This window comes from Balaenoptera acutorostrata, chromosome 2 (genome assembly GCF_949987535.1).
Source record: "Balaenoptera acutorostrata chromosome 2, mBalAcu1.1, whole genome shotgun sequence".
NCBI lineage: Eukaryota > Metazoa > Chordata > Mammalia > Artiodactyla > Balaenopteridae > Balaenoptera > Balaenoptera acutorostrata.
Genome location: NC_080065.1, coordinates 62,067,119 through 63,220,551, shown reverse-complemented (window position 1 = coordinate 63,220,551; position 1,153,433 = coordinate 62,067,119). Strand labels below are relative to the sequence as shown.

The 1,153,433-nt window shown below is 38.6% G+C and overlaps 12 protein-coding genes, 4 non-coding genes and 2 pseudogenes across 43 annotated transcripts; 9 read left to right on the top strand and 9 right to left on the bottom strand.

The window, feature by feature from the left end:
* Nucleotides 1–209,439: 209,439 nt before the first annotated feature.
* On the bottom strand, nt 209,440–209,512 carry TRNAE-CUC (transfer RNA glutamic acid (anticodon CUC)). The gene has a single exon. It is a non-coding gene; the product is annotated as a tRNA-Glu (tRNA).
* A 52,048-nt stretch (nt 209,513–261,560) lies between these two features.
* Nucleotides 261,561–297,060, top strand: POC5 (POC5 centriolar protein). Of its 7 annotated transcripts, none has more exons than XM_007175896.2 (12): nt 261,561–261,683; nt 265,098–265,193; nt 271,976–272,117; nt 273,921–274,004; nt 277,135–277,340; nt 279,220–279,396; nt 280,998–281,102; nt 282,746–282,925; nt 284,383–284,536; nt 289,053–289,336; nt 294,224–294,400; nt 296,696–297,060. In XM_007175896.2, the coding sequence occupies exons 2-12, from the start codon at nt 265,110–265,112 to the stop codon at nt 296,837–296,839; spliced, it is 1,737 nt and encodes a 578-aa protein (XP_007175958.2). In that variant the 5' UTR covers nt 261,561–261,683; nt 265,098–265,109; the 3' UTR covers nt 296,840–297,060. The 7 variants fall into 7 exon arrangements, with proteins under 7 accessions (XP_007175958.2, XP_057397385.1, XP_057397382.1 ...); XM_057541402.1 differs by having other exon boundaries at nt 273,918–274,004; nt 289,137–289,336; XM_057541399.1 differs by having other exon boundaries at nt 273,918–274,004.
* A 2,662-nt stretch (nt 297,061–299,722) lies between these two features.
* On the bottom strand, nt 299,723–356,559 carry ANKDD1B (ankyrin repeat and death domain containing 1B). The gene is given in 17 exon segments (XM_057540352.1): nt 299,723–300,270; nt 301,235–301,361; nt 303,787–304,008; nt 307,980–308,075; nt 312,608–312,706; nt 315,252–315,263; nt 315,653–315,740; nt 318,247–318,344; nt 328,718–328,794; nt 328,797–328,815; nt 329,560–329,658; nt 336,555–336,659; nt 336,755–336,857; nt 345,716–345,813; nt 348,665–348,768; nt 356,101–356,356; nt 356,440–356,559. Coding segments are annotated over 17 exon segments (1,785 nt in total). The 3' UTR covers nt 299,723–300,208.
* Nucleotides 356,560–362,233: 5,674 nt separating this feature from the next.
* On the bottom strand, nt 362,234–440,415 carry POLK (DNA polymerase kappa). Its single transcript, XM_007175904.3, has 15 exons — nt 440,077–440,415; nt 409,902–410,066; nt 403,513–403,632; nt 394,648–394,800; nt 385,443–385,574; nt 382,163–382,316; nt 378,369–378,608; nt 377,079–377,203; nt 375,593–375,759; nt 373,176–373,208; nt 369,872–369,968; nt 367,364–367,535; nt 364,707–365,663; nt 364,094–364,136; nt 362,234–363,859 (listed from the first exon to the last, which is right to left on the bottom strand). The coding sequence occupies exons 2-15, from the start codon at nt 410,055–410,057 to the stop codon at nt 363,775–363,777; spliced, it is 2,634 nt and encodes an 877-aa protein (XP_007175966.1). The 5' UTR covers nt 410,058–410,066; nt 440,077–440,415; the 3' UTR covers nt 362,234–363,774.
* Nucleotides 440,164–568,642, top strand: CERT1 (ceramide transporter 1). 2 transcript variants are annotated; one of them, XM_007175902.3, is made up of 19 exons: nt 440,164–440,249; nt 440,500–440,908; nt 445,762–445,896; nt 478,417–478,533; nt 496,151–496,258; nt 497,055–497,193; nt 502,290–502,373; nt 513,856–514,013; nt 518,148–518,240; nt 539,367–539,453; nt 541,545–541,637; nt 542,147–542,224; nt 548,083–548,178; nt 555,656–555,788; nt 556,635–556,705; nt 559,894–560,022; nt 560,570–560,699; nt 561,938–562,074; nt 565,571–568,642. In XM_007175902.3, the coding sequence occupies exons 1-18, from the start codon at nt 440,164–440,166 to the stop codon at nt 562,063–562,065; spliced, it is 2,274 nt and encodes a 757-aa protein (XP_007175964.2). In that variant the 3' UTR covers nt 562,066–562,074; nt 565,571–568,642. The 2 variants fall into 2 exon arrangements, with proteins under 2 accessions (XP_007175964.2, XP_007175963.1); XM_007175901.3 differs by lacking the exons at nt 440,164–440,249; nt 542,147–542,224 and having other exon boundaries at nt 440,675–440,908.
* Nucleotides 568,643–581,765: 13,123 nt separating this feature from the next.
* On the bottom strand, nt 581,766–661,584 carry HMGCR (3-hydroxy-3-methylglutaryl-CoA reductase). 3 transcript variants are annotated; one of them, XM_007175907.2, is made up of 20 exons: nt 661,261–661,584; nt 597,744–597,931; nt 597,205–597,316; nt 596,838–596,925; nt 595,096–595,180; nt 594,088–594,193; nt 590,768–590,874; nt 590,547–590,663; nt 589,967–590,115; nt 589,601–589,848; nt 589,313–589,491; nt 588,097–588,291; nt 587,595–587,753; nt 587,294–587,451; nt 586,457–586,562; nt 584,690–584,860; nt 584,246–584,386; nt 584,001–584,159; nt 583,398–583,552; nt 581,766–583,253 (listed from the first exon to the last, which is right to left on the bottom strand). In XM_007175907.2, exons 2-20 carry the CDS (start codon nt 597,906–597,908, stop codon nt 583,199–583,201), a joined length of 2,655 nt encoding a protein of 884 aa, XP_007175969.1. In that variant the 5' UTR covers nt 597,909–597,931; nt 661,261–661,584; the 3' UTR covers nt 581,766–583,198. The 3 variants fall into 3 exon arrangements, with proteins under 3 accessions (XP_007175969.1, XP_007175968.1, XP_007175967.1); XM_007175906.2 differs by lacking the exon at nt 661,261–661,584 and adding an exon at nt 602,938–603,034; XM_007175905.2 differs by lacking the exon at nt 661,261–661,584 and adding an exon at nt 602,925–603,024.
* Nucleotides 629,182–629,288, top strand: LOC114236949 (U6 spliceosomal RNA). Its single transcript, XR_003622792.2, has one exon. It is a non-coding gene; the product is annotated as a U6 spliceosomal RNA (small nuclear RNA).
* A 213-nt stretch (nt 661,585–661,797) lies between the features above and the next one.
* On the top strand, nt 661,798–799,056 carry ANKRD31 (ankyrin repeat domain 31). Its single transcript, XM_057541532.1, has 25 exons — nt 661,798–662,073; nt 670,431–670,504; nt 674,299–674,405; nt 681,879–681,919; nt 692,509–692,585; nt 694,107–694,150; nt 696,881–697,501; nt 699,738–700,009; nt 702,334–702,443; nt 712,505–712,660; nt 720,123–720,265; nt 725,129–725,273; nt 728,109–728,161; nt 729,130–730,648; nt 731,169–731,339; nt 733,169–733,306; nt 741,402–741,544; nt 747,632–747,794; nt 749,969–750,084; nt 753,895–753,982; nt 765,018–765,114; nt 767,481–768,480; nt 775,201–775,341; nt 782,802–782,904; nt 798,770–799,056. Exons 1-25 carry the CDS (start codon nt 661,919–661,921, stop codon nt 798,913–798,915), a joined length of 5,823 nt encoding a protein of 1,940 aa, XP_057397515.1. The 5' UTR covers nt 661,798–661,918; the 3' UTR covers nt 798,916–799,056.
* Nucleotides 799,057–817,125: 18,069 nt separating this feature from the next.
* Nucleotides 817,126–844,964, top strand: GCNT4 (glucosaminyl (N-acetyl) transferase 4). 3 transcript variants are annotated; one of them, XM_057541852.1, is made up of 3 exons: nt 817,126–817,507; nt 840,589–841,975; nt 843,018–844,964. In XM_057541852.1, the coding sequence occupies exon 2, from the start codon at nt 840,590–840,592 to the stop codon at nt 841,952–841,954; it is 1,365 nt and encodes a 454-aa protein (XP_057397835.1). In that variant the 5' UTR covers nt 817,126–817,507; nt 840,589; the 3' UTR covers nt 841,955–841,975; nt 843,018–844,964. The 3 variants fall into 3 exon arrangements, with proteins under 3 accessions (XP_057397835.1, XP_057397833.1, XP_057397834.1); XM_057541850.1 differs by adding an exon at nt 839,020–839,169 and having other exon boundaries at nt 840,589–844,964; XM_057541851.1 differs by lacking the exon at nt 817,126–817,507 and adding an exon at nt 817,721–818,047 and having other exon boundaries at nt 840,589–844,964.
* A 14,420-nt stretch (nt 844,965–859,384) lies between these two features.
* LOC103012009 (60S ribosomal protein L17-like) lies at nt 859,385–859,939 on the top strand. The gene has a single exon (XM_057541073.1). The coding sequence runs from the start codon at nt 859,385–859,387 to the stop codon at nt 859,937–859,939; it is 555 nt and encodes a 184-aa protein (XP_057397056.1).
* A 20,963-nt stretch (nt 859,940–880,902) lies between these two features.
* On the top strand, nt 880,903–881,009 carry LOC114236944 (U6 spliceosomal RNA). Its single transcript, XR_003622787.1, has one exon. It is a non-coding gene; the product is annotated as a U6 spliceosomal RNA (small nuclear RNA).
* A 47,479-nt stretch (nt 881,010–928,488) lies between these two features.
* On the bottom strand, nt 928,489–928,909 carry LOC103014825 (HIG1 domain family member 1A, mitochondrial-like; annotated as a pseudogene).
* A 4,581-nt stretch (nt 928,910–933,490) lies between these two features.
* On the bottom strand, nt 933,491–933,596 carry LOC114236936 (U6 spliceosomal RNA). The gene has a single exon (XR_003622780.1). It is a non-coding gene; the product is annotated as a U6 spliceosomal RNA (small nuclear RNA).
* A 25,113-nt stretch (nt 933,597–958,709) lies between these two features.
* LOC103015100 (cysteine protease ATG4C-like) lies at nt 958,710–960,393 on the bottom strand (annotated as a pseudogene).
* Nucleotides 960,394–989,369: 28,976 nt separating this feature from the next.
* Nucleotides 989,370–1,056,317, top strand: FAM169A (family with sequence similarity 169 member A). 8 transcript variants are annotated; one of them, XM_057541435.1, is made up of 13 exons: nt 989,370–989,547; nt 1,009,786–1,009,920; nt 1,010,984–1,011,083; nt 1,011,397–1,011,482; nt 1,013,591–1,013,762; nt 1,031,574–1,031,753; nt 1,036,626–1,036,754; nt 1,037,269–1,037,381; nt 1,039,655–1,039,694; nt 1,040,210–1,040,360; nt 1,047,200–1,047,344; nt 1,050,621–1,050,824; nt 1,052,215–1,056,317. In XM_057541435.1, exons 2-13 carry the CDS (start codon nt 1,009,789–1,009,791, stop codon nt 1,052,761–1,052,763), a joined length of 2,001 nt encoding a protein of 666 aa, XP_057397418.1. In that variant the 5' UTR covers nt 989,370–989,547; nt 1,009,786–1,009,788; the 3' UTR covers nt 1,052,764–1,056,317. The 8 variants fall into 8 exon arrangements, with proteins under 8 accessions (XP_057397418.1, XP_057397417.1, XP_057397423.1 ...); XM_057541434.1 differs by lacking the exon at nt 989,370–989,547 and adding an exon at nt 989,741–990,032; XM_057541436.1 differs by lacking the exon at nt 989,370–989,547 and adding an exon at nt 990,053–990,579 and having other exon boundaries at nt 1,037,272–1,037,381.
* A 963-nt stretch (nt 1,056,318–1,057,280) lies between these two features.
* On the bottom strand, nt 1,057,281–1,065,426 carry NSA2 (NSA2 ribosome biogenesis factor). Its single transcript, XM_007175915.2, has 6 exons — nt 1,065,278–1,065,426; nt 1,063,182–1,063,369; nt 1,062,941–1,063,091; nt 1,060,959–1,061,138; nt 1,058,952–1,059,144; nt 1,057,281–1,057,524 (listed from the first exon to the last, which is right to left on the bottom strand). The coding sequence occupies exons 1-6, from the start codon at nt 1,065,278–1,065,280 to the stop codon at nt 1,057,457–1,057,459; spliced, it is 783 nt and encodes a 260-aa protein (XP_007175977.2). The 5' UTR covers nt 1,065,281–1,065,426; the 3' UTR covers nt 1,057,281–1,057,456.
* Nucleotides 1,065,427–1,065,512: 86 nt separating this feature from the next.
* Nucleotides 1,065,513–1,113,119, top strand: GFM2 (GTP dependent ribosome recycling factor mitochondrial 2). 7 transcript variants are annotated; one of them, XM_007175919.2, is made up of 22 exons: nt 1,065,514–1,065,698; nt 1,070,719–1,070,802; nt 1,071,999–1,072,083; nt 1,073,619–1,073,648; nt 1,074,135–1,074,192; nt 1,074,694–1,074,791; nt 1,078,787–1,078,912; nt 1,080,047–1,080,135; nt 1,084,700–1,084,788; nt 1,086,324–1,086,384; nt 1,086,644–1,086,823; nt 1,090,365–1,090,445; nt 1,091,771–1,091,919; nt 1,093,367–1,093,507; nt 1,093,591–1,093,690; nt 1,094,420–1,094,609; nt 1,096,532–1,096,608; nt 1,098,840–1,098,978; nt 1,105,870–1,106,049; nt 1,107,457–1,107,572; nt 1,112,013–1,112,195; nt 1,112,638–1,113,119. In XM_007175919.2, the coding sequence occupies exons 2-22, from the start codon at nt 1,070,743–1,070,745 to the stop codon at nt 1,112,764–1,112,766; spliced, it is 2,361 nt and encodes a 786-aa protein (XP_007175981.2). In that variant the 5' UTR covers nt 1,065,514–1,065,698; nt 1,070,719–1,070,742; the 3' UTR covers nt 1,112,767–1,113,119. The 7 variants fall into 7 exon arrangements, with proteins under 7 accessions (XP_007175984.2, XP_007175981.2, XP_007175983.2 ...); XM_007175920.2 differs by having other exon boundaries at nt 1,065,538–1,065,556; XM_007175922.2 differs by lacking the exon at nt 1,093,367–1,093,507 and having other exon boundaries at nt 1,065,513–1,065,698.
* Nucleotides 1,109,474–1,148,087, bottom strand: HEXB (hexosaminidase subunit beta). Of its 4 annotated transcripts, none has more exons than XM_057541442.1 (14): nt 1,147,695–1,148,087; nt 1,144,102–1,144,247; nt 1,139,768–1,139,833; nt 1,134,211–1,134,257; nt 1,133,810–1,133,920; nt 1,121,870–1,121,971; nt 1,119,730–1,119,859; nt 1,118,155–1,118,335; nt 1,117,204–1,117,290; nt 1,115,858–1,115,930; nt 1,114,869–1,115,043; nt 1,113,891–1,113,981; nt 1,113,634–1,113,738; nt 1,109,475–1,109,750 (listed from the first exon to the last, which is right to left on the bottom strand). In XM_057541442.1, the coding sequence occupies exons 1-14, from the start codon at nt 1,147,943–1,147,945 to the stop codon at nt 1,109,663–1,109,665; spliced, it is 1,653 nt and encodes a 550-aa protein (XP_057397425.1). In that variant the 5' UTR covers nt 1,147,946–1,148,087; the 3' UTR covers nt 1,109,475–1,109,662. The 4 variants fall into 4 exon arrangements, with proteins under 4 accessions (XP_057397426.1, XP_057397425.1, XP_007175978.2 ...); XM_007175916.2 differs by having other exon boundaries at nt 1,109,475–1,109,738; nt 1,147,695–1,148,086; XM_007175917.2 differs by lacking the exon at nt 1,109,475–1,109,750 and adding an exon at nt 1,113,088–1,113,259 and having other exon boundaries at nt 1,147,695–1,148,085.
* Between the last annotated feature and the right edge of the window lie 5,346 nt (nt 1,148,088–1,153,433).

The window sequence follows — 1,153,433 nt, the reverse complement described above, 5'->3', positions numbered from 1 at the left end:
CTCTGCTTAGAACATGGGCAGGTGGGCAGCAGAGATCTGATAAGAGTTCAGGTTGGTGAAGTCTCCCAGAAACTCAGGGTACTATGCCTGGTCTTCTCTGCCAGGATGAGAGAAGCCTAGTATCCTGGGTGTGGGCTGAGGCTCTGGGGCCCTGGGCTGGTCTTGGATGTGAGGCAGGACTAGATTCCAGGCTGCAAAGCATGGAGGGTGATCTGAGAGCTCCCAGGAATGCAGCCAAAGTGAAAAGCCAGCAGACAGTACAACTGAGACAGTGCTCCAAAGGGGCTGCACAGAGCTTGAATCCAGGTATGAGGCCTGTGACAGCATGGGGTCTGCAAACCACAGAAAATGAAGCTGAGCAACTTAGGCAAAAAAAAAAAAAAAAAAAAAAAAAGTACCAGATTGGAAGAAAAATGAGTCAGTCAGAATCCCAGGAAGAACTGAAGAGCCAGGTGGGGGAAAGACAGGAGCCACAAGATTGCTGAACTCTGAGAAGCCTCTTTTAGGGCTCTGTCTTTGAAATGTTCCAGCTGCCTCTGCCTTTAGTTCTTTGTGACTAGCCCGGGATTCTCAGAAGAGTCCGAATGGGCGCACGAGGCACATGCCCACTGGGATTCACAGAGCCATTTGGGAAAAGGAAAGTGGGATGCGGTTCCCAGAGGGACAGAGAGGAGGGGGTTCTGTGTAAGACCAAACAAGAGATCTCCACATCAGGGCAGCTGAGTGGCACTCAGGGGTGTGGGAGCTTGATTGGAAAGTAGAGAGTGCAAGGTGGAGAGACCCAAGGCAAGGGCTGTTCTGCAGCCCCAGCCAGGCACGAGGATGAGGGGAGCTGCCCACACACGTGGAGCAGACATCAAGTCAGACACATGGCCTGTAAGAAGACGGCAGCCCCTTCCCTCCTTGGTTGAGTCTCAAAGCATATGGTGACGATATAGAAAATCTGTACCCCAGATTCTTGGCAGAAAGTGACTATAACTGCTCATTTCTTATCAAGAGCTCAATTGTAACAAAGAAGCTTTTTTTTAGGAAGGGCCTGAAGACCAGCAATGCATCCATTTGATACTTTAAATGTTATACTTGTATTATGTCAGACTATCTGGGAAAGCTACATACCTGTGATGGTTTTCCTTTTTTTTTTTTTTTTTTTTGTACTTTACTTTTCATTGTAGTTTGCCAATTTTATTAAGTGTACTTTGATGTTATGCCATCAGCCTACATATTAGGATATTATAAGAAACAGTCTCATTAGTGTGGCGGGGATTGGGAGGGAGTGATGGTGAGGGCTTTGGTCACTAGGTCAGTCAGCACAGCCTTTAATTAATCACAAGGGAAACTTTCTTTCAATTTTTAGTATTAGTAAAAGTTATTATCCTTCTATACAAATGGTTTATTTTGTCCTAGTTATACTTTAGCCTCTTATACAGGTTTTGGAAAAACTCCCCAGTTCTTGGAGTGTTTCAGGATTTAAATAAATAAGAATACAGACAAAATTATTTTTTCAACCTTTTTAGGTCAGATAATTGCTATTATGTTAACTATTTTGAAGGAAAAAAAATTGGAAGCTATCCAATTAATTATGAAACTAGGAAACAGTGATATAAAAAACTTCACAGCAATAATACAAAAAGAGCAAAAACTACAGACCAATCTCAGTCATGAATATAGACACAAAATTCCTAAATAAATTGCCAGCAAACTGAGTTTGGCACAATGAAAAAAAAGAGGGGAAGCAAACCATGACATCGTAGGTTTTACCAAGATCAAAGTATAGTCCAGTATTGAGAAATGTGTTAATGATAATCATATGGTCACATAAGAAAATCCTATGATTGTATCTCAATATATGTTGAAATGTTAATCTTTAAAGTTTCACACTCACTCTTGACTCATTAGTAACCTAAGTGTAGAGAAATACGTCCTCAAAAATATATTTATATCAAACTGACAGCCATATTATTATTGGGGAAATACTGGGGGCCTTCCTGTTAAAATCATGAATGAAATAAAGAAACCCATTATCATCATTATTTATCGTGGTTTTACAAGCACTGTTCATGGAATAAAAATATGGACTGAAGATTTGAGACGTAACCATGTGAAAAAAGAAGAAACTATCATTATATACAGATGTTAAGACTATACATGTATAAACATCAAGAAAAAATTTCAGCAAAATGGATGAATATAGATAAAAATCCAAAAGTCCACAGTCACTCTATATTTTGGCAATAACTATTATAAAGTATAATGGAAAAAGATCCTATTCACAAAAGCAACAGAAAACGTAAAACACTCGAGAGTAAACTTAGCAAGAAAATCGTGGGAACTACATGAATAGAATCACAAAGTTTTACTAAAATACTTAAAAGAAAAATTGAATATATGGAGACACGTATTCTTGAATGGAAAATCTGAATATTGTAAAGATGTCTGTTCTTCCAAAATCAATATATAGATTTAATAAAATACAAACTCCTTAAGGAATTTGGAAAATGTTATCAAAACAATTGTAAGTGTACCCAGACAAATAAAATAGGTAAGAATTGCTTAGACATTTTTGGTAAAAGAACAATATTGAGCACCCATTCCCCACACATAATAACTGAGTACAATAACTCAGGTTGGCACTGGCATAGAATAATTTGTAAAGCCGATGAAGTGTAACAAATGGCCAAAACAGACCCTATCATATAAGTGTTTTAAATAAGTCACAAATAATACTACTACCAATTCAATGAGTGCTTCCAAAGCCTGCTGTGGAGATTTGATTAAATAACAAGTGAATTTTTTTTTAAGTTAAAAACAACACAAATAGAATGAGAAAGAAAATTGGTAAATACTTGCAACAAATATGAAAAAGATCAATAGCCTTGATAGCCTTAACGCACAAAACACTCATACAAATTATTAAGGAAAAAAATGAGGGCGGGGGATGAGTGAAATAGGTGAGGGAGATTAAGAGGTACAAATCCAGTTATAAAATAAATGTCATGGGGATGTAGTGTACAGCAGAAGGAACATAATAATATTGTAATAACTTTGTATGGTGACAGATGGCAACTAGACTTATCATGGTGATCATTTTGTAATGTATAAAAATATTGAATCCCTATGTTGTACACCTGAAACTAATATCATATCGTAAGCCAATTATACTTCATTTTTTAAAAATAAATAAAGCCTTAAATGGGAAAAAGAAATAAACTGGAAATCGCCAGGGAGGAACTACCAATGGTTAATGAACAAATACTCAATTTCACTAGTATTACTGAATAAAATACAGTTTAAAGCAATAATATATTTTCCATCATAAAAAAATTTTATATGAAAATTATTTATGAATTACCTTAGATCACACCTATGTTAAGAATTTAAAGCAGTTTAAAAATATAATGATATAAAAATTATTTTTAAGGTAAGAAAATCAAATCAAAGCCAAAATAAGGTCAAACAATAAGCCTTCTGTGATACTGGAAAATGAGCCACAGCCTGACCTCTGAAATCCCTGGTGGCCAAATACAGAAGGCAACACAGGGAATTGTAGGGCTCCATTTGATTACAGACACCAGTTATTCACTAGGGACACAGTTTTCCTTGGCAGTCAAATCTGAGAGCAGTTTCTCCCCTATGTTTTTCTAAAGGGTCAGTAAGTGACAGACTGCGTCTTCAACAGCACCTGTACAAAGAGAGTTGTGTATGGTTTTTTTCTCACAGCACAACTTGATGTGAACCTCAATTTGGTTATTTTTTAGAAGGGAGAGGAGCATATGAAAATGAGACACAGAACACTGGTTATAGAAACGTCCTTTCTGATGGAGGCTTCAATTGGTGCTGCTATTTGAGGGTTTAAGGAAACAATTTTCAGTACATGCCAAGAGCTGTAAAATCATCCCTGTTATTTGATGCAGTAATCCCCTTTCAGACTTTAACCTAAGGCAGAACCCTAAAAACAGAAAACCTTACCCGCAAAGTTGTTCAATGCAATATTATTTACAATGACACAAAACTGTAAACAACCTAAATATCTTACAATAGAAGACTGGCTTAGCATGCTATGGTATACCTGTGTACACCATACAAATGTTTCCAAACTAACATGTAACCATTCAAGTGATATTAAGTGAACAGTTTCTAACAACATAGGGAAATCTTTAAATTATATTGAGTATAAAATTGTATATGCAGTATGATCTCAACTACATATACTATACGTCTAACAGAATTACATGAAGGAAATGGTCATTATTTTATATTTTTCCATACTTGTCATAAAAATAAGAAATATTTATTTTTAAGAAAAAATAAATTTTAAAGTTCATAGAAGACAGACGGCTTATTAAATAGATATAATGACCGTGCTTAGTGTACCCCCCCCCTCTATGCTTTTTAATCTCCATGCCTCTGAGCTGGGTCAAGTGTTTTATCATGTCTTTGATTTTTAAGATTTCTGGTTTGCTGTCTTCTGACAGATATTCAGTCCACCGGCCTGGATGCAGAACACCTAAACGTTTTACTTTAAAACAGTATATCCCAGTTCATATTGTTAGTCACAGGTTACTGTCGCATAATATATTCTAAGAATTTTATTAAGCCAGAGATAGTATTATATTTCAAAAACCATAAATATATCCATTTGCTGAGGCTACATACACTGAAGATTCAGATCAGTATTTTGTTCCTCCTTAAAATCTTGTTTTTATATTATAAACAATAATTCTGATGGACCAAAACATTCAGAGTATTTTTTTTCTAGTGAAGTTTAAAGTTTGAAATTAAGTAAGACCTATAAGCAACATCAAAACCAACCTTTCGGGGCTTCCCTGGTGGCGCAGTGGTTAAGAATCTGCCTGCCAATGCAGAGGACATGGGTTCGAGCCCTGGTCTGGGAAGATCCCACATGCCACGGAGCGACTGGGCCCGTGAGCCACAACTACTGAGCCTGCGCATCTGGAGCCTGTGCTCCGCAACAAGAGAGGCCGCGATAGTGAGAGGCCTGCGCACCGCGATGAAGAGTGGCCCCCGCTTGCCACAACTAGAGAAAGCCCTCGCACAGAAACGAAGACCCAACACAGCAATAAATAAATAAATAAATAAAAATTAAAAAATAAAGGAATTCCATTAAAAAAAGAAAAGATAACAATGGTATGAAGAATATTTGGGGCTATCTGATGCAGTAACTTTAAAAAAAAAAGAAACCAACCTTTCGCATGTCAAAGACAGCAATAAATTACAAGGTTTGTTTTCCTTTTAAAGTTTCCTTTAGATATCATACTTATGACAAAAAGAAGAGGTGAAGATAGTTTTCTGTGTTGTTCCTTCGATTATTCATAAGTACATTATTCTTAGAATTTTGTTGTGTTTGATCTTAAAATCACTTTAACAAAATTCTGACAGTGAATAGAGCATTTTGATGTTCTCAGAACACTGATATTTAAAGGAGGAAAGGTTTGGGAAAGGTTGATCTCAACCTTCTAACCATCTCCATCTAGTTCCTGCCAAGAAACAAACTGGGTTTCTACTCTGAGGGGTTAGCAGAAGGAAGGAAACTATGAGGCCCTCCTTGAGATCTGAATTGTAAACTCCCTGTAGGCAGGAACAATTTCTTTCTGATTTGCTCTGAGTAGGACCTAGTGAAATACCCCCCAAGAGAGGAGTGTTTAATAAACGCTTTGGGGGATGATAATGGAGAAAGTGACATGCCACTTGCAAAACTAAAACAGAGATCCAAGCCAGGGGACTCACCCCAAGTAGAAACAGTTACTTACATAATAGGTGTAATGCACATATTGTTGATTTTTTGTGTTGTTTCGTTTTTGCTAAGGTCACACTTCGAGGATGGCTCCTGCACCCTGGGAGGAGCCCTGTTGAAGGCAGTATCCCACCTCCTCCCACATCCAGGGCCTGAGCTCCATGGTTTCTCTGAAGAAGGCCCTTACCTTGAGATTTATGGTCTTTTTCTTCCAGTCCTTTCTCAGATTTCTATTCCATGTTCTCCTCCCCTGTCCTGGAGTCTAGTGTTAGCTTTAATCTCCCCTCCACATTGTGCAGTAGTTAGGGTTTATCATGCAACATGCAAAATATTGATACTAGCGTAGAGTGGGAGTGTACGTAGTCATATTTATGCTGCAACACTCTTCACACTATTCTGTCATTTCCCTTCCTTATCATCTCACTCCTTTGTCACTATTCACTTTATTCTTTTTCTATTGTTTATGTATGTTTTGATTAAGAACACTCAGAAGCATCCAGGGTTACATCTGCCTTTCTGAATCACTCTCAGGATATCACATATAACTGTTTAAAAATTGTTTATGTCTCTTCAAATGTGCTCTAGAAACACTCAGAGTAAAAAAAAAAAAAATGAATACGTCCTTTTAGAATTAAATGTAAATCTCTGGCACAGGCAAGGTTACAAAATTGCAGTGCTGAATAAAATTATTTGTTATTAAAAAAAATTGTCCATCCCTATATCTCTCAGAGTTCTTAGTTGTAAACAAAAGAGTATGAGACAATTCAATCAGAAAAGGAATCTATTAAAGGAGATTAGGTAGCTCACAGTATGTCTGAGAGAACCACCAAAGGATCAGGTGTACAGTCTACACAGTGAGAGTTAATGCCCCAACCGCACTAAAGGATGCCCCAGTGACAATTTCATGGCCACCAACATGGGGCACTGATACCATAATGCCACCACTGATGGATGGTCAGAACCTTCACCACCGCCTTTGCCTGGAAATGGCTATCCTAGTGTCTGCTCTCTCACGTTCTTTTCTTCTGAATCGAAGCCTTTCACAAGGATATCCTGGGATTGGCAGAACCTGGGACACATACCTGTGCCTTTGCTGCAAGGGAAGCTGGGAAAGAATTTCTAGCTTCTCCCTGGGGGGCGGGAGCGGCGGGGGGTGGGAGGAACACAAAATGTAAAGAATCTCACAAATACACAGACAACAGAGCAAGACAATTCAATAGGGGTAAACTATTCATCAGCTCCAGGAAGGAGAGGAGTCCTGTGGAGGGACAGTCACTTTCTGATTAGATATAGACAATCGCATTTGATGATGCATGGACTACTTTTAGCATCCAGTGTAAAGCAGGTGATTCTAATGAGCTGGGAGAGGTGTTCAGAGAATTAAGGAAACTACATGGTGTGAAGGAAGCACTCACCTTGTTGGGAGAAGTGGGATGACGACTCTCACCTTTCTCCCAGTGTGTAAATTTGAATGCCTGCTTCGTGGTCAGAAAAGCCCACGCAATTCAAAGGAGATACTGCTTTGTTCTCTGTACCTCTGTAAAAGCTTATTTGGGCTTAATTAAAAGCAACTCCAATGACTTGGCTGACTGCCAGGGTAAGAAATGTAATATTACTTTTGATACTTTCATCTTCAAATTGACAAGCATGTGACATGGTTCTCAATAAAGAGCCTTTCATACTTCTCAGGAATTTTTGCCAAGTCACTGTAAAGCATTAATAGAAATTGAACACAGGAAAATTACCTAGTTTTTTTTTTTTTCAGGTACATAAAACCCTTGATGCCCAAACTCACATAACCACTGATCCGACCCCTCCCTCCTTCCCCCTCTTTCGTACTCTAAAAATTGCATCAAATAAAAAACTAAAACTTGCCCGGCTTTTGTTAGACAAAGATGACAGCAGGTTTTATAAATATTTTAGGGGCCATTAAGTTACTTGCCTCAGGGATAAAGAAAACTCAGGAACATTTGAACTATTTTAGTTCAACATTCTTTCCTGGTTTCATATACTAAGAAGGTATAAAAAATGAACCAAAATATATACAACGCCTTGTAAAGAAAATATTGGGGTTTTTTTTGCATTTGACATGGATATCATTCTGTAGATTACCTGACCCTTTTTTGCAATTCTCTTGATGTATATTTATATCACAATGTCCATTTTAGAAAGTGTCAAGTGAATGAATACAGTAGCATAAAGTTTAGGGGCAGGTTTCCATGCCTCTGTGTACCCTATATAATCATTCATGTGGCAGGGCCTCAATACATATTAGCTGATGAATACAATGGTGATTGATTCTCTATCCCAAAGATAAGAGTACAAAGGGAGAAGGTAAGGTCTATTATTATACATATTAAGATATAACTCTTACCCAGAATACAATTTGGGGTGGAGGGAGGGTAGTGTTTCATCTCTTTCTTTCTGACATGGCTATTCTTGGAACCAAGCTAAGTTCCTTGCTGGAGTAAAGATGACAAATTTAGGCTTTGAGAAATTATTAGAAAATAATATGGGAAATAATTTTAGTTATTTATTCTGGTAACAAAAATAATAGAAAACACTTACATAACCCAACATTCCATTCTTTATCATAAGTCAGAATATTTGTGATCACTTACAGAATTTTGAAAATGATTTAATACATTTATACTAAGGCATTCCAAACATGAATAAGATCATGGTAGAGTATTATAAAAGAATATTATAATAGAGTTTTCTAAAATCTACATGTACTTATCTTAGTGTTCTGAAGTGATCTTGAAGCACTCTTTTTTATATTTTAAACTGTGATTAGATTTGCTTTGTAATACTAATATCAAATTTCAACTTCTAGTCACACTCATAAGGCAAATCATCTTCCAATTTATTCTGTTCAAATTTAATTTCGTAATAAAAAAATAGAATGTTCAGTGCTTGTTGGAATATTCTCCTTCAGCTCTCAGGAAGTTCACAGTCTGTGTCTGTATTCTAATAAGCACTTAAAAGTATGTCTTCACCAATATTTATTTCTCTTCCCTCTAAGCTGGCGCTCCATAGAGATGAGAATTTAATTAGCCATGACAGTTGGAACAAATAAACCTGATTTGGTTCTGGGCTGGCTTCAGGTGTGTGATAGGATTGGACAGGAGATGATTAGGTTGGAGTTGCCCTGGCAGTAGATCAACCAAGTGTTGCAATGAGCTCAGGACTGATGGAGGGGATTTGGTGTACCCCAGGATAGATCAAAGATCTGAAATGGGCTCCTCTTGGAACAGGGCATAATTCTTACCTCAGACTCAGAATACGTCTGGGTTATTCATGGTCATGTCAATGGAGGTAATTCAGGGGAAGTGACAGTTTCAGAGCTCTCCTTAGTACCTTTCTTCTCACCATAGCCAATTTCCTGTCTGCATTTGCACTCCTGGCATTAATCCAGACATAATGCCTGGCTCACAGTAGATTTATCCAATAAATAAATGCAAGCAAGATGAGAAATCAAATATGTCATAACAATACTTCTGTGTGGAACAAATTTTAACCAAACCTAAAATAAATATTCTCCCTAAAATAAAGATATAATCACTAAATAGTCCTTATAAAGTACTTCTCTAAAGGATACAGCAAAAAGAAAAAAAATGAATAATTCAAATCACTCATAAACATTAACCTTGTTTCAAGTAAAAATATTTTTTTGTTTGCCATAATTTTCCATAATGACCATAAACCTTGATCAAAACTATTAGACCAATTAGTGAGACTTTAACTTAACCCAGAATAATGATAAAAGTAATTTCAGCCAGTCACATTGCTCTATACTTTTACTTTCATTATAGTCCCTGACACTCACAAAAACCCTAAGTGATAGGCACTGATATGCATTACAGGTGAGGAAACTGAGTCTCAGAGATTAAATAACTTGTCCCAGGTCACATGTCTAGTTAGCAGCAGAAGCAAAATTAAAACCTATTACATTTAACATATGAGTGAAGGACTGCAGCTCTGGTTATACTATGAAGCTAATTTTATGTAAAAATTCCTTCGACCTTTTTTCTTCTCATTAATTATGGTTAATAGTTTCCATCTCTATAGTATCTTAACTGGTAATATTGCATTTGATCCTCACCACATCCTATGAGGTTTGCAGGGAAGATAGTAGGACCTTCTTTTCACGGACGTGGGAAATTCAAGCTCAGAAGTTTTGACTTGCCCGAGTCACAAAGCTGGTATGGACTCAGAATCCAGTGATCTTTTCATAACACAAACCACCTCATTGAAGCACACCTCAACATTAACAGAGAATGGGTATTAAAGAGGCACAACTGAATTACCTAAAAACAAAACAAACAAACAAAAACTGAGCGTATTTGACAAAACGATAGTTCCAGACCAGAACTAGTTATGGAAATCTATTTTTTTAGACTGTAAAAGACAAAGCCATTGTAAAATTATTTCCTGCAAAATGATTTTGGACAATGAAAATGTCACACTTGGTCTTTGACTGGTTCGACACAGATGCAAACAGATCAACCTCACAGCATCACTCATTGATCAATTAACCTTCTCCCGGTCCATGACTGAAGACTGAATATGTGACCTCCGAACCACAGAATCAAAATATCTGCTATTTGATCTGATGGCTGGTACATTCCAGACTAAAATATATTTCTCTCATTTCAGTTCCAGAGACTAGCATTATATCACAGAGCTTGTGTCAATCGGGGAGTTTTGTTGAACAATGTGACATATTCATGACCTCAAGTGTGGAACTGAAAAGACAAATGACACCTGAAACAAAAAAGGTCATCTTTCTTCAGGCACAGATGCTTGTTATAAATTTTAGAATCCACGATAGTTATCTGAAATTCTTGAGTGTTCTACTTTTTTTGGCCCATATTGAAAGATTAGGAATTAAAATATCTTGTACAGTCTACAGCCTAGGCCAGCCTTATAAGTCAATGCAGTGTGATATGGAATATGTAGGAAGTCCTAAAATCTCTCCCCCATTGGTTAAGAACAATGCCTGAAATTCCACCCAAATGTTTTATTTTTCTGGGACAAATATTTTAAAATTAGTATATTATTAATACATATGATTATAATAGTTCAGTATAGTATTAATATATTCTATTATAATAGTATAGTATTATATTATGTATAATATATGATCTAATTTATAATAACATAAACTCTCCAAGAAAGGTGGAGAATTTTTACACTAGCATTTTTACACTAGCCAGAATTTATTTTTACACTAGCCAGAATTTATTTCTTGTATTTTATTTCGAAGTAGTAGCTGCTTTAGAATTAGAGTCTGTTGGAAGAAAGAAGATTTCAAAGGGAGAAATTGTAGGGACTGAGTTTTAATAAGAACCTCTGGTTGGGACACTACTTTGAGAGTCCAAGAAGTCAGCAGCATGATGAGCTGGACTAGTGCCCTGGCGGTGAGATGGGCTGACAAGGATGAAACACAATAGACATGCGTTCTTCCTGGTCCCAGGTCCCAGATTCCTGGTAGCCGTTGCACTGGGGCTTCAGAATCTTTAGGAGATTTTGATGACACACAGAGCCCATCATTCCACTGAAGTCAGCCTAGAACCTTTTACAACTCAGTCACCAGCCTTTTGTGTTTTTAAACTGCAGTACCATCTTCATTTACCGCCTAGTGATAGGCTGCCTTTGGTGAGGGCAACTCATATAACAAATGAGACAGGAGAATCTTACCTCTTGCTCACAATACCTGAATATGAATATGCTTAAAGCTTTCTCAAGCACAGTGATCTCAAAATCAAAAGGTACTTAATCAGTTATATAACTGCTATCAGAGTTAATGTTTTAGAAAATGAATTTTAAAAATTTCTCAGACTTGACTGGAAGAAAATAAAATGTCCAAGAAAATCAAGCACTAAAAGGTTTGGGGTTTCCTTTTAGTTTTTAATACGGCCTCGAATGGCTTGAAGACTTGATCTTACAGGCCAAGATGCTATCACAGGGGGAAACCTTGGCTGGGAGGAAACAAGAAAAAAAAAAGTTCCCACATTTTCTTTTCCTTACACGTTTACATTTTCAATGACCAAAAATTTTTTCAATATAAGAGGTAAACATCCTTATTACAGATCATTTGGATAATGTATACAAACATAGATAAACTGAAAGGAGGAAAACCTTATACCTAGTCCTACCACCCAGAAACAACTGTTTAGTTTCTATTTTGATATATTTCATTTGTCTTTTTGTGTGATGACCAGATATTTATAGATTTTTTAAACTTTGTTTTTAACGTGGTATTTACATAATTACAATCATGCTGTATTTTATAACCTGCTTCCCTCACTTAACATTATTGCAGAACTCCTTTCCATTATATTACAAATTATGTAAACATTATTTTTCATCACTGTGTTGAACAAAATACATAATCAGTCTTCTAATTTGGGGTGATTTTAAATGTTTCACTGTCTAAATAATGTTGTGATGGATATCTTTGTTGACTAAGCTTTACTAGATGTTTGAACACTTAAAATGAATTTCCACAGTGGGGTTATTGGATCTAAAGGCATAATCATCTATATGACACATACTGCCAAATTAAATCCTAAAGGATTGTACCAGTTTAGTCTCTGATTGACACCTTTACACCCTCCGTCTTCAACAGCTCTGGATATTATCATTTAAACACTTGCTGCTTTGATAAAGAGAAGTATTATTTTGTTGTTTTTATTGGCATTTTTAAATTAGTAGTGCAGTTAAACACTTTTTGGTATGTTAACTAAGCACTTAAATGGTATTTTCTATGAATTCCTTACTCCAATAGTAAAAGTCTACATGTTTTCTTAATGATTTGTGAGAATATTTTGTAAAGATAACTTTTTTGTTACATTTATTGTAAATTTCTATTGTTTAATTTATCTTTGTGTTGATTGTGCTTTTAATTTAAAAAACTACAAACATTTTAAATTTGCATGTGGTCATATGTGTTTATACTTTGAGATCCAGCTTGCATATTATTTTTTTTTAATCCAGACAAGGAGCAAGGAAGTTTAGATGCTTTCCTCCCTGTGACTTTCCCTTAAAGAAGTAACTTATCTAAATTTGATGATCGGGAAGAAAATTACATATTTCCAAATTTAAGGTTCATCTTGGTTTTACTCTGTTACTTGGTACAATTCTGAATTGTTATGGGTCACTTTCTTTTGATGCTTTAATTCCAGTGTATACAGATAAAAAACCATCAGTGAGAACAGGGGCTTATAAACATATTTTTAAGACAGAGTTTTAAATGCTCTGGAGGATTTTGATCAGGAATTGGTGAAGGAATACTAAGTGGTAAATCCTTTACAGGAAAAAAAAAAAAAAAAAGGAATAAAGGAATGGGTGATTGGCTAATGAACAAATGAGTGAAGGAACACTGCCTTATCTATGCAGATTTTAACATTCTCCAGACCTGGGTGAACTCCATTTTTGCCTCGGACTCATCTCCTCTGGTCAGGATCCCCAAAGCTCTGACAATGAGGATCCCCTAGAGACAATCCCCAGGACTTTTTTGCGCATTCTTTCTCCTGCTTGCCGGTGACATCTTTCTGCTGGTTTTGTATACTCCTCCTCTCTAACCTCCCTACCTCCCAAGGTCTATGAGTTCTATCATGGAAGAAAAGGAACATCACGGTCCTTGCCCTGTGTTGAGACCATATAAATAATACCACTTAACAGCATCTCTTCAACCCTAAACATTTTAATGAATACTAATTGAATAAGCTGGGCAGCGTTTAACCAATATCTACAATGTGAGTGATGGCACTTATAACAAGAGCAAACACTGATTGAGTGCTTACTATATATCAAGAATTATTTCAAGTGCCTTACATATATTAATCCCTATGATGATTCAATGAGGTAGGTACCATTACTGGCCACAGTTTACTGATAAGGAAATCAAAGCACAGAGAGGCTGGATAAATGGCCCCAAATCAGACAGTTAATAATTGATGGAACCAGGTAGGATTCATCCTGAGCTGTCTGGCTCCTGAACTTCTCCTCTTTAGGGTTATGATGTACTATTTGCCTGAGAATTCTGCTCTACCTTGAGTAGAAAAAATAATATCACTAAATCCATGTGACATAGCTACTGAAGCCTTTGTTACAAAATCAACATGAGAATTAAGCAAAATAAATGTATAGGGAAAGCTGCTACTTACTGAAACACCAGCTTCCTCTGCTGCTCCTGGGAAAGTATTTAATGCAGAAAAAAACCCCAAAACAGAAAACAAAAACAAAACTCCACCAAAACCAATAACCAGAAAACAAAAAATAAAACAATTTGTTTTCTCCTGTTCTTATTGACTTTCAACCCAAAGGAATATTATTTGTGTAATTACTACATATTAAATAGAATCCTAGCACCTTAGAACTGGGATCATCTAGTCTTACCTGCCTCCAACCCACTGTAAAAATTCCTTTGTCAGTAGCCCTGCCAACCATCATTCAGCCCTTGATGGAACACCCACATTGACAGAAGCTCATTAATAGGAAGATGGCCTCTTTGGTGGGTAGTTTTCTTACCTAAAGATAAAATGTGACTATTTGTAAAGTTCATTTATGCATTCATCAGATGTTTGCTGAACCCCTCTGTATGTCAGCCTTCACCATGAAACAGGCTCCGGGAAGTCTCTGGGGACTAAAATATACACGTTGTTTTCAAGGAACTTACTCTATAGTATAATATTTTTTAAAAAAATTTTTTGGAGTATAGTTGATTTACAATGTTGTGTTAGTTTCAGGGGTACAGCAAAGTGAATCAGTTATACATATACTACATATATCTACACTTTTTTTTTTTTTTAAGATTCTTTTCCCATATAGGCCATTACAGAGTATTGAGGAGAGTTCCCTGTGCTATACAGCAGGTTCCTCTTAGTTATCTATTTTATATATAGTAGTGTGTATACGTCATTCCCAATCTCCCAGTTTATCCCCCCTCTTATTCCCTGGTAACCATAAGTTTGTTTTCTACATCTGTGACTCTACTTCTGTTTTATAAATAAGTTCACTTGTACCCCCTTTTTTAGATTCCACATATAAGTGATATCAAATAAAGCAACCGACAAGGGATTAATCTCCAAAATATACAAACAGCTCATGAAGCTCAATATCAAAAAAAACAAATAACCCAATCAAAAAATGGGTGGAAGACCTACATAGACATTTCTCCAAAGAAGACATACAGATCGCCAAAAAGCACATGAAAAGATGTTCAACATCACTGATTATTAGAGAAATGCAAATCAAAACTACAATGAGGTATCACCTCACACCGGTCAGAATGGCCATCATCAAAAAATCTACAAGCAATAAATGCTGGAGAGGGTGTGGAGAAAAGGGAACCCTCCTACACTGTTGGTGGGAATGTAAATTGGTACAGCCACTATGGAGAACTGTATTGAGGTTCCTCAAAAAACTAAAAATAGAACTACCATATGACCCAGCAATCCTACTCCTGGGCATATACCTGGAGGAAACCATAATTCAAAAAGATACATGCACTCCAGTGTTCATTGCAGCACTATTTACAATAACCAGGACATCTAAGGAACCTAAATGTCCATCAACAGAAGAATGGATAAAGCAGATGTGGTACATATATACAATGGAATATTACTCAGCCATAAAAAAGAACAAAATAATGCCATTTGCAGCAACATGGATGAACCTAGAGATTGTCATACTGAGTGAAGTAAGTCAGACACAAAAGACAAATATCATATGATATCTAGTACAATATTTTTTAAGTTAGACTTTTGCTTGTAATGATAGTGTATCCATTAATATCATAATGATTGTTCTTATCAATCACATACAAGTTTCATAAATTGTTTTTAAAGCAATCAGCTGAGTGCTTTCACCCCATGTTGGAATAACCCAAATGCAATCAATAACAGAATGAATAGATACAAGGTGGTCTAATCACTCTATGGATGCTCTAGGGAATACTGCACAACCTGAGAATGCACAAGGTACAACCACGGGCAACTGCATGGATTCATCGCACAGATGTAATGTTGAGCAAAAGAAGCCCAACAAGAAAGAGTGCATACTACATGATTCCATTTATACGTATACAATGTTCAAATCAGGTAAAACACATCACAATTATTAGAAATCAGACTGTGGTTACCCTTGGGATTACCACTGTCCCTTTGGGGATAGTGACCAGGAGAGACATGAGAGGGCTTCGAGGGTGTGGGAAAGTTCTGTTTCTTAATCTGGATGCTGGTTACTCATGTGTGCTCACTTTATGAAAATGTATCAATCTGTACATTCTAGATTTTTATAGTTCTCTGTATGTACATTACACTTAAATCAAAAGTACACAAAAAGAAAGCCATAATTAGAAACATTAGATAAAAGTCCATCAGGCTTAAGAAGAACATAGGTCAGAAAATGGAAAAAAACCAATCTACATTTTTCAGTGGAATGCATATAAGCTCTCAGTTCAGAAGACGGATTGGGAGAGAGCCAAGGCATTACCATAAATATAGTCTTGGAAAAAATATAGCCCCAATTTCCGTAATAGGAAAAGTCACCAGCCGAGCTCTGCCACATAAAATGAATGAACAAGGGTGGTCACATTCAGATCTTCCCTAAGATCTGAGGAGTTATGCTGCCCAGAGGCCATCTGAGAGCACAATGGGGAGGGGAGGCTTGGGTCCAGGCCACCTCCTCTTCAGGGGAGGTCTTTCTGGCTCAGAGCCACAGGCTTTTTTACTTTAAAAACGCTGACTAGGCAGCTCCATTCCTTATTATGAAAGCACTGCTTTATGTTCTTTGCATTTTATTTGAATGCTCTGTGCTACAGAGGGCACACAGACTTTTAGAAACTAAGTTATTCAGTAGAAAAACCTTTTATGGCTTTATATTCTAAATAGCAAACCTTCCTACAATCATGTGGACTTGAGCTGAATGGTCAATGTTTTGAAATATAGAATCATGCACTCAGAGTTCCTTCAATGATCATCCTCTCCTCTCCTCTTTTCTGCTGATTTTTTTTTGAGCATCAACTATGTGTTAGGCTTTATTATCCTCACAGTTACTCTATCATGTAATGATCATTATCATTTTATAGGAAAGTGAGGCACAGAGAGATTAAGTAAATTGCCCAAAGTCACAAAGCAAGAATAGAATAGAAGTCAGGATTCAAACTTCTGCCTTACAAATTCAATTCAATTCAATTCGGTTTAACAAATACTTATGAGCTGGCTTCTCTGTGGAAAATACAGAGATAAGTAGGCACTGTTTCTGCTACCAAGGGGCCTGGATGCACTCACTTAGCCTCAGAGATGCCAGACCATCGTAAATGTCCACGTGGATACAAAGGAGGGACTGGGCAAAGCAAGCTGCCAGGGCCTCCACCCAGGGGAGATGAATAGAACGGAATCTTGAAGGATGAATAGAAACTTGCCTTGTGGGAGAAGCAGAGGAGGAGTTTTTAGCCAGCACTTCCCCAAGCACACATGGTGAAAGACTGGCTTTCTTTCTTTTTTTTTTTTTTAACAACTTTGTTGGAGTATAATTGCTTTACAATGGTGTGTTAGTTTCTGCTGTATAACAAAGTGAATCAGCTATACATATACATATATCCCCATATCTCCTCCCTCTTGTGTCTCCCTCACACCCTCCCTATCCTACCCCTCTAGGTGGACACAAAGCACCGAGCTGATATCCCTGTGCTATGTGGTTGCTTCCGACTAGCTATCTATTTTACATTTGGTAGTGTATATATGTCCATGCCACTCTCTCATTTCATCTCAGCTTACCCTTCCCCCTCCCCGTGTCATCAAGTCCATTCTCTACATCTGCATCTTTATTCCTGTCCTGCCCCTAGGTTCTTCAGAACCTTTTTTTTTTTTAGATTCCATATATATGTGTTAGCATATGCTATTTGTTTTTCTCTTTCTGACTTACTTCACTCTGTATGACAGACTCTAGGTCCATCCACCTCACTACAAATAACTCAATTTCGTTTCCTTTTATGGCTGAGTAATATTCCATTGTATATATGTGCCACACCTCCTTTATCCATTCATCTGTTGATGAACACTTAGGTTGCTTCCATGTCCTGGCTATTGTAAATAGAGCTGCAATGAACATTGTGGTACATGAATCTTTTTGAATTATGGTTTTCTCAGGGTATATGCCCAGTAGTGGGATTGCTAGGTCATATGGTAGTTCTATTTTTAGTTTCTTAAGGAACCTCCATACTGTTCTCCATAGTGGCTGTATCAATTTACATTCCCACCAACAGTGCAAGAGGGTTCCCTTTTCTCCACACCCTCTCCAGCATTTATTGTTTGTAGATTTTTTGATGATGGCCATTCTGACTGGTGTGAGGTGATACCTCATTGTAGTTTTGATTTGCATTTCTCTAATGATTAGTGATGTTGAGCATCCTTTCATGTGTTTGTTGGCAATCTGTATACCTTCTTTGGAGAAATGTCTATTTAGGTTTTCTGCCCATTTTTCGATTGGGTTGTCTGTTTTTTTGAAATTGAGCTTCATGAGCTGCTTGTATATTTTGGAGATTAATCCTTTGTCAGTTGCTTCATTTGCAAATATTTTCTCCCATTCTGAGGGTTGTCTTTTCATCTTGTTTATGGTTTCCACTGCTGTGCAAAAGCTTTTAGGTTTCATTAGGTCCCATTCATTTATTTTTGTTTTTATTTCCTTTTCTCTAGGAGGTGGGTCAAAAAAGATCTTGCTGTGATTTATGTCATAGAGTGTTCTGCCTATGTTTTACTCTCAGAGCTTTATAGTGTTTAGCCTTACATTTAGGTCTTTAATCCATTTTGAGTTTACTTTTGTGTATGGTGTTAGGGAGTGTTCTAATTTCATTCTTTTACATGTAGCTGTCCAGTTTTCCCAGCACCACATATTGAAGAGGCTGTCTTTTCTCCACTGTATATTCTTGACTCCTTTATTAAAGATACGGTGACCATATGTATGTGGGTTTATCTCTGGGCTTTCTATCCTGTTCCAATGATCTATATTTCTGCTTTTGTGCCAGTACCATACTGTCTTCATTACTGTAGCTTTATAGTATAGTCTGAAGTCAGGGAGCCTGACTCCTCCAGTTCCGTCTTTTGTTCTCAAGGTTGCTTTGGGTATTCGGGGTGTTTTGTGTTTCCATACAAATTGTGAAATTTTTTGTTCTAGTTCTGTGAAAAATGCCATTGGTACTTTGATAGGGATTGCATTGAATCTGTAGATTGCTTTGGGTAGTATAGTCATTTTCACAATGTTGATTCTTCCAATCCAAGAACATGTTATATCTCTCCATCTGTTGGTATCATCTTTAATTTCTTTCATCAGTGTCTTATAGTTTTCTGCATACAGGTCTTTTGTCTCCTTAGGTAGGTTTATTCCTAGGTATTTTATTCTTTTTGTTGCAATGGTAAATGGGAGTGTTTCCTTAATTTCTCTTTCAGATTTTTCATCATTGGTGTATAGGAATGCAATAGATTTCTGTGCATTAATTTTGTATCCTGTTACTTTACCAAATTCATTGATTAGCTCTAGTAGTTTTCTGGTAGCGTCTTCAGGATTCTCTATGTATAGTATCATGTCATCTGCAAACAGTGACAGTTTTACTTCTTTTCCGATTTGGATTCTTTTATTTCTTTTTCTTCTCTAATTGCTGTGCCTAAAACTTCCAAAACTATTTTGAATAATAGTGGTGAGAGTGGGCAACCTTGTCTTGTTCCTGATCTTAGAGGAAATGGTTTCAGTTTTTCACCATTGAGAACAATGTTGGCTGTGGGTTTGTCATATATGGCCATTATTATCTTAGGTAAGATCCCTCTATGCCTACTTTGTGGTGGGTTTTTATCATAAATGGGTGTTCAATTTCGTCAAAACCTTCTTCTGCATCTATTGAGATGATCATATGGTTTTTCTCCTTCAATTTGTTAATATGGTGTATCACATTGATTGATTTGCATATATTGAAGAATCCTTGCATTCCTAGGATAAATCCCACTTGATCATGGTGTATGATCCTTTTAATGTGCTACTGGATTCTGTTTGCTAGTATTTTGTTGAGGATTTTTGCATCTATGTTCATCAGTGACATTGGCTTGTAGTTTTCTTTTTTTGTGACATATTTTTCTGGTTTTAGTATCAGGGTGATGGTGGCCTCGTAGAATGAGTTTGGGAGTGTTCCTCCCTCTGCTGTATTTTGGAAGAGTTTGAGAAGGATAGGTGTTACCTCTTCACCAAATGTTTGATAGGATTCACCTGTGAATCCATCTGGTCCTGGGCTTTTGTTTGTTGGAAGATTTTTAATCACAGTTTCAATTTCAGTGCTTGTGATTGGTCTGTTTATATTTTCTATTTCTTCCTGGTTCAGTTTTGGAAGGTTGTGCTTTTCTAAGAATTTGTCCATTTCTTCCAGGTTGTCCATTTTATTGGCATATATTTGCTTGTAGTAGTCTCCCATGATCCTTCGTATTTCTGCAGTGTCAGTTGTTACTTCTCTTTTTTCATTTCTAATTCTGTTGATTTGAGTCTTTTCCCTTTTTTTCTTGATGAGTCTGGCTAATGGTTTTTCAATTTCGTTTATCTTCTCAAAGAAACAGCTTTTAGTTTTATTGATCTTTGCCATCATTTCCTTCATTTCTTTTTCAATTATTTCTGATCTGATCTTTGTGATTTCTTTCCTTCTGCTAACTTTGGGTTTTATTTGTTCTCTCTCTAATTGCTTTAGGTGTAAGTTTATGTTGTTTATTTGAGATTTTCTTGTTTCTTGAGGTAAGACTGTATTGCTATAAACTTCCCTCTTAGAACTGCTTTTGCTGCATGCCATAGGTTTTGGGTCATCGTGTTTTCATTGTCATTTGTTTCTAGGTATTTTCTGATTTCCGCTTTGATTTCTTCAGTGATCTCTTGGTATTTTAGTCATGTATTGTTTAGCCTCCATGTGTTTGTATTTTTTACAGATTTTTTTCCTGTAATTGATATCAAGTCTCATAGTGTTGTGGTCAGAAAAGATACTTGATATGATTTCAGTTTTCTTAAATTTACCATGGCTTGATTTGTGACCCAAGATATGGTCTATCCTGGAGAATGTTCCATGAGCACTTGAGAAGAAATTGTATTCTGTTGTTTTTGGATGGAATGTCCTATAAATATCAATTAAGTCCATCTTGCTTAATGTGTCATTTAAAGCTTGTGTTTCCTTATTTATTTCCATTTTGGATGATCTGTCCATTGGTGAAAGTGGGCTGTTAAAGTCCCCTACTATGACTGTGTTACTGTTGATTTCCCCTTTTATGCCTGTTAGCATTTGCCTTATGTATTAAGGTGCTCCTATGTTGGGTGCATAAATATTTACGATTGTTATATCTTCTTCTTGGATTGATCCCTTGATCATTATGTAGTGTCCTTCTTTGTCTCTTGTAATAGTCTTTATTTTAAAGTCTATTTTGTCTGATATGAGAATTGCTACTCCAGCTTTCTTTTGATTTCCATTTGCATGGATTATCTTTTTCCATCCCCTCACTTTCAGTCCTTATGTGTCCCTAGGTCTGAAGTGGGTCTCCTGTAGCCAGCATATATACGGGTCCTATTTTTGTATCCATTCAGCCAGTCTACGTCTTTTGGTTGGAGCATTTAATCCATTTACATTTAAGGTAATTATAGATATGTATGTTCCTATTACCATTTTCTTAATTGTTTTGGGTTTGTTATTGTCAGTCTTTCCCTTCTCTTGTGTTTCCTGCCTAGAGAAGTTCCTTTAGCATTTGTTGTAAAGCTGATTTGCTGGTGCTGAATTCTCTTAGCTTTTGCTTGTCTGTAAAGGCTTTAATTTCTCTGTTGAATCTCAGTGAGATCCTTGCTGGGTAGAGTAATCTCAGTTGTAGTTTTTTCCCTTTCATCACTTTAAATATGTCCTGCCACTCCCTTCTGGCTTGCAGGGTTTCTGCTGAAAGATTAGCAGTTAACCTTATGGGGATTCCCTTGTATGTTATTTGTTGCTTTTCCCTTGCTGCTTTTAATACTTTTTCTTTGTATTTAATTTTTGATAGTTAGATTAATATGTGTCTTGGAGTGTTTCTCCTTGGATTTATCCTTTATGGGACTCTCTGTGCTTCCTGGACTTGATTGACTATTTCCTTTCTCATATTAGGGAAGCTTTCAACTATAATCTCTCCAAATATTTTCTCAGTCCCTTTCTTTTTCTTTTCTTGTGGGACTCCTATAATTCGAATGTTGGTGTGTTTAATGTTGTCCCAGATGTCTCTGAGACTGTCCTCAATTCTTTTCATTCTTTTTTCTTTATTCTGCTCTGCAGTAGTTATTTCCACTATTTTATCTTCCAGGTCACTTATCCATTCCTCTGCCTCAGTTATTCTGCTATTGATTCCTTCTAGAGAATTTTTAATTTCATTTATTGTGTTGTTCATCATTGTTTGTTTGCTCTTTAGTTCTTCTAGGTCCTTGTTAAATGTTTCTTTTATTTTCTCCATTTGATTTCCAAGATCTTGGATCATCTTTGCTTTCATTACTCTGAATTCTTTTTCAAGGACTGCCTATTTCCTCTTCATTTGTTTGGTCTGTTGGGTTTTTACTTTGCTTCTTCATCTGCTGCGTATTTCTCTGTCTTCTCATTTTGCTTAACTTACTGTGTTTGGGGTCTCCTTTTCACAGGCTGCAAGTTTGTAGTTCCCATTGTTTTTGGTGTCTGCCCCCAGTGGGTAAGGTTGGTTCAGTGGGTTGTGTAGGCTTCCTGGTGGGGGGGACAGGTGCCTGTTTCCTGGTGGATGAAGCTGGATCTTGTCTTTCTGGTGGGCAGGACCCCATCCAGTGGTGTGTTTTGGGGGTGTCTGTGAACTTATTATGATTTTAGGCAGCCTCTCTGCTAATGGGTGGGGTTGTGTTCCTATCTTCCTAGTGTTTTGGCATGGGGTGGCCAGCACTGCAGCTTGCTGGTCATTTAGTGGAGCTGGGTCTTAGTGTTGAGATGGAGATCTCTGGGAGAGCTCTCGCCTATTGATATTATGTGGGGCCGGGAGGTCTCTGGTGGACCAGTGTCCTGAACTTGGCTCTCCCACCTCAGAGCCTCAGGCCTGACACCCAGCCAGAGCACCAAGACCCTGTCAGCCACATGGCTCAGAACAAAAGTGAGAAAAAAAAGAAAGAAGAAATAAAATAAAATAAAGTTATTAAAATAAAAAAATAAAAAATATTATTAAAATAAAATAAAAAACATAATAAAAAAGAGAGAAACCAAGCCAATAAACAAATCCACCAATGATAACAAGTGCTAAAAACTATAGGAAGGTAAACATAAAATCAGAAACTAGTCAGTCGCATACAGCAAACCCCAAGTCTACAGTTGCTCCCAAAGTCCACCGCCTCAATTTTGGGATGATTCGTTGTCTATTCAGGTATCCCACAAATGCAGGGTACATCACGTTGAGTGTGGAGATTTAACCCGCTGCTCCTGAGGCTGCTGGGAGAGATTTCCCTTTCTCTTCTTTGTTCGTACAGCTCCTGGGGTTCAGCTTTGGATTTGGACCCGCCTCTGCATGTAGGTCGCCTGAGGGCATCTGTTATTTGCTCAGACAGGACGGGGTTAAAGCAGCGGCTGATTAGGGGGATCTGGCTCACTCAGGCCAGGGGGTGGGAGGGGTACGGAATGCGGGGCGCGCCTGAGGTGGCAGAAGCCGGTGTGACATTGCAACAGCCTGAGGCGTTCTGTGCATTCTCCCGGGGAGGTTGCCCCTGGATCACGGGACCCTGGCAGTGGCGGGCTGCACAGGCTCCTGGGAGGGGAGGTGTGGATAGTGACCTGTGCTCGCACACAGGCTTCTTGGTGGCTGCAGCAGCAGCCTTAGTGTCTCATGCCCGTTTCTGGTGTCTGCGCTGATAGCCGTGGCTCACACCCTCTCCACCAGTGAAGGGGCTTCCTAGTGTGTGGAAACATTTCCTCCTTCACAGCTCCCTCTCTGAGGTGCAGGTCCCGTCTCTATTCTTTTGTCTCTGTTTTTTCTTTTCTCTTTTGCCCTACCCAGGTACGTGGGGAGTTTCTTGCCTTTTGGGAAGTCTGAGGTCTTCTGCCAGCATTCAGTAGGTGTTCTGTAGGAGTTGTTCCACATGTAGATGTATTTTTGATGTATTTGTGGGGAGGAAGGTGATCTCCACGTCTTACTCCTCTGTCATCTTGAAGTTCCTCTCTCTCCTGGCTTTCTTTTTTAAATTTCTAATCCACCATACATTGGTACTTTGTTGGCGTGGCTTTCCCTTCAGAAACGCCTCCCTTGGCCTCAGCGGCCAGCCTGCACCTGGGCTTCCGGAGCCTCTCTGCTTATTTATTAAGACCCAAATCAAATGCCACCTCCTCCCTGAAGCCTTCCACAAAGCCCCTTTAGAATTCCACAAAGCCCCTTTAGAATTCACTGTTTTCTCATTTCCTTCTAGTGAACTTTGTTTGTATCTTTATTTTAGCTTTTCTAAAGTGAGATAACATGGCTACAGTGGCGTGTGGCCTTCAAATTATAAAGATCAAAGTTGCTTAATTTCTCTGAGCCCAAATTTTCTTATTTTTCCAGTTACAGGATTGGGTTATTTTGATGATTAGGAGCACCTATAACACACCTGGAATAGAGAAGCAATCAAAAGAAGACATATGATTCTCCCTCACCCCGCTCTGTTTTTTTCAGGTAATGTGCATCACCTTCTAATATAACTCTCATATATTAGGTTTATTATTTAGTATCTGTCACTCCCCACTAGAGCATAAGCTCTACACACTTATTTGTTTTGTTCACAGATGACTTCCAAATGCCTAGAACAGTGCCTGCAACATTGTAGGTGCTCCAAAAATATTTGGGATATGAAAGAATGAATTCCTTCTCACCCCTCCTGCTGTCCCACCAAGAAAGCCTGCTAGATTTATTAACATCACTAGCTTGAAGCTTTTTGAGGGCAGGACGCCTCCTCAATGCAGCTTCCTTTAGCTCCCACAGAGCATGGCCTAGTGCCTTGCAAATAGGAGGCTATTGAGAAGTCAACAGCAAGTTACCTTGCTATTAACACTCATACGTAAGAGCAACATAAAATAGATTTAAACAATGAAGTTGAGAGCAACAAAACCTTGGCATTAGCAGCGTAAAAGAGCATTAATACATTAGTCCAAAAGTAGCACCCTGGGGCACAGTGGATGAACGTATGTGTTGTTTGGCTTAAGACTGCAGTTAAGCCTCTCAATACATATCAGTATAGAAATGTGAGAGAAAAGAAAAGAAATCAGAGCCAAAAGAGAGAACTGCCTGGTGTTATTAAATGAAACTTGTTTTTCTACTTTTTAAAAAAAAATTTATACTATAGAAGAAGGAATAGTCTGCATGTATATATAAAGAAATGAAACAAAATGTTTGGACAAAGCACTGGAAACAATAAAAATAAATAATTAAAGTGACTATACTCTGTGTTTTTTGGCTTACACTAAATGAAGATTTGCGGTGTAATAAATCTAATGCAGTTTCACTTAGAAAATGAAACATGCATTGGCTCATGTACAGGAGTGGTGTGGGGTTTGGGGATTGTTACTAAGCAATAAGTATATTTTTAAAAATATTTATTTATGTATGTATTTATTTTGGCTGCACCGGGTCTTAGTTGCAGCATGTGGGATCTTTAGCTGCGGCATGAAAACTCTTAGCTGTGGCATGTGGACTCTAGTTGTGGCATGCATGCGGAATCTAGTTCCCCGACCAGGGATCGAACTCGGGCCCCCTGCATTGATAGCATGGAGTCTTATCCACTGGACCACCAGGGAAGTCCCAGCAATAAGTACATTTTGAGCTCTCATAAATTCTAGGAGAAGTAGAAGGTATAGTGGCTAATCACCTGGGCTTTGAAATCCTGTAGCCTGAACTTGAACTTGGGTTTCACTACTTGCTACCTGTGAGTGCCTTATGTCAACTTACCTAAGCTCCATGACAGCTGAATTTCTCTAGAGCAAGTGATGGGAGAGAAAGACGAAAGCTGCAGTCTTTTATGTCTTATTCTCAGAAGGTCATGCAGACCAATCCTAGTTCAAAAAGACTACACAAGAGTATGAATACCAGGAGCTGGGGATGACTGGGGACCATCATGAAAACTGCTTACCTCCAAGATGAGTAACAGCTGGGGTTCGGCAGGCATCTCTGTCTCTCCAAATGTGATTTCCACGTAGCTAGCTTGGGCTTCCTTATCACATGGCCATCTCAAGGTGATCTGGTTTCTAACAAGGTAATCTGCCTTACCCAGAGTGAGCATTCTATGGCTAAATATGGACACTTCCAGTCTTCCTAAGGCGTGGGCTCAGAAATACTGGAAACTATATCTGACTTCATCTTATTGTTCAAAGCAGTCACAGAGTCTTCCCAGTTTCAAGGGTAGGAAAACCCTTTTGCAAGAAAGGATGTTGGATCAGAGAGGTCAATCACAGCTATTGTTGGAAACACAATCCTCCACGTGTGGTAAAGGAGAGTGGCACTGGTTCTTTGGAAGAGGTTAATACTAAGCTAGGTTTTGACACAAATTGAAACCTGGAATTGGAGAGAGGAGGTCCAATGCCAAAAGCTGTTCAGAGGCTTAACGTACTGTAGCTGTAATGACAGGAGCAGAGCCATGAGGTCGGAAAGTGTGAGTCACTTGTGAGGATGTATGGAAATTTACTTGGCAGAAACAGGAAAGTCACATCAGGGACAGACAAGAGATAGGGATGAAGACAACTTCCAAAGGCCCTGAATGATAAACTGAGAAGCCAGACTTAGAAGGAAACTGTATAGATTTTGGAGGAAATTGTGCCCTAGAAATACTTCTGTAGTAAGAACTTTGAAATTTATGAAACATTTACCATGTGCCACGCACTTGGCTAAGTATTTACAAACATTGGTTCACCTCATTCTTATACTAAGCCTACAGGGTGAGTACATCTTCTTCATTTTTCAGATGAGGAAATTGAAGCTTAGGGAGTTTGAGTAACTTGCCAAAGCTTACAAAGCTAGTTAAGTGGCAGATCTGGGTTTCTAACCCAGGTCTGTTTGAAACCCCACCCTCTCAACTGACTTATTTGTTGTCATAAAGTCCCAAGAGAAAGAAATCTTTCAGGTGTTATTAAGAAGAGGCATCTGAATGAGGTAGACCCAAGGGACTGCCTTGTAGTCAAGATGGTCATTACATCCAGAGTAACCAACCACATGAGCAGCACCACGGACAGAACCAGGTGCAGCTGTGAGTGGGTGGGCTGCACTCCATACAAGGCGTGGCTCATCACTCCAGGGTCACAAGGTGGGACGCTGGAGCCTGTGGAAACATGGGCTGAGGGAGCTGGTAGAGGAGCTGCCCTGGGTGCAAAGGCAGAGCAGGGGAAGTCTTCTACAATAGATTTGAGAGGAATTCCCATAGAGGAGGACCCTAGACCCTCCTCTATCTGTGAGTGTTGTTTCCTTCGACTAATGGTGCAGCTTTAGGAAGACCTTGTATAGAACAATGAGGTAGGACAAGATCCCCCACCAGAGAGCCAGGTCAACTGCCTAGATGTCTTGAGCTTGCTTTCAGGGTTTCCACAATCCTCTTATCTGGGTCTTTCTTTTCTTCTCTAGGGTGAATTCTACCAGTGCTCTGTGCACCCTTTGGACTGAGGGGTGACCCAGGAAGCTACAGTTCGTTTAGCTGGCTAAGGAGGCATAAAAGGAGCTTGAACATGCAGACTAGGATGTCCACACACATGTGAATGAACCCTTCACAAGGAAGGATAAAGCTGGAGGTAGGAAGAGAAGGGGGTCTGACTGGGGACTTGGGCAAAACTCACAGAACTTGAGGTTCTAAAATTGAACCTGATTTTCCAGAACCTGGTCTGATATTCTGAAGGTATATTTATGAAGGTAGGAAGATGGAGTATATTTTATCCATCTTTGGTTAGTTTATCTATAACTTTGAATTTTGGGATATACAGAATATAGGACTCTATTTGTCTTCTCACCCAAGCCCCAGAGGAATGGGCCTGTGAATCCTGGCACAAGGTTAAAGGAGCTGTTTAGTAGACATGCCCTCTCCCCTCTGCTCCTCCCAGCCAGCTCCAATCACTGGTCACTCTGCCCAACAGCACGCCATACTCCAGTTCCCCAGGCTTGACGGTGGCAGTTCTTGCCCATGCTCCTTAAGATGAGTAGAAAGTTGCCTACTTTGGAAAGCTATGCTGTCACAACTTACCTGCTTCCTGAAGCAGATGATTTTTAACTGTGCTGTATCCCTAGTTTCTCAGTTTGAAAACAGGACCAAAAGAGTAGCGTTCAGAATCCCTGCAACCTTCAAGGTAGCTGGCATTACAAGGTTACAGAGGTGTGAATGAGGGCTCAGCTGTTCTCACCACACCACTCCTACACCATCAGCTTTCTAGAGGCTGAGGGAAATTTGGCTTCCACACTTAGTGTGTGCACATGTTCATATTTAGCCCACTTGCTTCAAAAGGCACGTCCAGGATTTAAAATGTTACCTCCCGATCACATCATTCTTTCTCCCCAGGGCTTCTTTCTTTGTGCCAACTCCCTTATACCAGCCTACAAATGCAATTCAAAAAAGTCTTTACAGGACTTAATATTGTACCTCTATTCAAGTGAATATTTTAATTTGGTACCACTTCTGTGTCTTCTACTTGATGATATCAAAGGTATTTTCTGTTGTATTATTCAGTTTCCTTTGAAGAAAAACCCATGCAATAAGTTCCTCTTACAATTCAGTGCCAGGAAACAATTTTACTGGAAGAGCTGCAATGATTCATTGAAAGAGGTAACAACTGAACTTTTAAAACGCTCTTTTTCCTTTTTGGCATTGGCTGCTAAGAATCTCAGAGTTAAATTTAATACTCATAGTTATTATCTGATTCTAGTTTCCTGACTCAGTTATCTCCTGTGTTCCTTAGTCGATATAATACTAGTCTCACTTATTTCACCTTTATTTTTTAACTATTCTGTTGTATGTGTTTTACTGTTAAAAGTTAAAGTTAAAAGAGTTAATCCTTTTTTTTAGAAGCAGGTAGATGTATACATCTTGCTATAAATAAATAAACATAAGTATATGCATACTTATTTTAATACACTACCCTTTGTATAAAAAATGCTATTACTATTACTAACTCTTAAGAGAACATGTAGCTTGAATTTTGGTAGCAATGAGTTGAACAGTGACACCTGTTTTCTGTTTCCTTTAAGTTATAAAAGTCTGCAGAAGAATGGGCATACATCCACATGACCTAGCAGAGGTACTGGCTATAGTTCTAACCACTGACATGATCCCCCATAAATAGTTACCCCTTAGTTTCTTATCAATACAAGGAAGGTGTTGGACCAGTTAAGATCCCTTCTGGTTTCAATGTTTTCTATTCCATGCCCTGAAACTTGACCAACTAGAGGTAATAAACTGCATGCAAATGAGATGACCTCTGGTTTTCCAGTTTGGTCATCTGCCATGCTCCTGGAGGGTCAGCCTTCCCAGGGAGGAGACATGAGCTGTGTCTCCAGAATTGGGACAGCAAGAGTTCAGGACCTGAGTCATGTCACAGGCATCAACCTGTCATCATTGTTGAGGGCTAATCAGGAAGCAAAGGATAGGACAGGAGCCCGTGCTGACCAAGCTTGGGTAGTAGACTTGGGGCCAGAGCTGTCCCATTTCTTTCTCCAGGGTGTGGCCATATCTTCTGCTGACCTGAATGCCTAGCCCTGTGTAAAGCAGTTGCTTAAAAAAATAGCCAATATCACTATAGAAACACTAAAATGAGAGCTCTTGAGAAATGAAGCTTTGTATAGTATCTTGTGCTGCCTGGAAAAGAGGAAACCTAATTGAAGTTTCTCATGTACTTATCTGAGCATTTACAAAGCAAAGCTGCATATTGACTCGATCGTGTGATTCTTCTGAGCTGTTACAGAGTTCTTCATTAATACAGAGGGAAGGTGACAGATGTAGTCTGAGCTGCCTTGCAGAAAGCTTTAATCTTCTCAGAGATATTTCACAAGTTATTCAAGAATTATGCAAAACATAAAAGGCTTTAATTCCCATCTTACTTTTGTGCCATCAGTTCAGGGTATATTGAGATTATTTTCCCTTTGTATCCTGAGAGAGTTTCAACTGCTCTGTAGGATTCATATTTTCAGTGAATGATGTGAGTGACCAGTAATGTGATAACGTTTCCACATTGTTATCACTTACTACGTACCTGGAGCTTTATGTGCCTTATTTATCATTTATATGACAACTCTGCAATATAGATATTATTACCATCACACAACCCTCATTGTGCAGATTTTTAAACTGAGGCCTATAAAAGGTAAGTGGCAAGCTCAAAGCCACATGACAGGTAAGTGCTAGATCTGGGATTCTGGCCAAGATCTGCCTGGTTCCAAAACCCATGCTATTTCCACTTTGGAGCACTTTCTCCCAACCCTCAATCCTGCTACTTCCAGCCTAAGAAAGAAACTTTCATTCATTCATTCATTCATTCAAATATCTGGTTTGCACAATTAGTATACCAGGTCTTGTATACAGTGCAAGAAGAGGAATAAATAATAAGATATAGTCCCTACCCCTAGAGAAGTCACATTATTTTCTTCCATGTAATAGTTAGTCAATAATAATAAAATAGCTGTTCTTTGAATATTTAAATTTCATTATATTACTTAATAATATGTATTTATATTCCATCTCATCCCAAAGGAAAGATTTTAGGAGGTTCCTTTCAAAAACAGAAGCAAATATATTTACAGACTTCCGTTTCACTAGATTTGCTTTGGGTGTTATGAACTGACGAATAAACTACCTTTTATCTTACTCAGACTGGGCTATGAGGATACAGTCCATATAATATAATATCTCAGGAAATTCAGGGAAGCAAGTCAGCTTTTGGGAGGCTGAAAACCAAATAGTTGGGAAAGGCTCTGGGTAAGTTGCTAAAATTTTGAAGTCCTCTTATACCTACCAAAAAGAACACTACAGTAGCTGAATTAAGCAGTAGATGTAATTAATAATATAATTTCAAATGTCAACTCATTAATTCAAGCTGATTGTTGTAGAATGTCACTTTGACCATTAACAAATGGGCCTCCTGTTGCAGTGTGACCTAGGTAATAATAGAGATCTTGAATATATTAACACCTCAGGCTGTCTTTTATGAGGCAGGCAATTTTGGAGTACAATTGCTATTTGATCAGTAGATGCTTGGAGAGGATTCAGCATCTTGAAAGACAAGTGCAATTTCATACCTACTGAAAATGCAATTCACTTGATGATACTGTCCAACTGCAGTCAGGTAACTGGGCCTGGGAGTAGCCCTTGGCAGGCACGGGAGAGATCAAGGTGACAGTGGCAGTCGGGGAGAAGGCAGGGCCTGCCTGCTGTTTCAGAGCCAGCCAGCATTATTGGGGTGTCAGCCCAGACAAAGGGGTTGGTGACATGGGAAGTGGGTGCCATTATTAGCAGAGTTGGAGATGGAGTTTCTCTGAGTCCAGATTGTGTGGAAAGCACTGGCATCAAGTGTACACCTAGCTGTGATGAGAAGGCAAAGTACCCAGTGACTGCAACAGAGCCCCAGGAGGCAGGGACCAAAAGATGGTCAATTTAATGGGGAAGTTATTGGAAGAGTTTGATGCAATTCGTTCATCAGATGGTGTCTCAGACAGGAGCACCATTTGGCCAGAAACAGCCAGGTCAAAAGACCACACCTGCAATTTTTAAAATTCAACAAATCATTTCCAAAATATTAGAATGATTTGATGAATAATTTGCACAATTTATTTGGCTTGGTGAGCAGTTGTATGCTACATCATTTAATTGATTTAGAGAATAGAAAAAAATTTTTAAATATTGGATTCATATATTAATTTATGTTACCATGCTTATTGTTAAGTATTTTGAATATCACTCATGGAAAGGCCTCATACTGGAGCCAGCAAAAGGACCAGTGGCTGTCTTCACTCCAGAAGGAGGCATACTTCTAAGCGAGATTGCCCTAAGAGAGTCAATCAGAAGAGGGCTGCCGACCACACACAGGGTGCCTCCCAGAACTGTGCAAAGTGATGGCTCTGAGCCAGATATATATTGAGAATGCATCCTTAATTTGATTAGGTAAAAGCTGGTCTTCTTCTATAGATATGTACCTATTTAGTAAGAAGTTATTTCAAGATGAGTCATTTCTATATTCAATAGATCATACATATAAACACAATAAATGACCAAACAACTAAAAAATGCATCCTTTCTTAATGCATATGACATCATTATTAGAGCAAATGGATCCCTTTCATTGTTAAGGTGATAATTCATAGATGGCAACTACCTCTTTGAATCCTTGAGCCATTAATTCTAGAATGCTCTGTGACCAGTGAGTCTGTGAAGTGCTCCAAGGCTCGTTTCTTCTCCAAAAGTTCTTGGGTGTGTGAGCAAACAATTCCTACTCCTTAGATAAATAAGGTGGAATTTTTTTAAAAGGAATTTTACAGGAATAAAGGAAACCAAGCCTCTGAGCAAAGCAATCTGTCTTGCTGGAAAATTATTAAACCAAACCAAAACATATAGACATTCTTTCCTAAATAGGGTCCCTTGACAGTAGCCTATGTTAAGAAATAAAGTATTTTTTGGTTATACAGAATTTACTGAGATTTTTAAAAGAAATAGGTAATCATTAAAATCTTTACCTTTGAAGTGATTTTCCTGTCCCTACAACCCTATGAAATAATCACCATAGAAACCGGGTTTGAGGTTGCCTGGATGGAAATCTGACTCTGGAACTGAACGGCTCTGTTCAATCAAGTTCTGAAAAGAAGTGACTGATGCAGACTGAACCCACTTCAAGAACCTGCTCTGATTACAGACCCTGGTTGATGGTTCTCCCCAGACCTCTTGTTAAAAGGTGCCAGATTGAATTCTAAGCTGACATTCTAATTTTTATCCCAAAGCAAACATCACGTGGTGAAAGGCATTATAATGGACAGTTGCAGGTTAAGCTGAATATTTTTAAAGTAAATTCTTCTTGGACCTGTGAAGGAGCCAAATATTTGTTTACCTGCCCTTGAAACTACATATGCTTATTGAGTAGGGTAGATAGAAATGGCTAGAGACTTTGTAATCGGTGTAAGGGAAATAGTGGGGGTTTTTCCTCTAATAAATGCTGTTTAACATTGTAGTCAGACTTAGAGCTTTCTCAGATTCTGGTTGAGAAATCACCGTGATGCTTGTTAAAATAAAAATTCCTGTGCCCCACCTCACATATATTGAATGATTGTCTGGGAGTGGAGTTGGAGAATCTGCATTTTAATGAGATCAGAGTAGTTATTAAGAACAGTGAGATTTGAGAATATCTGTTCTTTAAGACAGGGACTGATGAAATTCATTCATTCATGCTATTCATTTATTCACTTGTTCGCTCCATTGCCATTTATTGAGTGCATTCTCCTGAGTACTGGGAATATAGAAATAAATAGAATACAGTTTATGTTCTCCAGTAGGTTAAGGTCTAGAATTAATTTGCACCTGTGCTTTTTAAGCTGAAAGCAATATTGCCCCCCCAGGGAACATTTGGCAATTCGTGGAAACATTTTTCCTTGTCATGACTGGTGGGTAGGGGCATCTAGTGGGTAGAGGCCAGGAAGCTGCTATAAACCCTACGGTGCACAGTTCTCTCCCTGGCAGAAACAAAAATGGTCCACCCCAAAATGTCAGTAGTGCTGAGGTTGAGAAACCATGATTTTCACTGTACTGATTCATTCAACAAGGCCGAGCACCAGAATTACCTAGAAGCTTTGCAAATACTTACATCCTCCAAATAACTGTCTGACAAATGTGCATCTATACTTAAAAGTTGAGCTGGAACATGAATCTGTGGGCTGTGATCATTAGATGTTAGAGTTAAACAAATCTTGCTTTACAATGTGAACAACATCTGCGCCATAAAAAGTCCCCAGTGACATGCTATGGTTACTCTACCTACACGATTTTATAAATAAAGACATATTGCCAAACTAGTTTTGGATTATCTCTACATTCTCAATTAACCAACAGTCAGATGTTATTGTTTAATAAACAACTTACCATCCTTAAAAAAATACTGTGAACTTCCACTTCCAATCAAGATGCATTTACAACAGGGATTGGATTTACCTTCCCATCTGAAACAATGACCACAACAAAACACCCAGACCAAGTATATGGGAAAAACAGTTTTGAAGATACTGAACATTAGGCAACAAAGGACAGAGATCCTGGGGGAAAATAAAAACAAATGTGATGAGCCCTATGATTGCTTCTAACTTGTAGCCTGGAGAGTTTCTAAGCTGTGATAAAGGGAGGGAAAATGCAGGTGATACCCAGCAGACTTCCTGAATTGAGGAGACATTGCTTAGAGTTCAAGAAGACCAAAGCAGCTACATTTTGCAGGATAGAGTACCAGAGAGGAGAATGCCCCACAGAGAGAGAACTATAGAAATCTGCCCAGGAATCCCCTCAAGGATTTAGCTGAGTACTGATCACCACATGTATATGAGAAAACAAGGGGAGGGGGCTTCCCTGGTGGCGCAGTGGTTGAGAATCTGCCTGCTAATGCAGGGGACACGGGTTCGAGCCCTGGTCTGGGAAGATCCCACATGCTGCGGAGCAACTAGGCCCGTGAGCCACAACTACTGAGCCTGCGCGTCTGGAGCCCGTGCTCCGCAACAAGAGAGGCCGCGATAGTGAGAGGCCCGTGCACCGCGATGAAGAGTGACCCCCACTTGCCACAACTAGAGAAAGCCCATGCACAGCAACGAAGACCCAACACAGCCAAAAATAAATAAATAAATAAATTTAAGAAAACAAGGGGAGGGTTTCTGGGGGGGGGGGGAAAGAACCACCTGGAGGCTGGTGGGTGGGGGGAAAGAACCACCTGAGAGGATTAGAGGTAACAGTACCTGAAGCTCACGCAGGACATGAAACAATGCCTCTTTCCACCGGCCAGAATGGAAAGCCTCATGAGTAGTGGGACACTGGGTAGAGCATATAGAGGAGCTTGCCTCCGTAACAAAGAATAATTAACCCTAGCTGAGCACTGGACCAATCCCACCTAACACATCTTAAAACAAGATGCAAAAGGATCAAACTGTTCCTAAGTAACTTAACTGCATCCCTGAACAAAGTTCAAGAATACTTGCTGACACAGATATGGTAATTAGTAGACAAGATTTGATTCTGCTGAGGCCTACAGAGTTCTGCCTATCTAGAACTAGGTTTTATTTGTTTTTTAGAGGTACAGAACTGATGTTTTGATGTCTCACAGGACGCTTTTTCCCTCGAAACGCCCTAGAAAAAGGCATACTTCTTGATCTTTTATCTGCATTGATAGGAATGTGAATTACTCCTTATCATTGAGGGGACACTATCCAGAGGCCCAGCTTTCTGCAAATGGCCTTGGGTCCAGTTTCATACCTTGAGCAGGCTCAAGTCAACTCTTTGGTACCCATGTATTTGTTAAAACCCTAACCTCAACCACAGACCCAGCTGTCAGGGCAATTGTCCACATGCAACTCCAGGTCCCCAAGGCAACTGTTCACTGCTATAGCTTTGAGGTTTTTCTTCACTTTTCCACCAGAGATTTCTATCTCTTTTGCATTCAGCTGTCTTTAAAATATTTTCTTTGTTATATCTGAGCCAGTATTTCTATGTATTTCCAGTGGAAGGGCACAGTGGCAGAGCTTGTTTTGTCTCATTACTCTTTGTGTACTTGCCTAAGTCCCTCAACTAGACTGTAAGACCCCCAGAAGGCCGGGATCATGTCTTAGACTTTTCAGCATGCAATCTCCTACCTAATAGATCCTCAATAATTATTTTATGGTGAATAGTACTGTTCATTGGCTGGAGGTTGAAAAAAAGTAAATGGAAAAAAATCTTATTTTGTACACTTCACTGCACCTAGCACAGTACCACCTACAGCTTCCTTTTAATAGCACTTGAAGAAATAGTTTTGAAGTTTTAGATCAATAGTTCTCAGCTTTTTCATGCCCAACTCACCTGAGGTACACTATCATTTCCAATTGTATCTGGCCTACCTAATTGTCACTTTGGGTGGAAGTGGATGGGATGCCTTACAAAAGGATGTATCAGAATCCCGGGCGAGATGTGTAGTTTTAAAATTTCTTCTCCACCCACCTCCAACCATCCTGGTTGAAAACTACTGCCTTAGTCATGCAGACAAACTTCTGAGGAGCACTTTTCATCTGAGCTAAAGTTTCCCAATGTTCGTTATTCATTTTGCATCAACACATGTTTGGAATGGTCAGGCATGAACAAGCATTAATGCTTCGACTGGCTTCCCCAAAGCCATACAGAAGCCTAATGGAGTGATACAGCACATATAGGCCATTTGACTTCCATTTTTCTCAACGTGTTATTAAACATGCAAACTCTTGGTCACCATACTGCATTTCTCTGGGTATCCAGTGGCAAGTATGTATTAAACAGTGTTGCAAATCATGCATGTAGAAATTAATAGGCCCAGTATCTCACTACGGAGAATAAAGACTTGGATTTTTTTTTCAAAAACACAGAAGTTTACCGGATGTGATATTTCAGGGAATGTTTTCCTAATACAACCATTCTCTTACAGGGAAGGGATTTCCAATGTGATATGATGCTTAAGGTGTTAGGCAGAGCTTCTAAAAGCCCTGCTTCCTTCTGCCATGGATAAACAGCCCCGCAGTTTGTGAAGAGGCATTATGCCATCTGAACACATTAGTCTCCTGGCTGTCTTGATCAGACTATGTACGCACTTCCTTGCTGAATGTTTCCTGGCGTTATTCCCAGCCAGGAATGCCCCACAGCCATCTGCTCTATCTCTGGTACCCTGTCTATGTGCCAGGGGGATAGAAATATTTCCCCAAGAACTACTTAGGTGTTTGGACTACATTAAAAAAAAAAAGCAATGTAGAAAAATTATGTGCTCAAGGCACGTGGGCGGTTCCTGTGTTATGATATTTTAGTATACTTTGCTTTCCTGCATTTTCAAATTGATTCTACTAATGGTAAACATGCACAGATGGAGTGTGGAGGGATGAAGGAAGAACAGCTGCCTGAAGGCGGTGATGGGTGAGGGGAAAGCCCTGGGTGAGGGGCTGTGTCCTGTCTCTGCTCTACCTTTAACTGAAGGTGCAAACTTGAGCAAGTCACTTCTACCTTTTAGTTTCCTTATATTAAAAAGGAAAGGCTTTCCCACAAGCTTGAACTTATAAAACTGGGAAAAAAATTATAGCACTAAAAAACAAATCAAAAGATAAAGGATTGACTGCAAACAAAAACCCCCCACCAACCAAACCATTTGCAATAGTTACAGAAAAGGGTTAATATCCCTAACAAAGAGCACCTACAAATCGGTGAAAATAAAAAACACAGATAACCCATAAAAATAGTCAAAGGGCATGAGAAGTTTCATGGAACATGAAAAGTAAATGCCCAATAAATAAGTGACAACATGCTCACAAATGGTCAGAAAAATTAAAAATCAAAGCAACATTGGGACACCATGTTTTTATGCACCTGACTAGCAAATAGGAAAGAAAAATAAAGAGGATAGTTACTGTCTGGTGCTGGGGAGAGTGGAGGGACACTTTCCCACACTGTGGTGGGAATGTGGATTCATACGAGCTCTTAGGAGAGTAATTCCACAACGCTTATCTACTTCCCTAGCAATCTCGTTTGTGCCAATCTACCCTACAGAAACAGAAGCAATGTTGTATAAAGATACATGTATGAACATTTTTATTGCAGAGTGGGAGGGGAAAAAAAAGAAAATAACCTGAATCTCCATCAACAGAAAAATGGTTGAATAAATTACTCTATGTCAATGGTTCTCAACTGGGAGTGATTTTGCTCCCCAGGGGACATTGGGCAGTATCTGGAGATATTTTTGATTGTCACAACTGGGGGCTAAGCGCTACTGACATCTAATGGGTAGAGGCCACGGATATCACTAAACATCTTACAATGCACAGGACAGCCACCCAGAAATAAAGAATTATCTGGCCCAAAATATCAATAATGCCAAGACTGAGAAATTTTTATACATGTGTGTATATATATAAGCTGAAGGTGAGCCCCTGAGAAAATATTAAGTTAAAAAGTTACAGAGTAATTTATAATATTCTATTTTCAAAAAATACTAGGAAACCACTCCAAACACACACACACACATGTGAATGAGCATGGTATAAAATATGGAAGTATTTTTACCGAACTGGTAACACTGCTTACCTCAGGAAGGACCGAAAGGAGTGGTACAGGAAGAAATACCACCCTCCCCTCACACACACAAACACACATGGGCGCCTATTCTGCTGTTTTGGGATGGTTGAATCGGAGTCATATGGGATTGCTTTTAAAGTTTTGTATTTCCTGGCCATAGTCCAGATTTCTTGGATCAAACACCCTGGATCCGAACATTTCAAAAGCTTTTGAATTTCACCCTCCAAAACTGTCCTTCAGAAAAAAGGGACCTGACTTCTACTTAAGTTCTTACAAAGTATCTCCTGCCATGGGGGCTCTCTCAATTACTTTATTTTGGCAGCAAAGTAATATTTGGGGGGGAAATCTAGTAGCCTGAAAGCCAGGAACAGCGTTTATAGAGGTCATTGGACAGAATCTCGTTATGTCCTCACACAGCAGAGAGAGCGAGCTCTGGTCCTTTCATACCCTTGTAAGAGCACCCAACCATCATAGGGGCTCCACTCCCATGACCTCATCCAGACCCAATTAATACTCAAAGGTCCCACCTCCAATACAATCAAATTAGGGATCAGGGCTTCAGCATATGAACTTGGGAGGGACACAAGCATTCAGTCAATAACAACAGCCCTGCAATGACCAATTACTTCATGACTTTGCCTTCTGAGAGAAGATGAAGTTTCTCATCAGAGGATTATATTTTAGCTGGTGTAAAAGAGAGAGAGAGGAATTGTTATGTGATAGTTCTAGCAGGTGATACGGTGAAAACACTCTGCAATGCTAACTCAATTTGTTGTAATATGTGAGATGGCATGGGTGAAACAAAATATAGAGCAGTGTGGGTCAGAGGCTGGGCCTTGTGATGCTGAAATATGTACTGTTCTGTTCTAGTACCTGTCACTCACGAAAGGTCAGATACTTGGGAAGGTACTCTGATATTTTAAGGCCAAGAGGGCATCTGTTGATGCACCAGGAACGCTGAGAACAGCAAATCATCTTTCAGTGCACTAAATGACACTGGTGAGTTAAGGCAGCTGTTAGGTATTAGGTACCAGGGAGAGAGTGGGAGACAGAGGAGAGCTGTCTCAGTGAGCTGCAGTCTCTCAGCCTAGCCTGGCCACAGTTACGAAATGGTATGGAGTAAATCATTTTAATCTTGGCTCTGGGTTCTGTTCAATGGGATTGTTAATGCCTGCCTTGAAGAATGAGAACTAGAAATAATCCAAGAAAGGTTTAAGGAGACACAATGTGGTTTTAATAATTTCAGTGATTTTTTTTTTTTATAAATTTAATCACCTTCACCTTCTTTTTATTTTATTTTATTAATTAATTATTTATTTAATTTTTGGCTGTGTTGGGTCTTCGTTTCTGTGCGAGGGCTTTCTCTAGTTGCGGCAAGCGGGGGCCACTCTTCATCGCGGTGCGCGGGCCTCTCACTGTCACGGCCTCTCTTGTTGCGGAGCACAGGCTCCAGACGCGCAGGCTCAGTAGTTGTGGCACACGGGCCCAGTTGCTCCGTGGCATGTGGGATCTTCCCAGACGAGGGCTCGAACCCGTGTCCCCTGCATTGGCAGGCAGATTCTCAACCACTGTGCCACCAGGGAAGCCCTCAGTGATTTTAATGATGTTTATTTTTGAGAGCAAGGACAAACAACTTTCATTCACTTACAAGATCTTAATACAATGAAAGGCCAGTTAAAAGCTTTCATTGTGATTCAGTACCCATGCACTTTTGAATATTAAATTATGAAACTAAAAACTTCCAAGGGATTAATGGGATGAAATGAAACTCCTCTAAGTTTCAAATGACTCATCAGCAAAAATGTCCTTTCAATTATGAAATGATTTTCCAGGAACACAACAAAACTTTTATTACTAGGACAAATAAATAACTAAAGTATCTTTAGGCCTGTCCTGCATCATTTGTAATTTCATATTTTTCAAATTAAGTTCAGTTTCCCAAATATTAATTAGGCTCTTACCATGTGTAAGGCATCTTGCTAGGTGCTAGGGATAGTGAGATAAATGTGAAATAGGACAAAGATGGGGCATGAGAGTTGCCATGAAGGCAGCTAACAGGATTGATCAAAATCAATCTGTAGCGTGGTAATTGAATAGAAACATGATGCTACTAATAACAAAATGCAATTTGTTTCTAGAATGAACATTCATTTGTTATGATCAAATATTTTCTTCTTTCTGTGCTTGGAAATGTTGCTTTAAACTCATAAAAGTCACATATTCATGTTTCATAAAATAGAACAAATCAAGTCATTGAGTATTCATGGTAAATATATGAATTTAAAAATTTAACAATTTAACATAAGTTGCATTGTTGTTTATTGGGGTAAATAAAGCTTGCAAACAAAGAAACCTAATTAATATTCATATTAATCTTATTAAAAAATACTGCTGTCTTATGCCTTTTTTGGCCAGATACCTAATCAATGGCCTCAGACCATCAGGTGAAAAACCAAGCCAATCACTGGAGCAGACTAATGATTTCTTCATGTATCCACCACACTCATTGTATTAATTAGATTAATGTTAACTGTTGAACAAATAAATCCTCAAATTTTAGTGGCCTGACACAATAAAATTTTATTTCTTGCTCACTTTCCAGTCCAATGTTAGTGTTACTGGTTGGTGGTTGCCTTCAATATGGTCATTTAGAGACACAGGTTCCTTTTATCCTGTGGCTTGGCCTCTTCTAGCATCTCAGAATCTCCTTCATTCAGCAGGCAATGCGAAAAGAGGGTGGAAAAGGCACACCTGCTTTCTTAACCCATTTTGGCCCAGAAGAGACACCTAGTACTTCTACTCACATTCCAGTGGAAAGCTGTCACTTGGTCACACCTAAATGCAAGGCATGTTGGGAAATACAGTCTAGCCCAAAGCCTAGGAGGAGGAAGAGAGAAAATGGGCTTGGTTCACAGCTACACTCCATCCTTCGGGTCCTCCCACAAAGAGAACACATTCAGTCCTTCCATGAGGGAGACAAAGTGCCATTCACAGTCACTGATCCCAGTGCTAAGTCCAGGGTCTCCAAGTGACAAACTGCCCTCACCATCCGATCTGTATTGCCATCTAATGATCTTTTTGAACCAGAAAGACAGATTTTCTGCCACTCCATGCTTCCATCCCCAACATACAGTGATTGAGCAGGAACAGAATAACTGTAATAAAATCCCCATCCAGAAAAGTGAAGAATGGAAAACATGTAATGGTCTCTCGTCCACAGCAATGGTGAAATCCTACAGACATTTGTGAGGTATCTTGTGACTTGGGTAGGGGGATTCCCTTGATTTGACCCAGATTCTACATCCTAGAAGGAACTCCCTGCCCACTATTCTTCATGGCCCTAGGATCTTCCCTTCAGGAAGTTCTTCCTTATCTATCATCCTCCATGGCCACATATGAAATAGGCACCAAGGGCTGTGCCCTCCTAGAAAGCCATACAGCTCACCTGGAACTAGTGCAAGCTTAGAGACCCAAAGGTTGTTTTAAAACTGTAATAGTCAAAGGATTTTTACTCTGAGTTCATAGTTTTTTGGCAATACAATTCCCACAAAACCTTAGTAGGCTCTTGATTGTTTTATGCCACCAAGTTGTAGGTTGTTACATTGCCTTGTAAAACTGGAACACTATCAGAGACTTGGTTTGATGAAATGGCTCATACATCCTTATATTCTACCATCTATCACTAAAAACTTAGTGTAATTCCACTATTTACTTGTATGCAAAGAATTTGCAAGGACATCCAATTCATTATCTATGGCAACATTTCTTCAAATCCCTTTCTCTTTCCCTCCTACTGTATTGTGTTTTAAATTTTCTTCCTTACTCTCCCCTCTTGACCAATATTCTCTTCATTTCCCCCATTTGTATGGCCTTCTTCTTTCCTTCTATTCTCCCTCTTTAATTTTTCTCTCACAGGTTATTGGGTTTTCTTACTCAATTAGCCCAACCTATATAATAAGGCCCAGATACATTACAGTGGTAGGAATATGAGGCAGGTAACACCAAAACTTGACACTGAAGGTTCAGTAAAGAGGTGAATAATACTCTTGCAGGAGTAATTTTTTCCTCATGGCCCTTGTATGTCTATGATTTCTTTCCATACTGACTTTTTTCCCTGAAGGAACATACTCAGATTTACTCAACACAGTGCTTCAGCTACAGCCCCATCATTCTTTATTTTATTATCATTATCTTGCAAGTAGGGCATATTCTTCTTTTTTTCCATTTCTCACACGCCATTTACTTCTCAACCCATTGTAATATAGCTTCCGCCCTCACATGTCTATCAAAATTCCTCTAAGATCAACAAATGGTCAGCAAATTGCTGCATTCAATGGCCTCTCTGAAATAGAGGATACCTTGATGCTGCCTCCTGGAAACTTTTCTTCTTGACTTCCAGAACCTCATTTCTGCTTCTCTGTCTTCCTCTTGTTCCACAGTTGAAACAGTGATCCAGCTATTGATGAGATTCCCTAATGCTAGTTGCTTTTCTCTCTTTTTATTAGTCCCCTTTTCCTCAAGGAAATTGGGACAAATCTCCCAGGAGTAGGTGAGAGTATAATTAAGTGGCATCTCCTGATGTCTAAAGGATCCCTGCTACAGATTGGAAATCCATAAGAGCCTCCAGAATCCTCAGCCTTTTCCTATTTCACATTGAGTTTTCTATTTACACAGCACTGAACAAAGAATGGCAGTAGTTTTGTCTCTCCAGTTTATTTGTGAAGTTTAATCCAGTCTTTGGGGCACCAATTATCAGTTTTTTAACCTCTTAGGGTTGATGTATAAATGGGATTTCTTCTTTGAATTAACACTCAGAGTTCTTACAAAAAGAGACATATCAACATCCTTCTTTAACACCCTTCCCTGAACTTCCTCCTCCTGACCTTTGGCACACTTAATTAAATCATTAAAATAGCAGATTTTACTGTGTATCCTATTATCATTGACACATTATTTGAAAGTCAACTATTGGCCTGAAAAATGGAAGATTCATTCTCTATGATTTACATATTGTGGAATTTGGATTTAAAAATTTAAGTATCTTAACAATATCTTACACACATCACTGTTTTAATTCATACCATTCCACAAAAACTTTTCAAAAACATACTAATTTTTCTATTACGTTTTCCTTTAAAAATGCCTTTACATTCATATTATTATTAAGAAGTCTACAGAGATCAGACCTTTTGAAATTAGAAGGGAACCATTGGCTCTGTGATCAGGATTATATGAGAAATTTTTCATACTCTTTAGTAAAGAGATATAGCAATTACTGTCTCAAGTTACAATTTGATACATGAAGGAACTAGAGAGCTGAAGACAAATTTTTAATGTAATTGAGAGTTAAGTTGCAGGGAACAGTATCCACTGTTACCAGTTTAAGCCAGAGGGAATTATTAGAATCTATTCAAAGGCTTCAGAATCATTGGGACAGCTGAAGAGTGAGCCTCTTGGATGAGTTTTCAGGGACAATCCTAAATTCACATGATAGAATTGGGCCACTCAGAGATCTGCTAACTCCTCTACAATCAGAAAGCCACCAGCTCCAGAACAATGCTGCCACTGCCACAAACAGCTGGCGATCTAAAAGCACGTGGCTGCCACCCCATGACCATACACATGAGCAAAATGGATGCCTCTTGCCCCACCTCCCAAAACCCACAAAATTCGTGACTGGATACTGGGATTACAAGCTCTACAAACTGTGCTTTTCAGCAGAAGCAGCAAAATCAGTGTGGCTTCCCCATCATTGCAACTTCCCAAATCTTGCATGAGTGCATCTGATTGGCACCTAAATCACATCCAGAAGCTTAGCTGCAAGGAAATCTGAGGGAGGTAGAAGTTAGCCTTCCCCTTATCCTTTTATCCATCCCAGCAGGATAATATGGAAATAAATTCCTAAAGTGAGGAGCTGCTGTTGGATGTTAAATGGTTTTTGTACTGGCTAAATATGAAGTTCTGAAAGAAACAATAGTCTACACTATGAAGATTCATGAGGAAATGCCAGTTAAAGTCCTATTTCTAAAAACTCAGTGATAGAAGCTATCAGCACTTTACAAACATTAACTCATTAGTATTTGTAAAGTATCAGGACCAGTGGAATGGCAAGTTCTGGTTAGGTCTCAGATGACATACTCAGTAGAAAAACAAAAAATACTGAAGGTAAAGTCAGAGGCTCATAGAGCCTTCAGTGGAGCCAAGGAAAGAAAGGCAATGAGTGCTGCACAGGGCTAATGTCAAGTTCATTTTCTCTTGATGAAATTATAGGGGGTATATTTATAATCAAATGAACTGTAACTCTCCACCTCTCAATAATGAGTGAGAAATTACTATGAAAATGTTGGTGAATTATGATAATAAACACAGCTGTTTTGATGCAGCTAACGCAGGTGTGCATTTTACTCATGCTAATGACACTCATCACCTTCACTAACTGAACCAGGCAAGGAGATTCTCTCTACGAATGGAGTGGGGAAGAAAGCAAGCCATGCCCTAAAGGTTTTCTACAATGGCCATTGTAACTGTGCACTGTTTCATGTAGTTATTCAATACCAAGTGGACTGGATTCAGGCTGCCATTTATTGAGTACCTTCTGCAGTCCACATTGAATAAGGTGCTTTACGTTGTTTTACACATTACATCATCACAAGAACCCTGGATGGCTGGCATTATTTACCATTTACACTATTTTACAGATGAACAACCTCAGGTTCAGAAGGGATACATCATTTATACAAGGTCAGGGAAATAGTAAGATACTGAGAGGTTTCAAATTCAAATGTGCCTGAATCCGTAGTGGAAGCAGGTTGGTTTTCCTTGCCCAGCGTTCTTCCCCATTCTTGTGGTTTGGCCAGGTTGAGTCTGCCAACCTTGAATTGGTGTGGGACCCAGGCATGGTTGATCAGGTCATTGTGTCCTCCAGGGCACAGTGGCCAGAAGTGTCATGTGACATAACCAAAGCCTATCAGAGAGAATTGCATGGCTTTTTCTGGAGAAAACAAAAGAGAGTGGCTTTTCTCTCTTTCCTGCTACACTGGGATTTTGAAGGCATACACCTATAATGGCTGGCAACCTCTTGCTACCAAAAGGAGAGAGCTGCTAAGAATGGGGCCAACACAGTGGAAAGCAGAGAAGAGAGATGGAGAGAGACTGGTCTTAATGATAATCTTTTAAGTGTCTAAATCCAGACAGCCCTGAACCCAGAGAACCCACGGACTTCTCAGGTATATAAGGAAATTAATTCCTTTACTTCCTAAAATCTATTTAATACAGACCCCAAAGCTCATGTTCTTTCCATTGGGTCACACTGTTTTAAATATCAGAAAAGAAACAACCTCCTAAAGGAAATAAAGATAAGATTTAATATAGTAATAATTATATACATAATTTTAGGGTATATTCTCTAGTTTGTCTGTAAAAGTGATTATTAAAATCCTTGAAAAGATTTTGAGTAAAAAAGATTTGAATAATTTTGCCACAAGGTAAATTACTTTAACATGTCATAAAATCTTATTGGGGAATTTCTCAAGACAGTCTATTACACACTAATAATAGTTTACCTCTTAAAAATTGTATTCTACATGCCTCCTTCATCACAAGCCAAAAATAAATGATATAAATGAAAAGGCTTTATAAAACTAAGAAAAGAATTAGTCCATAAATATAAAACATATTTCTTTAAGATTATTTCTAAGAATCAGACTTACTGGCAATTGTAATGTTTCTCCACAGAATGTGCCTCAAAACATAGACTATACTGAGGATAGGCAAGGTGCAGTGGGCACCAAGGTGCAATAGGGAAGAGAAGGTCCAGGATACTATCTCCTTCTTACTCATTCTAATTATTAACAAAATACATGTATCAGGCAGGCTAAGCCAGATTAGGCCAGGCAGTTAAATAAGAAGTCCCAAATTTCTAGGGCTTTATTTTTGTTCAGCTTCACATTTTGTTCCTGCTATATGTGCAGTATGGGTCAGGACTCTGCTCCATAGGGTCACTCAGGGATGGAGGGTCCCCCAACTTGTAGCTGAACCACCTAGAAAATTTAGCTTCCTTATCTGCTGTGGCAGAGCAAGAGAGGATGAAGAACTCATACCCATTGTTAAGTACTCTGCTAAAAGAAATATACATCACTTCTGCTTCCAACCTTAGGCAAAATTAGTCACACTGCCCACACTTTAACTAAAAGAGAGGCTGAAAAATGATCGTGAAACACATGGAATGCTTGGAGAGCAATAACTGTCTTCTAGGGTGTCCAAGAGCAAAGAAGAATGGAGTGGAAGTCACCATGTTTTGACCAGGCTCTAACTACATTAAGTTTATAGGTAAATCTTTCATTTACTCATTACTTTGTTTAGGCTTTTTAAAAAGTGAACCTCTACACCAATCAGATGGTCTGCAGTAAATGTAAACACTGAGATAATCAGTGACTCTGGAGTCTATGTAATCACCTGGTAGCTTGCATTGGGGTGAATAACCTTTAGTTAGGTAATCAAGTAGCTAGAACCATCTAAGCTGATAAAGGGCAATTGTGTGTGTGTGTCTGGGGTGGGGGAGTGTTCAATGGGTGTCCATCCTCAGTCTTAGGAGAATGTGGGTGTGCCTACTTGGTCTGCCTCATCTTTATGGATGGGAAGAAAGATGGAATATTCAGAGCTGAAGAGTGATTCAAGAAACTCTATGGTGTATTTTTAGAGGGCCCTGGATGGCAGAAATTTTTGTCTTTGTTAAGTAGTCTGAACTCTTCAAACTGGTCTGAACTTTGCCAATAGTTCATAAAGAAGGTGGTACCACCACTTAGGGAGTGTTTTGAAAATTTCTGGTGGTATGTTTTGTGGAGTTTTGGTTTTGTTTTTTGTCTGTTAAAATAATTAGGAGGTCCTACTGGCATTTTGTAGGCAGGAGCTCTGCATCTCTAGACATTCAGAAGTCCTACCTAGCATTCATGTTTATCATCATCTGAGCCTAGATGACTAAAATATGCTTTACATATAAACAGAAAAAAATACAGGGGGTGTGGACTTTCATTTTTATTAAATTTTCCAAGAATGTAATTATTGTATAAATGGAGGGGAGGTTGCACTTTGTTTTGCTGAGCCTTATCAAAAATTGTTTTCTATTTCAGAAATTAATGTTACCCCTGGCAACACTGCTAATGATATTTGCATTCATAATGATTCTCCACATAGCTGCAAGCACCTGACATTACTGTATTTTCTTATGCGGTCATGCTTGCTTATTTAGATATTTGAATACATGTTATTATAAAATACTTTCCTTTTCTCTCGCCTTTTTATCATACTCAGAATATTGAGAGTTTTTCAAAATTATAGGGTAGTCAATAGTAATATCTATGAATTTGATTTTAGAATAATAAAGGAACGTGTGAAATGTTTGCTGTGAAGGGGTTGGATCTGGAAAGGTTGAGAAGCAACGTGTTAGGCATTATAGCATGATGTTTAAAAGCATGGCTTTCAGAGTTAAATAGATCTGAGCTTAAGCCAAGTTCTATATAACCTCAGGCAAATAGTTTAACTTCTCTAAACCTTAGTTCTCTCATCTCTAGAATGGGGGCACTATCTGTTACATTAGTTATTTTGAGAGCCAAATGAGATTGTTAGATGGTTATCTTGGTGCCTAGCCCTTAGCAAGTAATATATAGATTATGGCTGTTATTTCTCTTATTATTACTAACACAGTTTAAAACTCAAGGTAAAACATGTAGAAGCTGCCAGAGCCTCAGAATCTTAGAGATCTTACCAGGTAATGTCAAAATGGCTACTTCCTTTTTTCTCTATTTTCTTTGGAGTGGGAGGGGATCTATTTCCTCAAATTCTAGCTATGCTGTGTCAAGGCAGCTGTGGGAAGTACAAGTTTTGGGGTATATAGATAGAACCCCTGGATTTCTTTGTCAGTATCTTTCTGCTCTTTTTCCTCTTAAGAAACAGTTATTTTATCTAAGCACAAGCTATCAACTAACAATGTACCATCCACCCACACAGGCTGCCATCTTGGGTGTGAAAGGATGGTTCCGTTGTTACCTGCCTTCAAGAGCTGATGCTTTGAAAACAGGCAGCTCTGCTCTTTAGGCTGGAAATGTGTTTCTACTTTGCTTTAAAGTCAAGCATAATAAAAGGTTTTAATGATAGCATCAGTAAAATATGCTTCATGAGGTTAGCAATGACTAAATTGGGCAATTCTCTTTAAAACCCCCCTCTTCTTCCTAAGTTTAGTTTCATAATGTGGCTACTAATTGAGCAAAAAGAGACATTTCCAACTCCTATCCTGGACTCTTGGAGACTTCAGACTTACTACCCAGACTCTTTTCTCCCTCTGGTCACCTAAAAAACTATATGATGCCAAAGAAAATATACTGAAAATGAAGTTTCGCAGTTTTAACCCAGTTTTGGTGTTCAGAGTCCAAATAGTTTTAATGTCATCAAAATAACTAAAACCGATCTCTTATTTTGATTTAATTTCCTATTTTTTTCTCAAAAGTTGACTGACCATTAAAGGGTTAAAAAAATCAAAAGTGGGAGGAGGTGGAGAATTTCTTAAAAGAGAATTTTGGAGGTCATTTTTCTTTCTACCTGAAAGCTGTTCTTCTATAAACTCCCCTAAGACTGAAGACTGAAATTTTATAAGATCCATCCTGTTGGACACTCACATTAACCAGTTCTAAGGAAATTGCTGCACATTACAAGCAATATCGTAATTCAGCCATCTTTTCCCTGAATTATTACAATGAGTGATCATCCACTCTGAGAAGCCAACATGAAGGTGTGATTGAGCCCACAGCTGGGCTCCCAGTGATTATGAACTTCTCTGCACCCTGAAAAGAGCTTGCAGAGAGAGGGCCTGAGGCTGGCTCACTTTACATACCACAACTGAATCCCTTCTGAGGAAACAACGATTCATTCAGCAAGTATGTATTGAACTCCTATTATGTAACAGGCGCTGTTCTAGGTACTGAAGATACAGCAGTGAAAACCAAACCAAACTAAAATCCCTGCTTTGGTAGAGTTTATAGTCTAATGGGAGAAGACAGACATAAGCCAAATATATAAATTTGATATTGTATTAGAAGGTGATCAATCCTAATAGAAAAAGCAGGGAAGGGTGTTGGGAGTGCCAGGGAGAGGGATGCAGTTTTAGTAGGATGGACAGGGCGGGCATCACTGGGTGGGTGACATCCGAGGAAAGACACTTGGAGGAGCTGAGGTAGTACACCATGGAGCTCTCTGGGGGGAAGAACATTCCAAGCAGAGGGCAGCTTCCATGGAAAGGCCTGTTTGGAGAACAACACAGAGTCCAGTGTGGCTAAAGGGGTGAGCAAGGGGGTTGTAACAGTGAGGTCAGGTAGGTCATGGAAGCCAGATCCTCTGCGGTGTGGGGACCACCCGAAGGATGTTGGCTTCCACTCTGAGATGGGGAGTCATTGCAAAGTTTTGATAAGAGGAGTGACATGATCTGAATTAATTTTTAAAAGGATCACAATGGCCTATGTAGGGGAGGAAAAAAAATTTTCCTGTATCCTCTTTTGGTTCAGTGGCTGGGGTCCTGCAAATTATACTGGCAAAAGACATTAACAGGAGAAAGGCACGCAAATTTTATTTGATGTTAATTTTTACATGACACTGAGGCGGGAGGTGGTTCCTAGAAGAGAGGACTCAAAGAAGCAGATAGTCCAAAGAGGAATAAATTGTAGAGACATGACAAGACAAAGAAAAAGTGTTTTTAGGCTTCCAGGAGCTGCAAACTGTGGGAAGGTAATACAGGTATCCCTCTCCCCACTTTTCAAAAGTTCACTGTACAACACTTTGATTTTATGAAAGACCTACATTAGTACCTGTTTTCACTGACCAAAAGATGTCCGAAGAGGATTTTCACCTTTGCAGAAAAAAAGGTGAAAGTGTAAATAGTGTTCAGTGTTTGTTTTATAGAAGCTGTTACGGAGGCAGCGGGCACCCCAGGCAGTAAGAGTGGTACCACCAAGCTCCTTTCCCCGGACCTACACTCAGTATCAAGTTGCCATAGATTTGAGCGTGTCTGTGAGCATCTGTGCTTCATCTCGATTTATTTTGTATGTCCATTAGCAAGATGTGTCCTAAGATTCTTCTTTGCTTTACACCGTTTCTTCATAGGAACGCTCTACTTTGCAACAGTGGGGGAAACCTTACTGAGTACCTACTGTGCACCAGAGACCAAACTGAGAACTTTCCTCCTATTTTATTTAATCCTTCTCACAGGTACACTGTGAGTTACATTTTTACAAATGAAACTGAGTCTTAGAAAATTTTAGTAATTTGTTCAAGCCCATTTTGTCTGCTTTCAAATTCTATGCACACTTCACTACACCCTGCCCTCAAGCAACTTACAGACTATGAGATTTGTATATCTACATACAAATAATGAAGACGTAAAAGAGAGTGTGAGAGGAACCATGAGAAGTTCAAGTAATACGTGATGGGAAATCAGAACACAGACTCTGGAGCCAAACAGCTTAAATTCAAGTCCTTTCTCTGCCACCCACAGACTGTGTAGCCTGGGAAAAATTATTTAACCTTGCTCTGCCTTGATTTTCTCATTTGTGAAATGGGGATCATAATAGCATTTACCTTGTGGTGTTATTGTGAGAATTTAAGTGAGCATATATACACACACCTGGTAAATGGCATGTTGATGATGATTGATGATGATGATGATGATGAAGAAGTTCAGGAGATGCTTCAAGGAAGAGATGGTATTGTAAGAAAGGGAGGGATTTAGATGGGTAACAATTCAGGGGAAGCTCCAAACATAGCAACAAGAATGATGGAAGGCATGGAAACTGGACAATATTGGAGGAGCAACAGTGAGAGTCTTGCTGGAATATGGACCAGTGACTCTCCGTGGGGCGGTGTGCGTAAAGGGTTGGAGCTCTTTGTCAAACTACAGCAGCAGGCCTGAGGTGCTGGTCTGGCCCCTCCCCAGGAAAGTGACCCTGACTCCCAATACCACTGAAGAAGCAGTTAGGAGATGGAAGCTGGGAAGGCAGATTGAGGTCAGATCATAACCCCAAAGCCAGGATAAAGGATTGAGCCTTATTTTCTGCACACATTTTCTGCCACTGAAGAGTTGTGACAGTGAATGCTATCATCAGAGATGTTCCCACATGTGAAAAAGCAGAACAATTTCAAAACAACATGATCAACTGCCCCCACTGTATAAGAAGCCATATTATGTAACAAAAAACATTTTGTCCCTCACATAGCATCTTCCACTGATAGCAGGGAAAAGGAGAGGGTGGACAAAAATAGATCATGGAAACTTCACATATGTGAAGGCAAGATATAAAGATCAAAGCTGAGGACACAGTCACAACACACATGTCCATGAGGCTGGCCACTGCGAAGAGTTTTCAGAAGCTGACACTCACTTTTCCTATTATAAAAAGGCAAAATATTCCATTTTCCCTGAACAAAAACAGTACTGTCCTTTGGGGAAGTCAAATACTCAATCATTAAGACTCACCATGAAGGTATAGATGTGGAGGCAACGGCCACATCCATGAGGAGCTTGCTTCCCAGTTGATGAAACAGTTGAGGTTGATGTTTGGAATAAGTGAAGGACACTTTTTCATATTAGCATCATCAACATGACAAATGAGTATTGCACAAAGCTTTAAATGCCAAGGAGACTACAGATAAAGCAGTCAAGATCAATAGGATTAATCTTGGAAGGCATCCAGGAAGAGATGAAGTCTTGGCTCATTTAAATGGAAAAGTCCAGATATGGAAATGTTTTGAAGTCCAGCTGGATCCAGGGACTCAAACAATGTCATCCAGACTCTGATTTTTCCTCCATTCTCTGCTTTGCTCATCCCTGCATGATTTCATTCATCAGCTAATGCTTTGACTACTGATCTGGGAAAGGGCTCAAATTTTTTCTGCTTCAGCCACATGTCCATTTCTGGACGAATCAGTTAGCCCGTGGGATGGGATGCTTGATCAGCCAAGGCTGGGTAATGAGCCCTCCTAAAAGTACGTGGAATTATTACAGGGAGGTTCTCCAAAGGAAAGCATATTGGTCAGAGAAAATCAACATATGCCTAACATAGGAATTATTCTACAAATCCAAAAACAACATGAAGGGTATGTAGAACAGAAACAGATAACTATTCGTGAAATCTTAGAATGCAAGAAACAAGGATAGGGCATATTTGAGCAATTTGTTTTAAGACAAAGAAATACAGGTATTACCAACAATGATTTAAGGCTTTGGTTTTCAAACATTTATAGTTTTAGCAACATAACTTTTTTCCTCCTAAAATGTATCTTCTTATGTGGAGCCCTAAAGTGTAAAACAGAAAAACGTGGAACAACTCCGAAAGAGAGGTTGGAAATGGCACCCACTTGGTCTTCTCTTCTGAGCTTGTATCAGCCACAAGTCACTTCAGAGAAACCCTGGGGCTATGTAAAAACCTACAGGTTTATGGGAAACTTAAGGACGTTGTTACTATAGAGGCCAGTAGAAACTGAAAACATAAATGGCTTCCAGAAGGGTTTAGCAATCGGAATGGGCAAACCTGTAGGTCTACAGTGGATTATAAGGGAAGTGAAGGAACTTGCTGGTAGGTCGCTAACCTTTCGGGATTTGGGTCATCCTCCTCAGCCCTCTGACAAGGTGTGCTCCGTGTCACTGTGAGAACAGAACGCCTGCTTTGTGCTCCTGTGGTTTCTCTTACCTTCGGAAGAGGAGTTGGAAGTTATATAGTCAACTTCCACTTCCAAAGTTACTGGTTGGGTGACCTGAGCAAGTCGCTTCATTTTCTGAGCTTGTTCCCTAATGTGTAAAATGGGATTCTAAGGTGTTATCCCCAATGGTCCCTGTGCTGCTCCCTTACCTTTCATCCTGGCAACCTTGTTCACCACAGTTCACGTTTCAGTCCTGTTCATCTGGTCTACAGCAACTGCTCCATGAATGTTAGCTGTTGCTACTGCTACATCCTAAATGCCTCTCGTTCTCTTCTTTACACCCTCACCTTTCAGCTTCCAGGGAACTAGCTTTCAGGACACCACACCAGAGAGCTGATCACACAACGAACACTCGACAGGCCAATAACTACATTTTCTTGGTTGCCAATGTTATCGACAAATCTAGGGACACCGTTAACTACCAGATAGGAGCCTTTTTTGATTAGCACAAACCTCAGGATATGGGCCTCAGTATGACTAAGAGCAACACAAATACTAACACAAATACGGATTCTGATGCTGAAAGCTACGTACACCATGTGCCAAGGACTAATCTGCATGCTTTATGCATCTCGTCTTACTTAATCCTCACAATAACCCTATGAGGCAGCCCTGTTGTTACGCCCACTTTACAAATGAGGAGACTGACACTTACAGAGCTTGTCTTCCTGAGATTTGCCCGCTGTGTGTTGATATAGCCCAGCCAGTTGGTAGCCAAGGTCAGAAACAGGTTTCACTGGCAGCTACTGTGCACTTTGAAGGAAGGAAGAACTTTTTGGTAGTGAGGGTGGTTTAGCAATGATCTGGCTACCATCCCAAGGGTCCTTAAACATCATTATCCTTGGAGGTTTTGCTGACTGCCTGGCTGGTGGAACCACTAGATTCCATGATTCTTTGATTTGGTCCTAGGAAGAGCTGAGAAGGAAAAAGAAATAGGGAGTTTGGGCCATTAACACTTCCTTTCCCATCTTTATTTCTCTTCATCCAACCTGAAAGTGCCTGCAGCTCTCTATAAAGTCCATTGAAGCCACCTCTGCTTAATTCCAAATCCACCCTCTGCTTCAAATCCTCTTGTCTCATGGGGTTTCTCTCCTGAACATGTGCATTTAATTCTCCCTCATGGCCAGGCCTCTTCTGACTGGCGACTCACTTGAACAGTCTGCCCAACTTTTGCTTTGGTTTCTCCCCAAGGTATCCCAGAGTTCTCTCAGTTCTGCCCCCACGGCCCCAGGAAATGGGATGTCTTGACGGAGATGCCCAGACCTCAAACCCCAACTGGCCCCTGCTTTTCCCCAAGAGGAGTCAGACAGGCTGGGTTTGCTTGATTCTACTTTCTGAGGCTTACAAGGCTGCAAGTTTCTCTACTTGATAGTCACCTTTCGTTGTTTTTCTACCCCTTTCCCAGTCCCCAAGCCCTAAGGTGTTTTGGATGACACTGTGTAAAGAAAAGGCATTACTGTCCCCAGGACCTTCAAGCACAAACAAACCGAAGCAGAGGGCTTTGAGGTCCCTGAGATATTAAACGGCAGCAGGGATACAAGCTAGCAGTCACGGCTGCCTATCTATGAACTTCTGTTTCTGAAAATTCAATTATTATAATAGCAGTACACGAATGATCCCACTCATCTCAATCCACCCACATCATCTCAGTGTCAGCTCTTGAGATATATATGCTACATATTTAAAAATAATAATATATGAAATTTTTACGGAAATGTAGCCCACACTCTCACCTCCTCTTTATGTTCCCTCTGGTTACTTAACCAATTTTAAAAACACAGAAGTTAGGGGTAGGTAATGCAAAAGAAACAGGTCTTTTATTTTTATCATTTTTATCTATGCATCTTGAAAAGTTTCACAATTATTCTCCTCCCAACTTGGATAACAACGTTTCCTGCAATTTGCCCTTAGCTTTTCTGATGCTTAGTTATTGATGCCTGGCCACAGAGTCAGATTATAATTCACAAAGAGGCCTCACCCCTCCTCTGTTATTTGTGCCTCTAGATATGTTTCCAGTGATTTAAAAAAAATATACGCAGTATTACAGCTTTATTGAGATATAATTCACATACCATACAATTCATCCATTTAAAGGGTACAATTGGCTGGTTTTTAGTATATTCACAGAGTTGTATGGCCATCACCACAATCAGCTGTAGAACATTTTCATTAATGCCCCCCCCCAAAAAAAACATATCCACTAGCTGTCACTCCATCCTCTCCTTCCTCCAGTAAAGTGGTTCTTTACTTGTCACAAATGAGCAGCAGAGACAACAGAAATGGTATTACATTATTGATGATCTCTTCATTCAGATTTCAATCCCAAGTGTCCCTAACTGGGCTGGGGAGTGGTACTTGCTTCCAGGAGGCTCAAGAGGCATTGCATTATGAGGAACTCCAGTGCAAACGACTAAGGGTGATAGTTTAGTAGCCACAACCAAGAGTTTGTCCATATGGACCCAATTACTTGTAAATAGAGTATTAAAAAGTTTCCTTTTTTTCCAGGAACAATTCCTGAACTGGAAGAGACGTTTTTAAAATTACCTGCCAAAATTCGGTATGCAAAACTATTTTCCCATGGCCCTCTAGCCCACCCTGGGCATCCCCTCCTCTCTTAGTGCTCTCAAAACTCTGGTCCCTCTCATGGCCCCAGCTGACAAGGGTCCCCACCAGACTCACACATAGTTCCACACTTCCCATATATGCTTTCTGCCTGTCCATTCCTCAACCCCCATCAGAGCTGGATTTCCCCTTATTTCCCCTAGGCACTAGTTTTTCTCATTGCAGTGGGTGGTATTATGTTAATATGTCCTCATCCTAGTTAATATAAAATCTTAACCCCGTGTGAAGAAATCACTCTGAAAGCTGTTGTTCTATTTAAACACGACAATCAATGTTCTGAATAATCATGTGGGGGAACAAGAGTGGGTAGAGAAGGGGAGAAAAGGAAGCTGTGATTCTTTTAGGAATTAAATGCATTTGAGTCAGAGGCCAAGGTACAGATCAGGTAGAATAGCAGTGGGTGGAACAGCTCCCTCATCAGGGAGTGTTTCCTCCCTGGATATGCTGTCATATTGTCCCCTGAATGTCTTATTTTTAAAATTCTAATGTAGCCTGCTAAAAATAATTTTCAGCACTAATTAATGTTCATACTAAATTCCTGTTAGGGATGAGTTTGGTGGAGGTTAAGTGTGGAGTAAATGCTAGAGCAAGGCTTCTCAATTTGAGTGTGTAAAAGAATCACAGGGGAGCTTCCCTGATGGCGCAGTGGTTGAGAATCTGCCTGCCAATGCAGGGGACACAGGTTCGAGCCCTGGTCTGGGAGGATCCCACATGCCGCGGAGCGGCTGGGCCCGTGAGCCACAACTACTGAGCCTGCGCGTCTGGAGCCTGTGCTCCGCAACAAGAGAGGCCGCGATGGTGAGAGGCCCGCGCAACGCGATGAAGAGCGGCCCCCGCTCGCCGCAACTGGAGAAAGCCCTCGCACAGAAACGAAGACCCAATACAGCCAAAAATAAATAAATAAATAAATAAATAATAAAAATAAAGGAATTCCTTTAAAAAAAACAAATCACAGGGAGCTTGCTATGATTCGGATTCTCGGGTCCCACCTCCAGAGTTCCAGCAGGTCTGGGGCAGGGCCAGTATTATTCAGGCTCACAAGTGGTTCATAGGCCACAATTTAAGAAACACCACACCAAAGAAGCCCCAGACAGGCATCAGTTGCATGATGCAAACTAGAAATTTGCAGGTGTTATGAGCTTCCCTCTTGTCTTTCTCCTCTGTGCTTGCCATGGAGAGAGTAAAAGGCTATGTAGGGATGGGTGCCTGGGAAATGTTACCAGAACGTTTGCAGTAGGCAGCTAAAGGTCTCAAAGGCTTAAGGAAAGATGCCTGAAATTTTCTTCCGAAAAAATTTAAACCCTCAGAAAGGTTGATACAATTGTATATCCCACACTAGACTCACCAGCTGTTAGGATCTTGTCACATCCGTGCCGCCTCTCACTGTGTAGACTTGCTGCCCTTTGGCCAAATCACCTGAAAACAGATTCCAGACTTCACGGCAGTTCACCTCTAACTTCTCCAATCTGCATCTCTCATGAGCAAGGGCGTTCTCCTACACAACCACGTCACCATTGCCACACCTACAAAAACCAATATTTATTCAATAACATCACTGTTGTACTAAAATTTCCCTCACCTTGTGCCAAGTAGCCAGTGTAGCCGTGCACGCATCCAGGCTCCAGCCAAGATTCACGCATCGTATTTGGTTATTATGTCTCATTATTGCCCCCAATTTGAAACCAAATCTCCACTTCCCTTGGTTCTTCATGATACTGAATCCTCTCTAGAGTCCAGGTCAGCTGTCCTACAGAATATCGCACATTCTGGACTCTTCTCTCTCCTGGAATTCAGTGGAGGTCAGACGTTTATGGCAAGGCTGGCACGCAGCTGAGGCTGAGTACCTTCCATTTCGTGACTTGAGGGGGCGTATGATGAAAAGTCATCACATGAAAGATGACGCCATAGGTGTAGTGTTCTCAGTGTTTCTCCACTCACGGGGCGGGCGGGGGCATCTTTTTATGGGGGGAGATTTTACCCTCATTCCTCCACTGTTCGTGTCTGCCTGACTCTCCACTGTGGCATAGCTCACAAGGTGGCCCTGCTGTTTTCAATTCTCTACTACATATAAATGGAAGAGAGTGGTACTATTTCCTGTCTCCTAGTTATGTTGTAGGCTTGAACTATAAATTTTACTTATTTTCCTTATTTATATACATGCTTTTTGGAAGAGTGTGAAAAATTAGAAGTCCTGTCATTTTTCTATGAGAAGTTGGAACTCCTTCATGAGCTTTTAAGGTCAAATTTTCTTAAAGCCTCTAAGAGCTTGAGCCAGACAGAAGCTATAATATAACCAACTGACTTTGCTTCTAAGAAAAGATTTATAGTGAGTCAAAGCTTTTTTCTTTTTTCTTTTTTTCTTTACCTACATCTGAGATGAAAATAAAGGGTAAAGAGGCAGTGATTGACAGTTCTTAAAACGAGTACAAAGGTAGTTATTTTATTTGTGTTTTTATTTCTTCATATTTTGTTTTAAATTATTTGATATCATTTCTACCTATTATATGAATGATGTTTTACCTTTAATATAGTTTATTTCTATAGAAAAATCTTAATCATATGCTAATCTGTGCTGCCAATCAATCTACGAAGCAATATAAAACACTCTTGAAAACCTCTGACGTCCCAGACCGTGCCTCAGTTTAGTGGAAGGTAGTAGCCATGGTGCAGCAAGCCAAATAAATAAAGTGATGGCAAGTCACCTTAAATCCTTTCTGGAACAAAGTTGGGTTTTTAATTCAATTTTTAAAACTAATTTATTGATACCAGATGCTCCTTCAATTAAAAGCATTTCTCATGAAGAACTGTAGAGAGCCACAAAGCAGTTGAACATTTTAGAGACCCCCTTCAATCCTCTCACCTTACAGGTGAAGAAGCAAAGGCTAGAAAAGATAAGGAACTAGTTCAAGGTCACACTGCTTATCCAAGGCAGATCCAGAAAGACTCTTAACAGGCCCAGATAAAGGCAGGAAGTACATGAACTTACCAAGGACACATATCCAACGAGACAAGTCTTTGAGTTTCTCAAATTACACCTCAGAGCTGTAGGCAGAACATCTATAAATACGGCTGGCTCTGCCTTTTGTGTACCTTTCTCCCCGGAGAACATTACCAATTCTGTCTAAGATTACATCTCACATCTCACTGTCTGTCTGGCTTTCTTCTCAGGACTCTCTCCTCCTAAAATAATCACATTATAGACATGATTTACGTTTTTTAATTTGCTCATGTGTACCACTGCAGACTCCTTTACTGGGCCAAAAATAGCAGTGGTCCCACGTGAGGCACTAAAATCCAATGACCCTGTTAAGCACAGCCAGTCCTTGCTGGCCTTATAAATCACTTTCACAGCATCGTAGAGCATCATTGGGATTTTAAGGAAAAATCTTCACTTAGAGCCATTGACAGAAACTGTATTTCTTTTTTTTCTCGTTTTTTCCTTGGCTTGAAAAAGTCTTTGTGCTTTCCTTCTCCTTCTAAACCAGGACATCGATTCAATTCTGGCTGTAAGCCCAGGAAAGATGTGCCTGAACCCATTAGGCTGAAAGGGTTTCACTGTGTCACTGCACTGGAAGATTAAGTGGCCAGGATGACGTCACACAAAGAACTGGAGTGAGAACTCTCATCCTCCCTGAGGCAGAAACTAAGACAGTAGACATTCTTGACCTAGACAATCTCATCTCCTGAAGGAAAGGGAGCAAGGAGGCACACTCAGGCAACCAGGGCCAGAAATTCCTTCTACTCTTATAAGCAAAAGCTTCAGAGATACACATTATATTGAAATAAACTGATTATGGGGAAGAACCTTCCTTATTTCCTTATTTTCTTGCAGCTTTATTGAGATGTAATTGATAAGAGAGTATAAGTTTAAGGTGTACAGCATAATGACTTGACTTACAAATATTGTGAAATGATTACCAAAATAAGTTTAGTTAACATCATCTCATACGGATACAAAAGGAAAAAATGTTTTCCTTGTGATGAGAACTCTTAGGATTCACTCTCATAGCAACTTTCAAATACACCATCCAGTAATGTTAAGGTTTAGTCATCATGTTCTACATTATATCCCTAGTACTTATTTATCTTATAATTGGAAGTTTGTACCTTTTGACCACCTTCATCCAATTACCCTAACCCCTAACCCTCACCTCTGGTCAGCACATTCTGTTTTCTCTACTTAGGAGTTAGTTCAGGATGGTTTTGTTTTTGTTGTTGTTGTTTTTGTTTTATTTCACATATAAGTGAGATCATACAGTATTTGTCTTTCTGTGTCTGACATTTCATTTAGCATAATGCTCTCAAGGTCCACCCATATTGTCACAAATGGCAAGATTTCCTTCTTTTTTATGGCTGAATAGTATTCCATTGTGTATACACATATATACACATACATATACATGCACACACCACATTTTCTTTACCCATTCATCTACTGATGAACACTTAGGTTGTTTCTATGTCTTGGCTATTGTAAATAATGCTGCAGTGAACATGGGGGTGCAGCTATCTATTTGACATAGTGATTTTGTTTTGGGAAGGACCTCTTTGAGTGTCAGTGTACCCACATAACTCAGTTGTAGCACATTTATCTTCCAGGCCAGTGGTGGTCTCATGGACACTTTCTTACTGAGGTGAATTTTTTTCTTTTCCTGCTATCTGCTCTGAGCTAAGGGATTTCCACTTAGTTTATCATTCTTGCTCACCCTGCCTTCTTTTTTTCCTTAGTACAAGCTGTGCTCACTTTGTGTGATAGTGCATCATCGCAGAAAGTGACTGTACAAGCTGAAACCACGCAGAATGATCTCATTGATGGAAAAAAAATTACATTTGCTCTGTAAGCTTTACAAATTGTTGTCTGAGATATGATAGAACATATATTTTGGTCTCTGTCCCCGGTTCCTGGCACAGAACTCCTGAAACCCTTTTAACTTCCTAAGTGATAAGAACACCAGGAGCATCTTTTGTTCTATTGCGGTGACTCTGGGTGGGCTCCTGGATGGGGGCTGGTCACCAGAAAGACCAAGTCATGATTAGAAGCCCTGTCTCCATCCTCCAGAAAGGAGAGGGAAACTAGAAGAGAGTTAATAATTGATCACGTCTGCCTGAGGAAGCCACTGTAATATCCGAGCAGTACGGTTTGGAGAGCTTCTAGGTTAATGAACACATCCATACTGGGAGGGTGATACACCCCAACCCCACGGGGACAGAAGCTCCTGTGCTCGGGACTCCTCCAGGCCTCACCCTTTGTATCTCTTCTTCTGGCTGTTCAGCTATATCCTTTATCATATCCTTTAATAAACTGGTAAACATAAATGTTTCCCTCAGTTCTGTGAGCTGTTTTAGCAAATTAATTGAACCCAAGGAGGAGGTCACTGGAATCTATAGCCAGTTGGTCAGGAGCACAGGTGATAACATGGGCTTGTGATGGCCCTCTGAAGTGTGTGTGTGTGTGTGTGTGTGTGTGTGTGTGTGTGTGTGTGTGTGTGTGTGTGTGTGGAGCTGGGGAGGTGGGGGGAAGCAGTCTTGTAGGACTGAACCCGTTACCTGTGGGATACGACACTATCTCCAAGTAGATAGTGTCAGAAAGTTGAATTGTAGGACACCCAGCTGCTGTCCCAGAGAATTGCTTGGCATGGGGCCAAAACCTCCACACATTTGGTGACCAGAAGGGTAATGTTTGTATGACTAGTTAAAGAGACACAGGGAGGAAACTCACAGTAGGGAAAACCCAGTTTTCTCTTCTGTGTAGAGACCCAACACAGAAGGGAAAAGCTGGAGTTTTTAAATTTACCATTGTCCAAGCATTAAAAACTCTTGCTGTTGGTAATAAATGTATAAAGAAATAGAATTTAGTACACTGTAATCTGGAACATTAGAAACACTGAGGATGAAACTGCTTTATTTCATTTCTCTATGTATCTCAAAAACACTCTTTCTCGAGAGTTATTTGAACAGTAATCACCTTCTTGTATAATATATGATAGGAGCAAGCATCTTTCCATTGCCTTGGCAAATCATCATACTCCTTTTAAAGTGTGGATCAGCTTCCAACGTTTTATCCTTTGCATTTTCAATGCAGTTAGATGTCTCCAAGCATTCCTTTAATGTGAAGTTTTTTGCCCTTGTCACTTCCTGAGACACGTTCATCCTTTTTGTCACTACCACTTTTTAAATTCATGTCAATTTTTATTTGTTCCTCCGGCTACAGATCTAGAGCCTCTTGAAGAGGAGCAATGTCAACAATCCCACAGTCACTACTGCTTCTATGAACTACTTACATTCAATTTGAATTTCACTTTCAGCATTATCATTTCTTGTTTTTTGCTGCAGATTCATCTTTATTACCTAATACCCTCTTTTGATTATCCATTTTTGTAAAACATCACACAGGTTTATCACTGGGAAATCAGTTTAACACAACTACACTTTGCTACCTGTGGTTAAAATGAATAACAGATATGCAGTGACCAAGCACTGACAAACACTAAAAGAAGAGACAGGATTGGTCACTGACCAATTTATTGATCTGTTATGCACATAGTTATTTGAGCTAGCAGTAAAATTTGCGCTTTATGCAGTTATCATACTTAGTATACTACAGTAACTAAAATTTGAACTGTATTCTTGGGGACTGATGCTATTAACTAAACCATGGTAGTATGAAAACAACGTAAAGTGAGGACTACCTATGTAACTTAAATGTATATATATGTCATATTTTATATGGTTTTTATGGTCCTGGTATAAAAGGGCTTGTCTTGCTTGGGCAAAATGGAAAAACTATGTTAAGAGTCTTCTTGTTCTTCCTCAACTAAGCAAGTTATTTACACCCCTATCTCACTGAAAACTAGCCCATACTAATTAGACATATAGACCATGATCTGGATAGGGGATCTTTAGTATTCTAAAGATGTCATTTGCTTCTTCACAAATTCATCTAGTAATAAAATGCAAACGCAATTGAAATCCCAGGGGAATTTTAGGGGGAAGAGAGGCTTGCTTAAACAATTTTAAAGTTCATCTGGAAAGATAAGTGCATGAGAAGAGGCAAGAAAAAATTGCAATAAAGGATAATGGGAAATGTCCTATCATATATTAAAGTCTAAAGCTATAGTAATTAAAATGATAAGGAATTAACACCAGAATAAGCAAATTATCTGATAAAGCTGGCATTTCAAATCAAAAGAAAAGAAGTGGACTATGCAATAATTGCCCCATTTAAAGTGATGGAAACCAGTTCCATTTCCCTGGTGACCAGTAAATAGAAATGGAAGCAATGAGAAACCATGTTCAACTACCAATTCCCAAGGTTGCTGATGCTATCTTAGCAGTACAAAGTTGTCACATTTCTGAATAATATTATGTGTAAAAGCCTTTAAAAGGTGCATAGTCCTTTGACCCAGCATTTATGAGGAGCTGGGCTCCTGGATAAAACCCTAAGTGTGGTTTTTCAGGCCTGACCACAGGCAATTACAAAAGCTTTACCTGGCAGGCCTCACCAGGAGGCTGCCCTCCTCACACCAGACCTGGGGCACAGCCACACATCACAGTCTGAAGGGGGATGCACTCAAGGACCCAGATCCTGCTCGCTGCTCACACCCTTCACATATTTTCATTCCAAGCCCAATTCCTTCATTCCTGGGTTTCTAAGGGCTGGGGTGAGGTCTTCAGGCCCTGCAGAGGCCTCCTTATGGGGGGAGAAGGGGAAACCTGGAGGACACCTTCCCCATTCTGGCTCGGTACCCAGTACTCTTCCACTCCTGCCCCTTCCCTCTCCTGCTCCCCACAATCCCAGAGTCTGTAAAACTGCCGGTGTCTTTTGTTCAGGGCTCCCTGAACAGCAAGACAATCCCCAAGTCTGCACTGATCCACCTGACCTTCCACCAGGGCGCAGCTCCACGGGGAAAATTAAAGGTGGAGAGTTGGCGCTTTCTCCAGCTCTACTATTGCAGAGAGTAAAGCCTTGATTGTAGCTTTAATTTTGGCTTATTGTTGCTTTAATTGACTCTAACACTTGACAGCTCAGCTGTCTCTCCAAATCAGCTGAGCTCCTGGGAACTTATATTCCAAGGAAATACTAAAAAATGTGCAGAATGCTACATGAAGATGTTCAACACAGCATTGTTTAGAATAGGGGGACGCTTTAAGAAAATCTAACTGCTCATCAATAGGGAATGGTAAAACAAATTAAAATACATGTATATATTGAAATACCAGACAATCACGAAAAGTCGCATCTTGATTTACACTTTTTGGCATGGAAATATGAAATATGTCCCCAAAATAGTGTTAGGACAATACAGCATGTATGGTAAAGTTCCATCTTGGTATAAATATGTGTGCATGCACTTGCATATGTGCACATTTACATGCATGTGAGCTCACAGATAAGTCTGGAAGGATGAAAATACCACATTTTGTGCATGCTGACTCTGTGTAGAGAATTTTTCTATTTTATGTATTTTATCTAATATAATCCTCAAAAGGTAGGTGCTTGTTATACTCATTTTACAGATCAGAAATCTGATGCATGAACTATTACCAACTTGCCTGAGGTCACAGCTAATAAGTGATGGAGCTGAAATTCTAACACAAGCACACTAGCCCTATAATCAGCCCATTCTGAGTGTGCTAATAAAGCAGCCTCACCAAGACAGAATTGGTCGTAGTCACTGGTGGTGGGTTGCAGTAGTGATTACTTTGGTTTTATGCTTTTCAATATTGTTTGAATTTTTCAAAAATATATTACTTGTATCACTTAATTATTTTTATTTTGAGAAAGAAAATGAATACAGCTGCAAGCAACAGAATGTCAACATTATAGTAAACTAATAGGAGTTTCATTTCCTCACCTAAGAAATCTGGAGGTAGATGATCCAGGGTTGGTGTTCCTGCTCAAAGATGTCATCAAGCATCTAGACTCTAACTTTCTGCTCTATCCTCTTTAATGTTTTGGCTTTTGGCCTCATGGTTGCAAGATAGTGCACCTCCAGGTGTCATGTCTGAGTTACAGGTAGAAGGAAGGGGGAGGTTGATGGAATAATCAAGAAACTATCTTTAGATGTATCCTCAGCAGACTTGTGTTTATATCTCACAAGCCAAAGCTATGGTACAATGGTTACCCGCAGCTGGAAGCCATCAAGAACTGGGAAGACTCAGATTTTACCTTACTTGCAAGCTGACAAATTGGCCTGCCACAATTTCATGGATGCTGGCAGAAGGTACGGGGCTTCCGGACCAGAGACGAAGGACTTTATCACTTACAGCACAGCAGGCAGCGTGAGCTTCATGTTTGCAGTGATTCCCCTTGCCTCCACCTTAAGTCCCACAAGGGCAACACAGAGGCAGGCCCAGGTTGACACTGAGAACACAGTGGGTTTGTGTCACAAATAAGAAGTGCTGAGTTTAGTAAGCCCCCATCTTTTAAGAGGGTTGCTGGCCAATATGTCCAACCTATACCCCAGATGAAAACTACTTTATTATCCTACCCTCTGCCTCAGAGCAAGACACTATCTCTGCCTGCCAAGGCTCTTCACCACACAAACATCCTTGGAATGATAGTCCAGAACAAACCCTGACACAAGACGTGAAGAAATGCAAGAGGCCCATGGAGAACTGTCTCCCAACAAAGGCCATATCCAGCTAGAGAGAAATAGTTTATGGATGAAAGTTGTATCAACCAACCCAAAGTATCTGCCTTTAGAGGATTGTCTTATAACTATCATCAAGCCTAGAACAACTAACTAGCAGACACTTTCTCTACTGATATGTTAGTTTCCCATTAATGCTGCAACAAATTACCACAAACTTAGTGACTTAAAAAACAACGTAAATTGGGCTTCCCTGGTGGCGCAGTGGTTGAGAATCTGCCTGCTAATGCAGGGGACACAGGTTCGAGCCCTGGTCTGGGAAGATCCCACATGCCGCAGAGCAACTAGGCCCGTGAGCCACAACTACTGAGCCTGCATGTCTGGAGCCTGTGCTTCGCAACAAGAGAGGCCACGATAGTGAGAGGCCCGCGCACCGCAATGAAGAGTGGCCCCCGCTTGCCGCAACTAGAGGAAGCCCTCGCACAGAAACAAAGACCCAACACAGCCAAATAAATAAATAAATAATAAGTAAAGGTGCTAATAATTAAAAAAAAAAAAGAAATCACCTTCTCCCAAAAGAATTCCTTATAAAAAACAACAACAACAACAACATAAATTACTCCCTTACAGTTCTGGAGGTCAGAAGTCCAAACTGGGTTTCACAGGGCAGATGTTAAGGTCTGACTCCTTCTGAAGGTAATGAAGGGACAATCTTGAATTTTTCAGCTTCTAAAGGCCACCTGTATTCCTTGGCTTGTGACTGCTTCCTCTATCTTCAAAGCACACCTCTCCAACCTCCACTACCATCTTCATACTACCTTCTACTCTGGCTCTGACTTCTCCTGGGTCCCTCTTATAAGGACTGTCGTGATTTCATTGACCTCACCTGGGTAATCCACGTGACTCTCCCATCTCAAGATCCTTAGCTTACTGCCAAGTCCCTTTGCCATGCAAGGTAACATTCACAGGTTCCAGGAATTAGGAGCTTAACATCTTCGGAAGGTTGTTATTAAGCATATCACAACTGACTTCAGTAAATAAAATATTGAGCTATTTCTATAAATGTCATCTATTGTAAAACTTCATTAATTCAGAATCAATTCAAAAAGAGTGATAACTATAGAAACAAACAGGACAGACTTACTTAAGTTTTCATTTACTTAATAAGTCCTTTTTTCTGAGATTCTTCAGATTCATACTTTAAATAATATCACAAAGATAAGTTTTCCAAACCTAACAATAAACTGTTTAAACGGCCTTATTAAGCACCTGTTTCACATATTGCTCTTTACAAATCATTCTCTATCTTCTAATGTGGGCTCCCTAAGGGTCCCTGCTAAGCAAATCTTAGTATTTTTTTTTAAACATCTTTATTGGCGTATAATTGTTTTACAATGTTGTGTTAGTTTCTGCTGTTTAACAAATCTTAGTATTATTGAACCAAAGGACTGTTGAATTTCAGTGCTGAAAATCTCTCTAGTCTAATCTGCACCCAGAGCAAGAACACCTTTCCCCATCTCTGACACATGTTTAAGCAGATTACATTTGCATATTGTTAGTAATAGTGAGGACCCTATTTTAAGATGCAGGCCCTTATTAGAGTATTGGATGAGATGATGTCCTGAAGAGGGCACTGGCTTTGGAGTTAGGTTGACCTGGGTTCAAAAGTCTGTTCTGCCACTTAAAGATGGTATCACGGTTGAGTGTGACAGTCACTTCTGTGTGTCAACTTGGCTAGATGACAGTCCCTCCTTAGTCAGTTAGACATTAATGTAGGTGTTGCTAAGGTATTTTGTAGATGTGATTAAAGTCTACAATGAGTTTACTTTAAGAAAGGAAGATTATCCTAGATAATTTGGGTGGGCCTGATTCAAACATTTGAAAAACCTAGAGTGGCACTAAGGCTCCCCTGAAGAAGAAATTCCACCTGTGGATTGCAACTTCAGTTCAAGCCCGAGAGTACTAGCCTGCCCTTCCTGATAACTTTAATAGCCTGCCCTATTGATTTCAGATTTGCCTAGTGAGTCATCACAATCACATAAACCAATTCTTTCCTAGATCTCTCTTTCTTCTTTTTTTAAAAATAAATTTATTTATTTTATTTATTTATTTTTGGCTGCACTGGGTCTTCACTGCTGCTTGCGGGCTTTCTCTAGTTGCAGCAAGCAGGGGTTACTCTTCGTTGTGGTGCACGGGCTTCTCATTGCGGTGGCTTCTCTTGTTGCGGAGCATGGGCTCTAGGCACGCGGGTTTCCGTAGTTGTGGCACGTGGGCTCAGTAGTTGTGGCTCGCAGGCTCCAGAGCGCAGGCTCAGCAGCTGTGGCACACGGGCCCAGCTGCTCCGCCGCATGTGGGATCTTCCCGGACCAGGGCTCGAACCCACGTCCCCTGCATTGGCAGGCGGGTCTCTTTCTCTCTTTCTCTCTCTCTCTCTCTCTTTCTTTCTCTCTCTGTACCTCAATCTCTATCTCTATCTCTATATTGTACTGCTTTCTCTCTACTTCTGGTGGAACCCTGACTGATATACTGAGTAAATTACTACCTCTCTGATTTTTAATTTCTTCATCTGTAAAATGGGCATAGTAATAAACTCATAGGCTTGCTGCAAGATTTATACTTGATAATTTGATAAGTGAGGTAAAGCACCTAGCATCATGACTGGCATATAGTAGGCCCTTTAAGAAATGACGTTCCCATCGATCCCCTCTCCTTTAACCAATTAGATGATTTTCCCTCAGCTGGAACTTAAATCTGCTTTTCTGTAACCTATATCCACTAATCCTAATTCTGCCTCTGCAACTAAAAGCAGTATGTCTATTCCATGGTTCATGTGGTTTCCCTTAAAATATTTGAACCCAGCCATTTTGCATTTATTTAGCTCTAGGTGGGTGGACAATTTAGGAGGGGCTCAGCCAGACATGCTTCTCATCTTGGCTTGTTTCTCTCACATGGTTGTTGGCTGATTTAAAACAACCTCAGCTGCGGTAGCTGTGCTGGCTGAGATGGCTGGGACAACTAGGCATTTTAGCTCTCCTCTGCTGGCTCCTATATATCCCTCCTTCAGACTAATGCAGGGATGTTCCTATGGCTTGGGTAGAGAACAAGAGTGAACAAGCCAATCATGCAAGAAGGAAAGCAGGAAGCACAAGTGCTTTTCAACCCTCTGCTTGGATCATATTTTCTAACATTCTGTTGACCAAAGCGAGTCACGAGGCCAAGCTCAGAGGCAGGCAGGGAACTATACAGTTATAAGGCACAGGGCATGGATACAGGGAAGCCATTAGAGGCTATTAATCAACTAATCTACCACAGTCTGCTCTCCAGACACTATTGTTCGCAGTCTTTCCTACATGCAAAACATACTTGTCACCTGTAAAGACCTCTCAAAATCTTATCCAAGCATGGCATCTGGCTCAAAGCCCATGATTCTGTGCTCTGCATCAGATTAGATGTGTCTCTTCTTTATCTTGAGACTTATGAGCAACTGGATTATTGATAATATAAATAAATATGACCAAGCTCTCTGGCAAGAGCAACTACTTCATGACCCCTGCCTGGATGACAAAAATTATAAGATGGCATCAACTGTAAGACACAGCCCAATTTCAGATACAATAAAATGTGGAAAAACTTTGTCTTAGAATTGATGGAATATAGTAAGTTTGAGAGCAATCAGCCTTGTGGAACTTCAATCAGCATGTGGAAGCCATGGGACTATTTGACATTGCCTAGGTAGGGAGTGTATGTAGAAAAGAGGTTATAGAACTGAGCCCCGAGACACTCCAATAATTAAAAAATAGGAAGGTCAGGAGTATCCAGCAAAGAAGAGCTACAATGTACAGGTAATGAGGTAGGAGAAGAACCAAGAGAAATAGTGTCACATAGTGAAGTGAAGAAATAATGTCAAGAGGAGGGAGTCAGATGCTGTTGACAGAGTAAGAATAAAACTGAGAACTGACTCTTGGCTCACAGCAATGTGGGGGTCATTAGTGATGACCTCGGCAAGAGCTGTTTCGGTGAAGCAGAAGAGGCAAAACCTGGATAGGCATGAGTTCAAGAAAGAATGGGAAGTCAAGAAGTGTGAAAGGTGAGGACTTCCTTGGTGGTGCGGTGATTGAGAATCCACCTGCCAATGCAGGGGACACCAGTTCGAGCCCTGGTCCAGGAAGATCCCACACGCCACAGAGCAACTAAGCCCGTGCACCACAACTACTGAGCCTGCGCTCTAGAGCCCGCGAGTCACAACTACTGAGCCCACGTGCCACAACTACTGAAGCCCCAGCACCTAGAGCCTGTGCTCCACAACAAGAAAAGCCACTGCAATGAGAAGCCTGCACAGTGCAACAAAGAGGAGCCCCCGCTTGCTGCAGCTAGAGAAAGCCCACGCACAGCAACAAAGACCCAATGCAGCCATAACTAAATAAATAAATAAATTTATATATATATTAAAAAAAAAAAGAAGCGTGAAAGGTAAGGAGAACTTTTAAAAGCAGTTTTGCATGAAAAAGGGGGAAAGGGAGCTAAGCAATAGGGCAGTAGCTGGAGGGTGATGCCAGGCTAAGGTATAGCTTTTTAAGATGGAAGATACTGAAGAATGTTTGGATGCTAGTGGGAATGATCCAGTGTAGAGGGCAAATCTAGTAATGTTTGAGAGAGGGGGTAAGTGCAAGAGTGATGTCCTTAACTAGGTGAGAAGGATAAGAGCCAGGGCACAAGTGAAGGGGTTGGCCATGGGTAAAAGCCAGGACCCCACACCACCCATCATAACAGGGATGGAGGTGCTGTGTGTGTTGGTAGATGTGCTGGCGGGAGTGTTCACTTCCAATGGCTCTGTTTTCTGAGTGAGGCTCCCCTTCAGTCTGCTGAGCGCAATGTGGAGGCTGTTCTATGACAGGAACAGAATACATCCGCCAGAGCCTCCAATAATTTTTGGTAGATTTTCTTGGGTTTGATAAACAATCTATATTTTTTATTTATGCAAAATATCTTTAGACTATAAATAATATTCTTCTATATTTCAATGCCCATTCCTATTATTGCTGTTCCATTTTTATTGCTTTGTCCAGAACTGCTATGCTAAGGTTAACCAATGATGACTTCTGGCAAGCATCCTAGATTTTAGGATGAAATTAATGGAAATGCTTCTAGTGCTTTCCCACTGAGTGTGAGATAGCTGCTGTTTTAGAAGAGAGGTACCATTTCAAATTAATTGGAGACGTGGGATTTTTGTCAAATACTTTCTGGGTATCAATTGATCATATAATTTTTTCCTAAGTTCCTGATATACTATATTAACAGATCTTTTTCCTTCGATAACTTTCTGGACTTTATCTCAAATATTAAGAAATGCCCATGGAACATAATCTGGGAGTGAATTTTAAGTTAAAAAGAAAAGCATGGTATTGTCCAATTGGTCATGATGTTTTTGTTGTGTGAGCTCTTGGGAAGACCCTAGGAAGAGAGAATGTAACCACTGAGATTGAAATCTGTCTGAAAGCCTGTTATTGTTATGCAGGCTGCATCCTCTCTGCACAGTTCATTCCAATTTAATTACAGAGAAAATTATGAATTAACAGCAGCTGATGAAGAGTTTAAATCCATTTTTTCTCTTGCCGGCTCTCGGGCAAGAAACAAGTACAGTTGTCCCTCTGTATCCACAGAGGACTGGTTCCAGGACTTCCCACGGATACCAAGATTCACGGATGTTCAAGTCCCTTATATAAAATGGCATAGTATTTGCATATAACCTACACACACCCTCCCATTTACTCTAAATCATCTCTAGGTTACTTATAATACCTAATAAACCCTATGTAAATAGCTGCCAGCAAGTGGCAATTGAAGCTTTGCTGTTTGGGACTTCCTGGATTTTTTTTTTTTTCAGAACATTTTCTATTCGCTGTTGGTTGAATCCACAGATGCAGAACCCACAGGTATGAAGGGTGACTGTATAGGTCTTTTACTGTACTCAGTAAATGGTGTTCATATTTCTTATTTTGTGATTATCCCCACTCCTTCAAGAGAGAGAAAATCTGAAAACATCTATTTAAAGGAAAAAAATGGTATTAGAGAGAGGAAGCAAAGAGCAACTTGGCATTGATCCGCTTTTAAACAAGTCAATATTAAACAAATATATCAATTCTATTTTTCTCTTTGCATACAATTCTCAGCTAAACTATACCTGCCTTTCAAATGTGCTCTTCAAATGAGCCATTGCACTATTATTCCTGCACTGTTTCAGTAAGTACATTTGTATCCTAGCTCTTCTGCAGTATTGATTTAAAGTGAATGACTTGGGATTACAGTTACTGACATAAAACCCTTCTCTTTTGGAACAGGAAAGCAAGATATAAGCTTCTCCCCTCCCCTCTTTGTCTATTACACAGGACAGTTTAATACAGGACTGTAAGGGATAGAGAGATTGATGCCGCCTGAGCCTCACTGCTCTTGAGTTTATTGTGTCACTGTGTAGAGACAGCTGTGCTCTGAGGCTTTCCCTAGAGCCTCACCAATCTAAAATCTCTCTCTCTTTTACAGTGTTTGTGATGCATGCATCCCAAGGCTCTGCATATAAAGCATGATTAAAACAGGCTTTCCTCCTGGAAGCCAGAATGTCCTTTCTATTGCCAGTTCTTAGGACTAGAGGGAGAGGTTTCAGGACGCTAATCCCTCTACGAAGAGTCTGTCCTGCGATAATGGAGCCTGAGAACGCTTAGGAGATTCACATTCAGTGCACAACATCATCATCCTCAATACGAGACGCAGGAAATGTCTCAGGCATCCTATAAGTTTTAAATAAATTCCTACATGAATTGGAAATAAAATGTGCCTATAGACATGCAGCCAGGATTTTTACATATTAGATGAGGTCATTTATATCCAAGTTCAGCTGATGAATTCACGAGTCCGCCTTTTCTTTCAATTTTAGGCAGACGTCAAATTGACTTGAAGAGACACAGTTGCTGCCATCATTTAATAAACATTCCAAACCACCAAAACGCACACAAACAGTGTTTTATCAGGTGTACTCCTGTGATATTTCCTGAATTTATGTTCCAGCAAGCTCCCTGTATCTGTATTCGAAAATCACCAACCAGCAGAACTGTAGGAGTGCTGTGATTTTCTTGATTTGGCTTTTTAGCAGCACCACCTTAGGGTGAGGTGCTGCGTGCTTTGTGCTGTACTGAGGTGCAGCTGTTGGAAGTAATGGAATGTCAGTGGGCATCCTATCAGTTCACACGAGTCAGCAGGTGGTTAAAAGCAGGAGCTCTAGGGAGATACTATATGGCCTGGATTCCTGCCTCTGTTGCTTTCTGTTGTGTGATTTGGGCAAGTTTCTTAGAAACCTCTTTTTTTTTTCCATCTATAAAATGGCAGTAATGATAGTACTTGCTTCGTAGGGTTTTGAGAAGCATGTTGTATAGTTTTAAAGTTATGTTGTAGATGAGATAGGTAGGTAGATAGATAAACAGTCAGGTAGATAGACAGATGTAGGGTTAGGAGGAGTGTTTCTATAGTGTCTGGCACAAAGTAAACACTGAATGAGAGTCATGATGATGATGATGTCATTGATGACGATGGTGATATTGGACTGATTTAGTCCTGAAGAGTAGCCTATTAAGGGAAATGTCAGTAAAGCAAGTTAGATTCTTTCAAGCTACTTTCATTTTTTCTTCAGAGATGTATCCTCGGCTGAAGCCATTATCTGACATTGTCATCAAATGGAATAACCGTGCTTCTCATTTGACCCCGAATGACAGTGACTCCCAATCCATGCTTAGAGGTCTAGCTCTCCACTCTCCTGGGGACATTTTTACGTGATTTTCAGGAACAATGAGAGCATGTTGGAATAGTGGGAGTGGTATCACACCTCCTCAACAAGAGCTGTGCTTCCTTTTATAAGCTAAATTCATCTATGTATATAATAATCTATTACTTTTTATATTATATAAAATCTGAGTATTGCAAGTTGGCTTCCCACTAAGCAAAATATACCTACACTGTATAGGGTGCAAAAGTGAATCTGGATGACACAATTCAATATTTACCTAGACACAAAAGCGAAGTATTGATTGGGATCTGTAGTTGGGAAACTTAACATATTAATATCACGACCCAGTTAACATAATAAAATCTCATTATTTATATTGCCTGGATTTGAAATTTTAAGAAATCCAGAGTACTAAACCATGTGTGCTAGGCCCAAATAGCATATAGAAGACTGATTTTTTAACTTTTTTGACACATAGAAAAAGAATTTTTTGCCATATATATTTTCTCCACTCATCTGGAAGATCTGCAACAAGCCATGAGAATTTATGGAAGGCATTCGCTCATATCTAGGTTGAGATTTGCCACTGAGAGGAGGTGGTGGGCGTGGGCATGGGTCTCATGCAATTTTTTGGAATTCTTCATTCTTATCCATGTCTCCAGCGAGAAAGAAGTCATAAACTTGGACACTCTGAACTAGACTATAATTTGTCTTGTTCAAAACACCTTTTTTTTAAAACACAGGCCATTCAAGTTAAACATGCTCATAAGTTTGTAGGATGGAATGTTTATAGTACTTTGTTACAATGCTACCCTTGACCAAAACCATGTGAAATAGGCCTGGGGCAACCCAGTAACAGATGCCAGTCTAGACCAGATGTCATAAAAGTTTACTTTTCTGAACCCTCCCCTAAGGGTCTTTCTCCTTGCTGGCTCCTTCTATCCCAAGGATCTCTTCTGAGCCACAAATGCAACATGTTTATCCTTTTTCTTCAGTGTCTATGCAATCACCCAATCTTTCTTTTAAGGTTCTTATTCTTCACTGGGAACAAATAGCCTCATATTAACTTAAACGTTTTTTGGGGAGAGGTTTTATGTAGGTTCAGATTGGTCAGATTTACTTGAAAATGGAGACGTGTGTAGGTGACAATCTGATTAGTGCCCTATTCATTCCATGTGAAGTCTTTTGAAAGATTTTCTAAGGGTGTTGCCAAATAATTTTGGTAGAATCTACCAATAGGTATTGAATTGTCCGTACCTGAAGTAGACTAGGATAGTAGTTTGAGAACACACTCCTACAAAGCTCATTTAAATCTACATAGATGTATTAATGATAGCTTATCTAAGGTATTTAAAATAAGTCAATGTCTTCAAGGACTTGTACCTGGTAAAACTTAAAATGAATCACTTATTTGGTCTAGTCTGAGTATCTTGTGCTTGAAAATAATAAAACTATGTCTTTTAGAAAATTAAAAATTGTGGTTTACTCTGAAAGAAAATCATTTCTTAAATCAGACTCTATGTTTCAATTTAAAATATTAGCAAATAAAATTATTGACTGAACTTGGGGTTTTGCCATGAAATTTAGGGTGTGGAAAATTAAAATATATATGTAGAAATTTTATTTAAAATTTTTAAAATTTTAATTAATTAATTAATTAATTAATTAATTAATATTGGCCCCACTAAGCGGCTTGAGGGATCTTAGTTTCCCAACCAGGGATCGAACTGGGCCCTCGGCTGTGAAGGGGTGGAGTCCTAACCACTGGACTGCCAGGGAAGTCTCTATGTAGAAATTTTAAAACTTTATCATTAACTCATGATCATTATTGTTTCAATGAATGCAAAACTTCTTAAAATTAATAATAATAATAATAGTTATAATACAATGCAATACACTGCAAAGAGTGAATTTGTAAATTGATCTTCTTTTTTGGATATTAATATTAAATTTTCAGCCATAACTTATTTTTTGTCCATGGTTCTCAATCCCTTTAATAATATTATAGTCCCATCTTCCTCCCAAAAATTCTCTCTTAAAGAAATAGTGCAAATAAGAGAGAATTAATCTTTCTAGAGATTTTGTTTGGCATCTTTCATAAATGTTCTTGATTTCATATGAACTAAAGTCAGTCTATTGACCATCCCCAAATATTTTGAGAGCTCTTACTGTATACTAGATACCACGTATCATTCATTCAAATTAAACATGTTCATTCTCTCAACAAGCACTTGAGTGCAGACTCAGTGCCTCCATTTTGAAAGACAGAGAGCAACTTCCTGTTTTGCAGAGCTGTTCCGTATAGTCTTTTACAATACTCATCTAAGGCTAAATGTAAACCAAATCAACTGGACAACGTATTTATCATGTATCTCATTCAAAATGTGTATGTACCAATCTCCCTTCTTCCCTCTTTCAATCCATAGGCTGACCCTCCTGGAAAACACATTTCTGTATCACCTTCTCAGAAAGCCTTTTCTGGTGGGTTGCTTACACTCTCTAAATGCAGTTCTCACCCATCCCTTCCCTTCATATGCACTTGGCATGTGTATTAATCTGAATAATTAATGCTATATGATGTAAAAACCACAAACAAATAACCTCAGTGGCCTACTCCAACAAACACCTATTTCTTGCTCATGTCAAGAAGAAGCCTGTGTCTTCTCTATCCCCTGGCTACACCATCTGGAACATGTGGCTCCCAAGGTTGTCTTGGCAGGAGAAGAGAAGAGCATAGAGTGGACTCCCTACTCTTATCTACTTGGGACTGGAAGCCACACATTACTTTTGTTCACATTCCCTTTGCAAGAATTAGTCACATGGCCCCGGTTTAACCACAGCAGACTCTTCCTGTGTATCCAGGCGCAGAAAAGGGGTGGGGGACATTGTCTCTGGTGGAGACATATTTACATGTTTCCGCTTAGAAAATAAAAAATATGATCTGACCTTGACACTGACATATGCTTTTCTCTACCTAGTAGTGGTACATTCACTCACTCATTCATTCAAAAAATATAGATTGTATGCCCACCATACTGCAGAGTGGAGGGATTGGAGCTGTATCCACATCAGGTTGCAAACTCCTTCAAGATAGAGATCATAGCTGTTTTATTATGTGCCTCATTTGCCTATTCTCAGCTTTCAAAATAGTGTGTGCTCTATAAAATCTCATCAATGTGATAATCTAATACGATTTTTACAGACAAGGGAGTTTATTTTTCTATGACCTTTTTTAAACCTTTGGGTTTATTTCCTGAAGAGTCAACTCAGCACTTACTGTAAGTCCCAAGGGAAGTAACTCGCTAACTAGTTTTACACCAAGCCCTGGAAATGTCAACATTCAACCCTAGTATATAAATTTCTAGACAATAAAGAGATGCAAGAGTCCGGCTGTTTATTTAAAGAAGGCTGAAGAATCACTCACAACATGGACTTGAAGTTAAACATCACTTTTTATATATTTTCTATGTTGTTTTCATGTTTTGGTTATAAACAGCAAACGAATTCCCCTTGGTTTCACTATTTTCAGTTTCATTACCCCTCAAAACAGCCTGTTGCCCCCTTCGTCCTCCCTGTCATTTCAAGTCTTGTGTGTATCCTAGGCACTCCCATGGGGAGTAGGAGAGTGAAGGGAAATAAGACGTATAGTAATAAGGCAACATTTCAGGGAGCATTAATGGTGTTACCCCATTACTTCTCTTTCCCTTTAAGTCAGTGCTGCCAGGGGTAGATCAAGCACTTTAACTGCAGAGTTTGCTGGGGTAGGAAATCCAGACCTTCATGGAGCTTAATTATTTGAAGAAAAGTAAGACACAGAAAGCATAAAAGAAACATGAAAGAGAAAAAAGTGAGAAATATATTTAATTATGAATGGGAAATTAGCATAGGGAACAAGAAGCACAGACCAAAAGAATAGTAGCCTTTATCTTCCATGAAGGGGTGTGGTACATGTTTTTGATTAGGGAAAGAGATCATTAGAATGCGTATAGGATGGTTCACGATACTCACGTTATGTCTTTAAAATAGGGCTTTTTTTGTCTTCCAAAACTTTTTCAAAGATAAAGAGGGTAATATAGTTTATATAATCAAAGAGACAAATCCTAAATATTGAAAGAATTTGTCTCTAGGCATACAAATGTGAAACAACAACTCTCATGAGGCCCCTTTTCCATGGTAATCAGATTAAAAATTGAAAAGATTATCTGGCCTCATTATTGATTACTCCCCTCCCCCATCCTCCCACATTTTCTAAACCTCCAGTAGAGGTCATTTCTAGTTAGTATACATCATTCATTCATTCAACAAATATTTATCATAAGCCCACAAGGCAGCATGGTGAAGAGGTTAGAACACCCATGCTGAAGCCAGACAAGCTGTCTTTGTATCCCGGTTCTGATGCTTATTAGCTGTGTGACCCTGGGCAAGTGTACTTAACTCTCTGGGTCTCACCTTCCTCAGCTGTAAAACATAACAGTTCCTGCCTTTGTACCAGCAGTTCTCTCTTCACAGATGTTCCTCCTCCAGAGAATCCCAGGGTTAACTCAATCACCTCCTTCAAGACCTTGATCAACTCTCATTTCAATGATGCCTACTCTGCCGCCTGATATAAACTTTTAACCACCCTGTCTCCAATCCCTTCCTCCTGACCCTTCTTACCCTGACTTTAAAAAATTTCCTCCCTGGCACTTATAACATGCTAGGTACTTCATTTACTTATTATACCTGTTTCTTATCGTCCATCTCCCCCTGCTAGACTGTATGTTCCACCAGGGTAGAAATCTTTCTTTACTATGTATCTCAAGCATCTAGAATAATTCCCCACACATAGCTAGAGCTCCATTAGTAATTTTTGAATGAAAGAATATTCTATCGTTTAAGGAGAAGAGCATCAAAGAATGGGTTTATTTGCAGAAACATGACCTTTTGGTCATTTGAGTACTAAGAGGTTCATCAAAAAGAATAAATTTTTATAAATTAATCATAGTATATATGCCTTATTCATTTGATCCTCCATAATCATTTTAATTGTGGAATATATACATATATTTCCTAAAGAGTTTCAGATACTTGCAGAAAGTCAGGTAACCAAAGCCCAGGATCTAAACCTGGGTCTTTGGACTGTTGTGCTTTTTCCCACCATATAATGTAGTATGGGAGCAAAACAGAATGGCCATCTTCACTTTTTGACTGCTGAAAGTGTGATTCCTCACACAAAACCTTAGTTTACTTGTTTCTCTCTCACCTCAGGTGACTGTATTAGATTTAATGAGCTATTCAAAACAAAGGCTAAGCATAAGTCTCAGTCATAACTAACCTAGAGGGCACTTAGAACTGGATTGTATAAAACTCCCAGCAGTTAGTTTGGTTACTTATACACCAGAAAAGTTTCCTTCTTTGCTATACTTTCCTTCACAACTTGTATTGAAGGTGGGTAATCAATAAAGTAGAAAATACTTGGCTTCTGGAAGCCATATAGAGTGCAATTGTAACAGGGTCTTTGCTTTCTTAGCTGTACATTGTGTTCAGAATCTCAACACAGTGACAATTTTAGTTTTGTTTTTTTTTTTAATTTTTTAAATGCTCCGTGAAGCTGATGATCTGGAAAGATTTAATATGGGAATGTTAATCTTTTGCCTTTGTGTGTGAGCATTTTTGACAGTCAAGTACAGCTATGCTAGGTCATTGATTTTTCTTATTTCTCTGGAAAATTGAAGATAATCTTCCAGCATTTGAAGAAGCTCTAGTATTTGCTCTTCCTGTATCTCTAGCAACGACAGACTAGTTGATAGAATTCAAAGACTCAGTCTAGAATAAATGTGTAAAATTATACCAGGAGGACCAACTCACATCCATTAGGATAGCTACTATCAAACAAAACAAAACAAAACAAAACAGAAAATTACGTGTTGGTAAGGATGTGGAGAAATTAGAACCCTTGTGCACTGTTGTTCAGAATGTAAAATGGTACAGCTGCCATGGAAAACAGTATAGTGGTTCCTCGAAAAATTAAAAACAGAATTACTCTATGATCCAGCAATTCTACTTCTGGGTATGTACTCGAAAGAATTGAAAGCAAGATCTCTATTGGATATTTCTACACCATGTTCAAAGCAGCAATATTCACAATAGCTAAAACATTGAAGCAACTCAAGTGCCTATCAGTGGATGAAAGGATAAACAAAATGTGGTATATACCTACAATGGAATATTATTCAGCCTTAAAAGGGAAGGAAATTCTGACATATACTACAACATGGATAAAACTTGAGGACATTATGCTAAGTAAAATAAGCCAATCCCAAAAGGACAAACACTATATGATTCCATTTATATAAGGTACTTAGAGTAAACATCATAAAGACAGAAAGTTGAATGGTGCTTGCCAGGGGCTGAGGAGTGGAGAAATGGGGAGTTATTGTTTAATGGGTATAGAATTTCAGTTTTTGAAAGATGAAAACAGTTCCAGATATGGATGGTGGTAATGCTTGCATAACAATATGAATGTACTTAACGCCACTGAACTGTACACTTAAAAATGGTTAAGACAGAAATTTTATGTTATATGTATTTACCACAATAAAAACAAGTTTTTTTAATTCCTCGCAGGAGGAGAGGAATCAACCTGCTCTACTTTCTTACTCCATAATCCTCTGACCAAGCACTATAATTAATGTGTTCAGTTTGTGAGAGTCTAGTGTCTCTGAGACCGAGCTGATTGGTTTGATCTTCAGGTGGGCAGTGAGCACCTATTATCGTCACTGATGGTGCCCTTCTTCTTAACTCTTGCTCTCACGGTGAGTGTGCCCCAATCAAAAGCAGCAACAAGTGAATGTGTCTGCAGATTCATGATCTGTACATAAAGACAGCCCTGTGCACATATCCCTCTAATACTGTCATCTTAAATATTAAAACGGAGAGTTTTTATAGATCGTACTGGGCTGCACCAGTGAATATATTATCGTAATTATGAGTTTCATTGGGAAGCTAAAGATTTTTAAATCGTCTTCCTATCATCTTTTTTCTTTTAACTAGTTTATAAACATTGCTTTTATTGTTGCAAAAGAAACAGAAACTTCATGATGACTACTGAATACACATATTTATTAGCCTCCTTCCCCACCCCAAAACTCCATTAAAATGAGAGCAAAAGAATAAAAAAAATAAATGCATAGCAGGAAAGGGACTAAGACGGGAGCCATGAATGGATTAGAGATTTCAACAAATTTCTGAAAGATAGAAAGTGGAGGAAGTGTGTTGATTGGTAGAACGTGGTGGAGAAAGCCTTACCCAAGAATATTCTGGAAGGGGCTTTGATAGAAGAGGATGCCCAGAGAGGCTTCAGCCATGGATTCAGCAGGTATGAAGGTTAAGAATGAGAAGGGGGCTGAAAACAGGATGGGGACTTTACTGAGAGCCTGACAACAAAAGAACTATGCCAATGGCTTCACTCTCCTGTCTCGCTAATTAGCACAATACTTACAACAGTTGCATATAGTACTCAAGAAGCATCTCATAGTATTAAACAACTTATATTACTTCAAGTTTGCACTTATATAGAACTAAATGTAATATGTATGGAAATGTATACTAATTCTTTACATTGTTAACTAGATGGCTCTTGAAAACTAAAAATGCAAATGGTTTATTTAAAATAATTTAATATTATGTAACTAAAATTTCAAAACAGATTAAATTTCAGGTTTTAAAAATAATTTTACTTAAAATTTTGATATTTATTAATTATATTTTGTAATTTTAAATAAAATAACATTTTTGAAACATATACAGTAACTTGTTTCTATTTACCTTAATTTACATTTTTAAAAAACATTCTAATTATGCTTTCATTTTATACATTTACCTTCAGTTTTTATTCTTTTACACCATTTCTTTCACGAGAATACATATAATCTAAAAATCTTGATTACAACAAAGAAATCAGTGAATTTGCTAAAATGAAGGCAAGAAAAATCAATTTAATGGACTATATATAATTTATGAATTATGTATGTCTTTATTACTCATCCAAATAGCACCAGCCCACTGACATGCAAAAATAATTAAACCACCTAGACATGTGCTAAAAATAATTAAACCAAGTCATCTTTGATATCTGCTTTCAGTCATATAGAAACCATGGCTTTACGTGTATTTTTCAATTTTACAGTTATGAAGGTATATTTACAAGGTAAGAGGAGAGAGCACATTTTATTTAGAGGTGTGCTAGCTTAATATGTAACTTTTAAATACTTATATGTAGATGTATGGTATATGGGCTTCCATTTGTATTCTTGCCCCAGCCCACAAATATTAAGGGAGGGCCTTCAAAGAGGCACAAGACAGAGTCCCTAGGAGTCAAAGCAATCCACTAGCACAGCCCAGTGGGTGCGGCTGTGACTGAGGTGAGTGCAAAGTGGTGTCAGAGCGCAAGGGAGGGAAGGGCCCTGTCCTTTCATCCTTGTATCTAATATGAACACTCCGGAAATGTTTGGGAATGGATAAATGAATGCATGCAGGCATGCATGAGGTACTTATAAACATGAATACAATAAACAACAAAGCTATAAATATTAGAAACAGGTTGTAAAAAGTCATAAAAGAGCAGAGCAATAGACAGTGTCTGGCACTTGACTTAACATGGTTATTATAGAATATACTCATGAGTTCTGTGTTTGTTGATATTTGACTGACCTTCAAGGTCATATAAAAATAGCATCAGGAAGAATTAGAAATGGTGGGGGGGGGGGTCATACCAGCAGGAAGATTTTATAATCGCATGAAGCCACTCTTAAGCTTGAATATCATTTTTCACTATAAAGTCTTTTCAGCAAATTCACTCTGCAATACAATCGTGATGTACAAGCATTACTGCTAACTTTGTCTGAGGAAGCAGTAATGATGCTTCAAGTCTTTAAAAGAGTATTGATTTTTAGTGCAATTTCTCATTTCTTTGTTAATAGAACTGGTCTTATGTTTCTTTTTTCCTCTACCAGAGAGAACAACGTTTGCAAAATCAGGTATTTCTATCTTTGGACTGACAGAAGATAGATAAAGAAGGAGGATGCGAACAACGGACGCCACAAAGTAACAATGAAGTAATGTTGTCTGAAGTGTATATTATGCCATCTCTGTGGATTTACATAATTGATATTTCTCCCAATGATCATAGAAGCTAGACTAAATCTTTGAGCAGCAGTATGATTTTAAGGGTGTTGTGTGTGTGTATGTTTCATTGATAAGCTTCAACCCTAGGTCCATTTTAGAATCACTTGGGGAGCATTTTAAAAGTACCATTATCATGCTCCCCACCCCCAAAGATGAAGAGAGTCAAAAATTACTGCATTAAGTAGACAGGAATTATTAGTTCTAACTACTTAACACCCCATGAGGTGTTAAACAGGGTAAGTGTGGAGGCAATCGATTCCCTCCAGATTGTATTTGGGATTTCCTTAGAAGGAACACAGAACAAAGGACAGAAGTTCCAAAAAGGGCTGTTCTATGCAGGTGGCAGGCAAAGAGAGCAGGTCTCCTCTAAGGACAGCCTCTACCCAGCCACAGAGCAGAAAATTAGAAAAGAGGTCCTTTACTAGCCTGTCTCCAAGGCATAATTTGTTCATATCTGGACTTCTTAAGTCAGAAACACTGTCTTCTTCTTTTTTTTAAATTGAAGTCGAGTTGATTTACAATGCTGTGGCAATCTCTGCTGTACAGCAAAGTGACTCAGTTATACACATAGAGACATTCTTTTTTTATATTCTTTCCCATGATGGTTTATCACAGGATATTGAATATAGTTCCCTGTGCTGTACATTAGGACCTTGTTGTTTATTCATTCTAAATGTAATAGTTTGCATCTACCAACCCCAAACTCCCAATCTATCCCTCTCCCTACCCACCCCCCAGTGGCAACCACAAGTCTGTTCTCTATGTCTATGAGTCTGTTTCTGGTTTGTAGATAGGTTCATTTGTGCCATATTTTAGATTCCACATATAAGTGGTATCACATGGTATTTGTCTTTCTCTTTCTGACTTACTTCACTTAGTGTGATAATCTGGAGTTGCATCCATGTTGCTGCAAGTGGCGTTATTTCATTCTTTTTTATGGCTGAGTAGTATTCCATTGTATATATGTACCACATCTTCTTTATCCATTCATCTGTTGGTGGACATTTAAGTTGTTTCCATGTTTTGGCTATTGTGAACAGTGCTGCTGTGAACATAGGGGTGCATGTATCTTTTTGAATTATAGTTTTGTCCAGCTATATGCCCAGGAGTGGGATTGCTGGATCATATGGTAATTCTATTTTTAGTTTTCTGAGGAACCTCCATACTGTTTTTCATAGTGGCTGCACCAATTTACATTCCCAGCAACAGTGTAGGAGGGTTTCCTTTTCTCCACACCCTCTCCAGCATTTGTTATTAGAAACCCTGTCTTCTTTATCCTTGTGTCACTAGCAGTCACCATGGTGCAAAGAGCAGGTGTTTAATAAATAACTGGTAAAATAATATATGCATGAATAAATAAAAACTGATGTTAATGAAAGACTCTGTCACAATTTTGGTGTGAGGGATGAAAAGGTAGGGGAACAAAAGGGTAGACAGAAATTCGTCCTCGTTTGCCAAAGGGAACCACCAAGTCACCTATAAAAGGAAGTGTTTCGAAACTCTTATCCCAATGTGCACTTCAAGAGTATCAAAGAGTTAAGGGTGAAGAGGTCAGGGAGAGGATTTCCTTGGAGAGAAGTGTGGGTATGCTGTGAACACCCCACCGTACAATGGGAGAGTGTAAGGGCCCCCCCTTCACTTCAAGCATAATGAGAGATGCTTCAAGGAGAACCATAGGGAACCTGATACACATCCCCTGAGCCTAGGAGGCCAGTGGAAATCTATACTAGAGAAACCTCCAAGGCCAGAGGCAGTGACTGGAATCTCCTCACCTGAAAGGTGAGGATGAGTGGCCAAGTTGAAAGGGGTCTGCCCTCCAGAGTTTGTCAGGGCAACAGATGCAAGAATGTGTTCTGGGAACCAGATGTGGTCCAGCTGGAAGCTGCCTTAAGAGTATGTACCCAAGAGGAGTTCCTGCCAGAGGCAAGTTTGCCTCAATAGAAGGAAACAGGAAGAATACCAGCAGATACAGATGTCTGGGGGTGAGAGGTAGGGGTTTTCTAGTTTGGAGAGAAATCAATTCCCTCACATTTATAGAACTTCAGATGAAAACTTACCAGCTATGAGGTGTCTCCAAAGAATCCACAAATGCACTGCAAGAGAAAGAGACAGTTTTGAAGATCTACCTGGCCCATTGAGAGTCAGCTTCGACACCCACCAAACCCAGGGGTGCCATTTCAGGTCATGACAGTTCCACTAAAGACATCCTTCCCTGCCCCCGCCTTCCCTGAAAAACTCTAGTGCGGAAACTGGGGGCAGGTAATCTCAACTGCCTTTCTAACTGCAGGCCCAAACTATGGGAGAAAAGGAGCTTTAACTTCACGCTGAGTTTTGTTTTTTTTTTTTTAAAGCCTGCATGCAAATGTTTATAGCAGCTTTACTCTTTTTTTTTTTTTAGAAATTCACTTATTTATTGATTGATTGATTGATTGATTGATTTATGACTGTGTTGAGTCTTCGTTTCTGTGCGAGGGCCCTCCCCAGTTGCGGCAAGCGGGGACCACTCCTCATCGCGGTGCGCGGGCCTCTCACCATCGCGGCCTCTCTCGTTGCGGAGCACAGGCTCCAGACGCGCAGGCTCAGTAATTGTGGCTCACGGGCCCAGCTGCTCCGCGGCATGTGGGATCCTCCCAGACCAGGGCTCGAACCCGCGTCCCCTGCATTGGCAGGCAGACTCCCAACCACTGCGCCACCAGGGAAGCCCCACACTGAGTTTTGAGTTTTAATTATTACACGAGTGGATTTTTTAATTCCTGAAATGAAACTGGTTTTTGTATATGTATGTGTACGTGTGTGACCAAGGCTAATTGGAAGACTCTTAGTATCTATGTACAAGTAGAAAAAACTCTAGTTCTACCAGAAATGGTGTCCAAGGGAGAGAAGGAACCCGCTCACCGAGTGGTTTTGATCAGGCAAATAAAATTGCTTTATGATTACGCTCCATCAAATTACTCTTGTTCTGTGCAATGGTTACACTGGTTATAGTCTGAATTCAGAAAGTCACTGGTGCTTTTTAAAAAAAAGGGGGTTTTCCGAATTTTAAGTATACTCTCTAGATATTTTCAGTGCTTCTCACTATTTGCAAGGGTATCCATGAGTCATTCACAAGTTATGCAGACTATACATTGACAGTTTTCAATTAATGCTGGAGAGTGAACAGGGAGGCAAGGCCATGTTCAAGAATGCTGATTCTGGACTCAGAGTCTAGGGTGTGAGATAATGCTTCCCCCCGGCTCCTTGACCGATCTCTTGTTTTACCATAAGTGACTGATTAGATGGCACCTTAGTTTTGTAGGGCAGTAGGGAAGTGAGGCAGGGAAGGGAAGGCAGCCAAAGAGGGGTGTGTTACCACTGTAGGTAGCTGGGAAATGGTGTAAAACACCCACCTCAGAATTATCCCCTTGAGGGGTGAGGGAGCTGGGGTTCTCTGCACCAATTATTGTCAGTCTTGAGTGAGGGCTGCTCCTGGGAATGTGAATTCCTCTGCATTTAAGGCCTGGTGTGCACAAGGGCAAACTGGTTTTTGGTGTTTCAGAAAAAGTCATTAGGCACAGAGGTGCAGACTGGGATTGGCAGCCAGCTGTAGCCCATGGGGATGGTGAGTCTGAGGCACTGCCAAGCGTCTGGAATAGCACATCTCTTTCATCACTCAGTTCCCTTGTACCCTATGTTAAGTTCCCTCTGTCCTATCACTAATTCTTCAAAGTGGTAGCTGGTCATAATTTCTTAAAAGAAAGACTTTTAACGACAGGAGGGGTAGTAAGAAAAGATACAATCCACACTGCTGTAGCTAGTCCTAAGGCTGCAAGTGATATCTGTCATCTCCTTCCTTCCCACCCTTCTAGACTCAACTCATTCTTGACTAGCACTTCTGCTGGTCTAGGTTGCTTGCTCATGGGGATTACACACACTTTCATCCATGAGAGGTCTGAGCCCTTGTGCCCCCTCCAGGCTATGGTTGTTGCAATCACCCATTTGCGGACATAGAAGCACCAAGAGGTGTCCCGGTGAATCTCCTGTAACTCTAGATTTAGTGAAACACTTTCTGTGTCTTTTAGGAAATGTGTCCATCTCCTGAGAGTCAGGATTTCTGATCTCACAGAGCCTAAAGTTGCAGGTATGGGAATCACAAATTTCCCAAGTGGGCCACTGAGAGTAATGGTGAGAGGGTCCACTTCTACTTTAACCTCGTTTCCCAAACCCGTGCGTTCTACCTACTGAAAACACAGTACCATGTAATCGCTACTATGCAGAAAACTTTTGGATAATATAAGGTAGGACCAGAGGATACTGTGACTATAAGTCCATTGTTGGACCTCTTTCACCGTTACATGGGTCCCTGGTTCATAACATTGTTAATAGGCTTCCATGAGAAATCAGACACTCCATGTGATTGGACTGGCTGAGGAACTATGGGACAAGGAAGGCAAACTCACATCCAGAATGTGTACTGACTCTAGGAAGAACGAATTGTTGTCCCCTCCAGGGTGGCAGGGGTCTGATGTAATAAACCTGCCACCATATTTTCCTCACAGTGTGGTACCATATCAAGGACTCAGCATCAGTCTCTGCTGTTTACAGGTCAGCCATTCAGCAGTGGCAATTGCCAGAGCATCTTTGGTGATCCCATGCTGCTGCGCTCACGGATAGCCTCCATCCCTGCCACCATGGCTTCTAAACTCATTGGTCTGAGTGTGCAAACAATGGAGTGACTGGATGGCATAGCTGGCTGACTTCCACTGGACAAGCCTTCCTCTCTATCCCATTGATCAGTCTCTTTTGTGGTAGATGGCCTCTGGTTGGTATTGATATGAGATCCAATGGGAAAGAAAAAGAGAAATGTGAGAGAAGAGTGTCTTGGAAATCAGAGGAAATGAAGAGATTCAAGATCAACAATGTCAGATGAATTATCTTGGTCAGGGTTATTTCAATTTTCTGTCCTTCAGTTTCACTAAAAGCAAGTTGGTTTATCAATCTTTATTCCATTTTCACTGGCTGTACTTACTGAACCCCTTAGGTTATAATAAAGACTTGTGAGTTCTTTGGGTTACATGAGTATGATTTCTTATTATTTTTACTACTGCTCACCAATCACTTGAAAAGATTTCCTTGCTTGTGGGTGAAGCAGGGGAGATAACAATTAGTTTTTTCCATGACCTTATTTCCTTTACTATAAAATGAGTTCCTTGGTGAAAAGAAGTTTTATGTGGGTTACCATAATGGTGTATAAGGCTTTCTATAAGTCTACAAATAGTGCTGTTGACAGAAATATGGTGATCGGGGAAGGCAAATCCATATCCATAACCAGAATGAGTGTCTTTTTTCAGTGATAACAAATCACTGCCCTCTCCTTGATGGAGATATATATAATTTTTTTTCTCTGTGTGAAGCATCTCTAGAAGATCAGGTAAATCCCCAGATTGAGACAGTGTATTTAATTGGAATCTCCTTTGTTACTTCCTTGTTTAGCCAAAACAACCCCATGAAGCACAGGTTAGGGTTCCTTGGCATGGGATACAGTTCAGAAAGGCTCTCCAACCTTGAAAAATTTGGAAGCCTTGGATCTGAGAGAGCCTTGCTGAAATGGAATAATTTTTTCATTCCGGTTAAGAAGCACTGACAGTCCCCATTTCCCAGCAGGCAGAAGCAGAGTGATCAATTCTGAATAGAATCTCTACTGAGAGCATTTTAATCAACTAGAATGAGTACAGACAGCTGGCTCATCACCAAAAACTCACAGATGTGTTTGCACCCAATTGGAAAACAGTAAACATCAGGCATCAGGCCAGGTCGATTTGGTGTATCAATTTCTGAGTCTAAAATAGATCTTACAGGAAAACATTTTTTCTACCCTCATATACAGGAATACTTACCCTTTTCTTCCTACCATCTAGAATATCTGAACAGAACTAGCTCAAACCCAGCTTATAATAATCAAGATAGTTTTAATATCCTATTGCATTTTTGTATACAAATCTATAGACGAAGAATAAAAAGGGATAGAGAGAGAGGCTGGGTGCTGAGAGTTGGCATAGGGGAATTAAATTTCACCTCTTTACCATTTTCCCTAATTTTTAAGATAATTAGAATTATTCATTTGACTTTGAACATGTGGCTGTAACACAGAGACTTCAACAGCAAAGCTTATGTATCTAAATGAAGGCAGACACCATGGAAGAAACATAATTATTCCAGGGATATTGCCATTGTTCAAAAATATTTTTGAATTCCTTCTTTGGAATGTCTCTCAAGGCCATCAGGAAATTCAGTCTTATAGACCCAACTCACATTTAAGAGTAAAATGTTTCTCATTTTATTCATCCATTTATATCTGGCTTGACTCTGAGTGATGTTTGGCAGTTTTAAAAAATAAAATCCACCCTCAAAAGACATTTTGCCATCTCTAAGGATTCTCGAAGCAATATGTGTATGAAGGATAGTCCAACTGTAAATTCCAAATATATCTTGACCAATTATAGTATCATCAGACTAAGTATTTAGCCATTGAAAGGGACTATTTCAAAAGAGGGAGTATTCTTTTGAATGTAAAAAATTCTCATGTTTGTTAAGTTAGTCATATTTCTGAAGTAATATTTAGTAATTTAATATTTAGTAATATTTATAAATGTTAGTAATGTTAGTAAAATTAGTAATATCTATCACTTTATAATTTATCAAAATGGGAAATAACTTTCTAATTCTTCCCCTCCATGTGGGGTCTTTTTGAAAACCATAACATATGTGAGTGTTGGTAATTTATTAAACTCATTGGTGATGGCCTATTTCTCAGATGTGTTCTCTTCATACCATCTCCTCATTCAATTCAGTTCAATTATGCTTATTTTTGAAGTATGTACCATGAAACACTAGAGGGATAAGCGTAAGTTCTGTAATGGAATAAATTTAAGAAATGCAGCCTGTTATATTCCCTCTTAGATATTCATAATGCATGTAAACACATCAAAGGTGCCCCAGAGCTCAGTTATAGCTGATATTTTATGGGGTGGAATAATACCTCCCACTCTTGATAAAAACTTGGAAAACATAAAGAACATAATTTGGAGCCCCTTTTAAAAAAAGCAAGATCAAGGAGGAGACAAATGTTACTTAGCTCAATCATGCCCGGGGTGATTACTTTCTAAGAAAAAGGTTAAAAGAAAAGTTAATAAGAGGTTATACCTTTCTCATTTGAGATAGGATGTTTATATTTACTGTAGTCAGGTACAATTTGCCCTTGGGTAACTCAGGAGAAAATGAGCTGTAGCTGCCACTGGTAGGACTAGGACACTCATTATCTGCTTTGTACTCTACAGACCAAATCACATGTCCTCACCTTCCCCTCCCACCCTTGTATCCAGCAAAGCCCGGGGAGAAGAAATCTTGTAGCGTTCAGAGTCTGAGGCACCAGACTTTTTAAGATATGAGGAGAGTCTTAGGACTATGATGGCCTCCCTAGTGTGGAAAGGGGTGGGATTTTCCAAGGGCAGGGATGGAGAAAGCAGACTGTAGGTTGTGGGTTCTGAATTGAGACTGCAGAAAGAGAAAGCCAAAGTGAGATAAAGAGGAATCTGGAGTGAACGTTCAGTCCAAAGACAAAATTGGGGCCTTCTCTCTTCCTCAGCACCATTCCCAGAGGGACTAAGTTGGATCAGGACACAACTCCTGATTCTCATGCTCTGTATTGATTAAGGTGTCCCAATGCGCATTTATCTTTATTCCCACTGGCACCTCCAAATTCTTCCTATTTGGGGAGAGTTCTCAATTGTATGAAACTTTGTGGGAGTCCAAAAGAAGCCAACAGCATCCCAAGACCACCTCTCCCCACCCCTGGAAGTTAAGGCGTGGTCACCAACCAGACTCAGCCAATCAGATTCTCATACTTGGATCTTTCAGTCTTGAGCAAGATATGCAAAGATAAAAGATTAGTAATAAAAAATATTAAAATTAATTTTTATTTGAAATAACAGTAAATTTCACTCATTTTACAATTCAGTTCTTTCTGTTCTCATGAATGGATATAGAGTCATGTATCTATAACCACAATTAAGACACAGAACAGTTCTACTAACCCCAAAGCTGCATGCTGTCCCTTTTTAGTCAAACCCTTTCCCTGGCAATTACTGATCTGATCTCTGTTGCTACAGTTTTGCTTTTCCAAAATGTTATATAAAATATGTAACCTTTTGAGTCTATCCTGTTTCACTTAGGATAGTAAATTTGAAATTCATCGATTTTGTCAAGTGTATCAATGGTTCACCTGTTTTCATTACTATGTAATATTTCATTGTTATTCCTGGTAATGAAAAGGAACAATAATAGCTTAAAATTTTTCAAAAGACGAGAACAAAATTGAAAGACTCATACAACCTGATTTCAACTAGAAGCTAGAGAGTTCAGAAATTAATTAACACACATAAATATAGTCAACTAATTTTTGACAAAGATGCAAAGCAATTCAATGGAAAAAGTATGGTCTTTCTTTTTTATATATAAATTTATTTATTTATTTATATTTCTTTTTGGCTGTGTTGGGTCTTCGTTGCTGCGCGCAGGCTCTCTCTAGTTGCGGTGAGCAGGGGCTACTCTTCATTGTGGTGCGTGGGCTTCTCGTTGCGGTGGCTTCCCTTGTTGTGGAGCACCGGCTCTAGGCGCATGGACTTCAGTAGTTGTGGCTCATGGGCTCTAGAGCACAGGCTCAGTAGTTGTGGTGCACGGGCTTAGTTTCTCCGCGGCATGTGGGATCTTCCCAGACCAGGGCTCCAACCCGTGTCCCCTGCACTGGGAGGCGTATTTTTAACCACTGCGCCACCAGGTAAGTCCAAGGATTGTCTTTCTAACAAAAGTGCTGGAATAATAGGCTATCCATAAGTAAAAACCCGAAAACCCTTACCTCTACCTCACACCTTATTCTTTTATTATAATATCTGTAGATCTATAGTGATACCTCCTTTTTCATTCCTGATTTGGTAATATGTGTTCTCTCTCTCTCTCTCTCAATCGATGTGGAAGTTTGTTAATTTTTAAAAATCTTTACAAAGAATTAGCTTTTAGTTTCATTGATATTACTGTCTGCATTTTTAATTTCTCCTGTTAATTTCCATTTTTCTGCTTGTTTTGGATTTCACTTTTTTTTCTAGTTTCTTAATGTGGAAGCTTGAATTATTATAAGGTCTTTCATTTTTCTAACACAAAGGTTTAATTCTTTAAATTTCATCCTAAGTACTGCCATACCTGCCTCCCATGTATTGTGATATGTTCTGTTTTCCTTTTCACTTTACTCAAAATATAATCTAATTTTCTCTGTGACATCTTTTTTGACCTATTCATTATTTAGAAGTCTGTTAATTCCCAAATATCTGATGATTTTCCAGATATCCTTCAGTTATTGATTTCTTATATAATTTCATTACGGCTAGAGAACATATTTTGTATGATTTCAATTCTTTAATTTTTTTAAGGTTTGTTCTATGGTCCAAGATATTAACTATGTTAGTAAATATTGTATATTATTAAATATGTATATTTTGTGGTTGTTGCCTGAAATATTCTATAAATATCAATTATGTCAAGTTGATTGATAGCCTTGTTCAGGTATTCAGATATAATATTTTCTAGTTATAAAATTTATGTTTCTTTTTTATAATTTCTACTTCTCTACTGAGAACTTCTATCTTCCCATTCATTTTAAGAGTTCCCACCATCACTTCATGGAGCATTGTTATTATAGCTGCTTTAGTTCTTCTGATAATTCCAACATTTGAGTCATCTTAATGTTGATTCTGTTGATCATTGTTTCCTGGGGTTTGCTGGGATGTTTTTAGTTTGTTCGCATATTAATTGTATTTTTTATTCTTTGTATATTAGGTAATTTTTGTTCCTAGAGTGAGCATTTTGAATATTACGTTGTGAGACACTGGGTCCTATTAAAAATCTTCTGGGGCAATTAAAAAATGGGCAGAAAATCTGAATAGACACTTTTCCAAAGAAGACATACAGCTGGCCAACAGGCACATGAAAAGATCCTCAACATCACTAATCATCAGGGAAAAGAAAATCAAAACCACAATAAGATATCACCCTTATACCTGTCAGAATGGCAATTATCAAAAAGACAACAAATAACAAATGTTGGTGAAGATATGGAGAAAAGGGAACCCTCCTACACTGTTGGTGGGAATGTAAATTGGAACAGCCACTATGGAAAACAGTACGGCGGTTCTTCAAAAAACTGCAAATGGAACTACCATACGACCCAGAAATTCCACTCCTGGGTATTTATGCAAAGAAAATAAAAACACTAATTAGAAAAGATATATGAACCCCTATGTTCATTGCAGAATTATCTACAATAGCCAATATATGGAAGCAGCCTAAGTGCCCATCAATAGACAAATGGATGGAGAAGATGTGGTACACACACACACACACACACAGAGGAATATTACTCAGCCATAAAAAGAATGAAATCTTGCCATTTGTGATAGCACGGATGGACTTAGAGGGTATTATGCTAAGTGAAATAAGTCAGTCACAGAAAGACAAATACTGTATAATTTAACTTATACTTAGAATCTAAAAATCAAATTAATGATCAAAAACAACAAAACAGAAACAGACTCATAGATACAGAGAACAAACAGGTGGTTGCCAGAGGGGAGAAGAGTAAGGGGATGAGAGAAATAGGTGAAGGAGATTAAGAGGTACAAACTTCCAGCTGCAAAATAGACGAGTCATGGGTATGAAACATACAGTTTGGGTAATATAGTCAATAATTATGTAATATCTTTGTATGGTGACAGATGGTAACCAGCCTTACTGTGGTAAACATTTGGAAATGTATAGAAATATTGACTCATGATATCATGCACCAGAAACTAACATAGTATTGTAGGTCAATTATACTTCAAAAAACAAACAAACAAATCCATGGAGAAAGAGATCAGATCTGTGGTTACCAGAGGTGGGGTGCGGGGGGGAAGGGGGAATTGGATGAAGGTGATCAAAAGGTACAAACTCCCAGTTAGATAAATAAGTACCAGGGATATAATGTACAACACGATAAATATAATTATCACTGCTGTACATTATATATGAAAGGTGTTACAAGAGTAAATCCTAAGAGTTCTAATCACAAGGAAAATTTTTTCTATTTCTTCCATATCGTATCTATATGAGATGACGGATGTTCACTAAACTTATTGTGAAAATCACTTCATATGTATGTAAGTCAAACCATTATGTCTTACAGCTTAAACTTATATAGTACTGTATGTCAATTATATCTCAGTGAAACTGCAAGAAAAAATCCTCTGGAGAATGTAATTTTTTTAGCAGACAATCAACCTGGTTTGTTTTGAACCATAAAGTCTGTCTTGCCTTCTGTGGGTTCCAATATCGGTCCATTTTTAAAGCCTTCAGTAGGCTGTTTGGATCTGGCTGGTAAAGACCCAGATGTTAGATCTGGTCAATATTTCACAGGGCAGTTTATTTCTGGAAGTCTTTGCTCTGTTTCTTTGGGTCTGGTCTACATGTGTCCAACTTGGAGGTGAGCCTGGACCTAATATTAGTTTGTGCATGTACTTAAGGGATCCTCATCTCCAGTCTTTTCTCTCTGGTGTTTCAACCACACTTTGGTTCATAGTGACTTGTTTTTCCCAGTTCCTCTGGCCAGAAAGATGGAGTGCTAGCCTCCTGTGCTTTTTTACAGTTCCACATAACTGGTGCTGCCTTCAGAATAAAGGAAATAGGGAAACAAGAAAGAAAAATAAGGGGATTTCCTCACACTCTTTGGACCACAGGGGCCCCTTTTTCCAATTCCTTTTTCCCAGAACTCAGTCTTCTCTTGGGGTAAAGGTGACTTCATCACAGTGGTGGCAGTGCAATGCCATGACTAAGGCAGGCCCTGAGTCAGGAATAGAAGAGAAAAAATGTAAAAAATGGGAAAAAAGAAATCTCCTCTATACTTTCTGGAAAGCAGGGGTCCCTTTTCCTGATCCTCTGGATAGAAAGAGATGATTTCTCCCAGGTTTCCTGTCAACACTTGCCGCCCAGTGGCTCATGTCAGCCTGCCCCCAGTTCAAAGCCAGGAGTCAAAAGAGAGAGAAAGAAAAAAACCAAAAAGACCCCAAAACCATGAAACTCTTTCTTGCTACAGTTTGTTAATCAAGTTTTGACTTCAGTCCCTGTTTCTTGTATTGTTTACTTTTCAGAGTCCTCAAGTAATTACCTTTTCTATGCTGTCCAGAGTTTTAGTTGTGACCAGTGGGATAGGCCGTTGTCTACATACCCCATCTTGGCCAGCATGGGAATTTCAGTAACAAACATCTCTTTATCCAAGCAACAGGGAGCAATTTAGTTGGCCTGCTGACACACATATATCAATGAAGACATTAGTAACAACTAGATTATTGAATACTAACTTCCCAGGATATTTGCTCATAGGCCAAAAGACAACACGAATTAAGCTATACCACACTCAAAAAGCCACAAAAGTGGATGGGCAAAAAACATTAAAGTAGGTAAACAGTTTCCAAGTTCTTAGCCAACTATATGAATTAGTTCTCTTGTTTTTTTTCTTTTTGTTTTCTTTTTTCTTTTTTGTAACAATTCATGTCCTGCAGCTTTTTTTTAAATGAATAAAAACAGTGATACACTTCTGCCAAAAAAGTTAATTCTCCCATCTTCACAGACCCCTTTGGCAGCAATAAAAAGTTCTCTTGCTAAAGCAAGTAGAGAAGGGTGAGGGGGATAAAGAGGGGGATAGAGGAGTCATTTAACACATATCAAAATGAATACTGGCACCTCCAAATGAGTCTTTAACAAAAAAAAAGGAGGCCATGGATGTGGTCTTGGGGAAAAGACTATTTAGAGAACACCCATTTCCATATTTTAGGACAATAAAACTGAAGTCAAGAGAGGTGAAATGTTTTATTCAAGGTCAACCATCTATCTCCTTGTTGCCCACATTTCAGATTTTAGCATAGCAGTTACAGATGGAGTGATTCACTTGGAGAAACACTGCTTTGTGATTTGGAAGTTTGTAGATTATAAATCTTTTGCAGTGTTGAGCAGACCGGATGGAAAAATCAAAAATGGAAAATAGTAGGGGTAGAGGAACAAGAAAATGAATGAGCTGAAAGAGGACAGAATATTACATCCTGATAAAAAAGGAGGGGGGAGGGGGAGGAGGAAGGAATGCAGAAAAGCCAGAAAGGATCTGTCCTCCTGGAAGCATTATTTTAAGTTCCATAGCCACTCTACTGGGAACAAAATATTTTTGCCATTCGGGAGAAAAGTCACATTAAAATAATATCCATCAACAGTTGTACCCACTTAAAAGCCAGTTGCCAATTGAAAAGTATTTAATTTATATGTATCTCTCAAGCAGTATCACAAACTCTAGACTTCTTCATCTACTCCTCCAAGAATTGTCAGCTAAATCCTGTTCCTGAAGGGTTTATTCTTTATTAGCTTTCACATTAGAATGTGATCTTGCTCATGTAGATAATTCTGGAGCTGTACTAATGGGCACTTCCAGACTCAGCCCTGTGCAGAGGTAACCAGGTCTCTATTCCAAGTCAGATTTCTTAATTTGAATAACACAGTGCCAGCCTTAATAAGAGAATCTTCCTTTAATCCAGAAACCTGAAAATAGAGAATGAATAAAAGCAATTCAATAACCTAACTCATGTTAAGAAGTTACTGACCAGAATACTTTAACGTCTCCTCTCCCAGAAGAGTTGAGTTTTAAGAGGGAAATCTAGATATTACGCTTTAGTCCCTAGAAATAAATTATGAATGGTGGGAACTTATGTACCAGTTAGGATACAGGTTTAAATCCAGCTATAGAAAAGGGCAAAGAAACAATAGCTTAAACAAGTTAGACATTTTTTTTTCTGTTACATAACTGACCGAGGTAGGCAACCTAGGCTAATATTGCTGCTCCATGGTGCTGGAGACCCCAGTTCTTTCTGTCTCATGGCTTGGCCATTCTCAGCACACAGCTTCTATCTCATGATCTAATGTGGCTGCTCCTGCTCTGGCCATCACATCTAAATTCTACTTTGTGGGTAGAGGAAAGGAGATCACATGCCTCTCCTTTTAAGTGAACAACCAAAAATGCATGTAGGTTCATCAGTTGTAACAAATGTATCACTCTGGTGGGGGATGCCGATGATGGGGGAGGCTATGCACGTGCAGGGCAAGGGGTATGTACATGGGAAACCTCTGCATCTTCCCCTCAGTTTTGCTGTGAACCTAAAACTGCTCTAAAAAATAAAAGTCTATGAGAGAAGGAAGGAAGAGAGAGAGGAAGGGAGGGAGGGAGGGAAGGAGGGAAGGAGGGAGGGAGAAAGAGAAAGATTACAACCAGCAACAGAAAAAGTAAAAACAGTTGTAGGTCTTACGGAACTAATAAAACAAACACAAAATTACATTTAAAAAATACTCTTGTGACCTAAGGGTTATACATTTCAATTATAAAGTAACAAAAGATTAAGAATCTCTTGCAATTTAAATCCATTTAGTCATTAAACCTTCCATTCTTGTTTTCTCATCATGAAATAGTTCTGTAACTACTACAAGGATTATTTGCCCTTTCCTATAACTCTCTTTTAATGATTTGGTACAAGGTGACTCTAATAGGCAGGAGGTCAGTCACACTTTGAAGTAAGAAACACACCCATTAAGAAGTAAATCAAGTGTGACTGAGGCTTTTGTCTTTGAGATATTAGAGTCTCTGCAAATTGTGCATGGCCCGCAAATTTTGTTGTGAACCAAGGGGACCATTAACTGGTAGGAAACAATTTTAGTCCCATCAAAGCAAAGGTATCAGATACTAAGAAAAACAAAACCTGAAGGCACAGGTGAATGAAAGTGTCAAATATTACTTCAGTGGTGCTTGTTAAATAAAAATTTATAGAATGCCTATTATGTGCTAAGCATAGTACTGGTACTAGGAATCAGACAGGTGAAAAAGCAAGGTTTCTCTGTTTAGGGAGCTTACAGTCTTGAGGTGGAGACATTCTTGAACATATAATTACAACACGGAATGATAATTGTAGGACTAAAGTTCAGTTCCCAGTGAAGAGACCTTAGGGGGAAGTAAGGCAGGGGCAAGGGAAGGTTTGCTGGAAGAGACAGGGCTGAATTCAGACTTGAACTAAAAGACAAAGGAAGGCAGGTGAAGGAGAGGAAAGACCTTCCAGGTAGGAGAGCCAATTGAGTGAAGGCACAGAGACCTGAAAAGACATGGCACAGGCTGTGTGTGATTGCCAGGGCAGGACAGAGGTCAGGCTTGGGAGGGATAGATTTGGGAGTCAACTGCATTTTAAATAGTGTGATACTTCTGGGTTCTTGTTTCATCTGACCTACTAAAATAATTGTACAACTATATGGGAACATGGGGGATAGGAAGGGTGACTATGTTGTGAGGTTGAGAAAATATGAAATCTTCATTTTTCCCCCATTGGAAGTTAACAGATAATGTTCAGAATGGACGGAATTGTGTCCCCCCCAGATTCATATGTTGAAGCTCTACCTCTAATATGACAGTATTTGGAGATGGGAACTTGGGGAGGTAACTTGGGTTGGGTGAGGTCATGAGAATGGGGTCCTCATGATGGGATTACTGGTATAAAAATAGGGGGAAACAGAGCCCTCTCTCTACCATGTGAGAATACAGCAAGAAGGCAGCTGTCTATACGCCAGGAAGAGGACCCTCATCGGGAACTGAACTGGCAGGCACCTTGATCTTGAACTTCACAGCTTCCAGAACTGTGAGGAATAAATGTCTTTGTTTAAGTCACCCAGTCGAGTTATGTCACCATACAAAGATATTGCAGATCTAGTGGCGGCCTGCTGGTGGGTAGGGCCAGCTCCTGACATGGCTGGCTGCAGGGTCTGGTATGTCCCCAAACTGGTATCGGCCTGCTGCTGGGTGGTACAGATCCTAGGAAGGCTAGATGCAGTGCCCAAGGTGTTCCAGAGCTGGTGTAGGCTTGCTGGTGGGTGGGGTCAAGGCCCAGGGGGTTCTGGGGCTGGTACTGGTCTGTTGGTGGGTGGGTGGTGTCCTGACATGACAGGCTGTAGGGCTGTGGTGGTCTTCGGGCTGATGTCACCTGACGGTAGGCAGATCCAGGTCCCAGGGTCTCTGGTTGCAGGATCTCGGGGTCCCAGAGTTGGTGTGTCAGCCCAGGACCCATGGGGTCCAGGGCTGATGCCTGCCTACTGGTGGGTGGGGTTGGGTCCTGGGTCCTCTGGTGGACAGGGCCAGGTCCTGGCGCTAATAAGCTAGAGGAAGGATTCCAAAATGGTGCTTGCCAGTACCAATGTCCTTGTGGTAGAACAAGCTCCCCCAAATGGCTACCACCAGTGTCTCTGTTCCCAGGGTAAGCTCCACTTGCCTCCTGCCTCTCTGGAAGGCTCTCCAAAATCAGCAGGTGGGTCTGACCCAGGCTCCTTTCAAATTACTGCTTCTGTCCTGGGCCTTGGAGCAGCTGAGATTTTGTGTGCACCCTTTAAAAGTGGAGGCTCTATTTCTTACAGCCCTCTGGCTCTCCCAAAACTAAGCTCCACTGGCCTTCAAAGCCAATGTTCTGAGGCCTCATCTTCCTGGTGCAGGACCCTCAGGCTGGAGAACCCCATGTGGGTCTCAGAGCCCTCGCTCCTTGGAGAAAACCTCTGCAATTGTAATTATCCTCCTGTTTTGGGGTCACCTACCCAGAGTATGGATCTTGACTCTACTGCATCTCCACCCCTCCTACCCATCTTGTTGTGGTTCCTCCTTTATATCTTTAGTTGCAGAAGATCTTTTCTGCTAGTCGTCCAGTCTTTCTCATTAATAGCTGCTCTGTAAATAGTAGTAATTTTGGTGTGCCCATGGGAGGAGGTGAGCTCAGGGTCTTCCTACTCCCCCATCTTGGCCACTCTTCTCCTCTACAAACATTCTTATGCATGTCATTTGATGAATACATGTATGCATTTCTGTCAAGCATATACAAGCAGTTCCCAGCTTGCACAGTACCAATATGCACAAATTTCAGTTGCCACAGTTTAGTTAAATAACACCAGTCCCCCAATAAGACAACCTGAATTTCAGTTAACGCTGTACGTTAACTGTGAGCAATTGCAGAAATTACAGACTTCACTACTAACCCTTCAGTTCATAAATCACTATGTAAAAAATAAGATGGACATCATGAGCAGAGATCAATCATGGACTTTGAAAGAAGTCTACACATCTGTTATTCAGTTCACTCATAGCAAAGCCTATCGCTGTGTTGCTTACTTGTTTCCCAGTGATAAACCCACATGGCATTTTATAAAAATGGATAATTGAAAAAGGAAATTGGCCAATGAAGAAGAAAGTGCAAAAAATAAGCAAAAAGTGGCAACGCTAGAGGTGAAATTTGAATCAAACATAAATGGAGAAGAAGAAGTTCTTCTTATAGAAGAAGTAGTTGATCATGGGAATATTGACACTGCCATCATCTGAGACACTAGATATGCAACCAGAAGAGCCTGGCAAAGGTGAACTCATCAACATATATGAAGAAAAATGATTATGATGAAAAGGATGAAGATGTCCCAGAGGAAGTGACACCAGCAAAGATCTTTACTTTAAATGAACTCTCAGAGATACTTCACAACATTGAAAGAACAAAAATGAAATGTTGGGAGCTAATCCAAACTTAGGAAGGAGTGTGACAATCGCTAAGGCATAGAAAAGATGCTCATTCCATATCGTATATAATATGACAAGAAGAAGGCAATTATTCTTCAAACGACCTTTGATAACTTTTTTTACAAAGAAACAAAATGCTTTAATTCTCAATGTTTCTAATGTAATAATTTACAGTGTACTAAATACATATTAGTTTTACTCTCTTTTTTATTTCCCTATACAAATGTGACAGGAAGAGACAACGTTTTGACAAAGTTTTTGAAAGATCACAGAAGAATTATCATTTCCCCATTGATTATTAAGATCGTTTTCCATGGTCTCAGGTTACATGGTCATGTTTCTCTCCCACATTACTGTGCAAGGCAAGGACTGCCTGTACTGAGGAGTATAATTGCTAGGGTAACAAACATTTGACACACTGCTCAACTACCAATTAATTCCTGTCATAAACCCCTGTCCTAGTGTGATAGCCTTAAAGACTATGTTCCAATTAGGATCAATAGATGTGTAAGTCAACTTATGCCCTTGGAAATTAGTAAAGGTAAAGCAAAATGAAGAGTGAATAATCATTAGACACTAGCTCAGAATCTCAATATCAGCAAGCTCTTCTTTCTGCTTATAACATATGAAGTCTGTCTTTAGCCACATGAGCTCAGGCTTTGCCACTGTAATGCACCTTTTCACTTTGCCTGGTCCCACCCCTTATGTCACTGTCCACAAACTTCTGACAAGATAGGCCTTTCTATGTAAAACTTGGCTGTACTTCAGTAGCAGGGCCTGAACCAAAAACAGTCACTATATGTGGATAAATTTTTAAATACTAATAGTTGGAAATTAATTTCAAAAATCAAAAATCAAATATTAAACAGATAGAATCAAAATCTTTATTCAAAGTGTTTCCCAGAATTGCCTCTGCCCAAAATGGTGATGGGCCTGTAAAATCATAGACCTGAGGATGATTCAAAACCAACAAACAGAAAACCAAAAAGCAGAGGAGGTCAGTCTGCAGAGAGGAATTGTACAGATGTGTGAAGAGAAGCAGATGTAAGAGACCCTGGGGCTCTGGAAAGAGAAGCTTTGGAACTTCCCTGATCCCTAGAGGCTGGATTGTATGAGTTTCCTAAGATTCTTCTACATTTTTTCCTACAATTTAACCTACAATTAAGGGGTGAATTCTACACATGTTTTTTAAATGAGTTTCTGTTCCTTAGGGTATTATTGCGATACCCTCAGGTCACGTTGCAATAATATCCCAGTAATGTAGCATAATTCAAATGCCACATGCACCATGCATAGAGCTCAGTTTTTAATAGAAATCTATCATTTTATTCTAACCAAAACATTTGTAGATTCACACTAATAATTTTTCATTTCTGTTATAAAGTTACAAAGGTATTTCATGTACGGATAGTCAGTGTAAAAAAACTAAATGATCCAGAGATGTATAGAGAGAGACTGTGAATGTGAAAATTCCTATACTTTCCCACCAAAGACTGGCCCTCCCCATGCACTCTCCAGAGATAAACACTAACAACAATCTTTCAGATACTTTGTATGCCTCAATGTTTATAAATGTCATCTATTCCTTAATATAAGCAAGATAATACTTTATTCATTCTTTCATAACTTGCTTTTGCAATCATTAATATATCTTAGATATATTTGTCAGTCAATTAAGATCTTCCTGATGGTTTTTAACAGCTCTATGGCAACTACAGTATTAATAACTATACACTTAATTATAACCATAATTATTACCCTTTCCTTATTGATGGTTGTTTCTAGTCTTACAGTATTTAAAATTATGCTGCAATGATTTATACATCAATTACTGTGCACATGGTTGAGTATTTCCGGAGGGTAGAGTCCAAGAAACAGAATTGCTGAGTCAACTTTCAGAGATGTTTCCCTCCTATTCCAGCATATAAGAGAACATATTTCTCTCACATTCTAATCAGTACCAGACACTAAATATTATCAATTTTTGATGAAAATAACGGGTAAAGTTTTTACCAATCTGGTAGTGAAAAAGTTCACTTTTTGTTGTTTTAAACTCATAATCCAAAGAGCAAACACAAAATGAAGTTTTAAAATTTTATCTAATTCACTTTTGAGTATCTAATTTAGAATACATGGTTTCATGTTGGAAAGTCAAATATGAAATTTCAACCATGTCTGAGAAAAATTAGTATATAAACTATTACATTATAGGTAAGATATATTTAAAAAATAACAAACCCCTGGGCATTTCTTACAAGAAAACCTGCCATGTAGTTAAATACATTGGTAACATTTCTATATGCCAGTATTTTATAAGCAACTGATATTTTCCCACAAAGTAACCAAAGTTAGTACACAAGATAAAGAGCATGAGATGACTGAAGATGAAAAAAAATTGTTTTCCTCTATCTGCTCCTGCCCATCGTACTGGCACCAATGTGTGTTCACTGCTTCTTCCCTGATCCTCTCCATCCTTGAGGAGGAGAGGACATAAGTGCAAATAGCCTCATAATGACCACGGACCCTCCTCCCCATAAGTAGACTAGGACTCAAAAGCAAAATTAGTAAGACAATGACACAATGAGACATTTTTCTAAGGCCTAAGTCATTCTAATTTCCTTTTTCAAAATTTCTTTATGTTTTAAAACAAGGAAAGAAAGAAACCAAAGCAGAATTGGAAACAAACTCTGTTTACTAGGAAATAAAGCAATGTCCTTTGTCTCAGTGGAGTGAGTTATAAGATCACAGTCTAATGAAGTGGAGGATTAAGAGTATAGGTTGGCCCTACAATAAGACCATGTGAGTTTGAATCCCAATGTCCCCTCTTACCTTGAGCAAATCATTTTCACCATCTAAGCTTCATAAAAAGGCGATAATAACAGTAATTACTCAATAGAATGGTTGGAATTGAATGAGAATTGAAAGCAATCATCCTTGTAAAGTTCTCAGCCTCTGTCTGGTGTAGCACCTAAATGCTAAATTAATAGTATTTACGTTTCAGTGGAGCTGAATAGTGATCCTGTGCCTTATAAGAAGGCTGTATGTGGCCTAAGGTGAGAGAGTCTCCCCAAAGGCTATGAAGGTATAGGGGAATGAGGTGGCTCTACTGAGGTGGCTCTACTGAAGGGGTATGAGCAAACCTAGGTAGGCAAGATGAGAATGTAAAGCATAAAGGGATCATAGACAGGAAACTGGAGCAGACTTCTATAGAAGAAAGGAGGTGAATGAGGCAGGAAAGTAAGAGGAGGCAAGCATGGCAGCAGTTGGCCTGGAACCTGGATGGTTCCGCACTAGATGCACAACATATTTAACCATATCAAAACATTCAGCTGAGCAACTAGCTGTGGTGGTTTTGGTCCTGCCCCATGGTAGCCCTACCCAGTCTAGCTCCCTGAATAGTGATCTCAAGGATAAGTGGCCATGGGCTAGAGACTGTCAGGCCTTCCCTTAAACATTCTCCAGGCCATTCATTCATTCAGCCATTATTTGTTGAACATCTACTAAGGGCCAAGCACTGGCATAAATGTCGAGAATACAGTGGGTATAAACTGGTGAACAGACAAGTAAATATATAATCACAAATTGTGAACAGTTTTATGGAGGAAAAGAACAGAATATGATGAGGAAGAATAAGAAGAAATACCTAATTTATATTGTTAGGTTAATGATGATGGTGGGGGTAGGCCTAGGGGAGGCTTCTTTGAGGAAGTGACATTTAGGTTGAGAACAGATAAGTAAAAATTAGAGTTGGAAGAAGAGCTTTGATGAAGAGGAAATATCAGGTGCAGAGATCCTAAGGTAGGAACAAACAACCCAAGAACTGAAAGTAGACTGGAGGGTGGTGTGCCAGGGCACCAGTGGCAGAAGATGAAGTTGGAGAAGTAGGCAAGGACCAGATAATACAAGGCATTATAGGCCACTGTCACAGGTTGGGTTCTGAGATGGAGTTTAGTTTGTGAGATATTTATTAAAGAGTTCCCTCTAGATCAACACATGTGGGAAAGGGGAAGAAAGTAAGAAAGATGGGCAGAGCAAGAAGTGAGCTGAGGTTCAGGCCCAAATGACAGCTGCAGCCAATCCCATGTGGAGCTATAATGGTCTTTCAGGCCAAGATGGCCAAGCATTTATGCCACTGCATTAACCTGTTATTGGATGTGGGCCACCCTGGGAAGGGCAGGACCTTAGGCAAGGCAGCTCCCTGCCACTGAAGGGACTGATAGCTGAAGGTATCCACCAACAGCATTCTCAGTAGCCAGAGCAACAGATCCTTTTTTAAAGGGGGATCTGGGCAGGATACCACAGTGTTTCCCATAGCCATTGTCTTGGAAGTTGGGATTTTATTTCTATGCAATAGGAAGCCACCAAAGGACAGAAGAGAAGAGGATGACACAGCTCAATACACATGACCAATATGGCTGCTGCATAGAGAATGGATCAGAGGGGGTAAGCTTGGCAGCAGAGAGACCAGCCAGGAGGCGGTAGTCCAGGCAAGAGATGATGAAGGCTAGGATTAGGGTGGGAGAAGTGGAGACGGAGAGAAGTGAAGAGATTTGAGTTGTATGGAAGAACGGAATTGATGAAGGCTTACATAAGTGAGGAGGGGCAGTACCAAGAATGCCCAGATGGAGCCTGATTTCTCAGAGGCCTGGAGCTCTGGAGCTAGGGATTGGGGACACAGCTTTGAACTTGCTTTCGTTCAACAACCAATCAGGTTGAATGTAGCCTCAGCCTCCATATGACATTAACATAATGGGCCAGCAATGATCTGGTCCTCAAACAAGGGAGCAGAGCAGCATCTGTGGAAAAGGCAGCATTGGTTTTGGAACAAAGATTTGCCCATGCACTACAGTTTACAAAAGAGAGAATAACATTACATGCAGTTGTCAGGGCACTTTCAGTCATCACCACTTTGAACCGTAGCATTTTAGAGCTGGAAGGGACCGTTAAAAAACATATGATTCAACTATTCTATTTTACAGATGGGAAGATTGAGACTCAGAGCAGTTAACTGACTTATGACCACATAGGAGATTTGTGACAGAACATAAACTAGGATCCAGCTTTCTTACCCTGTACATTTTCCACTATACCACTGCCCTTCAAATGATTAGAGATGGAAGAAATGCTGCAGAGGGGAGTTAGCCAGTTATTCCTAAAACGAGGATTCTCTCTCTCAGGACATGACAAAAAGGGTTTGCTTACTGTGACTCCTCACCAAAAGAAATTGATTGTCAAATCAATATAAACAGTCCATAAATTATTTAATATACTATTCTCAAATGTGTCTTCCTCTTGAATGTAGATTCTATTCATATGTAAAATTTTTCCTGAAAACACCCTCAAGCTTCAAATGTGTCATTAGAAGAGTGGTCACACCCATGAATTTCCAACTTTCATACCAAATTTGCAGTGTCTTTCTTTTTCGTAAAGGTCAGTGAACAGAAACTGCATTCTGAAATGCAATCTCCTGGATTACAAACCTTCCAGAGAATTCTGTGTGGTGTTCAAGCCATCACACACACTGCAGAACCAATTGCTGACCCATGAAGGAAATAACATGTCATAGAGACCTTTTGTACAATTCCTTTTGTTAATAGAACCAGTGAGCCTCAACTGAATTCAATCTTAAATTCCCAGTGCACCACAGCTGGATGTCTACAGAGAAATATGTGCCCTTCTAGGATATTGTAAAACTTAAAATTGGAAACTTCTGTCCTTTTCCAGAATAATGTGAGGAAGCATGAAACATTTCTGTTTGCATTTACAGATGGTCCCCTTCCCAAATGTCTCCACATTGCAACTGAGACTATTTTAATGGGTGTTGCCAGACTTAGCAGGGAGAGGGGAGAGAGACAGAGTGGAGGGGAGGAGAGGATAAAGGAGTGGAAGGAGAGGAGAGGAGACGAGAGGAGAGGAGGGGGGAAATGGAGGAGAATAGAAGGGAGTAGAGGGAGGGGAGTAGAGGAGAGGGGAAGGATGGGGTGGGGGGAGAAAGAAGGGAAGAGAGAATGCTTATGAACCAGCTCTCATCAAGCTTTTTCTTTCATTGCTTTCTCCTAGAGGCTAAGAATTTGGGGAAATTCCCATAAAAATCTATTTTTGTTGGTATGACAGATAGAATTTTGACAGTAAAAGTTCTGATAAATACGAAACACACACAACTAGTCTGTACTCAGGACTTCCAGAGCTTTAGGATCCAGCCAATATTTTACAAAATATAAACAAACAAAAAATAAATAAAATAAATATTTCTTTTGTTCAAAAAAAGTAGTTTGTTTCTCTTAAAATATAAAAGATAGACCATGCTCAATAAGTAACCAAAGACTGAGAGCAAAGTCTGAGACTAAATAAAATAATTTATATAAAGTGATTAGCACAGTACCTGCACTTAGAAGAAGCTCAGCGAACACTAACTTATTATCAAATTATTTGTGTAATGGTGCAACCCAATAAAACTTACAACAAAATTAATTGGACACAAATTACCTACATACATAAATGTTGGTGTATGTGGTAATTAGCCATAAATGATAAGTTCTCATAAATTTTTATAATTAATATTACCTTTACAGAACCAGATCTAGTTTTTCTCCTTTCTGTTTTAGAGTTTTGCATCTTTATAATGTAACATGACTTATATTTTCCCTAACTTCAAATTAATCCTCTTTCCACATTCATGATAATCCTATTCCTGGAAGCCACAGAGGCCAGATAGTATTCTCCCAAGCAGGTGTCCCTGCTTCCCCACCTGACCTTAGGTGCACATTCCCTGGTTCTCCTATGGAGGGGGCCTGGCCTGGGTACCTGAAGACAGAGGGCTCAAGGCTGCTGACTCTAGAGTGTGAGCAGTGCAGAGAAGGCCAGTAGCATCCCCCCAGAGAAAGGACCAGTATAAAGGGACAGGCTGGGGGTAGGAAGGCTCAGACAGGGCAAGGGATGTCAGTGAACCTTTTAATTTCTCTGCAGAAATCTTACAGACCAGGAGATAGTGGGATGATATATTCAGAGTTTTGAAAGAAAAAACTCCAACCAAGAATACTTTAATCAGCAAGGCTCTCCTTTGGAAATGAAGGCGAGATAAAGACTTCTCCCAGACAAAAGCTGACGGAGTTCACCATCACTAGACCTGCCTTACAACAGATGCTGAAAGGAGTTCTTCAAAGTGAAATGAAAGAACGGTAACAAGTAATATGAAAACACATGAAAATATAAAAAACACTGGTAAAGGCAAGTATATAGTCAAATTCAGAATATTCTAATACTGTAATATGGTGGTATGTTTACCACTTAACTCTAGTATAAAGGTTAAAGGACATATATTAAAAATAACTATAGCTACAATAATTTGTGAATGGATGCAATATAAAAAGATGTAAATTGTGACAAAAACATAAAATGGAGTGGAGTAAATGGGTAGAATTTTTATATAAGATTGATGTTAAGTTGTTATCAGATTAAAATAGACTGTTATAACTACAGGATGTTTTATGTAAGCCTCATGGTAACCACAAAGAAAACACCTACAGTAGATAGACAAAAGATAAAGATAAGGTAGTCAAAGCATACCATTACAGAAAATCATTAATTCACAAAGGAAGACTGTGAGAAAGGAAGAAAGGAACAAAGGAATTACAAAACAGCCAGAAAACAATTAATAAGATGTCATTAATAAATCTTTTGCTATCAATACTTACTTTAAATGTAAATAAATTAAATTCACCAATTAAAAGGTATAGAGTGACTCAATGGATAAGAAAAACAAGACCCAACTATATGCTGCCTACAAGAGACTTATTTCAGCATTAAGGAAACACACAGGCTTAAAGTTAAGGGATGGAAAAAAGATATGCCATGCAAATGGAAACCAAAAGAGAACAGAGGTAGCTATACTTATTTCAGACAAAATAGACTTTATATCAAAAACCGTAACAAGAGACAAAGAATCTCATTATATAATGATAAAGGGGTCAATTCTTTAAGAGGATATAATAATTGTAAATATTTATGCACCCAATGTTGGAGCACCTAAATATATTAGATCTGAAGGGAGAAACAGACAGCAATTCAGTAACAGTAGGGGACTTCAATACCCCACTGTCAACAATGGATAAATCATCCAGACAGAAAATCAGTAACAAAATATTGGACTTGAAGTACATATTAGAACAGATAGACTTAACAAATACATACAGAATATTCAATCTGAAAGCAACAGAATACACATTCTTCTCAAGCATTCATGGATCACTCTCCAGGATAGCTCACATGCTAGGCCACAAAACAATTCTCAACAAATTTAAGAAGATTGAAATCATATTTAGCATATTTTCTGATAACAATGTTATAAAACTATAAATCAAAACAGGAGGAAAACTGGAAAATTCACAAATATATGGAGATTAAACAAATGCTCCTGAACAACCAAATGGATCAAAGGAAAAATAAAAATATACTGAGACAAATGAAAATGGAAACACAGCATACCAAAACTTAGGGAATGTAGCAAAAGCTGTTCTAAGAGGAAAGTTCATAGTGATAAGAGCCTACACTAAGAAAAAAAAAGATCTCAATCTAACTTTACACCTCAAGAAATTAGAAAAAGAAGAACAAACTAAGCCCAAAGTTAGTAGAAGGGAGGAAATTACAAAAATCAGCATGAAAATAAATAAAATAGAGACTAGAAACACAATAGAAAAGATCAATACAAGTGAAAGCTGGTTTTTTGAAAAGATAAAATTGATAAAATTTTAGCTAGACTAACCAGGAAAAAAAAGAGAAGACTCACATAAATAAAATTAGAAATGAAAGAGGAGACATTACAACTGATACTACAGAAATACAAGTGTTCATGAAAGACTACTATGAACAATTATATATAAACAAATTGGATAACCTAGAAGAAATGGGTAAATTTCTAGAAACATTCAACCTAGCAAGACTGAATCATAAAGAAAAAGAAAATCTGAACAGACCAATAATAAGTAAGTATACTGAATCAATCATCAAAAACCTCTCAATAAAGAAAAGCCCAGGACCCAGTGGCTTCCCTGGTGAATTCTACCAAACATTTAAAGAAAAATTAATACTAATCTTTCTCTAACTCTTTCAAAAAATTGAAGAGGCCAGCATTATGCTGATACCAAAGCTACACAAGAAGACTACAAAAAAAAAAAGAAAATTGATGAAGAACATAGATGTAAAAATCCTCAACAAAATATTAGCAAACTGAATTCAAAAGCACATTAAAAGGATCATATACCATGATCAAGAGGGAATTATTCCTGGGATGCTAGATGGCTCAACATATGCAAATCAATCAATGTGATACACCACATTAACAGAATAAAGGATAAAAATCATATGATCATCTCAACAGATACAGAAAAATCATTTGACAAAATTCAACATCCTTTCATGATAAAAATTCTCAAAAAATTGTGTATAAATGGTATGTACTTCAACAACAAAGGAAACCATCAACAAAATGAAAAGACAATGAGAGTGGCAAGAGTAGGCCTCCTTGATAGTGGATGCCCAATATTCAACATAATACTGGAAGTCCTAGCCAGATAAATTAGGCAAGAAAAAGAAATAAAAGGCATCCAAATCAGGAAGGAAGAAATAAAACTGTCTCTGTCTATAGACGACATTATATATAGAAAACTCTAAAGACTCCACCAAAAAACTTTCAGAACAAATAAATGAATTCAATAAAGTTGGAGGATATAAAATTGATATACAAAAATCAGTTGTATTTTTATACACTAAAAAATCAACTATTGGAAAGAGAAATTAGGAAAACAATCACATTTACAGTTATGTCAAAAAGAATAAAATGCTTAGGAATAATTTTAGCCAAGGCGGTGAAGACCTGTACACTGAAAACTATAAGACAGTGATGAAAGAAATTAAGGAAGATAAAATAAATGGAAAGGTATCCCATGTTCATGGATTGGAAGAATTAATATTGTTGAAATGTCCATACTATCCAAAGCGATCTACAGATACAATGCAATCTCTATTAAAAATTCCAATGGCATTTTTCACAGAAATAGAAAAAACAATCCTAAAATTCATATGGAACCACAAAAGACCCCCTAATAGCCACAACAATCTTGAGGAAGAAAAACAAACCTGGAGGCTTTACACGCCTCAATTTCAAACTATATTACAAAGCTACAGTAATCAAAACTAGTATGGTACTGGCATATAAACAGACACACAGACCAATGGAACAGAACTGAGAGTCCAGAAATAAACCCACACATATATGGTCAACTAATCATTGACAAGGACACCAAGAACACACAATGGGAAAAGGATAGTTTCCTCAGTAAATGGTGTTGGACAAACTGGATAGCCACATGCAAAAGAATGAAACTAGGCCTCTATCTTACACCACTTACAAAAAAATTAACTCAAAATGGATTTGGGACTTAAATGTAAGATCTGAAACTGTAAAAATCCTAAAAGAAAACACAGGGAAAAATGCTCCTTGACACTGGTCTTGGCAATGATTTTTTGGATATAACACCAAAAGCACAAGCAACCAAAAAAAAAAAAAATTGGGACCACATTAAACTAAAAACCTTTTGCACAGCAAAAGAAACAATCAAAAAAACTTAAAGACAACATACAGAATGGGAGAAAACATTTGCAAACCATATATCCAATAAGGAGTTAACATCCAAAATATATAAAGAATTTATATAACTCAATAGCAAAACAAACAAACCAACAACCAAGTACCCCAATTAAAAAGTGGGCAAAGAAGCTCAATAGACATTTTCCCAAAGAAGACATGCAAATGGCTAATTGGTGCTCAACATCACTAATCATGAGGGAAATGTATATCAAAACCACCATGAGATATCTCACCCCTGTTAGAATGGCTATTATCAAAGAGACAAGAAATAACAAGTGTTGGTGAGGATGTAGAGAAAAGGGAACCCTTGTTCACTGTTGGTGGTACACTGGTAAAGCCACTATGGAAAACAGTATGAAGGTTCCTCAAAAAATTAAAAATAGAACTACCATGTGATCCAGCAATTCCACTTTTGGATCTGGGTAGATAGCCAAAGGAAACAAACTCATTACGTGGAAGAGATACCTGCACTCCTGTGTTCATTGCAGCATTATTACAATAGTCAAAAGGGGCTCTATGGGCTTTCTCATACCATCTGCCTAGATGCCTCATGCATCCGTTTCTACTCTATTGCTCCCACATCATGTTGGATGCTAGGGCTTCTCTAGATGCTTGATACATGTCCTGGCTTGGTTTAGAAAGCAAAGCACAGATCCAACCTGTTGTCAGAAACCCAAATCTATATGTGGTTTAGAACATGCACATGCCTCTGGTCTTCCACCCTGGGCTCAGCTCCACTTGGGAGTCAAAGCACAAGATCCTTTCTCAGAAAGACTCAATGGTATCAAACTGTTTTGTCCTCCAACTCCTCCCCCAATCTGTAGGATACATAGCTCCTCTCCAACAGGAAAAACAAGCTCTACATTACAAATAGTAATTATAATAATAATATTCTAAGTAAATAATATTAATCTGCCAATTTAAAATCCTTCAAATTGCACAGCAAATAAATTGAAATATGATAACAATAGATTTAACTAAATTTATAATAGCAGAGTGAATGAATTATACTATGAAGAAGTAGCAATTTGGAAAAGCTGCAATGGCAGTGTTTTGAAGAAATTAAATATTTCTAATGTCAATCCTGAAAAGCCACTCAAAGAATTACAATGTTTATGAGTAATACCATTTCTTCACATAGCTTAATCATCTGAAGAAAGGAAGATCATTTTGGTTAATTGATAAATGGGTATAAAAAATGCTTCAAAATGAAGGATAACAGCCTGTTTGTTTATTAAACTGGGGTTATAAATAGAAAAGTTTGTTTTATTATTAGCTATATTTTTACAACTTGGTTATTAATATGCTTTTAAAATACTTAACATTTAGTGATTTTTAAATAAATTTCTCAGGCCATTTCATTAAAAATTTTTTTTAATTTTATCAAAAAAATAGCCCTTAAAAATTTGAAGAACAATGTCTTCCATTAATTCTATCAATACTGTCTTTTTAATCTGTGTTCCAGGTATGCTAATAGAGAATCCTACGTAGTACGAAAGCAGGTGCAATGGGCTAGAACTGTTCAAATAGCCCTCAGTCACATTAAGATGGGAACATTCAATGTAGAAAAAAATCTCTTTTTTTATTTTTACTGAATTCTTACATAAATGGGACCTAAGCTATATGGAAATGGCATGCTTGCCAGTAGCATCCGGTTCTGGTTGTCATATTTTCAAAGGAAGTGGAGAAAATAGTGATGATTCAACGAAAAAGAACCTAAATAATGTAGCAAACAGACGTTGGGCTGTGTGATACATGTTGAAGGAACTGTTCACTAAAGAGAGAAAAAAGTTTAGACGTGACAATTTGTGAAGATTTTCCATGAGAAAAAGTTCAGTTGTTTCTCTCTAGAGATATAATTACCAGATGTGAGAAAATGGAATTAATATGGGAGGAATTTAATGTGTAATATAAATCAATTAATTGACCAATATGATATAAAAAATAAATTGACTACAAGAAAAAAACAAACAAGCTCTGACATCCACATGCATTCCTTCTAACTGTGTTAATGGCAAGCCTTTTTTGCACTCTTTCAGGATCTTAGTTCTTGATATTCAAAAATCAGGATTTTGAAATCAAAACTTTTCCTTCAAACTGACTTGAGTCCATTTTGAACCTCAAACCTGAGAATTGATTTCTCTTTTTTTTCTCTCTCCTATGACATGCCTTCCCAGAAGAAATTGATGCTTCTGGTCTACTGTAAACAGGTGTGGGGATGGGGGTAGCTATAGGGATTAAAAGGAACCACTAAGAGGAATTTTTTTTTAATGGTTAACATATTAAGATGTTGTACCCTATTCCTCAACTGTGAGGATTGCTTACCAAAGGATTTTGGCCCTTTGTAGCCATGTGCACACTCAGCCTGGCAGGAACGCTGCTTATATACACTGCTCTGGCCCACATCAGCCTTTTTCCCCCTATTTGTTGGCAATATCTGGCTATATACAATGTATGTTCATCAGGAACATTTGGTCTCCAATATTATTCAAGTGACTTGGATTCAGAGCCACCAGATACATAGAATATGCAGGTGAAAAGTAGAGCCAGCCTCTTCAGTATATTCCAGTACTATACTCCTTTTTAGTGTCAGGAAAACTCTGACACTAAAAAGGAAAAACAAAAATGGAAAAGATGTATGTGTTTAAGAATTATTAGCATTCTTTGCAGCCAATATGATTGCAAAAATTATCAGTAGCAAAGCTCATTAGTTCTTTTAATGTCAACTGAAATGCCAAGAATTCCTTCTGTCTTTCCAAGAATGTTTTGTTATACTTGGTAATTTTTTTATTGAAGTGAACTAAAATAACTCTGAAAGAAACTTCCATTATACAGCTGCAAGCCTTGGAGCAGAAGTAAATTTGGATAAGCTCAGTGAGGATAATTTATATCTGTGTCAAGCTACCCTGGCCTGTAATTCTTTTCCTAAATTACATACAACTTTGATTAAAGTGAGTATTGCTTTTTTCTATCAATTACAGTTAAATGGGACCTATATGGAAGTCATTTCAACCTGAAACACAAAGAAGCCCCGATGTCAGTGTTTCAGTAATTTCAGCATTCAATAATTTGTACAAGAGTCTTACTGTCTCTGGCTTAGATATGAGTCAAAGAAAGAAAAGAATAAAAGAAACCCAAGTGGTTCATAGAAACCTAAGGTTAGGAGGTCATCCAGTTCATCTGAAGGGTCACATTTCACCACCACAGGGGATGATAAATCATCCTATTTGAAAAAACTATAACCTTCTCAGATGGCTTATTCTTGTAGTCTATGTTCTTTGTGTTTTAAAAAATATCTTCCCTGTTCATAAAATTAATATATATTTTTAAATGTACATAATATTGCAAATAATGAGGACTCTCCCTCTCCACCCCCATGATACTGACAACCAGTGCTAGTCACTGAAATACAAGCAGAGTTTGAGCCCTTGAGTCCATGGGTGACTCAGGTGTATCTAAGGATTATCTGTTGAACGTCAGGGGCTGCCCTCCGGCACCTTCTTTGTTGAAGTTTGGGAAGCCTTCGGGAGGGAACTCTCCTGGAGGAGTGCCCATGATGAGACTGATCTCCTGAGCAAGCCCTTTGCTGCTGGAGGGAAGGAGTGGTTCTGTGCGCTGTGTACACGGTGTACTGGACTTGCTATCTCAGCCCTGTGAGGGGATGGGGGAATGCTGTGAATAGGAACTGTAAAAGTAATTTCTCTACATTCTGACTTACTAGGGACCAGACAACACCACCTTGATACCCATTTACAGATTATGACAAAGGAGATGGAAGCATTCTTTCCTGGGGCCCAAAGACAGCTTGAGTGCATCTATGATGAGGCTGGTGGAACAGAGGTCTGGCCTCAGTGCCCATGGGGAGCAACCTCACTGTTGTGAGCACATGTAAAAATCTCTTACCGGTAAAATGGTACCTGATACCATTTTACACATTACAGGTTTAAAGAATAACCTCCTGCATATTATCTTACTGAACGCTCATCAGCAATCTGTGGCAAAGGCTTGATAGATACATGAGCCTCTGAAACAAAATGCCGGGGGAGCCCCAAACATCTGACACCCTCTGTTCTTTGTGGTTGTGTCTTTTGCTGTTAACAGATAAAAGTGGGTCTAGTCTTTAAACCATGATGTTATTACCACATCCTTGTTCTCATCTCCTAGACACTGTTCTTCTCCTTTATAGCTCTACCAGAGTCTACTCGCAGGATATCTGCTATGCCCTCAGCCCCATTCTAAAGAAATGCTATCCAGAGGCTTTTTTTCTTAAGAAAGTGGCTATAGCTAATTCATTAAACATGTATGGCTATGTCTTGTGTCACGTATCTCCACCATCTGAATATATGTTTTGGACCAGGAGAGGGACCTGACAATAAATCCCTGAACTGACAATCAGCCCATAAGAGGCCTGGTACTTCAGTTTTGTCCAACAGGGATGACAGAAGTTAATCAAACTTATCAAACTCTTGCACTTACGGAGTTTGGAGTTTAAAATACAGAGTTTGGAATGGAGTAAGAAAGTTGAAGGAGAAAGACACAGAGAATGCAGTACACAAGTGCCACTGTCAAATACTGGCTCCCCAAAATATCACCAGAACAACCTGTTGATAAGACAAAGCCAAGTGTATTGTTCACCTACTGAGAGAGAATACTACCTCAACAGAGTCTTGGTAGCATCTCAAAGAGTAAATGGCAAAATCAGGATATTGAATGAAATTTTGAAGTCTAGTTCTTTTCATGAGTGGGAGGGGCTTAATTAGGATAAGGTCAGGGTTACGACATAATAATTTAGGATTGGTGCACATGGCTAGGTAAGGATTTTGAGGGGAAGGGTTCAAAGAGTCTTGGGAATAAGCTGGGTTTTTTTTTTTAATTAATTAATTTATTTATTTATTTTTGGCTGTGTTGGGTCTTCGTTTCTGTGCTAGGGCTTTCTCTAGTTGCGGCGAGTGGGGGCCACTCTTCATCGCGGTGCGCGGGCCTCCCACCATCGCGGCCTCTCTTGTTGCGGAGCACAGGCTCCAGACGCGCAGGCTCAGTAGTTGTGGCTCACGGGCTCAGTTGCTCCGCGGCATGTGGGATCCTCCCAGACCAGGGCTCGAACCCGCGTCCCCCGCATTGGCAGGCGGATTCCCAACCACCGCACCACCAGGGAAGCCCTAAACTGGTTTTTGATGTATTCTATTGAAGAGTTAATGGATCTTCCAGGAAATTACTGGAACAAACTATGAAGTTATTTGCAACTTTTATCTTCCTGGGGAGAGTCTCCTGGACTAGTAAGATTATTCTGATGAAGACAATCAACTGTGTGGATGGTTTTGATTCCCATCACAAAGCAGAAGAAGCAAAGAAGTAAACAGAAGCAGAAAGTAGAGAAACACTGTACAGAGCAGAAACAGAGAGCATCTGAATCACAGATGGTGGAGCACTGGAAGACCAACTCTTATTGCAGAAAGTATGTATTTCCCCTCATCAACCTGCTTTGCCCTCAGACAATCTGAGTCATCATGTAATCCAACCAGTAACTGGTACTGTTATTTCATGTTGAGCAAAAACAATGAACCAACCCAAAACAGGGTATTCTATGATAAGCCTTGGGCCCACAAGTTTACATTCTCGCTTACAGTTCCATTCAACAAAGCTTTGGAGTTGGTGGGATCCCATCTGGATATGAGAGACAGAAAATTGCCACATCAAGAAATCATAGATTCTGCTGACATATTTGATATATTCCCTGGCATCAAAGAGTCCATGTAAGCTCATTATGCAGTGAATATCAGATCTCACCATTTACTTCCTACGCCCACTACTTTGTGAACTGGAACGTGTTTGTAGCAAAGTACATTTGGTTTCCAGTTACAAACTTGTGTTAGTTCTGTTGGATTTGGGAATTGTGTTTGTCCTTTTCCTGCAGTATTCACTCCCTAGGGTAATCCTCTTCTCTCTTGTTCTCTGACCTCTGGTTTCTCTTGGAGCATCTATCACTCCTGTCATTCACCATGAGCACCTCAAATTCCATCATTCAAGAGACAGTCTTTTTAGTTTTGATTAATTGCAACAGTCTGAGTGGCAGATGAGGAGTCAAGAAGAGCCACTCGGAATGAGCAGCCTACAGTGCCCCACACACAAAATGGTACCAAGGGCTGTTGTGTACCAGACATCTCTGTGATGATCGAGTTCTTCCTCTTATTTCTCCAGCTCAGCTTTTTTTTTTCTTAGAGCATCCATTTTCCACCAAGATGTAATATTTACTTAATCAAAAAGTCACAGAAAATTGTTTGTCATTGAAATGACAATAAATATGCCACTATCATTCTGTTCACTTGCCTATAAAATACTTAATACACAGGAAAAAGAGTGTAAAGCCCCAGCCTTTATTTCTTCTAGAGACATGGAGAAGAAATTTTCTTGGGCTTACTGAATTTATCAAAGTGTTGGAGGGTTGTTTGGGACAAATGATAGGTTACTGTTCCTTGAGTAGCATGATATGGTACAATCCCAGCTCTGCAAATAACTGGCTCTGTGACCTGCATAAGCCACTTAAAATGTCACTTGTTCATTCATTAAACAAATATTTTTTTCCAGTTTAACTATGTGCCAGGCTGTCTGCTTAGACCTGGATACAGTGGCAAGTAAGATACAATCTCTACCTTCTTTGGCCTTACCGTGTAATAACGTCTTTAGCCAAAAAATAAGGCAATATCTACTTCTCAGGTTGTGAGGTTTAAGTGAGATTATTATATGTAGAAAGTGCCTTATTTGGTGCCAGCTATGTGGTAAATACTCCTTTAATGTTATTTCTCTTCTTGTTCCTCTTTTAATAGCATTCTAGGTATATTTCATTCTAGATATGGCTCTATACCTAACTTCAGCATTTGAGAGGTTATACACAGACAGACAAAAATGCTATGCACACCTGTCAGATACTCATGCTACCTTCTTGTGGCTGAATTCTCTATCTTTGTTTATTATCAATTTTGTGTGGTAGGGAGGAGTGAGGTATTGTCCTGGACTTCTTAAAAAAGAGTCTGCTATTTTTTTTTAAATCTATTTTAATCTTTATCTTAAGCAGATGTTGAGACAAGGATTAAAGCGCAAATAGTTTCACTGAGAGGTTAAAGAAAAACCTGTTTCTCTAGTTACAACACTTCTGATACCAAACGTATGGGGTTTTCAAACCAAGCAATTCTCCAATTTTATGCAGACATCAACTGAGTGTTGTATAATGTAATTCACATAATACTAACTACTTGGAGTTAGTGCAGACACCACAGATTAAGAGCTCAGTCCCACAAGACTGCCCCCCACTTCAGATGCCAATTGCAAGTCTGGGCCTCCCATACTTCTGACTGGCTGGTTATAAATTGAAGGTTCCCATGACCCCCTCCTCTGATTCAGAAATTTGCTAGAATGGGTCATATAACTCAGAAAGCACTTTACTTACTATTACTAGTTTATTACAAAAGATATAACTTAGAAAGAGCCAGATGGAAGAGATGTATAGGGCAAGGTACAGGGAAGGGGCACAGAGCTTCCATGCCCTCTCCAGGCACACCATCTTCCCAATGCCTCCATGTGTTCATCAACCTGAAAGCTCTCCAAACCCTGTAGTTTAGGGGGTTTTATGGAGGCTCCATCACTCAGGCATGACCAATAATTATTAACTAAATCTTCTGCCCCTCTCCCCTCCCTAGAGGATGGGGGATAGGGCTGAACATTCCAAGCTTCTAATGAAGGCTTAGTCTTTCTGGTGACCAGCACCCATTCTAAAGCTATCCAGGAGCCCACCAAGACTCACGTCATCAGAACAAAAGATGACATCACAACAGTACGAAGATTTCTTCTGTGTTGTGTATTTCAGTGGTATGTAACCTACAAGTCCTGTTCAAATACTCTAGCTTTTTGAGAAGAATCCAGAATCTCTCGCTTTTTTTTTTTTTTTTTTTTGGAAATGTTCGTGTTAGCAATGGTATTTCTAAGAGCTCTGTTCCTGAAACACAAGGCAAGGATGGTTCACCAGTCCTGGTGTCCTCCAACTACTTTTCAACACATCCAACCTGCAATCCTGGACCCTAGGAAGTCCCCAGACAGTTTAGTGGGATCATTCCTATCAGAAGATGGGGTGTGGAACCTGTCTTGCCATCTACATACAATGTACATGTAGTGAACTCAGGCACTCACAAGCTTTCAGAACTACAGCCTCCTTGTACCCCAAAACTACTCCCATGTCTGCCTAACCCCTAATCTTTCCACGTCTTTCTAATTATCTCCCCACTTTCCAGCACCTAGACTTAAGCCTTTTATGAGCTCATTTGCCTGGGACCCTGAGATTTATCTTGCTCTAATTTATACCATCCAGCATAGGTTGGATCTTTTCCTCCAAATGCAATGAATTATCCAGAAGCATGATACTGTTACCTACCTGATTTCAAGTATGGTCAATTTCTGGAGACTCTTGATTTATATCCTACTCACTGGATTAGATACTGGGGACTTCAACACAGACCAAACCTGCTTTCACTCTGTACCTTAAGACACTATCATTTGGGGAACCCTACCAGACTAAATTACTAGATTGGGTCCAAGCATCTGATGTCTTTCTCTCCCACTGGTCCATTCCTGTGGTCTAGCCTGCTTCACAGAAAACCTGGTTTGCATTTACCAGGAATGAATCAGGGCCTGGTTCAGATTGACCTAAAATGGATCAGGGCCATTCTTAGATTCTTGCCTTCATGGCTTCCACTATATCCCAAATCAGATGTATTCTCCTGCCATATGAGAAAAAGAGAATTTGGTCAATTCAGAGTTACTCCAGCCCACCTGGCTTGATCTTCCTCTTGGGCAATGTAATCTCAAAATATAGTCTAAAACCTATTAAGCTAAGGTACATTATTTTGGCTTTATTCTGAAAGAATTCTGCAAATATTTTCTGTGGAAAACTTTAAAACGTTCCCGTTTCAGTTTGTTTCTTCTCTTCTACTTGGTTGACTGTTACTTAAGGGTGAGAAGAAAAATAATGGGGCCTTGCAGAGTTTTCATCCAGGGCCCTCCATTGAATAAAGTCTAAAGAAGTGATGTGAGGTTAAAAACAAAAACAAAGTCCCAGTTGATCATATCCCGCACGCTTGCTCCAAGTATATCATTTTTTTTAACATTTTTCATAGCCAAGGGATATGCTCTTTTTTCTATTCAAAAAGGAGATGAGGACTTCCCTGGTGGCACAGTGGTTAAGAATCTGCCTGCCAACGCAGGGGACACAGGTTTGAGCCCTGGTCTGGGAAGATCCCCCATGCCACAGAGCAACTAAGCCCGTGCGCCACAACTACTGAGCCTGCGCTCTACAGCCCGCGAGCCACAACTACTGAAGCCCTCGCACCTAGAACCTGTGTTCTGCAACAAGAGAAGCCACTGCAATAAGAAGCCTGCACACCGCAACGAAGAGTAGCCACTGCTCGCAGCAACTAGAGAAAGCCCATGTGCAGCAACGAAGACCCAAAGAAGCTAAAATTAAATAAATAAATTTATTTTTTTAAAAAAAGGAAATGAAACTACTTTAAACATGAGATAAGTTGGAATCAATCAAATATTTGTTGAGCCTTCTATGTACATTGGTTCACTCATTCCACTAATATTTATGGAGTGCCTGCTCTGTGATAGTCATCATCAGGGATGCAGCAACAAACAGTAGGGTATAATCCTACAGCTCTGGAGTTTCCTGGGCAGGACACACTTAGATCAAATAGGGGCAATTCTTTTGTCTGCGGAAGGATCATCTAGGCTCTGTGGTATTCTGTGTGGTGGGGGGGGGGGGTATAATTCTTTGTGATTTTATGTCTTTTGTGAGGGGGATGGGGAAATAGGTATAATTGTTTTTTTAATCAAGTAAGTATTTGGAAAGTACTGACTTTATTTTTTTATTTCATATTTAGATATTTTATTCATCTAGATATAAATCCTTATTCATTTTTATTAACACTCAATCAAATGCTTAGAATATTCTGGAGAATCCTAGTGGCTCTTTTTTCTTTTTTACATCTTTAATTGCTTTACAATGTTGTGTTAGTTTCTGCTGTATAACAAAGTGAATCAGCTATATGTATACATATATCCCCATATCTCCTCCCTCTTGCGTCTCCCTCCCACCCTCCTTATCCCACCCCTCTAGGGAGTCACAAAGCACCAAGCTGATCTCCCTGTGCTATGCAGCTGCTTCTCACTAGCTATCTACTTTACATTTGGTAGTGTATATATGTCAGTTCTTCTCTCTCACTTCGTCCCAGCTTACCCTTCCCCCGACCCTGTGTCCTCAAGTCCATTCTCTACATCTGTGTCTTTATTCCTGTCCTGCCCCTAGGTTCATCAGAACCATTTTTTTTTTTTAGATTCCATATATATGTGTTAGCATACGGCATTTGTTTTTCTCTTTCTGACTTATTTCACTCTATATGACAGACACTAAGTCCATCCACCTCAGTACAAATAACTCAGTTTTATTTCTTTTTATGGCTGAGTAATATTCCATTGTATATATGTGCCACATCTTCTTTATACATTCATCTGTCAATGAACATTTAGGTTGCTTCCATATCCTGGCTATTGTAAATAGTGCTGCAGTGAACATTGTGGTACATGTCTCTTTTTGAATTATGGTTTTCTCAGGGTATATGCCCAGTAGTGGGATTGCTGGGTCGTATGGTAGTTCTATTTTTAGTTTTTTAAGGAACCTCCATACTGTTCTCCATAGTGGCTGTATCCATTTATATTCCCAACAATGCAAGAGGGTTCCGTGGAAATAGGTATAATTTTACTACCTGCTATTTTGGGAAGTTGATAAGGATAAATGAAAGAGGTAAGAGATAAATTAATTAGTTTACATATTTAGGAGAGTGACATCACCAGGATGGTGGCATTGGTCATTCCCAACTTAGCTTTCCCTCATAAGAACAACTCACAACTATTCATGGACAAGAAGCCATTGAGAAAATCCTAGAACAAACTTAACAGTAGCTTGGGCTTAGAGGGAAAAACAGGCTAAAACTAAAGGTCAACACATGTATTTATTGTTATGTATGCTCTCCTGGTATCCCAACAGTGTCTTAATGGAAAGAGATTGGAAACAGAAACAATTTTACCACTCAACAGTAATGGTAAAAAAACAAAATGCCTTCAAGAATAATCCCTCTTCCTCTGCCTTTAGCCCACTCGCTGTCTCCCTCTTGCTGGTGTCTCTCTCCCACAAACATACCATTTTCTAGGCCTCACACTCCCACGGTGCATCAACAGAAATAAGACCATGCACTCAGCAAATGCAATTAGCTAGTCACTGATACGGTGCAGATCCATTCACCTCCCCCGTTTAGACTAAGTGACATTATAACAGCATCTGTGGTACCGGAGAAAGGGCAAGCAGGAGCACCGACGCCTCTGCTGCCTCCGCATAAGAAGGGCAGTACTTAATGTCTTACCAAGGTAGCAGGAAGAGCATTCAGGACCTTGACACATGAGGACAGGCTGTCATTAGCAGACCAATTGGGCCACATCTTGCCATGGTTAGCACTGCACTGTGGAAATCAGCGTGGGCCCTTAGGAAAGAGGAATAGAGGCTTGGTCAGCAAGCCTGATTCTGGAGCTGATGCTGCTGCCTCTGGCTTCTGAGTCTCAGCATCTCTGCAAGTGAGAACAGTAACATCTACCTTCCTACAATCAAAAAGCATGATGCCTATAGGAACCACTAACACTGAGTGACAGTGAATGTCAAAGGGGGTTGTTTTAAGTACAAAATGCGGCAACTTCATAGGCATTTATTATATGAGATGATACTGAAAATTTCTGTACTGCTGGAGAGGTTATCTAGCACTTGAAGAAGGACTGTCAGAGACTGGTGGAACAAAAACCACCAGCAATGATAAAGCCACAGAGTTGGAGGAGCAGGCAAAACAGGGACTGATGGAATTGTGGAAAGGCTGAGTGGTTGGCATAACCAAATCCAGAGGTCCATGGAAGGAGAGGAAGGGAAATTGCTGGGATTGAAATGCACTAACAAGCCCCAAGTCACTGGTTGGGTGAGTAGCTCACAGGTACCCAAACCAAGGGGCAGATTGGGACTCATCCTTTCCCTTGCTCATCTGGCACACGCAACTAATTCATACAAATTATTGCTGGAAGCAACCCAAATATCTGCCAACTGATAAATGGATAAATAAAACGTGGAACATCCATACAATGGAATATTATTCTACTATAAAAAGGAATAAAGTGGGCTTCCCTCATGGCACAGTGGTTAAGAATCCAATGCAGGGGACACGGGTTCAAGCCCTGGTCCGGGAAGATCCCATTTGCCGCGGAGCAACAAAGCCCGTGCACTACAACTACTGAGCCTGCGCTCTAGAGCTTGCAAGCCACAACTACTGAGTCCACGTGCCACAACTACTGAAGCCCACATGCCTGGAGCCCGTGCTCCGCAACAAGAGAAGCCACCACAATGAGAAGCCCACTCTCTGCAACTAGAGAAAGCCTGCTCACAGCAACGAAGACCCAACACAGCCAAAAATAAAATAAATAAATTTATTTTTTAAAAAAAGGAATAAAGTACTGATACCTGCTACAACATGAATAAACTTTGAAAACATGCTAAGTGAAAGACTCCAAACCAGAAGGCCACATATTGTATGATTCCATCTGTATGAAAAGTCCAGAACAGGCAAATCCATAGATAACGGAAAGTAGATTAGAGGTTGCCTAGGGCTGGAGAAAGAGGAGAATGGGGAGTAAGTGCTAATGGGTAGTCTTCCCGAGGTGATGAAAATTCTCTCAAATCAACTGTGGTCATGGCTACACATAATCTGTGAATACACTAAAAGCTATTGAATTGGATACTTTACATGGGTGAATTGCATGGTATATTCCAAAAAGCTCCATAAAGCTGTTATAAAAGAAAAGTCATACTCCCTTTCTGACTCATGCCCAACTAACATTGGCATTCTCTGCCCAAGGCAAAGAGCATCACACAGTTAAATCCGCCTTTCCCAGGAATGCACCTACCAGGAGATGAGAAGGAGCAAGGACAAGGCTGTCTGTGCAGGGACAGGGCTCAGAGACCTCATCAGAAGCTCATGGTGGTGGTTCTGGGGTTTGGCTTCCTCAAGGCATGTTTAATATTCTGTCTTCCTTTAAGCCTCTATTACATTAGAACAATTTAGCTATTTTGCTTCATCTCTTTTCTTACCAGGCTACACAGAATCAGACTAAAGAAACAAAAATTAACCATCTACCTGCCTTTCCAACTACATGATGGTCTAAAGAGGATCTATCTCAGTTAGGGCCAACCTTGGTCCTCACCAACAACCCCTCGCTGACATTTCTGCACAAACCCATAGTTATGTCACCTTTGCTCTCACATATGCCAGATGACAAGTGTCCCATCTACCCAAGATAAGCCATTCCTATTACACTCTCTCCCAGGGCTCTTTTCCTTCTTAGCACTTGTCTCAGTTTTATATGTGTGTTTGCTTATATCCGTCTCCTCCATTAGCCTGTAAGTGTCACCATAGTGTAACAACCTGGCAGTGAAGCTCACCACCTTGGCCCCTGCATACTGTACCTGGCACAGAGCCTGGCACAGGCCAGAATTTCTGTGAGCATTTGCTGAAGGAATAATCGAGCCCTGGTGTGCTGCTTTGGAGATGGGCCATGATCAAGACACCTTGTTTCTTTTAAGTAATATTTCACAGTCAAAAGAGTCAGAGCTCCTCCACTTGTCTCCTTAATGAGCATGTATTTTCCCCCAAGCATTCCTCCCTTTGGGCACTACTCCTCTTTTATGTGGCATAGATGGGGTTAACCATGTGACCCTACAGGTTGTTATTATGGCCACTTCTATTGGTTCAAGCTTAGGCACATGACCAAAACTGGGCCAATCAGAATCCCCCTGAAACTTCTCCACCAGCACTTTCAGGAAAGATGCTCTAAGGCAGATTTTTCAACATCAGCCCTATTCACTTTTTGGTCAAGATGATTGTCTGCCCTATGCGTTCTAGGATGTATATCAGCATTCCTGATAGATTCCAGTAACAAGCCCCAGTCTGGACAACAAAAAAACTTTTTCAGATATTGCCAAAAATCCCTTGGGGAGTGCAAAAGTAACCCCAGTTAAGACCCACTGCTGTAAGATGTGCCTGTGGAAAAAATAAACTGGTTTTGCTTGTATCTGTGTCCCTGGGGCTCCCTGGAAGGAAGCTTCCATGCAGAAGCCATCTGCAGGAGGAGAGGCCGACAGAAAAACAGTAAGAAAGCTGAGAGATGGGGAGAAACCTAATGACATCTAAATCTCATTTGGGTGTGATTTTTAGGTTATCTGCAACTAAAGCAGACTCCTGACACATAGGACCACACATAACTATCCTTTCTGAAGCCAAGTATGACCCCAGTATCTCTTGCAGAGACACATTTGCCTATTCCAACCACAGGTGAGCTGGTTAAAAAAGGCTCATGATCAGCCAAAAACAAACACAAAAACTGTCTGCTATCCATTGGGGCATCTTTTACAACTTTTGTATTCTTCGTATCTTTTTTAGTATAGTGTGGGACACAAAGTAGCTATCACCCAAAAGTGGTTGAAGGATAGTGTGTGTGTTAGTTTCCTAGGGCTGCCTTCACAAATTACCACAAACTGGGTGGCTTAAAACAGTGGAAATTTCTTCTCTCACAGTTCTAGAGGCCAGAAGTCTGAAAACAAGATGTCAGCAGGATTGCTTCCTTCTGGAAGCTCTAAGGGAGAATCTGTTCCAAGCCTCTTTCCTAGCTCCTGGTGGATGCCAGCAACCCTTGGCATTCCTGGACTTATAGCTGCATCACTCCAATCTCTGCATCTCATGGCCTTCTTCTCTGTGCGTCTGTGTATATGATGCTGTCTCTTCTTATAAGAACATCAGTCATTGGATTTCGGGCCCACTCTAACCTAGTTGACCTCATCTTAACTAATTACATCTGCAAAGACCCTAATTCCAAATCAAGCCACATTCTGAGGTGCCAGGTAGATGTGAATTTGTGGGGGACACTATTCAAGCCACTACAGAAGGTGTAGCAATACTTTATGTTAGAAAGCCCTACAGCTTCCACAGCATTTTCAAGAAAATAAATAGAGCAGGCAGGCATGAAAGTCACCTATTTTCAAGGATGCTCTGAAGTGCAGAACTCTGACTTCCACAGAGTGAGTTAGAAAACCACTTTACAGCATCAGCTGGGAAACTGGAGACAAGCTGGATTGCCTGTCTGCAGACCACTATGCCTCTCTTTCTTACTCTGTCTTAAATTTCATCTGCAGCCTCAGTATGTGGATCTAAATGCTGGTTATATTGTTTTAAGAATCATCTGAGTTTCCATGTGCAGTTCTATCCAAAGCAATATAACACCACAGCCAACCAAAGGAGTTACTATTTCTTTTTCCAGTTTATTTTGCAACATGGGTATGCATTTCTAAATGCTTGCGTTAATCAAACTGCCTACTAGATAATTTGTCCCAGAGGATAAGGACAAGGACTCCAGCAGAGCGCTAGCAGCCAAAAGCTTGCCATTTGAGAGTTATTATGTATCAAAGGCCTTTGTTCTCCTATGATCACTACCAGTGGCTCCTGGGTGGAAGCATAGGAGAAAACAGAAGGCAACTTTGCTTTGTTTCATGGCCAAATCCTAAATTGGAAAGGTTAATGGTTGTAATATATTGCAGGACTAAAACCTAAATTGGAGCTAAAAGCATCACTCCAAGGACACATTTTGAAGTAGGGTCATGCTTACCTCCAGTTATCATTGATAATCATTTGAAGTGTTGGGATTATCTACACTCATCCTTGCTTTCCAGTAAGAAATACGACTTGATTTTCATTTGCAAAAGTGAACTCTATGTCCTCTCCATTTACTATCAGGGTCTAGTCAGCTCAAGAATTTAACAGAGGGGAAGGAGTCAAGATGGCGGTGTGGGAGGACGTGGAGTTCGCATCTCCCCACAACTAGGGCACCAGCTGGACACTGGTAGGGAACCTCAACACTCAAGGAGACAGGAGGAACCCCCAAGCGACCAGGTAGGATGTGGGGGGACTGAGGGGGGAGGAGAAGTGGAGGCTGGACAGCACTGGAGTCCCTGAGGGGTGGCTGGGAAGCGGGAGGGACCCTCAGGGGCTTGGAGGATCAGGCGGAGTGCGCCTAACATTTCCACTGCCCAATCAGGCTCTGGGAAGCCTGCTGGGCTCCCGGGCTGGGTCCTCTGTTTTCCGGGGCCCCTTCCAGCCTTGTGGGTCCTAGGGACATGGGAGGGAGGGAGAAGGGGGGAAGAAGAGAGGCGGATGATGGGGGAGGGACCCTCCAGGACCAGAGGATCAGGGAGGCGTGGTGGGCATTTCCCCTGCCCACTCAGCCCTGGGAAGACTGCTGGGCCCCCAGGCCAGGTCCCCCACCCTCTGAGGCCCCATCCAGCTGCAGGGGTCCTAGGGGCATAGGAGGGAGGTGGAGGGGGAAGAAGAAGAGAGGCCAATGGGGAGGGGCCCTCCAGGACCAGAGGATCAGGGGGGAACATGCCTACTCACCCACTCAGGCCCAGTGAGCCTGCTGGGTCCTGGATCTGGTCCTCCACCCTCCAAAGCCTGGGTGGAGGCTGTGTTGGGTCCCTGGGTCCCTCCTGCTGTGTTGAGCCTAAGCTCCACCCCACCCTCAGGGCCTTTTCCAGCTCTGTGGGTCCTAAGCATAGGCCCCACCCACCACCTAAACCCTGTCCCTGCCTAAGCCCCACCCTCCCCACAGCCAAAGCCTTTTCCTGCTTTTTTTTTTTTTTTCTCCTCTTTTTTACTATTGTGGTTCTGTTTTACCTTCTGGTTGTTGTTTCATCTATATTTTAATTTTTTTATTCTTTCTAACATACCTGTTAGTTTTCGAATCTTATTTTATTTTTTACTCTTTGTTATTGTTCTGCTTCTTTTTTTTCATTTTTTCTTTTTTTGCCACCCTGCATGACTGGCTGGATCTTGGTTCATGAGCTGGGGCTCAGGCCTGAGCCCCTGCGGTGGGAGCTCCAAGTCCGAACCATTGGACTAACAGAGAACCTCAGACACCAGGGAATATTCATCAGAGTGAGGTCTCCCGCAGGTCCTCATCTCAGCACCAAGACCGAGCTCTACCGAACAGCCTACCAACTCCAGTGGTGGAAGCGTCAGGCCAAACAACCAGTAATACAGGAACACAAACCCACCCATCAAAAAATTTTAAAAATGAGATGACAAAAAATTGTGACACAGATGAAGGAGCAAGGTAAAAACCTACAAGACCAAATAAATGAAGAAGAAATAGGCAACCTACCTGAATTCAGTAAGGATAGTAAAGATGTAAAGAATTCAGAGTAATGATAATAATGATGATCCAGAATCTCGGAAATAGAATGGAGGAACAGATTGGGAAAATACAAGAAATGTTTAACAAAGATCTAGAAGAACTAAAGAACAAACAGAGATGAACAACACAATAATTGAAATGAAAAATACACTAGAAGGAATCAATAACAGAATGAGGCAGGAGAACGAATAAGTGAGCTAGAAACCAGAATGGTGGAAATACCTGCCGAGGAGCAGAACAAAGGATGAAAAGAATTGAATACAATCTCAGAGACCTCTGGGATAACACTAAACGCACCAACATTTGATTCATAAGGATCCCAGAGAAGAAGAGAAAAAGAAAGGATCTGAGAAAATATTTGAAGAGATTAGAGTCGAAAACTTCCCTCAGATGGGAAAGGAAATAGTTACCCAAGTCCAGGAAGCACAAAGAGTCCCATACAGGATAAACCCTAGGAAAAACACACCAAGACACATATTAATCAAACTAACAAAAATTAAATTCAAAGAAAAAATATTAAAAGCAGCAGGGGAAAAACAAAAAATAACATACAAAGGAATCCCCATAGGTTACCAGATGATTTTTCAGCAGAAGCTCTGCAGGCCAGAAGGAAGTGGCAGGATATACTTAAAGTAATGAAAGAGAAAAACCTACAACCAAGATTACTCTACCCAGCAAGGATCTCATTCAGATTCGATGGAGAAGTCAAAAGCTTTACAGAGAAGCAAAAGCTAAGAGAATTCAGAACCACCAAACCAGCTTTAAAACAAATGCTAAAGAAACTTCTCTAGGTGGGAAACACAAGAGAAGAAAAAGACCCACAAAAACAAACCCAAAACAATTAAGAAAATGGTAATAGGAACATACATATCGATAATAACCTCAAATGTAAATGGATTAAATCCTCCAACCAAAAGGCACAGACTGGCTGAATGGATACAAAAACAAGACCCATATATATGCTGTCTACAAGACCCCCGCTTCAGACCTAGGGACACATACAGACTGAAAGCGAATGGATGGGAAAAGATATTCCATGCAAATGGAAATCGAAAGAGAGCTGGAGTAGCAATACTCATACCAGATAAAATAGACTTTAAAATAAAGACTGTTACAAGAGACAAAGAAGGACACTACATAATGATCAAGGGATCAGTCCAAGAAGAAGATAGAACAATTATAAATATTTATGCACCCAACATAGGGGCACCTCAATACATAAGGCAAATGCTAACAACCATAAAAGGGGAAATCGACAGTAACACAATAAGAGTAGGGGACTTTAACACTCCACTTACACCAATGGACAGATCATCCAAACAAAAAATAAATAAGGAAACAGAAGCTTTAAATGAAACAATAGGCCGGATAGATTTAATTGATATTTATAGGACATTCCACCTGAATGTGGCAGAATACATTTTCTTCGCAAGTGCACACAGAACATTCTCCAGGATAGATCACATCTTGGGTCACAAATCAAGCCTCAGAAAATTTAAGAAATTTGAAATCATATCAAGCATCTTTTCTGACCACAATGCTATGAGAGTGGAAATTAATTACAGGAAAAAAAACTGTAAAAAAACACAAATAAATGGAGTCTAAACAGTGTGCCACGAAATAACCAAGAGATCACTGAAGAAATAAAAAAATACATAGAAACAAATGACAATGAAAACACAATGACCCAAAACCTATGGGATGCAGCAAAAGCAGTTCTGAGAGGGAAGTCTATAGCAATTCAATCTCACCTCAAGAAACAAGAAAAATCTCAAATAAACAATCTAACCCTACACTTAACACAACTAGAGAAAGAAGAACAAAGAAAACCCAAAGTCAATAGAAGGAAAGAAATCATAAAGATCAGAACAGAAATAAATGAAATAGAATCAAAGAAAACAACAGCAAAGATCAATAAAAGTAAAAGTTGGGTCTTTGAGAAGATAAATAAAATTGATAAACCCTTAGCCAGACTCATCAAGAAAAAAAGGGAGAGGACACAAAACAATAAAATTAGAAATGAAAAAGGGGAAATCACAACTGACACAGCAGAAATACAAAGGATTATAAGAGACTACTACAAACAACTATAAGCCAATACAATGGGCAACCACGAAGAAATGGACAAATTCTCGGAATGGTACAGTTTTCCAAGACTGAACCAGGAAGAATTAGAAAATATAAACAGACCTATCACAAGTAATGAAATTGAAACTGTAATTAAAAATCTTCCAACAAACAAAAGTCCAGGACCACATGGCTTCACAGGCAAATTCTATCAAACATTTAGAGAAGAGCTAACACCTATCCTTCTCAAAGTCTTCCCAAAAATTGCAGAGGGAGGAACACTCCCAAATTTGTTCTACGAGGCCACCATCACCCTGATACAAAAACCAGACAAAGATATCACAAAAAAAGAAAATTACAGACCCATATCACTGATGAACATAGATGCAAAAATCCTGAACAAAATACTAGCAAGCAGAATCCAACAACACATTAAAAGCATCATATACCATGATCAGTAGGATTTATCCCAGGGATGCAAGGATTCTTCAATATATGCAAATCAATCAATGTGATACACCATATTAACACATTAAGGAATAAAAAACATACGATCATCTCAGTAGATGCAGAAAAAGCTTTAGACAAAATTCAACACCCATTTATGAAAACAACTCTCCAGAAAATGGGCATAGAGTGACCCTACCTCAACATAATAAAGGCCATATATGACAAACCCACAGCAAGCATACTCAATGGTGAAAAACTGAAAGCATTTCCACTAAGATCAGGAACAAGATAAGGATGTCCACTCTCGCCACTCTTATTCAACATATTTTGGAAGTTCTAGCCACGGCAATCAGAGAAGAAAAAGAAGTAAAAGGAATACATATTGGAAAAGAAAAAATGAAACTGTCACTGTTTGCAGATGACATGATACTATGCATACAAAATCCTAAACATGCCACCAGAAAACTACTAGAATTAATCAATGAATTTGGTAAGGTTGCAGGATACAAAATTAATGCACAGAAATCTCTGGCATTCCTATACACTAACAGTAAAATATCAGAAAGAGAAATTAAGGAAACACTCCCATTTACCACTGCAACAAAAAGAATAGAACACCTAGGAATAAACCTGTCTAAGGAGGCGAAAGACTTGTACTCAGAAAACTATAAAACACTGATGAAAGAAATCAAAGATAACATAAACAGATGGAGAAATATACCATGTTCTTATACTGGAAGAATCAACATTGTGAAAATGACTGTACTACCCAAAGCAATCTACAGATTCAACGCAATCCCTATCAAACTACCAATGACATTCCTCACAGAATTAGAACAAAATTTTTTTTAATTCATATGGAAACACAAAAGACCCCGAATAGCCAAAGCAATCTTGAGAAAGAAAAACGGAGCTGGAGGAATCAGGCTCCCCAACTTCAACTTATGCTACAAAGCTACAGTACTCAAGACAGCATGGTACTGTCACAAAAACAGAAATATAGATCAATGGTACAGGATAGAAAGCACAGAGATAAACCCATGCACATATGGGCACCTAATTTATGACAAAGGAGGCAAGAACATACAATGGAGAAAAGACAGCCTCTTCAATAAGTGATGCTGAGAAAACTGGACAGCTAATGTAAAAGAGTGAAATTAGACCACTAACTAACACCATATACAAAAATAAACTCAAAATGGATTAAAGACTTAAATGTAAGGCTGGACACTATAAAACTCTTAGAGGAAAACTGGAAAAACACTCTTTGACTAAACCACAGCAAGATCTTTTTGACCCACCTCCTAGATATCAGAAATAAAAACAAAAATAAACAAATAGGACTTAATTAAACTTAAAAGCTTTTGCACAGCAGAGGAAACCATAAACAAGACAAAAAGACAACCCTCAAAATGGGAGAAAATATTTGCTAACGAAGCAACAGACAAAGGATTAATCGCCAAAATATACAAACAGCTCATGGAGCTCAACATCAAAAAGACAAACAACCCAATCCAAAAATGGGCGGAAGACCTAAATAGACATTTCACCAAAGAAGACATACAGATGGCCAAGAGGCACAGGAAAAGATCCTCAACATCACTAATTATTAGAGAAATGCAAATCAAAACTACAATGAAGTATCCCCTCACACTGGTCAGAATGGCCATCATCAAAAAATCTACCAAAAAATGAATGCTGGAGAGGGTTTGGAGAAAAGGGTACCCTTTTGCACTGTTGGTGGGAATGTAAATTGATGCAGCCAGTATGGAGAACAGTTTGGAGCTTCCTTAAAAAACTAAAAATAGAACTACGGTATGACCCAGCAATCCCACTACTGGACATATACCCTGAGAAAACCATAATTCAAAGAGAGTCATGTACCCCAGTGTTCACTGCAGCACTATTTACAATATCCAGGACATGGAAACAACCTAAATGTCCAACAATATATGAATGGATAAAGAAGATGTGGTACATATATACAATGGAATATTACTCATCCATAAAAAGGAACGAAATTGGGTCATTTGTAGAGATGTGGATGGGCCTAGAGTCTGTTATACAGAGCAAAGTAATCCAGAAAGAGAAAAACAAATATCATATGTTAACACATATAAGTGGAATCTAGGAAAATGGTATAGATGAACCTATTTGTAGGACAGGAATAGAGATGTAGACAAAGAGAACGGACATGTGGACACAGAGGGGGAAAGGGAGGGTGGGACAAATTGGGTGATTAGGTTTCACATAAATACAGTACCATGTGTAAAATAGATAGCTAGTGGGAACCTGCTGTATAGCACAGGGCAGCTCAGCTCATTGCTCTGTGACGACCTGGATGGGTGGGAGGGAGGTCCAAGAGAGAGGAGACATAGGTATACATACAGCTGATTCACTTCATTTTACAGCAGAATAACACAACATTATAAAGCAATTTTACTCCAATTTTTTAAAAAAAGGAATTTAACAGAGTGATAATTCTCACTAAGATGTACGGTTTTTCAAGTAACAAAGAGTTATCCATCATAGCCAGACCATAAATGGTACTTTAAGTGATGGATTTACTAAAACTGGTTCTCACATCATAGACTTCATCTCTGTCTGTGTCTATGTCTGCCTAAGGGAGGATGACAGATAGGAGCCATGTTCTTCCAGGATCCAGTCCCAGAAGTGATGGCTCAAACTTGGGAGGGGGATAGGAAGTCAAGTCATTAAATTGTGCAGTGATATTGATCACTTGTTAGGGTTTGGGTTCCATTTTCCTACTCACATGTGCAAAGGACAACTTTGTTCTCAACATTCTGGCCAGAGGACAGTCCATCCTCTCAAAGTTCTAATCAATTGGCACAAAGAGGGTGAGAAGTCACAGGACACCCAGAGCTGCTGGGGTATTTCATTGGCTTAAGCCTACCCACAGCCTCTCTTTTTCAGGACTGCAGCCTCTGGGATCCCTGATGCCAAGTAATCCACATCAGAAGTATCTCAAGGGCCTCCAGAGAGTGAGCTGGTATTCAACTTACCTTCCAAAGGCCTGTTTTGAGCAAACAAAATACCCTAGCCAAAAGAAATCATGTTTTTTGTTTTTTTTTTTAATATATTTATTTATTTTATTTATGGCTGTGTTGGGTCTTTGTTTCTGTGCGAGGGCTTTCTCTAGTTGTGGCAAGTGGGGTCCACTCTTCATCGCGGTGCGCGGGCCTCTCATTATCGCGGACTCTCTTGTTGCGGAGCACAGGCTCCAGACGCGCAGGCTCAGTAGTTGTGGCTCACGGGCCTAGTTGCTCCGTGGCATGTGGGATCTTCCCAGACCAGGGCTCGAACCCGTGTCCCCTGCATTGGCAGGCAGATTCTCAACCACTGCGCCACCAGGGAAGCCCAGAAATCATGTTTTTATAGGCAATAATTTAATCACCTGAATTAGAAGGAAAAAAAAAAAAGTTCATCTCTCCCTAACCTTCTGAAACTACACCAAACTATAGAAAAACTACCAAAATCCATCCCTCAGATGTGAAGAGCACAGATTTGGTTTTGAGCTGTAATGTGTAATTCATGCTTTCAGCATCCATGTGTGTTTATGCAAACCTCTTTAATCATTCGCCCCAGAAGATTTTATTCATGAGTGTGTGTAACACTATGCTAATTGATGACTTTTTTCTTTGAATAAAAGAGGAATGCAAGTAGAAACCTGAGCTGTAAACAAAAATTTAAATCTCAAAACAGAATTCTAAAGATGAAGTTGATAATTCTGCCTACCTTCGTGGCTTCAACTCCCACAATTCCCCTTAACATCCAGTCAATTGCACCAGTTGCCACAGGTCCAAAATCCTTGTTCTCCTTGGTGACTTCTCTGGGCTCTCCAGCAAGAATATCTCTCTTCCTCTGTCTTATTTACTTCCAGAGTCTTTCTTCTGTGCTTTTCACATGGCAGATGTAAAGCAAATTTGTTGAATCAAATCTCAGTGTTGGGGCTTCCCTGGTGGCGCAGTGGTTAAGAATCCACCTGCCAATGCAGGGGACACGGGTTCGAGCCCTGGTCCGGGAAGATCCCACATGCCACGGAGCAACTAAGCCCGTGCACCACAACTACTGAGCCTGTGCTCTAGAGCCCGCGAGTCACAACTACTGAGCCTGCGCTCCAGAGCCCATGCTCCACAACAAGAGAAGCCACTGCAATGAGAACCCCACGCACCACAACGAAGATCCAATGCAGCCAGAAATAAATAAATTAAACAAATAAATTTTTTAAAAAAATCTCAGTGTTAGAAGTTAGTCAAACCCACAGAAGCTAGAAAATTTTACAGACCTCATGATGGCACATTTGCATCGTGAGAGCAGACAACTCAATATCTTAATCCCAAATCTAGAGTTTGAATAACACACCTAGACGGTTAAACCTCTGCATTCTTTACCAGTGCATTTCAAGACCCATCCTCATTGTGCCCTCTCCCCTTCCCATCACCATAATAGCACATGTTTCATAATGAACAGGGAGTATAGTACCAGGAGAAAGAAGAGCAATGAGCCCAACTTTTTCCCGTAGTGAAGAGAAGTGACTCCTCAGGGGCCTCCCTGATGATCTTGTGGGTTCTTAATCAACACCAACAAATTGGCAATTGAAAGTCTCCATAGATCAATGTGTTTCTGATTTCTTGGCCCAAAGGCTACTACTCAGAAGCTTAAGCCTCTATTCAATATCCAGGCTATAATACATATATCAGTTGGAGTTTTCAGCCTCTTGAGATCTGGGTGAAATTGCCTCATCTCATGCAGTTTCTGGCCTTCAGGACTACAACACTTCTCCAAGGCAATTAGATCTGGAAATCCCTGTTGTGTTTTCTCCACTTCTCAGGAGTCTTTTCCTCACCTGACACCTCAACATACTCAATCATCTTAGACAAATCAGTTCATCTGTGGTTTTTCATTTAAAAAACCTATATATTCTTACCCAAAACATTCTTAATTTGTTTAATATCTGAGATTCCTAGGAAGGGTTCACATTGTGGATGGTACAAGAATGTATTCTGAAAACCTCTGTTAGCCATTCCTACTCTCCAAAGTTTTTACTCTCACCTTACCTCTAAGGGTTCATCTTTTGTACCTTCTCTTCTCAGAGACCAGGGCTTTATCCTTCCATCCTTTTCTTTATCACCTCTTCTGTCGTGAAAATGACAAATAAGTCCTCACCCCCTTTATGTGGGTCTGCCCTCTTTCCTCACTTTCTGTCACCAGCTGACACCTATCTCTTTGGCCTCTAACTTTCTACCCCAAGTGCCTATCCAGGTATTTTTCCAAATATAATCCTCTCCCTAAGAAAAATTATCTTGCCAGACATATTAAGCAAGTACAAGTTTTTTCCCAACTTGTTTCAAGAGAAAATAATTATACATCTGACTGTCTAACTCTACCTAAATCACATAAAGAGCCCACAATATGTCCCAGAATAAAAAATAATGTCAGCTGTCAACTAGAAATCAACATATTGAAGAGTAATAGAAACATTATTTGGATGGAATAGAGGGAAGAGGGACTACATTGCTGGGTGGATTGAAAATAATCACCGTCTATAGAACTTTCCCCTGTAAGATCTCATCTACCCAAGACAGCTCACCACAATTCCACCTGAGCAGCCTCTATTATAAATCTTCCCATCAAGCAGTTCAGTTAATAAGGTAGTGACTGACACAACATAAACCATAGTAAGACCCAAACCGGGGATATAGGAAGATACATAATACCAGAAAAGAAATAGATCCCTTCAGCCATGAAGTAAGGATTGGCATTTTAGTGCAAGGCCAAAATCAAGTCTGAAGAATAAAAGAGGCCAACTGTTATAAAAGGCAGGTAAAAGAGTTTTAATGTGGAAATGGAGGCCAAAGTTTAAGAATCTGGAAAGCACATCAAGCAGTAAGAAACAGGTGATCAAATTTTGTTATGGAGGTCAGGGTTTATCAGACCCTAAGCTATTTTTAATGGACCAGCATGCTCAAGTCATTCTGGGTCTGTGACTTATCAAAGGTCCCTCCTGGCCCCAGACATATCTCTGCAACACAAAATGGGTGTTGCCATCTCACAGTCTAGACACAGTCCTAATAAAGATGAAAAGGGAGAAGGAAATTTATTCTACAATTCAATTATGTCAGTCAGTGGCACATTTCTTTCCCAAGTCACAAAGACATTTACATAGTATGACATTGCAAGGCAGATATCTCAAAACTAAACTTCTGGAATGAAAGAAAATGGATTTTAAATTGCAGAGGTAACATTTCTATTTCATGCCATCTGTTATAACTCAAGTTTTCCCAAATAGATTATTCACCAGAAAGGATACCAAAAAAAAAAATCAAAATTATGTCATAGGAAACAAAGAAATTAAAAAATTATGATAAATAATCATTATTTAAAATAATTTTTAAAGTACTGAATCAATTTTTTTTAACTTAAAATGTAGTTAGAGATTATTGATTATGCATCAGTGTTCTTGGATGTACCAAAATGATGATATATTAAACTTTTTCCTGAAATAAACCTAGAACATGAGTGCACATTCTATGTATTATAGAAATCTCCTAGCACGAGTACTGAAGTGTGAGCATTTGTCTTAAGAATGTTCTACTCTGCAGAGTCCCTTTGAAATCTGAGATGGTGGATAAAGGCAGCTGGTCAAGGATTAGGAATCCTGGACATTTTACTGCAGGCACAGGTAAACCCAGTGTTTGGATCTGATCAATAACCAAAGTTACTGGACTAACACCACATTTGTCCTCTATATTAATCTCACTTTGAATGGATGAGCAAGAAGCAACAAGTATATTGGAGGCCTTCTTAAAGTACTGAATTCCAGAGTCTGGGGAGATACACTGAGAAGATACAGGGTCCTGCCCCATCTGTGAAGATTTTAGGGGTCCAGTGGTCTCGGACATGCCAGGATATCCCCTCTAAAGTGAAGGACAAACTACTACATCTTGCGCTTCCCACCACTAAGGAGGAAGCACCATGGCTGGTAGGCCTAGGGTGACTAACTGTCTCGGTTTGTCCAGTTCTGGGGCATTTTCTGGGGTGCAGGACTCCTAGTGCTAAAACTGAACAGTCCCAGGCAAACTTGGATGGTTAGTCACCCTAGTAGGCCTCTTATATATTTTTTAATAGATATTTATTGGAGTATGATTGCTTCACAATACTGTTAGTTTCTGTTGTACAACAAAGTAAATCAGCCATATGCATACATATCCCCTCCCTCTTGAGCCTCCCTCCCATCCTCCCTATCCCACCCCTCTGGGCCATCACAAAGCACCAAGATGACCGCCCCGTGCTATGCTGCAGCTTCCCACTAGCTATTTTACATTTGGTAGTGTATACATGTCAATGCTACTCTCGCTTCGCCCCAGCTTCCCCCTCCCATCCCGTGTCCTCAAGTCCATTCTTTATGTCTACATCTTTATTCCTGCCCTGCAACTAGGTTCATCAGTACCATTTTTTTTTTTTAGATTCCATATATATGCGTTAGCATACGGTATTTGTTTTTCTCTTTCTGACTTACTTCGCTCTGTATGACAGACTCTAGGTCCATCCACATCTCTACAAATAACTCAATTTCTTTTCTTTTTATGGCTGAGTAATAGTTCATTGTATATGGGTGCCACATCTTCTTTACCCATTCATCTGTCGATGGACACTTAGGTTGCTTCCATGTCCTGGCTATTGTAAATAGTGCTGCAGTGAACATTGTGGTACATGTCTCTTTCTGAATTATGGTTTCTCAGGGTATATGCCCAGGAGTGGGATTGCTGGGTCATATGGTAGTTCTATTCTTAGTTTTTTAAGGAACCTCCATACTGTTTTCCATAGTGGTTGTATCAATTTACATTCCCACCAACAGTGCCAGAGGGTTCCCTTTTCACCACACCCTTTCCAGCATTTATTGTTTCTAGATTTTTTGATAATGGCCATTCTGACCAGCGTGAGGTGATATCTCATTGTAGCTCTGATTTGCATTTCTCTAATAATTAGTGATGTTGAGCATCTTTTCCTGCACCTCTTGGCCACCTGCATGTCTTCTTTGGAGAAATGTCTATTTAGGTCTTCCACCCATTTTTGGATTGGGTTGTTTGTCTTTTTGATATTGAGCTCCATGAGCTGTTTTTATATTTTGGCGATTAATCCTTTGTCTGTTGCTTCATTAGCAAATATTTTCTCCCATTCTGAGGGTTGTCTTTTTGTCTTGTTTATGGTTTCCTTTGCTGTGCAGAAGCTTTTAATTAAGTCCAATTTGTTTATTTTTGTTTTTATTTCCATTTCTCTAGGAGATGGATCAAAAAAGATCTTGCTGTGGTATATGTCAAAGAGTGTTTTTCCTATGTTTTCCTCTAAGAGTTTTATAGTGTCTGGTCTTAATTTAAGTCTTTAATCCATTTGGAGTTCATTTTTGTGTATGGTGTTAGGCAGTGTTCTAATTTCACTCTTTTACATGTAGCTGTCCAGTTTTCCCAGCACCACTTATTGAAGAGGCTGTCTTTTCTCCATTGTATGTTCTTGCCTCCTTTGCCATAAATTAGGTGACCATATGTGCGTGAGCTTATCTCTTGAGTATTCTATCCTGTACCACTGATCTATATTTCTGTTTTTGTGCCAGTACCATACTGTCTTGATTACTATAGCTTTGTGGTATAGTTTGAAGTCGGGGAGCCTGATTCTTCCAGCTCCTTTTTTCTTTCTCAAGATTGCTTTGGCTATTTGGGGTCTTTTGTGTTTCCCTACGAATTGTAAAATTTTTTGTTCTAATTCTGTGAAGAATACCATTGGTAGTTTGATAGGGATTACATTGAATCTGTAGATTGCTTTGGGTAGTACAGTCATTTTCACAATTTTTTTTCTTCCAGCCCAAGAACATGGTATATTTCTCCATCTGTTTATGTCACCTTTGATTTCTTTCATCAGTGTTTTATAGTTTTCTGAGTACAAGTCTTTCAACTCCTTAGGCAGGTTTATTCCTAGGTGTTTTATTCTTTTTGTTGCAGTGGTAAATGGGAGTGTTTCCTTAATTTCTCTTTCTGATTTTTCATTGTTGGTGTATAGGAATGCTAGAGATTTCTGTGCATTAAATTTGTATCCTGCAACCTTACCAAATTCATTGATTAATTCTAGTAGTTTTCTGGTGGCATCTTTAGGATTTTGTATGTATAGTATCATGTCATCTGCAAACAGTGACAGTTTCAATTTTTCTTTTCCAATTTGTATTCCTTTTATTTCTTTTTCTTCTCTGATTGCCGTGGCTAGGACTTCCAAAACTATGTTGAATAAGAGTGGTGAGAGTGGACATCCTTGTCTTGTTCCTGATCTTAGTGGAAATGCTTTCAGTTTTTCACCATTGAGTATGCTTGCTGTGGGTTTGTCATATATGGCCTTTATTATGTTGAGGTAGGGTCACTCTATGCCCATTTTCTGGAGAGTTGTTTTCATAAATGGGTGTTGAATTTTGTCTAAAGCTTTTTCTGCATCTACTGAGATGATCATATGGTTTTTATTCCTTAATTTGTTTATGTGGTGTATCACATTGATTGATTTGCATATATTGAAGAATCCTTGCATCCCTGGGATAAATCCCACTTGATCATGGTGTATGATGCTTTTAATGTGCTGTTGGACTCTGTTTGCTAGTATTTTGTTGAGAATTTTTGCATCTATGTTCATCAGTGATATTGGTCTATAATTTTCTTTTTTTGTGATATCTTTTTCTGGTTTTTGTATCAGGGTGATGGTGGCTTTGTAGAATGAATTTGGGAATGTTTCTCCCTCTGCAATTTTTGGGAAGAGTTTGAGAGGGATTGGTGTTAGCTCTTCTCCAAATGTTTGATAGAATTTGCCTGTGAAGCCATGTGGTCCTGGACTTTTGTTTGTTGGAAGATTTTTAATTACAGTTTCAATTTCATTACTTGTGATAGGTCTGTTTATATTTTCTAATTCTTCCTGGTTCAGTCTTGGAAAACTGTACCATTCCGAGAATTTGTCCATTTCTTCGTGGTTGCCCATTGTATTGGCTTATAGTTGTTTGTAGTAGTCTCTTATAATCCTTTGTATTTCTGCTGTGTCAGTTGTGATTTCCCCTTTTTCATTTCTAATTTTATTGTTTTGTGTCCTCTCCCTTTTTTTCTTGATGAGTCTGGCTAAGGGTTTATCAATTTTATTTATCTTCTCAAAGACCCAACTTTTACTTTTATTGATCTTTGCTGTTGTTTTCTTTGATTCTATTTCATTTATTTCTGTTCTGATCTTTATGATTTCTTTCCTTCTATTGACTTTGGGTTTTCTTTGTTCTTCTTTCTCTAGTTGTGTTAAGTGTAGGGTTAGATTGTTTATTTGAGATTTTTCTTGTTTCTTGAGGTGAGATTGAATTGCTATAGACTTCCCTCTCAGAACTGCTTTTGCTGCATCCCATAGGTTTTGGGTCATTGTGTTTTCATTGTCATTTGTTTCTATGTATTTTTTTATTTCTTCAGTGATCTCTTGGTTATTTCGTGGCACACTGTTTAGACTCCATTTATTTGTGTTTTTTTACAGTTTTTTTTCCTGTAATTAATTTCCACTCTCATAGCATTGTGGTCAGAAAAGATGCTTGATATGATTTCAAATTTCTTAAATTTTCTGAGGCTTGATTTGTGACCCAAGATGTGATCTATCCTGGAGAATGTTCTGTGTGCACTTGCGAAGAAAATGTATTCTGCCACATTCAGGTGGAATGTCCTATAAATATCAATTAAATCTATCTGGTCTATTGTGTCATTTAAAGCTTGTGTTTCCTTATTTATTTCTTGCTGGGATGATCTGTCCATTGGTATAAGTGGGGTGTTAAAGTCCCCTACTATCATTGTGTTACTGTCAGTTTCTCTTTTCACGGTTGTTAGCATTTGCCTTATGTATTGAGGTGCTCCTATGTTGGGTACATAAACATTTATAATTGTTATATCTTCTCCTTGGATTGATCCTTTGATCATTATGTAGTGTCCCTCCTTATCTCTTGTAACAGTCTTTATTTTAAAGTCTATTTTATCTGGTATGAGTATTGCTACTCCAGTTTTCTTTTGATTTCCATTTGTATGGAATATCTTTTCCCATCCATTCACTTTCAGTCTGTATGTGTCCATAGGTCTGAAGTGGGTCTCTTGTAGACAGCATATATATGGGTCTTGTTATTGTATCCATTCAGCCAGTCTGTGTCTTTTGGTTGGGGCATTTAATCCATTTACATTCGAGGTTATTATCAATATGTATGTTCCTATTACCATTTTCTCAATTGTTTTAGGTGTATTTTTGTGGGTCTTTTTCTTCTCTTGTGTTTCCCACCTAGAGAAGTTTCTTTAGCATTTGTTTTAAAGCTGGTTTGGTGGTTCTGAATTCTCTTAGCTTTTGCTTGTCTGAAAGGCTTTTGATTTCTCCATCGACTCTGAATGAGATCCTTGCTGGGCAAAGTAATCTTGGTTTTAGGTTTTTCTCTTTCATCACTTTAGGTATATCCTGCCACTCCCTTCTGGCCTGCAGAGTTTCTGCTGAAAAATCAGCTGATAACCTTATGGGGATTCCTTTGTATGTTATTTTTTGTTTTTCCCTTGCTGCTTTTAATATTTTTTCTTTGAATTTAATTTTTGTTAGTTTGATTAATATGTGTCTTGGTGTGTTTTTCCTAGGGTTTATTCTGTATGGGACTCTCTGTGCTTCCTGGACCTGGGTGACAATTTCCTTTCCCATCTTAGGGAAGTTTTTGATTATAATCTCTTCAAATAGTTTCTCAGACCCTTTCTTTTTCTCTTCTTCTTCTGGGACCCCTATAATTTGAATGTTGCTGTATTTAGTGTTGTATCTGAGATTGTCTTCAATTCTTTTCATTCTTTTTTCTTTATTCTGCTCCTCAGCAGTTATTTCCACCATTCTGTCTTCCAGCTCACTTATTCGTTCTTCTGCCTCACTTATTCTGTTATTGATTCCTTCTAGTGTATCTTTCATTTCAGTTATTGTGTTGTTCATCTCTGTTTGTTCTTTATTTCTTCTAGATCTTTGTGAAACATTTCTTTTATTTTCTCAATCTGTGCCTCCATTCTATTTCCAAGATTCTGGATCATCTTTACTATTATTACTCTGAATTCTTTTTCAAGTAGGTTGCCTATTTCCTCTTCATTTATTTGATCTTGTAGGTTTTTACCTTGCTCCTTCATCTGTGACATATTTTTTTGCCGTCTCATTTTTTTTTTTTTTTTATGAGTGGGATTGTTTTCCTGTCTTACTGGTTGTTTGGCCTGAGGCTTCCAGCACTGGAGTTTGTAGGCTGTTGGGTAGAGCTGGGTCTTGGTGCTGAGTTGAGGACTTCCGTGAGACTCTGATGAATATATTCACTCTGATGAATATTCCCTGGGGTCTGAGGTTTTCTGTTAGTCCAGTGGTTCCAACATGGAGTTCCCACCACAGGAGCTTAAGCCCGACCCCTAGCTCATGAACCAAGATCCCGCAAGCCACATGGGGTGGCAAAAAAAAAAAGAGAGAACAATAACAAAGTAAAAAATAAAATTAGACTAGGAAACTAACAGATATGTTAGAAAGAACATAGAAATAAAAATATAGATGAATCAACAACCAGAAGGTACATCAGTACCACAATAGTAAAAAAGAGGAGGAGGGAAAAGAAAAAGAAAGAAAAAAAGAAGGAGGAAAGTCCTTGGCTGTGGAGCGTGGGGCCTAAGCAAGGGGGAGGTTTGGGTGGGGGGTGTGGCCTATGCTCAGGACCCACAGGGCTGGAAAAGGCCCTGGGGGCTGTGGGGGGTGGGGCTTAGGCTCAAGCAACAGAAGGGGTCCAGGCGTGCCCACCACCCCTGGTCTCAGAGGGCAGGGGACCTCACCTGGGAGCCCAGCCAGGTTCCTGGGCACTCAAGCTCGAGTTCCCAGGAAGCCTCTGCTCCTCTCCAGCTCTTCCCGGATGGCTCCTCCCGCCTGCCTCTCCTGATCTCCACGGCCACCCCCCTATGCCCCCAAGGACCCACGTGGCCTGGAGGGGGCTTTGGAGGGCAGGGGACAGGCCTAGGAGCTCAGCAGGCTCCCTGGGCCTGAGTGGGCGTGGCAAATGTCCTCCACTCCTCTCCCGTTCCTCCTGGAAATTCCCTCCCACCTGCCTCTCCTGATCTCCCTGGCCTCAGAGGCACCGATCCTGTCTGGCCTCCACTTCTCCTTCCCCCTCAGTCCCCCCACGTCCTACTGGTTCACCTGGGGGTTCCTGCTGTCTCCTTGGGCATCAGGGTACCCCCACCAGCGGCCAGCAGGCACCCTGGTTGTGGGGAGACACTAACTCGGCGTCTTCCCACACTGCCATCTTGACTTCGTTCCTCAGGCCTCTTATTTTTTAGAAGCTACCCTGAGTCAGGTCTTTGTTTCTTGCAGCTACGAGCATTCTAACTTATACTACCCCAGAGTCTGAAAGAGACCCAGGCACAAAGTAGGAACTCTGTAAATGTCTGCTGATTGAATTGAGCTCTGAGTTGAACGGTTACTGAGCAAACAAGAAGAGCACCTCCATCTATTAGATCCTAAGTGTCTGGCACAACCTCTAGACCAGAGAAGGTGTTTGGCAAATATCTGCTTAAAGCCAGAATGGCTTCAGGATCTTCACAAGCAACAGAGGAATTTTAGCAGTCTGGATGGAAGGCTGAAGATGAGAAAAAATTAGCTCAGTCAAAACTCAAGTTCTGGAAGAATCTTTCTACTCAAATGTACATAGAAGGAGCCGCCCCAGGCAGGGTCAGGAAAAGAGAAGCTGAAGAGGTCTCTAGCCTTCTCTGGTGGCTCAGAGGGGAAGGCAGTGTGTCACTTAGGAATCTATGTGAAGTTGGAGATGGGGAAGGGAGTGGAAATGTACACAAGAGACATCCCTTGGTAAAAAGAGGCAGAGTCTGATGTCTGGAAACTTCCTTAGAAAGGAGAGGGATGAAGCAAAGGAAACTCCAAGCTATCCTGCCTGTATCCATCCCATTAGCTCATGGGAGTTATGGCAGCTGAGAACTCTCAGCCGAGTCCATCTCCTGGACTTGCCCTCAGTTAACTAGTGCTGACTTACCCAAGGCCAAGCCCCCTTCCTTGGAGCAGCCCAAATATAAAGACTTGTCCATGCAAACAGCTTCCAGGCCCAAGCCTCTCTCTCCAACTGGGGATAACACTGAAAGGTCATCCAGGCTTCAGAACTGCCCGTGGAATTGACTGAAGCTTGTGGCCACACTGCAGTTCAACAGCTTAACTTTTCCCTCAGCCCAGCCCACTTTCCTGTGTTCCCACAATGGTATTGCTCTCAAAAGCATCTCCCATTGACTTTGTGCATGCAAATCTCCTCCCAGTCTGCTTCTCTACATCAAAAAGGGAAGGGTCTGAGACTTTTACTCTACCTGCAAGCTAACAAATTAATCTGCCACAGGCTCATAGATTCTGGCAGAACACATGAGACTCCTAGGTCAAGGACAAAGAATGTTGTTACTCATGGCACAGTAGGCAGCATGAACTTCATACTTAAATTGATTTTCCTTGCTCCCCAAATCCCACGGGGTGATACAGAACACAGAGTAGGCTTGTGTCACAGCCAAAGAACCCTGAGCTTAGGAAAACCCTATCTTTTAAATGGGGCAACTAGCAAATCTGCTTACCCTTTGACCTGGAGGGAGACATTATATTTATTCTACTGGTTAGGAAACAAATATGCCTTCTGTCCTGGAGGCAGGTAGTCTCTCTAGCTTCTAAGTCTGTTTGCCACATAAACACCTTTTAAAAATTATTTTTTAATTTTTGTACAATCTTTGGATATGTACTGTTCCATTGTATATAAATACCACATCTTCTTTATGCATTCAGCTGTTGATGAACACTTAGTTTGCTTCAATATCTTGGCAATTGTAAATAATGCTGCTATGAACATTGGTGTGCATGTATCTTTTCAAATTAGTATTTTTGGTTTTTTTGGATATATATCCAGGAGTGAAAACACTGGGTCATATGGTAGTTCTATTTTCCGTTTTTTGAGAAACCTCCATACTGTTTTTCACAGTGGTGCACCAATTTACATTCCCACCAACAGTGTACAAGTGTTCCCCTTTCTCCACATCTTTGCCAACATTTGTATTTGCATTCTTTTTGATGATAGCCATTCTGAAAGGTGTGAGATGATATCTCACTGTGGTTTTGACTTTCATTTCCCTGATGATTAGTGATGTTGAGCATATTTTCATGTGCCTGTTGGCCATCTGCATTTTTTCTTTGGAAAAGTGTCTATTCAGTTCTTCTGCCCATTTTTTAATCGGGTTGTTTAAACATCCTGGAATAGATAGTTCAGAACAAAAACTGATAGAAGATGTGCAGAAATGGGAGATGACCAGGGACAGTTGTCACCCAACACGGGAAACCCAGCCTGTGCTACACACACATGCACACACACTTGTGAAGCTATTGTAATTTCAGCATTCAGGTAAATGTTGTCTCTTAATTTTCAGAGTAGTGTTTTTTTTATTTTCAATTATATATTTGAGGGTTATTATAGAGTTTTTTCTTTTTAGTTGTTTACTTTTGTCAATTAAATATGTATATAATTTAAAAAATCAAATGGGGGACTTCGCTGGTAGTGCAGTGGTTAAGAACATGCCTGCCAATGCAGGGGACATGGGTTTGAGCCCTAGTCTGGGAAGATCCCACATGTCATGGAGTAACTAAGCCCGTGCACAACAACTACTGAGCCTAAGCTCTACAGCCCACGAGCCACAACTACTGAGCCTGTATACCACAACTACTGAAGCCTGTGCACCTACAGCCCATGCTCCGCAACAAGAGAAGCCACCACAATGAGAAGCCCGCACACCGCAACGAAAAGCAGCCCCCGCTCGCCACAACTAGAGAAAGCCAGTGTGCAGCAACGAAGACCCAGTGCAGCCAAAAATAAATACATAAATTTTAAAAATATCAAATAAAAATCAAATGGAACCAAACTCATAATGGAAAACAAGTAGTCCCCTACCCAATCCCTGTCACTACTATTTACTGTTTCCAAAAGGCAACAACTTTCAATTACCATAGCCAATTCCACTGGTATTTACCTTCATATTAATAATTTAAAAACAAAATACTGATCATGTCATTGTTGTCTGTTTCTCTTAAATAGAATTTGTTGCCTACCTACAGAAGTCAAGGAATTAACTCATATCAATTGTCATATACACACATTTTTTCTCCCCCACCCTCTCAGTATTGTTTTAGTTTTAGTTAAACCCATATTCAATTTTTCCATTTTTATGATTAAATATTGTTTACCAAGGAGTCAAGAGTATATGATAATATTTCCTTCCTAATTCACTTCTTTCCTGGAATTAATTACCTTTTTTTTCCCATTTGGTTTAAATCTCCAAGTGCTTTCACTGTCTTCAAATAGCTCCATAAAATGTCTCCCAATTCAATTTTCCATATTACCAAAGCTGTCCAATAATCTACGAGTCCAATTTTCCTGAAGGTATTCTACCTGTAATGTCCTTTTCCAGCCTGGGCCAATTGCTCTCTAGACCAGGTGTGCCACTGCTATCCCTGGATTCCCAGGTGTATTATCAAGGAAAATTTCCTCTACTTCTCTCCCTCATTTTGGTAAGGCAACTATCCTCCAGTATTTGCCTGAAAAATGGTGCATCAGAGATAAAAATCTGTAGACCCTGGAGGTATGAACATGGCTTTTTTTTTTCTCTCTCTCTCTCCTTATGCTTAAATAACAGTTTGTCTGGGTATAAAATTTGAAGAAATTATTCATCAATTTCAAGCCTCCAGAGTTTCTTTTAAGAAATGTGATATCTATCTTAATCTTTTATATGCAATCTGTTTTATATATCTGGGAGAATTTAACATCTCTCTTCTAACTGAAAAGTATCTTCATATACTTAGTGGGCCCTTTCAATCTGGAAATATGTTTTTCAGTTCCAAGAAATTCACCTTGGTCAATGGATCCATTTCTTATTCTCTGTTCTCTGGTTCTGAAATTCTATTAATTGAACATCTACCTCCTGAACAGATCCTTTAATTTTCTTATCTCCTCTTGACTATTTTGTATTTTCTGTCTTTTTTATCCTTTGGTCTTTCTATAAATGTCATCTTTATCTTCTAATCCCCCTCTTGAAGTTAAAATCTTTGTCCATATTTTTTAAGTTTCAAGAGTTTTTTTCTTATTCTCTGACAATACTTATTCTTCTTTTGTAAAAAAAAAATAGCATCTTGTTATTATTTCATGAATTGTTATCTTTAATCTTTCTAGAGTGATCATCAGTTGTAGGTTTTGGATAGTTCCTCCTACATTTACACTGCCTTTTTTCCTGGTGTGTTAGTTTTGGCTTTGTATTTCATGTTAGAGGGTATCTTCAAATGTTAGATGTTCCTACGCTGTCCATTATGATTAATAGTGAGAATTAAAATCCCAGTTGTAAACTTTATATGAATGAGCCAGACCTGTCAACAGGAAGGTTTCAATATTGTTGACTGAGGTGGGTCCTAGCTTTTCTTAGGAGGAACTCTCAAATATCAGTATCTGTAGGTATTTTTTGTTTTGTTTTTAAGCTGGCAAGTTTCCCCAAATGGAACTGCTCTAATCTCCTACCTCTCCTACGGCTCCGAGGCTCAGCATTCTCAGAGCCAAGAAGAAGAGATTGGGGATGGATCTCATCCTTCAGCTTATGGATTTTCATTTAATTCCCTCACTCTATTTTTAACACAGTGCCACACCACTGTACCCATCTGTGCCTGGTATCCCTGAGACCTGACCTCATATGGCTCAATACCTCTAAGAGAGTGAACATCCATTCTTCTGCTATGGGCTGAATTGGCTGAGTGTGCTTGTTGATTAGCTGAGTGGTCTGGAAGAAGGAATCTGGAAATCTAGCTGACTCTTCTAAAGGCTTTCAACTAGTTTTCTGTTTGGGGTTCTGCCCCGTAATCTCACCTTCAGGAATATCCAATGTCTCCAATTCCTGAACCTTTCTAGGGTTCTGTGATGCAAAAATTACTTTCTCCTCACTGATTTCTCCTCTACAGGCATGTAAGTTTCAGCTCTCTCTGGCAGGCTAACTTGTTTTTACATTTATCTATTTGCTTTCCATATTCCAAAATTTTGTTTTTATCTCTCATCTGCTGCCATCCTTTCTTCCATTCCCAATGTCTTTGTGGTTTTTCACCTTTATTTACCCTTTCACTCATTTTAATAGGGGAGGGAGTTGAGAAGAACTAATGTGCTCATTCTATCATGTTTAATAGGAAGGCTTGGGATGCCATCATCTTTTTATATCTTATGATCTCTAAGGTTTGTGATCTAGCTTTGGGGAGATTTCAAGGCAAAAACTACTCATTAAACACCTACAACCTACCAAAGATTCAAAATAATTTCTGGTTCAGAACACATACATATTCATGGCTTACAAAGAGGAAACAACTAAATATTATACAAGCTAGGAAATAATAACACTCAACTATATGATACAAATAAAGACAAGACCCAGGGCCTTCCTTGCTCTATACCTCTCAGAGGGGATCAATGTGTGGTACTTGCTGTGAGTTTGCTGGAGGTGGTGGGGTGCAGACCTAAAGATTCTTAGAGCAGAGTTGGAAGCTCTATCTTACTGGAAGATGTGTAGGAAATGAAATAAACTTTGAAGAGTTAAAACCTTAGAAATCTTAGAAGCAGAAGCTTATGATAAGATAACCCACATATTTAAATGTTTTTAAAAGAATTTACTATGCAAATAAATAGTATAGCTGTAGAAGTGCTGGCCCCCTGTAGAAAGAAGGTCTTCAGCAATAATTTTCATCTTTGAGCAAAGATCTGTTCATTTTAAATCCTTCTTTTTTCTTGTTAAGATTCACTAACTTATAGAGCTCTATTCCCTCCCTCTTCAGTACAGTGTTATCAAAGAAAATCGTATTTCTTTAAATATGTTGTATTACTCAGACAGCTCGTTAGCTCAGTCTGACTTTCTCTGCTCTTCCATTTCCTGCCAGGTAATAAGCTTATAGCCAGAAACAGAAATGGAATTGCCAGGGGCAGAGGGCAAATGTCAAATAGTAGAGAAAGGTAGGCTCAGAAAGTGACAGGGAGAGACTTCCCTGGTGGTCCAGCAGTTAAGACTCTGTGCTCCCAAAGCAGGAGGCCCGGGTTCAATCCCTGGTCAGGGAACCAGATCCCGCATGCCACAACTAAAGAACCAGCATGCTGCAACTAAGACCCGGCGCAGCCAAATAAATTAATAAATATTTTAAAAAAAAGGAAAGAAGGAAAGAAAGGAAGGAAGGGAGGAAGGAAGGAAGGAAGGAAGGAAGAAAGAAAGAAAGGAAGGAAGGAAGGAAGGAAGGAAGGAAGGAAGAAAGAAAGAAGACAAGGACACAGGGAATAAAAAAGGACTCAGAAGGTGATTGATTGACATAAGTGGAGAAGGCGAGGGGTTGCAAACAAAAGGGGATACAAGGAAAGGGATGGAATGAGCAGAGAGACCACCCAGCAGGGCAGGTTGTTGGTGCAATGGGAGGCTCCTCTGCAAAGGGTAGACCGCAGAGCAGTTCTCAGACAAGAAATGCAAATATGCCAAGCTCCATCTGTCCTCTGAGAATATGTCTGTGGACTGCAAGAGTTGTAGGAATTCAGATTTGAGGAACACTGATTTATGAACCTCAAGTCTTATGAAAATGTCTCTTAATCATGAATTACCTTTGCAAAAAAGAGGTTTTCACTTTTATCTGGTTTAAAAAAGGTTTTACGTTTTCATAAAAATAAAAATACCAAGTTTAAAGAACCGTATAGAACTTGAGGACCCAAACACCAGTTTGAGAGGTGTTGCTGCAGAAGGCCAAGGAGAGGGTCCACAGAAGTGTCGCCTAAGGAAGGCTCAGGTGTGATGGGCAGAGGACACAGTACACACTGACATTTAAATGAAAATAGATCACTGGTGCTGCCTACCTGACTTGTTGCTTAAAAAAGTAGGAGTGTAAGAACAGTGATGATAGGGGCCAAGGCAGGGAACAGTAGCACACATAGAAAAGGAGTATTACTTTCTCTCGTGATTTAGCAAATTCTTCAAAAAAGTTGTCACTAATCCCTGGAGTCATAGGCCAGAAAGGACTCTACAAGGTCATTTAACCTGGTCCTTTACTTCAGATGGCTAACTTTGGCTACCTTTCCTCCCTGGTAGCCAAAGTCTCAGGAAGGAAAAAAAAAGCCAAGTCACATTTGTTTCAACTTTTCTTAGACCAGCAATGAAAAAAACAGTTGTCACAGATTGTCAGTTATCCAAATGTGAAATTCAGCTTTCTTTGCCACTGAGCAAAAATTATTATAAATACAGCTTGTAAAATAAAAGCCTCTATTGAGAGTGCCTTGCCATAAACAAGAGAAATTCTGCAGCCCAGGGCGCTGAGTAAGGATTTGTATGCTGTACTATCTAATTCCAACCAGAAGCAAGACTGGGAGTTACAGCACTGTTTGTCCACCAACCACTCCTGCAGCCGCCCTCACACCTGCTTTGGTCACGGAGCAGAGAATACTCACCCCCCAGAGATGCCGACGGGCACTGTGCCAAGGACACTTGATACGGCTGTGGGGTAAACTGTGCCTGAGAGCTATGCCTGGAGTCTGGCAGGCCCTTGCCTGAGCTCTGACTCTGCAGCTTAGAGCTCTGTGATTCCAGAGGAGGTGGGAAGAGAGAGAAGAGGGTAATAAGCAGGAAATAACAGTACCTGCCTCATAGGACTACTGTAAGGGTGAAATGAAGAAATAGATGTAAAATACTTGGAAGAATGCCTGGCAACTCCTCCAAAAAAATGTCAAGTGCCATTAGCATTAGCAGCAGCAGTAGCAACACCAATATCAGTAGTTGGAATCCCTATATTAAAAGCATTTCTATATTATCGTAAGGCTTAGAGGGGGCAATTTAATTGGAAAAGAAGGGAGTTTGGTGGGATGGGATCTTAAGCTGTGCTTGGGTAGTAAGAGTATTCATAATGCATGTTTATTTGGAATGGTTTAGCAGGGAGGCAAACATCTCTTGGCACTGCTGCTTACCATTATTATTATTGTGTTGTCCTTATAATTACTATGATGACTACTACAACGTCTGATACCTGAATAAACATATCTGGGTACCATGTCTGGAGAGAAATGGCTCCCAAGAATTGGTGCTTTACATCAAAGTCCCCCATGGTCAGTGGTGGGTCACAGGGCAAGAGAACTAAAAGGAAATAAATGATCAGGCCCTGCACTGCACAAGAAGTACAGAAAAATCATAGAGCAGAAATATGGGTAGCATTAGAACAAACCCTATGGGGTCCTAGGAGCTTTTGATAGGATATCTTATTTAATTCTCTGAACAATTCTGTGATGCAAGTATCCTTAGCCCCATCTTTAGAGAGCCAGACTCCCTGGCTCTGCTACTTATTAGCCCTTTGACCTCAGCAAGTCATGTACCCACTTTCTGCCTCAGTTTCCTCATATTTAAAGCAGTGGTATTTTTTTTTTTTTTTTTTTTAAATGAGGATCTTGAATCAGATGCGTATGTTTGATTGATTGATTGATTGATTGATTTTGGCTGTGTTGGGTCTTCGTTTCTGTGCGAGGGCTTTCTCCAGTTGTGGCAAGCGGGGGCCACTCTTCATCGCGATGCGCGGGCCTCTCTCCTTGCGGAGCACAGGCTCCAGACGCGCAGGCTCAGCAGTTGTGGCTCACGGGCCCAGCCGCTCTGCGGCATGTGGGATCTTCCCAGGCCAGGGCTCGAACCCGTGTCCCCTGCATTAGCAGGCAGATTCTCAACCACTGCGCCACCAGGGAAGCCCAGTTTCCTCATATTTAAAATGAGGACAATAATTTACCTATTTTGTAGGGCTTTTAGGAGGATTAAATGAGTTAAAGAATGTAAAGCATCCAAATAGTGTCTGGCACATAGTAAATGTTACAAAAGTTGAGGTGAATATTATTTTAGAGCTGAGTAACTTGATACAGAGAAATTGAGGAATGCCCCATCAGTGTAAAACATTAGGCATCCCTAGACTCTAATTAGGGTTGGGGGGAAGGGGTGATAGGATGATTAGGGGGAGTATTTACTTGGTAATCCCTATAATTTGTTTTGGTGCAAAGAGCCACACTTTGGAATAATGGGCACTAAATTTCTTGTATGTGTCACATCTCTAGGATAAACAAGCCCTGTAAAACTTTCACGTGTTGAGTCAAAAGCCACTCAAAGTAGCCTTTATTCTATTGTTTACTTGTTTTTGTTGCCTTGAATTTCAAGTATGATTTAGCATCTTAAATGTCACAAAGGTTTTTATTATTATCACTAATTGTGCTGTGAAGATCCAATACTGTTGGCACACCAGAATGAGTATGTTGTTATTGAGTTCTATACAATATGTTTTAAATGCATCATTTACATAAGTTTGCAACATACTCAGCAAGCATACCTCAACCCAGTTTTACGTTGTGAAATAAGAATAACCAAGTCCATCAACCCTGTCTATGAACAGTCAGAAAAGGCAGATATTCCTTGAATGGATATATTGAGCCATTATTCTACAACATAAGGATGTTGCTTCTGTAGGGTATTATTTAGCCATGTAAAAACAAAGTGTATTATTATTAGAGTTAAAATAGTCTCTCATTATGCACAGTTTGAGACCAATGACATAAAAGCAATTACAGCGCAATCAAGCAAAATGACATTGTCGGCAGGTTCCACTTATCATTCCAAAATTACCACATTAGCAAAAGTCAAGCATTTATTTGTGCTATGCAAAGCCAATCAGATAGTCCATTCACATGGGCCCTTTTGGTGTTTCTAAAGTTGTGCTCACACCTGTGGAGCATGATTAATTCACGGTAAAATTTCTGTTTGCCCTCCCCAAGAAAACCCCCCAAGACTGGAGTCAATCTTTCCAAGTTTAACAGAACCCAAACTCACTTTTGTTGAGTCCCAGTCTTTATTAATTTCCTTATTAATCAGAATTTGCATTTTCTTGCATCTTCTTCGATTATCAAAGTGACTGGTAAACAATACCATTGTGAAAATGCCATTGAATAGAATGTTCAGACAATGGTTAGCTCTGTTAACAAGATAACCAGAAATATACCTGAAAGAATTCAGTTTGTTGAAAACCTTTCTAAAATAATATTGTGTACTTTCAAGATTTCATAAGTATACTAATAAAAATAATAGTTAACACTGCGTAGTACTTACCATGGGCCAGTCACTATGCTTTACATATATTGGGCTGGCCAAAACATTCGTTTGGGTTTTTCCATAAAATGTTAAGGAAAAACCCGAACAAACGTTTTGGCCAACCCAATATTAAGTTATTTAATCTCTACTGCAAAAAGGAGGAAGCTACCATTTTTCTCTTCATTTTACTGAGAAAATTGTTAATTTCCTCAGATTAGTTGGTTTCCCAAGGTGAAATAAATGATAAATTCAAGTGAGGTTTTGAACCCAGCACTCTGGCTCCACTCATTCAAGCACTCCAGTACATGGTATAGCCAGTGTAGGGTTTATGTTTATGTGTAATAGCTCCTTAATGATTTATTATCCTATATTATGTCAAGACCACCATTATGGACATGATTTCTCACTGAGGAAAATATAAATAAAGTAGGTGTAAGAGCTTGTGTAAATGGTGGGTGCTGGGGAAGGGGAAGAGGTGGTTTAGGCCTTGAGCTCAGTTAATTTGGGGGCTTTAAAAATTGTTGCAGCTTTCCCTCTGAAATAATACCAATCCATATTAATTGGGAGAAATAATAAAAGTATAAAAAAGAAAGAATAAAAATTACCAACTGTTCCTGCCATTAGTAACATTTTAAAGGATGTTTTATCAGTCTTTCTCTGTATCCTACAGATGTGTTTAAAGAAATTAATGGAAGTTTATAGTATAGTGTTTAAGTAGAGTCTCAAAAAGAGACAGACCTCTAGCCTCAAATTTCTAGACTTCAGCTTCCTCCTTTGTGAAATGGGCATAAGCCTAGAACTTACCCCCACTGAAGGATAGGCAGATGTTCCATGTAAAATACTGAGCATGATGTTTGGCATATAGCAAGCACTCAACAGAAGTTAGATATTGTTATTAGTATCAGCAATACAGAGCACTGTCAACTTGCCTTCCTACCCAAATCTAGATTGTGTTTTCTCACTTTATCAAATATTCTTCAAAAACATTTTATGCAGTACTATTTACAGTAGCCAGGACATGGAAGCAACAGAAGTGTCCATCGACAGATGAATGGATAAAGAAGATGTGGCACATACACACAATGGAATATTACTCAGCCATAAAAAGAAATGAAATTGAGTTATTTGTAGTGAGGTGGATGGACCTAGAGTCTGTCATACAGAGTGAAGTAAGTCAGAAAGAGAAAAACAAATACCATATGCTAACACATATATATGGAATCTAAAAAAAAAAAGGTTCTGATGAACCTAGGGGCAGGATAGGAATAAAGACACAAACGTAGAGAATGGACTTGAGGACATGGGGAGGGGGAAGGGTAAGCTGGGACGAAGTGAGAGAGTAGCACTGACATATATACACTACCAAATGTAAAATAGATAGCTAGTGGGAAGCAGCTGCATAGCACAGGGAGATCAGCTCGGTGCTTTGCGACCACCTAGAGGGGTGGGATAGGGAGGGTGGGAGGGAGACGCAAAAGGGAGGGGATATGGGGATATATGTATGCATATAGCTGATTTACTTTGTTATACAGCAGAAACTAACACAACACTGTAAAGCAATTATACTCCAATAAAGATGTTAAAAAACAAATAAATAAAATTTTAAAAAACATTTTTAAATGTTTATTAGAGATTTAATTTATTTTATTTTTTATTTTTTTGCAATTTTAAGTGTGCTGCAGTGAATGTCCTCATAAATAATTCCTGTGTGATTTTCTGATTTTTTCCTTAGGATAAAATTCCAAAAGTGAAATGGCTATTTCTAAGGATATAAACACAAATATTTTGAGACTTTTAATGATATTCCCAAATTGATGTCCAGAAAGAGTATGTCACTTAACATTATTATCTGAGGTATGAGAACATGTGAATCTGTGGGATTAAAATATTATGATTATTTCTAATATTGGCCAATTTAGTTTAAAGATGGTGACATTTTAATCAGATTTATTTTATACTAATGCAATTGAATTTTTTATATGTATATTGAGCACTTATGTTTTTCGTGAAATTGCTATTCATGCTCTATGTCCTCGTTTCCACTGGGACTTTAGTGTCTTGTTTCATAAGAGTGCTTTACATTTTCACTTATTGATTCGTGTATTCAATAAATATTATTCGAACCTACTCTAGACCAATTTTATAATCTTTGTTTCACAGATTATGATACATTTTGTTTTCATTTGCTTTCATGTTTTGTACATAATGACTTTGATAAACGGATAATTTTAATTTTTAGGTAGCTAAAATCTACTAATGTTTTCCTCTGGTTTCTGACTTTGGTACTAAAAGGCCTTGCCTAGAGTTGTATTGTATATTCATCTATGTCTTTCTAATCTCCTTAATGACTTTATTTTTCATATTTAAGTATTTTAACTATCTGGAATTTATTTCATGGTAAGTTATGAAGTAGGAATCTAACATAATCATTTTTTCTTTTTAAATAGCCAGTTACTGGAAATCTATGAGCTTTATTTCTCTAAAATATTGTATCAAATACTATATTCTTCCATTTACTAGGATATTTTTCTAGTTTGCCAATTCTCTTCTTTGAATCTGTCTATACCTTCTCATTCCAGTGTCTTACTGTTTTAATTATTTTATTTTAAAATTATATTTTGATATCTGGATTTTCTTCCCCCATTACATTGTTTTTCCAAAAAAATACTCTTCCAGGGGAACTTTAGAACAATTTTGTTTGGGTGTAAAGATAATCAAATTTGGGTTTTAATTGGAATTAATTTCAAGAAGGTATAAATTAATTTGGGAAGAATGTATATCTTCATAATTTTTATTCTTCCAATACTAAACATGATGTCTCTTTAGTTATTCAGATCTTTTTCATCTTGTCTAATAAATTTAGTAAATGTTATGTTGGCCCTACACATTTCTTGTTAAGATTTTTCAAAATTATTTGGTGTTTTTGTTCTATCATGAATGAGATTTTCCCTTTGTAATTTCTAATTGGTTGTTGCCAGCATATAACAAAACAATCTTATTTTTATATTTATTTTTTAACTGGCAACTGTAAGTAGTTTTTCCCTTACTTTTTGGGGTTTTCCAGGTAAGCAGTCTTGTCATTTGCAAATAAAAATTTTTATGTCTGTTTTCCAGTATTTATACTTCTTAATTCTTTTTCTCATATAATTATAACAAAAACTTCCCAAAAACAACAGTGGTAATATCGGGAGTTCTTGTCTTGTTCTTCTCATTAATTGCAATCCCTTTATTGCTTCAGTATCGAGCATGATAGATTTGGAGTTTTTATTAAAAAAAAAAAAAAAGAAAAAAGCTTCTTTCCATTTCTCTTTTCATTAAAAACATTTTAAAACCAGAAATTGGAGTTGAATTATATTAAATGCCTTTTTTACATCTATCTGGATGATCATATACCTTTTTCCTTTGGCCTCTTATGGCATGTTGCATCAGTAGATTTCCTAATATTAAGCCACCCTTTCAATTCTGAAATAAACCCCACCTAATCTTGGCATATTATTTTCATATTATGCTACTGAATCAATTTACTTATTTTTTCCTCACATTTTAAAATCTGCATTTATATGAAGTTATTCTGTCATTTCTTCTGTTATATCCACCAGATTTTGACATTAGGCTAATGCTAAACTTGTTTAAATAAATGGAAAAGATTTCCATCTGTTCTGTGCTCTACAAGATGAATAGAAGCAAAGTAACTGTTCTCTAGATGTTTATTAGAACTTGCTAACAGTATTTATGCACATGTGACCTTTCCATCTTCTTAAAATGTAACACCTTATTTTTAAATTCCTCTCTCAATGCCTTTGTAGTAAAATTTTTGTGTCACAATCTTTCTTCCTCACAAGTCTGTAACAATTACTCCTTTATCTTCAGGCTTTTGACAGTAGAGAAACCCTGGTGTTCTCCTTCCTGGTGGATAACTTTTTTAAACACCTGATTATGTATACATTTTTTTTAATCTTTGAAAGTCAAAGTATTTGCCAGGATATGTCTAGGTGTTGATCTTATTTACTTTTACCAGAACTTGTTGACCTCTTAATCTGAAAACAATTAATGTTTAATATTTGTTCAGCTCCAGAAAGTTTTAAAATCTATTTCCTGATTATTTCATTTCCTACACCTACTCTGTTCTCTTTTTCTGAGATGTCTATTACATGCATATTAGATCTCCTGGCTCAGTCCTTCATTACTTATCTTTTAAATTTTTTCCACATTGTTGTCTTCTCTTTATTCCTCAGAATAAATCCTGCAAATCTGATCTTCATTTAGGCTTTAAATATTACCATCAATTGTTTTTCTTCTATGCTCTTTTTTCTGACCCCAGATTGTTCTTCATGACCACCTTGTTTATTTTTGTAGACTCAACAACCTCTTCTCTACCATGTTAAGATCACAAATTTAAAACTTGAACTTTTCCCCTCTATTTTGAACAGTAACTGCAGGTCATAAGAAGACATTTGCCCTGGTCCTACAGCACAGCCCACTCTTTTTAAAGAGCAGTATCTTTTCATATGTCTGATGGATTCTTCCTGTTTGCTCACCCTTAAAGAGGTATCTGTACTTGTTCAGTTCTGGGAAGTGAGATGGATTCTGCCAAAGATTTTTTGGATCTTTGTCCAGATCTTTCAGACCCAGACAAAAAGGGAAGTGAAAGGTTGGGATTTAATGTAATTTTCCATTCAGAGTATAAAAACGGAACCGCCTGGGTCACTAAGCCAGAGCTAAAGCCAGAGGCAGTCACAGCAGGAAGAACAGTCCTCAGGCTGGCACTGAGCTTCTGTGTTTATTGAGCAGCCAGGAATTAGCTGCAGCAATGCCCAGATTCCTTGTTTGGCATGTTTGTCCTCATCAGGAGCCAGATTAAACTCTTTGTCTGGGACAGATGTCTGTGTTTAGGGTAAGCCAGGAACAAAATCATTCCCAGGTCCACTAAGTGTGGCATGTCCCAGGGGCACAGGCCCTCACCTTGTCACCGCCTGCCACCACACCACAAATCCTCCTAAATAAGAGAAGGAGTGGAAGTTCTGCTGAGAACTATATTCCTCGACCTCCCAGGACCCAAGTGGAGAGCCTTGATTCACATTAGTCCACCCTTCACTTCAGTCTCATCTGTCCTGCAACTGACAAACTTCCTGGCAAATTGGACCACGCTTTCATACTTTCCACTATCAGTTTCTAATATTTCTATTTGACTATTTTATAGGTGTGTAAGTGGAACTCTAGGGAAGTGGTAGACTTCTTGTCTGTGCTCTATTAGTTTCTTTCCAGGGATCCCTCAGTTCCTTTCTAACCTACCCTTAGGAAAGTGCTATTAGACACTGCTAATGGGGATGGGGACAAAGCCACAAAAATTTTCTTTAAGAATATAAGGGAAAATTACTTTTTTTACTTAAGGAAACTAGCCACAGAATTTTTATACTCTTAATATGGTGATCTTCACAAGCTGTTTTTTGTTCCCCCCTTCTTTCTCATCTTGATTGAGAGAAATAATGCAGAAAAACTCAGATAAAGGGTGTAGTGGGAACTGCACAGGCTTTTCTAATTTACTGAACTTGCTAAAGATTGAAATTTAATTCATTTCTTCATCCTAAGCCAGTAAAACATATTTCCTCTGGCTGAGACAACAGGTTACTACTGCCAGGTACTGAAAATACGCAAATCTGATTTTTGATAGAATTCAGGCTGAATTAAAAAGAAACATTATTAAAGTAGTCCAAGTACAAAATTGTTAAAGAAGTGTGAAGGATTGAGAAGGAACATACCCAAATGTGTTTGGCATTTCTTTCTAATTAAAACTTGCAAGAAAACAAGTACTTGCTTGCTTGGCTGTTCTTTTTTAGGTTTAATTGTCTTAATAAAATACTGTTCCGGGTAAATTAAGAAGGAAAACTCGGAATTGTGATAGGAATCTTTCAAGCAAAGCCTGTGCCTTGCAATTCACACCAGGAAGCAGAGAAGACTTTTCAGGAGAGTGCTGTCAACAGTCATGGCTGTGGAGTAGTAGTGGGAAACAAGCATGGTGGGCCGGTCCTCTGGAGCAGAAAGATGGTGTCTTAACTCCCAGACTGCCTTCCCTTTGACGTTGCCACCACCCAGCCCTGGGACTCTGCGTCCTCACTTCCAATTCCATTCTCAACCCTCAGCATCATGACTCTCAACTCACAACATAACAGCTTTTTATCAGTGGGCAGAGTGAAGAGAAGATTTTTAAGTGAGTCTTGGTGAGCAAACTGTTTCAGTTAGTTCACCATCTTCTCTTCCAGGAGCAAGTATTTCCTGAAGCCAGCAGCTAGGTTTTTTAGGTCTGGTCCCAGTACTGTTTGACACAGAGACTCCCTCTCTCCAGTCTTGCCCCTCTCTTACCCACCTCACATACAATAGTCAAAGTGCTCACTTCAGAGAACAAATGTGTTCATATTACTCTCTTGGTTTTATTTTTAAATACTCTCTTCATAAATGGCAGAGGAAAAAATTCAGTCCCTAAAGAGTTTCATATTCAAGTGTTTTATGAATTGGCTCCAACCTCATCACTCCTAAGGGGGACTTCCCTGGGCCCTGATGGTACATGCTAGCTAATTCTCGCTGATCCTTCAGAGTGTGATTTCTTACCTTAACAGACCCAGTGCACCCCCAGCTGGGTTGTGCTGGGATTGAACCCCAGTTATCAGCCTGGCAGCCAGCAGAGGAGGTGGGTGGGCCCTTAAGGAAACCACTTGCTGCCATGATGGGAGGGACTCCAACGTGTGGATGGAGACTTCAGAGGAGAACACAGAGCCAAATTCCCTAGGGACAAACACCCAGACGCCCTCATCCTTATTTTCAAGGTTCCAGTTTGCCAGCCAGGGAAAGTCAATGCAACTGATCTGCCTTGGCTGGCAAGTTCCATCTCTGTGGGGAACTTCATTCTAACTATCCAGCCTAGTATCTTACCCTCACCTGGGTCAGCTTTCTCTGCAGGAGATCAGAGCAGATACACAGTAGGTACTATTTGGTAAATAAATGAATAAATGAATGGCACTGAACAAGCAGTGGTTTGGAAAACCATAGAGGTCATTAAAAAATTCAGTTTTGTATTATTTCTAAACAAAACAGAGAATATGAGAATCAATTTTTCTAGAAAAAAGATCCTTTTGTCCTTTATTTTCTCTCATTATCTGATAAATCATTACCATGAATTATTAAACAGAATGTTTTTTATATTGCTTCTCATGTCGTTTGTAAAATAAGAAACTGTAAATAAGATGTATAGAATATTACACTGAAATCATTCTATAATAATTCAAATGATTGTAAAATCAAAGTTATGTTGTTTAGAGCTAATTATATACTGCTTTCTTCTTTTTTTTAATTAATTAATTTATATATATATATATATATTTTTTTTTTTTGGCTGTGTTGGGTCTTCGTTTCTGTGCAAGGGCTTTCTCTAGTTGCGGCAAGCGGGGGCCACTCTTCATCGCGGCGCGCGGGCCTCTCACTATCGCGGCCTCTCTTGTTGCAGAGCACAGGCTCCAGACGCGCAGGCTCAGTAGTTGTGGCTCACGGGCCTAGTTGCTCCGCAGCATGTGGGATCTTCCCAGACCAGGGCTCGAACCCGTGTCTCCTGCATTGGCAGGCAGATTCTCAACCACTGCGCCAACAGGGAAGCCCTATACTGCTTTCTTTATGTAATGGGCAGACAGTTGAATATGTCCAAATTTATTTCTGCCATATATTGAAAATTGAAAGCTTGAAACATTTTAAAGATTCTTTAGTAAGCAAATTGAATCAGCAGAATAAATCAACAGAAAAACATAATTTAGGATTCCGGAAAAGAATAAGAAGAAGTGACATTCAATCTGCTCAGAATGATATTTGGGCACAAAATCTTGTTTGGTAAATGAGCTATAATTTCACTATCAGAATGTGGGTCTTTAAAAATATCTCAGGCATTAATGTCACCAAGTGAGTCAGAACCAAATAGTTGAGCAAAACCTCGAAATGTGAAGCCCTGACAATGCATAAAAACCCTTCTGATCCAGAGAAGCTGAAGGTAAAAGGGACAAGTGAAAAAGCCACAAGTGAGGGAAAACGGCCCCAAAACCTCTTAAATGTTCTACATAATCAGATTATTTGCAAATAATAAGACATTTACCTCTACATTTCCAATATTAAAAGCAAAGGCAATCAATACTCAAAACACATAACTTTCTAATTTTACAGTTTTCTGTTCTCTATGCCCTTAAGATTATATCTGTTTTCAAAATGGCTTAAAGATTTAAATATAAGACATGACACCACAAAACTCCTAGAAGAGAACATAGGCAAAACATTCTCTGACATAAATCATACCAATGTTTTCTTAGGTCAGTCTCCCAAGGCAATAGAAATAGAAGGAAAAAAATACAAATGGGACCTAATTAAACTTACAAGCTTTTGTACAGCAAAGGAAACAATTTAAAAAATGAAAAGATAACCTACAGAATGGGAGAAAATATTTGCAAATAATGCAACCAACAAGGGCTTAATTTCCAAAATATACAAACAGCTCATATAACTCAATAACAAAAAAAACAAACAACCCAATTAAAAAATGGGCAGAAGACCTAAATAGACATTTCTCCAAAGAAGACATACAGATGGCCAACAGGCACATGAAAAGATGCTTAACACTGCTAATTATTAGAGAAATGCAAATCAAAAGTAAAATGAGGAACCACCTCACACTGGTCAGAATGGCAAATCATCCAAAAGTCTACAAATAACAAATGCTGGAGAGGGTGTGGAGAAAAGGAAACTCTCCTACACTGTTGGTGGGAATGTAAATAGGTGCAGCCACTATGGAAAACAGTACGGAGGTTCCTCAAAAAACTAAAAATAGAATTGCCATGTGATCCAGCAATCCCACTCCTGGGCATATATCTGGGCAAAACTATAATTTGAAAAGATACATGCACCCCAATGTTCATTGCAGCACTATTTACAATAGCCAAGGCATAGAAACAACCTAAATGTCCATCAACAGATGAATGGATAAAGATGATGTGGTACATATATAAATGAAATACTACTCAGCCATAAAAGAAGAATGAAATAATGTCATTTGCAGCAACATGGATGGACAGAAATTATCATACTAAGTGAAGTAAGTCAGAAAGAGAAAGACAAATATCATATGATATCACTTATATGTGGAGTCTAAAATATGACATAAATGAACTTACCTACGAAAGAGAAACAGACTTGTGGTTGCCAAGGGCAGGGGGGTAGGGGAGGGATGGATTGGGAGTTTGGGATTAGCAGATGCAAACTATCAATATTGTATATAGAATGGATAAACAAGGTCCTACGGTATAGCACAGGGAACTATATTTAATACCCTGTGATAAACCGTAATGGAAAAGAATATGAAAAAGAATGCATATATGTATAACTGAATCACTTTGCTGTACAGCAGAATTAACACAACACTGTAAATCAACTATACTTCAATAAAATAATTTTTTTAAAAAAGATTATATCTATTGTGTCTCTGTGGTGGAAATGCTGCTTAATGTTATTCTACCATGCATCTCTACCCAACCTCAAGTTCAGTAACATCACATTGGTAGCTTGAAATCAGCCATGGTGGGAGTATCTACATCACAGAAATTGGTGAACACTATAAATTGAAGTTTTTTCTTTGTTCAGAGACCAGGTGTTTGAAACATTCACCAGCAAGCACACCCTGGCAATACTCTTCCAGGCCCTAAAAATTTGAGAAAGGTCTCAGTCTTTCCGGATCAAGGACTGAAATACTAAATATTTTGGAATCCACACCAGCAGACAGATGACGTTTGAGTTCACATTAGCAGTGTTTGTATAGGTCCCGTCTTCCATAATTCCTGGAGCCAAGCATTGCATTGTGCCATCATCAGAAAGAGTGAAAATTTTGATCCAGCAATTCCACTTCTGGATATTTATCTGAGGGAAATGAAAAGATATCTGTATCCCTATGTGCACTGCAGCATTATTTACAATAGCCAAGACATGGAAACAAGTGTCCATCAACGAATGAATGGATAAAGAAAATGTGGAATATATATGAATATTATTCAGCCTTAGAAAAGAAGGAACTCCCATTTTCAACAACTTGGATGGACCTTGAGGACATTATGCTAAGTAAAATAAAAATGGACATAAAAAGACAAATATCATGTGATCTCACTTTTACATGGAATGAAAGAAAGAAAAGAAAGAGAAAGAAAGAAAGAAAGGAAGAAAGAAAGAAAGAAAGAAAGAAAGAGAGAGAAAGAAAGAAGGAAGGAAGGAAGGAAGGAAGAAAGGAAGGAAGGAAGGAAGGAAGGAAGAAAGAAAGAAAGAAAGAAAGAAAGAAAGAAAGAAAGAAAGGAAGAAAGAAAGAAAAAGAAAGAAAGATGAAATTCATAGATACAGAGAACAGATGAGTGGTTGCCAAAAGCACAAGGTAGGGAGTGGGCAAAGTAGGTGCAGGTGGTGAAAAGACACACACTTCCAGTTGTGAGATAAGTAAGTCCTGGGGATGTAATATACAGCACGGTGACTATGGTTATTAACATTTTACTATATAATTAAAAGTTGCTAAGAGAGTAAATCTTAAAAGTTCTCATCACACAAAAAAAAACGTAACCGTGTGTGGTGATGGATGTTAACTAATTCATACTGCAATATATACATATATCAAATCATTATGTTGTATATCTGAAACTAATACAATGCTATATGTCAATTATATCTCAATTTTTGAAAAAAAAGAGTGGAAATTTTGTTCTGATCACAAGAACCAGTTTTGTTCCCCATCCCACCCCTGATATCATTATGCTTTCTCTTTCTGCATCTACTCAGAGACTGTGATATCCTTGTGCAACACAAGAAGCAGAGAGATGGAGAAAGATGCCTTTCATGTTGGGATGGTCAGTCCTCTAAGAAAGGGCAGAGAAAGAATGAGGACAGGTTGCTTCAACCACAGTTCCTCTTCTCCAGTAGTGCTTGCTGGGGCTGAACTTGTCCTGAAAACACCCAAAGACAACTGGCCACAGCAAGACCTTTTTCCTCCTGACGTCCAGCCAGTTAAGCCTACCTGAAAAATGCCCTGGTTTCTTTATTTGCAGAATACTTATTTCGCTTATTTTACAACCTGCCAAATAACAACGTTGGTTTTATAAGACCAAAGGACATTCAGCTATTTCCTGATCTGTATGTATATGTTTGTCATCATAAAATTCTCCACACTAACCATGCATTTCCCAAAGTTGTCTGGCCATCCATCTAGAGCCTAGGCAAATGGCATCATGCTTACATAGTTTTTCTCTAAACACGAGCTGCTCCCCCACTAAAACAGATATTTTAATTTATTAATATATTTCAGTTCTCCCCCTAGCAAGATAGGTCTATAGACTCATGTTAAATTAACATTGGCTGTTCAGGGTATTGCAGGGATGATTGGGGCAGAGGAAGGAGGGCAGGAGAATGTAAAGTGTGCTATTTTCCAGGTCAAGCAGAGGAAGGAGTCTGAAATTAATAATGTATTCTTGACTCTAATTTTAGATGTATTAATTAGGTTCTTTCAGGTGGCATGAACAGAAAAATGATCATACTGCCTCAAGTAACAGGAACTTATTTATGATATAGGTGATTCAAAATGCACACAAGTTCAATGAGAAATGCAAGTAAATAAAGACGATTCAGACCTGGCTCTTCAGAGAACTGATGCCCAGTGGTATTCCAAAGAGTTGGTGGTTTTTCTCCTGAGGGCAACAGATAAACTCCTAGAAAGTAAGTGCCCTCTTGTATGAAGATGTAAGAGTCACCGACTGATAGATATCAGGATTCTAACTCTTTAACCTGAGTATCATTCAAGTGATAAATAAGAAGTTCAGTGATACAACAAAAGTGAATCTCATATCCCTAGTCATGTGTATTCAGTCAAGAAATTGCTATTTCACCTTGAACAAACATAGATGATTTCAGATTCATGACAATTCATCCAATATTAGACTTCTTCTAAGAAAAGAAAAAGGAATAAGTACATTTGACATGTGTACAAACATTATTGACTATAGAAAAAATTGTATAGTAGACTAAATGGATCTTGGAGCTTATACAATTTGCTACTTTACAGTTATTAAATAGCAAGATGACTTCATTACTAAAATAGACCATTTTCAAATTACTGCTAATACCATATGTAATGGTGAAAGATTAAATACGTTTCTCTTAAAAGTGGAAAGAAGACAAGTCTTTTTCACCGCTCTTACTCATCATTGTACTAGAGGTCCCAGTCAGTGCAAAGCAAGAAGAGTAAAAGGCACGCATACTAGAAAAGAAAGTGTAAAATTGTCTTTACTCACAGATGACATGATTGTGTGCATAGAAAATTCTTAGGAATCTACAACAAAAGCTAGTAGGAGTATTTGTTAATTTAGTAAGGTCACAGGATACGAGGTCAATATATAAAAAGTAATTGTATTTATATTAGCCAGCAATTAAACTGGAAATTGAAATTTAAGTATCCAAAGCCATTTATAATAGGAAAAAAACCAATAAGGTACTTAGGAATACATGTAACAAAATATCTGCAAGATCAATAAATGGAAAGCTACAAAATACTGCTGAGAGAAATTAAAGAAGAACTAAAGAAATGAAGAGATATACTGTGTTCATGGTTTGGAAAACAATATTGTTAAGATATCAGATTTCCCAAAATTTACCTATAGATTCAATGCAATTCCACTTAAAATTCTAGCAGGATTTCTTTTAATAAAAATTGACAAGCTGACTTTAAAATTATATGAAAATGTAAAAGACATAGAATAGCCAAAGTAATTTTGAAAAAGAACAAACATGAAGGATTTAGAGCACTGGTAATCAGTATGTAAAGGCTTCCTTACATCCAACACACTTCAAAAGTCCCATAGACAAGTATGAGTTTTATGTTGTTGAGATTTTTTTGTAGTATTACAAAAAATACTACAAGGAAAGGTGATAAAAGAAAAAGTTTCCCATGCCCTTCCTAAAGGTTCTGAGCACCCAATCTCAGTGTGTGTGGGTTTTTAATTCACACATCCAAAAATTTCTCCAACACCAGCTTGTGTCCTACAATTCAACTCAGTGGTGACACCATGTCCCAGAGGTAGCATCAAATTCCACAGGTTAAGGGCTTAGTCCCACATGACTGCCCAGAATCTCAGATGCCAATCGCAAGCCAAGTTTGTTTCCTGGGCTTCTGCCTAACTGGCTATTGATTGGAAGTTCCAATGACCCCTCCATGGGTTCAGTTAATTTGCTAGAGTGGCTCACAGACCTCAGAAAAACATTTTACTTAATGGATTACCAGTCTATTATAAAATGATATAACTCAGGAATAGCCAAATGGAAGGGTTTCATAGAGCAAGGTATGGGCAAAGGGCATGGAGTTTCTATACCCTCTTCCAGTGCACCGATCTCCCCGCATCTCCACGTGTTTGACACCCTGGAAGTTCTCCAAACCCATCCTTTAAAATTTTTATGGAGGCCTCACTACATAGGTATGATTGATTACATCACTGGTCACTGGTAATTGAACCCGATCGTCAGCCTCTGTCCCTCCCAGGAGGTGAGGCAGGGGGACAACTGAAAGTTCCAGCCCTCTAATCCCATGGTTGGCTGCTCTGGCAACCAGCCCCCATCCTCAGGTGTTGGTCCAAAAGTCACCTCATTAACATAAACACAGTTTTGGTGGAAAGGGGCTTGTTAGATTATCAAGACCCCATTTCACCTTTATGGCTCTGAAGTCATTTCAGAAACTGAGGACAAGAGACCTAACGTTATGACAAAAGATGCTCCTATTGCTCTTATCACTCAGAAAATTCCAAGAGTTTTGGGATATGTGAGCTAGAAACCATGGGCTAAGACCAAATTTACACTTCTTATAAACCACAATATGGCACTTTCACAACCTAGCCTGAAGTGGAACTGTCTACACCAGTTATTTTATTTTATTTATCTTTTTTTTTAATTTTTTATTTATTATTTATTTATTATTTTTATTTTTGGCTGTGTTGGGTCTTCGTTTCTGTGAGGGCTTTCTCCAGTTGCAGCGAGTGGGGGCCACTCTTCATCGCGGTGCGCGGGCCTCTCACTATCGCGGCCTCTCTTGTTGCGGAGCACAGGCTCCAGACGCGCAGGCTCAGTAGTTGTGGCTCACGGGCCCAGTTGCTCCGCGGCATGTGGGATCTTCCCAGATCAGGGCTCGAACCCGTGTCCCCTGCCTTGGCAGGCAGATTCTCAACCACTGCGCCACCAGGGAAGCCCAGTTATTTTATTTTTATATGTGGTCTTATGAGAAGAATATGGTCTTTTTGATTTCAGATAAATAAAACTTGCACTCAAAGTTTTTAATTCAAAACTACACTTACTAGCAGAATATACTTCAGCTAGTAGCTAATATATAAAAGTATTACCTGGTTGGTAAAAACCTTTTAAGATATCCCACTGAAGCATCCTTTCACATTGTATACATATATCAAATCATCACGTTGTATACTTTAAATATATGCCAGTTTCATTCGTCAATTATACCTCAATAAAGCTGAAAAAAAGTAAACTTTGAAACATTAAGAAAAAAGATATTCCACAGAGGAAGAATGAGCTACTGTTAGATAATTTCTGCTGAAATTTCCTGGGTCACCTTGCATAGCTAGAACTGGAGCTAGTGACCTGACCAAAACTGAATACCAATCTGTGTGATAGCCTGGGATTTAACAATTAAATTCTTACCAGTGTTAGGTAGTCATAGTAACAGATTGGTCATTTTCTCAGAAATGAAAAGTAATGGTCCACTCAAGAAGTTAATTTCATATTATTGATTATAAAAAAAGAAGCTGCAGTTTCAAAGCCCGTCTTTAAAAGCCTATTAAAAACATAAGTATTTTGTGGTTTTTAAAATGAATACTTCCCAGAAAGTGTCATCTTTTTCTGCATATGTATAACACAAATTGACAGAATATCAACTTGCCTCAGAGGTGAAAACACAATCACACCAATCATTGGAGTGGACAGTTCTTGAATATATTAATAAAACATATCTTTTGATTCAGAGTCTAATTCAGTAAATCATTCTGCACAGAAAGAAGTACTTAATAATCATTTGTTGGTCGACTTCTAACATCTGATTTTATCTATTAAATCTGCTTAGTAAAAATCTGCAGTCAATAGGGAAACAGCAAACATTCTACTCAGAGTAGTGATCTCTGAAACTAATTCTACCTTAGTTAGGGCAGGGCTCCACTTCCATTCATTGATAAGTTTTTTGAATACCTACTGTGTATCAGACCCTGCGTTAAGAACTGGGTACAGCCATGCATAAGAATCTTGTGGCTTCTGTCCTTTTAACATTTACAATGTTCCACAAAGTCAGATATTAGACAATCATTACTATGGTACTGAATGCCACAAAGAAGTACAGAGAGCTATTTGAGTGTTACAACAAAGGCTAACCTAATCTGGAAGCTTCCATCCAGGAAATGAAGTTTAAACTGAGGCCAGAGGATACCCAGGAGTTAACCGGCTCCTGTGAGCATAGAACACTTACGGCAGCAGGAACTATCAAAAAGGAGAGAAAGTAATTCAAGCTAACTTCTTAGTTTCATTCTTGCTCATCTTCAGCTATCCTAAACAGTTTGATGATCTAAATTTATTGCATTCCGGACTTCCCTGGTGGCGCGGTGGTTAAGAATCTGCCTGCCAATGCAGGGGACACGGGTTCGAGCCCTGGTCCGGGAAGATCCCACATGCCGCAGAGCATCTAAGTCCACGTGCCACAACTACTGAGCCTGCACTCTAGAGCCCATGTGCCACAACTACTGAGTCTGTGCTCTAGAGCCCACACGCTGCAACTACTGAGCCCACATGCTGCAAATACTGAAGCCCACGTGCCGAGAGCCCGTGCTCCGCAACAAGAGAAGCCACCGCAGTGAGAAACCCATGCACCGCAACAAAGAGTAGCCCCTGCTCGCCACAACTAGAGAAAGCCCGTGTGCAGCAACAAAGACCCAAGGCAGCCAAAAATTTTTTTAAACTTTTTAATGAAAATAAATAAATAAATAATAAATAAATGAATGTATTGCATTCAACTATTTCATGGAATACCTGGATTGGATTCCTTTTTCATCTACACTTGCAGCATCTACTAAATCCGTGCTATTCAAATCATAGTCCACTTACCAGAGCACCAGCCTGTAGGAAATGCAGGGTCTTGATCTGCACCTGTATTAGTATCCTAGGGCTGCTCTAACAATTTACAATAAAGCAACAAAAATGTATTCTCTTACAGTTCTAGGGGCCAGAAGTTGGAAACTGACGCATCAGCAGGACTACGCGTCCTTCCAAGTTCTAGGGAGGAATCATTCTTTGCCTCTTCCAGCTTCTAGTGGCTCCAGGTGTTCCTTGGCTTGTGGCTACAAAACTCCAATCTCTGCCTTCACATGGCTGTCTCCCATGTGTGTCTTTTCCTCTTCTGTGCTATCTCTTATAAAGACACTTATCATTAGATTTAGGGCCCACCCCCATAATCCAGGGTGACTAAATAAGGTAATATTCATAGATTCTATGGGATAGAATGTGAATATATCTTTTTGGAGGCCACCATTCAATCAACTACACTATCCATTAAATCAAAAGCTCTGGGTACAAGGCCCAGAGATTTGCAGTTTAACAAATTCTTCAGGTGATTCTTACAATGCTAAAGTTCGAGAATCACTAGAACAACTCCTTCCCACTCAGCTGGATTCTATTAGCTTCTCCTAAACAACTCCTTTCTGCTACTGGTCTTAGAGAAAGATCTTTATGGGAAGCATGAAACGTTTGTTCTACATTATTCAATGATGACATACTCAAATAGCTATTTTCAAAAAAACATAAGAACCTTTTCCTTTTCTCATAAATAAAAGAGCATTTACTTATAGCTTGATGAGAATGCCATAACATTAGGGCAGACCACTTTGTACAGAGGGCATTCCTTAATGTGGCAAAGAATATGGAAATCAAATGAGGAGGATTTTCAAGAAAAACAGAATTAAAGAGCATCACTTACTTTGTCAAGGATATTAAATCTCTTTAAATATTAGAAATATAAAATTTTATTCCTTCAGAAAACTATTACCCATCATTCCTAGCAGTTATGATAAAATAATGAAAACTACAGATTTTAAAGGATTTTTTTTTAATTTTTACAAAAGGAAAAGAAAGAAGGTTTACTATGTCCTAATCCCATCATCCTTTACGATTTTGCTCTTATTCCAAGGTCAATTCTGTTACCCATTTTATAAATGAGCCAGGTCTAAGGGCTAATTATAGTCTAAAAACCTACAGTGGTCTTGAAATGTCAAATGAAAATCTTTAAAAATTTTCTTCATCTTTACAAGCTTTTAAAGCTACTTAAAGCATTAGAAGAAAAAAAAATTCTTAAAGCATTAGTACAGACCTTGTGATGCAGTTAAATTTTATTGTTTACATTTTTCATACAGAAAAACTCAGTTTGCGTATGATAGATGGATAGATAGATAAGTAGATAGATACAGAGATCCAAAACAAGCAGGTCAGAATGAAAAATCTAATCCAAGTATTTTATAGACACTCAGAAACACACAGTAGAAACACACACACACACACTTCCCCATAAACATACACATACTTTTGGAAAAAACAACAGTGGTCTATAAAGGTATGATTCTATAGCTCAGGATTTTTTCACCAGTGTGGACCATGGCTATGTATTCCCTTTCTATTGTCAACATATGTGTGCCTATGACTATGATTGTTTTCTGTTTCCGTCCCTGTGATCAAAACCTGCTCTCCTGAGACTCATTCACAACCATCTGTTCTTCCATTTACCTCACTGAAGTCTAAGTTTTTTCCTTTCATTTGGGACTTACCCTATGAGTAGAACCCACTTTAATACTCCCAACTATCTCTCCAGAGCTCCTTCCCAATTTATTCATTCAACAGCTATTTTTTTGGGCACCTACTTTGTGCCAGACACTATGGATACGAATGTGAATAAAGCAGAAGCTCTGCCTATATGGAGCCTTCTTTCATGGTGAGGGGTAGGAGTGAGTGAGGGTGGGGTGGGGACGAAGGGGCACACTGGAGGTCAAGAATACGATACCGTGATTATATTCCAGACACTATGTGCCAAAAGTGTAGTATATTTCATCTCATAACCTCACAACAACCTTATGAAGTTGAACATTTCCTATTTCCTGCAGATGAGAAAAATCAGATTCAGTAGAATCAAATAATTTGTTCCCAAACAGAAAACTGGTTGCCTGTTTCAGATTGTCTACTCTCCATCATATCACCAAACTACCCCATATGGGATAGAAACTTCAATACACTCCTCTGCCTCCTTCACCCTCATCCCCTCAACCCCTGCCATCTCAACACAAAAGCAGGCTGAGCCACACAGGTACAAATTAACAGGGTGCAAACATGTTCACTTTATTTGTATAACAATTAAATCTGTTTCGCCAGTCTGTATAAGGAGAGGCAACTTAAAACAAGTAGTTCCTGGATTTTCTTGGTCCAGCAGTGATCTTTCACTCCATCAATTCCAACTTGCAATCAAATCACTTGCCAGGTTAAACCTTAGTGAACTAAATGTTCTGTCTTCTCCATCCTTCTCTCTGGGATACTATCTGAGTCCAGGTGGGAGCATTACGGCACTGGTAGGCTATATGTCACCTCTCTGAGATCATGTCTCTGCTGGTGTCCCCTGGGGGTGTAACTTGTCTGTCCTCTTGGTTTAAGGTGTTCAGTGCTTCCTCAGGCAGAGCTCAGAGCTCTTGACCACCAGCTCCCTCTTTGCTCTCTGGTGCTGCCAGCCCTCTGGGTTCAGTTCTGCAATCTATCTTGTCCCTGGCTAAAAGCACAAACAGCATTCTTTTGGTGAAGACCTTCTCAACCCTGTAAGGTGACCTCCTGGCATGTGGTTTATCAGCTCTCACTCATAGCTAACTTCTGTGTCCCCATGCTGGGGCTCCAGGAGTAACTGGATCTCAGGATCCATGAGAAAAGTGGTGTGTTTTTTGAGGAGAGGGTAGTGTCTCTGTTCCACTCTTTTCCATCTATACCATTCCGCCATTTTGCTGAGACAACATAGACCAAGGGATTTCTCTGGAGGCTTGCAGTTGTTCCAAATTTCACCTGGGACATTCCTCTCTGGGATCTTGAGATGTAAGGAAGATTTGAGAGGGTGGAGACATACACTTGGGTGTGAAGTCACTATACTGATTCTAATTTCCTTTGTCCTCTCTCTAAGTCTCTCCTAGTCTCTAGCTTGGATGTCATTTATTAAGTTTGGGGATTAGCAGGCAGAAATATAAACATGTTCTTTCAGTTCCTCAAATCCATTTCTGGTCTCTTCTATCTCACAATCACCTCAAACTTAGAATCAAAGAATAAGTCAGCTTTGTCCTCAGCTGTGAATTATTCCTACATTGAGTTTTTCTCGCCACATGGGAAGAACTGGGCAACTATACAAGGTGGACTTGAAATAGTGCAGCAATTAATGATTTGAAATATTATCCTGCAATACTAACAATACATATTTAACAGAATTCTAGCTTTGGACCATTTTCTCCTCCAAGTCAGTGTGCATGGGCAGACACAACTATAAAAACTGAAGTTATGTGCTAGGCGTCCACTTAGACTCTACATTTTCTTCAATAGCAATATAGGTGTTCAATTAACCGCAAGAAGTGGGATCAGGGACAGAAGCAAAGAAAGCATTCATATGGTGCACGTTTTGATACACAGTTAAAGATTGGTGGTGTTTGAAAGCATTAAGAATCATTCAGAATGCAACTGAAGATTTTCATGATTCTTCACAAGTTTCTATCCTCAACTGTTAAAAAAAAGCAATATGAAAAGATATACAGAAAAACAGCGGAGGAAATGGCAACGTACAAATAATCATTTGGAAGTCTTACTTTGTTCAAAGACAAATAATGGTCATAACAAAGGTGGCTTACCTTAGATTTAAAAAGGCAAATAATTTGAAATTAAAAGCATTGGGGTGTTTAATATGTTGAGTTGCTTAGAGAGTGGTTCAGGGCAAATTAGCTGGATCAATGTTTCCCTGGCAGAGAGGCAATTACACTTAAGAAAGTTTTAAAAGGTGGTTACTAAGCAACTACACTCAGCCTACACACATTGTTCATCACCTCTGGTAAATGATAGGAAATGACAGCCTGTCATTATAGAACAGAGACATACAAAATTAGAGCACTGTTACTCTATGTTCCCCCTACAGGAGAAAGATCAATTATATCTTTGGCACAATGATTAGGTTAAATAACTACAGTAAGTATTAAATGTTAGTGTGTCATGGTGAAAATGTGTAAAAAGCCCAGGAGTTTTTCGAAGAATGACCCTTGTCAGTAGGTACAACCCTCCCCTAACCTGACTTCATATCATACAACATATATTAGTATTATTCACAACACAGAATTCTTTATTCTCTCTAATAAGAAGATGATATTCTTGGAGTCAATGCTGTTTCAATAGTGGTATCTTAGTGACTGCCTAACTATTCATGCGAATAATACTAATATATGTCTTTTTCTTACAGACCTCTTTGACCAAAGACTCGCTTAAAATTCTGCTTATAAAGTTGCATGTTTCGAGCTGCTCTTGCTGTGACAGGAAAGACACGATGTGAAGTCAGGTCAGGGGAGGTTTGTACCTGCTGACAAAGGTCATTCTCTGAAAAAGTCCTGGGCTTTTTACATATTTTCACCATGACACACTAACATTTAATACTTATTATAGTTATTTAATATAATCATTGTGCCTAACTATCCCTTTAGATAAGAAGCTCAATATATAGCAGTAGGTGAACTCCAAACACTCCATTTAAGAGTACTGGGAAAACATCTAGTTTCTTGGGTAACAAAATATTTCTTTGAAAAGTGTATGCCACCCATATATCCAGACAAGACTTATAATGCAAAGAGATACATGCACCCCTATGTTCATAGCGGCACTATTCACAATAACCAAGGTATGGAAACAACCTAAATATCCATCGACAGATGAATGGATAAAAAAGATGTGGTACATATATGCAATGGAATACTACTCAGACGTAAAAAAATGAAATAATGCCATTTGCAGCAACATGGATGTATGTAGAGATTGTCATACTAAGTGAAGTAAGCCAGAAAAATAAAGACAAATATCATATAATATTACTTATATGTGGAATCTAAAATATTACACAAATGAATTTATCTACAAACAGACTCAGAGACAGAGAACAGACTTGTGGCTGCCAAGGGGGATGGAGAGAGGGGAGGGATGTCCTGGGAGTTTGGGATTAGCAGGTGCAAACTATTATATATAGAATGGATAAACAACAAGGTCCTACTGCATAGCACAGGGAACTATATTCAATACCCTGTGATAAAGCACTATGAAAAGGAATGTATATATAATGTATAACTGAATCACTTTGCTGTACAGCAGAAATTAACACAACATTGTAAATCAACTATTCTTGAGTAAGATAAATTTTTTAAAAAGTGTATGCCATTGAATTAAGTAATCATGTGACCAATATATACCAGATAATGCAAATGTTCTCAAATTTCAGGGAAAACCTATTGAATAAATGTGTTTTGAAGTTTTTTTTCCATTCCTTATTTATAAAAATAATCCCTGTGGTTGGATAAAACCAGATCTCTACTGGTTATTCATTGCCATTTCAAAATGCATTCTAAAACAATCCATCTTCAGAAATAAGGCATTATTTTCTCATGCTCGCTTCCCACTCCTTTTCTCAGCCTATAATGGTCAAGTTCAGGTGGACATACTGAGCAGAGTGGCTCTTTCTCACTACTCAGCAGCACCACTTCACACAGTTATTTCTCTCTAATGGTGGCTCTCACCATCACATCAGTAAAAACTCTGAGGAAAGAAGAAACTTGTTTCCCAGCCTCATTCATTTCAGCACAGCTTATTGCCATGTAGGACATTATTATTAACTGTGACCTAGAAAACTAGGTAAGAAAGAAAAGCCCAATGTCAAAAGCAACAAATGACCTGGAACTGAACAGGAACTGCCAGAGAGGGGGGCCATTCCAGAGACTCCCCTCTCTTACTATGGCCCCTACCCAGGGCTACATGAACTTTCTTTCACTTCATTTCTCCTCTCTTCATTGTATCTCAACTCAACAGATGTTCTGCTTTCTCACAGTTTCTGCTTCTTCATAACCTTGGTTTACCCATGGCCTTGTCTATATGTCATGGTTTTCTTCCAACTCTACCTCCCACTTCTAACTAGATTATTCCAATGCATTACTTAATTTAAATTTTTGAAAAAGAGAAAATAATTAACCCAGTTTATCTTTTTGAGCCAGACCATGTTATAGACCACTACCTAGCCTATGGGTTGTATGATGAAATTTAAATGTATCCAAAATTCTCGGGCACTCCTCCCATCCAGAGATGAGGGCGTATGTCTTCTCCCCTTGAATCTAAGGCGTGTGACACAACAGAAGTGACACTGTGCAGGTTTCCAGGACCAGACCTTAAGAAACTAGTAGGTTGCTCTTGGAATCCAGCCACCATGCTGTGAGAAAGCTCCAGACCACACAGAGGAGCCAGGTAGATGCTCCAGCTGAGGTTCCAGCCAACAAACAGCACCAACCATGACACACGTGTGAGTAAACTGCTTCCACGTGATACGAGGCCCCAGCCATTCAGTCATTCCCAGCCTTTGAGTCTTTCCAGCTGATGCATCAGGTATCATGGAGCAGTGACAAACCATACTTACTGTGCCCTGCCTGAATCATTGACAGTATCTATGAGCATAATAAACTGCATGCTTTGCATCACTAAATTTTGGAGTAGTTTGTTATGTACCAATAAATAATGGGAAAATATTTTGCTACTATATATATATATATATATATATATAAGTAAATTATCTATAGCTGTATCAGTTAACAATACACTTTAGTGACTTAAAACAACAACAGTTATTTTCTTTTCTTTCCTGTTTCTGGGGGTCAAGAATTTAAGAAGCACTCAGCTGGGGAGTTGTGGCTCAGGGTGTCCCATGACACCCTGCTGTAATAAGGTAAAGGCTGGAACTAGAAGACCATCGGTGCTGAAGCAGCTGGTGGCTGGCCAGGCACCTCTCTTTGTTCTGAGGTTTCAGGGGCTCACTGTGTGGTCTCTCCATATGGGTGGTTTGGGCTTCATCGCAGAATGGCAAACTCAGGGTGATGAAATTCTTTCATGGTATGTAAATTCTTACATGGTGTGTAATAGTCCAGTGTGACTGTTCCAGTGAACCAGGTGAAAGACATATGGCCTCTTTTGACCTAGCTTCCTAAGTCACATAGTATCATTTCTACCATACTCTATTGGTTAACTGGTCATTAAGGTCAACTTAGACTCAAGGAGAGGGGACACAGACCTCACCTTTCAAAGAAAGGAGTTTTAAAGAATTTGTTAATGTCTATTAAACCACAGTTTAGTTCTGGGCCAAAGCTAATTAATTCTTCTTCTAATGAGCTATGCCCAAGGTTGGTGGGATCATAGGTGTACCTACCACTGCTCTTTTGTCAGGGAATAGGGGCAGGGATGTCTCCCTTAGAAGGAGCTACATTGGCCTATTCAGAGCACTACACCCCTTTCCCGCCTGGTACCTAGGATCCTTCCTCTTCTGTATACCCTATGTCCTCTGCATCCTGTTGATCCCATCTGTTGGAAATCTCTTGAACTTCTCTTCAACTGGCAGCTATAAGATAGTCTTTACACAAAATTTGGAGAACATAGAAAACTAAGGGAGAGAAAATACCTCATTCCACATATATAGTTCCTAAGATACCCACTCCCAACATGGTCTAACATGTTTACAATCACAAATATGCTGATCTTCTGATAAGAGGAAGGCAATCCAAAGTCATGACCAGTTATAGCATCCAGAAAAAAATATCAAGGACTGCTTTAAAAGCTGCTTGCCTATCAGAGTTCAGCATCTTCAATGACATGTAACCTTTTTCTCTGGTCTGGTCTCCTTTGGCTCTGCTCCCATCCAGACATTATTTCTTACCCTTTTATGGACTCAAACTGACTAATGTTAAACATCAAAGCACTCTGAATATAACGAGAAAAAGTAAATAATATTTATAATAACAATTTTTATTTGAGTACAGAGGGAAAATAAAGAACCATCTTTTAATCCTGAAATTCTAGACTTACATATTTGTGATCAAGCAGTATCTACAAATTTGTATTCTGCATTTTCTTAGTATTTCAAGTTGTTTGGTTATTACTATAATCTCTTAAGCCATGTTTTTCCTCTTTATTTTCTATAAAAAAATTAGTCAAATGAAGAGAAAAAGTAAATATCTAATAACTTAAGCAACTCACTATTTCCATTTTTCCTCATCACCTTACTATTAATAACAAAATATCTTATTTTTAAGTTGAATTAGTCAGCAAACTAATTTGCCTAATTATAACTCTATCAATATAACCACTTCTAATTTTAAGGCTTTTTCATAATTTAAAATGCAATACATAAATTTATGAGTAAACATGGTGGGTAGAATATAATTGTTTTTTCCTTGTTTCCTCTGAAATCCCACTAAAATGAAAGGAAAAGGTATTTAAAACTATAAGTCCACAGGGAAAAAAATAAGGAAATAATTACAGCATATGAGAGATGTCAACAAAATCTGGAAACTGAAGAACAATAAATGAAAAGTAGCCTAATAGACCAGAGAAAAAATAAGCTTGAATCTGTAATGGAAAATCCAATAAGAAGTAACCTAATTATGTGTCCAAAACTTGATAAATTACTGAAGCTTGGGAATTTTCAAGAATTGGATAAACCAGATATCACTGAGTACAACAGTTTAGGTTGGGCGGAAAGCAAGAGGATTGGTTGAAAATCTTTATAAGTAGGTAGGAGCCCAGTGCCCAGAGTACTCCACCAGCCCATTCAGACAGGGCATGGAGAAGATCAAAAGACCAGAGATCAGAAGATCTCTCTGGCTTGGGAAAGGTCAATCAAAACTGAGTGCAGGGATGGGGTGACTTATTGAAAAAGTAATGTTGTTAAAATGTCAGTACTACCCAAAGCAATCTACAGATTTAATGCAATCTAAATCAAAATTCCAAAGGTGGTTTTTGCAGAAATTAAAAAAAAAAAATCTGTCCTAAAATTTATATGGACTCTCAAGGCATCCTGAATAGCCAAAACAATTTTGAAAAAGAAGAATAAAGTTGGAAGTCTCACACTTCTAGATTTCAAAACTTATTACAAAGCCACAGTAATCAAAACAGTACGGTATTGGCATAAAGATAGATATATAGGGACTTCCCTGGTGGCACAGTGCTTAAGAATCCACCTGCCAATGCAGGGGACATGGATTCTATCTCTGGTCCAAGAAGATCCCACATGCCGTGGAGCAACTAAGCCTGTGCACAACAACTACTGAGCCTGCGCTCTGGAGTCCACGAGCCACAACTACTGAGCCCATGCACCGCAACTACTGAGCCCATGCACTGCAACTACTGAAGCCCGTGCGCTCTAGGGCCCGCATGCTGCAACTACTGAAGCCCACGTGCCTAGAGCCTGTGCTCTGCAGCAAGAGAAGCCACTGCAATGAGAAGCCCACACATCACAACGAAGAGTAGCCCCCACTCGCCACAACTAGAGAAAGCTCGTGCGCAGCAACAAAGACCCAATGCAGACAAAAATAAATTTAAAAAAAATTTTTTTTTAATTAAAAAAAAGAGAGATAGACATGTAGCTCAGTGGAACAGAATAGAGATCTCAGAAATAAACCCTCACATATATGGGCAAATAATTTTTGACAAGTGTACCAAGACCATTCAATGGAGAAAGGACAGTCTTTTCAACAAATGGTATTGGAAAAACTGGATACCCACATGCAAAAGAATGGATTTAGACCCTTAAACCACATGGCAAAAATAAACTCAAAATGGATCAAAGACCTAAGTGTAAGACCTAAATATACAAAATTCTTAGAAGGAAATATAGGGGAAAAGTTTCATGACATTGGACTTGGTAAGGATTTTTGGGGAATGATACCAAAAGCATAAGCAATAAAAGTAAAAATAGATCATTGGACTACATCAAAATCAAAAACTTCTGTATGTCAAAGGACACAATCAACAAAGTGAAAAGGCAACCTACGGAATGGGAGAAAATATTTGCAAATCATATATCTGATAAGGTATTAATATGGAGAATATACAAAGAACTTCTACAACTTAACAACAAAAAACAAATAACCTGATTAAAAAATGGGCAAAGGACTTGAATTTCTCCAGAGAAGATGTTAAAATAGCCAACAAGCTTATAAAAAGATGCTCAACATTACTGATCATTAGGGAAATAAAAATCAAAACCACAATGAGATATTACCTCACATCCATTAGGTTGGCTGCTATATAAAAAAAAACAACAACAGAAAGTAACAAGTGTTGGCAAGGATGTGGAGAAATTAGAACTCTTGTGCACTGTTGGTGAGAATGTAAAACAGTGCAGCCACTATGGAAAACAGTATAATGGTTCCTCAAAAAACTAAAAATAGAAATACCATATGAACCTGCAATTTCACTTCTGGATATATATTTAAAAGAATTGAAAGCAGGGTCTCAAAGAGATATTTATACACCCATGTTCATAGTGGCATTATTCCCTATAGCCAAAAGTGGAAGTAACCCAGATAAATAGTGATGAATGGGTGGATAAACAAAATATGTTATATACATACAATATTACTCAGTCTTAAAAAGGAAGGAAATTCTGACACATGTTACAACATGGATGAACCTTGAAGACATTATACTGAAACAAATACTGTGTAATTCCCCTCACATGAGGTATCTAGAGTAGTCAAACTCATAGAAACAGAAAGTAAAATGGTGGATGCCAGGGGCTGGGGGGAGGGGAAAATGGGGAGTTTTCAGGTATGAAACAGTTCTGGAGATTGGTTACACAACAATTTGAATATACTTAACAGTACTGAACTGTGCACTTAGAAGTAGTTGAGATGGTAAATTTTATGCTATATGTATTTAACTACAATTTTTTTTATTTTAATGGGAAGGTAATCATAACACATTACTTGGCTCAGCTGTGGACATGTACATACATATTCATAATAGTGTAGCACTCATTATTTATTTAGACAAAAATTGTGTTACAACTACATTTGCTAATAAGATAGAGGAAGCTTAGTATGGAGGAGGGTATATTTCATCCTTCTATATTTCATCCTTCATCTACTCTATTCTGTCTAATAAGGTAGGTATTTGGTCTCTGCAAGCTACATTCTCCATGCTGCCATGTCAGATGAAAACAGCTGGTTTGGTCAATGGGTGGTACTGTCAGAAAACTGAATGGCAAGAGGAAAAGAAAAGACAGAGTACTTTGTTCTCCTTCTATGTCATAAGTACCATTTCAAGCAGTGTCTGTGTTTCCCTCAAGACTCCAGCTCCCACCAGACAAGCCCACTCAATGGTTCCAGATTCTGCTTATTTACTCTAGCTACTGGCCTAAACAGCACCTCTTCCCTTCATCTCCCAGCCTCAGCTTCCTGATGTTGCAAATTTTGACTTGCTCACCAACCCCTGTTTGGCTTCTCAGCTTTTCCCTTACTAATTCCTGCATTAAAATTCCTCTATTGTGAGAATTTTGTTTCTGCCTAGCATGTAGCTGGAAAGGTATCATTTCCATCCCAAGTACAAAAAAAGATGGATTAATTGCTAATTCACAACTTTTCTTTAACCCATCAGAGAGCTGAGATCAAAGGCCAGTGAAGTAGATTGAAAGCCAAAGAAAGACAGGAGCCTCCAAGGAGGTGGAAGTATTGGCTTACTTGTGGCAGAGTATGGGAGACAGAGACACTGGACACCATAGAAGTGGGCAAGAAGAATTCAGCTAAAATTCTTAACAACTTGCTAAAGGCCAGTGTGGACTAGTGTGATATCATAGAACACCTGGGAGCTTCAGACACAAGTGGAGTTCATATTCACCTGCAGTTCTTCTACAGAGAACTCCAAAATGGGCTCATGAGAAAGGTTAGGCAGGGTGAGAGACAGGAGAGGGCTTCCCTCAGTAGAGTGGGAAAGGCACAAAGCCCACCTGAACCCTATTTTTCTGTGGAAGTCACTGGGGAAAGGGCAACAAACCTTGCCACCCCCGGTAGAAGGTTATAAGCAAAGGATGCACATTCTAAACTAGAAAACAACCTCTAAAAGCAAACAAGTTAATAAACAAACTTATTAGCTAAAAGGATAGCTAATAAGTCAATAGTGGAAACAAATGAAATATTATAAAATACTCAACTAACCCCCAGAAAGAGGGTAAAAGGGAACAAAGAACAGAGGAGATTAAAAAAATAGGTGACAAAATAGTAGTTTTAAATCCAACCGTATCAATAGTCACACTAAATATAAATAATTTGGATGTTCTAATTAAAAGGCAGAGATTATCAGAGTGAATTAAAAGAATTCTACAAAAATGTTCATAGACACTTCATAATAGCAAAAAACTGGGAAAAATCCAAATGTCTACCAATAGGTGAACAGATACACAAGTTGATTTGTTCCTGCCCCAGTGCCATTGTGTTTTAATAACTATAGTTTGTAATATGTTTTAATACCTTGTATGAGAAGTTTCTACTCCTTACTACTCTTTCAGATTTTGTGAATTCCTGCATGTTTTTCTTCCAAATTAACTTTAAAATATTCTTTTCAACTCACCCTCCACTCCTACCCCAAACTTCCTATAAGTCTTAATTTAAGGAAAAAAAAATCATACAAGATTGAATCTACCTACCCAAGGTAGATTATTTTCACTTTTTCAGGTGCACCTCAAGAAGTGGAATTGCTCTTATTGGTTATCTGCTAACCTATGCCACAATCTCACTCCCAATATCCCACCTAGGATACTTTAACTTTTCTATTTACAGAGTTGTATTCCAGAGTTTGGGGCTATGGAGATGAAAAGATTTGCTGTCATCTTAACAGTTCATCATGTGCTCTGGGGCAGTTCTTCATAGACATGATCAGAATTAGAAAGCAGGATTTTTGTTACTTTATTGAATTCAGTCTAACTTAATTCAGTAATCATATATTGTGCACCCATTTGTGCCAGACAAGGTGCTAATATCTGTGAGAGTCACAAATGCACAAGCCATGGGCCCTGCTGTCAAGGATCTTCTGCAATATGATGGTATCAACCACATAAATCAAAAAGCTTCATAGGCAAAAACGTCCTCAGGATGCAGAGAGGCTATGTGGGCACAGAGGAGAGACTTCCTCTTTATGTAAGAAAAAAAGCAATATGATAAACTACAACGTTCTGTATAAAAATATTGATTCAACTTCTTATATCTTCTTTCTAACAAACCCTGAGGCCTACAAATTTGCTGAACCTGGTGCTTTGGTGACTGAGTCCAGTTTACTTCACTGTTCTTGCAACTACAAGGTTTAGAACATCTTAAGCTTGTATTTTGTTTTACAATCATATTCCTCACATTGCCTGCTTAGGTGATAATTCTTTCTTAGCTAAGAACAGAACTTGCCAAAGAAATTAAAAAGAGAAATTAATGTAGGAATGAATGGTGGGGCAGCTCTCCATTCAACATTTTATTGTTAATTATAAATTTGCTGCATAATTTCAGTTCCTAAGGAAGCTTAAATTTTGTTCTAATTACGGGAGACAAGTGGTGTGTATCAGAGGCAGCTGCTCCAGAGAGAGTTTTTGCTAACAGTCATTTCCACATTATACACACGCAAATGATTCAGCCTTGTTTCTTTCCATGTCAACCTTGATATGTGTGGGTTTGTCATTTCTTCACATACAATGTAAAGAAAAATCAGTTAATCTTCCAAGATTTTATTATGCCTATTCACTTCATTTTCTCAAATCTATGAAGACCTGTGCAGGATAACCCAGCTAAGATCACTTTTTAAAATATAGGGATAGGACTGCCCTGGTGGCTCAGTGGTTAAGAATCTGCCTGCCAATGCAGGGGACACGGGTTCAAGTCCTAGTCCAGGAAGATCCCACATGCCATGGAGCAACTAAGCCCGTGCGCCACAACTACTGAGCCTGCGCTCTAGAGCTCTCAAGCCACAACTACTGAGCCCGTGTGCCTAGAGCCCATGCTCCGCAACAAAGAGAAGCCACCGCGATGAGAAACCCATGCACCGCAACGAAAAGCAGCCCCTGTGTGCCGCAACTAGAGAAAGCCTGTGTGCAGCAATGAAGACCCAACACAGCCAAAAAGAAATAATAAATTAATTAATTAATTTTAAAAATATATTTAAAATATAGGGATAGAAGGAAAAAGAGAGGGAGGGAGAAAGGGGCTAAGGGAGAGAAGAAGAGAAAAGATGGAAGAAAGGAAACAAAGGATAAAAAAGACGAATGGAAAGAAGTTTGAACAGAGGGCAGACTACTGGAAGAGTACAGAATGAAGAGAAAAATGCAATTTCTTGCATTGTTTCTGCATTATAATAACACATTCTGGCCTAAGAGTAAAGTGTTAGCTAAAATGTTATAGCTTGGAGTTAGATTCTCCAGCATCATTCCTGACATCCTGTCCCCTACTAACTGCGAGGCCTTGGACAAATTATTTTCTAAGTCTTAGATTCCCCATCTATAAAATGGCATTAATAATAATACCTGCCACCTAAGTTTGACATCAGCGAGAGGAAAATAAGAACTGTAATGTGATACCATCACACCCATCAGATAAGCAAATTGTTAATATCCGATAACAACGAATATTGTTGAGGAGGTCAGGAAATAAAATTCTCATACAGTTGATGGGAATATAAAGTGGAAAGCAACTGAACAATAGAAAACGTTAGAAATGTACCATACTCTGACTCAGCTATTCCTCTCCTAGGATGTTCCCTAGAAAAGCTCTTGTACATGCCAACCAAGATACACACACAAGAGTGTTTACCACTATATTATTTATAATTGCCAAAAATAGAAAAATTCAAATGTCCCTTAACAGAAAAATGGGTAAATCATAACATATTCCTATAGTAGTGAAAAGGAATGAAGTAGAGACACATGTATCAATATAGATGACTCTCCTACACAAATTAAGTAATAAAAAAAGAGTCAAGTTTGAGGTTATAGAATGTCAAAGCAGAATCACAATGGAACTAGAAGAGGGATGAACTTCACCCAGAGAGCCTGAACTTGAAGCTCAATACAATAACTAATGTGTTCTCGATCGTATGCAAGGTATTTTTTAATATTAGGATAAGGCATTTAAAATTCTGCCTGAAAATCCATGTGTGATGTGGAGGGGAGGGAAGTGAGCCTCAAAGTGGTAGAATGTGGTTTTGTTCTTTTTGTCTGCCCAGCATCCCCATCCTTTTATTTGTTAACCGTACTTTTTGTTCCTGTCAATCGTAATTCCCCTTGAAGCTCCACCCCTGACCAGTGATTGGGCATAGAATCCAGTCTAGGTAAATCAGACACCCTCTCTCTCAAGGGAATTTAAACCTTGGGTGGAATTGCAAAAAGATGAAAAAATGATACCTGTATCCCCAAAGAGCTCATGGCTCATCTGATCACAGAAGGATTACACTGGATCCTCTCCTTCATGAAAGGAGCAGCAATTTAAAATCACTATAACTGACACTTATTTCAGATCTGGATTTGCCATCCCTGCCTGCTATGCTTTGCCAGTGAAACCATCCATGGTCTTATTCACCATTACGGTGTCCCATAAAATGTTGCTTCTGGTCAAGGAACTCCATTCACAAGGGAGGAAAGGCAATGGAACTCACTATTTTATACAACATGTTGATGGTGGGTAATTTGGCATTATAGGATATAAATTGCAGAACACTGATGTAGAGCTGTAGCAGAGCTAGATGGAGTTGGATTTGGAAATGTAGTGGTAACTGAGGAGATTTGGCCTACCTTTGGGAAGGCACAAGTATGCTTTCAGGTGTCTGAAGAAACAGTTGCATTATGTAAGGAGGGAGTTTTTTCCTTTCTTTCCTTCTTCTTATCAGAAGTAAACATGGGAAGTAAAGTGTGCTTTAATGTGGGGCAGCCAATAGCATGGATTGTAGTCAAGTCCTTTGGGCTGCCGAACGTTATCCCCTTCCTAGTGGGTCTTGGTGGGAGGCACATCGCCTAGAGCATTTGACCTAGGGGAAAGGAATCAGACACAGAAACTAAAAGTGTGGATGTGAAGCTAGGGATGCAAGAAACGGGGCAGTGGTGAAATTTAGGTGGTGGCAAGGGCAACAACATGCTCTAAAATCTAAGGCCAGCAAAAATTGGAAAGAGTCACTACTTATATTAATTCTGTCATGGACCATACTGTGATGTCCTCAAATTATCTTGCCTAGGATTGATATATGTTACTCCCAAGCTAGGCATAACTACATCTGGTTTTAAAAAAAAAAAAAAGCACCTGATTGAAGAATCATAATGGCACAACATGAGACCCATTATCCCTGTAAGTTAAGTCATGCTTTTTACACTGCATTTGACTATGAGGAAGCCTGAGGTGTAATACTTGAAGCTGGGCCCAGAGGTTGAGCTGTGTCCGACTCTCACTGTCCTCCCGGCTACAGCTTAGCAACTCTGACGCCCACTCAGTTCTGCACCAAATAACCAGTTATGCGGCCTCTCTGTAGCTCCCTATTTTTATCATGCACATAATCTACTACATGGAGAGTTCTTAGGGAAGCTGTAACAGCCATACTCCACGACAGCTTTAGTACTACGGCTTCTCTGGAAGAGTCAATGAGGAGACAATAATGGCGCAAGGATGGAATCAAAGGCTCACCATTTATCTCAGGAAATACATTGTCTCCCCACCTCAACCCATTCCCCATTTTCGAATTTGGCCGTAGCTAAGGGTCAGGGTGTGAGGTGCCTGCTGTGTACATTACTATGTAATAAAAGGTAAAATTTTTACATTTTGACTCAGCGACTTTAACGCTATGCTTCCAGACAGCTGCATCAGAATGGTATCAACAAAGTGTCTCCCGCGTCAAAAGAGCTGAACCAAAACCATAGGTAAGATGGCTGCTTCACTTCCCTATCTGTATGGCTGCATGAACGTTGTGGGCGGCATTTCTGTTAGAAGCAGCTCCTTGAATCTGCCTTGAATTATCCTCGGGGAGGGTGATGTCAGGGACTTCCTCCTTCCCTCACCGGCTTGGCACCTGAAGGAGGAGACAACACCTGCTGTCTAGTGACCCACAAAGGGATGTTACTGTGGTTGCCTATTGACAGCAGAGGTGTGGAAGAGTGGGGACTGAGGGCCCCCACCTGTAACTCCTCACTCCCGCATCAGGGAAAAAACCTCACTAAGGGGCTGGGATAGGGACAGGGTGGGTGTTGGGAGGGTGCCTGAGTGTCTGCTTCTTTCCAAGCTCTCCCCCTCTCTCTTTCCTAATTCTCCCACAGCCCCCGTCCTTTAACCCTTTCTTCCTCTGCTAGCCCTGCTCCAGTCACTGCCCAGCTTCTCCCCTGGGTTCTACCACGACGTCCCACGAAAACAGTCATCTCAGTCCCCATCGTTTCCCTCCAAGTCTTGCAGATTCCATAGCCCCAAGTGTTTCATGCCAGAGGGTGTCTACTGTGCCCACTGCTCAGCAGAGGGGAAGGGTGGTTCTGCTGGATCTGGGCTGGGGGAGGGTAGAGTAAGAAATGGAGGGGCTCCTCTACTCTGGGGTCTATGCAGCGCATTCTCTCTTAAAGGTTCTAAACGTTAAACACACTTTGTCACCATAAGGATTAATTTTCACCCTCCAACTCACATGATAAATTCATAGCATAAATTTGATGTTATTTTACACTAAAAATTATCACAGCCTTATTATGAGAATATTTGCTCCTTCTTGCACTGGGTTACATGACAAAGCATGCTACATTACCTGAAGATAAATTTTGCCATGCCCAAATTGTCTCTATTACTTGATTTCCCTCCTCTCTATGGGAGGTAAGGGATGAGTTTTATTTGCCCCACTGCCCATGTTATGGCAGTCTGACTGGCCATGACTTTTTGTTGAGCCATTATAAATATCAGGTTTGGTAAAATGGTAAAAGGTGCTACAGGACAACTCCCATTTGAACTGAACATTCACAATTTTATAATGGGTTATCACTTAAGAAATTGCCTGAATGGGCTGCTGTCTCATCTCCAGTATTTTCACATTTGCCGGTGAGGAGCTGGTGTTCTCTGTCATTTTATATGACATCCTAAGAGTCCTGTTTTTCTATCACCAAATAGATCTCTATACCTTGAACTCAACATTTCCAGAACTAGAATCTTCCTGCCCATGGGATGATTGTCTGCCCTGAATTCCAGATCAGGGAATTATGGCTGGCAGTTGCTGACAATACAGTCATCATATTTTTCACAAAGGACCAATTTATGAACAACAGCATTTTCTTGCTTGAGAGATGCTGTAGTCAAGACATATAGGAAAGACCAGAAAGGCTGGGATTTTTAGAGTGGATTCAGTGCTTCATTTTGGTGACAGAGGGTTATTACTGTAAGGGTTGTCATGCTGCTCACAAAGCTCCCCTATAACCTGGCTACTGTAGGGGAACAAAATTTGCCATCCCAAAATGTGTCTCTTTGCATGAGGATTAATGTAGGCTGATTATTTTTAACAAACAGAAGACTCAGGAAGTTTTTCTTGTTACCTCCCTCCTAACTGAGAATTTAGATGAGGGACCTGTTTCCAGAACAGAGCTAACACCAGTGAAATCTGCAGAGTATCCCTGGGCTAGGTGTGGTAGACGAAACTCTAGGCAGGGCCTAGAGATTAGAGTCCACTCGTGTCCCATTGTCTCTGCATGGCCCAGCAAACATTTGTTTACCAAACATTTGCTTTTCTACCTCCATGTGAATTGCCTTCCTCCCCTCTGAAGTCCCAAACCACTACCCGCAACATCCTCTTTTGTCTTTAGCTGAAGACGGTATTTAAGGTGTGGGCTTTGGCCATTTTGGTGAGTTACTCAGTTCTCCCAGGTCTCTCCCATACATACGTGTTACTAAACTTTCGTTTGGGTTTCTCTTGTTCATCCGTCCTATGTCAACTTAATTCTTAGACCAGCCAGAAGAATCTAGAGGGGCAGAGGAAAATTTCTTGCCCCCCACACACATTACCTTATAAATATATAGTATTTAGCATATTAAAAAATACCAGTTTAATGATGTTCTATTATTTTAAAGTAGAGAAAGTCTCTATAGTGGGAGTTATGAGACAGCAGTATAAGAATTGATAACCCTCACCACCTTTGATTAGAACTGTGAAATGTATATGTGGTGATGCTGATGAGAAGCACACCTATGGAAGCCAAGTCTTAGTTCTAAACAAAGTTAGTGCAACTGAAATCTTTCTAAGGCTTCTGTTTGGGCTTCACAGACTAGCAGGAAAAACACATGAGTCTTTTCATAGGATTCTATTTTGATTGTTTCAAACTAGACTAAACCTGTAAGTTGCTAAAGAATGGGCTGACACAATATCCCTTTATCTGGCCCCCAAAACCATTTTAAATACATACAATATTCAATTTCCAGGGTGGAGGCCGTATTAAATTATTTAGTACTAGTTCATGATAGTAGAGTAACCCTACTACTTGTTTCCAGACTCCCTAACTCTAATTTAACTGAATACATTACATTTCAAATTAGAATTTGCTAGATAACTAATTTTTTATATAAACTTTATTTTTAGAACAGTTTCAGAGTTACAGAAAAATTAAGATAGTACCAGGAGTTCCCATATACCTGTCCACCTAGTTTCCCCTATTACTAACGTTACATTAGTATGATGTATTTGTTATAATTAATGAATAAATATCGATACATTATTAACTAACATCCATAGTTCATTCAGATTTCCTTACTTTCTACCTAATGTCCTTTTTCTGTTCCAGGATCCCATCCAGCATACCATATTACTTTAGTTGATTTGTCTCTTTAGGCCCTCTTGGCCGTGACAGTTTCTCAGACTTCTATTCTCTTTGATGATCTTGACAGTTTTGAGGTGTACTGATCAGGCATATTGTAGGATGCCCCTTTATTTGTCTGATATTTTTCTCATGGATAGACTTTTGGGGAGAAGGATCCCAGAGGTGAAGTATCATTCTCATCACATCATATCAAGGGTGCATTCTGTCAACATGATTCATGACCATTGATGTTGACCTTGATCACCTGGCTGAAGTAGTGTTTGTCAGGTTTCTCCACTTAAGTTACTCTTTTCTCCCACCACTTTCCATACTTACTCTTTGGAAGGAAGTTACTATGCACAGCCCACACTTTAGGAGTGGGGAGTTATGCTCCCCCTTCTTTAAGCAAAGTACTTACATAAATTATTTGGAATTCTTCTGCATGGAAGATAATTATTCAATTCCAGTATACAGGTACAGTAGTGTTAGAATTGTTAACCTGCACCCTCATGAGAAACAACTTCATCAACTAGAGTAAGCACTCATATACAGTTCCTTTTGCCCTTAGTCTTACCATATCCTCTCATTTCCAGGGTGACTTAGGTCTGCACATCTCCCTTTACCCACTTGGGTGAGATTGTTTAAAACATTTGTAATACATTTAGATTCTCTTGTCCCAGTCTGCATTCCATGCTGAAATCCCCTAAGCTCCTAAATGATTTTTTCCTAATACTCATACATTAAACACTCAACACTAGCAGTCAACCTGTCAAGAAATCTTTCTTAATAAAACTGGGATGTCAGCTTCTTCTTTCTGCAGACAGGTCTAATTATCTTATGACTACAGTTTTCAGATTTACTCTAAACAGCTTTCTAGAACAGTGGCTATGAGGGTGCAAATAGTGGGCCCTGGGAAAAGTTGTCCAACAAAATGAACACATTTGTTGACCTCTAGGAGTGTACCACTTGCAGTGAACCAGTTCCAAATGTATAAAGCATGCTCTCTCTCATTGCAAATTTCCATCTCACAGCTCATTGCAAAAGACACATGTCTAAACTACTTATGAACAAAAGAATTGCAAGAAAATGTAAGGACAGATAAGAGATTCAATTAAGTCAGCTCTGCTACCCTTGAATTCACTCAGACATGAAAACTTTCCCTTCTCAGTTAGCCCATGTGCTAAAGGCCTAGCTCATAAATTGGGTCATCTCTACTAATGAACCAAACCTACTTTTGCCAAGTTCAACTCTACCAAGAGGAGGACCATGGCTAAGGGCAACCAAAGATCCAACGGACTTGTTCACTGGGCTCCTAGGGATCTAGCAGAAGTAATGAAGTAATGAATGTCCATTACCTTGAACACCAATGGGGATAGTGAGACAACTGAATGAGGAGATGCACTGCTGAGCTTGAGACCATCCAGAGGCATAGGCAGAACACTGGGTACCTTAGGTGGAAACAAAATTGGAATCAGATGTGACCAAAAGTTGAGAGGAAGGGTGCTGAATACAGAGTGACACAATAATATTTGGTAGCCACTATGCAAAAACCAACCAACAGAGAGAACATATGTTGCAGAACTTGTTTGCAACTTTAAAATAAAAATAGCTAGAAATCTTTTTATTTCTATGACACCCCTTCCTCTGATGAGGTCAGAACAATTAACACACTTAATGAGTCCTCACAGTTTGAGTTTCCTCATAATTGAGAAGTTCTTCCAGGGATGCTACTCATGATTCACATAAGAGGTTTTGAAGGAATATTTTTTAAAAGGAAAGAAACATTTATAAATCTAATCAGGTCACTTCTCCTCTGTCTGGTGGGAGAAATATGGTCAGTCTGGAGTTGTCATGAGTGTTCTCAGGCCCAGCATGCCCTTATGACTGGCATTGAAAACCTCTTGAGCAATGTCCTTCATTTGTCAGTAGCCATTGAGAGCTCTGTATTGAGAGGCATTCAGAGACCCAGTCCCAGTTTAGTGGGGAAGGATACTATGATAGATTTATGTCTCACAAGAACAGAGAAGCACAAAAACTATTTGACAGCAAGTTTGCCCTAAGAGGGTCTGCTAAAGAAGAGTGTAATTCCGGAACTGACAACCTCTCCATGTTGCCATATTGCCAAGGAGAGCAGACTAGATGGTAATGGCACATTACCCTTACCTGGCTCACAGAAACTGGACCAGGACCAACACTGATGTATAGAAGAGGCATGGAATGATGGGCGTCCAGCTCACCTAGGGGCAGGGTGGAGTTTTCAGGCCCCTCCGTCTCATTCCTTCTTAGGAAGTTGGAAATCTTTTTAGTGAAGCTGTTAAGCCATGAAAATTAATCCTTATTAACAAGAAGAAAGTTTGCTTGTGTTTTGGGTGCTCCTTTTGTGATGAAGGATTTGAGGAAGCTGCTGGCTCCAAGAGCTGACTGCTGCCTATTCAGGATATGACCAGTGGATTCACTTCCTGTGGCTGTAACAAATCACCACAAATTGGCACTCAAAGCAACACACGTTCATTCTCTTAGAGCTTACGGTTCTGGAGGTCAGAAGTCTGGAACCAATTTCACTGGCCTTATATCAAGGTGTTGCAGGGCTACTCTCCCTCTAGAGGATCTAAGGAAGGACCCGTGTCCTTGCCTTTTCTAGCCTCAAGAGCTGCATTCCTTGCATTCCTTGGCTCATGGCCCCTTCCTTCATCTTCAAAGCCAGCAGAGTAGTGTCTTGCTTCAGTCTTCACATTGCCTTCTTCTGGACTCAAATCTCTCCCTGCCTCCCTCTTATAAGAATACTTGTGATTACATTTAGGGCCCACCAGACAATCCAGGATAATCTCCGCCATCTAAACATCCTTAACTTCATCACATCTGCAAAATCCTTTTTGCCCTATAAGGTTCCAGGGATTAAGCTCTACATATCTTTAGGGGCCATTGTTCAGCCTACCACAGCCAGGAATCATGACTTCCCCAGCCTTCACCACACTAGCAAAATAAAGCTGAGCATGTAGGAAAAAGGAGAGGATAGGAAAGGAAAATGGAAGGGCATCAGGACAGGGGGATAGTCATCTGAGACTGAGTCTTTAGGACCTAGACAAAGCAAAGAATGTCACATATCCACCTCTGGGCTCCTTATTGTTCTCTTTCTGTAATGTAGTGGACCCACTTGCTCTTGTGTATAGTATGCTGCCATTTGTATAAAAGGGAGAAAATAGAAATATGAATGTGATTTTATATGGTTAGAATATCTCTGGAAGTACATATACAGAACTGGTAACAGGTTAACTCTGGAGAAGTTTCCTGGGGCCTGAAGGTCAAGGGTAGGAGAATGAATTTCCTCTGGATACTCTTTCTGAATATTTTGAATTTTCTACCATATGATTATTTTACCTCTTTAAAAAATAATGAAAATGAAAAACTGCACAACTTGGAAAGGTCATTCTATCTCCAGAGGTTTTCATGAAGTCAGCAGAGGCAACTCAACTTCTCTTTCTGCCCAATCCTGCCTCATTCCATTTTCATCCATAGGTATTGACCCCAAGGGTACTTGCTAATAAACACACTGCATGCTAAACTTCTTCTCAGGGTGTGTTCCCAGGGAAGGAATCTTACACCTGCTCTTTCAGCAAATTTGTAAAATTTGCAAAAGTAGAATATTTTAACTATAATGGATTAAGATTAATGATTCTCCATCTCACCGTCTGCTCCTTCATGCTTTCCATCACATTGTGTGGTGTTGGAGTGACTATGGCATTTGGGGATCCAGTTAAGTTCAGTTGGGAGTACAACCAATGAGGTTTAAGTCCATTTTTCTTGGCTAAATTACATTTATTAATTTTTCCTAATTATAATATCAATACGTATTCACAGCAGAATTTTGGGAACTACAGAAAATAAAGGTCCCCTATTATACCTCCACTGTTAACAGTTTTGTATATTTCCAAGCCATCTGAGCCCATTGTCCTTGGACTAAGTCCTTGGATCATTTCAAGTTCAGTCCTGTCAAGAAATCCTCACTCAGAAAATCAGAGACAATCTTTAAATATGCAGTTTTTGGATGAAAACACCAAGATAACAAAAAAGTGAAGTGCTTCATCTAGAATCATTCAGTAGAATCAATACTAAATGGTGACACTTCGGCCTCTTCCTTCTCATTGTTGTCCTTCTAGTCATCTTCAAAGACTTCTTCTATTCCACATGCAATTAAACAAGATCTCAATGATTCAGTTGTTAAACATGTTGATGGCACATCCACATTTTGACCATTTTTTTCCGAAGTCATAAATCAATATCTTCCTCTCCATAGTCAGAAGCTCCATTGCTATTCTAAATCATGAATTGGAATACAAATTGATTAATTATTTAGCCTGTTAAATCCCTAAGAGAAGAGCAAGGATAAGCCTAATGCAATTATTTTGTTGTTGTGGAGCATGCTTTGGATGGTGAGAAAACTAACGGGTGTTTTTCTTCACTGTTAGTCAATTTGAATCTCACCCACAAATAAGTAAAATCAGCTTTAGTTACTAGACAATGAATCAGTAACCATAGCGCTGGTACACTTCAGTGTGGGTTTTTTCCTTTGTTGACCTAAAGAAGACTCATGACAGAGAGGAAGAGTGCTTAATGAGCTTGAAAATGAAGCCATTCATTTGAACTGAAGAGATCAACGCAGTCTCCCTCACCTCATATTAACCCACTGTTCCTGTTATGGAGAAAACTAGAGGTACCAGAAACATGCAGGGCCCAGTCACAAACACTCAGAGTATGATACCTTTCAGGTCTTCAGCACTGCTGGATAAACACTAAGCAAATTTTTCTTCAGTGACTCCTCACTTTCTGGAGTCTTCACAGATAGATTTCAGTATGTTTCTGTCTTATTCTACCCTATTTTCTTGAGTATAACTCTGATCAGATTGTTAGGATTTGAATATTCCCAGAATTGGATTCGGACATGGGCTACCCATTATAGTAGCCAGCTATAATGGGCATTAAAAGAGATCTGGAGTAAACCAGAAATATAATGTCACTAACTCAGATTTCCAGAATCAATCCTTTACATCAGGGGTCCCCAACCTCTGGGGCATGGATCGGTATCAGTCTGTGGCCTGTTAGGAATCATGACGCACAGCAGGAGGTGAGCAGTGGGCAAGCAAGCGCAGCTTCATCTGTATTTATAGCCGCTCCCCATCGCTTGCATTACTGCCTGAGCTCCGCCTCCTGTCAGATCAGTGGCGGCATTAGATTCTAATGGCAGCACCAACACTACTGTGAACTGCACATGTGAGGGATCTATGTTGCACGCTCCTTATGAGAATCTAATGCCTGATGATCTGAGGTGGAGCTGAAGTGGTGATGCTAGCACAGGGAAGCGGCTGCAAACACAGATTATCATTAGCAGAGAGGTTTGACTGCACAGAGACCATAATAAATCAATTGCTTAAAGACTCATATCAAAACCCTATCAGCGAGAGGGCGGAGTCAAGATGGTGTACTAGGAGGATGCAGAATTCACGTCTCCTCACAACTAGGGCACCTACCAGGCACCGGTGGGGGACCACAGACACCAAAGGGGATGGGAGAAACCCCCAGCAACTGGGTAGGACATGGGGCATGGGGGGAGTGAAGGCGGAGGAGAAGTGGAGGCAGGACGGGACTGGTGTCCCTGAGGGCCATCTGGGGGAGGGGAAGGGATCCCATGCCCAAAGGGGGAAAATTGGGGGACCATTGGCAGGGCAAAAGTTAAGAAGGGAGCATGGCCAGGTTTTCCCTGCCCAGTTGGGCCCCCAGGAACCTGCTGAGATCCCGGGCCTGATCCTCTGCCCACCTAGGCCCCTTCCAGCTGCGTGCATCCTGAGGGAGTGGGCGGGAGGTAAGGGGGAGCAAAAGTAAAGGCCAGACCTCTGGGACCAGCACACTTGAGGGGTGGTTGGGGAGGAGAGGAGTTCCTACACCCAGCAGGACCCACCCACGCTTAGGGGTCCAGCAGAGACAGGGGAGACCCTGGGGAAGATGGTGGGGAAGGGGCGCAAAGGAACGGAAGGGAACGGAGCCAGTGCCTTCCCTGTCCACTTAGGCAATGGGAAGCCTGTTGGGCTCCCAGGTCTGATCCTCTGCCCTCCCAGCCTCCCTTCTGCTGCACAGAACCCAAGCCCCACCCCTACACCACCCCCCGCCAGGGCCCTACCTCTACATTCGGAGACCCCCTCCAAGGAGCTGAGCCTAAACCCCACCCACACACCTTTACTCAGCACCCTACCTCCAAACTCCAGAACTCCACACTCCAGAGGCCCTCCTTTAGACGTGCTGCCTTCTCCCCTCCACGGAGGTCCTAAGCAGAGGCCCCGCCCCAAGCTGGAACATTGCCCTGCCTAGGCCCCGCCACCAGGGCCTTTTCCGGCTACATGGGTCCTGAGCCTAGGCCCCGCCCCATGCTTAAACGTCACCCAACCCACCCACCTAGGTCCCGCCCCACCCTAAACCCCACCCCTGCCTAAACTCAGCCCAAATAGCCAAGGCTTTTTTTTTTTTCTTTTTTCCTCTTTTAGATTAGGATTCTGTTTTACCTTGTTAATTCATTGTTGATTCTTTTATATTTTTATTTTTCCTATTAAATCTTTTGTTTTTCTAATTTTATTTTATTCTTTATACTTTGTTATTGTTCTCTCCTTTTGGTTTGTTCCCCCCTACTTTTTTTTTTTTTCTTTTTTCTGTTGTGGTTTTATTTTACCTTTTTGCAGCTATTTCAATTATAGTCTTATTTTTCCTAATATATTTTTTATCCTTCTAATTTTATTTTGTTTTTTATTCTTTGATATTGTACTGCTCCTTTTCTTCTTTCTTTTTTTTTTCTTTTTTTAACCACGCCACAAAGCTTGCGGGACCTTGGTTCCCAGGCTGGAGGTTAGGCCTGAGCTCCTGTGGTGGGAGCTCTGAGTCCAAACAACTGGACTAACAGAGAACCTCAGACCCCAGGAACTATCAATCAGAGTGAGGCCTCCCAGAGGTCCTCATCTCAGCACTGAGACCCAGCTCTATCCAACTGCCTGTAAACTCCAGTGTTAGACATCTCAGGCCAAACAACCAGTAAGACAGGAATACAGCACCACCCATCAAAAAAAGAAAAAAAAGAAAAGGAAAGACAAAAAAATATGTTACAGATGAAGGAGCAAGGTAAAAACCTACAAGAACAAATAAATGAAGATGAAATAGGCAACCTACCTGAAAAAGAATTCAGAGCAATGATAGTAAAGATGATCCAAAATCTCGGAAACAGAATGGAGAAAATACAATAAACATTTAACAAGGATCTAGAAGAATTATAGAGCAAACAAACAGTGATGAACAACACAAAAACTGAAATTAAAAATACTCTAGAAGGTATCGATAGCAGAAAAACTGAGGCACACGAATGGATAAGTGAGCTGGAAGATAAAATAGTGGAAATAACTGCCAGGGAGCAGAATACAGAAAAAAGAATGAAAAGAACTGAGGACAGTCACAGAGACCTCTGGGACATTAAACGCACCAACATTTGAATTACAGGGGTCCCAGAAGAAGAAGAGAAAAAGAAAGGGTCTGAGAAAAAATTGGAAGAGATTATAGTCAAAAACTTCCCTGACAAGGGAAAGGAAATAGTGAATCAACTCCAGTAAACACAGAAAGTACCATACAGGATAAACCCAAAGAGAAACACACTGAAACACATATTAATCAAACTATCAAAAATTAAATACAGGGCTTCCCTGGTGGCGCAGTGGTTGAGAATCTGCCTGCCAATGCAGGGCACACGGGTTCGAGCCCTGGTCTGGGAGGATCCCACATGCCGCGGAGCAGCTGGGCCCGTGAGCCACAATTGCTGAGCCTGCGCGTCTGGAGCCTGTGCTCCGCAACAAGAGAGGCTGTGATGGTGAGAGGCCTGCGCACCGCGATGAAGAGATGGCCCCCACTTGCCACGACTGGAGAAAGCCCTCGCACAGAAACGAAGACCCAACACAGCCATAAATAAATAAATAAATAAATAAAGACTTTCTAAAAAAAAAAAAAAAAAAAAAAAAATTAAATACAAAGAAAAAATATTAAAAGCAGCAAGGGAAAAGCAACAAATAACATACAAGGGTATCCCCATAAGGTTAACAGCTGATCTTTCAGCAGAAACTCTGCAAGCCAGAAGGGAGTTGCAGGACATATTTGAAGTGATGAAAGGGAAAAACCTACAGCCAAGATTACTCTACCCAACAAGGATCTCATTCAGATTTGATAGAGAAATTAAAACCTTTACAGAGAAGCAAAAGCTGAGAGAGTTCAGCACCACCAAACCAGCTTTACAACAAATGCTAAAGGAACTTCTCTAAGCAGGAAACACAAGAGAAGGAAAACACCTACAATAACAAACCCAAAACAATTAAGAAAATGGGAATAGGAACATACATATCTATAATTACCTTAAATGTAAATGGTTTAAATGCTCCCACCAAAAGACACAGACTGGCTGAATGGATACAACAACAAGACCCGTATATATGCTGTCTACAAGAGACCCACTTCAGACGTAGGGACACATACAGACTGAAACTGAGGGGATGGAAAAAGATATTCCATGCAAATGGAAATCAAAAGAAAGCTTGAGTTGCAATTCTCATATCAGACAAAATAGACTTTAAAATAAAGACTATTACAAGAGACAAAGAAGGACACTACATAATGATCAAGGGATTGATCCAAGAAGAAAATATAACAATTGTAAATATTTATGCACCCAACATAGGAGCACCTCAATACATAAGGCAAATACTAACAGCCATAAAAGGGGAAATCGACAGTAACACAATAATAGTAGGGGACTTTAACACCCCACTTTCACCAGTGGACAGATCATCCAAAATGAAAATAAATCAGGAAACACAAGCTTTAAATGATACAGTAAACAAGATGGACTTAATTGATATTTATAGGACATTCCATCCAAAAACAACAGAATACACTTTCTTCTCAAGTGCTCATGGAACATTCTCCAGGATAGACCATATCTTGGGTCACAAATCAAGCCTTGGTAAATTTAAGAAAATTTAAATTGTATCAAGTATTTTTTCCGACCACAACGCTTTGACACTAAATATCAATTACAGGAAAAAAACTGTAAAAAATATAAACACATGGAGGCTAAACAATACACTACTAAATAACAAAGAGATCACTGAAGAAATCAAAGAGGAAATTTAAAAATACCTAGAGACAAATGACAATGAAAACATGACAACCCAAAACCTATGGGATGTAGCAAAAGCAGTTCTAAGAGGGAAGTTTATAGCAGTACAATCCTACCTCAAGAAACAAGAAAAATCTCAAATAAACAATACAACCTTACACCTAAAGCAATTAGAGAAAGAAGAACCAAAAAAAACCCCCAAAATTAGCAGAAGGAAAGAAATCATAAAGATCAGATCAGAAATAAATGGAACAGAAATGAAGGAAACAATAGCAAAGATCAATAAAACTAAAAGCTGTTTCTTTGAGAAGATAAACAAAATTGATAAACCATTAGCCAGACTCATCATGAAAAAAGGGAGAAGACTCAAATCAACAGAATTAGAAATGAAAAAGGAGAAGTAACAACTGACACTGCAGAAATACAAAGGATCATGAGAGATTACTACAAGTAACTATATGCCAATAAAATGGACAACCTGGAAGAAATGGACAAATGCTTAGAAAAGCACAACCTTCCGAGACTGAACCAGGAAGAAATAGAAAATATAAACAGACCAATCACAAGCACTGAAATGGAAACTGTGATTAAAAATCTTCCTACAAACAAAAGCCCAGGACCAGATGGCTTCGCAGGCGATTTCTATCAAACATTTTGAGAAGAGCTAACACCTATCCTTCTCAAACTCTTCCAAAATATAGCAGAGAGAGGAACACTCCCAAACTCATTCTACGAGGCCACCATCACCCTGCTACCAAAACCAGACAAAGATGTCACAAAAAAAGAAACTACAGGCCAATATCTCTGATGAACATAGATGCAAAAATCCTCAAAAAATACTAGCAAACAGAATCCAACAGCACATTAAAAGGATCATACACCACGATCAAGTGGGGTTTATCCCAGGAATCCAAGGATTCTTCAATATACACAAATCAATCAATGTGATACACCATATTAACAAACTGAAGGATAAAAACCATATGATAATCTCAATAGATGCAGAAAAAGCTTTTGACAAAATTCAACACCCATTTATGATAAAAACTCTCCAGAAGTAGGCATAGAGGGAACCTACCTCAACATAATAAAGACCGTATATGACAAACCCATAGCTAACACCTTTCTCAATGGTGAAAAACTGAAACCATTTCCTCTAAGATCAGGAACAAGACAGGGTTGCCCACTCTCACCACTATTATTCAACATAGTTTTGGAAGTTTTAGCCACAGCAATCAGAGAAGAGAAAGATATAAAAGGAATACAAATTGGAAAAGAAGAAGTAAAACTCTCACTGTTTGCAGATGACATGATACTATACATAGAGAATCCTAAAGATGCCACCAGAAAACTACTAGAGCTATTCAATGAATTTGGTAGAGTAGCAGGATACAAAATTAATGCACAGAAATCTCTGGCATTCCTATACACTAATGATGAAAAATCTGAAAGAGAAATTATGGAAGCACTCTCATTTACCATTGCAACGAAAAGAATAAAATACCTAGGAATAAACCTACCTAGGGAGACAAAAGACCTGTATGCAGAAAACTATAAGACACTGATGAAAGAAATTAAAGATGATACCAACAGATGGAGAGATATACCATGTTCCTGGATTGGAAGAACCAATACTGTGAAAATGACTATACTACCGAAAGCAATCTACAGATTCAATGCAATCCCTATCAAATTACCAATGGCATTTTTTACGGAACTAGAATAAATCATCTTAAAATTTATATGGAGACACAAAAGACCCCGAATAGCCAAAGCAGTCTTGAGGGAAAAAAATGGAGCTGGAGGAATCAGACTCCCTGACTTCAGACTATACTACAAAGCTACAGTAATCAAGACAATATGGTACTGGCACAAAAACAGAAACATAGACCAATGGAACAAGATAGAAAGCCCAGAGATAAACCCATGCACCTATGGTCAACTAATCTATGACAAAGGAGGCAAAGATATACAATGGAGAAAAGACAGTCTCTTCAATAAGTGGTGCTGGGAAAACTGGACAGCTACATGTAAAAGAATGAAATTAGAATACTCCCTAACACCATACACAAAAATAAACTCAAAATGGATTAGAGACCTAAATGTAAGACCAGACACTATAAAACTCTTAGAGGAAAACATAGGCAGAACACTCTTTGACATAAATCACAGCAACATCTTTTTTGATCCACCTCCTAGAGTAATGGAAATAAAAACAAAAATAAACAAATGGGACCTCATGAAACTTCAAAGCTTTTGCACAGCAAAGGAAACCATAAACAAGACGAAAAGACAACCCTCAGAATGGGAGAAAATATTTGCAAACGAATCAACAGACAAAGGATTAATCTCCAAAATATATAAACAGCTCATTCAGCTCAATATTAAAGAAACAAACAACCCAATCCAAAAATGGGCAGAAGACCTAAATAGACATTTCTCCAAAAAGACATACAGATGGCCAAGAAGCACATGAAAAGCTGCTCAACATCACTAGTTATTAGAGAAATGCAAATCAAAACTACAATGAGGTATCACCTCACACCAGTTAGAATGGGCATCATCAGAAAATCTACAAACAACAAATGCTAGAGAGGGTGTGGAGAAAAGGGAACCCTCTTGCACTGTTGGTAGGAATGTAAATTGATACAGCCACTATGGAGAACAGTATGGAGGTTCCTTAAAAAACTAAAAATATTATTACCATATGATCCAGCAATCCCACTACTGGGCATATACCCAGAGAAAACCATAATTCAAAAAGACACATGCACCCCAATGTTCATTGCAGCACTATTTACAATAGACAGGTCATGGAAGCAACCTAAATGCCCATCGACAGACGAATGGATAAAGAAGTTGTAGTACATATATACAATGGAATATTACTCAGCCATAAAAAGGAACGAAATTGAGTCATTTGTTGAGACATGGATGGATCTAGAGACTGTCATACAGAGTGAAGTAAGTCAGAAAGAGAAAAACAAATATCGTATATTAACGCATGTATGTGGAACCTAGAAAAATGGTACAGATGAACCGGTTTGCAGGGCAGAAGTTGAGACAGAGATGTAGAGAACAAACGTATGGACACCAAGGGGGGAAAACCGCGGTGGGGTGGGGATGGTGGTGTGCTGAATTGGGCGATTGGGATTGACATGTATACACTGATGTGTATAAAACTGATGACCGATTTAAAAAAAATAGCTCACATGTAGAGAAAAAAAAAAAAAAGAAATATTGGCTTGAAGAGGGCCCAAAGGTATTAGGTTGCCTAGGATACCGACATGTCTCACTCTAGGGTATCTGCATGTCTTTGGATCTTTTCTCTGCCCCATAGTTACACATTCTCTCTCAGCTTTCATATATAATGACTAATCCTACAAGCACAATTTCTACAGCCAAATCATTGGGCCCAGATCCTGACTATGCCACTTTTCACTTACATGACCTCAGTTAAATTTCTTAACCTCTGTATGCTTCAATCTCTTCATTTGTAAAACCTGATAATCATAGCACTACCTCACATGGTTAGTGTGATGACTAAATGTTCAAAAACATGTAAAGTGCTTAGAATTCCTGGGAGGTAGTAACTCAATAGATTATAATGTTGATCATTATCATAACTTTGGTGATGATTCATGGATTTAATTCAATATTAATTTACTTTATTTATTTAGTTGTTACTATTTTAAAATAGTTTTATTGCAGTATAACTGACCTACAACAAACTACACATATTTAAAGTGTTCAGTTTGAGAAGTTTTGACATATATACCACCCCAGAACCATCACCACATTCAAGATAGTGAACCTATTCATCACCCCAAAGTTTCCATGTGTCCCTTTGCAATCTTTCTCCCACATCCAAAGTGCCCCACCCTAAGCCCCTCAACACAAGGCATTCACTATTCTGTTCTCTGTCATTATAAGTTAGTTTGCATTTTTCTAAAATTTTATATAAATGCAATCATAGGTACTCTTTTTTGTCTGATTTATTTCACTCAGCATTATTAATTCATAATTAATCCACATTGCCACATGATTCAGTAGTTTATTCCTTTTTAATTGCTGAGTAGTAATTCATTGCATAGATACAACACAATTTGTTTATCATTCACCTGTTGATGGACATTTAGGTTGTTTGTAGTTTTCAACTATTACAAATAAAACTGCTATGACCATTGTGTTCAAGTCTTTGTATAGACATACACTTTTATGTCACTTGGGTAAATATCTACGGATAGAATGGCTGGATCACATGGTGGGTAAATGTTTAACTTTTGCAGAAACTGCCAAACTGTTTTCCAAAGTGGTTGTTCTATTTTACACTCCCGCCAGTATTCTATGAGCGCTCTAGTTCCTTCATATCCTTGCCAACACTTGGTATGGTCAGTCTTATATGTAGTTTTATCTCATTGTGATTTAATTTCCATTTTCCTAATGATGTTGAGCATATTTCTGTGTACTTACTTACCATCTGTATGTATTCTTTGGTGAAGTGTCTGTTCAAATCTTTTGCCCATTTTTTTTAAATTGGAAAGTTTGTTCTCTGATGAGATTTAGAGTTCTTTATGTATTCTAGATACAAGTCCTTTATCAGAACTATGATTTATAAAATTTTCTCACTATATATTGTTTATTTTTTCCTTCTTTTAACAGTGTTCTTCAAAAGGCAGAGGGTTTCAATTTGGATGAATTCCAACTTATCAATATTTCATTTTATGAATCATTCTTTTGGTGACATATCTAAGAATGATATGACCAAAAAAAAAAAAAAAAAGATTTTTCTCATGTTTTTTTTCCAGCAGTTTTATAGTATACATTTTACATTTAGGTCTATGATCCATTTTGAGTTAATTTTTATGTATGGTGTGAGGTATGGATTGAAGTTCTTTTTTTTTTAACATATGAATATCTAATGGAGTACCAGCACCATTTTTTTTAAAAGATTACACTTTCTCCACTGAATTTCCTGTGTACCTTTTTCAAAAATCAGTTGTCAGTATATGAGTGCATCCATTTCTGCATTCACTCTTTGGTTCTGTTGATCTATTTGTTTATCTGTATGCCAATACCATACTGTCTTGATTAGTGTAGATTTATAAAATGTTGAAGTCAAGTAGTGTTAGTCTTCCACATCTGTTCTTTGTCAAAAGTCCTTGGGCTATTCTAAGTATTTTACATTTTCATTTAATAGCTTTACTGACCTATAACTTGCATACTGTAAAATTTACCCATTTTAAGTGTAGTATTCTATGGAGTTTAGCATGTTTACAGAGGTATGCAGTGATCACCACAATCTAATTTTAGAACATTTTGCTCACCTGAAAACCAAACCTCATGCCCATTAGCAGTCACTCCATCCTCCTGCACCAACCACTGGTTAACTTGCTCTCTCTATAGACTTTCCTAGTCCAGACTAGGATATGGAATCATATAACATGTGGTCTTTAGTGTCTGGCTTATTTAATTTAGCATAATATTTTTTGAAGTATTCTGCAAAACATGATTAACTTATGTTAATATCTCATTCCTCCTAATAGCCAAATAATATTCTATTGTATGGATATACCACATTTTGTTTATCCATTCATTAGTTGATGGATATTTGGATTGAGTTGTTTCCACCTTAAGACTAATATGGGGACTTCCCTGGTGGCTCAGTGGTTAAGAATCTGCCTGCCAATGCAGGGGACAAGGGTTTGAGCCCTGGTTCAGGAAGATCCCTGATGTCACGAAGCAACTAAGCCCATGCACCACAACTACTGAGCCTGCGCTCTAGAGCCCGAGAGCCACAACTACTGAGCACACGTGCCACAACTACTGAAGCCCGCATGCCTAGAGCCCGTGCTCCGCAACAAGAGAAGCCACCGCAATGAGAAGCCCGTGCACCACAACAAAGAGCAGCCCCCGCTCGACCCAACCAGAGAAAAGCCGGCGCATAGCAACGAAGACCCAATGCAGCCAAAAATAAATAAATTTATTTTTTAAAAAAAGACTGGGGCTTCCCTGGTGGTGCAGTGGTTGAGAATCTGCCTGCCAATGCAAGGGACATGGGTTCAAGCCCTGGTCTGGGAAGATCCCACATGCCACGGAGCAACTAGGCCCGTGAGCCACAACTACTGAGCCTGAGCGTCTGGAGCCTGTGCTCCGCAACAAGAGAGGCCGAGACAGTGAGAGGCCCGCGCACCGCGATGAAGAGTGGCCCCCCCTCGCCACAACTAGAGAAAGCCCTCGCACAGAAACGAAGACCCAACACAGCTAAAAATAAATAAATAAATAAATTTAAATAAATAAATAAATAAACAAACCTTCTTTCTCTTAAAAAAAAAAAAAGACTAATATGGACAATGGGAATGTAAAATGATATAGTCACTTTGGAAAATAGCTTGGCAGTTTCTTATAATGTTAAACATACACTTACCATACAACCCAACAATCGTATTCCTAGGATTTATCCTAGAAAAATTAAAACTTTTGTTCACACAAAAATCTGTACATGAATGTTTATAGTAGCTTTATTTGTAATATTCAAAACCTGGAAACAAGCCAAATGTTCTACATGGAATGAATGGATAAACAAACTGTGGCATATCCATACAATGGAATAGTGCTCAGCAAAGGAATGAACTTTTGATACATTCAAAATCTGGATGGATCTCAAGGACACTATGCTAAGTGGAAAATGTCAACTTAAAGGTCTACATATTCTATTATTTCATTTATATGACATTCTCAAATTATAGTGATGGAGAACAGAAGAGTAGTTGTTAAGGAGTTGAAGAAGGGGACTATGAAGGGGACTATGAAGGGGAAAAATGAGGGAGCTTCTTTGTGGTGATGGAACATTCCCATATCCCTATTGTGGTAATGGTTCCTCAAATCTACACCTGCAACTAAATATCATAGAAATATACACCAAAAAAGAAAAAAGTGCATATGAAATTGGTGAAATTCAAATTTGGTCTGTACCTGAGTTAATGGTATTGTACCAACATCAATTTCCTGATTATGACAATATATTATGCTTATGTAAGATATTATAATTTAAGAAAGCTGAATAAAGGGTATGCAGGATCTGTACCACTATTTTTGCAACTTCTTGTGAATCTTAAACTATTTCAAAATAAGGGAGCTATCTTTATAAAGTTAAGCCTAGTCTCTACTATACTTTGGGGAACGTAGGAGAAAGGACTGTCCTATTCATGGAATGAAGTAAACAAGAAGTTGAGAATTCAGTACAGGTTGGCTAACACAACTACCATTTTACTGAGGCTATTAAAAATATATACATATAAATTTCTCAGGTGTTATGGCAACTATACACGGCCATTTGACAGAGTTTGGGCCAAAACTACATAAGCAAAAGTCTGCTGGTACCAACTCTTTCCCTTTTGCCTTCTTCTTACCTGGACTGTGGACATGATATGGAGGTGCAAAACAGCCGATTTGCAACCATGAGGATAAAAACCACAGGCTAAGCATGGTGGCCCAAAAGGAATCTGGACTTATTTTGTGACAAAAAGAGATCTGTATCCACTTAAGTCACTACAGTTTAGTCAAAGCTGAATGTCATCTCTACAAGGAGAAAAATATACCTTTTCTCCTAAAGCAGTGGGTCTCACCAGCACCGGCGGAGGGAGAGCTATGCTGTGCAAAGCATGAGAGCCATCAGCCAGAGAGGCACCACTGTGCAGGTGTAACAGGGAGAATGAAAGACAAGAAGGTGAGGAAGTACTTGCCACATAAGAGGCAGCACTGCAGGACCTCTCTGACATATCTGAGTACACTTTGGGAAGGATAAATAAAGCCAGTGGGTCTTGGGCCATCATAATTTGGGTAACATTTGGGCAACACAGTTTCCTTGCTGGCCCCCAGGATCACCACTGTGGGAAGGGGAGGATGAGACCAAGTAGAAACCACTCACTACACACCAAGCTAAGTCCATCTCAATAGCTCATTCCTTCCTTAGATACCTAAGGAAAAAAGGTCCTTTCTCCTAGGGGTTCTGCCATTAAGACCAGCCTGCAATCCAAGCTTCAGTAAACATCCCTAGTCTCCCCGACTCACCATCAGCACCCTCTGAATTATTTTCCCTCTTGCCTTGAGGTGAAAGAGGCTGCTATGTTATAAATAACTCAGTTTCTTCTCATCTCTTTCTACCAGCTTTGAAAACTTCTAGGATATTATTTCAGACTTTCTCTACATGGGTTTTATTTTTTTATTTGCTACTTTTAAAGTGTGGTTTCTTCATGCTTTTATAAATATTTCTGTATTTCCTTACAATCATACTTTGGACTCTCAAGTTCTGGAGCAACATTTCCTATGGCTGTCCTATCTATCATATAGGCCAAGAGTCAGCAAATTCCAGCCCTCCTGCCCTCCTATTGTGGTAGAGTTTTACTAATCATATTCCTATATGATTCTACAATCTAAAAGAAAAAAAACTCTAAAACTTCAGATTATGTAATTAACTACTGTATAAGTCCAGCCTTTTGTGGAAATGAAAAAGGATAAAATCATGAGTCCTGAAGAAATTATTTAGATGTTGACAAGTCATTCCCCAAGTTTTGTTCTTCCCTCCTGTTCTCTTCTAAGGATGATGATCTTACAAATACAGATCAGCTTGACGACAGAACCTACATTCTATTCACTTGAATAACCAGGCTCTTGTTTATGTGTCAGGCTGCTCTTCACTAAGCTGGAGATACTAGTTCAAAGAAAAGTAAGATTTTATTTAATAAAATTATAGCAAATGTATTCATTTTACAGCTATAAATGATGCCGTCCAAAACTGTGGTAAATTACTTCAAGTGTATCTGGAAATGTCTTTAAATGCAAGGGTGTAATTTATCAAAATCTTGCAGAAATGATGTGTATTACCAAGTTCATTGGTTTAAAAAAAATTACATTATTTAAATGCTCTAGCCAAATAAAATTTCCTTCATACCAAAAAAAAAAAAAAAAAAGAGTTTTACTGGTTCACTGCCAAACTCATTGTTTACTCACTGTCTATGGCTGCTTTTGCACTAAAATGGCAGAGTTGAGTACTTGCAACAGAGACCCAATGACCCCACAAAACCTAAAATATGTACTATTGGCCCTTTACAGAAAAAGTTTGTCAATCCATGACATAGGGTATCAAATATTCTGAATCAATATAAAACATCAGCATATCCAAACTCCAATTTGTGTTGTCCATACACTAGCCAGTTGGGGAAAACTCTTAATCTTGGTGATTGGTTTTTGCCATGTTTTCTGTAAAAGAACATTTTTTCTTTTACTCCTTCCCCTCAATTGCTACATAATATCGTGAATTATGAACCTGATAATAAAATATAGTTTATTATTTGCAGTATATGATATGGCTTTCACACATAAAGTGTAAGATAAATGTGAAATATCATTTGTGGATTTGCTAGAGTATTTTTTCTGAATTGCTACTGTTAATATTGGTTTATTTTTAGAGGTGCTTTTTGTTTTGACAGGAGGAATCCTCCCAAATTATTTACATAAAATGTATTATCACCCTTTTGTTGGTTTGGTGAACTAGATGACAGCTCAACTTGAGGCATTAAAAATTTGTGGTTCTGGCAAAAAAAAAATTGCCTTTCAAAATAGAGATCATGTGATACTGAATAAGAAAACTGTAAGAGAATATACTTGTGTGTCACTAAAGTGTTCATTGAAATGAGATTTTTTTTTAATAAGCAAACAACAGAGGAAAATAAAAAGAGAATGCAAATCCATTTTCAATCAATTCAAAATAAAGTTGTAGAATTTAGGAAGCCTGAAAACAGTGCCCCCAAATTTAATTGTTTCCTCACAGAAAGACCACACTAATGGTAGGAGTAGAAGTTGGAACAATTACTAGAAAGCAATTTCGCAGTATATATATTTAGTCTTGAAAATATTCATACCTTTAAACTCAATTAGTTTCCTGAGGAAATAACCTGAAATATGGATGGAATACGTGTACAATGATGTTAATTGCAGCATTACTCATCAGAAAAATAGGAATAATATAAATTAATTATATGTCCACTATATCTCAGGCATTGTGCTAGATGCTGGTGATTGAATACAACAGGGTTTGGTGAAGGAGTAACATTTCATCTGAGACCCAAAAGATCTAGAAGTTAACCGCCCAAGTGTGTTAGAGAGAAAATGTGTGTCTTTGTGAGCATGGGAGGGGAATGAGGGAGAGATGGGAGAGGCTGGGGGCTGGTGATAGTTCTAATGATGGGGGCAGGAGAGTGTCTTGTAAGAATATTCCAGACACAAGGACCAGGAATATTTGGAATATAAATACCAAACTACAGCATTAAAGTACAGTTTTCTAAAATAATAGACAACTCTATATTGGTCTAATCTTTATTTAAAATACTTGATTTTTATTGTACCGACAACTGGTAAAAATGTAGTATACAGGTATATGTCCTACCCTAGATATACCCCCAGGAAGAGGGATGGGCTGTTGTATTTTATAAAACTGTTTAACTGGAACCCCAAAGTATTTTCTGAACTGAATCTACACCCAGAGTTATTTTATGAGCTAAAATTCAGAAGCAGAGTGTCTGTTATTTTCAGAGTGAGTAGCAATGCAAGAATCAGGACAAAATATGCCTCGTTTTCAAAACGATAGTTGCTCACATTAAAAACTAACCATCAGTAATGTTAATCCTGACTCTATTTTTTTTTAATAGATTTGATGGATTGGGAATACCTGGGAATAAAAAAATATCTTTTTCTAGATACTTTACTTAATTATACCTTCCCTACTTCCAAGGCTTGCTACTTCTCTTCAGTACTGATAGGTCTGATTAGTGTATCTGGAAATTCAGAAAGTTTTTTTTTTTGGCCACACCACACAGGTTGTGGGATCTTAGTTCCCTGACCAGGGATTGAACCTGGGCCCTCGGCAGTGAGAGTGCAGAGTCCTAACCACTGGACCACCAAGGAATTCCCTCAGCAAGTTGTTATAATTATTTCGTTATATAAGATGTTATACAGCCACTGTGGAAAACAGTATGGAGGTTCCTTAAAAAACTAAAAATAGAATTACCATATGACCCAGCTATCCCACTATTGGGCATATACCCAGAGAAAACCACAATTCAAAAAGACGCATGCACCCCAATGTTCACAGCACCACTATTTACAATAGCCAGGACATGGAAGCAACCTAAATGCCCATCACCAGAGGAATGGATAAAGAAGATGTGGTACATATATACAATGGAATATTACTCAGCCATAAAAAGGAATGAAACTGGGTCATTTGTAGAGACGTGGATGGACCTAGAGAGTGTCATACAGAGAGAAGTAAGTCAGAAAGAGAAAAACAAATATTGTATATTAATGCATATATGTGGAATCTAGAAAAATGGTATAGATGACCTTATTTGCCAAGCAGAAATAGAGACACAGAGGTAGAGAACAAATGTATGGATACCAAGGGGAAAGTTGTGGGGTGGGAGGAACTGGGAGATTGGGATTGACACATATACACTATTGATACTATGTATAAAATAGACAACTGATGGGAACATACTGTATACCACAGGGAACTCTACTTAATGCACTGTAGTGTTCTAAATGGAGGGGATATATGTACATGTATGGCTGATTCATTTTGCTGTGCAGTAGAAGCTAACACAATATTGTAAAGCAACTATACTCCAATAAAAATTAATTACAAAAAAAAGATTTAACATAAGGGGAGGCAGAGTGAAAAGTATATGCGAACTCTCAGGCTTCCCTGGTGGTGCAGTGTTTAAGAATCCGCCTCCCAATGCAGGGGTCACGGGTTCGATCCCTGGTCCGGGAAGATCCCACATGCCGCGGAGCAACTAAGCCCCTGCACCACAACTACTGAGCATGTGCTCTAGAGCCGCGAGCCACAACTACTGAGCCCACGTGCCAAACTACTGAAGCCCGCTCACCTAGAGCCTGTGCTCCACAACAAGAGAGGCCACCACAATGAGAAGCCCGTGCACCGCAATGAAGAGTAGCCCCCGCTCGCCGCAACTAGAGAAAGCCCATGCACAGCAACGAAGGCCCAACGCAGTCAAAAATAAATAAACAAAAAATAAATAAAATTTTTCTAAAAACTATATGCGAACTCTCTGTACTATTTTGCAACTCATCTGTAAATCTAAAATTAACTCAAAATAAGTTTTTTCTAAAAACACAACAATGGCACGGACCCCAGCGTTTGAAGTGCCCAGGCCACTGTTGAATACCAGGGCTCTATTTTTAGCTCAACTTTCCTGAAAAGGCACCCTGCTCCCCCTTTTCTAGAATACCCCAGCATCTTCTCCAACAGCTTTGGCTTCCGTCTCCTCCAAAAGTTTCTGTGAAGACTCTCTCTAGGAAAGTGAAGTTCATTTCTATTTTAACATCATTTATACATTCATTTTCTTTTTCAACCTATCTTATGGTCAAAGCATTGGGCAGCAAGTTGCTAACCAGTGCTATTTAACATTTAAATGCTGATGTGTATCCTTGATAAATTTCCCTTATTTTTCCCATTTCCTTTGCCCCATTCTCATTTCTATCAAATTGACAATCTCCAACTCCTGTGCATTAAATAGAATAACAGACACATGCCACAAATATGGGTAAAATGTGAAAAAGAAAGAAAAGTTTAGTGTTCCTCAATGACCGCTCACATCAAAAGACAATAGGTACTGTAATTCTTATTGGGAGCAGTGAGATGCTTCAGCTCACATATTTGCATATAAATTGGTCCCTACTAAAACGTACCGTGATGTGAATTGAAGAGTGTGAATGTACACTGATATTATACTGAACAAGAGGAAAACAAGACATTTCTGGTCCCATCATTGCAAAAATGTCTGAGAACAGGAAAGTGGCATACAATGCTCAGTGTCTACTGATATCTAATCTCCTTCCTTACCAACAGTATACTGGTTTTTAATGGGGTGGTAATGTGCCCAGCTAATAAACTACATTTCCTAGCCTTCTTGAAACCAGAGTATTTATACGACAGAGTTCTGGCCAATGAAATGAAAGGACAGGTCACTGGGTGGAGCTCCCAGAATGATCTGTAAAGGGAGACCAGTCAGCTAACATCTTTTGCCCTTTCTCTTACTTCCACCTGGGATTCAGAGGTGATATTGTAGTAGAGACAGTCATCTTACAACCAGAGGTATCAAAAAGGAACTTTAAAAGCTGCATGACCTGCAGCTATGAAGGCATGGAGGAAGCATTTGACCAAATGACCTAAACATAGGCATACAAGATATTTGGGGAAATCTGAAAAAGAAGATACTAACTGAAATCTAGCACCTCCACAATTAAAACATCATAATTTCCCACTAACTTATAAAATATGATCATCCCAGATCAATAAACATCAGCTAATAGAACAGATTAGAATACAGACCTAAACATAAGTATATATAAAAATTTAGTTTAGGATAAAAGGTGGCATTTCAACTCTGTGAGGCAGAAATGTTGGGGCAACAGGCTAGCCATTTGGAAAAAAAATAAAGCTGGATTCCTAACCCACTTCTTCCACCCAAATAAATTTCAGATAGATCAAAAATTATAATAACTGCAAATGGCACAAGGATTGCCTTGGAGGTGATGGAAATATTCTAAAATCAGATTATGGCAATGATTGTATAACTGAATTTACTAAAAGTTATTGAACTGTACACTTAAAATGGGTGAACTTGGTGGTATGAAGGCAACACAAATTTCAAAATGTATGTGTGGATAAAGACACTAAACAAAATCAAAAGAAAAAGGCAAACTGAAGAAAATGTGGAATGTGTATGACATAGCACTAATTTCTTTTGTATAATCAATAACAACAAAACTAACTGAGTAAAATAACTCAATACAAATATAATTCCTGTATCCACCCTGTCTCTACACATGATACATTAATTATTATCAATATATTATCACCAGTTCACACCAAGTATTACCAATCTGATAGCCCTCAAAATCTTTCTGTCTCCTAATGTGGCACTGAACAAAAAAAGCAAAATTACTATTTTAAGTTCAATTCCATGGCGTTTTTAATCATCTCTGCAGTCAGTTTACAGCTGGGAAGACTGTGATTGAGTTTTGGACTATCACATGTCCCGTGTGAAGGCAAAATGTACTTGACAAGTGGATCACAGAAAAAGAGGAAGTCTTATGACTGAAAAAACACAGAAAGGTTGACTGGTTGGATGCTTGTCCAAACATATACTGGAGCTGTTTTGTGGATTCCTGTTTTGTCTCTAATCAATCCTCGAGGGCCCATTTCAGTTGTAAATGGTTGTATCACCACAGTTCTCCAGCACAAACCTTGTATTAGATGATCGTGACTGTGCAGAGACAGCATGGGCTTCCTTCATCTGGGATTTTCATTTTCTATAGGATATCCTCTCAACTTCGTAGACAGTGGCATAGCATCACTAAGTATTTCCAGAACTACCAACTGAGGCCTTCCCACATATAAATCAATCACTTAATAGCATCTGAAATGTACTATTTCCATTGCCAAGAAATGGATTCCAAAATCGTTTCCAAATTATTTATAAGAAACCCTTGTTTGTTTCAGTAAGTCTTGTTTTTGTAACTGTCCACTGGCAGCCACTCACACTGCACCAGCTTTGTTCAGCTGGCAGCCATAAGTGTTGCAAAGGCATGAAACATAAAGGAAACTTATTTTTAAATAGTGTGTAACTATTCAGCTGCAATTCCAAATAGTATGTTCAGTATGCTTCTGGGTAAAGTATAATAAATACACTATTCTCCTTGTGTTTCCAGATATGCCCCAAGAGGAAAGCTTTCCAAATACCTTAGAACCTCAGGGCGGTCCATTACACATCAGCATCACTCAGGAGCTTGCAAGAAAAGCAAGAAATCTCAGGCCCCATCCCTGCCCTTCTCAACCAGAACCTGCATTTTAACAAGATCCCAGGTGATTCATATGTACTTTAAAGTTTCAGAAGCACTGCCTTAAAGTATCACATTCCTTTCCTGCCTGACAATTTCTGCTTCAGAGGCAAAATTCTCATCTAACAGTCTTTGGGTTAGATGAGATCTAGGCTTGTTGCCTTGGAATTAATTCTCACATGTAAAAGGTCACCAGGAAAAACATCACTTGTGAAATTATTTTGAATAGCCCATCAAATGTGCATTCTCCTCCATTGAGCCAGACTAAGAAATCTCAATGACGAAATGAGTTTATTTTGCAGAAACAATCTAGATTTTTAGACGTTTTCTTAAAGTTCCAATCCTACCTACTTTACTGTAACCATCACTGCTCTGAGTAATTATGGACAACATCACCATTATTAGACACAGTTGTCTCTGACCATAGAACCATAATTTCTTAGCTGAGTTTAAGGAATCTACAGTTACCTTATCAGAACCATCACCACTCATGCTTTATCACCTTCAAGTAAACAGTCAAGCTAAGCTGTAAGAATGGTGCAGGTGTCTGAGGAAGATGGTCAGGAGCAGATCGTTGGAGTAGATTCCCCAATAAAGGTTGCCAGCTTTCTCTGCACTGAAATGTCACTCCATGTACAATAAGTGTTGTTTCTACCAAAATACTAAAGGGGCAGTTTAGTCTGTACTTCCCTAGATGAAATCCTTCCATACTGAACTGAGGATTTATAAAATTATTCTGTATGCTATCCTGTCTTCATCTACCCTTCATTCAATTCCTTAAATAACATTTTAGTTAAAAATAAAAGGTAACACATGCAGAAAAATTAACTTTGTTAAAGCAGAATTCTGGAAGAAGAAAAATTACTGGGTTTTGCCTACTTTGGACACCAGAATTTTGGCTCTAATCTACAGGTGGGCTATATTCAGTTTAGGTATATATTATATGACACTACCTACGTGGATTATTTAACTTGATTTTCACAGAGCCAACAAAATCTTTACTGGAACAACTGAGCCCAAAGTCTGTAATTTAATGCTTTGTAAATGCTGGTCCATAGAACAGTACTGGGCTGGGTTATAAGAATCACCAGGGAAACATTTTTAAAGTACAGATCCTAAGGCCCTATCCTCTGGATTCAGATTTCTTAGATTAGGGATGAGATCTGAAATGGACATTTTTTACAAACCCCACCAGATGATCCTGATGCACAACTAGGATTGGGTACATATACAAGAACTCGAAAGGCCATTTATTGGGTTCTGATATCCAATTCCCACTGCTCTACATTTCATTACTAGTAACCATTACCATGGCTTTTCCATACTGTATTCAACAGGACACACTTTTCACTAGATATTAATAATAAATATCTAAATGAGTAAATAAAAATAAGGTTTTATATTCAAAAAGGTTTGAGATACACTGGGTTTGCATAAAGTTAGGCTGTTTGCTTTAATTCATATGTATTACACATCTCCACCAGGGAGGATATGCTAGGTAGTCTTTCCTAATTGATTTGACCATGGAATCCTGTTTTTAGTGTGTCCTAGCTAAACATCTCGCAGAACTGGTGTTCTGTGGAACACAGTTCAGGAAACCGTCTCGACCAGAGTGACTAGGAGACAGTAACTGGATGCTGTTGTCTGGATGCCCTACCGTGAGCCCGGTCATTCCTGTCTCTCTTCCCCCTTTCTCTACAGCGCTGTGCTGTCTCCTTTCCTCAGAGCCCCTTGTGTCTGTTCACAGACAGCTCTCAGTCTTGGTCCACGGACTTGTTCATGCATAGTCGCTGAGGATTAAATCAGCACCATCGATTAGCGTGAAAGGCTTTCTTCCCTCTACTCAGCTCTGCAGTACTGTCATGGCTATGACGGTTAGAGCTCGCTATCTCTCTCTCTGTCTCTGTTTCCTTCTCTCTCTCTCTCTCTCACTGGAGGGCAGGTTCTTTCTGCAGGTATCAACATTCTTGCTGAAATGGTAGTTGAAAAGGGACCCTCCATTTGAGCTTCTCCATTACAATTCTTGCCTGATACAATTAAACACCTTCAAACAACCACAGGATATTATAGTTTTCCTTCTTCATGCCAAATGTTGTATGGGTAAAACTAAACAGTATTATAAATTCACGAACCTATTCTCCAACGGCCACAATCTCTAAAGTCCTGGGAGGATGCTAAGAGACTTTTTTAAACAGATGGTATCCTTCACTATTATAATAGGGATCAGTCAATGTCCAAGTCAGAAATAAATGTTCACATGGATTTTATAAACTTCGAATATTACAGTAAGTTTCAGTCCTTTCCCAGTTCTACTTCCCTCCTATCACCATGGCAATCCATGAGACAAAGAGAGATCTAGAGAGGTTTCTGATCCTATCTTGACCAGAGACTCTTATATTACTTTGATAATGAAAACAGGTGGTCACTATACATGAAAAAATGTATATTCTTTGCATTTCCTGATCTATACTCTACTTCAAAAAGGCCTCCAAGTAGTCTAGTGTAAAGAATCAGGAGAGAAGAAAAAAATAAAGGAACACCCAGCAAAACCATCATGCAATTATACAGCCACACAAAACCAGGCTACCCTGGGGAGGGAATGACAGATAATAAGAGAGGGAGAAAATCTGAAAGTTTTTTACCCCTCAATACTATTTTAATATTAAACCTCTGTATAATGAGTATTAGCGCTCTATGTGATTGACTCATAATTACAAATCTCCTAAAGAGAGTACAGGGCTAGCCTAAAATCAAGGTCTGTGAAGTCTGGGTCATCTAAGAGAGAGAGTGCAAGCTGATCCATGTGGCATCACCATGGTGACCATACTAGAAACTGTTCCTCCAAGGGTGACTTTACAGGGATAGTAGCAGAGCCATTAACAAAATTCCTCTAGAGGCAAATGGAAATAATGGTTCATAAATGGTTCATATTATAACCATAATAATGGTTATAACTGCTGAGGACAGATGAAACCCCAAGGAGAAGACAGGAACTGGTCTTCTACAGCCGTTACAAGTGCTAAGATATCATCCCCAGGTCTTTGCACTTCTCTGAAGTAGAACTCACTGACAGGTAATGGTGATCAGCCATTGGAATTGGAGGTGCTTTTATGATTAAATATTTCTGAATTTCTGTCCCTTTGAATTCCTATTTGTTACAATATTTTGGAAGTGGTTATGCCAGAGAACTTTAACAACAAGGACTGTTTGCTAAAGTCCTATCTTTATTCTCCATTTGTTTTTTATTGTTCTTTAACCCAGCACTGGAATAACCAAGAACCAACCTGTCAGTTCCAAGTGGTAAATGGACTGGTGGTCATGAAGAAGTGAGATCCATATTGTCTGGAATATTCAATAAGCTGATGGCAAACAGAAGTTAGGCCAGGAAGCTTGGTGGCATTATTGAATGAACTCAGTCCAATTCATGGAGGAAAATATACCTCATTAATTGCAAAGTAAAAATCAGAAAATATAAGCTCTGCCCCAAGCACTGTGTATAGATAAATTAGAAAATGGTTGGACAGATGATACACTTCTAGATTTCTGGGTGTGAATGCCATGTGAATGCACCACTCAGCTCTCCTGCTGGCAGGAGCAGAATGGATCTTGAGATCCACCACCATGTCTACACCAAGGCCATGCTTTCCTTCCCCTAGACTTCCCCAAGTCTTGGCTCTGCATGGAAGGGGTACTAGTGCAGGTCCATCTTGTAGGATGCGAAACTCCTCTGACAGGTGACTTAGGCTAAAGAACTCTTCATTGATCTGGCTGACACATTCTTAGAACTGTACTGCAGTCTGAAACTCTTCCTGTCAAATTCCTCTCCTTCAAAAGTGTCTTAACCACATCACAGTCTGAAGCTCTCCCCACCTACTCCCACTCTCTCTCCTTTATCTTTCACATACATTTTCCTCAAAAAATCTCCCACAATCTGAACCAATCTTGGTGACTGCTTCTCAGAGAATTCAAAGTGATGCCGAGAGTTTACATGAAATAACCAACATCTGAATAATTATTTTAACTCCTTCAAAGTCTATTTTTTGTACATAATCTTATTGGATCCATGTAACTATTTATAAAGTTTTCTTGAGATCTTTCATGAATAAAGCCCTTCTTCCTTAAATGAATAATAATACTCTACAAGTATCTGTGACCACACACCGATATTAATAATAATCTGTGGGACTTCCCTGGTGGAGAAGTGGTTAAGAATCCGCCTGCCAATGCAGGGGACACGGGTTCGAGCCCTGGTCCGGGAAGATCCCACATGCCGCAGAGCAACTAAGCCCATGCGCCACAACTACTGAGCCTGCACTCTAGAGCTTGCGAGCAACAACTACTGAGACTATGTGCTGCAACTACTGAAGCCTGCGCGCCTAGAGCCAGTGCTCCGCAACAAGAGAAGCCACCACAATGAGAAGCCCACGCACTGCAACGAAGAGTAGCCTCCTCTTGCCACAACTAGAGAAAGCCCATGCGCAGCAACAAAGACCCAATGCAGCCAAAAATAAATATAAAATAAATAAATAAATCTTTAAAAAAAAAAAAAAAAGAATCCGCTTGCCAATGCAGGAGACATGGCTTTGAGCCCTGGTCCGGGAGGATCCCACATGCCGCGGAGCAACTAAGCCCATGCGCCACAACTACTGAAGCCTGCACACCTAGAGCCCGTGCTCCACAACAAAGATAAGCCACCACAATGAGAAGCCCGCACACTGCCACGAAGAGTAGCCCCCACTGTCCACAACTAGAAAAAGCCCACACGCAGCAACGAAGACCCAACGCAGCCAAAAAAAAAAAGAATAATCTGTACTCATATACACTACTATATATAAAATAGATAACTAATAAGAACCTACTGTATAGCACAGGGAACTCTACTCAATACTCTGTAATGGCCTATATGGGAAAAGAATCTAAAAAAGAGTGGATATATGTATTTGTGTAACAGATTCACTTTGCTGTACACCTGAAACTAACACAACATTGTAAATCAGCTATACTTCAATAAAAATTTTTTTAATTAAAAAAAAAGGAATAAGCTGTATTGTTCATTGATCCATTCAACAATTACTGAGTCACTTCTATGCACTCATTGACAAAGATTCTTTGTTTGACCAAACTTTAGTCAGGCTCCTGAACCCTTCTCCTAGGCCCATCTGTGTACTCCTTATAAAATCCAGTTTTAACAAGAACTCTGCTAAGTCATCTTAGCAAAATATCTGATCAGGTTCCTTATCCTCTACCAACTGCCAGGTGATATCTGATCACCCTGGCCTATTTTCAATAAGACTCCTGTTATATAGATTTAGCCAGAATTCTATCTTACTCCTGATATTTTCCTTAGTAATTTTTCACCCACTGACCCCGATCCTAAATTCCCACTTGCCCATGCTGTGTTTGGAGTTGAACGCAATCTCTCTCTCCACTGCAAAATTCTATCACAGTGGTCCTTATACTTATCACAGTGGAACTGAATAAAGTCTGCCTTACCATCTTTAATAAAGGCCATGAATAATTTCTTTTCACCATCTTTAACACCATCTCTGTGCTGGATTCTCTTGGGGATACAGCAGTGAGCAAGACAGAGTTGGTACCTGCCCTTATGGAACTCACAGTAAAAAAAATATATATATATATGATCAACTTTTGAAGTCCTAATTGGGCTAAGGGATACGCAGGAAAAGATCAAGGTGTTACAGGGTTAGGGAGGAGTCTAGAGAAACCTACCTTTGGTAAATGGCTTAGAGAAGGCTCCCCTAAGACCTAACACTGAAGTTTTGTTCAGAAGGATGAGTGGACATCATCTGGCTGAGGGTGGTTAAGTTAGCTTTGGGGGCAGAGTGGTGCCACTGAGCAGATAAGGAAGGAGGAAAAGTCCTTAGGCAGGAAGCAACTAGAAGAATTCAGAGAACTAAAAAAGGACCAATGTGCCTTGGAAGTAGAGAGCAAATAAGAGGGAAGCACCTGATAAGACTGGAGAGACAGGCAGAGGCTATGACATTCAGTGCCTCTAGGCCAGAGGAGTTTCTAAGATTTACTTATGTATTCCTCTAAAATAATTATGAAAAACGATGTACCCACTCACACAGTATTAATTCACATCTAAATTATTTCATTTCAAATTTACATGGTTGCAAAGAATTTGATTTTTGGTATGTTGTAAAATTGACATTTTAAAATAATGGAATAATTAATATATCAAAAAATATATAAATACCAAACCTATGAATACCCAATACCATCCATTGAAATATATATATTTATGTGAACAAGCTGATCTTCAACACTTAGAAATTTTATATCATTCTTTTTTCTCCTTGAACTTGTGTTTCCATTCCAGCTTCCCCACAGAATATCTTCACATGAAATATTTTTATTCTTGAAAATCTTTCACTGATGTCATTTCATCTTTCCAGATAAAATTTTTCCTTCTGGATTGAGTCATTATTAAAATTATTATTAATATATAGTTTAACAAAAGCAATATAAATATAAATTTTAAACATAAAAAGAAAGAATTTAGAAATTCGAGGATTTTTTATTTCATTTCATATTTTGGTGGATGAATATTACTTATAGCTACAATGAGACTGGGTTCCGCATCATTTCCAAAGTGTTTTTTGTGAGCTCTGAGAATATTTGTTAACATATATAAATAGATGGAATTGGAGCAAAATTTGCTATAGAAATGTCATTCATCTCTTTGAGCTTCTTCCACTTTATATTCCAAAACCACACAGTGACACATCTTCAAATATTATTTTTGTGATCCACCAGCTGACAACTCAATTAGACATTCCTCAATTTTGTTGAAAGCAAAGAAATGAAAATCATCCTGAATTGTGAAGAGATTTGTTACCCATCATTAGTGACATCAATTTCTCAATTTCTAGGAAATATATCAAAAATCTTTTCCAAGACTGATCAAATAATTATCAGCTATACCTCTTAATCTTTCATTTAGTGGTATCGTCTGTAGCCTAATATACCCAGAACAAGTTGAGAAAACTAAGATATTGTTAATTATATTCAATATTGTTAACATGTTTTCAACAAATTGGGTTAAATCTTCAGCTTGCATATTTTTAAAAAAGGTATTAACAAAGGTGTATCAAAAATACTCATCCTATAACCTAATTAGCAAAGTTATTCCTCATTGCTAAACCAATAACCAATCAGAATTCTGACTCCATTTTTCATTTCAAATAACCCTGCCTTCTGAATTTTAACTGTAGATGTATAGGTAGATAAAACGTGGAGTCCTGCCTGAGTTTGCCATCTGGATATGAGAGAGGCATGGACAGCCTCTCCTCTAGGAGCAAATATGACTTTTGGTGTGACTCATTAATTTTTGAAAAGGAGTTACATTTATTGTACTACACAAGTATAAAGACATTTATTGAAAAGTTATAGAAATAGATATTTACAATAAAACATTTACATTAGTATTATTATCGACATATGTTTACATTCAATTATAATTTTTTAATGATTAGGCTGATGGCATAGTTACAGAAAAGATCAAATAGAAAATCTTCTTAGATCTAATTTTTTATGGTGGGAAAGGAAAATAGACGAAATGGATGGAATACCCATCATCTGCTACATGGAAAATGCTGCAGTGGATCCTTGTGTGGTGATCAAGAGCAGGGAGAATTTTTCATCACCTCAGTCCAATTTAATTCACTCACAAAACACAGTTGGTTTTCACACAGCACCACGTCAATATTGCATACAAAATAAGCCATGGTCCATGTCCTAGCAGAACTTATGTTTTTACTGATGAGACAATACATATTCTTACCCATGTGAAATTTAAAAGCCAAAAAATGGTACAGAATGCATATGGTCCTCAAAAAGACAAAAGGAGTAACTGTGAACCTGCATAGTTAGAATAGGCTTCAAGGATCTTGATCTGAGTCTTGAAGGACAGGTTCAATGGAAAGTCAGCATTCCAGGTAGAGGGGAAAATATAAGGAAAGACTTGGAGGTGATTCAAGGATCAGTGAAAAAAGCAAACAGGCTGGCACAGTGGCTTTGGCTTGGGGAACAATGTAAGAAAAAGTCTGGATTATGAAGAACCTGAAATGAACCCGTAAAGACTGGGGCTTGATTTTATAGGAAATGGAGAGCCATAGAAGCCTGTTGTACAGAGGAGAGACACAAAGAACACAAAATACCATATGTTCTGTAAATGAGGACGTAGGAGAGGGGAGATCAGAGACAGCTAAGAATGTATTGCAATAAGCCAGGTCTCAGGTGGTGATAGCGATGGTACAGGTGATGGACCTGAAGGGCACTAAACTTTAACTTGACTTCTAGTCCCAGCTCTGCACTAACTGGCTTAATGATCTTGGACAAGACACTTATCTCTGGACCTTGGTTTCCTCCACTCCCAGGATCCCTTGGGATTAAATAAAGCATTTTTGAAGGTGACAACAAGCCAACAAAAATGGACCAAACAGATAGAAGTCTGTGACCCTCCTGTCTATTCTTGCTTCAACCAAATCAGACTCAGCAGCAGCAGCAGCAGCAGCAGTAATAGTAGTAATTTGGGGGCTTCTAGGTATCATTCAGAGAAAGGGTTCTGTTACTCTAGAAGTTTTGAAAAAACTGGACTATAGGAGCTTCCTTCTAGGACATAAAAATCTGTGATTCTATGGAGGAGAGTAGTTTTAAAAGAGAAGACTTTGGAACTATATTCAATATCTTGTAATAAACTATAATGGAAAAGAATCTGAAAAAGAGTGGGTGTGTGTGTGTATATATATATATAAAACGGAATCACTTTGCTGTACACCTGAAACTAACACAACATTGTAAATCAACTATACTTCAATTAAAAAAAGAAAGAAAGAAAGAAAAGACTTGGTAGCACTTGGCAACTGATTATATAGAGAAAGAAAGTATGAAATATCTCAAAGAAGATTGAATGACTGGAAGACATCAAGCAATAATATCATAAGGAGCAGGAGTAGGTTCCTGGGAGAAAATACTCAGCTTTCCGCAGAGTTTGAGGGGATAAACTAGTATAAAAATATGTGTTTTCTCTTCAAATATGTGTTACCTCTCAAAGAAGATCTTTCTCTATAATCTGCAACATCCAAAAAGAGAATACATATTCCAAACATAGTCTAAAATATTAGATATGATGCCTTTTATTATTAATTAAAAATCAATACAATCTCCAATTAAAGATAAATTTTCTTCAATGTGTACTAAGGCAAAATGCTTTTGCTTCAGTGATACAGGTATTTGCAGTAAACCTTTCAGGCTTAAATTATTGGCTTCTGTTTCCCACATTTAAACAAACTCACAATCTCAAAAAGTACTTTTCTCCTAAGATAATTCTTTTAACAAAAAGGGAATATTAATTTGATATATCCTCTTTTTAAATGTTACCTTTGCCCTGGATTTTCATACTAGATTCTAGAAGGTATATTCAAGAATGCTTTGAACAAGCGAAAACTATAATCCTACCATATGTAAAGTCAGCATATATTTTAAATTTTCTTTCACCATCAACAGTATCACATGCAACTGGGAACAAAAGCTACAGGGAACAAAGTGTAATGGATCGTGATGACTGTTTTAGAACAGCTTGAACCTCCTTACAGCCTACAGGAAGGCTATGTGAGCTGAATTCAGAAGTGCTGAAAATGGATCTTACTGCAAGCTACACAGTTTCGGGGGCAAATATGCTTTTTTATAACTTACAACTATAGAATGGATTCTCAAGTAAAAGGATCATGCCAATGAAAAGATATTTTATCCCTCACATCCTACCAGTTTGTGTATTTTTTCTTAATACACAGCACACACATAATTATACACAGAATGGTTTCTAAACTAATACATTTTGTTCCAATTGCTTGCCACTAATGCAACAAATTGCATTTTTCTATCATTTTACTGGTGTTATTGTTCTTGTCTATTGTGAATGAAATTATTACTGTTATAGCAAATCAATTGGATTTTAATGTTTTGAGGCAAAAGAGAGGTCAAAGAGCAACTTTTGATTCACTGTCTCCATCTTCTAAATGTATCATACTTACATTTGACACAATGGTATTGAGCACAGAAAGGAGGAAAGGAGAGAAATGTACCACACTTCCATTCTATTCCAGCTTTTAATATCCTTAAGGTATACTGCCCTTGTCCTATATCCTTGGAAGTAACTCCCACTGAGTTCAGGGCCATTTTGTTCAGATTAAATTCTTCAAGCTATGCTCAGCTTCAGCTTAATGAACAGAAGCCTCCCATATCCTGGAAAATCATGTCTTTTCAGTGTGACTGGGACAACATCCTTCAATTCCCCACTGAGGGATTACAAGTAAATGTATATGGGCAAGGCTAATGACCTAGAAGATCTGACATTTGGTCATGCTGTTCTGCCACTAAGGTGATCCCTCCCTCAACCCATTCCCCCTGCCTGGGAACCTGGCATGCTCGAATGGAATCTTTCATCAGGAGAGAATGCCATTGTTAAGGGCTATTTGGTTGCTTGAAAATCATGACACACAGAGAGATTTAGCTGCCCATCAAGCACATTAGTTCATTATTTTCTTCCTTGGAAAACAACAGAAAACTCTCTTCATTAATCCCATTTCTACTAATGCAAGTCTTCCCAGGCAGAATCCTCACACTCCCATTTTTTTCCCCTGTGTTGTGACTCTCCATACGATTTCTGATAGGAAGACTCAAGCAAACATTTAATGGTGCAGAACAAGCCAGGCAGCTCTCTCTGCAGTGCACCCCATCACAATGAGAGTATGCTCCCCATGACTCAGAATGAATCAGATGGAGAGGAAAAAAATTACAGCACAAAACTGCAGCTTAAAAAATAAACGGCAACCTGTGATCTTGAGAAAGAAGACTGCACTGCTGATCAGTTACCCAAGTAATAGTTGCCCTGCCTTAGGCATTCTTCAAAGAACAGGTAGAACACAGGGCAGGTTTTTCTTCCAGAGGAAAGCAAAACATTCTGTTACTTAAATACATTCTGGAAAAATCAATCATTTCTCTCTGTTCTCCCCAACTGTGTTGTATCAAAAGCAGAGGTACATGTAAAAAACCTGTTCTTTACATTTATATTTTTTATTGCCCCAATGTTCTGCCCTTTGTAATAGAAGCTTTATGTATGTATGTATGTGTATACACACACACACTCAAATACAAAATGCAAAATTGTATATATGTGTGTGAATGTGTATTTCAGAATATTGGAAAGGGTAAGTTCTTTGGGTTATGCCTACTTCCTTTTTCATTATTTCTTATTGAAACACAGGAAGTCCTTCACCAGGAATAGCCAGCAAATTTGCTTATGTGTAAGAGCCACTGGCCTGTGCTCACCCAGACCTACTCTCTTTCTACTTGCTACTGGCATTTTTCTTCCTTCCATCCTCTCTTAGTGGCTTTAATTTGCATTTCCCTAATTGCTAAAGATGTTAAGCATCTTTTCACATGCTTATTTGCCATCCTTTGTCAAAGTATTTGTTCAAATCCCTTTCTCATTTTCAAATTGGATTGTTTTCTTCCTGTTGAGTTTAAAGATTTTAAAAAATATATTGTGGATAGAAATCTTTTGTGGGATATGTGATTTACAAGTAATTTTTTCCATGCTATGACTTTATTTTCATTCTCTTAATGGTACCTTTCAAAGAGCAAATATTTTTAGTTTTGACGAAGTCCAATATATTGATTTTTTTTCTTTTATGGGTCATGCTTTTTGTTATGTTTAAGAACTGTTTGCCTACCCAGAAGACTTTCTTCTGTCTTTTCCTCTAAAAGTTTTATAATTTTATACTTAGATCTACAATAAATTTTGAGTTAATTTTTGTATAAGAGATACACTCTCTTTTCAGTTACTCGGGCCAAAAATTTTGAAGTTACCTCTGACTTCTCTATATCTCTTACACCCACATGAAAACCATTAGGAAGTTCTACTGATTCTCCATTCTCACCAGTTCCACATCTACAACTCTGGCCCAACCCACTATTATCTCATCTGGATTACTACATATGTCTCTTAATTAATCTCTGTTTTCTTACCTTGTCCTGTACAGTCTATCCTCAACATGGCAACAAAAGTAACCTTTTATTTTTTTTTTAATATTTATTTATTTATTTGGCTGCACCGGGTCTTAGTTGCGGCATGCGGGATCTTTAGTTGCAGCATGTGAGCTCTTAGTTGTGGCATGTGGGATCCAGTTCCCTGACCAGGTATCGAACCCAGGCCCCCTGCATTGGGAGAGTGGAGTCTTAGCCACTGGACCATCAGGGAAAGCATAAGAGAGATTAGGTCACTCTTCTGCTAAAAACCCTCCAGTAGCTTCCGTTTCTACAAAATCTGCGCCCTCCTTTCCTTTTCTGACCACATATCTTAGACCTTTAACATTCAGTCCCTCCACTCCCTCCTCACAGCATCCTTGTGCTTTTTGCACCATGCCAGGCATACTCCCACTTAGTCATTATACAGCTGTTCCCTTGACTGAAACGCTCCGCCACCAGGTGGCCACATGGCTAACTCCCTCACCTCCTATAAGACTCTGCTCACATATCATCTTTTCCAAGACGCCTAAAATTTCAGCCTGCTCCTTGTCACTTACCAGCACTCCCAGTCACCCTTACCTTGCTCTACTTTTTATTTTTCCATAGTGCTAATCACCTCCTGATGCGTCTCCTAATATACCTGTTAATTATATTTATTGTCTTATTGTCGGTCACCACCCCTGCTAGAATATAACCTCCATGAAGGCAGAGCTCCTTGTTTTGTCCACCGACATGTCCCATGCACACTGAAGTGCCTGGCAGGGACAGGTATTCAATACGTCTTTTTTCGAAAGATAGCATTTCTCAAATCAGTGATTCTCGGAGTATAGTCTGCCAGCTCTTGGAGATTCCCAAATCCTTTCAAGGGAATCTACAAGGTCAAAACTATTTTCATAATAATCCTAAGAGGCTATTTGCCTTTTTCAATGTATTGACATTGGCACTGATGGTGCAAAAGCAACGTGGGTAAAACTTCTGTCACCTTAGCACCAATCAAGGCAGTGGCACCAAACTATTCTAGCAGTTGTATAATTCATTGTCATGCACTCACAGTTTAGAAAAGAAAAAAAAAGTCACTTTCACTTAAGAATGTCCTTGAAAAAGCACTAAAAAATTGTTAGTTCTGAAGCCTGGAGTACACTTCTTTTTAATATTCTGTGTTACAAAATGGAAAGTATTCATAAAGCACTTCTGTTATATACCAAAGTACGGTGGTTGGCTCGAGGAAAACAGCTTGTGTGAGTATTTAAGTTGCAAAGTGAACCACACACTTTTTTCAAGGGATTCCACATTGTCTTGAAAAAAACACCGACAAAGTATGGTTATTCGGATTTGGGTATTGGTGGACATTTTTACTTCACATTCCAGTCACTTTAAAGAAAAGAACAAAGTATTTGTTGCCAATTACAAACTCTAATCTTTAAAATAAATTAACATATTGGAAACATATCCTCCACCATGAGCTTGTAAGCTTCCCAATACTTAGGTTTTTCTTATTTAATTTCTCAAATGGTAAATATAAACAGATGTAACCCACATAAACGAAAGGTCTCCGGGTTCTTCAATAATATTTAAGAGTGTAAGGAGTCCTGAAAACAAAAGGTTTTCAGAACAGATGATTTGTCCCAATTATCATGTTACCCTCCTTATTCTTTACGACCCTGGCTACTCCCACGAGTATGTGACACAGCAGAGCACACCCAGCTCTGCTCTGCCACACCAAGAGGTCCCGGCCCACCGGCACTCCCTAAATCATTTGTTTTTATTTGTACAACTAAGTGTCGCTTTTAAGGTAAGGCATCTACATCTGAGATCACTGCTCGGTGGGAGGGGGAGGTGCTAGTGATCAAGAGAGACCAGGGATTTGCTCTAAGACTCACCAACCTCAAATGAACTTTTGAGGTTTCCAAGGCCAGACATTAGCTGATACCTCACGGTTTTCTGACGAATTCACAAAGGAATTGCAAGCACCATTTGATTTACTGTATAGCGTAAATACTGCACATCAGCAAGTGCTTTTCATGCTTGGGAACCACCTCAGACCCTAATTCCCTAGCCCTGGAAATAAAGTTGCACATAGGAATTAAAATTATAAAAGAATATACGTATTTACCTACATGCCAACTTTCACAAACTTATTTGGAATTGGAGGCTAGGAGACAAAAATATGAGTATCTGTCACAGGCAGAAACCATTTCTTTTTCCCCGGAAAAAATACGATGGAATCTAGGCGAGAAGGTTTAACCTCTTCTTTTGTGCTGAGTCTGGTTTCACGTACCTCTAGGGAGCCATGTGCAGAGGCCTTATACCTAACACGTCAGACTAGAGCTCACAGGGCAGAACTACCACATCGACACCCCAACTCCGTGGACCCCGTGCCGACGAGCTGCTTGGGGCACCTCAATTCAAGATGGCCGCACCGGGCACCTCCGTCTGAAGTGCTGTGAGCAACGCGCCTGCGCCCCAGAGGCAAGGCCTCTCCCCTCCCCCCTCCCCACTACGGGAACCCTATAAAGAAGCCCCACCCATGGCCCGCGGGAAGTGCCTGTGCTCCAGAGCGCAAGCTCCTGCCTCTCGGTTCTTTGATCCAAGAATAAAACTTTCCTTTGCTTCTGAACTGAACTTGATCTTGTTCTATTGGAGTGAGCGATGCTGGGCAGCAGGACCCTTGTTGGGGCTCATCTCAAAAGGGTCGGTAACATATCCAGGAGTAATTTTCTCTTCTGCAAGTTAGCATAAATATTAACCATCATTTCCTCCCAGGGGTGTTGTAGTGCAAGAGCCATTGAAAACTTCTGTTATAAAAAGATGCTCCAAAAAAAGCTTCCCTCTACAACGTAAGACAGAATTCCTGCTTATCTGTACTCACTGTTCCCACAGTTGAGCATTTTATAGAGACAGTATAAAGTTTTTATAAAGTCAGTATTCGATGGCCGCGGAGGGTGAGGGTGGTGGGAGCTGGCTCGATAAACACACACTCTTTTGACTGCCTTCGCTTCCTTCTCTCAAGCCACCATGGCCCTGCCTTCACCTTCCAAATAAACGACAGTCCTCCCTCAGTATGGGGGATTGATTCCAGGACCCCTACAGGTATCAAAATCCACAGATGCTCAAGTCCCTTATATAAAATGACATAGTATTTGCATATAACCTACACACACCCTCCTGTGTACTTTAAATCATCTTTAGACTACTTATAACACCTAATACAATGTAAATGCTATGTAACTAGTTGTCGACCTGCAGCTGATTCAAGTTTTGCTTTTGGGAACTCTCTGGAATTTTTTTCAAGTATTTTCCATGCGAGGTTGGTTGAATCTGGGGATGCAGAACCCATGGATACAGAGGGCCAACTGTACTCTTATTTGAATCTTTGTCTCAGGATCTGCTTCTGAGACAGGAGACAAACAGAAAAGAATAAAAAAGCCAAGTTTTGAGTGGGCTAACCATGCTTTTCCTGCACTCTGAAGTACACAGAACATCCCCCCCCCATCTTTACTGAGGTATAATTGAGAAATGAGAGTTGTATATTTTTAAGGTGTACAACATGATGATTTAATATTGGTATACACTGTGAAATGATCACCACAGTCAAATTAGTTAACATACCCATCACCCCACAGAGTTACCATTTGTGTGTGTGTGGTGAGAGCACTTAAGATCTACATACTCATCAAATTTCAAGTACCTAATATAGTATTATTAACTATAGGCACCATGTCACCATACTGTACATTAGGTTCCCAGAATTTATTCATCTTAGAACTGAAAGTTTGTGAAGTACACAGACCTTAGTCCAGTAATGTGCCCTATCTCCAGCTACCCACTTTTACTACCTTTAATAAACTGGGAGACCTATAGGAACAAAACTGAGAGAAAAAGGCCTGTGAATACAAGCACTTGACTCCCGCATGAAAGCATTGAGAGTCCCCCTTGGGCCCCTCTTCAAAACCAAAATGTATAAGAATGTAAAGTGAAGCTAGTGAGGGAATTACCAAGGTTATCTGGTGCCCCTTATGAACCCTCAGTCTTCCTGAGCTGAAATGAATAGGTTGGAAGCAAACGGATATGGGAGGGAGGAAAACGGGAGGAGAGAAGAGGCAGACTTGCCATTGACTGTATGGCCCCTAATTGCCCTACAGTCCTCTGACCTCTTTGGTGTCTATAAACTTTAATAAACCTCAAGGGGAACACCCCGTGTTGAATTGATGTGCATGGTTATCACCTATAGGAAGTGTAGATTATATTCTGTATGCTCTGCTAAGATGGCAGGAAATCAAGCATTACATTTTTTGATTGAAGTATAGTTGATTTATAATATTATATTAGTGTCAAGCGTACTACATCGTGCTTCAGTACTTTTATAGATTAGACTCCATTTAAAGTTATTATAAAATACTGGCTCTATTCCCTGTGCTGTACAATATATCCCTCTAGCTTTTTTATTTTATACATAGTAGTTTGTACCTCTTAATCCCCTACCACTATCTTGTCCCTCTCCTCAAGCATTATATTTAAAAAAACTATTATCGGGCTTCCCTGGTGGCGCAGTGGTTAAGAATCCGCCTGCCAATGCAGGGGACACAGGTTCGAGCCCTGGCCCAGGAAGATCTCACATGCCACGGAGCAACTAAGCCCGTGTGCCACAACTACTGAGCCCGTGTGCTACAACTACTGAAGCCCGCACACCTAGAGCCCATGCTCCGCAACAAGAGAAGCCACTGCAACGAGAAGCCCACGCACCGCAACGAAGAGTAGCCCCTGCTCACCACAACTAGAGAAAGCCCATGCACAGGAATGAAGACCCAACGCAGCCAAAAATAAAAATAAATAAATTTATTTAAAAAAGAATATTATCAATATTTAATTGTTTAAAAGAAAAAAGGCAGCTCTTGAAGATGTAAGCTTTAGGGGTTCAGAAAACTTACTCTAACAGATCCTTCCCCTCAAAGTCATAGAAGCTATTTATATTGTGCTCTAAGATCATAGCCCCTCCATTTTTCATTTCCTCCCCTCAGTTAAATATTTTAAAGGCAAGTCATTAAAGCACTTGTGCTCCACATATAATAAGTATTCATTTAAGTGATGCTTGGCAAGTACTATACTAAATGAGCAATTTTAAAACAGAAGGTATTTTACTCACAGTTGCTCATAGATAATCAGTATAAACACACAAACAAAAGCCTACAAATATTGTAGTCCTGTCACAAATAATCACAGACTTTAAAATATCAATTTATCTTAATCGTCCAAGCAGCTAATGAAAATTCACTGTCAGGGGAGAACTTAAATGAGTCGAGAGAACAATGTGTTCTTTGTCTTTTACTTCAATTATCTTTATGTAAGTCCTAATTTTGTGATGAGACATTTTGGAATCTTGATTGCTTTCTTAAAAATCTATTGATTGCCTCAGTACATGCCTGAGATTCAGTCGAGTATTTAAAAAGCATGCAGGAAAGAGAAGTTCCAGTAAATTAATTATTAATCTTAACTTGCAAATGGAATTATTTGCTACAGAATAAATAATTTTTACTTTGGGGGAACTTGACAGTCTTTTTTTTTTTTTTTTTTAATATCTTTTCCATACAAATACAAATATAAGATTTTTAGAAATTTCATGTAATGTCTGAAACATTTATATTAATATATTTCCATACAAATAACCCAATGAAAGTTTAGTATTAGTTGTTTTGTTTGTTTTTTTATACTGCAGGTTCTTATTAGGCATCAGTTTTATACACATCAGTGTATACATGTCAATCCCAATCGCCCAATTCAGCACACCACCATCCCCACCTCATCGCAGTTTTCCCCCCTTGGTGTCCATATGTCCATTCTCTACATCTGTGTCTCAACTTCTGCCCTGCAAACTGGCTCATCTGTACCATTTTTCTAGGTTCCACATACATGCATTAATATACGATATTTGTTTTTCTCTTTCTGACTTACTTCACTCTGTATGACAGTCTCTAGATCCATCCACTTCTCAACAAATGACTCAATTTCGTTCCTTTTTATGGCTGAGTAATATTCCATTGTATATATGTACCACATCTTCTTTAGCCATTCGTCTGTTGATGGGCATTTAGGTTGCTTCCATGACCTGGCTATTGCAAATAGTGCTGCAATGAACATTCGGGTGCACGTGTCTTTTTGAATTACGGTTTTCTCTGGGTATATGCCCAGTAGTGGGATTGCTGGGTCATATGGTAATTCTATTTTTAGTTTTTTAAGGAACCTCCATATTGTTCTCCATAGTGGCTGTATCAATTTACATTCCCACCAACAGTGCAAGAGGGTTCCCTTTTCTCCACACCCACTCCAGCATTTGTTGTTTGTAGATTTTCTGATGATGCCCATTCTAACAGGAGTGAGGTGATACCTCATTGTAGTTTTGATTTGCATTTCTCTAATAATTAGTGATGTTGAGCATCTTTTCATGTGCTTCGTGGCCGTCTGTATGTCTTCTTTAGAGAAATGTCTATTTAGGTCTTCTGCCCATTTTTGGATTGGGGTGTTTGTTTCTTTGATATTGAGCTGAATGAGCTGTTTATATATTTTGGAGATTAATCCTTTGTCCGTTGATTCATTTGCAAATATTTTCTCCCATTCTGCGGGTTGTCTTTTCGTCTTGTTTATGGTTTCCTTTGCTGTGCAAAAGCTTTGAAGTTTCATTAGGTCCCACTTGTTTATTTTTGTTTTTATTTCCATTACTCTAGGAGGTGGATCGAAAAAGATCTTGCTGTGATTTATGTCAAAGAGTGTTCTTCCTATGTTTTCCTCTAAGAGTTTTATAGTGTCCAGTCTTATATTTAGGTCTCTAATCCATTTTGAGTTTATTTTTGTGTATGGTGTTAGGGAGTATTCTAATTTCATTCTTTTACATGTGGCTGTCCAGTTTTCCCAGCACCACTTATTGAAGAGACTGTCTTTTCTCCATTGTATATCTTTGCCTCCTTTGTCATAGATTAGTTGACCATAGGTGCGTGGGTTAATCTCTGGGCTTTCTATCTTGTTCCATTGATCTATGTTTCTGTTTTTGTGCCAGTACCATATTGTCTTGATTACTGTAGCTTTGTAGTATAGTCTGAAGTCAGGGAGTCTGATTCCTCCAGCTCCATTTTTTTGCCTCAAGACTGCTTTGGCTATTCGGGGTCTTTTGTGTCTCCATACAAATTTTAAGATGATTTGTTCTAGCTCCGTAAAAAATGCCATTGGTAATTTGATAGGGATTGCATTGAATCTGTAGATTGCTTTGGGTAGTATACTCATTTTCACAATGTTGATTCTTCCAATCCAAGAACATGGTATATCTCTCCATCTGTTGGTATCATCTTTAATTTCTTTCATCAGTGTCTTATAGTTTTCTGCATACAGGTCTTTTGTCTCCCTAGGTAGGTTTATTCCTAGGTATTTTATTCTTTTTGTTGCAATGGTAAATGGGAGTGTTTCCATAATTTCTCTTTCAGATTTTTCATCATTAGTGTATAGGAATGCAAGAGATTTCTGTGCATTAATTTTGTAACCTGCAACTTTACCATATTCATTAATTAGCTCTAGCAGTTTTCTGGTGGCAGTTTTAGGATTCTCTATGTATAGTATCATGTCATCCGCAAACAGTGACAGTTTTACTTCTTCTTTTCCAATTTGTATTCCTTTTATTTCTTTTTCTTCTCTGATTGCCGTGGCTAGGACTTCCAGAACTATGTTGAATAATAGTGGTGAGAGTGGACATCCTTGTCTCGTTCCTGATCTTAGAGGAAATGCTTTCAGTTTTTCACCATTGAGAATGATGCTTGCTGTGGGTTTGTCATATATGGCCTTTATTATGTTGAGGTAGGTTCCCTCTAGGCCCACTTTCTGGAGAGTTTTTATCATAAATGGGTGTTGAATTTTGTCAAAAGCTTTTTCTGCATCTATTGAGATGATCATATGGTTTTTATTCTTCAATTTGTTAATATGGTGTATCACATTGATTGATTTGCGTATATTGAAGAATCCTTGCATCCCTGGGATAAATCCCACTTGATCGTGGTGTATGATCCTTTTAATGTGTTGTTGGATTCTGTTTGCTAGTATTTTGTTGAGGATTTTTGCATCTATATTCATCAGTGATATTGGTCTGTAATTTTCTTTTTTTGTAGTGTCTTTGTCTGGTTTTGGTATCAGGGTGATGGTGGCCTCATAGAATGAGTTTGGGAGAGTTCCTTCCTCTGCAATTTTTTGGAAGAGTTTGAGAAGGATGGGTGTTAGCTCTTCTCTAAATGTTTGATAGAATTCACCTCTGAAGCCATCTGGTCCTGGACTTTTGTTTGTTGGAAGATTTTTAATCACAGTTTCAATTTCATTACTTGTGATTGGTCTGTTGATATTTTCTGTTTCTTCCTGATTCAGTCTTGGAAGGTTATACCTTTCTAAGAATTTGTCCATTTCTTCCAGGTTGTCCATTTTATTGGCATAAAGTTGCTTGTAGTAGTCTCTTAGGATGTTTTGTATTTCTGCGGTGTCTGTTGTAACTTCTCCTTTTTCATTTCTGATTTTATTGATTTGAGTCCTCTCCCTCTTTTTCTTGATGAGTCTGGCTAATGGCTTATCAATTTTGTTTATCTTCTCAAAGAACCAACTTTTAGTTTTATTGATCTTTGCTATTGTTTTCTTTGTTTCTATTTCATTTATTTCTGCTCTGATCTTTATGATTTCTTTCCTTCTGCTAACTTTGGGTTTTGTTTGTTCTTCTTTCTCTAGTTTCTTTAGGTGTAAGGTTAGATTGTTTACTTGAGATTTTTCTTGTTTCTTGAGGTAGGCTTGTATAGCTATAAACTTCCCTCTTAGAACCGCTTTTGCTGCATCCCATAGGTTTTGGGTCGTCGTGTTTTCATTGTCATTTGTCTCTAGGTATTTTTTTATTTCCTGTTTGATTTCTTCAGTGATCTCTTGGTTATTTAGTAACGTATTGTTTAGCCTCCATGTGTTTGTCTTTTTTACGTTTTTTTCCCTGTAATTCATTTCTAATCTCATAGCGTTGTGGTCAGAAAAGATGCTTGATATGATTTCAATTTTCTTAAATTTACTGAGGCTTGATTTGTGACCCAAGATGTGATCTATCCTGGAGAATGTTCCGTGTGCACTTGAGAAGAACGTGTAATCTGCCGTTTTTGGATGGAATGTCCTATATATATCAATTAAATCTATCTGGTCTATTGTGTCATTTAAAGCTTCTGTTTCCTTATTTATTTTCATTTTGGATGATCTGTCCATTGGTGTAAGTGAGGTGTTAAAGTCCCCCACTATTATTGTGTTACTGTCGATTTCCTCTTTTAGAGCTGTTAGCAGTTGCCTTATGTATTGAGGTGCTCCTATGTTGGGTGCATATATATTTATAATTGTTATATCTTCTTCTTGGATTGATCCCTGGATCATTATGTAGTGTCCTTCCTTGTCTCTTGTAACATTCTTTATTTTAAAGTCTATTTTATCTGATATGAGTATAGCTACTCCAGCTTTCTTTTGATTTCCATTTGCATGGAATATCTTTTTCCATCCCCTCACTTTCAGTCTGTATGTGTCCCTAGGTCTGAAGTGGGTCTCTTGTAGACAGCATATATATGGGTCTTGTTTTTGTATCCATTCAGCCAGTCTATGTCTTTTGGTTGGGGCATTTAATCCATTCACGTTTAAGGTAATTATCGATATGTATGTTCCTATGACCATTTTCTTAATTGTTTTGGGTTTGTTTTTGTAGGTCCTTTTCTTCTCTTGTGTTTCCCCTTTAGAGAAGTTCCTTTAGCATTTGTTGTAGAGCTGGTTTGGTGGTGCTGAATTCTCTTAGCTTTTGCTTGTCTGTAAAGCTTTTGATTTCTCCATCAAATCTAAATGAGATCCTTGCTGGGTAGAGTAATCTTGGTTGTAGGTTCTTCCCTTTCATCACTTTAAGTATATCATGCCACTCCCTTCTGGCTTGCAGAGTTTCTGCTGAGAAATCAGCTGTTAACCTTATGGGAGTTCCCTTGTATGTTATTTGTCGTTTTTCCCTTGCTGCTTTCAGTAATTTTTCTTTGTCTTTAATTTTTGCCACTTTGATTACTATGTGTCTCGGCGTGTTTCTCCTTGGGTTTATTCTGTATGGGACTCTCTGCGCTTCCTGGACTTGGGTGGCTATTTCCTTTCCCATGTTAGGGAAGTTTTCGACTATAATCTCTTCAAATATTTTCTCTGGTCCTTTCTCTCTCTCTTCTCCTTCTGGGACCCCTATAATGCGAATGTTGTTGCGTTTAATGTTGTCCCAGAGGTCTCTTAGGCTGTCTTCATTTCTTTTCATTCTTTTTTCTTTAGTCTGTTCCGCAGCAGTGAATTCCACCATTCTGTCTTCCAGGTCACTTATCCGCTCTTCTGCCTCAGTTATTCTGCTATTGATTCCTTCTAGTGTAGTTTTCATTTCAGTTATTGTATTGGTCATCTCTGTTTGTTTGTTCTTTAATTCTTCTAGGTCTTTGTTAATCATTTCTTGCATCTTCTCAATCTTTGCCTCCATTCTTATTCCGAGGTCCTGGATCATCTTCACTATCATTATTCTGAATTCTTTTTCTGGAAGGTTGCCTATCTCCACTTCATTTAGTTGTTTTTCTGGGGTTTTTTCTTGTTCCTTCATCTGGTACATAGCCCTCTGCCTTTTCATCTTCTCTGTCTTTCTGTAACTGTGGTTTTTGGTCCACAGGCTGCAGGATTGTAGTTTTTCTTGCTTCTGTTGTCTGCCCTCTGGTGGTTGAGGCTATCTAAGAGGCTTGATGGGAGGCTCTGGTGGTGGGTAGAGCTGACTGTTGCTGTGGCGGTCAGAGCTCAGTAAAACCTTAATCCACTTGACTGTTGATGGGTGGGGCTGGGTTCCCTCCCTGTTGGTTGTTTTGCCTGAGGCAACCCAACACTGGAGCCTACCCGTGCTCTTTGGTGGGGTTAATGGCAGACTCTGGGAGGGCTCACGCCAAGGAGAACTTCCCAGGACCTCTGCTGCCAGTGTCTTTATCCCCACGGTGAAACAGAGCCACCACTTGCCTCTGCAGGAGACCCCCCAACACCAGCAGGTAGGTCTGGTTCAGTCTCCCCCAGGGTCACTGCTCCTTCCCCTGGGTCCCGATGCACACATTACTTTGTGTGTGCCCTCCAAGAGTGGGGTCTCTGTTTCCCCCAGTCCTGTCACAGTCCTGCAATCAATTCCCACTAGACTTCAAAGTCTGATTCTCTAGGAATTCCTCCTCCCGTTGCCGGACCCCCAGGTTGGGAAGCCTGACGTGGGGCTCAGAACCTTCACTCCAGTGGGTGGACTTCTGTGGTATAAGTGTTCTCCAGTCTGTGAGTCACCCACCCAGCAGTTATGGGATTTGATTTTACTCTGATTGCGCCCCTCCTACCGTCTCACTGTGGCTTCTCCTCTGTCCTTGGACGTGGGGTATCCTCCTTGGTGAAGTCCAGGGTCTTCCTGTCAATGATTGTCCAGCAGCCAGTTGTGATTCTGGTGCTCTCGCAAGAGGGAGTGAGAGCACGTCCTTCTACTCCGCCATCTTGGTTAATCCCTTGACAGTCTTTAAAGCAATAACACTCCAGAAACATTTCACACTTAAGGAAGAAGATATTTGATCCAAGTGTCAATAGCTGTAACTCCATGGATCCAGGGTGACTGCTCCTTTCTGGACTCACCTTTGGGTACAGTGGTTTAGTGGTTACACTGCTACAACTGAAAACAGTCTGCCTCTTAAGGACATTTTAAATTATACCACTGATCCCCCCAAATGTACAGTGTCCCTTTGGAGAGTCTCTGACTGCCTGTGCTGCTATCAAAACATCATCAACTTAAGGACTGGTTGCCTAAGACTATGGGTACATAGAGGACCAAAAAACAAAGATTGGAAGGAGTGTAGGGAAAATTTACGTAGATATGAGGATGGAGTATTGTGGCCTCTGAATTTCTGTGTTATTCCTCATTGTCATGCCCCATTATTCATTTCTCATGCCTTTCTTGCTGTGGTGGTAGATGATTCCATCTGGCTTATATGTGTTCTGGTTCCATTTACCATTGTTTAGGATCGAGGGACTGCTGCTGTGACGACTTCAACACAAGGTGAAGAGCCAAAGGGGTAGTTTTGCCTCAACCTCCCAGCAAAGAACTAAGTGCTTCCCTCTTGGATAGTTATTGTGACTTCCCTTGGCCTTGTAAACATAGACCTGAAAATTCTAAATAAAATATTGGCAAATCAAATCCAACAGTATGTAAAAACAGATAATATATAGCAACTAAAGTCTGAAGTATTTACCCAAGAAAATGAAAACATATGCCTATAAAAAGTCTTGTATAGGGGCTTCCCTGGTGGCACAGTGGTTGAGAATCTGCCTGCCAATGCAGGGGACACGGGTTCAAGCCCTGGTCCAGGAAGATCACACATGCCACGGAGCAACTAAGCCCATGCGCCACAACTACTGAAGCCCGCATGCCTAGAGCCTGTGCTCCGCAACAAGAGAAGCCACCACAGTGAGAAGCCCGTGCACTGCAACGAAGAGTAGCCCCCGCTCGCCACAACTAGAGAAAGCCCGCGTGCAGCAACGAAGACCCAACGCAGCCAAAAATAAATAAATAAATAAATCACTTTAAAAGAAAAAAAAAAGTCTTGTATATAAACATTAATAACAGCCCAAACTGGAAACAACGAAAATGTCTACCCACAGGTGAATAAACCGGTTGTTGTATGGAATACAATGAAATAACACTCAGAAATAAAAAGGAATGAATTACTGATAAACACAATAACATGGGTGCATTTCACAAACATTACACTGGGTAAAAGTGGCCAGGCATAAAAGAGTGCATACCATATGATTCTACTTGTATGAAATTCTCATATAAGTTAAAACTCATCTATAGTGATTTTAAAAAATGAGACCAGTATTTCACTAAGGTGAGCGTGGGGGGAGTGTTTAGTCAGTTGGGGCTTTTACAACAAAAATACCATAGACTGGGACAGCTTAAACAGCAAGCATTTATTTTTCACAGTTCTCAAGGCTAGAAAGTCCAAGATCAAGGCGCTGGCAGATTCAATATCTGGTGAGAGCTTGCTTCTTGGTTTCTAGATGGCTATCTTCTTGCTGTGTCTTACATGGTGGAGGGAGGCTAGCTAGTTCTTTGGCCTCTTTTTATAAGTGCACTAATGCCATTCATGAGGGCTCCACCTTCACAACCTGATTACCTCCCAAAGACCCCGCCTCCTAATACCATCACACTGGGGGTTAGGATTTCAAGATAGGGATTGGGGCGGGGTGGTGGTGGGGAGCCCACAGGACAAACATTCAGTCCATTGCAGAGAGATTGAAAATTAACTGCAAAGTGGCACAAGAGAACTTCGGAAAGATGGCAATCTTCTATATCTTGATTTTGATTGCAATTACATAGGTGTATATATTTGTCAAATCATCAACCCATATACTCAAAATATGTGAATTTTATTATTATAAATTATATATTAACTTTTTGATTTAAAGAAAGAGTATTATTGAAAATCGATAAATAAACAATATCTTTTTTACCAAAAAAATTTTTAATCTCAATGTCAATGATTCCATTCTCTGACCACCACTTTCTTCCTCTCCCACTCACTCCATATATTACCAATGCTTTGACCCCAGTGGGCTCTCCAATTTTCATTCTCCCTCACCTACCTCGTGTCCTCCTTTTCTCCCTTATCCCACCAAGAGTCAATGGTCTATCTTTAGAGTCACTCCCTCGCATCCCTCACCATTCTTGCCCTTCACTTCAACGGGCTAAACAGTATCCCAGACTAAATTACTCTGCTTATTCTGCCTACTCCACACCCACACCTAATCAGCTGAATGTGGCTGCAAAAAAACTACACAACTAGGATGACTGGACTCATTTTAAATTCATGACACTATGGTGGCCCATAGTGCTACCAACATGGCCCTGGTTAATCCTCTGCCCCACTCTTCTCAGCAATTACTTCTTATCTTCTCATGAATAGTCCCATGCCGAGGGTTCCCCATAATAAAGAGGGATTCTGTAACTAGAAGGGAAATGGGGTACTGGCCAAACAACAGCAAGTCTTCTATTCTGCTTTTCTAAAAGACTGGTACCTTGCTAATTACTCCTTGATATCAAATTTAAGTGTTTCCTAGTATGAACATTAAAGTTCCTAGTTTTGAACATTAAAATTATTTCCCCCTTATTTTTTTTTCAGGTAAATTTCCATTTATTCAACTCCCTCTCAAAGCTACACTAAAACATCAGAAAAGAATTTTTAAAGGACACAAAACCACAAGGACAAAGAAAAAAGGGACAACTGCAGCACAATTTTGAAAGCTGGATAAGTGGGAACGAATCTAAAGAGAAAGAATCTAAAGAAAGCTCAGTCCTAAACCAGCAGTGGAAGAAGCCAAGAAGAAACCCAATATGCTTTGCAGAATCTACAAAGGTTCTGGAATTGGCAACATTAGGTCCTCTATTTCCCTCTTATTTATAAAAAGCATTTTACTTATAAATGTAAATATTAAAATAACTTCTTGTTAACTCAGTTTTGGTTGCTTTATCTCATTTATTGGATCTTTAATCAGTTCCAGATTACAGTTATACTGTATTCTTTCTTTTTTTTCCTTTCTTGGTTTCATATAAAACTTTCCTTAGATTTATAAAGCAATAAAGTTTTTACAACTTATCCCAAAATTTATGTCTAGAAGAAAAAGAGTACATCTTCTTATTCCTTGTTTCTATCAGGGTTTTAAGTGACAAACAGCAGGATCTACCTTGGAAGGTTTAAGTGAAAAAAGAATTAATTAAAGGCTAGTAGGTAGCTCATAGACTCTCCAAGAGGGTTTGAGAACCAGGCTTGGACTCTGAGCAGTCAGGAACGATGTCCAATTACTCTGCAGGAGCCACTACAGCTCAAACACCCCTGCTGCCACTGGTTGGCACCTCCACCATGACTTGCACAGATGTTGCCCAGTTCATGCTGGTGACGGTCAGGAGCAGACGCTGGAAACTCTGGCAGTGATGCCCCCTAAAACCCCAACACTATTGTTGCTGTGCTTGCCAGATGACAAGTTCTGCAAGCCTCCTTTCTCCCATCGCTCGCTGCTGAATCAAAGTCACATGCAAGTACATCTGATTGATGGAATCCAGGCCATATACACCTGTGCCCTTGCTGCAAGGGAACCTGGCAAACTAGTTTGCTGCTTCATCCTGGGGAAGTGGAGCTCATAAAACAGGACATTTTTGAAACATTAGAAGAGTGCTCAAAAGGTGCTAGGTAATCAGAAATGCCCTAAATGACAAATGTCCACAATAACCCCTAAAGGTGAGATTTCTCTCTGTTGGTGAGTGCTTCTATCTTACAGTTGCAACAAATGCTCAGAAAACCAACCGAAATGTAGAAGTGATAATACGTGCCAAGTGTTGCAGAGCGTGCTACTTCATGGAGGAATATGGTAGATACCAGAATAATGCAATTATTCCTTATTTCACAATATCCCAAATTCAGAGGGACTTCAGCTGTAATCCCAATTTAAGACAATAATACATGCATGGGAAACATTTTGCAGAAATCATTCACCTGCACCAAAACTCAACCATTTTATAACTTCAAAAAATACTATTTCTTGAGAATCAGATTAATCTCTTAATTTTTGATAGGTAGGATAGTCTGACCATTTGAATTCCAAAGAATAATTGTGCCTTTTACAGCTATTCTCATATTTAGAAAATCTTTTTTTTTTTTTTTGAGTCCCACATTTTTCTTTCTTTCTTTCTTTTTTTTTTTTTTAACATCTTTATTGAAGTTTAATTGCCCCACAATAGTGTGTTAGCTTCTGCTCTACAACAAAGTGAATCAGCCACACACATACAATATGTTCCCATTTCTCTCCCCTCTTGCATCTCCCTCCCTCCCACCCTCCCCATCCCACCCCTCTAGGTGGTCACAAAGCACCGAGCTGATCTCCCTGTGCTGTGCGGCTGCTTCCCACTAGTTATCTATTTTACATTTGGTAGTGTATATATGTCCATGACACTCTCTTACCCTGTCACATCTCACCCCACCCCCTCCCCATATCCTCAAGTCCATTCTCTAGTAGGTCTGTGTCTTTATTCCCGTCTTGCCACTAGGTTCTTCATGGCCTTTTTTTTTTTTTTTCCCTTAGATTCCGTATATATGTGTTAGCATACTGTATTTGTTTTTCTCTTTCTGACTTACTTCACTCTGTATGACAGACTCTAACTCCATCCACCTCATTACAAATACCTCCATTTCATTTCTTTTTATGGCTGAGTAATATTCCATTGTATATATGTGCCACATCTTCTTCATCCATTCATCTGTCGATGGACATTTAGGTTGCTTCCATGTCCTGGCTATTGTAAATAGAGCTGCAATGAACATTTTGGTACATGACTCTTTTTGACCTATGGTTTTCTCAGGGTATATGCCCAGTAGTGGGATTGCTGGGTCATATGGTAGTTCTATTTGTAGTTTTTTAAGGAACCTCCATACTGTTCTCCATAGTGGCTGTATCAATTTACATTCCCACCAACAGTGCAAGAGTGTTCCCTTTTCTCCACACCCTCTCCAGCATTTATTGTTTCTAGATTTTTTGATGATGGCCATTCTGACCGGTGTGAGATGATATCTCATTGTAGTTTTGATTTGCATTTCTCTAATGATTAATGATGTTGAGCATTCTTTCATGTGTCTGTAGGCCATCTGTATATCTTCTTTGGAGAAATGTCTATTTAGATCTTCTGCCCATTTTTGGATTGGGTTGTTCGTTTTTTTGTTATTGAGCTGCATGAGCTGCTTGTAAATCTTGGAGATTAATCCTTTGTCAGTTGCTTCATTTGCAAATATTTTCTCCCATTCTGAGGGTTGTCTTTTGATCTTGTTTATGGTTTCCTTTGCTGTGCAAAAGCTTTTAAGTTTCATTAGGTCCCATTTGTTTATTTGTGTTCTTATTTCCATTTCTCTGGGAGCTGGGTCAAAAAGGATCTTGCTGTGATGTATGTCATAGAGTGTTCTGCCTATGTTTTCCTCTAAAAGTTTGATAGTGTCTGCCCTTACACCTAGGTCTTTAATCCATTTTGAGTTTATTTTTGAGCATGGTGTCAGGGAGTGTTCTAATTTCATACTTTTACATGTTCCTGTCCAATTTTCCCAGCACCACTTATTGAAGAGGCTGTCTTTTCTCCACTGTATATGCTTGCCTCCTTTATCAAAGATAAGTTGACCATATGTGTGTGGGTTTATCTCTGGGCTTTCTATCCTGTTCCATTGATCTATATTTCTGTTTTTGTGCCAGTACCAAACTGTCTTGATTACTGAAGCTTTGTAATATAGTCTGAAGTCAGGGAGCCTGATTCCCCCAGCTCCATTTTTCGTTCTCAAGATGGCTTTGGCTATTCGGGGTCTTTTGTGTTTCCATACAAATTGTGAAATTTTTTGTTCTAGTTCTGTGAAAAATGCCAGTGGTAGTTTGATAGGGATTGCATTGAATCTGTAGATTGCTTTGGGAAGTAGAGTCATTTTCACAATGTTGATTCTTCCAATCCAGGAACATGGTATATCTCTCCATCTATTTGTATCATCTTTAATTTCTTTCATCAGTGTCTTATAATTTTCTGCATACAGGTCTTTTGTCTCCTTAGGTAGGTTTATTCCTAGATATTTTATTCTTTTTGTTGCAATGGTAAATGGGAGTGTTTTCTTAATTTCACTTTCAGATTTTTCGTCATTAGTGTATAGAAATGCAATAGATTTCTGTGCATTAATTTTGTATCCTGCTACTTTACCAAATTCATTGATTAGCTCTAGGAGTTTTCTGGTAGCATCTTTAGGATTCTCTATGTATAGTATCATGTCATCTGCAAATAGTGACAGCTTTACTTCTTCTTTTCCGATTTGGATTCCTTTTATTTCTTTGTCTTCTCTGATTGCTGTGGCTAGGACTTCCAGAACTATGTTGAATAATAGTGGTGAGAGTGGGCAACCTTGTCTTGTTCCTGATCTTAGTGGAAATGGTTTCAGTTTTTCACCATTGAGGACAATGTTGGCTGTGGGTTTGTCATATATGGCCTTTATTATGTTGAGGTAAGTTCCCTCTATGCCTACTTTCTGCAGGGCTTTTATCATAAATGGGTGTTGAATTTTGTCGAAAGCTTTCTCTGCATCTATTGAGATGATCATATGGTTTTTCTCCTTCAATTTGTTAATATGATGTATCACATTGATTGATTTGCGTATATTGAAGAATCCTTGCATTCCTGGGATGAACCCCACTTGATCATGGTGTATGATCCTTTTAATGTGCTGTTGGATTCTGTTTGCTAGTATTTTGTTGAGGATTTTTGCATCTATGTTCATCAGTGATATTGGCCTGTAGTTTTCTTTCTTTGTGACATCTTTGTCTGGTTTTGGTATCAGGGTGATGGTGGCCTCGTAGAATGAGTTGGGGAGTGTTCCTCCCTCTGCAATATTTTGGAAGAGTTTGAGAAGGATAGGTGTTAGCTCTTCTCTAAATGTTTGATAGAATTCACCTGTGAAGCCATCTGGTCCTGGGCTTTTGTTTGTTGGAAGATTTTTAATCACAGTTTCAATTTCAGTGCTTGTGATTGGTCTGTTCATATTTTCTATTTCTTCCTGGTTCAGTCTCGGAAGGTTGTGCATTTCTAAGTATTTGTCCATTTCTTCCAGGATGTCCATTTTATTGGCATATAGTTGCTTGTAGTAATCTCTCATGATCCTTTGTATTTCTGCAGTGTCAGTGGTTACTTCTCCTTTTTCATTTCTAATTCTATTGATCTGGGTCTTCTCCCTTTTTTTCTTGATGAGTCTGGCTAATGGTTTATCAATTTTGTTTATCTTCTCAAAGAACCAGCTTTTAGTTTCATTGATTTTTGCTATTGTTTCCTTCATTTCTTTTTCATTTATTTCTGACCTGATCTTTATAATTTCTTTCCTTCTGCTGGCTTTGGGGTTTTTTTGTTCTTCTTTCTCTAATTGCTTTAGGTGCAAGGTTAGGTTGTTTATTCGAGATGTTTCCTGTTTCTTGAGGTAGGCTTGTATTGCTATAAACTTCCCTCTTAGCACTGCTTTTGCTGCGTCCCATAGGTTTTGGGTCGTCGTGTCTCCGTTGTCATTTGTTTCTAGGTATTTTTTGATTTCCCCTTTGATTTCTTCAGTAATCACTTCGTTATTAAGTAATGTATTGTGTAGCCTCCATGTGTTTGTATTTTTTACAGATCTTTTCCTGTAATTGATATCTAGTCTCATAGCGTTGTGGTCGGAAAAGATACTTGATACGATTTCAATTTTCTTAAATTTACCAAGGCTTGATTTGTGACCCAAGATATGATCTATCCTGGAGAATGTTCCATGAGCACTTGAGAAAAATGTGTATTCTGTTGTTTTTGGGTGGAATGTCCTATAAATATCAGTTAAGTTCATATTGTTTAATGTATCATTTAAAGCTTGTGTTTCCTTATTTATTTTCATTTTGGATGATCTGTCCATTGGTGAAAGTGGGGTGTTAAAGTCCCCTACTATGATTGTGTTGCTGTCAATTTCCCCTTTTATGGCTGTTAGTATTTGCCTTATGTATTGAGGTGCTCCTATGTTGGGTGCATAAATATTTACAATTGTTATACCTTCCTCTTGGATCGATCCCTTGATCATTATATAGTGTCCTTCTTTGTCTCTTGTAATAGTCTTTATTTTAAAGTCTATTTTGTCTGATATGAGAATTGCTACTCCAGCTTTCTTTTGATTTCCATTTGCATGGAATATCTTTTTCCATCCCCTCACTTTCAATCTGTATGTGTCTCTAGGTCTGAAGTGGGTCTCTGGTAGACAGCATATATATGGGTCTTGTTTTTGTATCCATTCAGCCAGCCTGTGTCTTTTGGTGGGAGCATTTAATCCATTTACATTCAAGGTAATTATCGATATGTATGTTCCTATTCCCATTTTCTTAAATGTATTGGGTTTGTTATTGTAGGTGTTTTCCTTCTCTTGTGTTTCTTGCCTAGAGAATTTCCTTTAGCATTTGTTGTAAAGCTGGTTTGGTGGTGCTGAACTCTCTCAGCTTTTGCTTGTCTGTAAAGGTTTTAATTTCTCCATCAAATCTGAATGAGATCCTTGCTGGGTAGAGTAATCTTGGTTGTAGGTTTTTCTCCTTCATCACTTTAAGTATATCCTGCCACTCCCTTCTGGCTTGCAGAGTTTCTGCTGATAGATCAGATGTTAACCTTATGGGGATTCCCTTGTGTGTTATTTGTTTTTTTTCCCTTGCTGCCTTTAATATGTTTTCCTTATATTTAATTTTTGACAGTTTGATTAATATGTGTCTTGGCGTGTTCCTCCTTGGGTTTATCCTGTATGGGACTCTCTGTGCTTCCAGGACTTGATTAACTATTTCCTTTCCCATATTAGGGAAGTTTTCAACTATAATCTCTTCAAAAATTTTCTCAGTCCCTTTCTTTTTCTCTTCTTCTTCTGGTACCCCTGTAATTCGAATGTTGGAGCGTTTAATGTTGTCCCAGAGGTCCCTGAGACTGTCCTCAGTTCTTTTCATTCTTTTTTCTTTATCCTGCTCTGTAGTAGTTATTTCCACCATTTTATCTTCCAGGTCACTTATCCTTTCTTCTGCCTCAGTTATTCTACTATTGATCCCATCTAGAGTATTTTTAATTTCATTTATTGTGTTCTTCATCATTGCTTGGTTCCTCTTTAGTTCTTCTACATCCTTGTTAAATGTTTCTTGCATTTTGTCTATTCTATTTCCAAGATTTTGGATCATCCTTACTATCATTATTCTGAATTCTTTTTCAGGTAGACTACCTATTTCCTCTTCATTTGTTAAGTCCAGCGTGTTTTGAGCCTGCTCCTTCATCTGCTGTGTGTTTTTCTGTCGTCTCATTTTGCCTATCTTACTGTGTTTGGGGTCTCCTTTTCACAGGCTGCAGGTTCGTAGTTCCCGTTGTTTTTGGTATCTGTCCCCAGTGGCTAAGGTTGGTTCAGTGGGTTGTGTAGGCTTCCTGGTGGAGGGAACTAGTGCCTGAGTTCTGGTGGATGAGGCTAGATCTTGTCTTTCTGGTGGGCACGTCCACGTCTGGTGGTGTATTTTGGTGTGTCTGTGGCCTTATTATGATTTTAGGCAGCCTCTCTGCTAATGGATGGGGTTGTGTTCCTGTCTAGCTAGTTGTTTGGCATAGGGTGTCCAGCACTGTAGCTTGCTGGTCGTTGGGTGAAGCTGGGTCTTGATGTTGAGATGGAGATCTCTGGGAGATTTTTGCCGTTTGGTATTACGTGGAGCTGGGAGGTCTCTTGTGGACCAGTGTTCTGAAGTTGGCTCTCCCACCTCAGAGGCACGGCCCTGATGCCTGGCTGGAGCACCAAGAGCCTTTTGTCCACACAGCTCAGAGTAAAAGGGAGAAAAAATAGAAAGAAAGAAAGAAAGAGGCTATAATATAGTGAAGTAAAATAAAGCTATTGTAAAGCAAAGCTATACAGACAAAATCTCACCCAGAAGCATATACATATGCACTCACAAAAAAAAGGAAAAGGGGAAAAATTAATATCTCCTGCTCCCAGAGTCCCCCTCCTGAATTTGGGCTGATTCGTTGTCTATTCAGGTGTTCAGCAGATGCAGGCACATCAAGTTGTTTGTGGAGCTTTAATCCGCTGCTCCTGAGGCTGCTGGGAGAGATTTCCCCTTCTCTTCCCTGTTCGCACAGCTCCCGGGGTTCAGCTTTGGATTTGGACCCTCCTCTGCGTGTAGGTCGCCTGAGGGCGTCTGTTCCCCGCCCAGACAGGACGGGGTTAAAGGAGCAGCTGCTTCGGGGGCTCTGGCTCACCCAGGCCGCGGGGAGGGAGCGGTACGGAGGAGGCGGGGCGAGCCTGCGGCGGCCGAGGCCGGCGTGACGTTGCACCAGCCTGAGGCGCGCAGTGCGTTCTCCCGGGGATGTTGTCCCCGGATCCCGGGACCCTGGCAGTGGCGGGCTGCACAGGCTACCGGGAGGGGCGGTGTGGAGAGTGACCTGTGCTCACACACAGGCTTTTTGGAGGCGGCAGCAGCAGCCCCAGCGTCTCACGCCCGTCTCTGGGGTCCGCGCTGATCGCCGCGGCTCGCGCCATTCTCTGGAGTTCGTTTAGGCGGCGCCCTGAATCCCCTCTCCTTGCGCGCAGCGAAACTAAGAGGCAAGAAAAAGTCTCTTGCCTCTTCGGCAGCTGCAGACCTTTTCCCGGTCTCCCTCCCGGCTAGCTGTGGTGCGCCAACCCCTTCAGGCTGTGTTCACGCTGCCAGCCCCAGTCCTCTCCCTGCGATCCGACCGAAGCCGAGCCTCAGCTCCCAGCCCCGCCCGCCCCGGCGGGGGAGCAGACAAGCCTCTCGGGCTGGTGAGCGCTGCTCGGCGCCGAGCCTCCGTGCGGGAATCTCTCCGCTTTGCCCTCCGCACCCCTGTGGCTGCGCTGTCCTCCGTGGCTCCAAAGCTTCCCCCCTCCGCCACCCGCAGTCTCCGCCCGCGAAGGGGCCTCCTAGTGCGTGGAAACCTTTCCTCCTTCACAGCTCCCTCCCACTGGTGCAGGTGCCGTCCCTATTCTTTTGTCTCTGTTACTTCTTTTTTCTTTTGCCCTACCCAAGTACGGGGGGAGTTTCTTGCCTTTTTGGAGGTCGGACGTTTTCTGCCAGCGTTCAGTGGGTGTTCTGTAGGAGCAGTTCCACGTGTAGATGTATTTCTACTGTATCTGTGGGAAGGAAGGTGATCTCCGCGTCTTACTCTTCCGCCATCTTCTCCCCTCTTTCTAGAAAATCTTATAATAACAATAACTTTCAATATGATCACTTCTATTCCCTTACATAATGCAAATATTTGCTCTTGTCTGCCAGGATACATATTTATTTCTCTGTATACCTGTTGGCAGTGCAAATAATACTTCCTTTTTTCACTTTTCCCTGTCAATAGCTGTCATATAAATCACACAAATCTTGAACCTCTGATTAAAATATAGAAAATTGAGTTCATTTATCCCTTTTGTGTTAAATTATTTTCAAATGTTTTCTTTGTAGAATCACTGAATTGTTTTTCCTCATACACTTGCCTTGACGGCCATGCAGGCCTGGGTCACACTGCCACCTGGTGTGGCGGTGACAAACTTCCTTCCATTCTGTAGAAGCTACCAGGGCAGGGACAGCATTGCTGAGTCATGCCGCAGGCTGAACTTCGTTCTGGACGAATTTGCAGGTCTACATAAAATGAGAAGAGAGGTTTGCATCAATAGCAAACACAAATCATTTTATAGAGGGGGGAAAACCATACGTATTCAGCATTTTTAAGTCAGCAAATGTTTATTTAGGGCCCGTTGCAGGTAAGATCTGTGCTTAATTCTGCAGGTGACACAAAAATGAGGAAGGCACAAACCCTGTCCCAGAGGTTTTAGCAATATACTACAGAATACAATATGAGCTAAGCATACAAAGTGCACAAATGGGGAAGAGCTCACAAGAAATAATAAAGAAACAAAACAGACTTCTTAGAGGAGTGGTATTTGGAACAGGCGTTGAAGGAAATTTGGGATTTTATAGGCTGCAACAGGAAACTGAGGAGGAAGAGGAAAAATACATACAAAAAATAACAAAATGATAAATTGAAACCTCTAAAAAAATAAAGAGTTATTACATTTTTATCTTGCCATTTTATCATAAGCAAAATATAGAAAAGAAAATTTATAGTTTTCACAGTCACTTGGGATTAGAATTTTATTATTAGAAGGGTTAAGTTATTTAATTAGAAATACTGAAAGATTTTTCTTTCCCTGAAAAGTAATTCCTAAATAATAGTGTTGGATAGCAATACTTCCATTAAGTTTTCTTCAAATCTCTTTAACCTCAAAAAACAACAACACACACACACACAAAAGACAAAAACCCTCCCATATAAATGTTCCATAATTTTATTAAGACAGGATTACTTAAAATTTTAAATAATTTGGGATTTCCCCGGTGGTCCAGTGGTTAAGACTTCGCACTCCCAATGCAGGGGGCCTGGGTTCGATCCTTGGTCAGGGAACTAGATCCCACATGCATGCCACAACTAAGAGCCTGCATGCTGCAAATAAGAGTCCTCATGCTGCAACTAAGAACCAGCACACCCAAATAAATAAATAAATAAATAAATATATTTTTTAAAATTTAAAATAATTTAAATCATATACTCATATGCTCATATTCATATTATATTCATACATGTTATATATTCACTGACCATAAATGAATTAACAGCTGTTTACATTTTTTTCCCCCAACGGAATATTATTTTTTTTATTATTTTTTTAACATCTTTATTGGAGTTTAATTGCTTTACAATGGTGTGTTAGTTTCTGCTTTATAACAAAGTGAATCAGTTATACATATACATAGGTCCCCATACCTCTTCCCTCTTGCATCTCCCTCCCTCCCACCCTCCCTATCCCACCCCTCTAGGTGGTCACAAAGCACCAAGCTGATCTCCCTGTGCTATGCGGCTGCTTCCACTAGCTATCTATTTTACGTTTGGTAGTGTATATATGTCCATGGCCACTCTCTCACTTTGTCCCAGCTTACCCTGCCCCCTCGCCATAACCTCAAGTCCATTCTCTATTAGGTCTGCACCTTTCTTTCCTTCTTGCCCCTAGGTTCTTCATGACCTTTTTTTTTTTTAGATTCCATATATATGTGTTAGCATACGGTATTTGTTTTTCTCTTTCTGACTTACTTCACTCTGTATGACAGTCTCTAGGTCCATCCACCTTACTACAAATAACTCAGTTTTGCTCCTTCTTATGGCTGAGTAATATTCCATTGTATATATGTGCCACATCTTCTTTATCCATTCATCTGTTGATGGACACTTCAGTTGCTTCCATGTCCTGGCTATTGTAAATAGAGCTGCAATGAACATTTTGGTACATGACACTTTTTGAATTATGGTTTTCTCAGGGTATATGCCCAGTAGTGGGATTGCTGGGACATATGGTAGTTCTATTTTTAGTTTCTTAAGGAACGTCCATACTGTTCTCCATGGTGGCTGTATCAGTTTACATTCCCACCAACAGTGCAAGAGTGTTCCCTTTTCTCCACACCCTCTCCAGCATTTATTGTTTGTAGGTTTTTTGATGATGGCCATTCTGACCAGTGTGAGATGATATCTCATTGTAGTTTTGATTTGCATTTCTCTAATGATTAATGATGTTGAGCATTCTTTCATGTGTCTGTTGAGCATTCTTTCACGGGTCTGTTGGCAATCTGTATACCTTCTTTGGAGAAATGTCTATTTAGGTCTTCTGCCCATTTTTGGATTGGGTTCTTTGTTCTTTTGATATTGAGCTGCATGAGCTGCTTGTAAATTTTGGAGATTAATCCTTTGTCAGTTGCTTCATTTGCAAACATTTTCTCCCATTCTGAGGGTTGGCTTTTCGTCTTGTGTATGGTTTCCACTGCTGTGCAAAAGCTTTTAAGTTTCATTAGGTCCCATTTGTTTATTTTTGTTTGTATTTCCATTTCTCTAGGAGGTGGGTCAAAAAGGATCTTGCTCTGATTTATGTCACAGAGTGTTCTGCCTATGTTTTCCTCTAAGAGTTTTATGGTGCCTGGCCTTACATTTAGGTCTTTAATACATTTTGAGTTTATTTTTGTGTATGGTGATAGGGAGTGTTCTAATTTCATTCTTTTACATGTAGCTGTCCAGTTTTCCCAGCACCACTTATTGAAGAGGCTGTCTTTTCTCCACTGTATATTCTTGCCTCCTCTATCAAAGATAAGGTGACCATATGTGGGTGGGTTTATCGCTGGGTTTTCTATCCTGTTCCATTGATCTATATTTCTGTTTTTGTGCCAGTACCATACAGTCTTGATTACTGTAGCTTTGTAGTATAGTCTGAAGTCTGGGAGACTGATTCCTCCAGCTCCGTTTTTCTTTCTCAAGATTGCTTTGGCTATTCGGGGTCTTTTGTGTTTCCACACAAATTGTGAAATTTTTTGTTCTAGTTCTGTGAAAAATGCCAGTGGTAGTTTGATAGGGATTGCATTGAATCTGCAGATTGCTTTGGGTAGTATAGTCATTTCTACAATGTTGATTCTTCCAATCCGAGAACATGGTATATCTCTCCATCTATTTGTATCATCTATAATTTCTTTCATCAGTGTCTTATAATTTTCTGCATACAGGTTTTTTGTCTCCTTAGGTAGGTTAATTCCTAGATATTTTATTCTTTTTGTTGCAATGGTAAATGAGAGTGTTTTCTTAATTTCTCTTTCAGATTTTTCATCATTGGTGTATAGGAATGCAAGATATTTCTGTGCATTAATTTTGTATCCTGCTACTCTATCAAATTCATTGATTAGCTCTAGTAGTTTTCTGGTAGCATCTTTAGGATTCTCTATATATAGTATTATGTCATCTGCAAACAGCGACAGCTTTACTTCTTCTTTTCCAGTTTGTATTCCTTTTATTTCTTTTTCTTCTCTGATTGCTGTGGCTAGGACTTCCAGAACTATGTTGAATAATAGTGGTGAGAGTGGGCAACCTTGTCTTGTTCCTGAACTTAGTGGAAATGGTTTCAGTTTTTCACCATTGAGGACGATGTTGTCTGTGGGTTTGTCATATATGGCCTTTATTATGTAGAGGTAAGTTCCCTCTGTGCCTACTTTCTGGAGGGTTTTTATCATAAATGGGTGTTGAATTTTGTCGAAAGCTTTTTCTGCATCTATTGAGATGATCATATGGTTTTTCTCCTTCAATTTGTTGATATGGTGTATCACGTTGATTGATTTGAGTATATTGAAGAAGCCTTGCATTCCTGGGATAAACCCCACTTGATCATAGTGTATGATCCTTTTAATGTGCTGTTGGATTCTGTTTGCTAGTACTTTGTTGAGGATTTTTGCATCTATGTTCATCAGTGATATTGCCCTGTAGTTTCCTTTCTTTGTGACATCCTTGTCTGGTTTGGTATCAGAGTGATGGTGGCTTCGTAGAATGAGTTTGGGAGTGTTCCTCCCTCTGCTATATTTTGGAAGAGTTTGAGAAGGATAGGTGTTAGCTCTTCTCTAAATGTTTGATAGAATTCGGCTGTGAAGCCATCTGGTCCTGGGCTTTTGTTTGTTGGAAGATTTTTAATCACAGTTTCAATTTCAGTGCTTGTGATTGGTCTGTTCATATTTTCTATTTCTTCCTGGTTCAGTCTCGGAAGGTTGTGCATTTCTAAGTATTTGTCCATTTCTTCCAGGATGTCCATTTTATTGGCATATAGTTGCTTGTAGTAATCTCTCATGATCCTTTGTATTTCTGCAGTGTCAGTTGTTACTTCTCCTTTTTCATTTCTAATTCTATTGATTTGAGTCTTCTCCTTTTTTTTCTTGATGAGTCTGGCTAATGGTTTATCAATTTTGTTTATCTTCTCAAAGAACCAGCTTTTAGTTTTACTGATCTTTGCTATCGTTTCCTTTATTTCTTTTTCATTTATTTCTGATCTGATCTTTATGATTTCTTTCCTTCTGCTAACTTTGGGGGTTTTTTGTTCTTCTTTCTCTAATTGCTTTAGGTGCAAGGTTAGGTTGTTTATTTGAGATGTTTCCTGTTTCTTAAGGTAGGATTGTATTGCTATAAACTTCCCTCTTAGAACTGCTTTTACTGCATCCCATAGGTTTTGGATCATCGTGTCTCCATTGTCATTTGTTTCTAGGTATTTTTTGATTTCTTCAGTGATCACTTGGTTATTAAGTAGTGTATTGTGTAGCCTCCATGTGTTTGTATTTTTTACAGATCTTTTCCTGTAATTGATATCTAGTCTCATAGCGTTGTGGTTGGAAAAGATACTTGATATGATTTCAATTTTCTTAAATTTACCAAGGCTTGATTTGTGACCCAAGATATGATCTATCCTGGAGAATGTTCCATGAGCTCTTGAGAAGAAAGTGTATTCTGTTGTTTTTGGATGGAATGTCCTATAAATATCAATTAAGTCCATCTTGTTTAATGTATCATTTAAAGCTTGTGTTTCCTTATTTATTTTCATTTTGGATGATCTGTCCATTGGTGAAAGTGGGGTGTTAAAGTCCCTACTATGATTGTGTTACTGTCGATTTCCCCTTTTATGGCTGTTAGTATTTGCCTTATGTATTGAGGTGCTCCTATGTTGGGTGCATAAATATTTACAATTGTTATATCTTCTTCTTGGATCAATCCCTTGATCATTATGTAGTGTCCTTCTTTGTCTCTTGTAATAGTCTTTATTTTAAAGTCTATTTTGTCTGATATGAGAATTGCTACTCCAGCTTTCTTTTGATTTCCATTTGCATGGAATATCTTTTTCCATCCCCTCACTTTCAGTCTGTATGTGTCTCTAGGTCTGAAGTGGGTCTCTTGTAGACAGCATATATATGCGTTTTGTTTTTGTATCCATTCAGCCAGTCTGTGTCTTTTGGTGGGAGCATTTAAATTTACATTTAAGGTAATTATCGATATGTATGTTCCTATTCCCATTTTCTTAAATGTTTTGGGTTTGTTATTGTAGGTGTTTTCCTTCTCTTGTGTTTCTTGCCTAGAGAAGTTCCTTTAGCATTTGTTGTAAAGCTGGTTTGGTGGTGCTGAACTCTCTCAGCTTTTGCTTGTCTGTAAAGGTTTTAATTTCTCCATCAAATCTGAATGAGATCCTTGCTGGGTAGATTAGTCTTGGTTGTAGGTTTTTCTCCTTCATCACTTTAAGTATATCCTGCCACTCCCTTCTGGCTTGCAGAGTTTCTGCTGAAAGGTCAGATGTTAACCTTATGGGGATTCCCTTATGTGTTATTTGTTGTTTTTCCCTTGCTGCTTTTAATATGTTTTCTTTATATTTAATTTTTGACAGTTTGATTAATATGTGTCTTGGCGTGTTTCTCCTTGGATTTATCCTGTATGGGACTCTCTGTGCTTCCAGGACTTGATTAACTATTTCCTTTCCCATATTAGGGAAGTTTTCAACTATAATCTCTTCAAATATTTTCTCAGTCCCTTTCTTTTTCTCTTCTTCTTCTGGGACCCCTATAATTCGAATGTTGGTGCGTTTAATGTTGTCCCAGAGGTCTCTGAGACTGTCCTCAGTTCTTTTCATCCTTTTTTCTTTATTCTGCTCTGCAGTAGTTATTTCCACTATTTTATCTTCCAGGTCACTTATCCGTTCTTCTGCCTCAGTTATTCTGCTGTTGATCCCTTCTACAGAATTTTTAATTTCATTTATTTTGTTGTTCATCATTGTTTGTTTTCTCTTTAGTTCTTCTAGGTCCTTGTTAAACATTTCTTGTATTTTCTCTATTCTATTTCCAAGATTTTGGATCACCCTTACTATCATTATTCTGAATTCTTTTTCAGGTAGACTGCCTATTTCCTCTTCATTTATTAGGTCTGGTGGGTTTTTACCTTGCTCCTTCATCTGCTGTGTGTTTTTCTGTCGTCTCATTTTGCTTAACTTACTGTGTTTGGGGTCTCCTTTTCGCAGGCTGCAGGTTCGTAGTTCCCGTTGTTTTTGGTGTCTGTCCCCAGTGGCTAAGATTGGTTCAGTGGGTTGTGTAGGCTTCCTGGTGGAGGGGAGTAGTGCCTGTGTTCTGGTGGATGAGGCTGGATCTTGTCTTTCTGGTGGGCAGGTCCACGTCTGGTGGTGTGTTTTGGGGTGTCTGTGGCCTTATTATGATTTTAGGCAGCCTCTCTGCTAATGGATGGGGCTGTGTTCCTGTCTTGCTAGTTGTTTGGCATAGGGTGTCCAGCACTGTAGCTTGCTGGTCATTGAGTGAAGCTGGGTCTTGGCCTTGAGATGGAGATCTCTGGGAGATTTTCGCCGTTTGGTATTACATGGAGCTGGGAGGTCTCTTGTGGACCAGTGTCCTGAAGTTGGCTCTCCCACCTCAGAGGCACAGCACTGACTCCTGGCTGTAGCACCAAGAGCCTTTCATCCACACGGCTCAGAATACAAGGGAGAAAAAATAGAAAGAAGGAAAGAAAGAGGATAAAATAAAATAAAGTAAAATAAAATAAAGTTATTAAAATAAAAAATAATTATTAAGAAAAAAATTTTAGAAAGTAAAAAAAAAAAACGGAGACAGAACCCTAGGACAAATGGTAAAAGCAAAGCTATACAGACAAAATCACACACAGAAGCATACACGTATACACTCACAAAAAGAGAAAAAGGGGAAAAAATAACATATCTTTGCTCCCAAAGTCCACCTCCTCAATTTGGGATGATTCGTTGTCTGTTCAGGTATTCCAGAGATGCAGGGTACATCAAGTTGATGGTGGAGATTTAATCCGCTGCTCCTGAGGCTGCTGGGAGAAATTTCCCTTTCTCTTCTTTGTTCCCACAGCTCCTGGGGTTCAGCTTTGGATTTGGACCTGCCTTTGTGTGTAGGTCGCCTGAGGGCGTCTGTTCTTCGCTCAGACAGGACGGGGTTAAAGGAGAAGCTGCTTCGGGGGCTCTGGCTCCCTCAGGCCAGGGAGCGAGGGTTACGCAGTGCAGGTCGAGCCTGCGGCGGCAGAGGCCAGCATGACGTTGCACCAGCCTGAGGCACGTCGTGCGTTCTCCCGGGGAAGTTGTCCCTGGATCACGGGACCCTGGCAGTGGCGGGCTGCACAGGCTCCCGGGAGGGGAGGTGTGGAGAGCGACCTGTGCTTGCACACAGGCTTCTTGGTGGCGGCAGCAGCAGCCTTAGCGTCTCATGCCCGTCTCTGGGGTCCACGCTGATAGCCGCGGCTCACTCCCGTCTCTGGAGCTCCTTTAAGCGGCGCTCTGAATCCCCTCTCCTTGCGCACCAGGAAACAAAGAGGCAAGAAAAAGTCTCTTGCCTGTTCGGCGGCTCCAGACCTTTTCCCAGACTCCCTCCCCACCAGCTGTTGCGCACTAGCCCCTTCAGGCTGTGTTCACACCGCCAACTCCAGTCCTCTCCCTGTGATCCGACGGAAGCCCGAGCCTCAGCTCCCAGCCCCCGCCCACCCTGGCGGGTGAGCAGACAAGCCTCTCAGGCTGGTGAGTGCTGCTCGGTGCCGAGCCTCTGTGCGGGAATCTCTCCGCTTTGCTCTCTGCACCCCTGTGGCTGCACTCTCCTCCATGGCTCCGAAGCTTCCTCCCTCTGCCACCCGCAGTCTCTGCCCGCGAAGGGGCTTCCTAGTGTGTGGAAACCTTTCCTCCCTCACAGCTCCCTCCCACTGGTGCAGGTCCGTCCCTACCCAGGTACCTGGGGAGTTTCTTGCCTTTTGGGAGGTCTGAGGTCTTCTGCCAGCGTTCAGTAGGTGTTCTGTAGGAGTTGTTCCACATGTAGTTGTATTTCTGATGTATCTGTGGGGAGGAAGGTGATCTCCAAGTCTTACTCTTCCGCCATCTTGAAGCTCCTCCCCTCAGGAATAGATTTTTGATAGATAGATAGACAGACAGACAGATATAGGTTCAGGTTCAGGTTTAGCTTTAGATTTAGATTTGGTAGATTCTATTATTTTCTCAACTTTAAAGAGATGAGCTTAGGCTCATAAAGGATACAAAGCTTCCCCAAAGTTGTACACCTAGTACATGGTAAATTTGAAAACTCCAGGATAGACCTTCTGAATTTAGGAGAGCTTTGAATGTCATGTAATACTAAGGAAGGTTTTTGAGGAAGAAGTGATGTAATCCAAATTTAAGAAGATAATTTATAAGCAGTGTGAAGAGTGAATTATAGAAAGAAGAAATAAAGACCTGCAACTAGAGAAACAGTCCAAATTTAGCAACAGCTTAACCTAAAACAGTGGGGATTAAAAGGAAACAGATATCAGACCAGAGGTTCAGAACTTAGGGCCCATGGAAAGGTATCTATATGGACAAACTCAGTAGTCACTTCACTAGCATTTTACTGAAGCCTCTCCTGGTTTTCCTCCCACTTCTCCAGCCCCTCCTTCTGTCTCATTTGCTGGCTCTTCCATTCTTACCCAACCTCTGAACATTAGAGGAATCCAGGGTTCAGTTCTAAATCCTCTTCTGTACTCACTTTACTCTCTCCCCCCAGGTTGTCTCATCTAGTTCCTTAACTTTAAATTGCATCTTATCAGTTATTTATTACCACAATAACTCTACATAACAAGCCACCCCAAAGCACAATGGCTTTAAGCAATCAATGTTCATTTAGCTCCTGATTATGCAGGTTGGCTGGGTGGTCCTGCCATCCTTGATTGGACTTACCCACCTGTCTGGGTGTCAGGTGGCTATAGACTGAACTAGGATGGCTTCAGCAGGGATGATCAGGCAACTCAGGTCTACTACACTGTCAGCTGCCACTAGGCTAGTTGAGACACGTTCTCATGATGATAACAGAGGGCAAAAGCAAGCCAAGCCAATCAACAAGCATCTTAAAAGCCTCTGCCTCCATCATGTTTCTTAACATCCCATCTGCCTTTAATGAGAAGGCATGGCAAAGGACACTGATATAGTAAGAGATGAATAATTGGAGCCATTTTTGAAATCCTCCACAATTTCTACATGCAAAGCCTCCTTGATTTACGTATCTGTGTCCCGACCTCTTTTCTGAGCTCTAGACATATATGTCTAATGGCCTAATGGACACTCACTTGGCTATGTCCAGGTATTTCAAACAGCATATTTAAAAATGAACTTTTGATCTCCTTTTTTAGAAATTTTATTTATTTATTTATTTATTTATTTATTTATTTATTTATTTATTTATTTTTGGCTGTGTTGGGTCTTTGTTTCTGTGCGAGGGCTTTCTCTAGTTGTGGCAAGCGGGGGCCACTCTTCATCGCGGTGCACGGGCCTCTCACTGTCGCGGCCTCTCTTTTGCAGAGCACGGGCTCCAGACACGCAGGCTCAGTAGTTGTGGCTCACGGGCCTAGTTGCTCCGTGGCATGTGGGATCTTCCCAGACTAGGGCTCGAACCCGTGTCTCCTGCACTGGCAGGCAGATTCTCAACCACTGTGCCACCAGGGAAGCCCCCTGATCTTCTCCTTTTAAAACCTGATCCTCATCCAGTGTTCTCCTTCTCAGTAAATATCATCCACTCAGTCGCTCAAGTCACAAACTTGAAACCGGAGTATTCTTCTTAGCACTTCCCTCCTTCATCTCAAATACAATTCATCAAGTACCATCAATTCTACTTCCAAAATATATCTCATATCTGTCATCTTCTCTCCATCTCCCTTGCAACCCCTCTATTCTAAATTGTTTTCATCTCTCTCCTGAACATCTAAAAATATCCCAATGGACTTTAAGTAAAATCTCAAATCCTTAACATAGAACCCTCACTTCCATCTGCAGCCTTATCCTGTACCTGTCCCTACTTCACTAAGATTACTTGCTTTTATTCATCATCCAGGTATAATAAGTGTTTTCTTACCTCAAGGCCTTGGCCACTGTATTGATTTCCTAGGGATGCCATAACATATTACCACAAAATGGGTGGTTGAGACAATAGAAAATTTTTTAAACATCTTTACTGGAGTATAATTGCTTTACAATGTTGTATTAGCTTCTGCTGTATAACAAAGTGAATCAGCTATACGTATACATATATCCCCATATCTCCTCCCTCTTGCATCTCCCTCCCACCCTCCCTATCCCACCCCTCTAGGTGGTCACAAAGCACCGAGCTGATCTCCCTGTGCTATGTTGCTGCTTCCCACTAGCTATCTATTTTACATTTGGTAGTATATATAAGAGACAACAGAAATTTATTCATTCACAGTTCTGGAGGTCAGAAATCCACAGTGTCACCAGGGCTATGCTCTCTCTGAACACTCTAGGGGAAGATCTTTCCTTGCCTTTCAGCTTCTGGTGGTTGCTGGCAATACTTGGCATTCCATGGTTTATAGATGCATCACTGCAATCTCTGCCTCCCTTTCTCCCCTGTATCTCTTCTGTGTCTAAATTTCCCTCTCCTATAAGGATACAAGTCATTGGATTAAGGCCCACCTTAATCCAGTATGACTTCATTTTAACTTGATTATATCTGCAAAGACCCCATATCCAAATAAGGTCACATTCACAGGTACTAGGGTTTAGGACTTAAACATATCTTTTTTGGAGGATACCATCTAATCCATAACAGTGATGCTATTCCCAACAGAACATTTTGAGTGATAAGGACATGGACTTGGAGCCCAGACTGTCTCAATTTGAAGACCAGTTTTGCTCTTATTAGCTGTGTGTGCCTAGACAAGACACATAACCTCTCTGGGTTTCAATTTTCACATATTTAAAATGAAGATGGAAACAGAGCCCACGTCACAGGGAGAATCTGAGAATTAAATGAGTTAATTTGTACAGTGCCCTGAACATAGAAAACATTATATGTGTGTTTATTAAAGTTAGTTCTTTATTTACTCATCCTTCAGGTCTCAGCTTAAATGTACTTTATCACACAGACATTTCCTGATTTCTCCTCACTTCAAACATAATTCATAACTATTTATTCATTTGTATTGTTAATTTGATGTCTGTTTTCCAATTAGACTAAGTCCCATGAGAGCATAGTGTGTCTATTTTTATTCACTACTCTATTCCTAGCACCAACAAAATGCTTTGCATCTGATGACTATTAGATAAATATTTGTTGAAAGAATAATTACGCAGGGTTCAAGCTGGCAATTTAATTTTCATGGGTTTGTGGAGGGTTTTAGTCTCCCTTTCTCTCTTTGGCTCCACCTCTAGGAACCTTTGAAAAAGAATCTGTTCTAAATTCATAACATGGAGACAGGTTTGTTCTCTTTCTCGATGTAGCTTCACAGAAGAATGGTGATGCCTTAGCCAACAGTTTTCTTTGAAAATCTGCCCCCCAAAGGGACAGAGAAGAGAAACATGGAGCCAAGTACAGTAGGGCACAGGGATAGTGAATCAGAAACAATTACAGTGTAAGGGGTCACCACATGGTAATTCAATTAAAAAACAGATTTTGGGACCAGGTATGAATTTGTATCTATCAGTAGGAATTTGTCCTTTATTATAAGCATGGAAAAGGTGGCGGGCAGAGAACAAACATAGCTTATGCTGAAGAAACTGCTGGTGCTCTTATTTCATTGCTTGTATAAATAGAAGTCTGGCTCCGTGAACAGGTAAGTAGGTGAGACCCAGGTTATGCCATTTCTATCTACAGAAAAAGAAACGGATACCTCATCCTCCAGGTAACACAGGGAGCCTGAAAACTCACCAGGATCTCATTACTTGCTCTCCAGATTGGGGCACTCCCTTTGCCACCTGGATCCTAACGTACCTCTAGCCGTTATGCCAATATAAGCTGAAAGACTAGTTTTTTGATGTTTATGCGATAGGTATTTTAGATATAGTAAGTCATTTAATCCCCCTACAAGCCTATATGTGGATAGCATTATCCAAGGTGACAGTGAGTACGTGATACAGCCAGGATATACTTATGATGATTCTAAGGTCAATACTCACTTCGCCCGAAGGGCTTGCCTTGCAATCTGACTCGTTTGAAGTCACTAGTAAAACCTAGTCCAGCAGTTTCTTAAAGCCTGGTCCGCAGACCCCTACATCAGAATCACTGTTGGTCTTTGTTAAAAATTCAGATTCCCTGGCCCTGCCTAAGACAGAAGGAATCAGCAGGTGGGGGGTTAGTGATTCTGCTGCAGGGCACCTGTGGAAGCAGATGATTCACATACATGAGGACCACACGCATAGGCTATGGGCATTATCGCACAGACAGCTGCATAGCATCCTAGCTGACTTCAGACCCGCTCGCCAGCTTCTAACCAAACCGGCTCTCAGAGCCACCTGGTCTCCCGCAGGCGCAGAACGGAACTGATCACGGGCTCCTGTACGCTGGGCGGGGCTCCCTAAGACTCCGCCCCCTCCGAACAAGCGGATGTATGGGGCGAGGCTCTCCCTAAGTAACTTAATTCCGGCTTCTTCCTCCTGCCCCGCCCCCGGATCTCAGACCAATCAGACGGCAGGTTGCTGAAGCTCGGGGCCAATGCTCGGGGCCGTCCTTATTTCCTCCGTGCAGTTTGAAACCGTCAGGTTGCTGCTGAGGAAGCCGCTGGACTCACTGTTGTCTCAGCGGCGACGCCGAGAGAAGACGTGGAGGAGGGAGTCTGTGTTTGCGGAGAGCCGAGGTGGTGGGTAGCGGCGCCGCGGGCGGGCCCCGCGCCCCTGGCGGAGGCACTGGAGTGGGGTTTAAAGTGTCTCGGCCTGGGTTGGCGCCCCCGGGGATCGAACAGGACAGGGCTGGGGGCATCTTCCCGAAACGAGGGCCCTTCAGCTGTTCTGCGGGGCGGCAAGGTCGAGAGGTTTTTTTCCCTCCGAGGCGTCCAGGAAGAGAGGGCAGGAGTGAGGGGTGCCTGAAGTATAGCGGTATTGTCGCTATAGGTTCGGGTCATTTAAAACGTTAGGGGGTAAAATGACCATGTCTCACCCTTTGTTTTTAAGTAAGGATTCGATTAACACAGGGGTAAGAGAAAGTGATTGAAGAGAATTTGTAGCCCTTTGCTTGCTCGCAGCTGCTTTCCCTCTGCCTGTAGTCCCTGACGTGGGGAGGGGCTGGCGCACCCCCTCTCCTTGACTGCAGCTAAGACAGCTCGAGGGCTCAGGGACGTCACCCTGCTGCCAGCTCGCAAGTTAATTCACTCTTTCTCTGCCTCTTGGAGGTTAATTTGAATTCCCGGACCCTGCTTCCCCTATCAGCCAGGCAATTACCAAGATGTAATTTGATTTCTCTGGCAATAGACAAGCGCTCGGAACTTTTTATCTCGTGGTTTCTGATATCTTGGGTTAGAGAATACTGAAAATTTAGTTATCTGATGTACATCTGCTTCCCATCAAAGCAAGTTTCATTTTTCTCCTTTGTCTCTGAACTAGAAACAGTAAGGAAAATGCTACTGTTGGTAGAGTGTTAGATAAACTGTCATACCTTGTTGGCCTCAAAACAGGGCAGATGGAAGATTTATAGCATATTTTCCAAAAGTACAGTAGTTGTTTTGTGTCTGCAGTATCTATATTCAGAAATCCTTTTTGAGATCTGACCATACTTTTCAGCTTATTTGTTTTTTAAATAATAAGCACCCCCCAACCCTTGCCCCCCTTATTACCAGTCTGCAAACACATCCTAAAGGAAGAAGTGAATTGAAATAGAAGGGACAAAGTTACCACAGTGGTGGATTTGAAATCCGTGAAGCAGCCATTCCTTGCTGCAGATGTATGTGCTTATTTTATCCTCCCTAATTGGCTTAACTAAAGTCAGTCATGCTGAGATTTCATTTACTTATCATGTCTCTACACAGTAATGCTCATCGAATAAAGTTGAAATTTCCTTTCCACAGTCTAGCCCCAACCTATGTTTCCATTCTAATATTGCACTTCTCCCTGTATCTGCCCTTTCTATTTAAGTTTCTTCATCTCTTAATTTTCAGCCCACTGTGATTGAGACTTGTTCTACTGTCCACTGAAATTGTTCAGGCTAAATGCCCCAGCAACTTCCTGATTGCCAAATTCAAGGGACTCTATCAGATTCTCATCTTCCTTTGGCATCTGTTTCTGACCACTCCCTCCTGGAAGCTTTTGTGATGCTGTTCTCGTTGTTCTACTGTTCTGACTTCCTTTTCCATCTTTGCTGGCTCTTCTTCACTTCCCCTTTAAATATTAGCGGTTCTGATTTTAACCCTCCTCTTGCTACTGTAGTGGCCCTTAACTTCACTAAGGTTATAGTACCCTCTGGACACATATTGGAAGCTGAGAATCCTCTTCCTAGAAAAATACGCATGTGCTAAAAATATTGCATACAGTTTGGGTGTAAGGACCTCAGAATAAGAACTCTCTCTCACACTCCTTTTCATAAGTGATCTTATCCTCTCCCTTTTTTCAGCAGTTCCCATTATGCTGACGATTCCTCAAAATGAATCTCCAAACCTATACATCCAGTGCAGGGCTCCCACCTTGCTTAACTCCAGAAAGCACCATTCACGTCTTAGCCATTGTGAATGGCAGTCCTTGGAGTTGTGCATTGCATAAGTAGTGTGGCCAGATACCGCATACCTGCAGCCTCACTTCCGTGCCTCAGAGGCACCTCACACCCAACAAGTCTGATAGTCCATTACCCTTCCTCCCAACCTGCTTGTCTTCCTGTATTCCTTGCCTTGGGGAGTAGCACTACCATCCATCTAGATCTGGAAGAGATCAACATTTCCTCCCATTAACCCCTTAACCAATTGTTGATCATGATCTCGAATTTCCACTGCCATAACGCAACTGTCTCACAGGCATAACTCCGTCCACTTCCCATTGCTGCCTCCTCCATTCACCTCCCCATTTGCCAGAGGGAACATTTATCTCTTGGACTACTGCAGTTGGCTCTCCGTTGCTCTTTCTTCAGTATCCCACCTCTCAAATCCATCCTGAAAGCTGGCAGAGTGATCTTTCTAAAAGACAAGCCTGATCATGTTATCACTTGTTTAAGACTTTAATAACTTCTCTTAGAGGAAAGGTGAAACTTTTTAACATGACATAATTATGATCTTCCATGATCTGGCTGCTCCTTACCTTGCCTGTTTTCATCCTTAGCCAAACCTTGCTTTGTACCCTTTGCTTTAGCCTCACAAACTACTTGCAGTTCCTGGAGTATGTGTCCATGCCTCATTGTCTTTGCTTGTGCTGTGCTATTGCCTTGCATATCCTTTAATCTTTTATCTGTCTTTCAGGTCTCAACACCCTGATCGTTTATTCCCACTCCTTCACACTCTCACCATCCTACTCTGTGAAAAAGGCTACTCTGACCTCCCTACTTTGTGCCTCTGTTGTTTTAGGATCTAACAGCACTTTTATCATCAGTCATTTCTAATATATACATGTCTGGCCCTCCTTACAGATTGCAGAGTCCTTGAGGATAAGGACTTCTTCATCTTACCTTTCTCACCAGTGTCTTACATATAACTGGTGTTCGGCTCATTTGAATAGTCATTATATGCCTTTTAAGGAACTTATGTACTTCTTACTAACAGTATTTTATTATTATTATTTTTTTTGGTTAAGACCTTAAACAATTTTTCTTTGCATGGTATTAGAATCTATTGTTCCATATAGGCTTGCTTTTCTTAAAATAGTATTCCCAAAAGGTCCGTTCACCAAGCAGAGAATTTACACAGTTTGTTCTTTCTCTTTTGGTTCAGTATCTTGTAGGAAAGGATGCAGCACCTAGGTCCTCACACACTGTTGAACAGTGATCACATGTTCTGATTCTCAGCAGCCCCTACCATGGCTTTCTCTGGGGAGCCTCCATTTTTTCTTTAACCTTTCATGTATTTGTCTCATCTCCTTGACTACATTATAAACTCACTCGTTGGGAAGTGAGTCTTTATTTTTTTCTTGCCCAGTGATTTTGTCTGTGGGTGTTCAATATGTTGAATGATTTTAACATATCGAATGGTTATTGTTTACAGGGTAGGATGTTATTACACACACATATATGTATATAGAAAACATTTTATTTTAGTTTAAATATTGCAAAAAACAAACTAAAGTTAGCTTCTCCTGTTTTATAGTATTTGTACAGAATGTCATCAGATGAGGAGAAATGCTCACCTCCAGTTTTGCACAATGACTCCAACCGAGGCAGTTCTGTCTCTTCAGATCTTCAGGTAGGAAGACATGTCTAAATTTGTCATGACTTGTTTATTTCAAACAAGTGACAATATGAGGGAAAACTAGGAATACATTTTTCATTCATTCATGCCATTTACATTTATAATTATAATGTGTATCAAATTATAATAATATCAAACTTTGGGAATTATTTTACAAACCTTGGGAAATACCTTACATTGTTTTAATTAACCTTTCAGAAAATAATCATGAACGCTTCCAGCATTCTCTGTACAAAGGCTTCAAACAACACAATGAGAGGAGAAGCTGAAAATCTGAAGAAACATTTTTTCTTGAAATTTTCTCTTTGTAGCTCTCTCATATGAATGCTGCTTTCACTTTAATGCAAATTAATCCAATATCAAACCATCCAGAGTTCTGGGGCCCTAGATACCCCAGTGTTCCACTCTTGGTTCCGGGCCCTGTTGCCACACCATTCAGCACCTGCTGGTGCCCAGGACCTGCACAGTGACAGGTACACTGACTACAGAAGGCGTGGCTTTTATATGAAATGTTTTCAGTTTCTTTTAATTCTACGTGTTTTATCATCAAAAATATGGATTCAGATTTCTAGAGTAAATTTTAAATGAGAGAATACTGACACGGTATATCTTGGGTTTTATGGTTATATTACTTAAGAGGGGAAAAGCTGGATGGTATGTTTATGCCTAAGTAGAGTAAGTTGTTTTTGGCACCGCATAAGATGACAGAAGCTTTAGGGAAATATTTTATGAAACAGATGTGTTCCTTTAATTGAAATGACAGGTTTAGGAATTGGGAAGCTATTGGAAAAGTATCTGTGAATATTTACTAGGGTAAAAGTGGTCTGGAATTGTGACTTAGATGTTTCATCCTTGCCTTCCCTTTGGATGTTACCTCTCCCATATAGTGCTATCTCTTTAGGCAACAGTGTTATCCTGCACCCTTCATCTTTGCCATATCCAAACTTCCTTCAGGAGAGAACTGATTAACTTATTTATACCTGTGATATTGTGAGTTATAATAAATAAATAGTTGGTCTTCATCCCATTTCTGGCACAGAGCTCCTAAACCTATTGGAATTTCCTAACTAGTGAGAATGATGGTATCTTTTGTTATGTTGATGATGTGACTTTTGGACCTCGCCTGAGGATGGGGACTGGTTGCCAGGAGAGACAACCATGTGATCAGAGGGTTGAAACTTTCAGTCACACCCCCCTGACCTCTGGGAGAGGGTCTTGGAAGTTGAATCAATCGCCAGTGGTCATTCATCTATTCAATTATGCCTATTTAATGAAGCCTGCATCAAAACCCAAAAGGACTGGGTTTGGGGAGCTTCCAGTTTGTGAACACGTGTGAGTGCTGGGTAACTGGCCTGCCAGGAGAGGGTACGGAAGCTCCATGCCCCTTCCCCATACCTTGCCCTGTATATTCCTTCCATCTGGCTATTTCTGGGTTATATCCTTTTACAATAAACTGGTAATCTAGTAAGTAAAATGTTTCTCCGAGTTCTGTGAGCCCTCTAGCAAATTACTCAAACCCAAGGAGTGGGTCTTTGGAACCTCCAGTCCATAGCTGGTTGGTCAGAAGCACAGGTGATAACCTCGACTTGCGACTGGCATCTGAAGTTGTGGGGTGGGGGAGGGCAGTCTCGTGGGACTGATCCCTTCACCTTTGGAATCTGATGCTATCTCTGGTGGAAAGTGTCAGAATTGAGTTGAATTATAGGACACCCAAGTGGTGTCTGAGAATTGCTTGGTGGTGGTGGGGAAAAAACTCACACATTGTAATTGTTGGGTCCAGAACCCTTTAATACTAAAATGTAAACACCTTATAAGATCTCAAGTTGTCATTTTGTCAAGAAACAAAGCTTTACATCAAAAGAAATGTCTAGAGTAGAATTTTAAGAGAGGGAGGGGAAAGAATCTTCTAGACATGCCAGAAATCATTTTGTGTTATTGGTTACCTACTTAGAATGTCACCCCACCTGAGATTGAAAAGCTGCCCATATTCCATTACTGGAAACATTTCAAAATGAAATACCAAAAATGATGTTAAAAATAAAATAACATAAAATAATTATATAATTTAACATATATAGTAAACATGTAACACCAAACACTTAATACAAAAGCCCCTCATAGATCAGTATTCCTCGTAAGGGCGTTTTTATTGCTGTCTCAGGTATGTGAATGCTTCATAAAACTGTGGATGATAAATGTGGAGGGAGGGGCAGCATCCACAGTGCTTATTCACTTACAATTTCCTCTAAGCACAACCCAAAAATATCAGCCAGTTGTCCTGACCGCACCTGGTATGCATGGGTCCAGCTGTATTTTAGGCTCACATCAGTCCAGCTCTTGGGTGTGGGGAGGGGGGTAGGGGGAGGGGCAGAGTTACAAGTTTGGGTTATTACTTTAGGATTCTTGTTTACCTTAAGGCAGGTTATCTTTGACAGTTAAGAAAGACAATATTATTTATTTTGATCCTTAACTAAAAAATAACCCATTTGGCCTGTATCTACATATATGAAACTAAAATAGTTGTTCAAATAACTGATTTTTTAAAATTTTTCTTTAAAGTTAAAATGTATATGTACATCGAATCCTATTAACGTATACCTGTTTACATCCCCTTTAACTCATAGTGATTGTTGTGGGAACTTGGAAACATATGTTTGGATCTTTCTCCCTTTTCAGAGGTCAGACTAGGGAAGCCACAAGTTAAAGTCTCTGACTTTCACTTCCCCTCCATTCCTAGAGGCACAGTTTAATTCCTGTGGTAATTAACTGAGCAGAGCTGATTTGGCTACATCTAGTTGTAACTGCCTCCAGAGGAAGGAGATGCTAAGAAGTTAATTGACATCAAAATACAAATATAAGATAGCCATTGTATGAATCTTCTCCTGCTCTCATAACAAAATACCATAGACAGGGTTGTTTAAACAAAAATTTATTTTCTCACAGTTTCGGATCCTAGGAGTACCAGATGAAGATCTGACAGGGTCAGTTTCTGAAGAGGGCTCTCTTCCTGGCTTGCAGACGGCCACCTTCTCATGGCCTTTCCCTTGGTACATGTGTGTAGGGGAGAGAGAGAGAGAGCTCTTTGTTTTCTCTTCTTATAAGGACATTAATCCTTTCAGATCAGTACTCCACCCTTACGACTTCATTCAACCTTAATTATGTAATTCCTTAAAGGCCCCCTATCTAAATACAGGCACACCAGGGGATTAGGACTTCAACATGTGAATTTTGTGGGAACAAAAATTCATTCCATAATAGCCACACTTTTATATGTTCTTTGCCAAAATCAAAAGTTTACTTTGGCTGTTTGCAGATTATACTGGGATATTGTTTTGGCTGCTTTAACAGGAATCAAGAGTGATTTAAGTGAGTGGTTTAAAGTTTGATTCTCTCTCTTGTAAAACTCTGAGCTGGTACATAGTCTTGTGGTCATCTTAGGACCCAGTCTTTTCTCTCCTGCTGCTCAACCCTGCCCTAGGGTTGACTGTGTTTGCATTGCCAGTGAGTGCACTGACTCACTACAACCTCTAGCCCATGGGAAAAGCTGAATAGAAAGCAAGCAGCTTCTTTCTTAAGGACTTGATCTGAAGTTGCACCCATCATTTCCATTCAAATCCCATAGACCAGGTCTCTTGGCCACACCTGCTTGCGAAGGAGGCTGAGAAATGTCTGTGGGTGCCCATTTGCCTAGGTCAAACCCTGCAGTTTTATTAACTTAAAGGAATAAAGGGGAAATGGATGCTGCTGAGCTGTTAGCCTCTCTACCATAGTAAGTTATCGTACTTAAAGTTTTATGTATTTTGATAGTTAGCTCATTAGGACTGCCTCATACATTCAGGGTTGTAGGAACCAGTGAAATATCTTGTGTATGGCCTCAAGTTATCAGACTATTTGGGAATTTCCTTTTATTCTAGTAACTGGAAAACTGATATGGTTCAGGAAATATAAACCTAAGGCTTTTCACATCTATTTAAAGACTTAGTTATTTTTGTTTACATAAAAATTAAATGTTGTATCTCTGATACTCTAAATGATTTTTTTTTTCTGATAAGAGCCTTCAACCTCAGTGATAACCATTATGTGAAATACTCTTACTTTCTATCAGGAAATATAAGTTTAAAACTCAGACATGTGCTTATTGTCATGAAGAGGACATCACTAACAAAGGAGCTGACTATAGCAATATGAAGGAGATTCTGATGATTGAGTTTTCTAACAGTGCTCTCTTTGCAATATCTCTGTTTCTCTTCTGTTGCTAGCCTTAAATATGTAAAAATCTGTATTTGCTATGACTAAAATTTACTGCATATAAGTAATCTATGTTAAATGTTAAATCAAGGTTGAAACTGAAACCAAGTCACTCCTTTACATTTAATTCCCCTAAAGACTAGCAGTTTTCAAACATCTACCAAGCATAAACATCTATCAAGCATAAACTCTTTCTTCAAACAATTTTACTTCAAATTCCAATATAAAAAGATTAAAGCCAAACTACAGTTGTATAGATTTATTTCATAAATTCAAATTTGTGACATTTACTTCTCATAAAAGCAGTACGGAAAAACAATGGAGCTGCCTTGATAAACGTACATTTGAAATTGGGGGATACTCGAAGGCCGGTGCAATATTATAAACCTAAGTGTCCAGTTTACTTCTGTATTTTGTTTGGGTTACAAATTAACAAGAAAATTCTGATTCTCAATATAAGTAGTTGAAAATAGTAGATTTTTAATAACATATCTCATTTTCAGTTAAACTGATTTGAAGTGTAAAAAAGAATTGCTAGGAAATTTTTGATTCAGTGTTGAATCACCAACAAAAATCTATCACCTCTTCAAACTTTTTTATCACACAAGCAGCACCCAAAGACTCAAACTTGGAATAAGTGCTAATGATAAGCATGTGACAAGGTGTGAAGTCACTGGCTACCACACAGCTCATCACTCTCGTGTCATAAGGAGGGACTGGCCCCATCAGATGTGCTTGAGTTTGAGTGGCTGGTAGTTGGTGTGGACCACTTATGTCATAGTTGTGTGCTCACCTGTACAGCTTACTTGAGCAGATGTGTACAGGTGTGAAGTTAAAATAACAACAAAAAATAAACTTGTACAGAGCTACAACCTTTCCAATCTGTGACACATTCACAAGAATTTGACATCAATGGCAGAAGGAGCTTTATTCCAATCAACAAACAAATTTAATAATATACAGCTTCTGGCCTGTTAAAATTTAGTATATATGGCACCTTTGATAGTGTATGCTCTTTTATTAGTTTTTTAAAGAGTTAAATAGCTTAAAAATGAAATATGAAGAAAATATTGTGGATTCCCTGAAGTACCTTCTTGGAAACTAGTTTGAAACATATTGATATTGACTACTTACATAGTCTACAAGGTAGTTCTGACTTTAGAACTCTGACTGCAATTACATCTATTCTTTTGGAAAACACAAGACACTATGATATATTCATGGCCAGAAACTTGAGTGTGTTTAGACAGTTAAATATTCTTACTCATAGAAAACATAGAGAAAAAGTAAGGGTTGCTAATTTTCAAACACCTATACCATATCATAACGGTCTTATTAAAGGTAAGGTTCTTTCTTTGCTTTAGACAGAATCTCTGTTAACTCAGTTCAGCAGATATTTACTGTGACACTTCAAGGAGGTAATTTTTAGCATCATTTTTCTTCATCCTGAAGGTGAATCAAATAATAAGACAGTTATGACTAATGAAATGATGATAGTGGGATTTTCTATATCTGAACTAAACTTTTTATGGAGAAAAATTAATATTAAAGAATTCTTTAGAATAATGACATTTCATATTCTTGAAAATCTTCCCCCCATTTTTACTGCAAAGACGTTCTCTGGGTCCATGGCGTAATATCCTTAGAAATTACTCCTGAATAGGAATATTTGTTGCCTCAGTGACCAACCCCTTTTGAATGGAGACTAAGTTCCAGTATATTTTTTACTTCACTGATAGAATTTTTTGGTTTGGCTAAGCGAATATCTAACTATCTATATTAGGAAATTCCACTTTTTTTTTTTTTTAACTTGAGGAATATTCCTGTAAGGTCTACACTTTGTGGCGTGCTTTTTTTTTATCCCCCTTTGGCATGTGCCATGATGAGCCAGCAGGTAGAATGCAGGTTGGCATTGTGTTCTCTTTTTATCGTCAGTATTCTTTCTCTTCCAGTATCTCTCTCATACTCTTTCCATGCTTACGTATGAAAAGAGACTCAGGGTTGTTGTAGAATTGGGTGGGAGCAGGGATTGATCAGAGCCAAAACTACTTTTCATCCCTAGACCTTCCTGTTGTGGAGTCTTTGGGAGCAGCATCTTAGAACTAAATTTCAGAAAAGCAGAGAAATTGCTGTGTCTTTTCCCACCTGCGAGCAGCTGCCAATTGAAAGAGGGCTCTTCTGTGTTGTAGATGTTGATCAGCTTCAGGAAACTGCTCTAGGTAATGTGTCACCGTTTTAAATCGACATGCTGAAGGAATATGGGTACTAAGGCATTATTAGCACTAGAAGAAATTTGGGTAGGTATATTTGTTGGATTTTTTGCTTGTTTTTAAGAAATTTTACTTACTACAAGAGTGAGTAAATGATGAATGAAAAACATAAATCAAAAGTACACATTCCTTACTATCGTTTAGGCACACTATTTTGGGAACTAAAGTAGAGAACATCTTTGTGCCTTTACCATTCTTTTGCCTGAGTGTCCCTTGTGACAGGGATATAATACATTATTTATTGTTGGCTTCTCATAGGAAGAGTATGAAGAGCTGCTTCGTTATGCTATAGTGACTCCAAATATTGAGTCAAGTGCTTCACAGCCGTCTCATTCTAAGGGAGAAGTGGTGCCAGATATTAGAATTCCTACTATAATTGATGATATTCTTCAAAATCCAGGTTATGTATATTTTTTGAGATGTCTCTTCATTTAAGATGTTACTGGGTTGTTTAATGCTATTGACTTTTGACTGTGAAAATACTTCTCTAATGATTCTTCTCAATCAACAGTGTATATCACTATAATTTGGGGAAAATTTTACATTTTAATATGTTTTTCTTGGCTCTTATATAACAGTTGGATTTTTATTTGAACTTCGTTTAGCTATTTTATGAAAAGTCATAAAATTAGAGTAACACTGTAGCAATTACATGTCTCTTAGTGGAGTATGTTGCATCTCTGTATGTGTTACAATGGTTTTATGCCAGGAGACACTAGAAACGAAATGCTCAAGCCCCTGAATTAGAGATGGTCTATAGGTAGCCCTCAGAACCCCTTCAGTTCATGAACCATGTGCTGGGACTTTGTCAGCAGTATTTACACGGGCCCGGAGGACTGTTTGGATTGTTACCGCAAAGGCGAACCCATCTTTGAACTGTGTCGCTGAAAGAATTGAGAACTAACACAAACCAGGATGTGTGTTGATAGATGAGTGAGTGAAAGGTAGAGAAAGGAGGATAAAGCTCCTTTTACCTATCTGTTCTTTATTCGATACAAGATTCCAAACAGCTCACTCAAAACAAGTGTTCTTTCAAGGGGCGCAGATAGCCCTCCTAAAACAGCCCTGATAATGGGCAGTTATCAACAATAAGCATAACTCCAAGGATCCCTTGTTGAAGCACATGACACAGCCTAGTCAGAGCCAGCAGGCTTTTGGGTTCCTGGTAAGTCACAGCCCTAGTGTCTGTTGTTCCTCTCCCTCTGTAGACATGGAGTTTTCATTGCTTCTCAGCCTACTGCACTGGATCGACAAAATAGGACCAGAACCTCAAAACATACATATTTCTTCTAACACTGAAACGTACTAACACTGAACACTTTCTGCCCAAATTCTGTTGATCTTCAAGAGATATGACCCTTGGATTTATTTTCTCCATCAGTGATCTCGACCATGTTTTGATTATATGCACTTCCTACTGAGCAAACCCAAAGTGCTGAATACTCTCTTAAAGCAATCACTTGGGACCTAAGAACCCTGGTCTTTTCTAGCATGTAAGATAGTATTCATTTGTTTATGGTCTGCCCTTTTCAAAAAGGATTTGAAATCTAAGCATACAACATGCAGTGAGTTTAGATATCCTGATTCACACACAGACTTGGTTAGAATGGACTATGTAAATTTATCCCATTCTCTTTACTCTTGGTATTGCCGTTGCTTGGTATAAATAGGGTGTGTTGAAGTTGGCAAAGTCTCTGTAAGCCTCTGACACAGCCATCCTTGTGAGGTATTTTTTCCCAGTTTCCTTTTCGCCATGTATTGACTAAAGGTTTCTGAGGTGGAAGTAAAGAAGTCCCTATTTGGGGGTAACCGGTGTCACTTTAGTTTGAATGCAGCTAGTGAAAAGCAGTGGGCCCCGGAAATATCCAGTGTTGTAGGATAAGACAGCTTTTCTAAGTTCTAATGTCATTCATCCACTTACTCTTTTAGTGTGAATTGAATGCCATTAGTAGACTGAATTCTTTTTCATATTTTTTGGGTGAATTGAGCTTATTAATGATACAATAAGACTTTTCTAGTCAAATTTTTTTCTTTCTTCCTATTCTTTGTCTTAATGTTCCTGTATCCCCAGCATACTGTATTTTCCTTGTTCTAAAATCTGACTTGTGTACAGCTACCTTCTTAAATTAGGTATGTGTGATTAGGCATTCTACATAAGACTGGTTAGGTTTAATTAAAAGAAAAATCTCTTTCTTTTCAGCAGGAAATAGCCCTGCAGTAAGAGAAACGAGGATGGAAGTTGGAAAAAGATGTGATTTAAATATTTCAAGTCATTCAAAGACAGACGGTATGACTTTTCCTTAGCTTATTTTTATTAATATACAACATTTTGTGCTTGGTGAATATTATCCATGTAGTAAGGGGAATAATTGCAGCATATTACTTATTGGCAGGATTTTTAAATGCTATTATTGCTAATTTATTAAGTAATACTATTTAAAATAATTTTGGGGGCTTCCCTGGTGGTGCAGTGGTTGAGAATCTGCCTGCCAATTCAGGGGACACGGGTTCGAGCCCTGGTCCAGGAAGATCCCACATGCCGCGGAGCAAACTAAGCCCGTGCGCCACAACTACTGAGCCCACACTCTAGAGCCCGTGAGCCACAATTGCTGAGCCCGCATGCTGCAACTACTGAAGCCCGCTTGCCTAGAGCCTGTGCTCCGCAACAAAGAAGCCACTGCAGTGAGAAGCCCGCACACCGTAACGAAGAGTAGCCCCCACTCGCTGCAACTAGAGAAAGCCCGTGTGCAGCAGCGAAGACCCAATGCAGCCAAAAATAAATAAATTAAATAAATAAATTTATAAAAATAAATAAATAAAATAATTTTGGGGACTTCCCTGGCAGTCCAGTGGTTAAAACTTCACCTTCCAGTGCAGGGGGTGCAGGTTCAATCCCAGGTTGGGGAGCTAAGATCCCACATGCCTCTCAGCCAAAAAAACAAAACATAAAACAGAAGCGATATTTTAACAAATTCAATAAAGACTTTAAAAATGGTCCACATCAAAAAAATCTTTAAAAAAAATAAATTATTTTGCAAGATGTCCAGATACTACAATTAAGACAGGTTAATGCATTATAATGTGTGACATTTTTTTCTTAAAACTGCTAGATTAGAGGGCAGATTTTTTTTTTTAATATTTATTTATTTATTTTGGCTGTGCTGGGTCTTAGTTGCAGCACGTGGGATCTTCGTTGCAGCATGTGGGATCTTTTAGTTGTGGCATGCGTGAGGGATCTAGTTCCCCAACCAGGGATCGAACCCGGGCCCCTTGTGTTGGGAGTGTGGAGTGTTACCCACTGGACCACCGGGGAAGTCCCAAAGGGCAAATATTTTTAAAGATTTAATGGGATATCATTTTGGCCAATTTAATTTTTTTCATAAACCAGAACATTATTTCCCAACTTTCAGGCATCCATGTACAAACTTAATGACGTTTGTCCCATCTTTACACCACCTGTCCTATCATTTAGTGTTTTTCTTTAGATATATTCATTTTTAGCTTAAATCCATTTTAAAAGGAAAATTTATATCTGTCATTATTGATTATCGCATAAAAATAATATATACTTGTTACAATTAGAAAGCAATGGTTAAAATAAATGCAACTAAAACAAAGTTGTTAAATTTTGATTGAATACTAGTAGTGATGATATGTTCAGCCTGAAGTCTGTTTTTCCTTTGTTGAAGGGTGAGATTAGCAAGTGTTAAAGAGGTTGTAAAAGCATACTAACACCAGACTGAAACTTTTTCTTTGACATAGAATAATAAAAATAGACTTTTCTTACTATGTGATTCAGTGTTATTTAATGTAAGGACCATTTAAGCCACCGTATAAGAAGTGCCTCTATCCTTTAGTTTTCTCACTTATAAATGGAAGACTTGGAGCCTCCCAAATTATTAAGTTGATGCTATTTTTTAAAAGATGAGTATATATTTTAAAACAAAAAAAAAAGCAGAGCCATGCTTTTTCCCTGAGTGCAGATCTAATTGTAGTAAAAGAGAATATTCACGTACTTTGTCATTCTGCCTTTTTCTTTGGGTTCCTTAACCATCTTCAGAACGTGTAGGTAGTGTTTCATTGTATGACTAGCCTGAACCATTTTTTGATACATTTTTTTACACAAAATATATGTATTAGGGAACGATTTTCCCTTTTGCAAAGTATTCTGGAAAGACTTACTTTTAAATAACAAGTTCTATAGTAGATTATTCTTTGTTTGATACATTCAGTAAGGAAAAGAGGAAAGCCCTTCAGTCTTGGTTATTAGGACTCTTATAGTAAAAGTGTGAGATACATGAGAAATTATGATGAATAGTCTGTAATTCCAATATTCATGTGTGATAAAATAGTAACTTTTCTATTTTTGTGCTTTTTAAAGATAGATACCAATTCTCTTTCTGGCTCTAGCTCTCACACCAACCCCCCATGTACATGGGAAGGAGGTGGGAGTGATGTACATATGTACATACATATATATAGATACATATATTTCTCACCTGTATGTTGAAGGCTCACAGGGTGCCTTACAACTGAGTGTCTGATAAACTAAACTAGTCTCTTATAGTGTTGAATTTTAGTAGTGTTAAAACCCACCCCAGGGGCTTCCCTGGTGGTGCAGTGATTGAGAGTCCGCCTGCCAATGCAGGGGACATGGGTTCGAGCCCTGGTCTGGGAGGATCCCACATGCCGCGGAGCAGCTGGGCCCGTGAGCCACAACTACTGAGCCTGCGCGTCTGGAGCCTGTGCTCCGCAGCAAGAGAGGCCGCGATAGTGAGAGGCCTGCGCACCGCGATGAAGAGTGGCCCCCGCTCGCCGCAACTGGAGAAGGCCCTCGCGCGGAAACAGGGACCCAACACAGCCAAAAATAAATAAATTAATAAATTAATTAATTTTTTAAAAAACCCCACCCCATTGTTTTACATAGAGTAATAATGACTTATATACAGCCACTCTGACCTTGGTCAATTACTTAACCCTTTCTAAACCTCAGTTTCCTCATCAGTAAAATGGAGATAATAATGCCTTTTTCTTAGAGTAGTGTGTATTACAAGCTAATCCTTATGACGTTTTTATTACAGGAACATAAAAAGCACTTAGTAAATGTTGCTATGGTGATGTGAATGATAACAGTTTCAGCTCAGGCTATACCTAGGTATATGAAACATCCTTATTTGGGATAGAGGTCATTTGTGGGTGGGGGAGTGAAGTGTAGGAGACTTCTTGTGCTGGTCAGTCCTAAATCAGTGACAATACTGAAATTTAAAATAGCCAGATTCAGTACACTGAAAGTCCATTCTCTGCATTTTCCTCAGCCTCCATAGATAACTGACCTCTTGTAGGCTTCCAGTATAACTCCTTACCAATTTGGGTTATTTTCAATTTAGCTAACCACTCCAACTTTTCTTTTCTTCTAGGGTCATCACCAGTGTCGTCCCCAAGGAAGTCACCTCACCTGGTTATGGACTTTTTCAGTTCGAATCTTTTAGTTGACTCTCCCTCACCAAGGTCTAATTCTAGTCCTGTAGATGCCCATGAAGTAGTTGGGACCGATTTTCTTATTTCTGATGAAAACCTTCAAAAGATGGAAAATGTGCTTGATCATTGGAGTTCAGGTCTTAAGGTATTACAGTGTTCACTTACATTGTTTAATATGTAGTATAGCAGTTTTGCTCTTGATTCCACTATTTATTCTTCTTTTCTTTGAATTAAAAAGTTAAAAAAAAAAAACTTTAATTGCCTTAGATCAGTCCAGTGTCTTAAATCTGTGCCTCTCAATCGTTAACGTCCATATGAATCACCTGGGGATTCTGTTAAACTGCAGCTTCTTATTCGGTCGGTCTTGGCCACGGTCCAAGATGGTGCATATCTTTTTTTTTTTTTGAAACGCAAATAGTTAGACCTGTACCACTTTTTTTTTTAATTTTTTATTTAGTTTTATTTATTTATTTTTGGCTGCATTGGGTCTTCGTTGCTGCACACGGGCTTTCTCTAGTTGCGGTGAGCGGGGGCTACTCTTCATTGCTGTGTGCGCGCTTCTCATTGTGGTGGCTTCTCTTGTTGTGGAGCACAGGCTCTAGGCTCCCAGGCTTCAGTAGTTGTGGCACGTGGGCTCAGTAGTTGTGGCTTGCAGGCTCTAGAGCACGGGCTCAGTAGTTGTGGAGCACAGGCCTAGTTGCTGCGTGGCATGTGGAATCTTCCCAGACCAGGACTCGAACCTGTGTCCCCTGCACTGGAGGCAGATTCTTAACCACTGCGCCACCAGGGAAGTCCCTAAGATGGTGCATTTCTAACACGCTCCCAGGTGATGGTTCAGAAGCCATACTTTGAATAGCAAGGTTTTAAATAGTTGCTGGAACAGCTCTGCATGTGCTACTGAACTTCTCAAGATGTTTTGAAAGGCTCAGCCTGTGTGACTGAGAGAGACACCTATTGAGCCTTTCCCACATCGTACCTATGACTAATGGAAATGTTTCCTTTTATATGAAGCATAAGACCCAATTTTAGCAACATGTATTCATTTTATAGCCAATCTTATAGCAACCACAGTGTATAACTGATAAATCAGTAAAAATTGATTTTTATTTTGGTGATGTTAGTGGTCTCTAAATAAAACAAAGTAATCCAGAAATGGCGGTTTTTCTGCTATTTAAAATATAATGGAGAAAATGACAGTTTTTCTGAAACATAGTTTGAGAAAACTAAGCTGAGTATTCACATATATGGAGAAATTATGGTCATGAGAGTTTTGTGGCATCTATATTTTCTCCATTATTTGGAACCTTAAATTCTAGAAGTAATCTTTTAGTATAATTTCTATCATTTTTCCCCAGGGAACAGGTTTCATACTTGTAATCGTGGCGTTAAGTCCATTGGAGTAATGTACCACCAACCATTTAAAAATTGTCCTATGTTCAGTTAACCATACTGTTACCCAGTTTTTTGATACTGTTATCCAATTTTTGATAACATGATTATTTGCTCTTTTTATTTATGCCAGTCAGTAGGGTGAAAAGGGATCAGTCTTAGCAATTTGTTGTAAGGTGGCTGTTGTGATGAATGATTTGGAGAAAGAAAGCATCAACTCCAATGGTTTCCACTGTTCATCTTTATATAAATAATATCCCAGTCCTGTGGCTCAGCCTAGGCCATAGTCCTGCATTTCCTTTTTCTCTGATCCACCTTAATATGGATATTTAAGTCCTTGAGTAAACAAAGGAACTGTTTATTAATGAATGAGACCTAAAAAAAATTTTAATGACACTAAGGTTTCATACAAAGTAACTTAAAATAGGGAAAAAAAATCATGTCCTTAGTATGGAGAATGTGAACTAAGAAGAGCTGTGACTGTTGAACTTGCAGATGTTTTCATTAATGGATTTTTTTAATAGCTCTTATGTTGATTGTTCTGATTTTTAAAAAATTTTTTTAAATTTCAATGTCATTTTATGAAGCGGTATTAAGGAACAGACTACTTAATTGTCAGTATATTTATTTTTCAGACAAACGTCATATCTGAACTAAGTAAATGGAGACTGAATTTTATTGACTGGCACCGAATGGAAATGAAAAAAGAGAGAGAAAAGCACGCAGCAGATATAAAACAACTGTGCAGCCAGATCAACAGCTTGAAGGAGCTGCAAAAAACCTATGAAGTCTCCATTGGGAGAAAAGATGAGGTCTTCTTTTTCATACTGCTTTTTAACAGATTCAGTAAATGTCTTGCTAGGTAATAAATGCCAGGAACTGATTGTTTAGATCATTACAAGATACAAAGGGAAGATCATTTCAGAAACTGGTAGAATAATAGATGCATAGAAATAAGATTTATTCTTCACATTAAATGTGCCAGGATCATATCATTTTATCTTTGCCATCATGTTTGGTGTGCTTTAAGAGTGCATATTAAGTGTGGGAACACTAGTTTTTACTTCCCAATCTTTTCTTCCTAACTGAACTTAAGAGAATGTCAGGGAACCAGCATTACCCACATTTTAAACCATCCTTTCGGAGGGGCGTAAGTATCCCACATTCTATCTGTGATATGTCTTTATTCATTAATGAAGTCCTTCATTTTGTTGATAAGCACAAGAGCACTGTTTATTTCACTTTCTGTCAGCCTCTTAAGAACTTGAGAGTAGGGTTCAAATCTGTGCTAATTTTGTGCTTCCCAACGGCACCTTGAACAAAGCAGATGGGCAGCAAATCTGTAGCTCCCCCAGGAGGATGGTGACCTTCAGAGAAGAGGGACTCACAGCAGACACCTCAGCTACTTGTCTGCAGATGCAGCACTCACTGTTTTAATGAACTAGATAAGATTATTGGTTTTTTTTAAATATACTTTTTTGGGGGTGTTATGGGGTGCAGTGTAAAATTGATCATTTTACGTAGTTTGCTTTTTTGAAACAATAGATACTAATGTTAGTCATTTTCTCTATTACCCTCAAAATTCTCTCCTAAGGTTTTAAAATATTTTATTAAATTTACCTTTTTTTATTTCAAAAGTGTCGCACGCAAAGAGTATATATGCATGTCCAGTTTTTGAAAATAAAGTGAACAGCCATGTGCCACTACACAGCTTAATGGACTATTACTAGTATCTTAGAATTCCTGCCCTTTTCCACTTTTGAAAATTATTTAAAGAACCAGAATAAATGTCTCTCAGTAAATATGCCTAATTTACCAAATCTCTTTTTAATGGGGCCATTTTTAGATATATATTTCAGTTACTCAGTTCTTTATAAGAGAGAATATTATCTCGGGATTTAAAAGCCTTCATAGATTTTTTTTTAAAAAAAGAACAGGAATAATATCACTGAAAAAGTACATCAAAGTGTAACAGTTATTTGCTTTTATGAGTTTGTTGAATCCAGAAAATCATTAAACAGTTATTGAGAAACTTCTAATCCAAGGTATTGAAGGTATTTAGGGACTAGAAAGATATTTTAAACCTGGTCTCTGCCCTCAAGTCTAGTGAATAAAAACATTTTGTATACGTAGTAAAACTCTCAAATGTATGGTTGTTTTTCTTGAATTAAATTCCAGTGATCATATTAATTTTCATATACTGTATATAAACATTTTATTGATTATTACCAGGATACACATAATGAAGATTTCTTTCCTCTTTTGTTCCCCTTCATTCATTGATAAGTAGTGTATTCATATGGGAACGTTTTTTTAATGAGGTTAACTGGGTGAATACAGTAGTGATCCATAAGTATTCTCTGTAGCATTTTTTGATATATAAAAAAGCCATTTTACTAATTGCTGTTTACAGGTGATTTCTAGCTTGTCTCATGCCATAGGCAAGCAAAAGGAAAGGATAGAGTTGATGAGAACATTCTTCCGCTGGCGAATCAGCCATGTCAAATCCAGACAGGACGTAAGTGTGAAAAAGAAAAGCAGACTGACACTTATTAGACTTCTGAACTCAGAAGCATTTAGAATCATGTATTAGAACTCTTGTTCAAGTCAAAGAAAGATCTTTTTAATAAGTCAAAATGAATTAACAATTTAATGTTACTCTTGTTTTAAAGGAACTTGATTTTGGTATGGTTTGGGAAAAATACTTCTTATATTTTATAGACTTATTGATATATCATTTTCTACTTCATAGTAGGTTAATAAGGACTGTACCTAAATTACAGATGTCCTGGTGGTGGAATCCCCTTTAACAAATTTGACTTCAGATGTTATCACATGAATTTATCACCTTTAGCATATCATATGCTTTCTATATTATTTCTACTTCTGAAATGCCTGAATATATCATCTTCATAAAGAGGCAATACTATATCTATACATTATAAAATTGCATAAACGTTTGTTGCATAACTTGCCTTAATAAGAATTAAAGAAATCCGTGTCCATAAAGCTTTTTAAAAATTATCCTTAGTTTATATATAAACTTGAATATCTTTTATTTTAATTAAGTGAGCTGAATCAGTATATCAGTATAAATATAAGCTGAGAATAGTAAATTATTGTATCAGAAGTAGAAAAGTATGAAAGTATATATGTATCCCACAAGAAGGCAGAATACAGAGACTCAAAGAGTGTAGGGAATGGAGATTATATATATATATATATATATATATATATATATATATATATATATATATATATAATTTTTTTATATATGATGCCCATGTGAGTCATGGAGTAATCTTTGTGCATTTAGTTCTAAGAGATTAATATTTAAGGAAAAGGCTGTTACTGTCATGGAATAGGATTTCTCCTTTAAGAATACTTATTAGTGCTTTTTTAAAATAATTAATCCCAATAGATTAAATCTACATTAACCATATTTAAAAGAGCTATTTAAAACTGAGTCATATTTTGAAAGTTATTTATTGGGTGACATAATGAGAATATGTTCAACTGTTAGTTGAAATAGTTGAAGTTGCCATCAGTTTTTGAATAAAAACATTTTTTAAGAAAATCAAAAATTGGAAATGCTCCTTCAAAAGAATTGAAATTCATTGATAAAAGAAGGATAGCATATGTTCCTACTCGGAGCATTTTGGTACTAAATATGAAGGTAAAGTATGTAAATGAAATTAATCTGCTTATGGTGGTGGCCACCAAGCTGTAGAGGAAGCAGGGCCATCTGGAACCACAGTCACCACCCTTTCTGCCTTCCAGCTCCTAGTCCTGTTTTCAGCTAAAAGGTCATGTGAATTCATAACCAAGATGGCAAGGGGCAAGTTAACTCATTTTCTTTCATTTGTTTTTTTGTTTCCCCCCTACCTTGATTAGTTGCATAAAGCAATGATGTAATGGATAAGAGCTTAGGCTCTGGAATGAGGCAGGGTTGGCTTTTCCCTTTCTGCCTGTGTGACCTAGGCAGGTTGCTTAACCTCTTTAAGCCTGTCCTCCCATCTGCACATGAGAAGAACACTGTTACACAGTATTAAATGATAACGCATGTACCCTGCTTCCCTCAGGCTTATGTTTTTTGTTATTACTGCCAGTATATTTTACCAGTCCACTGTGTTTTTGAGGTTGTATATTACTTTCGTTTAGGTTTATGAAAGTAAACTAGCTGACCAGTTCTTCCAGAGAACTTTACTGAAGAAAGTCTGGAGAGGCTGGCGGGCCATAGTACAGAAGCAGTGGAAAGAAGTGGTGGAGCGAGCTTGCCAAGCAAGAGCTGAGGAAGTCTGTGTCCAGATTTCCAATGACTATGAAGCCAAAGTTGCTGTGGTAAACTTTGTTTTATTTTCACTTTTTTTAATAAAAATAAAAAAGATGGGTAGCATCACTCACTGTTAGTTTACAGTTAGGCAGAGTAACCCATTTCTCCAATTTCATTCAGTGCAGTGTGGGTTCAAATGAGACTACTGGGAACGAACAGTACTAGTCAGACTTACAGACTATTTGTTCTTTTAAATAGTTATAACTTTGACCTCCAAACCTGTGTTAAATCTCTTGCATGTACATTTCTCTTGGAAATGTAAATCAGCCACAGACCCTCACATCTCTAAGAAAGCATACTTTCTTAGGCTTCTTTCGGCCTTTATTTAGCCAGAAATAAAGACCAAAAACAAAAGTGTTTATCCTGATGTTATTTTAAATATACTATGTTTTTATAAGGTTGGTATAAAGTGGTTGTATATAAATTGAAGTTATTTAGACTTATAACAATATTAACATTGTTTCCATGGGAAAACGTTTGAGACCCAAAATGAAGATAAAAACCATACTAAAGAATGCAGTAGGTCTCTTGAAATCAAATATTAAGAGGAAAAAAATTTTTTTCATCATTACACTAAATTCTTAAAGTTTTATTATGCAAATAATTTTCTGCAGTTGAAAATAACATGCAAAAAAATGCAGTCCCTTTATTTTTTTAAATTTATTTTTATTTATTTTTTATTTTTGGCTGCATTGGGTCTTCATTGTTCTGCTGGGCTTTCTCTAGTTGCGGAGAGCGGGGGCTACTCTTCGTTGCGGTGCGCAGGCTTCTCATTGCGGTGGCTTCTCTAGTTGCAGAGCACAGGCTCTAGGCGCAGGGGCTTCAGTAGTTGTGGCGCACGGGCTTAGCTGCTCCGCAGCATGTGGGATCTTCCCGGACCAGGGCTCGAACCCATGTCCCCTGCATCGGCAGGCGGATTCTTAACCACTGCGCCACCAGGGAAGTCCCATGCAGTCCCTTTAGATCTGGTCTGTGGGAAAGTGTTGTACCTAATGGCACTTTGCACTTTAAATTCTATAGATAACATCTAGTAAAAAAAAAAAAAAAACTCTGTTACTGTTGCAGGCATTTAGTTATTTTTTTCTGAAGGGGTGAGGGCTGTTTGGGGCTCTTAATATTTTTTGTTTAGTATCCTACATAAAAATTTTATGGTGAGAAATAACATCATTTTGTATAATTAGAACACATCAATCAGGATTGGGACTGGTGTAAAATTCCCTTTATTTAAACCTTGACTTCATGGTTAGGAATGAAAATGGTTTGTTGATGGAGACAGCAGAGGTTAGATGCATCTTTTAAAATAAATTGAGACACAGCAGAAGAGGTATGTGGTAAAGTGATTTTAGTATTTCACACAAAAATAACTTCACAGTGTAAGTCTCTTTTTTTTTTTTTTTAAACAATAGATATTCTTCCTTGTGTCTCAATTTTTTTCTCTTCTTTTTAAAAATCTTCCTGATTTTAGTTATCTGGAGTTTTGGAAAATGCAAAAGCTGAGATCCAAAGGATGCAGCATGAAAAAGAGCACTTTGAAGATTCCATGAAGAAAGCTTTCATGAGGGGTGTATGTGCATTAAATCTTGAAGCCATGACTATATTTCAAAACAGAGGTGATACAGGTTAGTATTTTGTTTAAGATTCTCTGCCTACTTTCAAAAAGGATTTAAGGAGATTTCAGTGATTGGTGTGGTCTGCAGTACTAATTTTCTGCAGTACCTATGTCTTATCCAGGCACTGCTATTTTTAATATCATGGTGTTATATCCAGTTTTAAATCTGCCATGAAAATTCTCTCAGTCATGGTTACTTACAGTGTCTTATATCTGATCAAGTAAACTGTTAACTCAAGTATTTAGGCTCAATGTTATAATAATGCTTTGAATGTATAACATTATTTTGAGGCTTTTTAAACTATAATGGTAATGCCCTTAAGTATAAAATTTCATTTCTGTTTTTTTCTAAGTAGCCAAATTCCTTAGACTGTTTTCATTATTAAATATTTCTTGTCTATTCCTGGTTTCCCATTTTTAAAAAATTGCTTGTCTTCCAGTGCAAGAGAGTCCTCAACTAAAACTCATTTTCAACAAATATAAATATAGGCCTATCTATAGAAGTTGAGTAAAATAATTCTATGTCAAGAAAGGTCCATATATTGGCTAGGATCTGAGTGGCTTTTATCATCCACATGGCTTAGAACAGCTTCGCCACCAATTTACAAGAAGGCCTATTTTCCTCACTGGGTTTTAGTTTTCTTCTCTGAACAAAGAAGATAATATAAATCTTCCTTACCTGCTTCATAGAGGGTTCTTGTGAGAATGCAGTGAAATATAATTGAAAGCACTTTACAAGAGAAAAAAATACTTTAACATGTAAGAGGATACTCATGATATAATTATTGCAGTCTTAAGTCAGCCTCCAAAGTTTCATGTAAACATTGAACATTTTTGCAGTATTTCCTCGTATTAAATCCTGTTTGAAACTCAGTTTATTTATCAGGACAGTTTCATTGTGTACCATCATTAATATGATTTCATTCCTGTGAATAACTTGTCTGTGCTTGTTATGCCCTCATTTTAAAGCATCAACAAACAGTTTTTATTTCAATTGTGTGCGCTATGGACGGTAGTGAGTTAAGGCAAATCGTTTTCTTTCTGAAGCAGTCATGGTGTGTGGCCCACATGCAAGTTAAAAACTTAGAATCATAGAATCGTGAGGCTGAATGGTTTATCTTGCTAATACCCAAATAAGTACTTGATTTCTCTAGTAAATTGTTTTTTAATTGAGTATTAATGCTAAAAACAAACTTACCATTCCCAATGATTGGATAGTCTGCTTTCGGTTGTAATTGTTAGCAAGCTGTATATATTAAATTGAAGAATTTAATTATCTACTTGTAACAGATACTGGGTTTCACAAGTACAGTGAGAAATTATAATCATTAGAACTTGCTACATTCAATTGCAAGAAATCTATTTCTCATAACCTACTTAAGAAGGTTACGAAATAAATTTATATATTAAAAAAAAAGGTTACGAATTTACTTAGGACAGTGTTTTACCACCTTAATAAATTTACCATCTTAAATTTTAAGTTCAAATACAGCTATGTCTCTTACAGGCAAATATCCATAACAGGACTTGGAGAAAATGTATTCTGATAATTATACAACATGATTTATTTTGCTCCTGTTGCTTTTAAGTCTACTGTCATCTGCAGCTAATGCCAGGTTCTGGGATCCCAGCTGTTTTGGGTGGCCTTGTGCTTTGCTTTGTTTTGTTTTGTTTAATTTTGGCCGTGCCGTACGGCATGTGGGATCCTAGTTCCCCGACCAGGGATCGAACCTGCACCCCTTGCATTGGAAGCACGGAGTCTTAACCACTGGACTGCCAGGGATGTCCCCTTGTGCTTTGTTTACCATAACAATGGGGAATAAAAATAACAGGACTAGTAAGACACATGTTAGCAGTACACACTAGTGTTGATGGAGCTACCAAAGGCAAAAGTTCAGTGTAATGTAATGCTGGATTTGCTCTGTGATGTTTGTCTTGTGGCATTTTAATAACAGCTATTAAAATAAATTTTTAAAAATTCTCACAAGAGGGACTTCCCTGGTGGCGCAATGGTTAAGAATCCACCTGCCAGTGCAGGGGACACGGGTTCGAGCCCTGGTCTGGGAAGATCCCACATGCTGCAGAGCAACTAAGCCCGTGCGCCACAACTACTGAGCCTGTGCTCTAGAACCTGCATGCCACAACTACTGAGCCCTCATGCCACAACTACTGAAGCCTGTGCACCTAGAGCCCGTGCTCTGCAACAAGAGAAGCCACCACAATGAGAACCCTGTGCACCGCAATGAAGAGTAGCTCCTGCTCACCACAACTAGAGAAAGCCCATGCACAGCAACGAAGACCCAAGGCAGCCAAAAGTAAATTAAAAAAATAAATTTATTAAAAAAAAAATCCTCACAAGAAAAAAAAAATTACTTCTGGCCCCCTTAAAGCAATTGTTTTTTATAATGCAGATTTTAATAATACGTTTCTAATGTACTGCTCTACTTATTAGAGCAAAATAAATATTTGATTTTTTTTTTATCTCTTCTGATTCTCTGCTAACCATAATCTGCAGTGCATCTCATGTTGTAAAATATCCTAATAAATCTTATAGCTTGGATAAAAGTTTCTATAGCTTGGATAAAAGTGTCTATAGAGGTAGACAAAATATGTCAATACAAATGGCCTTTAAAGGGATACCTGCCAATTTTTAAAGTAGTTTTAAGAACAGTAGAAAAATGCTTTCCAACTGAAAAACATACCCAATTAAAGCGAGAATAAGTACTATACTGGTTCCACATCTGATAAGTCTGCCACCCACCTAAAAAGAGAGACAATCAGTCACTTTCTGTGAAAAACATGTTAAAACTCAGTGTGTATGTGTGTGTGTTTTGTTTTCAAAGCAAAAGCAGTATTTTATGTTGAATTCATCTCTTTCATCAAATTATTTCAAAGGACCTATGCATTATAATCCTCATTAAACTTTGTTAATGAAGTAACTATTGCTCTATTTTATATAAAGATAGTCTAAGACAAGAACTTATACAGAAGTCCAAATTTCTGGAATTTCTGGAATGAGGACAACATGGAAAACCTTTTCAACATAGGGCTACATAATGCCCTCTATTCATATATTCTGAAACATCTCAGTGACTGAATATTGAAATCCTCACCCTGATGTTTGGTACCAGGAAGATATAGTCTTTTTTTTTTTTTTTAATTTATATATTTTATTTATTTATTTTTGGCTATGTTGGGTCTTCGTTGATGCACACGGGCTTTCTCTAGTTGTGGTGAACAGGCTTCTTATTGCGGTGGCTTCTCTTGTCACGGAGCACGGGCTCTAGGTGTGTGGGCTTCAGTAATTGTGGTGCACGGGCTCTGTAGTTGTGGCTCACGGGCTTAGTTGCTCCTGGACCAGGGATCGAACCCATGTCCCCTGCATTGGCAGGCGGATTCTTAACCACTGTGCCACCAGGGAAGCCCTGAAGATGTAGTCTTAAATGGAAATTTTAACCAAATTCTAATACTGGGCGGGGGCAGAAATCTAGAATGGGACCCTTCATCCTGGCTTCTGGAAGCTGACGTTATTTATTCCTTTGATCTAAGATTAAGGTTCAGTTTTGAGAGAAGGTTTCTATATATATGTCACTAAAATCAGTTAAGTGTGCAAATATGCCCTTAGTTCATGACATAATCTACCTGCAAGAACTCATTTCTTTTACAGTATCAAAAGTAAAGATTTTGGGGCTTCCCTGGTGGCGCAGTGGTTGAGAGTCTGCCTGCCAACGCGGGGGACACGGGTTCGGGCCCTGGTCTGGGAGGATCCCACATGCCGCGGAGCGGCTGGGCCCGTGAGCCACAGCTGCTGAGCCTGCGCGTCTGGAGCCTGTGCTCCGCAACAGGAGAGGCCACGATAATGAGGGGCCCGCGCACCGCGGTGAAGAGTGGCCCCCGCTTGCCACAACTGGAGAGAGCCCTCGCACAGAAACGAAGACCCAACACAGCCAAAAATAAATAAATAAATATATAATAAAAATAATTTAAAAAAAAAAAAAAAAAGTAAAGATTTTAGTGTTACTTATTGATTTATTATTGTTTGCTGAAAAAAATCAAGAATTAAAAATACATTGGTTTTGTTAGGCTAAGAGCAATAGATGGTAAATGAAGAGGGTATGGTGATATCAGAAAATTATTCTAAAGATCTAAATATCAGGCCATTTATCAGGATAGTTGTATTAAATAATGCAAAGAACATAAATCTTTAGGCACAATGTGACCATATTATTATAGTGGTTGTAAGGTCCCAGCTGAGTACATAATTTCTTTTTTTACGTAAGAGCAAATCATTCATTAGCTTTCACATGTTGAAGGAACTGGTCTGAAGTCTTTAGTGGTTAATGCTGACATTAACCAGTTAACACTGACAAACTGCATTAACCGAACAGTGTTAACCTATCCAGTATATGACACAGTTCTACATTTCTGTTGGACCACATTTTAGAGATTATGTATTTTCATTGTTAGGAAGATTAAAGTAATCTTAACTTGGAAGAGTGTTAATGGAATTAATTTGTGATTTATAGGGACAGACTTCACAAATAATAAAAGGGAAGAGTGTGGTCCTGGTGTTCAAGGAAAAGAACATTCTTCTCATTTGGATCCTTCAGCTCCTCCGATGTCCTCAGCAGCTGCAGTGCCGCCATCCCCGCCAGCGGCAGCCCTGGGAGCCACCTGCACTGCTGCCTTTCCCTCTGCTGCTTCCGTCACTCCTGCCGGGGCTGCTTCCACTTCCGCTGTTCACCTTCCTGTTTCTGCTCCTCATGGCGCTGCATCGACAGCTACAGCTTCCGCTACACAGGAAGAAATGGTCAGTACAGTTAACTCAGGTGCCTATGTTGGGAAAAGGGTTCCAAACTTGTTTGTATATTGGCTATTTTGAACTCAAAACATATTTTCCCATGGAGAAAAAAGTCTATGTGGTCTTTAGGCCAATCCACAGAAAATATTTAATACACAGAGTAGCTAAAACATGAATTTGTAATGAAAAGAATACCTGAAAATTCTATCACAGTAGTGATAATTAAACAAAAATGAAGAACTTTTTAATCTTAAAGGAAATTAGTGGGTATTTTCAAGGGCTTAGGAGGCTAATGGCTTTTTTGTATATTCTTATTTAACTACAGCTTCCCTTTTCCTGGATGCAGACATATTAACACTACTCTGTAGTGACTCCATCTTGATTAGGTTTTACGTTTTCATTTATAATTGGAATGAAGATAGGAATTGTTCTTCCTAAAGTCACTAGCTGCTAATAGAGGAGTCCATAGAGGGGGAAGAGTACTGAATGAGGATGGTGTATTTGTAGGAGAATTTACCTGAAGTTAAATTAATCAAGCTATTAGTATGCATATTGTGGTTTTGACTTCTCAGCCTCCTGTTGTTAAACCTGTATTCTTCAGTGTCTCTCAAGTGAAGGGCACAGGGATACAGGCCAAGCTTATGAGACTCACCTCTGCAGGGCTTTTTTTTTCAAAAACCCTATGCCCTTCTTCCCTACTCTGGCTTGGATCTGGCACAAAGGCATGTACAGTTCTATAAAGGTGCTGGGATGATTCAGATTTGCTTCTCTCCCTCTCCTCCCTGACCCTAACCACTTACGTGAGAGGAAGGAAGATGGCAGAGTAGGTTTTAGGTCTTAATTAAGAGTTACAGGGACTTCCCTGGAGGTCCAGTAGTTAAGAATCCGCCTTCCAATGCAGGGAAAATGGGTTCGATCCCTGGTCGGGGAACTAAGATCTCTCATGCCATGGGGCAATTAAGCCCACGCGCCACAACTACTGAGCCCACGTGCCTCAACTAGAGAGACGCCTACGTGCCTCAGTGAAGATCCTGTGTGCTGCAACTAAGACCCAACGCAGCCAAAAAAAAAAAAAAAGAGTTAATGCAGTCCATTAGAAGGTGCCGTAGTGCTAGGCAGCTCTCTGCAGCTAAGGGACGCATTGAGTCAGCCAGACAATTGGTCATCTGAAGTATTCCAGCCTTTTGCTTGTCTTTTTTTTTTTTAATTTATTTTTGTCTGCATTGGGTCTTTGTTGCTGCACACGGGCTTTCTCTAGTTATGGCGAGCGGGGGCTACTCTTTGTTGCGGTGTGTGGGCTTCTCATTGTGGTGGCTTCTCTTGTTGCAGAGCACGGGCTCTAGGCGCACGGGCTTCAGTAGTTGTGGCACGTGGGCTCAGTAGTTGTGGCGCACGGGCTTAGTTGCTCCGCGGCATGTGGGATCTTCCCAGACCAGGGCTCGAACCCATGTCCCCTGCATTGGCAGGCGGATTCTTAACCACTGCACCACTGGGGAAGTCCCTTGAATTTCTGCCTTTTGGAAGCTACTAACTTTGGGGAAAAATATGTTGAGATCTGCTATTTTGCATTTCTTAAATATGACTTAAGAGAAATTTGAATGTGTGGGGGAGTTTTGATTTAGAAATAAGGCACTAAAATTCAACCCTGACATGCGTGCAAGCTGTGTTTATTTTTCATGATTACACATTTTGAAGTGTGATCCTATACTGATGATCTCATTTAAATAAAGACAGTGAGTATTTATTTAAATTTCTGGTTTGTCATTCATGTTGCATATCCAGATAACACATAGAGCTAGATTTTTCAAAATTCCCTTCTTAAAATATGACTACACCATTTGTACATCTGGGTTTATATCTGAATCTGAACATGCATAAGGAGAACCGAATGAATGAGTGTACTTACCACTTTATTTATTTTTTATTTTATTTTTTGAAACAATCTGGTCACCTGAGATAATTTTGAAGTCTTTGAAACCTGAAAAACACAATATTATATAGACAGCCCTTCTTCTTTCCCCACCCCTCCAACTACATCCTGCTCCTTCAAAACAGACACCCATTCAATTTCATTCACATAAGTACAGCATTTAGGGTTAGAGAGAAAGGAGAATCACAAGTAAATCAATCTGTGCCATGCTACTTTTCTTCCTTTCTTATTTAATACTCAGATTTACCTCAAATATGTCTTATTGTTTTTAAAAAGAACCATATTGACAAAAGCAAAAACAAATACATTACTTGGATTACTTACCTTACATGAAACCATTATTGTTGGGAACAGGAAAAGAAGAGAGATTTGTGATCCAGGCCTGGCTATCTTTCTCTTCATTTGAATCACAGAGGCTTCCTATGAACATTCAAAACTTTTTCTAGTCTTCTTCAGTAATTTCCAGTAGCTAAAAGGAGATGTGTGTGGAAAGTAAACTGCAGAGAATCAGGAGACAAATAACTGGAGAAGGGAGGATTACCATTCCAGTGAAAGAATATTTTCACCTGTAAAATTATTTCCTTTCTGCAGACATCATCAGTATGTTAAATAAAATATCAGAATTTCATGGTGGAAAATATTTTCAAAAAACCTATGTGCTCGCTTCGGCAGCACGTTTACTGAAAATACATGTATATTAGGCAGTTATACAAGCAAATGTACTATTGCAGTTCACAAAGTTGAACAATAGATGGCACTTTACTTTTTCTAACTCCATTTGAAATAATCGAGGGGTTTTAATTGGATTTTTAAGCTATTCAGTAGTTTCTCTTCTAACTTTGCTCTTCATCTGAACAGAAAGTGAAAGGCTAGCATTAGTCAGTTGGGCCTGATCTCCCTGTTTCATAAATGAGGAAATTGAGGCTTAGGGAGAGTAACTTGCCAGTGGACACAATTACTAATGCAACTGTAATTCAGACTTTGACAATCTGGCTTCAGAGCCCTGTACTCTCAACCAATAATCTGCATTGTTTCCATGTCAGATATTAAGATACAAATATTGGGGTTTTTTAAATAGGTCATTTCCCTTTTTTTTCTTACTCCTTTTGATTTTTGCCCAGCTAATGTAATTAGTTGATCATGAAAAAAAACAAATGAGTACCTGTATGTGTTACTCCTGACGTGAATGTAATCTTTCTTTCTGGTGTACTGTCCAGCGGTCAGCAACAGAAACTGTAAAACCTGACATTACCTTTTGATATGATCATCTCGCTTTTTTTTTTTTAATTTAATTTTATTTATTTATTTATTTATGGCTGTGTTGGGTCTTCGTTTCTGTGCGAGGGCTTTCTCTAGTTGCGGCAAGCGGGGGCCACTCTTCATCGCGGTGCGCGGGCCTCTCACTATCGCGGCCTCTCTTGTTGTGGAGCACAGGCTCCAGACGCGCAGGCTCAGTAGCTGTGGCTCACGGGCCTAGTTGCTCCACGGCATGTGGGATCCTCCCAGACCAGGGCTCGAACCCGTGTCCCCTGCATTGGCAGGCAGACTCCCAACCACTGCGCCACCAGGGAAGCCCGATCATCTTGCTTTTTGCAATACATTCTACAAATAACTCTCAAAGCAAAAGGAAAATCCAGGAATTCCTTGGTGCTCCAGTGGTTAGGACTCTGTGCTTTCACTGCTGAGGGCCTGCGTTCCACCCCTGGTCGGGGAACTAAGATCCCACAAGCTGCGTGGTACGGCCAAAAAAAAAAAGAAAAATCCTTTTTTTTTTTTTAATTACAAAAATTTGCTATATATAATAGGAAAAGAACTGGGACAGTTAAACTGCAGTTTGTTGGTATAAAAACTCTCATTAAAAATGATAGCTGGGGGGCTTCCCTGATGGCGCAGTGGTTAAGAATCCGCCTGCCAATGCAGGGGACACGGGTTCAAGCCCTGGTCCAGGAAGATCCCACATGCCGCAGAGCAACTAAGCCCATGCGCCACAGCTACTGAGCCTGCGCTCTAGAGCCCGCGAGCCACAACTACTGAGCCCGTGTGCCACAACTACTGAAGCCCGTGCGCCTAGAGCCCATGCTCCGCAACAAGAGAAGCCACCGCAGTGAGAAGCCCACGTGCCGCAACTAGAGAAAGCCCGCGCGCAGTAACGAAGACCCAACACAGCCAAAAATAAATAAATTAAATTAAAAAAAAAAAAAAAGATAGCTGGTCTCATGTATAAAATTGATAACTAAGAAGAACCTGCTGTATAAAAATAAATAAAATTCAAAAAGAAATGATAGCTGGTCTCTATTCATGAAAAAAAGTATATTAACAATGCCATAAGAAAAAGGGGAGGACACAAAAGCATATGAGTAATGATGATTTATCCATAAGGGTCAGAAATTCATAAAACAGATTAGCGGTTCAAGAATTAGGGATTGTTTGGGAAGGGAGATGGGTATGACTCTAAAGAAAGGACAGCACGAGGGAGAGCTTTGTGGTGATGGAATAGTTCTGTATCTTGATTGCAGTGATAGTTACAGGAATCTACACATGTGATAAAGTGACATTGATCTATACCCAGGCATCATTCCAACATCGCCTCCTGGTTTTGATATTGTAATTATACTGTAATTATATAAGATGTAATCATTGCAGGAAACTGGGTGAAGAATACACAGGACTTCTCTATGCTCTCTTTGCAACTTCCTATGAATCTATAATTATTTCAGAATAAAGTTTTAGAAGTTCCTAAAATCCTATAAAATAGTTGGTATACCAAGGTTAAAGGGGTGTTTGGGGTGCTTGGTTTTATGTTTTGCTTTTTGCCTTATTGTTTAAAAATTTTTCCCCATGTTAGAGTTGGTTGCATATACAATTATTTTAAGTGCCAGTGTATTTTCTTTATAAGTTATAGAAGCAAAAGTACCATAAATTTTGCCATGGGTTTTCTACCAACTGAATATTTCTTTGTTTTTTAGTATGGGCCCAGGGTTGTGACATCAGCACAACAGAAAGCTGGAAGAACAATCACAGCCCGGATCACAGGGAGATGTGATTTTGCTTCAAAAAATAGAATCAGTAGCAGTTTAGCTATAATGGGAGTTTCTCCTCCCATGAGCTCCGTCGTTGTGGAAAAACATCATCCGGTCACAGTGGTGAGTCTGCATTTGATAACTTCTTGTCAAAAATCTTTTTCCTGAGAGTTGATAGACTAATAAACACTTAAATGACATGTTGAGGAGAAGATCAAAATCCATGACAACTGGTACTTGTTCTGCCTTTACTATTACAGTCTTTATATACTTATAATTATCACACCTGCTTTAAATCTACCTTTCCTATTTCAGGAAATTAATTTCAGAAACATTGTTTCTTCTCAGTAGTATAAAAATTATCAAATACAATTAATCCAGTGTATTGATGGCCAAAAGGGTAAAGTATATAAATGATTTCTCATTAATTAAAAAAAAAAAGACAAAAACTGTTTACTCATTAAGTGCTGTCCATGTAGCAGATTTTTTACTCTAAGAAACACCTACTTTTATGGTTTTTAATTTTTCCTCCTTTTTTTTATTTTTTGAAGTCTTCTGCGTTTTCAAATATAATTGTCAACGTATTTCTAATTTGGAAAAAAATCAGGTTGCAATAAATTCATGTGATATAAAGGAAAGTACATGGAATTTAAGCAAAAAAAAACAAAACAAACAAAATCTGAGTTAGTGCCTCAGTTTCGCTACTTACTGCCTTTGTGATTGTATACAAATCCAAGTAAAATATTTGAGCCTCCATTTTTTCATGTGTAAAACGGGAGCAATAAGAGTACTTAGCTCCTAGAGTTATTGTCAGGATTCAGGATTAAATAAGATAACATGAAAATTAAATGAGATGTGTAAAGGCACTTTGTAAATTGTAAAGCCATAAGCAAATTTAACTTAATAAAAGTTACTAGAGAAGGATACACGGGATATCTCTGTGTTATTTCTTACAATTGCATATGAATCAACAATTGTCTCAAAAAGTTTAATTTCTAAAAGTTACAAGAACACATCCCTAAAGAGAAACAAGGATTGATTTTAAAAAAGAATGCCCTCTATATAAATTCTCAATGTTAAGCAACATTCCTGTCTGCTTAATATGTCAAAAAGATAAAAGGAATGATTTTAAATCCTTTTCTTTTCTGAACACTAGATTGTTACTAGATGATTAAGTCAAAAGAAGCTGGATTGATTGTTTAAATTTAGCTTCAGGTAAAGTGTGACCACAGTGAAGTGGCAGACTGAGATGGAGGTACCAAGTCCAAACGGAACACATCGAGGGTAGAGGATCATCTTAGCCTTCATAGGTTGGACAGCCTCTGAAAGTCCTTAGATGACTTCTCTATGTATTTTTGAAAATGTGAGATTAGGTATCAAAGATGAGAAGAAATTAACTCATTTCTATTTTTATCAGCACATATGTTGTTTATAAAGGGATAGGGGGAGAGAGACTGTCCATTCATAAGGTAAGGGAGATATAAAGAGAGCACACATGTATTTATTTTTAATTCAGACAACCTGTTTTTTTGTACTGATTGGAATGATATTTTACAGAAGAAAAACCAAGGAACTAAAGACTTACAACCCCTGTTTCTGATATTTCTCTCTCAAACTGCCCTTTGTTTATTTAGTATGTTCAATTACTCTTCAGTAATTGGGCATGAATTCAATAGCTGTAAACTGCTTCCATTATTACGTACTTTGGATTGTGTAACAGGCACAGTGGCAGTCCTCTGTACTATTTTTATTTTTCATTTTATCCCAGGATCCTAAGAACTAGAACTACTAGAAACAGTTATTACTAATAAACCATTCATCACATTTCTGACACTTGAGCTCCATCTGCTGGATAATTGCTTGCTCCTAGTGCTGCTTCATCCTGTGCCATGTTTTGTAGATCATGATGCCAGTGGTACCACGAATCTGTTTCTACAGGTTCTCTTGCCCGTCATCCCTAAGGAGAAATAGCTCTTTTGTCAGGGTCAGATTAGGTGGTTAGCAACTAAAATTGCATCCTAGTTGCAAGAATCTCTCCCTTTTGTAATGGTTATCCAGTTATTTATGTACAAAGAAACATTTATATAAAATACTTTAAGAAAAGAGATTATTTCTCCTTTTCTTTAAAGAGAAAACTTTATTAAAGCAGAATCTGACATGAGGATCTTTGTTTCAAGAGATTCCATTCATTTATTTTAAGTAAAAGCTGTATCGTAGAGCTTTTGAAATACACAGTGAATGTTTTGATATAATATATATAATTTTACTTCAAGTATTTTAAAGATGACTTTTCTAAGTGGAAGACCCTAATAGGAATCTACATGTACTAATGTTTGTTGGGTTAAGTTATAGATAATGAAATGATATTTAGTATGTATAATTTTATTGAATTGTTGAAGCATATTTTTGCCTTTTCAGCAAACCATTCCGCAAGCTACTGCAGCAAAATATCCCCGGACCATTCACCCTGAAAGTAGTACCTCAGCTTCCAGATCTCTCGGAACCAGATCAACTCACACCCAGTCTCTCACAAGCATTCAGTCCATAAAAGTGGTTGACTAAAATGAATATGTTCCTATTGAGGTCGTTTAATTCTTCTGGCTTTACTAAGAATTAGAAGTCTTTAGTTTTTTAAATTTCATATTCTTAGAACATCATGTTCATTTCCTCGAAATTACAAGAGACTTTTTCAAGCTGTACCATCCTTTGTAACGGTATGTAGGATTATTTTAATGTTTTTTATATAAGCAATTAAGTAAAACTTTTTTAAATTAAAAAAGAAACTAGCCTTAATTTTTTTAATAGGTTCAACCTGTGACTGATTATATCATCAAAGTATATAAATCCTGTTTTTGCGGTGTTATTTCCAAAAGGCTAAATCATTTCCAATGTTACCAAGTAAACTTTGAGAGAGAACTTTACTAAAAAAATTATTTAAACTAATAGAAAGTAAGGTATTTTTATTTGAAAATTAAAAAAATAAAAGCCCAGAGTAATATCTTATCACAAAGTTTTTTTGTGACTTTAATATATTAGTCCTCATTTTTCTGGGGCTCTAACAATTAAAAATAGGGGGGGAATAGCAATACCTATGAATAATTTTTAATGTTAAAGGGAAGAAATATTTTACTAGCACAATAACAGAGTTACAGAAACACCAAAAAGAAATTTCCTATTGGGACTTCCCAGTCCAGTGGTTAAGACTTCTTCCAATGCAGGGGGTGTGGGTTCGACCCCTGGTCAGGGAGCTAAGATCCCACATGCCTCGTGGCCAAAAAACCAAAACAGAAAACAGAAGCAATATTGTAACAAATTCAATAAAGACTTTAAAAATGGTCCACATCAAAAAAAATCTTTAAAAAAAAAAGAAATTTTCTGTTAGAATGATCCTGATTTCAAATGTTCTTTCTTACCTTTTTGAAACTCTATAGCATTGAAACTTTTTTTGCTCTGAACATCCAAACATTGTCCTGTGATGGTACAGGCCTGGATAATTCAGCAAACCTTCACTGGATTTCCCAGTGAAGTCAATATGTCTTGGGTTTAACTTTGAAACAAATTAAAAAATTTAAAAACTGAAAAAAAAAAAAAAAGTGGATTCTGAGGAACTTTTGAACAGCCTCAGTTTCCATATCTTTAACAGAAGTGGATGGTTTCAGCCTCTTTCAGTCTGAACATGACCTAGCCCTGTGCTCTAACTTTACTATTGGAAATAGTTTTTCTATTGCCTCATGTTGTAATAGGACATGAGAGAATCAATGTGAGACTGGCAAATATCCCATTTTCTTAAGGACACACTGAGGCTTTTTTGAACTATACAAGTATCTGGCTGTGTCTTAAAGAGTATTAGATCCTTCTTATGCAGCGCTTCTTTTGGGTTGTGGCCAGCTACCACTGGTAGCAGACAGCGCCTCTTGGGTTTCAGTAAGCACAAATCAGCAGCACCTCATCTCCTGCTGCCGGTACCATGGGCATGCTCCTCCCCAGAGCGTCCCTGTCCACTCAGAGAGTCGAGATACCAGCAGGCTCCACTCATATGCAGCCTGGAATTAACATCCCATTGGAGTAAACAGATCAATTCTTACTTTCTCCCCATATGAATTGTCCTGAGATGCACTAGTCCATTCTTGAGGTCAAATAATCAGTTGTTCCTGATACCAAGTGTTGGCCAATTTGGTAAATCACGCTGGTCTTGGCTCTCCCTCCTTCCCCATCATCTCACTTCCTTTTACCTTCACTCCTGCTTCCTTGGATCTACACTCCTGAAAAAAGCAGTTGCTCATAAACTTTGGTCTTGGGCTCTGCTTTTTAAGGAACTTACATGACAACTAGGAATGGTGTTCAGTAAGCGGCTTCCCTGGTGGCACAGTGGTTGAGTCCACCTGCCAATGCAGGGGACACGGGTTTGAGCTCTGGTGTGGGAAGATCCACATGCTGCGGAGCACCTAAGCCCGTGCGCCACAACTACTGAGCGTGGGCTCTAGAAGCCACCACAATGAGAAGCCCGCACACCACAACAAAGAGAATAGCCCCCGCTCACCGCAACTAGAGAAAGCCCGTGCGCAGCAACGAAGACCCAATGCAGCCAAAAATAAATAAATAAAATAAATTTAAATCACAGATCAATAGGTTTTTTTAAAAAAAAAAGAATATTGTAAGCATCTTTTAAAGCTTTATCTAAACTCTAGAAATTGTATATTGTCTACAGCACGAAGTAATTAGTGTTAGCCTAATTCAACTTAAATTCAACAATTAAAACAAGCAGTAAGAGTATGTAGTCATATTTGCTTATTATTGCATAAAGAGGTTACCCAGATTTTGAAGCAAAGTCAGTGGAAACTGGCCATACTGAAGAACAGGTGGGGACAATGCTTTTCACTAAATACCTTTCTAAAAACTTTTTATAATCATGTGAACATATTACCTGTTTTAAAATTAAGCTTACCATTCACAATCAGCATGAGATGAAGATGTAGAACTATAAATTCATGATATAATAAATGGACTGACATTGCTCGTGATTTTATTTCTGGTCTTACAGACTTAGAGTCAGAATTTGATAATAGCCTTAAATTATAATGAACAGGTGCACATAAGCTGATAGAAATTGATACTTGATTTCATATTTCAGAACTTTCTCAGATTACAAAAATAATGTGTGGTTAATAGTTTAAAAAATATTGGAAAGTACCAAAAGTACAAAGATAATGAAAATCACCTGTAATTACATCACCAAGAGATTAAAAAACATTGGTGCATACACCTCTGGTCTTAAGTGATATATTACACATAGGTGTTATTTAAAGCCAACAGTAACTAAATTTCCAAAGCAAGTTTCTCTTATGAAATAGAAATAACCGTTAATGATTTCAATACTATGGATATGAGGTTAGGCATTTCACAGGCATTCTCCCTTCATCATCACCTCAATATTATAGAAGAGATAGACCTTTCCCCCATCCTATAGAGAAGGAAACTAAAGATCTGAGAACTTGAATGTTAGCATGCCCAAAGGGTCACAGCTAATAAATGGCAAAACCATGATTCAAAACCATGTCTGTCTATTCTAAAACCCTGGGTTTTTTCATTTACCATAATGTTCCCACCATCATAATTTTTTAAAACATGATATACAAAATCCTAGGTTATTCTATCACTAGATATGTTATCACATATTATGTTGCATCAAATGACAGAAATGGGAAAATCATATACAACTTGCCTTAAGCAAAACCAAAAAAATTGACTTTTCAGTGGTTGGAAAGTGTAATACCATTTTTTCATCTGTTAGAGAATCCTGTCACTGCCATCTTCACAGTTGAAAGGAAAATCAATACTACTGTTGGAAGAACTTTACGCCATTTGAAGAACTGAATTTAAGAGGACTGAATACTGAATGGAAAATCATTTAAATACAATTTCTTTAGGCATTTATGAAACTGCACATTTCTTGGGCCTTGAGTCAGTTTCACTTTTAAACTGACGAGTCTTTTCTGGAAAAAAATGAGATAACATGATTAATAGCTAACATTTATTAAGCACTTGGCTACATGTCAGGCACCATTAATCCCACAACAGCCCTTTGACACAGACACTTTCCTGGTTAATAACTGAGAATGCCGGCAGAGCGAGTTCTGTACAGAACTTGCTCAAAATCACAGCCCATTATTTGTTGGAGTTCAGCTATAAGCTCACACAGTCTGGCTCCGGAGTACACACCCTCACCCGCTGCAGTGGGCTGCCTCTCAGCCTTCCCTGAGAGTTCTTGTGGACACTCTTTCATAGAAGTGAATAAGTTCAAAGTTGAGGGAACAAACCCAGAGCTAGGAGGATAATGTCACGGAAGGTAGGCATAATCCATGCACTATTTCTCGTACCCACCACTGCTTGAAACTGAGTATCGGATCCGTGATCTGATGTGCATTTATGTTCTCAGTTTCAGGTAAAACTCCACTAGCGAAAATAATGGTGATAAGTTTCCAAAGCATCTTCCCTGACAGTATGGTCTTTGGCAGAGTGATTTTTAGCAGTAATCCCAGCTGGCAAAGTAATTGCCTGTCTGCTCTTTTCTCTCAGCACAGAAATAACTTTTTCAAACATACTAACTTGCAGAGTTCCCAAGAGGAACAGGCATGTTGAGCAAGACAATTCTCAGTTGTAGAGCACTGTCCTATAAGATGGTTTAGCACTCCTGCTCCCGTCCTCCCACCCGCACCCCTCCCACACACACACACACACACACACAAAAGTGCTCCTACACTTTTCAAGTGCCCAGCAGGGAATGACACTGAGAACCACCAGGCTAACAACAGGACCAGTGCTGATTAAGTCACCATAGGAGAAGCTGCATGTTCTGACACCAAGCTGGGACTGCTGTGGCTCGGGAGCACTTTTGCCGACCGTCCCCTACCATTTTAAGAGAGCGGAAGTTCCCATCTGTTGAAAACGGTAACTCACCAGCTAGTTCTGAGAAGCCCGCGCACACCAGCTCTTCATACAGGTGCTTGACCGGCATGGCCTGTGTCACCAGGGCCCCGTGCAGCCAGATGAACAGAGCCCCGTGGCCGTGTTCATGGAAGCTCTCCTCCCCCGTGGCAAGCACAAAGGGCAGACGCTGACTCCTCCTCACTGTGAACTCAGCTCTAACGCAAGTTCCATACGACTGTGGTTGCATGTTCATTCCTCCCCTGGCAGCTGTGAGATAAGAAGCCCAGTGGATGAAAGCCCTTCCAGTCACCTCACTGGTACTTCTAGGGGGACCAGAGTTTGGAGTTTCCCAGCACTTGCCACGCACCTGCTGTGCTTAACACAGACGAAAGCTGAAGATGAGAGAGGGGAGGGACAATCTTAAAGAGATGTGGAGCTTTTCTTCAACGTTCAGGTGGCACTGCTAGAGGCTAGCACTTCTCAAACTTAACATGCGCAATCCACCTGAGGGTCTTGTTAGAGTGAAGATGCTGGTTCAGCCAGTCTGGGTTGAGGATCTGCAGGTGAGTAAGCTCCCAGGTCCTGCTGCTGCTGCCGCCCGTGAACCACACCCTAAGCAGCCAGCATGCACCCACCTGCCAGTCCAGCTTCCAGGAAACTCCTCTGGTGGAAGTCTGCAACCCCTGGCCAGGCCAGGGCTCTTCACGGGGCAGATCTCACTAGACGCCTAACCCCTGAGAGGTGTTGGGGGAAGTGCTGGGATACGGAGATGGGAACCGTGGTCACTCGTGGCTGGAGGTCACAGTTACAAACCCATGCCAGGTTCCTAGCTCTGCGAGATGCCGAGATGAGGAGGGCCTGAGCTATGGGGAGGAAATCCGCTGCACAGACTGTTAGAGGGGCAGGCGTTTCAGGGAGAACAAACTATATGCATGAAGAATGTACTCCTAGGGACTTCCCTCGTGGTCCAGTGGTTAAGACTCTGCGCTCCCAGTGCAGAGGGCCTAGGTTCAATCCCTGGTCAGGGAACTAGATCTCACAAGCTGCAACTAAAGAGCCCACGTGCCACAACTAAATAGCCTGCACTTGGCCACAGAGATCCCGCACACAGCAACAAAGACCCGGTGCAGCCGAATAAATTTAAAAAAAAAAAAAAAAAAAAAGTACTCCTAGGTGAATCCAGTTCCTTTCTTAAATCTTGCCGCTACCAGACTAATTTTTCTTAATTACCATTATCAATGTGTCATTCTTTTGCTCAAAAGCCCACCAACTCCATTGTGCCAGTAGCATAACCCAGGGTTACAATGTAATTCGATTGTGAATGTTACTATTATCATGCCAACTAGATTATCAATTCCATCAAACATGCACCATGGCTTACAGAGCTGATGTATCTTCCCCTGGCACAGCTAAAGACACTCTAGGCCTCCATAATATGTGAATGAAACACATCAAAACTTCCCTTATCCTGATGGCAAGTACTCTGAAAGCACACTACATTTCCAAATCAATTTTTTAGGTCAAGAGAAATTTCCAGAAGGCAAATCCATTTTCCTAAAGACTTCACAGAACACTATGTGCCTAATTAGCAACAAGGAGAAATCTTAACAATAGAAAAGAAATCTTTTTAGAAACTGTAGTCAATATTCAACATTTTCAATGCATTATCTTCCATTTTTTCACGTGAAAATGTATCCTTAGAATTAGCAATAAAAGTGTCATAATTTACTTGTGTGTGGTATAAGTAGCATGTGCCCATGGGCTGTGGTTCTGCTATCCCCAATCCCAGGCAATCAATAATGCGATCACCCCCTGAGCATGGGACTCGTTCACATCTCATGACAGCCATGTAAGGACAGTGCTCTAAATAAAAAGTTTTGCCAAGAAAAGTCTTTGCTTCTTTGTTTTTAAAGCTAATTAGTTGATAATGCAAACAAGCTTTCTGTATTTCCTAGGTTTGGGTCAAATCATAAAAAAGCAAAGCTAAGGACTCCGACCTCACTAATTCTGACAGCTGGAGTCTGGCTGAAATGATTCCATGGCTTGGAATCCTCTAACCAAGAGAGCCATGGGTCTCTATCCCACACATCTCTCATGGGACACCTGGTCTCACCAAGGCCATGACCTACAAGAACCCCTTGCCCCAGGCCTGGTTTAAGGGATTCCTTCCTGGTGTGGAAGCCCTAAACAGTAAGCCTCTTTTTAGGGAATGAATCAGTTCACCCCAGGATGATCTCAAGGAACTCCAGAAATCAGGTGGCTTCCCAGTGACAAGCCAACTGTTAAATCCTTGCTTCCTTCGTGCCCAATTCAGTTGGGAACCTTAATTTCCTTCTAGGCTAAATGCCACCTTTTCAATATGGCTCAATAAAAGTAATCATCCTTTGCAAACTTCAGTCTACTGCAGATTCCCGTGAGTACTAGCAGTCTGCAAGGTTCCCAATCACCTCTGTGGTCCTAAGCTAACTGTCCCCACTCCTGGGCCCCTGCAGTCTGTTGCTTATCAAGAGCACTGGACACCCACTTGGAAGATGGGCACCAGTAAGGATGGCTCTTCCTAATACCGAATGCCTCCTGCCCACATCTCCTGGGCCATGCTGACCTGACCACTGCTCCTCGATGGCTCTGATCTGGGCGTCTGTAAAGTTCTACAAACAGGCCAGCCTCTGCCACTTGCTGGCCTTCAGCTGACGGTAAGCCAGGTGCCAGTGGAGACTGCAAATGTGCCTGGTCTCCTGACTGTGATCTTGCTTGAACGTCAGAGTAAAGCTGGTTGATGGGTCCTTGATGTTTTCACCATGCTCCTAGATTGAAGGTAATTGTATCAGATGATTTCAGACATTTTCTGCTGATTGCCTTATTTCAGAGTATATACGTATATATTTTTTCAGATGTAACCCACAGAGTGGTAACTGAGACTATGTTTTCAATATTAACTATAACTGGATCATTTTTTTGTCATCCAAGATAGAGACAAATGTCTGAAATAGAAAGCTGGAGTCTGGACTTCCCTGGTGGTGCAGTGGATAAGAATCCGCCTGCCAATGCAGGGGACACGGGTTCGAGCCCTGATCTGGGAAGATCCCACATGCCGCGGAGCAACTAAGCCCGTGCGCTACAACTACTGAGCCCACGTGCCTAGAGCTTGTGCTCCACAACAAGAAGCCACCACAATGAGAAGTCCGCAACCGCAACAAAGAGTAGCCCCCGCTCGCCCGCAACTAGAGAAAGCCCCTGCACAGCAATGAAGATCCAATGCAGCCAATTAATTAATTAATTAATTTAAAAAAAAAAAAAAAGAAAGCTGGAGTCTGTCTGACACAGGAAATGTGAGGGATTTTGCCATGCTGTATCGCCTGCCTCTATCCCAGCCTGCTTACCACCCCAAAAGAAAACAGAGGGGGTATGTTGACTACAGAAACGTCACAACAACAAATGCATCTTTAAAGGCGTTACTTTCAACCATATCCCTTTTTCTTCTTTGGGGTGTTTGATTTTCTCACATCAAAGTTTCAGTGGGGCCCAGATTGGATGTATTGTTGATAAGACCCCATAGCTGATCCCTCCATGCATCCTGCTCTCTGGTGACTGGGAGGAGAGCAAATGAGCATCCTAACTCTGGGGGCCGAGCAGCGGAGAACACAGGCTCCACATCATTTTGTATTACAGCCCTGCAGCCAGGCTCAGCCCAGGAGCACCGTGCCTGGATTGATTCTTGTTTTCCGATTTGTCAAAGATTCCTTTTGTCCCTTTTTAAGAATCCACCCAAAAAAACTCACAAAAAACAAAAAAGAATCCACCAGAGTCCTATAGAATCCAACCAAAACAACTGGAGAAAATCTCAACGTGAAAGCAGGGGTCATGGTTTCCTATGGCTGCCCTTGTCATACACATGCCAGCAGGGCTCCAGACAAGCCTTCCTCTGGACAGCAGGAATAAGGGACACGCAGGACACACAGCCTACCAAGAAGTTTGGGACTTCCTACCTATTCTCCTTTCCTCTTTTACAGATAGTGAATTTTATCTTTATCTTTCATTTAAATAAAAGTGAGTCAGTGAAAGGTACTCTGAACAGCCATACAGGAGTCAATGCTGGGGCAGGAAGTGGACTAAAGGGATATGGGGACCTGGTTTTGGAACCCTATGAGAAGAACGTGGTGAGGCTGGTGCCCCAGCCACCAGGAGGGACCGGCCTGCACCCTCACAGCATCAGTGACCTCCTCTGGAAGGCCTACAGTCTCCTGGGAAGCTTGGCCAAGGAGAACAGCAAGACCGTTCTCCGATATCTGGACTTTGTGAACAGAAGTTGGAATAGGAATGGGAGGAGTTAATTTCCCATAATTTTTTCAGGGTCTTCTTCACCCCAGCCTTGCTCTACTCCCACAGTGTCTGGCCCCCAGGAAATCCTAAAAGAGGTAAAGCCGAGGGTGGGAGATCCAGAAACTTAGGAGCTGTGGGCACTGCCCTTTTTCCTTTTCTCGTTCCATCTCCTGAAAATGTTAAATCCAAGGAGATTAAAACCCCAAACACCACCAGTTAAAGGGAAGAATACAAAATGCCTCTGCTTTCAACTCCGCATTACAGCATTTTTATTTCTTTGAGAAACATGCCTGCTTTGTGCGTTCCAGGATTGGCCTGGGCAGTCCTTCAGGCTTCCACAGAAAGGGCCAGGGATTTGGAAAGCCCAGGTCTTTTTCAACAGTCAGTGGAAGCATTAATAACTTGTCTGCAAAGCACTGAACTATTTGCAGGAATAACATAAGCCAGAACTGGAGGAAATTAAAATAGCATAAGCCACGATTTTAGGAAGCTCCCATTTACCTCTGAACCATTGAATTTATTTTTTTAATATAAATTTATTTATTTTATTATTTATTTATTTATTTATTTTGGCTGCCTTGGGTCTCTTGTTGCTGCGCAGGGGCTTTCTCTAGTTGCAGTGAGCACGGGCTACTCTTCGTTGTGGTGCACGGGCTTCTCATTGCGGTGGCTTCTCTTGCTGCAGAGCACGGGCTCTAGGCACGCGTGCTTCAGTAGTTGTGGCACGCAGGCTCAGTAGTTGTGGCTCGCTGGCTCTAGAGTACAGGCTCAGTAGTTGTGGTGCACGGGCTTAGTTGCTCTGAGGCATGTGGGATCTTCCCGGACCAGGGCTCGAACCCGTGTCCCCTGCATTGGCAGGCGGATTCTTTACCGCTGCGCTACCAAGGAAGCCCTGAACCATTGAATTTAATGACGGATGATTAGGTGGTTAGGTAGATGGGTAAATGGATATGAGAGGGGAAATTCCAATCATCTTTTTAATCTTTTCATTAGGAACCATTTTATATTAGGCCAGGATATAAACTTGTTTAATAACAAAGGGAATTTTAAATAATAACAATAAATATATTTGGTTAAAAAAAATTTTTAAGGCTGTATATTAAAAAAACAAGTCTTCTTCCCACTCCAGACCTCAGGGTCCCAGTTGTCACCAGGGTTAACAAATCTTAGCATTTCTGGGGGTCTGCTTCAGCTATATGTATGCATTATTTATGATTTTCAAAGTTCATCCAACTCTCACATCTTAAGATTTGTTAGGAAAGAGGGCTTATTCATCTGGTGGAAAAATAATTTATTCTCATCTAGGAAAAAGAATCTAAAAATGCTAAGAGGAATTAAAAATAGAACCAATGAATATTCCTATTTTTAAAGAAAACGTGAAAACAAAGACGGAACTTGGGAAAGTCATCCTCAATAAAATACAGTGATGATCTAAGAAAACGAGAATGAGGCTAGGACAAAGAGGAAGAGGAAAAAGAAGAGAGACTAGAAATCAGAGGAGGAAGGAGAGCGATTAAACAGAATTCTAATTGTCAAATGTTATTTTGTTTTGTTTTGCCCTACAGGCAAATAAGAAAAGTCGGGGGAGGATAGTGTGGCCTTTAAACTGATGCCCATATACCAGGACTACTGAGCCAATTAAACAGTACTGTGAGCAAGGAGGCAAATCAATTCCCCTTAAGGATTTAAGGGACATTTCTCAGGATTGGCAAATTAGAAAACAGTCCGGGCTTAAGGCTCCTCAGGGGTAGACATGTGAGGGACTAGGACCTAAATTCTGGCTCCAGCCTATTGGACCAGAGTGGACATTCAGTCTAGGACGGCAGCAGAGGGTGGTGTCTGGTGATGAACTTCCTGCCCGAGGGCATAGACTTGAATCTTGGAGGGAAAGGCATTCTACTGAGAAGCTGCGTGAGTGGCAGCTATCAGAGGGAGTACTGATGAAAGAAGACAGAAGGAATGTCTTGGAGACAAGTTTTTGTATTCTCAAGATGAATAAGGTTTTCGTGACCATCGCAGAATACTTGAGTGCTGGGTAGCTGGCACAGCGGTATGTGGAAAACTGCAAAACCCTAAATATGAACTTTCTTACCACTCAGTAGAATGCGAGTCTGGGAGCTTCCAGAAGGGACCATAGCCAGAGACTCCGTGACAGCAGGCACAGCCAGCAGCCAACCACCCGGGGCATGCATGCCAGGCTCCTTAGAGCCAACGTGGACTGGCCTGCTTGGCCCAACTGAGCTCTGCACACTTCAGTTGCAACCACTGGTGCTGACAAAGGATGGAGGGGAAGAGAGGCAGCTGTCCACGCCGCAAATTGGACAGCACAGGACAGAAGGGACAGCTATAACACACTAACCAGGGCCCTGCCCACTAGACACAGACCCCACCCTGCCCTGTAAGAAGAGGGGGCTGCAGAAGAGGCCCTCACTGAGCTGAATTCGGCCCTCCTTACCTCTCTCCAGGCGTAGCACCTCTTGGCTTTAATGAGCGTGTCCACGATGAGGCTGCAGTTGCTCCTGGCGGCCACAGCCAGGGCAGCCTTCCCTTGCTAAAAGCCAAAAATCAAAGAGTCAGGCAATGCGGCCTACTGGTTAGGAGCTCTAGCTTTGGAACAAGGGGGCCTGGATTCAAATCTTGATCCTACTGCTTCCTTGCAGGGCAAATTTGGGCCAGTCCTCAGCTTCCCTAGGTCTCCATAACTACCCCTCTGTGTAGTGGTGAGGGGCAAGTGTGATAACTCGTATAGAGTCCTTAGGACTGTGTGTGGTACAGTCTAGGGCTGTGTGCGGTAATCGTCTAAGAGGTGCTAGATATTGATAGTGTCAGGTGCTGTGTCAATGGGGCAGGGGGAAGGATTTGGGCTTAGGGACCCAACATCAACAGGTAACGTTCTACACTTGCTCTATCAATGAGAACCCAAGTATTTCTCCAAGACCCGCAGGGTCTCCCTGGCTCACTGCACTGTGAAGTCCTCAGCAAATAACGTAATCCTACGTTTTTCTCCTCCAAAGTCTGACCCCACCTGTGGCAGAGGCTTTAGTCAGTGTCCCATGCCCCACCCACCACAAATAGCCTTTTTCTTCTAAAAGAGACCTCCTGATTTTAGCTGGGCACTTGGCCACCCCGAACATTTCCTGGTCTCCCTTACCCTTGGGTATGTGAACTAAGTTCTGGCCAATGGTATGTAAATGGAAGCAGCACATGCAACTTCTGGGAAGTTTCTTTGAAAGAAACTTCAAAGTTTCCTCCTCCCCCAGTAGAATGCTTGCATGATGGTAGGAGCCTGAACGGCCACTTTAGATCAAGAAGTGAAAGCCATGTGTTGAGGAGGGCAGAGTAATAAAACAGAAAAGAGATGGATCTTATTCAGAATACAATCAATAATGGTAACCCTACATAATACAGAATTCAGCTCACTGGACTCCTATCCAGAATTTTTTCCTATTATATCATACCACTTCTAACCAAAGATGAGGGGTTGGGGTTGGAATCTTAACCAAATGGAATGAGCAATAAAGGCTGTTCTAGACATAATTTGGGGCATGAATGGCCTGGCGCCCATATGGTACCTTATACAAATTACAAATGACATACCTTGGTCAAGATGGATATAGTTCAACGCTACAGCACACAGCTTTGCAAGCAGTGTCCCCTAGATTTTATGCAGTGCACAAGCTATACATCTACACTTTTTTCCCAAGCAAAAGATGGTGGTTCTCATTTGTTTTCCAAATGACCCATGAAAAATCTGCTCAGGGATCCTGAAGATAATTTAAATGAATGGTCAGAAGTAACCTCGGAAGAAGTTCCAACCTCAGAAACCCATGTTTCTATGCTTAGAGATGCAGAAACTTATCCTGATAATTCTCTCACATGGCTGAGTATTTGTGAAATGCAACTGCCACCAATTCAAATGATTTGTCTGCTACTCCAGGAACTGAGACCCAGGTGAGCCTGAAAATTAGAGCTGAAAGTAATCAGCGTCTAATCAAAAGAGACAGTAATGAAATTAGGAAGAACTGCATTTTGCAGGCATTTAGCAAGCCTCTAATTGTATGCTATCTAAATTCTGGCTTGTAAAGCCATCTGAATCACCATAATTAGCCTATTTTGGGAAGGCATCATTCTGGGAGCCAGAGGTTTCAAGCTCATAGGAAAATCTTCACAGGGAGTACAGCTGGAGTAGAAATCCAAATACTTGTGCTGTTGAGGGTGGGTGGTCCTCGGAGAGCTTTGTGACGCCACAGGCTGAGAGGACAGGGAAAGTCAGCTTTATACCAAAACTTGGCTCCTTTTCTTCTATCCAGAGCAGACCTTAATTCAGTCTTAGAAACAGTCACTTATCTTTGGTAAAAATTGTGGGAACAGGCAGAAAAGATAGTTTTTATTCATTAATTACATATGTCCTGGGTGCCAGCTAGGCACCAGACGCGATGAGAAAAGAGGGAGGAGGAGAAAGGAAATCTGGGAAATCAGACTGGGAGGCCCAGGAAACTGTGGCTTTTGCTCTGAAAACAGAATCAAGCTGTAGCACAGACGTGTTCACTGGAATATCCAGTCCACTTGCAATGGGGGCCCAACATAAGTTCCCTGCCCAATGCTATAGATTCTCTACTCACCAGACTGCCCTGGAGGTGTTAATGTTATTGACAAAGTAGAATAAAAGAAAGCAGGAGAAGCTATTAACATTTAGCTACAAATGTTAAATGTTAATACTAACGCTAAATGTTAACAGAAGTTAATGAGCCACTAATGGTGGAATTCCACCTAAGTGATAGAAATATGGGTGATTGTGTTTTCCTCCCCTATGCTTTTCTCTGTTTTCCAAATTGTATTACTTTCATGATCAGAAAAAGAAAACTGACCGAGACAAGTAAAATAACATATCACTACTTCAGATCCTACAAACATGTAATGTGTGATTCTAGGGAGGACAGACTAGGGAGGACGCAGGCTTGCACTGGGAACAAGGGATGCACTGAGCTGATGACTAGTGAGGGCGAAGACCAGGAAGGAAAAACTGCAACTTCTGGAAGTGCTGGGCAGCCAAGCAGCCAGTAGCCTTGGCTTTGAAGCTCAGCTCTACCTCTTACAATGGCCCTGATGTCATCAAATCTTCTCTTATAAACTGGGATAATTTCATCTGCCTCACAAAGGAGATGGGAGAATTGAGCTAAGATGTGAGTGAGTACCTAGCCTGGGGGGATAATTTTCTTCTTCTGTTATAAACTGGGATAATTTCGTCTGCCTCACAAAGGAGATGGGAGGATTGAGCTAGGATGTGAGTACCTAGCCAGGGGGGCCACACAGTGTCTTCTTCTACACCTTTCAGTAAAGCTGGAACCCCAACCCTGCCATGGCTGGGCCTGCGGAACTGCGTCACATGAAAGAAACAAAGCTGTCTGTCTTTAAAAACACACCTACACAATGGCCTAAGGGTGAAAGCAACCCAAATGTCCATCCATGGATGAACAGATAAACAAAATGTGGCATATACATACAAGGGAATAGTATTCAGCCTTAAAAAGGAAGAAAATTCTAACACATGCTGCAACTTGGTTGAGCCTTGAGGACACAGTCCCAAAAGGGAAAATACTGTACCATTCCACCTAGATGAGGTACCCAGAGTAGTCAAATTCATAGAGACAGGAAGTGGAATGGGGCTGAGGGAGGAGGAAACGAATGTTGTTGTTCATAGAGTTTCAGTTTTGCAAGATGAACGAGTTCTGGAGATTGGTTGTATAACAAAGTGAATATTCTTAACACCACAGAAATGGACATTTAAAAATGGTTATGGGAATTCCCTGGCAGTCCAGTGGTTAGGACTCCGAGCTTTCACTGCCAAGGGTACGGGTTCAATCCCTGGTTGGGGAACTAAGATCCCGCAAGCCACGCAGCACAGCCAAAAAAAAAAAAAAAAGTAGGAAATGAATAAATTAAATAAAGAAAAAAAATAAAAATGGTCGAGATGGTACATTTTATATTGTGTGTATTTTACAGCAATTAAAAAATTTTAAATAAATTTAAAAAACAAGTTTAGACACATATAAATTTATTTATTGCAGTTCTATTTATAATAGCAAAAGCTTAAGGACAACTTATATGCCCATCAGTTGATAACTAAACAAATTATGATATACCCACACCACAGTCTATTATGTAGCTGTATAAAATAGAAGAAACTTTCCATGTACTTATATGGAATGATCTTTGCTTTATACTGGTAAGGGAAAAAAGCTAAATGTAGGACAATATGTATAGGTATCCACAGTTGTGTAAAAAGGATGGAGGAATGGAATAAAAATATAATATATTGGGCTTCCCTGGTGGCGCAGTGGTTGAGAGTCTGCCTGCCGATGCAGGGGACACGGGTTCGAGCCCTGGTCTGGGAAGATCCCACATGCCGTGGAGCAGCTGGGCCCGTGAGCCACAACTACTGAGCCTGCGCGTCTGGAGCCTGTGCTCCGCAGCGGGAGAGGCCGCGATAGTGAGAGGCCCGCGCACCGCGATGAAGAGTGGCCCCCGCTCGCCGCAACTGGAGAAAGCCCTCGCACAGAAACGAAGACCCAACACAGCCAAAAATAATTAATTAATTAATTAATTAATTAATTAAAAATGAATATCTGCTTTAAAAAAATTGTCTTAAAAAAAAGAATATAATATATTTATGTTTGCTGTTATATGCATAAAGAAATTCTGGCAAGAACAGAAGAAACTTACAATAATGGGTATGTATAGCAAGGATAGTATGAGAGCTAGACAAATAGGGATGGGGTAGATGGGAAATTTTTACTGTAAAACTTTTACTAATTTTAAAATTCTTGAACCATGTGAATCTATCATCTTTTCAAAAAACTAATAAATAATTTGAATTTTTAAAATGTATAGTTTACTGTTGAGAGTAAAAATTCTTACCAACTTATCTCAATTAAAATTGGGATGTTACTATCAAGATACAAGGTCTCTCCAATTTGTGTCCATTTCGCAAAGGATGCGGTAATACTACCTCTCAAGGCTTACAGCTGACAGGGAGGACTCAGCAATCAGCTCAGCTAAACAGAGTGAAGCCCATGAACTCACCTTGTTAACAACCTTTAGGTCACCGCCCGCCTTCCGCAGGGTTTCCACCAGTTCCACATTTCCAAGATCAGCAGCTACATGCAAAGGAGTTTGCGGCCTCTGACATGAGAAAGTTCAAAAATGTAATCCAAGCATGTTAAGGAGAGAAAAAACTTGCATAGTAAAAAGACAAAGAGAAAGCAAAGGTGTCCTACACAGGAATAAGGGAAAATAGATAAGGTCACATATTTTTAAACAGGTACAGGAGACATTCACTGCAGTGTTATTTATAACAATGAAAAATTGAAAGGAAGTTACATGTTTAATAAGGAAACTCATGAGATAAATTATGGCATATCCACATATTGGAATAGTAGGCAACCATCACAAATGATTTTTTAAAATGATTTCAATATGGGATACCTAGAGTAGTCAAGTTCATAGAGACAAAGTGAAATGGTGGTTTCCAGGAGAAGGGGGAGGAGGGAATGAGGAGTTACTGTTCAATGAGTGTGGAGTTCCAATCTGGGAAGATAAAGCTCTGGAGATGGATGGTGTGAGAGTTATGCACATTGTCAGTGTACTTAATGCCACGGAATTTTACACTTATATGGTTACAATGGTAAATTTTATGTTTATTTTGCCACAATAAAAAATAATTTCAGAGATTTTTAAAAATGAAAAATGCTTATGATACAACATTAAAAACCTTAGGAAATAACACTATCTAGCTGAGCTCAATTTATAGAAAAAAATAGAGGGAAAGAAGGAAATGCATTGGCAATGTTAAGAATAATAACGTCTAGACGGAGGGATTAGAGCTTATTTTTATTGGCTTCTCGATGCTTTTCTCTATTTTGTAAGTTTCCTACATTATAGTGTATAAAGGAGTGCAAGACTTCTAATTTCTTTCTTGAATAACCACTTTCCCATGAAGAGGATAAGAATGCTTCAGAGAAATATATGAAATCACAAGAAAATCACCCATCTTAACCTCCCACTGAAAGGAATGCTGATGTGAAGACAATTTTAAAATTTTAGCACAGAAAGGAACATTGGTTATAATCTAGCCCAACTCCTAAACCAGAGAGAGGAAGCAACTTCCCAAGGGTCACACAGCTGGGCAGTAGCATCTAGCCCAAGATTCTTGCTACTAGAACATATGGCCAACATGCTTGGGATGTTAACATAATTAATATCAACAAGCATTTACTAAAGACCCACTTTTAGGTGGCAATGTGCCCCTCTGGGGGCTCATTATCCATGACATCGAACTTACACTGACAGACCTATCAAAAGTCTACACCAACATGGAACAGAGACACGAGTGTCATACATCAAATACCCATAAAATCTCCCTGTGGCAAAACTGCTAGAAGTCTAGAAGGCAGGAAATGCACCAAAATGTTAACAGAGTTCTCTTTCTTTGGGGGGATTATAAACAAATTGTAAGTTTTTAGCTTATTGATGTTTTCTTACTTTTATACATTGTGTGTATTCCTGGTCTAACAAAAACCACAAATGATAAGGTCTAGTTCTATAATTGGGTGGCAGCCTAGCAAGCCTCCTTCACTGGAGTGGATCTAGACAATTCTGGTGAAGCCAGAATCACTTGTGTGTTCTGTCCATGTGTAGAGCAAAGACTCTGCCCATGAGGAAAGATGTGGGGCATTAACATAGTTGAATACATATATATGTTTAATAATAAGAGAGATTTTCTTCCCCCAAACTTTTGGGATAGTAAAAGACCAGGGAGGAGGACGGTCTCTGGGGAAGGAAAGGACAGACAGGGAGTTAAGTCCCCATTCAGCTCAGGGCACCAGGGACCTCACAGGCTGGAGTTGGAGCAGACTGCAGAGATCTGAGTCAGTGCTCTGGTTTCACAGATGGGGAAACCGAGGATGACACAGTGGGTTAGGACACGCATGCCCACCGCACGTGGTTGCTCCCTCACCTGGGAAGGGGCAGCCAGGAAGGAGGGAGGAGTCCAGAGCCTCAGCTGTCCTCAGGACTCTGGCAAGGGCCCTCTCCCGAGAGTTCTCCTTCCCACTCCTGACCTCTGGAAGAGGGTAGCCCTTCCCAGAGCAGGCCCTGGCTCAGACAGCACCCACCCCCATCCTTTTAATTCTTCTACCTCAGCATTTCCATTTCCTGCCAGTGATGGATGCCTTTTATGTGGCATTTGATTCTGCTCCAGTGGTCTGAATTCATGGTGATTTTTTTAAAAATTCCAGGAGGTCTCTTTTGCCTTTGGGCAAAAAGAAGATACATTTACTGTCCATAATATAGAAACAAAGCTTTCTTTCTTGTGGAGAAGGGCTCCCTGCCAATTACAACATTTCACACTGGGGGAGTAGCTTTTGATTTAAATAGCCTCCGGCAATTTACCTCTGGGCTACTGTTTATCTATCAGAAGTACTGGGCCTGTTAAATGTGAACAGTTTAATAACGCACTGGCTGAATCCCAGTTGTGCGTTTGAAAAAGACAAAATATGTGTGTGCAAGTGGGAGTGGGGTTTACAGAAGCAAAAGGATAAAAAAATGAATGTGCATATTCTTCCCAGAAATCTTTAGAGCACCTTGAACTTGATCAAAACTACCCCTAAACACATACTGAGTTGAAACAAGAAAACAGACTCTCTAGGTTCTGATTTGCTTGGCTTACCTGATTTAAGATGTCAATACAGGGAGGGGGAGGGGTGAGATGTGACAGGGTGAGAGAGTGTCATGGACATATATACACTACCAAATGTAAAATAGATAGCTAGTGGGAAGCAGCCACATAGCACAGGGAGATCAGCTCGGTGCTTTGTGACCACCTAGAGGAGTGGGATAGGGAGGGTGGGAGGGAGGCAGATGCAAGAGGGAAGAGATATGGGAACATATGTATATGTATAACTGATTCACTTTGTTTTAAAGCAGAAACTAACACACCATTGTAAAGAAATTATACTTCAATAAAGATGTTAAAAAAAAAAAACAAGGGCTTGAAGTTAGCACAGATACCGTTCCATAAACCAAATATGTAACAGACAAGCCCTACTCCTTAAAAAAAAAAAAAAAGATGTCAATATCATGCTGTGCACTTAATAAGCTGTTTACCACTGTGATATGGTTATTGATAACAGCTAAATGAAGAGGGGACTCCTTAGGCCGCAGAAAGAAATGACATTTCAAATTCAAAAGATTCTGGCTTCATCAATGAGATCAAAAAGCGACTCATTTCATCAGACATTTCCTGATAATCTCCTGAATACTGGTACTGCCCAACGTGGTTGCAGGCCCTTAGTAAGTCTTCAGCAATCACTTCCATGCCAAGGTTGTACAGAAATCCCGCTCACCAGCAACCCACTTTCCCACTTCATTCATTCTAGAACTTGACACTGAGCACCTATTATGGGCCAGGCTCTTTTCAGGATGTTAGGGGTTCAGTGGTGAACATGGCCCATCCTCAGGAATCTTTCATCTAGTAGGGAAAGCAGATATTGATTTTTTTTTAAGTCACAAAATAAATGTACAGTTACAAATTGTGATAAGTGCCTTGAAGGAAAAGTGCACAGTGGTAAGAGAGCACATGTGGGTGTGGGCCGAGGGCCAAACTTTCTGGAAGTCAGAAAAGGCTTTCCTGAAGAATTGACATTTGAGCTCAAATATGAAGGCTAAGAAAATATTAAATAGCTTAACTGCAGGACTTGCCGGAGGCTTCAAAGAGCTAAAGTGCAGTGGGAATAGCCACAAGGAAGGAATAGCATTCACCTTCAGCCTTTCCCGAGTTGCTCTGATCTTGGGCTCTTTCTCCCTAGAGCACGTTGTGGGACTAATGCCCCACTCACCCAGGGACACCGTCTGTGCTCAGCCCTCCCACCGATGTAGAGTCCAGCCATCGCGTATTCACCGGTCCCTTGCAGCCTGCTCCCCTTTCCTCGTCCTTTGGGGCTAAACCGCCTGTCTTCCAGCCATGCGCTCAGCCACCTCTGCCACGGGCTTCTTACCAGCCCTGCCAGGCTCAGTGCCCACCTCCACGGTCGCACACACAACCTCCTGCTGTCTTTGCTCCCACCCAGCTGCCACTGGCCCAGGAGGCTCGAGAGAAAACACATCTCCGGGGGTAGAAAAGGCAGATGCAAGGAGGAAAAAAGGCGAGGAGAACACAGGTAAGGTGTGAGAGAGCGAGGTGAGGGGCATTTAGTGGGGAGGAGAGGGGCAGGGGTACAGGTGTGAGAGAGCAGGGGCAGACGATGCAGTGAGACTGTGCGGACAACAGTAGTTGAGCTGAGAGGCAAAATGCATGGGAAGAGGGAACACAGATGCTGCCAGGTGGGTAGTGAGGATGGCGTGCAGTGCTGCTCAAGCGGAGTAGATGATATTAATCAGCATCATTTATGCACATACAGCACATTCTCCTAACGGTGCCTACTACTCACTCACTCTCCCTACAGTTTATACTCTGTTTGAAACACCGGGGTTAACAGCTTTTCATTCACAACCACCCTAGCAGTTAGGGCTTCTCTTCCCCACTTTATATACGAGGCACAGAGGTGAAATCACTTCCGTGAGGCATCGGAGCTAGGAAGGAGCAGAGACAGGATTTGAACCCAGATCTTCCTGACTCCAACATCACACCAGGCTCCTTCCCAGGAAACAGGGGTTGACGGATGGAAGAGAGATGTAGTGAGTTAGCAAGGGATTCACCAGCACACAGAGGAGAAGGAAAGCAGGGGCAGGTGGAATGCTATGTCTGCGTATGTCAGACTGTCCAAGGGTGAGCAAGGGAAGTGGGAGACAGATGGGGCAAAGGGGCAGCAGGAGGGGAAAGCTTTCTGTGCAGACCTCTTCTGCTCAGGGAGGACCTTCTCTCTAGAGGCGCTAAGGATGAAAAAAGAGAACGTATCCCTCGTCCCAGGGATATAAGCAGTGCCCTTCCTGCTGGGACCATTGGCCTTGCTGGGGCCCAATTCCTCCTGAGAAACAGGAAGCATCCTTGGATGGACCAGGCAAGGTCAGAACCAATTCCCCTAATGCCATTCTCCAGAAACTACCAGTCATGGGTTAAATCACATCCCTCCTCTCCAGTTAATACAATAAATAGTAATGGCTAAGCAATATCAGAGAAAAGAATATTCTCACAGGAGAAATGAAAATAGAGTGAAAAATAGGGGAATGTTTCCCCATCTAATTCCAGCACAGAGGGCCTTTGTTAATTCTACCAAAGCCAATTCGAACTTCAGAAAACCTAAATCAATACAAATGATTGACTTTCAAAAGAAAAAGAAGATCGGTCAGTGAAGGGGAAAACTGATCATTCTCCTTCCTATTAACAGCAGTTTCATCATTGTCCCAGACTGATAAATTTAATACAAGACTGGCATCTCTAGATACATGAGAAAATTTAACTGCAGCAAATGTAAATATTTAAAACACAAAGATTTCATTTTGTTCAGGAACTTCAATGACTTTCTAAAATTCATCCCTTGGATTGTATTTCTTAAGATTAAGACTCGGCCTCCAAAAGAGGTCGGTCGGCCCTCCCAGGAAGAATTCCTCCTTTGTGATCACTTGTCTCCCCCTCCAGCCCTCCATGCATCTGCAAGGAGCATCTCCCAGCACTGCCAGCCTCACAGAGCTGGGATCAAAGCCCATGTTATCCTAATAGACTCACTTCCACCTTCTGGTGCAGATCAACGTTCTCACTGAGAAGAAAGCTGACAAGGGATGTGCGGCCGTTCCGGGTTGCTATCTGCAAAGCACTGATATTGAGCTGCAGGAGACAGGTGGAGAGAGAAGGCAGGGAGGGATTCCCATTAGAATCTAGCATGCTTTCTGGTGTTCATTCCATGGTAATCAATTAATACAATAAAATAGTATGACTAGTTAAAAAAGAAAATTCAACGTGTTTCTGATCATTTGGGGCTGGGGGTGCTTTTGGTTGCTTCTAGGTATCTCCCATTTAAAAGAGACAGAGTCCTAGACAACACATGCCTCAGGCAAATATGAGCTAAAACTGCTTCCCTTCTCCAGGAAGTACGAAGTGGACTAGGGCCAAGCCTTCGCTCTATACACCCTGCAAACCCCCTCCTTGAGCCAAAAGAGCTGAACTTGGTATTGGCCCCAGAAGTGCATCCACCCTCTCCCGCCCTGACCACTTACTAGCAACTCTCCCCTTTGCAGGTACCACCTCAGAACTCAGCATGATTGCTGCCTATGTGCAGGTTCCCTCACAGCCCTTTCACTCAACTTCTTTAGCGTCTCTCCTTCACTTAGTGCCCAGGCTAGAGGGCAAACTACTTAGGTCAGGGCCTGCTCTTGATTATCCTGCCCTCCTCCAAAAGGCCTTGCAATAAGACAAGGTCAGTGAATAGTTATTGACTGATTACAGTTGGTCCCCCAAATTCACGGGTTCTGCATCTGCAAATTCAACCAACCATGCATCAGAAATATTCAAAAAGGACTTCCCTGGTGGCGCAGTGGTTAAGAATCCGCCTGCCAATGCAGGGGACACGGGTTTGAGCCCTGGTCCGGGAAGATCCCACATGCTGCGGAGCAACTAAGCCCGTGCACCACAACTACTGAGCCCGCGTGCCACAACTACTGAAGCCCGTGCGCCTAGAGCCCGTGTTCCACAACAAGAGAAGCCACTGCAATGAGAAGCCCGCACACTGCAATGAAGAGCAGCCCCCGTTCACCACAACTAGAGAAAGCCTGCGTGCAGCAAGGAAGACCCAATGCAGCCAAAAATAAATAAATAAATAAATTTATTTTAAAAAAAAAATTCCAGAAAGTTCCAAAAAGCAAAACTTGAATTTGCTCATGTGCTGGCAACTATTTACATAACATTTATATTATATTTATAATTATTTACATAGAATTTACATTGTATTCGTTATTATAAGTAACCTAGAGATATGTAAAGTACATGGGAGGGGACTTCCCTGGTAGCGCAGTGGTTAAGAATCCGCCTGCCAGTGCAGGGGACACGGGTTCGAGCCCTGGTCCGGGGAGATCCCACATGCTGCGGAACAACTAAGCCCGTGCACCACAACTACTGAACCTGAGCTCTAGAGCCTGCAAGTCACAACTACTGAGCCCGTGAGCCACAACTACTGAAGCCCGCATACCTAGAGCCCATGCTCCACAGCAAGAGAAGCCACCGCAATGAGAAGCCTGCACACCACAATGAAGAGTAGCCCCCGCTCGCCGCAACTAGAGAAAGCCCGTGCACAGCAACGAAGTCAAAAACAATACGTAAAAAATTTTTTTAAATAAAGTACATGGGAGGCTGTGCATAGCTTACATGCCAATACTATGCATTTTATTTAAGGGACTTGAGCATCCTCGGATTTTGGTATCCCAGGGAGGGGGTGTCCTGTAATTGCAGGATTGCTGCAAAGTATTTTCAGGTCCTCAGAATAAGGAGGCTGTAGGTTAGTATGTTTTCCTAAAATGGCTGCATAAGTATGTCCCATCCAATCTGCTCTTCTGCAATGTGACCCTGCCACTCCCCACCAAGGAGTGGGGTTTATTTCTTCACCCCCTTGAATCTGGGTAGACCCTGTCACTGCTTTGGCCAATAGAATAAGGCAGAAGTGACAGTGTGCTAGTTCCAGGTGTGACCCTTAACTGGCCTGGCAGCTTCTGCTCCCTACATCATGGAAGCCAGCTGCCATGCTATGAGAAGGCAATGCAGACGCCACACGTTGGTGCTCTTGTCAAGAGCCCCAGTTGATAGCCGACCTCAACTGCCAGGCATGTGAGTGAGCCACTGTGGACATCCACCTCAGGTAAGTCTGCAAACGACTGAAGTCCTGGCCAAAACTGACTGCAACCACATACCCGACCCAATGTAAGAATCTCCCAGCTGAGTTCAGTCAACCCTCAGAGCCAGGAAAGATAACAGTGCATTGTTCTAAGCCACTGTGCTTTGGGTTGGTTTGTTATGAAGTAATAGATAAGTGGTATAAATACTCACAGGAATGATACACACTCTGACCAACTGGAGTCTAGCTTGAGCTGATACTAAATGCCTATATGACCTTGCATAAATGGCCTCTCAAGGATGGGCCTCTATGTCTTCCTCTGTAAACATGACATAACCACCTATATTATTAGTTTTCTATTGCTGCTAATAACAAATTACCACAAACTTAGTGCCTTAAACAATACAAATGTATTATCTTACAGCTCTGGAGGACAGAAGTCTGAAATGAGTCTCACTGGGTGAAAATAAAGGCCTTTCTGGAGGCTTTCAGGAGAATCCATTTCTTTACCTTTTTCAGTTTGTAGAAACCACCCACATTCCCTGGCTTGCAGCCCCCTTCCTCCACCTTCAAAGTCAGCAGTGGTGTGCTGAGTCCTTCTCACGTTGCATCCCTCTGACCTCCCTGCCAGCCTCCTCCTTCCTTTTTAAAGGACCCTGGTGATTACATTAGGCTCACCTGGATAATCTCATTGTAAGGTCAGATGATGAGCAACCTTAATTCCATCTGCAAAGCAACCTTAATTCCCCTTTATCATGTAACCTCACATACTCACAGGTTCCAAGGGTCATAATGTGGACATATTTGGGGGCCGTTATTCTGCCTACCACACCATCCTACCTCTTTCTCTCAAACCAAAGCAACACTTGGAAAATAAATGAGCTAGTAAATGTGTACAAGAATCACAAGTATTATCTTATTCATTCCACAAAAAATTATTGAGCACTTATTACGTGTCAGCCCCCGTGTTAGACCACGGGGGCTATGACTAAACCGACAAGATCTCTGACGTTACATTCAGTAGGGGTGGACAATCAGTTGATTGGTAGATCAGTAGATCAGTAGATTTAGAACCCATTTATTAGATTCTAGACATTATTAGAAGAATAACATCAGCCAGTGACAATGAGAATGCTACAATGAGAAGTAAAATAGCATGACTGGATGGTTACTTTCCAGTGAGTGATCAAGAAAAGCTTCTTGGATAGGGTGACGTCTAGACTGAGATCAGAATGGTAGGAAGTGTCCCCCTAATGGAAAGATCTGACACAGAAACCGGCTTGTGAAGAGCCCAAAGCCAGGAACCCTATAGTGGGAAGAGCTGTAGGAGTCTGTGGCATTTCATCCATGAGGCACAACAGGCACAGTGTGTAGGGCCTACAGACTTTTTAAGAGCTTAAGAAATATTTGAAATCTTAAATAAAAAGGTTGGGCTTCCCTGCTGGCTCAGTGGGTAAGAATCCGCCTGCCAATGCAGGGGACACGGGTTCGAGCCCTGGTCTGGGAAGATCCCACATGCCAGGGAGCAACTAAGCCCGTGCGCCACTACTACTGAGCCTGCTGCGCTCAAGAGCCCGCGAGCCACAACTACTGAGCCCGTGCACCACAACTACTGAAGCCCATGCGCCTAGAGCCCGTGCTCCGCAACAAGAGAAGCCACCGCAATGAGAAGCCCGCGCACCACAACGAAGAGCAGCCCCGGCTAGCGGCAACTAGAGAAAGCCCGCGCGCAGCAACGAAGACCCAACGCGGCCAAAAATAAATAAATAAAATAAAATAATTTTTTTAAAAAAGTCATGCCATTCTTTTTTTTTAAAAAAAAAAAAAAGTTGGTTCCAAGATACCAAAAGAAAAGCACAAAACTGAAGTGAATATTTAATCGACATGTTCATACTTCGTTGACTGCTAAATGTGATCTTCATAAAGTATTCATTACACTGTAAACAATTTGTAGGTTAAATTTTTTCACCTCCCTCAAATTCTCAGGTCTGCACAGTTCTAAGAAATCAGAGTCAATCATAAATTAAGGTAGTTTATCGTATCCAAATTATTGTAAATGCACAAATAAAAAAGCCTTTAAAAAATAATTTACAGCAAAAGAAAAGAGGTATTTAATGTGGAATGCGGGGGCATTTAAAGTTATTTGATAAGATGTGAGGATAGGGCCTCCAGAAATATGGAATTCTTAGGGTCTACAGAAAGTCTTCACTGGACCCAGGGTAGCTAGGCAGCCTCTCCACCCAGCCCAAATGGAGGCGGTCTCCATAGGCAGCTAAAGCCACAATCTCTCCCCACTAACCTCCTCAGAAATGACTCGACCTTTACCCCCTCCCCTTAGCTGGGTGGGTGCAAAGCAAGCTCCTGGAGAACAAGACTAACTAATGTCAGCGGGTGAAGCATTTCCAAGATCAAACACAGTAATCACCTACAGATGTGAAAGCAAAATGAGTCTCACACAACCCTGGTGTGTATCCTTGCTTCTGGCTTCCTGCTTCCTGCTGCTTGTTTCCCCCGGGGCCTTTACTGGATTGGGCGGAGACAGGTGTGGACAGCAGCGGGGGCTGAGGCTCTTGATCCAGGAAGTGTGCTAATGAACTCCGGGGAAAACCCAAGATAATGTAAAAGATGTAAAATTGACTTAGGACAATTTCCAGGCTGTCTGGATGAGGCCAAGGCCATAAGGATATGGACAACGTGGAGCCTACAGTCCTGGCAGGGTGGGGAGAATGTGAGCATGTGAAAGCCATTACAAAGCAAAACCTTCAGAGGGCCAAATAATTAAGTACAGAAGGGAGGGAGGCACAGAGCAACTGGGTGAGCCAAAAGAGTGATCCCAGGAGGATCTTGCTAATAAGGGAGGCCTTTCCAGGGAGGCTGCAGTCCGGGGGCAGAGGGGCACCTGGGCATGACAGAAAAACAGCACTGCTCTCCATATTCTGAATGTTTCCTGGGTCCCGTGAATTCTTAACTTTGGGCTCATTTATTGCATTAAAAACCTTGCAACGTCAGTGGGAATCACCTCACCCTACATGTTCCACTCTCTTGCAATCTTGTCTATGTATATATAGTTTTATACAGTGAGGGACTTCCCTGGCAGTCCAGTGGTTAGGACTCGGTGATTTCACTGCCATGGGCCTCGGTTCCATCCCTGGTCAGGGAGCTAAGATCCCACAAGCTGCTCAGTGCGGCCAAAAAAAAATTAAAAATTAAAAAATTTTAAAAACAAATGAAGATCAGTGTCAAAGGATCTCAGAACCAAAGTATTTTGTATTTAGAAGAAGGCATCATCCTGTCTTCTTCAGGCTCTAGAATGACCTCTTGGCTTTTTACACAATTTTCTTTTTCAGCATCTACTGTGTATAAGCCAGGTACTACTTGTTTCTAGGAAGAAAACAAAGTAGAATAAAAGTGTCTGTTTGAGAAGCAACAACTATCTGCTACTTTTGCCCTATTTTCAATTATTCTCCGAATAAATTATTCCCCAAATAAATAGGAAGAATGGTATTGTTTTCGAGGAAACGTTAATAGGGGAATGTCAGAGGTAAGTCATTAATTCTTACCCCAAAGTAAGCAAATTATTAATACAATCGGCCCTCCAAATCCCCCTGCCCCCCACAGTTGGATGGATAACCACGGATAAGGACTGTATTATACCATTTTACATAAGGAATTGGAGCATCCATAGATTTTGGTACCCCTAGGCAGGTCTTAGAACCAGTCCCCCGCGGATACGAGGGACAACTGTATTAATTCTACAAAAGCCCAGTGAATGGGTCAGTGCAGGACCAGATTACCCAAAGAACATTCTGAGTCCCCTTCCCTGTGTGAGTAAATAGACATGGAGCACATACTTTATTTGGAATGTTGATATCACTTCCTGCTGCCAGTAGCACTTTGCTGCATTCTTCATGACCTCCTTCAACAGCTAAGAAGAATGGTGTTTCGCCATTCTAACAAAAGGAAAAAAAGTTAAAATTAATTGCCCCTTGGCATGGAATGAGATTACTTGAGAAACAGCATGCTTTCTCTATCTCTTGTGCATTACTCTTAATAGATAGCATTTATTGAGCATCTATGTGCCAACTTATACTGCCAAGACTATATGCTTTGGTGCAGTTTAACTGCACAACGACTCTGAGGTCAGGGTTATTATCCCCACTTTACACATAAGGAATCTAAGCCTCAGTTGAAAAGTGGCAAAGCTAGGATGCAAGTCTAGCTCTTTGGCTCCAAAGCCTGCATTCTTAACTACTCTGTTATGCTGCCTCCTTTCTCACCTTCCCTCCATCATTCATACTCTCAATCTTTATTAATCTAACAAACAGTTATTAGACACCTGCTGTTTGTCAGACAGTAGTAGGCATTGGGATTGGGAAGACAACTAGAATCCAGACCCTGTCTACGAGAAGGTAACAGCTTGTTAAGAAAGATAATCATGGAAATGAGGAACTAAAATGCAGTATGAAATACAAAAATAGAAGCACATTTGTACCAAGTACAGTTTTAACCTTTAAAACTAATTTAAAATATTGCATGTCATTTAAAAAAATGTAATACCTTACCTTAGTAATTAAGGTTCCTGAAACTCATTATGATAAACACTAGTAGGACAAAGTGAGTTTAGTTTAGGCCACAACATAGAAAAGAAGGAACCGGTCTCACACAATAGCTACTTGGATATTTCCCCCTCCTCATGCAGATTCTTTCCTAAAAATATTGGGAAGAAATGCAGAATTCCTTCCCCATGTCCTAACCATTCTCCACCTTGGACATTATTCTGCCTAACATCTAGGATAAGTTCAGACAATTTTACTTGTAGCTAATTAGGTACAAACAATCATGTTAATAGGGACAAAAGAGCGTGGAACCAATGTTCCTATCCCACCGAGATGGAAAAACTGTATCCCAGCAGCTTCCCCTGAGAGCCTGGGACAGCCATCTGTTAGAGAGGAATTTCTTTTCATAATCTGCCTTCTCCTTTTCCAGGAAAAGAGATGCCAAAAGGCAAACCCCAGTGGAAAAATATTTGCAAAAATTGTGAAGGAAAGAATTCATGTCTTTAACATATCAAGAGCCTAATAAGCATTTATATCTTTGACCCAGCTATCCTACCTCTAAGAATATATCCAAAGGAAATAATGAGGAATACAGACTGAAGTTTGTATACAAAGAGGTTCATGACAGCATTACTTTAATTGTAAAGAAAAACTGAACAAAACCTAAATGTCCAGGAGCTAAAGAACAGTTAAATGAATTTTGGGCAGGCACTAAAAATATACATGCATAGGAACACAAAGAAAACTGGAAGGAAAATACATCAGATATTTACAAGATAATCCTTTCAGTGTAGAGAAAAATATGAAAAATTGCTATTTATGTTTATTTTTATCTCAATCTTTAAAATTTATATTTCTGGCATATGTTTTATAATATATTAATTTAATTATAAATGTACCTGTGATTAGGTGCATGCTCAAACTTGCTTTACTGGTATGAGTTTGCTACCCAGAATGTTTGGAGACCACTGCTCTAGAGCCTAGTCCCATGAGTCACTCCAACTGGTCAGGCAACAGCCTATGTCAGGAAACAGAGGCAGCCCAAGACTGTATGTACATTATGGGCTTCATCCAAAAGGCTAATATTATCACTAGATACTTTACTTTGTGCAAATAAAACCTATCACAATCTACAATTACAGTTTGTTGGACTTTATGACTTTTCCTCAATGTGCCCCAACGCGAAAATAGCTAAAAGGTAGATGAAATCCAAGTGCACACATTCCAGTGGTAAAGTATTAGAGCAAAACAGGGCAAGCACAACTAAGACTTTAAATTAAATCCTATGACTATAGGACTGGATCTCTATATTGATTTGTGAAGGCCAATTATGGCTAAGATTTATCCTAGGTGAATCATGTTCTATTTGAGTTTCTCACATTCGTAACTCTTATTCAAGAAGACCAAATTCCTAGGATCTTTAAGTTAAACCAGTTCAACCGGATCATCACTACGTCATATGGTCACACACATAAAAATAAACAAATCAAGGCTCTACTTTTGTCCATGATCCTCAGCTGAAAGCCTGGCTTACATTCTCCTAGGAACTGGAAGAGAGAAAAAGGAGGATAATAACAATATGTACCACTGATACCGATGATAACCAAGATCCCACTTACTGCGCCCAGGTAACACCGGTGATGACACCGGATACCGCTTGTTGCACACTCACCGTGTGCCAGGCACCATTCCCTGAACTAAGTGTGTGACACAGCCTTTCATCTGAAACCTCACTAAGGCCTTATGAGGCTATTTGATAGATGAGGAAGCTAAGGCTGAGAGGGGCCAAGTAACGTGCCCAAAATCATCTAGCTGGGGTGATGGAGCCAGGATCAGACCCAGGCAGTCAGAGCCCTGCGTTTAACCCCAGTCCAGGGATGCATGTGACCAGGCTGATTATGCTTCTCTGGTCCAAGGGGAATACTGACTTTTCCCAGGCATCACACATGTCCACTTTCACAGCCTTCAGTTTGCATTTTGTTGCCCACAGTTGCTATTTTTGTGACCATACGCCACCAACTCTATAAGTCACATCCTGTTTCTCATGTTAACATACCTGAGATCAGGATGCACCTCACACTCTCAGTCAACCGGGCAGCAGACATGATATCGCTGTCATGGCTTGTGATTTGCGTTAAATCAGAATGGGTGTCAGTGGCTTAGAAGAAAATCTCAGAATCTATAGCAGGGCACCTTTTGAAGAAACACTGCATCACAAGCATCCTTGAAGGCACAAAAGACAATATTTTGTCTGGAAAAGCAAGGACATCAAGACTCTGAGTGAGAAAGTGATTTAGAAGAATTCGACTCAATGTGTGAAGTATCGGAATACTTAACCAAGCTCCCTTGCTTATGTGGTCCTTTGTATGTGTATGATTAAAAAGAGTCTGAGATAAAAGTCTAAAAACTCAATAACATAAAATATTCTAAATGACAAGAGAGTTTTTTGCGTCACGGTTTAACCGGCAGCATTACTTCTTCTTAGTGTTCCATGAAATAATGCTGTGCCTTACAATCAATGGCGTCTTCAAGTAAATGATTATATTACTTCTTAAAGCCGCTCTCAGCAGAGGCGCCAAGTTAGAATTCGTCAGAATATTAAACTGTGAAGTCCAAGAGGACTCCACTCACGTGGGTCTCCGAACAGCCAGCCTCAAAGGCACTGAGCCAGAGCTTAAAAAGTGACCACCCAGAGCAGATGACTCACAAGGGGTGTACAAGAACCCCAGGCCCGGTTTCTAACTCCCTGCCGCCCTCCACCTGAATATACCCCCCCCTCCCCACTCCGGTGCCTCAGAGTGAACCCCCCCAAACCCTTACTACTCACCATGCATCACCCCCCCCTCCCCTGTACCCCACAGCTCAGGGATGGGCACCCCACCCTCCTGGGAGTCCAAGCCAGAGAGCTAGGGGCCAGAAAGTCTGCCCTCTCCGTATCCCGTGGTCCCAAATCCTGTGGCCTCTGTCTCCTCCTACCACCTCGTCCTGCTTGCTGCCAGCGAGAGCCTCGGTGAGAGGCTTCTTCAGTCACCTGACTGGGACTCCCCACCTCCTGCCTCTCCAGGCACCAATGTCCCCTTCAAACCACGGTGACAGTCACCCGCCTACACCCAGGATGGATCCCATCCCTGTTTGCTGCTTAAAACCCTCCAAGGTCTCTGCTGCCAATAGGTCAGAATCACCCCTCCTCCTGGTGAGCACAGCCTTTCATGGTCTCTCTGCTTTGGCCCACTTGGCATCCACCTTTCCCAGCCCACCCATCCTCAATTTCTGCCACCCTGAACTTGTCATTCCCAGGACACACCATGCTCTTTCATGCCTTTGTTCCTTTACAGACGGGCTCTTCCCTCTGTCTGAAATACTCTACCCTTGTGCCCTCCTCCAATCTCCTCGTACCACTGTCCATTCAAATGCTCAGACCCACATAACATACCACCTCCTCTGTGAAGCCTGTGATATTTCTGAAACAGATTTTCCTTTGTGTTCCCACAGAACACTCTATATACATCTATTACTGCATTTAGCCTGACATATTATTTTTTGTATGCTCTTCTTGCCCTGTAGGCTTCTAGAATAAGAAAACATACTCTACCTAGCATAGAGCACATATTAAATTTTTTTTTTTTTTGGTGAATAAGTGAATGGTTTAACAAATGAACCGCCATGAGTTACTTTAGAGAAAAAAGTAGGAATCTTTTTGCATCACATTTTATGTCCTATGGCATTAATTAATATCTTTGTTTGGCTCCCATTCCTTTCTTGAAAGCCATTCCTTGCACTTTTGAGCCCCATGCCCACCTGTAATGAGCACCTCCACATACCTCATTGGTCTCATTTATTTCTTGCCACTGGGTGAGCAGCACCTGGACCGCAGGGCTGTGACCATGCTTTGCTGCGGGTGCAGGGCAGTCTTCCCCTCCTGCAACAGAGACACACCACAGCAGAGCATCCTGCACCAAGGAACACGTTCCCCCCACTGTCAGGACTGTAGTGGGGCTTCTGGGGTGGGGCTCATATTGGTTAAAGCTGTGGATAGAGTAGTGGCCATGTTTTCCACAGTTTTAAGTGAAATTCATACTTTCAAAGTGTTAAATGAAAATAAATAGCTGTTTGAAAGAGAAGGGAAAAATCCATCCATGTTCTTTGTTCTACCTTTGCTGCTAATTTGCTAGCAAAAGCGGGACAATAAAAGTAATTCTATATAACCTTGAGAAGGCAAACTGGTGAAAGATTTCTGGCAGGTAGTTTTAGCAATATATACCAAAAGATTTTAAAATGTGCAGAACTCTTTGACCCACAATTCCACATCTAGGAATTTCTCCTAAGGAAAGTATCAAAGATATGCACATAGACATGTTTCCCTCCCTGGTCAGGTGGGGCTGAGTTTCCCGCAGACCTCAGTGGAAGAAAAGAGCAACTGGAGTTGACAGTAGAAAATTCCATGTAGTCCATTGATTCCACAGACATTTATGGAGCAAAATCGGCAATCTGGACGATCCACTGAAAAAGTGGGTTAATTTCACCTGGATATTCGATGATTCCCTCTGACTGTAGTAACAACGGAACAAGTCTACTGCTCACCAAAATGCCATCACCAAATCTACACCTCACCTGTCACTCCCCTTTCTCTGGTACTCAGCAAAGAAATAAAAGTCCATTTCACCTTGTCCTTTTCTGAAGTATGCAGATTAAGGAAGATAAGTTTTTCTGTCATTTCAATGTGGCCCCGCTCTGCCGCCAAAAGAAATGGTTTTCTTCCTTTCTGAAAATCAATCACAAACTCCAGTGTTCATTATACACTTACTGAGCAGGCAAGACAACCGACAAAGTGGGCAGCAGTTTGAGCGGAGGGGATGGCGAGGAGGCCAAGGTGGTGATTCTGGTCATAGCATTCTGGGCCCTTCCTAGGGGAAGGTGATAACAATCCCTCTCACTTCAAACCAGACCCATTTCTGAGTTGTTGCCCCGAACTGTGAGAACTCCGCATCAGCACAGAATCATTTTTATGGGGGTAGAGGAGTACTGTTTGGAAACGGTCTTCCCAAGCACCTGGGGAGATGCCACCTCACAATCAGACAATGAGATTCCCTTTCAAATGTAACAATTTTGCCAACTTTCTACATTTATTGAATAGTTCTTTCACTCGACTATTTATTGAGAAGCTGATTTTGTGCCAGACCCCATCTGAGTCACCTGCATATCGCTCAGTAAGCCTTGCCTTACTGATAAAAATGTCTGAAGCAGAAATTGTCCAGGGTTTAATATTTATGTGACTCATTCAGACATGACATGTATCAACTGCTTCTCTTTAGGCCCTCCTTGCTTGCTCATATATTTACCTCTAACGTTCACCAAGAATCAACGGGAAAGCTCTTGAGAATAGGTCAGTATGAAATGGGATGGAGAAATTAGGAATTATCCAGAGAATATAGCTTAAGAGGGATGTTTAGGTGTGATTTGTTGGGGAGGAAGGTTCAAGTGCAGAATCTTCTGATTATGGCAATTTCTCCAACTTCTCACATTGCAAAGGGAGACTGCATTTTCAACAGCCAAAATGTCATCGAGAACAATGAAAGACCCATAAAAAACTCAATTTTCTAACCTGAGATATTTAAAAGCAGGAAAAGAAGTTGGGGTGGCAAAATAGCAGCAGAAGTATTTTCTTCGACTAAAGAAAATATTCACAGATTGGCTTGGTATGTTATTAACTAAAAGCTTAGCAAGATGTTTGAAATGTGAAAAGCAAGATACAAGACTCTTTATAAAAAGGTTCCTGAATCTAGATTTGTTATCTGATCTCCTGCTAATGCAAGATAATAAAAAGATAATGGTCACTGTTAACTTGAGATAGCGGCTCATGATTCTCCGACAACTTAAAGAGAAAAGAAGGAAAAGTGCTAAAATATAAATGGCCAAAAAAAATGTGTGTATAGATCAGCCCTCCGGGGCTCTGCACTCATGCATGTAGGGAGGCCGGAGAAACAAACTGGCACCAAAAATTCACCTCATTTATATCCTTGAGCCAGATATGTGGTCAATTAGACCTACATCCCCAGCCCTTCAGAGTTTGAAATCCTGACTCATCATCGATGGTTCTCATCGCATCACTAAGGAAGGGCAAAGGGAAGAGACAGAAACTGCTGGGGGCCTCCGTTTGCTGCTTGTGAGATTAGACCCCTAACTGAAGATCAAGATCTAGTCTTGAGCCATGAACAGCTCTTGGGAAATGACAGAGCCAAAATTACTGTGTCTGGTTTATACAAATATCTTCGAATACTGACAACAGATAAAGGTCCATATAAACAAATCACAAAAAGGAGGATGAGAAACACTGATGATATACTAGATGAAAACATTTAGTCACACATCCTTATGAATCAGTCACTTGTTTATTCAACAATTATTAAGCACCTATGTATATGTCAGATACTGTGCTAAGCGAGAGTGGCCAAGATAAAAAATATGGCACCCCGACGTTAAGAGGCTCAGAGTCTGTTAGGGAAGACGAACGAACACACATACGAGTGATCATAATGAAATGCAGGACCTGAGCGGGCGATTTGTGGGAGTACGTAACTCAGTGTGAGTGTGTGTTTGTGGCTGGGGAGCAGGTGACAAGAAATGGGGGGAGACAACCTTTAAAGGTTGCTAATGCCCTGGAACAGCAGGAAAGAGCACTGGTGACCTGTTTCCTGTCCCCATCTTTTCCACTGGAGAACAGCCCCTGTGCCCCATTTTTGTGGAGCTGTTCATTACAGCTCCTGCCTCCTCCACCAGCTACCCCTTGGTCAGAGTGTCTGGTTCAGGATGGTCACGTACCAAGCCACAGGCCAATCAGAGTCACCTGTGGGCTTTCATATATAAAACTTGAGGCTGCTTGTAGCCATCTTTCTCACCATGTGGAGAGTAAAACTATCAATAATGCCAACAGAGACAGCCAAGAGTTGGGAGGAAAAAAAAGAGCTGGATCCAGCCATGCCTGAAGCCAGCCAGATACACCCTCAAACTCTTCAGTTAGGAGTTAATAAACTACCTTCAATGTTTATTCTAGATTAAACTGGATTTTTGTCACTCATAACAGAAAGAATTCTAACTAATACATATTTAGCTGTCTGGGGACACACACTACCGGAAGTATCAGGGGTCTGTTCAACTTTAAAATGGCCTTGTTCTTTTATCCTTGGTTGCTACAAAGTCTTGTATGTCTGCTTGCCTAAACAGAGTGGCAAAGGACCCACCCACAAAGAAAGCCTAGTCTGGTGAGAAATGGGAGGTTATCAAAGATGAAACATTTTTCCTCGCCAAGAAAACAGCTATTACTTTAAACTTTGTAGGCCCTTTAGAAAATGTTATCATCAAGAAAAAAAGTGAACGCCAAATTACACAAAATAAGAACATTTAAAGTAGTCTCTATCTTATAAACATATCAAAAGGTAGCATGAAGAAAGATGAGGTGACAGTAAAATGAGATACAAATCTTTTCTCCCATCTCTAGTACAAGTTATTCGGCAAAATAACAACAAGAATTTCAAAAATGTGGGTTTTTAAAAAAATATACAGTTTCTTATGTCTTATTTCATTTTTTAACCACCCAACCCTTTTAAATTACGCTCAAGTGGGCCTCTATCCAGTGCAGTCTCGGAGGACTGAGACTGCCCTCACTTGGAAGGCAGGGAGATTTTCCAGCCTGGAGGACCGTGGAGCCTGGTGTCAGGGGCCTCAAGCTTCAAGCCCCACACAAACCACAACAACTTCCCAGCTCAGGAAGGGATCCTGAATCCCTTTCTTAATTATCAAAAATAAGGAGGGTCCAGAATTCCTGTTCCTTTTGCCTTTATTAACTTAATGTGCATTTAACCTAATATGTCTTAATTCAATGCATTTAAATTGCACATGAATAAGTCTGAGGAGTTGCAATTATTCATTAGAAATTATTTTTCATTTTTAAGTTTACTGCCAGGGTTATTTGACAAGTTACCAAGTTCAGTAAATGTTTCACAAACAGCCATTAAATGTGCACCTTAAGTCCAACCTGGCCATCCCTTCCCACAGGGATCCCAGAGGGGGTGCCCTGGAGAGCCTCTGAGGAGAGGAGGCCGGTGGAATCCAGCATGAAGCCCCCCAGTGCCTCCTGGGCATGTCTACACACCCAAGACATTTCCCTTCACCCTGCGATCAGGAATCCACAGCAGAACCCTAGTTGAAGGGGAAAACCAGCAGGGCCCTGAATAACCAGAGATTTGAGAGAGAACAAGAACATTGCCATGAGTAAAAAGTACCGAAAGAGTAGTGTGTTGACTATGAAGGCATGGAACTGGTGTGAAGGGGAGCTGCTGGGTCAGTTCTCCCCAGATGGGAGTCAACAGGTTTGATAAAATCCAAGGCTGTTAGATGTGGGCCTCAGGCCCACATAGGAAACTGTCTTCTCAAATCCCATCATGATTATTATCCCCAGTCCTCCAAAAAAGGATGCTTCTTTGCATTTGGACCTCTAGAGACTTCGTATATAGATTCCTTTAAACCAGTGGCAGTTCCCCGATATATGCAGCTGAAACCAACCTAACGTCATACCACCAAACTTTATAAACATTCAACAGATACATGAGTGGCCTCTGAGGCCATTCCCTTCTGTGTGCCTCCCTCTCCAAACATTTTAGTCTGAGTATTTATTTTTGATCACTAGGTGTGAGTTTACATGTAGATTCTAAATATCTAGACTGCTTTACCTATGACTTCTCCTGGCTGCTCTAATCTCTCTCCCTTGGAGAGGCCACATGATTTCTAGAGCTATGGAGTTGGGAGAAGCTTCAGTATACTCCAGGGTCCTCCATCTCTCCCATCTCACCCAATCTCTTCCAGGACTAGTTAAATCCATTTTATTAATAAAGACCTCCTCCCTGTAAGGCTTTCCTTGTTAGCTTTTGGAGTTCCCTCTAGGCTAATGAGAAGGATTACTAACACTGGGCAGGTATAAAGGCTCTCCATCACTTTCTGTGGATAAGAAACTAGGGAAGAAGGCCCGCTGTGAAGGTGGAGCAGTCTTTTCTATACAGTGCATTTCATGAGCTCCACAATATCTTTAAGCAAATACAGATGGAAAACCCAACGCTGAATTAATTGACCCTGAGCTCCTGATCCCAGTTCCTACTGGCTTTTGCCAGTATCCTTGACCTCACTCACAGATCTCAGAAAAAGGACAGACTTTGTCTTTTTATTGATTAATCCAGGTTTCTTTAGGACTAAAATTGGACTCAGAGATTCTTCTCTCCCTAGATGACCCAGTGGACTCATTATTTGCTCCTTCCTCATCTGTCTCTCCACCCATCTTAATTTTAGGTCCTCTTAGCTTCACATCTATCTGGCTCTGCACAGTCCGCTACCAGGGCTCTTCAGCCTTTTCCCCAACAAATAGTCAGGGTTGGAGGAAGAGGAGTGGAACAGGACCAGCCCAGAGCCTGCCGAAGAGATAATGGCCAGCAGAAGCTCCAGAAGTGGGGAAGGTTCCCCACAAACTGCTTTGGCCTTTGAGCCCCTTCAGCTTGCCTGACCCTCCCCACACACAGCCATCTCCCGTGAAAGCATCCAGAGCCCGATGAAAAGGAAGACAGTCCTGTTCTCACACAAAACAGGTCCTGATAAACAAAAAGGTCCTACAGTATAGCACAGGGAAGTATATTCAATATCCTGAGATAAAAGAATATAAAAAAGAATACATAGATTATATGAATGTAATATATATAACTGAACCACTTGGCTGTACAGCAGAAATCAACACGTAAATCAACTATACTTCAATAAAAAAAAATAAAATAAAAAGAAAGTAAAAAGAATGTGTATATATGTATAACTCAATCACTTTGCTTTACAGCAGAAAGCAAACACAACATTGTAAATCAACTGTACTTCAGTTAAAAATACCTTTTATTAAAACAAACAAACAAACAAAAAATCAGGTCCTGAACATATATCTGCTGAACTGAATTGAATGGAATTCACTCATAGGCCACACTCCTAGTTAGCCTGGATCAAGCTGGAATGCCTGACTTCCTCATCCTGACATTAAATGCTGTTTGATTATGGTTATCAGTTTGAGGAAATTAGATAGCATTTTACCCTATAATAATTGTTATAATAACTAACATTTAGTGAGCACTTACCAAGTACCAGGTTCTCCGCTAAGTGCTTTATAGTCATTAACTCATTTAAGCATTCCAACAGTGGCTACTCTGATATATTACTACATAGGAATGGCTTAGGGGTGGTGTCTGATTGGAAAGGGGTGGTAGAATGGCTTGCCATTTTGCTCACTGGCATAGGTATTTGTATATAAGAATGAGGAAGCATCAAAATCATTTCTATCAAAGAATGGAGGTATTGCTGATAAAAAATGACATGGAGGTCAAGACATCCACCCCCTACCCCATCATGCCTTGGTGCTACCATGAAGTAGGTTTTATTATTCCCATTGCACAGAGGGAGATACTGAGGATTTCAGCAGTTGGAGAACTTGCTAAAGCCACATAGTTAATATACGCCCAGGCCTCAGCCCAAGTCTGTCTGCCTCCAAGCTGTAAAGGTATAGTTGCTCAGTCATATTCAGAAGAAGTAAAATAAATTTATAGACTTCACTTGAAGAAATGGCTTTTGTTGTTATTATTTTTAAGATTGAGGTCAGAAAAAAATGTGAAGGTTTTTTAAAAGAGGTGACACAAAGCGAATATTACTGATTAACTTCTAGAGAGACTTTAATGGAAAGTAAAGTTCTAGAGGCACAGTGAAAAGGAGGTTCCATTCAAAATCCAAATGCCAATCCCACAGAGGATATTATCCTATGAAAAAAGCCTAGAAGGAGATATTCCAGGGAAAAGACAGTCCCTAGCACACGGGCAATGCCCACTGTCCTCTGAGAAGGGAGACGGTGCAGCACGGTGACTAGAGTCAACCAGACCGGAATTCAAACCCTGGCTCTGTCACTTCTCAGTTTGGAGCCCTCAGACCAGGTATCTAGCCTCTCTGGGCCTCAACTTCCTCAAATATCAGTAAAAATAAGACTTCCTTTGAAAATAAGTAAAATATTTTTTCTTTATAGGATTACTGCGGGGATTAACAGTATAATTCGTTCATCCAGCAATGATTTGTTAAGCATCCATACGTGTCAGGCCCTAGACCTCTAGCTGAAATAATGTGTGGACACAGCATTCCTCTGGGCCAAGCACACTAACGAATACTCCATAAGTGGTAGCTGTTACTATATCACTTCTTATGAAAGGAAAAAAATATAGATGGATATGGTAAAATTGCACTATATTCCATGGCTCATTACAGCACAGCCTTGGGTCAAATACATTCCCAAAAGGCCAGGCATAATCGAGTAAAATGCAGGCACCCAAACGGGGTGGATACTGTCCACCCCTGGCCAGGATGAGGGAGTAAAGGTAGCTTCCTCAATACCTCCTGCCCTCCCCACATGCAGGTGCTAGGGCCACCACCAGCACCAACAATTTCCTTCTGCTCTGTGGTCTGCCAGACAGAGAGAGGATCCAGCTACAGCGTCAGGTCTGTCTGTGCTGGCTGCTTTGGCAGCTTCTGCAAGGGCAGGAAGAAAGCAGAATTTAGTGGGGGTGTATTTGAGACCTGTCCCCCAAAAGGCAAACACACCTCATCAGGCTGGTCCAAGTCCCTCAGGTGCAGATCTTGAATGAGGCACTCCACAATGCACACGTTGTTGCTCTGAGCCCCAAAGTGGAGGGCATTCATTCCATCCTAAAGAGAGCCAGGGTAGGGGAGACAATTACACTGCAATCTTCTCCTCCTGCACTGTGAGGAGAGGGCTTCTGTCCAGGTGTGATCCACTCAACCTGATTCTTGGTTCTCTGGTCTGCTCCAGCTCTAACCAGCATGAGCGTGATCTCGAGGCTTCCAGACCAGGATGCAAGGTGAATTACTGTCAAGCCATGCTTCCTCCAGAAAAGAGAAGAAAGGAATCTGTCACTTGGGTGAGCCACCACACTGTCTCAGCCAACAAAAGCTAGGTTAATACCTAACTGTTGAAAATTAAGAAATGACAGTTTAATATACAGCAAAGGTGATGTTTCAATTCTATGGGGACAATGAATATATTTAATAAGTGGTATAGGCACAAGTCGTTCTTCATCTGGAAAAAGATAAAATTAAATCCTATATCATATCATACATACAAAAAAAGCACACAAACAATAACTATATTAGACGAAAATCTAGACTATAATGTATAGTGTTTTAATTCAAAAGTTATAAAAGGAACAAGATGATAAACAAAGACAATAAACAAATGATAGATTTTTTTAAATGTATCTTAATAAAGATAAATGGTTATTTTCTGTAATACATGAAGTACTCTTACAAATCAACAGAATAAGGCAATTAAACCCATTGAAAAATGGACCCAAAAATGTGCTCTCTTAAGGTATTAGTGGAAATGAAACCATTATAGTTTAAGCAATCTGGCAATATCTATTAAAATTTTAAATACAACCAGCAATCCCACTCCTGGGACTCTATCCCATGAAAATAAGTTTTAGGACCTAATGTTATATAAATAAGGTTATTAATTGCAACCCTTAAAACTGAGTGCAAGGTAAATGTCCATCAATATTGGAACACTGAACAAATCAGGGAACAGTCATACCACATGATGTAGGCATTAAAAATAATTAATTAGGGCTATAACAATTGACATGGAGAGACTTCCATTAGGTAGCTGTTAAATGTGGAAAATAAGACGCAGAGAAAATATAATACGATCCCATTTTTTATAAAACAAGCTATGACCAAAAACTCATATGTGTATATGTATGTATCTATACCTATTATAAGTGGGTAAGTGGATAGTTAACAATGTGGATATGATTATATGAGCATGAGGAAAAGTACTGAAATAAACACACAGATCCCACATTGTTAAATGTAGGAACTGGAGAAGAGGAAGCTACACAAAAAATAAAAAACAGAAAAGACTGAAGTTATAAAAAAAATTCTATTTATGCATAAATTATTTAAAATATACTCTCTCTATAAAATCACACATGCATAAAAGAGGCTGAAGGAGAGATTTTGCTCAAGACCTAGTGACCTACAGTGATGCTGGGGGTACTTAGACTTGTACACCAAATGAACAGGAAGAGAAGTGTGAAAGGAAACAGCCAGCAGTTAACACTTGTCTCAGGGAGGAGGGATTGGAGGGCTGTAACCTGAGGAAAATTGAGACCTGCGCCCTAGGTCCCAAGTTAAAGAAGTCTATAGAGCAGACATGATGAGCATGATCTGTAGACTCAAACGAAACTGACCTCAAACTCTGGCTCTACCACTTTCAAATGCTGTAATCTTGGTCAGCTTAGTTAACCCTTAGCCTCAGGATCCTTAATTGTAAGTTCATGTGTCTGCTTTTCTGTTTCCTTTTATCCTTGTCAAAAAATCATCCATTAACTAAGAATAAGGTCTGAGGATCTAATGTATCACATGGTGATTATAGTTAATAACACTTTTATATAATTGAAATTTGCTAAGAGAGTAGAATTTAAATGTTCTCATCAAAAAAAGAAATGAGGTGATGAGTGTGTTAATTAACTAGATGGGAGGAATCCTTTCACAATGTATACACACACTGAATCATCACCAGGTACACTTTAAATGTATCACAGTTTTATTTGAACCATACCTCAATAAAGCTGAAAAATTTTTTTAAATAAATCTCTTTTAAAATGAAAACAAACAACAACAGCAAAACCCACAGGGTTTATAGGGGAAATGGGGCAGGGGCTCAACACTCAAAAACTCTGTCATTGACACCTTTTTAAAAAGATAGGACCCTGCTATGGACTGAATGTCTGTGTCCCTTGATAATTCATATGTTGAAGCCTAATCCCCAATGTGACAGTATTTGAAAGTCATGCCTTTGGGAGATAATTAGATCAGGAGGGTGGAACCCTCATGAATGGGATTAGTGCCCTTATAAACAGACACAGAGAGCTTGCTTCCTCTCGCCGCTCTCCACTGAGAGCGGATAAAACCAGAAGCAGCTCTCATGAGATGCTGGCAGTGATGTCGTCTGAATCTTGGACTCTCCAGTTTCCAGATCTGTGGGAAATAAACGTTTGTTGTGGAAGCCACCCAGCCTATGGTATATTTGTTACAGCAGCCCAAGCTAAGACAGACCCTAATAAAAACAATAGTACAATTGTACATGTTAAATGGTTAGGTATTTAATCACCATAAATATGGTACTGGACCTTAAAAAAAAAAAATCATCCATAACCTCTGTATACATGCCTTCCAAAAAGTAAGCCTGCTCAGCACATCTTATTTGCCTCTCGTAATCAACTGTATTTGTAATCCTGGAGACCAATTTGCTAAATGTATAGCATATAAGTAAATAAACAAGGAATGAGGGTCTGTGGGGGTCTTCCATTTTAAAGTGTATAAGCCTTTTGGCAGTTACTTTGGCTGCCCCCAGAAATTGCATTAATGTTTTCTCTTATTCTCAGTAAAGTTTGGGTATGGAGAAGTAAAAAAGCAAGTCCCAGATTATGGAGATGTAACTCTAAATCTGTGGTTCTTCACTGGGGGCAATTTTGCCCCCAGGGGTCATTTGGAGATGTCTGGAGACACTTTTGGTTGTTGTGACCTAGGGGAAATATTGGCATTTAGTGGGTAGAGACCAGAGATGCTGCAAACATCCTATAACCTCCCCAACTTCCACCACAACAAAAAATCACCTGACCAACAGGTCAATAGTGCCACTGTGGAGAAACCCTTCTCTAAACGTACATACCCTATAATATTTACCTTTCAGCTGTCACACTACACAGTGAGGCAGTCTATTAAAGTCTAGAGTGAAGAAAATGCTTACCAATTTCTGCACTTTTTCCCAAGGAACAATGATGTACAATAACTAGTTGAGGTTTTTCAAGAAATTTTACCCCTTAATTTAGCCTTCCCTATAAATCAATGTTTCACACCCAATAACACTAAATCTAGTTTCACATATGGTCAAAAAAGAGGCCAGAAATATTTGGGATAGGTGATAAATCATATTTTGATAGAAGATCTATTTTTCCCTAAGAGGTCATTCCTAATTTTAAAGCAGCCAACACTTAAGGATTTCAAACACCCATCATAAAATCCAAAAGCAAGGAATTCAAGAGGCAAACAACTTGAGTCTCTGAAACTATAAATTCCAAATGGAGCCATCGTTCCTCAGAGGCAAAGAATCACTCCTCACAGATGAAAAGTAAGTCTTCTGATAGGAAACTGACATGCCTGAGAAGTTTATGAGCATGAGTCATAGATTACATTCGTAGTCAGTACCTGATGCTCTATAAAGTGTAAAATGCCCACAGACACCGACAACCTGTCCTCATTACCAGTCTGATGACAGGCAAGAAGGTCAATAACTTCCCCGGGGAACACTTGCACTCAGAGTAAGCAGCTCTGAGAGTAGATGCTTGCATTATCCTCTGGGCACCACCTGCACTCCACCTGGGATCCTTTATTCACATCTGGAGTAAGAGCCTCCATTTACCTAGTCTGCCTCTTCCCCAGATTTGTGGATGCTGCCCACTTTGACCCTGGAGTCCTCAGCCTCTGGGCCATGCATTTGATCCTCAGCACGCAACTTACCTACTACAGTCTCAGTCTTTGCTCCCCAACAGAGTGTAGGTTCCTCAAAGCGGGGACTGTATCTATGCCAGTGCTTCCTGAAACAATCACCTGGGGATCTTGTTAAATCGCAGATTCTGATTCAGGAGGTCTGGGGTGCGGCCCAAGATTCTGCATTTCTAACAAGCTCCCCGGTGATGCCAGTGCTTCTGGCCCCAGGACCTACTTTGAGTAGCAAGGACTTATATCTAGTTGAATCCCCAGTAGTTGGCATTGATACCCACCCACAACAGGCACTGAATAAATATTGATGGTGAAGGGGTGCCGTTGTTGGCTCTTTGCAAATAGGTGTTAGAACTCAAAAGACAGAACTGCTAAGTCAAACTGAGGGCTCATCACTCAGGTAAAGAAGCTGCCAGGTCTGGCCAAACATGGCATTGCTTGAATTATAAAAAGCATTTTATTAGTTATGCTCTAATGCCACTGTAAATAATTGATTTAGTTACAGAAATACTTAACTGAATGAATCTTTCAAGGCAGACTACAGAAGTACATCAGGAATGATGCTATTTCCAACCTGACAGCATTTCAATCCCCCAAGGCAAAGTTACAAGAAGCTGATGCTAGCCAGAGTCATGCTTCAAATACAGGGTACTACAAATACATGTTCGGAAAAGCCTCAGAGAGAACAAAGTGGTAAAAGCTCTCTCCATCATTTTGGGTATAACTGACTTACACTCTGACATAAACGAGTAGTGTGTTTAATACATTAGACACATGGCAATCCTCAGACATGCTGTTTAAAAGAAAAGATACTATTGAACCTGGGCAATGGATACACCAGTGTTTACTGTACAATTCTCTCCACTTTCATAGTATATCAAAGGTTTAGGGTTATGGTCCTGTTTAAGATGGTATAAGTACACTCCACTCTGTCTCTCCCAACACATGCTATTAAAATCTCTGGACAGACGTTTGGAACAGCTATTTGAGGACTCTGAGAAGTAAATGACAGCAGGTAGATTGGGGAAGAAAACCAGAACTCAAAATACAATCAGGGTTTCCTGATCTTTTTGTTTTTTCTTCCATACCTTCCAGCTGGAACTCAAGGCAGTACAAATCACTGGCCCGGACAGAAACAGCTCCAAGAGGAGCTTCCCATTCTGGTCTAAGAAGTGGAAGGGGGCCCCTACAGGGCAGAGAAGGTGGGGGAAATCCTAATTTTGTTTGGTTTTGCTTTGTTTTCTCTTCTGGTTCCGCCCCAGGCAAGCCTCACTCCCACAGTTGCAACCCCACAGTAGCAGGGGTAGGAGCAGTGACTGGGCAAGCAGTGACAGAGGGAATCCTTCTCTCTGACCCGAGGAGCTGTGGTCAGAAGAGGAGGGTGCAGGTGAGAGAGGGGGAAAAAGGGGTTTTTTCCTCTCTTAGTCCCAGAGGCAGACACAGTTGTGGGAAGTACACAGCAGAGCTGGGATACTACACCCTTGGCTTTCTAGTCAGAAGACCGGGAAAAGGTGGAGAAGGGTCCTGTAGGTGGAGAATGTAGGGGAGATGATCTTGGAGAGGTGGGAGTTCAAGAAAGCAACCCCATAAAGTTGTGTATGTACTACTGGCCTTCCCCCGGACCTGTACATGTTCCTGACCCTAAACAATGTGACAAAAGCTTGGGGAACTGAACTATGGGGTAGACCACTGCCCAGGTCTCAGACTGGCTCATGGATAGTGCACAGGTCCAAATAGCACTGCAAAAGTGTTAAAAACTGGTGACATTGGTGTCAAATGGTGTTGAAGAAATCGGTCATCCATATACCAGATTCCTTATAACTTTATACTTAAATTAACTCAAAATGGATGATAAATCTAAATGTAAAACACAAGGCTATAAAAGTTTTAGAAGAAAAATATGAGAAATCTTCATAATCTTAAGTTAGGCAAATCATTCTTAGATATAATACCAATAGCTAGATTCATTTTTTAAATACAAGTGAATTGAATTTCATCAAAATTAAAAACTTCTGCTCTATGAAAAACACTAAAAAGATAAGCTGCAGAGTGTGAAAAAATATTTGCAAATCACATATCTAACAAAGGACTTGGATCCAGAATATATAATGAACTCTCAAAACTCAACGATTAAAACAGGGACTTCTCTGGTGGTCTAGTGGTTAAGAATCTGCCTTCCAATGCAGGGGACACAGGTTCGATCCTTGGTGGGGGAACTAAGATCCCACATGCCATGGGGCAACTAAGCCTGTGCACTGCAACTACTGAGGCTGCGTGCCACAACTAGGGAGTCTGCGTGCTGCAACTACAGAGCCCACATGCTCTGGAACCCGTGCGCCACAACTAGAGAGCCCTCACACTCTGGAGCCCATGTGCCACAACTAGAGAGAAGCCCGCACGCTGCAACGAAGAGCCCGCGTGCCGCAACTAAGACCCGCCACAGCCAAAAATAAATAAATAAACAAATAAATATTTTTTAAAAAATAGTACCAAGCACACAGGGTTGTTGCAAAGATCAAATAAAATTAATTTAAAAAAACCAACATAATCAATTTTTTTAATGTTCAAAAGATTTGAACAGACATATCACCAAAGAAGATATACAAATGGTAAATAACACAAGAAAATATGCTTTAATAATAAATAGCTATTAAAGAAATGCAAATGAAACCACAATGAGATGCCAATACAAACCTATTAGAATGGCTAAAATTAAGGGAGAAAAATAACAATACCAAGTGCTGATGAGGATGTGGAACAAATGGAAACCTAGTACATTGCTGGTGGGAATGAAAATGGTACAGCCCCTCTAAGAAAGTCTAGTGGCTTCTTGTATATAGCTCACTATATGCCCCAGTAATCTCACTTCTCTAGGTATTTACACTAGAGAAATGAAAACTTATGCTTACACAAATACCTGTACACGAACGTTTACAGCAGCTTTACTTGTTATAGTCAAAAACTAGAAGCAACTCTAATGTCCTTCAACTGGTGAATGGATATAATAAACTGTGGTATATCTATACACTGGAATACTATTCAGCAATAAAAAGGGAGGAATTATTGATACATGCAACACATGAACCTCAGAGAAATTTTGCTGAGTGAAAAAAGCCAGTGTCAAAAGGTTATATATGGTATCATTTATATGGCACTCTCAAAAAGGCAAAATTATAGAGATGGAGAAAAGATCAGTGGTTTCCAGGGTAGGGGAGGGTTTCACTACAAAGAGGTTTTGACTACAAAGAGGCAGCATAAGGGATTTTTCTGGATATGCAACTGTTCTGTATTTTGATTGTGATAGTGGTTACATGAATTTATACATGTGTTAAAATTCATAAAGCTGTATGCCAAGAAGAAAGTTAATGAACAGTATGTTAATTTAAAAATTAAAGTAAAATAAAAAGTTATTGTATCTGGGTTTCAATGTTAAAATAAAAATAGACTCTTGGCAATCAGGTCTATTACCAAAACATCTTTTGCAGGCCAAATAACATTAAAAAATAATCAAATGATAATTTTCAGACCTAAACAACATGTTCCTTAAGTATTATAACTGTAATACAACTTATTACACTCATTAAGTTGGAGTGCTTGCAGTGCCAATTTTTTTTTAATTTTTAAAAATATTTATTTATTTATTTATATTTATTTTTGGCTGTGTTGGGTCTTCGTTGCTGTGTGCGGGCTTTCTCTAGTTGCGGTGAGAGGGGGCTACTCTTCGTTGCGGTGTGCGGGCTTCTCATTGTCGTGGTTTCTCTTGTTGCGGAGCATGGGCTCTAGATGCACAGGCTTCAGTAGTTGTGGCACGTGGGCTCAGTAGTTGTGGCTTGCAAGCTCTAGAGCTCAGGCTCAGTAGTTGTGGTGCACGGCTTAGTTGCTCCACGGCATGTGGGATCTTCCCGGCCCAGGGCTCGAACCTGTGTCCCTTGCATTGGCAGGCAGATTCTTAACCACTGAGCCACCAGGGAAGCCCTGCAGTGCCAATTTTTAAAAAGGGGTTTTTCTTCATTCTGATTCTGTTGTTTATCAATCCACTTGCCTACCAATACCAGAGCAATAAATTAGACAGGGAGGGCTGTGTCCCTCTGGTGAAACAAAGAGAAACTCTCATCATTATGAAGTCTAGGCCATGTCTATGAGTGCCAACAAAACCAATAAGATAACCAATAAGATGACCAATTGGTTTGAACTGATTTCATTTATTCATCTTCCAAAGATTTACTAAGCACATACTAAACCTAGCCCTGTGAGACATGAAGGTAAAGCAATGCTGAGTCTTACCCTCCAAAGAGTCAGTCCAGAGAAAAAATAGAATAGCTCTTTAAGAATTTTTTGAATAGTTTAACTTTAAAAAACATGGCCCATTGGATTAACTAAGAATCAAGAACTGTCGTCCATTGGATTAACTAAAAGCCAAGGTTATCACCTACTTTTGCAACTGGAGATGATAAACATGATGTTGGGTCTCTCCAGCCTAACTGGTTTCCTTGTTCCATGGTAAAGTATTAAACGAAGTTGGGAAAAGTACGTGGAAAATCTTTAGGGTGGATTTTGATATCTAGGCAGATAAATCATCAAGGTAATATGTGGCTAAGGCCATGTTCTCTGGAATCAGATAAACCAGGTTCAAATCCTGCCTCCACTCCTTCTTAGATGTAATTTTGGGGGCAAGATACTTAACCTCTCTTTGTCTCAGGCCCCTCATCTGTAAATTGGACATTATTGCAATACTTTTCTCACAAGGCTGGGGGCACTAAATATCAAAGTCCTGAGACTGGTGCCTGGTACACAGTATGTGTTTAATATGTCTTATTTATCAGAGTTCACAGGGAAAAGTCCAGATTTAATGTCCCTGAGTCCAGTTAGCTTCTGTCTTCTACGCCCCCAGTTACACTCTAGGCAACCATTTTATTCTTACAAATGCATGCTCCTGGCCATAAGGTCAATATGGGAAAATAAGTAAAAGCGTAAATCCTATAGGTAATGGGTAAACAATGGGTGACTACCAAATACAAAGAGCACATACTATGCGTATTCTCTAAAGAGATCTTTCCAGAATGAACACTGCCAATGGAAATATTTTGTGTGTAGGTGGAGAAAAGATAACCCAAGCGGCCAGATTTTCCCCTTACGTTGGTTATGGTCCGATCCATTCTCCCCAGTGAAGACAAGGTTACCTCACCAGCAACACCCCCCCGGCCTTGTGATTCAGCAAGAAATCCACCGCAGACAAATGACCTGTCCCCACTGCAAAAGGCAGGGCTGTGCGGTTCATCTGAGGAAACACAATTTGTGTTTTCACTCATCTGATTGTTATTTAGCCTTCTTAAGATTCCTGGTTCTTGAACGGCCATAATTTTCTATCAGGTGCTTGTGTTTTGATTATTTATCTACTATTTGTCTTGCCTTTGAAAGTAGTGAGAACTGTATCCAGCATAATCTTTCATTTCTCTACTGTTAGATAATAGAGAATTTAGCAATCAACTGGAAGATATGCCTCAAGCTGAAATCCACTGCGTAACCTATGACTGATTGTAACAGTAAAATGGATTTCAACTAGAGAGTAAAAGCTGTATTTCTCCTGTATGCAATCATTAATAATGGTAGGACATGTTGATAATGCATAACAAAAAATCTTCCTAGAAGTTCAATCCATATACGGTTCTTTCCTCTGCAATTTTTGGACTGTAAATTTTACTGAAGCAAACAAATCAAGAAAGAGAAGGAAGGAAGGAAAGAAGGAAGAGAGAGAGAGGGAGAGGGAGGTAGGAGGGGAAGGGAGGGGAGGGGAGGGAAGGAAGAAGGAGGGAGTGAGAAAAGACACACAGAGAGAAAGAAAGCTATAAATACCTTTTGCTTCAAAGAAAAGCCAACTTGGTGCTCCCAGGATGTCTAGAGACAGTCTGATGTGCTTCAGACAATGGATGTTTTGTTTGTAACTAAAACACGTCATATTTCCCACATCTAGATACTGATCTTGCTTCCAAAGAATTTACTATCCTTTGTTTCTCATAAATAATTTATTGCAAAAATTGAGAACTGTTTAATCTGATTTCCTTGGTAGCTAAATCGGTGATAAACTAAATTTGAATTATCCTTGCTATTTTCTGCAGTCTAGAGCTATGTCCTAGTATGTCAAATTTGGGCTTATGGGGCTTCCCTGGTGGCGCAGTGGTTGGGAGTCTGCCTGCCAATGAAGGGGACACGGGTTCGAGCCCTGGTCTGGGAAGATCCCACATGCCACGGAGCAACTAAGCCCGTGAGCCACAACTACTGAGCCTGCGCATCTTGGAGCCTGTGCTCCGCAACAAGAGAGGCCGCAACAGAGAGAGGCCCGCGCACCGCGATGAAGAGTGGCCCCCGCTCGCCGCAACTGGAGAAAGCCCTCGCACAGAAACGAAGACCCATCACAGCCATAAATAAATAAATAAATATAAATTAATTAATTAATTAAAGAAACGTTTAAAAAAAAATTGGGGCTTATAAACTCCCCTTTAACTTTATTCGTGAATAAGGATGCAAATCAAAATACCATTCAAGATAATTCAATAAAACCACTTCCATGTTTTTTCATTTCTGTCATCACAGATTTTAAGGAACTCTACTAGTAACCATGTCAACAATTTGCTGTAAACAGGACTAAAAGAGATGTCATTAGAAAGCATAATATAATTCATCAGGAGTTTACAATAACTTGCTACACTGACTGTAAGTTTAAGTGTACTATCTCTCTAAGTACTTTAATATAAAAATATGGTTTAAAATATCAGAAAGTTATATGGAAAAAATTTTCAAATGGTTATAAAAGTACACTGGAGAATCTATTTCCTGCTGTCTGGACAAATGATTATTGCTTTACTTATTCAACAATTAATCTAGATATTACCTTCAAAGATCCTTGCTTATTTCTTTTATTTTTGCCATTTCCTTCCTTGATTCCCTTCCTTTTTTTTTTTTGTTCCTAAAATTGTTATGCTGTAAAAATTTGTTATTTTTCTATTCTTTCTAGGATGTCTGTGGACAATGAATATGGTATACACAGGTAACACATCAGACATACACATGTACACACGCACAATATACACAGACACATAAACTCCCACATACACATAAACACAGATCCCCTCACACACACACATGCACAACTGCTAAACACCCTTCCACTGCACATGATGCATGACCTCAGTTTCTATGACCTCATTGCCTGGGATAGATCCAGGTTTTGTGGAACGTCAAGTTTACACTCTTTGGGAGCCCCCTTTAAAGCCATAGTCAGAAAGCTTAACAGATTACAGTTAAAATTTCTTACTTTTTCAGATTTTACAAAATCATATGACAATGGAACACACTGCTAGAGTCCTCCCAGTGCCTTGGAAGGAGTCTGTGCAAGCAGGTGTCTTAAAGTTTATGCTTCATTTAGCATTACATCCACCTCTGCCATCCCCACCTGGAACCGTCCCCACAAATTGTCCTAAATAACTGACACAGCCCCCAGTCTGTTCACTTTGATAAACCCTGCCTGGTGGGGCTGTCAGGAAATCCCCACAGAAGCAAGAAGTAGGAAATCCATATTTCTGGCAGTGGGACCTTTCCCCTAAACCCAGGCACTTGAAGAACAAGTGAGAGCCAGGTTTCAGAAGAGGCCTCACTGCCCAACATGCAGATGAACTATATTTCAAAAGCAATAAAATGCAAACCCATACTCTCCACTGGATTTTAAATTTGGAAGGTCCCAACCATAAAGGACATCACTGGCAAGAAAACAATGATGAACCGTGTAGCAAAAGATGTTCTGCCTTTCCAGAATGTTTGAGGCCAAAGTGATCCACAGGCTATGATCCAGGACCAAGTCCAGGCCCATAACCTTGACAGTTGGCTTCACTGTCCACACACAGACTTAGCACAGCTGCACATAAAGACCCTGGACGCTTCCCCTTGGATTAGATCAGTTAAAGCACCCAGAGCCTCTTCCACTGCTTGATTCCACCTTTAGCTTAAACATTATGGAATTGCCAGCAATGGAGCTCTCCCCCATCTCATTTAGCAGAATCACTTTTATTTTCATTTCAGTTGGACTGCATAAACCCACACCACTGTCACTTGTCACATCTGTGATTTCTACTCATATTGTTCACAGCATTCATGTTAACCTTCTTTTCAAACAGCTTCTCCATAAGCTCCAAATTATTGCTTTTAGCAGCATTCTGGAAGCTTCTCTCATTTGGCAGCACTGAAAGCAAGCAAGCAAGCATGACAGGGAATTTAAGAGGGCTGAAGAGAAAGCAAACCTCGTGTGGCAAACCTTGGAACTAAAAACTTGAAACAACAACAGTCTTGAGCCTTTCGCATTCTGCTATTCTGGACATGGGAACTCTGCTTCAATATTTCATAAAGCTGTATTATCAAGATTCCACTTTCTCCTCATGCTGCAAGTGTTTTCACAGCCTTAAAAATCTTCCTGGTCCCAAGCAAAACATTATTCCAAAGGACCACCCTGAAGTCAGCAATGCAGTATCTAGCTCTAGGAGGTCAGAGGGTGGCCATTGACTTCTCAGGGGGTGTTGTTTATGAGACGTTTGTACAAGATTACACAGGGAGGAGCCCAAATGCTCCACACAAGCTTATAGAGATAAAACTGTTGTCTGCAGAACCCTGTGCAGATGCCAGACCTGCAGAAACAGCACCTTAAAATGCAGCACATCATATAAATATACTCGAACGAAGGCTAAAAGGGATGAACCTGTTTTATTCTCATTTATATGAAAGGAGATAAAAGTGGATTCACACTTTTAACTATAAACATTAACATTACGATACACTATGAACATTATATGTCACACACAAACACATATTCAGATGGCAGGTTTTATTAAATAGCCTAGAGAAGATTCCAGGATTTACTGAGTTGTTTGTTTGTCGTTGGTTTGTTGTTGTTATTTTGTAACGTAAAGGAGCTGGAAAGCTCTCAGAGGACAATCACAACATTCTGGAATAAAGTCAGAACTGGGATGATCTGAAATCAGCAACAGACCATCTCCAAAAAGAAAGGACCTAAGAGAGGTTGTATAGATGTTTTTTTTTTTTAATTAATTAATTAATTAATTTAATTTTTGGCTGCGTTGGGTTTTCATTGCTGCGTGCAGGCTTTTCTCTAGTTGTGGCAAACGGGGGCTACTCTTCGTTGCGGTGTGCAGGCTTCTCATTGCGGTGGCTTCTCTTGTTGCAGAGCACGGGCTCTAGGCATGCAGGCTTCAGTAGTTGTGGCACGCGGGCTCAGTACGTGTGGTTCGCTGGCTCTAGAGCATAGGCTCAGTAGCTGTAGTGCACGGGCTTAGTTGCTCCGCGGCATGTGGGATCTTCCTGGACCAGGGCTCGAACCCATGTCCACTGCATTGGCAGGCGTATTCTTAACCACTGTGCCACCAGGGAAGTCCCTATAGATGTGTTGTTGAGTAGTTTCCCTAGCATCTGCCAAGGACTTTTCAGCATGCTTCCAAGTCCAGTCAAAGACCAGGGAGTATCTTCCTGGGAGACATACACATTCATTCTATCGCTTGGCTCTTCCTATTGGGTTGGCCAAAAAGTTCATTTGGATTTTTCTGTGCCATCGTATGGAAAAATCCGAACAAACTTTTTGGCCAATCCAATACTGCTACTCTTGCTACCACTCTAAGTAACTTCAACATCCAGGTAGATGATTAATCCATCACCTTGGTCTCTCAGTTCCCTAACCCCCTCACCTCCAATAATCTTTTCCTCCACCTGACCTCAGCCACCTAATTTCAGAGTCATACTCTTTGACATGACTATCATCACTATATCATAATGAGACAGGAAGGGGGCAGGGCACAATCTCTAAAAGAATGACATAGCCTGAGGACACGACATAAACTGATTAGAACCAAATAGGTCCAAGATGGCAGATGAGTTGACTTCCACTAGACCTTGAGCCTCAGTATACACTCAGCTCATTGTAACACATCAGCACCGCTAAATGACACACCCACAGGTGCCATGACAGTTCCAAGGCCGACCATAAAGGTCAAAAAGTGGGTGGTGGCCCAATTCCTGGAGATCCCCACCCCTTCCCCAAAATAGCTGGAATACTCCTCCCACTCATTAGCCTATGAAATTACCCATCCCTATAAAAACGGACAAGCCCATACCCTGGTGCCTCTTGCCTTCCAAGATGCCCCACACTCTGTCTATGGAGTGTGCATCTCCCTGAATAAACCTTCTTCCACTTTACTATGGCTCGCTCTTGAATTCTTTCCTGCGCAAAGCCAAGAACCCACACCTGGCAGCCGCCCCAGGGACTCAGACGTGACCTGGGATGTGAACATCCTCCCGCGCCCTACTCTCTTTCCTGCAACAATAACCACACTACCTCTGACATCTTCAAGAATCCCATTCTCTGACCACGGCCTCATCCATTCAGCTCACCTGCTCTAGTTTTCCCAGTCCAGAAATTTTGTGACCTGATCAAGTCCTCCATTCCACTCTTCTCACCATCTTTTTATATTATCCATCCCTTAGGCCCTTACTTCCCTCCTCACCCAGTTTAGATCCTATGGTCCATCTTTGAACCACTTCCGTGCAAACACATTTACCTCCCTCACCACTCGCTTCCTTCATCCGACTAGTTGGCAGAATCCAAATTCTGAGATTAAACCCAACTGCTATCTGCTCCATTTCTATACCTGGACAGCTAAAAGTCAATCAATCTACCTACCTACATTTATACCCACACTCTCTGTTTTTATTACTGTTACAATCAGTGAAGCATCCCTGTGCCTACCCAAGGCCAACCTCTCCACTTGGGATCTAGATCCCATCCCTTCTCATCTTTTCAATTATTTCATCTATCTCCTGGAAATTATCCTCTTTCTCCTCTGCAGCATTTAATGTCTCTCCAGTGGACTGTTACCTTCAACATATACAGAGATGCTATAATACCTCTAGTGTAAAAAAAAAAAAAAAATCCCTTAACTTCACATTCCTTTCCAACTGCCATTCCACTTCTCAATCTCCCATTACCCTCAAACTTCTTAGAAGTGTTCTATAATGATGTTCTATAATGATTTCTCCATGTACTCATCTCACCATCTCATCTCAACCTATGCTAATCAGACATCATGCCTATTGCTCCACCAAAACTGCTCTTATCAGGGTCACTCCATCTTGCTAAAATCCAGTCATCACTTCTCTGTCATGTGCACTGAACTCTTGGCAGATTTGACACAGAAGACCACACTCTCCTTATAACACGTTTTCCTCCAGGCTTCTGTTAGACCACTTGTTGCTTTCCAGTCTCTTTCACTGGTTCTTCCTCCTCTGCTTGATCTCCAAATGTTGGAGCACCCTAGGGTTTTTATAAAACTAACAACCAGATGGAGTAGACATTATTACCCCCATCTTACAGATGAGGAAACTGAGGCTTAGAAAAGTTAAACCACTTGCTCATGCCTTAAAGATAATAAATGATAGAATTGTCCTAGGCAGCCTGAATTCAAAGCCCAAGCTTCCAGTCACTGCATGTGTCCAGGGTGTCAGTATGAGAGTTAACTGCTGAAGTAGAGGTCCGAACTGCCCACTGGCCACATGCTTTAGCTAACACATTCCGCTGGTTAGGCCAGACTCCTCTCAGCTCCTTCTCCTGGTTCGTACACAGTCTGGCCACAGCTCCTTGCCCCCGTGTATTAATCCAATGGGAGGGGGGTTCTATTTCCAGGTCCTTATCCCTCTTTGGTATGTCCCTGAAATAGCAAGTCAAGACCTTACTGTGCCCGGAAATATGACACATGGATTCTAGTCTGTCCCTGAAGTTGAATATCTTGCCCCTTTTCTACTATATCTATAAGGAAAATTAAGGGACTTCCTTGGTGGTCCAGTGGTTAAGAATCCGCCTTCCAATGCAGGGGATGCGGGTTCAATCCCTGGTTGGGGACCTAAGATCCCACATGCTGCGCCGCAACTACCGAGCCCACGTACTCTGGAGTTTGCGTGCCATAACTAGAGAGATGCCCGCATGCCACAACTAGAGAGAAGCCTGTACGCCACAACTAAGACCCGATGCAGCCAAAAATAAATAAATAAATAAATATTTTTAAAAATTTAATTTTAAGGAAGTTTCTAAGACAATTAAAAAGCACCATAAAAAACTCCTGGTCCAAGCCAATTACATCAGAATATCTAGGGGCTTAAAATGTTCACTGACTGGCCCGCAGCTTACTAATTGTATAACCCTGTAACAATTCTGAATTTTAATATCTCAACCTGTAAAACAGAGATTATAAAACCTTCCTTCAGTGGTGTGAAGGAGTTAGCTTGTACAGGCTAATAAGAACTGACTGTGTGTAACACCTCTCAACTCTGTGTTCAGTGACATCACATTGTAGCTTGAAATCAGTCACAGTGGAAGCATTACACAAAGGAAATTGGAAAACAATACAAATCAGAACTTTTTCTCCCAGAGAGTTGGTAGTTAGACCCTTACCAACACACCACTGTCTACCTTCTGGGTAATAAGTGACAGAGTCGAGAAAATGGCCCAGACAAAATCATAAACATATCAATTAACGAAATAATATTTAGAGGAGTACTTTACTATATATGCATTAAAAATGTAATGGATAAAATCAAGTAAAGGTTAAATGTTCAGTCAAGAACAACAGGTTACATAGAGCTGTATCATTCACTTAAACTTTTAGGGGTCCAACACTCCATGCCTTCAGTAGCAGAGCAAGTTTGAGGAAAGAGGGTCAGAACAGGAGGGGGCCATGCTGAGCTAGAAAAACAAGTCCAGACTTCCTCTTTCATTTCATTCAGGCGGTACCTCAAATGGTACCACCTCTGAAAAACAATGCCTGACCACCCAATACTCTTCCCCTTGTCATTCTCTACCCCTATGCCCTACTCCATTCTTTCTTCTTATCATTTGATATTATTTGACATTATAATACATATATACATGTTCACTGTCTGCTTCCTTCACCTGAATACACATCCATGGGGAAGCTGAAGTAATCCCAGTGCCTAGTGCTAGTAGGTGCTCAATAAATATTTGTTCAATGGTTGGATGGAAGGGTTTGGTAACCACAATCATTTCCAGAAGAATAGTGCCAGGAGGGAATGTAGGCTCAGTACTATGAGAACTTCCAATTTTGGGGGGAAAAAAAAAAAAAATCTGGACCATGGATCAAAGAGGAAATCTCAAGAGAAATTAGAAACTATTTTGAACTGAATGAAAATAAAAATAAAATATATCAAAATGTGTGGGATGCAGCTAAAGCTTGTAGGATTAAATTATCAGAAAAGAAGAAAGGCTTCAAGTCAATAATCTAAGCTCCTACCTTGAGAAAGTAAAAAATGAAGAGCAAAATAAACCTAAATCAAGCAGACAGAAGAAAAACAACAAAGGTAAAAGCAGTAATCAGTGAAACTGAAAACAGAAAAACAATAGAGAAAAAGCAATAAAAACAAAAGCTGGTTCTTTGAAGACATCAATAAAATCAATAAACCTCTAGCAAGACTAAGAAAAAAGAGGGAAGACACAAATTACCAATGTAAGGAATGAAAGAAGATGTCAATAAAATCAATAAACCTCTAGCAAGACTAAGAAATAAGAGGGAAGACACAAATTACCAATGTAAGGAATGAAAGACAGCAGAGCACTACAGTCTCCACGGACATTAAAAGATGAAAAAGAGAATACTATGAACAACTCCATGCATATAAATTCAACAACTTAGATGAAATGAAACAATTCCTCAAAAACCACAAACTACCAAAATTCGCTCAAGATTATATACATAACTGGAATAATCCTATAACTATTAAAGAAATGGCCTTTGTAGTTTTAAAAATTCCAAAAAAGAAATCCCCATACCCAGACAGTTTCACTGGTGAATTCTACCAAATATTTAAAGGATAACATCAAGTCTATACCATCTCTTCCAGAAAACAGAAGAGGAGGAAACACTTCCCAACACATCTTATGAGATCAGCATTTCCTTGAGTCTAAAACCAAAGACACTACAAGAATAGAAAACTATAAACAAATATCCCTCAACAACATAGATTCAAAGCTCCTCAAACATTAAAATCAAATCCAGTCATATATAAAAAGTATAATACACCATAACCATGTGGGGTTTATCCTGACAATGCAAAACTGGTTCCATATTTGAAAATCAATCAATGTAATCTACTATATTATTAGTCTAAAAAAGAAAAACTACATGATCATTTAAATTGATGCAGAAAAAGCATTTTAAAAAATTCAGGGCTTCCCTGGTGGCGCAGTGGTTGAGAATCTGCCTGCTAATGCAGGAGACACGGGTTCGAGCCCTGGTCTGGGAGGATCCCACGTGCCGCGGAGCGGCTGGGCCCGTGAGCCACAGCTGCTGAGCCTGCGCGTCTGGAGCCTGTGCCCCGCAACGGGAGGGGCCGCGATAGTGAAAGGCCCGCGCACCGCGATGAAGAGCGGTCCCCGCACCGCGATGAAGAGTGGCCCCCACTTGCCGCAACTGGAGAAAGCCCTCGCACGAACCGAAGACCCAGCACAGCCAAAAGTAAATAAATAAATAAATAAATAAATAAATAAATAAATAAAAATTAAAAAAAAAAAAAATTCAACACTGGGCTTCCCTAGTGGTGCAGTGGTTAAGAACCTGCTTGCCAACGCAAGGGACAAGGGTTCGAGCCCTGGTCCGGGAAGATCCCACATGCTGCGGAGCAGCTAAGCCCGTACACCACAACTACTGAGCCTGCGGTCTATAGCCCGCGTGCCACAACGACTGAAGCCTGCGTGCCTAGAGCCCGTGCTCCGCAACAAGAGAAGCCACCACAATGAGAAGCCCGCTCACCACAATGCTGCAACTGGAGAAAAGCCCACACGCAGCTACGAAGACCCAGCACAGCCAAAAATAAATAAATAAATAAATTTATTTATTTAAAAAAAAAAAAAAGAAACTGGTGCTCTGCCCACAAGGCTGGTCTTCAGGAAATGAGGCCATCCCACCTATCCAACTTGAAGGGTGTGCTCGTTAAGTGACTCGACGTCATTCTCAACCTTGAAGACCCTTAAACAGCGTCCCTGAGTTTATGCTATAAATGTATCCCCAAGGCATAGATGATCCCCTCCATACTTTAAAAACTTAAAGTACAGAAAGATTAAGTGACTTATTTAAAGTCACACAATAAATCAGTGAATGCGTCAGGCTATAGGAGATAACAGCACATAAAACTCTTTACTTATTTGTAAAAGGGCTTAATCATTTCTTGAAAAATCCTTTTCCTTAATTTGAAAGGGTAACACTTTCCTTCCACCCACAGTGCAGGGTTAACCTGAAATAAAACGTCCTGAGAAATGTGAGCCAAAACTTGGGTGGGGGTGGATCCCAAAGCTGAAAACTAGCCCGCAGAGGGCACAGGGATGCAGATGGGCTCGGGTCCCTTCCCGCCGCGGCCCGAGCGCTGCACTCGCACCTGCTCAACCAGCTCCCCGCGCCCGCGCGGCGCCGCCAGCGCCGGCGTTTCCAGGCCTTGTTCCCAGACTCACGGAACTCGTGCTCGGCCGCCGCCTCCTCGCGCCGCGGCCGCTCTTGCTTCGGGATCCGCGCCAGGCCTCTCCAGGGCCGGGCCGCCGCGCCCCTCAGGTCCTCCCGCAACCCCTTGGCGGCCGCAGCTGCGCCGAGCAGCAGTCCCCTCGCCGCTGCCCTGCGCCCCGGGGCGCGCCGACCCGGCTCCCTGTCCGACCCCGAGGCCCCAAGGCCCCCGAGGCCGCTCACCCCCGGGGCCGCTCTCGGCTGCGGGCGCTTCTACGGGCGGCTCGCCCCGGGTCTCCAGCCCTGGCCGGTGGGAGGCGCCTTCAGGTGTGGCGTGATGTGGTTGGGTTCACGCGAGGCAAAACGTTCTGAGAAAACTCCCGGCGCACACTTGGGCCGTTCTTCGTACAGTTGGGAGAAGTGTCGAGGTTGGCTTGATAACCAACACTATCGGAACTCAAGGATTGTATCATTTTTAAACGGGCTTCCAGAATTTTCTCTAGAATAAAGTAAGACTCAATAGCCTCTCTGAAGATGGAAAACCTTGGCACCCCATTTTAATACAGTGGTAACCTACTGGACTCCCCATCTTGGGTTTTATTTCTTTCTTAGTGGTTTATAAAATAAAGAATTGATGAAATATAGTAAACTATTCTGGGCAATCGTGTGCCTAGCTAAAATTCTAATAATATGGAAGAAAAGTAGAATATTGAAGGACAACCAGGATATCTCCATTGAATCCCTAGTACGTAATCACAGTGTGTTTGACGGGATTACAAACAGAAACCACGGCGCATCTCATGCCTGTGGATGGGTTCAGAGGTTAAATTAGAAGTTGAGCATATTCTAGGAGTGAAAAAAAAATTGAGCCCTCATAAAACAGAATGAGGTCTGACCCCAGAACTGACCCACCTTTTTGGTACACACACACGGATATGAGTGATGTTAGGAAACAATTGTCTATAAAAATGCACAAAATGGTTTAGAGAAGGGAAGGAAACTGATGAAAGCTGAGAAATAGGTTGGAAGGCCAGAGATTAGGCAACTGTTGAGGATTTGACAAAAGGAATAGAAAGAAGTGGATGTTTTCAACAGGCCCTACAAGGGTAGACAGAATTCAGTAACAGATATGGGTTCGGCTGAGGTTGTATATGTGTCTAGTATGTATATACACACACATATATATGGTATGCACATCTATGCATATGTATACATAGGTATATATGAATTTGAAATCATAACAAACATAAGAGACTGCGATTACAAGGAAAGGGTGAAAACTATTTGCCTCTGAATTATCTTCTGTCTCCCTGAGCCTTTTGTAGACAGCAATAATTAGAAAATAAATTACCTCACACTTGTAAGGGGAGCAGTCCAATAAACGATTTAATAAATGGAATCATGTTTTCAATACTCACCATAATATCATTTGAGTTTTTCTTGAACAACTGTTAATCCAATTATGTATTACAAAGCAAAAGTGATTATCCCTTAATGATTCAACAAAAGAACAGCTTTTGCTTCAGGGGTATAAACACCACCTCTCTGTGATGTTCACTAGAGCCCTACCAGCACCAGGTATGCTCAAATATATTACTGCTTTTCAAAATGGGACATTACTGGGACTTCCCTGGTGGTCCAGTGGTTAAGACTCCACCCTTCCACTGCAGGGGGCACAGGTTCAATCCCTGGTTGGGGAACTAAGATGCCACGTACCACAAGGCATGGCCAAAAAAAAAAAGGGGACATTACTTATGAAAAAAAAAAAAAAAAAGCAGACAGCAGGCACCAGGTGTGATTTTCAAAATGGAATATTTCCTCAAAAAGCATTTTTTTTTAGCCCTAGGTTAATAGTCATATTTTGAGCCTTTTTCCAAATATTTCCAAGCTACCCCAAAAGAACATAGTAATAAAACATTTATAAAGCAAGCAATTATCCATTAAAGGGAAAGAAGTACAATTCTCTCTTTCCGGAATGCCCATCCTTAGGGCCCAGCCTGAGTGTAGCCATCTATGTCGGCCACCCTGTCTTCACAGAGAAAATTAGTATGACAGTAATAGACACCAGTCTTTGGGCTAACATTATTTATTCATTTATGGGTCAACAAATGATAGTTAACACCTACTGAGTGCCAGGCTTTACACTTCACACTTATAATTCAGAGGTCAGTGGAAGACAGTCCAGCATCTCTAGCAGCCTACAACCTAGAAGGGAGAGACCGCAGCAAAGCCACAGCAAAGCCACAACAAAGAATGTTTCAGTGTCTTCATAGAGAAACAGGAGCACAAAGGAGTGACTCATCAGTTTTCCTAGGGGACAGAGACCCTTTCTTGAAGGTGGTCCTTGGGACGAGTTGAAAGATGAACAGTTGTGTATGGTAACTGTATGGAGAGGGCAAAGGGGCATTCAGGAAGCACATTCTGGGCAAAGGGAGCAACTGAGCACACCAGAAGGGAGAAATAGCTTGGTTAATTGAGGAAACTGCAAGCTATGCAGTGTGACTTGACCGGGCTTGAATGCCAAGCCAGTATTTGGTGTGCACCATGAACAGTGATTTTCGGGAACTCGCTTGTGCTGGCACCCAAGAGCCAATTGTTAAATTTTCAGGAACTTTGTGAACTGGTTGACATCGTGTCAATAGCTTGAAATCTGTCATGGTATTTGCACCATAGAAATCATCATACGCTGAAAATCAGTCCCCTTCTCAGCTCCCACTGATCCTGGACAGAGTTGAGAGCTTTGAAATCTTTTTTTGTTTTGTTTCTAATACGAGTGACGTTATGAAAACATTATGGCTAATGTGCAAAAAATGCACAAAATGGTTTAGAGCAGGAGAAGCTGAGAAATCAGTTGGAAAGTCAGAGTTTAGGCACTATTTATTAAATAGTAAATACTTTTTGTACTGAGTTGTGTAAAATGTCCATACCCAGGCCAATACTACTCTATTACTGTATGGTATTAATTACTACAGCTTTATAATGAATCTTGCTATGTAATAGGACCTGTCCTTCTATCTTATTATTCTTGGGCCTTTGCTCTTCCATATAAAATTTACGATCTACTTAACAACTTCCAAGAAAAACCATGAGAAGTTCTGTTTTGAATTTTATTGAACTTATAGAATAATTAGGGGAGAACAGTTATCTTTTAGTTATTCTTCCTATTCATAAATAGGATTATTCTTTTTATTTACTCAGACTGCTTGTCTTTCAATAGTATTTTGTAGTTCCTAAGTACTTGCACCTATTTTGATAGATACCCACCCCCCAACCCACTGCCCCTTTAGGTCCCTTATAGATTGTTGTCATGAAAGAGATTATTTTTATATTTTCTAATTGGTTATTACTGTTGTACAGGAATGCTACTGATTTTGTACATTGATCTTGTAGCCATAACCTTGTTGAACTTTTTTATTAAATGTAGATTTTTTTTTTTTTTTTTGGCTGCACTGCACAGCATGTGGGATCTTCCCTGACCAGGGGTTGAACCCGTGCCCCCTGCAGTGGGAACATGGACTCTTAACCACTGAACCACCAGGGAAGTCCTAAATGTAGATTTTTAAAAATGTAGACAAACACATCATCTGATAATAAAGTTATATAGTTTTTTTTTTTAATAGGTGAGGCACAATTTACTAACAGAACTTGACTTTGTTTGGGTGTAGCAACGTACCCAGCTAAAAACTACATTTCCAGGTTCCCTTTAATATGGGGAAGCCACATGACACTGTTTAGTCAATGAGATGGAAGTGGAAATTGGTATGTGGGGCTTCCAAGCTCCTTAAAGTGGGACAGAGTTGCCCTTTTGTCCTTTTTACTTCCTCATCTTCCTACCTGGAACTCATGTGTAAGGCTGGATATAGAAAAGTCCATCCATCTTGCGGCCAGAAGTTGGCCATGTGAGGCCAAGAAAATCAGACTGTGAACCCATCTTTGAACTATCGAGCCAAAGTTAACCAATGAAATTTGTGTTTCATGGGAACACTAGAACTGATTTTTTTTTTTTTTTAAGACACTGATTGGGTCTCTGTAATTCACAGCTGAAGTAAAATTCTGAAGTGATACAGAAAGCAGGGTGCTGAAAATAACAAAATCTAATATACAGAATTGGCTTAGTGTTTGAGGGAGGGGCTTTGAGGAGTGGCGATATATATCACAGGCTGGGAAGCTGGTGACTTGTTTGGAGATGATAAAATATTTGGTCAAATTGTCAACTTTGGCAATTTGACTTTGGAGAGCAGACCAAATGCTGATTGAGGCTGTAGCATTAGGGGAAACATTAGGAGAAAAACTCAAAATGTTGTCATGGGATGACTCTTTCTTGCTGTGCTCAGCAAAGTCCTAGCAGAGAGAAATGTACTTTTTCTGTTGAAGCTAGTAGCCTGCAGAGAGGAAGGAGAACATCACCTTACTAAGGAACGCGGTTCCTGCCGTTTTTTTTGTTTCACTTTTTGTCGTGATATAGGTCACATATGAACAAGAATCTATAAAATACACACATACAGTTTAAATAATATTTTTAAAATAAACACCCATGCGGTCACCACCCAAGACAATAGAAGACTGTCAGCATCCCAGCAGCTCCATGTGCCATTTCTCCATCACATTCCCTTTTCTCCCCACAGAGGAAGTCATTATTCTAACTTTGGGGACAATAATATACTTGCTTCTCTTAATAATTTGATCTCATATGAATACATCCTTAAAGCAATATACACTGTTTCGAACTATATAAATGGAATCATGCTGATGGCATCCTTCTATGATTTGCTTCTTTTGCTCCACATTATGTCTGTGATATTCATCCACCTTCTGATTAGCTATTTCCTTCATTTTCACCACTGTATAGAATTCTATTGTTTGAATCCACATGAATATACAATGGTAGAATCTAACCATTCTACCAGTGCTGAATATTTGGTTTATTTCCATTTTTTGGCTATTACAGTGTTGCTATGTGCATTCTTGCACATGCTTCCTAAGAAAACATGTTCAATAGTTTTCCCAAGACATTTTATCAGTTATGGCTCTGGCAGGAAAAAAAATTGTATTTTGAGATGACTTTTAAGAAAGGGACCATTTACAAAGGTGTGGGCAGGGTGTGGGGAAACCACAAAAGATAGGGCAGCACCTCAGGGCTAAAAAGGGCAAGGCTCTGTTGCCACCCCTAGGATGAAGGGGTGAGGGCAAGGAAAGGATTATCAGAACCTGGAGAGAGAGCAGAAAATGACATATGAAGAAGTTGTGACCTTTCGTCAAGGGACTTAACCAGCTTGACATGATTCTTCAAAAACGTATATGAGGGAATAAATAAACAACTTCTTCTTCTTTCCTCCCTGAAACCTTCTGCAGTGGCTCCCCGCTGCCATGATGCCTCACTGAACTTAAAGCAGGGTGGAGGGCACAGAGTAAAATCAGGAGGGCAAAAGGAAGATAACCAGCAAAGGCATATATTTAGGAGTGCAGTTGCTGGGGTGTTGAGTGTGCACATCTTCAGAGTTACTAAAGAAGGACAAACCATTTTCCAAAGAGGTTGTTTTCAGAGTAAAAGAGTTCATATTGCTCCATATCATCACCAAAACAGTATCATTGGATCCTTTCATTTTTGTGAATCTGGGAAAGGTATTACAATACCCCTTTGTGGTTTTTTTTTTTTCATTTCCCTATTACTAAAATGGCTGAGGATGTTTTCATGTTTCTTGGCCATTTGGATTTCTTTCTATGTAAAGTGCCATCTAAAGACTTGTCCAAATTTCTATTGGCTGTCTGTCTTTTTCTTAATGATTCATAGGAATCATTTACATATTCTGGATTATATGTATACTGGATACTAGTGTTTTGCCAATTATATGTGTTGCAAATATGTTCTCCCAGGTGGTTCCCTATATTCTGACCCTCTAAATAGGTAAGATTATAGGTGCTTATTCTTTGTGGTTTTGTTGTATTTTCTTTTAATGCCCCCAAACAAAATTATAATAAAAAGAAAATGAGTTGGATTATTAGATAAAACAGAAAAGGGTGTGGAGAAAATTCTGGGCAAAGAAAATAAGAGTGAAAGCAACAGAGGTTGGAAAAGAGTGGAAAAGTAAGGAAACCATTTCTACTGGCTAAAGATTAAACATTTAAAATTTCATTTTAAATTTTTATTAAATATTACTAAATGATAACATTCAATTAAATGAATCATCTAAGTGAAAATAATTTAGTATTCACTCTAATGTTGAAAACACAATAAAAATGAACTTGAAACAAGATAGAATAGAAAAGAAAAAATATGGTGCTATCTACTTTCAATACATTAAATCAGTGCTTCATTGAACTTAATTTTGTAGCGAATTAATGTAAGTAAATCACACGATCAAGAAGCATAGCTCTACAATCAGGTATTCACCATAGCGTATAATAATATTAGGCATGAAACTGGTATGTTAATAAACATTAAGCCTAACTTTAAACCATCTAGTAATTTAAAGTCAAATTACCACTTTGGCCAAAGGTTGTGCGAGATCCTAATTTACACTATTCCTAAAACATTGTCTTTATACATTTAGGTAATGAGCTATAAAATATGAAAAGAAACAAAAATATGAGAACAAAAGATTCAGTTCCTTAAAGCAGTAATAGAAAATGGGTTCCATCTTCATGTTTCAATTAAGTAATTGTTTTTTTGATAAAAACTCCTCTATTGATAGCACAAAAATATTTGGAGCAACTACTTGAGCTAACTACTGTTAAGCTGTCTTCTTCCGTGAATATTACTGAAAACATGATAGAAATATAACTAAGATAAATGAGGTGTTTTAACACACATTAATCTTTTGAATTGCACATTCTTCTCTAGAAGGTCATAATAAAAATGAGGTGAGTGTAAAATTTATCCTTTTTTACAGATTTGTGTAAAGTACAAATATAACTGCCAAGAAATGAAATATTGCTATTTAAAAGTCCTAGATAAGAAAATAATTACCTTGAATCTTAGACTAAATATTTTTTTAAAGTGAACCAAGTGCTTATTCATTAGATAAAGAAATTTTAAATTAAAAAAAATCAAATGAATAATCATATTTTAAACAAAAATTCTTTTAACACAGCAAATAATACTGTGACATTATTTTCCTGAAGGTAACAAAACCACTCATGCTAGTTCTGCTAAGCTAATACTCTTCATAGAACTTAAGATAAGTATTAATTATGAATGTTCATGAGGTATCTGAAGATACTAGGAGCTAAAATATAATTATACAAAGTTATAGAAGATACTAAGATCAAACATAGCAGTCCAGTGCCAACAAAGTGGTTAAGTGCTGAAAAATTCTTATGCTAAAATAGGTTAATCTGAACTTCTGAGAGCCCTTATAAATGTAAGTTTTTATATTCACTATAAAACATAATAAAGAAAGAAATCACTTCCTGATCCCATTCCTAACTTCTCATTTTAAAATTATCTCTAACAGGACTGATTTCCAACTGAAGTATAATGGAAGTGAAATTCTCATTGTTATCAAAAAAATATACAGAAGTAAATTAGTATATATTCCAAATTCATATAAAGGAAATGTCATTTGGGGAGGGCTTATTGCACTTGCCTTTCACTCAATGAATCTGTAAGCCTGGAATGAGGAAGAATACATTCATTGATTATAAAATAACAAGTTTCAATCAAAAATTAATGATAAAATGTTCAACGTTCATTTAAAAAATATATCAAGGGTGTGTCTGGGACTGTTTAGTTTTGTTTTCTTTGATGCCGAGTACTTTGTCATCAGTCCTGGCCTGGAATAAGAAAGAACATGCAATTAAAATGCATGAAGAACTACAAAACAAAAAACAAAAAAATATAAAATAATAAAATGTATGAAGAGATTTAAAAAATTGTTTATGCAAATAATTGATTTTAAAACTTTTACTTAATGATTTCTAAAAGCAAATTTTAACATTTCTTAAAAATCAGACCTCAAAGTATAACAATTTCAGAGCCAGCTTTGTTAAAACTCAAATTAGCCATACCTGTTTGCTTTTGTTCCAATCTTCTGTACTTTGCCTGAGTTATCTTTAGAGGGAAGAAATTCCACAATGAATAACATGAAATAATTAAAAAGCTTTCTAAAACTTTAAAGAGTTAAGGTTGACTGATTAAAGATAATAAAAACCTCCTTAGTACTACATTGTTCGAATTTATATATACCAGAAACTAATTTATAGCATAATTTCTTTGTAATTTACTTGTTTCATTAGTATTACAGCTGATTTTGAAGTTGGGTTAGAGTCGGAACTACCAAAAAACAAGTTAAAGAGGCTTTCTGGCTATATAATTATAGTTAATTTACCACTGTGCCTTGGCAAGTGTTCTCTGAAGGAATTTCTGTTTTGATTAGATCACTCAGCTCCCTAAACCTTTGAGTTCATTCTGTGCTAAATCAAGCCCAAACCAGAGGTTTCCCAAAATTTAAAATCTAATGTCTTCAGCTAATTCTAACCCACCGTAAGGTAACTAACATTTTCCTAAATGGCAGCGTACATGAACTATCCCTTTCAAGGTATGTTTCAGATTTAACAACAATCTCAATTTTAATAAAACATTCCTAGAAAATCAAGTTCTTTAAAATAACTGTAAACTCACCAGTACTTGTGCTTTCTTTGGGTTGGTTAACGGGATTAACCTTATCCTTTCTCAGTTCCTGGATAATGCCTTTATTTAAGCAAATATCTACATGCACATTGAATAGGGTAAGATCTGAAGTCTTTTGTTCTAGGTTACAAACAGGACAAACGAGGACTTGGTCACTGATCACTTCATATAAATAAGGTTGTAGGGGCTCTTTCCTTCTTAATGATGCAACATCTTCATTTTCCAGTGAAACAGCACAACAATTCTGAGGACAGTGTTCCATATTAAATGATTTGCTTGGAAGACTAGAACATTCCTCTTCGCTGTGCTTATTACTTAGAACATCTACACCTTCTGTATTAGATGGATTACCAGTAGTCTCTGCCAACTCTACAGAATCTACTGATGTGATCTCTGTATTCTTCTGATGAGTTTCATAATCCTGCTTCTCACAGAGAGAAACAGAATCATGTACGTTTTCTTTCTCGTTCACTTCTGTAGAGGAAGCATGTGAACGTGAGGACATTTTAGAGTTTCCACTGATGGAAGGTCCATCAAGACATGCATCTACATGTTTATTAAAGGCTTCCAGACTGATGCTTCCTTGCTCCCTGAAGCAAACAGGACAGGTAAATATATGACAGTTATCTGAATTCTCCAATGTTTCTAAATTCTCACTCATCCTCTTCTTTAAAACTTGGAAGGATTGTGATGTCTGTAAACTTTGTTTATCTACAGTTTCACATTTAAATGTGTCCTGGTAGCTCCAATTCCTTTCAGATCGTTTTTTATCAAAGAAACTCTTCTTATGAGCCATTTCTAGAGGTTTTAGAAACTGATCTTTGTCAGTTTTCTTTAGTATACACCTAGTGGCTGACAGGGCTTGGTTTCCAGGCTGTAAGAAGCCAATAATGCTCCTTTGTTGGTGTTTCTTCTCCTCTTCATTGGGAAAACCAGATAGCCGCACCCCTAAATTAAACCAACCATAATTAATCCATTTCAAATTCAATAAAGACATTTTGCATAGTACTATTATAACATATATGAAAAAGGCTGTTTAGCCAAAAATAATAAGCAACACTGTATTTTCTGAATTAAAGGATGCTTTTTCAAAGGTGGTATTATGAGTAGAAATTAACTTTCTTTATAAAGCTGGGTATACTAAATAGTAAGTATCTACTGGAGTTAGCATGATTATATAGGTCTTTCAGTTAATATCTGACACATGATACCATTAAATATCGAGTAACTAATTGGAGTCAATTGCATAGATTCTTTAGCTCCCTTTTTTGCAATAGGCGCTATTTTTTAGAGCAATTTTAGGTTCTCAGCAAAGTTGAGTAGCAAGTACAGAGAGTTCCCATATACTACCTGCCCCACACATGCACTCCTCCTCCACTATCAACATCCTACACCAGAGTGGTACATTTGTTACAATCAATGAATCTATACTGACACGACATTATTACTCAAAGTTCATAGTTTACATTAGGGTTCCCTCTTGATGTTGTACATTCTATGGGTTTTGACAAATGTACAATGACATGTATCCACCATTATAGCATCATACAGAATAGTTTCACTGCCCTAAAAATACTCTGTGCTCTGCCTATTCCTCCCTCCTCCCACCCTTGACAACCACTGATCTTTCTAGTATCTCCATAGTTTTGCCTTTTCCAGAATGTCATACATTAGAATCATACAGGATGTAGCCTTTTCAGATTGGCTTCTTTCAGTTAATAATATATGTTTCCTCCATGTCTTTTCATGGCTTGACAGCTCATTTCTTTTCTTCTCCCCCACCCTCTACTCCAAGAGCTCATTTCTTTTATGTGCTGAATAATATTCTGTTGTCCAGACATACCACAATTTCCATTCACCTACTACTGGAGGACATCTTGGTTGCTTCCAAGTTTTGGCAATTATAAATAAAGCTGCTATTAACATCCACTCTTTAGCTCTTTTAGTTAACATACTTTATTCAAATTGACTTCAGTGTGTGCTATCTTTCATATGTGAAAGTATGGCTAATGACCCATTCTTAGCAGTAAAGTTGGCATTTGGAGTGCTTATCCCTAAACATTCTCTCACTCGTTCACTTTGGAAACATGGTTTGTTTGTCTTTTTTTACCACGTGATGGCTAGAAATGTGGTTTTATAGTGCCACAATCCCTTATCTGTAATTCTGAAATCCAAAAAGCTCTGAAAATTGTAAGCAACAAATGGTAATTGATGACAAGATTGGTGTGAGACTATTTAGAGTCTTTACAACTCAGTGTGAATATTTTTTTGTTTTGCTACAGAAATAATAATGTGTTTGATCATGAAGTGCTGCTTCAGATCCCAAAGGAGTATTATATAATATACTCAACATGCACTGAATTTGTTTTCTAAAATCTGAAAAGTTTAAAATTTTGAAAGATACCTAACCCCAAGGATTTCTGTAAGTAGTAAGGAAAAGAACGACTTTAATTGGTTCTTACTGGAATTAAACTAATGATCATGGCTTCACATGCATCAGGTTCTAAGAATCAAGAAAAATAGCAGTGGCATAAGTACAACTTCCTAGACAGGTTTAAGAAATGAAATGGAGGTGAGAATATTTCCCAAGTTGATTCTTTGGAAAAGTCTGGCAGATTTAAGGAAAAACAAGTAAAGAAAAGTCATACCCATAAGTCTTAATCTCAAGGGATGTGGAAAATCAGCATCAATTTCTGTTCTCAGCAATTCTTTAGCAATAGCAAATATTTCTTCTGCAGTAGAAACAACAGATGAAACTGTAGATGCACGAGTTTTTACTTCAAAATTCACATTCTTTAGCTTAATGGTAACAGTTCTACCCTGTAACAAACAGAATACATTATTATATATGGCTCCTTAACTTCCAGAAAAAAGTTATCTTACAGGTTAGAAAAATTCAGAAAGGTCTCTTGTGTACACAGAGTACGGAAGTATAATCAATTATTTACAAAACATGGTAACGTGGAGCTTTTGTAGGAGGAGGAGTTGTTGCCCTACCCTCTGTGCCTAAATGAAACACTAATGAAAGACAGCAAAAACAAACACAATTTTGGCTTATGTTATAAAATAATGACTCAATCTTTAATGGTCTAGGGGCTGATCATAGAGTTTTCGTATCCACACTCCCTTCCCTATGTTTGTCAACTGCATCATATAATAGTTTCTATACAAGAGAAATTTCTAGGAAGGAAGAACTCCAATGACACACTAGTTGACAGGTCTTACAACGGCAAAACACTAAACTTACAATTTTAATTCTTTGGGGTTGAGATCATTCAATGTTAAAGATCAACATTCATTAAATAAAGACCCTAAAACAGTGCCTGACATATATTAAACGGCAATAAATATTAACTATTACAATTACAAAAAAAAACCATGGTAATGAAAATTGTCATAAAGAATAACTGAAATCCATAAGTAATCTAAAAATCCCATTTTAGTCAGTAATTATTACTTCCCTCTCCAACTGACTTTTTATAAAAGATTTTTATATAAAGGGCAATGTTAACTGATTACTTTTCTTTTTACTGAATCTTTTTTTGAGGTTAATTCAGTACCTAAAAAGATAGGAAAAAAAATCTTTCTGAAGGGACCTCATTGAAAAGATCTTCTGGACAGCTCACACTTATTGTGTGCCTACTATATGCCAGATATTATGTTAAATTTATGTGTTAGAACTCCTTTACAGTTATTACTTAATGGATACAGAGTTTCATTTTGGGATAATGAAAAAGTTCTGGAGACCAAAAGTGTTGATGGTTGTACAATCTGAATGTACTTAATGCCACTAAAATGTATACTTAGAAAGTTAAAACAGTAAATTTTGTAATGTATATTTTGCTACCTCCTGGAGGTTGTGAGAGTAGGTTAGGCTTATTAACTCACTTCCAAAGAACAGAGTATGGAAAGGGAAAAACAGTAATTTCACAGTGGAGAAGCCTAGCAAACACTACTTTAACCAAGTGAGGATGGTTATTCTCACCTGTGACATCATGTGGCTATCATATACCCTAATGGGATGTGATGAGAAGGATACTTCATTTCTGTGGTATTCTTTCTAAAAACCTATAACCCTGGTCTAATCATAAGAAAATCATCAGACAAACCCAGATTGGAAGACATTCTGCAGTATACCTGGCTAGTATCCCTCAAGACTGTCAAGGTCATGAAAAACAAGGAAATACGGAGAAACTGTCACAGACTAGAGGAAACTGGGAAGACATGACAACTAAATGCAATGTGGTTTCCTGGACTGAACCCTGGAACAAAGAGAGGACATGAATGGAAAAAAACAGGTAAAACAAAAATACTGTCTGGATTTAGTTAACAGAAATGTGTTAGTGTCAGTTTCTTAGTTTTGCAAATGTACTATGATAATATAAGATGTTAATAATGAGGGAAACTGGGTATACTGGAAATCTCTATACTATCCTTGTAACTAGTCTATAAATCTGAAATGATTCTAAAATTAAAAGTTTATTTAAAAAATTTTTAAAAAAGAACTCTCTATATATTTAAGGTATAACAGAGAAGGATTATAAGAAAATATTCATCAGATATCCCTTTCTTTGTAATAACTTTTTATTGCTTTTGTATTATACTTTGTAATAACTCTACCTCTGTTTTGAGAATGTTGGAAAAATACTAAACATGGATTGTTGTGAGTGAAGATTATAAAATACAAAGTTCAAAGCCTTCCAGGTTTTGTTCTCAATGTGTTAAGCAACCTGGATTAAGGCCTTGAAACAAAATGCCTATTCCAGAAGGTCACTGTCTACCTGACAATGACATTAAAGAATAATTGGAAAGGCATTTATAACAAGCACAGTTCTAGGGAAATCCTTCCCTATCCCTTATTCTTTACTGCCAATATAACTCTGATTTTGAACTTATTCAAATGTACTCCCAAGGTAATATAAACTTCTCTGGAATTATATTGGAATCACTCCAGTCTCGTAAGTTGCTTCTCATAAAATGACCTCATCATAGGCCTCAGATAAGGGTCAGAATTCAATTTGTCTCTACTGAAGACAAGAACTCTCTTTTCTGACACATCCCAATTTGTATTTCAATGCAAAATCTAACTCTTGGTTTAAGGTAGCTTTTTACTATTAAAAATTTAGAAAACTAAGAACACTGCATAAAAAAAGTACCTTAAGTCCTTCTTTCTGCAGATCTTGAGCAAGTTCACTGCAAAGTTCTTGGCACAAGCTGTACTGTTCTTCTGCTTTACTTATCTCACTGAATGTCCTAGAAAGGCAAGAATGATTTTGGTGCACAAAGTAAACTACAATTCAGTATACTTTAGAAATGATATAGTACATGTAAATGGCCTAGCATTAAGTTATATTTTCTACAGTACAGAATAAAGTTTTCAGATGAACTAAGATATGATTAAGTAAAAACATCCAAGATCTTCTTAAATAATGGAAGATTGTTTATAGCTAAACTGATTAGCAAAGGTGCATTTGCTCTCTACAATATTTTTTAAAAGATGATTAAAGTCACCAACATATAAGGATAAGGCCCTCAAAACTTACAAAACATTAGGATACACATGTATACAGACTCTGCTACAGAGGATTATCTTAAGAAAGTACAAATGAGAACAACATTCCAATTACTGCATGTGTATTTTCTGTAAGCGAATTATCTTCAAGTAGATTTAAGGGGTTGGTTCGTGGCACCTACATAAAGTCATCTAATAGGCAACTGGAAATGGAGGGCTGGTAAGATTAAATGTAGAACTTGTGACTTCATCTGCACAAGGGTATTGGAAGGTCATATTAACATAAAGACACTAAAGAGAGAGTGGGGTAACCAGTAAAAAAGCCTGAGCAAACCCTGAATAGTCATTCAGTGAAAAGTCCCCCTTCTAACTATTCCCAGCTACCCAGTTCTCTTCCCTAGTGGCAACCAATATTGCCAGCTTCCTATTCATTATTTATTCCTCTAGAATACTGTATGCATATAAAAGCAAACAAGCAAACATTTCCCCTATATAAACAGTAGAATATTAGATACATTATTTACCACTTTGCTTTTCTCATTCATCCTGGTGAGAGTTCCCTATAAGTAAATAATTTCATTTTTATATGGCAGCATAAATTCTAATTTAAAGATGTAAGATCATTTAACCAATCCTCTATTTGTAGAAACTTATTTCCAATATTTTGCTATCACAAAAAAAATTGCAGTGCATAACCAGGTATACATGTAAAATGACATGTGATTACACCAGTGGAATGAATGCCTAGAAAAAGAACTGTGGGACCAAAGTACATGTGTATCTGTGATCTTGATAGATACTGCCAAATTGCTTGCCCCCTGCGGTAGGCAAAATAATGGTCCCCGAAGATGTTCAAATCCTAATCTCTCAGAATCTAGTACTTTACATGGTAAAATGAACTTTACAGATGTGGTTAAATTAAGATGGGGCGATTATCCTGAATTATCCAGGTAGGTCCAATGTAATCTCAGGGGTCCTTGTAAGAAGGAGGCAGGAGGGTAAGAGTCAAAGAAAGACAAAATGTGAGAGGTGAAGCTAGAGAATGGGGCCATGAGCCAAAGAATGCAAGAAGCCTCTAGAAGCTTTTAGTAAGGAAATGGATTCTCCTCTGGGGCCTCTGGAAGGAATGCAACCCTGCTGACACCTTAATTTTAGGACTTCTGACCTTCAGAACTGTAAGAGAATAAATTTGTGGTAATTAGTTATACCACCAACAAGAAACTAGTACACCCTCCTTTAGAGTTTAATAGCTTTTTCACTCCCATAGTCTTGTCAATAGAGTGTGCATCTTTGCCAACTTGATTAGTGAAAAATGCTATCTCAGAGAATTTTCAATCTGAATTTCTTAAATTATACAGAGACTGAGATTATTTTCACATGTTTATAAAGCCATTTGTACCGTCTTTTCTGTTAACTAATTAGATCTTTGTTCACTTTTTTCTATTGGTTTGGTGGCCCTTTCTTAAGAAATATTAATGTTAGTTAATATTAATATTCTTGTACAGCAAGCAATGTTCTCAATAACAAAAGACAAAATAGAAGAAAAAATCATTAAATAGGACGATACTATCTCACTTTTGGATGCTTTTCCCCCCTCTTTTCCTTTGACTGCTTTTATGTAAATCACAGCCTAAAACAGCAATTTTTATCAAAGTCATTTACTGACTGTGTTGCCTTGTAAAAGTCATTCATCTTTTCTAGGGAACCCCCTTGCACTGTTGGTGGGAATGTAAATTGATACAGCCACTATGGAAAACCGTATGGAGGTTCCTTAAAAAACTAAAAATAGAATTACCATATGACCCAGCTATCCCACTACTGGGCATATACCCAGAGAAAACCATAATTCAAAAAGACACATGCACCCCAATGTTCACTGCAGCACTATTTACAATAGCCAGGTCATGGAAGCAACCTAAATGCCCATCGACAAACGAATGGATAAAGAAGATGTGGTACATATATACAATGGAATATTACTCAGCCATAAAAAGGAATAAAATTGGGTCATTTGTAGAGATGTGGATGGACCTAGAGACTGTCATACAGAGTGAAGTAAGTCAGAAAGAGAAAAACAAATATCGTATATAAACACATATATGTGGAATCTAGAAAAATGGTACAGATGAACTGGTTTGCAAGGCAGAAATAGAGAACAAACATGGACACCAAGGGGGAAAAGGGGGGGTGGTGGAGGTGGTGGGATGAATTGGGAGATTGGGATTGACATATATACACTAATATGTATCAAATAGATAACTAATAAGAACCTGTTGTATAAAAAATAAATAAATAAAATTCAAAAAAAAAAGTCATTCAGCTTTTCTGATCATGAATAATATATGTGCAAAATGAACACAACCTTATACTAGGTCCGTGGTTCTTAAATGTCTTAGTGGAACTTTGGTTCTTTGAGGAGATAAGCGAGGGGCTTTTCAAACAATGACATATTTCCCAAAATAATAAGGTTTCATCAAGATTTCATTTGACTTCAAACAAGATTGTAAACCACTGAACTAGATCACCCCTAAGCTCTCGTTCATCAGTATCTTACTATTTGATGCCTGTGGTTATTCACCAATATTTGAAGAACTTCAGGAAGAATTTCCATCATCATTTCTTAAATTTCCCAAATAACTATTCAGTATAATTTTTCTTATAAATAAGCCTAGAAATTAAGATTTAGAATCCTAAAATGCTTGGTTTTCACTGAATAGGAACAAAACCAACATTTAAAAAAATAACTGCAGTTAAATTTTTTCCCATTGAGAACATAGCAAGCAAAGATAATAAAGCATTGCACTGCAATATTTACTGTAGGAGTGTCAACTGCTGAAAATTGTTATTTGGTTTGCAAATAGATTTTTAAATTTCAGTGATATTTTACTAAAAATTAAAAATTAGTTTAAAATAATACAAATTATGAATAATTAGTAACAAAACATTACCTCTCAACACTCATGCTTTTCCTCTCTCCATCCCTTGAAATTAAAAAAAAAAAGTTTTTATTTGCTTTCTCAAAGAAGATTGACTTTCTTTTAGTCAACCAAGATGATTTTACATCAGTTACCCTTTAGAGATCTCAATGTTTTAGATTAAAAGTTATACATCATGAAACACAGTGAGTTTTTTAATCTAAAAATAAAACTATCACCAAAGAATGTAGAAAGATATGCTAATATAATTACATGTGTGATGGATCAAGTCTATATCTATCAAAGAGAACAAATTTGAAAACAGGATGATATTATAAATTGTTTCTATTAAAAGCCTGAATATAAAAAATCACAACTTACAAAAACCAACAGAAGGTAGTAGCATAATGGCTTGCAGTTATAAGATATAATTAAATTTTAAATAATTTAATATCCATTATCTAGTTTTTGGCCTAGTACATTAATAATAGCCTATTTATTATTCACTTACACCACTCTATAGAAGCTCAGTCAAAATTTGCCATACAGCAATAGGATGATGATTGGAAATCTGAACCACCTAGTTTGGTTGGATTCTAGCTGCTCTGGTAGGAGTAGTTAAAACCAGAAAGCTGAAATGACATGTAGATTATTCATTTTCCTAATATTTCACAAACCAATTATGAATCAAGCACTGTTCTAGGCCTTGGAGATAACAGTAATGAACAAAACAGACCAAGTGCCTCCCTTTAAGAAACTTATATCTTAGGGACTTCCCTGGTGGCACAGTGGTTAAGACTCCGTGCTCCCAATGCAGCGGGCCTGGGTTCGATCGCTGGTCAGGGAACTAGATCCCACATGCGTGCCACAACTAAGAGTTCGCATGTGACACCTAAGGAGCCTGCACGCCACAACAAAGGAGCCCGCCTGCCACAACTAAGACTCAGTGCAACCAAATAAATAAATTCAATAAATGTTAAAAAAAATAGTTATAAAGAAACTTATATCTTAGTGGAGGGAGACAAATAAACAAACACAGCAGTAAATATGGAACAGGTTAGAAGGGGAGAAGTACTACAGATTAAAAAATAAAGCAAATTAGGGAAACAGAGAATGTGGATAGAAGGGAAGGTAAGTTTGCTATTTTATATTGTTAAAAATTACCTATGAATTTCACTTAAAAGCATTACCTCCATCTCTACCACAGGTTAATATGGGCTATGTTATATTAAAAACTATATTGTTTTCAAGCACTATGGAAATAAAGAGGATAATTTTTGGATTAAAGAAGAAAGTTTTATTTATCATCGCCTTCATATACTGGATTATTTATAGTATTGTGATGTCTTTCTCTTATCTTTCATTATATCCACTCAAGATCAAAGTCAGCTACCTGGACTTGAAAGAATGAGGAGCACGGAGAGATGAGAAAAATAATAGCACATGCCTTGCAATCTCTGTAAGGTTTAGCAGGTCTAATTGGTTAATCAAACTTATTTTATATGCCTCCTCAGTAATCTTCTTGTTTTCCTTTAGTTTAACTATATGAATATAAAAGAGTTTTTCTGAGGGCAGGCTAACAAGATGATAATAAAATGGTAAAAATAGTGCCCAGTGTTAATTTTCATTCTTGTTTTTAGTGCCTTCCTTTCACCCACCCTGAACAGTGTACCTTTCTAGCTCTGGGATCCTTCTTTTTAAGACCTGGATGAAAGAGTGGCAGGAAGGAAACACAGGGCCTCTCCTCTAGCCGTTTCCTCTTCTCTTAGGTCTTTGCATGGCTGGCCCCTTCAGGTCTCTGCCTCTGGAGAACCGCTGCCAACCCTATCTCTTACCCCCCAAGTCAACGTCTACGCCCCCACTCTGCCTTACTTTCTCCATTTGTTTATTTGGTTACTTTTTATTTCCCACACTACTCTGCAAACTCCATGAAGGCAGGACTTTGTCTTGTTTACTGTTATTATCCCCAGTGCCTAGAACAGTGCCTAACACAAAGTACTCAGTACTGAATGAATGAATGAATCATTTACAAATCTGGAAAAGAGAAGAAATACAGGTAGTTCATGAAGGCTTTCAAAGAATCGTTAAGTCTACTTGCTTAAAGGGTGAGTTCTGGAGTATGAGCCATCTTTCTTACCTCCACAATCTGATCACCAGTATTCTTACGTTCTGAACAAAGAACAAGGCAGGTACAGAAAAGAAAGCACCCATCATTCCTCTTATCCCTCTATCCAACTGCTGTAGCCAACAACCTAGGAGTGATTTTTTACTCCTCTTTTCCTTTTCTCTCACATCCAATCTTTTGACTCTAATTCAAAAATTATATTCTGAATTGAGCTAGCCTAAAAGAAATTTAAAACATGTTATCCTTGTAGTCTCTATCTCAATGGTGAAAACTGTTATTTCAGCAAATGATAAAGAAAAAGCAGAATAATTATAAATACAGATACCTTGCCAGGTGTGTTGAACCTAGACCCAAGGAAATATGAAGGAAATAATGCCAAGATGTTTCAGAGAAAAGGAGAGAAAGTAATGCCCTCTGTTGGTAGAGTTCTGTACAAGTAATAATTCCAAGGGCCTTTAACATTTTCTCTGTAACTTTTCCTATTCCAGAAACCTAGAAAAGAATCAATTTATCATTAATACATTTTAAAATTAAGATAAGAAGTGATATTATAATCTCATCATACATTTTATAACTAATAAAATGTATAAATAATGTGCCTAGTTTCAAAAGTCACACAATAGAACGGCTTTAGTTACTTTTTGGCTATATTTCCTAAACTAGTGTTCCATGAAAATTAAAAATTTTAAATTCCACGAAATTTTTAAAAAGCATTTAAAAAAGAGTTCTGTGGTCATATAAACTTGGGGAATGGTAGGATAAACAACTTTTTATTCCCTTTTAATTTTTTAAAATTGAAGTATAGTTGACGTACATTATATTAGTTTCAGGTGTACAACACAGTGATTCAACATTTATATACGTTATGAATCAATCACCACAATAAGTCTAGTAATCATCTGTCACCATACAAAGTTATTATAATATTACTGACTATAGTCTCTATACTGTACATTACATCCCATGACATATTTTTTTATTACTCCAAGTTTGTACCTCTTAATCCTCTTTACCTATTTTGCCCAACTCCCCACCCACTTCCCCTCTGGAAACCACCAGTTTGTTCTCTGTAACTATGAGTCTGTTTCTAGGATAAACAAACTTTAAATCAACTTTTGTATTGTAAGAATTATGAACCTTCAATAAACTAATATCTCTTGTGACCCACCAAGGGTGGTACATTCCAAAGTTCTTTGACCCCAGACCGTTTTTTAACATAACACCCATTCATACCTTAAAAAATACATTGGAAAACACCGCTTTATAGCTACATTTTATATATACTAAGCTATTCAGGAGTCATTATACATTATATATTTTGATATAGCCTTTCTTCTGAGCGTTGAAAATGTTTATTTAGATTCACTAATATACATTATGCTGAGTCAGGAAAGCAAGCCCTAGAACATCAAATAGTGTATAGTGCAATTATTATTTTTTAAAAAGCATATATATGCAGAACAATCTAGAAACTGTAAAAAAATAATAAAATATACCCTTTCTATAATTCCTGAGGGATCATTTTACCATTTTAAAGATGGTAAAGTATTTGGGTTTTTTTTTTCTGGTCAAAAACAATTAAAATTCTAAATCTTTTCAACAAACTTTTCAACAGATAAGCTTCCTAAACCTCACTTTTAGGATTTCACAGAAAGATTTCTTCAAGTCCAAATTAAATCATCCGTTATCATTCTTGCTTGTTAGCTATCATTTTTAAAAGTTTCTGAAAGAATGATTACTATCATCCTAAATAGTATTTCTTCAGAACACCAAGTATATACATAGATGACAAATTTTGCATAAAAGTTCACCTTTCTAATGGGTAAGTCCTTGATGAAGTCCATCACAGCTTGTCTATTAGGAAGAATTTGGTATTGTCCATTTGGTTTATTCTTATCACTGCATACTTTCGCTAACATTGTATTTGGTGCAATGCCTTAAAAGAAGAACACTCTGATGACTCAAAGAACATGATATGTATGATTTTAAAATATGTGATAACAACACAGAAAAAAAATTAAATGCAAAAATCTGAAATGATGTGGAATGCTACTTTAAAAATAACATTTGATTACTATCTATCTCCTCAGGGCTTGCTATGGTTTTAGGAAAAGGAATTGTATTAGTTATTGTGACAGCAGAAATGAGGAATATTTAAATCTCCATGGTATTTTAAAGTCTAAGAGTAATTTCTGAGTTTAAGTGATATTATTAGTTTACTTACTATATTTAGTAGGAATACAGGGCTGTCTTACAGAAAAGATCGAGCATATAATTTAGGATGGATGTTTACTCTTTGAAAAGGTCTTCTGTATAGATCATCCACATAAAGAAAAAAAAAATCAAAGATTCTGTTTCCAGTATATTTAAAACAATAATGAAATGCGTGTATCCTTTTTAATGCTACTCACAAAGCAAATTACCCCTTTTCAGAGAGGTGTTTTATAATTTCTAGGTGTCTTAATGATTAAGATAACTTGAAATAGGTATATTCAACTATGATCATCAAATAGTTCAATTTTTATACACATCTTTCTAAAATTTATTACTTAGTCTCATGCTTTGGCATAGGAAGAAAAGACTAACCCAATCATAATATGGCTTTCTTAAGATAATCTAGGGTCCTCATGAATATCAGTTTCTATGCTAAGACACAGTGATACCCTCATGAGTTATTGGTATATGTAAAGCTCTTTTTCCCTTCACCAGATGATCCTAGATTGCTATGTTGCTAGTTCGTGTTTTTTCCTGTCTCATCCATATTTTGTGTGGTCATCTGTGGTCTCTCTTGCACTGTAAGTCTTCAAAGGGAAAACAAAGTATTATGTCCAAAACCAATTAAAATATATTTTGTGTTTCAAAAAAGATAGCTACATGAGCTTTATGATAAGTTTTTGCTTTGGACACATGGGCTTTTGTGCTTAATTCCAATTTACCTATAGGTTCACGGTATTCTGAATAGGTGAATTGTCAGAAGTTAATAAAAAAACAGCTAAGTAAAATGTTACTCTATACTTTACAGTGAGAAACTACTAATATTACACTATGTTAGCTAGTCTGAAAATTATAACTATTGGAACCATCAATATCCTTTTAAGTACCTGCACTGGCTGTCAGTGTAGTTTTTTGCTCGATTCTGAAACGAATTTCCTTTACCACTTCCTCAGCTGATGTTCCAAAAACAATTGAGTTTTGGAGTATTTGAAGATTATTCAGTTCTTCAAAGTTCACTTGGAAAGGATTTCCTGGGGACTGCAAATCAGGAGGACTATCTTCAAAAAGTAGAGGAGAGATGGATCGTGCCTGCTCACGCAGTTTATTAACTTCCTTTCCTGGTTTATCTAAATTATAAACAGGAACAGTAATTCATCTTCATTTTAAAAATTACATACTTCACAAATTAGGTTTCCCTACAGTCTTTCTAAAGACAAAACAAATCTAGTTTAGTTTTCTTTCTAAGAACCAAGATCAGAAATGTCAGCATTTATATTTTTAACTGTTTACCAAAGAAAACACTGATTCTAAGTTTTTCTTAAAAGGAATATTATCCATTTCCATTGTATACATTTTAAAACGAAATATCTTATGTAAATCTCACTAATTTTTGTACTGAAATTAATTGAAACCCAGAATTGGAATTAGATTCACAGTACTTTTTTCTCAAAAAGATGAAAGGTTTTTTTCCTTTACTCATCTCTAGAGGAAAAAAAGAACCTTCTTAAATTAGAATTTAGGAATAAGGAAAAAGGCGTTAAGCAACATAGAGCAATTATGCCTGAAAGATAAATTTTGCTTTTGGAGGGGGAAAAAAGCCTAAAAATTTTTTTCATTCATGGAAGAACTTTTCAAATGTTAAATAATCTGAATTTTCTTCTTTCAAATGCTGATTTTAATTTTGACTTGTTTGTTTATAAAGTATCACTTTTACTAAGAGCACATTTGAAATAAATAGAAATTACTTCTGGAAGTTATATTTCTTTAAATATATAAATTCTTAAGGTCTAATCAGATTAACCATGGTCCAAGTTTAAGAACGAGAAGCATTTGTTATTATCAAAAGGCAGTAAACTAATATTAATATTAAAAAGTACAGTAAAAAAACTAATCTGGTTATTATCTCATTTTAGTTGCATTTTTCATGAATGAACTGTGAAATACACTTAAATCTATACAGATACTAAAAATGTCCTTATGAACAAATCTATTGAAGACTTTACTTCCCAGGCTTAATGGAAGAGAAATCAGTTGAAGTGTAAAATTTATAAAAACTAAGATTAACAACAGAGCTTTCTCATCCATTTCATAATTTTATTACATATAAATGTTTTCCAAATTAAGGTAAATACAGATGCAAAAATTAAATTTCTAGTTTCAAGGCACGTATACTTAAAAAATGAAGTTGGCCTTTTTGAAAGATTTTATAAAGATAATATAAATAAAATGACAGACACCTAATTAGTTTCAAATTTTTAAATATGTAATATGAATTAAGTTACAAACAGATATTTTCCAAATCTGAATTCCCAGGCCATATACAAAACAAGCCTTATTTTCAAACTTACACTAGCTGTTATTTATGTACTTTAGTTCCTTTCATTTTCCATTATCTGGTTTTAAAATGCAGAGCAATTCAGGGGGATTAAGACTAAGGCACAGCTGAAATGGTATTTACCTGGACCCTCTTTTTCCCAACTAGATGTGTGAAAGTCAAGGTAAAGAGCTACGGAAAACCTGCAGGCCACGTAAGGCACGTTCACGACCTCCTTCTGCAGTTCCTTATGCCATGTTTTGTACCTCATGCTTCTATCACACTACCCTCAGGTGAGTCACTGATAGTACGACACTACAGTAGAAAGCAAAGCATGCTGTTTTCAGGTTCATTGTTTAGAGCCGCTGCTGAATGGTGTAGTTATCGTTTCAATCTGTCTACTTCTCTGTGAGGCCTGGCTATGCAACCAACTGCTGAAGTGGTTTTTTATTTGCTTTCTGAAAGAAATATCTTTATAAGCCTCATAACTGAGGTGATCAGCATATAAAAGTAAGGTTTCTTATAATTTGAAACAGTAGGATTAAGATCCCATCTGGATGGCAAGTGCTAAAAAGTATACAGCACAGTATTTTAGTTTTTTACATTGCCTGGCACCATCTAGATTTATGAGAGAATAAACATAAAATAATAATAATTATTATTTTATTTCTTTACAGACTGCACCTTTTAGAAAAGGGGCAAACAGCAGAAAAATCCCTTGGACTTTAGAGGAAGATATATCAACCACCTGCCATGACTCCAACTCACTGCTGACAGCTTCTCTGGGCATAATGTGAAATCAGACATGCCTGAAAGTCCAGCCCACAGGCACTTATATATGAAAAAAAAAAGTTAAACTATTTAAACTGCTTAAGAATATGAAATACATGAAGAGGAAAGTACATAAATAAATATGTTAAAAGCAACAGATATTAAAAATTCACATCCTCATAATGAGTGTGGACATATAGTAAATGAAAAGAACATTAGTAGAGAATGAAAATATTTACCTTAGTCCCAATATAATTTTTTTATAACATATTGTGAAAGTAATTATTATAGGAGACCCTCAGGGGATGCTTTGACATAACTATTTAATGGCTCCCCTCCTTTCTCCTGTGAAAAGTAAGGAACTAACAAAGTAAGATTTTAAGCAAAGTGACATTAGACTTTGTGTGTCACTTCCTCAAACAATAAAGTTATACTAAGAGCAAAAAACCTTTTGCTCCAAGCCTCTGTGTCCAGAAATTATGTTCGTTTATTGTTTAATGTTTCTCTTAAAGAGAGAGACCTACCCCATTAGAGCTCTAAGTAAGGTAATAAAATTATGATTTGATGTCCATACTAAATTTGCTCCAAAGATGTGAGCCCCAAACAATGGTAAAGTTAGAATTTTATGGCATTGAGGATCCACCATTTTTGCTTCAGAGAAAGTTACAAAGAGCTTCCCCACCACAGCCTGTCCCCCCAAAGCAGTTAATGAGTTGTACACATGAAACGTGGCTATGGGTTTTGAGCAAACTCTCTATTTCTACCTTTTCATCCAGGTGAACTTTGCTCAGGGGTCCAGGGCAGTGCTGGCATTTGAAGTAATCACACCTCTGACAGAGGACTGAAAGCAGTACGTGTATTATTGGCACGATTTTTGGCATTGTTTTGGGTAGGTAATAAGGGGCTCATTTGAAAAAAACCTTGGGGTCATAAAACTTGTTTCATTATATATAAAAAGAATCAAAATAAGATCTAAGGCCAAGAAGGGAGTTGGGGAGTCATTAATTTCCGCAAGGTTAAGAACAGTAATCACTGTATAAACAGATTATAGAAAATTTGGGAAATAAAGAAAAAAAAACTCCATCCAGTGTTTTGATATGTTCGAGGATAAATAAAAAAGAATCTACTTTCTATTAACAGCTACATAAAAAGGCCACCATAAACAAAGAACCTCCTCAGATTCAAGGCAATCCAACCCCTGGTTAGTTATATCTTACGGAAAAAACTGCTATGAAATTACTTTGTTTAGGGACTCTGCACACTCTTAAAGTCTAGAGATTTAACAGTCTCATTTGGTTTAAAAGTGGCATTCCACACATTTATCTCAGAAAACCCACTTGGTTGTGCCGTGCAGCTTGTGGGATCTTAGTTCCCCGACCAGGGATCAAACCCGTGCCCCCTGCAGTGGAAAGCATGGAGTCCTAACCACTGGACCACCAGGCAATTCCCTGATTTTTCATTTTTAATACTTTTTCATAATAAAGCTATATTTAGTCCCACACCTGTGCATCCTAATGAGTTAACTGGTTAATTCAAAGGATTTTTTGTTTGTTTGTTTGTTTGTTTTTAGTCTGAGCATTCTAATAAATTGCTTACCATTTTCTAGAGAGTTCCCTGTTTTGATGAAATACTTCCTTTTGTCCTCAGGCCAATTTTGTCTTTCCTCTAAATGCTTTGTTATATTCACGTAGGCTTCATCAAGACTCAGGGCCATAAAATTGGGATCATAATCAGCAAGTATGTCCTTAACCTTCGAAAGGAACAAAATGGTTTAATTTTGCTGCCAAAGCAAAACATGCCACATACAGCTGATAAGAAACATTAATATTCTTACTTTGCAACTATAGTAAGAATTCTATAATCAATAGCTCATGGATTTAGAGAATAAATAATTTACTGCTAGGGTAAGTTTGTCCAAATTCTCTTTTGTATTAAAATAGATCACAAAGGCAGAAGACCATGAAATAGCTTCATTTGATACAATCTCTATTTAGCCACCTATATCTATATATAATAAGTGATTCAAATAAACAACAACATCATTCTGATAGGCCCAGAAAAAATGGTTAAGCAACATAATTTTATGTGGCAAGTCAAAAGCAGAAGTGGAAACAATAGGATACTGCTCTCCCTTACCTTTTATGATCATTTTTGTTCTTTCTTTTTTTTAGTTAAGAAGTGGATTTATTTATTTAGTTAGTTAGTTATTTTTAAATTTTATTTATTTATTTATTTATTTTTGGGCTGCGTTGGGTCTTCCTGGCTGCGCGCAGGCTTTCTCCAGTTGTGGCGAGCGGGGGTTACTCTTCGTTGTGGTGTGCAGGCTTCTCATTGCAGTGGCTTCTCTTGTTGTGGAGCACAGGCTCTAGGCTTGCAGGCTTCAGTACTTGTGGTGCACGGCTCAGTAGTTGTGGCTCGTGGGCTCTAGAGCACAGACTCAGTAGTTGTGGCTCATGGGCTTAGTTGCTCCGCAGCATGTGGGATCTTCCCAGACCAGGGATTGAACCCGTGTCCCCTGCACTGGCAGGCAGATTCTTAACCACTGCGCCACCAGGGAAGTCCCGAAGTGGACTTGTTTAGAGAGAGACACGCTCCACAGACAGAGCGTGGGTCATCTCAGAAGGTGAGAAAGGCCCGTTTTTGTTCATTTTAAAAAGGAATAATCTTACATGAAGGTATTATGTTGCTTTAGAAAGTAGTTCTACTCCAATTAATTATAATATGCCCATCAAACTCCACTCAGTACACACATTAATGCATGTATCCATTCAGAAAACAAAAATCAGGATTTAGAATGGAAAAGATGACAAAATCTGTAGTGTAAGTCTGTGTCTATATTAAATGATGGGGAGAAGTCTGGAGTTGCATCTTGGGATAAAAGAAATATGTAAAGAGATCAGAATCTCTGCACGATTCCAGAAATGCCTTTTATATAAGATAGTTTTATTATATGAAAGTATGAATTTTTTTTAACCACTGAAGTATTAGCTGAAATTAGAGGAACTGGTTGCCAAAATAATATGTATATTAGAAAAACATACTTGCTGAATTATATTATGTTTCACCTAGTGTTTAAAAGCTGTCTGCCGTATCATGAGAAAACTTTTTTTCGATGTTTTATAAAAAGAAAGCATTTTAGCTTAATATAATTATGAACAGCTGAGTCAAAGGTAATTTTAGAAAATGGTGACATAAAACTTGGCCAAGCTTTACTTAGAGAGTACCTTAATTAGTTTTGTTCTTGTAGAAGAAACCAATTCTACAATGTGCTCAAATGGAATCTTTCCAGTGAAAATGAAACTCTGGAAGGTCTGTAGTTGGCAGCCAACTAAGATTATTCTGAATGAGAAGTACTCTCTGGAGACAAGGAATACTCACGAACTTCCTTTACATAGGATATTGCTTTAAGAACAAAAATAGACAGACTCCAGTAAAAATCAAGCACTTAGGCTTGGAGAGCAGTTAAAGCTATTCCATTCTTTTTGGATAAAACAAAAATGGCTTCTTCTTAAACGTTTAAACCAAGCCATAAATATTAATGCATTTATAATCAGTGAATTTGCACTGTAGTTTATTTACAGATAAGAGTCCATTTGTCATCTGCAAATAACTAGTTAGACCCTGATTGAATATGAAGAAAGGTTTCTCCATCTTATGTAAATAACTAAAGAGAACTAAAAACAATTTAATTCTCATTGTCATACTGTCAGAAGTTTTACTGAGTTAAAGTAGAACGTAAAAAAATTCTTACGAAGTCTTTGAAGGATTTTCAAACTTACTAAAAGCTTATAATATTTATGGTTGGCATTTTATCTCTACTTAAGAATACAGTAAAACAGATAAGCAGTAACCTGTGTGAACGTGCTTTCCCTTCCCCACCACCTCTGCAGATGTAGGCACAAAAGCACTTGCTTCCACAGGCTGTTTTTGAAAGAATTTTTTAAAACTTTAAAAAAACTGGGGGTGGAGTATCATTTTGATTTGGGGGAGGTTTCACTTCTAGGGGAAATGAGGTGGAATACAAATAAGAAGAGTGAATCTAAAGACAATTTACGAGACTAAATGGCAATAAGTGGGAGGCCAGAGTTTTTAAATGTTTCAATTCAGACAGTAGTCTTTAACACACTGCATTTAGTAGTCTTTAATACACTGCACAGTAGTCTAAAAATGTTTGATGTCATGTACTAAAATTTCAATTTATGACTGAAGTTTTAGCAGTGGCATGATAGTCCAGTTGTTACCACAATTAGAGAAAAGGGCAGTTTTTCATACATGGCAGTTTAGGCAATTTTAGTGAATAATCAAATCTTTATTTTTCAGAGGACCTTTTCAAAGCAATAGATTATTCCCCTTTTTCTTTGATTACAGCCTTCTGGATATTAAATGCTCATAAGCACCTTCCCTAGATTATGGGGCAAGGAGAGCAGCTAATCAAAATAAGTTAATTCTGTTACTGTTTAAAAACATTGATAAAAATTTATTCAGAAAAGAGCTTGGAATTAATGACTTGGAATTAATTCTGTAGATTATAAATATAAGGTGATTCTAGAAGAAAATGTACATTGCACATTAACAGAAAAATAGCTAAAGTTAATTTAGGTTATAATTAAGGCAATTCAGAGTTTTCTGGGGAGATAAGAGTTTTCTATGCAGACAGAAAAACACATGGAAAAGCAAAGAACTGGGAAATAGAAGAGTGTATTCTGGACACATATGCAGCTCAGTATTTGACATATAAGCTGAGGAAATGGTAGAAGGGAGACTTAAAGGGATAAGTTAAGGCTAAATTCTGATGTGCTACAGTATTTGGACTTGACTCTGTAGATGATAGGAAATCAGCAGAAGGCTATAAGTAGGGGTGAGACATCAGACTTACCTCTCTACTCACAGCTCGGTATTTGTCAAAGTTTGGGGGCACTATAATAAGTTGTGGGCAGAGTCTTTTTGCAATGAATCCTGGCATGGCTGCACGAACACCAAATCTCCTTGCGTGGTAATTTGAAGTAGACTGAAAGAAAATGGACCACATGCGGAAAAATATTCAAACCTAAATGGACATATTGATCGATGCTTTCAAAAGAAACATTACTGATGTGCATTTTCAATTCAAGGACATTTCTTTTATAGGCCACTGTCTCAAATCAAGCTTTGACTTTATCCTGTTATGGTATAACACCATGACCCTCTCCCACTGCTGTACCATATTTATAATGTGACATGAGGTAATAAGCAAGACTGTGCTAATAAAAAGGTTCTTACATTTCCAGTAACTAAACTTCATTGGTTTTAATGCATACCTGTAATATAGTATATATAAAAGTTTAGATGATAGTGGGTGATGTTACATTAAAGTAATAATATAGTAGTAGTCAAGTAATAGTTATAAAGCAATATAGTATAAATAGTATAGAAGTTACAAAAAGTAATAGTATACAAAGTAATGGTATAGTACAATAGTATGGATTTGGAATTTGCTCTATTTGGGATTTTGGAAATTTTTGATCTAGAAAAAAAACAAAACAAAGTTCTAATATATGGTCAGTTAAATTAAGTCTCAAACATGAAGTGATTAAAGCATAAAAGAACTTTAAAAATTAAGCTTTATTTCTTAATGCTTGAATATCTTTTTTGGTGAAAACATTTTGACTAGGAGATGGTACTAAACAATTATGAGAGTGTTGCAGCAAAAATAGAAATGAGACTTTTGTTTTCTGATAAACAAGGAAAATAAGGAAACAATGAATAGGCTGGGAAAACAACATAAACAGGCCTGAAAGAGTTAAGCAATCTTGGTTATTCTTTAGCTGTTACTACTAACAAACACTCGCAGCTAGACTTGTCCTTCACAAAGCTGATTACTCTCTGACTCCATACAAATTACTCTTTGCACCTGGCATTTCTTCTCCCCCTATACTCCCTTTGTAGCACTCTTCATTTCAGAAAGAAGGTCACGGGCTGATAATCACTGTCACCAGTCCCAGTGGCTGAGCCTCCTGATGCCAGCTTTGGCCATGAATTTGCAGAAGAAAAGAAATGCAAGACCTTCATTACTTTGAGCCTTATCACCTACCCTAGACCACGAGCCCCAGGCTATACAAACTTCCCCTATTACCCAGGGAAGGGGCACAGCTCTTGAGGTGCTACCCTGCTGTGTTACCCCTTTGCCTGGGAAAAGGAATAAAGCTACTCTTTTCTACTTCCTCCAAACTCTGTCTCCGTATTTTTCATTCAGCATTGGTGGACAGGGAGCCAAGATTCTGGCATTGAGAGTAAAAAGGAGAACATTACTTATTAAATCCTGTTGATGAAGATACCTGACAACAATCTAGGTTAATGTGGCAGGCCATAGTACCATCTAGAAAAAATTAATCACAAATGGAATCTTTGGAATCTCAAGTGAAAATTCAAAGAAAGCAAACGAAATCTACTAAATGAAAGCATTATTTCAGAATGATAATATAAATTTGCCATTAATGGTTTTCAAATGGTGTTTAAGAAATCTTGATTGTATTCAAAACTATGCTAATCCTTGGTCAATATTCTGGACTAGAAAGTGCAGACAGCACTTGAAGGACAAACCAATGCTTTAAATATAAATAAATCTAACGGAATTGATATAAAAGCTAGATCTACAGTAGACAGAAACACAATTTTAGATATGACTTCCTTTAACTTTTAGGTTTGTGGGGGATTATAAATCACAGCCACAACCTTTTACAGTTCCTCCTGTCAAAAGGTGGGTTCTGGTTCCTCATACCAAGAGACTTGGTTGTGACTTGCTTTGACCAAAAGAATGTGAGGGAGTGACATTATGAGAGTCCTGAAACCTAGGCATTAAAAAGTCTGCAGCTTCTGGAGAGATTGGTTCAAGATGGCGGAGTAAAAGGATGTGTGCTCACTCCCTCTTGCAAGAGCACCGGAATCACAACTAACTGCTGAACAACCACCAACAGGAAGACACTGGAACTCACCAAAAAAGGTACCCCACATCCAAAGACAAAGGAGAAGCTGCAATGAGACAGTAGGAGGGGCACAATCACAATAAAATCAAATCCCATAACTGCTGGGTGGGTGACTCACAGACTAGAGAACACTTATACCACAGAAGTCCACCCACTGGAGTGAAGCTTCTGAGCCCCACATCAGGCTTCCCAACCGGGGGGTCCGGCAACAGGAGGAGGAATTCCTAGAGAACCAGACTTTGAAGGCTAACGGGATTTGACTGCAGGACTTCTACAGGACCAGGGGAAACAGAGACTCCACTCTTGGAGGGTACACACGAAGTACTGTGCGCATCAGGACGCAGGGGGAAGGAGCAGTGATCCCACAGGAGACTGAACCAGACCTACCTGCTAGTGTTGGAGGGTCTCCTGCAGAGGTGGGGGGTGGCTGTGGCTCACCAGGAGGACAAGGACACTGGCAGCAGAAGTTCTGGGAAGTACTCCTTGGCGTGAGCCCTCCCGGAGTCTGCCATTAGCCCCACCAAAGAGCCTCTAGGCTCCAGTCCTGGGTCGCCTCAGGCCAAACAACCAACAGGGAGGGAACTCAGACCCACCCATCAGCAGAAAAGCAGGTTAAAGTTTTACTGAGCTCTGCCCACCAGAGCAACACCCAGCTCTACCCACCACCAGTCCCTCCCATCAGGAAGCTTGCACAAGCCTCTTAGATAGCCTCATCCACCAGAGGGCAGACAGCAGAAACAAAGAGAACTACAATCCTGCAGCCTGTGGAAAGAAAACCACATTCACAGAAAGATAGACAAAATGAAAAGGCAGAGGACTATGTACCAGATGAAGGAACAAGATAAAACCCCAGAAAAACAACTAAATGAAGTGGAGATAGGCAACCTTCAGAAAACGAATTCAGAATAATGATAGTGAAGATGATCCAGGACCTCAGAAAAAGAATGGAGGGAAAGATCGAGAAGATGCAAGATATGTTTAACAAAGACCTAGAAGAATTAAAAAACACCTAGAAGAATTAAAGAACAAACAGAGATGAACAATACAATAACTGAAATGAAAAATACACTAGAAGGAATCAATAGCAGAATAACTGAGGCAGAAGAACAGATAAATGACCTGGAAGACAGAATGGTGGAATTCACTGCCATGGAACAGAATAAAGAAAAAAGAATGAAAAGAAATGAAGACAGCCTAAGAGACCTCTGGGACAACATTAAACACAAAAACATTCGTATTACAGGGGTCCCAGAAGGAGAAGAGAGAGAGAAAGAACCCAAGAAAATATGTGAAGAGATCATAGTTGAAAACTTCCCTAACATGGGAAATGAAATAGCCACCCAAATCCAGGAAACGCACAGAGTCCCAGGCAGGATAAACCCAAGGAGAAATATGTCAAGACACATAGTAATCAAATTGACAAAAATTAAAGACAAAGAAAAATTATTAAAAGCAACAAGAGATAATGCCAAATAACATACAAGGGAACTCCCATAAGGTTAACAGCTGATTTCTCAGCAGAAACTCTACAAACCAGAAGGGAGTGGCAAGATATATTTAAAGTGATGAAAGGGAAGAAACTACAACAAAGATTACTTTACCCGGCAAGGATCTCATTCAGATTCGACAGAGTAATTAAAAGCTTTACAGACAAGCAAAAGCTAAGAAATTCAGCACCAGCAAACCAGCTCTACAACAAATGCTAAAGGAAACTCTCTAAGTGGGAAACACAAGAGAAGAAAAGAACCTACAGAAACAAACACACAACAATTTAGAAAATGGTAATAGGAACATACTTATCAATAATTACCTTAAATGTGAATGGATTAAATGCTCCAACCAAAAACTCAGGTTCGCTGAATGGATACCAAAACAAGACACATGTATATGCTGTCTACAACAGACTCACTTCAGACCTAGGGACACATACAGACTGAAAGTAAGGGGATGAAAAAGATATTCCATGCAAATGGAAATCAAATGAAAACTAGAGTAGCAATACTCTTATCAGATAAAATAGGCTTTAAAATAAAGAACGTTATAAGAAACAAGGAAGGACACTACATAATGATCAAGGGATCAATCCAAGAAGAAGACATAACAATTATACATATATATGCACCCAACATAAGAGCACTTCAATACATAAGGCAAATGCTAACAGCTATAAAAGAGAAAATTGACAGTAACACAATAATAGTGGGGGACTTTAACACCTCACTTATACCAATGGACAGATCATGCAGACAGAAAATTAATAAGGAAACAAAAGCTTTAAATGACACAATAGACCAGATAGATTTAATTGATATTTATAGGACATTCCACCTGAACGTGGCAGAATACACTTTCTTCTCAGGTGCACGCAGAACATTCTCCAGGATAGATCACATCTTGGGTCACAAATCAAGCCTTGGTAAATTTAAGAAAACTGAAATCATACCAAGCATCTTTTCCAACCACAACACTATGAGATTAGAAATCAATTACAGGGAAGAAAACGTAAAAAACACAAACACATGGAAGTTAAACAATACGTTACTAAATAACCAAGAGATCACTGAAGAAATCAAAGAGGAAATCAAAAAATACCTAGAGACAAATGACAATGAAAACACAACAATCCAAAACCTAGTGGATGCAGCAAAAGCAGTTCTAAGAGGGAAGTTTATAGTAATACAATCCTACCTCAAGAAACAAGAAAAATCTCAAATAAACAACCTAAGCTTACACCTAAAGCAACTAGATAAAGAACAAACAAAACCCAAAGTTAGAAGAAGGAAAGAAATCTTAAAGATCAGAGCAGAAATAAATGAAATAGAAACAAACAAAACAATAGCAAAGATCAATAAAACTAAAAGCTGGTTCTTTGACAAGATAAACAAAATTGATAGACCATTAGCCAGACTCATCAAGAAAAAGAGGGAGAGGACTCAAATCAATAAAATTAGAAATGAAAGAGGAGAAGTTACAACAGACTCCGCAGAAATACAAAGCATCATAAGAGACTACTACAAGCAACTCTATGCCAATAAAATGGACAAGCTGGAAGAAATGGACAAATTCTTAGAAAGGTATAACCTTCCAAGACTGAATCAGGAAGAAATAGAAACTGTGAGCAGACCAATCACACGTAATGAAATTGAAACTGTGATGAAAAATCTTCCAACAAACAAAAGTCCAGGACCAGATGGCTTCACAGGTGAATTCTATCAAACACAGAGAAGAGCTAACATCCATCTTTCTCAAACTCTTTCAAAAAAGTGCAGAGGAAGGAACACTCCCAAACTCATTCTACAAGGCCACCATCACCCTGATACCAAAACCAGACAAAGATACTACAAAACAGGAAAATTATAGGCCAATATCACTGATGAATATAGATGCAAAAATCCTCAACAAAATACTAGGAAACAGAATCCAACAACACATTAAAAGGATCATACACTATGATCAAGTGGGATTTACCCCAGGGATGCAAGGATTCTTCAATATATGCAAATCAATCAATGCGATAACACCATATTAACAAATTGAAGAATAAAAACTATATGATCATCTCAACAGATGCAGAAAAAGCTTTTGACAAAATTCAACACCCATTTAGGATAAAAACTCTCCAGAAAGTGGGCATAGAGGGAACCTACCTCATCATAATAAAGGCCATATACGACAAACCACAGCAAACATCATTCTCAGTGGTGAAAAACTGAAACCATTTCCTCTAAGATCAGGAACAGGACAAGGATGTCCACTCTCGCCCCTCTTATTCAACATAGTTTTTGAAGTCTTAGCCAAGGCAATCAGAGAAGAAAAAGAAAGAAAGAAAGAAAACAAATTGTAAAAGAAGAAGTACAAAGGTCACTGTTTGCAGATGACATGATACTATACATAGAGAATCCTAAAGATGCCACCAGAAAACTACTAGAGCTAATCAATGAATTTGGTAAAGTTGCAGGATACAAAATTAATGCACAGAAATCTTTTGCATTCCTATACACTAACAATGAAAGATCAGAAAGAGAAATTAAGGAAACAATCCCATTCACCATTGCAACAAAAAGGATAAAATACCTAGGAATAAACCGACCTTAGGAGGTAAAAGACCTGTACTCAGAAAACTATAAGTCACTGATCAAAGAAATCAAAGATGACACAAACAGATGGAGAGATATAGCATGTCTGTGGATTGGAAGAATCAATATTGTGAAAATGACTATACTACCCAAAGCAACCTATAGATTCAATGCTATCCCTATCAAATTACCAATGGCATTTTTTACAGAACTAGAACAAAAATCTTAAAATTTGTATGGAGACACAAAAGATCCCGAATAGCCAAAGCAATCTTGAGGGAAAAAAACGGAGCTGGAGGAATCAGATTCCCTGACTTCAGACTGTACTACAAAGCTACAGTAATCAAGAAAATACGGTACTGGCACAAAAACAGAAATACAGATCAATGGAACAGGATAAAAAGCCCAGAGATAAATCCATGCACCTATGGTCAACTGATCTATGACAAAGGAGGCAAGGATATACAATGGAGAAAAGACAGCCTCTTCAGTAAGTGGTGCTGGGAAAACTGGACAGCTACATGTAGAAGAATGAAATTAGAACACCCCTAACATCATACACAAAAATAAACTCAAAATGGATTAAAGATGTAAATGTAAGACTGGACACTATAAAGGTCTTAGAGTAAAACATAGGAAGAACACTCTTTGATACAAATCACAGCAAGATCTTTTTTGACCCACCTCCTAGAGTAATGGAAATAAAAACAAAAACAAACAAATGGGACCTAATGAAACTTAAAAGCTTTTGCACAGCAAAGGAAACTATAAACAAGATGAAAAGACAACCCTCAGAATGGGAGAAAATATTTGCAAACAAATCAACGGAGAAAGGATTAATCTCCAAAATATATAACCAGCTCATGCAACTCAATATTAAAAAAACAAACAACCCAATCCAAAAATGGTCAGAAGACCTACAGAGACGATTCTCCACAGAAGACATACAGATGGCCAAGAGGCACATGAAAGGCTGCTCAACATCACTAATTATTAGAGAAATGCAAATCAAAACTACAATGAGGTAGCACCTCACACGGTCAGAATGGGCATTATCAGAAAATCTACAAAGAACAAATGCTGGAGAGGGTGTGGAAAAAAGGGAACCCTCTTGCACTGCTGGTGGGAATGTAAACTGATACAGCCACTATGGAGAACAGTATGGAGGTTACTTAAAAAACTAAAAAAACATAATAAAAACCCAGCAAAAACCATAATTCAGAAAGATACATACACCCCAATGTTCACTGCAGCACTATTTAAAATAGCCAGGTCATGGAAGCAACCTAAATGCCCATCAACAGACAAATGGATAAAGAAGATGTGGCACATATATACAATGGAATATTACTCAGCCATAAAAAGGAACGAAATTGGGTCATTTGTAGAGACGTGGATGGACTTAGAGACTGTCATACAGAGTGAAGTAAGTCAGAAAGAGGAAAACAAATATCGTATATTAACGCATATATGTGGAATCTAGAAAAATGGTACAGATGAACCGGTCTGCAAGGCAGAAATAGAGACAGAGATGTAGAGAACAAACGTATGGACACAAAGGGGGGAAAGTGGGGATGGGTGGTGGGATGAATTGGGAGATTGGGATTGACATATATACACTAATATGTATAAAATAGATAACTAATAAGAACCTGCTATATAAAAAAAAAAAAAAAAGTCTGCAGCTTCTGCCTTTGCTTTTGTGGGATCCAGCAACTATGTAAGATCTTGTGTTAGATGACAAAATGATGATGCACCACGTGGAGTGGAAAGTTCATAGCTGGAAGCACGTTAGTGAAGCCATTTTGGATCCTTCAGCCCCAGCTAAATAGGCCCAGCCAACCCCAAGTGGAGTAGAGATGAACCATCCCCATTGTCCTCTGCTCAAATTACAGAATCATGAGCATAAATGGGTGTCCACTAAGTACTGAAGGGGTTCATATACATAATTTCACATAAATATATGGTGATACACATTCTTAATAAAATTAAATATATTTTTTCAAATATTAGTTGATGATTTGTAGGAGAGGAGAGTATCCTTTCCTACAAACACTACTTTGGAACCAGGATTGTTAGTTGCCTGCATACTTGTGGGAGCAGAGATAATGAACAAACAGATTACAGTTTTATAATAAAATAACTCGGGAATCAGGTTAATAGTTACCTAAGGCACTGAAAGGAGTAGAACAGGAAAGAAGCTTCCTTATGTCTTTTGTATTTTTTTTTAATACCAAAACCCATATACTCCAGTTGCTGTTTCTAATTCCCAACACATTTTTAGCTACACACAGCTATCCTGGTCACCTTTACTTTCTGTGGTGAGGGTGGCAATAAGGAAAAGCAACATAGTCACAGAAATGCAAAGATTTCAAGTCATGGAAAAAACCACTTAATTACAGTACTTACATTAATGAAACATGTTACTCCAAAACTGGTGTTGGCAAACTTTTTCTGTAAAGGTTCAAATACTTTAGGCTTTGCAGATCATATGGCCTCTGTTGCAATTACTAAACTCTGCTCTTTTAATGAAACAATAATAAATGAATGGGTGTGACAGTATTCCAATAAAACTTTTAAAATTTTTATTGGAGTACAGTTGATTTACAATGTTGTGTTCAATAAAATTTTATTTTCAAAATAAGGCAGCAGGCTGGATTTGGCCTGTAGGCCATTGTTTGCAAACCTCTGCTTCAGAATAACATTTCCTTTTCTTGCTTTTTCAATTCTCTTTAACTAGAACAGTTACTTAAGAAAAATATAATTTGCAACAGAAAGATACAATGCCACTCTACCATTTACCAGGTTTGTAACTTTGGGGACATTATTAAACACCTCTCTGAGTTTGTTTTCTTATCTGTCAAATGGAAATAAAAATTTGTACATCAAGTGATGTTGAAAAGATTCAGTAATTGAACATATAGAAATACTCTGATAGAACTGGTAGAACTCAATAGTCTTTCCCCTTCGTGAACCAGTAAGGATTACTTGAATATGAATATGTCAAGAACTTCCTATTTGTCTTTGATCTTTATCTACTTACCAACATACTCACTGATCCTACAGCAATGGGTTTATCCTTCAGTTCTGGATTGTCTCTCATTTCTACAGCTGCATAGAAAGCATCCATGTCAATGTGTACTATGGTATTGTTCAGATCCCGGCTGTGTTCCAATTCCATTGCAAATCTGTCGACCTTAATTTTTAAAAAGTTAACATACTTTACACAACACAATATTGAAATACCACTAATCATAACATTAATCTTTTTTTTTTTTTTTTTTGGCCAAGTGACTTGTGGGATCTTAGTTCCCCAACCAGGGATCAAACCTGGCCCCATGGCAGTGAAAGAACCAAGTGCTAACCACTGGACTGCCAGGGAATTCCCAACACTAATCTTACTTTTAGTAGGTGTCAATTTGTCTCTGTCTGTCCATCCATCCATCTCGCCACACACTCACCCACCCATCCCCACACCTATCTATGTATATTTGATTATTGTTTATTAAGGCTTTTATTTTCATGAACATAGGCAGTCTGTTCTCAAACATCATTCCCTACTAACTCTTTCATTTTTCAATACCCACAAGTACATAACAGGTACTTAATAAATATTTACTAAATGAATAAAGCATTCCAACTGTTTATATATCAAATGATTCTACTGCTTTATAAATTTGGAAAACAACTTACTGTAACTAAAAGCTTCAGCTTAGGTAAAATAAACAACAGCTCCCACCTGACTCATAATATTAATGTCTTAAAATATTAACAAAGGAAATGTACAATAAAAGATTATACTTCTTTGGCATATGATGTTTATGCTGAATACTACTGTACAATTGATCGTCCTAAGGCGTACTGTAAACATTTCCTCTGCAGAATTGCTTTTATAAGGCTAAAATTTGATAACTGTTAGTCTATTTGAATCAAAATTGAAAATTTAATCTGTAATTTATCCTTTCATGAAATTTCAACATATATAAATATATCAAATATAACAGGGAAGAATCTTTAAGGAAATTTTGTTTCTTTACAGAAAAAGAGTTGGAGTGATAAGAAAGAAGAAAGAGAAATGAAAGAAATAACCAAAGTAGGGCAGTAAGAAAAGGGTTTATGTAGCAGACATACCCATTCTCAAGTGTTCCTTTTTTGTGGCCTCTACTATACAGGCTGAAAAAGCTAAATACACAGTTTTCTAGCTTCCCCTGCAGCTGGGGGTGGCTGTGTGACCATTTTGATCTAGTAACATATAAGGAAGTCAGTAAGAGCATTAAGTAAAATCATGAAGAGAAGAGAAAAGAAAGCTATTGAATGAAACAGAATACATAAAGAGCATGGAAGAGTGTCTTGGCACATGGTACAAGTTCAATAAATGCAATCTATTACTAAAAGGATCACTGCAGAACTGCATAACAAAGCAGTAAAAAATTAAGGGAAAAGCAGCCAGAAAGAAATAAGCAAATGGGGTGAGCTCTGGAATGAAAGCAATTTCCATCATGTGGAGATCCCTAGAGTAGGTTTCCTAAAAGGTGGAGAGTTTCAGAGGCATAATTTAGCTTTTTCCCCTCGTTGGACTTCAACCTTGTTTTCATTCTGCAGAATTTTTTTTTTCAAGGTCTTCCTTCTTAACATTATAGTGATGCCTGGCCTACTGGCTACAAGTTGAAACCGCAACTCCCTTCCTCCCTTTCTTCTTTCCTTCCTTCCTTCCTTCCTTCCTTCCTTCCTTCCTTCTTTCCTTCCTTCCTTCCTCCCTCCCTCCCTTCCTTCCTTCTTTCTCTTTCTTTCTTTCTTTATGGCTGCGTTGGGTCTTTGTTGCTGCGTGCAGGCTTTCTCTCGTTGTGGTGAGCAGGGGCTACTCTTTGTCGCGATGCGCGGGCTTCTCATTGTGGTGGCTTCTCTTGTTGTGGAGCACGGTCTCTAGGTGTGCAGGCTTCAGTAGTTGTGGCGCACGGGCTTAGTTGCTCTGCGGCATGTGGGATCTTCCTGGACCAGGGCTTGAACCCATGTCCCCTGCATTGGCAGGCAGATTCTTAACCACTGCACCACCAGGGAAGCCCCGCAACTCCTCTTTTAGAAACAATCACCCTGATTCATGTTTGTCTCCAGTAGCCACAGTGAGACTTTCTAGAGGATCCATTCCTGTTTAGGCTGCAACTCACTGAATAACCTGGGGTGCTCTGTGCCTTCTTCAGGCTGTTCCTCTGTGCAGAATGCCCTTCCTAGTTCTGTCACCAACCCTTCAAGGATCAGCTCAGACGTGTCTCTGTCACTTAATTGGATCTCTGTCCTCTGTGCCACAGAATTCAATGTTCCCTTACTTGTTTTCCTGCTCTTACTATGGCACTTACTGTAATATTAGACTCTAAATTGTGAGTTCCATCAGGAGAAAGACCTTATCTGCTTTAAAAAGTTTTCCTCAAAGGGAGATTAAAGGGTACAAACTTCCAGTTACAAAATAAATGAGGCACAAAGATGAAGTATACAGCATGGTGAATAATACTGTAATAACTTTGTATGATGACAGATGGTAACTATAGACTGATCCTGGTGATCATTTTGTAACATACAGAAATATTTAATCACTATATTGTGCACCTGAAACTAACATAGTGTTATAGGTCAATTGACCTACTTCAGTTAAAAAGAAAAGATGAGTAAGATTTGGGGTCTAAGGTACAGTATGATAACTATAGCTAACAATACTGTACTGATATGTGAAAGTTACTAGAATGTAAATTTTAAAGGTTCTCACGATGAAAATAAATAATGGTAACTATGTAAACAAGCAAACAAACATAAATTCTTTCCTCATAAAAGAGAAAGGGAGGAGAGACTTGTACACCCATTTATACATATCAGTATAAATTTTATTCTTTTATATATATTTATTCCATATATATAATATATATATTTCTGATTAAAAAAGAGAAAGTAGTATTTGTAGAAAAAGTTTGGAGAAGGCTGATCTCATGCAGTGAGATACCACACCTAATAAATGGAACTTTTTAACATGACTGCAATTTATCATCCAGATTTAAAATAACTATTTCTTCCAGTACTTCAATTTCAAACTAGAGAATAGCATCCTGACATAAAAAAAGATGTAAACAATTCATGGAGACTAATAAAAACAAGGGTTGATTAAAAACAACTCTATATCAATCCAGAAAATGTGCCTTAGATTTGAGTCAACTGAGAATAAGGGAGCAGCATCTGAAATACCTTAACCCAGAAACGCTGAAAAGGAAGAAGATAATAAATAGAAAACAAACCAAATGGGAAAAAGTTCTCCTTAGACTCATACATTAATGCTATGACAGTTTCCTCAGCAATCTATTGTCTTTTCTGTGCTTAAAACAAGTGTACAGGTGCCAAAAGGAAACCTCGCCACTGAATGACTCACACATTCCACTTTGCTTTACTGTCTCTCATTAGTCACCCTTATCTGAACTCTTTTCTTTTACATCTACCAAATGTACAGCACCACTGCTTTTTTCCAGTTTCTTCTACTGAAATTCTCATTCATGTTTTCCTTTCTTCCATTTTTCCTTCCAAATGACTTCCAAGTTCTGATCTGAGTCTCTAATATGTACCTAGTCCCTCTTGCTACAGTTCAGAGCCAGTGTGTGTCACAGCGGGTTTTTGTTTGGGTCTCAAGCCTGCCACTTACTAGTTACATGATAGTGGGTAAGTTAATCCTTCTTATCCTTACTTTCTTTATCTGTAAAGAGGGACTAAACCAATTTCAAAAGGTTGAAATAATTAAGAGATACCCATATGATGCACTTATCTAGGAATATGGTAAGGGCTTAGTGATATTAACTATAATCTTTAAAGCAGAAATGACATTTACTGAGTATATTATATGTAATATGAAAAATGCTTCTTATGTTAACTCACCTAATGGTCAAATTAATTGAGAGAATAATTATTATTCCCATTTTATAGATGAAACTAAAGCTCAGTAAGATTACATAATTTGCCCTAAGTCATAGAGCTGGTAAATGTTAGAATTAGACCTGGAAAACATGTTACTCTAAAGCCTGTGCTCTTTCCATTACTTTATGATACTTCCCTAAAATGAATTTTTAAAGTATTTAACACTGAAATAAGCTCAAATCAAGCTCTAGTGGTATATTTTATATCCATATTATGTCTTATTTATGTTTTAAAAATCCCCCTTTTGGATTACATTTAGGAGACTACTTCAGAAATATTGTTTTTCATTTTCTTGACTTAATATTACCCTAAAAACTGTTGAGTAAATCTGGGTTCTCCAAATCAAGTGTTAAAGTGGTCAAAATGGGCTTCCCTGGTGGCGCAGTGGTTGAGAATCTGCCTGCCAATGCAGGGGACACGGGTTCGAGCCCTGGTCTGGGAAGATCCCACATGCCGCGGAGCAACTAGGCCCGTGAGCCACAACTACTGAGCCTGCGCGTCTGGAGCCTGTGCTCCGCAACAAGGGAGGCCGCGATAGTGAGAGGCCCGTGCACTGCGATGAAGAGTGGCCCCCGCTTGCCACAACTAGAGAAAGCCCTCGCACAGAAACGAAGACCCAACACAGCCAAAACTAAATAAATAAATATTTTTTTAAAAAATGTTAAAAAAAAAAGTGCTCAAAATGCATTGATTTGCTGTGTAGTTGCCATTTAATATAACATGGATGTTTGTCTATTCAATTCAAGAGCCCATGTTATAATAAGATGTTTTGACAGCTACAAAAATGATTGTGCTTTTAAGAAGTTTAATGAGGATGGGATGGGGTGGGGAATACTTAGGGAGGTTCTCAAGAAACATCAAGGGAGTTTATGCCTACAGAGCTTTCTTATCTTATCACACATAATAAAATCTACTCCTTGGAAATTTCGTGACTCTAAAATAGAAACACATTTCCCATGAAAACCTCTCTGTTCTTTCAGACCTTCTAGACTCCTTAGGATTTCCTCAATACCCTCCCACTTATACAACTTCTTTTAAAGGAAGCTCAAAAACCGAAACAATTTTACAATCAACATAAAACACATTTCCTTTGCAAAAGATGCCGCAGAGCCTTCCATGGAATATCAACTAAAACCGTAGCAAAACCTGAAGTACTGCTACACAATGTACGGTATTTTCTGTTTCCTCAGATTATTAGCATATTTAAGGATATGAGCTTTAAAAGTATTATAAACAGCAAGAAGTTGTTATATTGTACCACTCCTATGTATTACATCTTTAAAATTTTATTAAAGGTATTTGTAGACTATAAATCAATAAAACTTACCAAAAAGAGAAAGTAAACTGCCTAAGGATTAATATCAACTTAAAAACAATGTTACTGCAGACAATAGAATTTCTTTTTAACTTGATGAAATAATGCTTAAACTTATGTGAAAGAAACAATGCATGAGAAAAAAAATTTTTTTTCTAAAGAGTAGTGAGGGGGAATATTAAACTATATTCTTATCATTCAATAAATAAAACTGCATGGTACTGATATGGGGAAAGATTCAATTGATTAAAAGAGAGTCCAGGGACTTCCCTGGTGGCGCAGTGGTTAAGAATCTGCCTGCCAATGCAGGGGACATGGGTTCCAGCCCTGGTCCAGGAAGATGCCACATGCCACAGAGCAACTAAGCCCATGTGCCACAACTACTGAGCCTGCCCTCTAGAGCCCACGAGCCACAACTACTGAGCCCACGTGCCACAGCTACTGAAGCCCACGTGCCTAGAGCCTGTGCTCCGCAACAAGAGAAGCCACCGCAATGAGAAGCCCATGCACTGCAACTAAGAGTAGCCCCCGCTCACCACAGCCAGAGAAAGACCACGCGCAGCAACGAAGACCCGACACAGCCAAAAATAAACAAATAAATTTATTTTAAAAAAAAAGAGAGAGAGAGAGAGAGTCCAGAAACAAATCCAAGCACAATGAAAATTTAGTATATGGAAGTGCCTCATTTCAATTCAGTGGAGAAAGGACTTATGATTAAATAAACGATGTTGGGACAAGCGGATCACCATTTAGGAAAAATAATACCATTTAAGGAAAATATAATATTATTTAAGAAAAATATACTTCATACCTTACATCAAAACAAATTCCAAATGGACTAAAGATTTGAATATAAAAAAACTATAAAAATACTAAAAGAACATACAGGCTTGGTTGTGAGGAATAACTTTCTATGCACAATACTAAAGCCAAGAAAAAAAATTTTAACACTGCTGGATTTGATTACATAAACATTTAAAAATGTATAGGGGAAAAAAATCCCTGCAAAATTAAAAGACAAACAACATGTTAGAAAAATCTTTACAAGTGGCAGAGAAAAAAATTTTTCATGTATGATAAGATCTATAAATGAGGAGAAAAAGATACAAACTCCTCTAGAAATGTGGGCAAAGAGTATTGCTTTAGACTGCTAGTTGAACCCTGAAATCTACTCTCTCTTCCTTCCATAGTAATAGATTTTTAGCTGACACATGGCCACCCAGCTAGAGAATATATTTTACAGCTTCTCTTGCACTTAGGTGTGGCTGTGAAACTTAAATGTGAGCTAAAGTAACGTGCGCAAATTCTTTTTCACTTGTTTAATAGTAAATTACTTTCCTTCCATGATATTTTCCTTGTTCTTTCTTCCTTCCCAGAGGCTGGAATATGGATTGAAGGTAATCCATTTCTGTCAATCCAGGTAAGGATAACACTAGGGGATGATGGAACAAGACAATGTAGAACCTGGGTCTCTAAATTACTATGGTGATCAGAACCACCAGATCAGCTGGGACTACATACCTATTATGTGGGAAAGAAATAAACTTACTTGAACCATTATTTTTTTGAGTCTCTTGTGCTAGCTACTTAGCCTATATCCTAACAAACAGAATAAAGGAGGATATTCCCACAAGAAGGAAATATTGATGGCTAATTCACATGTGAAAAGACATTCTTTCTCTGTCATAATCAAAGGAAGGCAAATTAAAACAACCATGAAATAATATTTTGGACACTGTATCAGCAAAAACTAAGACTGATAAAATTGATAAAATCTAATTTTAAACAAGTATGTGAGGAAAACAGCATTTTTATGTTGAAAATGTAAAATGGTACCATCTTTGGTGAAAATAACAGAACAGGAGAGTACAAAGATACATGAATACAAATGATCATCCAATGTTGTATATAAAGCAAAAAACTGGAACCAAGGTGGGATGAGGTAAATAAATTATGCACCTCCATACAGTGGACTGCTTTGAAGCATTAAAACTGATGATTTGACTGACAAATCATCTTTAGTCATGATAGCACAGAAGATAAAAAACTAGCTTGGGGCTTCCCTGGTGGCACAGTGGTTAAGAATCCGCCTGCCAATGTGGGGGACATGGGTTCGAGCCCTGGTCCAGAAAGATACCACATGCCATGGAGCAACTACGCCCATGTGCCACAGCTACTGAGCCTGTGCTCTAGAGCCCTTGAGCCACAACTACTGAAGCCCGCGCGCCTGGAGCCTGTGCTCCGCAACAAGAGAAGCCACTGCAATGAGAAGCCCGCGCACCGCAACAAGGAGTGGCCCCTGCTCGCCGCAACTAGAGGGGGCCAGCGCACAACAACGAAGACCCAACGCAGCCAAAAATAAATAAATAAAATTTTAAAAAAAACCCAAAACTAGCTTGTGCTCTAGGAAAGCATATATCAAAAAAGAAAATGACATACTGTAGTTTGATAAAGAAAACAAAATTTATAATCTTTGAACTCTATCATGAAAAGAATTTTGTAGCACAGTAGATTAATATTATAATTTTATTGTTATGTTATAGCTTGAAGTGCTTTGTAAAACAATCAGATTTTGATAGAGGGTAAAACTTTTTTTTTTTAATTAATTTTTGGCTGTGTTGGGTCTTCGTTGCTGTGAGTGGGCTTTCTCTAGTTGCAGCGAGTGGGGGCTACTCTTTGTTGTGGTGCGCGGGCTTCTCACTGCGGTGGCTTCTCTTGTTGCAGAGCACGGGCTCTAGGTGTATGGCCTTCAGTAGTTGTGGCACATGGGCTCAGTAGTTATGGCTCGCGAGCTCTAGAGCTCAGGCTCAGTAGTTGTGGCACACGGGCTTTGTTGCTCTGCAGCATGTGGGATCTTCCCGGACCAGGGCTCGAACCCACGTACCCTGCATTGGCAGGCAGATTCTTAACCACTGCGCCACCAGGGAAGTCCCAGAGGGTAAAACTGTCTTTAAAAGTGAACTTCAATGTTACTGCTTTGAGTTCTCAGTCTACCACATGATGCCTTGCAACTTGGCTCTTCTCAAACTCTTCTACTGAAATAACTTTTAATACCACAGGAAACTGAGTATTTACTCCCCAAAGATGCTGAAGAAGCCAGAGGCCCCAAATTTTTAGAAGTCTTGTGTTTATCTTAAAAGTTCACATACATTTGGCACTCTACCATTTACATGACTTTTCATTTTACTGTAACACAATTATGTTTTAAAGTACTTTCAAATTTAATTAGTTAACATGTTCCCCCGAATCTTTTTTGCAAAATTAGTTTTGCAGAAAACATGCCACATTTATCTTGTGGGCTTTTCTAGCTGCAATGTACATACATAATAAAAAGAACAAAAGCTTTGGATTAAATCCTAGCTCTGCCAACTACCTGTCATATGAAGCTGGGCAAGTCACTTAACCTAACTAAGGCTCCATTTACTCTTCTGTAATAATGCAGGTGACAATGTCTAGGTGTGGGTCTTTATGTAAAAGGGTAGAGCAGTATTTAACAAAGTTGTATGCACATTTGTTAAATTTTATGCTTTACAATGTAATGAACATTTACATTTCACCTTGTTTTCAGTTATGACTTGACCATGATGCATTTTAACTATCAATTATTATTCTACCAGCTTCCACTTTACTTAGCAATTGAATTAATACCTGTAATTGTGCTTTCCTTAGCTGCTGGCTGGTAATTTGAGCTTTTTGTTGCATCATATTTTCAATTCGTTGGTTGACTTGCTTTTCTTTCTTGAGCTCGTTTCCATAAAATCTGGACCCCTACATAGGAAAACAAAATAAGTATAAGAAGAATGTTTGAAAGAAGCATCACTGTGAACCTGATGGCTAAGAGCACAGACTCTAGAAACAAAATGACTGAATTCAAAACTTACCTCCATTACTCACTAGCTGGGTTACCCTAAAATTAGTCTTATTATGTTTCAGGTTTCCTTATCTGTAAAATGAATTTATAGTTACCTAAATCATAGGATTCTTGTGAGGCAGTATGTAGCACAGTACAAACTCTAGAGATGAGTACAGATCTGCACTCAGAAAATAACAATGTGTCCTAGGTGGGATTCTCCGGGCATATCCAAGGCCTTAGTCAGCTGGGTTATCAGTTATCTCCTTCACTTTCACTTAAAAATTATTGTAAAAAATTAACTAACAGAAACCTCGATTAAATAGAGTCAGAGATCAGAAGGGGGAGCTCTCATGCCCTTTGATGATAGTAGAAAGCAAGACAAAGAGGACTCCTCTTCTTTTCTGGCAAGAACTCAGCCAATGAAAAGTCATTGACTCTGTTTACTATACCCTTGCCAACTTCCTTTTCCCTTATTGGAAAGAGTTTTCCTCTCCAGTTTTGCTGGGGACTTGCATTTGGCTTGCCATGGTTGCAGACCTTGAACTGCAATTTTCTGTTGATTTTGAATAAACCCATTTTTTTAGTGGAGAAATAACTGGCAGTCTATTTGTTTTAGGTAAACAGTACTTTAACAAATTTAATGTTAGCCACTAAATAAAATGTAGAAAATAACTTTTAGAAAATCATCCGTCATTCCATCACTGAACATACTATCTATTTATAAGGTTGATGGACATTTAATTATTTTCACTTTCTGGCTATTACGAAAAACGCTGCAATGAACAATTGTGTACACATTTTGTGTGGACACATGTTTTCATCTTCCTTGGATATGTACCTAGGAGTGGAATCTCTGTGTTATACGGTAACTCCACACTAAACCTTCTGAGGAACTGCCAGACTGTTTTCCAAAGTGGCGAACCATTTTACAAACCTACCAGCAATGTATGAGGGTACCAATTTCTCTATATCCTTGCAACATCTGTTACTGTCTATCTTATTTTTTTTTTAAATAAATAAATTTATTTATTTTTGGCTGCGTTGGGTCTTCGTTGCTGTGCGCGGGCTTTCTCTAGTCACAGCGAGCAGGAGCTACTCTTTGTTGCGGTGTGCAGGCTTCTCATTGCGGTGGCTTCTCTTGTTGCGGAGTGCGGGCTTCAGTAGTTGCGGCACGTGGTCTCAGTAGTTGTGGCTCATGGGCTCTAGGGCGCAGGCTCAGTAGTTGTGGCGCATGGGCTTAGTTGCTCCATGGCATGTGGGATCTTCCCAGACCAGGGATGGAACCTGTGTCCCCTACATTGGCAGGCAGACTCAACCACTGTGCCACCAGGGAAGTCCTGTCTGTCTTCTTTATTACAGCCATTCTAGGCTATAATACTATGAATGGCATCTCATTGTGGTTTTAATTTGCCTTTTTCTAATGACTAATGTTGAACATCTTCTCATGTGCTTATGAGCCATTCTTATATCTTCCTTAGTGAAATGTCTATTTACATCTTTTGCACATTTTTTGATTGGGTTGTCTTCTTATTTTGCAAATATTTTACCCCAGTGTGTTGCTTATCTTTGTATTTTTTAATGGTATCTTCTGAAGTACAAACATTTTGAAATTTGATGAGGCCCTATCTGTCAACTTTTTCTTTTACTGACTGTGCTTTCGGTGTTGTATCCAAGAAATGTTTGCCTAACCAAAGATCTCAAAGATTTTCTCCTATCTTCTAAAAGGTTTATTGCTTTAGGTCTCACATTTAAGTCAATTTTGAGTTAATTTTCAGTGTATGGTGTGAGTTAAGGGTCTAATAAGTTCATCTTTTTTGCATGTGGATATCCAGTTGTCCCAGTATCATGTGCTGAACAGACTATCCTTTTGCCTTGGTACAAATATCAATAAACTATAAACATTTATTTCTAGACTCTTAATTCTGCTCCATTGTTCTATATGTCTAGCCTCATGGCAGTAGCACATTGTCTTGATAACTGTAGCTTTATAGTAAGTTTTGAAATAGGAAAGTCAGACCCCCATGCTTGTTCCCTTTTACAATTGTTTTGACTATTTTAGGTGTTTCTTATTTCCATATACATTTTAAAATCTGTTTGTCAATTTCTGCAGAAAAAAAAAGCCACTGGAATTTTGATGAGGGAAGTACACTGAATCTACAGATCAATTTGGGGAGAATTGCCTTCTTAACCGTATGGAATCTTCTCATCCTTGAATAGCCATATGTCTCCATTTTTTAGGTCATTATCTTCCCTCACCAAGTTTTTGTAATTTTCAGGGTACAATTGTTGCACTCCTGAAATTCCTTAAGACTTTCTATATATTAGATCATGTCATCTGTGAACAGATAGTTTTAGTTCTTCGTTTCCAATCTTAATGCTTTTTATTTCTTTTAATTGCCTGACAGCACTGGCTAAAATGTTCAGAACTAGGTTGAAAAGAACAGGTGAGATTCGACATTCTTGCCTTGCTCCTTATTTTAGGGCAAAAGTGTTTAGTCTTTCACCATAAAGTATAATGACAACTATAGGGGTTTCTTTTTTGATTTTTTGTTTTTTAATTTTTATTGGGGTGTATAGGTTTTTATAGATGTCCTTTTTAGGTTGCAGAAGTTCCCTTCTATTTCAAGCTTATTTAGAGTTTTTAGCATGAATGGGTATAGGATTTTGTCAGGTATGATTTTTCTGCATCTATTGACATGACCATGTGTTTTTTGTCCTTAATTGTATTAACATGGTATAGTACATTAATTGATTTTTGGATGCTAAACCAATCTTGCATTCTTAGGATAAATCCCATTTGGTCATGCCACATAATCTTAATATATTGTTGGATCCAGTTTGCTAATATTTTGTTGAGGACTTCTACATTTATAAAGATCTATAATCTTCTGCTTGTCTGACTTTAGTATCAAGGGGATACAGGCCTCATAGAAAGAGTTGGGAAGTGTTCCATCCTTCTTTATTTTTTGGAAGAACTTGTGGAGTATTGGTATTATTTCTCCTTTAAATGTCAAATAAAATTCACCAGTGAATACCCAGAGAAAACCATAATTCAAAAAGACACATGCACTCCAATGTTCATTGCAGCACTATTTACAATAGCCAGGTCATGGAAGCAACCTGAATGCCCATCGACAGACGAATGGATAAAGAAGGTGTGGTACATATATACAATGGAATATTACTCAGCCATAGAAAGGAATGAAATTGGGTCATTTGTTGAGACGTGGATGGATCTAGAGACTGTCATACAGAGTGAAGTAAGTCAGAAAGAGAAAAACAAATATCGTATATTAACGCATATATGTGGAACCTAGAAAAATGGTACAGATGAACTGGTTTGCAGGGCAGAAATTGAGACACAGATGTAGAGAACAAACGTATGGACACCAAGCGGGGAAAGCGGCGGGGGGGTGGTGGTGGTGGTGTGATGAATTAGGCGATTGGGATTGACAGGTATACACTGATGTGTATAAAATGGATGACTAATAAGAACATGCTGTATAAAAAAAAAAAAAAAATCACCAGTGAAGCCATCTTGACCTGATCTCTTTTTTTTCTTTGTGGGGGGGGGGGGAGATTTTTAATTACTAATTTAATTTCTTTCCTTTTTATAGGTCTATTTAGATTTTCTGTATCTTCTTAAGTCAGTTTTGGAAAATTGTGAATGTGTAGAAATTTGTCCAGTTTATTGGGATTTGTTTTAAAATACTCTTCTTTCCACCTCCAAAATTCAGTAGGGAGAGGTAAGTGAGAAAGATGAAACAATATTTGTAAAAATGTTGATAACTGTTGATGCTGGGTGATGATTACCTGGGATTCACTTTACTATTCTAATTTTGGGTATGTTTAAAATTTTCTGATAAAAGTTTTTAAAAAGTAAATTGCTATGGAGTGCCAAGAATTAGAAAATTTCAATTTAAGAAAGATATTTCAGATAAACTCACCCCCCCTCCCTACTAGAGGAATATATATTATATAAAATATACAAATATATTAATATATAAAATACATAAGTATCTATTCTATGATTGATACATATCAATACCATACAAAATTTATATGGAAGAGCAAAGATTCAAGAATACCTAAGATACTCTTGTAAAAGAACAAAGGCCAAAAAAGAGAACTTGTTCCAACAGATATCAGGACTTTAAAGTATTGTATTTAAGATCATGTTGTATAGTGCAACAACAGACAAATAATCTATTAGAACAGTAGAAAGAACTGCAGATCAATAGGAAAGGATGGACTATTTAGTAAATGGTACTGAGACACAGAGAAGAAAGAGGGAAGATCTGATAGGGACATCTAAGATAACTTAAATATTTTATTTCTTAACTTGAAAACTAGGATCAAAGGTTTTACTCTTCATCTTTTAAAAAATTGTTATGATGAAAATTTCAAAGAAGTCTCAAACAGAAAAATATAGAGATTGCTATAATAAACAATATATAAAACTATCACTGAGATTTAACAACTGTTAACATTTTGCTTAATTTTCTTCAATGATTTTTTTAAGTGAACTGTTTTAAAGTAAATTACAGATATAATGACACTGAGCTATTCTATAGAGTATTTTAGCATGCATCTTTAAAAATAAGGCCATTTTCCATAATAATATGTAATCATAATAACATTTCATAACTAATAAAATTAACAATAATTCCTTAATATTATCTAGTACCCTCCCCATATTCAAATTCCTCTAAATGTTCCAAATGTACTTGTTCCAACCAGGATCCAATCTATATGTTATATTTCCTTATTTCATCTCTTAATTATCTTTTATTGATACTTTTAAAATTGTATCTACATTTTATATACTTAAAAAATTATTTTTCCCTCAACTCTTTATTTTAGAATTTCCAAAAATTCAAGAGTTGAAAGAATAGTACAATGAACACCTATATGTCCTCACCTAGATTGACCAATTGTTGATATCCTGCTACATTCGGCTTCTCTCCCAACTCTTATGTGTGCTTGTGTGTGCACACACACACATACACACACATTCTCTCTTTCTCTCTCTACTCTCTGTTTTTGGCTAAACCATTTGAGAGTAAGTTGGTGCAGTTATCAGCATGCATTTGTTAAGAATAAGGATATTCTCTTAAATTTTACACCTTTCTGCATGGATATTTCATAATACATAAATGAAACCCCCCAAATGATAGAAAAAAACCATTAAAGAACTCTTTTATGATCTTGGAGAAAGTCATATGTCGTTAACTAATTCAAGTACGTAAAAAGAAGCAAACGAAAAACTATTGCACAGGACTAAACTACCATGAGCGAAGTCAAAAGGTAAACAATAATCCAATGGAAAATTGTGCAAAGGGTAAGAAGAGACAGTGTTAAAAAATACATATATAAGTGGCTTTTAAACATATGAAAAAGATGTACAATCTCACTTTTCATAAGAGAAATATAAATTAATGCAACCCTATGTTACCATAGACTGGAAAATCCAAAAGTATAGTAACACACTATGTTGGTATGGTTGCAGCATGGTAAAATGTACTCTCACATATTGGCAGTGGAAATGTAAATTGGTACAACTACTATGGAGGGCAATTGCACAATTAATTAAAAACTGCACATGCATATATCCTTTCATGCTATATGTATTTGGTGGAATAATTCCACTTCTGGGAGTCTCTCCTATAGTTATATTTGCACATATGTAAAGTTATGAAATACAAGGTTATTCACTGTAGTATTGTTTGTAAAAATGAAAGACTAGAAATGACTTATTATATGTCCATCCATAAAGATTCTGACTAGTTCAATAAAGTATAGTATATCCACATATACAGGCATAAAAAAGAATGAAGATCTCTAGTTTCTTATACAGAAAGACTTCCAAGATATATTAACTGAAATAAAAACAAAAAAACCACAATTGTACTATTCTCCTATTGGGGTGAAAAAAAAGGGTGAAAAAGAAGATATATGTTATTTTGCTTTAACATGCATACTATGTGCATGTGAAGTAGAAAACTGGATGGCAAAAGCAACACAAGAGAAGGGAAATTATTCTATATGCATTGTAGCTTAATAATTTTATATATTAAAATATTAAAAATTATAATTAAAAGGATATTTAAAACACTAATTTTCTTTTAAACAGAAAGTTTAAAAGTTACTAAATTAAAGATATTGAAAGAAAAAAGAAACATACCTTTGTGGCTTCCATTATAATTTTGTTAATTTTCTCTTTATCTAATCCTTCCATTCCGGCTTTATTATCATTAAGTCCCACCCTTAGGAGAAGATCGTCTTTGTAATTGTCATTCTTCTCCTTTGTGCTGTCATTCTTCTCCTCTGTGCTATCCATGGCGTAAACCTAAAGTAAAAGAAAAAAAAGTTAAAATGGCTTTTTTTAATTCTCTGAAAAGCATACAAAACAAACATGCTTTTCAAAGCATTCATGGAGGGTGGGGATTGGGGAGAGGGATGGACATTTAAAAGTTAAAATGATACAGAAATCAGCAAAATAAAAATGACAGTTAAGATTTTTTGGCTATGGAGAAATAATTATTACTCAGATTTAAAAATTATTATCCCAAGATTATCATACTCTTGGAGGGAAGAAAGGAATCAACATTTCCTGCCAACCTGTGCTAGCCACTATGCTTGGTGCTTTACACTTGAATTTTACACAGCAGCCCTGAAAGGTAGATATTATTATTCCCAATATAAAGAGAAAAGGAACCTAAGTTTTAGGACATGCCTACCGACACAAATTTGATAATAAGTTAACAACATCTGTGTCCAACGTTCATGTTTTTTCCATATTTAATACACTGTATAAGAAATAAATACAAAATAACACTTCCCCTGCCTAACATTAAGATCAAAAACATTTATTACCTACTGTTTGCAGAGCTCCATTCTTAAATCAGTGAAAAAATATAGGAAGAAATATCTATCCACTTCCAGGAAATCATTACATTTTACAATGTTATATCACTTCTTAGGTTGATTTCAAATAATAATTCTTTAGTGTCTTTATATAATTCTTTATAATTTACCTTCACATACATTCACTTTTAAAAACAATTATTACAACCATGTAAAATAGACTTGCTCATTCTCATGTTAGGGAGAAAGAAATTTGAATTTCAGGAAGGTTAAATGAATTGCCCATCACAATGGGTAATTATGATAATAAGCAATTATGATAATTATCTGATAATATGCAAAAGAACTAGGATTTCAATCCAAGTCTTCTTACTCCAAGTCTAAAGCAGGTACCATGACATCACAGCTGCCTCCAATTTGGGGTTCACTTATACTACAAATAAATGGCCAGGTGAATAGCTACCATGAATCTACAACAAATTATGACAGTGATTTCTCATTTGCATGATTTACAGAGGGTTCACTTATCTACTCTGCCTTGAGGACCTTCCCTCCCCACCGCTCCCCTCCTCTTCCCTTCCCTTCTTTTCTTTTCTTTCTATTTAACATCCATCACCATAGCTGTTTTTATTTTTCGTGTGATGAGAACTTTTAAGATCTACACTCTTAGCAACTTTCAAGTATACAATACAGTATTATTAACTATAGTCACCATGCTGTACATCTCCATGACTTATTTTATAATTGAAAGTTTATACCTTTTGACTCCCTTTACCTATTTCCCCCATCCCCCTACCCCTCACCCCTCCCGTCCACCCCCCATCCCTGCCACTGGCAACCACCAATCTGTTCTCTGTGAGTTGTTTTTTGTTTTTGTTTTTAGATTCCATATATAAGTGAGATCATACGGTATTTGAATTTCTCTGACTTATTTCACTTAGCATAATGCCCTCAAGAGGACCTTTTCTTGATAGCTGCTTCCATTTTTGACACCAGCGAAGAATAAAATAAATTATGGAAGGAAATTTGAATACTGTGATTATTAGTGACAGTTCCATTAGAACAAAAAAAGTGTATATCACAGTAGTTCTCAAACTTTGCGACACACTAGAGGGATGTCTGGAGGGATCTTAAAACTCTTGATGCCCAGGTTGTATCCCATACCAAATAAATCAGAAATTCTGGGAGTAGGAGCCAGATACCAGTATTTTTAGGAGATGCCCAGATAATTCCAGTGTGCCCTAAAGTATTGGAACCACTAGTGATGTTGTTTCTAGGTACCTAAGGGAATATAGGTTGATTTTCTGTTCTTATCATTTGAATTTTTTTCTCTTCAGCTTTCACATTCAGCCTAATATTATCCTGTATTTTGCCTTATGCTTTAGTAATCCAATAACTTGTCATTTTCTAGTAAAACAGGTGAATGTAATTCATTCATAATTTCCCCAAACCAACACTACTGAAGAGTGAAGGGACTAAATGCAGACATCCTGCATTTAAGCTGCCTTGTCCTTTAAATGTTAAAATGTACGAAAGGAAAAGAAACAATTATTGAATGCCTACTACTTCACATATAGTATATTACTTAGCCCCAAAACTCTGAGAATTGGTTTTGGTCCTTAATTGGGGAGAAGAACTGGGCTATCAGCAATACTGGCACCAGGCAAAGCTGTGAGATAGGTAAAGTTAGTTTTCATTACTTTGCTGCCTTTTTTTTTTTTTTTTGGCCGCACTGAGTGGCTTGTGGGGATATTAGTTCCCCTACCAGGGATCAAACCTGGGCCCTTGGCAGTGAGAGTCCGGAGCCCTAACCACTGAACCGCCAGGGAATTCCCACCTTGCTGCCTTGTTGATGCCCTATCACCAGGTAACATATATCCAGTTTCATGGACACAGACTTACTATCATCTACATGCTAATGACTTGCAAGTTTACAGCTCTAGTCCAAATGCCTGCCTGACATCTCAAATTTAGCAAGTCTGAAACTGACCTTCTCATCTGCCTCCATCCCCAAAACCAGCTCTACTTTCAGCCTCCCTCATCTCAGTTGAGGGCAACTCTAATCCATTCCAATTGCTCATGCAAAAAACCTTGTAGTGATTCTTGACTCTCCTCTTTATCATACCCCACATCCAAACTGTCAGGAAATCCTGTGGGCTCTACTTTCAAAATGCACCCTGAATGTAACCTCCTCTCACTATTTTCACTGCTTTCACACTAGTCTGAACCACCATTATTTCTTGCCTGGATTATTGCAATAGCAATAATCTTAAATAGCCTCTGTTCCTGCCCTTGCCCTCCTATAGTCAATTATCAACACAGTAGCCCAACTGATTCTTCTAAATCATGAGTTAGGTCATATCACTCCTCTAATAAAAACAGTACAATGGCACCTCATCTCACTCCAGAATAAACCCCAAAATCTTTACAGAATCTATTATTACCTGTATCCCTATTACCTGTTACCTGTCTACCCTCATACCTAATACTCTCCCCCTTGCTCACTGCTTTCCAACTTTGCTGTGCCTCAAATCAGCGAGGCACACTCTGACCTGGAGGCCTTTTGCACTGGCTGTTCCTTCCTCCTCGAGGGTTCTTTAGCCAGATATCCTCTTGTCTAAACCCCCTTTTCTCCTTCAAGTCTTGGCTTAAATGTCACCTTCTTAATGAGGGCATATCCTGACGTCCCTATTTAAAACTGTAGCCTGATTATCCCTCCTACACCCTCTTTCCAATGCCCCATTGCTTTTCATAGTTTACTTACTTATTATGTTTATCATTCCCTAACATAAGTTTACTTACTTATTATGTTTATTGTCTACCTCTCCTGTGAAAACGTAAGTTCCATGAGGGCAGGAAACTTTTTCCCCCTCTGATGTATACCAAATGCCTCAAACAGTGCTTGGCACAGAGTAGGTGGTCAATAATCATTTGTTAAATGATCAAACTCAGTTTATATCATTTTCTCATTCTTTTATTCACATAGCAAGTTCACATAATCACATTAAAAGGTTGGGAGAAAAACTGCTTTTCTGAAGTTAATAGTTTAAAAATACTTTGTTTTCCCTTATTTCAATATTACACATGTAAGGACAAGTATATGAGCTTAACCACTTTTGATTTTATAAGCCTTATTTTCCTATGATATTTAATGGTTAAATTGGTTTATTAAAGCTTTCAGGACTTGTATTATAATATAAGAATATTTTGAATTTACATATTAGAATGCTTGCTAGGCTCCATTAATATTAAAAAATTCTAGCTTGTATTTCTGCTTTGGGAAATTAAGTTACTTTGTTAAATTTAATTTGTTTGATTAATATTTTTCAATTATATCTAAATCTAAGAAAAATCAATGGACAAAGGTAATAAACAACATATTAAGTTTTAGTATACTTGGATCTCTCTGAGTTCCTTTTGGTACTATCATTTGTGTTACTATGGTGAGTCTGCTTTTGTTGTTATTGGTTAGTATTTGTTACTTTCAAATTTCTAAAATTTCTCATTAGCACTGGCTATCTGTATTCTTCCCATTAGCTCTCACTGAGTTTCTTTATCTAGAAATCCACAAATTGAAAGGGGGAGTTTTGTTTTGTTTTTTTTTAAATTTTTTAAGAGTAGTTATTTGTTATTTCATTTTTTTTTAAAGCTTGATGGTATTCACATTGCTTAATTTTGTGTCATGCTTTATTTATTTATTTTATTTCTTTATTTATGGCTGTGTTGGGTCTTCGTTTCTGTGCGAGGGCTTCCTCTAGTTGCGGCAAGCGGGGGCCACTCTTCATCGCGGTGCGCGGGCCTCTCGCTATCGCGGCCTCTCTTGTCGCGGAGCACAGGCTCCAGACGCGCATGCTCAGTAATTGTGGCTCACGGGCCCAGCTGCTCCGCGGCATGTGGGATCTTCCCAGACCAGGGCTCGAACCCGTGTTCCCTGCATTGGCAGGCAGATTCTCAACCACTGTGCCACCAGGGAAGCCCCGAAAGGGGGAGTTTCTAGCAGAGATGATGACATAATATAACACAGTATGATAATTTCCATATTTTTCTGGGAAGTGAGATTTAGTACTACTTCAAATGACTTTGTAAGGACAGCATATAATGGAAGTGCCTAGTGTATGTCTGGTACATGATAAACTCACAATCAATACTTATTATTTATTATCATTATTAAAGTTAAGCCAAATTTCCAGAGCTGTGAAAATCACTAGTCCTACTTTCCTTACTTCGCTCTTTAAGATAAAGAGACCCTAAAAGGGAACAGGGTACACTGTGAGCATCCTTGAGAAAAAGCTAATGTTCACAGATCATATAGATGAATTTTGTTTGTTTTGCTTCCAAAGAAGTATTTGTCCTATGATTACTATGCACCCACATATAGTCACATATATAGTCCCAAGGCCTATGAATGGATATAACTGTGACTTATAAACAAAAAATTTTTTTGAGAAAGAGAATAGTGAAACATTTTTATAGTTCAATATTACAGAATACAGTCTGCTAACTTCAATTCAGAAGCTGCACAAACAGTAATGCACAGCTCAAAGGAAAGAACTCTGGGTTCTTGTGGTTTAGCATATTGGTTTCAAAGCACATTTTCTCTGAAAATATTCAAATTCTTCCAGTCTGATTCTACCACTGACTATTCAGGTTACCACTTTAAAAATGTAAGGCCAACCTCTGTTTTGGTGATAGTAAGAAAGGAAAATTAGAATTTTTCAGAAGGAATTCTAAGAAAGAAGTTTTCTGTGGTAGGGTTCCTCCTCCTCATAAAAAGCACACAAAACTATGTAAACAGTATCACAAGTGCTTAGCACATTGACCAAAGTCACCTGGAATTAATCTACCAGGAAACAGGTAAAATATACTAAGGGTAAAAGAGAGAGAGAAGGAGGGGATCAAGCAGGAGGGGAAGGAAGAGGGGAAAGAGGAGGAGGGAAAACTAAACTATAGTAGGCTCCTAGACAGAGCTTGCTTCCTATTTCTAACATACTGTAAATAACCAAACTCAATAACCACCCCCCAGAAAACCTTTATATGTCTTAAGAACAAATATTATTTTTAAATCCCTCAAATGTTCAAATATTTAATGTCTGAACAGATTAGGCACCCAGTACAAAACTTCAGACTGTGATTAAATGTTCTTTTTACAATCTACACTTAAATACAGTGAATTAAATGTATCAAATTAAGACTATTACTCTAATTTTAATGTAGTAATTTCCAAATTAATGCCTGACTTAAAGTTTTCTTTTTCATTTTCATTTATTATAAAAAAGTTTTTTAAATTTTCAAGAAAATTAAAAAATCACAACCCCAAGACTTTAACAGATTAATTTGTTAACATGTTCCTCTCCAATTATTTTACACACACATATATGAACATATATACTCAAACTGCATGCCTAAAATTTTTTAAATAAATTTGTTTATTTAATTTATTTATTTTTGGCTGTGTTGGGTCTTCATTGCTGTGCACGGGCTTTCTGTACTTGCGGTGAGTGGCGGCTACTCATCATTGTGTCACACGGGCTTCTCATTGCAGTGGCTTCTCTTGTTGTGGAGCACAGGCTCTCGACACAAAGACTTCAGTAGCTGTGGCACGGGCTCAGTAGTTGTGGCACACGGGCTTAGTTGCTCCGCGGCATGTGGGATATTCCTGGACCAGGGCTTGAACCTGTACCCCCTGCATTGCCAGGAGGATTCTTAGCCACTGCGCCACCAGGGAAGTCCCTACAATTTCTATATGATGGGAATTAAAGCACAGAGGCACCTCTGTATTTTTAGCTTTAGCTTTTTATATCTTTGCAAAATAAGATGTACAAAAATTTCAAAATTATTTGAGACAGTATTATCTGCAAGATTTAAAAATTTACATGTATCACTGAGAGAAATAACAGAAATAATGTAACCCCACAGATCTTAAACCAAGGGGATGTATGCTAAAAGAAAACTCAAGTTGGGAGTTCCCTGGTGGTCCAGTGATTAGGACTTGGCGCTTTCACTGCTGTCCCCTGGGTTCAATCCCTGGTTGAGGAACTAAGATCCCACAAGCCACATGGCTTGGCCAAAAAAGCCCTCAACCTTTCACCAAGGATTTAAGGTCCATTCTTTAAGAGAGAACCATGCATATATTCTCTTCAATTGTCTTTTTCCTTCCTGAGTTGCCTATTAATTTTAATTTATTTCAAAGATGAATGAGACAGAAGGCAGTCAAAAACCCTACACTCTACATAATCCTACAGATGTATAAAATTCGTACTTAGAGAATAATAAATTGAAATTATCTGCTTCTTAGTACAGAATGAAATATATCCTGATACAAAACACATTAACTAAACATCAGTTCAGGGACTTCCCTGGCGGTCCAGTGGTTAAGACTCCACACTTCCAATGCAGGGGGCACAGGTTTGATCCCTGGTTGGGGAACTAAGAGTCCACATGCTGCGTGGTGTGGCCAAAAAAAAAAAAAAATCAGTTCAAAGGTAAATTCCCAAAGCTCAGTTTATACATTCCTATTCTGATGATGAGTTGCATATTTTGTAAAAAGTCTTCCAGGTTCTTTAACAAGGAAAACTTTGTTTATACTCACACAAAGGAGGTAGGCCAAGAGGTTCTTTCGTTAGGTATTAGATCAAGTCAGCAAAAATATTTACTTTTGTAGACATGATACCAAACAGATTAATTTTGTTTTAGTTGAAGTATATAGTAAAGCACACAAACCTTAAGGGATAGTTGAATACATATGGTCTTAGAAAAGGAGGAAAAGGTTCTCCTGTGGTACCATTTTGGGTATTGTAATAATTTTTAAAATTCTACAATCTCAAATGTTACCATTTTAATATAGAATTGCATAAGAAGCCAGGATAATAAAGGAAGGTTACACCACTAGTGGGAAATATCAACTATTATATTATCACTATACTATCTCCTATATTATTGGAAGGAAAATATTTAATAAAGTCAGAAAGAGTTGTACAGGATATTATTTTATTTTCCTATCCTGGGAAAATGATCACTTCAATTACCTCCTCTGCCAAATGGCTCCAATTTTTTCTGAGCCCTAATCTTGATCCATTGCTGATTTCTTAAATTTCTTATAGCTCTAACAGTCTACGGCAGGAGTTTAAAATATTTTTAGCAACATAACCCTTTCACATGAAATATCAAACTTTTCCTTAAATCTTTGTTCTACAAATGCTGTACAGCTCTCTTATAATTTCTTCATATATATTCTATCACTAAAGTAAAAGAATAGGTAGCCTAAAGAAAAGGAAAAGTTAATAATAACCTTCATTTCTTTGGTTCTCCTGATTCCTTAGAAATACCTGTGTGAACACTGATATATACTGAAATTGTTACCAACTCCAAGACTGCACTCACAGTTTTCAGATAACAATTGTTTACTATTGATGAATTTTAAAAGATGGTTTCCATAAGAGGTCAGGCTCTAAAAATCATTATTATTATGTTTTCTTCCTAGTCTTATACATGCCTGAAAACCAGAAATAAAAAATTAAACATCCAGAAAATCTGCCAATCATAGGGAAAAAAATTAGTAAGAAGTTGTGATTTTGTAGTAGTTAACCCAAAATGATTTAAAATATATCCACATGCCTCCCCCTGCCCTAATAAATAAAAAACTCCATAAGTATCTGACTTTTGTTTAGATTATACTCTGTTAAAAGAACTTTGGTTTTAAAAATTAACAATCTATTTGTAAATTATTACTAACATAGTTATGAAAATACATTTAAATAGACATGACATAGAAGAGCATCTGATAACAAAGGATCTGGAATTTATACTAAATTAGCAAAAATAATTATTCTTGATGAGATGATCTCTTTCAGGGTTATATGCTATAAATGGGAGGGTAATAATGATTTGGTTTTAGTGATACTAAATTTGTTTTGAAGCTTCAAATAACATTAAAGGAAGGTTTGTGAAAGGAGCATGAGTTAAAAAAACCGTGCAAAACACTGAGCTAGAATAATTTATTAAACTATCATCTCTTATACAATAAAAGTCATTTATGTTAACTAATGTTATTAACCCATAAAAGCAAAAGCAGTCCAGACTTACTGATTCCTATTTTTTTCATAACTAGATCTGAATATGCTAACTGCTTATTTTAATATTCAGAAGACTTAATAAAAAGAGTTCAGTTCTAAGAGGAAATTTGACATAGTGCAAAAAGTATGTGCTTTGGGGACTTCCCTGGTGGCACAGTGGTTAAGAATCCGCCTGCCAGTGCAGGGGACACGGGTTCGAGCCCTGGTCTGGGAAGATCCCACATGCCGTGGAGTAACTAAGCCCATGCGCCACAACTGCCGAGCCTGCGCTCTAGAGCCTGTGAGCCACAACTACTGAGCCCACGTGCGACAACTACTGCTGAAGCCCGCACGCCTAGAGCCCGTGCTCCGCAACAAGAGAAGCCACTGCAATGAGAAGCCCGCGCGCTGCAATGAGTAGCCCCCACTGGCCGCAACTAAAGAAAGCCTGCGCACAGCAACAAAGACCCAACACAGCCAAATATAAATAAATAAATAAATTTATTAAAAAAAAAAAAAAAGAGTATGTGCTTTGAAGCCAGAAAGACCTGGACTGAAACTTAAACTGTGAAACTTAACTAAATTGTGTCTTCTTAGGCAATTTATGTGATTTCAAGGTGTATGAATCTTGGTATTCTGCTCTGCAAAACTTACTTTTCAGGGTTTCTGAGGATTAAATGTGTGATATGTAAGAGCCCACAGCACAGTAAACATATAGTATGCATGCAACAAATGTGGAGTCTCTCCTCTCACTTTCATTCTTACTTATTTCTCTAAAATGTGATGAAGCCTAGAGGCCTGGCTGCAAATAGCCTGTAATCGATTCAGAAATGATAGAAAAATAAGAAAAATCTTCATTACTAAATAAATGACAAGTGAAAAAAATCACACACACACTCTCCCTCATCTCCATACACAAAAAAAGCCACCTAACTTTAGGGAAGTTGGAAAGAACAAATGGCACCCACCCTTTGGATCCTGTGGAACTCAGTGAACCAAAAGGGAATATTCTTCATGGCTTTTAAGGCTATACCACTGACATGACCCTAAAATTCAAATCAAGATACCAAGCAATTATATTTTAGTTTACCTTAAGTGTATGAATATAATATTAAGGTAATCAAGTCTAGACATATTTGAAATTTCAACATTAATACCTAATGTTGAATTCGATCTCATAATGATTAACTTGTATGAATGCACTGTCATGTTTGGCATGACTGATTTAAAAATCACGTATATTACTGTCTAGAATATGTACAAAAATACTTTATATTAATGAAGCTTGACAAATAAATGCATTTTTAATATTAAAAAATCACATTAATATACTTGTAAGAATAAATCAAGTTTTCAGAGTAAGGTTTTTTTGTTTTTTAAAAAGTTTTATTTATTTATTTATTTATTTATGGCTGTGTTGGGTCCTCGTTTCTGTGCGAGGGCTTTCTCTAGTTGTGGCAAGTGGGGGCCACTCTTTTTTTTTTTTTTTTTTTTTTTTTTTTTTTTATTTTTTATTGATTAATTGATTGATTGATTGCTATGTTGGGTCTTCGTTTCTGTGCTAGGGCTTTCTCCAGTTGCGGCAAGCGGGGGCCACTCTTCATCGCGGTGCGTGGGCCTCTCACTATCGCGGCCTCTCTTGTTGCGGAGCACAGGCTCCAGACGCGCAGGCTCAGCAACTGTGGCTCACGGGTCCAGTTGCTCCGCAGCATGTGGGATCCTCCCAGACCAGGGCTCGAACCCGTGTCCCCTGCATTGGCAGGCAGACTCTCAACCACTGCGCCACCAGGGAAGCCCCCAGAGTAAGGTTTTTAATTAAATTCCAGAATATTCCCAAGACAATCTCTGGAACTCTAGTTTAGAACATGTATATTCTAAAAATGTAAATATCTGCTAAATGCTCATATTAACAGATAATTTTCATCCCTTAATCTAAAAATGCACTTGTATTATATAACATTCACAGGTAAGCAAGATTTATCTCTGCCTCTGTAGGCCACCATAATTTTCTTTAAAAAAGGAAAATGAATCCCTTGCTTTGGTTTCCTTATGGAATTTTTCTTTTTGATTTCCAATCTAATAATCATTGGAAATGTTTCTACATTCCTTACCAGCCCGATAGGTTGGGAGTCAAGCAGACTCTGAAAAACAGCATCCATTTATTTCAACAGAGATTAGAACCATATAACTTGTTACCTCCTTTACTCAAAGGTTTAGAGCTAAGACTAATAGCAACCTTGCTTTGGGACTTAAAATCTGGCTTCTTGCTATGTGATTATAATTATAAACTGTTAAAATAAAGTATTGGTTTTTACTAAAGGGAGAACTTCAATTTATCAGATTTCAGAATTTTAAACCGTAATGGCATTAGCATACTTGCAAAACCTACTAAGTTAATATTTTTGCCAAAAAGCCCTTGCCCAATGCCAGTAAATTATGGTTAACTAACCCTGCTATTAAATCTGCACATGATATAAAATTATGAAAATTGATCAAGTGTTGACAGTAGCTTCCAGCATGTGAAGCACTCATTTCTATACTGCCAAGTACAATAAGAAACAAAATTTCATTTACAAATGAAATACCCATTTCCTAATACTACTAAAATAATTATCTTTAATAGTACTTCACAGATGCTAGGAAAAACAAAAAGGCACAACAAAAAAATACTATAATGTGTAATTCAGTGACCCACCGCTTAAAGACAGAATACAGCAGAAGTGATAAGATGTCATATCCAAGAATGGGTTATAAAACAATGTGACGTCTATCTTGAATATTCTCATTCTCCCTTGGATTACTCACTCTGGGGAAGCCAGCTGCCATGTGAAGCAGCCCTGTGAGGAGCTCCATGTGTGTGAGCTTAGAAGTAGATCCTCCTCCCATCAAGTCTTCAGATATGACTGCAGCCCTGCACAAGAGCTTGACTGCAACCTCATGACCCAAAGGCACTCAGTTAAGCCCCACCAGGATTCTTGATGCATAGAAACAGTGAGATAGTTAACATATATAGCTTTTTAAAATATATATATATTTACAGCTTACTATCAAACTTTGTAATTATCTCAGCACGGAACACCACCAGTCTACAGACCACATTTTGAGTAGCAGTGCTTTAAAACAGCTGTTTTCTTCCTTCCTTCCTTCCTTCTACCCTTCCCTTCCCTCCTTCCTTCCTTCCTTCCTTTCCTTCTTTCCTTCTTCCTTTCTTTCTTTCTTTCCTTCTTCCTTTCTTTCCTTCTTTTGCCACCCCACGCAGCTTGTAGCATCTTAGTTCCCGGAGTCCTAACCACTGGACCACCAAGGAACTCCCCAACTGTCTTCATTTGAATAAAGGTGAAAACTGTAAACATACTAATAAACTGATCAACTAAATAAATTTTAAGCCAAATAACTTTTTCTCCTAGAATCTGTGCAAAAAAAATTAGGCAATATTTTTTATACTTAGTACAACTAAAATATAAACTTCCAAGAGGGCAAAAACTGGTACAGTGCTAGGTCACTGAACCTGTTATTTAATAAATGTATGCTGAATGAGTGGCTGATGGGCAGATTAATATACAGGAAGCAATAAAATTAATGGTAACACCTCAGTTAAGTCTTTTAAAATGCAATCAAAAGTTAGCATTTGGATCTTACAGTGTTTTACACGCATTATCTTATTCAATTTTCTGGAGAGATGAGGAAACAAAAGTGCAGGTTTAGTAAATATCTTAGATAAGGTCATAGAGATTTGCAACTATTTCAGATCTGGCTTCAAAGCCATCACACTTAACCACTACACTATAAATACAAAGAAAATGAAATAGAAAATTAGTAAAATTTAGAAAAAAAAGAAGAGTAGTTGTTCTGTAGACTGATATGGAAGTAACATCAAAGTGGTGTGAATGATAATAGATAAAATATCATACATTCACTGTAATAGAAAGCACAAGTTAGGGTCTAAATTTATTTATAAATGACATCATGGTCTTGAAAACTCTCTAAAAGCCTAGGAAGTCTTCAAATGAAGAATATGAAATAATAACAAGGAAACTAAAATAAAATTATGAAAATATGATGTTCATTCAGACTTTTCTAAAAACCAGGAATTTTTAAAAGAGTATCCTGAAATGTGAGAAACACTATACAAAGAAAAATACATTTGGGGATCAACTGCAGATCTTCCTAGTGATCCAAAGGGCAATTTCTTCAATAATCATAGCAACTAAAATAAACAGTTTGTTTTTACCAGGCATTGTCTTACCTAATAACTTATATAAAAATCAATTATCAAAATAAAAGGCCCTAGGGACCTCCCTGGTGGCACAGTGGATAAGACTCTGTACTCCCCAGTGCAGGGGGCCCTGGTTCGATCCCTGGTCAGGGAACTAGATCCCACATGCATGGCACAGCTAAGAGTTCGCATGTCGCAACTAAGGAGCCCTGGAGCTGCAACTAAGGAGCCCGCCTGCTGCAACTAAGACCCGGTGCAATCAAATAAATAAATATTTTTTTAAAAAAATAAAGTTAATTGTACTTTAATGACACTGAAAACAAAATGGGCACTGATTGTATCTTGAGACCAGAACCTTGTCCCCAGTAAATAAATAAATAAATAAATAAATAAATAAATAAATAAAAGGTCCTCTATTTCTCCCTAAAGTGACACATGAAATAAAGGGAAAGCATTATTCATAAAAAGAAAGACTTGCTCTGAAAATGAGAGCTTCTTAGGTATGGCCTTGGTACAAGTCAAAGTAGCAGCAAAAATCACTTCTCTTTTACAATACTGTCAGCCAAACTCTCTAAAGTCCGGGGGAAAATTAAAACAGATGAAAATAGAAAATATGAAATTCTAGAAGGTTGGCTACATTTGCTGAAAATATGAATAAATGATAACTAACATTTTCTAACAACTTACCATATGCTAGGCAGGTACTAACTGCTTGAGAAGCGTTCTCTGATTTATTCTTCATGATTATTCACTAATTTAGATATTATCCCAACAGAGTAAATATTAGTAAAATATATAAGGAAATTGAGGCTTAGAGAATTTATGTAATTCACCCATGATCACAGGAGGTGTCCAAGCTGGAATTCAAATCCAGATTGTCTCCAGAGCCCACATTTTAAATCTGCATGCTAAATATATAAATACTGCCTAAGATGCCAGTAGGTTTATTTTACCTTCATTCTTTTTTTTTTGGGGGGGGCTGCATTGGGTCTTCGTTGCTGTGCGCGGGCTCTCTCTAGTTGCGGCGAGCGGGGCCTACTCTTCATTGTGGTGCGCAGGCTCCTCATAGCAGTGGCTTCTCTTGCTGTGGAGCATGGGCTCTAGGTGCGCGGGCTTCAGTAGTTGTGGCATGCAGGCTCTAAGACACGCAGACTTCAGTAGTTGCAGCATGTGGGCTTAGTTGCTCCGCAGCACGTGGGATCTTCAGGGACCAGGGATTGAACCTGTGTCCTCTGCATTGGCAAGCGGATTCTCAACCACTGCGCCACCAGGGAAGTCCCTTACCTTCATTCTTGAAAGATATTTCCATCAGACGTAGAAATGAGTTGACAGTTTTTTTCTTTCAGTACTTTTCAGATGTTGCTTCGCTGTTTTCTAGTCTCCATTATAACTGTTAAGACCACAATCATTCAAACTGTTGTTCCTTATATTTGATGTGTCATTTCTTTCTGACCGCTTTCAAGTTTTTCCTCTTAATCTCTGGTTTCGACAGTTTGGTCATGATGTGCCTAGACACACACCTTCCTTCAAAGGACAGATCTAGACCAGGTTCCTATATTCTCTGTGAACACTTCCTTCTACTCCTGCTTCCTCTTCATCTGCCCTTTTAAAGATCTGAAGGTTTTCTTTGTCTCTGATATGCAGCAGAGCTGCCTTCCTCATCCCCTCTTACCCTCATATTGCATATATTTTTTTTCTCTTTTTCTAAAATTTCCCCTAATGAGAAAGAGAAAAAATGCTTTCCAAGGCTTCAAAAATTCCCAACCTTTCTTTTCCAAGACTATGACCTACAAAATCTATTTGAATTATGTACCTGAAATATCAAACATTATACTAATCTTACTCACAATATAGTTTGGGTTCTCATTCCACAAAAAACTAGCAATAATCCCTACAAAGAAGCAAAGGGCTTTGTCTCTGGAATTTACCAGCGTTTCTTTACTTCATACATCTTTTAATACGTCTGCTTGAGGCTAAAGTAAATAATATCCCACGCTGGTCATTGATTCCCTTGAATTCCGGTTGGTTTTTGATAACTCTCTTAGATCATGATGTATAAAGTATGGTTCCACTGTGAAATGCTTGCTACAATGGGATATACATGATAGCCATGAATTTTTTATGTGAAAAACTGAAAAATTCTGTTAATATTTTAGATATTTCTAACAGAAATGACCTATTGAGATGTCCCTAAGGTAAGATATTTATTATATACTTTATACTTTTTAAAAAAATTACTCTAACTAGTTCAGATTTGGTTATGAAATAAGATTAGGAATGTGGTCATATTAACCCTTGGTATACCACAAAGATCTATTAGACTCAATTTTAGTTTTCGAGTTTTTTTCTTTGAGCAAGTTTATTGTAAGCATTGATATTTCAAATCTTATTCCTTTTTAGGAATCTTCCAAAGAACAAAAAAAATTTATTCTTTTTTTATCAGAATAAAATTCACCTTATCTTGCAATTTCTATATGGATCTATTTGAATCCTTTGTAAATTGAAGATACATTATGGTGATCTCTATAAACTGAAGATATTTTATGGTATCTTAGGGATCTTATTTTTCCTATATCTTGAGTATTTTGTTACTTTATCACCCTAGGAATTATTTAATCATTACTAATCAATTATTTTTTCAAATAAGAAAATGGAATGGAACCATCTAGAAAGATGATCTAGTAGTGAAATAAATCATCACTATTACACGGTTCTTCAGTTTTCTTATTGTGTTGCCCATAGTATCATATCTTTGAAAGAAAGTATAAGAGAAGCATAAAGATACTATTTTTGCAGGGGTTTTTTTGTTTGTTTGTTTCTGGGGGCTTGTTTTTTGGTAGTTTTCATTAAACATAGTTGAGAGTTCTAAATTTTTCATTTTCTGCCCATACTGGCAAAAAGAGGAAATTTGACAGAAGAGTTTCACAATTATCAGACAAATCAGAAGATAAATGTAAAGAGACTAGTAGCATTCTAAACTATAATGATGGTGAAATTAATTTTATAAGCAAAATCTCAGACTGAAATTTCAGATGATTCAAATAGATACATTTTCTGAAACTCAAAAATCAATGAGTAAACAATGCACTTTTAAGAATAAAAAGCAAATATGGGGGCTTCCCTGGTGGCGCAGTGGTTGAGAATCTACCTGCCAATGCAGGGGACACGGGTTCGAGCCCTGGTCTGGGAAGATCCCACATGCCGCGGAGCAACTAGGCCCGTGAGCCACAACTACTGAGCCTGCGCGTCTGGAGCTTGTGCTCCGCAACAAAAGAGGCCGCGACAGTGAGAGGCCCGCGCACCGCGATGAAAAGTGGCCCCCGCTTGCCGCAACTAGAGAAGGCCCTCGCACAGAAACGAAGACCCAACACAGCCATAAATAAATAAATAAATAAAATAAATAAACCCAAAGTTTAAAAAAAAAAAAAAAAAAAGCAAATATGGCATTCCCACCCAGTTTGTCATTCAACAGGAAGGACTTCATCACAGCATATTTTGCAACAAGAATTTGGAATATCCCATTTTGCTAAGAGGATGTATGACACTGTTCTTTCATCCTTTATGATGTTCGTGCACTAAAAGTTACTTAATATAGTTTGTAAGTGCACAAATGCTTAATGCAGATATTATACAAAAGGGATAGGAAAGAAATAGATGATGAAGAAGTGAAAACTTTATTGGCCTTCATTCTAACTAGTGTTTATAAATATAAAAATGAAAATGTTTTACAATTTTGAAGGAAAGAAAATGGTTTTTTTTTCTTTAACAAGATTATGAGAGGTCAAAGTTTTTAATGTCATTGCATTTGGATGATGTAAGTGCAAGATAAAGAGCCAGAAGTAATGATAAGCTAGAATCTATTAAAGATGCATATGAAATCTGGGATATTTATTTATTTATTTATTTTTGGCTGTGCTGGGTCTTCGTTGCTGCGCGCGGGCTTTCTCTAGTCGCAGCGAGTGGGGGCTACTCTTTGTTGCGGTGCGCGGGCTTCTCATTTCAGTGGTTTCTCTTGTTGTGGAGCATGGCTCTAGGTGCGCGGGCTTCACTACTTGTGGCACACAGGCTCAGTAGTTGTGGCTCGCGGGCTCCAGAGCGCGGGCTTCAGTAGTTGTGGCGCATGGGCTTAGCTGCTCCACGGCATGTGGTATCTTACCGGACCAGGGCTCGAACCTGTGTCTCCTGCATTGGCAGGAGGACTCTTAACCACTGCGCCACCAGGGAAGCCCTGGGATCTTTATTTTTTATTTTATTTTTTTAATTTTTTTTTTTATTGTTTATATATTTTACTCACATACGTTATAAATTCCACAGAGCATTGTAATTGTTATTATTTTTTTAAATTAATTTATTTTTGGCTGCATTGGGTTTTTGTTGCTGCGTGCGGGCTCTCTCTAGTTGTGGCAAGCGGGGGCTACTCTTTGTTGCGGTGCGCAGGCTTCTCATTGCGGTGGCTTCTCCTGTTGCAGAGCATGGGCTCTAGGCACATGGGCTTCGGTAGTTGCAGCACTCAGGCTCAGTAGTTGCAGCACACAGGCCCTAGAGCGCGCGGGCTTCAGTAGTTGTGACACACGGGCTCAGTAGTTGTGGCGCACGGGCTTAGTTGCTCCGAGGCATGTGGGATCTTCCCGGACCAGGGCTCGAACCTGTGACCCCTGCATTGGCAGGCAGATTCTTAACCACTGCGCCGCGAGGGAAGTCCTGTTATTGTTGTTTTAAACAATATTTATTCATAAATACGTACATTTTAAAAACAGTTCTGATGTTCTTTATGCCTTTCTGCATTTCTTTGCTTCCATCTGGGACCATTTTCTTCAATCTAAAGAACTCCTTTAGTATTTCTTTTTTTTTTTTTTTTTTTAATCTTTAAAAAAAATAGCTTTATTGACACATAATTCATGTACCATAAAATTCACTCTTAAAATGTACAATTCAGCGGTCTTTAGTATATTCACAGAGTGGTTTAACAATTACCATTATTTAGTCTCATAACATTTTCATCACCGCCCCCCCCAAAGAAACCCTATACCATTAGCAGTCACTCCCCATACACTCCTCCCCTATCCTGGCAACCACTAATCTTCTTTGTGTCTCTGTGGATTTGCCTATTTTTTTTTTTTCACACACACACACACTGTATTTTATTTTTACAAGAGATAAATAGACTGACACCAAGCATTGTACATGGATGACCACAACAAAAGCAACAATGATTGCAATTACCAAACCTGAAACACACTTATACTATGTCATAATATTGACATTCAGTCCAGTAATCCTCCACTGTAACAGCTCCTTTACTTTGCAGTGAAAATTTATTTGTATATTCTTTGCCTCTAAGTCCTTGTTGGATTTTTTTTTTTAATTCAGACAGAAAGTCACAAAAATTATACTCATCCTCATCAGTTCACTCAGTCCCATGTAATTAATTTTTTTTTTCATCTTGATCTTTTGTTAGCACTTTTATGAGTTCATCAGTTTTTCATTAGAGTTCTGAAAATGCTTATTCATTCAGTTCAGCAGTACAGTCAGTTACCAGAAACCTGTACTTGTCAGAGTCTTTTCCATGAATTTCTTAAAGATGAAACCCTTTTATAGGAACATATTTGCAAAAGCATCAGAGTACACACAGAACTGTCTGTAAATGACAAAAGACTTAAAAATGACCACAGTTAAAAATTTGATGGGCTTAGCTGCTCCGCGGCATGTGGTATCTTACCGGACCAGGGCTCGAACCTGTGTCTCCTGCATTGGCAGGAGGACTCTTAACCACTGCGCCACCAGGGAAGCCCTGGGATCTTTATTTTTTAAATGGATAGTTCCAGGATCATGCATAAAAGTCGATGAGCAGCTAGAGTTACTTTCAAAGGACATTACCTATTTCAGGAAAATATGAAATAAAAACCTAAGTTTACTAAGTTTTGATTTTTATTACAATTTCTAATAACAATGTTGTTCACTATTCCTTTATTGTTACTTCTCAAGATTATTCATAAATTACTCCAAAATATAAAAAATAAAATGATAATAAATGCCAATTACTACTTTTCATGATACAGAAGAGTTAAATCAATACATAACTCCTTTATCAACATTGGACAAAAGGATGATTGCAACAGGCTCTAGAGATCACTTAAATTATTCATGGGTAGGGACTTCCCTGGTGGCACAGTGGTTAAGAATTCACCTGCCAATGCAGGGGACGTGGGTTGGAGCCCTGGTCCGGGAAGATCTCACGGGAAGATCCCACATGCTGCGGAGCAACTAAGCCCGCGAGTCACAACTACCGAAGCCCGTGAGGCGTGCTCCGCAACAAGAGAAGCCACCGCAATGAAAAGCCCATGCACCGCAACGAAGAGTAGCCTCCGCCTGCCGCAACTAGAGAAAGTCCGCGTGCAGCAATGAAGACCCAATGCAGCCAAAAATTTAATTAATTAATTTAAAAAATTATTTATGGGTAATTAGAACATAGTCTTGCTAGTAAACACACTCCTTTAGTTATCAGTCATAGAAAAAAATCGTAGACTGGCTACCTAATAAGTTACTGAAGCTTGAAAATGTATGTGGATGATTTTCTCTTAAGAAAATTGTCAAACTAAAGAAAAAGTATGCAACATACCTAGAAAGTAACAGATGCTTAAATGTTTAATAATACTAATCATAGTTGTTGTTGTTTGTCTAAATAAAGTTGGCCCTCCGTATCCCCAGTTTCCACCTCTGGGGATTCAACCAACCAATGGATCTGCAGTTGGCTGAATCCGCAGATGTGGAACGCGGATATGGCAGGCCAACTATCCTATGCTGCTATTATACGAGGGACTTGAGCATCCTCGGGGTCCTGGAAACAAACCCAACCCCCAGAGGATACTGAGACAACTGTATATGTATTAAAAGTAAATAGTATAAGCCTCTGAAGTTCAAAAGTCCAGGCTAGACTATTTACTAGCTAGGCCCTTGGAAAACTTATTTAACTTCTTTGAACTTTAGTTTCTTTACATGTAAAATAAGGATAATGTATATTTTGCAGGATTTTTGTGAAAAAATGAATACTAAATGTAATAAACCTAAAACAATGTCTGACATTGAGTAGGCCCTTAACAAATGATACTTCTTCCTTAAAAAAACTATGATGGAATTTGGTTCTTTAGTTTCTCATGAATTTTAATGGTGCTTAGTGATTTTTCTCCTGGGCCTTGTTAATTGCAATTCCTACAACTTCCCTTCAATCATCAACCAACTAAACTTATTCCATTTATCCATATATACTGAACACTCACTATGTGACAGGTAATTTTAAAGCTTTCCTTGCTCTTTAATAATAATGTAACTGTTAAAAACATATCAATAGTTTTATTACTTATTTTTGTCTATATTTCTAAACAGTCTAGCATTATTGTCTACATTCTTAGACATACATTTCTGTATGCTAGAAAATGAGTCTATGAAAGATGTCATATATATCTCATTTTTACAGCACCTTAATCAGGATCATCATATAGCAAATTCTTTAATAAATACTTTAAATGAAGCTGAAGATAACTGTATATTAATAAACTATATCACCATAACAGCATGCATATTCCATAACAATATTTTTCAGCTTACTTGACTAAGAAGAAGAGGATCTGAAATTACAGTAAAAGTGAAACAATGAAAGGGCTGGGGAGAAAAACAGAAAGCAAACACATTTACAAAATAACTATCATGAGGATTCTACCAATACTTAAGAATACCACAATGCTTTATATAGTACGGCTTTAACATATTAACAAAATAATTTTTCAATGTAATTTCTCAATGTAATAAAAAGAGGTTAAAAGTTAGAGACTCAAAAGCTTGGGGAGAAAAACAGAAAGAAAATGTATACATGCAGAGAGTGGACACTAATATCCCTGTTCATCTATTATATATGTACACTATGTACTTTTTAGACTAAAGGATTTTTTACTGTTATAGTGAAACCTATTAAATGACAACTACCCCTGACAAGTTTTTAACCCACAAAACCAAATAGACATAAATAAAAGATAATGAAATACAATTTCAATTTTATTCAACAGACAGAAAGAATAATTCTGCTTGGAACATGCCTGACTTGGCTCTCTTCTGAACAACAGGAAACAGGACAAAAGGGTAGCCTATATGCTCTTTGAAATTCTGTTTCTGAAATCAGTCTTAATGCTGAATGTTAGAACTGTCCATGGGATGTGACTTATTCCTAAGTAGCTGTATGCAGTGTATTAAGGTATCAATGAGTACCTCCCCCTCCCCTCTCAAATAAAGTTGTCCTTGGAGAGTTAAATGGTAAAAATTCAACACACAAGGGAGTCTAAGATATATATGCAAACTCACCTTAAGGATCAGAGTAACAGGCAAGTCCTAGCAGTATGAGCATAATATAATAATAATAATTGATGTCAATAAAACAAAGTCTTTCAATCCAAACGGAGTGTGGGTAGTTAGAAACAGAACAAAGAAAAAGAAAGTAAGCAAGGTAAATATTGGCAGTGCCTAGTTAAATATCCACCATCACAACAGGGATAACCTAACTTAGTGCTACTAATCATTTAGAATCATAATTGAGGAAAAAAATATGAGACTGGGATATAGTAAAAGGACATCAAGCCTATATTTGAAACCAAGATATGAAGAGCAGTCACAGGGCTGGGGAAAATGGTGAGAATTTTAGGGGCTCTTGAGATAGTGAGGTGGGAAAAAGGACTGAAGTAAGAATTAAGAATGGGCATAACATAATTTTCACTATTCCTATAAGTCAATTACAACAGGATGGAAAGCATGTTCTGAAGGTTCTATTATAGTTTTTTCTTCTTCTAGTTTCTCACTATTTCTCACCTACTCCCTCCTCTGTTTTTCCCATCACTACTGCCAATGACTGCTACAGTAGAGGAAGAACAGAAAAGGAAGAAAAATAGTAACAGACAATAGTAATGCACAACACATATAAACAATAGTAATGCAGGGGAAGGGGAGGAATGAGGAAAAAAAAAATAGTACCAGCATATATAGGAAGGAGAGAAATTCTGCAGCTGTCTGGCTGTGGGGACCATTCATACATAAAGAATGCACATAAACTGGTCAGATTAACTACAAGGCTTCTTTTATTCAACTAGATTTTATGATTGGCTTTTGGTATTTTTCTCAGCAACCGGAAAATTTGTTCAACTATTTAAAAAACTTGACAGATCCTTTAATTAAGTTAATTCATAGACTGGTACACTTGGGTTACTTACACTGGATATGAATATACCTGCAAAGATCTAAGTCTAAGAGAAAATCACTAATTTGGGAGATAGGCAGACCAGATGTTGACTATTGACAGGTAAAATACAATCATTTTTTTGCACCAACTCAAAAGTTTAAGATACATAGGGGAGCAATGCCCTCAATATTCCTACATTCACTTTACAGGTTTGTATACGACCCCCTTATTTGAATACACTCACAAAGATATCACAAAAGAATTCTGTATAATGTCATAAAAGATGAATACATGCAAGTTTCTTGTAGCCCCTAATATTTCTGAAACTGGTGCTTACATCATCAGAAATGGACATAGACGCATTCACATTTTACATAAATGAATATCCACTTTGATATACTTATGTAAATATCATTTTACAAATGCATATAACACCACAACAATTGGGATATACATAGTAATAAAAAGACTGGTTATACTAATGCCATTTATTAAGTTAGCATTTATTTAATACACAACCAAAGTCATACAGTTATTAAGGATGAAGCCCTAGGATTCACCCAGGCACTGTCTGCTTGCTCACTCTGAACTCAGGGAGAATCACCATCGTGGCAGAAACTATACGATTCTTTAATGTGCTTATGCCTTTGAAAAGAATTAATATCTGTGTGGTGCTTGACAATGAGATTTTCACATATGTTAGATAATTCTTTCTCCTCAGAATGCCCCTTTTCCTACCACTACAGTTAGAATATAATGCAAATTATATATACTAGATATGCCTATTGTTTCCAGTTGGCCTCCCACTCCCAACAAACCACAGAAGTAGACTTACATTCCACACTTTTGGGAAGAGCTGATTAGAGCACTGGCTGGCCAACTACCTATTTCTTTTAAGAATCCGAACTGAGAGACATTGAGAGAGCCCTGAAACTGACAGGTAGTTAAAACAAGTTGGACAATATGCAAGATGAGATTTGAAGAGACAAACTGAGATTGAGAACATAGAGATGAAAGCTATCATGAAGCCCCAGAGATGAATAGAAAAACACCAAATCCTCATTTTCCAAGTATTGAAGTACGTGTACGAGGCCCAGCTGAGGATTCAGAGATCTCAACAATAACATTCTCTTATTTGAGCTACCCCAAACATATTTCTGATTCCTTCAGTCAAAGAGCCTTGATAAGATCAATAATAGTATAATATCCGGCTGGTCAACCAAAATAAACATCGATAAAAGTATTCCAATGTGGTTCATTCTGAAATTGTAACCTCCTACCATTATCTCCTTCCAATAGCTTGCTCAAATGCTATCCTACCACCATCCTTTGTCTTCAAGTATTGGGGCAGGGAGGGGTGGTGGGAGGGCGGGGAGGAAGGACTCAGACACACTACTGGGCAGCGTAAACTAATGGAAACTTTTTTGAGGACAATTTGATAGTCTCCCACTGTAAAATGTACATATTCTCTGTTTCAGCAGCCCACTATTGGGAATTTACCCCCCAAAAAGAGCTAGACAAGTACACAAAAATGAAGTTAAACGAGTGTTTCTTTATAGCGTTTATGTAATAGCAAAACACGAAAAATGTTGATTGCCCATCAAGAAAGGAATTCTATGCAGTCATTAAAACGAACGCTACGAAATAGATGTTCACAATATACTGTTAAATTAAAAATGCAATTTGCGGGGCTTCCCTGGTGGCGCAGTGGTTGAGAGTCTGCCTGCCAATGCAGGGGAAACGGGTTCGAGCCCTGGTCTGGGAAGATCCCACATGCCGCGTAGCAACTGGGCCCGTGAGCCACAATTACTGAGCCTGCGCGTCTGGAGCCTGTGCTCCGCAACAAGAGAGGCCGCGATAGTGAGAGGCCCGCGCACCGCGATGAAGAGTGGCCCCCACTTGCCACAGCTAGAGAAAGCCCTCGCACAGAAACGAAGACCCAACACAGCCATAAATAAATAAGTAAAATTAAAAAAAAATTTTTTTAAAAAGAATCAGAGCCTCTGTCCAAAGTGGCCCTGAAAGATTTAAAAAAAAAAAAAATGCAATTTGCACAATGGTAGAGTGTCCCCCCCATCACACACACAGATCTTCCTTGACTTATGATGGGGTTATGTCCCAATAAACCCATCGTAAGCTGAAAATAACTTTAGGTAGGAAAAGTATTTAATACATCTACTGAACATCATAGCTTAGCCTAGCCCACCTTAAATGTACTCAGAACACTTAGCAATAGCCTATAGTTGGGCAAAATTATCCAATACAAACTCTGTTTTATAATAAAATGTTAAATAGCTCATGTAACTTACTGAGTACTGTACTGAAAGTGAAAAGCAGAACAGGGGTATGGGTACAGAACGGTTGTTAAGCCCTCATGATCATGTGGCTTGCTGCCACTGCCCAGCATCACAAGAGAGTATCACGTCACATGTTGCTAGCCTGAGAAAAGATCAAATTTCAAAATTCAAAGTATGGTTTTTACTGAATGTGTGTTGCTTTTGCACCATCATAAAGTCGAAAAATCCTAAATTGAATCATTTTAAGTAGGGGACTGTCTGTATATGTTTATATTCTAAAAATCACAAATAGTGCTCTTAGGAAAAAAGAAGGGGAAATGCTTAAAAAACCAAGTACAGTCCTCCCTCAGTATCCACAGGGGATTGGTTACAGGACCCCCTGCGGATACCAAAATCCATGAATACTCAGGACCTCTATGTAAAATAGTGCAGTATTTTAGCCTCCTGTATACTTTAAGTCATCTCTAGGCTACTTATAACACCGAATACAATGTAAATGCTGTGTAAATAGTTGCTGGTGGGCAGGAAATTCAACTTTTGCTTTTTGGAGCTTTCTAGAATTTTTTTTTTTCTGGATATTTTTGACCTAAGGTTGGTTGAATACGAGGATGCGGAACCCCTAGATAGGGAAGGCTGACTGTACCATATTTCACTGCTTCAAGAACACACATTTTTTCATTTAAAAAATCGGGATGGTTCATATAATCCTTGTCAGTGAGACAGCAGTTGTGACATAACTGTCATTATGTATGTATCAAAATGTGAAGGATAGGGGTCAGCAGCTTGGGGAAAATAACTCTGAAGACAATGATGGGGCCTTTTTAAGAAATCCTGTAATCATCAATTCTCTTGATGGTAAAGAGGAAAATGTATGGAAAAACAGGGACATTAACAACTCTAAGTTGAAAATTAATTTAGAACACTGTGTGTAAAGAGATTAATCTTTAATTTATATCATTTATAATTACCATTTCTTCTCACAAAAGTGATACATATACACATGCACACACTCACATGATATACTTTTTTCATACAAAACGGTACAAAGAGAAAAATTCAAGTGGTCCATAATTTCACCACCCAGATTATTATTCAAGACGTTAAAATAGGGCAAAAAAATCAGTTGTTTTATTCATATGCTGTATTTTGTTCACTTGTACTTTAGTTTTTAGACTGTTGCTATTCATAGATCATTACCTCTATTTCATAGATTAGTATCTCTAAGTTTTCAAAATCAAGTTTCTTATGTAAATCCCCAGTTTTTAACTAGCTATGTTTCAGTTGGGAACAGCATTATAAAGATTACAAAGAACAGTTAAATTTCCAGGTTAGCTAAAAAGGCCTATTTAATTCCAAATGCATCTTTACCATAATAAATACTGTGGGAATACAGAACCTACAAGCTCTGTTATGGACTAAATTGTGTTCCCCTCAAATTCATATTTTGAGGACCTAACTCTCAATGTGACTGTATATGGAGACAGGGCCTATAAGGAGATATTTAAGGTTAAGTGAGGCCATAAGGGTAGGACCCTAATCCAATAGGGCTGGTGTTCTTATTAGAAGAGGAAGAGGGACCACAGCCACCCAGCCTGTGGTATTTTGTTACAGCAGGCTAAGATACTAACAAAGGCTTTTATAGCATCATTTAAAAACATTAGACAATGTCTTCAATTTCAACTTGGGACATCCTCTCCTACTACAGTTCTATCATCAAGAAGAAATATTCCCGGGAATTCCCTGGTGGTCCAGTAGTTAGGACTCCACGCTTTCACTGCTGAGGACCCAGATTCAATCCCTGGTCAGGGAACTAGGATCCCACAATCCGCGCATCGCATCTGGGGTGGGAGTTGGGGGGAGGCGCGACTGGATATTCCCTTCCAGGCCTCTACCTGTTGATCAGTAAAACTGCAAGATTCTCACTTCCAGCACCTCTGGGTTTTTGGCTTCTGTGTCATTGCAGTGCGAGAGTGAGGTAGGGATGAAGGCTTTGGGATTGGTGTTTTGTGGAGAAAAATGGTGGGAGAATGAGGTGAAGTGGAAGATAGGGAGAAAGAAGAGGAACTTAAGAACTCTAGTGGGATGAGAATGAACGCTGCAATCAGGATAGTTGGGCTCAAACTGCAACTATGCTCTTTACTGCTGTATGACCTTTGGAAAGTTATTTAACTTCTCTGGGTTCAGTTTCTTCATATGAAATATTAGAAATAGAAATAATAATAGAAATAGGATAGCAATAATAAATTCTATATTGCGGTTAAATAAGACAGCATAGATGTAAGCAGTGGGTAAATGAAAGATGTGCAAAATCATTAGCTGAATTAAGAGCATAGTTGCTCTGATATACTCATCTACAGGATATGTTATTTATTTACACAATTCTTCCCACTTTTAGAGGTATTCTGAAGCAAAGAAAAGAGTATGATCTTTAAAATCAGATCTGTGTTCAAATCCTAACTCCAACACTTAGTACCTATTTGACACTGGATAAGTTACTTAGCAGCACTGAGCTTCAGTTTCATTATCCTTAAAATGAGGCCAACAACGTTCACCTTATGTGGTTTATAGGGAATAAGTTAGATCAGGTATCTAAAGTGCCTGACGGAGGCTAAGAGTTAATATTGTAAAGATGTCATTTTCTTCATAAAATAAGTGCATTATTAATCCAAATTCCAATAGAGTGTTTCATGTAATTTGACAAGGTGTTCTAAAATTCATCTGGAAGAGAAGATATACAAAAATATCCAAATGAAAAAGAACATCAGGAGAGTTTTGGTATTACATACGGAAATAGTATAAAGTTAAATAATTAAAACAGTATGGTATTAGCACAGGTACAGACAAGTAGATCAATGAAAAAGAATGGAGTCCAGAAACAGACCTAGGTATATGTAGATTTTGTGTATCACGTAAATATAAGCATAAGAATAGGCTATTAAATAAAATGTTGGGCCAAGTGGCTGTCCTTAAAAAACAATTCCTACCTTATTCCATACACAAAAATAAATCCCAGGTGGATTCAAGTTTTAAGAGTTTAAAAAAAAAAAACTACTAAAAGAGAAAATATGGAATATTTACAAGAAGGTTGGGGAAGGTTCTAAGTTAGCGAGAAAACTGAGAAGCTGTCACTCTCACCATAAAGAGAAAGCTCATGTATTTTACTACTGTATTGCAATTTCTTCCCATTAGCAAAAATGAAGTGAATCCCAACCTCTAATGTGGTATTCTGATCAATATACAAAAATTCTTCTGTACTTAAAAACATTTTTAAATAGTCTTGTAAGTATAGAGAGACAATGTGGCAATAGCTTTTATTTATTTATTAGGCCATGCCATGGGGCATGTGGGATCTTAGTCCCCCCCCACCCCAGGGATTGAAACCATGCCCCCTTCAGTGGAAGCACGAAGTCTTAACCGCTGGCCTGCCAGGGAAGTCCCACAAAAACATTTTTAAAAAGACAATTTCTCTCATATTAATTCTAAATACAATGAAACAATTCCCTACTGATTAAGTGGGCACTGTAGTCATATTAGTGTTGGTGGTTACAACCACACAATTTAGAAATGCGTAAGGGACTTCCCTGGTGGTCCAGTGGTTAAGAATCCACCTTCCAATGCAGGGAACGTCGGTTCGATCCCTGGTCAGGGAACTAAGATCCCACATGCCACAGGGCAACTAACCCCTTGTGCCGCAACTACTGAGCCTGTGCGCCACAATGAAGAGCCTGTGTGGCGCAACTAAGACCCGATGCAGCAAAAAAATTAAATAAAAAAATATTTTCTTAAAAAAAGAAATGCATAAAATACAATAGAAAGTTCCATTTGAAAATAAATATAGGGACTTCCCTGGTGGCTCAGTGGTTAAGAATCCGCCTGCCAGTGCAATGGTCATGGGTTCGATCCCTGGTCCGGAAAGATCCCACATGCGGCGGAGCAACTAACCCTGTGCGCCACAACTACTGAAGCCCGCGCACTCTAGGGCCCCTGTGCCGCAATTACTGAGCCTGCGTGCTGCAACTACTGAAGCCTGCGTGCCTAGAGCCCATGTTCCGTGACAAGAGAAGCCACCACAATAAGCCCGCGCACCATAACCAAGAGTAGCCCCCGCTTACCGCAACTAGAGAAAGCCTGCTCACAGAAACGAAGACCCAACGCAGCCAAAACAATTTTTTAAATAAAATAAAAATAAATATATACTATGCTCCCATGACTCTAAATTGCATTATGAAGTGGAGTTCTCAACAATTCACAATCATTTCCTTGAGATTAATGACATTTTAAAACCTAGAGCTCAAAAGAATCAGAAAAAGGACGTCAACTATATTAGGTAATTGGAAGGCAAAGCAAAATTTAATTGCTACAATATTTGATATTCTAAAGGTATAATTTACTAATTCAATAAAGAGGAAAAATGTGCTAAGTGGGTTTTTTCTTTTTTGAATGACAAAATTTGGATTATGTTTTAATTAATGTTGACAAAGTATTTTCAAAAGCTTTATCTCAAGGTTTTATTCATCTGAATGGCTTTCAATTATGCATTGTCACTTGATTTCACAATGGAAAAATGATTTGTAACTGATTTACAAGATCCAGCATTTTTAAGTGTAAATCTAGGAAAATGAAAGATTCATAGGTACTTCTCAGAGACACTTTCCATCATTCCGTTTTTTTCCTTAAGATCCCAGTTAAGTTGAGCTCTTTGGCTACCAGAGCTATTTCTGGCCACTGTGCCTTTTCCCCTAGACTCAAAATTTCACTTCTATTCTCCTGTCACCTGCAGTAAGCAGGTATTCTTTCTAAGGTTTAATAAGTAATTTTACTGTTGGCAATTATTAGAAAATTGACGAGATGGAGAAGTAGCAAACAGGATGAAAGAACTCAAGCTACAAAGTTAAAGCTCTCCCCATAAAAGTTATCCTTATAATGTATGCAAAGAGACTAAACAAGATTTGTTAGATCTTCTATTGGTCTTTCCACTAATTCAATTCTAGTCTTAAAGCAAAGCCAGCCTCCTATTGCCTAATCCCTTATTACTCAATACGATCATTGCACTTTGGTTTTTGTTATACATGACAGTTTCTATTCCAACCTCTCCTTTTAGAGGAAGGTAGGTCAGTAGAGATTGTTGTTAACTTGGGTGTCAGGAAAACACTCATTTACAACTGAGACAACTCCAGGCTCTCATCTCACATTCTTATTTTATTTTATCAACTCTTCAACGTCATTTATTCCCTGACATCTTCAAAATTACTTTCCACATAAAAACTCTGTAAATCTAACAACGAAAAGCTCTTGCTCTGGTGAGAAGGTACTAAATTCTTCCTTCTAAAGAGGGAAACGTCGTGTGAAGTCTAACTTCTAAAGAGCGAGATGGAAGACTTTCGAAATTCGCAGAGGTGGTTTGACGGCAAGAAAAGCCCTAGTCATTAGAGAGGTCGCAAACCCCTAGACCCCGGTTGAAGCGGAAGCGCCCGGTACACTTCTGTCCGGGCAAGCGGCAAGATGCTCCCGGGCTTTCGGGAAGCCGCCATGGAAGGCAAGCCCGGGCATCCTCAGCAGAGTTATCTCACGTCCGGGCCCACAAGCCCGCCATAAGTTCGTCATAAACACACTACGCTGAGATAGAAGCGCGGCCGAGGGGACGGGTCACGCAACTGTCAAACGAAGCCCACCCTCCCATTGCCCGTCCCCAAGGCGGCAAAACTTACCAACGCGGATCTCTCCCCAGTTCCCTCAGGACCTCGACTACAACTCCCAGGAGGCTGCGCGGCGTACGGAGCAGCGTCCTTCCCAGAATGCAGCACAGTGGCGTCCCCATCCCTCCTTCTCCTTTCTCCGCTCCTCCTCCTTTTCTACCCGGCGTCACCCGGGAGGGCAGGAGGTAGGTTGCGGGAGGGGGACTCCGAGCTTCGGCGTGTCGCGTCAGACGTTGGGAGGAGGACGGGGTGGAGAGCCGGGGGAGAATGGGAGGACGAAGGGGAGGGGAGAGGGGAGGGGAGGGGAGGGTAAATAGTGGGCCAGGCAGGAAGATGGCGGCGGTAGCGGAGGTGTGAGTGGACCTGGGTCTCTGCAGCTAGATTTTCTTTTCCTTTCTTCCTCCCCTTTTCGTTTCCCCCGAGGTTGGCATCGAGGGGGCTGAGTTCGGGTGGCAGCGCCGGGCAGAGCGCAGGGGTCACGGCGACGGCGACGACGGCGGCGGCGGCTGACGGCTGGAAGGGCAGGCTTCCTTCGCCACTCGTCCTCCTTCCCCGGTCCGCTCGGTGTCAGGCGCGAAGGCGGCGGCGGCGCGGCGGGCGCACTTCGTCCCTCCTCCAGCTTCCTCCTGCTCCCGAGCGGGCACTCCTTCCTTCGCCATCCTCCGACCCTTCACCCCGGGGACTGGGCGCCTCCGCCGGCGCAGCTCAGGGAGCGGGGGCCGGTCTCCTGCTTGGCTGTCGCGCCTCCATGTCGGATAACCAGAGCTGGAACTCGTCTGGCTCGGAGGAGGATCCGGAGACGGAGTCCGGGCCGCCTGTGGAGCGCTGCGGGGTCCTCAGCAAGGTGAGCAACCCGCGGGGCCGAGGACCCCTTGCCCAGACTCACCTGCGGCGAGGCGAGCCGCTGAGGGCATGGGGTGGGGCTGGGCGCGAGGCACAGACTCTGCCGGGGCGGGGGCTGCGGAATGTGCCGGGGTGTGGGCCCGAGTACTGCGGCACGAGTGCCCGGGCCAGGGCTGGGGTGGGGGTGGGGGCAGAAGGGGACTGTCTTTCTCGCCTGCTCTGGGGCTCGGCGGTCTGGGACCGGGAAAGACCTGTCCCAACCCCGGATCCTGTTTGGGAGCGGGATGCGCACCGTGGCTTGGGACCCCGGGCGGCAGCTGTCCGGGTATAGCAATTTGGGTTGGGCAACAGCGGTACCCGAAGGACTGGGCATGGGAACCGTGCACCTCAGATCTCTCAAACGAAGTTAGTCCGGAGATGCCAAGCAGAATAGGGTTGAGGGGTTTCTGCAGACTTTGCTTTTGAGACAGAAGCCGGAGCAACTCGGCTTGGTGCTGAAATCTGAGGTGGTAAACTATGCCAGGCTAGATGTAGTGAAAGATCTCAATGAGAGGAGGAGTTTTGTACTTTTCCCCTTACTCTTTACCCGAGTTCAGAGAAGAGCTATTGAATAGTCAGGTGACAGGTACAAGAAATATTCATAGTAACTTGAAACCTGTCAGAATGGAGACCGACCTTTAGTCCAGGAAGAAGAGCATTATTTAATAGTAAAATATTCTTGCAGTCAGTGGGCCAGAGTAAGGAAAAGACATCTTACTTTTCCTAAATTTTTTTAAACCACTTTTCCAAAATTTTTGCAAAGCAGATAGTCATTTGTAGAGTTTGAAAGCTAATTAATTGAAATGGATGAGGCCCTTTTTAAGAGAGAAGGTGGGTGATCTTTTCTTTTGGTAGTACATAGTTTGGGGTTTGTTGTTGGGGTTTTTTTTGTTTCTTTTTCTTTTTCTTTTTTTTTTTTTTTTTAACGTTTTTGCTATGAGAAGATCCACATTGTCTTTTTTACTTCCTTCTCTCTTCCTGTTAAACTTTTAGAAATGGCTGGAGCTAGCAGTTAACTTGGAGAGGGGGAGCAAGGTCCAGTCTCTCAACAAGCTGGTCATAAGATCCTAGATCATGTGCAGCCACTGGCTATTAAGAAATCACCCTGCTTCCAGTATACATACTTTGGCTAAGCATTGGGACGTTGTTTGTGGAATTGCTTCATATTAGCTTTTATATTGTCTTTAGAAGGCTGAGAAAGGACCTAAGAAATGCATGAGTATGTCAGAACTAAGGCTTGCGAGTGTTAACTTTCATTTGCATACAGAAAAATTATGGTGTGTGTTGATACTGTGATCATTATTGGAATTTCAGTGAAAAGTTTTCAGTGAAGTGAAGCTCCCTAGGGTTTCTTTGGATTAAATGTATCTTGTAATTTAGGAGTCTGTATTGAACACATTGCGCAATAGGTATACATTTCTCTTTGGAACTGTTATGAAATGGGCTCTTTGCTTCTTAGTGATTCAGGTAACTTCACCACTTTTTTCTCATTAAATGAGAAGCAGACTTCCAAATTAGTATTGTGGAGTGTCAGGTATTTTACAAACAAGCCGTACTTTTGAACTATTGATCATCCCTTTTTGGGGGGTAGGAGGATCGTAGTGATTGGTGGAGTCACTAGTGCTCTGAGTATGTACTGTATATGAGTATCTGAGTATCACTTACACAGAGCAGTGTAGTAAGTGTATACTTTATGACAAAAAAATGGAAGACTATCTCCTTGATATCTAAGTGTATAGAAATGTAGTATATGACCACTTCTTTGGTTTGTAAATAACTTCATTGTTGCTGCATATATAGAATCAACGTAGTTTTGGTGTTCTTGTTAACAGCTATGAAGGAAATTTCCCTGAAATTTAACAATTTATGGTTGCATATGTTTTCTTGGAAGCTTTTTAATCAATAATATTTTTTATTGAATGTATGCTTTTAAAGTACATATATATTTTCAGCCTTAGTATTCACCTGGTAATTTTAAACAAGTGTTAGAACTCAGCCTCTGTTCTTTTCCTTCTGCTTAGTAATGTAGTTAAGTCCAAATACTAATTTGTTTTGTCCCGCCACTCCCCCCCCCCCAAATGGAGTGAGTTTGGAATGGTGGTGATGGAGTAAACTTGTACACCAACCCAAAGGTTTTTTTTTATATAAACATATTTTCTACAGACTCGCTTCTTAGGCACATAAATTCCAAAAATACTGGATAGACAATAATTCTAGGTGGTTATAGCAAATATCAGGATAGATTGTGGATGGGGAAAGATTCATGCCTTAGTAGGACTTGAGAGCAACTAAGCCTTGGTCAGTCTCATCCAATTCCTTCTGAATTCCCTCCATCCTTTTTATCTTATCTTTACCTTAACGTTTTCTCCACATACCTAACTGTTGGCTGAAATTCCGTCCATGTGTAGAGTCCATCTCAACTATTCTTTTCATGAAGACTTTTCTTATTTCACCAACCATCCCAGAGCTCCTTCTCTTGAATTCCTATAGCATTTTATTTGTAACTTGCTTCTGACTCTTATTCTAAATGTATTTTTTTTTCCTCTTGAATTTATGCTTGCTGGACTATTGGAGGCAGGAATGTTTGCTTCTCCTGCAGTGTCTGCATATTGCCTTGTCTCTGTTAAATGGGGAAGAGCGAGGGAATGTTATGAGGGTAGAGAAAAGGCAAAAATCTGCCTTCTAGCTGTGAATAGGAGTTAACATTTTCTGCGTAAATCCTGCAGCTTATGTAATTATTGGGTCCTCTGTAAGAAAATAATATGAAAATATGGACACATGATTTCTAGGGCCCCTTCTGTCACTTTGGAAGGTGTGTGTTCTTGTGAGCTTCCCTGAAGGTTTCTAAGCTTCATTAGCTATGCATAGCTCTGCCTCCAACTGAGAAAATACTGTGTGCTTGGCAGTGTTCTAAGTCTATTCTTGCTTAATGTTAAACAACTTTAAGAGGTAGAGTTTGACAAACAGACAAACAGGTAAGTAACTTGACCACAATCAGTTAGTAGCTTTCTGACGGGCAGTAATTGGAAGCGAGGTAGGATTAAGGTATGCCAGTCTAAACGATTTGTATTACAGGCAATTGGGAGTTGTTCATGTAAGTTTTGGAGCTGGAGGCTCAATGAGGTTAATATGTAAGATAAGTAAGCAAAATATGCCTAATAAATAAATAAGATTATGTAAGTTATGAAATAAAAAGCAGAAGATATCAGAGGTAAGGTTATTAAGCCTTCTCAGGAATCCAGGAACCTGATAATTTGATTGATTGGATTACTTGAAAATAATGATGGAGTCAGATTTAAGGGTTTAATGGGAAGGAAAGATGAATAGGAGTTGATAATGGGCTATAAAGATTAAGAAGGAACAGTCAGGTATTGAGTATCTCCTAGGAATATAGTAGGTGTATTCGTGATTTTATTCACCCATTCAAATGACTGAGGAAAGAAACTGAAGTTCAGAAAAGTTAAATAATTTGTCAGAACTTTTCACACAGCTCGTAAAAGTAGTTGAGTCTCTCTGATGTTGTATCCACTGCTCTGTCCATACAGTACAGGAACGCTGAGCCAGGTTTGAGTCTGAATGGCTGTGGCAGTAGCAGTATAGCCAAAGAAATAGGAACAGAGGGGGATGTGCACCCTATGGGTGGAGGTAAATTTAGTTTTGTATGTAACCATCATTATTTCAAGTCACTGTCTTAAGTGGTAGTAAATTGCAGGGAGTTAAAATGAGGAAATAGTGATTAGAGAGCCCTCAGGAAAGAATGAGTTAAATTGCCAGCATGGATAAGCTTTTAGGGAGGGGTTGTAATGATGGAGTTTAGAAGATATAAGAGCTGAACCATCTCAAACCTGTGGAATTAGGAAATAGTAAAGAAAAGATTTCTCTGAGCCAATGCAGTATACTTTTAACAATCCATTTAGAGTTAGTTTTTGGCAGATAGTTTTTGAGTTAGCAGATAGTTTTTGGAATTTTCTGTACTTAAAACCCCAGAGCATAAAAATATGCAATATCAACAATTCCCATAGAGGTTACATTTCTGCCTTTGCAAGTTTATTGATTGTGATCTTCACTGTGCAGCAGCGAAACTTTAGCAATGCAGAAACCATTTGTAGGTACTGGAAACGGATAATCCACGTATGTTTTTGAAAACCAGTTTTATGTTTGTATTTTACTCTTGAGTTTGAAAAATAGATCTTCAGAGAAACTTAGAAAATGAATTAACTATTCTATAATATTGAGTTCTGTGGAGGTAAAAATAAAGTTGATGTAGACTTACTAAAGATTAATAATCTATTTTTACTTTAATGTAGTCGTAAACATCATACATTTTCATGTAGGAATAACTTACAACAAAAATAGAGTTTTGGCCATGATTGACTTCTACTTCTGTTGATTTAGAGGGCTTCATGCAGTACTTGGTGTAGGAGAATGACAGACTGTATAGCCAAACTTACTTTTCTATTGAATATGTCAATTATGGCAGGGACCAAAACAATTTAAGAGTTTTGAAGGTGGTGAGGAGGGGAGGATGAAATCACACAAAGAGTAAAGCAGAATTTTGAACTGAAATGTGCTTCAGTTTTATTCCTCAAATATTACAAGAAAATGTTATATTTTATTATCTTTTATTTATAATTTTGTAGAAATTACTGAAAATTATATGCAATCTGGAAAATTTTAACTTTTCACTTTTTTTTTTACTGTTTATAATTAAGTTAGGACTTTTCACATTTTGGTTTTAAACTTAGATTGACTGCTGTTTCAGAAACTTTGGATTTCTAAAATACTGACTTAATTTTTTGTTTTCTTCTCCTCCAGTGGACAAACTACATTCATGGGTGGCAGGACCGTTGGGTAGTTTTGAAAAATAATACTCTGAGTTACTACAAATCTGAAGATGAGACAGAGTATGGCTGTAGAGGATCCATCTGTCTTAGCAAGGCTGTCATCACGGTAAGCTCCTGTTCTCCTTCATTCAACAAATATTTATTGAGCATAAGTTATACACCAGGAACCTATTCTAGGGGCTTGGGATATGTCTATGAACAAAGCAGATTAAGATCCTTGCTCTTGTGGAGCATGCAGTCTAATATTTTTTTCCATAAAATTATTTTATAGTGTATTACTACATACTGTTATTTTATATAGACATGTAGTATTTATCTAGTTGGTTACAGCAAGCCATTAATCAAGGGCTTCAGAAAAAAAGATGTTAGATGGCTTCATATCTGATAGATTGGGACAGTTACTTGGTGAGTTATTGAAAAAGTTAAAGCAGGAAAATAAAAAGATACGTATCTTAACATTTTAAAATTTTGACTTAAAATATATAAATTTAAATTCACTTACCAACTTTTTGAGGTGGAGCTAACAGTATGTCTTTGAATATGGAATTGAGAGAAGTTGTTCTTGTGTAAAGTATTATATCCATAATGCCTGATTTGCAATTTCCAGTTTTGATTCTCTAAAGTGGAATAAAAAGTTAGAGATACTTTTGAAAAACCCTAAATATAGGTTCCTCTTTTTGACGTTTAATGTTTTTCCCTAATATTTTACAGATGTCTCACCTTTATTTAATTTAATACCTTTTAAAAGAATGACTCACCTTTATTGAGTCATTCTACTTAGCTTGCATTCAATGTAGTTTACATAGAAACAGCTCTCTTTGCTCTTGTATTCCATAGATTTACATGATGTTTAAGTTATGTAAGAATTACAGCAAGTAAACTGGCATAAACAGATTTAGGAACAACCAACTGACTTGTTAAACATGTAACTCAACTAGTGGGCCAGAAGTGCCTGAATATACTAAAAATAGCGTACTAGTTGAGAGTGCTCAGCATGTCGAGGCATATTTAATAAAGGGCAAAAAAAAAAGGTGTTGTCTAAGGCAGGTCAGTTAAATGGAGGTCAGTTAAGGAAGCTATTGTAGTTAAAATCTAAAAATGGGTGTGTTAAAACAATCATAGATTTTACTGATACATTCAAAGAGAATTCATGTTACGATAGAGTTTATATTGTTTATAAAGATAAATGGTGTACTTTGGATTATGCGTTGATATCTAAATATGACTTACATATGTTTATGTTACACATTTAAGTAAAACCATATAGTATTTTTCCATCACTTTTCATACATTCTGCCCCTCTTATATATTCAGAGTTTGAAAATAAAAGCTTAGTTGGATATTGAGTTGGAAAAACTTATAGAGGGGTTGTTTGGAAACGTTCAGAATGAAACTACTACTCTCCATTCTTATGGACAATTTTAAAGAAATAGTTTGGACATAAAGGCTCACTATTTATTTGGACTGGTATATGGTATGTTATAATGTACTTTTGAAATTATATCTATTGATAGTTAATATTTTGGGGTTTTATTTCTCTTGAGATAGATCACTATTCATGCTAGAGGAAAGAATCATGGATAGTAATGTACTTTACAATTCTGAAATGTCTACCCTTGGTTCTTCCCCTTCTTCCTTCTTTTGCATATTGTTGGATGCTTGTTAGTTACAGTGCTTGTTAGACTCTTTGAAAATAATTTATATCTTTATTGTTTCCTAACTAGTAGTATTCCTAGAGTACCATGCTAGTTTAAATTTAGTTATCCTGTCTTGAATTATGGACTATGGTAATAGCGCATGGCTTATTTGGGGAAAAGAAAAACTTCTAATAAATATTTACAGTGCATCTGCTCAGGAAAAAACAATGTGTTAGTTCTTCGTAGATTTTTTATTGTTGTTATTTTGGTATTTTTGTTATCTGTATTTGCTTATAGAACTTTTCATTGTGGTTCATAATCAAAGAAATGAGTAGGAAAGCAAGACAATTTGAAAACATTGAAGGGACCTAGTGGAAGTACTCACTGGGCTAAGTGGTAGTAGAGAAGGTAAAAAAAAAAACAAATGAATGAAGCAGCAGAATCTGAGTGGTAGTTAGTCTTCGCTATAGTTAACCAGGTGGTATGGAGAAACACAAGTATTTATATTCCTGAACTTCTTCAACTCTGTTCCTATTCTGTGGGTTCATAAGTTCACTGTTACGTATTTCAAGGAAATTACAAAATATAACTGAATTCAGTGAACTTCTCAGAATGAAGTTTACAAATACAGTATGTATTTGAGTTAAATTTTTAAAATGTAATACTAACCTCTGTTAAATAGGTGTCTTTTGCTTTTCTTAAATATGGGCTATTATATGTATCAATTCATCTCTGAAGGCAAAAAATAAATATGGTTGAATTTGTGCACATGACATCCTTATGAAATTGATAGTATTTATATATGAGGAAATCTGGACTTGAAGAGTTGTGACTTTACTGTAACCATTCATTAACATATTTATTATTTGTTGGTGAACCTAATGTTTGAGCCCACCTTTTCTGATAGAACCTAATTCATTGTTAAATTCACTATTATTTTAGCTTAACATTTAAGTCATTCCTTATTCAAATCATGTTCTTTAGTTATGTGATAATAAATTGAGTGAAATACTTTCAAGGAACAAAGTATTTCCTGGGAGAATTTGTTACCTGGAAATAATTCTTAACGTGAAGGGATTGGGAATAAGTTAATGAGAGGAAAAATAGTACTCTGTCACTCTTTGGGAAATCACCTGTTTGTATATTTAATAAATGTTTGTAGAAAGTTGAATTTCTCAATTATTATAGTTTAATAGTTTTTTGCTTAAGACCCAGTCCCTGCTACAAAACTTGCCATGTAGTAGATGTTCAATATATGTTAGTTGTGTTTCATCGATCAAAAGCAATGTTTATGGAGTATTTAAACTGTTATTTATTTTTTAAGTTCTGTTTTTAAATAAAGTACGTGTGGTAAAAAAAAATATAATCTGTGGCATGAAGAGGTTTAAAAAGTAAATGCTTCTCTTTACTCTTAGTCCTGCACTCAAGACATAGCCAAAGTCAAATTTTTGGTCTGTCCTTCCAGATACTATGTATGCCTATATAAGCATTTATTTGTTTATATCCTTCATTTTCATTTACACAGATAGCATCATACTAAATCTATCGTTCTGCACCTTGTTTTCTTTTAATATGTCTTGGACATTTACTACATTTTGTTGAATATTGTGGATGTACCATGTCTTATTTATTTGCCCCTTCCCTGTTCTTGGAAATTTAGATCATGTTTAAATTTGTTTTACTACAAACACTCTTGAAACAAACATACATAGTATTTTAAAATTTTTTTATAGTTACTGTCAAATGCCCTTTCCAAAGTGCCACTTTTCATTCCTACAAATAGTGCATGAGTGTCCCTATTTCCCCATACCCTCAAATATATATTTTTTTAATTTGGTTGCACCGGGTCTTAGTTGCGGCAGGCGGGCTCCTTAGTTGCGGCAGGCGGGCTCCTTAGTTGTGGCTCCAGGGCTTCTTAGTTGCGGCACATGGGCTCCTTAGTTGCGGCATGCGAACTCTTAGTTGCAGCATGCATGTGGGATCTAGTTCCCTGACCAGGGATCAAACCCAGGCCCCCTGCATTGGGAGTGTGGAATCCTATCCACTGTGCCACCTGGGAAGTCCCTCCATACTCTCAAGTATTGAGGAAGTCAGGTTTTGGCAAATGTTAAAATATTTGGCAAACTGCTAGATAAAAATGGTGTCTCATTATTTTAAAGTTGCACTTTTTTATTCAAGAGGGTAACTTCTTATGTTTATAATTCATTTTTTCCTCTTCTTATCACTTGTTCATCTCTTTCTCAGTTATTGATTTGTAGAAGCTCTTTATATCATGATATTTGGCAATTTGTCATATTTGTTGCAAATGTTTCCCCCCAGGTTGTCATTGTCTATTTTTTCTTTCCTTATTTTAAATTCTTTTTAAGCCTTAAAAGAAATTTAAAAATTTTATATGCTCTTATTGACCTTTTCCTTTATGGCTTCTGTATTTAGTTATGTTTAACTAAAACATAACTCAAAGACTATAACTCTATATAAATGTAGTTACATTTTCATCTACAATTTTACATTTGAATTTGATTCCTGTGGGAGTTATTTTAGTATAAGAAGTGATGTGGGAATTTAGCTTTTTAATTTTTTCCCAAATGGCTAACCATGTAGTCTAATACCATTAATTGAAAAATTCACCTTCTCCCCACTGGTTTGAAATGTTACCTTTATTGTATATTACATTACCATGTGTATTTGAGGCTGTTTCTGGACTCTCTTCTCTTCAATTGGTTTGTCTATTCCTTTTTGTACCATATTTAAAATTATATTGCTAATATATCAATCAGTTCTTTAAACTGCTAATGATCCTTTTGTGGAAATAAAAGAAGTGGTTTGTTTGTAGCTACTGAGATTAGAAGACGTTTCAGGAATTAGGTAGGTAGAGATTTTTGGTAAAATGGAAATAGTAATGTCTTTAGAATTGGTTTGCCTAAGCTCTATCTACAGTCCCAAGTCTTACCTTAGGTATCTGACTTTGTATACCTACTATCTTATAAAACTTCTTTAATTACCAAATGAATGGGATTTGTATTATTCTTACTATAGGTTGGATATAGTAAAATTTATTCACCAATTTAGTGTTTTAATATTCTCAGACGGAAAACTGAAAGGTAATGGAAATGTTTACTGCTACATTGAAAAAAATTGTAAGCCAAGCAGCTCTTAAGTAGGTAGGGGTTAGAAGGGAGGAAATTTAAAGATCCTGGCAAAATTAAAGAAGCCAACAGAGATGTAAAAGAAAGGGAAGGGGGCTTCCCTGGTGGCACAGTGGATAAGAGTCTACCTGCCAATGCAGGGGACACAGGTTCGATCCCTGGTCTGGAAAGATCCCACATGCCGCGGAGCAACTAAGCCCTGTGCACCACAACTACTGAGCCTGCGCTCTAGAGCCCATGAGCCACAACTACTGAAGCCCGCGTCCCTAGAGCCCTTGCTCCGCAACAAGAGAAGCCACCGCAATGAGAAGCCCGCGCACTGAAACAAAGAGTAGCCCCTGCTCGCTGCAACTAGAGAAAGCCCGCGTGCAGCAACGGAGACCCAACACAGCCAAAAATAAATAAATAAAATTTAAATTTAAATTAAAAAAAAAAAAGAAAAAGAAAGGGAAGGAAGTGTTCAAAATTGAAAAGGATCATTAAACAAAAAAATTCTTAAGTGCCAAATAAAGAGTAGTCAAATCTAAACAGTTTTTGAGTAAACTATTTCTCAGTAAAACTGGAAGAAAAAATTTTTTTTAATTTTTAAAGTTTTCGAATGTGGGATTTTAAAGGAAAAAATTGTGATTTAAATTGATGTTCAGCAAATTGGATCTCACCAAAAATGAACAGGGCCATAACTAATCATCATACGAGGAACTCCAGATTAGTAAGAAGTCCAAGAAGTTCGCTTTTTATCAAATGTGCAATTTTGCTCTATTGAACTGTGTTAGTAAGAACCACAGGAAAGAGAGGAAGGTATATTGACCAGTAAAAGCATTAGATAGATACTAGTTGATAATTCTCTTCATTTGAGGAGCATTTGCCAGTGAATTTCTAAAGAAATTAGAACCTTATACTACTAAGATTTATGCCTTTAGAAACTAACATTATCTGTTCAGCAGTTCATTTGGAAATAATTATCTTCCATCTTTAGGTAACTGGAATGTAACTCAAATAATGTAACTCAAATAATTAGATATAGTGGGAAATATTTAAAATATTTGGTGAGAGGATTTGGAAGAGGAAAAATATAAAGAAAGATACCAGTTGAAATGTAGAGCCAAGAATGTTGAAATAGCTTATCCAAAATTATGTAATTACAAAATGTGTTAGTTTGTTAGGGTTGCCATAACAAAGAACCGCAAACTGGGTGTCTTTTTTTTTTTTAATTTTTTTAATTGAAGTATAGTTGACTTACAGTGTTTCAGGTGTATGGCAAAGTGATTAAGATATATGTGTGTATATATATAATATATATATTATATGTATATACATATAATATATATATATATATACGAATTCTTTTCCATTGTAGGTTATTATAAGATGCTGAATCTAGTTCCCTGGCTTATACAGCAGGTGCTTGTTGTTTATCTATTTTATATACAGTAGTTTGTATCCTCTACTCCCAAACTCCTAATTTATCCCTCCCCCACCCCCTTTCCCTTTTGGTAACCATAAGTTTGCTTTCTGTGTCTATGAGTTTATTTCTGTTTTGTAAATAAGCTCATTTGTATCATTTTTTAAGATTCCACATATAAGTGGTATCATATATTTGTCTTTCTCTGTCTGATTTACTTCACTTAATAATCTCTAGGTCCATCCATGTTGCTGCAAATGGCAATATTTCATTCTTTTTTATTATAGCTGAGTAATATTCATATTTTATACACACACACACCCCCCACATCTTCATTATCCATTCATCTGTCAGCAGATATTTAGGTTGCTTCCACATCTTGGCTGTTGTAGAGAGTGCTGCAGTGAACATTGAGGTGCATGTGTCTTTTCAAATTATCATTTTCTCTGGATATATGTCCAGGAGTGGGATTGCTGGATCATGTGGCAACTCTATTTTTAATTTTTTAAGGAACCTGCATCCTGTTTTCCATAGTGGCTACAGCAATTTACATTCCCACCAACAGTGTAGGATGGTTCCCTTTTCTCCGTACCCTCTCCAGCATTTGTTATTTGTAGACTTTTTAATGATGGCCATTTTGACTGGTATGAGGTGATATCTCATTGTAGTTTTGATTTGCATTACTCTAATAATTAACGCCATTGAGCATCTTTTCATATACCTCTTGGCCATCTGTATGTCTTCTTTGGAAAAATGTCTATTCAGGTCTTCTGCCCATTTTTAATTGGTTTGTATGTTTTTTTGATATTGAGCTATATAAGCTGTTTGCATATTTTGGAAATCAAGCCCTTGTTGGTCACATCATTTGCAAATATTTTCTCTTGTTCCGTAGGTTGTCTTTTTGTTTTGTTTATGATTTCCTTTGCTGTGTAAATGCTTTTAAGTTTAATTAGGGCCCATTTGTTTATTTTTGCTTTTGTTTCCATTACTCTAGGAGACAGATCCAAAAATATATTGTTGTGATTTATGTCAAAGAGTGTTCTGCCTATGTTTTCCTCTAGGATTTTTATAGTATCTGGTCTTACATTTAGGTCTTTAATCCATTTTGAGTTTATTTTTGTATATGGTGTAGAAAATGTTCTAATTTCATTGTTTTTACATGTAGCTGTCCAGTTTTTCCTGCACCACTTATTGAAGAGGCTGTCTTTTCTCCATTGTATATCCCTTCCTCCTTTGTCGTAGATTAATTGACCATAAGTGCATGGGTTTATTTCTGGGCTTTCTGTCCTGTTCCATTGATCTATATGTCTGTTTTTGTGCCAGTGCCATGCTGTTTTGATGACTGTGGCTTTGTAGTATAGTCTGAAGTCAGGGAGTGTCGTTCCTCCAGCTCCGTTCTTCTTTTTCAAGATTGTTTTGACTATTCAGGGTCTTTTGTGTTTTCATACAAATTTTAAGTTTTTTGTTCTAGTTCTGTGAAAAATGCCATTGGTAATTTGATAGGGGTTGCATTGAATCTGTAGATTGCCTTGGGTAGTATGGTCATTTTAACAATATTGATTCTTCCAATCCAAGAACATGGTATATCTTTCCATCTGTTTGTGTCATCTTCAGTTTCTTCATCAGTATCTTATAGTTTTTCAGAGTACAGGTCTTTTGCCTCCTTAGGTAAGTTTATTCCTAGGTATTTTATTCTTTTTGACATGATGGTAAATGGGATTATTTCCTTAATTTCTCTTTCTGATAGTTCGTTGTTAGTGTGTAGAAATGCAACAGATTTCTCTATGTTAATTTTGTATCCCCCAACTTTACTGAATTAAACAACAGAAATTTATTGTCTCACAGTTCTGGAGGCTAGAAGTCCGGATAAAGATGTTGTCAGGGTTGGTTCCTTCTGTTGCTTTTGATGGTGTGCTGACAATCTATGGCATTCCTTGGCTTATATATGCATCATCCCAATCTCTGCATTCATGTTTACATGGCATCCTCCCTGTGCACATAACTGTGTCCAGATTTCCCCTTTTTATAAGAACACCAAGGGGGCTTCCCTGGTGGCGCAGTGGTTGAGAGTCTGCCTGCTAATGCAGGGGACACGGGTTCTAGCCCTGGTCTGGGAGGATCCCACATGCCGCGGAGCAACTAGGCCCGTGAGCCACAATTACTGAGCCTGCGCGTCTGGAGCCTGTGCTCTGCAACAAGAGAGGCCGCGATAGTGAGAGGCCCGCGCACCGCAATGAAGAGTGGCCCCCGCTTGCCGCAACTAGAGAAAGCCCTCGGACAGAAACGAAGACCCAACACAGCCGTAAATAAATAAATCAATAAAATTAAAAAAAAAAAAAAAGAAAAAGAACACCAAGTTATATCAGATTAAGGGCCTATTCCACTCCAGTGTGACCTCATCCTAACTAATTACATCTCCAGTTACCCTATTTTCAAATAAATTCACATTCTGACATACTTCAGATTAGGGCTTCAACATACAAATTTGGGGGTATGCAATGTAACCCATAACCCATGAAAGTATCAGCGTTAAGACTAGAACTCAGGTCTCCCAGTTCCCACCTGGTGTTATTTTATTGTATGTCAGTGAGCATAGGAAAAATGCATATACAATGCATTTTATTTTGTGTAAGACTTGCAGGAACATGACTTAAATATTTATAAAGCAACTCTTTAAAATTTGTTTTGAACAGAGCATCTTATTAAGACAAAAAGGTTTTTTTTTCCTTTTAATCCTAAGAAGCTCTGTTTGAGATATATGCTTCTTACTTACATGTAAATTTTATCAATATTTTTTCTAAATAAAAAAAGTGAAAAGAAAGAAATTTGTGATTTACTATTACTGTCTTCTGTTAAATCTCTAATAAATATAGTTTGTATTTTAGCATTCAAGTTTCCTTAAAGCAAGGAATACACAAAATTTTCTAGATTTGCCTGCTTGAAATAGTTAGCAAGAAGCTTGTTTTCTTAGTTTCTCTGAAGGTCTTTTAAGCTTCACATATACCAGTTTTTACTTAGTATTTTTTTTTTAAATTAAAGTACAGTTAGTTGATTTACAATATTATATTACTTGCAGGTATACAGCATAGTGATTCAGTAGTTTTACAGTTTATACTCCATTAAAAGTTATTATAAGATAATGGCTATAATTCCTGTGCTATACATATTTAGTATTTTTTATTTAGCATTTTATCTTTTTTTTTTTAACAACCAGCATCTTTTTGTTTGTTTGTTTTTTTATTTTATTTTATTTATGGCTGTGTTGGGTCTTCGTTTCTGTGCGAGGGCTTTCTCTAGTTGTGGCAAGCAGGGGCCACTCTTCATCGCGGTGCGCGGGCTTCTCACTATCGCGGCCTCTCTTGTTGCGGAGCACAGGCTCCAGACGCGCAGGCTCAGTAATTGTGGCTCACGGGCCCAGCCGCTCAGCGGTGTGTGGGATCTTCCCAGACCAGGGCTAGAACCCGTGTCCCCTGCATAGACAGGCAGATTCTCAACCACTGCGCCACCAGGGAAGCCCTAGCATTTTATCTTAATTTCTAAAGTGCTTAAAATATCGTTCATGGGCTCTGAAGTTAAACCTGGATTTAGATCTTGGCTCTGCTTCTTATGGCTAAAGGTACCTTTGAACAGATAACTAAAGTGGTTAAAGATGGGTGCATAAGATCTAAGGGTGGAATGATTATGTGCATTAAACAAAATAACAAAAGCACTTGTACTTTTGTTCTTGGCAACATAAGAGGCACTCAAATTTCTTTAAGTTTATTTTGTGATATGTTTGTATTAGAAATAGAGCCTACAGTTTTAAAAGAAGAAAGGAGAAGCTGGCAAAGCTTTTTATTAAAGGGAGACAAAGATGCAAGTGACTTATTAAAGCCGGAATATGTGACATGTCATATTTGAACAGGTTCTCATGCATTTCCTGTAAGCAGTTTCCTTCCACCAAGTGGTTCTGTTTCACAACTTAAAAGAAATTATATGTATGTGTGTATAAAATATATAATATATAAATGGTTAACTGTTTATATGCTTTCTGCATGTTCCTGACAGATTGTTTTTTTCCCTTGTTCTACTATTTATTGTGTGTGGGTTTTTTTTAAGGCATATTGTACCTTTTAAAAAACCAGATTTATTTAGGCATAATTTACACTCAGTAAAATTCACCCTTTTTAAGTGTACAGTTATAGTTTTCACAAATGTATATAGTCATGTGATCACTAGCACAGTCAGATTATAGACAGTTTTCATCACCCCAGAAAGTTCTCGCCTGCCCCTTTGTAATCAGTACCTCCCCATCCCCAATCTCTGGCAACCACTGTTTTGATAGTTTTATCTTTTCCAGAATGTGATATAAATGGAATCATACAGTATGCAGCTCTTTGTGTCTGGCTTTTCATTTAGTGTAATGCTTTTGAGAGTCATCTGTGTTGTTACATGTATCCCTAACTTACTCCTTTTTATTACCGAGTACTGTTCCACAGTATATATGCACCGAAGTTTGTTTATCCATTCACCACCTGATAGATTTATGTTTCCAGTTTTGGGCTACCATAAGTAAGGCTGCTAAACATTCAAGTACAGGTCTTTGTGTAAATGTTTTATTTCTCTTGGGCAGATACCTAGGAATGGGATTGCTGGGTCCTATGGTAAGTGTATGTTTAACTTTATAAAAAACTGCCAGGGACTTCCCTTTGCCTTCCAATGCAGGGGGTGTGGGTTTGATCCCTGGTCGGGGAACTAGATCCCACATGCCTTGAGGCCAAAAAACAAAACATAAAACAGAAGCAATATTGTAACAAATTCAATAAAGACTTTAAAAATTGTCCACATCAAAAAAAAAGAAATCTTTTTTTTTTAATTGGGGTATAATGGTTTTACAATGTTATGTTAGTTTCTACTGTACAGTGAAGTAGAGTTCCCTGTGCTATACAGCAGGTTCTTTTTTTTTTAATAACAACTATTTATTTATTTATTTTTTGTCTGCTTTGGGTCTTTGTTGCTGCACGTGGGTTTTCTCCAGTTGCAGTGAGCGGGGGCTACTCTTTGTTGCGGTGTGCGGTCTTCAGTAGTTGTGGCACGTGGGCTCAGTAGTTGTAGCTCGCAGACTCTAGAGCGCAGGCTCAGTAGTTGTGGCACACGGGCTTAGTTGCTCTGTGGCATGTGGGATCTTCCCGGACCAGGGCTCAAACCTGCCTCCCCTGCATTGGCAAATGGATTCTTAACCACTGCACCACAAGGGAAGTCCCTGTGCAGCAGGTTCTTCTTAGTTATCTATTTTATGCATATTAGTGTGTACATGTCAATCCCAATCTCCCAATTTATCGCACCCCCCCGCCCCCCTCTTTCCCACCTTGGTGTCCATACATTTGTTCTCTACAGCTGTGTCTCTATTTCCTTTTTTTTTTTTTTAAAAAAAAGAAAGAAACTGCTAAGCTGTTTTCCAAAGTGGCAGTACCATTTTATATTTCTACCAACAGTATATGAGAATTCCAGTTGCTCAACATTTTTGTCAGTACCTGTTTTTTGGGTTTTTTGTTTGTTTGTTTTGTTTTTTATTTTAACTATTCTAGTAGGTGTGTAGTGATATCTCATTGTGGTTTCAATTTGCATTTTCCTAATGACTAATGATGTTGTACATCTTTTCATCTGCTTTTTATTTATATCTCTTTGATGGTATGTCTGTTCAAATCTTTTGTTTCTTTTCATCTTCTTAATATTGAGTTATGAAAGTTCTTTATATATTCCAGATACCATTATTTCAGACATGTATTTGGCAAATATTTTCTGCCAACCTAACAGACTGATTTTTGTCACTGTTATTAGAAAATAAATTACATTTGAATGTATATTTTGCTGAATTTTTGTTCTGAATTTTTGGGAACCTTTGAAGCTTATTTATTTCCCAGAGTAGTTTCCAAAGATATCAGCACTATTATTAGTTCTTTTCTTAGGTTATTTGTATGGAGGCAACATTTCTCACATTTTTTTTAATTTTTATTTTTTAGTTTGGGTCTACAGTGGCACACTGCCATTTAATTAAAGTGACAAAGCTTTAGATTTAAAGTTACAAGCTGACAGCTCATCATGTAGTGATTTCACCAGGGAAGTTGGTATTACTGTTGAGTTTCTTCCTTGGAGTGAGTGCTGTGTAGGCTTGATCTCTGTCCTTTCTTCATCTAAGGAAGGAAACCATAGCTGATAAAAAGAATGAGATATGCTCTTAGTCCCCAAGTAGAGATATATGTTATGCAACAATTACTTCTTTTAAAAATATATGTTTTCACTAGTGAGGATTTATCACTTAAAAAAGAAAAAGATCATTTATAAATTGATTGTAAGGAATCAAGAGACCAAGAAGTCATGACCAGTTGAAGCTCATCCAGAAATTAAGGTGGTCTCTAAAGTGATAATGTCTTGAGGGTGGGAGATCGGGTTGGGTAATAATTTTTGAAAACTTATGTATAAACCCAATTTCATAAAGTGAGGTTTGCTCCTGTTATGAAGGACTTCAAGTGGTTTCATTTGGCTTTTAAAAAATTAGGAAGTTCATCCAGGTAAAGATTCATCTACTCTATCTCCTTGCCCATAAAAAGAATAGTAAAGTGGTAAAAAGTTTTTTAAACCCAAAAGGGAGAAAAGTGAGGAGACAATAGAAGACAGAATTTTAGAAGCTGGAAAACATGGACAAGTACTAAATGAGTTTGTGGATCTGAGAAATCCAACTCCTAAGCTATGAGTTGGGAATGCTGTGAACTAGATTTACATCACAACTATATAATACTTCAGCAGTACCAGATACCTCTTGAAATAAGAATTGGGAGTGCAAGTTGTAAATAAGGAAGATGAGTCAAATATCAGTTTAAGAAACAATCACATCCCCAGATTTTTCTCCCCCAGCTGTGGGCAGTTGGGTGATTGACCCATCCCTAACCTGACAAAAGATGGTGTATTATTCTTTTAGGGTGGATAAAATAGTGATCTCTGGGCTGGAGAGTGGGGAAATAGGCACTAGAAAAAAATTGAGAGCAAGGAATAGAGGGTGATTAAGTATGCTGACTGAATACTGAAACCTCCCTCCATCCCATCCCACTCCTGTTCCCCACTTGGTTCCCAAAACACTAGCTAACAAACTTTCACTCTCAGGGCAGGAGGTTGCTGGAGTCTTTTCTAGAGAATCCAGCCAGCTCAAGAGGAAAGACCTAATGATAGCATTAGAACTTCCCCAACAAAGTAGACCAACTACATTATCTCACAGTGAAGCCCATCTTTGATTAAACTATCCATAGCCTTACAGCTTCCCATCAGTTTTTAGATCCCCCACTTTTAAAAATGAACAATCAGTCAACAACTACCAGGCATGTGAGGAAAGTTTTCAGTATGAAAGAGATGAAGAGAATAAATGCAATACTAGGCAATAAATTACTCAAATATTCCACAAAAATAAGAAAATTTGTTAGTATTCTCAAAGAGCTAAGAGTATTTGGAATCATTAAATCAAAAAGTATACTATTGGGACTTCTCTGGTGGTGCAGCAGTTAAGAATCCGCCTGCCAATGCAGGGGACATGGGTTTGATCCCTGGTCCAGGAAGATCCCACATGCCGCGGAACAACTAAGCCATGTGCCACAACTACTGAGCCTGTGCTCTAGAGACCGCGAGCCACAACTACTGAGCCCATGTGCCACAACTACTGAAACCCACGCACCTAAAGCCCGAGCTCCGCAACAAAAGAAACCACTGCAGTGAGAAGCCCGCGCACTGCAACAGAGAGTAGTCCCTGCTCGACTCAACTAGAGAAAGCCTGTGTGCAGCAACAAAGACACAATGCAACCAAAAAAAATAAAAAAATAAAAAAGTATACTATAAAAAAGGAGGAAGAGTCTATGCATCCTTTTGAATTACAGTTGCACCCTGATATTCATTGCAGCACTATTTACAATAGCCAGGACATGGAAGCAGCCTAAATGTTCTTCACTAGAGGAATGGATAAAGAAGATGTGGTACATATATACAGTGGAATATTACTCAGCCAAAAAAGGAACAAAATAGTGACATTTACAGAGACGTGGATGGATCTAGAGACTGTCATACAGAGTGAAGTACGTCAGAAAGAGAAAACAAGTATCGTATGATATCACTTATATGTGGAATCTAGAAAAATGGTAGAGATGAGCTTATTTGCAAAGTAGAAATAGAGTCAGATGTAGAGAACAAACTTATGGTTACCGAGGGGAAAAGGGGGGATGGGATGAATTGGGAGATTGGGATTGACATATATATACTACTATGTATAAAATAGATAACTAATGAGAACCTAGTGTATATAGCACAGGGAACTCTACTCAGTGCTGTGTGGTGACCTAAATGGGAAGGAAATCTAAAAAAGAATGGATATATGTATACGTATGACTGATTTACTTTGCTGTACAGAAAGAAACTAACATGACATTGTAAAGCAACTATACTCCAATAAAAGTTAATAATAAAAAAAGAGTTAAGGAGTTCTCACAGATATAGAGAACAGACTTGTGGTTGCCTCCGAGGAGGGGGGTGGTGGAGGCATGGATTGAGAGTTTGGGATTAGCAGATGCAAACTATTATATAGAATGGATTAACGACCAGGTCCTACCATATAGCATAGGTAACTATATTCAGTATCCTGTAATAAACCATAATGGAAAAGAATATGAAAAAGAATGTGTGTGTGTGTATATATATACACACACACACACACACACACACATACATGTATAACTGAATCACTGCTGTACAGCAGGAATTAACAGATTGTAAATCAACTATACTTCAATAGAATAAATTTTTTAAAAAAGAAAGGATAAAAAAGAGCTGTTAGAAATTATAAATATGGTCGCGGTGATGGAAAAAAATTGGAAGGGTCAGAAGGTAGAATTATAGTCATTTCCCAAAAAAGTAGAAAAAAGAAAAAAAGATAGTGAATAGGAGAAAAGACAAAATTAAAGGAATCATCCAAGAGTTTTGAGATTTGAACAATGGGAGCTTCAGGAAGAGAGAACAGAGAAGAAAAGAATCATCAGTGCAAGAATGCGAGAAAAATTTATGAAAATAGAGGACATGAGTTTTCACACTGAAAGGGCCAAGGAGGGGCCAACATAACAGATGGAAAAAAAAAATCATAAAAGAAACATTTTGAGGTGAGTCAGACCACTGAGAAGAAAGAAGATCCTGAATGCTTCAGAGGGAAAAAAAACAGATCACAGCAAAGGATAAGGATTCAAAGTAACTGTGGACTTCTCAAGAACAGCCCTGGAAGCTAAAATGCAATAGGCCATGCCTTCCTTCTTCTGAAGAAATATTTTCGACTCTGAATTCTGTATCCAGCCAAACCACTAAGGAAGTATAAGGGCAGATAAAAGCATTTTAAAATATGAAGGTCTTAAAAAATTTACTTCTTGTGATTTTTAAAAAATGTTTTATATTAGAGATACATAATTAGATCTCTAAAGATGGAGTGATATGTTTTGAATTTGCTTCAGAATAATGCATTTAGTGAGGTGTGAATTTGTGAGGGTATAGAGGAAACAAGAATGACTACGAGTTAATAACTGTTGAAGCTGAATAGTGGTATGTGGGGGTCGTTCTTTATTTTTGCATATGTTTGAAAATTCTCATAATAAGTAAGAAACACACATTTTACATTCTTCTGGAAAATGTGCCATTTCAAAACAAGGAAGTATTAAATAAGAGGAACACAGGCAGAGGATGTTCTCCAAGTGTGATATCCAGGCCAGTAGCATCAGTATCAGCTGTGGACTTGTTAGAAATACAAATTCTCAGGCCCCACCTCAGACCTAATGAATAAGCTCTGGTTATGAGGTCCAGCATTCTGTCGTAACAGACTCTCCAGATGATTCTGATGCGTGCAAAAGTTTAGAACCACTCTCCTAAAGCAAGAAGACTAGCTGTGCTCAAGAAGAGAATGGACATGACTGGTGGTTTATTCCATCTGATTTTCTTAAGTGCTTCTTCACTGGACCTTGATAGTTGATCTGACATTTAGATCAATCAAGTGGTTATATATAAAGGCAGAGAAATTGCTATTAGTTGTGCTATTATTGCTAGCAATCTGAATGTGTGTAAAAGGTTCAGACTTTGGGAAACTGTTAAGGTTAGTGATTGTCTCAGAAATGGAATAGTTAGTTATAAGGAGAAGAGATGAGCATCCTCTACACCAACCTGGCTGTTTGTCTAACTGGCACCTTGACATTCTCTGCTAACATTGCCCATTGAATTCTGTGTTTACCTAGAATAAAATGTCTTTTTCCTCCTCCATTATCAAACACCTGTCTTTCCTCTGGGCTCAGTCTAAACCACAACTTTTCAAAGAACCACTCCTCGTCTTTTTGTCTTAACTATAAGATTTTTAGAAAAGAAACATGGACTGAGTGGCAGTTATGGTTAAGCATTGTGCTAGGTATTTTGCACGTCAACTCCTTTGGTAGTCATAATACTCTCCTTATACATAACCAAATAAATATTACCATATATTGTATATTTAACCTTTTCATATATGTGCTTTTATCTTGTTTTGTGCCTTTGATTCTTATTATAGGAGAAATAGTAATTGCCCACTCCTATTTCAAGGTGGAAGGATTTCCATTAGCCCAGTCGTTCCCAAACATTAAGTGTTCATCTAGAATCATCTAGAAGACTTGTTAAAAACAGATTCCTGTTGTATTTGCAAGTTCTATGAAAAAGTAAATCTGTTTTGGAAGAGACATGAATATTTTCAAGTTATTAAGTTGTTATTACTATTTAGAAGACTTGGAAAGAATCAGTTTTCAGAGCTAAGTTAAGGTCATTAAAATGTACTTTGATCGTAAAGCAGTCACAATCAAATAAATTGTGGTAAAGTTTTATAACATACCAGTAGTGTTATCATTACAAACATATAGTGTATTTGGGACTCTGCCATCACATTATTTTGAACAGAAGTTCCTTTACGGGATTATGATTTCTAGTGTCTAGCATAATGCCTTTATAAAAGCCTGTCAGTTAAATAAGAGCAAATCTTTGTATTTCTGTTATGGATTTGATTTTCTTAAACTGTTAGATGTTATTCAGAATTATTAAAGAAGATGACTGGAGCTAAATAAAGTTATTTTTGGCCAAGATATATTTAAGGTAGAGTGCAACATATCAAAAGATGTTTATTTATATTAATTTACTTACTATGAAATAGTATAGTTTTATCATAATAGGAAATGTGCATGGATGCAAAAGTTTGCATTTTATGATTCTTGGGACAGGTTCTTTTTTTAGTTGTAGACCATTACCAATAAAATTCCATTACAAGTCCACAAGGGATTTGCAAACATGGTGGGAAAGGATTACAACTTTATTTTCACTAACTTTTAAGTGAAATTTATCATTTTCTTTAATTATTAATGTAGACAAAAATCACGGTAATATTGCCAGTATCTGTGCTTTTTTACCAACAGAAATTACAGATAGTGTCACATGGCATTACGTGTATTGCAGATATCTCAAAATATCACTACCTATCACTAGATATTAATTTAAATATAATGTGAGTCACAAATGCAAGCCACATGTGTAATTAAGAACTTTCTAGTAGCCACATTAAGAATGATTAATTTATATTTTATTTAACTTTATATATCCAAAATATTATCGTCCTAATTTATAGTCATAAAAATTATTACTGAGATGTTTTGTTTTATGCCAAGTCTTCAAAATCCAGTGTGTATTTTCACTTACAACACATCTCAGTTCAAATCCGTCACACATGGCTAATGACTACTGTATTGGACAGCACGCATGTTAAAGCATATTAAAAATGAAGAAATTGGGGGCTGCCTGGTTCATGGTCTAGCCTTTATATGAGGGTAAAAATGGAAAGGGTTTTGTTTATTCAGAAATTCTCAAAATTGTGGTAAAAATAAGAGACAAACTACCCAGAGGGTATATCAAGTCAATATGTTAAATGAAAAAAGTTGAAATGAATAATGAATACTTATAATTTGCTTTCCTATATATTTTCCTGAAGATTTGCAAATTAGGTTTACAAATAAAAACAGAAGAAATCTTGGGGAAGATAATATGCAGTTGGGGGCCATGAAGTTAATCAGAGTGACTTTGCCTGGGAATCTGTTATACGGGTCTGCTCTTTTAAACTAACATATATTTGTTAAGAAGGTTTTGTTATTTTAGCATCTTTTATTGTAGGGTAATCTGGGAAGGTTTCTCTGGCAAAGTATTAATGTATTTTAGTGAGTTTGATGCCACTAAATTTATGATGCACCATTATTTTATATGCCACATTGCCAATTCTAGTTGATATCAATTGTAAGATTTGTCCTTATTTCAGAGATTTTAAAAGGGGGTAGTTTTTATAATGGGTGAAATGGGGTATTTGAATAGAAAATTCAAGGAGGAAAAGGAATAAGGGGATAGGTGACTGGGAAAGGAGCAGCAGTTGTAAAGGCCCTCCTGGGCCACTTGAAGGAATTCTAAGGAGGCCTGTATGGCTGGAGTGGAGTAGACAAGGGGGAAAGTAGTAGGAAAAGAAGGCAGAGAGGTTGTGGGACCTGACCATGTAGGCTTGTAGGTCATTATAAGTACTTTGGCTTTCATGCTGAGTGACATGGGAAGTTATTGGAGGCTTGAGCAGAGGAGTGATTTGATCCTTGTAACAGGATCACTTTTGGCTGCTGTGTTAAGAATAAATTGTAGGAGGCAGGAATGGAGGCAGGAAAATAAAATCAGGCAGCTGTAGGAGGCTATTGCAAGTAATCCAGATGAGAGACAATGGTGGCTTGGACCAGAGTAGCATTGGTGAAGATTATGAGAAATGGTTGGATTCCAGATTTATTTTGAAGGTAGAGCAGACAAGATTTGCAGATTTGCTGATGGATTCCTTATGAGGTGTGAGGAAAATGAGGAGTCAGATGACTTCAGGTCTAAGCAACTAGTAGTTACCATTTACAGAAATGTGGAAGGAAGCCTGCAAGAGAAGTTTAGGGAGGCAAATCAGCTGATCAGTTTTGGATATGTTGAGCTGCCTCTTAGGCATTCAAGAGAAGATGGAGGAGGCAATTAACTAAAAGTCAAAGTATCAGGGAAGAGGGCCTGTTTGGAGTTAGAAGTTGTATATGTTTGTGTGTGCATGGATGTGCATGTGTGATATGTGTGTGTGTGTGTAAATTTATCTTTTGGTCCTCACATCATTGATTTCTTCGGAATTCCTTTTTTTTTCCCCTGGCGTGTTTAGTCTTTGATTTTAATGTTAGAAGTTTTCTCAAATATTTGATGACATTGGTTCCCCTTAACAGTGAGATGTAAGGAGAGATTAAGCAGCTGGCTGTCCGCATAGTACAGGGAGATCAGCTCAGTGCTATGAGACCACCTAGAGAGTTGGGATAGGAAGGGTGGGAGGGAGACACAAGAGGGAGGACATATGGAGACACAAGAGGGAGGAGATATGTATATGTATAGCTGATTCACTTTGTTATAAAGCAGAAACTAACACACCATAGTAAAACAATTATACTCCAATAAAGATGTTAAAAAAAAAAAAGCAGCTGGCTGTCAGAGGGGACTGTTGTGAGTAGAGAAAGGGTAGAGTTGACTGCTGGTATCTTTTTATGTAACCTTTATTTTGAAATAATTTCATACAGAAAGGTTGTAAGAATAATGTAGATAACTCCCATAAACACCTAGATTCACCAGTATTTTAACATTACAACATTTCTTTCATCAGTTTCCCTCTACACACGTACACATGCACACACACTTTTTTCTGGGTCATTTGAGAATACGTTGCATACATCATGCTTCTTTTCCCCTTAATACTTTAGTGTGTAATTTCCAAAAGAAAAGATATGCTCTTACTAAGTATGTAATTTGGCTGTCAAATTTGGGAAGTTTTATATAATACCTTTTTCTAATTTACAGTCTACATTTATCACTTGTTCCAACAGTTTCCTTTATAGCATATTTTTTCCTTTCAGTACAGAATCCAGTCCAGAGTATATATTGCATTTAGTTGTCATGTCTCTTGGTTTATTTTAATCTGGAGCCGTTCCTTAGTCTTTCTTTGTCTGGCATGACATTCATATTTTTGAAAAATACAGGCCAGTTATTTCATAGAATGTTATTCATTTGGGGTTTATCTTATAGTTTTCATGATTAGATTCAGGTTGTGCATCCCTGGCAAAATACTACTAAAATGATGTGATGTCCTTCTCAGGGTATCACATCAGAGGCACATGTTTCTGTTTGCCTCTCATATGTGATGTTAATTTCAATCATCCAGTCAAGCGATTGTCCAGTTTTTCTGTTTATAGTGACTGTTCTTCTCCTTGAAATTAGAATGTAAGCTCCCTGGGAAGACATTTTAAGACCATGTAAAAATCCTGTTCTTCATCAGAATTTTCCCTTTTTGATTTAGTGACCATTTATGATGCCTGCCCCACCCAGTCGTTTCTATAATGATTGCAAAATAGAGATTTTCCAGCTCTATAAACCCCTTCCACATTTATCAGTCAGCATTCTACTGTTTCGTTTTTGTTTTTTAAAAACCCTCTCTTTTTGTCCTATTTGTTAAGAGAATGGACTCATATATTCCTGAATTATTCAGTGAGCTACTGAATTATTCAATCCACTGCTGTACTTATGTATTTTGATGAACAAATTGCCCTTGATTTGGCTAATTGAAGTCCCTTAGAGTTGGTTCTTTGGTCCTTTTGACATTCCCCCCATGACCACCTCCCCATCTCCAAAAGCACTTCCTTACTTTTAGGCTCAAGATTTTCCAAGTTCATCGTGTACCTTACCTGTTCCAGTCTTGGAATCAGCCATCTCTCTAGAAGCCTTGATTGATTTGGGTAGGCAATGGTATCAGATTGGGGTGGGAGTGGGGGTCTTATTATTCAGTATAGACTTTGCCTTAATCTTCCTTCCTGTTTTAAATATTGCATCCTTTTTTTCAGCTTTCCTTGATTGCTGTTAGTTTAAGGGTTCCTTTAGTTCAACATACCCAAATAGAAAACCTCTAATCTTCTGCTAGAAGGATAATTTGGCTATTTTTAGAGATGGTATCTAGGCAGACTAATTGTTTGTTTCTTATAATCAGTCTTTCTGTTTGTAGCTTCAGAGGAACCTGGAGCTCCAAATTACTGATTCTCATTCTTTTATTCTTTCTGCCCTTCTGTGGCACAAATAAGCTTGCTACTTAGCCTGTCCTCCCCCACCGCTGTACACTTAGATGAGGCTGGTTCAGGGAGTTCTAAAAGAGTATGGAGACTGGAACTGACTGCCACTGCCAGAGCTAAGGACCTTGGGTGGGCAGATGTTGAGGGGAAGCAGTAGACAAAGAAAAGCACATGTTTTTTCTACCTTCTTCTTGGCTGCCAGACTCCGTCTAGCATATTGCCCATATTGGGAGAACCTACCAAAGGAGGCTAGCAGGGGAGAAATGTAGTTTGCAGCATCCCAGGCCAGTAGCACAAAACAGTATAGAAGGGTGGATTTAAAAAAACAATAGGCTAATAAGCGGCATGCTCTTTCAAAATCTCCTCTGTGCTTTTGAAGAATGCCCTACCATGAGTCAGAGTAGGTTTCCCACATGAATCTGCAAAAGCCTGATACTCAGTTTTCCCTCCCACCCCGGTATCCCTCCACCCCCTGAACTCCCCTTAGTTAATATGGACATATGAATTAGGCTGAACCAATCAGACTCTGTTACACTACCTTCCCTTACACCTACCCCTCCTTGTCTCCCTTAGCTCTGCCTTGATTGTGGAGCAGAATCATATGGAGAAGCAGAGACAAGTTTTTCTTCTGATGATGCTGGCAGCTGCAGCATCCAGTCTTTGGTGGCAGCAGTACCAGTAGAGGCTCACAAGGTCCTGAAGAGGAAGCAGCCCTGTCTATATAGCTGGCACCCACAGTGCAATCTCAGCTGGGGTTCTCTTGCCTAATCTCCCCTGGTTCCTTTCCATTTCTGATCTCATTTATTCATATTTCTTAACAATGTAAGTTGTCTGATACCTTCTAAATAAATTCCTTTGCTTCTTGAGTAAGAATCATTTTCTGTTGCTTATAATTTAGAGTACTGATTGATTTATTTTGTTTGAATCTGATAGGATTTGACTATTTCCTTGTTAAAGAAGATTTAACATTTAGTCATTTAGTATTTATTTGTAAAAAAGAGTTAGATGCTCTGCTTGGATAATTTAAAGTCTTTGACTTTAATCTCAGTGTTGGACAGATTATTTGGCAATGAGTAGAATAAGGGTCAAATCTTCATTATAGTGGTGGCACTGGGTGGCTAAAACCTCAACAGGAAAACCAGGCAGCGTCTTTCACCAGCAGAACCTGGGAAAGGTACCTGGTACAACCAGGGCTGCTGGAGAATGAGGGAACCCCACAGAAGAGAAGCCAAGAAGGGGAACTCAGAATTGTGTGTATAAACTCTGCCCAAGTCTCTGGCTGACTCCTGAACCATGCATGCGTGAGGCAGTTGGAAAGCAGTCTGAAGTGTTGCCTGAGTCACTGCTACCATGGCAGAGACTTGGGGGAGCTAAAACTCCTTTAAAGAAAACTGTCATTTTTTTAGCTGTGAGGACCAAAAGGGGCCCAGTTAATAAAATAATCTGGAAAAATAGAGCCAAAGAAGGGGAACCCCAGATTCTGAGTATAACACTCTGCCCAAATTTGTACCTGACCCCTCAGCAATGTGTATGCAGGCAGGACTGAAAGCTTTCTGAAATGAGGTCCTAGATGCTGCCCCTTAAACATACAACAGAATTGGCCATTTGAGTCTAAGCAAAAAATTGCCCGCTAAAACAAAAACAGTATTTTTCAGAGTAATATAACAGAATCCAGAGTTCACAACCTAACATTCGCAATGTCCAAGATCAACTCAAAATTACTCAACATACAAAGAGCCAGGAAATTGCAGCATGTTCTCAAGGGAAAAGACGTGAACGAATGCAAAATTCAAGATGAATTAGATGTTGGAATTATCTGACAAAGATTTTTAAAGTAGCTTTTATATAATTATTTTAGGTAAAAGAAAATATGCTTGTAATGAATGAAAAGGTAGGCAGTTTCAGCAGAGACAAAGAAAATATATAAAAGAACCAATGGGACTTTTAGAACTGAAAAGAATGATATCTGAAATGAAAAACATTCACTGTATAGGATTTATAGTAGATAAAGATGACAGAAAATCAGGATTTTGAATTTAGAGCAAAAGAAGTCATTCTTATCAGTAGAGGTTTTGAGGTTTTTATGTTTGTTTTTAAATGAACAGAACCTTAGGGATCTCTAGGGCAATTTCTAATTAAATGGGTTTTACGAGTCCCTAGAGGGAGAAAAGAGGGTAAAAATTTTTTTGAAGAAATTATAGTAAAAAGCTTACCAAATTTGGTGAAAAATATAAATTTACAGATTCAAGAAGCTTAACAGGGCTTCCCTGGTGGCGCAGTGGTTGAGAATCTGCCCGCTAATGCAGGGGACACGGGTTCGAGCCCTGGTCTGGGAAGATCCCACATGCCGTGGAGCAACTAGGCCCGTGAGCCACAACTACTGAGCCTGCGCGTCTGGAGCTTGTGCTCCACAACACGAGAGGCCGTGACAGTGAGAGGCCCGCGCACTGCGATGAAGAGTGGCCCCCGCTCGCCGCAACTAGAGAAAGCCCTCGCACAGAAACGAAGACCCAACACAGCAAAAATAAATAAATAAATAAATTTATATAAAAAAAAAAAAAAAAAAAAACCAAAGTTAAAAAATTTTGCAAGTAGCCAGAGAGAAGTAACACACATATTGGGGGAAAGTGATTCAAATTACCATACACTTCTCATTAGAAGCCATAGAGGCTAGAAGATACAACATGTTGAAAGAAGAAACTTTCCATTCAGAATTCTGTATTCAATGAAAATATCCTTTAAAAATGAAATGAAATAAAGCTGTTTTCAGATAAAGGAAAATTAAGAGAACCTGTTGTGGGCGGACCTGCATTACAAGAAATGCTGAAGGAAGTTTTTCATACTGAAGGGAAATACACCAAAGGCAAACTCAGATCTTTAGGAACTAATGAAGGGCATCAGAAAAAATAAATATATGGGTAAATATAAGATTATATTTTTCCCTCTTAATTCTTTTAAGATACAAAAAATGTGAATAAACCAATGTCTAAAAAAACTGAATTTGTTGATTCCCCCCCACCAAGAAAACACACCCATATAATTTCACCAGTATATTCTTTTCATATATTCAAAGAAATAATCCCAATCTTTACAAACTCTTTACAACACACATTATGTGGGCAGCATAACCATGACACCTAGGCTTGTCAAAGACATCGCAAGAATATAGAATTACATCTCTGTATCTCTGGTAGACATAAATACTGTATTCCTTTACAAAATATTAGCAAATCAAATCCAATAGTATATAAAAAGGACCAAGTGGGGTTTATTTCAGAAATGCAAGGTTAATATAATTTTATTAAATCAGTCATTTTAGCTCATTGTATTAATAAACTAAAGACAAATTCATAACAGATTTCGGTAGAGGGAGACAGACAAGAAAAGAGAACTGTTTGACAAAATTCAATACTCCTTTAGATTGAAAATAAAAATTCTTAGGGAACTAGAAATAGAAATAACATCAACCTAATGAAGGGCATCCACAAAAACCCACAGCTGACATCATGCTTAATGGTGATATATTATGCCTTTCCCCTAAGATTAAATGGAGTGTTTTTTTATTTTTTATTTATTATTTTTTTTAAATAAATTTATTTATTTATTTATTTTATTTTTGGCTGTGTTGGGTCTCTGTTGCTGTGCATGGGCTTTCTCTAGTTGCGGCGAGTGGGGGCCACTCTTCATTGCGGTGCGCTGGCCTCTCACTGTCGCGGCCTCTCTTGTTGCGGAGCACAGGCTCCAGACACGCAGGCTCAGTAGTTGTGGCTCACGGGCCCAGTTGCTCCGCGGCATGTGGGATCTTCCCAGACCAGGGCTCGAACCCGTGTCCCCTGCATTGGCAGGTGGATTCTCAACCACTGCGCCACCAGAGAAGCCCTCCCCTAAGATTAGAGATAGGGCAAGGATGTCTGCCCTTACCACTTCTGTTTAACATTGTACTGGACATCCTGGTCATTTCAGTAAGGGAAGAAAAAAGATATAAAAGGGCATAAAGGTCAGAGAGGCTGAAGTAAAACTATTTGCAGATGACATCATTGTTCTATAGATCAGTGGTCCCCAACCTTTTTTGCACCAGGGACAGGTTTTGTGGAGGACAATTTTTCCATGGATGGGAGGGAGGGGAGGATGGTTTCGAGGTGATTTAAGCCCATTACATTTATTATGCACTTTATTTCTGTTATTATTACATTGTAATATATAATGAAATAATTATACAACTCACCATAATGCAGAATCAGTGGGAGCCCTGAGCTTGTTTTCACTTGCCACTCACTGATGGGGTTTTGATAAGAGTCTGCAAGCAATTGATTTACTATGGTCTCTGTGCAGTCAAACCTCTCTGCTAATGATGATCTGTATTTGCAGCCACTTCCCTGCACTAGCATCACCGCCTCAGCTCCACCTCAGATCATCAGGCATTAGATTCTCATAAGGAGCGCGCAGCCTAGATCCCTTGCATGCGCAGTTCACAGTAGGGTTTGTGCTCCTATGAGAATCTAAGGCCACCACTGATCTGACAGGAGGCGGAGCTCAGGTGGTAATGCAAGTGATGTGGAGCGGCTGTAAATACAGATGAAACTGCTCGCTTGCCCGCCCCTCGCCTCCTGCTGTGCAGCCCAGTTTCTAACAGGCCAAGGACCAGTACCAGTCCATGGCCCAGGGGTTGGGGACCCCTGCTGTAGATTCCTTCAGATTTATTAGGTAAACAGCTTTTAGAACTACTAAGTGAATTTTGCAAGATTGTAGAATATAAGGTTAATATACGATTATGAAATGTGTTATCATATGCTATAAGCAAACTGAATTTTTAAAGCAATTTCACATACAGTAGCATAAAAAATACTTTAGGAATCAGTCTAACATTGTATACTGTACTTTGTACACTGTAAACTGCAAACTGTGTGAGCTTGTCAAGATAAAGAAGACCTAAATAATTGGAGAGAGATTATGCCCATAGATTAGAAGGCTCAGAATTAAGATATCACATCTTACCGTATTAATCTATAGAAAATCTAAGATATTAATGCAATTGGTACTAAAATTTGTCTGGAAATATATATTATGTAATGCAAAGTGCCTAGGCTAGCCAAAGCAATTTTTAAAGAGTATAGTTTGAGGACTTAACACTACATTATTTCAAGACTTACTATTAAGCAACAATAATCAAAACAGTGTTATTGGAGTAAGAATAGTCATTTAGATCAATGGAACAGAATAGAGAGTCCATAATTAAGCCAAGCAAGGATGTGGAGTAACTAGACTTTGATAGACTGCTGGTGAGAATGTAAAATGGTGCAGCTACTTTTGGCATTTCCTTAAAGTTAACTGTATACCTATTTTATGAGTCAGCCAGCCCATTCCTAGGTCAAAAGAGGAGAAAATTTATGCCCAAAGACATGAATTTTCACAAAAAATTTATTCAGAATACCAAAACCTGTAAATAGTTGTCCAACAACAGGTGTGAATAAATAAGTAAAATATGTTACATCCAGCATAATTTACTCAGCAATAAAAAGAATGAGCAAAATAACAGCAATATGAATGAATCTCAAAATTGTTATACTGAGTAAAAACAGTATATACTATCTGATTCAATTTATATAAATTTAGAAAAAATGAAAACTAATATACAGTGAAAGAAAGCAGATCTTTGGTTTCTGGAAGCTGGTGACAGAGGAAGAGATGTTCTGCAGAAAAGCATGAGAAATCCTTGGGGGGTTATGGAAATGAAAACATTTCCATCTTGACTGTGGCAGTGATTTCATGGTTATATACAAGTGAAAAAACCATTGAATTGTACTATTTGTTTATTTATTTATTTATTTATTTTCTGGCCATGCTGCGCGGCATGTAGCATCTTAGATCCCCAACCAGGGATCAGAGCCGCGCCCCCTGCATTGGGATTGTGGAGTCTTAACTGCCGGACTGCCAGGGAAGTCCTGAATTGTACACTTTAAATGGAAAAGTTTATTGTACATTAATTATATGCCAATAAAGTTTTATTAAAAATTTGGTTGACTTTCTTTGAATTTCTAGGTAAGTCTTCCTACAGTTTCTCCACTGAGTTTAACTTTTTAGATAATCTTTTCATTCTACTTTTCTCCCACTAGAGCAGTCCTTTCTAAAGCATCCTGTTATACTGTTCTAATCCAGACTTTTCTGTCTTCTGCATAATTCTGCTGCTGGCATTTTCCTTAGTGTCCTCCTGGGAAGTCCCTTTGCTACTTCTTTTCTTGGATCTCAATTGCCTCTTACTTCTCTTGGTTATTCCTTCATTTTGGTGAAACGTATCTTCCAGTTCTGAAAGGTAATTATTTCTTCATCTTCACGGTTTAGAATTTTCATACTGATTAAGGGCCTGAGTAGGAAACCCTTAAATATTATTACTCTATGCCTTTTCTCTTGGATTACTTAGTTTTCCTATAGAAGGAAATATAGGAATCTTCCTTACAGGCAGAAGGAGATAGAATGAGCAAGCATGGGTGCAAGCCTTCTGGGAGTCAAGTAAGGGAAGGAATCCTTTAATATGAACACTTTTCCTTAACTGCTTTTTTCCTTTTCTCCTGCTGTGGAGGAATGTCCCTTCTTCTTATACCTAATACCATCTCTCTGAGAGGTGGGGCCTCTAATGTTACTGCACAGAGGGATGGGCAAGTGGGGTTCCAGGGGTCTAGTTGCACCTTTTAATGACTTTTGATCAGTTCTGTTTTGAGCTCTCCCCATGCCTTTATCTTTAGGACTACTTGAATGCCTCCAATACAGATTGGCTTCTTTTGTCTTCTTTTCCCTTGTAGGTGTTTACTTTTCAGCACTTTCAGGCCTGCTAATAAGTCAGGCCTGCTAATAAGTCAGTTGTCACATTCTAACTTTAAATTTTGTTCCTAACTTTTTTTCTTCTTCTTCTTTGTGGATTTATGCCTCTTTTGTTCCTATAAGATTATTTTGATAGATAGTGGATGTTGTGACATATGTTAAAGCCTTAATTCTCACTGTGATGGTAATTTGGAGGTGAGGCCTTTGGGACATAATTGGGTTCAGATGAGGTCATGAGAGTAAAGCCCCCATGGTGAAACTGGTGCCTTTATGAGGGGATGAAGAGACCAGAGACCTGTCTCTCCTCCATATGAGGACACACCTAGAAGGCAGCCATCTGTAAACCAGGAAGAGGGCCCTCACTGAGGGCCCTCCCATGCTGACACCCTGATCTTGGACTTCCAACCTCCAGAACTGTGAGAAATTTCTGTTGTTAAAGCTACCCAGCCTATGGTATTTTTGTTATAGTGGCCCTAAGAACTAACAAGACAGACAAAGAATGGATATAAATGCCATTTCACCTTTTGGTATATTTTTCGTCCTTAACAGTGAATGTTGACATGATAAAGGATGAGGCCCACCTACATTTTCCTTTATGTAGTTGGCTTTCTTCCATAGCATGCATTGTCATTCTCAGTGGGGACTGATACTTGGTTCTTGGGAAAGTGAAATAATCTTAGATATTACAATATCTAAGTGGCCTTCCAGGAAAAACCTACTGGACAAAATCTTAATTCTTACTGTTTAATTTCTCTCACTAAAGAGAATTTATTTTTCTTGGGGTGGGGGGTGATAATGCAAAAAGCTTGAGAAACATTGTTCCTATAGCATTTTCTTTATTCTTAAATAAACTGATTTCACAGAATAAGTCTTCAGATTGATTTTTCCTGGGCATAGTATGTCTGATCTGTAACTTGAATATTTTATTTAAAGAAAAGGTAGTATCCTCGAATTTTTTGTTACACTTGTTACATTTTCCCCTTTGAAAACACCAGTTAAATCATTTGCTTGACCTCCTTCTTCATTCAGTATTATATTTCTTTCACTTTGTATTTTTCTCAGATCTGTTCACCATGCCTCTTTTAGCTTTGTTTGCTTTTTATTGCTGCTTCTGAGGTGTTCAACTCATTTCTTTTTTCTTAGCTGTATTAGCTTACTTTTCATTGCCTGCTGCTTTATCTCATCTTTAAAGTTTATGGTTTGTTTGTTTTTTTTCCTGAAGATAGCTCATGTCATCTCTTACAATCTACCACCTCTTGTAGTTTTCATCTACTTTTGGCCTTTATACCTTATTGCTTTCCTTCTAATAATCGTCTGTCAGGGCTAGGACTAGGATGAGACCAGTGAGGGGCTAACCTCAGTTGTAAAATGTAAGAGAGCATCAAAAAACTCAGTAATCAAGATAAATATTATTTTAATGCATATTTTTTGGAGTAATGCATAATGAACAAAACAATGAAATTCTAAATAAAGACAAGATCAGTTGTGTTTGAATGAAGCAGTCCATCTATAGTAGTTCCCCCACCCCACCCCTTATCAGCAGTTTTGATTTCTGCAGTTTTAGTTACCTTCAAGGTCTGAAAGTATTAAATGGAAAATTCCAGAAATAAACAATTCATAAGTTTTAAATTGCATGTTATTTTGAGTAGCATAATGAAATCTCTTGCAGGCTGCTCTGTCCCTACCAGGGCGTGGCTCATTCCTTTGTCCAGTATATCCATGCTGTATATACTTCCTGCTCATTAATACCTGTATAGGAAAATACATAGTACAGTTGACCCTTGAACAACAAGGGTTTGAACTGCGCAGGTCCACTTATACTCGGAATTTTTTCAATAGTAAATACTACTTACAGTACTACCCAATCCAAGAGTGGTTGAATCCAAGGTTGGTGAGCCCCAGATGCAGAGGACTGACTGTAAGACACTTGGGCTTTCTACTGTGCAGAGGGTCCACATCCCTAATCCCAGTACTGTTCAAGGGTCAGCTGTATCTATAGGGTTTGGTACTATCCGTGGTTTCAGGTATCCACTGTGGGTCTTGGAATGTATTTCTCTTAGGTAAAAGGAGACTGTTGTATTATGTGTTTAAGGGGGTGGTGTGTGTGTGTTGAGACACGATGTCAGCTTTATTGTCTAGACTTTGGTTTATCCCCCTAAACACACCTCAACAAATCTGTCATGTCTTTTGCCTTGTAGACTTAGCTTCCTACACTTCTTCACTTTTTAGGGATTCAAGCCTTCTGTGTTATTCACAAACTCCCTATCACCTGAAAATTGGTACATCTCTCTTCTCTGCCACCTATCCCTCAGATTGTTGATGGTAGAAATGGCTACTTTGTGTACACTTTCTGTCAACTCCATCTCTTTGAGCAGATATTGAGATATTGCATCTCATAAATGTATGACATTCAAATGAAATTTTCAAATTCTTTAATTCTAGATTTGTAGACTATCATTTTATTCCATTCCTGTGTATAACTTTATCTATTAAAAACTTAAAGTTCTCCATATATCAAAACTTTGAAACATAGTGAGAAGAAATCATAATTGATATACTTAACAGATTTAGTAATGGCAAAGTTTACTTATGTTGATTTCAGGTTTTATTAAGTCACTCAAACCCAGAGAAGGCTTAATAGCAGGTTCCTGTTTTTAGGAATATTTAAAATGTGGCATTGGACTCTCTGGAAGATTGTGAGGAAATTTTGAAGGTATAAAAGCTGGAACAAGTATTTGCTGGAGAAACTAGTAAATTTCTAACTATAGGCGGCCCTCCATATCCGCTGGCTCAGCATCTGCAGATAAGGAGGGCTGACTGTGCTGAGCCATTTTATATAAGGGACTTAGGCATCTGAAATTTTGGTATCCGAGGGGAGTCCTCGACACAGTCCCCTGCAAAAAACAAGGGACGACTGTTATATGTATTACTTCTTTTTATTTTGTAAAGCTTTAATGAGAATATTGAACATAATATAAAATATAAAACATTTTCAGGAATAGTCACTAGAAATATAATAATCATTATGAAGTAAAAGTTTAAAAACCTTTGTGCTTTTTAGAACAGTAGACTGATCAGATAAATTGTTTACTTAGTTCTTCAGATAGTATATATGCTTCCCTTCCTCCAAGAAGCTTTTCTCAATAACTGGATTCCACTCTTAAGATTTATGAATATTTGGCTTTCAGTTAAATTTATAGTCATTATATTTATGAGTGTTAAATGTTGTCTTTTGTGTATTTCTGTGTTCATAATTATTGAAGCGGGGTATGCATTGTCTTGTTTTGTCCTTTTTCTTCTCTATAGCACACTCTCTCACTGTAGTCCTAACTATGATGCCCAGCACATAGTGATTCAGAAAGTTTAACTTGTATCCTTTAGCCAGTCAGAACCATGAATTGTTGTCTTAATCTTAAAAGAGAAATTGTTTCACAAGCTAAAGACATTGTGGAATTATCTCATATTGTTTTTGTGAAACTGATAAGGAGATAAAAGGTTGATGCTGTCAAAGGGGGGACAGAGTAAATACAATATGTAGATGGTGTTCAGCAAATAAGTTTATTGTTACATTGACCAGAGAGGATTCTCTGTCCTCTAAGGCTAAGATTGTTCACAGGAGAGGAAATTGATTGTGCTTTATCCAGTAAAAGAAGAGGTCGTATTTGTGAAATAGATCCTGTCATATTTGAACTTATTCACTGGGGGAAAAACAAGTATATAAAATATTTCTTTTATATATTCTTATGAAGAATGTGAAACATTGAACCAAATAGTTGACATTTTTACTAATTGTTTACATTTTGATGGAAGCAGTTTCCTCTAGCTATCTGACATAGGTCTGATGTAAAGTTCATTTTATTTTTGCTTTTCACTGGAAGCTCGCCTGGCTGTTGCGATCAAAGATGTGTAAAAACCTAGAAGTTAATTTGAAATACTTGGGAGGAACTGTTAATGTTATAAAAATATCTTGTTTATCAAATGTAATGAAATAAAACTATTGATGATGAGAATTTACTTTTGAATAATGGAGGCAGGAAAAAAATTAGTAAATGTCTTTCATAAAACTTACTTTGGCCCTTTTTAAAATTGTGCTTTCATTAGTATTCTCACTAGTTAAACTAACTCGAAGTATTTGATGAAAAATATCTCTCTTTTTTTTTTTTTAATATGTTTGTAGTTTATGTGTCAACTCATTTGTAGGAATAGTGAATGAAACTTAGTTTTTGGTAACTATGCCCTTTTTGTGCTCTTTATCTGAAATATCTTCAAAAAAAGTTATTTGAATAGAAAAATAAAAGAATAACAAGAATCTCCCACCAGCCAGAATGGGTATGTTCATGTTTTTGCTGTAGGGTGTAGCACTTCTAAGAATATAATTAACTTTGCTTTTTATTTTCTCCTTTTTCTCCACAGCCTCATGATTTTGATGAATGTCGCTTTGATATTAGTGTAAATGATAGTGTTTGGTATCTTCGTGCTCAGGATCCAGATCACAGACAGCAGTGGATAGATGCCATTGAACAGCACAAGGTGGGTCTCCAATGTTTACCTGTCTGTAGAGACCTAGGCAAGAGACTGGTGGTAACTCCTTTAAAATAATTTTGAGATGTATATAAGTTCCTGAAAAGTTGAACATGATTTGGGTGGTAAAGATTAAAGTGGTACAGATGTAAATTTTTGAAATAATTTTATTTCTAACATTTGAGTTACACTAAGGGAATTTTCTATGATAAATATTTTTAATTGTTAATTAAAAGAAAATATGCCCTTTTATATAAAACAAACTTGGTTTTTATATTTAGGGTTTGCTTCATAGTGAATGCCTTTTATATGATCTGGATAAAAGGATTCTTAAAATAACATTAAATTTTAAAATCCTAGTATTTGAAAGCTTCAGTGTTAATTTTTGTTGTCATTTGTAACCATTTGGGTATATTCTTAGTATAAACATTTGTAAATTGTTAAAATTTTTGTAAATGTGAAGTTTTCTAATAAACCTTGAGAAAGTCTTTCTTACATAAATGTATAAGCCATATTCTTGTAAAGCTAGTTTTTGACTTCTGCTATGAATAATTGGTAAGTAGACTAAAGAAATACATGATATTAATAAGTATGCATTATTAGCTAATTCAGTATATCATGGTAAAACAAGGAATAGGGAAAGTTACAAATTCACCATGCCACTCCTGATTGTGGCTTAAGAAAACTTTGGACTTGTTCATATACTTGTCTGGACTTGTTCATTTGGGTTTTACAGAGTTTAGTTGAAACACCTGTTTTGGTTATTTAACAGGCACAAAACGTGTACACACACAAACACAACAAGAAAAACCAGTCTGGCCTGGGATACTACAGGCACATTCTTCTTGATATTGATCATGCATTGGCTTTTATTCCTTGATTATGAATTTTTCCCAGCCTAAAGAAATCTGACTGTGTAATGCTTTCTTTTTCTCCTTGTTTTAGCTTTAGAGTTAATATTGCTTTAAAACATTTTGTGAATCTTAGTTATCTTGATATTATTACCTCAGAAAACAGTCTAAAAATGAGAAACAGTTTTCTATTATTTAAAAGAGATGAGCCGATAGCTAAGACATGGAAGCAACGTAAATGTCCATCAATAGATGAGTGGATAAAGAAGATGTGGTATATATATATAATGGAATATTACTCAGCCATAAAAAGAATGAAATATTGCCATTCTCAGCAATATGGATGGACCTAGAGATAATCATACTAAGTGAAGGAAGTCAGATAGAGGAAGACAAATATCATATCACTTATATGTGAAATCTAAAAAGAAGATACAAATGAACTTATTTATAAAACACAGACTCACAGACATAGAAAACAACTTATGGTTACCAATGGGGAAAGGAGAGGGGGAGGAATAAATTAGGAGTATGAGATTAACAGATACATACCACTGTATATAAAATAAACAACAAGGATTTACTGTATAGCACTGGGAACTATATTCAGTATCTTGTAATAACCTATAATGGAAAAGAATCTGAAGCTGTATACCTGAATTAACACAATATTGTAAATCAACTATAGTTAAATAAAAATTTAAAACAAAAATAAATAAATAAAAGAGAGATGAGCTAGAATTCCAAAATCTCAGTTTGGAGCTGGGCTTACCTGGATACAAGACACTGCAGCCTCCACCATGTATGACATATGTGACCTTGCCTGACAATTCACTTCTTCTAAATGTGTTTAAGAACACACAAAATAATATATGTAAGGTTACTTACCAGAGTGGCTGATACATTTTCCCATTTATGACATAGTGGAAAAAGAAAGGATTTTGGGAGTCACAACTAAATTCACTAAAATTATACCATGTTTTTTATGGATGAAGAGTTCTACATTCAATGAGAGTTGCTAAATGTGCATATAAGGAGAGTGGCCTATTTTGTGTAGTTAATCAGGGCCAGCCCTCTTACTAGTGATTAAAGACATTATTAAGTAGAACTAATTTATATGTTTGTAACTGAGATGACCTTTAAAGGCTTAATCAGTTGATTTAGATTATAGGGCTAGCTTTCTCTGTTTTAATTAAGCATATTTTATTTTGCTCATTCTTCTTGGTAAAGCTGATTCAGGAATCTTTGCAGGTTCTCGTTTTATTTTTTCTCCTTGGATGTAGAATGATGCATAAAGCATATATTTGTTCCATATCATTGATTTGTTTGCACCCTTGAATAGTGGATAGGATATAATCTTTGGGTCTCCCTCAGAATATTGTGACTTAATGCTCGATAACAGATTTTTGGTGAATTTCAGTTCTTAGACAGTAGATTCAACAGCAGTGTTCCAGATACATTGTATAAACTTTCTGATTTCTAAATATGGTTTATTCATAGACAAGGAGAAATCATTGTTAATTGTTATTCTTATTAATGCTTATTAAATTTTAATGTAAAACATGTGATATGTACCAATTAAACAACATATCAGTGAAAATTTAAATTGAATTTGAATTCTAAAAATAAATTGAGTTCTTAAACTAACATAGGAGGGAGAAAATTCAAGTGCTATCACCAAACATAACCAGCAAAGTTTTCTTTTTTTTTTTTCCCCCCCATAGACCAGGAACAGGGAGGTAGTGAGGAGGTGTATCCTGATTCATTCTTCAAAATCACTTAAGACTATTAATGTGGAACCTAAGTTTAGTAATTTTACTATTTAAGCAAGCATTCTTATATTGATATTCAAAATTAAAATCAAATTGTTAAGGCATGATGATGATGATGATGATGATAGGAGCTACTGTTTATTGAGGGTCACCAAGTACTAATTATTGTATTATGTACTTCATGTACTTTATTTTCTGTCTACTATCCTGAGAGGTGAGGGAAATATTGTTTTACAGACAAGGAAACAGGCTTAGATTAAACTTAAGTAACTTGCCAGAGATTATACTACTTTTTGGCTAGTGGATACTTAGGATTCAATTTTATGTTGATTGTGCTTTCTATCAGTTACCATTGGCAGAATGTTTGAAAATAATTCCCATAGGTTCACCTCCTGCAGGTTAGAGTGTGTCATCTGAGTTCTGCTACCATATATATACAAGATAAATATGAACACATCTTTCTGCCCGTGGATTGCCGTAACGTTTTATTGTAGTGTTTAAGCACTGGATACTGGTGCCTGACACATATGGGATTAAATCCTGGCACTATTACATAATAGCTGTGTGACCTTGGTAGATTACTTAAAGAAGAGATGACATAATGCGGTGTATATCCCCCCCCACATCTCCCCCCAGAAAACACAAAAAACAAACAAGCAAGCAAAATAACCAAGTTGTGATAAATCAAGAATATTGTATAATATTGTGTAATAGTCCCATCATTCCACCTCACTCACTTCAATTCAGAGTTACTCCCATGGCACCACCTGTCCTTAGGATGACCAGACAGGACACTTGGAGCAGCGGACCTGTCTTTTTCTCTTCTGATGCCATCAGATAGTCCCTCATTGCCTTGCTGTTAGGCCTTTGTTAGGGCTTCCCTGATAGGTTTTAGCTGGAGAAATTGGAGGTTTCTATTCTTTTCTTTCCAGGAAGCTGTTATCTTCATTATAATAACCTTTATATATCAGTCAGTTTCACATACATACATACATACCAGGAGTTCTAAATATTTTATAGAACCTCTTCAACAATAATAATTTGGTAGAGGTGATGATGATGATAACAAACATTTTTGAGGATTACAGTGTGCCAGATACAGTGATAAACACTATATACACTTTATCTCATTTTACTCTCACAATCTTACGAGGTTAACATTATTGTTCTGTTTTTACAGATTAGGAAATTGAGACATAGAGAGGTTAAATAATTTGTCCGAGGTTAAACTGCTAATGAGTGAAGGAGCCAGCATTCAGACCCAGGTCTGTATGACCTGAGAACCAGAGCTTTTGTCCAGCAAGCACTTCTGCCAATCCTATAAGTATGTATTTCATGGGAAATATATTTTGTTGACTTAACTCATGGGCTTCTTCAATCACAAGGTTCTCATATTTTTTATATGTTCTTCATATCTCTAGTGTTTGTTTTGGACCATAAACTCCTTAAAGGCTCAGGGTTACAACTTCTATGTAGGAATTAGCAAAGCATTGGACACATAAATTTTCCAGTTGAAATAATTTACAGTATTGGAAAACAGATTTTATGAGGGAAATTTGTAATTTTTGGAGGTTTTTTTTTTTTTACCCTTTTATCTTCATGGTTGGTGTTAGAATGATTACTGACAGAAATACACTAGGGTTCTGTGTTCTTTGTCTAGCTAGCTCTGTTGTTTTGTCCTCCTCGGTATTCATTCCAGCATAACTTGCTCAGTACAAGAAAAGTTTTAAAAAGATGATTCTATGATTTAAATTTTCTCAATATATTAGAAATTGTATAATTCACTGTGACATTAGACAAGTTAGCCCCTGTGGAAGAAAGGTATTTCTGAGGTCATTGTTAAATTCAAAGATTCTATTTTAATTTAAAATACGGAAAAGGGCATATGTATACCAGACCAGTAATTTTATTTAGAATAGTATGTTGGTTTTATTATGTGGAATCCATTCATATTCTGCATTTCTCCTTAGGATTTGAGACAACACTAAATAAATCTTTAAAGACAGGGTTTGCTTGTTTTTTTTAATCTCTTAGCCATCTGCCATGTTGTCTTTGAGGTTGAACGAGATTTTGTTTGTGAGAATTATTTGAAAACAAAAAGCTGTATGAATGTAAAGTTAAGATGGTTATTTTTTATTTGGATAAGTTAATATATTTCTAGTAAAGATGTATCTATGTATTATCTAAGGGCTTCTGTGAGCGTTTTCTGCGTAATTAGTTAATAAAGGAAATATGATTAAACCATCTGTTGATGCTACTATTTAAAAGGATTATAGGATTACTCCTGGAATCTTCTACAGTTGCAATGTGTATGATTTTGAGTAAACACAGTTTCTTCTTACCATGAAAGATATAGACTCCCCTACTTCACCACCCCATCCCTCAAAAAAAAAACTAGCAGGAAGGCTCTCCTTGTACTAGCAGATATAAGAATCTTGTTGAAAAAGTTAAGTTTTTTGGCTCTGACAGAGTTTGTGGTAATCATGACATTCCCTTATTTCCTTAAGGGAGCAACCTTAGTAGATCCTGAAATTTTGGTTGTCATGGACCACCCATATTCCCCATATTTTAGAAATTATCTGATATAAAAGGAGTCATAGGAAAATACACAATTTAGGGAGGAAGAATCCAGGTAGTTTTTACAGATGTTGATTTTCTTTGGTGAGAATCTACAGGCAGTTGTTTTGCAATTTAATGTGTATGCATTTGTTCCTTTGTGAAGGCCCACTAATTCATATGTGACGCTCCATTTTATTACTTTCAGAAGAAAGGTTTATTCTCAGCCTGAGAAGGGATTTCTGTCCAGGAAATTATGTGGAAAAAGATTGTCACAGTTGAGCAACCTAAACAATGCCCAAGACTCACTTTAAAGATCTTTTTAAAATTGTATTGCTATTTGCCATAATGAGTTTTCTTTTTCCTGTGGTATGTCAGGGTCAGCTTGATCTTGGTGCCTTTTCTTTACTTTTAGGAGCAATTTCTGCTTATTTGACACCTTAATTGTTTTTGTCTTAAGTTTGACATAAACTTATTAGAAAAGTATTTTTAAATAGTTAGGTGGCAGAATATACCTGTTTCTTCTTAGCACTTTTTAAATATCAGTCATATAAAGTCATCCTATCTCTGTTTGCCTTTTTTTTTTTTTTTTTTTTTTGACCACACGATGTGTGGCATGCAGGATCTTAGTTCCCAACCAGGAATCAAACCTGCACCCTCTGCAGTGGAAGCTCAGAGTCTTAACCACTGGACCACCAGGGAGGTCCCCCGTTTGCCATTTTTAACCAACTATAATATTGGAAACATTTCTTAACAGATTCTAGAAGTTCTTTCTGTACTTGTCTGCTTTATAAATGATTATCATGTAAACTTAGCTTTGCAATTTTGAATCTGATTAATTGGCAAAGGCTTAAAACTACTATTTTTTAGTGTACACTTTATATAAGTAATTTCATGGGGTCAGTGGATTAGAACCAATGTTTCTTTTACATTATTTTCATCATTACCACAGTGATGGAGGGAAGAAGATGGAATCAAATTTTACTTTTCCTTTACGTTCAAGAATTTTAATTTTTGAGGGAAGTGCAAATCCAGTAACTAGCTGCTGGAGTAGTCAGGGCTTTGCCATTTTCTCAGATAAGTTGTAGAAAAACCCAAGTAGGTGGTATCACAACTGAACTTTATTAACCAGCAAAAAACCTTCATTATGTCTCTGGATGTTTCTCTCAAGATAAGAAATTTGGTTAGTTTCTAACAGTGGGAGTTAATTGCTAAATTGCTTGCAGTAATCCATACATGGTTAGTAAATTTTTTTATCACCTAAATGTAGATAGTGTCATATTACCATGATTTTAAAGGTTGGTGAAATCAAGAAAGAAAACATGGTACTAACTCTTATATTCTTAGTGTTCTGGGAATAAAAATAATTCTACTGTCAAGGGCTTTTAAAATAACTTTTTAAGTTTCTGTTGCCTACAGTTTTGTTGCATGCAAAAGCTGAATTCACCTGAGCCAACATTTGCATTTGTACTTCCATACGTTGCCTAAATACTTAATGAAGTATATCATCTTAAAAAGAGGGAATAAATGTCACTAATTTGTAGTTTTCAGCCAGGTTCTTTTATCTGAGGAAGGTGTTTATCTTTTACCAAGATAGTAAAGGAAGACAGGATTTTACATGGAACAGTGAATAAAGATATTTAGGTAGCTAATCATATTAACCGTGTGGTTAGTTGAGGAGAAATAATTTGACAACATTTTATGTCAGAAAGGTAGGGAGAGTCTTACAAGTCAATAAGAAAAGTTTACACAGCACAATTAAAAAAAAAAAAAGGCCAAAAGACTTCATCTGGCACTTCATAAAGAGGATATCCAAATGGGTAATGAACATATGAAAAGGTAGTCAGTGCCATTAGTCATCAGGGAAGTGCAAATTTAAAGCAGTGAAAGCAGCATATGCCCGTCTGAACGGCTTAAAAAATAAAAAGATGTAACACCAAGTGTTGGTGAGGCTGTGGTACCACAGGTGTAAACTGGTGAAACAATTTCGTAGAATCTACTAAAGCTGAGCATAGTTGTCTGTCTAGATCAGGTGAATATTGCAAGTTTGAAAACATCTCACAAGTATTGATGTCATAGGTCCATCCATTTTTAGTTAAGCTTTTTAGGGTACAGGGGGTACAGGCCAACCCATGTTACCTTGAAAAATGGGAATATTGCCAGGAACCAAAAAAATTTATAATGCCTTACCTGCAAAGAAAGCTGGAACTGTATACTTGATTCTGAGTGCTTTTATTGTTAACAAAACTCAGTTACTCAATCACCTGCCCCCACCTACAGTTAATGTAGCTTAGTTTCATTCTGTTATTTCTTCTCTCTTTCGTGGCTCCTGTTTATCCGTGTTTTGCTCTCCCATCCTACTTAGTTTGTTTTTCCTTGCTTTGTCATGACCTTTTCCTACTGTCGGCTTCTTTTCGGCTTCAATTCCTGCCTCTATCTGCCCTAATCTCTTGGCATTTCCTAAAGTAAATGTCTTGAGAAAACCCGATTGCCTTTTTACTCCAGGTTACTATTGGCCACCCTAGGTCCAATTATAATGAATTGTATATTTACTTGTACTTAAAGGATAGAGTGGGATTGGCAGTTATACAAATAAAATGTTCTGAAAAGGTATTCTATAATTTTGTATAGAGTTTACCAAACTTGCAAGTTTTTGTAATGCTTACCACATATTTGCTACTAACAATTTAGGTAAATATTGCTAGATGTTCAGCTGATTTATCTTTTATTAGTCTGTAATTTGCTTGCAGAATGTTTCTTTAGATAAGAAATAAAAAAAAAAGACAGTTAATCTAGAGTTGAATAACTGTTCCATATTGTTACTATAGAAAATATTAAAGAAAATGAGGCTGTGTGCTATAGAAGTCCTTTTTTTTCAGTATTTTTCAATTTTTTCAATTTTTTTCAATTTTTCAGTATTGTATTTGAATTTTTATTTAATCAGGAGGGAAGATTTCTGACAGTCACCAGGACAGATGGGATTCTGCTTTTTCTATATCTGATGTGGAAAAGTAATGGTGGGTGGCATGGCTTATGCATATTGACAGCAGTGGAAACTATTTTCTAATTTTACTTGCTGAGTATATTGGACATTAGCTGGGAGAAAATGTTTCTTAAAAAAATCAAGGAACACAAAACTGCTCTTTTTCACCAAACACATCTTTTTAGCTAATAGCTTAAAAATGATTTTGCTTCTGTTGTCTTTATTGCCTGGTAAATATTCTGGGCTTGTTTGGTATTGAGGTATGAAAGACAGCATTGGGTTAAGAATCGTAAGAAAAGGTAGCAAAGTAAATGAATGTTCTACAGGTTAAAATGTTATACTGAAAAAAATTCTGTCATTTTTTAGTCATATAGCAAGTTCACGTTCTTGACAGACAAGACAGGATCATTGGCAAGAATGCTTATATCACTGTTCATTCCCTAGCCTAGTTCTCTTCAGTAGCACCCCTTTGAACTATACAGGGATAGATGAGTAATTAGGCACTGTTATCATTTAATCCTCCTGGAAGTCTTTCACTGCAGGTGTTATTCCCATTTTGCATAAAAATGAAATTGAATGGATTATGAGAACATTGATCAGTGAGTGGTAACATTATTCCAAGAACAGCAACCTCAGTTTTTTGTAATACACCCCCCCCCCTTTCTAGTTAATTTCAGCTTTTTCTCATGGATGTGTAGTTGAATACTAAAAAATAAATCATGTCTGCCTCCTTAAAAGAATAATCTTCCCCATACAGTTAGATCTAAAAATTCTTAGCAAGTCTTTTAAAACCATTCCTGCAAGTAGTTTTATTGATTAGATTTCATTGGCTTTTGCACTGGTTTTTTAAAGTAATTTTTGTTAATTATAAGGAAAAAAAATACAAAACTACCATCAATCGTATAACCAAGACAATTATTCTTCATTTTGGTGTATTTCCTTCTTATTCTCTGAACATTTTGCCCCTAAAATATTATGGAAATAACAAGTTTATATCCTGTTTTTTTTTAAATCTAACATCATTTTGTCCATATGACACAGCTTTATTAATATTCCATTGTATTATCATTTTGGTACTCATTTGCTTATTATAAGACCTTTAGATTGTTTCAGTTGTTTTTTTTTTTACAGTTAGTATTTAATGCCTTCCTACATAAAGTATTTTCCTGTAGTTTAACTGTGTCCTCATAATAGATTCTCAGAAGTAGAATTGCTAGGCTTAAGGATACAGGCATTTTTGATATATGTTGCCAGATTATTTTCTAGAAAGATTGTGCTGATCTACATTCCATCTGCAGAATGTGCAGATCTTCCTTTCACTGCATCTTTACCGGCATTATTAAGTTTTTAGCCCTTTCTAAGTGAGATAGATTTAACATGTATTCTGTGACTTTATTTTTTTGTTTTTATTTTTGTAGAGGTGATATATGATTACTGTAAAAAAAATTCAAACAATATAGACAATACTGAAAACTATAAAAAAGAAAGTGAAAATTTAGGCCACATAGAAATGACCACTGTTCATCCTTGGTAAAGATTCCTTCCAAATATTTCTTTACATGTATGCCTCACAGTTTTACATAAAAGATACCATACTGCTTTGTAGCTTTTCCTTCATTCAACAGTAAGTTATGGGTATCTTTTCATGTTTGATATAGATCTCCATTCCTCCCTTACCCCCTAAGAAAGGAATTCGTGTCTTTTGTAGAAAATTTAAGTTTGGGACCAAAGCCCCAGAATAATTAAGAATGTTCATTTACTGACCATTGTTTTATGTGCATATATTTCTTTTAGGATCCTGGCAGGAAAGAATTAATGGTTCAGGTCCCCTGGCCAAATACAATCTTAACGTTTCAGCAATCCTGCGAGTACTACTTATACATATTAAACCTGTTTTTTCTCTTATTGGGACATTTAAGGGAGCCTCAAAAAGTAGTATTAATTGTTTTGCCACTGTCGTCTCTTTGCAATTAGATAAAAAGAATGGAATTATGACCTTTTTATTTTGTGCCTATGAAAGTTCCTTCTAAAAGAAAATATATTTACATTGGCCCTTTTCTCTAGGGCAAATCATAAATTAAGAAAGTTAATGAGCAGTGTTGGTATTTTGTTACATCTGCTGCTAGCTTCTTTTTACATTTATTTTCCTCTATGTAAGTGTTTCTGGAGTAGAGATATAAAGGAATATCCTCCCTTTGTGGGAAGGTGAAGAAGGAATGGTAGCTAACATGTATTAAGCACTTATGATGTAATATAAATATTACAAAGTATTATTAAAGACTTCTTCACTATAAAGCACATTTCTTTTATCCTTGTCTATTTCTTCAAGTTCTACTATTTCAAGACAGATATTTCCTTACAACAAACAGATGCTAGAACAAAAGACTTCATTACAGCAGTACTGATACAAAACATTTTAAATAATGGATAATAAGTGAATATGGAGGCTGATAGTAGTTTAGTTTAATTGTACTTCTGCCTCTAACAGGGACCTATAAGCAGTGTATGGACTTGATCCAAGGAGAAATATGGAGCCAAATAGGATTTAAAACAGAAAGTGAAGAATCAGATGTCTGTTTTTAAAGGACCACTCTGGCTACACTAGAAAGGATTTCAAGAGGAACAAGACTAAAAGTAGTTAGAAATCTGGAGGATTTATCCAAATGAGACACTAGGTGACCATAACTAGAAAATGGCAGTGGGAAAATAGAGAAAGGGACAGATTTGAGAGAAGTAGAAGCAAAGTCTCTGGATGTTGAGGCAACATAGTAATGATTAACATCATGGGCCCTTGAATCTGGAATTAAATCCTGGCTCCCTTACTTATCATTTGCATGACTCACTATGTAAAATCACCTATAACTGGGTATAATATTAGTGCCCATTTTACTTAGACTATTGAAAGAATTAAGTGAGATAATGCACTTAAAGCACTAGCATCATGCCTGGTACAAAGTAAGTATCCTAAGTATTAGCTTTTACTATTGGTATTGGTGTTATAATTTATCCAGGGTGGCTGTCTGGAATTTATATATAAAATATCCATGTAAAATTGCTCAACTCTTTCATCAGCCCTCCTCTCAAAGCAAAACAAGAAAGATCTCCCTTATCCTTTAGTATTCGCCTTCTAAAGCTAGGGTGGAAAAATTGCTTAACAGTCTTCCTTTATACAGCCTCATTTGATTTATCTAGTTATTTCTTACCTCCATTTCAATGTCATTAAGAAACGACAATTGGACTTTTAGACTCCCTCAAAGGGGGAAGGATAAAAAAAAAAGATAAGACTGAGTTTCAGAGTGTCAGAGTTAGTTTATTTAGAATCATCTTTTGTATCACGGATTGGGTTCTTTTGGTGCAGGGGCTTTTGGTGCAGAGGCTGTACTGGTAGCTTCCTGATAAGTCTACTTTAATTTCTCCTATAGATAAAACAATGTGTCAGGGAGTCCAAAACCCTAAATTAAAACTGTTAAGAAAGAGGAAGCTCTGAAATCAAGGAGAGTGGAGACAGCTATTGTTAACTCTCTACTTCTACAGTATCTTGTATTTGGGCATTTTTTTAGTACTTTGGATTTCCATTGGCAGTGTCTTATTTTCTTTTACCCCCCCCTAACATTCTTTTAACACTTAACTAGGGTGTGCAATAAGGCCTTGGTTAACTCTTCCAGCCTCATATCACTGCAACACTGCTTATTTAGATATTTCTGTAAAGGAAAGCTTATCTCATGCTTATTAGAAGAAAATGCAAAATGAATAACCAACTAAGGTCCGCAACTAAGGTCCATAAATGACCTTCAAATGAGGTATTTTATTTGATATTGGTTTTTAAATTATGATACAAGAATGACTAGGAAACATTCCAGTATGATTTGAGAAAAGTATCTTGAGGGTAAGCAAATGTTCTACTCAGTGAAGTTAACTGTATTGCTGCTGGGTTCTAAGCAATTAGAAATGGATAAAATCTTTTTTAATTTTCTTAAATATATTTTAAAATTTCTTTGATTCATGAGGTACTGCAATTTCTGGAAATCATTGTAGGTTGAACCTTTCCTCATCTGATACATTATTAGTGTTGCTTTTCTGAATAAATTGTGTGTTGTTTTTTTTAAATAAATAAATATTTATTTATTTATTTATTTTTGGCTGCATTGGGTCTTCATTGCTGCGTGCAGGCTCTTCTCTAGTTGCAGTGAGCAGGGGCTACTCTTCGTTGCAGTGCACGGGCTTCTCGTTGCGGTGGCTTCTCTTGTTGCAGAGCACGGGCTCTAGGCGCGCGGGCTTTAGTAGTTATGGCACGTGGGCTCAGTAGTTGTGGCTCTCAGGCTCTAGAGCGCAGGCACAGTAGTTGTGGAGCATGGGCTTAGTTGCTCCGCGGCATGTGGGATCTTCCTGGACTAGGGCTCGAACCCGTGTCCCCTGCATTGGCAGGCAGATTCTTAACCACTGTGCCACCAGGGAAGTCCAATTGTGTTATGTTTTAATCTTCCCAGCTGGTTCAACAAACAGCTTTCTTATATTTGGCCTCCACTGGATATATACATTTTTAGCCTAAGTTTTGGTATTTAGGTTTAGTATAGAGAATTACAATTCTAGACTAGCCATATCATTTTAAAGATAAGAAAATTAAGTCCAGGGGACTTCCCTGGTGGTTCAGTGGTTAAGACTCTGTGCTCCCAGTGCAGGGGGCCCGGGTTCGATCCCTGCTTGGGGAACTAAGATCCCACATACCTCAACTAAGCCTGCACACCGCAGCTAGAGAAGCCCGCGTGCCGCAACAAAGACCCTGCGCAGCCAAAATAAATTAATTAATTTAAAAAAAAAGAAAAGAAAATTAAGTCCAGGAAGGTAATGACTGACTTGTTGTCTAGTGGTGACAGTGACAGTCGAGCAGGTCTTCTCTCTGTTATCATTGTGCTCTTTATACTTAAGAGGCTACCGCTTCTCTAGGGGGATCCGTACGTATTTGAAAGGCTAAATAGATGAGATTTTAATATTTATAAGTGTGAAATTGTCATGCCAAATTTTATTATAGCAAATAATGTATGTTTACCTACAATCATAAATAAAATTGTTGCCATTGTAACTTATTATGATACTGTAAACCATAATTCTATTGATTAAATTGTTCTCCTGGTTATAGTGTCTTGCTTCTCATGTGGTTTGCTTTAAAATATTAATATTGAAAGTAGATGTGTGGATGCTGGCAACATAGCACGCGCATTTGGTTTTATTATGGGTTTCAGAATTTCAAGTTCTGGAAAATGCTCCATTGCTCTAATGCTAACATTTAATCTTCTATTTTCTCTCTTCCCCTAATTAAAATGGGAAGAAACAATAGGGAGACTATGCCACAAAATAGGTAATTTTTGACACCATGAGGAAGTTAATTTCTTTCTCAGTTACTTTGCTGTGCTTCTTGCTGGAGAGTGTTATTAGGAAAATGAATAAGCTTTTCAAAAGGCAGGTGCTATGAAAAAAATAAGCCAACCTATTTCCTTTATTTTATACCACTGTTTTTTGGAGTATAGATGGGCTGATGAACAGACCGTGCAAAATGAAAATATGTGTTTATCTCCTACATGAATAAGCCAAACTATAAAATTTAGCTGTGAATTTAAGGGAGTTTTCTTTTCAAATCAGTTCTTAGGCATTTCTGATCCTTTATTAAATTCATAACTTTGAACTATATGACTTAATTTATCATGATTTTAGGTATTCTCAGAAAATCAAGATACAGAAAGTACAGGTACATACATGCAAGGGATTTAGTCTGAAGGTTACTATTGTACTTTGACCAATAGTAACCTTTGTATCAGCTTTCCAAGTATACTGCTTGGAAAGTGCTACTGACCCCCTCTAGTGGCCAAAAGATTACACTCCCCACCCCCAAAATAAGGAGGAATGTTATAACAAAGGTGTGGTCTCATTACTGTAATATTTAAAGGAACCCAGCCTTGTTCTATACGGGACATGTTCAATAAGTGTTTCATTGAACCAAAATGTCATTGTATGTTCATGCAAAACATGTTGAGGAATACTGCTTACAAACACACAAATTTGGGAAAGAAGGGTTTTTTTGCAAAGCAATTTGTGTGAGGGATCTTAAAGTGTATATGTTGAAAGGAAATATTCCTATAGTAACTGTATTTGAATTCCACATTATTAATTTTAGTTGGAAATTGGTGTTTTCAAAAATACTGTATTGGTGATTAGAGGTTGTAAGTAAGCTCTACTTTTTTCTTGTGGAAGAATGGGATTAAGAAAAAGCCAGCATGCCTTTAAAGTATTATCCCTAAAATGAGATTTTGAAGGCATGTCAAGATTTTTAGGAACATTTAACAGTATATATCAGTTGTGACCATAAAGTAATTTCTTCCCATTTCCATCCTTGGAAATTTCCCTCACCCCCACCTTCGAAAAGCAGACCTTGTTAAATTGAGGATGAGTATTCTTGCCTTTAAAGTGGACATCTTGGAAAGCCAAATAGATGTCAACAACTTTGCTACTTTTCAGAATAGTTTTATAACTTACCTTTTAGAATCATTTTAGCCCCTGTGACGAAGTGTTTTTCAAATATTGATATCTTTGATGATAGATTAGATATTTGAGAGAAATCCAGTACTAAATCAGAGCCATGTCATGTGACTAAGAAAGGCAGTCAAGCTTAATTATACAGTTTATAGCTATTCCTTTAAAGTAGTTAGACAGTTTTAAAAGTTTTATTCTGCAACTCCCCAAAATTAGATAGCTCCATTTTGTGGCTGTATCATAAAATTACTCTAAATATTGTGGTAGTACCATTAGGAATCTTTTATGCAATGATAGCATCATTGGCACAATCACAGACATTTCCAGAATGACCAGTTTTTAAACAGTGAGAATTCATTTGTATGTGCATGTGTGTATTTGTTGAACCCTTAAATTATTTATTTTAAAAGTTATCCCAGTGCAGTTACTGACGTAGAGTGACAAATGAATCCCCATTATTTAAATTGAATAAAATGGAATTGGTCTTCATGAGTATACTTTATTTTCTTTTTCCTTGGAATGATGTATATAATTTATAATGCAGTTTATTTAAGTGAAACTTTATTAAAGGTAGAAATACAATTACTCTAAACTCTTAGCCTCAACATTCATTTACTATTCATTACTTAAAATGTACAGCAACAGTATTGCTATAGTAGAGTTTTTTGTTCTATCATGTCTTTGTTGTAAGGAGATATTACTGTTTTGAAATAGTGGAACCTGAAAAAACAGGCAAGGATGTAAGAAGTATGTTTCATAGTGAGAAAACATTTAGTAAAGCTTTGTAGTGTTTATATTTTGTTTCAAGATTTTAAAGTTTTGACTTACTCTGTTTAGGACTTATTGATATAAAGCAAGTAAATGGAGAGGGTAGATTCATTTGGATTTGGATTTGAAATTGTTTGGTTTTAAATATTTTTCAAATAAATATCCAAAATTTGTTTTTAAATAAAATTTTGATTGTAAATTATGGGGTAGTTTTGTATTTAAATGGACGGTTCAGATTAATTCCTGTTGAGAAGTGAATGACACGTAGGTGTCTAAGTGATTTCTGAAGTGCGTACCTTATATTTTTGGTCCATCACAGATAGATTTTTCTTATTTTTAATTCCAGTCTTCTATATTTAAATCTAACGAAAAACTTTACCAAACCAATACAACAATTAAAATGTAGAAACACTGTACTTAGAAAGTTAGCATTATTGTCAAACGAGAAAGAGAAACTAGAGCCATTTTAGTTAAGGAACCTAGCTCAGTACCTTTGTTCCAGGACATTATTTGATAAGAAGTCTTATTTTTTTTATGAATTACATGATTTCTGTAATTAGAATTTTCTTTTTGTGGGATTCTGTGATACTGAAACAAGCTTACCTTTTTTTCTTTAGCTAATTTATTGAGGTACAATTTATTGTACCTTTGATTCCATCTAGTCATGAGTTTGTATGTAATTTGTTAGTAAATTCAGAGTTAAGAACATATTGCAGTACCTTTTATAGGTAGAGTGTTTTATGAACAGGCGTTATTAAAGTAAGACAATTTTACTTTGAATCTTTAGCGACTGGTATGTGCTGGAAGCTTGAATTTTAAGAAGCTGCACTAGGTGTGATGCCAAAAATGATTAGATATTATTTTACCTCTTAAGTTTAGTGTCTAGGATTAAAATTATGCACAGTACTTGTAAAAGAATAACAGTAGGAAGAAATCAGAGATCCCAAAATACTTGAGCAGGTTTTAGGTACTTGGAAGTTGTTTTTTTCAAATGTTTAATTCTTTTGTCCATGTTTTTAGTACTGCATTTTCCTAAGGAGGATGGGATGCAAAATTGATACTTTAAAAGAGTGCCAACTCCATCAAAATTAGATCACAGTTCTGAGTCTAACTAAACCCCAAAAAGAGTTCAGTTATCTTCTGTGATGTGATTACAGAATAGACTGGCAAAATTGGGGATTTTCTTTGTGCCATGAACTGTCAAGGTGGCTACAAAAATGGAAGAAATACAGTCTTCTTACAGAAGGTACAAGTCCACTAGTAGATACAAAATGTAAACTATTAAAATTGAGTGGCAAATGCCATAATCATGATATGTTAAGAATGGTTGAGAATACAGAGACAGACTATCTGGAATAATGGGAAAGGCTTCATTGAGACTGATATTTGAGCTGTGTCAGGATAAATAATTCATCTATAAAGAAGTTTTCCTTTTTTTTCTTTTTTTTTTGGTCCTTGTTCTACCAAAATTTTTTATTGTGGTAAAATACGCATGACGATCTGTCATTTCAGCTATTTTTAATTGTACAATTCTGTGACATTAAGTATATTCGCATTGTTGTTCAACCATCGCCACCATCACCATCCATCTCCAGAACTTTTTCATCTTCTCCAACTCCAGCTCTGTACCTAGTAAATTCTAACTCTTCATTCTCCCCTCTTCCTAGCCCCCTGATAACCACTGTTCCACTTTCTGTCTCTATGAATTTACCTACGCTAGGTAGTTTTCCTATTATTAAACTCTTTTAGCCAACTAGCCCAGCATGTAGTTGGTATTCAGTAAATTTCTAAATTAAGTGGCAATTAGGAATTGAAAGCATTGCTTATGCCAGTGGATTGCCTATATTTCTTGAGTGAACTCAAACTGCTAATTATTGTTACAGTAACCTTACTTAACAAAAATTTTTTTTGCAATAACCTTATTAATTTATAGGGAAACTTTTGTTTTCTCTTAAGTATTTTTCCAGTTTTATTGAGATATAATTGATATATCACATTGTATTAGTTTAAGGTTTACAACATAATGATTGGATATATGTACATATTGTTAAAGGATAACCACAGTAAGTTTAGTTAACATCCATCACCTCACAGAGTTAAAAAGTTTTTTTCTTGTGATGATTAAGTATTTTTTATTTAATTTTTTTCATGTAGTTTACTTTCCTTTTTAGACTGAGTCTGGATATGGATCTGAATCCAGCTTGCGTCGACATGGCTCAATGGTGTCACTGGTGTCTGGAGCAAGTGGCTATTCTGCAACATCCACCTCTTCATTCAAGGTTTGTGGTTATGAATGCTTTAGTACTGAATGTTGTGAACAGAACTTATTTGATAGAATAAGTTTTTTGAAAGAATTTTCTTACAATGTAATTTATTTGAAGTTGTTACAGAATAGTTTTTTAAGAGGTAAATTCATGACTCATAAAAATAAAATGAACACACGTCAGAGATTTTGTTTCATTCCTTAATGCAATAAGATGTTAAAGAAAAAATATAGTTCAAAGAAGAATGTGAAGAATGCTGAAATGAATTTGCTAATGTATGCAAAACTAATCAATAGTCACACATTAGTAACCAGTGTACCTCCACTGGACAAAGTTCATTTGCTTTTCTATGGACAAGAATCATTTACATTACTCTCAGTTTTCTATGACTGAAAGAGTTGTAAAATAGCTCAAATGCAATGAAATCAAAGACTTCTATATGATCAGACACCCTCTCCGTGGATGATACTTACTATTCTTTTCAAAGGACATCCAGTAATATTTTTGCCCATTTTAAAGTCTTTCACAATTTATCATCACAGTGTTTAATTTGAAAATATTAAATGTTGTAGTAGCAAGTTGTCAGGCTTATTGCTCTCATTTCCTTCAGGCTTATCACTATCAAGCCATTAATTACTCAGTTTCAAGTCCGTCCCTGGAAATAATACATTGAACTTGACAACTCTCCCTACTCCATGCCCTCAATAGTAAGATACAGACCTTAAAAGGTGATGAAATACGATGGGACTAAATATAAATAAATTCTAGTTTTGTTAACTTGGATTACATCCCCCCATATTGTGTTTTGCAGAAGGGCCACAGTTTACGTGAGAAATTGGCTGAAATGGAAACCTTTAGAGATATCCTATGCAGACAAGTCGATACTCTACAGAAGTACTTTGATGCCTGTGCTGATGCTGTCTCCAAGGATGAACTTCAAAGGGATAAAGGTTAATTAGGCTATTACCACTATTTTTACTTGGAGAATGAATGGATTTAAAACCTCTTGATCTTAAGGGTAATGTCTTTAAGTGATGAAGGTAATTATAGTCACTTTCGCTGTACACCTCTAATGTAACAGATTTCAGTGTCCACATAACTTGTATACTTTAATAACATCCTAATTAATCTGATCACCCATACCAGATATCACTGAAGATTTTAAAATGGTTTTTGAACTCTTTATTCCATTAAAAAATATAATATCATCTTGATAATATGGGGCATTTCACATGATCATGTCTAACACATGTACCCTATGACGAGTCTTAGAGACAAACATATGTTTATGTTAAATCCTCCAGATCTGGAGTCAGTTGATCTTTTTGTCCCTCGCTCTTCCTCTTCCTCTCCCTCTTTACCTCTCTTTCTCTCCTTCCCTCTGTCACCCTCCCTTCCTCTGGCGTTTTTCTCATAGAAGAAGTCAATAATGGAATTACATATGCATGTAAAAGTAATTTTAGTGAGTTTTTTTTTAAGAGAGATTATCTTTAGTTAACTTATAATGTGAATTTTGAAGTTACTTTTCATTTGTTACTGCTAAATATTACTGGTGGTGTCAATATCTGTTCTTCAGTTTTTCTCTTAATTTGTTATAATGGGCAAAAATGAACTACTCATAACAGTATTACTAAATCATGCTAAGTTCCTACCCAGTATAACTAGGTTGCCTAACATGGTTTCTTTTCTTGGTCTTATTAAATGTCTTTGATCTGAGTTCATGTTCTTTTTGTTGACTTGCTGGCAAGATGGTGGAGTAGAAGGATGTGAGCTCACCCCTTCTTACATATTCTTTTTGTCTTCTCTGTTCTTTGTTCCCTTTTTCTGCCTTCTTTTTTTTTTTAATTAATTAATTAATTTATTTATTTTTGGCTGTGTTGAGTCTTTCGTTTCTGTGCGAGGGCTTTCTCTAATTGCGGCGAGTGGGGGCCACTCTTCATCGTGGTGCGCGGGCCTCTCACTATCGCGGCCTCTCTTGTTGCACCACGCAGGCTCAGTAGTTGTGGCTCACGGGCCCAGTTGCTCCACGGCTTCCCAGACCGGGGCCCGAACCCGTGTCCCCTGCATTGGCAGGCAGATTCTCAACCACTGCGCCACCAGGGAAGCCCTCTCTGCCTTCTTTTGGATTGAGTATTTTTTATAATTCCATTTTCTATCTCCTTTGTTGGCTTTTTAGTTATACTCTTTGTTATTATAATGGCTACTTTAGGGTTTACAGTATGCACATTTAAGTTATTACAGTCTCCCTTCAAGTAATATACCCACCTCCTGTATTGTATAAGAACCTTAGAATAATGTATTTCCATTTCTCCCTACTACTGTGGCAAGGCAGTTTCGCATTCTCTAGCCAATTCCCTGTGAATTGTTCCAGGTGTATGTTGCAGGAACAGGTGCTTTTCCCTGCCCCACATAGGCTTTGGGTACTCTTCCCTGGAATCCTCTCAGATGGTTCTTTCTATGACCTCTATAGTTCCTCAACTTGTATGTGCTATCAGTACTCTGCTGAATACTCAGGGGGACCTTCTGCCCATCTCCAGAGTTCTCTCCCTGTACAGTTCTCTCCTCCCAAGTACTCTGCCTTGTGAACTCTAGTGTCCTTTGTCTCTCTGGATTCTCAGCTCCATTTCTTCACCTCAGAGAGTCTACCAGGCTCCTCCTGGGTTTCTCGTTACTCTACAGCTTGGAAACTCTCCCATGGCAGTAAGCTGGAGCATTCACAGGACTCACATCATTTGTTCCCCAGCCCTTAGGGATCATTGTCCTTTGTTGCCTGATATCCAGTATCTTGAAAACCATTGTTTCATATATTTTGTCTGATCGTTTAGTTTCATGCTAGAGGATAAATTTTCTCCCTGTTATTCCATCTTTGCCTGAAGCAGAAACCCATATTCCTCTTAAAGCACTTAATTTTACCTAAAGTATCCTTGAAGTTCTTTATATTTGATACACTCTTAAGTTTTTGGTTCTTTAACATTTAATGTTTATTTCTCTAAAAATAAAGAGAGTTGAACTTCTATTTCTCATTAATTAAAAAAGTATGTATACTTTTTTTTTTGTCAAATTAGACATTACACATCAGCTTTCATTTACTTGCAGACAGCCCTTTAAACTAAAACAGGATGTATACAGATTTAGATTCCTTGTTTATTTTTAAATGATTCACGTCAATAATATATAGCATTTTAAAGACAAAAGTGATAGTGGAAGGAGTGGAAGTTGGGATGTAATAATAACCATGTTGTGTAGAAGATTAGAAAAATATTTTTAAACATGTTTGATTATATAGCAACAGTCATAGACTAATGTATTAGTTGTTAGGGATGCCATCGCCAAAGTACTCTATAGACTGTGTGGCTTAAATAACGGAAGTGTATTTCCTCACAGTTCTGGAGGCTAAAAATGTGAGATCAAGGTTTTGGCAAGTTTGGTTTCTTCTGAGGGCCATGAGGGAAGGATCTGTTCTAAGCCTCTCTCCTTGGTTTGTAGATGATCATCTTCTCCCTGTGTCTTCACATCATCTTCCTTCTGTAAGTGTCTGTGTCCAAATTTCCTCCTCTTATAAGGACACTGGTCATATTGAAGTAGGGCCCATCCTCATGACCTCATTTTAATTTGGTTACCTCTGTAAAGACCCTGTCTCCAAGTACAGTCACATTTTGGAGTACAGGAAGGTTAGGACTTCAACATATGAATTTGGTTGTGGCACAATTCAGCATATAACAACTGATTTCCCTATAAATGTCTATTTTAAGAAATGATGTTTTTAAGAGTACATGCTGGGTAAAGGTGAAATAAGAACATGGACCATAGTTTCCTACTTCGACTATAGATTGGAATTGCTGACCTAAGGATCTCTATAGATGTACTTTCACTAAATTATCAAGACTAAATTATCTGTGACTTAAAAATTTTTAGAATCACTGTTCTTCATTAAGTGTGTCATTGAAATGATAATAGCAAGCTCTTATTTTAGGTATTCAATGTTTTCATTTAAAAAGTTTTATCGTAATTGCTAGTAAGGAGACTTAACCACACACATACTCACACACCTCACACTCCAGTAAGATTTAGTTAACCATTTAGGTCCAGATACTCTAGGATTACAGAAGTAGAAGACATTATCTCTGACCTAAACATATATTTTAAAACAAGACATATATACCATGTTAAACGTAAAGGTTCTAATCTTGCTCTTCTATTCATTATTAGTTTGATGACTTGAAGTAGATTACTTAACATTTCTGCACATCTCTTTCCTCTGTAACATGGATGTTGTATCCAGCACATATGATTGTGAGATTTAAATGAGAATATGTATATTAGCCCTGTGCTTAATAGCAAAAAATCAATAATAGTTGCTATTATTAATGTGGTTGATTTGGATTATTGCAGGGATAATGAAAGCAGGAATGTACAAGATCCAGAGATGGAATTTAGCATAATAGATTTGAGGGCTGGTAAGGGAGATCAGTCTGATTGGGATGGGAGATTTGTATTAGGACAGTGGTTTTAATTCATGTCAGACATCCCTTAAAGGTGCCTCAATGATGGACAAGGAGTGCTTGGTTGGGAAGGAAAGGGGGAGGGCCACTCTTTTAGCCAGAGCAGCTCTTGTTTTCCATCAGTTTTATATTTTGAGTATTTACTAGAAAAAGAAGTTTGAAAATCCCTGTTTGGTAGTACTAGGCTATTAGATGGTTAGAGATATGAAAGTGAATCTTTAGGAACCCAAGGTGGATACTGAGGAGACAAGTGAAATGCAGACATTTCAGTATTTAAGAGCAGTTAATCAGATTAGTAATGAGTCAAGGTCAGGATGTTGTCTGATGATTTAAAATCAGTAATGATTTAAAATCAGAGCAGCACTGTAGTAGTTAATTTCTTAGAATTGACCATACTTGCAAATTATTGATGAAAAGACAGAGATCCACAGAATCTGGGAATTTGATTAATCTTGGAACTAAGACGTTTGCAGAGGCTTCAATATGGATACTGAAGTCTGTAGGAATGATGGATGTGGAAAAGAAAAATGTCAGTTGGACGCTGATAGCAGTTAGCTGGTTATAAAATAGTAGGTGTTAGTAGATAATAGCAGCTTATGATTTGAAAAAGTTGTTATAGATGAGTGCAAAATTTTCAGGTGATGAAAAAATGAAATAGCCCAGTAATTAGAAAATTGTAGTACAGAATAAAGGTATTTTCCATAGTAATTACTACCATTTAGTCAGGGGAGGGAGTAAGGAATAGTAGTGGGCTTTGCATCCATTGGAGAGAGAGTTAAAAATAGATGAAATGTTCCTCATAGAGCCAAATTACTCCTGACGTAAAGAGAGATAGGCAAGGAGTAAGACATTAGTTTAAAGTGAAGATTTATCCTGTAGAAAGGGAGTTCCTCAAAAGATAATAAACTAAAGAAGCCATTCAAAAACAGAGAATAAGGTTGGGGGCTGAGGTTTAGAAATTTGCACTAAGAAGTGGAATACATAGTGCAGAGGATTAAGTATGTTAGGCAGTAGGAAAAGGGATAGTACGTAGAAGAAAGAGGTATGTGGAAGAACACAGGGGATTCTGTATTTTCTGGAATTGGGTAGGTTAAAATGGATGTCCAGGCACAGACACAGTGGGATAAATTAAAATCGATATCACATCTATAAGTCATTATATTTTCCCTGCATATCCTAGAGGCAAGGTAAAGTATCTTCTGCATGTACCATTACCATCCTCTTCAGTCTTTGTAGGCCTCTGGTAGAATTATGAAATCTCCGCAAGGTCAGGAGGAAGAGATAGAAAGACTTAAAGGACAGAATAAATCGTATCTCAGTACCATCCCTTGCACAAATGAGAATGGGTACAGTTTTTATAATAATGTATTTAAAGACATTCCACAGCATATTTATTGGGCATACATTGATAAGCACTGAAAATACAAAGATGAATAAGACCATGTACTCAGAGAATCCAGAGTATTTACTCCGTTGAACATAAGAATAAACTGGTTAATTTCTATGTGCTTTCATCCTGATATCCTTAAATATATTTTACTTAGTGGTAGAAGATGATGAAGATGACTTTCCTACAACACGTTCTGATGGAGACTTCTTGCATAATACCAATGGCAATAAAGAAAAGGGTAAGTAGTAAAATTTTCCCCCTCAGTTGGGTAAAATACACTTTCTAAAGTTACATAATAACTAACTATGTAACAAGAATAATTAATGGAATAGTTAAGAAAATTTTTTTAAGCTGGAAAGCGAAATTTTTCTTCTAAGAAAAAACATGTAGGTAAAATACACATTCTGACATTAAATAATCTGACAGCTCATCTGACAAAGACTTATTCTAAATTTTAGACATTGGCCTCTTATTTCAGCAGTATTTGGTAAAATCAGTTTCTAGTACTGAAAAGGTATTTCTTAGGGAGGAAACATTGTAATGGAACTTGAATGTTTCTTTAGAGTGTATTTCTCTCTGTTAATGTTCTTTTCTCTCTCCACTTGATAAACTGGTGTTGCAAAGTATATAATCAGTGTTATTAAAGGAAAATTATTGAAATCACTGATTTCACAGCACAATTATTTATAGACTCAGGAGCAAGGTGGTTTATTACATGTATCAGTTTACTGCATATATCAGTTAATTGTTGCTCTGTTTATAAGGGCTCACTCATTAGATGGAATTCTTAATTGTTCATTGGGAACCTGTGTTTTGCAACAACATGGATGAACCTGGAGGGCATTATGCTAAGAGAAATAAACCAAAGACAAATACTGCATGGTATCACTTATGTGTGGAATCTATGTATGGGGCAGGGGTGGGCAGGGAGGTTGCGACAGAAACCTGTGATTCATGGTCAGTGCTTTCTTTTAACATATGCTAAGAAAAAGCTGGCATGGATTCCTAAAACTTTTTAAGTTGCAAATAAGCCTTTGTGAAAAAAAAAGAGTTAATCTAATTATGCTTATTTTTGCTGAAGTTATGAAAGAATATGAAGTAAAATCTGTGGCCGTGGCATATTTTCAAATAATTTTTTTAACAATTATATGCATGGAAATTTCACAAATCATATGGGAATATTGTAATATTGATACTAAATCTAATGCTTCTCTTCCCCACCTTTTCCTTCTTTCCTCTTCCTGTTTCTTATTTTCCTAATGGTTCTCTTCTTCTTTATAACCTACTCTGCTCTCAATCTTGCAGAATACTAGCTTCTTATTACAAAGTTTTCCTTATGACTTGGGGCTAAAATGTTGAACCTTGTTGAGTCATCCGGATTGATATGTCTTTATGGAATTAGAGGATTACTTTGGGAAGGTTCTTTCTGTTACATTTTAATTTTACAGTGAATAATCTGCTTTAATAGAAAAAAGATTTCGTTTGGATATGGGAAAAATTATTGAAAGAAGTTGTAAAATTCTCAGGTCCAATCTTCCATCATCTCACATACACTCAGCTGCCCCATCTGTATTCCCCAAAAGAGAATGGAAGCTTATTTTCTGTAGAAATTGAACTGCAGAGTTTTAGATTCAGGAGTACCAGATACATCAAAAGATAGATTGTATTGGCCTATCAGTAAAGTAATTAAGTAGAAATGTACATGCTGACTATTCAAATCCAACAGCCTCACCATTCTGCTTCTCTCTAAGAACTCTGGTAGCCGGGGACTAAATGAAAGTCTATACACGGAAAGATGTAATCTCCAGCTTCTTTCTCTTACCCTGTTTCCATAGTATATTTTCTGATACAAAACTGGACATAAATTTTCTGATACCAAATTAAAAGTTAACTCTGGAGGCACTGAAAGGCCATAGAGAAAAGACTGAGAGCTTTTGCAGGGTCCATCATGAAAAAGCTGTCTCACTACCAGATCACCCTTTGATGAAGTCCAGTAGTTAAAGCCCTGCTAGTGTATGTAGAGCTTCCAGTACCTAACTCTTAAATGTGATCTGGCTAGATCTCCAGACATTTGAGGGAAGCCTCCAACATCTCTTTTTCGAAGAGACTGAAACCAAGCAATAGAAGACTGGGTTATTAAAGTCATTTAGAGAAATATCCTGTAAGATATCTGAATAATTTTTAAAATCACGAGTGATGTTTTAAGTATACTTGGGGAATTCACTGTTTAAAATAATTCCTTTCTTCAGAATCATGGACAGAGAATAGACTGGTGGTTGCCAAGGGCGAGGTGGGGTGGGAGAGGGATGGATTGGGAGTTTGGGATTAGCAGATGCAAACTGGTATGTATAGAATGGATAAACAGCAAGGTCCTACTGCATAGCACAGGGAACCATATTCAATATCCTGTGATAAACCATAATGGAAAAGAATATGAAAAAGAATGTGTATATATGTATAACTGAATCACTTTGCTGTACAGCAGTAATTAACACAACATTGTAAATCAACTATATTTCAATTAAAGAAAAGAATTCCTTTCTTAATGTTGATGGAAATTAACTCTTGAAAATCATCATAGGTGGAAAGTATCTTTTTATGGTTAACCTCTAGAAATAAGTTAGTCAGAAGCATTGAATATAAGCCGGTAAAGTAAACAGAGCATATAGTCTTTAAATCTGGAACTACTTGATTGTAGTCTGGGATTAGGGTATTTCAGTCATCTCTCAAAAACAGGGTCTTAGTCCTAGATTGATCAGCTATTGGAAGAGGGAAAAATAATACTCTGTTCTTGGGAGTGGTCATTATAATGTTCTCACCATTAGGGCCATTATTAAAGATTAGGTCTAGATCAAATATTGTGATGTAACTATACTAAAGTTTTTTAAAATTTAGAACTAGTTTACCAACCTACTAGTAAATATGCCAAGAATAGGAATGGGGGGTATGGGGCGAAGACTAAAACAGGAGTAAAACTTCCAGATATTCTAAGATGAGAAGAAAGGCAATTAAAGTAATTTGAAGATTAGAGCAGAGGAGAAATTTTTGAATTAGAAAACACCTTCCTTAGTTAAAGACTTTTAAGAGTTCTAGATCACAGTGAAAGGAATGTTTCCTCAATCTTTTGTGAACAAACTTCTTATCTACCTCTAATATAAGTTTTCTTCTGTTAAACTCTATACCATCTTTTTAAAATTATATTTCTAGAGACAAAAGGAGAGATTTTATGACAATAAAATACGTATTTGCATGTAACAACAGAGCCCCAAAATACATGAAGCAAAAACTGACCAAAGAGACAAGTCAATAGTAATAGTTTGAGACTTCAATAACCAACTTTCAATAATGAATAGAACAAGTAGGATAAAGATCAACAAGACAATAAAATATTTGAATAGTCTAAATAAACAGACCTAGTCGACATTCACAGAACACTCCACCTAACAATAGAAAAATATATATTCTTCTCAATTGTTCATGGAATATTCTTTAGTATAGACCTTACGCTCGGCCACAAAACAGGCTTTAATTAGTTTAAAAGGATTGAAATCAAAGTATGTCCTCCAACCACAGTGGAATGAAATTGGAAATTAATAACAGAAATTAGGGAAATTCAGAAATATTTAAAAATTAACACACTCATAAATAACCAGTGGATCAAAGACAAAAATCACAAAGGGCATTAGAAAATACTGTGAGGTGAATGAAAGCAGAAACACAAGATGCCACAACTTACGGTCTGCCACAGTACTTAGAGGGAAATTTGTAGGTGAAACACATTTATTATAAAGAAGAAAGAGAATTGAAAAACAATACAGAGAATCAATGAAACTTTAAGTTGATTCTTTGAAAAACAAAGTTGACAAACTGTTAACTAAACTGATAAAGAAAAAAGGGGAGAAGACTCAACTTATTAAAATCAGGAATGAAAGGGAGGACATTACATTTTATACCTTACAGGAATAAAAAAGATTATAGGGGGATGCTATGAACAGCTGTACACCAACAAATTAGATAACTTAGATGAAATGGACAAAAGTCCTAGAAAGACACCAACTATTGAAACTATGTCGAGAAGACCTACAAAATCCAAATAGACCAATAGTAAGTAAAGCGATACAATTAGTAAAAAAACTTCCCACAAAGAAAAGCCCAGGCTCCAGTGACTTCACTGGTAAATTTTACCAAACATTTAAAGAAAAATTAATACCAGTTCTTCACAAATTCTTCCAAAAAGTAGAATAAGGGGAACACTTCCTCACTAATCATTCTCTGAGGCCAGTTTTGCCTTGATACCAGTATCTCTTAGTGAAACCCACAATTAATATCACTTTTAATGGTGGAAGACTGAATGCTTTCCCCCTAAGATCAGGAACAAGATAACCTTGTTCCTAACTAATGTTCAACCTTGCCACTTCCGTTCAACAATGTATTAGAGATTCTACCTGGACAGCTGAGCAGGAAAAATAAATAAAAAGCATCCAGATTCAAAAGGGAGAATTAAAACTTTATCTGTTTGAAGATGCCATCATCTTACATAGAGAAAATCATAAGGAATCCACTAGAAACCTATTAGGACTAATAAATTAAGACTGCAGGATATAAGATCAGTATACGAAAAATCAATTGTATTGGATTGGCCAAAAGATTCATTCAGTTTTTTCTGTAAGATGACTCTAGTAGCACTTAGTTGTCTTTAACGTCATTCAAAACAATTTTGTTAGATTGTATGTGACAGCTGGCATATCAGCGTGCATTTAAAAAAAGATCTATCAAAATTGGTGAAATTTTGTGTAGTCATTTTAATATTAAAGATGGAAGAAAAACAACATTTTCAGCATTTTATGCTGTATTTCAAGAAAGGTAAAAATGCAACTGAAACGCAAAAAATGATTTGTGCAGTGTATGGAGAAGGTGCTGTGACTGATCAAACACGTCAGAAGTGGTTTGTGAAGTTTCGTGCTAGAGATTTCTTGCTGGACAATGCTCCATGGTAGGGTAGACCAGTTGAAGTTGATAGCGATCAAACTGAGACATTAATTGAGAACAGTCAACGTTATACCACATGGGAAATAGCCGACATACTCAAAATATCCAAATCAAGTGCTGAAAATCATTTGCACCAGCTTGGTTATGTGAATCGCTTTGATGTTTGGGTTCCACATAAGTTAAGAAAAAAAAAGACTTCTTGACCATATTTCCACATGTGATTCTCTACTTAAACGTAATGAAAATAGTCCGTTTTTAAAACAAATTGTGATGGTGATGAAAAGTGGATACTGTACAATCATGTGGAACAGAAGAGATCGTGGGGCAAGCGAAATGAACCACCACCAACCACACCAAAGACCGGTCTTCATCCAAAGAATGTGATGTTGTGTATATGGTGGGATTGGAAGGGAGTCCTCTATTATGAGCTCCTTTTGGACAATGAAAAGATTAATTCCAACAAGTACTGCTCCCAATTAGACCAACTGAAAGCAGCACTCGATGAAAAGCATCCGGAATTAGTCAACAGAAAACGCATACTCTTCCATCAGGATAACCCAAGACCGCACATTTCTTTGATGACCAGGCAACAACTGTTACGGCTTGGGTGAGAAGTTCTGATTCATCCGCCATATTCACCAGACATTGCACCTTCGGATTTCCATTTATTTTGGTCTTTACAAAATTCTCTTAATGGAAAAAATTTCAATTCCCTGGAAGCTATAAAAGGCACCTGGAACAGTTCTTTGCTCGAAAAGATAAAAAGTTTTGGGAAGATGGACTTATGAAGTTGCTTGAAAAATGGCAGAAGCTGGTGGAACAAAAGGGTGCATATGTTGTTCAGTAAAGTTCGTGGTGAAAATGAAAAATGTGTCTTTTATTTTTACTTAAAAACTGAAGGCACTTTTTGGCCAACCCAATATTTTTTATACACTAGCAATGAAGAATATGAAGATAAAGTTAAGGAAACAGTTTTGTTTATAGCAGCATCGAAAAGGATTAAATACCTAGGAATAAATTTAACAAAAGAAGCACAAACCTTATATTATGAAGACCACAAAACATTATTGAAAAAATTAAAGAAGACCTAAATAGATGGAAAGATTTGCCCTGTTCATGGATCAGATGACTTAATATTGTTAAAAATTCAGTATTCCCCAAATTGACCTGTAGATTCAATCCAGTCTTTACCAAAATCCTAGGTAGGATTTTTGCACAAGAGGACAAGCTAATCCTAAAGTTCATATGGAAATACAGGTGACCCAAAGTAGCTACAACAGTCTTGAAAAAGAACAAAGTAGGAGGACTCACACTTCCAATGTCATAACTTACTACAAAAGCAACAGTAAAGTATAGTTCTGGCATAAGGAAAGATATATAGAACAGTGGAATAGAATTGAGAGTCTAGAAATAAACCCTCACATTTATAGTAAAATAAATGTGACTTTTCACAGGAGTGCCAAGACAACTCAGTGAGGAAAAAAGTCTTTTCAAAAATGGTGTTAGGCAGCTGGATATCCATATTTAAGGAATGAAGTTGAACCCCTACTTCACACAAACACAAAAATTAACTCAAAGTGGATCAAAAACCTAATTAAAAGAGCTAACACCATAAAACCTTAGAAGAAATATAGGAGTTAATCTTAATGACCTTGAGCAAGGCAAAGCTTTCTTGATCTTTAGCAAAATTTTAAACTTTTGTGCTTTAAGGAAACTATCAAAAAGTGAAAAGATAACCCACAAAATGGGAGAAAACATTTGCCAGTCATTTATCTGGTAAGGGATTTGTATTTAAAATACATAAAGAACTCTTACAAATCTATAATAGACAAATATCTCAGTTCAAAAATGGGCAAAGCATCTCAATAGACATTTTTCCAAACAAGATATACAAATGGCCAGTGAGCACCTGAAAAGGTCCTCAACTCATTAGCCGTCAGGAAAATGCAAATCAAAACCACAGTGAGACACCACTTCACACCTATTAGGCTGGCTGTAATTCGAGAGAAATACCATAACAAGTGTTGGTTGAGGATGTGGAGAAATTGGAACCCTCATACACTGCTGGTGGGAATGTAAAATGGTGTAGCTGCTTTGGAAAACAGTCTGGCAGTTCCTCAACATATTATATATACATGGTGTCACCATTTGACCTAGCAGTTCTACTCCTAGGTATACATTCAGGAGAAATGAAAACATAACATCCATATAAAAACGTGTACATGGATGTTCATTGCAGTATTATTCATAACAGTCAAAAAGTGGAAATAACCCAAACATCCATCCACTAATGAATGGTTAAACAAAATGGAACATTTTTTAGCCATATGCAGGAATAACATACTTGACATGTGCTGTAACATGGATGAACCTTGAAAATATTATGCTAAGTGAAAGAAGCCAGTCACAGAAGACCACTCATTGTTACTTTATATGAAATATTCAGAGGCAAATCATAGAGCAGAAAGTGTATTAGTGGTTTCCTAGGACTGGGCAGTAGGGTTGGAGGAAATGGGAAGTGACTACTAATGTATGTGGGATTTGAGGGGATGGTTCATAAAAATGTCCTAAAGTTGATTGTGGTGATGCTTGTACAACTCTGTGAATATACTGAGAATCATTTAATTGTATGTGTTAAATGAGTGAATTTTATGCTGTGAAAATTATATCTCAATAAAGCTGGTATTTATAAAAAGACTAGGGAATTCCCTGGCAGTCCAGTGGTTAGGACTCTGTGCTTTCACTGCCGAGGGCCTGGGCTCAATCCCTGGTCGGGGAACTAAGATCCCATAAGCTGTGTGGCGCAGCTAAATAAATAAATAAATGATAAATAAATAAAACGTACACTTTAAATTTTTAAAAAAGTGTAAATAAATTCACTGACAGTACTGTTCAATTTTTTGGCCCCTACTTTTTCTTGGGGGGGGGGGGCCGCACCATGCAGCTTGTAGGATCTTAGTTCATGACGAGGCATTGAACCTGGGCCCTCAGCAATGAAAGCACAGAGTCCTAACCACTGGACTGCCAGGGAATTCCCTGGCCTCTACTTTAGATTAAATCAATCTAAAGTCAGAAATTTCCTACCCCTAAACCCTTATTTCTTATGATTAATTGTATTAATTACATGTCAAAGATGGCTACTTGCATGGATTTTTTTATATCTATTATATTTTCCAGTTGTTCCCATCCAACTATATATTTAACCATATTTTCTAACCAATTTTTAAACTTCTATCTATTCCTGTTTTGTAAATAATATACAAGAGCATATTGTCATCTACTATATAAAATAATGACAGTAAATATTAACTAATCTGTCAAATCAAGGTATACTCTTGATGAAACTCATTGAGAGGCAATTTAGTGTTAATGGAACATGCATTACTCTATGAAACATGATTATCGTCTTGTCCTTTTCTCCCACGTAGTCTGTGTGCAGATGCTCATACATTAATTGTCTAAGTGAAGAAGTTGGACCAGCCACAGATCACTTTTCAACATCTTTTAGCTCACAGATTTTTCATGTGAGAATATTTTAAATTTAGTTTTTTAGCCAACTGTATCTTACTTTGTTAGAATAATCATATCTATAATAGACCAGTAGTCCCAAACCAGTTGATTGTTGACCCTAGTACGATTAATAACATGGTCATAGTCTTAAGCCATGTTTCTTCTTTATCATAGTAGACAGGTGAGGAGAGATTTAAACAAAGTTGCCATCCTGTATGTCCAGAAGGACACAGTCATTTGGAATATTTCAGGTGGGGAAATGAAAAAATCCTCACCACAGAAACTGGGGATTCCCCCTTAGGTTGCCTACTATTTAAATTAGTGTTTGGGAGTCTTAATGAAATGAAAGGATTAGAAATCTCTTGGCTTCTGTCAGTATTTGTTTTTATTTTTGACATGTTGATGTTAGCTTCTGGGTTCTGTGATTTTCTGAATGTTAGCACCTTTAAAAGAATTTTGAACTCTATAACGTCAGTTCAACTAAAAGAACTATAGATTTGAATGATAATTTTAAGAGCTTAAGTACTTAAAAATCTAGGTTTATAGATTATTTTATAATTTCTTTCATCTCTGCCCTTCATAAGCATGGTTACATTCACATACTTGCAACTTCCTTTTGCTACAGTGTATCATTTTCCCAGAAGAAACTAAGGCATGCCACCTTGTCTCTTGAAGATCTTCCTTCCCTTGTGGTCAGCTGGGACATTTAGATGAGTATGCTCATCTAAAATTATTGAGTACTTTGGGGTTTTGCTTAAGTTTTTCCATCAAGATTAATGTAGTTCTACAAGATAAGGTATGAGAGACTTAAAGCAAAAATCAAAGTAACCAGTACTTAGAGGAGCCCAGTGGATGACAAATTAAGATGAGGTTTTGTCTTCATGACCTTCATTTCCTAACAGATGTAATATGAGAGAAATTTATTTCAGAGACCTTACTATGTTTGAGACACTTACTTTCAACTGTTTGAAAGTTTAAAAATCTGTTACATAACCCTTGTATCATTCTGAAAAGGATTTGAGGGTGACAGCTTCTGAAAGTAGTTAAGTGCAGCCGAAGAGGTACATTTCTAAAAGTTTTTTCAAAGACGTTTTATGTTGGTCTTTCATCTTGTACTGACTCTATATAAATTAGCAAACAGCATGGAGGACCCATTATTACAATGGCACACATTGTCATATATAGGACACAGGTGACTTTTAGTTTCTAAGTTGATTATTAAAAAAAATCGTAGTTTGTAATAAAACATCAATCTTGGTAAGAATTGTAGAAAATATAGAAGTTACAGTGATAGGAAGGATTTTCAGAAAATACAAGAAAAAGAAAATAGGTTTTAAAACAGCTTTACTGAGATATAATTAACATGCCGTAAACTACGTATATTTAAAGTGTACAGTTTGGTAAGTTTTGATATTATCTTGAAGCTGTCACCACAATCAAGACCATTATTATGTCCATCACCCTCAAAAGTTTCTTCCATCCCTTTTGTCTTCCCTTCCTCCCTCCATTCTCAAACAACCACTGATTTTTCTGTCACTATAGATTAGTTTGCATTTTCTAGAATTTAATGTAAATGAACTCAGTTTTTTTGCCTGATCTCTTTCTTAGTTTGAGATTTCTCATTGTTGTACGTATCAGTATTTAATTTCTTTTCATTGCTGAGTAGTGTTCCCTTGTATAGATAACAACCACAATTTCTTCAGTCCATTCGTCTATTGGTGGACATTTGGGTTGTTTACAGTTTGGGGCTATTATAAATAATGTTGCTGTGAACATTCACATACAAGTTTTTTTTATGTACATATACCTTATTTCTTTGGGCTAAATACCCAGAGGTGGAATGGTTGAATCATATGGTAGGTATGTATTTAACCTTTTAAAAACCTTCCAAGCTGCATTTCACCAGTCATATTTATGAGAGTTCAAGTTCATCCAAACCCCCACTAACACTTGACGTGGTCAGTCTTTTAAAATTTTAGTCTTCTAATAGGTGTGTAGTGGTACTCGCTGTAGTTTTAATTTGCTTTTCCCTAGTAACTAATAGTATTGAGCATCTTTTCATCTGCTTATTTGCCATCCCGATCTCTTCTATAGTGAAATGTGTATTCAGTTCTTTGGTTCAGTTTTTTAATTGGGTTATATGTTTTCTTATTGTTGAGTTTGAGATTACTATATTTTGTATATTATAATACAGAATATGTCTATATTAATATAATATATATATAGATAAAGGATATGTCCTTTATCATACATATTCTGTGCAAAGATTTTCTCCCAGTTTGTGGTTTGTCTCTTCATTCTTTGTTAAAAAAATTTTAAATAGATATTACATATATTTAAGGTGTCCAATATGATGATTTGGTGTACGTGATGAAATGATTACTGCAGTCAAGCTAATTAATATATCTCCTCACAGTTACCATTATTTTATTAACTGTAGATTAGCTCTCTAGACTGAGTTATCCTACATAACTGTAACTCTCATTCTTTTAACAATGCCTTCAAGAGCAGAAATTTTAAATTTTGATGAAGTTTAGTTTGTCAGCTTTTATGGATTGTGCCTTTGCTGTCATATCTACATATGAGTTTTTAAAGTTTAAAGTATCATTATTTCATTTAAAGAGTTCTATTGAAAAGGTTTCTTATTAACTATAGTATAAGATATTATGCTCTCTTATTTGCATCTTATGAGTTTTAAGATTTTTAATTTAATTCAAAGACTAACTTTGAATTAAAATTATAATATGTAAACATAACTGTTTAATGTGTGCATTGGTCCCCAAATTATATTTGGACATTTATTTAAATTTTAACATATTACCTTATTCATTTCCACAGTTTCTTTTCAGATATTTTTAAATTCAGGATTTCTCAAAATGTAAGGTAGTTCTTGCCATAATTAGGTCTCACTCTAGGCTGTCTTGAGTGTTATTATTAAAGTATTATTCCACCTACCACTTTCTTCACTGGGTGCAGCATAGCAAATAGATTTCAGGAAACAGAATCCAGAAAAAAGGACTTGAGAGTACATATGCTGTCACAAGCTTCCTTGCTCATAGAGATGGATGCAAATTTTAAAATGTTGGCCAACAGGAAGGAAATTACAGTTTGAAAGTCTACTCTGATGTGATAGTTTTCTAAAAATTTTCTAATTTTAAGTTGTGCTGAGGAATGATTTCTTTGTTAAAAAGATTTTTAGTGAATAAATTTTTTTTTTTCAGTATTTCCACATGTAACACCAAAAGGAATTAATGGTATAGACTTTAAAGGGGAGGCAATAACTTTTAAAGCAACTACTGCTGGAATCCTTGCTACACTTTCTCATTGTATTGAACTAATGGTAAAACGTGAGGACAGCTGGCAAAAGAGACTGGATAAGGTAAGATTTGTTTTTCTTCTTTGTAAAATAATAATAATAATCAGATTTTGTTTGTTTATGTACTGATCGAACATTTAAACCAAACTAACTTCTTAGGGAAAAATCTATTGGATTGAGAGAAGTAGCAGGTAGTACTACTCCTCTGAAACTTTGTGAGCATCTTAAACTCATTTTTCTAATGAGATTCACCAGTTATGTATTTGGTTACTGTACAATATGCATTCTTCATTGGATTTTAACATAAAAGTTTTTGTTATGGCAATAGTAATGCTTTGGAATAGAAGTAATGAACCATTTGACATTTCCTAGCTTTATTGTGTAATACATGAAACTGTACTTAAGTTATATGAACTACTAAAAACACCAATTTATAAAGTTAAATATTAACTTATTGCATTCATGGCCATGTATGTTTTCTAAGGTCATTGTGATATCCTTTAACACACATTTTGTTGTTCCTTGAACATTTGCCTTATGTTCACCTTTCCCACCTTTGTTTAAACTGCAGCACTGATAATAATAATATGAATCTTTAGTTTCGAGTGTGAAGTAGAATTTGGCTCAGTGAATTTGTTTAGTAGGAAAACGTTTGCTTATAATTTAACATCAGTAAAATCTTAGAACCAAAGCATACCTTAGAGAATTTAGTTCTAGTCCAATGCCATCATTTTATAGAAGCAGCAGCTGAGGTCCAGAGACTTGTCTAGAGGTGTTAAGTAGCAGAATAAGAAGAATTTTACTCTTCTATATTTCAGCTCTGGATATTAGGGCAGACATCAATCAGAATCTTATCATTCATTAGTGAGTCATATTGCTTGCGGTATTTGGAGGTCTTATCAATGTGAACAGAACACTAAGGAAAGCAATGTCATCATTGATGTAATAGCAGAATGGCTACAGGATTTAAACAGCACTGTATGTTTAAGAAGGTCCCCATGTTTAAAGAAAAGAGAATTGGTCAGAATTCTTAGGTGCATGTGAGAGTAAGGCAGGTTGACTAGCAATATGTATTCTTTTAAAATAAGCAATGAAAATGTCCATTTAAGGTACACGCAGATACTTCATTATTATTTTGGAGTAGAACTGTTATGTTGTCATAGATTTCAATTTTGGATCAAATTCAATTTTTAGAAGATTCTCTGTTCACACAAAAAAATAGCACTGAGAAAACAGGACAGTCCCTTAAATCCATTAGACTAATGGTTCAGGAGAATCATTCAACTTATCCAGATTAGCTTATTCAAAACTTTTTGGCAACTTTCTCTTAAGCTCCCCTCTCTTCAGTCTACTTATCCTTCACTAAAGGATCATCATCTCTAGTCATATGCTCTAACCACACTGCCTAAAAAAATTCATTAAAAATAAGACATGGCTTCCCCATCTTTTTGTCAATCAAATTTCTTATTTGAAAGGGATGTGAACTTGCAGTTGTCTTCAATGTCGGTAATCTTATCCATTCTGTTTCTTTATTGGGTAGCAACAAGTAGACTATACCAAAGGATCCATGAAAAAACAGTTTTGTTAGACCACATTTAACCAAATAACAGCCACAAAAGATGGTAGTATTAATTGAAATCTGCAAATGGCTGTAATTTGTAATCCTTTTACAGGTCTATCTGATATCAAATCTTATTCACCTTTTGCACCATAATTTTTTTCTCAAGGTTGATATAGGCTCCCAGTTACATTTTACAGGAACTGTAAGTGTGTGTGTGCATACACAGTATATACATATATATTCAGTGTGTGTATATATATACATGTGTGTGTATATACATATGTGTATGTGCATACATACATGTATATATACACACTCTGTAAAGATTAGGAAGTTCTTGAATAGAGAGAGTTGTTTATCAACAAACATATCTTTTAGGTAATTCATATAATTGAGGAGGAAAATACAGTGTTAACAATATGGTTTACTTGAAATTGTTGTTTTATTCAAGAAGTATTTATATGCTTGTGTGCTAGACTCTAAGCTAGAAATGAGAAAACAGTAGTGTACAGGAAATCATTCTTCAAGGAGCTAAAACTCTAATGAGAGTGATTAAGTAGGTGATAGTTGATATAATAATAGCTATTTAATAGCTGTTTGTATTATGTAGATTTCTAATATATGTTTATCTATGTATATAACAGATATACACATACAATAGATGTGTAAAACATACATACAAATCTCTATATAATAGTTCTCTGATTTTATGTTTAATAACTCTTATGTACATTTCTAACGTCATTTCCATTGTTCTTACAGCTAAATAATTGAATATTCTTAGTTACCTATAAAAATAATTCCTTCTTTTCTGGAAGAAGTGTACTTAATTTTTAGCCAGTCGTGTCCAGGAAGACCAAAAATTCTAAGATTAAACAAATTTTAGTTGTTAACAATGTTAATAAGAAAAAAATTATTCATTGAAGATGTTTGCTTATATTAGTAGATTCACAAGTGTGTAATTTCACGTTTTTTTTGCTTTCCTTGAAATCTTTTTAATATTATTACTGTGTTGTGTGTTTTTGTTTTGTTCATTTTTTAAAATTAAGGTTTAACATATATACAGTGAAGTATACCAATCTTAAGTGTACTGCTTGACGAGTGTTATACACATGTATACTCCCCTGTAACCACCACTCAAATCAAGATATAGAACTTTTATAGCACCCCAGAAGGTTTCTTCATGCCCCTTCCTAGTCCATACCGTACCAGTACTTCAAGAAGTGACCACAGTTTTAACTTATACAGTCATAGATTAGTTTTGCCTGTTCTTGAACAGCATGTAAATGGAATCATACAAAATATACTCGTGTGTCTGGCTCGCTCCCCCACCCCCTCAACACTGACTGTGAAGTTCATTCATCTTGTAACTTTTAGTGGTAGTTTATTATTTTTTATTGTTGTATAGTATTATTGCTGTATGCTGTTCGTTGTATTATGAATTTTCATTGTATGACTTCAATTTGTTTTTTCCTTTTTCCTGCTGATGGACATTTAACTTTTTATATTTTGGCTGTTGTGAATAAAGCTGCTGTGAGCATTCTTGTACGCATCTTTTGGTAGATATATGCAGTAAAATTATCGATTCATGAGGTATGTGCTTAGCTTTAGTGGGTAGAGGCAAACAATTTTCCAAAGTGGTTATATCAGTTTATATTCCCACCAGCAGTAGGTGAGAATTCCAGTTGCTCTTCACCATTGACAGCACTTGGTATTGTCATTTTTTTTGTGGGTGATTTTTTGTGTTTTTAAATTTTAGCCATTCTGATGGGTCTGTAGTCCTGTTTTCTGTTCAGTACACAAAAATCAGTTAATCTTTGGGCCTAATGAACTAACTCATTGATTTGCACTAGCTTAATTCAGGTAGGGTTTTTAGAAGTAGTTAAGCTCTGGGTGAGTTCGCTGTGGACTTTAATTTAGCCCTTAAATATTTGAGGTGAGGGAATAAAGGCATTAGGTTCTTTATAAGCTTGTAGGGCTTTAATATCACGTTTGACTCATTGTAGTCCATTATTGTAAAAAAAAGTTTGAGGTTGGTGCCAAGGCCAGCCTTTTTACATTTTGTCCTTGGATCTTTTAGCAAACTCTTAGAGCCATAGACCCTGTCTATAAAAGGAGAAGGTTAAAGTAGAAATCTAAGCTCTTTTTCAGCTCTAAAATAATTTTAACCAGCAGTTGGAAAGTATAAGAAAGGTATCTTTCTTTAGAATATCTTTTTGCATTTATTGATTCTACCAATAATTGAGTTACTTTCTTCCTGGCATCCATTACTTGCCTTTTTTCTCTGTAACAAAATTAATTTAGCTCCTACTGGGGGAAACAAACACGTGAATGTATATTGTAGGCCTTTCTCTGGTGCTAATTTATCCTTTTTTTTTTTTTGAAGTGTAGACACTTTGGTAGTTACTTAATCCATTTAAATGTATAACCTACCTATAAGGTGATCTTAGTGGTATTTTAAGTGGTAGCTTGTATGTGATATATGGCCCAGAAAAAAGTGTTTTCTTGGGCAGAAGAATACTCATTTTTCACAGAAGTGGAGTTATTTTTGGGCCAAGTTATAAAATTTTGATGAAATGTAGAGAAAATCCCACTTGACATGATAAATTTTTCACTTGCTTTTTTTTTTTAAATAGGAAAGTGAGAAGAGAAGAAGAATAGAGGAAGCATACAAAAATGCCATGACAGAACTTAAGAAAAAATCTCACTTTGGAGGACCAGATTATGAGGTATGAAGTTATATTCTTGGTCTTAGAAAGAGAAACACATAGGCGAGATATATATATATATATATATATATATAATCTCACAAAAGTGATTAATTTTTACATAATACTTTTGTAACTTTTAAATGTTTTGAATATTTCATAATGTATATATGCTGGGCTTACCCTGAAACAGATTTTTTTCTTTTTCACCTACAAGATTTTTTCTTTTTTCACCTTTCACCTTTAAAGCTTTAAAGGGCTTTAAAAGGCTTATTACTAGGCCTGTCTACTTTATAGGACAAGTTTTTGTCTCCCCTGTGAGGATGATACTTATTGATATAACATTCTAATTCTTTTTTTCTTTAATTTTATTATTTGAAATCTATAGATAGTTTATTTTATTTTATTTTTTGGCCACTCCATGAGGCATGTGGGATCTTAGTTCCCTGACGAGGGATCGAACCTGTTACCCCTGCATTGGGAATGCAGAGTCTTAACCACTGGACCGCCAGGAAAGTCCCTAACTCTTTTTTTTTTTTTTTAAACAAAAGTAACCTATAGAGGAAAAACCTGAGAACTTTACAGGTGAAAGATTTTAGTCTGTGCTGTATACTGTGAGGTCTTATCCATAGCAAAGCATGAACTGTTCAAATTGTCTTGCCTTTATATTTGAAAAATGTCTGAAACCAGCTTCTTTCCCCTTTTGGTTATTTGTTAAGCAGTTAGTAAAATTTGCCTCTCCATATACAAACACATACAGGAGTGGCAAGGAGTATCGTTGACATAGAAGAAGAATGGTAAAAAAGTTAGACTGTACTTACGAAAGTAGAAGAAAAATTTCCTGCCATTTTTATTCTAGAAAGGAAAAAATAAGACCTGCTCTTGACAATATTTTTTACCTTGGAATTGATTTCCAACTGTGAAAATCCATAGTATGAGACTTGAGCGGTAATTTTATTTTATTTTATTTTATTTTATTTATTTATTTTTAAAATGTATTTATTTTTAATAGATCTTTATTGGAGTATAATTGCTTCACAATGCTGTGTTAGTTTCTGTTGTACAACAAAGTGAATCAGCCATATGCATACATATGTCCCCATATACCCTCCCTCCTGAGCCTCCCTCCCATCCTCCCCATTGCACCCCTCTAGGTCATCGCAAAGCACCAAGCTGATCTCCCTGTGCTATGCTGCTGCTTCCCACTAGCTAACTATTTTACATTCAGTAGTGTATATATGTTGATGCTACTCTTACTTCGCTCCAGCTTCCCCCTCCCACCCCGTGTTCTCAAGTCCATTCTCTGTATACATCTTTATTCCTGCCCTGCAACTAGGTTCATCATCAATCATTAGATTCTATATATGTGCATTAGAATACGGTATTTGTTTTTCTCTTTCTGACTTACTTCACTTGTATGACAGACTCTAGGTCCATCCACCTAACTACAAATAACTCAATTTCATTCCTTTTTATGGCTGGGTAACATTCCATCGTATATATGTGCCACATCTTCTTTATCCATTAATCTGTCAATGGACGTTTAGGTTGCTTCCATGTCCTGATTATTGTAAATAGTGCTGCAGTGAATATTGTGACACATGTCTCTTTTTGAGTTATGGTTTTCTCAGGGTATATGCCCAGTAGTGGGATTGCTGGGTCATATGGTAGTTCTATTTTTAGTTTTTTAAGGAACCTCCATACTGTTTTCAATAGTTGTATCAATTTACATTCCCACCAACAGTGCAGGAGGGTTCCCTTTTCACCACACCCTTTCCAGCATTTTTTGTTTCTGGATTTTTTGATATTAGCCATTCTGACTGGTGTGAGGTGATACCTCATTGTAGTTTTGATTTGCATTTCTCTAATAATTAGTGATGTTGAGCATCTTTTCATGTGCCCCTTGGCCATCTGTATGTCTTCCTTGGTGAAATGTTTATTTAGGTCTTCGGCCCAGTTGTTAATTGGATTGTTTGTTTATTTTCCTATTGAGCTCCATGAACTGTTTTTATATTTTGGAGATTAATCCTTTGTTGTTTCATTTGCAAATATTTTCTCCCATTCTGAGGGTTGTCTTTTTGTCTTGTTTATGGTTTCCTTTGCTGTGCAAAACTTTTAAGTTTAATTAAGTCCCATTTGCTTATTTTTATTTCCGTTACTCTAGGAGGTGGGTCAAAAAAGATCTTGCTGTGGTTTATGTTAAAGAGTGTTTTTCCTATGTTTTCCTCTAAGAGTTTTATAGTGTCTGGTCTTACATTTAGGTCTTTAATCCATTTGGAGTTTATTTTTATGTATGGTGTTAGGTAGTGTTCTAATTTCATTCTTTTACATGTAGCTGTCCAGTTTTCCCAGCACCACGTATTGAAGAGGGTGTCCTTTCTCCATTGTATGTTCTTGCCTCCCTGGTCATAAATTAGGTGACATATGTGCATGGGTTTATCTCTGGGCATTCTGTACTGTACCATTGATCTATATTTCTGTTTTTGTGCCAGTACCCTACAGTCTTGATTACTGTAGCTTTGTGGTATAGTTTGCAGTAGGGGAGCCTGATTCCTCCAGCTCCTTTTTTCTTTCTCAAGATTGCTTTGGCTATTTGGGGTCTTTTGTGTTTCCATACGAATTGTAAAATTTTTTGTTCTAATTCTGTGAAGAATGCCATTGGTAGTTTGATAGGGATTGCATTGAATCTGTAGATTGCTTTGGGTAGTATAGTCATTTTCACAGTATTGATTCTTCCAATCCAAGAACATAGTATATTTCTCTTATCTGTTTATGTCATCTTTGATTTCTTTCATCAGTGTTTTATAGCTTTCTGAGTACACGTCTTTCGCCTCCTTAGGCAGGTTTATTCCTAGGTATTTTATTCTTTTTGGGAGGATGGTAAATGGGATTGTTTCCTTAATTTCTCTTTCTGATTTTTCATTGTTGGTGTATAGGAATGCCAGAAATTTCTGTGCATTAATTTTGTATCCTGCAACCTTACCAAATTCATTGATTAGTTCTAGTAGTTTTCTGGTGGCATTTAGGGTTATCTGTGTATAGTATCATGTCATCCGCAAACAGTGGCAGTTTTACTTCTTCTTTTCCAATTTGTATTCCTTTTCTTTCTTTTTCTTCTCTGATTGCCGTGGTAGGACTTCCAAAACTATGTTGAATAAGAGTGGTGAGAGTGGACATCCTTGTCTTGTTTCTGATCTTAGAGGAAATGCTTTCAGTTTTTCACCACTGAGTATGATGCTTGCTGTGGGTTTGTCATGTATGGCCTTTATTATGTTGAGGTAGGTTCCCTCTATGCCCACTTTCTGGAGAGTTTTTATCATAAATGGGTGTTGAGTTTTGTCAAAAGCTTTTTCTGCATCTATTGAGATGATCATATGGTTTTTATTCTTCAATTTGTTAATATGGTGTATCACATTGATTGATTTGCGTATATTGAAGAATCCTTGCATCTCTGGGATAAATCCCACTTGATCATGGTATATGATCCTTTTAATGTGTTGTTGGATTCTGTTTGCTAGTATTTTGTTCAGGATTTCTGCATCTGTGTTCATCAGTGATATTGGTCTATAATTTTCAGTTTTTGTGATATCTTTTTCTGGTGTGGATATCAATGTGATGGTGGCTTTGTAGAATGGATTTGGGAGTGTTTCTCCCTCCGCAATTTTTGGGAAGAGTTTGAGAAGGATCAGTCTTAGCTGTTCTCTAAATGTTTTATAGAATTCACCTGTGAAGCCATCTGGTCCTGGGCTTTTGTTTGTTGGAAGATTTTTAATTATGGTTTAAATTTCATTATTTGTGATAGGTCTGTTTATATTTTCCAATTCCTCCTGGTTTAGTCTTGGAAAATTGTACTTTTCCACGAATTTGTCCATTTCTTCGTGGTTGTCCATTTTATTGACATATAGGTGTTTGTAGTAGTCTCTTATAATCCTCTGTATTTCTGCGGTGTCAGTTGTGATTTCTTCTTTTTAATTTCTAATTTTCTTGATTTGTGTCCTGTCCCTTTTTTTCTTGATGAGTCTGGCTAAGGATATATCAATTTTGTTTATCTTCTCAAAGAACCAGCTTTTAGTTTTATTGATCTTTGCTATTGTTTTCTTCGTTTCTATTTCATTTATTTCTGCTCTGATTTTTATGATTTCTTTCCTTCTACTGACTTTGGGTTTTCTTTGTTCTTCTTTCTCTAGTTGTTTTAAGTGTAGGGTTAGATTGTTTATTTGAGATTTTTCTTGTTTCTTGAGGTGAGATTGAATTGCTATAAACTTCCCTCTTAGAACTGCTTTTGCTGCATCCCATAGTGTTTGGATCGTCGTGTTTTCATTGTCATTTGTTTCTAGGTATTTTTTTATTTCTTCTTTGATTTCTTCAGTTATCTCTTGGTTATTCAGTAGCACACTGTTTAGCCTCCACGTATTTGTGTTTTTTACGGTTTTTTTCCCTGTAATTGATTTCCAGTCTCATAGCGTTGTGGTCAGAAAAGATGCTTGATGTGATTTCAATTTTCCGAGGCTTGATTTGTGACCCAAGATGTGTTCTATCCTGGAGAATGTTCTGTGTGCACTTCAGAAGAAAGTGTATTCTGCCACTTTGGGGTGGAATGTTCTTTAAATATCAATTAAATCTGTCCGGTCTGTTGTGTCATTTAAAGCTTGTGCTTCCTTATTTATTTTCTGTTTGGATGATCTGTCCATTGGTGTAAGTGGTGTGTTAAAGTCCCGCACTGTTACTGTCGATTTCTCCTTTCATTTTGTTAGCGTTTGCCTTATGTATTGAGGTGCTCCTATGTTGGGTGCATAAACATTTATAATTGTTATATCTTCTTCTTGGATTGATCTCTTGATCATAATGTAGTGTCCTTTCTTGTCTCTTGTAACATTCTTTATTTTAAAGCCTATTTTATCTGATGTGAGTATTGCTACTCCAGCTTTCTTTTCATTTCCACTTGCATGGAATATCTTTTTGCATCCCCTCACTTTCAGTCTGTATGTGTCCCTAGGTCTGAAATGGGTCTCTTGTAGACAGCATATATATGGGTCGTGTGTTTGTATCCATTCAGCAAGTTTGTGTCTTTTGGTTGGGGCATTTAATCTGTTTACATTCAAGGTTGTTACTGATGTATATGTCCCTGTTAGTATTTTCTTAATTGTTTTGGGTTTGCTTTTGTGTGTCTTTTTTCTTCTCTTGTGTTTCCCACCTAGAGAAGTTTCTTTAGCATTTGTTGTAAAGCTGGTTTGGTGGTGCTGAATTCTCTTAACTTTCGCTTGTCTGAAAAGCTCTTGATTTCTCCCTTGAATCTGAATGAGATCCTTGCTGGGTAGAGTAATCTTGGTAGTAGTTTTTTCTCTTTCATCACTTTATGTATATCCTGCCACTCCCTTCTGGCCTGTGGAGTTTCTGCTGAAAACTCAGCTGATAACCTTATGTGGAGATTCCTTTATGTGTTATTTTTTGTTTTCCCCTTGCTGCTTTTAGTATTTTTTCTTTGAATTTAATTTTTGTTAGTTTGATTAATATGTGTCCTGGTGTGTTTTTCCTAGGGTTTATCCTGTATGGGACTCTCTGTGCTTCCTGGACTAGGGTGACTATTTCCTTTCCCATATTAGGGAAGTTTTCGACTATCATCTTCAAATATTTTCTCAGCCCCTTTCTTTTCCTCTTCTTCTTCTGCGACCCCTGTAATTCGAATGTTGGTACGTTTAGTGTTATCCCAGAGGTCTCTGAGATTGTCTTCAGTTCTTTTCATTCTTGTTTTCTTTATTCTGCTCCTCGGCAGTTATTTCCACCATTTTGTCTTTCAGCGCACTTATTTGTTTTTCTGCCTCTGTTATTGATTCCTTCTAGTGTATTTTTCATTTCAGTTATTGTTTTGTTCATCTCTGTTTGTGTGTTCTTTAGTTCTTCTAGTTCTTTGTTAAACATTTTTTGTGTTTTCTCAATCTGTACCTCCATTCTATTTCCGAGATTCTGTATCATCTTTATTATCATTACTCTGAATTCTTTTTCAGGTAGATTGCCTATTTCCTTTTCATTTATTTGGTCTTGTAGTTTTTTTACCTTGCTCCTTCACATGTGACATATTTTTTTGCCATCTCTTTGTTTTTTGTGTTTTTTTTTGTGAGTGGGATTGTGTTCCTGTCTTGCTGGTTGTTTGGCCTGAGGCTTCCAACACTGGAGTTTGTAGGCTGTTGGGTGGAGCTGGGTCTTTGTGGTGAGATGAGTACCTCTGTGAGACCTCACTCCGATGAATATTCCCTGTGGTCTGAGGTTCTCTGTTAGTCCAGTGGTTCCACCTCGGAGCTCCTGCCCTAGGACCTTTGGCCCGACCCCCGTCTTGTGAACCAAGATCCTGCAAGGCACGTGGGGTGGCAAAAAAAAAGGAGAGAGAGAACAATAACAAAGTAAAAAATAAAATTAGACTAGGAAGCTAACAGATACATTAGAAAGGATATAAAAATAAAAATATAGTTGAATCAACAACCGGAAGGTACAATAGTACCACAATACTAAAAAGAGGGGGAGGGAAAAGAGAAAAGAAAAAAGAAAAAAAAAGGCCTTGGCTGTGGAGGGTGGGGCCTAAGCAAGGGTGAGGTTTGGGTGGTGGGCGGGGCCTATGCTCAGGACCCACAGGGCTGGAAAAGGCCCTGGTGGCCGTGGGGGGATGTGGCTTAGGCTCAAGGAACAGAAGGGGCCCAGGCGTGCCCCCAACTCCTGGTTTCAGAGGGCAGGGGACCTCACCTGGGAGCCCAGCAGACTTCCTGGGCTCAAGTTGGCAAGGCAAACACCCTCCTTTCCTCTCCTGCTCCTCCTGCTCCTCCTGTCCTGGAGAGCCCCTTCCACCTGCCTCTCCTGTTCTACCCTCAGCCTCCTTCCTATGACCCCAGGACCAATGCGGTCAGGGGGACGGGGTGGCCTTGGAGGGCAGGGGACCAGCCTGGGATCTCAGCAGGCTCCCTGGGCCCGAGTGGGTGGGGCAAACACCCTCTGATGAGCGGTAATATTTTTAAATTGCTAAGCTGTCATCTCATTCCTTCTGGAATGTAAAAAAGTACATAATTAGCTATTGTCTGGGATTTTAAAAGTCTAGATTACTGAAATATTAGTTGTTACAACTTTAATTTTTATTCTGAAGCTGAGCAAAGTCGTTTGCTATTTTAGGTTTATTTTGGGGAGGACTATCAGCTTTTAAAAATTACCCTATTTTTTTCATATTATAAATAAAATAGATGTACATTATATGAAGATTATAGAAAATACAAATAAAGCCTATCTTTTTAATTTAACAATATGTGGTACCCATTTATCTCCTACCAGCAATATGTAAGTACTGTATAATTTTATATTTGTTTATCTCCACTTTGATCAACACAGGTTTTATTTCAGGGGAGAGAGCAGGGTGGAGAAAGGAGGGTCCTTGTGCTAGGTTTATGTGTTTATTTGTTTTAAAAACAATTGCTTCATTGATGTGATTTAGGCTTTCTTTTAAAAATATTTATTGGTCATTTGCATTTCTTCTTTAATGACTCCTTGTACACGTCCCTTCACATTTTTATTATTAGAATTTGGGTGTTTTCCCCCTGTTGATTTAGAAGATGGGCAGGATTGACTTCGTTTCTCAATTATTTTCTTCTTTTTATAGTTTAAAAAAATCTTTTTAATTGTTCGTTTTGTCATATAAAAGTTTTATACTTTCTTGTAATTAACTCACAGTCTTTTGGTACACTTACCTCTACATTTTTTTTCATGTTTTAAAAAGCATTCTCTTGTCCACCTAAAGAGGTAAACTGAGACATGCTCAAATTACCAGAAATTGAGTTTATTTCAGAATAGCAGAGGAATTGCAATTCGGGGAATGCATGCAGTACCAAGTTACAGGCAGTTTTGTTGAGGGTTTGGGGCAGGTTGTATTTATGGGCAAGGAGTACAGACAAGGAGAGTCCAGCCAGAGTCCAAGCAGTAAGTTCATTGACTTGAGGATGGGGAGAGATACTTGGTAGATGGTCATTGGTCAGGAGATAAGGCTCAGTCTTCTGATTATCTGGCATTTATGGGAAATCTTTCTCTCATTTCTTAAATTCCATTCTTCAGAGGGTGCATGCATAAAATTCTCCATTTCAATCTTTTGGCTGCACTGTGCAGCATGTGGGGTCTTAAGTCCCCAACCAGGGATTGAACCCGTGCCCCTTGCATTGGTAGCATGGTGTCTTAACCACTGGACTGACAGGGAAGTCCCATCTGGTTCCATTTTAGATCGAAATCCTTTCACACTCTACTTCAAATAATCTTCTGTATTTTCTGTTCTTTTTTTTTTTTAATGGTCTCTCCTAAATATATTAATACATCTGAATTTTTTTAAATTATGGTGTAATGGAGGAATCTATATTTTATTCCAGTGGCATTTGTTGAATAAACCATCTTTTTTCCAGCCATTTGAAATGCATCTCCATCTTTCTCTTTTAATGACGAAAATAGTTAAGGGTACTTCAGTTCTCTTTTCACCATCTTCCTGTTGATGAAAAATTAACAAAGAAATGGAAACTATATTCTAGTCTTATTGAGAATTACAACCCAGGAACAGCATCTCAGAATGCTCTGAGAACTGTTCCATCCATTAGAAGTGTTTTTGAGACAGGATGTACATCATATCAAATGACATAATACTGACAGTTTACACAGTTCACTTCTGCAGGTACAAAGTGGTAAGTAACCTGACTCTTTACAAGATCAAGAAATAAGGTTATCTTTTAAGGAGTTGTCTTGTTGATGCTAGAAGAATGTTGCAGTTTAGGATTGGGCAGGTATTTTTGCCGATGGGGAAAATTTGGTCATGATGCATAATGCAGATATACAGTACACTGTAGAGGGGGCCAAAGGTCAGAGAAAGGTTTTATGTTTAAATTTTTCTTGTCTTGCCATAAAATATGAATTTTATTTCACAGTTTCCTCTTTCTGATCATTAACCTTTTGATGGAAAGCATTAGGTGAGCAAATATTTGGTCCCTTGATGCCAGGGTGGTTGCTCGCCTGCCCTTGGTCCATCATGTCCCTCAGTGCTGGGTCCTAATAGCCCGGTTCTCTTTTTTTGGGGGGTGGGGGGTGGGATGGGGAATTATACTAGCAGAATGTTCAGCAAGGACTGAGAGCCAATTCTAGGCTGTCCAGTAAGACAAGCCAGTTCTCCTCACATGTGCATTATGTATGCCTATTATTTTATAGAGCACTGTAGACATGATCCAAAGTTTTAAGTTGTTTAGACATCATTATTTTACTATGAATAGGTGATACACAGCATGAAAGGCAAGAAGCTATCACCTTGTAAGTTCCACAAACTGTAGTTTAAGTTGCCAGTAGAACCAACAACATCATTAACAAAGATTTAAGCCGAGATCCTCCTGAACCAAACCCTTTTCCTAGTATTTCCCCTAAACTGGGAAGAGGATTGTTCAGAGTGGAAATTTGACCCTTTGTATGTCATAAGATGAGTTAACAAATATTGTGGCCAAATGGTCATACCATTGGAAACCTGATAGAAACCAGTATGCTCACATTACAGATTGACATCACAGATTGACAGGAGCTACCCATCAGTGACCTTGAGCCCAAGGGAAACGAATAGCATATCTTCCTGACCAACCTGGGGAAAGCCAAGGTCATAAACTTGTTCCATAAATCCATTGGGTCCTCTTAGGAGCTACCCAGTATTCACCATCTAATGAAAAGGATTGCTTATAGCCAGGTTCAGAACAGGCATCATTAATTGGCCAGGTAAGACTTGAAGCTCCTTGATGGGCAAAACCCAGGCCTTCTACCCCTCAGGTACCTGAGGCCAGAGGTCAACCCCAGTCCTCCCCCCACCCCCTGGCTCCTAGAACAGCCTCCCTGGCCCCAGGGCAACGTACCAGGCTGGCATTGCCCTCTCCATCACCCCCCAGCTGCCCTCAGCTGCCTCCCCTTCTGCACAGCCCTCTGTGCTGTCCACCTCTCCCTCTGGCAGCTAGCAGGGCAATAGGTGGGGAGGAGCTTCGGACTGTGAGGACCAAGGTGGGGCTCAGGCCCTGTCCTCCTCCCCAGGAGGGGCTCTGTATGCATTCCTTGGTGCTCTCTGAGTGCAGCTGACGTCCTGCCCGTTTGGAGCAGATGCCTGTGTGCATGTGTGTGCATGCCTGTCCAATGTATATTGTATCTTAGCTTCCATTTTAAAAATTGTTCTGTACAGAGAGATGCAGCGGGGGGTGGGAGGGCAGAGTGGACAGAGGGAAGCCACCCCGTTCCCAGCACTGGGGATCTGGGGTGGGAGCAAGAAGGCTGCAAAGGGTCTGGCCTGGCCCAGGCCCCACCTTGGGCTCAGCACGAAAGAGCTTTCAATGAATTAAGTGAAAACTTCTTTACAAAAACGCAAAAATCAAAGCTCCAAATGTATTAGAAATAAAATATGAACTTGCAAAAAAAAAATTAATTGGCCATGTAAGAGCATCTCACTTAGTGAGATTGGCAGTGATACTAGCTTGCACGGTGCTAGAGTTTCTTTCTTTTAAAATAAAATTTCTAAGGGCTTTCCAGTTAGAGCCTTGGAGAGGAGAAATCTACCAAGGCAACCTGGGAGTACTGGACATAGGTAATTGGCCACAAACCCAGTAATTAGATGGATTTTTGAAACTTGCAAATAATTGAGCTCAAGCAAAAGTGTGAGGAAAACAAAAAGTGTGAGCAGTTGTCAAAGTAATCAGTATACAGACCTAGTCCAGCATCTTGGATCAGCTGTCTTCTTCAGATGTCGTCTCTTGCTGGTCTGGTAGTGCTGTTCTTAGTCAAAGTCAAGTGTCAGAAACAGGAGTTGCAGTTTATTCAGGAGAGGAGGCCTGATATGCAGTTTATTCAGGAGAGGAGGACTCTTCCAGTGTGGCTATAAAGAGTCCTTTATCTGATACCTGTTCCAGTATGAATAATCTCCTGGTTGCAGGTCCTGGCACATCTGATCTTCATCCAAAGTTAGATTACTGTGATAAGCTTCAGAAACAAACTTGGAGTGTCCTTTTAATAACTAAACTTTATAATAATATAACAACAAGGAAACTATCTAGGAAATGAGTCTTAGGCAGTAGTAAATAAAGACCTCATTTAATGAAACTAGAATTTGATATCCACTGAAACAATCTATTTCTCTCTAAAATTACCCTAATTTCTACCAAATGTAGCCACATTAAGACTAATTGGTTTGCAAAATGTCTGGTTAATTGACAACCTAGGCTCTTTAAATTAGCTGTGCTGGAACTTTTCACAAGGAATCTCAGATTGAACTTTAAAAAAAAAAATTCTCAGGGTCAGGAAAGCCACACTAAAGGCATGTCATAGATTCCACCTGTGACAACTGTAGATTTGGGTGCTAGGTTTGGGTGAATTCCTCTCTTCTCAAAGTCTCCTGAATACCTCGAGATTCCTGTACCTGTTAGGAGGTGGCCTTCCTTATTACCTGAGAAAGTTGCTAGGAACCTAAGAGTTTACAGATTCTGAAGGGATCAGGTAGAGAGAAAAGATAAATGTTTCAATTCTACATACCGAGGTGTGATTTAAAGGTTTCTTTATATCTGGAAAACAGTTTAAAAACAAATAATATTTCAGATAAAAAACAAAAATTATAAAACCATACTCATAATTTCACTCAGTCTTATGTGACTAATCCTTGATCTTAATCTTCAGTTAATGGTTTTATGAAGCCATCAGGTTTTCCATCAGAAGTCTTTAATTTCTTACCCAGTTCAGTGGTATGATCTGGAAGTTATCAGAAACCTATAATTGTCCTAAAGTCCTTTCTGTGAATCTTCTTCAAGATGAAGCATTTTTGCAAAAACTTCAGAGTAAAATAATAACTGTCCATAAATGATAAAAGATTCAAAAAGTCAAGGTTAAAGACCTGATTACAATGCCAATTGACAAATAAACGTGGTTACTGTTGTGACATACAACAGTTTAAGATAATTACTAGAATTATGACTGATAACATTTTACCAGGACATACCAGATTTTTAGGAGTTCTATAGAATTTCTAGAATTTCTATATTAATAACATTTACCCATATGATATAACCTGAGAAGTATTATCACCACTCAAATTTGACAATGCTTCCCATGTAATTTAACATACCAAATAAGCCTAATTAGCTTAATATTCCTCTCTATAAGATGGAGAGAAAACAAATATTTTGAGGCATACCAGGTACCCTTTGGAAAACCTCAAAGTTAACTAGAGGTCCAGTGAACTTCATTTAGAATTTGATCTTTGGGACGTTTGTCAAAAATATCAAAAAGTTTCAAAATACCTGGTTAAATAGGATCATAGGTCACTGTGAAACAATACCCATTCATTTAAGCAAAGTGACAATAAAAGATTTCAAAGGTAGTAAATCACTTAAAGGCAAAGAAAGTCACACAGTCTCTTACCAAAAGCAGCTCAATATTTTAAGAAAACTTTGTGCTCTTAGAGAGAAAACTAAATTCAGGTTTTATACACTTTACCTTTAAAAATCATTTTCTTAACTAAACTCAATCTTAGCCAATCCTGACCATGTACAAAACTCTTTTCTCAGTGTTCGTTTTCCTCAACCCTTTTACAACTTTCTGTATCCATATTATTTTGTCCCTTATTTTCTTTTCCATTCAGAAACAACCAGCTCTAAGACAAAACTACCCTTTTTTTCCTTTAACAAAATGCATTTCCATTCCTTATGCCCTCTTTTAGTGAAAACATGCTTCCCATTTTCCTTGGATACTGAAATGTTTCCCTTATTATTTTAGTAGCTTTAGTTACACATATTATAATTCTTAACCTTAAAACATAGTTTCTAGCAAAAACTAAGTAAGCAATTATGAACTCTTTTCCATTAGTATTCTTCAGATTGGCAAGCTTATAAATACTATTTATGGTTCTAGAAAACATTCTCTTTCTTACAGAAAATGTCTTAATGTGACATCAAACATATTAATAGTCCTAACTAACCTTAGTTTCTTTGAAAAAGGAAACCTGTGCTCAGTAATTAATGTCCAAGTATCTTAGCTGGAAATGACCTGGGTATTTGATGGATTCCCATTATTTAAGTTAATTTAGCACAACTCTAAAGTTTCAAGTTACCAAAATCTGGAAAGAGTATTTTAGATAGACATCCCCAAAACACAGTTATTCCTAAAGAGTTAAAAGTTTCATCATATTGTTATTTTTTCTTGCTGAACAACTTTCTAACAAGAATAATAAGGTTTTATTTGATTTCTAGTATACCTAGGTACAATAAAAATATTATACTTAATGTTGATGACTCTAAAGACATATTTGTATTAATTAAACCAACAAGCTTAAGCTAACTTTAATACCAGATATTAATTCAGTACTGAGTATTTCCTAGATCACATAAACCTGAAATTCATTCTGGCCAGGTTCTTTTGTATTTCTGAATATTTATATAAGTGCTTAATTTCCTTTAAGCCAATTAAACAGAGCTCTTTTACAAATTAATTTTTGCAGTACCACACATCTACAACACACCTATGTAGACACGAAGAAGCACACAAACAGACACAGAGACCTCATAGTGCCCATTCCAAAATTTCAGCCAGGAATCAGGTGTAACAGTATAAAACCCTCAGTTATAAAAGAGGTTGAATTCAAATTGGGTTTCTGGCAGATGGAACAAATCAAGATCACCTATCTAGATTGCTAAAACCTTTTTACTGGTATTTATGAGAAGACACTTAAGATTTCTATTTGTCATTAACAAGTCAAGTACCAAGTTATCTACCCTCCCTCAAGGCCAGAAAAAAAGTTTTTTTCTATGTTTACAAGCCTCTTAAGATAAATAAGGGGACATTTTGGGAGTGGTAAAAAGATTGGTGGGCTTTGGATTATTTCTGGAGCCATACCTCTGGTCCTATAAAGACTAGATTTGTAAAATAAGAACAGTTTTTTGTTTTTGTTTTTTTTCCTCAAAGAATTGGGTGGCCACCTCAGTGATTTCAAAGGATTGACATACCCCTTCACCTATGTTGGAATGTCTTACTTTCCTTCATTTAGCTTAGGGAAGAAGCAGCACCCCCCCTCCCCGAAAAAAAAATTACTATCAGGCTCCAATTACCAGCTATGGTCAGTTTAGTCAGACCACTGGCTTCCCACCTCCCAACTTGGTAATCCATTTATTTTTTTTTAAATTTATTTATTATTTTAATTTTAATTATTTAGTTAGTTAGTTAGTTGGTTGCACCAGGTCTTACTTGCGGCAGGCGGGCTCCTTAGTTGTGGCAGGTGGGCTCCTTAGCTGCAGCTCGAGGGCTCCTTAGTTGCAGCTTGGGGGCTCCTTAGTTGCGGCTCACTGGCTCCTTTAGTTGTGGTATGCAAACCCTTAGTTGCAGCATGCATGTGGGATCTAGTTCCCTGACCGGGGATTGAACCTGGGCCCCCTGCATTGGGAGCGCAGAGTCTTAACCACTGCACCACCAGGGAAGTCCTGGTAATCTGTTTATAAACACTTTTAAGGATACTCCCTGGGTTTAAGAAATTATTTAACTGTGGCCCTCAGTTTGGCCTTTGATCTGAAGAGGCTTGCCTACAAGCCTCATGTAGTCCCATTCCTAAAGGTAACCATTTAATGGGGTCTTCTGAGTAGAAAGGCAATTCAGACAGAAGATTATTAGTAGATGGGAACAGTAGTTAAAGTTTTAGGTACCTTTTATATCATTAATCTTTTATTAACTTTCTACAACAAATCTTTCAATGAGGCTATTTTGAAATTTTGAAGCCTTTTGGGGCTTCTGTATACCAATTAAAATAGGTACAATATTTAAGATGAGAGCTCTCTAAAATTTTAACAATTTAGTAGACTTTCCCATTCAAAGGATCTAAGAAGCTAGCCCAACAAATATTATTCCCTGCTAATATAATTTTAGAAAAGAGAAAAACTCTTACTGCTGTTGAAAAAAATCAGTTTGGGAGTGCCAGAAGAACCTGTCTCACCATTTCAGGGCCCAACATCCTTTAGTTCCGATTAAGAACTTGCAAACATACATAAACCCAGCTGGTATTCCCATAGGTGACTGTCCATCTGGGAGCTGTTTGGCCTTTGAGGCACAATTTCCCATTATTTCATAGCCTAATTCGGATGGGATATGAGATATGATCTGCACAACTTTCTGAGGACAGTGTGGTAGATCAAATATGTGCTGCTTCTGAGTCTAGCCCCAAGGAGTTAACCTTGGGTTGGTTTGACTCTTGTACATGGCTCAGTTTCTCCCTGTGACAGTCTAAAACCACCATGGGTGCTTAGAGCACTAGGTTATCAGCCTCTATTGTGCCCCGTTGGATGAGCAGTATTTACTTAATGGTTGTAGTGGATCTCCCTTATTCTTCAGAGCTGAATAATTCAGTCTCTCATTTCACTAGCAAAAACTTTGTTCAGAACATATATCAACTCATTTTTTTCAGTGTAAGCCAAATCTAACAAAAACCCAGCCACCTATGTTTCCCTGGGCCCCTTGTCCAGATCCCCGAAGTCCTGCCCAAGAACTGCACCAGTGCCCCTTAAGACTCCAAGCCTTAAGTGAAACAGCTCGAATAAAATTTCAGGATCATTACTCAAACAATGAGATCCAGATATTAGGAGAGCTCACCAGAACACCTGAGGAGTGCTGAGAAGCTGGTGGGGCTCAGTGGACCCATGCTTGGTACTGAGCACCAGTTCCGGGTGGGCTCCAGGTGTCCTCTAGTGGGTATCTCTGATATCCTGCCAGCTAAACCATGCATGTCAACAAAAATTAATCAGTCAATCTGAGAAAGAAATAGAAATTTTATTTGAGCCAAATTGAGGAGAATTGTTCTGCCCATTAGAAGTCAAAGCACAGTAATATAAGTTTTTTGAGACAGAGGGCGGTACATCAAATGACGTAATATTGACAGTTTACACAATCCAGTTTTACAGGCACAAGGTGGTAAGTCATGTGACCCCTTACAAGATCAAGAAAGAAGGTTATCTTTTAAGGAGTTGTCCTGTTGATGCTAGGAAAATGTTGCACCTTAGGATTCGGCTGGTATTCTTGGGGAAGATTTGGTCAGGATGCATAATGCAGGTATACAGTACAGGGTAGAGGGGAAAGAGGAGGCCAAAGGGCAGAGAAAATTTTTTTACGTTTAAATTTTTCTTGTCTTGCCATAAAGTATGAATTTTATTTCAAATCCCTGTAGTATCAAGTTATGTAATTCTTAAATAAACTAGGGCCTGTTTTTACACTTTTTTCCCCTTTTGGAGTTTTAAACCATCTATATTTACTTGTGTTCATACTACATTTGCATGGATTTTAGACACTAATTCAAAATATGACTTTGGTCCTTATCAAACGTTCATGATGTTCTAGTTATTGAATAAAGTTTAAATGTTTCTGTCATCTGTGGCCTCAGAAATTATAATCTTAAATCCGTGCCTTAAGATTTTACTAATGCGAGACACTGCTAGGCTTGGGTGATATTGCAAGGAACAAGGTAAACAAGGGTCCCACCTGAGGGCCTTAGCTGCGTATTGAATGGGAACACAGAGTAGTTAACAGGCAATTAGAATAATGTATGTTATGGAACACTTGAACACTGTGAAGATATTGAGTCAGGGATGGCTTCCAGATGCAACAATGTCTGAGCTAAAACCTTAAGAATGAGTGGCTGAGTATTTGTTAACCAGGTGAATAGCCTGTAAAGTGTTTGCTTATAGGGGCTGAGAAGAAAGAAGACATTTGGAGACCAGAAGAAAAAGAGAGCATTTAGCCGCAGGGTAACACAAAGCACTTATCTGTGGAGGGTAGAGCCAATCAAAAGTGGGGAGTGGCAAGACTGTCTAGAACCAGTATCCTCAGGCAATGGGTTTAAGTCATTCTTCCTTCCTGCAGTGAGGAGAGTGGACTGAAGTTGACTGTTGTGACTGAGGGCTTGGAGACTTTTTCAGTATTACAGGTGAGAATTGAAGATAGCCTACATGGACAAATCAGATATTTGGAAGGTAGAATTGAAGGGTGTGGTGACTGAGTGAGGGAAAAAGGAGGGATTCAAGAACAGGCCCAGGTTTCTGCCTTAGATAGATTGGTATGGAGATGAGGGAAGAACAGGTTTTAGACATGGTGCATCTGAGTTGAAACATTCACTTGACCACTCCATCCTATATATTATTAGATGTAAAGATCTAACACTTAGGAGAGAGATGGACAGGCTGTGAATTTGGGAATCATCAGACGATGACTGAAGTCACAGAAATGAGTAAGAATGCTGTGGGGAGAGCAAGTGTGGAACCCTGAGGAGCACTCACGTTTAAGGGGTAGACAGAGGAGGAGCCTGCCCTGGAACCCAAAGAACAGTGCTTACTTAGAGAGGAACTGGGAAATTAAGACTCCAGGGGAAGGATGGCTCCAAAGAGAGTCATTAACATAAGAAATGCTGCTAATAGGGCCAGTAGATAAAGACTATGAAGTGTCCCATAGATTCAGCAATAAATAGCTCTTTTCTTTGGTAAGCGTGATGAGATAAAAATGTTTCTTTAAGTTTTTTAATAAAGGAAAATTTATTCCAATTACTTTAGTTCTCCCTCAGATTTTTAACGCTGTAGTTCCCAATTGGTAAACTCCTGAGACTCTGATGTAATTGAATAGATTGAATGAGTATTACAATTTTTTAAAGTGTAGATGTGGTTATGATCAATAGAATTTTTAAATCATTAGAAAATATGTTTGAGTTCAGAATAAATTTGGGGTATTTTATATTTTTCTCATATCAAGAGACCAAAGTGATACTGCTATCATTTAAGTGTCTGAAATGCTTTGGCTTTATAAAGGGAGTCCTGCAGGACTCTTTTTCATGATCCAGCTGGTCATTAGATGGTTATGTCAGGGAGGAATAAATTTTCCTCTACCCTTCTATGTTCTTCTGGCTCATCTAAGAATTAAATTGACATGAGACAGATAGATTAACAGAAAATCAAAGTTTAATAATATGTATATGTGGGAGAGATCCAGGAAAACTGAGTAGTAACTCAACAAAATGACTGAAACCCTCACCTTAAATACCATCTTCAGCTAAAGACAAAAGAAGATGTGGGAGTAGTGGTTTGGAACTTAAAAGAGGTGTAAGACAATTCACATCAAGATGGGAATGCAAATGTTTGGTAAACAAATGTTTGCTGGGCCATGCAGAAACCGTGGGACACAGAGTAGGCTCTGGTCTCTAGACCCTGCTGAGTTTCCGCCATAACACCTAGCCAATATTCTTTGCAGATATCTCTAGTGATAGCTCTACTCCAGGAACAGACCCTCTATCTAAAATTTTTTTAGGCAGTGAGAGGGGAAGGTCAAAGTTTCTTCCTGAGTCTTTTGCGCCTTAATTGTTTTTAGCTCAAAATAATCCACATGACAAAGAGACATTTTGGGGTGGTACGTTTTGCTCCCCTGCAGTTATATTCACTTAATGGTAATTCATAAAGATGTGCACTGTTCTGTATGTGTGTTGTAGTTAAATTAAAAGTTGGTGGGGGGGTGTGGTTTGAAGTTACTTTTGAGGGATCCCCATAACTCTACAAGAACAACTACATTGAATCAAGATTTCTGATATGCCTGTGCGAACTGACAGAAGCATTACAGCATAGTTCCTCCCTCTCTTCTTGTGTGGCCCCAGGTTGTGGCAGCTCAGGGATGATGGTGCGTCATACTTTTTAATGGAGTAGTGACAACTTCGGATTTATTCCAGACAGACCCGCAATTGTTCACGTGTCTTATTTTGTATATTTAAAAATTGGGGGAACTTAAACCCAAGCCTGCCTTTTCAGCCTTCAGTTTGATCTCAGGTGGCCTCGGCTTGCAGAGGCTTGAAGCAGGGTTTCGGTTCCTGGCCAGAGATTGAGGTTGGGTTACGGTGGTGAGAGCACCAAATCCTAGCCACTAGACCAGTGGTCAGTGACAAGGCCCTGGCCCTTCAGCTTTGCAGAAAAGAATTCCCACAAAGACGGAAAGTAGTGAAACAAAGTGTTTATTAGGAGGAAAAAAAGAGTACAGTACGTGTGGATAGACACACGGGCAGACTCGGAGAGTCACGCCCTTGTGGTAGTTTGAATCACTTATATGGGGAGTTTCTTCCTGGTTTCCTTTGGCCAATCATTTTGCTTTGCCTGGTTCGGAGTCCGTATTTGGTATATCTCAGGATCCTCCCACGTGTGCACGCACATCTCTTAGCCAAGATGGATTCCACTGAAGAGGCCTATGGGTAGCTAGCATCACTTACTATGGGGTGGCGCCCCCTCGCTTTTTGACCTCCAAGGAGCCTTTCTGTGCATGTGTAGTCGGGAAGGTCTCCTGACTTCAAGAATGAGAAATATGTGTTCTCTTATCTTCTATCTGGGCAGGGCCCAGCCTCCTCCTCCTATTTTCATCATAGAGTATCCACAGAGAACGAACTCCAGCTGTTTGCCCCAGGGGCCCATCTGTCTCCTGCCTCAAGTTTAATAGTAATATGAAGCTGTTGTAGAGAGGGATATTTCCCCCTCTGCCCCTCTTGAGTTCTTGTGGCTGGACTAATAATAAAATTGACACAAGATAGATAAACAGGAGAAAAACAAATTTTAAGTCATGTGTGTGTGGGTCCCACAGAAATGGGACCAAAGCAGTGGCCAAAGCAGGCAGCTTTTATACTCTTTCAACAAAGAAACAACAAAGTTGTGAGGGCAAAGAAGCTTAGGTTTGGGGTGCCCAATTAGTGAAGAGTCTAAACAGAGTTTGGACTTGGAGTAGTAAATTTAAAATGTAACAAGATTTGTTTATATAGGCTTCCGCTTCTCAGACCAGATTCCCTATCTTTGGCAATAATGGTGTCCTACCTCCAGGTGCAGGGAATACGCATTTCACATGAGATTCGTTTCCTGCTTTCAGGGAGACGGGAGTGTCAGTGTCCCTCTTGCATTGGCCATTTCTTAAGTAACTTTAATTCAAAATAATCAATATGCCACTGAGGCACATTTTGGGGTAGCCTACTCTGGGCCCCAGCAAAGCTATTGTTCCACTTATAGTCCACTTAAATTTGTTTTATCACAGCAAGATACATATCTTGCTTGTTTCCATTTTGCTATTATTCTTTATATTTTTATCTTCTGATACAGCTGAGGTTCTACTTGCATTAGAACTACTTGGAGGACTTATTAAACATGCATATTCCTGGCTCCACCCAAGACCTACTGAAAAGTAATTTCTGCGAATGGGGGCCTGGGAATTTTCATTTTAACAGGTTCTTAAGGCAGTTCCCCAAGTGATTGAGAACCACTGCTCTACCATTCTAAGCAGGCTTTCAAGCATCGGTTCACCTTTTCCTTCTCTATGATGTTATTGTCTTTGCTTAGGAAGGTTCCCCTCAGAAGCCCTATCTGTACTTCTCATTGGCTATAGATCTGCAACTTTGTTCTTAAAACCTTCCTGCAATTTTATATGGTTTCTGTGGACAAGTCCTCAAGTCACAGGTATTCAACTCTGCCACTGTACCATGAAAGCAGATATAAACAATACATGAATGAACATGATTATATTCCAGTAAAGCTTTATTTTAAATTCATATAATTCCCACGTCATGAATTTTTTTTTCCTTTTTCCTTTTTTTTTTTTTTTGGCCATGCCACTCAGCTTGTGGGATCTTGGTTCCCTGACCAGGTGTTGAACCTGGGCCCTCAGCAGTGAAAGCACAGAGTCCTAACCACTGGACCCCCAGGGAATTCCCCATAAAATGTTGTTATTGTTTCCCAGCCATTTAAAAATGAAATTCTGAGCTTAAAGGCCATTCTGAAAGTAGGCAGCAGACTAGAATTGAGCCACGGGCCATAGTTCACCAACCCCCTGCTCTAGATTATTGCCCTAACACAGTGTCGGTCAATATATAGTAAATACTTGAGTACCGAGTGAGTGAATTAATTGTAACACTCTGTGCACTGATTTGCACAGAGCATATGTTGTTCATCTTTGTGATAGTATTACCTAGTGTACTAACTGGTTCAGAAATGTTTGTCAGTTCACTTTTCAACTTTCTCCTAGAGTTAATGCCAGGGTTATCAGTGTTTTCTGTTTTCTTGAATCAACAGCTTTTTTTTTTCCTGTATGTCTGAATAGGAAGGCCCAAACAGTTTGATTAATGAGGAAGAGTTCTTTGATGCTGTTGAAGCTGCTCTTGACAGACAAGATAAAATAGAAGAACAGGTATGTATATTATTAAAAATTATTAAGAATCCTTGATGTATTTATTCATATAAATAGAATTTGAAATCATGATCCTAATAACCTAAAAATGAACTCTTGTCTACAGTGAGACACAAATGTAGAAGAATCTTTATAAGTCACTTTATTGACCAATTTCCAAGCAATAGAAAGAAGACTAATGATTGTTTAAAGCAAGCATGCATAATTAACATGAAATTAAATGGAAATATTCTGCCTGTTCCCCTTGAAGTGTCCAACCTTATTATCATTCTATTAGTACAAAGCATTTATTTGCTCTGAGTAAAACAGTCTCTTTGAATTTCTCTTCACCACCAAGTGCCATATGAATTCAAAAGGAAGATGACCAAGAATTTATTTTTCTTCTATGTTAGTACCATTCAGTTTTTATTATTAACTCATTTATTGCTTTCACTACCTTCACCTTAATTACTTCCTCACTTTTAACTTTGCTCAGTGTTTTTTCATCATTAAATTCACAGCAGTTATACCCAGCTCCTTCTGTGGAAATTGAAGGAAGGCATTTCTAAAATCCTTTAACTCTAGTTTCAAGATTAATTTGATCCTTTACCTTTAATTCTGCAACAATGCAGTTACCATATATTACCACTAGACGGTACTTAAAGATGAATTTTAGTTATTCTTCTCAAGACTTTAAGCATCTTGCAAATAAATCATATGTGTATCAGTTTTATACTACAAATTAACTTGCATAGAAAAATTGGCTTGTTTATTCCCTCTGATTGCTAAGACAGTCATGGCTGTTATGCCCATTTACTGATCTATCTATCCGAGGGTAAGTCATCTGCAATAGTGGCTGTTTGCTTTTCTTGTTTATATTTCCCTGTTTTTTTATCAGTGATGATAAGTTTGTCACATTAATTTATAAAAGCTTATTGCACATTTTTAATACCCAAAAGATGCTACACAGCACTCAATAGAACTTCCAGTTCCTAAATAAGTTCTAATTTTGGATGCCAAAAATATCTGAAATTGCAGCATTGTATTTGGTTTTTTAGGGTGTTTTGGGTGTTTTTTTTTTTTCCCTTCACTGTGTTTTCGCTTTTGTTTTAATCTAAGATGTGTTATTTCATGAAGAATAGCAAACTGTGAGGTCAAGACAAGTTAGTCTTAGTTTTGCCACTAACTGTGTAGCTCTAAACGTATCACTTAAATTCTCTGGGCCTTGGTTTTCTAATCTGTGAAACAAGGAGTTGGACAAGATGATTCAGATCATCCCTTCTGCCTCTAAAATGCTCCTCCACTGAGTATCAATATGGTGGTTGAGTTGGAGTTGAGGAGAATCAATAAAAACTTCTGTATGCTTTAGAAAAAAGAAATATTCACGGGACGATCAACTCATTTAATATCAATCTATTCCTGACACTCCAGTAGATAAAAACAAGTCATTAAACAGACCATGATTTTCTTTGCCTGAGAGCCACACACGTTGATACGACAAAGATAATCACACACACAACACAGCATAGTTTCTGGTACAGTATATTTAGTAAATATTTATTGAATAAGTGAGAAGAAACTAAGCAAGCTGAGAAGGAGGAAAGAGGTTAAGTGGCAGCTTAACAAGAGTGAGGTGATGGGATGAAGGCAGAATACCTTCATGGAAAGGAGACAAAGATATACATGATATGTTCTTTTGAATATAACTGAAGCAAACAATGATTATTGGTTCAAATGATACAGCCCTGCAGGGCCCTGATGATGTGGAATGATTGGAATAATTTGGCCAGAGTTTGGATAAGAAAATTATTTTGGTAGCAGTGTTAAGGTTGACTCATGGTAAATGGTGCCATGCTGGTATTGGAAGTTCTGACTGAGAGCAAAAATAGAAGAACTGATCCCTGGTCTAAGGTAGTATCTATGGAATCCAAAAGAAGAAAATTGGGATACACGAAGTGTCAAGATTTGGCAAGGCTTGTATCTTTAGAGTAACTTCATAATTCAAATATTTATAAGTACTGAAGTGTTCAGTAATTAAATGGTATATTATCCATTCTTAAGCTGCAAAATACACTTCAAAACCTTCCCATTTAACATTATATGTTTTCTTAGTCACAGAGTGAAAAGGTCAGGTTACATTGGCCTACATCAATGCCATCTGGAGATGCCTTTTCTTCTGTGGGGACTCATAGATTTGTCCAAAAGGTAAGCTAATGTCACGGTTTACTAAAAGTATATGATATATTTTTCTTCACTGTTGACGAAACTATCCTGTTATTTAAAGTCTTCTTCCTTTTCTTGAATTTAAGTAATGAGATTTTTTGGTATTACATGTTTTCTTCCATATACATCCTCCAGAACTGTTAGAAATCTTCTTCTGAACATAATGTTCTTTCTTTTTTATTTAAGGGGGAAAGAAGGGTGGGGGAATAGGGAGTGGCTTGTCCAAAATAGTTAACCAGAAGCGTAGCCAGTGATATTAGATCTCTTTTTCCTTTGGGGTTAAGTGGTATTATTTTGTATTATTGGAAGCACTGCATTCGATTTTGGAGCATAACACATAATAGGTGCATGAAGTCAGCACTTGCTGCTGAGCTTGTTTCATATAGTGCTTTGTTCTCTCTTTCTTTATCTTGTGTTTGGAAGTTGGTACTGAATGCTCTGTTGTGCCTTTGTTCTGATTACTTGGTTTTTTCTTTGTCTGTCTCTGGTAGCCCTATAGTCGCTCTTCCTCCATGTCTTCCATTGATCTAGTCAGTGCCTCTGACGATGTTCACAGATTCAGCTCCCAGGTACTGTATGAATGTATAGAGTGGACTTGAGTCTTTCTGTGCTATATTTCAGCCTGCTTTCCCAGTTCCTAGAAATCTTTTGGTTAGGCCACTTGTTTTGGTTTTGAATTTTAAATAGTAACATCAAGCATTTAAAAAAGCCTTCCTTATCTGCTAAATAGTTCCTCTGTCAGGCTTGCATGTGCCCTTTGTATCCTGTATTGTGAATAGCTTGGAATTTCGCCATATAGGAGATACTCCTGAAAGATTTCAAATTGAATTGAAACGAGTGGAAGGTACCTGGTTTTTAACTATCCTGTGATATCTGTTTCTTCAGACAGGATTCAGCAACTTTTGTGGACATGGTCTATAGGATATGTTATAGCATTAAAGCAGGTTTCAAGCCTTACTTCTAAACTAATTTAAAATACCTCATAATGTATTCAACAGGGAAATAATTTTTTAAATAAAATTTGTCTCATTACCATTATACTAAGTTTCATTGAACAGGTTGCGTTTTGCTTTGGCAAATTACCCCTGGAAATGAGTATTCCAGTCCATATGATAAATCTATGGAAATTGATTTTAAATTATTTAGTATCAGCACGGGTTAGGAATTTAGGACAGGAAGCTGGATGCTTGCAATCTCTGCCCTCATAATAAAATCAAAGTATCAATGGAGGAATATTTTTTTAGCATCAGCATTAGGTTAAAAAATTTTTTTTAATCTTCACATATTTGCCATTCAACTTTGTATTTTTATGGTGTTTGCATTTTATTGGATTGCAATATGTCATAGTATGTTAAGAACCTGAGCTCTATAGTCAAAATGACCAAGTTTAAATCCGGTTTCCTGCATGATGTTTGACAGCTTTTCTAACTCCTCTGTGCTTTGCTTCTGTCATCTAGCTAGGAACGTGATAGAGCTAGAACCTAGCATGTAGTAAGTGCTCAGTAAGTGAGCTTTTATCATTATAATATTATTTCTTTGAGCTAATCAAAATTATCTACATTATTTTTTCTCTATCAGAGTGTTCCAATAAAAAAAATTTTTAAGTCAGTTTAAAACAGGCATACAAATAAAATTTACGTTAGTTTTCAACTATGTAATAAAGAAGAAAATTAAGTTTAAGACTCAAATTTTTTTCTGACTTTTGTAGCTTTTTTTTTCCTTGAACATTTTTGAGAAAGAGATGGATCAGTTCCTCATCAGAAATTACCCTTAGCCAGATTTATTACAATATTTCTTACCTATTGCTCATTCATTTATGTATGCTTTTAAAATAGTGACTTATATGCACAATAAATCATTGACCAAACTAGATTATACTGGGAGACTTCGGTTTATTCTTAATTAAACTCCACCTTGAATTAAAATAATAAATTAACAGACTAAAAGACATCAGTACTGGTCACCATTTTCCCTTAAAATATGGAAATATACAGGCTATAAATTTAAAAAAATGTAATGGGAGCAAAAAAAGAATTTGAGCCGCTGATAGGTGCCTAAGAATGAGGGCTTCAGAACCCAGACCTGGGCCTTAGCTATAGAGATATATAAAACAGCTGAAAGCCTTCGAATACAGGTGAAATATCACTGAGAAGCAGGTGTGCAGATTTTTATAAGACTGTCAAATTGTAGCTTCTTTACCTAATTTTTTGTGTAACTTTTTTGTATAAGTTGAGAATAATCTTTCTAGTATTTTTTTTTCTAGTGTATGATGCTCGTTATTGATCCGATTCTGTTTTTAAACTTTTGATTAGTCTACTGTTTTATATTCCAGAAGAGGAAATGAAGGAAGACAACATTGAGGTCTTCAAGCATTTATTTTCCTTGCTAAAGTATTTGTTGTCATTAGCAGACTTGGGCTCTGGCAGTTAACTATTGATTAATTTGGCTTTGCTATCTACATATAAGTCTTGGCTCATGACTGTTTTGTTCTTGTTGAAATAATGGTCATAGTCCTGCTTGAGTAGGATACTTAAATGTAGAACTGAGAGATGCCCTGAAAATAACTTCAAATAAAATATGTGACTCTACTAGGAAATTAGTAGCAACACATGAATCTGTATCTGTCTGATGGACAGATGTTGGAAGTGAAGTAGCTCTCAATGAAAGTGTATAGAATGTAGGAAAGACTTAGATTTATAAATGGATCTTCTTGGCCACATTTATTTCTATAACAGTTACCACCTAAAGATGTCACCTCAGAAATCAAAGGGAAATAAAAAGCATCCTTAGTTGGGGGAAAGAAAAAAAGAAAATCAAAGGGTGGGTAGTACATCTGTGGGTTAATATATGATGAGCATCACCATTGCAAAAACAGTTCTGCGTAAAGCTTTTTCCCACTTTTGTCCATAGTAAGTAACATCATTGTTGTGGTAACTATTTATTTTACCCCTCCCTTTTTGATTGTATCAATATAAGTAATAGAATGCTAATTTAGCAGAACTAGAAAGTAAATAAAATGAAATTACTAGGTAACTATTAATATTCTTATGCATATCCTTTTTCCACATATGTGTAAATTAAATAAAATCAGTCACATATTGATAATTACACACACCTTAGTAATTGTTTTTTTTCTACCAAAGTAGGTAATTCTATATATACTGTTTTGTAACTAGCTGTTTTGTTTTTTTAAAGCGCACATATAATTAGGCCCATCTTCCCATCAGTAAATATAGGTCTAGATCTCCTTGTCTATTGTATGGATATGCATACTAGATTTACCTACTCACCTAATATTGAACATTTAGTTTATATTCAGTTAGTCTCTATTATGTAATAAATAGTGCTACATAGGCATCCTTGCATATACAGCATCCTTGCATGTACATCTTTGTACACTTATCCAATTATTTCCTTAGAATATATTTCTAGAAGTAGAATTTTTAGGACAAAGGCCATGCACACACCCAAGTTTTTTATTCTTATTGCCAAACTGTTCATTAGAGAAGTCGAACCAGCTACACTCCCAGGTCAGTTTTCTTTTGCTATACTGACACTGAATATTATTATTCAGTAAATATTTGCCAATCTGATAGAATAAAAGTGTTATTTTTCTTCTTGGCTATTTGCATTTTTCAGGGAATTGGCTATTCATGTCCTTGACCATTTTTCTTTTGGGTTAACAGTAAACTGTTAATTTGTTATTAATAAATTATTGTATCCAACAGATCCCTTTATGACTGTAACAATAAGCATAGTTGTATTCCTTTCACATGGGTAAGAAAAAGAGATCCAAGCTCTGTTTGAGCCCTTCTGAGACTTTTGTTCAATACAATTTTGTTGTACCATCAAAGGACAATTTTCTTTTAAAGTTTCTATATTAATAATGTTAGAAAGGTCCAATTAGATCTAGCCTCCTAAAATGGCATACTGAGTGGTTCAAATGTGAAGTGAAAGAAAAAGTAAGAATTGGAGTGCCATCACCTCTATTTCAAATCTGTTTTGTCTTCAGTTTTTTCATAGTTAATTTGTTATAAAGACTGTATGTAAGGTGCAAAAAAATCAAGGGCATGATTCCTGAAATTATGCTTAGTGTAAAATTCAGCCTTTTTTTTTTTAAGTGATAGATGTTTCTAGTAACATTATTTTCTAGTATATCAAATTTTGAACCTAATAAGGTAGAAAATTTGGCATACGTTTATTCTTGTCATCCAATTAATGGTCCCTAGTTTCCCACTTATTTTTGATATAGAGTCGTAACTGAAAACAGTAAATGGAGCATCTTTAGGTTTATATCTGAAATGTGAGTGTGGTCACATGTGCCCAGGTCATTGCCCCTGTAGTAACATTGGCTACTGCATATTTTAACATAAAATTCATAATAGTGAAATTTTACCAGTATCATCTTTCTTTTTAACCTTAATGTTATTACCTCGGGGAATATACCATAATGGATAAAGATTCCTTGATGAAGGCTTTGCAGACATGGTTAGTACAGTAATTGGGTACTTCGATAGTTTCGTTAATTTCCTAGGAGCACAATACTGAATACATCTTGTTTGTTTCTCTGTTGGACTTTTTCAAGCCCTCTTAAGGAAGTAAATGAGGACAAAAGACTGAAAACTTTTCCATAGATGCAGTGGTAACTATTCTTTCATCTATCTAGCAAGACAATGTTGAATGCATTTACTGTACATGGTTTCAAACTTAAGTTACCTTCTCTCAATTTATATTTGTGGACTCTGGTTTCTTTTGCACCAAAACATAAATCAAAAACACCTTCTCATTTTTCAAACATTTGAAATAACTAATTTAGGAATAATCTCCTAAACAGAAACACAGTTACCTGCAGTATTTTTCAACGAAAGAGCTTAATGGCACTAAAGTTTTTTTTAAACAGAACTCTCTTTGTTTTTTAGCAGAATAAAATCCTTAACATTCTTCTTTCACAAGTAATCCATTTAAAGTAGGGCCTATTTGGGGGAAACATTTCTTTCTGCCTCTAATCTCATAATAAATATGGGTGTTCTTAACTCCCAGTGTCGTACCTAAAAAGTACATACGTATTCAGATCTGAAGATTTTGTAAGATCTTGGGATCTAAAAATCAAAAAAGAATTTTTTCGCAATCATGATGTGATACAGACAAATGAATCAAGCCAGCGCTACTGTTGAGGCTTTATTTATGCATACTAACTGGGACTTCCTTTGTTCTTCCTCTTTTGGTAATAAAATACGTTTTGTATGTATCATTTGCAACTTGGAGTCCTACATTAGTCATCTGTACCCTCTCAAAGCAGATTTCAAAATTTTAGAGGCACAAAGGTTTTTTCCAGTCAGCCTCTGAAGTTATGTTACTTAGGAATAAATCTTTAAATTGAAGTATATAATATGCATATTTTTCAACTCTTTTCTGCCTTCTCTTAATAATATTACTAGGTAAAACAAAATTATGAGTAAAAGTTTAGAAAATAGAACTCAGAAACCAAGTGTCTATGCATAGATGGTAAAGGTGCCAGTTCCTTCAGAGATGATCTTTCTGTCACTTCACTTCAGTTCTGTTTAAAAATATGTTTCATACTAGGAAGGTTACCAAAGAACACTTAAATGAAATCTTACCAATAAATCTGATTGAGGATTCTGGGAGTGTGAACTGTTTGACCTTATTTGCTTATAAAAGATGGGTAGGGGTAATTTGATAGTTAAAAGCAGAGGTTGCAATTTAAATTTAGTAAAAGAAATTTAGTAAGAAATTTAGTTAGAAATTTAGAAAGAATGAACTATTAATAAAAGGTGATAATTTGCAAATCTTTGCGTGTATGATTATTAGCATCGTCCCTAGAAGAGTTTAGAACAATGAAATTGGAATCAAATATATAGAGGGAATGGTTATTTTTTAAGTTGGCTTATATTCATGATAAAAGAGGAGCTTATCAGCAAAATAACGAAAATCTTCTTACCTTTTTGTAGAGAAATCTTGACAAATAACGAGCTTTCTAATATCTCTATATAGTCTTAAACATAGGAACACTGGACTAGGTCATCTCTTTGCGCCCCTCTTACCCTTAATGTTCCATGATTTTATGCTTTAAGACATTATCTCCGTAAGGATGCATTTTATGATAAAGGAAGGAATAATTATTTTTTTGGTCACTTGATGCACGTTAGGCCAATATGTTATTAGAATGAAGCACCTTCCTTCGAACCGCATTTCTCCTTCCTGTCATTAACCTGGATATGATATCTGGAATGTGGACTAAAACTCTTCAACACTATATAAAACCTACTAACCTTTGTGCATTTGGTCACTTAGCTTTCTAAGAACATCATTTCTGAACTGAAATAAACTGAATACCATTCTGTTTTAGAGATTATGACATAGCTATTAATTGAAGGAGGATTCTTATGGCTCTATTTTTCTTTTTAAGGTTGAAGAGATGGTGCAGAACCACATGACTTACTCATTACAGGATGTAGGTGGAGATGCCAATTGGCAGTTGGTTGTAGAAGAAGGAGAAATGAAGGTAATTCCCAGTGTATTGTTGTAGGTTGCTAATGGCAGCCCTGTTGCAATCATACTATATTATTACTATTGATATAAGTAAGATAGCATTTAAAAATTTCTTTTAAATAAATTATTACATGTGATCAAAGAAGCACTAAGTATTGAGAAATAAAATGTCCTTTTGCTTCCCTGGTTTAGCTTTTACATAATTTCTTTATGATCGTAATATGAATCTGTGCACAGATCATTCTGTTTTATCTAGGCCATGGAGAAAATAGTTTGGGGGTTTCAATATGAACAGGTCATAATTAGCTGATGGCTCTCTCTTCGGATATTTCTCTCTCTTTTTTAATATACCAAATGTTGTGCCCAGATGTCACTTTTTTCCCTCTTTGGTCTGTACCTCACTTCTTGGTCTTTCTCTCACTGCATCTTTTTTTGATATTTGGACATTGGTTAGCTAATCTTGCTCACATCCCTAAACACAGAAGACATTAAGAGCAAGGAACAAGAGATTGAGAGCTGGGTTGAAAAGCAGCAGCAGCAGCACTGAACTTTGGATTACTTCATGCCCAAGGTGCTATGCTAACAATAAAGAGAAGTTTAATAAGACTCCCTCCAAGCTGAAACTTTGGTTGGAGAAAGAGGATATTGACATCTAAAAGATTACTTAGCTCCATTGGATAACAGTGAGTGAAAAGTACAGGTGAATAGTGGAGAAAAATTGGAAAAGAAAGAGATCTCTGATTTGAGACAGATTGTATTACACTGAGGAGCATTTGAACTATGTCTAGAAATGGAAACAAGGCTATGACAAAGGTGAGGTGAGGGCATTTTAGAAAAGAAATATAACATGAGCAAAAACTTCAAAGCAAATTTTGTATTCAGGAGTTTTGTATAGACTTTTGACCAGAATTATTCTAGCAAATGAGATACAATATTAGATGTTGGAATTTCCTCTCCTCCTGAATACAGAAGAAATTAAGAAATAAGATAGAGGAGATAGGCAAATGAGATACCAAAATGTTAGTTATAATTCTAATAAGCTGATTGGAGAACATGAAGACTAGCTGCCATGAGGTCTTGCTAATATGTTACCCCAGAATTAAACATAGTATTTTTTTTTTAATATTTTATTTATTTATTTTTGGCTGTGTCCGGTCTTAGTTGCGGCACATGGGATCTTTGTTGCAGCATGCGGGATCTTTCATTGCGGTGCACGGGCTTCTCTCTAGTTGTGGCATACGGGCTCTAGAGCACGTGGGCTCTGTAGTTGCGGCACATGGGCTCTCTAGTTGAAGCTTGGGGGCTCAGTAGTTACAGCGCACGGCATGTGGGATCTTAGTTCCCCACCAGGGATCGAACCCATGTCCCCTGCATTGGAAGGCGGATTCTTAACCACTGGACCACCAGGGAAGTCCCCTAAACATAGTATTTCTGACATAGCTGGATAGTCCCAGGCCTTCCCCCACAAGAGCAAGCCCCAAAAGCAGACCAGCATACATCCTGTCCACAGGAGAAGGGGTTGAGCCAGGCCTGCCTAGTCTTCCTTCTGTGCTCACCATTCAGATGTCCCCATTTCCCCCCAAGGAGGAGGAAGTGAAAGGGTGAAGAGAAACCAGGAATGATAGTCTAGATGATGGTCTTCCACGTGGAGTGAGTGGTAGAGAAAAAGTTCTCCTACAACTTTAGAGAGAGAAAAATTGGGGCTGGATTATGGGGAATATAAAATAGCCCACTAAACAGAATTTTCTGTTGCCTGTAGCAGTAGGCTAGCCATTGTACACAAAGTAACATTTTTGGTGGACTAGGCTGATAGGGATGAAACTAGAGACCAAGAAAACCACTTCAGAGAGTCAGGTATGAGGTCATGAAAGCTTACCTAAAAAAGGCATCCAGGGCTTCCCTGGTGTCACAGTGGTTAAGAATCCGCCTGCCAATGCAGGGGACACGGGTTCGAGCCCTGGTCCAGGAAGATCCCACATGCCCCGGAGCAACTAAGCCCATGCGCCACAACTACTGAGCCCACGCTCCACAACAAGAGAAGCCACGACAATGAGAAGCCCACGCACTGCAACAAAGAGTAGCCCCCGTTCGCCACAGCTAAAGAAAGCCTGCACACAGCAACAAAGACCCAACGCAGCCAAAAATAAAATAAATAAAATAAAAATTAAAAAAAAAAAAAAGGTAACCAATAGTAGAAAAGTCAAGCTTTTGGATGTCTTATAGAAGATTAGTAATAAGCTTAATAGCTACGTGAAATGTGAGGGAAGGAATCAAAAGTCTAGAGTTCCCAGTCTCCATGACTGGGAAAATATCAGTCCCAATAACGTGAATAAGTATGTAAGGGAAGGTACTTTGGAGAGAGAGATTGTAAAAGAAAAATAATGTGAAATGCCTAACAGTGTTTGGCACCATAGGCACTCCATAAATTGAGAGCTGGTTTTCCCTGTGATAACATGTTTGTTCATTTTTCAAAAGAACTTATTACAGAGCTGCCTAAAGTAGCAAACCCTCTATAATTTTGAAGTAATTAATTTTGTTCAGCAGTTTATGTATACAGTCTCAGTATTTAAAGCAAGATAGACCTTTAGGTATGCAGCCTCAGTATTTAAAAGCAAGATATCATTGATCTTTAAGCGATTTTAGCTTTCCATCATTGGTTCAACAAATAATTGAGTGTCTACTGTGTTTCAGATACTGTTCTAGATGTTGGGGATACAGCATTGAACAGAGCTGCCTTAAGTCACTGTCCCTAAGGAGATTATGTTCCAACTAGCTTTATTTGGCCTTCTTAGCCAAGTTAAATGGTCTTTGAGAATGTTCAGTAAATAATGCCTAATTTAAATTGATAATATTTACTCTTTCAACAACTCACAGTAATTTAGTCATTCATCATATATGCGTATGTTTCATAGTTGGTGTTTACCTTGGATTTCTAGTTTTAAATATTTTTATGTGGTAATAATTTGAAATTTTAAACTTTTTGGCAGAATATTTATGTTCCATAAGTATATTTTCTTTTTTTTTTTATAAGTATATTTTCATACATAAAATTCTAAAAAGCACCTAATTGGAAAACATGATTTCAAGTTTGTAGTTTTGGGGTTGGATTTTTTTTTTAACATGTTTCGGTTCTTTTTTTTTTTTTTTTTTTTTAAATTCCAGTCTGAGTCCAAAGGCCACCAAAGCCGGTTTCTGCTTTCCTGGAGCACCGTCTTTGGCCCCAAAGGCTGCTTTCTGTTTAGTTAAGCGAGGAGGCATTAGACTCTGTTTGGGTTCTTTTGATTTTTGTTTTTTTAACATCTTTATTGAAGTATAATTGCTTTACAATGGTGTGTTAGTTTCTGCTTTATAACAAAGTGAATCAGCTATACATATACATATATCCCCATATCTCCTCCCTCTTGTGTCTCCCTCCCACCCTCCCTATCCCACCCCTCTAGGCAGTCACAAAGCACCAAGCTGATCTCCCTGTGCTATGTGGATGCTTCCCACTAGCTATCTATTTTACATTTGGTAGTATTTATAAGTCCATGACACTCTCTCGCTTCGTCGCAGCTTACCCTTCCCCCTCCCCGTGTCCTCAAGTCCATCTCTATGTCTGCGTCTTTATTCCTGTCCTGCCACTAGGTTCTTCAGAACCTTTTTTTTTTTTTTAGATTCCATATATATGTGTTAGCATATGCTATTTGTTTTTCTCTTTCTGACTTACTTCACTTTGTATGACAGACTCTAGGTCCATCCACCTCACTACAAATAACTCAATTTCATTTCTTTTTATGGCTGAGTAACATTCCATTGTATATATGTGCCACATCTTCTTTATCCATTCATCTGTCGATGGACACTTAGGTTGCTTCCATGTCCTGGCTATTGTAAATAGAGCTGCAATGAACATTGTGGTACATGACTCTTTTTGAATTATGGTTTTCTCGGGGTATATGCCCAGTAGTGGGATTGCTGGGTCATATGGTAGTTCTATTTTTAGTTTTTTAAGGAGCCTCCAAACTGTTCTCCATAGTGGCTGTATCAATTCACATTCCCACCAACAGTGTAAGTGGGTTCCCTTCTCTCCACACCCTCTCCAGCATTTATTGTTTGTAGATTTTTTCATGATGGCCATTCTGACTGGTGTGAGGTGATACCTCATTGTGGTTTTGATTTGCATTTCTCTAATGATTAGTGATGTTGAGCATTCTTTCATGTGTTTGTTGGCAATCTGTGTATCTTCTTTGGAGAAATGTCTATTTAGTTCTTCTGCCCATTTATGGATTGTGTTGTTTGGTTTTTTGATATTGAGTTGGATGAGCTGCTTGTAAATTTTGGAGGTTAATCCTTTGTCAGTTGCTTCATTTGCAAATATTTTCTCCCATTCTGAGGGTTGTCTTTTCGTCTTCTTTATGGTTCCTTTGCTGTGCAAAAGCTTTTAAGTTTCATAAGGTCCTATTTGTTTATTTTTGTTTTTATTTCCATGTCTCTAGGAGGTGGGTCAAAAAGGATCTTGCTGTGATTTATGTCATAGAGTGTTCTGCCTATGTTTTCCTCTAAGAGTTTTATAGTGTCTGGCCTTACATTTAGGTCTTTAATCCTTTTTGAGTTTATTTTTGTGTATGGTGTTAGGGAGTGTTCTAATTTCATTCTTTTACATGTAGCTGTCCAGTTTTCCCAGCACCACTAATTGAAGAGGCTGTCTTTTCTCCATTTTATATTCTTGCCTCCTTTATCAAAAATAAGGTGACCATATGTGCATGGGTTTATCTCTGGGCTTTCTATCCCGTTCCATTGATCTATATTTCTGTTTTTGTGCCAGTACCATACTGTCTTGATTACCATAGCTTTGTAGTATAGTCTGAAGTCCGGGAGCCTGATTCCAACAGCTCCGTTTTTCTTTCTCAAGGTTGCTTTGGCTATTTGGGGTCTTTTGTGTTTCCATACAAACTGTGAAATTTTTTGTTCTAGTTCTGTGAAAATGCCAGTGGTAGTTTGATAGGGATTGCATTGAATCTGTAGATTGCTTTGGGTAGTATACTCATTTTCACAATGTTGATTCTTCAAATCCAAGAACGTGGTATATCTCTCCATCTGTTTGTATCATCTTTAATTTCTCCCATCAGTGTCATATAGTTTTCTGCATACAGGTCTTTTTTCTCCTTCAGTAGGTTTATTCCTAGGTATTTTATTCTTTTTGTTGCAATGGTGAACGGGAGTGTTTCCTTAATTTCTCTTTCAGTTTTTTCATCATTAGTTTATAGGAATGCAAGAGATTTCTGTGCATTAATTTTGTATCCTGCTACTCTACCAAATTCATTGATTAGCTCTAGTAGTTTTCTGGTAGCATCTTCAGGATTCTCTATGTATAGTATCATGTCATCTGCAAGCAGTGACAGCTTTACTTCTTCTTTTCCAATTTGGATTCCTTTTATTTCTTTTTCTTCTCTGATTGCTGTGGCTAAAACTTCCAAAACTATGTTGAATAATAGTGGTGAGAGTGGGCAACCTTGTCTTGTTCCTGATCTTAGTGGAAATGGTTTTGGTTTTTCACCATTGAGAACGATGTTGGCTGTGTGTTTGTCATATCTGGCCTTTATTATGTTGAGGTAAGTTCCCTCTATGCCTACTTTGTGGAGGGTTTTTATCATAAATGGGTGTTGAATTTTGTCGAAAGCCTTTTCTGCATCTATTGAGATGATCATATGGTTTTTCTCCTTCAGTTTGTTAATATGGTGTATCACATTGATTGATTTGTGTTTATTGCAGAATCCTTGCATTCCTGGGATAAACCCCACTTGATCATCATGGTGTATGATCCTTTTAATGTGCTGTTGGATTCTGTTTGCTTGTATTTTGTTGAGGATTTTTGCATCTATATTCATCAGTCCTATTGGCCTGTAGTTTTCTTTCTTTGTGACATCCTTGTCTGGTTTTGGTATCAGGGTGATGGTGGCCTCGTAGAATGAGTTTGGGAGTGTCCCTCCCTCTGCTATATTTTGGAAGAGTTTGAGAAGGATAGGTGTTAGCTCTCCTCCAAATGTTTGATAGAATTTGCCTGTGAGCCTTCTGGTCCTGGACTTTTGTTTGTTGGAAGATTTTTAATCACAGTCTCAATTTCAGGGCTTGTGATTGGTCTGTTTATATTTTCTATTTCTTCCTGGTTCAGTCTCAGAAGGTTGTACTTTTCAAAGAATTTGTCCGTTTCTTCCAGATTGTCCATTTTATTGGCATATAGTTGCTTGTAGTAATCTCTCACGATCCTTTGTATTTCTGCAGTGTCAGTTGTTACTTCTTTTTCATTTCTAATTCTATTGATTTGAGTCTTCTCCCTTTTTTTCTTGATGAGTCTGGCTAATGGATTGTCAATTTTGTTTATCAATTTTGTTTATCTTCTCAAAGAGCCAGCTTTTAGTTTTATTGATCTTTGCTATTGTTTCCTTCATTTCTTTTTTATTTATTTCTGAGCTGATCTTTATGATTTCTTTCCTTCTGCTAACTTTGGGGTTTTTTTGTTCTTCTTTCTCTAATTGCTTTAGGTGTAAGGTTATGTTGTTTATTTGAGATTTTTCTTGTTTCTTGAGGTAGGATTGTATTGCTATAAACTTCCCTCTTAGAACTGCTTTTGCTGCATCCCATAGGTTTTGGGTCGTGTTTTCATTGTCATTTGTTTCTAGGTATTTTTTGATTTCCTCTTTGATTTCTTCAGTGATCTCTTGGTTATTAAGTAGTGTATTGTTTAGCCTCCATGTGTTTGTATTTTTTACAGGTTTTTTCCTTTAATTGATATCTAGTCTCATAGCGTTGTGGTTGGAAAAGATACTTGATATGATTTCAATTTTCTTAAATTTACCAGGGCTTGATTTGTGACCCAAGATATGATCTATCCTAGAGAATGTTCCATGAGCACTTGAGAAGAAAGTGTATTCTGTTGTTTTTGGATGGAATGTCCTATAAATATCAATTAAGTCCATCTTGTTTAATGTATCATTTAAAGCTTGTGTGTCCTTATTTATTTTCATTTTGGATGATCTGTCCGTTGGTGAAAGTGGGGTGCTAAAGTCCCCTACTATGATTGTGTTGCTGTCGATTTCCCCTTTTATGGCTGTTAGCATTTGCCTTATGTATTGAGGTGCTCCTATGTTGGGTACATAAATATTTACAGTTGTTATATCTTCTTCTTGGATTGATCCCTTGACCATTATGTAGTGTCCTTCTTTGTCTCTTGTAATAGTCTTTATTTTAAAGTCTATTTTGTCTGATATGAGAATTGCTACTCCAGCTTTCTTTTGATTTCCATTTACATGGAATAACTTTTCCCATCCCCTCACTTTCAGTCTGTTTGTGTCCCTAGGTCTGAAGTGGGTCGCTTGTAGACAGCATATATACAGGTCTTGTTTTTTGCATCCATTCAGCCAGTCTGTGTCTTTTGGTTGGGGCATTTAATCCATTTACATTTAAGGTAATTATCAATATGTATTAACATGTTTTAAAATATATCCTAGGTATACAGAAGGGAAGTAGAAGAAAACGGGATTGTTCTGGATCCTTTGAAAGCTACCCACGCAGTTAAAGGTGTTACAGGACATGAGGTCTGCAATTACTTCTGGAATGTTGATGTTCGCAATGATTGGGAAAGTAAGCTGCCATTATTAACATATTTTGATAAAATTATTAGTTTGAATTTAATACCAAATCTAACCTGGTTTTCTACATCTGATCTATGGTTTACAAAGTCAATATAGAAAATATCTGGAGAATCGTATAGGGAACTGATAATACCTTACATTTAAATAGAGCTTTTCACTGTATAAAATGCTTCTCAGTAAGTTATAGCATTTGATCTGCTACCTCAATAATCCTGTGTGATAGGTAGGTAATAAAGTAAAATTCAGATAGCTCAAATGACTTGTCATAGACCACAGAACTAATTAGTGGAAAAGCCAGGACTAAAATAAAAGATTTCTGTTTTATCATCTTCTCTTTTCCTAGACTGTTTTGTTTCCATGATAAATTGTAGATGAATCCTGCTGTGGTTTGTTTAGAGTTATTTGATCCCCTCAGGCATCGAATTTCATAAATATGGGTACTTCTGAACAACATGTTTATCAATGGCAGTTTGACACTCTCACAAACATAGTCACCTAAACCTAAGTAGAACAGCTTATTCAGCTTCAATAAATGAAGGATTATAGGGAGGGGAGGGGTCATAGTGTTAGGGAATAATTTGTGCCCTAGTAATGAAATGGTGATTAGAATTGCTTTCTTGCAGTGGAAGCTAATGAGATTTCCTGGTGATTAGGTCTCACAGCCACCATCTATAGCCCTAATACTAAACCGCTTTCCATTTGGACTTAGCCTATGTAGGGCAGGATCCTGTTCATTTTGGTATAATGTCCATTTGTAATTGACTTTCTCAGTAATCACATTCTGGGAAAAGGTAATATATCTTTTTTGACTACTAACATGTTTTCTTCATTGCAGCAACTATAGAAAACTTTCATGTGGTGGAAACATTAGCTGATAATGCAATCATCATTTATCAAACGCACAAGGTAAAATCTTTTCATCCCAAAAGGATTCCAGCATAGTTCAAACAGAGACGTATAAATTCTCTAAAGTAAAATTTGTGAGGAAATTAAGTGCCACAAAAGATTTAAAGACTTTATTAATAATTCATGAATTTCATGTATTTGAAAGGTAATTTCAGTTCATTTAAAGCAGAAATGGGTGAAAATAAGAACCTGAGAAATATTCAGAAACAGTGTGTTTGACAAAGATGTACAGTTAGTTATGCAAACTTCAAGTCTAGAAAAGAAAGTATGAAAATCCACTTAAATGTTTTTCTAGCATCTAGTCTCTAGAGGAGATAGATGAATTACCAAATATGAAAGTGAATCAGTTTCCTGTGAGAATAATAGAGAAATGCAAAGTATGTTATTAGTCTATGTTAAGACTCAGAAGTAAACGTGATCTAAGTGGATTATCTGACATCAAGGGAAAATTGCTGAGCATCAGCTATTGAGAGGATGGTCATACACCAGAGCACAAAGAAACATTGTCATTTAAATTGGTTGCCTTTCACTTCATTTCTTCCTCTGTTAATGTAGATATTTAAATTATAGAATATTTCTCTTATCTTATTCTGCTCTGTTTCCTTTCTGAAAATTGCCAAATATTATATTGAATAAACAATAATAAAATAAATTAAAAATTTGTAGAGAGCCACCAAAAACAATATTGTATGTTATATAAGAAACATGATAATTCAGTAAGTACTTCATTTTTCTTTTTTAAAATAATTTTTAACTGAGCTGAATATTTGAAAATATTTTAGGTTTGCTGTGTATATCTTGAGCTCAGTCTTGTCATCTGAGGCATCTTATATTTAATGACTATGACCTAGGCTTCCTTTTACATGACAGCTACTCAAGAAATATATAACAATGAAGATTCTGTTTCAACCTACTGATTTAGGGGGGGTCTAAAGCGAAGTCTAAAATTTAGTAGACTTTAAAATATTAGTTGTCCTGTAACTTGCAATGAAAATAAATGACCAGTCATTTAGAATCAGAAGACTCTTATTCTGTGAAGATAATTGATCCTGGAAAATGGTCTGCTGAAAGTACTTCACTTGGTAAATAGTAGATGGAGGGGAGGAATATATAGGTTATATTAGGATTATTTCTGGAAAAATAAAACTAAAAATTATTAAAATAATGTACTTTATATGTAACAAAATTTAAGTTACAGTTGTAATTGTTTGAATAAATGAATTGTCCTGGCATAATTTTTTCAACAAAATCCAATAACTATACAACATCTTTCTCTTTAAATTTGGCTTCTTTTATAATATGGTCTTAAAAAGGGCTACTCATCTCTTGATGTTTGTCATTCTCACTCTTTAAATTTCTGTCTTATCATCATCCTTGTGGATTTGCATCCATTAGTTCTAATATGGCCACATTTTGATTTATTACTGTCTTCACATACATTTGCCCAGTACTACTTTCATCAACTTAATGAAATTTTGTATCTTTAAAAGATGAACCATTTCACTTTGCAAATGCTTTGTGTTGTATTGACACTGAATTGTTGGCGATTTATTAAATTCAGCAATTGGGAAAGACCCTGTACGTATTTTCTCTCATTTAGAAGTATATAGTCCTGGGGCTTCCCTGGTGGGGCAGTGGTTGAGAATCTGCCTGCCAATGCAGGGGACACGGGTTCGAGCCCTGGTCTGGGAAGATCCCACATGCCGTGGAGCAACTGGGCCCGTGAGCCACGATTATTGAGCCTGCGCGTCTGGAGCCTGTGCTCCGCAACAAGAGAGGCCGCGATAGTGAGAGGCCCGCGCACCGTGATGAAGAGTGGCCCCCGCTTGCCACAACTAGAGAAAGCCCTCGCACAGAAACAAAGACCCAACACAGCCAAAAATAAATAAATAAATAAATAAATAATTTTTTAAAAAGTACATAGTCCCAGTTTTCAGAGACCTAGGTTCCATGTCATTCCAACAGTATGTTGGAATGCATACCATGAAGTTGGAAGATTAAATTACTGGTTTGGAATTCTTTAAATATGATTATGATATCAAGGAGCATCCTCTTTCCCTAATATATTTGCTTTTAAAATCTTTGCTCTGAACAGTTGAAACAGAGGTTTAATACTATACTTAAAATTGGACTAATGGGGCTTCCCTGGTGGCACAATGGTTAAGAATCCGCCTGCCAATGCAGGGGACATGGATTCGAGCCCTGGTCCAGGAAGATCCCACATGCTGCAGAGCAACTTAGCCCATGCACCACGACTACTGAGCCTGCGCTCTAGAGCCTGCGTGCCACAACTAACTGAAGCCTGTGTGCCTAGAGCCTGTGCTCTGCAACAGGAGAAGCCACAACAATGAGAAGCCTGCTCACTGCAACAAAGAGTAGCCCCCGCTCGCCGCAACTAGAGAAAGCCCACGCACAGCAACGAAGACCCAACACAGCCAAAAATAAAAACTATAAAAAAAAAAGTGGACTAATGGCTGTGGGAGGGGCTAATGCGGAGTGATTGCTTAATGGATACAGAGTTTCTGTTGGGAGTGATGACACATTTAGAACTAGATAGTGGTGGTATTTACATAACATTGTGCATATAGTTAAGGCCACTGAATTGTACACTTAAAAATTATTTATGGCATTTTATGTTATGTATATATTACCAAATTTACAAAGAAGGAAAAATAGGGTCTTCCCTGGTGGTCCAGTTGTTACGACTCCTCACTCCCAATGCAGGGAGGCCGGGGTTGGATCCCTGGTTGGGGAACTAGATCCCACATGCCTGCATGCCACAGCTAAGACCCGGAGCAGCCAAATAAATAAATAAACATTTAAAAAAGAAAAAAAAAGAAATAGCAGAACATTATTCCTTCAGTATGTTCTTCAAAGCCTTTAACTCAGTGTTCATAATCAATCCTTTGGTGATTGCTTTCCATTTAAAATTTGACAGATGTTACCTTAAACAAAGGCATTTATTAGTTTTACACCTGTTTCTTTGTTAGTTCCATATTATATATGAATAAAAAGTAGTTCAAATTTTGGGGACTTCCCTGGTGGTCCAGTGGTTTAAGACTCCGAGCTTCTACTGCAGGGGGTGAGGGTTCAATTCCTGGTCAGGGAACTAAGATCCCGCATGCCATGTGGCGCAGCCGAAAAAAAAAAAAGTTCAAATTTTCAAAAGATTTGTACTTCTTCCACAGAGAGTGTGGCCTGCTTCTCAGCGGGACGTATTATATCTTTCTGCCATTCGAAAGATACCAGCCTTGACTGAAAATGACCCGGAAACTTGGATAGTTTGTAATTTTTCTGTGGATCACAACAGTGCTCCTGTAAGTACATTGTATAAATGTGTATAATTGTACGATACAAAGCTAAATATACAACACAGGGCAAAAGTGATAAACGCATACCATACATACAGAGATAATTGACTTGAAAATGCTTCTTAAATTTTTGTTTATTAAAGTTGGCTTCTTGGAAGAGTATAGCCACTGTGTTATCTGAGGGCAACAGTCATGGCCATGAGCATCCCAGCAGGGTTGTTTTCCTTTCCTCCTGAGGTTAGATGAGACAGCTGAATGGGTAGTATAGGTAGGCTACTTCTCACAGTTGTCTATCAAGCCATGATCAACTACTGGCAAAACCTCTGTGGTTTCTACCTCGATTTAGCTCCTTTTACTACTTAAGAGGGGGGAAAACCATTCCTGGTGTCATATCAACTTGGCATGTATTCTTTATTAGTGCTTATGAGATTTTGTTGGAGACGTAGATGAGTTATGGTTTTGGTTAATCTAATGTAGAATTAGACCAGAAGAGGTTACAGAATACTGGGTATCTTCTACACTGGTGTTTTGTTTTTATTTTTTGTTTTGGCAGCTAAACAATCGATGTGTGCGTGCCAAAATAAATATTGCTATGATTTGTCAAACCTTGGTAAGCCCGCCAGAGGGAAACCAGGAGATTAGCAGGGACAACATTCTATGCAAGATTACATATGTAGCTAATGGTATGTATTTTGGTTTTGTTTTTGCTACTTTTGGTAATATGGATGTTTTTATTGTGATCTACATGATAACTGACAGTTTGGACAAATACCATTTACAAATGTCTTTTTAGTTTTTATCCTTTAGATTTAGTAATTTTTAATTTGGAGAGATGTATATCAAAATTATCGGGAATCTTTCAGAATATACATGTCTGAATAACTGCTGTATCAGGAATTCTGAAGCTGGGGCTGGATAGGTAAATTTTTAAACTTCATCTTTAGATCACTGTTACATATTATTGGTTTTAAGAACCGTTTTATTAGATATTTGCCTAATAGAATATGTGTAATTAGGAAAATAAGCAACAGTGAGAAAGAAAATTAACACTTCTTTTTTTTTCCCAAATTTTCAAAGACCATTTTAGTGATTTAGAAAAATGTTTACAACATAATGTTAAGTGGGGTGAGAAAAAGCATATAAAATACCATTTCAATAATTTTTAAAAGAAGAAAAGAATATATATATGAAAAGTTGGAAAGAAATACAACAAAATGTTAATATTGAATTGTTGCTTGGTTGTTGGATTACTGGAAATAGTTTTCTTCTTCTTTTTTACTTTATAATTTTCGTTTTTGTGTGTGTTTTTTTGTTTTTGTTTTTAATTGAAATAATAGTTGATATAAAATATTATGTTAGTTTCAGGTGAACAGTTCTTTTTCTTGTTGTCAGGCTTTTTAGTTTTCTGAATCTTTGCTCCCTGCTTCTTTCTTAGTTGCTAGTGACTTACTTATTTCACATTGGCCTACTGCTGGACAGCCCTGTTTATCACTTGTTATGGTTCCTTGCTACACCTATTTCCTACCTGCAGTAGTTACTGGAGTCCCTCTAATCAAACTTTCAAACCTTCTTTATACAGGGCCATCACTGCTAGTATGTTTAAAGAGACAACTATGCCTGAGCAAGTTACTATTTGATTATAGTAGAGTTCATTGAATAAATCTGCCTTAAGTAACCTAAAGTGTTGTTATACTAATATTTGCTTATAATTTAAGAACATTTTAGAACAGTAATAAATGCTTTCTTATTTGTTATCTGTTCTCATCTGGTGGTTAGTACAGTACTAAGGACTGAGTGGTCAAGACTTTTAAGAGATGCTTTTTCAATGTGAGGAATTTTTAAAAAACAAAGGAACAAAATGAGTGCGTTATACGTATTTGGAGAATTATCTTAACAGTTTTCATTTTCCTTTGTCTCACAGTAAACCCTGGAGGATGGGCACCAGCCTCAGTGTTAAGGGCAGTGGCAAAGCGAGAGTATCCAAAGTTTCTAAAACGTTTTACTTCTTACGTACAAGAAAAAACTGCAGGAAAACCTATTTTGTTCTAGTATTAACAGGTACTGGAAAATATATGTTATTCCTTTTTTTAAGCTTTATAGACTAATATGGCTCTGCAGACATTACAAGTTAGTTAATTTTTGAAAGTAGTTTCTTTTACATGATGTTTCCAGATGTGAAGAGTTGTAGTTTTTATAGCCTTTAAAACTTAATTTTTCATTATTTTTTCTGTTTATGTTAGATAATGTCTGCTTAATTGAAGGAAATTTTAATATTATAGAACTATAAAATTTCAGAAGTACAAATCCCCTATGTTTCTCCCTTCCCAGAAATTAGTGTTAGGTTTGTCGTATATTCTTCCAGACTTGTACATATGAATTGACATATATCTAGTAATTTTTTTTTCAAAGCATTATCTTGCAGCTTGCTTTTTCTACTTAATATATCTTGACTATTAGTCCATATAAAGATACGAGACATACGAAACCATCTCATTCTTTTAACATCTGTTGTATAAATGTTGCAGAATTTATTAACCACTGTCCCATGTTAATGTCTGGTTGGTTCCATAGTTTTCTGTCAAATAATGCTGCGCTGACTATCTTTGTACAAGGAGCTGAACTCTTTAATTTTTCTTAAATAAGTGACATGTTAACATGGTTCAGAAGTCAAAAGTATGAAAAGATACGCAGTAAAATTCATCCCCCGTCCCCTGCTCACCCAGTTCTGCACCACCACACTCGCCCCCCACACACGTGCACACAAGTGTATAGCCACTGTGAGTAGGTTCTTGTGTCTTTCCAGAGATGTTTCATTTTCACCTGAATAAGCAAATACAAGTGTATTCCTCCCACACATACACTTATAGTTATTGAAAAAAATTGCATACTCTACACAGGGTTCTGCATCTTGCTTCTGCATGTGCTTTATCTTGAAGGTCTTTCCGTATTGGTGCAGAGCTGCTTTATTCTTTGTTTATGGCTATGTAGAATCCCATCTGTATGGATGTACACAATTTATCTAACCAATTCTCCATTTGTAGATGTTAAAGTTGATTTTAATTTTTGCTAGAGCACACAGTACTGCAGTCATATCCATGTGTCATTTTGTATGTGGGTAGATTACTAGATGTGACACTGCTGGCACTTCTGGGGGGCTTGTGCATTTGTAATTTAGATATTGGCCTCTGTAGAGTTGGTATTAATTTACCATCTCACTAGCAATAACATGTTGGAGTGCCTGTTTCTCTGACCCTCTCACACAATGTATGAAATAAAACTTTCTGATTTTTTTCCAACTTGATAGGTGAAAAATACTCTCCCAGTGTAGTTTAAATTGTAGTCCTCTTGGGAGTTCCCTGGTGGCCTAGTGGTTAGGATTCCAGAATCCCTGGTCGGGGAACTGAGATTCCACAAGCCACGAGGTGTGGCCAGAAAACAAAACTGTAGTAGTCCTCTTGTTACAAATGAATTTGAGCATCTTTTCATCCATTTGAGAACCATTTGTATAATTCAATTTCTGTGAAACTCTGAGTGTTAACATTTAAATTTGTAATCGATATTACCAAAGTATAATTCACAAGCAGTAAGTATTTATGACCATCCTCTCATGCTCACCTACATTGACTGTTAAATCATTGGCTGAGAAATTTATATTCTTGAGTCCATTTCTTTAGATAAAAATAATATAGTTAATAACCATATACAGTTGACCCATGAGCGTCGTGAGGGTTAGGGGCACTGGCCCTCTGCACAGATGAAAATTGAGTATGACTTACAGTCCGCCCTCCATGTCCTAGGTGCCTCTGCATCGAGGATTCAACCAACCCCAGATCGTGTAGTACTGAAAAGAATTTGCATATAAGTTGGATGTGTGCAGTTCAAAGCCATGTTATTCAAGGGTCAACTGTAGTGACTATACTTTTAATTAAGTCTGGTTTCTGATAATGTTTATAGTGTGCTATTTCTTAAAAAAAAGACCTCAAAGCCTAAATTTATTTTCAGACAGTAACACAAGGGTTAGTGCATTGATGTCCCAGATATGTGGCTTTTCCCAGGAAAACAGGTTACATGAAAATGTTAAATAGGTTCTAGTCTTACTTCTCTGAATGGTTAGTGTTTGGGACAAAGCCTGACCTTTGAGGGATTCTCTTAAAGCATAAATGCACTGCCAAAATGCACTATTTTTAGGATATCTTGTACTTTAGAATTGTTATGGCTCGATCTGGACACATAACTTCTTATTGATTCTGTCACTGCATTGTATTTATCAAATAAACCTGATGCCACATGATGGCAGCAGGCTTGTCACCTTACTTAGCTGGGTGTCTCTCCCCACAGCCTTAAGATTTCTAGAGTTGCTGTTTGCTCAAACCAAGACCAAGCTTGCAGCTGTATCTGTTTTCCCTCTTCACCTCTACCTTCAGCCTTGCAGAGAAGGGTAGAAAATATAACTGGGTATTAAGCAAAAGAAATCAGAATGCAGTTATATAATAAAACATGCTCTCAACTATGTTTGAGAAGAATAATTTTGAAAATATTTGCAAAATACATGCTAACATGTCCACAGCATTTGCCTCTAAACTGTTGGATTTGGGGCATTGTTTTATTGACTGACTGTGTGTGCGCCCACGAGTGTACACATTCTTCTTTTGTGGACCTAGAGGGAAGGGCTCGAAATCCTTGGAAAAGAATTCATCTTAGGGGAAGGAGATGGTAGCATTGTTTGTGGACATGTGTGTGTGTGTGTGTGTGTGTGTGTGTGTGTGTGTGTGTGTGTGTGTGTGTGTGTGTAAAGATAGAACTGGAAAGACTCACTGGCCAAAACTTAGCTCTGGCCTTTGAGTCCAGATTGAGCTTCTTTCTGGCAGAGAACCAAATTTTCATTTACCTAAAGTAAATCTTCATTTACCTGAAGTAATAACTGTTTCATAATAATTTCAGAAGATGTATGTATGAAGTGGATCCTAGCATTGAAACCTTAGGAAAGCTAACATTCTTAATTTTGGTGATGGAGAAATAGTAACTTTCAATAGTGTGTATCATCTTTAGAGAAATTCCATAAAGAGTTAATGAGGCCCAAAGATATTTAAAACTTAGTCAAAACTCTTAAACTCATTTGACACAGTATTTCTTAAGATAAGGCAGACCTCTTTCCCATAGCCTAAATAAATTTTTAAAATTCTTGATAAATGATATTGTATAGCATAGTTTTTATTGAACACTAAGAAGAAGGAAATTCCAGTTTATGGGATACAGATCCAGAACCTGTACTTGATTCCCTCTTTGCTTCTTGTAGCACATTGCCCTTTTTAGTTTTTTCTAACTTTCGAAACATTTCTTATACCTTCTATTCCTTTCTGAGGATAAATTTCAAATATGTAAAGTGAATAATTTTATATTCTTAAAGGTGAAAAATCCTTAAAATATAAGCTTCGATAAAGATTCTGTGCATTATGAGAATTCAAAAGGTAGGAGTCTGTTCTGGTCGTCCTGCAGCAGCTGTTAGTAAGTGATACAGCGCTGAATGTCTTACCTGCCATTTTCTTCCCTGCAGCGACTGAAGCAAGGCTGTGTGACATTCCATGTTGGAGGAAGAAAATTAAAAAACAAAATTGAATACTCTAAGCTGGAACATAGGATCTATAGCCTTGTCTATGGCCCAACACCTTGGCCTTGTGTACAAAAGTGAAGAAATACTGCAATAGCAGAGCTGAACATCCTAACACTAGCTGTCTTCTGCTAGATCTCCTCGCTCAGCATATAACTATAAATACATGTAAAATTACATGTATATGGCTATATTTTTATTTGCTTGCGCCTAGAAGAGAAAAAAAATCAACTTTGAATCACAACTAGGAATCGATGCTTTAATTTTTGGAAACTTTTTCAGAATTTTTAATTTACTATGGTTTGGCCTAAGATCCTCAGTTGTACCAGGCTTTGTGCACAAAAGAGAAAAGCACAGAAGTTGGACGCACATGGGGCATGTGCTTTCTGTGCACCAAATTTCTGGATGGGGTTCTTTTTTTAGGCCTACAGTCAAATCTGTGTCCAGAATTTTTTGACTTTTTTGCTTTGTATAATCATAGAATTCATTGCTGCTGATTTCTATAATAATTCATGTTGTCATGTAAAGTGTCTCTTAATAACTGAGGGCTGTCAATAACCTGTGATTTCGCCTTTTCTATAGTCTTACTCCCATGAAGAACTTTGGTTCTGATGGAGAAAGAGTGAAAAGCTTTATTTTTTTCTCCAGATATCTTTATATTTCTATTGTATTTTTAGTTGTGTACTGTGTGCTACAGATTTTTTTCAGTTTGTTACAAACACAATTTGGTAATTTCTAAATTGGTTCTGCCTGCCTCCAAACAGAAACATCTGTACAACCTTATAGGCATAAACTACTTTCTGGTAAAACGGTCAGAATAAAATGAGCTCATGTTTTCCTGAAATTTGTGAGAGGATATACGGTATTACATGTTCCAGCAAATCTCACTGTTTGAGTTTGGCATTTGGTTCTATATTTCTAGTATTCAGTAACACGTGTTTGTTCTTCTAATTTGGGTCAGTTTAAAAGATACGTTGCAAGATATGCATAGAAAATGTGGGCACCGCTCCTGTTTGCCTCCTGATCAGAAACTTCAGCAGGACAGTAAAGAAGTCCTTGTGATTCAAACTGAAATTCTTTCTTTAGTTGCTGTAAGAAGTTAAACGTAAAATACCTTTTTTAGTTTTAGGCCCCTTTGAAAAACCCTGAAACATGGAGCAGAGGCAGGGAATGGTACTCATTGAAGTAGAAATGACTGCCCACTTCAGAATCTTCACTGTGTTTATACACAAATGTGCTTACGTAAATCAGAGGCATTTTGTAGATGCTTTGCTGACTTGTTCATCTCTATAGAAACACAGAAACCAGACCCATTTTGTAAAGCAGAAAATCATGTCACGTGGAACATGTCCTGTATATATTTCCTACATGGTAATGGAGTCTTAATGATAAATGCAAGGTGATAATTTAATGATGGGATTAGTCTGATCACTTAATATACACAATCCTGGAAGTGAATTACTTGCATCAGATAAAATGGTATTTATTAGTCTGTACAGAGAGGAAAATACATATAAAACATATGCTTACATTACATGCACGCAGATTTCATGCTCCATAAATCTTTTCTATTTTTTAATTTACCTTTCTCTAAATGATGTGCATGGAATATGCCTTATTACAGAAAAATACTATTCATAATTTGACTACAAGGAAAAAGTGCCTACATGGTGGTAATGCTAGTTAAGGCAAATTATCTTATCAGTTTACTACATCACCAGTTAACATTTTATATTGTGATGTTTAAAAAAGAGAAGTTTATACCTCAAATGTGTATTTTATTTTACAATCAGTTGCGGGATTAGGGTTGGGAGTATGGGAGGGTTGGGGAGGGAAGGTTTATTCACCATAGCCACTGATGGGAATCTTCAAAAACAATTCTATATGCCCACTATAAATGTTTCTCTGTTTGCCATTTCTGGTACTATCATGACTAAATTGGATAGCTTTATTTTACAAAGGTATGGAAAGTTTACAGAGCAGTGTCTAAACCTACATTAGTTGCATTTGCACTAAATGTTAATGATATACTTTTGCAATTCTGTAAATAAAATGATTACAGGAAAAATATTTGTATTAAAAAAAAAGAAGAAAAGAAAAAGATACATTTTACCTTCAGATAATTGCACTGGTACTTCACTAGGGTTAATCCTGCCCAACCAGATTTAGAAATGAGTTGGGGAATATGAAAGGAGTTTAAAAGAGATCAAAATTTGGAGAGGTACTAGACCTTTAGACAGCATTCAGACCCTCTAGAATTATTTCCATAAGGCTAATTCCTACATATTGAATATACATGATGTTTTCTCATCCACAGTTATTTCCTACTTCTCTTCCCCAAGCAAAAAAAAAAGTTATCATTTTACTCTCTTTTCTACTCAGTTACTCTTTTGTACTGTGATAGAAACATGAAAAATATTGGTGATGAGGGGTTTTGTCCCTGAGTGCCCACTGTACAGTTCAAGAGAGCACAGTATTTCACTTGGAATTCAGGGCTCCTGATTTTGAGGTGGAGGGTGATCATAGCAGCTCTTGATTTGGGTTCGCCACAGGGGTAGCCAGACCAAGGAAGAGGATGACTGGGAGGGATGTAGGAATACAAAAGAAGGAAAAGGAGGAATGGGGTTCCCATTTGTTCCGTGTCATCAACTAATTTGTACTCCTATACAACATCAGTGTCAATTGCTATTGAGAAAATTTTAGTTGGGCTGAGCTGGTTCTCTTGTGAAATTGTGCTGATTATCTTTAAGCTTATCAGTTGTTTGTCCAGTTAAACACTTTCACCAGTATTTGATCCAAGTTGTACAGACAGTGTATTTGGATTATTGTCATTGTTCATCTACAGACTCAAAACATAATCATTTTAAAGTACCTTGGGAGTGTGTAGAGTGTATTCTAAATAGCTTTATGATCCTGGTGATGTTTTTAAAAAATAATAAAGTTGGATCTTCCATGTTACAATCACAAAATTAAAACCAGTATTTAAAAGTGGAAAAGTATTAAAATATTATGGACAAATGTGCTTGCTTGATTGTTTTTCTTAACCCCCAGGTACTGCCCTACATAATTCTCTGAGTAGTTAAGAGCTTGAAATACTCCAGTTCAATGTTCTTCAAACTGTATGTTGTAACCCGGTTGGCATCAAGAAAGCTACTGAGTTGCAACCTAAAAAAATTTTAACAAAGTAGAACAGAATGGAATAGATCAAATACATAGGATGTAATAAAGGTAAATATTTTGTGAACCTTTTTACATATATATGCGTATGTATGTCTATGCATGTATTGTATATACACACACAGACGTGTGTGTGTGTGTGTGTGTGTGTGTGTAGTAGGTTACAGTTATAAATGATTTTTTTTTTTTTTTAACCTATGGACCCTGGTCCAAAAGTTTTTTTTCAGTTGCTAGAGAGTGAAGCCATATGCAACTGGGTGTTTCTAAAACCCAGCCAGTCATACACACATGAAAGTTAGCTATATGCGTTTAACCATAAAAAAATCATCCCTCATTTATTTAAATAACATGGCCAGCTCCACTTGTTACACTCAGGGAACTTATGCCCTAGAACCACCATGAGATGGGAAGTGTGGATTTGCAGTTCACTCGGTCGTTGGTTTCCTCCATATTGAAAGGCACTGAGCATATTTCTCTCCTGGTGTTCAAAGAGAAATACCATCCAAACAATATGACCTCACATACAAGCCAACTACTTAATCTCAGGGGATGCTGGAGAGAAAATCTGGCTGTTGTGTTGGGTTAATTGACAGAGAAATAGTATTGTCACCCTCATGGCACACTTTTAAGAAGTTTTTCAAGAATAATTTTAACTTACTGCAGCTTTTGCCTTAGGCTTAGCTTTGGAATATAACCTGTAAATACGGTGTAGTTTTTTTTTTTTCTTTACTTTTTAAACAGCAGGCCCTTATTAGTTATCTATTTTATACACATTAGTGTATACATGTCAATCCCCATCTCCCAATTCATCCCACCGTCACCAACCCCCACCCCCACCCCCACCCCCCCGCTTTTCCCCCTTAGTGTCCATACGTTTGTTCTCTACATCTGTGTCTCTATTTCTGCCTTGCAAACCAGTTCATCTGTACCATTTTTCTAGATTCCATGTATATGCATTAATATATGATATTTGTTTTTCTCTTTCTCACTTGCTTCACTCTGCATGACAGTCTCTAGGTCCATCCACGTCTCTACAAATGACCCGATTTCATCCCTTTTTATGGCTGAGTAATATTCCATTGTATATATGTACCACATCTTTATCCATTCATCTTTCGATGAGCATTTAGGTTGCTTCCATGACCTAGCTATTGTAAATAGTGCTGCAGTGAACATTGGGGTGCATGTGTCCTTTTGAATTCTGGTTTTCTCAGGGTATATGCCCAGTAGTGGGATTGCTGGGTCATATAGTAATTCTATTTTTAGTTTTTTAAGGAACATACATACCGTTCTCCATAGTGGCTGTATCAGTTTACATTCCCACCAACAGTGCAAGAGGGTTCCCTTTTCTCCACACCCTCTCCAGCATGTGTTGTTTGTAGATTTTCTGATGATACCCATTTTAACCAGTGTGAGGTGATGCCTCATTGTAGTTTTGATTTGCATATCTCTAATGATTAGTGATGTTGAGCATCCTTTCATATGTCTGTTGCAAATCTGTATATCTTATTTGGAGAAATGTCTAGGTCTTTTGCCCATTTTTGGATTGGGTTGTTTCTATTTTTGATATTCAGCTACATGAGCGGCTTGTATATTTTGGAAATCCTTTGTCAGTTGCTTCATTTGCAAATATTTTCTCCCATTCTGAGGGTTGTCATTTCGTCTTGTTTATGGTTTCCTTTGCTGTGCAAAAGCTTTTAAGTTTCATTAGGTCCCATTTGTTTATTTTTGTTTTTATTTCCATTACTCTACGAGGTGGGTCAAAAAAGATCTTGCTGCGATTTATGTCAAAGAGTGTTCTTCCTATATTTTCCTCTAAGAGTTTTATGGTGTCCGGTCTTACATTTAGGTCTTTAATCCATTTTGAGTTTATTTTTGTGTATGGTTTTGCGGAGTGTTCTAATTTCATCCTTTTACATGTAGCTGTCCAGTTTTCCCAGCACCACTTATTGAAGAGACTGTCTTTTCTCCATTGTATATCTTTGCCTCCTTTGTCATAGATTAGTTGACCATAGGTGTGTGGGTTTATCTCTGGGCTTTCTATCCTGTTCCATTGCTCTACATTTCTGTTTTTGTGCCAGTACCATATTGTCTTGATTACTATAGCTTTGTAGTATAGTCTGAAGTCAGGGAGTCTGATTCCTCCAGCTCCGTTTTTTTCCCTCAAGATTGCTTTGGCTATTCAGGATCTTTTGTGTCTCCATACAAATTTTAAGATTTTTTGTTCTAGTTCCGTAAAAAATGCCACTGGTAATTTGATGGGGATTGCATTGAATCTGTAGATTGCTTTGGGTAGTATAGTCATTTTCACAATATTGATTTCTTCCAATCCAAGAACATGGTATATCTCTCCATCTGTTTGTGTCATCTTAGATTTCTTTCATCAGTGTCTTTATAGGTTTCTGAGTACAGGTCTTTTACCTCCTTAGGTAGGTTTATTCCTAGGTATTTTATTCTTTTTGTTGCAATAGTGAATGGGATTGTTTCCTTAATTTCTCTTTCTGATCTTTCATTGTTAGTGTATAGGAATTCAAAAGATTTCTGTGCATTAATTTTGTATCCTGCAACTTTACCAAATTCATTGATTAGCTCTAGTAGTTTTCTGGTGGCATCTTTAGGATTATCTATGTATAGTATCATGTCATCTGCAAACAGTGACTGTTCTACTTCTTCTTTTCCAATTTTTATTCCTTTTATTTCTTTTTCTTCTCTGATTGCTGTGGCTAGGACTTCCAAAACTATGTTGAATAAGATTGGCGAGAGTGGACATCCTTGTCTTATTCCTGATGTTAGAGGAAATGCTTTCAGTTTTTCACCATTGAGAGTGATGTTTGCTGTTGGTTTGTCATATATGGCCTTTATTATGATGAGGTAGGTTTCCTCTGTGCCCACTTTCTGGAGAGTTTTTGTCCTAAATGGGTGTTGAATTTTGTCAAAAGCTTTTCCTACATCTATTGAGCTAATCATATGGTTTTTATTCAATTTGTTAATATGGTATATATCACATTGATTGATTTGCATATATTGAAGAATCCTTGCATCCCTGGATAAATCCCACTTGATCATGGTGTATGATCCTTTTAATGTGTTGTTGGATTCTGTTTGCCAGTATTTTGTTGAGGATTTTTGCATCTATGTTCATCAGTGATATTGGTCTGTAATTTTCCTTTTTTGTAGTATCTTTGTCTGGTTTTGGTATCAGGGTGATGGTGGCCTCGTAGAATGAGTTTGGGAGTGTGTTCCTCTGTACTTTTTTGGAAGAGTTTGAGAAGGATGGATGTTAGCTCTTCTCTATGTTTGATAGAATTCACCTGTGAAGCCATCTGGTCCTGGACTTGTTTGTTGGAAGATTTTTAATCACAGTTTCAATTTCATCACTTGTGATTGGTCTGTTCATATTTTCTGTTTCTTCCTGGTTCAGTCTTGGAAGGTTATACCTTATAAGAATTTGTCCATTTCTTCCAGGTTGTCCACTTTATTGGCATAGAATTGCTTGTAGTAGTCTCTTACAATGCTTTGTATTTCTGCGGTGTCCATTGTAACTTCTCCTCTTTCATTTCTAATTTTATTGATTTGAGTCCTCTCCCTCTTTTTCTTGATGAGTCTGGCTAAAGGTTTATCAATTTTGTTTATCTTCTCAAAGAACCAGCTTTTAGTTTTATTGATCTTTGTTATTGTTTTCTTTGCTTCTATTTCATTTATTTCTGCTCTGATCTTTATGATTTCTTTCCTTCTGCTAACTTTGGGTTTTGTTTGTTCTTCTTTCTCTAGTTGCTTTAGGTGTAAGCTTAGGTTGTTTATTTGAGATTTTTCTTGTTTCTTGAGGTGGGATTGTATTGCTATAAACTGCCCTCTTTGAACTGCTTTTGCTGTATCCCATAGGTTTTGGATCGTTGTGTTTTCATTGTCATTTGTCTCTAGGTATTTTTTGATTTCCTCTTTGATTTCTTCAGTGATCTCTTGGTTATTTAGTAACGTATTGTTTAGCCTCCATGTGTTTATGCTTTTTACGTTTTCTTCCCTGTAATTGATTTCTAATCTCATAGCATTGTGATTGGAAAAGATGCTTGATATGATTTCAATTTTCTAAAATTTACCAAGGCTGGACTTGTGACCCAAGATGTGACCTATCCTGGAGAATGTTCTGTGTGCACTTGAGAAGAAAGTGTGATCTGCTGTTTTTGGATGGAATGTCCTATAAATATCAATTCTGTCTGGTCTGTCGTGTCATTTAAAGCTTGTGTTTCTTTATTTTCTGTCTGGATGATCTGTCCATCGGTGTAAGTGAGGTGTTAAAATCCCCCACTATTGTGTCACTGTCGATTTCTTCTTTTATAGCTGTTAGCATTTGCCTTATGTATTGAGGTGCTCCTATGTTGGGTGCATAAACATTTATAATTCTTACATCTTCTTCTTGGATTGATCTCTTGATCATAATGTAGTGTCCTTTCTTGTCTCTTGTAACATTCTTTATTTTAAAGCCTATTTTATCTGATGTGAGTATTGCTACTCCAGCTTTCTTTTGATTTCCATTTGCATGGAATATCTTTTTCCATCCCCTCACTTTCAGACTGTATGTGTCCCTAGGTCTGAAGTGGGTCTCTTGTAGACAGCATATATATGGATCTTGTTTTTGTATCCATTCAGCGAGCCTGTGTCTTTTGGTTGGAGTATTTAATCCATTCACGTTTAAGGTAATTGTTGATATGTATGTTCCTATTACCATTTTCTTAATTGTTTTGGGTTTGTTTTTGTGGGTCCTTTTCTTCTCTTGTGTTTCCCACTTAGAGAAGTTCCTTTAGCATTTGTTGTAGAGCTGGTTTGCTGGTGCTGAATTCTCTTAGCTTTTGCTTGTCTGTAAAGCTTTTGATTTCTCCATCGAATCTGAATGAGATCCTTGCCGGGTAGAGTTACCTTGGTTGTAGGTTCTTCCCTTTCATCACTTTAAATATATCATGTCACTCCCTCCAGGCTTGTAGTTTCTGCTGAGAAAACAGCTGTTAACCTTATGGGGGTTCCCTTGTATGTTATTTGTTGTTTTTCCCTTGTTGCTTTTAATAATTTTTCTTTGTCTTTAATTTTTCTCAATTTCATTACTGTGTGTCTCAGTGTGTTTCTCCTTGGGATTCTCTGCGCTTCCTGGACTTGGGTGGCTATTTTCCTTTCCCATGTTAGGGAAGTTGTCGACAGTAATCTCTTCAAATATTTTCTTGGGTTCTTTCTCTCCTTTCTCCTTCTGGGACCCCTATAATGTGAATGTTGGTGCGTCTAATGTTGTCCCAGAGGTCTCTTAGGCTGTCTTCATTTCTTTGTATTCTTTTTTCTTTATTCTGTTCCACAGCAGTGAATTCCACCATTCTGTCTTCCAGGTCACTTATCTGTTCTTCTGCCTCAGTTATTCTGCTATTGATTCCTTCTAGTGTATTTTTCATTTCAGTTATTGTATTGTTCATCTCTGTTTGTTTGTTCTTTAATTCTTCTAGGTGTTTGTTCTCTAATTCTTCTAGGTCTTTGTTAAACATTTCTTGCATGTTCTCAATCTTTCCCTCCATTCTTTTTCCGAGGTCCTGGATCATCTTCACTGTCATTATTCTCAGTTCTTTTTCTGAAGTTTGCCTATCTCCACTTCATTTAGTTGTTTTTCTGAGGTTTTACCTTGTTCCTTCACCTGGTACATAGTCCTCTGTCTTTTCATTTTGTCTGTCTTTCTATGAATGTGGTTTTCATTCCACAGGCTGCAGGATTGTAGTTCTTCTTGCTTCTTCTGTCTGCCCTCTGCTGGATGAGGCTATGTAAGAGGCTTGTATAAGCTTCCTGATGGGAGGGACTGGTGGTGGGTAGAGCTGGGTGTTGCTCTGGTGGGCAGAGCTCAGTAAAACTTTAGTCTGCTTGTCTGCTGATGGGTGGGGCTGGGTTCCCTCCCTGTTGGTTGTTTGGCCTGAGGCGACCCAACACTGGAGCCTACCTGAGCTCTTTGGTGGGGCTAATGACAGATTCTGGGAGGGCTCACGCCGAGGAGTACTTCCCAGAACTTCTGCCAGTGTCCTCGTCCCCGCAGTGAGCCACAGCTGCCCCCTGCCTCTGCAGAAGACCCTGCAACACTAGCAGGTAGGTCTGGTTCAGTCTCCTATGGGATCACTGCTCCTTCCCCTGGGTCCCGATGTGCACACTACTTTGTGTGTGCCCTCCAAGAGTGGAGTCTCTGTTTCCCCCAGTCCTGTCGAAGTCCTGTAATCAAATCCCACTAGCCTTCAAAGTCTGATTCTCTGGGAATTCCTCCTCCCGTTGTCGTACCCCCAGGTTGGGAAGCCTGATGTGGGCCTCAGAAGGTTCACTTTGGTGGGTGGACTTCTGTGCTATAATTGTTTTCCAGCTTGTGAGTCACCCACCCATCAGTTATGGGATTTGATTTTATCGTGATTGCACCCCTCCTACCGTCTCATTGCGGCTTCTCCTTTGTCTTTGGATGTGGGGTATCTTTTTTGGTGAGTTCCAGTGTCTTCCTGTCAATGATTGTTTAGCAGTTAGTTGTGATTCCAGTGCTCTCACAAGAGGGAGTGAGCGCACGTCCTTCTCCTCCATCTTGAACCAGTCTCCAAAATTAGAAAGGTGTAGTTCTAACTAGCTGTTTTCAATTGAACTGTTTTTATAGTGTCTTCCAGATTTCTTGCCATTGTTTGAACTAGATTACCAGAGGACTCATATTGTTGGCATTTGCATTGTTTTCCGATTAAGAAATTTTTTGTGAACCCTCTTTGTACACTTTGAATAGCCTTAAACAAGTATCATAAAGTTAAACTACTTTATTTGGCCTCTTTGTTCTGCTGCAAAGAATTCTGTGAGTTTAGCGCTAGAACAAATCTTAATGATCTTTGAAGTTACTAAAAGATGCCCAACCAGGATTTTCTCATCACCCAGGCTTTAGGATTGTTGAGGTGCTAAATGAGAATGTCTCCATTACGTATACCACATACCTTGCCTGCGTTTTATCTAACTTCCTCCCTTACAACATGCTGGGTGGCAGCAGCAGTGGTTGGTGGTGGTAGTAGTTGGTGGTACCACCCGTATTATAAAGGTAAGGAAATGGGCCAGGATTCCAGGCCTACTGAGTGACTCTCAAGTCTTTTCTCTCTGTTAGACTCTGCTACTTTTTAGTGCCTTATGTATTTAATGTCTAGAATATAGTGTTTAGCAGAATAGGAAGAGCTGACATGCTTGAAGACTAGAACTTTGGGGGTAGAGGTCTTAACATCACACACTTCAGTACTGGCTTCACAAAACCACAATACCTACATGTCACAAAACCCCACCAGATCTATAAATTTTGTCTTAAAGGTTAAATCTGGCCTTCATTTGGTGCCTTAACTGCCTTCCTGTCTTCCAGTTTGGAAGGCTGAAACATCACCACAAGCCCAAGGAGGGTATTTTATCTTGGATTTTTCAACCCAAGGATGAGATTCAACATAGCTATCACTTTTGTGGGCAGCCTGCTGCAAAATAACCACTGAGGTAGTGACTGAAACATGCTTTGGATCCACCCCTAGTCAGTTTACTGTGATTCTTTTCTATTACTACTTCTTGCAATTGGGAGACCCAAGTGGTAGCTGGGCCCAGCATCAGGGAATCCTTGTGTGGCAATTAAGTCAAGATGTCGTCAACATCCAGCAATTTTAGCAATATAGATATGTAGCACTAATCCTACAGCACCCAAAACAAGTTGCAGAGAAATACTTGTTGAGCACCTACTACATGCCATGCAGTGTTCCAGGATTAAGGATACAGCAACAAACAGAACATCTGGCCTTCATTGTTTTTGTCATAACCAAGCTTTTTAGAAATGCACCTAAACTAAGAGGAAATAGACTTTGAGATCAAGAGCATTTCAATACAGTGCATTAATGGTAGACTTAACCACATTTGAGGTGTGTGAAGTGTTTTTGATTCTTGGTTCTCAGTTGTGTCCTCAAAAGGTAGATAGAGAATGGATTGTTGCTGTGTTTTAACAAGTTCACCAACTTCCGTGCACACCAGTAGCACCAGATTAGTAAGCTGGTCTACTCTGCTGATTATTTAAAACTACAATTTATTTTGTGGTTTGTGACTTTGACTTTTCATTTGTAACATCCAGTAGATTTTTCTGTTACTTCTAAGTGTATTTCTCCCCATGTTTCTGGATACCATGCATTCAACAAACTGAAAGGAATGAAATTTAGAAGCCAGAAGACCAGAGTTTTTCTGGCTGTCTCACTTGAACACCTTTGATCTTGCCAAGACATTTTGATGTCTCTAAATCTATTTTTCTCTTCCATAAAATAATATGAAATCATCTACATCACAGGATTGTTTGGGGAAGAGTGTGATAATGTATTCAAAACACTTTGCACTCTACCGTGCAAATGTAAGGAACGATTTGGTCAACCACAAATATGTGCTATATACTGTCTTTTGAGTGCTGAAGGCAGGAAGCTGAATAAGACACAGGAATAATGACAAGAAGCACGCAAACATTTTGGAGCTTTGAGCCAAACCGTAAGTCATGTGGGGTTTAGCCTATAGGGTATGTCTAATGAGAGAGAAAACCAGAAAGAGGCAGAGGCAGTTCATGGAAAACCTTGAATGCTGTGCAAAGTAGCTTGATCTTCATTCTATCACAGCAATGGGCATCACTGAAGGGCTTTCTTGAGCATTGTTTTACATATCTAAGAAAAATCAGTGGGACTTGGTGCCTGGTGGTTTGGATGTAGAATAAGTCAACCATTAATGTTGTTTTTACTTGTGTATAATTCTCATGCTAATGTCAGAAATAGTGACAATTATAATGTCAGTAATAATAGTGACAGCTTTTAAAACTTGGGAAATGAAAGTGATAGTGCCTCAAACAAGCTGCCCAGCAGTCACTGCCAAGCTTGTAAATGAATGGGGAAGCATTCAGAGCTGAAGAATCAGGGTAGAGATGAGTCTCCTAAGTGATCTCTTTTCTCCTGATCGAGTTATCCTTTAATACCTAATGCCTCTTGCTAAATGTTTCAATAGTGCCCTTATCTCCAAGGACTGAGTCCACACTCCTTGACTTCAGTCTGATGTTCAAGGTATCGTTTAAGAGTTTGGCCTTACTGCATCTGCCTTACCAGCCTGCCTCTCTTGGTCCCCTCTACAAATAAATCATCCCATCCAGGTGGACTTACTCCAGTCACTCAGTGATCCATGCTCACCTTCGAAGGAACTTCTCTCTCTCCTCCCTTCAGTCAACATCCAGAACCTACTTCAGGGTCCCAATTTCTGACCTTAACTATACCAGCCCCCTCAACCCTCAACTCTTCCTCTCCAGTTGTATGTGCTTTTCCCATCATACTTGGATTATGCAACTACTATGACATTGCTGTTGTATTAATCTATCAGCTCTACTAATAAGCTAGACTCTAGCTTATCAGCACAATTGGCTCGTGTATATACAGGAGGAGAGAGTAAATAAAGCATTTCATGGAATTTGTAGAGCCAGGTAAGGGCTTAGAAGCCAGCCAATCCAACTATGTCATTATACAAATAAGGAAACTGAGGGAAAGAAACACGAAGCCAATAACCCAAGGTATCACAGCTAGTGGCAGAGCCTTGACTGAAATGGAGGTCTCTGGATTCCCAGCTCCCTCAACACTGCCATTGTCTTCCTATTGTAGCTAACTATTATTTTCTCTTTGGAGTAAGTCCTAATTACAAATTTATTGTGTCAGTCATTCAACAACATGGAGGACCATGAATTTTAAGGTAGTGTACTAGGTTACAAGAGAAGACATGGTGCCTGTCTTCAAGAGACCTTGGTCTGGAGGAGAATGTGGGCAAGATGTACCACTGAAATATGGAAACAAAAAATTCCAACTTTTATTTGTTTTATTTTTATCATTTTAGTTTTGTTTTTTCTGATGGAGTGCTCAAGGTTGTTCAAGGTTTGGATTCTACTGGCCTGGGTAGGCACTGTTCTAAAAGCAAGTTAAAAATGGGCCTTTCCTCAAGAGCTTTCCATTTAAAGTTGTTAAATTATCCAGGCTATACCAGCAAGCCAGCTTCAAGCTTTGGCTACTTACCAAGGGTTGTGCAGTGTGGGTGAGATCATCCAGATCTGCTGAAGGAACCATGGCCAGAGGTGAGTGGGCTGCTCACACACACCTGAGTCTACTTTCCTATTAAAAGCAATAAAGGTTTAAAAATGAGGTAAGTTGTTCACAGGTCGTACCCTAGATCAGAAGAGACTGAGGCAGGAAGTGCACCAAAACTTGGGTGGGTTTTGACCATTAAGAGCCCTGAGGCTATAGCCCTAGTCCACACGGTGAAATGGGCAGGGAGGTAGGGGCACCAGTGTTTATCTCCTTTGTGAACTAAGGGCTAGGAGAGAGCTGCAGAATGAGGTTCTTCCATCACACATCATTTAGGGCTAATAATACTCTGGATTTGCTTTACTGTGTCCACTGCTTTTAACATACAATCCCAGCTGATTTTGCTGTGGAGACAGAGACAGAATTGCTCCCTTCACTGTCCCCTCCCTCCACTTCACCCACTAAACCCTGTTTACCATTTCAAATTTCAAGTGACAGGAAAGCAAAGAAGTTCCATAATCAACACAGGCTAGTGACTGCAGTCCTTTTCTTTTGGATTACTTCCTGATACTTTCTTGCCAAGTTGCCTTGACAAAACACACAAGGTACCTGTGTGCTTTATGTTAGTAAATGGCACAGGGCCCTGCTGCCTTTAGCCTCTCTGCCCTCTGGCTTCAGAACTGACCAGTCGAATGGTCTGTGGAATCAGCTTCTCGCCTCTGAGTGATCCTGCTCCAGTGCCGCAATCCCGGGAAGTTAAAGTATCAATACAAAGCAGTCAAACTTTGGGGCCACAGCGTGGGTGAGGTGAGGGTACTGAGCAGGGAATGGTATATACACGAACCTCTTTAAAGGTAGACTTTTTCCCCTTTGGTCCCCCACTGTCTCATTTGGGAGAGAGCAGAGACCAAGGGGTAGGAAAGTGAGGGGAGTAAGTGGCTAAAAATGTCTTTTTCTGGGGCAGTCATTCCATTCTTTGAAAATGCAGAGAATTTGGTGTATGGGGGGGCGGTTCACAGGTTGGGGGGCAGTAGGGGAGACACAAACCCAAATAACATACCTTCTAGTTGGTTCTCTCTCTAGGACTAATTCTGTCTTATTAAGCAGCACTTGGCCTCTCCATGGCTGTCTGCTAACTGTGTGCTTCTGAATAAACACAACTTTCTAATGCCATTTATTCAGTAACACCAGGCACTTCACACTGAAACCCAGCACCGTTAGAGCAGCAACAGCAATACTAGAAAGAAATGCGGAAGTCCCAGCCCCACCCCAGACCAAGGGAATCAGGAGCCCAGGTGAGTGTGCTGCACTGGAGCTGGAGAACCCCTGCATTACAGCACTCTCTCGTGTTCCACCTCCTAACTCCAGCTGGTGACACAAGGGTCTCTCCCACTGGCCTTAGAGAACAACTGTGTGGAAGTGCCTCACATCCTGATACAAGAGCACCCACACCTCCCTCAGGAGCTCCCAAACTTGCTCAGGAGGAAAAGAACAAAAAGTGTAAGTGTGTGTGATGGGAGGAGGGGTTCCATGCATATCATAATGAAAAGGGAATCTGTTAAGATATAAATAAATCATTTGCCATCTTCTTTTGGCTTGTAGTGTAGAAGTTACCTATTATGTTTGCTAACTGGGCAAAGTTCATTCTTAATAAATTCAAGTCATGTCCAGAACAGAAAGACAGCTTGAGAAACACTGGTCTTGAAAAAAAATTCCTATAGTGAATTTACTGCTCTTACTTGAACCTTCTGTACACGGCGGATTTGTATTGATGTTTTGCTGTTCTGTGTCCTCTTGTTTGAGCTCAGACCCTTCAATGTGAGATGTTCTCTTTGGATTTAATTCTCCATCCTCTCCCAAGATGAGGAAAAATCCTGTGCTGCCACATGCATCTCACTGCTCATCAAATCACCCGAGCAGTAAGGGGACGAAACTTCTTCCCCATCTCCTGTCCAGCTTGCCCCACTCTCGAGAGGGCCGACCAGACAAGTGATCACATGCCATTTGGGGAGAAAAATTCAAAATGATTTTCAAGTATCTGGGCTTGGTTCTTAGTGGCTCATACACACCTGTTCACCTCTAACTATGGCAGAAGTATAGTCCAAAATCACCAGTAACTGGGATTTTAAAGAGGCCAGCCTCAGCTATATAAGCTGTACTTTCAGTTGATACAGCTTATGTACATACCTGCAATGGCCATTTGGTTTTGGCTGCCCAACCTTTATGGCCTCTTCCTCTCAACTAACCGTCACACCCCCAATATCCAAAAGTAGTCCACGATGATAAATCTGAACTATTCAAAGTATAAGGAAGGTAGTTTTAATGTATGTATAACCTTGACCTGCTGTTCCTGTTGTAGAGTGGGAGAAGACAATGGGAATGATAAATGGGTCTTGGGACACCTAGTGTGAATTACAGGGTACCACTCTGGCCAGACTTTAAAGCTTCCAGGTCTCAGGCAGGCCTATGGTTAATCCAAACAAAAAAGGTTACTGCTTACACTTATCAGTATTAACCTCCTTTTCATAATTTACTGGAACTGGGGGAAAAAAGTATAACAAAATGTACACAATTTAGTAACTGTACAAAACATTAGTTTAGCAAGATATTGGTTACAGTCACCAAAATGAAGACTCAGAATACTTCTCACTGCCACTTGCATGAAAAATTCAGATAAATAAGAAGTCACTGGCTGAAAAGTCACAACAGAAGCAATGTAAACTTTACATACAACAGAAAATGTCAATCTTCCCCAACAATGCAGACACAATCACTCAGAGGCTCTCCGTGCTGCCACGGCTTTCCTGGAATGTTTCTCAGAGTCCATCTTCTACATGAGCCATCAGCTTTCCAAGACCAACACTTGAAGCATTAGATGTAATACAAAATAAGGAGTTCTTTATTATTTATACAAAAGTTGTACATTAAAAAAAAATTAAGATTCAACAACTCTGCTGACCCCCTGAGGAAGATTTTATGGGTCCATCAAAGAGCCCTGTGTGGATGTTTCAGTCACCAACCTCCTGGCCACAGGACAAGGGACACTCCCTCCACGGCCATTCACACGGCGCCTTCACTGGCAGTGAAAGCTGACTTTCCCCTTCATTAGGCTCAACAAGCAAGCCAGGCTTTCCTGGACAACATTAAAGAACACTGCCTTCTCTGGCCCCAAGCTTAAGAGTGTTTTACCAGTATATCGGGTGATTTTTGTTTATTTCTTGAACACTTTCAATAAACTCCCAGCACAAGAAGCTTTATTACAACATACACAGATTTGGTACAGTTCTTTACAAAAAACTACCTAGATTTTTCAGCTAAATAAATTTAAGTGTCTTTTAAGAAATTAAACTTGGCTTCGAGAAATGGTAATTTTCTTCCAAACCTGTGTTTTCTACCCCCTGAGTTCTAAGAGAGGTCACAGACTTGTATGTCATTGATATAAAGAGTCACCTTTGTCTAAGCAATATTAAGAGCTCTTGTATCTTTCATAAAAAGCACAAAACTCTGTTTCTTAAAGGCTTATATGCTGAAAGATATGTTATAGCCAATCTAGACAAACATTTGTATTTAGACAAGAGTCCTCTCTGAACAAACAGCCTGCAGAGATAAATGCAGTGATTTTGTTTCTTGAAAGAGAACTATTTAGCACTGCTTAGCACATTATTCTGTAATTTGGGAATAAGAGTAAATCTTCCTTTGAAGAAAGCAGGTCCCCTTCTGAAGAATCATCATGTTGCCTGTCCCTGCAAAAATCAAAATAGACCAGCACCAAATGAAGTATTCGTTTACAAAAAAATAAACTTAGCTCTTTTTTTTAAAGGCCTACAACCCAGACTTAATAAATTAACTATGAAATCAGGAGTTTTGTCAGCTATAATATAATTTAAAAATCCATTTTCAACCCAGGATTGGGGCTGGGGCGGGTGTGGACAGGAGGAGGGTTTAATCTCACACTGATCACCATGAACTCCAAGAATTTTATCAAAAGAAAACTTGGTTTTCCAGCTGTATTCTCTTTCAGAAGTGTGCTGTAGATTACCATCTGTGATACTGTAAAGGCATAATATCCATGTTGAGATCTTTCCAAAGAGCACAGCATGTAAAGCATGTAAACTTCTCAGATCTGAGAACTCTGCCTGGAAAGAAGAACCTCAGACTTTCTGAAAGAGCCAAAAACCAAGCAGTTGTCTCACTGATCATGTCTATTCATCCTCAACAAGACACTGCATCGAGCTTGTTTAATTCACAGATTTTATGTTAGTCCTTCAGAACCCAACGCCTGTGTTTCAGTTCTGAACTGTCGGGCTATTCAAGCTGCCTTCTTAGTGCAAGTTCCTTGGAGGTCTTGTAAATTTACCTTTGACCTATAGCAGAAAAAGGCAAAGGAGAGATATACAAAATATCAGGAATGCAAAATTTTAAGTTAGGACTTGTATCTCAGAAGTAGGTTTTTCTACTGCATATTTTAAGTACAGGGAAAACATATTAAACAAATCTTTAAGTCTTACCTGTTGTGAATCATGTGACTTCTGACAAGATGTCCTGCTGCCAATGCTGCCATCAGAGACAATTCTCCAGCCATCACTGTACCGCACACAATTCGGGCAAGCTGCCGGGCGTTTTCCCCGGGATTGTCTTTGCACGGTCCTTGAACACCTAGCATCTGCAGCCAGGGACAGACACAGCAGGACTCACCCTTCAAGGCACGGCAACAACTTCCTACTCAATCAACTAAAATGAGGGCAACTACAATGGCATTAGAATAGAACCAGGCTCCAGGGGAAGTACTACATTTCCAAGATCTGATAGCCAGTACTAACAAACAATGGAATACACCACAGTGAACCTAACATCCACAGCCTGGCTGGAAGTGCACTTACTCAGAGCAGATGAACAATCATTTGCTCTCTTAATCTACTTTCTCAATTTACTAAGCCGGTGCCTGAACATGCTTTACTTGGACACACTGGATTAGGCTGGTGGGAAACGAATGAAAAGACCAGCTAAAATATAGAGGGGAGCGATATGTGGTATCAGGTAGAAACACAAAGAATCCCAACGAGTCAGAAGTGGGCTTGAGGTCACTGGAGCCTGTGCCCCATGTGTCTTACCTGCAGACATGCTTGCTGAGGGAGCAGGTTAGTCCCACCGCCCACAGTCCCTATTTCTATAGATGGCATGGTGCAGCTGATATACAAGTCTTCATTTGTGGGACCACTTGCTTCTATTAACGTAATACAGTTTGAACTACTAACATTCTGTGCTGCATCCTTAAAAAAAACAGAAAGGAATAAATATAAAACTTCTCTCACTCAGAACAACGACAGACAAGAAAGGCGGAGGCTGGCGCCCTCACCTGTCCACAGGCAATGTAGACGGCGGTTACAATGTTGGCTGCGTGGGCATTGTAGCCACCGATGCTCCCAGCCATGGCAGAGCCCACCAGATTTTTATTAATGTTGACCTCAATCATAGCCTCTGTAGTAGTCTTTAGTACCTAGAAAACAGAGTGGTGCACATCTTACATCTTTCCCCAGAAGACTCAGGAGTGGGTGACCCAAATCTACTTTCTGTACCTCCAGAAAACAAGGGAGCGTAGACGTGGCCCCATATAAGCCCCATCCTCAATAAAAAGATTATCAGTAAGGTTTGTTCCTGTGAATGCCACCCACAGGCAGATGGGCGAGATAAGATAAAACACACCCATATATTCAAGTTTACTTAGCCCTTAATATTACTTTTCCCAATTTTGTAATCCAATGAAAGATTAACAAAATAAAACAGTCATCCAATCACTCACTTCTCTGACAACCTTGGCTGGAATTACAGCTTCACAAACAACAGACTTTCCTCTTCCCTCTATCCAATTTATAGCAGCAGGTTTCTTGTCAGTACAATAGTTACCACTAACTGCCAGAATCTGCATTTCAGGGAAATACTCATGAAGTTTTGAAAGTGCTTTCTCTGTACCCTATTAGCCAAAAAAAACAAACAGCAAGCAACAACAAAAACTATATTAAAACACAGTTATTTATAAATCAGAGGCTTTATTTGTATCTAATAATACTAGCACTTCTAAATATAATAACTATAATAATCTTTTCCTAATATGTTTTTAGATATGAAAACGGAGTTCTTTGTAGTCATTGAATAGGATCATGAGAATATAATGAGAATATTAAAAAAAAAACTCATTGAGAATATAATACTATATTCATGTCACTGGGGAGTGAGTACTCAATCCACCATCAACATGTAATAAATTCCCTCTTCTAGTTATTAAATTGTTACCTAAAGGCCCAAGTTACCAAGCCTGTAAAGAGAAGTCAGTGTTGTTAATGGAAAGTCATTAGGATTTACATAAAATGTAAACAAGCCTTCCAATGACTTCCAATTAAGTTAAATTAATTCAATTAACTCACACTTCAAAAACACAAAACATACTTATTGACAATTTAAGTTTGTTTTTTTTAATTGTGGTAAAATACACATAACATAGAATTTACCATCTTAAGTATTTTCAAATGTATAGTTCAGTAGTGTTAAGTACATTCACATTGTGTGTGAGCAATCTCCAGAACTCTTCGTCTTGCAAAACTGAAACTCTATACCCATTAAACAACTCCTCATTCCACTTAGCCCCTGGTAACCACCCTTCTTTCAGTCCCTATCTAGGGAACTCTTAAGTGGGAATCATACAGTATTTGTCTTTCTGTGACCAGACTATTTCACTTAGTAAGTGAACCTCAAGGCTCATCCACATTTAGCATGTGTCAGAATTTCCTTTCTTTTTAGGGTTGAATAACATTCCACTGTATGTACATACCACACTTTATTTATCCATTCATCTGCTGAGGGACACTTGGGATGCTTCTAGCTTTTGGCTATTGTGAATGCTGCTATGAACATGGCTATACGAACGTCTTTTTGAGACCCTGCTTGTAATTCTATTTTTATTTTTTTCAGGAACTGCTATACTATTTATTGGAAATTTTTAAAGCGTATGTATTTAGTCACTATACTCTCTTTCTGAATAGTCCTTATAACAGGTAAAGCACAATTAGCCTAGCTAATTGACTTTAACATTTTACATTTCTATCTGATAAATAACAAATATCAGTAGAATAAAATTTAAGCTATACACAATCTTCTTATAAGGAGATAATTAAAGGAACTATACACACATGAACCTGGCTTCTTAAATATGTCTTGAAGCCTCTAGAAGAGGTCAGCTTTCAGGTTTAAGAAAGTTTTGAAGAACAAATCCCCAGATTCCTCACAGCCCTTCTGAGTAGACCCAGAACATGTACAATGTTAAGTCTAAATTAAATATATCAAATACAAACAACACCAATCAACAAATGCCTGCTTTATATAACATGAGTTACATGAATCAATATTTACCTTTCAATAAAAATCTTTCAATCAATTAACTCTTTGAGTAAGCAGTATGTGTACATGGTACAAAATTCAAAAGTACAGGAGGGCATAAAGTAAAGAGCAAGTCTGTTCCCCCATCCAGGGACAGTCACTCCTGCAAGTTCTCTTATAGTCCATCCATGCTCACCTTTGAAATCATGTTCATCCCCATGGCATCACCTGACCTCGACTGGAAACGGATGTAAAGGTTGCGTCCAGCCACACTCATATGAAGTTTCTGTAGACGTGCAAATCTGTAAATAAAAGAAGCAAAGACTTTTTATTGTTCACTTTTTTAAGAAAATGGAAGTTGTCTTAAAGTCTAGCTTAGTTGGTTCATTTTACACATAAGAGAAAGCTCATGGAAACTACATATTAAATGTACCTTCTTCTTTAATTAAACATTATATTAGAATACTACTTCAACTCTGTCTCATTCTTACCTGCTGCAAGAAGGGAGGGCTGCAGAAAGTCATGTCATCATAAATAAACTGTAAAAGTCCATATAAAAACAAGCATATAAGCTTGAACTATAGTGGGGTTATCATTTGTATTGATTATACTTCTTTATAAATTTAATTTTCTGTATTCAAAGTAAATCTGCTATACTAATATTTACCTCTATCCTGCTTGGGACATCTTTTTCTCAGGCAATTCTGCCCTAGGGCAAGTTTTGGTCAAAACTCTTCTAGGGCAAAGTAATAGTCTAATCAAAGTGAGCCTCGTAAAACCAACGCACAAACTTACCAGCTCACACTATTTTTTTCTAATTAACCTTTATGGAGATATTCATTTGTATCAACATTCTGCTCCCCCCATCCCAACCAAGCATTAATATTACTCATTTTGAAAGAATGGATTTAAAGTTGACATTTTGTTACATCACCTTAGGCAGTCAATACGTTAACAGTTATGTTTAGCCATCCTAGAAGATGGCACTGGTTCTGAAATAAACATAAATGCACATATATGCCCACACACATACCTGCTGGTGCTGTCGAATGCCTCCTTTATCACTGTGAACCCTTCAGGTGTCTCGAGCCAGGCCTTGACCTCTGCAGAGTCACAAGCACGGGGCAAACGCACCACTGGGCCACGAGTCATCCCGTCTGCAAGGATTCGGCTGCTGGCACCTCCACCAAGCTATGCAGAGTATGTTACAAAAGCACATGTTAATCCTGAAAACAGTTCTGCTTGTCCCAAAAGGTGTCCTTGATTGTCCCCAAATTTCTTCTCACTGCCTAGAGTGTATCTTAAAACAGGCAAATATATAAATGCCAACTTACACCTATTGCTCTGCAGCCTCTATTAGTGCTGGCCACAAGACAACCTTCTGTTGTTGCCATTGGAACCTGAAATTCTTTTCCATCCAGGAACAGAGGTCCTGCCACTCCAACAGGGATGGGCATATAACCAATAACATTCTCACAGCAAGCTCCCATCACCTAAAAGGTAAAGTCAGGCACCAAGTGAAAATCTATATAGCAAACACCCAGCCCTTGTCGTTAATAACTTTCTTCAAACTTAATGCTTTAGTGTACTTTTCAACCAAATTTTTTATTTACTCTTTAAAAGTCTTGAGTAATGACTATAAATAACAACAGGAAAAATATTTTTGAATTTTGATGACCTATATCATAAGCAGAATACAAAATTACAGTAAAATGAGTTAAAAAGGAAGATGTTTTATAAAACTATGTACGTATAAAAGACAAGTCAAGAAAAAGACTGAAAAACTAAAGACTAAAGCTACAAAGCAAACCTGCTCAAATCAAGGAAATAACATACCAAGGAGTAGTTATAGTCCCTGTAAGGCAGATACTGGAGAGAAGAAGGCTCTGGAAGTTTTTTGGAAAGTAACTGTCGACGAATAGATACACCTCGTTCATGGGTTTCCATCAGAGTTTCCAATTTGTAAGCTGGGATATGCTTAGCATTGACTAATTGGATGATCTCAGCATCACTAAGGAATTTTGCACCTTTCTAAAGAAATGGGAAAAAAAATGGAAGGGGGTTGATAGAGGGAAATGAAAAAAGACTTGAAGAACCATACTTCATACTCTTCATAATAAATAGACCATTTAATACAAACAGTGCTCTCCATAGAACTAAAACACAAATACTTTAAGAACCCAAAGGAATTTGAAGTTCTAAAGGAGATGATTTAAGTAGAAATAAGAACATCAAAATAAAAACAAATTCTTTATAAAAATGTGAAAACTAAACAAATGTTAAACCAAAACACTGAATTTTTCAAGTGATGTTCATAGAAAAAAAAAATTCCAATTAAGATTCTGACACCTACCCTATAAGTTTTGTAATACAGCATGACAGTTGAGATACTGGTACACGTCTTAATAAGAATGAGGGAAAGGAAACTGATAAAGAAAAACACAATCTATTCTCACTCATATGCACATAAATTAGGAATGAACCAGAGTAAGCAGAAACGGATGGAACACAATAGTCACGCTAACGCATGAGCAGACTGTCGGCAGGACATCCTGTTCAAACAGCAGAAAGAAAATAAGCCTCCTCAGGTGCATCAAAAAACCAAAACAAACAAACAAAAAGCCCCCAAAACCTTTCTTCTTTCTCTGAAGTTCATTTCTGTGTGAAAGCTTTCCTAGACCTTAACACATATGAGAATACAGCAGTTGCTCATCTCTTTAATAAACAGTAATAAAGTAGAAAGAGCACTGTGACACTTGAGTCAGTAAGTCTTGGACTCTTGATCCCAGCTTTACCATTTCCTAGATGTTTTACTTTGGGACATACTTAATTAACCCTCCTGGAGCCTACATTTTCTCATCTGAGAAGTGGAGAAAATTCCACCTATCTTACACGGTTGTAGGGAAGAAATAAATAAGACCAGTACCTGTAAACCATGCAACAGTGTGCCCAGAACTTAGGTACTCAGTAGCTGTGACTTCCTTCCTTCCTTTAATAAAAAAGTTCCTTTTCTTAAGAAAGACACCAGCTTGAGTTTGTTTTATTTTCTCACCTCTGCATTCCCAAGTATCTGTAGACATTCTTCATTAGGCCGCGGCTCCATGGGAAGTTCAATTTCAGGTTCCTGTGTCTCTAGTTCCAGTGAAGTATCGAGTAAGGAGGAGTTACCAACCACAAATGTAGCTCTGTTTGAGGTGTCAGTTTCTGCCACTAAGGGTTTTATAACCTCAACTGTTCAAGAGATCAAAAGAAATCTCACAACACTGAACTTTTAAAAAAGACTCGACTTCTTGACAAATCAACAGTGGAAGAATGGAAAATGAAGAGAATAAGAAATCACCTTTTCTTTCTCTGTTTATCCTGACCTCCTCCTCCACTGCATGGAATTTCTGGTCATTTCTTACCAGTATAGGGTCACGTCTACAACAATCGCCTGCAACTTTCTTTTGGGTCACTACAGGAGATGTGATAGGGTTTTTTAACGAGAGTGTAGATTCTGTCTCTGCTTGTTCAAAGAAGATATACTTGACAGCCAGAAGGAGAGCTAAACTTAGGGTAATAACTTGTTCGATATCCATGCTGATCATTCTGAATAAAAGAAAGCAAATTCAAATGTTATTACTCAAACACAAAAGGCACACCTAAACTCTCAGTAGCATAGAGTGCTATGATTCATAGACAACAAAGTAGGGCTCGGGGAACTTACTTAGAGAGATAAAACTGCCATAGGGAAACACTTGGTTCAATTCTCTTCGACACAGTTTCATCCAATCCTAAAGAAACCTTAGAATTGTCTGCCGGAGAAGGATCGGCTATCCAGCGACTGTGAGCATGAACAAGAACTAAGCCTAGAGACTGAAATAAAAAATTTGAAAATCATGTATCCTCTGCATATCAATGGAACCTAAACTCATCCTGTGCAACTGGATAATTAAACACTACCATCCTCCCATGGCCTCCCTTACCATGAAAAGAAAGACCCAGGCTTGCTATGTGACTGACTAAAGCAATGGCCCCATTGAACGGCTGAAAACATTCCAAAAGAAAGAACAGATTTTCAAAGAGAGATAAAGTGGAAGAACTTGAAAAATCTATTTAGGGCAGAGAGAAAACCAGGGGCCTCAAAGAAATGGAAAAAAAGATAGGAAAAAAAAAAAAAGAAGAAGAGGAACATCAGTGAAAGAGCCAAAAATTGCACAAAGACAACAAGAAGGAAAAAAAATTGAAAAGTAGAGTATGATACTGGAACCAAAAATAATGAAAGAAGAAGAAAACTGTATAATTACCATAATCATCTTAACCCTCTGAGTAACAGGATTTGGTTTATTTTCTTCTTCTTCTAAAACTCGGGCAAAATGGCTGAGCTGCCAAATTGGACGACCCTCACGGCTTTCCCGAGAAAGCTACAAAGTAAGTCAGCACTACGTTAGAAGGTGCTAATTTTCTTTAGGTGAACTAATATGAAAAATATTACTCTTCTACTAATATAAGTAAGAACTGCTCTTACCTCTAAAACCAAGGACACACACGCTGGGAAGAAAGTCATGAACACGAAGTAGTTGGCGAGAACTGACATGCAGCCAAAGCAGCACATAATTTCAAGTTGACGCACCCCTGGTTAGAGAAAAATTAAATGCATTAGCTAGTAAAGCAGTATGTGTATTTCTGATGCTGCATACATCACAAGGACTCTTCCTATAGGTAGACAAATACATGGAAGTATATTAAGCTCTTTGCCATCTACTGGAAAAAGAATTAGAAACTCAGAGGTGCTGTGAAGCCTGACACACAGAGGATAACTTCCTCGAGGGCAGAGACCTTGGCTTCTCCCATGTCCCCAATGTCACAATGCCAGGCACGGCAGTGTTTAATATCTGTTTGATCATCCCCTTTTATCAAATGGTAGTACTCTGTTTTGAGATAGGATATCAAGGACAGTCAACTCTAATGGAGCAAACTCCTCCCCCTCCATTATACTACTGATCCAATCCCACTCATCACCACAAAAGCAATTCACCTGTGGACCAAGGACTTTTTGTAAAAAACACACTGCTAGTTATACTATTCCTGATATAGTATCATAATAAATATTTTATGTGTACTACTCAGCTCTATTTTCAATATAATCTCTGTGGTGTCTATTGATGTTCTTACAATTTTGGTTCATTTCATTGATCTGTTTGAAAAATGATATAATGTAAAAAGGCAACCCAAGATCCAAAGTTAACAAATGTTCCATTACAAAATGCTTGCGGTATCACTTGGTAATCTCAAATAGAAGGGAACAGAGCTGGAGAAAGATTAGATTATCAAATCCTACTCCCTCTCTTTACTAATAAACTTGAATATAAAATATAAAACATATTTCTGATGTTATTCACATTAAATATAAAAATGTTTTGAAATACATATAAAAATTGATTCCCTTCTCCCATAAAAACTGCTAACTAGAGTAATACAAAAAAAAACCCTCAATGTTGTATTTTATTTTCTGAATCATAATAGATCATTTGACTAAATAATAGAAAAAAAGCATACATTGTATTTTCTAAAAATTCTACAGCTATTACTCTCAAATGCAGAAATTCAAGAGAATACAAAATGACAATGACAAAAGCATTATGAACAACCTATATTTAAAAAGTAGCCAAATATAATCTTTTCAAACTTGAGACTATCAAAACCATATTGACCATTGCTTTTTACCACCTGGCTACCTACTCTTTCCCTTTGTACAACAGTAACTACTGTCGTCATAGGTTCTTCAGGCATTCTTCCTTACTCTGTCCCACTGGCACAGTCTCTTTGTGCCACTTTTTTACTACAAGGAGACAGCACCAATCTACAAGTTCCAAGAAGTAAATTTTTAAAATTTTTTTACTGGCTTTCCAAAGGTTTACTTCCTAGTTAGTATGTGTTAAATCTGTCCTTTTATTCTACCCTAAGCCAAATCCCTAATTTTACCATTTCTGTATGGCTATAAATGCCTCCTAGCTGGCTTTTCCAACATCAAATCTAATCACTTCCTTTGTCCACTGCTCTGACTTATGACCAAACTCATCACCCTACTTTCCACATCAGTCTCCACTGCTTTCCACATCAGTTTCAAATGAATAATCCTTGGTTTCACAGCCCACTACCAGTTCCTAGCTAATCCTCTCATCTTCTTATATACTGTTCTGCTTGTATAAAATCACATAGGTATATTTTCACCTGATCAAAAACATTTTTTCTTGATTGTGGTGGCAGTTACATGACTACATCTTTGTCAGTACTCAAAACTATACCCAAAAAGAGTAAATTTTAAGAAATGTACATTTAAAAAACTAACTTTAAAATATCTTTGCTAAATAAACTTTGAATGACAGGTAAAATAACTGAATAAATAATAAATTTACCCTCAGAAAGTTAGAAGAAACATTATATATATTTAACATACTATCTAGTGAACAGACCTCAACTAATAATAGCAACTAACTACTCTCTTAAAAGTTAGATAATATACTTCTGAAAGAATGAAACCCCTTATTGAGGGCACTAAGGCACCAGGAAGTACACTAGAATAGTAGTTAACTAAGTGTGACCCTCATGAGAAAGCCATAAAATCTAGTCTTAATTGATTAGGAAACCTTGACAACAGCATGATATATTCATTCTGGCAAATTTCCACATGAGGCCATAATTTTTGTCCTATATAATGGAGCCCTATGTTTGATATTTAACATCTAATTCTCTACTATCCAATTAAGGATGAAGAAACATATGTGCTGAGGTCAATGCTGGCTAAGTGCTAAGATGTACTGCATACTGTCTGATTAAATCTTCCTAACCACTCAGTTAGGTGGACCCAACTTAGATCTGTCCAACTCCTGACTTTTGCACTGTCTCCTACATGACAATTAAAACACAAGGAACCAAGTCATTAATTTAGTCCAGACAACAGTGGAGGCTGGAAGATGCTTTCTAAATGAGCCTAGAATACAATCTTGGTTAAAAACCAAACAAAAAGCAAATAAAAACACCTTAAAGTCATCAAAAAAGTGGAGCACAGGAAAAGATGATGAGATAGTAAGAGTGAAAATAAATCAGGGGACTTCCCTGGTGGTGCAGTGGTTAAGAATCCACCTGCCAACGCAGAGGACATGGGTTCAAGCCCTGGTCCGGGAAGATCCCACACACTGCAGAGCAACTAAGACCATGTGCCACAACTACTGAGCCTGCACTCTAGAGCCAGCGCGCCACAACTACTGAGTCCACATGCCACAACTACTGAAGCCCACGTGCCACAACTACTGAGCCTACACTCTAGAGCCCACGAGCCACAACTACTGAGTCCACATGCCACAACTACTGAAGCCCACGTGCCACAACTACTGAGCCTACACTCTAGAGCCCACGAGCCACAACTACTGAGTCCACATGCCACAACTACTGAAGCCCACGTGCCTAGAGCCCGTGCTCCGCAACAAGAGAAACCACTGCAATGAGAAGCCCGCGCACTGCAATGAAGAGTAGCCCCCGCTCAATGCAACTAGAGAAAGCCCGCCCACAGCAACAAAGACCTAACACAGCCAAATATTTAAATTAATTAATTAATGTTAAAAAAAAAAAAATCTGTTCAAAAAAAAAATCGGTAACCTACTAAGTTTTTGCTAAAGCAGAGAGACATAAGGTCAGATCAGATATACCCACATATTCATACAATTAAAAAATTTTAAGAGTAATGTCAGACTTTTAAAAGTCACAATTTAAGAGTAATTGATACAATTTAATACATTCATTTTTCTACAAACTCATTTTAAAATATATTAAAAACTGTTTACAAACCTGACATGGTACCAACTCCAATCACAAGACATTCTACAAGAGCATCAAGGGTGAATGTGGGACCTAAAATTGCCATCCCACGAGCAATATTTTCCCTTACTTCATCCTAAAACACAGACCAAACATATCAATGAGGGTAAGGTACAAAATAACTTTTAAAAATGTTACAGCATCCCAGGGCTTCTACTAAACCTAATTTACTATATTAAGAATAAAATACACAGTATGATAAGACTAACAGGCATTCCAGATACAAAGGATAATATAGAGGACTAAAGAAGAAGAGTATGTACACTGCCCTGCTTTCCCCGTCCACTGAACGAGATATTTCTTAGGAAGATTCCCTTGAAGTGGTGCATTAATCCTGCCATTTAAATCCCACATAAATCTTACAACATTTTATATTTTGGCTACCACTGACAGAAGTTCTTAGTTGCAAATTTTTTGAGATCATATTAGTATTATGAAACCTAAATATCCTTGTCAAAATGCTCAAATGATCATAAGTATTCATCAAATACATAATCAGGGCAGAAGTACACGATATTTTATACTCAGTTACTCAGTATTATTAAAAATGTTACGTTCTTTAAAGTGACTAATGAACACCAAGATAAAACTTTAGATGGGAAATAATGCTAGTGTTAATTCACGGGGTTTAGAAATCAATTTACCCTGAGATTCTTCCATTAGATCCTGTCTGTTCTCTGCTATGTTTCACTAGGTAGATACTCTAATTTATCCAAAAGACATAATACCTTACATTCTGAAAACTTCAAAAAGGAAAATAGGGAAGATTCCAAATTCTAGAAACTGTGGAATTACAATTGAGTTGTCAGATAAATGGGACAGTTCCTAGGGTTCCTAGGAAGACCAGTCTTAGGACTTGACAAAATTGCAGGCAATTCTGGAATCTTGGACTGTGAAGAAACTCTATTAATCTTTCTTATTAATGTAAACAATCTGAAAAAAAGGATACTACTAACATTCATGTCTTATAAATAATACCTGTGAGTTGGAACTGAGGGCAAACTTTGCTAGTGCACTTGCTCTGGAAAGGTCAATCAGCAGTAGGAAAAAGGGCAAAGCTTCACTGGGGGAAGAAAAAAAGAAAACAAGATGATCAGGTATTATTTAACAAAAGAAAAAATATCACCGAAAAATCCCTTCCTAAACCAAAACTTCCCCCCCACCCCTCGTCCCATGCCTTGTATGAGCTCTGGCATGTGTTACCTTTTTGCAGACCAAAAGGTGTAACCTATATTCCTTTGACATCCTCAAAGCTAAATATATTAGTCACTCAAAACATTTAAGAATATTTTTGTTAAAAATGTAAATATATTTATACAGAAACACCTTTTGATAATTCTATAGCAAAATATCATCCTTAGTTAAAAAAAAAATAAAAATGTGTCCTTGTGAATCAACATGGGGGAAAAAGAGGAATACAGGTGTCCCCCACTTTTCGAAAGTTTGCTTTACGCCACTTCACTTTTATGAAAGACCTACATAATAACCATTTTTACTAACCAAAAGAAATCCAAACAAGGTTTTCACTTTGACAAAAAAAGGTGAAAAGTGAAAATAGCATTCAGTGTTTGTTTTGTAGGGAACCGTTACAGAGGCAGTGGGTACCTGGAGCAGAGAGTGAGAATGGCACTGCCTGGGAACTACACTTAGCATCTCAGCACCAAGCTGCCATAGCTTTGAACTGTGTCTGTGAGCATCTGTGCTTTATCTTGATTTATTGTGTGCATTCCTTAGCAAGATGTGTCCCAAGGTAATTGCTTCTTCACTTACAAAAGGTTTCATAGGAAAGCTGTACTTTCAGATAGCAGGGGAAACCTGTATACTGTATGCAATTCTTTTTTCATTAATTACTATCTATGGAAGAATAAACTGAACAACCTTTCTAGAGAAAAAACTGGCAACAACAGCACTTAAAAGCCCTAAAAACCTACACAGCCACTGTTTCACTCCTAGGAATGTATCCTAAGAAAATGACTATGAACACAAACAAAAATTTAGCTACAAAGACATTTATCACAGTGTTGTTATTAATGGGGGAAATTAAATAACCTAACAATCCAACCTAGAGGATAGGGGAATACTAGACAGCTATTACAAATAATTTAGTTTAGCATTAAGGACATGCAAAGATGTTGATAAACTATTATAAAGCATAAAAGTTATAAAGCAGTATATACAGCATGATCTCAGAAGTTTTCTTTAAGTATAAAAAAGTGGGACAGGATATATACTAAAACATTAACAGGTATTAAAATTTAAATGATTACATGAAAAATTTTCCCATATTTTCTATAAACTTTCGATAATTTATATACTATAATGCTTTATATCATGGAGAAGAACAGTTCTTAACAATATATTTTGAAAGAGGGCTTCCCTGGTGGCGCAGTGGTTGAGAATCTGCCGGCTAATGCAGGGGACACGGGTTTGAGCCCTGGTCTGGGAAGATCCCACATGCCGTGGAGCAACTAGGCCCATGAGCCACAACTACTGAGCCTGCGCGTCTGGAGCCTGTGCTCCGCAACAAGAGAGGCCACGACAGTGAGGGGCCCGCGCACCGCGATGAAGAGTGGCCCCCGCTTGCCACAACTGGAGGAATCCCTCGCACAGAAACGAAGACCCAACATAGCCAAAAATAAATAAATAAATAAATAAATAAATAAAATTAAAAGAATATATATATATTTTGAAAGAAAGTATATTTATGCTTAAATACTTACTTCAAGCCTGTCAATTCTTTATCTAAGAAATGAATGACAACTGTACTGAATACAAAACTTGAGAAAATTGTGAAGAGTCCAGCAATACCTAAAACGACAAAATTCAGCAAACTGAAAAAACTTCATCCTTTTTTACACACACAATAACATACAGTCCCATACAATATTCTGAGAGAAATAATACTATTTTCTCCAGATTATTAAGGTCTCAAATAGCAGAACGTCTAACTTGAATAAAAAGAAATGAAACTATTGAATACATGCAGCACACACATTTCCACACACATGATTTAAACAAACAGGTAAATTTCCACAGTAAATCAAAAATTTGATAGCACACAAAAAGGTTAATATATAAAATTATTACCCAAAATATATTTTGATCCAAGTTGGCGTAAATTCTGGAACTGGAAGTAAATATACAGGATTGCTATGCATCGTGTTATTGTCAGAATTATGATGTCACTGCTCAAGACATCCTATTGGGAGAGATAGAAAAGAAAAATCCAAATCAAAACTAAGAATTTTTATTTTGCATGCATCATTAGTTTACATATCATCATGATAATATAAATTTAGGCACAAGTCAAATAAAATGTTACAATGCAAATCAAAAATTTACTCCCAATTTTTAAACAATCTGTTTATTAAGCCGATCATTTTTCAGTTAGTCACTTATGAAAGCTATATTTCTCAAGTAAAGTCAATTACACTCATTTGTATACCAAAAGCAAAAGAAAAGTATTTCCAGTGCATTTCCATACTATATAAGTAAATGAAAGTTATGAATACTGAAATAAAAATTTTACTCATAAGTATTTTTGATTATGTGGTCTCTAAAAGGAGACACTCTTAGAAATTCAAAATGTATTTACTTTAATCAATAATCAGATTAATCTCACAAACCTCTTCAAACTTTGGACATTCATAATTCCAACCACAGATCTTATCGTTACCAGTAAACATGTTCATGGACATCATACAGATGGTCAGTGTCACTGTCCCCACTATGACTTCCCAGGGATGGGAAGCCACAAAGAGGCCATGCATTCGGAAAAGTCTTGACAACATTGTAGCTGAAGAATCCTTGGATCCTGGAAGGAATATCAAGTATGAACACTTAGTATACAGCTCACTGTATTCTTAGGAAAACATTTTAAGGAAAAGTGCATTGTAAACCCTGATTTGTATGCAGTGTCTTGTATATTAAGAATAATACTATTTGACAGTATTCCTTATAATTCTGGAAAATAATTACAAAATTAAAATAGGACTGTTATTAATTCTTTACTCACAACACTTAAATCCTCTATTATTCACTAACAAACAACTTAAAAGCAGCTTTTTCTTATCAGTTGTTTGAATTCGAGCATTTAAGATCAAACCAAATAATACCTCAGCCCGATTATTATCTGAGGCAAGGAGGAGAGCAATAAAGCACAAAACAAAAGTGAGAAACAACCATTCACATTTATTTTCTGATTACCCTGACACAAAACGCATATAAGCACCCTCTTCATTCTCTACACTCTAGTTATACAAAAGGTAAATACCAAACAATCTACTTGTTCAGTGTCCTCCTGTAAATCATTACCTTAGTTTATAAAGCTCCTCAAGGGCAGGAGTCCATTAGACTCTTCCATTCCATAAAACACATGGCATAATATGTCACTAGCAAAATGTTTAATAAACCTTCCTAATGTTGCTGTCACCAGAGGTCTTTTCCCAAACTTTAACAGCAGTTAATAAAAATGCTGGAACAGTACTAGAATAAGAGGATGGCTGGCCAAAGTAGACATCTATAGCATTCAAAAATTCCCAACAGAATATGGGTTATTTTGACCTAATGACTACCATGGCAAAACTTTTCCATGTTTGCTGTCTAAATAATAGTAATAATAATTTTGATATTCTGATTTTTAAAAAAATCTAGTGTAGTTATTAATCTCTAATATAGGAACTTGCAAGCCTTACTTCTTATACTAAAATTAATGCTTATGATAAAGCATATTAACTACCCATAAAAATCAATTAAGATTTAATTTTAAGGCCACTGATTGACAGACTATCAAGAATTCAAATGAATCTCACATTTATGGTAATAATTAAGAAAGTGATTCATTTATTGAAGAAAGAAAATAAAAAGGCACCAAATTAAGGAAAATAAAGCATTAATCTATTTAAGGTGTTAGGGAAAAGAAAATAAGAGATGCTTTTACAAACCAAAGCAATTACTAAGCGTCACCTCTCACTGCATCACTCAATGTTCTCTATTCTCTATATTTCAGCCACACCAGGCCACCAAATAGATGCCTGGTTTCCAAACCGCAGGTCACAACCCTTCACTGGATCGATGAGATCATGAAATCAAGTATATGAGTCAGAACAAATATTTTAAAATAAAAGGAAAAAGAGAAAAAAGCTGTGGGTAAGACATGTGGTACGGGTAGATATTATTTTTTGAAACATTACGTTTCATGAAATTATACATATGAGTGTATGTACTGGCTTCCGACATAACATGTATTTCTTACTGTGGGTCTCAATTTTAAAAGGTGGGCGGGTCACTGAAATGTATAAATGTGGCATGCGTCTGCCTGTGTTTATTCAGGCTTTTTCAACCTTCCTCCCTGAGGCCTATTGCTCATTTCATCCTCCAGCGCCTTGCACTCATACATAGCAGTTGCTCAACAAATACCTGCTAATTAAAAATAAATTCTTAAGCTACAGTAGCATGCATTTGATTGACACATCTTGACACAAACCTAAAGATGACTTTTTTAAAGATATGGATATAACTCTCCCACTTCAAGCCCCCCAGTTCTCTGCATTCAGAGAACATATTAAGGGGGGATGGGGTGGAGAAGAGAGGCTACATTTCCTATACTATCCTGGAAAATGAACAACAATAACAAACATACTTTCTATTAAATTAGCAGGGACTTGGACTTAAAGTATTGGAGAATATTAATCATATCTTAGATTTGAACTCTACTTCATTTCAACTAAAAGCCTCATAAGAGCCTAGATTTTCATGACAGCCTTCTATCACATAACTTCCTTACATTTAAAAACAAAAAAACAAAACCGTATAAACTAGTCTAAAGGATCAACTAGCATCAGTGTTGCAGAAAATGAATTAACTAAAAACACCTTTTGAAACTAGGTCAAAGTTTCTAACACTCTCTCCCCCCAAGCCCTCTCAATTTAGAATATTCCCTTATCAAGAAAATGTATTCTTCACTATTAAAAAGTTAATTCGGTTGAATTAAAATCTGAGCTGCTAGCAAGAAGGCACCCCAATTTGATCACAAATAGGTTTAGCATTATTAATCTATAATTATATATTAGGGACATTATGTTTTCCCTCAAAAGCTTCATGGTAGCATTGTCAATTCTGGGACATTTCTTTCCTAGGTGTAAAGTCATCTTTGCAACATTCCAGAAAAGATTTACACATGATCTCGTGACATGATCCCATAAACCATCCCCAAACACAGAGAACCTCACCTATTTGGAAATACAAAATGAGTAACCAAATGTACAAAGGTGTGTCAAAAGTAACTATAATTGCACATTTCCCACTAGCACCCTCCCCATTTCCCTGTGATTATGCAAATCATTTAAATGCCATGGAATCCAATCTTCCAACTTCATCAGCAGTTGCAAGTGGCACGAGCAGGCAATAGGGACAGCTCATGCCAATTCAAAGTACAGTATTTAGGCCATGTTGCAATAAAAATAAATTTTAGTTTAAAAAAATCAAGTTAGGCAATGTATGCCTTGCTTATTCAGACTGAAGTATGCTGCAAACATTTCACAGATTATTCAAAAGAATGGATAATTTAAATTAAATTGAATCCCCAAACTCTAACTCAATATGCTACAAAAACCACCTACTATGGCCAATTGCAGAAAAAGATGCTTTGGCATCCTACTCTGATTCTTTCCTCCCACTCAGCACTCTTCCTGTGCTACACATTCCAGTATTTGATTATACACTATTTTACACTGTATCTCAAATTAACTGCTGTGTACGTTTTGTCTCTTTGAAGGCAAGAAACATGTAGGGGACTTCCCTGGTGGCGCAGTGGTTAAGAATCTGCCTGCCAATGCAGGGGACACAGGTTTGAGCCCTGGTCCGGGAAAATACCACATGCCGCGGAGCAACTAAGCCCGTGCGCCACAACTACTGAAGCCTGTGAGCTACAACTACTGAAGCCCGCGCACCTAGAGCCTGTGCTCTGCAACAAGAGAAGCCACCTCAATGAGAAGCCCACGTACCGCAACGAAGAGCAGCCCCCGCTCAACCGCAACTAGAGAAAGCCCGCGCGCAGCAATGAAGACCCAACGCAGCCATAAATAAATAAATAAATAAATAAACAAACAAACAAACCATGTCTTGTACTGAGTCATTTTTAATTCCAACAGGATCTAGAATTCTGCTGCTCAACCCAGTATCCTATGGGAAAAAATTCTCACACTGGAATCAGGAAACCTGGATTCTACCCAATTTTATAACATGGTGTGCCTCTTTGTAAGTCACATATCTTTTTATTCACTTATGAGGCTAGAGCTCCAAAGTTCTTTAACAAAGGCAAGTATTAAGTGAACCATATGAAACTATTTTTTGTATGGGAAAAATGGTCAAATGTCAAATATCAGCAATTTCATATGGTCAACCTAAATAGTGATATAGATGTGGTTATCTATCCATGGCCTAGAAACTAGATCATACAAGAATAAAAAGAGCACATGCACATGCGTGTGCACACTTCATCTTGAAATGCTTATGCCACACACACACCGTTTTCACATGTTAATGATGTAATCTTTGCACATTTTTTAAGCCTTCATATTACTAACTCCCATTGTCTTTACTGCCAAGTTTATCACAAATTGGAAAGACACTACCACTAAGCAGGCCCTCACAATCCAGTCTATCCCCAAAGTACACTCTGGGCCTTTGCTAGATTACCTCTAAATCAGAAAAATGTCTTTCATTGCATGGAGAAAAAAAATCATTCACAAGCAAACAAAAAAAATACATTCTCTACATTGCGTGATGCTAAAATTTTACACGATTACTTAGTACGGCCTGGAAACAGATGTTTCCCATGACTTTTCAGGACCAAGTCTAAGAAGGCATGTCCTCAAAGACCTGAAAAATTTCAAACGACCATTTAAGATGGAGTACATCAAACTCCTCCTACTACAAAAACTGACTGTTGTTCTATTTGTGAGTCTCCAAGTTACGTCTACGTTTTTCTTTATCAAAATACCAAAACCAAATATTCCGAAAAACCTACAAGCTTTGGACTAAAGGACATCAGCAATCAGCACCAAGGAGACTACGCCCCTTGACAAAAAAAAAAAAAAAAAAAAGGAGAAGAAGGAGAAGAAGAAGAATCGTTGAAGTCTTTGGGCAAGTCTCTACCTTGGGCTCTGCATCCTCTCAATCCGTTTCACCTGGAAATAACCGGACGCATCTATGCAGATCCACGGTTCTTTCACGGCTCTGAGCTAGTCAGCAGCATTTAAGGTGCTGACGAACAGCAGCGCCAGGGCGTGAACCCAGTGAGAACAGCAAGCCTGGGCGTGAACGCCCACACCTGACAGATCTTCTCGCGTTCCCTCCCCGACCTGCGGGCCTGGCTGCCCCACAGCCCACTAGCATTCCTCGAATCAAGGGGACTCCGAGATCACCCTGCCTGGCACCCTTTCCGCCCCGACGATCGTGACTGCGCGGCCAGCATCGCCGACTTCGGACAGGGCCAGCGAACGCGGCGATGCCCCACCGATGGCGACGGGAGCCCAGAAGAGGCCGGCCCGCCGCCCGCCCCTCTGGCCCAGCCTGGCCCGCCGGCTCCCCGGTATAGATGCGGGCTGCCACTCGGCCGGCCGCGCGTCAAGGACGTCTCCTCGCAGTCCCCGCGGGACCGGGGCGCCACCCCGGGCAAAGCCGCCAGCGCAGCTCCCCCCGGGACGGCAGGAGGTGCCGGCTGCCCCTTTCCAGGGCCGGACGGAGCTCGAGAACCGCCACCTACACGACCCTAACCCGCTCCCGCCCACCGCCGCCCTCCTCACCTCCCGATCTCACCAGAAGCCACAGTCCCCGGGAGCTGGCGCTCCGCGCGTCTCCAGTCAACGGAGACGCGGAGCGGAAGAAACCTTCGCTTCTACGCACGCTCGGAGCCGGACGAGCCTGTGACCAATAAGGAAGGATCGTCCGATCGTCTAGCCAATCATCTGGGGGTTGCCCGGCCTGACGGCGCTACGTCACGAACGGTCGCCCTAACAACCGCCCACAGCTCTCACCCGTGCTGAGAACGGGCACCGCACCATCTCTCACCATGGCTCAGCCAACCAATAGCCAGTCGAATCCCAGCACTAGGGCCTGCCTATTGGTCACAGAGCCGTGGGGGCGCACGCATGCAAGCTGCCTAGGCGAAGACGATAGGGGATCTGGCGGGTGGAGTGTCCTACGGCCCAGGACCTGAGCTGGGGTCATTGTGGCTGTGAGAGTACAATGGGAAGGAGTAGTAGGGAGCAGAATTGGGGCGTGAAGATAAACGCAGGGTCAGGTCAAGGATAGAACGCACAATTACTGAGTGGAGAGAGGTGGAGGTGGCCCTGAAAACCAGGATGTAAAAAAGGGAAGGTGGCAGCAAGGAGCAATCCAAACCTCAAGCTGACCCATTTCCGAAACCCAAACCGACACTTTCCTGTGATTTACCCATTCCTGTAAATAGTAAATGGCTCCAATCATGGGGTTTCTCTCTCCCTCCTTCTCTTTCCCGCCCTCCTTCTCTTCCCCCCTTCTCTCCCTCTCTCCCTACAGCACAAGGCACTAGTCACAGACTGTCCATTCGCTCTGAAATGTGCCTCCTTTGTCTTGTCTGCTTTCCCTCTGACCCCTCCCTGCTGCAGACCTTTATTATCTCTTGCCTGAAATAATGCAATAGCCTCTCCTAACTGGTCTCTCCACTCTTAGGTGCTTCCACCTTCCAATCCTATTATTCCGTTGGCCTGCCCCCAAACTACCAAGAGTTGGTCATTGTCTATTGGATTAAAGAAACTGGCAACCCCAATATGGCCCTACCCCACATTTCTTGCTTATCTCTCACTACTTCCTGTGTCAACCCTACATTTCAGCCAAAAGAGTAACTGACCTTTTTTCAGTCACACTCAGTACCTTTTTGCTCCCTGTTTATGTTCTCTGTTTAATCTGGACATGCCTGCACATTTCAACTGTTGAACTCCTAACTCTCCTTCAAGGACTATTTCATATGTCACCTCGTTTCCTGATTCCCTCAAATACAGTCATCTCTCCCTACTCTGAACACCCATAACATGTCCATATTCTGTGACCTGTGTTATTATTATGTGGAAATTTCTTAAGAACAGGAATTGAAATCCCCTCAACTTTTAAAGACCTATATTTTGAAATGCAGTCCCTGATACCCACTATACACTCAGGAGGAGTTTTAATAAACTATTATCTTGATAAATTCTCATAATCCTTATGAAATAGATATTATTTCCATTTTCAAGGAAAAATGAGTTTGTTAAACAACTTGCTTTAGATCACATAGATAATAATATGGAAAACTGAGATTTGAACCCAGATCTAAAACTTATACTGGTTCTACTATCCTCCACTGCTTCAGTATAGGATCTTTATTCATATCTCTTTACGAAATACTTTTCGAGCACCCCTTATGTGCAACACACCTTGGTTGGCACTGGAGTTATAGCAGCAACATGACAGACATGGAAACTTCCTTTATGAACCTTATACCCCTTCATAAAATTAGATGACTGTTAAATATTTGTTGAATTGATCCTAATGGAAGGAGTTTTCACAGTGAAGAAGACTAAGGGGAACTAACCAAAAATTAAAGTATCCTATTATGAGTCTTATCAAAAGGAAGAAGAAGAAAGAAAAAAAGATCTGTAAGTACTCAGAGCTAGAAACTTTGTCGTACTTTTAATGTCCCCAGAAGTCAAAAGGACCAGCTATCTCAGAATTATAAGTTACAGATTATACAATTGCTTACTAATATAAATTCAAATAAGGATTATGAAGGTGTTTCAATAAAAAGTCTTTAGACCAAGATTTGGAAACTGTATTCCCAAACTCAGCTTAATTAAGAACTCCAGTGAGATTATGAATTCAAAAGCAAGTAATAAAGAAACTCTGTCTAGTTTTATGTTTTTAAAACAACTTCTATATGATTCCCAATTTATGTCAAAAGGATCTTTATGCACTTAAATAATAATTTGTACTTAATGATAAATCACAATATTTGGCAAGGACACACATAGAAGGGGAAAGTGGGGGGTTGGGGACAAAGGAATCTATGTGCTTTCTTCTTTTGTGGGTTTACCCTCACAGCAAAGAGGTTATAAAAATACAATTTTAAGAGATCTAAATTTAAAGTAGTGAATAACCCACATTGCCATCTTTATCCACATAGCTCTTAGTATTTACTTATATAAGTATGTTAGCCCTCCGTCACTTTTCCTTCTTCTTGTTGTCATAGGCCATGCTTTAGGATGAGGAATTATAACAGGAACAATAATAACAATAGTAGTAAAATTTTATATAGCTCTTTCTATGCACTAGCCACTTTTCTAACTGCTTTATTTATATTAACTCCTTTAATTCTCATAACATTCGGAAAGCATTAGTAGAATCTGCATTTTACAAATGATGGAGCTACAGAAACAGAGAAGTTAAGTAATCTGCCTAGGTTTACACAGCTGGAATATGAACTCTGAAGTCCATTTCCTGAGTACATGCTCTAAACCACTCCACTGTGCTATCTTTAGTATCAGCACATATCATGATTGTTGAAGCGTCTGATGATCCATTGTGAAAGACCTTTCATAACATCAACGAAGAGTTTTACTTATTTATTTCCCATTCACAGTTTCCAGCTGTGTTCAAATTTATATCTTCCAGCTTTGGGTAATTTTCTCTCTTTGTCTTGCACAAATTTTTTTTTTTTAATTTCAGGGATGACTTTTTAAACTAGTACATTACAACTGATAACTGGTCACTTAGCTTTTGGCAGATGTTGTGATTGATTATCACTCCTGCTCAAGGTCAAGAAATATTCACGGAGGAGCTACTCTATGCTAGGCAAAGAGCTAGGCACTCAAGGTACAGATTTTTATATGTATATATATATATTTTACCTGTGCCGCACGGCATGTGGGATCTTAGTTCCCCAACTAGGGATTGAACCCACACCCCCTGCAGTGGAAGCACAGTCTTTTTTTTTTTTTTTTTTTAAATTTATTTGGCTGTGGCGGGTCTTAGTTGCGGCATGCAGGATCTTTTAGTTGTGGCGTGTGGGATCTAGTTCCCTGACTAGGGATTGAACCCAGGCCCCCTGCATTGGGAGCGGGGAGGCTTAGGCACTGGACCACCAGGGAAGTCCCTCAAGGTGCAGATTTAAATAAGAAAACATACACAAACGTATCCTTCCAGATAACATGGTAAGGGTTCTGAGTGAGGTATGCCAAGGGTCCACTGAGAAAAGAGGTAGGGCATGGAGTTGGGGTGCAGGGTGTTTTAAATAAGGGGAGGAAGTGGTTTGAAGGAAGGCTATTTTAGGCACTAGAGTCAAGATTGTGAGCATGAGAATGGAGGTGACAGATACAGGAGCAGAACATTTAATTAGGCAGAAATCTTGAAGTACTGTAGGATATGAGATATTTAAAAGGTGAGGAAGTCATGAGCAGGTTGGCTGATCTCCAGTTTCCACTGGTGGCATCTCACGTAGGCCAAAGTCTTGGCTACGACTCTTTTTTTTTGCTATTTTATTTCAGTAGCAAAACTTAGAATTCTGCTTCTTCTTTGTTTCTAAAACTTTCTAAACAGAAATCAATAGCTGGAGCCTCTCTTGAAGTTAGGAGCAAAGGTCTCTGCAGGAGAGGTTGCCCACAATTAAAGATTTCTTGTGTCCACCAAACCTGCTTTCACTGTTTAACAGTGATTTTGTTTGTTTTCTTTACAGTTTCCCCATTCCTCTCCTTAGGCCCTTCCCCAGCTTTGTAGAATCAGTTGGGGAGTGGGTATGAGATATATTGGAATATATATTTTTTTCTTTTAAAGGAATTTACAATCCTCAGGAAAAAAGAATGCTCAGACAGCATATCAATAGAAACAGCATATCTATAATGAGGAGTAAACATCTATTCCTGAGATTCTTAGGGATTCTTGGCTAGGGTGACTGGTTCCCAAAAAAGTCAATGAGAGATCAATAAAAGGGGGAAAGAAAAAGAACACATTTTGACCCAAGTGTGAGCACCACTTTTTCTCCTTCAATAATAAACGTGGTCCTGGTCTCAGCTGATAAGAGTGGAGTGAGCCATCTACTATAAAATCTGTATCCAGCTCAGTTGTCAAGACCCCAGTATCTTCCTCCTGTTCACCTTCATTCTTCCAATCCCAACCTCTTCCTTCAGCTTTGTATTTGCTCCCAGTTGAGGGAGGAAATTATAATGGTGGGAGAAAAAACAAGGCAAGTGTAAAAGAAAATAAAGAAGGATAGTGGCACAAGGGGGCTCTCTTCAGCTTCCCTGAGCAACTCCATTGAAAGAAGAGACAAAGAACAATTGCCCAGGCCTGCAAATAGTAGGCCATCTTTTTTTTTTTTTTAAATGTCAGTTTTATGATTGTTCTTTTTTTTTTTTTTTTAATTTATTTATTTATTTATTTATTTTTGGCTGTGTTGGGTCTTCGTTTCTGTGCGAGGGCTTTCTCTAGTTGCGGCAAGCGGGGGCCACTCTTCATTGCTTGCTTGTTCTTTTGAAATACACGTTTAGGAAGAAGTTTGACCCATGTACACCAAGGAAAGTTAAGATAATTATAGTTGGGCTAATAATTTTTGCCCTAAAGAAGGTAATGCAAGTAGCCAGAACAGAACCTTGCCCAGTCCTTTACTGAACAGTTGCTCTGGAAACTCTCCAGGAGCTTGGTTACATGCTGTGGACAAAGCCTTAGGTCTCCTCTACTTTATTCCTCACAAGAGGAGCCATCTTTATTTTGGAATCTAGGACTGGTTGGACCACCAAATAATCTCAATTTTGGTAAAGAGTTCAAAGCTCAGATTGTAATATCTGGCCATTGTGTGACACTGCATTTAATAGGGAATAAAGTGAGAGTGAAACTGTTTGGTCTCTGTTTTTAGGTGCCCTTCTCATTCCAGTAAAAAGAAAAAGATAAAAGTATAGTCAGGTACAGAGAAGGAAGGCATTCTGATTTGGGTAGGCCTTAAATATAACAGAAGCATTTCTTTCCACTCTCCCCTGCACACGTATGATAGACCCACTTCTCTCTGGTACTCTGTTCTTTTCAGGCAGGCCTGACCGAGTCTAAAACTTCAACCTGCTTTTTCAGTTGATCCTATTCCTCCTTCACCAAGAGTAGGACTGTCTTGGTTTGGGTTCCCCCAAAGGTAAAGACTGGGTCAAAAACCCTAGTGCAATAACTCATTTGGGGGATGACCCTAGGAGGTCAGAATAAGAATGCAAAGAATAACAGGGAAGAAGGAAAGGCCAGTATCCAGCTAGCCACCACTGTGGGCAACTGGGGCTCAGTTCTGCTGGGGACCCTCTGTAGAATGCCCCTCTGAAGGATGGCGGAGCGGGGTTGGGGGAGTGGTGGTGAGGTGGGATCACTTGTCCCTCACTCTTTGGTTGAGAATGCCTTCTGGGGCACACTTCCAGCTACATGTATGCAGAGCAGAGATACCGAGGCTTTGGAAAAAGCCTTGAGACAAAAAAGTTGGAAGACTTGATGGTTGACACTTGAAGTTGGAAGCCTTCAGCCTGCCAGGAATTGCAGCTGATGATGACACATGAGCAGGAGATGTGGCAAGAGGTACCTCGTAGCTGTGAGGACTGCATCATGGGTTGCCATGCCAACCTTTTCATTCCTTTTATATTCCTACTGGGCCTCTTTTGACTACAAGCCCTAAGCCATTTCAGAAGCTGGCCCTGTTCCCCCCGAAATTGTTATAATTCCTTCCTAATGCCCGGGCAATAGTATTCCATTCACAAACCACATTCTGAAGGCCTCTCATTTCCTCACTTTGGTTGTCCTTGGCCTCTGAGTAGACCTGGTCCCCGTAATTGGTGGATGTCAACATTTTTAAGCTTGCAAGTACTCTAGTTTACACATGGAAAGTGATCAATATATATTTGTTGATGACTCTAACAATAGTGAAACTATGACTCTGGTTATAAATACTGTTAAGCAGGAACTTGCCCAGTCAAGTGAAGTCAACAAACATTTCTTGCCCTGAGTATTTCAAAGAAAGGACAAGAGGGCTGATGGCTGGTTAAGCAGGAATTCATGAAGCTTCTACATACAGGTGGAGTTACTATGATTCCAATACGTAAAATCTTATCTTTGTTGGACAGAGGAAGCATATTATTTGTGGGAGTTATTTTCTAAAATCAGTGCAAAAATCAGAACTCCAGCAGAATCCCAAGGCTTTTTAATTTTTTTAAAACCATGTGAGGAGGGAAAATGTCCGAGTCAAAAGTATCCTTGAATTCTCCTTGTATTTCTTAAAATATAGAGTGCATATTTTGTTTTTACAGATTTGACAGAAATTCTTCTGCACACTAGATCTGACACCCCCTGACTACTGTAAGAGTCTATCTGTAGACAGGTAAGCATTTGAACCTTTCTGCCTGTAAGATTTAACTATGAAGTCCTAATATGCATGAGAACTAGCTAGTGAATGGTAATATATCCCTTCTTGCCTACCGAGTTGCTCTAATCTGTGTCAGTGTTACCCTCCTATTTGCTGTTAGATTTGAGATGTACTTCTTGTTATGAGAATTAGCCCATTATTTGTGATACATTTTGCAAATGTTTTCTTCCAGTCTGTCTTTTGACTTTGTTTATGGTGATTTTTGCCATGCAAAAGTTTTGGGTTTTGTTTTTGTTTTTTAAATGTAGTCTTTTATTATATATGGATTTTGAATTGTAATTCAAAAGCTTTTCCCTACACCCAGATTATAAAGGAATCCATCTGTGTTTTCTTTTAGTACTTGTTGGGTCTTGTTCTTTACATTAAGATCTCTGATTCCTTTGGAATCTATTTTTGTACGTGGTGTGAGGTGTAGATCCAATTTTGTCTTTTGCCAAGTGGCTGTATTCCGGTTTTCTTATACACAGAACACTGTGTTCTCTGCAGACACATCTATAACTCCCTCTTAGGGTGAGTCACTTCTGCCTGTATTGAATCACATTAGTTTTTTTGTTTGGTTCCAACAAAACAAACAGTACCCTTGGTTCCAAAGGGTACTATTTTCTGAAACTAGTTACAGATTCTGGGGTGTACCTTATCTGGAGCCCTAGTGCTTCATGAAAAGAATATTGTATTTTAAAAAACACTTTTCTGATGGTCCAGCCCTGCTCAAGGATTGTGGATATTTTAAATAAGGTGGATGATATGGTTCCCATGATTAAGGAGTATATGTAGAGTGATTAGAAAACAATTGAAGGCCGCATAGAACTAGTGAAATTTACATTTTGGCTTACTGTCTCAATACCAGGAAGTACTTTCTCTGCACTAGCATAATTCATTTTTTTAAAAATTGAGATGTAGTTGATTTACAATGTTCTATTAGTTTCAACGTGGTGATTCACAATTTTTAAAGATTATACTTCATTTATAGTTATTATAAAATATTGGGTATATTTCCTGTGATGTACAATATATCCTTGTAGCTTATTTATTTTTTACATAGTAGGTTGTATCTCTTAATCTCCTACCCCTATTTGTCCCTCCCCCCCTTTCCTCTCCCCACTAGTAACCACTAGTTTGTTTTCTGTATCTGTGAGTCTGTTTCTTTTTTGTTATATTCATTACTTTTATTTTTTAGACTCCACATGTAAGTGATAACATATAGCATTCATCTTTCTCTGACCTATTTCACTAAGCATGATACCTCCAAGTCCATCCATGTTGTTGCAAGTGGCAAAGTTCTTTTTATGGCTGAGTAGTACTCCATTGTGTGTCTGTGTGTGTGTGTGTGTGTGTGTGTGTGTGTATCACATTTTCTTTATCCATTCACCTGTTGATGGACACTTAGGTTGCTTCCATCTCTTAGCTATTGTAAATAATGCTGCTATGAACTTTGGGGTGCATGTATCTTTTCAGATTAGTGTTTTTGTTTTCTTCGGATATATATAGGGTAATTAGTCTTTAGGAATGAGTTGCTTTTGAATTATTCATTTCAGCTGCAGGTAATGGAGAACCTAACTCACAGAGGTTTAAACATTTTTCCTCCTCTCACATCAAGAAATCTGGAGGTAGGTGGTTACTAGCATTGGTCCAGTAGCTCAATAGTGTCAGGAATAGCACCTCTACAATTCTGTTGGCCTTTGACACATGGTTCCAAGACGGCTGCTGAAGCTCCAGGTGTGTTACATCTGGGTTCTGAATAGTAGTAGAATGTGCCATCCCCAAATACACCACTTTGGCATAAGGATAATTTTGAGCTAGAGGCACTTGAAAAATAGCAGATTCAGGAAAGGCACTGTTACCTCCCTTTTTCTTCCTGAAAGTGCTTTTTCTTTCATGTGGAAGATGCCCTCTCTACACCAGGAAGGAAAGAATATTCTTATCACCAGAGATTGGGAGTCAAGGCTAAGGGAAACCTGTACAAACAGATCTTGTTAAATCAACCCTTATCTTCCTTTAGCCTCCCCATATATTTTAGTTACTTTTCCACAATTAGTACTCTTTGTTCAACCTGGTATATAAGCACTTAGGTGTAACTGCTTTTTGGGTCTTCATTTTTCTGTGAAGTCTCTCAACGTAGATGTAAAAAATGAAATTTGTACACTCTTCTCTTGTTAACCTGTCTTATGTCAACTTAATTCTCAGGCCCAGCCAGAGACTCTAAGAGGGTTGAGGAAAAGTTTTGCTTCCCCTATAGTTCAAAGGAGAAATAAGATGAAGGGGCATACTGCATCTGTCTCTTTCATCAGAAAAAAAATTTCTCCAAAGTTCTTCAGAAGCCTTCTACTTATGTTTCTTTGGCCAGAACTATCACATGGCCACCCTTAAATGCAAGAGAAGCAGGGAAATAAAATATTTAAGTTTTGTAATCTCTTTTGGGGGAAACAGCAAGGGAGAGGGGACTGGGAATGGCTACTTAACCAACCAATGGATCGACCACATTGAAATATCTCATTTCTGCTTGCTGAAAACAATGTCTGGTATGATGCAGGTATGAAAATGCAGTACCAGATCTTATGCAATCTAAGTAAAATTTAAACAAGCAGAAGGTAGGAATCTCAACAGCATGAGTTGAGAGATCTGCTTAAAGCTCTGCTATTGATGGCATGCACCTCCCAACTCCTAGTCTCTATGCCTCACAATTCAAATTCAGATGGAAGAGGTTGGTTGGACCAGGTTGAATTGGCTGCCCACTCTTATTGAGGTCACAGGCAGGGGGCAAGTCATGGAGAGAAAGCCTGACCACTGAGGGATTATCCCTGGAGATGCTGGGGGCAAAGGGACAGCATATTTTAGTATATGTAAGTATAAATAATGTAAAAATCTAAACAACTTAGTATGTTGGTATGTGATAATTGGTGGTATGTTGTCAGATCCAGAAACCCAAAGAAGACAACTGCCCTTTAAATAGGGTAATTATGCCTGCTCTTAAGTAGAAATGTCTTCATTTACAGTTTCAGAAATTTAGCAGGCAAGTTTGTTAGTTTTTGTTTTGTTTGGGATACTATGATATAATCAAAATAAATAAATATTTGGTCTTTGTCCCTGGTTCCTGGCACACAGCTACTAAAACCTTTAGAATCTGCAGATGAGAGGGTCTTTTGTATGCTAACTAGGCGACTAGTGGCTGGGGTCCCTAGATAGTGTCAGGATGAGGGCTGGTCACCAGAAAGACCAAGGCACGATTAGAGGGTTGGAATTTTCACCTCAACACCCCCTCCCCCAATGCCCTGTCCTCCCCGCCCCAGGGAGGGAAGAGGGGCTAGACATTGAGTTAATCACCAATGGCCAATGATTTAATCAAGCATATCTATGTAATGAAACCTCCATAAAAATCCCTAAACGACGGGGCTCAGAGAACTTCCGGGTTGCTGAACACATCAAGGTGCTGGGAGGGTGGTGCACCCAGAGAGGGCATGGAAGTGGAAGTTCTGGGCCCCCTCTCCCACAAACCCTGCCCTACGCATATCTTCCATTCGACTATTCCTGAGTCGTATCCTTTATAATAGACCAATAAATGTGCTTTCCTGCATTCTGTGAGTCATTCTAGTGAATTATCGAACCTGAGGAAGAGTTTATGGGAACCCCCAAATTTATAACCAGTCGATCAGAAGCACCTGTGACAACCTGGGACTTGAGACTAGCATTTGAAATGGGGCAGTCTTGTGGGACTGAGCCCTTAGCTTGTGGGCTCTGATTCTAATTCCAGGTAGATAGCATCAGAATTAAATTGAATTGCAGGTCAGCCAGCTGGTGTAGGAGAGTTGGAGAAGTGGTGTCAGAAAAGACACTGCACATTTGGTGTCAGAAGTGTTGTGAGTAAAAACAGCTCAGAGACACCAATAGAACAAAAAATGGAGAGGATGAGTTAGAATGACTCTGAAGGCTTCCCACTATGAAAATGGAGGGCCAGCTTACTCTGCCAGAGGGTAGCAGCCTTGAACTGGAAGAATGAGTCAACAAGACCAGGTGGTGGTGGAATTAAAAACAACCAGCTTTGAGAAAGACAGAGACAGTGATTCTGAGAGATCAAGGATGATAGCTAAGGATGAAAAAGAGTTTAGAAGGGCCTAAGGCAAGTCAGGCAAGTTGATTAATGGCTCTGAGGTGGCTGATTTTGGCCAGCTGTGAGTTGAGGTCAAAGGCCTGGGAAGCAAACTAGGAGCTGGAGCAGGTTGTCAGTGTCAGAGTCCGGAATGGGTGACATGCTAAGGGCCAGAGTGGGTGATGAGGGACCAGTGTCTGGTAGAGAAGTGGGCTCTAGGTCATGTCCCTGAAAATAACTTCTTCAAAAGCCAATTTGCCAATTAACCAATTTGCTAAAAGCTGCCAAACACCTTACATGAGTCTGCAACAGAGTCAGGTTCCCACCTTTCAGAAACCAGAGGACACTTCAGGGATGATGAGGGTCTGACCACTTGATTTGGTCACATCTCCTCCGCTTACCCCAAGTGGGTTAGCTACTGGTTGAATTGCAAGAAAAACATAATTGCAAAATTATTTTCCTACCAATTTATGGTAGCTCGTATAGATATGGAATTAAACAGATGGAGAAATTCTCAGAATTTCTTGAATTTTTCAGGGCCTTCCAGGAACATCAGTGTTTGGGAGGCAGCTAGGGAGAAAGGTGCTACAGCATTTCCTGCCTCTTTATCTTCCGCTCTCTTGGCCCACACTGCCAGAAATTTCTCCCACCTGCTTTAGGCCAGCTTTATGATCTCTCATGAACTGTAGCTGTGGAAGTGAAACCAGTACGCCAAAGGCACATATAAACAGCACTTGTAGAGCTGACCCTCTCCTGGCTGTGAGAAATGGATATTTATGTCCGGCTGCTAGCTCTGTATTGACTTGAGTCTGACAAATTGCTGAGATGTTCCAAATGCAGCACTTATAGGGAGCCTAAGTGTTTTTGTGGCCCAAAGTCCTGCCAGGGTGTTTTGGCTCTTGACTGGGCTGTCTGTGTGGAGACACCTCTTCCCTCAGCCTTTCTCCCTGGGGCATTGTGCAGGGGGGAAGACTGCGTCTATTGACAGATGGTGCCCTCAAGCTGCCTTTCTCAGGGAATGACTGTTAGCGAAGGTAATCGTTGGAAGGTACAACGCTCTCGCCAGTGATCAGAACACGCTGTCCGCACAGCTGTGTGCCATGCATGTTTGAGGGCAGAAAGATTGGATTCCGAGGCACAGAGTTTGTGGATTCTTCCATATGTTTCGACAACTATATTTGAGAAGTGAGTATATTGATTTGTTGCTCAGAAGAAGAAAACACAGCAAGCTGGGAGTCGGGAAGGCGGAGCACAGAAATAGAGAAAACCTAACTAGGATCAGGGTGGGAAAGCTGCGCTTTCAAGAAAACAGAGATTCAGACATCTCTTTCCCTCCTCCCATCCAGTGTCCTTGTTCTATAAACAACTAAGAAAGCTTGGTGGAATTAGACTGGGACAATCTTTGAAGCAGACCAGATTAGAGACAGAGGTATTACAGGCCCCAAAGGAAAAAAGACTTATTAAAGGCATGTGAGGAAAGCAGTCTCTTGAGCACCTATTGTCTGAGGGTCAATCCCTGAGGACCCTATTGCCATTTCTCAGCCAGATTTGCCTGATTTCTTGGAAAAGAATCCCATCTGACCTGTCTGTTTCAAAATTGAGTTCTTTTCTTTCTTTCTGGTTAGACGGTATTTACAAATCTTTTCTAGAAAAGTTTTCAAATGATCATGATTCCTTGCTTATAAAGCTCCTCACTGTCACCCAGTGCCCAGGCCTAGTGCTTCCTGGTGGGCCTGGTTTTGTAGCCATCCAAGATAAAAAATAAAGTAATATCAGGATAATAAAATATTGGGTCTGGGATATCTTAATACCTATTGCTATAGTAGGAAAACTGGGGAGAAAGAGGATGGGCGGAACACAAAAATCTCCTTTTCTTACTACCTGACAAAATCTTCACAAGATAGAGAGATGAAAAAATTTCACCAGCAGCAATAAAGCAAGGAAACAACTTTAGGTCATAAATTTTGAAAAGTAGTGACCAAGGAACCAAAGAGAAGATTTTTATCTCTAACCCCTCTCTTCATTCCTATCCCAGCCTATCCCAATTAAGCAAGACGGAGGAATTAGGTTATTTGATCCAATATTTCTTAATAACTTTCAGTTAGGAGAGAAATGGACTGAGGTGGTCAGTAGATAGACCAGGGAACCCTAGAGAGAAGCCACTATCACCACAGGATGTCAACAGAGGCAGGAAGAACTGCCTGGGCTCATCATTTTCTTGGTTTCATGCTGAATTCGGGACGTGATCTGAAGCCACAGGAATAGATGCTGCTCCAACCAGGTAGAGGCTTCCTGGTTATAAGAAATCTCAGAAAATAGAGCAAAGCCCAGGTACCATAATAACAGGTGCATGCAGCCCCAGAAGGACTCTCCCTTCTCCCCTTCAGTTCTATAGAGAAATGAGTAGAACCCAGTGTTCAGCTTGAAAGTTCTTCTTTTTAAAGGAAGACAAATATGGAAGAGTAACAAGGACAATTCCTTCATATCATAGATCAGACATCAGATGAACAGAAGGCCCTAGAGCAGGGTTTCTTAACTTGAGCACTTAACATTTTGGGGCACATAACTCTTGGTTGCAGGGGAGTGGGGTACCCTGTACTGTGTAGAATGTTTAGCAGCATCCCTGACCTCTACCTATTGAATGTCAGTAGCAAACACCACCACCCCCACTCCTGCCCCGGGTGTGACAACCAAAAATATCCCCGTATTTTCTGGGGTGCAAAATCACCCTGAGTTAAAAACCACTGCTCTAGAGTCTAGACATGGTAGCCCACTTCAAACATGAGCAAGAAGAAAAGCAATGGCATGGCAACTAGAGAAACATACTATAAGAAAACAATAAGTGAATTAAATTAAGGAAGCTAGCAAGCAAAAGATGTAAAGTAAATCCACTCTAGAAGACAATATAACTCAAGGAAAAGAAGAAATGTCTCTCAAACTTTCTCATTTTAGAACAATTAATAATCTAGAACAATTAATATTATTAATAATATAAATTCAATAAAGCAAAGTTCAAAGACTACATGGTAAAATAACAGAATGGGCTGAAGAAGGAGATTTCAATGCTATGGAAATGAATTGAGTCCCAAAATAAAACCATTATAATGGTTTTATTATAATAAATAAATAAATTATAAATATCAAGGAACTGACTAGAGAGGATTAAATATAGAATTGCTGATAAAGAGAAGGGCTTGAGATACCAACGAAAATGCAGAGTGAAAAAACAAATCAATTAAAGCAAGTAGATAATAGAATATAAACATGTAGGCCATAAAAAGATCAGCTAACATAAGCATAAGTTGCTCTCCTTGAAGTGAAGAGCTCTGCAAATGAAACAAAACAAGTATTCAGAAAGAAGATGGTGGGATGTTGATAAATGACGGTGCTCAGGCTCAAGTTCCAAGAGTGACTAAGAATCAGTGATTATTGTGAAAGTAAATTTTTAAAACATACATCTACTGGGACTCTTTGGAACGTAGTGATAGGAAACCCAACACAAACTGGCTTGCTCCCAAAAGGGAATTTATTGGTTCACATTACTGAAAAGTCCAGGAGTAAGATCTGGCTTCTATTCAGTTAGATTCAGGCCTCCAAAAATATTCCCAGGGTTTATTTCTCTCTAGTTCTCTGCTCTGCCTTCTGCCATGTTGGCTTCTTTTTCTGGCTCCAAGTGCAGCCCCAATGTCCCCAGGCTCTCCCTAATGGTGGCAAGATGTCTGTGGGCACTCCAGCCTCAAAAGCTGTCAAGTTCAAGTCTAGCAAGAAGAGAAGAGTAGTGTCTGGTAGCTTCCATCAAAGTCTTGAGACTCATGCTGGTAGACCCAGCTCAAGTCGTATTTGCATGGAGGATGCAAGGCTTTGTTCACCAGGCCTGATTTGGAAGGTGATATGGGACGTTCTCTAGAAAAATAATCTTGTTGACAAGATTGGAGAGATGGAGCCAAGACTTGAGTGAGGAGGTAACTGCAATAGTACAAGTGCAAGACAATGAATTGTGCTACTTCTGAGGTGGGGAATAAGTTTAAAGGATAGTCTTAAAACATGGTCTGACCTCAAAAGGTAAAGCTCATTTAAAAATTTTATTTATTTATTTTTAATATTTATTTATTTATTTGGCTGTGCTGGATCTTAGTTGTGGCATGCGAACTCTTAGTTGCGGCATGTGGGCTCTAGTTCCCTGACCAGTGATCGAACCGGGCCCCCTGATTGGAAGTGTGGAGTCTTAGCCACTGAACCACCAGGGAAGTCCCAAAAGTAAAACTCATTTTAAAAGAAAAAGGAGAAGGGACTGTTCTAGATTAAAAGAGACTAAAGAGACAACCAACTGCAATGTGTGAATATTTGATTGAATCCTAGTTCTTTATGCTAACGGACACTGTAACATCTGCCAACATCTAACAATTGGCACGTGGTTAAGTAGACAATGATATATTAAGACCATGGAAGTTCATAAAAATATCTGTTACGTGGCTACATCACTATTTAGAAATCCACATACAAAAGAATGGTAAATGGAAAAAAGAACGTAATATGTAAAGACAATGTAAGCTAAGACATTTGTTGAATTAAGATTATGTAAATTGTATGAAAGATTTCAAAAGATGAAATGTGTCTTTCCTGCTAATATTTTTCAAGTACAAAATAGGGAAAATACCATGATAGTATGATCTCTATCAACTTACTCTGAAACATTCTTAATGTTCAGGTTCCAAACCACAACCGTTCTTTCATTCAATAGACAGTTATTAAACATTTCCTCTGTGTCAGGCACTGAAGGCACAAAGGTAAATAAGACCAAATATTGGGCTTCAAGGAGCTAACAATCTGGTGTTCTGAAATAAGTAAATTGATAATTATAATAAAGTAGGTACTACAAGAGACATGAAAAATGCTGCCAAAACTCCCAACCTTCAGGCCCAGAACTTCCCTCAGCCTGCAGGACATATCTATGGGGACAGACTACAGACAACTAATGAAACAAGACCAAAATCTAAGTTGTGACTCCCCCTCTTTCCCACTTTCCCAAGTTTTTCCTTTTATATTGTAGTACCAGACAAGCCACAGGCTATGGCTTTGTCCACAGGCCCCTTCTACATTGCAGTATTGAACCTTCCCCCACGAAGATCTTGCTGACTGTAGAAGTCCTAGGTATTTCCTTAATCCATAGGTTGCCTCAGCCCTATGATTATTAAGTGCCCTGATAGGAAAACTCTATTTCTAATGGGGACAATGTTTGGTTAAGCCAATTCTCTTCCTAGGAAATTTGAACTATAGGTCTGAGGAAGGAGCCAAGCAGTTGGTGGCAGGAGCAGAATCCAAAAGACTCAGAACACAGCACATAGAAGCCATGAGAAAGCAGAAACTATGAGTAAGTAGTAGACCTGAGGTGGAGGGTGAGGTGGTTGATTGGTAGTAAGAAGACAGGAACAGAGAGACTTTGTGTCACCATAAATGCAAGGGCCCATCAAGTTGTGACAGAAACAGGGACACCTCATTTAGGCTTTGGAGTCTTAGTCAATCTACTATCCTCATCAGACTTCTCCCTAATCCTTTTTTTCCCAACTATCAGCCACGAGCTCTCCCTCTCATTCAACTTCTCTCTCTAGGCTACCTATGTCATCTGCTCATGAATATTGTCTTCAGTTTGGGAAGGGTCACCATCCTGAGGAGAATAACAAGCTAAAGATCATGCAGCTTCCTTCAGTGAGGGATTATACAGGTAAAAGGAAAGCGTGCTCTGCTGCATGGATTTTCTTTCTGAATTTCCTTTGGTGGCCTGATTATTAACACAAAAAACTTTTCCTTCTATGTAACAGTAAAGCCATCAAAGAACAGTCCACCTGTCAGCTTGCAAAAAAAAAAAAAGATCTTGCCAAAACACATAAATATTAAAACAAAACAAAATAAAACCCCCTACCACCACCACTATCACACCTACAAACATCACTGTTGCTACTGTTAAGCTGTTTGGAAATCTAGTAGAACACGGTCTCCCCTCCCCTGTACCCGACACAACTAGGCATGGTTGTTCCATTGTACCATCATGAGGATGCACGGTTCTTTGGAATGCATTGTAGCTGTTCCCTCCAATGTAGCAGGAAAAATAATAGCCTTGATGAATGTTTATAAAATGCTCAATAACAACAACTATACTGTCAGCCCACCATAGAAAAAATGCTATGCCAAAGAATCCTGCATTTTCCTTTAAAAGTTGGCAGATGAGGAAATACACCTAAGAGGAGTTTAGAGTTATGTAAGAAGATATAGTATTATTCCACATAGAAAAAAAGAGAGGTAGATTGGGGACTTCCCTGGTGGTCCAGTGGTTGGGATTCCAAGCTTCCACTGCAGGGGACATGGGTTCGATCCTGGTCAGGGAACTAAGATCCCACAAGCTGTGTGGTGCGACCAAATAAAGGAGAGAGATTAATCCTTTGTCAGTTGCTTCGTTTGCAAATATTTTCTCCTATTCTCAGTGTTGTCTTTTCGTCTTGTTTATGGTTTCCTTTGCTGTGCAAAAGCTTTTAAGTTTCATTAGGTCTCATTTGTTTATTTTTTACTTTATTTCCATTACTCTAGAAGGTGGGTCAAAAAGGATCTTGCTGTCATTTATATCATAGAGTGTTCTGTCTATGTTTTCCTCTAAGAGTTTTATAGTGTCTGGCCTTAAATTTAGGTCTTTGATCCATTTTGAGTTTATTTTTGTGTATGGTGTTAGGAAGTGTTGTAATTTCATTTTCTTACATGTAGCTGTCCAGTTTTCCCAGCACCACTTATTGAAGAGGGTATCTTTTCTCCACTGTATATTCTTGCCTCCTTTGTCAAAGATAAGGTGACCATATGTGTGTGGGTTTATCTCTGGGCTTTCTATCCTGTTCCATTGATCTATATTTCTGTTTTTGTGCCAGTACCATACTGTCTTGATTACTGTAGATTTGTAGTATTGTCTGAAGTCAGGGAGCCTGATTCCAAATATACAAGAAGCTCATGAAGCTCAATATCAAAAAAAACAAACAACTCAATCCAAAAATAGGCAGAAGACCTAAATAGACATTTCTCCAAAGTAGACATACAGATTGCCAACAAACACATGAAAAGATGCTCAACATCACTAATCATTAGAGAAATGCAAATCAAAACCACAATGAGGTATCACTTCACACCAGTCAGAATGGCCATCATCAAAAAATCTACAAACAACAAATGCTGGAGAGGGTGTGGAGAAAAGGGAACCCTCCTGCACTGTTGGTGGGAATGTAAATTGATATAGCCACTATGGAGAACAGTATGGAGGTTCCTTAAAAAACTAAAAATAGAGCTACCATATGACCCAGCAATCCCACTACTGGGCATATACCCTGAGAAAACCATAATTCAAAAAGAGACATGTACCACAATGTTCATTGCAGCACTATTTACAATAGCCAGGACATGGAAGCAACCTAAATGTCCATCTACAGATGAATGGATAAAGAAGATGTGGCACATATATACAATGGAATATTACTCAGCCATAAAAGGGAATGAAACTGAGTTATTTGTAGTGAGGTGGATGGACCTAGAGACTGTCATACAGAGTGAAGTAAGTCAGAAAGAGAAAAACAAATACCATATGCTAACACATATATATGGAATCTAAAAAAAATGGTACTGATGAACCTAGTGGCAGGGCAGGAATAAAGACACAGATGTAGAGAAAGGACTTGAGGACACGGGGGGGAAGGGGAAGCTGGGATGAAGTGAGAGAGTAGCGTTGACATATATACACTACCAAATGTAAAATGGATGGCTAGTGGGAAGCTGCTGCATAGCACAGAGAGATCAGCTCAATGTTTTGTGATGACCTAGAGGGGTGGGTCAGGGAGGGTGGGAGGGAGGCTCAAGGTGGGGGGGATATGGTGGTATATGTATATATATAGCTGATTCACTTTGTTGTACAGCAGAAACTAACACAACATTGTAAAGCAATTATACTCTAGTAAAGATATTAAAAAAAGAGAGAGAGAGATTGGATGTAGCTGAAAGTCCTCTACCGTTTGAGGATATTATGGTTTATCTTCATTTTAGTGCTTTATCTTTTTTTAGTCCAAAAAATATAGGTGTGCATTTCCTTAATATCTTGGTTTTGAAATTGCTGTTGTTTAGACTTGTACAGCTACAAGGAAGTCTTGAGTAACCCAAACATCAGTCATTGGTTGAATAATAAAAGCTCCATTCAATAATGGAGTCTTCGCTTACAATCCTGGGGACTTAGTGTTCCCTCTCCTCTGTTATGAACTCTACATTTATTGAGCATTTAATATGAACTAAACAGGGATGGGACACATAGCAGTTCTTGTCTTGGTCTGAGTTACCCGTTCCTTGTCCCTGAGTTGGGTAACGGACAAGTAAACCAATTATTGCAATGCAGTATGATAAATGGGAGGCACTTAACTCAGACTGGGGCCTGGGGTGTGAGATGGGAACTATTAAGAAATGCTTTCAGTTTTTATGGTTTGGAATAGATTAGATGAATAGACAAATGACGTCAAAGTCTTAACTGATTCTTTTCTCAATATCTAACCCTTTCTCCCCAGTTGTTCCTTGAATAATTCATTTCTTCCCAATTAAATTATAATGTATATCAAATAGCTATTATATAATGTTTATTTATACAAGTGTCTGGGAATTTCCTTTTCTGTTTCATTCATTTTTGTATTCTTTTGTTGTTTCTAAACCTTTGCTTATCATGGTTTTATAATGTTTTGATATCTGGGAAGCCTAGTCCCCCTAAATATTCTTCTTTGTAAAATTTTCCTTGCCATTCTTATCAGTTCTTTCACATGAATTTTAAGATTATTTTGTCAAGCACTCTCCTCCCCAAACAATTCCTGGTGGGAATTTGATAAATCCCCATATTAACATGGGCTGAAATGATATATTTATACTCTTCAGTCTTCTCCACCAGGGACATCAATAGGATGTGTCTATAAGGAACAAAGATTTATTCATATTATCTTAGAAAATTAGGGGTTTATCATGAGAAGAAGTAATGGAGACATTTATTTGTATTCTATATATCTCTGAAACTTGCTGTTTTTCTCCTTGTGGCACATTTTTTAAACTTATCTGTGATGTTTTAGATATTTTCTTTGCTATCACAAACAGGATTACTTTTCCTTTACATTTCCTTATAGAGGAAAGCTATTTTTAAAAATGTTTTATTATATTCAGCCACTTTATCAAGTCCTGCTGTTTCTAACAGTCTTTCCATGGATCCTCTTAGGTCTTCTACGTAAACAAAATCATTTTCAAGTAATGACTATTTAGGTTTGTTTCATAAATTTGCTTATTAAACCAATCACTGTGGAGGCAGGATGAAAAATGAGAAAGTGGGGCTGATGGTATGGAAATTGGATGAGAAATTATGGTGTTTAAGAACTGAAGCAGATTAATAAGAGTTGAATGGAAAGGATGTATTAAGAGAAATTCAAAAGGTAGAAGAATGTGCAGGACTCAGTGATTTGAGATAAGGGATTAGGAGAAATGAAGGATGATTATTTTTTAACTAATTAATTTTTAATTGAAGTATAGTTGATTTACAATGTTGTTTTAGTGTTAGTTTCTGGTGTACAGCAAAGTGGTTCATATATATATATATATATATATATATATATATATATATATATATATATACTTTTTCATATTCTTTTCCATTATAGTTTATTATAAGATACTGAATATCTTGTGCTATACAGTTTATCTATTTTATATACAGTAGTTTGTATCTGCTAATCCTAATCTCCTAATTTATCTCCCCTCACCCCATCCCCTTGGGTAACCATAAGTTTGCTTTCTATGTCTATGAGTCTGTTTCTGTTTTGTAAGTAAGTTCATTTGTATAGGATGACTTTTAGACTTTAGCTTTGGGTGACTCTGTAGACAGAGATTTCAGTAGATAACATTTCTGATAAAGAATAGAGTTACTCAGGTTACAATTAAGAGACTGGCAGTATATTGTGTGTTCATGAGTAAAAATAAGGACATTTTTTTACTGATTCTTTGGGATTTTCTATTTATAAGATCATATTATCAGCAAATAATGACAATTTTACTTCTTCCTTTCTGATTTGGATGCATTTTATTTCTTTGTCTTGCCTAATTGTTCCAGCTAGGACTTCCAGTACTACACTGTGGTGAGAGTGTGGCATCCTCACCTTGTTTCTAATCTTAGAGCAAACACTTTCAATTTCTCTCCATTGAGTATAGTGTTAGCTGTGGGGTTGTCATACATGGCCTTTATTACATTGAGGTATGTTCCTTCTATACCCAGTCTGTTAAGCGTTTCTATTGTGAAAGGATGTTGTATTTTGTCAAATACTTTTTCTGTGTCTATTGAAATGATCATGTGATTTTTATTGCTCATTTTATTACATTTATTGATTTGCATATGTTGAACCATCCTTACATCCCAGGGATAAATTCCACTTGGTCATGGTATATAATCCTCTTCATGTGTTCTTAAATTCAGTTTGCTAATATTTTGTTGAGAATTTTGGCATCTATACTAATCAGGGATATTGGTCTATAGTTTTCTTTTCTTGTGGTGTCCTTATTTGACTTGGAATCAAATAATTTGATTTGGTATCAAAGTAATGCTAGCCTTGTATAGGATGAATTTGGAAGTGTTCCCTCCTCCTCAGTATTTTGAGAGAGTTTGAGGAGGATTGGTGTTAATCCTTTAAATGTTTGGTAGAATTCTCTAGTGAAGTCATCTGGTCTTGGAGATTTCTGTGTTGGGAGTGTTTTTTGTAACTCATTCAATCTCTTTGCTTGTTATTGGTATGTTCAGATTTTCTATTTCTTCTGATTCAGTCTTGGTAGTTGTGTGTTTCTACAAATGTATTCATTTCTTCTATATAATTTGTTGGCATATAACTATTTATAGTAGTCTCTTATGATACTACGTATTTCTGTAATATCGTTTCTAATTCTATTTAGTTGAGTCTTCTCTCCTTTTTTCTTAGTTTAGCTAAAGGTTTGTCAATTTTCTTTATCTTTTAGAAGAACCAGCTTTTAGCTTCATTGATCTTTTCTATTGTTTTTCTGGTCTCTATTTTATTTATTTCTGCTATGATTCTTATTATTTCCTTCCTTCTGCTAACTTCAGGCTTAGTTTGTTCTTTCTCTTTTTCCTTGTGTAAAGTTAGGTTGTTTATTTGAGACCTTTCTAATTTAATATGAGCATTTATTACTATAACCTTTCCTCTCAGAAATGCTTTTCTTGCATCCCACAATATTTGATATGTTTTCATGTTCATTTGTTTCAAGATAATTTTTTATTCCCCTTTTGATTTTTTCTTTGACCCCAGTGGTTGTTTAGAAGTGTGTTGCTTAGTTTCCACATATTTGTAGATCTTCTCACTTTCCTTTTATTGTTGATTTCTAGTGTCATACCACTGTGGCCAGAGAAGATAGCTGGTGTGATTTCAATCTTCTTAAATTTGCTAAGATTTGTTTTGTGGCCTATCATATGATCTATCCTGGAGAATGTTTCATGTACACTAGAGAAGAATGTGTATTCTGCTGCTACTGGATGGGATGCTTTTTATATGTCTATTAAGTTCATTTGTTCTATAGTATGGTTCTAAAGTTTCCTTGTTGATTTTCTGTCTAGACAATTTATTGATTGCTGATAGTGGAGTATTGAAGTTTTGTACAATTATTGTATTGTTGTCTATTTGTCCCTTAATATCTGTTACTAATTGCTTAATATATTTCAGTGCTCAGGTGTTGGGGCTGTATATATTTACAATTATTACATCTTCTTGATGTATTGATCCCTTTATCATTATATAATGACATTCTTTGTTTCTTGTTAGTTACTCTTTTTGGTTTGAAGTCTATTTTGTCTGATATAAGTATGGCTACACCTGCCTTCTTTCCATTTCCATTTGCTTGGAATATCATCTTCCATCCTTTCACTTTTTTCACTTTTACGTGCATCTTTAGAGCTAAAACAAGTCTCCTGCAGGCTGCATAAAGCTGGGTCTTATTTTTTAATCCATCTAGTCACTCTGTGCCTTTTGATTGGTAAGTTCAATCCATTTATATTTAGCATGATTATTGATATGTAAGGATTTACTACTGCCACTTTATCTTTTGCCTTTTGGTTATTTTGTCTCTCCACTGTTTTTGTCTACCTCTGTAGCTTGGTAGTTTTCCATGGTGATCTTCTCAGTTTCCCCTCTTTTTATGTTTTGTGTCTCTGCTATAGATTTTTGCTTTGTGGTTACCTTGAAGTTTATATAAAACATCTCATAGATAAAATAGTCTCTTTTCTGCTGATAGCATTTGATCTCTGTTTGCCTATAAAGGTTCAATCTTTTTATTCTTCTCCTCTTATGTATTTGATGTCATAGATTTTCTCTTTTTATGATGTGATTTCATTACCAAATTGTAGTGGCTATAGTTATTTTAAATTATTCTTTTCCTTTAAACTTTATGCTATAGTTAAGAGATTAATATACTGTTCTAAAAAATTACAGTATTCTAATTTTGACTATTTATCGCCTTAGAGTTTTGTATACTTTTATCTTTGCTAGAAGAGCTCCTTCCAACATTTCTTGTAAGGCAGGTCTAGTGGTGATAAACTCCCTCAGCTTTTGTTTATCAGGGAAAGCCTTTATTTCTCCTTCATATCTGAAGGATAACTTTGCTGGATAGAGTATTATTGGCAGTTTTTATCTTTCAATATTTGAATATTTTATTTCACTCTCTCCTGGACTGTAGAGTTTCTGCTGAGAAATCTGCTGATAGCCTAATGGGGGTAACTTTGTAGGTTACTGTCTTTTTTTCCCTGGCTGCCTTTAAAATTCTTCCTTTATTGTTGTCTTTTGACAATTTTAATATAATATGTCTTTGAGAAGGTCTTTTTTGTTGAGATGATAAGGTGTTCTATGAGCATTGTGGACTTGCATATCTAGTTCCTTCCCCAATTTTGGGATGTTCTCAACTATTATTTCTTTAAATACACTCTGATCCCTTCTCACTCTCTTCTCCTTCTGGGACACCCATTAATCTTATGTTGGCCTTTTTTTTTTTTTTTTTGGCCATGCTGCACAGCTTGTAGGATCTTAGTTCCCCGACCAGGGATCGAACCCCGGCCCTGGCAGTGAAAGCATGGAGTCCTAACCACTGGACCTCCAGGGAATTCCCTTATGTTGGCTCTTCTAATAGAGTCAGGGTTTCTTCACTTTTTAAAAATCTTTGTTCTCTCTCCTCTTCCACCCTAATCATTTCTATATTTCTATCTTCAAGCTCACTATTTCTCTCTTCCATATGATCTGTTCTATTTCCAATGCATTCTAGTTCACTCTTCATCTCATTTATTGGGTTCTTCAGCTCCAGAATTTCTATTTGGTTCTTTTTTAGAATTTCAGTCTCTTTGGTAAAGTACTCCTTTTGTTCATTAATTTTATTCTGAAGTTCATTGAATTGCCTTTCTGAGCTTTCTTATAGCTCATTGAATTTCTTCATAACAGCTGTTTAAAATTCTTTATGGGTTACATCTCGATATTCCATGTCTTTGGGTTTGGTTGCAGGAAAACTGTCATTTTATTTTTGTGATACCATATTACCATGACTTTTTATGGTGTTTGGTAAAAAGAGCTTCTACTGCTGCAACTGAAATAGTGAATACCTTTCTTATGCAGGCAAAGGCTTTGTTTACTTTGATTCTGATTCAACAGGTTGGTAGTTGGGAGTCTTCCTTTTGCTTTCCAGAAGGTGGCACTACAGCACAAGTTTTTGGTTTCTCACAGTGGAGCGGACCCAAGGTGCATTAAAAAAAAAAAAAAAAAGCAAAGAGTGGTGGCAGAGTGTGTGCATGTTTCGGGGTTGGGGAGGAATGTGTGTACTTAGCACTTGAATGTGCCTACGGCCTAGTAGGGGGATCCTCAAGGTGTGTGTGGCAGGATGGTCCCAGAGGTCCATGAGCAGTCTCCTTGCTTCCCAAGGCAGACAGCAAGAGATGCTTTCCTTCAGTTCTCTTTGCCTACTGCTCTTTCCTTTCTGTCCCCCTAGTCACTGTGGTCTCTCCTCAGAGAGAGCAGCTGGTCCCTCCAGCTGCAGCATGCATGGCCAGGCACACTCCCACTTACCACCTTCACCTTCACTTCCTCTGCCAGAAAAGTCATGCTAGCTTGCTGCTGGAGCAGCCACTACCTTCTCTGCCTTCTCTGTCTTTGCTGCCGCTGGCTCCACGACCATTTCTCTTGCTCTGCTATCTTCTCTGTGGTCCAATCCACCCACTTTCTGGTGCATAGATGGATGGATCTTTTGGGTGTCCTAGCATGCTGCGTAGAGGCATTTTTTTAAATTATGGATGTCCAATTAATTGAAATCAAAGGGGAGAGAAAAAGGTAACAACTCACACCACCATGATGTGGACATCCAGGATCCTGTATATGGATTTACACTTATCAAATTGTACCTTTAAGATGTATGCATTTCAGTATATTTAAATTTTATCGCAATAACAAAAATTATCTTTTTAAAAAGTGCATTGCTTTCCAAAGCTTTGTTAAAACTGAGTTCTTTGTGATGAAAGTGAAGACATATTAAATCTTTCCTCGAGGGGTTAAAAATATACAGATTGAAAACAAGGAAAAAGGGCATACACGAAGGAAGAAAATACAGTCTAAAAATGGAAGCCAGAAGACAAAGTTATAAAAATAAAAGGAAAGCTTAGGATTTCCACCTTTATATCAGTTGCTGGGTAGCATATCAGAGAATCCTCTTGAGAGAGCATATGTCAATCTATATCTATCTATCTATCTACCTATCTACAGAGAGAGGGAGAAAGAGAAAGAGAGAGAGAGACTAAAATATATTAAACTATAAAAATAAGACCTGATCCCTTCCCTCAAGGCACTAACATAGTAATAAATGTACCTGTCTTCGAAGTTCCTGCTTCAAAATGTGTTTACATGTGTGTTCTCTTGTATTGAGACCATTATTTTAGCTACTAGGAAGTTTTTTCAGTTTCACATTTTGCTTGAGAAATACGAAGATAAAATCTAAAATATGATGGTACTTCATAAATGAAACAGCAGTGGCATAAGATGCACTATAATGTCAGCATTATCCTCTGACTTGGTGTGACCTTCAACTGATAATGTGACCCTTTGAAGTAATGGACCTCAGTATATGTCAAAAAGAAAAATACCAACAACCCAGAAAAAAATGGACAAAGGATGTGAATAAAAAGATCACAGGAAAGGAAAGGCAAATGGTACTTAAATATCCTAAAAGAGTCTTAATATCACTCACAGCAAGATAATGCATATTAAAGCTATCATAAGACACCATTTTCACCCATCAGTCTGGCAAAGGTAAACACATTTTGAAAACATTCTGTCTTGTGGCTGGAACATGGAGACATAGGCCTTACGCCTTGCTGCTAGTTGGAGTACAAATTTATACCTCCAGTGTGGAAATAATTTGGGGAGCATTTATCAAAATTAAAAATGCATATACAGTGATTGCTTCGGCAGCACATATACTAAAATAGGAACAATACAGAGAAGATTAGCATGGCTCCTGCACAAGGATGACACTCAAATTCGTGAAGCGTTCCATATTTTTGATTCACTTTGTTATAAAGCAGAAACTAACACACCATTGTAAAGCCATTATACTCCAATAAAGATGTTAAAAAAATTTTTTTTTAATGCACATACAGAGATTCTCATTTCTGGCCAAGAAAGAGTAACTGGTACTCAATTTACCTTCATACTTAACTGTAAATTCAGACCAAATATATGAAATCATGACTTTCAAAATATTGGCCATCAGGCAGCCAAGAACAGTGGTCTGAGAGAGATAGGAAACAAGCAAGGTGAATGCTTTGAGTGTCTAAGATCACTGCTGACAGAGAGGTTCCAAGCTTGACACAGGCAAGGGAAGCCCAAGTGGTCTTCCTGAGTTGGGAAATAGAGTTTGGAACATGCGGAGGCCAGGGCAGGTGGAATTTGTGAATAGAGCACCAGAGAGGAAGACGTACAGAGAGAGTGCCCAGAGATCTGCAAATGTGTGAGGAAACCACTGAGCTAGGGAAAGAACCATGAACATACCTCTGGCCCACTTTGAGGAATTTACCCTACTCATACAGACATATCCATGGCACACAGTATAGCTGTGCAAGTTGTTCACTGCTTGAGTGCCTTTGGCCAAGGGGCTGAAATCCAGTCTGTTCTCCTTTCTAGCTGCACACCCTGGCTCTGGGGCGGGGATGAGAAGAGCCTAGAAAAATAAGCCTTTTTCAAATTAAAACAGAGATGCTATCTACTCACCAAGCAAGGAGAATGTAGGGTTGGCTCTGCTTAGATAGAGTGCCTTTTTCTAAATTTCACACAGGCAAATATAACTGATGTTTCTATGACCCCACCACATACCTCAGCCACCTTGCTGTGGACAGTTTTATGGTTTCTTAGACTCATCTCAGCTGACAGTAGCCTTCCGTGAGCTCTTTGTAGGGGAAATTTGGCCTGGCACAGTGGAAGAACTAATGCATCTAGGGGCAACCTTTGTCTAGTGGGGGATGGGAGGCAGTGGATAAATGCTCCAGCCTTTTGTCCCTACATGAACAATTCAGGGGTGATCTGTACATGTCTCAGGAGGTCCTGGCAACTTCTAAAACACACTCTAATATTGGCTTTTCCTTCCCCACATCTCCCTCTCCCTACTCCCTTTCTCCTGTTTCCTGGGATCACATTTCAATAGACTAACTGCACCAAGCCTCTATGGAGTGGGGAGTGAGATGGGGGTTAACTGAGACAGCACTCATGGGCAAGCAGGGGCTGTGCTCTCGTGGGCGAAATGATACCCTGCAGCATCATTCACAGTCATGAAAGATGCTCATCAATATGTCTAATTAAATAAATTTGGTGCATCTATACAATGGAATACTATTCAACTTGAAAAAAAATAGGTAAGTCCACTATGTGCTGGTAGAAAAAAAGCTCCAAGATATACATGAAAAAAAAAAAATTGCAGAAAACTCTATATAGTATGCTATATTTTGTGTAAAAAGAACCCAACAGGCACTTTACAACACTTTGGCAGCATTGGATCCTGTTGACTCAGTCTCCCTCTCTAGCCTCACTTCTCACCACATGTGTCCTTGCACACTGTGGCCCAGTCCCACTATTTTCTTTCCTCTCCCACACTTCCTTATCTTCAAATATTCTGTTATTTCCACCTAAAACAGTGTTCCCATACCTCCTAGCCCCACCATCTCCTTATCATATGGCAAAGTCTAACTCATCCTTCAGGCGTCCATTTAGATGTCACCTCTACTGGGTATCCTTCCCTTCCCCTGATTAACTCCTATATCCCTGAACCTCCTTTATTATAGCACTTTTCACACAGTAGTGCAGTTGCTTGTCTAATTTCCTACCTCTGCTACTAAACTCTACATTCCTTGAGGAAAGGGACCTTTGTCCCTGCTTTGTCTATCATTCATATTCCACTTTACTCCCTAGGACTTAGTGTTTTCCACAGTCTAAGCTCTCAAAAACTATGTGTTGAATGAATGAATGAGCCAAGCATGTCTCACTCCAGAATTTCCCAGAGATTTTGATAAAGTCAGACAGGTGGTGCAGAGTGCTGAATATCCCATCAAGTGATACCTACACAGAGACCCAAAGACAATCTTAAGGTCCTGAGACATGTGCTCTCATTCTTAGGAGTTGGCATTTAAGAAAAATTTCACAAGACATACAAATTCCACAGTATAGTTGACAAATGTGATGGAAGACTCTCAGAAAAATCTACCCCATGGAGCCTAAGACCTCCTGATATCAATTTGTCATTTTACTGTCTCCTGAGGAGCAAATGGATTGACACTGTCTATTGTTCTTTAGCAAAGCATGTCAAAGCCTATGTTGCTTTTCATAAGTAGTAATGCCTGCAAATCCCCTGCTAAATACCCCTTGGTTGAAAAGTCATGCCTTGTGCTTTCTTTATTGCTACAAAAATTAGGGAGGAGGTTGACTCTCAGGGTCCTGAATAAGGTAAAAGAGGATTATGTTTGGGTGTCACCTGGGCCCACAGTTTACACCCTGAGTGAAACTTTGTTATTGCACGCTTATTGCTCTTGTATGTGGTTGCCAGATTATGCCCACAGAGTGATATCACCACTAACTTTGCAGTCTGAGGTCAGAAATGGAAGAATTATGCCTTCAGTCAAGGGCAAGAACAATGTGAATAATATCTGGGTACTGCTTGGCACTGCGTTTGATAGGCCAGAAGAATGAAACCCTATAACGGATCTCTGTTTTTTGGTTGTACAATTTCTGTTTTATTGTGGTCAAGAGACTCAGAATATGATTTTGCCCAAAGAAGAAAAGCATCCTTAATTTTGGCGGGTTATAAAGCAGATGCCATAAGGAAAGCACTGAGCAAGAGAGGATAATAGGCATGGGTACACAGATGCCATGATTCTAATGTAACTTAGAAGACTCCTTGGCTTTGGGTTTGAAAGGAAAAAGGCTACTATGATACTCATTGATTGCCAATTCAACTCATCATATGACCATGTAAGTGTTACTTCTCATGAGCATGGATGTAGCTGTCAAATCCTACAGACATTTAATGCAGTATCCATTCTGTGCATGGCACTCTACAGGGTGGTGCGGGGATATCAAGAAGCAATGACTTCATGTTACCTAATTTACAATTTAGTGGGAAGACTAGGCATAGATTAGATCAAGATAAGTGCCATAAGTACTGTGTGTTTATTACCGAAAGCAACATAGCGTGCTGGCTAATTCAAATGGCATGGGTACATGTTGGCTCTACCACCACCCAGCTGTCTGTCCTTAGACAAGTTATTTAACTTCAGGTTAATATTGTTTAAAAAAGAGATGATAATAAATTGCTTCCAAACCCTAAAGGTATCTGCTGGGAATTTCCTACTGGTGCTTGCAAGAGTCTCCAGACGGACATGCCATAGACACTTTGAATATAATTGGTCATTGGTATTTTGGTCATAGGGCTTAAGTACAAGAGCAACTTGCACTGCAGCCTGACATTTCTACCCACTCAAAACTGTCAACTAAAATAAAACAAACAAATGAAAAACTAGATGAGCTTGGGAACACAAGAGCAGAGGATACCTGTGCCTTGTTTCCTGTCTCTGTTTCTACAAGAAATTTAATCCAGATGAAACTAAGAAACTTGAGTTAGCAAGCTGAAGTTTTCTACTCTCAGTAGAAATGGGGGCTTGAGAGCCAAGTCAACTTAAATTACAGAGAAATAAAGTTAAGAAAGCCTGGAAATCTGTCCAGTTATTTAGTGAATAGCTCTTTGCAACATCTTGATGCTGTAATATTGCCTCCAACGTAAAAGAGGCCCACCAAGCGTTCTGCCTGTTTAAAGGGTAGGCATTGTAAGGGGCAGTAACTTGTATTTCACCTTTGAGAGAATACCTTGACATGCTCCAGACCATTGGATCCCCAGAAACTTTACTGAGATGGCAGGCCCCTAAATATTCATGGGGTTCAAAGAGCCCTTATTAAGGCATCTAAAAACTTGCAAATTATTGTTCATTAGGCCAGCAGACATACTTAGTGTGATGGACCAATGTGATGCTTTATAGAATTCAAGGCAATCAAGATCTCTGCTAATTTTGGCAGACAGCAGGTAAGCTGACATATCCCTTGGGCAAGACTGTGACAGTGGACTGCTGGCTCTGCCAGATAAAAACAAAGGTGTACTGCTGCTGACTCATTAAATCCAGAATCGCTGGCAAGTACACCCATAGCAATAACATTTGGCCCATCCAGTGTTACCTTTTACCCTCCTTGGTCAAACCCACTCATCCACATATTCACCAGGTCTCTGCCAATATAAATTCTCAAAATTTTCCCATTACTTTAGAGACTAAGCTATTCCCTTCTGGGTCAAACTTTGTACCTACCTCCCTGAAGCAGTCTACAATCTCACCCTAGTTATGGGTTTTGTGGCAAGACAGGGTTGTGGGGGTGGATCTCAAGGGGCCTGGGCACCCCTACAGGGCACCTGCTTCAGGCAAAGTCGGTACAGGTTTTCAAGCACGTTGAGGCTAGCCTACTCAAACAAGGAGAGCAAGCTCCCCACCCTGCAAGGGGCGTCTCAAGAATCAAGAATCTCAGCTTTATCTTATTCCAAACAGATGTACTCATTCGAAGTTTCAGGGTCCCACTCCTTCCCAATCAATATCCTAACTTTTATAGGAGAGATTTAGTGGCTACAAAACATTGAAAAACTTAGGGCTACCATAGAAACTCTCTGGTTGTATGATGATGACTTAAGATGAGAGTGTAAAGGCCTGAGCTCCTTTTCTTCTGTAACTGCTCCTCTGCACTCAGAAAAATCTGTTTATCACCACAACCTTATAGTCATCATTATGAGAGAGAGCTAACAGATACTGCTGTAACAGTAGCAACCATAGGTGATAATGTGATGAACTGTGGTACCATTGCATACAATGTGTGGTAGACACACTGTAAGGTGGTCCCTACCTCCCATGAGTTACATCATTTATAATTTCTTGCCCTGTGTAAGAGTGAAATCTGTCATTTGCTTTTAACCAGTAGAATGTGCCAAAGGTTAAGGCGATGATTACATTATGTTGTATGAGACTGTTGTAGCAGACTAGAGAAAAGGACTCTCTCTTACTAGTTTTGTGTGTGTGTGTGTGTGTGTGTGTGTGTGTGGTTTCCTCGTTTTCTTTTTTTTAATAATTTTTATTGGAGTATATAGTTGATTTACAATGTTGTGTTAGTTTTAGGTGTACAGCAAAGTGATTCAGTTATGCAGATATATATACATTCTTTTTCATATTCTTTCCCATTATGGTTTATCACAGGATATTGAATATAGTTCCCTGTGCTATACAGTAGGACCTTGCTGTTTATCCATTCTATATATAATAGTTTGCATCTGCTAATCCCAAACTCCCAGTCCATCGCTCCCCAACCCCTCCCCCTTGGCAACCACAAGTCTGTTCTCTATGTCTGTAAATCTGTTTCTGTTTCATAGATAAGTTCAATTGTGTCATATTTTAGATTCCACATACATGTGATATCATATGATATTTGTCTTTCTCTTTCTGACTTACTTCACTTAGTATGATCATCTGTAGGTCCATCCATGTTGCTGCAAATCACATTATTTCATTCTTTTTTATGGCTGAGTAATATTCCATTGTACATATGTACCACATTTTCTTTATCCACTCATCTGTCAGTGGACATTTAGATTGTTTCCATGTCTTGGCTATTGTGAGTAGTGCTGCTATGAACATAGGGGTGCATGTATCTTTTTGAATTATAGTTTTGTCTGGATGTATGCCCAGGAGTGGGATTGCTGGATCATATGGCAACTCTATTTTTAGTTTTTTAAGGAAACTCCATACTGTTTTCCATAGTGGCTGCACCAACTTATATTCCCACCAACAGTATAGGAGGGTTCCCTTTTCTCCACACCCTCTCCAGCATTTATTTGTAGCTATAAAGTACTATATTTAAAGTGTAGCTTTTGAATACAAATATAATGTGTGTGTGGTGTGATAAGATCTGTTTCTTGGGAAGGTGAAGGCAATGTTTTTTCTCCATTCCCAATGTGCCCTTCCATATGGAGATGGCTTTACGTGTATGGCACTCCTGATTCTTTCTGTCCCTTTTTTTTGCACTTCCCCAGAAAAGAAGGGATGACCCAATAGATTGGTAGGATTGGAAGTGTAGACTGGCCATGTTCAACTGAGTTACACCATCTTCTTCTTGGGAGCAAGCTACCCAGCAGAAGTATAAATTCTGCCCTTTTCCTCCATTCCAGGTGTTTACTGGGAAGGGAGGAAGGAGGTGGTAAAGGGCACTCGATTACTCCAGTGCTGGGTGGGTAAGTCCTTTTAATTCTTTTTTTTCCTTTATTTTATTTTTAATTAATTAATTAATTAATTAATTATTTTTGGCTGTGTTGGGTCTTCGTCTCTGTGCAAGGGCTTTCTCTAGTTGCGGCAAGCGGGGGCCACTCTTCATCGCGGTGCGCGGGCCTCTCACTATCGCGGCCTCTCTTGTTGCGGAGCACAAGCTCCAGATGCGCAGGCTCAGTAGTTGTGGCTCACGGGCCCAGTTGCTCCTTGGCATGTGGGATCTTCCCAGACCAGGGCTCGAGCCCGTGTCCCCTGCATTAGCAGGCAGACTCTCAACCACTGCGCCACCAGGGAAGCCCCAAGTCCTTTTAATTCTTGAGTTCTATATTTGGAATTCTGTTTGCTTGCAGATATAAACCATTTTTCCAATATTAGCTTTATCGCTAATAAAAGTGACATTATAGTTCTCAGTCTGATATATTCTTTTGTCTTACTCCTCAATTATTCAGAACATCAGAACATGACTGAGGAAAAGAACCTCACTCTGCAGGCCTAGGACAGGAAGTACCCTATCGGACAGCGTGATTATTTGTGTTACACTTTTCTCTGTTCATCTTGTGTACTGCTTACTTTCCTGAATAACACATTTAAAACAAGTCAACAGAAAAATACTAGGATTGCATAGATTCCTGAAGTGGCTTTTAGTCCTATCAAAATCAGTCCATCTTTCAGGCTTTGAGATGCTATGCTGGACCATTCACTATCTCTCAGGTCAAAAACAAGGTCACATTTGGGGAGAATTGAGAGGAGGCTTGGGTAAGTAGTATCAGAGCTTCATTTACCTTGAAAACAGTTTTGCTACCTGGAGCTTTCAAAATAATAGGTGGGCTAAGAAGAAGTAAACAGTGAATTGTGCTCTCATCCACTGCCAGACGCCGGCCATTTCTAGCAGGGACAGTGGGTCAAGCAGTCCTATATTCTCCTAAGCATTTGCCTCTGGATCTGCTCAGTGTTCTCTCTGGTTTCAGGTGCGAGATAATTGGCTTCAAAAACTCCATTAGCGGGCTTCCCTGGTGGCGCAGTGGTTGAGAGTCCGCCTGCCAATGCAGGGGACACGGGTTCGAGGCCTGGTCTGGGAGGATCCCACATGCCGCGGAGCAGCTGGGCCCGTGAGCCACAATTACTGAGCCTGCGCGTCTGGAGCCTGTGCTCCGCAACAAGAGAGGCCGCGATAGTGAGAGGCCCGCGCATCGTGATGAAGAGTGGCCCCCGCTTGCCACGACTAGAGAAAGCCCTCGCACAGAAACGAAGACCCAACACAGTCAAAACAAAACAAAACAAAAAAAAACTCCATTAGCTCTTTCTCATAATCATTTTGATTTAAGTTTGGGGCAAAGGAGCAGCTATTTGGCCTTTAGCAGTTTCAACTGCATGCTTATTTGGGTTATGACTTCCTTTCTTTTGCTTCTTGTTGTTTTACTTTGATTAGAACAAAGATTCAAGCCCCGGTCTTAACCATTTTCTCCTTTTTTCTGAGGCATTCAACCAAATGCATGATTTTTCCCCCCAAGACAGTGCTGTTGCTGTGGGTTCCTGCCTCCTTGCTAACCCTGCTGCCCTGTGTTGGACAAAATCTGGAGGAAAATATGATGGCCTAGGTCTTTTGTCTCTTTCCCTTGAATATACTGTAAGCCCCAAGCACCCAGACCCCGGTGTCCTCTCCACTGACCGTCATCCTGGTCATTCAAACTCCATTAACCATATTATTTCAATTGTGAGCAACATTATCATGTATCATAAAATTTTCTTATTGATAAAAATGATAAAAACATGATACGTGAGATTGTTTTTCCCCAACATAATATAAAGGCAGTAGGGAAGAGAAAAAGAAAATCCAATCAGTTTAATTGACCAATGACCACCCCAGTTACCACCTCAGTGTTAGTCATTGGTCAAGTTCTTACCAGGTTGTGGCAATGTTAATGTTTTTTAAAATTAATTAATTAATTATATTGAAGTATAATTGACCTATGACCCTATGTTAGTTCCAGGTGTACAACGTAGTGATTCAGTATATCTGTAGATTACCAAATGATCAGTATGACAAGTCTAGTTGCAATCTTTCACCACACAAAGATATTACGTTATTATTGACTATATTCTCCATGCTGTATCTTTCATCCCTGTGGCCCATTTATTCTGTAACTGGAAGTTTGTACCTCTTAATCTCCCTCACCTATTTTTTTTTTCTCCCCTTACCCCCTCCCCTCTGGCAACCACCTATTTGTCCTCTGAATCTATGACTCTGTTTCTGTTTTGTTATGTTTGTTCACTTGTTTTGCTTTTTAGATTCTCTGTGTAAGTGAAATCATACAGTATTTTTCTTTCTCTGTCTGACTTATTTCACTTAGCATAATACCCTCTAGGCCCATCCATGTTGTTGCAAATGACAGAATTTCATTCTTTTCCTTTTTTTGGCCATGCTGCGAGGCTTGCAGGATCTCAGTTCCCTGACTGGGGACTGAACCCGGGTCATGGCAGTGAAAGTCCAGAATCCTAACCACTAGGCCACTAGGGAACTCCCAGAATTTCATTCTTTTTTATGGCTGAGTAGTATCCCACATATATATCATATCTTCTTTATCCATTCATCTATTGATGGACCCTTAGGTTGCTTCCAAATCTTGCCTATTGTAAATAATGCTACAGTGAATATAGGGGTGCATATGTATTTTTGAGTTAATATTTTTGTTTTCTTTGAAAAAATACCCAGGAGTGGAATTGCTGGATTGTATGGTAGTTCTATTTTTAACTTTTTGAGGCACCGCCATACTGTTTTCCAATGCTAATGTTAAATGGTATTATTAATATTGCCCCAGCCCATAGGTTTCAGGATCTTTCATTTCATTCTCTTCTGACAAGTACAGGTATATATAAGAAATTCCTACCCAACCGGGTTTCTAGTTGCCCTCCCCCCGCCTTTCTTTGGACTTCCATATATCCTGGGGCATTGTTGAGGGTTGGGGAACAGGCAGGTTGCCCACTTAGAATGTTATCAGACACCAGTGGAACAACTCTTTAAATGGGACTTGAGACTGCTGCCACTACGATATAATGACTATTGTTCTTTCTTTTTTAAACTACTTTATTGAGCTATTACTGAAATATAAAAAGCTGTACATATTTAATGTATACAACTCAATAAATTTGAAAATAAGTATATAACCATGAAACCATACCATAATCTATGCCATAAGTATATCCATCACCTTCAAAAGTTTCCTCCTGCCCTCTTTATTATTATTTTGTGATAAGAATACTTAACACAATATCTACCCTCTTAGCAGATTTTAATGACTGATGTTCTTAAGCAAGGCACGCCAGGGTTGTCCTTGGAAATAAGGCCACATGTCTACACTCATGGAGCATCCTACCTCACTTTACTGCTTTTCCTTTTCAGACTTTGGGAAATCCTCCTCATTCTCTTCTAAAACCTAGAACTCAGATCATTAGTAACTAAAAAATAAATCTCCCTTTCCTTGAGAACCGGGTAAGTGTGGTTGGTGGCCTAATCTTCAAATCTTTCCAAGAGGTGAGATGTAAATACTTGAATTTCATTTTTCTTGTGCACAAAGCGAAAAAAATACAAAAATTACATTTCCATATTTAAAACAGTCTGAAGATCCATGTTGCAGGGGAGGGAAGAAACTTTTCCCCTCTACCCTCCTAGGTTCTCTGAGGCCCTGTACATTAGACTGACAGAAGACAGATTATCAAGAGAAAAACAAACAGAAGTTTATTAACATGTGCATTGTACCTACACACAGGAGAACTCAGTGATGAGTAACTCAAAGGGGTGGTTAGAGCTTGAGTTGACATAGCATCTGAACAAAAGGGCAATAAATTTTTAGAGACAAGACAAAGGAGAAAAAATTGTGAGTTTCTGGTGTGGAAAATTGAGAGAAGGCAAACATTGGGGGAGCTAATGGAAGATAAGAGCTAGTTAGTAAAGTTTGTTATGTAATTCCTCTTCAGTCTCTGGACTGATAAGGGTCTAGAGTTGTCTCTGGTGATAAACTTCTGTTCTCTTGCTAGAGAGGTGTGATATTGTGATATAATGAAAAATATATATTTTGGTCTTTGTCCACAGTTCCTGGCTCACAGCTCCCCAAATCCTTGTAATTTTTAAGTTATTAGAGCAATGCGAGCATTTTTGTTATAATGCTTGGTCTTTCGTCCTCAAATGGTTCCAGAGAGATGAAGGTGAAACTGTCTAATTATTTGTAAAAAGCCCCTTCAACTACTCATGTTAATGAAGTGACTTTTGGAAAACCCTTAGGTAACCACAGGATGGGGGATGATTGGTGGGGGGAAACCAACCACGTGAAATTTGGAAATTTCAGCCCCATCCCCTGACCTACAGGGAGGGGAGAGGGGCTAGGGGTTGAATCAGTCACCAACTGCCAATGATTTAATCAATGATGCCCATGTAATGAAGCTTTCATAAAAGTCCTAAATGATGGGGTTCAGAGAACTTCCAGGTTGGTGAATACATGGAGGTGCTTGGGAGGCTAGCAGTGCCTGAACAGGGCATGGAAGCTCAGCCCCTTCCTATATACCTTGCCCTGTGCATCTCTTCTACCTGGCTGTTCCTGAGTTGTATTCTCTTATATCAAACAATAATCTAGTAATTAAACTGTTTCCCTGAGTTCTGTGAGCCATACTAGCACATGATCAAACCTGAGGAGGGGGTCATGGGAACCTCCGATTTATAGCCTATTGGTCAGAAGCACAGAGGACAACCTGGACTTGTGATTGACATGTGAAGTGGGGCAATGTTGTGGGACTGTGCCCTTAACTTTTGGGATCGGATGCTACCTCTAGGTAGATAGTATCAGAACTGAGTTAAACTGCAGGACACCTAGCTGGTGTCTTAGAATTGCTTGGTGGGAAAATCCCCCAAACTTCTGGTGTCAGAGTGTTCTGAGAGTAGAGTGTAAGAATAAAGCAACACAAGAGTTTTCCTTTTCAAGAGGAAAGGGGAGACACCTTTATAAATATATGTCCTGCTTTTAGGCAAATGAGGTGGGGCAGAAAGCTTTTCTTGTATTTACTTTTTCTCAATTGCCTTCAGCTCAAAAAATCCTTATGCCAATGTGGAATATTTGGGGGTGGCATATTCTGTTCCCTTCAATATATTGCCACATGATATTTCAAGGTTCATCAGAACCTTGGATTATATTAATTCAGGACTCTTCTCAATTTTGATATACTCAATTCTCACTGCTATAAATATTTTTAGGAGAAGTGTATCCCAGCCTTTAGATTAACAGTTTTATCAAAGAAAATGTTTTTTCACTGTTAGATGGACCCAACATTACCTTGTGTACTGAAGCCTGCTTCAGCATGGAATTTCAAGGTAGTTTTACTAATTGTATACTGCTCATCATTCCAGGAAAGCTGTGTCTCTCACTTAATATAATTTGATTTCATATCAGTTTAAACTTATTGGAAAAGTCTGCACTCCACAGTTATAGAAACTTAAATCATGATTCATACTCATCAATACCTGAATTCTGGATTTTCAGAACTGGTAACTTAATTTCCATCAAATAGCTCTGCCGTACCAAGGTCTGTGATTTCACTGAACTGATGGCAATCAACCAATAGGAAATATCTGTGTCTTCAATTTCTTTTTGAATAATCCACCTGTCTTATTTGTGTTTATACACCTGCCTTTCCTCAAACAACACAGCAGAGCACAATCTTGATCTCAACTGATTTGGTCTCTCGGAGCCCTTTCACTTCAAAAGGTCTTGATCTGGTGGTGCTGAGCTTATAAGGGCACAGACTTGGACCTGGACCTGGGAGCAAACCTAATCCCCTCGTCCTGACCTCTCCTCCCCCACTTACTATCTCTATGATTGGGACAAGTTGTTTGACTTCTCTGAGGCCCTTTCCTCACCTGTAGTATCCAATGATTTATCTCACAGGGTTGTTGTAAAGTTGAATGTATGCATAATACCTGGTATGTCATCACTCAATAAATGGTGATGGCTGTAACTGTCTTAGAATACTCCCAAAAGATTTCTTCTGGACTTTCTACAATCTAGCCATTTGACAGCTTTCAGACAAACTATATGTCCACTCTTTGCTTTAACGTGTTCAGAATATTCCATGCAGTGGTAGCCCCAGTCTGGGAGCATAAACCATATTTATCCTGCAAGTTTAAACAAGTCTTAGTGCAGTGGAGCAGAGGGCCTTGAGAACTGCAGAAATTCTTAGGAAAAAACTCATCCTCAACCTAAGGAGCAAGGGCACCAAAGCTTGGTCTGAAAGGATTAGGCCTCTTGGGAAGGGACAATTCTGAAGTCAGCAGGATATGCACTGACCTTACCTTTTCCAAGGACTTAAGGATGAGCAAAGTAGGAAAAAAAAAATCTGTGCCACTTTAACCTCAGTGTCATTCTGGAATGTATGCAATATAAGTAGGGTGAAGTGTTGAGGACAGAGGATATGCCAGTTGTGGTTGGGGGATCTGTGTAGTCAACACCAGGAGCCTCAGAAGGCATCAGAAACCTGGAGTGGAACCACCCACAGTGGCAGGCAATGGCACAGAATGGCCTAGGATCCTTCCACCAACGGCACAGGCAGATAAAGAGACCAGTGAGGCACCCAGGATGACCTCCTGTACTATTTGAAAGGGATTTGAGTTAATGGAGGAGGTCGTTCACCCAATTTGCCAGCTGAGTGGAGGACTCCTATCTGAAATTATTTTAGCCCTGCTCCCAGCTGGTGTGACTTGGAAAAAGTGGGTTTCATCATCAGCTGGCACAAGATAAAAGCACAAAAAAAAATTACCCTATCATAGAAATTCCTTTATCATGAAACATATTTGACCTGCAAACTTCACACAAACTGTACAAATGAATGGTGCAAGGGCAGCTTGGACACCTGACTTCACTTTGACCTGAGTAAATGCTGAAATTTTAAAAAATTTATTGCTTATTCTCCTCAGCAGCTTTTCCATGTTTAGGCTAGAGTTTCCTACAAAACTCTATGGGACGCTTACTGAAAATACACATTGTTGAGCCCTTCTTCTGGGTGATTAGGCCTTATTAGTCAACAGGTGAGAGCTAACTGTACATTTTTAAGTGCTTTGCTGAACAACTAAGATGTGTGCTATAAGTGAGGTGGGTCATGAAAGCTGCACTGATACAAGGCACTAGGAACCCAATGAAAGGACTCAAGGAAAATACCATTCCCCACCTTCACCCTCTGCTCAAAGACTCAAAATTACATTCAGTCATGTGTTGTGTACACATGGGAAGAGGGGGAAGGGAAGTTTTTATCTCTTTTTGTCCCAGGGTGGGATTGTTCACTGTTCTCTACATCTTTTCTTGGCCAACATATCAAAAAGCTACTTGGCATTTCTGCATTGGTTCCTTTAACCTCTATTTATTTCAGATTTGGGGCTCTTGATTGTCACAGAACTCCTACCTAAAGAGGCCAAATTGAAGGTATACGTTATGGTGTCTACAAGTACAATAGATCTAAGCCAGAACAAATAGAAACTGAATTGCCAGGGCTTCCCTGGTGGCGCAGTGGTTGAGAGTCTGCCTGCTAATGCAGGGGACACAGGTTCGAGCCCTGGTCTGGGAGGATCCCACATGCCGCGGAGCAACTGGGCCCGTGAGCCACAACTACTGAGCCTGCGCGTCTGGAGCCTGTGCTCCGCAACAAGAGAGGCCGTGACAGTGAGAGGCCCGCACACCGCAATGAAGAGTGGCCCCCGCTCGCCGCAACTGGAGAAAGCCCTCGCACAGAAACGAAGACCCAACACAGCCAAAAATAATAAATAAATAAATTAATTAATTAAAAAAAAAAAAGAAACTGAATTGCCATTGCCATCCGGATTTATTGCTTGAAACAAAAAAGCTCCTGATGTGTTTGGCTTGACCACGATCCATTTTATTTTATTAAAAAAATTTTTTTTATATCTTTATTGGAGCATAGTTGCTTTACAATGTTGTGTTAGTTTCTGCTGTACAACAAAGTGAATCAGCTATATGTATACATATATCCCCATATCCCCTCCCTCTTGCGTCTCCCTCCCATCCTCCCTATCCCACCCCCCTAGGTGGTCACAAAGCATCAAGCTGATCTCCCTGTGCTATGTGGCTGCTTCCCACTAGCTATCTATTTTACAGTTGGTGGTGTATATATGTCCATGCCACTCTCTCCCTTCGTCCCAGCTTCCCCTTTCCCCCGCTGTGACCTCAAGTCCTTTCTCTACGTCTGCGTCTTTATTCCTGCCCTGCCACTAGGTTCATCAGTACCGTTTTTTTAGATTCCATATATGACCATGATCCATTTTAAACCTACAGTACCCCACATTAGGTTTAGGAGGCCAGAAAATAGCCCCCTTACCATTCTTCCTATCTGCCCACTCACCTCCCACAGAAACATCCTTGTCCTGAATCTTATGATGCCTACTTCTCTGGTGGGTGGAGATGCAGGCCTATTTGGGTCATGCCTAAGTTCACAGGACTTAAACCTTCTCCAACTTTAGTGCACCCAAGAATATGGTGGGGGAGAGTTGTTTAATATGCAGATTCCTGAGCCTCACTTCCGGATGTTGATTTCACAGGTCTAGGAAGGGGCCTGGGTAATTTGCATTTTTAAAAAAGTATCCCAGGTGATTTTAGTGCATGGGATCGATGGATCTCACTTAGAGGAATACAGGCCTAAATCTCTATAGGTAGATAAGCAAAAAGACCACATAAGAGTTTTAGGAACATAATTCAAAAGGCAGAGTAGGAAAGACTGGAGTTAAAACTTGGGATAGCTATTTCAATATGGTTTTCAAACTACATGCATGTAAAAAATGGAAATACACTTTCTAAAAAGTCTATTCTTGTATTATGAGGTGCACACCGTGTCTCTACTCTTTTCTATCCTATTTTCAGCAGTTGTCTTGAAAGGCAGCTTTGCCTGGTTGTCTTTACAAGTTCACGCAGCCCAGGCTGCTTGCACCCTTTTCAGACTTTAACAAGGACCCCTGTACTCACCCTACTGCACTGGACAACACCTTTGTCAATCTCAGCAGCTGTTCTGAAATAGGCGCATCATGCTTTCCAGGGACCATCTGTCGGCTGTTTGGGACTTCCCTGTTCTCAGGTCTGTCAGACATGCCCCTGTTCCTCTCTGCTTCCTCCTGCACAGCCCCAGGTACACACAGTTCTTGGGACCATGGATGTTTATCTCCACCCATTTGTATTTTCAGGTCCATGGAGAGACCTTGGCAAATGGTCATGTTGTAAATATTGTCCATGAGTTTTTGGTTTTGCCACTTAGTTTCTCTGTCTTTATGTGGGAATTTGAAAAGATTAAAAACCTGTGCTACTGTCACTGCCACTTTCACCTTGACTTCCTTTATAATGTTATACAATCTGTGTATCTTTAAGCAGTATATTTTGGATACTTTTTTTCCTCCTTTGAAAATTATATAAATTGGTATGTTCTGCCATACCTTCCTTTTTTGGCCAAATTTTATGTTTTTGGGTCATTCGTGTTGATACTTATAACTATATTCATTCATTTCTGCTGCTGTATTTACATTATATGACTATATATCACAATTTATTAACCCATTCTCCTGTTAATATTTTTTTCAGATTTTGCTAATCATAAATAAGGCTTTGATGAATATTCTATACTTGTCTTTTTTAAATTAATTAATTAATTAATTTATTTTTTGGCTGCGTTAGGTCTTCATTGCTGCGCGGGATTTCTTTAGTTGCGGCAAGCGGGAGCTATCTTCATTGCGGTGCGCGCGCGGGCTTCTCATTGCGGTGGCTTCTCTTGTTGTGGTGCATGGTCTCTAGGCACGTGGGCTTCAGTAGTTGTGGCGCACAGGCTCAGTAGCTGTGGCTCGCGGGCTCTGGAGCGCAGGCTCAGGAGTTGTGGCACACGGGCTCTGTTACTCCGCGGCATGTGGGATCTTCCTGGACCAGGGCTCAAACCTGTGTCCCCTGCACTGGCAGGTGGATTCTTAACCACTGCGCCACCAGGTAAGTTCTATACTTGTCTTGTAACGCACATGTGTAAGATCTTCCAAGGAAGTGTGCCTAGGTAGATATGAAATGGTATTACTTTTAATTTCAATTTGCATTTTCTTGATTACAAAAGAAGTTGAGCATCTTTTCATGTTTACCCACCAACCAAGTCTCCTCTTACATGAAATGCCTGTTTGTGACCTTTGCACATTTTTCTATGGATTGTTTGATTTTTTTTCTTATTGATTTAGAAGAGCTTTTTATATACTCTGGATGTTAATAATTTCCTGGTTATATGTTCTACAAGTATTTTTTTCCTGGTTTGTGCATTTCTGTTTTGGGGCTCTCCTTGTCTTTTCAAAGAATATAATTCTTAATTTCTATGCTATATACTTTATCAACATTTTTAAAATGAATTTTGCTTTTTGTGTTTTGTTTATGAAATCCTTCCCTACCTTGAGATTATAAAGATATATTTTCTTCTAAATGTTTAAAAATTTGGCTTCTTCATTGATCCATATGGAATTCATTTTTGTGTATAGTTTGAGGTATGGATCCAAATTTAATATTTTGTACACGAAGAACTGTTCTAATACCATTTCTTAAATATGTCCCCCTTTCCCCATTGATCTTCACTGCCAAGCATTTCATACATGCATGGATCTAGTTATGTGGTTATACTCTTTCACTGAGCTATTTGTCTATATCTGCTCCAGTATATATAATATTATAATTCATAGAGTTTTAAAATACATTTTGATATCTGATAGGACAAGTCTTCCCTTTCCCCAATCTCATATTTTTTGCCTCCCCATCATACTGCCTCAATAATTCCTCAATAATGTCTCTATTTATTTCCCTCTCCAACAAGCCAGATTAGAAAAATGGTCCCAGATTGCAGAACGAGGTTTCCTAACTCGTGTGGAGCTCAGCCCAGCCCCACATGTTGACAGCCATAAGCAGGTATTTGTTTCTTAGGTGTGCATAGGAATGCTAACACTAGTATCTAAGCTTTATGGATTTTTTTCTATGAGTAATAGCATTTTCATAAATAATTGATGATTATGGAAAAATGTCTATGAAAATTACAGGGACCAAATTATTCTCTAATTTTCAACTAGAGAAGTTAAGGCAGAGAGAGATGAGAGAAAGTTTCTATGGTAACTTCTTTTCCTCACTCATCAGCTACCACCCATCACCTACCTAGGTCCTGAACTTCTAGTGAAAGTGAGATGGGAAAGGTAATGCATCAAGTCAAAGGGAAACATGGCAAAGATCTTTGGGGGACTGGGTACCTCGAACAGGCGTGAGGGGTTAAGAAACACCTACCTTTTGGTTAAGAGAACAATGACTGGACTGCAGTTATCTTAGGATAAATCTGGATTCTGTAAACTTACCAGTTCCCATGATTTTGCTTTAGTTTTCTCTTCCTCCTTGGCTTCCTTTCTACCCCTTCCCTCCTGTTGTCTCTTCTCTCTTACTCTCTGCTTATATTCCTGGACACTTCTGCTCCTTTCAGATGCCATTCTACACAAGTTCTTCCTTTTTGCTTTTGGAGGTTTTTACACTGCTCTGGTACTCTTGCTTAGGGACAGCTCATATGGTTCTTCATGATAATGCCCATTATATAATGTAGTAACAAATGTTGTTTAAGTTCACAGCAGGCTAGATGAGGAAATGTCAGCTATGTTTTATCTTAAGTGTTTACATACACACCAATGTATGTAAAGTTATTTAATCACAGGAGAGATTCTATTTGTCTTGAGGATTTAAGGCTTTTTTGTTTTTTGTTTTTTTTTTGCTAAGTCACATTTGCCATCAAAACTGCTGCTCTGTCTTGTCCTGTCTTTAAATACCCACTAGATGTTGCTAAAGGGCTGTGGGAGAAACAGTCTTCAGTTTGATCCAAAGCTTCTGAATTACTGAACTAGAAACTTGCAGCCATCAGAAATAGGAAGGATATAAGCTTAAACACAGAAACAGGAAGCATATCTTCAAAAGATAGGAAGGAAGTAAAACTGACTAAGGACTGAATATTTAAAGACAATGTTGGCGTAATTGAAACTTGTGCATTAGCATTTTGACATTTGTCAGCTGAATACAATGTTAAATCTTTAGAGATTATCTCTCCTAGGGCATCTGAAACTTGACTGAGGTTTCAAATCAGGTTTCAAAAACAGTACAAACATTCTGGACATCCTAAAAAGTATTTAATATTGTAAAAATTACTGTTTTCTCATTCTAAAAGTATTACATTGCCATTTAAGCAATTAGGAAAATAACAGGAAATTATAGAGGAGAAAATAATTACCCAGAACTCAGGGATAGTCACTCAGGGTGACCGTCTTTTGCATTTTAGCACATTTCTTTCCTTCCAGCTTTTCTCCTATACTTTTTAAACTATAAAATATTGTACATATTATATATGTATATATATACTTTTTGTTTAATTATATATGTTGTATATGTATATATACATACATACTTTTTTGTTTGATGATAACATATTATATATATATGGTATATGATGTGTGTATATATACACACAATATACACACATACACACACATACATACATCCTGTGGAAGCTATTAAACATAATAACAACCAGCCCTATGATGTGTGGGAGCAGGGCAGGCGCGGGGGGCGGGGGGGTTACTTGTAAAATTTGCAGATTTCTGTGGTGTAAATACTCCAAAACTTACTCTACACATTATTAGTTCTTTCCTGGTCCTCTTCCTCCACTCAGTAAACCACAAAATCTGGCCCATAGTAAAATGTAACAAAATAATTGAGAAGTGATGAGTTTTGGGTATTTATTGCCTTTATTTTTAATATAATTTGTTCAATTATGCTTATATACTTTAATTTTTAATAGTGACTACATTTAATAACTGACTTCCAAATTCCTGAAAATTTAACAATCAGCTCTTACAAACTAGTAGAAGCTGGATCCAGTTCACCTTTGACACCACTCTAGTAAGAACTTCCCTGCCTCCCTCCCCCAACTCTCTGTCTTCCCCACAGTCCAGTCCTGGAGGGATCAGCCTTTGAGGTTAGTTAAGGGGAGGAAGGGATTCAGAAAAGAAAAAGCAACGTGTAGAATAAGTTTTGCTTAAGCAAAGATTTTTAGCATAAGACACAAAAAGCAATGTATTGGGTTGTTTAGTGTCTCCCCTCCCCCAAATTCATGTTCTAGGAACCTCAGAATGCGACCATATTAGGAAATAGGGTTGTTATAGTTGTAATTGTTTAAGTTAAGGTGAGGTCATAGTGGAGTAGGGTAGGCCCTGCTCTAATATGACTAGTGTTCTTAAAATAAGAGGAGAAGAGACACAGAGAAAGAGATGTACAGGGAGAAGACCACTTGATGATGGGGGTAGAGATTGGAGTCAAGGCAAGGAATGCCAAGAACTATCAGCAACAGCAAAGCTAAGAGGAAGGAATGGAATAGATTCTCACCTAGAAGCTTTAGAGAGAGTCTGGTCTGGCCAACACCTTGATTTTAGACTTCTGGCCTCCAGAATTGTGAGATAATGGATTTCTGTTATTTAAGCCATCCAGTATGTGGTAATTTGTTATGGCAGCCCTAGGAAACTAATGCAAGCACTTATCATGCAAGAAGAAACTGATAAACTGGACATCACCCAAAGTAAAACCTTTTTCTCATGAAAAGGCATTAATAAGAAAATGAAGGGTTGGTTCAAGATGGCGGAGTAGAAGAATGTGTGCTCACTCCCTCTTGCGAGAGCACTGGAATCACAACTAACTGCTAAACAATCATTGACAGGAAGACACTGGAACTCACCAAAAAAGATACCCCACATCCAAAGACAAAGGAGAACATGCAATGAGATGGTAGATTGGGCGCAATCACAAAATCAAATCCCATAACCACTGGGTGGGTGCCTCACAGACTGGAGAACAATTATACCATAGAAGTCCACCCATTGGAGTGAAGCTTCTGAGCCCCACATCAGGCTTCCCAACCTGGGGATCCGGCAATGGGAGGGGGAATTCCCAGAGAATCAGACTTTGAAGGCTAGCGGGATTTGATTGCAGGACTTCGACAGGACTGGGGAAAACTACTTTGTGTGTGCCCTCCACTCTCGAAGGGCACACACAAAGTAGTGTGTGCATCAGGACCCAGGGGAAGGAGCAGTGACCCCACAGGAAACTGAACCAGATCTACCTGCTAGTGTTGGAGGGGCTCCTGCAGAGGTGGGGGGGTGGCTGTGGCTCACCACGGGGACAAGGACACTGGGAGCAGAAGTTCTGAGAAGTACTCCTTGGCATGAGCCCTCCCGGAATCCACCATTAGCCCCACCAAAGAGCCTGTAGGCTCCAGTCCTGGGTCGCCTCAGGCCAAACAACCAACAGGGAGGGAACTCAGCCCCACCTATCAGCAGACAAGTGGATTAAAGTTTTACTGAGCTCTGCCCACCAGAGCAACACCCAGCTCTACCCACCACCAGTCCCTCCCATCAGGAAGCTTGCACAAGCCTCTTAGATAGCCTCATCCACCAGGCAGCAGACAGGAGAAGCAAGAAGAACTACAATCCCGCAGCCTGTGGAATGAAAACTACATTCACAGAAGGATAGACAAGATGAAAAGGCACAGGGCTATGTACCAGATGAAGGAACAAGATAAAACCCCAGAAAAACAACTAAATGAAGTGGAGATAGGCAACCTTCCAGAAAACAAATTCAGAATAATGATAGTGATGATGATCCAGGACCTCAGAAAAAGAATGGAGGCAAAGATGGAGAAGATGCAAGAAATGTTTAACAAAGAACTAGAAGAATTAAAGAACAAACACCTAGAAAAATTAAAGGACAAACAAACAGAGATGAACAATACAGTAACTGAAGTGAAAACTACACTAGAAGGAATCAATAGCAGAATAACTGAGGCAGAACAACGGATAAGTGACCTGGAAGACAGAATGGGGGAATTCACTGCCGCAGAACAGAATAAAGAAAAAAGAATGAAAAGAAATGAAGATAGCCTAAGAGACCTCTGGGACAACATTAAATGCACCAACATTCGCATTACAGGGGTCCCAGAAGGAGAAGAGAGAGAGAAAGGACCCGAAAAAATATTTGAAGAGATTATAGTCAAAAACTTCCCTAACATGGGAAAGGAAATAGCCACTCAAATCCAGGAAGTGCAGAGAGTCCCAGGCAGGATAAACCCAAGGAGAAACATGCCAAGACACATAGTAATCAAACTGACAAAAATTAAACACAAATTATTAAAAGCAACAAGGGAAAAACGACAAATAACATACAAGGGAACTCCCATAAGGTTAACAGCTGATTTCTCAGCAGAAGCTTTACAAGCCAGGAGGGAGTGGCATGATATATTTAAAGTGATGAAAGGGAAGAGCCTACAACCAAGATTACTCTACCTGGCAAGGATCACATTCAGATTTGATGGAGAAATCAAAAGCTTTACAGACAAGCAAAAGCTAAGAGACTTCAGTGCCACCAAACCAGCTCTACAATAAATGCTAAAGGAACTTCTCTAATTGGTAAACACAAGAGAAGAAAAGGACTTACCAAAAAAAAACCCCAAAGCAATTAAGAAAATGGTAATAGGAACATACTTATTGATAATTACCTTAAATGTGAATGGATTAAATGCTCCAACTAAAAGACATAGGCTCACTGAATGGACACAAAAACAAGACCCATATATATGCTGTCTACAAGAGACCCACTTCAGACCTAGGGACACATACAGACTGAAAGTGAGGGGATGGAAAAAGATATTCCATGCAAATGGAAATCAAAAGAAAGCTGGAGTAGCAATTCTCATATCAGATAAAATAGACTTTAAAATATAGAATGTTATAAGAGACAAGGAAGGACACTACATAATGATCAAGGGATCAATCCAAGAAGAAGACATAACAATTATAAATATATATGCACCCAACATAGGAGCATCTCATACATAAGGCAAATGCTAGCAAGTATAAAAGAGGAAATCGACAGTAACACAATAATAGTGGGGGACTTCAACACCTCACTTACACCAATGGACAGATCATCCAGACAGAAAATTAATAAGGAAACAAAAGCTTTAAATGACACAGTAGACTAGATAGATTTAATTGATATTTATAGGAAATTCCATCCCAAAACAGCAGATTACACTTTCTTCTCAAGTGCACACGGAATATTCTCCAGGAAAGGTCACATCTTGGGTTACAAATCAAGCCTTGGTAAATTTCAGAAAATTGAAATCATATCAAGCATCATTTCTGACCACAACACGATGAGAGTAGAAATCAATTACAGGGAAAAATACGTAAAAAACACAAACACATGGAGGCTAAACAATACGTTACTAAATAACCAAGAGATCACTGAAGAAATCAAAGAGGAAATTAAAAAATACCTAGAGACAAATGACAATGAAAACATGATGATCCAAAACCTATGGGATTCAGCAAAAGCAGTTCTAAGAGGGAAGTTTATAGCAATACAATCCTACCTAAAGAAACAAGAAACATCTCAAATACACAATCTAACCTTACACCTAAAGGAAACTTAGAGAAAGAAGAACAAACAAAACCCAAAGTGAGTAGAAGGAAAGAAATCATGAAGATCAGAGCAGAAATAAATGAAATAGAAACAAAGAAAACAATAGCAAAGATCTATAAAACTAAAAGCTGGTTCTTTCAGAAGATAAACAAAATTGATAAACCTTTAGCCAGACTCATAAAGAAAAAGAGGGAGAGGACTCAAATCAAAATTAGAAATGAAAAAGGAGAAGTTACAACAGACACTGCAGAAATACAAAGCATCATAAGAGACTACTAACAAGTAACTCTATGCCAATAAAATGGACAACCTGGAAGAGATGGACAAATTCTTAGAAAGGTATAACCTTCCAAGACAGAAAGAGGAAGAAATAGAAAATATGAAGAGACAAATCACAAGTAATGAAGTTGAAACTGATTACAGATCTTCCAACAAACAAAAGTCCAGGACCAGATGGCTTCACAGGTGAATTCTATCAAACATTTAGAGAAGCGCTAACACCTATCCTTCTCAAACTCTTCCAAAATACAGCAGAGGGAGGAACATTCCCAAACTCATTCTACAAGGCCACCATCACCCTGATACCAAAACCAGACAAAGATACTACCAAAAAAAAAAAAATTACAGACCAATATCACTGATGAATATAGATGCAAAACTCCTCAACATAATACTAGCAAACAGAATCCAACAACATATTAAAAGGATCATACACCATGATCAAGTGGGATTTATCCAAGGATGCAAGGCTTCTTCAATATACACATATCAATCAGTGTGATACACTATATTAACAAATTGAAGAATAAAAACCATATGATCAGCTCAATAGATGCAGGAAAAGCTTTTGACAAAATTCAATACCCATTTAGGACAAAAACTCTCCAGAAAGTGGGCACAGAGGGAACCTACCTCATCATAATAAAGGCCATATATGACAAACCCACAGCAAACATCACTCTCAATGGTGAAAAACTGAAAGCATTTCCTCTAAGATCAGGAAGAAGACAAGGATGTCCACTCTCGCCACTGTTATTCAACATAGTTTTGGACTCCTATTCACGGCAATCAGAGAATAAAAAGTAAAAAAAGGAACACAAATCGGAAAAGAAGAAGTAAAACTCACTGTTTGCAGATGACATGATACCTATACATAGAGAATCCTAAAGATGCCACCATAAAACTACTAGAGCTAATCAATGAATTTGGTAAAGTAGCAGGATACATTAATGCACAAAAATCTCTTGCATTCCTATACACTAACAACAAAAGATCAGAAAGAGAAATTAAGGAAACAATCCCATTCACCATTGCAACAAAAAGAGTAAAATACCTAGGAATAAACCTACCTAAGGAGGTAAAAGACCTGTACTCAGAAAACCATAAGTCACTGATCAAAGAAATCAAAGATGACACAAACAGATGGAGAGATATACCATGTTCTTGGATTGGAAGAATCAGTATTGTGAAAATGACTATACTACCCAATCTACAGATTCAATGCAATCCCCATCAAATTACCAATGGCATTTTTTACAGAACTAGAATAAAAAATTTTTAAATTTGTATGGAGACACAAAAGACCCTGAATAGCCAAAGCAATCTTGAGGGAAAAAAACGGAGCTGGAGGAATCAGACTCCCTGACTTCAGACTATACTACAAAGCTACAGTAATCAAGACAATATGGTACTGGCACAAAAACAGAAATGTAGAGCAATGGAACAGGATAGAAAGCCCAGAGATAAACTCAAGCACCTATGGTCAACTAATCTATGACAAAGGAGGCAAGGATATACAATGGAGAAAAGACAGTCTCTTCAATAAGTGGTGCTGGGAAAGCTGGACAGCTACATGTAAAAGAATGAAATTAGAACACTCCCTAACACCATACTCAAAAATAAACTCCAAATGGATTAAAGACCTAAATGTAAGACCGGACACTATAAAACTCTTAGAGGAAAATATAGGAAGAACACTCTTTGACATAAATCACAGCAAGATCGTTTTTGACCCACCTCCTACAGTAATGGAAATAAAAACAAAAATAAAACAAATGGGACCTAATGAAACTTAAAAGCTTTTGCACAGTAAAGGAAACTATAAACAAGATGAAAAGACAACCCCCAGAATGGGAGAAAATATTTGCAAACAAATCAATGGACAAAGGATTAATCTCCAAAATATATAAACAGCTCATGCAGCTCAATATTAAAAAACAAAAAACCCAATCAAAAATTGGGCAGAAGACCTAAATAGACATTTCTCCAAAGACATACAGATGGCCAAGAGGCACGTGAAAAGCTGCTCATGTGCTCACTAATTATTAGAGAAATGCAAATCAAAACTACAATGAGGTAGCATCTCACAGTGGTCAGAATGGCCATCATCAGAAAATCTATAAACAACAAATGCTGGAGAGGGTGTGGAGAAAAGCGAACCCTCTTGCACTGTCAGTGGGAATGTAAATTGATACAGCCACTGTGGAGAACAATATGGAGGTTCCTTAAAAAGCTAAAAATAGAATTACCATATGACCCAGCAATCCCACTACTGGGCATATACCCAGAGAAAACCATAATTCAAAAAGACACATGCACCCCAATGTTCATTGCAGCACTATTTACAGTAGCCAGGTCATGGAAGCAACCTAAATGCCGATCAACAGATGAATGATAAAGAAGATGTGGTACATATATACAATGGAATATTACTCATTCATAAAATGGAATGAAATTGGGTCATTTGTAGAGATGTGGATGGACCTAGAGACTGTCATACAGAGTGAAGTAAGTCAGAAAGAGAAAAACAAATATCATTTATTAACGCATATATGTGGAAATCTAGAAAAATGGTACAGATGAACCAGTTTGCAAGGCAGAAATAGAGACACAGATGTAGAGAACAAATGTATGGACACCAAGGGGGGAAGTGGCGGGGTCGGGGGGCGGTGGGGGTGGTGGTGGGATGAACTGGGAGATTGGGATTGACATGTATACACTAATATGCATAAAATAGATAACTAATAAGAACCTGCTGTATTAAAAAAAATAAAATTCAAAAAAAAGGAAAAAAAAATGAATAGGCAAGCCAAAGACAAATAAAAAATATTCATGAGGCATAAATCTGACAAAGGCTTCATGTCCAGACTGTGTAAAGGACTCCTACAAACCAACAATAAAAATACAAACAGCCCAACTGACAAGTGGGCAAAAAATTTGCATCAAAACTTCACAAAAGGTACAAACAGTCAAAAAGCACACAGAAGGTGCTTAATGTCCTTAGCCATTAGGGAAATGCAAATTAAAACCACAATGAGATACTATTTCATGCCCACCAGAATGGGTAATACATAGGAGGATGACTATCAAATGTTGGTGAAGATATGGAGCAAAGGGAGCTTTCATACATGGCTGGTAGGAGTATAGAAAGGCAGTTTTTTATAAAGTTAAACATATACCCACCATATACCCCAGCAGTTGTACTCCTAGGTATTTACCTAAGAGAAATGAAAACATACATCCACAAAAAGACTTCAATGAGAATATTACTAGCAGCATCTCTATAATAGCCTCCAAAGTGTAAATAAATGTTTGTCAACAGGCGAATGGACTAAACAAATTTGGTATGTTCATACAGTGTAATAGTACTCAGCAATAAAGAGGAATGAATTGATATAAACCACATCGGTGAATCTTAAAAACATTAAACCTACTAAAAGAATCCAGTTTAAAAAGATACATACAATATGATTCCATTTACATGAAAGGCTACTCTGTGGTGCTAGAGAAACTACATGATAGAAATCAGAAAGTGTTTGCTTGGGGGTAGGTATTGAGGAAAGAGCAGAAGCAATGGAAATATTCTTTATCCTGTTTTAAGCAGTGGTTACCTGAGTGTGTGTGTGTGTGTGTATATATATATATATATATATATATATATATATATATGTATGTATGTATGTATATATATAGTCAAAATCATTGAACTGCATCATGTTACTACATCAAAATTCTGATTAACCTTTCATGGCTGGCATTTTTGTGTCTTTCTACTTTGGCAGATCTGCTAATATATTAGTCTAAACTAGTTTACATGACTGTTTCAGTTACGCACAAAGAAGAGCCCATTACCATGTGTAAATCTGGCAATTTTGTGAGTCCAAAAATCAATTAAAATTTATTATTTTTTATGTATTAATCATTTATGTAAATTATACTTTTAAGATCTGAGCTTTTAAGATTACTGTTTTTCCACTTACAACTCCAATTTTCCTCCTGTAGGTTGTGTATGCTGGTGTAAGAAATACAGAAATTTACAACAGTTAAAAAAAAAAATCCACCACACATTGAACTGAACACTAAGGTCCATATATGTCATGATATGCAAATTATTCCTTAATGAAGAGAAGCAATAAAAAACAGGTTATACAGTTCTTCAGTAGCAGAGTCAGGGGGTGGCTTGGTATGCCTGATACCCTCTTATTTCCTCAATCCCCCTAAACAACCCCAAATAAACATACACTCTAAGATAAAGGCGTGAATTTGCTGTGTAAGCAGCTAAGTGACAACTGTGTTTGCTATTCAAACACAACCTTTGTTGAAGTTTAATAGCTCTCACTTCAAAAAGATTATCACCCTGACACCTTTCCTATATGAAATTCCAGAGCTGTCACTGTTCAGCTCTTTGCTTTATTCTGTAAATAGTATACTATGAGAAGCTATAAATGTCTATGTATATATCTGCTTTTCATTCTTCTTAATGACAACACAGTATTCCACTGATAATCCCCTATTGATGGACATTTAGGTTGTCTCTAACTTTTCAAAATTACTGTTGGAATCTTTTGAACTTGTCAAAACTAGCTGACAAAATCAGTGTCATTTTCACCAGGCTGTTGCATTTGAGTTTCTAATTCTTTGAAAGCCTATCACGACTTTATCTGTCACTTTGATTGCCAATTTTTTATACCAACACTATACTGTGTTTATAGGGGGAAAATAATTTAAGAATCCTTACAAAACCCTGATAATCATGTTTAACATCTGTTGCTTTTTTCATGTCATCATAAATTATAAAATGTTGTAATGTATTTCTCCTTCTGAGACAGATGATCAGTTTATAACCGTTGCCCCCTAACTAGGTCATTTTGCATTTTCACTTCTAAAGAAATATATTATTCATGATCTAATAGAGCTAAACAATGAATAATTATGATTTTAGAGATCACACAGAATAGCAACGTCTTGCAGGCATCCTGGGGCAATGGGTCAGGGAGGGTTGTTATAAACTACCACTAGGCATGCCTAGTCCTCTGATTCTCGTTTTTGAAATGCCGAGTTTTTGCAATCATCCTTTGCTGATTTTATGGGCTTCACTGTAATATATCTTTTTGTCAATCACCAGAATAACACATGCTATTAATTATTCTTCAGAGGGTTTTTTTAAATGAAATATTAATTGCTTATTAGGCTACTATCTTAAATTTCTAGTACTTTTAACTTTTTGAAGTATTTTCATATCTATTTTATGTATGCCATTTTAAAGTAAAATTGAGCTTCTATATTAAATTCTGCACTAAGAAGGGACATAGCCTGTAGGAGTTGGGTCAGCATATTCCTACACAAGTGAATCAACTATAACGATGACTGCAAAACAAATTTAGGTATTGAACCAACATCTAATCCTGTGTAAACCTGTCTCTGTGTTTTCGCACATTTTGCAGTTTTTGAGAAAGGGTCTCACATATACTGATTTTTCGGATTACATGCATATTCTCATTCATTTTTAAATTCACAAAATAGTTCTTATTTGTGCTAAAGACCATGTGAATAATTTGGGTTGATGGACGGCAATCTTTTTTTTTTTTTTTAAATCCAAATCTTCGAGAAAATGAATGTTCTTTTTGGAAAATGCATTTTAAAATACTTATCATAGAATACTCAGTGAAATACTTTATATACCTTTATTTTGGGGGGAAATAAAGTAATAAGGTGAAAAGTGGGTTTACTCTCTTAGATATTCATGTTGTGTTATATTTATGATCAAGCAAATATTCCATGAAAGTCTCATCTCTTACAGTTCTGGGATCTAAAGTAACCTGGATAGAATGGAAATGCTATGAAGCTATATAGGCAGGACAAAATTTAAATTATAAAAGCCAAATATATTGTGTAACCACAAAAATCCTGAGACTTCTTTTTCAAAATCCACACTTCCAAACAAGTCTCATTATAGTACACCTTGTACATACTCCACTTCCTGCTTAGTGCCTGAGTCCTCATCTCACACCACTCTCCTCTGACTCCCCAGCTTCCGGCACACAAGCCTCCTGCGATGTCTCAGGGCCTGTGCACTTATGTTCATTCTTTAAGTCTTAGGTCAAATGTCACCTCTTCAGAGAGGTGATCTCTGACCATGTTCTCTAATCAGCAGCCTCTTTATTTCTTTCAAGCACACATCACTCTGAATTATCTCATTTATTTATGTACTTGTTTGTTGTCTGCCTCATCCATTAGAAGGCGAGGCCAGTAAGGGAAGGGCCCTAACTCTCAGCCCTCCTTCAGGGCACTGAGCCTCACGAGCATTTGTGGTATAGCATATATGCTATTGGTATGATTTTGGAATTTTCCTTCCTAATGAACATCTGAGGTGGCAAAGTTGGCCTTCTACTTTTAATTCACCTTAAAACAAGTAAAGAATTCCCAAATAGAACTTTTTCTTGAAAGACTTAAAGCCTAAATGGAAATCAAGCAATGAAAATTTAATTATAGTTCTGAAGGATTACTTGGTTTCATTTTATAAATTTACTATACAATATTATTCCTCAAAGATTCAAATTTTGATATAATCTAACTTAATTGTATTCTGCCTCATATTCTTTAATTTTTTACAGATATTTGTTGGTTTAAAAGAATATAATGCTCTTCTCAAGGTTTTCTGACTAATCCACTATGTGTTAGTATTTATATTAACAAGTAATCAATTTTCCTTTTTAACTACTTGAATTTCTCCCCTATTCTTAGGGACTCTAAATCTAAAAGAGTTCCCATTCCCTCTTTTTCTTACCCCATGATATAAACTGTTGAAAGAAACCAGGTCATTTGTCCTATTGAATTTACCACATTCTAGATTTGGTTAATTTTATCTTCCTGGTGTTAACACATTTCTCTGCTTTTCCACCTTCCCCCCTCATATAAATAACTGATAGTTAGATCTAGAGGCTTGATTAGATTCAGGTTTTTAACTTTTGTGGGGGCTTAGAATACTTCATAGGTAGCACCATTTATTCCTATTGTATCATGCCTGGAGGAATATATTTGGTTGTCTCACTTTTAGTGATATGTTAAGATTATCAGTGGATGTAATGTTGTCAGCCTGATCTACCTGTTACAAAATTCCCCATCAGCCTTTTACCTGGGAATTTAGGACTGTTTTAAACATGGAGGATATATAGGTGGAGAGGTGTAAAAAACACAAAGAGGTCTAGTTCTTTGCATATTTATTACTGTTCTGCCTCGTTTATAGAGTTGAAGTGAGGAATATTCAAATAAGTTTATTTTTTATTTTTTGTATATTAACTGTAGGTTATTTTATTTTATTTTTATTGAAGTATAGTTGATTTATAATATTGTGTTAGTTTCAGGTGTACAGCAGAGTGATTCAGTTATACATTTTTTTTTTCAGATTCTTTTCCATTGTAGGTTATTACAGGATATTGAATATAGTTCCTCATGCTATACAGTAAATCCTTGTTGTTTTTCTATTTTATATGTCATAGTGTGTATCTGTTAATCCCATAATCCTAATTTACCCCCCCTTCCCCTTTGGTAACCGTAAGTTTGTCTTCTATGTCTATGAGTCTGTTTCTGTTTTGTAAATAAATTCATTTGTATTATTTTTCCACATATAAGTGATATATAATATTTGTCTTTCTCTGTCTGACTTACTTCACTTAGTGTGATATTTTTGTCCATGCATGATGCTGCAAACGGCAATACTTCATTCTTTATGGCTGAGTAATATTCCATCGTATATATATACACCACATCTTTATCTATTTATCTGTGGATGGACACTTCAGTTGCTTCCATGTCTTGGCTATTATAAATAGTGCTGCTATGAATACTGGGGTACATGACTCTTTTTAAATTAGAGTTTTTGTCTTTTCCAGATATACACCCAGGAGTGGGACTGCTGGATCATATGGTAGCTCTAGTTTTAGTTTTTTAAGGAACCTCCACACGGTTTCCCATAGTGGCTACACCAATTTACATTCCCATCAACAGTTGTAGGAGGGTTTCCTTTTCTCCACACCCAGAATCAAGTAAATTTAAAAGACAACCACGAAAAAAAAAAAAAAAAAAAAGACAACCACGAACCAAGTGTTTTAAACAGCAGTGGCTTAAATATGGTCTAAATAGTAAAGTGCACAGGGAACTCTGCTCAATACTCTGTAATAACATAAATGGGAAAAGAATCTGAAAAAGAACAGATACATGCATATGTATAACTGAATCACTTTGCTGTACACCTGAAACTAACATTGTTAATCAACTCTACTCCAATACAAAATAAAAATTTAAAAAAAAGTAAAATAATAATAAGTATGGCAAAGCCATTCCATGTACTGAAAAGGACAGTAAATTGAGGAGTCAGAAAACCCTAGTTTCTTCCATTTATTTGACAAACCATTAAAGACCCAATATGTGCTTAGACCCTGTAGATTCCAAAGTGAGTACTAAAAACTTGCTATGCAGAAAGGGTCTGTCTTATTGGAATCTTCCTCTCACTTGGGAGGCGGAGCTCACTGGCTTTGTTTCGAATGAGTTTGAATTAAACACTTGAAAAGAGACTGAAATCAAATATATAAGAATGTAGTCACTTCATTTAAAAATAATAATTGGTTACTGTGGGAGGCTGCTAGGCACCAATATTATTATAAAAATAAAGGGAAAATATAAGGCATTTAACCTGCCTTTCCAACACAATCTGTATTCCAGCGTAACCAAAGAGTTGAGGAAAAAACAGAAATATAAGACATACCAGTTAGATCATCTAAAAACTTCTGATTAACATTTTTGTTTTACTTACCTCAGGAGGACTCTTGGGGAAGGGATGTCAAAAGGATAAGAAGAAAGGCAGCACTTGGCGAACTCAAAAACACTCTTCGGGGCTAAGACCACATTCTGGCTTCAGAAAAGTCTAGCAGAGCTGACTGACAGTTCTTTCCGGGTCTGCGTCTCACAAGTCCGAGATGAGCTGCACGGCACGTGACCAAGCTCTCCCTCGCTGCCGGTAGCGTTAGGCGGGCTCGGCCTCCAGTCTGTCTGCGGCAACGCTTCCTTTCCAATCCCCGCGGCCGCAGCTCTAGTCCCCCCATCGCCCAGCCACAAAGCAAAACTGCGGAAGGCGGATGTGGTAGCTGGCCACGCCCCAGACCGCCGGTAACCCATGGACCTGCGGGCGCGCGCCCGGCCACTTTGGGCCACTTCCGGCTACGGGAGCGGGGGGGCGGGGCCGACGTGCGGCGCGCCGGTAAGACGAGCGGCGCGCGCCTCCCCCTGCCGGCGGCGTGGGGTCAGGCCTCCGCGCTGGCCCGCCTTTCCCACGACGCCCTCCGGCGCCGCGGTGTGTGCCCGCGTAGCGCGCCGGGCTCCCGCCACCAGTTTTGTTCTGAATTCACAACTTCTCCTGGCCCTCAGAGCAAATTTAAAAGTTTTTTTATTTTTATTTTTTATTTTTTGGGGAAATGGAGGAGTTAGAGAAAGAGGATAAAAAAGACTTCGAGTGCGAGGCGGAGATGGAGGAAGGTGCCCAGGCCCCAGACTGGGACAGTGATGAAACGGTGATCGAGGCATCGGTGACGGAGAGCGACCAGGAAGAAGAGGAGTTGCCCTGGAGAAGGTGACCGCCGTTGGGCCTGGGCTCTGGCGGCGGGTGGCCCCCTGAGGGTTGAGGAGAAGTTGTTACCAGCCGAGCGTCTGCGTGCGAGCCGGAGTAGGGCCTTTTGGGGCAGCCAGGCCTGAGCTCAGAATTTCGTAGATAAAGAAGTCCGCAACTGCCCCCTAGCCCTTCCCCAACTTAGGACCGAATGAGCTGTATAGCAGGTGGCTTTCTGACATTTTTAAAAAGCCTTCTGTCTTAGCCTGGGGCTTTTTTGCATAGGCAAAACAGTCTTGGGTCTAAACCCCTCAAGTGCACTTTGCTTCCAGCAACTCGTAGCTCAGGTCCAGGAGAGCGTTAGTATACTTTCTCTCGGGAAGAGAATGTGTGACGGTGGAACTGGTTACTACCAAACTGGAAACGGATAGTTTTATAAGAATCAAGAGAAGATGGTAGTTCCGTTCATCAAAGCATATCTAGTTCCCTGTGCTGGACACAGGGAGAAGATAAAAGAGATGAGGCCACGGACTCTGAGAAACCTACAGGCCAGGAAAGACGTAAAGAGATAATTTCAATGTCATGTGGGAAGTCAGGGTAGGAAGTATGCCCAGGCTGATTTAGGAGCCCAGAGGGATGCTTACCTCAATCTAGGTGGTCATCAGAGTTTGCCAGGGTTGACTTCTGGGTCGAGGCTCGAAGGTGGGTAGGGATTTGTCAGATGAAGGAGAGGAGGTCTTCAGGCCAAGGGAACTGCATGCATGGGTAAAGGTGTAGTGGTGGGACATAGCATTGTGTTATGTGTGTTGGAATGTGCAAACAGTTGGGTGTTACTGAAGTGTTAAGTGGTGAGATGGGTGTGGTGAAAGATGAGCCTGGAGAGGAAGGTACAGTAAGGTCATGTGAGGCCTCATATCCTGTGTTTGTCCTGGTGGGGAGCTTGTAAGATGTTAAGTGGAGGAGCGGCATAAACAGATTTTCGTTCACTCAGGCATGCTCTAGGCTAGGGCTTTGCAAATTTTAATGAAAGTTATGAATTTCTTATAAATCACTTCAGAATCCTGTTAACAAGGTGGATTCCAACTCAGGAGTTCTAGGCTGGGGTTTGAGATTCTGCATTTCTAGCAAGCGTCCGGGTTAAAGTTGGTACTATTAGATCAGGGATCACCTTTTGCAAAGCCAGGCTATAGAGGTTAGCTTTGGGATCAAAGTAGTAACAGACTGGGATGAGGAGAGCTCAACTAGGCAGAAACAGTGGGAATAGAGGGGAAAGGACAAATCTGAGAAGTCTTTAGAAAGTAAATTTGTCAGGAGATGGTGATTGATGAGATATGGAGGATGAGGGCAGGGCAGCAGTAAAGAATGATATCCAGATTTTTGGCTCTTTTATATATAGAAACAGTAATATGTGCTCTTATTGGTGTACAGGGACCATTTTGACTGGTACCTGGAGTCTTACAACAACCACTACACTCAAGATCCAGAACAGTTCTGTTGCGCCAAAAAAAACAAAAAAAACTCCTTCATGCTGCCCTGTCCCTTGTAGTCAAGCCCCTCCCTCCCCATTTAAATCACTATTTCCTTTTGTGTGATATATCATCTTTTTTAATCTGTCTGCTTTCATTTCCCCCACTGTCTTTCGTTTTCAGCAGTTTGATTATGATGTTTCTGGTAATGATTTTATTTGTGTTTTTCCTGTTTGGGGTTCACTGCTTCTCGAATCTATAAACATATCTTTCACCAAACTTGGGAACTTTTCTATCATGATTTCTTCATATATATTTTTATGTACCAATCTTTTTCTCCTCTCTTTCTGGGGTTTTAAGTGACATGAATGGTAGACCTTTTGATAGTCTTCCAGATCCTTGAGGCTCTAATAATTTTTTTCGATTTTTTTCTCTCTTAATTCTTAAGACTGTATAATTTCTATTGCTTTAAGATTCACTTAGTTTTTCCTGTGTCATCTCATTCTGTTGTTGAGACCATCCAGTGAATTTTTAATTTCAGATATTATAATTATATCTCCTAAAATTTCCATCAGATTCTCTTTTAAAGTTTTTATTTCTCTGCTGAGAACTTCATTGTTTTCATCCATTGATAAATGTTCACCTTTAGGAATAGAGAATTATTATAATAGCTGCTTTAAGGTCTTTGTCTTGTAATTCCAACATCTGGGCTTGGGAGGTTGGGGCATTGGCATCTGTTACTTTTTCTCTCAAGAATTAGTCAGATTTTCCTTTTCTTTGCATGTTGAGTAATTCTGAATTATATCCTGTATATTTTGAATGTTATGTTTTGGACTCTTGTTCCTGTTAAAATCCTCTAGAGGGAGTTGATTGTTGTTTGTTGTAACAGGCAGTCAATCTGATTAGGTTCTGACTGCGCGTTCTGTTTTGCCTTCTGTGAGTGGTGGTTACATCAGTCCAATTTTCAAAGCCTTTACTATTTGAGTAAAGCCTTTACTTTACTGTTTGAGTCTGTCTGACTCATGTACCACTCAGAGATTAATCTGGAATTTGGACAGTAGTTAATATCATAGTTCAGTTCTCTAAGCCTTTGTTACACTTTTCTGAATCTGCTCTGCATGTGGACAGCTCAGGGTTGAGCCTCACACTTATGTTGGATCATATACAGAAGTAGGTGATTCCCCTTCCTGCTCTCTCTTCTCCAGGATTCTCATGCACCCTTCCCTCCCCATGCCCACATGTTGATTCGTATGACCAGAAAGATGGATTTCTTTCAGTGTTAGCCTTCTCGCTGTAGAGTAGTTCCCTGCAGTTGGGGCCACCTTCAGGGCAAAGTGAAAGAAAAAGAGAAGAAAATAAAAGAGGTTCTTTCTATACTCTTGGGAGTATGGTTCCTCTAGTAGGAGAGAGACAGGTTTTCTCTTGAGTTTTAAGTGCCCAAGCTACCATGATTGGTAGCAGTATAGCTCTGAAGATAAAGAGAGAAAACAAGAAAACTCAAGCACATTCCCCCCACACCTTCCGGCATTCAGGGATCCCTTTCCCTAGTTCTCTGGATAAAAATAGGAGAGGTTTCTTCTGGAGTTTTTGCTGTCTGTGTCCACTGTACACGTCTAGGTTTAGGCCTAGGATCAAAGCTGAAGACAAGAAAAAAGGAGCAAAAAACAAAACAAAAAAACCAAGCAAACCATGAGACTCACCTACCCCAGAGTTGTTATTTAGATTTCAATTTCAGTCCCCAGTTTACCTGCTATAGTTTACTTTTCAGATTGCTCAGGTAGCTTTTAAAAAAAAGTTCTACCAGAGTTTTTATTTTTATTTTTTTTTATAGATGGCACTGTCTTCTTTTTTTTTTTCAATATTTATTTATTTATTTATTTGGTAGCACTGGGTCTTAGTTGCAGCAGGCAGGCTCCTTAGTTGCGGCTCGTGGGCTCCTTATTTGCAGCACATGGGCTCCTTAGTTGTGGCAGGCGAGCTCCTTAGTGGCAGGTGGGCTCCTTAGTTGCAGCTCACCGGCTCCTTAGTTGCAGCACATGGGCTCCTTAGTTGTGGCATGTGAACTCTTAGTTGTGGCATGCATGTGGGATCTAGTTCCCTGACCAGGGATCAAACCCGGGCCCCCTGCATTGGCAGCATGGAGTCTTAACCACTGCGCCACCAGGGAAGTCCCATCTACCAGAGTTTTTAGTTGTAATGAGTGGAGAACTAGGCTATAGATGGCTTACTCTATCTTGACTGACCAATCTTTTTTTTTTCCCCCTAATTCATTTTTAAATGCTTCTCTGCAGTGCCATAGAAACATCATTCTTTCAGATCTCATAGCTCAAGGTTAAAAATTAGTGTTCTTTCTATTGGTATGGAAATACAAAGTCTAAGCATTGCTGGAGCTGAATACCATTGCTTCCCTCCCACCCATCTTCTTTGCTTACTTATATGCAGTTTATTCTGTTTTTCATGCACAAGCTCTCAACTTTGACTGGAATGAGGAGCACAGGTCCTAGTAGAGCAGAGACCCCCCCCAACAGGCAAAATGTTATACATAAATAATCCTTAAATGTTGCAGCTATTAAGGTGCTTTTGCTAAGATCTGAGAAAGGGTTTGATGACCACTGGGATTAGATAAAGCAAGGCTTTCAAAGAATGAGGATGCCAGGTGTTAACTGTGCCGGAAAAGTACTCTGAGGACCTGGACTTGGTCCTAGCCCTCTTGAAACTGTAAAATGCATCCAGTCCCTTTTTTGGCTTGGTAAGTGTTGCTACTAATCTGTAAGAATTTAAGTTGCTGATTAGTGAGGTTTTGTTTGCTTGTGATTTGTTTACTAAGAGGCAGGATTCATTTTTCTTATATGTGCCCTGGGAACCTTTTACCAATCCTTAATTTCTGTCCCAGCAACCTGTAAATGTTAACTGCTCAATAACATTAAGGGATATATTGCAAACTAATCCTGTTCAATACATTTAAACAGAACCACCTTATAAGATACTTCATTATTACCTGGATTTAGGTATATGTTCAGGTCAAATCATGTCCCCTGAACATTATAAGTGCATATAGTAAAAGGCTAATTGAACATAATTACCCTGCAAGATGAGTGTTAATTCTTTCCCTTAAGATAGACTAGCACTATTTTCACGTGAATTGTCTAGATGGAAAATACCTGTTTTAAAGGATACAGTTGCAGAAGGGAAAAATAGAAAGCAAAATACAAGGAGACAAAGAATTAATAATCACATTAAATTAGCTAAAGAAAGCAACATTTTTGGTCAGGATATATGGCAAATAGGGGCTCCTCCAATGATTAAAACAGAATGCTGCCAAGTACTATTCTTAAAACTGGTAAACGGAGAGAAGAGAAGAGACAGAGCAAGATTAGCTTCAGTAGTGGGCATCGGTGCCCCATGGCCAGCAGTCACTCTCTGCAGCTGACGCAGGGCCATTGGCCTGCCCACATCCCTCTTGTGCCACAGAACGAAGGACTTCATCCTCTCCCCACAGAGGATAGACAGAGCAGTGGGGTTGGCCAGGTGCCATGTGACACACACGTTTAAACAGAACGAAGGAGTACACACTGAGTCTAAACAGGGAAAGGGATTCCCATACAAGGTAGGAAGTCCAGTACAGGCTGGGAGGACTCTATCTTTTAGTAAGAAGGTGTTCCAGACCCAAGGCCTAGCAGGGGTTGAAAGACTGTATGCACAAGACTGCCTTTCTCAGCACATTCTTTGTTATCTCCTGTAGGAAGTACACACATTGCCTCCCCAAACTGAACTCGAATCACATCAAACCTCTATATATAATAACCAGTTTACAGGGAATATGCAGGACAGAGGAACATGTTAAATGACATGCAGTCTTCAAATCCAAAATGTGGGAAACTCTATAGGAAAAACAACTCAGTTTCTTCAACAAATAAATTGTAAGGGGCAGGGAAGGGGATAACTTATAGATTTTAAGAGACTTAAGAGACATACAACCAAATGCAATGTGTGCATCTTGTTTGGAGCCTGATATGAACAAAACAACTGTAAAAAGAGACAGGGAAATCTGACTACAATCTGTTTATTAGTTTACATTGCTGTGTAACAGCTTACTCCAAAACTTACTAGCATCTTAAAACAATAAACATACTGTGTAGTTTCTGTGGCTCAGGAATCCAGGAGTGGCTTAACTGGATCATCAGCTTCAAGGACTCAGAAGGCTGCATTCATCTCAAGGCTTCATGAGAAAGATCTTCTTCCCAAATGGTGGCTGTAAGATTCAGTTCCTTCTCTGGCTATTGAACAGAGTCCTTAGTTCCTCTCTGACTGTTGACTGGGGGCCTCCCTTAGTTTCTTGCTACATAGGCTTCTGCAAATGGCTTTCACAACATGGCAAGCTGGCTTCCATGAGAGGGAAGAAGCAAGAGAATAAGAGAGTAAGATGGAAGCCACTATCTTTTTGTAACCTAATCTCAGAAGGAACATCTCAGCCTATTTGCTGTATTTTGTTCGTTAGAAGAGTCACTGGATCCAGTCCATACTCAAGGATAAATACCACATACAGGGGCATAAATACCAGGAGCCATTATAGAGGCTGCTTACTACAGACTGTAAATTTAATAATATTAAGGAATTACTGACTTTTTTTTAGGTATGAAATTTTGGCTGTTTTTTTAAAGGTGTGATTATTACGGTTACATTTGAAGAGTCCTTATCTTTTAAAGTTGAATACTGAAATATTTCCAGATGAAATGGAATAAGATGTCCAGGATTTGCTTTAAAAATAATCCAGGGGCTTCCCTGGTGGCACAGTGGTTGACAGTCTGCCTGCCAGTGCAGGGGACACGGGTTCGAGCCCTGGTCTGGGAGGATCCCACATGCCGCGGAGCAACTAGGCCCGTGAGCCACAACTGCTGAGCCTGCGCGTCTGGAGCCTGTGCTCCGCAACGAGAGGCCGTGATAGTGAGAGGCCCCCGCTTGCTGCAACTAGAGAAAGCCCTCGCACAGAAACGAAGACCCAACACAGCCAAAAATAAATAAATTAATTAAAAATAATAATAATAATCCAGTGGGAGACTCGCAGGGGGTAGAGAGGATGGCAGAGGGATTATAGAGGACGCAAGATTGGCTGTGTACTGGTAATTGTTGCACCTAGACAATGAGTATACTATTGTCTCTATTATTTGTTGATGTTTGTAATTTTCCATAAAAAAAGTAAAAAGCAAAATGAATAAGTAAATAAACCAAAAAACCCCTAGTTCCAAATCATATATTTATGCCTTAGTACGTTGTTACATTCCTGGATTCTGGCAAGATTTTAAAACATTTTTTTTTATTGTGGTAAGATATATATAACATAGAATTTAGCATTTTAACCATTTTTAAGTGTATAATTCAATGGCATTAAATATATTCACATTGTTGTACAACCATCACTACTAGTTATCTCCAGAATTTTTTCATCTTCCCAGGCTGACACTCTGTGTACCCTTTAAATAATAGCTCCCCATTCTTTCATGCCTTCAGCCTCTGGCAACTACCATTCTACTTTCTACCTCATGTAAGTGGAATTATACCATTTTTGTTGTTTTGTGTCTGGCTTATTTCACTTAGTATGATGTCTCTAAGGTCCATCCATGTTGTAGCATGTATCAGTAGTTCCTTCCTTTTTAAGGCTGAAAAATATTCCACTGTATGTCTGTACCACATTTTGTTTATCCACTCCTCTGTCGATGGATACTTGTCAATTCCACCTTTTAGCTATTATGAATAATGTTTCTATGAACATGGGTGTACAAGTTAGGTCCCTGCTTTCAGTTATTTTGTGTACATACCCAGAAGTGGAATTACTGGATCAAATGGTAGTTCTATGTCTAATTTTTGAGGAACCACCAAACTGTTTTTCACAGTGGCTGTACCATTTTACATTCCCAGTAGAATGTACAAGAGTTCCAGTTTCTCTATATCCTTGCCACACTTGTTATTTTCTGTTTTTTGTTTTGTTTTTTGGTTGGTGTGAAGTGGTATCTCATTGTGGTTTTGATTTACATTTCCCTAATGTTTAGTATTGTTGAGCATCTTTTCATGTACTTACTGGCTATTTGTATATCCTCTTTGGAGAAATGTCTATTCAAGTCCTTTGCCTGTTTTTTCATTCTGTAGAGGTTTTTTAAGCAGATGAAATAAACACTTAGGTCTGCCTAGTAGCATACTCACCATGCTATATCATTGCTATTTGTATCCCTCGCCAGATTTGAAGCTTCTTGAGAACAAGGACTGTCTTCTCTCTTTACCTTGGTGCTGCCAAGAGCATAGTAAGAAGTGAATCCAAAAGTTAAAGTTCTGTAATTGTATGTTCTGAAAATACACACTCAGATTTAACCCTGGGATTTTAATCTTAAATTCTCTGTGGTATAGAGAAAGGTGAAGGAAAAAACCCAACAGCACTGGTCCTTCAAATAATCTCCTCATTTCACTTCTGTTCAAAAAGTATATTGATATTTGTCCCTTGCTCCAAAATATCCAAAAATAACAGAATATTTATAAAAATGAACATGACCACATGAGTAAGTCTTTATTTTTCATCTTGGATAAGTTTTAAATTAAAGGCTACATTTCTGAAAAAAATACTTTGATACAGAATATTAATAGTGGTGTAACTAAGAATTTTAGCAAATTTAATTATAATTTTTATGAGTAGTTTACATTGAACCATGTTAAAAGTTTATCCAAAAAAAAAAAGTTTATCCACTTAATCATTTTGCAATATATGCAATATATCATCATATTGTACACCTTATACTTGCACAATGTTGTATGTCAATTATATCTCGATAAAGCTGGAAAAAATTTTCTAAAAAATGACAGTTGATTTGTTAGTCTTTGTGTAGGAAACTTCATAACATCTGTACCTTCTTTTCTTATGTTTGAAAGGTTGATCTTTAATCAAGACACATCTCTTAGATCTGAGTTCAGTCTCCATCCTGCTATAAGTAGAACATGCAAAGGTGAGAAATAATTCTTTTCTCTAAGTAGTTCCTTTAATTTTCCAAGTATTATTATTCCATTAACTTATCCTTTTATATTTAGTCTTAGTCTTTAACTTTACATGAAGTTAGTTTCTTACAGGCATCTGTAATAGACCTTAAAAATCTGTTATTTTATAAGGATAGCAATGGGGATTGTAACTTCTGGAAGATGTTTACGACTCTCAGAGAGGGCTACTGAGTCGTGGAAGTGGCACTCGAATAGCAATTCTCCCCCCCCAAAATCTCCTGCTTAACCCTGAACTTTCCTATTTGCAAAAGTAAATAATACTTTTTAATAATCAGTCTGATTCTTTCTGACTAAAATTAAGTTACAAATGTCCTTGGTATATATATTTTTAAAAAGAGCCTCTCACTTACAAATTCTCCAAACCTCCTAAGTCCACTTCTAGATCAATTTAAGCACTTCTGGAAAAATCTATCACTAATTGTTACAGTTCAAAAAGATCAATTCTGCAGTAGCTGTTCAAATTGTAGGTTATTTCCTTTTATGATTTCTTCCTGTGAGCTATTTTTTATTGGAGGATGTCTGGAAATAGGTGTAGAATGGAAGGAAAATCTCCTAAACATCATGAAAATCTTCTTGTGTGTATACACTTGTCCCTTGGTATCGATGGAGGATTGATTCCAGGAACCCCTGTATACACCCAGATCCTCATATTCTCAAGTCCCATAGTTGGCCCTCCCTATCTGTGGATTGCACATCCACAGATTCCACCAGCCACAGATTGTAAACATAGTACACGATATGATCTGCGGTTGGTGGAATCTGTGGACGCCATACCCATGGATATGGAGGGCCAAATGTATGTCTATTAAAAAAAATCCTCGTTTAAGTGGACCTGTGTAGTTCAAGCCCACTGTAGTTCACAAACTCTTCACTGTACTTCCTCTCACCTGATACCTGGTGGCAAATTACAGTTTCATCTTGGAGTAGTTTTTCCTACATGTAATTGGAAGGGATAGTGTGTAATATTGGTCTCCAGAATGTGTTCTTATGATATATAAAACGACACTAGGAAGAAGTTAGAGATCTGTTTCAATATTCCAACCAAGTTTTTTCCCTTCCCTTCCCTTTCCTTCCCTTCCCTTCCCTTCCCCAAATGGATAGACCTTAATTATTTTTGCTAATTATTAAAAGTATAAAATATTTTTTAAATGTAAAATTATATAATGTAGAAAGTGAAAGATCCCATCCCCTTCTCTTCCCTGTAATTCCACTGCCAACAATTGGCAGTGTTTAGTATTTGTGTTTCTTTCTAGACTTTTGCATACCAATATATATATCTTTTTTCATAATTAGTATTGCACTACATGTATTATTTCTTTGTTATATTGATCTACCTCAGCCTGTTAAATTGCTACTTTTATTCCACTGTATGAATGTACCCTTATATAATGATTTGATTATGTTTGATGTTTCTCAGTATTATATCTTTGCCTCCTTTTCTGATTATTTCCTTAGAGTAACTAGCTAAAGTTAGATTTGCTTTAAAGGATGAGCACATGTCAGACCTTGACATATATTGACCCCTAAAATAGATGACTTTTTCCCTCTAGATCCAACACAGGACATATGCAATCTTTGCCACACTGGTGAATAAAACATATCTGATTATTTTAATTTGCATTTTTGAAGAATACCAAGGCTAGGCATATTTTAATATTGACCATTTATAGTTTTTTTGTGTGTGTGAATTGCCTTAATGTCTCTTAATTATTCTCGTTTTATTGTTAATTTATAAGAGCATTTTATATATTAAAGATAGAAAAACTTTGTCGTATGTACATTGTAAATAGTTTTACCCAGTTTCCTAGTTATCACTTAATGTTATTCATGATATATTTTGTAGTACAGAAATTAAAAATTTTTATATAATAAAATCTGTCAGTCTTTTCTTTCAAGGTTTCTTTTTTTCAAACTTAGAAATATTTTACCTATCTCAAGACCATAAAAATATTTTCTTTATCTTTTTTCCATTTATTATATTTATTGTTTTTACTTTTATGTCTTTAATATTTTTAGAATAATTTAACATATGGGCAGTAGGTAGGGTAGGTCTCTAACTTCATTATTTTCAAATGATTGATTGCCCCAGTATTATTTATTGAATTTATTATTTATTTATGTCATCTTGTTGCCACTGTTTAAAATACCATTATTGTTATATATTAAATTCCCAAATATATTATAGGTCTGTTTCCCACTTTTTGTTTTGTTTCACTGATTTATTTGATTATTTCTACTTCTGTGCCATCACTACATTATTTTATCAGCCTTAGATTTTAGTACATTTCCGTATCTTGGAGGGAACGTATTCTCCTACACAGAGTAGTTGGCTGCAGCATACATCCTAAGCTTCTTTGGTACAAACAGCAAGCTCTTTGGTACAAATAGTATGAGACTTCAGCCACTGTGAGCTTCCAGCTTACCCTCCTTCATATTTTGTTGGTGGGATTTGCTCTGAGCTAGGTGGTTTTCTGGGATTCTGATGGAAGAATTCCATATACTGGTTACTTCTGAGGGAGCCCCTCCTTTTCCTATGATGAGTGACAAGCTGCTAACCAGGGTTTGGTTTCCCTTTAATCCATTCCCATCTTCTAATCTATAGCGAGTATATTTCCTTTTTCCCATTGCTGCTTCAGATTTCTTTTTAAAACTAATTTCTTTGGATTCTTTTTGGGAACTGGGAAGGGAAGAAAAGTTAAATATGGGCTAAATTTGCCATCTTGAAAATTCTGACTCTTCTTGATTATGAGTTTTAAAAAATGACTTAAAATGAAAAAAGAAAGTGTTCTTTCTAGCAGGGTTTAAGTCTGTACAATTTTCTTTATATATCCTTTGCATTCATTCATCCTGGGACAAAGAAATATCAAGTATTTCATTCAGCATTGTGTATACGTTTCTTCTTAAATTTAAAAACCTTGACACATAAAAGTGGCAGTTAGGAAATTATGATTTACAAAATGATTTTTAAATTTTATTTATTTATTTATTATTTATTTTTGGCTGCGTTGGGTCTTTGTTTCTGTGCGCAGACTTTCTCTAGTTGTGGCTAGCAGGGGCCACTCTTGTGCGCGAGCTTCCCTTTGTCGTGGCTTCTCTTGTTGCAGAGCACAGGCTCTAGGCGTGCGGGCTTCAGTAGTTGTGGCACACGGGCTCAGTAGTTGTGGCTCGCGGGCTCTGGAGCACAGACTCGGTAGTTGTGGCGCACAGGCTTAGTTGCTCTGCGGCATGTGGGATCCTCCCAGACCAGGGCTTGAACCTGTGTCCCCTGCATTGGCAGGCGGATTCTTTTTTTTTTTTTTTTAGCAGTGTGTGTGTTTTTTTTTTTTTAAATTAATTAATTAATTAATTTATGGCTGTGTTGGATCTTCGTTTCTGTGCGAGGGCTTTCTCTAATTGCGGCAAGTGGGGGCCACTCTTCATCGCGGTGCGCGGGCCTCTCACTATCGCGGCCTCTCTTGTTGCGGAGCACAGGCTCCAGACGCGCAGGCTCAGTAATTGTGGCTCACAGGCCTAGTTCCCAGACCAGGGCTTGAACCCGTGTCCCCTGCATCGGCAGGCAGATTCTCAACCACTGCGCCACCAGGGAAGCCCCTGGCAGGCGGATTCTTAACCACTGCACCACCAGGGAAGTCCCGTACAAGATGATTTTTAATGACATTTTGCAGTGTCTATAAAATCCTTGGGTCATTGTTAAAGCAGAGCAATAAAAATATTGCAAATGATTTATGATTATATTTCATCCTAGGCACATCTCCAGAGATTCAACTTGGAAACAGACTCAGAGAGGATCCACAAGAGCAAATGAATAAAAATCAGATGATGCCTATTCTTAGTGAGGATGCAGTCTTACAGGTATGTAGTATATTGATTAAATACACACTTATTAAAAATTGGTAATGCTATTTGAAATAGGGGCAAATTACTAATGATTAATTCTCTTTGTCTATTATTTTACTTCTTTCTTTTCTTACTCAGTTTTTTCCCTTTTCTTCGCCATTCTGTTTCTTCACTGCAACTTCAGTAAAAGCCAAATGTTTTAGGCCCTGTTTCCTATATTTATTTCTCTTCCTGGTAGAGATGTGGAATTGAGAAGGTTAAAATAGGCTAAAATAGGATATAATAATTACAGTTTCATCTCCATTGTGTGTCAGAGGTCACCTTAAATTTGTGAAGAAGATACTAGTCTGTGTAGTATAATTTGAAATATGGGCCACTGAAAGACCCTTCTATTGTGTGTGTGTGTGAGAGTGCATGTGTGTGGGCACACACTTAGATACACAAATTTTCACTTGTTTCTTTTTAAGGCAGTCACCATGGGGAAAGGTAAGGGATGATTCATTTAGCACCTTGGCATAAATAAGTTAGCTAACCAGAGATAACTACAGAGTCTTAAGGAATAGAACGGAGAATACATGTGTTTTAATAGCAGAAACTGACAGCAGTTCCAAAGAGTGACCATGCGGGTTTATTTAATATTGTACCTAGGAAGGTGTATCACTTGAATTAAATCTAGTCAAAAGAGTAAAATTCAACACCAAATATTTTTTTAAAGCTGAGATGTCCATATTTAGCTTCTAATAATTTGTTGAAAAATCATTTTTATAACTTCTGATTTAAGAAAAAGAATTTTTTTCCCTTTAGCTTCAGTAACTGTGAAATGGGAAATAAAAATTAACTTTTTTCAATTTATCTGAGAAACATTTACCATGTGAATATCGTACCAGGCTCTAGATTGTACCTCAGAACGGTGATTTTGAAAGCTTGATTACCAAACTTATTTGGATAGTGTTGACTTAAAAAATTGCACAACGTGAGAGTTACGAGGTAAGTTTTATTTGGGGCAAAATGAGCACTGCAGGCCGGGAGACAGCGTTTCAGATAACTCTGAGAAACTGCTCTGAGGAGGCAAGGGGAGGAGCCAGGATAAATTAGGAGTTTTGCAACAAAGGGCAGGTAGTTGGGAACGTCAAAAGATTATTGTTAATTAAAGAAAACCAGATATCTCAAGTTAAGGAATTTAGAGCTTTTCTATGTGTGGGAAGATGCAAGAGTCTGGGCTCGTTGAAATCATTCCTTTGATGTGAACCTCAGCTCTCTGGGGCCAGTATCCTGTATTTTCACATCCTGAGTTTCCTCAGGGCTCACCGCAGGGAGTGGCTGCAGTCTGATGGCTGCTAGATGGCAGGTATTCTTTTCAGCCCTGAGTTTCCTCAAGGGCTCACTGGCTCACGTTGGATGGCTGCAATCGTTGATGACTGTGACATCCTTTGTTTATCGATATGGCAGGAAATATTCCATTTATAAATATTCCATTCCATTTATAAATATTCCATTTATCAGTAGCTTTTTAAAAATATAGACTCTCAGACCCGTATTTGAGTAGAACCTAGGACTGTCCATTTTTCAAAAGCCTCCCAAGTAATTGGTGATGATCAGCTGTTGGAATAATTGCCATAGAGGACTTGAAGAGTTAATGAATGTATCTTTCAGAGATTTTTCATGAGACTGTAACTCAGCCATCTGCTGGTTATGGGCTTGTTGTAAAATTAAGATAAGAAGGATAAATGAAGTACTTGGTATTTGTCCCTCTTTTTTGCCTTCATGGGAATTCATTGGTAGTAAAATAGATATCTCCTTCAACTTTCCACTGCCCACCCCACCCTCACCGTTTTTGTTTACAGTAAGAGTTAGACCATGTTACCAAAGTATTAAACATCTGTAGCAGATTTTAATTGATATTAGTTTTTAAATTGACAGATGCTGCTTTCACAGTTTTTAATTTTATTCTTTGAAAATAAACCTTTAGAAATTTAACTATATGAGGAAAATTGATTTTGTCAAATAAATAGAGAGACCAGAAAAGGTGCTTTCCCAGAGTTATTTAAAGAAAGAAATACATATTGTCTCACAACTTCAACCTGATTTTAAGTAAATTCTAAATAATTCAGTTACTAAACAGATTTCTAAATAAATTTTCCTTAAAACTCAGATATAATATTGACATTCAACTTCAAAACAAACTATTTTAGAAATGATGAGATTGGGATTGGCACATATACACTACTATGTATAAAATAGATAACTAATGAGAACCTTCTGTTTAGCACAGGGAGCGCTACTCGGTGATCTGTGGTGACCTAAATGGGAAGGAAATCTAAAAAAGAGTGGATATGTGTATATGTATAACTGATTCAGTTTACTGTACAGCAAAAACTAACACAACATTGTAAAGCAACTATACTGCAATAAAATTTTTTTTAAAAATGATGGAACAAAAAAAAAATGATGGAACATTTCAAGTAAGGGCAAACTATGAAGAAATAGAGGATCTTTGGTTTGACATGCACTATGCTAATTTTTAAAAACATAAGGAGCAGTTTTTTAAAATATTTCATGCTCATCATTTTTATTGAGTCTTGCTGTACCTTTTCTTGTTCTTTATAGATGCTATGGCAAGCAGTTTTTAAACTTTACATAGAAATTTTAAAATTTTTGTTTGGAGAGTTTAGTAGTATGTATGGAGAGATAATTGGAGACATTGCTATCAAAATTAGGAGGTATGTTAGTTAATTTTATATGTCAACTTGTCTGGGCCATCAGGTGCCCAGATAGTTGGTCAAACATTATTCTGGGAATTTCTTTGAGGATGTTTTTGAATGAGATTAACGTTTAAATCAGTGGATTTGGGTAAATCAGATTGCCCTCCATAATGTGGGTGGGCCTCATCCAACCAGTTGAAGGCCTATATAGAACAAAAAGACCAGCTTCCCTGAGCAAGAGAGAATTATCCAGCAGACGGCCTTTGGACTTTATCTATACCATCAGCTTTCTTGGGTCTTGAGCCTGATGGCCCATAGTGCAGATCTGGACTTGCCAGTTTCCATAGTTACCTGATCCAGCTCCTTACAATAATAAATCTCTTTCTATGTATAAACATATCCTGTTAGTTCTGTTTCTCTGGAGAACCCTGACTAATACAGCAGGCATCATTGATCTTACTATAATCAGTTTTTGAATACTGGAAAATACTTGTTTGACAGGGAATAATGATTAATTCAATCTTGTGATTATTACCATCAGGCTGCTTCTTCCATCTTCTACTCTCTGAAATGCTGTCTAAGAGGTATGAATCCAGGTTGAATTTCACTTTCCCTCTCCATTAAGCAGCTTCCACCTTCCACCCTTATCCATATGTAGTGGTGAAATCAGTTAAAATGAACATTTAAGAGAACCTTGGAAGGGAAACAAACAAGCACAGGCTTGTTCGACAACTGTGTAATGGAAGAAGGATCATGGTTGGCAAGACCAGAGCTCATGGAGAGATTATGTATATATATACTGCAGGGTCTTTTTTCTTTCTTTCTTTATTTTATTGAAGTACAGTTGATTTACAATGTTGTTAATTTCTGCTGTACAGCAAAGTGATTCAGTTATATATATATGTATATACACACACGCACACACATATTCTTTTTCATATTCTTTTCCATTATGGTTTATCACAGGATATTGAATATAGTTCCCTGTGCTATATAGTAGGACCTTGTTGTTTATCCATTCTATATGTAGTAATTTGCATCCTGCAGGGTCTTTTTAAGCCCCAGTAGGCAGGTAATATTCTCTCTTACTAGCTACCTCTCTGATTCATGAATAGCTGGACCACTCAAATTCAGGGTGAGTTTTCAAAACTTAGGGAACCCCTTGACTCTACTATGCTGATCATTAATGTCGTTGATATCCTTTTCCTGACTCTAACCCATCCTGACCTGCTTTAATTCTTAGGGTCCTAAAATTGCTGTGTCTGCCCAGAGTTGCAATTGCTTAGGAATATTTTGGGAAGGAATGGATGAAAACAGGTCTTTGGCACCTGACTTAGCCAGAGTAAAGATATTTCTCATTCAGTGGTTAAATAACTTTGTGTTTAAGTTGTATTTAGATATTACTCAGTGGAGTTTAAAATTATCATTTTAGCATTTACTAACACTGAAGCAATGTAGAGAGATGGTACCATATGTCCAGATCAAACTCTCTAAAAGACAATCATGTAGATATTTGGAAATAATAAAAAATATTTGTATAGATAACCAAATTTGGCTACCTCAGTCTGAGAGAAAGGTATTTTAAGCAAACGTTATCAATAATTCATCGAGATCACTAAAACGCTGAATATCAGGCATGTGTATTCTGTTCTGTGGAATGTGAGGATAGTTCGTGTGAGACATCTCATGCCTCATGGAGAGCCAAGGTTGGTCAGGCTGATCAGGTTGGCCAGGCTTCCATTTCTCTCCCAGTAATCCATGACTCAGTTGAAGAAAATGATCTCAGATAGTAGAGGATTGTTTTTTGGTTAAGGATATATAAACAGATTTGCTCCTTTCCCAGATCCTCTAAATTAATACAATTAATTTAAACCTTCTTTCACCTCTCACACCCTACCCCCAACAGATTTTTTTTTTGAATGTCTGCACTTTAATGCCCTCGTAGGGGCAGGAGAAAAATGTCACATGTATCAAAAGCATAGATAGCAATTTGTACCCCTTAAGAAAGAATTGATTGAAGTGTATCCTTACATTTTGTTAATCAACAAATGAACAGCTCCAACCCCCATTATATTCCAAGGCATTACCTCTTGAGGGATATTTCTGCCTATGGAAGAGGAAAAAAAAATCAGCTGTCAGGAGCAAACTTTATTCTTACTTGCTCTCTTATCTTTTGTATTTTCCATACGTGGGTAGGGTCAAATGAAAAATTAGCCCTCAATGGGAAAATTCACTGGTCCTTTAGTAAGATGAATGAAATGAGTGTTACAGATACTTGAATGAATTGCTTTGTGAAGACTCAGAAATACCAAGTAAGTACATAAGCGTACCCTGTTTAATTAATCCTTGGGAATAGCTAGGTTTCTTTCTTTCTTTTTTTTTTTATAAATGTACTTATTTATTTATCGTATTTTTGGCTGTGTTGGCTCTTCGTTGCTGTGCGCGGGTTTTCTCTAGTTGCGGTGAGCGGGGGCTACTCTTTGTTGCGGTGCATGGGCTTCTCACTGCAGTGGCCTCTCGTTGCAGAGCACGGGGTCTAGGCACGCGGGCTTCAGTAGTCGTGGTGCATGGGTTTAGTTGCTCCGTGGCATGTGGGGTCTTCCTGGATCAGGGCTCAAACCCGTGTCCCCTGCATTGGCAGGCAGACTCTTAACCACTGCGCCACCAGGGAAGTCCCTAGGTTTACTTCTTGAAATTCCTTCTTCACTCTGGACCTCTGAGCTTTTTGTAAAGTCTGCTTAGGAAGTATGGATACGTGGAACCAGTGTGATAACCTTGAGCACTATAAGGATGCACTATCAATAAATAACAATGAACATTATTAATTGGAGAGGATTTAAGTTCTCAAATTACTTTGTGTTTTCTTGTTATTATGGCTGTTTCAGTGATCAGAAATGCTTGGAAGTTCAGGCTAATGGCTTTACATATTTTCAGAAAGCTTTATTATTGATCATAGAAACAAACATAGAGGGTCCCCCAAAGAGAGATCTTTTTGTAAAGATCTTCTTTGATACTAATAAGATATTTAAGGTAAGAATTCCTTTTAAAGTGATGAAAGCCAGTGTGCTGTGAAATCTTAAAATGGAAACATTTTATCAGAACATTTTAATCTTTTTTGAAAGGGACACAACAACTTCAGATTTTCTGGCATGACTTGAGAATTAGGCAGAATCCATTAAGCATTTAACGCTGTAACACAAAGGTTGTATGATTTTTGGCCCTCAGTAGAAATATTAGAACTCAGAACCTGACAAGAGTGGCTCATCAGAACCATTATGGATTAATGAACTAAGAAAAGGGAAATACTAGGAATAAAAAGAAGGAACACTCCCTTTCTCTTTACCTAAGTTCCACAAATACTTTTACAGAAAGAAATTAAAACAAAATACTAAACATAAGAGCCAAACCTATAAAACTCTTAGAAGAAAACATAGGGGGAAAGTATCATGACATTCAATTTGGCGATGATTTCTTGGATACGAAACCATAAGCAACAAAATAAAAAATAGATAAGCTAGACTTCATGAAAATTAAATACCTATGTGCATCAAAGGACACTATCAACAGAGTGAAAAGATAACTCAAAGAAAGGGAGAAAATATTATTTGTAAATCATATATCTGATAAGGGATTGATACACAGAGTATATGGAGACTCTTATAACTCAACAACAGCAAACAACTGATTAAAAAATGGGCAAAGGACATAAATCGACATTTAGTAAAGAAGATGTAGGGAATTCCCTGGCAGTCCAGTGGTTAGGACTTGGCGCTTTCAGTGCTGGGACCCAGGTTCGATCCTTGGTCGGGGAACTAAAATCCCACAAGCCACACAGCGTGGCCAAAAAAAAAAAGAGACATACAAATGGCTAATAAGCACATGAAAAGATACTCAGCATCTTTAAGCATTATGGAAATGCACATCAGAACCATGATGAGATACCATCTCACACTCATCAGGATGGCTGTTACCAAAACAAAATAACAAGTATTGATGAGAATATGGAAAAATTGGAATTCTTGCTCATTGCTGGTGGGAAATGTAGAATGAAATGGTACAGCTGTTATGGAAAATGGTATGGTGATTTCTCAAAAAATTAAACATATAATTACCATATGATCCAGAAATTCCACTTCTGGTTATATACCCAAAATAAGTGAAAGCAGGGGCTCGAAAATATATTTTTACACCCACACTCATAGACGCATTACTCACAATAGCCAAAAGGTGGAAGCAACCCAGTTGTCCATTAATAGATGAGTAGGTAAATCAAATGTGGTACATACATACAATGGAATATTATTTAGCCTGAGAAAGGAAAGAAATTCTGATACATGCTACAACAAGGATGAACCTTGAAGACATCATTACTAAGTGAAATAAGCCAGGCACAAAAGGACAAATATTGTCTGATTACTTTTATATGAGGCACTTAGAGTAGTCAAAACAGAGACAGAAAGTAGAATCATGGTTGCCAGGGGTTGGGAGAGGAGTAAATGGGGAGTTAGTGTTTAAATAGGTATGGAGTTTCAGTTAGGGAAAATGAAAAAGTTCTGGAAATGGATGTTGGTGTTGATTATACATCAATGGGAATGTACATAATGCCACAGAACTGTACATTTTTAAATGGTCAAAACGGTAAATTTTATGTTATATATATTTTACCACAATAAAAAAAGATACTAAGAAAGAATAGCATAAGAATTATCTTAAATGTTAAATTTTTAGCTTGTTGCATTAGCTTAGTATTCCTCGGTTGGAAAAAACTACTGTTTTTTCTTTCTAGCAACCTCAAGATGAAATGGAACAAAATGAAGCTCCGTTACAGTAAGTATAATGATTTTTGGCATTATTATATTATAGATATTTTTGTCATTTTACACATATAAAATAAGTGTTCTTTTTCTTAAGAGTTTGAGTTATTGTATATTTTTGAATAATTGTCCCTTTAGCAGCATAAATATGTTATTTTACAAACATTGTAGATAAGTTTCATTTCATGAGAAAGACTGAATCAGATTAAGTTGATTCTCTAATATTACTTAAAAAGCAAATTTATAGCATAGCATGAGGGAAGAATTTGTAGAGCTTATTGAAATTAGACTTTCATAGAACTATTATACTTAAAGAGACCTTATCCTTTCAATTTTTTTTAAAACAATGGTTCTCAAAGTAAAGCCTGTGGACCCCCTGGGAGTCCCTGAGGCTCTTTCCAGAGGATCTGTGAGGTCAAAACTATTTTCATAATAATGCTAACACATTATTTGCCTATTTCATGGTATTGACATTTGCACTTACAGTGCTAAAGCAAATGGTGGATAAAAAGCTGGAGCCTTAGTAGGAATCAGGGCAGTGGCACCAAATAGGACTAGTGGTCACCGTATTTTTCACAGCCATGTACTAGCGGTTTAAAAAAGAAAAGCCAGTTTTACTTACTGCCTTTGATGAAGCAGAAAAGTTATTAGTTTTATTAAATTTCTACCCTTGAATATATATCTTTTTACACTTCTGTGTAAAGTGTGATAGTTGTCTTAAGAAGAGCACTTGTGCACTTGTTTGAGTTATAAGATTTGTAAAAAAAAACTAGTTTCACCTTTTTTTTTTTTAATAAATTTATTTATTTATTTATTTTTGGCTGCGTTGGGTCTTCGTTGCTGCGTGCAGGCTTTTCGCTACTTGCAGCGAGCGGGGACCACTCTCCCCTGCGGTGAGCGAGCTTCTTATTGCGGTGGCCTCTCCCGTTGTGGAGCATGGGCTCTAGACATGCGGGCTTCAGTAGTTGTGGCACGTGGGCTCAGTAGTTGTGGCTCGCGGGCTCTAGAGCACAGGCTCAGCAGTTGTGGTGCATGGGCTTAGTTGCTCCGCGGCATGTGGGATCTTCCCGGACCAGGGCTCGAACCCGTGTCCCCTGCATTGGCAAGCGGATTCTTAACCACTGCGCGACCAGGGAAGTCCCATCACCTTTCTTTTTAACTTGAAAGAATAACTGACAAACTGGTTATTCACAATGGAGTATATGGCAGACATTTTCTTGAACTTTCTGGTAAGATCAGTGGAAGTATTTACAAAGGTGACCTTTTTGAGATTTTTATGATGAAATAAATCAATATAGGGAAGACCTGCATAACTCAGCAAATCAGTATTTTCTGAAAGACCAATCCATAATGTCACAGCATCACCCACAGACAAGTAAAAGATCCATTCAAAGTGCAACGTAGACCAATATAAAAGTTCATTGATCTTGTTTCAATTTTCACATTTCCAGTAACCTTTAAGGAAATTATTGCTTTTAGAGTTTTGGTATATTATCTAAAAAGAATATGCACTATTATCCAAAAAGGCTGCTAAAGTCCTCCTTCCTTTTCCAACTACATATCTGTGTGAGGCCAGATTTTTGTAATATACTTCAAATAAAAAAATATATCGCAAAAGATTGAATGTGTTGTAGCAGTTCAGGTGGCAGCTGTCTTGCATTAAGCCATACATTAAAGAGATTTTTTAAAATGTGAAACAGTGCCACTTTCTCACTAAATTTTTTTTCATTTTGAAAAATGCAGAAATGTTTCATAACAGTATATTAATATATTGGATTATTACTATTACTTAAAAATTAATGATTATTTAGCATTTTTCTCCATTTTAATTTCTAATATGTAAATATAAATAAATAGAAGCCACATGAACAAAAGCTCTTTGAGTTCCTAAGTTTTAAGAGTGTAAAGGAGTCCAAAGACCAAAAGTTTGAGAATCACTATTTTAAAATAATCCTTTTACTGAATGTATCAGCAGTATAAGTTCATCTACAGAAATGGAAAAAGAGAAAAGACTAAGAAAGACTAATGCAGCATCCATGGTCTCACAGCCTGGAGAGAACCATTGTTAACATTTTGATACATTTTATTTTAGGCTTTCTATATATTTTTGTTTTGTTCATATTTTCTACAAAATTGGGATTATTCTGCAGATACTTTTGTTTCCTGTTTTTTTTTTTCTTTCTTTCTTTCTTTTTTTTTTGGCCACACCACGCAGCTTGTGGGATCTTGGTTCCCTGACCAGGGATCAAACCCATGCTCCCTGCAGTGGAAGCCCAGCCTCCTAACCACTGGACAGCCAGGGAATTCCCCCTGTTTTCAAATTTTAAGTAGTGTTTATCATAATTATTATTTCACATCATTAATATTTTTTAAAAACATGAATTTTAATGACCTCATAATATTTCATTGTATAACTTACTATACTGTAATTCATTTAATCATTTCTCTAATATTGGACATGCATGTTGCTTGCAGTCTTTTTTTTTCTTTTCACACACACACACTGTATTTTATTTTTACAAGAGATAAGTAGACTGACACCAAGCATTGTACATGGATGACCACAACAAAAGCAACAATGATTGCAATTACCAAACATGAAACACACTCATACTATGTCATAATATTGACATTCAGTCCAGTAATCCTCCACTGTAACAGCTCCTTTACTTTGCAGTGAAAATTGATTTGTATATTCTTTGCCACTGAGTCCTTGTGGGATTTTTTTTTTAATTCAGACAGAAAGTCACAAAAATTATACTCATCCTCATCAGTTCACTCAGTCCCATGTAATTAATTTTTTTTTTCATCTTGATCTTTTGTTAGCACTTTTATGAGTTCATCAGTTTTTCATTAGAGTTCTGAAAATGCTTATTCATTCAGTTCAGCAGTACAGTCAGTTTCCAGAAACCTGTACTTGTCAGAGTCTTTTCCATGAATTTCTTGAAGATGAAAGCCTTTTATAGGAACATATTTGCAAAAGCATCAGAGTACACCCAGAACTGTCTGTAAATGACAAAAGACTTAAAAATGACCACTGTTAAAGATTTGATGAAAGTTCATAATAATGCAGTTGACAAGAAAATTAGTTATTTCTGAGATATACATTTTAAAGTAATAACTAGGATTATTACTTATAACATTATACCAGAACATATAAGATTTTTAGAAATTTCATGTAATGTCTGAAACATTTAATATTAACATATTTCCGTACATACTTCCATACAAATACAAATATAAGATTTTTAGAAATTTCATATAATGTCTGAAACCTTTATATTAACATATTTCCATACATATTTCCATGCAAATACAAATATAAGATTTTTAGAAATTTCATGTAATGTCTGAAACATTTATATTAACATATTTCCATACAAATAACCCAATGAAAGTTTAGTATTAGTTGTTTTGTTTGTTGTTTTATACTGCAGGTTCTTATTAGGCATCAATTTTATACACATCAGTGTATACATGTCAATCCCAATCGCCCAATTCAGCACACCACCATCCCCACCCCACCGCAGTTTTCCCCCCTTGGTGTCCATATGTCCATTCTCTACATCTGTGTCTCAACTTCTGCCCTGCAAACTGGCTCATCTGTACCATTTTTCTAGGTTCCACATACATGCATTAATATACGATATTTGTTTTTCTCTTTCTGACTTACTTCACTCTGTATGACAGTCTCTAGATCCATCCACTTCTCAACAAATGACTCAATTTCATTCCTTTTTATGGCTGAGTAATATTCCATTGTATATATGTACCACATCTTCTCTATCCATTCGTCTGTTGATGGGCATTTAGGTTGCTTCCATGACCTGGCTATTGTAAATAGTGCTGCAATGAACATTCGGGTGCATGTGTCTTTTTGAATTACGGTTTTCTCTGGGTATATGCCCAGTAGTGGGATTGCTGGGTCATATGGTAATTCTATTTTTAGTTTTTTAAGGAACCTCCATATTGTTCTCCATAGTGGCTGTATCAATTTACATTCCCACCAACAGTGCAAGAGGGTTCCCTTTTCTCCACACTCTCTCCAGCATTTGTTGTTTGTTGATTTTCTGATGATGCCCATTCTAACAGGAGTGAGGTGATACCTCATTGTAGTTTTGATTTGCATTTCTCTAATAATTAGTGATGTTGAGCATCTTTTCATGTGCTTCGTGGACGCCTGTATGTCTTCTTTGGAGAAATGTCTATTTAGGTCTTCTGCCCATTTTTGGATTGGGGTGTTTGTTTCTTTAATATTGAGCTGAATGAGCTGTTTATATATTTTGGAGATTAATCCTTTTTCCGTTGATTCGTTTGCAAATATTTTCTCCCATTCTGAGGGTTGTCTTTTCGTCTTGTTTATGGTTTCCTTTGCTGTGCAAAAGCTTTGAAGTTTCATTAGGTCCCATTTGTTTATTTTTGTTTTTATTTCCATTACTCTAGGAGGTGGATCAAAAAAGATCTTGCTGTGATTTATGTCAAAGAGTGTTCTCCCTATGTTTTCCTCTAAGAGTTTTATAGCATCCAGTCTTACATTTAGGTCTCTAATCCATTTTGAGTTTATTTTTGTGTATGGTGTTAGGGAGTATTCTAATTTCATTCTTTTACATGTAGCTGTCCAGTTTTCCCAGCACCACTTATTGAAGAGACTGTCTTTTCTCCATTGTATATCTTTGCCTCCTTTGTCATAGATTAGTTGACCATAGGTGCGTGGGTTAATCTCTGGGCTTTCTATCTTGTTCCATTGATCTATGTTTCTGTTTTTGTGCCAGTACCATATTGTCTTGATTACTGTAGCTTTGTAGTATAGTCTGAAGTCAGGGAGTCTGATTCCTCCAGCTCCATTTTTTTGCCTCAAGACTGTTTTGGCTATTCGGGGTCTTTTGTGTCTCCATACAAATTTTAATATGATTTGTTCTAGCTCCGTAAAAAATGCCATTGGTAATTTGATAGGGATTGCATTGAATCTGTAGATTGCTTTGGGTAGTATACTCATTTTCATAATGTTGATTCTTCCAATCCAAGAACATGGTATATCTCTCCATCTGTTGGTATCATCTTTAATTTCTTTCATCAGTGTCTTATAGTTTTCTGCATACAGGTCTTTTGTCTCCCTAGGTAGGTTTATTCCTAGGTATTTTATTCTTTTTGTTGCAATGGTAAATGGGAGTGTTTCCATAATTTCTCTTTCAGATTTTTCATCATTAGTGTATAGGAATGCAAGAGATTTCTGTGCATTAATTTTGTATCCTGCAACTTTACCATATTCATTAATTAGCTCTAGCAGTTTTGTGGTGGCAGTTTTAGGATTCTCTATGTATAGTATCATGTCATCTGCAAACAGTGACAGTTTTACTTCTTCTTTTCCAATTTGTATTCCTTTTATTTCTTTTTCTACTCTGATTGCCGTGGCTAGGACTTCCAGAACTATGTTGAATAACAGTGGTGAGAGTGGACATCCTTGTCTCGTTCCTGATCTTAGAGGAAATGCTTTCAGTTTTTCACCATTGAGAATGATGTTTGCTGTGGGTTTGTCATATATGGCCTTTATTATGTTGAGGTAGGTTCCCTCTATGCCCACTTTCTGGAGAGTTTTTATCATAAATGGGTGTTGAATTTTGTTGAAAGCTTTTTCTGCATCTATTGAGATGATCATATGGTTTTTATTCTTCAGTTTGTTAATATGGTGTATCACATTGATTGATTTGCGTATATTGAAGAATCCTTGCATCCCTGGGATAAATCCCACTTGATCGTGGTGTATGATCCTTTTAATGTGTTGTTGGATTCTGTTTGCTAGTATTTTGTTGAGGAGTTTTGCATCTATATTCATCAGTGATATTGGTCTGTAATTTTCTTTTTTTGTAGTGTCTTTGTCTGGTTTTGGTATCAGGGTGATGGTGGCCTCATAGAATGAGTTTGGGAGTGTTCCTTCCTCTGCAATTTTTTGGAAGAGTTTGAGAAGGATAGGTGTTAGCTCTTCTCTAAATGTTTGATAGAATTCACCTGTGAAGCCATCTGGTCCTGGACTTTTGTTTGTTGGAAGATTTTTAATCACAGTTTCAATTTCATTCCTTGTGATTGGTCTGTTCATATTTTCTGTTTCTTCCTGGTTCAGTCTTGGAAGGTTATACCTTTCTAAAAATTTGTCCATTTCTTCCAGGTTGTCCATTTTATTGGCATAAAGTTGCTTGTAGTAGTCTCTTAGGATGCTTTGTATTTCTGCAGTGTCTGTTGTAACTTCTCCTTTTTCATTTCTGATTTTATTGATTTGAGTCCTCTCCCTCTTTTTCTTTATGAGTCTGGCTAAAGGTTTATCAATTTTGTTTATCTTCTCAAAGAACCAACTTTTAGTTTTATTGATCTTTGCTATTGTTTTCTTTGTTTCTATTTCATTTATTTCTGCTCTGATCTTTATGATTTCTTTCCTTCTGCTAACTTTGGGTTTTGTTTGTTCTTTTTTCTCTAGTTTCTTTAGGTGTAAGGTTAGATTGTTTACTTGAGATTTTTCTTGTTTCTTTAGGTAGGCTTGTATAGCTATAAACTTCCCTCTTAGAACTGCTTTCGCTGCATCCCATAGGTTTTGGGTCGTCGTGTTTTCATTGTCATTTGTCTCTAGGTATTTTTTTATTTCCTCTTTGATTTCTTCAGTGATCTCTTGGTTATTTAGTAACGTATTGTTTAGCCTCCATGTGTTTGTGTTTTTTACGTTTTTTTCCCTGTAATTCATTTCTAGTCTCATAGCGTTGTGGTCAGAAAAGATGCTTGATATGATTTCAATTTTCTTAAATTTACTGAGGCTTGATTTGTGACCCAAGATGTGATCTATCCTGGAGAATGTTCCGTGCGCACTTGAGAAGAACGTGTAATCTGCTGTTTTTGGATGGAATGTCCTATATATATCAATTAAATCTATCTGGTCTATGGTGTCATTTAAAGCTTCTGTTTCCTTATTTATTTTCATTTTGGATGATCTGTCCATTGGTGTAAGTGAGGTGTTAAAGTCCCCCACTATGATTGTGTTACTGTCAATTTCCTCTTTTAGAGCTGTTGGCAGTTGCCTTATGTATTGAGCTGCTCCTATGTCGGGTGCATATATATTTATAATTGTTATATCTTCTTCTTGGATTGATCCCTTGATCATTATGTAGTGTCCTTCCTTGTCTCTTGTAACATTCTTTATTTTAAAGTCTATTTTATCTGATATGAGTATTGCTACTCCAGCTTTCTTTTGATTTCCATTTGCATAGAATATCTTTTTCCATCCCCTCATTTTCAGTCTGTATGTGCCCCTAGGTCTGAAGTGGGTCTCTTGTAGACAGCATATATATGGGTCTTGTTTTTGTATCCATTCAGCAAGCCTGTGTCTTTTGGTTGGAGCATTTAATCCATTCACGTTTAAGGTAATTATTGATACGTATGTTCCTATGACCATTTTCTTAATTGTTTTGGGTTTGGTTTTGTAGGTCCTTTTCTTCTCTTGTGTTTCCCACTTAGAGAAGTTCCTTTAGCATTTGCTGTAGAGCTGGTTTGGTGGTGCTGAATTCTCTTAGCTTTTGCTTGTCTGTAAAGCTGTTGATTTCTCCATCGAATCTGAATGAGATCCTTGCTGGGTAGAGTAATCTTGGTTGTAGGTTCTTCCCTTTCATCACTTTAAGTATATCATGCCACTCCCTTCTGGCTTGCAGAGTTTCTGCTGAGGAATCAGCTGTTAACCTTATGGGAGTTCCCTTGTATGTTATTTGCCGTTTTTCCCTTGCTGCTTTCAATAATTTTTCTTTGTGTTTAATTTTTGCCACTTTGATTACTATGTGTCTCGGCGTGTTTCTCCTTGGGTTTATTCTGTATGGGACTCTCTGCGCTTCCTGGACTTGGGTGGCTATTTCCTTTCCCATGTTAGGGAAGTTTTCGACTATAATCTCTTCAAATATTTTCTCGGGTCCTTTCTCTCTCTCTTCACCTTCTGGGACCCCTATAATGCGAATGTTGTTGCGTTTAATGTTGTCCCAGAGGTCTCTTAAGCTGTCTTCATTTCTTTTCATTCTTTTTTCTTTAGTCTGTTCCGCAGCAGTGAATTCCACCATTCTGTCTTCCAGGTCACTTATCCGTTCTTCTGCCTCAGTTATTCTGCTATTGATTCCTTCTAGTGTAGTTTTCATTTCAGTTATTGTATTGGTCATCTCTGTTTGTTTGTTCTTTAATTCTTCTAGGTCTTTGTTAATCATTTCTTGCATCTTCTCAATCTTTGCCTCCATTCTTATTCCGAGGTCCTTGATCATCTTCACTATCATTATTCTGAATTATTTTTCTGGAAGGTTGCCTATCTCCACTTCATTTAGTTGTTTTTCTGGGGTTTTTTCTTGTTCTTTCATCTGGTACATAGCCCTCTGCCTTTTCATCTTGTCTATCTTTCTGTAACTGTGGTTTTTGTTCCACAGGCTGCAGGATTGTAGTTTTTCTTGCTTCTGCTGTCTGCCCTCTGGTGGTTGAGGCTATCTAAGAGGCTTGATGGGAGGCTCTGGTGGTGGGTAGAGCTGACTGTTGCTGTGGCGGTCAGAGCTCAGTAAAACTTTAATCCACTTGACTGTTGATGGGTGGGGCTGGGTTCCCTCCCTGTTGGTTGTTTGGCCTGAGGCAACCCAACACTGGAGCCTACCTGGGCTCTTTGGTGGGGTTAATGGCAGACTCTGGGAGGGCTCACGCCAAGGAGCACTTCCCAGAACCTCCGCTGCCAGAGTCCTTATCCCCACAGTGAAACAGAGCCACCCCCCGCCTCTGCAGGAGACCCCCCAACACCAGCAGGTAGGTCTGGTTCAGTCTCCCCCAGGGTCACTGCTCCTTCCCCTGGGTCCCGATGCGCACACTACTTTGTGTGTGCCCTCCAAGAGTGGGGTCTCTGTTTCCCCCAGTCCTGTCGAAGTCCTGCAATCAATTCCCACTAGCCTTCAAAGTCTGATTCTCTAGGAATTCCTCCTCCCGTTGCCGGACCCCCAGTTTGGGAAGCCTGACGTGGGGCTCAGAACCTTCACTCCAGTGGGTGGACTTCTTTGGTATAAGTGTTTGCCAGTCTGTGAGTCACCCACCCAGCAGTTATGGGATTAGATTTTACTCTGATTGCGCCCCTCCTACCGTCTCACTGTGGCTTCTCCTCTGTCCTTGGACGTGGGGTATCCTCCTTGGTGAAGTCCAGGGTCTTCTTGTCAATGATTGTCCAGCAGACAGTTGTGATTCTGGTGCTCTCACAAGAGGGAGTGAGAGCTTGTCCTTCTACTCCGCCATCTTGGTTAATCAAAAGTAATTGATTCTTTTTTGCAGTCTTGCCTAATATAAATAATTATTTTTTAATAACTTAGATGAAAGTTTGCTCTATTTTCAAAACTTCTGTGATAAATTCTCTTTTATAATTAAGGAAAAAATTCTGTTGATTCAAACTATGATTTTGTTTTATTTTAAATCAGCTTGTACTCAAAGAATCATGTTTTAGGAAAAAAATGGCATTCTTTTCTATTTGCCTCATAGAAATTATTCTATACGAGCAGTTTCATTTTCAAGATAGCTTATACTGATCACTTCTATTTTTTTAGGCAGGAGAGAATGATCAATTTATTATTCTTGCTTAGGATTCAAGTAGCTTTGCCTGGTTCATAAAAACTGTTCTTAAAACAACTGGAACAAGAGGCTTTTTTTTTTAAAGGAAGATATCTTGATTGCATTTGTATAGTAAATTAGATTGAGAAAAAAATAGTTAAATGATTGCTTTTCTTCAATCAACTTTTTTTAAATATCTTTATTGGAGTATAATTGCTTTACAGTGTTGTGTTAGTTTCTGCTGTATAACAAAGTGAATCAGCTATACATATACATATATCCCCATATCCCCTCCCTATTGCGTCTCCCTCCCACCCTCCGTATCCCACCCCTCTAGGTGGTCACAAAGCACGGAGCTGATCTCCCTGTGCCGTGCAGCTGCTTCCCACTAGCTATCTATTTTACATTTGGTAGTGTATATATGCCAACGCTACTTTCTTACTTCGTCCCAGCTTACATTCAACTTTTAATTATCCCAGGGTAGATGATCAAAATTGTAGATTAGGCATGACCTTTATTTTGCTCTCAACCTCTTCCTTTCAGTAGTTCCTACCTTTTTTCCCCCTGCTCTGAAATATAAGAAAGGTAAATAATGTCTGAGAATTTTCTCATGAGTGACTTTCACTTACATCTCAAGCTATAATGACAAACTTTCAGCGTATTTGAGGATTTAAGTAGTCAAGCTTCATAAATTAGGACCAATTTTTCTCTCTCACTCCACCTTTCTATTTGGTAGACAGTCATCTCCAAAGCTACTTTCAGAACTAAATGTAGTTTAGCTTGTCTACACTCCTAAAGTTCATTCCTTAATTTTTTTGGCTCTCTCCATTTTTGCAGCCATTTGAAATTTAAATGTTAACAAATTGCTAGTAATTGGAGCAAAAAAGATGATCTATTTGAAATTCCTTTAAATTAAAAAGAAGTTTAAATTGTATCTGAATGAGAAATAGTGGGGGGTTTTCCATTTGAAAATTTATATGTATTTATTAATTAATTGATTTTTTTTTTTTTTAGGATTAGAAAAAGTTGTCCAGTGTTCACTGTGTCATTTCCCCAGGCTGAACTTTCACTGAACCACCAGAGTATTCAAGGTACACTTTTATGAGTAGAGTCATATAAAGTGAATTTGTCTTTGCCTAAAAATAGAAGGCTTAGTTAGATATGGATTTATTTACAACTAGGCTGGTCTACTATACATTGCTACCATACATTTTTACATATGAAATCAGTGTTGCTGTTGACCTTGGAATCATGCTGCTTAAAGTTGCCCATATGCAAAGAGCTCAGGTGCAGTCAATACCTACTCCTCCACATCTACTTTTTTGACTTGTAATTTGGGGGCTTAAATTTGAAAACAATGTATGTTTTCTCTATTCATAGCATTCTTAATATGTATGTCATGTCTTTCTTGACTGGCAGTTAGGCAGGACATTTACTTGATTTCAGCTGTATTAGAGGGTAGCTGTCTTTCACTTTGAAGTGCCTCCTATGTATGTTGTATGACAGTGTAGTAAATATTCTTAGTGGTCATTGAAACTTTGTATTATGAGAAAAGGCACAAGGACATGATACTTGAAATGGAAAAGCTAAGTTTTAAAATCTCTGTCTTCTGATCTGTTGCTACTACAACAATAGCAGTACCACTTAGGCCATCACCAGCTCTTGCATGCACTCCTAGTGCCTGGATTTTGGTCTGTAATATTATTTATTCATTATTTTAACAAATATTTATTGAGCCTGCTAAGTGCCAGGTGTATGGGTGCTATGGGTGTACAAATGCCAAGGAAACCAGGGATCCCAAAAGGATAGCTGATCTGTCTTGGAGCTTGAAGATATTCGGATGGATCTGAAAATCTTACCATTGTTGGAAAACAAAAATGCTTTCAAGGATGTCAGGGGGCAGTGCTAAAAGGATAAAGAGCTAGGTCAATTGTGCTCCCACTGGCCAACCTGTGACAAATTAGCTGGGGAACAAAACTAACATGATTTTGGTTCATGGAAATAAGTTTGTGAAAAAAAAAACATGAGTTCATAATGATACTCAAAAAATGTTAGTAGTGTTCAAAAGGTAGTCTCAATACAGGAAAAAAAAGCAACTATAGTAGAATGTTTAAAATTTTTTAATGACTTTAAGAAATAGAGACTTGTTGATACATGTACCTTTAAGACATCTCCTGATTCCTTTTGGCCGCTACATGAATGTTCCCTTTTATGCCTAACTCAACAGCATGAATTCATTTAAATTCTGTTACCTATAATGGAGATGATAATGACACAGAGAAAGTAGATATGATTTTTCCATGTAGTTGCGAATACTTAGGATAACTCAGCCAAAGTAGAGACGTTGGTTTTTAACTAAACTAATTCCAAACAATTATAATATTACCTGGCTTCATGTGAAATATTTTTTTAAGGAATGGAAGAATTTCATAATTTTATTGCCAACATACTTTTATATCATAAATTGGTATAATATTTATTAAATATTTGATGTATCACATGAATGTTTGAGGGAGTCATTTCAAGTTATATGATTAAGAAATGCTGAGTGAGACAATATGTTTTAATGCTTTAATAAAACTGGAATGAAAACATACAATGTTATCTTCTAGGACCTGAGGCTGAAGATCCTAAAGTGTTAACACACCCAGAAAAGGTTGGTCTGTATAATAGAAATTAGCTATTCAAATCTTGGGTTTAGATTTTTTTTTAAAACATTATATTGATTAAAGTATCAAGCTCATTTAAGTTTTCCCCTAGGCAGGAATATGACTAAACCATTTCAATAGATAGAATTGTGTAACAACCCATTTCAGTGTTTTTGGTTTTTTTTAAGGGGAATAATTTTCCAGTACTTTTCTCGTAAACTCTTGTAAATCTGTCTTTGGAATAAAGCAGGCTTTCACTGTTCACAAGTTTTTTTGTGAGTTGCAAAAAATTTTCCCCTGCATTCCCGCATTCAATCTGGGCTGCCACAGACAGACAGAAAGCACAAGGACACTTTTCTTACATCTGTAGTGGAGACCCATTTCAGTATTTATTCTTCCTTATCTCTAATGAAATAGAATTTTCTTGATCTGTGTTTCTTATCTAGCATTATAAGTCTTTTATTCTTTATCTAGAGGAGAAGCATATAATTTAATATCAAACTAGTTGCTGAGATGATATAGCGAAAAGGCCTTCTGTTGCTTTGTCTATTACCCTTGTTCCTTTAATATTTCCTGCTGGATACTGCTTTCCCATCTTCCAGTTACTAATCAGTAGCCATGTAGTGAGTGCTTGTTTTGGCTTTGCTTTCTGCTTAGTGCTATAGGAAATCAGAGGACTATAAGATTGTCTCTGCCCATAACAGACTCCAACAATCAAGGACCTCCCCAGGCCAACCCTGTCATACACCTGTACCTTACTTCATCTCAGGTATACCTTACACATTCCCACCTCCATGCCTTTGTTTAGGTCAGGAGCCAGAAAGCAAGGGAAAGAGCATAAAATTTGGAACTACATAGGTTGTGTTCCAAGGGCAAGTGTGTCATTTACATGTATAATATACGGAAAGTGATACTCATTTTTTAGGATTATAGTGAGGACTGAGAGCAGTGATGGCTCACGGTGTTTGGTACCTAGTTGGTGCTTAAGAAATACGTGTTTTTCCTTCTTTTACACCTTCACAAATCATAATTTCTGGCTTAAGTTCCTTCTCCTCTTTGGATCTGTCTCAGATGACTGTGGTGATCTTGACCAAAGTAATTGCTCCCTCTTTAACATTGCTTATTCACTATGTCAGTATTTCCCTATCACTTGCCTCCTGTGACATTAATAGATCTTCTGAGAATGAAGGATTTTTTTGAACAAAGAAGTTTAGAGAACACTGTATCCTAAAGTCTCCTCAAAGATTTATAGTGCACGTTTTGTAAAGTCTTGTAGTAAATAAACCTGTTTAACTTTGTTTAACCGAGCATTTCAGGCAATCTTGAAAACCCTTCACTGCCTCCCTTTCTTTCCCCCCAGAAAACTTATTCTTGTAACACTAGGGCTATGGTTTATGCCATTCATTTGAGTTCATGCAGTGTTTTTGACATTATTTATAGTTTACTTAATGTCTTATGTATTAATGCCTTCAATCTTAATTTAGGAATTACGTTCCTTTACGGTAGAGTTAAATATATATATATATACTTTATTAGATCTAAGGCCTTGAATTTAGTAGATATAAGGACTTCAGATAAGAGGGAGATCTTGAACATGACTTCAAGAATGGATAGGATCCAGTTCTTCAGTTCCTTCTAAATTTCTTTTATCTTTCTGAGCAAATTATAGTTTGCATTGCTAATAAATAAATATATCTTATTAAACTCTGGATGCTATGTACAGAGAATATAAATGGTGGCAGGTAGAAAAGGAAGAGAGGGAGAATAAAATGTTTTTCACTTCCCTTATTCAAATCAAATCATAGTATTAGAGGGCTTACAAGTTACAGTGCATTCTGGCAGAGTGATGTGTCAGTGAAGGTGGATTTGATTTTTAGAAACAGGCAAAACTCACTGAAACCCATTCTGTTATTTAAGGTCAAGCAAATTAACAGTTTTAAATGTTGAAAAAAAGTTAGTGCCGTTAAGTTATTGAGACTGATTTTCTTGAATGGCTTATAAACAATATTGAAAGTGCTTTCAAAAGAGGAAGTCTAATAATATTTTGATTATTGGAAATATTGAGAGAACAGGTATGACCTATTAAGGTGATGTCTTTGAAAATAATAGTCATTTTGTGTTTTGTAGTTTTGTGTTTTTTGTTTAAAACAACCACAAGTCAGAACCATTGATTTATAGCCAGAGCTTGTAATATTTACATAGAACTGTTTTCATTTCTCCTTTTCTCCTCCCTGACCACCTGTCCTTTGGCCTTTTTACATCACATTTACATATGCATACAGAGGTGGGGAATAAAAGGAAGGTGAAACTATACCAATTTTGTTCCTGGTTAATTAATAAAATTCAATAGGGATTTTTAACAAGGGAGAATTTTTCAACTATTAACTGCAGTGAAGTTTTTAGATTATCTGTTAATTTAACTATCCATGTTATCTCTGCCTCTTCCCTTAGCCCAGATAATTTAAACTTAGCTGAATAGATAATTTGCCATCTGTAATTATGGCCCAGCCAATTTTACCCTTGGTCTACTATTAAATGTTTAACCATGTGTTCCCAGTCATTAGTAATTTGGTATAGGAAAGTAATAAAGAGTATTTTTATTTATGGAAGGGAGGAAAGTTGATAAAGCTTTTTGGTGGTAACTTAGCAACATGATGAACTAGAAAACTATAACATTTTCATTTTAAACACTTTTTTGTATATGTAATAATGATGTAAATTCTATTTGGAATCTACAGGAACTAAGTAGAGACAGAGACTCTCCTGAAATAAGCCTTCTCTCAAGTACCACTATTAAAGAATTTGATACATTTGCTGTAAAGGAGAACTCGTTAATAGAGCCAGAGAAGGAGCCTAGCAAGGAAGTCACATTGACCATGACTTCTGAAGAAACCAAAGATGAAGAAAGCTCTCTTGAAACTTTTGTGTCTGCCTTAGAAAAGTTACTGACATCACCAGAAATCACCCAGGAGGAAAGACCAATTGGAATAATGAGTGATTTTGAACGTGGAGAGTTGATGAACCCATTGAACAATTCTTCGAGTTCCATATCAATACCTTTGACATGTCACAAAGATTTACTAGAAAGCTCAAAGGATGATGCATTGCCAGCTGAGTCGTTAGCAGCCTTAAACACGTTGTCAGAAGCCAAGGTGGAACCCATCTGTCACAGAAAAGAGGGAGATATCGGTCTCAGTGCTGGAAATGAATGTTTAGGAGTGGAGCCCAATATGTCTCAGACTGATGAAGATTGTACACAAATAGCAGAGGTGAATTTTGAGACTCTTTGTTCTACTCAACAATTTGAACAAGATTCCAAGTTAGGTGAGCTACAGGACAAGCATCTTTCAGTGCAGCAAGTAAGTGCAAGTATAAGTCTATGATTTTGCCTTTTATAGTGACCTTTAACAAGTCTTCATTGCCCATATACCTTATTTTAAATTCAAACCTTCTACCCAAATACCAACACTCAGAAGATACTTTTTGACTTAGAAGCATATAGTTACCTTTTTCGAGGTTCCCGGGGTAGAGTTTTCAAGGGGTTAAAAGTTAAAATAGATAAGTTTCTCCTCTGAAAACCTGAGAAGATATATCATCATTACATTACTTATATAGAAGAAGGAAAAAATTTGTTACCAGAATTTTCCCGGTTAGCTCAGAAAATCACTATGTCTGCCTGGGTGCAGAGTAGAGATAAGATACCCCACATCAGTTTCTAGTTGGAAGTAAAATATATGCAATTGGACTGCCAGGAGAGGGAGAAAATTATGCCTGGCTTCAGTACAACTTTGCATACTGTGTCTGAGGATACTGTCAGGTGACACAGTTCTTGGGTTTAGAATTCCTGGACTATTATGCTTGGAGACCCTGGAGTGGCCTATCACTTGCCAAGTCCCTTTTTCATGTTGACAGTTTTTTTCTTTTTAAAAATAATCTTTATTTTTTCCTGATTATAATAGTAACACATCCTCATTATAATAAAAAAAAAGTCAAACATTACAGTAAGAGGAAGTCTCCCACAATTCCACTTTCCAGAGAATCATTGTTAACAGTTTGCTGCATGTCTCCATTTTTTTCTATGCATATTCTATGTAAGTTTATTTTATGTAAATGGGATTATATTATATATAATACTTTGCAACTTGTTTTAAAAATTTAATAATACATCGTGGTTATCTTTCTGTGTCAACAAATGTAGCACTACTTAGATCTTTCTACTTGTTGAATGATATTCCACTCTGTGGGTGTGTTTGTGTGTGTGTGTGTGTGTGTGTGTATGTATAATAATATAATTTATTTAACCAATTCACTAATGATGGTCATTTGGATTTTTTTTTCTTTTCTTTTCTATTCTCCTTCCGGCTATTACCAAAATGCTCCTGTGAACATTTTTTGGAAGATTTAAATAACATGATACTAAGCTCAGGTTATAACATACACACCTGGAATAATACTGCATGCAATTCTGGTCAAAAAATTTCAAAACAGACATAATGATATGTTTAAAAATCCAGAAAAAGAGAAGCTAATCATGGGGATAGGGCATGAAGATTAAGTTAAACATTCCAGGATTCTAATCTAAAAAGAGGTAATATGAGTAAAGTGTAGGAAATTATGACTGGTATTGATAGAGTGAGCATGAACTTAGGAGGTCTTCAAAAAAAAAGTCTACTTAGAAGTAGAAAAGAGATTGATTTAGAACAAATCAAATTAAATACTCTTTTACTTAGCTATAATAAAAATATGAAACTTGTGGGACTTCCCTGGTGGTCCAGTTGTTAAGACTCTGCGCTCCCAATGCAGGGGGCCCGGGTTCCATCCCTGGTCAGGGAACTAGATCCCGCATGCCACAACTAAAGATCCCGTATGCCGCAACGAAGATCCCACATGTGGCAACAAAGACCCCGTGTGCTGCAACTAAGACCCAGTGCAGCCAAATAAATAAATAAATAAATATTTTTTTAAAAATATGAAACTTGTTACCTTGAGAAGCTTTGCAAGCTGGATATATAAATAAGCTCAAGAAAGGTTTACGTGATATGTATAAAAATGTGTATCCCCACGAAAGTTAAATCTGTAATAGATTATTAAGGGGAACTTAGAGCCATTCATGATATACTGCTAACCTTTTAAAATCAATGTAATGGAAGTTATATAGTATCTCGTCCCACAAATATCACTTACTGTTGCTATCAAATAACAAAATACTAGGCTGAATAGAACACTGATCTGGCCTGGCGTGACAGTACTACTGTTTTTATGTGTCTCGTCATTTCGTGCTACCCATTTCCCGTGAAATTAAAGCACCCAGAGTGGCCTTAGGTTTATCCTTGAGTTTTAAGGATGAATATTGATAAAAATAATATTTACTTATGCTTTTCTTATCTTAGGCTTTTAAATCTGCATTGTCATTTGTTTAATTAATTATGATAAAATTTTCATTATGTTCACATATGTCTATGGGTTTTTGTATTTGCATCTTATAAGGTATTTTTGTGTAATCAAAGGACAAGATAAAGCTTAATTTATTCTAATTTTATTTTATTTTTTTGCATTGTTGTAATTATTTGTGTATGTATTTACATCTTATTACAGAGTCTAGAAGACCCAAATCCATTTGGATTGCAAACTTTGGTTCATCAAAATGTCACCTCTTGTGATCCACTAAATAATAAGGGAAATTCAAATCCGGTGGAAAATAGCTCTGACCAGGACACTCCATGTGTGTTAAGGAGATCGTCCAGACTGAAAGTAGGCAGAGATGCAAAGCCCACAGATGACATGTATAAGATGCCAGAAAAGATTTTACCCAAAATACTTGGCTGTGAGGATCAAACAAATAATAACTCTTCAACTGAGAATTTCAGGTATACTACCAACCTAATAGATAATTCTGTGTTTGGGACATTAGAGTCAGTTTACCTCTAAAGAACTTTATTTTTCAGTGTTGTTATTTTATTTATTTTGCAATTTAAAAGACCCCCAGAAAACTCTTTTACTTTCTTTTTTTAAGACAAAGTAATGGGAAATTGTTGTATTTTAGCTTAATGCTAATTTTCTTTCTTTAACATCTCTCACCACACATAGTTACAAATTTTTTTTCTTGTGATGAGAACTTTTAAGGTCTACTCTCTAAGCAACTTCTCAAATAATACAATACAGTATTATTAACTATAGTCACCATGCTGTACATTACATCCCCTGGACTTATTTATCTTATAACTGGAAGTTTGTACCTTTTGACCACCTTCACCCATTTCACCCACCCACACTGTCTCCTACCTCCAGAACCAGTCTGTTCTCTGTATCTGTTAGTTTAGGGTTTTTGTTTTTTTGTTTTAGATTCCACATGTAAGTGAGATCATATGGTATTTGTCTTTCTCTGACTTATTTCACTTAGCATAATGCTCTCAAGGCCCATTCATGTTCTAGCAAATGGCAGGATTTTTTCTTTTCTATGGCTGAATACCATTCCATTGTGTGTGTGTGTGTATCACATTTTCTTTATTTATTCATCCATCGATGGATATTTAGGTTGCTTGCATGTCTTGACTATTGTAAGTAAAGCCACAGTAAAAATGGGACTGCAGGGGCTTCCCTGGTGGCGCAGTGGTTGAGAATCTGCCTGCCAATGCAGGGGACACGGGTTCGAGCCCTGGTCTGGGAAGATCCCACATGCCGCGGAGCAGCTAAGCCCGTGAGCCACAATTACTGAGCCTGTGCGTCTGGAGCCTGTGCTCCACAACAAGAGAGGCCGCAATAATGAGAAGCCTGCACACCGTGATGAAGAGTGGCCCCCACTTGCTGCAACTAGAGAAAGCCCTCGCACAGAAACGAAGACCCAACACAGCCATAAATAAATAAATTAATTTAAAAAAAATGGGACTGCAGATATTATTTTGAGATAGTGATTTTGTTTCCTTTGGATAAATACCCAGGAGTGGAATTGCTGGATCATATGGTAGTTCTATTTTTAATTTTTGAGGAATCTCCATACTGTTGTCCGTCGTGGTTGCACCAATTTACATTCCCACCAACAGTGCAAGAGGGTTCCCTTTCTCCACACCCTCTCCAACATTTATTATTTGTAGACTTTTTGATGATGGCCATTCTGACTGGTGTGGGGTGATATCTCATTGTGGTTTTGATTTACATTTCCCTGATGATCAGTGATGCTAAGCACCTTTTCATGTACCTGCTGGCCATTTGGATGCCTTCTTTGGAAATGTCTTTTTAGTTCCTCTCACATTTTTTAATCGGATTGCTTTTCTTTTTGCTATTGAGTTGTATGGGTTCTTTATATGTTTTGGATATTAATCCCTTTTCAAGTATATGATTTGCAAATATTTTCTCCCATTTGGTAGGTTGTCTTTTCATTTTGTTGATAGTTTCACTTGCTGTACAGAAACTTTTTAGGTTGATGTAGTCTCACTTCTTTATTTTTGCTTTTGGTGTCAAATCCAAAAAATCATTGCCAAGACTGATGTCAAGGTGCTTACTTATGTTTTTTCCTAGGAGTTCTATGGTTTCAAGTCTTACTTTCAAGTCTTCAGTCCATTTTGAGTTGATTTTTGTATATGGTGTAAGATTGTGATCCAGCTTTATTCTTTTGCATTTGGCTGTCCAGTTTTCCCAACACCATTTATTGAAGAGACTGTCCTTTCCCCATTGTATATTCTTGGCTCCTTTGTCATAGATTAATTGACCATATATGGGTAGGTTTATTTTGGGGCTCTCAGAATAGAGAGAACCAAAATAAACCTACCCATATATGCTTTTATGCCAGTATTTTACAGTTTTTGATCAGTGCCATACCACAGGGCAAGTTCTTTTTTTTTTGCCTGCCTCTTTTTTCCTAGAAGTTGTGAAAAGAGTGGATAGTGGCATGCCATTGTGGGGAGTGAGGGACAGGAGCCTCAGAATACTCACTTATAGGTGACTATCCCTAAAGGAGAGAAACCCATAGGTGGCACAAAGACAAAGAAACCATAATGACTGGCATGTCTGTCACAGAATTATCTGCAGTTTACTCAGGAGCCATGTCCATATTTAAAACTGCCATCCTGCTTGACAACAGCTCAGTAAAATATCTTTGAGTTTTAAAAAAATTTAGTCAAAAATTCGGTATGATTCTCTTTGAACGGTTGTGGAGAACATGATAATAATTTTAAAATCACATTTATTTTTCAAGAATGCAGAATCCTGCTTTAAGGATTGAAGGTAAAGGGAAGACTGTGCGTTCATCCAGACTCAAGAGTGGGAAACAGCTCAGGAAAAACAGAAAACTTGCAGGGAAAAATGGTGAGGCCTATTTTATTTCTTTATTTCTTTAATAAGTAACTTACAAAAATATAGACTTCTGGTACTAAAAAAGGATTTAGAGATTATATGTCTCAACTTTCTCATTCTACTGATGAGGAAGTTCAGAGAGGTTAAGGATTTCCCCCAGCACTGCACAGCTCATTAGTAGTATAACTAGGATCCTGAACTTCTGCCTCATAGGCTGGTATATTTCCTGTACTTGTACTTTTAAGAGAATAGTTTCAGAACCCTTTTCAAATTTAGATAAATGACCTATTTGTGGTGTGACTAACCTAGCATAGGCTTTGGGAAATTATAACCAGAAGAATAAATAGAGGAAATTATTATATATTTAGATGTTATTTCTTTGTTCCTATATATAAAACCCCAAAGAATGAACTAAAAAACTATCAGAAATACTAAGAACCTAGGAGTACTGGTTACAAAATAATAGATGGTGGGACAGTTGGCAGAATTGAAATATGGACTGTAGATTAAAGAATAATATTGTATCAATGTTAAATTTTCTTAATCTAATAATTTGGTTATGTAAGATAGTGTCCTTGCTTTTAGAGAATATGCTCTTAAGTATCAGTAAGTAAAGAGGCATGGTGTATGCAAGTTATTCATTATCTGTATATGTGTCTGTGTGCATGTGTATGTATATATAAAGAGGGAGATAGAATGATTTAAGTGGCGGCAAAATGTTAACAATGGGGGAATCCTTTGTTTTATTTTTACAACTTTTTTATAAATCAGAAATTATTTCCAGCTAAAAAGTTTAAAAAATTCAATAAACCAAAAGAAGACAAAAGTATATACCTTTCATATACATAAGTATTACCCAGTTACAAAATATAAGAGAAGATCCCATTTATAATAGTTACAAAAGAGAAAATACCTGCTTATATACCTAATAAGAAATTGCCATACCTGTAAGAAGAAAGTGTAAAAATTATGCTGAGGGACATAAAAAAGACTTGAATAAATGGAAAGAAGAGCCTTATTCTTGACCATAAAGATTCAGTATTGTAAGAAACTTACGTCTTTCTAAATTATTCTGTAAATGCATGAGAGCTCAATCAAAAACAGATTTTTGTGTATTTGTTAATGGTTTTGTTTTATAGGGCTGGAGGTTAGCTATGAGAATGATACAAAATTTCAGCTGGAAAAGTAAATATAAAAGACTAACCAAGAAAATTCTGAAAAATAAAACAAAGGGAGAGTAGAGAGGCAGGAACCTGCTCTACATAATGTGAAAGCAATTAGAAAACAATAGGAGTTAAAATAAGTTGGTACTGGCACAGGAATAGACAGATAAGTCAGTGAAACAGAATAAAGGGTTTAGATGTAGAAGCCAGATACAATGGAAATATGGGGGTAGGTCTGTTATAAATATGGCATCTCAAATTGATGGCAGAAAGAAGGACTAAATAATAAATAGTGAAAAACACAAACAGTTGGATCCCTATAACATTCCTTATACCAAATTTAATTCCAGTCTGGCCAGAGTTAAAGGGAAAAAAAAGTTCTAGGAGAAAAGACAAGTGAATCTTTTTATAATCTTGGAAAAACCCTTTGTAAAGAACAATTCAAAACCAGAAGCCAGGAGGGAAAAAATGATAAAATTGACTATATATATATTTTTAAAAATTGTATGGAAAGATATCCTAAAGAAAACCAATTATCAAACACAGAAGAAATATTAATAACACATGACAAGGAGTTAATTATACTAGTATGCAAAGAGCTCTTACAAAACAGTAAGGATAAAGAAAAATAGGAGTTCCCAGAAAAAAAAAATGTAAATACCTGAAAAGATTAACATCTCACTCATACTTAAAGAAATGCAAATTAAGGAGTACAGTTTTCACCTAAGAGAATGCCAATAAACATTTGAGAATTCCCAGTGGCAAGAATGTGGAAAAAGTAAACAATCTCATATGTTTTGGGTAGAAGTTTTTTCAGTCTTTTTATAGGGCAGTTTATTTACATTCATCAGAATTTTAAATCACAATTCTTTTGAATCAGCAATTCTATTTAAAGGGATTTATTCTATGGCTGTATTTTCTTAAATATGTAAATATATTTTATACGGATGTTCATTACAGCATTGTTTATTATAATATAATGACTAGAAACAATCTAAATTAAGTGAATAGTTAACAAATTATAATGTAACCAATGAAATAATATTCAGTCATTTAAGAAGTCAGAAGAATATGTATGTGTTGATAAGGAAAAAAAGGCCATGTTTTTTTTTTTTTCATGTCATAAGGATGATATCAAATTTCTTGTTGGAAACAATGCAAGCAAGAAGACAGTGGCGCAGCAGCTTTAAAGTACTAAAAGAAATTCTATAGAATTCTATAACTAGAACCTAGAATTCTATACCTAGCAAAATATCTTTCAAAAATGAAGGTGAGGGGAGAGGAACCAAGATGGCAGAGTAGAAGGACGTGCTGTCACTCCCTCTTGTGAGAAAACCAGAATCACAACTAGCTGCTGGACAGTCATCAACAGGAAGACACTGGAACTCATCAAAAAAGATACCCTATAAGGCTTCCCTGGTGGCGCAGTGGTTGAGAATCTGCCTGCCAATGCAGGGGACATGGGTTCGAGCCCTGGTCTGGGAAGATCCCACATGCTGCGGAGCAACTGGACCCGTGAGCCACAACTACTGAGCCTGCGCGTCTGGAGCCTATGCTCCGCAACAAGAGAGGCCACGATAGTGAGAGGCCCATGCACCGCGATGAAGAGTGGCCCCCACTCGCCGCAACTAGAGAAAGCCCTCGCCCAAAAACGAAGAACCAACACAGCAAAAATAAATAAATTTATTAAAAAAAAAAAAAAGATACCCCACATCCAAAGACAAAGGAGAAGCCACAATGAGATGGTAGGAGGGGTGCAATCAGAGTAAAATCAAATCCCATAACTGGTGGGTGGGTGACTCACAGACTGGAGAACACTTATACCACAGAAGTCCACCCACTGGAGTGAAAGTTCTGAGCCCCATGTCAGGCTTCCCAACCTGGGGGTCCGGCAATGGGAGGAGGAATTCCTAGAGAATCAGACTTTGAAGCCTAGTGAGATTTGATTGCAGGACTTCGACAGGACTGGGGGAAACAGAGACTCCACTCTTGGAAGACACACACAAAGTAGTGTGCGCATTGGGACCCAGGGGAAGGAGCAGTGACCCCAGGGGAGACTGAACCAGACCTACCTGCTGGTGTTGGGGGGTCTCCTGCAGAGGTGAGGGGTGGCTGTGTCTCACCATGAGGACAAGGACACTGGGAGCAGAAGTTATGGGAAGTACTCCTTGGCGTAAGCCCTCCCAGAGTCTGTCATTAGCCCCACCAAAGAGCCCAGGTAAGCTCCAGTGTTGGGTTGCCTCAGGCCAAACAACCAACAGGGAGGGAAGCCAGCCCCACCCATCAACAGTCAAACGAATTAAAGTTTTACTGAGCTCTGCCCACCAGAGCAACAGTCAGCTCTACCCACCACCAGTCCCTCCCATCAGGAAACTTACACCGGCCTCTTAGATAGCCTCATCCACCACAGGGCAGACAGCAGAAGCAAGAAGAACTACAATCCTGCAGGCTGTGGAACAAAACCACATTCACAGAAAGATAGACAAGATGAAAAGGCACAGGGCTATGTACCAGATGAAGGAACAAGATAAAACCCCAGAAAAACAACTCAATGAAGTAGAGATAGGCAACCTTCCAGAAAAATAATTCAGAATAATGATAGTGAAGATGAGCCAGGACCTCGGAAAAAGAATGCAGGCAAAGATGGAGAAGATGCAAGAAATGTTTAACAAAGACCTAGAAGAACTAAAGAACAAACAAACAGAGATGACCAATACAATCAATAACTGAAATGAAAACTACACTAGAAGGAATCAATAGCAGAATAACTGAGGCAGAAGAACGGATAAGTGACCTGGAAGACAGAATTGTGGAATTCTCTGCTGCGAAACAGAATAAAGAAAAAAGAATGAAAAGAAATGAAGACAGCCTAAGAGACCTCTGGGACAACATTAAACGCAACAACATTCGCATTATAGGAGTCCCAGAAGGAGAAGAGAGAGAGAAAGGACCCGAGAAAATATTTGAAGAGATTATAGTCAAAAACTTCCCTAACATGGGAAAGGAAATAGCCACCCGAGTTCAGGAAATGCAGTGAGTCCCATACAGGATAAACCCAAGGAGAAACATGCCGAGACACATAGTAATCAAATTGGCAAAAATTAAAGACAAAGAAAAATTATTGAAAGCAGCAAGGGAAAAATGACAAATAACATAGAAGGGAACTCCCATAAGGTTAACAGCTGATTTCTCAGCAGAAACTCTACAAGCCAGAAGGGAGTGGCATGATATACTTAAAGTGATGAAAGGGAAGAACCTACAACCAAGATTACTCTACCCAGCAAGGATCTCATTCAGATTCGATGGAGAAATCAAAAGCTTTACAGACAAGCAAAAGCTAAGAGAATTCAGCACCACCAAACCAGCTCTACAACAAATGCTAAAGGAACTTCTCTAAGTGGGAAACACAAGAGAAGAAAAGGACCTACAAAACCAAACCCAAAACAATTAAGAAAATGGTCATAGAAACATACGTATCAATAATTACCTTAAACGTGAATGGATTAAATGCTCCAACCAAAAGACACAGGCTTGCTGAATGGATACAAAAACAAGACCCATATATATGCTGTCTACAAGAGACCCACTTCAGACCTAGGGGCACATACAGACTGAAAGTGAGGGGATGGAAAAAGATAGTCCATGCAAATGGAAATCAAAAGAAAGCTGGAGTAGCAATACTCATATCAGATAAAATAGACTTTAAAATAAAGAATGTTACAAGAGACAAGGAAGGACACTACATAATGATCAAGGGATCAATCCAAGAAGAAGATATAACAATTATAAATATATATGCACCCGACATAGGAGCACCTCAATACATAAGGCAACTGCCAACAGCTCTAAAAGAGGAAATCAACAGTAACACAATAATAGTGGGAAACTTTAACACCTCACTTACACCAATGGACAGATCATCCAAAATGAAAATAAATAAGGAAACAGAAGCTTTAAATGACACCATAGACCAGACAGATTTAATTGATATTTATAGGACATTCCATCCAAAAACAGCAGATTACACTTTCTTCTCAAGTGCGCACGGAACATTCTCCAGGATAGATCACATCTTGGGTCACAAATCAAGCCTCAGTAAATTTAAGAAAATTGAAATCATATCAAGCATCTTTTCTGACCACAACGCTATGAAATTAGAAATGAATTACAGGGAAAAAAACGTAAAAAACACAAACACATGGAAGCTAAACAATACGTTACTAAATAACCAAGAGATCACTGAAGAAATCAAAGAGGAAATCAAAAAATACGTAGAGACAAATGACAATGAAAACACGACCATCCAAAACCTATGGGATGCAGCAAAAGCAGTTCTAAGAGGGAAGTTTATAGCTATACAAGCCTACATAAAGAAACAAGAAAGATCTCAGATAAACAATCTAACCTTACACCTAAAGGAACTAGAGAAAGAAGAACAAACAAAACCCAAAGTTAGCAGAAGGAAAGAAACCATGAAGATCAGAGCAGAAATAAATGAAATAGAAACAAAGAAAACAATAGCAAAGATCAATAAAACTAAAAGCTGGTTCTTTGAGAAGATAAACAAAATTGATAAACCATTAGCCAGACTCATCAAGAAAAAGAGAGGGCTCAAATCAGTAAAATTAGAAATGAAAAAGGAGAAGTTACAGTAGACACCGCAGAAATACAAAGCATCCTAAGAGACTACTACAAGCAACTCTATGCCAATAAAATGGACAACCTGGAAGAAATGGACAAATTCTTAGAAAAGTATAACCTTCCAAGACTGAACCAGGAAGATATAGAAAATATGAACAGACCAATCACAAGTAATGAAATTGGAACTGTGATAAAAATCTTCCAACAAACAAAAGTCCAGGACCAGATGGCTTCACAGGTGAATTCTATCAAACATTTAGAGAAGAGCTAACACCTATCCTTCTCAAACTCTTTCCAAAAATTGCAGAGGAAGGAACACTCCCAAACTCATTCTATGAGGCCACCATCACCCTGATACCAAAACCAGACAAAGACACTACAAAAAAAGAAAATTACAGAGCAGTATCACTGATGAATAGAGATGCAAAACTCCTCAACAAAATACTAGCAAACAGAATCCAACAACACATTAAAAGGATCATACACCATGATCAAGTGGGATTTATCCCAGGGATGCAAGGATTCTTCAATATACGCAAATCAATCAATGTGATACACCATATTAACAAATTGAAGAATAAAAAGCATATGATCATCTCAATAGATGCAGAAAAAGCTTTTGACAAAAATCAACACCCATTTAGGACAAAAACTCTCCACAAAGTGAGCATAGAGGGAACCTACCTCAACATAATAAAGGCCATATATGACAAACCCACAGCAAACATCATTCTCAATGGTGACAAACTGAAAGCATTTCCTCTAAGATCAGGGAGAAGACAAGGATGTCCACTCTCACTACTGTTATTCAACATAGTTTTGGAAGTCCTATCCATGTCAGTCAGAGAAGAAAAAGAAATAAAAGGAATACAAATTGGAAAAGAAGAAGTAAAACTGTCACTGTTTGCAGATGACAAGATACACAGAGAATCCTAAAAATGCCACCAGAAAACTACTAGAGCTAATCAATGAATTTGGTAAAGTTGCAGGTTACAAAATTAATGCACAGAAATCTCTTGCATTCCTGTACACTAATGATGAAAATTCTGAAAGAGAAATTAAGGAAACACTCCCATTTACCATTGCAACAAAAAGAATAAAATACCTAGGAATAAACCTACCTAGGGAGACAAAAGACCTGTGTGCAGAAAACTATAAGACACTGATGAAAGAAATTAAAGATGATACCAACAGATGGAGAGATATACCATGTTCTTGGATTGGAAGAATCAATATTGTGAAAATGACTATACTACCCAAAGCAATCTACAGATTCAATGCAATCTGTATCAAATTACCAATGGCATTTTTTACGGAACTAGAACAAAAAATTTACATTACATTACATTTGAAAATCAATCACTGTAATTTGTTATATTAATAAGCTAAAAAAGAAAAACCATATGATCATCATAGTAGATGATGCAGAGAAAGATTTTGACAATACCTAACATCCATTACTGATGAAAACTCTCAGCAAACTCAGAATAGAGGGGAACTTGGTTAATCTGACAAAGAGCATCTACAAAAAAAATACACAGCTGTCATACTAATGGTGAAAGACTGAATGCTTTCCCCCTAAGATCAGAAATAAGACAGGGATGTCTGTTCCCACCACTTCTGTTGATCATTGTACTGGAGGTCCTAGCCAGTAAAGTCAGGAAGAAAAACAAATAAAAGGCATCCATGTTGGAAAAGAAGAAGTAAAACAGTTTTTAGTCACAAGTGACATAATCGTCTATATAGAAAACCTGATGGAATCTACAGTAAAAGCAACTGTAAGTGAGTTTAGCAAAGTTGCACGATACAAGATCAATATACAAATATTAATTATATTTCTGTATTCTAGCAACAAACAATTAGAAAGTGAAATATATACCGCAGTTTCAAAAAATGTGAAAAACGGATAAAATTTAGCAAAAGGTGTAAAAGACAGGTACACTGAAACCTACAAAATATTAAACAGAGAAAACACAGAAAATTTGATGGAGAGAAATGGAGAGAGATTGAGTCAGAAGACAGTATTATTAAGATGTTATTTCTACTCAGGTATATTTATGGATTCTACACAATCTCAATCAAAATTCTTGTAGGATTTTCTTGTAGAAATTCCAAAGCTGGTTCTAAAATTCATATGGAATGCAAAGAATCTAGAATAGTAAGACAGCTCTGATAAAGAACAAAGTTAAAGGGCTAACACTACCTGATTTCAAGAATTATTATATGGTGTAATCAAAACAGCATGATATTGGCATCAAGATAGGGAAATAGGTCCATGGAAGGAGAAGGGAGTTCAGAAATAAACCCTGAGTTTTGACAAAGGCACAAGGCCTTTGTAGTGGAGAACAATTGGATATCCATATGCAGCAGAATGTTATTCAGTGTCATTTTGTGTATTTTAAGAGGGTTGATTTTTGTTTTGGCCAACAAGTTACTTGAAGATAAGTTTGATCCTTTCAACACTTTTTAAAAAACCTTGTTAGGCAGGTCTAGTGTAGGCCTTACTCTAGGATTAGTTTAGCTCTGCTACTATGACATGACCCGTTAAAGGTCTCTCTGAATGTTCCAGTAGTTCAGCAAGGTCTCTCTCCTCAGCCTGGTAGGAGTGTGAATGTCTCCCAGCCTGTGTGATCTCTGATGGTTTTTACTTTATAGTTCCTGGGTAATTGTTCTTGCCCAGCCTCATGAAGATTCGCCCCACGCATGAGCAGTTCAGTATTCAGATAACGACTCAAGGAGCCCTTCTTATAGATTTCTGGTGCCTTTTCTCTACGCTCTCATCTCTGGTGCCCTGCCCTGTAAATTCTGTTCACCCCAGCCTCCCCAGACTCTGACCTCTGTCTCCGTAGCTCAGCAGAATCACCTTGCTATGCTTGTGCTATACTGTGAAAAGCCTCCAGACAAGAAGCTAGAGTGAGTGACCTTAGGGCTCACTTCATTGTTTGTCTTCACTCAGGGGAGTCAAATAGGTCTGAACTACCTGTTTTCCAATGTCTGAATAAAGGGTCTTTTTCCCCTATATATTTTGTTTAATATTCTAGTTGTTTACAATGGGAGGGCAAGTCACAGCAGTTATTTAGTCATGATTGGAAGTGAATGTCTTTCACAACTTAGTTTTCATTGAAAATTTTTGTATTCTTAATTTGTTATTTTGAATAAATTGCATATTTATAATAGCAGGTACAACTGGAAAAGACAGATCTGGGAGTAAAGACTATTGATTTTTGCATATAGTGTATCTGGTGGGAGCAGAATGCTTTGTAGTCTGGGGTCGGGGAAGGCAGGCTTCGGTGTTCAGCAGTTGGTTTGTTTTACAGTGGAACTGAATGGAGAGAATCAAATAAAAACAAAGCAGTTAAATTGTGGTCCATTAAGAAATCTGTTGCAGTACTCAATTACCTTTCTGAGGTTTTAGGATGGGGCAGGTTATTTAGATGAAACTGGAAAAGCTATCACCAAAGTTATTCTGAGGGAATTCCCTGGCGGTCCAGTGGTTAGGACTCTGCGCTCTCACTGCCGAGGGCCCGGGTTCAATCCCACAAGCTGGGTGGTGCACCAAAGGAAAAAAAAGCTATTCTGAAATTCAGGAAAACCAAATGAGTATTATCTGTAAAAATTGACAGGATTTGTATTATCTAGATGAGGAGTTTAGGAGGCACAGGGGAGAAATGATACTTGGTATATATAACCTGGAAAGCTATTTTAATTGTGTATTTCCCAGTTTAGGAAATCAAAACTATTATACTGCTCAAGACCAAGCTTTATTTAATTTCATGACAATTATTTTTAGTAAAGAAAGAAAATTTAGCATTCTCTTTTTTGGTCTTGCTGGGGTTAATTTTTGTATCTTCCTTATATACTTCTGAGATTTTCTCCTCATGGTTTTATAAGACATTTTGGTATTATAATATTTTGTTAGGTTTAATAACATCTAATTCTGGATTTAAATAATCCCTTTCACCAGAACTTTTAAGAAAATAATCCATTAGTCTTCTTATATATGCACCTTTCCTGGAGTTTCAATCAATATAAACTGCTTACATGATTTATAATTTACTCAAATATTTCAAACTAATGACATTTGTCTTTTTCACCTTTTTGCATGTAGATACCATTATAGTTGGGTTAATGGATGAAATACTCCTCCATAATGTAATATACTCTATTCCAGAATGTTGACTGGATTCATTCTATTACTTATATTCCTCTTGATTTTCAAATAAAGATTATTAATTTTTTTGTTTTCTTTTGTTCATGCCCTCATTTCAGAAACAATGAAGATGAATAAAGTATCTCGTGGTAACATTAACCGGAGAAACATCTTTGGAGAGAACTTACTGTATAAAGCTGCTCTGCACAATGACGCTAATCTTGTTCATCATTATATGAAGAAAGGTGGAAATGTTAATCAACCAAGTTATGCTGGTAGGTTGTGGTTACCACTTACAGTTATCTTAAGAGTGGTTTGTAGTTTCAGCTGAGTCACTACTATGAAAGTATAGCAAAGTAGGCCTAAGGCAAGTCTCAAACAGAAAGCTTCCAGGTAATTTTTCTGCTTAGGCAGTGCTTCACCATCATCTCCCAGGGAAGTGGTAAGATAGCGGGGAGAGGCAGGAGAAGAACATTACGTTTCACCTTCAAAGATTATGCCTGCTTTCAAAGGTTATGCCTTCAAAGGCCCACTGCACCAGGTGGGCCATGTGCAGTGGCATTACACAGAAGGATGGGGTTCCTGGGGCTGGCTTGCTGGCTTTGTGTGGGCATTTTTACTATGAGACTCAGCTTTTAATGGACGAGAAATGAGGTTCAAAGCTGAAAGAAGCTGATGGTACACTGAGCTTCAGGGAAAATTGATGATAAAATGGTAGATGTACAGCAAGGACAATTGCCAGGGAAATGGAGAGAACAGACTATGAGGTAGAGAGGGTGGGGCAGGAAGCTCAGAAAGAACAGTCTTTCTGCAAGGCTAGGTCTCTGGTACAGTCTTCCTGTGGGGAGAACCTGATACGTTCTCCTGGAGAGGAATGATTCCTTAAAGGCACTTAAGTACTTAAAACACTGAGCAGCACTGTGTCCATACTTTCACTATTGTTTCTAGACTTTCTCGGTGTATGAAACAATGCACAAAGTCTCATGGTACACAGAGATCAGCAGCACAATCCATGGACAAGCAGGTGATTACAAGTGCACCCCCAGTACTTACTTTAGCAGCATCTGGGTTTATACTATAATCAGGGTTTTAAAGACTATTATTCTAAGTCTCACACCCAGTTCATCCATTATGGTCTTATAGCCCTCAACCTTGGATCCTTACTTGCTAGCCAGAGCACTTGCTCCCTTGATTTTGAGAAATATATGGTTCTTTCTCTTAGTTTCTATGTGCTCCTTCAGTTCAGGAGTAGTTCTGCATGCCACTAACTGGACTTTTATGGATTTCCCAAGCATCAATCTTAGCATGTTTCTTTTCATTAACCTTTTTTTCTGTGCCATCACTAACATCCCCAGTTGCTGTTCCCTGCTTGTCTTTGGCCAGGCAGTGACCTTCTCCTCACTTCCCTAGGTACTTCTGTGACCTTCATGAATTCTTTATCCTTCCATATTTTCCGGACTTTTTGAACTCTCTTGTTTTCTATTTTTCCTTCTCAATTTGCATCTTAATCTGACCTTTACTACTTCTGGCTGCCACATCCCACAGAATTGCAGAGGGCAGTGTTTGCAAAGGGTTGTCCATAAGCCATTTTCGTAAGAGTCACTTAAAATATTTGTTCAAAATGCAACCTTTACTTCACCGCCCCCAAAGCACACACACACAAAATCACTCAAAATCACAATCAAAATCTATAGGTTAAAATCTGGAAATCAAGTTCCCTAGATGATTTTTATTCTCATTAATGTTCAAGAACTACTGACAAGAGGTGTATGGCCTCCATATAATTCAGTGTAGTGAGCTTTTACCGTATGCCTCCTCTGTGCCAGATACTATGAAAACAAAAAGATAAACAGTATCTACTAGGAACGTTTAAATAAATTTATTTTGTGAGATAATCCAATAAAGGCTTAAGTACCTTTTGAGGAATTAACAAAATGTTATAGTAACAGACCAATGGTCTTTTTATAGGTAACATTTGCATTTTATAAGTCCTCATTTACATTTTGTGATATCTTTGATTTAAAAAACCAATTTCAATAATTCTTTACCTATCAAAACCAAGGGTGACAACCATGAAGTAGCCTGAAAATAAATTCTGAATACCTAAAGTAGATCTAATAAAGCTTCTTTGCTAAAACCCTCTCAGATCAATGACTTGAGCATTATTTTACACAGATCCTATCTGATTCCTAAGCCTATGACACATTAGAACTGAAAAGAAAGGTTGGCTTAGGCCAGGATATTGATAATAGCAAGAAGTTTAAGCCAACAGCAAGGCAAGAGACAGATAAAAAATGAGAGGCAAAATTGTTGAGGACTGTAATGAAGAGAGTGCGCTTTATATCTCTGTGGGTGTTAACAATTGCTGCATTAGATCATATAACTAATATTATTATGATCTTGAATCTTTTTAAACAAATGAGTTAAATTATATTGTCTTCATAGGAAATTTACACTCTTATAAACCTTTGAAGAAATTTCCTCCAAGATAGTTACATTTTTAAAAAGAAAAAATGATGTTGCTTAAGGATCTCCCAACCTGCAGTTTTGGGAAATAATAAAAGATCTGTTATAAAATGTACTCCATCTTTATTTAAGAGGAGTGGTTTTACAACACAGAAGGAGTAAGCCTTAGGAGAAGGGAAATTCTTTGTTACATTTGATTTCTTTCTGGAATATGTAGCCCTTTCTGTGGTCTAGAGTAGCTCTCTGCAGAATAAAGGTCCCTCTGGCTTTGTTGCTGCTGGGAATTTCTTTCAACCCTGGAACTGATACTGTTCATCACTGGGTCATCCTTGCTTACTTAGGTCACACTTAAAGTAGCATTCATTTTCAGCTTCCCTCCCCAAGACCCCATCATTTACTATGAATTGCTCACATGTACTTTGTTTTCTTTGGGAATTTTCTGAAGTAAATTTAGTGTACAAGACTGGCTTTTTCTTGGAAGCCAGACAGTTGCTTTACATTTACCTTATCTTTTAGTCATTCTGAGCTCAGGGAAAACAAACATCTTTTGTTACGGTTATTTTCTCATTCCTGTAATGCCATTTCTGTCCCCTTTAGGAAACTAATTTTTATTGTAGTTTAAGCAAAACCTAAATAAGGAAAGGAAGTTTCCTAGAAGGAAAATCATCATCTGCATTCCAAAGTTAATAACTTTTGGATTTCTGATACTTCATTTTTCATCCCACCAAACCCAGACTGTGGCAAATAATCAAGTTAACCAGTGTACATTATCAGTAAGCAAATTTCCACTGGTTTACAGGTCCCAGAACCTAAATAGCAATTAGTTCACGCTTTTTATTGGAGACAGTACTTTGGGGGAAGAGAGTTTTTATATTATTTTTTAAAAAATAGATAGTTCTTAAATAGTTATCTTCCAAAAGTTCACGTTTATTTGAAAATTTTTATGAAATTATGAAAAATTTCAAACATACAGAAAAGTTGAAAGAATTGAACAGTGAACATCCGTATACCTAATTCCTAGATTCTCCGTATTTGTTTTTGTTACATACTTATTGTAAAGGGAAACACTCATGTGTTTCTCCTCTACTCACACCCAGATACGTGGGTTTTCCACACATTGAACAATTCTTCCACACCAGCTGCGTATCCTGCAATTCAATTCAATTCTGACACTAAACATTGTTAGTGTAGACTCCACAGATTAAGAAATCAGTCCCATGAGGCTGACCTCCACTTCAGATGCCAATCACAAGTAGGAGATCACCAGGTTACCCACAGCTTTCATTCACCTTGGCTACAAACTGGGGGTTACCATGACACATTTCTTGGATTTGATCATTTCCTAGAACAGCTCATGGACTCAGGGAAACACTTAACTTATATTTACCAGTTTATTATATAATAAAGCATATGATTAAGGATACAGATGAAAAGCCAGATGAAGAGGGTACATAAGGTGAGGTCTGGAAGGGTCCGAAACACAGGAAATTCTGTCTCCATGGAATTGGGGTATGCTGTCCTCTCAGCGTGCAGATGTGTTCACCAACCTGGATAAGCTCTCCAAACCCCATACTTTGGGGATTTTTATGGAGACTTCATCACGTAGGCATGATCGATTATTAAATCCATTTCTAGCCCCTCTCTCCTTTCTGAAGTACAGAGGCAGACCTGAAAGTTCCAGCTTCTTATTATGACTTGGTCTTTCTGGTGACCAGCCTCATCTATGAGCCCACCAAAACTTGCCTCATTGCAACAAAATACACTTCTATCTCCCAGGAAATTCCAAGGGATTTTAGGAGCTCTGAGACAGATTCTTCTATCATTCGGGAAATTACAAAGGTCTTGGAAATTCTGTATCAGGAACTAGGGTCAAAGACTATAAGGACTTAAGATTCTCCTGCCACCCCTGTTTACAAGGGTTTTAGGAGCTCTGTGTTAGGAACCAGGGGGCAGAGGCCAGTATACATATTTTTAAAATTATTCTTTCAACTCCAACATGGCTTTCTCAAACATTTATTTCTTTATTATTTTTAAAAATTGAAGTTTAGTTGATTTACAATATTATATTAGTTTCAGGTATACAACATAGTGATGCAATATTTCTATATGTTGTACTCCATTTAAAGTTAATACAAAATAATGGCTATATTTCCCAGTCCTGTACAATATTTCCATATTGCTTCTGTATTTTGTACATAGTAGATTGTGTCTCTTAATTCCCTACCCCTTTCTTGCCCCTCCGCACTTCCAGAGGTAGCCATTAGTTTTTACTCTATATGTGTACGTCTGTTTCTGTTTTGTTATATACATTTGTTTTATTTTTTAGATTTCACACATGTCATATAGTATTTGTCTTTCTCTGTCGTATTTCGCTAAGCATAGTTCTCTCTAGGTCCATCCACATTGTTGCAAATGACAGATTTCATTCTTTTTTATGGCTTAGTAATATTCCATTGTGTGTGTGTGTGTGTGTGTGTGTGTGTGTGTGTGTGTGTGTGTGTGTACCACATCTTCTTTTTCTGTTCATCATTTTTGGGCACTTAAGTTGCTTCCAAATCTTGACTATTTGTAAATAATGCTGCTGTGAACGTTGAGGTGCATGCATCTTCAAATTAGTGTTTTCATTTACTTCAGATACATACCCAGCAGTAGAATTGCTGGATCATAAGGTAGTTCTGTTTTTTGGTTTTTGAGGACCCTCCATACAGTTTTCCATAGTGGCTGTACCAATTTACATTTCCACCAACAGTGTACAAGGGTTCTCTTTTCTCTGCATCCTCACCAGCCTTTGTTATTTGCAGACTTTTTGATGATAGCCATTTTGACAGTTGTGAGGTGATATCTCATTGTGGTTTTGATTTGCATTTCTCTGATAGTTTTTCATGTTGGGCATCTTTTCATGTGCCTGTTAGCCAGCTGTATGTCTTCTTTGGAAAAATGTCTGTTCAGGTCTTCTGCCCATTTTTTGATTGACCTGTTTGTTTTTTTGATATTGAGTTGTATGAGCTGTTTATGTATTTTGGATATTAACCTCTTATTGGTCATATCATTTGCAATGTTTTCTCCCATCCAGTACATTGTCTTTTTGTTTTGTCGATGGTTTCCTTTGCTGTGCAAAAGCTTTTCAGTTTAACTAGGTTCCATTCATTTATTTTTGCTTTTGTTTCCTTCAGCTTAAGAGACAGATCCAAAAAAGTATTGCTATGATTTATGTCAAAGTGTGTTCTGCCTACGTTTTCTTCTGGGAGTTTTATGATTTCCCATCTTACATTTACGTCTTCAATCCTTTTTGAGTTTATTTTTGTATATGGTGTGAGAAAATGTTCTAATTTCATTCTGACAACCTCTGCCTGTCTAATTGGGGTAATTAGTCAATTTTCATTTAATATGAATATTTGGATTTACTGCCATTTTACTTGTGTTTCTTGTGTCTTCATCTATTTGTTTCTTTCTTTGTCTTTGCATTATTTTGTAGTGATTACTCTAGGGATTACAATATACATTTTTAATGTTTTATGGTCTTCTTAGAGTTAGTATTGTAATACTTCATATAAAATGTAAGAACATCGAACACATCTCCCTTTTCCTTTTTTTTTTAAATAAATTTATTTATTTATTTTTGGCTACGTTGGGTCTTCGTTGCTGTGCGTGGTCTTTCTCCAGTTGCAGTGAGTGGGGGCTACTCTTCGTTGCTGTGTGCAGGCTTCTCATTGCAGTGGCTTCTCTTGTTGTGGAACACGGGCTCTAGGCACACGGGCTTCAGCACTTGTGGCACACAGGCTCAGTAGTTGTGGCTCGTGGGCTCTAGAGCACAGGCTCAGTAGTTGTGGCACACGGGCTTAGTTGCTCCTTGGGATCTTCCTGGCTCAGGGCTTGAACCCGTGTCCCCTGCATTGGCAGGCGGATTCTTAACCACTGTGCCACCAGGAAAGCCCCTCCCTTATCCTTTATGTTATGTCTGTCACATATATTACATGTATATACAGGATAAACTCCAAAACATAAAGTTATAATTTTTGCTGTAAGTAGCCTTGTGTATTTTAAGGAAATTTATAGGAAATAAATTCTATTAACTATATATTTACCAGTTTTGGTGCTCTGCATTTCTTCCTCAAGGCTTTCTAATTAATACTATTGGAGAAACTCCTTCTATAGACGTTCTTAACTGGAGTGTCCCCTCAAAGGGGACATTTGGTAGTTTCTGGAAGCATTTTTAGTTTTTATAACTGGAATGGGAAGCAGGGTACTACTGGCATCTGATGGATTAAGACCAGGGATACTGCTAAACATCCTACAGTGCCCAGAACATTTAGCCCAAAATGGCAGTGCCAAGATTGAGAAACTGGATTATGGAGAAGGTTCTGAAAATGTTAGTGCCAAGATTGAGAAACTCTGGTTTATGGAAGGAAAGAATGAAGCACACTTTAACTTGCAACTTTTTATGTTTTCTTACATCAGTCGTATGATTTTTTGGAGTTTAGATGTCTTTGACTTATACCATTATATCTGGCTAGCAAAGGAAGATATTTATTTGGATGACTGGTTTTCTTGGAGCAGTTTGTGGTATGTTTGTTGAATTTACTGTAACTAACTTTTTGCAAATAGGGAGAAAAGAAATACAGTTGACCCATGAACAACATGAGAGTTAAGGGTGCCAACCCTCTGTGTGGTCAAAAATCTGAGAATAAGTTACAGTTAGCCCTCCGTATCCATGGTTACTCCTTCAGCTAACCTCAGATTGTGTAGTACTGTAGTATTTACTGTTGGAAAAAAGTCTGTGTATAAGGTGAACCTGCACAGTTCAAACCCACGTTGTTCACGAGTTGACTGTATACTTTTGAACTGACTTCTGCGTAGTCTTGCTGGCTGGGTGGGTTATTTTAATGGAAGTACCTTGAGTTACAAATAAGGCTTTTCCCCCTCTTCTCTGCAGAAAAGTAGCCTTCAACCAGCATTCTCTATGAGCTAATAATGACCCCCCTTACAGCCTTTTTATTTGAGGGGGGCAAAAATAGTTTCAAATATTTTACTTATTTTCATATTTTTCCATATTAACACCAACAGAATTAGGGGTAGGAATTTTATTTGTCCATCAGATTTATTGAATCTACAAATAATACAGGTTGCTTTCATGGTGAGATTATCTTGTCTCATATAACCAAAATATTTTTAAAGCAACAACTTAGAATTAGAGTTCTTATTTTAAGGGCAAGCACAAACATTATTAAGATGCCAAATATAAACAAACACCATTTCTTTTTTGTGTAACAGGTTGGACAGCACTTCATGAAGCTAGTGTAGGAGGATTTTATCAGACAGCAAGTGAACTATTAAAGGGTGGAGCAGATGTAAATGTCAGAGGAATGTACCAGATCACTCCCCTACATGATGCTGTGATGAACGGACATTATAAGGTACTGTGATTCTTTTGTTTGCAGAGCAAACACTACATTCTGCAAGTATTAAAAACCTCTGGGACCAAGCAATAGAAAAACAGATAGGAATCCAGTTTCAGTTCATTCTGCTAATCAATACTCAGAGTTCATAATAAAATTTTACTGTGTGATGGATCAGTTGTGCCTAATGTGGTAGATCACATGTGTTTGTTATGTCTCTTAAGTGTGTGTGTTTTTTTTAAAGGTTTATTATTTATTTATTTATTTTATTTATTTTTGGCTGTGTCGGGTATTAGTTGCGGCACACTGGATCTTCATTGAGGCATGCGGGATTTTTCGTTGTGGCGCGCGGGCTCTTTGTTGTAGTGCTCGGGCTTCTCTCTAGTTGTGGCATGCGGGTTTTCTCTTCTCTAATTGTGGTGCCCAGGCTCCAGAGTGCGTGGGCTCTGTAGTTTGCAGCACGTGGGCTCTAGTTGAGGTGCAGGAGCTTAGTAGTTGTGGCACGCAGGCTTAGTTGACCTGCAGCACGCGGGATCTTAGTTCCCTGACCAGGGATCAAACCTGCATCCCCTGCATTGGAAGGTGGATTTTTTACCACTGGACCACCAAGGAAGTCCCTCTTAAGTATGTTTTAATCTATAACAGTTCTTCCTATATTTTGTTTTTTTTGTGTCTTCTAGAACCTGGGTCATTTGTCTTATAGAATTTCCTAAATTCTGGATTTGACTGACTTTATCTTTGTTTCTTCCCATATTTTCTCTAAATGGTGTTTTAATGTAAAATCTATCAGAGACCACAATCTGGGTGCTATGTGTGCTCATTGCTATTGGATGTCATTGTTTTTAGGCATTTTCAGTGAAATGTATACTTATAGAAAGAAAAACAAATCATGAGTTCTTACTGATATTTCCATTTCAGACTTAATTTTATAGATTCATAATAACTTTGATTTTATATTTATCTCTTTTTCTCTTATGCTAAACATTTCTTTCTTAATACATTAATTTATTTCTTTATCGTACAGCATACTTACAGTATTACTATTAGTGTATTATTATTATGAATATTAACAATATTATTATTAACAGTGGAACTACTAATGAAGTGCTTTTTTTATAGTTCTTTTTGTTTTGTTTATATTCCATTAGGGATGTGCGGTAAAAATACTATCTTTTCCAGTACTTGAAAGAATTTTATTCTTTGTCATGTTGGCTTCTTATGCAAGGAAGTTGTTGGAAGGCAGAGATATGGAATAATATCCTCCAAACTGAAAAGGAACTTTGAGACTGGAAAACAAAGCAGGCAATTCCATAAAGTGCAATTGTGAAGTTTATTGTGGGTAACTTACATACTGGCAGGATTGGGCAGACAACAATCCAGAGGCATTCACAGCTGTGCTCCTCACCACTGAAAGGAGTGCAGGGAGATTTAAAGCGGCCAAAGCTAACAACAGAATCTGACTACCAAATGAGAAGCATGTCCACACTGACTGGAACTGGAGATTTTTGCTCCCCCTGAGGGGTCTCATGACCATTAAGCATCTGTGTCAACAAAAGACACTCTTCCAGTTTTCACATCAGATGAAAACAAGGGTAAAAGTTGACAGGGAATTTATCTGGCTTGGGCACATTCCTTGTGAGCAGGCTAAAGCTTAATCATGCAGAAAGGGGAGGGGTAGGACTTCAGACCTAAGATAGAGCTGACAAAATGGAGTCAGCGTGGTTCAGCCACACAGAAGTCAGCTGATTCTAGAGGGAGGAAAGCACTAGAGTCAATAATATGATTAAAGGTGGAAAGCCACGGGCAAGCTCTAAGTAGCAGTGTATTTCCTTATGCGGCCTACTGTTTGATGAACTAAATAAGTGGGGATTGTGAGGCCAGCCACTTACTGAAATTGCTCTGCTTGTTCCAGTTAAGAACATGTGGTAATCTTAAAATATGTCCACAAATTCTTTAACAGTCCTCCCTTTGAAAGGTGGATCCTGATTCCTGTCCTCAGGAGGGTGGGCTGGAGTTTCAGTGAGTTGCTTCTAACAAACACGATGTGGCAGGAGTGACACAGTACATGACTTCTAAGACTAGGCTGAAAACTATTGTGGCTTCTTCCTTGTTCTCTCACTCACTTGTTCAGCAACGCTGGGTGAAGCCAGATGTCATTTCATGCAGCCACTCAAGCAGCTCCGTGGAAAGGTTCACATGGCAGTGGACAAAGGCCTCCTGCCCACAGCCATGTGAGTGAGCCATCTTAGAAACAGATCCTCCAGTCCCAGGCAAACTTCTATTTATTTATTTATTTTTATTTTTTAATTTTTAAATATTTTAAAATAAATTTATTTATTTTATTTATTTATTTTTGGCTGCATTGGGTCTTCGTTGCTGCACGTGGGCTTTCCGTAATTGCAGCGAGTATGGGCTACTCTCCATTGCAGTGTGTGGGCTTCTCATTGAGGTGGCTTCTCTTGTTGTGGAGCACGAGCTCTAGGCGCATGGCTTCAGTAGTTGTGGCACGTGGGCTCAGTAGTTGTGGCTCGCAGGCTCTAGAGTGCAGGCTCAGTAGTTGTGGCTCACGGGCTTAGTTGCTCCGCGGCATGTGGGATCTTCCCGGACCAGGGCTCGAACCGTGTCCCCTGCCTTGGCAGGCGGATTCTTAACTACTGCGCCACCAGGGAAGTCCCCAGGCAAGCTTTTAGGTGATTGTATCTCCAGCCAACCTCTTGACTGTAACCTCATGAGAGACCCTGAGGCAGAACCATCCACCTGTGGCCACTCCCAAATTCCTGACCCACAGAAACTATGAGACTATAAATATTTATTATTGTTTTAAGCTACTAAGTTTTGGGGTAACTTGTTAGGTAGCAACAGATAACTAATATAGAACCTAAATGCAGATTTAAAATAGGGGTAAAAAACTCAGTGGAAATAACTGATTTACTGCCATTTGGTAAGAAGAGAGTTTTTTAAAGAGGATATATTAGTTAGGCTTCAGAATTCCTGATACCAAGCTATAGAGAGAATTGGTAAATGTGAATAGTTGGTGAAGCAGGGTATCCAGAGTCTAAAACAGAGACTGCCAAAGTAATGTATTCACTCCCTTGGGATCACCAACCCAGATTTCCAGAAAAGTGAAGCTCTAGTCCTTGCCTTTTCCCTTCCTCCCATCTTCTTTCTCATGCTTGTTGATCCTGAGTTACTTTCATACTGCATGGCTTATTATTTGACATAAAACCTCCAGAGATAAGCAACACAGCTCTTTTGGCAACCCACTTATGAAACTACTTTTCCTGAAAGAAAGTGGTACACTCTCTATTTGTATTACTAAACAAAACGTGAAGCTCCAGGAATATTAATTGTAAATTTAATTATATCTACTATTACTTTCAATCCCCCTATCTAGCATTAAACTCCTACATTAAAGCCATTTGAAAAGCAGAATTAAGTTGCTGAGTCTTAATAATTTTTAAAAGATTTGGCTCATATTCTCCCTGTGTGTGGTGGGACATTTTTCTCTCCTAGAATGCTTTCTTATAAAAGGAAAAATGTATGTATCTTTAATCTTTAGATGCATAAAATTTACAGAAATTCAGATCCTTTCTCTCATTCCAGACATTAACATGGAAATCTAGGCTTCATTTAGTATAATGTTATTTAAAGCCTGTTACCCACATCCTCCTTGGTCAACATTCATTCTTTTATTAAACAACATTTATTATTAAATATATACTCTATGCCAGATACTGAAATAGACACTGGGAATATGAAGATGATTAAGACATATATCTGTTGCAAAAACTTGGAAGCAACTTAAACATGCATCAGTAGGGTACTGGTTAAGTAAATTATAGTACATTCATATAGTACATTCAAAAGTAAACTATTACTCAGCTGCTAAAAAGAATGATGGAGTTCAATCCATACTGATTTGGAACAATCTTCAAAGTCTGTTGCAGGGTGGGGTGGGCAGGAAAGAAGCTAAGATATAGAGGAATGTATATAGTATATGACCACTTGTGTAAGAAAAAATGTATGTACACAGTTATGATACGTACATATATACCTGTTGGACTAGACTAACTCTGGAAAAATTCAGAAGAAACTGTAACCAGAGCTGACTTAGAAAAAATAATTAGATGACTAGAGGACAAGGGTTGAGGAGGGAAACTTATTTTTCATTGTCTACTTCTCTGAACCTTCTGTATTTTGAACCATATTTATTAATTTCCTATTCAAAAATAATAAATTAATTTTAAAAGAAAACAGAGTCCTACCCTCAAAAATCTTGGAGTACAGGAGAGAGAAATATATAAGAAGTATAATATAGAGCATATTGGACATAAAATATGTACATAAAAGAAGGAAGAGGTCACTTTTCTCTAGGGGCTCAGTGGGTGAGGAGGTCAGGGAGAGCTTCGTAGAGGAGGTTACTTGAGGAGCAGTAACAGATTAAGGGTTTACCCATTTCTCTCTGATACCGAGGGGGAGCAGCGGCAGCACAGGTCTATACGGAAGATACAGCTATTTCCTGGAACCTGTTAAAATTGAATTTACTACTACAGAATGTAATCCTAATTCCTGGTATATCTGCTAGCTCCATTTCATCGGCAACTGAACCACAAACATTTCTGCCCCTCACTCCGTTCCTCCTTTCCTCCCTCTTCCTTACTTCCTCTCTCCTTTTTTTTTTGTAAGAGAAGGCATATGTATATCAATAAATTATGATTCAGTAGCAATTACATTAATTTTTAGTTTGGGCAGTAATGTTACAGGAAACCCAAACTCTGTATTGTTGAAAGAAATATTTGATGTTGGCTTACAGTTGTATGCTAGCACACATTTATAATAATATACCTTTTGTCTGGGCTCCCTCACACAATCTTCCTCTAGGTGGCACAGTTACTTCTTTTGAATGGAGCAGATCCTTTATTTAGAAATGACAGTGGAAAGTGTGCTTTGGATGAAGCCAAAGACTCATGTATGAAGCGTCTCCTTGAGAGATACGTTCCTAAACATCAAAAACATCTTACATCAGGTAAAATTAAACTGCCCTGTTATATCTGTTCATCATGTCAGTAGAGAGTTATAGAAATCAACTTGGAATTATAGAAATTAAATTGATTTTCCTCATAAATTTTGAGAAAATCCATCCTGTGGTGTCCTTGCTCCATTCCTTTAGTTGAGCACACTGACTTGTTTGCAAATGCACCAAATGGAAGAACTCTAGAAGAACAAAGAAAGATAGTATTAAATGTACTTTCCCCCAGGATATGTATTGGAAACAGTTAAGAAAACTTTTGTAAAGTTCTGGGTCTTTTCCCCATAATCCGTTGTCTGAATAACATGAGGTGATGTAACTTACATTTAGCTGTATCATTTTCAATGAATATGGCCAGGATTGTTTACTTTCACTCCTTAAGAATATTTTCTTATGGCTGTACTTTTGCCTTGTCATTCATCATTGCACTAAGTTGAACTACAAAAGAACTTGACCTGCAGTTTCAAGAATATTATATAAGAACTGTTTATTTTTGTATTGTATAATTGATTTATAGTATTGTATTAGTTTCAGGGGTACAATGTAGTGATTCAGTATTTTTATAGATTATACTCCAAAGTTATTACAAAATAGTGGTTATATTCCCTGTGCTGTACAATATATCCTTGTTGCTTATTTATTTTATACATAATAGTTTGTATCTCTTAATTCCAAAATGCTATTTTGCCCCTCCCCCTTCCCTCTCTCCACTGGTAACCATTACTTTGTTCTCTATATCTGTGAGTCTGTTTCTGTTTATACGTTGGTTTGTTATATACATTGGTTTGTCTTATTTTTTTAGATTCTATATATGTGATACCGGAGTATTTGTCTTTCTCTGACTTATCTCACCAAGAATAATACCCTCTAGGTATCCATGTTGTTGCAAATGGCAGCATTTCATTCTTTTTTATGGTTGAGTAATATTCCATTGTATATATATAATACTGTATCTTCTTTATCCATTCATCTGCTATGGACAGTTAGGTTGCTTCCATGTCTTGGCTATTGTAAATAGTAGTGCTGCTATGAACATAGGGGTGTGTGTATCTTTTTGAATTAGTGTTTTCATTTTCTTTGGATATATACCCAGCAGTGGAATTGCTGGATCATATGGTAGTTCTACTTTTAGTTTTTTGAGAAACCTCCATACTGTTTTCCATAGTGACTTTACCAGTTTGCATTCCCACCAACTGTATACAAGGGCTCCTTTTTCTACAAATCCTTAACAATCTTTGTTATCTGTAGACTTTTTGATGATAGCCATTTTGACAGGTGTGAGGTAATATCTCATTGTTGTTTTAATTTGCATTTCTCTGATGATTATCAACGTTGAGCATCTTTTCATGTGCCTGTTAGCCATCTGTGTTATCTTGTTTGGAAAAATATCTTTCAGGTCTTCTGTCCATTTTTTTGATTGGATTTTTTTTTTTATATTGGGTTGTATGAGCTGTTTATATATTTTGGATATTAACCCCTTATTGGTCGTATCTTTTACAAATATTTTCTCCCATTCAGTAGGTCATCTTTTTGTTTTGTCAATGGTTTCCTATTCTGTGTAAAAGCTTTTCAGTTTTATGAGGTCCCATTTGTTTATTTTTTGTTTCCCTTGCCTTAGGAAACAAATCCAAAACAATATTAGTATGATTTATGTCAGAGTGTTCTGCCTATGTTCTCTTCTAGGAGTTTTATGGTTTCTGGTCTTACATTTATGTCTTTAATCCATTTGAGTTTATTTTTGTATGTGGTGTGAGAAAATGTTCTAATTTCATTCTTTTACATGTAGCTGTCCAGTTTTACCACTTATTGAAGGCACCATTTGTTGAAGAGACTTTCTTTTCTCCATTGTATGTTTTTGCCTCCTTTGTCATAGACTAATTGAAGATAGGTGTGTTGGTTTATTTCTGGACTCTCTATTCTGTTCCACTGATCTATGTGTCTCTTTTTGTGCCATTACTGTGCTATTTTGACTACTGTAGTATTGTATAGTCTGAAGTAGGGAGCACGATACCTCCAGCTCTGTTCAACTTTCTCTAAATTGCTTTGGCAGTTCAGGGTCTTTTGTGGGTCCATATATATTTTAGGATTATTTGTTCTAGTTCTGTGAAAAATGTTGTGGCTATTTTGATAGGGATTGCATTAAATCTGTAGATTGCTTTGGGTAGTATGGAAATTTTAACAGTATTCTTCTAGTCCAAGAACACAGTATATCTTCCCATTGCTTTGTATCATCTTCAGTTTCCTTCATCAGTGTTTTATAGTTTTCAGAGTATAGGTCTTTCACCTCTTTGGTTAAGTTTATTCCTAGGTATTTTATTCTTTTTGATGAGATTGTAAATGTAAATGGGATTTTTTTCTTGCTTTCTCTTTCTGATAGTTCACTATTAGTATATAGAAAAGCAACAGATTTCTGTATATTACTCATGTATCCTGCAACTTTATTAAGCAGACATATTAGGAAATGATGATAATACAATTAATTATGAAAGAATTTTTTGCCTTATAAAAGCTTGCACACAGTTGCATATCTGAGTATAACTGTGGGGAATATAAAAATACTGAGTTCAGTGCCCATCTTTAGCATAATTTTGTTGGGTCTGTTTTGCTTTTCCTAGAGAAATGTTTTCAGCTCTCTCAAGATAGTGTTTGGTTTCTAATAAATATGGAAATTATAAATTATGGAATGTTATATGTGCCAATTTTAATAGAAAGTGTTTGCATAATTTCACTTTTTCCACTTGGTTTTCTCATGGCAAAGGAGTTGTGGTTTTAGAAGTCTAGAGTCTGACTACTGGAGGCTCTTTTCTTTGATTTTGCTCTTTTTGCTTACAGCGCAGACAAATAGCACTGACCCTTCAGACTCAGAGGATGCACACCACCACAAGGTATATCTCTGTTCAGCAATAAACATTTTTATAGAGCACACCTGCTGGTTATTTTATAGATCATCAGAGGGGAAAGAAAGACTCCTGAAGCATTCACCAGGAACAGTGACTTCACCTTTGCTTTTAAGACACTTGGGAATAATTACATAAGAATCAGAAGGTTCTGGCCTGTTAGTTTGGGAAGCAATTGAGTAAATAAAGCATATGTGGGCACACTAATGTATTGGTAGCCATTTCCATTTCCTTTCTCCTCTTTATGGAGCCATGAGGGTTATCAACAATGTTGAATTTCCTCTGGCCTGAGCACAGTATAAGAGTCAAAGGTGTCGATCCATCCCTTCAAACTTCACATGGTGGGCAGTTACTTTTCATCTGGTGCTTGTGTTGTGAAGTGTGAGAGGAAGCACTGTCCCTGTTTTAATCTTGGCAGCCCACAGTAATCTTTCCATACAGGCCAACTTGGTTGTATATCTATCTTTTTGTTTTTAAATCCCTTCTTCCACTGCCCTACCTGTGGTCTCTCACAGATACCAGAGGAAGAAACTCTCTTAATTCTAGGTCTGTCTATATAACAAATGGGAGAGGAGAGTGCTTCTACAGTATTCGTGTAAAGATTCCTTGTAAAGGAATTATCTGATTGTTTTAAAAGCCTATAAAAATTAGGTAGATTAAAATTTTTCATTATGTTTAGTAAGATAGATAGTGCTAAAATACTGGCAAAAAGAAATTAAAATGTACAGGAGAAAATAAAGATTAGTACACATACTGAGTCTATTACTTTTGCCTTTCTCCTGTTAGTCTACTTTTCTGAAATACAAATCAGGTTGTATATATCGCAGCAGGCCCTGTGGTTAGATCAAATTATAACATTGAATGGAATATTAGTTTGCTTTATCTCTAATACAGAATGAATTAAGTGTAGAACTATAGTTGAAAATTAAAGCTAACTATGTATTTTGTTTCTATAGAAACCAAAATTCAGTTCTAAAAATCACAGTGGGTTTGTTTGTGATGAAAATTCCAAGAGACAGAAGCCAGAACATGTAAAAGTCAATAAAGGAAGCAAAGAGGGTTTATTTATAAATAAAGAAGATGTATATGAACATTACCAAAAAGATTCCCAAAACACGAAATTTGGTAAATCCAAGCATAAACGATCAACTCTTAGCCAAATATACTCGACAGGACTCAGAAAGGACAATCTCCATGGTGTTGAGGATCCCAGCACAAATGTGTCTAAAGATAAAGGAAGAAGAAAGACAGGACATAAAAGGACTCAAGTGGATGATGCAATCCAAGAAAGCAATCCAAGAAAGACAATAGCTGTCTCTTCTTCCAGAAAAATAAACAGATTGGTTACTTGTCAGCAACATACTCTCCAAAACCTTGATGACCTTCCAGAAAAGTCATGTAAATCTTTTAGCCCAGCTCTGTCAGGCCTGAAAAATGGTTTAGGTAACGATGTTGAGACTTGTTCATTTCCCAAAGAGACACATACCCAAAGCCTGGATTTATCAGGTAGTCAAGAAATAAAATTTTTGGAATTAGAATCCACTGACCAAGCTGAAGCTGTTTCTTTCTCAGGACTTTCTTTACATAAAAAAACCGAGTTACCACTTGTTACTACAGATCAGCAGCCTCATACTCACCAAGAACAGCAGCACATTAGCCCTTATAAATCTAATGAAAACAGTAACTCAGGTCAAAAAGATGAGAGCCCTAATAAGTGGGAAAAAATTTCCCCATCCTTTATAAAGGAAAATTTTAATAATGGTGATGATGGTGATTCTTGTGCTCCTGAGGAGACTGTAACATTTAAAAAGGTGATAAGTTCTTTAGGTTGCAAAAACCACGATAATTATAAAGAGAATAAAACAAATAGAGAAGAAATGGATTTTCAACAATTTTTACTTTCTCAAGACCATTTTTCACAGGAAAATGAGTTAATAAAAGCAGGCAGCCTAACCATATTTCCACAACAGGAAGCTGTTAATTTTTCTAATTCAGATAATATAATAGTTTCTGAACATGTTTCAAATTATGAACAGTGTACATGTGGAACTTCTCTTGATCATTCACATGGCAGTCCTGAGTGTCCTTCCCTGGCTTGTACAAGGACACGCTTACCACATGCAGTTTCACAGTTGACTAGTCACGTGGAGCTATTTGAGAGGCCTCAGGGTTGTAGCCCCAGAATACCAACTCCTTTAATGAATCAAACGGATACACATACTGTGGAAAAGGTGAATAAGGAAGGAGACACTAAAAGGAATTACACTGACAAAGGCCAAAAACCAAGTTCTTCAAATAGGCCTTTATCCAGAGTTGTTCATTCTCAAGTAATAGAAACAACTAAAGTTGAAAAAAGGAGACAAGAGATCAAAACTATACATAGTATAGGCTTTCAGTCCACTGACAATATCAATAAAGAATCGACCGTCTCACAACTTAGTCAAAGAGAAGAGAAGGAAATTTCTCACAAACCAGGTATTAGTAGTATTGCTCAATTTGTACACATTTCCTATAGATTTACTTATTTCACGGAAATTTCTAACTGAATTTCACTCAACCTATGCCCAAACTGATAAGAATGAGGACATGTGGACCGTAATTTGGAGATACTGTTAATTAGTTAAGTAATGGTATTTACTTTGAAAGAAGGTGCTAAATTGATATGGACAGGAGATAACAGTATTTCTATGAGTTTTTATGTTTCTATGAGTTTTTTTTAATATAGCACCTACTTAGTATCAAGAAACCGAACAACATTTTCATAGCAGGAAATTGTTAGCTCCATTGATTTCAGTGATTCACAGTTGAAATTACATCCAGAAAACTAATTTATGTTTGTTGTATGAAAACATTTTTAAAGGCTTCCACTCCTTTAAAATAAGCAGTCCAGCTAGGAACAGAAACTTGGAACAATTAGCATGACTAGACTCTTTTTTAGTCATGTAACCGGTAAGGAGAACTACAACACTGATATTGCAAAATGTTTGTTTTTCAGGTGAGGAATTAACTAATAATGTCAATGGAGATGAAAACACTATAAGAAATTGTGAGGAGAAGAAAGAAAAAACAGATTCAGAAATTCACATGCCTACTAACATCCAGGAACACAAAAAAGTTCAGAATTTCAGAAAAAGGCAAAATTTCTTGAAAGCTACCTGCAGCCAAGGTTTGTATTCCTGTTTTTATATAGGGAAAGGTTTGGATGATCAAGCCTAGCAATCCACTCTCCTTCAAAGAATTATACACTTTCATATTTACTGTTTTCTATAGTCATTCACTAATTTATAAGGTTATTTCAGCTATATTTGTCAGATGGTTTTACTGTAATCCACCACTTGAGAATCTCTTAGTCTTCCAATATATTGTCATCCTTTTGCCTATGACTTCTAATTTGTTATGTTAGAGGAGATAAGATAAACAGTAGAGACAGCAAGAATGTTGAGTGGGGACAGCACATCTGAATTGTGTCAGATCCCTTAGATACTTCCACTGAGCCCTTTTAACACATGGGAAATTAAAGAAGCATAGCCACTAGTTTCTTTGTGTCAGATGCATGAACTGTGTGTGTTTGGCAGCATGGATAGCTGACAATTCTTTGATAGTTCTTGGAGCTAGTTCTGTGTGAACAATAGGCTGGACTACTTCAGGTTAAATGTTAAGCACCAAAAAGTTGATTTACTAAGAAAAAGTTGATATAGTGAGAGGTAGGAATATTAGGCATACTCTTTGAACCTTCCCCCATTGTCCGCCTGTCATGTAAACTAAAGCCCTTCTTATACATACCTCCTGTAGTGGGTTGAATAGTGGCCCCCCAAAACATATGTCCATGTCCTAATCCCTGGAATCTGTGATACTATCTCATTTAAAGAGTGAACATTACCTTGTTTAGAAAAAGAATCTTTGCAGATGTAGTTAAGGATCTTGAGATGAGGAGGTTGTCCTGGATTTTCCAAATGGGACCCAAATCTTACAACAAGTATCCTTATAAAAGAAAAATGGAGAGAGCTTTGAGACACACAGGAAAGGAGAAGATAATGTGCAGAGCCAGGCAAAGGAACAATGTGGCCAAAAGCCAAGGAAGCTAAGGAGTGCTGGTATCCATCAGAAGTTGGAGGAAGCAAGGAAGGATTCTTCCTTAGAGCTTCCAGAGAGAGTGCAGCCCTGCTGACACCTTGGTTTTGGACTTCTGGTCTCCAGAACTGTGAGATAATATATTTGTGTTGTGTTAAGCACAACACAACCACCCAGTTTGTGGTCATTTGTTACAGCTACCACAGGAAACTAATACATTTCTCTAGCAGCACTGAATCATATTTTAATGTAATTTTTTACATGTCTGTCATTCCACTATACTGTAGGCCACTTGAAGAAGAGATAGTGTCTTCTATTTTCTTTATATGATGTTACAAAAAATCTTTTAGTACATCATTTTAGCATAGTTTGGGAAAAAAAGTATTCACTGTTTTTAGTTCCAACTCAAGTCTAACTTGTGATGCAAGGAAAAGATTTTAAAATCTTCAGATAATGATATTGTACTTCATTTTCTACGAAAGAAAACGAAATACCCAATAGGCCATAGTTTGGTTCTTGGCATCTTTTGTGATCAGAAACACACCCACTGAGATATAAGAATAGTTATAGAAAGAGGATTTTTATAAAATCACAATTTGGTTTCAGAAAATTTTTATCCATTGTTAGAGGACTACTGAGAGTGAAGTGAGTGTAGAAATGAAGCAAGTATTTGTTTTAATCAAGCATATGATAGAGTGAACAACTGCTAGAATGAATTTGAAGTAATGTGATCAGATGCTCTATCAATTCTTTACAAGTTATATTTTAAAATAGTAACAGCAATGATATTAATTGAGGTATGTTTCTGTGTAGTGCATCCTACTTTGGGTGTTTTGAGGAAGTTGCTGTGTATTTTCTAAGATCCTTCATAATAATCAGCACTTGGCAGAAAAGAATACTCAGTTTTGCTTGGCAAATTTACAGAAATCAAAACAGCTGGGATCAATAAGAGGAATGCCAGAGGAGAAAGCCGGCTTCATTTGGCTGCCAGAAGAGGAGACTTGTCTCTGGTGAAAGCTCGAATAGAATCTGGAGCAGATGTGAATCTAAAAGATAACGCAGGTTTCGATTTTAAATTGTAGTTGTCTTTATAATTTGAACTCACTGATACACACATTTCATCTACCATCCCCCATTTGGATCCTGGCTGATACATAGCTGCTCACTTTGAAAACTTTTTTCTAATATATTATTATTTAGTTGAATAGTAAGATTTATCTTGGTTCACACCAATTGCTAAAATAACCTTCTCCTTTGAAACAGTTTTTAACATACGTTTGGGAGCATTCAGAAGGAGTATACAGAATGGGAAGGGAAAGAAGCTTTATTTAGACCTTTTCCTTGGAGGCCTTACTATCATTATCTAACTTTGTAGAGAATGCCAAATTTTCCCATTTCCCTGTCCCTTCTTTTCTTTCCTTGTCTATTAATACTGTTCCTTTTTTCTCCCATGTCTTGTTTTTATCTTAAACCTCCATTTTTAAATTGATCTTCTAACATTTTTCTCAAGCACAAAAGAAACTTGTATAAGGAATTCCAGAGGGAAAAAACTCAGATTGATTGATCAAATGTCATTTCAAAGACAAATGTGACAATACAAGATATAAATAGGAAGGTCAGATGATCTTACTCTATTTTAATATCTGACTTGAAACCATTTGACATGATTAATATTTACTCTGGTCCCATTATATCCTATGCTCTGTGAGTCTTTTGGCACTTGTATCAACAAATATTTTTGATGTGATTAATTTGTTTAAAAAAATGAAGCATACTTTTTTATTGAGGTATAGTTGATTTATTATATTAGTTTCAGGTGTACAACATAGTGATTCAAAGTTGTAATATTGTACAACTATACCTCAAAAATTTTTTTAATTAAAAATAAAACTAAAGAACAAACAAAAAAACTCAAAGTTGATAGGTTATATTCTACTTAGTTATTGTAAAATATTGGCTGTATTCCCTGTGCTGTACAATATATCCTTGTAGCTTATTTATTTTATACATAGTTTGTACCTTTTAATCCCCTACCCCTATCTTGCCCCTCCCCCCTTCCCTCTCCCTACTGGTAACCACTAGTTTATTGTCTATATCCATGAATCTGTTTCTGTTTTGCTGAATTTGCTTGTTTCTTTTATTTTTTAGATTCCACAGGTAAGTGATAACATAGAGTATCTTTCTCTGACTTATTTCACTAAGCATAATACCCTTCAGGTCCATCCATGTTTTTGCACAAGGCAAAATTTCATTCTTTTTATGCCCAAGTAGTATTCATTGCATATATATATATATATATATACACACACACACACACCACATCTTTATCCATTCATCTGTTGATGGACACTTAGGTTGCTTATATGTCTTGGCTATTGTAAATAATGTTGCTGTGAACACTGGGGTGCATGTATCTTTTTAAATTAGTGTCTTTGTTTTATTCAGATATATACCCAGCAGTGGAATTGCTGGATCATATGATAGTTCTGTTTTTAGTTTTTTGAAAAACCTCCATAATGTTTTCTACAGTTGCTGCACCAATTTACATGCCCAACAGTGTACAAGGGCTCCCTTTTTTACATATCCTCACCAACATTTGTTATTGGTGTTTTGTTGTTGTTTTTTTTTAAATGAACATTAGGTTGTTGTTTATTTTTATTTATTTTTGGCTGTGTTGGGTCTTCGTTTCTGTGCGAGGGCTTTCTCTAGTTGCGGCAAGCGGGAGCCACTCTTCATCGTGGTGCGCGGGCCTCTCACTATCACGGCCTCTCTTGTTGTGGAGCACAGGCTCCAGATGCGCAGGCTCAGTAGTTGTGGCTCACGGGCCTAGTTGCTCCGCGGCATGTGGGATCTTCCCAGACCAGGGCTTGAACCCGTGTCCCCTGCATTGGCAGGCAGATTCTCAACCGCTGCACCACCAGGGAAGCCCTGGTGTTTTTTTTGATGATAATCATTCTGACAGGAGTAGGGTAATATCTCATTGTGGCTTTGATTTACATTTTTTTGATGGTTAGCAATGTTGAGTATCTTTTCATGTGCCTGTTGGCCATCTGTATGTCCTTGGAAAAATGTCTATTCAGGTCTTCTGCCCATTTTTTGACTGGCATGTTTCTTTTTTTGGTTTTGAATTGTATGAGCTGTTTATATATTTTGGATATTAACCCCTTATTGGTCATGTCATTTGCAAATATTTCCTCCCATTCAGTAGATTTTCTTTTCGTTTTGTCAATGGTTTCCTTTGCTGTGCAAAAGTGTTTAACTGGGTCCCATTTGTTTATTTTTGATTTTGTTTCCTTTGCCATAGGAGACAGATCCAAAACAATGTTGCTATGATTTATGTCAGAGTATTCTGTCTATGTTTTCTTCTAGGAGTTTTATTTAGTTCTTATTTAGTTCTTTAGTCCATTTTGAGTTTATGTTTGTATAGATGTGAGAAATGTTCTAGTTTCATTCTTTTACATGTAGCTCTTCAGTTTTCCCAGCACCACTTATTGAAGAAACTGTCTTTTCTCCATTGTTTATTCTTGCCTCCTTTGTCATAGATTAATTGACATAAATGTGTAGATTTATTTCTGGGCTCTCTATCCTGTTCCATTGATCTGTGTGTCTGTTTTCGTGCCAGTATGAGACTGTTTTGATTACTGTAGCTTTGTAGTATAGTCTGAAATCAGGGAGTGTGATTCCTCCAGCTCTGGTCTTCTTTCTCGAGATTGTTTTGGCTATTCGAGGTCTTTTGTGCTACAGTACAAGTTTTAAAATTATTTGTTCTAGTTCTGTGAAAAATGCCATTGGTATTATGATAGGAACTGCATTGAATCTGTAGATTGCCTTGGGTAGTACGGTCACTTTAACAATATTAATTCTAATCCATGAACACAGTATATCTTGTCTCTCCATCTGTGTGTGTCATCTTCAGGTTTTTTTTTTTTCATCACTGTCTTATAATTTTCTGAGTACAGCTCTTTTACCTCCTTAGGTAGGTTTATCCCCAGGTATTTTAGTCTTTCTGATACAGTTGAAAATGAGAAGGTTCCTTAATTTCGTTTTCTGATAATTTGTTGTTAGTGTATAGAAATACAACAGATTTCTGTATGTTAGTCTTAAATCCTGCAACTTAACTGAATTTATTGATGTGCTCTAGTAGTTTTTTGGTGGTGTCTTTAGGATTTTTCTATGTACAGCACCATGTCATCTGCAAAGAGTGACAGTTTTACTTCTTCCTTTCCAATTTGGATTCCTTTTATTTCTTTTTCTTGCCTCATTGGTGTGGCTAGGCCTTCTAATACTGTGTTGAATAAAAGTGGCAAGAGTGGGCATCCTTGTCTTGTTCCTGATATTAGAGGAAATGCTTCCAGCTTTTCACATTGAACATGATTTTAGCTGTGAGCTTATCATATGTGGTCTTTGTAACTTGGAAGTATGTTCCCTCTATACCTGCTTTGTGGAGAGTTTTTTTCAAAATGGATGTTGAATTTTATCCAAAGCTTTTTCTGCATCTGTGGAGATGATCATATGATTTTTATTCTTCAGTTTGTTAATGTGATGTATCACATTGAATGATTTGTGGATATTGAGTCATCCTTGCATCCCTGGGATAAATCCCACTTAATCATGGTGTATGATGTTTTTAATGTATTGTTGGATTCTGTTTGCTAATATTTTGTTGAAGATTTTTGCATCTATGTTCATCAGTGATATTGGCCTGTAATTTTCTTCTTTTGTGTGATATCATTTTTTGGTGTCAAGGAGATGCTGGCCTTGTAGAATGAGTTTGGAAGTGTTTCTTCCTCTGCAATTTTTGGAATAGTTTGAGCAGGGTAGGTATTAATTCTTCCCTAAATATTTGGTAGAATTCACCTGTGAAGCCATCTGGACTTCGGTTCATTTGGGGTTTTTCATTACTGATTCAATTTCATTACTGGTAATTTATCTGTTCCTATTTTCTATTTCTTCCTGATTCAGTCTTTGGAGACTGTACATTTCTAGGAATTTGTCCATTCCTTGTAGGTTGTCCTTTTTATTGGCATATAGTTGTTTGTAGTAATCTTTTATGATCCTTTGTATTTCTGCGGTGTCCATTGTAACTTCTTTTTCATTTCTGATTTTATTGATTTGGGCCCTCTCTCTTTTTTTGTTGGTGAGTCTGGCCAAAGTGTTGTCAATTTTGTTTATCTTTTCAAAGAACCAGCTCTTAGTTTCATTGATCTTTTCTATTTTTTTTAGCCTCTATTTAATTTATTTCTGCTGTGATCTTTATGATTTCTTTCCTTCTACTAACTTTCAGGGTTTTTGTTCTTTTTCTCTAGTTCCTTTAGGTGTAAGTTTAGATTGTTTATTTGAGATTTTTCTTGTTTCCTGAGGTAATCTTTTTTTTTTTAACATCTTTATTGGAGTTTAATTGCTTTACAATGGTGTGTTAGTTTCTGCTGTATAACAAAGTGCATCAGCTATACATAAACATATATCCCCATGTCTCCTCCCTCTTGCATCTCCCTCCCACCCTCCCTATCCCACCCCTCTAGGTGGACACAAAGCACCGAGCTGATCTCCCTGTGCTATGCGGCTGCTTCCCACTAGCTATCTATTTTACATTTGGTAGTGTATATATGTCCATGCCACTCTCTCACTTCGTCCCAGCTTACCCTTCCCCCTCCCCGTGTCCTCAAGTCCATTCTCTACGTCTGCATCTTTATTCCTGTCCTGCCCCTAGGTTCTTCAGAACCTTTTTTTTTTTTTTTTTTTTTTTTTTAGAATCCATATACATGTGTTAGCATATGGTATTTGTTTTACTTCACTCCTAAGGAAATCTTGTATCGCTATAAACTCTCTTAGAACTGCTGTTCCTGCATCCCATAGATTTTGGATCATTGTGTTTTCATTTTCATTTGTCTCTAGGTATTTGTTGTTTTTTCCTTTGATTTCTTCAGTGATCCGTTGGTTGTTTAGTAGTATATTGTTTAGCTTCCACGTGTTTGTGTTTTTTGCAGTTTTGTTCTTGTAGTTGATTTCTAGTCTCATAGTATTGTGGTCAGAAAAGATGCTCAACATGATTTCAGTTTTCTTATATCTACCAGTTCTTGTTTTGTGGCCTAGCATGTGACCTATCCTGGAGACTATTCCTTATGCACTTGAAAAGAATGTGTATTCCGCTGCTTTTGGATGGAATGTTTTATATATATCAATTAAGTTCATCTGGTATAATGTGTCATTTAAGGCCAGTTTTTCCTTATTGATTTTCTGTCTGGATGATCTGTCCATTGATGAAAGTGGGTTGTTAAAATCCCCTGCTGTGTTACTGTCAATTTCTCCCTTTATGTCTGTTAATATTTGCTTTATGTATTTAGGTGGCCCTATATTGGGTACAAATATATTTAAAATCATTATACCTTCTTCTTGGATTGATTCCTTGATCATTATGTAATGTCCTTCTTTGTCTCTTATAACAGTTTGTGTTTTAAAGTCTATTTTGTCTAATACAGATATTGTTACCCCAGTTTGCTTTTTGTTTCCATTTTCATGGAATACCTTTTTCCATCCCCTCACTTTCAGTCTGTGTGTGTCTTTAGATCTCAAGTGAGTCTCTTGTAGGCAGCATATATATGGGTCTTGTTCTTGTATCCATTCAGCCACTCTGTGTCTTTTGATTGGAGCATTTAGTCCATTTACATTTAAAGTAATTGTTGATATGTATGTACTTATTGCCATTGTATTCATGGTTTGGGAGTTGTTTTTGTAATTCTTTTTTATTCCTTTCTTCTTTTTTTCTCTTCTCTTGTGATTTTATGATTATCTTTAACGTTATGTTTGGTTTCTATTCTGTTTTTTTGCATTTGGCTCTATTATAGATTTTTGATTTATGGTTACCATGAGTTTTATTTATATATATGTGTGTGTGTGTATATATATATATATATATATATATATATATATATGATTATTTTAACTTGCTGATCTCTTAATTTCAGATGCATTTTAACAACCCTGCATTTTTACTCTCCTCACCTCACAATTAATGTTTTCAACATCATATTTTTCATGTATTTGTTTTGTATATTCCTTAACTGCTTATTGTGGATATAGATGATTTTACTACTTTTGTCTTTTAACCTTCCTAATAGTTTTGTACCCAGTTGACTTACTACCTTTACTGTATATTTGCCTTTACCGATGAACTTTTTCTTTTGTGATATTCATGTTTCCAGTTGTGGCCTTTTCCTTTTTGCTTAGAGGAGTCCCTTTAACATTTCACATAAAGCTGGTTTGGTGGTGCTGAACTCTTAGCTCTTGCTTGTCTGTACAACTTTTGATATCATCATCAAATTTGAATAAGAGCCTGGCTGGGTAGAGTATTTTTGGTTGTACATTTTTCCCTTTCATCACTTTAAATATATGCTGCCAGTACCTTCTGACCTCCATAGTTCTGTTGTAAAGTCAGCTGAAAGCCTTATAGGAGTTCCCTTGTATGTTATTTGTTGCTTTCCCCTTTCTGCTCTTAATATTCTCTCTTCATCTTTAAATTTTTCCATTTAAATCACAGTGTATCTTAATGTGGTCCTCTTTATGTTGATCCTGTTTGGGACTGTCTGTGCTTCCTGGACCTGGATGTCTCTTTCCTTTCCCAGGTTAGGGGAGTTTTCAGATTATTATGTTTTTAAATATGCTTTCCATCCCTTTCTCTCTCTCTTCTTCTTCTGGGACTCCTATAATGAAAATGTTGGTACACTTGATATTGTCCCAGAGAGCTCTTAAACTGTCCTCACTTCTTGATTTCCACTACTCTGTCTTCCAGCTTGCTGATTCGTTCCTATATATGTCATTTAGTGTACTGTTAATTCCTTTTAGTGTATTTTTCATTTCAGTTATTGTATTCTTCATCTGTTTGGTTGTTCTTTTTGTTAAAAACTTCTAACTTCTCTGTTCATCCATTCTTATCCAAAGTTCTTTTGTTATCCTTACAGTCATTACCTTGAACTCTTTCTCAGGTAGATTTCCTATCTCCACTTAGTTCTTCTTCTGAGGTTTTATCTTGTTCCTTTGTTTTGAACATGTTCCTCTGTTGCCTCATTTTGCCTAACTAGTTATTTCTATATATCTGGTAGGCTTGTTACATATCCCAACCTTGGAGAAGTAGCCTTTTATAGGAAATGTCTTAAGCTTCCAGGAGTTCACTCCCCTCTGATCACTAGAGCTGTACGTTCTAGGGGTGCCCCCTAGGTGGGCTGCATGGGTCCTTCTGTTGTGGCAGGTTGACTACTGTGTGTGGTCTCATAGGCTTGGCTGGCTCACAGTATGGTTGGTTGCCAGGCCCTGCTTTGTGTGGAGGCTGCTGGCCCCTGGTTGGTGGGGCTAGGTCATAAGGTGGCTGGCTGCTGAACCCCAGGGAACCCCAGGGCTAGTGCTGGCTCACTGATGGGCAGAGTCTGGGTATAGGAGATCCCAGGGCTGGTGCCCATCTGCTAGTGGGTGAAGCTAGTTCTTGGGGCCAGTGCCAGCCCACTGGCGAGCAGAGCCAGGTCCTGGGGACTGGCTTCAAGACCCAGGGGTCCCAGAGCTCGTGTTGGACTGCTGGTGAGTGGGACCAGTTCCTGATACAGATGGCTGTGGGGTTCAGTGTCCTAAAGTTTGTATTGGCCTACTGCTAGGCAGAGCTTGGACCCAGCTGGTCCTAGGGTTGGTGCTGGCCTGCCCTTGGGTAGGCTGACTCCTGCCACAGGAGGCTGTGGGGCTGTAGTTGTCCTGGGGCTGGTGTCAACCCACTGTGGGTGAGGCTGTTCCCGAGGCTAGAGCAGCCTTGCTGGTGTACAGACCTGGGGCCCAAGGTTTTCTCGGCTGGTGCCTGCCCACTGGTGGGTGGAACTGGGTGCCAGGGTCTCTGGCTACAGGGCCCTGTGCGTCCTGGGTCTAGTGTTTGTGCACTGGTGGGCGGGTCTGGATCCTGGGCCCTCTGGTGGACAGGGCCATGTCCAGGGGCAGCTCTGGGCTCAGGGATCTTAAGGTAGCCTGTTTTCAATATTATTTCTTGTCTAGTACTTAGTACATACATTTGAATCAATAGAGATAATAATTCCATTAGTGCAAATAAACTTACTAATGAATATACTACTTGAATACTGATTTGTAAGCAGCTTGTTTTGTTTTTTCTTTTTTCCTTTTTTAGGTCGGACACCACTTCATGAGGCAGCTAGTATGGGATGTAATGATATAATTGTAGAGTTGTTAAAAGCTGGTGCTAATGTTAATTGTGAAAATGTAGATGGAATTCTGCCCTTACATAATGCTGTTGCAAACAACCATTTAAAGGTATAGTGCACATCAGATTAGGTTCCTATTTCTTTTTCTTTAAAAAGTGAGTGAAGACAGTGAAGATATTTTAAATTGCAAACTAAGTGATTCCTTAAAACAAATGATTTTTTAAAACTGCTTAAAAGTACAAATGAATATGATATTACATATAGATTAGAAAACCAGTGTATTTCCTAATGAATCATTTTTCCATTGTCTCTTCATCATGTAATTCATGTAAGTGAGAATAAAATGAAAGGGCTAGAAGTAAACACAGCCTATTAGTATAATACAGTCCAATTTTAATTGTGTTAAATGCTTTGCTGTTGTGTATAAAAGAGTCTATATAGTGATGATATATGTGACAGCCAGATGTTTTTTAAACTCGAAATTTCTCAGTGGGTTTGAAGTTTCAAAGAAATGGGTAAAAGCTCAAGTTGCTTATTTCCTTGGGGGTTCTTGTATTCTTTTCTCCTTTGTTTTTTTTTTTTTTAATCAGATAGCTATGGTAAAAATATCACAAGAGAAAATTACCAGGGTAATTATTTCAGTAACACTGAATTTCAAATCTAGACTTTAAAATTCTCCAGATTTTTAAACTCATCTTTTTTGTTTGACAAACCTTAGGAGATTTGTCAGTAGGCAATATAGACTTCAGGAATAATTATTGGCTTTGAAAAATAGTTAAGGAAACTACCAGCAACAACAACAACAATATAAAACCAAGGTTCATATAAAAAATTCCTTGGATCTCTCACTAAAACTACTTTATCTGTCTCTAGGTGTTTTTAATAGCCTGGTAGTTTTTATTTAATTTTATGAAAATATATCCCCACTGTTTTCAGTCTAAATATAGTCATGTGAAAGAATAGTATTGAATTTATGATTTGCAGAGATAAGAGAGATAAACTAAAGATTAAGAATAATACCAAATGGGTGGGCTAATGTCCAGGGAGGCTTCTTTTGATCAAAGAAGCTCTTTGACCTTTAAGATATTTAAATTAAAGAATTGACAAAGTCTCAAAGTTATGTGGTCATGCAATGGAAGAAAGCAAACAGGAAGAGTCATTGAAGTGATGAATTTACTGGTTATATGTACAGGGAAAAGGTTACTTAAAGTGAAACCACTTAAATAAGGGCCAAAATTTCATAGTAGGAAAATCAGGATTTTAGACATTATCCTGAAAAATGCAATATAAACAAAATAAGGGGTTTCCCAATACCACCCCTATACTTGGAAATTTGTTAGAAGGTGTTACAGAGCTCAGCATATGATTGTACTCATAGCTAAGATTTATTACAGCAGTATGGTAAGGATACACAGGGAGATCATCAGAGAAAAAGGTGGAGTCTGGAGGTATCCATGTGCAGGCTGTACTATGCACTCTTCCTCATGAGAGGTCACATACAGTTTGCTTTTCCCTCAGCAGTGAAAATGTAGCAACGTAAGTGCAATGTTTCTGTCCAGGGAAGCTCATTAGAAACTCAGTGCTCAAGATTTATATTGAGGGCTGGTCATGTAGGCACCCTCTGCCTAGCACATAGCAAGATTCCAGACTCCCAGAAGTATAAACCACATTGCTTGTGTAGACAGTTTAAGCACAGAGAGCCACTCTTATCAATTAGGGAAAGTTTTATATCAGTGTAGTGCACTGTTTACCAGCCAAGTTCACAGATGCCAGCCTCAGACCAATCTAGCAAACAGCCTTTCTAGATAGCAGTTTTAGGCCTGCTATGTTAACTCTTTTCTAAATAGTATTATATTTAGTTTCTAATTGAAATAATACTGATTTCTGGAACAGCAAAAACAGAATAATGTATGTTTTCTTGGCCTAGCTTTTCTGGCAAAATAGTATGACAGCACATAGGACATCCTTTATCTCACAGTTGGTTTTTTGCATCATGACCTCAGGGAAGGTATTTTTTTCAAAAATTCTGAGAGGTACCACAAGTTTTCCCTAGGTCCTGTATTAATCCATTCATATTCAAAATTTTTCTTTTTTTTAAGTTAACAGTTTTACCTCTAAGTTTCTCATTTATCAGTTGCTTCACAGGTGCTTCAAGCATTTCTACAATATTATTTTAATATATGACTTCAGGAAATCCTACATCTTTACATTTTGACTTTGTAATCAATTTGTAGTGTATTTCCATTTTATTGTTGGCTATTTACAATATCAGGGACCAGTGGTAAATTGACCAAAACTCAAGAGAAAGATGTTGACTTGATGGATGGGAAAAAATGCCATGTTATTGAGCAGGGAGGGATGTTTGATTAGATCAAATTTTGTAAGTAGCCTTCATAAGTGAGAATTTTCCTATTTTGAAGACTGTAGCTTCCCTCATAGAAATTTGGTAACTTCAAGGGTTAGAGAAAATGATTACTCAGATGTAGAGGGTCTTCTGTAAAGATAAATGCCAAGAACTGAAAATTCACCACAGGAAATAGCAAAAAGGGAGCTTGACAAAACACCGAACTGGATTTTAGAGAACTTGAGTTCTAGGCCTAGTTCTGCTGCTTGAAAAAGATAATGATATCTTTACCCTTGAAATAAGGAATTTGATCTAGAGCTGTACTGTCCTATACTGTAGCCACTAAGCACATGTGGCTATTTAAATTTAAATTACTTAAAATTAATTGAATTAAAAGATTCAATTCTTGGACTTCCCTGGTGGTCCAATGGTTAAGACTTCACCTTCCAATGTAGGGGTTGCAGGGTTTTATCCCTGGTCGGGGAGCTATGATCCCACATGCCTCGTGGCCAAAAAACCAAAACATAAAACAGAAGCAATATTGTAACAAATTCAATAAAGACTTTTAAAATGGTCCGCATCAAAAAAAAAAAAAAATCTTAAAAAAAAAAATTCAGGGATTTCTCTGGTGGTCCAGTGGGTTAAGATTCTGCCCTCCCAATTCAGGGGGCCTGGGTTTGATCCCTTGTCAGGGAACTAGATCCCACATGCATGCCACAACTAAGAGTTTGCATGCCGCGACTAAGAGTCCTCAACTAAAAGATCCCACACACTGCAATGAAGGTCCAGCCTGCGGCAACAAAGAACCCTAGTGCAGCAACTAAGACCCAGAGCAGCCAAAATAAATAAATAAAAAAATTTTTTTTCAAAGTTTCAATTCTTCAGTTGCATTAGCCACATTTGAAGTACTCAATAGCTACATGTGGCAGTGGCTTCCACATTAGACAGTATAGATTAAAACATTTCCATCATCAAAGAAAACTCTGTTGAACAGCTCTGGTCTAGAGCAAGGATTGGTAAATATTTCCTACAGAGGGCTAGATAATCAACAGTTTAGGTTTTCTGGGCCACACAGTCTCTATTGCAACTACTCAACTGCTGTTCTAGTGCAAAAGCAACCCTAGACAACATGTAAATGAGTGGGTTTGACTGTGTGCCAATAAAACTTAATTTACAAAGTCAGGCAGCAGACTGGATTTGGTCCATGGGCCATAGTTTGCTATTGCTTTATCTAGAGAATTACTGACGTTCTTTTACCTAAGTGGTGATAAAGACAAAGTTTGCTTTTGGAATAACCTTCCACATCTCTGTTGCCTTTACTTTAAGGAGAAATATTCTATTTAAAAAGAAGGAGGTAGTATTTTTAATGATATTTTAATTCCTTTGGTACTGATATATTGCCAGCATCTTTCTTCATATCTTCATTAACTTTCCCTCCATGTGACAGTTCTTCTATCATTGACTCATTTTATTTCTGACTCACTTTCTCCCCTTTTGTCCCTATTTCTTTATTTTGAGGTAGGATATTGATAGATGATCTAGGAAGATTAATAAGGGGGAGCAAGAAAGGTAAATATATGGTACTGTAGACCTACTAAGTATCAATTCTATAACACCCTGTATATTTAATTCCTAATTTTCTCTCTGGCATGACTACATGCAAAGTTATTCAACATCTTATTTTCTTTTTCAACTTTCAATTTAAAAAAAATCTTAATTTCTTTTTTAAGTTATCTTCCAAGATGGTCATGTATTCTGCATTGTAAAATGTGGAGAATAAAAAGATAAGGAAAAGAAGAATAAGAGGAAAAGATTTTTTTTTAAGATAAAATGTGGGTGGGAATGGGTACCCACTTTTGTACAAGATGGGATAGCAGGGATAAGATATTTCCTCCCACCTTAAAAACTAGAAAAGTGGGCTTCCCTCGTGGCGCAGTGGTTGAGAATCTGCCTGCCAATGCAGGGGACACGGGTTCGAGCCCTGGTCTGGGAAGATCCCACATGCCGCAGAGCGGCTGGGCCAGAGAGCCACAATTGCTGAGCCTGCGCGTCTGGAGCCTGTGCTCCACAAAGAGAGGCCACGACAGTGAGAGGCCCGCGCACCGTGATGAGGAGTGGCCCCCATTTGCCACAACTGGAGAGAGCCCTCGCACAGAAACGAAGACCCAACACAGCCATAAATTTAAAAAATAAATAAATAAATAAATAAAATTAAAAAAAAAAAAAACTAGAAGAGTGAGCAAAATATATGAAATAACAGTTTTGAGACATTAGACAACATGCAGCAGAGGGCAGTGATCCCTGAGAGGATGGAAACAAATGAGACGAACCGTATGATTGCCCCACCTCATGGACTAGGAGGAGTTTCCAGGCAGAAGCCTAGGGAGGAAGAAAGCAAATAACCTTATGATCTCAATGAGTTGAGAAGACTGTTTGGAGTTTAAAACTCCAACAGCTAAAATTTATGGGGCAAAATACCAGACAGAATATATCTGCACAGAGAGAATTCTCCAGAAATTTAAAGGGGAATCCCCTCAATTCCTTGGCTGATCTACAAATGTGCGTAAGGAAACTACACGAGATTAGGCAAAGAGCCAGCAGGCTGGAGATTACACAGGGCTAAATAGGGGAGTGTTTTCCTTAAGCCCCACCATGTGCCAAATACTTTACACGGGTTCACATTTAAGCCTCATAGGTGAGAGAAATGAGGTTCAGATGGTAAATAACTTGCCCAAGGACATAGCTAGTAAGTAGCAGGAGTGAGTTTTGTATGCTTGACTTTAAAACAAATATATTTTCCTTTAGGCTGGGCTAACTCTAGGCTGATAGAACAAAGAAGGAGCTATCCTTATTATTTCTGCTGGCCCGTTTGCTCCTAAGTTTTTCTGCTTTTCCATACCTGGACACAACTTGAAAGAGAAAAGCTACTAGCACATATGCATATCTTTACTTTAACAAAATACTGACCATTTTTCCTAAACAAAAGGTTTTTCAATGGTTTGAGTCATTTGCCTTGTGCAGATGGAATCACTTTTTTACTAGTTGACTTATACTGTCAACTAATTAGTGACAATCTTTAACTTCGATGAATTATAAACTTACTTCTAATTCACAACTTTGAGTTATTCAAATTTGTTAAACACAAATTTGAGTTATTTGAGTTTTTCAGGGAAGCATTATTTATATTAGAAACTTTTGCCCCCAAAATGTCACAACATTTATCTTTGACCTCAGTTTTCTCTTCTTTAAAAGGTGGGGTTGGAGTAGATTATTTTTGTTTCTTTTTAATCTTATTAACATTCTGTGAATATGTCATCTATTTAGGAAACATATTTGCATAGAAAATATTAGAATGGACATTAGGTTCCCAGGCTAGCTTATAAAACCTCCTAAACAAGTAACATACCTGAAATATAGTTCAAATGAAACTTTATTCAACTATGTCTGATGGCAATTTATAATACAGTGTATAATTTAATATAATCCTGAAATGATCCTTGCTCCCTTCTCCACCCTGTCTTCCAGCAGCTTAGAGGAGGACAAAAGGCTGTGTTAAAAAGATAGAGTAAATCCTTTTGCACATCAGTCTACCAAACTCTGCCTCTTCAGCGATGAAGGCAGCATATCTGGTACTTTCATGTCATCGTGTTTGGTTCTTCTGTGAGGACAGATCAGCCCAAATCAGTGGAGCAGTTTACAGTTGTCATATCAAATTTAATCAAGATTTTCTTGGTCAGCATTTGAAAACTTGTTTTGATATCTTTTAATACTTGATATTGGTGTCTTGTAATGAGAGCAGGAATTATTGATCTTAGGTGTCTGTAGAGATAACTTTGGAAAAATACCTTTTAGGCAGCTGAGATTCTACTACAACATGGAGCAAACCCTAATCAAAAGGATCAAAAGCAGAAGACTGCTTTGGATGAAGCAGATGATAAAAACATGAAAGAGCTGCTAAAATCTTATGGTGCTATTGAGACTGACAATAGAGATGAGAGTAATGCTGTAGTCACTGGTATGTATGTCAGTGGTGCTTGCTATTTTATAAAGGTGTGTGCCTCTGCTTAGAAAAAGAAAATCTTAAGATTTGTATAAATTGTTTCATAACTAGGGATAAATGTTTTGTATGTTTATTAAACTCTTGAAAAGCATCATTTATTTTTAGAAATAGCATTTCCAAACTTGGTTTAATTTATAGATTATATGGTCCTGTTGTATTGGAATTATATGTTGAAACAAAACACATATCATTCATTAAACAAACATTAGTCTCTCATAACATTGGATCTGAGATAGAGATGTTACTGAAACTATGCAGATTGGTTTACTTGTAGTGGGGCCGGAAAAGAATGACATTATACTAAAGTCTTTGAAACTAAGATTCCATTACTTCAAGATTTGTAATGATGCCAACTTTTCAAGACAAACTTTCTAATGCTAGAATATGAATTTGTTAAGCAAATATATTATGCTTATATATGTATGTATGTATGCTTATATATGTATGCTTATATATGTATGTATATATATTATGCTTATATATGTATGTGTAATATATTACAATGGAAAGTATTTCAAGGGAATATATAGTCAGGTAAAATTTTGTGAGCCATTTTTAGTAGTAGTTTTCACTTAAATAATATAATGAGTTATCTATAAGAAATAAGCATTTAATCCTGCCATTTGTGGCAACATGGGTGAACCTGGAGGATGTTATGCTAAGTGAAATAAGCATAGAAAGACACAGAAAGGCAAACCCTTTATGGTGTCACTTATATGTGGAACCTAAAAAAGTCAAGCTTAAAGAACCAGGTAGGTAGTTGAATGGTGGTTGCCAAGGGCTTGGGGGAGGGGGTGATGGGGGGGGAGATGGGGAAATGTTGGTCAAAGAATACAAACTTTCACTTATAAGATGAATTAGTTCTGGGGAGCTAATATATAAGATGATGATTATAGTTTATAATAATAAATTGTACACTTAAAATTTGCCAAGAGAGTAAATCTTAAATGTTCTCACCAACACACACACACACACACACACACACACACGGTGACAATGTCAGGTGATGGATGTGTTAAAAAAAAAAAAAGAAAGAAGCATTTAGTGAACACTAATTGAGAAAACATACATTTGTTGAGCACCTGCCATAAAAACCAGGCACTTGCCCAAGAAGAGCTTCCAGTCTTGTGAGGAGATAGACCAGAAAACAGGCAGTTAAACACAATTTGGGGAGTGTTGAGGAGAGGGAATTGTTCTTCCTTTTCCTTCATGCTTGAGCCTTGACTCATAGAAGAAGAAAGCCAGGAACTTATCTGTCCTCTCTATGAGGGAGAATATTGGGAAGAGAACCCCCGTGACTCACTTTTCCCCCAGCCTACCACAACCTTACCAACTGTTTGTTTTCAAGGGAGGAATCATTGTTACTGATATGATCAGTGAGAGGCAAGGATAATCATTGTGTCCTATTTTACTAGTGAGCTAGATCACATGTAGGTCAAAGTCAAGAGACTGACACACAAATCTTCTTTTCTTTGCCTGCTACCATATGCTAAGTCCATAGGGTCAGGGACTTTCTTAGAGCCCCAGGCATGTCTCTTTCCCTCTTCACAGCCATATTTGGAGTTATTGGGCACTCTTGTTATAAAGTGCTATATCTAATCCCACTTTTCTGTTGTTTCTTGTATATACCTTTCCTTCATCAGGTTCCCCAACAGAATGAGGGGTATAGGGTACCCATATATGGAGAAAGAGAATCCAAAATGGGAGAAGGTTCAGAGAGAATTCTACAGAGACAATGAATTATAGTCATAGTATTTAAGAGCATGGACTTGAAGTCAGATCTGGTTTCAGTACTAGCTATGTGACTTTAGGCAACTTCTTGAATCCCTCTAAGCTTCACGTTCCTCTTCTGTAAAATAGATGTAATTAATTACCTACCTCATGGGCTCATATGAAGATTAAATAAGATGATTCAGGAAAAGAGTTCGATGTCCAGCATGTGATAAGTATTCAGCAAATGTTAGCTGTAGTTAGTCAATTGATAATAAATAATGAGGTGCTGACCAACATTAAGATATCATAGTAATTATAGACTTAATTTATCCTTCCCATTCCTGTCACCATTACAATTGATAAAATGATGCTAAATTTTTGCACATTCTTATATTTTCTAATTTTATGTTTTAAAGTAAAAATTCCTGCTATCCGGGCAAAAAGACATAAACAGTGTTTTTGTGATGACTGCAAAACTGTTGATACACGTTCTGTTTCACACCAAGAAAAAACAAAAGAAAACCTTGCCATGGTGAGTGAAGTTGAAATCCTTTTGTTCTTCAGCCTAGAAAATGCCATTCTTTGGGCCAGCCAGCCATTGGCTGTTGGCAGCACTCTTTCCATTTTAAGGACATACAAGTTGAAAGTGTTTTTTGTCATAAGAAAATAATGCAGCATAATTGAACAGAATGAACCAAGAAAATATGGTATATAGTTAACTCTCCATTATCTGCATTGAACACAGAATTATAGTTTAGCTGCTATCCTTTACACCTAGATTGGGTTTTTTGGCTACTTCTTATCCGACAGACAGTGCCACTGTCATAGTGTGTCTTCACCCACCCACTTCCAAAAAGTATCTAGGATACATACTAGGTAGAAAAGACCCTGGAACCCAGACAGAGAAGAGAAAAGAAACCTGGTTTAACCAACGTGGATCCCACATGGTTTATAGTGATAGTGTTTGCTATATGTGAAATCCCTCATGTAAACGTATATTTTTGAAAAAAAAAAAAACAACATAGTAGTCGCACATATATTAATATATAAGATGCATATTCTTAGTTTGATTAAAATATACAGCTTACTAGACACTAACTTCTTAAGCAAAGTAGCATCCTCAATGAAATATTACTTTGAATAAGACTATGTATGTTGATTAGATTTCCCTTACATATTTTTTGTTAGTGTAGAGGGGAAAATATTATTCATTGAACCTAAACTATGATTAATCAACTATTTTATACCTTAAATATTTTGAATGGTATTCAAACTAAATTGTATTTGCCTCAGCATTTAAAAAATATTTTACATTGTTCCTGGTGTCTCTTGTAATGAATGAAAAGTTAATTGTCAATCTAATTGTCATTCCCTTGTAGATAATGTCTTTTAAGCTTACAGTTTTTAAGATTTTTCTTTTATATTCTGCAGTTTCACTAGGTTATGTCTAAATGTGGATGTGTTTTTAATTAATTATTCTAAGGACTAGACATGCTCCTTTAATCTGAAGACACATTTCTCATTTGTATTTTGGAAACTCTCAGCCCTTATATCTTTGAATATTACCTCTCTCCCATTCTCAGTATCTCCTTTTTTGGAACTCATATTTAGATGGCTGTTAGACCAGTCTCCATATGTCTTTTTCATATTTTCCATCTCTTTAACTCTCTGCACTATATTCTGGGCAATAGCCTTTGATCTCTGATTTTCTACCCAAAGCCTTGGGTGGGTGACAAGTAGAATTTTTTCAAATCCTTATTTAAGCTAAAGGACACCCACTCAAGGTCACTAGCTTTATGAGGGGACTCCATTCTAACTCCTTCTTCATGTGGCCCTGAGGCCTTCTGTTCCTTTGTAGGACCCTAATCCCTAATATCTATGTTTGTTCCAGATCCCTCATGGGCTGCTACTAGCTTCATTTTATTTCTCTTTCTTTTTCCAATCTTAGCTGGGGACAGGTGGTTAAAGTTTATTGTATTTTGTCTAATGTGTTTTTCCAACTGTTTGGAGTAGACTGGAGTCCTTCTGTATCAGCTCAGTTCACCATATTGACCATTAGTATCTTTAAGGTATATTTTCATGTAAAGATTAAAACATTATGGAAAAATCACCCTATTGTTATTAACTATATGGGTATTTGCTTCAGGAATAGTGTATATCATTTTAGATGCTGAGCCACAGAGGAATATAGTGGAGATATAGGAGTTTAATGAAAACCAACTTAAAAAAAAAGAAAAAAACACAAATATGCAGACATTAAAATCATCAAGGGTTTGTCTTTTGTAAATGTAAAATTGTTTTTGAATGTTGAAATTTCCAAACCAAATTGAGGAAGGGGCGGGGGGGGGGCGACTCTATGGCCAGGTGCAAAGGAAGTGAGATGATTTTAGTTTGGTGCTACCTTCGAACACCTTCAGATCACAGCATGTGTAGGCAGCCTCCTTCTCTACCTCCGTACAGAATGAGTACAGAAGTAATAACAAATAATAATGATAATAGTTTGCATTCACCGAGTATTTATTATATGGTAAGCTCTCCTCTAAGTGCTTTATATTAACCCATTTAGTCCTTATAATAATTCTTCTAGGTGGTTTCTATTAATATCATTACCTTCCTCATTACAGATAAGGAAGCTAAAGTAGGAGAGGGTAAGTAACAATCCAGAATTACATTTCTGTTAAGTAGCAATGGCAGAATTAAACTCCAGGCAATCTGACTCCAGAGCCTGTGCTCTTAACCACTATGTTTTAATATTCAAAATTGTAAAAGAGATGTCAGAGGCAAAGATGATCCTGCCATAGTAAAAGTTGTAAATCTGGAATAAAATCATAGTGAAGCTTTACAGTAAGTAGAGTATAAACTGTCTATAAGTTGCTTATTCCAAAGACAGATCCTAGGTTAGGAGTGTTTTTTTTTGTTTTTTGTTTTTTGGGTTTTTTTGGTAAGATAAACAAATAGTAATGAAGGACTAAGAAGGGGGATCTTGGAGGGAAAGTTTTACTGGGCCCTCCATGGTAAAATGTGGAGCTGGTATGGAGTGAAAAGTTATAGCCCATGGTGGACAAAACTGAGTGCATCTACAATATGAAACAAAACAGTAAGGGAAGTCAGCACCAAAAGATGTTTTCTTTATCCCAACCTGTAGGTAGAGGCTTAGTCTGGTCACAAATTTAGACCTTTAGTTTGCTTTTCCACATAACTGGATGGTTTTATTATGTGCATTTTCCATATCCCTTGTGGGCACCAAAGTAAAACTTTAGAGCAACATACTTCACAAGGCTTTGAGGACATACATCTTTTAAAAATGAATGTGTTTTGAGAATATATTAAAGGATACATAGTACGAGTCAGTCCATCAGTTGTCATTTATTGAGCAACAATTGTATATCCAGCAGTGTGGGAACCTATACAAATATGAAAGCCATGCTCCTGCCTACAAGATCTCATTGTTTTGATGGAGGAAATATAAAAGACATTATACATGTTAATGCTAATTTCTGTAGCACTGAAATTCTTAAGTAATTCTGAGAAAGAAGAAATCAGTGTGGATTAGATTAGTCAGGGGTGTTGTGTGTGAGATTGGTTTAATATAATAATAATAAGCAGTATTTATTGAGCTTTTACTTTGTGCTGACACTGTCCTAAACATTTTATATGTGTTACTCAGTTCAGACAAGGAGAGGATAATTAATCTTGCTACAAGATAATTAACTTGTAGTCACCCAGCCAGGAAGAGATGAAGCCGGAATTCAAACCCAGGCAGTCCAGTTGCAGAGTCCACTCCACAATTCCGTCTCTCATAAGAAAGAGAAAGTTCTGGGCAGAATACATAGAAGGCATTTGAGTCAGGAATATTAATACTGACAAGTATATAAAGAGGTGGTTTTAAATCCCCTTTGTGAGTTTTTGAGAGTGTTTTGTATTTGTAAGACTATGTGTGAAATTTCAATAGTGTGCAATGATAGTCATAAAGCCTTAAAGTGAACTTGTTGCATATATATGGTCTTTAAATATTATGTGCTGAGTTGTTCTTTTTCTCCTATGCCTATAACAGAAGTCATTGAGAAATTGTGATTCTTTGTATGGTTGCTACTCTTACATTCTGTTTTCCTGGAGCAGATCTGCTACATAAATCAAGATATATTTAAGTTTACTTTTTCCCCAAATATGCAATATATATACAATTAAGTTTAAACAAAGCCTGAGTACATTTGGAACATAAAGGGAAATGAGCATTTTTAGTGGCACTTTCTTTAGCACTTTTACTGTGCATCTGTCAGTTGCATATCAGAGAAAAACATCTACCTTCTTGTAATGAAGTTTTTAATATTTTATCTGATAGCATCAGACCATCAGTGCCATTCTACAAGATTTAGAAGAAAAACAAGAAAATTTATTAACGTTTGAAATAAGAACCCCTGAAGATGCAGGTAAATATATACTCATACCCAAGTCTGATTATTTCAATCATCCAAGGTATTGCTATCTCATCTTCTTTTTTTGGGGGGTAGGGTATAAGTATGATTGCATTTTTATGAAGTTCAAGAACAGGCCAAATTAACTTTCTGGTAGAATTCAAAATAGGAGTGCAGTGGGGTTGAAGGTGCCCTCCCCCAAAAATATGTCCACATTCTAAGCCTCAGAATCTGTGAATGTGACTTTTTTTGCAGGGGGGAGAGTCTTTACAGATATAATTAGAGATCTGGAAATGAGATTTGTCTTGGATTTTCCAAATGGGCTCTAAATCCAGTGACAAGTGTCCATATAAGAGACACACAAGAGAGAGAGACACAGAGAGAAGGAGAAGGCCATGTGAAGATGGAGGCAGAGACTGGAGTGATGCAACCACAAGCCAAGGAATGCCTGGAGCCACCAGAGACTAGAAGAGGCGAGGAAGTTTCCTCCCCTAGAGCCTTCAGAGGGAGTACAGTACTGTCAGTACCTTAATTTTGGACTTTACTCTTTGCAGGAGTATGATATCCCTTGAAACCAAAGTAAAATAATATAAAATGAAATCATGTTTTAAAAGTTATAATAAATCTTCAAAGTTAATTCTAAGTTATTGAGTAGACTAAGTATCTTCTCATAGAAGTATTTAGGGCAAGTTTCTCTTTATATAATGGTTATGCTACTGGTGTTTCATTAGGAAGAATTTTTAAAAATATAATTACACATCTTCAAATGCACTAGAAAAACTTCATGTCAGAGGGAACCAGTTCTGAATCGTTTGTGACTTCACTATACATTCCATGTTTGTCGTGTTGCAATTTGATAATAATTACTAAGCCATAAGCCAAATTATTATTTGTCCTGAGTAGGATTTATTTGAAGACTTGTTTGTTTACTTCTTTTATCCTGCATGAAACTTCCCATATTCTGCTCATAAGATAAAAGTACCCTTTGAGATAAAATCAGACACCTTGGGAAGATCCTTGATTTATAACCTTTTTTCTTTTTTTTTGGGCATTAATTTACTAAAACATATCTAAATTTTAGAGTTGAAACTCACAAAATTTCAAACATTTAAGGCATTACCAGAAATTATTAGATGTGTGAGAAATAATGTATTAGATAGTATTAATTAAACAATGGATGGTCTGTATTTAATTTTTTCTCCCATATGCTACTTTATTATTTTTTAAATTTTTATTTCATATTGGAGTATAGTTGATTAACAATGTTGTGTTAGTTTCAGATGTATATATAGCAAAGTGATTCAGTTATACATATACACATATCTGTTCTTTTTCAAGTTCCTTTTCCATTTAGGTTGTTACAGAATATTGAGCAGAGTTCCCTGTTCTATACAGTAGGTCCTTGTTGGTTATCTGTTTTAAATATAGCAGTGTGTATATGTCAATCCCAAACTCCCAGTGTATCCCTCTCCCCCACCCTCTCCCACTGGTAACCATAAGTTTGTTCTCTAAGTCTGTGAGTCTTTTTCTGTATTGTAAATAAGTTCATTTGTATCATTTTTTTTTAGATTCCGCATATAAGCGATATCGTATGATATTTGTCTTTGTCTAACTTACTTCACTTAGTATGATAATCTCCAGGTCCATCCACGTTGCTGCAAATGGCGGCATTATTTCATTCTTTTTAATGGCTGAGTAATATTCCATTGTATATATGTACCACATCTTCTTTATCATTCATCTGTCGGACATTTAGGTTGCTGCCATGTCTTGGCTATTGTACACAGCACTGCAGTGAATATTGGGTTGCATGTATCCCTTTGAACCCTGGTTTTCTCCAGATATATGCCCAGGAGTGGGATTTCTGGATCATATGGTAGCTCTATTTTTAGTTTTTTAAGGAACCTCAGTACTGTTCTCCTTAGTGGCTGCACCAATTTACATTCCCACCAACAGTGTAGGAGGGTTCTCTTTTCTCCATACCCTCTCCAGCATTTATTGTTTGTACACTTTCTGGTGATGGCCATTCTGACTGGTGTGAGGTGATGTCTTATTGTAGATGTGATTTGCATTTCTCGAATAATTAGCAATATTGACCATCTCTTTTCATGTGCCTCTTGGCCATCTGTATATATCCTTTGGAGAAATGTTCTTTTTATTTAGTTATTCTGCCCATTTTTTGATTGGGTTATTTTTTGATATAGAGCCTCATGAGCTATTTGTAAATTTTGAAGATTAATCCCTTTTTGGTCACATCGTTTGCAAATATTTTCTCCCATTCTGTGAGTTTTTGTTTTGTTTATGGTTTCCTTTGCTGTGCAGAAGCTTTTGAATTTAATTAGGTCCCATTTGTTTATTTTTGTTTTTATTTCCATTACTCTAGGAGATGGATCTAAAAAGATAATGCTGTGATTTATATCAAAGAGTGTTCTGCCTGTGTTTTCCTCTAAGAATTTTATAGTATCAAGTCTTACATTTAGGTCCTTAATCCATTTTGAGTTATTTTATCTTTATGGTGTTAAAGAATGTTCTAATTTCATTTTTTTATATGTAGCTGTCCAGTTTTCCCAGAACCATTTATTGAAGAGACTGTCTTTTCTCCACTGTATAGTCTTGCCTCCTTTGTCTTAGATTAATTGACCATAGGAGTGTGGGTTTATTTCTGGGCTTTCTGTCTTTTTCCATTGATCTATATTTCTGTTTTTGTACCAGTACCATACTGTTTTGATGACCGTAGCTTTGTAGTATAGTCTGAAGCCAGGGAGCCTGATTCCTCCAGCTCCATTTTTCTTTCTCAAGGTCATTTTGACTATTCGGGGTCTTTTGTGTCTCCATTGTTCTAGTTCTGTGAAAAATGCCATTGGTAATTTGATAGGGATTTCATTGAATCTGTAGATTGCCTTGGGTTGTATAGTCATTTTGACAATACTGATTCTTCCAATCCAAGAACATGGTATATCTTTCCATCTGTTTGTGTCATATTTGATTTCTTTCATCAGCATCTTACAGTTTTCAGAATACAGGTCTTTTGCCTCCTTAGGTAGGTTTATTCCTAGGTATTTTATTCTTTTTGATGTGATGGTAAATGGGATTGTTTCTTTAATTTCTCTTTCTGATCTTTCATTGTTAGTGTATAGACATGTTGTATAGTATCATGTCATCTGCAGACGGTGACAGTTTTACTTCTTCTTTTCCAATTTGGATTCCTTTTATTTCTTTTTCTTCTTTGATTGCTGTGGCTAGGACTTCCAATACTATGTTGAATAAAAGTGGTGAGAGTGGACATCCTTGTCTTGTTCCTGATCTTAGAGGAAATGCTTTCAGCTTTTTTCTTTTTTTTTTTTTTTGAGTATGATGCTAGCTGTAGGTTTGTCATATATGGCCTTTATTATGTTGAGGAATGTTCCCTCTCTGCCCACTTTCTGGAGAGTTTTTATAAATGGGTGTTGAATTTTGTCCAGTTTTTCTGCATCTGCTGAGATGATCATATGGTTTTTATTCTTCAATTTGTTGATGTGGTGTTGTATCACACTGATTGATTTGTGGTTATTTTAAAATCCTTGCATCCCTGGGATAAATCCCACTTGATCATGGTGTATGATCCTTTTAATGTATTGTTGGATTCAATTTGCTAGTATTTTGTTGAGGATTTTTGCATCTATGTTCATCAGTGATATTGGCCAGTAATTTTCTTTCTTTTTGTGGTATCTTTGTCTGGTTTTGGTATCAGGGTGATAGTGTCCTCACAGAATGAGTTTGGGAGTGTTCATTCCTCTGCAATTTTTGGGAATAGTTTCAGAAGGGTGGGTGTTAACTCTTCTCTAAATGTTTGATAGAATTTGCCTGTGAAGCCATCTGGTCCTGGACTTTTGTTTGTTGGGAGCTTTTAAATCACAATTTCAATTTCAGTACTTGTGATTGGTCTGTTTGTATTTTCTATTTCTTCCTGGTTCAGTCTTGGGAGATTGTACCTTTCTAAGAATTTGTCCATTTCTTCTAGGTTGTCCATTTAATTGGCATATAGTTTATTGTAGTAGTCTTTTGTGATCCTTTGTATCTCTGGGGTGTCCATTGTAACTTCTCCTGTTATATTTCTAATTTTATTGATTTGAGCCCTCTCCCTTTTTTTCTTGATCAGTCCAGCTAAAGGTTTATCAGTTTTGTTTATCTTTTTAAAGAACTTTTTAGTTTCATTGATCTTTTCTATTGTTTTCTTCATCTCTATTTCATTTATTTCTGCTCAGATCTTTATGATTTCTTTCCTTCTACTAACTTTGAGTTTTGTTTGTTCTTCTTTCCCTAGTTGCTTTAGGTGTAAGCTTAGGTTGTTTATTTGAGATTTTTCTTGTTTCCTGAGGTAAGATTGTATTGCTATAAACTTCCCTCTTAGAACTGTTTTTGCTGTGTCCCATAGGTTTTGGATCATCGTGCTTTTGTTTTCATTTGTCTCTAGGTATTTTTTTATTTCCTCTTTGATTTCTTCAGTGATCCATTGGTTGTTTAGTAGTGTATTGTTTAGCTTCCACATGTTCGTGTTTTTTACAGTTTTTTTCTTGTAGTTGATTTCTAATCTCATAGTGTTGTGGTCAGAAAAGTTGCTTGATAGGATTTCCATTTTTTTAAGTTTACGAAGGCTCACTTTGTGGCCCAGCATGTGATCAGTCCTGGAGAATGTTCCATGTGCACTTGAGAAGAATGCGTATTCTGCTGCTTTTGGATGGAATGGTCCATAATATCAATTAAGTCCATCTGGTCTAATGTGTCATCTAAGGCCTGTGTTTTCATACTGATTTTCTTTCTGGATGATCTGTTCATTGATGAAAGTGGAGTGTTAAAGTCCCCCACTATTATTGTGTTATTGTCAGTTGCTCCTTTTATGGCTGTTAGTATTTGCCTTATATATTGAGGTGCTCCTATGTTGGGTACATATATATTTACAATTGTTATATCTTCTTCTTGGATTGATCCCTTGATCGTTATGTAGTGTCCTTTTTTGCCTCTTGTGACGGTCTTTATTTTAAAGTCTATTTTGTCTGATACGAGTATTGCTACTCCAGCTTTCGTTTGATTTCCGTTTGCATGGAATACCTTTTTTCATCCCCTCACTTTCAGTCTGTATGTCCCTAGATCTGAAGTGGGTCTCTTGTAGACAGCATATATATGGGTCTTGTTTTTGTATCCATTCAGCCAGTTTATGTCTTTTGGTTGGGCCATTTAATCCGTTTTCATTTAAGATAATTATCAACATGTATGTTCCTATTGCCATTTTGTTGATTGTTTCGGATTTGGTTTTCTAGGTCTTTTTTCCTCCCTTACTCTTTTGTTCTCTTCTCTTGTGATTTGATGATTAACTTTAGTGTTGTGTTTGGATTCCTTTTTCTTTTGTGTGTGTGTATCTATTGTAGATTTTTGGTTTGTGGTTACCATGAGGTTTTGATATAACAGTCTATATATATACAAGATTGTTTTAAATGCTGTTTTTTTTAATTTCAAATGCATTTCCAGTATCCTGAATTTGTACTCTGCTCTTCTCACGATTGCTGGTTTTGATATCATATTTGCATGTGGATGATTTCCTACCTTTACTATATGTTTGCCTTTACTGGTGAGCTTTTCCATTCATCATTTTCTCATTTCTAGTTGTGGCCTTTTCTTTTCCACCTAGAGAAGTTCCTTCAGCATTTGTTGCAAAGCTGGTCTGATGGTGCTGAATTCTCTTAGCTTTTGCTTCTCTGTAAAGCTTTTGATTTCTCTGTCGAATCTGAATGAGAGCCTTGCTGGATAGAGTATTCTTGGTTGTAGGTTCTTTCCTTTTATCACTTTAAGTATATTGTGCCACTCCCTTCTGGCCTGCAGGGTTTCTGCTGAGAAAGCAGCTGATAACCTTATGGGAATTCCCTTGTATGTTATTTGTTGTTTTTCCCTTGTAGCTTTTAATATTTTGTCTTTGTTTTTAATTTTTGTCAATTTGATTACTATGTGTCTCAGCATGTTTCTCCTTGGGTTTATCCTGCCTGGGGCTATCTGTGCTTCCTGGACTTGGGTGACTATTTCCTTTCCCATGTTAGGGAAGTTTTCAGCTGTTATCTCTTTAAATATTTTCTCAGGTCCTTTCTCTCTCTTCTCCTTCTGAGACCCCTGTAATGTGAATGTTGGTGCATTTAGTGTTGTCCCAGAGGTCTGCTAGGCTGTCCTCATTTCCTTTCATTCTTTTTTCTTCTGTTCTGCAGCAGTGATTTCTACCATCTGGCTTCCAGCTCACTTATCCGTTCTTCTGCCTCAGTTATTCTGCTATTGATTCCTTCTAGTGTATTTTTTATTTCAGTTATTGTACTTTTCATCTCTGTTTGTTCTTTAATTCTTCTAGGTCTTTGTTAAACATTTCTTGTATCTTCTCAATCTGTGCCTACATTATTTTTTCAAGGTCTTGGATCATCTTTACTATCATTACTCTGAATTCTTTTTCAGATGGATTGCCCATTTCCACTTCACTTAGTTGTTCTTCTGGTGTTTTATCTTGTTCCTTCATCTGGGACATATTCCTTTGCTATCTCATTTTGTCTAACTTTCTGAGATTGCTGTTTCCATTCTGCAGGCTGCAGGGTTATAGTTCTTTTTGCTTCTGCTGTCTGCCCCCCCAGTGGATGAGGCTGTATAAGAGGCTTGTGTAGGCTTCCTGGTGGGAGGGACTGGTTCCTGCCCACTGGTGGGTGGAGCTGGGTGTTGTCCCTCTGGTGGGCGGGCCATGTCAAGGGTGTGTTTAGCCAGCAGCTGTGTGCTCAGGAAGACTTTAAGTAGCCTGTCTGCTGGTGGGTAGAGCTGTGTTCCTGCCCTGTTGGTTGTTTGGCCCAAGGTGTCCCAGCACTGGAGCCCACAGGCTGTTGGGTGGGGCCAGGTCTTGGTGAAAAAATGGCGCCCTCCAGGAGGGCTCACGCCAATGAGTACTACCCAGAACTACTGCTACCAGTGTCTTTGTCCCTGCAGTGAGGCACAGCCACCCCCCACCTCTGCAGGAGACCCTCCAATACTAGCAGGTAGGTCTGGCCCAGGCTCTCATGAAGTCATTGCTTTTTCCCCTGGGTCCTAGTGCACATGAGACCTTGTGTGCACCCTCCAAGAGTGGAGTTTCTGTTTCCCGCAGTGCTGTGGAATTCCTGCGATCAAACCCTGCTGGCCTTCAAAGCCAGATTCTCTGGGGCCTCCTCCTCCCATTGCTAAACCCCCAGGCTGAGGAGCCTGACGTGGGGCTCAGAACTTTCACTCCTATGGGAGAACTTCTGTGGTATAATTATTTTACAGTTTGTGGGTTGCCCACCTGGCAGGTATGGGATTTGATTTTATCACTATTGCACCCCTCCTACTGTCTCATTGTGGTTTCTTTGTCTTTGGATGTAGGATATCTTTTTTGGTAGGTGTGCTAGATGTGCTGTTTTTACATTCTTTTTTGTCATAGTCATCATTCTTAGTAGTTGCATAGTAAATGTTCAATAAATGTTCCATGGTTTACTTAATTTTCCCCTTTTTGTTGAGCATTTAGATTTTTGTAATTTTTTGCTATTACACTACAACACATAGTTTTTTCTGGATTTAGGATTATCTTCTTAGGAAAAATTAACATAATTGAAATTACTGGGTCAAAAATATATAAACATTTTAAAATCTATTGGTTCATATTGATAAATTGATTTCCTAAAGTATTACATAATAATTTGTACTTCCGCCAACACACATTCGTGTTTGTTTGCCTTTACGCTGCTAATAGCATCAGTATTTTCATTTTAAATAATTTTATGGAAAAAAAAAATTTTACTAGTTTAATAAAAAATATGCATCGTATTTTCATCTGCCTTACTGATTTTATTAGTGGTACTTTTTCACTAGTTTTATTTTCTGTTTCGTAAACTGACTGTTCCTGTTTGTTAATAAATTGGAGCCATTTTATATAATCAAGTATTGACCCCTTTTCTGTCATAACTGCTGCAAATACTTTTTTCACCTCTTAACTGTCTTTTTATTCATAACATGTTAGTGTGGGCTTAAATACAGAAATTCTCAAATTCCGTATAGTAGAATGTATCAGCCTCTTTGCTGTTTCTTTTAATGCTTCTAAGTTTAGAAACTTTCCTCCCCTCCCCACCCCCAGGCTTTGTAACTTAATTTTATTCTGTTATAACCATGATTCTGTTATCACCATGATTATTCTAATCATGATCCCTATTTTTGGTTTCATTGCCCCTTTAGGGGAGGAGAGGTAAGGCAGTAGGACTCTAGAGTTCTTGGCTGGTGATCAAGTCCTGACTGTGGTTGGCACCATCACTCTTTTACAGTTGTTTAAAACTAAGATTCTTCAAAACAAAATTTCTGAGGCTGTTCTGAAACTTCTACGTAGCTCCCATAATGTGACAGTGCACATTTTTCTTTCCCTGGGCCCTCTCAGTCTCCTCTCAGCTTCTTTTTTTTCCTGGTGGTCCACCTTACACAGATTGTCACCCTCAGGTACAAACCCTCATAAGCAGGACCACAGGGCAGTCTACACACTGTCTTCAAGATCCTGGCTTCTTGGACCCACTGTTAGAAGGAATGACAATTAATTCCTAGCACAGCAGCAACTTTCTCCTTGCCGTGCTGTGGAAGCTCCCTGCTTTTCAGGGTCTCAACCTCTAGATGTTCAAGGTCAAAGAGGAAGTCAGATATGAGTCCATTGTCACCTCAATAGAAAGTCATTACACTCTTAATAGTCCTTTGAGAAACTACCCCTTTAGGCTTGAGGTAAAGGGGAGAAACGCCCTCACCTTTCACTTTCGCTGCTCAGCATAGAGAATCCCACCCAGTTAAGCTACAGCTCTCTAAAGAAACAGCTTTACAAAGTCACCACCTCCATATTCTGACACCTTTTGTATCTTTGATCCAGTTGAGGGATCCAAGAGTAATGAATTTTTTTTGTACATTTCTTTGTAAATTTTTCTTATTGATGTTTTATATACACTTTGATGTCAAATATTTTTAGTGCCTCAACTGAATTGAGGCAGAAAAAAATGTTCATTTTAAACATTTTATATGTTTTTTTTCCTAAGCATCTTAACTCTGTAATTCAACTGATATTTCTCTGCCACATATGGTATAAGGATAGAATAGGGCTTTCCCCCATATTACTACCCCATTTGCCTACTCTTATTTGTTGAATAATTCCTCTCATCTTCATTGTTTACAATGCCTTATTATCACATATTAAAATTTTACACATATTAGGGCAATTTCTAGGTTTTCTCTAAGATACCATTGATTAATTTTGTCTCTTTGATAAATAAGTATATAGTATCAAGTTACATGTAAAACATCTTTATATCCATTCTTATAGAAATATATAGACTCTTTTAGGTTACTATGATAATGTTATTTTTACCAGTGGTTTAAAATTCAGTTAGAAAACCCAAATGTAACAGGAGACATAGATAATGTAAATGTTTTTTATTAAAGTGTCAAATCTGCTAAAAATTTATATATAAATTCTTAATTATCATACAAGTTTCTCCCCTTTGTTAGCATATGCATCACATCGTGAAACTAATCTTTTGCCATAATAATAGGGAGATAGAAACTAGTCTGGGAACAGACTCTATACTTATCAAATCATTTGTCTGATTTGCAGAGGGAGGTTCTAGAGCAAATTCCAACTATGAACTTCATGTCATTTTTCACCACTGATTTTGTCTAGTTAAATTATCTAGAAAAATATGCGTTGGTCTAAAAAAATTAGGAAAAAGCTTAAGAAACAAAGCCAAAAATGAAATGAATAGCAAGTAGGCTTAAAATAAATAAAATGTATTCATCTAAGCGAAATTTCCTATTTGGGAATCTGGGTTTGGACATAACTGACATTTACATGTAAATCCTTTGAATCTGTGATGGGGGAGGTCATGATGCCTTGGGAAGCAATGGAAGAAAGTAGGAAAAAATTAATTATTATAAAAGTAATTTTATATAGATCAATAAGTGACTGTAGATATCATATAGCCCTATCTAAGTGTTAAGTGTAAAGAACAAAACCTGACAGTGTGGGACTTCCCTGGTGGTGCAGTGGTTAAGAATCCTCCTGCCAATGCAGGGGACACGGGTTCGAGCCCTGGTCCATGGAGATCTCACATGCCACAGAGCAACTAAGCCCATGCGCCACGACTGCTGAGCCTGTGCTCTAGAGCCCACGAGCCACAACTACTGAGCCTGCATGCCACAACTACTGAAGCCTGCATGCCTAGAGCCCATGCTCTGCAACAAGAGAAGCCACCGCAATGAGAAGCCTGTATACTGCAAGGAAGAGTAGCCCCCACTCGCCACAACTAGAGGAAGCCCATGTGCAGCAATGAAGACCCAACGCAGCCAAAAATAAATAAAATAAAAAATAAATTAATAAAAAAAAAGAACTGAAAGTGTGACTCTTACTTTTAAGTACATATAATATATATAGTACAAATATAGTATAGAACAATATATTATATAAATATATTTTAAAGTTTACACACACACACACACACACACACACACACACACACACACACACACACCAAAGTATTAACAGCAATCTCTTTCATGGAGTGAAATATTGAGGAGAAGGAGTGGTTGAATGGGATAGTCTTTGACTTCTCTTCTCTGTAAACATTCATATTATTTGCATATTTTCTTTACATTGACAATGTATTCCTTTTGTATTTTAAAAAGTAAATAATTTTAGCAGACAAAATATTTATCTTCCTGTTTATTTTCCTTCACTACCCTCATTTCACAGGTAAGGAAGCTGACCAGAGAGGTCGGTGACTTGTCCAGGTTCACAAAGCTTAGTCAGTGGGGTAGCAGGATTAGAATTCAGTCTGGCCTGCTTCTTCTTTAATACCATGTTCTTACTTATACACTTCAGGGTACTTCCATAGAGTGACATAATTCCTAGGGAAATAATGGCTTTTTAATTAACAGTAAGGCTAAGTCCTGTGTGACCAAATTTAACATTTGTTATCTCTCAATTAACTGACTTTTTATTTTATTACCATGTTTCTAGAACAATACATTGATAAGATGTTAGAGATAAAGGAGGTTATGGACAACGTGCTTGCCAAACAGAAGGCAGAAAGGGATGATTTAGCTAAAAAATACAGGTGAGTGAAAAAAAAAATAGGAATGCTTTAGAGTTTTCAGAATTTATCTATTTTTATCTCCAATAGGCCTAGAATTTCTTAAGATTACAAATGTTGCTTAGGACCAGAAAAGGACTTTATGAGGTCATCTAATCTTTTACCTCCATGAGGAATTATACTTCCTAGAAAGATGTTTTTCTACTTTATTACTTGAAATGTTCAGAAAAGGACATTTTACTATCTTAAAAAGTTGTCTACAGCCATGAATTTTATGAAAGCCTTTCTGGTCATGAATCCCGTAAGTAAATTTCTTTCGTTAGTAAACTCACATTTTTTACATTAAAATTTTTTCTTTTATGCTATTACAAATGTTCTTCTAAGCAGTTTAATCATGTATATTTTGTGGTTTTGTGTACTTCTAAACTCTCAGGGTCCTTAAAGAGTTTTATCCTGATTATATTGATTACTTACCTCTTATCATCCTTTTTTTTTAGAAATTTGTTATATATTTTTTCTTGTTTTGAGCATTATTTTTTTTAGTTTTTCTATTTTTTTTCTTTTTTCTTGCAATGAGAACTTTTAAGGTCTATTCTCTTAGCAACTTTCAAATATGTAATACAGTATTATCAACTATAGTCACCATGCTATATATTACACTCCCATGCCTTATTTATTTCATAACTGGAAATTTATCTTTTGATTACCTTCACCCATTTCACCCACCTGCCACCTCCACCTCCACCAACCACCAATCTGTTCTCTGTATCTATGCCTTTTTTGTTTTTGCTTTAGCTTCCAAATATCAGTGACATCATACAGTATTTGTCTTTCTCTGTCTGACTTTTTTCACTTAGCATAGCGCTCTCAAGATCCATCCATGTTGTCACAAATGGCAGGATTTATTTTTTTTATGGCTGAATAATATTCCTTTATATATGTGTGTCTTCATACTAATGTTGCTATTAGCCTTAAAATCTTGTAATCTAAAGAACATTTGTATTTTCTGTCTGAACTCTTTGTTTCACATCGTTTTAAATGTGATATTAATTTCTTCTTTCTTCTCCTCTATCTATCCAGCTTCTTGCATTTTATACTACCAGTTATTTGCTAATCTGATTTCTTCTTGATGCTTCTTCCACTTATATCTACTACTTGCTTTGACATCCAGTCGGTTGGAGTTCAGTACCAACAACTCTAAACTGTGTTAGGAGAGACAAGTACCTATACTATTGGCTTTCTCTTAAAACAGCTGCTCTAAAAAGATGGTCCCTGAGGGTCCCTGAGACCATTTCAAGGGGTCTAAGAAATCAAAACCATTTTTATAATAACATTAAGATGTTATTTGCCCACTTTTGCTCTCATTTTCTCATAAGTGTACAGTGGAATTTTCTAGAGGCCACATGGCGTGTGATGATATCGTCACTCTAATAGCTAATGGAATGTGCACTTGTGTAGTCTTGTGTTTTAAAATTTTCTGTCTTATTTTCTAAAACAGTAAATATTGATACATATAACTCAAACAAAAGCTCTTTGCGTTCCTCAGTAATTTTTAAGAGTATAAAAAAGTCCTGAAACCAAAAAGTTTGAGAGCTACTGGAAACAAAGTGTCCAATATCCTGAAGATCAGTGTGGAATAGGTGAGTATAACCAAAAGACAGGTGTGGATGAGCCAGTTTCCTCCCATTCAGTCTTCAAGCCCCTGAGAGACTTGGTTTAATGAGGGCACACAGGATAATGCTTATCTGGGTAGTCACTTCAAAGTGCCTCACTACAGATTCAAAGTACAATTCTTGGGCTGGCCAAAAAGTTCATTCGGATTTTTCCGTAACATCTTGCGGAAAAACCCAAATGAGCTTTTTGGCCAACCCAATACAATAAGTACTTGATGAATTGACATTTCTCAGGTCTAGCTTACTTATAATTATTCACAAAACAATCTCAGTCCTCCATAAGTGAGGGAATTTGGGTGGAACTTACTCCCAAATTTTCCTTCTTGATACACCATTTCACTGTAAACAGGTAAGCGAATTCCAAACTTAAAGAATGGTGTTGCTCCTTGGCCATCAATTTATACCTTCCAACTAAAGGACTACTAGGTATCTAGATAAGCAACCCAAGTTTTGTTTCTCTTTTAGGGCAGACTCACAACTGATAAATAATGATGTGAATATAAATGTGGATAACCACACTGTCACCTCCTAAAAAAGGCAAACTTATTTACCTCAAGTAAAGCAACAGTTTTCTCTCAAAGAATATACATTGCAAAGATAGACTCTTGTGTACTTTGAGCTGATTAAATTGACACAAAGTATAAAATCTAAATGATTGCTAAAAAAAAAGTTTTCTACTGTTTTTGTATTTTCTCCTCTTTCTGTTTCTTCCTACAGGGTGTCCATAGAGTCATTTAAGCATGGAGTCCTGAGAGAGCAACTAGCTAACTTGGCCACAAGGCAGAAGAGCCTTTTACTTGTAGCAAAAAAACAGAAAAAAATAAGCCAGAAAATTCAGAACTATAAGAATGTTAGATCTTTGTCTGGTCTTAGTTTCAAGAAGCTGCCATTGAGCTCAGAAATCTCTAATGAAAAGGACAGCCAAGAGTTTACCAGTCTGGAAAATTCAGTACAGCCCCAGTCAGGTTCATTTTCTCCTGTCAGCCTTGTTTGTGGAAGCGTGCAGGAAACACAGTTGTCTTGGGAAATTTGGCATGACAACCAAAATACCAACACTTGTCTAAATTCAAAGACAGTGAGAAGGGAAGAATTTTCTGGAAATGAACTGAATTCTAAACAAAGTGTCAGTGACTGTACCTTAGATAGATTATCAAAATCCAGACTTTCAGATGGCACTAAGAAGATTAAATTACAATCCCAACCTATTTCTTTTATTGCTCAAGCAGAATATTCACAAAAAGAAAATGATCTTACAGATACTACAGCCAAAGGGCATGAGTCCTTTAGTCCTTCAGCAGTAACTAGCACATTAAAGATTTCAGAAACCGCAAGTGTATTTGCCCACAATGATGCCAGTCCATCAACTGTTATTTGTGATCAGGCTCTTTCCAATTGTGATCCAAAAAAAGGAAACAGGAAAACAGCTTCCCAGCAACCACATAGGGGGACATCAGAATCCCTGGTACATCAAGGGATTGATGTCTTTGGCAGTAATACGGGGCATCAGGTGAAACCTTGTCTTAAAAAATCAGCTCTTGCTGTTCCACATGCAAATGATAGTCAGAGCTCCTCCTCCTCTGGGTCTGGCTGTCAACATACTATAAAAAATCCTTCAAAATACAGCACAACTCCTAAAAAGAAATGTATGCAGATAAAGGATCTGATATTGCTAGGAAGAATTAATCCGGGAAATAATATTCTGGAATTCAAAACACAGGTATCCTTTTTTTTTCTCTAAAATTATGTAAATTTTACAAGTAAGTGAGTAAATGTTGCTGTCACATAGTGTTTAGCTCTAATTAGGGGAATAGGGTTTGGCTGGGCTTCTTGAATGGAGAGATTGAACCATTACATCTTAGCAAGTGAAATCATGCTTCTAAAATTGCCCTGTACATTTTAGTCACAAGCACCTTTAGGCTCTCAGACCAGAATTAGTCAGTTTTACTGCAGCAGGAAAGATTTAAGAACAAAATAAAAATAATAAATTGGAGCTGTGTTTGGTTCCAAAGTTTTGGGAACTACCAGTGTGTACTGCTAAAGCTTCCCCTAATAAGGGTTAAGTATAAACTCATCTTCCATAGTAGCTCAATTTAGAAACAGAAAGTGACTTAGAGTTTGGGTAAATATAACTCAAAACAATATCACATATGCATAATAACAGAAGAGGAAAAAAGAGGTTCTGCTAGAAATGCCTACAAAGGAGGCTTCCTTTCCCTTTTCCCCCCATTCAGTTTTTGAAAGAGGATATAAGAGTGGCAAAGATTGCAGGGTCCTGGAATGCTGCTTTGCTTGTGGACCAATCCAACAGAAAACCAATCCAAGCTAATTGGAATTTAATCTAAATGACCCCTTTTTTCAACCCTTTCCACTTGTGGATTATAAGACTTTTCCTAGTTAATAAGCTTTATTTATAAGTTAGGAGCAAAAAATTTTAATTTTAAAGCTCCAAGCTATAGTTTAAACACTAAATTAGCAGCTTGATCTCAGATCCCTTGATGTTCCTGTTTGCTTGCCTGTCAACTAATTTATTGCTAAATAGTACCTACTTCACATTAAAAAGCAACTCAAATTTCAGTTATTAATTGGTTACATTAACTAAAATTTTGACAGCTGTGGTTACTTCTCTAGATCAGCAATGATAAAATTCTAATATGATTTTTTGTATTTCAGCTATTTTAACAGCTTTATTGAGATACAATTGATATACAATGCACTACACATATTTAAAGTATATAATTTGACAAGTTTTGACGTATGTACATATGCAGAGTATAAAATCTAAGTGATTGCTAAAAGAAAAAAGTTTTCTACTGTTTTTGTATTTTTTCCTCTTTCTTCCTACAGGGTGTCCATAGAGTCATTTAAGCATATTGGTCTGTAGTTTTCTTGTATTTTCTTTGGTTTTGCTCTCAGAGTAATACTGGTCTCACAGAATGAATTCCAAAGTGTTTCCTCCTCTTCTAGTTTTTGGAAGAGTTTGTGAATTGGTATTAAGTCTTTTTTAAATGTTTTCTAGTAATCAGCAGTAAAACCATCTGTACCTGGGCATTTTTGTTGTTGTTGATAGTTTTTTGATTATTAATTCAGTGTCTACTTTTTATAGTTTTTTTTTCAGATTGTCTATTTCTTCTTGAGTCAGTTTTGGTAGTTTGTATCTTTCTAGGAATTTGCTCATTTCATCTAATTTATTGGCATACAGTTGTTCATAGTGTCTCTTATAGTCCTTTTTATTTCTATAAGGTCAGTAGTAATGTCCACATTTTCATTTTTGCTCTTAGCAATTTGAGTCTTCCTTCTTGCTTTTCTTGGTTAATCTAGCTAAAGGTTTGTCAATTTTATTAATCTTTTCAAAGAACCAGTTTTGATTTTGTTGATTTTCTCTATTTTTCTATTGCATGTTTTACTTTTTTCCACTTTAATATTTACTATTTCCTTCCTTCTGCTTGCTTTAGGTTTAGTTTGCTGTTCTCTTTCCAGTGTCTTTCGTGTAAGTTTAGGTTATTGACATGAGATCTTTCTTCTTTTTCAATATAGGCATTTACACCTATAAATTTCCCTCTAACCCACTGCTTTTACTGCATCCCATAAGTTTCAGTATGTTTTGCCTTCATTTTCATTCATCTCAAAGTATTTTCTCATTTACCTTTTGATTACTTCTTTAACCCATTGGTTATTTAGGAGTATGTTGTTTGAGTTCCACATAATTGTGAGTTTCTCATTTTTTTGTTATTAATTTCTAATTTCATTCCATTGCTCTTAGAGAACATACTTTGTATTATTTTGGTCCTTTTAAATTTTCTGAGACTTATTTTGTGGCTTAGATAGTGTATAGCCTATGCTAGAGAATGTCCCATGTGTACTTGAGAAGAATGTATATATTCTCCTATCATTAGAAGTTTTCTATAGATGCCTGTTCAGTCTAGTTAGTTTATAGTGTTGCTCAAGTTTTCTCTTTCCCTTTTGTGATATTATTATTATATATATTATTGATATATCTGTAAATGTTATAAACCCAATAATTCATTGTTATAATTATTACTTTATAAAATTTTATGACTTTTAAAGAAGCTGAGGAGAAGAAAGGAGAGCAAGTTTATATTTATAACTTTTGATATATTAACCTTCTTATTTATCCTTGCTGGTTCTCTTTATTTGTTCCTGTGGATTTGAGTTACCATATGGAGTCATTTTCTTAGCCCAGTAGAACTTCCTCCACCCACCTCCTTTGTGCTTTTGCAAATATATATGTATTATATCCCTATTGTTTTGTACAATTGTTTTAAAAATCAGTTAAGCAAAGAAAGAAGAAATGTGCATGTATACTGCCTTTTATAATATGTGATTACTTTTACTGATGCTCTTTGCTTTTCCATGTGGATTCATATTACCATTTGGGGGTCACTTGATTTCAACCTGAAGAACTTCCTTTAGTATTTTTTGTAAGGCAGGTCTGCTAGCAACAAATTTTCTCAGGAGAGGTCTTTACATCACCTTTATTTTTGAAAGATTTGCTGAAAATAGGATTCTTGGTTACAGGTTTTTTTTTTAAATTTATTTATTTTATTTATTTATTATTTTGGGCTCTGTTGGGTCTTCGTTGCTGCACGTGGGCTTTCTCTAGTTGCAGCGAGCGGGGGCTACTCTTTGTTGCAGTGCACGGGCTTCTCATTGCGGTGGCTTCTCTTGTTGCAGGGCACGGGCTCTAGGCACGCGGGCTTCAGTAGTTGTGGCATGCGGGCTCAGTAGTTGTGGCTCGAGGGCTCTAGAGCGCAGACTCAGTAGTTGTGGCACACGGGCTTAGTTGCTCCGCGGCATGTGGGATCCCTCCGGACCAGGGCCCGAACCCGTGTCCCCTGCATTGGCAGGCTGACTCCCAACCACTGCGCCACCAGGGAAGCCCTGGTTACAGGTTTTTCTTTGTGTACTTTGAGTGTGTTATTCCACTGCTTCTGGCTTTCATTGTTTCTGATAAGAAGTCAGTTGTTAATCTTTTTGGGTTTACCTTTTAAGTGATGAGTCATTTTTCACTTGCTTCTTTCTATAATTTCTTATTGTCTTTGACTTTAAGTATTTTTACTATGTATCTATTTATGGCTCTCTTTGTGTTATCCTTATTGGAAGTCATTGACCTTCCTGAATATGTAGATTAATGTTTTTCAATAAATTTGGGAAATTTTTAGCCATTATTTCTTCAAATATTTTTTCTGCTCCTTTCTCCTGTCCTTTTGGTACTCCCATTATGCATATGTTGATGTGCTTAATGGTGTCTCACATTTCTCTGAAGCTTTTTCATTTTTCTTCACTCTTTTTTCTTTTTCTTCTTCAGCTTACATAATCTCTATTGATCTCTCTTCAAGTTTACTAATTCTTCTGACATTGAAAATCTGAGCCTCTCTATTAAATTTTTCATTTTAGTTATTGTACTTTTCAACTCCATAACTTCTTTTTGTTTCTTAATAAATTGTTTCTTTATTGATACTTTCTGTTTGATGTGATATTGTTATCATACCTTGCTTTACATCCTTAATTATGGTTTCCTTTAGTTCTTTGAACATGTATATAAACGGCTGTTTTGAAGTCTTTGGTCATTCTCACAGGCAGTTTATGTTGTTTTTTCGTTCGTTTATTTTGCTGTATGTGTCATACTTCCTGTTTCTTCACATGTCTCATAATTTTTTGTTGGAACTGGACATTTTAGATATTTTAGAGTAGGTAATGTATTGTAGCAAGTCTGTATATTGATCCCCATCTTTTCTTACGTTTGTTATTGTTCCCAGGCAAAATATCTGTGCCATGGCTCTGGAGCTTAGGGCAGGAACATGGCAACTTCTCTCTGAATGATACCCCTGCTTTAGGATCTGAGCATTTAGTGGAAAGGGGCACACTAGCCTCTTGCCTTTTCAACTTGCCTCTCCTGACATGAAACCACCACCTTACAAGCCAGGGCAAGTGTGAGCAGGACCCCAATAGTCTCAGTAGCACCTTGCCAAAGGTAGAGACTCTGTGTCACCAGTACAGGTTAAACAGAAGAAAAGAACCCCCACCTCTTGGCTGCACTTGCCCACAACTTGGACTTAGCAACAGATAGCTGAGGCAGGATGAGAAATATTTATGTCCTACCCCTACCAAGAAGGTAGCCCTCTGACTGGCAGTTTTAGGGAGAGAGAGTGCAGTGCTCTTGGCTGTAGCAGTCAAGGGGAGTCTCCACCTCACTGTGGGGGGAGGAAGGAAGCAGTCTTGGTTCAAATATCACTGTTTCTCACATTTTTTAAACCTAATTTTCATAGATTTTGTTGAATAGATGTGTCTTCACTTACTGCATGCCCTTATGACCATTTTCAGCAACTTAAAAATTTTTTTAATAGTTCTTACCTGGATGTGGATCCTCATACCGTCGCGCCAGAAGTCAATTCTAGAATACTACATTCAATGTGACTTTTTATATAGTTAGTTTAAATCTGTCATGTGGTATTTGTTTTCTATTTCTCTTATCTCTCTTTGTTCCTTTTTTCATCTTTTTATGCTTTATCCCCTTTGTTCGTTTATGAGCTGTAACTTTCTCTCTTTTTTTTTTTTTTTGACCACACTGTGCATCTTGTGGGATCTTAGTTCCCCAACCAGGGATTGAACCCAGGCCGCAGCAGTGAAAGAGCCGAGTCTCAACCACTGGACCGCCAGGGAACTCCCAGCTATAACTTTCTATTTTAGTTCTGCCTTTAGAGTTTATGGTATCTGTTTTTAACTTCTCACAATCTACCTTTAAGTGATATTATACCACTTCATGTATACTGTTGGGTGAGCCAAAAGGTTTGTTCATTTTTTTCCTTAAGATGGCTCTAGTAGCACTTAGTTGTCTTTAACTTCATTTGAAACAGTTTTGTTAGATTGTATGTGACAGCTGTCATATCAGTGTGCATTTAAAAAAAGACTTATCAAAACGTGAATTTTTGTGTAGCCATTTTAATATTGAAGGTGGAAGAAAAAAATCAACATTTTCAGCGTATTATGCTTTATTATTTCAAGAAGCGTTAAAACACAACTGAAATGCACAAAAATATTTGTGCAGTGTATGGAGAAGGTGCTGTGACTGATCGAATGCGTCAAAAGTGGTTTGTGAAGTTTCGTGCTGGAGATTTCTCGCTGGACGATGCTCCAGGGTTTGTTGAACTTCTTGAATCTCTGGTTTTATCATTGCCTCAAATTTGGAAAAATTTCAGCCATTATTTCTTCAAATATTTTTTCTTCCCTCCCCTCATTTTTGAATTCCCATTACATACATATTAGGCTGCTTAAAATCATTCCACAACTCACTGTGATGATCTTATTTTTAAATTCTCTTTTCTCTGTGGGTTTTTTATGCCATTTCTATTCCTGTGTCTTTGAATTCACTAATCTTTTTGTTTGCAGTGTCTAATCTGTTAACCTCATCCAGTGTATTTTTCATTTCATATGTTGTAATTTTCATCTCTAGAAGTTTGATTTGAGTCTTCTTTTATATCTTCCATGTCTCCATGTAACTTTTGGAACATGTGGAATATGACTATAATAACTATTTAATGTCCTTGTCTGCTAATTCTAACATCTTTGAGAGTTGTCAGTCATTTTCAATTGATTGCTTTATCTCCTCCATATGGATTTATTTTCCTACTTGTTTCTAGGCCTGTTAATTTTTTATTGGATCCCAGAATTGTGAAATTTATCTTGTTGGATGCCAGATATGTTTGTATTCTTAAAAATATTTTGGATATTTGTTCTAGAATATAGTTAATTTACACAGAAACAGTTTGATCCTTTTGGGTCATGCTTTTACAATTTGTTAGGCAGGATTGGAGCAGTGTTCAGTCTAAGGCTAATTATATCCCACTACAGAGGCAAGACTCTTCTGTGTACCTCCCAATGCCCCATCAGTTTTGAGGTTTTTCTAGTCTTACTATTGGGAACAGGTGCTATTTCTGCCCTTTGAGAATGCCAGAGAATGCCATTACCTCTAATTCTTTCAAGTAGTTCTTTTCCCAGGCTTGGGTAATTTCCTCACACACATGGCCAATCACAGCTCAACAGAATACTTAAAAAGGATACCCTGAAGATCTGCAGAGTTCTCTCTCTATATATTTCTCTCTTCTTCAGTACTCTGTCCTGCAAACTCTAGCCATCATGCCTCCCTAGACTATGCCTGGATGCCCTCTCCCTGTACCATGACCTCGAAACTCTCAAGGCAGTGAGTTGGGACAATTGTAGGGCTCACCTCATTAGTTTCTCGTTTCTCAGGATCACTATACTTTGTTCCCTGATGTTTGGTATCTTGGAAACCATTGTTTCATATATTTAGTTTGCCTTTTTTTTTTTTGGTCCCTGTTACTTCATCATGGACAGAAGCAGAAGTTCACATATTTCAGATATTTTTTAATCCTAATTTTTGTATTATTTTTCACCTCAGGAGACAACCCATAAAGCCAGTGTTTTATTGAATGGCAAGATTAAGGTAGAAAATGGTCAGATTTATCAAAACCCAGTCATCTGGCTCAAGGATCTTCTAGGAGCTGACAGTTACGTGACCTGGAATTATGCTTGGAGTAAGGTGGGTCATTCTTAAGTTTATCTTTAACTTCATATTCAAATGGAAAGGTACATATTTTTTGATGATAAAACTATTTCCTTTTTTTAAGGAATTTGAAAGTTCTCCAAATTAGTTTTGTCCTCATGCATCCCTTCTGCAATATGCTACATGCTTTCTACCACAATTCCTATTTGCCAGAATTCCCCACAGCAGGATTGCACAGCTAACTGAGCCTCTCCTTCCTTGTTCCTCACCTAGTCTCAGAAAATTGAATGCCCCTGATCTACCCCTGATCTTCCCCTCTTGTCCCTGCCACCTCACCTCCACAGTGATTGCAGGTCCCTGTGACTCCACATAGAAAATTTGGAACCACTGGTGAATTGATAACTTAATTAATATGTTACTAGTATTCTGGTAAAATAAAGCAAAATTTTCCCCTAAAGACGAAAGTTATGATAAAGGGGCCTAAGATACACAGAAGTTATGGTGCACTTTTATGTTTGAACATAGTGTTATCCATGAATTGCTAGCCTCCCAAAAAAATGTTTCTGAATTTTTATTCAGACTTCCCAGACTTAGTGGTCTCCCCCTCAGTTCTGTGTTCTGAGTTATAAGCCCAGTTTAATAACCAATTTGAAGAGTATCGATGACTGACACCCTTGAGGTCCAGTGATCAGCCACCTCCCGATGTCCTTGGCACCCCTTCAGGGAACAGTATTGCAGTGATTCACCCAGGAAAGTGTGAGTCATCAGACAGTCACCATTACTGTTTCACAGAATTGCAAATACCTTCAACCTCCACTAACCATTACAGTAAGTCTCAGTGCACCAGTAATAGAAGGTGGTTTCCTCTCATTTTTTGTCCAACTCAGCTCTGCCCACTCTCCTTCCTAGCTCCTATCTCAGTCTTTGTCCCTAAACTCTGCATTCTGGTCTCCAAGACCTCTGTTGCAGGTGCTTCCAGAACAGTGTTTCAGTTCCTTCACTTACATGAGCACATTTTAAATTTTCTCTGCTTTATATTATAGTCTCTCTGTGTTCCTTTTTTCCTGTATTATTATTTTTTTTTTCCCACCACTGGAGTCACCAGGCCATCTACTTTCAATTCAACCTGCCTAATCCTTTCCATGGATTCATAAATCGTATTTGCATATTAGTAATTAACATTATACCCATGGAAATCCCTTTTTATTACAAAGTTTCTTAAATTCATGATAGATGATACTGTTTTGCTGAAACTGAATCTATGCTCACAGTGTGAATATGGTACTAATTGCTGTAGCTTAGGTTCTTTTGTGCTTAACATGCCTGTGGCCCACTGATGATGACTCAGTCCTCCCACTCTTTTTCTCTATTGTAACTACTGCATTTTCTGCTTTTGAATAGCTGGCTGTGATATCATTTGGCTCTCACTCTGTACTTATATGCCTCATTTACATATCACATTGCCTCTGGTCTTTTCTCATTAGCCATGTCAACTGGAGTCATATTGTTTAACATCTATGTGATAGTGAAGCCAAATACAAATGTGGGCACTAAAATTAGGGCAATTCTTGGATGTAAGATACTCATACAGATTATCTGAGCAAGCTTAGATTTTTTTTTTTAATTATCCTAAAAATGGAAATAGTTTCAAAAATTACTGTAGGACACTCATGTACTTCTAGTAAATACCACAAGCTGAGAAACACTGCCCCAGTGGGTTTGTTTACAATTTTTTAAAGCCTCTTTTAAAATTTACCACAGTAACCTCTACCCCTCTTGTCTTGGGGTAACTCCTGAATTCACAGTCACTTCTTGATAGGAGCTTTTTGCTACCTCAGTAAATGTGAACATTTCTACCAACTAGTTCCTAGTACAGTGGTGGGTCTATAGAGCCAGGACTGGTTGGTTGTTGGGCAAGAAATGCCAGAAAACTAGGTCTTGTCCTACATCAGACAGAATGACACAGCCACTAGACACGGAGATGACTCATACCTCGTACCCAAGCAGCTGAGCTGCTGTACAGCTTTGCCAAGGGAATCCTCATGCGTACTCCACTGGACATCACTCACTCCTCTTGCCGCTTCAGTCTCCTGAAGTGACCTAGTGCCTGTTCAGTTTGAGGTCTATTCATTGTTATCCTTGTTCATTAAATCACTCCTACCTTGTGGAAAATAGAGTTTTAACTCAGTGGATTTTCTTAAAGCTGTGTTCTTTGAATGTGTGAATTATCCCTAGTGATATGTCTGGGACCTATGGGGTCTCATGACCTCTAAGGCTACTAAGGTAAAATTTTACCCAGCACTAACTGATAAAAATATACTTTAAATCTGAGACATAGGTGAAAACATACTGAGCCTACACATTGATGAGTGCATGAGGTGTGTTGGATATTGTCAGGGTGATAATGTGAACAAAATCCATTCTTTCTTCTTTTTATATACTTGCAGGTAAACTTTATTATTTCTGAGGTGTAGCTGATTTCAGCTGTACAACATAGTCATTCAAAATCTTTACAGATTATACTTAAATTTATTATAAAATATTGGCTATATTCCCTGTGCTGTACAATATATCCTCATAGCTTATTTATTTTATACATAGTAGTTTGTACCTCCTAATCTCCTACCCCTATCTTAACCCCTCCCTTCTTCCCTCTCCACTCTGGTAACCACTAGTTTATTTTCTCTATCTGTGTCTGTTTCTGTTTTGTTATATTCATTCATTTTATTTTTTAGATTCCACATATAAGTGATAACAGAGTATTTGTCTTTCGCTGTCTGACTTATTTCACATAGCATAATACCCTCCAGGTCCCTCCATGTTGTTGCAGATGGCACGTTTACATTCTTTTTTATGGCTGAGTGATATTCCATTGTACATATATACCACATCTTCTTTATCCATTCATCTGTTGATGGGCGCTTAGGTTGCTTTCATATCTTGGCAACTGTAAATAATGCTTCTATGAACATTGGGTGCATGTACCTTTTCAAATTAGTGTTTTTGGTTTTTATTCAGATATATACCCAGGACTGGAATTGCTGAATCATATGACAGTTCTATTTTTAGTTTTTTGAGAAACCTCCATACTGTTTTCCACTGTGGCTGCACCAATATACATTCCCACCAACAGCATACAAAAGGGTTCCCCTTTCTCCACAGCCTTGCCAACATTTGTTATTTGTGTTCTTTTTGATGATAGCCATTCTGACAGGTGTGAGGTGATACCTCATTGTGGTTTTGATTTGCATTTTTCTGATGATTAGCAGTGTTGAACATCTTTTCATGTGACTGTTGGCCATCTGTATGTCTTCTTTGGAAAAATTTCTATTCAGGTCTTCTGCCCATTTTTTGACCAGGCTGTTTGTTTTTTGATATTGAGTTGTATGAGCTGTTTATACATTTTGGATAGTAACCCCTTAATACTTGCAAATAGTTATATCATTTGCAAGTATTTTCTCCCCTTCAGTAGGTTGTGTTTTCATTTTGTCAGTGGTTTCTTTTGCTGTACAAAAGCTTTTAAGTTTAAGTAGGTCCCATTTGTTTATTTTTTATTTTGTTTCCTTTGCCTTAGGAGACAGATCCAAAACAATATTGCTCTGATTTATATCAAAGCGTGTTCTGCCTATGTTCTCTTCTGGGAATTTTATGATTTCCAGTCTTACATTTAGGTCTTTAATCCATTTGGATTGGCATATGGTATGAGAAATGTTCTAATTTCATTTTTTTACATGTAGCTGTCCAGTTTTCCCAGCACCACTTATTGAAGAGACTGTCTCTCCTCCATTGTATATTCTTGCCTCCTTTGTCCTAGATTAATTGACCATAAGTGCATAGGTTTACTTCTGGGCTCTCTATTCTGTTCTGTTGATCTGTGTGTGTGTTTTTTGTGCCCATACTGTTTTGATGACTGTAGCTTTGTAGTATAATCTTAAGTCAGAGAGTATGATTCCTCCAGCTCTGTTCTTCTTTCTCAAGATTGTTTTGGCTATTCAGGTCTTTTGTGGTTTTATACAAATTTTTAAATTATTTGTTCTAGTTCTGTGCAAAATGCCATTGGTATTTTGATAGGGGTTGCATTGAATCTGTAGATTGCCTTGGGTAGTATGGTCATTTTAACAATATTAATTCTTCCAGTCCAAGAACATGTTTTTCTTTCCATTTGTTTGTTTCATTTTCAGTTTCTTTCATCAGTGTCTTACAGTTTCCCAAGTACATGACTTTTACCTCCTTAGGTAGGTTTATTCCTAGGTATTTTATTCTTTTTGATGGAATGGTAAATGAGATTGTCTCCTTAATCTCTTTCTGATGGTTCATTGTTTTTTTTTTTAAAATACATTTTTATTGGAGTATAATTGCTTCACAATGCTGTGTTAGTTTCTGTTGTTCAACAAAGTGAATCAGCCATATGCATACATAGTTCATTGTTAATGTATAGAAAGGCAACAAATTTCTATATATTAATTTTGTATCCTGCAGCTTTTCTGAATTCACTGATGAGCTCTGGTAGTTTTCTGGTGGTGTTTTTAGTATTTTCTATGTATAGTATCATGTCATCCGCAAACAGTGACAGTTTTACTTATGTGTTTCCAATTGGGATGCCTTTTATTTCTTTTTCTTGCCTGATTGTTGTGGCTAGGACTTCCAATACTGTGTGAATAAAAGTAGCAAGAGTGGGCATCTTTGTCTTGTTTCTGATCTTAGAGGAAATGCTTTCAGCTTTTCACCATGAGTATGATGTTAACTCTGGGTTTGTCATATGTGATCTTTATTATGTTGAGGTATATTCCCTCTGTGCCCACTTTCTGGAGTGTTTTTATTATAAATGGATGTTGAATTTGGTCAAAGCTTTTTCTGCATCTATTGAGATGATCATATGATTTTTATTCTTCAGTTTGTTAATGTAGTATATCACATTGATCGATTTGCAGACATCAAAAAATCCTTGCATCCCTAGGATAAATCCCACTTGATCATGGTGTATGGTCCTCTTAATGTATTGTTGGATTCTGTTTGCTAATATTTTGTGAGAATTTTTGTGTCTATGTTTATCAGTGATATTAGCTATAATTTTGTGAGTTTTTTTTGTGATATCTTGTCTGGTTTTGGTATCAGTGTGATGCTGGCCTTCTAGAATGAGTTTGAAAGTGTTCCTTCCTCTGCAGTTTTTTGGAATAGTTTGAGAAGGATAGGTGTTAACTCTTCTCTAAATGTTTGGTAGAATTCACCTGTGAAGCCATCTGGTCCATTACTTTTGTTTGTTGGGAGTTTTTAAATTACTGATTCAATTTCATTGCTGGTAATTGGTCTATTCAGATTTTCTATTTCTTCCTCGTTTAGTGTGGGGAGATTGTACATTTCTAAGAATTTGTCCATTTCTTCTAGATTGTCCATTTTATTGGCATGTAGTTGTTTGTAGTAGTCTCTTAAGATCCTTGGTATTTCTGTGGTATTGGTTGTAACTTCTCCTTTTCATTTCTGATTTTATTGACTTGGGCCTCTCCCTTTTTTTCTTGATAAGTCTGACTAAAGGTTTATCAATTTTATCTGTTCAAAGAATCAGATTTTAGTTTCATTGACTTTTTCTATTTTTTTTTTTTTTTTTAGTCTCTGTGTCATTTATTTCTGCTCTGATCCTTATGATTTCTTTCCTTCTACAAACTTTAGGTTTTGTTTGTTCTTCTTTCTCTAGTTCCTTTAGGTGTAAGATTAGGTCATTTATTTGAGATTTTTTTCTTGTTTCCTGAGGTAAGCTTGTGTCACTATAAACTTCCCTCTTACAACTGCTTTTGCTGCATCCCATAGATTTTGGATCATCATGATTTTGTTTTCATTTGTCTCTAGGTATTTTGTTTTTCTTCTTTGCTTTCTTCAGTGAACCGTTGGTTGTTTAGTAGCATATTGTTTAGCCTCCACGTGTTTGTGGAGATATTTTGCAGTTTTTTTCTTGTAGTTGATTTCTAGTCACATAGTGTTGTGGTTGGAAAAGATGCTTGATATGATTTTAGTCTTCTTAAATTGATTGAGACTTGTTTTGTGGCCTAGTATGTGATCTATCCTGGAAAATGTCCCATGTGCACTTGAATGTGTATTCTGCTGTTTTTGGATGAATGTTCAAAATCCATTGTTTTTAAATGTTAGTTGTTTGGAGAAATGACAGGTGGCATTCAGTGGCCTCATCGCTCTTTTTCCCTGGCAAGTGAGGAGGGTTTAGCATACTGAGTAGGCCAGGTCTGTTCCATTAACATTACCAAGCTTTGTTTAGTCATAGGATTGAGCTAAAAGGCTGCCTAACCATTCTGTATTCCTTAGGCCTTCCTCGCTCTGTTCAGTAACAAGCATTTACTGAGCACTCAGGATGTGCTAGACAGCATGCCAAAAGTATATATTATCATATATATTATCTCCTTTACTCCTCACAACTTAAAAATCTGGAGATACTCATTTAACAGATGCACAAACTCAGGCTCAGAGAATTTAAGAATTTTGCTTAAGAGCTGGGACTTAAGAGTTTTTTCCTAGTATTGTCAGGCACTGTATGAAGAGCTAGAGAATAAAAACTAATATTATACAGATCTTTCTTCAAGGAGCCTATAGTTTAGTGGAAACGGACACATTAATACATAACTTCCTTTAAGTGGGGTAAGTGCCTTGACAGAAATATGAGCACAGACTTTATGGGATCCTAGAAGAGGGTCATTACTTGAGCTTAGCAGTTATAGGAAGGCATCCTGGAGGAAGGGATGTCCAAGTTGAGACTTGCTGGTTTAACCATAGTGAACCTAGCTTCTGGGAGTATATTATTAGACTGCTCTAGAACTAAGTCTGGAGGATGCAAAGACTCTTGGTCTCAGAACATTTCTGGCAGGTGTTTGCCAGTCCTCCTCAGTCCAGCCCATTTGTATGTACATATTTCTAAGCTCTGACCTTTTGGGCTGATAAACAATAACTAAGTTCAAAAAAAAAAAACCAAGAAAAACAAAAAAACTTTGATGTATAGACCTAAAATGCAGTTAATCTAACCAGTTGTGTATCTGATTTCTTGAAAAGTACCATTTTACTTTTATGACTTAATTTTATTAATGCAACATTAATTTTTTAAAGTTATAAAGTAGCAGGTGCTGGATTAATAGTTGTTGAATAAGTGAACATATGAGAGAATTAATGATACATATCAGGGATCAGCAATTTTTTCTGTAAAGGGCCAGATAATACATATTTCAGGCTTTGTGAGCATATGGTCTCTGTCAAAACTACTCCATACTGTTGTAGCATAAAAGCAGCCATAGATGCTAAGTAAATGAATGGGTATCACTGTGTTCTAGTAAAACTTTATTTACAAAAAAGATGGCAGCCCAGATTTGGCTGTGGGCTAGTTTGCCACTACATAATGTACAACAATCAATACTTTACTGGAGTTACAATTTGCAGGAGAAAGGTGTATTTGCTTCTTATAAAATATATGATTTTGAAGTTCTGTGTTTAATTATGTGCAGGTAACATACCGGGGGAAGGAACTTTTAAAGTATATTTCTGAGGAATTACCCTTGCCTCCAGACCCAAACTTGGTACCTCAGCAACATCAACCTTGTCTTCCAGGTATGTGCAGACCAACACCTGTTTCTTAGTTGTGGGAAAAACACACCCACATCTGCTGAGAAGGCATTGCACTTGTCTTTTTTTTTTTCCATTCAGGTTAAATTCATATGACATTCAAATAAACATTTTTTTTTTAATTTATTTACTTTTGGGTGTGTTGGGTCTTCGTTTCTGTGCGAGGGCTTTCTCTAGTTGCGGCAAGCGGGGACCACTCTTCATCGCAGTGCGCGGGCCTCTCACTGTCGCGGCCTCTTGTTGCGGAGCACAGACTCCAGACACGCAGACTCAGTAGTTGTGGCTCACGGGCCCATTTGCTCCACGGCATGTGGGATCTTCCCAGACCAGGGCTCGAACCCGTGTCCCCTGCATTGGCAGGCAGATTCTCAACCACTGCACCACCAGGGAAGCCCATCAAATAAACATTTTAAAGTGAACAATTCAGTGGCATTTAGTACATTGACAGTGTTTTACAACCACCAGCTCTTTGTAGTTCCAAAACAGTTTCATCACCCCAAAAAGAAACCCATACCCATTCAGCAGTTACTTCCCACTCCCCACTCCCTCCAGTCCCTGGGAACTACCAGTCTGCTTCCTGTCTGCGTGGATTTGCCTAGTCTGAATATATTATATAAATGGAATCCTACAATATATGACCTTTTGTGTATGGCATCTTTCACTTAGCATAATGCTTTTAAGGATTATCTACATTGTAACATCTATCAGTACTTCATTCCTTTTTATGGCTTCCATTGCATATATATATAAACCACAATTTACTTATTTCTTCATCCTTTGATGGACATTTGGGTTTCCACTTTCTGGCTATTGGACATAGTGCTGCTATTAACAGGTGTATACATATATTTGTTTGGATACCTGTTTTCAGTTCTTTTGGGTGTATACCAAGGAGTGGAATTGCTATATTATATAGTTATTATATGTTTAACTTTTGGGGGAACAGCCATTACTATTTTCCACAGCAACTGAATCATTTTACGTTCCTACCAGCAATGTACAAGGGTTCCAGTTTCCCCACATCTCCACCAAAACTTGTTATTTTCTTTTTTTTTGTTACAGCGTTTAAACACCATTTAACTTAAATTCTAGAAGAATGACACCTTCCCTCACAATTCCTTTCTCTGAATCTGTGATGTGCTTACTTTAGGTAGATTTTTTTAAGTGTCATGTAAAAGGGAAAAATGGTATTTTTTTCCTTCCTGCAGGCATGATTTGGTTAGTTTTCCATATTTTCTAAAAATAGATCCTAGATACTAGAATTAAGTCTTTGCTTGTTAGGGTACACTAACACACTTCATCTAATGGAATAAACCTTCAGAAAACTGAAGAGAATGTGGTCTTCACCAATCAGCAGCCTATTTTGAAGTTATTGGAAAGGGCGGCACACATTTATGAAAAGCAGACATAACTAATGTTATATCACCCTTCTCTGCTGCAGTGCACCCTCTTTTTCCCCCAGTTTCCCTGTCTTAGACCAGTTGGGGACAATATATGAGGAGAGGAGGTACAAAACAGAAAATGATAATTCTGTGACAATCAGAGTCAAGAACCGAACAGGATTACTATCACAAACCCCTAACCAGGGGTTTCCCAGGGTTACTCCTTTCCTTACAACAAATCTCAATAATGCAAAGTACTTTCCTAACTTTATACTGAATTCACTCTAACCTTTGTCTCAAAAACTGGCTTCAGATTAAGATGCATTTTCCCCAGTTTTCTAAGGATAGCCTCAAAAGTATTTTTCATCATTTTGGGGAAACACATAAAATAAAACAATTGTGGGGAAGTTAAAGGGCTTAAGAAACTGGAAGGAGTTGTAGTAATTCATGGTCTTTGGTTCCTTACCTAATCTAATCTTAGAGATAGGCCACGGAACCTGAGTTTTTAGGAGTGATTCTTATGCAGCCAGCCTGACTGTTGACTTTGAATGACTAGTAGTATCTGATTTCTTATGCAGGTAATAATTTGAAAATTCTTAATATTCAGCCCTTCACTTTGATTCCAAAGCACACCCACTCTTGTGCTTGTACACTCAAGCTCTCTGTCTCTCTGTCTCTCTTGTCTCTCTCGTCTTTCTGTCTCGTGCACGTGCGCCCACACACACTTGAAGGAAAGTCAAGCAAACCCTTTCTCCTAGTTTCTACCCTTAAGAGTCAAAGCAGAAATATAGGTTCTTCCTCATATCAGAAAGGATATCTGCTCCTCAGATTTTCTAGCTCCAGGCACGTACTTCCAGCCCCAGCCATGCATCTTCTTCCTCAGAGGGCTCACAGTTCCTCTGCTAAACGAGCATGAAATAAAAAATGGGTTCTGAATTGCTGCTTCTGTTGCCTGCAGTATAAACAGTTTCTTGTTACTAATTTCTGTCCAGAAATCCTGAATTTTCTTTCCTTTAGATATTTCAGAAAATGTTAGTGCTAATTTGAGAACTGTGGAGGCGCCAGTATGCCAACCAGCATCTTGCTACCTTGATCTGGACCTAGGAATCTATAGACAGGTCCCTGCAGGCATCCGTAGGCTGCTGTTGAAGTTTTGTTGGAACATCCTTGACTTAGGATTCTTTTGTACCTGGTTTTGTGGTACCTGACAGAAATCCAAAGACCTGGTAAGTTAGAAAAATGTAAAGTCTCTAACCTTATTACAAGCAAAGCATTCTGGAGAGAATCTTTTCCCCTCTCCTGCATATCAAAATGTGGTCATGGAAGTTGTGGCTCTGACACCATAGAGACCATAAAGTCTAAAGGAAAAACATGTCCACGTGGATTTAATTAGCCTACTTCAGATCATGAACATATCTGTTCTCTTATGCTTTTTGATGATCACACTCTTCAGAATACTGTTTTTTGGAAAAAGTGGACTAGGAAGAGATATTTACATTTCCCATCACTAGGATGACCATGTATCCCCATTTGACCAGGGCAGTCCCTAATCCAGCAAAGTTATTAGTACCACTCCCTTTCACTTTCAGACATGCCTTGTTCAGATGACCTAGTACAGGAACCAAGCAAATAACTGTTGGAAAAAATGAAATTTGGACAAGGTGAAAAAAAAGAGAGAGAGAGAAACTTTCAGTTTTATTTAAGTTTTTAACTGTATAGTTTCTAGCTTACTATTGTGTAAATAGACAGTTAAATCTTACGTATATCACTCTATATTATAAATAATTGCTGGTTACCTAATCTTAACCCCTTGATAGACTGAGAAGATCTTTGAGTTCAGAGAGATTTTTGTGGGCTCTTGCTTCCTATTATATTCCTGATGCCTGGCATATAGTAGCTTCCAAGTAAAATGTTCATTGAATAAATGAATGAGTGAATGGAAGCATGAATATGATCCAAAGGACTGCTTATTTTAAAACTGAATTTACTTACAGTTGACTGTCCTCATAGGTGGACATTCCTAGATCTCACAGGCTAGAACAGAATTTGTGGTGAAGAATTCAACAAATGGTAAATGGGATTTTGGTTAGTTAATACTATCTCCTTTATCTGAATTAATCTCCCTTATCTGAATTTTCTGTCTAACTGTGAGGTATAAGAGTGATGGCCCTTCAGGCTTAATTTCCAAAATATACAAACAGCTCATACAACTCAACAACAAAAAAACAAACAACCCAATCAAAAAATGGGCAGAAGACCTAAATAGACCTTTCACCAAAGAAGACATAGTGATGGCCAATAGGCACATGAAAAGATGCTCAACATCGCTAATTATTAGAGAAATGCAAATCAAAACCACAATGAGGTATCACCTCACACCTGTCAGAATGGCCATCGTTAAAAAGTTTACAAATAACAAATGCTGGAGAGGGTGTGGAAAAAAGGGAACCCTTCCAAACTGTTGGTGAGAATGTAAATTGGTGCAGCCACTATGGAGAACAGTATGGAGGTTCATTAAAAAACTAAAAATAGAGTTGCCATATGATCCAGCAATCCCACTCCTGGGCATACATCTGGACAAAGCTATAATCCGAAAAGATACATGCACCCCTATGTTCACAGCAGCACTATTTACAATAGCCAAGACATGGAAGCAACCTAAATGTCCATCGGCAACAAATGAATGGATAAAGAAGATGTAGTATATATACACAATTACTACTCAGCCATAAAAAAGAATGAAATAATGCCATTTGCGGCAACATGAATTGACCTAGAGATTATCATACTAAATGAAGTAAGTCAGAAAGAAAAAGACATGTGCCACCTGATATCACTTATATGTAGAATCTAAAATATGACACAAATGAACTTATTTGTGAAACAGAAACAGACTAACGGACAGGGAACAAACTTCTGGTTACCAAAAGGGAAAGGGGGTGGTGGGGGAGGGATGAATTAGGAGTTTGGGACTAGCAGATACAAACTGCTATATGTAAAATAGATAAACAACAAGGTCCTACTGTATAGCATGGGGAACTATATTGAGTATCCTTTAATAAACCATAATGGAAAAGAAGATGAAAAAGAATATATATATATGTATAACTGAATCACTTTGCTGTATACCAGAAACTAACACAACATTGTAAATCAACTATACTTCAAAAAAACAAGAAAAAAGAATGATGGCCCTCCACATTTTCTCAACCAGAAATTTAAAAGAGAACTATTTCTCCTTTCCCCTCATCCAGTTTACTTCTACATATCATTTTGGATTCATGGTATCAAGAAAATCATGAGTCATGAAGATAAGTGATAAAATGACTTGCTTCAGTAAGTCAGAGATAATGGAAGAGCTTCTTATTTAATTGAGTTCTGCACAAAAACTAGATAACTTGGCAACTTGAGGCAATGTATTGATGGACTCCAGGATGTTAAAATGTGGTATATTAACACATTTGAGGATATATGTTGTTTCTAATGAAAGATTGTAAACATACCAATGCTAATCTTTAAAAATGAAGTTCTGTTGATGAAATCCCTGAAATATCTATCTCTAAAGTCCTTTATAAGCTTTAAAATGGAGTGAGTCTATGATGCATTTTCCCTTAAAATTTCACAGCTTCCTCCCAAGCCTCTATCCCCTCTGCCTGCTTGGCTGTAGTTCCTCCTTTGTGTTATTGAGGGAATTTTCATTGATATTTCAGTATATATTGGAATGGGAAAAATGAACATTTCCAAAACTTCTATTACATAATGTGAACATTATGTATAAACACATTGACATATTTTTCACAAAGTTCTTTAGAAAAACATTCTGTTAATATAGATCACATTTCATTATTTTCCTGGAAAGCCAGTTTTATATGTTTATGTCCCCTGTCACCATAGTACCAAGACACTCAAAACACATGAAGCTGAATGTATTCATCTAAGCAAAGCAAACAAACAAAAAAAGAGTATCTCCTGAGGCCTTTCTTTTCCCAGGCTATCATTTAATGCACACTGATTATTTAATTTATAATTTTCTCTCAGGAAGATCTAACATCACTTGTTCATTTGAAAATAGAACATGCTTTTTCAGGAAAAAAATAGACTTTTTTTGTTTTTAATGAAAACGGTCTTTGACCTACTTACAATCTGTTGTGAATAAATGACTTTAAAGAGTTTTCTTCATTTCAGTGCTGTTATTGTGCTTCATTTCTCTGTAAAAGTATATGTAATAGAACACGAACATTCACAGGTGCTTCTGTTTTATGTGGTTAAGAACTTCTTAAACAGCCAAGGAAGATGGGTGCCTGATAACAGAGCAGAGGGTGTTTATTTCAGCTCCTGTTTAAACTCCTGATCCTTTTTCATTATTTTAATCGTATTTTTTTTCATCCTGGTATTTTATATCTACTGATAGGGGAGGAAAGAGAAGAAAACAAATTACCTGTTGAGCATTTGCCATGTGCCAGACCCCCTGCCAGATTATTTTACATACATTAGGACATTTAGGAGCTTCTTTTTAGTAGAACTCCAAGGTTCACGTCTGTACGACAGAGACACAGAAAACCTGAACACTTCACATATAAAATCAAACCCAATTCAGCTTAAAGAACCACCTATTAATTTCAATTTTCCCCTGAACAATGAGGGCCTAAATAGTTTTAAACTTCTAAATATAATAAGTCTATTTCTTGATTCCAGTACAGTTTTCACAGATAGCTTTTTTTTTTTTTTTTTTTTTTTTTTATTTTTGGCTGTGTTGGGTCTTCGTTTCTGTGTGAGGGCTTTCTCTAGTTGCGGCAAGCGGGGGCCACTCTTCATCACGGTGCGCGGGCCTCTCGCTATCGCGGCCTCTCTTGTTGCAGGGCACAGGCTCCAGACGCGCAGGCTCAGTAGTTGTGGCTCACGGGCCTAGTTGCTCCGCGGCATGTGGGACCTTCCCACACCAGGGCTCGAACCCGTGTCCCCTGCATTAACAGGCAGATTCTCAAGCACTGTGCCACCAGGGAAGCCCCACAGATGGCTTTTGATATTATCAATGTAAATCTGTGCCAAATTATTAATTTAGTTTTAGATATCCAGTCATGTAATACTCTATCACCATATTTATCCTTTGGGATCCTTCATTTATCAGAAGACACTGAACTTTATTTTTTTTTCTTTGGCTGCATTGGGTCTTCGTTGCTGCTCATGGGCTTTCTCTAGTTGCGGTGAGCGGGGGCTACTCTTCATTGCGGTGCGCGGGCTTCTATTGCAGTGGCTTCTCTTGTTGCGGAGCATGGGCTCTAGGCACGCAGGCTTCAGTAGTTGCGGTGCGCGGGCTCAGTAGTTGAGGCTCGTGGGCTCTAGAGCACAGGCTCAGTAGTTGTGGCGCACGGGCTTAGTTGCTCTGTGGCATGTGGGATCTTCCCGGACCAGGGCTTGAACCCATGTCCCCTGCATTGGCAGGTGGATTCTTAACCACTGCACCACTAGGGAAGTCCCTGAACTTTGTATTTAAATAGCCATAGTAGAATTTTTCCCCATCATAACTAGAGCAGATGTATTTTTACAGTTCATTAAAATTATTCTTAATCATTTTGCCTTTGATTGGAATTATATTTCTGATTCAGGATGAGAATGTATACATAAGTATGTTAATTTTCATTTATAACTAGAGCAAGTGATGTTTCATTCCATAATCATAATGAAGTGTAGAATGCTTAGTTTGTAAGCACAAGTTTTGGAAGTCTGAGTTCAATAATTTTCAAGTTGTAAGTGAACCTAATAGATCAGCTAGTCTTGGACCTGTTTTACAGATGATGAAACTGAGAACCAGAGAAGTAAAATGAGTTAGGAATGTGTCAGAATTGAACCATCAGTGAAAATAATGAATCTGATTATTTCTGCTTTTGATATATTAAGGGAATTTTTTTCAAAAACAGAGGAAAATAAAAAGAAACGAAATTGAGTTATTTGTAGTGAGGTGGATGGACCTGGAGACTGTCATACAGAGTAAAGTAAGTCAGAAAGAGAAAAACAAATACTGTATGCTAACACATATGTATGGAATCTAAAAAAAAAAAAAAAAAAATGTTTCCAAAGAACCTAAGGGCAGGACAGGAATAAAGACGCAGACGTAGAGAATGGACTTGAGGACACGGGGAGGGGCAAGGGTAAGCTGGGACGAAGTGAGAGAGTGGCATGGACATATATACACTACCAAATGTAAAATAGATAGTTAGTGGGAAGCAGCTGCATAGCACAGGGAGATCAGCTCCGTGCTTTGTGTCCACCTAGAGGGATGAGATAGGGAGGGTGGGAGGGTGATGCAAGAGGGAGGAGATATGGGGATATATGTATATGTATATGTATAACTGATTCACTTTGTTATACAGCAGAAACTAACACCCCATTGTAAAGCAATTATGCTCCAATAAAGATGTTTAAAAAAAAAATTCATCAGCCTTACATAATTGTGTATTATCATATGTAGTATTTGTATTGTGTATTGTTTTTAAGTGTCAGTGTTCATTTGGATTTATCTACATATTTACTACTTTATTTGCTCTCTGTTCTATTTCACTTCTCAAACTTTCCATCCAGGACAAGTTTCCTTCCTGTGTTATATCCTTTAGAATTTCCTTCATTCATAAACCCTCTCTACTTTGTCTAAAAATTATTTTATCTCACATTATTTATTGCATTTTTCAATGGTCATTGAAATCTGGTATAAAAGATGTTTTCATGACATACATTAAAGGTTCTCTTTTACTGTAAAAAACCCCCAAAAAAACAGGAAAAATGGGCTTCCCTGGTGGCACAGTGGTTGAGAATCTGCCTGCCAATGCAGGGGACACGGGTTCGAGCCCTGGTCTGGGGAGATCCCACATGCCACGGAGCAACTAGGCCCGTGAGCCACAACTACTGAGCCTGCACGTCTGGAGCCTGTGCTCCGCAACAAGAGAGGCCGCGATAGTGAGAGGCCCGCGCACCGCGATGAAGAGTGGCCCCCACTTGCCGCAACTAGAGAAAAGCCCTCGCACAGAAACAAAGACCCAACACAGCCAAAAAGTAATAATAATAAATAAATAATAAATAAATTTAAAAAAAAACAAAACACTGTCATTAGTTTAAAAAAAAAAAAACAGGAAAAAGAACAGTAAAAGTTAAATTATTTTTAACCTAACTAGTATGTCATTTTGAAGTGCCAGTTTTGGCCACTAGATAACATGAATAGTTGCATGAGCCCATTCTTTTGCCTACTAATGAATCTATCAATTCAGTTTAAGCAGACTTGTGCAGAATATCTAAAGTCTGGCGATATTACTTAAGGGAGATTTATTTCTCCCTATCTTGTCCATAAGCAGAATGGTTCCTTAGCTGTGCATTTCCTGTTGGGGCTTAGGGACAACAAGAAAAGACAAATGTCCGATTAAATTGCTATCTTCCTAGTTGTACTGGGCTGCTAAATGTGCTACTGTTGAGAAATTTTATTTATAGATCTCAGAGGGCACTGACTTTGCCTAGGGAATCTACCCCAAGTAAAAGTGAAAATTAAAGGGAGAAGGGCTCCTACCTGCTAATGGGGTGAATTGGTGGTTTTCACAGTTCTGATGGAAAAATTCTTTGTCACAAAGCTACAAGTAGATGTCCTTAGTTATCATTGCAAAGAAGATGGTAATTATTTGACCAAATAACAGATTAAGTTACTATCTCTCAGGGTTCTAATTTCTCTTTACCTCATTCACAAAAATTCTTTCAGTGATAGAACTTCTTTTTTAAATCCTCCTATTCCTCTTTGTTTCTTTGAGGCTCCAGAGCCACAGGTGTCTGGCCCCTTAAGCAGAACTGAACTTCCGAGCACTAGTACACTTAATCCTCCCCACAGTCAGGACTGGGAAAAATGAATAGTAGATATTGTCAGACTGCTTAAGACTATGTGTGTGTTTGCTCCTGGTATTACAGTGCCGTACCTGTCAGTTCATATTGCTGCAGATCGCAACAGCTTAGTTTTTCTAAGATCTTTCCATGGAACAGTAACAATTTACTAATGGACCCAAAGTAAAATCATTTCCTATAAAGTATATTAAATTTAAACGTTTTACATCCAGTATCTGAATCTTGCTGCTTCATTCCCTCTTAGCTACCTACCTCCAACATGACTGTGAGGGCTAGAGTGGAAGCAAAACTCCAGTGTTTGGGAGCTTCCAATTTGGAAGCAGGTCTTTTAAGTGTGTGCTTCCTGCAGTCCCTTTATTTGTTCCTATGCTAACTGGCCCAAAGCTCGGTGGGAGTAGTAAGTATTGTAGTAAGAGTATAGACTGCATTGGTGAGGAAACTTTAGTTCACTGTTCTTTTATATTTAAGTGCCTGTATTTTGTGCAACCTATTAAGTTCCTATTAAGTAACAGTGAGTATATTGAGTACTATAAATGAATTATTAAATCAAAAAATAAAATCTAAATCTCAGTTTCCTAACTACTTGGATTCTTTCCCTTTCTTGTCTCACATGGTTGTGCAAGGATTAAAGTATTGAAAAGTGATGGACAAATGTGTGATATGACTATTAGAGCACAGAAACAAACTATAGAAGGATATGATATACCCTGGGTTGTTATCGTTGGTTACCTGGGCAGCAGGGGAGTTGGGGCAGGGAGAGGATTGCAGTAAAACCATACCTTCGGCCCAAATTTAGAGTATATACAAAAGTAAAACACTGAAAACAGTTCTAAAAGCCCTGAAAGCAGGAGACATGCAGAGTGAGCCCAGACTAGGGCCCACAGAAGAGAATCTCAATTCTAGAACTGTGTTGTCAGCTACTGTAGTAACAGGTTATTATTTATTTCTCAGAAGATTGATAATACAAATCACAATATATTTTTACTTATCTTAAGTAGCTGTAGTACACTGCATGTATGTTTAATTTTTTATGAAAAGAAAAAGCAAAGAGTTTTAAAAATATTACATACTGGCATTGATGCTTTCAGGTATGCTTTCCATATGTAGACATGGAGAAAAGGTTTACTCAACTTCAAAAAAGGAAGAAAAGTTAGTGAAGTTCTTTGTCTTTAACTTTCCTGGATGTTGTTTGCCTGGAATGATTCAAATAATTTTGAAGCTTGTACTATTATGTAATAAGATAACGTAGCAATTGTATAGTTACTTAACACAATTCAAACTGGGATCATAAATTTGAAATCAGTTTGCTGTATTCTTACATTTTCTTATATGAGGATTACCCTGTTTAGCTCAGTTTTCTGTATGAATGTGTTTTTTGTTTTGTTGCCCACCCCATCCCAATATATTGGGAACTGTGGATAACAACAAAGAAATCTGGAAGCTAGAAGTTGTCAGCCAAAGGTGCCGGATCCTAGTAGCATGGGCTGGAATGAAACGGGTGGGAATGCAGTGGCAGATGGAGTTCAGAGATACCTGTTGCAGAAGAGGTGGTAGAGGAGAAAGAAAAGGCAGCAGAAGTTGAGAGGTAAAGGAGATGAGAACAGGTGTTTTGTAAGGAATGGTCTTTGTTTCTTCCAGTCTGATCATTATGGAAAAGAGGCTATTCTGTGAGAAACTAGGGGATGGTCTTAATACTAAGTTTTGTGGTGTGATATGTATGTTCCCAGAATTTCATGTGCATGGGCTTACCCAGGAAGTGGCACCTTCTGTTACCACAGAGCCACTTGCAGTTTTCCTCAAGTCCTGCAGATTACAGGAAAGTCAGGAGTGTATTACGCTGACAGTGAAATTGAGTGGATCTGGGGGTGGGATTTTGGCTGCCATGACCTCTGTTCCTTTGAAAGAGAAGCCATGTGAATAGCCACTAGACAGAATATCAACCAAATAACTTTTGTGGATATATCATGGCTAACCTGTTGAGAAAGTTATAAATCAAAACCCTACTGAGTTTAGTGATAAAGTCAGCCCTGCTAAAAAAAAAAAGAAGAAGGTGGGCCTAAAATGATCCCTTTATCTTAATTTATTACAGCACGTAAGGGAGAGAGAGAGCCAGATCAGCTCCAAGCAAAGCTAGTTTAGAGTGCAAAGCAGTATTGAATAACACTTTACACTTTTACAGAAAACTTTCACATAGGTGTTATTTTCTCATTTGACAAAGGTGAATGATGGGAATGGTAAGGCAAAAGGAAAAAAAGGTTTGACATTAGCATTACTTTATTGAAAACTCCAAACTCCACTTCTATGGGTTAATAGGTTAACAAATGTCCATCCAAAAATGCTGTTTTTCAAACACTTTTGTTATATCATCTCAGCAACCCAAGTGTGGGCCACTCTGTTTCCAGCATGTCAATTGGGAAGCTGGGCAGGTTGCTTCCTGTGGAGCCACTGCTTATCATTCCGCACTTTTGTTGGTGACCTTCTCTATGTGAGCCCTATGGTGATAATTTCTGGTTACAAACAAGATGAAGCTATTCAGGTGCTCTTGGCCATCTCTTACAAGTGCCCACGTTTGGGTCTGTGACTTTTAAGGCAAGGCCCATTCACTGGAAAGAGAATAGGTTTTTTGTGCATACAGGCCCATCCTTGCTCTGATGAAACTAAGCTAATATTAGCAAAATTAATTTAAATTAATATTTAAAGCCTTATTTCCATGGGCTTTTCCTGAAGGATGAATGCTCTCCACTCCCAACTTTTGTGAGATACCTTGCTTCAGATAGTCTATAAAACAAACCTGCTAATAAGGGAATTATTTTGTTTACATTTGGACCATGTGTAAAACAGTTTAAATTCTTTGGGTTGTAAGTAACAGTTTAAAACCCAAATCAGACTGGCTTACACCCCCCATAAAAAGGAATTTTATTGACTCATGTACATGAAAGACCAGGAGTAGGTTCTTCAGGCTTAAGCCAGTGTTCAAAGAGCATGACTGAGCACCCAGTTTTTCTTGCTTTCCATTTCTCAGCTCCATGGTAGCAGCCTCTCCTCTCATCATCCCAGAGCTACATGCTTCCAGATTCAAGTCCAGAGGGAAAGAATTTGGATGTGACTCTTTCCCAGAAGGCAAAAAAAAGATCTCATTGCATGTAACTTCACTCTGAATGGGTCGTGTTCTTACCCTGAATCAATGCCTGTTCACTGATTGGCCTAGATCTAAACAAATCAGGAGATTAATGTTGGAAGGAAGAGATAGTGAATTATATCCCCTGAACTGAGCAAGAACTTTAAGACCAAAAAACTAAGCAGGCAACTCCATAAAGGGTAATTGTGAAGTTTATTGTGGGTAACTTACACAAGGGTAGGAAGGATCAGGAGATGATCCAGAAGCATTCATAGCCGTACTCTGCCTCTGAAAAGGGTAAGGAGGATTTAAAGGGACCAAAGCTAAAAATAGAATCTGACTACTTGGGAGAAGCGTGGTTGGTCCACACTGACAGGAACCCCTGTTTTTCCTCCCTGCCCTTCCCTGAGGGGGTCTCATGACTGTTAACTACCTGCATCAGCAAAAGGCATTCTTCCAGTTTTCATATCAGTGGAAGACAAGGGTAAGCTGATAGAGAACTATTAACTATCTGCGTCAGCAAAGGCATTCTTCCAGTTTTCATATCAGATGAAGACAAAGGTAAAAGCTGGCTTGGGCGCATTCCTTGTGAGTAGGCTAAAGTACAGTCATGCAGAAAGGGAAGGGGTAGGACTGCAGACCTAAGATGGAGCTGACAAAATGGAGTCAGTGTGGTTCAGCCACACAGTTGAGAACAATTTCACCAGAAGCACATGGACCAAATGTGAGGAAAGGGATGGTCCTCCAGAGGCAAATAAGGGTGGGATCACCATTAGAAGGATAAATGGGTACTTTATCAGGAGCGCCAGATATCCATGCAGATGTGTAACTATGTAAACATTTGTACTGCTTAGAATTATGAACAAAGCGCTTGGACTATGCGATACGTCTATCTGAAACTGCCCGGCTGAGGTCACACAGATAGCATGTTGGTGCTAACCTTGGAATAAGATTCAATTAGTTGAATGACATATAGCTCATATAGCCAATCTCCAAGAAAGGAATCTCTGAGACTGTCAGGGAGCTTAAAGAAGCCAGTTTTAGCATCATTGGCTCTTAAACTGGCAGAGCTAAAAGGGACCCTGCTGATCATCAACTCTCTCACCTCTCAGAGGAGATGGAAATCTACATAAGCCATATAACTTGCTTGAGATCACAACCAAGTTTGTGTGACCTAGAAAATTGATCATCCATCTTCCAGCCTAACACTCTTTTTAGTAATAAATACCTGCTATAATAATAGCAGCTACTATTTATTGAGTGTTTGCTCTGTATTAGGCAGTAGACAGGCATTTCACATGCAGTATCTCATTTAATCTTTACAACTGTTTTATTCTCAATTTATTGGAAATTGAGGCACAGAGGGGCTTTGTATAACTACCTTCAGAAGCTTCAGTTATCCTTTTTTTGCCTTGGTGTTTTAGACTGCAAACAGCCTTCTTTCTTCCAAGATAGGTCAGTGCTGATTTACAGCTTTATCTTGGGTATAGAAAATGGAGTGAGTGAAGAATGACCTGGTCAGAAAACCTGTTATATGTGCTCATAGACTTGACTAGGGTCTAGGGTTCGTAATAAGTAAATTTAAATCTTATTTTTTACTTTTTTAAAAAATTTATTATTTTTTTAAACATCTTTATTGGAGTATAATTGCTCTACGATGGGGTGTTTGTTTCTACTTTATAACAAAGTGATTCAGCCATACATGTACATATATCCCCATATCTCCTCCCTCTTGCATCTCCCTCCCACCCTCCCTATCCCACCCCTCTAGGTGGTCACAAAGCACAGAGCTGATCTCCCTGTGCTATGCAGCTGCTTCCCACTAGCTATCGATTTTACATTTGGTAGTGTGTGTATGTCAATGCCACTCTCTCACTTCGTCCAGCTTACCCTTGCCCCTCCCCATGTCCTCAAGTCCATTCTCTACGTCTGCGTCTTTATTCCTGTCCTGCCCCTAGGTTCTTCATAACCTTTTTTTTTTTTTGATTCCATATATATGTGTTAACATACGTTATTTGTTTTTCTTTTTCTGACTTACTTCACTCTGTATGACAGACTCTAGGTCCATCCACCTCACTACAAATAACTCAATTTCGTTTCTTTTTATGGCTGAATAATATTCCATTGTATATATGTGCCACATCTCCTTTATCCATTCATCTGTCGATGGACACTTAGGTTGCTTCCATGTCCTGGCTATTGTAAACAGAGCTGCAATGAACATTTTGGTACATGACTGTTTTTGAATTATGGTTTTCTCAGAGTATATGCCCAGTAGTGGGATTGCTGGGTCGTATGGTAGTTCTATTTTTAGTTTTTTAAGGAGCCTCCATACTGTTCTCCATAGTGGCTGTATCAATTTACCTTCCCACCAACAATGCAAGAGGGTTCCCTTTTCTCCACACCCTCTCCAGCATTTATTGTTTCTAGATTTTTTGATGATGGCCATTCTGACTGGTGTGAGGTGATACCTCATTGTAGTTTTGATTTGCATTTCTCTAATGATAAGTGATGTTGAGCATCCTTTCATGTGTTTGTTGGCAATCTGTATATCTTCTTTGGAGAAATATCTATTTAGGTCTTCTGCCCATTTTTGGATTGGGTTGTTTGTTGATATTGAGCTGCATGAGCTGCTTGTAAATTTTGGAGATTAATCCTTTGTCAGTTCCTTCATCTGCAAATATTTTCTCCCGTTCTGAGGGTTGCCTTTTTGTCTTTTTTATGGTTTCCTTTGCTGTGTAAAAGCTTTTAAGTTTCATTAGGTCCCATTTGTTTATTTCTGTTTTTATTTCCATTTCTCTAGGAGGTGGTTCAAAAAGGATCTTGCTGTGATTTATGTCATAGAGTTTTCTGCCTATGTTTTCCTCTAAGAGTTTTATAGTGTCTGGCCTTACATTTAGGTCTTTACTCCATTTTGAGTTTATTTTTGTGTATGGTGTTAGGGAGTGTTCTAATTTCATTCTTTTACATGTAGCTGTCCAGTTTTCCCAGCACCACTTACTGAAGAGGCTGTCTTTTCTCCATTGTATATTCTTGCCTCCTTTATCAAAAATAAGGTGACCATACATGCATGGGTTTGTCTCTGGGCTTTCTATCCTGTTCCATTGATTTATATTTCTGTTTTTGTGCCAGTACCATACTGTCTTGATTACTGTAACTGTGTAGTATAGTCTGAAGTCCGGGAGCCTGATTCCTCCAGCTCCCTTTTTTTCCCTCAAGACTGCTTTGGCTATTCGGGGTCTTTTGTGTCTCCGTACAAATTTTAAGATTTTTTGTGCTACTTCTGTAAAAAAATGCCATTGGTAATTTGGTAGGGATTTATTGAATCTGTAGATTGCTTTGGGTAGTATAGTCATTTTCACAATATTGATTCTTCCAATCTAAGAACATGGTATATCTCTCCATCTGTTTGTATCATCTTTAAATCTTATTTTTTAAATGACAGTTTTTAATTTGTTGACTCTTCTTTAAACAGGAACTTCCAAAGAGTCAATGCAGAGCATCCCACATTATCTTCAAATAAATGAAATACTGTTAATCAGCGATCAAGAATTTCTCCCATGCCATATAATGGATGAGCATTGGAAGTTCTATGTGGAATGTGAGGAGCTAACATTCTAAAGCCTTGTTTTCTTAATAATTTATTAGGTATTTGTTCATATTATTAACCAGTGTTCATATTTTGTCGTGTGTGGGCTGGTGGGCCTATTTAATACACACTTTATGAGTTACTACTTAAGATGTGTTTACTGTTTTAAGAAAAAATATAACTCTTCAACTATTGTAGTAAGATTAATAGTTTTTTGCAATTAAAATAAAGACATTTTTGCCATAAACAATATTGACTCTCTGGCTTTCTTTTTACTAAAATAAACTTTAAACAAATCTTTAAATCAACACTTCTACCTTTGCATAAATAACAGTTGTTCCTTATGGGAAGTAAGAATACAAATAGGAGTGACTATTGGTCCTGAAAAGTCCCTGGTAAAGTAAATCTACTTAAAAAAAGAACTTAAAGTCCCACTGCCTTCCCCCATTACTTTGGAATTTATGTTGAAATCAAAATGTAAAATTATGAAAGAGGTTTGTCTTAAGTTTCACAAAATTTAGTGTAGATAGAATTGTAGCTGTGCTAAGTCTGAGAACAAAAAATGAATCAAGTGTTGATTCGGGGGCTGATTATTTTAAATAGGATATATTTCATCTTTAACGTTTGCTACATTGTCATGAAGATTTTTTTTAAAAGAGCTTTATAAGTTTTTATAAGCTGTCTTTATACAGGTCTGTCTTAATCTTTGATAGCCATCTTATTCTTATCTGTCATTACCCCAGGCTCCCAAATACGCTTTTTAACTCTGTGGCCTAATTCTGTCCCTTCTCTCTCATTTGGGTAGAGAGGTCAAAATTGCAATAAAGAGGGATTAACCAAGATGGCGGAGTAGAAGGACGTGCTCTCACTCCCTCTTGCGAGAGCACCAGAATCACAACTGGCTGCTGGACAATCATTGACAGGAAGACCCTGGACTTCACCAAGGAGGACACCCCACGTCCAAGGACAGAGGAGAAGCCACAGTGAGACGGTAGGAGGGGCTCAATCAGAGTAAAATCAAATCCCATAACTGCTGGGTGGGTGACTCACAGACTGGCGAACACTTATACCACAGAAGTCCACCCACTGGAGTGAAGGTTCTGAGCCCCACCTCAGGCTTCCCAACCTGGGGGTCCGGCAAAGGGAGGAGGAATTCCTAGAGAATCAGACTTTGAAGTCTAGTGGGAATTGATTGCAGGACTGTGACAGGACTGGGGGAAACAGAGACCCCACTCTTGGAGGGCACACACAAAGTAATGTGTGCATCGGGACCCAGGGGAAGGAGCAGTGACCCTGGGGGAGACTGAACCAGACGTACCTGCTGGTGTTGGGGGGTCTCCTGCAGAGGCGAGTGGTGGCTCTGTTTCACCGTGGGGATAAGGACACTGGCAGCAGAGGTCCTGGGAAGTTCTCCTTGGCGTGAGCCCTCCCAGAGTCTGCCATTAATCCCACCAAAGAGCACGGGTAGGCTCCAGTGTTGGGTTGCCTCAGGCAAAACAACCAACAGGGAGGGAACCCAGCCCCACCCATCAACAGTCAAGTGGATTAAGGTTTTACTGGGCTCTGATCGCCACAGCAACAGGGAGGGAACCCAGCCCCACCCATCAACAGTCAAGTGGATTAAGGTTTTACTGAGCTCTGACCGCCACAGCAACAGTCAGCTCTACCCACCACCAGAGCCTCCCATCAAGCCTCTTAGATAGCCTCAACCACCAGAGGGCAGACAACAGAAGCAAGAAAAACTACAATCCTGCAGCCTGTGGACCAAAAACCACAGTTACAGAAAGACAGAGAAGATGAAAAGGCAGAGGGCTATGTACCAGATGAAGGAACAAGAAAAAACCCCAGAAAAACAATTAAATGAAGTGGAGATAGGCAACCTTCCAGAAAAAGAATTCAGAATAATGATAGTGAAGATGATCCAGGACCTCGGAATAAGAATGGAGGCAAAGATTGAGAAGATGCAAGAAATGATTAACAAAGACCTAGAAGAATTAAAGAACAAACAAACAGAGATGACCAATACAATAACTGAAATGAAAACTACACTAGAAGGAATCAATAGCAGAATAACTGAGGCAGAAGAACGGATAAGTGACCTGGAAGACAGAATGGTGGAATTCACTGCTGCGGAACAGACTAAAGAAAAAAGAATAAAAAGAAATGAAGACAGCCTAAGAGACCTCTGGGACAACATTAAACGCAACAACATTCGCATTATAGGGGTCCCAGAAGGAGAAGAGAGAGAGAAAGGACCAGAGAAAATATTTGAAGAGATTATAATCGAAAACTTCCCCAACATGGGAAAGGAAATAGCCACCCAAGTCCAGGAAGCGCAGAGAGTCCCATACAGAATAAACCCAAGGAGAAACACGCCGAGACACATAGTAATCAAAGTGGCAAAAATTAAAGACAAAGAAAAATTATTGAAAGCAGCAAGGGAAAAACGACAAATAACATACAAGGGAACCCCCATAAGGTTAACAGCTGATTTCTCAGCAGAAACTCTGCAAGCCAGAAGGGAGTGGCATGAAATACTTAAAGTGATGAAAGGGAAGAACCTACAACCAAGATTACTCTACCCAGCAAGGATCTCATTTAGATTTGATGGAGAAATCAAAAGCTTTACAGACAAGCAAAAGCTAAGAGAATTCAGCACCACCAAACCAGCTCTACAACAAATGCTAAAGGAACTTCTCTAAGTGGGAAACACAAGAGAAGAAAAGGACCTACAAAAACAAACCCAAAACAATTAAGAAAATGGTCATAGGAACATACATATCGATAATTACCTTAAACGTGAATGGATTAAATGCCCCAACCAAAAGACATAGACTGGCTGAATGGATACAAAAACAAGACCCATATATATGCTGTCTACAAGAGACCCACTTCAGACCTAGGGACACATACAGACTGAAAGTGAGGGGATGGAAAAAGATATTCCATGCAAATGGAAATCAAAAGAAAGCTGGAGTAGCTATACTCATATCAGATAAAATAGACTTTAAAATAAAGAATGTTACAAGAGACAAGGAAGGACACTACATAATGATCCAGGGATCAATCCAAGAAGAAGATATAACAATTATAAATATATATGCACCCAACATAGGAGCACCTCAATACATAAGGCAACTGCTAACAGCTATAAAAGAGGAAATCAACAGTAACACAATCATAGTGGGGGACTTTAACACCTCACTTACACCAATGGACAGATCATCCAAAATGAAAATAAATAAGGAAACAGAAGCTTTAAATGACACAATAGACCAGATAGATTTAATTGATATATATAGGACATTCCATCCAAAAACGGCAGATTACACGTTCTTCTCAAGTGCACACGGAACATTCTCCAGGATAGATCACATCTTGGGTCACAAATCAAGCCTCAGTAAATTTAAGAAAATTGAAATCATATCAAGCATCTTTTCTGACCACAACGCTATGAGATTAGAAATGAATTACAGGGAAAAAAACGTAAAAAAGACAAACACATGGAGGCTAAACAATACGTTACTAAATAACCAAGAGATCACTGAAGAAATCAAACAGGAAATAAAAAAATACCTAGAGACAAATGACAATGAAAACACGACGACCCAAAACCTATGGGATGCAGCAAAAGCGGTTCTAAGAGGGAAGTTTATAGCTATACAAGCCTACCTAAAGAAACAAGAAAAATCTCAAGTAAACAATCTAACTTTACACCTAAAGAAACTAGAGAAAGAAGAACAAACAAAACCCAAAGTTAGCAGAAGGAAAGAAATCATAAAGATCAGAGCAGAAATAAATGAAATAGAAACAAAGAAAACAATAGCAAAGATCAATAAAACTAAAAGTTGGTTCTTTGAGAAGATAAACAAAATTGATAAGCCATTAGCCAGACTCATCAAGAAAAAGAGGGAGAGGACTCAAATCAATAAAATCAGAAATGAAAAAGGAGAAGTTACAACAGACACCGCAGAAATACAAAACATCCTAAGAGACTACTACAAGCAACTTTATGCCAATAAAATGGACAACCTGGAAGAAATGGACAAATTCTTAGAAAGGTATAACCTTCCAAGACTGAACCAGGAAGAAACAGAAAATATCAACAGACCAATCACAAGTAATGAAATTGAAACTGTGATTAAAAATCTTCCAACAAACAAAAGTCCAGGACCAGATGGCTTCACAGGTGAATTCTATCAAACATTTAGAGAAGAGCTAACACCCATCCTTCTCAAACTCTTCCAAAAAATTGCAGAGGAAGGAACTCTCCCAAACTCATTCTATGAGGCCACCATCACCCTGATACCAAAACCAGACAAAGACACTACAAAAAAAGAAAATTACAGACCAATATCACTGATGAATATAGATGCAAAAATCCTCAACAAAATACTAGCAAACAGAATCCAACAACACATTAAAAGGATCATACACCACGATCAAGTGGGATTTATCCCAGGGATGCAAGGATTCTTCAATATACGCAAATCAATCAATGTGATACACCATATTAACAAATTGAAGAATAAAAACCATATGATCATCTCAATAGATGCAGAAAAAGCTTTTGACAAAATTCAACACCCATTTCTGATAAAAACTCTCCAGAAAGTGGGCATAGAGGGAACCTACCTCAACATAATAAAGGCCATATATGACAAACCCACAGCAAACATCATTCTCAATGGTGAAAAACTGAAAGCATTTCCTCTAAGATCAGGAACGAGACAAGGATGTCCACTCTCACCACTATTATTCAACATAGTTCTGGAAGTCCTAGCCACGGCAATCAGAGAAGAAAAAGAAATAAAAGGAATACAAATTGGAAAAGAAGAAGTAAAACTGTCACTGTTTGCGGATGACATGATACTATACATAGAGAATCCTAAAACTGCCACCAGAAAACTGCTAGAGCTAATTAATGAATATGGTAAAGTTGCAGGTTACAAAATTAATGCACAGAAATCTCTTGCATTCCTATACACTAATGATGAAAAATCTGAAAGAGAAATTATGGAAACACTCCCATTTACCATTGCAACAAAAAGAATAAAATACCTAGGAATAAACCTACCTAGGGAGACAAAAGACCTGTATGCAGAAAATTATAAGACACTGATGAAAGAAATTAAAGATGATACCAACAGATGGAGAGATATACCATGTTCTTGGATTGGAAGAATCAACATTGTGAAAATGAGTATACTACCCAAAGCAATCTACAGATTCAATGCAATCCCTATCAAATTACCAATGGCATTTTTTACGGAGCTAGAACAAATCATCTTAAAATTTGTATGGAGACACAAAAGACCCCGAATAGCCAAAGCAGTCTTGAGGCAAAAAAATGGAGCTGGAGGAATCAGACTCCCTGACTTCAGACTATACTACAAAGCTACAGTAATCAAGACAATATGGTACTGGCACAAAAACAGAAACATAGATCAATGGAACAAGATAGAAAGCCCAGAGATTAACCCACGCACCTATGGTCAACTAATCTATGACAAAGGAGGCAAAGATATACAATGGAGAAAAGACAGTCTCTTCAATAAGTGGTGCTGGGAAAACTGGACAGCCACATGTAAAAGAATGAAATTAGAATACTCCCTAACACCATACACAAAAATAAACTCAAAATGGATTAGAGACCTAAATATAAGACTGGACACTATAAAACTCTTAGAGGAAAACATAGGAAGAACACTCTTTGACATAAATCACAGCAAGATCTTTTTCGATCCACCTCCTAGAGTAATGGAAATAAAAACAAAAATAAACAAGTGGGACCTAATGAAACTTCAAAGCTTTTGCACAGCAAAGGAAACCATAAACAAGACGAAAAGACAACCCTCAGAATGGGAGAAAATATTTGCAAATGAATCAACGGACAAAGGATTAATCTCCAAAATATATAAACAGCTCATTCAGCTCAATATCAAAGAAACAAACACCCCAATCCAAAAATGGGCAGAAGACCTAAATAGACATTTCTCCAAAGAAGACATACAGACGGCCACGAAGCACATGAAAAGATGCTCAACATCACTAATTATTAGAGAAATGCAAATCAAAACTACAATGAGGTATCACCTCACTCCTGTTAGAATGGGCATCATCAGAAAATCTACAAACAACAAATGCTGGAGAGGGTGTGGAGAAAAGGGAACCCTCTTGCACTGTTGGTGGGAATGTAAATTGATACAGCCACTATGGAGAACAATATGGAGGTTCCTTAAAAAACTAAAAATAGAATTACCATATGACCCAGCAATCCCACTACTGGGCATATACCCAGAGAAAACCGTAATTCAAAAAGACACGTGCACCCGAATGTTCATTGCAGCACTATTTACAATAGCCAGGTCATGGAAGCAACCTAAATGCCCATCAACAGACGAATGGATAAAGAAGTTGTGGTACATATATACGATGGAATATTATTCAGCCATAAAAAGGAACGAAATTGAGTCATTTGTTGAGAAGTGGATGGATCTAGAGACTGTCATACAGAGTGAAGTAAGTCAGAAAGAGAAAAACAAATATCGTATGTTAATGCATGTATGTGGAACGTAGAAAAATGGTACAGATGAGCCAGTTTGCAGGGCAGAAGTTGAGACACAGATGTAGAGAATGGACATATGGACACCAAGGGGGGAAAACTGCGATGAGGTGGGGATGGTGATGTGCTAAATTGGGCGATTGGGATTGACATGTATACACTGATGTGTATAAAACTGATGCCTAATAAGAACCTGCAGTATAAAAAAACAAACAAAACAACTAATACTAAACTTTCATTGGGTTATTTGTATGGAAATATGTTAATATAAATGTTTCAGACATTACATGAAATTTCTAAAAATCTTATATTTGTATTTGTATGGAAATATGTATGGAAATATGTTAATATAAATGTTTCAGACAGTACATGAAATTTCTAAAAATCTTATATTTGTATTTGTATGGAAATATGTATGGAAATATGTTAATATAAATGTTTCAGACATTACATGAAATTTCTAAAAATCTTATATTTGTATTTGTATGGAAATATGTATGGAGATATGTTAATATAAATGTTTCAGACATTACATGAAATTTCTAAAAATCTTATATTTGTATTTGTATGGAAATATGTATGGAGATATGTTAATATAAATGTTTCAGACATTACATGAAATTTCTAAAAATCTTATATTTGTATTTGTATGGAAATATGTATGGAGATATGTTAATATAAATGTTTCAGACATTACATGAAATTTCTAAAAATCTTATATTTGTATTTGTATGGAAATATGTATGGAGATATGTTAATATAAATGTTTCAGACATTACATGAAATTTCTAAAAATCTTATATTTGTATTTGTATGGAAATATGTATGGAAATATGTTAATATAAATGTTTCAGACATTACATGAAATTTCTAAAAATCTTATATTTGTATTTGTATGGAAATATGTATGGAAATATGTTAATATAAATGTTTCAGACATTACAGGAAACGTCTAAAAATCTTATATGTTCTGGTATAATGTTATAAGTAATAATCCTAGTTATTACTTTAAAATGTATATCTCAGAAATAACTAATTTTCTTGTCAACTGCATTATTATGAACTTTCATCAAATCTTTAACCATGGTCATTTTTAAGTCTTTTGTCATTTACAGACAGTTCTGGGTGTACTCTGATGATTTTGCAAATATGTTCCTATAAAAGAGTTTCATCTTCAAGAAATTCATGGAAAAGACTCTGACAAGTACAGGTTTCTGGTAACTGACTGTACTGCTGAACTGAATGAATAAGCATTTTCAGAACTCTAATGAAAAACTGATGAACTCATAAAAGTGCTAACAAAAGATCAAGATGAAAAAAAAAAAAAAAAAAAAAAGAAATTAATTACATGGGACTGAGTGAACTGATGAGGATGAGTATAATTTTTGTGACTTTCTGTCTGAATTAAAAAAAAAAAAAAAATTCCACAAGGACTCAGAGGAAAAGAATATACAAATCAATTTTCACTGGAAAGTAAAGGAGCTGTTACAGTGGAGGATTACTGGACTGAATGTCAATGTTATGACATAGTATAAGTGTGTTTCATGTTTGGTAATTGCAATCATTGTTGCTTTTGTTGTGGTCATCCATGTACAATGCTTGGTGTCAGTCTATCTATCTCTTGTAAAAATAAAATACAGTGTGTGTGTGTGAAAAAAAAAAAAAAAAAAAAAAAAAAAAAAAAAAAAAAAAAAAAAAAAAAATTGCAATAAAAATTACCCTAGCAAGTGCTAGAACTTGGGGGGGGATGGGGAGGAGCAATATGGTGTCCAAGCATACATCTTGTCCTTTCGTCCTCCATTTCTCTTTCAGTCAGTCACTTCGAATTCCCCTCCTGAGCTCAGTCCTTTATCAGGACTAGACTATGTGCAACCCTATCCCGTTTCTTTCACCCCTGTTCTTTGCCTTATAAAAACCTGGAGCACACTCTGGCAAATTATTCTTCCTAAGGGTCTGTTTTCCTTCGCTGCTGCTACTGCGAGAGTAAAATCTAGGCCCAACATTTGAGGCCCCTAGCTCTCTGGTCCTGACGTAACCTTCCAGCTTCATCTCCAGCCATCTCTAACCTTTTACTCACTCTTAAGCTCCTTCTTCATCCCTTTTATAGACTGAAATTGTGCCCTCTCAAAATTCATATGTTGAGGTCCTAACCCTCAGTACCTCAGAATGTGACTGTATTTAGAGATAGGACCTTTAAAGAGACTATTAAATTAAAATAAGGCAGTTAAAGTAGGTCCAAATGCAGTCTGACTGGTGTCCTTACATGAAAAACTTTGGACATACAAAGGGATACTGGGGTTGCATGTGAACAGACAAAAGACCATAAGGAACACAGCAAAAAGGCAGCCATCTGCAAACAAAGGAGAGAGGACTCAGAATGAAATCAGCCCTGCTGACGCTTTGATCTTGGACTTCTACCCTCCAGAACTGTGGGAAATAATTTTCTGTTGTTTAAGCCACCCAGTTTTTAGTATTTCGTTATGGCAGCACTGGCAAACTAATACAATCCCTAACTCTACCCAACATTTTGTTTATACTACCGGGAATGTTCCCTCTCCCATCTGTCCATCTATGTCCATCTTTGAGCCCTCTCCTCATATATGACCATCTGTGTTGCTTTCTCAGGCCAAGCACTTAATATTTACTGCTTGGTATTATTAGTTTTCTTTCAATGGCTCATCTCCCTCAAGTAGCTGGAAAACTTGTCGAGGTCAGGTTTAGGGTTTTGCTCTTTGTGTTTCTAATAAAATATCTCAAACATACTAGATACTCAAGAAATATCAATCAGGGCGTTTTCAAGTATGATAACAGAAAACCATACTCATAATGGAAAATTTATTATTTCATATATTAAGTCCAGAGGTAGGAATTTGGGGGTTGGTTAATTCTTTAATTCAACAATATCATGATTGTTTCCATCTTTCTTCCAGCTCCCTTCACAGTGCCAAGATGGCTCTGCTGTTATAGGCAGGTGTACATGCAGAAACAGCATTATTAAAAGAAGGAAGGAAAATTTTCTTCCAATGCACGTCTTTTGGGAAGAAACCTTCCCTGACACCACCACCCCAGGAAATTGTATGTCATTAGACAAAATTGTACCATCTGCTTGTTCCAAAGCAGTCACTAGCCAGGGAAGTGGGGTTACCTTGACTGGCTGCGAGAAGTAAGTACATGCCCATGTGCGGGAAAGTAGTCAGATGTACAAACTCCACACCGCCAGTTAAAAAAAAACCCTGGGGCTTCCCTGGCAGCGCAGTGGTTAAGAATCCGCCTGCCAGTGCAGGGGACACGGGTTCGAGCCCTGGTCCAGGAAGATCCCACATGCCTCAGAGCAACTAAGCCCATGCGCCACAACTACTGAGCCTGCGCCCCAGAGCCCGCGAGCCACAGCTACTGAGCCCGCGTGCCGCAACTACTGAAGCCCACACACCTAGAGCCCGTGCTCCGCAACAAGAGAAGCCACCGCAATGAGAAGCCCGCGCACCACAACGAAGGGTAGCCCCTGCTCGCCACTAGAGAAAGCCCACGCGCAGCAACGAAGACCCAACACAGCCAAAAATAAATAAATAAAATAAATAAATTTATTTTTAAAAAAAAACCTGTGTAAGGCAGGGGCAGGGGTGGGGTAAGAGCTAATATTTATTGAGCACTTAACATATACCAGTCATTGTTATAAGCACTTCCGATGTGTTAACTCATTTAATATTCACCACACCCTATGAGGTAGGAAATATTATCCGCATTTTATAGATGAGGAAACTGAGGTATAGGATGAAGTAACTTGGCCCAAAGTCACACAGCTACCAAGTGGTAGAGCTGGGATTCGAACCTGGTAATCTGGCTTCACAACTCATGCTGTTAGGTATCATATATTTCCTCTGTCTCAACCAAAATTATCTGCCTGAAAATATATGTTATGATTAAAACTGTGAACATCACTCTGAGTGACAGTGACCCTACTTATTTCTGCCACCTACACATTCTGAGGTGTCAGTGTTTGCTCACTTTGGTGGATGACAGGCAGGACAGACGGAGATACTCACTGGTAGAAAATGGAATGCAGAAGTCTTACTGGAAGAGTTTCAATATGAATACATTGGTATCTGCTCTTGGGCTCCCTCTTTTTCAATCTAGGGAGTTCCAGGCATAAAGAATGTGTAAAGTTTATTCATCTGAGATATTGCCCAAACTCAATTTTCACAGAAAACTGCCTTGTTAATTGAATGCATGTGCCCATAGGACTTGTATTTTAAGTCCCTTTGGATTCTCAAGACTGTGAGGGCTGATAGCACGTAACCTCCACGTGTATTTCTTTGGACCCCCTCGTCTTCTATTTCTTCTCATCTCATGTGGTAAGTTTCTGCTTAAACTTTTTTTTTTTAAATGCAATCACAGAAATGTATTTCGAATTATTTACTTTTATTTGTAGTTACATTTTTTTAAACATCTTTATTGGAGTATAATTGCTTTACAGTGCTGTGTTAGTTTCTGCTGCATAGCAAAGTGAATCAGCTATATGTGTACATATAGCCCCATATGCCCTCCCTCTTGTGTCTCCCTCCCACCCTCCCTATCCCACCCCTCTAGGTGGTCACAAAACACCAAGCTGATCTCCCTGTGCTATGCAGCTGCTTCCCAGTAGCTACCTATTTTACATTTGGTAGTGTATATATGTCCATGCCACTCTCTCACTTTGTCCCAACTTACCCTTCCCACTCCCCATGTCCTCAAGTCCATTCTCTACGTCTGCATCTTTATTCCTGTCCTGCCCCTAAGTTCATCAGAACCCCTTTTTTTTTTTTTTTTTAGATTCTATATATATGTGTTATCTGCTTAAACTTAATCATAATGTTCTCATGTCCCCAGTTCTCTTACCACCTAAATAAGAGGAACAGAATTTGAGGCCATGTCAAATCAAGTCGCCTCCATTTAAAGTCCCGAGTAAAAGCTGCATAGTTAACTTCTAAATTCCTTGGACATATTTGTAAGTTCATATTCTTTCATTTAGGCTGCTTTGCCAGGGACTTTAAAGTAGGAACAGTAGATGCAAACATTTGAAGCTGTAATGTAAAGAGTGGTACTTCTAAAGGTAAAAGCAGTTAACATTTCTGTTTTTCACTGTTCACAAGACACCTTGAAGTTCAATGACATCTGGCATTGTGGCTGAGACATGAAGTTGGCTCGTGTCCTTCAAAGCTGGAGGCAAGGAAGTGGTAAGGCAAGTTACCTAGCTGGTGGGTGAGCCTCGCCAACCCCCCAGCATCTTCATCTCAGCACAGCTTTTTTGTTCTCTGTTCATTATTGCCTGCTCATTAACTGTCGTGAAATGATTAAACAAAACAAAAACTATGTTTCTATGTTTCTTGGTAAAAATGGCCCCAGAAGCAATGCTGGTGATGGAAATGAAGAGGTTTAAGAAAATATTGGTTCTCAATATCTTGTGATAACCTATAATGGAAAAGAATCTGAAAAAGGATATATATACATATATATAATATATATTATACTATATATATATAATTCCTTGAAACTAATGCAACATTATAAATCAAGTATACTTCAATTTTTTTAAAAAGGAAAGAAAAAAAATGTTGGTTCTCAGCCAAATAAAAAACCAGGGTGAAAAAGGGAGTAAACAGTGAAATTTGGAAGAGCTTAGCTCTGTGCCACGAATGATTATGTGTAGTAATGTAAACCAGAGAGCCCTAAGTCTCTGTACCGGTGCATCTCCTTTTCCTTTAGAAGCCAAGTAGAATGACTTGAGTCCCTCAGTCAATGTACAGGGCAAAGTCCACCAGCTCCCTGACTTTAGGTACCCCTATTTTTCCCAAGAATAGGCTCTCCCATTGTAGCTGCTTTTCTTTCTTTCTTTTTTTTAGATTTTCTTTGATGTGGACTATTTTTAAAGTCTTTATTGAATTTGTTACAATATTGCTTCTATTTTATGTTTTCGTTTTTTGGCCCCCGAGGCATGTGGGATCTTAGCTCCCCAACCAGGGATCAAACCCGCACCCCGTGCATTGGAAGGGGAAGTCCCAACCACTGGACCGCCAGGGGAGTCCCTGTAGCTGCTTTTCTATGAAATTCCATCAGCAAGCCGGTCAGCTTGGTACCTGGGCATTGCTCTCAGCCACTAGTGCTGTCCTCACCTTCATATCTCTCTACCGCATGCTAATCTCACCCCCCCCCCAGGTCCTTCCCCTAAAGCGCCACCCACCCCAGCTCTTGTGGGGCAGGCTTCACTGAAGGCTTGGTGGTAAAGGGAAAGGAGTGATAGCACAGCACAGCAAACAACCTAAGGTTGACTGACCTCTACCACAGGGAATTTCTCCCCAAGGACGTTCTCTTTAGACCCTGCTCTGGCTGAAGCAGTATAGGACAGTGGATATGAGCGCAGACTCACCTGACATCCTGGCTCCACCACTCACTGGTTATGGAACCTTGTGACCCTCCCTAGGTCTCATTCCATGTCTGAAATGGAGCTACCAAGGTGCCTCCCTCCTGAGATGTCCCTGAGGATTAAATGAGATAATCTGTGCAAAGCGGGCATCCCGGTGGCTGGCACATAGTAGCTTTTGTTTCTATGAGGAGTAAGTTACCAGGCTCCCCCCTTTCTCTGTAAACCTCTGATTAACAACCCTGCTGCATCTCACACACACACACATACACACACACACACACACACACACACACTGACACTATACCCCTATATCCATAGCAGCAGAATCTTTGAGAATGTCTGGGCATCAGTAATGATTTAAGCTCCCCAAGTGATTATAATACGCAACCAGGCTGAGAACTACATCTATAGACTCTTTCTACATCTTCCCCTTGGCTTTCTTTCCTGAGCCACCTATCACCTTTCTCCAGGCCCATGAGAGAAACTCAGTGTTCTATGCTTTCCTCATTGTATTAGAAGCATAGCATTTGGGCTCTGTGACTCACTTCTGCCCATCTAAGCTCTGCTCAGGGCGCCTTGGCTTTCTCACCATAAAAATATTCTTGTAGGTGTTTTCCACTCCAGCCATGAAGTACAAGAGATTACATTCAGTTGTTGCTTTAAATGACATTTTTTTTTAAACACAAGGGCAAAAATCTACTATAGTTCACCACAAATCGAGTTACACATGTCCCTTCCAGACTAGGAGATCAAAGGTTGCAGCTGAGGGACCCAAGAAGCTGGACACCACTGGAGCACAACCTAGCAATATACTTGGAGTACTGATGAAATATTTCCACAGACCTTAGGGGGTTTTCAGCCTTGGCTGATCACGAGAATCACCTGAGGAACTTTAAAACTGGCCCAAATCCAGGACCCACTGGCAGAGATTCTAATTTCATTGATCTGGAATCTGTGCATCTATGCATCAGTACTTTTTAAATCTCCCCCAGATGATTCTAATGAGCAGCCACTGACCTCTGGTACCTGCTCTTATCACTTCATTTTTCTCTTTCACCCACCATCAATCACTGTATTAATCTTGTGTTTCCCATGCTGCCCCATTAAAAGAGTCACCTGGGAGGCTTTTTTAAAATACAGTTCCTGGGCCCTACTCCAGGCTTACTGAATCAAAACCTCCAGGGAATTTTTTTGACAGCTGCTTAGGTGATTCTTATAAGGCAAATGTGGGAAACACTACATTAATCCAAGTTATCTTAGCCCATTTTCAGTTGATTAATATGTATTTTATTCATTTATTTAACAAGTATTTAATGAGCACCTAATGTGTGTTCAACGTTGTTTTAGGTACTAGGAATACAGCAAAGAACATGACAAATTCCATGTCCTCATGGTTATTATGTCTTGAGTATGTCTAGAGTAAACAAGCAAACATTTAATTTAATAATTAAATTCAGAAAAATTTAATTTCAGACAGTGATAAATGTCATAAAGCCCGCATATCAGGATAAAGGGCTAGAAGGTGATATGGAGGTGGGGCAAGCCATTGTTTTTAAAAGGGGAGCCAGGAGGGCCTGGTTTTGAAAAGTTGCATCTGAACAGACAACTGAGTGATGAGAAACTGCTTACAAATTTCATTTGTAGTCTCATTTATACCATGTTTACTCTATATGTCTCATGTCTCCTAAATTAAATGGGATTTCCTTCAAGGTCAGGGACTCTTATATTTTTGTATTCTTCCATAGCAACCAGTGCGGCATTTTGCACAAGCAAGAATTCAGTGAATCACACTAGTCGCAAAAGCATTTCATCCTTAAATATACCTTTAAAGACTCAGCCAGAAGAGAATTTGGCAAGTTACCTGCTTGCTAAGTAAAGGAAAATCCGGGGAAACATATTAAGCATCAGACATTCAGCCCAAGGCTAGACTTCCTGCTTGCTTCCAGTTGGTAGCCATAGTTACAAATTCTTATTAGAAAGGCTCCAAAACACGCCGAGATCTGGTCATCTGTGTATGACTCCACGCTGGTGAACCCAGACCCAGAGCTTTGATTATCAGTTTCTGCTGCCTTACCACCCTGTGGTGTAATTTCTTGTCTTTTGTACTCAACTTCCCCTCAACTTCTTACCAATGTCTCTTCATGCCTTCAAGTTCCATTCAGCCCCTATTTCCTTAAGATGAACAGCTGAGTTCTGCAGAAGGCCACTGGATCCTATAATGTTTCTGAAGGCCAAAGAAGACTTTTTACTACATTAGAAATTCCTCAGAAGGTTTCGTGAAACCAATTCAGATGGCTTGGGAGGGTTTTTCACAATTCCAATTTGGGATTTACATGGCTTTTAGGAGACTTTCCATTTCTTGCAGGATTACTCTGTTCTTCAAATACTTTCCTTGGGCCAAGAACAACACAATCAGTACTGGAAGGTTGACCCAGGAGCCAACATCATTTCGTGGGGAAATTCCTGAACGAGGAATAGCGAGACCAATGTGTTTCCTACCAGTTCTACGACTGATTTGCTGATTGACCTGGACAAGTTACTTGACCTTTGAGCCCCAGGATCCTTGGTTATATGATAACACTCAGGATTGCCATTTTGAAGACCCAATAAAATTAATGAACGAGAGACCACTTCACAACATGCTAATTGCTGCAGCATTACAGCATACTATTATTATAGCCAAAGTAATTCACCATGTTCTTCTACTCCATATGGTAGTTATTTACATCCTTTCAGCCTCTCATTTCTACAGCGAAACTTCAGAAGTAAGATTCTGCCAGGCACACCTTCCCCCTTGGAGCTGTGCTTTTGATAAGGCCTCCTTACTTATCTTTGCTTTTCCTACTTTTCCTTCAAGGATCTACTTGGAACTCACCACCGCCCACCCCGCCACTCTGAGTGAAATCTTTTAGTGGTGTCCTCAGTGACTGTGTCCCCTTGGCTGAATTCCTCTGGCATGGCTGCCATTTGGCTCCAGTCAGTTGACTCTAAGCATCCCCTATCTTGTTGGTGATTTATGTTCCGAGTGCAGGGACTACCTCTGTAACTACAGTGTCTTTCTTTGAGGGCAAGGTCTGTGATTTATGCCTCTTTGCATCCTTAGCTCAAGCAATACATTTTCATTGACGATGACTTTTGGGGATTGTACTGGGTTGACTAGTGTCCCCTTCAAAGTTCATGTCTTTGCATATGTATTGTAATCAATTAAGATGAGGTCATACTCGACTTAAGTGACCCTAAATCCAATGCCTGGTGTCCTTAAAGAGAGAAATTTGGACACAGAGGAGACACAGGAAAAGAAGCTCATGTAATGACAGGGCAGAGATTGGAGTGATGCAGCTATAAGCCAAGGAATGCTAAGGATTGCCAGCAACCACCAGAAGCTAGGATGAGGCAGAGAAGGATTCTTTCCTAGATCCTTCAGAGGGATCACAGCCTTGCCAATGCCTTGATTTCAGGCTTTTAGCCTCCAAATTGTGAAAGAATAAATTTCTGCTGTTTTAAGTCACCCAGTTTGTGGTAATTTGTTAGGCAGCCCTGGGAAACTAATACCCTGGGGATGCTAAGCACACTGTAGAGTGTAGCAGAGGCCTTAGGCGGCCACCATCCAGCCTAGAGGCATCCTTTCTGAAGACCTGGGATGCTGATCCGAGCAAGGTTTTAAGGGAAGAGAGTAACTAACTGAAGAAGACAGGGAATGAGCTGAATATGGTCTGAGTAGAAAAAAAAAACAACAACAAAATTTACAAACTTTATGGTAAAGGTATTTTTTTAAGATCCCATCATAGAAACAGTTTGCTTTATGACAAAAAGGTTGATCTGGGAGTTGGAAACAGGGGAGCAAGTAAGTGAATGGACAACTACTTTATGATATGATATATTCAAATTTTTAAATTGACCAATTTGGGAGGAATTGTGTGTGTATGGATTTCACAGCACCCCTTGCTTAGGTAACTGGAATCTATGCTGTGAGCCAGGCTGATGATGGCTGGTGGACCATTTGGATTCCAGCCCTGGAAGCCTCATTTCCTCATCTGTTAATGGCATGGACACTGAGATAGACCACCCGGGTCTGAGTTCTGGCTCTGTCCCTTACAGGTACGTTATTACACCTCACTTACCTCCCTCTGGTCCTCTGTAAAATCAGAATAGAAATGGCATCTCCCTCATAAAGTTGTGAGGATTGAAAGATGAATCTGCATAAACTGCTTAGAACAGTGCTCACAGTGGATAATAGAAGCCTGAGTTGTTTTTATCATCATCATCATCATCATGAGGGAGACCAGAAGGGTGAATAATGTGACCTTTAATGACTCTTCCAGAAAGAGGAGGTCGCGCTAGAGAGAAGGAGATGAATGCAAAGCTGGTCATTAGCTTGAAAGTAAGTCTGCAAGGTGGATATTAAAATACTTGCTTTCCTGAACACAAGGGATTTTTTTAAAGGCAGGGCGGTCTCAGAGTCTCTATTACTGTGGGCAGACTCTAGATCCCGGGAGTAAAGGATATGGGGTCCCATGCAGCGCTCCCTCGTTGGGATTCCCTGGGTCTCAAGGCCTAACCCGTTTTATCTGGTCCTATCTGGCTCTTCACCAACGCATCTGGCATACAGCAGGCTCTCAGTCAGCATGAGTTGACTGAGGACGGAAGGAAGAAACCGGCTGGGATTGACTTCCCCGGTGCATCCCCTGACTGTAAAGCGGGGCGCAGGAGCCTCTGGCCCCCAAGGACTTGGAGCGCCACGGGAGACGTCTGGAAGGTCGGGAATTACAAGCACAGCGTAGGGCATCCGCTTCACAGAGTTAGTATAGTCCCAAGAGCCCGCTACCAAGGCTGAGGCGTAGATATTGCCCTGTTGGTTAAGTAGGCGTGTGCTTGCTTTCAGGCAATTATTGGGTGAGCAGAATTGGGACCGGATGCCGCGCCGGCACGGCCCGCCACCTTCACCCCCGCTTGAGGGTAAAGAGGAAGCTTTAGAATGTCTATTTGAAATGTAGACACAGACTGAAACACAACTTCGTACTATTGGACATACAGCTCCCCCTTCCCACGCTGCTCCTAGATGATATTTCTCCAGGCTGCGTGGGACACTATCCTGGTCTTACCAATGAGAGCGAGGCGATTCCTGCAGGACCGGAGCCTCGCAGAGGGAAAAGCAAGGAGTCGCAGATGTGTTTGCTTTGTCACCGCCCCCTGAGCATCTCTGGGCAAGTCACTTAGCTCTCCAGACCTCGACTTTCTTGCTGTTTAATGTGGGGAGGGAACCGAACCTGGCTGACGCTCAGGTCAGCGGCAGAGAGCGGAGCGCGCCGCGCGCGCCTGGGAACTTTGTCTCGAGCGCGAAACCTGGACCCCCGAGTGCAGGGGCGGGAGCTCCCTCTGCGGGAGCGCGGCGGAGGCGCTCCTCCTTCCCCTCCACGTCACGGGGGCCGCTCGACGCTCTACCGTCCCCGGCCGAGGGAGAGCAACTCTCTAGAAGGGCGCGCCGCCGAGGTGGCGGCGGAGGACCAGGAGGAGGAGGAGGCGGGAGCCAGTCGCCGCCGCCGCCGCCGCCGCCGCCGCCGCCGCGGGACCAGGAGTCCGCAGCGCAGCTCGCGGCCCGGCCGCAGCGGTTCCTGCACCCGCGGGGACCCCGCGCTCGGGGCTCCCCCCGCTCCCTTTCGTAAGTCCACTTGGTCACGCAGTCCAGCGAGGAACGCGCGGGGCCGGGGTGCGGGGCTCCTGGCCCGTCCTGGGGACGCCCGGACCCCCTCATCGCGACTTTCACTTTCCAGCGGGGGAAGACTTGGGCGCCGCGTCCCTCGCGAGGTGGGGGAGGGGGGGAGGGACGGACGGAGGGAGGGAGGGAGGCTGCCCGGGGCAGCCGCAGCGGGATAGCGGGCTGAGCCTTGGCCTGGCTGCGCGCCCGCCTTGACTTCGGGGCCCCGCCGGCTGCCGGACGCTGGAAAGTTCTCCGAGGTCCGCGGGCTGCGGGGCGACCAGCGCGTGTCAGCGTGAGGGTGTCCTGGGAGACGGAGCCACGGCGCCCGCATCCCGGGCTCCCGGGGCAGGACCGGCGGGGAGGCCGGGAGCAGCGGGGCGCGTCCGCACCAGGGTTTCCCCGGGGCTCTCCCCGAGCGGTGAGAACGCGGCTCCCGGACGCGCCTTTTCCGGGGTCAGGGCTCCCGCTGTCTCGGTCTCCTGGCCACTTGGAGCCGCCCAGGTGAGGGGCACAGAGGGGCGGGCTCCGCGAGGAACGTGCCGAGCCGGAATCGCGACGCCTGCTTTTCCGCAGCCCTGCACCCGCGGGGCCGGGCCACGCTGCCTGTGGGCAGCGGAGGCGAGTGTGTGGGAGCCGGGCGCGTAGCGCGGGAATGGGCTGCTGGCGTGGCTTCTCCTTTAGGGCCAGGTGGGAGTGGGGTGTCTCTTAATAGTTTGGGGATCAGAAGCTGCGGAGCAGTCCCCCCGGCCGCGCCTTCCGCTGGGACGAGCTTCTGCGCTTTTTAAGGTCAAGTTTTCGTGCCGCAGAGCTGGCCCGGATCGTCCCCCTGTGAGGTGGCGGCACCTCCTCCATCGAGCTGGGAGCCTCCGAGGATCCGAGCCACGAGGTCTGGGCTCTCGAGTCAGTTTACCATCTTAACTTAGGCTAAAAGTGCTAGTGAGTGGGTATTGTTTTGTAAATTTCAGAACTAAGCTTTCCTGCCTGGGGGAGGTTTTCCTTGTTGTAGCCGGGAACCGTGTATTTCCCTCGCTGGGTAAGGGAGAGGTGGCCTTAGCCCTTAGGCACGTGTCTTTTCCTCTTCTCGTCCTTTAAACTAAAAAGCAACAAACCAGAAGATTAAGGGAGTTGGGGATGATATTAAATTAAGTGTCCATGTGATTTGGTAGACAGAAGTCACCCCTTCTGATCTTCCAGAAGCATGCCTTTATTATTAAACCACCTATCGGTCTAAGACAATCTAGAACCTAGCTGTCCGTTTTGATAGCTTTTGTTGATGGTGTCTTGAGGAAGTAAAATCTTTAAAAGTAAGTGGGTTGTTGCAGAGAGCAGTTCCTCTGTTGCACTTTCTAAGAATCAATTGTCTGTGAGAAATGACCGATTAAGATGCTATTGAATCATATCTTATATCTTACCTGTACTTGCAGAGAAACAATAGCCATAGAGTCAGGTTGTGTGGCACTGAGTGAAAGGAGAGTTTCGTTGGGGGAGGGGGGTTGGTGAGAAGTGTTCCTTTGAGAAGCAAATTTACTAAATACTGCAATGTCTGCCCAGAGGGGTATAGGAGTGAATGGCGGAGTTGAGCAATAAGTCAAGTTGGCACTTGATGGCATCACATTAAGTACCCTTGGGATAGGCAGGCAATAAATAGTTATCATCCTGACTTTGAATGAGCTCGGTCATGGGGGCAGGGGCAGGTGGAGACTGTACGTGGCAGTGCCCAGTATCTGCTCCCTTGAGAATGAATGACAGCAGGAGCCACCACTGTTGGGAGTATGACTTGGTGACCTGGGCCTTTTTAGGTTTGAATGCAGGAAGAAAACAATAAGACAGATTGTGTGATGTGAGGTTGAAAAGTCAATCCGTCAATCCAAATTTAGTGAGCACTTACTGTGTGCCAGGCCCATACTAGGGTGCAGTGGGAGCACAGAGGTAGCTTACTGGTCTAGGGGGAGGCAGGAAGCCTTCTTGGGGAGATTTAAGGTGGACCCAAAGGATGAGTAGGAGCTGCATAAACTAAGCAGGAGGAGGAGGAGGAGGAGAAAGGGCAAGTATTATCACCCCAGGAAAGAGGGCACCCTAAGACCAGAGGAGGGCAGAGCAGGGAGGGTCCAAGGAAAGGAGAGGTCCAATGTGACCTGAGGGGAGAATGGCTCCAGGCGAGGTCAGCAGGTGCCAGGGCTGGATGATGCCAGGCCTTGGGGCCATTTTGTGGGCTTGATTCTCAAGACAGTTTCACACCTGAAAGTATCCTGATGAGATTTAGATTCAAAACAAAACTCCAGGTGCTGTGTGGAGAATGGATTTGAGGAGCCCCTGAAGTAGACACGGCTAGTTTGGGTGGGGGGTATGAGGGGCCTGGAGGTCTATCTGAGGCAGTGGCAGTGAGGATGACACAAGTGGGTAGATTCAGGATAGACTCTAGAGTGACTTGACTAGTTTACTGTAAGGTATGAGAGTGCAGGGGGACTCCCTCTAAGTTTGGACTTCAGCACTTGGGTAGATGGGTGCTGCCATTTACAAAGGAATGTGGAGGAGGTGAGGATTTGGGGAGGAAAGACACATTTGCTTTTGTTGAGTCTGAGCTGCTTTTGAGGCTCCTGAGTGAAAATACTTAATAAGTGGCTGGAGAAAGCAGACCCTCCAAAGAAGCTGGGGGTCATCTGTATTGGGGTGTTATTTTAAGGCCGGGGTAAATTGGTGGGGGTGACCTGGAAAAGAGCCCCTGTCTTTATGGGGAGAGGTGGGAGGAAAACCAGGGCAGCGGCGCTGAGTCTCGACCTACACCGTAGTGGGAGTGAGCACCTTGCATGGTGCCAGTGTGTGTGCTGGGCGCTGAGGACTCACAGTGGCCACCGCACTTGACTCCCTGGAAGCAACTCCTCCAGTGAGAAGTGGGATGGAGGGACGGTTTTTTGAAGATGAGAGAGCCTCATGCATATTTATATGTGAATGGGATGGAGCAAGTTGGGAGGAGAGGTGGAACATGGAGGATATCTCTGGACCCCCCCCCCCCACTCTTGGAGTAGTAGGTAAAAAACAAGTCTGATTGCGCTGCCATTCTGATATCAAACTCATGTAACATAAACCATCACCATCTACTGAAACAATATTGTGAAGCCCATATGACGGTGAAATTTGACGTTTTACTTTGTAGATCATGCAAATTTAATGATTAGGAGAAACATAGATGGAAATCATGAAACAGAGCTGCAGTGTAGCTAAGAGTGGCCCCTGGAGTGTGACTGCCGAGGGCCCCTGGCTCTGGCCCTGCCACTCCCTAGCTTATGACCTTGTGCAAGTCTCCTGACCTTTCTGCCTTGGTTTCCTGGTCCCTGAAATGGCACCACATCTAAGGGGTACACGTTCTATGGTACCTACCTTCTTGTGGGCAGTTGTGAGGATTGCCTGTGTGCACGATGTATGCACAAGGTAGGCATGTGTGCATCGTGTATGCACAACGTGTGTGTGCATCATCTATGTACAGTGTGTGCCTGTGTGCATTTTACCTGGCACATAATGAGTGCTCAGTAAGCCTTAGTGCTGGTGGTTTTATTATGATGATGTCATTTCCATCATTTCCAGATGTAGAATCTGAGACTCAGAATTTTGAAAACCTGTCCAAGGCCTTAGAGCCAAATAGTGGCAGAGTTAAGGCCAGGATCCCATTTGCCTGACTGACAGGGTCGCCTCCCACTTAGCATGTCAACAAGTGTCAGGTGCTGGATGCTGCATGAAATTAACTGTAGTAAAAGGATCCAGTCACTGCTTGTCAGAGTGCAAGAAGCAAAACAGATAATATCAATGTCAAGGCTTACAGACTTTTCCCAAGCAATTTAGAGATGTATGTTTTATATTAATTTGCATTGCTTTGCATGTCATTTTATATGCATTTCCATATGCTGGTAATTTTCCTAGTGGGATCTAAAGGCTGAAGCTTCAAGTATATAAGATCAAATTCAATTAATCAGGAATTGAATGCAGCTGCTTCAAAATCTAATGGGCCCCTGGGCACAGTGTGCTCAGGTGGGCTTTGGGGGGAAAGGATTGGGTCGATATTTACTATTTTAGGAGATGTGGGAAACCAGATACCATTTGATAAAAGCAGGTCACATCTTAATATGTAATGAAGCTTGATTTGCTGAACACAATAGAAAAATACAGAAAAAGTGGAAGGAGACCAGAGGGAAACTACCTATTATATAAAATGCCAGGAACGGAAGCAGAAGCAGAAGTCTGCTTTATGAAGCTGAACTAATAAGAAACACTAAGGGTCAGAAAGTAAAGGTGGAACTTCTGCTAAACAATATGAAATTTTAAAAGGAGCATAATCTTAAATACAAATGTGTGGTGTTTTAAAACCAATAAATTCTCCCCAATTTGGACTTACTGGGAAATAAGCCATTGTATCTTAGTAAAATCTTAGAAATATATATATATTACAAAACAAAAACAATGATTTTGTTACTTAGAACAGTGATTCTCAAAGTGTGGTCCCTGGACCAGCTGCATCAGCGTCACCTGGGAACTTGTTAGAAATGCAAATTCTGCAGCCATCAGACCTGCTGAAACAGAACCTCTGGGGATGGGGCCCAGCCGCCCACCATTTAATATTTGGAGCCAGGTTTCATTCCTGTTGAGTTTTCACTTCTTTTGTCTTAAACTTCCATTTCCCTCCTGTGGTCACTAGCTTCTCACTGTGCTGCTTACCTTCTATGAGACACTATCCTAGTAGAGGGTTGTACCCAGACACAGACCCATCCGGTCCTCTGTCCCACAGTCTACACTGATGGAAGATGCTCTCTAAGATCCCTTTAGGCTCTCATGTTCTGCAGCTCTGTGGTTCTCACGCTGTCCAGGACCACACTGGTTTGGTTTCTGGTTTGGTTTTTCTGCCTTTTAAAAATCTTTTGGCAGTCTCGTACCAAACGAACCGGGACTCCTCCCGAGCACAGTCAGCCAAAACACTGAACTGTTCTCTCCAGATGCTCCTGTTAAATCACATTTCTCCATCTGGTATGACACAGTTAATTTCTTGGACCTAAGTGTTAGCCTTTGTATTTATCTCTGTTACATTTCGTCTTACTAGATCCAAGTCTGTCCAGATCTATTTGAGTCCCATCTCTGTCCTTTTTCACGTAAACCTTTGAGTCTTCTGCCAATTTGTCTGCTGATGTCCTGGCCTGAGGAATTAATAACAATATGAGCTTCTTTGTTAGAGGCCTTCGTCACAGTTAATGAGGCTTAAAAACTTGGCATCTTTTGCAGACCTTGTGGGGCTAAAATCAGAAGAATAATTGTCATCAGCCCCATCGTTGTTTGCATTTAAATTACTGCTGTTCTGATGTGCCCCTCGCACGGTGTCCCCGTGTGACGCCGCGTTCTGTAACTCCATCCTCAGTGCCCCTCACGGAACAATCTCTGTAGCATGTCAGCAGGAGCAGTTGGACTGTGACGATTGCTTCTCTCTGTTATGTTTATACCATCAGCTTGGGGTTTTTTTCGTAGGTGACACAAAGGTAAGTTTCAACTTATTTATGGTCAGATTAAGGTGAATTCAGAAATTTCCAGATAATAGGAAGCAAAAGCTGTGCCTTGTCATTCTTCTCTGCTTCACAGCCTTGCCCACCCAGGCTCTAGAACTCAAGAATTTTGTGCTCAAGTCCATATTTCGCCAAGAGATTCGGGTTATTTAATGTTTTTTTTAATGTAAAATTGTGCTCATACATGATTCTTAAAGGAGTACACTTAGATAATATAATCACACCAAAAAAAGTTTAAAAAGTCAAAAAGCAAAACAACTCTATGGCAAGAATGCTTTTGAGCCATGATTGCTAGGGTATGAAAAAGTGCCTGGAATCCTGCACTTTTCCATCATTCATGATCCTTATCCAATCCTACCCAAGCCCTCTCCCTCCTCCCTCACCCTGCTTTGAAAGACCAGGGTTAAACCAAACTGCAAAAAATCCCAATAAAATCCAAGCCTACTTTTCTCCTCCAGGATGCTACCAAACCGCTTTTGATGTGACATTCTCCCTTACCATGGCAAGCAAAAAAAAAAAAAAAAAGTGCCGGGTGATAAGGGCACTTGTTTTTGTAATTTATTAAATTTGTAATTTCTAGTAAATCTCCATGAATACCCTGTACTTCTGGGTCTTTGATTGCTTTTCCTTCTCCCCCACCCCCTCTGTTTTTCTAATCTAGTTCAGGGGAGAATAGACGAGGTTGTCCCTTTGAAGGAGGGCTTCCTGGCTATGCTCAGACTCAGACAGTCAGCCTCTCTGCTCTTGGATAGGTTGGACTTGTTTCCAAAGGCTCTGCAGACCTTGGTATTGCTCCTGGTCATCTACCAGACGGCAGCAGAGGGCGAGCATGTGCCCAGGATCAGGAAGAACAAGGCCTAGCATAGCTCCTGTGCTTGCCAAGGTTCCTTTTCTCTTCCTTCTTCTCTGCATCACTGTGGCATAGCTGGACTATTTGCACTGTGGCGCCCTTTCCCCATCCGCCCACATTCCGCCTGGGGGCAACAAGGGGGGCTCTCTCTGCCAGCCATCATCTTTTCCAGGTTCTCCCTTACTTCAGCCTTTATAGCCACCACCCTGCCCTACTCTCAGGCAGGCGGAGACAGGAAGATGTTGTATCAGATGGGTTGGGAGAGAGAAGCGGAGTGACACACAAGGTAGGCACAAATTAAGTTGCGAAGGCTAGATCGTGGGAAAATACTACTAGGGGGAAATGGAGATTGTGGAGCTGGAGGAACGGATGTGGAACCAGAGGAGAGATGCTAAGGAAGGAGGAACATGAAAGGAACACGACGGCAAGAGAATCCCTGAAGAATAGAAACTTTTCCAAACGCTAGCTAGTGACTTACCGTTTTGGGGAAATTATCTCTAGATGATAAAATTCAAATGTAACAGAATAACTGGGATTTCTCAGATTGTGTTGTCAAGTCTCCTAAGACCTCACTGTTTCTTTCCCTCTGTATTCATTCCCCCAGGCAACAGTTTCTAGGTGTATCTCTCCAGAATCTAACATAGTGTCTGCCTGGCATGTGGTAGACACACAGCTAATGTTTCCTGGATGGGCGGCCAACTGAAGGGGGACATAAATAGGATATATAAAAGTAAAGGCATATATAAGATCTGTACACAAAAGAAGTGAAAGCAGGGACATGAACATTTGTCCACCCATGTCCATAGCAGCAGCACTCACAGTAGCCAAGATATAGAAGCAATGTAAGTATCCATCCACAGACAAATGGAAAAACAAAATATGATAATACATACAGTGGAGTATTACGCCACCTTAAAAGAAAGGAAATTTTGACATATGCTGTAACATGGATGAAACTTAAAGACATGATGTTAAGTGAAATAAACCAGCCATGAAATGACAAATATCGCATGATTCCTCTAATGTGAGGTTCCTAGAGGAGTCGAGTTCATAGGAAGATAAAGTAGAATGGTGGTTGCCAGGGGCCATGGAGGGGGGAGTGTTTAGTGTTTAATGGACACAGAGTTTCACTTGGGGGGATGAACAAGTTCCGCGGATGGATGGTGGTAATGGTTGCACAACAGTGTGAATGCACTTAACGCCACTGAACTGTGCACCTAAAAATGGTTAAAATTTTAACCATGGATCCATCCATGTCCATCTACCTCTCCATCCATCCAACCACCCATCTTTCCATCTATCCAACCACTCACCCACCCGTGATCTCTCTAACATTTACGGAACGGCTTTTCTAGGATAGGCTAAGGAACAGAGACTTTTTAACACTACTGATTTTGTTTAAATGGTTAAAATGGTAAATTTTATATTATGTATATTTTACCACCGTAAAATAATGGAATATTTTTATGATCATCAACTAATTCCTAAATATGGAACAACAAAAGAAAAGTTACTTTTATAACAAAGAAGTGAACGGGGTAACACTTTGAAAGTATAGATTATAGAGAGAAGACAGCGATGACGCTAGACTTCAAAAGATGTTTAAAACCATGCTACTAACAGTGTGTCGCCTGAATCCTCATATAAGGCAGGGGCTTTCAAAGGCTTTTAGTCCTGCCCGCTCCCTGTTGCCCCTATGATTCTCTCTTTAAAAGACAACAGCTTTATTTTGGAAAAATTTCAAACCTATGGAAAAGTTGTAAGAATATTACAGTGAGCACCTGTCTGATTCCCTCTTTTTTTTTTTTTTTTTGCTGTTGATCTAGGGAACATTTCTCCCTATTTCTTTTTTTTTAAAAGATTTATTGATTGATTGATTAATTGATTAATTGATTGCTATGTTGGGTCTTTGTTTCTGTGCTAGGGCTTTCTCTAGTTGCAGCAAGCAGGGGCCACCCTTCATCACGGTGCGCAGGCCTCTCACTATCGCGGCCTCTCTTGTTGCGGAGCACAGGCTCCAGACGCGCGCAGGCTCAGTAGTTGTGGCTCACGGGCCTAGTTGCTCCGCGGCATGTGGGATCTTCCCAGACCAGGGCTCGAACCCGTGTCCCCTGCATTAGCAGGCAGATTCTCAACCACTGTGCCACCAGGGAAGCCCCTGATTCCCTCTTGACCGTGAGAATGTGGAAGGTTTTCATGTGGCCTCTGCACCATCCTGCCCGATGGAGACCCCCTGCTGCTGCCTCTGGAGGTGGTCTCCGGGTGCAGGAGTGGGGCTGGCATGTGGCGGACAAAGCGCAGTCCGTGTTTGCAGAGTAGCCCCTGGTCTATGTTATCCGGTGCTCCTCCCTGGCTGTTGCCTGTTTAAATGCTCTTGACCCCTTACCATCAATGCACCCCAAGTGCCCGTTGGCTTTTCCTGCCAAAATATACCCAGAGCATGAGCTGAGTTAGTCGTCACCGCATCCATGTGAGTGAGTGCCCCTGGCCCTCTTTCACAGATGAGGCAGAGGGCTAACTAGATTAGTAACAGCTTGTTAGTGTAGTCAGAACTTAATTCAGAAACCTTGGCTTTAAATTCCAAACCATTATGCTGTATACAAAGGTAAAGCAGGAGGGTGAGGTGGAGGGAGCCGAGGGTGTGGCAGGAAGGAGAGGAGGGAAGAACTACTCCACAGAGTTCACCCTACGTGGTAGTGATATCTTTCTTTTGATGTACAACAAGTTTGTAACCAAACAAGTTCTCAAGAAGGCAGCCAACCTGCAAGGTGACCTTCAGAGGTTATATGGGGCTCCTGGCCAAAACCAAGAGGAGATGTGCCGTAAGCTGAGTGGTGCTTACCTGAGGCCTGGTGAACAGGCTGCTCTGTTCATGCCAATATCAGGGTTAAATTGGTAAGTCTTGGCGTTTGCTTTTCTCCAGAGGTTTATCTAAAGCCACCATCTGCCTCTAAATCCAGACAGAGGAGAATTTCAGCGTCATGTGAGACACATTTGCACTTGACTATATACAGGATTATACTATTGTTCAAGTAGACACTTTAACCTGGTTTAAGCTTTATTTTGCGTCTGTGTGTGTGGGTGTGTGGGTGTGTGGGTGTGAGAGAGAGAGAGAGAAGCATTGCCATCTTCATATTGTCATCTTTCAAAGTGCATGTTTGCAAAATTGCTTACACATATAAAGGCTTCTTCTTCTCATGTAATAAGAATGCAGAATGGGCATTTGCTGCCGGTGGTTCAGTGGTTTGAGGATTTTGGGGCTGAGGTTGCTAATATTCTCCTGGTCTGTTCTTTATGGTCCCAAGGTGGCTGCTACAATGCAAGCCATCATGTTGGAGTTCCAGGCAGATAAATGGATGAAAATGGCATACTTTCCACCATGAATCAGGTTCTTTTGAAGAACTTTCCCAGATACCCCACATTGTATTTCGTTGACTGCTCCTCTACGATGGAGGCTGGGGAGAAAGTCTTTTAGAGGGGTATGTTACTGCCAGCAGCAATATAGAGATTCTCTTAGTAAAGAAGATAGGGAGGATGGATGTTGGGAGGCATTTGCCATCTCTACTAGAGCCATACATACAATCCTTGCCTACTGGATCTGTTTCTGAATTTCATCCCACTGAACTCTATTCTGTGGTCATCCCACTGTGGTCTATTCTAGCCACACTGTTTCAATGATTGTAACATTATAATACATTTGGAGATGTGAAGAGTGTTTCACTTTTGTATTCTATACAGTTGGCATATAAATTTGCTGAGATGTTTAGTTTTTAACTAAATAATCTTTTTAATTTTTTATTATATTAGCCGAAAATAAAACCTACATGTTGAGACCTGTTATCTTAATTAAAACCATTACTAGAGGGACTTCCCTGGTGGCACAGTGGTTGAGAATACGCCTGCCAATGCAGGGGACACAGGTTCGCGCCCTGGGCCGGGAAGATCCCACATGCCACGGAGCAACTAAGCCCGTGTGCCACAACTACTGAGCCTGCACTCCAGAGCCCGTGAGCCACAACTTCTGAGCCTGTGTGCTGCAACTACTGAAGCCCGCACGCCTAGAGCCCATGCTCCAAAGCCCGCACACTGCAACGAAGAGTAGCCCCCGCTCGCTGCAACTAGAGAAAGCCCGTGCGCAGCAATGAAGACCCAACACAGCCAAAAATAAAATAAATAAATAAATTTATTTAAAAAAAAGAAAAAACCATTAATAGAGAATATAACAAAAAAGAAACAGATTCACAGATATAAAGAACAGACTATGGGTTACCAGTGGAGAGAGGGAAGGGGGAGAAGCAAGATATGGGTAGAGGATTAAGAGGTACAAACTACTATGTATAAAATAAATAAGTTAACATGGATATATAGTACAACACAGAGAATATAGCCAATATTTTATAATAACTATAAATGGAGTATAACCTTTAAAAATTGTGAATCACTATGTTGTACACCTGAAACTTATGTTGGAAATCAACAATGCCTCAATAAAAATACAAATAATAATAAAAACCATTACTAGAATGTCTCCTTGTAGGAGATGCCAGCTGGTTTTACATGAAACCTCTGCTTTTGAAATTCCTATTTTGGCAGAACCTTTAACTTAAGTTCCTGGGTCTTAACTTTATTGTGTCTCTGTGCACACAAGCTCTTGGGACAATATCTCCATTTTAAGCCAAGCAATACAGATCTTGACTCAATGGTAACATCATGACAGGGATGCCAGTCTAGAATTTTTTAGTGGAAGGGCAGAAGCATATTGAAATCTCCGGCTCAGCTCCCCACCGCAGTGGCAGAACACAGAAGGTAAACAAAGGAGCCTTTCTGATGATTTAAAACTGAGTGTATCTAATCCATTCAGGGAGAGTGTGGCCTGGCTTTAAGCCATTTTTGCTGTTTGTACCCTTGATTCACCTCTGTGGGTCCCTGTGCTCCCTCTGATGTAGTTACAGCATTGGAAATTCTACTTTAAATGCAGGTGTAGAAATCAGTTACTGTGTCTCTTCAGTTGCTGCATAACCTTTGAGGAATTAATTTCGGCAGTGTAAAATAGAGAGTTAGCCATATAATACCAAAGAAGTGCTTCCAGAAATTTCTGGGGTGGGGTGAGATGGGGTGGAAATCATAGCAGAGAAAGTTCTTTTTTCTTTCTAGTGCACTAAACATGTGATTGTTTGTTTTTTTAAAGGAGTTAAATGTTTTTCAATGCAGTTTTTCCTCTTTATAGAAAAAGAAGCCAAAATAAAGCCACATTTTTAAGTTAGAACATAAAACATAAACTATATATTGGGTCTGTATTGGGCTAGCTAAGTGTGGAAGGCAGAGAAGAGAACTGGAGAAAGGAATGTAACCTCTCTGTTTATAAAGCTTGGGAGATAAAGATTGAATACATCAACGAGCACCTTTTTTGTAACCTTTTATATCTACAAAGAAGGAAATATTTGATTTAAGCTGTTGCCATCAGAGCTGAAATTTGACGGCATAGGTATTTTTAAACCAACCTCACCACCCCACCACCGTTTTTGTTTTTGTTTTTGTTTTTATGGAAAAACAATGTTTTGCAACATAATAAGGGTCATAAATTGTTACAAAGTAAAAAACTTTTCATTCAGTAGGATCATTTCTGGTCCTTTCGACTTCCTACTAAAGACTTCTTAGCCATACAGTTTGCCCAGCATGATACACAATCAGCTTTTGAGGTTTGCCCTGTGGACCAGATGCAACAAAGCGCAGAATCGTTGGCTGTCTCCTAATTGGTGTGACTATAAAAAGCTGGCTGAATTTGGCACTTTTTTTTCTCTACTGCTGCAAGCCCAGATTTGCGATGACCTTGAGGGACCGCCGTGGGGTAAATACATCCTGATATGGGTTGCTCATTTTCCACGTGACCTTACATGACCCTATAAATCTCCCCCAAACCGGAGAGGCTCCAGCCAAGTTACTATTTGGAAGAATTATAATCTAAAGAGGTGGTTGATAGACTGATATTCCCGTCCAGGATTTTTATTCAGACCTCTGTTCTCAAATCTTGCAGGTTAGGTAGACCTTCGTTTAAGGAAAGCGGTGACCATAGTCTTTTTACTTGTAAACAGAAGCCTGCTGCCTGTAGAGGAAGCTATCAGTTGTGACATGGTCCACAGGGACCTCAACCAGAGCCCCTTTGGAAGAGGGGCATCTTGTTTCCCTGAGTGAGACAGTTTTAACTGGACATATGATCTGAGAAACTGAGCCGTTGGAGGCCCTGTTTGAGGGTATGTTTTGTGTACTCGCACTGCTGCAGATTCCTCAGGACCACTTTCTTACGTGGTCCCTGGGGATGGCTTTGCCTGACCGGGATGCTAGAACAAGTCATTGCAGTTTTGTACTTTCTAGAGAATTGCCCCTAAAGATAATGAACTCAGGGGAAAAGTTTACAGCTTCTGCAATGCATAAAGTTACAGAAACAGTTGAGCTGCTTGTAACTGCACAGAACTAGTTCCATTTACTCTTCTTGGATGTCTTTTAAAGGAATTGGCTTTAAAGATCTTTGGCTCTCGATCTTTCAAAAAATATTGAGCAGACTGGGGAAAAAATTCTAAAGTTTAACTAGAGTGGGCTTCCCTGGTGGCGCAGTGGTTGAGAATCCGCCTGCCAATGCAGAGGACACGGGTTCGAGCCCTGGTCTGGGAAGATCCCACATGCCGCAGAGCGGCTGGGCCCGTGAGCCACAATTACTGAGCCTGCGCATCTGGAACCTGTGCTCCACAACAAGAGAGGCCGCAATAGTGAGAGGCCTGCGCACCGCGATGAAGAGTGGCCCCCGCTTGCCACAACTAGAGAAAGCCCTCGCACAGAAACGAAGACCCAACACAGCCATAAATAAATAAAAATTAAAAAAAAAAAAAAAAAAGTTTAACTAGAGTAACCATCTTCCTACCTTTCAAAATCGAAGATAGGTGTATGTACATCTTCGGGAACAATATACTTCAGACATTAACAAAAAAGAATGTTGTCAGGAAGTGAAAAACAAATAATAATTAGAATGTCAGAATGAAGAGAATAATGAATGTCCTATTTTAGAAATATAATGAACGTACTATTTAGAAAACCGGGGAAAAGTCAATATGTTGGTTTCCCAAGAAATCATTCATCTTGTAAAGGTCCTAGTACCTGACTTCTGCATACCACAGTTTTCCTTCCATAGCTATTTCACATGCATTGTATCGTAAGACTTTCATAACAGCATTGTGGGATAGCAAAACCATTATCCCCTTCAACATTTGGGAAATAAAGACTTACCCAACATTAAATGACTTGCCAGGGACACTTGATGCATTTTTGGTGGCAGAGTCCGCATAGAACTTGGGTCTTCTGATTTTGTTCTTCTGAGCAACCATCCTGTGCCAGGTAGGTATGTACATGGGGCAGGGGGGTAGAGCGTAAGTGAGGCCTATCCCAGAGATCGAAATAAACAAGTAAACAGAGTAACTGCTGCTGTGATGAGTGCTGAGAAGAAAACAAAGAGTGTGACAGTGAGGAAAGAGATTCGAGAAGGGTGATCAGAGACGATCAGAGGAAAGGATATTTCTCCTATGACTTGAGGGATATGGAAGGGCCAGTCAGGTGGGGATTCAGGGAAAAATGATCTCAACATGGGAAGAGCAAGTGCAAAGGTCCTGAGGCAGGAAAGAGACTGGTGTTCCAGGAACTTGTAGAAAGGCTGGTATTGCTTAGAGCTTAATGAGCAAGAAAAAAGCAGAATAAGATGAAGTTGGAGAGAATTCAGCGCAAACTGTGGAAGCAGACCCTCACCCTCTCACCTCAAGCCCCCGGGCTCCAGCACTACTAGGACTGTTATTGCGTTTGAAGCAAAAGTCAGGGGGATCCAAAATAAGAGAATACGATAACCTACTTTGTTTATGATGCTGGGTATTTTAATTTTTTTGTTTTTAAAGAAAAAAGGCACATTTTTTTTCTCTGCCATATGTGAAGTGTTAGTGTTACTGTCAACCCCCTGAGAAACTAGCCAATAAACATTGTGCAGAACCTCCACGCAAGGATGTCAAAAAAAAAAAAAGATGAAGTTAGAGAGGAAGGCAGGGGCAGGAACAGGCTGGGCCTCTGTCCGTGGGAAGGATTTCTGATTCTATTGTAAGTGCAGTGAAACCCAAGTGAAGGTGGTTGAAGTGTAAGGAGTGGGGTAGGGAGGGGGAGTGATGTGATTGATGGGTTTAAAAGATCGTTTGGGCTACAGTACAGAGAGTGGGTTAGAGCAGCGGTCCCCAACCTTTTTGACACCAGGGACTGGCTTCGTGGAAGACAATTTTTCCGTGGACCAGGGTGGCGGGGTGGGGGAAGGCTCAGGCAGCAATACGAGCGATGGGGAGCGGCAGATGAAGCTTCACTCGCTGTCCCGCCACCCACCTCCTGCTGTGCGGCCCGTGGACCGGTGGTTGGGGACCCCTGGCTTAGAGGGAAGCTAGGGAGGAGGTTACTTCATATACAGGCAAGAGTTGATGCTGGCTTGGGTTAGAGTGGAAAGGGATGGGTGGATTCCCCTACATCCCCTACATTTTGGATGCAGAACCAACAGGGTTTTTCTACCGCCAAGAGATTGGAATGGCAACCTCGCATTATGGTTAATAGCATAGGCTCTGAATTCAGGCCACAGTTGAAAATCCTGGCTCCTCCACATACTAGCTACTTGTCCTCTGTGACTCAGTTTCCTAATCTGAAAAATGGAGACAATGATAGTACCTCCCTCACAGGTTTATTGAATGGAATTCATAAGATAATGTAAATGGTACTGGCGCTCAGCATAGACCATTAGAGAGCGACAGGTCTGTGTCCTCTGACTCTGGCAGCATGCAGATTTTTGTTGACTTTGGCCAGAACAGCCTCAGCTGAGGGGGCAGTGGAGCCAAGCTGGACTGAGTACCACCTGAGGGGCCTGGGTAGGGGGAGTAGAGGTCCCCCCTCTGTCCACTCCCTTAAGGGGGAGCAGCTGGATATACAAACATGTATGTAATGGGGGAACGTGTTCCCGGCATCCCAAGAGTGAAACAGGGTCTAATGATGGGTAGGTCTCTGCTTCCTCATTTAGAGAAGGAGGAATTTAGACTCAGTCACCATTGAAGTTCTTGTCAGCTTTAGGATTTTCCTTCTAAGCTTCTTCAGGAATTATGGGATAATTAATTCAGCTTTGGTGGGGAAGGCCCAGAAAAGTCAATTCTATTATTTCAGTTGTTTTTCTCCTATAGAAAATTATGTTGACCTCAGAAATAGTTTACTTTCTAACAGTTCACAGACCCAGTTTAGAAGAGGACTCATTCACAGTATATTGTGAAATGAAAGAAACAGCTAAGACGGTGCCTAAGGAGTGAGCCTTCTTGTTAAAAAGCAAGCCGGGGGTGGGGGAGATAAATTGGGAGACTGGGATTGACATATACACACTACTGTATAAAATAGATAACTAATAAGAACCTACTGTATAGCACAGGGAACTCTACTCAATACTCAATACTCTATGGGAATAGAATCTAAAAAAGAGTGGATATATGTACATGTATAACTGATTCACTTTGCCATACACCTGAAACTAACACAATATTGTAAATCAGCTATATTCCAATAAAAATTAATTTAAAAAAGAAACCTAAAAAAACTTTTTTTTAATTTAAAAATATTTTTGTTTTTACCAAAAAAAAAAAAAAAAGGAAGGCAAAACAGGCATGTTTATTTAAAACAGTCTGGATGGACATACTGCCACAGAATGCTATGGCCAGGTGGCAGATTACTGGTGAGCTTTGTTTTCTTCTTTAGACTATTTTGACTTCCTGATTTAAGAAAATAAAGAAGAAAGTTTACTTTTACAAACAGAGAATGGAAAACCTTTTTTTTTTCCTTTTTGAGACTATAACCTCTTATTATTTGAGGACGTTTGTCCTCAATTTATATTGTATGGTATTACTGACCCAGTGACACCATTGTTACTGTTTAGCTGCACACAGTCTGATAATTATTTGCCTTTTGCAATCTTCCCTCTAGAACGATGAAGATGTAAGGTCATCAGAGCAAGAAACTTGCCTTTCTGCTCCTTTGCTGACTTCAGGTGCTATGGGGGGCATTGAGGAAGTGCATCTCAGCTGAGTCATCCTCCCACTAATGGTCTTACTCCAAAACTTTCCTTGGGTTTGGTGATGAACATGTCGCCGAGGGGAGAATCAATGGCTTTATTGAAATCAAAGAGGTGCAGTAGGAGGACCTTGGCTTCTTCAACTAGATCAGGATTTTTTTTGTTTTTGAGTGAGCTCATCTTTATTAATTTATTTATTTTTTATTTTTTGGCTGTGTTGGGTCCTCGTTTCTGTGCGAGGGCTTTCTCTAGTTGCGGCGAGCGGGGGCCAGTCTTCATCGCGGTGCGCGGGCCTCTCACTATCGCGGCCTCTCCTGTTGCGGAGCACAGGCTCCAGACACGCAGGCTCAGTAATTGTGGCTCACGGGCCTTGTTGCTCGGTGGCATGTGGGATCCTCCCAGACCAGGGCTAGAACCCGTGTCCCCTGCATTGGCAGGCAGATTCTCAACCACTGCACCACCAGGGAAGCCCTCATCTTTATATTAGTGTTCTTAAGTGATTCCTCTTTGTAAGACTTTAGAAAGAAACAAAATTCTGACATTTCCAAATCAATAAACTCTTCAAAGCCTATTTTTTACACTGACATATAATGATACAAACTTTAAGAATTTACAGGTGGCCCATAGAGGAAATATTCACCACGTAGAGAGAGATTGCACCCAGGCAGTTTTCTAAAACAATTAGTAGTTCTCAGAGAGCCCAATCTGTGTCACTGGTCACAACGAGAACAAGTGAATCAGTGAATAGTCAGTGACAGGATACAAGTGTAACTGATGGCAGAATTTCTTAGGGGGAGCTCGCTTTCTTTTCCTTTAGTGGATTCCGCTGGCTGGGAGATTGACTGATCTCTTCACTGGCATGTGGATTGGCGCCAGCCTCCGACTGCAGGAACAGAACGTGTTCATCAGCCAGCATTCCTCCAGGCTGACTCTCCGTCTAAATAAGCCCTTAAACTGGGTGGAAGTTCTGAGGACTTCAAATGTGGTTTGATGTTCACTTCTGTTCCAACTTTAGGACAGCTAGATAAGACACAGTAATGAGAAATTTTAATCAAGGACTAAAACTGTTGTGGAAAATAAGGAGTATTTTTTAATTTATATTCCAAGAGACAGCATTGCCTAGAGGGTTCACCCCTGGAGAAAGACTCTCTGGGTTCAAGTTCCAACTAAAGCACTTTCTAGTTCTGTATAACCTTGGGCAATTTCTTTATCTCCACGTGCCTCAGTTTCCTGTCTTGTAAAAGAGGGAGAGAGGTAGTACCTACCTCATTGGTCTGTGGAGGGAACTGAGTTATTACATACGGAGTACCTAGAACAATGCCCCGAGTAACAACTCTTTATTGAGTGATTCTACATTAAGAATAATGATATTACTAGATTAATAACGAGCATTACATGGACGCATTCAAGCACTGGTTCTAAAATATTGAAGTCACACCTGCATTTACCAGGCAGTCAAGATCTGGACTGTGCCAAAGCACTTTGCATGCATTACCTCACTTAACGTCAAAAGCCCTTTGAGGTAGTTACTATTATTAACGTCTTTTTACTGATGGGGACACAGAGATGTGGAGAGGTTGACGGGCTCGTCCAGGGTCCAGCGCAGGGGCCTCCCGCAAGCTGAAGCCCGGCCGTGCCGCCAGGACCACGTGTGGCTGCCTTTTCTCCAGCTCAGCCCAGAGCAGGATCTTACTAGTTCCCAGCCGCTTCATCCTTCCTTCTGCCCTTTCCGCCTCCTCCTTTGGTCAGAAAAGTGAAGGTCATTTCCTTCACATTGCCTAAAATTGTTTAGTGGATTCTTTTCTTAAAAACAAACAAAACAAAACAAACACCAGCATGTCCTGTGTAATACACTGGAAAAACCCCAAGATTTGGAGTCAGGCAAGCTGGGTGCCGGGAAAGAAAAGACCTGTAATGTGCCCTGAGGACCTCTGCGGGCAACTCCTTTCACCCAGGCTCCAGAGCCCTCACAGCCCCAGCGGGGGCACTTCTAATCCCCAATTTGAGACAAGAAAACCAGGCTTAGTTTGATCCGTCTTAAAGCCACTGCTTCTCCAGGGATCCATGTCCGGGTCTGGGGCATCCTGAAGCCCTTGCACTACTTTCTCTTCTCCTTCCGGTGCCCCCCCCCACACACACACACACATACACACCCGTGTGAGCTCCTGGGAAGACGTGCAGGTGTGCAGGGAGGGAGCAGGACGGGCGCGCGGGCGAGGGGGGGGGCCCGCCTTCTTGGTGCCTAAGCTAAACCACATGCACAACCCTTCCTCCAGTTCATTGGTGATTTACCATTCGCCCTCTTGCCCTGGGTTAGGAGTCACGTACTTCAGTGACAGCCCTGGGTTTTAAATTGCTGACGAATTACTGACGAAGGAGAGTTCGTTGAAAAGCTGCTAATGGCTGTGGCCATTTAGCCCTGAACGCAATTATAGCCACTTAGCTGGGGTGTACCTTGGTGCGCCTGCTGTTTCCTTTAAGACTGTAAACAATGCCTGGGAGGGTAGAGGAAAAGAAGATGGTTTGGGGAAAATGCTTCATTCCACATCCCTGTTGGGGTTTTATTGAATTATCCAAATAGACCTCATTTGATGTAGCAATCAACCCTTGCTACCATTTCCTTCTCGATTCTGCGTCATCACTAGGCACTCCCGCCCACGTGGTGATAACTCCCTAAGCAGGTCAGCTTCCTCATCTGCTTGGGTGGTGGGAGGGAAATACCCCTTCTGCCAGGGGTGGGGAATTATTCGCAATGTAAGACTACCTCGTGGCAGCAAAACACCTGCCTGCTCTCTGCCCATGAGCTTTTAAGGAGGAAAGAGTGGGTGGGGTGTTTGTAGAAAGTGACATCGCGGCCCTGGTTTCCTAGGAAAGACGTGGCGGCGTAATTGCCAGCCTTAGCCCAGCCAGCTCCAGTCAGACCTGGGTCACGCCTCTGGAAATCATTCCCATCCCTCCACCCCTGGCGCCTGGTAGAACAGTACCCCAAGTAACAACTCTTTTTTTTTTTTTTAAGATTTTTTTCGATGTGGACCTTCTTTAAAGTCTTTATTGAATTTGTTACAATATTGCTTCTATTTTATGTTTTGGCTTTTTGGCCGTGAGGCATGTGGGATCTTACCTCCCTGACCAGGGATCCTAGGGATTGAACCCACATCCCCTGCATTGGAAGGCGAAGTCTTAACCACTGGACCACCAGGGAAGTTCCAACAACTCTTTATTGAGTGACTCTGCATTAATAATAATGATATTATTAAATTAACAAAGAGCATTACATGGAAGCATGCAGGCGTTCATTCTACAACATTGTATGTATGTCAGCATCGTCTGTGCTGGGAGGGGCGGTGGGTATCATGCAGAGGCTGTGTCCTGAGAAAAGCTAAGGTTGAGAACTGTGACCTCTAACCTCCTGCACCCGCGCTTCCCTGCCCTTCCTGAGAAGGCTTGGCGCACACACTTCCCGACTCCAGCCAGTGTCTCCACAGTCTGAGTTGAGCCAGCAGGCCATGGCTGCTTGCCCAGAGAGGGAGGGTCACAGGGCACCCGGGAAGGAGAGGTGGCAGGCACGCTGTGAGGAGTCCTGGGGGAGCTAGCTCTGGGCCCCGTGTCTGAGCTTCGCCAGCCAGGGACAAGAATTAATTCTAAAGGAAGAAGAGGAGGGAATTGGGACAGCCCAGAGGCCTTGCTTTCTGACTTTCTTCTCACGCCAGACATCTTTAAGCGGGAGAGCTCGTCTGCCTCTGGGACAGCCTTTAACATCAGGGGAAACAAGCAGCCCTCCCTATTCTGCCCTGTCCTAAGTCCAAGTAAAGCCCCTTCACCTACTCACCACGCCAGAATTGCCTTTGACTGAAAGCATTCCTTTCCCCAAGTTAGAAGGAACAAGGGGTGGAGGTGCAAGCCTTTTGGTGAGAATGAGCTTTTATCAAATCCTGAAAGGGGCTTTTGACCTTTTCCCAGTCTGGGGAGAAGTCATCAGGTTATCCCCAGGCACTGAAGCCTTTGCCCTTTTATGTAAGTGTGATGCTGGTCAGCAAAGATGTTGTCTGGACCTGATAATGGAGAAGGAGAAGAAGGGATGAATTTGAGGCGTATTTGTGAGATGATTCTGTGGGTGTACAGGAAATGGAAGAATCGGGTGGCTCTTGAGTTTCAAGCTTGGGTCACTGAGTGGATAAACTGAGACAGAAAACACAGGAGAGGTGAAGGTGTCCTGTTCAGTTATGGACTCATTGATGTTGAGTGCCCGTGGGCTATCTAGTGGAGATGTCTATCAAGTAATTGGATGTTCACGTCAGAAGCTTGGGCAAGACGTAGGTGCTGAAGATAAAGGTGTTGGCAATGTATATACATGGAAGGTATACATGGAACTCCCGAAAGCAAGGAAGAGTGTTTGTGAGAAGAGCAGTAAACTAAGCATAGGACCCCGGAGAAACCCACAGAGGAGAGACTGAGGTGTGGTGGGGAGGACCCAGATTCTACAGAACAGTTCGGCGTTGATAAATAAGGTATCGTTCTTTAAAGGAGGGTAATTCAAGTGAGGGTGAATGAGAGTATGGCATTCCTAGGAGAGCTTTTTCAATCAATCTGTATAAAAGAAAACTACAAAAGTAAATCAGGTTCAAATGTCTTGCTAACTCTTCTAAGGAAACTGGGTACAATGATTATGTCCTCGTTTAAGATTTATTGCGATGTGTAAGGAAATTGTATGTGGGCTCCTCAGACCTCACCAGTTCTCAGTAATTGAACCTCCTGGAAGCAGGCCTAGGAGCTTGGTCAGCCCTCCTGTCCTCGAGCCTCTGGGTAATACCCCCTGGATTTCCCCATTTCCAGCTGCTCCCCAAATAAGCACATGTAATGCCCTTCTGTTGGGTAGCCCATTTTTATCTGATAAAGTAATATAATCATTTTCAACATTCTAATAGTCCGAAAGGCTCTTCAGTGATAAGTAAATCCCCCTCCTCCCCAGGCCCCAGATCCTTAGTCCTTCTGGAAGTATTGGCCTGTGGGCCAGATCCAGCCAGCTGCCTGTTTTTGTAAATAAAGGTTTATTGGAGCCCAGCCACACCCAGTCATTTACACACAGTCTACGGCTGCTTTCCCACTACAGCGGGCAGAGGTGAGTAGTTGTGACAGAGAAAGAAAAAGTTTGGCAACATGTGCTCTTTGTGTCTAGGCTTCTGGGTGTATATAGTCTTTTTTGGACACATATGTGAGCTCACTCTACACTGTTCCTTATTTCTGTTTCACAGTCTACAGTGGGGACTGTTCCACAGGGATATGTGCAGATTCTTCTCAGGCTTTTTCACACAGTGTGGGTGTAATTAATCAATGCCCAGTAGGGCATTTTAGTGCTTTTCAGTCTTTAGCCTTAACTTCAGGGAAGCTTCTCATTACACACCTTCTTTGCACACACATGAGCTCTTCTGGATGGGTTCGTAAAACTGACAGATTCTGCCAAACTGGCCCCTGGCCCCCGCCTTCTCTCAATGAGTCAGGTTCTTCTCATTTTAAGGGCTAAATTTCTAATCCCTGTGAGGAAATGGGGCCTAACAAAATAAATAAATGAAATGTGCAAGTTTACCAAATTTGTATAATCTATATAAAATTGTAGTGTCTAATATTTACTATAGCTCCTTTGGGGGTCTGCCCACTGCTCTTATTTCTGAAGGTGGGTGTCTTAGTCCGCGCAGGCAGCTATGATAAAATACCACAGACTGGGAGGCTTATCAACAACAGAAATGTATTTCTCACAGTTCTAGTGGCTGGGAAATCCAAGATCAAGGCTCCAGCAGATTACGTGCCTGATGAAAGCTTGCTTCCTGGTTCATAGACAACAAGCTTCCCACTGTGTCCTCACATGGTGGAAGGGCCAAGGGAGCTCCCTGGGGTCTCTTTTATAAGGGCACCAATCCTATTTATGCGGACTCCACCCTCATGACCTAAAAACTTCCCCCAAAGCCCCACCTCCTAATACAATCACATTGGCAATTAAGTTTCGACTTAAAATATGGAGGTGGGGGGGATGCAAACATTCAGTTTATAGCAGTGATTCACTGGGCTTTCCCCATTTGACATCAGATCTAGATCTAATCAGGATCTGAAGGTAGAATCAAGATGGATATTCCCTTTAGCCTCAGGTGGGTCATTTGCATTTCTAATGACCTCTTGACAGCATCCAATTCTCTAGGCCTCTGCCCAAACCAGAGCAATCCCTCCCCAAATATGCTAAGCACAGATACAGACAATTAAGATACTTAGTACCTATATTTTAGGAGTTAACATTATTTTTCATTCTATTTGGTAACCAACATCCCTCAAAATTAGGTATAGTTAACACAGACTATGACAAAATACAACCATTGTACATATTTCCATTTCCTTGTTTCTGGATTCTTTTAAGGACAAGAATCTTGTTTTAATCATCTTTGGGCCCAGCATTCTACCTGGTGTGTGGTAGGCACCCAGTGGATGTTGGTTGAACTGAACTAATTTTCTCTTCATATTTCAACTGAATTATTCCTTTGTTCTCTTACAGAATGAAGACATTCAAATGTTGTTTTAAACACCACCTAAAGCAGAAAGTTTTCATCCTGTTTCTAACCCTATGGCTGTTCTCCTTGTTGAAGCTTCTAAATGTGAAACGCCTCCTCTTCCCTGAAAGAGGCATTTACTTGGTTGAGTACTCCCTAAGTACCTCGCCTTTTGTAAAGAACAGATATACCCATGTTAAGAATGAAATCGCGTATGAGATTAACTGTTCAGGTGTCTATGAACAGGAGCCTTTGGAAATTGGCAAGAGTCTGGAAATAAGAAGAAGAACCATCATTGACTTGGATGATGATGATGTCGTGGCAATGACCAGTGATTGTGACATTTATCAGGCCCTACGAAGCTACCATGAAAAGCTTGTTTCAAGGGAGGAGAAAAGCTTCCCAATAGCCTATTCTTTGGTTGTTCACAAAGATGCAATTATGGTTGAAAGGCTAATCCATGCTATATACAACCAGCACAATATTTACTGCATCCATTATGACCGTAAATCATCTGATACCTTCAAAGTTGCCATGAACAATTTAGCTAAGTGCTTCTCCAATATTTTCATTGCTTCCAAATTAGAGATTGTACAATATGCACACATTTCCAGACTCCAGGCTGATTTAAATTGCTTGTCAGACCTTCTCAAGTCTTCAGTTCAGTGGAAATATGTTATCAACCTGTGTGGGCAGGATTTTCCTTTGAAATCAAACTTTGAATTAGTGTCAGAGTTGAAGAAACTCAATGGATCAAATATGTTAGAGACAGTGAAACCCCCTAACACTAAGATGGAAAGATTCACTTATCACCATGAACTCAGACAGGTGCCTTATGAATATGTGAAACTACCAGTGAGGACAAACATCTCCAAGGAAGCCCCCCCTCATAACATCGAGATATTTGTTGGCAGTGCTTATTTTGTTTTAAGTCGAGCATTTGTTAAATATGTTCTCAACAACTCCCTCGTTAAAGACTTTTTTGCCTGGTCTAAAGATACATACTCGCCTGATGAGCACTTTTGGGCTACCTTAATTCGGGTACCAGGAATCCCCGGGGGGATTTCTAGGACAGCCCAGGATGTGTCTGACCTACAGAGTAAGACCCGCCTGGTCAAATGGAATTATCTAGAAGGCCTTTTCTATCCCAGCTGTACTGGCTCTCACCTCCGAAGTGTGTGTATCTATGGAGCAGCAGAACTAAGGTGGCTTATGAAAGATGGACATTGGTTTGCTAATAAATTTGATTCTAAGGTGGACCCTGTCTTGATTAAATGCTTGGCGGAAAAGCTTGAAGAACAGCAGAGAGAGTGGATCACTTTATCTTCAGAAAAGTTATTTATGGCTAAAACAGCCACAACCACATTATGATAAAGTCATGATGGAAATAAGGTTAATATGGAATTGCATGCTATACCATGGCCAGTACCATTTGCGTTTAACCTTCTCATAGTCTGAAAGGTGTCTACAATTCCACACACAAGGGAAAGTGACCTGGCCTTTAGTGACAATTAGTCTGTGGTTGGTTGGGTGTTTTTATGTATGTTTTTGCTTGTAATCTCACTGAGCTAAATGGGAGATTTTCAACAGTCAGTAATCTGATATCTATTGAGTTCCTGCTATATGCCAGGCACTTTTTTAGAAACATGTAGGAATTGCATCCAAGTTGTGATGAGTTACACAGTGCCCTCAAGGATCTGTGGCTTACCCAATCACACAGCAACCTTAATATCATAAGTTGTCCACATAACAGCCAGGGTCCCACTGAAGAAGTTGTGGAGTGTGCGGTAATTATATAACCATAATAACCACCAATTTCAGAGCAGTGGTGACGTACAGTGACCAACATTCCACTTGCCTCTTAATTCAGCTCCCTAGACTTTTCTTAACCATTAGAATATTAGAAGGAGAGACTCTACTACCTCAGAAGAACTAAAAGAATTGTCCAATTTCCTGCTTGCCAAAAGAATAACTTACCTTATGGTACCTCGCTTATTCAATTCAGGGTTGGGTGACTCTGTTGGGGAGGCATTTCTAGTGTATGAATGTTAGGGAGGTGGTGAAGTTAAGTCGGAGGATTGGGACAGATGGTGCCTGAGGAGGAACAAAGGGATTTGTGTGACTTTTCCATCATGTTACGCAATGGTGTCATGAATGACCTCCTTTGTAATTCAGCTGTTTCCTTAATACATTTACTGATTAAACTTAAAAACTGATTAACAGTTCAAAGTGTCACTCTCCAGAACATTGAACCTAAGTCTTTCTGTTCATAGATTATCATTATATGTAAGTTTTTTCACAATGGAATAGTATAATCTTGTTTTGTGGAACTGACAAGCTAAGAATCACTAAATTTTCTTGAAAAGGTTGTGTGAAATATGACAGCTTACTAAATTAACTATTAGTCATTAAAAAAGTGTTCTTACTTCTCCAGGAACTGTCAAGTGGAGTCCAAACGTAAACTTATAAAAGCTCTAAGTTCATTGCAGTCTTCTCAGCTTCAATCCAAGAGAGAAAAAGCTAATTTTCCTAAGGACATAGCAAGAATATTCACTAATGATATTTTATGAAACCTACACCTTAGAAAACTACCAAAATCAGTCAAAATATACATATATTTTCATGTAACTATTGTGCTGGAGGTGAAATGGAACAGGAGTGGGGGTCCTCAGAACAGGCTATAATATTTTTATGTCTCCTGGGAAATAATGGAACTCATGTAAGAAATTCTCCATGATCTTATGTTTCAGTGTCAGCCTCAATAACTACATAAAGATGTAGTAATCAAGACCAGTATGAGACTGTTGGGAAGACTGAAGTATTTAAATGTTTTTAAATGTCTGTGTTCTACATGTGAAATGCCTTCTGCTTGTTTTAAAGTTTATGATACGATCTGCCAAGTGACACCATTTCTGTCTCCGTTTCTTTTTCTCCTGAACTTGTTTGTTTTCCCTTTTTTTCCCCTACCCCTTTCAAATTACCAGTTTGTCCATGTGTGTGACCGTGACAATCTAATCACTATGATCTCCAGGAGCCTCAGTTTTCTTGGTCTATGAAGTGAACAGCTGGATGTGTCCTTGGCTTCCTCACACACTTCTGTGTGAGAATCAATTGAAATAGTATAAAAAGTGGTTTGAAAATGAGGACAAACTATTGAAATATCAGCGAGCAGTCTTACTATGAGGCAAACATAGGTCTAACCCCATTGTGACACTTAACCATTTACCTTTTCTAAAAAACCTTCGAAATACAAAAAGAAGCCACAATTGCAGGGGCAACTTTTGTAACAGAATCCAGGTACTAAGAAACCCCTGTCACCACATCTGGGGCTCCTTTTAAAAGAATAGGATTAGCAAATTGGTCCAGTGGCTTAGATCAGGATAGGGGTAGAAATACTTTTCCTACTATCCAGGCTTAAATACACAAAGCCCTGTTGAAATCTTGTTTTCTATGCCTTTGGTCGTCAGAATAAATGAAAATGATGAAAAATAAATATCGACCTCCTGGTCTGGTGTCTTGCCTCCTGGTGAGAAATGATTCTATCCCTTGTTTATTGGGAAATTTTCCAGTGGTTAATCACTTTAATGCCATATTCAAATGAGACATGGCACCAAGAAGAGGTGGCAGTGCCTTCTCCACATAGACATATTTCTCAGGATTCAATTCCTGACATTCCAGGGAGCTTGTCAGATCATTCTTTCTTGCCTTGGAAATCCTGCAGATTCCCTGCATGCCTTCAAACCTCCTTCAAACCTGATTCTTCCCTAAAACATTTTGGTATGATTCTCTCTAGTCTGGAGAATGTTCTGCAATCTGTGTTTTATAATTATTCTTTGCATAGTATTTATTGAATCTAGATTATTATTTGGCAATGAGACCAGGACCTTGGAGTTTGTAAACTATATTAGATAATATTAATAGTGAAAGAGCTACCCAAATACATCTACATTATGTGAATAATCTACTGTAATAATATTTAAAGACCAGTGTTGCTGCTATTTTTAATGTTTTGGTTATTTTAAGTGAAATATATGTAATATTTTAAACTTGGGGAATTAAATTTGAAGATTTTTCTTGCCTTCCAGAATGTGAATATTATACATAAATATATATATATTGACATATTGCAGAGAAAACAAAATGACAATCTTTTTTGAGAATGTAAAGTGAATGTACTCCCTGTATGTTATAACTTGTTGTTGATGATAGAATGAGTTTTGATTTTTGTTAATATTTTTATCAACTGGTCTCTAAATCTCCTTATTTTTTTTTTGTTTGTTTGTTTGAAAGACATATTTCTCATTGTATGAGTTTTAAATAGATTGGTGTTGCATTTCTCTATTATGCTGCTACTAGATGTTTATTCTCCAGTACTGTCAAATAAAATGTGCTCCCAAAACCAAGGCCCTGGAATCTTTGATGTTTCCTTTTTCAGGTTGTGCTGGTTCCCCACAAAGATTCTTTCAGTTGATGACCCTTGCCCAATATTTGAAGAGCACAGTTAATTTCACATCAGAGTAAAAAAATTCAGTGTGTGCTCTGTACACAGAACCTAGGCACACAAACTTGAATTTAATTTGGCAAAATCTCAAAGAATCGTTCGGAATTTCTCTGTTTTCATTCTCCTTCAGGTTAGTTTCTCCTCTAAGATTAACTATCCAGATAAATATTCTTGTTTCCTTGATTACTTTATGGAAGTTTATTCTCAATGGAGTAGGTTGAGCTCTTTATCTCACATCCCTCAATCCCTGGAAAATCAACTCTTTCTGCACCAGGACGCCTGCCTTGGTTGTAAGCCCCATGAACATGAGGACCCTGGCTCTGCCAGTATCCTCAGGCTCGGTTGGTGAGTGATTCTGGATGAGTTTCCCTGTGTCCTGAATAACACCATCTTTTCCAGCTCTACTGAGCTGAGGAGCATTTGTCATCACTGATCCCCACGCTCCCACCCCTGCTCTGAAAATCCCCCTGGTCAGTTAGTTTTCTTCTATCACACTTTCTAAAGCTGTAACAGTCCCCAGCCTCCCTAGCTGACAAGGAGTATGCATGTTACACTCATAAATCACAATCCATCTCAAGGAGTAGGGCCATTTTAGGAAACTTCAATATAAAAAAAATTAACATCTACTTTAACCTAAGATTAATTCTAGGTCTTGCCAAACTGGACAACTATGTAATCCCATGAGAGAATTTGGATTGCTTTTGGTAGTGGCAGTGGTAGGATGGGTAGGTATACAGCATCATATTGAAGACCCATAGGCTTGATTCCCAGATTAGCAATTCCATATATTTTTAATTCCCTTTGGTGCCTACAAATCTGCATCTAAACTAGGACAACTGGCTTCTAGTTTCATGAAACCGATTATGAAGAAACCTTGGCAAGGGAAAGTAGATGATTGCAAATTTATTCCTACTACTTGGAAAAAAATTTCTATGATAATGCATAATAAACAGCTTGAGCTGTGCTTCAGAGACAGATGATCAGTGTGTCAACCCACGAAGATGCATAAAAGCCACAGGAAGACTATTCACCTGACCTCAGGTATGGCCTTCACGTAGAGTAGCACTGTCCTTCCTGGGAGCATTGTGGACAAAATCATGCAGAGGACAAATAGGAAAGAATCTGAGGAAAAATCTTGGTCAATGACCTGGGTAAATTTATTTTACTTTTTTGTTGTTGATATTGCTGTTGTTTTCTATAGAACAATAAAGGAAATTTAAACGAATCATTCGTATTCATAATTCTAACATCCTGACAAAACCATTATAGTTCTCTGAATGCCCTTCTAATCTTATCCATACCCATATCCATTTTTTGTTTCTTCCCACTGCCAGTATATTTTCAATCGCTTTCCCATGTTGCTGCATGGTCTTTATGGCTATCTAATGGTCATACCATAATTCACTCAGTCCTTCCTTTATTGTAGGACATTTGGATTGTAAACTCCTTTTTTCTTTCTGTCATAAATAATGGTGCTGTGAACAGCTTTATACATACATCTTTTTCTTTCCTTGAATCACTTCCTTATTTCTGAGCGAGGAATGATAATCCTGAAGAGAATGGATTTTTAAAAATTTATTGGTTTTTATATATGCTGCAAATCTCCCTCTCAAGGAATTGTATAGGACACTCGGTTGGTGTATATCAACTACAGCCTCAACCTATGTGAAATAAATTGTCTTTATTTATTCTGATGAATGGCTAGTCTGATTCTCAAAGGTAAGCAAAGACCTTTGCCTAAAGCAAGGATGCAGCCAGTCCTCTAACAGATCAAAGAAGGTATTTAATGTATGGTTAGTAAAGAGCTCTTTCAGAACAGTATTATTCTCGAAGTTTAAATTTTGATGACTGCTCCATTCCAGGAAGGATCTAAAAGTTGCTAGTTCCTTCTAGTATCCATTCTCCCTGGCTTCTGTGGTTTAATTCTGAGCAACAATATGACCAACTGTTGATTCCCAGCCTTCCTCTTGTTAACCAAAATTTCAGAAAAGGAGACCTGACTGAAATAAGGAGGCATTTACTGGGCAGTTGTTAAGACTGCAGCCAGAGAGACACAGTTTCAAGAAGACTACTGTTCCCTGGGACTACAAAATGGGGGAGGCTTATAAAGGCAAAAACCCACAAGGTTAGATAAATTGTCATGAATTAGGATTGAAGCTGACAAGAAGTAAGAGTGTTTGTTAAGCAAGGGTTGGTTGGGATCTGAAATGATTACACAGTTGCGAAGAGGGAGAGAACTTTGAAGCTACAAGTTTGCAGCTAGCAGATATTGTTTTAAAAATGGCTGGTGGTGTCCTTGAGTTTGATATAATTCAGAGAAGATTCAGATTCTCAGTGATGTAGGAAAGTGTCTGAAACCACATCCACAATGGCCATCCAACTCCATTTTGGATGCCTGAACCATAGTTACTCTTTTTTGATCTTTAAATGAAATTAAATATGTAGTCACTTTCAACTAATGGTGGCAAATGAGAAAAAGCAGAAGTCATTGCATGGGGCAGCTGAAAAACACTTGAAATGTGGGTTACCTAGCTTGCCTTCCCCCCACCTCCCTTACTTTTTCATACTCCCTGGAATGTGTTTGTAATAGCTGGAATTTCAGCAGCCATTTTAAAACCATGAGGGTGTAAGTTATAAGGCAAGGATAGAATAAAAATATGCCACTTGAACCACCCAAAACTACCCACCTCCAGTCTTTTTTTATGGGAGAAAAAAACTGACATGTACTTTAAGCTACTGTTACCTCACTTCTCTATTACTAACAGCAGAACATGATCCCTAACTTAAACGATGTTTTTCTAGGACATTGCAATCATTCACCCATTATTTAATTTTGTCTTAATGGCTACTAATTATTTTTTTATTCAGGGTTATTATTAATCCAGTTTTACAGGTAGTTTCACTCACTGTTGTTGAGAAGACCACTTGTGCAGGAAATATGGAATCCAATATGGAAAGAGGTGAAAGGGATCCCTAGGGTGATGGTGAAGGGACATCCTAGGATGAAAGGTGGGTACCAATGGAAATGGCAACCAGTTCAGACTGGAGTAGGTCAGAAAGCTTTAGAGATTTCTTCAGGATGATGAATATAATGAATACCTCGTAAATCTGAGTGTATTTATTTAGAAGCAAATTAGACCATTGAGGATTAAGGACTGAATAAATGTCTGTGGGAAAAAATTATGAACTCAAAGGAGACCAGTGAGTGGTACAGCTGTGGCTTAACTGGAGGTACTGTTTTCATAGTCACAATCATATAATGTTAATCATGTACTATTTATATATTAATCTAATCAACACGATGCTGATATAATTTATTGGGAACTTGGGGAGATAAAAAGTGTGAACACATGGGGTGGGGAGTGTGGGTGTGTGTGAAAGATATCAAAATCATCTCCCATGGTGGTGATCAATAGGCAATGCCTAAGACTGAAACATCAAGTGTAGGAGTATAAGGATGTCATTCAGAAACGTGCAAGTAAAGCCAAAGAACCAGTTCAGAGAACTGAAACTAGTCTCTGAGGAAGGGAAACGGGGGAAGAGATGGAAACTGCTAATTTTTTTTCAACAAGACTTGCAACCAGCTCCATAAACCTTAAAATAAAAACTGGGGGTGGGAGAGACAGACACTGGAAAGGAAAAAGACATGATCTGTGATCAAAGGCTGATTGTAATCTAAAAACTAGTACAAATAACCAGAAACCTTATAAAGGTAGCTATTGTTTCTGTCTGCTCAGCCCTTGTCCCTCCACCCATCCCTCCCAAGTCTTCAGAAAACAGCCCTCCTGGCTACAAAGGTGGTCAGGTTACCCAGGGTGGGCCAATTATAGTCCCTCACAGCCACAGTGAGTGGTCTGAGGAGTGGGCACATGACCTAAACTAAGCTAATCGGGGGTCCTGGGACTTTTCAAATTCCTGCCCAGGGATAAGAACCTCTTGTTCCTCTCTGATCACAAAACCCAAGGATATACCTCAAGGGCTGTTCTCCACCCCACCACCTGGCCAAGTTTGTACCAGCCAACGAAGTTAATGTGCCAAACGGAACAGAGAAGAAATAGAAAAGGACAAAGAGGGTCCTCAAGGTATTCAAGGCAGTGAATCCAGTCTTCCCTGAGACCAGCTCTATGCTGCCCTCTGGTCAGTTAAATCCCAGCCCTGTTAAATCCCTTCTTTTGTTTAAGCAAGATTAAATTGGGTTTCTTTCCATTGTAGTCAAAAATACTAATACACAGTCGAAAACCATCAAACAAACAACAACAACAAAAAAGAAACCATCAAACAAAACTTTAAAATAATTTTATTATGGAAAGTTGCAAACAAACACAAAAGTAGAGAGTCTGGCATAATGAATTCCCACAGTCCATCACCCAGCCTCACAATTATTAACATTTTGACAATCTTGTTTCATCTGTCTATCCCTCCACCGTTTTTTCCTTAGAAATATTTCAAAAGAAAATCCCAGACGTTATATTATTTCACTTAGCCCCTGTGCTTTATGCACTGGTCCTGGTAAAAAGTAAGGTGCCAGACAAATGCCTGTTTTGTCCATATTTAAGCTATATGGTCAAATATTGGCAATATTAGATGGCTTGATCTAATACTTCGATATGAATGTAATCTAACTGCTAAGGATCTTTTTTTTTGACATAACCTCCACGCCATTATCATACCTAACAAAATTAAGAATAATTCCTTAATATCTAACACTAAGTCCATTTTCAAAATTTCCCAGTTGTATCAAATATTTGTATCCACTGTTTGTTTAAATCAGGATCCAAACAAGGTCTGCACAGTGATTTAGTTAAAATAACTTTTTAAGTGTTCTCTCATTTAGCACTCTTGAAGGAACCTAGAGAGCTGACACAAAATGGTGGGCAATCCTCAAACAGAAGAAGTCAGAAGAATCAGGTCCCAACTCCTTGTTTATATTATTTAATATACACATATATCACATTAAATAATATACCACATATATGTGTGTACATGTTCTGTTTGCTTTGCATCCATTCTCATTTACCCTTATAAGGTTGGTTGCCATTATCACCCTTATTTTGTAGATGAGGAAGCACCCCCAAGGAGGTCAGCTGACTTGCCCAATATCATCAGCTAGTAAATAGCAGAGCTGAGGTTGGAATTCAGGCCATATGGCTCCAAAGTCTAAGCTCTTAGCCCCTGCACCCTACCTGTACTTTATACTCCAGTCCTTGTGAGCAGTAAAGTGCCAGACACATGCCTATTATTATTTTATTCTGAGATCCTGTAGGGAAGAAGGCAACAAGAGCTTACGAAGTAAACGGTTGAAGGACTACCTTCAGGTAGAGTCGGCATTTGGGACCATCTGTTGCATTTCCCCTTCTAGTCATCCACTCCCAGGCATTCCTGTTTGAGACCACCAGCCTCACTGCCGTGCTCCTCCTCCCCCCGAAACTGATGACCTCTAGTCTTCCTCCCCTCACTTCCTTGTCCCAGTGGTCATTCCTCTTGGCCTCTTGCTTTATTTGCTTCTCTGCTCAGTCTCTTTTGCCTGCTTCCAACCCCGGCCTCCAAGCTAACCCCAACTCTTCAACTCTAACATATTCAATTAGAACGATTTGACTCTGGTGGACCCAGAAGTTAATGAACCTAGCACTGGTGTTTCAGACTAAAGGGCCCAAGCCCCTCCTGCTGCTGGGTGATCTAATTCTCTCCGTTTCAAATATATTAGCCTTGGGGAATCACAGCAGGCACACCATCTATACTGGCTGCTTTGGACTTCTCCACTGCTATGATACGACCAGCAGGATGCCTAGTTCACATAGCACTTCCCAGGGAGCTGGCTGCTTCATGAGGACAACCAGAAGTGGAGGTATAGGAGGCTCACCTCGTCATTTCTTCTCAAACATGCATACAAATCCCACGTGGATCTTGTTAAAATGCAAATTCTGATTCGGTAGGTCTAGGGTAGGTCCCAAGATGCTGCCTTTCTAACAAGCTAACAGGTGGTGCCAATGCTGCTGGTCCGTGGACCACCCTTTGAGTAGCAAGAAACTAGATCACTGGTTCTCAAAACCAATTGCACATTAGAGCCCCCTAAGGTGCTTCTAATTAGGGGAGACCTATGTGCAGGGAGTTATAAAAGCTCCCCAGCTGATTCTAATGAACAGTCAGAGTTGAAAAATACTACTTTGGAGGCTGAAGCAGCAGCAGGAATTGGGTGGTCAGTTGCATGAATCCCTGGCCAGTTGGAGGAAGTGAGGTGGCCACAGGAAGGTGGGGCTCCTGGCTTGTAAGCATCTTCCTTCTTTGTGCTTCCTGCCTCTCCTTGCTGTCACTTGCGTTTTCTCTCTCTTTTATTTTCCCCCTACCAATCCTTCCACTTCCCAAATCCTCATCTCAAAAAGAAAAAAGCTGAACAAACTGAAAATCAGCAACTCTTCCTAGATCCCTCAGAAAACTGAGGTCACAAGGCAACCATCACCCTGAAAATTGGAGAGACAAGAAAATACAGAGAATCACAACCTACCAGGAGCACAAGTCCACAGCCGGAGCCAGTACCAGTGGGAACGCTTCAATGTAAGTGACAAATTGCTGGAGGCTCAGGGTGGACTAGCTTGAGAGTTAAAAATTCCAAGGGTTGGGGTGGGGATGGGGGTGGAGATGGGGGTACTTCTAGGGGACCTCTACTCTTTTATTTCCTGAAGCTGCATCAGATTCTCAGGGTGGAGACTAGAGAAAAGTCCCCTTATACTTCCAGCAAGTAGAGGGGAAAAGAACGTGTGGCTTCTAGGAAATACGTCTTTCTGAAAAAGATGTTGGAATTAGTAAACAACCTTAAAATTGAGCAAGTAGGCAACTAACACACAATCAGTGATGGGTTATTATATGCTAGATGCTGGGGATTGAGGCTAAAACTGGCTCCCTCTCCTCCAGGAGCTCGTGTTCTAGTGGGAAATGCAAATGCATATGTGCATACAACTGAAATTCGCACAACCCAGATTGGGACTCGAACCCACAGTCTTTTAATTGACATCACACACCTGGTCTCAGGACTTGATGAAGCTCAGGTTCTTTATGTCTCATCCCAGAAAGAATTCAGTGAGAGATAAAGTGATAGGTAAGAAGTGGATTTATTTAGAGAGATACACATTCCGTAGAGAGAATGCAGTCCATCTCAAAAGGTGAGAACGGCCTTGGGAGGAAAACATTCCACCGACAGAGCATGGGCCATCTCAGAGGGCGAGAGCCCCTGAAATATGGGGTGGTTAGTTTTTATGAGCTGGGTAATTTCATAGGCTAATGAGTGGGAGGATTATTCCAACTATTTTGGATAAAGGGTGGGGATTTCCAGGAATTGGGCCACTGCCCACTTTTTGGCCTTTTATGATAAGCCTCAAAACTGTCATTTAGCATGCTAATGTATTAAACAAGTGTATAAAGAGGCTTAAGGTCTACTAGAAGTGGAATCTTCCACCATCTTGGACCTAGTTTGTTCTAATCAGTCTTTGTCATATCCTCAATGGCTAGGTCATTCTTTTAAAGGTTGTGCCCTGCCCCCTTCCCTTCTGTTTCACAATGATGCCAGAGATTGATAGTTGCTGCCCCTTACATCTTATCTCTGCTTCTTCCATAGTAATAGAACTCTCCTTTTTAGCTGAGCACATGCTCCCCAGAATAAAGATTATATTTCCCAGCCTCTCTTGCAAGGTAGGTGTGGTCATATGACAAAGTACTGGCCAGTGGGGTGTAGTGTCCTTACATCGAGCAGATGTCTAAGCCCTCACCCCCGTAACTGTGAATATGACCTCATTTGGAAAAAAGGGTTTTGCAAAGGTAATTAAGTTAAGGATCTGGCTGTGAGCTCTCCCTGGATATGAGGGGCAGCGGCTCTCCATCTCCCCTTTTCTCTTGTCTACTGGCTGGAAAGCAGATATAATAGCTGGATCAAAGTAGACATCTTAGACAATGAGGTGGAAGCCTCAACCAATAGCCTGGGTTCCTGATGACTGTAGAGTCACCATAGTGTTACCGAATTAAGTCTTATGGACCCTGCTCGGGCCCTAGCCCGAGAGCTGAGGCTCTCTGCCTTGGCGGGGGAGAGTTCTTTTTCCTTTCGTGTTCGAGCAGCCAAATAACGACGGAAGCTGAGATCAACACGGCACAAGCTTTATTCAGTGACCAAAGAATGGAGAAACGGGAACTAAGTTCAGATCAACTTCTCACCCCGCTGGTGAGAGGGATTTAATTTTAAAGAGTAAAGGGAGGAGGAGTGAGGCTAATGATGGGGAAGCATATGAATTAGTTTACCGGGAAAGGCTTTTTCCAAGGGAGTGGGGTGCCACCACCTTTTTATTCTTTTTCGGTCCTTAATGTCCGGTCATGGTCGCTGGTAGGTATGTCATTTAATATGCTAATGTAGTAAAATCAAGGTGTAATGAGACTCAGGGTCTGTTAGAGGTCAGATTCGTTGCCATCTTAGTCCCAGCTGGTTCTACCTGGTTTTTTGTCTGTAGCTTCCCTTCTTATCTCTGGACCCTTTTACTTGAAGATTTATGTTAACTCCTGCCCAAGGTGGGAGTTGGCAGGTTTTGAGCAAGGACACTCCTGCTAAAGGTGAGGGTTGGGGGGTTGTGAGCAAATACCTGGAGCAGCTCCGGTAACGACAGCAGCCGACATTTACGTAAACTAAGAGAAAAATAGATTTCTAATTTGGTGAAGCCTTTGTGACTTTTGGATTTCTGTCTCTTGTAGCAGAACCTTTTACTAACAAATATACCAACTAACCACAATAAGTCTGCTTCTTTTTAGGCCTCTCATAAATATTCAAAATACAAAGCAATATATTGGGCAAGTTCTATTTCACTTAGAATAAAATATAGACTCCTTTAAATGGTCAGAAAGGCCCGGTGCGATCTGACCCCTGTCTACTTGTCCAATCTCATACCACTCTTCTCTGGCCTGGCACAGGGTATACTGCAGCGTTATGCCTGTGTTCCTTCATAACACATATACCTTGTGAGGACCTATTATGAGCTACGTGTGCAGTGGGCACACAGCAGCAGACCTAGCCCTGACAGCCAACTTTTTTTCTATTTTGCTTATAAGCTAATTTATTTTCCAACTCAGAGCCTTGACCCATGCTGTTCCCTCAGTCTAGGGCAGGGCTGTCCAATAGCACCTCCTGCATGATGAAAATGTTCTTATCTGTGTTGTCCGATATGATAACCACTAGCTACAAGTATTGAATACTTGAAATGTGGCTGGTATGTCTGAGAATATAAATTGTTAATTTTACTTAATTTTAGATTAATTTATGTTTAAACAGCCACACGTGACTTGCAGCTGCCAGGATGGACATTACGGATCTCGACCACTCTACTCCCTGGGACACATAACTTACTCCTTGAGGTGGTTTTAGAACGTGGTCACTGATTCTTTGACACACCTCTAACTGAGAGATGGGGTCTATATCCCCCTCTCTTTGAATCTGGTTGGGCTTGTGACTATATGACAGAAGTGACTTTAATGTGACTTCTGAGGCTAGGTAAGAAGAAACCTTGCAGCTTCTGCCCTGGTCTCTTTAAGGTCATGGTCCTAGGACACTTGCTTTCAGGAAGCTCCATCACAGAACCTAGTCACCATCCTATGAGAAGCCAAAGCCACATAAAGAGGCCACATGTAGCTGCTTCATCCTTTGAGTCATCCCAGCCTAGGCACCATACTAGTTTCCTGTGGCTGCCATAATGAATTACCACCAACTTGGGGGCTTAAAACAACAGAAATCCACTCCCTTGCAGTTCTGAAATCTGCCGGAAATCTGAAATCAAGGTGTCGGCAGGTGTTGCCACGCTCTGAGTCTCTAAGAGAGACTCTGTTCCATTCCTCTCCCCTAATTTCTGGTGGTATCTGACAATCCTTGCCATTCCCTGGCTTGTTGACACATCAGCCCAATCTCTGCCTCCACCTTCACATCACTTTCCCCCATGTTTCTCCTCTTCTCAATTCTCTCCTTTCTCTTAAAGGACAACAGTTATTGGCTTCAGGGCCCACCCTACACCCAGGATGATAGCATTTCAAGATCCTTAACTGTGATTACACCTTCAAAGACCCTTTTTCCAAATAAGGCCAAGGTACTGGGGATTAGGACTTGACATATCTCTCTGGGAACCACTATTCAGCCCAATACAGCCCCAGCCATGCGCATGAGGTGGCCTAGAGATGATTCCAGCCCCCAGTTGTCTGAGTTACTTCCAGACACTCACATTTTCCTGGCTCAGACCCTAAACATTGTAGAGCAGACATAAGCCACAATCACCATGACTTGTTTGAAATCCTGACCTATAGAACTTCTGAGCATAATAAAATGGTATTCTAAGTCACTGAGTTTGGGATGGTTTATCCCACAGTAATAGATAACTGGAAATTCCTGTTCATCTTTTAAGGGCCTGATCAAGTAACATTTCTTCAAAGAGGCCTCCTTAGATACCTCCTCCAAGTCTAAATTACATTCCCCTCTTTACTTTTCCTTTCTGGCACATAGCACAATTTATAGTTATAAATTTCATTAGGTATTTTTCCTTTTTTTTGATTTTTTTATTTTTGGCTGCATTGGGTCTTCATTGCTGTGCACAGGCTTTCTCTAGTTGCGGCGAGCAGGGGCTGCTCTTCGTTGTGGTGCACGGGCTCTAGGCACACGGGCTTCAGTAATTGTGGCACGTGGGCTTAGTAGTTGTGGCTTGCAGGCTCTAGAGCGCAGGCTCAGTAATTGTGGCGCACGGGCTTTGTTGCTCCACGGCAGGTGGGATCTTCTGGGACCAGGGCTTGAACCCATGTCCCCTGCATTGGCAGGCAGATTTTTAACCACTGCACCAAAAGGGAAGTCCTGTTTTTCCTTTTTAAATGTCTCCCCCACTAGACCTAAGTTCCATGAGGCCAGGGACCATGTTTGTTTCATTCAACACTACGTCCTCTGTGTGTACCAGGCACACAGTAAATGCCCAACCAATACCTGCCAAATGAATCAAATTCTGAGCTTTCTGTGACTGAATCTACAACTGATGTTTCTTTGTCATCTGAACTGAGGCAGCTCTAGGAAGACACTATTTATTTAGCCTTTTTGCTCTCAGCAGATGAAATAAGCCAGCATGCAGCAAGTGGGAAGCAAAATGTTCATTTTCCAAGGCTCAAACCTCAGTTCTTGCCATTACGGTTCTTTGCATTTGAATAATTGCTGTGGTTTTTAATTGTGGTGAAAACAAATGAACAAAAGACAAAGCTGGTCAGACAGCCAGGCTTTGAGAGACATCTTTAATTATTTTAAGAAGCATCTGTAAGTTCACAAATGAACCTTAAATTGTCCTTGTATGTGAGTGTGAATCTCATGATACATTCTTCCATGAAATGAAAGCTTAATGACAAATCACAAAGCATAGGCTCTCCCTGGCATCTTTGCCATCATCCGTCTTGTTCTAGAAAGTCCATGGGTACAAATTCTGCTGTTACTTTTCTTGGAACAGAAACAAAAATAGGACTTGGAACAGAAAAAAAAAAGAAAAAGCAAAATGTGCTAAATAATACCAAGAATGGTCAGCTAAGACTTGTAAGCAGACTTGTAAGCAGCTGTACAAATGAGCGTAGGGATAGAGCCTAAAATAAGTCAGGAGGTAGTAAGAATCTTAAAAACTGAGTATAAGCGGTTGGCGCTCACCTTTGTCACCCTCACAGAGACACTGGTGATTGGGAGGATTCCTGACTCTCCCAGATGCATCTGTCTTTCCCACTGTAGGAATTTTAACATGATCTGCAAGGCCCTACATGATAATGCTCTGTGTTTTCTCAGATTCTGTATTTGTCTATTTGGCATCCATTAATCACAGCACCAAACTAAAGCTCAAAGTTGTTTACCCTTCGCTGTGATCTGGAGCCCATGCTCTGAACCACCTCCTTGTCTAACTCTCACACACCAAGCCAATGTTTCCCCTGCCCTAAATCACCCCAGGGCCAGTGACCACCTCTATAGCCAGAGCCCGCCTACATTACTCAAACTAGCCACGCCTCTGCTGTTTCCTCTGCCTTTGCTGTGGAAACCCCATTCAAGGCTCTGGCAGGGAGGCTTTCCCCTCACTCCACTTCTGCCTTGTGACCGAACCCGGTTCTTCCCGGTGTGGCCCTGTGTGGCGTGGCATGCACCATCCCCCCAGGAACTGTAAACAATAAATTTGTTTTTCAATGGCAGTAGCATTTCCACGTCATCACTCCGTCACCTTCATAAATTGAAATCCCGTGGGTACAACTGAGACTGATCAGTCCTTGGGGCCTTTTACAGTCTCTGTTTCCTCTGCCGGGAGCCCTCTTCCCCTGTGTCCACATGGCTCCTCTCTCACTACATTGAAGTCTCTGCTCAGACGTCACGACATCCAAGCAAGGCTTCCCTGAGCACGCATCTAACTAGCATGCCGACCCCTCCCAGCTGTCTATCCTTTTTTTTTTTTTGTCTTTTTAATTAATTTATTTATTTATTTTTAGCTGTGTTGGGTCTTCATTGCTGCACACGGGCTTTCTCTAGTTGTGGCGAGCGGGGGTCTACTCTTTGTTGCAGTGCATGGGCTTCTCATTGCAGTGGCTTCTCTTTGTGGAGCACGGGCTCTAGGCACGTGGGCTTCAGTAGTTGTGGCACACAGGCTCAGCAGTTGTGGTGCACGGGCTTAGTTGCTCTGCGGCATGTGGGATCTTCCCAGACCAGGGCTCGAACCCGTGTGCCCCTGCATTGGCAGGTGGATTCTTAACCACTGCACCACCAGCAAAGTCCACCCCACTCCTTTTTTTTTTTTTTTTGGCTGCTCCGGGTCTTCGTTAGGGCTCACGGGCTCTTCATTGCAGGCTTCTCTCTAGTTGTAGCACATGGGCACGTGGGATCTTAGTTCTCAGATTCTGTATTTGTCTATTTGGCATCCATTAATCCTTTGGACTTGGAATAGAAAAGTTCCAAGACCCCCTGACCAGGGATCAAACCTGAGTCCCCTGTGTTGGAAGGTGGATTCTTAACCACTGGACCACGAGGGAAGTCCCTAAATGTCTATCCTTTTGTCCTACTTTATTTTTGTTAATAGCTCTCATCACCACCTGACTCGTTTATTTTGTGTGTTCCCTCACTCTCCACCACATAGAACTTAAGTTTTACTAGAGCGAGGCACAGATTTTTGTTTTGTTAACAGCGAAGTTCCTACCACTTAGAACAGTGCCTGGCACACAGAGGGTGTAAAATATTTCCTAAATGATGAAATTTTATTTTTCCAGAGCAGCTGGCCTGTTAATGAGTACATGAATGACCAAAATCTCCTTCAAATTTATAACTCTCATTGGGCCCGGAGATCCGTGAGAAGCCAATGCTCTGGATCAATAAGACATGAATTTCTAAAACAGAGTAAGTGGTTCAAAAACATATCCTGGGTAATCGCAGGATAAAATCCCAAGCAAGCTGGTTTGTGGAATTAATACTGGGGGTTAGGACAAGTGAGCAATTACCGTTCTGGAATTATCTGGCCCTCTGCCATTCCTCTGAAAATGTGCCTGGCATTGGGTTATGGGCTCTGTAACTCCGAGGGGATAAGGAAAATACTTTCCTTTATCATTTAGGGATAGCATCATGCCCTCTCATGAGGTTGAAGCAGGGTCTAGGAAGCATCTTAACAAGGGTTGGCCCAGACACCCTTCAGTGTGTGCTGTGTGCTTTCCCTCCAGAAGGGGCCTAAATGACTGTGAACGCAGCTCACCAGTTGTACAACTCAGCTCGACACTGGTTCACACTTGATACTGGCAGCCTTTTCTCCCAATGAGCACAAATACTGCAAACACATTTCAGAGGAAAGCTGCATATCACACGGTGCTTATGATGATGTATCTCAAAAAGATCTGTCTACCATGTAGGTAAAGAAAAGTCTAGCAATGGCGACCAAAACTATAGAGGCTTAAAACAAGGGAGGGGAGGTGGAGGCAAGAGAGGAAGGAAGAAATTTCTGCTCTCTGAAAGACAGGAGAACTTACATTCTCACTGGTATGCCCCATTGCCTCTGTGAAAAACATCCCCCAAATAACTTTGATGCAAGCTGATATGGAGGCGGACCCACTATTGACCTTAAGAAGTTTCCTTTACCTAACCCAGATGCTATCATTTAGAACTAAAACTAGATCAGTTTTTCTCTAGTCTCAGAGGTTAAAGACATTATGAGATTATTGAAATGAAGAAAGTTAAAGAAAGGAGAATCAGAGAATAAGAATTTGTAAGTCTCCTTTTTCTGGTAAGCGGCCTGAGGTTACCTCTAAAAATGGTTCGCTATTCACTTGACCCAGAAAACCCCACAAAATCATGCAAGTCAAGAGGTTCAAATCTTCATGTTCACTTTAAGAACACTCGTGAAACTGCCCAGGCCATTAAGGGCATGCATATCCGAAAAGCCACCAAGCATCTGAAGGATGTCACTTTAAAGAAGCAATGTGTGCCGTTCTGTCGTTACAATGGTGGGGTTGGTAGGGGTGCCCAGGCCAAACAGTGGGGCTGGACGCAGGGTTGGTGGCCCAAAAAGAGTGCTGAATTGTTACTGCACGTGCTCAAAAATGCAGAGAGTAATGCTGAACTTAAGGGCTTAGTTGTAGATTCTCTGGTCATTGAGAACATCCAGGTGAATAAAGCCCCCAAGATGCGGCGCAGGACTTACACAGCTCGTGGTCGGATCAACCCATACATGAGCTCTCCCTGCCACATTGAGATGATCCTTACCGAAAAAGAGCAGATTGTTACTAAACCAGAAGAGGAGGTTGCCCGGAAGAAAAAGATATCCCAGAAGAAACTGAAGAAACAAAACCTTATGGCCCGGGAATAAATGCTGCAAAAAATAAATGCAAATAAAAGTAAAAAAAAAGAAAAGGAATTCGTAAGTCTCTCAGACTGTCAGGGGACAGAGGTCTGACAGGCAGGGCTAACCAAGCTCTCGTCTGCATGGATCCAGATAAAGTTGGGCCACGGCCACGTTGTTGTTTACATGCCATCTGTGGCTCCTCTGTAACCGTTGCGTTAACTGTTTGCAGCAGAGATGGTCTGCAAAGCTGAAAACATTGAATATCTGGCCCTTTACAGAAAAAGTTTGCTGATCTTTGGTAGCTATTAAAGGAGCAGCATGACTTACCAGGCTTTCGTGATCTTACTGAAATATTTCTGAGGACTGTGTAACGCCCTTCACTTTGAGTCCCTCCTTATCGAGCAACGTTCTGAATGTAATTGGACTTCTGGAGTGTGTTCCTCTATTAAAGAAAGAGGATGTGCAGACTTGCTACACGGATCGCCAAGCATCCTGGACAGTTGTATTTCTCACTATAAACTACTAAACTGGGCTTCTGCCACAGTCTCTCATAAATTCACATGGTACGCCAGTTTTCAGGGGGTCTAGTATCCCTTTATATTAGGTCCAGACCTGCAGGGCTGGAAGACTTTGCTCTGGACCTGAGGTGACCCCTCGGAGTCCGAGCCCCACGCTCTGACCTCACACAGCAATCACACTCACATCCCTTAGCGTATCAGGGAAGAATTTGAGCCAGGAGTAGTTTTGGTATTTGTGAACTTCAGTTTCTAGGCCTCTTACCATTTACATTTTTTTTTTGGCTGTATTGAAGTAATTACATGAATACAATTTTTAAAATCAAATAGAAATACAAGATTAAAACAAAAATAATAGTCACCTCCCCCAAGGTCCTCCTGATCTCCAATTCCCACTACCCAGAAGAACAGTTTTCAAATCTTCTCGTATTTTTTCATATTTGCCTTCATAATTCTAAATAACACGCTAAATCATGCTCTTTGCAGGACAGTCATATCAAGTAAATAATGGGTTCCCCCCCCTTTTTTTAAACAATCCCTTGGAGTTGTCCTACTCTGTGACCTGCACTGACTGATCTCTCGGCTGCTGTACAACTGTAACCCTGCAGCTTCTGTTCAGCATTGTTTGGGGGCTTCCTACAGTCTCCTGTTTGAGTTTCCCATTTTCTAGACGTTGTATCTTTACACTCTGAGTTGATGGAGCACATCCTTCTGTTGCTTCATGAGAAAGAATGAATAGAAGATAAAATTTTTGTTGCCTTGCCTGTTTGAAAAAGTCTTCATTATACTCTCACATGTGGCTGGTAGTTTGTCAGGGTATGAAATTCCAGGTGACAATCCTGTCCTCTCAGAAGCTGTAGGCATTTGCCCATTGTCCTCTAACTTCCTGTGTCTCTGTGCCATTCTAATTCCTGATCTTTTGTATGCTTTTGAGGGCTTCTCTTTCACTCAGGTGTCCTGAAATTTTGTCACAATTTACGTTGGTGTGGATCCTTTTTTAATTCATTGAGCTGGGCAGTTAGTGGTCCTTTTAAATCTAGAGGTCCATACGCCTCAGTTTGGGAAATTTTCTTTTCCTTTTTCATAATTTCCTGTCCTTTTTTTTTCGATTCTTTTTCTGGAGGTCCTCTTGATTGAAAACTTGGGCTCTCTTGATCAATCTTGTAACAGTTTTGTCTCATATTTTCTACCTCCTTGTCTTTTTGTTCAGCTGTTTGAAACATTTCCTCTATTGTATTTTTGATACAATACTTGTCACCTTCTAGTGACATTCTTATTTCTGCTAGCATGTTTTTAATTCTAAAAACCTTATTCTTGGGCTTCCCTGGTGGCACAGTGGTTAAGAACCCACCTGCCAATGCAGGGGACACGGGTTCGAGCCCTGGTCTGGGAAGATCCCACGTGCAGCAGAGCGACTAAGCCCGTGAGCCACAACTACTGAGTCTGCGCTCTGGAGCCTGCAGGCCACAACTACTAAGCCCATGTGCCACAATTACTGAAGCCCGCACGCCTACAGCCCATGCAATGCAGCGAAAAGCAACCCCCGCTCACTGCAACTAGAGAAAGCCTGTGCACAGCAATGAAGACCCAATGCAGCCAAAAATATATAAAGAAAGAAAGAGAAGAAAAGAAATCAACTCCTTTTAAAAATTAAAAAAATAAAAACCTTATTCTCTGAATTAAAAAAAAATTTTTATGATATTTTGTGGTTTCAGCAATGGAGTATCTTCTCAGATCCCTTTGAGGGTTTTAATTATAAATTTTTTTAACGTTTTCTTCCGTTCCCTGCATTGTGTGCTTTCTTTGGTTCCTTTTTCTCCCTTTGTTTTAGTCTCTGTTTCATAGTGGAGGTTCCCTCAATCTGGTCATCCATTGCTGGAAACTCAAACTTAAGAGTGAGGCACCTACTTGTTCCTATCTTTTGATAATAAAGAAAGATGATCCAGAAGTACCTTCCCACCAAAACAATTAGAAAACTGGAAAAAAATAGGAAAAAACTGCTCCCAGACATTGGACAACAGGCAGCACAGAACTGTGATCCCTGTGGAAAGGGGAACAAGTTGGGTAAGCCTCACTACCATCTTGGTTTTCTGCCTGGAGACAATGCCCAGACTGTGGGACAGGAAGGAGAAACCTAAACAGAGACTGGAGTCTGGAGTGGTCAAGGTGGCTAAAATTTTCAGGGCAGAGTACTTAAAAGGCAGGAATTACACAGACATCCAGAAATCTGCATAGGGTCTGTCTTGATAGGCTGAGCACCCATCTGCTTATGCATATGGTGAAATTCCACTGGGCAACAATGGGAAAGAATAATTGAAATAGAGCTATGAGATAAATCTCAGCTCTCACAGTGCTGAAATCCTTTCAAGTACCCACCAGAGTGGAGAGGTCTCATTGAATACCTACCTGGAGCATTCAGTAGAGATCCCAAAAGGACCTTGACTTAAAAGTGGGGCTAAACTGGCTTTAGGATAATGGTTACTCTAGAACTCCCTTAAAAGAGCGAAAAAACAAATTTCAAAAGGATCAAACTAATCCACAAGTAACTTAAACTGCCTACCAGAAAAAGTTCAACATGCTTTGAAAGAAAATAACGCCAGCACTTGGTGACATAAAATTCACAATGTTTGGCATCCTGTCAAAAATGACTAGCCATATGAAGAAGCAGGAAAATGGGGACCTTAACTAGAAGAAAAATCAGTCATTAAAAACGGATTAAGAAATGATAGAGGTGATAGAATGAGCAGCAAGTACATTAAAACAGCTGTTATAAATACATTCCATACGCTCAAGGATATAAGAGAAAATCTGGACCTGATGGGAAGAGAAATGAAAGATATATAAAGATCAATGGGAGTTTTTTAGAGATGAAAAATATCTGAAATAAAAAGTATACTGGTTGGGATTAACTGATTAGATACTGCAGAAGAAAAGATCAGTGAACTTGAGGATGTAGCAATAGAAACTACCCAAATTGAAACATAGAGTGGAAAAAAAAAAAAAAAGAAAACATTGAACAGAGCCTCAGTGAACCATGGGACAATATCAAGCTAACATACATGCAATGGGGGAAGGGGTTACAAGAGAAATATTTGAGGAAAGAATAGTCAAAAAAGTTTCTGATTTGATTAAAACTATAAACACACTGATCCAAGAATCTCAATGAAATCTAAGTAAAAGAAACAAAGAAAATCATGATCAAATTGCCAAAAATCAATAAAAAAAGAGATAATCTTCAAAGCAGCCAGAGGAAAAAAGCAAACTGTACACACAGAACAAAGATAAAATTTAAAGCAGACTTCTCATTAGAAACTGTACAAGCCACACTGAAAGAAAGAAAAGTTCAACCTAGAATTTTACATCTATCAGAAATACCTTTTTAAAATAAAGGCTTTTCAAACAACCAAAAGCTGAGAGAATTCATTGCCAGCAGACCTGCAATACAAAAGAATGTTAAAGGAAGATCTTCAAGTAGAAGTAAATTGACACTAAATGAAAATTTGGATTTACACAAAAGAATGAAGAATGCTGGAAACTGTAAATACATAGATAATTATAGAAGACATGGTTTCCTTATTTAAAATTTTTCTTTAAAGGATAATTATTTAAATTTCTAAAAATTGAAACATATCATGGGGTTTAAAACCACTAAGTAGAATCTATGACAGTAGCATAAAGAATGGGTGGTTTTCTGGAGAATGGAAGTATTCTGTTTTAAGTTTCTTAAAATATACTTTTATTTGAATGGAGGCTGTGATAGGTTAAAGACATAAACTGTAAACCCTAGAGCAAATGTTTAAAAATTAAAAACAACAAAGAGGTATATCTATTAAACCAATGGTGGAGATTAAATGGAATCATAGAACATACTAAATTAATTTAAAAGGAGGCAGGACAAGAGGGAAAAGAGAACAAATAACAATGTAGAAAACAAATGACAAGGGACTTCCCTGGAGGTCCAGTGGTTAAGACTTTGCCTTGCAATGCAGAGGGTGCAGGTTCAATCCCTGGTCAGGAGCTAAGATCCCACATGCCTGGTGGCCAAAAAACCAAAACATAAAAACATAAGTAATATTGTAGCAAATTCAATAAAGACTTTAAAAATGGTCCACATCAAAAAATCTTTAAGAAAAAAAAAAGAAAACAAATGACAAGATAATAGATTTCAACCAAATCATAATAATAATCAAGTTACATGAAAATTAGCTAAACACTCCAATTAAATGTAGACATTATCACACTTGATTGTGGGGAGAGGAAGAAAAATCCATGTCGTATAGCTTTTTTTTTTTTTTGATGCTGTCTTGACCCAATCTTGAGGCCCTGGCTAGAGGCCAGTCAGTTCCCCTTCTTGAGCAGCTGGTAAAATCCACACCCCAATCACTTCCTTTTTAGGGACTTTCACACTCCTGGCCACCATACACCAGCCCTAATTGACCAGCAACCAGACACCAGCCAACTTGGGGCAGCCCCTGTGCCCCAGAGCCCTTGAAATTATTTCAAACAGCCAATCCACTGGGAACCTGAAAACCCTAGCTAACCCCATGCAACTTACCATACGTAAAATGTCTTCTACAGCTCCAGCTTGCTGTTACCCCTGGTGCAGATCCCTGTGTGGCACTGACGGGCAGCCTGCTCTCCTTTGGACCTGTAAGTAACAGAGTTCTGCCTTTCAGCTATATGAGTGTCACTGTGATGTGTCATGCCATCAAAAGAATCTTTAAATCTTATAAAACAACCCATCTATATGCTGTCTATAAGAAACCTACTCACAGTATAAAAACAAATAGGTTAAAAGTAAAATCATGGGAGGGCTTCCCTGATGGCGCAGTGGTTAAGAATCCGCCTGCCAGTGCAGGGGACACAGGTTTGAGCCCTGGTCCAGGAAGATCCCACATGCCGCAGAGCAACTAAGCCCATGCACCACAACTACTGAGACTGCGCTCTGGAGTCCATGAGCCACAACTACTGAGCCCGCGTGACACAACTACTGAAGCCCGCATGCCTAGAGCCCATGCTCCGCAACAAGAGAAGTCACCGCAATGAGAAGCCCGTGCACTGCAACAAAGAGTAGCCCCTGCTCACCGCAACTAGAGAAAGCCTGCGCGCAGCAACGAAGACCCAACACAGCCAGAGTTAATTAATTAATTAAAAAAACTAAAATCGTGGGAAAAGGTAGGCCATGCAATTACTAACCATAAGAAAGCTGGGGGGGGCTGTATTGGAGTATATTCAGATAAAATAATATCCTTCGAACAAGGAATATTAGGGACAAAAAGATATATTTCATAATGATAAAGGGAACAGTTTGTCAAGAAGACATAATTCCAAGCATGTAGGCACACAATAACATAGCTTCAAAATACATGAAACAAAAACTTTTGGAACTTCAAGGAGAAGTAGACAAAGTTAAAATTACTGTTGAAGATTTCAATACTTTCTCAATATTGAATAGTTGAAGTTGACAGAAAATAAGTCAGCATATAAACAATTTTATAATACTCTCAACTGATTTGACCTAATTGACGTTTATGGAATATTCCACCCGACAACAGAGTACACATTCTTTTCAAATGAACATAGAACATTCACCAAAGTAGAACATATTGTGGGCCATAAGACAAGTCTCAATGGATTTAAAAGGATCAAAATGCCACAAAGCATATTCTCTGCTCAATAGAATTAAATTTAAAATCAGTAGCAGAAAGGTACCTGGAAATAAACCCCATATAGTTGAAAATTAAGCAGCATATTTCTAAATAAGAAGTCAAAGAAGAAATCACAAGAGAAGTTGGAAATATTTTGAACAGAATGAAAATGAAAACCCATATATCAACATTTGTGGGACACAGCTATAGCAGTGCTTTAAGGGAAATTTATAGCATTAAATGCTTCTTTGAGGAAAAAAGAAAGGTCTAAAATCAGTGCTCTATATTTCCACCTAAGAAACTAGAAAAAGAAGGGCAAGTTAAACCCAAAATAAGCAGAAGAAAGGAAATAAGATGAGAAATCAATGAAATAAGTAGGAAATGGGCAAAGAATAGAGAAAATCAAACCTAAAACTTGGTTTGTGAAAAGATCAGAAATGAAACACTTAGAAGAAGCTATTGACCCATAGGTTTCATTGGTGTTCCTGTCTTGGCTGAGCATTAAAGTCCCCTGGGGGAACGTAAAAAAGCTCTGATCCTGGGCTGTACTTCTGACCAATTACATTAGATCTCTGGAAGTGGAACCTAGGTATCTGTATATATTAAAGGTTCCAAGTGATTCCAGTGTGCAGCCAAGTTTGAGAGCCACGGCTGAGAGATCAAGCAAGGCCCTACCCTATCATACACTTGTCAGTATCCATCTTGGGCTGGTCAGAGTCTCTGGATTGGAAACCTCTAATCTCTTGCATGGATTATATGTGTCTGGCTGTTGGTGTTCTAAGAGTGAAGCAGGAGAAGGAGGCTGGGATCTCTCCCATTTCATCTGCAGACCTCCACTCAATTTCAATATGGTATCTCAGCCCTACTTGGGTCCCCTAAGCCAGGTCCTCTCTGATTCAGTTTCAAGGGTCAATCTTGAGTTTCCTGCCAAGTTGCAGAGAGGCCATCATCTGGCTGTGCTGGGTGAGGAAGGGAATTTAGGAGCCTCACTGGTCCCATGTATTCAATCAATCTTCCAGTTTCAGCCCTATTCTTCACCCCTGCTTTCAGATTCCTAAGGTTTTTCAGGGTTCTGAGCAAATGAGCTACTTTCTTGCTGGCTTCCCCCACTGCAGGCTTTGGTTTCTCTTTTCTTTGGTCTGATAAGTCAGTTAACATACTCCAACTCCCCCAAACTGTTTTCTTTTGATTTATCTTGTCTCAGTTATCTCCATTTCCATTCTCTTGAATGGCAATCAAGAGATTTATGGCTCTCATTTATGGCTTTTTTTCCTCCTTTACTATTATTTTAGTGGGATTTCAGAAGACAGTGGATATAAAACCAAGTGTGGAATCTGCAAAGTTTAACCGGAAATTTTCCAGAGTCTTTTTTAAAAATCAGAGTACATAATTATGGTAATCACTTCCAATCAATTACCTTCACAGGAGTGTAGAATGTGAGCTGTATGGCCGCTGGGATTTCGGAGTACTAGCACGGAGTATATAACGGTTCCCCTGCTCAGAGTTCACAATGTATAATTTATTTTAAGCCTCTACATAATGTGAAATTGGATCACAGAACTCAGATTTGACTGGTGACAGTGTGCTGGTAAATGTTAACACCGGCACTCCAAAAAAAATACCTGATCTGTAGCCTTTGCTCAAATACTCCCACCATGACAGTCAAGCTATCCCTGTCATCAAGGAAAAGTTGCGAGAAGATGAACAATAGCAGACCATTACATTCTATTTCCATGTAGAGAATTTCCTCAAGAGCATAGATAATAGTAAATGTAAAAAGAAATTAGGATGTAATGAGTTCCAAGTGTTTATTACATTTGTTTTTAATATAATTTATTTATTTGTGTTTACATAATTCCATTTCTAATCATGGCTGTTCAACAACCAGCTTGCAAAACTCCACCTCTCACAAGCTGGAACAAGTTTGGGGCCAAGGGGTTAAGGAAGGCTTTCCTGAGGAGGTGACATTGAACCTGAAGGATGAATTGGAATTAGCACAATTAGCTATACAGGAGGGACGAGGATACCCACTCCAGGCAGGAACATTAGCATGTAAGAAAGTCCTGGGACTAAAGAGGGCCTGGCATACTTGAGAAACAGAAGGCAAAGAAAGTGAGGGAAAATGTGGAAAAATGAGATTAAAGAGAAAGACAGGGATCCAATGATGCAGAACCTTGTAGCGCATGGAGAGGATTTTGGACTTTATCCTAAGTGCAATGGGAAATTATTGAAGGTTTAAGCAGGGGAGTGAAAATCAGATTTAAGTGTTTAAAATATTATTCTTCTCTGGGCATGGGTTAAAGGACTCAAGAGTGGATGAAAGACACGAAAAGCACAAGGAACAAAAGAAAAACATAGATCAATTGTTCTTCATCAAAATTAACAACTTTCGGGGCTTCCCTGGTGGCGCAGTGGTTGAGAATCTGCCTGTTAATGCAGGGGACACGGGTTCGAGCCCTGGTCTGCGAAGATCCCACATGCCGCGGAGCAACTAGGCCCGTGAGCCACAACTACTGAGCCTGCGCGTCTGGAGCCTGTGCTCCGCAACAAGAGAGGCCACGATAGTGAGAGGCCAGCGCACCGCAATGAAGAGTGGCCCCCACTTGCCGCAACTAGAGAAAGCCCTCGCACAGAAACGAAGACCCAACACAGCCAAAAATAAATAAATAAATAAATAAATAAATTTTTAAAAAAAGAAAATAAACAACTTTTGTCCATCAAAGGACGCTACCAAGAGAGTGAAGAGACAACCCACAGAATTGGGAAAATATTCAAAAGTCATATATCTGATAAGGGCCCAGTATCCAGAATATATAAAGGACTCTTACAGCTCATCAACAAGAAACCAAACAAGCCAATGAAAAAATGGGCAAATGGCTTGAATAGACATTTCCCCAAGAAGGTATACAAATGGCTAATAAGCACTTGAAAAGATGCTCAATGTCATTAGTCACTAGGGAAATATAAGTCGAAACTAAAGTGAGATACCACTTCACAATCATTAGGATGGCTATAATTAAAACAGAAAATAACGTGTGATGAGGATGTGGAGAAATTGGAACCCTCCAATTTCTGGTGGGAATGTAAAATTGTACAGCCACTATTAAAAAATTTTGGCAGTTCCTCAGTAAGTTAAACATAGATTACCACATGAGCCAGCAATTCCACTCTTAGGAATATATACTGCCCAAAATTGAAAACAGGTATTATAACACTTGTACATAAGTGTTCATAGCAGCACTATTCACAGTAACCAAAGGTAGAAACAATCCAGATGTCCCTCAACTGATGAATGGTCAAACAAAATGTGGTATATGTACACACTTGAATTTATTTGGCCATGAAAAGGAATACAGTACTGATACACACTGCAACATGGATGGACCTTGAAAACATTAAGCTGAGTGAAAGAAGCCAGATACAAAAAGCCATATATTGTATGATTTCATTTATATGAAATATCCAGAATAGACAAATTCATAGAGACCAAAGATAAGTGGTTGCCAGGAGCCAAGGGTAGGGGAGAATAAGAATTGTTGCCTAATGAGCCTGGGGTTTCTTTGGGGATGGGGGTGATGCAAACTTTCTAGAACTAGATAATGATGATGCTTGCACAACTCTGTGAATGTGCTAAATGTCACTGAACTTACACTTTAAAATGGTTAAAATGGTAAATTTTATGTGCACTTTGTCACAATGAGAAAAACAATTGAAAGCAAGGACCCCGTTAGAAAAAATGTCTGGTTGGGGGAATTCCCTGGCCGTCCAGTGGTTAGGACTTGGCGCTTTCACTGCCAGGGGGCCCAGGTTCAATCTTTGGTTGGGGAACCAGGATCCCGCAAAAAAAAAAAAAAAAAAAGAAAATGTTTGGTTGATAGAATTATGGGGACTTGGGCTTGAGGGGAGTGAGTCAAGGATAACGTCCAGGTTTTTGACAATCGTAACAGCAGGAGTGGTGATGCCATTTACCAAAACAGGAAATCCTAAAGGTCAAAATGGAAAGATCCCGAGTTCCCCTTTGGGCACGTTGAGATTGAGATGCCTGAGAAACATCTTAGCAGAATCTCAGGAAGGCAGTCGGCTACCTGGTATGTCTTCCTTCTGCTTGTTACCTGTATCTCCAGGTAGCTGCTGTGCCACCAGACTTCCTGCCTATGTGTCAGAAAAGCAGGTGCGGAGGAGGGGGTGTGGGAGGATAGGGAAAAGAGGTTTCCCAGAAACTCCCAGCTCATGTCTCGTTAGTCAGATACGGGTCACATGGGTACCCTTTGCTGCAAGGGAATGTGAAGAGTAATTTTGCTGGGCACATTGCCATGCCTTAACAAAACGGCGATTCTATTTATGAGGAAGAAACTGGAGTGGATGTCGAGTGGGCAAATACCAGCGTCCCCCATACGGTGTAATTAATGTCATGAGCAATTCCAGCAGGAGTTGGACAGGAAGGCTGGGAAATAATACCAGGTGGAGATTCAATCTCCTCTGAGCTTGTCTTGGAGGCTGAGTGACTGCAATTCCTTTCATCTTTCCTCAGAGCTCATTTATAATTTTCAAAATTTAATCATTCTAATAACTTTTCCCCAAGTCACTATGCCTTTCCAACATCTCCTGTGAGCCCAGATTTGAAGTCACTTTTCCGGTAAAGGAAGAATAGTGAGTAGAAATCATCCTCCCTCCACTGGGAAGTTCTATGCAATATGTGCATTGGTGCTATGCTCTAGAGAAATAAAGTTAACCATACAGACAGTTAAGCTAAGGTTCCTAAGTTTTGTTTGAGACATAGGATAGTGATAGCACGTAGAGCTAGGAAGGTTCTCAGTCACCCATGATTTGGTGAAATACTCATGTTCCTCTTCTACCTCAGTTAGAATTTTCATTGTTTGGCCTTTGCTCAAAGATGGGAACATCTAAGGAATAAAATAAACTTTCCAGTCTTCATGAGTAAGCCTAATCTAAAACAAATTTAGTTTTAAGTTACAAAAAAAAAAGCCATGCCATTTAAAAAATGTCAACTAACACAAAATGACTGAATTTTTACACTTCACTTTTAACATGTGAGTACCCTTGGAAACCTCAGGACTGAAATGTCTGATGCTATTCCAGCCAGGCGAGCTCAGAGGGGCAGTTAGCCGAGGCAGACGCTGACTCCTGGAAGTGAGTCTGCACTTGAGAATTACTGTTGGGGCAAGTGATGTCATTTTCCTTTACTTGCTTCAAGAGACCAGTGTTTAATTAATGTTTGCTCTGTGACTCTAGGAGAAAATATCACCTTTCTCTCCTGTTCCACAAGGCTCTGTTGCCTCATTTATAAAACATACAACTGTTCCTTTAGGTAATTCCACTTGTAAGCATTAAATTCCACTCTGTCTTTTTTTTTCCTCTTTGTGGTTTTAAGGAAACAAAATTTAGAAAGTAAAAAATTGAAACGGCAGACCACAGTATGGCATCCTGGAAAGAGCCCCAATTTGGGATTCAGAATACTGTGGTTCTTGTCATGGATCTCCTAACAGATCTGAGCAAGTCCCTCCATGTTTCTGGGTTTCTAATTCCTTTAGCTGAAAAAAAAAGGGGGGTGGTTGTTGGGAAGACTTTAATGGCTAATCCCCAAAGTCCTTCAAGCTTTAATATGCTGTGATTTTTATTATGTAAGCCAAGGTGTTGGGTAGATATAGTAGTAAATTTTGCTTCCAACTTCAAATACAGGAAAAATTACTTATTTTGGGTTAATTATTTAGATTTTTTTCATAATCAATGATTTGGACATAAGCAGCCATTGACTAAATGGCTTAACAACATCAGGGATATCATCTTTTTTTTTTCCCCCCAGCTTTCTAGAGGTATTATTGACATAGAGTCCACATAATTTAAATGTACAATATGATGAATTTTGACATTTGTATATATCCATGAAACCATCACAACTCTCAAGATAGTGAACATGTCCATCACCCTCAAAAGTTTCCTCCTTCCCCTGTATAATCCTTCCTTCCTGTCTCTCCCCACACTCCTCAGGCAACCATTAATCTGCTTTCTGTCCCTATAGATTAGCTTGTATTTTCTAGAATTTTATATAAATAGAATCAACAGTATGTACTCTTTTCATCTGACTTCTTTCACTCAGCATAATTATTTTGAGATCCATCCATGTTGTAGCATTATATCAATAGTTCATTCCTTTTATTTCTGAGTAGTATTCCATTGTATGGATGCATCACAGATTGTTTATCCATTTACTTACTGAAGGGCATTTGGTATGGTGCCAGTTTTTGACTATTACAAATAAAGTTGCTATGAATCTTTGCGTAAAAATCTCTGTGTGGACATATATTTCTTTTTCTCTTGGGTAAATACCTAGAAATAGAATGGCTGGATCATATGGTATGTAAATGTTTAAATTTTTTTTTTTTAAGGAAGTTGCCAAGCTGTCTCCAACATGGTTCCACCAGTTTACCTTCTCACCAGCACTGTATGAGAGTTCCAGTTCTTCATCCTTTAGCCAACACTTGGTATGGTCATTTATTTATTTTTTTTAATCTTAGCCTTCCTAATAGCTGTATAGTGGTATCACACTGTGGTTTTAATTTGCATTTCCCTAACAGTGTTCTCTTTATGTGTTTATTCCCGTGTATTTTCTTGGTGAACTATCTGTCCAAAATGTTGCCGATTTCTTTATTGGATTTTTGTTTTCTTTTTATCAAGTTTTGAAAGTTCTTTCTCTATTCTGGAAACAAGTTTTTTATCAGATATGTGATTTGCAAATATCTTCTCCCGGTACGTGGCTTACCTATTCATTCTCTTGACTGCGTTGTTCAAAATGCAGACATTAAAAAAAAAAAAAAAAAAAAAAAAGCAGACATTGTTTATTTTGATAAGATTCAATTTATAAATTATTTCTCTTATGAATTATGCTTTTAGTGTCATATCTAGAAATCTTTGTGTAACCCAAAGTCACAAAGATTTTCTACACTTTCTTCTAGAAGTTTTTTTTTTTTTTAATGTAGCTTTGGATTTTACCTTTAGATCTATGATCTATTTTGAGTTAATTTTGTATATAGTATGAGGTATGGCTCAGACTCCACTTTTTTTTCTTTTTGTATATGGATATTCAATTATTCCAGCATAATTTGATGGTTTGTTTAATGTTTTTTATTGTGGTAAAAGTCATATAATATAAAACGTACTATTTTAACCATATTTAACTGTGCAGTTCAGTGGCACTAAGTACATTCACATTGTTATGCAACTCTCACCATCATCCATCTCCTGAATTTTTCACCTTCCTAAACTGAAACTCTGTCCCCATTAAACACTGACTCCCCACTCCCCCTCCTCACCTCCTTCCACCACCGGGCCCCCGGCATCTACCAATGTACTTTCTGACTCTATGAATTTGACTATTCTATGTACCTCATATAAGTGGAATCAAACAGTATTTGTCTGTACCTACTGTATATTGGAATGCATTTTTTTTTTTTTTTTTTTTTTAGAGGTGACTTTTCACTTCTTGGGACTTTATTTATTTATTTATTTTTTAATGCTATTCTTGTCTGCTTACATTCTTTTTATGTATGTATGTATGTATGTATGTATGTATGTATGTATGGCTGTGTTGGGTCTTCGTTTCTGTGCGAGGGCTTTCTCTAGTTGTGGCAAGCGGGGGCCACTCTTCATCGCGGTGCGGGGGCCACTTTTCATCGCGGTGTGCGGGCCTCTCACCATCGCGGCCTCTCGTTGCCGAGCACAGGCTCCAGACGCGCAGGCTCAGCAACTGTGGCTCACGGGCCGAGCTGCTCCGCGGCATGTGGGATCTTCCCAGACCAGGGCTCGAACCCGCGTCCCCTGCATTGGCAGGCAGACTCTCAACCACTGCGCCACCAGGGAAGCCCTGGAATGCATTTTTAAGGTTAACTTAATACATGTCCTACAACCAGATTGTACCTTCTTTTTTTTTTTTTTTTTTTTTTTGCCCTGTGCTATACAGTAGGTTCTCATTAGTTATCTATTTTATACATAGTAGTGTATATATGTCAATCCCAATCTCCCAATTTATCCCACCCCCCGTTTCCCCCCTTGGTGTCCATATGTTTGTTCTACATCTGTGTCCCTATTTCTGCTTTGCAAATAGGTTCATCTGTACTATTTTTCTAGATTCCACATATCTGTGTTAATATACAATATTTGTTTTTCTCTTTCTGACTTGCTTCACTCTGTATGACAGTCTCTAGGTCCATCCACCTCACTACAAATAACTCAATTTCATTTCTTTTTATGGCTGAGTAATATTCCATTGTATATATGTAGCACATCTTTTTTATCCATTCCTCTGTTGATAGACATTTAGGTTTCTTCCATGTCCTGGTTATTGTAAATAGTGCTGCAATGAACATTGGGGTGCGTTCATCTTTTGGAATTATGGTTTTCTCCAGGTATATGCCTAGGAGTCTGCATTATTTGTTGAAAAGATTATCCTTTTGTAGTGAACTGCTTTTGCAATTTTGTGAAAAATAAGTTGTCAATATATGTGTGGACTTATTTCTGGTATCTCTATCCAATTTCATTAATCTCTTTATCTAACTGTGTCAGTATCATCCTGTCTTTTTATAATTTATTGATTTTTTTGGCCACACTGCACAGCATGTGGGATCTTAGTTCCCCGATCAGGGATCGAACCCACGCGCCCTGCAGTGGAAGCACAGAGTGTTAACCACTGGACCACCAGGGAAGTCCAGTATCACCCTGTCTTGATTATTGTAGCTTTGTAATGTCTTGGAATCAGGTAATTTAATTCCAACAATTTTTTTCAAGGACAGTTGGCTAGTTTTGGTCCTTTGCAGTACAATATGAATTTTAGAATCAGTTTGTCAATTTCTACAAAAAAGCTTCCTGGGATTTTGGTTGAGATTCATGAAATCTACAGATTGGGGAGGAATGGCATTGTAACAGACCCATAAACACAGTTGATCCATCCATTTATTTGTGTCTTAAATTTTCTTTCAATAATGTTTGCAGTGTACAGATGTTGAACATTTTTGTTAGATTAATCTTTAAGAATTTTGTATATTTTGTGCTATTGTAATTGGTATTGTTTTTTAAATTTTCAATATCTGGTTGTCCATTGCTAGTATATAGAAATACAGTCGATTTTTATAGGTTGTGCATGTATCTTGCAACATTGCCAAACTCACTTACTCATTTTAGAAGCTTTTTTGTAGATTACACTGGGTTTTCTACAGATCATGTTGTATGAAAATAGAGAGTTTTATTTCTTTCTTTCCAATCGGGATGCTTTTTATTTCTTTTCTGTTTGATTTGTTTGTTTTTGCCTGATTGCACTGCCCTCAAGGGCAATGTTGAATAGAAGTGTTGAGAGTCGTCTTCTTTGTCCTGTTCCTGATCTTAGGAAGAAAGCGTTCAGTCTTTCATCAAGTATGATGTTAGCTGTACATTTTTGTAAATGTCTTTTATCAGGTTAAGGAAAATTCCTTCTATGCCTTAGTTTGCTGAGAGTTTATATCAGGAATGGATACTGTATTTTATTAAATGTTTTCTTCATTTATGGAGATGATCATATAAAGTTGTTTGGTTTTTTGTTTGTTTATATGGTGAATTACATTGACAGATTTTTCAAATGTTAAACCAATCTTGCATTTCTAATGTCTGTTTAGAATTTTTGCATCTATATTCAAGGGGGATATTAGACTTTAGTTTTCTTTTCTTGTAATGTCTTTATCTGGTTTTAGTCTCAGGGTAATATGGCCTCATAAATGGAGTTAGGAAGTATTTTCCTCATCTTCAATTTTGGGGGGAGAGTTTCTGTAGGATTAGTTTTCTTAGAGTTATAGTAACATTATCTAGGATTAATATTCCTGAAATGTTTGGTAGAATTTATGGGCAATGCCACGTGGACCATGTTTAACTATAAATTCAATTTCTTGATATAGAGCTATTCAGGTTATCTATTTCTTTTTTTTTTTTTAATTTATTTACTTATTTTTGGCTGAGTTGGGTCTTTGCTGCTGGGTGCGGGCTTTCTCTAGTTGCGGCGAGCAGGGGCTGCTCTTTGTTGGGGTGCACAGGCTTCTCATTGCGGTGGCTTCTCTTGGGGAGCATGAGCTTTATGCATGCAGGCTTCAGTAGGTGTGGCTCGCGGGCTCTAGAGCACAGGTTCAGTAGTTGTGGCGCATGGGCTTGGCTGCTCCACGGCATGTGGGATCTTCCCGGACCAGGGATGGAACCCATGTCCCCTGCATTGGCAGGCGGATTCTTAACCACTGCGCCACCAGGGAAGCCTGTCTATTTCTTTTTGAGTGAGCTTTTCTGTGGGTCTTTCAAAGAATTTTTCCATTTCATCTAAGCTATCAAGCTTACTCCATAAAATTATTCATAATATTCCACTATTATCCTTTTAATATCTGTAGAATCTGTGGTGATATTACTTTTATTACTCCTGACATTGGTAACTTTTGTCTTCTTTCTATTTTTCCTATTAACATTTATCAATTACATATATTGATCTGCCCTGAGGACTGGCTTTTGGTTTCATTGATCTCTTTTTTCTGTGTTCTATTTCATTGATTTCTGCTCTTATGTTTATTATTTCCTTTCTGCTGCTTATTTTGGGTCTCACTGGCTCTTTTTCTGTTTTTTTTTTTTTTTTTTTTTTTTTTTGAGATGGAAGCTTAGACCACTGATTTGAGATCATTTATTTTAAAATCTTTCTTCTTTGCTAATATAGATACTTAGTGATATGACTTTCCCCCTAAGTACTGTTTTAGTGGCATCCCATAAAATTTGATGTGTTGTTTTCTTTTTTTCTTCAATTCAAACTACTTTCTAATTTTCCTTTTGATTTCTTTGAGAATAGTTATTTTGAGAAGTGTTTAATTTCCAAATATTTAGGGATTTTCCACAGATCTTTCTGATATTAATTTCTAATTTACTTCCATGTGGTCAGGCAACATACCATAATCCATTTGGTTTTTCTGCCCAGCCTTAGGTAATTTTCTTACATGCACGTGTTCATCAGTATTTGGCTGAAACTCAAGGAGAACCCTCTGCAGATCTCTGGATTTCTCTCTTTGTATAGCTCTCTCTTCTCTGGTACCCTGTCCTGCAAACCTAGCTGCCATTCCTCAGATTCTTCCTCTATCATTTCAATTCAGGAAGTCCACTGGGCTTTGCCTGGATTCCTGCTCCCTGTTCCACAGCCTAGAAACTCTTGTCAAGGCAGGAATCTGGGGCAATCATAGGGCTCACATTTTTTCCCCCAGTCTCTTATGTATCACTCTTTTTCATTGCCTGATGTCCCAGTGTCTCAAAATCTGTCATTTCATATATTTTGTCCTCTTCTATGTTCATTTCAGGTAGAAGGGTAAACCTGATCCCTGTTACTCCATCTTAGCCAGAAGCAGAAGTTTTGGGGGGGAAAGCTAGCTAGCATCTTAATCTTTTTCTTGAAACTTCCCTCCTGCTTGGAGCCTAATGATCACAAAATGACTACTATATCACTAAGCATTATCTTTGCATTTAAGGCAGGATTTAGTGCCAGCCATGCTTGTCCATTTCATTACAAATACAAATATTTCCCCTAAAGTTCCCTAGCAAACTTATCCTTATACCTCGTTGGTCATAATGAGACCATCCTTATCTGTGAGTCTGAGAAAACAGGAAACAGTGTTGTCATGATTGGCTTAAGCTAGGTATGATTTATCACTAGACATATTGCCACCCCAAAAGAATTGCAGAAGGAAGGAAAGAGGAACATAGGATATTGGATAGATAACTAGCAGGTTCTGGTACTGAGGCAACTACCAGTGTCTTTTACAGAAAGTAAAATCAGCATCATTGCCTTGCACATAATCCACAGAGACTTTTCTGACAGCTGCTTTCCAACCTCTCTATAGCTGATAAAAAGGTCCTATGTCCTGAGGACCAGGGATAACATTCTAGTGCTCTCTGAGGGCTACTTCTTACCTTCAGGAAGGACTTTGAAGCTCTAAAACATCAAACCAAAGAGAAATTATCAATTAAGCTGTTACTTGTTCAAGCCTCTATGGTGAGATTTTCTGTTACTTGCTTCTACATAAGTTAAAATAGCAAGTAGACATACCATCCAAGTGATGCCTACTTCACTAACTTCAAAAGCGACCTCAGAAGATTTCTTACAGCCCATCTGAGGATCCATTGTTTTGTTTATCCTGTTTGGCTCGGCTCAGAGGTGATCAGGGAGAATGGAGAGCCAGTTAGTTCCTAGCATTCTTCCCAGCAGTCATGGCACAGGAGTGCCAAGTTCCAGACAAATTGATGAAGCAGTTCACAAGCCTGCAAGCCTGACTTTTGGGCCAAGGAGGCATCTTATTTGGCCAAGGAGACATCCTTCTGTGCGAATGCTTGAGCTTTCATGTTTGGGTCACTGGCAGAGCCTCCAGGCACTTAGATGTTAACTTTACAGAAAAAGAAAAAGCAATTATTCTTATTTTTTAATTAATTAATTAATTAATTAATTTATGGCTGTGTTGGGTCTTTGTTGCTGCGTGTGGGCTTTCTCTAGTTGCGGTGAGCGGGGGCTACTCTTCTTTGCAGTGCACAGGTTTCTCACTGCGGTGACTTCTCTTGTTGCAGAGCACGGGCTCTAGAGTGCAGGCTCAGTAGTTGTGGTGCACGGGCTTAGTTGCTCCGTGACATGTGGGATCTTCCTGGACCAGGGCTTGAACCCGTGTCCCCTGCATTGGCACGCGGATTCTTAACCACTGTGCCACCAGGGAAGCCCAAAAAAGCAATTATTTTTACACCAACATTTTAAGTCCGAAGACTGACTTATAGGTGCCAGGAAATAGGGAAAGTAGTTCTTATCTTTACCTAGTAAAGAGAGACTTGACCTACTTTCCAACTGAGTCAGGTAAAGATACTTATTAAGTGAAGAGAGTCAAATAGTGTCTCTTTCCTGGATACCCAAACTAATTTTCCGTGGAGCTTAAAATTGTTTGTTTCATGAAACAGTTGCATGAGTTTTCAGCAGAATTTCCTGCTTAGGCCAATCTGGCTGAGAAAGATTCTTGGGTCTGCAGTGTCCTAAGATTTGGGTGGTTAAGCATAAACTCTACAACTGAGCAGGGTCTGTGGAAGAAAGGCCTGGGAGGGGTATCTGGCTTGGAGAGGATTGGAGGAGAGAGGTCCAACTTGGAGGATAGTACCCAGCTGGAGGAGGGGAAAGATGGGATCAGAGGAGAATTAACAGGTACTCCATTGAACATTACTTCTTATATTAGTAAGGATGAGCTAAGTTATGCTGCAATGACAAACAACCAGAAAATCTCAAAGGCTTTATGCAACAAAAGTTTATTTCTCTCTCATGCAAAGACCTTTGTGGACCCAGGCAGATCTCTAGGGTGGTTGTCCTCTGCATGGTGACTGAGTTGTCCAGGCTGTTTCAATTTTTTGGACCTTCCATCTCAACTTACAGTCTCCTCCATGATTGCCTCAGTGGTGCAAGAAAGAGCCTGGAGAGTCACACATGGGCGTTTCACTGTCTCAGCCTGGAAATGATGTGCACCATTACATTGGCCATCACAACTAGTCATGTGGCCCTGTCCAACTGCAAGGAATATAAAAACTGAGAAGTGCAGTCTTTTGTATGCCTGGAATACAAAAGGAATCAGATATTGGTAGATAGAGTGATGTCAAATAGACTACTCTAATTTGTAAAACTTCTCTTAGAGAAGAATTCTGTGCCAAGTTGTCCCCCAGTTTAGAATTTCTTTCCAGAAGGGGTTCAGGGTCAGCCTTATGGTTGGAAGAAGTTTTAAGGGGCTTATTTTGAAACTGCATTTATATAGCCAGAAACAACTATATAGATTGAACATTTATTTCAGGCAACTTTGGAGGATGCTTGTGGAGGCTGTGAGTGAGCAAAATCCCCCAATGCCGCCTCTTTCCCTCTCCTCTGCCTTGTCGCTTACAGTGCCTGAGCTTCAAGTGCTTTAAGTATGATGCAGTGAGCATATGCGCATTTGGTACCAGTCAAAACCCCCAAAGGGCAGGTCACCAACGGGCCCTCATGGGCAGGGAGGCCCGGGGAAGCAGTGTAGGCACCCATGAGACACTGGCTTCCACAACATGGCCCTTCAGTCTGTGCTGATACCTTGTCCCAACTTCTGTTTCCTGCACACATCAGCAGTTCCACATCTTGCTATCCCAGTAATGCGTCTTCTCAGGAAAGACCACTGGAAAAGTGTAATCAATTGATTAGATTACTGCTGCAACTCTTGGAGCTCATCTCCTATTAGGAGTGGGTCTGTGTGCTTGTGTTGGAAAGAGCAGGAGAGCAGAGAGTAGCATGCAGTTTTCTCAGCGGGACTGTGACGGTTAAGCACTCAACCCAGTCAATGAGCTGGGAGGAGGGCAGACAGGAAGACGTGCAGCCAGATGACTCACAGCCCCTCCACCTTGGGAGGTTCTTATCAGTCTAGGGAATCCAATCAAATCACAGAGGTGCCAGGGACAATGAGAGTTTTATCATCCAAAACGGCCACGTTGGCCCTCCAGGTGGTATCTCAGCCATTTTCTGACCCTGGCAGATATGGTAACAAGATGTTGGTGTTATGCTTTGTCCTCTCAAGGCTCAGCCGGCCTTGCAAACAAAACTGTGATATATTATGGGTCTGCCTAAGGGAAATGAAGAGCAAATAAACTTGTCTTTTGTGTTCCTTTTGTGCTAGTCCCCAAATAAGCAGATCTTCCCTTCTCCTCTATGTTAACTCACCCAGGACAACCCTCTTTGGTTATCATGCCCAGTCTTGGAAATTTCTCCTTAAATGTTCCTCTCTTAGTGCTCACTTCGGCAGCACATATACTAAAATTGGAACGATACAGATAAGATTAGCATGGCCCCTGCACAAGGATGACATGCAAATTCATGAAGTGTTCCATATTTTTTCAGTTAAGGGATACACAAAACAATTAGATGTAAAATATGGTATCAAAAACAGTAATCATGAGGGGAGGAGAGTACAAATGCAGGGTATTTTAAAAGCATTTGAAATTAAGAGATCAGCAACTTAAAACAATCATATATATACATAGACTGCTATACAAAATCTCACAGTAATCACAAACTAAAAATCTATAACAGATATACACACAACAAAGAAAAAGGAATCCAGACACAACACTAAAGATAGTCATCAAATCACAGGAGAATAGAATAAATCTTCCTGCCTTAGTTTCATTCCCTTAGCTAAATCTCTATTATTCTGAAAACTATTCTTGCAAATGGAGAGTAATTAACAAGTTTTCTGCTTTATCAATTAATAAATTAATTATTAACTCAATTAATTTTAATTCTTCAAATATGTTCATCCATCCATTTCTCTATGTTCCCCTTCTACTCAATAAAATATATGTAAAATATTCTGTTGGTGCCTTGGGGGATTTTGGAAAAAAGAGAGTGGTAAACAGAGCTAGTAAAAGATATCCAGGGGTTTCTGGACAGGACACCAACAGTGACCACTTTAGGAGGTGGCATTTAAGCTGCCATTGGAGTGGCCATACTACCCAAAGCAACTACAGATTTAACGTGATCCCTATGAAATTACCCATGACATTTTTCAAAGAACTAGAATAAATAATCCTAAAACTTATATGGAACCACAAAAGACCCAGAATTGCCAAAGAATCCTGAGGAAAAAGAACAAAGCTGGAGGCACAACCCTCCCAGACTTCAGACAATACTACAAAGCTACAGTAATCAAAACAGCATGGTATTGGCACAAAAACAGACATATGGATCAATGGAATAGAATAGAGAGCCCAGAAATAAACCTACACACCTACAATCGATTAATCTTCAACAAAGGAGGCAAGAATATACAATAGAGAAAAGACAGTCTCTTCAGCAAGTGGTGCTGGGAAAGTTGGACAGCCCCAGGTAAATCAATGAAGTTAGAACACACTCTCACACCACACACAAAAATAAACTCAAGATGGCTTAAAGACTTAAAGATAAGACATGACACCATAAAACTCCTAGAAGAGAATATAGGCAAAACATTCTCTGACATAAATTGTACCAATATTTTCTTAGGTCAGTTTCCCAAGGCAATAGAAATGAAAGCAAAAATAAGCAAATGGGACCTATGGTGCCATTGGAGTGATAAGAAAAAGCTGGTCATGCCAAATGCAGAGGAAGAGTAAGCTTGGTGAGTCAAGGGTCTGGGCAGAAGATCAGTGGGCCAGGACTGTAGGATGCGAAGGGTGATTTGGGGGAGATCAGATCATGTGAAACTTTGTCAGCTGGGACAGGCATTCAGAAGACACTGGCTGTCTTAAGCAGAAGCACATGGTTGAATATTCTGGTTTTTCTGATGTGGGCCCGTCTCTGACCTACAGTTGTCTTCCATTTTTTGTTGATACTAGTTTTTCCATTTAAGATAATGTGAAGTTTCCTTTTAAAGTAAATGTATTTAAGGAAACAGAGTAAGGCCTTATAAAAATATTGAGTGAATAATATAGATATGACTAAAACCATAAAGTTGGTACCTGAATGACTAAAGTTAGAGAAACACTGCCCTCGGGCAGAGCAAAATGGAACAATCTGTTTGCGTCCCAATGTGCTTAGGAGACCAGATGCCCAGTACTTTGCCAAGGATTTGAGAAGGCAGCTGCCTAGAGAAGGAGGCAGATGTGACTCTGCCTGGTGTTGTTCTAAAAGCCCAAGTCTCCACATAAAGGTAGCACAAAATATCCCTCACCTCATGGGTCAACTAACTGATGGCCAGGAAGCACTGAGGCTCCTAGCACCTTCCACACACCATTCAGATGCCAGTCATGGCCTCTTAAGGGTGCTGTACTTTTCTTTACCTTTTAAGTTGCTCTTGATAATTATTTTAAACAGATTTCCCCAGCACAAAATAGGGAGGAGACCCACTGTGATTTCTTCTAAACCTTATACACTGTTAAAAAAGAAAAAAAAAGCCCTCACAAATACGGAAAGAAAATTCTGACAATTAAATATCCAATGGCACACAGAAATAAAACGACAAGAATTACATTACAAAGATACCAAGATTTCTTGATTTTAAGTTCTGTTTAAAAATCTGTATTTCTGCAAATATCTGCATTCCTGAAATCAGACTACAGTCTCACAATTGATGTTTTTAAAAAATCTTACCAGGATACCTAGAACCTTGACTTTTTTTTAATGCACCTTGAAATTATCATGTAAATTTAAATGAGTCAAGACTCTCCATCTCATTGTTAAAATGAGTTGTAAGCATTTATTATGTCTATTATGTATGCGATTAGAAAGTGCTAATAATTCTTTTCTGACCTGACAGAACAGTCTTACAAGTATTTATACAGTTAAGGACACAGAGATGTTAATACAACACTAGTACCAAGGAAGCAAATGATCAAGTAAGACAACAAATCAGAATTGCAGGTTTCTTTGGGAGATTATTTTCCACAGTACACGCAAAATTTTCTGAAGACTTTAGCGTCTTGCAAAACTCTTTTATTCAAATTATACCGCCAAGGATGATTGGTTACAACTATACATCTTCATATAAGCCTCTGTGTGCGGGAAAACCAGAGAAACGTTCTTGTGAGGGTTCTCTATCTATTACCTTATTGGTATGATTCGTTAAACTGATCTGTGACAAAAATGACTCCCCTCTTCCTCTGAAGCTTCAGGGGGGAGACACAACTCCATCTTTTTCTGAATCTCTTTTTGTTCATTATGAGGAGTTGCATTTTAAAGTCAGATTCTAGAATTTCATTAACTTTCAAAACACTAATCAGGCCTAAAGACCAATTCTATTAGGAAAAAAAAAATGGAGAAAGGGATGAAAAGAACTTTACCTAAAGACAATTAAATAGGAGCATATAACATTAACTATTCACAGTACTAATAACAAAGTTGCAAAACACCCCAAAACACAAGAACTGGTTCAATAAAGCAGATAGCCAGTGTGCTGTAAAACAAAAGTAATTCGAAAGAATTTTCAGACTGGATGTGGAAAACATTTAAACTCAAACTTTGATTATGGTACCAAAGAAAAAAGTAGTGAATATATATATATATATCTATATATATATGGCTACTAACATTTACTAAGAAAAAAAAGGAGTTCATTTAATATGTTTTTCTTTTTTCACAAAAGCTATTACGAAACCAGTGACGCATCTTCTATTGACGCATCTCAGAACTGAGGGAACATGGTACTTCTGTCATCAATATGTATTAACATACTGGTCCTGGCTCTAAAAATGTGTGGCCATTTCTCAAGTTAGACAAGGGAAAATAAATCAGTATGGCCTGGGGAAATTTTGCAAATAGAAATATTTACCAAAACCACTGAGCTAAATCACTGATTTTAACAAAATTATCTCAGAGCAAGGCATACACTTTCTGATAATTAAAAAACAAATAGTCTTCAAGTAAATTGGAGCACTGTGGAATCTTTGAGTCTAAAAGACCTGAGGAGGGTTCTCTTCCTAATTCCAGTATCGCTTCTATTAAGCCCCCGAGTGTTGTAATAATGTCTACATAACTATTGGTTGCCTATAAATTTCTTAACAGAATATATAGGGCAGGTTGTATCTCTGTTCAGAAAACATAATAAGGCCCAAACTCTCTATATCATTTATAATTAAGCTTGACTGTGAATCACAGAGACCTAAAATAACAACAGTTTAAAGAAGGCAGACATAAAGTTTCCATATTATTCTGGCAGCTAGACTGCATAAATTCCTCAGAGACCCAGGATCCTTCCATTTTTTCCTTATAACCCAAGTTGGTGGCTAGAGCTCCAGCCATCACATCTGCATTCCAGGTAGCAGGATGGAAGACAGGCAAAGAAGAGAGGAGCAAAGGGCACATGGTAGCTTTTGCTTAAAGAACATTCCCAAAAGCTGCCAAAAGATATTTCAACATATGTTGACCAGGCTTTAGTCACATGGTTATGCTGAGCTTCAAGGGACTAAGAGAAATATTTTTATTCTGGGGGGCTAGAGTGCAGTTAAAAATGGGAACTCTATTAATATGGAAGAAAGGAAGAATGAATAGTGAGGGGGAAACAGTATTCTCTGCAAACCTCTTGGCCAACTCTATTAAAACTGGTGTTTTTTTCTGGTAATTGAAAAAGTCAGTTAAAGCAGGGACTCACAAAAAAGAGACTTACACATTAATGATATTTACTGTAAATGTTCCTTACAAATTCTACCATATCAAGTATGTCCATTCATCACTTTCTTTAACTACGAGGCTGCTGATGACAGTCAGTCTTGCATTTTTCTGAGTAGCTATCACTTTGGCTTCTTGAAAGAGAAGCAGAGAGCTTCCAGGTTGGTGAGTACGTGGAGATTCAGGGAGAGTGGCGAGCTTGGAGAGGACATGGAAGCTCCACGCCCTTTCCCCGTACTTTGTCCTGTGCATCTCCTCCATCTGGCTGTTCCTGAGTTATATTCTTTTATTAAAAACCTGCCATCCAGTCTTTTATAATTGATGCATGTAGCTGGAAAAAACACCACAAACATCTTCAGTACCTCTGGTTGCATAAGAGCAGAAGATGACATCGCAAATATGGCTGAGGGGTTTAAGTCTCATTTCATTTGTCTGATTGGAAAACTGTGCTGTAAGAATAAAGATAGATAGGACAAGGCAAATGCGCAGGACGACAGTTCCTTGATCCTGAACAGCTGCAGCGCCAGTGACAGTAACCCCTTTCTGACCCAGTGGGTGGTACATGGCATCAGAAACCTTACAGGAGACAATAGCCAGAAGCATCCCCCTACTTTTAATAAAATGGGTTTTGAGGTTGAAAGAAGGGCGACAAGCTGATTCTGAAATCTACTAGTGACGCACCTTAGTTGTGAGTGAACCCTCCATCCAAATATCTGAATTTTTGGATCTGTTACGTGGATTTTTCATCCATAATCTGTGAAATTATGTATGTGTGAATTACATAAGAATTATGAATTAAACAAGTATATGAAGATTGAGAAATACAGATTAAGGAATATATGACTCCTTTAGATAATAGAGTTAAATGCTTATAAGCTAAAAAGTGAAAGTACAGGGGTATTCTCTTGTTTCTTTGCTTTCAAAGTTGTAACTGTCTGGTTTGCCTTCATCTCCATGGGTACAAAGCATGTTTAAGTAATATATTGTACTTACTGTGGCAGCAAATAACAAATTCTTCTCTTTGGGGGAAGAAAAGAGAAAGAGAGAGAAGCAGGAACTTAAAGATCTTGAACACTCTAAGGACATGATCCTATAGATTTCTATAATACCCCCAATCTATAGTTGTCTCATCCACACCTAATTCTACAGGATCTTTTTAATGATTTGGGTTTTGGATTTGGGGTTTGGGGGTTTGGCTTTGTTTTTCGTCTTTCCTAACTACTTAAATGAGCTTTCACAGAAACAATTCCCTTTTATGCTCACATTTTCCCCATTTAAGTGTTGTCTAAGGACAATGTCAAAATGGAACATTTCCATTTTCTTACCTTTGGCTGAGACCCTGAAACTGAGAACAAAAGGTATTAAGTATCCGCACATTTTAAAGAGAGGACCCAGATCATTCTTGCAGGATATGCCAAGCTGTGGCCAAACGTTTCCACCATAACTTAGCTCAACCCCAACTTCCAGGCTGCACAAGAGAAAGGTAGAGCTATTGAAGAAGGTTGATAGAAGGAATTTCTTTGAAGTTGGGATTAGGGACATCTTCAAAGTGAACTTCTAGGGCTTCCCTGGTGGCGCAGTGGTTGAGAATCTGCCTGCTAATGCAGGGGACACGGGTTCGAGCCCTGGTCTGGGAAGATCCCACATGCCACGGAGCAGCTGGGCCCGTGAGCCACAACTACTGAGCCTGCGCGTCTGGAGCCTGTGCCCCGCAACGGGAGGGGCCGCGATAGTGAAAGGCCCGCGCACCGCGATGAAGAGTGGCCCCCACTTGCCGTAACCAGAGAAAGCCCTCGCACGAACCGAAGACCCAACACAGCCAAAAATAAATAAATATATAAATCAAGTAGCTATAAAAAAAAAAAAAAAAAAAGTGAACTTCTAGAAGAGCATGTTGTGACTCCTCGGAGCTGAAGGTCACCAAGACGGGAAGCTGGCGTCGTGCCTGGAAAAGTTTAAAGGCAAGAAGCTGCCCTTGGCTGCAGAAGGGGGAGGTAGTGGTACAGTGAGCACAGCTGTACTTCCAACATCCTGTGCTTCCACCAGTGTCAGGCAAGTATGTTTCCCAGTGGCCAGAGTGGACATCACCGAAGGACCTTGAACTCGACCACCTTGAAAGGGCCTCACCCAAGACATCTGCCCACCAGAGCAATGTACTCATCAGAAGTTAGGAGCTGAGTGGGGAGTCATAAATGGCCAACTAGGGAAGCATTTGCCTGTGCCAAGGGATGGGGAAGTGGGAGGTCTAGACGATGCTGGTGATGGTGGAACCCACAGAAGTGCCCTGGAGAGAAAGAGCAAACCGCTGGGCATCTGCCACTCAGGGGCACTGGTACCAGATTATAGTCACTGGTCACACGCATTCCTTTCTCTTTCTCTGCCTAGTTTTAGCCCTGTATATCCAGACACAGCACAGTGAGTGGGGAAGGAGGCACGGAAGAGTAGATGGCGGAATAGTAAGAAGCCGGCCATGCCCCTGATGGGATTCTGAGCCTCAGTCAGGCCCACCCTGGAGGACGAGGTGAAGCTTTGATATTAAACTAGCCTGCACTTTTGTATAAACAGTCAGATTATTTATTAAGGTCTGAAAGTGAGTAGAAATGTTATGGGATCTGTTGGAGAGACCATCCAATGGCAGGGAAAAAAATTCAATACTGCATATTTGAGAAAGAAAAAGTTGGTTTTTTGGGGTTTTTTCCTTCAGTTTGCACACTCTGAATTCTTATTCAGTACATTGGGTACATATTTAATGAAGTTACATAATTTTAATACTTAGTGCAACAGGCACAAGCAGTCTTGGAAACAGTTACAACTGACTGTTGGTAAGCATACAATTAAATTAGTGGCAGGGGAAGACTTCAAGGGCTGTGGAGAGAGGCCAGGATATTCAGAAGGAATTGTTTTACAGAGGAAATCCTGAGTGGTGAGTGGCTTATGTGGAGGGTGTGAACTTTACCATCCCCTCTTTTGAACACCTGCTCTTTCTTCTCTTTTTTAATTGAAGTACAGTTGCTATACAATATTATTAAGTTACAGGTGTAAAATAAAGTGATTCACAATTTTTAAAGGTTATACTCCATTTATAGTTATTATAAAATATTGGCTATATTCTCTATGTTGTACAATATTTCCTTGTAGAGTAGTTTATACCCAATAGTTTGCACCTCTTAATCCCTTACCCCTGTATTGCTCCTCCCCACGTCCCTCTCCCCACTGGTAACCACTAGTTTGTTCTCTATATCTGTGACTCTGCTTCGTTTTATTATACTCACTAATTTGTATTTTTTAGATTCCACAAATAAGTGCTATCATACAGTATTTGTCATTCTCTGACTTATTTCACTTAGCATAATGCCCTCGAAGTCCACCCATGTTGCTGCAAATGGCAAAATTTCATTATTTTTTTATGGCTCAGTAACATTTATATATATATACTTATATCACATATATATTTATATATATATACCACATCTTCTTTATCCATTCATCTGTTGACAGACCCTTAGGTTGCTTCCATATCTTGCCTATTGTAAATCATGCTGCTATGAACATTGGGGTGCATGTATCTTTTTGAATTAGTGTTGGGTTTTTTTCAGATATATACCCAGGAGTGGAATTGCTGGGTCATATGGTCGTTTTATTTTTAGTTTTTTGAGGGACCTCCATACTGTTTTCCACAGTGGTTACACCAATTTACATTCTTACCAGCAGTGTATGAGGGTTCCCTTTTCTCCACATCCTCACCAACATTTGTTATTTGTGTTCTTTTTCATGATAGCCATTCTGACAGGGAACACTCCTTTTTTAGAGGTAAGCCCACTTAGAGGTAATACATGAAAAAAAAAAAAAAGTCAAACTTAAAGTAATGGTACCTCCATACAATGAAATATTAACACTTCAAAAAGGACTTAAGAGATCATTTCAATTATTAAAGTCAAGTGAGTAATAAGGGCATAACTCTCATTTATCCTCTTTTATGTGTTTGAAATTTTCCATGATAGATTTTTTTTAAAACAAGTTGTCTGTTATAAAAGTTATTAGCTCCTCTTGGGCCACTCACTCCTTTGAGAATTTGATGGAAGTTCAGAGCCCTTTCCATAGAAAATTGAGATAGGCCATTCATGAATATCTTGCATACCACATACAAGAATCCCTGGATTCTAGTCCTTCCTCTTTAATTTACAAATGAGGAAACTAAGTTCCAGGAGGTGAGAGGATTTGCCAGAGGTGATGGAAGGAGTCCGTGATGGGAGAGCTGCTGTCTGCTTCTCCTGTAGCACATTCACCAATCCTTCAACCACAAAGGCAGGCAAATCCCAGAAGGGAATACAGTGCCACTGTGAGCATCCTCTAAAGGGGCTGCGAGGTGTTTTATATATCTCTTCTTCCTGACTCCCTTATTTCTTTTTTATTTTTTTCACACACACTGTATTTTATTTTTACAAGAGATAAATAAACTGACACCAAGCATTGTAAATGGATGACCGCAACAAAAGCAGCAATGATTGCAATTACCAAACACGAAACACACTCATACTATGTCATAATATTGACATTCAGTCCAGTAATCCTCCACTGTAACAGCTCCTTTACTTTGCAGTGAAAATTGATTTGTTTATTTTTTGCCTCTGAGTCCCTGTGGGATTTTTTTTTTTATTCAAACAGAAAGTCACAAAAATTATAATCATCCTCATCAGTTCACTCAGTCCCATGTAATTAATTTATTTTTCTTCTTGATCTTTTGTTAGCACTTTTATGAATTCATCAGTTTTCCATTAGAATTCTGAAAATGCTTATTCATTCAGTTCAGCAGTATAGTCAGTTACCAGAAACCTGTACTTGTCAGAGTCTTTTCCATGAATTCCTTGAAGATGAAACCCTTTTATAGGAACATTTTTGTGAAAACATCAGAGTACACCCAGAACTGTCTGTAAATGACAAAAGACTTAAAAATGACCACAGTTAAAGATTGGATGAAAGTTCATAATAATGCAATTGACAAGGAGATTTAGTTATTTCTGAGATATACATTTTAAAGTAATAACTAGAATTATGACATAACATTATACCAGAACATATAAGATTTTTAGAAATTTCATGTAATGTCTGAAACATTTATATTAACATATTTCCATACAAATAACCCAAAGAAAGTTTAGTATTAGTTGTTTTTTTTGTTTGTTTGTTTGTTTTTTTTATACTGCAGGTTCTTATTAGTCATCAGTTTTATACACATCAGTGTATACATGTGAATCCCAATCGCCCAATTCAGCACACCACCATCCCCGCCCCACTGCGGTTTTCCCCCCTTGGTGTCCATATGTTTGTTCTCTACATCTGTGTCTCAACTTCTGCTCTGCAAACCAGTTCATCTGTACCATTTTTCTAGGTTCCACATACATGCATTAATATACGATATTTGTTTTTCTCTTTCTGACTTACTTCACTCTGTATGACAGTCTCTAGATCCATCCACGTCTCAACAAATGACTCAATTTCGTTCCTTTTTATGGCTGAGTAATATTCCATTGTATATATGTACCACATCTTCTCTATCCATTCGTCTGTCGATGGGCATTTAGGGTGCTTCCATGACCTGGCTATTGTAAACAGTGCTGCAATGAACATTGGGGTGCATGAGTCTTTTTGAATTATGGTTTTCTCTGGGTATATGCCCAGTAGTGGGATTGCTGGATCATATGGTAATTCTATTTTTAGTTTTTTAAGGAACCTCCATACTGTTCTCCATAGTGGCTGCACCAATTTACATTCCCACCAACAGTGCAAGAGGGTTCCCTTTTCTCCACACCCTCTCCAGCATTTGTTGTTTATAGATTTTCTGATGATGCCCATTCTAACTGGTGTGAGGTGATACCTCCTTGTAATTTTGATTTGCATTTCTCTAACAATTAGTGATGTTGAGTAGCTTTTCATGTGCTTCTTGGCCATCTGTATGTCTCCTTTGGAGAAATGTCTATTTAGGTCTTCTGCCCATTTTTGGATTAGGTTGTTTGTTTCTTTAATATTGAGCTGCATGAGCTGTTTATATATTTTGGAGATTAATCCTTTGTCCATTGATTCGTTTGCTACTGACTCCTTTATTTCTATAAAGGAGGCCTCCATTGACCTAGTCACCCAGGTGACTTTTTTTTTTAAATTTACAGTAAACTTTATTTTCATTGATTTCACTTAACATAATTTCAAAGTAGGTCTGTGCTCTAAGGTAAGCAAAAGAACAGATATCCTAAATCTCATTAACAGATCTTTTTCACACTGTTCCTCTGAGTAGGGTACGGGTTTCAGGGGCCCCAATGGTGACACCTTACATTTTATCTCTGGAGATTTTGCCTATAGATTCAGAAAGAATAGATAACACCAATATACAAGAATCAAACTGTATGCTTCTACTATAGGAAGAAGCCCTTGTGTTATACTCTACCCACCTCTTTAGGGTTGTAATGATAATAACTGACTTTTTTCTCTGCGAAGTTGGTCTTTTGGGGTTTGTTTATAAGTAAAATGTCAGAATATGTGAAAATGCTGTACTTATTTATCTTAATATACTAAAAATAGTGAAAATTTAAAAATTCTTCCTGAGTCCAAGCTGGGCCATGACTACTACTGATGGGGTTTACCCAACCCTGGGCCCCTTTTCCTCACCCTCCATAGCGGATCAGTCACTGAGTCCTCTGACTCATGCTCTGCACCAGCTCTCCTCTCTGACCCCCTTTGCCTTTCCTGCCATCATCCCTGGTCACGGCTCTGCCTACACTGCGGCAGCTACCTCCTAACTCGCCTCCTGCTCCCATGTCTCCGGCCTCAGCGCATCCCCAAAGAGCCACCAGCTTAACCTCTGCAAGGCCTACCTCTTACCGTGTTTCTGCCCTGCTCAGAAACTGCTTGTGATCCATTTCCCAAGTGAGACTCCTGAGGCCCAGAGCATGACACGTTGAAACCAAGGCTACACAGCTGGTGGATGGAACCCTGCCATCCTGGAGCTCCAGAACCCAGGCCTGCTCGTTTTTTGTTTTCTGTTTTTTTTAATTAATTAATTAATTAATTTATGGCTGTGTTGGGTCTTCGTTTCTGTGCGAGGGCTTTCTCTAGTTGCGGCAAGCGGGGGTCACTCTTCATCGCGGTGCGCGGGCCTCTCACCATCGCGGCCTCTCTTGTTGCGGAGCACAGGCTCCAGACGCGCAGGCTCAGTAATTGTGGCTCACGGGCCCAGCCGCTCCGCGGCATGTGGGATCCTCCCAGGCCAGGGCTCGAACCCGTGTCCCCTGCACCAGCAGGCAGACTCTCAACCACTGCGCCACCAGGGAAGCCCAGGCCTGCTCGTTTTAAATGTGATGCCCTAAAAGGATAGACCCTGGATAAGTGGCATCAGAACCAACTAGGGAGTTTGATGAACATGCAGATTTCTAGAACTCTTCCCCAGATGACTCAGTCACAATCTCCGGGGAATCTGTATTTTCAACAAGTTCTAAAGATAATTCCAAGGATCCGTCGTATTTGGAATTACTTCACTAGAGTAATATATGTAGCGTTAGATAACCAATAAGTTGATTAAAAACCATTCATAGGTTCTTATCAATTTATTGTTTATCTAATACTGCATATATTAGTAAGAATTTGTTTAGACATCATTGCTACTTTGATTTATTGTAAGCATTGTTTGTCAAAATAAATAGCCTGCATGTGACTGCAAATCCTGAAGACCAGAATAGGACTCCAGTGGCTGGTGTTCCTTTGTTTGAAAAGTTAGTACATGGTCGTGACTGCTTGGCAATATTTATTCTTCATCCAGTTATACTTAGCAAAGGGATAAAGCAACGACTAATGTTTCATCACCACCTCTGCAGAGCTGCTGAATCCACATATGAATCATGAGCTTTGTCACTTATTACAATTCCCTGTGAATCAGAGCCAAAGTCCCCGAACCTCTTTCCTCAGAGGTCTTCATAGCTAGAATCACCTTTCCCTTTCTACAATGTTCAGACCCTTCAAACGAAGGACAAGCTTATAGCATGTACACCTATCCTCCACAGACCATGAATTCCACACCTAAAAAGTTCAAGGCTTCAGAGGAAATTCAAGGGTTCAGAGAGGCTGAGATAAGCAATATGTGGGGGCTTCCCTGGTGGCGCAGTGGTTAGGAGTCCGCCTGCCAATGCAGGGGACATGGGTTCGAGCCCTGGTCCGGGAAGATCCCACATGCTGCGGAGCAACTGGGCCCGTGTGCCACAGCTACTGAGCCTGAGCTCTAAGAGAGCCCACAAGCCACAACTACTGAGCCCATGTGCCGCATCACTGAAACCCCAGCGCTCTAGAGCCCGTGCTCTGCAGCAAGAGAAGCCACCAGAATGAGAAGCCCACGTACTGCAAAGAAGATCTAACACAGCCAAAAATAATAAATTAATTAAAATAAATAAATTTTAAGCAATATGTGGGCAAACGAAAGAGAATGGGTGCGCTAACAGGGAGACATACACCGATAGGCTGAGCTCTCTGGTTGAGAGCAAATGTCCCCATACATGTTTGGCGCGTCGTGGGTTGTGGATGTAGGCTGGTTGATCCCAGCCAAACTGAATGACCAGTTAGGTGCTTCAGATAAACGCTAGGTCTCCTGGGCATGACGAAGGTCCCTGAAACTTCGTCTCTCAATGCCAGACCTCTCTCCTCACACCTAAAAGACTAGGCTGTCTGAAATAAGACTAGGTATCCAGAGGGCCCCCATCTGCCAACAGATAGTTAAGTTAATCAACTCAACAATAGACTACAAAGGGCATGAGGGGGCATTTTGAGGTGGTAGAAATATTCTGTATCTTGATTGAGGTGGTGGTTACACAGCCAGATCCATTTGTCAAAATTGATGGAACCGTACACTTAAAAAGAGTAAATTTGGGGACTTCCCTGCTGGTCCAGCGGTTAAGACTCCACGCTTCCACTGCAGGCTGTGCAGGTCCAATCCCTGGGTCAGGGAACTAAGATCCCGCATGCCGTGTGGCTGAAAAGTTTAAAAAAAAAAAAAAAAGTAAATTTTTTTGTGAATATAAATTGTACCTCAATAAAACTGACTTTAAAATCATACATTAATTAAACAATTTAATCGAATACGTATAAGGTTAGAAAGTACAGAGAAAGGATATAAAGAAGGTTAAGAGTGAAGCAAAGAGTAATAAAAAAGTTATATTTTCTTTTAAACTGTGTGTAGCAACTTCAACATATTTTGAATGATTGAAAAAGTATCAGAAAGATATACTAATCTAGAGATTTATAATTACTTATACTTCTTTTCTTACTTTCTTATTTTTTTTAAATGATGACTGCAATATTTCTCCAGTAATTTATTCTTTTTTTTTGAACTTTTTTTTTTAAATGTATTTATTTTATTTATTTATTTTTGGCTGTGTTGGGTCTTCGTTTCTGTGCGAGGGCTTTCTCTAGTTGCGGCGAGCGGGGGCCACTCTTCATCGCGGTGCGCGGGCCTCTCACTGTCGCGTCCTCTCTTGTTGCGGAGCACAGGCTCCAGACGCGCAAGCTCAGTAGTTGTGGCTCACGGTCCTAGTTGCTCCGTGGCATGTGGGATCCTCCCAGACCAGGGCTCAAACCCGCGTCCCCTGCATTAGCAGGCAGATTCTCAACCACTGCACCACCAGGGAAGCCCCCTCTTACTTTCTTATTTATTGTCTGTCTTGCTCACTAAATTTTCAGCTCTGTTAGGACGGGGGCCAGAGTTGTTTTTTTTCACTGAAATATCATCCATCGCTTTACATTCATTATTTACATTACATACTACCTGAGGCACAATTGGAGTTCAATAAATATTGGGTGGTACCATATGAAACTGCAGCTTTCATAGGTAAAAATAGTTGAATATTAGCAGTTTCATCTGGTTCAGTCTAATACTTGTTGAACAGATGAGATTTCTCCCCATGAGGTACTGATTTCTAAAGAAGTCATGGAAACACACTCCAAATATTGTAAAATTGTTCCTACCATTTCTGACTTGTTTCACGCAGAATTTTCATAGACTGTAAAAGACCTCTGAGAATTCCTTTCTTGTTTACCATTTACACCAGTGTCTCATATTGCTAGAGTTTTAGAAGTTTATCCCAACACAAATTCCACTGTCTCTAACGGCAGCGTAAGTTTTTTCTCTCTCACTCTATCATGCCTGAAACTGAAAACCTGGCCACCATTCTATGGTTTCTATTGAATTCATCAAGGAAGTATGTGACACCTATCACAAGCCAAGACTGTGGTAGGAGCTATCAGGTATATAAAGATGAATAAGGAACAATATTTACTATCCAGGAACTCATAGTCCAGTAGGAAGTTAATATTTGACACAAATTTATCTTTTCAGGAAGGAGAAAGGAGGTTAGTTCCATGAATGAGGCATAAAGTGTCACAGGATATCCTTAAGGAAGAAAATAATTAGATCCCTACATCACAGGCAACATGGAATCCACATATAATAAAGATATGTGTGTGTTTTTAAATGTGTCCATGCACACCTTGGGAGAAGATAAAATGCCTTTATAATTTAGGGTCAGAGTAGGTCTTCCCAAGGAAGGCATAACAAAATCCAAACGTATTAAATAGAAAAAAAATTAACATAAGAACTTAAAATTTCTTTACAATGAAAGACATCATAAAGTTCAGAGATAAATGACAATTCTTTGACCCAGCAATTTTGTTTCTAAGAATCTATCCTATAAATACACTTCACAGATATATGTAAAATGTTATTCACTTAAGTGTTGTTTATAATTATAAAATAATTGGAAACCACTCAATTGTCCAGCATGAACTGTGGAACATCCACACAATAGAGTACTGGGCGACTGGAAAACAGAATGAGGAAGACCCCTATGTATTGATATGGCGTGATCACCTGAAGATCTACAGTGTATATTAAGTGAAATAGTAAGTGAAAAAAACTAAGGTCAGAACATTTTTTTATTGCTTGCTACATTTTATGTACGAAAAGGAGAGAATAGACTATAGAGACATTTTTGCTTATGTTTACAAAGTGAAGGACAGGAAAAATGGTTTCCTATAGGGGATGGGGAGAAACAAAATGGAGGGATAAAGGTAGAGATGAGACTTTTCTGTGTTTACCTTTCTGTATAGTTTTGACTTGTGAATCTTATAAAATATAGTATCTATTAAAATTTTAAATTGAATTAGAAAGAAAAATGACATTCTAGGGGAAGTACATAAAGGGTTTTTTTTTTAAATATAAATTTATTTATTTTTCGCTGCATTGGGTCTTTGTTGCTGCATGCAGGCTTTCTCTAGCTGCGTTGAGCAGGGGCTACTCTTCGTTGCAGTGCGTGGGCTTCTCATTGCCATGGCTTCTCTTGTTGCAGAGCATGGGCTCTAGAAGAGCGGGCTTCAGTAGTTGTGGCACACAGACTCAATAGTTGTGGCACATGGCTCAGTAGTTGTGGCTCGTGGGCCCTAGAGTGCAGGCTCAGTAGCTGTGTTGTACGGGCTTAGTTGCTCCACAGCATGTGGGATCTTCCCGGACTAGGGGTCGAACCTGTGTCCCCTGCATTGGCAGGCAGATTCTTAGCCACTGCGCCACCAGGGAAGTCCCTACATAAAGGATTAATAGCCATGTTATGGACTGAATATTTGTGTCTTGGAATGTTGTGGATTATATGTTTTTGTCCTCCCAAGATTCATATGTTGAAATCCTAACCCTCAATGTGCTTGTATTAGGAAGTAGGGCCTTTGGGAGGTAATTAGGTCATGAGGGTGGAACCCTCATGATGGGATTAGTGCCCTTATAAGAAGAGACACTAGAGCTGCGTTCTCTCTCTGTCTCTGCCATAAGAGGACACAATGAGAAGGCAGCCATCTGAAAACCAGGAAGCAGACCTCACCAGACACCAGATCTGCCAGCACCTTGATCTTGGACTTCCTGGCCTCCAAAACTGTAGGAAGTGAATACTTGTTGTTTAAGCCACCCCATCTTATAGCAGCTCAAACTGACTAAGAGATGCCATGATAAATAAAATGTTCACACAAATCAATAAGAAATTTCAATCTAATAGAAAAATTACCAAAGGAGACTCATAGAAAAATACACTTCTGTTTGTCTCCTCTACTCTCAGTATTATACTTCTGGCATTTCTGATCACCAAATGTGTAGTCGTTTTTTCTACACTAAGAAATCTTACAACACCAGCTGGATGTCATACAATAAACTCAATCCTGCCACTGTCTACCTGAAGATAGCATCAGATCCCATAGGGTAAGTGTTCAGTTCCACAGTACTGCACCCCACCCCCCACCCCCCCACACACACTTCAGATGCCATTCACAAGTTGGTGATTAAGTCAATCTCCAGCCCTCTAATTATAAGGTTGGTTCCCCTGGCAACCAGCCCCCATCCTTATGGGCTTTCCAAAAGTCACCTCATTAACATAAACTCAGGGGTGGTTGAAAGGGGCTTGTTATGAATAACAAAAGGCACCTTTATTGCTCTTATCACTTAGGGAATACCAAAGGTTTTAGGAGCTCTGTACCAGAAATGGACAAACATCAAATTTCTTATTATAAATCACAATATCACAGACATGAACACGTAATTTATAGAAGACAAACAAACAACAATAAATTATGCATAATGATACCATTCTCAACAGGAACAAAAAAATTCAAATTAAAACAATAAGATATTTTTCATGAACCTGATTATCTTAAATTTAAAAGATTGATGATATCAGTGAAGGGTGAGAAGATGGGGAAACAGGAACTTTTTAATACAACTGTTGGTATGAGTATAAATTGGTAGAGCCTTGTAGAAATATCTTCAAAATTCCAAATCTAGGAATTTATGCCAAATACACTTACAGTGAAAACCAAGAAGTATACTGCAATGGTGTTTATTGCAGCAATGTTTGTAATAGCAAAAATGAAAACAGCCCAAATATCCAATGTATTATGACACAGCCATACAATGGAACAACAGACAGATCTTTAAGATATATCAAGTATACAAAGCAAATTGTAGTAAATTATGGTCATATTTTTATGAACCAAAGGGTTAATGATTTTATTATATGTGTGTATATGTATATATACACATGTATGTATGTGTATACACACATGTATATGGAAAAATCTGGTATAATAGACACCAAACATTAATATGGTTATTTCTGAGGATGTACAGCCTATAATCCTATATCATTCAAATTTTTTACAACAAACTTGTATTCCTTCAAAACCATAAAAAGATGTTTTTAGAACTCCAGGTGGGGACTTCCCTGGTGGTCCAGTGGCCAAGGCTCTGTGCTCCCAATGCAGGGGGCCCGGGATTTATCCCTGGTCAGGGAACTAGATCCCACATGCTACAACTAAGAGTTCTCATGCCACAACTGAAAGATCCTGCATGCCGCAACTAAAAAAAAGATCTTGCATGCTGCAACAAAGATCTGCGTGCTGCAACTAAGACCCGGCACAGCCAAATAAATAAATAAATAGATATAAAAAGAAAAAAAAAAAACTCCAGTTGGAAAGTTTAGGGTTGACCTCTTGGAAGAGCTGACATTTCGTGCCATCAAAGACTCTGAGCTGAAGAAAACCCTAAAAGTCATCTAATTTTGTGGTTTCCAAATGCAAGCTGTATTCTAATTGTATCAGAAGCACCAGGGAAACTTTTTTGTAAGAAATTTTTTTTTAATGGGGACAGATTCCTGGTCCCCATTTTCCAGAGACTATGATTCAGAATTTTGGTGGTGAGGCTGAGAAACCTATTTTTAAACCTATTTTTAAAACAATCTCCAGGTGACTCTGCTACTAAGCCAGACATAAGAACTATTTATTTCAACCTCCTACCCAATGCAGTAACCCTCCTCTGGAAACCTTGATGTAGGTTACTTCAGAGACGAACATTTATCACACCTGTGAGAAACTTCTAGAGAGAAGATTCCATGTTTCATTGATCAGGTGTAGGTGGGACTTCCTTGCCCCTGCAAAGTCTGGGTAAAATTGGTTCCAACCCTAACAATTTTATAGCATGTTCAAGTTCAAAGTCTTCCCCAAGACATCTGCAAGTTTCAGAGAGGGTGCAGGTGCCTTGTATTGTGATGGGGGTTGGACCTCCATCTCAGGCTCTAGGCTCCTGTGTCTTCACATACTGCCTCAGTCCTGTACAACCTCTACTTCTGCAAGCATTGGGTTTGGGGGATGGGGCATTGGTGGGCATTCACAAGACAGCCAACAACTGAAAAACAACCAACAACTTCCCCTCCATCCCACCATCTACTCCAGTCCTGTAGACTTTACAGTCTTTTCCCCCTAAGTTTTCCCCACAGATACTCCTGAGGCTCCACTCCTCACCTCATTCAGTTTCCTGCTTAAATGTCATCTTCTCAGAAAGGCCTTCCCCGACCACTCTGTTCACCCAGTTGCTTTCCTTGGCTTTGTTTTTCCTCTTGGCACTTCCCACGGGCTGATGTACTGTGTGCTTATTTGTGTGTTGGTCTACTGTTGTCTCCCCACTAGAACATGCGCTGGGAGTAGGCACTCCGTGTGTCTGCTGTATTCACTGCCCTGTTCCAAGTGGCTATGACAGCACCTAACACAGAGGTTTGAGCACTCAAAAATATATATTGATATTAGTCTTTCTCTGTCTGGCTTACTTCACTGAGTATAATAATCTCTAGGTCCATCCATGTTGCTGCAAATGGCATTATTTCACTTTTTTGTGGCTAAGTAATACCCCATTGTACATGTATGTGTGTGTATATATGTGTGTGTATGTATATATGTGTATATATATGTGTGTGTGTATATATATACATATACACACATACACCACATCTTCTTTATCCATTCATCCATCGATGGACATTTAGGTTGCTTCCATGTCTTGGCTATTGTGAATAGTGCTGCTATGAACATTTGGGGTACGTGTATCCTTTCGAATTATGGTTTTCTCTGGATTGCTGTGCTGTACACCTGAAACTTACATGATATTGTAAATCAACTATACTTCAATACAATTTTTAAAGTATATAGATACAGATATATAGATATAGATTGACGAGGGAAGGAAGGAAGGAAGAGATGTTTCGGTTCTCCCAAATCCATTCTGTCTTCCCCAGGTCTGCCTCTGTGCCATTCTCCTAGCTTCCCACTTCTTGCGGGCTTTACTCTCTCCCCCGCTCCCTTTTCTACTTACTCCTCCCTCTCAGGAGCACACAGACTCCTCTTCTTCCTTCTCTGTCTTTTTAAAGCAGACTTTATTTCTTAGAGCACTTTTAGCTTCACAGCAAAATTGAGCTAAAGTTTCAGAGGTTTCCCCTACACCCCCTGCATAGTCTCCCCCCTTATCAACATTCCCCTCTCCTTGCCTCTTGATAGGAGTCTCCCTCAACTCCTCTAATCCTTTAAAATCTGACAACATTTCAGCTCCAGAAATCTCTCCAACACAAATTAGACATCGTATCAAGGCATTTCCCCCAATCATAGACAATCTTCTCCATGAGGGAAATTCTGTGCCAGAAATAAAGAAATATGTTTGTATTCATTGAAAATCCCTTTCTCCATAACTGCCACTCGATGATCTCGGTTTGACCCTTAGGAGCAGAGGAAAACATGTCTGTGGTCTGTCTCGTCCACATGACCACCCTGGCTTAAGATGCTGCTTCTGCCTAAATTCCATGGTTCCCAATTCCTGGTTCTATATTATATGGTTCTTTGTGTAATTTGATATCCAGAACTTTTCTCCATTTTTCTGTTGCTCTTTGCCTGGAATCCTCTGGCTTTCAATGCCCTTCTTAGAATGTAGCACACATACTTGAAAATGCCCCAGGTATGGCTTAAACTGATTCAAAGAACAATAGGTTTATGGATTTGCCTGGTGGTGCAGTGGTTAGGAATCTGCCTGCCAATGCAGGGGACACGGGTTTGAGCCCTGGTCCGGGAAGATCCCACATGCGGCGGAGCAACTAAGCCCGTGCACCACAACTACTGAGCCCGCGTGCCACAACTACTGAAGCTTGCTTACCTAGAGCCCGTGCTCCGCCACGAGAGAAGCCACAGCAATGAGAAGTGCACGAACCACAATGAAGAGTAGCCCCTGCTCGCTGCAACTAGAGAAAAGCCTGCGCACAACAAAGACCCAACTCAGCCAAAAATAAAATAAATAAAAAAATTTATTAAAAAAAAAAAAAAAAGAACAGCGGGTTTATTCCTTTTGAAGATGTGGCCATAATACACCTTTAATGCATTAGCTGACTGGGAACAAAAATGTGCCTGTCATTTTCCTGACCTGAGTTCCAGATGGTTGGGATTTTATCAACATGCATATTTTTGTCAGAGATTAAACAATGGTTCAGATAAAGGTGTGGAAATAATTCTTATCTTCTCCCTCAGATTACCATAGCCCAGTTCTAACGTCAGTGCCCTCTGGGAAATTCAGGCTCTATTTTCCAGATTCAGCAGCCATTGGTGGCAATGGTGCTTTCAGAGGAAGCTACAATCCCCAAAGAATCCTCTGTCTGATTAAACTCCCCAAATGAAATCTCTACTAAGAACACACACCAAATGTGCTAGCAGTTGTTTTCAGTAATTTAATTGAGTAAATATACTGCTATTCTCCAAAAATAACTTTTTTTCTGAGTCAGGTTCCCTTCACCGTTTCTTCCTTGAGGCAAGTTTGAGATGCCTCACATTATATTAACTGTGTCTGGAATCCATTGTCAACTGATATAGCTCATTTAAACGGACATCTGTGAAGGCTGTTTGGAGCAAATATCTGGACTCATCTATCTTTCTGGAAGATGGTCTTTGTAGTGGAGACAAACTGGGGTGGCTCCTGGCTCAGCACCTTCCCAGTCACCCCCTCAACCTGGGCAGGGCCGATTGATCCAAGAGTAGAAGACACTGACTCAGACTTGGCCAATGAAAGAGAATTTGCCTTGAATACACAGGCAAGTGGAGTTGAGGCATCTAATGCCAGTGCCATAAAAGAATACAGGAGCTCCTACTGCTGCCCTGGTCCTGCCCTCCCCTAGTTCTGCTCTTTCTACTATTCAGAATCCTTCCTATAAATCTGACTTTATTATGTTGGCCAGAGTTGAACATTAACAGGATTAAATTGCAGAGGGCCTCTAGGGCACTATCACAGGACTCTAGCACTAAGCCCTATGCTCCTCATCATTTTGGTCAGAGCCTTAGACCAAACCTTAAGGTGCCTGTGTTTTGCTCAGAGCCTGAGTTCTGCACTTCTAACATATTCTTACAACCCATGAGATGTGTGTTATTATTATCCCAATTTTAGAAATGAGTCAAGTAAGGCCTAGTGGGTGCCCAGGGTCAGACAGCTACTGAGAGGTGGAGGCCAGGTAGAACCCAAGGCGTTAGATTCCAGAGCCCTGCTCTTAAGCAACACACAGCAATGTCTTTCTGAGGGTGTTCAGGCCTAAACCATAGGAATGCATGCTTAAGCATGCCCAGCACCATGTGGAAAGCCCTTCAGCAGGAGGTTGGATTAGATGACCTCCAGCCTCCCACCTCCTTCCCACCTAACCAAGAATCTGAACTTTCTAAGCCAAAACCTCTGTTTCTCTTACTTTGTCTCCTGCCCCATCCTCTGATACTGAAATACAGAAAATGATGAACCCTCACAGAGAAATCTGGGACTTAGAAGGAGAGAATGGAGGTGGTTCATTTGTCAAGCCTTCCAGTAACTCTAACCCACTCTTTGAGGGGTATGAGCCAACCCTCCCACCATATTAGTCAGAGTTCTCCAGAGAAACAGAACCAATAGAATGTGCATATTTATAGAGAGAAATTTATTATAATAAACTGACTCCCATCATTATGGAGGCTACAAATCTCAAGATCTGCAATCGGCAAGATGGAGAGTCAATGGTGTGGTTCTAGTCTGAAGGCCGGCAGCCTCGAGACCCATGAAGAATCAGTGTTTCAGTTTGAGTCCGAGGGCAAGAAAATACCCAACGTCCCAACTCAAAGACAATCAGACAGGAGAAATTCTCTCTTATTTAGAGGAAGGTCAACCTTCTATTCTATTCAAGCCTTCAACAGATTGGATTGTTCCCATCCACATTAGGGAGGGCAATCTGCTTTACTCAGTCTTCTGATTTAAATGTTAAACTTATCCAAAAAGAAACACCCAGAATAATGTTTCACTTAATATCTGGGCACCCACTGACCCAGCCAAATTGACACATAAAATTCACCATCTCCTCCATTTTCTCCAGAGGATCTCTCCAACTGACATCTCCTGTCCCTGGGCATGGGCTAAGCCAGCAGATTTTACCTGGAGCAGACCTCACTTGACACAGGCCACAAATTGGGCTTCCCCCCCAACCCACCGGTGCAAATGCAGATCCAAATAAGCTTTCAGTCAACGAATGCAGACCCCTCAATCAAGGATGGTTTGGGTTTTGCTTCTTTAGAGTTAAAGGGATTATGTAAAAGACCTCTAGGTGACACGTCCAGCTTTGAAATCTAAAAATGTATGATTCTGGAAAAAAGTGTCAGTCTTTTGGAAATTATTTTGATGAGGCTCAACTCTGCATCATCCTAATGAGCTTTGAGTCTGTAGAAGGGGATTGTGCATGCTCATATCAGAACCATTCACTTGGGGTAACTTGAAAGATAGGTAATAAATAAGTATATAACACCCCCTCCCCCAAAGAGACCTTTCAGAAAAGTGAGTTTTCTTAGATGGCATTGGAAATAGCATCTGAAGGTAAAGGGAAAATTGTATCTGGTGAGGAGGAGAAGTTGTTTTATAGTAACTCTTTATTGTTAACAAAGTTTAGTGAATAATGTTTAAGTAACAAGAGTAATAAATGAGTCACCATAATCATTACTCTTTTATACTCATGGAATACTAGCAAGGAACTTTGTACCAGAAAACTACATATCATCACATTTCTCAAGGAGAGAATTTTTAGAGTTATCTGGCAGAAAAGTCAGAGATAGAGGGTACAATCTGTGGAATTCTGTTCACTGAGTACACTAAAATTACTCCTTATTATGGGCAATTTGCTTGCAAAGAAGTACGGGTAAACTTTGTCCTGAACAAATTCCATAATTACTGTCTCTAACTTATGACAATTCATTTTCCTGTAATTGTCATTCCCTACCAGGCCAAGGGACATGGATTTACAGGCAGGGCAGGAAGCTGCCAAAGCCTAGTTCTCTTATTCCCAAGTTGGCCATCACCATGATTTAAGGTGTATTTTAAGGATGCTGATGCTACAGAGACCTGCTTCCTTGATGCTCCATGTGTACCAGACAGACGCGGATGCTGGCTGTAGAGGCACTGTGGGCTCTGAGCAACTTTTTAAGAACGGGGTCTAAAGTTAGGATTCAAAGGACTCCCATTGCCCTTATGATCAAGACCAAGTCCTTAGCACAGCAGGGCGTCCTCCAGCCACTGGTCAACTTTCAGTCCCAGGGTGTGTAACATTCCCTTCCTGTCACAGGGCCTCCTCCCATGCTGTTCTTCCCACTGGTGTACTTTCCCCTCTCCTCTTTCTTTAGCTATAACCTCTTTTGTCACTGAGTCACAGAAGCCTTCCCTGACCTCCCAAACCAGTGCACTTTCCCCTTAACACATTCTCATAGCATCTCATTCCTTTGTCTTATAGCTCTTGTCCCAGCCGCAATTTCACATGTGTGTGTAATTACTCCATCCATCTGTGTTGGTGTCCCGTGTAAACTGTAGGCTTCATGAGAGCCGGGCCACATCAGGTACTGATCACCTCTGTATCCCCAGAGCTCGTTCTCGGTGTGGCATGTTGTTGGTGTTCAATTTCAAACATTCACTGAATGCATATTGAAAGGATAAATGGAAATTGGGGAGAAAGTTGTGACCTCATGGAACTAAGGAAGGGTATGATCACCATGAGCTCCAAACCCTGTGATTTTGCCCTATGCATATATACTGTCTTAGTCTGTTCAGGCTGCTATAACAAAATACCATAGACGGTGTGGCTTATAAACAGCAGAAATATATTACTCACAGTTCTGGAGGCTGGAAATTGGAGGTCAGGGTGACAGCACAGTCAGGTTCCAGTGAGCGCCCTCTTCCTGGTTGCAGACTGCCAACTTCTGATTGTGTCCTCACATAGCAGAAGGGACTAAGGAACTCTTTGGGGTCTCTTTTATAAGGCCACTAATCCCAATTATGAGGGCTCCACCCTCACCACCTAATCACCTCTCAAATGCACAATTTCCTAATACCATCACCTTGGGACTTACAATTTCAGCATATGAATTTAGAGGAATGTGAACATTTGGACCATAGAGTATACAGACAGTCTCTACTATGGTTTGACTTATGATTTTTCACTTTTTTTTTTTTTCTTGGCCATGCCATGTGGCTTGTGGGATCTTAGTTCCTTGACCAGGGATTTAACCCAGGCCCTTGGCAGTGAAAGTGCAAAGTCCTAACCACTGGACCACCGGGGAATTCCTGATTTTTCAACTTTTTGATGTTGTGAAGGTGATATGCCTTCAGTAGAAACTGTACTTCGAATTTTGAATCTTGATCTTTTCTTGGGCTAGTGATATGTGTTATGATACTCTCTCATGACCAGTAAATAACTGATACACTTAAAACCATTCTGTTTTTTCCCTGTATTATGGTATTCAATAAATTACATGGGTTATTCAATGCTTTATTATAAAATAGGGTTTATGATAGATGATTTTACCCAACTATAAGCTAATGTTAAGTGTTCTGAGAACACTACGATATTCAGTAGGTTAGGTGTATTAGGCGCGTTTTCAACTTAAATATTTTCAACTTATGATGAATTCATCAGGATGTAACCCCATCGTAAGCCAAGGAAGATCTGTACTAACTATGGAAGTGGTGGAAAAAGAGGAGAGGTATACATACACTACATGTTAGAAGCTCCGCCCCCAGGTCAGGCACTCTTGGTCTGAAATGTAGTTTTGTCACTTGCTAACTATACAACCCTGGGCAAGCTACTTCAACTCTGCTTCCTTAGTTTTCTGATATGTAAAATGGGTTGATGCTGGTACCTAATCCTATCACTGATGAGGCTACATGAGATAATGCAGGAACATGTATGGCACATGGTAAATGCTCAATAAATGTTAGCTTCTGTTATTATTATAGGAAAGACCCCAGATCCTCAAAACCCTCTTCCTCCTTGATCACTGTAAATTGTGTAGATCACTTCACCTGGCAGCCTGAAGATATTTTAGAATCATCTGATAGCTTATCATAAGGATTTTTTGGCATTAGTAATCTATAGGATTTAGTGAGGAGTGAGATTTAAGAAAGAAAGCTATTTTTAACCGTAGTCACAGGTAAAGGACATTTGAACTTGGGTTAAAAAACAAAGAAGTTATGTTCACAACATCTCCAGATAAACTTTCAGGAGAAAAATGTGGCATATCTAGAATACAAAAGCCATTGTGAGGTGACCGCTAGTTAATTCCTTCCTCTGTCCATTTCCCTGGGGCTCTTAGCCTGTGAGGAAGCTGGGATCCAGGCCACTGTCCACCATCTTGCCTGCTAAATGGGTCTTGTTCCCCATTAAGGAACACTCCCAGAAGGATGGTCAGTTCAGCTCAAGCCCAGTGCTGAGATGTTGGAGCAATCCCTGAATTATGATTTAATCTCCATTTGGGCCTGTTTTAGCCCAAGGTATCGTAGCCATGAAGTCATAGACCTTTGGGAATTCTCACCCACTCCTGACTGATACGTGGACTGCTGAAGAACCACATTTGTCCTGAGTTCCCTGGATTGGTCCCATCCTTAGACCTGAATGGTCTGGTTGCTCATTTTGTTTTACTTTGAGTTACTGGGAGGGACTGTGCTGAACACAGCCAATGACAGACATGGAAGTCATTCAAATGAACAGACAGGATTCCAACTACCTTGTTTGTGCAAGTATAAGCAGAATTGGCATGATATTCAAAGACTCTAGAATGAAAAAAATAACCAAAGAGGATGGATTATTGGGATAGGTCCAAAATGCTAACTTGCCCCAAAATAGGTCCCCTATTAGGTTCATGCAAAAATGTAAATATTCCCAAAAAGGAAAATAAATAATAATATCAACTTACATTTATTGAGCAGTTCCCATGTGCCAGACACATGTGCTAAGAGCTTTACACAAATGATCTCACATAGCCTTCACAACAGACCCATGACTATCATCATTTTACAGACAAGGAGATAGAGGCACCAACGGCTTAAGTCTGTGTGCTAAAGATCATACAATGGTCAGTGGAGGAGCCAGGATAGACACCCAGGCAGCCTGGCCTCAAAGTCCACCCTCTTTACTACCACCCTGAACAATCTCCCCAGTTGCTTCTGTAATATTCATTCATCCTCCAACAGTTTACGCCAAATGCTATGGAGAAAATACAACTCAATCTGACACAAATTATGCATTTGAAGAACCAACTATCAAGTAGAGATGTTAAGACCTATGCAGAAATATTAATAACAACCATTCCAATAGAACTCCTATGTTCCAGGCACCACTCTAAGCACTTTATGTATATTAACTCACTTAATCCTCAGAACAAGCTTTATGGTGGATTCTATCATCTCCAGTTTATGAATGATGAAACTGATAAGTGCCTACGACCACACAGCTAGAAACGGGTATAGTCTGTATTTGAACCCAAGTTCTTAAAGGGATAAAAATGTTGAGCAGACAGAAATAAGGACAAAGCCAGGGGTGCTCCTGTGCAGATGTGGTCAGTTAGCACTTAATCTTTTTTTTTTTTTTTTTTTTTAGCACTTAGTTAATCTTGAGTGTGCTTGTTCAACCAATGGCAGATTCACCCAGCACTTTCTTCATTCTTCCTACTGGGCTTCCTTTTACATTAATGCATTCAACAAATGTTTCCTGAGTGCCTGCAACATGCCAGGCCCAGGAGAGTCTGCTGGGCCAGAATGACGATATGAGCCCTGAGGCAAGAGAGAAACAGAGAAGGGCTTTCAAACCACACTGGGGAGGTGAAGGCAGCTTGGTACAGGAGTCTCAGGGGTGGGTGGGAAACTGCCAAGCTGACCAGAGGAAAGGCATTCTAGGCAAGGGGATAAGCACATCAAGACCCAGAGTTGTGAAGGAGCATTGTATCCAGAGAACAACATGGAGCTGGATGAAGTTAGAGCACTGGATGAAAGCATGACCTACAGAAAGAGAGAAGAAAAGGAAGTATGGGCAAGAGGTGGGAAAGGTCCTTAAGTGACAAACTAAAGAATTATAAGTTTTTCCAGCAGGCCACGGAAAGCTATTGGAAAAGTCTAACCAGCACAGGGAGATGGTCTGATTTGCACTTTAGAACTCTGGCAGGTGGTGTCCGAAGGATGACTTGGAGGTGGGATTCCGGGTAGGGAGGCCATTCTGGCTGTCACAGGGAGCAAGGGGCTCTCAGTAAGGCTGAAGGAGTTTAGGGACCTTGCCTAATGTTTTGGTGAAATCAGTTTATTCTGTGTCTGGCATTTCTGTGGTGGACTCAAATAAGAGAATGGTTTTGCAAAGAATTAACTGAACCGATATTAAATTGTCATATCCTCCCAAATATTATGAGAACGTGTGTCATCAAAAGGAGTCACCAAGGGCTTCCCTGGTGGTGCAGTGGTTAAGAATCCACCTGCCAATGCAGGGGACACGGGTTCGAGCCTTGGGCCGGGAAGATCCCACATGCCGCGGAGCAACTAAGCCCGTGCGCCACAACTACTGAGCTTGTGCTCTAGAGACCGCGAGCCACAACTACTGAAGCCCGCGCGCCTAGAGCTCGTGCTCCACAACAAGAGAAGCCACTGCAATGAGAAGCCTGCACACTGCAACGAAGAGTAGCCCCCGCTCACTGCAACTAGAGAAAGCTCACGCACAGCAACGAAGATCCAACGCAGCCAAAATAAATATGATTAATTAATTAATTAATTAATTATTTTTTAAAAAGGAGTCACCAAACTCATTCAGGTGGGCTGTGCTACCACAAAAGTATAGGAGGCTGAGAACTCCTGGGTTGAGTCTTTCTGCAAATCTTGACACACAAATAGCATGGTGCCTACTCTTGACTAATCCAGACCATGTACTTACTTATTACCTGCCTAAGTGAAATCTTCCAATTGTTTTCTCCTATTTAATTTTGTTTTTAAATGTTACACTTCTAAATCCATGGATCAATCTTAGCATCACTAAAAGTGGCACAAGCAAACGTCATGTACGTCTCAATGTGATGCAATAGGAAGTCCACGGCACCACCCATGAAGGTTTCTTGTCTGAATCACTCTCTAGATGTAACCACCAGCTTATGGTAAATATAGGGACCAGAGGTACAAGCAACCATAAGGAAATATTTGGCCAAATCTATAATGTGGGACATTCTACAGGACAAATTATCAGCTTCTTCAATAAATTGGTGGCATAAAAGATAAAAAGAAAGGATAATTATTATGGAATTAAAGAGACTTAAAAGAATAACAACCCAATGCCATGTCTGAACCATGATTCAAAGAAACAAACTGTAAAAGACATCGTTCCCAGTTGGGAATGATATTGAGGAATTATTACTTTGGTTAGATATGCTTAATGGTGTGATGTTTATTTTAAAATGTCCTATGTATTATATTGGAGTGTTTCAAGTAAAATAACATGATCTCTGGGATAAATGAAATGAAAGAAATTGCATTTGATTAAAATGAAAGAAGATTGGCAAAGTGTTGATAGTTGTTGGTTAATGAGCACCTAAAGTAAATTATACTATTGTTTTGCATATTTGCAATTTTCCATAATAAAAAGGCTGTGTGTGTTTTAGTTAACTCTGCTTGCTTTTTTTTTTAGATTTTTAAAAACTGAGACAGTCGATTTATAATATTATATTGGTTTCAGGTGTACCACATAGTGACTCAAAATTTTTATAAATTATACTACATTTTTAGTTATTATAAAATATTGGTTATATTCACTGTGCTTTATAATATATCCTTGTAGCTTATTTATTTTGTATATAGTAGTTTGTACCTCTTAGTCCCCTACCCCATCTTGCCCCTTCCCCTGTCCCCCTCCCCACTGGTAACCCCTAATTTGTTCTCTATATCTATGAGTCTGTTTATTTTTGTTATATTGACTAGTTTGTTTTATTTTTTAGATTCCACATATAAGTGATGACATACAGTATTTGTCTTTCTCTGACTTATTACATTAAGCATGATACCCTCCAGGTTCATCCATGTTGTGATAAATGACAAAATTTCATTCTTTTTTATGGCTGAGTACTATTCCATTATGTATATATATATGTATGTATGTGTGTGTGTGTGTGTGTGTGTGTGTGTGTGTGTATATATATATATATATATATATATATATACCACAACTTCTTTATCCATTCTTCTGCTGATGGACACTTAGGTTGCTTCCACATCTTGGCTCTTGTAAATAATGCTGCTATGGACATTGGGGTACATGTATCTTTTTTGAATTAGCATTTTCATTTTCTTTGGATATATACCAGTTATGGAATTGCTGGATCATATGGTAGTTCTATTTTTAATATTTTGAGGAAACTCCATACTGTTTTCCACAGTGGCTGCACCAATTTACATTCCCCCAACAGTGTACGAGGGTTCCCATTTTTCCACATCCTCACCAATATTTGTTATTTGTGTTCTTTTTGATGATAACCATTTTGACAGGTGTGAGGTGATATCTCATTGTGGTTGTGATTTGTATTTCTGTATTTCAGTTAACAATGTTAAATATCTTTTCATATGCCTGTTGGCCATCTGTATGTCCTCATTGGAAAATCATCCATCTGGGTCTTCTGCCCATTTCTCAATCAGGTTGTTTGTGTCTTTTGATATTAAGTTGTATGAGATGTTTATATATTTTGGATATTAACCCCTTATCAGTCTTATCATTTGCAAATATTTTCTCCCATTTAGTAGATTGTCTTTTCATTTTGTTGATGGTTTCCCTTGCTGTGAAAAAGCTTTTCAGTTTAACTAGGTCCCGTTTATTTATTTTTTCTTTTGTTTCCTTTGCCTTAGGAGACAGATCCAAAAAAAATTGCTACGATTTATGTCAAAGAGTGTTCTGCCTATGTTTTCTTCTGCGAGTTTTATGGTTTCCAGTCTCACATTTAGGTCTTTAATCCATTTTGAGTTGATTTTTGATGTGGTGTGAGAAAATGTTCTAATTTCATTCTTTTGCATGTAGCTGTCCAGTTTTCCCAGCACCGCTTGTTAAAGAGACTATCTTTTCTGCATTGTATGTTCTTGCCTCCTTTGTAGATTAATTGACCAAAAGTGCATGTGCTAATTTCTGGGTTCTCTACTCTGTTCCATTAACCTGTATGTCTGTTTTTGTGCCAGTACCATACCATTTTGATAACTGTAGCTTTGTGGGGGGCCCGGGCCTAGTGCTGGCTTACTGGTGGGTGAAGCCAGGTCCTGGGGCTCTTGCCAGCCCACTGGCAGGCAGAGCCAGGTCCTAGGGTCTGGCTGCAGGCCCATGGGTCCCAGACCTAGTGTTGGGCCACTGGTGGATGTGGCTGCTTCCTGACACAGCTGGCTGTGGGGTCTGGGATGTCCCAAAGTTTGTGTTGGCCTGCTAGGGCCCAGCTGGTCTCAGAGCTGGTGCTGGCCTGCTGGTGGGTGGGCTCGGTCCATAGGCTGTGGGGCTGAGGTTTTCCTGGGGCTGGTGTCCGCCCACTGGTGGGTAAGGCTGGTCCCAAGGCTAGATCAGGCTTGCTGGTGAGCAGGACTGGGGATTCCTGGGCTGGTGCCTTCCCACTGTTGAGTGGAGCTGGGTCCCAGGGACTCTGGCTGTGTCCCAGTCCTGGGACCAGCAGACTGGTGGTTGGAGCTGGGTCCTGAGGCTGGTAAGGTAGAGGGAGGATTACAGAATGGCTCTTTGCCAGCACCATTGTGCATGTGGTAGAATGAGTTCCCCATAACGGCTGCCGCCAGTGTCTGTGTCCCCAGGGTGAGCTTCAGTGGCCTCCTGCCTCTTTGGAAGGCTCTCCAGGATCAGCAGGTGGGTCTGAACCAGACTCCTTTCAAATTACTGCTTCCGTGCTGGGTCCCAAAGCATCTGAGATTTTGTGTGCGCCACTTACGAGTAGAGTCTCTGTTTCCCACAGCCCTCTGGCGCTCCCAATAGTAAGCCCCGCTGGCCTTCAAAGCCAAATGTTCTGGGAGCTCATTTTCCTGGCACAGGAGTCCTAGGCTGGGGAGCCTGATGTGGGACTCAGACTCCTCGCTCCTTAGGGAGAACCGCTGCAATTGTAATTATTCTTTTGTTTGTGGGTCACCCACCTGGGCTTATGGGTCTTGACTATCCTGAAACTCCACCCTTCCTAACTGTCTTGTGGCTTCTTCTTTCTATCTTTAGTTGTAGAAGATCTTTTCTGGTAGGTTCTGGTCTTTTTCATTGGTAGGTGTTCTGTAATTTTGGTGTGCCCATGAAAGGAGGTGAGCTCAGGATCTTTCAACATCACCATCTTGGCCAATCTCCCTAGAACTCCACTTGCTTTTCCACTCTAAAATTAACATAAGCACTTTAAGGAAAACGAAAAAATATATACAAAAGAGTTAACTACATTCCCACCACTCTTAACATGATCAGTTTTCATTATATTTCCTTGCATTTTTTTTCTTTGAACACACTAGATTTTTACATAGTTAATAATCATTTTGTGTTTCAATTTTTATTCTTATTTTTCACATAATAGATCATAGCATCTTTCATGTTATTACTTGGGCTTTATAACCAGTGACATGCCAGCTCCTGAGAGCTGACTATGAGCACTTCTTCCTAATTCTGTGTTCTTGAAATCATTCATGATGGAAATATTTAAACCATGGAAGTCAGCAAACAATACAAATCAGAGCTTTTTTTTCCTCTAAGGGAGCCAGTAAAGATTTACCAGCATATCACAGTTTATAACCATTATTTTCAATGGTCACCGAATAGTTCTTTGAATAAATACATGATAGTATACAGTTATATGATACTTATTACATACCAGGTACTGAGCACCTTATTCATTTAGCCATTTAATCCTAGTAGCAGAACCTATCAGGTAGGTGCTATTATCATCCACATTTTGCAGATGAAGAAACTCTGGCAGAAAGTAGTAGTAAGTTGCCCACTGTCCCACTGGTAATAAGTGGGAGCAAGCCTGCGAGCTGGGATTTGAACTCTTACTGCAGCATCTTAGCCTTTACCATACCCAGCTGCTTTGTACCTCTGCTCCAGCCAATGGCTGGGCAGCCACTCTCTGAAGCCAGCACCTCTGCACCGTGAATCATTCAGTGAGTGGACAGAACCGCAAGGTAGCATCTCTCACCTTCTTCCCGCAGCCTGAGCGCATGCCTGGGGAGCCCTGCCCCCACCAGCAGTTTCAGTTCCCTCTTGGAACACCGCTCCGCGCTCCAGCAGAGCAGATGCACCGGCCTGCGCTGCCAGTTGCTCAGCGGGCACCACCTTCCTTGGGTTGCTTTCAGAACTGAGCTGGGTTTGAGGGGGATGCTAGCACACCCCAAGTTTCAAGAGCCATTATGACCTCAGAGACCAGGTGAGCTTCTGTATTTTTTCGGGGACAGGGACTCCATGGGTAACTTCTTTCTCCTGCCCCAAAGGTTGGCAGTGTTTTAAGCTCCTGCCAGGCAGTCAGGAACGCTGGGCAGGATTCTATTTCTGGTGCAGCTGCTGAGTTGCCAAGTGATACTGGGGCAAGTCATTTGACCTCAGCAATGATCCTTTTACAGAATAGAGGCGTCATAAGACCCAAGTGTTTTCACAGCACTCAGAAGCTGTTGCAGGCACGATGCTGTGTGTGCAATTTAGCTGCCTGCAGGCTCTCTCAGGGCCCAGCATTCACCTTCATGGGGGCTGGGAGGCCCAGGGCTCGCATTCCATGCTCTCATATTAGAGTGATAAGTGAGAGGTACGGCAATGGGTGGTAACTGAAGTTTGCCAGCCCGGCTTTGGAGAAGGGGCTCACATGAAGCCAAGAATAGACCATTTCATCAAGAATCGGGGCAGAAGAAATATAGTCTCAGAAGGTATGGGGGGTACTTCCCTGGTGGCGCAGTGTTAAGAATCCACCTGCCAGTGCAGGGGACGTGGGTTCAAGCTCTGGTCCGGGAAGATCCCACATGCTGCGGAGCAACTAAGCCCGTGTGCCACAACTACTGAGCCTGCGCTCTAGAGCCCGTGTGCCACAACTACTGAAGCCCGCATGCCTAGAGCCCATGTTCCGCAACAAGAGAAGCCACCGCAATGAGAAGCTCGTGCACCGCAACGAAAAGTAGCCCCCGCTCGCCGCAACTAGAGAAAGCCTGCGTGCAGCAACAAAGACCCAACGCAGCCAAAAATAAATTTAAAAAAAAAAATTTTTTTAATAATTAAAAAAAAGAAGGTATGGGGGTTTGATTATCATATGACTAACATCATCACTGAAACAGAAAATGTTTGTGTTCCCTACATGCAAAGCCTTGCAATACCATAGGGATTCAATCAATATTTATTGAATAATGTCATTTTCACTCTAAGAACAAGGGAGGAGGTCTTGTAAGCATCTAGGTTCTGTCCAGTTTAGGATTTTCCCTGATCTTTCAAATTCTCCAACCCATTAAGTGCCAAATAGGGATCCAGCCAGGATTAGAACATAGTCAACAACAAAGCTCTTTTTTCTGACTGTTTCCAAGAAAGGAGTTCAGAACCTGTAAATAGATGGGAGAGAGAAGGAGGAAGGGAAAGAAAGACAACGTGTAGAGGATTTGAAGGAATCATTTATGTTTAGGATTCCCTTGCCTCTCCGTACTCAGATTCTCTTGAGTGCCTTTGATCCAAAAAGAAAAAAGAAAGAAAGAACTGGATGCTTCTACGATTCCAGATTGCAGAATTGGAGGTACAGGGGAGGATTGTGACATAGATAAGAGTTGAGGAGAAACAGAGCATTTGGGGAGTAAGAGGCAGTTGTCCTAGCCTCCTTTGTGGCAACCATCAACCAACAGAAAGAAGATGTGGGTGGAAAATAGCCATGTGAACAAAGTCCACGTTGCATGACTTGGTCAGCAGATGTTTGAAATCACGTATGATGTCTCCAGCTGGATGCATTTTTCTATTCTTTTGTAACCCCTAAAGACTGATAACAATCATGGGCACTTACTGAGGCTTGTTTTCCCTCACTGTGATCTCATGTGAAGAGGAAAATTTACAAAGACAGCAATTCTGTATTTGCCATTTCTTTTTCAAAAAATGACTTAAAATACAGACCAAACTTGAGCTCCCCTACAGTGCAGTGATGAATTTCATAATTGTGTGCGTGAACTCTGCCATCTTTTACTTCTCACATGAGCCCTGACACCCGGTCCTCTCAATATGGTCACCAAATGATGCTCTCAGACAGTGTGATGGCTGACACATGGCTAGCTTTCACTAGAGGACTCCGCGCAGTGTCCTGGGTCATCAGTTAGGAGTAATTGGCAGGGCTGACATTTGACTACAGCTAATGGCCTGAGGTGTCCAGGAGTCAATGACTTATGCTCACTCTGACCTCAGTCCTCTAGCAAGCCTGTTTTTCTTTTTGATGGCAGTATTTCTACAACTCATCTAGACAGCACATCATACTGCTGCCCTGGGCATTTTAACAGCACAGTGGGTTATGTTCCAAACCACTGGCAGTCTTCTCCCTCCACAGCATTGTAGTTCTTGCTGTGATTTAACTTAATTGAGAACCACCAGCTCCAAGCTTGGCCCAGGGCGGTGGCCCATCCAATCCCTTAAGCCTGAGGGGGTTTTTAGTCAGGGCTGCAAGGCATAGGCACACCAGGCAGAAGAAGCGTAATCTTCCAACAGCTACTGGAGCAGGGACTGAAGCGTCAGAAGCAGTCTGAAGGAGTGCAGTTCTTTTATGATGGGGACAGTGATGAACCTCTAAAGTGTTAATGGTGTATCCAGCAGGTCAACAGGTCAATCTGTCTCCATTAGCCGGGCAGGATAAGCTTGGCATCAGAGCATGAGGTTCTCATTGGGTGCAGTGATTTTCTCCTTTCTTATATCCTTTTGGGCCGGACAGTATTATCACCTGGAGATGGAATCCTTTCTCCACTCGCTCTTTGTTCTACTCTCTGAGGACTCAGTTGGTAAGATTTCAGTCTACTGCTGTGGCATTCATACATTGTTTTACCTCAACTCAGGGTAGAAAGTGCATTATTTGTAGAAACTCGGCGCATGCGCATGCCACACGCACAGAGACACACTTTGAAGCAAAAGCTTCAAAACTGCATAGGGATACTTCCAATTTTATTCGATTTTTCTTCCTCCTGCTCCTTTTTCATTTTAATACTGGTCAAGACTACTCTATTAATTTTGTAACTTACAAATGGATCACCAATCACATCTTGAAAAGCACTAATCACATACAGACTTGGACTATCTACTTCCACTCATTCTCTGGGACGTTCTCATTGTCTTCTAGGTTTTACTATTTATTGTGCAAATTTGGACATTTGTCAATTATTTGAAAATAATTTAGCTTGTCAATATTTATACACCTTTAAAAATTCCTCAACAGATCCTCAAAACATCTCAATACTTTACTTCATCTCTGCTACTTCATTTCTTTTCTCTGCCCCAAAGCCATTACTATATAGGAAACAGTTTGAAAAGACAGACACCAAAATGTTAACAGATTTTCTCTGGATGGTGAGATTATAAGTAATTTTTAAAATATCTAATAACTATATATTATTTGTATAAAAATAATGCAAGTTTTTACAGTGATCATTGCTATATCTAATTAAAAGTTTAGCTACTAGAGCTTTTGAAAATGTTGGTAAATTCTTCTTATGATCTTTTTAATTTTTTACTTTCTTAAGTCATTCAAAAAGAAGGTTGCAAATAAAGCCCAATCAACAGCCTTTGAAAGATATCAGTGTTTCGTAGTGTTTGTTTCTTTTTCCATAATTTTCTTCTATTCTCATATGTGTTTTTCAATTCTCCTAAAATATTTATGTATCTTTTATCAGTTTGCTAGTGTCAGTCTTCAAAAATCAGTTCTTCAGCTGGCTGACAAATCATAGGAAACTATTTCTCCTAAGTCTTATGTTAGGTAACAGATCATTCTGTCTTCCCTGAGGATTCATAATTCAGGAGCATTGTCAAACCTCAAAAGTAATAAATTGTATTTGTGTTTAATCTTTATCAGATCCAGACTAATTTGCTGATGATTAGTTGGACATTAGCAGTCATATTTTTTCATTGGGTACAATCTATGGACTTTGTGTTCCACTTAACTGTAACTTACTTCAATTTGTAGATAACAGTTGGCCCTTATATATGTATTTCTTTATGGTTTGAGGAAGTTACACTCACTCAGGACCTCTGTTAAAATAAAGGCATGAACTACAATCTCGGGAGTGTTATTGGATCAAGTTAAATTGCCAACCTGCAAATATATCCACTTTATGTCATCTCTGACCCAGCCTAGGAAACCTCCTAGGGGAGCAAGGAAAGAAAGGAATAGGGAGTACAGGATGGTCACCTTTCAGAGCTGGTGGAATTTACCAATTGAAATATTAAACAAAATAATAAACTAGATTTGGTTTTTTAAACTACGTTTAGTGATGGAAGCAGAAGGTAAATGAAGGTCTCCCTAAGTAGAATTTTTAAATTGAATTATCCACTTTCTTATTAGAACCTCTCCCCTTTGGCATCATTCATTTCTGTGCCTAAGCACTCAGCAACGTCATGCCGTTTCCTAGGTCTCTTTTTATGTATTTTTCTCTCCTCTAGTTCTCAAGCTTTCAGAGCTACTTCCCTCTTTCATGTATGTTTATCTGTCCCATTTCTATTCTCTCAGTATTCAGCTTATCTGAAGAAGATCTTGGGATCTGAGTTGACCACACTTATGAGCTCTTAGTGTAATGTGGCAGGGATAAAAAGTTCCATAGGAGTATACCAGGCTTGGTCTTATATGGCTCTCCTCCCATGTACAAATTATTAAGGCTGTATGGCCCTCCTCACTCTGTGGTCATTGCGGAAACACCAATTAAGGAAAGATGCAGCCTTTAATCAAGGAATGGGAGCCTTCCCCCTAGTGTGAATAGAGGAGACAGCCCAGAGCACAGAGGGTACAAGAATCCAGAAGTGACCTGACACCTGGCACCATAGCCACACGGAATTTATTGGGACCGAGCACCTTCTGGACCCCAGAAGTATTGGCCAATTGAAGCCCTCCTGGAGGGATCATTGGTTTAACCAGCTAGAACTGGTTTGCTCTTTCAGATCTCCACAGAGAATGGGAAGAGCAGGCAGAAATCAATTGAATTTGTTTTGTGGTGAAAGTTTCCGCCGGGGAATGACTGCTTTGGGTTCCCACCAGCTTCGCCAGGAAGGTTAATTAAATCATTATCCTGCTGACTGGCACTGAAACAGTGGATGCCTTGAATCAGCAAGGCAGTTTCAAAAGTGCTCAGCTGAAAACAGAGTTAAGACCCTCCTTGTCCTGGTCTCTAATGGTGACCCAAATCAGGGCCATTAACCTTCCACACTGACAGACTGGGTCAGCTTCCACGGAACTTGCATTAGCTGCACAATTTCCTTCGGAGCCTGATTAGGAGTCATTGGCTCTTTCATGTCAGTTCCTATAGCACCGAAAGAGCTCTGTTAATACCTGAATGCGGAAACCCAGTGGCATTTTCCAGTGGTGATAAGGCATGCCTTGTTTTCCAGGAGCACAAGCAATAAATGGGCATGTGACATCTGTTAGCTACATTGTTGCTAATTTGTATCTATTATACCTCAGAGTAAGTAAGAGGATATGCAGGGGCCTCTGGTGGTAGTCTCCACCAATATGGTCTTGATCTATAAAGATTTCTTGTCTTATCACCATGAAAAAGGATTGTTTAAACTCATTTTTCCAAAAGGCTGTTATGAAAAAAGGCAATAATGAAAGGGTACACCGGACATACTATTCCATGGTGTCTCTTGTTTTGTGAGAAAAATTTAAATGGCAGGGTCATTAGTTGACATGGAGTTTCTGACCAGGATGTTTAGTGGCCAACTGCATAAATGATTAAGCAGAGAAAGGTGGAGTGTATTGTATTGTCTTAGCTTCCTGTTGCTACTGTAACAAATTACCACAACCTTAGTGCCTTAAAGCAACATAAATTTATTATTGAAACCAAGTCCCCGGAAAACTGAGTTTCCCTGCCTGAGTTTATGATTTACCTCTCTATCCAAAACTTTATTCTCTTTCTTGTTCCACCCCCTGTTCCCCTCAGGATGGAGGAGTAAAAAAGAAAATGGGTGATTGAAACTGAGCAGGACCCTTTGGGACCTTCCTGGGTACAAAAGCTCCTCCGTGTCCCCTGTTTCTTGTTTGTAGAAAAAAAGGGCTTTAGTCTCCTATACCTTTTCTGAGCTCCAAAGAGCAGACTCAAGCAGTTAATAATTTTTTTTAAATTATTTATTTATTTATTTATTTATTTTTGGCTGCATTGGGTCTTCATTGCTGCGTGCGAGCTTTCTCTAGTTGCGGCCAGCGGGGGCTACTCTTCATTGTGGTGCGCGGGCTTCTCATTGCAGTGGCTTCTCTTGTTGTGGAGCACGGGCTCTAGGTGCGTGGGCTTCAGTAGTTGTGGCACACAGACTCAGTAGTTGTAGTGCACGGGTTTAGTTGCTCCGCAGCATGTGGGATCTTCCCAGACCAGGGCTCGAACCCGTGTCTCCTGCATTGGCAGGCAGATTCTTAACCACTGCGCCACCAGGGAAGTCCCAAGCAGTTAATAATTAGAGAAGTGAGAGAATGCAGAAACAAAGGAAAAGCAGTAAAGAAATAAGAGTTCAGCAATAAAACAAGAGTCCTAGTTCCTCCTCAAGGGATATACATAACAACCTGATGCATATCTTTGAGTTATTCTGCAGAGACTAAGGTCCTCACCCAGATGGAGGATAGTGGCTGTATGCTGACCACAGCACTAGACCCCAGACTAGTTGGAACCAGACGGTGGATAATTAAGGTTCCCAAAACATCACCCTGTGACCACACCACCAACCAATCAGAAGAAAGTCCACAAGCTGCAACCTTCATCCCAAATGTTGCCTTTAAAAACCCTTCCCTGAAAGCCACCAGGAAGCTTGGGTCTTTTGAGCATGAGCTGCCTGTTCTTGCTTGATGCCTGCAATAACTGCTCTACTTTCCTTCACCACAAACTGCTGTCAGTAAATTGTCTTTGCTGTGTGGTGGGTGAGCAGATGCAAGTTCAGCTCGGTAACATTATCTTACAGTTCTGGAAGTCAGAAGTCTGAAATGGGTCTTATGGAGCTAAAATCAAGGTGTTGGCAGGGTTTTGCTTCTTCTGGGGACTCTAGGGAAGTACCTGTTTCCTTGCTTTTTCGAGCTTCTTGAGGCTGCTTGCATTCTTTGGCTCATGGCCTCCAGCTAGCAATCCCATCGCTCCAGCTTCTTATGTTGTCGTATCTCCTTCTCTGACTCTTCTGCCTTCTTTTCCTTAAAAGGACACTTGTGATTACATTAGACCCACGAAATAATGCACGATAATCTCCCACATTGCAAGATTCTTAATTTAAACACATCTGCAAGTTCTCTTTGCCATGTAAAGTAACATATTTGCAGGTTCCAGGGAAAAGGATGTGGACATCTTTGGAGAAGCATTTCTCTGCCTACCACACCTATTAAGGGAATTGCTGCTTTTCTCTCTCAATATTAGAGCTGTTTCAAATTCCTTTGCCATGAGAGGACAAAACAGCAACGTAGATATGGTCCCTCAGAGACACAGAAACCCATTTTCCATTATCAGATGCAATTTCAGGAAATGGCCATGTTAAAGGACCATAAAGATAACGGCACCCCCTGGTTGAACAGATGGCCTCTGAGCACAGCTCTGAGATAGGTGCAATAACAGTTTCATGGCTGGGAAGCTGGGGGAGGGAGGGCGTGTTGCGAGTGCAGTGTAGGAAGGGGGTGTTTGAAAGGTAAAATAACCTCTGAGTAGAATGCTCAGCCTTACTGTCTCCTGAGTTTCTAGGTTATTTGGAAAACCCCCCTGGGGAGAAGTCAGCCAGCCTTGAAAAATAAGAACATCCTCTTTCTTAACTACCCTCTTGACCCTGAAAAGCTGAGATGGAGCAGGGGCTCAGAGAAATGTGGGAAAACTGAAGGAGCCTGGGCTTGGGAGTCAGACAGAATGGGGTTCCAGCCCCCACTCTGTGCAACTTGGAGCATATTGCTTAATCTTTCTGTAAAATGAAAATATCTGCCTCAGGGTTGATGTAAAGACTAGACACAATATACGTAAAGCTTACAGTATACTGGTTGGTTCGTGGCTGGTGCTCAAAATAGTCAGTGCCATTATTGCTATTATTATTATTATTATTATCATTAGAAAAGGAAATGAAAATTGGAGTCAAGTCTTCCAGGAAAAGTTCTCACACTGTTACAACCACTAGACATTTGACCCAACCAGGGGAGAGAATTTGAGGGCAAGAATGATGTACAAAAATGACTCTCTCTTTCCCACTCCCTGTGCCCAGACACCTGTCTAGAAGAAGTCTTGCGAGAACCTTCTTAGGCTCTAAGGAAAAAAACCTGAACACAGTAACACCCTTAGTCTTTTTTTTTTTTAATATTTATTTATTTATTCATTTTGGCTGCACTGGGTCTTAGTTACAGCAATCGGGATCTTTAGTTGTGGCATGGGAGCTCTTAGTTGTGGCATGCGGACTTCTTAGTTGTGGCATGCGGACTTCTTAGTTGTGGCATGCATGTGGGATCTAGTTCCCCGACCAGGGATCAAACCTGGGCCCCCTGCATTGGGAGCGCAGAGTCCTAACCACTGGAACACCAGGGAAGTCCCAACACCCTCAGTCTTGAAGATGCTAAAATTAAGCCAACAGGGAAGCAATTTAGTTCTTCAGATTCCTGGCTGAGTTACTCTAATTGTATTCTCTTCCCACAAATTTTGAGGTTTTGAAGAGGCTCCATCTTCCCCTCCAGTGTTCAGAACTAGTTGATACGAGTCATACAAAGAGAACTCAAAATATCACTGGCAATGCTGATGCAAGATCATGAATTTAGATCTACAACCGTGTGGATTTACCATCAATTCACCCCAATGAGATGAACTTACTTACCCAGACCCTGGCATAGCTGGACAAGTCAGGGACACCCCAAAGTGCTGGCCCTTGACTCTGGTCTGGCCAAAAACAGATTAGAATGCCTGCGTCCTGGAGACATGCTTGCTCCAAAATAAAATAACCCCAGAGAAGCTGATGGACCATGCTTAGTTCCATCCACCAAATTCACCAATCAGAAGTCCCACCTCCTCCCATGGGCAAGAATAGGTGAGAGGTAATGAAATAGGCCAGAAGAATTACTCTAGCAGGAATTCCTTTCTCTGCATCAAAACCTGAGGCCTGGATCACTTGCTCAGGGGGAAGCCAGCTGCCAGTCATAAGACTCTCAAGCAGCCCTGTGGTTGAGGAACTGAGGTCTCCCACCAACAACCAGCACTGACTTGGCAGGCTTATGTGTGAGTCACTTTGGAAGTGAATCCTAGCCCGTCAAGCCTTCAAATGCTGGAGCCTGTTGTGAATGATAGATTTTGTCAGTTAGGCAGATCAGACCCCCATTTGATGAGCAGCCAATCAGTGAAACAGATACCAAAACAATTGAAAATGGAGGAAGAAGATACAGTTGATGTGTTGGGCAGCAAAAATGAGGTGTCTACTAAAAAGAATACCTGCTACTTGACCCCAGAACTCGGTTCTACAAACAAGGATACATTCTCAGTTAGAAAGCTAGAATTTGGTCCCATCACTTCCTAGCAACTAGAGTGTCATTTTCTCTAATCTTTTATTTTCTCTTTTCCCATTTTGTTATGTGTCTGTGTACAAGAATATTGCATTTGTTTGGGGTTTTTTAATTTTTTTTTTTCTTTTTAAGTAAATGGCCAATGATGTGTTTTGACCAGCATCAGATGGACATGGAAAAGCTGTTTTTGTTCAATCTTTTCTCCATAATGGCATACTAGTTCAACTTTTATCTTTAAATTCTGTACGTTTTTAATAAAGAAAGTGAGGGATTTAGGATAAGCTCTGACTCCTGTAGGACCACGGTGCCTTAAATCCCAAAGATGAAAACTCAAGGAGTAGAAATAATAAAAAATCAAGCTGGTTTCTTGTGATTTGAGTTTGTGCATGTCAGTTTCTTGGGCAATGAACCCATCATCCTCAACCGATAGGCAAGAGAGTCACATAATGTTGAATGTCTAGACCTGGAAACAAACAAAAAACAAGCAAACAACAACAAACTCAACATCAAGAAGACATCAGAGCTCTGGAGGTCTCCTAACAGTATAACCGAAGGGGTGCTATGTGAAACAGAGACATGGTCAAAGGGAAAAAGGATGTACAGAAAAGAAAGACAACAAACAACAATAGAAGAAGGATGGGTGAGGGAATAGCTCCCACTTGACTCTATGCCACATGCCAGACAAATGCTCCTGGCATCACTTTTGGAAAACCACCTGGTTCTGAGAACCAGCCACCATTGTTGTTCAGCAGGAATGTGATTGGTGAGCTCGGGTGGGAGGAGGGTGTACTAAACCTTTGATAACTACAGATGGAGTTCATACATCACCAACAATGGCATCAAGCCAGAAAAGGAAAACTGTGATTTGACTAGAAAACATCCACCATTTAAGCCATTGGCTTAAAATGCGCTTTCTCCTCTTCCACACTTTCATTCCAAGGAAAGAAGACAATTGCTATGGAACCAATAATAACAATCAACCTTGGATGTTGTAAGTCTACTTATTTGAAACCCAGAAGAGTTTTGTTTCCTTAAATAGAAGCACGCTCTAGCAGCGCCTACACTCTATTTCATCTAATTCCTCATGAATTTGTATGTACAGTAAAGCAACTTGGTTAGTATGGTCCAGGAAGATGCCGTTATATTCTGATTATGAAGACTTCAAGCCTCACAGTCAGGCACGACAGGCAGAGCACTCATTTCTAAGAGTTAGAGTTCCCCACATGCAAGTCTGTGTCGGCGAGTGGGAATGCAGTGTCTGCCTTCCTCATAAAGTCGTGTCAATATAAACCGGAGGATTTCCTCTGTTTCCTCAGCATAAGCTCAGAACTGGTGCATATACATGACTTGATGGCTTCCTCCCTTTGCAAAAGAGAAAGACAAACCCCCTGCTGCTTTTCCTAGTTTGGGGCTGCCCAGGACAGCTCTGATCACAGGTGAGGCTTCACAAAAACAAGATGCAACCACTCGCAGCTCTGTTTGAGCCCAGCAGGGCTTCCAGAACACCAGAACCCCTCTGTTCATTATGAGCGTGCTTTCCAGTACCTCACTGGGTTGCTTCTTTGTTACCAGAGGAAGGAAGGCTGTTGGAGAGGGAGGGATGCCTTCTAGGACAGGAATCTCCTTCCTCCTAGCCCCACCTGGGTGGTCTACATCCACCCCCTTCAGGACAGCTAACTCTTAGGTCCTCTTGACCTCCTGACCCCATAGGCCAGAGCCCTCAAGTAGAGAAGGTTTCTGGCCTGCAGGGGACCTTGCATTTCCCCTGGGCCCCATGCCACCTCCTCAGATGGAGTAAGAGAAAGGGAACAATTTCCTCCCTCTTCCCCCTTTGTCTCTCTCTCTCTCTCTCTCTTTCTCCTCCTTATCTTCCCCTCTACACACACACACACACACACACACACACACACACACTGTGATCTTATGATATCATAAGAAATATATATTTGGTCTTCATTCCGGTTCCTGGCACAAAGCTTCTAAAACCCTTCTAAATTCCTGAGTGGCAGGGCTGAGTGGAGCGTCTTTCATTATTCATAATAAGCCCATACCTGAGTTTATGCTAATGAGGTGACTCTTGGAGGATGGGGGCTGGTTGCCAGAGGAACCAACCACAGAGGTTGAAATGTTGGAACTTTTAGCCCTACTCCCTGACCTCCAGGGAGGGGAGAGGGGCTGAGGATTGAGTTAATCACCAATGGTTAATGATTTAATCAAACATGCCCGCATGGTAGAACCTTCATAAAAACCCTAAATGACTGGATTCAGAGAGCAGCTGGTGGACGGTAACTAGACTTATGGTGATCGTTTTGAAATGTAGAGAAGTATTTGTTGACTGGATAAATAAACGCACACCGTAAGGGCTTTGAGTTGAGTTTTATTCCGTGTCTTACTGAGGACTAGAGCCCAGGAGACAGCCTCTCAGATAGCTCCAAAGAACTGTTCCAAAGAGGTAGGGGAGGGGCCAGGATATAGATGAATGTTTTGCTGAGAAATACATGTAATCGAGCATATATCTTGCTAAAAGATTACAGGCAATCACAAAAAACATATCACAAGTTAATAATTTTAGTGCTTCTCTATGGATGGGAAGATGCAACAATCTTGGGTCATTGAAATTCTTCCTTAGATATGCATCTTAACTATCTAGGGGCTCGTATAGCCACAACACAGAAAGCTTCACCCTGAATTCCTTTCAGGTTGTACTGTAGGTCTGTAATGGCAGCAGTTAATGACTTGATCTTTGTAGAACTGGAATGGCAGGCAACATTTTTTGTTTATGTATTGAATCACTGTGTTGTGTAACAGGAACTAACATAGTGTTGTAGGTATTCAAAAACAAACACACACCCCACCAGAGGCAGAGGTAGGGGGATGGGGAATTCAATGAAGGTTGTCAAAAGGTACAAACTTCCAGTTATAGGATAAATAAGTACTAGGGCTGTAATGTACAACATGATAAATGTAATTAACACTATGTTATATATCAAAATTGTTAAAAGAGTAAATCCTAAGAATTCTCATCACAAGGACAAAAATTTTTTTCTATGTCTCTAATTTTTTATCTATATGAGATGACGGATGCTCACTAAACTTATTGTGGTCATCATTTCATGATGTGTGTAGGTCCAATCATGATGCTGTACACCTTAAACTTACACAGTGCTGTGTGTCAATTATATATCAATAAAACTAGAGGGGAAAAAAGAGAGTATCTGGTGGGTAAGGAGGAATATTCTCCAAGCATTCAGATACCCTGCATTTCACAGAGTAATATTTATATACTCATATAGTTGAGTTTTGGGTTTTTTTTAGCATTTCCTTTTCCCTGCATTACTTGGTGTTTCTTTTTGTTTGTTTGTTTAATGGTTTTTCTTTTTAAGTTGAGAATTATGTTTTATTCGGCAGAAATTTTTAGGACTTCAAGCCTGGGAGGCAGCATCTCAAGTAACTCTGAGAGAACTGCTCCAAGGAGGCACAGGGGGAGCTAGGATATACAGGAATTTTGCAACAAAGGAAAAGTAGTCTGAACATCAAAAGATTATTGTTCATTAAAGAAAACTAGATATCTCAAGTTAAGGAATTTAGCGCTTTTCTGGGCTCACTGAAATCACTCCTTTCATATGGTGTTCCTTTTTAGATTATGTATTTCTTCAGCTGAAAGTCTAGTTCATTTATTATATACCAACTTAAAACTCAGTATCTCGAATTAGGATAGTCAAAAACAAAATAACTTTTCTTTACTTCCCTTTCCCCAAGCCATACATTACATCTACAAGAAGAAAATTCTAAATTCTGCAAGGGTAGGGATCTTGGACTATTTTGTTTAGTGATATAGTCTGGGCACCTCCGAGGGTGTTTGCCACACTGCTGGCACTCAACACTCAAGTATTCTGTCAGCAAATGAATGCATTCAAGAGCTGTCAATCATTTACTTTGCCTTACTCCAGTTGTTGTTAATTTAACCTGGGGTTGTATGCCCACGGTATTTTCTTTTCACCATCTAAATCCTTTTCAAGAATTGCTCTGTGTGTGTGTGTGTGTGTGTGTGTTCACTTTCTTTAATATCACTACATTACCATGTTATCACCATGGAATGTAAATTCAGGTTAGACAAGCAAATTTCACAAGTACAATAAAGCATTCTGTAGCATACCAAAGTTTGTATAAAGTCTGACCAATCCAGCTTGCTCATAAACCACTTCCATTATAGGTAATTTACTTAGTTTAACATTTATGATTCTTATAGAGATAATAAACATACTGCAGACATTTAAAAAGTGTTTTTTGGGGCTTCCCTGGTGACGCAGTGGTTGAGAATCCACCTGCCAGTGCAGGGGACACGGGTTTGATCCCTGGTCCGGGAAGATCCCACATGCCGGAGCAACTAAGCCCGTGCGCCACAACTACCGAGCCTGTGCTCTAGAGCCCATGCACCACAACTACTGAGCCCATGTGCCACAGCTACTGAAGGCTGCGCACCTAGAGCCTGTGCTCTGCACGCAACAAGAGAAACCACCGCAATGAGAAGCCCGCGCACTGCAACAAAGACCCAACGCAGCCAAAAATGAATAAGTAAAAAAAAAAAAAAAAAAAAAAGAATAAGTAGAATAAATATTAAAAAATAAATAAAAATTGTTTTTCATTTCCCTTTGCATTAGCACTTAAAATACACATTTCTACTTCAAAATGGCATTGACAAATTATTCTAGTATAACAGCAGCAAAATATAATTCTGCAATTTCAAAAGAGCTAAAAGGGGATCTACAATTGAGTTATTCTCACGTTTACAACTATGATTCTGAAATAAATTTACGTCTAAGCAGCTCTGTTATCAGCTTTTTAGGTTTGGTTTAAAACACACACACATACTTGCCAGGAGGTTTATAATGTTGTATTCCATGTGCTGTTCTGAAAGGGTTCCTCAAGAGCTAACAAGTCCTTAAAACAGTACTCATTCCACAAGGCAGTCAGAAAGAGTTAAATTAACTGGGGTAAATAGGATTCCTACATTACATCAAAAGTATATGATATTCTGCAGCAACTGGGAGCATTTCAGGATTGGCATGTTGTCCTCTTTAGAACTAATTTCATCAGAAGAGTTTAAGCAGGTGGACATTGTACCACTATCAAGCGCATTTAAAAGTGACATGTTTCTTTTGTGCTAATTTGACTCCCCTGAATGACCTAGCTAGTGAACTAGTCACCAGTAACTTGGTCACCAGGCAAATCAAGCCTGCCAGAAAGGAAGCCAGTATTCAAATTACCATGTTATTGTCTGACCCAAACAATTTATTTTCAACATAAACATATAACCTCAATATGAGATGTCTAACTAAAGCAAGCACCACTAACAAGACCAAGACAGCATCTCCTCTTCTAAGGTTTAGGTTTTACCCAGAATTCTTGATACATGGAATAGCCCATACCAAGAATCATTGTTCCCACAGCAAAGCCTTGGGCTGCCATGTGCATGTGGATCAGGTGAACAGACATTTTAGTATTTCTCCTGCTCTTCAATTTAAATATATAATCCATACGCAATGATTGCTGCAAAACGTGCCATTCCAAGGGGGACAAATGGTGCCTCTCTAGGTTTTCTAATAAGTTTAGGTCCCTGATCTTCATCATATGAAGAAGGAGAAACATCTGTATCGCTTGACACAGTGATTGAAGACTCTTCAGACAACTACAAGACGTCTCAGGCTCCAACCGGCTTCTGGCCCACCTCCCGTACCTGCCATCCATCAGGCTTCTCCTGGTCCCACCTGCCAAGAATGGCTTTAACGTTTGCATTCATCTGGAGCTCACTTTTGAAAATTTTTAAATTTGAAAACAAATTATAACACAGCTATCTATACTCAATTTTGCGAGGTGAATTGTTTTCGATGTTCCACTTCTTTTTTCTTACTCTGACTTTTCCAGTCTTGAGTTCTTGATTTTGAGTATTACTCTGGCGGCTGGAATTTGTATTTGAGTAATGTTTTCAGTAAGGATTCATGAATATGTGGACTGAAATAAAAATACACAACGTGAGAGCTATGAGTTTCAGTTTAATTTGGGGGCTTACTAAGGACTATAGCCTGGGAGACAGCCTCTCAGCTCTGAGGAACTGCTCTGAAGAGGTAGATCAGTATATATGTGATTTGGGCAAAGGGGTACATGCACTCAAGCACACATCTTGGTAGAAGGTTGCTTCTAGTCACAAGGAACAGACATCTCAGTTAATGATTTTAGTGCTTTTCTAAGTGTGGAAGATGCAAGAATCCAGGTTCATAAAAAATTCCTCCTGAAACATTTCTAACTAAGGGCCTGTTTTGCCTGTTTCCCCAGAGCACAGAGTACCTCATCCTGATCTTCACCCTGAATTCCTTTCAGGGTTAATTGTAGGTCAGCAACTGTAGTGGCTAGTGACTTGATTCTTGTAGAACTGGATGGTGGGCAATATTCTTTACTTCACAATTAGTAGATTTAAAAATCTCTGACATATTTAAGATTTCCTGGTTTTCAAATTATTTTGCTTCCATAATCTCAAAAAGAATTTTGTAAAACAGTGTCCCGGTCACACATTTTAAAATTGACATATGAAAGTTTATATCGTAAGTTTAAATAGCTACAAAAGATGTATTTTCCAACATGGTATATACTGAGTTTTTAAAATAAAACTAACCCTTTACAGTTTTTAAAGTAGCCAATGGAATCTGATTATCATAGCAAAATGACGTCCACCATTATCCATTTTAAAAATATATGAGCAGGGCTTCCCTGGTGGCGCAGTGGTTGAGAATCTGCCTGCCAATGCAGGGGACACGGGTTCGAGCCCTGGTCTGGGAAGATTCCACATGCCGCGGAGCAACTAAGCCCGTGAGCCACAACTACTGAGCCTGCGCGTCTGGAGCCTGTGCTCCGCAACAAGAGAGGCCGCGACAGTGAGAGGCCCGCGCACCGCGATGAAGAGTGGCCCCCGCTCACCGCAACTAGAGAAAGCCCTCGCACAGAAACGAAGACCCAACACAGCCAAAAATAAATAAATAAATAAATAAATTTATTAAAATATATATATATATCAGCAAACTCTTTGACAATCAGAAACTTTACATCGTTCTTTTTGTCTTTGAATTCATATTTCCATTCTCACAGAGAATTTGATCCTAAAAAAAATCTAGTGCTTGGGCTTCCCTGGTGGCGCAGTGGTTGAGAATCTGCCTGCCAATGCAGGGGACACGGGTTCGAGCCCTGGTCTGGGAAGATCCCACATGCCGCAGAGCAACTAGGCCCGTGAGCCACAATTACTGAGCCTGCGCGTCTGGAGCCTGTGCTCCGCAACAAGAGAGGCCGCGATAGTGAGAGGCCCGCGCACCGCGATGAAGAGTGGCCCCCGCTTGCCACAACTAGAGAAAGCCCTCGCACAGAAACGAAGACCCAACACAGCCATAAATAAATAAATAAATAAATAAATAAATAAATAAATATTTTAAAAAAAAGAAAAAAATTAAAAAAAAAAAAATCTAGTGCTTGAAAATCTTTTATTGGTCATTTTATTTTACTCTGCAATGAAAATATGGATATCAGTTGTATTTTATTAATTGACAATTGACTAAAACAAATATATTACAAATTTTAATAAAATTTTGACAAAGAGTTAAATGATATTGGAAGTGCATCTCTTGAAGAAATGGATGTGGTTACTTTTTATTCCCCCGATTCATGTTTTTGTGGAGGAATGTTACTTATTACTAGAATAAGATAGTGTTCAATTCTATTCCTATATTTTGTTTTTATAGATATAAACACTGAGAAACCTTATTCACACAAATGTGTTTAAAATGATGAGGTTTTTTTTAGAGCAATATCACTCAACTCTGTGAACTCCTGAGTTTTATGCCAAAATGTATATAGTAATTTATCATCATTGAAAGTTGTTGTAAATTATATCCATCTATTTTGTTGAAAGTAAAAAACGAGAAACCACCAGACTGACAAAAGGATTTTAAATCTGGTCTTGGACTCATTTATTTTTTTCAGAACTGACACAAGGGACTTCCCTGGGGGTCCAGTGGTTAAGAATCTGCCTTCCAATGCAGGGGACTCAGGTTCTATCCCTGGTCAGGGAGCTAAGATCCAACATGCCGTGGGGCAACTAAGCCCACGCACACAACTAGAGAGCCCGCATGCCACAATTACTGAGGCTGTGTGCTCTGGAGCCCATGCGCCACAACTAGAGAGAAGCCCATGTGCCTCAACGAAAGATCCTGTGTGCTGCAATGAGGATCCCTCATGCTGCAACTAAGACCCTATACAGGCAAATAAATTTTTTTAAAAAAAACTGACACAAATATTTCAAACGGCCATTTTGTTTTCTAGTCCAATAACACCCCTGTCTCCCAGGTGAAGAGCCATAGAACAATTCTCTGTCTTTTATGAAGTAGGAGAAGTGAGACTTTGAAAAAGGAGGAGGGAAAGGAGACCCTGACCCTCTCATGGACACATTCTCAGGCAGATGCATTGTAGCAAAGGGTTAATGGAAACATTTCCATCCAACTACCTGTGCCCAAGTAGCACTTGGAAGTCTTCTCACACTAGGTCTAGAAGCTGGTGAAGCCTAAGAGCATTTCTCAAATATATTAGTGGTATATTTGATGAAATATATTGGTGGTATATTTAAAGAATATCTTAATTTTTATAGTCTCATACTTATTCCTATGGTTATTTTCTAGTCATAGTCAGCAATCCTGGTTTTTGTTTCCTATCAAATGTTTCCTTTTTACATAGCAATTTTTCTTTTTAAAATAATGTATATTAAAGATAAATCAATTAAAATTTAAATAGTGGTTCAGATGGTACATACATATGATAAAATTGTTAAGGTAGTATGATATTTTGATGTAATAAGAAATATTAATACATATTTTGGTCTTTGTCCCTGGCTCCTGGCCAGAGTTCCTAAAGCCTTTGTAATTTCCTATGTGATAAACGTGCTAGGAGCATCTTTTGTTCTAATATCTGGTCTTTGACTCTGGTCCCTGATACAGAGCTCCTAAATCCCTTGCAATTTCCTGGGTGATAGGAGTGTCTTTTGTTCTAATAAGGCGACTCTTGTTGGGTTCCTGGCTAGCTTCAGGATGGGAACTGGGCACCAGTGAGACCAAGCCATGTTAGCTGTGTCTAACAAAGGCTCAGGAATAATCCACTTACAACAAAACCAAAGGGTTTAAAAATCAAAGGACTTTTTAAACTGCATCTCATTTTGAAAGTAAAGAAGGACAAATGATGTCAGGCACACGGGAACCTTAAACCTAAGCATAAACCTAGGAAAATGCTGTGAAGAAAGGAAAATATATGCATTTTCTCCTCAACATTGAAAGAGGAAAGAAATACAGAAAGAGGGAAATACAGGAGTAAATATGGTAAAAATATGAGAAGTCCACACATTGCAAGGCTGAGTGTCTTTCTCATGAGGGCACTGATCTGGAAATCATTTCTCACATTGATTCAGACATGTCTTGATGAATATAAAGCAAAAATCTGTGAATGGGGTAATAATACAATCTGAGTAATTCAATAAGTTATTCAGACTTATTATTCAATTCCAATTCCAGAAATCCATGGATGTTAAAGTTAATTAATGTGTAGAAAAGCTTTTTTTGAAAAAAATGTAGACTACTATAAAAAGATTACTTTTTAAATTGAAAAATGATTATTTTTTTATATAAAGATTTTTAAAAATTGGAATGTTTCCTGGTTTGTATCTGAGACATAGTAATATTATTTCATTCTTATGATGTATATGAGGAGAGTTAATCAAAATGAAGATTTTTTACTAATACGAACTCTTGTTTTCATATTTGCAGCAAAAGTGTGTCGTAAATAATCGCTCATTGCTATCATGTTATTATTACTAGGTGTTTTGATGTATTTAAATGAAAACAATGAGAGCTGAAATATAGAAGAATGTAGGCCAGAATAGGAGGAGATAAACGGGTAGTCAGTGAAAGGGCATAAGGAAGAGCGTTAGGGGACAGAGTTGGGGGAGGTTTTCCAGTTCTAAGAGGTCTCAGTCCCAGTGCCCAGCGCTGTGGAGAGGTGAGTGAACAAGCCAGCCTGTGGGAACAGCAGCAGCTGGAGAGCACCTGATCCCTCCAAGGAGAGGACAGAATATTTAACCTCAGCTCATTTTCTGGGCTCAGTGTTTCTAGGTCCTCAGGGGTTTTTTCCCCAAGAGATGGAAATCTGGATTTTTATGTGAACTCAACTATTTTTCATATCATGACCCAAACTAAATATGTCTATAATCTGTAACAGACTCAGGCATCCAGTTGCTTTTTTAAAATTGATTAATTAATTAATTTGTTTCATCTTTATTGGAGTATAATTGCTTTACAAAAATATGGAATGCTTCACGAATTTGCGTGTCATCCTTGCACAGGGGCCATGCTAATTTCTCTGTATCGTTCCAATTTTATTATATGCGCTGCTGAAGAGAGCACAGGCATCCAGTTTTGGGGGGGGGGCTTAAAAACGACGGTGACTTATCATAAGAAATCAGGCTTTTGCTGTAAATAACAGGAATCAGCAAACTACAGCCCAGAGGAATCCCAGGACACAGCCACACCCACTTGTTTGCATCTTGTCGGTGCTGCTTTTAGGCTACAATGGAGCTTCGAATATTTACTAGCTTGCCCGTTACAGAAAAAGTTTGCCAGCCGTGGTAATATTTTGACCTTTAGCAGATATGAATCTGTTGTGTTGAATTATGTTCTAAGAAGATTCTACTAGATTTTAATGTCAAATTATTTTGAGTAAAAGAAAAATTTTTTCCCCAGAATATTTTAGACCATTTAAAATAATTATTGTAATTATTGTACATTAGAAATTTAACTCAATAGAATCTGATAGGAAATGGCTGTTAGGACACATTTAGTAAAGTTTCTTTTCTGTATTTATTGACCTCTGTAGATCATAGATAAGTGTGTTAAGAAATAGACTAAGCAGATAAACAACAAGGTCCTATTGTATAGCAGAGGGAACTCTATTCAATATCCTATAATAAACCATAATGAAAAAAGAATATGAAAACATATATATATATAAGAAATAGACTAAGCAAACTGTAATAAATAAGGTCAGAAATGCCTTTTTCATGGTTATGCAGAAAAAGTAAACCTGAAGATATTACAAATCATCTCATGTAGCTAAACCCTGAAAAAGAGAAATTACTTTCAGCTTGCACCATCTAGAGATGAAAAATGTAATTGCACACATACCAGAGTAGAAAGACAGTAGTACCCTGCCTTGGTCGTTTGAGGTCTGCTTTATGTCTATTAGGGAGAGGTGGGGGGAGATTGGTGCTCACTGGCAACAACAATGGCTAGCACATCATCAAAAGGAACTTCTGAATAGAAGGATTTTTCTAACAGTGGTCTTCATGGTGCTTAGATTTTCATGCTTCTGTTATTATTAGTCACTTACTTTCATATGTGACATTCAGTCAAAATAAACTTTTTTTTTTTTTTTCTTTTAAACCTGAAAGCCTCCTTTTGGCTCATCCTGACAGAACTGAAGGATGTAAGTTTTGGACATCCTTGTGTATGTGTGTTTGAACATCTTTGTCTAATCTGAACAAGTACCTTCATTGTAGGTAAAGACTTTGTACGATTTTTATAAAAACCCATATGTGCATTCTCCAAGTTATTTTGTACTTGAATCCTACTATTAAAAATATATATTTCTGCACAAACAAGATGATCATTTGTATTGATACAATGAAATAGATCACCCATTTGTATGGACTAGCTATAATTCCTTTGTGAGGTTTTTTTTTGGCTACAGAAAGAGAATTTTGAAAACGTCTAACATAATTTTATTGTTTTAGGCTGATTTCCTTATGTTGTACAACTGAAAAGCAAAGTTTTTTTAATGCTGTTGATCCAAAAATAGATGTCATAAGAGTTGTCTTATTCTATTTATGACCCAATTCTAGCCAACACTTAACTCTTTTGATACCCTCCCTCCCACCTCCCCCTCTTTAACCATAACTAATTTACCCCTCTTCTCTAGGGGTGGTATTTGCCTTTTTTTAAAAGTCAGCTCCAGTGAGAGCCCCGGGAAAGTCTAGGAAAATATTTGAACTCTTGAAAATGCTTACATTTCTCTGAACTATCCTAAGAGTTTCAAAGAGGCTTCATTAAAAGCCCACTACTGTCGTTTTCACCTATTCTTCTTAAGATATAGTGAAGAATTACTTTTTTAAAAACTTTATTTATTTAATTTATTTATTTTTGGCTGCATTGGGTCTTCGTTGCTGTGCGTGGGCTTTCTCTAGTTGTGGCGAGCGGGGGCTACTCTTCGTTGCGGTGCATGGGCTTCTCATTGAGGTGGCTTCTCTTGTTGCGGAGCATGGGCTCTAGGTGCGCAGGCTTCAGTAGTTGTGGCACATGGGCTCAGTAGTTGTGGCTCGCAGGCTCTAGAGCACAGGCTCAGTAGTTGTGGCACACGGGCTTAGTTGCTCCACAGCATGTGGGATCTTAGTTCCCTGACCAGGGATCAAACCCACATCCCCTGTACTGGAAGGCAGATTCTTAACCACTGGACCACCAGGGAAGTCCCTGTTATTGATTTAAATTTTTATTTTATTATAGTCAAATAACAGTTTTCATGAGACTGAGTCTTTGGAATAGATTGACACTTGCTTTATGTTCTAGAATGGGAGTTGTCAAACTGCAACTTATGGGCCAAATGTGGCTTGCTGCTTGTTTTTTGTTTGTTTGTTTGTTTTGACTGCGCTGCATGTCTTGCAGGATCTTAGTCCCCTGACCAGGGATTGAACCTGTGCCCCCAGCAGTAGAAGACCTAACCACTGGACTGCTGGGGAAGTCCCTTGCTGCTTGTTTTTTTGTTTCTGCTTTTTTGTTTGTTTGTTTTTGGCGACATTGGGTCTTCGTTGCTGTGTGTGGGCTTTCTCTAGTTGCAGCAAGCGGGGGCTACTCTTTGTTGCGGTGTGCGGGCTTCTCATTGCAGTGGCTTCTCTTGTTGCGGAGCATGGGCTCTAGGGGCAAGGGCTTCAATGGTTGCAGCACAGGTCTCACTAGTTGCAGCACATGGGCTTCAGTAGTTGTGGCACATGGGTTTAGTTGCTCCGTGGCATGTGGGATCTTCCCAGACCAGGGATCAAACCCATGTCCCCTGCATTGGCAGGCGGATTCTTAACCACTGAGCCACCAGGGTAGTCCTGCTGCTTGTTTTCATAAATAAAGTTTTATTGGTATACAGCCACACTCATTTGTTTACATATTGTACATGTCCACAAAAGCAAGAATTGAGTAGTTGAGAGAGGGACCATATGGTATTCCAAGCCAAAATATTTATTATCTGTCTCTTTACAGAAAAGGTTTACCAAACCCTGGTCTAGAACATAACTGCTTCATTTGTGTTAAAAATGCATATTCTCTGGAATTGAGGATACGGGGAGGGGGAAGGGTAAGCTGGGACAAAGTGACAGAGTGGCATGGACATATATACACTACCAAACGTAAAATAGATAGCTAGTGGGAAGCAGCTGCATAGCACAGGGAGATCAGCTCGGTGCTTTGTGACCACGTAGAGGGGTGGGATAGGGAGGGTGAGAGGGAGGGAGACGCAAGAGGGAAGAAATATGGGGACATATGTATATGTATAACTGATTCACTTTGTTATAAAGCAGAAATTAACACACCATTGTAAAGCAATTATACTCCAATAAAGATGTTTAAAATAAAAAAAGCATATTCTCCAAATCATGGACACTGAGTTTATATTTATATTGACTTACTTATTTGTGTTCTTCAGATCTTCTTCTATACATTCATTGATATTTTTTGTCTACTTGATTTAAGAATTATTGAGAGGGACTTCCCTGGTGGCACAGTGGTTAAGAATCCGTCTGCCAATGCAGGCGACAGGGCTTCGAGCCCTGGTCTGGGAAGATCCCACATGCTGCAGAGCAACTAAGCCCGAGTGCCACAACTACTGAAGCCCACGTGCTCTAGGGCCCACGTGCTACAACTGCTGAGCCTGCATGCTGCAACTACTGAAGCCCATGAGCCTAGAGTCCATGCACCACAACAAGAGAAGTCACCACAATGAGAAGCCCACACACCACAACGAAGAGTAGTCCCCACTTGCCTCAACTAGAGAAAGCCTGCACGCAGCAATGAAGACCCAATGCAGCCAAAAATTTTTTAAATTAAAAAAAAAAAAAAGAATGAAGTTGGACCTTTATACTACATACAAAAAATTAACTGAAAATAAATCAAAGACATAAGACATAAAACTATAAAACTCTTAGAAGAAAACACAGGGGAAAACCTTTGTGACATTGGATTTGGCAATGGTTTCTTGGATATGACACAAAAAGCACAGGCAACAAAAGAAAAAATAGATAATTTAGACTATATCAAAATTTTAAACTTTTGTGCATCAAAGGACACTATCAAGAGAGTGAAAAAACAACCCATAGAATGGGAGAAAGATATTTGCAAATCATATATCTGGTAAGAGGTTAATATCTAGAACATATAAAGACCTCCTAAAACTCAACAACAACAAAAAACAACCTAATTAAAAAATCATCAAAGGAAGGAATTCCCTGGTGGTCCAGTGGTTAGAACTCCACGTTTCCACTGCAGGGGTCACAAGTTCGATCCCTGGTCAGGGAACTAAAATCCTGCAAGCCATGTGGTGCAGCCAAACAACAAACAAACAAAAACCAAAAGATGGTCAAAGGATTTGAATTTCTCTGAAGCAAATATAATACAAATGGCCAATAAGATACTTAGCACCATTAATCATTGGGGAAATGCAAATCAAAACCACTATATCACTTAACACCCACTAGGATGGCTATTACTTAACAAAAAGAAAAATAAAACAGAACACAGCAAATATTGGCAGATGTGGAGGAATTAAAACCCTTGTGCATTGTTGGTTGGAATGTAAAATGGTGCAGTCACTCACAAAGTTTAGCGGTTCCTCAAAAAGTTAAACAGAATTTTCATATGACTCAGCAATTTCACTCCCAGGTACATACCCGAAAGATCTGAAAACGGGGATTCAAACAGATACTTGTATGTCAGTGTTTATAGCAGCATCAGTCACAATAGCCAAAATATGGAAACAACTGAAGTGTCCGTCAACAGATGAATGGATAAACAAAATGTGGTATATACAAACAATGGAATTTTACTGAGCCATAGAAAGGATTGAAGTTCTGATACGTGCTACAACACGGATGAACCTTACTTGCTTCATCATGGATGAATACGTGAATTATATATGCTACGATAAGGGTAAACATCCATGCTAAGTTAAAAAGCTGGACACAAAAGGACAAAGGTTATATGATTCCACTTATATGAGGTATCTAGAATGGGCAAATCCATAGGGACAGAAAGTAGAATGGTGGTTACCAGGGGCTGGGGGGAAAGAGGAATGAGGATCTATTGCTTATGATTAGAGTTTATGTTTACGTGTTAAAGTTTATGTTTTAGATGATAAAGTTTGGGTGGTAGTGTTGATTGTTACACAACATTGTGAATGTACTTAATGCCACTGAATTGTACACTTAAAACTGGTGGAATGAGGGAATCCCCTGGCGGTCCAGTGGTTAGGACTCTGCGCTGTCACTGCTGAGGGCCTGGGTTTGATCCCTGGTAGGGAAACGAAGATCCCACAAGCCGCGTGGTGCAGCAAAAAAAAAAAGGTAAAATGGTAAAGTGGTAAACTTCATATGATGTATATTTTACCACAATTAGAAACCAAACCAAACAAAACAGGAGTTAGGTGGCATACAGGGTGAGCAGATGCCTTAGGGCAGCACCCTTCAGCACTCACTCATCTCTCTGGATCCATATATATATATATATATATATATATATATATATATATATATATATATATATATATATATATATATATATTGCATTTTATTTAGCATTCATAGGTATTCCATAGCAGAAGCATTTTCCAGGATATCTATTGTATTGCCAGAAAGGTAAATTTCCCCAACTTATCTTTTAAAATTCTACTGAAGTCCCATTATGTTTTTAAAACACACACACACACACACACACACACACACACACACACACAAAACATTTACCAGATATATTGTTAGACTTTTTTAAAATTGCATGATGCCAAAGAGTATTTATATAGTATGCTTCCACTTGTGTTTTAGTAAAGAGGGAGAGATATATGTTTGTATTCACTACTTTGATATAAAATAAAATACTTCTAGAATAATACATCAATAACTGCTAACAGTTCCTTCTGGAGAGAGAGAACAGTGGACTGGGGATTTGAGGTAGGAGGATGTTTTTATATTGCTTGAATATTTTACTCTGTGTGTGTGTGTGTGTAATTTAAAAAAATCTACCTATGTTTTTTGAGAGGGGCTCTTACTTCTAGTTTCCACTACATTAAATAGTATACCTTTTGTTTCAAGTTGCAACCAAACTGCTTTAGGTTCATACAACCTTCTCCTTTAAGGAGCTCATGTAACTGCAAACTCTAACCTTCCAGGTTCACAAAGGAGCCTAAACAACGTGCTGAGGGCTTATCCAAGTCGCAGCAGAGATGCCTGCTTTTAAGTACTTTATCTGCTCACTAGGCAGTGCAGCTCTTTCTAAGATAGAATCTTAGATTCTCATTAGAGAGGAAATGGATGACCTCATCAAACCTCTCACATCCTCTTTGGTGGAACTAGATATTCCACCCCCAAGGATGTATCTGAAACTGAACTGATAGCAATGAATACAGTTGCAGTTTTAAATTATATCTTTTTCTGTAAATAAAAATTTATATTCATTAAAGTGAGTTTGAACTATTAGTACTAGCATAGAAATAGCTCCAAAGCATACAATGAAAAAACTGGTTTTAGAACAATATATATAGTACCGCTATAAGTTAAAAAAAAAAAATTGAAGTCCAAGCTAATGTTTTGTAATAAGAATATATGTGTATGACTTGCATAATTCTTTAATATAATGTTCATTGTCTAGATTTTGGTAAATACAGAAAGGTTTAGGAAGGGAAATTGAAAATGAATCATAACACTTCCCAACAGAAATAATTCCTATTAACATATTGGTGGATTTCCTTCCAGCTTCTCTGTCTCTCTATTTCTCTGTCTCTCTTTCTCTCTTTCATCTGTCTGCATCATATGTGTGTATGTATAGAGATATATGTATTACAGCTGTAATTCTGCTTTACTCTTATAGCACTGTATTTTTTATTGAAGTAAAAAAATTTATAGTGTTGTGTTAGTTTCTGGTGTACAGCAAGGTGATTCAGTTATATGTGTATTCTTTTTCATATTCTCTTCAATTATAGTTTAATACAAGATATTGAGTATAGCTCCCTGTGCTATACAGTAGGACCTTGTTATTTATCTCTTTTACATATAGTAGTTTGTATCTGCTAATCCCAAACTCCTAATTCATCCCTCCCCCCACCCCTTTCCCCTTTGGTAACCATAAGTTTGTTTTCTATGTCTGTGTGTCTGTTTCTGTTTGTAAATAAGTTCATTTGTATCATTTTTTAGATTCCACATATAAGTGATATCATATAATATTTGTCTTTCTCTGTCTGACTTACTTCACTTAGTATGGTAATCTCTAGGTACATACATGCTGCAAGTGGCATAATTTCATTTTTTCATGACTAATATTCTATTGTGTGTATGTATATATATATATATATATATATATATATATATATATTACATCTTCTTTATCCATTCATCTGTTGATAGACATTTAGACTGCTTCCATGTCTTGGCTAGTGTGAATCGTGCTGCTTTGAACATTGGGGTGCATGTATCTTTTCGAATTAGAATTTTCTCTTAGCATTATAAGCATTATATTATATGCTTCCATGTCAATAAATATTACTTGGAAACACAATTTTAAATGTTAAGTAATATTCCTTTATGTGGAAATATCATTTATTTAACCATATTCCTATTTTTGCACATTTCCCTCTTTCTGCCATATAGTGTGAAAATATGAAAAACTTACTGTGTCTTCAAAATTTCTTTTTTTTTTTTTTTTTTTGGCTGCACTGCTTGGCTTGCAGGAACTTAGTTCCCTGACCAGGGATTGAATCCAGGGCCATGGTGAAAGCTCGGAGCCCTAAGCACTGGACTGCCAGGGAACTCCCTCAATCATTTCCACTGGAAAATTTTCTAGAAGTAGACCTACTGGGTTAGGAATGTGAACATTTTAAAGCAATTTTAAGACCTAATTTACTAATTGTTATGTCAGTGTACACTCCCACCAAACCTATAGGAACGCCTAATGCCTATTTTCCTCATCCCAGTACTGGATATAACTCTCTTTAAAACTCAGTACTAAATCTCACACCGGTCAGAATGGCCATCATCAAAAAATCTAGAAACAATAAATGCTGGAGAGGGTGTGGAGGAAAGGGAACCCTCTTGCACTGTTGGTGGGAATGTAAATTGATACAGCCACTATGGAGAACAGTATGGAGGTTCCTTAAAAAACTAAAAATAGAACTACCATACGACCCAGCAATCCCACTACTGGGCATATACCCTGAGAAAACCATAGGTCAAAAAGAGTCATGTACCAAAATGTTCATTGCAGCTCTATTTACAATAGCCAGGACATGGAAGCAACCTAAGTGTCCATCGACAGATGAATGGATAAAGAAGATGTGGCACATATATACAATGGAATATTACTCAGCCATAAAAAGAAATGAAATGGAGGTATTTGTAATGAGGTGGATGGACCTAGAGTCTGTCATACAGAGTGAAGTAAGTCAGAAAGAGAAAAACAAATACAGTATGCTAACACATATATACGGAATCTAAGGGAAAAAAAAAAAAGGCCATGAAGAACCTAGTGGCAAGACGGGAATAAAGACACAGACCTACTAGAGAATGGACTTGAGGATATGGGGAGGGGGTGGGGTGAGATGTGACAGGGTAAGAGAGTGTCATGGACATATATACACTACCAAATGTAAAATCGATAGCTAGTGGGAAGCAGCCGCATAGCACAGGGAGATCAGCTCGGTGCTTTGTGACCACCTAGAGGGGTGGGATGGGGAGGATGGGAGGGAGGGAGATGCAAGAGGGAAGAGAAATGGGAACATATTGTATATGTATAACTGATTCACTTTGTTATAAAGCAGAAGCTAACACACCATTGTAAGGCAATTATATTTCAATAAAGATGTTTAAAAAAAAAAACAACTCAGTACTAAATACACACACACACACACCCACACATGCACATGCCCATGTACACACCCTTTACATTTCTTTAGTTAATAAAGATATAGAAAAAAATTTAGATGTTTTCTGACCATCTGTACTTCTACATTTTTAACATGTAACATTTGCGCTTACAGGGAGATCAGCTCGGTGCTTTGTGACCACCTAGAGGGGTGGGATAGGGAGCGTGAGAGGGAGGGAGATGCAAGAGGGAAGAGATATGGGGATATATGTATATGTATAGCTGATTCACTTTGTTATAAAGCAGAAACTAACACACAGTTGTAAAACAATTATACTCCAATAAAGATGTTTAAAAAAAAATTGTGCTTATTCCCCAAATAACAATAATCATTTCACTTCTGAGTGTATGTGTGTGTGTGTGTGTGTTTTCTAGGTGCTGAGAGATGAAGTACACAGAGTTACCACAAGAGGCTCCTAGCACACATATTATAACAAAATCTGAAGCCTATTGGGCTCAAGTTTCAACAAGTCAGCATCTTCTGGAGTGAACAGGTTCATTAATTCCAATCTTAGAGCCTCCAAACAACTGTCCTGGCCTCATAAGAACAGGCCTTTGGACATTTACAAAACTTATTGAAGACAACAAGAGACAGCAGCTCAGTAATTCAGAAAGCTAGGTTGAACTGTGCACTCCACACCCCACTCTCCTTCGTTTCCCTATCAAGATCTCCTATAACTTGACTCTTTTCGTTAGATATAGTCACTCTCAAATTTCAAAAGAAATATAATCACTTTAAGCCTAAGATGCCTTTGAGTCATTCATTTGATCGTCCTGCAAATATTTATTACTCTTTTCATATTTAACCAGAAGAACGATGGACATTTTTTTTAACTCAGCAAATAAATATTCGCTACCACGTGCCACTATCCTAGGTGCTGGGAATATACACTGACCCCAGCCTTGCAGAGCTCACACCTGTGCTCTCCTTCCTAGGACCTCTAAGCAGACTCTCAGGAAATTCACCCCTGCAGATGCTTTTGCCTTGATGGGAGACATCATGTGCAGCCCACACAGGAAGTGTCTGCTGCTCCAAGGTCCAGAACACTGTCTCCAAGACCCATGATTACATCCCGGTCTGTTCTGCATATCAAACCAGCTAGCTATGACTTTTAAAATGCTTTTAAAAAATTTTACAGTGTAATATACCTACCCCATAAAGAGTTCAAATTATACAAATATAAATAACAAAAATGAAAATCACCCATAGTCACAATCTTCACAGATACCTTTTTTTTTTTTTTTTTGCCACACCACACGGCTTGCAAGATCTTAGTTCCCCGACCAGGGATCGAACCTGGGCCCCGGCACTGAAAGTGCCAAGTCCTAACCACTGGACCACCAGGGAATTCCCACAGATAGCTATTTTTAAACTTTTTTTATAGGTATATCATTATATACGTGCACATTTGATAAATACTTACTGAATACTCACTGTGGAGAAAGCGTATTCCAAGGGCTGTGTCTTAGTCTGCTTGGGCTGTCATAACAAAATATCATAGACTAGGTGGCTTAAACAACAGAAATTTAGTTTCTCACAGTTCTGTAGGCTACAAGTCCAGTCAATCTGGTGTCTGGTGAGACCCCTCTTTCTGGCTTGCAAATGGCTACCCTCTCTCTTTGTGTTCACGTGGGCTTTCCTCTGTGCAAGTGGGCGGGGGGAGCTCTCTGGTGTCTCTTCTTATGAGGACACTAATTCTATTTGATCAGGGCCCACACTTATGACCTCATTTAACCTTAATTACTTCCTCACTCCAAATATTGTCATGCTGGGGGTTAGGGCTTCAACTTATGAATTGAGGAGAGGAAACAAAAGCATTCAGCCCATAACAGGCTGTGAAGTCTTTACAAATGAATGAGGCACAATGTTTGCCCACTTCTCACTAATGTAGGAATTCATGGCACAAACTCTGTTTCTGTCTCTTTGTACTTTATTTATTTTATTATCTTTTGGAATTTCCGCCAAGGCTGGATATACGCGGTAAGGAGAGAAAGTGAGATTCAAGAAAGTTTTATTTCCCACTTGGTTTGGAAAACACTCTCTGGAAAAGGAGGTTTGAAGCTCTTAACTACTCCAAAGATCCCCACGGAAGCATCGTCTCTCACTTTCTGGCTTCTCCTCTAGGAAAGGAGGTGGTTAAATATATACAACACAGACAGCTCTCTACATCCATCGACTCTACAGAGGAGCAATGATTCCAAGTGGGGCTGGATTCACTCCTTCAGAACACGATGGCTGACAACACACACCGCTGAGAACAGAGGTGAGTGAAACACGGTCTCTACCCTTGAGGAGCTCACTACCCAGTAAGCCAGTGACAAGAAGGTAGTGTGAGAAGTGCCGTCTAAGAAAGAGGTAAACTCGGGAAACACTAGGAGAGAAAAAGGAGACCCAGAAAGAGTTCTGGGAAGAAATTACACCCCCACTGAAGTCTGAAGAAAACTAGGATTGAGCTTGGAAGGAAAGGGGAAAGGTAATCCAGGTAAGGCTATAATAGTAGCCCACTTGGGCAGAAGAACTGTACGTCAAGGCTGAATTCTGAAAGGGCAGGTGGAATGTGCTCATCTACGGGACCAATCTAGACTGTCTCTAGATAGAATGATCCCTCAAAAGGTTACCTTGAGATTTTTATCAAGATGGCAAAAACCTTATTGTTAATTTAAAAACATATGTTATAGTAAGATGGCAAATTGCATCCCCAGAGAAGCCTGTGGGAATCCTCAGAAAACCGAGGAAAGGAGAATGTACCTCTTCTACATCTCTTTAGCATGCATGCACATATCCCTGTGCTTTATTTCATAAAAGAATTAAACTGAATTAAGCTGAATTGAATTTTGCAATTCACCTAGTTGCTTGTGCCAGAAGCCTGTTATTCATTCTAAGCTACCTCTTTCCTTCCTTTATTTTATTTTATTTTTATTATTTTTTGTATTCAGCAAATAGCTGTCAAACGCGCACTCTGGGCAGGCACGCTACCAGAGGCTGGAGAGACAGTGATGAGCGTACAAATGTGTGGCTTTTTAACAGCATCGTCAGTTCCGGGATGTGCAGGAGCAGCCGGAGCAGGGGGGCCTGAAGAAGAGAAAGGGGAGACGCAGGGAGAGAGAGGCGGGGGCCAGATCCTCAGGGCCTTGTGTGCTAAGCCAGGAGTTGAAATTTTATCCTGAAAGCCATGGATTGCCACTGAAGTATTTTAAGCAAGAGAACGATCCAGTCTGATTTGAGAATGATGCCTCTAGCCGTCACAGGGAGAAGGTTTGCCCAAAGGGGCAGGATTAGCAACAGTGAAACCGGTTAGGCCTCTGTGGCAAATGCTATCAGTGACCTATTCTTTATCTATCTTTATCCACTCCTTATTTTTAAAAATGAAATGAAAACTGCTAAGTATCTATTATTTCTCTCTTCCCTTGAAACTGCTGTGACAACAGTTCTGGCAAAAGTAGAATTCTGCTGGGAATTTGTAGAAATGTTTTACTTTCCTGATAAGATGCTGCCCTCATTTCTCACTACTCCTCCCACCTGCAATGCAGTTAGGAGGCTGTTGGTTGGTCCCTGGTAACTTCCTTGGACTGTTGCACCAGCTCTGCGCTGTTAATTTCTCTTTGGTTAAGACTCTGTGTTTGGGTTTCTTTTACATGCAGCCGAACACAATCCTGATACGATTGTTACTACAGCAATTCAGGTAATGACATAATGAGAACTGCACCACCCCTCTGAACTAAGACAGTGAAATGAAGCTATGGGTGACAGGATTAACTTATAAGCTATTAAGGAAGCAGGATCAATAGGACTTGTGATTAATTTGATGTGACCTATTGGGAATTATCATCAGAGAGATGACTTTTCCTCTGAGTTCAAGGACCATGTATCCCACAGTCCTCCTAATTATTTTTTCTTACCCAGTGTCTTTTTTTCTCCCAGCATTTTCCCTTCCCCATTTAGAAAAGTTTTTACGTGTCCTTGTTCAGAGGCATTTGTGTAGTAGACCAAAAAGCGATGTTGCATAAGTCAGCCCCCTTTCCTGGCTTTTGTTTTTGTAAAATCTAGGTTCATTTGGGGTTACACTGATCACTTTTCGGGGAAAGGAGACTGACCACTCATGGCCTTCCATCCAAGGAACCAAACCCAGTGAGAGCAGCTAGAGAGATTTCCTGAGACTAAAACAGGGCATGTCGGGATGCAGTCTCCTCTGATGTTCCCTGCCTCAGAGAAGGGTCCCATTTAGTAATGCAAGCCACTAACCTGGGACTCATCCTTCACTAGAACCTCTCCTGCATTGCCTCTCATATTTAGCCCATCACCTAGACCTTTCTGTTTTACCAAAGTATCTCCTGCATCTCTTCATTTCTTTCCAACCTCATTGTCACAATCCTAGTTCATAAAACATTATTTTAACCCTAAACTGCTGCAGTATCCAGTGTGTCACCTGACCATCCTCCATAAAATGATCTTTTCAAATTTGGAATATTTTAAGAAGGGTACAGATATTGCACTGGCTTCCCTTTGCCCTTAAAAAAAAAAAAAAAATCCTCCAAATACGGGTCTAGATCACCAACCTCATCTCTCCACCCCTTACTCACTGCCCAAACTCCCACCATGGTGACCTTGCAGCAACTAGAATGTTCTTTCTCTCCCCAAAAACTTTATCCTAGCCTCTTCACCTGCCCGGTCAGGTCTACTTAACTGCCACACCCACCTGCAAACACACACATGCACACACACACACACACACACACACACACACATCCTAGCTAACTTATTTTCAACTTCAGGTTTCAGCCCAAATGTCATTTTCTCAGAGAAGCCTAACCTGATCCCACCCCACTGCCCAACTAAATCAGGGGCCCTGATTTTAAGGCATGGGGGTCTTTCATAGCACATTTTCAGTATATACTTGTGTGATTACCTATGTGTCATAAGTTCCATGGAGTAGCGACTCCACTTATCATTGTCTCTCCAGGATCTGGTAGTGTGCCTGCCCCGAGTGGGTGTTTGATGGTTATTTGTTGAATACAAAAACATAAAGGAAGAAAGAGGGAGTCTAGAATGAATATCAGGCTTCTGGCAAAAGCAACTAGGTAGATTGTGAAATTCAACTCAGCTCAACTCCATTTAATTCTTTTATGAAATAAAGCACAAAGATATGTGCATTTGTGATAAAGAGGGCTGGAAGAGGTACATTCTCCTCTGCCTCTCTGAGGAGTCCCACAGGCTTCTCTGTGGATGGAATTTGCCATTGTGAATGAAAAATATTGCCTGTCGTATCAGTAAACAAAGGATGTTGCAGCCATCAAGCCATCACAGTACAGCTGCCCCAAGAGTGAGCCCTGAGGGAACTCAGGATGGAAGCAGGATGCCGGCCATCAAATCATCAGACACTGTAGCCACCCCCAGACAGTGCACCCTGAAGAGACTCAAGGTGACAAATCACAGGATACTGGCCCCAGAGAGCTGATGTGCATATCAAAGGAATGATTTCAGGGAGCCCAGACTCTTGCATCTTCCCATACATAGAAAAGTGCTACATTCCTTAACTTGAGATGGCTGGTTTTCTTTCATTAACAGTAATCTTTTGATGTTCCGACTACCTGGTCTTTGTTGCAAAAACTCCTATGTTTCCTGGCTCCCCCCCTGCATCTTCGGAGCGGTTTCTCAGAGTGATCTGAGATGCTGTGTCCCGGGCTAGAATCCTCAGTTTTGTCTGCCAAATAAAACATAACTCTCAGCTTTTAGGTTGTGCATTTTTTTCAGTCAACACCACCTTATTACAACACGTAGCACACCGAAGAGGAAACAAACAGTGTTAAGGCAGAATTCTGAAAGGGCAGGCTGAATTTGTTCCTTCAGAGGATCTATCTAGGCTGATTCCTCGAAAGGTCATCTTGAGATTTCATGAAGATGACAAAAAACTTATTGATAGGGGCTTCCCTGGTGGCGCAGTGGTTAAGAATCTGCCTGCCAATGCAAGGGACACAGGTTCGAGCCCTGGCCCAGGAAGATCCCACATGCCGTGGAGCAACTAAGCCCGTGCACCACAACTACTGAGCCTGCGCTCTAGAGCCTGCGAGCCACAACTACTGAGCCCTCATGCCACAATTACTGAAGTCTGTGCACCTAGAACCCACGCTCCGCAACAAGAGAAGCCACAGCAATAAGCTCACATACCATAACAAAGAGTCGCCCCCGCTCGCTGCAACTAGAGGAAAGCCTGCGTGCAGCAACGAAGACCCAATGCAGCCAAAAATAAATAAAATAAAATTAATTAATTAATTAATTTAAAAACATATTGATAATTACAAAGCATGTGTTATATGGACTTTGGAAGATAATGATGTTTCAGTGTGGGTTCAATATCACTAATTATCAGAGAAATGTAAATCAAAACTCCAAGGAGGTATCACACTGGTCAGAATGGCCATCATCAAAATATCTACAAACAATAAATGCTGGAGAGGGTGAGGAGAAAAGGGAACCCTCCTACACTGTTGGTGAGAATGTATATTGGTACAGCCACTATGGAGAACAGTATGGAGGTTCCTTAAAAAACTAAAAATAGAACTACTCTATGACCCAGCAATCCCACTACTGGGCATATACCCTGAGAAAACCATAATTCAAAAAGACACATGTACCCCATTGTTCACTGCAACACTATTTACAATAGCCAGGACATGGAAGCAACCTAAATGTCCATCAACAGAGGAATGGATAAAGAAGATGTGTACATACATACAATGGAATATTACTCAGCCATAAAAAGGAATGGAATTGGGTCATCTGCAGAGACGTGGATGGACCTAGAGTCTGTCATACAGAGTGAAGTAAGTCAGAAAGAGAAAAATAAGTATTGTATATTAACACATATATGTGGAATCTGATAAATGGTTTTACCAGATTTTAATGGTTTTTCCCATTTTTCTGGGAAAAATGGTACAGATGAACCTATTTGCAGGACAGGAATAGAGACACAGAGAGAATGAATGTGTGGACACAGGGGGGAGGGGGGAATGAATTGGGAGATTGGGATTGACATATGTGCACTGCCATGTGTAAAACAGATAGCTAGTGGGAACCTGCTGTATAGCACAGGGAGCTCAACTTGGTGCTCTGCAGTGACCTAGATGAATGGGATGGGGGGTGGGGTGGGAGGGAGGTCCAAGAGGGAGTGGGTATATGTATACATATAGCTGATTCACTTTGTTGTACAGCAGAAACTAGCATAACATTGTAAAGCAACTATACCCCAATTAAAAAAAAATTATTGATGGTAAAAATGTATCACTCTGAGCTTGATGTCGATAGTGGAGGCGGCTGCAGTGGCGGGAGACCAGGGTGGGTGTATGGGGACTTTCTGTACCTTCTGCTCAGTTTTACTGTGAACCTAAAACTGCTCCCAGGAATAAAGTCTATTAAAAACAATATGTTAAAGATAACTTACCCAAAAAGATAAAATCGTGGTTCTCATTCAGAAGCAAAATGAGCATGTTGAAGATTACGTTTTACTCAGAATTAGGGAATCAGGCAGATGTTAAAACTGGTTCAAAGGAAAAGTCAAAGAACAGACACGTTCATATAGTGGGAATACAGTGATGAATGTGCCAATGGAGGCAAATGAACTTCTTCCTCAGTGGGGGAGGGAAGTCAACTGAACATCTGTTGGACAGAATAGAATTTGCGTGCCTGTAGACATCTGCATGCCTGGAAAGATCAATTTGCATTTCTGTTTTCTATGGGGTACAGAGCTGTAAACTAGTTCCCATAGAATGAGCATCTGGACTGTGGAAGGGTGTGCTATCGTTTGCCTTTGAAGCACACATTTTCCCTACACATGTGTACAATAAACCATTAAGACTGTATGCCTCCATGCTGAGAATCCACTGTGTCTGCACAGACTTTGTTTAGTCCGGTGAGGATTGCTTCTTGGGGGAACCACAGAACTTCCACCTCACATGGTCTGGTAGCTGCAGGAAGATTGAACCACGTCCTGACATTTCTTCTGAAACATTATATTCATCCCCTGGGCAGAAGCAAAGCAATGACTTCCTTATTCAGACTTTATTTTTTTTAAACAGCTTTATTAAGGAATAATTTATCAATCATAAAATTTACTTAAGAACACAATTCAGTGATGGTTAGTAAATTTACAGAGTTCTGTATCTACCACCTGCAATCATTACAGTTTTAGAATATTATCATCAACCCAAAGAGAACCTTCATGCTCATTTGAAGTCAATCCCTGTTCCCATCCCAGACCCGGGCTGTCACAAACTTACTTTTTTTCTCTATAAATTTGTCTTTTCTGAATTTTTTTTTTCTTTTGGCTGCACCATCCCTCTCATGGGATCTTGGTCTCCTGACCAGGGACTGAAACTGGGCCACAGTAGTGAAGTCCAGAATCCTAACCATTAGGCAACCAGGGAAATCCTCTGAACATTTCTATAAAGGGAATCATATAGTATGTGGTCTTTCATGCCTGGCTTCTTTCACTTAGATAATTATTTTTAAGTTTGTCCATGTTTTAGCATCTATCAGTAGTTCAAACGTTTTTATTTCTGAATGAGTATTCCATTGTATGGATATAACACATTTTGTTTATCCATTCATCAGCTGATGGACATTTGGGTTGTTTCCACTTTTTGACTATCATGAATAATGCTGCTATGAACATTCACGTACAAATCTTTGCGCGAAAATAGTTTCATTTCACTTGAGTAAATACCTAGGAATGGAATTGCTGGATCATATGGTAAACATATTGTTTTAAAACGTTGGTCTTATTTTTTTTTTTTTTTTTAATTTTTATTTTATTTATTTATTTATTTATTTTTGGCTGTGCTGGGTCTTCGGTTCGTGCGAGGGCTTTCTCTAGTTGCGGCGAGCGGGGGCCACTCTTCATCGCGGTGCGGGGACCGCTCTTCATCGCGGTGCGCGGGCCTTTCACTATCGCGGCCCCTCCCGTTGCGGGGCACAGGCTCCAGACGCACAGGCTCAGCAGCTGTGGCTCACGGGCCCAGCTGCTCCGTGGCATGTGGGATCTTCCCAGACCAGGGCTTGAACCCGTGTCTCCTGCATTAGCAGGCAGATTCTCAACCACTGCGCCACCAGGGAAGCCCCGTTGGTCTTATTTTTATTCATGTATAGTGAGGCCAACAGATCAAGAGATGATTTTCTTTGAAAAGATAGTCTGTTACAGTTCCCAGGAGAAGGGGGCATGCCAGGCCAGGCAGGGCTGTATCGGGAAGCACTGGGTTGGTCAGGAGGCAGAAAGGGAAAATGTGGGCAAAGGACTTTATTGTGGTTTCTGCAGAAAGGTACCGGCAAGGCAGGGTAAGTGGATTTACAATTGGCTGGTTTAAATAATTTCAGTAAGTTATGGTGCAAAGAGGCTGCCCCGAGTTGTCTGGTACCTGGCCCTTAGGTGATTCGAGCAGGAGGATAGTGGCTCTGTGTGCAGAGCTCCATAAAGAAGGGAGTGGCGCTGGGTTTTGAATTGGTTGGTTTGCATATGAAAGGCACCCTCCTGGAGAGTTGTTTACTCTCTAGCTGGACCTGGGAGGGCAGACTCCCCACCTAGTGTCTGTAAGGCTCCAGATGTCAAACATTAGAATGAAAAGACATGCTTAATACACATATGTTTCACTTTTTGAGAAACTGCCGAACTGTTTTCCAAAGTGTCTATGCCATTTTACATTCATCTCAGCAATGTACGAAGGTTCCACTTTCTCTATAATTTCACCAGCACTAGTGATGACCTGTCTTTTTTATTATAGCCATTTTCCATTTTAGCAGGTGTGACGTGTTATCTTGTAGTTTAATTTGCATTTCTCTAATAACTGATGATGTTGAGCCTATTTTCATGTGCTTATTGGCTTTTCCTATATCTTCTTTGGTGACATATCTGTTCAAAAATATGCCCATTTTTAAATTGGATTTTGTCATCTTATTATTGAGTTTTAAGAGTTCTTTATATATTCTGCAATCAGACATATGATTTGCTTCCTCACAGCATGGCAGCTGGGTTCTAAGAAAGAGCCTTTTAAGAGGCAAAAAGTAGAAGCTGCCAGTCCTTGTACAGCCTGGGCTTAAGTCCAGATTGTCACTTCTGCCACATTCTCTTGATTACAGTTAGTGACATGGCCAGCCTAGATTGAAGGGGAGGGTAAACGAGCTCCTCTCCTTGTTATGAAGAGCAAAATGCACATACAGGGAGGGCATGAATTGGACTTGGCTATCTTTAGAGATGCTGTCACCCTTTCAAGTACTTTAATAATTCTAATATCTATAATACATTAAACAAGTATGGTGGATGTTAAGATATTTTAAATGGTTCAATATAATTTTCAAACATTAAAAATTCTCTTATACCTCTTAGCTCAAATTCCAAATCTAAATCATTTATTTATTCATTTTAAATTGGAATCACAAAGCTAACCTATTAGATGCTATAATTTGCCAAATTTTCTTAACATTACAAATACTTTAAATACCAAGCAAATAAAGATTGTTCCTCGTGGCAGACAGACCCTAAGGTGATCCCCAATGATTTCCCTTGTCCTGGTGTCCATACTTTTGTGTAATTCCTTCCCCTTGAGTGCAGGCAGGACCTGTGACTTGCTTCTAGCCAATAGAATATGGCAAAGGTGATGTGAAATCAGTTCCTTGGTTAGATTGTGCTATATGGAAAAGATGACCAGACATTACGCCCATGATTATGTTATGTTGTAAAAGACTCTGTTTTAGCAGACTGGAGTGAGAGATTCTCCTTGTGGGAGATGTAAGCATCTCTTACTTCATCTTACTTGATGAAGTAAGTAGCCATGTTGGGAAAGCCTGCTGTGGGCTGAATGTTTGTATTCCTCCAAAATTCATACATGGAAATCCTAACCCCCAAAGTGATGGAATTAGGAGGTGGGGTCTTTGGAAGTAATTAGATCATGAGGGTGACCTCATTAACTTCATGAATGGAATTAATACCCTTATAGAGGAGGCCCCAGAGAGCACTGGTGCCCTTTTTCTGCCACATGAGAACACAACTACAAGCTGACAGTCTGCAACCCAGAAGAGGGCTCTCACTGGAACTTGGCTATGCTGCTATCTGACAACCAGTCTCCAGAACTGGGAGAAATCAATTGCTGTTGTTTATAAGCCACTCAGTCTATAATACCTTGTTATAGCAGCCCAAATGGACTAAGAAAAAGCCACGTAGCACTGTGGACTCATTTAGGAATGTGGACACCTCTAGAATCTGAGGGAGTCCTCCAGCCGACAGCCAGCAAAAAGTCAGGGTCCTCAGTCACATAGCAGAAAGGAAATACCTTCTGCCAACAGCCTGAACGCACTTGGAAGTGGATTTTTTCCTCAGACAAGCCTCCAGATGAAAATGCAGTCAGCGCCTTGATGGAAGCCTGGTGAGAGCCTGAGCGGAAGACCAGCCAGGACTCCTGATCCTCAGAAACTGTGAGATAATAAACGTGTGTTGTTTTTTTTTTTTTTTTAATTTTTATTTATTTATTTACTGAGCCTGCGCGTCTGGAGCCTGTGCTCCGCAACAAGAGAGGCCGCGATAGTGAGAGGCCCGCGCACCGCGATGAAGAGTGGCCCCCACTTGCCGCAACTAGAGAAAGCCCTCGCACAGAAACGAAGACCCAACACAGCCAAAAATAAATAAATAAATAAATAAAATTTTAAAAAAAAATGTATAAAAGCTATTATAATGTCTTTCTGTGTGGCTTAAAGGTTGTTTTAATGACACTGCATATGATTCTTTCTACATATATCTTATTCTTATTAGTCCTCTTTGAACGTGATCATTGCATATTTTTTTCATTTTTTGGGTCACAATTCATGTAGATATTTAAATAGCATTTGTCTGGATTCTGCATATTGCATACCAGAAACAATAAACATTTGATAAAAACTACAACATGAAAAGATGTGGAAAAACAAACAGAAAAAAAGGAACCTGATGGAAGCAAACAGGAACAGAAGAAAAGAAAACCAACCAATAAATAATATCCTTGGGAAAATAATAGAAGATTTTGCATCCATCAGATAAGGATGGGGTACTCTGAAAAACTAACAATAACATTTGGAAATTTCAAAAATATGAAAGCTGAAATAAAACATTGTGATAGAAGAGTTGGAAAGTCAATTCAAGGTTATCGTCCAGCAAGAGGAACAAAAAGAGAAAAGGAAAATAGAACAGAAAGGGGCTGGTGACATGGACACAGAGCATCAATCAGAGAGATCAGAAATCACAGAAAGAAAAAAAAAAATGGAAGACAGAAATTTTCCCAAGGAAAAGTACAAGAAAATTTCCCACACATGAAGAACACAGAGCCTCCAAACTGAAAGGGCCCTCTAAGTGCTAGCAACATGAATAGCAAAACATCCACGAGGAGGCACATCCCTGACATTTCAGAACATCTGACTTAAAGAGGCAACATGAAAAGCTTTCAGACAGACAAAACAGGTTACATATAAAATAATGACAATCAGAGTGCCATAAGACTTCTCAACACCACTGGATAGTAGATAATAATGTAGTTATGCCTTTTTTTTTTTTAATTTGTTTATTTTATTTATTTTTGGCTGCGTTGGGTCTTCGTTGCTGCGTGCAGGCTTTCTCTAGTTGCGGTGAGCGGGGGCTACTCTTCGTTGCAGTGAGTGGACTTCTCATTGTTGTGGCTTCTCTTGTTGTGGAGCATGGGCTCTAGGCGCACGGGCTTCAGTAGTTGTGGCACACGGGCTCTAGAGCGCAGGCTCAGTAGTTGTGACGAACACGCTTAGTTACTCCGCGGCATGTGGGATCTTCCCAGACCAGGGCTTGAACCCGTGTCCCCTGCATTGGCAGGCGGATTCTTAACCACCGCGCCACCAGGGAAGTCCTAGTTATGCCTTTAAAATTACCCAGCCAAACCATGAATCAAGTGTAGGGGTCAATTAAGACACTCTCCTTCCTTAGAGCCTGCTGAAAGCTGTGCTTCAGCAAATGTGGAGAGCAAACAAACCAAGGGAAAGAATATCACTGGATCCAGGAAAAGGAAGCCCAACACAAGAGAAACAGTTTGATGGAGAAGGGAATTCTCAGGAATACAGCTGCGCAGAAGGGCTTAAAAGCAACCCATCCAGACTGTGGTAGGAAGGTAGAGTGCTATGGGAGGGAGGCCTCAGAGAAAAAAATGGAAATAGATTATCGAGAAATACGCTCGAGCATTGTGGGGAAAGAAAAAACCTACTGAGAGTATTTGACAGAACAGATGGACCACTTGGGAAAATATTAAAGATCAGTACAGAGCAAACAGAATTTTAAAAATTATTAATTCCAGGAAAAATAAAAATTTGTATGAGATACAATATAAAACTAACTGGATCATCACTAAACTATATTTGCATAGCCAAAATAATATATTGACTACTGATTTAGCTAGAATTTTTTATCCTGGAAAAGGAGAGAGGAAGTAGGAGGTGGTAATACAACAGACTATATTATCATCTACTTAATACGAAGTTAATAGTTTCAAACTGATAAATCAAGAAATCGCAGTATAAATATATTACTTAGAAATATGAAGATAAATGCCAGGTTTAGGAAAAAAAGCTAAATTAGTTCAAAATATTTGCCTCCAAGGAATAGGGAACAGATATTTTCATTAAGACCTTTCAGTATCATTTTGAGCACCTACTATATGCAAGGCATATACCGCCTTCTCTTCAAGATCCCAATCTTCAAAGTCAGTCCACTACCAAAGAGCCATATGGTGACCCCTTTCATTGCCTCCCCCAGGACCCTGCTCCATCCATCACTGTTTTTTTCATTTCCATCATCAGTCAGTCTCTCCCTCTCCACTGGTTTCTTTCCCTTTGCTTATAACTGTGTCCAAGAACTTCCAGCTTGGCAAACTGACTGGCCAACTTTGGCTTCATTCCCTGGATTCTGATCTCATTTCTTGGCACAGAATATCATTGGAATGATATCCACTACTAATGAGCCCTCGTTGGGCCCAACTCCAGGACCTCCCACATAATGGGTACTTGCCAGGCACATAACGCCAGCCCTACCTGTAGCGATGAGCACTGAGAAGTCAGAATTACAGTAACTGTGGAAAAACAAAAAGGAAAGAGAAGAGTAAAGGATGACACCAAAAGATGGCAGGGTCATTATCGACATTGGGAACCCAAGAGCATGACATTTGGAGAGAGAGGTAAGGAATATGAGAAATTTGGTATAAAACATTGAGTTTGAAGCTTATAGAATTGGGTATTAATCAGGGTAAGGTGGACAGTTAATCATGATCCTGAAACAGTGAAATATAATGGGAAAGGTTTTGGAGTTAATATATACTAGATTCATATTCTGGCTCTGCCAGTTACTAACTGAATTGGCAAGTCACTGCTCTGAGGCTCAACGTTCTCATCTGCAAAATAGGGATTGTATCTTGATTAGAAAGTGGGCATGACAAATTTGAGATGTCAACAGGCAATCAGAACATGATTCTTTCCGCCTGCCAATGCAGGGAACACGGGTTTGAGTCCTGGTCCAGGAAGATCCCACATGCCACGGAGCAACTAAGCCCATGCACCACAACTACTGAGCCTGTGCTCTAGAGCCTGCGAGCCACAACTACTGAGCCCGTGTGCCACACTCCTGAAACCCGCGCACCTAGAGCCCATGCTCCACAACAAAGAGAAGCCACCTCAATGAGAAGCCTGTGCACTGCAACGAAAAGTAGCCCCAACTTGCCGCAACTAGAGAAAGCCCGCGACGCAGCAACAAAGACCCAATGCAGCCAAAACAAAAAAAGAACTTGATTCTTATTGACTGCAGTGTGACATCTAGATTGGAGATGTCAGGACTGCAGGTCATATTCTGATTGCAATAGTGCAGAAGATCAAGGATAACGGGCTCGAGGTGTACTCGAGGGAAGGGGCAACCAAGGGTAGAGAGAAATGGGACAATTTAGGAAATACTCGGGAGGTAGAACTATTAGGATGTTGTGATTTACGGGTTTGGGAGGCGGGACTGTGGCAGATGATGTCAGGGCTCCACCTGTGTGCTTTTGGGTCCCTCTACCATTTTCATGCTGTGCTTTCACTTCAAGCAGCCAACACCTGCGAGGAGAGCCAGAACTCTCTGGGATTACATCTCCCAGGGGAGAGCCCGAGCAAATGACTCCTGGTGTGGAAGTATACCTCCTCCAGCTTCCTTGCCCCTGGTCCAGACAGCTCTCAGGTACAACTGTCTCCAGGCTCTTCCGTGGAGTTAAGCCTAAATTGCCCTCCTAGGGACTTTGTTGTTTTTTTGTTTGTTTGTTTGTTTTAATGTTCTTATATCTTTATTAAAGTACTTTATAAACCTGGCTCAATAATAACTCTTATACTTTTACATCACAAATTTGCCTTTAGATAATACATAATACACTTAAGGCAGATTTACCTTATAGATGGCCTCAGCTTCTAAACACCACTGCACTGATTTATACAAATAGCAAAAATCACATGGAGGAGCATCTAGTGATATCTTCCTTGGTACTTATCTTTAGCTTTTAAAACTGCATAATAAGTAGAGTTTCCATAAAATTTCATTTTTGAGATAGGAAACAAACAATTTTGCCTTTATCTGTTGGATTGGATGTAGTTATTATTAATAATATAAACTTTAAATCTGTGGGGAAAACCAATACTTTACCTTCACTCCCCAGAGAAGGCTCAACAGCAAGCAAAATGAGGAGCCATTGTAAAATCATATTGCTAAGTATTACCTTAACTCAAAATTCTGCTTATATAATTGTATCATATCACAGCTAAAAATTACTATTTAATATATCAAGATACATCCAAAAGCATCCTTTGGTTGAATTAATATCAGGAGGCTTAGGCAGCACTGAAGATTCATTCTCTGGTCTTCTGGTCATTAGTATAAACTGAAGCTTTTGAAACTATTTGGTGATCCCATTTTGGGGCCCAATATCACAAAACCTTCAGGAGAACAGTGGACCAAGGTGGAAGAATTTGAAGACTGGAAGACTTGCAGTTAAGGTAGAGTTATCACTAGCAGATCTTAGGGAAATAGGAATGCGGCCAGAATCACTTGATATTTATTAGAAATCAAGATTTACTAAATCATTTCTCTTTCAGAAAAATAGCTTTAAAACTTGTATATTTTCAAATGTTCTTTTTTTAAAGAACATATAAAATTAAGATATTTGTGAAAATAAACCAGTTTCAAGTATACTTGTTTCTCTTCCTTTTTCCTCCTTCAAAGGATTTCTTCTCATTGAGCACAAATGTGCTAATCTTTACAGCAAGACAAACTCTTCTGTGCTAAATCTTTTTAATCTTTTCTTTTCATCCTCTGAGAAAAGGTGTTCTTCATTGGTTGTAGTAGATGTAAAATCATAGTCTCTGGAATGACCATTTATAAAACTAAATAAGGAATATTTCTCCTTAGAAGAAATTTTCAGCATCTTAGTGATTTCTTCAGAAGCTCGTTTGAAGTCCTGAACATTTTGACAGTAAAATCCTATTGTACAGCTAAGATCCATTTTTTGAAATGACATCTTTTTGGGAGAAGGCCAGTGGAATGTCTCAAGAGGGAAGTCCTTTATGCTGACATCTACAAAAGATTGGCAGTAATGAGGATCCGTGTAAATCAAAGTGTCATCTTGAAATCCAGCAAAGTAATATGACTGTTTAGGTTTGCCACCAATAATACCCACACAGTATTCAAGGCTTAAAATACCCTTTACAAAATCTAAATAGTCGGCATTGTTTCTTTCTCCACCAAGTCTAACAGGAACTAGAATAATAACAGCTTTGTCATCTGTATTATCAGAGGCCATGGAAGCACACTGTTTAACAGTTACATCAGAACTGTAAACTGTACAATGTTGCACAACATAAATAGTTATTCCTTGTAAATCTGGGTGTCTTGCTTCTTCAACTGCTTTTCTTAAAATGTGAGCAACCACAGCTAGTCCATACCAATCTCCAGCTTTTTCCCCAGACTTCTTTCCATATTCTATTAGTTGGTGTAAACCAAAGAGAGCCAAGGGGGAAATCACCAAACCAAGGGATGATTTTCCTGTGATAAATTTCATTTTGCATTTCATGATCATCAGAATATCTCCCAGTTGTTTCCTTCAGAGAAATTGTTGGGGTTTTGAGTTCTCTTTCCCCTGAAAGCGATGCTTCGAAAGATGCAGTAAATTACAGTGGTGGAAGTCCATGATTCAGAGTCTGAATTTTCAATGTTCAAAGCATCAGGCAAGCCAGGTCTAAGCTCTACCAAGAAAGTGTAGTATGAGTCCTTGAGCCAATAGCATCTGGCCAGTTCTTAATGTACAGCTCCAAGCACAGTCTGTTGTCAAAGCTGAGCCTTCTATTTGAGGAAATTCTTCCCTGTGGGTAAGCCATATTCTTAAAATGAAACCTTTACGAAATTCTTCTACATTTCCCTCAATTACACGATCTTCTATTGTACATCCTGATCTTGCAGGTAAACAGTTCATTTTCATTTTATTGAAATATTTGCTTTATTGCGGTGGTCTGGAACCAAACCCACAATATCTCTGAGGTATACCTGTAGTCTAAACAACTTCATATTTAAAATGATAACACTTTCCAAGCAATAATACAGGGGAATTTCTACTAAAATATGTCTTTGTTTTCAACACCCAACTATATTTCACGTTGTTCCAAGCAGATACAAATTTAGTTTTTAGCTTATCAACTTCATCTGTTCCTGTGGCCTCCCTATTCAGATTCTAAAGAAAAAGCCATCACTTGATTGCATTCTTCTGTAAGTTTAGTCTTTTGTTCAGGAAATGTTCCAGCTCCAGCAACAGCTGCTACAAAAGCAGCCAGCACACATGCAGACGCTCCGACCTCAGCGCCGCAGCTACAGGCACCTTGACCTCCCCAGCCACCATAGTCGGGACTTTGTTTGATATCAAACACTTGCTTAACTTCCTTCTCTTCCATGTCTCTCTTCCTCACTCCCTTACTGTTTCTTCCTAGTGGCACTTCCTAATTAGTCGCTTTCACATGACTCTTCATCTCAGAGTCTGCTTCTGGGGAGTCCATCCTAAGACAGTGTGGTAGTCATTAATGTTGCTTATTAATTTTTCTGCCCTCTGCCTATGGGCACGTGGTAGGGCTATACTTCCTGGCCTTCTGTGCTTGGCTGTTGGGGCCAAGTTATCAGCTCTAGCAGAGATGATGTGTGCTGCTTCTGGGCTGAGCATGAAATCGCCAAGATGAAACCCTTCAGAGCTCTTTTCCCTTCGTTGTGGTGACCAAGAATGTTCCAGATAGTGGCTTATCTCTCAGCCTGGGACCTAGAGGCAGTGTGACAAAGTGGAGCAGAGCCCCAGCTCCGACTCAATAGTCGGAGGGAGAAGTAAACTTGCATTGTGTTAAGCCACTGAGAGTTTGGGATTATTTGCTATACAGCAATACAACCTAGCACCTCTTGACAGATATAGAGAGTGAGAAAAGGAGAAGAATCAAGGATGACTAAGTTTTCTGACTCGGGCTATTAGATGGATGGGGTTAACATTCTTTGAGCTTGAGAAAAGCAAGGAGGAAGAGCTGGATTTTTTTTTTTTTTTTTTTTTTGGTTTTTTAGGTAGGGAATTAAGTGCAGTTTTAGACATTTTTGAGTTTGAGATGCTTGTGGCAATCTAAACTGAGATATTGAGAAGATTGGTTCTGAATCTCTGGAAAGTGATCTGAGCTGGAGACAGATACTTGGGACATAAGTAATAATTTAGGAAAATAGAAATATAAAATCGGGACCAAGGGAAAAATAGAACTGCATAGGTGCTAATGATAAACATTAACACAGATGCTGTGACTGACACTAAAAAAATTTTTTTTAATTGAAGTATAGTTGACTTACAACATTGTGTTAGTTTCTGGTATACAGCAAACTGATTCAGAATATATATATATATGTATTCTTTTTCATTATGGTTTATCATAGGACATTGAATATAGTTCCCTATGCTATACATTAGGAACTTATTGTTTATCTTTTTTTTGAATTTTTGAATTTTATTTTACTTTTTTATACAGCAGGTTCTTATTAGTCATCAATTTTATACACATCAGTGTATACATGTCAATCCCAATCTCCCAATTCATCACACCACCACCCCCGCCCCCCCGCCACTTTCCCCCCTTGGTGTCTATACGTTTGTTCTCTACATCTGTGTCTCTATTTCAGCCCTGCAAACCAGTTCATCTGTACTATTTTTCTAGGTTCCACATATATGCGTTAATGTACGATATTTGTTTTTCTCTTTCTGACTTACTTCACTCTGTATGACAGTCTCTAGATCCATCCATGTCTCTACAAATGACCCAATTTCGTTTCTTTTTATGGCTGAGTAATATTCCATTGTATATATGTACCACAACTTCCTGATGCATTCGTTTGTCGATGGGCATCTAGGTTGCTTCCATGACCTGGCTATTGTAAATAGAGCTGCAATGAACATTGGGGTGCATGTGTCTTTTTGAATTATGGTTTTCTCTGAGTATATGCCCAGTAGTGGGATTGCTGGGTTATATGGTAATTCTATTTTTAGTTTTTTAAGGAACATCCATACTGTTCTCCATAGTGGCTGTATCAATTTACATTCCCACCAACAGTGCAAGAGGGTTCCCTTTTCTCCACACCCTCTCCAGCATTTGTTGTTTGTAGATTTTCTGATGATGCCCATTCTAACTGGTGTGAGGTGATACCTCATTGTAGTTTTGATTTGCATTTCTCTAATAATTAGTGATGTTGAGCAGCTTTTCATGTGCTTCTTGGCCATCTGTATGTCTTCTTTGGAGAAATGTCTATTTAGGTCTCCTGCCCATTTTTGGATTGCGCTGTTTGTTTTTTTAATATTGAGCTGAATGAGCTGTTTATATATTTTGGAGATTAATCCTTTGTCCGTTGATTCGTTTGCAAATATTTTCTCCCATTCTGAGGGTTGTCTCTTTGTCTTGTTTATGGTTTCCTTTGCTGTGCAAAAGCTTTTAAGTTTCATTAGGTCCCATTTGTTTATTTTTGTTTTTATTTCCATTACACTAGGAGGTGGATCAAAAAAGATCTTGCTGTGATTTATGTCAAAGAGTGTTCTTCCTAAGATTTTTATAGTGCCTGGTCTTACGTTAAGGTCTCTAATCCATTTTTAGTTTATTTTTGTGTATGGTGTTAGGGAGTGTTCTAATTTCATTCTTTTACATGTAGCTGTGCAGTTTTCCCAGCACAACTTATTGAAGAGACTGTCTTTTCTCCATTGTATATTCTTGCTTCCTTTGTCATAGATTAGTTGACCATAGGTGCGTGGGTTTATCTCTGGGCTTTCTATCTTGTTCCATTGATCTATGTTTCTGTTTTTGTGCCAGTACCATATTGTCTTGATTACTGTAGCCTTATAGTATAGTCTGAAGTCAGGGAGTCTGATTCCTCCAGCTTCATTTTTTTCCCTCAAGACTGCTTTGCCTATTCGGGGTCTTTTGTGTCTCCAGACAAATTTTAACATTTTTTGTTCTAGTTCCGTAAAAAATGCCATTGGTAATTTGATAGGGATTGCACTGAATCTGTAGATTGCTTTGGATAGTATAGTCATTTTCACAGTATTGATTCTTCCAGTCCAAGAACATGGTATATCTCTCCATCTGTTGGTATCATCTTTAATTTCTTTCATCAGTGTCTTATAGTTTTCTGTATACTGGTCTTTTGTCTCCCTAGGTAGGCTTATTCCTAGGTATTTTATTCTTTTTGTTGCAATGGTAAATGGGAGTGTTTCCTTAATTTCTCTTTCAGATTTTTCATCATTAGTGTACAGGAATGCAAGAGATTTCTGTGCATTAATTTTGTATCCCGCAACTTTACCAAATTCATTGATTAGCTCTAGTAGTTTTCTGGTAGCATCTTTAGGATTCTCTATGTATAGTATCATGACATCTGCAAACAGTGACAGTTTTACTTCTTCTTTTCCAATTTGTATTCCTTTTATTTCTTTTTCTTCTCTGACTGCCGTGGCTAGGACTTCCAGAACTATGTTGAATAATAGTGGTGAGAGTGGACATCCTTGTCTTGTTCCTGATCTTAGAGGAAATGCTTTCAGTTTTTCACCATTGAGAATGATGTTTGCTGTGGGTTTGTCATATATGGCCTTTATTATGTTGAGGTAAGTTCCCTCTATGCCCACTTTCTGGAGAGTTTTTATCCTAAATGGTGCTGAATTTTGTCAAAAGCTTTTTCTGCATCTATTGAGATGATCATATGGTATTTATTCTTCAATTTGTTAGTATGGTTTATCACATTGATTGATTTGTATATATTGAAGAATCCTTGCATCCCTGGGATAAATCCCACTTGATCATGGTGTATGATCTTTTAATGTTTTGTTGGATTCTGTTTGCTAGTATTTTGCTGAGGATTTTTGCATCTATATTCATCAGTTATACTGGTCTGTTGTGGGCTCGAACCCGTGTTGCCTGCATTGGCAGGCAGATTCTCAACCACTGAGCCACCAGGGAAGCCCTGTTGGAAGATTTTTAATCACAGTTTCAATTTCATTACTTGTGATTGGTCTGTACATATTTTCTGTATCTTCCTGTTTCAGTCTTGGAAGGTTATACCTTTCTAAGAATGTGTCCATTTCTTCCAGATTGTCCATTTTATTGGCATAGAGTTGCTTGTAGTAGTCTCTTAGGATGCTTTGTATTTCTGCAGTGTCTGTTGTAACTTCTCCTTTTTCATTTCTAATTTTACTGATTTGAGTCCTCTCTCTCTTTTTCTTGATGAGGCTGGCTAATGGTTTATCAATTTTGTTTATCTTCTGAAAGAACCAGCTTTTAGTTTTATTGATCTTTGCTATTGTTTTCTTTGTTTCTATTTCATTTATTTCTGCTCTGATCTTTATGATTTCTTTCCTTCTGCTAACTTTGGGTTTTGTTTGTTCTTCTTTCTCTAGTTCCTTTAGGTGTAAGGTTAGATTGTTTATTTGAGATTTTTCTTGTGTCTTGAGGTAGGATTGTATAGCTATAAACTTCCCTCTTAGAACTGCTTTTGCTGCATCCCATAGGTTTTGGATCGTTGTGTTTTCATTGCCATTTGTCTCTAGGTATTTTTTGATTTCCTCTTTGATTTCTTCAGTGATCTCTTGGTTATTTAGTAACGTATTGTTTAGCCTCCATGTGTTTGTGTTTTTTACATTTTTTTCCCTGTAATTCACTTCTAATCTCATAACGTTGTGGTCAGAAAAGATGTTTGATATGATTTCAATTTTCTTAAATTTCCTGAGGCAGATTGGAGGGGGGACTTTCACTTCCTGTTTATACCTTTTAGGATGATTTGAAGCTGATATACAAAAGCATACATTGATTTTGTAACATAAAAATCTCAAAAGCATAAAAATTTAAGGATTATGTAGATTTGGCTAGTAATGAACATTTTAGAATAAATGCCCAGTGTTCTATGGAAATAAGAGCTGTGGGAGTGGTGTGAGGTAGGGATGGGGGGCTGCAGAGGTTGGAGCGGGTACAGGCTGGAGATCAGTCAGGAGGCCTCTGCAGCAGATCCAGGAGAGGATGATGTGTGGATATATGCACTTTTTCACTGCTGAGCCTTTGCTCTGCTCCTCCCCAAATCAGGAATCTGTCTCCCACCACAACTTCTCTACCTACTGAGATTATGCTTATCCCCCAAGGATGAGTTCAAATCCTGGTTTTTTCATAAAGCCTCCCCAATCCCAGTCTCCTTTCCAGAGTCACCTCCTCAATGTTTCCATGGCACTTTATTTCTTCAAGGATGGCATTTCTTTCTGCCTTGTTCTATCACTAGTTATTTATATCTCTGAACCAGACTGTAACAACTTTAAAGGTCAGAGCCATTTCTCTAGCCATTAAAAAAAAAAACAACTCACAATTCTAGCACAGGGCTTTGCATGTCATAGATTCTCAATAAATGCTCTTTGAATGAAAATCATTCAAAAGAACCAGGTCTTGAGATAGAAACCATTTTAAAGCGATATTTTCCTTTTTTTCTTCTGTTGATGTAGCTTATGATAAACCTAAAATTTTTTTCCTAATTTCATTACTCTTCAATTAAAAAAAAACCTGACTGTAATGACCACATAGAAAAAATTAAAAGCTTATTTTCCTAAACAGTGTAATTTTTTTTCAGCTTTTGAAAAAATTTGATTGAAGTCTGGTTGATTTACAGTGTTGTATTAATTTCTACTGTACAGCAAAGTGATTAGTTATATATACATTCTTTTTCATATTCTTTTCCATTATGGTTTATCACAGGATAATATAGTTAATTGAATATAATAATATAGATAACTGATAATATAGTTAATTGAATATAGTTCCCTGTGCTATACAGTAGGACCTTGTTGTTTATCCATTCAATATATAATAGTTTGCATCTGCTAATCCCAAACTCCCAATCCGTCCCTTCCCACACCCCCCTGCCTTGGCAACCACAAGTTTCTGTTTCATAGATAAGCTCATTTGTGTCATATTTTAGATTCCACATATAAGTGATATCATATGATATTTGTCTTTCCCTGTCTGACTTCACTTGGTAATGATAATCTCTATATCCATCCATGTTGCTGCAAATGGCATTATTTCATTCTTTTTTATGGCTGAGTAGTATTCCATTGTATCTATGTACTACATCTTCTTTATCTATTCATCTGTTGATGGACATTTAGGTTGTTTCCAGGTCTTGGCTATTGTGAATAGTGCTGCTATGAACATAAGGGTGCATGTATCTTTTTGAATTAGAGTTTTGTCTGCATATATGCCCCAGAGTGGGATTGCTGGATCATATGGCAACTCTATTTTTAGTTTTTTGAGGAACCTCCATACTGTTTTCCACAGTGGTTGCACCAACTTACAGTCCCACCAACAGCGTAGGAGGGTTCCCTTTTCTCCATACCCTTTCCAGCGTTTGTTATTTGTAGACTTTAACGATGGCCATTTTGACTGGTGTGAGGTGGTACTGACCTGTAGTTTTTTTTAAATAAATTTATTTATTTTATTTATTTATTTTTGGCTGCATTGGGTCTTTGTTTCTGTGCGCGGGCTTTCTCTAGTTGTGGCGAGTGGGGGCTACTCTTTTTTTTGGGGGGGGCTACTCTTTGTTGCAGCACGCGGGCTTCTCACTGCAGTGTCCTCTCTTGTTTTGGAGCACGGGCTCTAGGCATGCGGGCTTCAGTAGTTGTGGCATGCAGGCTCAGTAGTTGTGGCACACGGGCTTAGTTGCTCCACGGCATGTGGGATCTTCCGAGACCAGGGCTTGAACCTGAGTCCCCTGCATTGGCAGACGGATTCTTAACCACTGTGCCACCAGGGAAGCCCCCACACTGTAGTTTTGATTTGCATTTCTCTAATAATTAGCAACATTGAGCATCTTTTCATGTGCCTCTAAACAGTGTAATTTGATGTTCTGCATATTTGTGTCTACTTTATGGAATTTCAACCTTGCCTGCCCATAAGAATCACCAGGGGAAATTTTTTTAAAATACAGTTCCCATGTACTGTATATTTGAAAGTTGCTTGGATCTTAAAAATAGATCTTAAAAGTTTTCATCACAAGAAAAAAATGTGTAACTATGTATGGTGATGGATGTTAACTAGACTTATTGTGGTGATCATTCCTCAGTATATACAATGAATCATTATGTTGTACACATGAAACTAATATAATGTTATATGTCAATTATACCTCAATTAAGAAAAAACAGAGTTTCCAGAGCTACTTTCAGAGATTTTGATTCAATTGTTCTGAGGTGGAGGCTAAGGCCCTTACTTTAAATCTCCTCCCGTGATCTTAGCATGCAGCCAGGGTTGAAGTTTTACTGAGCTAGTGCATCCCCGAAGGATTTCCTTTGAACTCCTTTACCAGAGAGAGATCAAAGGCTTCACATGGATTCACTTGAGATCAATTTCACTTGGCCATCTGGCTGACTCTCTGGGTCTTCCTCATTTCCACCAAGATTCTAACAATGTTTAAGCCCCAGCACCCCCATCCCTTTACCCACTTACCATACACATAGGTCAGGAGCTTTATTCTCATTTCACTTTTTAAAAAACTTTGCCATAAGTTTGACAGATTATAATGCATTTTGTCATTTTGCTTTTACAGTTCACTATAAATGTCTTTTAAATAATTCTTCCAACTTTATTGCTTCCTATTTTTCAAAAATATACTATTTATATAAAAACATACTGGGAATTCCTTGGTGGTCCAGTAGTTAGGGCTCTGCATTTCCACTGCAGGGGGCATGGCTTCGATCATTGATCAGAGAACTAAGATCCCACATGCCACGTGGCATGGCCAAACAAAAAAAAAAAACAAAACAAACAAGCAAACAAAAAAAATACAGATATATGTGTATTGCATATATGTAAGCACACACACACACATGTGTGTACACCTATATCTGTTGTTCTACACCTTCCTTTTTTTTTAGCTTATTCTGAGATCTTTCAAACATACAGAAGAATATATATAAGAAGTAGTCAATAAATAGAAGCATAAATCCAAATGGCCAATAAACATATGGAAATATTCTCAATCTCATTGTAATTAGGAAAACGCACATTCAAACTACAGTAAGAATACAGTTTACATCTATCATCCTGTCAAGAGTTTAAAAGTCTGACAAGAGGAAGATGTGGAGCGATGCAGTGCTAAAATACTGCTGATTTGAGTATAAGTTAGTACAACTGCTTTGGAGAGCAAGTTGGCAGTATTTTGTGTATTAGTCAGCCATAGCCATAATAACGCTCTGTAAAAAAACCACTCCAAATAAGCAAAGATTTCTTTAAAAGGATACAAAAGAAAAATGAAAAGAAATTAAAGAAAACTTTGATAAATTGAACTTCATTAACTATTTATTAACACTATTAAAAGGGTGAAAAGAGATATAGAAACTAGGAGAAGACATTTGCAATAATACATCCTACAAAGGACTTATATCCAGAACAAAAAAAAAAACTACAAATCAATAATGAAAAGAAAAAAAGGTAAACTAAAAAATTAGGCAAAGACTTGAAGAAGCACAAAAGAGGATAGTCAAGTGGCCAGTAAGCATATAAAAAGATATTGTTCATCAAAGACATGAATAGGTTGAAAGTAAAAGGATGGAAAAAATATACCATGCAAACAGCAAAAGAGAACTGAAGTGGCTATATAAATATCAAAGTAGACCTTAATACCAAAAAAAGTTACTAGAGTTAAAAAGTCACATTTTATCATGATAAAAGTATCAGGAAGATGTAACAGTTATACACATAATACTTACCTAAAACTGAGCCCCAAAATACATGAAGCGAAACTTGACAGAATTAAGTGGAGAATTAGACAATTAGTGATAATAGTTAGACTTGAACACCCAACTTTCAATAATGGGTAGAGTAACTAAAAAAAAAATCAGCAAGGAAATAGAAGACTTCAACTACACTACTTATCCACTAGACTTAACAGACATATACAGAATGGGTCACCCAATAGTTCATCCAACAACAGCAGAATACACATTCTTCTTAGGTGCACATAGAATATTCTCCAGGATAAACTGTATTTTAGCTTATAAAACAAATATGTACATTAAAAAAGAAGAAAGATCTATCATCAAAAAGAACACAAATAACAAATGTTGGCCAGGATGTGGAGAAAAGGGAACCCTCCTACACTGTTGGTAGGAATGTAAATTGGTGCAGCCACTGTGGAAAACAGTATGGAGGTTTCTCAGAAAGCTAAAAATAGAACTACCATATGACTCAACAATTCTACTCCTGGGTATATATATGAAAAAACCAAAACTACTAATTATAAAAGATACATGCACCCCAATGTTCATAGCAACATTATTTGCAAGTACCAAGATATGGAAGTAACCTAAATGTCCATCAACAGACGAATGCATAAAGAAGATGTGATACACACACACACACACACACACACACACACACACTCACACACAGTGGAATACTACTCAGCAGTAAAAAAAAAAGAATGAAATTGTGCCATTTGCAACAACATGAATGGACTTGATTGGTATTATGCTAAGTGAAATAAGTCTGACAGAGAAAGACAAATACTGTATGATATCATTTATATGTGGAATCTAAAAAATACAGCAAAATAGTGAATATAACAAAAAAAGAGGCAGATTTACAAAAATAGAGAACAAACTAGTGGTATCAGTGGGGAGAGGGAAAGTGGGAGGGGCAGGGTAGGAGTAGGGGATTAAAAGACACAAACTAAAAAAAAAAAAAAGATACAAACTATTATTTATAAAATAAGCTCCAAGGATATATTGTACAACAGAGGGGAATATAGCCAATATTTTGTAGTCACTCAGTTCTTATGTTTCATTCTTCTGAGGGTGTATGAGTGAGAGTCTCCATTTCATACCTTTGGTCCATTTTATTGTTTGTTTGTTTGTTTTTGGTTTTTTTGCCACACCTCACAGCATGTGGGATCTTAGTTCCCTGACCAGGGATTGAACCTGTGCACCCTGCCTTGGAAGCATGAAGTCTTATCCACTGGACCGCCAGGAAAGTCCCCTCTGGTCCATTTTAGAATGAAATCCTTTCAAAGCTTTTGGATAGACTGACCATAAAAAGAGAAGACTCAAATTACTAAAATCATGAATGAAAGGGGATCATTACTACTGACCTTTCAGAAATAAAAAGGATTATAAAGGAATACTATGAACAAGTGTATGCCAACAAATTAGGTAACCTAGATGAAATCAACAAATACCTAAAAGCATACTATCAAAACCAACTCAAGAAAAAAATAGAGACTTTGAATCGACCAATAACAAGTAAAGAGATTGAATTAGTAATCGAAAACTACTCACACACACAAAAAGCCCAAGCACCATCTTCACTGCTGACTTCTATGAAACATTTTAAGAATTAACAATAATTCTTTTCATACACTGCCAAAAAATAGAAGAGAGAATACTTCATAACTCATTCTATGAGTTCAGTATTACTCTGATAACACAGTCAAACAAAGATATCACAAGAAAAGAAAACTGCAGACCAATATCACCTATGATCATAGGTGCAAAAATGGGATTTATCCCAAGAATGCAAGGTTGATTCAACATATGAAAGTCAATCAACATAATACATGATATTAATAAAATAAAGGAAAACCACAGAATTATCTCAACAGACAAAGAAAAAATGTTTGACAAAATCCAACACCCTTTCATGATAAAAACACTCAGCAAAATAGAAGGGAACTTCCTCAGCCTGATAAAGGGCACCCATGAAAAACCCACAGCTAACATCATACTCAATGATAAAAGACTGAAAACTTTCCCCCTAAGATCAGCAACAAGACAGAGATATCTGGTGTCATCACTTCTTTCAGTGTTGTCCTGGAGGTTCTAGCTAGGGCAACTAGGTGAGAAAAAGAAAAAAAAGGGAATCAAGATTGGAAGGGAGGAAGTAAAATTATTTTTATTTGAGATGACATGATCTTGTACACAGAAAACCCTAAAAAAAAATCCAGGAAAATAATAGAGCTGATAAACAAATTAAAGTTGCAGGAGGGAATTCCCTGGTGGTCCAGTGGTTAGGACTTGGCGCTTTCAAGGCCATGGCCCGGGTTCAATCCCTGGGAACTAAGATTCTGCAAGCCACGTAGCAAAAAAAAAAAAAAAAAAAGTTGCAGTATATAAGATCAGTACACAAAAATCAGGGGTTTTTTGTTTTTTTTGTTTTTTTTTTAAATTTTATTTATTTATTTATTTATTTATTTATTTATTTATTTATGGCTGTGTTGGGTCTTCGTTTCTGTGCGAGGGCTTTCTCTAGTTGCGGCAAGCGGGGGCCACTCTTCATCGCGGTGCGCGGGCCTCTCACTATAGCGGCCTCTCTTGTTGCGGAGCACAGGCTCCAGATGCGCAGGCTCAGTAGTTGTGGCTCACGGGCCTAGTTGCTCCACGGCATGTGGGATCTTCCCAGACCAGGGCTCGAACCCGTGTCCCCTGCATTGGCAGGCAGATTCTCAACCACTGCACCACCAGGGAAGCCCCCAAAATCAGTTTTATTTCTATACACTAGCAGTGAACAATCTGAAAACTGAATTAAGAAAACAATTTCATCCGAAAGAATAAAATAAATTTCTCTAAGGAAGTATAGGGCTTGTACACTGAAAACTATAACAATGTTAAAAAAAAAAGTTAAGATCTAAAGAAATGAAAAGATACGCAGTGTATACATACTGAAACACATAATATTAAGATGACAGTATTCCTCAAATTGACCTACAGATTCAATGCAATCTGTATCAAGAATTCAATTGCCTCTTTTACAGAAATGGACAAAATGATTCTAAAATTCATATGTGTTTTGTTTGGGGGTGGTGGCAAACTATGCTCAGAGACTGAGATTGTCTTTGTCGGTATCTTTGTATCTTTTTGACACAGGTTTACTGTAGGAATTATAACAATTTTGCAAGCCAGTAGCATACAGGATAACGTCTTTTAATAAGTCAGTAAAGTAATAATAACATACTCCAGGGACTCCCCTGGTGGTCCAGGGGGTAAGACATCGCCTTCCAATGCAGGGGGTGAGGGTTCGATCCCTGGTTGGGGAGCTAAGATCCCACATGGCTTGTGGCCAAAAAACCAAAACATAAAACAGAAGCATTATTGTAACAAATTCAATAAAGACTTTAAAAATGGTCCACATTAAAAAAAAAGAAAGAAAGAAAGAAAAAAGATAAGAAATAACAAACTCCAAACAAACGATAGATCAAAGACACTATTGTTCCAGGCAAGGGAGATAAAAGAAATAAAGTCCAAATTTAGTTCAAGGTATACCTTTATACAAGTTGGTTCTCGGGAGAGGCAGCTTAGCCAACAGTGAGCTGACATCCAGCTGCCAGCAAAACAAAAGTGAAAAGTCCCCTGTTGCTAGAACACATTGCTAGGGAACCATGGCGCTGGTGTTGGCAGGCAAGATGATCTTCTTCTTTGGGCCACTGCATGGCTTTTGCCTCTGTGGATAAAACAGTTACCTTTACCATGGCAGGAGCTAATGCCCTAAGATCTTCAAAGGCTATTTAGATCAGCAAAGGGTGGCCTTACCCATACCTAACACTCTTGGATAGTCCTCACAAACTGTAGGTATTTTTAGCCTAAATGTCCCCTCATAACAGTTGCTTCTTCATATGTTCTTATTAATCAGCCTCCAGTGGGTCCCTTCAGCAGCTGAGTTACTGAGTGCTTATCAGCAGCCCCAGATGTGGATGATGACATCCTGATGTATGATTTCACTTTGATATCAAAATAACAACTTCCCTCTTAACGACAATTTCATTTTTGTCATAAACAAGTGGATTTGAAATCATATCAAACCACTACACAAAAAGATGGAAATGCCAAACTTGAAATGACTGATGTCCATCAACAGGAGAAGGGGCAAATACATCATGGCATTTTTATCCAGTGGAATAGTACACAGAAATCAAAAAGAAGCAGCTACTTCTACACTCAACAACATGGATGAGTGTCACACGCATAATGCTGAGCAAAAAAGTCAGACAGGGCTTCCCTGGTGGTGCAGTGGTTGAGAATCTGCCTGCTAATGCAGAGGACACAGGTTCGAGCCCTGGTCTGGGAGGAGCCCACATGCTGCAGAGCAACTAGGCCCGTGAGCCACAATTACTGAGCCTGCGCGTCTGGAGCCTCTGCTCTGCAACAAGAGAGGCCGTGATAGTGAGAGGCCCGCGCACCGTGATGAAGAGTGGCCCCCGCTTGCCACAACTAGAGAAAGCCCTCGCACAGAAATGAAGACCCAACACAGCCCAAAAAAAAAAAAAAAAAAAAAATCAGACAAAAAAAGTTCATACTACATTATTCCATTTACATGAATTTCAAAAACAGGCATCTGTGACGTCAGGTGTCAGAATGATGGTTACCTCTGGGGAGAGGTATTGACTGGGAGGGGGAATGGGGGAGCCTGCTGACATGTTGGAAATGTTCCCTGTCTTGATTTGGGTGGTAGTTATCTAGGTCAGCACATATTAAAAATTCATTGAACTGTACGATTAACATTAGAGAACTTACACCCTTTCCTATAAATGTGATGCCTTAGTTCAAACTTAAACATCAGAAGTTTAAATCCCGTCACTTTGTCTCATCTCAGTTTCTCTGTTGCGTGAATAATCTCACCCTCTGCAGAGTTTTAATAAAGGTGATAGCCATGATACTTATTCAAAATGCAGATTCTTCGGTCCCATTCTAGATGTCCTGGATTGGACTCTTTAGAGAGAAGAGACTCAGGATTCTGCATTTTAACACTGAAGCTGGAGAGCACAGGGAGCCCGTGCACTGAAGGCCTAGTTCCAGCCCAGCCCACACCCTGGTGCTGATCAGTTCCACTGTAGCATTTTCAAACTAAGGCCAAGCTGAAAAATTGAGAGACACTGTGCATTGTTTTAGCCTTGATGTGGGGGAAGCAGAAGACTGTCCCTCTTCTAATCCTTGGCAGGACATGCCTTTCATAGCCGGATGTGCCTTTGTTTGGATTGAAAGTTCATTTCTTTTTGCTCCTTTCCAACATATAAAAGAAATCAAGAGTTTTGCCTGATCTTCTTTTTTTTCCTCTAGTCATCCTAGTTCAGAGTTTCATGGGGTTTTGTTTGTTTGTTTTATTGATTGAGTTTTGGTTTTGAAGTTGGGGTAAAGGAGTCTTTGCTTTATGTTTTCTTGATTACAACATCTATTGCTTCCACATGCAAATTTTTACTTTGAAAGCATTTTTAGTTCCAGCATTACCTGTAGGACAGAATTTAGCTGTTGAGCAAATTCCTCGTTCTGGTAACTAAGCTGACATGAAAAAAGCCAATTGGTAATATTGCCGCCCTCTGCTCTGCAATATTTTTAAAAATCAGTAAATGAAGCTGGCAGTGGTGTTAGTGAAAAAAAACTTGGGTCCGCTTGCCCCCGTGTAGTAAAGCCAATCCACTGACACTGGGTTGTGGTGAGGGAATGTGCAGCGTTTATTGTAAGGTACCATACAAGGAGTTCGGACAGCTAATACTCAAGAAGCCTGAACTCCCCAGTGGGTTTCAGCAAAGCGTTTTTAAAGGCAAGGGGAGGGAGGTCGGTCCCAAGTGTGTGGTCAGCTTCTGCACAATCCTCTGATTGGTTGATGGTGAGGTAAAGTAAAAGGCGATAAGTTGTTGCAAATATTTCCTGGTTCCAGAGGGGATGTGTTAATCTCTTCCAACTGGTGGGGGTTTCAGCACCTGTAAAACATCTTGGGAAATGTGCATAAGATACTATTATCTAAGTACTTCAGAGAGGAGCTAAAGCAGAGGACATGGGGGAGGGGGTCTGTCCTGGGAAGGCCCGATAGGATCTTGCTTGGTTACAGTGGGGCTGGGGGGTATTGGAGGGGTGGGGAGGAGGGTGAATGGCAGGGTGGGACTGCAATGCCTCTCCATCTTTAGTAAACACAGGTGTAGGTACTTTATACATTTTGGTTAGTAGAGTGTTTGCACAACAGTGTACTCAGAGTGTGGAATGTGCCACCAAAACCCAAAATAATGTGCTGTAATTCATTTTCATTTAAAATGAGTTATGTCTTTCTCAAAACGGATTAAAGACCTAAATGTAAGGCCAGACACTATAAAACTCTTAGAGGAAAACATAGGCAGAACACTCTATGACATAAATCACAGCAAGATCCTTTTTGACCGACCTCCTAAAGAAATGGAAATAAAAACAAAAATAAACAAATGGGACCTAATGAAACTTAAAAGCTTTTGCACAGCAAAGCAAACCATAAACAAGATGAAAAGAAAACCCTCAGAATGGGAGAAAATATTTGCAAATGAAGCAACTGACGAAGGATTAATCTCCAAAATTTACAAGCAGCTCATGCAGCTCAATATCAAAAAAACAAACAACCCAATCCAAAAATGGGCAGAAGACCTAAATAGACATTTCTCCAATGAAGATATACAGACTGCCAACAAACACATGAAAGGATGCTCAACATTACTAATCATTAGAGAAATGCAAATCAAAACTACAATGAGGTATCACCTCACACCAGTCAGAATGGCCATCATCAAAAAATCTACAAGCAATAAATGCTGGAGAGGGTGTGGAGAAAAGGAAACCCTCTTGCACTGTTGGTGGGAATGTAAATTGATACAGCCACTATGGAGAACAGTATGGAGGTTCCTTAAAAAACTAAAAATAGAACTACCATATGACCCAGCTACTGGACAGATACCCTGAGAAAACCATAATTCAAAAAAGAGTCATGTACCACAATGTTCATTGCAGCTCTATTTACAATAGCCAGGACATGGAAGCAACCTAAGTGTCCATCGACAGATGAATGGATAAAGAAGATGTGGCACGTATATACAATGGAATATTACTCAGCCATAAAAAGAAACGAAATTAAGTTATTTGTAGTGAGATGGATGGACATAGAGTCTGTCATACAGAGTGAAGTAAGTCAGAAAGAGAAAAACAAATACCATATCCTAACACATATATATGGAATCTAAAAAAAAAAAAAATGATTCTGAAGAACCTAAGGGCAGGACAGGAATAAAGAGGAGATGTAGAGAATGGACTTGAGGACACGGGGAGTGGGAAGGGTAAGCTGGGACGAAGTGAGAGAGTAGCATGGACATATATACACTACCAAATATAAAATAGATAGCTAGTGGGAGATAGCCGCATAGCACAGGGAGATCAGCTCAGTGCTTTGCGACCACCTAGAGGGATGGGATAGGGAGGGTGGGAGGAAGACGCAAGAGGGAGATGATATGGGGATATATGTATATGTATAGCTGATTCACTTTGTTATAAAGCAGAAACTAACACACCATTGTAAAGCAATTACACTCCAATAAAGATGTGAAAAAAAAAAGAAATATATGTTTAATGAAAGGTACTTAGTGATTATTCACTAATTTTATGTCTATCATTTAATCCATGGAGCATATATAGGTATACAGATTATGGAAAATTTCATGGACATCTTCAACATAATTATCAAATTGCTTCTTTTGTATATTTTTACACATTATAGTTTTAGTAGAAATACCTAATTTAAAGGTCAAAACTATACAAAATTTTCATTTTTTTTTTTTTTAATTTTAAATTATTTATTTATTTATTTATGGCTGTGTTGGTCTTCATTTCTGTGCGAGGGCTTTCTCTAGTTGTGGCAAGTGGGGGCCACTCTTCATCACGGTGCGCGGGCCTCTCACTATGGCGGCCTCTCCCGTTGCGGAGCACAGGCTCCAGACGCGCAGGCTCAGTAATTGTGGCTCATGGACCCAGTTGCTCCGCGGCATGTGGGATCCTCCCAGACCAGGGCTCGAACCCGTGTCCCCTGCACTAGCAGGCAGACTCTCAACCACTGCGCCACCAGGGAAGCCCAAAAATTTTCATTTTTATATGTGCTCCTTATATCTTTGTATGAAGTGGGCTTTCAATTACAGTGTCCAGAAACTATAATACAACATAGGTATTAACTTATTCAATAAATAAATCTTAGTTCATTTCCACAAACAAAAACAAACAAACCAAACAAAAAATAAAATGTTATGTCTTTTTGTAAAGTCCCATAAAGGGTGATCCCAAATTATTATTATTATTATTATTTTTTGGCTGCACTGCTCAGCTTGTGGGATCTTAGTTCCTGGACCAGGGATTCAGGGATTGAACCCAGGCCCCTGGCAGTGAGAGTGTGCAGTCCTAACCACTGGACTGCCAGGGAATTCCCAATCCCAAATTATCTTAGATCTGCTTTCCAGTAACAAAGATCCTTCACCTAATACATTTAGGATCACCTTAGTGTAGAGGAACACTTTGTTTGGTTAAAAAAAGGTTAATTATTTCCAGAATAGACAAATTAGAAAAAGACACCCCAGAAGACCTAAATAGACATTTCTCCAAAGAAGACATACAGATGGGCAACAAACACATGAAAAGATGCTCAACATCACTAATCATTAGAGAAATGCAAATCAAAACTACAATGAGGTAGCACCTCACACCAGTCAGAATGGCCATCATCAAAAAATCTACAAACAATAAATGCTGGAGAGGGTGTGGAGAAAAGGGAACCCTCTTGCACTGTTGGTGGGAATGTAAATTGATACAGCCACTATGGAGAACAGTATGGAGGTTCCTTAAAAAACTAAAAATAGAACTACCATATGACCCAGCAATCCCACTACTGGGCACATACCCAGAGAAAACTCTTGATTTGAAAAGATATGTACACCCCAATGTTCATAGCAGCACTATTTACAATAGCCAGGACATGGAAGCAACCTAAATGTCCATCACCAGAGGAATGGATAAAGAAGAAGTGGTACATATATACAATGGAATATTACTCAGCCATAAAAAGGAATGAAATTGGGCCATTTGTAGAGACGTGGATGGACCTAGAGTCTGTCATACAGAGTGAAGTAAGTCAGAAAGAGAAGAACAAATATAGTATATTAACGCATATATGTGGAATCTAGAAAAATGGTATAGATGACCTTAATTGCCAAGCAAAAATAGAGACACAGAAGTAGAGAACAAATGTATGGAAACTAAGGAGGAAAGGGGTGGGGTGGGAGGAATTGGGAGATTGGGATTGACACATATACACTATTGATACTATGTATAAAACAGACAACTGACAGTGATTTCCGCTGCAGGTAGCAGTAAGTGTCAGCTTGCAGCCAGCAGCAGGGAGAAGTAGCTGCAAGCAAGATCTTAGTTCCCAGGCCGGGAGCTGTAACCACTGGACCACAGGGGCCAGCAGCTAGGGCCTGGATCCCTAGTTCTTGCCCACCTTGCCAAAAATGAATTCAGGCAAGGAGGCAGAAGGTAAAGAGAAAAGTAGAAAAGTTTGTTGGGAAAGCAAAGTACATGTGGAAAGACGCACGGGTGAACTCAGGGAGAGAGAGTCCCCAGAGTCGCCCTTCTGGGGAGTTTAAATCCTTTATAAGGGGGCAGTCTTCCGGGTCTTTGTCTTCTTTTTGACCAATCGTACTGTTTTGACCCCATGGCTAATTTGCCTCTGGACCCTCCCCTGGGTGCGCACACACCCCTCGGTTAAGATGAATCCCACTGCAAAGGCCTCTGGGAGGAGATAGTAGGACTTACTGTGTTCTGGCATCTCCTGCCTTTTTGACCCCGTGAAGGTTTTTGCGCATGTGTAGTGCCTCCCTTGCTCTAAGGATGGGAAATGTGTGACCTCTTGATCTTTTAACAGGGTTTAGTCCCACTCTGTCCCTGCCATAAAAATGCCCAATGTCCGGTTATTTACCCTATTCCTGTTGCTGGTTTTTATATCAAGGTACAGATCTTGAAATATAGACAGGAGTCCGGCCATAAATAGGTAGTCCTGGAGCCCATTTGTCTCCTGCTTCAGGAAATGCACACAAGGGGCTGGTAATGAGCCTGGAGCTCACCTTCTTCTCACCCCAGGAGGTGTGAACAGGAGGCCAGTTGTAAATGCCTAGCCTGGAGCCCATCTATCTCCTGCCTCAATGGGAACACACTGCATAGCACAGGGAACTCGGCTTAATGCACTGTAGTGTCCTAAATGGAGGGGATATATGTACATATATGGCTGATTCACTTTGCTGTGAAGTAGAAGCTAATACAATATTGCAAAGCAACTATACTCCAATAAAAATTAATTTAAAAGAAAAAAAAAAGAGAAAAGAAGAAGGCGCCCCATCCTCTGGCTGATGGAGTTAGGGCACTTGGTGTGGCACACAGAGCCCAGGTAGGATGTCAGCCTTTTCTCGTGCCCTCTGGTGTGTGGCCTTGTGCCAGGCCCAGCATGTATAAAGACCATGGAGCAAGGACATTATAGTGTGTATTCTCAGGGTCCCTCTTCAGCTAGGAATCGACTCTGCTGGGGAGCGGGCAAGGATTAAAGTATGGGACTCATTTATTACAAGACTGATGGGGCAGAGGCCTTTACCCAATTGTGTAGGAAGAGGACCTACACAGCCTCTCCTTGATCTGTCACCTCTTTTTTTTTTGTCCCCTCTTTCTGATCTTGGACACGTTGGTCCTGAAAATTGCAAAAACTCTGGGTACGAATAATTCCATCCAAACCCTCGTCCTAAGAGACTTGACCAAACTCTAGCCGGCTTCTAGCAGCCTAAGGCCCTGGCATGACCCACCGTCTACCCCCCCTTAAGTTCCTGTCTGGAAAAGCTCTCAGCTGACAAAAGAATTACTGTTTGTTCCAGCCAACACCGGACCATAGGCTCTTGACCTCCCATTCTCAGAGCATTTATTGAAAAAACTTACAGTTGTAAATTCTTCTTCTGTCCCTTTGAGATATATGTGAGTCTCCTACAACCCAAGAATGTCTTTTTCAAAGCCCTGAAAGCCATTTCTTTGAAGCGTAATCATCAGGATGATAGGGCCTCTGCCTCCCAGTCTCTGGGGGACACCAGATACCTAACTTGGATGAATTCCACTTAGCAGACACAGAAGGCCTAATCACATTCACATTCACGTTAACCAACTCCCTTACCCGCTTTTTGTAACTTTTCCCTTTTCTAATTTTGCTCGCCCCTCCCTCCCTGCTTTGCTCCCCCTCCCTAATCCCTAATTCTCCTTTTAAAATGCGCACACTTCTGCGCAAATCAGAACTGAATTCGGCTCTTTCCCCTGCGGCAGTAGTTACTGAATAAAATCTGTCTTTATCCCCTTTAACTAGTGCGTGGCTTTGTTTGTCTTTGATGGTTCTACCAATTCTTATCCTGCTCCTTTCTATAAAAGTAATATAACTTGCCGTCCCTTAATGTTCTAGCACACATATTTTTCCATGTTGATATCTAGTTTCTATAAATATAATATTTAATCACTGCCTGTTATGGGTTATGTACCACACATTTCTTAACCAAGACCTCACTAAATTTGTTCTTATTATAAAAGGCCTATATGTTTATCATGAAAAAATAATATAAAAAAATATAAATTACCTATTCAGTAATGCCACTACCCAGTTTTTCCCCTTTTGAATTCATTTTCCAACTTTTGGTGTTAACATTTCAATATATATCCTTATGGTTTATACATTCTCTGAATATATCTGTATAATCGAGCATAATTTTAAAAGCAAAAGTGGTATCATACTCTTTAGACAGATGTCTTTGCTACTCAACATTTTCCTATGTCCATAAATATTGTTCAGAAAGGCGATGTAAAGACTACAGCACATTCCACCGTATGGAGGTACCAACACTTTCAGTAACAACTCTTTGGTGGGCTTCCCCACCACCAGTATTTTCCTGTTACAGGCAATATCGAAATCATCTTGTTTACAACTCTTTGTGTTCACCCTTAACTAGTTCCTTTGGATAAATTCTGAAGGGAACGTTTAACTCCACTGATGACTCAACTCCTTTCTTTGGGCCTCAATACCCCACATTCGCCCCTTCCTCTCTGGCTACGTCTCTGCTTCCCATATAGGACCTTCTTCTGGTCTCTGTTAGGTTTTGCCTGTGCCTGTGCTTTTTCCTCCCAGTCTCCCACAGTAAGCTCACTCATCCCATGGCTCCTCCAACTTCCATCCCTATGCAATGACTCCCCATCTATACCTTCAGTCTAGATGTCTCCCCTGTTGGGGCCCAGGGCAGGCCGCCTCAATAATCAACAAGCCTCAGTGTCATATTGATTATTTTGAATGAAAGTTACCTAAGGGAATTCCCTGCCAGTCTAGTGGTTGGGACTCCATGCTTTCACTGTCAAGGGCCCAGGTTCAATCCCTCCCTGGCTGGGGAGCAAGCTGCGAGGCACAGCCAAAAAAAAGAAACTTAAAAAACAGCCAATGCAGTAGAGACACTTTGACCCTCCTCTCTGTCTCCCTGAAAGCGGGAAATAAATCTCCCATGTGAAAGATGCCTTCCCTGTGCCAGGAGGTAGAAAGATATCCTTATCACCAGAGGTAGGGAATTCAGGGCTGAGAAGCCTGTATAAATAAGCCTTGTTCTTCCTTTACTAATTTACTACCCAAGCCCAAACTTTGCTTAAATTCCTTACTAATAAAGCATCCACACCTAAGGTTCTTTGTCCTGTCAAATCCTCACAAATTTATTGTTTCTTTGTGTGAAAAAATATAAAAGCTACCCGCCTTTGGTCACTCTCTGAGCATCATTTTATGATCTCCTATGTGCGTGAAATTTAATTGGTTTTTCTCTTGTTTATCTGTCTTGTATATTACAAGCCACTGTTACTGATCCAAACGCGGGTCCGCTTGCCTGTGCCCAGTAAAGCCAATCTACTGACTCTGAAACCCTGCGGGGCCCTCCCAGGTACAAAAGACTTTCCTTGTCCCGCGTCCCACTTCTTATTTGCAGGATAAAGGCTTCAGCCTCCTAGACCTCCCTGAGCTCCAAAGAGCAGATTCAAACAGTTGCTAATCAGGGAAGTAAGGAAATGCAGAAACAAAGGAGTAACAATCAAGAAACTATAGTGCAGGATCCTGGTGCCTCCTCAAGGAATATACGTAACAATATCTTTGAGTTTTCTGCAGGAACTAAGGTCCCCACCCAGGTGGAGGATGGTAACTTCAGGCTGAGCAGAAGATTCCTGGGGCACCACCCCTTTACCTCAACCACCAACCAAGTAGAAGAAAGTGACATACCCTCCTCACCCCAAATTTTGCCTATAAAAACTTTTCCCAAAAATTATCGAGGAGTTCGGGTTTTTGAGCACAAGCCACTCATTCTCCTTTCTTGGCCCTGCAATAAACCTTTCTCTGCTCCAAACTCCCATATTTTGGTTTGTTTGGCCTCACTGTGCATGGGGCACATGAACTTGTGTCCAGTAACAACACTGGGTTGTGGTGAAGGAAAGTGCAGCATTTATTGCAGGGTGCCAAGCAAAAAGCCCAGGGCAGCTAGTGCTCAAAATACCCAACCTCCCTGATGGGTTTCAGGGAGGCATTTTTATTTTTTTATTCTTTTTTTTTTTTTTAAATTATTTATTTTTGGCTGCATTGGGTCTTCGTCGCTGTGCGTGGGCTTTTCTCTAGTTGCCGAGAGCGGGGTCTACTCTTTGTTGTGGTGAGCGGTCTTCTCATTGAGGTGGCTTCTCTTGTGAAGCACGGGCTTTAGGCACGTGGGCTTCAGTAGTTGTGGCTCACGGACTCTAGAGCGCAGGCTCAGTAGTTGTGGCGCACATGCTTAGTTGCTCCGCGGCATGTGGAATCTTCCTGGACCAGGGCTTGAAACCCGTGTCCCCTGCATTGGCAGGCGGATTCTTAACCACTGTACCACCAGGGAAGTCCAGGGAGGCATTTTTAAAGGCAAGATAGGGAGGGGAGTTGCAGGGTATGTGATCAGCTCATGCACAATTCTCTGATTGGTGGATGATGAGTTAACCGGCTGATGTCACAGGGGTTAACATTATCAATCCTCAGGCTCCAGTAGGTCGGGTCATCAAATAGTCAACTTCTTCCATTTGGTGGGGGTTTTAGCATCTCAGTAAAACAACTCAGGAAATGTGAATCAGATACTGTTACCTAGGTACTTCAGGGAGGAGCTAAAGCAGAGGGCATGGGAGGGCGCGGTCTGTTCCGGGAAGACCCCATAGGATGCTGCTTGGTTACAGCACAAGAACATAAGAAGGGTAGAGAGGGAAATTGCCCTCCTGTCCCTGACAACCCTGAGCTCCAGTTCCTAAAGATCTGTTTCAGATGTTCCCATTTGAATGTCTCACAGCACAGAAAACTCAACATAACCAAAATGGAATTCATGATTTTACCTCCTAAATTCTCCTTCTCTAGTGATGCCTATTTTAGTAAGCAGCACCAGCATCTACCCTGGTTGAAGCCAGAAGCCTGGTGGTCTTGCTTCTCTTCTCTATTACTTTGCACATTTTGCCAAGTCCTGTTGATTCCACTTCCCACCTTTGAGCTTTAGAATTCATTTACTTCTCTTCATCCTCACTGTGACCTCTAGACCAGACTGCCATCTCTCACCCAGATTAATTAATCAGCTCCATAACTGGTTCCCTGCCTCAGTCATATTTTCTTCAATTCATTTTCCCCATTGCAGCCTGAGAAAATTTGCTAACATGGGTCACTCTGAAACTTAAACTTTTTAAACAGCTCTCCCTTGCCTTTGGGAGGGAGTCCATACTGACCATGGCTGACCAGGGCTTTTTAGAGGAATAACTGGTCCTGCCTGTTTCTCTGGTCTCATTTCTTGACACCCTACACTCTGCTAAAAGCACTAGTTGTCTTCTCAGTTCTCCCAGCAAACCATTGTTCTACAGGCACATCCACATTTCTTGTTGGCTCTGCCTGTCCCATTTGTCACTTTGTCACATCACAGGGTCTATACAGCACAGTGCCTGGCATAAGAGACTTTTCGAAAGACACATGTTCAGTTAATAAATATATAATATTGGGTGAGAGGGTGTTAATATAAATATTTTCTAGAAGCTTGGATATATACTAATTGAGAAGCAGTATAGTTAAGTCTAAAGTCTAGCATTTAAAGTCTAGTATAATTCAGGACAATGGTCAAATTCCTGCTCTACCACCTTGGGTCAATTTCTTCACCTCCTTAAACCTCAGTTTCCTCATCTTTGAAATAAGGATATAGTATCTACCTGAAATAGATAGTGTGAGGATTAAACAAGACAATTTAAGTAAAACGTTTAGTACAATGTTTGGTACATAAGTGTTTAATAAACGTAACCCGGCAACAGTGGCAATGGTGACCATGATACTTTGCCTCCAGATGGGCGGTCCATTTGCATGCCAACCTATTACAGAGTGAGTAGCTGTTTCAATAAGCTTTGTGGTTGCTATTAGTGATTAAAAACAATACCTCTTATTGCCTGTAGTAAGATAGGCAAACTTTTTTGTATTTCTTTGATTAATAGTAATATACCTCTTTAGACATTCATGGTATTATTTATACATTTTGGCTTTTAAAAAAAATGCTTTAGTGACATCTTCATGCACATAACTCTTTTTTTTTTCACTGTTTTGAAATTTTAACTTATTTTCTTGTCATTTATTCAATACCCACTTTAGGAAATACACTCAATAAAAAACATTAGATTGTAGTTAATTTTTTCTTCTTTTTAAAAGTTTCCTTAAGTATTAAGGGGAACATTCACACTTTCATCACTTTTGATATGTATTGCCAGGTGGCTTTCTATGAAGTATAGACTACTTATTCTCATTTTAGGATCCCTCTTGATGCCTTGATTCTTCTACTTGTTTTTAATTAAAAATGAAAAACATGGGCTTCCCTGGTGGCACAGTGGTTGAGAGTCTGCCTGCTAATGCAGGGAACACGGGTTCGAGCCCTGGTCTGGGAAGATCCCATATGCCGCGGAGCAACTGGGCCCGTGAGCCACAACTACTGAGCCTGCGCGTCTGGAGCCTGTGCTCCGCAACAAGAGAGGCCACGATAGTGACAGGCCAGCGCACCGCGATGAAGAGTGGCCCCCGCTCGCCGCAACTAGAGAAAGCCCTCGCATAGAAACGAAGAACCAACATAGCAATCAATCAATCAATCAATCTTAAAAAAAAAAAAAAAGTATAAAAAAAAAAATGAAAAACATAATTATACTTTTCTGTATATTCCTTATACACTTGGCATGGCGATTACTTTGGCCAGTAACTTGTTTCTAGACTACTAACTACAGCCACTTCTTATCCTTCCTCACAGTGATATTCGAGACTTACTGAGGTCACGTGTGAAATGTTTAAAATCAAATGCACTAAATGATCAAGTATAAGATATTCTTTTCATGGTCAGGGAGTAGTGTGTTTTCTTCATCAAATACTAGGTAGGTGAGTCACAGAGAGCACTGATTTCTGCAAAATGCAGTTCCTTAAGACAGCAGCAAAATCAAAGAAGAGCATCTATAAAGTATAGTATACATATTATAGAAGAGCGTTCTTTTTTTCTAGCCATAGCAAGGAGACAGTGTTTAACTTTGAATTTTAGTGAGGACTGCATTTGTTGGCAAGTGAACAAGAAGACTGGGGGTAGGCAGTCTGGAACTGGTGTGGTAGCTCCATTATGTCATGATTATCCCATGTTACTATATCTTGACTCTGGCGTACTTAATACATGGGTTTCATTCTCATGGTCAGCTCACGGTTGCAAGACGGCTGCTCTGATCCTAGAGGTAAGGTCTTCTTTCAGGCAGGAAGGAGAAAAATGTACAAATGGCAAAAGGCAAAGGGATAGCTCAGCGTGTCTTTTATCAGGAAAAAAAAAAAGCTTTCTTGGAAAGCCATACCAAATAATCTGCTCACATTTCATTGACCAAAATGATCATAAGCTGCAAGAGGAGTCTGGGAAGGAAAATAGTTTTGGTTGGACACATTACCACCCTGAACAAAATTGGGTCTGGCAAAGAGAAGGGGAAAATGGATATTAACTAGGCATCTTGCTATATATGGATATAAATATGTAATTTTTCTTCAGTATTATGAAAAATACCACATCTTCTTTCTCTTAAACTGAGCCTAAACTTACCAAATACTCTGTGCTTAAATTTGTATCTCATATTAGATCAAACCAAACCAGAAGAACAAATGTAACTGGTCTTCTCAAACCTGTTATTTCTCTTGTTCTTCAAGTTCTTTTTTCTTCTTTTTCTCAGTGCATAGTACCATTCAGGAATTTGAAATCCTCAGATAGTAGTAGTGTTTGACAAAGAAAACCCCAACAAAATACTGCTTTTAATAATTAAAGCATTCCTGTGACATACTTTACATACCTGAGGAAAAAAATAAAACATTCTTCTAGGGTGAGTAGGAAAGATTACCTTCTCGCTTCCCATTTTCCATGGCTGACACTATTAGCTAACTAGTTAACTAACTGGCTAATATTTTAGATCTAGAAGTCCCTGGGCTACCTCAGTCATGAAAACCTTCTCATTGTAATATTATGAATTCAAAACGTGTATTGTATACATTGGACCCTAATTCTACCCATCTAAGTCTAATGGAGGGTCAAAGACGGTGATGAATCTTTTCTCAGGAAATGTGTTTCTTCCATTCACTAAATAAATGTATAAATAAAACTTATAACTGCTCTCTGGAACCTGAAAAAGAAAAAAACTTGGAGAGCAATTAACCTTAAAAGTTTGTGTTTTTTTTTTTGTTTTGGTTTTTTTTGCTTTTCAAAAACTAACAGATTATATAATTTTGCTTAATATATATGTGAGGAAGTCTTACAAGTTTTCTTTCTAACTAAGGGTTTAATTCCCTCTTCATGTCCAGGAAAATACTACTGGATCTAAGAAATTATTTAAACATTGAAGGCACTGGTATTTGGTATGTTTTAGGGCTTCAAAAGTGAAATTCAATTATATGGCATAAGATTTTGTGTCCATGAAAGGCGGTATAGAACACTGGTTAAGGGAGTGTGCTCTTGAGCCAAATTGCCAGGATTATTAGCTGTGTGCCCCTGAGCAAATTACTTAGCTTCTCTGTGTGCCTCAATTTCCTTGCAGGTAAACCGGGTATGTACCTCGAAGGACGGGTATTAGAATTAAATGAGTTAATTTCCACAAAGAAGTTAGTAGAGTGCCTTGCAATTTGTTAACAAACAAAAACATTAGCCATTATTTTAGCCATTAGGAATTTCTCTTTTCCAGTACAGTTTAAGGGCTCTTTTCTGGGTCATTTGTATCAGCAATCTCCAAAGTCCAGTGTTGTAACCAGTCTCTCTTAACATGGTTTCATTCCACTTTTGTCATATACTAACAATGCAGTAAGAACTCTTAACATGTTTCTTTCTGCTTACAACTTAACAAAATAATAATTAAAGCGAGCATATGCAACAACAAAAACCAAAGCAATAATCTTTTTACTTGCTACAAAACTTTTTAGACAAAAGCATCAAAGCATATTTCAAAATATTTGGTAGTGATTTACAGCATGTATTAATCTGATAAAGACTTTTTTTTCTTAATTCTTTGCGCACTAAGAGCACATGGATCTTCAGAATATGGGTAAACACAGAAGCAAGATTTCATGTATCTCAGCCAAAGAGGGATGTAAATGGTGATTTTTTTTTTTTTTTTCTTAAAACACTCAAAGCCTTATCATGTTGCAAGTAAAGAGAAAGAAGCCAGAGCTTCCTCACAGGACACTCCTCATAGGTAGGAAACAGCACTTCTTCAGCAGGTCTCTGCAGTAAAGATCCTTGCTGCAGGAAGAAAGCTGGGTTTAGCTGCTTGAATGAGGGGCCACTGGACCCTATCTTTTATGGGGCTAGGTGAGTGTGGCTTTGATTCCTAACAGAGTGGCCAGACATTTGAAAGACAGGGTTCCCAGGCACAAGTAGCCACCGACTACAATAATAGCTAAAAGCCAATCACACTCATGCATTTCAAACATAAAAAGTTGCATTGGCTAGCTTTACTCTATGGCCCAAGGCTTCAACACCTGTAGTGTGGTAGCCAAAAGAACATCTTCCCAAGTGGCAGTTGTTTGGAATTGACCTGGGGACTCTGACTTACATACAGTCCTAGAAATATAAATTCCAGAGTTATATAACTTCATTCATTCAAGATTTGCTGTGGATAAAACACATGCACCCCAATGTTCATTGCAGCACTATTTACAATAGCAAGGACATGGAAGCAACCTAAATGTCCATCAACAGATGAATGGATAAAGAAGATGTGGTACATATATACAATGGAATATTACTCAGCCATAAAAAGGAACGAAATTGGGTCATTTGTAGAGACGTGGATGAATCTAGAGACTGTCATACAGAGTGAAGTAAGTCAGAAAGAGAAAAATATCGCATATTAACACATGCATGTGGATGCTAGAAAAATGGTACAGATGAACCGGTTTGCAGAGCAGAAATTGAGACACAGATGTAGAGAACAAACATATGGACACCAAGTGGGGAAAGCTGCCGGGGGTCGGGGGTGGTGGTGTGCTGAATTGGGCGGTTGGGATTGACATGTATACACTGATGTGTATAAAATGGATGACTAATAAGAACCTGCTGTATAAAAAAATAAAATAAAATTCAAAAATTCAAAAAAAACCCCCAACTATTCAAAATTCCTGCTCAATTAAATCTAGTTCATTGTTAAGGTCCACAAAAATGGTAATTACTTTATGTATAACATTTAAGATTTCTGTTAATTAAATACTACAAATAAAAAAACATTACAGATGTGAGGTTGATTCTTATGAGCAACTGAAGGTAGAAAAGTCTATTTGATGAAAAAAATCTGAGCCAAATATCTCTGTATCAACAAGTATTCTTTGAAGTATTTATTGATCTCATTGATCGTTAGTAACTTCATGAAAGGTCGGTACTATGATTGCTAAATATTTCTGAGGAATTAAAGAAGCAATTTCAAAGGTACTGGATGAGCTAAAAACAGTGCCACGGCTCTTGAATGATGAGTTTATTTTCCAGAGTTTATGGATAATACGAAGTATTAAAATTACTCAAATAAATACTATTCCTCAGTACATTTATTAAACATATTTAAACCATGGCATGCATTACTTTAAAGAAATCTACCATGCTTTAAATACTTGAGAGTTTATCTTTCTTCCGTGGGAGTGTAATTAGCAAAAGGGCCCTGGGCGCTAAGGCAAGGGAAATTAATTGGAAGAGGAAGGGGAGGAAAGGAGGGTGGACCGCGGTTCTTCTGGGTTAGGGATAGTTTTGCGTGTGCTAGTTTCTGAAAGAGAAAGGCTCAACGCAGGAATCTGGTGGTTCCTTGTAATCTCAAGATGGAAGTCTGGGCACTTGGGCTTGTCCAGATTGTGAAGGGGCCTGTCGACTTCCTTTCGCCTTCCATCCTCCAGTGTGGCAGTGGGTTTCGGAGGGAGGTGGCTGGCGGGGGCCTGTGGTCCTCGTCCGCACCCTCCGCATCCCTGTCCGAGGCCGGCAGGCCTCGCCCACCCTGGGTAAATTCCCGGAGGTCCCGCCCCTCGCTAGAGGAGAACTCCTTGGGGCGTGCAAACGGGATCCTGCGAATGTTGACATTAAAGGAATACGCAAATTCAGCGTCGTGGTCCCCGCAGCTTACCCGCACCTATTTTTATACCTAAGCCAAGGTCACTCTTTAATACCCGGCCATTGCCTGAGCTGGGGCTAGCGACGGCGGCGGGAGCGGGGAGAGGGGGCGCGGGTGGCGGGGCGGCGGCCGCGTGGCGCTCTCCGGCCGGCCGAGCCCGCACCTGCCCGGCGCCCGCCTAACCAGCGAGCCCGGCGGGAGGCAGGGCGGCGTCCCGGGCGCCGAGGAGGGGCCGCGCGGCGCGGGCGGGCGGGGGGATTCGCGGTGGGCGCGGGCGCCGCGCGTCTGCAAAGGCTGGAGGCGCTGCGGCGCGAGTGCGTCACGCTGGCGGAGGGCACGGTGGGCTGCGGCCGACCCGCCGACCAGGAGCCGGGCGTCCCGGGCGAGGGGCGGACGGCTGTACCGGCCCCGGCAGCCGCGAGCGGCGCGGCCCGGGCCCGGCCTGGGGTCGCCAGAGAGCCGCCGCCGGCTTCATTCATTCCCGCGGCTCCGCCTCCTTTCCCGAGCTCCGGCGGCGAGTCCGAGGTGAGTGCGCGGCCCGTCTTGGGCGGGGGCCGCGGGCCCAGGCCGAGGCTGCCCGGTCGGGCCTCGCGCCCTGCCGGCCTCGCGCCCCGCCAGCCCCGCACCCGCGGCCCCGCACCCGCACCCCCGCGCGCGGGCGGTGACGCGGACCACGAGCTGCGGGCCGCCCCGAGGACTCGGGCGCGGCGCAGGCCCACGCCGGCCACCCGGGCCCGGGGCGCGCGTCCAGCTGCGAGCGACTGGCCTGCTCCCCCGAGGGGCGTGTGGCGCGCCCCAGGTGCGCCGGCCTCCGCGCCAGCGCCACCATTTTGTGTGAGGGAATGCCTCCTCCTTCCTCCGCCCGCCGACGCCCGCTCCCCGGCTGCTGCTTGCTGTGCCCCCTCTACTCCCCTCCCCTCCCACCTCTCCCACCTGGAGCCTGTCCGCCCGGATCGGTCGCCTCGGCGTGGGGGAAGCGGACCTGGTGGCTGGTGGGGCGGAAGCGTTTGGACTCGGGTTCAGCCACGGATGCTCTGACCGCCTCTCTTACCTTTAACCGCTTTTGGAATAGGTATTGTATGGATTCCGTTCTAGAATGTAGGTCATTACAATTTTGTTCTAATTCTTAGCTGCCCATTATGCAATTTTTCGAGGCCTGTGCCCTAGGAAATCAGTGGGTGAAGCTTTGGATTGTTTGTGGCTCAGGGATCTGGATTACATTTACTCCCATTATCGCTCTTTGGGAGACGGGGTGAAGTATCTCACTGGCTTTTCAGCTTCTGGAAAGTGTATGAGTGTCTTACCTGGAGTAGCTTCTAAAATAACCACTACCCCTTCCTCCTTTGGGATATCGTTTCAAAACCTCAATGAAAACGCTCTCGTGTGAGGATTTTGAGGGGGGTAGGGACAGGTTGCTAAAAGACTACCCAAAGGAAAAGTTGTGATTTAGAACTGTTACACCTTCCGTCATTTTCACGGTTCCAGAGAATTTGGTAATTCTTGTTTTAACTTGTCTCTTCGCAAATATACGTACGTACCTAGTAGATTATACTCCGGTCATCTGTATTTTATCACTGCATCACAGACAGGGATTAAAGTCTGGAATGGTGGCAGTTGCATAATACACACATTTGGGCCCTGGAGGGAATTCACTAAAATGGATCTGGGTTTGATGTGCCTTGTATCGTCTGCTTGCGTTTATGTATGTATGTACAAAAGATGTACAGGTTATTTTTGCAAACTGTATTTTGCTTTTCTCCTTCAAGAGGAACGATTTTTAGTGACTAACATGGACAAGATTAAGTTTTTGGTATGTGGATGAGACTAAGTTTTTGGTTTTTGAAAACCTTTGCTTGTTTGTTGTTGTTTGGTTTTTCTGGTGGGGGGAGCCCAGGGAATGTGGTGGTGAGAGGAACCTGGGAAAAGTCCATTTGTGATAAGACTTCCAGTACAAATAAAGGTAAACTATCACAGCCTTTCACGGAAAGCTTGTAGCTGTCACAGTGAACTCCTCTCTTTGAATTTATGATGAGGATTGGCTTAGGGAATTTAGCTTATATGAGTAGCAACATTGGTCTGCTGCTTGAGTGATTATAACCTAAGATGCTATACCTGTGGATTTTAGGTTGTAACAAGTTCCAAATGAGACTGACCTTTGGCATAGTATTCGAATCATTACAACTGGTATCGTTTCTCTAATCAAAGATACAATATACGTCAAACAAAAGGCTTAACTTTGATTTGGAGAAAACAAAATATTTTATAGTTAGATGCTTTTGAGAGTCATCCTCTTTATTAAATTGCTCTAAACTTTTTTTCGGATTAGTTGAAGACTCTTTCACTTAGTATCTCTGCAAACACATGATTCCATATCATGTACCATCCCTAGCAGAAGTGTCATGCCACTCCTTAATGACATGTTCTGTGGGAAGAATTATGGAGGTGAAAGGGACCTTGGACATCAGGAGATGAGCTGAGAGATGTCTTGTTTCAGAGAAGTTAATGAAGTAAAGATTGCCTGCTAAGGATTGCCTGTGCCCTGACTGGACCTGTGCTAGGTCCCGAGGGATTGAGATTGTTCCTGCTGGCAAGTTCAACACGTAGTCAAACACAATCCCTATATCTTTACACTGATTCTCTTAATATACGTGTCAGAGAGGTTCACTGAATTGGTACTATTTTTTTTTCTTTTTTTTTTTTTAATTTATAGCTGTGTTGGGTCTTCGTTTCTGTGCGAGGGCTTTTCTCTAGTTGCGGCAAGTGGGGGCCACTCTTCATCGCGGTGCGCGGGCCTCTCACTATCGCGGCCTCTCTTGTTGCAGAGCACAGGCTCCAGACGCGCAGGCTCAGTAATTGTGGCTCACGGGCCTAGCCGCTCCGCGGCATGTGGGATCTTCCCAGACCAGGGCTCGAACCCGTGTCCCCTGCATTGGCAGGCAGATTCTCAACCACTGCGCCACCAGGGAAGCCCTGAATTGGTACTATTGTATTTAATTAACCTGAGTTTGGAAGTGATCTTGGTGTGCTTCTTTATCTTTAATGTGGCTTGAGATTTTGAGCATTACTATACCAATGGTTGAGAAATTGAAAAGAGAAAAAAAAAAACCTCTAACATTTTTCTACTTATCTCCTACCTAACTAACCCTTTTTAAGCCATCTGTGTGTGTTAGGTTCAGTCATATGCCTAAGATTTACTTTTAGAGTTAATTAGAATACAAAAGGATTGAGTATTCGGGCAGGTTTTCAAAAAATATCAAGGATTCTGTAGAAAGGATCATTGGTTGGGTAGGAAGTTAAACAAGACTTTCATGTTTATTCCCATTTCTAAGATTTTATGATTCTAAATTGAAAAAAAGAATCGCACGATTATTGTGTTTACAGTGATTTTCTTTTCACACACCATTAGGCTTCTGATCCTTTGTATGTTTAACCCTGAAATTAAAGTACTAAATTTGGCATGCTTCATCCGTAGTAGGGGTATTTCACAGTTCTTTAGTACAACAACAACAAAATTACTCAAGGTTGTATTTATTAAGGAAGAGGTGTGATGATTTAAAGATAATCTGGGAACAGCTGATAATTATTAGACTCATTGAATTTTAGAGCTGGTATATGAAACCTTAAGGTTTATCTGCTCTGTAGGAGGGATCTACTCATCTAGTCCAACCTATTTTTTGGGCCAGAAAGTTTGTGACTTAGCACATACTTTTTTTAAAAAAAGCATGATTTTAGTTACCAGCTGCTCCAATGAGATGTTAGTTTTAGGTTACACCAAAGGTAGCTTTCATGTATTCAGCAAACACTGAGTGTCTTATGTTATGGACCACAAAACCAAATAGACCCCACCCTCATGGTGTTTATAGTTTAGTGAAGTATTGTGGATTAAAATTCCTTAAAATCTAAATGCACAAAGATTTTTGGAAATATGTATAGGGAACAAATCAACTTAGTAAATTGTATCTTTAAGAAAGTGCCATACTGCATGTTGGGGGACCCCTGCATTTATGGATTGTGCAGAGGAGAGAGAGGGTTCAGTTGCTGAAAGAAACTGAGGGAAAGAAGCTAAAAAATAGAATTGAGAGAGAGTGTTGTCCAAGGAAGGAGGGAAACTTTTAAGTGGCAGAAAATAGTCAGTTGGGTCTGGTCTGTCATAAGGACAAGAGGGGTGAGAATGAAAATAATCCCTTGAATTTGGGAATTGAGAGGTTATTGGAGGCCTTAAGAGAAGTAATATAAGTATAGCGATAAGGGGAGAAGCCAATTTGAGAATGAATAGCCGTGGAGAAAAAGTCAATGAGCTTGACTCTTTGTTGTACAATGATTGACAAAGTAATAAACTGTACTGATAAGGAACTTTTTAGTCTGAAGTCTTTTTTTTTTTTTTTTTTTTTTTTTACTTTTTGGCCACACGGCAAGGCATGTGGAATCTTAGTTCCCCCACCCGGGATCAATCCCGAGCCCCCTGCAGTGGAAGCACGGAGTCTTAACCGCTGGACCACCGGGGAAGTCCCTCTAAAGTCTTACACATATTAACAATGCTTTCAGGTTTAGATCAGCCAGCCCCTGATATATCAGATGAAGTTATTCTGATTCTTAAGTTAACAGTAGTTATTATTCAGAGGCAGTATAATTCCACAATTTAAACCAAATAGACGTAAGTTTGAACCCTGGCTTTATAAAAGAGTAGTTATAACAGAGCTTATCTCAAAATGTTGGCAGAGGTAAATGTGATAATGTTCCTAAAGGTGAGCTACAACTAATGTTATCATCAATGAGATTAGGATAGTTTTTGTTTTTGTTTTTTTTGGTATCTAGTTCAGCGTTTCTAATCTTTTTCTCCGTTTTATTGTCTTCTCCCCACATCGCGCCATGTACAGCACTTTTTTGAGGTACATTTCAAAGCACTGCTTTACTTTTTCACTTTTAAAATTGTGATTTCTCTACCACTTGTCAGAGCTTTTGCTTTACCTGAGATAAAGTATAACCAAAATGAGTTGAGTTGGTAGAATTCTAGTTAAAACCAAGAAAATCTTTGGTTTTCATTATTTTGTGTATTATGTAGGGGAAATAAGTGTTTTTTGAAAAATTCAAAGTAATTCATGTAGTCCCCTTTATAGCTTTTGTGGATCCCGGACTAAGAATCTGTTTTCTATTAATTACTTACTCATATGAGTGGAAAATAGAGCTATATTTAGCAAAAAACAACCACATGTTAGAAGCCTTGATATTTAGCTTTGTAAGTTAATGCATATCTAAAAGTCCTTGAAATTAATTTCAAGGCTGAGGAGATTTCTTGATAAAATTTTCTAAACCGTGAAAAAAGAAATTGAAGTGATTCTGAGTAAATTTTGTTTGGAGAATACTAACTTTTTGTATCTGAGTAGCTTCTCAGAATGGCGACAACAACAACAAAAAGCATAGTTTTATTTTATAAAATGATTCATATGATTTTACAATTTCGTACACAAATAACCACTCAACTGAAGTCTAGAAGCTCTTGGCTCTCCTTTCTAGAACTGGCTCACGGATGTTCTTGTGCCTTTATTTACAACGGGGCAGAGAGATGTTACTCCAACCAGAGTTGGACTGTATCAGCTGTCACCAACAGTACTCTTTGATCAGCTAATTGGTTGGTCTGTGTTTTCATGCGGCGTGATACATTTGTGGGTAGAATTTATTGTTGGGAAGGCCCATTTCTTTTACTCTTTAGAGATATGTTGAAAAAGTCTAAGTTTTCATCTGCGTATTGACTCTTCAGATATTTGAAGGGAACTTTCTTGCCTCCCTTCCAAGACTTCCCCACCAAGACATGCCCTCACTGATTTCTCCCAATTCCTGTTCCTCATCTACTGTACCGTGGATTCCAGATTCTTTGCCATCCTGGTTGTTTTCCACTGGAGGCATTCCAGTTGTTCAGTGTAGTTTTCTTAAAATGTGGATGTTCATTGTCTGATGCATGAAGAGGGCAGGGATTCTTTTCCATCTCTGCATCTGGACAGTCAGAACCCTAATAATGATGCCCTATGATGGGGTCATTTTGCTTTAGCTTAAAAAAAAAAAAACAAACTTGCTCATAATTCATATTGAGTCTAGTACCAACTGAATCTCAAGCAATGGATAATAAAAAACTGTAATTTCGGTTTTTTCCCTTAGCTCTACTTTGTAGTAATTTGTTAAAGAAATATTTGGTAAGCATTTTACTTTGTCAGCTTTTAAGTTTCCCTTTTATTTTAGAACAGTTGGCTTTGTATTTATTGTGTAGTAAACATTTAAAAATTCTGATGAAGATGGATCATAGTGATTAGAACAAGTATCTAAAGTCTGAAGAGAGGATACTGCAAGATTTTTAAAAAATCTAACACTTAAAGAGTGACTGAACAATATGCTTGATATATTCTATGATAATTGTATGATTAGATACATTATGGGTTATACTGACCTTTTGTCTTGACCTGGGAACCTGGTTAAATCCAGGTTCTGGAGAGAGATTGCCTAGGTTTAGAGACTGACTCTGCCGCTTACTAGCTGTGTGAACTTGGGCAACTTACTTAACCTTTTCACACCTGAGGCTCCTCGTTGGAAGAATGTATGAATACCTGCCTCATAGGGTCATTTTGAGGAATAAGTGATACAGTATGTGTAGAGTGTTGAACATAATGCCTCGTGCAAGGTAAGCAAGCAATGAATGATCTTTCATCATCAGAAAACATTTTGAATTATAAAAAATGGTTATAAATGAATTTGATGATACCACCCCTTTGTAAATTATTTCCTATCTTCTTTCTCTAAGTAATCAAACATAGACACCTAAGTTACTAGTTAGAAAGGACATCAGAGATCATTTGATTCATCCCTACTTTTTATATGTTTGGAAAAATGGATTATGCTTCTTTGGAGTTCTGAGCCTGGTAGAATAGACGAAGAAAAGTAAATCACACTGTCACGTGATAAGTATGTTAAAAGAAGTATGCACAAGGAACTTACGAGAAACTCATGAGTTTCTCAACTTGTCTGCCTTCATTTCTACCTATTAATCCCTCCTACACACAGCTGCTAGATAAATTGTCTTAAAGCATAGCCTTGGATGTCTCATTTCTGCTCAGGATCTTTAAATTGCCTCCTTCTGTGTGCCAAATAAAGTCCAAAGTCTTTAGTCTGGTATTCTTGGCCTGTTACGTTCTATACTCAATTTATTTTCCTAGTGTATCTACCACTACTTCTTTTTATATACCTTAACTCTGTTGGTGAATCCAACAACTTGCCATTCTCAGTATGCTTTCTGGCTTCCATTTAGCATTCCCATCTTCTTAGAGGGTCTTCCTTTCTTATTTTCTTTTTTTTTTAAATTAATTTTTACTGGAGTATAGTTGCTTTACTAGAGGGTCTTCACTTCTTTTTTTTTTAATTATTTATTTATTTATTTATTTTATGGCTGTGTTGGGTCTTTGTTTCTGTGCGAGGGCTTTCTCTAGTTGTGGCAAGTGGGGGCCACTCTTCATCGCGGTGTGCGGGCTTCTCACTATCGTGGCCTCTCTTGTTGCGGAGCACAGGCTCCAGACGCGCAGGCTCAGTAATTGTGGCTCACGGGCCCAGTTGCTCCGCGGCATGTGGGATCTTCCCAGACCAGGGCTCGAACCCGTGTCGCCTGCATTGGCAGGCAGATTCTCAACCACTGCGCCACCAGGGAAGCCCGAGGGTCTTCACTTCTGTCTCTGCCTGTTGAGAGACTATCTATTGCTTTTCCTTTAGCAGCAGAACTTCACGTGTTTCATCTGTGGCAGCTCTTGCTCCTAGCACCAGTGTGTGGTTTATTTATACAAACCTTTGTTCAGTCATTCATTTATGTAGTGAATATGTATTGAAGCCAGAGAGGAAGGCTACTACTATCTCTTTTTTTCCCCTGGGACTGCTGCCGGTGAAAGGTAAGAAAACAATTTCACTTGACCTGGGTAAGCATACACACCTGAGTTTGCATGAGGATTGCAAGAGCAGGTGTATGGGGCCATGAGTCTTACGTGCAGAGTTGGAGAAGCCTGGAAGGGAGAGCGGAATGGTTAGCCTGTGGGTTGGAGGCTGCTGTTTTTCCAAGTTGGGGTGATACTCTGCAGATAGCAGCAACCCTTGGTTACACTTATTTGTTTGTTGTGCAGTGAAAATATTAGGGAATGGGGTGGGGTGGTTTTGGTGGTGGTGATTGTGACTCAGCAGAATATTTCATAAATCATATGCCAAAATTAAGCACCAAGTTTTGTTTTGTTTTTGCTTTTTGTTCTATTTCCTTTAAAATGAAAATATCCATCTTCGTGGTTCTAAATGAGACAAACCTGTGATATTTTATGTTAAAGATATCTGCAACAATGTGCATGTTGTTTGGACTTCTGTTTTTAAAAATTGCCTGTGTCCTTGAGGTTTCCTCCCAAACCCCTGTTAACTTTAAGCACTATAACATCAGACCTATTACATGGTAAAGAAACCAGGTTAAAAAAAAATAAATTTAGATTGTCTAATGTTGAAATGAAGGACAAAACTTTATGGTGTATTCATTTAAGTAGTTCTTATTTTGCCCTTCCTGATGTTTGTAGACTGCTCCTGTGAGATAAACAGTGTTCAGTAAGCTGGGTCATGAAGGGCTAGAGTAGCTGACATGTTCTAGAGGCACATGTATTCTGTAGTACTATATGTAGTCAGTCAAGTGGAAGCTTCAGTTATAAGCACTTTTTTTTTTAAATTTTGTATAACTTAAAAAAAAATTTTTTTTAACATCTTTATTGGAGTATAATTGCTTTACAATGGTGTGTTAGTTTCTGCTTTATAACAGAGTGAATCAGCTATACATATATCCCCATATCTCCTCCCTCTTGCGTCTCCCTCCCACCCTCCCTATCCCACCCCTCTAGGTGGTCACAAAGCACTGAGCTGATCTCCCTATGCTATGCGGCTGCTTCCCACTAGCTATCTATTTTACATTTGGTAGTGTATATATGTCCATGCCACTCTCTCACTTCGTCCCAGCTTACCCTTCCCCCTCCCTGTGTCCTCAAGTCCATTCTCTACGTCTGTGTCTTTATTCCTGTCCTGCCCCTAGGTTCTTCAGAAACATTTTTTTTTTTAATTCCATATATATGTGTTAGCATACGGTATTTATTTTTCTCTTTTTGACTTACTTCACTCTGTATGACAGTCTCTAGGTCCATCCACCTCACTACAAATAACTCAATTTTGTTTCTTTTTATGGCTGAGTAATATTCCATTGTATATATGTGCCACATCTTTTTATCCATTCATGTGTCGATGGACACTTAGGTTGCTTCCATGTCCTGGTTATTGTAGAGCTGCAATGAACATTGTGGTACATGACCCTTTTTGAATTACGGTTTTCTCAGGGTATATGCCCAGTAGTGGAAATATCACCTATTAATTTATTGTTAGGCTTTTGCATATGTATCTGAGGAGTGTAAATAGCTCTCTATATCTTGCTGCAAGTGTATATGTAGTTAGAAAAGGGTTTAGCATCCATTCCTGGGTGTGGTCATTTAGTATTTGTGTTCTGACTCATTTTGCCTAGGAGTCTCATTTCAGCCCTATGAGCCCTGTTTTGCCTCCCCAAGGTAGAACCCCCATATCAAATTCTGTCTCCCTTGGAGGTTGGATGCAGGCACGTAACCTAAATTTTGTCAATCGGATGCATCCAAGAGAGACTGCACTACAAAAGCGATTGAGGAAGGGGCTCTATATGGAATCTCCTTTCTTCCCGGCATGTCTCTTCCCTTGGGTCCCTCCTTCCTCCTTCATCAAGAATAACTACTGTTAACAATAACAATATAATGTATGCCCTTCCACATCATCTTCTGTATAAACATGTAAGTATATACCAGTATTTTTCATAAATTAGTTTTAAAAGTACATGCAATAGGCTTTTAAAAAAAATTAAGAGTTGAGCATTTTTGGTGTTTGTCCTGTTTTATGAATTGTCCATGCCACTTGCTTGTTTATTTGCATCTTAGTTTAAAAACCATTGTATTTGTATTAAGCAGCCTAACTCTTGTGGGTCATATTGGTTACATAAAGTTTGCCTCTGAATTTTTTGTTTTTAGATGTAAAAATTTTAATATGTATTCAAAGTTATTAGTTTTACCCTTGCAATTTAGTCCTTCCTCAGAGTTCCTTTTTCTCTATCTGTTCAAGTAATTTGCCTATGGTCACACAGCTAGTTATCCTGGCAGTTTGGCTCAAGAGCACACTCCCTTAACTAGTATTCTACATATTCCACCTTTGACGTGTACAAAATTCTATGACATATGACTGGATTTTGCTTTTGTAAGCCCTAAAACATACCAGATACCCAATACCTTCATCTTTAAATGATTTCTTAGATCTAGGACCATTTTTCTGGATATGGAGAGGAGTTAAACCTTTAGAAAGAAAACTGGTAAGATTTCTCTTGATATGTATAAGCAATCTTATACCATCTTAGGGTCCTAAGGCGCTGTGCTTTCAGACATAGCGTGGTAACTAAAAGGATAGGCCTCACAGCTAGACTGCCTGGGTTCAAATTCTAGCTTTGCCACTTACTATAGTGTGCCTTGAACAAGTTACTCTGCTGCTATGTGTTTTAATTTCCTCATCTGACAAATGAGATAATTAAATTATCCACTTCATGGGTTTGGGATAAAAACTCTATCAGGGATACATGTGAAATGTTTCAAATAGAACCAGGTGTGTAGTCCACTGTTGGCTCAGTGATTATTCAAAAGATGATTTTGTTTCCTATTTGAAATAAAAAGAGGTAACAGGTGTGAACCACATTTAACTTCCTGCCCCATTACCCATAAACTTATAGGTAGTCTTTACCTATATGTAATCAAATCTTTTTCCTCTCTCAGAAGATAGAAAAGGATTTCTGAGCAGTGTTGAGCCCTCCTGAGAGTTGATAGTTGTAGTGGTCTGTTCAGTGGTTTCATTTTTGTAATACTTAAAAACTCAGCTCTTAGAGCAGAGTAGGATTAATCTAGGAATTAGGGCCTTGTGTGGGTAGGAGGGATAGAAGGATAAAAGGTGAGTAGGGGAGAGAGTTCAGTTGAGCGGATGTAGTACATGGGCTAGGTTCGTTAGGGAAGGTTATGATGTTAGAAAGAGACAAGGAAAGAATCAAGAGGAGAATCATAATAAGGTCCAGAAACAGGCCTTTTGTGTAAAAGGTTGAGAGCTTTGCGGATTATGTTGCTGGGACACCTAAGCTATTTTCGGTGTTGGGGCAACAATGAGGAGAGGTAGGATCATGCCTTGGATTGGTTGAGATAATTGTTTTTTCTCTAAGAACTCTTTCAGCTCTAAAATTTCTGTAATTTTTTGCATCTTCTCCTCCTCCTAAAGCCTCCAAATAATAGCAATAATCTATAAGAATCTTGAAATTATTTAGGAACTAAAGTTAAAAAAATATATTTCCCTGTTTTAAGAGTATAGTTTATATCCAGTAATTAACCTTAAGTAGGGAAAAAAATCACAATAATAGGAATATGGTTTTTAACTCTTATATTTTCTTTCTTGTTCAGAGCATTCATTCTTGCAAATAGATAATTTTTCAGGAAAAAGGGATGAAATTATTAAAAGATGGGTGTAAAATAGCTGGTGGGCATCTTAGAGTTCTTATGTAAGAGGTGTGAGCATTAATGTTTTTATACAGGTTATCCAGGATTAATGAGCATGCCATTTGCTTAATTTATAAATTAATTTGGACACTTTTTACACTTCATTGTCCATTCTGCGTAAATTTTTTGATGAGTTAGTTCACTTAAGGCGACATTAAGCTTTCTCATTCATGTAGAATCTAGTTAGGCCTTTTGGTTCATCTCATGGGCAGAGCATAAAGTACTTGACAGAATTTGATCTGACAGCTTTACAGTTATGTAACATAGAACAGAAGCTTAAAAACAACAAAAAAGAGAGAGAAGAGACTGATTTTTTTCACAGCAACCTATATTTCTCTCCAGAACCTTACTACCCTTCTCTTGCCTCCCTGAACTAGCGGAACCAGCTTAAGGCTAGTAATTTACAGTCTTAAGTAACCGCTATTTTTTTAAATAAACAGTTATAAACATTTAGAGGTGAAAGGTCCTTAGGATTATCCTGTCCAGTTGCATCACATTACCAATGAGAATACAGAAGCCTAAAGAGGGTAAGTAACTCGCCTAGGGTCACAGAGCTGGTTAGCACAGCTGACCCGGGAATCAAGGTCACAGCAATCCAATGCGAGTACTTTTTCTGGTGTAATATGTGAATAGAATATTTAATAACAAGGTAATTATTGTGATATTTTGCAAAAGGAAGTTTCTTATAACCACGACAAAGACTATGATATTTGATTTTGCATATTGAGTAAAAATAATTATATTGGAATGTATATTTGATTGGATTCATATTCTTCTAGCTCCACTAGTGGTATGACATTGATCAAATCTTAATCTCTAAAGCTCTATTTCCTTATCTATAGAATGGGGCTGATAGAAGTGCCTCATTACGTATTACATGCCGCAGTCCCTTTAAAGTCTGGTGTGTGGTCATTTCTCAGTAAATGTTACCTGCTATTACCGATTTATAATAATTTCTAGTTCTTTCATCCTCTTTAAATACTAATTGGTGATTGTTTAGCCAATAAAATTTAGCACTGAGAGTGACCAGTAATAAACGTAACAGATTTAAGGACAGATTTGAAAACACAAAAATATTTTAGAAGGGGTGTGTGTGTTTGGGCTTTTGGAATTGGGGAAACATTTTTTAATTTTTTCATATTAAAAACTGATGCTGTTGTTGTTTTTAAACTATATTCAGAAATCACAACTTTTTAAAAAAATAAATTTATTTTATTTACTTATTTTTGGCTGCATTGGGTCTTTGCTGCTGCACACGGGCTCTCTCTAGTTGTGGTGAGCAGGGGCTACTCTTCTTTGCGGTGCGTGGGCTTCTCATTGAGGTGGCTTTTCTTGTTGCAGAGCATGGGCTCAAGGTGCGCGGGCTCAGTAGTTGTGGCTCGCGGGCTCTAGAGCGCAGGCTCAGTAGTAGTGGCACACGGGCTTAGTTGCTCCGCGGCATGTGGGATCTTCCCGGACCAGGGCTCGAACCCGTGTCCCCTGCCTTGGCAGGCGAATTTTTAACCACTGCACCACCAGGGAAACCCCAGAAATCACAACTTTTAAGTTTGTTGGGAGATGCCCTGGAGGTGAGATGAGAGAGAAGACAGTGAAATAATTCCTTCTATAGTGAAGAAGAAATACATTCCTTTTAAACTAGCTTTGCTGCCACAAAAATGATGGATTTAAGGATTTGTTTAGTTATGCTTCCAAATCTCAAAAAAAAAGATTAAAAAAAAGTCCTTTAGATCAGCAATATTAAAATCAAGTCAGATGTATCTGGAAATTGCCAGATTTCTAGTGCTCCAAGTCTAAAGTTTTTCACTATAAAATGTGCTCTTAAAGGGCCTTGAATGTGACGCAGTACCCAGTATTTTACTCTGTCTGTAGGATGGGCTTGGGTGTCAGATCCATGTCTGGATCTCAGGTTTGCCACCCGCTCTCCATGTGACTTTGGGGAAATGATTAACCTCTCCAAGGTGGTTTACTTTTCTATAAAATAAGAATATTAGTCGGGTCCACCACATATCTGCTACAAGCCTTGAATGAGAGTGAATGGCATTCATTTAGCACAGTTCTGACACATTCTGGCACTGAATAAAAGTTAGTTAAAAATCACAACCTCTAACTAAGTGAAGTTTTTTCCCTCCAGTAACGCTCTTTATGTAAATTTCAGAGCATTTAAATGATTGGATTTCAGGAAAATAGGATTCTTTCATTTTGTATTTGTATATATAATCTTTAATAATAAAAATTAGCGCAGAAGAGATTATTTTTCTATTTAAAAACCGCAATCTAAAAAGGTTTAAGAATGAAGGCTGGGGCTTCCCTGGTGGCGCAGTGGTTGAGAATCTGCCTGCTAATGCAGGGGACACGGGTTCGAGCCCTGGTCTGGGAAGATCCCACATGCCACGGAGCAGCTGGGCCCGTGAGCCACAACTACTGAGCCTGCGCATCTGGAGCCTGTGCCCCGCAACGGGAGGGGCCGCGATAGTGAAAGGCCCGCGCACCGCGATGAAGAGCGGTCCCCGCACCGCGATGAAGAGTGGCCCCCGCTTGCCACAACTAGAGAAAGCCCTCGCACGAACCAAAGACCCAACACAGCCAAAAATAAATAAATAAATAAATAAATAAAGTAGCTATAAAATTAAAAAAAAAAAAAGAATGAAGGCTAATGACTTTCTCTTTTTACACTTGAGTTTAGTCATATTATACTTGCCTTTGATCTGTAGCAGTGTCTTCTTTTTTAATTTTTATTTATTATTTATTTATTTTTATTTTCGGCTGTGATGGGTCTTTGTTGCTGCGTGCGGGCTTTCTCTCGTGGTGAGTGGGGGCTACTCTTCCTTGCGGTGCGCGGGCTTTTCATTGCGGTGGATTCTCTTGTTGCGGAGCACGGGCTCTAGGAGTGCAGGCTTCAGTAGTTGTGGCACTTGGGCTCAGTAGTTGTGGCTTGCAGGCTCTAGAGCGCAGGCTCAGTTGTGGCGCACCGGCTTAGTTGCTCTGCGGCATGTGGGATCTTCCTGGACCAGGACCCAAACCCATGTCCCCTGCATTGGCAGGTGGATTCTTAACCACTGCGCCACCAGGGAAGTCCCTAAGAAAGTTAATTTAGTAATAGATTAAAGAAACCAATCCCCCATAAACTTGCTATCCTGTCAGTCTCTTCCTTGTGCGTCCATTTTGTATTCTTTGTCTAGAATACTGTATTATTTTTATGTGATTGTAATCAACTATGCTTTTGTAGACCAAGTTTTTGGCAGCAATCTTCAAATATTAATTTACATTTTATCCTTTAAATCATGATTACTCTTAGCAAATGAAAATTTTAAATGTTTCATTCATACCTTGTTTGGTAGCTAATATTCTAGAGTCTTTTGAGTTGGTTTAAGAGGAATAGTTTTTTTGGGGGGGCCGCGGCATGCGGGATCTTAGTCCCTCCCTCCCCCCCCCACCCCCCCCCCAGGGATTGAACCTGCGCCTCCTGCAGTGGTAGCCCACTGGACCGCCAGGGAAGTCCCAGGAATGCTTTTATATTAATACTTTTTGAGCTTCTGTAGTATATTAAATGTTTTTGAATGTTTTACTTGGATACAAAGCTGGGAGCTTGTCTACAAAAGAGCAAAAACAGTTACTAACATTCTTTTAACTAGTGTCCTCGTAATGCTTCTTTCACCCACTATTGACCATTTGTTTCATGTTTTTAGTTTTGTCTAAATTTTAATCTTCACTACAATTGTTAGATCTGACTATAGAACATAATGTTGTATTTCCTTAGTTTGCTTTTGCATATTGACTTTGATAGAGATATAAAGATTTGCCACACTAACAAATAAGCGTCCTTCAATGCAGAGCTGTTTTATTTTATGATCCTTTTCTAACTATAACATCTTTTTTAGATAAGCTCCTGATGGTTCTCTCTTGAAGTTCAGTCTTTTTTTTCCTCCTTTTTGTAAGTTGGCTGGAAGTTCTGTGGTATTGCTTTTATAAATCGTTCACAAATTTTTCTTGCTTTCTCCTTTTATTTAGACATTTACATTTACTAACAGATGGGCTGAATTTATGTGTTCTATTTCTAGGTTTTGATTTTTAAAAATTAAAAATCAGTGTAATTAAAATATATATATTTGTATGTATATAAATTTATATATACAAATCAGGGCCCCAGTCATATGTATATCAAGTTTTAAAGTTCTTAGCACCAAGATTTCAGATTACGGTAAAAAAGTAACTTCCTCTCATTATCATATCTTCGAAATTCATAAAAATATGTTTAACTATGTATAACCGTTACAATATATGTCTGTCCTGTCTTTTTTGTGTTTATCTCATATTTCCATTAGATTTTCAGTTTCTTGTCTACTAATACTTTTGTTGTGTTAAAATAGATTTGATGAAGGTCACCTTCGAGAAAAGTAACTTTTATTTTTTCAATTTATTTTCTCCTGCCTTTCCATTTATAAATTTTTTAAAAAATTAAAATTGAGGTTTTTGACAGATATAGCTGTTCGGCTCTGTAATTTTTATTGTGGGTAAATACAAAGCAGGTAACTTTTAAGACAAGATAATCTTTACCAGCTTTATTTGTACCTCCTTTAAGAACTAGTAGATCAGTAGTTGACATAGATCATAAGTTTTTTTTTTAAACTTTTTCTCATGGAAATTTTCAAGAATACACAAATCAGGATGCTCTCCACAATGCATTTGATCAATATGCCTCTTAAGTTTCTTTTAATTTACATTAGTTTCCACTCTTTTCTTTAAACTCTATTCTGTATATATATTGAAGAAACTGAGTTATTCTAAATTTGGCCGGCCGCATACTTTAAACATCATTTCACATGTTTGTCTAATGGCTTAGGTAGATTTGGATCCAATTTTCTTGTTGCATTACATCAAACTACATACAATATCTGCTTGTCTTACTTTTAGTAAGATTGATAAGTCTGGGTATGCAGGCCTATCACAGAGGAGTGCATTTTAAAAAAACATAAATCAATGAAGCATTATTAAATATTTTATACCTTGGAAAAAAAACAGAAGTGAGTGCATATATCTACTGAAATATTCCTGCAGCAATGCTCATGGCAGCCCAAATGCCCATCAGCAGTAGATTGGTAAATAAACTGTATATGTGTATTGTGGAATACTACATAGCAATAAAAGGGAACAAATTAAATGATAGATGCAGCACCGCTTATGTTTCTCACAGAAATAATGTTGAGTGAAAAGAGTTGACGCAATAGAGAGCATACTGTATGATTTCAGATATCAGAAGTTAAAAAATGGGCAAAATTAATTTCTCATTTAAACATATTGTAAGACCAGTGAAACATGCTGCCTATTAAAAAGTGCTTCTTTCTCCCATTGATTGAAATAGCTCCATAATCATATACTCAATTTCTATAGGCATTAGGGTATATTTCTTTATCTTGCTCCATTGGTCTGTCTATTTATATGCCTATATCGCATAGAAGTTTTATATATACTTGTATCATAGAAGTTTTATAACATGCTTTAATATCTTAGAGGGTTTGAACTTTTCTCCAATCATTGCTCTGCCTTTTTAGGGTTTTTCTAGCTATTCTTATTCATTCTTTCAAATTCACTTTATAATCAACTTGTCTTGCTTCAGGAAACAATAATCCTGAAGATATTTTCATTAGGATTGCATTAAATTAACAGATTATTTTAGAGGAAACTGCTACCTTAATGATGCAGAATCTTCCTTTCCAAGAACGTGGTTTGTCTTCCCTGTTGTTCACTTTGTTTCCTTCAGGCATGCTGTTTTGTAGTTTTCCTTATATAAGTTTTATATTGTTTATTGTTAAATTTAAGTCTTTTTATCTTTGCCATTGTAAATGGGGTTGTCTTTTCTATTTTTACTTCATTTTTTTCCATTTATTATTTCTCCTGACTGATTATTTTTATATATATGAGGGCTTGATTTCTGTATGTAATTTTATGTCCTACCATTTTACTACATTTTCTTATTGTTTGGAATAATTTTTCCATTGATTCGTTTGGGTTTTTCAATTAAATGTATTATTTGCGAATTGAGGTTGAGATAGGCTCCCCTCGCCCCAAGCCATGCACATCCCCAATTGTTATACCTCTAATTGCTTTCTCTTTTCTAATTGCATTAGCAAGTACCTATCTAATGTTATTTATTAGTTAAGTCCTTATTTTTCTTGACTTTAGTGAAAAAGTCTTTAGAGTTTTCCCCATTAAGGTGCTGGCTTTTTTTTTTTTTGACAGCTGTATACATGAGAGATACAGTTTACATACTGTAACATTTACCGATTACAGCTGTACAATTCCTTGTTTTTTTTTAGTAAATTTATAGGGTTGTGCAGCCATCACTACGATGTAGTTGTAAACATTTCTATCATTCTGAAAAGTTCCATTGTGTCCTTTTACAGTGACTTTTATGTTGGGAGGTATATGAGGATATATTTGTATGTATGTGTGTTTATGTCCTATACCTTATAAATATTTATTTTTACAATTTAAGGAATTATTCATTTTTTAAAATTGAAGTATAGTGGATTTACAATATTAGCTTCAGGTGTACAACATAGTGATACAATGTTTTTATAGATTATACACCATTTAAAGTTATAAAATAATGGTTATATTTCCCTGTACTGAACAATATATCCTTGTAGCTTATTTTATACATAGTAGTTTGTACTTCTTAATCCCCTACCCTTGTCTTGCCCCTCTCTGTTTCTCTCTCCCCACTGGTAACAAACAGTTTGCTCTCTATATCTGTGAGTTTGTTTTGTTATATTCATTTATTTGTTTTATTTTTTAGATTCCGCATAAAAGTAATAACATACAGTGTTTGTCTGACTTCTTTCACTTAGCATAATACCTTCTAGGTCTATCCATGTTGTTCTTTTTCTTTTATTCTTTAAAAGAAAAAATTTCATTCTTTTTTTTAATGGCTGAGCAGTATTCCATTGTGTATATATTAACACATCTTCTTTATCCATTCATCTGTTGATGGACACTTAGTTTACTTCTGTATCTTAGCTATTGTAAATAGTGCTGCTATGAACAGTGGGGTGCATGGATCTTTTTGAATTACTGTTTTTGTTTTCTTTGGATATATACCCAGGAGTGGAATTGCTGGATCATATGTTACTCCTATTTTTATTTTTTAAGTTTAAAAAACTTTTTTTTTTTTGGCCGTGCCGCGAGGCATGTGGGATCCTAGTTCCCCGACCAGGGATTGAACCCAGGCCTACGGCAGTGAAAGTGCCAAGTCCTAACCAGTGGACCACTAGGGAATTTCCTATTTTTCGTTTTTTGAGAAACTTCCATACTGTTTTCCACATTGGCTGCAGCAATTTACATTCCCACCAACAGTGTTCAAGGGTTCCCTTTTTTCTACACCCTCTCCAACATTTGTTATTTGTGTTCTTTTTTGATGATAACCATTCTGACAGGTGTGAGGTAATATCTCATTGTGGTTTTGGCTTGCATTTCTCTGATGATTAACGATGTGGAGCATCTTTTCATGTGCCTGTTGGCCGTCTGTATGTCTTCTTTGGAAAAATGACTATTCAGGTCTTCCGCCCGTGTTTTAATTGGTTGTTTTTTTTGATATTGAGTTGTATGAGCTGTTTATATATTTTGGATATTAACCCCTTATCAGTCATATCATTTGCAAATATTTTCTCCCATTCAGTAGGTTGTCTTTGAATTTTGTTGATGGTTTTCTTTGCAGTGAAAAAACTTTTCAGTTTAATTAGGTCCCATTTGTTTATTTTTGCTTTTGTTTCCTTTGCCCTAGTAGACAGATCCAAGAAAATATTTCTGCGGTTTATGTCAAAGAGTATTCTGTCTATGTTTTCTCCTAGGACTTTTATGGTTTGCGTTCTTACATTTAGGTCTTTAATCCATTTGGAGTTTATTTTTATAAATGGTGTGAGAAAAATGTTCTAATTTCATTCTTTTACATATAGTTGTTTGGTTTTCCCAGCACTACTTATTGAAGAGACTGTCTTTTGTCCATTGTATATTCTTGTCTCCTTTGTCATAGATTAATTGACAATAGGTGCATGGGCATTAATTCTTATTTCATTGCTTGTTTTTAATACAAGTGAGTGTTTAAGTTTTCTTTCTGACATACATTTAGATTAGCAGGCTTAAGTTGTAGTCTGTCTTGGCATAGTGAAAAAAAAGTCTCCTGGGGGCTTCCCTGGTGGCGCAGTGGTTGAGAATCTGCCTGCTAATGCAGGGGACACGGGTTCGAGCCCTGGTCTGGGAAGATCCCACATGCCACGGAGCAGCTGGGCCCGTGAGCCACAGCTACTGAGCTTGCGCGTCTGGAGCCTGTGCCCCGCAACGGGAGGGGCCGCGATAGTGAAAGGCCCGCGCACCGCGATGAAGAGCGGTCCCCGCACCGCAATGAAGAGTGGCCCCCGCTTGCCGCAACTGGAGAAAGCCCTCGCACGAACCGAAGACCCAACACAGCCAAAAATAAAATAAATAAATAAATAAAGTAGCTATAAAATTAAAAAAAAAAAAAAAAAGTCTCCTTACAATAAAATGCTGCGCTATTACAATAAAAAGTTTTTTCTCAGTACAGGAAGATAGCCTTTCATATTCTGAAACATTTTGTCCCATGTTGTTTGTTAAAGAGGATGGCATTCCCTGTGGATATGCTGGATAATTGCAGTCATGAGGAAATGGAAAATTCTGCTGAAGATTACATGTCAGATCTCAGGTGTGGGGACCCTGAAAATCCTGAATATTTTTCTCTTCTCAATATTACGGTAAGGCATCCTGCAGTGATTTATCAATCTTTTCAGTTGAGTTTATACATGAAATCAGTATCCTTTTATTATCTTTTAAAATGTTAACTAATCACTTTTGAAAATTTTATCAGAAGACTTTTGAGTAAAATGGATAGATATTGATTAGTTAGTACAGCAGCATGATCAAGTTTTAAAAAGACTAACTTTATAGGCAGTTGCTTATTATTTATATTGTGCCTTTAAAATTATATGTAAGTAGTTTGCTAGTTTTGCTAAGACTGATTACCATATTTGAACTAACCCAATTAAGTCTACTTTAGATTCGGAAATTGTTGTTTTAGAAATTTTTTTAATAAAAAAAAATCAGCAAAACACTACATTACACATTTTTGTGTCACAAATCTTCCTTTTCCCAAAATATTAAAATAAAAGTTCTAATTAGTAAACTGAGATATATTTTGATAGATCATTAGACATGAAATTATTAGAATTCTAGTGTGAATTTGATGATAGGCAAATTCTCTAACCTCTTTAGGCCTCAGGTTTTTCTTCTGGAAGATGATGTTTATTTAAAGAATTCTTTAAAGTTTCTTCCAACATCAATATTTTGTAATTCTCTGAATGGCAATATTGTGTGTAAGTAGGGAATTAGTGTTGGATTAATGAAAGCATAAAAAATGTAAAGTATTGCATATATCTCACTGGAAATATGAATTTACCCTAGTGGTTTTTACTAGAAAATGGAATTTTTTCCCCCTCAAGTGATCTAAATAACAGATGATAAAGTTTAACAACTTTATGGATCATATCATGCTTTTGTTTTTATTCATATGCATAGCTAGAACGCAATAATATTTATTGAAATAGACTTTCATTTTTTCCCCCAAGTTAATAAAATTCCTGCAAAAGCGAAGTCTATCTGATTTCCCCCCTTTTTTTTTAAGACTAGAAATATCTCCTATGAAATGAAATTATATAATTAGCGTTAACGTACGTTTGAAATTTTGGTAGAAGCATGGTGTTTTTGTCTGATGTTTTCTTAACTGACTCTTCACTAATCTTTAATCAATTGTCATTTCAGATTCCTATTAGCCTGTCAAATGTAGGCTTTGTACCTCTCTATGGTGGAGATCAGACCCAGAAAGTTCTTGCTCTTTTTGCACCCGAGGACTCACTCACAGGTCTCTGTTTTGTTTAATATTTGTAAATTGAGGAATTCTTTTTTCAAACAATTAGAAATTTATTGAAAGATAGCTACATGAAGGAATTTTAAAAAAGAACACTTATTTCAAAATGTAAATTCAGGAAAATAAAATTCTCAGTTGCTTATAATTAAATGTTTAGTGAGTGAAATACAATAAAAATGGTAAAATGGGGCTGCCACATTGTATTGTAAACTATGGATATATTTAAGGGTATCCTTGAAAACCTTACCAAATAGTAATATCGTGTACTTTAAGACTTAAATGTTAACAATCATTTATTTTCTTTTAGCTGTGGCACTTTACCTTGCTGATCAGTGGTGGGCTATTGATGATATTGTGAAAACATCTGTCCCTTCTAGAGAGGGACTTAAGCAGGTAACAAGATCCTGTAATTTTAAAAGTGTTTAGGAGGCCATTTCACAATATGTTTCCCATAAACAGTGATAGTTTTTGAAGTTATTGAGCTTTTCTCCATTTTAGTATACCAGGTTATATTAAACCCTTAGAGTTCCATTGTCAACGGTGAAACTGGCACTTAGATTGGACTTCCTTGATTTTATGTGAAAGTGTCTGAGAACTGGGGGAGGAAAAATGAGTACCTGTGGTTTAGTTAAGCTGTAGTTACCCATATCAACTTTAGCTTCTGATTTTTCTTTTTGGGTGGGAAAAAGCTTATTATCTCTGTGTGGTTGCTTAAGTTCTCTGTCTCTAGGAGAGACTGACCAGTAAACTTGCTTATCAGTAGGGCCATTTTGGGTGGTCTATTCAGTGTTCCAAACAGTGTAGTGGAAGGGAGGTCCTCAGTAGCATGCTGTAAAACTGGGTCCTTTATTCTGTCTTAGTCACCATTTTATCAGTTACTTAGAAGACATAGTTGGCATACTTATCAATTCTGCATGCCACAGTGCTGAATGGGAGAACTAATCCATAAAGGCAGAATAAAGAAACAAAGAGAAAGATCTAACATGATGAAAATAAATTAGTGAGAAAGGTAAAGTAGTATCTATGGGTTCAAAAATTTAACTGTACTGTATACCATGGAGACCATACTAAAACAGCAGCACATATGAAAAAGATTGGGCTTTAGTTAATTAGAAGTAAAATCAAGGAAAGCAAAAAAGCTAATAAAAACCTTAAGTTTATACAGAAAAGCCCCATTATCTTTTCAATATCTTCGATGTTTATACCTGGTAATATCTGCATGCCCAACATGAAGAGAAAAAAAAAATGTTAGGGATCTGAAGCAATTTGAAGGGAGAAGACTGAAATGGCAAGAGTACCCCAAATCATATTAGATTAGTCTTTTCCTCTGTTTAGCTTTGATAGGAAATTTAAGAGAATATCATGGCTGTCTTCAAATATTTGTAGACTGTGTGATCCAGAATATCAAAGTATAGCCTTTGGGAAAGAGATTTCAGCTCAGTATCAGAAAGAATTTCATTCTGGTCAGAGCTGTTCAAGGAAGGCATGGGATACCCTGTAAGCTGGAGAGCTTTGTCATTTCATGTGATGTTTGGTATTGGAAATCCCTTATTGGGGAGATATTTGAGAGTAGTGTGTGTATGCCTAATGCTGTTTCTCTCCTCTCGCCTAATTAGAAGACATTCTTGTTTTTCTTTAAGGAGACTTGGGGTGGGGGGGGGATAGATTTCATGGATAGACTCTTGTTTTTAGCAGTGACAGATGTCTATGGGGAAGACCCCACTGTTCAATCTCAGGCAATTGGTGAGGGTGTCCCTGTGACCGTGCAGCCCTGCCTGTAGGAAGTGAGGTTCTGTTTCCATTCTGTGATTGCCCCAAGTTTTGTTTTCATCAGCCTGCCCTGGTGCCCCTGTCATTGCCCACCTGGTGTGGCAGAGGGGTATGTGTGTATGTGCGTAGGGGGAGACAGGTCGTCCTTATAGTTAGACAACAAAGACATGACTGTTATATGACCATTTTACCTAGAAAAGATGAGAGAGATTCCTTTCCCAAGAGCATAATTATGACTTTGCTCATCAAATGAGATAATCATTGTTTTTAAAGTATTCAGGGCGTAACGCTAAGCTTTTTTCACTTTCTTTTCCTCCTTTCTTTCTTTTTTTTAACGTGTAGGCTGGAATGGGGTGAAAAGAAGCACTAGAAATGGTGGGGGGCAGCGATTAGAGTGGGGGAGACCTGGGATCTGGGCAGCTGGAAGCAGAAAGAGAGCACTGACTGCTAACGTGGAGATGCTGGGGGTTGGTATATTGGAAACCTGTTTTGCCTGTTTTAGAATTTTGCTGAGAGGCATTATTTCATGCATAATTTGTGTCCACAGAAATGGATTGTTCTTGGTATGAATGACTGGTCTCATCTTTGTGATAATAAAATGGTTTACAAATCATTCTGAATGTATTCGAAGTGCTTTGAATGTCAGTACAAGGTATGGAAGCAGGGAGCAAGGTAAACTGCATCTCTGAGTTGATGCTAACTGTTGTGCCTGGTGTCTCATCTCTTTGTAGGTGAGAACTCTTGGGGAGAGAGTGGTTCTGTATGTTCTGAATCGAATTATTTATAGAAAGCAGGAAATGGAGAGAAATGAGATCCCATTCCTGTGTCATAGCAGTACTGATTATGCTAAGATTCTGTGGAAGAAAGGAGAGGCCATTGGGTTTTATTCAGTTAAGCCTACAGGTGAGTCTTTAAAAGTTATTTAAAATCTATATTATGTAAACCCACTTTTTGGACCCCAACTGTATCAATGTCCCTTTTAAATTAGTATCTAGAGTACAAATTGAGATGATTTTACTCAGTATTTCTTGGGAGTACTTTGATTCTATATAAGTGAGGATTGTTAGGAAAGTCTTTTGAAAAAAAATTTAACATTTGACAGAGTGGAAATTTTCTCCACGTATGTGGACAGAGAGTTGTATGTTGAGCCTCAGATTTGTCTCCTTTCCCTCTCATTTCCTTCCCTTTATTTAAAGGTCCTTGTTTTACTTTGATTCCTGCTGCTATCACTATTACTGGCTCGTTTTAAATCCCCTGTCTACCTGTGGACCAAATGCATAGCCTTTTTCTTCTAGTGTAGCTGATTCAGCCTGATACAGTAAAGCAGCTAAAGCAAAGTACTTTAATATATTTAGAGAATCCAAACAGCTTTGAAATAGTCAGTCTTGTAAAGTTTGGATTTCTGATCCTAAGACCCAACTATACCCTTTTCCTGAAAGACTAGTGCAGCTTCATCTTGCTTTATCTGTTTTCCTGTTCATTCAGTTCCCTAGAGCTACTGGAGCCAGAAAAATCAAACGTGCTTACTCCATGTACACATATACCCCACACCTTACAACCACTATACAACAAAGGCAGCCTTGTTATGTATCTTGGCCAAAAGACCTTTCACAGAGAGTACCTGTCTTTTTTATATTTCACACTTGCAAAATTTAGCTCTTGTGGTCAGATGCAGTCTAAAGATAATACCAAATTTCCTGCTAATTTGAAGGACAGTTGTGACTAATACCTTAATTGTATAATTAGTACACATTTATGATGAGAACATCCGTCATGATGAGTATGATGAGTACATATAGTCAGTAAAGGGAAGGTCACTTTTTCTCAATAAAAAAAACTGGGATCTATAGTTTTAAATGGTTTTGCTGTTTAGTAAATACTTTAACTCTCCCTTAATATGCTATTTTATTCTTGTATAAATTTGAAGTAGAACCAATAATTTATGTAACTCCAGAAAGATATCATCATACAGAGGCAGAATAATAATGTTTGTTAAATGGAAGCTTAGTGCTGCATTGCATAAAAGGCATCACTTTATTGTTTTTAAAATGTTTTCATAAGTTTGGGGCTGGAATATGGTTTAATTACTTTATGCTTTATTTTATACAAGTAATTCCTATGGGAATTGGAGGCTTTTTGCTGCTCACGCTGGCTGCAGCGGGGTTTCCTATTTGAAACTAGCTCATAGACATTTGAAGTACATAAGAGTTTATGCTTTCTCATTTAGAGCATCTGTCGATGAAAGACATACAGTTAAGAAAGGGCATAGCATTCCCCCCTCAGTATTTCTGATCAGTACTTGATTCCAGGCATTGTCTCCTCTTTGTTTTCTGTGTTTTGGGCGCTCCTCCACTCCTTTGGGACCTGGCTTCTATTTTTACTTTTTCTGGTAGTTAACTCAGTTTTATATGTTGGAGCTTCCAAGTACTACTTGTCTACCCCTTTTAGCACCTTCCATACTTCTCTACTAATTGCCTTACTTCCTTACTATTTATTTCAGTGTTTTCCTGCTTTAAGCTCTGGCTCTCATCTGCCAGAGAACAGTGGAATTAGACGTGCTTATGCTAGCCTTTGGATCAGTAACCATCTAATTCAGTCTGGAAGTGTTTTTTCTACAAGGGAAACCCAAACATAAAATAATTTGAAAAAAATTGTCCAAAACAAATACTGAAACACTTTGTGATAGAAGTATTCCTAATGTACATATCAGGAAAAAACTGTACCAGTAGCAAAAAGATAAAATCTTTATTAAATACGTTTGTAGTTGAATAAAAGCCTTATGATATCACTTATTATTTATGATTTTTAAAAATAAAATAGCAAATCAGTATATAGGGATATTAGTTGGAACATAAAAATAGCCTTGATATATAAGAGGGGACTTTGTTTATGAGGTCAAATCCTATTACAGTATAATGAAATTGAAGAAAGTATATAAATTTTTTTTTTTGCCTGAAATAAAGAGATTACTATGAGGGATGTATAGTTTGTTTGTTTTTTGGGTTAGGTAGATGTCAGATCATTAAAAATAGTTTTTAACAGTAGGACATTGTGTAATATCTGGTACATAACTCTAAAGGGCACTTGCAGAATTGAGTAAAATCACTATAATAAGATTTTCTGGTCCCTTCTATGGTTATTAAGCATTTTAATCTATAAAAATAAAAAATAGGAACAGGATAATGCTGAACCTTGTCACATTCTGGTAGTAAGTAATATTTGTTCATGGACTCATAAACTGAAGAAAAAAAAGGTAAGCTCCATGTATTTCATTGAGATGTATTTTCAATAAAACTTTATTTTTTGCTGAATAATTAGTTTTCCCAATGTATAATAGTTTTCCAAATGTATACTATACTTGCGTTTTGATCCATCATATACTAATATTAATTATAATGATAACTCAGAATTTCTTTTGAATTGATACTTAGAATCTTATGGTCACAAGAAACTTAAAAATTTTATATTTTTATATACAGATATGTTTTTGCAGAGAAGAATGATTAGATAATCAATATATAATCCAAGTATAAAAATATATTACATTAGGGTAATAGTCTGTAGTATAAATATAATAGAAATAGAAGGTCAGGGGTGGGGAGGGAAGAATGTAAGCTTTTTGAGTGTTAAGAGTGGTTAGTTCAATAGTAAAGGGACAGTTTGTTCAATGGATGATGACAGTTATCAAATCAAATTGATAATAGTTTTTAGGGTCCATTTGATACATTTAAAAGAGTAGTGATTATAGTTTTTTTCTTTAATCAATATTGTTTAATTGAAAAGGGAAACATAGTAAATTTACATAGCAAATCCTGGCAGACACCATGTTAACTAATAGATCATGGTTAACATCACCAGCAATGAGATACATCACCATCAGAGACCCCAATTTATGATGTAGTGAGAAGGACATAACTTCATTTCTGAGGTATTTTTGCCCAAAATGCATAACCTCAATTTTATCATGAGAAAACATTAGACAAAGCCAAATTGAAGGTTATTTTACAAAATAACTGATCAGTAACCTCCAAAAGTATCAAGATCATGAAAGATAGGGAAAGGTGGAGGAATTATCAAAGATCAGAGTTGGGACATTAAACTAAATACCATATGGAATCTTTGATTGGATTCTGAAACAGAAAAATTAGTAGAAAAACTGGCAGAATTTGAATAAGTCCTATAGTTTAGCTAATAGTATTTTATCAATGTTGATTTTCTGGTTTTGATAATAGTACTCTGGCTATGTAAGATGTTAACATTAGGGGAATCTGGGTGAAGGGTATGTGGGAACTCTTTGTATATTTTTGCAACTTTTCTGTAAGTCTAAAGTTATTTTTATGATAAATAGTTGTTAAAAAGTTAATGTTATAAGATGTTAGAAATTACATTCTTTGTAATTATTGAAACTTAAGATGGAAATTTTAGATGTTACCAAAATGTGTGAATACATGCCATCTATTTCAATATTATTTAATGGTTACATGAGCAAAAAAGTTCCCTTTGAGGAATTTGACTGGGCCAAGAGAAAAAATATTCTTAAAAATACCAGTATAAATGGTTCCCCTGGGAAAGGTCCCAGTCATTGTCAGCAATCCCCACCTTGCACACTGATCAACTTTTTAATGTCTCGTTCTTTTTTTTTTTTTTAAATATTCATTTATTTATTTGGCTGAGTCAGGTCTTAGTTGCAGCACATGGGATCTTTGTTGCAGCACATGGGATCTTTTGTTGCGGTGCACGGGCTTCTCTAGTTGCAGCACACAGGCCCTCTACTTGTGGTGCGTGGGCTCAGTAGTTGTGGCTTGCGGGCTCAGTAGTTGCAGCTTGTGGGCTCAGTAGTGGCGGCGCACGGGCTCAGCAGTTGTGGCACGTGGGCTCTCTAGTTGTGGTGTGCAGGCCCAGTAGTTGTGGTGCACGGGCTCAGTAGTTGCACTTGGGCTGTCTAGTGTGGTCCGCAGGCTCAGTAGTTGGAGCACATGGGCTCTCTAGTTGTGGTGTGTGGGCTCAGTAGTTGTGGTGTGCGGACTTAGTCGCCCTGTTGTATGTGGGATCTTAGTTCCCCAACTGGGGATCAAACCCGTATCACCTGCATTGGAAGGCGGATTCTTAACCACTGGACCATCAGGGAAGTCTCTAATGTCTCATTCTTAACTATGAACAAATAGCTTAGTTAGGAAAAGTCACTGATATGAAAGATGGAGATCAAAACCAAAAAAGAATAAAAGCAATTTGGAAGAGACAGACAATGCAAAAACAAACAAAACAACTCAATATTTGTGGAACGTAAGAGTAGTTAGTACATTCATAAATGGGAACAAGATATATTAAAAGAATGTCCATAGAGCTCTTGGAAATTAAAAACTCAGTATAAGGGAGATAAAGTTGATGTTGATTAGAAAGGAGAGCAACCATAGCAACAACAACAAACCCTAAATGATGGAAAATAGGAAAGAAAAGATAAAATTAGAGGAACACTCTGCATAATAGATGCTTCAGAAGGAGAGAACAGAGAAACTGGAGGGGAAGAAATCACCAATGAAGTAGTTCAAGAAAAGTCTCAGAATTATAGAATATGTATTTCCAAGTTAAAAAGGCCCATTGAACATCCATCGCAATGAATGAATTAAAATAGGCCTGTGCTGAGGTAGATTATTGCAAAATTTCGGAACATCTGGGATAGAGAAAAGATTTTGTAAGCCTCTACAGAGTGAGAGGGGGAACTTATACAAAGGATCAAGAATCATAATGATTAGATTTCTCAAAAGCAGCACTGCACTGAACACTAGAAGTGGAACAATGCCTTTAAGATACTGGGAGAAAGTGATTTCCAATATAATTCTATACCCAAATTATGAATGAAGTGTGAGAGTAACAGAAGGAAATTTCTACATGGTTAATTAAAAAAAAAAATTTTTTTTTTGAACCTCTCATGTATCATTTTTCAGGAAGCTAACAATTTATGCTCTACTAAAATAAGGAAGTAAATCAGGAAAGAATGATACCAGATCAGGAAACTAAGGAGAGAAATATCCCCACATCACAGCTATTTGATAGTTCTGAGGCTGCTCTGTCCAGATTGGTAGCTACTAGCTTTATGTGACTATTTAAATGAAAATTAATTAAAATGAAATAAAATTTAAAATTCAGTTTCTCAGTCATACTAGCCACTATGTAAGTGTTCAGTAGCCGCGTGTGGCTAGTGGCTACCACATTGAACAGAAGAGATATAGAACATTTCCATCATTGCAGAAAGTTCTTTTGGACAGCACTTTTCTAGAGATTGACTAATCTAGGTTGTAGTAAGTCAGAAAGCTCTGGGTCATTGATTCAAGAATATGGAATACCTAATGTGTTTGCACTTATCAAGATAAGTGTTACAGTTGTGGGAGACTTTGGGGGGTAAGTTAGAGGTAAATACTAAATAATGAGTGATAAACCATTATTAAGGCAAATCAAAAAGCAGTGCAGGAAAAAAAAAAAAGCAGTGCAGGAAAAGGAAAACAATCATGATATACTACATGGCTCAGTTATCAAAAGTGTGTGTGTGTGTGTATAATGTAAATGCTGAAAATTGACCTAGCCAAAATTATAAATTACTGTACTGGGGTAATAGGGCAGGGCATCTATAGGAAGTATGGTGATGGTGTATTGGGAGTAGGGTATGTGCATGTATATAAAAGCTGAATTCTCATCTTCCATACTGGGAAGCCATTTGATTATGCGTAAAATGGAAAAAGCAAGAAGTAGTAAGTTACTTAGAGATATGGGGGTAAATACCGAGAAAGACCAAAGTGTGTGTTTCTGGGGGATGGAAAGTGTGTTTGTATGTGTGGATCAGGGAAGCAGTCACAGGACGGTTTTTTTCCCAACAAATCTTAGAGGACTGTTGTACGCTAACAATGTACATGTAAAACTTTGATTAAAAGTAAAAAGTGAACATGATCAGAGAAGGAACTATTCCCAGAGTCTAATCAGTGTCTACACAAAACTAGATGAAGTTTATAAATCCTCACAGGGCCTATGATGGTCAGGTCCCCCTGTTAAAAGGGCTGTGCTAACTAGAAAACTGCTAAGGAAAAAAATCTTGTACAGGTATGAAAAATAAGACAAAACCACTTGTTAATTCAGTGGAAGTTCTGTTAACGGTTTGTCCCATGTCAAGAAATACAAAAGATATAAATGTGTATAAATCAGATATCACATTTTAGTGTAGACAAACTGAGAAAAAAACGAAATGGAGGACACTATCATTAGGTGCTATTTTGGAAATATTGTTTGGCCTCAACTGTGAATCACCTTGATCCAGTTTGAAGACTCATGTTTTGGAAAAGTGCAAGAACCATATGGGAGAAGCAGAATCTAATCAACGACTACTTTAAAATCAGTTTGTTGACTCACTTCTAAAGGGAATTATGATCAATACCAGGAAACATAATTTTGGTTTTTGTAATTTCCATTTGAAATAATTTATAGTAGAAGCACTCTTTCCTCTCTTCATTTGCTAGTTAGCTTTCCTTATGACTTTCCAACCTTTTTACTGAGAGCTATAGCTATGATCTTACCTCCTCTTTTGGGCAGATCACTCACTTTCTGTTCACTGAAATTCAGATATCTGGCCCTTCTGTTTTAAGATTATTTAAGGAATAAGAAAACTGTGATATAAAATGATAAGTATTGATAATACATATAGCTAAAGGCAAAACATAGTGGAAGTTTGTGTTTGAGAAGGGTTGAGGTTATATTTTAGGGCCTTGAGACTGTCTAGGCTTAATCCTTTTCTTAAGGTGGTGAGCAAAGGCATGGGGGAGTCCCACTGTACTCTGTGGCTGCCTGAAATGTATCATTGGGAAATGAGGTGGGTACTTGGTTTTCAGGTCAAGTTTTAGCCATCTTAAAAAGCATATACTTCCCAATAAGGTTTGTGTTTATTGGGGAGGTAGGGCTGATTCCATTCTCAGTAGAGACACAAAGATGACTGGTCATAGGGTCAGCCTTCAAAGCACCAAAAATCTAGTGGATGAGACAGAAAACTAGTTACGTAATCAAAATTCAGTTTGATAAATACTATATTTGAGGTATCAACAGGAGTAGTCATGGAAGAATGGAGCAGTTAATTTTGCCTGGAGGAAGGTGTCACTGAGAAAGAGATATTTAAAAGTGGCTTTGAAGGATAAGTAGGATGTCAGTAGGCAGAGAAGGGGAAAGAAAAGGAAAATTCTTAGTAAACAGATGAATGGAATATAAAATTTATTTATTTATTTTTATTTTTGACTGTGTTGGGTCTTCGTTTCTGTGCGAGGGCTTTCTCTAGTTGCGGCAAGCGAGGGCCACTCTTCATCGCGGTGCGCGGGCCTCTCACTATCACGGCCTCTCTCGCTGCGGAGCACGGGCTCCAGACGCGCAGGCTCAGTAGTTGTGGCTCACGGGCCCAGTTGCTCCGCGGCATGTGGGATCTTCCCAGACCAGGGCTCCAACCCGTGTCCCCTGCATTGGCAGGCGGACTCTCAACCACTGCGCCACCAGGGAAGCCCAGATGAATGGAATATAAATGTGAAAGAAGGAACAGAATCATGAAAGTTCAAAGTGTATTTATAACACCACCTTGAGCAAGCTGGTGGGACTAAAAGGATTGTAGGGTGGGGAGAGGTGAAGATGGAGGTCCCCTTGTGAAGGTTCTTAAATGCCATACTAAACATTGGAACTTCATCTTATTGGCACGAAGTGATCAAAGAATTTTATTTAGGGGCATCATGGTTAAATATTTTAGGGAGATAATTTTTGTAGCACTTGGTGATGGATAAAGAAATTGTGCTCTGAAGTCAGGGACTTCGATTAAAAGAGCTATTTCAGTCATCCAGGTGAAGCAAGGACCAATGCTAGGAAAGAGGCAATAGGGATGAAGAAGGAAACAGATTTGAGGGAGATGTCTGGATGGACAGATTGAGGTGACTGCAGTGCGTGTGTGTGGGAAGGGGAGGGGAGGAACCAGTGATGAATCTTGAGGGTTTTGACTTGGGTGCCTAGGTGGGACGCTGTTAACTAAAATTGGGAATATACGAGGAGTGGATTTGGTAATACTTGAGTTCAGTTTTGATATGTAAAGTTCAGTGTTCCTATGGGACATATAAGTAGAGATACATAGTTAGAAATGTAAGGTGGATCGCATGGGGGAGATGTGGATATTTGTGTGGGCCACAGAAGTTAGTGTAATCTTAAAATGTGAATGAGATCAGTCAAAACTCTTGTATAACATGAGTATGTGTATTTGTGAATACTGGTGTTAGGCTATAAGTTACTGAAAATAGCCTGAGATAAGCAAACATAACTGTGAAAGGAGTCTGCCAGCAAAAGGTACTATCTGCTGAGGTACAAAGTTGATTTCCTGAAAGTTGAAAAGGAAATGTTAATCTACCGGGAGATAAGAGAAAGCAGAAAGTTAGCTGAGGCTGCTAGCTGTCTACCAAATATTTGTGCTTCCTCTTCTGTATTCTTGTCATTGGCCTGCAACTGTCCAGTCAGGGATTATGTTTTTCAGTTGCTTTCACAAGTAGGTGGGGCTGTGTGACTAATTCTCCCCATGGTAATGAGAGAAATGATATGTATGACATCAGAGCAGAGTGGTTAAGATGCATTCCTTTTCCTCATCTGTCTGCTAAATGCAAAAGATTCTGAAGAGCTAGGAGATGGAGAAGCCACAAGATAGAAGGAACGTGAGTTCCTGTGTTACTGTGAGGGCCCCCAGTGAACCGTGCTTCCAGTATTTATGTCCTTGTTTAGCCTGCTTGAATCTGTGTTGGCCCTGTGACTTGCTTTAACTAGTAGACTGCAGCACAAGTGACACTGTCCTAAACCTTAAGAAGCCTGGTAGTTTCCACTTTGGTACTCTTAGAGACTAGTCACCATGTAAGAAACACACCTACCTCAAGACTGCCATGTGGTGAGGAAGCTCAAGCAACTACATTGAACTGAGGTGCCCAGCTGGCAAGGCCAGCTGCGATTCCAGTCAGCAGCCGGCTAGCTACTGCTGTGGGAGTGAAGCCATTTGGACCTTTAGCTGTTCCAGTGGCCCATCTGATACCATATGAGAGTTGTGACAAATAATGAAATAATAAATTTTGTTTTAAGCCAGTACATTTTGGGCTGGTTTGTTAGGCAACAGTAGGTAACTGAAAAAGTTCTTGGATGATTGTGAGTCAGAAAGCCGTCCACTACCCAGCAACAACTATGTGGGACTGTTACTTAAACAAAAATGAAACTTTTTAATGTTAAGCTTTCCAGATTTGGTTTGTTATAACAGCTAACGTTACGTTAACCAATTTATAAAGCATGAAGACTGTAATGAGAGTACTTGCCTAGTGGTGTATGGCAAGATCTCTCCTGTAAAGATAATCACATTATTTGTTTAGAATTCACTTTATGTTGTGTTCTGTGGAGAGAGTCACACATTGATGGCTTTATGAAGGTTTTATGAAGGTCAGGAAAGACACATTCCTGGTTGGACAAAGAAGAAATGGTAATTCCATGAAAAGAGAGAGTCATTCAGTTGCGGTAGAATAGCTGTTCTTGAATGTGATGCATAGATCCTGAATGGTACTGTCGAAATTTATTCATTTATTCAAAAGTTATTTTTTGTGCCATATTGATAGGGAAGGAGAGGGAAAGGGGAGGAGGGTGAATAGGAGAAAGAGCAAGAGGGAGAAATTGAGAGATAGTAATACAATTTTTGTAAATAAACTGTCATCACAGAACCTACATTTAAGAGGAGGAGATAGCAATGAATAGACAAATAGACGACATGCTCTCAGGTCTGTGAAGAAATGTAGATTAAAAGAATAGAGAGTGTGTGTTGGGCGGTGCTATCTTAAATAGAGCGGTCGGGGAAGCACCTCTGAAGGAAGTGAGGGAATGATGAGATATGTGAAGTTTCAGGAGAAGAGGTATTCAGGCAAAGAACTGAAAGGCAAAGGCCATGAGGCAGAAGAAAGTTCAGGGTGTTTCAGAAAGAACAAGAAGGCCAGTGCGGCCAGAGTAGAGGGAGTGAGTGATACGGGGATGGAGAGAGACCGGCACATATCCTGACACGTCCAGTAGGCCAAGGAAAGAGTCTGAATTTCACTCTGTGGGTGATAGGAATCCGGTGGAGGATTTTAAGCACAGGTGAGACACAATCTGATTGGCCTTTTAAAAAAGGTAGCTCTGTTGTGTAGAAAACCAGAAAGAGAGGTGACAGGGTTAGGAGCTATGTTAGTTAAGAGTCTATTATTGCAGAAAACCCTGGTGAGAGGTGATGGTGGCTTGGGCAAGGAAGAAGGGGGTAGAAGTCATCATAATTCAGATAAATTATGAAGTTATTGCTGCAGTGTTTCTGATGGATTGTACATGGTCTATGAAGGAAGAGTCAAGGATGAGATCTCATGTTTTGCTCTGAGCCGCTGGTAGAATGGTGATGAGATTTACTGAAAAATTAGTAAACAGGAAGAGGAGCAGGTTTGGGGAGTATATGAAAAATCTAATTATAAATGGTTTATTGGAGTCACATGTATAAATTATGTTGTTTAATTTACGTTTTTACAGCTTTATTAAGGTTTATTTATATACCATACAATTCACACATGTAAAGTATACAATTCAATTTTTTTTAGTATATTCACAGAATTGTACAACTTTCACCATAACCAATTTTCGGTCACCACAAAAAAAACCCTGCCCTGTACTCGTTAACAGTCACTCTCCATTCCCTCCCCGCCCTCGGTACCTGGCCCTAGGTGACCACTAATCTGCTTATAGATTTCTGTCCCTGTAGATTTGCCTATTCTGGACATTTCATGTAAATGAAATCATACAGTCAGAATAGTTTTTTGCATCTGACTTCTTTTGTTTAGCATACTGTTTTCAGGTTTCATCCATTCTTGAATCAACACTTCATTCCTTTTTATGGCCAAATAGTATTCCCTTGTATGGATATTCTAATATTGTCTTTTATCATTTGATGGACTTTTGAGTTGTTTTTGTGATTTTTGCCATTATGAATAATGCTGCTATGAAGATTTGTGTACAGGTTTTTATTTCTTGTGGTTATATACCTAAGAGTGGAATTCCAGGTTCATATGGTAACTCTAAATTTAGCCTTTTGAGGAACTGTCAGACTGTTTTCTAAAGCAACTGCACCGTTTTACATTCCCAGAAGCGATGTACCAGGACTGCAGTTTCTCCACATCCTTGCCGATACTTTTTAAAATGTTTTCAGAGTATATTTAATGACATGGGAAAATAGACTATTTAAGAAAAAGTAAACATGATATAAAGCAATGATTCTTTTTGTTCAGCAAAAGTATATAGATGCACAGAAAATAGTGAAAAAATAAGCATTTCATTTAAGAGTTGCATTGTGAGCCAACACTTATTTTTATCTATGTTTTTGACTATATCCAACCTGGTAGGTGTGAAGTGGCATGACATTGTCATTTTAATTTGCATTTCCTAAATGGCTAAGGTTGAGCATCTTTTCATGTGCGTATTTGCTGTTGATATGTCTTCTTTGGGATGTCTATTCAAATCCTTTGCCCATTTTTAAGTCGAGTTGGCCTTTTTTTAAAAAATCTTTTTCCCCCCCCAGCTTTATTGTGGTATAAGTGACATACAAAAACTTGACCATATTTAAAGTTTACAATTTGTTGTATTTTTACTTATTTATACAGCTGTGATACTATCACCACAATCAAGATAATGAACGTATCTGTTATCCCCAAAAGTTTCTTTGTGCCTATTTGTAACCATCCTTCCTTCCCCCTGTTTGACCCCAAGCAAACAGTTATCTGCTGTCTATGATTATATATTAGCCTGCTTTTTCTGGAATTTTATAAAATGGAATCATGCAGTATATACATTTTTTTTAGTCTGGGTTCTTTCAGAATAGTTATTTTGAAATCCATCCTACTATAATTCATATATCATCAAATTCACCCTGAAGTGATTCTTAGTATATTCACAGAGTTGTACAACCATCACTACTGTCTAATTTGAGAACATTTTCATCACCTCAAGAATTTCTGTACCCATTAGCTATCACTCCTCATTTCCTTTACCCTGAAATTCCTGGAAACCACTAATCTCCTTTCTGTCTAGATTATTTATCTTAAAAAATGTTTTGTAATCTTTATTGTGGTAAGAACACTTAACATAAGATCTACTCTCAACAGATTTTTAACTGTAGATTACAACACTGTTGACTATAGGTGTAATGTTATACAGCAGGTCTCTAGAACTTGCATTACTGAAGCTTTAAACCCATTTATTAACAGCTCCCCAATTCCCCCTCACCCTGCCCTTGGCAACCGTTGTTCTGCTCTCTGCTTCTGTGAGTTTGACTATTTTAAATGCCTCATATAATTGGAATCATGCAGTATTTGTCCTGTGACTGGCTTATTTCACTTAGCATAATGTCCTCAAGGTTGATCCATGTTGTATATTGCAGGATTTACTTTTTTTTTTGAGGCTGAATATTATTCTGTTGTACATATATATACCATATTTTTTTTAATCCATCATCCATCAGTGGACATTTAGGTTGTTACCACATCTTGGCTATTGTGAATAGTGCTGCAATGAACACTGGATTGTTAATATCTCTTTGAGATCCTGATTTCAATTATTTTGGATATATACCCAGAAGTGGGATTGCTGGATCATGTGGTAGTTCTATTTTTAATATTTTGAGGAACCTCTATACTGTTTTTCATAGTGGCTGCACCATTTTGCATTCCCATTAACAGTATACAAGGGTTCCAGTTTTCCATATCTTTGCCAGCACTTGTTGTCTTTGTTGTTTTTCTTGTTTTTTTTTGATAATACCAATCCTGACAGGTGTGAGGTGATACCTCATTTGATTTGCCATTTCCCTGATGATTAGTGACATTGAACATTTTTTACATACCTGTTGGCCATTTGTATGTCTTTGGAGAAATGTCTATTAAATCCTTAACCCATTTTTTTAAAAAAATTTTTTATTTATTTATTTATGGCTGTGTTGGGTCTTCGTTTCTGTGCGAGGGCTTTCGCTAGTTGTGGCAAGCGGGGGCCACTCTTCATCGCTGTGCGCGGGCCTCTCACTATCGCGGCCTCTCGTTGCGGAGCACAGGCTCCAGACACGCAGGCTCAGCAATTGTGGCTCACGGGCTTAGTTGCTCCGCGGCATGTGGGATCTTCCCAGACCAGGGCTCGAACCCGTCTCCCCTGCATTGGCAGGCAGATTCTCAACCACTGCGCCACCAGGGAAGCCCTTAACCCATTTTTAAATTGGGTTTTATTTGTGTTTTTATTATTGAGTTGTAAGCATTTTTCATACATTCTAGATACAAGTCCCTCATCAGATATATAATTTGAAAGTATTTTCTCTCATTTTTTGGGTTGTCTTTTTACTTTCTTAATGGTATCCTTTGAAGCACTAGTTTTGATAAAATCCAATTATCTTCTTTTTATGTGTCACTTTTGCTTTTGGTGGTGTAGCGCTTTTGGTGTTGTATCTAAGAAGGCTTTTCCTACCCCAAGGTGATGCAGATTTACTGCTATGTTTTCTTCTAAGATTTTATAGTTTTAGCACTTAAAGTTATGTTTATGATCCATTTGCAGTTAATTTTTGTATATGGTCTGAGGAAAGGGGGAGGGGTCCAACATCATTTTTTTGCATATAGGGATATCCAGTTGTCCCAGCACCGTTCATTTAAAAAGACTATTCTGTTCCCATAGAAATGCCTTGGGACTCCTGTTGAAAATCAGTTGACCATAAATAAGAGGTTTTGTTTCTGGAACCTCTGTTCTGTTGGTCTCTGTTTATTCTTGTGCCAATATCACACTGGCTTGATTACTGTATGTAGCTTTGTAAGTTTTAAAATGGGAAGTGTGAGTCTTCCAACTTTGTTCTTCTTTGTTAAGATTGTTCTGGCTGTTTGTTTTTTTGTGTGTTTCCATATGATTTTTAGGATTTCTTTGTCAATTTCTGCAAAAAATCCAGCTGGGATTTTGAACCTGTAGGTCCGTTTGGGGAGTATTGACATCTTAACAGTGTGGTCTTCTGAACCATGAACATGGGATGTCTTTCCATTTATTTAAGTGTTCTTTTTTTTTTTAAATTTTATTTGTTTTTGGCTGCGTTGGGTCTTTGTTGATGTGCCTGGGGTTTCTCTAGTTGCGGCGAGCGGGGGCTACTCTTTGTTGCGGTGCGTGGGCTTCTTGTTGTGGTGGCTTCTCTTGTTGTCGGAGCATGGGCTCTAGGTGCATGGGCTTCAGTAGTTGTGGCGCACGGGCTCTAGAGCGCAGGCTTCATTAGTTGTGGCGCACGGGCTTAGTTGCTCTGCGGCATGTGGGATCTTCCTGGACCAGGGCTCGAACCCGTGTCGCTTGAATTGGCAGGCGGATTCTTAACCACTATGCCACCAGGGAAGCCCTATTTAAGTGTTCTTTAATTTCTTTTAAATGTTTGTAGTTTTCAGTATACAAGTTTTGTACTTTTGTTAAATTTATTCCTAAGAATTTTATTATTTGTTGATGCTATTGTAAGTGGAATTGTTTTCTTAATTTCATTTTCAGATTGTTCATTGCTGGTCTATAGAAATACAATTGATTTTTCTTTTTTGGCTGTCCTGCGTGGCATGTGGGTTCCTAGTTCCCTGACCAGGGATCTAACCTGTGCCCCCTGCAGTGGAAGCCTGGGGTCTTAACCACTGGACTGCCAGGGAGGTCCCCAGTTGATTTTTGTATATTGTTATTATATCCTGTAAGCTTGCCGAACTTTTAAAAAAATCAGTTTTGATAATTTTTTAGTGGATTTCTGGGACTTTGCTGGTGGTCCAGTGGTTAAGACTTCGTGCTCCCAGTGCAGGGGGCCCAGGTTTGATCTCTGGTCAGGGAACTAGATCCTGTATGCCTCAACTAAAAGATCCTGCACGTGGCAACAAAGATCCCACGTGCCACAACTAAGACCCGGTGCAGCCAAATAAATAAATACTAAAAAAATAATAATATTTTTTTAGTGGATTTCTTAAGATGAAAATCTTAAGGTCTATATACAAGATCATGTCATCTGTGAATGTGGTTTTACTTCTTTCTTTCCAATCTGGGTGCTTATAATTTCCCTTTCTTGCCTAATTGCCCTGGCTAGAACCTCCTTACCATGTTGAGTAGAAGTGGTGAGGATAAACATTTTTATCTTGTTCCTGATCTTAGGGAGAAACATCCAGTGTTTCACCATTAAGTGTGATGTTTGTTAGCTGTGGGTTTTTCATAGATCCCTTATCAGGTTGAGGATGTTGAGTATTTTTATCATGAATATACTGAATTTTGCTTTTTCTTTGTCTTTGGAGATGATCATGTGTTTTTTGTTGTATTTACATTTATATGAGCTCTTCCATTCATCTTGTAGTAAGTCTCATGTATTACAGAAATAAAAGATTAGTGGTCATGAGCATTTGGATAAATGGTAGAAGGCTTTAGAGTAGGTGAGATTACCCAGAGAGAACATGTAGAAAAAGAAGGTGGCCAAAGATGGTACTCTGAGGAATATAAATATCCAAGCTGCCATGTGCAATGCTAAATTTAATTTTATTTCAATTAGTAGATTTATTTTAATGAAAACTTCATCTAAGTTAGGAGGTTGTGGTTTTTACTTTACTAAGTAATTGTGCTATTATCTGCAACTGTTGATGTGTCTGAAGAACCTCTGGTAACAGGGCAGAGGTTTTCTGCCCTTTATTTGATTGCTTTTGTATCAGGGTAGAACCTGATACAAATATAAAAATAAGTATTGAAGGTGTAGGCAAAGAGAATTAGCATGATTGTTTGAAATGAATATGTACATGGTGAGTAAATGGTAGAACTTTAAACTTTGTGAACACTATTAGTTCCATAAATTGACCATTTGAACACTGTTAGATGCTGGACTTTACTTTTTCTCTACTTAAAGGAATGTTTGTGTGAAAACAGAAAAAAAAATTAATTTGTGGGAAATTTATTTCATATAGTTGGTATTCTGGGGCACGCACAATAGTAAATAGCAACAGATCCTCAGATGGTATTGAGAACTAGGTAGTGCTTTCTCTTCTCATTTTTGCTTTGTCCTTTGAATTACTGCTACTTATAATGTCTCCTTTGATTTCATTATCACTTCTAGCAGTTACTATGAGAAAACCCTGATTTTAAGGCATTAAAAACTGATAATGGTCACAGTAGCTTGTTGGTGAGACTACCTGTTAGATTCTTTAAAAATTTATTTATTTTGGCTTTATTGAATATAATTGATAATTTGAAGTTGTATATGTTTAATGTGTACAACTTGATGATCTGATGTACGTTGTGAAATATTCACCAAAATCAAGATAATTAATACATTTATTGCCTCATATGGTTACCATTTTCTTTCTTTTTTTTTTTCTTGAGGTGCTAACGCTTAAGATCTACCTTTTTAGTAAATTTAAAGTACATAATACAATATTGTTACCTAAATCACTATGTAAGACATTTTGACCCTTAGCAGTATCCGAACTGAATGTCAGCAGTTAAGATCTAAGTACGTAGCAATGTGCGTTAACTATTCTGAATTTAAATTAGTTGATAGTCTTAGAGTCTATTGCAAGAAGTTATTGAAGTTCTCCAATTTAATCATAAGTAATTCATTATTTGGTTGAACTAAAAAAAGCCTTGTTATATTGACCAACTCATCAAATGATATGATTGGTAAAAGTTAATTTGTGAGGTGTTTGTTTCTGAAATTTTGTTTCTTTCTTGAACTACGTTATTATAATTATCCAAAATCATGTGAATAATGTAACTGAGAATAATAGATTGTTTTACTTGAGGCACAAAAAAGTAGAATGTTGACTGATAGCTAACTATGAATTAAAACTAAAATTAATAGAAAGTGGGCCACCCCACCATGATGCCCTCAACTTATAAACTATCTTAAGATACATTACAGGAGCTTACACATCTGTTTGGAGGGTCAAAACCCAAATCAGGGTTCTTAAAAGACAAATCAGTATAGCTCTGTAATGTAACAAGGAGAGGCATATTTAATTACTACTACAAACATTTCTACTGTTAAACCTTAAACGTACAAGATATTTTAAAACGTATATTCACAGCAGAAAGATTGCTGACTTAGCTATTTCTAAAACAGATGTTTCCATTTAGTCCTAATCCATAGTCCTTAAAAATTTGCAGAACTAATTCACTTCTTTGCCATCATTAAAAAGATACAAATGAGACTGTAATCACTAGGCAAAAAGTAAAGGGAAAAGATGAATATTCATGTACTCAGGTTGGAATTAGATACTTCGTGTATTATAATATAAACTATATACAATCACCAAATACTCTTTAAATTTGAAAATTTAATAGTTGATGAGTTTTAAAGCTGTGCAAGTCTATGGACAGTGATATGTATTCTAGTATATAGTTCATCAAATGGTAATAGTTGTTTTTCTTGTATGAGATACTGTTGGCAAATGTAAAATAAATAGCTCTTCTCATCATCTCGTATACATTATGATATGTAATAGCTGGAAAGCATTTTATATTATAAAACTTATGCGTGTCTTTAACATTCTTCTTGATGTAAGAAAAACTAACCAATTTTAGATTTAACTCATGTTCTCTAAATGTATATACATATGTGGCCTTTTAAATGTGAAAAATTGTTGGATTTCTGTTTTATGACTGCAGGAAGCATATGTGCCTCGTTTCTTACCCAAAGCTACCAACTGCCAGTTCTTGATACAATGTTTGTAAGAAAGAAATATAGAGGCAAAGACTTTGGGCTTCATATGCTGGAGGACTTTGTTGATTCCTTTACAGAAGATGCACTTGGCTTGCGGTATCCACTGACCTCTCTCATGTACCTAGGTAATTGGATTAAGTTTTTAGAAAGTTAAACTTGTCTCAGTGTCACTTCTGACTTGTTTCTGTGGGATATTTTAAATGTGCATATATCAATATTAAGTAAATTATATCCCTTGGCTCTCTAGGGCTTAATTTTGCAAATGTGCCCTTACCTCCACATAAATGGCATTTTGGGGGTGTGGTAACTTTTTTTAAAAGTTGAAATATAATTCACATACCATAAAATTCACCCTCTTAAAGTGTACAATTCAGTGGTTTTTTATTATATTCACAGCTATGCAACCATAACCACTGTCTAATTCCAGGACATTCTCATCACGCCAAAAAGAAAACCTGTACCAATTAGCAGTCACTCTTCTATTCCCCCATTCCTTTATCCCCTAGCAATCAACCACTAATCTATTTTCTGTGTTTATGGATTTACCTGTTCTGGACATTTCATATGAATAGAATTATATGATATAATTATATTGTACGCCCTTTGTGTCTAGCTTCTTTCATTTTGCATAAATGTTTTCAAGGTTCATCCATGTTGTAGCATGAATCAGTGCTTCATTTTTTTTTTTTTAATGGCTGAAGAATATTCCCTTGTGTGGATATGCCACATTTTGTTTATCCATCATCAGTTGATGGACTTTAGGATTGTTTCCACTTTTTAGATATTACGAATAGTGCTACTTTGAACATTTGTGCAGATTTTGTGTGGACATTACTCTGGTGTATATACCTAGGCGTGGATGAAATTGCTTGGTCATAACCTTTTGAGGAACTGCCAAACTGTTTCCCAAAGCAACTGCACCATTTTACGTTCTCATAAACATTGTATGAGAGTTGCAATTTCTCCATATCCTCGCCAACACTCATTATTATTTGTCTTTTTTATTAGAGCCATCTCAGTGGATGTGGAGTGGCATCTCATTGTAGTTTTGATTTGCATTTGATGTTGAGCATCTTTTCATGTGCTTATTGGTCATTTATGTATCTCCTTTGGAAAAATGTCTATTTAGATCCTTTAACCGTTCTTTCTTTGGGTTATTTGTCTGTGGTAGCTTTTTAAGTTAAAAAAAAAAGAAATTTCAGATATACAAAAAAATATAAAGAATAAGGTAACAAATACTCATGTATCATCCAGCATGTACCATCCATGAGAAGTGGATCATTGCCAATATAAGTTGAACTTCTGTCCTATCCAATTAGCTTACCCGCTTCCCTGAAATAAGCACTATCCTCAATTTGGCATTTATTTTCCCCATGCATTTCTTAGACTTTTAATATATATGTATACATCTTCCAACAATGTCATATTGTTTTACGTATTTAAAAAGTTTAGGGGATTCCCTGGCAGTCCAGTAGTTAGGACTTTGTGCTTTCACTGCCGAGGGCCCGGGGTTCAATCCCTGGTTGGGGAACTAAGATCACACAAGCTGTGCAGTGCAGCAAAAAAAATAAAAATAAAAATAAAAAACTTTATATAAATAATATGTACTGTATGAATTCTTCTGTAGTTTGCTTTTTCTATTCATCTTTATGATTATGAGATTCATTCCTGTGGATTCATGTAGCTCTATTTATTCTTTTTTAATGCTGTTTAGTATTTCATTGTGTAGATATATTGTGTTGTGGTGTTTTAAAAGCAGTTAGTGGATTTATATTTGCATTTGTGTAAAGTCCATAGCACTACTCTTTTCTTAATGAAGTAATATTTAACCTGGAAAGTAATTTATTAGAAAACTTTCATAAAATATAATTTACCATTGATTTTAACCTAACATCAGATATTTATTTCCACTGAAAAAATATTTTTGTTCTAAGTTTCTTTCCCCCCTTTTAATACCAAGCATCCATAAAACAAGAGCCACGTGTTGCATGTCCATCTTGAATCACAGCTTCTCTCTAGACCCGTACATGAGAATGGAATGAACTGAACCCTGTATACCCTTGGATAATGTGAAAATGGATTTTCCTCTCAAAGTCTAATTATTGCTTTACTAAATTTGGGGAGGAATGCAAACACATCTACTGCAGGCAGACTCTCTTATTACCCTTTTTTAGGATTCTCATGTTAAATAAATTGAATACCAAATGAATTATAGGTGCTTATGTATTATGTAAGGTATCCTCTGCTATTTTAGTTATTTTAATTCAGGCAAAGGACTCAGTGTGGCCTGTTGGTTTTCTCCAGCTTTTCCCTTCCTAGTAGGTATAGGAACTACAACCAGAAAACATGAGAAATATTGTCAAATATGTGGGGGAAAAGTGAGCAAATGCTATCCTTGTGTCCACATATCCAGTGTCCAGATTAACAAATGTTAAGATTTTGCCATATTTGTTTTCATTTATTTTTTGGGAGACCTAAACAAAACGTAGGTACAGTTGATGTTTTCTTTGGACCCCTCCCTAATCCCATTCCCCTTTCTTCTTTCCTCCCCAGAGATAATTGTGTTCCTCAAGTTGGTGTATATCCTTCCTGCCCATGTTTTCACACATAAGTCTATGTCTATAAACACTGTAAAGCATTATTTCGTGTGCTTTATTTTAAAAAATTTAAACAGTTTTTAAAAATAATTTTAGATTTATTTTGTATATATTCATATTTAAACAGTTACTTTAGATTTTCACACTTCCCAAAATATAATTTAAATAGCACTGAAGTTCCCCTCGTTTGCCCTATTAGAGGTGTTGCCCAGAAACTGGGTCCGCCTCTTGGTGGTTGTTGAGCCAGAAGACACACCAAGCCAAAGAGTGGGAGAATTTACCACTTGCAGTAAGTAAGGAGAACACCGGGGATCTTTCCCAGAGCAGTGTCTCCTCAACAGTTTTTGATCATAAAATATACATAACATAATATTTATCATTTTAACCATTTGTAGGGGTAAAATTCAGTGGCATTAACCACATTCCCAATACTGTGTCCCCATCATCACTGTCTATACCCAAAACTTTTTCATCATCCCCAATCTAAACTCCGTACCCTTCAAACAATAATCCCCCTTCTCCTCTCCCCTCATTCTCTAACTTCTCTTCTGCTGTCTGTCATGAATTTGCATATTCTAGGCGCCTCACATAAGTGGATTCATAAAATATTTGCCCTTCTGTGCCTTATTTCACATAGCATAATGTTTAAGTTCCATCCTTTTTGTAGCATATATCAAAATTTCATTCCTTCTTATGGCTGAGTAGATTTTTATTGGTGACATTTCGTTTATCCATTTATCTATTGATGGATGCTTGGGTTGTTTGTACCTTTCTGTGTTTCTATGAATAATGGTGCTGTGGACATGGGTGTGCAGATATCTGAGTCCCTGCTTCCAGTTCTTTTGGATATAAACCTAAGAGTGGAATTGCTGGGTTATAATTCTATGTTTAACTTTTTGAAGAATTGTCAAACCATTTTCCACAGAGGCTGCATCATTTTTAAAATTATTTTTAAATTATTATTTTTTATTTTTTTAATTAATTTTTTTGGAGTATAGTTGATTTACAATGTTGTGTTCATTTCTGCTGTACAGCAAAGTGAGTCAATTATACATATACCCACTCTTTTTTAGATTGTTTTCCCCATTTAGGTCATTACAGAGTACTGAGTAGAGTTCCCTGTGCTATACAGTATGTTCTTATTATCTATTTTATATATAGTAGTGTACACTACTACACTACTGGTAGTGTACACTACCCAGTCTCCCAGTTTATCCGTCCCCCCACCCCTTTCCCCCTTGGTAACCATAAGTTTGTTATCTACATCTGTGACTCTATTTCTGTTCTGTAAATAAGTTCATTTGTACCTTTTTTTAGACTCCACATATAAGCAGTATCACATGATGTCTTTCTCTGTCTTACTTCACTCAGTATAACAGTCTCTAGGTCCATCCATGTCACTGCAAATGGCATTATTTTGGGTTTTTTAGATGCTGCATCTTTTTTTTTTTTTTAATTAATTTATTTATTTTTTTATTTTATGGCTGTGTTGGGTCTTCGTTTCTGTGCGAGGGCTTTCTCTAGTTGTGGCAAGCGGGGGCCGCTCTTCATCACGGTGCGCGGGCCTCTCACTATCGCAGCCTCTCTTGTTGCGGAGCACAGGCTCCAGATGCGCAGGCTCAGTAATTGTGGCTCACGGGCCCAGTTGCTCCGCGGCATGTGGGATCTTCCCAGACCAGGGCTCGAACCCGTGTCCCCTGCATTGGCAGGCAGATTCTCAACCACTGCGCCACCAGGGAAGCCCCATCATTTTGTTTAACGTGTTTTTAAACTTATAAAATGACATCCTTTTGTAGGTAATATTGACTTGTTTTTTCACTGACTTTTTTTTTTAGATTTATCAACGTTGATTATATGTAGCTGTAGTTTATTAGTTGTAGTTGCTGTATAGTATTTTATTGTATACACAGTATAATTTATTCATATATCCTCTAATGATGGGCATCAAAGTTGTACCCCCTAAAACAGTCCTGTAATCATCATTATAGATGCCTTCTTCCGCATATGTATAAGTCATTACAGTATATACCTAGAAGTAGAATTGGATCATAAAATATTTTTCTTCAACTTGCTTAAGCACTTTAAAATTGTTCTCACACCAGCAGTGTGGGAGTTTCCATTTCCCTTATTTTTCTGATGCTTGTTATTATCTGATGGGTGTGAAAATGGAATCTTGGTGTTTCATCTTATATTTCCTTGGCAACTAGTGAGGTTTATCATCTTTATCCTTGTTTATTCATAAATGAGACTGCTATATAATTTTCTTGAGTTTCCTTGCTGTTTTTGGTATCAAAGTTATGCTAGCCCCATTAAGTGACTTGGGCAGCTTACTTTCCATCTTCTGTTTGCCCAAACATTTGATTTTGGGGATTTCTAGAAAACTTTCAATGTGTTTTTCAGCTTGCAACCAGTACTTTGAAAAATATCCAGGAGACCATGAACTGCTTTGGGAAGTTGAAGGTATTGGACACTGGTACCAGAGAATACCAATCACCAGAGCATTACAAAGAGAAACATTTAAAATTACGGGTAAGAATGTTTTCAATTTGAACACAAGTCCAGCTTAAAAAAGCAGTACCTAATGATGGTTGTGTCTTATAGTCCAGAGTAGTGGTGTATTGTAATGTGATCTCTCTAGTAACAGACCTCCTTTTCTAAACTTGAATTTTTGTTATATGTAAACATTTGAGTCACTAATAGTCAGAGGCCCTAGGGTAGTCCAGTAGAATGTAGCCCAGTAGTCCAGTAGGAATTGGTGGATAAGAAATAAACACAGTTTACTCAAACAGCATAGAATAGGCATCAGTGGATCAAAGGTAGTATGCAGTTTCATGCGTCTCCCCTTGAAGTCACTCAATACAGATAACTGTTTAAGACTCTTTACAATTGCAAGGCTTCATTATAAGATATTGGTGAAGGGGATATCCCACACTTGGATTTTCAACACCCTTCTTTAGGGCTTTGTAAAAATGAGTACAAAGAGTGTTAGAATTAAAAGCAGATACTAACTGGTTTACAATTTTAAAAATTCTTTTACACACAGCAGTTTCTCAAAATGAAGCTAAAAGACCTGTGTCTGGAGAATATGGTCTTGCATCTGTTCCAGACTATGAAGCAGGAGCTGAAGACAGTCTGTCTAGTGAGATGCAGCTAACTGTAGGTACACTGTAGTTTACTGTAGGAAATAATAATTTTGCTGTTTTTAAAGAAGAGGTTCAGCTAATATTTAACTTTTTTAATGTTATTGTTCATTCAACAGACTTATGTAACTTCTGTTGTGTTAGTTACTTGGCATTTTCTGTTAGTTGGTTTCTAAGATTTAATTTTCTTTGAAAAATAATTTGGAATACACAAAATAATATAGAAGAAAATAAAAAGCTATAATTCCATTACCTTAGATGTAGCAAGTAACATTTTGTATATGTACTTAATATATATTATGAAACATGTATCTGCATATGTTTCATTTTTGTTTTTATTCTTTTATGCTGCTTCTAACTGCTTTTCTCCATTAACATAATATTGTAAGCATTTTCTATGTCATTACTGTTTTAAATCATTGTTAAATAGTACACTATTCTATTATATATAAATATCAGCATTTGTTTCCTTAACATTTATACTTAAGTTTTTTATATTTATAAGTGACCCAGCCATGAATGCATTTATACATGAATCTTTGTGCAAATGTAATTATTTCCTTGCACAGATAAATTTGTGGAAGTGGAATTAGTAGTAGGTCAAAGGTTATGAAGTTATTTTGGGAAGTCTGAGGCTATATATGTTAGGTCTTTGTAGAATGTAGTATACTTTGCAAATACTAGGTAACCTGGAAGTAGAAGGGCAGGTCCCATTACTGAATTCCAGAGGACTTACCAGGTACTTTTCTAGAAACTACTTGATATTACTTAAAATGCAGATTCATTGATGGGATCCTAGAGTTCTATTTTTATGCAGTGTTTTGTTGTGGTGGCTTTTAATACAGTCATATTTGTTTTGTACACGGGTATCTGAATATATTTTTAGTGAGTGTTGAATATGTCTATGTAAATGCATGTACATTTCAGAGACACAAGTGCTTTGGGGAATTATTTGTGCCTCTTTTCTACTGTCTTAGCATGAGCGTTGACTATTTGAGTAAAAGTCTTTTAAAACATTTTTAAGGATAATATAAATAATATTGATACAGTAACTATATATAAGGAGTTCAGTTTTTTTGTGTTTTATTTCTACCTTTGGAATTTCAGACTTCAGAATAAGCCCTAGTTCTATTATACTGCATTCCAAATTCCTCAGATATATTCAAATTCATTTTAGTCCTGGTCAGATATCATAAAACCAGGGAAAGTAGAAAAATCTACTCTTCTCATACATGTGAGAGCAATGATCTACTTTTATATGAAGCCATATAATTTAAAATGTGTCATTTTAATGAGAACATATTAAAATTTCACCATATTATAAGGTTGGCAATATAAATTAGACTTTTCTTCATTTTAGAAATTCATATTCCTTATACTACTTTAATATTTTAATTAATTCAAGGAAAATATTTCTCATATTAAACTATTTATTTATTTATTTATTTTTATCAGTAACCACATGGGGAAGTGGTTTTGTTTATTTTTAACTACATAATTTTTTTAGCTTTATTGAGGTATAATTGACAAAAATTGTACATATATAAGGTGTATGCCTTCATGATAAAGATGATAAATGCTTGAATTAAAGCATTGGTCGTACAAAAGAGGGGGCAGTTTTGAGAGATTCTTCAAAGTCAAAATTGACAGGCTTTGTGATTGATTGAATGAAGGACAAGAAGAAGGCATTACTGCCTCACAGGATTTTGGTTGGAATGGCATACTGAATTGTTATTGCCATTAACCAAGATAGAGGATAATATTGGGGAAATTTAAGATTTCAGTTTGGGACAGGTTGGATGTGAAATTGGTGGAGTATCCGCTGAGAGAGATTTCACTGGAAATAGAGCTTTGAAAATCGGGAAAAAAGTTGGGGAGATTAAATTGTATATTTGGATTCATCATTTGGAAATCAGGAAAAAAGTTGGGGAGATTAAATTGTATATTTGGATTCATCAGCAAATAGCTGTTGAAGTAAAGGTGGTAGATACAGTTACATATAGAAGGAGGATGTAGACTGAGAAGAGAAGGGAGCCAAGAACAGAACATTCAGAAAGCCCATGTATATCACTATAGCATATTAGATGGCTTCATAAGTTCTTAAGCTCATAATAAACTGAGGCTATAATATAGCCTTTCTAAGTGAGTTTCTTAGTTGATGAATAGTGAGTACAGAAGGTGCTATTTGAAAAACTTTTAAAAAGATTTTCTTTGTAACTGTATGAAGTAGATCCATAGGGAGAAGAAAGGATCTAAAACTTGTGGTTTTAATCTGTATCTCTGTTTTAGATTGATTCTCTAAAAGATGCCTTTGCAAGTACTTCTGAAGGTAAGAAATTCAGCTCGTCTATTAGTGTTTGAGACAGTTAGAATTAAGTGTGTGTGTGTGTGTCTGTGTGTGTGTGTGTGTCCCTTAGAGTAAAGTGAAGACTTCTCCAGCCCTAAAATCTAGATCTGGGTTCTTTTACCACTGATTTTGCTGTGTGAACAGTTAGGTAAGCTATTTTGCCTCTCTTGTTTTCATTTGCTTACCTGTAAAATAGGGACAATAATGTCTACCTTGTTTATTTCCCAAGATTGTTGGAAGAGGGTCTAAGTGAAAATGCAGAAACACTTTGCAAAAAGCTCAAGGTAACAGAAATTTGAGGAATGAATACTGACAAGGTTATTTCGTAATTTAGAAAAAGACACTGACATGGTTTCTTAACCTGAAGTGACAGAGAGGAAGTGTGTAATGTTGGGGATTTAGGTAAACTAGCGTAGTTCCTGCATTTCTGTGTATTTTAATAGGTAATCCTTTGAATACATAATCAATCAATTATAGTTTTGCCGTTTTTTTCTCAGGTCACGATAAAACATCTGTTTCCACTCGTACTCGAAGTAGTCATTTAAAGCGGCCAAAGATTGGAAAACGGTTTCAGGATTCTGAATTTAGTAGTTCTCAAGGGGAAGATGAAAAGACTCCCCAGACTTCACCTACAGCTTCAGTGAACAAGTGAAGTATTGTTTATTTTACTCTCGTTATTTTGTTTATTCTTATTTTCATATTATTAGTATTTAGTTTTTAAGGTGAAGTTTATTATATTGTTTGTGTAGTAAATGACCTTGGTGTAGAACTTTGTATTTGAGTTCTTCCACAAGATTATTGATTACACTTGGTAAGTGTCACTTTGACAGTGGTATAGGGAGAAGTTGCTAGTAAGAGAGTGGAATAAACTCATGATTTAGTCTCTTGTGTGAAAATCCAGGAGAATATTCTAGTGATTATATTATCCCAAATGAGTCATTATTGTCAACTTTGAATTTGACAGTAGCTATGGTTTTTAGCAGTGCTGAGGTTTAGTCAATTTAAAAAACCCTCATGAAAGGTATGAGCCCTAGATGGACCCGCACAGCACTCCCGGGACAGGGCTGGGACCAGTCGTGTCTCCAGGTGGGAGAGCCCCTCCCGTTCCTCCAGCCTACTTTATTTGGAAATATTGAGCTATACTTTGAAATGTATTCAAGAGATTTCCAATAAACTTTTTCTGTACTTTATAAAAAAAAAAAAAACCCTCAATTTTACTTTATAACTAATTCATTTTACTGGGTTATAGAATATAACAAATTAGTGATAGCCATAAATGGTATTGTCAACTCCTCCAGAAACTTAATAGCCAGCTGAATCAACAGAACACTTGGATCAAAACCTTATTCTCCATCTTCCTTTGAATCTTAAAGAAAGCAAGATTTTCAATATTATAGTTAAATTAGACTTTTGCTCTGATAGTCCTGCTAACTGTTCCTGAGTCAACCATTCATAGTGTTGTCATTTTAGTTGTGAAATTATTCTACTCAGGTAGAGAATTCTGTAGCTCTTCTAATTTCATTATGTATGTAACTTTAAATTTGGATAATTATGTAAATGTTATATTTTAATGAAAAATTCATCACTTTAAAGTCAAATTTAAGTAAATATTTAACTTGTGAAAAGAGTAATGAGGTTAGATAATTATAGTTTTTTCACTGAGCAACATTTTGTTGTAATACCCTTTTTAGAAGGGAATGTAACAGTACATTTTAAATTGAACATCTCAGAATTATTGTGGAATTTTTTTTGCTTTTCATAAAATAGTAACAGTGAGACTAAATGCTTAAGTGCTCAGACACTATGAAGAACAAAACTTCATTTTTGCCCTTGAAGAATCGACTGTCTATTAGTTTCTGATACACATATCTGTACCTGTGACACAGGTTCAGAGCACTGCAAGGTGGATTGTGATATAATAATAGAAGTGCAAAGTGCTCTGGATGCAAAGGAGGGTGTGATTGATTCTAATTGAGGGGATGGAGAAATTTGACATTTGTGCCAGGGCTTCAAAGATAAGTAGAAACTCAACAAGCAGAGTTGGGAAAGAAGACTTTCTTTTCTAGTTCGAGGGTCTACAAACTATGGTCTATAGGCCAGATCTGGCCCACCACCTATTGTTGTAAATAAAATTTTATTGTAACACATCTGTGCTTGTTAGTTCACATGTTTATTATGGTTGCTTTTGCTTTACGCTGGTGGAGTTGAGTAGTTGTTCAGAGACCATGTGACTCAGAAAAGCTAAAGGAAAAGTTTGCTGACCCCTGGTCTACACCAGGGCTGTTCCGAGAACCCTCTGTCATGGTGGACATGTTCTTTGTCTGCCCTTCCCTGTCCAGCGTGGCAGCCACCACTCAGTTTGCTCATCACCGAGCACTTGAAGTGTGGCTAGTGCAACTGAGGAGCTGAGTTTTTAATTTCACTCAGTTTTTTGTTTTTTTTTTTTAAATAATATTTTTCTGTTTCCTTTTTTTTTTTTTTTTTTTTAATATTTATTTTTTGGCTGTGTTGGGTCTTCGTTTCTGTGCGAGGGCTTTCTCTAGTTGCGGCGAGCGGGGGCCACTCTTCATCACGGTGCGCGGGCCTCTCACTGTCGCGGCCTCTCCTGTTGCGGAGCACAGGCTCCAGATGCGCAGGCTCAGTAGTTGTGGCTCACGGGCCTAGTTGCTCCGCGGCATGTGGGATCTTCCCAGACCAGGGCTCGACCCCGTGTCCCCTGCATTGGCAGGCAGATTCTCAACCACTGCGCCACCAGGGAAGCCCTTCACTCAGTTTTAATTACTGTAAATAATGACAAGTGTCTCATGGCTACTGTATTGCACTGTGCAGTTCTAGACAGCAGGGGTAACGTGAGCAAAGGCACAAAGCTGGAAGGAGTGTTGGTAAGGAAAACTGATGTATAGGTAAGTGGTAGCATCGAGTAGGAGGTAAAAATATAAGGGTCTGGTCATGTTAGGCTTTGAAAGGAGGTATGCTTTATTCTCCAAGCCATAGAGAACCATCAGAATTTTCTGAGCTGGACTGTCACTGGTACAGATATGTGTATTAGAAACATAACTCTGGTGACTTACCGGACGGTCCAGTGGTTAAGACCCTGAGCTTCCACTTCAGGGGGCATGGGTTCGATCCCTCTTCAGGGAACTAAGATCTTGCGTGCCATGGGATGCAGGCAAAAAAAAAAAAAGAAACATAGCTCTGAAAACCTTACTGAAGAATGTATATATTGCACGTCTGAACATGAGTTGGGAAGAAGTTACAGTGTCCAGAGAGAATTGGGCCTGAAGTAGGAAGATGAGAATGGGAATAAAGTTACGGATTTGTTTGAAAGGCATTTCACAGGTAGAACTAATCTATATCGTTTATTGTCCAAACTGAAATTTTTGAGAATGAAAGGGGCATTATTAATACACGCATACCTCAGAGATGTTGTAGGTTCAGTTCCAGACTACCGCAATAAAGTGACCATCACAATAAATCAAACATTTTTGTTTGCTAGTGCACATAAAAGTTATTTACACTATCCTGTAGTCTGTTAAGTGTACGATAGCATTATGTTTAAAAAAAAAAAAGTACATACCTTAATTTAAAAATACTTTATTGGTTAAAAAAAATGCTGTCATCCGAGCCTTCAATGAGTCGTAATGTTTTTGCTGGTGGAGGGTCTCGCCTCAACGTTGGTGGCTGATGACTGATCAGGGTGGTGATTGCTGAAGGTTGGGGTGACTGTGGCCATTTCTTAAATAAGACAGCCATGAACTTTGCCACATAGATTGGCTGACTTCTTCCTTTCACTAACGATTTCTCTGTAGCATGCGATGCCGTTTGATAGCATTTTACCCACGGTAGAAAGTCTTTCAAAATTGGAGTCAGTCCTCTGAACCCCTGATGTGGCTTCGTCTACTAAGTTTATGTCATAGTCTAAATCCTTTGTCATTTCAACAGCCTTCACAGCATTTTTAGCGGGAGTGGATTCCATCTCAAGAAATCACTCTCTTTGCTCATACACAATAAGCAACTCCTCATCCATTAAAGTTTTATCTTGAGATTGCAGCAATTCAGTCACATCTTCAGGCTCCACTTCTAATTCTGATTCTCTTGCTATTTCTACCACATCGGCAGTGACCTCCTCCACTGAAGTCTTGAACCCCTCAAAGTCATCCATGAGGGTTTGAATCAACTTCTTCCAAACTCCTGGTAATGTTGATATTAGACCTCTTCCCATGAATCATGAATGTTCATAGTGGCATCTAGAATGGTGAATCTTTTTCAGAAGGTTTTCAATTGACTTTGCCCACAGCCATCAGAGGAATCTCTATCTGTGGCAACTCTAGCCTTATGAACTGTAATTCTTTTTTTTTTTTTTTTTTTTTTTGGCTGTGTTGGGTCTTCGGTTCGTGCCAGGGCTTTCTCCAGTTGCGGCAAGTGGGGGCCACTCTTCATCGCGGTGCGCGGGCCTTTCTCTATCGCGGCCCCTCCCGTTGCGGGGCACAGGCTCCAGACGCGCAGGCTCAGCAATTGTGGCTCACGGGCCCAGCTGCTCCGTGGCATGTGGGATCTTCCCAGACCAGGGCTCGAACCCGTGTCCCCTGCATTAGCAGGCAGATTCTCAACCACTGCGCCACCAGGGAAGCCCCGAACTGTAATTCTTAAATAATAAGACTTCAAAGTCGAAATGCTTCCTTGATCCATGGGCTGCAGAATGGATGGTGTGTTAGCAGGTATGAAAACAACATGAATTTCATTGTACATCTCCATCAGAGCTCTTGGGTGACCAGATACATTGTCAATGAGCAGTCACATTTTGAAAGGAATTTTTTTTTCCTGAGCAATAGGTCTCAACAGTGGGCTTAAAATATTCAGTAAACCATGTTGTCAACAGGTGTGCTGTCATCCAGGCTTTGTTGTTCCATTTATGGAGGACAAGGGAGTAGATTTAGCATAATTCTTAAGGGCCCTAGGATTTTCAGAATGGTAAATGAGCACTGGCTTCAACTTCAAGTCACCAGCTGCATTAGCGCCTAGCAAGAGAGTCAGCTTGTCCTTTGAAACTTTTTTTTTTTTTAAGTGGGTGGATACATCTGTGGTTGTGCTACATTTATTTATTTATTTATATACAGCAGGTTCTTATTAGTCATCCATTTTATACACATCACTGTATACATGTCAATCCCAATTGCGCAATTCATCCCCCCCTGCTACCCCCCACCCCCCACTTCCCCCGCTTGGTGTCCATATGTTTGTTCTCTACATCTGTGTCTCTATTTCTGCCTTGCAAGCCAGTTCCCCTGTACCATTTTTCTAGGTTCCACATATATGCGTTAATATACGATATTTGTTTTTCTCTTTCTGACTTAACTACACTCTGTATGACAGTCTCTAGGTCCATCCACGTCTCTACAAATGACTCAGTTTTGTTCCTTTTTATGGCTGAGTAATATTCCATTGTGTATATGTACCACAGCTTCTTTATCCATTCATCTGTCAGTGGGCATTTAGGTTGCTTCCATGACCTGGCTATTGTAAATAGTGCTGCAGTGAACATTGGGGCGCATGTGTCTTTTTGAATTATGGTTTTCTCTGGGTATATGCCCAGTAGTGGGATTGCTGGGTCATATGGTAATTCAATTTTTAGTTTTTTAAGGAACCTCCATACTGTTCTCCATAGTGGCTGTATCAATTTACATTCCCACCAACAGTGCAAGAGGGTTCCCTTTTCTCCACACGCCCTCCAGCATTTGATGTTTGTAGATTTTCTGATGATGCCCATTCTAACCGGTGTGAGGTGCTACCTCATTGTAGTTTTGATTTGCATTTCTATAATAATTAGTGAGCACATGAGCAGCTTTTCATGTGCCTCTTGGCCGTCTGTATGTCTTCTTTGAAGAAATGTCTATTTAGGTCTTCTGCCCATTTTTTGATTGGGTTGTTTGTTTTTTTTAATATTGAGCTGCATGAGCTGTTTATATATTTTGGATGTCCTTTGAAACTTTAAGCCAGGAATTGGCTTCTCTTCTCTAGCTCTGAAAGTCCTAGATGACATCTTGTTCCAGTAGGGTTTTTTGTCTGCATTGAAAATCTGTTGTTTAGTGTAGCCACCTTCATTCATTATCTTAGCTAGATCTTCTGGATAACTTGATACAGCTTCTACATCAGCACTAGCTACTTCACCTGGCACTGTTATGGAGAGAGCTTCTTTCCTTAAACCTCATGAACCAACCTCTGCTAGCTTCAGACTCTTTTTCTGTAGCAGCCTCACCTCTTTCAGCCTTCATAGAATTGAAGAGAGTTAGGGCCTTGTTCTGGATTAGGCTTTGGCTTAAGGGAATGTTGTGGCTGGTTTGATCTTCTATCCAGACCACTAAAACTTTTTCTCCATATCGGCAATAAGGCTGTTTTGCTTTCTTATCACTGGTGTGTTCACTTAGAGTATCACCGTTAATTTTTTTCAAGAACTTTTGCTTTGTATTCACAGCTTGGCTAACTATTTGGCACAAGAGACATAGCTTTCTACGTATCACGTGCCTTTCTCACTAAGTTTAATCGTCTCTAGCTTTTGATTTAAAGTGAGAGACATGTGACTCTTCCTTTCATTTGAACACTTAGAGCCATTGCAGGGTTATTAATTGGCCTAATTTAAATATTGTTGTGTCTCAGGGAATAGGGAGGCCCAAAGAGAGGGAGAGAGATGGGGAATGGCCAATCAGTTGCAATAGTCAGAACACACACAACATTTATCAGTTAAGTTTGCTATCTTAAGAGTGGACATAGGTATATGTATAACCAACTCACTTTTCTGTACAGCAGAAACTAACGCTACATTGTAAGTAAACTATACTCCAATAAAAAAAATTCATAAAAAAAAAAGTTTGTCATCTTATTTGAGTGTAGCCTGTGGCACCTGGAAACAATTAAAATTGTAACATCAACCATCACTAATCACAGATCACTGTAACAAATATAATAAAAAAAAAGTTCAAAGTATTGTGGGAATTACCTAAACATGACACAGACATGAAGTGAGCAAATACTGCTGGAGAAATGGCTTCAATGGACTTGCATAGCACAGGATTGCCACAAACCTCCAATTAGTAAAAACATAGTATCTTCAAAATGCAGTAAAACAAAGTGCAATAAAATGAGGGATGCCCATAATTATGCCGGTGCTGGGACAAAAGTTGTAAACTGGACTGTTCCTGGTAAGCTGAGATGTATGCTCATTCTAGGAGAATAAGATCCAATCAATATAGATAGAGTAAAAGAAAGGTCTAGTTTACATAATTGAAAAGGTGGTGATCAAACTGGAGAACAAGGTAGGAAAAGGAACAAACTTGTAAGAAGATGAAGAGGTTGGTTTTGGACCTGTAAAATTTGAAGTTGTTGTCTGAACAACACTTAGTTGATTCTCTAAAGTGTTACTTTATTAACGGATTCCTGAAATTTTATATTCATCTTTAATAAAACAAGAATGTTTTTCTTTGGTTTTGTAGATTGGAGTCTACTGCACGAACATCAGAGAGCTCAGAAGAATTCTTGGAAGAGAGTGTGATTGAATTTGAGGATGAAAGTAGTGATAAAAATGTTCGACCAGCACCAGAAACCCAGCCAGGCCTGGAAAAGCCAGAAGGTGAAAAGGTAGGAGATTCACTTACTAAATAAAATGAATGGAAGTAAAATTTAACTTTCTTAGTCATATATTGTTAGAAAAGCATAACGATGTATTTTAGACTCTTAGTAGAAATTGTATTTAATGTTAAAAAGCATATATGTCTGGACTTCCCTGGTGGCTCAGTGGTTAAGAATCCGCCTGCCAATGCAGGGGACACGGGTTTGAGCCCTGGTCTGGGAATATCCCACATGCCACGGAGCAGCTAAGCCCGCGTGCCACACTACTGAGCCTGCGCTCTAGAGCCCGCGAGCCACAACTACTGAGCCCATGTGCTTCAACTACTGAAGCCCACGAGCCTAGAGCCCGTGCTCTGCAACAAGAGAAGCCATCGCAATGAGAAGCCTGCGCATCGCAATGAAGAGTAGCCCCTGCTTGCTGCAACTAGAGAAAGCCCGTGCGCAGCAACGAAGGCCCAACACAGCCAAAATAAATTTAAAAAAAAAAAGCATATATGTCTAAAGCAAGGTCAGGTAGTAGAGGATAAAGTTACAAGTATTTTTTATTTCAAACTGAGTTTATAAAGTTTGACGTATTGCAAAGATAAAATAGAGGATGTTTAGTTAGTAATGTCCCTCATTGTATTTAAAATACAAATTAATTTGTAGAATTAAACATACTTAAGAAGTGACACAATGATGTGACTATAAGAGGTCTACCTTATAAAACCAGTTAGAATGCCTTAATGTCCAACAAGCCCTAAATTGCACCCCTATTTTGGTTAGAAGGATAGAATTAGTTGTCCAGAAAATATATATGTATTTGACTACAGTTGATTTACAAATTCCTAGAAAAATAACTAAATTCATTTTTTTTTACCACTAGAAAACAAGGAGGAAAATCCTTTGTGACTGAGTAAAAAACTCTTTATCTGGCTTCATTTCTTTTTTCATCTTCTCTATTTCCTATCCTTTTTCTTTAATATCTTCAATCTTTTCCTCTCTTACAGATTCCTTATTTCTTCTTTTAAACATACTTAAGTTTCTTTAAAAATCTTTTACCTGTTTGTCAAGTCCAGCCAGGAGCTAAGCAAGTGAAACTGCATTACTGATTTTATTTCCTTAACTTGCTCCAGTTTAGCTCCTGTTTCCTCTACTTCATTAAATTGTATTTTTAAATGGCATTTTTTCTCTTCTTGTAAAAATTAGGAAAACAAACACATATTTTAAAAAAGGGATTTATATGCTTCTAGATGTCTGTGGGAATGTATATTTGTGTGGGTTTTTTTAAAAAAAACTTAAGATTATACTGTACATACTTCATGTAACCTGTTTCTTTTGTCCAACAATACATGTGAGTACCTACTCTTGTAGGTCACCAGTGACACTTTCACTCAATTCTGGTGGCTTTCCTTACCTAGGTTGACTATTCTCTCTTCCTCCGGATTCTCTAGTCCCCTGGCTTTATAACACTGTTGTGTTCTGGTTTCTTGGTTTTCCTCTCTCTGAAGTTTTGTTTTGGTTTTATTTATTTGCTTTTTGACTCTTCTGCTTCCTCTTTTTTTCCCTGTATTTGTGGACATTCTAGAAGACTCAGTTCTTGACTTTCTGCTCTTTTGTTCATGCTTCTCTTTTGAAAATGCATCTAGTCTAATGGCTGAATGGTCATCTCTGTGGGGATGACCAGTAACTTCAGACTTTCAATATTGATCCAGACTTCAGTATTACTTGCCTTCTGAATATTTCGGTTTAGACAGATGTCTTTTATCATCTTAAATTTTAACATCTCTGCTCTTTCCTATCACTTCTCTATTGAGCCTTTTTTCCTATTTCTTATTTTTCATTCTGTTCCCAAACCTAGAACTTGAAGGACTGAGTTTTTCTCTTCTGTTGCTTCTCACTTGTAGTTACTCACCAAAATTCTGTTTTTTTATAAAAACTTTTGCTATGTCTTTCTCATTTTCTTCCTTTGAACATTTGTCATACAGTAGTTGGTCCTTTTGTGAGTTTTATTATAATTACCTTCTGTGTGCAGTTTATTCTTTATACTCTCTGGCCAGATTAATTTTTCTAAGTCTCTGATTTCAGTATCCCTTAGGAAAACATTCATTATATGATTTCAGGGGTTCTATATAATCCAGCCAGGTCTATTTCTTAAAATTTGAGTGCATCAGTGTTCTAATTTTTATTTTATTTTTAGTTAATTAATTTATTTTAAATTTATTTTATTTTATTTTTGGCTGCATTGGGTCTTTGTTGCTGTTAGTGGACTTTCTCTTGTTGCGGTGAGCGGGGGCTACTCTTCATTGCGGTGCGTGGGCTTCTCATTACAGCGGCTTCTCTTGCTGCAGAGCATGGGCTCTAAGCATGGGGGCTCAGTAGTTGTGGCACACTGGCTCAGTAGTTGTGGCTTGCGGGCTCTAGAGCGCAGGCTCAGAGTTGTGGTGCACAGGCCTAGCCGCTCAGCAGCATGTGGGATCCTCCTGGACCAGGGCTCGAACCCGTGTCCCCTGCATTGGCAGGCAGATTCTTCACCACTACGCCACCAGGGAAGCCCAGTGTTCGAATTTTTAAAATGATAATTAAATAAAATGATCTCTAATTATTAGAATGTCATTAGGATTAGTTAGAAATATTAGATGTTAATGAAAGTCATGTAAATTGATAAACCTTGGAGGAAGAGTTTCAGAAATTGGAGACTTAGTGTTATCAAATCGCTTTTCCATATTTTAATGTGATTTAAGGAGCAGGATTGTTCAAAGATGACCCTTTTTTGACTGGAGAATGAGCTCGCTAAGATTGAGGGCTCTCTGCTCCCAGCAAGAAGCTGTACCCAAACTCCGCTTCCCACAGGACTGCTAGTGCTTCCTCCCCCTGGCATGCTAAACTGTGACTTCCCAGGGACCCCAAGGGTTCCGAGTGCTGAACAGCTGATGTTCTGTAAAGAGCTGGCACCAAATCTAGACTTTCTCTGGTGGCTTTTTACTGAAAAGGTTCTTCCTGTCACTGCCTATATGGAGGAAGAAGAAGAAGGAGGCAGGGTCTCTTCCCTGAATCTCAGACCCACACTGGGTCCATAGAGCATCCTGGTCCTGTCTTTTCTCCATGAGAACAGAGGGAAATTGGGGTGCTTATGGATTCTTTGCTCTTACTGACTCTGCTGTTCCTTAACCTGTGTCCTGTAATGTGGTAGAATGTATCTTGAGTCCTGGTGCATGACAGGGCGACTGAAAATGGACCCACCTTGTATGACAAGTAAGTTAATTTGTAATTTTGTCCTGACTTTTTTTGCCCTTGATGGTGTAGGAATCTGAATCAGAGCCTATGAATGGTGAGATAATGGATGATACTCTTAAGACTTCACTTATAACAGAAGAGGAGGACTCCACTGGTGAAGTTTTAGGTGAAGAATTAAAATTGCAGTCTTTTAATTCCAGTGAAGACTCTACGAATCTTGTTCCACTGGTGGTAGAATCTTCAAAATCTCCTGAGGCTGTTGCACAGGATAAGGTAATGGAAAAATATCCAAATTTTTTATAGTTATAGTGTCCAGTGTTGGTGACTTGGCTAGGGCAGTGCAGGATATATATTTTCCTCTACTTTAACATGTACCGTCCTTCAGGAAAAATAAATTTTACTACATTGGGTGTTTTAAGAAGATGCAATCAGTAATGTTTTTTAAATTCAAATCTTTGTAACTTCATTCGTCTGACTTACGGTAACAAAATGAGTTTCACTTTGTAGATTTAGGAAATGCTTAGAAAAATGGGTAAAGCATTATTTACCAAATATTTGAATACCTATTGCTTACATAGTCTGTGACCAGTACTGTCATTTTAATTTGTTTTAATTAGGGAGACAGATTAGATTAGTGGGGAAAACTTGATGGAATATTTTAAAAGAAATTTAATTATTTATTTTTATTGAAATATAGTTGATGTACAATATTATATTAGTTTCATGTGTACTACATAGTGATTTGATTTTGCATACATTATGAAATGATCACCACTGTAAGTCCAGTAACCATCTGTTCCCCATATAAAGTTATTACAATATTGTTGACCATATTCCTTATGCTATATATTACATCCCCATGGTTTATTTTGTAACTGGAAGTTTGTACCTCTTAATCCCCTACCTCTTTCAGTCCCCTCACTCCCTCCCTTCTGGCAACCACCCATTTATTCTTTTTATCTGAGTCTGTTTTCATTTTGTTTTGTTTTTTAGATTCCACATATAAATGAGATCATATGGTTTTTGTCTTTCTCTGTCTGACTTATTTCACTAAGCATAATCCCCTCTAAGTTCATCCATGTCATTGCAAATGGCAAGATTTCGTTCTTTTTTTATGGCTGAGTAATATTCCATTGTATATATATAGGTGCCACGTCAAAAAGGAAATTTAATTTCTACTTTTGAATATTCCAATTTAAGGGTAAAGAACTCTTGTATAGCATTATTTTATTAGTGTCTCACATAATTACATGAATAAAATTTTCGCTGCCCTCACCTTTCACCTAATAGTCAAACTCAGTGGGGTAGCACAGTGTCAAGTCCCAGGATTCTCGGTCTGGCTCCAGTAACACCAGGAAACTAAAAACTGAGTTGATTCATGGTTTTGAAGAATCTTGACATAAAGTTTGTGCCTTAAGTACGTTTTGAGGTAAAATCATTACTTTTATTGCATCTTTAAAGCAAGAACTTAATGAATCCAAATTATCATGTAAGACAGTTTCGAAGAAATTGAGCTGTGTTCAGAACATGTGCACATGATTAACAAAAGTAGTGAGTACTGAATTCTTTAAAATGTGGTTCAGGGTCATTGCATATTAGTGTCTGAGAATAATTTATGTAAGAACTATATTGCAAAAGTTGTTCACCGGTTTTTTGTTTTTAGACTTCACATGTAACTGACTCAGAAATGTTGCTAGATGAAGGCCCATCTGATGACAAGGGGCACGCTGAAGAGAGGCTGCCTCTAGTTTCAAGAAAGAAAGCACATTTGGGGAGTTCAGGCAATGTGGCTACTATCCCAAATGAAGAACGGTCCGACAGTGGTTTTCCAAACTCCGTGATAACTGACTTTGCTGAAGAATCGATTCCTGAAAATGTATCACCCAACACGACTGCCTCATTGGAAGACCAGGGCGAGGAGGGGGTAGCCGAGCCCCGGGAGACACCTCCAGCTCTTCCTCAGAGCTCTGTAGTAGAGGTTGAACTTGAAGATGTACCACTTTCACAGAACGCAGGGCAGAAGAACCAGTCAGAGGGGCAGTCTGAAGCATCTTCCGAGCAACTGGACCAGTGGACACAATCAACGGAGAAGACTGTGGATAGCAGCTCAGAGGAGACAGAAGTGGAAGCGCCCGTGGTCGACAGGCGGAATTTAAGAAGAAAGGCCAAAGGGCACAAAGGACCTGCGAAGAAGAAAGCCAAGCTGACCTGAATGAGGAAGAAATGCGGATGATAGATCCTCTTCTTTGTAACGTAACTGTTGTTTTTAAAATATGGCAGTTAATAAATAGCATGGGGCACAGGACAAAAACTCCAAGTTTTCAATTTGAACTTACTTATGATGCCGCTTTTCCCTCCCCTGTAGGACCTAGGATTCACCGTTCTTTTTAATTTTTCAGGCTATTTTGTGTAAATACAATTTTTTTTTATTTTTATTAACCATGTTTCGATTTTGGGAAACCAGATCATACTATATTTTCTTTAGCAGCTGGGGATATCTGACCATTAATATTTCAGAAAATATAAATTTAAAAATGTGAAAGTAGTAGGGTTTCCATCAATTGTAAGGATCACAGAAATCTTTTATACTAAGGGTTTTAATAGTAATCTTGGTGAAGGTTCTAGAAGTTTTATCTTAAATTTCAAAACTAATCACCATTTTTTAAAATGTAGGCATGCTTAAACAAAAATGTCAGTAAATTAGGATAAATGCAACTTCAGCTAAATGAGAGCACAAATTTGGAAATTTATGGTCAAAGGTTTATGAAGGTGGTATTTTGGCCTCTTAGTTCTTAGTTGTAGGTGCAATTTCTTCCTTTGACTTCAATGTCTGTGGAAAGGCACAAACAAAATCTGTTTCCAGTTCACTCTTGATAACATCTGATATTAACAGTACTGCTAGGGATTTAACTCTGGCCTGTAGGCACTCGTATAATTATTTAAAATTTCATTTGAATCTGGGGACTGTACTTTTGTCCTCACCCAGTTAACATGTATACTTTAGAAGTGTGAGAACCCTTCCTAAGGCTTCTCCTTAATCCTGCCACTGCCTTTATTCTAGAATCTTCATTATATTCCCCTCACTTTCATCCACTTCCCTAACTCATGGAGTGATTCCTGTCAAAAGATCTTTTTGCCTGCCTGCCAGCTTATGCCCTTGGCTTCCATTTTTGGTAGGTTTGGAACTGCGCCCCACAATCTTAGACCTAGATGGCAGGAATAAGCTGCCCTAGGAGCCATAGTTACAAGAGCTTAAATCAGATTGGAGGCTTCGATTGTCCCTTTTGGCTTGCTCGCTCTTGATTTGTTCTGTGCGGACAGGTTACAGTCTAGCCTGTGTGTACATTGTGGTTGCCTTTGCCTGCGCAACACAAAGGCCTTTGCCTGGGTAAACTGAAAACAAAAAACATCCTCAATTGTTTATTTTTGTATAATAATTTATTTAAAAATGAACAAAATGGTTATTCTTAGAATCCAAAGAGAATCTTAAAACAGTCCTACTCTTTGGAAGTATTATGTGTACTCAAATTTTCATGTAAGTTTGAGAATGCTTTGAGGCCATTTAGATTGTTTTTAAAACTGCTTGGTCCTTACATGAAAAAAAATGTTATGACTTTGTGTCATTATTTGAGGTGCTAAGGATTGATGTTGAAGGTTTATTCAGTCTACAGTCAGGTGATACTAAATTTTATTTTGGGATGTTGGCATTTTAGGATGATTTAAAGTTGAGGTAAAAATCTTTAGCAGACAAAATAACAAACCCTCCTTATTCGTGTAAAATTTTGAATACTTGTATCCTCTACTATTTTCTTTAATTATTGGTCAGTTAGGCCAGATTATTCCATTCTAAATGAAAATTAAGCACTGTGGCCATTTGTTTTCCCAACAAATGCTAATCACGTGAAAGAATGACTAATATTAGTGTATCTATCGAATGTTTATGCTGTTTTATACATTTTGTGAGAAATTTTTGTTAATACCACAATTAGGGAAATAAGGATTTAGTAAATTCTTAACCTTTCCATTTTTAATTTCTTAACGTAGATTTAAAAACCTAACACTTTTTTACTTGGATTCTTCATTGTTCTCTTTAAAATACTTTCTTTAAAAAGGTGTAGTTTAAGACTGAGCTCACTGACAACTCTTGATGTGTGAATATAGTTGCTGAGGTTTACAAAAGAGAAATGTTTAGTTATTCATATATGACCACTAAGGACTCGCAGTATAAATTTATACTCGTTAAACTTGTTTGGTTTAAACAGTAGGTGCATTTTAAGCAGTTTCAAAACTTTCTGTTCAGCACACAATTTTTGTCCATATTATCTCTGACAGAAAATGTTATTTTGGAGTTTATAGTTGGTAGAGGAAAAAAAGTTAGGTCACATGAAAAAAACCTAACTTTCATGTTCAGTAACAATGAGTTCTATGCTCAGTGAGTGAGTGTAGAATTTATAACAAAATTTATCCTCAATAAGGAATCTAAATAAAACTTAATCACATTACTTGTACTTTTTGCAAAAGGCATTAGAAAAACTCTGAGAATGACAGAGGACTGAAATCTGATTTCAACCAGGTAGTCTAGTTGTTAAGTGTCCAGTCACATTCTATAGTCCTTTGTGAACTTTTTTCTGTTTAGAAGTCTTATTTGTGGAGAAGGGAGTTCAGTTCAGTTTGTGTAAATACATATATATTTCCTTGTGTAAAATAAAGCAGACAGTTACTAGCAAAATTTTAGTTCTTTCAAGTTTATTCAATTGCTAGACATCACAGAAATATATTTAAGAATTTATTATAAAGTTCCTCTACAACTTTTAACAGTGAGAGGGTCTATTATGATTTTTTATAAAATCATATAGCATGACAGAATGTCAATCTTCTACTACTTAAAATGTGTCTCTACTCATGGTGTTTCCATTCAGTGCAGAAAATTATCATGGCAAGGATAAAAACTACTAGTGGTTTATGGTTCACTTTTAGCTGACCACCAGAACACCACCTAAAATGGTTTCAGTGACTTTAGAAAAATATCTTGAAGGTTTATGATTGCATCAAATTGAGCCTTTACCTGGTATCTAAATATCTGCTCTTACATTCTGATTTACCCTTAGGGATTACCTTCTAAGGTTTGGTCACACCAGCAAACTGAAACAGATTTTAATGTAAATAAAGAGTTTATACTAACATTACTCATCTGTGTAACAGTATTTTAGAAATTTCTGCCTTGTATGTCCACTAGTAGCAATACCGTGTTGGAAGTGTTAACCCAGTCTTTCATGGGGGTGATTAGTTACAAATGTTTATGCTTCTGTTTGCATACTTAGTATCAAGCTTTATTTGTACAGATAGTTTAACTTGCTATTTTTGGTTGTGAAAAATAAGCAAACCTCAGTTCTGTATCCAGTGCTTACCTTCAGTCGATTTTTTTTCTTTCACCCTCCAAAACTTGTCATTCACACATTCCCCATTTCTATTAGCGGCAAAATCATTTGTTAAAATCTAATTGTAAGGAAGGTTCTGCTTCTGTTATCCTGAAGTAATTGTATCATACTGGATAGTAATTCCCAAGGAACTAGCCTTTCTTTTCCTTAGTGTCTGTGTGTTCTAAAACTTCTACTGTGTTTATACAATTTAGAAAAGATGTTACATTATTCAGAATAGCAAGACTTACTCAAGTACTTACGTTTGTTTTCTTGGTAGTTTCTTTTTTCTAATTTTTTTTTTTTTAATTTTTAACAGTAGTAATTAAACCTATATTTTGTGATTGTTTCCTGGTCTGTGTTTTGAAATTCCTTCCCTTTTCCCTAAGTTCATTGGTGAAGATGTGTTTAGATATTGAGTTTGTTTAGACACTGATTTCGTTTAAGGCACAATTAATCACATTGGTTGTACTTTCAAGACAGACTTAAAAAAATAAACAGAATTGAAAACAATTAATGTGATTATAAATTAATATAGAGACACCCTAAAGCTCGAAGTCACAAACATAACTCAAATCACAAATGTGCTTTTGACTAAAACATGACCTTTTTAATATTATCTAAGTAACTGCAAATAAATTTCTCTTTAAGGGCATCAGTGCAGCCTTTTTCTTTTTAAAACTATTTTACCTGGAATTACTTAATTTTTACCACTCTAAAAATATAAATACACTACCCTAAGTTTAGAATACAAGAAATGCTAAAAGTATAAACATTTTGGTTGGTATTTTTTTCATGTATCTATCAATCATCTTGAGTAGAAAATACAGTTCCAAGTATATGGCATTATATATGATGAATGAGAGGGGAAAAATGTTTAAAATACTAATTAATTCCCTGACTTACTATAGGAATAAGTTAAGGATTAATTAGAGGTAAAAAGTTTTATCTAAGTTCTTTTGAACTTTATAGTGTAGTATTCCTTCTCATATACTTTATGAAGTATTTTCATTAAAATGCTGTGTTAATGCTACATTTCTTAGGATTAATAATCTACAGTGAGGAGGAGGAGACCTCAGGTAAGGTCTTAGATGTGACAAAGTTTCTTGGCCTATTCCTCACAGTTAAGTGTGCACTAACCTTTGATAAAATGTGTTTTCGACTGCACTGGCTTTTCCAATAATGACAGATCTACACTGCTTAGTACCACTTATTAATGCAGATACTGATGAAGTAGGATATTTCTATAATTGATTTTTTTAATCATGCAATTTTATGAACATCTAAACGCTAAACAGACGCAAGAGACCAATTTGTAAAACTAGGCCATTTTAATTTTTTTTTTTTTAAACAATAGAATAAATAGTTTTCTTGATGACTGCAGACATGTAAGGCTGATTGGTAGTATTCAGAAATATCAGAGTAATGGTTTCCTGATTGGTGTGTAGTCTTCAGTAATTATAAGGAGTTATTTGTATGTATCTGCTGTCAAACCAGTAAGACTGCATTTATGCATCCGTCATTTTCAGGATTGTTGGTAACCTGGGCATATTTTCCTAAGGAAAACAAAACAAAAAGGAGGGATGTTAGCTAATAAAAATTACCTTTAAATAATACATATAATCTTTGCCCAAATTATTTACAATTACCACTTTTAAGAAAGAAAAAATGGACGACAGTAGTATAAATGAGATTTTATAAAATAAATGAAATCACTCAAGACCAAGCTTGAGTTCTCCATACAATTTTTACATAAATATTGTTTTTATAAATGGTGGCTAGCTCCATTCTGTTACTATGTTATATTAACAAGCCTTTATGACCTGAGCATTGCTCCTTTTCCACACAATTCTTACTGGAAAAAGCATCAAGTATTAACTAAGTTTCAAATCAATTTAACCTATTTTAAAACCGAGGTCAAGGGACTTCCCTGGTGGTGCAGTGGTTGAGATTCGCCTACCAATGCAAGGGACACGGGTTTGAGCCCTGGTCCGGGAAGATCCCACATGCCGCAGAGCAACTAAGCCTGTGCGTCACAACTGCTGAGCCCGCGTGCCCCAACTACCGAAGCCCACGCGCCTGGAGCCCGTGCTCCGCAACAGGAGAAGCCACCACAGTGAGTAGCCCCGGCTAACCACAACTAGAGAAAGCCCGCCCGCAGCAACAAAAGACCCAAGGCAGCCCCAAACTAAATAAATAAGTAAATTTATTTTTAAAAAAACAAACAACCAAGGTCAACTAACATGAAGTATGTGCCAATGACTCACTGAGCATTCAATCAAGAAGCTATGCAGTTTCAAAGAACATTAATGTTTCAAAGAACATTAAAGTTTAGAAATATCTGGCTACTGAAAGCAGAAAACAAAGAAGATGAAGAAAAAAGAATTTAAAATTGTTGCATTGCATATTTCAGGTTTTAATTATTACTGAAATAGTGTGGCTACAATGTTTGCTGTCTGCCTCCCTTCCCCCATTTGTGGTCAATTTATTTTCTTCCAGTATTTTTCAGTTACAATTACAATTTCCCATCTGCTTGTCTCATATCTTTTTAAATAAAAAGCATCAAAAAAATATCTAGCAATGTAGTAAACCTTATGTAACTGAAACCAGTAAACTAAAGAAGAACTGCATTCATAACTCTACAGTGTTCTTCCTAAAGATTTAAATCTGATTCACATCAAGTTTAACTGCATTAAAATTTGCTCTGTACTCCCCGTGACGGGAGGGGCCGCGATAGAGAAAGGCCCGCGCACCGCGATGAAGAGCGGTCCCCGCACCGCGATGAAGAGCGGTCCCCGCACCGCGATGAAGAGTGGCCCCCGCTTGCCGCAACTGGAGAAAGCCCTCGCACGAACCGAAGACCCAACACAGCCAAAAATAAATAAATAAATAAATAAATAAATTTGCTCTGTACTTTATGTCAACTTAAAAACTTGTCTTAGGATTACAACATCAGCAGCCCCATATTCAAAATTGTACTTACCCCAAATGACCTTGCCTCCTTGTGTCACTAGGCCCAACTCGCTCACGTTCACCTCAATGACAGTACCTTTGGTAATAACACCCAAGGTTGTATATAGTGGGGATGAGGGATTCTTCTTCGCACCAAGTATTGGCAGGCAGAAGGTGGCTTTCAGTTCAGGATGTGTTACGTGGGCCTTCTTAAAACGTAATCCCTAGTAAGTCGAACACAAGAATGTTTTGAGTCGAAAATGTTAATGATGAATATTGATCCTTATTGCTTATCTTTTCCAATCGTCTCCCCACCCCCCCCCCAAAAGGACTGAATGTCTAATCTTAAGGCATCGAAGAAAATACTTAGAATTAATTCTACAGACTAAAAACCTGATAGTTATAGGAAAAGTATGTGGGGGAAAAACCCAGACACATACTTCTGAAAAGTTTTCACCATGGAATAGCTACCAAGCGTCATATTCAGATTTTCTTCTGTCCAGTTATCTATACTTACTGAGGACTTGCTGCATGCCAGGCACTATGCTAGAGCTCACAAACAGCACCATTTAAACATGATAGCCTTACAACTCTCCCTATTTTTTTTTAAACGATAAAAACAAGGATCAGCAGGTTAAATAACTTGTTCCCGGGCTAAACAGTGTGAGGATGGAATCAAACTTAAGTATCTTGATTCCAAGTCTATATACTTCAGCCACCTTCCATGATGAAAGATTGTCAGCTTTCTTTGCGTTGATGGTTAATACTGGTCAAAAAATGGAGAGAGCCCAGAGAGATCTCTGTTATAGAGACCAGATTCACCCAGTCACCTAGATACGGTCTTCTGGGGTGAAAGCACTTTAGAAGCCACAACACTTTGCAATCTCTTAAGTTTGATTTTTCCCTGTATGGGGGGAAGGGGGCAAATGACAGTAAATCAAATTCTTAGTAACAGACTCATTAGTCAAGCCTACATAACATTCAGAATGCCACATGATTAATTCACAGTAAGAAACGTATCTGCCAAACTGCAGAAAGCCTAGAACAGCTTGACTAGTATATTCTCTCCCTGTAGAACTTGTTAAGATTACCAAAATATATTTAGAAGATTATGAATATACAATCAAAACAAGGGGAGTCCATGATGGAATCCAGGGATGGGTGAACATTTTCTGTAAATAACCATATAGTGAAGCTCTTATTTTAGGCTTTGCAGGCCACATGGTCTCTGTTACAAATACTGTACTCAAACTCTGTAGAAAAAAATAGCCATAGACAATATGTAAATGAACAGGCATGGCTGTGTTCCAATAGAACTTTTTTTTTTATAGAAGCAGGCTGTTTGACAACATTTTAATTCATTAAAAATTATTCAGGTTGAGAGCTAGAGTAACACTGCCAACTTTCCCCTCTGATTCTTTGTTTTTGTAAGCAGGCTGGTATCCAGTGGGCAGATTAATTCATTCTGTTTAAAGGGGTTCTGCAGAAATATATCTTCAATTATATTTGGGGAGGTGGGGAAGAGATTGGTTTTGACCACCACTGCTGTCAACAGAAATTGAAGTCCCATTTTAATATTTTCTTTTGTCAATGACTGCATCCTAAGTATTTTCAAAAGCATTAAGATACTTCCCTTACTAAACCAGAATTAACTCTTGAAAAAACAATTGTACTCATTTTCTAACTGTTCTCAAAGACAAGTGTCAGGCACATAGTAGATCACTTGTTCAATGAGTAAAATGTGGAAAATGAAGATTCTAATATGTCATATTTAAAAGTCAAGATTCATTGACAATCTCTGTAATGAAAATTCTTTATCATCTCACATCTCCTATTAAGCTGAAGAGAAGATTCTTGACAGTAGTGGAAGAGTGCTAACCCATTCCATCAATAACTTAAAATAACAAAAATAGCCTAAAAACATCTTTCAACCTGTTCTTTTCTATCAGTTTTAGGAATTTCAGGAAACTGTCAAGTACTTTATCCAGTTTAACATAGGAACTGATACTTAAGCCACTGCACTCTAACAAGGTCTTACCATTGGCCTAATGAATCTTTCATATTTAGGTGGTTTTCGAGTAAAGCCATCTCCAACAAAGCAAACTTTAGTAACCATCCTCTTCCAGGCTTTCTTCTTTCTCTTTCCTGTTCGAATAACTTTTAATACTTCTGTTTCTCCCTGGGCACGAACTTTGGGCAGAGGGACTTCCCATTTTCCCTAAAACAGACCAGTTAAAATTCATATTGTTAGTAAAAGACAATGAGAATAAAAAGTCAAATATTTTTTAGTTGTACAAAGTAGTAGATTCACTTTTTTGTTTAACCAACAACATTTTGGCTCAATTGTTTTCTAGAGATCTGCACTGTCTCCTCACAAGCCTGAAGTTAACTGGAACTAGTTAAGTTTACTACTAAATAGTTAATAGGGTAAAACTGGAAGACTGTCTCCACCTTTTTTTGTTTTTAACATCTTTATTGGAGTATAATTGCTCTACAGTGGTGCATTAGCTTCTGCTGTATAACAAAGTGAATCAGCCATATGTATACACATATCCCCATATCCCCTCCCTCTTGCGTCTCCCTCCTTACCCCACCCCTCTAGGTGGTCACAAAGCACCAAGCTGATCTCCCTGTGCTGTGCAGCTGCTTCCCACCAGCCATCCATTCTACATTTGGTAGCGTATGTATGTCCATGCCACTCTCTCACCTCGTCCCATCCCACCACTCCCCCATCCTGTGTCCTCAAGTCCACTCTCCATGTCTGCATCTTTATTCCTGTCCTGCCCCTAGGTTCTTCAGAACCTTTTTTTTTTTTAGATTCCATATATGTGTTAGCATATGGTATTTGTTCTTGTCTTTCTGACTTACTTCACTGTGTATGACAGACTCTAGGTCCATCCACCTCACTACAAATAACTCAATTTTGTTTCTTTTTATGGCTGAGTAATATTCCATTGTATATATATGCCACATCTACTTTATCCATTCATCGGTCGATGGACACTTAGGTTGCTTCCGTGCCCTGGCTACTATAAACTGTCTCCACCTCTTAACATATCTTTATATTTCTACCTTGAATGGATTTTTAGATTACATTTACTAGTAAGACAAAATCATCACCCCATATTTTGTACCTCCCTAGAATGCAAATTCTATGAAAAAATGGAAGCAGTGCAAGGCAGTAGAAAGAATTCTGGACCTATCACTAAGTGCATAGGTTCTAGAAGAAACTCTACCATTTCACAGATAAGCGCCTGTGAAGAGTGATTTACAACCTCCTAGATTCAAGTCTCTTCATCTGTAAAATGAAGAGGGGTTAAGTAGATAATCTCTAAAGTTTCTTTTGGTGCTAAAGTTCTACCATTCTAATTTTGATACTTACATACCAAAAAATAAGCAATAAGATTTTACAAATCCAATCTGGAGACTAAGTTCTTTAAATGCAGATACCGCATATTCTGCTGATGCCTAGATTTCTGTCAGTCTATCCACAGGTGTTTAAAAATAGTATCTATGTCTTTTTCTCTGCTTTTAGCAGAATTTAACCTAACGACACCAAGTGCCACCCAGAAGTATTTATTTTTTTTAGTTGCTCAATTTTTATCTAAGTCAAATCACTTAGGATGCTTTCCACTATTCTACTTTTTAACCAGTTTTGGCACTGCAGGGCAGCAAAAACAAGAAGCAGTTGTATCCTTCTCCACAATAGCACAACATTAGGAGTTGTCAAGTATAAGAAGCTGTTTTAAATAATTTTTTAAAACTAAAGACACATGGCATTCTAAAAAAAATTTTAAATCCTGTTGAATGTTCTCATGGTGAGAAAGCACATTTTTTTATTACTTAAACATTTTATATAAAATGAAATTTACAAAGACTTCAACATCTAAATAATGGAAATAGTTGGACTTCATTTTTCCATTTAACTGAAGAAACAAAACTAAGAACCTCAAATATGTATTTAAGTAATTCTCCTGAACAACGGCAACAAAAATAAAGACTTCAATTTTTATTGCTTACCGCTTTCTCTTTTCGTTTTTGTTTGATCATATTGGAAAGTACTTTAGCTCGAGACTGTCCCTCTCTGTCCAGTAGATATGCAGGTACTGCTCCTTGTGGAGTCTTTTCATCATTCTTCTGTTTGGTGTTTCTTTTTTCATGCATCTTAATACTACCAAGAATGAAAAAGATTCAGGATTATTGGTTTTAATAATTATTACTCAAAAGACTAACTTGATACAACAAATAAATGATCACTTACGTCTTTTTCATTTGTATTTTCTCAGCATGGCGCTGTTTATGGTAGAGCTTAGCTTTCAGACCAATCATTTTTTTTGCCTTCTTTGAACGTTCATGAGCCTCTCGACCTTCCTTCTTTCTCTTTTTCTCATGGTAATCCAAACGATATCCATAGCGCTTACGGTGTAACTCGATATATTCATTTTGTGGCTATAACGTTGCAAAAAGTGTTACTTTAATTTTAAAAAAATCACTGACAGAATTATTCTAAAATACTTTCTTTTGAGTAGCATATAAAGTATAGAAGGTCCTAGGTCATCCACTGCTCACTTGATTAAATAACTCTTGCACTATTAAGCCTAGTCACATGATGTAAGTTAAATAAATTTTGATCCTGAATGATATGAGGCATCCGGATTTACATCTGTAATAAACTCAGTGAAAGTTACTGTTCATTGAAGAGAACTGTCCAAAATCCACTGGACCACAAAAGGGACGATCTGATTCTAGGATCTCTCTCTTCTGAACATCGATAATCTGGTTTTTCAATATCATCATCATACTTTTTTAAAATTTAACATTTTACTCAGTTTTATTGAAGTATAATTTACATACATACAATGAAATGTGCCCTTCTTAAGTGTAGATATAGAGTTGTAAGTTTTTTGTTTTTTTTTAAAATTTATTTATTTATTTTTATATTTATGGCTGTGTTGGGTCTTCGTTTCTGTGCGAGGGCTTTCTCCAGTTGCGGAGAGTGGGGGCCACTCTTCATCACGGTGCGCGGGCCTCTCACTATCGCGGCCTCTCTTGTTGCGGAGCACAAGCTCCAGACGCGCAGGCTCAGTAGTTGTGGCTCACGGGCCCAGCCGCTCTGCGGCATGTGGGATCTTCCCAGACCAGGGCTCGAACCTGTGTCCCCTGCATTGGCAGGCAGATTCTCAACCACTGCGCCACCAGGGAAGCCCGAGTTGTAAGTTTTGACAAGCTACACAGCTCTGTAACCACCACAATCAAAATTGAGAATATTTCCAACACCCCAGAAAGTTCCCCTTTGAAGTCAATCCTCTTTTTCCATCTCCAATCTGATATCTATTGTTCTAGTTTTGCCTTTCCCAGAATGAAATGTAAATGGAATCTACAGTATGTAGCCTTTTGCATCTAGCTTCTTTCACTTAGCATAAAGCTTTTGAGATTCTCTTATGTTGTTGCACGTATCCATACTTCATTTCTTTTGACAAGTAGTCATTTTATGGATATACCACCGTTTATTCATTTACCAGTTGATGGATATTTGGGTTGTTTCCAGTTCTTAGTGAATAAACATTTGCATATAAGTCTTTGTGTGGACATATGCCAAACTGTTTTCAAGGTGGCTGTACTATTTTGCGTTTCATGAGCAATGTATGGGATCCCCTTTTGCTTTTTAAGTGCCTGTTTTATACGCCAATATTGTTTTATTTTAAACACGCGGCCCCAGTCTATTTGTACTTTAAGACTACAAAAATAAAACAACGGTGTAAAGCCAACTCCAGCACGGAGAATAACGCTATGTAACAATCAACAAGATACTAGGTGTCGTGTGGTGTTTTCAACTGCTATCACATACACCTGGCAGCAACCATGAAAAAGGTATGTGGAATGCCACTTTGCAGAGAAACAGAGATTAGACATGTAGTAGAAAGACAAAGGGTCTGGCAGACAGATCTGGGCTATAAGCCCGGCTCTGCAATTCATTAGCTGCTTGGCCGGTGGCAGGGCATACCTTCGGTTTCCTCGGCAGAGATGAGGACTGATGCGGGATTAAAGCCTACGGTATAGAGTTATCACTAGGCTCTGGCACTGATGGTCACACAACTTTGGACGAAGCCAGGAATTTAACAGAGTGAAACCTGTCTGGCTCCAAAAGCCTGTGCTCGGGCAAATACCCCACTCTATGGCCCGAGACTGAAGTTGTTTTCACTCCTCGGAGCGCACCCCACGGAGTCCACTCTCATTCCCTTAACTGCACCTCACTTCCGCCTACCACCCCTCACCGCTAGCCCCAGCGCTCCTGGGCCCCCAGGCCCCGCCACCTCTGACGCCCTAAGTCGCGAGCTCCCGAGGCGACCTCCTCACCATGGTGACTGCCGCCGAGCCAGCGGGTGCAGCCGCCGGAGCGCGAAGAAGCTCTCAATTTTCTGGTCTTAGAGACCCACGAGCCGACTCCGCGCCGCCCGCGACAGGAAAGGGACGCTTGTAACTCGACCGACTCCAGAGAAAGCGCCACACAGCCGTTCCGAGCCTCCGTTCTCCACTTTCAGCTCGAAGGACAGAAGTTGCTGGCCGGCTGCTTTTGAGTGGGGCACCGCCGGAAGTGGTGAAAAGAGGCGCCGCCGGAGGCGGAGAGAAGAAGATGTAAGTTCCGCTCATGGGTAGGGCGTTCTCGGAGGTAGGGCGTCGCGACGTGAGGCCTTTGCACCGTAGGGTGCAGCCCGCACATCGGCTCTCACCAGCCCGGCGGGAAAAAGCCGGCCCCCGGAATGCGACCAAGTGCCAGGTGGGTACGGGGCCGCGCCGTGTGACTCCCGCGTGCCTAGGCCCAAGATGGCCACTGGCGACCTTCCAGGATGCTACAGCCAGGCAAGCACGAGGACTGCAGGGCGTCCCGGCCCCTCACCTCGGTGTCCGCCCACGTGTGGGCCTTTCTGTCTCGCCTTTGGCGAGAGCGACGGGTCTTGGTTCCTGTCACCGTGTGTAATGTGTGCACGATTGAGAAGGATGCAGAGGAATGAAAACTTACTGTAGAGGAAAGTAAATTACTGGGCCTTAACACCTGTCAGAAAAGAAAGACAGCGTCCTGTATTTCCGGACTAATTTCTGAAATTCCTGAGGCCTTTTGGTGCCCAGGACGGTGCCGAGTGGATTTGGACCATCTAGTGGTCCTCTAGTGGTACCGAGGAAAGCTGTTGGTTTTACGTTTTACTGTACGGTCGTTGAAGTTCCCTTAATTACCCTCACGGTCTGGAACGTCATTGTTATTGTCGCCCTAAGTCTTAGAGCTTGGATTTGAGGCAGTTTTTTTTTAAGGCTTCATCTTCTAATGTGACTTATTTCCTTTAAAACCCGAACTAATTCTAACTAGCATTTGTATATTTTCAAGTACAGTAAATTATGTAATCTCTCTTCCTGGGATACACTTCCCCCTGGTATTGCCTTCCTCACCTGATTCAGGTCACTGTTTTATTGAGACCTTCCATGAGCTCCTTTTTATAGTTACTACTGCCCCAGTTCCCCTTTCCTGCTTAATTCTTCTCTGTAGCACCTATCACCATAGGAGATGCTATGTATTTTATTTATTTTGTTTATTGTTTGTATCCACTGATTAGGGTAGGGACAGGATGAGGGAAGGGATTGTTGGATTCTTTTTTGTTACTTTTAACCCCATTACTTAGAAGGCAGTGGTAGACACACAATAAATTCTTGTTGATAATTGAACTTCCTTCTCATGTGGATCCTGTGATGTGATAGATGAAAAGACAGGCTCAGATTTGGAATGATTTGTCAGAGATCACAGAGGACTTGGGACTCCAGCAAGTCCTCTGACTGTAAAGCCTAGTCTGGTGTTTTCCACCACAAGTAAAGGGCCCACTTGACATTTCTAGTATAATTAAAAGTTTATGGAGAGTTTTTAAAAGACTTTATTGATGTGTTATAATTATGACAGGCAGACAAATGCATATCGTAGATGAACGTTCTTAGTGGATTCTTCAAAACCTGAATACACCTGTATAAGCAGCACCCAAATCAAGAAATTACCTGCACCTGAGAAGCCCTCCTCGGTGCCTTTTTCTAGTAACTGTCATTCCCAAGGGTACACACTATCCTGACTAATAACAGAATGGATTAGGTTTGCCTGTTTTAAACTTGACATAATTGGAATCATATAGTATGAACTTTTTTGTGTTGGTTTCTTTTGCTTAACATTGTGAGATTTACCCTGTTTCCTGTCAGTTTATAGAAATTTTTAATAGGTTTGTTTAAATTGTGAACTCATGTTTTTTCATTTACAACCCTTAAAGCCATAATGCCCTTTTCCCTTCTGAATCAGAAATAGAAAACAAATGTTTTAGAGGTTAAGCAATAGTCACATTTTGATTTGTGTGAAATAGACGAGGCAAAGTTATCGCTATGTTGGTTATCATTTGTTATTTCAGCTGTGATTGTGGGATAAAAATGGCCTAAACTGATCAGTGTCAACAAAAGGGTCTCTTAAAAAATTTCTTCGTGTGTAACTGGCAGTAGCCAAGTTGGGTATCATCACTACTTTGGTACATCTACAAGTATATACTAGATACCCAGTCTTTGCATTTTGGCAGTCAGAAGCATAAAAATGTATTCCTTTGATCTGCATGAAACTTTGCCAGTATTTATTGGTACAGTTTAGAAGAATAAGCCAGGAGATGTGAGAGCTGCTTTATAAATTGCATGGTGTTAAAAAATGAAGCTTATTTGTGTTAAAGAGGAAGAACAGGTACAGTAGTAAGAGCCATGCAGAAAGTATGAATGAAATGTTTGTTATTGTGATATGCAGGATTGTTAAACCTAATATTTTTCTTGAGGATAGGGATCATGTGTTACTCATTTTCATGTTTCCGATAATCAACTCCTTGTGCTGCTCCAGTGAATGTTAGATGAACAGGGAATTGGAAGGGGCTTTTTCAGTCCAGTTGACCTAAATTTAAGAGTATCTTTAACTACTGAGCATTTTTTTTTTAGCAAGTAAAAGTTGATTTGCCAAGCTTTTTTCTTGAATGAAGTTAAAGGCTAGAACTAATTTCTAAAATTTAGATAAATAGCTTGTTTTAGAACTTGTGACATAAATTCTGTAGTGAAAATGAATGCTTAGATAGATAGCTTGAGATGATCTATTCAATATAAAGAGAAAAAGAGCAAAGATGACATTAGGGATTGACATTAATCAATAATGAACATATTGGCCTAATTCATATTTGATACTTTTTTAAGAAACAGTGAATATGACACAAATCTAAATTGAAGTTTCTAATTTAGGAAAAATTACTAAGTACAGTAACAAATACCATGTATGCAAACACAGACTATTTTAATTTGATGCTTTAGAATCTCTGTTCCTACATTACTTTATCCTCAGCAACATCATCTTCATTTGTGCTTTTATGCTAATGTATGTTGTGATTGTACTTTAGTGTCCCATGATTCCTGTTTTTGTGTATTAAGCCTTACAGGCCTGATAGTCCACTGATTTAAAAAAAAAAAAATAGTCCATGGATTCTTTTGTTTATTGGTCGTGTAACTTGTTGATAATGTAGAATGGGTATTTACCTGTTTTTTTCTCATTACTTGCCGTTTTTATACCATCAGGTGTCACAGTTTTTAGTGAGTACTTATGTTACCAAACCAGGCTTGGGTCCACTTGCCAGAGCGCAATAAAGCCAGTCTACTGACACCGGGTTGTGGTGAAGGAAACTGCAGCACAGTGTTTTAGAGGAATTTTGGCTAGAGCTCCTGGAATAGAGTAGGGAGTAGGAGAGTACAAGGCTGTGAAGGTAGTTAGGGACAGGATTTGTTGTATTAAGAACCTTTACAGGTTTTTAAGTAGGGAATTGACAAGATGAGGTTGTTTACTTGAAAGGTATGTGTCAAGAATGGATTCAAGCAGTGTTTCCCACTTAAGTGATCTGAGTACTACTTTTTTAAGACTGACAACTGAATTACCTGCACTATTAATTACTTAATATTCTTCCTTAAATTCACATTTTTATGTAAATAATTTCATCATAAGCAACACTACAAGATCACAGATTTTGTTGGCTATTGTTTCTAACATTAGTTTTTGTTTTTGTTTTTTTTTTTTTACTTATAACGTAAAATAATCATGGGCAGTCACTTTAGGAAACAGTGCTGGAATAAGTTTTTAAAATTTTTGGTCTATAGGAACCCTTCACACTCTTAAAAATGAGTCAGAATGAACAGTTTTGTTTGTATGGGTTGTAATTGATATTCAAATACTAGAAATGAAAACAAAACTTTAAAATGTTTTAAAATTCATTTAAAATAATAAACCATTAAATATTAATGTAATTAATATACTTTTATGAAAAATATCTATATTTTCAAAAACAAAAATGATTTTGTTTGAAGAGTGTTTTATATTGCTTTACAATTTTGCAAGTCTTTTTAATGCCTGGCTTAACAGAAAACAGTTTACATCTGCTTCTGTATTTATTATGTTACTGTATATATATTTGTAAAATGTTTGGTTGAAGTGTCTGAAGAAAATCTAGCAGCATACATATATGTGGTTGGGAAAAGGAGTATTTTAATAGTCTTTTCAGAAAATTGTGGACCGTCTTAGATGTTATACCAGATTTTGACAAGTGATGGTTTTTTAAAGGTTAGTTGCAATGTGGGATCAAACCATATTAGTGAGCTTTTTGTATCCTGTTATGGTAGAATCCATTGTTCTATTTTAGAATGGATCTAACATGCATGGTTTTGCAAACATTCTGAACTTTGGCATTGGAAATGAAGAAGGGGGAATGGATTCAAGATATATTTAGGAAATAAAATCAAAAGGACTTGGTGACTTCCTAAATAAGGGTAGTGAATGTTTCTGTCTTAAGATACAGAAAGGAGCAGATTTAGGAGGAATAATAATAAGTTTTGACATGCCTTCTTACATAACATGGTGCACAGTGGTTTAACCTTTTCTGTTTACCTGTTGCCCACCCCCTTCAGTCTCATATACTTCCATGCATTTCTCATAGCTTTGAGAGTGTACTTGATGCATTGTGAATATTTAGTAAACGTTTTTAAACTAAAGATGCTTAGTTTCCGTGATCATAGAAGAAGAGGATTTACTTCTGTATATTTTTTACATGGTAGAAATACATATTTACATATTTATGGTAGGAAAATCAATATACAAATAAACCCAAAAGTTATACTATCAGTGAGAAATTACCAAGTTAACATGTAGATGCTTACCTTTCTATACTTAATTCTGTTTTTCATTTTTACATAGAAGTGCTTTTTGGTTGGTATGATATATTTTTGTAATTTCAATGTATCTTTTTCTACAGTATCTTCATATCTTTCTTTTTTCTTTTTTTTTAAAAAGATTTTTTTGATGTGGACCATTTTTAAAGTCTTTATTGAATTTGTTAAGATGTTGCTTCTGTTTTTTGTTTTGGTTTTTTGGCCTCGAGGCATGTGGGATCTTAGCTCCCCAACCAGGGATCGAACCTGCACCTCCTGCATTGGAAGGTGAAGTCTTAACCACTGGACTGCCAGGGAAGTCCCTCTTCATATCTTTCTTGAAGAGTTAAAGGATGTTGAAAAAATAAGGGACCATATTTCTCATGTTTAGTGTGAGCTTTCATTTTCTGAATTATGCATTTTCTTTTTGATAGCTACAAATATTCCTACTTTTTAAAAGTAATACATTTTTACCTAATATATTACATTTGCCTTACTTACATATGTCTTACATGTAATACATAAATTTAGTCTTGTAATTTTGTATATTTCTTTTTCAGAGAATAACAGTTTAGAGGTCCAAGATGTCCAATCTGAGGATATTTGCAATGAATCATAAGAAAATATCCAGCTTGCACATTAACGTAAGTTTTTCTTGTAAAATTAAATGTACTTCAACAACTTCAGTTACTTAACTTCCCCAAAGGTCTAGTGTATTTCATATACTAGTATATCAGCAGTTTCTTAACAGGGGGTATGGGAGAACCTGTAATCAACAAGAAGTATGCCTTATCATTTTGAGACTATCTGTATTCCATTTTTGAGGTCATTAGCAGCCCAAGGAGTTGCAGTTTTTCTTCAGTGTTTTCATTTCTGATGCTTTCAGACTGTACACCCTGTGACAGGTGATGCTGTCTTACCCTGGCCATTATGAAGTAGAAATTTAAATAGTTTGAGTCTCTTCTCTACTCTTAATATATTTGCTTAGAATAATAGTGTTTTATTGCCAGAAACTTGGTAACTAATGTAGAAATAATACAGAAGGCACAGGTATGCATTCTGTGACATCATGAAAGGCAGATTGTGGCAGCCCAAAATCACTACATACACTAACTACAATTCCAAATATATTGACAGCCATTAAATGTGTATTTAGTGGTCCAGGGATAAATCGATGGAGAACATTCAACCTCTATGTGGGAACATTAGGAGAAAATACCTGGGGAGCTTTTAAAAATGCTGTAGTTCCTCCAACTTCCCTTCCTTCCTCATCCCCCGAATGTTTTTTTAAAAGCTCTCCAGGTGATTCTAATATGTAGCCGCTGTTATAAATCTAGGTGAAAACACCTAATGGTTTCAGAGTTCATGACCCCCACCAGCTCTTAATAGGCTTAAAGGAGAACCAAGGGGTATCCAGGGTTAGCAACCTTATTTAACCTTTCTGGCTCTCTGGAAACTTTAGGGTCATTCTCAAACTGCAGCTATCAGAATCACCTGGAGGGCTTGTTAAAACACATTGTTGGACGCTATCCCTAGAGTTTCTGATTCTCTTCCCTGGAATGGGTCCTGAGAATTTGTCTTTCAAATTCCTGATCCCTGTGATGCTAATGCTGCATGTCTAGGAGAGCCATCATCTAAGGTCAGCTCAAAAGAGCAAGCAGTATTAATTTTATCCTTATTTTTTATTGTAGTGTAATTTTGTGTTGTCACTTTTTAAAAGAATTGGAGTTAGTAAATTGAGACTACTATATGGAGATTCAAAGCATAATTATGATGTTAAAACTACAGTAGTAAGTTATGCTAAAATAAAATTAACGTTGTTTGTTTTTCTCCTCACTAGAATATGTGTTCCTCTAAAATAAGAGCAAGTCTAAAAAGATTAAGGCTACATGTGCTTCTTGGAAGAAATTACAGTTCCCTACCAGGTACAAATGTTAGATTCTTCTCATTTTACTTAAACTGCTTGCTTGCTTTCTCCCTTTTCTCTCTGTGTCTCTCTCTCTCTCTGTCTCTGTCTCTCTCTCTCTCTTTCTCTCTGTCTCTCATTTGCAAGCATCTCCCTTATTAGGGGTCTCCAACCATTTTGAAAACAGTGGCTCCCTTTTACTTCTTGGCTGTCTCCTTGAGATTATTAGGAGTTGGCGTATTCTGATAGGTGCTAGGAGGTAGTGCCAGTACACTTTCGTTCCTCACCTGCTGTCCATCCTCATGAGCTGAGCAAAGGGAAGGGTCGGCTCAAAGGTTTAGCAGGTGAGTCTACTTGTAGAGTGCTCTTGCTGTAAAATGTTGATTTTCCTAGTTCATTTCTGGTTTTTATTCAAAAGTATTTTCTGTTAATAGAGGGTTAACAGGATAATTTATTTTGAGGGTTCTTAAGACTAGTTTGGTGTAATATTTATCTGGGATAGATTAGGTTAGGTAATATGGCTATTAAAAGCCTGAAGGCTGAGGAACTGGCTGCAGTTGCCCCTTGAACAGCACAGATTTGAACTTCAATATAAGTTTGACCATGTAAGAGTCCACTTATATGCAGAATGTTTTCACTAAATGGGTACTGCAGTACTACATGATCCACGGTTCGTTGGATGCCCATGCGGAACTGAGGATACACAGGAACGATTTATGCACAGGACAGGCTGTGAAGTTATACTCGGATTTTTGACTGCACAGGGGTTGGCAGTCCTCATCTTCAAGTTGTTCAAAGGTCAATTGTACTGTAATTCTGAATGTCCTTCTTGTGTGTGAAGTAAGCAAGCATGTGGCAGACTTAGTGAAACTACAGTTGACCCTTGAACAATGAGGGGGTTACAGGTGCTGACCCCTAAAACAGTTGAAAATCACATATAACTTTGCAGTTAGTCCACCACATCTGCAGTTCCATGTGCACAGATTCAGCCAGCTGCAAATTGTGTACTGTAGCATGCATGTATTGAAAAAGATCCTTGGATAAGTGGGCCCACACACTTCAAACCTGTGTTGTTCAAGGGTCACCTGTAGCTTCATTCTGTAGCTGTTCTCATTACCATCTTTGTCATGTGAGAATAATGGAGTAAAAATACCAGTTGGCTGTGTGACTTGTAAAGGCATGTGAATTTAATGTTCTGCATTATTGGTCTATATCTGGGTTTCTATATTTTGCCTGTACAAATTTATCTATAGCAGTATGGATTATCTTTCAGTCTTCAAACTGCCATCAGGTTTTCAAAATGTAATAGAAGTCATCATAATTTATTACAGAAATTTAGGAGAACTGGTTTAAATAGCAGGAAGGTATAGATTAAATTTATAAATGTAACTGCATTGTTTCTTTAGTATTAATAGAATAAATGGTAAGCATGGAGTAAGTCATTATGGACTTTTTTTTTTCCAGAAATACTGTTAGTTTTTACAAGTTGGCCTTTTACAAGTATTAGATTATTATAGCTTCTATTCAGTGATACCTCCCAGGCTGTCTTTACAGGTATCGTGTCCTTGGAATTGCTGAGGGAAGGTAGGTTTCAAGTTGTACAAAAACTCATTATCAGCTGATATGAGTATCAACTCTTTGCTCTTCAAACCTTGACAATGTAGGTTTACAGGACTGTGCTTTTTGGTTCAAGATCTACTAGTGCCTGAAGATTATTGTTATGAACATTAATTCTACTTTTGCAATTCTATTTATTATAGAATTCTATTATAGAATTGTAGCAGGTGGCAGAGATTGGGGTAAATCTATATTTTTCTAAGGATATAATCTAGAAATTGATGTTTAAAAGCTTTATCTTGTTTTATTGTCATCCACAGGTTTTTTTAGAGATTGCTAGAAAATAAATTTTAGGTAAATGAGTGTTATATTTAGCTTGAATTTTACTTTAATTGGATTTTCTTTAATAGTAATTTTACTATTTGCTTAAAATTCTTTTAATTTCTTTCATTTATAAATTAAAGGAAATTTTCTTTAAATTTAACAGTTCAATTTTAACACTCTTTCCATTAGGTTTAATAGGAAATGATATCAAGTCCCTTCATTCCATCATCAATCCTCCTATTGCTAAGTAAGTACTGTCATTGATATTTTCTTTTCCATAGGCTGCCATGAAAAGTTACAGGTTTTTCACACAGGCTTAATTCAGCATTTAGTGAATGCTCTAATTTCTGTAACTTCCTGCCCTAGCTAATTAACTATAAATAGATGTTGGTATATATCTTAAAAGCTATTTTCTTGTCTCAATTCAATGCTAAAAATTTTTAATGTAGCAACAGCACACTTTTCATAGAAATAAATATAAGATAGTCACAAAATTGTAGTTAGCTCTTTTGTTACTTAGCTGTTTTGTCAGAGTAATGTGATAGTGATATGTTTTCCATTTTTCTAGTTTTTACACCATTATATAAATTGTTGAAATACCAACCAGCTTTGAAATTTGTGCAACATAGATATTTTGGTTTTACAATTTTAGTAATGTCCACCTTATAATACACATCTTTTTTAAAATTTTTCCCCTTTTTTTTGTTTTTTTTTTTAATTTTTTTTTTATTTTTCCCCTTTTAAACAGAATCCGTAATATTGGAATTATGGCTCATATTGATGCAGGAAAAACTACGACCACAGAAAGAATATTGTATTATTCTGGATACACAAGATCACTGGGAGGTTAGAATGGATTCCTCCTCTCACCCTGCCCCCCCATTAGAAAAAACATCAATGGAAAATATTTTGATTAAGAAGTCAACCTAGAGATCTTGCATATGGCATGGAGGCACTGCTGTCTAAACCACAACATAAAGTTAAGGTAGTTACAGTACTCACCAAAGGGTCTTTTTAGGTTCAATTAAACAATCAGACTCACAAGACTATCTTGGGCTATAGTTGGCACTGGTCTATTCAGAAGACTGTGAGACAGGAAACATAGCTTACCAGCAGACCAGCAATAGGTGTTTCTTTCTACAGAAGTTCTTATAGCAGTCCACATAGCTATGTGGGAACTGTCTTCTTTGGCCACCCAAAAGTGATAGCTTAGTTGCAAGGTAACAAGATTCACAGGAGCCACCCTAGCTTAGAAGACTCATGCCCCGTAGGAATGAGCATCTCTTGTTACAGCTCCATGGGTCATCTTCCTGGTTTCCCACCAGGGGCATGCCATACCCAACTCAGGGACGCCTAAAGCTATGTATCTTCATCAGGTATTTATAATTCATTATTAATTCTTCCCAGGTCAGATGTAGTTTACCAATCAGAAATTATTTTTTCCATAAGTGTGTTGCCTAGCAATGCAGTTGGCATACTGGTTTTCTGGGCTCTAGGAGAGGAGAGCCAGAAGGTTAACCAGAGGTCAAATTCTCATGCAGAACAAGAAAGGATTTCGTTAATCCTTAACCCCCAGTAATAGTATAATTTACCTAAGTTTTGAATTTACTTTTTTATTATAGTATGTCAAAAAGTGTGGTTCTGGGCTTCCCTGGTGGCGCAGTGGTTGAGAATCTGCCTGCCAATGCAGGGGACACGGGTTCGAGCCCTGGTCTGGGAAGATCCCACATGCCGCGGAGCAACTGGGCCCGTGAGCCACAACTACTGAGCCTGCGCGTCTGGAGCCTGTGCTCCACAACAAGAGAGGCCGCTATAGTGAGAGGCCCGTGCACCACGATGAAGAGTGGCCCCCGCTTGCCCCAACTAGAGAAAGCCCTCACACAGAAACGAAGACCCAACACAGCCAAAAATAAAAAATTAATTAATTAATTATTTTTTTTTAAAGTGGTTCTTTTTTTTTTTTAATTTTATTTATTTTATTATTTATTTGGTTGTGCTGGGTCTTAGTTGTGGTAGGCGGGCTCCTCAGTTGCAGCTCACCAGCTCCTTAGTTGCGGCCGGTGGGCTCCTTAGTTGTTGCATGCGAACTCTTAGTTGCAGCATGCATGTGGGATCAAGTTCCTTGACCAGGGTTTGAACCCGGGCCCCCTGCATTGAGAGCATGGAGTCTTAACCACTGTGCCACCAGGGAAGTCCCAAAACTGTGATTCTTGACCAGGCATGCACATTTAATGCCCATGTATCTTTTAAAGATTTTGTTTTGTTTTGTTTTTAAATAACAATGCCCTAAATCCACTCTGAAAATTAAGATTCAGCATGTCTGGGTATGGCCTGGATGTCTGTATTTTTGCATCACGTATTTTGAAACTTGTGTTTGACTCATACACATTTATGATTGTTATATTTCTCTGATGAATCAACCCTTTTATCATTATGAAGTGCCTTTATCTCTGGTGAAACAGTTTGTTTTGAAATGTGACATGGAGGTCATCTGGTCAGTAATACCAGAAGTAGAAGTTAATGTCTTTTTCAAAAGCTCCGCAGTGATTTTGAAATGTGCTCTATTGAGACCCATTTCTCTAGACCCTTGGAATTGGCTGAGACTTAATGGCTATAGAGGAGAAAACCACTCACGATTAGAATCTTCATGATGATAGGTTCCTAAATGTATAAGCACATGAATTTCTCATAGAATTTATTGCTGTGTAAATGGGGAAATAACAGACAGCAAAACACTGAACATTGTTAGGCTTCCTCTTTTGTATCACGAATCTGATTAGAATCCTTCCCGCATATCCCCTGAGTGTATCCTTGAGTCGAGGGTCTAGATGAGGTGGACACAGGCAATTTTCAAGTAAACAGGTTTTTTTAAATTGTGGTAAAAAAAACATAACATAAAATTTACCGTCTTAACCGTTTCTAAGTGTACAGTTCAATAGTGTTGAGTATATTCACATTGTTTGCAACTATTCTACAGAACTTTTTCATCTTGCAAAGCCCAAACTATATGTCCATCGAACAACAACTCCCCATTGCCCCCTCTGCTCAGCCCCTGGAAACCACCCTTATACTTTCTTTTTCTATGAATCTGACTACTCTATGACTACTCTAGGAATATATATATATATTAGGTACGTATATATACACACATGTACACACACACACACACACACACACACACACACACACACACACACACACACACACACACACACACACACACACACTAGATATGTTTTGAGGTTCTTTTCTGGTTCAGGCCAGAGGCCTAGAAACTATCCCAGTTGTGGCAGAATTTGTTGATCCAAGGTTGATTTTATTAGTCATATGTTTAATCATAAAGAAATAATAGGAGGACTTCCCTGGTGGCACAGTGGTTGGGAATCTGCCTGCCAATGCAGAGAACACGGGTTCGAGCCCTGGTCCGGGAAGATCCCACATGCCGCCAAGCCACTAAGCCCATGTGCCACAGCTACTGAGCCTGTGCTCTAGGGCCCGCAAGCCACAACTACTGAGCCCGCGTGCCTAGAGCCCATTCTCCACAACAAAGAGAAGCCACTGCAATGAGAAGCCCGTGCACCACAACGAAGAGTAGCCCCCGCTCACCGCAACTAGAGAACGCCCGCGCGCAGCTACGAAGACCCAACGCAGCCAATAAATAAATAAATAATTTATATTTAAAAATAATAATAGGAAATAAAGATCTTTATCTTTGTGCAAATTTTTATTTTTTAGTGTCTTAGAAACTTACTGCCTTATTTAGAACCTCTGGTTAGTTATTTGGTCTTTGTCTTCTAAATGATACTTGTTTTCTCGGTTAGTTATATTGTGAATAACTGGCAATACTGTTACAATTCTTTAACATTGATATTTAGAGTTGCTAACAGATACATTTTTCTTGCTATTTTCCCCTCTGTTGGTGCATTTGTGTGTGTGTATATTTATACACACGTATACACACACAAAAATGATATGGAGTAACTAGCATTTTAGAGGTTTAATGCTGACATAAGCAGTGGTAGTATAAGGCCATGATAACTTGAATTTTGATTGGTAAAGATCAGCTCTTTGTCATTTCTTTTACTGAATAAGAGTAAGAGTAAAATGCATAATTCAAGAATTTTACTGCAGAGTAATTTGAGTGACCTTTTTGGTAGTCAGGATAAATTTTATCCATGACTTTATACTATAGAAGACTTTATTTATATTTGTATAAATAAATCCTAAAAGGAAAATTTAGTAATAAGAAAGGTTTGTAAAAGATGATTTAACTTTGGAGGAATTTTTTCTCTACCTTATTGCATGTAGCTACCATTTACTGAGCTAGGTACTTTATATATATAGTTTCATTTCATTCTTACAACAATCCAGCAAGGTTGGCTTTATTAGCCGTATTTTAAAAACTAGGTTAAGTAACTTGCTCAAGATTGTAGAGAAGTGATAAAGTTGGGATTTAAATTTGGTCTGTCTGTGCTCTTTTATGGCATTACTCTGCCTCCTGTCAAGGGATCAGGTGTGAGGAACGTCAGATAAGGATGAGATAATGAAAGTTAAACTAGGAAAAAAATGGAAGAAGTATATGGTTCAGTAAAATTAAAATATTAAAAGAGTTTAATCTTAGTTATTACAGAAAAATTATTTTTATGGAAGAATTACTCATCAGCTGAAAAATCTTTTTCTAGAATGATGATTTATTTAGAGAATGATTAAGGGCTCTAAATATTAAACCAAATATTTTGTAAACAGTTTTTCTTAGAGCAAATTAAACTATGTCAGGTAGATACCAAAGACCTATAAAATATACTTTTAAGCCTAACTGTGTCATTTTTTTTCCTGGTTAGATGTTGATGACGGAGACACAGTGACAGATTTCATGGCTCAAGAGCGAGAACGAGGCATAACTATTCAATCAGCTGCTGTTACATTCGATTGGAAGGGGTATAGAATCAATCTAATTGATACACCAGGTATAGTGCTGTTTCAGCAATGCAGAGGTGCTGCATTACTTTGAGGCTTTTCTGTTTGTGTATGTGTTTTTTTTTTAATTGTGGTAAAAAATATATATATCATAAAATTTACTGTCTTAACCATTTTTAAGTGTACAGTTTGGTAGTGTTAAGTATGTTCATATTTTTTTTTTTTTTTTTTTTTTTTTTAAAATTTATTTATTTATTTATTTATTTTTGGCTGTGTTGGGTCTTCGTTTCTGTGCGAGGGCTTTCTCTAGTTGTGGCAACCGGGGGTCACTCTTCATCGCGGTGCGCGGGCCTCTCACTATCGCGGCCTCTCTTGTTGCGGAGCACAGGCTCCAGACGCGCAGGCTCAGTAGTTGTGGCTCACGGGCCTAGCTGCTCCGTGGCATGTGGGATCTTCCGAGACCAGGGCCCGAACCCGTGTCCCCTGCATTAGCAGGCAGATTCTCAACCACTGCGCCACCAGGGAAGCCCAAGTATGTTCATATTATTGTGAAATAGATCTCCAGAACTTTTTCATTTTGTTGAACTGAAACTCTATACCCATAAAACGACTTTTCTTCTTTGTCCTCTCCCCTGAATCCTGGTAACCACCATTCTACTTTCTAGATCTATGAGATTGACTACTTTAGTTACCTCTTATAAGTAGAATCGTACTCTATTTGTCCTTTTGTGACTGGCTTATTTCACTTAGCAAAATTTTTCAGGGTTCATCCATGTTGTAGCCTGTGGCAGGATTTCCTTCCTTTTTAAGGCTGCATAGTATTCCTTTGCCTAGAAGTAACACATTTTGTATATATACAAAATTTTGTGTATATATATGTGTGTGTATATATATATATATATATATATATATACACACACACACCATTCATCCATTGATGGATATTTGGGTTGCTTCTGCCTCTTGGCTGTTGTGAATAGTGCTGTTCTGAACATGGGGGCATAAATATCTCTTTGAGATTATCCTTTCAATTATTCTGGGTGTGTACCCAAACTGGGATTGCTGGATCACGTGGTGGTGGTGGTGGTGGTGGTGGTGGTGGTGGTGGTGGTGGTGGTGGTGGTGGTGGTGGTGGTGGTGATGGTTTAAAGATTTTAGGTGTTTAATTCTCATCTTTTTCTTAGGTCATGTGGACTTTACTTTGGAAGTTGAGCGCTGCCTAAGAGTGTTAGATGGTGCAGTGGCTGTGTTTGATGCCTCTGCTGGTGTAGAGGTAAAAAAATATTGTCAAAGTTAAGTAAAGATAGAACAGCATGATTTTTTTAAAAAGGAGAATGCATCAGATTGATTTAACTATAACCCTTTATTTGGTAAGCTCATATAAATCCAATTATGGGTAAAGGAATTTGGAATTTAATATTGAGATGTGATCTATATATGATCTCATATACTTCAAAGTAAAAGGGAAAGTAAAGTTTGCTTTTCTGTAGGAAATACGAAAGTTTTGAGAACTGTGAAGAGGCTGAGATTCTTACTTTAAAGCTAACAAGTTAGTCTGCCATAGTTTTATGGATTCTGGCAGAAGACACAAGATTTCTGAGTCAGGGATGAAGGACTTTATTAATCACCAAAATAGCAATATCCAGAGTATGAGCATTTCATTGTGTTGGTTCCTCAAGCCCTAATTCCCATAGGGTGACAAAGGGAAGTCAGGTGACAGCTGCAGTGGAACCCTGTGCTTAGAGAATGCAAGTATTTTATAATGGGCAGTAAACGTGCCTGCTCTTTGCTCTGAAGGGATACATTGTCTTCCAGGGTTGTAAGCCAACCTACCTTTTGCTCTGAAGGGAGATACAATATCTTTCTAAACTGTTCACTATACAAACATTTTTGAAAAGATAGTCCAGAATAAAGGCAGTCAGTGCCTCTCCTGACAAAACATGCAGAAATGTGAGCAACCCATGAAGGATTTTCTCCCAAAACTTAATATAAAACTTGAATAAATCCTGAAAGTGGGTTTATAATAAAATTGTTGCTACTGGGGTCAATTATGCTCTCTTTAGCTGGTACTCCATTTGTTTTATAATCTCAAGATTGACTTTATCTTGAATATAGAACCCACATTAGGTCTTCTAATCTTAAAATTACTAAAAGCAATACCTTAATTAAGGTATCAAAATCAATATCCCCCAAAATGGGACAAATTGACACCATGGACCTCCTGATATGATGCACTAAGAAGGATACAACATTACCTATGTTGTATTCCTGGCAAAAATGTTTGGCCCAAATCATGAGAAAACAAACAAATCTCAATTGAAAGACATTGTGCAAAACAATTGGCCAAGACTTTTCAGAAATTCAAAAAAATGTTTTAACATAAGGAAAATGAACAATTGGGGTTGGGGGGAAGCTGTGGAATTGTTCTAGATTAAAGGATTCTAAAGAGACAAGAAAACTAAATGTAATATATCCTCTGTGGCTGAATCCTGTATCAAAAAGAAAAAGTTACAAAGGACATCACTGGGAAAATCAGAAATTTGAATATGTAATATATATATTAAAGTATTGTGTCAACTTAAATTTTCCTGAATGTGGTCTTTGTAATTGATTATGTAGGAAAATGTCCTTATTCTTAGGAAATGCATGCTGAAGTATTTAGGATTAAAGTCTCATGGTGTCTGCAACTTGCTTTCATGGTTCAGCTCCCATCCACCCATACGTACACACCTGGTGTTAGTTTGGGTACTTTGATCAGTAGATGCCAAGATGGGATTAGATGTATAGGAGATTTATTGGGGGGAAATGCCTGTGAAGAATAAGGGAGAAAAAAGGGAAGTGGGAGAGGGCGTTCATACCACAGGGCAGGCTGACACCTGTGAAGGAGAGGGGGAAGGATGGGAGATTGGTCAGGAAGAGTCTCAGGCTATAGAACAGTTCCAAAAGGGTTTGGCTACGCTCATGGGGAGTCCTCGAGCTAATGTTACCTGTTAGAGGAGCCCATGTCTTGTGGGAATAGGCCTCCATTAGTACTTCTGCTGAGCTCAGTCATTAGCTGGAAACAGCCCCCAAGAAAGTGGGCCTTGAGAATACATGGTGGTAGATCTAGAAGGGTAACAGTTGGAACCATCAGTTAATCATGCTCTTTATAGTAGTTCCAAGTGGCACATTTTCCCAGACACATAATGTTTTATAGAGAGAGAAAAAAGGCAAGTGTAACATGTTAATATTTGGTGAATCTAGGTGAAGAGTACGTGGATACTTATTGTACTAGTTTGAGGGGAAGTAATACAGTTATTGAAAGCCCCACCTGAGGACCCCTGACAGACAGTGATATTTGCTTGATACAAAGCCTGACACTGATGTCTGAGGTTGATTATACACCGATTATTTCTATTACTTTGAGTCATTTCATTTCCTAATGCTTCCTGTCATTATAACTTCTTTACATAAATTTGACACTTAATCATTCAGATTACATTATTTACAAGATTGAAATATGCTGTAATAGGAAGTTTCTGAATTTGTGATACAGGAGGCTATTGTTTGCTAAAACAGTAGATGGACTTTTAGCTGGCAGGTGGGGTGATGGAAATTTTTGTTTTATTTCTTAATATGTTTAGTTCTAGGGAAATTTATAATATATATCCCCCCACCCCCACATGAAAATTAGTTTGGAGTGGATCATAGTGTTAAGCTAAATCCGTATACCTTCTAGAGGGAAAATAAAGTATTATCTTAACAACTTTGGCGTGGGTGGAGAAGGTGGTAGGTAACAATTTCTTGGAGAAGACACAAGAAGCATAAAACAAAAACAAGTTGATTAATTGGACCTCTTCAAAATTATGTGCTTGAAACTTAAAAAAGAAGGCAAGCCTTAGACTGTGAGAAAATTTATAATGTTAGATAAAATATTATATGAATGTTAAACTTCCAGAGTGCAATAACAGTTGATTATGTAGAGAATATTATTGTCTTAGGGAGTATGTGCTGAAATTTTTACAGTACATGTGTATGACCAAAGACTTGTATCCAGAATATATGAAGAACTGCATATCAACAATAAAAACTAACAACCCAATTTAAAAAAAGACAAAGGACTTGAATGGCTACTTCACCAAAGAAGACATGTGAATGACCAGTAAGCACATGAAAAGATGCCCAGTCTCATTGGTCATTAGGGAAATGCAAATTAAAATTACAAAGAGACCATTTCATACCCACAAGAATGACTACAATTAAAAAGAATGATAGCAAATCTTGGTTGAGGATGTGGAGTAACTGGAACTCTTACACATTGTTGGTGGGACTGTAAAATATTATAACCATTTTGGAAGACTATTTGGCAGTTTCTTATAAAGGTAAATATACACTTGTCCTATAACCCAGCAGTTCTACTCCTCCATCTTTATCCAAGGGAATGAAAACATTTGTTCACCAAAGATTTGTTCAGAATGTTTATAGCAGCTAAATTCATAATAGTCCCAAATTAGAAACAACACAAGTGCACATCCACATGTGGATAGAAAAACTGGTACATTTATACAAAGGAATTTAGCAGTAAAAATGAACCAGTATGCCCAACAACATGAATGAATGTCAAAAACATCATGTTGGGTGAAAGAAGCCATGCTATTTATATGAGGTTCAATAATAGGCAGATTGAATCTATGGTGACAAATCAGAACTGGTTGCTATGGGGGGAGGGACATAAAAATCTCTAATGTTCTGTATGTTCTTTCTCTTTATTGGGGTAATAGTTATACAAGTATATGCATTTATTAAAATTCATTGAACTATAAACTGAAAATCTGTATTGACCCTCAAACAACATGGGTTTAAACTTCATGGGTTCACTTATATGTGGATTTTTTCCACTAAATATGGGCTTCAGAACTATATAATCCATGGTTGGTTGAATCCGCAGCTGCAGAACTGCACATAGGGAGGGCCAACTGTGAAGTTATACGTGGTTTTTGACTTTGCAGAGGTTGGTGCCCCTAATCCGTATATTGTTCAAGGGTCAACTGTATTTTATTGTATATAAATTTTACCTAATAAAACAAATGACAAACTGGCTTCTGTTTTAACAGTGTCAGCACATTAGGCTTTTAATGCTCTGCTTCAGGGCTATTAGACTCTACTAGGCAAACTATTTATATTTAACATGTACAGAAAGTGGAATTAAAAGAAGCCAAATATTAAAAATTACTTGTTTAATAATAACAACAACAAAAAAAGCCAAATAGAAAAGCATATGAGAATTGTAACTTAGAAATACAGGTATTGGCTTCCTTTTCCCCCCTTAAATCCTCTTCAGTTTATATGAACATTCAAACATTCACAGTAAAAATACACGATTTTTATCATAGTAACGTTTTATAATACATTCCTATTCTTTTTACATCACAACTGTCTGAATTAATTAAGGCAAAAGTCCATATTTCACAGATCAGAAAACTGATGAGTTCAGTATTATGTGATGTTACTAAGTAAGGTGAAGCCAAACAAAAAGTAGGTCTTGTAATTCTTGGTTAATTCCTCTTTCTGTGACTCCCAGTACTTCCCAGTTGTTAATTCCCTTTGTGTTGCAACCTAGTTCACCCGAAGTATTCTCAGTTTGAAACATAATCTTCAGTCATGCTTGATCATTTTCTTAACTGTTTTAACCTGATAGCATAAGAGTGGGTCTAGAGGTATGTGTGCAATGGTGCTAATTCTATGCTAGAATAGGGCCCAATTCTATGTTATAATAGAGTCTTAGGTCTGCTTATTCCATGTGTAGTAACATAGTTATTTTTGTCAAATATGGGTTTTTTTCCTTATCTTTGCTTTAGGCACAAACTCTTACAGTATGGAGGCAAGCTGATAAACACAAGATACCTCGAATCTGTTTTTTAAACAAGATGGACAAAATTGGAGCAAGGTATTTAACATGTGTTTCTTTGGCTTATCAAAGTAAGAATATGATTTTAGCTTTTAATGCACTATAACTTAAATTTATAAACAGCTGTTCCCTATAAAGTATAAATATTCCGTGGAATCCCAATTCAATCCCATTTAAAAAAAATTTCAGAGCAGCTGATTCATAGGTAAAGGAACAATGTGGGATTAATAGAGAGCTGATAGATGATGAATCGTTCTGATTCTAATGTAGAGAGGCTTTATCCTGTTTTCTAGGCTCCTGACAGAGTGATGTCTTGCTGGTTCCATTGCTTCTATTTACAGCTGTATGATCGAGTCCTTGTATTGCTGAATGTTACAGTGCTCCCTGTCAATGCTTATGGTGGAGGGAAGAGAATTGTTTCTTGTAGCTGCTTCAGAGAATGATGTTCTTCCTTGTCCCTGATTTTCTTTAGCTAATGGGTAAAATGCTCTCAATGAAAGGAAACTAGGAGAGGAGAATGTAGATGTTTTGAGACCTGCATATAGGGCAAAAGAGTTAATGCTGAGATGCAGTGGTAATACTGCAGACTTACAGAGTGGTAATCCAAAATGGATACGTTGTTCTGAGAACAGAATTCAGACAATCAAGAATATATGAAGGATTTGGAGAAAATGTGAAGGGGCAAGAATTAAGAATTCAAAGGATGCTGGGGAAATGTGAAAGGGAGAGATCCTGATCTGTGGTATGAGAGTGTCAATAAGAAAACATAAACCGTGTCTCTCCTGATATCACACAGTATGCTTTGTATTTCTGTAACTCTCTACAGTAATTCTAAGGCTGCTGGTTTAGAGGACTTTTGTCTTGATTAGTAAAAAGCACAGCAACCTTCAAAATGTGCTAAGCTCAGGTTCTGACCCTTTTCTGTTTGGAGTTCCTTGAGGTTGATGGAAATACTGCCTGTACTGACTGACAGCACCTGTGATGATGGGGAGGGAGATGACTGGATAGTGGGCTGCTTCTTAAACACATTGGGACCAGAATGATCTGCATGAGTGTATGAATCAGCCCACGTGCCAAAGATGTGTCATGCGTTCCATAGGTAGCCAACCCTAGTGTTAGCACAGAAATGAACAGCATAGCATATAATATGAAGAATGCCTAAGATGAAAGTTTAGAAAAATTAGTCAGGCTGGCTCTTGGAAGAAAGTGGGTAGTCGTGTGATAACAAATATAGTTGTTAGAAGAAAGAATCTTTGACTTGTAATCACAAATCTTGCATTTGAATCTTAACTCCAGTTTATTATGTGTGACCTTGATCAAGTCACTTAACCTCAAACTTTAGTTAAATGAAGCTCACAATAATAATAATACTCTAAATACCTGTGTGGCAGAATTATGGTAGATACTCAATCGCTATTATCTGAAATTAACATTAAAAGATTAGACAAGATATTGTCCCGTGGAAAACTGTTAAATGGTGAACGTTAGGAACCATTTAGGGTTATAATTTTAGAGAACATTCTTAAATCCTGTTTTAAGGATCTTAACATTTTAAATTATTTTACTTTCTACAGTTTTAACTATGCAGTTGAAAGCATCAGAGAGAAGTTGAAGGCAAAGCCTTTGCTTTTACAGGTTGGTTGATTAATATGAACAGATCCTTCTCAGTTTCCTCATCAGTGTATTTTACTGTGGCATATTATATACATTTTTGAAGCTATCGCAAATCCTTTTGGAAGAAGTTAGGATATAAATCAAAATAGGTATAGATTATGGCAATAATGATAAGAGACATTTGGGGGGTAGTGGGGAAAGATAAGTTCTATCACCAGTGCAGTTCTAATTGAGTTCTAATGATCATTTAATAAAATGTTAATCTCACTCTGACTTACAGTTACCAATTGGTGAAGGCAAAACTTTCAAAGGAGTGGTGGATGTAGTAAGTAAAGAAAAACTTCTTTGGAATCCCAATTCAGATGATGGAAAAGACTTTGAGAGAAAACCCCTCTTGGAAATGAGTGATCCTGAATTGCTGAAGGAGATAACGGAAGCAAGGAATGCCTTAATTGAACAAGTAAAATAAATACTTTGAGCTTAAAATTGCGTAAATATTTAGAAACTTTAAAAAATATTTATTGTGAAATTTCATCTAAAATTACATATGGAATATGTATAATATAATACAGTGAACACCAGTGTAATCACCACCCAGCTTAAGAAATAGAATATTAGCAATATTCTTGAATCTCCCTGTGCTACACCCTGCTCTTCTCGCTCCCTTCCACTAATCATCTACTCCCCCATCACCACTATCTTGATTGCAGTGTTTATCTTTCATTTGCTTTACTTTATAGTTTACAGATATATATACTACAGATATATACCTAGTTTTCCATGTTTTTGAATTTTACTTAAATGAAATGATACTGTTAGTATTTTATTACATTGTTCAACATTATGTTGGAGACTCATTCATGTGTGTGGTTATACTTCATTCATTTTCAATCCTCTATAGTGTTCCAGTATATGATTATCCCACAATTTATTGTCTGTTCTCCTGTGGATGGACTTGAGGTTGTTTCCTCTTTTTTGCTGTTACAGTGTTGCTGTGAACATCTTGGAATGTATCCCTTTGCACACATTGCAAGAATTTGTTAAATCTAGGAGTGGAATTGCTAGGTCAGAGAGTATGTCCATCTTTTACATTAGCAGATGTCAAATTATTTAGAAAATTTGCAAACAATTTTATAGTTAATATATAACTCTAGACCTCATCCACCTTCAAGATTTTAATAGAAAATAGTAAGATTGTTAATATTTATAATATTTATAATAATACAGATTATATTAGAGCAATAAGTAAAACATACCTTAAATAAATTCTTATGGTAGAGAAAAGCATGAGTCTGAACCCTCTGATTTTTTTCACTTGTAAATTAAACTGGTTAAAATAGAGCCTTTCATCATTAATTTTTTTCATTCATCTTTTGTATAAAGTTATTTTTGAAGTTATTATTTTCATTATAATGTATAGTAATCATCAATTTTATCATTAACATAATAATGATTCTTATTTTTATTATTGGATAATAGTTATTGAGGACCTACTATGATATAGCTTAAGTACTCTACATATATTACTTAATCCTCACAACAACCTATGGTATTCCCGTTTTATAGGTGAGGAAATAGAAGCTTAAGATGCTTAAATAAGTTGTCATACAGCTAATAAGCAGCAGAGCTGGAATCTGAACCCAGGTCCATCTCAGTTTAGAGCTAGAGCTCTTACTGTTTTGCTGTACTCCCTAATTGGGGTGGGGGGGGTGCATAAAAAGAATACAAGGGGAATTGATGTATATTAATCAGTAATTGGGTACATAACTGGTTCCCCTTTGAGGTGTTTTGTCTTATACAAAAGAGCTATCAGAATAAACCTAAGAAGGATTTTGTAATCTACTTGAGGAGCCAACATACACTTACATAGATACATCATATTGTTCTAGGACATGGTAGTAAATAATGAAAATAAAATTTGTGGGACTTCCCTGGTGATCCAGCAGGTTCAGATTCTGTGCTCCCAATGCAGGGGGCCTTGGTTCGATCCCTGGTCAGGGAACTAGATCCCGCATGCTGCACCTAAGAGCCTGCATGCCACAACTAAAAGAGCCCACGCACTGCAACGAAGATCCTGCGTGCGGCGACGAAAGTCCCACGTGCCGCAACTAAGACCCAGAGCAGCCAAAATTAAATAAATAAATAAATATTTTAAAAAAAGAAAATTTGAGACTATCATTAGACAGTAATAAAGTACTCATTACAAGGAATAAATACATATGTATAGAATTAGAGAATAACACCACATCACACCTGCTAGGATAGCTACTATCAAAAAAACAGAAAATAAGTGTTGGCAAGGATGGGGAGAAATTGTAACCCTTGTGCACTATTGGTAGGAATGAAAATGGTACAACTACTGTGGAAAACAGTATTGTGGTTCCTCAGAAAATTAAAAATAGAATTACCATATGATTTAGCAATTCTACTTCTGGGTATATATCCAAAAGAATTGAAAGTAGGGTCTTGAAGAGCTATTTGTTCATCCTTCTTCATAGCAGCATTATTCACAATAGCCAAAAAGTGAAAGCAACCCAAGTATTCATCAGCAGATGAGTGGATAAACAAAATGTGCTATGTACATACAGTGGAATATTATTCAGCCTTTAATAAGGGAGGAAATTCTGACATATGCTACAACATAGATGAACTTTGATGACATTATGCTAATTGAAATAAGCCAATCACAAAAAGATGAATACTGTAGGATTTCACTTATATGAAGTATCTAGAGTCCTCAACTTTATAGAGGCAGGAAGTAGAGTGGTAGTTACCAGGAGCTGTGGGGAGGGGAGAATGAGGAAGAGTTGTTTCATGGGTATAGAGTTTTAGTTTTGTGACATGAAAAAGTTCTAAAGATTAGTTTTACAGCAGTGTGGAATATACTTACCACTTCCTAACTATTCACTCAGAAATGGTTAAGGTGGTAATTTTATGTTTGTTATATTTTATCAAAGTTAAAAAATTTTTTTTGAGTTAGAGAATAAAATTAGTGTGGACTAGAATCAACTTCCTGTGTTCTAAAGGTGAACAGTAATGAAAACAGTGCTTATTATATACTTACTATATGTTCTGGAAGCATAATTTGAATTGGTTATTTAAACTTCACAGTATCCCCATAGGATAAGTACTAGTATTGTCTCCATGAGTGACCAAGACAAAGAGAGGTGATGTAACTTGACCAAAGTTTTTTTGAACAAGTTTGTAAGTAGTGGAGCCATTTCCAGACAGTTTGATTCCAGAAGCTATGCTTAACCATCATATTTGCTGCTTTTTGGAAAGATGGTTGGGTACGTTTCTGCTGCAGTTAGCTGTTAAAAATGTGTTTTTCTCACCAAGTTTGAATGTTTTGCTCCCTTTTACTATTACAAACTTTTGAAACTCTTTTGTTAATTTTATTGTCAGTTGAATTCTCCTGTCATATAAGCAGATGATTATGAAATGAACATGAATTAGATAATTACATTTTTATTATTGAAATGATACCGCTACACCTTCAACTTAAATTTATTCCCTCAGTGAAGGACTATAAAACAAGTTCAGTCCTTTTACTTTGAATGTCTTGGAGATCTGGTGAACATTCAAAATATTAGAGGATTACCAAATGAAACTTTTTTTTATGAACTAAGACCCCCCCCCAAAATCTATTTAAAAACAGCAATTCATTGTATATATTATCATTGGCTATCAGCTGTGGATTTTTTCTTTCTTTTGAGCACTCTGAGTAGGTAGCACACTTTATTGAGGTGCTCTGTCTGGCTCTGGCTTCCCATGAGTTTAGGAAACTCATGAGAGCGTATCTTCAATTTTCAGTCTCCTTTCCTTTGAAAGAAAAACTCTTTATCTCTTTAGAAGACGTGAAGAGTTCCTTGGCCTGGATAAGTTAGATCATGTAGCTGTCTTGAAATATTTGAGTAATGAATATTTATGGTGCATAGACTTAAGTTAATAGTTGTGATGGTGAATGCAAGTTACAGAACTAATAAAGCCTTTCTTTATAGGTTGCAGATTTGGATGATGAATTTGCTGACTTGGTTTTAGGAGAATTTAGTGAGAATTTTGATTTGCTACCGGCTGAAAAGGTACATTTTATTATTCATTTACTTTGACCGAGTTTTACTAATTGGATGTGGTTTGATTACTATGTTGTAGGTGGGTTTTTTTTTCAACTTTGCGTATCATTAGAAAATGCGGACTTAAAAATTAGGAGAACAATGTTAAAAATTAGAAGACATTGTTCATTTACTGCAGCCTTTTCCCTTCATTGTGGTCATTTCACTAAGTAGTATTAGGGAAATCACAGATAGGATTTTTTTTTTTTGATCTACTGGTCTTTTGGACTACTATAATGGTAATTTTTCTCAGAACATTTTTTCTGAATCTGTTTTAATTGTTAGTGGAAACTTATTCCAGGTCTTCCCTTTTTTTGGTTTTCTTTTAAAATATATTAAACCAGAGAATAAGCCAGTAAAATACTGGTAGTATTTGAATTATGACAGATTTATTCAAGGCATTTTTAATTTTTTCTGCCAGGAACCTTCCTCCCTTGAAAAGTGTTTTTAAGTGGTAATGTTTTAAGTGGGCTCCAAGATGAGCCCAGCAAATTCACTTGGTTATTTTTCATGAAAAGAAGTAAAGAAAAACACAAGATCTGTAGATTAATTTTGAGCCATTTGAAGTTAGAGGTGGAAAAAATTATTTCTTTTCTTTTGAATGAAGTGCTATAAGTTTGAATTTTTTTCTTGTTTAGTATTCAAATGCTTAAATGCAATGTTTATTGTGCCCTATAGTCACATAACATGATTTCTGTTTTCAAAGAGCTTACAATCTAAAATTAAATTGACCCACCGTTTCTCTTATCAGTAGCTTGCAAGCACACCTAAGCTTTTCTTGGTTTTTGAGGTTTTTTTAAAAATTGTTTCTACTTTGATACCTCATTTTCCTTTGTATTTTATTTAATGTGGATTTAATTTATTTGAAGAAGTTGTAACTCATTTATATTTCTAATTTCTAACCAGTTCCTCTAGTAGACTATCAAGGTTAAATCACAAGTATGTTAATTCACTTATTCAAGAAATATTTGTATGCATCTACTTTATTTTAAGCACTTTTCCAGTTTCTCGTGATTTACAGTATCTTTACGGGACTTACTATAATGCTTATATAGATTTTACATTCTAGTGAATGGGGAGACAGATAATAAACTAATAAATATATATCTAATATACCAGGTAGTGATTAATGTTATTTACAATGAAAAATAAAGCAGAATAAGGCCATAAAGAATGATGGAAGTGTGCTGAGGAGTGATATTTTACATGATTGGTTAGGGAAGGCATCTAATTCTGGGATATTTTGGTCAAGAGCAGAATACTACACATAGAACATTTATACCTCTGCTTTACAGCTACAAACTGCAGTACACAGAGTAACACTGGCTCAGACAGCAGTGCCTGTGCTTTGTGGAAGTGCCCTGAAAAACAAAGGGGTCCAGCCCTTGTTAGATGCTATTACTATGTACTTGCCTTCACCTGAAGAACGCAACTATGAATTTCTGTAAGTATGCAAGTGCATAGATTAAAATCGTATAGCCTTGAAAAGACAGGTAGACAGATAGGTCTTGTTTCACAGAGAGTAGTTGAATCACAATTTTTGAATAACATTGGTAAAGAATATTATTCTAAATAATATAATATAGAGCCATAGTAATTTTTACTTGAAAGGGATATTTGTCATCATCTCTTGTAACCTGCTGTGTTTACAGATGGAGCTAAATAAGAATTTATGGCTTTTTTGCTGTGTAAAAGTATAAGTGTTGACCCTGCCATCTTAGTTAAAAAAAAAAAGTAGTATACTGGGGGTGTTTGATAGATATTCTATAGATACATTTATATTTATTCTGGATTTCAAGATTTTTCATAATATTTTTTGACTGTAAGGAAAGGTCCATTGTTTTATTCCTTGTCCCTAACAGCTTTGTCCTTCGTAATAAGTCCTCTAAAATCTGAGTGAGTTTTGTGCCAAATGGCAGACAGAGGTGGACTTTTATCCTATTAACTAGGACCTGAGTCACTTTTCATCTCTCTCAACTGGAGAGGCATTATGGTGATGTGATGATGAGCATGGACTGTGTACTGCCTGCATTTAAATCTCAGGTCTTCCAAGTTGCTTTAACCTCGCATCTATAAGATGCAGAGAATAGGACTTATCTCATAGGATTGTTACAAGAATCAAATGAGCTAATATTTATAAAGCACATAAAACAGTGCCTAGTATATGATCAACCCTCTATATAAGGATTTGTTAAATAAAATTAAAATTTGGAGGGAACAGGAATAAGATTAGAGAAGTTCAATAGTAGAAGTGTTCTAACCTACTTTGAATCATGGACTCCTTTGAAACTAATGAAAATATGGAGAAATATTTCCATATTTCCTCAGAAAAATGTACCTATGTGCAAAGTTTGGCAATTTGAGAGGGATTCAAACTTTCTGAAACCTAGTAATGAACCCCAATTTAAGGACATCATTCTGTAAGTGTTCGCTGTGTAAACAAGTTCAAGTTTATGGTGTAGATTTATATGGCTATGCAGCTGAAGAAAAGTGGGAGGAGAGAGTGAAAGCAGTAATTGGAAAGTACCTATTTGTTTACCCTGTATGGGGTTTTAAGAAGTGGTGTGATGTTCCTAGGTATATTTTTTGAGGAGGGAAATCTAGGCAAGAATTATTTGCTAATAGAGGTAATATTTGGAAGAGAATCCATTGCTTTTAGTTTTGAGGAATTAATGGTAAGATGTCCAATGAATAATTTAGTCTGGTGGAGGAAGAGGGGTACATAATACATTATTTAATTGGCCTTGGTAGCTAAACTAGAAGATATGAGGAATCTTTGGAGGACATCAAGGTTAGGTTTATGCACTGATTCTGATCTGATCTGATCTGTATAGATATATAGGAAGTGTATTTTAAAGTGGCTTTTCTGGAACTTCTCCTTAATTTTATAGGCAGTGGTATAAGGGTGACTTATGTGCCCTGGCATTTAAAGTTCTCCATGACAAGCAGCGAGGCCCACTGGTTTTTATGCGCATTTACTCAGGCATGATAAAACCCCAGTTGGCCATCCATAATATTAATGGAAACTGCACGTAAGTAGAAGCCGAGGTTATTTTCTAAAACTTCACTCATTTCTTTAAATATACTTTTACTAATATAAATCATGGTTTTACAGGGAGAGAATAAGTCGTCTGCTTTTGCCATTTGCTGACCATCATGTAGAAATCCCTTCACTGACTGCTGGTAACATTGCTTTGACTGTTGGGCTTAAACACGTAAGTGACCAAATCGTTTCTCTAGGAAATAACAGCTTAAATGTTTAACTAAAAGTAGGTAATTTGTAATAGCAAAAACCCATAGACAATCCAAAAGCTATCAGTAGTGGAATAATGAATATTGTAGTATATTCATCAACATGGTTGAATCTCAAACATTTAATAGAAAGAAAAGTAAATTACAGAAGACTATGAACAGTATGGATTGTATTCATATAAAGTTCAAATCCAAGTAAAATAAATACACTATGGATATATACTTATGTTTTAAGTTTATGTAAAATAATGTTATTTTCATTGTTTTTTTTTCCTATCTTGATTATTGCCGACAATTAAATCTAACTTTATAACTGATCAGGTTAAAAAGAGAAGATATTTTGCCAATGAAGGCTCTGTAAGGGCAAGGATTTTTGTCTCTTTCGTTCTTTTGTCTCTTTTGTTCAAAGATAAATTTGTTTTACCAAATGAGTTTTAAATGTATTTTTTGTGTGTATGAGTGTTTTATTGTTAGAATTTATGACAGCAATATTTTGGACAGAATTCTTCTACAACTTAAATTAGCTTTACCAATGCAGAGTTATAATGAGCTTAATGAATTTGTCTCTCTTTTAAGTTCTGATGAAGAGGAAGTGCTACCTTAAAATTTTTCTTTGGTTTTCGTGGTCCTTGGTGGAAGCTGAGTGCTTGCCAATAGCCTGTTTTGTCCCAAGGCATCTTCTTTGCTTGCAGACTGCCACTGGTGACACCATTGTCTCATCCAAGTCCAGCGCATTAGCTGCATGTCGTCGAGCGGAAAGGGAGGGAGAAAAGAAGCATAGACAAAACAGTGAAGCAGAGAGGCTTTTGTTGGCTGGGGTGGAGATTCCAGAACCTGTTTTCTTCTGTACCATAGAACCGCCATCCATGGCTAAGCAGCCAGGTACAAATAATCTTGGTGCATCAATTAATTAGTGTTCTGATAATTTAGATAAAGTAGTTACATTTTAACCTCAAAAGGTTTCTTATGTCACTGAGTTCAATTTTATGAGCATTTATTGGTAAGTATTTCTTACGATTGGTCTAGTTTTTTAATTCATTTTTATTTTTACAAACTCTTTTCATTTTTTTTCTTTCAGCTTTGCCATTTTTCTCTTACCATATTCTTCCTTATTCTTGTTCTTGTGGTGCTATCTATGGGATTCTAAGTAATTGACCTCAGGACTGCCCTTCCAGTATATTAGATTAGATGGTAACCAATTCATAACCGATTCAGTTTCCCATCACTATTTATAAAAATCAGCTTTTCCTTGTTTTCTGGCTTAACTTTTAGAACTTAGTGAAGATACTTATATACTAATGTCATTTGTTTAATGTCATTTGACCTTTTTGAGTGATAAATAGTTTGTTCTTTAGCATATTGGCTCAGAATACTTCAGTGGCTTCTCATTACTTATAGCACAAACCCAAACTCCTTAGTAGAGTATATAATAAAGCTCATGATTCCAGCTGTAACATTTCTTGTTAGATTTGGTTACATAGAGCATAAAACCCCCAAATAGCAGTTGCTTTAATGACAAAAGTTCACTTCTTTCTCTTGTAAAATATGCCTTGAATTGGTAGCCCAGGGATTCAAGGATGACTCCACACATCATCAGGCACCCAAGCTCCAGTCTTTCCATCCCGCTTCTTAAAATTTCCTTATAGCTACATTTAACGAAAGTTAAAATGGCAAAATTAATTTAGTAATATATTTTACTTAACTCAGTATATCAAAATATTATCATTTCAACATAATCAATATAAAAATTATTGAGATACTTTACTTTCTTTTTTCTTTTTTCCATGTGAAGTCTTTGAAACCTGGTATGAATTTTACACTTACAGCTAACGTTAATTCAGACTAGTAATATCTTGTACAGATGGGCTGTGGCTACCATTTGGACAGTGCAGGTCTAAAGAGGGAGCATGTGCATATCAGTTAATTAATTGTATTAAAGTATCCCTTTACTTTAGATGGCATATTTAATGCAAATAACATACAGTTGACCCTTGAACAACAGGGGGGTTGGGGCCCCAGCCCCCCACACAGTTGAAAAGCCCAGTATAACTTACAGCCAGCCCTCCGTCTGCTTGGGTCCTCCAATTCTGCATCCGCGTGTAAGCAGACCCACATCAGACCCATGTTGTGCAAGGGTCAGCTGTATTCTTACTTCCTCTTTGGTGTGATAATTCATCATAGAGTGATCACATTAGTATCTCTTTATTCATGATGTAATTTAGCTTCCTTTTGCCGGTTTCTTATTATTGTATGTGTTTCTAAAGTCTTTTTTGCTTTTTTTGTCAGTTCCTTAACCTTTGCAGAACATAATCAGATGATGTTACTGTCCCATTTAAACCCTTCAGTGGCTTCCCAGTGCAAATCCAGACTCTTCACCATGGCCTTCAATACCTTACGTGGTGTGCTCCCTGTCACACATCTCCCTCCTCACCTGATGCTACTCTTCCTTTTGTCCACCAATATCCAGCTACGCTAGCCTTCTTGTTTCTCCAATAGAAGCCATTCCTTGCACAGCCATTTCCTCTATCTGGAATTCTTTTTCTTCAGGATTTTACTTGAGATGTCATTCTTTTTGGTTTGTGCCTTTATCTAAATCATCCTGGACAGGTCTTCCCAGGTCACTCAATCTCAAGTAACCTCCCATCACTATCTCATCACCTTGTTTTATTCTCTACAGAACATTTCTGGCTTTTTGAAATTTTCTTTTTCAAAATTTGCTTGTTCATCTATTTTCCCACTAGAATGTATAGTACCTTATCTAAAAAAATGAAACATAAAGATAACAGTTATTGTTTATCCTCTAGATTTGGATCATGCATTGAAATGCCTTCAGCGTGAAGATCCCAGTTTGAAAGTGAAGCTAGATCCTGACTCTGGACAAGTACGCATATTATTATTTAATCCCCAGAATCTTTCAATAAAAACATTTGTATGTGTGAGAGAGAGTGGTTAAGTGCATATATCCAAAACATTGGTCTCTACCCCTGAAAGAAAAAGCCTTCTTTTTTGGTTCTCTCATAATATAAATTGCTGATTATATTTTGACTGTCAAGCTAAATTCTAATTCCTCAGTATGATTATACCTTACTTATATAAACTACTTTCCAACATTTCTACCTTCCAGAAGACAGCCTTTTGTGAAATTTTGAAATAAGGTTCAGCCCCAAGACAAAACCTTGAGCCTCTTATGCTAAAACTTATAGAAGCAGCTTTCTAAAGGGAAGATGCAAAGGTATACTTTTAAAGATGGTAACACACCTAAAATGGGTGAGAAGTGCTAGATTACAGTCTAACAATGTGGGAGGAAATAGAGCCCTAAAGTTGGTACAGGACTGTGCTGTATGTTATATAGTACAGTAGAAGAACACATATTCATTCTGCATCTTCTTTTTAGGGAGGCAGGGTAGAGTTTATATAAAATTCTAGAAAAATTTCCTTAAAAAAATTATAAATTTGCCTTTAAAAAGGATAAACTGATTTAGTTAATCTGAAAAATATGGAGTACTTTATTTTCCCAAATGCCAGCTAAATGAGGTAGCAATTTAGTTTAATTGATTCTGAAGGCTACAACAGCAATTAAAACAGAAACTTTTTATTTAAAAAATGTCAGTACATATTTTTTTTTAAATAGCAAATAACATTCAAGTGTACAAAGTAAAGAATTATAGTCTCCCTTTCAGTCTCTCTATCCTATTCTACATAGGTAATCACTGTGAAAACTTGGTGAATAGCCTTTCACACTTTTCCAAACATCCATTTTTCTGCTGTGCAATGTTATAGAACACAGTATTTATGTTTCCAAATGTATATGTACAGGTATATAAGAAGTCATTCTATTTGTATTACTCTACAACTGGCTTTTTTCCAAATAATTACTTCTTTAACTTTATATTAAAGTATAGCAGTCATATACCAAATAGTTTTTTATTGTTGTTCCTTACAATTACAGTTTTATTATAGTGAAAGGAAACAAATCAGAACCAGCCAAAGGAAGAGACACCTAGGGCAAAGTCTGGGAGGGTTCTAAATGCAAGGCTTTTTTTCATCCTCCTGGCATAGATTATTGTCAGTCAGGGAAGCTCACCCAAGCCTTCCGTGCCCAGAGTTTTTATTAGGGCATAATCACATGCTGTCTATGTGGTTGACATTTAATCTCTAGTGCCTCCTGTAGGTTTGGGCTACTACCTTTACTCTCTAGGTTGTAAATGGGTACAGCTATTCCAAAGCTGCATCATAAATCACATTGTTAGACTATCTGGTGGACAAAGGCCCCAGACAAGTAAAGACACTTCTATCAGGCAGCATCTTGGCCTAGAGATAACTTCCCAGTAGCTGAAGGCAAGGGCCAGGTCTCTCTTTAGGGTAAAGTTAATGCCTCACTACACAGATGGTATATGAATAAAATGGGGCAAATGTGGATTCCTTGCACTATATTCTCTCATACACAAAGATCTTCTTCAGGAAAAACCATTGTTGCTTTCTAAAAACAAAAACATGTTTTGATTGGTTTTGATGCAAATTTGGCTGACAAGGACCCAAAATAACATTGGTTCAAAGAAGATAAAAGTCAATTTCTCTGTCACGTAAAGTTCCAAGCTACTTTGGAAGTTTCAACTGCCCACAAAACTGTAAGGTGCTCAGGATGGTTGGGAAATAGCCATGTGGTTGGGAGTGTTTGGGGGAGGGCTTATTCCCCCCATTCACAAGATGTTGCCCTCATTCACATTTCAAGACAGTTGTCTATATCTTCATTAAGAGAAGGGCTTTATTTACCCTTAAAGACATAACCCAGAAGTTACCAACATCATTTATGCTTATATTTCACTGGCCAGAACTTACCTTTGTAGTTGGGAAGTATAGTTCGAGTTAGATGCCACTTACCCAGCTGATAATTCAACTATCAAAGAATAAGAGATTGGCCTAGTGATTCACTTTTAATTGATTTTTATTTCAATCAGAAAAGTTAAAAGCAGTGTTTTGATGTAGGAGCCAAAAAAAATTACAGAAATTCATTTTGTAAGTAATGAAAAAATATATTGATATACCTTTATTAGTATTTTGTGATAAACTTAATTTTTTCCTTGATCTTTGTTTTCTTCCTCTTTTAACCAGACTATCCTTTGTGGCATGGGGGAGTTACATATTGAGATAATTCATGACCGAATCAAGAGGGAATATGGACTGGAAACCTATCTAGGGCCCCTCCAGGTGGCATACCGAGAGACCATCCTAAATTCAGTTCGTGCCACAGGTAAAAAATACAACATTTCGAATTCACAACATTTAGAATTCGCTGGTTCTGTTGCTCTCTTTTTCTCCAGGACCTGTTTTCTGAATCTCTTAGTTTAGTTGCATAAGGCAGGGTTCATAGTCACTAGTGTCTTCCATCAGTGGGGACAGGTTTTATGTGTGTGTTTTCTTGTTCTTTAGCATTTGTTTGTTTTAGACACAGCTCTATTTCATTACAACTCATTTATTACATATATTGGCTGAGCCACTCACCAAGCAAGTGTGCAGTGGGATCAGCCATTGAAGTAGACAGCTCATCCCAGTCCTCACTACCAGCAGGAGTATAACAGTTTGAACTTGGTGTGTCAATTTCACTCTATAAAGTGAGTGGAAATGGGGGGTGGGGAAGGTAGAATTAGATGAAGGTAGTCAAAGGGTACAAACTTCCAGTTATAAGCTAAATAAGTACTAGTGATATGATATATGACATGATAAAGATAATTAATACTGCTGAACGTTATAAATGGAAGTTAAGAGAGTAAATCCTAAGAGTTCTCATCACAAGGAAAAATTTTTTTTTCTATTTCTTTAACGTTGTGCCTATATGAGATGATGGATGTTCACTAAACTTTCTGTGGTGATCATTTCGTGATCTACGTAACTTAAATCATGTTGTACACCTTAAACTCCTGCAGTGCTGTATGTCAATTATATCTCAATAAAATAAGACATAAAACTTTAAAATTTAGAAAGAAAAAAACAAAAATAGAGTGGAAAATAATTTCCACTGTTTAGTAAGTATGGTAATCCTGTGCTGATGGTATTCTTAAGAAAGTGCACTTTTTATATTTCTGTCCCAAAATGTAAGAATTCATGATTTTTCTACGTATGATAATTTCAGTTTGGTTCCCTTAAACAAAAGAACATGACAATCATTCCTATCGCCCCCGAAGGAGGAAACATGGGCAGGTTTGTGAAAAAATATAGAAAAGATATGTTTAGGATAACTAGGAACTTTTAAGCAACTCAGCAATTTCTAAAAAGGCCAGGTGGTTATTTTTCATTGAAACTTGAGAAATTAAACAAGCAGGATATAGGGGCAAAAATGACATGATGATTTCTCTTTCTGGACTTTATATCTGGAAAAACCAAAAATTCTGGGAAAATATAAATAACATCTTTTAAATTAATGTCTGAGATGGTTAGAATGTAATGGAAATTTCCAGAGGCCAAAAAGGAAACCGGAGCAGGAATCTTGGAAAATAAGCCAGCACCTAAGCCACTAGCTATCTTGGAGAAATCTGTGGTCATGTCTAACCTAGAACTTGAGGGCCACATCCTCATGGAAGTAATGAGGAAAATCTTCTCCATAAAAGAAGAGGACAAGGAAACTTGTCTGACTGACTGTGGGGCAAAGGGGCAAAATTTCTGAGAATTTGTAACTGTAGGCTTCTGATAGCATTTTCAGCCTAAATTCATAGAACCAATGTGACCTGAAAAACTCCAGAGAAGAATTTAGTGTAAAGTGCTCATGGATTGGTAATATACCAAGGAACCTGGAGAAAACAAATGTAGGGCCTCTTTAGATAAATGTATCCTCAATCCAGGCCTCAAAGAAAATCCCACAAAGGAATATGAACTCACAATTTAAAAAAAATTTTTTTAATAAATTTACCTATTTATTTATTTATTTTTGGCTCTGTTGGGTCTTCGTTGCTGCACGTGGGCTTTCTCTAGTTGCGACAAGTGGGGGCTACTCTTCGTTGCGGTGCACGGGCTTCTCATTGCTATGGCTTCTCTTTGTTGCGGAGCACGGGCTCTAGGTGCATGAGCTTCAGTAGTTGTGGCACACGGGCTCAGTAGTTGTGGTGCACGGGCTTAGTTGCTCCGCGGCATGTGGGATCTTCCCTGACCAGGGGCTCGAACCCGTGTCCCCTGCATTGGCAAGCGGATTCTTAACCACTGTGCCACCCGGGAAGCCCCCCCCCCCCCCGCAAAAAAAAATTTTTTTTTTAAATCATAAAACCTTGAGCAAAGACACAATGAGCAAAAAAGGCAGCAGAAACAATAAACATCACAGGCAGACCAGCAAAGGCTTCTGATACTAGAATTATATGCTGAGTATAAAATAAGTATTATTTTTGAAGAAATAAGAAAGGGGATAGAAAGTATTAGTAAGAAATAGGAGACTATCAAAAATAAGCAGGCAACAGAACATCATGTTATCTGAGAAAGAAAGGAAATGCTCAAAAAAATGATGGGGATGTGTCATAAGGACACAGGAACCAACCCAAAGAGGCTCCACTGGCTAAATCTGGGTTAATTTGAACTCCAAAATAATTGCAAACAATAATCATAGACCACTGAGAAAAAGTTGGAATTCATGAGTCCATACTGATGATAGACCAGAAAGAAGAAGAGACTCTTCTTCCTTACACTGAAGTGCCAAATGCTGACTGTTAGATGTTGAGGAGGAGGGCTGGAATAAGAAATTGTCATCTTGTAATTATGGTGAATGCTTAATATTGAGTACATTGTTGAGCAGCGTATTTGCATGGTCTTCAAGTGTCTCGCTCTAGATTGCTTATTAGTTACAAGGTGAAAACTAGTAACCAGATGCTGCAGCAATCAGACCACACCCTGACTGGACAGTCAGATCACTAATGATCACGTCACTGATGAGCAGCAGATTACACTTGTGTACATCTAGAAAATTATAAAAAGGTACAGACATTAAAGAAGACCTAAGTTAAATGGAAAACCATACTATTCATAGGTAAGAAGACTAAATATCATGAAGATACCAGTTCTACCCAAAGAAGTGTATTAGACATTAATACTTATTATAAAGCCATAGTCATTATGACACAAATCAAGCTAAGAATAGACAAATATACCAGTGGAACAAACCAGAAAGCCTAGAAACAGACTCATATCTATGTGGAAATTGGATTTACATCAGTGATATTGCAGCTCAGTGAGAAAGGGTGGACTGATATTCAATAAAGGGGCCTGGGATAATTATTCATATGGAAAAAGATTTAGATTTCTACCTCATACTGTATACAGAAGTCAATTCCAGGTGAATTTAAAAGCCTAAATATGAAAGAAGAGTTGGAAATCTCCCTTTGAGCACAAAAGAATAAAGAGAATAAATGCTAATATATGCAAAAAAGAAAGAAAACCCCAAAACTTTATGAAAGGGAAACCTTCAAATTTTTGGAAGACAATATAGGAGAATTGTTTTACTAACCAGATAAGGTTGAAACTATGAACTAAAAAATTACTAAAGATATTATTGAAATTAAGAATTTATTCGAATACACTATAAAGAAAGCAAAAAGACAAGCCAAAAGCTGAGAGAAGATATTTGCCTCATATAAAACTGACAGATTAGTATCCAGAATATATAAAGAACTTCAAAAGATCATTAAAAACATGACAACCAACCAAGTAGAAAAGTGAGCAAAAAAGATTGAACAGACATTTCACAAAAGAGGATACCCCAAAGGCCCGTGAACATATTAAAAGATTCTCAATCTCAGTAATGATTAGGATCATGCAAGTTAAAAGGACAAGATGGCATTTTATGCCAACAAAATTGGCACAAATGCAAATCTGACGATGCCAAGTGTTGGTGAGACGTTGAGCAATGGAAAGTTTTACAAAAACTTCTGGTGGGAGTGTAAATTATATAACCACTATGAAAATAGTGTGGCAACTTTCTTATGAAGTTGACTATGTGCAGACCTTACTACTCAGCAGTTCCACTAGTAAGTATATGCCCTAGAGAAAATCTTACACATGTACATTGAGAGACAGATACAAGAACCTTCATAATAGCATTGTAATAAAACAAAACTTTAGGTGAAAAAAATCCAAATATTTATGGACATAGTGGATAAATTGTACTCTGTTCATATAATAGAATACTATATAACAGTGAAAAAGAATGTACTACATCACCAGGTGTCAATCCAGATGACCCACAGATGTGAAGCAGAAAAGAGCAAATTGCTGAATACATGGAGTATAATAACATATTCAAAACAAAGCAGAAGTAAACTATATTGTTTAGGGATACCTGCATCTGTGATACAACTCTAAAGAAAACCATATGAATGTTTAAATACAACATCATGATAGTGGTTGTTTCTTCAGAAGGCTTCTAGGTTACTGGTAATGTTCTGTTTCTTTAGTAGTATTAGGTTTCATGAATGTTCATTTTGTTTTTAGGTTATGCATGTATTTTTAAGTATAAAATATTTCATAATATAAAAGTTTTATATTTCATAATATAAAAGGAATTATGAAGAGGAATTATAGAGCATAATTAGTTCTTAGTTTTGAATTTGGGCCATGAGTCACCGTGTTCCATGGTCACTCACATAAATACAGCATAGTTTTGTCTTAGTAAAATCTTGGAGAGTGGTGATGTTGCCAAAAGCTCAACTTCTCTGTATACTGGTGCCAAATCAAATCTCAGAGACAGAGTTTTGGGTGAAGTAGAAAAGGATAGCCTTATTACTTTGCCAGGCAAAGGGGGACACAGCAGGCTCCTGCCTCGAAAAACTATGTGTCCCAACCTGGGAGGATTTGATGAGGGTTTTATAACAGTGGTTCAAAGGTGGGGTCTCTGACAACATCATGGTGTACACAGGGCTTGCACTCCCTTCATCTCGTCTTCAGGTGGTCTCCTAATCTTGAGGAGCTTCTCTGGTCCCTTTAATCTTGCCTCAAGTGGTTTCTTGGCTGCTTCCTCCCTTGATTAGCAACTGTTCGAATCTGCCCTTTGGAACTAAGGGAAGGTCATGGAGGCTGGAGTCTTGCCTTCAAGAAATGGGGGACAAAAGGGCCTCCATGCCACAGGGCCTCACTCGGTTTCACTGACAGCAATTGGTTGTTAGCTAATGAGGGAGTCTATTTTCATTTTTACAAATAGATCACTAGTTTTGGGGGAAGAATTGTAAACATTAAATGTTGGGTTGGCCAAAAAGTTCATTCGGGGGACTTCCCTGGTGGTGGAAGTGGATAAGACTCTGCACTCCCAATGCAGGGGACCCAGGTTTGATCCCTGGTCAGGGAGCTAGATCCAACGTGCGTGCCACAACTAAGAGTTTGCATGCCACAACTAAGGAGCCTGCCTGCCACAAGTAAGACCCAGTGCAACCAAAAAAATAAATATTAAAAAAAAAAAAAAGTTCGTTGGGTTTTTCCGTACCAGCTTATGGAAAAACCCAAACGAACTTTTTGGCCAAACCCAATACATAAAATATTGCTGGAAGAGTGTATGAAATTTAACTTTGTTGGTTGGCAGGGTAAAGACTTTTAATTTTCATTAGATAACCGTTTATACTCTGTTTTACTTTTAAATAAAAATTTTGTGTTTAGAAGAATATCAGCCACATAAGAAATGTTTAAAAGTGTAATCTGCATAACAAAATTTGTGTGATCAGCTGCCTCAACACACCCTAACACTGAAGCAATTTTTTTTTTTTTTTTAATTTTTTGGCTGCGCTAGGTCTTCGTTGCTGCATGCGGGCTTTCTCTAGTTGTGGCGAGCAGGGGCTACTCTTTGTTGTGGTGCACAGGCTTCTCATTGCGGTGGCTTCTCTTGTTGCAAAGCATGGGCTCTAGGCATGCAGGCTTCAGTAGTTGCAGCACGTGGGCTCAGTAGTTGAGGCACGTGGGCCCTAAAATGCGAGGGCTTCAGTAGTTGTGGAGCATGGGCTCAGTAGTTATGGCTCACGGGCTCTAGGGCTCAGGCTCAGTAGTTGTGGCGCACAGGCTTAGTGCTCCACAGCATGTGGGATCTTCCCAGACTATGGATTGAACCCGTGTCCCCTGTATTGGCAGGCGGATTCTTTTTTTTTTTTTAACATCTTTATTGGAGTATAATTGCTTTACAATGGCATGTTAGTTTCTGCTTTAAAACAAAGTGAATCAGCTATACATATACATGTATCCCCATATCTCCTCCCTCTCGCGTCTCCCTCCCACTCTCCCTATCCCACCCCTCTAGGTGGTCACAAAGCACCGAGCTGATCTCCCTGTGCCATGCGGCTGCTTCCCACTAGCTAGCTATTTTACATTTGGTAGTGTATATATGTCTGTGCCACTCTCTCCCTTCATCGCACCTTACCCTTCCCCCTCCCTGTGTCCTCAAGTCCATTCTCTATGTCTGTGTCTTTATTCCTCTCCTGCCCCTAGGTTCTTCAGAACCTTTTTTTTTTTAGATTCCATAGATATGTGTTAGCATACGGTATTTGTTTTTCTCTTTCTTACTTCACTCTGTATGACAGTCTCTAGGTCCATCCACCTCACTACAAATAACTCAATTTCATTTCTTTTTATGGCTGAGTAATATTCCATTGTATATATGTGGATTCTTAACCGCGGCGCCACCAGGGAAGTCCTAAAGCAATATTAATAGGTGATTCAGAGCAGGTTTTTAATGTTGGTAAACACAGAAGCAGATGCTTTCTTTTTTTTTTTTTAATTAATTAATTTATTTTTTGCTGTGTCTGGTCTTAGTTGCGGCACGCCGGGATATTTCGTTGTGGCATGCGGGCTCCAGAGTGTGTGGGCTCTGTAGTTGCAGCACATGGATTTGGGTTTAGTTGCCCCACCGCATGTGGGATCTTAGTTCCCCAACCAAGGATCGAACACGCATCCTCTGCATTGGAAGGTGGATTCTTAATCACTGGACCACCAGGAAAGTCCCAGCAGATGCTTTCTTGGTAGAACTGTTTAGTCTGACATTTTTATACTGTATTTAGTGTCATTGTTGATATTTTCTTCCACTTTACCTTCCACGAGACCTTGAACTTGCTGATTATAATTTTGCCAGTTGTCGTAGCTTAACATCTTTCTGGAACAAATCTCTGAGGTACTATATTCGATTTGTTTACAGATACTTTAGATAGAACTTTAGGAGACAGACGGCATCTTGTGACTGTAGAACTGGAAGCAAAATCACTGGAAACATCATCTCTTCTGCCAGTCATCGAGTATGCAGCAAGTGTTGCCGAAGACCTTTCGCAGGCCTCACGAGAGGCCATTGAAAATGGCCTTCACAGTGCGTGCCTCCAAGGTAAGGTACTCCAATCAGAGTACGCATTAGTATCACACTCAACGATTTAATCCCTCCTAATATTAGAAATTGTTTCATTCTTCTCTTCTAACTTTGGTGGTGTTTTCTCCCTATCTTTTCCCATCACACGTCATACCTTTATAGTTGTCCCACAGCCTTGGATATTGTTTTGTTTTGTTTTCAGTCTTTTGTTCACTTGGCTTTTCAGTTTTGGAGGTTGCTACTGACATATTTTATAACTTGGACTCTTTCCTCAGCTGTGTCCCATCTAAGACCATCAGTGGGCTTCTTCCTTTCTGTTACAGTGTTTTTCATCTGAAGCATTTCTTTTTGGTTCTTTCTTAGGATTCTGGCTCTCTGCTGTCATGCCCATCTGTTCTTGCATGCCCTTTAATTTACCTATTAAGCCCTTAGCATATTAGTCATAGTTGTTTATATTCTCAGTCTGATCATTCAGCGTCCCTCCCACATCTGGTTCTGATGCTTGCTCTGTATTCAAATTCAAATTGTGCTTTTTGCCTTTCAATATGCCTTATAAGTTTTTCTTTTTTTTCCTTTTATTTATTTATTTTTATATAGCAGGTTCTTATTAGTTACCTATTTTATACATATCAGTGCATATATGTCAATCCCAATCTCCCAATTCATCCTATAATTTTTTCTTGATAGCCAGATGTGATGTACTGGGTAAGGGACTGCTATAAACCGGCCTTTAGTAATGTGGCGGCGAGGTAAAGGGGAGGGGAAGCATCTGTAATCCCAGGATTAGGTCTCAGTCTTCTAGTCAGCCTGTGCCTTTGGATTCTGAGCTGCACAAGTGTTTCTCAGTTTTTTTCACCCCCCTTAGGTGGGACAGGATGGCTAGAGTAGACTGGAATTGGGTACTTCCCTCAAGTCAGTTAGTCTCTGATAATATCCCTGCAGGTTTTGCTCTAATTAACTAGTTTCCCCTGAGGGCAGGCCTTGTTAAGAATAGAGTGCCTTGGAGTATTTCAGAATGGATTCTTTTCCCCTCCCCCTGAATCTCTGATATTTACTGTGAGAACCTGCTTGAGCTCACAAAATTATGCCCCTCTCCACCCCCAAGACTGGGTCCCCCTGGAGTTTTTAACTCTGACTTGGCCACACTGAGCCTCAAGCAGTTCATCAATTACAGTTTAGCTGTGACTGCCTGCACTCACCTGTCTCTCCAGTCTTAGGGACAGTGGTTTGCCCTTTGCCCTCCCATCTCTTACCAATTCAATAAGAATTGTTGCTTTTTACTTATTATTTACAACAAAGTGATGACTTCAAAGCTCCTTACATGCAGAACTGGAAACTAGAAGTTCTCTGCCTATCTCTTTATACATTTCATTTACCCCCTCACTGTATACTGAGTCCTAATAAAATCTTTTCCCCCTTACCTAGGACCATTGCTTGGATTCCCAATTCAAGATGTAGCAATTACTTTACATTCATTGGTAATTCATCCTGGTACCTCCACAACTATGATTTCTGCCTGTGTCTCAAGATGCCTACAAAAGGTATAGAAGTGTCCTAATCCTTTTTGCTTTAAGGTGACTCTCCGGACAGTAGTGAACCACTAGTCCACAGACAGCTGTGTTCACAGTGCCTGACCTTGTGTCTTTGTATCCTGAGCCTTATAGTCAAGAGTTTTTTTTTGTTTTTTTTGTTTTTTTTGTTTTTTTTAAATTAATTAATTAATTTATTTTTGGCTGTGCTGGGTCTTCGTTTCTGCACGAGGGCTTTCTCTAGTTGCGGCGAGCGGGGGCCGCTCTTCATCGCGGTGCGCAGGCCTCTCACTGTCGCGGCCTCTCTTGTTGCGGAGCACAGGCTCCAGACGCGCAGGCTCAGTAATTGTGGCTCATGGGCCCAGTTGCTCCGCGGCATGTGGGATCCTCCCAGACCAGGGCTCGAACCCGTGTCCCCTGCATTGGCAGGCAGATTCTCAACCACTGCGCCACCAGGGAAGCCCCTAGTCAAGAGTTTTGATCAGGGAGAATCTTTGATTTCTTAATCACCAGGGTTTTATTCAAAAGAGGATCTAAGAAATTACTGTTTGACACAGATAGTTATTAAATATCCTCTGATTTTGGCAAAGAGGCAAGTTTTTTTAAGTGGTGTCTCTGCTTTCCCCATCCCAGATACACAGCCATAATAGGCAAGCTTGGTAGATTTGAGTAAAAGACATCTCTGGGGTCAGTTTGGCCCAAAATGGATTATAATTTAAAGGACATTGAACGTCTAATATTGGTTCCAATGTTGGAGTTCATGTTTGTTCTAATAAGATTAGTCAAGGATCATTGAAATCAGATAAGTCCTGTTGAATAACAGATCAAATAAGCATTTTTCCTTCTCAGAGCATAAAGTAGTCTGGTCTTCTGTGGTTACCCCGGGGGTATGTCCTTGAGTGTCTTGCCCCAGTAATCTACCAGAGCTGGATTAACCCCCAGGGCCTTAGTGTGCCGAATGCTGATTCCATGCATTCTTCTCAGTATAGGAATACTATAGTTTTGTTGGTGACTGATTTTGCATTAAAACGCTTGCTTTTATAATCATTTTCTAATGTTTTGGACTGTGGTTGAGACCTGATTTTCTATAGTCTTATTTGAATCCATAATTATAAAGCTAAATACCCTAAGCCCCTGACTTAGGAAGGCTGAACTTTAATGGTTCTTTCATATAAGTTCAAATTCATACTTCTTAAAAAGTTTTTGATTAAAAAGAAAAAACACTACACTTTAAAAAATAAAATTATTTAAATATTGTTTGCCTAAGCATATGTTAGAAATATTACCTGTAAAGTGGTCATGATTAAATTGTTGAGAACATTTACCTTCCAGTAATTCTTAGTTTCTCCTGACATTGGTTTTAGTATTGAAATAATGGTAACCTGAAAGATGATATAATGTTTCTAAATTAACCCCAAGCCCCAGTATATGGGCCAGTCCTTCAAAATCTAATATGCCTTGGTTAGCCTTTTTATTAAGATCATAGTAGAGAAGAAGAATTAACCTTATGGGGCTTACACTTAATCTTTTGTTTTAATTCATTACTTTAAATACTACTAATGGAAATACTCTGGCCCTTGTTAAACTTCATCTAGTGGGGACGCTCCTCCTCTCTGCTATGAGAAGTGAATGCCGCTTCATATGTTTGAGCCATTGGTGGTGTGCTTATAGTGCACTGGGCACTGAGAGGGGCACAAATAGGATGCATACGTTTTTCTTTACCTAAAGGAGCTTATGATTTAGAAGGGAAATAAATAGCCAAATAGCCAGAATATTAGATAGAATGGACTGAGATCCATAAAAGCTGAGACTTGGGAAATTGGGCCAGGGTTCTTGGAAAGAAGTTTATGTTGCCGAAACTCGGCCTCTTCACCGGTGCCGAACAGAAACGCGGAGACAGAGTTTTGGGTGAAGTAGAAGAGAGTAGCTTTTATTGCTTTGCCAGGCAAAGGGAGCCACAGAGGGCTAATGCCCTCAAGACTGTGTGACCCACCCTGGAGGGGTTATGAGGAGTTTTATAGTGTTCAAGGAGCAGGGCGTGATCAGCTCGTGGACAGTTCTGGGATTGGTTGGCATCAAGGTGAAGTTTCAAGCATCATCAATCAGCCTTCTGGTTTCAACCAGTCTAGGGTCTGCGTGCTTGTGGTCAGCAGTTTTCCTCTGGCAGGGGTCTGCTTCCTGTACAAACAACTTAGGAATGTGTGTCAGGCCTTTATACCTTTCAGGGAACTGGGAGTTGGGTGATTCTGCCATGTGGCAGCATTATAGTCTAAATTGTTACCAGTTCCCTAGCCCAACAGCTGTTCTTTGTTTCTGCATCTTCACATTTCCCAATCATTAACTATTGAGTCAGCATTTTATTTCAAAATACAACAGGGGCTTGTACATTGTTTCATTAATTGTTGAGCTGTGATGTTTTGGAAGATTTGGGCACAGTGGGCAGCATTCCAGACAAGGGGAGATTAAAGAAGGCAGGGGAGTAGTGAAATTAGGGTTGGAAAAGTAAAATAGAGTCAGACTGTAGAGAAACCTTTAAAAACTACATCTAGAAGTTTGAGATTTGTTTTGAGAACAGTGGTGAATAATTTAAAGTTTTTGAAGAGAGCAGTATAATCATTAGAATACAGAAGGGACTGGAGTAGGGAAAAGAGTCTAGGACAGGGAATGGACTAGGTCTGAACCAGGATACCAGCAACAGGAGTGGAAATCTTACAGCTTACTTGTGGAAAAAGGGAAATCAAAGATGCATGTCCTGGTGAACTGAAGAGTAGTGATGCCATCAGCAGAAAGAGGAAAGAGCAGACAGGAGTGTTTGGAAAAGAAAATGATGAGTTCCGTTTGGGGCACATTGGGTTGCTATAAGATATTTAGACACTATCCCAGAGCAGACCAGCAGAGCACTCAGAGACCATGGCTTGGGTAAAGTTTAGAATTTTTGAGGAAGCTATGTAGAAGCTGTTCTTGATGCTCTGTAACTAGGCAGTGTTGCCAAGGAAAAGGCTGTGAAAAGAAAAGAGGACTAAAGACAGACCCACAAGCACAGTACTTCCTGTTCAGTTACACAGAACTCAGTCCTTTCCTTAGTTGTAGCATTTTTTCTCTTTAATTTTTAACCTTTTCCCACTCCATTATGTTGTTCTAAAAGACATTGCGTGAAGTGGCACAAAGCATTTGGTAAGAATTGCAGAAATACAGAGGATATATTTAGTTGTTTGCTGTTGACTGTCATTATTTTTTAGTAATGTTTTCATTCAAGGACTATTTTTCTATAGTTGAGTTGTTTCAGTTGATAGTGATTTTAAAGGCTTAATCTGTGAAAAACAGATTATGTTTTTACTATATATGTGTGCTATGTTTTTTGAAATTTCTATGATAAAGAGAATATACTGCTGGCCATTTTTCATGATCGTGATGGTAGGAGGCGGGGGTGGGGGGGAGGGAGGAGGTGGTGAGGTATCGGGGACAGAAGAGCATTACTTGACAATATAGGCGAAGATACCGCCTGGTCCTAAGTGAGTGGTGGCAGGTGAGCAGAGAGAGATGATCGGCCATAGCCAAATAAAGGTGAGGGGTACATTCCAGAGCCCTAGCTCTTTTATCTGGTTTCTGCTGCTAAATCTAAGTTTATTACATCCCACCTGACAACCAAACAGAGGCTTAGAATTTATAGGAAATTGTTTTGTTATCTTTTAACTCTGGCAGGCTGGAGAAGTAAGTTAGCTTTTAAAATCAAACCCATCAGTAGTTATGGTGCTCGCAAACGCCCTCCAAAATCCGTTTACCAATTTGCCTGATGGAGTGATGCTCCAAAGACAGCGTCTAACTAGGACCCCAGGTCTTTATGCCTCTGCTACTTCCCCGGTTTTCGTCCACTTCCTATCTGCCCTATGCTGTTTTAGCTTTTTATAGTTTGCATGCTCTTTCCTTTCCGTGTGCTTGTTCTTCTTGGCCTTTGTTATCTGTTCAGAATTTTAGATTTCAGTCTGTTTCAAATAGAGAATGTGTTTCTACTAACTTACTGTGTTTTTTAGCTCTCTCCTTTGTTTCCCTCCTTGATTGCCCTGACTTGTAGCATGGGCTATAACTACAGGTATCAAAAACGAGAGAAGAGGTTTAAGTATGAAGAAGTAAGTTTTTGAAGGGGGAAAATCGTTTTCTTTCCCTCTGTCTCTGGGCACATGTTCACAGGTACTCTACATGATGAGACTACCAAGCATCCCCTTGCAACACACCATACAAGAGGTCTCAGACATACTACTGTCATGCATGTACAAGCAAATATTGAAGTTTTGGACTTCTTATAAAGAGTGTTAAAGCAGGCTTATGTCTTTTTGCTAGAGGCTCTAGGCTAAGAGTATGGACAGTATTTAAGTTTTTATGAATCTTCCCTTCATAACAGAAATTTGATCTGCAGTTTAAGGAAGAGGAGTTAATATTCTTTAATTTCTTTAGGCTCTGAAGAAAGCTGATAAGCAAATTCTGGAGCCCCTGATGAATCTTGAGGTTACAATGACTAGAGATTACCTCAGTCCTGTCCTAGCAGATCTGGCACAAAGAAGAGGGAACATTCAGGAAATCCAGACTCGTCAGGACAACAAAGTTATTATTGGATTTGTTCCCTTAGCAGAAATTATGGTAGGTACTTTGTGACTAAATGTACTTTTTTACGTAAATTGCTGGAGAAATCCAGGGGATTATGGCAGCACGGCGGGGGGTGTCGGGGTGTCCCTTTCCATTCCTCCAGAGGTTGAGGTGTGCTGTACCAAAATGTGTCACCAGCCTAAATGACCATTTTTCCATCCCAAGCACTTACCTTACTTCTTCTGTTGCCGGCTTTCAGGCAAGTTTCATTCTCCTCCCCACCAGCCTCTCCTGCTAGGACAGGCACCTGAGTGCCAGCAGAGTCTTTTTACCAAATGTTGGGACCAAGGAATACTTCTGAAGCATACCCACACTACTGGTTTTCTGTCATCCACAGTACTTACCAAATTTTTCTTGATAATGGTCAAAGGTTCTGCAGGAAGAGACTTGAGGCTTAACTTTGCAGAGATAACTGACTTAAAATTATTTTAATTAGGGTTATTCAACTGTGCTTCGAACGTTAACATCAGGCTCAGCTACCTTTGCCTTAGAGCTGTCTAATTATCAAGCCATGAATCCTCAAGACCAAAGTACACTGCTCAGCCAGAGAAGTGGCTTGTCCTAAGTCCTCGGAGAGAAACTCACTCAGGAGTACCTACCTACTTCATTTTCAGTAAGAACAACTGAAAAGGTAGAACTTGAAACAGACAGTGGCACTGGTGCTGCCCATTCTATTTTATAGAATGAGAAACGTGCTTTGATGTTGAAGGTTAATGTACCTGAACTGTATTGTGTATCTAGGAAGTTATTACTGCTGGTAGTCAAGATTCAGTCTTTTGGAATATACTGAGTGATAGATATCACGAGGTTTTTGGTTGGCTGATTTTAAGCTTCTCTCACAGGAAAGATGTCAGTCTTCTATGTATAATGTATAATAAGATGGAGGTTCAATCAATAAAGAGATTTTATTCAAAAACATGATTTTTAAAATCAAGCTGATCGTGGTACAGATGATTGTGGGCATTTTCCCCTATTTTTCTTTTGTTTCAGCTCATTTTTACATTCTGTCCTCGTGGTCACAATATCCAGTAAAGACAGGTTCTGCAGCTATTCCTCGTCTGTAGGACAGGTAAAGTCCAAACAAAAGATGTTTTAGATTGATATAACTCATCTCCATCTTAAGGAACTTAATAGCTCAAATCAGAATCACTAAACCATACCACTAATTATTGAAAAAAGAGATTCATAATGGAGTTCTAAGTTACAGCAAAATTTAATATATCTATAAAACAGTTTAAAGTCCAAGCATATCTTCTCCTTATAGGTACTGGAAATAGTTCCCAATTTCTCCTAATTAAATCACAGCCTCTTAGGTGACATACATTTCTATTTATAGGAAAAAAAAAACCCAATAAGCCATCTAACACTAAATAAGGTTAAAACTCACCCTGTACTTAATAGTATCCTAGCTTGAAAAATAAGTCTGTCTTACCTGAGCATTCTGCAGCGGTGAATTGTTAGTCTCCTGTAGGCATCCTCTAGGCTTCTGACGTCTTTGTGACTCCAGAGTCTCTCACCAACAGCACTTGCCCGAGGCCTAAAATTTAAACCACATGTGCCCCAATGTAGTTTTCTGTTTTCTTAAATAAGCAAACCACATGCTTGGGCACGTTCCTAGTGGTTTCCTACTTGGGTGCAGAAGGAAAACTCAGGCACCTTAATTCAAATGTTATCACTTAAATTCCATACCATAATCTTGGAGTAAGGTTAGTTGCATCCACATACTCTCCCCATAGACAAGCTTCTCCACCAATGACAAGTTTTTTCTGTTCCTGAGAACCTAGATTAAAATCATTGATGTAAGTTAGGTAGTTGCAACTTGAGGCCTATATACAGAGGCAATGCTGATTTCTATTGTTATCTTAGGGCAACATTTCTCTCCTGTTAAGCAGGACGTTGGGAGATGTTCATGGCTGTGGCACAAAAAAAGGTGGCCAACTTTACTGCCACGGCTGACCCCATGGTTCACATAGTACTTGTTAGCATATGTTAACTAATGTGGCAGTCTGGTAGTAAAGATACCATTTTATTAAAGAGACTATCTATAGTAATTACGACTTTCTGATTCTCAGAAAATGCTTTTTAGAGAAACAGTTATGTCAATTCCTAATAGACCTACAGTTTTGAAACTCTTTTAAACAGCAAAATACTTTTCCTCAAAGGAAATTTTATATTAAAGTCTGGTATACAAAAATGGACAAGGGAGAACTGTTCTTAATGAAGGGGGTTTGAGAGTCTGGAGCTCCACCACTCAGACATGACCACCCCCTCAAGGATGCCTCCTCCTCAGAACCCGGAAGCCACTGAATAGGACGGGATCCCTGCTTAGGTGTCTTGCATTGGAGAGGCAGCTCAGAGTAGGAGATACAAGGTTAATGCAGTCAGGCATCTTTAAATGCATAGTGATAACAAGTCTTATCAGTGAAAATGGAGAGAAAAATCTAAGGGAATCTACTTTTGAAGTTCTTTCATTTAGGGAAGAATGTGGTTTCTTTCACAGAGTTTAAAATGATATTGTAGTTGGTCTGTTTAAGTACACACAAACAAAATCAAGGGTCAAACATAAAAGGGAGGATAGTTGGTAGATGCTACCTAGGTAAGGATTCCCTGGAGGGAGGGTAGGGAAAAAAACCTAACAAATCAAGTAATGATGGTTGCTTCACTTACCCTCAAAACTAAGAGGGTCCACGGCATAGTATCGTTTCCAGTCTTGTCCATAACTGATCCAGTCTAAGTACCAAGGAGCAGAAAGGATCACAGGGAAGCCAGCTTCTGTAACTTTACTTTGTTCCTGAGTATAGTCCTCCGCTTTCCACACTTGAATTACTGTGCCTGGCATGAGCTATTAAAGTCACAAATCACAATATATATTATTAGGTCTCGCAACTACAGTAGATGAAATTACAAGTCCGAGGCACTGTAGCTAAGAAAATAACTTTTAAGATCCTTGAAAAAAGCAGCATTTCCTTTTTTCCCTTTCTCTTTAGAATTAATATCAAATGCTATTTGTTGTAGGGACTTAGAAGTTTCATCAACCTTAAGGTTGGATATTTAACCTTTGTCTACATATGATACCATATAGGTGTAATGAATTAAAGGTTTTCATCCCATTTCTACCACACTATTGTACTTACTTTGGAACTCTGAGGATGCCACCAACCCTTCTGGAAAGATAATACTAGTAGCTGGACTTGCAAATTCTCAGTTGCCCCCAAAGGAAAATAAAGAATTCTGAGTATGTCAGAGAGAAATGCCATTTAAAATAAAAAGTGTACATTGACAATTTTACTTAAAACAAAACTATCTTAACAGCAGTAAAGACTTATTTATGTTTGTTCTGCCCTTCTGGAAAAAGGAACGGTCTTCAAAGCACTTCAATTTGTGATTAAAAATGAGATGGCGGGGGAGGAGGGGAGATGGGGGAGGAGGGGAGATGGGAGAGATGAGGAGGAGGTGGCGCTGAAGAATGAAGTAAATGGAAGAAATCAGATCAATACCATTATCACTGGTCTCAGTGTTACAGCTCAAATGGAAAGGTAAGCTCATTTCCCCAGCATTACAGGGAAGCTTCATTAGGGTTCCTTCCATCCAAGGAAGTATTAAAGTATTAAGTCTCTCATATTATCAAAACCAAATGCAGTCTTAATACTTCTCACCTTGCTTGCATCATCAAAAACTTCTTGCCAGACTATGGAGTTCTTGTTTATGGCTGAAATCATATCCAAAACCCTACCATTGAAAAAATTACAAAGTTATTTCAGATCACAAGCTGACCAATATGTGTAAAGAATGCACATTTTTATCCCAAGAACTCCAACACTGAGAGGTGCCTCTCAGTATAGCACAGCTTTACAGCAGAACTAGCTAAAGCTGGGTGGCGACCCATGTGGTTCCTTCCTTCTTTCTAGCACGTGGCTCAGAACCTGACACAGCAGAGGGGTTCAAGTCAATTGCAGAATGAACGAGCTAAGCATACCCCAAAGATAGGAAGATGGGGCAACTCAAAGGGAAGTGTATAAACAGCAATCTTTGTAATTTCATGGGTATCTTAGAATAAAGGAAACTAGAAACTAGCCTGTGACATCACCTAAATAACTTCCAAGAGTGTTGACAGTCAATTCACAAATATTTCCTGATGTTCGGACAATGGCAGGTGCTCTGCAGGCTAAAAAAATTAGACTGTATCACACAGAAAGCTGAACAGGAAAAGGCTAGAATCTGGGCTTGCTCAATGCAGGAGTTGGCAAGCTATAGCCTGCAGCCTGTTTTTGTATGGCTCTTGAGCTGAGAATGGTTTTTACATTTGTAAAGCATTGTTTAAAAAATAAGAGTATGCAAAAAAAAAGTATGCAACCATATGTGCCCCACGAAGTCTCCCATATTTACTGTCTGGCCCTTCAGAGAACAAGTTCACTGCTCCCTAGCATAGAGCAGCACTGTCTACTAGAACTTTATGCAGTGATGGAAATGTTCTATATATGCACTTTCCAGTGCGGTAGCCACCAGCCTCATCTAGCTGTTCAACACCTGAAATGTGGCTAATGTGACTGAGGAACTGAATTTTTAATTTTCTTCAATTCTGATTTAAATACAAACAGCCACATGTGGCTGTGGCTACCATACGAGACAGCACAGGTATAAAGTAAAAGAAATGCTCCGGCGTTGACAAAAGGGACTGAATTCCAGAGGATGGATGGTGACGAAGACTTCGCAGGGCAGCCAGGGCTCTGAGCTGAGTTCTTAGAACAGATGACTGTTATCCTGTGTTTCAACAGTTACTGCAAAAGGATCAGAGTCACCATGTTATTGATTTAAAGAAAATAGTGGCTATTGCTCCCTCCTTTATGATTTTTCATCTATACTTTGTGTAACAAAGAATATAACATCTACACTTTGGCAAGGAGTGGAGAGAAAATGAAAAATATAGTACTAAATAACAGCTTAAGCTTTTACAAAAGGCATTGATGAAATAAAAACAGAAGTAGGCTTTAAAGTAACTTACGCTTGCATATAGAAGGATTCTAGTTTCTTAAAATTTCTGCCAAAGCCTTTGTCCCTCATGAAATCCTGGATTTCTGGATTGGATGCCCTTAAATAAAAAGTGATCAAAATTTCATTAGAAGTTCAATATGCCCCATCTTTTTAAAGCAGCATATATCCCTAACATCTTATACACATGTAAAACTATTAAATTTTGTAGAGTAAAATAAACCTAAAAACTTAATTATGAGTTATCTTAGCTTTCCACTGCAAATAATTTTTTTCTAGAAGCTGATTTCCTATAAAAATGGTTTTCCCTAACCTCCCACCTCTCTCCTCCGTCTGAGGCTATTTGCAAAGAGGACTTTTTTTTTTTTTTTTTTTTTAATGGCTGTGTTGGGTCTTCATTTCTGTGCGAGGGCTTTGTCCAGTTGCGGCAAGTGGGGGCCACTCTTCATCGCGGTGCGCGGGCCTCTCACTATTGCAGCCCCTCCCATTGCAGAGCACAGGCTCCAGACGCGCAGGCTCAGCAATTGTGGCTCACGGGCTTAGTCGCTCCGCGGCATGTGGGATCTTCCCAGACCAGGGCTCGAACCCGTGTCCCCTGCATTGGCAGGCAGATTCTCAACCACTGCGCCACCAGGGAAGCCCTGCAAAGAGGACTTTTACTTGAAAAATCTCTCCCACTTAATCATTACCCTCTTTCACTAAAGCTATTCTTGTTCACTCTTTAGTCTTTTTTTTTTAATTCCCATTTCCTTCTGCATCTTAATTCTCCTTCCTAAAAGCTTTTACTTTGTCATACCACCCATATGTACATTCTACAGAAATCCACCATCTCACGAGTTGTGTTGCCAAGTTAAAACCGTACAGAGATGTTACCCCAAATCTTCCCTTTTCATGTGGAGACCTCTACACCTACTTCAAATGCAACAGTTTTTAGAAATAGGGGGGATTTAACATATTTTCATACCAACAATCAAAATCTACTTCATCTCCTCCCAAATGAATGAATTCATCCGGAAACACGGTACTAATTTCTTTGAAAAATTTAGACAGGAAGCTGTAAGTTGTATTCCAAATAGGGTTTATAGGTCCAAAAGCCCCAGATGGCTCTTTTCCATTATAACATGGAGTCAGGAGGTCTTTCTGGCCTGGAACGAAACATGGAGAATCTTTTCTAAAGAAGTATTTCAGTCACAAAGACACGGCTTTGCACATGATTATATTACTTTATTTTGTTGAAGCCAAAAGAGATTTTATACAGAAAAAGATAAATGTGTTTACTAAGAGTTACTATGATAATTTCTTCCAAATAAGAAGAATTGTTTCCTGAACACTATCCCTGTACCTCTTTTGTTTCCCCTTCCATCAGCCTCTGAGATTTTACCCATTTCAAATATTACCTCAAATATTAATGACTCCCAAATCTAAACGTTGCCCCAATCCTTTTGTCTCGAGCTTCAAACCATATTTCAAAGTCCCTGCTGAACACAATTAGATATCCTAGCTTCACTTCAAATATAATCTAACAAAAACCAAACTGTCTTCCCCAAACTCCTTCTGTAGCTTCTCCTGATTTTCACATTCTGGTAAGTGAGACACCATCCTCCTAAGTCTCTTGTCCCTCTCCTCCTGGAGTCAGTCAGTTGCCAAGTTCTATGGGTTGTATTTCCAGAATGTCTCTCAGTTCTGTATATTATTTTCCATCCCTGCTATCACCATTCTGGTCTAGGACCTTCAATCTCCTCCCCCTTCCAATCTGTCACTTTCACATAGGATTCCCTGAAGTGTGGCTCCCATCATGTCACTCTTCTACTCTGTAACTTTCACTGGCTTCCATGTGTCCGGATGAATCCCACATTCCTCACCCAAGGCCCTCTACACTACTTTTTCAGACTCATTTCCCACTGTACTCCATGTCTATTCTAATACTACTTATTGCACAATTATAAATGGTAGGTGTGGTGCTATGTGCTTTACATTCATTCTTTAATCTTCAAAAAAAAAAATTACATGATAGCTACTGCTAATACTCCCATTTTAGAGGTGGGAAAATTGAGGATGAGATGTTCTGACTTGCCCAAAGTCACTCAGTTTATAAACACCAGAAGCAGGATTCAAATCCAGGCAATCTAGCTCCAGAGCCAGTTCTTAAGCACCCGACAGTACAACTACTCTCTGCTGCACCGTACTCCAGCTAAATTGCCTTTCCTGTTATTCCCTCTACCAGAAACACGAATATATTCTTTGATCTCTCAAAAGCATTTTAAGTGTTACTTCATTCATGTAATGTTTAATTCACTTATGCATTCTACTTGTTGTAATCATTTCTTGTTTTCCTTTATCCCTTGTGTTTATACTTTAGGCAATGCCTAGATAGTGACTTGCTCACAATAGACACATAATAGTTACTGAATTACAACTATCAATAGTTTGCACAACCTTTGTGCAAATCACAAGTAAGAACAAAATGAGCAAACACGAAGTCATGAGATGTAAGACCTCAAATGTTCATTTTCTGCCACTCATAAAACACGCTCCTTACCTTCTCCCCAAGACTGCGTATGTCCAGGGCTATCAAATTCTGGCACGATCCGAATCCCTCGTAATCGGGCATATTCAATCACCATACGGACATCGTTTGGAGTATAAACATGAGACGAAGAATAGCTTCCCTGTAAAAGCCATATTTCTTTAAATGTATGAACTGTTTACAGCTCTGTTTGTACTTCAGTATCTGCTGGCAGATTTTTCAAGTATTACAAAGTATAAAATAGTCTTATGTGATGTTGGATGACTCATTTAAATTACTTGTTTACTGTATCTTATCAATAAGCTCTCAGCACACTTTGGGTTAATTCCAGATTTACTGATAGGACTGTCTATCTCTACCAGCACCTCGTTTCAGCAACGTCTACCGTCAGGCTGTTTCAACCTCATGTAACTGTACGACAAAACAGAAATGTTTGACTCCGAAGTGAAAATTCTGAATACACTGCCCTTGTCAGTTTTAGAATCAAAATTCACACATTATTACAAAGCATAGCTGTTGTCTTTCAAAGTCACTTTAATTACTGTCAGCTTTAAAAATTCCCCGAGATGCTCTGATAAGTGACCTGTGTTTTTTTTTTGTTTGTTTTTTTTAAGATTACCCTTGGTCCTACTATAGGTCCTTGAAAAATTAGAACTCAATATTGGTGGTAGCTAAAGATAAAGGTCCATTAAAGGTGTTACCATGGCACGTTTCTCAAGGTATAAATATATAAATATAAATAAATGCTCAACTTCTAAAAAGTAGTCTTGCCCTACCCTCATCTTCAACATCAAATTTGTATTGAATCAAGACTAGATCTAACCACCAGTTTACAGTAAATAGAGGAGACAGAAGAACATATTGACACTGGGAATGCAACCAGCAAAACCCAGACTGTGGGAAACTATAGGACAAACTGAGCTTAGTTTCCTCAATGAAAATAATAACAAGAAAAAAAAAAGAGATGGGCAGGGATGGGCAGCTATATATAAAAGAGAACAGACATATTAACTGACCACAATGTATGGACCTTATTTGCATCCGAATGCAAATTTTTTTTAAAAAGAAAAAGGCACTTGGGGAAACATGAATAATGACTGGCTATCTGGATTATTGCTATTTTTTTAGCTGTGATAACGAACTATAACTTTTTAAACAGGCCTTTTTACCAATAAGATATGATGTCTGGGATTACCTTCAAAATAATGGAGGGGGTATAGGTGATACAAGACTGGCCATCACTTGATTACTGAGGCTGACTGATAAGGAAATGGGAATTCATTAAATTCTACTTCTGTATATGTTTGAAGTTTCCCATTTATTAAAAGCAAACAACAACAGGAGTGCTGCTAGGATTTCAACCCAAACTACATCAAAACCTTGGAGAAAGTTTTGGAATTGTGGCCAGAAGACAAAATTTCGGGTCTTGGCTCTGCCTCTTCCTAACTACAACTTTGGATGAGACATACAGCTTCTCTCGGCTGTCAGTGACTGGCCTTGTACTAGAGGGGGATTCAACTAGATGGTATCGAGGCTCACTCCCAGCTTCACTGGTCTATAATACAGTGAATCTGAACACTCCTAAGACCACCATTATTTTCCAAGAAGGAGCCATTATCTGTAAGATTCCCTGCTTCATATAGCTTTTCAGAGAGAAAAGAAGTTGTCATTTATAGAATTCAAAACAATTCTGTTTAAAACAAATATACAGTTGGACTACTTGGTAAATATAATTACTTAACCTTACGTTAATCACGAATGCTTCAGGTCTCCTACATTCATTAAAGTTTTAAAATTTTTATTTGTATAGCCCCTAGAGATTGTTTACATTTACGATAACATAACAATTACAAAACCACAACAGTTTTGTGGATCTAAAATGCTCAGCCGCAGCCTATTAAAAACATTTAAAACCACAAGTATCTTCTTCTTCTTTTTTTTTTTTTTTGGCCGCACTGACCAGGGATCTAACCCACTCCCACTGCAGTGGAAGCATGGAGTCTTAACCACTGGACCGCCAGGGAGGTCCCCCAAATATCTAACTTTTACACTTCAATTCTATACATAAGAAGAAACATTTAAGCTGCAAACTTCTAATGAAACTATACCAAAATTTTTTTTTTGTATACCAACAATAACATGAATTACTCACTTTTTTGCTTAATCCAGGAAAAGTGACGCTCTGATAAGGGAAAGACTGGTCATCTACTATGTGCCAGTGGAGAACATTAAACTTATTAAAAGCCATGGCATCCTGCAAGCAAACATGTTAAAAATTTATATACCTTAAAACCACAATGAGATTATCAGCTCACACTGTCAGAATGGCTATCATCAAAAAGAACACAACAAATGTCGGCGAGGGTGTGGAGAAAAGGGAACCCTTGTACACTGTTAGTGGGAATATAAATTGGTGTAGCCACTGTGGAAAACAGTTTGGAGGTTTCTCAAAAAACTAAAAATAAAGCTACCACATGACCCAGCAATCCCCACTCACTCCTGGGTATACATACCTGAAAAAAACAAAAACGCTAATTTGAAAAGATACATGCATGCCAGTGTTCGTAGCAGCATTATTTACAATTGCCAAGATATGGAAGCAAGCTACGTATCCATCAACAGATGAATGGATAAAGATGTGGTGTATATATATACAATGGAATACTACTCAGCAATAAAAAAAGAAATTTTGCTGTCTGCAACAAGATGGATGGACTTGGAGGGCATATGCTAAGTAAAGTAAGTCAGACAGAAAGATATGTATGATATCACTTATATGTGGAATCTAAAAAATACAACTAGTGAATATAACAAAAAAGGAAGCAGATTCACAGATAAAGAGAACAAATGCAGTGGGGAGAGAGAAGGAAAAAAAAATTACATACCACAGATACATTATACAATCCAATTTACTTATCTGCATCCAGGATTGTTTCCAATGTGTCTGTTTCCTTTTAAAATTTACTTTTTCAACAAGGGAAGGATGTGAAGAAGTATAAATTCCTTATCTTATATTCTTTACATGGCATGTTGCTTTTCAAAAAGCCTATACAGAATTCTTATTTATTATAAACAGTAAGCTATAACTTTGCCCTATGGGAAGGGAGCAAGCTTATAAATTTCCAGTAAGTATTTAGGGGTTAGCCAAGAAGGGAAAATAGTTCTTGGCTACCACTAGTACTGTGTTTGGGAATGCAGCAGAGGAAAAATGGGACTTAACAATTGCCACAATTCTGAGATTTGAGTGCCAACCCTTCCTTACAGATGAAAGAAATTCAGTACAAACACAGTACAATTCTAATTAAAATTCTCAAATTTGGGGGGAAATTGACATTGATTTTATGTACACTCTGGAGGAATAAACAATATGTATATAAAATATAAAAGACTATATGAAGAAGATGAAAAATGATAAGGGGAGAGGTTTGCCCTGTCAGAGAATCAAAACGTATAGCCTCCCTTCTCCGTATGATGTGGCCAAAATGGCAGAGCAGGAAGACCCTCCTGCTCACCTCCTGCCACAGACACACCAAAATTACAACTATTAACAGAGCAATTATTGATGAGAATGACCTGAAAACTAGCAGAAAAGATTTTCCCACAACTAACAGTATAAAGAAGAAACCACAAGGAGACAGGTAGGTGGGTCACCACCCACACCCCAGACTACATGACCCACAAATGGGAGGATATCACAGTTGCAGAGGTTCTCCCCAAGGGGTGAGGAATCCGAGCCCACATCAGGCTCTGCAGCCTGGGGTCCAACACCGGGAAAACGAGCCCCCCAAAACATCTGGCTTTGAAGGCCAGCAGGGCTTGCATATGGATGAGCTGGCAGGCTGTAGGAAACAGATTGTGCTCTTAAAAAGCATATGTAGATTCCTCCTCCAGTGTGGGAGGACGAGGAGTTCGCATCTCCCCACAACCAGGGCACCTGGCAGATGTTGGTGGGGGGCCTCGATGCCCCAGGAGATGGGAGGAACCCCCGAGCAACCGGGTAGGACATGTTGGGGAGTGAGGGGGGAGGAGAAGTGGAGGCCGGACAGGACAGGCACCCCTGAGGGGTGGGTGGGAGAGGGGAGGGGTTCCCACACCTGGAGGGACCCTCAGGGGCTTGGAGGATCAGTGGGGAGCACGCCTAGTGTTTCCCTGCCCAATCAGGCCTGGGGAAGCCTGCTGGGCTCCAGGGCCAGGGCCTCCACTCTCTGAGGCCCCCTCCAGGCCGCGTGGTTCCTAGGGGTGTAGGACAGAGGCGGGAAGAAGAGGAGAGGTGGATGGGGAGGGGCCCTCCGGGATCGGAGGATCAGGGGAGATGCGGAAGGCGTTTCCCCCACCCACTCAGGCCCCGGGAAGCCTGCTGGGCTCCTGGGCCTGGTCCTCTGTTCTCCAGGGCCCCCTCGGGCCTCGCGGGTCCTAGGGGTGTGGGAGGGAGGGAGGAGCGGGAAAGAGGAGACAGGTGGTGACGGGGGAACCCCCAGGACCGGAGGATCAGGGGAGGCCTGGTGGGCATTTCCCCTGCCCACTTGGCCCTGGGAAGCCTGTTGGGCTTCCAGGTCTGGTCCCCTGCTTTCCAGGGCCCCCTCTGGCCATGGGGCCTAGGGGCATAGGAGGGGGGTGGGGAGAAGAAGAGAGGCCAACGGGGAGGGACCCTCCAGGATCGGCGGATCGGGGGGAATGCGTCTAGCATTTCCCCTGCCCACTCAGGCCCAGGGAGCCTGCTGGAGTCCCAGACCTGGTCCTCCGCCCTCAAGGCCAGAGGCACTCCTGGGCCCCTCCTGCTACACTGAACCTAAGACCCACACCCGAAGGGCCTTTTCAGCCCCGTGGGTCCTAAGCATAGGCCCCGCCCACCACCTAAACCCCGCCTCCCAGAGCTAAGGGATTCTCCAGCTTTTTTTTCCCTCCTCTTTTTTTGCTTTTTTACCTTCCAGTTACTGTTTCATCTATATTTTTATTTTTTCTAACATATCTGTTAGTTTTCTAATCTTATTTTCTTTTTTACTCTTTGTTATTCTTCAGCTCCTTTTTTTGTTTTTTTTTTTGCTGCCCTGCATGGCTTGCAGGATCTTGGTTCACAAGCTGGGGGTCATGCCTGAGCTCCTGTGGTGGGAGCTCCAAGTCTGAACCACTGGACTAACAGAGGACCTCAGACCCCAGGGAATAACTCACTGGAGTGAGGTCTCTCAGAGGTCCTCATCTTGGCACCAGGACTCAGCTCTACCCAACAGCCTACAAACTCCAGTGCTGGAAGCCTCAGGCTGAACAACCAGTAACACAGGAACACAATCCCACCCCAGAAAAAAAAAAATGAGATGACAAAAAAATATGTCACAGATGAAGGAGCAAGGTAAAAAACCTACAAGACCAAATAAATGAGGAAATAGGCAACCTACCTGAAAAAGAATTCAGAGTAATGATAGTAAAGATGATCCAGGATCTCAGAAACAGAATGGAGGCATGGATCGAGAAAATACAAGAAATGTTTAACAAAAATCTAGAAGAACTAAAGAACAAATAAACAGAGATGAACAACACAATAACTGAAATGAAAAATATACTAGAAGGCATCAATAACAAAATAACTGAGGCAAAAGAACGAATAAGTGAACTGGAAGACAGAATGGTGGAAATAACTGCCAAGGAGCAGAATAAAGAAAAAAGAATGAAAAGAATTGAAGACAATCTCAGAGACCTCTGGGACAACACTAAACACACCAACATTTGAATTATAGGGGTCCCAGAAAAAGAAGAGAAAAAGAAAGGGTCTGAGAAAATATTCGAAGAGATTATAGTGGAAAACTTTCCTAACATGGGAAAGGAAATAATCACCCAAGTCCAGGAAGCAGAGAGTCCCATACAGGATAAACCCCAGGAAAAACACACCAAGACACACGTAATCAAACAAACAAAAATTAAATTCAAAGAAGAAATATCAAAAGCAGCAAGGGAAAAGCAAAAAATAACATACAAAGGAATCTCCATAAAGTTATCAGCTGATTTTTCAGGAGAAACTCTGCAGGCCAGAAGGGAGTGGCAGGATATACTTAAAGTGATGAAAGACAAAAACCTACAGCCAAGATTACCCAGCAAGGATCTCATTCAAATTTGACGGAGAAATCAAAAGCTTTACAGACAAAACTTTACAGACAAAAGCAAAAACTAAGAGAATTCAGCACCATCAAACCAGCTTTACAACAAATGCTAAAGGAACTTCTCTAGTCAGGAAACACAAGAGAAAACAAACCCAAAACAATTAAGAAAATGGTAATAGGAATATACATATCGATAATAACCTTGAATATAAATGGATTAAATGCTCCAACCAAAAGACATAGACTGGCTGAATGGATACAAAAACAAGACCCATATATATGCTGTCTACAAGAGACCCACTTCAGACCTAGGGACACATACAGACTGAAACTGAAGGGATGGAAAAAGATATTCCATGCAAATGGAAATCAAAAGAAAGCTGGAGTAGTAATAATCTTATCAGATAAAACAGACTTTAAAATAAAGACTGTCACAAGAGATAAGGAAGGATACTACATAATGATCAAGGGATCAATCCAAGAAGAAGATATAACAATTATAAATATTTATGCACCCAACATAGGAACACCTCAATACATAAGGCAAATGCTAACAAGCATAAAAGGGGAAATAGACAGTAACACAGTAATAGTAGGGAACTTTAACACCCCACTTACACCAATGGACAGATTGTCCAAACAAAATATATAAGGAAGCACAAGCTTTAAATGACACAATAGACCAGACAGATTTAATTGATATTTATAGGACATTCCACCTGAAAGTGGCAGAATACACTTTCTTCTCAAGTGCACAGGGAACATTCTCCAGGATAGATCACATCTTGGGTCACAAATCAAGCCTCAGGAAATTTAAGAAAATTGAAATCGTATCAAGCATCTTTTCTGACCACAATGCTATGAGATTGGAAATCAATTACAGGAAAAAAACTATAAAAAACATAAACACATGGAGGCTAAACAGTGCACTACTAAATAACCAAGAGATCACTGAAGAAATCAAAGGAGAAATTAAAAAATACATAGAAACAAATGACAATGAAAACACGACGACCCAAAACCTATGGGACACAGCAAAAGCAGTTTTAAGAGGGAAGTTTATAGCAATTCAATCTCACCTCAAGAAACAAGAAAAATCCCAAATAAACAATCTAACTTTACACCTAAAGTAACTAGAGAAAGAACAAAGAAAACCCAAAGTCAGTAGAAGGAAAGAAATCATAAAGATCAGAGCAGAAATAAATGAAATAGAAACAAAGAAAACAATAGCACAGAAAAATAAAACTAAAAGTTGGTTCTTTGAGAAGAAAAACAAAATTGATAAACCTTTAGCCAGACTCATCAAGAAAAAAAAGGAGAGGATGTAAATCAATAAAACTAGAAATGAAAAAGGAGAAATCACAACTGACACTGCAGAAATACAAAGCATTATAAGAGATTACTACAAACAACTACATGCTAATAAAATGGACAACCACGAAGAAATGGACAAATTCTTGGAAAGGTACAATTTTCCAAGACTAAACCAAGAAGAATTAGAAAATATAAACAGACCTATCACAAGTAATGAAATTGAAAGTGTAATTAAAAATCTTCCAACAAAGTCCAGGACCAGATGGATTCACATGTGAATTCTATCAAACATTTAGAGAAGAGCTAACACCTATCCTTCTCAAACTCTTCAAAAAACTGAAGAGGGAGGAACACTCCCAAATTCATTCTACAAGGCCACCATCACCCTGATACCAAAACCAGACAAAGATATAAAAAAATAGAAAATTACAGACCAACATCACTGATGAACATAGATGCAAAAATCCTCAACAAAATACAAGCAAACAGAATCCAACAACACATTAAAAGTATCATACACCATGATCAAGTGGGATTTATCCCAGGAATGCAAGGATTCTTCAATATACACAAATCAATCCATGTGATACACCATATTAGTAAATTAAAGAATAAAAACCATATGATCATCTCAATAAATGCAGAAAAAGCTTCTGACAAAATTTAACACCCATTTATGATAAAAACCCTCCAGAAAATGGGCATAGAGGGAACCTACCTCAACATAAGCCATATATGTCAAACCCACAGCAAACACCCTTCTTAATGGTGAAAAACTGAAAGCATTTCCACTACGATCAGGAACAAGACAAGGATGTCCACTCTCGCCACTCTTATTCAATGTAGTTTTGGAAGTCCTAACCATGGCAATCAGAGAAGAAACAGAAATAAAAGGGATACAAATTGGAAAAGAAGAAGTAAAACTCTCACTGTTTGCAGATGACATGATACTATACATAGAAAATCCTAAAGATGCCACCAGAAAACTATTAGAACTAATCAATGAATTTGGTAAAGTTGCAGGATACAAAATTAATGCACAGAAATCTCTTGCATTCCTATACACTAACAACAAAAAAATCAGAAAAAGAAATTAAGGAAACAATCCCATTTACCATCATGACAAAAAGAACAAAATACCTAGGAATAAACCTACCTAAGGAGGCAAAAGACTTATACTCAGAAAATGATAAAACACTGATGAAATAAATCAAAGATGACATAAACAGATAGAGAAACATACCATGTTCTTGGATTGGAAGAATCAATATTGTGAAAATGAGTAAAGAAATGTGCAGATCCAATGCAATCCCTATCAAACTACCAATGGCATTCTTTACAGAATCAGAACAAAAAATCTTACAATTTGTATGGAAACACAAAAGACACCAAATAGCCAGAGCAGTCTTGAGAAAGAAAAATGGAGCTGGAGGAATCAGGCTCCCCGATTTCAAAGTATACTACAAATCTACAGTAATCAAGACAGTGTGGTACTGGCACAAAATCAGACATATAGATCAATGGAACAGGATAGAAAGCCCAGAGATAAACCCACGCACATATGGCCACCTTATTTATGACAAAGGAGGCAAGAACATATGATGGAGAAAAGACAGCCTCTTGAATAACTGATGCTGGGAAAACTGGACAGCTACATGTAAAAGAATGAAATTAGAACTCTACCTAACACCATACACAAAAATAAACTCAAAATGGATTAAAGACCTAAATGTAAGACCGGACACTATAAAACTCTTAGAGGAAAACATAGGAAAAACACTCTTTGACATAAATCATAGCAAGATCCTTTTTGACCCACCTCCTAAAGTAATGAAAGTAAAAACAAAAATAAACAAATGGGACCTAATGAAACTTAAAAGCTTTTGCACAGCAAAGGAAATCATAAACAAGGCAAAAAGACAACCCTCAGAATGGGAGAAAATATTTGCAAATGAAGCAACTGACAAAGGATTAATCTCCAAAATATACAAACAGCTCAAGGAGCTCAATAGCAAAAAAACAAACAACCCAATTAAAAAATGGGCAGAAGACCTAAATAGACATTTCTCCAAAGAAGACATACAGATGGCCAAGAGGCACATGAAAAGATGCTCAACATCACTAATTATTAGAGAAATGCAAATCAAAACTACAAGGAGGTATCACCTCACACCAGTCAGAATGGCCATCATCAAATGCTGGAGAGGTATGGAGAAAAGGGAACCCTTTTGTACACTGGTGGGAATGTAAATTGATATAGCCACTATGGAGAACATTATGGAGGTTCCTTAAAAAACTAAAAATAGAACTACCATATGACCCAGCAATCCCACTAGTGGGCATATACCCTGAGAAAACCATAATTCAAAAGGACACACGTACCCCAATGTTCACTGCAGCACTATTTACAATAGCCAGGACATGGAAACAACCTAAATGTCCAACAACAGATGAACGGATAAAGAAGATGTGGTACATATATACAATGGAATATTACTCAGCCATAAAAAGTAACGAAATTGGGTCATTTGTAGAGACGTGAATGGACCTAGAGTCTGTGATACAGAGTGAAGTAAGCCAGAAAGAGAAAACCAAATATCATATATTAACACATATATGTGGAATCTAGAAAAAATGGTACAGATGAACCTATTTATAGGGCAGGAATAGAGTCGTAGACGTAGAGAACAGACATGTGGACATAGGGAGGGGAAAGGAAGGGTGCGACAAATTGGGAGATTAGGTTTGACATAAATACACTACCATGTGTAAAATAGATAGCTAGTGGGAACCTGCTGTATAGCATAGGGAGCTCAGCTCGGTGCTCTGTGATGTCCTAGATGGGTGGGATGGGGAGGGCCGGAGGGAGGTTCAAGAGGGAGGGGATATGGGTATACATGTGGCTGATTTGCTTTGTTGCACAGCAGAAGCTAACACAACATTGTAAAACAATTATCCTCCAATTAAAAAACAAAACAAAACACATTTAAAATCTTACAGGCTCTGAGTCCCAAGTCAGAGGCAGTAATTTGTAAGGAGCCTGGGTCAGACCCACTTGCTGATCTTAGCCTCTTAGAGAGGCAGGAGGCAACTGGGACTCCCCCTGGGAACAAAGACACTGCAGGGAACCACTTCAGGGAGCTTGTTGTACCACGAGGACAGTGGTGCTGTCAAGTGCTACTTTGGAGTCCTCCCTCTAGACTATCAGCACCAGGGGCTTACTTGCCCACCAACAGGCCAGCACCAGTCCCAGGAACCCTGGTCCCCATAGCCAGCTGCCCCAAGACCCAGCTCTGCCCACCCACAGGGCAGCAGCCACCGTAGGAGGTGGGGCCTGGCAGCCAACTGGTCCAGGGACCAGCCCTGCCTACCAGTGTACTCACAGTAGTCAGCCGTACCACAACAGAAGGGCCCATGCAGCCCACACAGGGGACACCCCTAGAGGTGGCTCTGGTGACCACAGAGGAGTGCACTGCTGGGCCCCATAGGACATCTCCTACATAAGGCCACTTCTGCAATATTGAGAAATGTAGCTGACCTACCTAATACCTAGAAATAAACAGAGAATTAGGCAAAATGTGGACACAGAGGAATATGTTCTAAACAAAGGAACAAGACAAGACTCCAGAAAAGGAACTAAACGAAGTAGAGATAAGCAATCTACCCAAAAAAGAGTTCAAGGTAATGATCATAAAGATGCTCACTGAACCTAAGAATGAATGAACACAGAATTTTAATAGACAGTTGGAAAATATAAAGATGAACCAAAAAGCTGTAGAATATAGTAAATGAAATTTAAAATACACTAGGAGGAATCAATAATAGATTTGTAGATAGAGAGGAACAGATCAGCAAACTAGAAGACAGAGTAGTGGAAATCGGCCAAGTTGAACAGAAAAAATTTTTAAATGAGGATAGTGTAAGAGACCTCTGGGACAACATCAAGGATAATAACATACACACTATAGGGGTCCCAGAAGGAGAAGAGAGACAGGGGCAAAGAATGTATTTCAAGAAATAATAGCTGAAAACTTCCCTAATCTGAAAAGAAACACCCAGACATACAGTCCAGGAAGACAGAGAATCTCAAACAGGGTCACCCAAAGACAACCACACTGAGATACATTGCAATTAAAAGGGCAAAAATTAAAGACAGAGAATCTGAAAAGCAGCCAGAGGAAAGCAACTAGTTACTTCCCAGGGAACTCCCATAAGACTGTCAGCTGACTTTTCAGCAGAAGCTGTGCAGGCCAGAAGGAGTGGCATGACATATTCAAAGTGATGAAAGGTAAAAAACTTACAACCAAGAATATTCTGCCCAGCAAGACTATCATTCAGAGTTGAAGGAGAGATAAGAGTTCTACAGACAAGTGAAAACTAAAAGAGTTCAGCACCACGAAACCAACTTTACAAGAAATGTTAAAAAGACTTTTCTAAGCAGAAAAGACCATAACTAGAAATATGAAAATTACAAAATGAAAAATATCATTGCTGAAGGCAAACATACAGTAAAGGTAGTAGGGTAATCATCTAAAAAGCTAGTAGGGGGCTTCCCTGGTGGCGCAGTGGTTGAGAATCTGCCTGACAATGCAGGACACGGGTTCGAGCCCTGGTCTGGGAAGATCCCACATGCCCCGGAGCAACTGGGCCCGTGAGCCACAATTACTGAGCCTGCGCGTCTGGAGCCTGTGCTCCGCAACAAGAGAGGCCGCGATGGTGAGAGGCCCGCGCACCGCGATGAAGAGTGGTCCCCACTTGCCGCAACTAGAGAAAGCCCTCGCACAGAAACGAAGACTCAACACAGTCATAAATAAATAAATAAATAAATAAAAGAACGTGAATTTCAAAAAAAAAAAAATAGCTAGTAGGAAGGTTAAAAAACAAAAGTAATAAAAATCATCTATATCCACAATAAGTAGCATAGGGATACACAAAACAAAAAGATGTAAAATATGATGTCAAAAACATTAAATGTGAGAGGTGGAGTAAAAACGTAGGGTTGTTAGAATGTTTGAACTTAAGAGATCGTCAACTTACAATAATCATGTATATATAACCTAATCATGTATATAAAACTATACATATATATATGTATGTATATGTGTGTGTGTGTGTGTGTGTGTATATATATATATATATATACACACACACACACACAGTTAACTACAAACCAAAAACCTATTAATAGGTACACACACTAAGAAAGAAATCCGAACATAACACTAAAGATAGTCACCACATGGCAAGGGAAGAGAGCAAAAGATGATGAAAGGAACAAAAAAGAACTATGAAAACAACCCCAAAACAATTAACAAAATGGCAGTAAGTACATATCAATAATTACTTTAAATGTAATTGGACTAAATTCTCCAATCAAAACACACAGAGAAGACTCAGCCATAAAAAAATGAAATCTTGCCTTTGTGACAACATGGATAAATCTAGAGGATATTATGTTAAGTGAAATACATCAGAGAAAGACAAATATCAATGATCTCACTTATATGTGAAATCTAAAGAACAAAACAAAATGAAACAAAAGTAGACTCATAAATACAGAGTGGTTGGCAGGAGGGAGGAGGGTAAGGGGGTGGGTGAAAATAGGTGAAGGGGATTAAGAGGAACAAACCTCCAGCTATACAATAAATAAGTCATGGGGATGTAATAATATTGTAATAACTCTGTATGGGGACAGATGGATACTAGACTTATCATGATGATCGTTTCATAATGTATGCTAATGTCAAATCATGATTTAGTACACCTGAAACTAACATAATGTTGTATGTCAACTATATTTCAGTAAAAAAAGAAGTCATATTATACATTAAGATATTCATTTTTTAAGTTTAAAATGAGATAAATGGGACAAAAATTTATGTCAATCTTTGGTAAATGAAATTATGGGATCGCTACTTATTTTATGCATATCTATGTTCAAACTTTTTATACTAAGCATACATTTCTTTCATAAAAATTACAATAATGTCTTTTGGAGAAAGAAATTCAGGGTTTTAATGTAAACGTAAAAATAATTTTTTTATAACATAGTGTGCTCATAAATGATCAGGTGAAGGTGCAGAAAAATATGTCAAGAAAACCTCCCAATCCTTACAAACTGGCAGTGATGGTGGGGATGAACCAATGAAAAGTCCTTAAGAGAAAATAGTTAATGTCCACCTTGCCCCCCAGCTCCCACCACCTGAAGTTCCATATTCCTTTGGAACACTCTTCCTTAGGTACGAAGCTGCTCTCAGATTCCTTTCTAGGCCACTTTAAAAAAAGTAAGTGGAGACCACAAAAGTAAAGCCAACTAGAGGTACAATGACCATATATTCCTAACCAGAAGTCTAGACCCATGATTTGACAAATGATTCACAGAGGGCCAATGGGCACTATTAAAACTGAGTCTTTCTCTTAACAATGCTGACTGAATACTGGTTAAGCCCCTCTCCCACCCCAATGAAAACAAGAGAGTGATTCCCTAAGGGAGCCTCCACTTCTCAGCAGAGGAAATACACTTCTCAGGGGAGGGAGGGAAGAAAGCCCAGTGCTTATACTTAGTATATGGAAAATGAATCCCCTGTTCCAACCTGCACAACAGCATATGTAACCAACGTAAAGTAACAACATTAAAGGACACATCTTCAGAATAGACAGTGGATTAAAATAAAATAATTACCTACCAGAGTTTTAAAAATACTCTTAACGGACAGAAAGTGTCTGGATGTATCAATTAAAATTCCTCTATGAGGAAACCTTGGAGAATCTACAATGTTGGATTCATTGACAGTGAACTAAAAGACAAAAGAAAATTTTTATTTATTTTGTCTTAGATAAAATGTGTACTCATTTTATTTACGTAATAAATAAATTATACCTATCTATGCAAGTATTGGATAAAAGATTAATTTAAAACCAAAAAAAAGTATGAAATATACATTTACCAGATAAGATACACACTTGGGAAGAAAAAGCATTCAAGAAGCAATAAACAAAAAACATTCAAGAAGCTAAAAAGTTAATATTTTTCCTATAGTATTATATCTACCCAATAATGTTAGTAACATATAATAATCATACTTACAGTTCCATAAAAATCTTGATAAATTAACTGGCTAAAGGTCTCTAAGCCTAGGGAAAGTAAAATTTATTGCATTAATTTATAAAAGAGACAATAAAAGATGTATTATCCATACACAGAACCATAACCAGAAAAGGCAAATAAAATTAAATATGTTATACATGTGCCCTGTAACATATTTTCTAAAATCAAAGCTCAATCTTAAAAAATCCCTGTGCCATCTAATAAAAATGCTTTACTTCATTGTACCCATACCCTTGGTTTTGTCTGAATGATAAACACAAAATAGTGATTTAATAAAATAAAATGCCAGTTCCTTAATAAATTTATAGCACTGTAAGAAAGAATTTTTATCATAAAATATTATAGGCACTTTAGAAGGTACCTAAACTTAACAGAGGGCAAAGAGGCTCAGAAAACATCATGAAACTATAAATAAAGGCCCGACTTACAGTGTTTTATTTATACCTGCAAAGACTATCTCCTGACCAAAAATTTTTATTCAAGTGGATTGTTCTCTATATTACAGGCCAACTCCTCTATCTGGCCTTGACTTTACCAAAATTCATCATTCTAGCTGACAACTATATTGCCAAGGAAAATTTTAACCTAAGAATACAGGCATAGGGACTTGCCCGGTGGTCCAGTGGTAAAGAATGCACTGGACCAATGCAGGGGATGCGGGTTCAATGCCTGGTCAGGGAACTAAGATCCCACATGCCGCAGGGCAACTAAGCCCGCGCGCCACAACTACTGAGCCCGCATGCCTCAACTAGAGAGAGAAAACCTGCACGCCACAACTAGAGAGAAACCCATGCGCCACAACGAAAGATCCCGCATGCCACCATGAAGATCCCGCGTGCCACAACTAAGACCCGATGCAGCCATAAATTAAAAAATATATAAATTAAGTTTTTAAAAAAAGAATACAGGCATACCTCATTTTATTGCACTTCACAGATACTGCATTTTTTACAAATCAAAGGTTTGTGGCAACTCTGCATTGTCAGATGATCAATATTTTTTAGCAATGAAGTATTTTTAAATTAAGGTATGTACCTTGCTTTTTTTAGGCATAATACTATTGCACACTTAAAAGACTACAGTATAGTGTAAACATAACCTTGATATCCACTGGGAAACCAAAAAATTTGTGTGACTCCCTTTATTGAGATAGACACTTTACTGCAGTGGTCTGGAACCAAACCCACAATATCTCCAAGGTTTGCCTGTAGTTCAAAGTCAAATAAAAGAGAAGATGTGACAACATACCACAGAAATACGAAAGATCACAGGAGGCTTCTATGACAAACTATATGCCAACAAATCTGACAACTTAGAAGAAACGAATATATTCCTAGAGAGAGAAAACTTACCAAGACTGAATTATGAAGAAACAGCAAACTTGAGCAAACTGATTACTAGGAGACTGTATCAGTAATCAAAAATCTCCCAACAAACAAAAGTCTAGGACCAGAAGGCTTCACTGGTGAATTCTACCAAACATTTAAAAAAGATTTAATTTTTTGGATATGACACCAAAAGCAAAGGAAACAAAAGCAAAAATAAACAAGTGGGACTACACCAAAGTAAAAAGCTGCACAGCAAAGGAAATCATCAACAAAATGAAAAGGCAATCTGGGACTTCCCTGGTAGTCCAGTGGGTAACACTCCACGCTCCCAATGCAGGGGGCCCAGGTTCGATCCCTGGTCGGGGAACTAGATCCCACGTGCATGCCGCAACTAAGAGTTTGCATGCCGCAACTAAGGATCCCGCATGCCAAAAAGAGGATCCCACGTGCTGCAACTAAGACCCAGTGCAGAATGAATGAATGAATGAATGAATGACAGCCCTTTATCTCCCCCCTCCAAGAAAAATGAAAAGGCAATCTACCAAAGGATGAAGATACTTGCAAATCATATATCTGTTAAGGGGTTCATATGTAAAGAACTCATACAACTCAATAGCAAAAAAACAAACAATCCAATTTAAAAATGGGTAGAAGATGTGAACAGATATTTTTTCAAGGAAGACCTATAAATAGCCAACAGATATATGAAAAGGTGTTCCACATCACTAACCATCAGGGAAATGCAAATCAAAACCACAGTAACATATTACCTCACACCCAAAAACACAAGAAATAACAAGGGTTGGTGAGGACGTGAAGTAAAAGGGTCCCTCATGCACTGTTCATGGGAATGTAAACTGGTGCAGCCACTACAGAAAACAGTACAGAGGTTCCTCAAAAAACTAAAAATAGAACTACCACATGATCCAGCAATTCTACTTCTGGGTATTTATCCAAAGAAAACAAAACACTAACCCCCCAAATATATGCACCTCTATGTTCACTGCCGCATTACCATAGCCGAGATATGGAAACAACCTGTCCATCAATGGATGTATGGATAAAGATGTGGTATACATATACAATGGGATATTATTCAGCCATAGAAAGAAGGAAATCCTGCTATTTGGGACAACATGGATGGAACTTGAGGGCATTATGCTAAATGAAATAAGAGAAAGACAAATACTGAATGATCTCACTTAGATGTGGAATCTTAAACAAACAAACAAAAACCAAGCTCATAAATATAAAGAACAGATTTGTGGTTACTAGAGACGGGGATAGGGGGTAGGCAAAATGGGTGATGGGGGTCAAAAAGTACAATCTTTCATTTATAAATAAGTCCTAGGGATGTAAGGTACAGCATGGTGACTATAGTTAATAAATATTGTGTTGCCTATTTGCAAGTTGCTAAAAAGAGTAAAATCTTAGAAGTTCTCATCATAAGAAAAACAATATTTTTCTAACTATGTGTGGTGATGATGTTAACTTACTGTGGTGATCATTTTGCATTATACACAAATATCAAATCATTGTGTTGTATACCTAAAATTAATATAATGTTATGTCAATTATACCTCAAAAAAAATAGGAAATAGGAAAGAATAAAAAGTTCAAAGTCATTTTTGCTATGCCTCCCTCCCACCCCCAATACAGGCCCATACCAGGAGGAATAACTTGGGAATTTTCTGTTAAGTGGCAGTACACTCAATTATCATTTAGAGCACATTTGTTACTTTCAAAGTCTGACAGTAAGCAGAAAATAAGGCCTTCCTGGACTAGATTCCCAAAATGCTCTCAAAAGTTCTATTATTTTGACGTGGATCAGGGCAAACATCAAAAAACTTCTGTTTTCCCTAACAGGCCCCAGACAAGACAGGCACATCAGACCGACAAAAGCTTAAAATCACATAACATTATATGTAAATGATCTACATGATAATGTTTGTAGTTACATTTGCGGTAAACATCTATAGCTATTTTCATGTCGTATTTTGAAATAAGATCATAATCATACCAATATTATTATGACTATAATACATATAGCAGTAACAGTGATTATAATCATACCATTATTATTATGACTACAAAACATATAGCAGTAACAACGATCATTTTATTCTAGATAACACTCAACCTGAGTCAAATCCAAAGCCTTCTTTATTTTTAATAACTTTGGTTGGCCTGCTCACATTAAAGAAAATTACTCTCCTTTCTCAAAACTATACTAATTTGGAAGCCAGTACAACAAAATCTTATCTACTTAAAAGAAGAGGTAATAGCAGCTTTTTTAAAATAAATTTCTTTATTTATTTATTTTTGGCTGTGTTGGGTCTTCGTTTCTGTGCGAGGGCTTTCTCCAGTTGCGGCGAGCGGGGGCCACTCTTCATCGCGGTGCGCGGGCCTTTCACTGTCACGGCCTCTCTTGTTGCGGAGCACAGGCTCCAGACGCGCAGGCTCAGTAATTGTGGCTCACGGGCCTAGTTGCTCCGCGGCATGTGGGATCTTCCCAGAGCAGGGCTCGAACCCGTGTCCCCTGCATTGGCAGTCAGATTCTCAACCACTGCGCCACCAGGGAAGCCCAATAGCAGCTTTTGAACAGCAAAAATAAATGTCCCAATGCCCGAACTTTGAAGTTCAGACTGAAAGTCACAGGAAAAGCTTTTAAGGTTCCTCTCTGCCCACCACCTCCAATCACTCTAGAGTATATTTTTATCTTTTCATGCTATCCCTGCAAACTTTGTTATATTTCTAAATCCACAGGAATTTAAAATGGGGGAAGGGTTCTCTTCTTTTCTCAGCTATCATGGTGTGTATGGTTGACTCTGTTCCTGACCTTGTCTTCTCACAAGACTCCCAGGATCAAATGATTCCTGGCCAAGAAACAGAAGCAGAATTGTCCCATTCCCCAGTGGATTCAGATGAAAGCTGGTGATGAGATCAAGTACAACTCCCATGAGGAGACAGTGGAGAGGAACCAAGCTGAGTTGCTAAGGACTCTCCCATGCGATGGCACATGCATTTATGCTGCATGTACATCACTAGCATCTTACCATATCAAGCTGAAACCATCACCACTACGTGGACAGTTGGACATGTTTTATTGGGAAAATGATTATTCTCTTTGTTTTTATGCTTCTGCACTAATAGGTTGGTTCAGAAAAAAATATGTGAGTATACTTTTGTTTGAATGTATAAACAAATGCAGAAGGGAAATGCTTGCTACGGAAGGCAGCAAGAAGTGATCATAAAACAAAATTCCTTAATCAGAGCAGGTGAGAGCCATTTATAACTCTATAAACATTATAGTCCCGGGGCTTCCCTGGTGGCGCAGTGGTTAAGAATCCGCCTACCAGCCCTGGTCCGGGAAGATCCCACATGCCGTGGAGCAACTAAGCCCATGCACCACAACTACTGAGCCTGCACTCTAGAGCCCACGAGCCACAACTACTGAGCCCGCGCACCTAGAGCCTGTGCTCCGCAACAAGAGAAGCCACCACAATGAGAAGCCCACGTACCGCAATGAAGAATAGCTCCCGCTCACCGCAACTAGAGAAAGCCCACGTGCAGCAATGAAGACCCAACGCAGCCAAAAATAAATAAATTAAATAAATAAATTAAAAAAAAATTATAGCCCCGGGCTTCCCTGGTGGCGCAGTGGTTGAGAATCTGCCTGCCAATGCAGGGAATACGGGTTCGAGCTCTGGTCTGGGAAGATCCCACATGCCGCGGAGCAACTAGGCCCATGAGCCACAACTACTGAGCCTGCGCGTCTGGAGCCTGTGCTCCGCAGCAAGAGAGGCCGTGACAGTGAGAGGCCCGTGCACCGCGATGAAGAGTGGTCCCCGCTCGCCACGGCTAGAGAGGGCTCTCGCACGGAAGTGAAGACCCAACACAGCCAAAAATAAATAAATAAATTAAATAAAAAAAAAAGACACATTTAAAAAAAAAAATTATAGTCCCAAGAACATCAATGAATTACAGCATTATGAATGTAATAACCTTCAAGCATTTTTAAAAGGTCAAATGATCTTTCTCCCATGCCTTAAGTAGTATATATTTAATGGAAATTGTTTTGGAAATACCCAGCAAATCATTCTATAAAGGGTCCAAGGAAGCAAAGTTTTGCTGTGCTTCATTTCCCAAAGTGGCAACTGAAAATATTTCCTTACTAGAAAATAACAATGAAACCACATAGAACTCACCTCGTAATACTCCCCAAACTCTGTTGGCAGTGAGCGAGGCCACTGGTCCTTTCACAAGTAAAGTATCTGTATTGGAAAAAAAAATGCTTCTTGTATGGTGACAGACGGTAACTAGACTTATCACGGTGATCATTTCGAAATGTGTAGAAATATCGAATCACCATGTTGTGTAACAGGAGCTAACATGGTGTTGTAAGTCAATTATACTTCAAAAGCAAACAAACTCATAGAAAAAGAGATCAGGTTTGTGGTTACCAGAGGCGGGTGGTGGGGGGAGAGGGAATTGGATGAAGGTGGTCAAAAGGTATAAACTCCCAGTTATAAGATAAATAAGTACTAGGGCTGTAATGCACAACATGATGAATATAGTAAACAGGGCTGGATGCAGTATATGACAGCTGTTAAGAGAGTAAATCCTAAGAGTTCTCATCACAAGGAAAACAATTTTTTTTCTTTCTTTAACTTTGTATCTATATGAGGTGACGGATGCTCACTAAATTTACTGTGATAATCATTTCATGATGTGTGTAAGTCAAATCATGATGCTGTACACCTTAAACAGTGCTGTCGATTATATCTCAATAAAACTGGAAAAAAATGTTTGTTTTTAATCCCTCAATAACACACATTTCCCTAAACACATAATTGGTATTTCTGGATCATTCTTTTCTCCTGAGCTCCAGACCTGTTTCTCCACCTGCCTCCTGTACATCCTCACTTAGAAGCCCTATAGGTTCCTTTAACTCCACATGCCCCACTCTGAACTCTTCCCTCTTTCACCTGCCGGGCTCTGGGCTCATCGTGCACCACGCTCCGACCAGGTGATTTGCTCAAGTCAGGAAGTTGGGTGTCACCTCCATGATTCCTCATTTTCCCCTGCAGGAGAGTTATTCTCTCCAACTACCCCTTTACAGAAGAGGGTCCTACTTAAGCTAAGAATTTAAGTCAAAAGTGCAAACTCCTCAGTGCCCATAATTCCTTGGTGAAGCCTCCAGTATCGCTCAATCTTCCACTCCCTCTAAGGCCAGAGAGTCTTCTCTACTCTGTCCCTTCTCTCCCTGTGCTCCCCTACTTGCCCTGTACCTACCTTCCCCCAACATTATCCTAAATCTTCCTTAAGACTCACTTCTTAACTCACTATAGCTTAATTCAGCTTTGTCCCACTCAATAAAAAGTTCACACCCATCTAAAACGGGGCTCCAGTTGGCTGCTTCTGGGCAAAGGGGGCACTAATCTCTCAATCCTTGAAATCATACTCTGCCTGAGGTTGCCCCAATAGTCATCTTAGTCTTTGGAGAGGTTTGGGATGGAATCATTCACAGATAAAGGAAAGCACCAGAAAGCACAGAGAGATCGAAAGCTAAAGGGGTGTGACAGATGCAGACTTTGCCACGGTAAAGACACTCAAGGGCTGCAGGTTAATGATTTAATAGCGTATCTGGGCTGCATCCTCCTCCTCCACCACCCCGACCTCCCCAGGCTGTCCCATGATAGTTGGCTACAGGTAGGGAAAACCGTCCTATCAACAGCCAGTAATCAGGTGACAGTCTTCTGACAAGGTAGCCTTTGCCATCAGAAGAACAGAGTCATGAGTTAGCTAAAGGCCAGGCTAAGGATGCTATAGCTGTTATGACCACAATCTAACCACGATTCTCCGCCTCTGTACCAAATTCTAAGTTAGCTACCTAGATAGAGCTTACCGTTCCACAGGTCACTGTTTAAAAGCCAGTTTTTGCCACATTACCGTTTTGAGATCTCCTGGAATTAGTCAGCCTAAAGAGTTATCTAAAATCATTAACATGTGGCATGTACCTGATGCCAATTATTTTCCAATAGCTGAGGGCGGGCTGATATTTAAAAGGATTCTGATTCAACTCAACGCAAAAACCGCAGATATAAAGCAGTTAGAAGGAGATTTTGGTTTCTAAATATATGGACAAATAAGCTATAGAATTTCAATTTTTATTTCAAAGCCAAATTCTTAGTGTTAACAGTGATTACCTCCCTGACAGGGGATAGGAGGCATCTTTTTTTTCAGTTATCCCTTTCTGTACTTTTTGCACCACACTGTGGTTTTGAAGGGTATACATACAAATAGCAGTAATGGATTCCTCTTTTTAAAATAATAAAATGTTATAGATAAGGCTAAAGTCCCCTTTGAGATGCCCACTCAACTCCCCCTATTTTCCTCAGAGGAAAGAAATATCAGGCCTTTTCTTAGGCATTTTCATACACATATGTGTAACAAGAAAATACAGTATTGCTTTATGTGTGCTTTCTTTTGTATATGTTGGTATATAAATGGTATCCTCCTGTACATATTATATAAATTTCTTTGCCCAACTCAGCAATTTATCTTCGCAAGTTCTCCACATCTGTTCTTTATAACTCCACTTTTTTATTCTTAATTGTTGTATAGTATTCTCTAGTGTCAACTGACAAGATATATTTAGCCATTCTTCTAGTGATGAACATTTAGTTTTGCTTATAAATCTTCATCACTGCAGGCAAACTGCGTGGAACATTCTTGATGTATGTAATTATTTCTCTGTGGTAGAAATTAGTCTATTTCTGGTTCTGAGGGTATGCATATTTTTATTTTAATTGATGATGATGCTGTAACACTTGTCACTTTCTCCAAGATTTCCGCATCCTCTTGGACAACGGTTGATATCTTGTTATTTCCATTTGTGTGTGCTACTTTTATCATCATCAACTAGTTTAAAACTAGTTTATCCTTTAACCAGAAAATTTCACAGGCAGCTTGTCTCCAGAAGCTTCCCTTTCAGAAAAAAGAGGGTTTGCAAAGCTGAATGGAAGATAGGCTATAACTCCCCAGCCTCGATATGTTCCATTTGTTGGAATTTACAATATGTCATTGTATTGCCTGTCAGCAAAGATCCCTTGGTAATTTAACGACCATTTCTCAATTCAGATTGCAAAACCTAATTAATAAAGTGTCCAGTAAAATCACATGGCTAATGTTGGCAAATCATCCTGTTTCTCTTCTAAGAACAGCTACAGAATTGAAGAGAAATTAAGTTATTTTTCAGAGATGTATTAAGAAATCTCATCTCTATCGAGAGGATGAAGAGATGTACTTAACTGTCTGTGAGGCAGTCTGAGAACAAAGGAGTCGCTCTTTTCTCTAAGATATGCATTTTCCTTTCTATTTTTACACCTGACTCACCAGTCTGCTCTTTCTGCACTAATCTTATATCACCCATTGCTCTTCTTTGATTCCTTGATACAATTCCACATTATTCCCAGTCAGTACACTCTATGGAAAAGGGCTGCCCATTTGTTTATTCCTTCTAGAGCAATTTAGGAAAAGCCTTAGAGAATAATGTTTTAGGCAAACAAAAAGAATCATGTAGCTAAATGTTGATTACATTGTCAATCAATATAAATGAAGATGAAACATATATAATACAACATAAATATAAATGAAAATGAAACGCTTCACCCCTCCCAGTTCTGCATTATCTTTGTGTCAAATTAAATTGTAAATAGAGATCATGCCAGGACTTCCCTGGCGGTCCAGCGGTTAAGACTCCGTGCTTCCACTACAGGGGGCAGGGGTTCAGCTCCTGGTCGGGGAACTAAGATCCCACATGCCGTGCAGCACAGCCAAAAAAAAAAAAAAAAAGAGCATGCCTATAAGCACAGACTTGTCTTCAAAATAAACTACCTAGATGTCCAAAAATCAGGGATAAGCCAAGTAAGTTTTGACACATCTGTACAGTTGGTAGAACATTATTCAGACGCTAAAAATGCTGTCATAGAAAAATATTTAGTGAAATACATGTTTATAATGGATTGTTATGCAAAACAGAAAAACCACAGGTACAGTACTCCTTTTTCATGCCATTGTTTATCATATGCTTCTATTTATATCTATAAAATATTTAAATGTATCACTCTGCAAAAAAAAAAAAATCTGAAATAACAGTGGTTAACTCTGAGTGCTGGGGTTATGAGTAATTTATTTCCTCCTCTTCACTTACTGTACTTAAAGATTTCCTACAACAATTATGTATTCGTTTTGCCATCAGACTTTAATGGTAATTTTCTTTTTTTTTGCGCCACACCTCACGGCATGTGGGATCTTAGTTCCCCGACCAGGGATCGAACCTGTGCCCCCTGCAGTGGAAGTGCAGAGTCTTACCCACTGGACCACCAGGGAAGTCCCCTAATGGTAATTTTAAAAATAGGAATTATAAACTCACTGGTCAAGAGCTCACAATAGTTCATGGCGTGGAGCCAGCTTCTAGCACTCGAGTCTGTAACAAGCAGCTTTGTTCACAATACATTCACATGACATAGGTACTCACAGGACTCATCCGAAGAGATCTTGGGGAAAGTGTCACACTCTGGGTCCAGGATAACTGAGACTTGAAGTTGCTGCAACTCCACTCCAACACGAAGATCAGCAGAGCCATGATGCCACTTGTAGAAACCAAAAATATAGTCATAATATCTGCGTGAGAGAGAAATTCAAACAAAATTTTAAAGCACTGTAGCCAAGTTTTAAATACATATGTGGTAGCAGACACTGTCGTTGACTCCTCAAATCCCTGCTACCCCGTATCAGTCCAACTAGAGGCTCTCACCCCAAGCTGCACATTAGAATCACATGGAGGGCTTTTTGCAAACAAGTATTGATGTCCAGACCTTCAGAATCAGAATCAGAATCTCTGAGAGCATGATCCAGGCACAAAGATTTTAAAAGTCCCCCTGCCATAATCCCAAGTGACTCCTATGAAGTCCCCATTAAGAACCAATAATCAAACTAATAATCCTGGGTGTGCAAGTCAATTCTGACCAGTGATGGGGCAGGGGTGGGAGGACGCTTCCTCTCCTAAGTGAGCCACAAGAAGAAAACTTTCTCTGTACGTGATACCTAGACCAGTTGCAGCCACACCAAAGATGGCAGAGCAGAGGTGGAAAGAATACAGATTTCCTAATCATACTGTTGAGCCACTTAGCCAACTAGCCCTGAAATCCTGCCTGCTTTTATATTTCCATAATGCGTGAGATAATAGGTTTTCTTTTTGCTCAAGCCAGACTGAGTCAGGGTTCCTGTTACCTTCCAACAAAAGTATCCTAGCTAATACACAAACACCACAGAATTCTCACTAGGGCCTTGAAAATTTACCTTCTGCTGGTACCCGAATAGCAGAGGAAGAGGATATTAAATAAACATTTGAAGGTGCTAGAAGATAAAAGATCACACAGGCTTCAAAGCCTATGATATTTAATAGATTTTGATAAGCCAGAAGGTTGTGTATGCTACTTATATGTAAGACCATCTTGTGTTTTTCCAGGGACGTAAGGAGAGCTGGGAGAGTTCTGATGAACTTGGAAGTGAGTGTATGGAAGTTAACCAGTGAGACAGTGGAAGAGATGAAGGTGCTGAGGACCTTTTTCGTAGGAAAACCTTGACAGACTCAAAAGGAAATTAAGATCACTAAACTGTATACTTAAAAATGGTTAAGATAGCAATCTTATGTATATTTTACCACAAATTTTAAAAAAAATTTTTAAGGGAAATTCAAGCTGCCAGCAGCTTTGAGATTTGAGTTAGGTGCTGGCTTGTCCCAAATAAGGAAAATCTTGGCTCTGGATATTAAAACGCTAACAGAAAACTCAAAGGGTTCTGGCGCAGTGGTGTGCAAGGTATGTGGGTTAATTTAGCTTTTCAGGAACTGAGGGAGCAAAGCTATTTGTTCATTAAAAAAAAAATGAGTAACTTGCATGTGATAGATCTTGTTCTAGAAGCTGAGGAAGCAGCCATGTACCAAACAGACAGAACTCTGCCTGCAAAATGCATAGAGTTTCAAAGCAGGGTTTGAGATAGAAACTGGGCTCTTCAGGAGACAGGAGCTACGAGAATCTGAACAAACTTGTGTGTTCCCCACGGCCTAGAGCTTCTGGAACAACCCCATCATGCTTTTACCCTGAAGTAGATACTGCCCCTCCTGAGATCCTAGAATGCTCACCTGAACGCTTTCAAGTCTTAGCCATAAGGGCTAATGTTTTATTTTTTTTAACATCTTTATTGGAGTATAATTGCTTTACAATGGTGTGTTAGTTTCTGCTTTATAACAAAGTGAATCAGCTACACATATACATATATCCCCATATAGGACTAATGTTTTATAACCTGCTTCCTAACAATGCAGGGTATAATTAATAGCTGCTTCACACACATGGCACGAATTAGTTAGGCAATCGTCAGATAATTACCTGCACTGCCTTGAGATGCCAAGATTTGTTTTTAAACCATCTCACAGCTGATTCAAGTTCTGGTTATCTAACCATGGTTAACTTAAGTCATCCACGCTCTCCTGCCATACTCATATCACTTCAGCTTATTACCGAGTCCTTATTTTACTAGCAGGATGGCACAGAAGGAAAATCCAATTTTATGAACTGAGTCCCGAAGCAAATATGGTGTGTTTGTTTTTAAAAGATTTCCTAGTCATGATCTTCCATTAGATGGCCTGCAAGTACTTTTTCCTTCTCAATATCCCAAGGCAACCAACCACCCTGATTTTACTTCTTCACCCAGACTCTAGCCATTCTGACCTGTTAGCAGATTCAACACCAAAGGCTCAGTGGAGTATGCGTCTAAACTGAGGGCCACAAGGTCCCTTTAATTGTACACAACCGAAGGAGAAGAAACCATCTCTGCCATCAACTTCTTGAGACTCTTCAGCCTAAGCCTACGCTCCAGGCCTACCTGGGGCCAGCAGGTGTTATTAAACTAGTTTTGCATCTTTCCAGCAGCTGCTTGGTGTCCTGCAGGCACGATTAAACTATAATGACCTCTAGGAACAGAGACCAAAATCTAAGGGAGAAAAGGGGTAGTACCGTCAGCACCAAATTACAATCCTTCGGGGCACTGAACACCTTCAGGACAGTCCTGCCCACACAGGTCGCAGAGTGAGCCTTACTGAAACATCTCCCCAAGTGCAATCTGTCTTGTACATGGTGCAGTTAGCAAAGCTAGCGTTGTGACGCTACACTGTAAATCAAACTTACATCAATTTAAAAAAGCAAAAAAACCCCAAAAAGCTAGCACTGTGGGCTCCCTCCTCAATACACAATTCACCCTGTGGCCAACGGGTTTACAGACATGAGGGCTGTGGAAATGTGAGGTGCTAAAGATCTAAACAAGAAGCTGGGAGAGCAAGCACATAAGTGTTTCTGGGAAACAAAAAGAGAAGCAGATACTGCAGCGCAGCGACCATATCAAAGTAGTTAGGTGAAAATATTCAGCATTTTGCACGGAATTGAGATTTGGGAAGGGAAGGGGAGTTCTGGGCAGTGCTCCAACCTACGGACTTTCTGCCATCTGAATTGCAACCAGATTTGGGGAGGGCGAGAGATGGCCTATAAATGACAAGCAACTTTGGGGAACCCCTGGTCCCCAAGCTTTAAGCACTCATCTTCCTCTCAGAACTCCCTTCAAATAAACTGCCATTTCCCTCCCTCCTCTCCGTCTACCCCATTCTCCCCTCCGAGGCGAACACGGCCACTGACTGAGCAACCTATTCCTTCCACTCAGTATCCCGCACTCAAAGCAGGGTTCCAGAGCACCCAGGAAGTTCCTTAGGAGGCAGGAGGGGAAGGGGAAGTGCTTGGGTTTCAGTTCGTGTTGGTTCGAGCCGGCTCTGCCATCTTCTAGACCTGTGACTTTGGTGGGGTCACTGGCCGACTCGGAGACTGTTTCCTCCCCTGTCAAATGGAGATCAGAGCGCCGGCGCAGCTGGATGGCTGTGCGGGTGGTAAGAAGCGCTCAGGTGTTCCTCCTCTCGCCCCCCCGCCCCGCGCCTGCACTGCGTCCCAGGGTGGTCTGTCCCTCCCCGTCCCGGGGTCTCCGGGTCCCCTTCCCGCCCGGCCGCCCGTCGGGAGCACTCACCGCCGAAACGCCTCCTGCAGCAGTGAGCAGGAGGGGCCGGCCTTGGAAGTGGAGCTGTGGCTGAAGAAGAAGTTGTCGGGAGAGAGGTGCAGCACGCGCGGGGTGGTCTGCACGGAGAGAGGCATAGGCCAAAGACACAAGTCCGGCGACGCGGCGGCGACGGCGGAGGCGCGCACTGCCTGCACCGCCAGCGCCGCCAGCAGTTCCAGCAGCCTGGGTAGCCTCGGCCACCCCAGCCCGCGATGCTCCATGGCTTCTCAGCTGCTCTCTTCCGCGGTCGGCCGGGTATGCCCGAGCCGCCGCCCCGGTACCTGACTTCTCTTCCCCGGCCGGGGAGGGGGGAGCGCGGAGCGCGCGCGAGTCACGGAGTCAGCTGACTGTGTGTTCTGCCCCGGCTCCGCCTCCAGAGCGACCACCGTCCCGCCCCGCCCCGCCCCAGTTGCCCTCCCCGCCCAGCCCAACCCCGGACTTTGCCAGGCGCGGAGTCGGCCGCCGGCTTCGTGCCTGCAGCGCTCGCGCTCTCCTTCCGGCCTCTGGAGTTAGTGACAACGCACGCCACGAGCACCTAACTTCCCTCACCCCTAACACCAGATAACCGGGTGGTTATTTGCCCCTCAGTCTGGACTTTTCTATAACTGCAGTAGAGCTTTAATTATTAAAGCCTCCCATCAGAACCCCTCAGGACAGAGTTTTGAACAGATGGGAGGTTAAAAGTTAGGCAGAAGATAGGGACTTCCCTGGTGGTCCAGTGGTTAAGACTCCCCTTTCCCAATGCAGGGGGCCCGGTTATATCCCTGGGGGGGAACTAGATCGCACAGCCGGCAACAAAGATCGCGCACGCCGCAACTAAGACCTGGCGCAGCCAAATAAATAAATAAATACTAAAAAAAAAAAAAGTTAGGCCGAAGATATTCCGTGAGAGAATGTGCAATATTGAATCTTTCCACTTAGACATAATCTCTGAATTTATAAAGTTGTTTTATGCTTGTCGCCAAAGTCCCATAGTCTACTTTACCTGGCCTTTCTTATTTCTCATTAGCCATGTTCCTAGACCTTACATTCCTTTGTTGCTGGTGTTAATATAATCCCTCCTGACCCCTAGTTTCCCCCCAGAAATTAAAAAGGAATGAGGTAGACCTTTAGATATTGGCCTGGAAAGATCTTTCCACCTGCTGCTTGTACCACTGACCTCACCCCTACCTCAACCAGTGTGGAAACACAGCTAGCTGCCAAAGTCTTCCTTGTAAAAGGTAAACTAAGTCATGTCACTTCTTTACTCAATACATGTCAATGGCTTGTTTCCCATTGTCCCTAGAATAAAATTTATCTCCTACCCCTCCTTCTTACCCTCCTCCCACCATCCCCAATTTGTCATGGAATGTGAGATGTTATGATGGAGGAATCTGAACTGGGGGGAAATGAGAAATGTAATGACCGAAGGACTTGATTTGATGTGTGGAGATGAACCAGGGCCTGTCAGAGAACATCTCTTACCTGAGAAGAGATGGCACTAGCTACCCAGGGCAGGGTTTACTAGGAGGGCACTGCTGCCAGACCTGAATGTTAACCTGCCCTGCTCTCCACATGAAGAGGTCTAGAGAGAGGTGAGGAGTTTGTCTTCTAGGGAAGAGCCAAGTTCTTGGGAGTTAGGGACTAGCATTTGGTTTGTTCCCTGCCAGAGTCATCCAGTCTGGTCTGCAGCTTCGGAGGCTGAGAGATTCCAAGAGAACCACACACGAAATGCGAAGCTGACACTGAGTGAGTCTTCACTTCTCACTAGGACTTGCAGGCAGCTGGCACTCATGGAAATGCTCTGGGAAGTGTGGTGTGGTATGTGGAGGACCAGAAAATTCAGCTAGGAGCCTTCAGAAGAGCGCTAAACAGGAGCTGCTTCCTTTTGTTGAAAATGTGCTGGTTAGAAGAAGGAACCATGGGCTGCCCTGGAGAACTGCCCCATCTGAGCAAGGGGTCACGTACCTGAAATGGCCTGCACAGGCATGGGATGAGGGGAGACATGGTGACCCCTTTTGACACTTCATCATGTCATGGTACCAGAGTGGGTAGGGGTAGAGTATACGGCCTGAGAACAAACATCACATACGTTGGGACAGCAGAAGGAACTCAGACAGGAGAACAAACCACCTAGACCTCATCAGCCCTGAGTCCCAGCATGAGAAGAGAGGCAGGAGTAACCAGCAGCAAAGGAGGGGTTCCTTCATGGTTTTACCAAGGTGCCAGACTCCACACGGGCAAGAAAATACTTTCCTAGTATCCACCAAGGAATTCTCCCATTCCAAAGAGACAGAATCTAAGAACCAGGAAGCAGCTCAGATATCCAGCGGTCCTCAACCTCACTATGCCTCAGGCTCACCTTGGAGCTTAGGAAAAACACTGATGCTGGAGTTCAGGTCCAGATCTATTAATTAAGAATCAGCAGGTAGAAGATGAGGGTGATTCTTTTTTTTTTTTTTTTTTTCTTCTACAACTTTCTTGAGTATAATTGACATCCAATAGACTGCATATATTCAAAGTGTACAGTTTGGTAAGTTTTATGTATGTAACAGTGGAGCCATCACCACAATCAAGATAATGGACATATCCATCACCCCCGAAAGTTTCTTCCTGCCTTCCGCAGTCCCTGCCCCCTGCCCCTGCCCTCTCTACCCTCACCCCACTCCCACCTCACCTCCTGTCCAGACAACTGCTGATCTGCTTTTGTAACCAAAAATTAGTTTGCGTTCTCTAAAATTTTAAAGAAATAGAACCATACAGTATGTTCTCTTCTTTGGTCCTGTTTTTTTTACTCAGCATAATTTTTTTAAGATTCATACATGTTATCGTATTGCTACCAAACCAAATGTGGGTTCACTTGCCCTCACACAGTAAAGCCAATCTACTGACACTGGACTGTGGTGAAAGAAAGTGCAGCATTTATTGCAGGGCACCAAGCAAGGAGTTCAGGACAGCTAGTGCTCAAAAAACCTGAGCTCCCCAAAGGGTTTCAGCAAAGCATCTTTAAAGGCAAGCTGAGGGACAGTCGCAGGGTATGTTATCAACTCTTGCACAATTCTCTGATTGGATGATGGTGAGGTAACAGGGCAATGTCACAGGGGTTAATATTATGAATTCTCAGGCTCCAGTAGGTCTAGGGACTATGTGCTCATGGTCATTAAATAGTTAACATCTTCCATTTGGTGGGGGATTTCGTATCTGTAAAACAACTCAGGAAATGTGCATCAGATACTATTATCTAGGTAATTCAGAGAGGAGCTAAAGCAGAGGATATGAGGGGGAAGGGTCTGTCCCTGGAAGGCCCCATAGGGTCCTGCTCCATTTCAGTATTTCTCACAGCAGGAGGCTCCTGGGGGCTCAGAGAAGTTAACATTTTAAAAGCCCTTCTTGGGCTTCCCTGGTGGCACAATGGTTAAGAATCCACCTGCCAATGCAGGGGACACGGGTTCGAGCCCTGGTCCAGGAAGATCCCACATGCCGCGGAGCAACTAAGCCCTTGTGCCACAACTACTGAGCCTGCACTCTAGAGCCCACAAGCGACAACTACTGAAGCCCACGCTCCTAGAGCCTGTGCTCCGCAACAATAGAAGCCACCACAATGAGAAGCCCGCGCACCACAACGAAGAGTAGCCCCCACTCGCCACAACCAGAGAAAAGCCTGCACACAGCAACGAAGACTCAATGCAGCCAAAAATAAACATAAATAAATTAATTAAAAAAAAAAAGAAGCTCATGGGCAAGGATGTTAAAAAAAAATGGATTAAAGACCTAAATGTAAGACTGGACACTATAAAACTCTTAGAGGAAAACATAGGAAGAACACTCTTGGACATAAATCACAGCAAGATCTTTTTTGACCCACCTACTAGAGTAATGGAAATAAAAACAAAATAACAAATGGGACCTAATGAAACTTAAAAGCTTTTGCACAGCAAAGGAAACCATAAACAAGACAAAAAGACAACCCTCAGAATGGGAGAAAATATTTGCAAACGAATCAACAGACAAAGGATTAATCTCCAAAATATACAAACAGCTCATGCAGCTCAATATCAAAAAAAACAAACAACCCAATCCAAAAATGGGTATAAGACCTAAATAGACATTTCTCCAAAGAAGACATACAGATGGCCAAGAGGCACATGAAAAGATGCTCAACATCACTAATTATTAGAGAAATGCAAATCAAAACTACAATGAGGTATCCCTCACACTGGTTAGAATGGGCATCATCAGAAAATCTACAAACCATAAATGCTGGAGAGGGTGTGGAGAAAAGGGAACCCTCTTGCACTGTTGGTGGGAATGTAAACTGATACAGCCACTATGGAGAACAGTATGGAGGTTCCTTAAAAAACTAAAAATAGAACTACTATAAGACCCAGCAATCCCACTACTGGGCATATACCCAGAGAAAGCTATAATTCAAAAAGACACATATACCCCAATGTTCATTGCAGCACTATTTACAATAGCCAGGATGTGGAAGCAACCTAAAGGTCCATCAACAGATGAATGGATAAAGAAGACGTGGCACATATATACAATAGAATATTACTCAGCCATATAAAGGAATGAAATTGGGTCATTTGTAGAGACGTGGATGGACCTAGAGACTTATACAGAGTGAAGTGAGTCAGAAACAAAAACCAAATATCGTATATTAACGCATATTTGTGGAATCTAGAAAAACGGTAGAGATGAACCGGTTTGCAATGCAGAAATAGAGACACAGATGTAGAGAACAAACGTATGGACACCAAGGGGGGAAGGGGAGGGGTGGGATGAACTGGGAGATTGGGATTGACATATATACACTAATAAGTATCAAATAGATAACTAATGAGAACCTGCCGTATAGCACAGGGAACTCCACTTTGCTGTACAGTAGAAACTAACACAACATTGTAAAACAACAATACCCCAATTAAAAAAAAAAGATACACCAGTAAAAAGTAAAAACAAAACAAAAACAACAACAAAAAACAAACCAACAAAAAAGACAAGCTGCTGGATGAGGCACACTGCTACAGCTCTTGGGATTTCCCTTCCCCCACCCCTGCACCTGTTCCCTATCTCCATCAGGTAACCCTGCCTGGGCTGGGTCCAGCCTCCGAAAAGATCACAATCAAGGCATTTTATGGCTGAATATCAAAGAGCCAGGCTCCATCCCTTTGTGGAGCAACAGAACAAGTTGTCCATTCTCTGGGAGCCTTTGTCCCTTCCCAGCCCACTCCTTATGGACTGTGGATGTCATATAACCTGAGATCATTTAGTTTAATATTATCCACTGTAAACAGTGTGATGCATGAGGGGCCAGTTAGCATTTGAGGCCCCCTAATCAGGGATCCACACTTCGGGGATGAGCAGTGAGCCTCTAAAGCACCCTAATCAAGAATATACACTCCAGAATTATGGATTTGAATATTGTTTTTGAAATCTAACAATAGAGGGTTGGTTAACTAGTGGAAGTAATGACTGGAATGATTCCCCATTTAAATGCAGAGTTGAAATCTGTGGCTGACTAGAAAGACTGTCATGGACCCTACTGCCCTCACCCAAGCAAGTATGAGTGTAACAGGGAAGAGCCAATTTTGACTCCATGTTGGATCTGTTTCTTTGACTTTAACCTTTGCTTTTGTTGCTTTTGTTATTATAATCATACATAATGGCCTGCCTCAGGGAACCCTGCCCACCTGTGAATGGCTGCAGAAAAGAAGAAATTAA

Excerpts from the sequence above, each read along its gene's own strand:
- GFM2 (XM_007175919.2), top strand. The coding sequence starts at position 1,070,743 with ATGTCCAATCTGAGGATATTTGCAATGAATCATAAGAAAATATCCAGC. Across the intron at positions 1,091,920-1,093,366 it reads GAACGCAACTATGAATTTCT|GCAGTGGTATAAGGGTGACT; the intron begins GTAAGTATGCAA and ends TTAATTTTATAG. Across the intron at positions 1,096,609-1,098,839 it reads TAGATCCTGACTCTGGACAA|ACTATCCTTTGTGGCATGGG; the intron begins GTACGCATATTA and ends TCTTTTAACCAG.
- CERT1 (XM_007175902.3), top strand. The coding sequence starts at position 440,164 with ATGCAGCACAGTGGCGTCCCCATCCCTCCTTCTCCTTTCTCCGCTCCT. Across the intron at positions 514,014-518,147 it reads GGCAAAAGAGACTGGATAAG|GAAAGTGAGAAGAGAAGAAG; the intron begins GTAAGATTTGTT and ends TTTTTTAAATAG. Across the intron at positions 542,225-548,082 it reads TTCACAGATTCAGCTCCCAG|GTTGAAGAGATGGTGCAGAA; the intron begins GTACTGTATGAA and ends TTTCTTTTTAAG.
- FAM169A (XM_057541435.1), top strand. The coding sequence starts at position 1,009,789 with ATGGCATTCCCTGTGGATATGCTGGATAATTGCAGTCATGAGGAAATG. Across the intron at positions 1,013,763-1,031,573 it reads TTATTCAGTTAAGCCTACAG|GAAGCATATGTGCCTCGTTT; the intron begins GTGAGTCTTTAA and ends TTATGACTGCAG. Across the intron at positions 1,039,695-1,040,209 it reads CTTTGCAAGTACTTCTGAAG|GTCACGATAAAACATCTGTT; the intron begins GTAAGAAATTCA and ends TTTTTTTCTCAG.
- HMGCR (XM_007175907.2), bottom strand. The coding sequence starts at position 597,908 with ATGTTGTCAAGACTTTTCCGAATGCATGGCCTCTTTGTGGCTTCCCAT. Across the intron at positions 594,194-595,095 it reads CCCTCAGTTCCAACTCACAG|GATGAAGTAAGGGAAAATAT; the intron begins GTATTATTTATA and ends TCTGTGTTTTAG. Across the intron at positions 588,292-589,312 it reads AGATACTTGGGAATGCAGAG|AAAGGTGCAAAATTCCTTAG; the intron begins GTGAGAAAATAA and ends CCATTTCTTTAG.
- ANKRD31 (XM_057541532.1), top strand. The coding sequence starts at position 661,919 with ATGGAGGAGTTAGAGAAAGAGGATAAAAAAGACTTCGAGTGCGAGGCG. Across the intron at positions 702,444-712,504 it reads AAAACTTGCAGGGAAAAATG|AAACAATGAAGATGAATAAA; the intron begins GTGAGGCCTATT and ends CCCTCATTTCAG. Across the intron at positions 733,307-741,401 it reads GAATCTAAAAGATAACGCAG|GTCGGACACCACTTCATGAG; the intron begins GTTTCGATTTTA and ends TTCCTTTTTTAG.
- GCNT4 (XM_057541852.1), top strand. The coding sequence starts at position 840,590 with ATGAAGACATTCAAATGTTGTTTTAAACACCACCTAAAGCAGAAAGTT.
- POC5 (XM_057541399.1), top strand. The coding sequence starts at position 265,110 with ATGTCATCAGATGAGGAGAAATGCTCACCTCCAGTTTTGCACAATGAC. Across the intron at positions 274,005-277,134 it reads AAGTCATTCAAAGACAGACG|GGTCATCACCAGTGTCGTCC; the intron begins GTATGACTTTTC and ends CTTTTCTTCTAG. Across the intron at positions 284,537-289,052 it reads TCAAAACAGAGGTGATACAG|GGACAGACTTCACAAATAAT; the intron begins GTTAGTATTTTG and ends TGTGATTTATAG.
- HEXB (XM_057541442.1), bottom strand. The coding sequence starts at position 1,147,945 with ATGGAGCATCGCGGGCTGGGGTGGCCGAGGCTACCCAGGCTGCTGGAA. Across the intron at positions 1,117,291-1,118,154 it reads GAAGTAGATTTTGATTGTTG|GGCATCCAATCCAGAAATCC; the intron begins GTATGAAAATAT and ends TTTTTATTTAAG. Across the intron at positions 1,113,739-1,113,890 it reads AACCTTACTCCAAGATTATG|GCCTCGGGCAAGTGCTGTTG; the intron begins GTATGGAATTTA and ends TTTAAATTTTAG.
- NSA2 (XM_007175915.2), bottom strand. Across the intron at positions 1,061,139-1,062,940 it reads AAAAACGAAAAGAGAAAGCG|GGAAAATGGGAAGTCCCTCT; the intron begins GTAAGCAATAAA and ends GGTCTGTTTTAG. Across the intron at positions 1,057,525-1,058,951 it reads AGGAGGCAAGGTCATTTGGG|GAAAATATGCCCAGGTTACC; the intron begins GTAAGTACAATT and ends TGTTTTCCTTAG.
- LOC103012009 (XM_057541073.1), top strand. The coding sequence starts at position 859,385 with ATGGTTCGCTATTCACTTGACCCAGAAAACCCCACAAAATCATGCAAG.
- POLK (XM_007175904.3), bottom strand. The coding sequence starts at position 410,057 with ATGGATAGCACAGAGGAGAAGAATGACAGCACAAAGGAGAAGAATGAC. Across the intron at positions 377,204-378,368 it reads TACACTGACAGCCAGTGCAG|GCATTGCACCAAATACAATG; the intron begins GTACTTAAAAGG and ends TCTTCTTTTAAG. Across the intron at positions 364,137-364,706 it reads CAAAGAAAGCACAAGTACTG|ATAACTCAGGCAAAGTACAG; the intron begins GTGAGTTTACAG and ends TTCCCTCTAAAG.